This window comes from Chelonia mydas, chromosome 6, assembly GCF_015237465.2.
Source record: "Chelonia mydas isolate rCheMyd1 chromosome 6, rCheMyd1.pri.v2, whole genome shotgun sequence".
Lineage (NCBI taxonomy): Eukaryota > Metazoa > Chordata > Testudines > Cheloniidae > Chelonia > Chelonia mydas.
Genome location: NC_051246.2, coordinates 75,557,915 through 76,491,410, shown reverse-complemented (window position 1 = coordinate 76,491,410; position 933,496 = coordinate 75,557,915). Strand labels below are relative to the sequence as shown.

The 933,496-nt window shown below is 40.9% G+C and overlaps 6 protein-coding genes, 1 long non-coding RNA gene and 1 pseudogene across 14 annotated transcripts; 4 read left to right on the top strand and 4 right to left on the bottom strand.

Annotated features, from left to right (window-relative positions):
- The first annotated feature begins 75,427 nt into the window (after positions 1-75,427).
- Positions 75,428-556,781, top strand: RYR3 (ryanodine receptor 3). The gene is made up of 105 exons (XM_043549389.1): positions 75,428-75,436; positions 75,696-75,815; positions 92,756-92,863; positions 112,138-112,212; positions 115,306-115,384; positions 118,893-119,005; positions 119,275-119,374; positions 129,613-129,706; positions 137,530-137,604; positions 137,990-138,146; positions 147,493-147,657; positions 151,279-151,400; positions 158,601-158,769; positions 162,545-162,680; positions 168,189-168,284; positions 169,364-169,482; positions 173,161-173,294; positions 174,745-174,986; positions 179,681-179,873; positions 196,793-197,009; positions 197,250-197,354; positions 209,876-209,979; positions 210,673-210,756; positions 213,379-213,538; positions 214,133-214,280; positions 219,688-219,893; positions 220,788-220,962; positions 235,009-235,217; positions 236,874-237,058; positions 237,879-237,915; positions 238,354-238,514; positions 239,324-239,489; positions 246,059-246,145; positions 248,000-248,226; positions 249,378-250,179; positions 250,664-250,864; positions 253,246-253,348; positions 257,684-257,821; positions 304,663-304,936; positions 306,994-307,108; positions 316,953-317,085; positions 318,133-318,236; positions 323,378-323,513; positions 333,342-333,522; positions 339,039-339,144; positions 341,320-341,440; positions 342,191-342,360; positions 347,451-347,671; positions 349,464-349,554; positions 351,140-351,280; positions 354,524-354,687; positions 357,216-357,294; positions 360,346-360,435; positions 361,951-362,097; positions 364,888-364,950; positions 368,977-369,052; positions 369,212-369,335; positions 380,854-380,969; positions 381,309-381,376; positions 383,840-383,961; positions 391,638-391,687; positions 394,451-394,511; positions 404,053-404,291; positions 405,527-405,608; positions 412,934-413,064; positions 414,646-414,966; positions 416,346-416,586; positions 437,194-437,281; positions 437,390-437,482; positions 441,469-441,489; positions 443,530-443,544; positions 446,560-446,730; positions 447,228-447,287; positions 464,978-465,109; positions 465,931-466,043; positions 471,858-471,954; positions 479,545-479,651; positions 480,647-480,698; positions 481,778-481,834; positions 487,555-487,654; positions 487,853-487,932; positions 488,259-488,335; positions 490,600-490,673; positions 490,934-490,951; positions 491,415-491,495; positions 491,987-492,075; positions 492,646-492,774; positions 493,155-493,259; positions 497,096-497,177; positions 497,539-498,863; positions 506,213-506,271; positions 509,300-509,471; positions 511,606-511,692; positions 514,213-514,410; positions 515,441-515,571; positions 530,170-530,212; positions 530,766-530,893; positions 534,118-534,178; positions 535,672-535,818; positions 539,304-539,438; positions 545,539-545,695; positions 548,481-548,545; positions 548,656-548,756; positions 552,900-552,951; positions 555,839-556,781. Exons 1-105 carry the CDS (start codon positions 75,428-75,430, stop codon positions 555,932-555,934), a joined length of 14,586 nt encoding a protein of 4,861 aa, XP_043405324.1. The 3' UTR covers positions 555,935-556,781.
- Positions 556,782-556,848: 67 nt separating this feature from the next.
- Positions 556,849-731,633, bottom strand: AVEN (apoptosis and caspase activation inhibitor). 2 transcript variants are annotated; one of them, XM_043548087.1, is made up of 7 exons: positions 731,229-731,633; positions 712,895-712,951; positions 694,637-694,823; positions 574,903-574,973; positions 566,416-566,511; positions 560,775-561,120; positions 556,849-557,354 (listed from the first exon to the last, which is right to left on the bottom strand). In XM_043548087.1, the coding sequence occupies exons 1-7, from the start codon at positions 731,469-731,471 to the stop codon at positions 557,236-557,238; spliced, it is 1,119 nt and encodes a 372-aa protein (XP_043404022.1). In that variant the 5' UTR covers positions 731,472-731,633; the 3' UTR covers positions 556,849-557,235. The 2 variants fall into 2 exon arrangements, with proteins under 2 accessions (XP_043404022.1, XP_037756432.1); XM_037900504.2 differs by lacking the exon at positions 712,895-712,951 and having other exon boundaries at positions 731,229-731,632.
- On the top strand, positions 662,269-743,557 carry CHRM5 (cholinergic receptor muscarinic 5). Its single transcript, XM_043548086.1, has 2 exons — positions 662,269-662,956; positions 738,099-743,557. The coding sequence occupies exon 2, from the start codon at positions 738,171-738,173 to the stop codon at positions 739,749-739,751; it is 1,581 nt and encodes a 526-aa protein (XP_043404021.1). The 5' UTR covers positions 662,269-662,956; positions 738,099-738,170; the 3' UTR covers positions 739,752-743,557.
- On the top strand, positions 726,010-726,186 carry LOC114021681 (annotated as a pseudogene).
- Positions 743,558-754,189: 10,632 nt separating the features above from the next.
- LOC102942704 (fibrinogen-like protein 1) lies at positions 754,190-758,742 on the bottom strand. The gene is made up of 3 exons (XM_007069368.3): positions 758,440-758,742; positions 757,252-757,435; positions 754,190-754,935 (listed from the first exon to the last, which is right to left on the bottom strand). Exons 2-3 carry the CDS (start codon positions 757,397-757,399, stop codon positions 754,238-754,240), a joined length of 846 nt encoding a protein of 281 aa, XP_007069430.2. The 5' UTR covers positions 757,400-757,435; positions 758,440-758,742; the 3' UTR covers positions 754,190-754,237.
- Positions 758,743-771,869: 13,127 nt separating this feature from the next.
- Positions 771,870-781,755, bottom strand: EMC7 (ER membrane protein complex subunit 7). The gene is made up of 5 exons (XM_037900501.2): positions 781,426-781,755; positions 780,250-780,369; positions 777,728-777,866; positions 774,985-775,065; positions 771,870-772,479 (listed from the first exon to the last, which is right to left on the bottom strand). Exons 1-5 carry the CDS (start codon positions 781,659-781,661, stop codon positions 772,327-772,329), a joined length of 729 nt encoding a protein of 242 aa, XP_037756429.1. The 5' UTR covers positions 781,662-781,755; the 3' UTR covers positions 771,870-772,326.
- A 22-nt stretch (positions 781,756-781,777) lies between these two features.
- On the top strand, positions 781,778-871,246 carry LOC114021671. 6 transcript variants are annotated; one of them, XR_003566133.3, is made up of 6 exons: positions 781,778-782,273; positions 856,944-857,123; positions 859,815-859,923; positions 860,730-860,983; positions 867,828-867,959; positions 871,187-871,246. It is a non-coding gene; the product is annotated as an uncharacterized LOC114021671 (long non-coding RNA). The 6 variants fall into 6 exon arrangements; XR_006291417.1 differs by lacking the exons at positions 867,828-867,959; positions 871,187-871,246 and adding exons at positions 796,805-796,879; positions 801,770-801,922 and having other exon boundaries at positions 781,778-782,074; positions 860,730-861,718; XR_006291414.1 differs by having other exon boundaries at positions 781,778-782,074; positions 860,730-867,959.
- On the bottom strand, positions 806,336-858,043 carry KATNBL1 (katanin regulatory subunit B1 like 1). 2 transcript variants are annotated; one of them, XM_027831476.3, is made up of 10 exons: positions 857,682-858,043; positions 828,972-829,096; positions 820,914-820,954; positions 820,060-820,339; positions 818,899-819,017; positions 818,628-818,678; positions 818,442-818,531; positions 817,601-817,690; positions 811,625-811,718; positions 806,336-809,501 (listed from the first exon to the last, which is right to left on the bottom strand). In XM_027831476.3, exons 2-10 carry the CDS (start codon positions 829,080-829,082, stop codon positions 809,469-809,471), a joined length of 909 nt encoding a protein of 302 aa, XP_027687277.1. In that variant the 5' UTR covers positions 829,083-829,096; positions 857,682-858,043; the 3' UTR covers positions 806,336-809,468. The 2 variants fall into 2 exon arrangements, with proteins under 2 accessions (XP_027687277.1, XP_043404032.1); XM_043548097.1 differs by lacking the exon at positions 857,682-858,043 and adding an exon at positions 856,992-857,123.
- Positions 871,247-933,496: the final 62,250 nt, after the last annotated feature.

Genomic DNA, 933,496 nt, shown 5'->3' with positions numbered 1-933,496 from the left:
CAGTGGACAAGCCTTAGGCTGGGTTCATGTAGTGTTCTTTTGGAATTACTTTTTGTTAGTAAAGTCAGATGTAAGAATGGGATGTTTGAGGCCCCCCCCTTTTTTTTAAAGCCCCATGATTGTGTACCTCCTTTTGGAAGGCAAGTGGGGACTGCCAAGCTACTCTACCTCATACCTGACAGAAGATTTTGCAATGCTGTTTTGTGTAACAACTGCAGTCTGATATACACTGTTTGCAATATCAGTGAAATGCAATAATCAGCAAATTGAATGGAGGACTAGCAGCAGGAAGAATTTTTCTGGTTCAAGTTGTAGCCTTTACATTGCAACAAGGGATTGGCCAGGTTTATTTAACTACATAAGGAAAAGGTAAGAGTGTAGCCTTATGGTGGTATAAAAATGCCAGATTTGGAATAATAAAATGTGCAATTTCAAAATTGGGAAGATAAATTTACATTGATAGAATTCATGCTTGTACAGAAGTCTGCAACAAGGTTGAAAATTTGTTTTTTTTTTTTAAATCTCTTCTGTAAAACAACTTGGAATTTATTTACTCATTAAACTTAACCAGCTTTTTTCACTTTATCTGCATGACTTTAACCTGTTCTTTCATGAAAACTCTGAAGTGAACAAAATGTTCTTTCTGTAATCCACAACACTCTAAATAAACTACTAAGGAGATTTCAAAAGGAGATTAATAATTTAGGGACTAAGTAACAAGATTTTGTGGAGCAAAATTTTAAAAGCCTAAGATCTATTCTCCCATTTTATGTGCAAAATTTCTGCTGCAAAATATGTACCTGCATTTTTGTATCTACAAAACAAATCTGAGTATGTGTTCTCCTCTGTGGATGTAAGTCAGGCAGCTAACAAGGTAGTCATGAGCATGTACCCAGGTTTGCACTTGAATCCATTTTGTGAGTGCAAAACTGCAAGTGTAATTTGGGCCTGCAAAAGGACAGTCACCTTTGTGAAAATTTGCCCCCTATATCTTAATATCTATGAATATATATATATATAATGAATTGGTATGGATTTGTCTTGTCACAGGCTGTAAAAACCTTATTCTTGAGTGAATTTGAATACTATTAGAAGACTGAATGCACAATCTTCCTCAGTTAAACACAAATTTATGAAACTGTCTTGAAGACTGTAATATAAACTTTCTGTAAACACTTGGTTTTGGGAAAGTTCTAAATGGTTGGGAATGATCTATACTTTGTACAGTTGCCAGTTTGATGAAATATGTCCTTGTTACTCTCAGCCAACTTCAAAACTTCAGAGTTTCAAAAGTTTGTCAAAATCCATTTTTCCAGTTAATTAATAATAAAAAATAGCAATAAAGCTCATTGTCTGTGATTGCTTTTTATGAGATTGCAAGCACCTGTCAAGTTTCCAGTGGCTTTTTTAACCACAACGCCCTGCTGGTGACAAACAATAACCCATAACCATTAACTTGAATGGACCGATCTTTACCTGGAATGTTTTGTATTATAAATTCAAAACGTTATCTGTGCCACACAATGTGCAATAGATGAATTTTTCCCAGAGAAAGTAATGAGTGGCAAAATTTGGATTCAGATTCAGACTTGTGCAAGTCTGGGTGTACACCCCTTTAAGATTCTGGTTTGGTAAGATGTAAGATTCTGTAACGAGTTTTTATTTGAAAAAAAGAATAGCAACACTTTTAGTTGCAGAGCAAATAGTCCACCAGACTGTATTTGCCAAGATAGCTCTGCTGTAGTTTTGAGAAACCATCAGTTTGCAGCAACATTTCACGATAGCAATTCCAAGCACTGGATTGAAATAGTTTGATTTGGGAACTGGCATTTTCCATAGGAAATTAAAGGTTTGGGAGTAATGGGCAACTCTTTTCGCCCCCTTAACTCTGATTGCAGTGCTGCCAAGTGTCACACTCCTCTCCTCTCATGATACACACTGCCACACCCATATTTGGCAGATCCATCACACCTCCCTTCAGCTCAGTCTCAGTCTCTCACATTTGGCCAAGCTACAAGCAGACCTGCAGTTGCGCCTTTTGGCTGTTAGAGGTAGGGTGATCAGACAGCAAATGTGAAAAATCGGGAGGGGGGTGGTGGGTAATAGGAGCCTATATAAGAAAAAGACCCAAAAATCAGGACTGTCCCTATAAAATCAGGACATCTGGTCACCCTAGCTAGAGGCCATTGTGGCACTTGCCAGCCAAGGGGTTGGGATGTTTTTTCTTGCTTCTCCCCTGGCTGCTTGAAACCAGCCCCACTTAAGCAGAGGCAGCTGCAGCCAGAGGAAGGCTCTCAATAACACCACCAGTTTCTCTCCCCTCAGTCAGCTGCCGAATACCCCAGACAACCCCTGCTCTCTCAACAGGAGTAACCACAGCAGCCACCCTGCAGGTGCCAGTGACAGCCCCAGGCACCCAGCACAGACTCACCCCACAGCAATTGGAAACATGCCACTGCTTTCACCTTCCACGCAGACTTCCCTAGCACTCACTTAGCTTCCCTTTATTTCCCCCACAGTCACAGCTGTCAAGTTTTGAACAGTTCCATGTGCTATCCATGCATTAGGCAGGCTGTGCTGACCTTTCCTCACAGTGCTCTCTACTCAGCACAAGGGCAGCTCCTTGTGGTTGCATCTGGGGATTAGCTTCATTCAGGTCTGATGTCCCCTTCTGCTGCTTGCTGTGCCTACTGCAGTAAATTTGTTAATCTCTAAGGTGCCACAAGTACTCCTTTTCTTTTTGCGAATACAGACTAACACGGCTGCTACTCTGAAATCTCTCATTCCTTGTGTGTGAGGGTCCTCTGCCTTTTTGGCTTGACCTCCAGTCAGGTCACTATAGTCTTCCCCTTCCAGGGTATCAAAGTTCTTCCGCACCAACAGTCTCAGGCAGTCTCCATATGCACTGCCCTGATGGTTCTATTTCCCCAGTGGGGGAACCCAGGCCCCTACTCTACTCCAAGTTTCAGACCAGGGACCCTATACCTGGCAACTGTGCCTTCAGACCCTATTGTCCCTTCCTGCAGCTTCTAGTCCCCATCCTGGGAGTACCAACTCAAATGCTCTTCTCCCAGGCAGTAATTTGAGGCTACTGAACCCTGTAGCCTCAAATACACTTTCTTACTCTCATGAAGGGGATACAGAGTATTTCCCAGTAGCCCTTTTCTGTTGCCAGCTTCCTGCCTTTGTAAACTCAGCCCAGCTCCTCCCACAGCTGGACTTTATCAGCAGATTAGGCCTTGGCACCCCCTGGCTTTCCTCCAGGTGCACCCATAGTGCAACATATGGTTATTGGACTAATTTGCCTCTTTAGGCCTTTTGAGGGGTGGGCATGACCCCAGCACGTGACCGTAAAGCGAATTTAATCATATCCAGATTAGCTCACAAAGGCGCCATCTACAGTATGCTGCTACAGCAGCCCAGATATGGCACTGCAGCTGTACACTGCCAACAGGACAGAAGGGCTTTTTCCATTGATGTAGTTAATCCATCTATCTGAGTAGCAATAGCTAGGCTGATGGAAGAATTCTTCCAGTGACCTAGCTATCTTTATGCTGAGCGTTAGGTACAGCTCTTGAGTGTGAAGTTTTCACATTGCTGAGTGCTGTAGCTATGCTGACCTGCCTTTTAAGTGTAGATCAGGCCTAAGTAATTTTGCCTAACATGTCACACATGGAGCTGCACAACACTCATCAGCTGTATGATTCAAACTGTTTCAAATCGTTAACAGAATGAAGGGCAGTATTTCCAACATTCACAATATTTGGTGTTTTTCTTAAAGTACCAGCTCTTGGAATCTGGTGATTTACATGAGAATCTCAGCTTTCATTTTTTAAAATAAATATATTTGTAGCCCTCCTGGTTCAGAGTAAGGCTTGAGAATATGAACTCTAATGGCTGGAAGAGGTCAAATAAAATGTACCCCACACTATTATTATTTTTTAATCTAATGTCTCTTAAACCACTGCATGATTCTTCTTCGAAAATTATTTCCTTCACTTGCCTGCCAGGACCTGAGTTCAAGATTTTTTCCCCGCTGCAAAGATTGAAAACATCACCAACACTTATTATGAAGTAATGCAGGGAGTGCAGCTACCTTTATGAAAAATGCACCCATGATTAACTTAAATAGCACTATTTTCTTGGCAGTGACTCTTCAATTGGCCTGCCCTCCTGTTAACTAATGCTTTTATAGGTTACCCACACACATGTTAATAGGTATTAATATGGTATATATTGAGTAATTATGTTAAATTGTATTAAGCTTCTTCTTGTTCACTTATGCTAAGTATCCCACAATACCTTGTTAAAAGTACAACTGAGCATTTGGCATAGGCAGCTAGGAAAACTGTCAAAGGCAAGATGCATAATTGTTCTATCCTGGTACAGGTAGGGAGTGCCTTCATGGCCCAGATAGCTTAAAATGTTGTTTGAAAACAAGGTAAAAGCTGACTGACAAATTTTAGTCTTGGGTAACATGTAAAGTACTTTTTACTTTTAAACCCATATACTATTAATATAAGTTTTGAGAGTGTATTTTGGGAGCATACCTCCAGTGTATGGTGAACACAACACAATGGAATGTATGCAGAAACATAAGGAAAACTTAAGACATAGTGCATATCTGAGACAGACATATGTCATTAGTGACAGTCCGCCTCAGTTACGCACAGAATTCAAAAGTCATTTAACAACTTTGATAGAAATCCTAAATGTTAAAAAAAAGTTGCTATGTACACAGGCAGTTAATAATTTTGACAAGGCAAACGTAATGTGAAAAACATATATTAAAAACATAGTGTCAGTCTGAATAGTGCTGACTCCAACAATGACAACCGTTAAAATATGAACCTCACCCTGCAAGTATGTCCCTGATATCAAAACCAGTCATATTGTGTGGTAATATTGTGTGGTATCCAGGGCAGGGCCTGGAATTGAAGGGTGTGGTCAATATTACATGAATATATAAGTGCTCTGACCTGATCTTCCCACTTCTGACCCAGATCACTCTCATCCATGGCAGAAATAGTCAAAGGATGGTAGACCCTTTGCAGCATACAGGTTACAATGTAATTTTCCATATTAATGCTGTTTTTGCAGTGTCAGTGAACAGTATACCTTTCTGTGCCAAAAAAAAAAAAAAAAATCCAATAAGGTTTGGATTTGGCCCAAAGTGTTAAGGCTATGTGACCTAGATACAGTATAATGTAACTCTGCTGTTCTAATTGCTAGCAACATTTTCCTACTAGGAACCTTATTTTTATTTAGAAGATCCATTTATAAATGTAAGAATGACCTCTTTCAGTTCTGCCATCTTCCTAACCAAACAACTATACTTCCCTCAACTTGAGAATGTCATGCCTGCAATCCCAGCTGTCTTTTCCCCATCTTTGACTCATTCCCCAAACCCATCCCTCCTGCTGCTTCCATTTATCTCTCTGCATAGACCCTTGCTGATTTCTTTCAAGAGAAAATTGACAAAATATGGTGGTATTAGGTACAGGAATCAATTGCTGGCCTGCTTCCTGACTAACTTTCCTGCTAGGCAACCAATAAGACCAGCTGCACTGCTTAGGAACTGACCAAGTAAGTACAGCACCTGATTGGCTGCTTGTTTTTAGCAGTCCTGTTTATAAGCCTGGCACCCACAGCAGGTCAGCAGCTGCTAAACACATACCATGCCTGTATCTGCCCTTCTCCTGCTCCTGTTTCTTGGCCCTTGCTCCAGCCTGCTTCCAGTCCCTGCCCCTGCCTGGTTCACATCCTGATTTCCATACCTGCTCCGGCTCCAGACCCTCTGGCTTCTGACTTCAAGCCTCAGCCCTGCCGTCAGCCTATGACTCTGGTTTACCTTTTGGCTCTGGCATTTGGTTTCAACCACGAGGCATGACCACCCACAGCCCAGTAGGCTACAATTTGAACAGCCAAAATACAAAGGCTAGGCACCCACTTTATTGGTATGGACTGCACTCAGGCCTATTTTTCACTTGCAGAGCTGGTGGGGGCTACAGAGAGCTTGCATGCACAGGTGTCCACTTTGCAGGTGCAGAATGCAACCCTACAGCCCTGGTGGCTTCTCCAGCAGCCCTGGCTCTGGCTTCCTGGCAGTCAAAGGTCCCGCTCCCAAACAAGTTTAATGGTGATCATAGTCCGTTCCAAGGTTTCCTAAACTAATGCTGGCTCCTCTTCTTCCTGTATCCCCAATCGTTCCCCACAGACCAGACCTGTTTGCTCATGGGGAGGCCTTGCCTTGGGCCTTGCCCATCTTGGAAGAGTCTGGCCGTCTTATGGGCCAGTTGGAGCTGTTTGTTCAGGCCATGCCAGTTGTTTTCAGTGACTTCCACCAGACCACTGAAGACATGCTGCAAACTCTACAGCAAGGATGTCAATCAGCTGCCTAGTATGCTATTAAATTCAGTTCTCTCTCCGCTGACGCTGAGTGGAATGAGGCCGTGCAGCATTATCAGTTTCGAATTGGACTGAGTGATGATAGAAAAGATGAACTGGTGTGGGTCAAGCTCTTGCCCCACTCATATCTATTCATAATGCTGCTGCAAAGATTACTTTTCTAGGCTGTCGCTTTAACCGTGTCACTTCTCTCTATGGATCCCTCTCTGGGCTCCACTCCTCTATCTCATCAAACATAAGCTACTTGTCTTAATGACCTATCCCCACTCTACCTACCATGACTGACTTGGTATCAAAAGAGCTACTCCTGCCTCCGTGTGATGTGAGGCCAGTCTCCGTTGCCCACTTGTTTCCGTTTTCAAAAAAGCTTTATGCTTTTTCCCGTGCTGCTTCTTGTGCTTGAGAGGACGTCTCCATAAACATCTGCAAAGCTGCCTCATTATCTTCCTTCAAAGCTCTCCTTAAATCTCTTTTGCTGTGATGTCTGCAAAAAACTTGACAACGGTGAGGCTGCTTGTGTGCTGAGACCATTGGTTATCATGCCAACCAGAACTGACTCCCTGTTTCCTTCTACTCCCCCATCAGTCTGTCTGTATCCGTCTCTCGTCTTATACTTGGATTGGAAACTCTTTGGGATCAGGGACTGTCTTTTTTGTTCTATATTTGTACTGTACCTAGCAAAACGGGTCCTGGTCCATGACTTGGGGCTCCTAGGTGTGTCCCAGGGACCTTGTGGTGCCATCAGGCAGAGTGAACAGGGCGTGCATAGAGTTTTACAGGGCTCTTCTGGGTCAGGTATGTGTATAATAGTTCATCAAAGAGTGGCATGTAAGTTCTCTACTGAGGCCAATAGCCCACTGGTCATCATAATTGTTGCAAATTGTTTGTACAGAAAATAGTTTGAGAACTGTAAAATATTAGGTTTGAAAACTGTTGAATTAAGCTTGTCATCTGAGTCTAAGTGAGCCTCAGGACTAACTCAAAGAACTTAGAGCAATGAACATCCATGGAGACGAGCTACATTTACTGTCTGGGCCAGATGCAGGCCTGAGATTTTACAAAGACAAAGAAACCCCAAGATAAGACTCTCAAGAGGGGACTTCCTAGGGTGAGACACAATCATCTGTAACTGCATAAAAAAGAGGAGAGGGGACAAAATTTTATCCTTTAGCTAGGACACAAACTGAGAGTATGTTTGCCTCATGAACAGAGGGTCACAACCAACCTGGCTGTAAATTGTTCTGACAACTTTGGGTGAGTGTTGCTTTGTAAAACATAAAAGTATCTAGTTAAATAAGGTTCTAGAATGCATGTTATGATTTGATATGTAACCATTTGTTTCCAGTACTTCTACTTGCTATTACTATAATCCAGTGGTATCGTTGTGGGCCGCAGGTTGAGAACCACAGTGCCCCCCACCTAACCCCCTCGCATAAATCCCATGCCCAGTGCCCTCCGCCAAGAGACCCATCCACAGAGTGGGGCCAGAAGTGGAGAGCTGGGTGCAGGGTGGGGGGCAGGGACCCTGCCGCAACCCCAGAGTCTGTTGTGTGGGACCGGGTGGCAGCTGGCAGCCTGGAGCCCACCAGATGGGGCTGGGCGGCAGCCTGGAGCCCTTGGCCTTTAGCACATAGCTGAGCTGGGCCACAGGTGTGTGCTAATTGGTCCACATGCAGCCAGCGGTCTGTGGGTTGAGAACCACAGCTATAATCTCTATCCTCTGTTAAATAATCGTATACTTGTTTCCACTGTAAATATACATGTGATGTGAGTTAAACAAAGTGGTGATCTAAGGTGTAACTGGCAAGCTGGTGTGTCCTGTTCCTTTTGGAGCAGCAAATCGGTGAATAGTGTGAGTGTCCAGGGGAGCAGGGGCTGGACACTCCAGGGAGACAATCGGGGATTGGAGTGTGCCTGTTGCTAACCTGTGAAGAGACAGCAGGGCCTAGAGGGGAATGCTTTGTGTTGCCAGTGGCTGGTGGAGATGGGGAGCTGATCTCCGCCAGGCACAGACAAGGTTTCCTCACGCTAAAAACAGGGGGTAGTGAGGGGCCTCACAGCCCTGGGTACCCTTAGGAAGCATCACACTAGGTACTACAATAATACAAATACTATAATAGAGCACAGTCCTGGTCTTTTTGTTATAAGTTGCATCACTGCTCTGTGAAAGCAAACCTTCCTGAGAGCATTGGGCAATTAAGACAACCTTCCTGAAGATATAGTTGGTACCAACTACATGGAAACAGCAAATGTTAAATGTCAGGCTCTGAAAAGGAACATCAGGGTGAGGTTGATTTTTTCCCCTCAACCCTTTCTGTCATAGCAGTGGATTAGAGCTGGCTGGCAAGGAGGCCAATTCCACCTTCAAAGTGGGAGTAAACAGATCTGTAGAAAAGCCTGTTTGTGGCCCAGAAAGTGTATTTGAAATTTCTAATTAGATGGATTAATACCAAGAACTTTGGAGGCCATCTTAGAAAGTAGGAGTACCTTAATTAGAAATACCTCCACCAGAAATACCCTGGAGATTTTTCATGCTGATGAGCAGGAATAGTGGTAATTAAACTGATTTCATTTCTGTCTCCCCTCTCTGAGTCACTAACATGAAGCTACTTGTCCGATGGACAGCCTTTATGTTCTAGGGTAATACTGGGCCATAGTAAACAACTGGTCTTAACAAAGGAATCTGGAGAAATCACTAACAATCTTTTCTGGGGTGTCTTAAATCCAAGCTTTGGTGTCACATAAGAGAGAACAAAATAAGCTATTTGTATTACTGTAATGCCTACAGTTCCCGCTTGAGATCAGGGTCTCTTTGTGCTTAGACATGAACAAATACAGACAGTTGGTCCCTGTCCCAAAGAGCTTACATTTTATAGAATAGGGGAACTGAGGCACAAAAGATTGCCAGTAGCCTAAAGTCACACTGCAAAGTCTGTAGCAGAGCTAGGATTTTGAACCAAGCTCTCTTGAGTTCCAGGCCAACCCCTGGACCACAAGTCCACTTTGCTTGATGGTCTCACATCAGATATGACAGAGAAAAGTATGAATAATGGATGACAGCCTTCTAGGCCAAGGTCAGTTGAGCACAGATCAATTTAATGAATTCACAAAACATGGAAAAAGGCTCTATATATGTTTCAGAATTTAGGATTATCTCTACAAAAAGGACTGGCAATAAAGCAACTGTAGGGTATATGAACCAGAAAGAAAGCACAAGGAACAAAAGGTTACTCCGGGGACTAATATTAATCTTAGTGCAAGGAGCCCTATCTGTTATTTCAAAGGCTCATCATATCAAGAGTAATCTGGGTTAAACGGGAAAGAAAATAGTGAATAGTGTTTGACCCAAGGGAGATTCAAAATAATACATAATACAAAGTTGAGTCTAGCCAGCTGTAGATCTCTTATGAAAAGACAATGCCAAAACAGAGCACTTATTCCAAGGAATCAAACAAAAGGGATGTTTAGGCAAATGAGAAGCTCTCTGTGGAATATCCAAAGCTATTACTATATGAATTTTCTTTATTGACAGACATTAATCAAGACAGAGGGAAAAGACGATGCCATCTCATAAGACTAGTAAGGCTTAGGAGGAGGTTATAGTCCAGCATAATAAAAGTTGTGCAAGCAGAAACCAGAGGGGACCCCTTTTAGTGAAATCCGATACTGTAGCTGTATCCTGAAACTTTTAGCTAGACAAGGGAGCCATTAAAAGGGAGAGAGTGAAAGGTTGTGCTCAAAACCAGTGATTGATGTGACTTCACCAATGAAGGCAAAGTGGTCCTCCAAGCTTATTTAAGGATATGGCTGAGTTTTAAGTGGTGGAGGCAAAAATCCAAATAAATGCTTTTGATTTTCTTCATGGTGGCTTATTATAAAATAAGTTCAAATATAATGAAGTTTGAATAACCACAATGGGCAGCGTCTTGGATTCAGGCACTAAATACTTCACACCTTGCACCCCTATATATCAATTTTTTTTAGAACTGTTAAATTAGCAGAGTCACCAAAGGTGAAAATTGCTTCACTTGGCATGTAAATGATAGCTTTACAGGCACCAGTAGGGCTCACCTTTCCTGTCTACTTAATTTCTATTATTATTTTGTGGCAATACAAGTGGCTTCCTGATATTGTCACTTTCAACAAAAAGGGTCATTTCATGCTTTTAAAGTATTATCAGAAGAGCAATCCACAAGTATAAAGTGCTTCCAAGACCTGCTGCAAATAATATACTAGAGATGTGACACAGTTTTCACAGGTTTCATAACTTCACAGTGCCATTTTTTCTGTTCAGAACTGTAATTCACTGGAAGAGAAATGGCACAATCAGAGCATATGTAGAAAGGAATAAGTAGCTTTCCAGAGGTGGTGGAGTAAGAGGTCCAAGTTAAAAGTAGCAAGATGGGTAAGGTGCTGTTAGTCCTACAAATCACCGGTTAAGCCTGCATCATAGGGAAATAGTACCCCCATTCAGTGTAATTATGGCAACTTCATGGACCAAGAGAGCATTTGCTTTGATAAAAAGAGAGAAAGCAGCAATGTAAGCCAATATATATGTCTTCATATATATCTGGATCTCTGTTCACTACGTGAAGTTACATTTAGACCAGGAAAGTGTGGTAAAGGGAAGTGGAAAGGAACAAAGTAAACACAGTATAGAGAAACATTAAAGGGGGGAATGTTTTTAGGATATGTGTGTGCTTTCTCCTGTTTCTGACTTTTTTCTCTCTCATTCAAAAGAATAGCAAGATTTCATGTGTCTTATTTTCTTATCTAAAAATGATATGTCCACCAATCACTGCCTTCTGGTATGTGTTTCCTGGTTGGGTGGGAGAGGGAGTAGATGTCTCTTTGCTTTATTTAAACTAATATTTCTCATGAAGAATTCCTAAAATATTCTATATCAAGGAGAATATTAAAGTAAAAATGTTACGTTCTTCTATGTCTAAAGTGAAATTCTACTCTTAAAAAGTGTTTATATAAAAATGGCATCTTCTTATTAATATACATACTCCCTTTTGAATGTTCTTTGCTATTTCGGCTTGCTTTACTGACTTGTACATGTTTTTACTACTTTTTACTCCTGTTAGCCCATGTTATTCTGGGAGAAGGATCTGGATTCTATTGTGGCTTGTGCATCATCAACAGCATAGTTAACGATATTATGATGCATGAAGCAGAACCCAACATGATTTTCTAATTGGAAGGTGAATTTGCAGTTCTGGCAATTAGGAAAAACAAAACAAAAAAGATCCAGCCCATGTACACTGAGCTTCTGTAGTCACAGAAATCATTGAAATAATAATAGAACTACAGACTGGTATTTTAAGAAGAAAAGGAGTACTAGTGGCACCTTTAGAGACAAATTGGTTAGTCTCTAAGGTGCCACTAGTACTCCTTTTCTTTTTGCGAATACAGACTAACATGGCTGCTACTCTGAAACCTGGTATTTAGTGAAGATGCTCCTATGCTGACGGCAGAGCTTCTCCCATTGGTGTAGCTACCACCTCTCGGGGAGGTGGATTAACTATGTCAGCAAGAGAAGCTCTCCCAACGACAGAGTGCTATCTACATGAGGGCTAGGTCGGTATAACTACATTGCGCAGGATTGTGGATTTTTCACACACCTGAGCAACGTAGTTATGTTGATATAGGTCTGTAGTGTAGACCTGGCCTCAGAGTAGAATGGCACTTTAATATGGTTATAATACGTTTGCAGATATTTAGTAGTTAAAGTTTTGAAGTACACATTTGTGGAATTTTCCAGAGAAGAGGGTCCTACAATGACCTGTTCCTAGCCGACAGGTTTGCAAAATGCCTCTGTTCCTGCTCCAAGGAAGCAGGGGCACTGGAACAATTTGTATGGGAGGGGTGCTGAAAGCTATTGAGCCAAACTAAACCCTTCATATAATGGGAATCACTACAAGCCAGGGGATGCGTCAGCACCCCTAGGACCTATGCAAGGAAGGATGAAACCCAAGGATTGACAGACATTTTCAGAAAAAGAAAATTAACAGGAAGATGTTGTCCTCACTTTCATTTTACATTAATGTGAAAACAACAATACATTTTTTGTTGCATGGATTTCATAGCTTCTTTAAGTATCTATGTTTTATCCATTAGCAATGAAAGCATGTAGAAATAGAATGGTACATTATCTTAAAAGTAGGCAAGGTGCAGTTCAGTGAAAATAACTTACATTTGTGTACTTAATGGCATTTATAAAAATCATGGTTTAGGAGCTTATTAGCATAAAAAAGTCTTGTAATTTCTCCGTGTAAAAGCAGTCATGACTACCTGTGAATAAACTGTAAATTTACAAAGATTTATTATATGGATACAGCAATGCATGGCATCAATTAACGAATAATATAAATATGATCACACTACCAGCAAAATACTTGAGTTTTTCTTGTTGCTGAAATTTATTTATAAGTGACCTTCAAAGAAAATAAATAGCACTTTTTTTTTTTAAAGAAAAGCCTGAAGGATTTTTGTCCAATCTTTTTTCTGATTTAAAAAATAAAATAAGACACTGGTATTCTACCTTGCAAAAGTGTCTGATGACTGGAGAGTTAGTGAAATGACATTGCAAGACTGAGCAATTGAGAGGGGGAAGACTGTACACCTTTGCTTTTTGTCAAAACTTTTCTAATGCCAGTGTCTAATGAAGTCTTGGTTGAAAGAATATCTGTTAGTTTCTTACCTTCACCCTTTCCATTAAGGAGTGAAAGGCCGTCTTTAATATCATAAAGAAGGAAAAAAAGGGAACCAGTTCATTTCAAAAATCTCCTCCTTTTCACATCACCGGTAAAGTGAATTTAATACATGTGAAAAGTGGTAGATAGACAAACTCACAGTATGTCCACGTCAAAGTCGGGGGTGTGAATGGCAGCTTATGTAGCTTTACCTACCCTACCTGTTCTCTAATGAACTTACTAAAAGTAAAGGGAGGACAGCGTTGGCTTCAGTGATGGCTGCACAAGCCAGTACATAGCCATCAGGGTCAAGTGGACTGCATAGCAGGTTCCACAGCAACCACATGGTGGCTAGGGGAGCAACTACAGCTGCAATGTAGACTACTACAAGAGACTGAAAAACCCTTTCTGTAGTCATGGAATACAGCATTGCAAGCTTCCTATCACTGTGCCTTGATCCTGATCTGAATGGTATTTGTCTCCATGCCCATTCAATCCTTAGTCTCACTGCGTAGCCTGCCAACAAGGATGCTACTTATGGTTGTGGGTTTTTGTGTAGTCATGTGGGCCAAAATTTTGAAACTGAGTGTGTCTAAATTTAGATGTGTTATGCACCTAAATTAATGTCCTGATTTTCAGACGTGCTGAGCACCCACAGTGTCTATTCCAAAGCTCCCAGCTAAGTGAACAGCTCAGCATCTCTGAAAATAGGTCTCTTTATTGAGATACCTAATGTGGACTTAGTTGTCTTAATATAGACATAGAGGTTTAAGAACTTCTGGCCTTGTCTTCTAGGAACTACACTGAAGCCACCAAAGAGCTCTTGTATGCTAATAGTCTTGTCACTTCTAATCGGGGCAATGTGGGTTTGAACTGGTGTCCTGAAATACAGTGTATGCTGTTACAAATCAATGATCCCCCCAAAGTTATTTTAAATTTGCTTTAATGTGGCAAAAGTGATTTCACATTTTTCTATAGGACAGTGTCCTTATACTAATGCAATTGAGTAATGTCACTAATGTACTTTCTGGGACTATTTGTGTTAGCTGCAAAACTTCATTCATATTTTTTTAACCAATCAAGTAGTGAATAATGTTATAGCTTAGTTCTGTATTTTATGGCAGTTGCCATTTAACTCAGATCTTCAAAACAAGAATCTGAAGGCAATGATAAAATTTCCATTTTCTTCTTTCATTTCCTTCCTCTCCTCTCTCAAATGTTCCTTACTTCCATTTCTTCTTGTACCACTCCCACAAGCAGTGAGCTCAGCAACTTAATTTGCTGAAGAAGCACTGAGTGGAACAGTGCCTTGCTATCAAGAAAAGCTGCAGCTTCTAGAAGTGCTGATTCAACACAGGAGGAATAGGCCTTCTAGGAGTCATTTGAAATTCATGAAGGTTGGTGGTAAGGAGAACACTGAATTCAGTTTTAAGGGCATTTGAGACTGTGATATTGGGTTTATTTTTATTAGAATGTCTTCTGATACAATTTAATCTTCTTCTTTTGTATGCCAGGGTTTTTCCTAAAAAAGAGTCAGTCCGCTGTTCTCAGGACTGGCCTTATGTTTATACAACTTCTGCACCTATATAAGGGCCCGGTAACACACTCCCGACTTGCCATTTAGTGTCATCCCCACTTCTTATTTCTGGTTCCATCTGATGCTAGACCCAGTGGTAATCATGGACCACAAAGCTTCAAAATGGTGAAGTGGGATCCCCACAGCCGTTGGTGAGGAAACCACAAAGGCAGAAGATGGCCAGGTAGATAATTGGGGGTAATTCTGTAGGTTGGCTTGTGATATCAGTGGGACTTTCCGTATGTTATAAGGTGGGGCGGTGAAGTGTAATGCATCTGGCTGCCCTGTCATGCATTCTGGCAACCCATCTGGATTTTTGTACACCTACAGCTGGGCTGTGGGTAGGAGCTATAATTTGTTTCTCCAGCAACCAGGTGTCTACCGTGTAACCTCCTCAGCAGATAGCCAGACATCGTCTGTACTTCTGCTCTTGCTCTTCATGTTGGACCTGAGCAAGGAAAGAGCAGACAGTGGCAGTAGTAGTAGTAACAAAAGCACGAGGTGGTGGTGGCAGCTGTTGGGAACAGAAGGTGAAGGCATATTCTACAATAGCCCCAGGCTATTCCCAGAAAGCCCCAGCCAGCTACCCACCACCACCTAACAGTACTCACGAGACAACACTCGGACACCGCAGAACCTCAATCCTGCCAATCTCAAAATTTCCAGATACCCTGGCTGTCCTAAGCACCTGCTCACCCCAGATGGCCACCTCAACATGCTGACCCAGCATCCCAAGCTCCCATCTGTTGGAGAACTCGCATCTACCTCAGCCATAGCAGCCAAGCTTCGTGCTGCTCTTTATTCTAGCTGCCCTTGCTTATGGCAGAGTGTGTTGACCATAAGCTGAAGTTTATAGTTTATTTGCAAATATGCAAATTAGTTGACTAAGCATTTTGTATAAAATCAACACAGCTGAACAAAACTCAGCAGGTATGAGGATCAGCCCTGGCAATTTAAGTGATGAAAATATATTGTTGCTTCTTAATTACTGGTTTGATGGCAAACACACTAAACAAAGTTTACAACTTTTGAAAGGGAAGAACACTCAAAAATATTACAACAAAAAACCTTCAAAAACAGACTCCAACGAGAGATTGCTGAATGGGAATTAATTTGCAAACTGGACACCATTAAATTAGGCTTGAACAAAGACTGGGAGTGGATGTGTCATTACACAAAGTAAAACTATTTCACCATGTTTATTTTCCCCCGCTACTGTTCCTCACGTGTTCTTGTCAACTGCTGGAAATGGCCCACCTTGATTATCACTACAAAAGGTTTTTTTTCCTCTCCTGCTGGTAATAGCTCACCTTACCTGATCACTCTCGTTACAGTGTGTATGGTAGCACCCATTGTTTCATGTGCTCTGTGTATATAAAATCCCCCTACTGTATTTTCCACTGCATGCATCCAATGAAGTGAGCTGTAGCTCACAAAAGCTTATGCTCAAATAAATTTGTTAGTCTCTAAGGTGCCACAGGTACTCCTTTTCTTTTTTCAAAATATTTGCTTACTAACCAAAACTATGATTATATCAAACCAGAAATTAAATTTCTAAATGTCTGTGTATAAAGTTCAAAAGTAATGGAGGCCATCTAAGTACCTGATATACTAGAACACAGACCTAATAGTCTGTCCAGACCAGTGATACTCAGACCTCAATGGTTCAGGAGCCAAATTAGAGATCAGCATTACCCAAAAGAGCCCCAGTAGTGTGAATTCGGTGTTTCATTTACTATGGTACTATATATTCATATGTAAACAGTATAATAGGGAAATATATGTAATATGATTCTCACAGCAAAAAAGCTGACCAAGAATTATTTTATCAGTTACAATTGGTTAATAACATAAAAGCATCCTGACTGGTTAATAATTAAATCACACCGTATTTTAATATCATGTGCTGCAAAGAGCCACAGGAGACACATTAAAGAGCCACTTGCAGCTCACAAGCCTCAGTCTGAGTGTCACTGGTCTAGTCCAACATTCTGTGGCCCTTCAGTGAAAGGTATACACCTCCCTAATACAGCAATGGCTCAATAATGCATTAAAGGTGAAAGTGCTTCCTAAACCCAGCTAGTATGCCCTCTTTTTATGAAAAGGGAGCAAAGGCTCAGAGAGGCTAAGTGTCTGGGCAGAGAAATGTGCTTCGGAAGGCTAAGGCTTGGCACCTACTCTGGTTAGAACTCAGCCTTATGGGTGTGGAAGAAGCAGGTGAGTGACAACTTTTTTCATGCTGTAACTAGAGCTAAGGCAGAAGACAAGATAGCAACTGAATTTCTTGGTCAGAAATACACTATAACGGGGTAGCCAAACTTACTGACCCTCCAAGCTGCCTACAACAATCCTCAGAAGTTCTAGAGCCAGGGCGCACCTGCCGTGGCTAAGGCCTTCAGCCCTGTGGGAGAAATCTGCCAGGGCTCGGGGCTTCAGCCCCACTCCTGCTGAAGCCCTAAGCCCTGGCAGATGTGCCCCGCAGAGCTGAAGCCCCGAGACCCTCTCCCTACTGGACAGAATCCCCTACCCTACCACCCCTCTGCAAGGCAGAGGTCCCGAGCTTTCCCACCCCCCAAACTAGTAGGTGGAGAAGGGGGCGGGTGGAGGGCCTGAGGGCTCAATGAGCTGCACTTTAACTGCAAAAGAGCCACATGTGGCTTGTGAGCCAGAGTTTGGCCTAGGGTTGCCAACTTTCCAATTGCACAAAACCGAACACCCGCCCCTCCTCCAAAACCCCACCCTACTCACTCCATCTCCCCTCACCCCTGTCGTCATTCGCTCTCCCCCACCTTTACTCACTCACTCACTCATTTTCACTGGGCTGGGGAGGGTGCCATTTCGACCGGGTGTTCTGGTTGAAAACTTTTTGGCCACCCCTGCACTATAAGCTCTGAAGCTTCTTTAATACAAAGAAAATTACCTGTTGTTGACATTGGCTGCACCTGAACCAGGGAAGCATATTGTTTGTTCTGTTTGCACTTGCAGATAGCTATGTTTATCATCCGTTCAGTTGCACCCATTGTCAGCAGTGGGTTATTTTCCTACAATAGTTGAGGTATGAATTACACAAGAAATCTGAATTGAAATTCTGAGGGAAGGATTTCCCAATCAGAGAGCTTATCCTTCAAGTCAATATTAAAACAAGGATTTTTGTCTTTGGCCAAAGCACCTGCAAAAAAACCTCCTTGAACTACCACTTTGCAGGTAAAAATTAAGTGACCTAATAAAGCCTGCAAGTGGTGCAGTGTCATTTATCTGACTGTGCCTCCAAGTACTTTAAAATGCTATAAATTTTTCTGTGGGTGTCTTGGCTCCATTTTAGCCAAAATCAGCTTGATTTCAAGGAATTTCATCACTGTAGAAGGATGCTCTTTCTTAGCTGGTGCTAATGATTCACCCTACCCTGAAGCATTTTTTACAGAAGCTCTTGTTTAATGTAAACAAAATAGGTCTTACAGCCTAGAGTTTTCTTCTTTTTGAACATTTCTTAATTAACTCATATTCCCGAACAAGCACAGAAAAACATATTAAGAGCAAATCAATCTTAATATGGTGAATGGGAGGGTATGCTCTTGGAATTTTGTTGCTTGCAACATACAGAAATAAATACAATAATATTACACTTAGTGGGAGTTCATAGATTGGCAACTAAAGAATGACTAAAGGCATGGAAATAATCTCATATGAAGTGACACTGAAAAATTGTACTTGTGGCACCTTAGAGACTAACCAATTTATTTGAGCGTAAGCTTTCGTGAGCTACAGCTCACTGTAGCTCAAGAAAGCTTATGCTCAAATAAATTGGTTAGTCTCTAAGGTGCCACAAGTACTCCTTTTCTTTTTACTGAAAAATTGGGGACTGTTTACCTTAGAGAATAAGTAAATAAAAAGGACCATAATGAGAAGGTAGTCTGGGATCTTCTGAACACCCTGTTTCAGAATAGAAGAACAGGAGTCATCTTGTGAAACAGGAAGGTAGCAAATTCAGACCTGCTAAAAAGTAATATATTTTTTTCACATAATGTAAAACTAGCCTTTGGAATTCACAACTGCAGGATATTATTGAGGTAAAGATCTTAGGAGGATTCAGAAAAGGATTAGATGTTCATTTAACTTACAAGAATATCCAGAGTTGTTATAGTAAATAGAAAAGAGTTTTGGAAGGAATCTAAGCAAAACTTTCTAATTACTGGGCATTAGGAGAAATTTCCTCAGGAACAACTATCTCATAACTGCCCACTGACGGAGGGTATGTATGTATAGGGGGAGGGTGGGAGTTCCTGAAGCATCTGCTGGTACTGTTCACAATCAGTAACAATGATGGACTAAATGGACCACTGGTCTGAAAATTTTTGTGTTCATTTGGCCCAAAGTCTACCTTTAGACGTGTGTGAAATTCTATTGACTTCAGTGGGAGTTGTGTGAGCATATCCAAGGGCAGAAATTTCTGTCTATTTTTTTTTCTTTTGAGTCTGGAGCCTGATAGATTCTTGGCAACTTTAAATAGCTGTTATTTCATGATCAGGTATCCTGCCAGCAATCTGCAAAGGGCATCTGATTGAACTGATGTTGGAGTCTTTCTGCGTGTCCGTCTATATTATTCCTGTTTATTGCTCACTCATCATAATGAAGCCATACTGAACCACTGACAACTTGTCTGAGTCCTAGAAATCTTCTCTGTACATTGAAATGAGCCTATATGCTTCATTCAGCTAGCACTGACAATACACTGAACTTGTAATCTGCTTTTTTAAATGTTTACTTACTTACCTGGTGTCTTTCAAACTATAGGGAAATGTGGATTGTAGACAAATGCATAATTTTCATACCATACTGCAAGATAAATTGTTTTTATTATTTACACAGTACTGTAGGTGTTAATGGCACTAAATACAAAATTCCAGTTTCAGTATTTTACAAGCTGGTGCACCTCCATAGTTTTTCATCTTTTTAAATTTTAAAACAGAACAACAAACTATTGAATTTTGGCTAAGGTCTGTGTCCAAACTTGCTTGCAAGCTATTATGAGAAGAAGACTCCTTTCCTATCCAAATGAAAATAAGGAGACTAAACTGTAAGACAATTACATGTCTCATATATATGAGGGAACTGGGATTATTTAGTCCGCAGAAGAGAAGAATGAGGGGGGTTTTGATAGCTGCTTTCAACTACCTGAAAGGGGGTTCCAAAGAGGATGGATCTAGACTGTTCTCATCCCCAATCCCCCAATCTAGCCAGCTTTCTATCCACCTTATAGTCCATTCATCCAGCCCATACTTCTTTAACTTGTTGACAAGAATATTGTGGGAGACCGTGTCAAAAGCTTTGCTAAAGTCAAGGAATAACACGTCCATTGCTTTCCCCTCATCCACAGAGCCAGTTATCTCGTCATAGAAGGCAATTGGGTTAGTCAGGCATGACTTTCCCTTGGTGAATCCATGCTGACTGTTCCTGATCACTTTCCTCTCCTCTAAGTGCTTCAGAATTGATTCCTTGAGGACCTGCTCCATGATTTTTCAAGGGACTGAGGTGAGGCTGACTGGCCTGTAGTTCCCAGGATCCTCCTCCTTCCCTTTTTTAAAGATGGGCACTACATTAGCCTTTTTCCAGTCATCCGGGACCTCCCCCGATTGCCATGAGTTTTAAAAGATAATGGCCAATGGCTCTGCAATCACATCCGCCAACTCCTTTAGCACTTTCGGATGCAGAGCATCCAGCCCCATGGACTTGTGCTCGTCCAGCTTTTCTAAATAGTCCCAAACCATTTATTTCTCCACAGAGGGCTGGTCACCTCTTTGCCATGCTGTGCTGCCCATTGCAGTAGTTTGGGAGCTGACCTTTTCGTGAAGACAGAGGCAAAAAAAGCATTGAGTACATTAGCAGAGTATATCAGAGAACTGCCTGTTGGGCTGTCCAATATTGTCTTATTGTTTACTTGTACTCCCCATCTCTCTCTCTTCATCTGTTGTCTCTTGTCTTACTGTAGATTGTAATCTTCTGGGGGCAGGGGGACAGTCTGTTTTGCATTTGTACAGTGCCTAGCACAATGGGATCCTTGTCCATGAAAAGGGCTCCTAGGTGCTGTGGTAATATAAATAATCTTCCCACAGTCTGCTACTTTTTCAGTCACAGATGAAACTTTTGGTGGTTTGCCATCCTCTTCTTATACAGCAATTTATTTCTTTGTAATATGGTAGTGCACAGGAGCCCCAATTATGGACCAGAATTTCATTTAACTAGGTGCTCTAGAAATATAAAACAAAAAGACAGTCCTTATGCCAAAGAGTTTATAATTTTCAGATCTCTGAGTGTGCTGTAAATGGCTTTGTTTACTTACTCCTTGATTTTGTCAAATTTGACCTAAATTACTCAGATCGATTTAGTTACCACTTCAATTTATTCTGTAATTAACTCTCTTGAATTTTTAATTTCACACAGCAACAGTTGCTTCTGGTCTCCTTTTAGCAGCAGTTATCCTTCAAAGTGCCTGAGTGGTCTGAGTTCTCTGTGCAAACACATGCTTTCTCAGTGGATGCAATCTGGAAGTATAGAGCAGTAGTTCTCAAAGCCAGTCCACCGCTTGTTCAGGGAAAGCCCCTGGCGGACTGGACCAGTTTGTTTATGGGAAGCAGCGCGGGCCAAGGGACGTGCTGGCCGCCTTTCCCGCAGCCCCCATTGGCCTGGAGCAGCGAACCGCGGCCAGTGGGAGCCACGATCGGCTGACCCCCTGGACACGTCAGGTAAACCAACCGGCCCAGCCTCCCAGGGGCTTTCCCTGAACAAGCGGTGGACTGGCTTTGAGAACCACTGGTGTAGAGTACTGACACTAACAATTTCCAACTAGAAGAAAGGACATCTCTAGCAATAAAAAGTATTAACTAGAATACAGAATTGCTATTGAAAGAACCAAGTTAGTCCATGTTGGAAGACGTGCCGCATTGAACTTTCTCTATGAAAATCAGGAGGGATCACTGATTTCAATGTTGGCGAAAGAAGAGCTACTCATACTATTGTCTGCTTTTAGAGAAACCAGGAAGTGAAACAGGAATAAAGGTGCTGTCAGTAGCAAGATGATAGGTTCAGACAGTGGATTTAAAGGAGGATGGAGAAAAGTGGCAGATTGTGGGAACAAGGAAGGGGGGAAAAAACATAGTCCCCTGACCTAGAAATCAGCAATGGCTATTTGGGTTATACTATTAAAACTCTCCTAGTGGGAAAAACAGCCCCTTTATTTGTCATTTATTGAAACTGAACAAAGTACTTGAGAATATATTGCAAGGATCCACTCCATGTTGGCAGGAGTGGGACAGGTGAATAATAGAGGGTTTCCAGTCTCTAACTCCTGTGGTCATTTTCTGTAATAATGAAACAATTGTCACATTTATGATATGGCCAATTATCCAGTTTTCCAAATTCTTACACACACAGTTCTTAAATGTTGCATAGTACTTCTGTTAATTACAGGATAGAAGAGTGATCCTCCTGGAGCATATCTCATGACTCCATTATAAGGAAGATTTTCTGTTAAATTAAAAAATCTTAGTATATGTCACAGATCCATAAACCGCTTTGGAGCTAGCACAGCTAAAGTATTGACCTTTCATTATTGTCTTGACGTTTTTAGTAATGGAAGATATTACATGACATTATGTGAATACTTTTAAAGATGTTTTTGATATTTTGAAGTGTTGTTGTAACTGTCTTGTTCCCAGGATATTAGAGATACTAGGTGGGTGAGGTAGTATCTTTTATTGGACCAACTTCTGTTGGTGAAAGAATGGAGCTTTTAAACTACGAAGATCTCTTCTTCAGGTCTAGGAAAGGTACTGAGTGTCATAGCTAAATGCAAGGTGGAATAGGTAGTTTAGCATAAGTAGCTAACACATGTTGTAAGAGAACATTCAAGGTGAAATGGTCCGTTAACACCTCTGCAATCAGGAGTAAAAAAAGGTGGGTTACAGATTGTTGTAATAAACCATAAATCCAGTGTCTTTATTAAATCCATGATTTTTAGTGTCTAGCAAAGTTATGAATTTAAACTCTCAGGCTTGTCTTTGGAAAGTGTTGTGTGGGTTTCCTTTGAGGATGAGGATTGAGAGGTTAGATATAGACTGACTGATTGTTTTGTGAACGGTGTTCACCCAGGGGTGGTCTGGTATTTTTGCCTTTTATAATTTTTCTGTGTGTATTCATTCATAATGTAGTGATTCTCGTTTCATGTACATAGTTGTTACTGGGGCATTTAATGTATTGGATGAGGTACATCATGTGTTGTGACAGACCTATAAATAGGTCTAACACCTTGGTTTCTTTTGTGGTGTTGATAGTTATTTCTCCCATTTAAAACTCCTGGATTTTATTTCTACAAGTGAACTTCAATCTCAAATTATTACACACACAAAACTTTAGGTGTTAAGTAGGATCATTACAACATTTTTCTCCATATAGTATTAAATGTGTAAAATCCCAGTCTTGTGAAAGGATATCTGCAGTCCCAAGTGTAGATACCTTCTGAACTTCCTAATTCTATTTTGCAGTAAGGGCTCTTCCCCGAGCCTTGTTTTGCCCTTGAAAGAGATAATCTAAACTCCATACACAGCAACATTTGGTTTAGACAGATTTTGAATGTTTGTCTAAATTGAAGCTTAATTAAACTACACAACGTCTCCATCTTCCTGTTGCCTAAGTGACCGCATAGCCTTTCTCATCAATCAAATTATACTGTGTACTAACTGGAGCTAGTTATACATTATACATACAATATATTCTGCATTATAGATACAAATATATTCTTCAGTATACATTTTGAGAGCTGTAGTTCATGCTGAACATTTTCAACAATAGCAGTTTTATATCTGCACTTGTCTTTTTCTTTATGAGAAAGGAATTTTAATACTTTCTTAGAGACTAATGTAATTTATTGTTGTTTTGAAGGACGATGCACAGCACTAGTGTTTTTCTTAGCTTTTGGAATTTTAAATATTTCAACTTCATTGTACATTGCAGCTTCTGCACTTTTTCCCCATGCTTTGTTAATGTGTTTTTGATTGCTTATTATCTCTGTAATAGACACTGCAATACTTAGTTTTACATAGACATATAATAATGAGACTCTGTTTCCTTCTCTAGATGGCTCATAAAAATAATAATTAATAAAGGACTATTGGAATTATTTGATAGTGAGAGACAGTATATCAGTGCATTGGCTAATGTGTATCCCAGCAACGCTTGCAATATGAATGACAGGTTTCAGAGTAGCAGCCGTGTTAGTCTGTATCCGCAAAAAGAACAGTAGTCTCTAAAGTGCCACAATTACTCCTGTTCTTAATATGAATGAGAATGCATTAGCGTTTTTCATTCATACAATGAGTGGGAGATCTAGCTGAGAGTTGGAAAAAATGACAACTGTCCAGCAAAGAATAATGATCAAACCTTCACCTGTGATTTGTTTTTATGTTAAATTCGTCTACAGCACTATTCTTCACTATCAAACCATGATATGCCACGATGCTCCATAAAGGCTTAATTTATGATAAGCTTAAGTTACAAGCTATAAAATGTATTGTTTCATTAAAGAATAGATGTTTTTTCTAGTATAATGACCTTTTAAAAGTAATCCATGCTTCTACTTATCCTAGATATCAAATTTTTTTTTTAGAAGGTGTATTAGCAATTTCAAAGATCGCTGTTTCCAAGTGCTCCAAAAGTATAGATATATTATTATATACAGCAATTTTCCTTAAGATGCAATAACTTGGTCTTAACACCCCCCCCCCCCCAAAAAAAAAAAAAAAAAAGCTTTTAAGAAGAACTTCATGCCATTTATAAATAGTGGAATTTTATGGTGCAACAAAAGTAATACGCTTGCTTTTTAAAAAATTTGGCTTTCTGAATGAGCTGACCTGCAGGTTACAGCACAATACTTTGATGTTGTTTCTAGTATTCTTTCTCTGTTTAGAGGTCTGTCCAATGTTCAAGTTCCTGTTAATGGCCTTCTATAGCATGAGAGGGAACACTTTATAATGGCTAGACTGTACAACTGGGAATCGGGGAAAAAACAGTTTTTCCCATCTCTGCTACTAACTCGCTGTGTGACTTTTCTGTCTATCAGATTTGCCTACATTGCAAGGGTGTTGTGAGTGAGAATTAATATTTATAAAGCATTTCTTGATTTAAAATTAAAGTATGAAATCTGGGTTCCACATTTGGTTGAATTATTCAGGAGCAAACTTTAGTGTGCTATGGAACCATGCTTGTCTAGTCCTGCGGTCGCTTATTGTGACAAGCCTCATGGAGATTGAGATCAGACCATACTTCTGATTTAGTAGGACCTAATATTAGGTCTGTGTTCAGACTAACCAAATATTTGAGAGTTGACAATTAATCCAATCAAATATGCAGCCAGTAACCTGCTGCTGCATGGATTGTCAGTCTATTGCAATCTAGCAAAGTATATTCAGTTTTTAAAACCTTTTCCTTTTTGAGATTCATGTGCCCTCAATCACCATTTTTCTTTTTATCATTTTTATGTGACAATTTTATAGGCGAAAGATACTAAAGGATCTTTGTTGGTCAGCTCGTGCTTTGCTGCCACTCAGCCTCCATAACTTCATTTCCTGGTTGTGAAAATCAAGTGTGTCTCATCTGTAGACAGAGGATTAGAAGACTCTTACTTTATTAAAAAAAAAGAAAAGAAAAGAAGCAGCCTACTTGGTTTTCCTTACCCAGCAGAATCACCTATCAAGTGCTGACTCGAATATATTTGTTATTAATATCCAAATTCTGATACACTCTTGCGCAGTGTGGGGAGAAAGATATAAGGGGCCTTCCCCTTGCCCAACCCAGGTAAGGACCAGGCAGGATCTCAACCTCAGGGGCCCCTCTAGCTCTACTCCTTATAGGAGAGAAATAAGCTTCCACCCACAAAGGGGTATAGACATGTATGTACAACCTGTATGCACCTGGGAACTCTAGTAAGTAGCCTGCATCTTGGTACTCCTGCGGTGATATGGCTCCACACCAGCTCTTCATAAATATTTACTTAGCACCAAATAAGAAAAAGGAATCTGTACCACCTTCCTTAATAAACCAATATTGCCTATTCTATAGTAATGGCCCAAAACTTTGCAGCTCATACAGTATTTTGGACAATTAGTACACAACAGGGTATAATGGCTAGCAGTAACAGACAACACACTGATAGCTCAAATTATAACAGGTGCATGCAATCACACTTGGTGTTCTTACATTTTTTGGATAGATTTGAAATAACCTATACATAAGTGTCCAGAGAGAGAGGTTTTCACCAAAGAAAAAATGAGAGAACAGAGTATGATATGACAGAATCTCCATTATACTCCAGGCTTAGAAGAGAGAAATTGTTTTGGACCAAATATGGGGCTCAGTTTTGCAAAATGCTGTGAGCACTTGCTGGGGTGCCCTGAACACCCTGACCTCCCGTTAAAGTCATTTGGAGTTAAGGGTGCTCAGCACCTTCCTGGAACATGTCCTGTAAAAATATACAGCACAGTAGCTTGAATTATAGCAGGTACACATAGTCATACTTAATATAGTCTGTCATGAGTTATAAAACAATAACTTGTAATTTCTTGAGTCCAACTTCTGGGAGAAATAAAACATAGTTTTAAAATTAATATGTAATTGCTGTGTTTGGAGTTTTATATTCTTCTGACTAGCACAATACATAATAATACATGACATTTAGAATTCACTGTATACATTAGTTATTTGTTATTAATGGTAGAGGAATTCAAGCTTCGCTGAAGGTTGTTGATGTAGGGGCACCTACAGAGGACAAACTAGTATAATTTACCATGTCTGTGGTAATTTGTGTATTGTCTACTGCCTAACAACTGCTAGAATTCAAAGAATGGAGCATCAGTCATGGTTTATTTCTGTATACACTGCACTTGCATACCACATAATCACCTCATATTGAGTACTGGTTCCATTTTTATTATTTATCATGGCACCTAGGAGTTCTAGTCATGTACCAGGACACCATTGTGTCAGGCATTGCACAAATACAGAACAAAAAAGGAAGTCCCTTCCCCAAAGAGCTTATAATCGGAAGTATAAGACAAGAGACAATAGATAGGGGAGTACAAGGAAATAATTAGACAATATTGGTCAGAATGATATGCACTGTTCTCAGCACAGCAGCAGCCAAACTGTTGTCAAGGTTTTTGTAGGCAAAGGAGTGTTTGTTGGTTTCGAAGGATGATGAGATAGCTTTGTGGATGTTTACAAGGAGTGTCTTCCAAACATGAGGGGGCAGAGTGTTGAATGGATATGAGCTTTCTGAATGAGGGAGCAGTATTCTGAATGCATATGAGCAGGGTAAGGTTGCATTTATAAAGGCCAGAGAAAAGGATGTTGCAGTAACTGAGACACCAGGTGAGAACTTGGACGAGAATTGTAGCTGTATGGGCAGAAGGGAAAGGCCATATCTTAGGCATGTTATGCAGAAAGAATCTGCATGATTTTGACATAGCCTGGATTTTCAGGCCTAGCGAGAGGATGAGGGTGAGTATTAGTTCTGAACTTTGGTTAGGAAGAGGTCAGTCAAGTCTCTGAGTGTGGTTTCAGTGGTATGCAAGGGGTGGAAGCTGGATTGGAAAGGATCTAGGATGGAATTGGAGGAGAGGAACTCTAGACAGCAATTATAAAGAACATGTTCAGTGAGCTTTGAGAGGAAAGGGAGGTGGGGCAATAGATGGAGAAGCATCTTCAGTGCTTATCTGGGACCCATATTTAGTCACTGGAACTTGGAGTCTTAACTACAGCCATTCTTAAATAGCTACAAGTTTTGCTCTTGCATTCTCACCAGAAATAACTTTTTACAGACGTGTGGACACACCCACCATCCCTTACTTTCATATATTACATTAAACTATCAGGTCAAATTTTTGAAGGAGTCTCAACTCAGACACTGAAATTATGCAGCTAGACTTAGATGTGTTTTAAAAGATGTGCATGCATACTTTTGCATGCCTTGAACTTAAATGTGCAAATCTCTGATGTGTTCTAGCCAAGGCTAAATGCATGCATATCTATATGCATATGTAACACTGACAGACCCCCGGCTGTCGGTGGGCGGAATTGAAGCTGGGCCTTCTGGAGCTAAATGCATGAGCCTCTACTGCACGAGCCTCAAGTCACGTGGCTCTTAGCTAAGGCTGTAGCAGACTCATTAATCTCTAAGTGGTCTCAGTGCCACTAGAGGGGATAAAATACCACACCCAGGAGGTGTGTAGATTACGTTTAGAAAAAAAAGTGATTGTAACCCAACACCAGCCAAAGCTGATCACTTGGAGCTACACAGCTCCTGTCTGCTAGACCCCTATGAAGAGTAGGTGTGTTCATATAAATACAGTTTGCTCCTGAAGTCTCTGCCCCTCCCCAACTAGCTGTCGGGGCGAGTTCATTCAGACTCTGCTTACATCTCCTCCTCCCAGCCAAGAATTTGCTATCCCAGCAAATCACGCTCCAGATTATACCAACTGCATGTGTTATCCCCAAAGGGTCAGAGGAAACCCACTATGGCTGCCACAAGCCTGTGAGCTAAGTGTATCACTTCTTCACTAACCACCTGAGGTACATTGTAAGTTAGTCTGTTTACTAGCCCTTATCAACCTGTTGCGCCTGTTGAGAATGGGCATGGCAGGGACAGAGGGGCTTCTTCATGGGCTAGGAGTGGTGAGGGTACCCCCACCACTGGGAGAGGCCCCTGCATCTCTTGCTTGGGTACTGGCAGAGCGTCCCTTGGGTACGGCGAATTGGGGCGACCGCTCCAGGCCCCACATTAGGGGGGGCCCCATGGGCCAGTGCGATTGACTAGCATGGTCAGTCCCAGAAGACATAGGCAGAGGAACTAAAGGTGCAGGGGGTGCTGCAGAACCACCGGGCTCCTGGCTGCCAGCTCCACGTGCCCGGGGTCCTGGCTGTCCGCTCCGTGCACCCGGGGCTCTGCCCAGCTGCCAATTCAGAGTGGAGCCCCCAAGCCAGTGGGGCTGATTTGTCCCTGGACCCGGACCCCCCCACGGATGGCTCTGGGTACTGGAATGTCCAGGGTACCAGGGACCTTCCACTTGTATGTCCCCTCTGTCCAACAGCCTAGGTGTGTCATCACAGGCATGTTTTTCTTCCAGGAGGTCTGGGAATGTTGGTGGGACAAGCTCATTATCCCTGGCTGGTCTCATCATAGGTTTGATCCTGACTGCCGACAACCGGGGTCTGTTGGTGTTAGAAGAGGGGGCAGAACACCACAACCAGGAGGTGTGTGGGTTATATACTTCCCCTAGTTGAGGAAGTGCATCCTGAGCTTCAGAGACGTCCCACTTGAAATCCCGGATGACTCCCCACTTGTAACACCGAATACATGCAACCTTGATTGGTGTGGATGTATCAGGGAGTGTATAAAAGGTGTATATTTGGGCATAACATTCCATTTGCTTTGCTCATGTAAAATTGCAGGTGCATATTTACAAGATGTTTTTGGAAATTTGGCCACTGTGTACTGCAGAATGGTACAGTGTAAGATTGTTAGTTGTTCATGCTCAAAGTTTAGTGTAACACAGGTGCTAAAAAATTGTTAGCATGTGGGAAAATGTCAGATTATTATAAAAAAATGTAGTTTAAACTAAAAATATGACATATTGGGATGTTCCTTCATCCTGTAAGTGCCAGAAGTTTTTTTGGCAAGACCATTATTTTTCAGTAATGTGTCAGGATATAAAAGTACAGACTTTCTCTTTGAAATGTACAAATGTTGCCTTATTAAATATATTCGGGGTGCCCAAATGGTTAAGAAAGTCCTTTTGAAGGTCATTGTGGGAGGCATGCTATGTAATATAATGTATATTAAGACAAATCCTGGTTTGAAAACTGAATAGCTGCATATGTCAATTAAAGTACAAAATATCACTGAATTATGGTTGCAGTGACTTATTTAATCATGTATTCTTTTCAAACATTCTTTATAACTTTTTCACATGTATACGTATTTAACACACACATTTGATTTTCCTCATTCTAAAAATTTCCTCCCCTCAAGCACATAGTAAATGACACATAAGCTATTCCAAACTTAGATGGAGGCAAACCAAGAAATCCTGGAAATTATTACACTTGTGCCTTTATTCAAGAAATATATGCATAATTGAGGGGCAATGAAATAGAATTTGGTTTTGGTTCTTTGAATCCACTTTCATATGTTTGGTATTCCAGTACGCTTTGGAAGCAGGCAGTTGAATTATTGGTATTAAATGAAACCTAGGCAACAGGGCATGTGGGGAGAGGGCTGACAGAGAGAGAGAGAGAGTGAAATACAGAGGCGGGATCAGTGAGATGACAGACACAGGAGGTGAAGGGCAGAGGAGAATAATGAAAAACTGATGCAAGGGTTGCAGGAAGAGACTGAAACATGGAGGTGTGGGAGGGATACAAAACACAAAGAGAGGAGAAGAAAGGGAAACAAACACACACATTTGTCTTAAAAATAAGAGGTGGCCTAAAATTTTGACAACTCCTGCTGGGATGACGTGGCATTTTAAAAGTACAGGAAAATTTGGGGATGGTGCCCTGCAAAAACACAGTGGAGAGGAAGAAACAGAGAGGGAGGGCCCAGTCCAGTGGAATAACTAACACAAAAGGATGGGGGTGTAATTAGGGTGATTAGGCTCTTCTGTTGGCCATCTTGTCAGCAGGTGTTGAAATCCTTTGTAAAGCTTACTGAAATTTGGCCGACTTGTTGTGGCAAGAATGCTTTTTTAACCACCAGAATATAAGGGAGGTGGCAGTGACTCTGCGCATTATGCTGTTTATGGTACCCCTAAAGCAAAGCTCATGTATGAGATGAGTTTGGATCCCGTCTCCATATCTGTGAACTTCGTGACAGGACAGAGCGACGGCTCATTCAGAAAGAGAGATTGATGGAAATTGTCTGCAGCATTACTAGTTTCTATTTGTTTGGGGTGGGGTGAGAGTAGTTTGTGCCTTTTGTAGTCACGTAGCCATGTTCACTCCAGTGAGACTGTTTAGAAAATATATAAATATGTAACAAACCAATATGTTTGTTTGGAACTACAGAGATATGCTCAGACATGTCATAACTTGTCATATAACAAAAAGTCATTTTTGTTATAAAACTATTATAATAAACAGGATGATTTATTTAGCCTACACTGATCTGTTTTCAACTTCTTATACCTCAGATATGTAATTCTTATAGAAAGCATGGTTTTTTGTCAGTGATTAATGGGTTTGATATCACTAGAGGAGCGTGCCTTGTTAGTAAATCTGCACTTTTCATTCCAGTTAGATTCTGGTTAAAGAGAAAAGGGAGAAAAAAATTGTAGAAAACAGATCTGGTTTTCACTGTGTGTTCTCAGGAAAAGAAATAATTAGGTACAGGATGTTAGGCTTGTCTGTTTTGTTCTTACCCAGTATTGCCAACCCAAGTCATTCAAAAATCATGAGTCAGGCCCAAAAGATTTGTGAGCTTAAAAGAAATCATAAATAAAATTTCACCTTCTGGTTTCTGAGGCATTAATGTACACTCACGTCACATTTCAAGCTATTATCTCAACCAAGAGGCTAGAAACTTACTTAAATTAAAAATGAAAGCTAAGATTGTCATACAGTTTAGGAAAGCTTGTGATAATACTTTAAGCAGTCACTGAGCCAGGTAGACAAAATTCCTCTATAGCCCAGTGGTTAGGGCACTCAGCTGTGGGGTGGGGTTACCCAGGTTCCAGTACTTGTTCCACGGAATATTTAAGTGTTTATACAAAGTAGAACTGCTTCGATAGGAGAGATTGAGAGACCCACCTCAGAGTACACAATACCCTGGGAGTCAGGACACTCATCTGCAAGGGGAGACAGCTGGTGTCCAGTCCCTGCTCCAGAGTGGGGATTTGAACCTTTGTCTTCTACATCCCAAAGACGGGTTCCTTAACCAGTTGGCTAATGATTATAAGGGTGGTAGCTGCTGCTATTGTTTTGCTATGTGATTCTAGCCTGAATATTTGAAACAAGAAGTTTTAAAAATGTCTAAATGAACCCTTTCAACATTTCTAATGTTTATTTTTTTGTTCCAACAGAAAATTCACTGAAATTGACAAAAATATGCAAAATGTTTTGCTCTAGTCAAATGTGCATTTTCAACAAAAAATGTTTTGGCCAATTTTTTTTGTCTAGTTCTAATTATATGTATTCTGTAAATGAAATTCAGATGGCACTTTTTCCAATCTGGCCTTTATTTTCAGTCATCAGACTTTCTATAATTTGCCTTTGCGGCTAAATTCTCATGCATGATCTCAAATCAGTAGTGAAAATATTTAAAAGTTGCATAGAAACTCTTTAGTGACTTTTGACTGATCTGATCATAAAGTTAAGACCATTTTAAATCCTTGCTTTGTTCTAGAATAACTCAAAAATGGCTGTGTTCTAAAACTTCAGCTCTGGCTTTTATGTTTCGTTGCCTTGAGTGAGGACTGTTGCCTTTTTCCATGCCGAAAAGTAGTTGTTTTTGGAATTCAAGTCACAATCCCTTAAGAATAGTTTATTGAGCCCCAGCGAGGTGTGTGTTTTCTTAATTTCAAAAAGGTAGAAAGTTTCTGGGCTTAGGATGTGTGCAGGTTCCATTTTTTGAAAGGCCACAGAATAGTTCCCAAACCACAAATAATTAATTATATGGGAGGCCGGGTAATAAAACCTGTATCAGCAACTAGAAGTAAATATGTATTACCTAGAATACGTTGTACCTTTTTCTATCTAAATATTTTTGGGTTTTTTATAGTGTCCCTTTCTGCAGTATGTAAGTGCTTCACAGATAAATTGGATCTGTATAGCAATGTCCCTAGCGGACTGCATGTTGTCTTTAGCTTTTTGCCTTTCCCGGGTTCTAGAGAACTCTGCTTGTGTATGCTTTTGTTTTCCTAAAAAACCTTCCTCCTTGACTCTCAACCTTCCAAAAAAAAAAAAAAACCCCCACCAAACACCAACAAAAAAATCAAACCTAAAAAACCCAGTCGTGGTGGGAAAACTTTTTTCATTAGATTTTTATTATTCTGGGAATGTACTGCCTCAGCACACTTTTTTTTTTTTTTGGCAACTCTACAACCTTTCTTAATTTTCCAGCATGTCAACAAACTCAGTGAGATTACAATTTACAGCAACTTTCACAGCGTATGTACCTGTAACTTAGCAGTTGGATGCAGGAAAGCTGATATTCTTGTTTGAATGAGAGGCCTGTCTAAGGCTTCACTTGTCTGCACTAAAAGTGAAAACACATGGTGACATGCTTTTTTGACGATTTTCAACATAGTGAGCGGTGTCCACGCAGCAGCTTTATTCATAAGACGTGTCAACTTTGTGTCCTTGTTCACTGTATTTTATATCTGAGAAGGTACTTAAATACTCGAATTGATAACATACTCTCAGCCTCACCACTTTGATTGTGTATTCACGTGGCACTCCAGGAAATGCATGGCTGCTACTATACTGCGTAGCGTGGTCATTTGAAACTTCACAGCAACACTGGGATTGAACTCAGACATACTTTTTTCCATCCTTACAGGTACCAGTGTGTGACATGAGCAGTCAAAAAGTAGAACAAATAACTGAAATGTGAAGCAACTGTTTTGTTGTGTGCTGTGCCATAATTAAGGCTACGTTTTAGTCACTGGTATTTTTTTAGTAAAAGTCATGGACCGGTCACAGGCAGTAAACAAAAATCCGTGTTCCGTGACCTGTCCATGACTTGTACTATATAGCCCTGATTAAATCTTGGGGGAGAGGGCATCCCAGGGCTCAGGACCCTCACTGGTGATGGGGGCATTGGCAGAGCTGCCAGACTCCCTACCTGGCTCCTCGCAGCTCCCCAGAAGCAGTGACATGACCCTCCCTTGCTCCGCATGCTGCCCCCGCCACAAGTACAGGCTCTGCAGCTCCCATTAGCCATGACAAACTTGCAGCCTTAGCCATAATTGACATGTTATAATGGTTCTTAACTATAAAATCTGTTTTAATATTTTCCCACTGTATGAATTAAATAAATCAACTTAAATTTTAAAAAGTCAAGAAAACAGTGATCCTATGTGCAGCCCCAGTGACCTCCCCCATGAGTCAACTTTACCATTAAAGTTGGATCTTCAGTTCCTTGACCCAGACGTCAACCACTTCAGCTAATGGGAGTAACTATTATCGCGCGTGCGCGTGTGTGTACCAGCCACTGTGGCAGGACATGACACACGTTTTGTCAGCCAACTATTTGCTTATTGATAACCAGTGGGTCTGATTCCTTTTTAGATTAGACATTAGATAACCAGGCTCAATCAGTTTATTAACTATAGATAAATCAGCACAATACAGAAAGGATTAATACTTTACCCAATCTGGAGAACAGGCTCGCAGCTTACATCTTGGCTCTGTTCCAAAATCATGAGCTGAATTTGGGTTACATTTCTATCCCCCTTGTTACAATACAGAAGCATGCCAAATCATCGCCTCCCCCTCATGCTGAATACAGGTATTGGTTGATTTCATAAGGGAGTGAACCTGCACCTATTCCTCTCCAGATCAGGCATTTGCCCCCTTTACTTGACACTCGAAATTCCTGATGCACAAAACCCAGTTATGCACAGAGGGGTTTTGTAACCATTTATATAAAAGAATATTAGGCAAGGGAATGGGTATAGACCAAACAGTCCAAAAGGGATGAGAAACTAAGGGAATTCAACAGCAACAGTGAAACAATAGTACAGTCTCTTCCGCCACCTTCAGAGGTGCCCAAACCCTTTACCCTCTCCTGCAGCCTCTGATCCCACTGGTGCGGCACACAAAGCTGAGATGTGCAAGCCTGGTGTGGTTGTTGCTCCTCTGGTGGCTGCTCAGTCTGTGCCTCCAGCCTGGTGGGGTTTCTGTTTACTAGGCCATCACCTGTCCTCAGGACACACATGAGCCTCAGTACAAAGTGTTCATCACTGGCACCAGTCTAGCAGTGACCATCAGACGGCCTGTCCCCCCAACTCACACGCATCTGCACCCAAAGCAACACAGTCCTCCTTCCTTCTTCCAAGCCCCCTCCCCACCACTACAGCCAAGACCACACCCATCCTCCAGTTTCTCCCCACTGTCACGGAATCCTTCAGCTTCATGCTTCTTTAGGCCGTTGATCCTCCTGGACTTGGCTGCTTGCACTTAGGTGCCACCTGCTGAGTTATTATAGAAGAGTTACAGATTCCACTATATTACCACAAACCTTTCATCCCTTTTCTTATCTAGTTTCCTTATGTATTTTGAAAGTCACAAACCCAGCTGTATCAATTGTCCTTTGAAGATAACCACCATACCTCGCACATTTTTCACATTTGGCATTGGTTCTGACAGGTTCTGCACTCACAAAGAGAGATTACATATAGTTTACCTACTAGTAATTTCCACAGTAAAACTTAGCATAAGTACAAAGCATTCTGGGAGTCCCGTTTATAGTTATACCTTTTAGTGTGAATACAAAACTTTCTACAAATAGATGATATCGGCTAACAAGCTAAACAGCAATAGAATGCTGAGGATCCAGGATTTCTAGGGTTCTGTTTTGGGCTGTAGGAAGGGACTCAAAGGTAGTGCTCAGGAATAGATCTGCCTTGGGTCTGCCATATTAGAGACCAGGGTTCTATACCGAGGTGTGCATAGAATGACCTTGCAACTTTTCAGTTATCTCATTTGCAAAATGGTGGGGAGCGGATATTTGCCTGCCACCTATGGTGAAAGTATCGGGCCTTGTTTATATTTCTGTATATTTCATAGTCGTCATTGTGCAAGAGATTTTAACTCATGATATACTGCCTTCCGGTCCTGTGTACTTTCCCTTAGGGTAAGGGGCATTTTGATGGAACCCCTTTCTCCACTGTGCAACAGGGAGACTGATTTAGCTGACAAGCAGAATGTCCCACTTGAGAAATCAGATTATTCTGCTCCAAAAGCAGAGGCCCCCATCGCTTGTATTACAGGAGAATCTCCACTAGCTATTAGCAGTATAGGTCTGTGATACAGATGAGTATTTCTGTACAGCAGAGGACAGTGGCACTCCTTGGTTTTGTTTCTTCTAATTCTCTTCATAAACTATATCAAGTTAAATCCTGTTTTCCTACAGACAGATTTAATATATTTCCTCCCCATCCCTATACAGCCCCAGAAATAATTTTAAAAGGCAGAGGGAACTGAGAAGGAAAAGCATGCAACAGGTTGTGCAGTTTCCCTGCCTTGTTTCAGGCTACTTGTACCTATTAATACCAGCATAATGGCTTTCATAAGTGCAGGCAAAACATGCTCCATTGTCAGTTGATTTTTTTTTAAACATTTTAAAATCACCTGCCTCTGACAACTCATGGTTATAATTTTTGCTGACAGTAATGAATGGTCAGTGGCTGTCCTTGCTTGCTGTGTCCTGCTCAGTGCTGTCACAGTAGACCTTTGCAGAGTACTCTGTACTGCCAGTAGTATACTATACAATATGAATAAGCAATTTGTTCCTGAATGTTCTTCTGACACTTAGCAACATCACTCTCCTGTTTGCTGTTCATGAAATCAGCAAAAATTTACCATTAATTAGCATTATACAAAGTAGTTCTCTGCAGTGCTTAGATTAAACACAACAGATGTTTATAATTCTTTTTTCTGGGCTATGATGTAGAGCAGGTTAGCAACCCCTAGAGAGGATGTTTGCTGCAGGGACTGCCCACTCTCTCTCAGTGGCAGGTCAGACTCCTTGCTGTGAGCAAGTTGACTAGAAGTGTATTAAAAAAAAAAGTCTCCTACAAATATTTTGCATTTCTGGAGGCAACTTACACTAAACTACCCTTCCCTGTCTTACACGCACAGTGGATTGAAATATCAATATTGGCCATGTAACATCACATTCTAAATGGGCTCTAAGGTGGATTCAGCTTCCTGTGGATGCTTGGCCAAAATTACTGTATATTGAAATCAAACATTCAAATTAGTTTACCTAGTGCAATTTTCAAAATTGTGTAACAGTACGAAAGAACATCTCACAAAAAACTCCAAGTGTTTTCTGCCTGGTAGAAGCTTTTTCATATTCTTGCAGTAGAAAAGTTCCTTTTTGTTTCATTTTACCTAAAGATGGGCCCGAGTGGTGAAAGTTGGATTCAAATCCAAACTTTCCCAAACTTTAGAGACATTCAGATTCAAGAGCCCAATCTGGACCATTATAAGAATTTTAGATCAGAATCTGTACTTGCTCAAAGTACAGAGTGGGGAACTGTGGATCTAGAGTTCTTATTCACAGCCATCTCTGCACTTAACATTTGTGTTTTGAAGGCAGTTTTTGTTAACACATGTATGGTGTTTTCAAACCTATGTCAGATTTTTTTCTTTGAATCCTTCAAATCAAATGCTGTCCAATACAAAAAATTTGTTTGAACAGGTGTGAAATTTTCAAAAGGTCAGCACTGTCAGAAGTGGGGATTTTCTCTTCATGCATTTTGGCTTCCAGATCAAGTGGCACTTTGCTTCATATAATTTCTGGACAAAACTTACGTGAATTTAAAGGTTGAGAGTACATATCAGTAATCAAGGGTAGAATACATTACTGGAATGTTGCAATCATTCCCAGAATAATCATTATAAACCCAGGAAATTCATGGTTAAAGAAATCCAATATTGTTAAGATATGGGAATTCAATAGAGTATACAAACAACTTTAACTCTGCCATGCAGTGATGTCATGAAATAACGATGTGATTATGATTAAGGCATTGTAGTGTTAGTGGTTCCAGATTGGATAGATCTGATTTTTTTAAAGTTGCAGTACACTTCTTTTTTCTTCCCTTCACCCTCACCCTAAATTCTAAAGCCCTAAGATCAGGAGGGACTTATCTTGGATGGCAAAACTTCATGCCTACTCTCTCTGTTGAGTCCAATTGGTTCCCTTCCCTAGATCTTCAAGTGGCAATGAATGGTGCCTCGATCCTCCCCAGCAAATGTTCTCCGGTGCATGGTAAGGTCTACTGAAGCCTATAATCTACAATGATCTTTTGGATCTGTGACCACAGGGCAGAGTGAGATGGGAAACATCCAGTTAGCAGCTTACTAACTGAGGTAGGACCAGGGAAATGAATACTTTTGGACCTGGGCTGCTGTTTGTGATTTCAAAAGAGGCACAACTTAATCCTCATTTTGTCAGGGTTCTTTAAAAAGAACAGGAGTACTTGTGGCACCTTAGAGACTAACAAATTTATTTGAGCATAAGCTTTCGTGGGCTACAGCCCACTTCATCGGATGCTCAAATACATTTGTTAGTCTCTAAGGTGCCACAAGTACTCCTGTTCTTTTTGCGGATATAGACTAACATGGCTGCTACTCTGAAATCTGGGTTCTTTGTGAACCGTTCATACAGCCCTAGCCAGGAGGTCTAGCTAAATGCCAAGGAATCCCAGTGCTGGATGTGTGTTTAAACAGCAGCCTTACCTGGGCAGCATACTCACTGCCAAACTGCTAATAAGAGGATACAAGTTTAGATCCTCATGCTTTTAAATAACAAAAACTGGGGCTATATGTTACAGATCAGAATCCAGCCCCCAAAGCAGATATTTTCGTTTTTCCAGTCAAGGATGAATGGGAGCAAAAATGGAATTTTGGCCTCTTGTCACATTTGGGTTCTATGATCTATGGAATCTGAGTTTTTTTCCTTTTCACTGGAGCACCTGAAGGTTGTACCACATAGAGGAAAATTAAATTTCAGAGGGAGATGTTATTTTTCCCCCTCATTTTATAAGAGAACTCAGCTGCAGTTGCAAACTAACTTGTTTTTGAAATGATGATGTCAAGAAAAGCTCCCTCTTGATTCTCAGGGGTTTAACCTTCCAAATGTCAATAGATTCAGTTAATCACTAGACCAGCTAATTTTCACATAATACAGAAACCTCTTGAACTGATAAGTCAGAGAGGAAAATTGATTCTGAACATCTAGCCTTTGAGTTCTCTAAGAACATCATCTCATTCATAATAAGTCTACTTCAAGGGCGAACAAAATTTTCTGAGAAATAGAATATGAAACCATTCTGAACACATATCTTTCCCATTGTTGGGTGAGTAGCCTGATAATTGTTTACATCCCTTAGTGCAGCGGTGTCCAATAGAAATTCGATGCTAGCCACACTTGTGGTTTTGAATTTTTCTTATTAGCCACAATTCAATAGCTTATTAGCCACATGTGGCTAGTGGCACACATATTGGACACCGCTGCCTTAGTGCACTCACAAACTTGTATATGCCATAAAGCAGCGGTTCCCAAACTTGTTCCACCGCTTGTGCAGGGAAAGCCCCTGGCGGGCCGGGCCGGTTTGTTTACCTGTCGCGTCCGCAGGTTCGGCCAATCGCGGCTTCCGGTGGCCGCGGTTCACTGCTCCAGGCCAACGGGAGCTGCTGGAAGTGGCGCGGGCCGAGGGACGTACTGGCTGCCGCTTCCAGCAGCTCCCATTGGCCTGGAGCAGCAAACCGCAGCCAGTGGGAGCCGCGATCGGCCGAACCTGTGAACACGGCAGGTAAACAAACCGGCCCGGGCCGCCAGGGGCTTTCCCTGCACAAGCAGCGGAACAAGTTTGGGAACCACTGCCATAAAGCTTTAAACACAGTGATGCAAGCTTGGAGAAGCTTTGAGAAAAACACTTACTGTATACCAAAAGAGATGTACTTGTCTGGTATTTTATCTGTATTCCTTATACTATTATTGAAGATATTGGTATTTCAAGTTAATCTTTCCTGCACAGACTACCTGATCTTTTCTGTCCTCTTCCCTCTAATCCACTTCATCATACTGCTCTGTCTTTATTCTAACGATGGGTGCGAGGGCCTCTCTCTGTTACCTCACAGTCTGATGCTATGAAAATGACTTATTTCACAACTTCAGCATTATGACTTCATTGCAGGATAAATTAGAAGGAGCAGATGAGCTGTGATGGAGTTAGGTAAATCGAGATGTATAAATGTAATGGTTTCAATTTCAGTTTACGCTGGGCTTTAGTTTTACAGCAGTTCATAACACCCGTATTCTGAAGTAAGTTCTTGTGGGTTCACACGTGAGATTGTGTGAAATAGTTGCAACAATTGGCAAAAGTACTCAAATGAGGGGTTTTTACACATCATTATAAACTCACAGCTGTGCCTATTACACTGAAATCATTGCCATTTCAGTTAACTCAAAAATGTGGGCTCTTTCCAGTGGTGAAAGTAGTCCCATTTCTGAGGGGGTAAAAAAGGCCTATTTACATAAACTAAGAGCTCTCCTTTTTTCAGTTTATCTCTGCTCCACATGTGGAGTTATATACTTTTACTCTCTAGAGTATAGGCAGAAGGGATCCGTTATGAATGAGGAATAAAAAAAGAGTTCCACTGATGTGGGAAATGATGAATGCTTGAGAAGCAAATTTCCTAGGTTTGGCACAAATTGGGTTAAATTATAATTAAAAGCAATTGCCCTAAATGTATTTATAGGACCGTTAAAACTGTCCATATGAAGGTCTGCATTTTTAAAAGTGGGTTTGGTGTGTTCTTTTGTGACTGGCCAGTAGTTGCCCAGTCCTGTGTTGTGCACAGAGAAATGCCTACGGACCTTGAATGTGACATGTCTTGAACACTTGCCTTGTAGAGTTATATTTTGTGCTTTCCATTTATTAGCTTGAGTTTTTTCTACCTATGTAGAATTCCCAAATTTTTAAAACACACAATTAGAAATATGACATTTTCAAATAATCAGTTAATCAATGTTTCCTATTAATAGACACTCTGATAGGACATAAAGCCACTTTTTCCGACCATATAATGAGACTCTAACTTCAGTCATTTTCAGCCTCTAGCTCCAGATCTATAAATCCCCAACCTATCTAAATACTTGTGAGGAAAAGATGGACTTTGCAGTGTGCCCAAAAGGATAACTATTCCAGTCTTTAACAGACCAAACAGTGAAGTATATTCCAGAGTTTAAGACCCCTCACAGAGGATGTGATGCCAGGAGCTTCAGCCTGAGAACCTGTGTTGATTTCCATTATGATAGTATGGAAAAGAGACTGTCTGTCAGGTAACTGGCCTTTAGATTTGTGAACACCTTGAATTCCTCCTGGAAACACATATGGAGCTAGCACATGTGCAGTTCAGAGTATTGAAGTTACATTCTCCCTACATGATACTACTCAACGAGTGTTTGGTTTTTATTTTTTGTGCTAACTTGAGCTTCCATTGTGGTCCCAATGTGCAGCTCCCTATCGAATGCATTACAGCAGTCTAGCCTTAAAATGATGAAGGCAAGAATGAGGATAGTTAGGTCTGTATTAGAAATAAATATTTGCTACAACTAGTATTTGGTTTTCCAAAGCCTGTCCTAGATTTAATAAATTCCAAGATTTCAAACATAAATGAAAAATGGGAGATAACACCCTCAATCATGGATTCAGATATTCCTGTCATCAACTCTTTCAGTTACTTCTTCCAAGCTGTTAACTGCATTTTGGTCCTGTCTGAACTCAGCAATAGTCAGCTTGTTCTTATCATTTTCTGATTTCAGAAATGTACTGGGCTCTTCATTTCACTGCACCAAGTCTCATTTGATCTGAGTAAAATCAGCATTCTGAATTCACTACAAGTCCCTGTTTCCATACTATCTCTACTAACTGACTCCTATTTTGAATAGGAGAGGTGACAAAATTGACCCTCATGCTACCCTAATTTCTTTGGGGTGGACTATAACCAACATTTGAGTTGATGTTGAGGTATGAACAGAATCACTTGAGTAACTCCAACCACTCCTGCTAATGATCACAGGCTTTCTAATAAAACTGTAGCTGGCTGGTCTAATAAACTAGAAGGAGAACTCTATCTTCATTCATTGCTAGGAGAAAATAATCAACCAGCACAATGCAGTTACAAGCCCAAACATAGTTCTAAAACATAAATGATCAGAATCTAGAAAATCTGAAGATTCATGAAATGATTAGAGATGCCTTCTCAGCGACCTTCACCAAAAATTGGAGGTATGATACAGTCTGATAACTGTAAATAATTAATATCAAGCAATTTTTTCTGAAGTAGGGACCCCACAATAGATTACTTAAGGATAGCTCCTCTGCAGGGAGATGATTACAACCTCCAACAATAATGAATCCAATATTTCTCTTCTGTCTTGTACAAGTCTAGAAAAAGGTGATTCCAACTCACACATAATAGCATGGAGTTAGCCCACTCAGTGAGCAATAATGGCTGAAAAATAAGGCAGGAGAGCCTTTATTTGTCCCCTCAGATTATCACTCAGTCTTCTTGAGTGCAGACAGTTCATTCTGAATCTTAGTGATTTTTTTTTTTATCTTCAAAGTGACTTGAAAACTTCACAGGGAGAAACTTGATCTACATTTGGAATGGGAGAGCTTCTACACCTGAAATATGATGTGAAAATCACAGCTGTATATTCTGTCCAATCTGTTGGGTGAAAAAGGAGATAGACTCCACTTTAGGCTTAAACAGTTTCTTGTAGCCTTCATTATGTACTTTTAAAGGCAATGCTATTATCTCCTATGAATAGCATATATACTTGCAAAAACAGATAAGGCAATAAAAGTAAATGGCCAAATTACCTCTCCTGGCGACAGGGCAACTCTTTTCACATCTCTGGTCTTTGCTATGTTCTTCCCATGTGTCTTATCCACTCTCCTATTGTCAATCACCTATCTTTTATCCCTTGTTCCATAACTTTATGCAGACTCAGTTTACCCAGTTACCTCATCTATGTACCTATCTATTTTAAACATGCATAAATCACAATGACTTACCTAAGATAATATATATTTTTGTTTGTCCTGCTAAAACTTACTTTTATCCATTAATGGCTATTAGCCAAGATGGTCAGGGCTGCAACTTCATGCTCTAATTGCAATAAGCCAGAATTGCTTCAACTTCCCTGTTCCATATACTTCCCCTGAAGCTCTGGTACTGGCCACTGCTGGAGACAGGATACTAGACTAGATGGATCATTGGTCTGACCAGGTATGGCAGTTCTTATGTATTTGTATACATCTGCCATCCCTATTCTCTGTTGTCAGCCCCACTCTCTCCATCCAGTTCCTATCTTAGTTGTTATCCTTCTTACTGATCTGTATTTGTGGCCTTGGGTTTTGGCTTGTTAGTTTGTTTTGTTGGGGATGTGGGAAGCATGCCTTCAGCTAATAATTCCCGCTTAGCACTCTGTTCACCTTGGTATTTACATAGATCAGGTTTTTACAAATAAGACACATGAGCCAGGTTTCATGGTTAACACAGCTGTGAAGCTCTTTCAGCTAACTTCTGAAATGCTGCATCAGCAGATACACATCCAAAAGCAAAAAAATACTTTAAAATGTTCTTATGCTATTTCTGTAACATTATTTTATTTCTATATTTTATTTATTTATATAAAACTGTCATGTATTTTGTTAGTCATATATATAATTTGACTACAAAATACATTTCACAGTTTTCTAACAAACCTGTTTTCATACCATACTGCACTGTATGCTTGCCAGGAATCAACTGCATCAGTAATGTTCCTGTGACATCACCTAGCTAGGTCTGTTTTATATCCAGTCAGGTGCCACATCTTAGATAAGATCTTATATAATCCACAGTCTGTGGTAGTTTTCAGCCTTTTCAGCCACTCTGAAGTGGCCATCAAGGAACACAGCTACTGTAGCTTGGTGCCCGAATAAGACCCTTCCAAAGTCCATCTCACCCCCTTTTTATCCGTTAACGACACTCACAGGTTCTTATCTCCCAATCACCCTAAAAACTGACCACAAATTTTTTCTTTCTTATGAATTTCTCCCTCTCCCCTCCCCCCTCCCATAAGGACCTTCAATCCTGCCTCACTCTTACTCCTGCATATTATTTGTCACGTCCCTCTGGAGCAGTCACTTCCAGAAGGAAACTGAATAAAAAGATGAAAGGCACTAGATTAAAAAATATTCTGCAGGCTGAAGTCTAAAGGAATAGATGCCTGTTCACTGGAGCTATTGCCCTCATAAAGTACCAGGGATTTAGCTGCAGCCTGAAGGACACTCTTACACCTTCAGGCTAGGGATAAGTACCCAAATCCTAATTAGAAGGGATCTTGCCCAGTCAACAAGGAACCCTCGCCTTTTCAAGACAGGCACAACTGTAGCATCTCTGGGTAAGTAATCCAGCCCCACCATCAGATAGCTTCTACACCCTTGGGCAGGAGGGGTAGTTTTCTGGATCTCAGATTAGTCATCCTCTGTTTATGTATTTACCAGCCGTGCCAGTCAGACCATTGTAGCCTTGTGGCTATTTGTGGAAGAACCAAAGAAGCTTTTCCCCAAGTACAACATGAACTAATTGCATCTTATAACCATTACCTAAACATTATTTCTGAGATTACTCAAACACTGTAGAATCCATGCTGAAGGAATATCAAATTTGTGTTTTGTCAGGTCTCAGTAGAATATGATGGTATTTGTTGACATGATACCACATGCCTCATAAGGCTAGATGTAATTAGGTAGCACATTGTGTCATCTGAAGTGATGTGAAATGCTGTGTAGTGTAGATAGAGGGTTTGGACTCTCTTAGAGGAGATCTAACCAGGAGGGAAAATGTCCACTGATAAAATTACTAGAGTAAGACTGATTTAAATGGTTGCTTAATAACATTTCATTGTTTTCATTGACAACTTCATTAAGAATTGGCTCTATAATTTATTAGTGGAAGTGATGGTTGATTTCGAGATAAGGAGTAGTACAGACTTCAGAAATGAACAAGGACTCTATAAAGAGGTTTGCAACTAAGTGAATGATAAAAGATTTTTTTAACTTTTGTATCTTGATAGAATCAGTGGCAAATACAATCAAGAGGCTATTACACTATTTTTAATCAGAACAAAATAATTATGCTAACAACTGTATTTTTCCTTATTCTGTTAGTGTTGGGATAAGATGTGATTTATGGACATGAAAGATATGCAAATAAACCTTGTATCAGTATTATGCCTTACACCGTCAATTTATATGTACAAAGAACTGGTAATTTTTGTCTTAATACTTTTGATGTCAACTTTTGTTTTCAGTGGCTATACTTTAAATTTTGAATAAGAACATTTACATATTGATGGCAGGTAGTACAAATGGGGTATTATGTGTGACTATACATAAACATTTTGTAAAAATATACAAAAGAAAGAGAGTTTTGCAGAAGATAACAGTTTTAATCCTCCTAATGACAATGATCAATAAAAGAGTAATTTGTCTCCTAGTGCTTATTATGCATATCTTCAGTGAGTCAGATGTTTTAAGATTCTAAATTGTTCTGCATTTTTGTAAAGACTAACACTGTTACCCAGTAATAAGCATGTGAAATATCAGGCCTCTTATTGTTTGATTAGCAGTGCCATTAAAATCAGTCAGAAAATTTGCCTTTTACTTCAGTGCTAGCAAGGTTAGCACCCAAGAATATTAATTACTTCATGCTGCCAAACTTATGTTGTAGCTTTAATTGCATTTTTTGTTTGTTCCTTTGGTTTGGATTGGTTTACTTAATCTTTGATTTTTAAATAAATATTTCCTGGCATTTAAAAAAAAATCTACCTGACCGTCATCTCAGTGGAGTTGGAGTAATGCCATTGCAAATAGGCATATTGAAAGTACTGTGGCTTCTTAGGCTAATTATTATGTTGAGATGTTCATGGCAGATAGTAAAATACATGGTGGCTATGGTGGTGCTATTTCCGATAAAGTGCATTTTTCATGTTACTTTTTCATGCATAGTGTGACAACTAGAATATTGTTGGGCTGTTTTTGAGTTTGTTACTGAAAGTCTATATGCTTGTAAGTTTTGAAGCATTGCTAGTGTTAAAAACAAAACAAAAAGCAAAAAGTACCTATGTACATCATGTATGCATTCTATAAAAACACACGGCCACTCAACATCATCTTTTAAAGTGTGGAGATACCTAATGTAAGATTTATATAAATATGCTCTGGCATTTTTGGTGTTTTCATTCTTTTTTTAATCCTGGTTGACTTGTGCAAAAACTCATACCAACGCAACATATGGGGAAACACACAATAGTAATGAGCATTTATTTGATAAAATGTCCTAGTAAATATAATGTTTAATTTTAATAGGAAACCTCAAAGAATTCACAGTAATCTAGCAGGCATGTACAGAGTGCAATATCAGCATGGAGGACTATTGCCCAAGAACGATAAAATATAGATTGATTTGAAAGGCGTAAAATAACTTTAGTGCATTTCTACAAGACTCAGTTTGAATATTCTTTAATACCATTTTTCAGACCTGCAATTAGAAGAATTTAAGTACATAAAATAGCTATTACCTACAGCACTCAGAAACTATGGTGATGTGTGGTATAAAACAACTAAGAGAGCTTGTGCCACTGAAATTTAATAATTCACTAGAAATGAAGTGGAAGTAATTTGTTACATTTAGACAAAATTTTAATCATGAAAGCTCAGCTTTATTCCTATAATGAATCTTTTATGGATATCTGATCTTGCATTTAAAAGCATTCTCCATGAATAAATCCTTTCTTGCAGGAGATGTGTACTATCATGTCTGATTTCAGAGTAACAGCCGTGTTAGTCTGTATTCGCAAAAAGAAAAGGAGTACTTGTGGCACCTTAGAGACTAGCCAATTTATTTGAGCATAAGCTTTCGTGAGCTACAGCTCACGCTCAAATAAATTGGTTAGTTTCTAAGGTGCACAAGTACTCCTTTTCTTATCATGTCTGAGTTACTGTATTTTATTTTCTTATCACATCCATCTGTAAAGAACATTTAGACTTTCATCAGAACAATTTTAAGTTTGGTAAGCTATTGCATGCTGCAAGGGAAGCTAATAGTGCTTGTGTAGACATAGACATTGTGTGGGAAGGTGCTTTAAACTACCTCCACATTGTTAATTTATCTAAAATCCTAATCTAATCTGTGACTCCTTTGCTATTTAGTCTTTGGCCTTTCCTGAGCAGACTGCCAGTGATGCAAATTTGAATGTTCTTGCAATGTGAACTCATTTCACTTACTATTTTAGCCATATTACAACCCTGGTATCCAATGGCAAAAGGCTAATGTATTAAACTATTCTGGCCCTAGAGCATCTGTTAGATGTGGTTTAAAACTGATCATATCCAGAAAATCTTAGGTTTTTAACCTGCCCATCCAAAAATTTCCCAGAGTCCTAGTTTTCATAGTTATTGTGAAAAGGGAACATGCACTATAAAACCTGAGCCCTTTTGTATTTATTAATAATAAATGCAATTGTGATCTCATGCTTCTGCTTTGGTATCCTATTTATATTGGGCTTCTGTAATCCATTTTTCCAAAACTTCAGTAGGATACAAATCATGTAGCTTGCCTGATTTTTCCCCCTTTTGCTTTGCAGTTTACATGTGTCTTCTTTCTTTTCATCACTGCTGATTTCTCATCCATCTGCATTAGCATGAAAATCTATTAGTCGAACAAGTGCGTCCTACCCTTTCTGCTAATATCCTGTTCATTCCGTGCGTTCGCTTTCTCACCATTCTCCTTACCACAGTTCAGTTGTTCTATTTTCTCCAAATATGCCCAGCTCTATGGAATACCCTTAATTTCTGTTGGTTTTTCTTACTCTCTATCATTTTAAATATAATCTCAAACTCTATCTTTATCTTCTGAACATGAGTTCTGATGATTTGTTAAATATTTTGTATGCCCAGTACTTTGCTTTTATTAGGGCTGTCAATTTTCTTTTTGTATGAATTGTTGGTTACATTTGTTGTTTTGTCCCCTTTGTTACCATTACCCAGCACTTTGGCTCCAAGGCACTATTAAAATACGAAGCAACAATGGAAATTCACACAGAGTATATTAAAAAGTCAGACAACAATCAGTATGTATACATCAATGACTAATCTTATGCCCTGCAGTGGAGGTCCTCCCAAAGTAAGAAGCCTAATGGTCAGGTCTTCAATGTTTAATTTTCTAAAGCTGCTGTACTGGAAAACTAAGAATATGTGCAATTAATAACAGAGCTCTAGAGGCCAATTTTAGGGTCAAGTAAGGAGCAGGAAATTATTTGGCACAGAAACACATTTAGAAATCTCAGGTTACTGCAAATGTATGCATCAGCTATGTTTCTTGCACATCAGCTGCACCTGCGGCTGTCATTCACAAAGCTTGCAGAGGAGGAACCTGTTTAATCAAATGTACAGAGATTATGATGAATGTATTCTGAAAAACATTCTTGTACCTTTTTTTCGTTGTGATCATGGATATCATGTTCAATTGTGTAAAATAATTTTATATCAAGAAGTACAATTAGATGCGAAATGTTTCACATTTTCCTGTCTGATGGTCTAATGGTTTGCCTACTGCTTGACATGCTAGTGACCCGTTATAAGATACGGAAGTATGTTCCAGAGCTTGGATTAGGCTTTGGTCCAACTACCACTAAGGGAGTGAACTGACAACGGAAACCCCAGCTCTATTTATAGACTCTTTTGAGGGTCATCAGGTGGTGTTGTGTGGATTTCCATCAAATAACTCTGCTGTCATCGTCAGGATCAGTTTGCAATGTTTATTGGCAGAAATTCGTATGCTTATGGGAGAAAGGAAGGCTTTGACATTTTACTACTGAATCAAGAAAGTTCTTAATTTGCAGGAAGAATCTGGAAAATGCTTAATAATAAGTTCTGAAAATAAGGCTAGCCCTACTAATGATTTTTAAAAAAACCAAATGGATATTTAAAATCTATTCATGTTCTCTTATGCTGTTTTCTGATATACAATATTACAGTCTTATCTGAACATGCTTTTATAAATTAACACATATTGTTTGTCAAAAGATTTGTTTGTAATACATTTAAAGTAGAAGAAAGTCAAACATAAGGTATGTTTACATGACCTATTGTTAATTGGATTATGTGATTGTGTTTGTATATCTGGAGCAAAATATTAGCATAATATAAAGGGGCTTAATTCAGTTCAATGTTGGGATCTTAAAATATGCCTACAGAAATTGTAGGTAGCTGAATATGTTTGCACACATGTATACTTTTGTTTTATGTTCTCTAAAAAAATATTATTTGAAGCAATTTCTTGTTTTTATAACTTAGTTCAGAAGCTAATATTGGTTGTAAAGCTTGCAATGTTGATTTTAGGGTCATTTTTAGTGGTAGAGTATTCCTTAATATTGATTATAGAATAAAGAAACTAATTAGGAACTTGTAGAAAAGTTGGGACTTTGACATAAAATTTGTAAGAGGACATTGTACAGGTAAGGCACTCTTAGGAGACTCTGAGGAGAGTCATGCCCTTTGGAAAGAATAGCTCACCTTATTTTAGCAACTTTCTTGACAGCCGAGAATTATAAAGCGATGATATAACAAGTGTGACTACAATGAGGAATGAAAATCTTGGATCCAAAGCAGACAGCAGTTTTATTTTTGGTGAGAGGAGAGAAAAGGGAGTTAGAGCAGAACATTATAGGAGAGGCATGCAGATTTTGACCATATGAGGGCTGCATTGCTAACATGCCAGGAACCCAAAGGATGCACCTAATTTACATTAAGTAAAGCTGATGGCTGCCATGCTAGCCTTTCTCTTCTTAAAAATGGGCATGCATCCTGCAGAAACTGAAAGACACAATATGAAATGTGCCATCTTAATTCACATGGCCACAAACCACATTGCAGAGCTCATAAGGCTCTGGCTTTGGCTACTTTTGCTATACCATGAACATGGAATGTATGTATTGTGATCTTTGAAACAAAACTGAATGGTGCCTCATGGAGTTTAGGTAGCACTGCTGCCCAACATGATGACATACGGGTAGAGACGATGCATAACTCTTGATGGTGAGGGGGCACAATTTAAAGGTTGGGAAGGCACGTGATTACCCCACATGTCACCTCCGGGTGAGGAGAAGCAGCAGAGCCAGGAGCGCCAGAGCAGAAGCCTCAGGGAGCATCTCATGGGATCTGGGCTCTGCAACCAGGGGCTAGCTCAAGGGGGCTTTGCTGGCCCGTGCCACACTCCTTCAGGGAAGAGGCAAGAGTGCATCGGGGTGCAGCTCAGAGTTGTGCCATGAACTTAGCCGGGCGAGCGTCCAGCTGTGCAGAGGCGGCCCAGCTCAGGGATCAGGGCAGGGAAGGCTGCCGGGCAGCCACCTAGCCACCCCAGCTCTCTCAGCACAGAGAGCCCGGGGCCCAAGTGAGCCTGTCAGTCCACTAACTCTTGGCAGGAGGTGACAGTTTTCACAGTTTGAAAACCCCTGTCAGAGGGCAGAAATCTGGTGGGTGTGACCCTGCATTCTCCCCCTTTCCCCCGCCCCACGCATCCCCTTCGCATATGGGTTAGATTAGTGGTTTCAAAAAAAAAAAATTCTGGGGACCCAATTGAAGAAAATTGTTGATGCCCACGACCCAACAGAGCTGGGGATGGCGGGTTTGGGGTGTGGGGATGAGGGCTGTGGGGTGGGGCCAGGAATTAGGGGTTCAGGGTGTGGGAGAGGGCTCTGGGCTGGGGCAGGGAATTGGGGTGCAGGAGGGGGTCTGGGCTGGGGGTGCAGGCTCTGGGGTGGGGCCGGGGATGAAGGGTTTGGGGTGCAGGAAGGGGTTCCAGGTTTGGGGGGCTCAGGGCTGGGGCAATGGTTTGTGGTGCGGGGTTGGGGCATGGATTTACATCAGGCGGCTCCCAATCTGTGGCACAGCTGGGGTGCAGAAACAGGCTTCCTGCCTGTCCTGGCACCACAGACCGCACTGCACCTGACGCGGCCAGCAGCTGGTCCAGCTCCTAGGCAGAGGCTCCACGCGGCTCTTGCCCACAGGCACTGCCCCTCCAGCTCCCATTGGCCAGGAACCGGCCAATGGGAGTGCGGAGCCAGTGCTCAAGGCAGTGGCAGTGCGCAGAGCCCCGTGGCCCCCCTGCCTAGAAGCCGGACCTGCTGCTGGCCGCTTCTGGGGTCTGACAGAGCGACCCCAACTTTGGAAAATGCTGGGTTAGATGAATGTGAGATAAAAGCACATGAGCACAGAGGATTCTGAGGCCTAGAACTTTAGGAAAGCCGTAGAATATTCAGTAATCACATATATCAGAGTTTTTTCTGAGCAATTGCTAGAGGAGGGGTTCCCAAACTTGGTTCGCGGCTTGTTCAGGGTAAGCCCTTGGTGGGCCGCCAGACTCTTTGTTTACCTGAGCATCCATGGGTACGGCCATTCGCAGCTCCCAGTGGCCGTGGTTCGCCATTCCTGGCCAATAAGAGCTGCGGGAAGCAGTGGCCCGGCCCATGCTGCTTCCCGCAGCTCCCATTGGCAGAGAATGGCAAACTATGGCCACTGACAGCTGCGAGCGGCTGTATCTGCGGACGCTCACGTAAACAAAGCATCTCGCGGCCCACCAGGGCTTACCCTGAACAAGCTGTGAACCAAGTTTGGGAACCCCTGTGCTAGAGAGTGGGAAGTGAAATCATAATTAGTTTCAAGTGGAGAAGTTTTTTTGAAAATGAAGTTACAAATAATCATATGGTTATAAGGACTATGGTGAGATCTTGCTTAGAATAATATGTATTCAGTTTGTGATTTAAATGACATAATTCATCAACTCTGCCATTTGTTGTTTTCTTTTCAAAAAATCAGATATTTTTTCCAAGACTGCTAAGAGAATACAATTGTCCTATTGTAGAGATTGTTTTTAAAGAAAGGAGGCCAGTTTTAAAGTTGACTGTGATACTGACAGAGAAATTTGTTGGCTGTAAAAATGAGGGAGAAATTTGTGTATTATCAGATTTTTTAGCTGTGAACCAAATTCTAACCAATGACTATCTAGAAGTATCAAACAAACAAAAAATTCCCAGAAATGTATAGGATAATATTGTGGCGAGATTGGTCAAGAATGCAATATCTCCCCCTCTTGTGCTGTGACCCCGTCCAGTCTCATAGGGTGAGAGGTCTGGTCAGTCCAGTCTAATGAATGAGTCATCCAAGGGAAAACCCAGGTACTTTTAGAAGTAGAGTTGTGATTCAGTAAGTGGCATTCTTCCCCCGAATCGGTATTGACTCAATGCCGCAGCATGGCTTTGGAGGGCGCTGTGCTCAAGAAGGATGCATTTTTGTGGCTGAAACATAAAATGAGTGTCCTGATCATTTGTGCTTATGGAGCAACAGGTTCCCACCTCAGTCAGGAAGGGGTTAAAGAGTTGCTCTGGGCACAGTCAGCCGCAAGCTGGTGCACCTGTGAGGCCTGTCAAGCCTGGAGAGGGGTGGCCCCTTAGAAGGGAGTATCCAGGCCCAGTGTAGGCAGCACTCAGAGGGAAGCAGAGCTAAAATACAGAGTGCTCTCTAGCTTCACAGAGCAGGGGCTACATACCAGGAAAGCTGCTAGAGTGTCTGCCACTTTGACCCTTGGAAGAGGTAGAGGGACCATCCTTAGTTTGTTTTCCTTTTTAGAGCCCAGGGTACTCAGCCTGGGGCTGTCTACACTGCAAAGCAATAGGGCATGAACCCTGGGTCCTGGCTTGACTCAGGCTCAGACCCTCCACCCCTGTGATATTCTGGGACCCAGGGTCCAACCTCTGAGTTATTGCATGTATGTGTGGATGGGGGGTGTTAAATTTGAGCCTGAGTTGACACAGAGCAGCAATGCTATAAGCAGGAGTGCTGTATAAGGCTTGAACCATGTATAAAAATTCATCTTTCATACCAGGGCATGTTTAAATAGATGCAGTTAGGTTTATTTTTTTTATTTTGGCTTGTGGATCTCCTCTGTGCTAATCCCAAATGCTTTTGTTTGCTTGTAACCTTTAAGCTAACCCCCAAGAAAGCTTAATTTTTGGAATTGCTCTTTTAAAATATAGCAAAGCATGAAAAAATACCTCCCCCCACCCCACTCTCCTGCTGGCAATAGCAGGTATTTTTTCATGCTTTGTGTGTATAAAAGATCTTCTACACTTTCCACAGTATGCATCCGATGAAGTGAGCTGTAGCTCACGAAAGCTTATGCTCAAATAAATTGGTTAGTCTCTAAGGTGCCACAAGTACTCCTTATCTTTTTGTGAATACAGACTAACACGGCTGTTACTCTGAAACCTTCAAACTAAGGGTAATCTTAACTCCCATTAGAGACTGGATGGGTGAGTGAAATGCTAGATCAGAAGATCTTTATTACAGATCAGCAAATAACCCAGGATCTAATCTGTCTGAGCATTTACACCATGCTCACCCCTGTGGTGTCTTAGCACCTACCTCATAGGATCTGTACTTCTTTTGGAAGCAATGTTGACAAGTATGCAAGATGTTAGAAACGCTCGATTATAAGACATTTGATTTGTTTTGATTGTTTTCTAAATCCTAAGTATTGATTGTTGATCCTCTTTCATGTGTAGTCACCCCTGTGTGAGACCCTGCACCTTGCATATTTTCATTAAATCATATGGTACAAACAACAAACTTGTATTTCTGTAACACTTTGCAGAGTCTCAGAGGAACAAGGGCAAAGTCATTTATTTGGCATGCAACTCTTGTTTTTCTGAAGCTGCAGTTCAGTTGACCTTACTCTGTGTGTGTGTGTGTGTGTGTGTGTGTGTGTGTGTGTGTGTGTGTGTGTGTGTGTGTGTCCCCTACCTTTGTGCATTTATCAGACAGCAGCTTCAGTCATAGGTTTACACCTTATATCTCTGTTCCTATGATGGATTATTAAAACCAATAGAAAACTGTGTGGCGCTTTCAGGACCACAATGGAAGCATAGTTGTCTTCTGAAGGCAGAAGAACCCTCCAAGGGACTACCATACATCTGTTATGGCTACTTGTGATGGGGTGTGACTCACCCCTGTGGCACCTCCTGCTGGCTGTCCTGGGAATTAGCTCTGTTCACCAGTACGCCCTCTTCTGGTGATGTCTTGCCACTGTCACTTCTTCTGCTCCTCGGCCCAGGTCACTCTCAAGACCACGGTGTCCTCTTCATGATACAGCCCCCCCGGCTGTGTTGCACTACTGTGCTTCCCCTCTTCCAGGAGAATGCCACTGTCCCTTAGTCTAGCCACTTCCTCAGTGGCGAGTGGGGGCGGGAGGGGGGGTACCCAGGCCCACTCACTACTCTGGGTCCTGGCCCAGGAACCCTGTAGATGGCTGCTGCTTGCGGCGCCCCCTCCGATTCCTCAGTAGATTTCCCTAGGCCACTTCCCATGGCCCTGGCATCCTCTTTGCCCTTGCCTCAGGACCTCAGCCTGCAAAACACTGCAGCCTGCCAGGAGCTGCCTTTAGCTCCCAGGGTCTCTGCCTGCAGCACTGCTCTGTCCACGGTGCTTGCTGCCTTCAGCCTGCAAGGCAGCCAGTCCACCTCCATCCTTAAGCTCCAGGGAGTGACTGACACTGCTCTGCAGCCCTTCTTGCATGGGCCAGGCCGGCCCTGATTGGCTGCTGCTTCCAACTCCTCTCTGATTGGCTGCCTCCTGCACATTCTCCCTAGGGTTCTATTAACCCCTTATGGGCCAGTGTGGGGGCCGACTCAACTCATTTCCTTGCCATGAAATGTGAGGCTCTTCCCAGAGTGCCATTCTGCATATGAGAATTGGGTGGTGGATCACTACACCAGGAGAAGCACAGGGGATGCATACTACCAGCGTGGGACCAATTGCTCCTGGCTCACTGATAGGGAGCAGGAGTCAGGCTTGAAGGGATGGTGGAGCTCATTCAGGGATTAAACTCAGCGAGTTTCAAGCTAAAGATACACTTCCCTTTAGCAACTAAGGTGGGTAAAAAGGAGCCTCACACTCATCTACCTGCTCCTGTAAGGTACATTGTAATCTTGTTTTGAAAAGGGACTAGGAACCAGTTTCTTCCATTCATCTAGGGTTTTAGTGACTTGCTGCCTTTCCATCATCAGTGTGCTGAGAAGAGAGTATCAGGGACACGCAGATTTCTGCTCAGGGGAAGACATGGAGGTAGCCCATCTATATGTGTTCCTCTCCACCCCAAGCAGATCCAGAGAAGAGGCTTGGTTTCCCTCTCTCCGACCAGTGCAGGAGTTCTTGTTCTATGAACCCAAACTGTGATTCGGCCCACTGTGTGCTTGGTAAAGAGGAACTGTGGAAAGATGTCTCCGCTTTCAGGCTCTAGAGCTCTTTTATTTGTCTATTGAAAGCAAAATGGCTTTATGACGTTGCACTCCATATGATTTTATGAAAATATGCTAATGAGTGTGAACATAACGTAACTGGAATACGCTTCATACAAAAGGTCTCATGTAAGGTATTATTACAAAGCTTATAATCTACTGAGTGTGGTCATCCTAATTGTATGACATAAATATATCATTCTTGTATCTGAAACTAGAAATATGAAATATAACTCAGATCCTATTGTAATTATGCAAAGTGTGGGCCATTAATGGTGGTTTGGAATCTTGATGGTTCCCATCAACTACGACAATTAGTTGTAAATGGCTCTGTTTACTTACAAGCCTTCCTGTGAGTCTGGCCAGGAAGAATGAAGGCTTGGGGGTCTCACAGGACATGTGACCACATCATCTGGTACTGGAATCCATCATAAACCTGGTGCTTTTCCATTTAGAAGAAGGGGTGGAGACCCAGAGAGACAAAAGATTCCTGCCTGGTGCCAAAGCTATATAAGGGAGTGGAACAGAACAAAGGAGGTTCCAGTCATGAGAAATCTCCTAGTTACCTCCTGAGCTGGAGCTAACAAGGACTGTACCAGGAGAAAGGATTGGGCCCAGACTAGGAAAGAGTCCAGTCCGTGAAAAAAGTTTATTGGAACATCTCTGAGGGTGAGATTTTATCTGTAATCAGTTTCTTACTATATTAGGCTTAGACTTGCATGTTTTGTTTTATTTTGCTTGGTAACTTGCTTTCTTCTGTCTGATATTATTTGGAACCAATTAAATCCTACTTTTTATATTTAATAAAATCACTTTTGCTTATTAATTAACGCAGAGTAAGTAATTAATACCTGGGGGAGCAAACAGATATGCACAGCTATCAGTGTTATAGAGGGCGGACAATTTATGAGTTTACCCTGTATAAGCTTTATACAGAGTGAAATGGATTTATTTGGGGTTTGGATCCCACTGGAAGCTGGGTGTCTGGGTTCTAGAGACAGGAGCACTTGCTATGCTGTTTTCAGTTAAGTCTACAGCTTTGGAGGCGTGGGTCAGACCCTGGATCTGTGGTGCAGCAGATTAGTGTGTCTGGCTCAACAAGACAGGGTTCTGGAGGCCCAAACTGGCAGAGAAAACAGTCTCAGAGATAGTCTCAGCACATCAGGTGACAGTCCCAAGGGGATTTCTGTGATTGAACCTGTCACAGGCTTTTTCAGCATTTTTTTTTAATTTACTTACCCTGAATATCTTACTAAGCGTGATGAGTAATCAACATTTGGGTGAGTCTCAGGGGACCCAGTAGCTAATCTTTGAGCAATGGAGAATTATGGATAAGGCTTATGGTACCTGCCCTAAACGTTACATTTATTCTAACTACAGTTGAGAGAAATGTGGTGATTTGTTTTCCAAAGGTATGTGAAATCCTTTTTTTCATATTTTGTGTGGTGAATCCAGTTCCCTTTTTTTTTTCACATTGAGCTTCTGATTTGGATAGACATTGTCAAATAATCCTGGAAACTGCAAGCTTCACATAGTTTTGATAGGACAATAAAATAGGCCAGATTTGCTTAAAATTGGTATTGGACTAAAATTCATTAATAGTTGAAACCTGGCTTGAGTTTTGAATATATAACAAAGCTGTAAACCAACTGGTATCAATAAATATGCTTTAGGTTATGTTGTAATTAATCTTATTGTCATATAATACTTGAATGTGAATATATTCCTCAGTCATGCCCTCTTGATATATTGTATGTATGCTGAAAGGTTACAAATCTCTCTCTGAAAAAGTATTATATATTTTTGTGGAAGCCTACACGAAGGGATATCATCAGTAACTTTAATAGACACACAGTAAAGAATGAGTTTGAGGAGAAAATAAATCTACATCTATAATGGATTGAGTGGTACATGAGTTCTACATCATTTATAGGTATGAAATATTGTTATGGTTCAGGGGTGAACTGTATCTTTGACCTCTGTCTTTCTGTAGGTACCCTTTTCAAGTTACCTGTACCTCTGAGTGGAATCTAGAAATTGACCCCACTTTGGACTAGATCACCAGTTTACAGCACCTCCAGTTTACCAATGGCATTACCTCCAGTGTTTGGTCCCTGAAATAGATTTCTCTCTGGGATCTTGATCAATATGAAATTGCAGTGATTCAGGATTGCTTCTTCAAAACAAAAGTATTATTTTTGGTCCAGAGGGATATAAAAAACAGACAAGGCAAAGGGTTAAAATAACAAAAAGCCTATGTGCATATCATTTTAGCTACACTTAGCCTTTCCTTGACAGTTTAAGTAGGTCCCACTTGACCCAACATGCGCCAGCACTGGGGCTGGGTGAGACAGCCTCCATCTCTGAAACTTCTGACTCTTTGACAGTCTGGCCCCCAGTCTGTATTTTTCCTTCCGCTATCAGTCTTTTATCCATTTTAAGAATTACCACCTGAAGATCTTCTGAGGTTCTGAACAGGGATTCTTAATCTGACCACTCTAGTTTGTGTTTATCACAGGGACTGGAGATAGTCTTTCAACAGTGGATTCACTGTATTGTCCATTTAAGCACCTGGTAATTCAATGAATAATTCCTGTGTTTCTGGGGTATCTGAGGAGAGCTCTAGCTGGAATTAATCCTTTGGGTTCCATAGAATCAGCCATACCACAACAACCATCATGTCCGCACATTTGTATGTATAAATATGTATGCCCATTCTGCAGCACCCCCTACTGGTCTCAGGTAGCTCAGAAACATCTCTCCTCTTTCTCTTCTACCCCGGGCTCTTTGATACATGATGAAGACTGAAGCCATATCTTGAGGGCTAGTTTATTAACATGTAATAACTTAAACACAATCTCTCTTTCCCATCCTTCAGTGAGTCATAATTCCCGCTTGCTGGGGTCTGAGTGCTTTGTTGATTCATATTCAACCTCTGTTGTTTTATTCCTAATCTCCTGCTGGACAAACACAGTTCCTCCTCCCTGGTTCTGTCTTCACTCGTCCATAGGCTGAGGTTTTATATTTGGCTTTCTGGCTACTCTCTGAGCTCTTTTCCCTTTAGAGTTGTGTGGTTTCCCAGGAGCCTTTTCTGCAGTCTCTCTCTAAATGTTCAGGCCACCCCCTGAAGGCTTACCAGGCTGTGTCTCCTGGGAATCCAGCCCAGCTAGTTCGTCCAGGCTATCTCCAGCAGCAGCAGCCCTCCCTGGCTGGTGTTCCTGACTCCTGCTCTGATTGCTCAACTCTGTTTATATAGTCCATCTTGAATTTCTCCCCCAGCCGGTGTGAATTATCGTAATTAAACCTCCCTAACACCTTTAGCTGGAGTCACTAATTATCACTGGGTTGCAAGGTTACAGGAAGGCTGAGCCCAGCTAGTCTTAAAGGGCCAGCTGGCCTGTGACTTATGTAAACAGGCATAACATTACTATAGGTATCTTCCATGTTCTTCATATCACTAGAATCTACTAATATACAAAATTAGTACAAAATTAAATTAGTCAAGAGTTAGCAAAGCTCAAAATTAATGTCACACATTCAATTTTGCTTCTACAGTATCACCTCAGAAACAGGATTAAGGCAGTCCTTATGAGAAATTGAGTCGCAATCTTGTATGTCTCCAAACATTGTCTATGGTAAAACATGAAATTAATCTTTTTATCTAATACTGATTTGTAACTTTTATATCCCAAAACCTTATTTCAATCATAGGTTTTTAAAACAATTTTTCTTAACTTTTGTGCAGGCTATATTAAAGCCCACTGGAGGGGGATCCTGGGTGGAAATCTCCATGAGAAGTCCCTCACAGAGATCCCACTCAGTGTCATTAGAATACTGGTGGGAGAACAGTCCCCAGAAGAGAATGCATGACCACGCACCAAACCTGACACATTTCTAGGGACCACAGGAAACACTATGTCCCCCACAGCAGTTCAGGCCCCAGCCTCCTCATAGCTGATAAGTCCTCTTCCCCCCACCCATTCCCACTATTTGCAATGGCACCTTGGGGATCTTTGCAGGTAAGGTCTGCAAATGCAAAGGTTGATGAAGTCTCAACCTTGGCTATACCCCAGTCCACAGTTACTTTCTGTCCCTGCCTCCGTAAGCAGCCACTCTAAATATGTGGAGGGTACTGCCTTGTCAAGGTCAGGTAGTTGTGGAGGGACTATACTGTGGAGGCAGCTGAATCCCCCTTTCATGTGGAACAGGGTGGTTCTACACCTGGATCATGAGGAAGTGTGATCTAGTCCAACATTAAAAAGAAAAGGAGTACTTGTGACACCTTAGAGACTAACAAATTTATTTGAGCATAAGCTTTCGTGTGTTACAGCTCACTTGATGAAGTGAGCTGTAGCTCACGAAAGCTTATGCTCAAATAAATTTGTTAGTCTCTAAGGTGTCACAAGTACTCCTTTTCTTTTTGCGGATACAGACTAACACGGCTGCTACTCTGAGTCCAACATTATTAATTAATACCACTGGATATATATAAAAACTGACAAAATTTTAAAAATCAAGTGTGCTTTTTTAGATGTTCTTTACAAATTGCTGGGCTTGAGCAATTGGTCAGTTTCATTTTCAGATGCTCAGGCACTTGCACAGTATGCAAAGGTTGCATGGGAATGGGTTTTTCATTGATTTTTTTAAAATATAACTTTAATTTCAAGATTTACATAAATACAAAAAATTGATGAATATGGCCTATGAATTTTCAAGGCAGTAGCATACAATAAAACAAATATAAGCTGGTTGTCAAGTCCTCAAAAATAATAAGTACTGACTAAAAAGCTAATACTACTAAAGAATTTTATTTCTGCATATGAATTTTACATATAATAACTAATTCTAAACTGTATTTTTCTTTTAAGTTACAGTTGTATTAGACTTATTCGCTGAATACAAAGAGCCTGCAAAGTTAAACTGAGCCCCATTAATAGGATGACAAGCAAATACAAACGTATTACTCTCCAGTCCTAGTTCGTTTGATTAAATTTCACATTTTTAAGTGTCTTTTTATGTTCATCACATTATTCATTGAAAAAGCCTACAAAATGAGGCCCCATTGATATTTTTCTGAAAATTTTAATGTCTAGATCATAAAGTTGTAATACAAACGTTCATATAGGAAACTAAATCAAAGCTGCTTTTATAGTGGTCAAAGTCCAATTAAATGGATACCATGTTATTTAGCAAGACAGCCTATAGAATTAAGTCACTACAGATGTAGTAATAATAATAATAATTAATAAAATCCTGGTAACATTTCTTTTGGTCTAAAGGTGTCTTAAAACTTTACTTTTTCAAAACCTTATTTTTAGGGCAAATGGGACCCCACAGTCTCCCTTAAAAAATTATTGTGTGAGGCTTACGTTTTTAGAATGATAAAAACAAATCAACCATAACTGTTGAGAGACAGCATGGTAATGGAAGTGAAGTAACTTCCAGACTTCTTTTCTTGCAACAGTAGTGCTAAGTTTTATAATTTTATATTATTTTTGAAGCAGAAATTCATAAACTATGACTACTCCCATCCGCTGAACTGGAATACACATTGGCTGTCTTGAGTCATCCTTGTCCTATTTCCTCCTTTAGTGTTGCAAATCCGAGGATGCATGGGTCACAGAATTTTGTATATATGATGTTAGCCTAAAGCCAGAAGGTGTGAAATTTGGTCTACAACGAAGTCATTTGTCACCTACAGAGAGAGAGAAATGGTATGCCACACTGAGTGAAAAAATACTCTGACTAGTTAGTTTGATTCTGTTCCTCTCTCTCTTTTCTATATTATTTTAAGGCTATGCAGAGCTGCTGCCTACACAACATTGTTCTTGGACTTCAACATTTGCACCTTTTGCATACAGATTTTATTACAGCTGGTATATTAATTAGGCATGATGAATGAAGGTGGATATTAGCTATGTGTAATCGACTATATCTTCCTTATTCATAGACCAGTTAGCATTCTCATTCTTTGAGAAAACACTCTCCATATGCTTTTATGTGCTTCATATGCTTATTCATTGTCATTTAACATTTACTTAATAGTCTTTAACCTATCCACAACAAATTTTCAAAAAGACATCAAATACCTGATTCTGACCTCACACAGGATTTATACCAGTTGGTCGTCCATTGGCTTCAGTGGAACCACTTCTGTTTCCACCAATATATAAATGAGATAAGAATCAGACTCCAAACCTTTATTTTCCAAGGCAACGCAGTTATACCAGTTTCCCCTGAGTAACGCAGTTGTACCGACCTTACCTCCAGTGTAAACAGCGCTGTGTCAACAGCAGGGCTTCTCCTTTTGACATAGCTATGGCCTCTCAGGGAGGTGGAGTGCGCACACTGATGAAAGAAACTCTCCTGTTGGCTTAGTGGCATCTTCACTGAAGCACTGCAGCGGTGCAAGTGTAGACCTGCCCCAACATTTCAGTGCTAAGGATAGATAGCTTTGGTTAGAGACAAACATATTTATTAACCATCATTATTGGACTGAATGTATACGCCCTTTATTGTAAGTCAAATGTGCCAGACAAAAAGCACAAAGTGTGGCCTGCAGATCTTGAAATCTAAAGTTATGAGTGGAAACAATAAAGTCTGGGGAAGACTGCAGAAGGATTAGTACAACATAGTTGCATCTAACTACATCAGAATTAAATTCTCAACAAATTCCACCTCCCCAAAATTCCTACAGAGGACTAGCACAGGTTAGTCCTATATGGGTGTATTTCACTTAGAATATTGGTCATGAATTTTTTCCTCATTTGGAAATGCGTACCTGTTTTCGTGTATTGTCCCCATGATTATCTTTATTTTTTCCCATCAGTCTACAAAATCTAATCTACATTTCAGCTTTGCCTAGTTAAAAAACTAGGCAAAGCTGAAAGTGCTGTCTTCCAAAGATGATAGACCCTATGGCATGGTTGTGAATTTTGCATATCCTCTCTAGAATGTTGGACGTTGTGCTGAGTCGGGAATTCCTGCCATTTGTGAGAATTCACTACACTGGTCACTTGGTGGTATTGTATTTATTAAGAATTGCCAAGCACTTATACAAACACTAGAAAAGAAGTGTAGGGGTGAAAGTGACTTAGGGATAGTGGAAGAGATTCACAGGATGGCTTTCATGCTGGCAGAGTATAAGCTCTTTCCCTTCCATCATTGGAGAATAAATAGCCATATAAATGAGAGAGAGAAAGCTGTAGATGTTGTTAGAGCTTAAATGAGAGGTGCATGGGACCATAACTGAATATCAAATAACGAATTTTATCATTGCATCTGTAATACAACCTTGTGCCCACTAATGGACTGATTCAGTGAAATCACTGTGGAGACTCAACTATCTTATTATCCACAGAGAAAGTCTCTCCTAGATCTGGGTTGAATCATATTGGGAGACGTGAGCTTGAGAAGTTTCCCTGACATAAGAGGACTTCATTCACTAAGGCTCTCAAGGTATATCCTCACAGCCAACGGCAGCTAGCCTCCCAGCCTAGGTTGACAGACTGGGGCTTGCACTACCGTGCTAAAAATAGCTTTGTGGCTATTGCAGTTCAGGCTGGAGTTTGGGCTCTGAAGCCTAGGAAGGAGAATGAGTTTCAGAGCTGAGCTCCAGCCTGAGCTGCAACTTCAAAGCAATGTCTTCACAGCTATTTTTAGAGTGCTAGCACAAGCCTCACAAATCTGTCAATCTGGGCTGGGAGGCACACAACTGCGCACTGTGTGGACGTACCCTCAAGCTGATGCCTTTCCTCAGCATTAAATTCACACAGTATTTTTAAAGATGATGTTAATGTTTATATGCAAAATGTTGCAATATATAAATTGGTACAATTTGCATAATATGACATAAATTGGGCTGTGCAAAATTTATCTGTGGTGTTGATAAGATTCTGCCCTGTATACTGAGCAGTTTATAAATTTGTCTGAGGAGTGGTTTTAGGGCTTGCTTGCTTGCACATGAAAATTAATCTGGAATAAGGTGAATTGTGAATTTAAAGTAGATTGACTATTCCTGATTAACTCCCTGTATGGATGCTCTTGTTCCAGAATAAGAGTACTTTATTCTGAATTATCTTAATCCACTTCCAAAATGGATTGAAATAATCCAGAATACGGCACTCTTATTCCAGAAAAAGAGCATTCACACACTGAGTTAATCAGGAATAGCTATTCCAGAATAACGCTCTTTGTAGACAAGCTCTTACTAAACTTGGTGAAAGTTGTCTTCTGCAGTGCTTCATAATGGGTATTTTACTTGAATCTAAAGCAAACAATACAAAAAGGGTTGTTTGCATTGTGTTCTGGGGTTTTATTTTTTGATAAGTTTTCCATTTATTTTTGAGATGGTTTTTAAATGAAAGTTGCATAAAGGAGAAATATTTGATTTTGTTTCCTTTTACTGAGAAGATTATGCTGAAGTGATAATCCCATGATGTTTGTTTTGTACAATTAATCAGTCTGAAGTGAATTTGATTGCAGTTTTGTAAGCATCTTGAGTTATTAAAATTTTTGGAGAAAAACTAATTGTGAAATTCAATAGTAGGCTTTTTAAGGATATTCATTGTAATTCATTGGTTTGTAATGTGGTCAGTCTCAAATGTGAGCACTCAGAGAATATTGTACACAAAACATAGACTTCTAATGACAGTAATTATCATCTGATCTGGGTACAGGTTGTTCATTAACCAAGGCATTCACAACAGGGAAGATTCGCAATATCTTCTTGGCCTATACTTAATTTTTTAAAATATATTTATTATTTTTCAACACCATGATTGAGGCTCAAAAATACAGAGACTTCTTTATTACAGTATATATAATATTGCATTAAAAACAACGTTAAAAGAATATCAAGATTACAAAGTCAAGCACTCAAAAGTTAGGAAATGTCAGAATTAAGGTTGCACAGGCACCCCTTTGTGAATATGTATTATCATTAGAGATGGCTCAAAAATGCTGATTTGTTAAACCTGAAATGTGTCAGGGAAACATCTTGGGTTTGAACATTCATCAAATCACAGGCAGGTTTCTGTTCAAAGCCTGCGTGGTTTCCTGGTGGATTCCTGGGGACCCCAGGGTTTCTAGGTTACATGGCACTGGGACAGTTCTCCCATATAGATGGCCCTGGGGCTAGGGACCCCAGGCCTTACAGGTCTGCAGCTATGAAGCAACTGCTGTGCAGACTATTCCAGGGCCAGGGATTCCAGGGCCTCCAGACTCCCAGGCCAGTACTGAAAGCAGCTGACAGCAACTGACATGATTCTTGTCCCTTGCACTACATGTTTTTAGCGATGGTGAAATGGACAAGAGTTATGTCAAATTTCAGTCACCAGTTGCTGGGGTCCTGGGGAGCACATTTCATTTTGGAAATACCATGTGTCAGTGTTTTCTGAATGAAAATTTCACTGAATTTCTGATTAAGGGGAAAAAAAATCTTGAAAATGTTTAGTTTCAGTCCAAATCAGAACAAAACCAACTTTGAAATGTCAAAATTTCCTGCAAACCAGGAATCCTGAGTTTCGGCCAGTTCTAATTATGTTAGCGCATGATGATGTAATTAAAAACTATTTTTTTCCACAGAACCCCATAGATATTTATTGTGATAGGGAACACTTTTTATGTATTTTGAGAATAAATGATTGTCCTTTGGAATACTGTTCGTTCTATAGAAATATAATTGTGCTACAGATAATAGTTTCCAGATGTTGATCTTCACAAACATGTTTGAGGGGGTTGACTATGAAGACAAATCCAAAATACATAAAAGGAAATACCTGTGGGGGGGAAGAGGTGTAGAAACTGACAATAGAGGGCTTGGATGGACTACAGCATAAAAGAGCACCTATGTCCTCATCTGCAGTAAGAGTAAAGCAAACCAAAGTGTGGTTTCACTTTTGCCCTCATACTACATAGAGATCGTCCCAAACTTCTCTCTTGTACACCTTTCTTGTAAGGTGGCAGGATTGAACCCAAAGTGTCTGTTTAATCATATCTGAAAGTACTGAAAAGTAATTACAGTAATTTGCATAAAAAGATTTGGCTTTCTAGGTTCTTTCTAAAATAAGCCAAAGTGAAGATTTAAAGATGGAATAATGCAAACACTATAAAAACAGAGGTTTACTACAGCAAATAGTGAAACCCAGATATTAAAAACTTGGAGATTGTTTGTTGCTGGGCAAATATCCACAAAACTATGTTGTTTAATTTAGGTTAAGAATCTTGTTTTTATTTTGTCAACATGTTGTATATTTTAAGACTAGATATGTGGCCTTTCTTTAAACTCTGTACTATAAATTTTAGTGTAACTAGTAAGGACTGCTGTTATGATCATTTATACTAAATGAAAAGACATTAAAATATCTTTTGCCAATATGTATTTAGATACCAAAAATTAATACACACAAACACTAGCTGAGCATTGTTTGTTTGTTTTTAATTTATTTTGCATTTTGGAGCTGTTGTCTTTTGCCCTGAAGTTAATATATATATATATGTTGTCTAACAGTATACTGCAAGTGACCTTGCACAAAGAGCTCAAAGTTTTTAAATTATGTTTCCTGTATTTTTATTAGTGACAGTTGAACCTCCAAGCATTTTTAACTCTCATTTGGTCCTCTGTACAGTGGTTACTCTGCAGTTATTGGGGCAGGTAGCAAATTAAAAGTGTTATACAAGTGCTAAATATTATCAGTGGCCTGTGCAAGATACCTGGGGTGTTGGGGTTTGGCGTATCTATTGGCTTAGTAAGCTTCTGAACCCCCTTGCTCTCTGGGATGCCAACTCAACCCCCACTACCAAATGGATTACTAATGAGGAAATGGGCTGAAATATAGTAGTTGTTTGCCTCTTCTGTGTTTAAAATTAAACAGAAAATATACACAATAAAATAATAATGAGAAATATAAAATATGCTCTCTTTCTCAGCCCTAACTCTTCAGATCATGAAGCATTGCTGTCAAAGAGATTATGTTATTGTATTAGCTAGTATACATAGAAAATATAGAGGGCCACAGTGTCTCTTGCACCAAGACCCACTCAACAAAAGGGGGCTAGTTATTGCTGCTCCAACTTGTATTTAAGGGGGCATTCGAACTTACAACAGCTGGCTATGGCTCCGAAAGGGACACTACTCCAGCTGTGATTTGATGTAGCAGAGCAAAGGTCCATTACACCGCTGATGCTGGGTTGGAAATGGTGGTTGGTATAGAAGTTGGCTCCACCAGCATAACACCAGCTCAGAATTCCTTTCAACCGATCAACTTGGCAGTTACTGAGAGACTCTGGCTCCTCTGTGCCACTCAGGCAGCAAAGAGGCAGGAGCAAGGGCAGAGAATCTGGCCCAGTGCTTGAGCTAGAGCTTCCTCAGTATAAACAAGAGGGAACTGCTGACAAGGTGTTCTCTGCAAGGAATTTTGGTACTTGCTCCCTCCACGTTGCTCTGTCAGATCATCAGTTTAACCTTCCAAGTAAGTCACAATGTCCATCTTTTTTCTTTCTTTGTGAACGCTGTTGAGATGGGTGTGGATTGAGGTGGATATATATGTGGGTAGTTCTTTGTCAGTTTTATGTTGTAATTATAACTGGTGGAAGAGGTACCCAAGACCACTGGATGGGCACCATAGATATCCTTAGAAAATTGAATTAAAAATAAATACACCTGAAACAGTGTTCTGCCTCTAAATTCTGAGCCCTTTTAATATCTTTGCATTTCATTGGGGGCATAAAAGCAGTGAAACTAGTTGCTTATTATGCGGTTATGTTACCTAAGTGTAACTATATATGTGTGAAATATATGGCAATGATCTCTTCTGAGTTTTGCCCAAATAGATAATGCACTGCTAACTTGACATTTTCCTTCTTTGTTCCTATATCTGAGAGAAATGTCTGACATTCCTGTAGAAAAATGACACAAGTCAACATTTATTTTCTTATTTTTGTGAAAGAATTTAGTGATGAGAAAGTAATTTAGAGTGAAGAAAGGAAAGTAATCTCAGGTGTTCTGTTGTTAGGACCATCTGTTCTGATTTGTCTCCTAGTATATATTGTTACTTAGATTGCAGCATTATTTCTCTTTTAGTGAATAGATTGAAACAACAATTACTTGCAGCTGTATGAGAAAATGGGGACTTTCTAAATGCTGTGCTTTATATAGAAAGATGATATGCTGGTGCTTAATTCTGAGCTGACTCAATTATTTCAAGTGGAAAAGTATTAAAAAAAATCATGGAGGGTGTCTAAACTTTCTGTGGGCACAAATATTTCATTACTAGATTTTTTTTTTTATCTTTGGCTGAAATAACTAAATACATCCAGTAGGATTCCATTTATGTAAATTGAATGAGGGATGTGAAATTTCTTCAGACCTGAGAGACAGCTTTCTTATAATTGAAAAAGATGCCTGGAAAACCACAGCTACCTGAATGTAGATTAGAAGGTTTCTACTCTAATGAAATGAGCATTCTTCATGACTGGAGACAGATGAGGATGAGTACGCTGTGGTCACCAGAGAGAAGAGGACCAGGAGGAATTTCACACAGCTAGAAGATTCCAGTTGATACCAGGTGCTGAACCTGGAAACAGTGGAAGATACCTTTCCAGATCTAGCTGGTTCAAGGGTATGGTGACATGTGCAGGACACACCTGTGGATGGCAGCTAGGCCCAACCTGTAAGAAAACCAGGCTTGCCCACAAAGAGTTCTCTAGTAATCCAAGGAAGACCAACTATCCTTGTTGGGAATTCAATACTCAGAAGAATCAAAAGAACATTCTGCAAGGACAAGCAGACAACAGGACAGGGTTCTGTCTTGCCTGAGTGAAGATAAGAGATGTCACTCTAAGATTGAATAGGCTTCCGAAGTCAATGGGCAGGGATTGATGATAGTTCTACTAATAACGAATAATACTGCATAGCTGGTTGTCTTGCAGAGAATAGATTATTTCAGGGAGCTCAGAAGCATGAGATCCTTCCTGTCCTACAAACAAAGGAAGACAGAAGGCACAAGATTCTGGAAGTGGACCACTGATTAGGTAAGTGGTTTAGGGTGGAGGGTTTTGGTTTTGTGAAACTTTGGTCCACCTTCTGTAAGGAGAGGAGGCTGTATAATTTGGATGGCTTCCACATCAGTAGAAGGGGAACCAATCTCCTCAGGGACAGATTGACTGAGGTAGTTAAGAGTGAATTAAACTGGATAACAAAAGGGAAAATAAAAAGAGGAATGATACGAGAACTCATTTAGCACAGGTTGGAATCATTTGATCCACAGCAAAGATCACAGACTGCTTTAGCTCACAGAGTGACTGATAGCAATACTAGGCTGTCATCCTCTACATGGACGAGCCACTAGAGGGGGATGAGACAAACACTTTGCTAGTTGTTTTCACAGATATTTGCTGACAGCAGAGGAATGGTGAGACTTGGGAATCTTGGGTTGCATTCTGGGCTCCTACAGGGAGTGTTCTTTAGTGGATGCAGACCCTTCTGTCTCTGTTCCCCAGAAGTTCAACCTCTTTTCCCCTTGTCTCTACTCATCAATCTCCTCATCCTAACCCCCACCCCCCATCATCCATTTCCCAGCTCCTCACCCAATGTTAACCTCTTTGCACAACCAGGTTCAATGTACTCCTCTGGGGTCTTCATTCAAGTCCTAGTTTTCCCTCCACCCCCAATTCTGGTTCTCTCCTAGCTCCCTTGCCCAGTCTCCTTGCTGTTATAGGACATATTTTCAAAGAGTTGCATAACAGTTTTAGATATGATTCCCATAACAGTTAGTGTGAGTATGCAAACAAAATTTGACATGGTCCTTTGAAAAAACAGCTTATTTTTATTACAGTTTTATAGCTAAGATCCTTTATTTCTCAACAAGCATCTACAATGGCAGTTCAGTGATTTTTGGGTTTGTTCATCCTTATTTTTGAGAAAAAGTATTGAATACATGGGTTTGGGTTGGGGCATATTGCATGTTGCAACCTGAAGTATCCAAGTGAATGTAGTGGTGTCTATCTTTCCCCACTAGTTCAAGCTAAACATGTAAAACTGGTTGCATTATTAAATACAGCCTCTATACAAATTCAAATGTATTATATATACCCTTGCACTGTGCTTCTCAATTCCGGGCTGTATGTACTGTACCACAAGAGAATGCCAAACCCTCAGAGGGAGTATCCACAGCAACATAAATCAAGAACATCATGTAGCAGTTTCATTTAGATCCTGAGTGTGCTGGAAAACTGATGGATTGAGCAGAAGCCATAGTAGCTGCTGAACATGCGTGTATTGATTCAGTATGATCACTGACTCACTGCTCAGCAACTCAGTCATCGTTCTATTAAAATTGATTTTTGTACATATTTTTGCCTGCCACTGCACACAGCAATCTCACTGGTGGAAAGATAACTGTATATGAAAGAATAAATTATTTCTGAAAGGATATTAATGCAAGATTTCCTGTACTTTTAGTGTTTGTATTATTTAGGAATGGATGACAGCCACTGGTGCTGTATCTTGGAGGCGCAGAGACAGGAGGCCATGGCCCTCCCACTTTTTAGCAAAAGAAACATAAGCACAGAAATAATGTCTCCTGCAGATTTCCCCCCCCCCCCACCCCAGAATAATAGATTCTGCCAGGGAGGTGCTGCAAATTACACTTTTGCCCACCAGGCACTGCTGTGGCACCAGAAGAGATGACACCTGGCTCGCGGTCAGAGCAGCCATCCACAAAGAGGAAGGGGACACTTTGGCATTGGACCCCTCCCCCATTTCTACAAAGGTTCTGGCGCCCTTGCTGACAGCAACCCTAACTCCATGTTGAAATGTTTTTTGTGTCGCTGTTTCCTTTGTTGTTGTGTGTGTTTTAGTATAAATAGAGAATTATTACTCCAGGGAGCATATGAACAGAACCTAAATGAGTTTGATTTTTTTTATTAAGTAGATATTGTCAAATAGGAAAGTTTAAATTGTTACTCAGGGAACAGATTAGAGACCACCATGTCCATCTCATGTTCCTAAAGAGGAAAGTAGTCATGACAGGGCCCCAGGATGTCTTTAAGGAGGTTGCATTATTAAAAAGGTTGAGAACCACTGCTCCAAATCATCTTTATTAGCATCACAAATAACCTGGACGGTGTGGAGCACAGTTGGAGTTTACCCACATATAAAGTGGACAGTACTGATGGTAACTGTACATTCAAATTTAGCTCTATGAGAATGTGATCTTTTACTGAAGAAGAGAGAAATTGCAATGGCAATTTGTTTCCTGGTGCTATAACCAATGTTCCCTCTAATTTCTCCCTCGCATGTGGGGAAATAATTTTGTTATGTGCACCAGTATGGAGGTGATGTGTCATATTGGTGCATATATCAAAATTCATGTGACGGGTGGGGCCGAGGGGTTCAGAGTGTGGGAGGGGGCTCAGGGCTGGGGCAAAGGGTTGGGGTGCGGGCTCTGGCTGGGGGTGCGGGCTCTGGGGTGGGACTAGGGATGAGCAATTTGAGTGCAGGCTGCCCCGGGGCTGCGACGGGGGAAGAGGACTCCCCACAGCTCTCTCTCCCCGCAGCAGCACCTGGGCTGCGGGAGGTGGGGCACCTCTCTCACGGCTGCAGCAGGGCCAGGCCGGGGCTGGGTTGGGGCCAGGGGAGAGGCGCCTTTCCCATGGCAGCTCTTCGCCGGACTGGGCTCGGTTGGGGCAGGGGGAGGGTGCGCATATCTCCCGGCCACAGCACATCTGTGGCTGGGCTGGGTTGGATCCAGGGCTGAGGGAAAGGAATCTCTGCCAGACGCAGCCCTGAGTGCCTCTGCAGTGCTTAATAGACTGCTGCGCAGCCACGCAACGTAGAGGGAACTTAGGCTATAACCCCATCCTGGACAAATCATGCTCACCTCAGATAGAGATCTGAGTAACAAAGTCTATTTTACACTTTAGCAACGTTTGTATAGCTTGTCATGCCAGTCAAATATTGAAGGAAATTAAAGTGGAATGAAGACTGTGTATGCTGGGCTGGACAAGAAGATGCATTAAAAACTAAGGGGCAGAAGCAAAGGGGAACTGGGCCCCTGGAAGTAAATGATTAGTGGACAGCCAGATGTGATGTGTGAGGAGTAGACTTAGGGAAGAGAGGGAGAGTCGTCATTGCTTGTGGCTGGGACCAACTTTGACATCTTGTCCTAGGCCCAATAAATCCTGGCTCAGGCTTTGGATAATTGTGTTTTATATTGACTTCTGTTGTCTCCAGGCCAAATAACCAATTCATGCCCTTATCTATGGTGACTTTAGTTGGATAACTATAACCACCCACAAAAATAAAGTAGGACAATCAAGTTGGCACAGGGAGTCCTTGTTTACAAGTTTACAGTGCAGCACTTTTCATTCTTTTGTTCAGTCTGTAATTTGAGCTGTACATATAATTTGACTGACATGTCTTTTGGAATTCTGTCCGTCCAGAATGTTCCAGGCCATAAAGGTTTAGTAACCACACACACAGTTGTTTTACTTCTTAAAGGTCTATATACCTCAGCTTCATCATAGTAAAAAGTCTTCTCTCATCCATAGTAAAATCCATTCATTGTCAAGTGCTGTGGTATAAGTGAAAAAGAGTACAGAGAAAAATGTAAAAATAATTCATGGTGTCAATATTTAATGTATCATTGGTGACATTATCAATATCTACGCTTAGAAGTTTCAGGTTGCTAAATTACATTTAGCATTACATTACAGGAACCCAATGAGACGGCATAAAACCTGTGAAATTTTCCCAAAATAGGTCAGTATTACTTTCACTTTTTCAATTTGTTGAACAGAGTCACTTAACTTTCACAAACTAAATTTTGCTACCTTTTCTTTTCTTTTCTCTTAAAGGAAGGAGTGAGGGTTTGGGAAGGTAATACTTCATTTTTCCTAATATCAGTGGGAGTAAATGCCTACTTTAACTGCATCACACAATCTTAACTATGGAGTTGTTGTAATTAATGCCTCTGGTATGCATAAGTAGTGTATTCTATTAATATGGTATGTGTAATATATTGATATAATCCACATACAAACTAAATATACACAGCAGGTTCAATGTTTAAAAAAATAAAATAAATATAATTCTGTCTCTATTTTATCAATAAGTTAAAATTGTCCAGCGATAAACATAGTTCGTGTCAAACTTCAATTTTATTCTAATCCTGGGTATTGGACATTTTAGTCTCTGTTAGCTTGATTTTGAGTCTCTCAAGGGCACATATGTTGGAGTACTGATATAGGAGTATTGTGAAGAAAAATGTTGAAAATATCTTTGTATTTTCATTTTATATCTCACTCTTTTTCTTTCTCAAACTTTTGGTAGAGATATATGTCCGCCTCTGTTTATTGATCTGACACTCTTTGACTATTGAATAGTGGACTATTAAGCTGGATTGCTTTTTAATTTTTTAACTGAAGAAAGCAGCAACCATCTCTGTACAGAAGAATTTGAAGGATATACGAAAGAATACATTGTGGAGGAAATTATAGGAGAGGGTTGTGGCAAAAAGAAAGGTTAATATGGTCTTAAAAATGCTGCCTGTCTCCCAATGGGCAATACGCTATGTTCTATAGAAAAAAAACAACCTTGGAAATGAAAATTGCTGAACATGCATTCTGTATCACTTAGCAAGCTGTGTGGCTGGTGATATACAAAACTAACTATAGGACTGTCATCAACTGCCAAATGGTCTGTCTTAAATATAGTAGCCAGCCATGTAGTTTAGTTAGAGATTATCTGAAAAGAATAGTAACAAGGCAGAGAGTAGCCATCTGGTAAAAAGATAAAAGCATGCTCTGCTTTTGTATTTCCAATGTAATGGTGACTTCCTCTTATTTCCAAGGTCAAAAACCTTTTGTCCCTCCCAGATTAAATTCTCTTACTTTTTTGTAGTGTCATTATCTGTGGTACTACTAAGTAATACAGCATTTTACCTGCATACAGTACTTGGAAAGAAGAAGCAATGTTGCCTTTTGATGATATCGTGCAAGTGACCTGTTGCATAACATCTCCACATGCTGAAGTATCTGGCATGACCAGAATAACTTACACCAGTTAACACTGTAGCTAGGTGGAAACACCCTATTTCTCTTATTTTATCCTTTTTTTTCTCCTGTAGGCATTTATTATGTGGTATATTTTGATGGACTGTGAAATACCTGATAGCTAAAATATGTTACATTATTTGCCAGTAGGCAGGTGTATCCTAAAAGGATTGAAAACCACAACTAATCTATCTTGGCATGCTTATATCACCTTTCATCTAAGTTATGAAGTGAGTAAGGGTTTGCAGAACTTGGTGGTTATTTATAAAGTGTTCTTTTCGGAATGTGATGTACAATAATTCCTAAAATGTTTAAAAAACTAAAACATAACAGGATAATTAGGTAGTAAAATTGCCCACATAGAGCTAAATTTGAAGAAAATAAAACTGGTTTTCCTCCTTTTCTGGTATATTGTTTACCTTGGAGATTTGTGCTGTGAGGAGTGAATCTATGTAGGTCCTGTGTTTTGAAGGTTTAAAAGCTTCCTTTTAGATATAAAATGTCTCTTTGATCATTGGTAATGCTCAAAGATTTTTAAATTAAATGAAGCATTAAAGTGTCTTCAAATTGTGCAGCTAGGGAATCCAAGATGGTGGCTGTAGTGTTCTGGTAAATAACGCAAAATAATTTCTTTTAGTTCTTTTTTAAACAAATACAAGCAATAATCTACTCCAGAATATGTGTGATACCATAACCAGGGAATTTCTAATGCAGTGGAAGAACTCCGGTATTGGCTAAGAACCTTGTTTGATGTATACCATCCATAGTTTAGATAACAGTTATCCTTTTTCACTGCCTCACAAGTTGATTTATAGTGTAGTTTGGAGGAGCAACAATGATATCCCCAAAATAGTTTGAGTGTATAATGGTGAATATCTCCAGTCCCTCCTCCTTAAAGCTACTACTTTATTTTCCTTTACAAAGATGTCATTTGTAATATAAATTGATTATGTATTTTAGCTACTTATTTGGCCCTCATTAACATAACATCTCATTATCTTTAATGTAGTTAAACTCAAAACACCCCTGTGAGGAAGGAGAGTGCTATTATTCCCATTTTACATATAGGAACCTGAGGCACAGAGACACTGTGATTTGGCTAGGGTCACACAGACAGCCCAGGTGTCTCAGGGCCCAGGTTAGAATCATTCTAATTCTCTGTTGTACATAGCTGCCTGTGGGGTTTGCTACTTGCTACCAGATAGAGGAATGATGTTTACTATCTTTTTGGAGTTATTAAATATGCAGTTGTTAAATTAAATGTGGGGGGGAGGGGGGCAGGGGTTCCTTCTTGACACATGCCTTGATTGAAGCATATCAACAGCAATAGTCCAGGAAACCATAACATTTGATTGAAAGTGCCCATTGTGATTACATACTTTCAAGTGGAAGTAAATACAGTTTTATTTTGCAACAGTGATTACTTTGTACCAGTCTTACATTCACGGGTGACATTTCTCTTGCAGTCATTGGTTTAAGCAAGGACTGTAGATTGGGCCCCAAATTTAGCTAATGACTTGTGTATGGCAGAGAAGGCAACAGTGTACATTAGTAAAGGCAAACTCAGTTACATCCAGTATTTCCTGTTGACACCAAAGAAATGCTTTTGGAAGTTTTAACTTCATGTGCCCTTTATTTACCAAGATTGTGAACAAGCAACTTTCATTTTTTTCCCTTTCTACTCACTCTGCATCCTGAGCTGCTAGAGAAGAAGTCTATGTGGTCAACCTTAGCCAACCATTGCAATAGATATTGTCTATCCTAAGTATAGGAGAAATTGTGTTATCTAAGGGATTGATAACTGTTGGGAAAAGCTGGATTTTTAAAAAATTGTTATCATAGAACATACTGTGAAAATATCCTGGAGAAAAAAATCTTGGCACTCTCTTGGCTGTTGCTCCAATACTGTGATCCTGCAATGTTGGTATTTCCACAGGAGTATATGGAAAATTAGTCTGGAAAATCACCTGAACCTAGTGTAGGGGGCTTCCACCTCAACATACCCACACAGTCGACAGACCTGAAAAATTTAAGTATGATCTCAGACTTGCCTCCTCCTCTAGTGAACTTGGGCCAAAGCTGTCTCTTAAACTCAAAGATGTTGGCAAAGGACTCAGATTCTTTTCTTGTTAACTCAGAGAAGTAAGCTTTAGCTTGGATGCAATTATCCCAGTCCACATAACTTACAATCAGGACAAATTCAAAGTTGTTCATTTTACTTACTGCTAGACAGAAACCTGCTTTCCTTTCTCTTCTGTTTCACTCTGTTCACTTAAACTGTTAGCAAAACACTCTTTATGTCCTATTCCAAATACAAATTCTTATAGATGAGGAAATTAAAATGACAAAAATAAACTTCCATAACAATTCAACACCATACAAACATGATGTATTCCAATTTTTGCCTAACCTGGTCCCTGATTAGAAAGTAGTTATATGATTAAAGCCCTCACGTTCTAATGGCGCATGTGAAAATATGGATACATGACTGTCTTTAAATAGATGGACAAGGTGAGTGAGGTAATACCTAAAGAAGAACTCTGTAAAGCTTGAAAGCTTGTCTTTTTCACCAACAGAAGTTCGTCCAATCAAAGATATTATCTCACCCACCATGTCTCTCTCATATCCTGGGACTCTCACAGATACAATACCGCTGCAAGCTTTAAACAGATGCAAAATCCCAGACTTGTAATAATGTAGCTCATATGTCATTGCTCCAAACCTTATAGGTATTTTATATTTTCTCACTAGTTCTTGTGTTTCTTGACAGGATGATGAAGTAGTACTTCAGTGTGTTGCCAACATTCAGAAAGAACAGCGAAAGTTCTGCCTGGCAGCTGAGGGACTTGGGAATCGCCTGTGCTTTTTGGAACCAACTTCAGAAGCTAAAGTAAGAATTACTTCAGTAAATGCTCTCAGCTGGGGTAACTGATGAATGTTAATCTACCAATGGCTATGAAGAAATTTAACTGTATGCCCTTTAATATATAGTATATAAATATAAACTATTGAGGAAATATTTTTCTAGGTCACCGAGATTTGCAAAATTAGTATACTGGTAAGTCAGAGCCTTTTTCCTTTACCTTTTTAACGGTAAAGGGAATTGCATGGCTGAAGTATCATCTATTGTATTAAGGATGTTTCTTAATATAAATCTATTTTATTCTTTCAGTCTTTCTTTTTTCAATAACTTTAATATTGGATGCTTAGAAAGGATCTCAGTCCTCAGTTCTCTCCCAAAAGGAGGCAAAATTTTGGGACAGTACAAGGCATGCTGTAGTTTTTTAGATGTTATTCACCACTTTCAAATCTGTTACGGTAACTACACTGAAATTTATGATGTAGTTTGAAAATTTACCTTCCAGAAATGTTTACTTATCAAAGCTTGATAATGAACTTCTTCCTGCTACGGCTTCTGTCTCTCCTGTCCTCATATACTGGACTGGCATGGCCAGAAGCACCATCTCCTCTTAGTGATTGCCATTAAGTGCTGCTTCCTATAAAGCTGACTCAGCAGAACAGAAGCACCGCAGACAACCACTGGCCCCTGGAAGAGAATTATACAGTATCTGAAAGTGTTTAAAGTTGGTGGATGAAAAACAGACAACAGGGAAACACTATGAGGAAAGGTAAAAGAGACTGGCGCATGGGAGAGCTAATGAGAAGAGTTTGGGATGGGAGAAGAAGAGATGGTGATAGAAAATAGGAAAGATGGATTAAACAGAAGGGAGTTAAGGGAGAGAAAAGATGTTGTGGTGGAATACCTCTTATTGTCCTTTGCATCTTTTTCTCTTCCAATATGTTGCACATTTGCACTCATTTCTCTTCTCTTCCTTCTTGCTATTTTCTTCTTATCTTTTTATTTTTAGAATGGTATCTGTCTGTATCTTCTCTAATGAAACTTTGTCAGGTGGACATATTTTTCAACCCAGAGATTATGAACATGTTAAGCACACAGTGGATCAATGTGAAAGGTCCTTGGCCTCTAACCCCGAGGGGAAAGTCACACTGTTGTTTCATTTGCATTTCTTTGTATCCCAACATTTGAATCACAATGCTTTTCCTCATGTGTAGTATTACAAATCTGTAATAGTTTTCACCAATGTGTCAATTAAAACTGCTAGCCTGCTTTAATAATAGGCTTCTCTCAGAATTCCTTGCTACTATGGAGTTTAAGTTGTGCCTGATTCTGCATAGCCTTACTCTCCTATCATCATCTATTTTGGTATCTATTAATTGGCAATTCAAAATGCAGCATAATATGTCTAACGATCGTGACTCATTTGATCTTTGAGAACACCAATCAAGATTTGAGGACACTAATATGTCAGTCACTTACGCTGGACTCAGGAAAAGGAACAATAGAATCTGTAACTGCACAGGACCCAGTGAAATTACAGCAGTTTTAGGACAGCATGCGCAGGAATACAGCAGGAAAATTTTTTGCCACCCCAGAGGCACCTGTTTTAACCCCCCCAGAGTGAACATACACACCCACAGGAAAAGTACAATGGATTTAACAAAGGGAGATACACCTCTACCCTGATATAACGCGACCCGATATAACGCGGGTTCACATACAACATGGTAAAGCTCCGATACGCTGCTCTGAGCAGCATGTTAAGGGTGACGGGCTGGGCCGGGGCCGAGGGGTTGGATAAGGGGCAGAGGGTCTTGGTTGGATAAGGGTCGGTCAGGGTCTGGGAGGCAGGAGCTGTTGGGGGGCACTTGTGGTGGCCCCTCAGTCCCAGAGTAGCCCGGGGGATTAGCGGGGGGCCAGGAGCGGCTTTTTCCCTCGCCACAGCCCCAGCTGTGTAGCTCGGGGGAGGGGCTTGGCGGAAGGGATCCCCCCTGCACTCACCATCAGCTGCGGAAGTGGAGCAGCCCAGCCCCAGCCCACTCCACTCTGCCAACTCCCAGCTGCGGCGCTCCGCTTCCCGCCACAGGTGAGTGCGGGACCTTTCCCCAACCCCGCCCTCCCCAGCGACGCGGCTGGGGCCGGGGCAAGGAAAGCGGAGCAGGCTGGTGCTGCGTCGCTCCACTTCCCGCCACCGGTGAGTGCGGAGGACGTCCTTTCCCCAGCCTCCCCACACTCACTGGCAGCAGGAAGCTGAGTGCTGTGGCTGGGAGGTGGCGGAGTGGCGTGGGCTGGGGCCGCGTTGCTCCACTTCCCGCTGCTGCCAGTGAGTGCCTGATAGGGGTCGGAGCGGACAGGGAACAGGGGGGTTGGGTAGTGGGTGGGGTCTTGGGGGTGATTAGGGATGGGGGTCTCTGGAGGGGGCATTCAGGGAACAAGGAACGGGGGGGGGCAAAGCAAGTTCGATAGAACATGGTCTCACCTATAACGCGGTGAGATTTTTTTGTCTCCCAAGGACCACGTTATATCGGGGTAGAGGTGTGTTTATTTACAGAAGGATGAGAGGAGAAAAACAACAAGGGAAAATATACGGGGAGCAGGAGAACGGGGTTGCATTCAAACCAAGGCCACACAGGCCCAGTGGTAGCACAGTCTGAAAGCAATGTGTCTGCACACAGAGTTTAGGAGTTTTGAGCAAAGTTTTAGTTTAGTGGTGAGTTGTGGGTGCTTCTGGTCGTCTTCAGTGTCAGTGAACTTTTTTTAACAAACCCCTTTGGTGCCCTCTTCTGCCGCTTTCTGCAAAGCCACACAGAGTGACCACCTCCTCACTTAACTAGCTAGCAGCCTCCCTTCTTATTTTGAATGCAGAGTTACAAGCCCCAGTACTCATAGGCCCATGCAGCTTTGGGCAGCAGCGATACTGGGTTCAGCTTCGGCCTGTTCTTCTCGGGCGATTTCTCCCTGGCATAGTGCTCCTCCTGGCTTCTGTCCTGGGATTTTCCCGATTGGCCGCCCTGTCCTTCCCAGGCTTCAGGCAGGTTTTTTTTCCTTCACTTTGTCAGGGTCTGCGGGCTGCAGGCCTTCTCTCACTGGAGCTCCAGCGGCCCACCCTGGAGTTTCCCTCCTTTCTCTCATTGCTCCCCCTCCCCACTAGGAAAAAGATTTAAAGGGGCTATGGTCTCTAAACCCCAAAGGGGTTACACTCAGAATGAGGAGCACCAGCTTCATGGTTTAATTTACATCTACCTTGGATGCATCATGAGGAATACATATCTAAAGGGTATGTCTACACTACGAAATTAGGTCGAATTTATAGAAGTTGGTTTTGTAGAAAGTGTTTTTATACAGTCGATTGTGTGTGGCCCCACACAAATGCTCTAAGTGCATTTAATCGGCGAAGTGTGTCCACAGTACCAAGGCAACTGTCGACTTCAGGAGTGTTGCACTGTGGGTAGCTTTCCCACAGTCTCTGCCGCCCATTTGAATTCTGGGTAGAAATCCCAATGCCTGATGGGGCAAAAACATTGCCGTGGGTGGTTCTGGGTACATATCGTCAGGCTCCCCCTTCCCTCCCTCCTGAGGCACTCTCCTAGGCACTCTCTCAATCCTGCACAGCATATTACTGCACCTGGAGCCAGCGGTACCCTCCCAGGACACCCCATCCAGGTCCATATCCTCCCACCCACTGAACATATTGGTGCTCCTAGATTCCTCACTTCAGGTCTCCAGACTATCAGGAACCAGAGTGAGAGTTCACACAGCTATCACCTGTCAGGGATAAGGCTCAGTCCCTGAAGGAGTGTTAGGAGGAAGCAGAACAGCTGGACCCATCCAATCCACCAGCAGCAATTCCTGCCACATCGTCTGATGAGGCACAGGATTCACCATCACCACCCGATGGTTATAGATCACTTCAAGACCTCCTAAAGAGCATTGCAGAGGCTCTCCTGAATCCCCTGGAAGGGGTGCAGCCATCTTTCCTGAGTTTATCACATTGTGCATAGCAAATTATGAGGCACTAGTGCTGAAGTATGGCTTTATTAACAAATGGTCTGAATATGCTAATAAATTGCCACAAGAACTCAGGCCTCAATTCTAGGCCATCCTGGATGAAGGGAAGCTGATAGCCAGATCATCTCCCCAAGTGTTGCTGGACGCAGCAGACATGGTTTCCTGTTCCATGATAATGTCAAGAGTCATGATGGGCTTTATGGCTGTACTCCTTGGGGGTTCCCTAGGAGGTCCAGGTAACAGTAGAGATCTTCCCTTTGAGGGCAATAATCTGTTCAGGGAGAAAATGGAAGAGTCACTGCAAACCCTTTAGGACTCCTGCACCACCACCTACTCCTTGAGGCAACACACCCCAGCTCCTGGGGGAAAGCACTTCAAACCCTCTTCTTTATAGGCACCATACTGCTCCCCAGCCCTTGCACTGTGAAAGGGCATAGGATTCCTCCTAGGAATGCCAATTAATTCAATGCAGCAGACATAATGCCCTGCTCCTGTTCCTTCCACAATCCTAGCCTCCCTCCAAAAATCATTTTGGTGGGACTCTTGAGAGCTGCCAACCAGTCTCTACACCGCCAGATACTTCACACACACTTCAGCGGCTGCCTGGCCTGTTTCCAACCAATGTGGGAGCATATCACATTGAACAAATGGTCCTATACATCATTTCTAACAGCAACACAATAGAATTTCCTTACACCACACCCCCAAATCCTCTTACCCATCCTTGTTCAGGGATGCCTCTCATGAGAGAATTCTCAAACAGAAAGTGGGCTCCCTGATCCAGTTAGAGCCTCTGTCTCCTCAAAACAAGATATTTCCTTGTCCCCCAAAAGAAGGGAATCTGGAGATCCATCCTGGACTTTAGACAGCTAAAGAACTTCATAGGTCATACAAGTTTCAGGATGACCACCCTGCTCTGCATAATCCCCTACTGTCAGGGTTCCCTCCCTACTCTGAACTCTAGGGTACAGATGTGGGGACCCGCATGAAAGACCCCCTAAGATTATTTCTACCAGCTTAGGTTAAAAACTTGCCCAAGGCACAAATCCTTCCTTGTCCTTGGATGGGTACTGCTGCCACCACCAAGTGAGTTAGACAAAGATTCAGGAAAAGGATCACTTGGAGTTCCTGTTTCCCTAAAATATCCCCCCAAGCCCTTTCCACCACCTTTCCTTGGGAGGCTTGAGAATAATTGACCAACCAGATAGGTAAACAAGGTGAGCACAGACCAGACCCTTGGGTTTTTAGGATACTAAAAACCAATCAGGTTCTTAAAAACAGAACTTTATTATAAAAACAAAATAAAAGAAGCACCTCTATAAAATCACGATGGAAGGTAATTTTACAGGGTAATCAGATTCAAAACACAAAGGATTCCCCTCTAGGCAAAACTCTAAAGTTACAAAAACAAAACAAAAAAGGAATAAACCTCCCTCTTAGCACAGGAAAAATTCACAAGCTAAAACAAAAGATAATCTAATGCATTTCCTTCCTATTACTTACAATTTGTAATCTTAGATGCTTAATTCAGATATGACTTTAGGAGATGTATTTTCACTGCCCTGGTTCCTCGCTGACCCGGAGAGAACACACAGAAAACACAAAACAAAAACCTTCTCCCCTTATTGGTCCTTTTGGTCAGGTGCCAGCCAGGTTATTTAAACTTCTTAACCCTTTACAGGTAAAGGAGGGATTTTATGCTACCCGTAGGTGTATGTTTATGACACCTGCCTAAACACAGAAGACTGTGCAGCTCTCTGTTTGAAGGATGCCTGTTTCCATATAGGTATTTGTCCAGTGTCCACAAGGTTCCTTTGCTTCACAGAGGATCGGGAAGATTTTCAATACGGAGTTCTCCCCTTCAGTCTCTCAATGGCCCAGAGTGTTCAGTGGTAGCAGCATACCGGCATCACTGGGGCAGATGAGTATTTCTTTATCCTGATGAGGCCAGTCATATCCGGAAGTACAGACTATGGTCCTTTCCCTGTTAAACCTCCAACACTCCTTGGGATTTCAAGCAAATCTAGAGACATTCACTTAAATTCTATAACCCGTGTGGAGATTTATCAGAGGGACTATGAACGCTGTTTTGGCCAAGGCTTTCCTACCGCAGGACAAATTCCTTGTGATGAGGGATCTCATCACCCATCCTCAGTTGAGTCCCCCGATGACTGACTGATCCTGTCTAGTCCTTCTAGGCCATAGGACTTCCTACACCTACATGACATTCTTTGTGAGGCTCCATCTTCAGTGCCCCCAGGCATGGTTGAGGATGGTCTATGATACAAGCAAACAAATGAGACTCGATTCCTCAGAATGTGCTAACATCACTCACCTGGTGGGAAACCAAAGAGACTGTGTGCATTGGCATTCCTTTTATTCCCCACCACCAAGAAACTAGCTATGGACATCTCCCAATTGGGCTGGGGAGTGCACCTGGATAAACATCTGGCTCAAGGCTCTTGGACTTATCAGGAATCCAAACTGCACGTCAGTCTCTTCGAACTTAAAGCAGTTCATGAAGCTTGGAAGAAGTTTTTACTCTTCATCTATGCTGTATGTGTTCAAGTTACGTTGGACAACATGACGATGGTATACTGTGTAAACAAGCAGGGAGGTGTGACAGTCATTCCACTCTGCCTCAGGTGGTCAAGCTTTGACACCAGATCACCCTCTTGGCAGTACACCTTGCAGGCAAGATGAACAGTGAGAGATAAAAAGGCATCTTTTAAAAAGTGAAAGTCAAATCCTAGTGAGGTAAATAGAAAAGAGCATAAACACTTCCAGATTAAGTGTAAAAATGTAATAAGAAAAGCCAAAAAGGAGTTTGAAGAACAGCTAGCCAAAAACTCAAAAGGTAATAACAAAATGTTTTTTTAAGTACATCAGAAGCAGGAAGCCTGCTAAACAACCAGTGGGGACCCTGGACAATCGAGATACAAAAGGAGCACTTAAAGACGATAAAGTCATCGCGAAGAAACTAAATGAATTCTTTGCTTCAGTCTTCATGGCTGAGGATGTTAGGGAGATTCCCAAACTTGTTGAGCCGTCTTTTGTAGGTGACAAATCTGAGGAATTGTCACAGATTGAAGTGTCACTAGAGGAGGTTTGGGAATTAATTGATAAACTTAACAATAACAAGTCACCGGGACCAGATGGCATTCACCCAAGAGTTCTGAAAGAACTCAAATGTGAAATTGCAGAATTATTAACTATGATTTGTAACCTGTCCTTTAAATCAGCTACTGTACCCAATGACTAGAAGGTAGCTAATGTAATGCCAATATTTAAAAAGGGCTCTAGAGGTGATCCCGGCAATTACAGACTGGTAAGTCTAACGTTAGTACCGGGCAAATTAGTTGAAACAATAGTAAAGAATAAAATTGTCAGACATATAGAAGAACATAAATTGTTGTGCAAAAGTCAACATAGTTTCTGTAAAGGGAAATCATGTTTTACTAATCTATTAGAGTTCTTTGAAGGGGTCAACAAACATGTGGACAAGGGGGATCCAGTGGACACAGTGTACTTAGATTTCCAGAAAGCCTTTGACAAGGTCCCTCACCAAAGGCTCTAATGTAAATTAAATTGTCATGCGATAAGAGGGAAGATCCTTTCATGGATTGTGAACTGGTTAAAAGACAGGGAACAAAGTGTAGAAATAAATGGTAAATTTTCAAAATGGAGAGGAGTAACTAGTGGTGTTCCCCAAGGGTCAGTCCTCAGACCAATCCTATTCAACTTATTCATAAATGATCTGGAGAAAGGGGTAAACAGTGAGGTGGCAAAGTTTGCAGATGATACTAAACTGCTCAAGATAGTTAAGACCAAAGCAGACTGTGAAGAATTTCAGAAAGATCTCACAAAATGAAGTGATTGGGCAACAAAATGGCAAATGAAATTGAATGTGGATAAATGTAAAGTAATGCACATTGGAAAAAATAACCCCAACTATACATACAATATGATGCGGGCTAATTTAGCTACAACTAATCAGGAAAGAGATCTTGGAGTCATCATGGATAGTTCTCTGAAGACATCCATGCAGTGTGCAGCGGCAGTCAAAAAAGTGAACAGGATGTTAGGAATCATTAAAAAAGGGATAGAGAATAAGACAGAGAATATCTTATTGCCCTTATATGAATCCATGGTATGCCCACATCTTGAATACTGCGTACAGATGTGGTCCCCTCATCTCAAAAAAGATATACTGGCATTAGAAAAGGTTCACAGAAGGGCAACTAAAATGATTAGGGGTTTGGAACGGGCCCCATATGAGGAGAGATTAAAGAGGCTAGGACTTTTCAGCTTGGAAAAGAGGAGACTAAGAGGGGATATGATAGAGGCGTGGAGAAAGTGAATAAGGAAAAAGTTATTTACTTGTTCCCATAATATAAGAACTAGGAGCCACCAAATTAAACTAATGGGCAGCAGGTTTAAAACAAATAAAAGGAAGCTCTTCTTCACACAGCGCACAGTCAATCTGTGGAACTCCTTGCCTGAAGAAGTTGTGAAGACTATGACTATAACAGGGTTTAAAAGAGAACTAGATAAATTCATGGAGGTTAAGGCCATTAATGGCTATTAGTCACAGATGGGTAAGGAATGGTGTCCGTAGTCTGTTTGTCAGGGGGTGAAGATGGATGGCAGGAGAGAGATCGCTTGATCATTACCTGTTAGGTTCACTCCCTCTGGGGCATCTGGCCACTGTCGGTAGACAGGATACTGGACTGCATGCACCTTTGGTCTGACCCAGTATGGCCATTCTTATGTTACTTTAGCAGACAGCCTCAGCAAGGATTTCCACAAGGACCATGAGTAGGACCTCCACAACTCGGTGGCACAGGACATTTTCCATCAGTGGGGTTGCCATCCTGGGACCTATTTGAATCCCAGGCAAACAAGAAGTGTCCGGCCTGCTGCTGCCGAGCCATTCAAGGGGAAGTTCCAGAGGGGATGCTTTCCTGGAGCTACTAATGTATGTCTCCCTCCCTTCCCCGTTTCTTCTCCCCTCATGTAAAGAGGGAGGTCAAACAGGACAAAACAGTAGTCTTGGTGGCACCTAGATAGTTGATACAATTTTGGTTCACCACCATCCTCCAGATGGCCTCACTCATACATTCTGAACCTACTGACTGAGTATGGGGGGCAGGACCAACTATCCCAACCTAGCATCCTTCGGTCTCAGAGCCTGATTTTTGGATGGATAGCACATGTAAGGAGATCATGTTCAGAAGAGGTCCAATCCGTCTTCCACAACATTAGAAAAACCTTTACAAGAAAATGTTATGCTGACAAATGGAAGTGGTGCTCCCTTTGGTGCCAGCATCATTACGTACGTCCACAGAATGTGATGATCTTGGACTAACTTCTGTCTCTAAAGACATAGGGTCTATCCATTAGCTCACAGTGTGTACGTCTAGCAGCAACTAATGCCTTCCACCCTCCAGCGGAGAACTGCTCAGTATTTACTCACCCTATGACTGTGAGGTTTTTAAAGGGTACCGCTAGAACCTTCACACACGCACATGCTCCCCCCACCGCCGGTATCAAGACCTACCCCTTCCTAGAACCTGAACCTGGCACTGCCAGCCCTTATGAATCTGCTATTTGAGGCTTTTGGGCCCCTATGGTGGATCTCCCTTACACAGTGGATTTTCCTTACGTAAGGATAAGGTTTCTATGATATTGCATCCCAGTTTCAGGATTTCAGTATTTACATTTATTGCATTTAAAATCTAAGGTATAGTAATGAAAAATCTGTTGCCAAACACTTGTGTGTGTTCTTGTTCATGGAGAACAATGGAGGCAATGTCAGTGGAGAGAAAATTGCTAATTTATCTTACTGGCTTCTGACAAGTCTTATATTTTGTTTTTAAAGCAACCTACAATAAACAAGTTTTCTCCTTTTATTTATATAGCTATTTGTGGTCATTTTAATGTGTTAAATGTTAATTTTTATCAATTTTTTGTGCTAAAATGTTTATTTTATAAAGAAAATGTTAAACCTGAATATCAAAATACATAATGGTCCCTGCAATAGTAATGGTCTACCCTGTACTGTATATCTCAATTTTATTGTTATGAGACCTGGTATGTATGAAGTTGCATATGTAACTTGTGGTTCCTGATAATTTAGCTGGGTATAGTGAAATTGTCTTAATGTTCAATAACTATAAGGAGTCATTTAGCCAAAAAAGTATGTTGACAGGAGATGAGTTGTTTAGCTTATTCTGGTTTACAATGAGGCATTTTGAAGCGATGAATGGGCATGTGATTTTGTGGTCTTTTATAAATCAGTTAGGAGAAGGATTGATGCCTATTAGAAGTGCTAATCACTTATTGTTTACATTCAGAAGGGTTTTCTACACTGCAGAACTTAAAAACATCTGCCCTGCTTCTCTCTGCCAAGTGTTTTTGACAACAGAACTGCTAGCTGATTATTCAAATTGAACACAGCTATATGCATGTTTTTCCTTTTTAAACCAAATTATGTTGCAACATAATATGTACTGTTTAAAACAACATGCACTGACTTAATATTGGCCTTAGTGAAAAATGAATAGGTTGATGTTTGTTTTTTAAAAAAAATATTGACAAACACTGTAAGTTTTCACAGTGACTGACAACATCTGTGCCCAAGGTGCTTAAAAACTAATTCAATAATAATAAACAGAACAGTTTATATGCAGAAAGGAATAGGGAATACCGCATTTCACTACTAAAGCTTTTGAATCTATTATTTATTTTTATTTCAGTGTTTTTTCTGTTTTGGTTTGAAATATGCTCTGGCACACTTACAGATATACAAATTCAAAAAAGGATAATTAGTCCAACTGAATTTAATCATGTGCATAATAAAAAAAGCTTTGACCTGGAGATTGTAGGAAAAGACATGAAGAGGCTGACTTAGAGGCATACCCCATTGCTGAAGCTGCATTATTACATGTGCATATAAAAGACCTGGAAAATCAATCCTGAATAGGGATAATGGGCACCTTTTTGACTTCTGCTTTATGCACCTGATGGTGCAGGATGAATGATGATGACTCCTGTGCATAAAATTACTCATGTGCATGTTTGCAGGATTGAGACTTCAAACTTTGCAGCATGACCTGAAGGTCAACAGCACTAGGCTCTGATGTGTGAACTCTTCTGTTCTAGTGTCTAAACTCTTTTGCTTTCAAGGATGCACTGTATATACTTTTTATTATACTTTTCTTGTCCAATAGAAAATGAAAGAGGATTACCGTTTTCCTCTAACATCATGCTGTACACATATGCATTAGTTTAGGTTTAAGATTTGTTTTCATCATCTCACTTTTGATTGGTTTTCTGTTACATTATCAGGATAAAAATATCCATTTTGTGATGTTACTGAGAAAGAAATGCATCAGACTGCCTCTCCGTATTTGCTTGTGTATTTGGTGGTAATCACATCTATATGTACAACTTTACACAAAAACCTATGTTAAAAGAACATTATTATGTTTGCAAAGTCAAGCACTCAAAATTTAGAAAATGCCTGTGCAAACTTAATTGAGCCCCCTTCTGCATATGCATCATGAGACAGTCTTTAAATATATGACCACATGCTATTTTGCATCATCTTACACTAATGAAGGTAAGTATTTATAAGAATATATTTTGAGGGGTGAGATTGTCCCTGGACCCCATGTAGGTGTGAAGGAGCATAAGGAACTTAACACAAAGCACCAGTACAATACCCCCCAAAATTTGGGATTCCTGATGAAGATTTTGACTACTTTGCAGTAGGTTTTAGAAGCTGAAAAAGGGCTGGATTAAGGTACTTGTTGCATAGATTAGAGACTCAGCACACTGTGGCTGGGGTGAATGCGAGGCAGATTTTTATTTCCTGTTTTTTGTGGCATGCTAACCATTCACAACTAACACCACATCCCCCTTTCTAAAAAGGAAGGGTGATAAAACCTTTATCCTAACAGTACATGAAACAACAAACAGCCCTATGAAGAGCAGGGTAGACTGCCTGAACTTTCAGTGATTTATTCTGCCCCTTTTAAGGCATTTGACTGCTAGTCCTCTGACTTCCTTAAATTCTCAAGATCTTATATAATCCTCCAGGAATGTAGGAGATTGTATTTTTCTTGCTGGATCTCTCCTTTCAGGAAGAGTCTCAAGAGGGTATATGTGGTTCTGTATGGGCAGGCGGGGTGTTGTTCGCAGGTTCCATTTCAGGGTAGTGATCTGGGTAGACTGGAGGTCCCCCTGGTGACACAAGGTGACATTGGTTCCAATGGATGATTCCTGCTGGCATTCTAACAAAGTAGGTTTGAGATGTCCTGGCACATCCCCTTTTCTTGAGAGTCTTTCACGCAAATGTGATCTCCTAGATTCAGTACTCCCAAGGATTTGACTCTGTGGCACCTGTCAAAGACCACCTTCTGGTGGGGTTTCTATTGATCTTCCATCTTCTGTAATCTTGGGATGTCTGGCCAACAAGAGTTGAGTTGGGAAAGGAAGGTTATGACAGTGGACTTCAACTGCCTTCCCAGCAACAGTTTTGCAGGCTGAGTCCATTTGCTGGAGGTGTTGACTGGTATGGCAACAGGGCAAGATAAAGGTATGAGGATTTAGAAAGAAGTTGTTTTATTTTTTTACTATATGTTCTGCTTCACCATTACTCTGATGGAACTGTGGCTGGATCTGACATGAATGAAACTGTAGGTATCTGCAAACCTCTTGAAAGTCTCAGAGGAAAACTGAGTACTATTGTTAGAGATGTCTTGCTCCAGAATCCTAAAACAGGGAAAACATGGATTTTATCCTCTCCACAACTGCACTTGATGTGATGCTGAGTGGCCTGACAACTTCAATGAACATTGAGACATAATCAGTCATCAAAAGACAGGTGGTATTATCCAGATAAAAAAATCAGTCCTGACTTTCTGTCACGGCCTGTCTGGTACAGCAGATGATAGTAATGGTTCCAGTGGATTGGGTTCACGCGAGCACAAATTTCACATTTCTCAACTCTCTGCTGTAATTGTTTGCTCAGCCCAGGCCACCAAACTGTCTGTTTAGCTCCCTTCCTGCATTTTGTAATGCCTTTGTGTCCCTCATGCAGTCTGTCGAGGATTTCCTGTTACATTAGGGATAACTAGTCTGGACCTCATCAACAATAAACCTTGTTTTATAACAAGATCCCTGGAAACCACCCAGTATGATTTTCTGTCTGTTTTGTGCCACCTTCTTTGTAGCGTTTGCAGTGATTCATACCTTGACTCAGGAATTCATCTGCTTCTTGCAGATGTTTTTCTGTGATAAGTAAATCAGTATGTACTTCATCTGTGAAATCTTCCAGAAACAGCTCCTCCTGTTCACACTCTTGCTGTGGCTTGCCTGAGATTGGGGCTCTGGAGAGTATATCAGCTGTGGAGGAATGCTCATATCTTGCTTCATTTTTCTGAATGCCTGATTCTGTTTAGTTCCAGGAATTCTGTGGACTAATGAGCTCTCGTAATGGCTTTGACTACTCTGCCAAGTAAGGGAGGAATTTTCCTAGGTGTGTTACTATGTCCATGAATCGATATATTTCATTGATGCACTGAGGCTCCTTCATCTGGGTAATCACTTGTACTTTCTCTGGATCTGGTTTGACCCCCTGCTCCATTAGTGACCTAGCCTAGACAGACACTTAATTCTGTCTTTCAGAATTTACATCTGTCATTTCGTGTTAGGCCTGCTGTCTCACATCCTTCAAGAGATGTTGGTTGTGTTGGGTTTGAGCTGATCGGTAGACAAGCATATCATCCATATGGCAGAGAACCTCTTCCAGACCCTCCAGGAATTATGACATTTTTTTCTGGAAGTGGAAGTGGAAGTAACATTTTTTGTTACGGAGCAGAAGATATGCCACATAGTACTCTATTGAAACAAAACCTTCCAAAAAATGCGATGAAGGTCATTGTAGTACAGCTTCTGCAGCAAGTTGTATCGCCAAAACCCAGGCGGGGCATCCAATTTTGAAACTTTTGCTTATCTAATTGTCAAATGGTGTGCCCAACATATGGGAGTACGTTTCACTCTCTATAGACATTCTCATTGAGCTTGGTAAGGTCTACACCGATCCAAATCTTGTCATGTAGTTTTGGGATCACAACCATGCCTGCACAGCATTCAGTTGGAGTGTCTATTCTGGAAGTGACACCCATCTACTCAATGAGGTTGATCTTTGCTTTCACCCTGGGTGGTAAAGGATGGGAGATTCTCCTAGGTGGTGCTGGAGCATGTCAAGGTTCCTTCCCCACTCTGAACTCTAGGGTACAGATGTGGGGACCTGCATAAAACCCCCCCTAAGCTTATTTTTACCAGTTTAGGTTAAAACTTCCCCAAGGTACAAACTATTTTACCTTTTGTCCCTGGACTTTATTGCTGCCACCACCAAGCGTCTAACAAATATAACCGGGAAAGAGCCCACTTGGAAACGTCTTTCCCCGCAAAATTCCCCAAGCCTTACACCCCCTTTCCTGGGGAAGGCTTGATAAAAATCCTCACCAATTTGCATAGGTGAACACAGACCCAAACCCTTGGATCTTAAGACCAATGAAAAAGCAATCAGGTTCTTAAACGAAGAATTTTAATTAAAGAAAAAGTAAAAGAATCACCTCTGTAAAATCAGGATGGTAACTACCTTACAGGGTAATCAGATTGAAAACACAGAGAATCCCTCTAGGCTAAACCTTAAGTTACAAAAAGACACAAAAACAGGAATATACATTCCATTCAGCACAACTTATTTTCTCAGCCATTTAAACAAAACAGAATCTAATGCATATCTAACTAGATTGCTTACTGACTTTTTACAGGAGTTCTGACCTGCATTCATGCTCTGGTCCCGGCAAAAGCCAACACACAGACAGAGAGAACCCTTTGTTCCCACCCCCCTCCAGCTTTGAAAGTATCTTGTCTCCTGATTGGTCATTTTGGTCAGGTGCCAGCGAGGTTGTCTTAGCTTCTTAACCCTTTACAGGTGAAAGGGTTTTTCCTCTGGCCAGGAGGGATTTAAAGGTGTTTACCCTTTCCTTTATATTTATGACAGAGCAAATGGCTTTGCATTTGGTGTAAGTTTAATGTGGTATTCTTCCTCTATTTCCCCAGTCCTTGGAACATTTTTGGGACCTCTTTGGAATCTCAGGTTCTAGGTTCGTGATGACTGGTTCTATCCTTATAACCATGCTTATAGCTGTGATTGCTGGAAAGTCAAGTAGAGCAGTGTATAGGCTACCTATAGCACAGACATCTTGGGATGTAGTCTTCTCAGAGTTTTAGAGTGGCTAACATTTTCCTTTCACATCAAACAAGGACTTTCCTGTGCCTTTCAATTCATTTTTGAGTCTTGAAGTGTTGGTGGTTTGGCACACCATGGAAATTCTTTCATGCTCTGTTGTATTCTTGTTCTTTACTCAGTGTTAGCATAGCCATCTCTGGATCCCTTTATGCTTTTACTGATCTGGTTGGGTATTGTTTCTAGGCATTCTAGATATTTTCCTTCCCATGTGTGTGGCTTCTACAGTGGGTTCCTACTCAAAATTTTTGTTCTTTGAACAAATACTTTGTTCTTGGCTGTCACTAGTGTGAGATTAGGATAATTTTGGTGTTGTGTTGCCGTGGGCCCTAGCCTAGTTTCAGTGTTCATTACTTTTCTAGCCACACCCCCTGTTGCAGCCTGGACTCACCATAGCAGTTCTCTCTGGACAGTCTGTGTTTTCAGGACTCTGCCAGTTTTGTTGGTACTCTGCAGGTTTTTTTGGCTGTTCTGGATAGAGATTTGCTTGTTTGTGTCGTCCCCCCCTTTTTTTTTCCTTTTTGCAGAGGTGTTGTGTGATCCACTGGATCTTTATTGAGTCCCGCTCAGACATCATGCAGCGATTACAGAGACCCAGAAGGTGGTGGTTTGGGTGAATGAAAAACTCTGGCTTCTTTGAGAAGTGTGCCTGACTCTGCAACTTGTAGGGACACTACCTGGGGATCAGTACATACTTTTATAAGACACTATTCCCTTGTAGAGGCATCTAGGTCTTATACCCATTTTGGCAGAACTGTCTTACAATCACTGGGCAGACTCTGAGCACCTACTTTCAACACATTAGGTCACTGCTTGAAAGTCACCAAGAATGGAATACATCTGGGCAATTGAAGAAAGAACGGTTACTTACCTTACAGTAACTGTGGTTCTTTGAGATGTGTTGTCCATATGTACTCCATGGCCTTCCTCCACCCTTTATGCCCTTGGGTGGGCAGGTGTGAAGACATTCAGAGCACAGGTGTGGCCCCCTATGGACACTGCTGACCAAAACATTCCTATAATGAGTGTATGGGACATGTTTTCCACTGTTGGTGCACATGTGGAAAACACATATTGAACACCTACTGTTACTGTAGAGTAAATAACTGCTCTTTCCTGTTGTAGAACTAGTGGATTGAAAATATTTCCACTCTTTTGTATTGAATGTAAGAATTATAATTCAATAACTATAGACCTTTTGATGCTACAGTTAAGGTTTTTCTTATAATGTGAAGTACATTCAAGGGCTGGGATATCAAATTATGATTGCAGATCTTTCCTTATAGTTTTCTATTGATTTTTCATGACTAAATATTTTAATAACTGAAGAAAAAAAGTAGCCTGAAGATACACTCTTCTGCTTGTGGGCCTGATGACCCCTTATTTTAACAGTAGTACAGTGCTCTAAATAAAAAAGGACAATTAACTGCAGCGAGAAAATCTTCTGAAGGTGAGAAAATCTTCTGAAGGTATAAAATTTTTTATACAAAAACTTGTGTTAGAAAACAAACGTACTTTCACCTTAAAATGTATGTTTTTTTTATTTTGTGTGTATGTATGTGCATATGTGCTTTACATTTGCTTGAACTCACCAGCTATGTCATTCTTGTCCTTTGTCTTGTTCTTGTTTTTGCAGTATGTGCCTCCAGATCTTTGCATCTGTAATTTTGTGCTGGAGCAGTCTCTTTCTGTCAGAGCCCTACAGGAAATGCTGGCCAACACAGGGGAAAATGCCAGTGAAGGGGTAAGTAAATTATTTTTATTTTGGCATCAAAAAGGATACCAGGCATCCAACTTTGAACTGTTTCTCATTTTTTTAATCCCCATTAAGGACCTTTAGAACAGAGGATGCCTCAGAACGGGGTAGCAGATACTTCAATATTCCTTTTATTTAGGGTTGCCATTGATCCATCACCTTTATGATGCAGACAAATTTTCATATTGAGAAGCTAGGTGCATTTAATGTACTTAGCAGATGAAAGAAAACACAACCATACTCTACAAAGGCCAGTTACTGTACTGCTAGTTCAGAATTGGCTGCTGAACAATGCAGAAGTTCACCATTGGGATGAGCCTAGCTTCTGCCAGCCAAAGGAGTATCAGTTTCATAAGGTTGCTTTGAAATTTAGGTCATCAGCATGGTAGTACTATAAACCTATCAGCAGTCACAAGTCAGAATAAGAGAGTATAATCTTTAAAGTTAACTGTTAGCTTCTTAAATTCATCTATCAACCAAGTAAAATGGCATAATTTGTTCTGGACTTCAAATATTAATATACTTTTTGTAGTTGGACTTCTATAACTAAAGATTTTTTTCTCCGTGAGTTTGTTTTAGTTATGGTGAGGGAGCATGAATTCTCCTGTGGAAATGTTTCATTACAGATTATTTGTATGTGTTTCTGCATCTCTAAATGTGTTAAAACACAAAATTATATTTAAGTAATGTTGATAGGCTGGTGTAAATGCACATATGAAAGAGATTTGAAAAATAAAAGCTGCAAGTTCTTTCTGTTGTGCTTACATGTTGCATCACTGGTGGAACGTTAGACCACTGTGATACCAAAACACAAGAACGAGCTAAAGAGGATTTTCATGCTGCAGGAACTTCCAGATGTCAAACTAATAAATGTACTTCAGAAATGTATTCTCTTGCCCTATTTACTACTGAAAAAGCTATTTGAGTTTAAAAACTGTGGTTTGCTCTTTCACAGTCTATCTTTTTCTCCTTTTGTGATATGGAAGTGAAGTGATAATACTGAATTTGTGGCATTGTAATCATTTCTTAGGCAATAGATGTGATGGTGAGAGTAAAAACTGGCCTGAAACTGAACACCCTTACTTGTGTTCTTCCCCCTTTCATCAAGCACATAGAATCGTGGCTACCTGGTAACATACAGTCTTCTTAATTTATTGGGAGAAAGGACAAATATTTCATTAATCAATACTAAGGAATTAAATAGAAACTCTAAAATGTGCATGTATTGCAGCAGAGTCTCTATGATGGGCTGCCATATTGGGGGCCACAAAACTCTTGCCCTGGTAGTAGTGGGTTCCTCTTGGCTTGTACTGAGCATTATCTGCTGTGGACTTCTTTGGGCCACTGAGGTTGACTTTCGACTGCTTTGCTTTGCTGATGTAGACTATAGGCCCTGCTGCAAGCCGGACCATCACCAGGCTGCCGATGTCTGCTGTGATGAGATGCTTGAATTAGTTTCCTAGTCTAGATTTAAACCTCTCTCCCTGGACTGGGAGCCCAGAGCAAAGGAAGACTGAATCTCCACTCTCAATTTAATTGCTTTGGGCTCAAGCACCCCATCTGAGCCAACCAAGAAACTCCAAATGATACCGCTCTGTTACACTTTGTGTAACTACATGGCAAGAACTTTATATGTATCAAATTAACCTGCATTCAACTAGATGACCATTCAATTTTCCCCTTTTCTGTTGTGGGGAAACCTGAAGACTCCTGTTTTCTGAAAGCTTCATAGCGCTGGGGCTTACACATATTTTGATTTCACTGCCAAATCAGGCAGAAGGAAAAGTGGACCTTGGAGGGAGAAAACTTTGTTTTTCAGATTAACCCAAGGAATGCACCATATGTGTATGGTAATTACAATTAATTTGGGGTAATATCCTTTTTGTACAAATGCTGAATTATTCCAAATTTACTTCAAAATGAAAACCTCCTTTGACTCAGTTTTCCATGCTTTTATAGACTAAAACAGTTTAAATGTACTTTTAGTGCTTTCTTTTTCTTTTTCTTAGGATAATCCTGGAAAATAAAGGAGGTTGATGCGGGGAGGTGGGGTTTGTATGTTACATAATAAGATAGCCTGTAATGGCTCCTTTGGGAGGTAGAGCGAATGGGTGTTTGACGCAATAGAGGATAATTGTTCCTTTGAATGTTTCCACAGTTTATTTGGAAATTTGAATGTACACATTTTCAAAAATGTGTATTTTTATACTAAAGATGGTAATAGGTAAGAATAAAAAATTAGAAACGTAATTTTCTCTTTTGAATTATAAATTGGCTTTTATACTGTGGTCTGTTCACTGTCCTGCAACAACTGACCATTTGAAAACAGATTTAGATTTTATCTGCTTGTAAAGTGGATGCATCAAAGATCTATGTAAATATTGATTATGTTACAATGATTCTTATTTCTCCCAATAAAATGAATGTGTAACTCTAGCTATGATTAGCTATAATGTAATTGTGTACTGAAGTTACCCATCTATAGTCAAAAGGCTATATTCTCTTTTCAAATAGGATAAATGTTTCCAAGCACTGTGTGAGTAACAGAGCCACTGTAGTGTGTTGCATAAGGACCCGTCCCAGTGCTCACTAACTCAATGGATTCTTCCTCTTTCTTTCAGTGTGTGTGTGACCTTTAATACATTTTTAGATCATTTTATTAAGTTTGCAATCTATGAAGTCACTGCAATGTTTCAGCAGATTCGCATATATTAAAATTTTCACATTAAAGTGCCATAGCCATGGTTCAGAATTAATAATTGGGTTGGTTGGAAATTTAAAACAGCTGCCCCAAAATGCCACATTAACAACATTGTAAATTAACAAAATAAAGTTTTAGATAACTAGGAATTTTTCATCTGCAAGCAATGCAAAGGGAAAAAAATGAACACCCAAACCCAAAATAGATCAGAAGCATCAGAGATATAGAAGAAATAGCCAAAAATATTATTCCATTTATAAAGATTCATTTTTGAGTATAGACCTTGTGTAGGATTTTTATTCCAGAGCAAATAGGAACAGTTGATATATACCCCAAACAATTAAAGTTTTATATGGTTTCAAAGAAAATGTTAACGTGTTTTAAAAAGTTATTCAGTTTCTGCAGATGCTTTTGAAACTTGCTCCTTTGCAGCGGGTCAGCACAAGGCCTGTGTTTCACCACTGTGGTGCAACTTAACAGGTACTTAACTTAGTGCTGGCCCTTAGCATGATGGTGAGTTTCACTTTGTGAGATGACCTCCCATTGACTTCAGCTGAATTTTGATGTTCATCTCCGGAGTGCTTTTAGCATCAAGACCTTTTCAACAAAGTTGTATTTGGGGCGGGGGGAAAGGGCATTTTTGGGTCACAAACACAAACAAAAATTTAAAACTGGTGAATTTTTGCATTCCTGCAATTTGAACAGACTGTCAAACTTTTAGACCCTCAAATTCACGTTCTTACCAGTTGTTTCTCTTTGCAGGTGCTAAAGATATTCCTGTTCTTTTATAAAAAAAAAAATAAAATAAACAATTTTTAAATGCAATCCATAATCCCAATGTCTTGGTTAACAGTTGGGTCAGAATAATAATAATAATTTTTAAAAAGTCAGCATCCGCTCTACAAGCCTGTTCCTGCAGTGCTTTATGTGTGGGGCTCTCAGGAACTTTACTGGGACAGGTATCTACAGAGGGCTTGCAGAACCAGTCATATATGTAAGCACATTATTTTTCATACTGTTCTATTAGCACAAAATGCTGCAGTTCATATATGTGTGTGTGTGTGTGTGTGTGTTTAAAGACATAAATTATGTATATACACCAGGGTTGGGCAAACTTTTTGGCCCTAGGGCTACATCGGGGTTGCGAAATGGTATGGAGGGCCGCCGCACACAGCCTGGCCCCCGCCCCCTAGCCGCCCCCTCCCACTTCCCGCCCCCTGACTGTCCCCCTCAGAACCTCCGATCCATACAACCCCCCCAGCTCCTTTTCCCCTGACCGCCCCCTCTTGGGACCCCCCCCATCCCTAACCACCCCCCCCAGGACCCCACTCCCTATCCAACCCCCCCGCTCCCTGTCCCCTGACTGCCCCAGCTCCTGTCCCCATCCCCACCCCCTGACAGGCTGCCCGACCCATCCAACCCCCCTGCCCCACTCCTTGTCCCCTGACTGCCCCCTCCCGGGACTCCAGTCCCTAACTGCCCCCACAGGAACTTACCCCCTATCCAACCCCCGCTGCTCCCTGTCCCCCCCTTCCTGGAACCCCCCTGACCCCTCAGGACCCCACCCCCATCCAACCCCCCCGCCTCCTGATGGCCCCCCCCGAACCTCTGCCCCATCCAGCTGCCCCCTGACTACCCCCCAGGACCTCCTGCCCCTTATCCAACCCCCCGCTCCTCCCGCCGCCTTACCATGCCGCTCAGAGCTGCAGGACAGGCTTATTGGAAAGCCTGGGAGGTGGGCAGGTGCACGTCGCGCTGCCTGTGCGGCTGCAAGGCAGAAGGGACATTGGGGGAGGGGCTGGGGACTAGCCTCCCCAGCCGGGAGCTCAGGGGCCAGGCAGGACGGTCCCGCGCTGTAGTTTGCCCACCTCTGATATACACACATACATATAGAATATATATGATGATGTGGTATGAAGTGTTGTGGCTCATCAGAATAAGTTTGGGATGACTGAATTCATTACTCATGAAGATGTGAATATGTTCTTCAAGTCAACCAAAAGGAGTGCCAATAAAGAATTTGCACCATAATAAGCCAACATATATTGCACCTGCATCACATATTTGACAGAAATACTATTTTAGAAGGGTTTTAGAGATTTTAACTTTTTATATTGGGACTATTTTGGATATCTTTCCACGTGTAAAAATAAGCTGCTTTAGTACCACAAATTCAACTGTGCAGTGCTCAGAGGAAGAAAAAAAGTAACTTAATTGTTTTCAGTTAGTTTAATAATTTACAGTAGTGTAGACTCAGAGCAGGGATTTTCACCCATGAATATTCCAAATCAGGAGCTGAACCTGGGTCTCCCAAGCCAGGATCCTAACTACCAAACTACAGACAGTGTCTCTCTTTTTCATTCTCTCACTCAGTTTCAAAAATCTCATTTTCTTTCCAATCCAAAAAAAAAAAATCCTTGGAAATGTTTTTCGAAATGGAATTGTTTTCTGGCCATCCCTATTTTTTTTTTTACCTGCAAAGAAAACATCTTTTAAATAAAATGAATGTTATAGCCTAAAAGTTTTACAAAGATTCTATAAAGGCAGCTGACTGGATTGATTTTGTAAAATTTGAGGAGGAAATATACTGATGTGCTGAGATTTTGTAGGGTTCTTTTCAATGTGCTGGTGGAGTTATCAAGTTGTAGAAAGTGGACAGACCTCTTTATGCATCAAACCTATAATGGGAAGGATTTTATTATGTTAAAAAGGAGATGCAAATGTGTGTGTCTGGAGATATTTTTATGCAATGTATCTGAATCAGGATTTGTGTGTATGTGTACAAGACATTTTGTGTGTATATTCGTGTCTCTCTATCTAATCATCAGAGCCCCATACTTAAGTTGGAGTTCAGCTTTCTATGTAAAGCAGTGATTAATTCACTATGTTTTGTATGAAGAATATAGTGTATCCTTCCCTAAATGATAATACACAATCTATGGGGTGGATCCTTAGCTGGAACAAATTGTCACAGTTCCATTGTAATTAGTGGAGCTATGATAGATCCCTTAGCTGGTGTAAACTATCCTTGAGAGTTAAGAAGGATTAAACCAGTTTCACTTACAATTAATTAGAAATCAGCCCTTTACGAAAGTTTACTTTTTGAGCCTTATGATTTTTTGGGCTCTGCTAGAAAATTAATTACTGAGTTTTCAGATTGGAAAACTGAGTCACTTGTAGAATTTTTTCAGCATCTGCAGGGTAGTTCAACTTTTAAAAATGATTATTGTACTAAATTTTCATTTGCTGATATTCATCATAACTATTTCTTTTTCTGTCACATTGTTTACTACCAATTTTTATAACATCAAATGGATACTCCAAAAGCTAAGTATTGCTTTAAAAAAATTGTTTCTAGCCTTTATGGTTATAGAGAACATCTGTAAAATATGATCCAAGTGTTGTATTCAGTGGCTAGCAATGCAAAATTATCTATTCATTTGTTAGCTGTGGCTCTTGCCAAAGGGTTTTCATGAAAGTGACCAGCTGACTCAGGAGTATAGCCCCTATGTCTACTGGGCACATTTAAGGATATGCTGTTCTTTGTTCAAGAAACTCTTGGTTGGAGATCCTTTCTCAAGCTAAAAACCCTGGGTAATTCATACACATTTTATATTGGTTAAGGTTCCTGCACACATTGCATACCGGACAGCAACCTCAAAGGCAAGGAAATGAAAAGTTAAGCCATCTAACAGTACATATCCTTTACTCTTCCAGCCATGGACTGACACCTTTCCACTAGCCTACATCACCTTATCACCAATGACCAACACAAACAATGCACCATCATCTTATCTCTGGTGCAATAAGGATGTCAGCCTTCCATGAATCCCTTTCCCAGACTTGAATGAGTATGATATTCTGGAATTCTGCAGAATGGGTGGAGGGATAGGAGCAGACTTATCTGTTTGTGGTGATGAGTTTGGAGGAGTTGCAAGAAGGTTGACTTCTCTCCTTAAGCAGAAGTAAGGTTGTGGTACACTGTCTATGATTTATGGTGATTGAACTAGCTGTGAGATGTCTCTCTCTGGATGGAGGAATAGAAGGTGTGCACTATTAGATGGTTTAACTTTTCCTTGCTTTTAAGGATTGGGATCAGGAATACTGTGTGTACTCTAACGATAACTCTTATACAATGTAGTATTTATGTGTGCGCATGTGTGAGGGCAAGGAATGTTTGCAACAACAAAAATAATGTAAATTTAAAATACAGTTTTTGATTAGTACTCAAAAGTTTATATTTAAAACTAGTATCAGAACAAGCAAAACCTGGGGCTATTGATTATCAGACCTGTTTTGCTATAGCATTCACGAACACAATCAAATTAATTACTGTCTTTGTGAAAAAGTGTGTGTGACACAATAAGAAAGAGCATGAAAGAATCAGTTTTTGTTCAAGCTGATAAAATGAAAGTAGTAAAATATGTTTACTAATCTGTTCCGTTCTCTCTCTCTCTCTCTTTTTTTAATGGTAAAAGCAAGGGTAGCTAATTTTTTTCCTGACCATTTTCCTTGGCTGAGTTCATCCTTATAAATGTTATGATGTAACACTACTGCAATACCATTACCATGATTTACAGCTTCTTGCAGCTCATTTTATACTGTTGCATGCAGCTTACTAGCCAGTTTGCTGATGGTATCAGAACTGTGTCAGAAGAGAATTAATGATGAACGTTATATATCTGTTTATTTGGGTCAATTTAAAAATGCCTGACAATGGTAGATCCAACCATTAGGTCAGTAATATGTTTATATTGTTTGAGTTTATTGAACTATTTAAAAAATGCAAACAAAACATTTGAACACATCCACAACAAAATCATATGCACAACTAAATTTTCATTTATTATTTTGTTTTTCACTTTGCTAGCCTAGTGACCTCTCCGAATGGGTATGTTCTTCCTTTCTTCACTTAATATACATATAGTTTGCATGAAACTGACTTCAGTTGTACTTTTAATAAATTAGGCCTTTCACTTGTAAGTGATCAGGACAGTTTCAATCTTTGTGCCTATTGTTTCTTGTGGTTGTAGATGTTCCCACACACCTCCAAGCTAATGATCAATCAATCAGTTAAAATATTTGTGTCAGCCAAGCTGAATTCTTTGTCCCTTAAAATAATAATTTTTAAATTTTAAGTAGAGGACTTCTGAAATTTTAGAAATTTCTGAAGATCTGTGATCTGAGGGTACAGTAAATTAATCATCAAACTTTCAAACTATTGTATTAAAATCTACGGGAAGCATGCTTAACCCAAGTTACTTAGAAGCCCTAATACAGCTTCAAATGCTATTATGCAGTTACAGTTTTGCAGTTACATATAACTGTGGAGTGCATAATAAGAATGAAAAAGGCTAGTGAAAAAATTACATACTTTCGGTGGGCTCAATTCTGCACCTTATTTAAAATAAATTGTATATTACATTACCTATAGCCCCATGAAATCAATTGGATAACTTTCAGAGCAAGGTGTCCCTCTAATGAGCAAAAGTGGCAGAGTCAGGGCCTACATGCCAAATCTATGGCATTGCATCTTTGGCAATATGGTAGTGAAGAATGCTAACTATGTCCCAAAACTTTAAAGTCAAACTAGCTTTTTACATTTTGCGATCTCATGAGTAAAGGCATTTTCAAGTGAAAGAACATATAACATTTAATCTGTTGACTAATATTTCTCTCTCTTGTTCTCTACCACCTACTTTTCTGAAAATAGAATTCCTATTTCTGTGGAATTGTCTTTTAAGGATCAATTATTTAGTCTTTTTTTTTTTTCAAATTCTAAATATGCTTGTGATGTAGTCTGGATATTGTTTTGCAACGAGAATAACCACTGTTCTCCCCCTAATATTCTATAAACACTAGAATTTTTCTTGTGTTTTAATGGATATACAGAAGCAGTAGTTGAGCATTTGTAATGATAACTTTTCTTGCAGGCAAAGGCTAACTTATTAACTGTAAGGTGATTGATGAAAATATATTTTGAAATACTGCATTAACATACATAACGGTATTCAAGAGCCTGCAGTAGCCTATGATTTTAAATGTCTGAATAGAAAAAGCATTTTGTTTTCAAGCATTTTGAGGTTGGAATTAGCTAACAAAATCCATATTCACCAAAAATATTGAAATTCAAAAATCTATTTTATGTAGTTTTTTGCCTCCATTTAGCGTGTCTGTCTGAGTTTTATTTTTTCATGATTTTAGTATTCATGAAAAGGAGCGTTTAGCCAGTCTTTGAAGAGTTTAGCCAATCTTTGAAAATTTAACCTGTTTGCTCTATTTGGTTATGAATTGAAGACATGGATCATTTGTGCAATGCTTGTGAGTGATGGTTACTTGAGGTGGATATGACCAAACGTACTGCATCTGTTACAGTAAGAAGGATTCAAACTGGTTTCACAGGGTGGATTAGAAAGCTGAATTTATTTCATCTGCAATTTTTATCCAGATGAAGTGATGGAGTCAAGTAACACTAACATGTTTTAAGTCCCCCGCTCCCAGCAATGATTCTATTGAATGTAACAACTCTATATTTTTATTTTTTCATAAGCTGTGCTTCTCTGCTATATAAATAGTGAAGTGTAGAGGATTGTGATGGCAGAGCTGGCTTAAAAACAAACCAGACTTGGTGTGCTCATGGCTATGCATTATTTTTTGAAATATGGTAGGATGTGCCTAAGCATTTCATCTCATCGATAAAATCTGTAGGTCTAGTATTTTATTTTAATATAACCCCATTACTTTTCTGTTCATAGTGTCTTAATCTGCAAACAAAACTTGATGCACAATTGATGTTGTAAGGATGACTTCAACAGTTTTGTGTAGAATTGTAAAGATAGTAGATCTCATGTAGAAATATGATTTGTGATTTAAGTTGGAATGTATTCTGTATTGTTAGTGGTGATTTATTAAAATATGACAGATGCTATGACTGTGGGCCTAATTCAGCAAATCACCATGGTGAATAGTCCCATTGAAGACACTGGGACTGCTCGTGTGAGTAAAGGTATTCAGGTCTGTCCCAATGTTTGGAGTGTTGAAGACAGGCTCACGTGAAATGTGTTTCTGTAATTATCAGCATTGGCCTCAGAATTTTCAATGTGCTGTTTTTGAAGCAAGTGAACATTACTGAAATGAACTTCCCCTAAAGTACTGAAGTTCCCCTAAAAGCATTATTTTTAAAAATGGATTCAATACTGCATTGCAGATGTAAGCTAGTTCTTTTGTGTAGTAGAGTGGTGTCCAATCCATGACTCTCAGAGGCCCTCTTAAGGAAAACGTGTACTTGATTATGAATGTGTTCCTTGAGTCATACCATGCCACTTTCAAATGAAAGTGTATGAACAAAGTTGGTTACTACCACTATCTCAACTGCCTGTCATGGCCTGCAGCTTCAGGAGCAGCTCTGATGTGATCCTGGAGCACTCTGAGCACCTGCTCTCTCCATGTGTTGGTTCTCATGGAAAGGAGAAGAGTAGATATGGTTGCTCCATTACCTGATTATCTGCCATTCTGTGGGAGCCCCAGGGAAATCAGGATAGGAGCTCAACTGCCTTTGCTTGACCCTAGGGGAGTGTCTAGCAAAAGACGGCACTCCTCCCCCACACAGCCACCCAGAACAGCCCAGGAGGCAGTGTTGAAAGAGGAGAAGATGAAAACCATTAGTTAATTTTGGTTCCCTGATTTTGCCCCAGCTCAAGTTAGAACATTTTAGGGGTTGTTCTGACTTGCACCAGCTAGCAACAGTTCCCCAAGGAGCCATACGCCGACGGAGAATAACTGGAACACTGTGCGCTTGCAAAGCAGGAGATGCATAGGGATTCCTGTGTCCCAGCTTGGGGTATTTCCAGCAGGGGATTGGTAGATTATTTTTTCATTCTTTGCACCACTTGAGTGGCATAAAGTGAATAAAATAGGAGAGAGAATTTGCCCCTAAATATTGATTGTTGTCTCCTTACCTCCTTAACATGATGTTTGGCCTTGGACTGAAAAGTTTGAATACCTACTGAACTATTATTACTTTGAACTGTTGTGTTTTTTCCCTGATTTCCAGTTATTTGGAATAACATTTGAAGTGTTATATATTCCAACTGTTCAAATGTTGTAACTCGTTGGTTAAATATTTAATCCCTCCCTAGCTTTACTTTATTTAACTTTTCTTAGATTAACTTCTCTTAGCAGTCGGGGAAATTTTTCAGACATGGCCTCTGAATTTGCATGGAAACATTTTCAGGCTTGGAGTTTGGGGCTTAGAAGCTTATTTTTATGAATATGAACAGCATTTGTTTGTGCAAATCCAAGTCTGGAGGACTCACAATATTTCTTGCTTCAAATTGCATGCCCAGAAAGTTGGTCATGCAAATTTAGCAGTTCAATTTTGACCACTTTTAAAAATTAGTACTTTCAGTAAAGTATATACATACGTGGGTGGATAATAATTTTAAAATTGATTTTATACATTATATTTTACATTATAAAAATAAATCCTGTCCATTTGCGTCTTTCTTTGGATTTAGTGTCAGAAATTGAAATGGTGGTGTCTCAACCATGTTTGTATAAAATAATCTTTTCCCTAAAATACCAGTGTGCGCCCTCTGCATAATACTTTAATTATTTTCAAGCTGGTTAACCAGTTGTGGAGGTATATTGATACAGATTGCATTCAGGTAAACATTGTAAGAATGTTAGAGTCACAAGAATGGATGCATCTGGGTTAGTAAATTCTTTAGGGTAAGCATCTTCTCTTATTCTCTGTCTCGTGAAACATCATGTACCTTAAAAGCATTATGTATATGCTTCATAATACTAACTCATTTAGATTATATATAGTATATGGCTATTGCCTCATTTAAAAAAATCAGCTTTGACTATTTTTGTGACCATTATTCACATGCATTCTTTGAAAAATCTGCAGTTTTGCCCACAGGTCAATGGAGAGATCCAGTGAAGGTTTCTGTGCTGCACTAACACATTACATTGTGTTAATTTTAGAGTCCTAGTCCATTGGGAAATAACTGATTACTTTATTTATTTTGTTGTTGTCCCTCCAAGGAGGCAAATGTCAGCACAAGTGGGATCTAAACACTTTGTAATAATGCTCATAAATTTGTTTATTCCACAATTTACTTTTTTTGTAGATTGCTGTTGACAATTTTAAATTTACAATTTTAATTTATTATTCGAGTTGTTTTCATTCATTGTGGCTTGCAGCTCTGTGCAAATATTAAAGTTTATTGCTGCCTTCTGGTTTATCCTGATGGTACCAGAATGATTAATTTTCTGCAGTCAAAATGGAAGAAAAATAGATTCTGATGCTGTTTTTGAGATTGATGCTGCTGAGGCCACTTTTCTGCAATGAGAGGCTATTTTTTATTTTTAACAAATTTTTAGATTTTTAAAACGTCAAAAAACCAACTATAAATTTAGGCCTTACCTTTGGAGATGCTGAAAACCTACAATTTCCATTGAAGACCATGGAAATTAGGAGTGCTCACCTCCGCAGAAGATTAGGCCATTAGTTGATTGAAAACCACAGACATCTGAGAAGCTAAGTATTGGGAAGGAAACAAAAGGAGAGTTAGGCATGTTTTAGTTTAAAATAAAACAGTTCATCTTATGTTTGTTTACTTCAATACATGGACCACCAACCATACAGACTCGGAGGGCAATCGTGCCAGAATATTAATTAGAAATCCCATATTTAATAGAGGGACTGTGATTTATGGATTGGAAAAAGTGGCTACAAAATATCCACTATTATAGTTGGCTTTGCTAATAAACACGGCAGTGCAGTTACTCTGAAAGTCTGCGTACAAATTAATAGATTTAAAATGTATTTCATATGGTCAGTCTGGTTAGACAAAGGAAATATTTGCACCTTTTGGCTTTATATATATACTTGACCTACAGCCTTTAGTAACAGAGGCTGAACAGACATCAGATGTTCAAATAGATGCTTCAGGTACACCAAACCAGTATTTTTATTGCATTGACTGGGTGTTTTTAAGTACCTTTGACAGGTATCTGAATAATTTCAAGATAAAAATAAAAGTATAATAGTAAACAAAGCTTTGTCCTTAATAACTGGAGAAAAAAACTGTTTTGCACCTGACCTTGAAGTATTGAGAAGCACTTGAAGGTATGTTAGTATTCTACCACCTTAAGTCAGATCAGGAAATGACCTGAAGACAGCACACAGCCTAAATGATGGAACCAGCCAACTATGTGACACAGATTATTGCCCAGGCTGTGACACATTTGTTACAGTGGCATATGAATCACAGCATCTCAAAACTCCATGAACAGCTTGAAAAAGGAAAGGGGAATACCAAGACGTCTGTACACAATAGTTCATCTCATCCTCTCTTTGTATTGTAAATTTATTCTTCCTATCATCCTCATACACTTTTGTTTGTCATTTGTGCTGTCATGTGTTTTATTTAGACCACACGCTACTTAGGCAAGGACCTGTGCACGTATGTGGTGGTGCAAAAAATCATAATAAAAGCTGAATTTGTCTTCATTTTAATGGTAATGAATATACTATAATTTCTACCAAAGTTGGAATTCTGACTCATGAAGCCTGCTGCTTCCTGAGCCAGGACTGGTGTAGTCTTTCTCCTTTTTTTGGAGCCACTTTTCTTATTATTTGTTAATCCAACATCGGAACAGCTGTGCCTAGTGGCATATATAAAGCACTGCAGCCATTCCTGCCACGCCAGGCTCTCAGGGAAGCTAGAGCTCCTCTATCTCTCTTCCCATCTTACAGTTCCAGCCTTTGCCCATCTGGAATGCTGACTTAACTGGTGCTGGCTGTATACTCCCAATACTCTCTTCTCCAACTTACAATTAAACAAGTACAATAATTCTGATTCTAGCAATGATAATGTCTTCTGGGAAGTGGAGGTGTTGGGAGTATGTTACCAGAGGAACTAAAGGAAGTCAGTACTGCACAGCTGGTCCCAGCTGAGATTAAAAAAAAAAGGGTTGCCTCTCTGCGTCCAACCAGACTGCACATGCTCTACATCCCAGCCACACTCTCAGAAGCAATATGTCAGGCTTGCCTTAAGCTGCTTGGGGCAGAAAGACTGCTGCACTACCTGGCATTCTAGATTTCCTTACTTAGGCTCTCCAAACTGATTTGCTTTTTTCTGGCTAAGACTTCCAGGGGTGCCTCAAGATTCAGGTCAGTTAGCGGAGTAGAAAATGCCCTAGTGTGAGACTCCTCTCAAACTGCTTCAGTAGTCAGCTTATGTTGCCCTAAATCAGTGATTCTCAACGTGGAGTCTGGGGGCCGCTGGAGGGCCATGAGCAGGTTTCAGGGAGTCCGCCAAGCAGCACCAGGGTTAGACTCTTGGGAGGCCACGGCAGACAGCCTAAGCCCTGCTGTGCAGGGCTGACGCCCAGGGCCCTGAGCCCTGCCACTCAGGTCTGAAGTAGAAACCTGAGCAGCGTAGCTTCACAGGGCACCCAGTGGCATGGGGCCCTGACAATTGCCCTGCTTGCTACTCCTTAATGCTGGCCCTGGCTTATATATGCAGAAAACTAGTTGTGGCACAGGTGGGCTGGGCTGAGGAGCTTTGATAGCATGTTGGGGTGGGGGACTCAGAAAGAAAAAGGTTGAGAACCCCAGCCCTAAATAACTAGTTCTCATTCCCTATCCCATTCTCTGGAGATTTCTCCAATTTTACCCTCAGTGTGTTGAGTCCCCCCTTCACCTCATCTCATCATAGAATCATAGGACTTGAGAGTTCTTCTAGACCAATTACCTGCATTCAAGGCAGGACTAAGTATTGTCTAGACCAGTGGTCTCCAACCTATTTATGCCCAAGATCACTTTTTGAATCTAAGGGCAACCCAGGATTTACCCTGCCCCTTCCCTGATGCTCCGTCCCTTCCCCAAAGCCCTCCCACTCCATCCCCCCTCTCTCCGTTGCTCGCTCTCCCCCACCCTCAGTTACTTTCACTGGGCAGGGGGTTGGGGTGCAGGAGGGGATATGGAGTGCTGGCTCTAGGAAGGGAGTCAGGGCTGGGGCAGTGTTGGGGTGCAGGATGCTGGCTCTGGGAGAGGGCTCGGTGAGGCTTGGGGTGCAGGGGGGGTTGGGGTGCAGGAGGGGGTGTGGGGTGCTGGCTCTGGGAGGGAGCTCAGGGCTTGGGCAGTGTTGGGGTGCAGGAGGGGGTATGGGGTGCTGGCTCTGGGAGGGGGCTCTGGGCTGGGGCAGAGTGTTGGGGTGCAGGATGCTGTCTCTGGGAGAGGGCTTGGTGGGGTTGTGGTGCAGGAGGGTGTTCATGGTGCAGGAGGGGGTATGGGGTGCTGGCTGTGGGAGGGGGTTCAGGGTGCGGGGGGGGGTTTGAGGTGCAGGAGGGGGTATGGAGTGCTGGCTCTGGGAGGGGGCTCAGGGATGGGGTTTGGGATGCAGGAGGGGCTCAGGGCTGGGGATTGGGGTGCAGACTCCTGCCATGCAATACTTACCACTGGCAGCTCCCGGGCGGCGGCGGGCACAGCGAGGCTAAGTCAGGCTCCCTGCCTACCCAGCACCACACTGCTCCCAGAAAGGACCAATGAGCCCCTGGTGAGGGCGGGGGACACGTGGCTCTGTGTGCTGCCCCTCCCTGAAAGCACCACCCCCGCAGCTCTCCCGGCCAATGGGAGCTGCAAGGGTGGTGCTTGCAGGCAGAAGCAGTGCACGGAGGGACACCCCTGCCACCCTGCCGCCACGGCTGCGGGTCTGCACTGGCCACTTCCAGGGGCGGCGTGGGGCCGGGATAGGTAGGGAGTCTGCCTTAGTGGCAGCCACACTACATCACTGGAGATCATGACCACTGATCTACCATCCCTGACAGGTGTTTGTCTAACTTGGTCTTAAAAATCTCCAACAACAGAGATTCTACAGCCACCCTAGGCAATTTATTCCAGTGCTTAACTACCCCGACAGATACACAAACTACAAGTTTTTCCCAGTGTCCAACCTACACCTCCCGTTGCAATTTAAGCCCATTGCTTCTTGTCCTATCCTCGGAGGTTAATGAGAACAATTTTTCTCCCTCCTCCTTGTAACAACTTTTTATGTACTTGAAAACTGTAATCATATTCCGTCTGAGTCTTCTCTTCTCCAGACTAAAGAAGCCAGATTTTTTCAATCTTCCCTTGTAGGTCATGTTTTCTAGATCTTTAATCATTTTTGTTGCTCTTCTCTGGATTTTCATTTATAGTCAGAAGATTAATTAATTACCTAGACACCTCAAAAATTCTACTTTTAAAAATCTCATTGTTTTTAAGCCAATATTATGATTTTGGGGGCCTGATTCTTGATATTTTAATGTTTGCGGTTATCAGTGCTGAGGGCTGCATATAGGTGCATGCTCTCAAATAACTGTAGCCAGGAAGAGAACGATGAAGGTCACTTTTTGTCCCACCCATAAGCCCATGGGCTTCATGCTCTACTGATTGGACATGTAGGAGTTAAAGTGTCATATGTTGTGCCTTGTGTTTTTGCACATTTTCTCCTTCTGAGCATTGCACTCCACCCCCACCAATGTAATCCCCCTATCATGCTGTCTGGAGTAGCTCATGACTGAGAGTGCCAACCTCAAGGCAGACTTCAGGGTGGACACCCCAAAAAGCAGGGCAGACCCCCAAGATTGGTGGTATGTCCTATCATTAAATTTCACCACCCAGTAACAAATGTGAACTCCTAGATCACTGAAACACTCTTACCATGGCTTCAGACAGTCCCCTTAAGCACTCCAGTCTATTTTGCCACCCAGGCAAGCTGGATTTAATGATAAATAGTCACTTGCACCAAAAATCACACAATATTCAAGTTGCTTCCAGTCCCAAGAGATCAGTCATTTACCCTAGATCAATTTGTACCTTAGATATCACAATGCCTGTAGCCAATCCTGTAATAAACTAACTAAAGGTTTATTAACTTGGAAAGATAAATGAGTTATTTACAGGTTGAAGCAGGCAACATATATGCACAAGTGAGTTCAGTCTCTGATTCTAAAAGGTGACAGATGTAATCTGTCAGTATTGAATGTCTTTTCAGGACTTAACCCAGGTCGACCCTGGGGATCTCTCATGTCACATAGCTGGACTAATAGGTAGTAATAACAGCAAAATAATTGTGTGGGCTGCTGTATCATTTTTCTTTAGATCGTCAAGCGCCTCCTGTGAAAAGCTCATGCCAATGAGTTCTGGCAGTTATTCCCGCCTAAGATGGCCAGCTGGATTTGTGCTTTGGCAGACACAAAGCAATAACAATTTTTTGTGAGTGGGTTTTTTCCCCTCAGTAGTATCTTGCTCCGTCCAATAATTATTATTCATGTTTTAAAAACAAACCTTGGTAGACTTCTCCAAGACTCTAAGGTTGTTGGGCATCTTTGTTTGTTTGTTTGTTTTAAAGCAGTTACCTTTCCATTATTTAAGAAAGGTTCCTTGTTTTACACTAACATCAGCAGACTGCAGGTTGTGTTTATGACATGAATCTGCAATGGTAACTGATTGCCTAAGGTAACTGCTAACCTTTTTGAGAGTGACCACTATACTGTAACAGTTCCTGGAGCATGGACCAATATAATTTAAATTGACTGCAGAATGCTGACTCTTACAAATTAAAAATTAAATTTTGAGATGCAGAGATGTAAAAGGAACTGCACAATTTTTTTTTTGAAGTCAGATGTGATTTGGAGATGGTTTTGTTCATTGATAGTAACCCCCCCCTTCAACATTTCCTCTTCGTTTCCATGTCAATCAAAACATAAAAGAAAGGGTGTACATACAATAAAGAGAAAACCCCTTTAATTAGTGGGCAGGGAAGGGTTGTCTTTTGTGGAGATTATTTTTGTTAGTTGTGTAGCAGACTTCTACTTGAGGCTTGTTAGTAGAGCAAGAAAATCAGAACTGTGCTCACCCTTATTTTGTTGTTATGACAATAAAGGAATCATCTCCAACTTTATTACTTTTGGCTTTTTAGTATGTGTCTGTTGGACAAACATGATTTCCCCTTTAGTCTTTTGAATCAACATTAGGTAACCTGGGTGCCCAGCTACAAAGTCCCAAGGAATTTCTTCAGCTTGGCATTTTTAGAGCTAGTGTTTTGTTACATATGAAATGTAAACTTAAAGGACTAATCGATGAACTTGTTAATTCATTTAGTGCCAAATTTTGCCTGTGCAAGCTATTTTAGCCCATGGAAACACCCCACTCCTCTGGTCCGCTACTCTCCTCTACACATGTCCAATGGTAAAATTTGGCCTTAAGAGAATTCACTTTTGAAAAATATAAAGTAAACCAGAGATGAGCCTTATTCTACCTTATATTTTCAAGAGCCACCTTGTTTGTGTGTATTAAAGGCTATTTGAATGGTCCCTGAACAAAGTGAGCATCAGGCCTAAATGTCTAAGCATTAAATGGAAAATAAGCCATGGTGAAATGTTCAAACTGACAGCATAAGCTTTTACCAAATGTATGCATCTTCTCTAGCCGTATGTAACAGTTAGAAATACATGGGTCAAATTCTGCTTTTTATACTTCAATTGGAAACACCAGAATGCATCAAGAATTAGCCCTAATTCTTTGGACATATTTTGATTAACTTGATAAAATATAAAAACTATGTGAGTGCGTGCATATGAAAGAAAGTTGAGAGAGAAAAAATGAATGGAAGCCCTGTAAAGCTTGTTATTGTTTATTAGTTATATTTTATAGCCACCGTTGCCAACTCTTATGATGTCTGATACCTTTCTTAAACCCCCAGATTCTGGAATCTTGGCTTTCATTAAAAAAAAAAAAAAAGTGTTAAGCTATCCTGGTTGTGGAGAAAAGCTTGAAAATGAGAATTGTAAATGCTACAATTCCAAAAGGCAAATATAAAGAACCCCAAACCTATTATTTTAAAAATCTCATTATCTTTAAGCCAATCTCACAATTTGGGGGGTCTGACTCATGATTTTTGAATGTTTGGGTTGACAATTCTGCATGTCTTGACCACTCTCAAATTGTATTTAGTTAAAATGAAATGACCCATACCATAATTATATCACCTGTGATAAAAACTTAGGCTAATTTTAGCAAATGCTTATCCTTATTAGCAACATGTGGTCTCACTGAACGTTGATTATTTAGGATGTGGGAACATAAGAAAATGTACATGTCTAAAATATTCATATGGATAATCATTTTTAAGACTTCAATTACATATTTTTTTATTCTGAATGCTTCTGAAAAGTTTATAAGAAAGGTAAGAAATGCCTTTTTTCATTTCATTTCAGAACGTATTTGTAGAAAACTTTGGTTTCTTACTTTACTCACTAAAGTGATAATTAGGTCACAATTGTCTGGTCAAATATGTTATTTTTTCACAGTGAAAACAGTTATTGCTGTAACTACTTCAATATTGCGAATGTACAAACTTTTGTAACATATCTGCACTTTTGTAGATAATCCAATTTGAGTATCTGTGTATGATACTTAAATTATTGGTAACTTCAGATGAATGGAAACAGTCAGAATCCCTGCATTGCTATCAAGTGTTAACATTTTCTGTCATTTCTATAGGCAGTTCAAGGAGGTGGTCACAGAACCCTGCTGTATGGCCATGCTATACTACTTCGGCATTCGTTCAGTGGAATGGTAAGTGACTTGTTAACTTACATAACAGAGTGCACTTACAGTTGGAAAAGCATGTTACGTCTACAGTAAAATAATGTGTTCTCCATAACTGATAATAATAAACTCAAGATATAATAAACACTTTAGGTCAAGTAACAAACAAATATATGAAGCAACATAATCATTTAGTGTTCCCTCTTTGCGCAAGAACATTGAGGCCAATATCATAGAATCATAGAATATCAGGGTTGGAAGGGACCTCAGCAGGTCATCTAGTCCAACCCCCTGCTCAAAGCAGGACCAATCCCCGACTAAATCATCCCAGCCAGGGCTTTGTCAAGCCTGACCTTAAAAACTTCTAAGGAAGGAGATTCCACCATTTCCCTAGGTAATGCATTCCAGTGCTTCACCACCCTCCTAGTGAAAAAGTTTTTCCTAATATCCAACCTAAATCTCCCCCACTGCAACTTGAGACCATTACTCCTTGTTCTGTCATCTGCTACCACTGAGAACAGCCTAGAGCCATCCTCTTTGGAACCCCCTTTCAGGTAGTCGAAAGCAGCTATCAAATCCCCCTCATTCTTCTCTTCCATAGACTAAACATTCCCAGTTCCCTCAGCCTCTCCTCATAACTCATGTGTTCCAGTCCCCTAATCATTTATGTTGCCCTCCGCTGGACTCTTTCCAATTTTTTCACATCCTTCTTGTAGTGTGGGGCCCAAAACTGGACACAGTACTCCAGATGAGGCCTCACCAGTGTCGAATAGAGGGACGATCACGTCCCTCGATCTGCTGGCAGTGCCCCTACTTATACATCCCAAAATGCCATTGGCCTTCTTGGCAACAAGGGCACACTGTTGACTCATATCCAGCTTCTCGTCTACTGTAACCCCTAGGTCCTTTTCTGCAGAACTGCTGCCGAGTCATTCGGTCCCTAGTCTGTAGCGGTGCATTGGATTTTTCCATCCTAAGTGCAGGACTCTGCACTTGTCCTTGTTGAACTTCATCAAATTTCTTTTGGCCCAATCCTCCAATTTGTCTAGGTCCCTCTGTATCCTAGCCCTACCCTCCAGCGTATTTACCTCTCCTCCCAGTTTAGTGTCATCTGCAAACTTGCTGAGGGTGCAATCCACACCATCCTCCAGATCATTTATGAAGATATTGAACAAAACCGGCCCCAGGACCGACCCTTGGGGCACTCCACTTGATACCAGCTGCCAACTAGACATGGAGCCATTGATCACTACCCGTTGAGCCCAACAATCTAGCCAGCTTTCTATCTACCTTATAGTCCATTCATCCAGCCCATACTTCTTTAACTTGCTGGCAAGAATACTGTGGGAGGCCGTGTCAAAAGCTTTGCTAAAGTCAAGGAACAACACGTCCACTGCTTTCCCTTCATCCACAGAGCCAGTTATCTCGTCATAGAAGGCAATTAGATTAGTCAGGCATGACTTGCCCTTGGTGAATCCATGCTGACTGTTCCTGATCACTTTCCTCTCCTCTAAGTGCTTCAGAATTGATTCCTTGAGGACCTGCTGCATGATTTTTCCAGGGACTGAGGTCAGGCTGACTGGCCTGTAGTTCCCCGGATCCTCCTCCTTCCCTTTTTTAAAGATGGGCACTATATTAGCCTTTTTCCATATCTTCAAAAGCGACCACTAATTTTGGGTGACTCAAAGTATCAATCACCCACACTGTGAAAACCTTTAAGGTGTCCCTTTGGGGCATCCAAAAATTGCTAGTATATACTGAGTATGATGTAACTAAAGTAAGGAGTGAAAAGAAATTGATCATTATTTATTCATTCCAGCATTATGGAAGTTCAAATGGAAAGAGAAACTGTAAAATTAGTATAATCAATGTCTAGGAGCTATTAAAATGGCATGTTTTGCATATGTTTTAAAGTACTTTAGGAACGAAGGTGTTAACATTCAGAAGGGAATGTGAGAGCCATATGTTCACCCTTTGTGGTAAAAATATGTGGAAAGGATGAAGATCTGCCATAAAACCCGAAACACACCACACTATAGAAATGCACAGTGCAAGTTGATGTGCAACATGCCATCCAGTCACAGCGCAAAAATTGTTGTCGAAGTCAGCAGTAGGTATGGCTAGGAACAACCATTAGAGAGGCAAAAGGGACGGGTACCTTGTTAAGATTGTGCAGTAGTGCACTACTACATGCATGACAGCATCGAGGATATGGAGGTGGCCCTAAGTTATAATGCATTATTTGAGAGTATTGCAGCCTGAGATGTATTTGCAAGCCTCCATTTTTTGCAGATGGGATCTCTATGCCTAGCGGTTAATTGAAATGTTGCATGCAAATAGGTGCCAATAGCAAGTTGCTGCTGCGAGTAAGTTTATGCCATTTCTGCACTGAGGTATATAGTTTCTCTTGGGTATTTTATATAGTAGGTTCTCCCCTCCCCAGCTTCCCCAGCATTTGCACAGTGCACACCCACAAATATGCCTTGACAATATTTTGAGGCACTCTTCTATGGATTTTGTTTGTTGTGTCATTTGTTAAGGCATCTTATCTACTAGGAAGTTTCAGGTTTTTTCCCTCTCTGGATCACATTGTTTCATTGGAGGAGAAAAAATCTCACAGAAGCAATTATAAAATAGTGGTCAATAATGTGCAGAAGGAAAGAGAGATGTGTTTGAAGCAACTCCCCTTCTTCCCCCTGTGCTGGAATTCCCAATAATAGCTTTTGAGCTCTGGCTATTCTGACCACCCACTTTAAGGTGCAATTCTGAATGGACTCGTAGTCTGAGCATGTACCAGTGCCTAAAGTGAGGAGACATTGTTGCTTTCAGGTCTGCTTGATATGTCTTCCTCAGGAGCAATGCTGTCATGGGAAGCCTGCTTGTCTCAAAATCCCTGTTCATGTGTGTACCTTTACACTTGGAAGGAGGAGCATTATCTTACATAGAGAAATTCCTGCAAGATGCTAGTTTTGAACTGTCATTGCAGTCAATGGAATATTTAAATTCAGTTTAATGTTAGGGTTGAGCTTTATGAATCTATGAGCATCTTCGATTAGAGACGTATGCCTCAAATGATTCTGCTGATTTTGATGTTTTTAATAATGTCAACATGTTTTGCAGTATTTGACTTGTTTGTCAACATCAAGATCCCAGACAGATAAACTTGCATTTGATGTGGGGTTACAAGAAAATGCAGCAGGTATGCCAATATTCTGTGTTATTTTGTGAGAAAAAAATGCCAGTTGTACTAGTCTTAAGAATGCATTTAGGATAGTGACAGATATTATTAGCGTTACAAATTTGTGAACCTGCCATTATTTATTCATTAAGAAATAAGAAGACTGACTTACAGTAAGGTCAGCACCCTGCGGGGTGGGGGGTGGACATGAAATAAACAACACTGTATGACCAGTGGTCAGTGTTATCTTAAGATGGAAAACACTGGCAAATATGGACTAAGTACAATTTTCTATATTATTTTATTAATAAAGTTTTATGAACTTATTTTTTAATTCCATTTTAGCATATTTAATATTCACTAAAACTTTTATTTTAGTATTAAATTGTTAGTTCATCCTTCAGATAATACAATAATGTAACTGTAGTAAACAAAAACAGGCAAAGATTATAAAAGTCTCATCATTAAAAAATAATTCAAAAAGTGTGGGGTGGAAGAGCATGGAAAGTATTCCCTTGCCATACAAGTCCATTAAAATACCACCAGGATAAAATAGGAGAGAGAAACAAATCTTAGATTTAAAAATAAAGATCAAAAGGTTTGGGACTTTGAACTTTGAGGCTTTGAACTTTTGACATTAAAAGCAATAGACATACAAATAACCTATTTGTCCTCAAATATTGTAACAATAACTATCCTAACTAATCTCATCAAGTCTTACATCATCTTCGTTTAAATTATCTTTCTTTTGTCTAAATTGTGTTAATGAGCTGATTTTGGGCATTGTATTTTTTTCTAAGTTTCACCTTTACGAGAATCAACATGGAAACCTGACAAGCTAATTACTAAAGTTCAGGGAGTAGTGCCAATAACAGTGAGAGAAACAAAGGTGTTTTGTTTTTGTTTTTTTTAACTATCCCCCACTTTCTTGAAGTCACTTCCCAGGTCTCAAAGGCCAAAGAGAGCTAAAATATGAAACTGCTATTTTAAAAGAAGAAAAAAGCAGACCAGCAACAGCTGCCAGCCATAAACCAAAGACCAGGCCCCCATCCCAGGGGGAGGGACTTACCTTTTGTCCCTTCACAAATGTCTCCCTCCCTTTCAGAGAATCATAGAATATTAGGATTGGAATATAGAATATAAGAGACCTTAGGAGGTCATCTAGTCCAATCCGCTGCTCAAAGCAGGACCAACATCAACTAAATCATCCCAGCCAGGGCTTTGTCAAGCTAGGCCTTAGAAACCTCTAACCTTTGTTCTGAGACTGTCCCCATTTCAGTGCCAGTCCCATCGAGTCCCCCAGCCATTGATGCAGATAGGTGACTTTTTTTGGTCTTTAAAATAATAATAAAAGTAAAGTTTGGGAGTAGTGATGGAGTGACACAGTCATGTACATTCTATACCCCCATTTCACAGGAAGTCTAATCTTTGACATTTCTTCCTGGGCTGGCTGTCTACTCTATATGACCTCTACTCTGAACCCTGTGAAGTTCAGAGTTTTTTTCGTTCACTCCTTTTTGGACTCCAGGAAGGAGTTAGTAGTTGCTTCCAGTCTGTTTCATGGTTACTATTATGGATGAGACCTTACAAGTTTGGCTGCCATTTGTTTTAGCATGCTGCTCTAAGGAATATGTGCATTTTTATCTCTTTGATAATAAGCTCCTGTGAAAATCAATCCTGGTATTTTTGTGGTCCCTTTCAGAGTTACTCTGAATGGTGTCCCATGTTCCCCCTGGGCTCTGTAATATATATTTGCTTGCTAGTTGCAGGGTCAGCTTTATCTTGGTGTTTTGTCTTATTGTAAATGTACAAAAAGGGGCTTTTCACAAACGTCACATTAAAAAAATAAGTAAAATAAGTCTTTACAGGAGCTTTTATGTGTTAGGAATTTTGATAACGTCTTTGTGCTTTTGAACCAATCTGCATTTCATGAGTAAATATGCCTTTTTTCTATTAAACTGTACCATGGAATCATCTCAGCAGAAAAGAGGGCTATTACTTTGCATGTACTAAATCTCAAGCCACTGCATATTTAAAAACAATTGACTGACACTTTATAGAAACACATTCTATTTGGAATCAATTGCTTGTATGTCTCCTATAAATTGAGTTTATTTCCCTTTGTTCTTTATTAAGAATTAGGGCTGTCAAGTGATTAAAAAAATTACTTGTGCAATTAATCACACAATTAAACAATAATAGAATACAATTGATTTAAATATTTTTGGATGTTTTCTACATTTTCAAATATATTTATTTCAACTGCAACACAGAATACAGAGCTCTTTTGTTTTTTACAGTGCAGATATTTGTAATCAAAAATAATATAAAGTGAGCACTGTACACTTTGTATTCTGTATTGTAATAGAAATCAATATATTTGAAAATGTAGAAAAACATGCAAAAATATTTACTACATTTCAATTGGTATTCTATTGTTTAACAGTGCGATTAATCGCGATTAATTTTTGTAATCGCAGTTAATTTTTTTAAGTTAATCACGTGAGTTAACTGTGATTAATTGACAGCCCTATTAAGAATATTACCACAGAAAAACCCAGAATATTTGTTTCCTTGGAGTCCATCTTCTTCTCTTATGTAATGTCATAATCTCCATAATTATTTCTGTAGAATTCATACATAACTTTGCAATGACAAAATTATGATTTAAAGTGAGGAGTAAATGTTAGGAGAAAAACAACTCTTAAGAATATATTGCCTTAGATAATGAATCAGCTCTTTGCCCTCTTAATGTTTGGCCAACTCTTCCACTTGTGTATAATTCCTTCCCACTTTTCACTGGCTCACAACCTCTCCATGAGCAGGCATTAATGGGTGTGAAAACATGGGACAAGCTGAATAATTTCCCTGGGAGTTTTATTTGTGTCAAAATAAACCAGAATGTTACAAGGCATGTGGAGAAAGAGCTCTAGAGTGGTCACTTTTAAACTTTGCTCTCCTGGGCAGGTAGGGTCTACCAGCAGAGTCCATTCAATTGGTCCATAGTTTCTACTTTTGTAACATAGCAGTGTTGTAAGGTAGAAGACATCATTTTAAAATAGAGTATAATTTAATTTTATAGTGGGCATATAGCTCACAGTTAAAATGATAAAATAAGGTAGGGGTGTGTGGAAGGTGGGACAACAGGCAAGGGAAGGCATGAAAGGCTGATAATAGTTAACTCTGGTGTAGGAAATGAACCAGTAGCTCACTGGTTGTCGCAAGCATAGAGGAGGCAGGTTCTGAACTGCAAGTTTGGTGACCCTCAGAGGTTGTGGGGGGTGTTGTTCAATTACAGTATCAGGTTCATTGTGGCTTGACTGACAATACTGGGGGAAATGGGAGGTGTGAATTGTCAGAAAAGAGAAAAACTAGTGGGTATATAAGGCCGATATTATCCTTATAAAAATGGTAAGTCTTTACTGTATGTTAGTTTACAGGTAGCTTTTTAAGATATTTACATATCTTAGAATGATATATTATTTATTATATACTAAATAATTGGCATAAGCATCTCTGTATATTGTAGGTGAGGCATGCTGGTGGACAATACATCCTGCTTCGAAACAGAGGTCAGAAGGAGAAAAAGTTCGAATTGGCGATGATCTTATCCTGGTCAGTGTGTCCTCTGAAAGATATCTGGTAAGGGCGTTTACCTTAGAAATTCTCTTCTTCTGATTGTCCTGTTCTAAGCTACTACTATTAACATTGAATAGTTTGGATAATAGTATGATGTGAAACAAGTGTCTGATTTCAAGAAATTGTATAAAGACTTCTGAGATATTGAAAGTTTTCAACAAAATATTTATCTTTGAACACCGTTTGAGAAAAGAATATTTTATCGAAATAGATTTAATAGCAAATCCTTTTAATGATTCTCTCTCCGGGGTATGGCTTTCTCTCTGTTACAGCATCTCTCCATGTCAAATGGAAATGTTCAGGTGGATGCCTCCTTTATGCAAACACTCTGGAACGTCCATCCTACATGCTCAGGAAGTAGCACTGAAGAAGGTTTGTCATGTTAAACATTGTTAAAAGTGAATATTTATTATATAACTTTTCATGGCACTTTACAGAGTCTAAAAATAAAAAAGACAGTTCCTAACCCAATGAATGTAATAGTTTAAATTACACAAACATAGAAAATAAGTGTAACAGAGAAAGGAAGGATGACTGATGGGCAAGAGGGGAAGTGTGGATAGCACAACAGTTAAACTCATTGGTAAGAAGTAAAATCGTTGATGTAATTGTAGGTGTACAAAGCACGAAGGGTTGAGTGAGAGAAGACAAATGGAGTAACAAGATGTGATGAATATGCAGAGCAAAGGAGGTGTGACAGGGATCAATGAGAGAAAAGATTTATTATTATTAATTGATTGATTTAATTTATTTATTTGTATTACCATAGTGCCTAGGAGCCCTAGTTATGAACCAAGACCACATTGTGCTAGGTGTTGCGTAAACCTAGAACAAAAAGATGTTCCCCACCCTATCAAGCTTACTATCAAAGTATAAACCAACAAGAAACAACAGATGGTTACAGACAGGCCAATGGGGGAGTACAGGGAATCAACGAGATGTTGGTCAGGATGGTAGGCAGTGGTCTCAGTACACCAGTGGCCTAACCATTGTCAAAGTTTTTTGTAGGTGTCATGGCAAAAGAGGGTTTTAAGGAGGGATTTTTGAAGGAGAATAATGAGGTAGATTTGAGATGTTTATGCGGAGCTCATCCCAAGCATGAAGGGCAGCATGGAAGGAAGCATTAAGGTGCTGACTTGTTTGGAAAATTTAACAGGTAGGTGATGGAGGCTGGCATCATGAGCTGATTGGAGGCAGAAGTCAACTTCTTGATACTGAATAACAGATGATAGGCCATGAAAGATGTTGAAAAAGAAGACAAGAATCTTATGTTTGTTGCAACAGAGAAGGAGGGATGCAAAGAGAGGGCTGATGTGGTGAAAGCAGTAGGCTAAGAAAATTATCTTTGCAGTTGCAGCAGCATTATGGATGGATCTGAATGGTGTATGCTTGCATATAACAAGGTCAGAGAAAACGATGTTGCAAGATGATGAGCATCTGGGGTGAGAGGTTTAGTTTTGTGGATGGATAGGGAAGGCCATATTTTAGAGACGATATGCTGCAAAAATTGGCAAAATTTAGACATAATCTAGATGGGAGGACTGAGAGAGAGGTTCAAATTGCAGATGATGTCTGGGTTATGGGCCTGAGTGACAGGCAGGATGGCAGTGTTGTCCATGGTGATCAAGAAAGTAGACGAGAGAAGTGAAGGCAGGAGGAAGGGGAAGATTTGAGGAGCGAGTCAGAGGTGGCAAAAAGGCAGCTGGGATTGAGGACATGGGATTGAATTAAGTTTGAGAAATAGTTATTTAGCTAGGAAGATGGCAGAGCTGAAGAAGGATTTAGGCAGGGGCAGAGTTGTGTAGAGCCTTAAAAGTAACGCTGAAATTTAATTTTCTTCTTTGAGTGGCCTCTGTATGTTCTTGTCTGTGGGATCAAGCTTATGCACCACAAGCTTCTGGAACCTTCTAGAAAGCAGTGCCTGTTGAGGCTTCTAACCCTCCACCCCCTGCTGTCCTGGATGATTCCAAGGGTATAAAAGGAGGAGTGGCCCAACCTCTCCTCAGTTCCTTCTAACCACCGAAGGGACAGTGAGCTGGTATCTCACACAGTGTACTCAGATTGTTCGTTGTCATTTCATTAAATCATAGACTTCCAGAACCATAAGAATAGAAGGGACCGCAAGGGTCATCTAGTCTAACCCGCTGCCAAGATGCAGGATTTTTTGGGTCTAAACCATCCAGTTCAGATGATTTTCCAGCCTCATTCTGCAAGCCTCCAGTGAAGGAGCTTCCACAACTTCTTAAGCAGTCTGTTCCATTGTCCTACTGTTCTTACAATTCAGAAGTTTTTCCTGAGATTCAATCTAAATCTGCTATGCTATAGTTTGAACCCATTATCTCTTGTCCTGCCCTCTGTAACAAGAGAGAACAAATTTTCCCCATCTTTTTATGGCAGACTTTCAAGTATTTGAAGACAGCTATCACGTCCCCCCTTAATCTCTTTTCCAAACAAAATATATCCAGTTCCTTCAGCCTTTGCTCATATGGCTTGCATTCCATTTCTTTGATCATCTTTGTCACTCGCCTCTGGATCCTTTCCAGTTTCTCCACATCCTACTGTCCAGTAGAGGGCTGGGCCATACAGGACATACCCAGTCCCAGATGTTCCCCAGAAATATATGTGTTGGGGTCACCCTGATATAACCAATGCTGGGGAAAACCAGGGTGTGGCTGGCTGGCAGGCTGCAGTTACACACAGACACTCGGTGCGGCTTACATGCTGTAAGACTGTTTGTGAGCGTCCCAGTTGGGAGCTACTACAGCAAAGCATTGTAAGGCACCCATGGTTGCAGGCAGGGATGACACAGACCCCACTACGCTGTATTGTGCCCTGGTATGTCATAATGAGTCCATCCATCATGGTCCAAAGGTTGTCCATGTAAAATGCACTATGTTTCACAGTTACCATGACCTGACAGCTTCAACCTCCTGGAAATGTAAGTCTTCATCCAGGACAAAGGCAGCATTGAAGACAAGCCCTCACACTGTCTTCATCACACCATACAGACTGAAACTGCAGCTGTACACATGTTTTCAGCAAAAAAAAAAAAAATTCCCCACATTAAGACATGCTTTGGGAGAGCAAGAAGTTCATTCACCTGTATTCACTCTTGACCTGGCATCTAGAGATGATGCTTCCTTGGCATACCTGCTGTTCTTGTTTCTCTAGAAGAACTCAGCCTCCCTTCCTAGGCTTTGTTCTGCTGGCTGAAAGGGTGGGAATATACAGAAGCCTCTTGAAGAAGAAATGAAGTAACTGTAGTTCTTTGAGATGAGACCCTGGTAATTGTGCTCCCCACTTCTTAGGAGTCTCAGGTTAGGAATTCCTGAATTAGTGGAAGAACTGTGGGTCAGTTGGGGCCAATCACCTCTTTTATACCTTTGGAACCCTCCAGGAGGGGCAAGTGCCCCCAATGGATGGTGCTTTCCAAAAGCTTGTGGTGCAGTTGCCTTGGTCCAACAAGTGGGACTTTGAAGAGGCTTATCTCAGAGAATGCTGGTTACAGGTAATTAACCTTAATTATGCAGAAAAACATAATTGGAAAGGAAAGAATCAGGGAAACTGGGTGGAAAGATGTTAGGGTCATGTAGGTAAGAAAGAAGCACCCAGTGAACTATGTTTTTGGCAGTAAGGAAAGAGGAAGGGCTACGATAGAAAGATTTTAAGACGCAGCAGCAGCAACTTTTGGAGAGCCTAGGTATGACAGGAAAAGGAATTGGGGGAATGAAAGATAAACCAAAGATTGCAAGTTTGAATGACACAGAGAAAAGTGAATTTTTCAACAAACTTAAAAGTGAAGGACAAAAGTGCGAAATGGATAGCACAGAAATTTCAGGAAAGATGAATTCATTTTTATGTTCTTTAGTTTAGAGAAGTGACAGGACACGTAAGAAGATATTGGGCATGTCTACACTTAAAATGCTGCAGCGATGCAACTGCACCACAGTAGCACTTCAGTGAAGATGCTACCTACACTGATAAGAGGTGTTCTCCCATGGAGATAGGTACTCTACCTTCCTGAGAGGTGATAGCTAGGTTGATGGGAGAATTTTAAGCAGCGTGCCTATCTGTATTATGCTTCATTCAAGCCAGTGCTTCACTTTCATTGGTACCAAATGTCCTCAAGGTTTTACATTCTGTGTCACCTTTTGGACCCAAATTTTGGAATTAGCATAAAACCCTCAAACACAAGTGCTTTTTGGCAAGACTACCCTTATTTTCAAAATATTGCTATAGGTATGTAGAAAAATTGTAACACCACATCTCCTATCAAAGTTCTGTGTACGTAGAATATATTTAAAATATAAGATATCTAATTACTAGAGATGAGACTCACAATGGGACACAACTTTCTTTTGTCAGTGTTTCATCAAGATGACGAACACTGAATATACTGATTTTAAAAATAAATTAAGTGATTAACATTTCCAGAGGATGAACTGTGCATTACTTTTAAACATTGAAAATATTTTGATAGAGTTTTGTCTATTTGTAGTGATGCAAGAAGAATTATGACTAACTTGTGAATGTTTCAATGCCTATTAGAGAGAGTCTGTTTTGCAGTGAGAGGATGTATTAAAAAAAAAAGTGAATGGAAATAATCTCATAAAATCAAGCTTTATGTGTAAGGATGTTGTGGACTAATTATAAAATATGCCATTAACTTTCAATGGCCCAGTTAGTGCTTTATTAGAATATTATTAATACTGTTAATTTTACAGCAAAATTTTTCTATCAAAAAGGTTATTTTCCAGTATTTTGGAAAAGAGTATACTTGATATCAGAATATGTGGGCCAGATTTCCAAAAGTGGCTTCAATTATTTCTGTATGCACCTTTGTCCATTAGTTTTTCAAGCACAACCACCTGCATCTCTAAGTATGAGAAATTCTGGCCATAGGTTTATCTTTTGTTCACAAAACTGCATATATTTCTGTATGAGCATAAATCAGGCTTGTTAATACCTCAGTGTAGTATGGAAATCTGGATTACACATGCAAATATCTTTATGCTTGTGTAAACCTCCGATGTATCCAGTTATTTAATTATGCACTTTTACACTCACCTATTTGAAAATTTGGGTTTCTATCATTTGCATATGTGGGTGCATATATACAGCAAGCCTATAGTACCTGTCTATCTGTATTGTTAGAAAAATGTACATACAAGCAGGTGCACCTACTTAAACAGAGGTCACATTTTTAAAACTTGGCCATTTACATATGGAAGTCAATATATCATATGTAGCATCAATCTACCTTTGGGTCAGTACTATCAAGTTATTCAAGGCTTTCTTTCTGGTGTTCCAGAGTTTTCTTATTGATTCTTCTTACAAAGATATCCTTTCAAATCCTGATGCAACAGGGATCTGCAAACGCCTACTCATCTTACACGCAAAAATATGGGGTCTCTTTGGCTTCTTTATGCTAGGTAAAAAGGCTAGAGCTGCTTTTAGGAGCCCTAAAAGCCTCTCATCTGTCCAGAGAGAACTCCCCTGGTGCAGACACTATTGAGAGTGCCATAAGATGTATGGGGATAAACTGGACGAACTGAAACTATTAGTATATAAGATAAATTGTGTCTTAATTGGTGTGATACAGACTCAGTGGGATAGATCTCATGACTGCTATAAGGAGTATAGCTTGTCCAAGAAGGACAGGCAGGAAGAAAGGAGGAGGTGTTGCATTATACATCAAGAATATGTACACTTATTCTGAGGTCCAGAAGGTGATGAGAGGCAGACCAATTGAAAGTTTCTGAATAAAGATGAAAGAGGGGGAAAAATAAGAGTGGTGTCATTTAAGGGGTCTATAATAGATGACCACCAAATCAGGAGTAGGAGGTGGATGAGGCATCTCTAGAACTTAGAAATGTTGAAAACATAAGACTGGTAGTAATTGACTTAAACTACCCAGACATCTGTTACAAAATGGCAAAACACAAAATTTCCAATAAGTTCCTGGAATGTATTGGGAACAACTTTTTGTTTTGCAAAGTGGAGGAAGGAACCAGTAGGCAAGCCAGTTTAGACTTGAATCTGACCAGCAGGGAGGAATTGGTTGCAAATCGGAAGGCTGAAGGCAATTTGGGTAAACATGATCATGCAATCATAAGTGCCAACTCCGTGGATGCTACAGGGCTGGAGCACCCACGGAGAAAAATTGGTGGGTGCACTGTACCCACGGGCAGCTCAGAGACCCACCCCCCCAGCTCCAGCTCACCTCCGCCTCTACCTCCTCCCCTGACCACGCCGCCGTGTCCTGCTTCTCCCCTCTCCCTCCCAGCACTTGTGCCATGAAACAGCTGTTTTGCGTGGCAAGCGCTGGGAGGGAGTGGAGAGGAGGAGGAACGTGGCTCGCTGGGGGAAGAGGTGGGGCCGGAGTGCAGATTTGGGGAGGGATCCAATAGGGGCTGGGAGCGGGTGGAGTCGGGGTGGGGGCGGGCCTGAAGTGGGGGGGGCGGCCGACCACCTACCGGTGCCAATGAAAGTTGGCACCTGTGCATGCAATGATAGATTTCATGATTCCAAAAAAAAGGAAGGAGTAAAAGCAGCAAAATAAGGAAAATGGACTTCACAAAAGCAGACTTTAGCAAACTCAGAGAACTGGTAGGTAAGGTCCCATAGGAAGACAATCTAAGGGATAAAAAGAGTTCAGGAATGCTGGCAGTTTCTCAAGGAGACAGGATTAAAGGCAAAACTGCAAACTATCCCAATGCAAAGAAAAGATAGGAAGAATAATAAGAGGGTCAGTGTGGCTCCATCAGGATCATTTTAATGACCTGAAAATCAAAAAAGAGTTCTACTAAGTATGGAAACAAGGATGAATGGCTAAGGATGAGTACAGAAGAATAGCACAATCATGTAGGGACAAAATCAGAAAGGCTAAGGTACAGAATAAGTTACGCCTAGCAAAGGACATAAAAGGCAATAAGAAGAGATTCTTTAATATGTTAGGAGCAAGAGAAAGATGAAGGAAAGTGTAGATCTTCTGCATAGCGGGGAAGGATAGCTAATAGTTAATGACATCAAGAAGGCTGAGGTGTTTAATGCCTATTTTGCTTAAGGTTTGCTAAAAATGTGAATGTTAACCAGATACTCAACACAGTATTAACAAGAAGGAAGGAACACAGGCAAAAAGGGGAAAACAGGTTAAAGAATATTTAGATAAGTTAAATGTATTCACATCAGCAGTGCCTGATGAAATTCACCCTAGGGTACTTACGGAACTAGCTGAAACAATCTTGGCACCATTACAAATTATCTGAAAACTCATGCGGCCTGAGAGGACTGGAGAAGGGCAAACTGTGCCTGTGGTTAAAAAGGGGAACAAAAAGACGAGTCAACCTAACTTTGTTTCCTGGAAAGATACTGGAACAAATTATTAAGCAATAGGTTTATAAGGAATAACCAGCTTGGATTTGTCAAGAACATGCCAAACCAACCTAATTTCCTTCTCTGACAGTATGACTAGCCTAGTGGATGGGGGGAAGCAGTAGATGTGATTATATCTTGATTTTATTAAGGCTTTTGACACTGCCCCAATTGAAATTCTCATAAACAAACAAGGGACATGGCATAGATGAAATTACTGGAAGGTGGGTGCAAAACTTGTTAAAAGATCATTCTCAGAGTAGATATTAGCGATTCACTGTCAAACTGGGAGGACATATCTAGTGGGACAAGTGCAAAGTACTTCCCTTAAGAAGGAAAAATCAAATGCACAACTAGAAAATGGGGAATAACTGGGTAGGTTGTAGTACTGCTGAAAAGGATCTGTAGGTTATAGTGGATCACAAATTAAATGTAAGTCAGCTATGTGATGCAGTTCCAAAAAAGGCAAGTATTATTCTGGGGTGCATTAACAGAAGTGTTGTATGTAAGACAGGAGGAAGTTGTCCTGCTCTGTTCAGCAGTGGTGGGCCACAGCTGGAGTACTTCTGTCCAGTTCTGGGCACCACACTTTAGGAAAGATGTGGGTGAATTGTAGTGAGTCCGGAGGAGAGCAACAAAATGATAAAGTGTTTATCATTGACCTGTGAGGAAAGATTTAAAAATTAAAAAAGATTTTAAAAAACTGTGCATGTTTAGTTTTAAGAAAAGAATACTGAAGGTGGATCTGAAAACAGTCTTCAAATATATTAAGGGTTGTTATAAAGAGGACAGCGATCAGGTGTTCTCGACATCCACCCAGGGTAGGACAAGTAGCAATGGGCTTAATCTGCAATAAGTGAGATGTAGGTTAGATATTAGGAAAAACATTCTAACTCTATGGGCAGTTAAGCTCTGGAATAGGCTGTGGAATCCCCATCACTGCAAGTTTTTAAGAACGTGTTGTACAAATGCCTATCAGGGATGGTCTAGGTTTACTAGGTCCTGCCTCAGTGCAGGGGGCTGGACTTGATGACTTCTTGAGGTCCCTTCCAGCCCTACATGTCAGCATAAAGTGAGTTTTGTGTGGTTGATCAAGTGTGTATTTTCTCTAGGGCTTGTTATTCTGCATATGTAGCTAAATGTATAGCTTTAGGTTTACTTCTGGGAATAGTTTTAAAAGAAGAATGATTAGACCCCAAAATATTTAGAACATTTAGTTCATATTGGGTAGGCAAAACTCCAGTTAACTTATTCATTCTCCTGGGTCTGTAAAACTGGGCTGGAAGTCTGGTAACTTGTCTCTCAGATTTCCAATGCTTCCTGAATCTGGTGGGATCATAAATACCGGGAGAACTGCCTTTTCTCCCTATTACAGCCTGGCTTTACTACATCTATTCACTGACGAATGGATAATTTACTTTAAGCCAGTGTTTCTCAAACTGGGGTCTGTGGACCTCTGGGGGTCTCCGAGGGCACTCAAGGGGGTCTGCGGACCCCGATGATCAACTCCTCCCCTCTCTCTATCTCCTGGAGGCTACTGAAGCCAAACCGGGAGATTTTAGGGACTAAAAGTCCGGCGGTGCAGCCAGGCTAAGGCAGGCTCCCTACCTGCCCTGTCTCCGTACCACTCCCGGAAGCGGTCGGCAGGCCCCTGCAGCCTCTAAGGTGAGGGGCAGCGGGTCTCTGTCCGCTAAGAGTGAGAGATATGCCCATCACTTTCGGGAGCTGCCCGAGGTAACTGCCGCCTGGCTGGAGCCTACAACCCTCAACCCCTCCCACACCCAAACTCCCTCCCAGATCCTGTACCGTGCACCCCCTCCTGCACCCCAATCCCCTGCCCCAGCCTGGTGAAAGTGAGTGAGGGTAGGGGAGAGTGAGCGGGAAGGGGTAGGGCAGGGGTGAGGACTTGGGGGAAAGAGTGGAGTGCAGGTGGGGCCTGGGGACCAACGGGGGGACTTGGGGGCCCCCAAAATTTTTTAATCAAAATCAGGTCCTCAGGTGGCTAAGTTTGAGAACCGCTGCTTTAAGCCATATTGTCAATTACTGTGTTATCTAGTTTGTTTAATCTGTGTTGCATTAGTCACCACAGTATGTAGGTACACGTTATCTAGGTTGTTTCTCTAACCCAGGAGTTCTCAACTTCATTGAACCACAACCCCCTTCTGACAACAAAAGTTACTACACAACCGCAGGAGGGGTTACCAAAGTCTGAGCCTGCCCAAGTCCCGCTGCCCTGGGCAGGGGGTGGGGCAAAGACAAAGCTCGAGCCCCATCACGCCAGGAGAGGGGGGCAAAGCCGAAGCCAAAGGATTACAGACCCAGATGGGGGACCTGTAATCTGAGCCCCGCTAGTGAGGGCTTCAGCCCTGAGTGGTGGAGCTCAGGCTTCAGCTTCGGCCCCAAGCCTGGGCCCCAGCAAGTCTTACACTAGCTGTGGCGACCCCATTAAAACAGGGTCACAACCCACTTTGGGGTCCCAACCCACAGTTTGAGAACTGCTGCTCTAACTTTTCCCCCACTTTTACATGTGTGTTCTTTTAAATAAACTAAAAAGCCCAGATTTGACTGGTGAGATTAGAACAGTTCACAGTAAGATGTTGATTAATCATGTTTCTTCTTTTGTGCTGTGCGGCAAACGGCCTACATTTGACCTGCAGTCTTTGTGTTAAATGGGTGGGAAAGATAGCCTCCATTAAAATCTAGATCGACAGAATAGCTAAGTGTTTTTCTCTGCTCCAATCACCTTCTATTGCTATGCAGTTTTGATTTTGACACAAATTATAAATGTCAAAACGGGCTGATAGTTTCACTTATCAAGACATTTTGTACTGTAGACATTTAACATTTCAATAATTTCGAAAACTCACTTCTATCTCAAAACTATAGTAGTATGCATTTGACTATGCTTTTGCTTCAAAATGCCATTCTCAAAACAATAGTAATTATGGAAGCTTTAATTTCCACTTGCCTATCTCTGAATCCTAATTTAGCGCTTAAATGTCTGGGATACTTATTTTCTTTTCATCTTCATTTTCAATGCAGACTTTTTTTGGTTGAAAACAATATCATACTAAAGTACTACATTTGATGTAATACAAATTGTTGTTTGTACTTATTTAATTTCACTGCTGATAAAATACTGACTAAATCCAGGTTTTACAACTGTGGACTTCACAAATGTTATTGCTTTTATCAATGTTTCCACAAGTTAATTAGGTAATATGATTCTTCTCCAGGATTTCTACTTGGTGGGCATGTAGTACGTTTTTTTCATGGCCATGATGAGTGTTTGACAATCCCATCTACAGACCAGAGTGATTCACAGCAGAAGTGAGTGAACATGGATTTTTATACACTTTCTTTTTTCCCTGAAAATCAAAGTGCAGCTTCACTTGCTGAGAAAAAAATTCCCTGACATTTTCTTTGTGTGAGGAAATATAAAACTATAAAATGTATATAAAGTGTGTGTGTGCATGCACAAACATGCGGAACTTTTATACAATTTCCAAATGCCTGGTACTGACAGTGGAGCAAACTCTGACCTCCAGAATACCCTTGCAATCTCACTGAGGTTAGTGGTGTTGCAGTGGTGTAAATAATGGCAGAATTTTGTTCAGTGTGGAGAGAAATCACAGGCACTAATTTACTTGCTACTCTTTCACTAGAAGTCAGTTGCAACTAAAATCATGAAAATGAGTTGTGCAGTCATTAGGCTTCTTCTGATCTTATGTGTGTGTATCTCTTTCACTTTAGTTTTAAATATATGTTTGGCAAGAGTCTGATATGCCCCAGTGTTCCTGCTTCGACAGGCAGCTTTATGTGCATTCTGAAAATGCTGTATACATACAGTGGTACAATTGAAAAAGTTATTATTTATGTTAATGAAGCAAGACCAGCTCATTACAAATTGGTATTTCAAGAACAGGAGAAATTCCCATGTGACTAGGAATGCCATCTGGAATAGTTTTTGAAGTTTACCCACAACCGTGATATAATATACTGAGATTGGTTTGGAGTTGCATTGTCATCATCAGGATTTCAGAAAAAATAAATGTTAGTTCCCAGTTTGAACTGCTTTATGTTCAGATCAGTCACACATAGATTCTACAAAACAAAATAAATTTGAAAAATAGGAACAGATGAGGGAAAAAAGAGAGCCAGCAAAATTAATTAGTAAGAACTATGTAAGAGAGACTGAAAATTACTTTGGTTCATGGTACATTGCTTGTAGAAAAGGGTTTTGTGTATTACAGTCCACTTGCTCAACCTGTTCCAGACAATCTGAAATTCTTGTATTACTATTAATGGAGCTGCCTAAGATGTGCATCTCTGATAGTCTTTTCTTTTGTAGAAGAGACATCTAATTTTTAAAAGACTTCTACAAAGACAGCTGTTCATAATGGTGCAATTCACACGGTGACAGAAGGCCCATTTGTGGTTCTGCAGCCGCAGGGGACAAGAGGGCCTGGGCTCACTGTGTACCAAAAAGAAGTCCCTGCACCTGCACCAGCTCAGAGTTTGATGGATGGCATGAAGGGGAGAATTAGAGGAAGTTCCTCTGCAAATCCTGTTTATGCAGATGTCTGCTGAGGAACATGGAGGAGCAGTAGTTACTACTTCAGCAAAACAGAAACGCTGCCTTGTGAGGAGTTTCTACTGGAGCCATGTAGCTTGCCCCATGTTGGTGGGAGGGGAGTTTATTACCCCAACTCCTTACAGACCTGATTACTAAGAGCTGTGTGGATATTCTGAGAATTTCACCCCAAATTATTTGCATTCCCTACTCATACAACACATACTTGTTATCACTCCTGATATGCAAACAACAGGTTCATGTTTTTACATATGTTTTATTGAAGAAAAAGTCTTGCAATATAGAAAAGCAATTTCAGTTTTTAAATAATTCTATGTATTACATATACATTAAATAGGTGAGGGTGGTATTTGTGCGTTCTATAGAAAAGGTTCAAACACAATTGCTATTATAAATCTTGCTTTCACATGCCTGGTAATTTTCTGAAACATTTACTTATGGGGCTAAAATTTTCCATGCTTGGTCTCTGTCTGAAGGTGAACCTTTTGGAAGAAGGGTTAAATAACATTCTTTCTGGAGTTACAGTAAATGTAAAAATAGTCTAACTACCATTTTTACTAAGTCTTAAGCAAAAGTGACCAAAGTGTTTAACTTGAAATTTGGCAAAGACTGAGTCCGCACTGAGGAGTGTGAACTTTATTTATTCTGGGGTGGGGGACTTAAAACAATGCATGAGTGAAGACAAATTCTGAGCCTGATCACTAGGCATCTGCTAACTTATGTTAGTAGAGCCTAGGGAAGCCCTGACTCTTTGTGACAGCCCAGTGCACATTCTTCCTGCCTGATCAAAACATAGGGGCCTGTCAGACACGAGAGCTGCATCTCTCAGTGTGTTGCTGCAACAGTCTCGACATTGATAGTTCCTTGCTCAAACACACACAGCAAATCCCCCCACCCCAACCCCAAACAAACAACAATGAGGGTGGGGTGGGGAACGACCAAACCCCTGACTGAACATCAGGGACGAGAAAAAATTGCATCAGTGGAAAAATGACTGATCCTTGAGATTTTTTTACTACATTCTGCAATATTCTGCAAATTCTAAAATTTAAGTTAAAAAGAAAATTGTATGTTTTTTTTCATTGTTAAGAATAATATAAGGGCTACTTCTCTGATAATCCAATCTTGCAGAAAATGTCTGTAAGTAAGAAAGAACAGCACAATGTGATCCTTGTTCCTTCTCTGATCCCATTCACCTTGATGTGTGAACTTCACAGCCTAATTAGGACTAGTTAAATGCTATCGTTATTAAGCAAAGAACATTTCATTTTTTCTTTTCCCTAAGATGCAAGCAAATTAAGTGCAAAAAGATATATAAATAATATGTTCATGTTGCTGTTAAAAGTCACAAAACAGGACAAGTAATATTTTGGGGCTTTGGCTTTGTGTGGTTTGACAGAATACAGGTTTGTGTGCAGCAGTGTACTCTTAGGGAAAACCTAACATAAAAACTGTATCTAGAACTTTGTGTTCACTCTTGTCTTATGCACATAACAAAGGTTATTCTGAAGCCTGTCCCATGCAGTATGGCATTTTTCTTGTTGCCCATTAGGTTTGATTCTAGATTATCATAAACATTTTTGTTTCTGATGCTGTAAGGGAAGGCTCTCCAGTCTCACATGTTTAGTGTAAGCTAATGGAGAAATCACAAGTGTGAGGACAATATTCAAACTGAATGGAGTTGGGATCTGATGTTGCGGTGAGAATACTTTACTTACCTATTTATTCCACCTCACATAGCTCTTTGTCAATTTTTTTTCATTTATGGTCATTTAGGTACAAATAGATATTCAAGTTGCTTACATACCCTTAAAGACTGCTGGTAAACAATGCTTAAATACAGCTCTCCAAGTGTATCTTGGGACAGATACTATTGAAGCACACTATTCATTACAGTGCTCACATTTTTTTTAACATGGTAGCACATGGTTTTTGCCTCAGATTTATTAGGAATACTTTGGGAAGACAGCATCAGGGAAATTGCCATCTCCGATTTTTTGTTAATGGAAAGGTTATGTTTAAAGAACAGTTATGTTCAGAAAAGTGATTATGTAAAAATGGCACTTTCTTATTCAGCAGGTCTAATCCATGTGTGTGTTCTCCATCATTTCTGCTTTTATTAGTGGCCAAAAGTTTACGCTACTCTTTTATCTTGTTTAGAACTACAGAGCCTACACTGTTGTAAGAAAACAAGCTTGACTGATTTCTAGCTTATACCCAATCTGTGGTAGTATAAACCAGTTTCCAGTTGCATGGTCAAGTTCTGTCCTCAGTTGCACTTGTGGAAGTCCCATCCAAGTTGGTTTGAATTCTGTGACTGTGGACAGAATTGGATCTGCAGAATCTTTACTACAAGTGAAAATGCACACAAATATCACAAGTTGAGTGTGCAGGCCTAACAGTTGGGCAAATAAAAACAATAGTAAACAGATTTGATGTGGAAATCATAGAGATACAATAATGTTATGGTCCCCACAATGCCAATTTAGTCACATTTCAGAATACAACTTCAGTTTAAAAGATATTATCTATTCAATGGGATGTAACTTGTACACAAGTCTATAATATTTTAACAGGCTTGTCAGAGCAGGAGTTCTGTAGATTTAGGTGTAGTTAAACTACTTTGCTGTATGCTCTATTGTAAAACAGAAAAGTAAATGTAAATAAAGAAAAACTCTAGCCCCCTTAAGGGCTGAGCAGGTCTTCCCTCTGCAAAGGTAAATGGAATGAGATTTGGTTTGTGTAAGAAATTTTCTGGTCATCTCTCCTGTCATTTCATCCAAGCACCAGAAGTGTTATAATATTTACCATTGCAGTGTAAAGGCCAGGGTTGGCCCTGGAAGTCAGTAATCTTAGATAAACATTCCTAAAACAAACCAGTCTGAACTGCCCTGTTAAACAATACTTTGTAAAATGAAAACCAAATCACGTTACATGGATCAAATTTGAATTTGACCATCAAACTTTTCATATTTTCGATCTTCTAACCAAGACCATTATGCGGTCTTTTTGTTCCACTGTTCTAGGTCTGTCCATTTTAACCCCTCTGTGAATTTTTTGGAATAGTTTCAATCGTTTGCATTAATAGAGGAAATACTTCTGCCGTTTGGTGTGTTCCTTTGAACAAATACTAATTACTGACTACACTCTTGTATTTCTTATGCTTTCCTGTTGCCTTCTCTCACTTGAGAATGAAGGAAAAAACAAACCACACAGATTACCTTCCACAACTGTGTGAAAGCTACAAAAGAATCAGTAACTGGAAATTTTGATAGACACACTTAGGACTTGGTATGAATCAAGCATTCATGTTGAGTAGCTCAGCTAATGCTCCTTGAGAGATGGATGGGTGAATACATGAAAAGGACAGAAGCACCAACAAAAAACAAATTATTAAAGCCCACCTATAAATTCCTATGTTGACATGAGAGAGAGAAGATAACCTGTCAGAGTATAAAATGGAAGGTCTTGCAGTTGTGGAATAAAATCACTGATTCAGATTTGTTTCACATCTAGAATGAGCCCATATAAATTAACCCTTCTGTTGTGCTCAGATTCTAGAGGAATGCACTGTAGTGTAATATGATAATTAATAATGTACACTTCCCTAGCAGTTTCTCTCCAAGGGTTCAAATTGTTTTCTGAACATTAATGAATTAATCTCACCACACCTTTTTAGACAGGTAAATGTCGTTATACCCATTTTGCAGATGAAGAAACTGAGATACACCACCATTAATTGTCTTGCCTAGTGTAACACAGGAAATGAGTGGCAGCTGAAAGAGGGCTTTTCCTGCACGGACATGTACCTATATATTTCCCACCCCCCATCTCTTCCAGTCACCTGTGGGGGGAGGAGAGGAGGAATGGATCAGCATCCCCACACTGACCTGGTCTGCCACTGCAGTTGAAAGTCACTCCCTGGCTTTCTAGCCCTTAAAGGGGCACACACCTTTTCCGACAAGCCAGACAATGGCCCCCACCAGTTAATGAGTGGGGAGGTGTGGAGGAAGACTCTCGCTAACCCTCCTTGTCAGTAGTCTCCTCAATGAAATATGTAGTCTGACAGTTTCCCAAAAGCACTAATCTCACAGTTTGGAAGAGTGAAGCCTAGAAAAGAAGTTACTTACTTTAGTTCTTTTTCTCTAATTGACATGATGTAATAACTTTTCTGAAAGTGCGAGTAACAATACCACATTGTACATGTTAGAATGTTTTGCAAATGATCATAATCACAAACAGAGATGGGAAAAATCAGACCTGAAATCTCCACCAACAGCTTGAACTGGACTTGAACATTTTAAATATTTATAAAAAAGTTTGGCTATTTTTCAGTTTTATTCATATTTTCAAAACAATTTAGATGATTGAACCTTATTAATAAAAACATTAAGTCCACAAATAATTTCAGACAGTGAACAGAGTGTTCAATTTTGGCATACATTAATAGAAAAGAAGAGTTTAAATATTGTGTGAAAATCATTTAACAACTATACTATGCAATAAGAAAAATACAGATAAGTTATGAAGAGAGATAGTGAGGTTGTTTAAAAGGGATCCTAAAACATTTTAGAATAGGTAAAGCTGCTTCAAACTATAGAATCATTTTTTCTGATGACTGTGGAAAAAGTAATAAGTTAGCCAAGGGCTTTAACATTTTCTCATAGCCCAAAAATTTTAACATGGCAGAATTTAATATTTTTCATAGTTTCTGTTGGTTGATGGAGTAGAATGCTTTCTTTATCTCTAAGAAGAGATTTTGTGCTTTTACCTTAGTCTTACAAAACTACTCTTGTCATTATATTTGTTTTCTTTGGTAGAGGGCGTGAATCACAGAAAATGTTGCATTAAGTGGGACGACTTAAATCTTTCTTAAGGAAGGTTGATATGGAGATAAAGTTTTCCAGTTGAATGAACAACTTTGCAAGCTATTGCAGCTAGTGGGAGGTAGGGGAGTAGCAATGGATGGACCAGTGGTCCCTTAATTCCCATACTCCCTCCTTCAGAACTCTCTTAATTAACATACTTAATCAATTGTTATTTTGTTGATGTTTAAAAAACAATTAAATATACCTTAAAAGAAAGATGATAAAGACTAAGGCATAAACCTTAAATAAGTCATCTTCCAGCACAGCAGAATGCTATTTGAGTACAGTGCTTTGTTACTCCATATACCATAAGTATACACACAGTAATAATTGCATAAATCTTGCCCGAGAGCCCAATCATTGATGAAAAAAAGGAAATATAGCGATGACTGCCATCAAATTCCAAAAATAATACCTTTGGTAAACCACCCCCACAGTTTGTGTAACCTCCAGTTTGGATTTCTGTAATACACTATACATGGGGCTATCTTAACAGGCAAATCAAAATGGAACCAGTGAAGAATGCAGCAGCTTGTCTGCAAAGAAGCATTTTACACCAGTGCCCCAAAGAGTGCACTGATTTTCTACTCACTCCCAGGTGCAATTTGAAGTGCTGATACTTACCGTTTCAATCTTATGTGGCTAATTTTACCTACCTGAGGGACTGCCTCTTACCCCATGCACCAACACAGCATTTGAGAACAGCTGATGCCTTTAAGATAACAGTCCTGATATTTGAGAGCTTAGAGCTGGTGACAGGGAACGGAGGGATTTATCTCAGGAATTCATTTGCCCCTGTTGATTTGGCAGAACCTGAATCAGTTGACCTTCAAGAGATAGTATGAAGCCAAACTGTTTACTTCATACCTTTTCCTGAATGGTTGGACAGGGGCTACTGGTGTTATGTTTATCTTTCATATGAGGTAGTCTGTCTTTTTAAAATTATTTTATTGTTCTGAACTCCTTAAATTAAGTGTTTTTGTGAGGGCTATTTGTTCAATATTTTTCTTTCATATTTTTAGGCAGTGTTTCCCTTTAGTAAATCAAGGGATGAGTCTTTCTAGCAATAAAAATGCAATGTTCCTGCAGATAGCATTGTAATAACTGTCTCACAACATATAATTGGAATTACAGTACATTACAGTACTTTTATTTGTGAATATGTACAGATATATGTACAATCTTTGAAATTCAGATATTGATCTAACAATGAATTTAAAACCCTGAAATTTATATTCTGATTACCCAGGTTGCTGTAAGTTACAGCTCCTGAATGTGTTCAGTTATCTGTAATTATATTTACTATCGTACTTCTATGTACATACAGCCTTATTAATTCATACTTGTGATTGGGAAACTCTATGAAATAGAGATATTTGTGAACAATCAAGTGACATAAAATTGATCTGGTGTTTTTGAAGTTACAAAATTTTTTATCAGCACCTAAGAAGGAGTAGCTGAGGAAAGAGAGCTACAGATCTTTTGACACTGCAAATTTAACAACAAAAAATCAGATGGTTGTGGATCAACTTAAACTCTTACATAGACCGTGCAGTTGATGAGTAGGAATCTGGTCTCCATTCACCTCCACTTAACATGGCTGGAAAAATAGTGTTCAGTGACGTAATAAGTTATAAAATCCTTGTATTATAAGTAACCACATGGAGATGATCTTTTCAATCTGTCTGCAGGAGGGTATTGTATGAAATAGGAGGAGCTGGTGTTCGTGCAAGATCCTTGTGGAGAGTGGAACCCCTTCGTATAAGGTACTGTAATTTTGTGCCAGTGTTGTTTGTAGCTCCATTAAATTACTAGGAATTTGATTGGATCTTTTACTATGGATTATCCAGAGGTATAGCTTGATTTAAATTTTTTTCCCTGCTACTTGACTTATTTTAGTCCATCCATTAATATTAATAAAAACTAATCTGTAATAATACAAAGGTGAGGAGAAATATTGAACATATATCTCAGCAGAATTGTTTGTGAATATGATATTTAAGTATAAAGTTGTAATAATTAAAACCACATCCAGGGCCTCCTGTCCTCCTTCCCGCATAGCCGAACAGTGCAGCAGGACTTTTAAAGCTCCAAGTGGAAATGTTCATTTCATGTAATTTTGAGATTAATCTTTGCTATCTGTTTGTTTAGTTGGAGTGGCAGTTACATCAAATGGGGACAACCTTTCCGCCTTCGACACATTACAACAGGACAGTACTTGGCACTTACTGAAGAACAAGGTCTTTCACTTTTAGACAGAGGGAAGTCAGACACAAAATCTACTTCCTTTTGTTTTAGAGCATCAAAGGTAAATAATTATGAAGCTCTCAAATGTTAGATCAAAATAGGTTCCAGCATCTTAGAGAATTATTAAAAGGAAGACGCAATTGACAGTGATTTTGAATACAAATACTGTACAAGAATAAGTAACTCTGGTTGAAGATGGTAGTGCGTTTTTTGCATCTTAAAAACTTGATACTATGTTGAACAAATTGAGATTATTATATGCTGAAAAAATTATTAATAGGCAAAAAAGATGACAGACTATCTTTAGATATAATTATTCTAGATATGATATGATCATAGAATTATTTTAGTTGGAAGGAACTAAAAGTTGGAAGGAACTATGACTCTCATTAAGAGAGTCATTATTATCATGTATCATGGTAGGATTAATTTCACTGGGACAAATTCTGTCCTGGTTCTCGCTTTAGGTAGTTGTGTAGATAGTAGTGGCATTGCAAATGAAGCATTTCAACCCAGGTTCCTAGTTGGTCAATCTCTAAACCACAGGTTCTCAAACTGTGACCTGTAGAGAGCTGCTAACTAATCATGTGGTGCTAGCATTTTTCCTCATTTCCAGTTGAGAAAAACAATACAGATGGGAGGGGGAGAGGTGATGAAAAACAGAAGTAGGCAGTGTGATTAACTGATTTCCAGCAGGTCAAACATTTATTATTCCAAGGACAGCTAAAAATACATAAATACTTTACTGATATTACTTTTTAATGTAAACAATTGTTGTAGTTGCCACAATGATGATGTGATTGGAAATGGGAGGTTAAGTGGGTCTACATGATCATGAAGATGCATGAGGGAATTTCTCTGTTAGGTGTGATCTGACCTATGAAAAAAAAAGTAGTTTGAGAACCCCTTTCCTAAACCATCCTTGATAGACGGCTACTGTCGTATTAAGGCAGATACCGCTTTTTTAAAAAAACACAAGAACAGTGCTTTTGACCAGTGGAGTCAGACTAACAGGTTAGCAGGGAATTAGCCTGTCCTCTGATCACTAGATATTTGGCTAAGTAATTTTCCAGCCCCTTCTGGTATATGGAGGCTATGCAACATGGATTGCATGTATGATATTGCCTGCACGGCGTATCAAGTGGTGGGGGACTTTGTCCAGTGGACAGCAAAGGTGAGTTGCCTCCTTTAATTGCAGGGGCAGGGCTTGTCTGGCAGGCTGGTAGTAAGGAGGTAAAAAGGCAGGAAGGGATGCTACACTTCTCCACCTGACTGGAAGGTGGGAGGTATTTATATCTAGAACAGTTTTGGGACCAGGTTAGTAGTAAGTGATTTAAAGGAGGAATCTTTTAAAGGAACAGAGGAAGGGGGTTTGGGGCTTCTACAACTAGTATGGCAGGGGGTTAACCCTCCCCCTTCTTTATAAACCCCTTACGCATACATGAGAGGGGTGGGGGTTCCAGCATGGGATGTGTGGGATCAGGATTGGAAAATGGAAGGTCTAACAGCAGCCCCCCAAGTATATGGAATTACCTGCACTGTATAATTTTAGCTCCCAGGTACACCCCGATATTTAAGTATAAAGTTGTAATAATTAAAACCACATCCAGGGTCTCCTGTCCTCCTTCCCTCATAGCCGAACAGTGCAGCAGGATATGTGGTCTAGCCTCAGGTATTTCCAGTACTGGCAATGCTGCAATTTACTGTGGCAACTTCACCCACTGCATAATTCCTTGAGGTTTCTGCTATCTTTTAGCCTGTATTTTCCCAGATATATTCTTTAATGCTATGACTGAAACATTTTGAACTCTTGACAAACACCTTAGATAAGTAAATACTTGAAGTTAACTTCCATATTCACAGTATTTCCTATAGTAAGTATTGGGAAGCTCAAGGGAATGTTGCAGATACTGAGGTAACCTTACCTATTAATTCTTATTCTGTACTTGTTGACAAGAATAATTGCTTCTGAGCTCCTTAAAAATACCACTTTGTGTTTTTTGTAGACAGGTATCATGTCTCCCCCTCAGGTTTCTTTTTTTCTGAATAATAAGCCCTTTTCTCTTAACCTTGCCTCACAGTACCGTCACTGTTATTATTTAGACTTCTGTCCTCTGAACTGCATTCCTCCTGGTCTGGAAGCATGTTTAGGACTTTTCTTCTCTCCATGCTTTGCACATTCACAATGCACTTCATTTCCAATAACTCAATTGCTTTTACACAAGCATCTCTGATACTAGGAATAATTTTTAAAAATGTGAATTCATACTAGATTCTTTCTTAATGTCTCCCTATAGAAATAGAGCAGAGGTGAAGAAGTCTGCGCCTCATAGAAAACTTAAATTAATGTATAAATTTTGTGGAAGTTTCATAGGCAACTGTACTGCTTTAAGTGAAGATGGCTGAAAAGATGTTAATGACAGATACACCAACTAGTTTATCTGTTTTCTGTGGCCATTGTGAACAACATTTTCAAATGTAGCATTTCCTGCAGTCCTGTTTTGTCCTGATTTTTTTCTGAGGTATTGAGCACCCATAACTCTCACTGAAGTTAATGGGAACTACAGGTGCCCAGCAGTTTTAAAATCAGACTATTATTTAAGTTCTGAATATGGATTTAGGGGCCCACTTTTGAGCACCTCAGTTTTAAAATGTCAGCTGATATGTTTTAAGGGAAATATTCTATTGTGAGTGGAGAGGCAACAGTTTCCCCACAGCTGGTGGGTGTAATCCTGCTTTGAGATGGGATGTTCCCATTCTAGCACAGTACTTGGCATACTCTGCTAAACTGAGCTCAGCTGCCATTTATAAAACTTTCTGGGCACAATTATAGAAGGACTAGGATTAATTCAAAAATAATATTTTTGTTTCTTTTTTATTTTTTTTAATATTTCAGAATTCATATTTTCTACTTCAGGTTTTATTTTCTTAAAAGTATGTAAAGATAAAAATAAATTATTAACATCAGAGTCAAAGTAAATAACATTCTAATGCATTTAAAAGTCACAGATGACTCATACAGTAGCATTTGGCTTCGTTTCTACATATCTGCCAGGGTGTAGCTATCTTTGGGGATTAAAATGGCATTAGGATGCTGTAATAGTTTAACAGTTATCATAAAGCTTAATTCATTTTTGGTAGAAGATAATGAAATAGGTATTTTAGATTTCTTTTTATATGATAGTTTCCAAATGTTCAGATATTCATTATTAACTATATATTTTATATTTGTCACCAACTAAACACTGCATTTCACATGCAGAATTAAAATGGAAGGAATGTTTTCCTTTTTCTTTTATATTAATGTAGAAGGGAAATTAGAAAGTAGACTTCAAGCTTTGTATTTTCTGAGTTCAGGGACATGGAGCTATAAGATTGAAGTATTCAGCAGCAGCAATAAATAGGCATTGACAAGGTGCAGCCAGAGGCTCAGTGAGCTGGCTTGATCAGGCTATTCTTTTTATAATCCTGGACTGCAGGCCTCTGCTTCTGTCAAGTCGCTTTAACTTTTGCCAAGTGCTGTTAATAAAGGGAGAAATGGAGCAGGTGAAGATACCATTTTAATTATTGTCTAATCTACCTAATCATTTTTAGGGATGGGTGAACTTAACCCTATGGACCTTTCCTTACTGCTGTTTACAGAAGGACTACAGATGGGTCAACATAGTTCTAATGGCACCTTAGAGACTAACAAATTTATTTGAGCATAAGCTTTCGTGAACTACAGCTCACTTCATCGGATGCTCACAAAAGCTTATGCTCAAATAAATTGGTTAGTCTCTAAGGTGCCACAAGTACTCCTTTTCTTTTTGCGGTTACAGACAAACATGGCTGCTACTCTGAAATCTGTCATAGTTCTAATCACATTCCTGTCCTTTCCTTCATAACAGAAGCCTCTCCTCGGTCACCACTCATGCTCCTGCTCCCCTCTACGAAGTGAGAACACCCAACTTTCCCTTAGTCTATTTCCCAGATTTTTGACAGAATTTGCCCCTCCTCCTAATATACTGACTGCATCATACAGCCTACCCTCCTCCATTCTGTCAGCCTTCCCTCCCTGCTCTTCCATTTGGTTGGCTGCTGATTTTTTTCCTTGCCACCAGCCAGACCTCCTGGTGTGATTTGTTTTCCTCACCTGATTGGTTCCTGTCCTGAGAGAAGCAACCTGAGCACAGGTTATGAGGAGGGAAGAGAAGGGTGTTCCTTGCAGGTGGAAGTGCTTAGGCACTACCATGTTATGGGGTCTGTATAAATACTTAAAGAGAGACCAGGCTTTTGCCAAGAATCCTGACCTATCTACCATTTCAGCTTCTAGAGAACAGCCCTCTTCCCTTGAGAGTGGAACCAAGTGTCTTAGCTGAAATCATAGGGAAACTGGCCAGCCTCCAAGGAGCAAAACAGCTGGGGGGTTACCTAGTGTCACAAGGTTAAAATAAGAACTGACCTAAAAAAGCCAAAATTCAAGTTGTGTATTTATTTATGAGGTAGAAAAACTTTGTTTTGTGGCTTAATATTATTAACAGGGGCACAGTTGGAGGTTCAGTATAACTTAATTTAATATTTTATTTTGATAGCTAATGTTGTATTAACATAGCTTGATTTCAACATCATAACATGCTCCCTTTAAGCTTGTACTGAAGTAGTTTTCAGAGTAACAGCCGTGTTAGTCTGTATTCGCAAAAAGAAAAGGAGTACTTGTGGCACCTTAGAGACTAACCACTTCATCGGATCCGATGAAGTGAGCTGTGGCTCACGAAAGCTCATGCTCAAATAAATTGGTTAGTCTCTAAGGTGCCACAAGTACTCCTTTTCTTTTTGAAGTAGTTTTGTTTCTTTTGGCATAAGCTTCACTGAGTTAGTACTTTAGTCCTTTACATGTTCAAAGTTCTGTGCAAACATTAAGCGATTATTCAGCCAACATTAATAATTGGCACCAAAATGATTTTATTTTATTTGTGACATTGTATTATACTCTCTTTAGAAGTTCATAACGTCATAATGTCCTCACCATAAATATGCACTGAAATTAGATGAAATTTCATCTCATTTGGACGTCACAGTACAATCTCCATAAACTTGATCTGACATTTTCCCATGGTTTTGACATTGTAATGGCATCCCCAAGGAGTACATGGTAATTTCATTTCATCTTGGCATTGCAATGCTGTCTGTTCAGGCTTAAATTGACATTGAAATGTGGCAGCTCCATGCAAGTGAAAAGAGAATTAACATAGTTATGGCAAACATCATTAAATGCACTTCATGTTTTAATAGCTATTTTTAATATCTCAATATCTTGACTTCAAAGAGGTAAGATAAAAACATTCAAGTGCTGTTGTTATACTCAAGGACATAGGCTGTTTGGGCACTGGGATCAGAATAAACCTTCCAACCACAGACATGTGGTTATGTTACAAAGGGAAAGAGACAGGACTTAACTTTAGTAAACACAAAGGGATTTTTTTAAAATCCAGGGTGCTGGACAAACACAGTTACTATAGCTCTTCCTGACTTTGTAGCTCCCAGACTGAGAAAAATAGCCGATGCTGTACAGTGTTACCACAAAGGGTCTATTGATATCCTGGCCTGGACTAAGTAATCATGCAGTGGATACAATACTTTGCAGTATATTAAGCAATGTGTATTGCATGAATTTGGAGGCAGAGAGAGGGCTAGGTTTTCCACCAAAGTTTCCAACATTGACCATTATCAGTGAGATGATACTAGACTGTATGGTCTATTGATATTGTCCAGTGTGGCAGTTCTTACTTTGGTCGTTCTCATTATGAGTTTGAGCAAATCGGGGACCCTTACAAAATAATTCAGTTGATTTACTCTGATTTGAGACCTCTAATTCAGTGTCAAGCCCTCTTCCCAGCCCTCCACCATCCTTAACTTCTGTGCTCTGACTTCTGGCACACAGAGAAGACTGAATCAGGCTTATCAATATACCCAAACAGTATAAATACCTATCTAGATATTAGATAGAACTCGTGTTTGTTAAGGACCTGCTTTGTGGAAGGAATTAGGGGAGATAGTGAATGAAGGTTGCCTGTTGCCTAACTGTAGGGGGAGCATGTGGAAACCCTGAGCCAGGCCTTGGTAAAGAACTCATTTTGATTTCCTGGGGCCTGAAGTTGGTATTACCACAGAATTTTAGAGAGGACAAATACCTTGTGCTTCATCCTTGCATCACTGGAACATTAATAGTAAACATAATCTTAGTAACATTGGTGGGTCTGTCTATGCCTGAAGCATTGACTGGCCTAACCCTGGTAACATTAGAAAGACTGTAAATATCAGAAATGCTCAGTCCATGTATTAATTTTTTTTTAAAGTCATAAAATTAAATGTCCAAGTTGCTGATGTCATCTGCAAGATTGCCTCCCGCTCTTACTGAGTTAGATCCATAGGATCCATTTTGCCTGACACCAGAAATCAGATCGATATTTTGTGATATGTTTTGGGGGAGGTCTTCAAATAAATAAATAAATATTGATGAAAAAATGTTTACAATTAACCTAGTACTCATGTACCAATGAGTCTAAATATGATTTTTGAAATACATGCTCTCTGCCTCTAGATCTGAATATGTGGCATGATGGAACTGCTGGCTTAATCTATCTACGGCAATGCGATCTGCTTTGCTACAATTGCATTCACAGCAGTATTAATACTTTTTTGATAAAGAGTGAAATGCTTTCAGTGAAATGCAGTAAGAGTGTGAGGCAATCTTGCAGATGACATCAGCAACTTGAACATTTAATCTTAAATCTGTTTAGTCCAAGTCTAAAAAAAAAATCTATTTTAAGAACCAGAGCATAAATCGTGTTAACAAATGAGCTCAATCTATAGTCACAACAGCAGTTTTCTTAATTCATGCTATCAGTCTCTTCATAACTCTCTTTCCTTAGTGCGTGTACCATATATATGGATCGGGTCAATGCAACAACTGATTATTGAAGTCCCTTGTATGTTTGGGCTGTTGAACTTTCAGAACTCCCTCTTTCCACATTGGGCTTCCACCATGACATTGAATCAACCACTTAACTGAACTATAAATGTTGTCTGTAACTAGAGGAAAGTTGTTAATATTCCTCCGTAATAAATGTTAAAACATTTACAAAATAATAATAAAATAAGCAAAATACATATAAATGTAATACTATTAAATGATATTATACAGAGAGTATAGATTTCTACTATAGTACTTATTTAGATACATAGTAGCTATACCTGTTTTTTACAATGCACTGAAATATTTGGAATCATAGGGCTTATCTACTCAGCGACTTGGTGCGCAGCAGGCTAGTGCATTGAACATTCACACCCTGACTTGCCATGCACTAAGTTGCTGTGTGGACCCTGCTACTGCTCACTAAAAGTTCTGTATTGAACTTTTGACATACTACTGTTTCAAATTTTTAGCGAACAACAGGAGAGTCCACACAACCACTTAGTGTGCAGCATGTTGCTGCTCTGTACATTCATAACCTGGCTTGCTGTACCTTAAATTGCCATGTAGAAAAGCCCATACTAAAATAATAAATTCCAAATGTTCTGTTTCCTTATTTAATTTACTGTCCGGGTCCTGTTAGTTTTGCAGTCATAGAATTTGCTGCAGAATCCACTTCTTGTTCCAGAATTGTACACTGGCACTCAAACTTTCATTTAAAAAACAAACAAACAAACAAAAAAACCCTTAAAAAGAACAGGAGTACTTGTGGCACCTTAGAGACTAACAAATTTATTAGAGCATAAGCTTTTGTGGTCTACAGCCCACTTCATCGGATGCATAGAATGGAACATATAGTAAGAAGATATATATATATATACATACAGATAAGCTGGAAGTTGCCATACAAACTGTGAGAAGCTAATTAGTTAAGATGAGCTATTATCAGCAGGAGAAAAAATCTTTTGTAGTGATAATCAAGATGGCTCATTTAGACAGGTGACAAGAAGGTGTGAGGATACTTAACTTACAGAAATAGATTCAATATGTGTAATGACCCAGCCACTCCCAGTCTCTATTCAAACCCAAGTTAATGGTATCTAGTTTGCATATTAATTCAAGCTCAGCAGTTTCTCGTTGGAGACTGGTTTTGAAGCTTTTCTGTTGCAAAATTGCTACCCTTAATTCTTTTACTGAGTGGCCAGAGAAGTTGAAGTGTTCTCCTACCGGTTTTTGAATTTTATGATTCCTGATGTCAGATTTATGTCCATTTATTCTTTTGCGTAGAGACTGTCCAGTCTGGCCAATGTACATAGCAGAGGGTCATTGCTGGCACATGATGGCATATATCACATTGGTAGATGTGCAGGTGAACGAGCCCCTGATGGCGTGGCTAATGTGATAAGGCCCGATAATGGTGTCACTTGAATAAATATGTGGACAGAGTTGGCACTGGGCTTTGTTGCAGGGATAGGTTCCTGGGTTAGTGGTTCTGTTGTGTGGTGTGTGATAGCTGGTGAGCATTTGCTTCAGGGTGGGGGGCTGTCTATAAGCGAGGACTGGTCTGTCTCCCAAGATCTGTGAGAGTGAGGGATCATTTTTCAGTATTTGCTTCAGTGGGAAGAAAACCTTCCAGTTGTGAACTGAATGTAAAGTGGTCTAATGGTAGCCTGAGTTTCCAAAAAGCACTATACAACAGTAGGAGAGATGTGAATAATTCCCATTAATCTCACATGGTTTGCTAACTCTAAATTTGTCATTATTAACTAATTAATTCCTGATCATTGTGGAGGAAATAACCAGCTAATTTGTTTATCCCACAATCCCAAGCAACTTTCTCTACATATACAATTTGTAAATTCAAAAATCACATTGAAAATTAATTGAACTTTAATATAAAAATAAATCACACTCAAATTTATTTATATTTATTTTCATATTTAATTCAATAAAATTCTTAGCTTTTTTTTATGTGAAGCTGCCACAAAATTTCTAGTCATGTACAGAGGAACAATTCAGAAACCAGTGTCTGCTGCAGAGCAGATGGGGTGTTGCTTTATTAACTGTGAATAAAAAGTGAACTAGAATTGTTTTCTGTTTTTGGGGGGAGGGGGTTAACATACATGTAATGCTAGCTTTGAGTAAATCCTCACAAAAGTTGAACTTATTGGGCTTATTTATTTAATTGGTTGGTTGTTGTGCTTAAAAATGGTTATAACAATGAAAGAAGAGTTAAAATACGCATTTTTTCTGCGGCTAGAATGTAACTTATTGATTTGGTTAGATCAAGGAATAAATTATGTAAAGGTGTACTTTTAGCTTCATCTGTTAGCAAAGTTGCTAGTATAGGCTTTATTCAACATTACTGAGTATAACGTTTGCCTTTGTACTATTGAGATTAAACTAATACTTTTGCATTTTATTGTTTGTTTTATATTTTTTTAAACTAAAGGAAAAACTGGAAACCGTTCATAAACGGGACATAGAAGGCATGGGAGTTGCCGAAATAAAGTATGGTGATTCCATTTGTTTTGTCCAGCATGTAACCAGTGCATTGTGGCTGACTTATCAAGCACAGGATGCTAAAGCACCACGTTTAGGACCCTTGAAAAGAAAGGTAAGCGTTTAAAAAAATAAAAGTATAAACTAAAATCATAGAAATTAAAGGTGTAAGAGATCAATTGGGTCATATTGCCTTTCATCCTGACATTGTTGAGGTGTTGAGTGCCTTAAACCCCCATTGAACATAGTAGGAGTGTAACGTGGCGCACGCCATGTCCCTCCAGTTTGGCCCTTCTCCCCCTCTTCTCAGAGACTCAGGGACACTTCAGGCTGGTGCAACACCCATGCTCTTTATTTGTGATCAAGTCCGCAGCACCAGTTTCCACTATATACAGGTTTCAGAGGGTAGCCATGTTAGTCTGTATCAGTAAAAACAACAAGGAGTACTTGTGGCACCTTAGAGACTAACAAATTTATTTGGGCATAAGCTTTTGTGGGATATAACCCACTTCATCAGATGCATGGAGTGGAAAATACAGTAAGCAGGTATAAACATACAGCACATGAAAAGATGGGATTTGCCTTACCAAGTGTGTGCGGGGGTCAGTGCTAATGAGGCCAATTTAATCAAGTGGATGTGGCCCATTCCCAGTAGTTGACAAGAAGGTGTGAGTATCAACAGAGGGAAAATTATTTTTTGTAGTGACTCAGCCATTCCCAGTCTTTATTCAGGTGTAATTTGATGGTGTCAAGTTTGCAAATTAATTCCAGTTCTGCAGATTAGAATATGACACCATCAAATTAGGCCTGAATAAAGACCACCCCCCCACCTCACTTCCAGCCTTTTAGCTCATGCTTACGAGGCTGGCAGGTGCGGTCCCTTACCAGGCAAGCATCAGGCTATCTGCACAGACCCAATCCAATCCCCCCAGGAACTGATTAAGCCTCTCTAGTAGCACCCTGCCACGTGGAGTTATATATATTCATCAGTTCCTGGAGTGCTCAGCAACTTGCAGAACTGAGCCCTAATGGTCACTACGATTGCCCAAATATGGGATTTAGTCAATTTATAATATTAAGGCTCCCAAATATAGGGTTTAGTCAACCTCTAGTATTAAGGCACCCATGATATTCAATTGGTCTCAGTTAGGAAAACCATATAGCTGCAAGAAAGAATTTGAAAACAGTCTTACTGAACAAATGAAACAAATCAAACCTCTTCATAGATAGCTCACCTTACGGAAAAAGACAAGGAGTACTTGTGGCACCTTAGAGACTAACCAATTTATTTGAGCATGAGCTTTCGTGAGCTACAGCTCACTTCATCGGAGAAAACCTCTAACTTTCTAAATATTTAATTCTCTTTACTTAAGCAGATTTCAAGATAAAAAGGAAATACCCTCATAATTTAAAATTTTATTTATTTTTGTTAGACGAAATGGGCAGACTTACTGCAAACTTTATATTTTCCTTCTTAACTACTTGCTAGTATAACATGTAGAAGATTTGGGGAATTGTATTACTTTTTCAGTACTACATGTTGTTGCAGTGTCTCTTCCCCTACACCTAGAAGGGAATCTAAGACCAAAGCATCTCATCCTATCATGTTGATAAGGAAGGAGGATTTTTCAGGCCCAATTAGGGATAAGGTGTTAAGAAAACCTTTACTGTTACAGCATTAAGCAGTTAAACATTTAACACTGAAAGACACAAATAAGGCTTTCATTTTAACAATTTCCCTTATTCCCTTTCACTTTAGTTCTATAGAAGTTGGTTTTTTTGGTTTTAAACGGGGGACCCTGCCTACTTGACAGGGTTTTTTTAGATGATATTAAAGATACTGTTGTGGTTTTCTTTTTTTGTGCCGGAGGAAGATAGTTTAGATGCTGTTGAGCTGTTTTTGCCCTTGTTGTTTCCTTTAATACAAAATGAAGAAAACGCACATAAAATGGGAGAGAAAAGAATATGACAGATAGAACATGCAGCATCTATCTCTGGTGCTTTCTTTTTGCGTTGCATCCTCCCTGCTGGAGAAACACAGGCACAAATTAGGACAAGATTTACTTAGTTCACAGATCAGGACATCTGTTGGCATTTTAATTTCATGGAGCAGTTCTATAAACTTCTTATAATGCTTGTAGGAAGTATTCCCCTTTTATGATACAGTTTACTAGAAAGTAACTGAAGTGTGTAGTGAAGAGGTAGGGATCCAGATAATACTGATATCGCTTAAAATCGAGACTGGGATACTCAGATCTGAGCTGATGAAAAGAAAGGGCAATCCTTATACTGAGGCATTCTCTTTAATTCCCAAAAATTGTAGACTATCTCACTCTTGACCTTCCATTATAAGGGAGAGATGTGTTGAAGTGATTTCTTTAGTCGGAGGCACATGACCACCTATTTTTTTCAAAGTCCATGGACATTTTGTTTAGAATAATGGAGTTAGTATTAACATAGTTTATCTACAGCATTTCCCCAACTTATTGTTAGAGCTTGTTATGGTAGATTGTACAGTTGGAACACATTGTGCGAATGAGAAAATGAAAATGTTGTGCTGGGCACCAATGATATGGAACAGGTGCCAAAAGAATTAAGTAACCTCCATGTGTCATTCTTTTTGCAAGGTATTCAATATCTGAAAGGAAAATTATTTCAGCAGATGCTAGTTTTACAGCTAGTAGTGGCTGACGCATTGTGATCATCCATCAGTGGTTATGTTTATGGGGGCATTAAATATATATTTAACACCCTCAAGGATCCTTTCTCACTTTACAAACTCAACAAACTGATATTAATCATTTCAGCCATGCTTAAGATGAAAGGGGTATTCAGATAGTTTGAATGTAATTACTGGGGCAAAAATGGGACAACAGGGCAAATCATACTACTCTGGCCAAAAGTGCCATGGAATTGAATGACTCCAAATGAACCTGGGTTTTACATCATCTTCAAAAGTCAGCATGGTGTTCTCTCATCTTATGCTATTACGGTGGGGGAATAGTTGAAGGACAGAGGTAAGACCTACTAAAACATCAGTACCACTTCTTGAAGTTCCTAAGTGTTTCTTTGAGGTCTCCCATCTAGAAAGGCCTGGACTGACTGTACTTAGTTTGGTGATCCATCAGGAACCCAGGTCAATGTAAGAATGGTTAGATGAATCAGGAGAAGTTTTTGGTACATGTCGATGCTTTCAAAACATCATTCCTCTTGCTGGGTAGTATGTCTTATAGATGTTTGTCACTCTAACTGGTTTTCCTGTTGGTAGTTTTTCCATGCAGGAGTCCTGTAGACTGGTGATTCTTAAAATAGTAAATTCAGTCCTCCTTTTCCTGCAAGGTAGAGCTTAGAAAGGAAAGCATCTTTGTTTTTACATTGAAATTTTGTTATGTTATCTTTAAAAGGAAGCTTAAAGAATCTCAAAGGTTCACTAATAATCTCTCTTCCCATTTTCTAAGTGGTCTTGCTAGAAGAGACTGAAGAATTCATTATGCATTATTGTTATAGGCAAATTATCAGTATTAGAAGTGGATTTCAGCTATTATATAAATACTATATATATAATTCAAAATTAGGTAGGAGATTTTAGCACAATATTGAAGCGAGAGGTACAAAGTATTAAAATTACATTTGAAATATTGTTTCTGCCAAATGCAATTTATTTGTCTAATTATAGGCTTTATATTTGCAATTGCACATTTTTCTCCAAACATGATTTTATTTTTACATTTCATAGGTTATATTACACCAAGAAGGACATATGGATGATGGTCTAACATTACAAAGGTGTCAACACGAAGAATCCCAGGCTGCTCGAATCATTCGCAATACTTCCAGCTTATTTAGCCAATTTATAAGGTATATGGCACAGCATTATCTATAGTGGGTTTTATGTAGTTATTTTCAAATATACTGAAATGTTTTAATTTAATTATTTTTAGATTTATAATTAGATCCGGGACCTAGCTTTGCCAGTAATGCCTGTCTCTACAATCAGCCAAACTTGAACAATGAATCCAAACAGCATAGAGTGCTGAAAGTTCATATTTGGGTCCAATTCCAGATTCCCAAATTTCATTTGGCCCCAAGATTACTGATAGTATGTCCCCATCATATACTTTTTTAAACATTTGTAAATTTTCTCGAAATGTTTACCATCATGTGCCCTTAATAGGCTGTTTCCAGATGCAGCAGACTGTCTCCCACCAAGAAACAGAGCCTTGAGAGAATGGATGAGCTGTGCACTATGTCTGGAAAGTCTCAGCTCTGTTGGATCAATGAGAGAATTGAATTCCAGAGTCAAGGCTTTTCCACCAAAAATGCCTTAACTTGGTCCCCAAAATGCTCGTATTTAGAGTGTTAACAGAACCATCTTTACTGATCTGAGTTCGTCCCAGCTATGTGTGGGGAAGGAGTGATTCCCTTATATAGCTAGGACTCAGACCATTTATGACTTTGTAGCTCAGAAATCAACCCCTTGATTTCTATCCAGAAGTGAACTGCATCCCTTTACAAAGTTTGGAGAATAGGTGTTTTATGCTCCCAATGGTCAAACTCCATTAAGTAAGTGGGGCTACATTCTGCATCCTAAAACATCAGACATTCTTCGAGTGCTTGCTCAGGTAGGTTCCATTCTAGGCACGTGCATGCCCACATGCACAGTCATCGGAGATTTTTGCCTTAGCAGTATCCACAGAGTTGGCTGTGGTGCCCTCTTGAGTGCCATACTCATGTGCTGGTATATTAGGTGCTGCCGACCCTACGCCCTCTGAGTTCCTTCTTACCATCTGTGACAGTTGGTCAGAGTGCCTCATCTTGAATTGCAAGAGTGTTAGCCGTTCTTAACCGCTATGGTTATCTCCTTTGTATATAGTTGTGCCTCCTCTGTCCAGGTCCTGGGGGACTCCCCAGCTGAGCACCTATAGGAAAAAGGACAAAGACAAGGGATTTAAATGATAACACCCTTTGTCTTCCTGGTCATCTGCTCAGCCTGGCCCTTCCAGGAACCAAGGAAGCCAGAAACAGGCATTCTGAGGGCACACTCGAGGATGGTGCCCCAGTCACATCCCAGGATCCACCTTCCTACTCTTTCCTCAACTGCCTGCACCCCTTCCGGTCAGCCTGGTTGTGGCTGACCTGCGATCATTGAGTGCTTGACATAATATCTTTAGGCTATACCCTGCAGTTCTTGGCCGACTCTCCCTCCACCCCCTGCCCCGTCCCTCTTCAGGAACCCTTCTCATGAGTAACTCCTCATCCAGGAGGTAGACAACCTCCTCAGAATGGGGGCAGTAGAGGAGGTCCCTCTCAAGATGAGGGGGAAAGGAGTCTATTACTGTTATTTTCTAATTGTGAAAGTGAAAGGAGGCCTCAGACCCATCTTGGACCTTTGACATCTCAACAAGCTCCTCAGACAGTTGAAGTTCCACATGGTTTCCCTGGCCACCCTCAACTTGAAGGACGCATATTTCCATTCTCCCAGGACACAACGATTCCTCCTTTTGTGTTGGGCCAGTGCCATTTCCAATTTATGGCACTGCCCTTCAGTCTCTCGTCAGCCCCAAGAGTGTTCACGAAGTGCATAGCACTAGTGGCCACTTACCTGTGGCGTTGAGGTGTTCAAATTTGCCCATACCTCAATGACTGGCTCATAAAAGGCCTGGCATCAAGTGTGGTGGCATCTCGATCTCAGCACGCAAGGTTGTTGATCAAGTCACGATCGCTCCCTACACATAAATATCACAGAGCTCAGAGTGGTACGCTTGGCCTGCCAAGCCTTCCTGCCTCACATAAAGAGCAGGATGGTCGAGGTCCTGATGGACAATACAGTGGCTGTGTTCTATATCAATGAGCAAGACAGAGCCAGATTGTCAACCCTTTGCAAAGGAGTCCTCAGGATCTTGGACTTCTCTGTTCAACACGCTGTCCATCTCATAGCCACACACCTCCCCGGGACTAGGAACGCTTTAGCAGATCACCTCAGCAGGACCGTCTCGTCTCGCCACAAGTGGTCACTCCATCCGGAAGTGGTCAGCATTATCCTCCAGAGGTGGGGGACTCCCCAGGTGGACCTATTCGTGTCCAGGCAGAATAGGAAATGCCATGTTTTCTGCTCGTTTTGGGAGATTGACAGAGGCTCCCTTTCGCATGCTTTTCTGCTCCCATGGTCAGGGGCCTTCTCTACACCTTCCCTCCAGTGCTGTTAATTCACGGAGTCCTCATGAAGATCAAGCAGAACGGGGCAAAGGTTATCCTCATAGCACCGAGTTGGCCGTGCCAGCACTGGTTTGACACGATGCTGGAGGACCTCTTGGTGGCTGCTGCATTATAGCTACTGCTTTGGCCAGACCTGCTGTCCCAAAACCACAGCAGTCTTCCACATCTGAACCTGGCAGCGCTGCACCTGGCAACTTGGCTGCTGCGTGGTTAAATGCGGAGGAGCAGGAGTGCTCGGCTGGTGTCCAACAGGTCCTGTTCAGCAGTAGAAAGCCCCCCACCATAGCGACCTATCTGGTCAAATGGAAGCAGTTCACATGTTGGACCTCAAATAAAGGTATTCGGCCCGAGCAGGCTTCACTGTAGTTAATCCTAGACCACCTTCTGCATCTCAAGCTCCAAGGCCTGTTCCTTTCATCTATTAAGGTCCACTTAGCTGCTATTTCAGCCTTCCATCTTCTGCTTCAGGGCGGGTCGGTTTTCACTCAGGACATGATGGTCAGGTTCCTCAAAGGCCTGGAACATCTCCACCTTCAAGTCCGGCACCCCATCCCTCTGTGGGATCTGAATCTAGTGCCGTTGCACCTAATGGGTCCCCCCTTCGAGCCTCTTGCTTCGTGCTCCCTCCTCCTCCTTTCCCGGAAAGTCGTGTTCTTGGTTGCAATAACATCTGCCTGCAGGGTCTTTGAGATTATGGCACTTACCTTGGAACTTCCCTATATGGTCTTCTACAAGAACAAAGTCCAGCTGCAGCCGCACCCGGCGTTCCTGCCCATGGTGGTCTCTCAGTTTCATATGGGCCAGGACATATACTTACCTGTCTTTTTTTCCAAAGCCACATAAATAGGAGGAGGAGCACAGGTTGCATTCCATAGATGTCAGGAGGGTGCTAGCCTTCTACATTGACAGGACCAAGCCATTCCGCAAGTCGACACAATTATTTGGCACATTGGCTAACAGAATGAAAGGTCGTCCAGTGTCTGTTCAAAGAATTTTTTCTTGGATCACTGCCTGTATTCGCTGCTGCTATGATCAGGCAAAGGTGCCCCCTCCAGCAATTGGAACCACCCATTCAACCAGGGTGCAAGCCTCTTTGGCAGCTTTCCTAGCCCAAGTGCTGATCCAGCATATCTGCAGGGCAGCCATCTGGTCATCCATCCGGTCATCCATCCACACGTTCACGTCCCATTACGCACTACGCAGCAGGCCCGGGATGATGCTGGCTTTGGTAGAGCAATATTGCAAGACCGAGAATTCCGAGCCCACCTCCAAGGATACCGCTTGTGAATCACCTATAATGGAATCAACGTGAGCAAGCACTCTGAGGAAAAAATGGTTACCTACCTTTTTGTAACTTGTTCTTCAAGATGTGTTGCTCGTGTCCATTCCATTATCTGCCCTCCTGCTGCTCTGTTGGAGTTGCTGGCAAGAAGGAACTGAGAGGGCATAGGGCTGGTGGTGCCTAATATACAAGCGCATGAGCATGGCACTTAAGAGGGCACCACAGCCGACCCTACAGATACCGCTAAGGCAAAAATCGCCAACGACTGTGCATGTAGGAACGCACACACCTAGAATGGAATGGACATGAGCAACACATTTTGAAGAACAACAGTTACAAAAAGGTAGGTAACCATTTTTTCTTCAAGTGTCTACTACGTACACATCATTTTGGCTGTGGTATCTCAAATATGTGTTGATAATTGTATTTATGTCTGCTTCAGAAAGAAGCATGTGTAGTAATTTAACCAACAGGAAATAGGGTGGGGGGAAGCACATCAGGATAATCCTAATATTAGTTGTAAATTGAGGAATGAACAGGGATCCACATTCATCCCCAAACTATGCAACTAACTAACAAAACCTAATGTATTGCTAACAAAGTAATAGTGTTAACACCATCTCTATCATGATGTCAGGATGCTTCTCCTACCCAGTCAGCATCCCTCCATTTTAGGATCGAGTCTCATCTGTGTTCTGATCTTGTCTAGACACTAGGACATGACAATTTCCCTCTGGGTAGATGAGCCATCACTACCATTTGATTCTCTCTGAGAGAAAGAATGAAACCAGTAAAGTGTTGCCCCCATCTAACCTTGTCATAACCTTAGGAAAGTCTACAAAACCCTGTGGCATCAGTGGTTGATGACAGTTTTAAGCAAATCCGCTTGGACATTTGACTTCTGTCCATTGATAGGAGGAGAGCAGCAACTGAGGAGATTAAACATTGTCTGTGCACTGTAACTGGATTGAAAACCCATGTGAAAGCAGTCAAGGAAATTGGAGATCTCCACATAACACCAGAATATTCCTATCACAATCTTCTCCATAACTTTCTTCATGAAGGGTTGTTAAAAACAGGGCAGTAGTTGGCCTAACTGCTGTACCACGCATGTGAGAGAAGGTAATATTTTCCTTTCCCAAAGAGATATTAATCTCAGCCAACGTTAGAACAAAATTCCCTTATGCTAGATTTTACCAGTCATGAAGACCAAGCATCTAAATTGTAGATTGCAGACAGGGTCCCCACTTCACAAAAAAAATTAAATAAAAATCTTGGACCTCAGTGAACAAAACTGTCAAATTCAGCCAGAGTAGATGTCAGATTTGTCACATTGTCCAATTTTGCTATATCAGAGGTAACTATTTAAGCCAGTATTTAATCAACTGTATCTACAAAGTAGATACTTTTCTCAATGAAAAACATTTAACTTACTTTTACATTATTCATGCAAATGAATACTTAGCCTAAGTTTTTCAGCTGTCTTGGATTGGGTTTTTTAAAAAAACTATATGATGCCAAAAAAGATTTGATCAACTGCGGTGTAGCCAACTTGTTTACAACGGTCTACAGTATTGTTTAGAATCATTGCCGTCAGTTATCAAGTTAGATTAGTTTCAGAGTAGCAGCCGTGTTAGTCTGTATTCGCAAAAAGAAAAGGAGTACTTGTGGCACCTTAGAGACTAACCAATTTATTTGAGCATAACCAAATTATTTGAGCATAGCTCACGAAAGCTTATGCTCAAATAAATTGGTTAGTCTCTAAGGTGCCACAAGTACTCCTTTTCTTTTTGCAAGTTAGATTAGTATTATAAGACTTTAGTTGCCTAATAAAGGTTGAGACTTTAAAAACAATAATTCTGAACTGTCTGTTCCAGTCATAGTTTGGAGTTCAGATACAGAAGCCAAATATGTGCATAGATAAATTTACCCTTTTGGAAGATAGAAATTACTATAATATTTAGATATATGTTGTAGCTGAAAGCGTGTTTTAAATCAGGAGGCACATTTCTGGTGTGTTGCATTGTGAATCCAGTATGCTACTTCTGCTTTTTCTCTTGTTCTTTTTCCCTCCTTGGAGAAAATTGGTTGTTGTATTACCAACCTTCCAGAATAACATGCTTTAATATCCAGCATCATGTGTATCTCAAAGGAAGTGAAAATACAATCTTCCTTGTGCTGATCTAGATCTGTGTCTCATGTTCTGGCAAGGTGATTTCTAGGGTGAAAGGGAAGTTTGGATTCTGTGTGCATTAATTTCTAATGACTTTGGGAAAATGTGTAAGAAAAGAGTGAAATTAAGAATCTTGGTGTGCAATTTTGAAAAATCTGGAGGTAGCATAGAGAAGTAATGCAAAGATGGAAATTGAGAACACAAACATTACTAGAGATGGCCTCAAAGCTTTCACGTTTGGATCTATATCTGGATCTGAACTTTCCTCAGCTTGGGGCATGTTAAGTTATTGGATTTTTATTCAGGCCCATCTCTGACAATAACCAAAGCTCATTTGGAAGAACATATTTCATTTTTTCCTTCTTCAGTGTATTTAGTGATACAAGGGAACTGTACAGCAAAAGGAGGGGGGGAATCATAGTAATAGAGCTGGAAAATATCAATCTCTTTGACCTAAACAACATTACTGAAAATACTGCTGTCTCTTTCTCCTGCTTCTCTTTTTCTAAGAGATGTTGTAAAAATAGCCACAGCTGCTATATGATGTGCGGAGTAGTTCTGATCAACAATTTTCTATCAAAACTGTTTGATAGAAAATTGGGGGGTTTTCCTAATAACTGAATGTTGTCATGGAGAGTGTATGTGCGCTTTTCTGTCAATTTTGCTGAAAAAGAAATGGTTTGCATTTTCTTTAAAATTTTCTGTGAAGGGGGATTTTCTTTCCAATCAGTTCTACTGTGGAAGTACTATGATCCCTTCTCCACACTCTTAGAAAGATATGTCTTTCATTTTTTTTTGCAAAAATATGAAACTGTATGGCAATATGAGGCTATCCTTGTACCACTATTGATCTATTTGTTACATCCCAATTGACATTTAATGGGAGCAATCTCTATTAGAGAATCCATTACAAAATTAAGAAATAGCAGTTTTCTTTATCTTGTTGTTTTCCCTTATCATCTTGTTTACTCGCTTTGTCTCTTCTCTTTTTCATTTTTTTTCTTCCCCTTCATGTTACACATATGTAGGAGCTAACATTCATAGATTTTAAGGCTAGAAAGGATCACTGTGATCTTTTACTCTGACCTCCTGTATAAACCAGGCCATAGGACTTCTCTGAATATCATGATCCAGCTTCAGGCAGGCTTGTTTGTTCACGGAATATCCAATAAACTGTTGTATGAGTTACTGGCAAGTCAGGTTAATTGCTGCCTAATGTTAACACTTGGGGCACACGTAGCAAGTATTTTATTTTTAGCCATTCCTGGTCATATGTGTAAAAGGAACTGCTTTAGATATCAAAAGGCCAATAGGTTGCTATATTAATATTGTAACGTAAATTGTATAGAGAGGTTACTACTGTCAATCTTTCTTTCTCGATTCTTAGTGGAAACAACAGAACAGCAGCACCCATCGCCCTGCCTATTGAGGAGGTACTTGAGACCCTGCAAGACCTGATTACTTATTTCCAGCCTCCAGAAGAAGAACTAGAACATGAAGATAAGCAAAACAAACTTCGCTCACTCAAAAACAGACAAAATTTGTTCAAAGAAGAGGTGAGGGGGGATTATTAGATTGTTTCAGCATATCCTATAACTAGCATTAATAGGAAAACAAAATGTTTGTCTTCCAGAGGCATGAATACTAGGATTTGTGTGTACGTATTTGCTGTGGGTATATGTAGTAAATTGTAAAATCATATGCTACATTGCTGTTAGCATGCACCTTTGACTGCCTCACCTGGTCGCTGTCTACTAATCCATGTCCATTTGTATTTAGTCTAATATTTCATTCTTCTGAGCATCTTCAAACAAGTGTCATTATTAATGAAATCATACTGATACAAAGAAGTTATTTATTCCCTCCCCCCCAAAAAAAATTACATGAGAGGCCCAAGATGGCTTATGTTAAGTCTTGGACCAATGATGAGTTTAAGGTCTGATAGCTTGCCAACCCCTGAGGGTTAAAAACAAGAGCTTTATACTGCAGAGAAATCCCAGTTTTATGGAAGGGGATACACTACTTAATTCTAACATTGGTAGGCTCTGAGATTATTATAAAGTAATGAAAATGAGTTACAACTACAGGGGACATAAAAGGCAATAAAAAGAGGCTCTTCAATACATTCTAAGCAAGAGAAAGATGAAGGAAAGTACAAGTTCTGTACTTAATGGGGAAGGAGAGCAAAAAAACAGATGAGACAGAGAGACATGTTTAATGCTTTTTGTTGCTTCAGTCTTCACTAAAAAGATTAATTGTGACCAGATGCTTAACACAGTTAATATTAACAAGAGGGAAGGCTCTCATGACAGAATAGGGAATGGATAGGTTAAACAATATTTGGATAAGTTAGATGTATTCATGTAGATGGGGCCTGATGAAATTCACCCAAGGTTACTAGCTGAAGCAGTATCTTCACTTTCAGTAATTATTTTCAAGAACTCATGGAGAACAGGTGTGGTCCCTAAGGACTGGAGAAGAGCAAACATAGTACCAATATTCAAAACGGGGGAAAGAAGGAGCTAGGGTGTAGTGGTACTGGAACAATTTTTATAGTGTGGGTGTTCAAGGCAGAAACTATGTATTTGGGTTGTTATTACTACTTTAAGCCCCAGGGGGTGCGGCAGCAACCTCAGCTCCCCTAGTTCCAGCACCAGTGATAGGGTGTTATAGATCAGTCAGCCTAACTTTGATATCCGGAAAAATATTTGAATAAATTTTAAATGATCAATTTATTCAAAGCTAAAGGATAAAAAGCTGGTAAGTAATAGCCAACATGGATTTGTCAAGAACAAATCATGCCAAACCAACCTAATTTCCTCCTTTGACAAGATAACCAGTCTAGTGGGAAAGGGGAAAGCAGTAGATGTGATGTATTTTGACTTCTGTAAAGCTTTTGACACATTCCCAAGTGTCAGTCTCATAACTGAACTAGAAAAACATGGTCTAGATAAAATTATGATAAGGTGAGTGCACAGCTGTTTGAAAGACTGTACTCAGAATAGTTTTTAATGGTTCACTGTCATACCGGAAGGGCATATCAAGTTGTGTTCCACAAGGGGTCTGTCCTGGATCTGGTACTATTCAATATTTTCATTAATAACTTGGATAATGGAGTGGAAAATATGTTTATAAAATTTGCAACTGGGTTGCGAACACTTTGGAGGACGCAATTAGAATTCAAAATGATCTTGATAAACTGGAGAGTTGGTATGAAATCAAAAAGATGAAATTCAGTAAAGACAAGTGCAAAGTACTACACTTAGAAATGAAAAATCAAATGCACAGCTACAAAATGGGGAATAACGCTAGACAGTAGTACTGCAGAAAAAAGATCTGAGGGATTTGGAAAACAGTGGAATGAGAGTCAGTGTGATGCTGCTGCAAAAAAGGCAAATGTCATTTTGGGATGTATTAATAGGAGTGTCAGATGTAAACACAGAGGGTAATTGTTCTTCTCTGCTCAACACTAATTAGGCTTCAGCTGGAGTACTGTTTTGGCACCACACTTTAGGAAAGATGGGAACAAACTGGGAATTGTCCACATTAGAGTGACAAATAAGAGTTTTAGAAAAACCTAACTTATGAAGAAAGGTTGAAAAAATGGAGGTTTAGTGTAGGGAAGAGAAGGCCTAGGTAGGGCCTGATCAGTCTTCAAATATGTACAGGTTGTTTAAAAAATAAGTAAGGTGATCAATTGTTTCCCATGTCCATTGAGGATAGGACAAGTAGTAATTGGCTTAGTTTGCAAGCAGGGAGATTTAGGTTAGATACTTTGAGAAACTTTTGTAACTTTCAGGGTAGTTAAGCACTTGAACAGATTACCTAGGGAAGTTCTGGGATCCCTGTCCTTGAAGGTTTATAAGAACAGATCAGACAAACACCTGCCACAGATGATCTAGGTGTACTTATTCCTGCCTTTGCATGGGGGAATGGACTAAATCAGTGGTTCTCAAACCTTTTTTTTCATGGACCACTTGAAAATTTCTGAGGGTCTTGGCGGACCACTTAGTGATCTTTCCAAATGTTGTTTGTACCATTAGCTAACTATTTTAAAGCTCTTTGGATAAAAGCACTATATAAAAAAAAACTTAATAATAATTAACTTTTTTTGTTCTACAAATAAAAGCACACAACTCATATTTTAATATCAGTAGTCTTAACTTTCTAGTGCGATGGATGTGCCCTCTCTCCCCTGCCAAAGCAGCCACAGAGCTGAGGCTGGGAAGGAGGGCTGTCTCTCCCCAGCAGCCACAGCCCTGGAGCTGGGGAAAGTTGCCTCTTTCTCTGGTTGCTGCAGCCCTACACATCCCAAATTCCCTCTTTTCACCCCACTGCCCCCTCCCACCTAACCTCTATTCCCCCCCATGGCCGCCACCTCACCTTACATGTGCATCTTCTCTAGGGTCCAGACACCTAATTAGTGGAGCCACGTCTGTGTGGCTCCACTAATTAGATAGGTGGCCCTTCATTCTCTCGTGTGTGGCAACCCAGGTGTGCACCTTAGAGGGAACTATCCACAGACCACCTGAATGGAGCTTGCGGACCACTGGTGGTCTACAGACCACAGTTTGAGAACCTCTGGACTAAATGAGCTCTTGAGGTCCCTTCCACTCCTACATAGCTGTGATTTTATAATATTTTTATGTATAGAAAAATCTATTTTAAGTAATATTTAGAGATGTTTAAAATACATTAGTTTTTGAGGTTTCAGAGTAACAGCCGTGTTAGTCTGTATTCGCAAAAAGAAAAGGAGTACTTGTGGCACCTTAGAGACTAACCAATTTATTTGAGCATGAGCTTTCGTGAGCTACAGCTCCCTTCAGAATATTTATTCAGGCATTTGGACTTGTTTCTCTTGAGACAATTTTGTTGGCTTATCAAAATTCCAGCCTTTTTCTAATCACCAGGGGTTTTATGGAGGACAAATTCGTAAGTGGTATCAGTTGGTCTGACTGGAATTAGTTGTTTCCATTAATAAAAAAGGAAAGTTCTGCATCTAGAGCTGTTTCTATGTGAGTCAGATTCCATTCACAGAAAATGTAAAGAAGGTCTTTGTAAGATTGTCATGCTCTTTATTCCTTAATGTGTACAGCATTTAGATTAAACTCTCGTGGGCAAGCCAACAAAAAAAAAAAGCTGAATCATCCTCAAAAGAGGATATTTATAGCTTGGATACAGAAAAATGCATGTTCAAAAAACTCTAATTTCAAGCACAATTGTTCCCCATGTGTTTAAAACAATATTGGCTTTTCAGCATGTAGCTCAGCAAATGTGTTAAAATTCAAAGGAATATGTGGATATTTTCCTCTATATCATGTCGTTTTTTAGGGAATGCTGGCACTAGTTTTGAACTGCATCGATCGCTTAAACGTCTACAACAGTGCAGCTCATTTTGCAGGAGTTGCAAGGGAGGAAAGTGGAACAGCATGGAAGGAAATTCTGAATCTCCTTTACAAATTGCTAGGTAAGTTCTCAAGCAGTCCATTGTAGTGTAAGAACTTTTTTTCCTGTCCAATGAAAAAGGACTTTTATGTGGGACATATCCTGCCATGTGAACTGCATTATTTGTTTAAAAATAAAAAACTGGACACTTTCAGTACAATAGAAAAAACTAGGGCTGTCGATGAATCGCAGTTAACTCATGCGATTAGCTCAAAAAAATTAACTGCGATTAATCGCACTGTTAAACAACAGAACACCAATTGAAATTTAGTAAATATTTTTGGATATTTTTCTACCTTTTCAAATATATTGATTTCTATTACAACACAGAATACAAAGTGTACAGTGCTCACTTTATATTATTATTTTTATTACAAATATTTGCAGTGTAAAAAGGATAAAGAAAAGAAATAGTATTTTTCAATTCACATCATACAAGTACCATAGTGCAATCTCTTTATCGTGAAAGTGTAACTTACAAATGTAGGGTTTTTTGTTACATTACTGCACTCAAAAACAAAAACAATTTAAAACTTTAGACCCTAGGAGTCCACTCAGTCCTACTTCTTGTTCAGCCAATTACTAAGACAAACAAGTTTGTTTACATTTATGGGAGATACTGCTGCCTGCTTCTTATTTACAATGTCACCTAAAAGTGAGAACAGGTGTTCACATGGCACTTTTGTAGCTGGCATTGCAAGGTATTTACATGCCATATATGCTGAACATATGTATGCCCCTTCGTGCTTCGGCCACCATTCCAGAGTTCATGCCTCCATGCTGATGATGCTTGTTAAAAAAATAATGCATTAATTAAATTTGTGACTGAACTCCTTGGGGGAGACTTGCATGTCTCCTGTTCTGTTTTACCTGCATTCTGCCATATATTTCATGTTATAACAGTCTCAGATGATGACCCAGCACATGTTCATTTTAAGAACACTTTCACGGCAGATTTGACAAAACGCAAAGAAGGTACCAATGTGAGATTTTTTGAAATAGCTATGGCACTTGACGCAAGGTTTAAGAATCTGAAGTGCTGTCCAAAATCTGAGAGGGACAAGGTGTGGAGCATGCTTTCAGAAATCTTAAAAGAGCAACACTCAGATGTGGAAACTACAGAACCCGAACCACCAAAAAAGAAAATCAACCTTCTGCTGGTGGCATCTACTCAGATGATGAAAATGAATATGTGTTGGTCTGCACTGCTTTGGATTGTTATCGAGCAGAACCCATCATCAGCATGGACGCATGACCTCTGGAATGGTGGTTGAAGCATGAAGGGACATATGAATCTTTAGCGCATCTGGCACGTAAATTTCTTGCTGTGCCGGCTACAACAGTGCCATGTGAATGCCTGTTCTAACTTTCGGGTGACATTGTGAACAAAAGCTGGCAGCATTATCTCCTGCAAATTGTAACCAAACTTGTTTGTCTAACCGATTGGCCGAAGTAGAACTGAGTGGACTCGTAGACGCGAAAGTTTTACGTTGTTTTATTTTTGAATGCAGTTATTTTTTGTACATAATTTTACATTTGTAAATTCAACTTTCATGATAAAGAGATTGCACTACAGTACCTGTATTAAGTGAATTGAAAAATATTATTTTGTTTTTTACAGTGCAAATATTTCTAATAAAAATAAATATAAAGTGAGCACTGTACATTTTGTATTCTGTGTTGTAATTGAAATCAATCTATTTGAAAATGTAGAAAACATCCAAAACTATTTAAATAAATGATATTCTATTATTGTTTAACAGCATGATTAATTGTGCAATTAATCATGATTATTTTTTTTAATCAGGCATATGAATCGCGATTAATTTTTTTAATCACTTGACAGCCCTAAAAAATCCCTCAACACCACACCTAGAAAAGTAGAAAAATTTTAAATGCAACACACAGTGCTTGTGTGGTTTATTTATAAAATGGGTTTATCTTGTCCAAGTGGGAGTGAATTGTTTTTTTAAATCAGGAAAATAGGAGAGAATATTCTCATATGTAAGATAAAGATGGGCCTATACCAATATCCAGGATCTAAAGACCATTGCATTTTGGGAACGTGTGTTTCTGGTTCCAAACCTTATGGCTTAGACCAAGCTCTAGCAAACAGACCACTGCAACATGGGTCTGTCAATGCTTCCAGAACCAAACCACCCCTATCTGCCAACAAGTCAGATCTCGATTTCCCTCTCTCTCTCTCTCTCCAGAGTATTAGCTTGCCCACAAGTTAGCATAATCCCTTTTATAAGTTTGTTGGCATCCTTTCATCTGCACAAGTCTGTGGGAATTTCAGCCTATGATGTAGTTGGTTTGCAATGTCTCTGAATAGTCTGATCCAAGATTTGCATGATCTTTGGCAGTTGCTGCAAATGTATGTATCTTGGTTGGGAGCTGCTTGCTTCCTATGTACTCTTTTCTCTTCAAGCTGTAGGAGTCAGCTCTTGTCATGGACTTTGATGCCCAGATGGAGACAATGGCGCCACTTGTTACGATCACTTGCCAAAGTTTCCCATCGGTCAGGATCAATTCCAAATTCCTTCATATCTTGCTTGCATGTGTCTTTATAGTGAAGCTATAAAGCTCATGAACCGCCTTTCAGGTGCTTGTCGATCATCAGCATTAAGAAAACGGTTGTATTAGGACAGGGGTTCCACAAGATCCTTCAATTACCTTAAATGCAAACCAGCTAGAAGTAGCCCAGAATTTCAGTTATTTTGGTTCTACAGTGATCACCAACCTCTCACTGAATGAAGAACTAAATGTTCACGTAGGAATATAAGAACATAAGAATGGCCCTACTGGGTCAGACCAAAGGTCCATCTAGTCCAGTATCCTGTCTTCCGACAGTGGCCAATGCCAGGTGCTTCAGAGGGAATAAACAGAATAGGTAATCACCAAGTGATCCATCCCCTGTCGCCCATTCCCAGCTTCTGGCAAACAGAGATTAGGGACACCATCCCTGCCCATCCTGGCTAATAGCCATTGATGGAACTGTCCTCCATGAAGTTATCTAATTCTTTTTTGAACCCTGTTATAGTCTTGGCTTTCACAACATCCTCAGGCTGCCACCTCCTTTAGCAGACTAACTAAAAGAGCATGGAACAACTCAAAGCTTACCATCAAGACCAAAATGCTCGTGTACCAAGCTTGTGTTCTCAGCACTCTCATGTGTGGTGGGGAAACATGGATAACTTACGCTTATCAGGAGAAAAGGTTAAACAGTTTCCACCTACTCTGTTTATGCCACATACTCAACATCAAATGACAAGATAAAGTCACCAATGCAGAGATTCTTCAAAGGACATATTTACCAAGTGTGACAGCCCTGCTCAAGGAAAGAGGACTGCACTGGCTGGGCTATCTGAATAGGTTGGAAGACAGATGCATACCCGAGGACATACTATATGGGGAGCTATCAGAGGGGGGGAAAATAACCAAGCTTTGCTATAAAGACACATGCAAGCGAGATCTGAAGGAATTTTAGAACAAGGACTTGTTGTATAGTGTTCTTTTTGATACATTTTTATTTTATTTTTACAAACAAAGCTATCTCTGGTGAAGAATGATGAGTAAGCTTGTGCCAAAGATTTAGAGCACAGGAAAACAAGGGACAGATGGAGTTTTGGGGAAAGAGAAAATTCATGTTGGAGTGGAAGTGTATGCATCTCAATGAAGTCAGTGGCAAACTTCCTATTGATTTCAGTAGGGTAAGGATTTTCATACCTTACATTCAGTCTAATATCACAAATTAGAAAAGAAAGTAGGAAGAGAGCAGAGAAGAAAAGAGCAACCCCAAATTCTTTATTCTTTGTAGCTCTGTAGGACTGCTGTACATCTGCCTCTCCCCCGATATCAGTCTGAAATTTTCTTTCTTAAAAAAGAATACTTGCAGTCTTCATCTATTCTGTTGTAATAGTAACAAAATTATATAACAATTATCCACCTTATAATAAAAATCTTTGATAATCGGCTTCAGTGGGCCAATAATTAGTATGGCTATTTTTATCTTTGCTTGATGGTGTGTTTGCAAATTAGTGAGCTGTTCTGTGGGGGAGGAAATTAAGAGTTAGTTAATTTCAGTTACATTCTGAAAACAATAGGAGTACTGGTGGCACCTTAGAGACTAACCAATTTATCTGAGCATGAGCTTTCGTGAGCTACAGCTCACTTCATCGTAGCTCACGAAAGCTCATGCTCAGATAAATTGGTTAGTCTCTAAGGTGCCACCAGTACTCCTTTTCTTTTTGCGAATACAGACTAACACGGCTATTACTCTGAAATCTGAAAACAATGCAAGTTCTGTGCTGCTGAACAATAATTATCCATTCTATAGCACCTTTTGCTCAGGAGGTGGAGCTAAAGGCCACTTATTTCACCTGGACTTGTTCCTGTACTGCAGCTGCATGGTATTTTCCCTCCTGGAGATATTTGGGGACAACTTTAGAAGTGTACAGGCCCCTTGATCATGTGCTGTATTTAATAGCTGAATTTAAGGAAGGTGGTAGTTTGTGTAACTAATAATGGACTAGAGCACGGTGGGCAGATTCCCACCTTCCCAAGTGGAAGGGTAGGTGAAATGCCTCCATGATATTTTATATGCCCTCCCATCTGGACCCTACAGGGGCTTCTCCATAAGTATGGGGTCTGTAATGGGGGAAGAGGGAAACCAGGTGGGTTGTGGGGAGGATTGAGTAGGCTGGGGGTATACCTAAGCAGGGGTATGCACAGTGTCTAACGTCTGGCCCCAGATAGATTCTCTGGAGAAGATAGTACAGCGCAGGCATATTCTCTTTTCCATGGAACCTCTCCCATGGGTCCCATTATATGAATGGGATTATGGAAGGGGGTTAGAGAGGGTTTGAGATAAAGATACTTCAATTGATGGACTAATGGTGTGTTCGGATATAGCAAATACTGTTTTCTAAGTACCACTATTACCAGAGTTCTGCTTTATCAAATAGACCACTAACAAACCTCAACTAATGCACAACATTAAGAGTCTGAGATAGATTGTTTTAAGAGTGTATTCATCATTTAAAAGATGTCATGTTTCAAACATTTCAGTTGGGTATGTACATCCCCTAAAAAATGGGAGCAGGATGGGAGGAACAGGTTCTTGATGAATGAAAAGTAGTACAGTCAATTAATATTTTCATGGCTGCCTGTTGGTTAGTGTCAGGTGTGATGGCTTAATCAACTAGACTGATACCATCTAATTAATTTCACATAGGCTACTAAGCAGCTATCAAATGGTAACAACATTTCCTACTCACCTGGGTGGAATTTGGATTAGTAAACTAGATTCCATTACCAGTTTCCTGAGCTAAGTGGTTCAAAGAAAATCTAGATGGTTATCTTACTAATACAAAAATTTCAAATATATTTGGTTCATAGGACAAAGAAAGGATAATTGTGATTTTTGTTTGGTTTATCCTAGAAATTATATTAAAATATTTGTATTCAGCACTGGTTGTTAATATAAGGGTTCAACTATCATCAGTGTTATCAAACCCTTTTTTTCCAGCTGCCCTCATTCGTGGTAACAGAAATAACTGCACCCAGTTTTCCAATAACCTCGACTGGCTAATCAGTAAATTGGATAGACTAGAATCTTCCTCAGGTAAGACCAATTTTATAAAAATAGGGTGTTGCTATTGATAGTTCTATTACATCCTGTAAAAAAGAAAAGTTTTGCTTGAAAAATAGTAAGCATCAGAAAACAGCTTTTCTTGCATGAAAATAAAATTAAAGCCCATCTCTCAAGTTAACAAACTGTTCTTTCGTAAGTAAATCTCTCAGATTAACACTCTGTTCCTTTTTTAGCCTATCATTTTCATCTTCCTTGCCAGAGGATGTTGTGAAGGCCAAGACTATAACAGGGTTCAAAAAAGAACTAGATAAGTTCACGGAGGATAGGTCCATCAATGGCTATTAGCCAGGATGGATCACTTGATAATTACTTGTTCTATTCATTCCCTCTGGGGCACCTGGCATTGGCCACTGTTGGAAAACAGGATACTGGGCTAAATGGACCTTTGGTCTGACCCAGTATGGCCGTTCTTATGTTCCAGCCCTCCTCCGCCTTTTCCTTTGAATTTTCTTTTCCTTAATTTTCCTAGTACCATCACAAAGAACCCTGAAATAAATTATTTAATGAGGCCTGGTACAATCGTATGATTCATAGTAGAGCAAAGTGGTACCACTCCACAGCTACCAAAATAATTGCAAATAGTATAGGTGCTGTTTGTGGCTGAGTCCCAGCAAATAACACCAAGAAAATGTTATACATAAAAAACAGTTTTAAAAAAGTTTACAATAAAATACAGTCTGTTAGGAAGACTATTTCCTTAAGTGACTAGCTGAAGCAAATTTTGTTTTTTCTGTGTGTTTTTACCAAGATTTATGTCAAGAAAATCATAAATTATAGTTTCAAGGTGCATTTTAACTTCCTGTCATAGGTAGATTTTTTTTTTTTAAACCAGAGAATTAAATCCAAATGTAAGTCATATCGTAGCTGGCCCTTAAAGCCTGTTGAAGATGAGTTCATTCTTTTTAGTCTGGAGATACTGAATAGACTGCAAAAGAGAAGATATGATTACTTTCCCCTTAGGATGCTCTTTTTTCTTTCCCACATTCTTAAATTGTATTCAGTTCTGCAGATTGTTTAATGTCAAAATGATTTTTGTGGCATTCATATAGGTATTTTGGAAGTATTACACTGCATCTTGATTGAAAGTCCAGAGGCTTTAAATTTGATAGCAGAGGAACATATCAAGTCTATTATTTCATTGCTGGATAAGCATGGACGCAATCACAAGGTATGATTGAGAAATATAAGACATATTTATAATATCAAGAGTAATTTACAGAAAAAAGTGAATGAGTCTCTATAATGCCACCTGTGTGATACATAGTGTCCTTAAATATATTTTAAAAACCCACAGTGAAGAATACCTATTACATTTCTTTGCAAAAACAAAATGAAATATGTGAAATCTATAATTGCTTTTCTGTGTAGAATAAATCAGTGTAGACTAGGCCTTCAAAACATCCTTTCTATGCATGATCAGCACATTTGTGTCTGTTATAAATATTGATATGCAACCAAATAATGTGTCAGAATAAATAAAAAGCTACATGTAAATGTAATCTAGGACCTTGAGACTGCAAATTACTCCATATGGGTTCATGAGTCCACCTGTGTGGAGTAAATTGCAGCCTTGGGGTCCAAGATCACTGCTGAAGGACTTGCTCTACTGTTTTCATACATCTAAGAAGATAGAGCTCAGTCTTACAAGCCCTTACTCAGATAAGAAGTTCCATTATCTTTTTCATGTGACTATGCATGTGAGCAAGGATTGGGCTCTGAGACTTGCATAATTTAATTTTTACCATGACCAGGGATCGCATGATATGGAAGTGTATACCCTAGTGTAAATCCATGGAATTCAATAAATTATTCTGGATTTACACTGGCAAAGCCTGCCCAGAATGAGGAATGATATATTATCATTTATACTTTCAAATATACAAAAGCAGAAATAAGAATATTAAGATAATATATTTTAAGAAAAAGTAAATGAATATTTAATAAAAGCACCTTTAAAAATATACACATCATTTAAAAGGTTTTTACTGTTACTTAAAATCTAACTCTTAAAATGTATTGAATTGGTCTTGCAGATTAATACTATCCCATGGATTGTAAACAAAGTGTCTAGTGAGGTACCACAGAGATCTTTGGTAAATCAGGTTTTATTTAATATCTTAATTAATTATCTACAACAGAGACTGAACAACATGTTAATGAAATTCACAGATGATGCTAAATAGGGAAGAGTTTTGAGCACCAGGGAGGACAGAGAAATAATCCAAAATGACCTAGAGATATTAGAAATAGGAGTTGAACACAATAAAATTCAAGTTGGAAAACTACCATCTATATTTGAAGGGAAAATTTTGAAACACAGCTATGAAATAGATGAGAGAAAGCTGGAAAGCAATAATACTCAAGAAATAGTGGGAAGCAAAGTAGATAAGGGTATGAAATGTATTGTGGCAGCAAAGGAGGCCAAGACAATTTGTAGCTGTATCGAGAATGGCATCACATTACACAACAGAGAATAATTCTCTGGTGTGACTGCAGTTGGAATATTACATTCAGTCCTGGGAACTTTAATATCTGGATGATATTGTCATGTTGGAGGACGATTAGAGAAGAGGAACCATGGTGTTTAGTGGGCTGGAACTTTTTACAGAGAAAGATTATAAGAATTAAATATGGCATAGCTTTCTACAATATAGTATACTAAAAATATCAGAAGGTTATAAACTCCATTTAGGAAATATTTAGACCAACACAAGGTGACATAACTAGAAGTATGCAATTAAAAATAAGGAAGGGGAAAATTTAGCTGATTATCAGGAAATACTTCCTGTCAGCAAAATCTGTAATACTGTGAAATGGTCTCTTAAGAAACCCCTTCAGTTAGAACATTTAAATGTAGACTGCATAATGAATATTAAAAATACAAAAGGGAACAATTCTGCATTGACAGGAAAGTGGGCTGGATGACCTAACTGGTCTTTTCCATCTATAATGACTATGATTCTGCATCATAGGCTAATTAAAGGATTTTTTTGTTATTCTGGGAACAATGTTTCATTTGACTGCTAGATTTGAAACTCTGTCTTGTAGTAAGAAATATCAAACAAGGAATCTCATTAACCCAATTTTATCCAAACATGAGGTTTTTAAAACATTCTTTGTGTTTATCTGGAGTGATATTAATATTCAGGGATGAGTTCTGACAAGCAGTTTGAGGGAATTATGCAGCATGGATTGATTTAAATCGAAGTGAAATCAATGGGCTTTAGGTTCCTAATTTGCATATGTGCTTTTGAATATCCCTCTGGCATCTCCCTGTATCTTTAGGTGCCTAAATGCTTATGAAAATCTGGCCCTGTGTCCTTTGAGATTTTCAGATTGTAGATCTCATCTTGTCCCACCTTGTTTCCCTCTTCACTGATTGGAAGAAGAAAACAAGCTTTCCTGTTTTTTCAGGTCCTAATTCATTTCTAAATTTTCCCAAATTAAGAAAATGTTTTCTCTGTACCTGCAAACTAAACTGAAACCAAAGTAATTAAGCCAAAAGCTTTACTACACAACAGAAACACAAAGTACTTACATTTGGAAAAATGTAAAATAAACGAATTCATCCATTGTAAAGACTGAAAAATAAATAGAGATACTTATTTAATATAGTGCATGACATCAAGACATATTTACAAAGCTTGAGTTGACCTCAGAAGCTTCTCCCCCTTCTGGATACAATTAAAAGAGAAGCGCCCTTTAACTCATTAAAATTTCAGGAGGTCTTTTCGATGCACCATATTTTTGGTTCTATTTTGAATGATTTTAATAGACTATAATAAATGTAGAATTTAACATAGGTTATCATAATTTTAAATTTAACTTTAAACAGGTTTATTTTTAAAAAGAAAAATGTATTAATTAAAAAATCTGATGTAAATTTTGTAAAAATGATCTTTTTCCTTTAAATCATTGTTTTTTTTAATCCACCCTGAAATTATGGTCATCAATTGCATGAACAGGGTGTAAGCAATATACACATCCTGTTCATATTTAGTACCTCATTCTCATTTAGAGTATGTGTACCCTTCAAAAAATGTGTGTGCATAATTTGTGTTAGCTAATCCTTGTTACATAACCTGAATTAAATAGCAGTAAAGACACAACTCAACTTTTTACTTGGGTTAACAGCTCAAGTCAAACCTAGGCTGCCATGTAGCAGAGTTAAAAGCAGAGTTGCTGTGTCTTCACTACTATTTTAATCCAAGTTAAGAACGTGGCTTTTTTTTTGCAGTGTAGACATACCCATACATTAAGGGCCCTTTACACTTCTCTGACAGCGTAAAGGGAATTTAAAGTGAATGTAAACATCAGTGGCCAAGTAGAATAAATGTAAAGATGGACTCCTTTGTCTTATGTTTTGAGACTATATTCTGAATTAGAGAAGTAAGCAGTGTCAGCTAATAATCATGAAGAAAAGCAATTCTAATAAAGAGAGACCCTTAACTATTCTCCTCCCTTACACCACACTATTCCATTCCCCTACTCCCCTGAACCTTAAAATCTTTTACTCCATACTCTAACTGAACATAAACTAAGTACCACAGATCTTATAGGAAGAACTATTCTTGTGAGATTTGTAATCCATCTTTAGGATTTATAATCCTAAAGTGTTTTATATAGGTATAAAATCAATAGGAGCTTGTTTTAACTTATTTAATGTCAACTGTCACTGCTACAAGCTATGTTCAGTTCATATTTAACCAAAAATCTTAGTAAAATCACCAAAGTTTTCATGTTATATTTCTCCAGTCTCCTGCATATTTTGAAAGGGAATTAAATTGAGATCAGGATTGTATTGTAAACAGTTACGTTTACTTGACTGTACCCTGATCTGTTTTAGGTTCTTGATGTGCTTTGCTCTCTGTGTCTCTGTAATGGAGTTGCAGTGCGTGCCAATCAGAACTGTATCTGCGACAATCTACTCCCCCGAAGAGATTTGCTCTTGCAAACCCGTTTGATTAATGATGTGACAAGGTATAGTGCAGTGTTTGTTTTGTTGCTATATTTGCAAATGAACAGAGCTTTAGTATTTAGTATTACTTTAAATTAAGAAAATACTCTGTTTTATTCTGGGGAGAGAAAAAAATTTATTAGCAATCACTGAAAGACATACTCTTTAGGAAGCTTTTAGATGTTAACTGTTTTTAAAAGTTTCATCATACTAACAATATAGGAAATGTTCTGGAAACTGTCTTGGAAGAGAAACTGCTTGTTGAATTCCCACTTGAAAAAAATGAAAAATTGATTATTTATATAATACCATAAGTATACAAAATACAATGCTGTATTGTAACAAGGTTGATGCAGGGCCCTCTTGGACATTGGTGAGGTTTGCAAACAAATAACAGGTCCGTTAGGGAGAAAGGATCAAGACAAAAAATAAGTCCAATACAATAGTGTAATATAGTACAAAAATTGTGTATTATATAAAAGGAATCAATATTCTTTTTCCTTCTCCATGCACACTAGCTAATAGTGTACTATTTTCAAATTAGGAAATTACTATTAAGAGGTTGATAGTTAATGATTATATATATTATTTATTAAAATTTGTACCTCTAATCTGAGCATACTTACGATATCTGGCCTAAATTTCTGAGATTTTGGAATCGGCACTTGAGGGTTTCATATTCAGGTCTCTCCACTGTTTTGGCACTTCTAGCCAACATCTCCTCAGTAATGTTATTCAGATGAGTCCCTTTCCAGTTATCAGTTGTCCAGTGGACAGCAACGTGCATGAGGAGTGAGAACATCACTCTTCCATGAGAGAGTGAAACTAACTTCTCTTAGGCTGGTCCAAAGCAGGGCACTCCTGGATCAGCCTAAGAATATACAGTATGTAAGCATATTGTAAAATAATTTGTTTTATTAAGGATTTTATTTCTTCATATCTCAACCCCCATCTTTTGGTATCAGGAAAATAGAAACAATATTGTTTTTTTTTTATAGGATACATTTTTCCTTCATGCATAGCACCCTGGACTTGTTTGTTATTCAGTTCAGCTAAGAATTTGGCACAATTTCTTTCTCTATCTTGTATTTATTAGTAGTATTATTTATTATGCAGACATACAAAGTCAAAAAACAGATAGAATCAACAGAGGGAAGTTTATATGATGTGTCTCCACATCTGAACTCAGGTGTCATATTTGCACAGTGCCAGCACATCCCTCGGCCCGCGCCGCTTCCCGCAGCCCCCATTGGCCTGGAGCAGTGAACTGTGGCCAGTGGGAGCTGCGATCGGCCAAACCTGCAGACACGGCAGGTAAACAAACCGGCTCAGCCCATCAGGGGGCTTACCCTGGCGGGCCGCGTGCCAAAGATTGCCGATCCCTGATGTAGTGTAATGTCATATTCCAGTGTTGCAAGAAGCTAGGAATACATAGTACAAAATGTACAATCAAATGTATCTCTTCTATTCTAGCATGAGGCCAAACATATTTTTGGGGGTTGCTGAAGGCTCTGCACAGTATAAGAAGTGGTACTTTGAACTAATAATCGATCAAGTAGACGCATTTTTGACGGCGGAACCCACTCATCTACGGGTTGGCTGGGCCTCTACATCAGGTTATGCTCCTTATCCTGGAGGTGGAGAAGGATGGGGTGGCAATGGTGTTGGTGATGACCTCTACTCCTATGGTTTTGATGGCCTTCATTTGTGGTCTGGTAAGTACTCTTTAGGCATATTTTTCAATTATTCTTACCAATAACCTTCTAAAAATTAGTATTCAGGAATAATATATCCCTAAATATTACTCCCAGGTCATCATTACTCCATTGCATGCTATTTTGCAATGAGCCAGATTCCACTCTCCAATGCACAGGCTGGATTATTCTGGAATTCTACTTCTATAAATGGAATCAAATTCCTAGGCCATTGTTTTTATATCTTGTCATTATCTAACCTAGTCTGTTTTCTATCTACATGAGGACATGTGGTGCACTGGATCCATGCATGGAACTCCCATTGACATAAATGGAAGTTCTAAATGCAGATCTACAGCAATATAGGGCCCTTAGTGTGCCTGAGATTAGCAGATTATTGAATTATATCGTGTGTGGGATAACAAAGAACACAAATTAATAATATTCAAGATCAGTGAATGTTACCTTACTGTGTAATCCAGTATTTCATTATGATACCACATAATGGAATTTCTGTTTTATTCGGTTAGGGTTTTTCAGCACAATTTTCTAGGTTATAAAAAAGCAGTGTTAAAAAAACTATATTCCGTTTGCAAAGTCAAGCACTCAAAAGTTAGAAAATGCCAGAATTAAGATTTCCTGTACAACCTTAATTGGCCCACTTGTATGTGCACATTGCGATATAGTCTTTCATGGCATGATCACACATTTCATTTTCACAAGACTCCTGCCTCATCCAGTATATGGGATAGACCCTGCTCACTTAAAGAGCATCTATAAAATCTTTCTTGTTCTCCTTGTTCACTGCATGGGTCATGCCTTATTTATTGCACATTATTCAAACACTGCTCAGAAGTTAGGATTATTAATTTCCTCATGGACTTGTCTGTCATCATTAAGTGATCCATCCCATCACCCATTCCCAGCATCTGGCAAACAGAGGCTAGGGACACCATCCCTGCCCATCCTGGCTCATTATCTAGTTCTTTTTGAATCTTGTTATAGTCTTGGCCTTCACAACAACTTCTGGCAAGGAACTCCACAGGTTGACTGTGCGTTTGTGAAGAAATACTTCCTTTTGTTTGTTTTAAACCTGCTGCTTATTAATTTCATTTGGTGACCCCTAGTTCTTGTGTTATGAGAAGGAGTAAATAACACTTCCTTATTTACTTTCTTCACACCAGTCATGATTTTATAGATCTCTATCATATCCCCTTTTAGTAGTCTCTTTTCCAAGCTGAAAAGTCCCAATCTTATTAATCTCTCCTCCCATGGAAGCTGTTCCATACCCCTAATCATTTTTGTTGCTCTTTTCTGAACCTTTTCCAATTCCAAGAGATCTTTTTTTTATGTGGGGGCAACCACATCTGCACGCACTATTCAAGATGTGGCCGTACCATGGATTTATATAGAGGCAATATGATATTTTCTGTCTTATTATCTATCCCTTTTTTAATGTTTCCCAACATTCTGTTGGCTTTTTTGACTGCCGCTGCAGATTGAGTGGATGTTTTCAGAGAATTATCCACAATGATGCCAAAATCTCTCTCTTGAGTGGTACCAGCTAATTTAGACCCCATCATTTTATATGTATAGTTGGGATTATGTTTTCGGTGTGCATTACTTTGAATTTATCAACATTGAATTTCAACTGCCATTTTGTTGCCCAGTTACCCAGTTTTGTGAGATCCCTTTGTAGCTCTTCGCAGTCTGCTTTGGGTCTAACTATCGTGAGTAGTTTTATATCATCTGTAAATGTTGCCACCTCACTATTTAACCAGATAAAAGTGTTCTATAATGCTAAGGACTCTTGGAATGTTAAGTGGGGAAAAATGATATGTGATCATATAATTAAAGATTCTATCATAATGCAAACTCACAAGGGGTCTGAAATAGGGTTGCCTGTACAACCTTAATTCTGACATTTATGACCTTTTGTGTGCTTGACTTTGCAAGTTTAATAATGTTTTTTTAATGTATGTTTTTGTGTGTTATATGATATAAAATACATATATGCATGCTTCCATATCCATTTTACTTTTTATGCTTCTGTCATATAAACTTATCTCAGATGGTGGAAATAATGGTGAGGAATTTTTGTGGGGATGCCCATCTTTAGAATACTGCAGGAAAAACATGTTGAATAAATTATTCCATGAAAAAATGGCAAAAAGTACCAAATAGCGTATTCAGTGAGTACTATTAAAGCAACTTTATCCTTACTTCACTGTCCTGAGTTATACTTAATGTAAATTATGAGAGTGCTTCCATTTGTATTCTGGAAAGATATAAAATCTTGGTCCAGAATGTTGTAGAGGGCAACAACTGCAGTAGATACTGCTCTTGTGAAAGCAGTTTCAGGTTTTACACAAGACTCTTGGAATAAACTGGGAGAGATGCTTTTGGGAGTGGTTAGTGCTTTGGAATCATTTAACTAAAGATCCTAGTTAAATGCCTTAATGCCAAATGTATATTAAACCAAGCTTCTTGGTATCTTAGGACACACAAGTTAGTATTGCTGAAAAAATGTATTATTTTTAGTCCTTTAAATGTGCCAGTTTGCCTTTTTGTTGTGTTAAATATTAAAATAAAATGAGGATTTTCAAAAATGATGAAATGGGAATATGCAAGGATGATTCTTATAGCCCCAAGTGGGCAAGACAATCTCCAGATGCTCTTGATCCAGACTATAGTGACATTACCTCTTGTACACAACCTACTATCACTGAATTGTGGCCAAGTTCTCGACCTTAGCCCTCTCAGTCTCCACCTTACAGCATGGATGTTGAATGGCTAAACCCATTGGAGAGGGGCTGCTCTCAACAGGTTCAAAATATTCTCATCAGTAGCAGATAATTTTCCATTAGGGTAACTTATCTTGCAAAATGGAAGAGATTTTCTCTCTGGGCCACTTGGCTCCATCATCAAAAACACAGGTTCACAGTATCTTGGAATACACATTGCATTTGAACAAGTTAGGCCTCTGTGTGAGCTCCATAAAGGTTCATTTGGCAGCCATCTCTACATTCCACCTTCTCATTGAAGGATGTTTGCTCTTTTTGCATCCCATGGCTGGAAGATTTTTAACAGGTTTACCTGGGGGTTTATCCTCCTATTTGTTAACACATTACCCGGGATTTTAACTTGATATTGATAAGGCTCATGGGACCACTGTTTAAGCTACTGGTCTCCTGCTCTTTTCTTCAGCTGTCTGCAAAGACAATGTTCTTTTTAGTGCTAATATATGCTAGAAGAGTGGGAGAGTTGAAGGCTTTGATGGTGGGATTTCCATCTTTTATAAACATAAATTTCCTTTAAGACCTCACCCTAACTTCCTGACAAAAATGGTATTGGGTTTACGTTTGAATCAATTGATTAATCTACAGAAATTCTTTCCAAAGCCTCATAACCATAAGGTTGAAGACACTTCACACACTTGATGTGTGACTCTTTCTATGCTGATCGGACTGTGATCATCTCCAAAACTGTTTCTATCATAAACAGAAGAGAATGAGAGGTCAGGCAGTTTCTGCACAGAGGATCCAGAAATGGATAACTCTTTGCATCACAATTTGTTATGATCTGGCTACCTCTGTGGCACTTTTAATTAACATCCCAATCATGGAAAATTATAGAGCTGCTACATGGTCTTCATGCTGCCACCAAACATTATGCTATGAGAGCTTCCAGAGCTGATGCTGACTTTGTAAAATCTGTCCCCCTGCCTTTATTTAAGAATAATTCTAATTCCCACCACCTAAAGAATTACTGGTTGGGATCACCTGAAGTAGAATATATATGTGCACAAACAATCGAAGGAGAAAAAAATGGTATCTTAACTATACAGTAATTTGTTGTTCTTCAAGATGTGTTGTGCACATATATTTTCCATGAACCCACCTTTGTGGTCTGACATCACCAAGATACTAGTTTAAAGGAAATGGGAGGAGGTCAGGTGACTTTGCTGTTTTCATGCCTCTAGCTGAGGGCATAGATACACAGGGCACATGCACCGCCCCAAGAGGTACTGCCAGGTAAACATCTCCGACTCAAGTGCAGTGGGTGTGCACACACCTGAAATGGAGTATATATGTGCACAACACATCTTTAAGAACAACAGTTATTGTGAAGGTAAGTAACCATTTTTGTGGTTACTTGGAAGTATGAGAGTTATATCCCCTCTAATTTTATTTAGTCCTCTAACTGCAGATGCTCTCGTTATTCCTATAAATATTTAATCCTGTCCATGAATTAAGTTAATTATAATGCAGTGGGAACTCTGATATTTCATGAATAACTGAAATAAGACCTAAGTACTTGGGCAGTAGGTATTAAAATTACCTGCCAATCACTGTTAGCTTTATACAGGCAAAGGCTTTTGAGTTAGGTCATGGTATGAGCACACATTGCCTGAGCTGAGCATATTCCTTTTTGCTAACAGCTTCAAAGGTCTCAAACAATTTGGTCAGTTCACGCACTGTTCTGCCACTTATCAGTCTGGAGAATGTAGCTCATTGTCTGTGTCTTAAAGCAAAAACAGTCACAAAGCAGATGAAGACAAGGTTATGTCTTCATGTCTGAAAGAAAATAAATTATTTGAAATAGCTTGTGAGGCTGTCAAAATATTTGTGTCGGTATAGTTGCTATTGTGTTGCTAACCCCTTAAATACAGGAAATTGTTCAAAGCCTTTCTCCCCTAACTCCTTTCTCATCAGGTCGAGTACCCCGAGCTGTAGCGTCTGTCAATCAGCATTTGTTGGCATCTGATGACGTAGTTAGCTGCTGCTTGGATTTAGGGGTGCCCAGTATTTCATTCCGCATTAATGGGCAACCTGTACAGGGAATGTTTGAGAACTTCAGTGTCGATGGACTTTTCTATCCTGTGGTGAGCTTCTCTGCAGGTATCAAGTAAGTGCTTGATCTCTTCCTATTAATATTTTGGGCTTTTTGCCGTGCTGTCATGCTGACATGTTTAACATACATGATTTCTTTTATTTTATTGCTTAGATACTCTACTACTTTCAGTCAGGGAAAAAATACATCCATTTGTTTGGAGACTAGTTGGTATGGAGTTGGAACGTGGAGCTTTTGATCTCTTGGTGATTGATTTGACAATGATTGAAATCATTATCATTTGATGGCTTTTTGGTGACTTAGAGGAAGTTAGTTTGGTCTCAGTCCAATTATCAGTGGACAAGTATCCACTTCAGAAACACAGCACCACAACTGGCATTAACTGAAACTTTGTTGGCAATCTCAAAAAGAGGTGAAAAAATAAATGATCATGAAGACTAAACTCCCTTCTCACACTACAGAACTTGAAGAACAATAGTGCTGCAGTATGGGAAACCTTATATACTCTACTGCTCATTCTCCATGTGTTTTATAGAAAAAAAATGAAGACGTTTGACTTCAGAACCGTCAGTCTGGCACCTTTCACCACACCTAAACTCAGTTCCAAAAATATTTTTCAAGTGTGATTCTACTCTCAAAAGTCACTGGGAAAAAATAGTACCCTCTTTCTTAAGAGAGCTGATTAAACTGTTAAGTCTGTTTACTTCAGTGACTAAAATAAATTACTAATATTAGCATTGTTAACATTACAGAGCTGCATAGTAGACAGTAAGGTGGATTCTATTCTGGCTTTTCAATGATCATCAGAATTGTTACCTAAATTTCCAATCAGTTACACCTGTGCAGACCCGTTAGGCACAGGAAGCTCTGGGGGCCTAATTTACGCTTTATTACTGTTTTGATTTGCAAGTAGGAAAGAATGAAGCCTGACTTTCAGAGCCCAGGATCATTCTGCAAGCAAGGAAATAACTGAGAGGGTGTGATGGTGTGTAAAAGCTCTCTGCTGAGCTAAGATAAGAAGGGATTAATGGCTTGGCCTGAAGTTCTGTGGTTCTTGCAACACATGCAAGAAGTATCAAGCCTAGAGGGAATAATCAGGAAAGGAACCAGCAGCAAAGGAAAATAACAAGGTGCAGAGGGCACGGGCACCTTTGCAGAGGGGGAGTCTCTCTATAGGCCTGGAACGAATTGAATCCCACAGTTGTGAGACCTACATCCCACCCAGAATAGAAAGGAAGAGCAGTGGGGCTTACATTAGGGAAGAAAAACTCAGGCTACAGATGATTCATCCATTTAACAATTAGGAAAAGTGGCTAGGTTTTCCTGAGATAAAGGAAGTCTGAGGACCAGCTGTATGTGGGCTTTTTCCAAGGAGCTGATTTCACAAATGTTATGAAATGGGAGAACTCCCAGGCCTCTCCAAACAGAATAATCAGAGGGCCTGGAAAGAGATGAGGAGTGAGAGTGGGTTTTACTCTCTCTCTGGAACCGACATTACTCTCTACCCAATTTAGGGCGTAGATGGACAAGAGCTAGTTGAAAATTTTCAGAAGGAACAGTTTTCCACTGGAAAATGCTGATTCAGTGGAATTAAGCCATTCTGTGGGAACAGTCAGGAGGAGCACACTTCATCAGCCTTTCTGATTGGCTGCTCCTCTGCAGCCACTTTAGGCTGTCTGGAGGACTTCTCTCTGCTCTACTCTGGGGAAGGATGATGCAGGACCACGAGGCCTCCATCAGGGGGCCTCCAGACCTAGTCCACTCTGCCACATGCTTCCTCCTTCAGGCTTGTGGCAGTGGTTCTTGCACCCATCAGTCAGGGCATACTCCACTTGGGCTGCTTCTGGCTCTCTTCAGCCTCTGGCTCTTGGGCTACCTCTGCCTCTGAATCTGGCCTTCTTTGGCCTCGGGGTCTGGCTCTGGCTCTGCCCAATAAATACTTAAAATCTTGCCTGTTTGCCGCATCTGCCTCTGGCTCTTGCTCCCTTCAGCCTCTGCCTCTGTTGTTTTACTGCTTTTGCCTCTGCCTCTGCCTCTGGCTTCATTGTCTTACTGCTTTCTGCCTTGGCCGCTGGCTCTGGCTCCCTTTCAGCCTCTGGCTTTGTTGTTTTACTGCTTTTGCCTCCGCCTCTGCCTCTGGCTTCAGTGTCTTACTGCTTTCTGCCTTGGCCGCTGGCTCTGGCTCCCCTTCAGCCTCTGGCTCTGGCTTTGTTGTCTTACTGCTTTCTGTCTGGCCTCTGGGCCTCCTTCAGCGTCTGCTTCTGGCCTCACACAATAAAACAGTTAAAAGCTTGCTACAGTAAAACAGTTAATTCTAACCTAGCCCCCTTTAGACAAGATCGGTCTGAAGATCCCACTTCTGGTACCGGAATGTGACAGGATCGGCACCTACCTCTCACTGGTGCCCCCCTTTCTCTGGTCAATATGCCTGCAATCAGTTTTTTTCATGGGGCAGCACCCACCTCTCCCAGGTGCCCCCCCTTTGGTTGGTTGATTGGGTGTAAGCCTGATTTTGGTTTTAGTTCGTATATCGGGGTGGCTCCTGCCTCTCATGCACAACCTCCCCTCCCCCAGCTGATGGTTCTCTTGGCGGGTCTTCAGTGACTCAGTCCTCCAGCCGAGCCACATATGTTGCCCCCCCTTCCGGAGTATACAGGCCAAGTTCTTATCTTGGCCCTGGTATGGGACCATAGCTTTAAGGCTTCTCCCAGAGGCACTGCCTTCTTCAAGCACCTAGCTGGGGCCCATCTCAGTACCCGCAACTGGTGGTGTTTCAGCAGGCCTCCCAGACCAGCGAGGCCTATCTCGGTAGCTTCGCTGGCCTGGCCAGGTTCGGTGTTCAGTCCCACTGGGCTTCAGCCTGCCTGCACTGACCTTCCACTGGTCCTGCTGCTCTTCTTGCCAGCCAGGCATCCAGACTTCAGCAGCCTTCTCTGGGCTTCAGTCCCGTCTGCGGTACTGCTGCTCTTCCAGCCAGCCAGTCACCCAGTCTTCACTCCTTGAACTCCACACAGCAACTGAAATTCTCTGCTCTGCTGCTTGTCTTTTATATAAGGCCCTTCTGGCCCCAGATTGGCTGCTCCATGAGCCCCTCTGATTGACTGTTCCTCTGCAGCCACTTTAGGCTGTCAGAAGGACTTCTCTCTGCTCTACTCTGGGGAAGGGTGATGCAGGGCCATGAGGCCTCCAGCACGGGGCCTCTGAATCTAGTCCACCCTGTCACACAGCCCCACAGACTTTTACCTCTGGGCAATATTGCCACAGGCTGATGCTCCAAGGTTGAGACCCCAGAATCCCTGACAGCCTCCTATATCTCTTCCTCCTCATCCCAATCTCCTGACTCAGCATCACGGTGAGATTTTGCATCTGGTGCTCAGCTCCCTGCGTCTCATGGCATGGGTGCTTCATGGTTAGATGAGGAGAAGGAGGAGGAATGATGTTCGGAGGCAGTCCAGCAAAACTTGCTTAATAGTAGAAAGTCCTCCACCAGAGTGGCCTATTTGGCCAAGTGGAAGCAGTTCTCAATGTGGTTGCTAGCCCAGGGAGTTCAGTCACCAGGGATTAAAGAGATCCTCTGGGCTGACCTAGCCCCACCCTGTTATACCTCCAGTTAATGCCAGTTTTGGAGGGAAAAGGAAAAGAAAGTGTGGCTCAGTTTGGGGCTGACTGGCAAAGGGCAGGAGCTAACCACCTCTGTAACTGAGGGGAAGGATCACTAACCTGCCTGCCAATGCAACCATCTGAGAGGAAGCACTGTCTCCCAACCACAGGAGACTCTGGAGGAATCCAGCACCAAAGAAAACTGAGGGGTGAAGCCTAGGGACATTGTGGGGCTCGGCCTCCCCAGTGTGCAGCCAATTGCCTGAAGCAGCCTGGGATTGTGACGAGGTTCTGTTCAAGGCCCACAAGAGGACCCTACAGGAAGCAGGCCACCCAATTAAGTGGACTAGAGGGGCCATGCTCCAAACAGAACAGATTGGTAGGAAGTAGCCCAGGACTGGGACCTGGTGAAGAGTAGGGTCTAGGTTCCCCTACCTTCCCCCCTTTCCTTAAAGACTGAGGACCCACAACCAAGTAGGGGGCCAAGAACCATGCACTCTAACCAGTAGGTTGCCTGGGCCTCCGGACCACTCAGTAGAGATGCCTTGAATTCAGGACATCTTGGAGTACCCATTGCACCTTCAGTCTTCTGGTCTTGCACTTAGTTCATTGAGAGTCATCTGGCAACGATTTCTGCACTTCATCCACCCATCCATGAGAAGTCAGTGTTTTTTAACTCTATGCTTGTGAGGTTCTTGAAATGAGTCACTTGTAACCACCCACTGCTAAAAGAACTACTGTATTTCCTTTGTGGAACCTTAATGCTGTCTTAGCTGCTTTTAAGGGACCTTGTTTGAGCCTCTGGCAACTTCTTCTTTCTCCCTTTGTGTCAGAAAACTGCTTTCCTTGTAGTGATCACATCTGCAAGGAGTGTGTGCGAGTTGCAGGCTTTGATGGCAGAGCCTCCTTACACACAATTTTCCAAAGACTGTAACCCTGCAGCCACACCCTAAGTTTTTTATCTGAAGTTATTTCTCTTGAACCAAGTTATGTCTACCCTACCAGAGTTCTTCCCTAAGTCACATTCAGCCCCAGATGAGCAACATCTTCACACTTTGGCTATCAGGCAATGTTTAGCTTTTTACCTGGGTAGAACTAAATCTTTCCATTCTTCATCTTGTCTGTCTGTTTCATATGCAGATTGAATGAAGGGGCAAGCAGTCTCCCTGCAGACAGTCCCCAGGTGGATACCTTCCTATATCATGACAGCATACAAAGTACCTCAGATTGCACCTCCCCATAGGCTGCAAGCTCATTGCATGAGCGCCCAGGCAACATCAATAGCATTTTTAAAGTGATACTCCTATACTGGCATTTGCAGGGCTGCCACTTGGTCCTCTACATACGTTACACATCACTATTGCATCCAGATCAGATGTGAACTTTGGGAAGGCAATCCTGCAGTCCTTGGTTAAATAGCCCACCTCCTGCAAGTACTGCTTGTGAGTCACCTACATGGAATACATGGCTGCATCTGTTCAAAGAGGAAAGAATGGTTACTTACTTGTACTGTAACCTGTTCTTTGAGTTGTGATGAAAATACGCATTCCACAACCCACCCCCATCCCCTATGTATCAGAGACTGTGATCTGGATGTTGGGTACGAAGGAACTAAGGGTGGTTGGAGCAGCACCACCTTTATATAGCCAGGGTGGGACTAGGGCCACAGGGTGCAAGTACTACCCTTATGGGTACTGCTAGGCAAAGTTCTCCAGTTTTGGTGCACTGGGCACTCGCATGCCTACATGGAATACGTGTCTGCATCCCATCTCAAAGAACAGCAGTTACATTACAGGTAATTATTGCCACATCAAAAGATTCTTAGAGAAGTCTCACTCATTCCTCTTGTGATACACAGGTTCCCTTCTTGGAGCTTGAATTTGGTGCTAGGAGCCTTAACAAAACAACCATTTGAACAACTACATTTTTTCAGCCTAATTTCTCTCTCTCCAAATTTCTTTCTTAGTAACAGTCACCTCAGCTAGAAGGGTATTGGAAGTTGGAGCATTTTCTATGGAGCCTCATCTATGTATTTTTCATAATGACAGATTCTTTGTCTGGACCTGTCACTTATTCCAAAAAGAAATACATCTTTCCACGTTCTTTTCTCCTAATCTAAGCATCCCAAGGAGATTGAATGTCATAAATTAGGTGTCAGAAAAGTACTTAAAATCTATCTCAAGAACACAGCTCTTTTCATTTTATATGACTCTCCAGTTAAAGGGAAGAAAGCCTCTAAATCCTCTATTACAAGGTGGATTAAGGCAGAGGTTGCTGAAACCTATAGAGCATTTGGAGTGAATTCACCAAATAATGTTACAGCCCACTCCCTGAGGGGTTCAGCAACCTCTTGTGCAGAGAGGTCTTGCACTTCATATGAATCTGTAAGGAAGCAACGTGGACATCAGTGAACACACTCACAAAGCACTACAAGTTGGATTTCCTTTCTTCTTCAGATGCAGCTTTGGGGAGAATCATAGGACTGGAAGGGACCTCGAGAGGTCATCTGATCCAGTCCCCTGCACTCATGGCAGGACTAAGTCTTATCTATACCATCCCTGACTTAACCTGCTCCTAAAAATCTCCAATGACGGAGATTCCACAACCTCCCTAGGCAATTTATTCCAGTGCTTAACCACCCTGACAGTCAGGAATTTTTTCCTAATGTCCAACCTAAACCTCCCTTGCTGCAATTTAAGCCCATTGCTTCTTGTCCTATCCTCAGAGATTAAGAAGAACATTTTTTCTTCATCCTCCTTGTAAAAACCTTTTATGTATTTGAAAACTGTTGTTATGTCCCCTCTGTCTTCTCTTCTCCAGACTAAACAAACCCAAATTTTTTCAATCTTCCCTCATAGGTCATGTTTTCTAGACCTTAAATCATTTTTGTTGTGCTTCTTTGAACTTTCTCCAGTTTGTCCACATCTTTCCTGAAATGTGGTGCCCAGATCTGGACACGATACTCCAGTTGAGGCCTAATCAGCATGGAGTAGAGCGGAAGAATTACTTCTCGTGTCTTGCTTACAACACTCCTGCTAATACATCCCAGAATTATGTTTGGAAACAGCATTACACTGTTAACTCATATTTAGCTTGTGGTCCACTATAACCCCCAGATCCCTTTCAGCAGTATTCCTTCCTAGGCAGTCATTTCTCATTTTGTATGTGTGCAACTGATTGTTCCTTCCTAATTGGAGTATTTTGTATATCCTTATTGAATTTCATCCTATTTACTTCAGACCATTTCTCCAGTTTGTCCAGATCATTTTGAATTTTAATTCTAGCCTCCAAAGCACTTGCAACCCCTCCCAGCGTGGTATCATCCACAAACTTTTTAAGTGTACTCTCTATGCCATTATCTAAATCACTGATGAACATATTGAATCAACCCGGACCCAGAACTGATGCCTGTGGGACCCCACTAGTTATGTCCTTCCAGCATGACTGTGAACCACTGATAACTACTCTCTGGAAACAGTTTTCCAACCAGTTTTGCACCTGCCTTATAGTAGCTCCATCTAGGTTGCATTTCCCTTGTTTGTTTATGAGAAGGTCATGTGAGACAGTATCAAAAGCTTTACTGAAGTCAAGATATACCACGTCTACCGCATCCCCCACTATCCACAAGGCTTGTTACCCTGTCAAAAAAAAACTATCAGGTTGGTTTTACATGATTTGTTCTTGACAAATCCATTCTGACTGTTACTTATCACCTTATTATCTTCTAGATGTTTGCAAATTTTTTGCTCCGATATCTTTCTGGTTACGGAAGTTAAGCTCACTGGTCTGTAATTCTCCGGGTTGTCCTTATTTCCCTTTTTATAGATTGGCACTATATTTGCCCTTTTCCAGTCTTCTGGAATCTCTCCCATCTTCCATGACTTTTCAAAGATAATCGCTAATGGCTCAGATATCTCCTCAATCAGCTCCTTGAGTATTCTAGGATGCATTTCATCAGGCCCTGGTGACTTGAAGACATCTAATTTGTCTAAGTAATTTTTGACTTGTTCTTTTTCTATTTTAGCGTCTGATCCTACCTCATTTTCACTGACATTCACTATGTTAGACGTCCAATCACCAACCTTCTTGGTGAAAACTGAAACAGTGAAGTCATTAAGCACCTCTGCCATTTGCACATTTTCTGTTGTTATCCCCAACCCCCTCCACCCATCCCTCGTTGAGTAATGGGCTTACCCCGTCCTTGGTCTTCCTCTTGCTTCTAATGTATTTGTAGAATGTTTTCTTGTTACCCTTTATGTCTGTAACTAGTTTGGTATTGTTTTTTGCCATGGCCTTTCTAATTTTGTCCCTACATACTTGTGTTATTTGTTTATATTCATACTTCAGAATATGCTGCCACAGCATTTATCTGGGGTCAGTCCCCATGTACATTATTTGAACCCTCTCCCCCAGCCCCTTTCCTGGGGGTGAATACTGCTTTGCACATCCTGCAGTACAGACTACTTATCTGTGAATTTTCTTTCCAATACCCTCTGATGTTCTTGCCCACCTGGAGAAGATTCATTTTTCTTAGAATTATAGCTTTTTCCCTCTGTTTTCACAGATTAGAATGGAAAATACATGCTTCTGTAAAGGAATATTTGTTTGTTCCCTAAGTCTCTGTTACAAGGGTCACAAGTTAAATTTAGGTGACTAAGGGTTTGTCTACATGACCACTTAGTTTGCAGCAAGCTGGCGGGTGAATCTATCTAAAGCTAGCCTGCTAAGATCTAACTGTCCCTGTGGACTTGCTGATGTGCCCTAAAAGTTTCTGTGTGTTTCAAACATGGTAATCAGAGCATACTAAGGAACTGTGCACATTAGGAGGGTCTACAGGACAGTTAGTATCGGCAGACTAGTGCACAGTAGATTCACTTCCCAGCTAAAAGTTGGTGTGGAGAAGCCCTTATTGTAATATATTCAGTTAGTATTTTTCGGCTTTGGAAGCTGTCATTTTTGGTTCTCCACAGAAGGGTGATCCTGGCTCCAGGCTGGCTGTCAATCTGTGCTCTGCCTCCAACTAGCAGGGAGAGGGGGAATGCCCACAGTACAGACTGTTGGACATGGAGGGTATTAAAGAAAATTCACAGGTAAAAAGGAAAATTTTGTGGAAACAGCTGAACCATTTGGCTGAAACACACACAAAATTCAGCCTGAGGCAGATACCTGACATGGAAAATTTCAGCCTGAATGGTTATAGTGTGTCCAAGTTATAAACAGTTGAAACTAAAGTTTTATAATGGGAAGTGTGGAGCAACATGAACTGTGGGCAGCACTACTATCTCCTCCTATGATAACATAACACCGTTGGAATTCAGATAATCAAGGAAGGGATTTAACCAGCACCACTGTCTTGAGAACTCAGTTTCTTTAAATTTATTCAGATTCATTTAATCTCTGTTTAAGATAGCATGAAGTGACAGAAGAGAAGTCTGAGACTAAATTAAAGTGCGCTTTCTAACACATTTATATATATCACAGCTGTTCAGAGGATCTGAGAAACTAGAGGGTCCAGATGTTTTGACATGAAGAGTCAATATGTTTAGAGATAAGTGCCGTGTGCAGTTAGTAGCTGAACAGGTGGTATGTTAAATACTGATACCACAGAGCTCTCTATTTCTCAGTCCCGTTCTGTATCACAGAATAATATTAGCTATTTGACATTCTTATCATTCATCCTAGAAAAATCATGTATAATGGAGAGAGCTGTAATCGCAGCTGTCTGGGATATTGAGGAATATGTTTGAGAAAAATATGTCCAATTGAATTATAAGATTTTTTTCAATTTCAGTGCTGAGCCTAAATTCTCTCTTGGCTAAATAATTTACTTAACCTTTTGAATAAACTGCAAATCAAGAAGCTTATATGTTTCTAATATACTATTACTAGGTAATATTATGCCAGAATCAGAAATCCTGTTCACCGTTTATCTATGCTATCTCCATTAACTAAAAATAGAAATTGAGAAACCAGGAAATAAAAAAAAAATCATAAACTATTTTTCATTAACTTAAAATGAATGGAGATAGGCAAATGTAATGGGAATATCTACACTAAGGAAAATATGTTGGAAGATCTTATGAAACATGCCATGTTGATGACCGTGGTTTCCCCTTTAGCAAAAGCAAAGTGCCAGTGGAAATTTCCCCATAAAGATGTGCACCCCCTTCCCTACACAGATTTAGCCTCGGATTTACAACAGGGCTGCTAAATACAGGTAGAATGGTGATTTAATGCTAACAATAGTAGTGCAGTAAATGAACCTGGAAGGAAGGAATACCAGCATCAGATATAACTAATTTTCTGGTGCTTGCAATCATTCTTCATGTGTTCAGTGAAAGCAGATAGGAAGGAGAATGGGATGTACTCAAGCTGAAAGGAGCAGAAGCAAAGTGAAGGTAAAAACAAAGAAGAAAAGAGCAGTAAAAAAATTAGAGGAGAATAGGAATACAGGAAAAGGAGGGAAAAAAGAGAAGGAAAGAGAAGAACAGTAAAACTAGAAGAAAGCCATAGAAGTGAAAACTTTATATAGAAAAAAGGATGGAACCTGATAGATGTGAATACTTGAAGGATTTTTAGGTTGTATGGGGGGAAGAGTTTTGGATAGTCCCTGTTCTTGTTCCACTGTTGTTCTTCTGTCTCCAGCTGAAGCTTATTACTTTTTTCATACATCTTTTTTCTTCTTTTTCCTGAATCTGCCTCACTCTTTGTCATTGGAATTGTATGGGCACAGGGATCTGTCACATTTTGTTCCTAATTTGCCCAGATTGGCCTATCATGGAGAAGGGTTAGGAGTGTGGTGGGTATAATTCATTACATAATATGATATAATATAAATCATAATTCATTACAAAGCCATTTGCACATATGCATGGGATAAAAGTAAAAGAGATATAAAAGTTTGGTTGACAAAGGTAACTTCATAGATATAATATATTTAGACTTTTCTGAGATGTTTGGTTTAATACAACACAACATTATGATTTAAAAATTGGGACTATGCAACATCAGTAAAGCATTATGTTAAATGGATTAAAAACTGGATAATCTCAAAATGTAGTTGCCAGTGGACAATCATCATCAAATGGAGGTATTTCTAGTGGGGTTCTGCAGGGGTTCAACATTTTCATCAATGATCTTGAAGTAAATATAAAATTACTGCTGATGAAATTTGCAGAAGATACAAAGATTGACAGAGTGGTAAATACTGATGAGGACAGGGCAGTTATTCAGAGCAATCTAGAGCACATGGTAAGCTAGGTCCATTCAAACAAAATGTGTTTTAACACAGCTAAATGTAAATTTTTACATCTAGAACAAGGAATGTAGGCCTACTTACAGAATGGGGGATTGTATCCTGGAAAGCAATGACATTGAAAAGGATTTAGGGGGTCAGAATGGGTAAGCAACTGAACACAAGCTCCTAGTGCAAAGCTGTGAGAAAAAAAGGGCTGATGTGACCCTTGGATATATAAACAAGGGAATAATGAGGTGATTTTACCCCTGTGTATATGGCACTAGTATGAGACTGATGATTAAATATGCCTAGCACAGTGGGATCTTGGTCCGTTACCAGCAATGGCGGATTGGCCACTGGGACCCGTGCCCAGGCGCCCTGGCCAATTGGGGGGCCCTGGAAAAATGGGTGCCCCTGTGCCATGACCCACTTTGCCTGCCTGGCCCTCCTGCCAGGGAGCAGAGTCTGAGGGTGGGTACTTCCCCCACCCGCCTGGTGCTCCATCTGGGGAGCGGGGTTGGGACACGGGGCTTGCTCCACTCCCCAGCAGGAGCACTGGGTGGATGGGTGGAGTGGGGCACGCCCTAGCACCCTGACCCTACTCCCCAGATAGAGTGCTGGTGGGCGGAGCGGGGCAAGCCCCTGTGCCCCAACCCCGCTCCCCAGATGGAGCGCCAGGTGGGCAGAGCATAGCATCATAGAAGATTAGGGTTGGAAGAGACCTCAGGAGGTCATCTAGTCCAACCCCCTGATCAAAGCAGGACCAATCCCCAACTACATCATCCCAGCCAAGGCTTTGTCAAGCCTGACCTTGAAAACCTCTAAGGAAGGAGATTCCACCACCTCCCTAGGTAAGGTAAAAAAGTTTTTCCTAACATCCAACCTAAACCTCCCCCACTGCAACTCCTTTTTCTGTCATCTGGTACCACTCAGAACAGTCTAGATCCATCCTCTTTGGAACCCCCTTTCAGGTAGTTAAAAGCAGCTATCAAATCCCCCCTCATTCTTCTCTTCTGCAGACTAAACAATCCCAGTTCCCTCAGGCTCTCCTCATAAGCCATGTGTTCCAGTCCCCTTATCATTTTTGTTGCCCTCTGCTGGAACCTTTCCAATTTTTCCACATCCTTCTTGTAGTGTGGGGCCCAAAACTGGACACAGTACTCCAGATGAGGCCTCACCAATGTCGAATAGAGGGGAATGATCACGTCCCTCGATCTGCTGGCAATGTCCCTACTTATACAGCCCAAAATGTCATTAGCCTTCTTGGCAACAGGGACACACTGTTGACTCATATCCAGCTTCTCGTCCACCATAACCCCTAGGTCCTTTTCTGCAGAACTGCTGCCAAGCCATTCGGTCCCTAGTCTGTAGCGGTGCATGGGATTCTTCCCTCCTAAGTGCAGGACTCTGCACTTGTCCTTGTTGAACCTCATCAGATTTCTTTTGGCCCAATCCTCTAATTTGTCTAGGTCCCTCTATATCCTATCCTGCGTATCTACCACTCCTCCCAGTTTAGTGTCCTCTGCAAACTTGCTGAGGGTGCAGTCCACGCCATCCTCCAGATCATTAATGAAGATATTGAACAAAACCGGCCCCAGGACCTACCCTTGGGGCACTCCACTTGATACTGGGTGCCAACTAGACATGGAGCCATTGATCACTACCCGCTGAACCCGACAATCTAGCCAGCTTTCTGTCCACTTTATAGTCCATTCATCCAGCCCATACTTCTTTAACTTGCTGGCAAGAATACTGTGGGAGACCGTATCAAAAGCTTTGCTAAAGTCAAGGAATAACACATCCACTGCTTTCCCCTCATCCACAGAGCCAGTTATCTCATCATAGAAGGCAATTAGATTAGTCAGGCATGACTTGCCCTTGGTGAATCCATGCTGACTGTTCCTGATCACTTTCCTCTCCTCTAAGTGCTTCAGAATTGATTCCTTGAGGACCTGCTCCATGATTTTTCAAGGGACTGAGGTCAGGCTGAGTGGCCTATAGTTCCCCAGATCCTCCTCCTTCCCTTTTTTAAAGATGGGCACTACATTAGCCTTTTTCCAGTCATCCGGGACCTCCCCCGATCACCATGAGTTTTAAAAGATAATGGCCAATGGCTCTGCAATCACATCCACCAATTCCTTTAGCATCCTCGATGCAGTGCATCCACTTCCATGGACTTGTGCTCATCCAGCTTTTCTAAATAGTCCCAAACTACTTCTTTCTCCACAGAGGGCTGGTCACCTCCTCACCATGCTGTGCTGCCCAGTGCAGTAGTCTGGGAGCTGACCTTGTTCGTGAAGACAGAGGCAAAAAAAGTGTTGAGTACATTAGCTTTTTCCACATCCTCTGTCACTAGGTTGCCTCCCTCATTCAGTAAGGAGCCCACACTTTCCTTGGCTTTCTTCTTGTTGCTAACATACCTGAAGAAACCCTTCTTGTGACTCTTAACATCTCTTGCTAGCTGCAACTCCAAGTGTGATTTGGCCTTCCTGATTTCACTCCTGCATGCCCGAGCAATATTTTTATACTCCTCCCTGGTCATTTGTCCAGTCTTCCACTTCTTGTAACCTTTTTTTTGTGTTTAAGATCAGCAAGGATTTCATTGTTAAGCCAAGCTGGTCGCATGCCGTATTTACTATTCTTTCTACACATTGGGATGGTTTGTTCCTGCTACCTCAATAAGGATTCTTTAAAATACAGCCAGCTCTCCTGGACTCCTTTCCCCCTCATGTTATTCTCCCAGGGGATCCTGCCTATCAGTTCCCTGAGGGAGTCAAAGTCTGCTTTTCTGAAGTCCAGGGTCCGAATTCTGCTGCTCTCCTTTCTTCCTTGTGTCAGGATCCTGAACTCGACCATCTCATGGTCACTGCCTCCCAGGTTCCCATCCACTTTTGCTTCCCCTACTAATTCTTTTCGGTTTGTGAGCAGCAGGTCAAGAAGAGCTCTGCCCCTCGTTGGTTCCTCCAGCACTTGCACCAGGAAATTGTCCCCTACACTTTCCAAAAACTTCCTGGATTGTCTGTTCACTGCTGTATTGCTCTCCCAGCAGATATCAGGGTGATTGAAGTCTCCCAGGAGAGCCAGGGCCTGCGATCTAGTAACTTTTATTAGTTGCCGGAAGAAAGCCTAGTCCACCTCATCCCCCTGGTTTGGTGGTCTGTAGCAGACTCCCACCACAACATCACCCTTGTTGCTCGCACTTCTAAACTTAATCCAGAGACTCTCAGGTTTTTCTGCAGTTTCATACCGGAGCTCTGAGCAGTCATACTGCTCTCCTATATACAATGCAACTCCCCCACCTTTTCTGCCCTGCCTGTCCTTCCAGAACAGTTTATATCCATCCACGACAGTACTCCAGTCATGTGAGTTATCCCACCAAGTCTCTATTATTCCATTCACATCATAATTCCTTGACTGTGCAAAGTCATAATGAATTTGCAAAATAATAGTTCTATGACAAAAGAATGCGATGCTTTAAATGCAGACGTGATAATACTGCATGATAAAGCAAGAGAAACTAAAATATAAGCAGGAAAGCTCTTAGATAAATAGGTATGTCTGCAATAAGGATCTGCTCCAAATCCCACTGACTTCACTGGGAGTTGGTTTGAGCCTCATGAGCCGAGTACAACAAATTGCCTTTTCTTATTTATTCTCTCTTGTCTTTCCACCAGTGTGAAAATTCCTATATAAAAGTGAAAAGAAAAGGAGTACTTGTGGCACCTTAGAGACTAACCAGTTTATTTGAGCATGAGCTTTCGTGAGCTACAGCTCACTTCATCGGATGCATATAAACTGGTTAGTCTCTAAGGTGCCACAAGTACTCCTTTTCTTTTTACGAATACAGACTAACACGGCTGTTACTCTGAAACCTATATAAAAGTGAAAATAAGGTGTTAAACTTAGATTTATGAAAAATATTGACTAGTTCTTATATATTGCTCTTGTAGCGCTTATGATTTGTATTATAACTAGTGACTTTCATATCTCTTTCTAATTACAGTTAAATTCTGTAGCATCTTAGCTATATTACAAAACTTTTTTAAACTGACACTTAAATATCTATAACAGCTACAATATTCCCAAATTCATTGGTGGTGTTATTGCAGTTTGTTTTCTTTTATTGTCAACTAACTTGGTTGTGGTTACTTATTAACCTAGTTATTTACAGTTTATTGTGATTAATTTGTCAGGGATTGTTGCTGAGATAAATATACATTTGTGAAGAATGTAATCACTTTGGACTAAATTGCATGAGTTTTGTAGAGAACTCCACCCATAAAGAAATACTAATGCCTTTGTATACATTGCTGCGGTTACTATATCAGCAATGTTTTTGATTAGTGATAAAGTAATTAATCAGCTACTTAATACTGCAGGTCATTTCTGTTTAAATGTCTAACTATATAGAGTAATAAATTACATACACACCAAAATTGGTACAGTATTAAACATTTTAAATAGGGTGATGGTTTCATTGAATTTATGGTTTTATGGTATGAATACAATTAAAAGGTAATGTTAACAGTAAGACTTGTTGTCCAAGTTTTCATTGTCTATAGACATAAGCATGAATGAAACTATTAGGAAGGCTTTATTATTAATCTAGTAAATGGCTGGCTAATCTAAAGATTTTGCCTCGATACTGTTACAATGTGTATGGGATTGTTTTTGAACACTCAAGATTGAGGGTGAAATTAATAATGCTGTTACAAATGTTTTCAAAACAAAAATGCTTTTGTACTTTATAAATTGAGATTGAAAAGGGTGCAGCTGGCTAAAGAAGTCAGTCGCCAACACACACACACACTCTCGCACATCTAATTTCAATGAATTATGTGGTTTCAGAAATAGAACATGATTAGCATGTATGTATTTGGCTGAAACGCATCTTCCAGCTAACAAAATGTTTCTTAGGTTTATTCTGATATTTCATCTTAGTTAGGAATCGGGTGTTTCATTGTTGTTGTTTTGGTTTTTTTTAAGAAGAAAAGGAGTACTTGTGGCACCTTAGAGACTAACAAATTTATTAGTCTGCGAATACAGACTAACATGGCTGCTACTCTGAAACCTTTTTTTTTAAGGAATTTTAATACCCATGAAAAGTTCTGGGCTGATAGTCCTGTAGATAGAACACTTTTATTTATCTCCAAAAGAGGTATAGACAAATCAGCAACATTATTATGGTCTTGCTCACATTGCCCTGCTACTAATCTTCAGTTGTTCTATAGCATTTGTAATTCATTCTCCATAACTGTTGTTCAGCCCTGAGCCTCTTTCTTGCACTACAAACAAACAGATCAATTAGTGTCAGTTTTTATAGTATTTTGGTGGTGTAGACACCTGTTCATCATGAAATTAACTGAGGACACTAACTCATTCCAGGCAGGCCACTCAATCAAGCAGCCACTAGATGGCTATTGCTTTTAGTCCTTATTGGTGTGGGATCAGTTCACACCATGTACATAGGTAGGTTTTCTTTTACTACCTTTATTTCATTTATTACTATAGTCTTAAATTTACATTAAAAATATATGGCTGAGGAGAACTGGAGAGCCCTGTATGTTAATAGAGACTTCAATGAGGATCATGACTCAAACCTACAATGATGGTATCTGCGGTGAAGTAATTTTGTTGGTTTAGTTGTTGCACAAGGTTATTCTGATTACTCAGTTCATCATAGATAAATGGAAAGCTTAGTTTGATAATTTAGGGTGGGATTTTCAAAAGTCCTTAAGTGACTTTAGAGCACAAGTCCTATTGAAACTTGGAATTGTGCTCCTAAATCACTTACCTGCTTTTAAATATCCCACTCAAAATGTAGATATTTATTTAAAGAATGACACAGGTGTATTCGGGAATAGAGATTTGAGTTAAATAGTCAAGTTTTGCATTTACCAAAGCATAAATATTTTAATTAGTTTGTAGACTATAATTTTTCAATATATAGTATCAACTAACATTAGTGCTTGGTAAATTCTTAGGGATTCCTTAAACTTAAGTAGTGTGTCAAAATCTTTATAGATTTTCATTTTTAAAAGATACCAAAATTGAAGTTTGTCTCCAGTTGACCCATTTGCTGTGTTATTATAGGCTCTTATTCAAATGTTTCACTTTTTCATTCAAAATTGCATAGGGTTCGTTTCCTACTGGGTGGACGTCATGGAGAGTTTAAGTTCCTGCCTCCCACTGGATATGCTCCCTGCTATGAAGCTTTGCTTCCAAAAGAGAAGATGAAATTGGAACCAGTAAAAGAGTATAAGAGAGATTCTGATGGAGTTAGGGATTTGCTGGGTACAACACAATTCCTCTCCCAAGCTTCCTTCATTCCTTGTCCAATAGATACCACTCAGGTATGCCTACTTTACAATAATGGAAGTGTAAAATTCATTTTACCCAGAATCTTAAAATAAGCAGTAAAAAATTAAGGCCAGCATGTATCCTCTCTTAGCAATATACTGTTTGTGCAATACAGTATTTAATAATATGTTAAATAATCTTGGTATCAGTTATTATAGTTGAAGTCTTTTAGGAAAGTTGGACATTACTGAGTCTCTTCTCTCTTGTTGAATCTTGAAATATTTTCTTCTTAGATTGTTTTGCCTCTTCACCTTGAAAAGATCAGGGACAAGTTGGCTGAAAATATCCATGAACTATGGGGAATGAATAAAATAGAACTTGGCTGGACCTATGGCAAGGTAAGTTGTGAGAGTACTTCTTTGGGAATAAATATCCTTATTATATGTGAAGTTGGTAGTACCACCAACTATTAAGACTGTATTCCAGAATGATAGAAATGTAGGACTGGAAGGGACCTTGAGAGGTCCAGCCCCCAGCGCTGAGGCAGGAACAAGTATGCTTAGCTCATCCCTGACAGGTGTTTGTTAAGTTCGTTCTTGAAACCTTTCACTGACAGGGATTCTGCAACCTCCTTTGGAAGCCTATTCCAGTATTTAACTATCCTTATAGTTAGAAAGTTTTTCCTAATATCTAACCTAAATCTCCCTTGCTACAGATTAAGCCCATTACTTCTTGTCTTACTTTCAGTGGAATGGAGAACAATTTATCACCGTCCTTAATATAATAGCTCTTAATGTACTTGAAGACTCTTATCAGTTCTCTCTTCAGTTTTCTTTTCTCAAGACTAAGCATGAGCTTTTCCTCACAGGTCAGGCTTTCTAAAACTTTTATAATTTTTGTTGTTCTCCTCTGGACTCTCTCCACTTTGTCCACATCTTTCTTCAAGTGTTGCACCCAGAACTGAACACAGTGCTCCACCTGAGACCTTGTCAGTGCTGAGGAGGGCGGGATAGTTACTTCCCATGTCTTACATACAACATTCCTGTTAATTCACCCAGAATTATATTGACCTTCTTTACAACTGCATCACATTGCTGATTCATATTCAGTTTGTGATCCAGTATAACCCCCAGAGCCTTTTAATTAGTACTACTACCTAAGCAGTTATTTCCCATTTTGTAGTTGTACATTTGATTTTGCCTTCCTAAGTGTTGTACTTTGCACTTACCTTCATTGAATTTAATCTTTTTGATATCAGACCAATTCTCCAATTTGTCAAGGTCATTTTGAATTCTAATCCTGTTCTCCAAAGTACTAGCACCCTCTCCCACTTTGGTGACATCCACAAATTTCATAAGCATATTCTCCACTCCATTTTACAAGTAATAAATGAAAATATTGAACAGTACCAGATCCAGAACAGCCCCCTGTAAGGTCCCATTAGATATGTCATCCCAGTTTAACAGTGAACCATTGATAACTATTCTTTGAGTATGGTCTATCAATCAGTTGTGCATCCATTTTGTGGTCATTTTCTTTTGAGAATGTCATGTGGAACTATGTCAAAAGCCTTTCTAAAATCAAGGTGTATCACATCTACAGATTCCCCCAATCCACTAGGCCAGTAATCTTTTTTTTTTAAAGGAAATTAGGTTGGTTTGGCATGATCTGTTCTTGACACATCCATGTTGGCTATTACTTATAACCCTATTATTTTCAATATGCTTACCACTTGATTGTTTGTTATTTTGTTTCAGTATATTTCCAGCTATTGAAGTTAGGCTGACTTTCGGATGCTCTTCGTCTTAAAAGATATTTTAAAAGATAGCTTTAAAGACATGTTTTCTCAGGGAGATTAGAGAGGCTAAAAAAGCAGAAAGTGCAGTAATAATGGGGGATTTCAATTTTCCTCATACTGACTGGGTATATGTGATCACAGGAAAACATAAAATTTCTAGACATTGTAAATAACTGCTACTTTGATCAGCTTGTCCTGGAACCCAAAAGGGGAGAGGCAATTCTTCATTTAGTCCAAAGTGGAGCACAGGGTTTGGTCCAAGAGAGGAATATAGATTAATCTCTGGGTAATACCAGCCATAATTTAATTAAATTGAAAAATCTTTGTAGGGGGAGAAGTGACAAAGAAACCCACCACGTAGCATTTAACTTCAAAAAGGGAAGCTACTCAAAAATGAGGATCTAGTTAAAGGGAAATTAAAAGGAACAGACCTGAGGGTGAAATGCTTGCAAACTACATGGAGACTAATTAAAAACACCATAATAGAGGCTCAAATTAAATGTACCCTCCCCACCAAAAAAAACATAGAGGACCAATAAAATGCCACCATGGCTAAACAGCAGAGTAAAAAAAGGCATTTTGGGCAAAAAGGGCATCTTTTAAAAGTTGGAAATAAAATCCTAGTGAGGAAAATAGAAAGGATAATAAACTCTGGCAAGTCAAGCGTAAAAGTGTAATAAGGCAGGCCAAGAAAGAATTCGAAGAGGAACTAGCAAAAGACAAAAACGAATAGCAATTTTTTTTAAGTACCTCATAAGCAGGGAGCCTGCCAAATAGTCAGTGGGGCTACTGGATGATTAAGGTGTTACAGGTGACTCAAGGAAAACAAGACTGTTGTGGAGAATCTAAATGAATTCTTTTCATCAGTCTTCACTGCAGAAATGGGGGAGATTCCCACACTTGATCCATTCTTTTTAGATGACGAATCTGAGAAACTGTCCCAGATTGAGGTGTCAGTAGAGGTGGTTTTGGAACAAATTGATAAATTAAGCAATAATAAGTCACCAGGACCAGATGGTATTCATCCAAGAGTTCTGATGGAACTCAAATATGAAATTGCAGAACTAATAACTGTGATATATAACCTGTTGTTTAAATCAGCCTCTGTACCAGAAGACAGGTTTCAGAGAAGCAGCCGTGTTAGTCTGTATTCGCAAAAAGAAAAAGTACTTGTGGCACCTAAGAGACTAACCAATTTATTTGAGCATAAGCTTTCGTGAGCTACAGCTCACTTCATCGGATGCACGAAAGCTTATGCTCAAATAAATTGGTTAGTCTCTAAGGTGCCACAATCTGATGAAGTGAGCTGTAGCTCACGAAAGCTTATGCTCAAATAAATTGGTTAGTCTCTAAGGTGCCACAAGTACTCCTTTTCTTTTTGTACTAGAAGACTATAGAGTAGCTAACGTAATGCTGATTTTTTAAAAAGGCTTCAGAGGGGATCCTGGCAATTACAAGCCAGTAAACCCAACTTCAGTACCAGGCAAATTGGTTGAAACTATAATAAAAAACAGAATTATCAGACATATAGATAATCATGATATGTCATTGAAGAGTCAGCATGGCTTTTGTAAATGGAAATCATGTCTCACCAATCTTAGAATTCATTGAGGGTGCCAACAAATATATGGAAAAGGGTGTTCCAGTTGATATAGTGTACTTGGACTTTCAGAAAGCCTTTGGCAAGGTCCCTCACAAAAGCAAAAGCAAGGTCCCTCTTAAGCAAACTAAGTAGTCATGGGATAAGAGGGAAAGTCCTCTCATGGATGAGTAACAATTAAAAGATAGGAATAAATGGTCGGTTTTCACAGTGGAGAGAGGTAAATAGTGGAGTCCTGCAAGGATCAGTAACTGGGGCCTGTATTGTTCAACATATTCATAAATGGTCTGGAAAAAGGGGTACACAGTGAGGTGGCAAAGTGTGAAAATGATACAAAATTACTCAAGATAGTTAAGTCCAAAGCTGACTGCACAGAGTTTCAAATAGATCTCACAAAACTGGATGACTGGGTGACAAAATGACAGAGGAAATTCAGTGTTAAGTGCGAAGTAATGCAAGTTGGAAAAAATAATCCCAACTATATAAAATTATGGGGTCTAAATTAGCTCTTACCACTCAAGAAAGAGATCTTGTAGTCGTAGTGGATAGTTCCCAGAAAACATCCTCTCAATGTGCAGTGGCAGTCTAAAAAGCTAACAGAATGTTAGGAACTATTAGGAAAAGGATAGATAATAAAACAGAAAATATCATAATGCCAGTTTTTAATAAAGTTGTGGATTAATTAAATCACATCCAGTGTCTCCTGTCCTCCTCCTGGTATAGCTGGACAATAGGTCCATCAATGGCAATTAGCCAGGATGGTCAGGGATGCAACCTCAGCTCCAGTTGTCCCTAAAAGTCCCAATGTTAGAAGCTGGGAATGGTTGACAGGGGATGGATTATGTAGAAAAGGGGAAAAAAAGGCTGTGGAATGTAGGTAGGCCTGGCATGAGTAATTGAAGGTATTGTGGGAGGCCTCATTCTTTGGAAGACAGGATTAAGGAGATAAATAAATCATCAGGCTGAAAACAAAATGTTTGTGCTCAGATAAGTAAATGGGTTAGTATGCTAAAATACAATGTCTGAGCTAGCTAAGATAAGAGGGGGAATGCCCAGGGAGCCATTTACTATGAACAAGATAACAATGGACAAGAGAAACCAGGAGTGTAAAGATGAGGTAAAGAGTAGTGTTGAACGAGGACAATGTGTGAACAGAACATGCTGTACAGGGGTTGGTTCCTGCAAAGTAACCAATTCAATCCAAGGTTTCAGAGTAGCAGCCGTGTTAGTCTGTATTCGCAAAAAGAAAAGGAGTACTTGTGGCACCTTAGAGACTAAATCCAATCCAAGAATGTGTGATGCAATGTATAGTAAGTGCAGAAGTCTAAGTCTGCTCCTGGGGACTCTTTGGAGCTTAGCAAGCAAAGGGGGCTGAATTAGACTTGTACCAAGCAGTTGGTACAGGGTCTTGTGGTACCATCTATGATAACAGATGGTACAGTATCATTTCGGTCTTCAGCCATATCAGAGCATGGTACAGACAGGAATGGAAGAGCATATGCCCCCCCCCCCTTCTCTGGTATGGGTAGAATTTTATTACCCATAAAACTTTCAGTATCCGAGGAGCTTCATTCCCCTGTATTGGCTCCTCATACCTCCTTTCCATAAGGGAAAGTAGGATATCCCTGGGACCATCAGGTTTCCCAGTATGGCCAAGCTCAGGGTTGGCTCCATGACCTACATAATCATACTCTGTCTTGCCTATGGAATCTGTTGAAAAAACATCTTCCTCAGAGTCTCAGCAAATACACAATTCTCTCCCATATATCCCCTGGTGGATCCCCTTTCAGAATTTTATTCAGATTGGTGATATTTTAAGCATGTTGATGGGAGAGATTCTCATCATTACCCTTATAAGACTTGGGAAGGTTCCTTTGGTGTTCCCCTCCTGACCCATATGGGACCCCCAATGTGGCATTACTGGAATCTATGGGATCCTTATAGAGGTAGTTTAGGAGAATACATAAATGTCTTAGCAAGGAGACTGAAAGTATGCAACCTGAATTACCACAGCAACCACACCATGTGGCGGTTCAATGATGAGACAGAACACAGATTTATTCAAGCAAGCAAGCTGGTCAGCTGAAATGGGCTGCTGCCTGTCAGCTTTCCACCTTCTCCTTTATTCTATTTCTCCCCCCTGCACATTACCTACTTTCACCGCAAAGGAATGCATGACATTGATTAATATTCTTGTTTTTCAGCCTCTATCTACTTCATTCCTAATTCTCAGGCCTTAAGGCCAAGCCAAGGAAGCTTCCCACGATTACTGTCCTTTAATCAAGTTCCCACCTTTAATCAAGTTCCCAGGGTTCATATCTGGTCCTCGTCCTTGGACGGAGCAATGTGTTGCTCCTCACAACGGTCAGGGTGTGCCCTGACTGTTTGCAGGTGGATGGACCAAACATGGGCCCTTCATCTCCCCCTTTTTGTTTAATTATACTCGGCCCTCTCATGGGAGCCGTCAATTTGCTTTTGCGAGCAATTTAACTCCCAAACAGACAAGGACATAACTCGGGAAGCTTGCCAGGGCGTATCTCTACAAAGCCTTAGCAAAGAGGGAATACATTGTACACAGCAGCAGCAAAAAATAAGCCCAATGATTATAAACACAGCATAACCAAAAAGTTGTCGCAGCCAGCCTAGAGATGGCTTGTATTAGTGCAGTTAACCACACGCGCACAGGTGACATCGTTGGCCCCGGCCGGGTACGGTGTGTGGAGGGATATAGCCGTGTGAGGCAAGGTATAGTTGGCCGGGCCCCAATTAGCCATGCCAGAGTACTGGGAAGAGAGATTCGCGTAAGCAGCGAGCATCGTCTCATTCCCTATCTCCTCAGGGTGATGACATACTGGAATAAGGCATGTACCTAACAATTCTCCGGCTTCTACAGAATTAGACAAACAAAAGTGGGTAACATTTGCTATTGAAGCCAATCTTTCCCATATGTTATATGTCATTCGGGCCCGTAACGGGGGAAGCGCTTCCGAGCCAACCCCCACAGGAAACAGCAGGCACAAAAAGCATACAATCAGTACAGAATTAGCAGTGATTTGGGCGAGAATCGCCACAAACAAAGTCTCAGGAGTCTCTGGCTGTTGGTTTGCTGCCAGTCTTCGTTGAGCCGCCGCGACCAATGCTTTTACTGCTCCCCATGTCACGGGCTGGCTTGGGGCGCTACGCCTCTTCCGTTTCCGTCCCACCGTTGTTGACCCGGGAGGCACCGCGTTCTCCTCCAAGGTCAGCTGAAACTCCGGTATGGGGTTCGGCAGCCCCTGGCGCCATGCCATGCTGTTTCAGTGCCGGTCGCACACACCGGGCTGGAACCCACAACGGTCCTGCAGGGAGAGACACCGCAGCATATCCCCGACCCCAAGTGATTAGAGGTACTGGGCCCAGCCACTGCGGATCAGGCAGCTGACGGTAAAAGACACGCGGTCTTTCCAGTACCTCAGATTTGTGAAAATGCCGATCCGCGGGGGTCTGCTGATCTGCGTTCAGCGTTAAGTTATTTAAAGTAAACAAAAGGATATGCATTTGTTGTTGAATGTCTCCTAAGGTTCGGAGACGCAGCTCCCCTTGTTTTAATTGTTTATCAAGCAAGGTTTTGAGCGTGCGATTGGCACGTTCAACAATGGCTTGGCCCGTGGAATTATAAGGGATCCCGTGTTTAAGACGGACGTCCCATCGGGCACAAAAGGTGGAGAGGGCTGTGGAGCAGTAGGCTGGGGCGTTATCTGTTTTTATCTGGCTTGGGCGACCCATAACAGAAAAACAGGCTAGCAAATGGTGAATCACTTTGGCAGTGGCTTCCCCACGCTGTGGGGTTGCCCAAAGAAATCCTGAATAAGTGTCAACAGAAACATGTAAAAAGGAATAGGGGCGGAATTGTGGCACGTGAGTGACATCCATTTGCCACAACTGATTCGCTGCGGTACCTCTGGGATTAACGGCATAAGAAAAGGTAGGGGCAGCAGCGGCACAGTGGGGGCAGGAACGAACAATGGAACGTGCATGATCAGTAGGAATGTGAAACTGCCGGGCCAAAACTGAGGCAGACTGATGAAAAAAGGCATGGCTTTCAATGGGGTCAGAAAAAAGAGAATTTACCTGACCACGTAGCGCGCGATCGGCGCGCGCATTGCCCTCAGTGAGTGACCCAGGCAAAGGGGTATGACTGCGAATGTGAGCAACAAAATAAGGAAAATTACGAGTGGAGATAAGATATTGCAAAGACAAAAATAGGCGAAGGAGGTCCGCATCGACCTGAGGGGTAATGAGGGCAAGGGGTAAATGATCAATCACTTGATAAACATAATGGGTGTCCACAATTAAATTAAAGGGACAATCAGCAAAAAGTTGAAAGGCCAAAATAACAGCAGCCAGTTCCGAGCGCTGCGCGGAACGCTGAGGCAGTGTAAAACGAGAATGCCAGCGAGGGGGGTCACCGGATTGATAGGTGACAACACCTCGATGTGAAGAGCCATCAGTAAAAAGAGTAACAGCAGAAACAATGGGTTGAGAGTGGCTAAGACGATGAACAATTAGAGGCACCTTTTGGGTAATTACCAACCGAGGATCTTTTGGGGGGTTATAAGAAATTTCTCCCACATAATCACAAAGAGCAACCTGCCAAGCCAAAGAGGTGTGGCACAAGGAATCAAATTCACTACGGGACAAGGGGAACACAATATCAACTAAATCAGTGCCAGTGAGTTGCACTGCACGGTGGCGGGCTTTACGAACAAGATCAGACAGGGCATCTAGATAGGGGTAAATATTCCGAGGAGGAGTGGAGGAGAGGTACAGCCACTCTATGATAGAGACGGCTGTATTCGTACGGGGTACAAACAGAGCCGCAGTGGGCGTATGAGGGGTGGCAAGAAGAATCAACCGTAGGGGACGGACCTCAGAGGGTCTGTCCACAAACTGCTGACTCAATGCTGCATTAATTTGTCGAATGCAGGCAATGTGCTCTTCAGTGATGGCAATAACTGCACCCGGTGCTCGGGCTCCACGTAGGAGCTCGAACAACGGCTGCAGCATTGAGGTGGGGAGACGAAAATAGGGCCGAATCCAATTTAAATGACCCAAAATCTGTTGTAATTTAACAAGGGTTAGGGGTTGAGGTAGAGTTAGTGCCGGACGAACCGGAGCAGCGTAGGTTTGTAAAACCTTATGGCCGAGGTAGTGGTAGGGATAAGAGCGTTGGATTTTTTCTGGTGCCACCAACAGGCCATTTTGGCCGAGAATTTGAGACAAAGATTCAATCTGGTGTTCCGTGACCTGGGGACCACTAAGCAAAATGTCATCCATATAATGGTAGACCTTTAGCGTAGGGTACCGGGCACGGAAAGGGGTGAGGGCCCGATCCACAAAAAGCTGACACAAGGTTGGACTATTTTGCATTCCCTGGGGTAAGACCTTCCACTGATACCTTTGAGAGGGTTGCTGATTATTATATTGTGGCACCGTAAACGCGAATTTTTCGCGATCTTGTCGGCAAAGGGGAATGGTGAAAAAACAATCTTTTAAATCTAACACACAGAGCTGATCGGTTTGAGGAATTAAATTTGGATTTGGTAAGCCAAACTGCAAGGGGCCCATAGGTTGGATGCGTTTATTTATTTCCCTTAAATCATGTAACAGCCGCCAAGCACCAGATTTTTTCTTAATAACGAACACCGGGGTGTTCCAGGGACTAGTAGAGCACTCCAAGCGCTGTGCCTGCAAATGCTGCTGCACAAGCGAATGAAGTGCTTTCAGCTTTTCTAGAGGGAGGGGCCACTGGTCAATCCAGACAGGTTCTAAGGATTGCCATACCAAGGGTAATGCGGAGGGCAATGTGGGTGAGGGAGGGTTTTGAGCCATCAGATATTAATATCGAGGGTGGTGTCCAGCTTTGTAAGTAAATCACGGCCCCAAATATTGAGGTGGACAGGGAGCACAAAAGGGCGGATAGTAGCAAGGGCACGGCCTCCCGGTTTAGAGACCGTGACCCAAGACAAACTCTGTCGCCCGGGTTTACTACCCCCGATCCCCCACAACTCTTTAGAAGGAACCGTAGGCCAACTAACCGGCCACTCCGGATCACGAATCACCGTAACGTCAGCTCCAGTGTCCACCAGCCCTGTGAAGGGAACATCATTTAAGAGAAGTGTTAACTGAGGTTTCGAGGGGCGGACTACCATTGTCAGAGCAACAAGTGGAGAGGACGTGCTGTGAGATGGCGAGTGAGACAACGTTGATCCAAAGCCGCCTCCGCCCCGAGCTCGATCCTCGGCAGCTGGCACCTGATAGGGGACTAAAATCAATTGTGCAATTGACCGTCCACGCGGGAGCGACTGTGGAAGATGAGTCCACACCTGAACTTTAATAATGCCGGTGTAATCGGCATCGATGACTCCGGGGATGACAAAAAAGCCCTGTGTCCCAGCATGAGAGCGAGGGAGAACGAGACCCACAAAGCCGGCAGGGAGAGGTCCCGTCACCTGAGTAGGTATGGCGCAGACCTCCCCTGGCAGCCGAAAATCAGTGTCCTCCTGCATGATCAAATCAAGCCCTGCACTTCCAGCAGTCGCCGCCCTCATAGAGTCTATGGATTTTAAGGCAGAAGAACGGTTGTCTGAGTGGGAAACACCCCCGTTTGGCCCTGGGTTCGGGGGGTACCCGCTGCGCGGTTTCCCGACCCGCTACGACACTGATTAGCCCAGTGATAGCCCTTCCCACACTTGGGGCACTTCTTTGAGGGTCGAGCGGGTGCCTTTGATGAGCGGCACTCCCGCTGAAAGTGACCCTCCTTACCACAGCGGTAACAACGCTTCCCTGCCCTCCCGGTTTTTCTCAGGGCGGCAGCCAGAACTCCAGCCTTATGGGCTTGTGTGCCGATGTTCTGGCACGCCCGTAGCATGTCTGAGAGCTCTAAAATGCCAGAGACTTGCGCCGTCTGGAGAGCACGGCGGCAATCCTCATTCGCATTCTCAACCGCCAATTTTAACAGGATCTCCTGAGCGGCCACAGCATTATCCACCTGTCGGAGGATAGCCTCCTGCAATCTGTTGGTAAAATCCAGAAAGGACTCTGATGCACCCTGACGGATACTGACAAAGCTTTTTGTAGGCTTGCCTGAATCCGGGACCCTCCGGAAAGCATGTTGGGCGCAGGTGGAAATGATAGGGAAGAAGACCTGAGGGAGTTGGGTCTGCTGCTCAACGGTAGCAAACTGTCCCTCCCCTGCCAATTGCTCATAAATAACATTAACACCTGCTGCTCTATGAATCTGGGCCTGACGGTCCGCCTCCTGCCGAAACTCACTAACCCAAATAACATACTGACTGGGAGACAGCATCATGCGCAACAGCGCCTTCCAATCCTCAGGGATCAGGGAGTACCCACTACCTAGCCCTTCAATGAGACCACGCACAAACGTGCTAGTCAGACCGAACTCGCGAATCGCCTTCTTTACCTCTCTAACCACCGAGTAAGGCAATGAAACCCAGGTTCCCACCGGGTTGCCCTGGTCGTCATTCTGCCAGGTCACCGGACAAACTGAGACCAGCTCAGCCAGCTCCTCTGCTGTAAGATCTGAGCGAGTCTTCGCTGCGTGAACCATTTGTTGCACCAGCGAAAGCCTCTGAGCAGATGCAGACGACCCCGTGGGGGGCCCCGAAGCATGGGGTCCTAGGGGGGGAGGGTAATCACACACCGGCTCCGGCGGGGAAGGTAAGGGAGGCGGTGGTAATAAAGGCACTGGGGGCAAAGCAGGGAGAGGGATGGCTGCAGGAGCCGACGGCGGTGGCGGGATTGGCAGCCCCTCTATTGGCGCGAGAGAAGGTTCTTCCGAGGCGACACACTGTGTTGCATCGGTAGGAGGGGGGGTGGCTGCAGGAGCCGACGGGCGTGGCGAGATCACCAGCCTCGCGACGGAGGGCCTGTCCGAGGCGACACGCTGTATCGCATCGCGGCAGAGGTGCCAGGCATGTAAAGCCTGCACGGGCGCCCGAGGTTCTTCATGCAATGTCTGGCCCAAACGCTCCCAGTCCGCTAGCTTAAGGGTTCCGGCTTCAGGGTACCACGGGCACTGGGCACTCACCTCCTGTAACAGGAGAGTGAGTTCTCGAGTGGGGCAGACATGCTGAGCCTTACGCAGCAAATACTGTAGCTCAGTGCGATGTTGCACTTGCAAAGCAGAGAGGGAACTTCCCATACTTACCACAACGAAAAATACTCACCGGGATCCACGAAGTGGATGAGTGACGCGTCTGAAACCCTTGCCGGGCGAGGTGAGTGCTGAGGGCCCCACGTTTGGGCGCCAGTTGTGGCGGTTCAATGATGAGACAGAACACAGATTTATTCAAGCAAGCAAGCTGGTCAGCTGAAATGGGCTGCTGCCTGTCAGCTTTCCACCTTCTCCTTTATTCTATTTCTCCTTCCTGCACATTACCTACTTTCACCGCAAAGGAATGCATGACATTGATTAATATTCTTGTTTTTCAGCCTCTATCTACTTCATTCCTAATTCTCAGGCCTTAAGGCCAAGCCAAGGAAGCTTCCCACGATTACTGTCCTTTAATCAAGTTCCCACCTTTAATCAAGTTCCCAGGGTTCATATCTGGTCCTCGTCCTTGGACGGAGCAATGTGTTGCTCCTCACAACGGTCAGGGTGTGCCCTGACTGTTTGCAGGTGGATGGACCAAACATGGGCCCTTCAACACCAACAATTGCCACAGCAGGAAGATATGATCAACACCCAGGGGAGAAGTTCTCATCTTCGTCCCCTGATGAGGTTGTCGTGCTCTCTCCCTTCTTATGCTGATTATTTGAAACAGTTTCAAGAGCTGATGCATTGCAGATCCAACTGGAAGTGATCCAGGAATCTCATCTTAAGTTATTAAACTCTTTAGATGGCAGGATATGTAGCGCTTCCAATTAATGAAGCAGTATTGGAATCTGCTAAAGCTGAATGGGACATTCAGCCACAATACCACCTACATGCAAAAGGCTGACAAGAAATATTATACACCTCTCAAGGACTCAGAGTTTTTTATCTTCACACCATGCTACTAATTCTTTAGTGGTCAGTGCTGCTGAGAGAACGAAGCAATATCTCTCTGACACCACAGGATAAAGAACAGAAATGGTTAGATTAACTCAGGAGGAAGAGTTATTCTTCAGCTACTCTTCAATTTAGAGTAGCAAATTAGCTTGGCTCAGACATGCACTATGAGTTTTCACAGAGTAAGGACTGCAGTATTTAGCCTACTGTTTGCCTTTTCATTCACTAACTATGATTTTACATCTTTCACTATGTTTCAGTGGTTAAGGGGGGTGTTCCATACTTCATAATTTATCATGGAAAGACTCATTTATATAATACTGAATAGCTGTTATAAGGCATCGTAGGATGGATGGTAGAGTTTGTAATACTTTTATCTGTGCAAGGAACAAGTTTATTTTTGCTGTACTGAAATTAGTCTGAGTGTGGTAACGGTACAATATCTTTTTCTGGTATTCTATTATAGATACGGGATGATAATAAAAGACAACACCCTTGTCTCGTGGAGTTCTCAAAATTACCTGAAACAGAGAAGAATTATAACCTACAAATGTCAACAGAAACCCTAAAGTGAGTTTTAAATATAATATTAAAAAGAAATAAAGTTTTATATTTTGGTTGATTCTGCCATTTTAAAATCATAGAATCGTAGTACCAGAGGGGTCCTGCACTCAGGGCAGGATTAACTACTATCTAGACCATCCCTTACCGGTGTTTGTCTAAGTGTGTTGTATGGTTCCAAAATGTGCAAGTCAGATGGACAATCGGGTCCAAATTCCGTTCAAAATAATTTATACAATTTCTGCTGACTTCATTGGGAGTTCTGTGTGTATATTTAAAGGGCAGAATTTGGTCATTTATTTGCAGAGATATAGAGGAGAAAACAGAGAGAAATTCTGCTGACGTTACTCATGATAAAAGTCCCTTGTGAGTCCAACTTGCAGCGGACTACTCGTTGCAGAAGGACAAGCGAGATTTGGCCCATGTTTTTTAAAACATTAGTTTGTACTTTTTTTTTACTTTGATGCTACTGTTCATTTCATTTTGTAATCCTATTTCTGCTGACTTTTGCTAAATCAAAGTCTTTGTTTTTCCAAAGCCTATAAATCTGGAATTAAATGAGAGGTACATCTGAAGTATTTCAAGTATGAAGAATTACGAATAACACAAAACAGTGCATGAGAAGGCGCTATTTTCCCTTAATGCCTGATAGAAGCTGTAACTTCATTCTATTTTACAACAATGAACTTTTTGTCTTTATAGAACTCTTTTGGCCCTTGGATGTCATATTGTGCATGCTAATCTGGCAGCTGAGGAAGATCTTAAGAAAGTAAAACTTCCTAAAAAGTATGTATCTTAACAATAATTATCATGCATTTATTATAATTCTTAATTATGTGTGTGTTACTTAAACAGAAAATACTCGTTGCAATTGTTTTGGTAAACATTATTTTTTAAAAAATTATTTTTCGCTGATAATGCTAACTATACGGGCTATGAAAGTTTCACATATACAGACTGCCTGGGCACATGAATACTGACTTGCAACAGCAAATTTTTGTTCCAACACCTGGCCACTGATGATTGCTGACTGCCAGTCTTGCTGTATTATGTCACCCTGTGGAGTGGCTGTGAGAAAAATAGCCATGCACTGGTGGCTGTATTGAACTAGCATACTCTTTTTATCTTGTGATGTTAGCCTTGTGTAACCCCAGAATAGAAAGTTTATTTTATCATGTAGCAAAATATAGTAGATGATACTGTTCTGTACTTAAAAGGGTATATTCCTCTTCCATATAACTGTCTCCATTTTCCATTTACTTTTTCATTTTGGGTAAAAGTATTGCACTACATACAAAAATGTACAAAGACAAGATTAATCTACCTCTATTGATATTTAGAGGAAATCACTGGGAAAACACAATTCAACATTATGCATTAATTAGGTATTCTCAGCATACTTACCTTTTGTATGGTACTTTGTATCAACAATAGTAATAAACACTTCTTCAGTATTAAAAAGAGTTGGAGATAACTTTTAGGAAGTTGGAACCCAATCCTGCAAACATGTATACATATGGGTTACTCATGGGGATAAATATGTTCAAGATCAGGCCTTTAGTGCTCTAGGCAAGGAAAAGTTTCCTTTAAGGCATTTGCCTTTGAAAAGGTCTTTTCCAAATGATTGTATGGTAGAGTACAGTTCATTGCTGGAGGCTGTGTCTGAACTTTAATGGAGTAGTTTTATTTTTATTTCCTTCTTGCTCTAAACCCTCAATGAGCTGAATTCACTACTGATTTGAGGATAGGGCCACTGGTGGTTGAAAGTCTGAGAATGGAGAAGCTGAATTAGTGCAAGGCTGCCACAGTGTCTCTTCCGCTCAAGGGCCTTCAAGCAACCTGCACAGCCCAAAAAGTGGCAAACATGGTGCAGCAAACATGCTACTTCAGCACGTCTCTGTGGCAGCCTCTGCTGATGGGAATATCATAGTAGTGACACAATTTAAAGTTCCCATCCTTTTGCAAAATCCTGAAGACAAACTGGTCAATCTTTCTGGCATAGGAAAATGACGTGTGCAGTAAGCAAAAGGAATGAATTCAGCTCTACATAGGAAGAATAAGTTTATGATTCTGAAGAGAGCAATAAATTCAGTAATTCTATGTTGTGGGAGATGACGTTGAACCATTTGATGATATTGGTGAAGGAAACCTTTTCCAAGGTTTTAATTGCCAAAAACATTTTTCAGCCATGGTAAAACCCTTTTGATGTTATTCCTTTCTACAATAAACAAAGTAAAAGCCAGTTTCTGTCTGTGTAAGTCGTATATATGATTCATATGAGAAACACTTTAGTAGATTGTTGCTTTGGTGGTTTCTGCAAGGTAAGGTACCTTCACACTATACTGTATCTCTAGGACAGCTACAGTTTAATTCATAGCACAAAAGGCTTTAATCTTTTTCTAAACTGCTTGCTAGAATATGAGGCTTCACTGAGGTCAGTGGAAGTTCCTTATTGTAGGTTTTTTGAGTGACTGCTTGTATATTCATGGCCGAGTCCTGAAATGACATAATATCCATGCTATTCAGTGACTGTTTTGTGTAAGTGTAACCTATATACCTTCTGGGTTTGGTGTTCATCCCATCTAATGGCACTGAGACCACTTAGAGAGAGAGAGATAAAATGAATTTGCTCTACAGCCTTAGCTAACAGCCAGTTGGCTTTTAGCTCATGCTGTAGAGGTTCATGTACTAAGCTACAGAGGTCCCCGGTTTGATCGTGTCCGCTGAGTACTGGGGTCTGTCGGCGTTACATAAGGTCTTCAAAACCTTTGATATATTTAAACTACATTTTAAACATAATACTCTACAGAAAACTCAGGTGTCTTAAAATATTTGGTTTTATTTATTTTATTCAGTTTTATATATGAAGACATTAAAATATATAATCATTAGATGCTAGTGTATTTGAATAGAAAGCATATTAATTGAAATACAATCTATATTCTACAATTTACATCGTTTTTTAAAAAAAACCATTAATCTCCATGTCAAACATTATAGAAATGTTCAAAATATAAATATATCTTCTAATATTTAAAATATAAACATATAAATCTAAATTTCTGCTAAAAAGCACAGTTTATAACATTTTGTTATTTGTTTTACAGCAGCTATTTAAGGACCCAGGAAAGCATTTGGGTCTCATTGAACTAGGTGCTGTACAAATTGGTGGTAAATTAGAGTGTCTGCCTCACAGAACTTCCATGTCATGGGTCTTGTCATAACTTAGAATGGATTCCACAAGTAAATGGGGAGTGAGGGATGGAGACAGAGGAGAAAATCACACTAAATGCCATATGGAAAATTTAAGAATTCCATCCTTGTGGGGGAAAAAAGTATTTTTTAAAGTTTGTTTTTAAGTTTGCCAAAGTAATTTTCACTATTACTATTGTTTTTATTGGGTTATAGTTACATGATGTCAAATGGGTATAAACCTGCCCCTCTAGATCTTTCTGAAGTGAAATTGTTACCTTCTCAAGAAGTTTTAGTTGATAAACTTGCAGAGAACGCACATAATGTCTGGGCAAAAGACAGAATAAAACAAGGATGGACCTATGGCATTCAGCAGGTAAGAACCACTTTGTCAGAGACATTTGAAAGCTGTAGAACTGGTGAGTTTGAGCATAGTTAAAGTACTTTTTTATGAATCATTTTTGGATGTTAGATATGAGAAAAATATAAACATAGATTGTACCAGGTACTGTATCTAATATATGATAAATTTTAATAGGCTTTGATCATGCAGTTGGTCCATGGATTGCATGGATCACCTGCTTGAATCTGATTGTAGGATCAGGGCTTGAGGAAGTTAAGTTTTTCTTTTAAACTAGTAACACTATAGAAGTAGAGTCTCACTCAGTTAATTATAAAATTTCTCAGGGATATATTTCCTTAATTTCCCTCATTCTTGTTTTGTGTGTAGTAACAGTTACTGACTTCTGTGTTTAAGTATTGCATTTACTAGCTTTTATATTTATAAAAATGCCTTTTATTTATGATGTAAGTATGACTTTTATATTGGGGGGGGAGGAAGACCCCAAGCCTATATTTTATGCAGAAAAGAAAGAGCGTAAGTTAATATTGACTGTCTCTTATTACATACATATTGTGTGAAGTTTAAAACACAATTTCCTTGAAATACTTTCTTGTGACTTCTCTTTAGGACCTTAAGAACAAACGAAATCCTCGACTGGTGCCATATGCATTATTAGATGAGCGTACTAAGAAATCAAATAGAGACAGTCTTCGTGAAGCTGTTCGGACTTTTGCTGGTTATGGATATAATATTGAGCCACCAGACCAAGAACTAGGTATGTCTAGTAAATGCTAATTCTTCTTCATGTAGTGTCCCTATGTGTGCTCCACTTCAGGTGTTGCATGCACTTTTGATTGGAGATTTTCAGTAGCAGTGGTTGTTCAGCTTGTGCACACTCTCATGAGATCTTTGTGCTCCACACTGAGAATATATAGAACTGTTTTATGGCCAGAGACTGAGCATCCAGCATGCTTGCTTTCAGATTATAATTTAGCCTTAATGTTAGTGTAGTTAATTTAGTTAATTTTATGATTTTGATAATTTTTTTATTTGACTAAGAGGTATTTTTGCTCCCCTCCCTACTTTCCTTGCTTATGCCAGAGGGACTTCCCTTGGGGGTTGTCATTGCTGTGGTATACCAGGACACCAGGGCTTCAAGAACTGCCTCTCATGCTCAGAGTCCATCCCAGTTAGCAATGGACATTCTCAGTGCCTCCGCTGTTTGGGAGACACCCATGTACCTAATAACTATAAGATTTCCACATCTTTTAAAAGCAGATCTAGGAAAAAAACAGAGAAATCAAATTTAGACTCCTGATGATGCGCAAGCCCTCAGACCAGCCTAGATCCGGACTCAGAGGACCCTTTCCATACCACAGCCTTTGAGTGCACTTAGTGCCCCATCCATCTCTGTATCCAGCTCACAAGAGAAGGGCACCAAAAAAGGCTCTGAGGAAGAGTTCCAACTCTCCCACCAGAGAGCCTTCTTCAAAGAAATCTAAGTCACTTCAGAGACTGACAATTCTGAAGATGTCAGGTCGCAGAGTGAATACCATTGAGGCTCCAAGATTTCTGGTACTGGGAGCTCATCAAAGATTTCCAGTTCCTCCAGGAGTAATGGAACCAAGCGTCCAAAAGTGTCCTTGGTGCTGACCAACATGGTCTCTCCAGCACAGATTCTAAGTGCTCTGCAGTAAAGAAACCAGTATCATATATGGATTGCTTTGTGCTACTGTTGGTATCTAAACTAGTATCCCATACTGCTAAGCACTATAAGCCATTAACATTTTTGGACTGACATCAGACACCAGACATGTTCCACCGAAGCAATCAGTGTCTGTGGTACCGGTGGCATCTTCCAGGCAGGCTCTACTGAAACAGTCAGCACCCTCAGTACCCCTGCTGATTGCAGTCTTTAACCTCAGCTCAGGTTTACTCAGTACTGCTGGAGATCAGATACTCAGAAGACCTGCTTGTTTCAGATGAGCTGGAGTCTCCATTGTTAATGGGTACTGAATGTTTGGTGGTACCCAGATCTGCTGGGACACGGAGGCCTCATCTTTATCAAGTACCAGGGAGATCCAAACCATGTCAGGCAGGCAACTATCTTCACTTTTGTTGTCCACCCACCTCTGGACAGTGCTAAGGATGATTCCTCTGATTCTCAGAGCTCTGTCCAGGGGTCGCTTGTCTACCACAGAAATGACATCTCCCCCGTCACCTACCCAGAAAGGAAATTTCCAAGGAAGAAACAATCTTGTGCCACATCTCACTGGTTTGATCAGCAGTGGATGCCCCCTCTTCCACCCTGTGGTCCCCCTCGGTGGGCATATTGGGACCTATGGGCTGTTTATCACCAATAATTCTTGAGATCTCTGAGATATTCCCATGGGGAGCATAAAAAAAGATAATGACCTGTTCTATCCCTTCCTTCTCAGTAGCCTGAGCATCAGGAGGAAATTTTGAGGAGCAAGAGGCCAGAGTGGACAAGGAGGTGACACATCAAACAAATATCTCATCATCATGGCGAGATGAGGCTGTAATGCTTTCAGCACCTATTTTGGCAAACCACTTCAAGCACTTTCAGGAACAGAATAAGCTTATCACTGATTCACTCAAAATTCCTTTAAAGGAGGTCTAAGAGTTGCAGCATAAACTTCTGGACATCTTACATTTGACAGCTTCCGCAGAAGTAGTGTTACCAGTGAATGAGGCTGTACTGGAAACTCCCAAGACAGTCTGGCAGACTCCTGCCATGGTATCCCATACGTGTAAATGGGCAGACAAAAAGTACCATGTTCTACCTAAGAATTCAGAGTTTTTGTTCTCCTACCCACAACCAAATTCTTTAGTTGTGAAAGTGATCAAAGAGTGTGGCAGACAGCACCATGCAAAGGCTACACCGTATGGTCAGGACAAAAGTGACTTGATTGCATAAGAGCTACTCTTCTGCAACCCTGCAATTCAGGATCACAAATTACCAGGCTCTGGTGGCAAAGTACAACCACACAAATTATGGTAAATTCAACCCCTTTATTGAACACCTTCCTGACAAACATCAAGAACAGTTCAAGGCCATCATAGACGAAGATCACCTCTTAGCGAGGACCTCACTGAAAGCCTCCATAGGGGTACCCAAACTTGTGGTTCAGTTAATCATCACGGTCGTCATACATCAGGCATCTCAGCTGCCTGATCTTATATGAAGATCCAAAATACCATGTTAGACCTCCCTTTTGATGGACTTAAATTCTTTTCTGAATCCACAGGCAAGTGTCACCATAACTTTGGATGCATCTCTGGTGGGGTGGGGAGTGCACCTAGACACACACAGCATCCAGGTCAAATGATTTGCCCAAGAGGCTTATCTCTGCATCAACCTCTTGGAATTAAGAGCAGTCAGGAATGCCTATCTACACTTTCTTCTATTCGTCAGGGGCCAATCCATAAAAACCTTGGTGGACAACATAGCTTGCATGTTTTACATAAATCGCTAGGGAGGGCTATCCCCTTGGGTGGGAGGGATAGCTCAGTGGTTTGAGCATTGGCCTGCTAAACCCAGGGTTGTGAGTTCAATCCTTGAGGGGGCCATTTAGGGATCTGGGGCAAAAATTGGGGATTGGTCCTGCTTCGAGCAGGGGGTTGGACTAGATGACCTCCTGAGGTCCCTTCCAACCCTGATATTCTATGATCCCCCCTCATTTTGTGTCAAAGCAACATATGGAACTAGAGTACAGCCAATCACATCCTCATCTCAGTCTTTACCTTCCAGGCATTCAGAATACCATGACTGACAATTTGTACAGGCACTTCTCACAAGATTATGAATGGGAACTCTACCCTTGCACTCTTAGACGCATATTTCTAACTTGAAAATTCCCAGAGGTGGACCTCTCTGCAACTGCTGCTAACAAAAAAATGCAAGAAATTCTGCTTGAGGGAAGGACTGGATCATCAGTCTCTAGAGAATGCATTTCTTACTCTTTGGAGACACAGCCTTCTCTATGCATATCTACCCACACCTCTCCTCTTGAAGCAGCTGAACAGAGCCAGACTGATTCTAATTGCACCAAATTGGATGAGAAATATAATGCCCTTTCCTGATTTGTAAGGCTTCCTCCGCAGTATTACATCTCCTGACCATTCCTCATCTGCTACCCCAGAATTCTGGTTGGACTCTTCATCCCCACCTGAACATTCTTTGACACAGGGCCTGGCTCCTTGTGGCTCTCAGGGATAGAGACTTCCTGCACATTAGAAGAACAACAGATTAGAACACATTAGAAGAACAAGAGAACACATTAGAAGAACACATTAGAAGAAAACAGTCCGGTCTTTCCATGAGTTCTGTTGAGGTTCACTTGCAGCTGCCAGAGCCTTTCAGTCTCCTCTAGGCGGATTCTCAGTGTTTGCCTACCCCATGAGGGCAAGATTCATCCAGGGGTTGATGAATCTTTCTGCAGATTAGCAGTCATTGTTTTAAAATTAAATTCTTCCATGATATTCTAAGGCAGTCAAAAACACTGGAAGTGTGCTCTTTTGCTTCTTTGTAATGTGGAAGGAAATATATGTGTATATTTCTCTTTTAAGGACTTTTTCTCCCCCCCCCCTTTTTTTTTTTTTTTACTTCAGACGTATAAGGAATGTCACGTTTGGGCTCTATTTTCTCTAGAGGATAACTAGGAGGTCTAAAGGATACTTATTGCAAGCCATAAAACTTTAATTGAAGGGAAAGGATGTTGAATCTTAAAGGCTTCCTTTAACCAAAATGTTAGTTACATAAGCTAAATAGATATTAACATCAACAAACAAAAACCAGAATGTTAACCATTCTGTCTACAACACCCTTACTCACTCAGATGTTCAGCTTTCACTCTTTGATCTGGTGATACCACCATTTCCTGGCTTGGCAGTAATCAGTGAGTCTTCCAGCCTAGACCGGGCCTGAATTTTAATGTGGGTGGGGGTAAAACCACAATGTGTTTAACGTGTGGGAGGAGGGGGTTAAAAACACAAGCAGGAAAAAACATACTTACAAAAAATCAAAATCTCTCAGATTCACTTTATACCACATAAACAAGCCCAATTTTTATTTCCTTTCAAAGTCATCTCTGACTGCTTTTTAAAGGCTCAATCCTGCATCCATGAAAGTCCAGTGGGAGTTTTGCCATCCACTTCACTTCAATGGAAGCAGGATTTTAGCTTAAATTGTGGAATGGATTAATTTATTTTAATCTACATTTACTAATCATATTATTATTTCTTGATCTAAAATATTTTTATTTACCAAGAAAACCCCTTTAAATACACTAAATTAGTACTCATGAGGGTTGCAGGATCAGTTTTATGTTTCCTAGGTATATCACTGGGCCTGATACTGCTCCCACTGAAGTCAATGGAACTTTGCAAAAACTCTGTTAACTCAGTGCAAGAAGGAGCAGACCTATTATTCCTATAGCTGGAGCTATCAGCTAATGTTTAGTAATGTGCTCCACAGAATTATGTGCAGTTTACAGCAGCAGTCTTGCTCAAATGTAGGAAGTCTCTACTCCCATGCAACTTTGTGCTTGGGGCTGTTCCTTGGGAAACAGACTTATGTTACTCCCCAAAGTTTCTTACACAATCATTCAGTTGTAGAACTAGAATTTGTAATCCTGTGTAGCTTTTATACTGTACTAAATTGGGGATCATTTAGCTTGATCATGGCTCGATGTCTCTCTGTTGTTAATATTTACAGGAAGAATTTATAAAGCTTGTGTGTATACTTCTTTGTGTTTTAAAAACATATTTGTAAATAAATCTATAGGAATATTTTTTAACATAAAATACAAACACGCAGACCTGAAGAAGAGCTCTGTGTAACTGTGAAAGCTGGTATCTTTCACCAACAGAAGTTGGTCCAATAAAATATATTACCTTACCCACTATGTCTCTCTAATATCCTGGGACCAACACAGCTACAACAATACTGCAAACACAAACTTCATGTCATTTGAGAAAGAACAAAACAAGAAACTGCTCCAGATCCATATTATAAATATGAAGAAGAAATGTAGTATCATTCTCAGCCATGTCCATAATAAATAGTTATTCCTTTCAGAACTGAGACAGATGAAAAGTTAAACATTGGCATTTTCAGCTCTAATATTTCATTCTAATTTTTTTTGTTCTCTTTTTCACAGCTGACCAAACTGTGGCAAAAGTCAGCATTGATAAGATACGTTTCTTCAGGGTAGAACAGTCTTATGCAGTGACATCTGGAAAGTGGTACTTTGAGTTTGAAGCTGTGACTGGTGGAGATATGCGTGTTGGCTGGGCAAGGCCAGGCTGCCGGCCGGACATAGAATTGGGAGCTGATGACCAAGCATTTGTGTTTGAAGGCAGCAGAGTTAGTAAAATTTATTTACAAAATTTAATTTAAATGAGTTTAAGTTTGTAGTTGTGAATAGGCTACACAGTGACATTGTAAATGTTTTTACTCTCTAAGCTACATTACAATGTTACTGTGTAGCCTATTCCATATGTTCTAATTCTACACACTGTGACTAATTCTACAGAGACAGATTACTGTTATGTTTATCTTCTTGGATTCCATGTAATTCATGGAAAGGACTCCGTTTCAAGTCAAAATTAACAAAATGCAGTTTAGTCTGATAAGGCAGTTCTTTTCAGGCAAATGTCACTTCACAACAAACATAAAGGATGCTTAGCACATTAATATTCACAGGAGTTCTGTCTCTCCTCTCTTCCCCCCTTTCCCTTTTTCTTAATCTTGACTCCTTCAAGAAGGTGGATGACAATGATATTGTAGATAGGGCTTAGAGTCCTTTGAAATGGGCTTTCATCCAATTTCTGATCTGCTGTGTCACTATATGAAAATTATTTAATGTCTTTGTTCCTCAGTGTCCCCATATAAAAATAGGGAAGATACTAGCCTATAGTACCTCAAAGGAGTGTTCTGGGGCTTAATTCTTTCATGTTCATGAATCTCTTTGAGATCTCTGTATGAAAAGCAGTAGATAAAAACAAAGAAATAAGAGTACAGTCCCACCACTGATGAAATTATTTCATTAAAACTATATCTTAGATTTACAAATTATTCATATATACAGTATTAAGATATATTTTCTTATTTAGAATTTTATGAACCTATTATCATATGCAATATAGACCCACTGATTGGCAATGAGTCTTGGCTTCCCTTTTTTGCGCTTTGCTTTGAATCTCTTGCAGCAAATCGGGTGTGTTGTACTTTTAATTCTGAGCCCCTGTTCTTTTTTAGGGCCAGCGTTGGCATCTAGGCAGTGGATTCTTTGGACGAAACTGGCAACCAGGAGATGTCGTTGGTTGTATGATAAACTTAGATGACAAGTCCATGATCTTTACTCTGAATGGGGAGTTGCTTATAACCAATAAAGGTTCAGAACTTGCCTTTGCAGACTTTGAAATAGAAAAGGGTAAGTTGAATCCTATTGTTTTTAAAGTTACACTGCAAGCATATAAGAAAAATTAGGAGAAAATTATGTTGTACTACAGATTTAAAATGAATTGAGAAGTCTGAAATTGTATTGTTGCAGATGAATCTGCCTCTTCCCATTTCATGGCTGGGGATTCCTCATATACTTGGCCCCCAGCTCTGACAGAGCATCTCAGAGCCTTCACCTGAGTGAGAGGCAATGAGGAAACTTACTTGCTGTTGAATCCAGTGCTGTTGCCCATCTAGTCTTTTGTTTGCCAAATGATTGTGCTGATTCCTTGTGCTTGAATGGCCCAAGCCTAGTCCTTTTGGTGTTTCCTGAGGATCAAGGGCAGTTATCAGCTACTTGTCTTGTTATGTTGCAATGTAAAGCCTGAAATTTAATGAAAAGATAATTAATTCTTTAGAGGGCACTGTGGTGAAGGGGTTCTGCAAGCCATGATCTGGAAATAGAAAAATGGGTTTCAAACAACTTGCAGTACTGAATCATCGCTTTCACCAGGAATAGTGGTAAGAACAAACAACCACAAATCAGCAATGATAAATAACTAAACTTAATTAGATACAATGTTAAAGAAAACAATGTACTCCCAGATCAGGGGTTAGTGGGCATATCACATGAAAAAAATAAACTTGAGCCACTTTGATATTTTATTGTACGACAGTGAGAACTAGACTTATAAATTTTAGTAGAGAGTGAGGGCTTGCACAATGAAAGCAATTTTGGGGACAACCGTATGTTCAATTTGTTCTTTTAAATTCTTTACAAAGATTTATTTTCGATACACATTTTCCAAAATGGCTCTATGACTTTCATGTTAAGCAATGAAGATTATTGCCAATCAAATTACATTACTAATGTTAATGTTTTCATTCTAGTTTTTTACTGAAAGGTGAAATAAGTTTGATCAATGTATAGTTAAGAGGGATACTCTCCAGCTTGCTAGACTCTCAATGGACCTTCAGCACTTAAAAAATATCTGTAAAGTCCTTCTAATGTGGTGGTTCTTAGGTCCATTATTCATGAATAAGGACTACCCATAGTAGTAAGGATTTTCAGGATCAGCTTCCATGTATGTATGTATGGCAGGGGGAGGTCTCAAGAAATGCATTACTGAAGGTCTGTGCATATTGATCAAATCGCATGTGCATGAAGTAGGAAAGTAAAACATCAGTAAGGAAACAGATTTTAGTTTCATGCTTCTGAGAGTTAATAAAGATAATATTAAGCTAATTAAAATTGTGTCAAACCAAGGTACAATCCATACCAATGAGTAGCTGTGTCACCCCTGCCCTGTGACCTGGAGTGCATTTTACAATGCCTTGCTGGTGTAGCCTCCAACCTGGACTGCTCACAAACAGCCTCCAGCATGCAAGTCACTCCCAGCTACATCTGTGTGTGGTGCAGCCAGCCAGCCACACCTGGGATCTTACCAGCCTTAAAGATTACTGCAGGGTGCCTTCAACACAATCCCAGCCCCAGTTTTTCCCCCAGAAATGTATGTCCGGTACTGCCCAGCCTTCTCCTAGACAGTCATAGAATCATAGAATATCAGGGTTGGAAGGGACCTCAGGAGGTCATCTAGTCCAGCCCCCTGCTCAAAGCAGGACCGATCCCCAGTTAAATCATCCCAGCCAGGGCTTTGTCAAGCCTGACCTTAAAAACTTCTAAGGAAGGAGATTCCACCACCTCCCTAGGTAACGCATTCCAGTGTTTCACCACCCTCCTAGTGAAAAAGTTTTTCCTAATATCCAACCTAAATCTCCCCCACTGCAACTTGAGACCATTACTCCTTGTTCTGTCATCTGGTACCACTGAGAACAGTCTAGAGCCATCCTCTTTGGAACCCCCTTTCAGGTAGTTAAAAGCAGCTATCAAATCCCCCCTCATTCTTCTCTTCCGTAGACTAAACATCCCCAGTTCCCTCAGCATCCCCTCATAACTCATGCGTTCCAGTCCCCTAATCATTTTTGTTGCCCTCCGCTGGACTCTTTCCAATTTTTCCACATCCTTCTTGTAGTGTGGGACCCAAAACTGGACACAGTACTCCAGATGAGGCCTCACCAGTGTCGAATAGAGGGGAACGATCACGTCCCTTGATCTGCTGGCAGTGCCCCTACTTATACATCCCAAAATGCCATTGGCCTTCTTGGCAACAAGGGCACACTGTTGACTCATATCCAGCTTCTCGTCCACTGTAACCCCTAGGTCCTTTTCTGCAGAACTGCTGCCAAGCCATTCGGTCCCTAGTCTGTAGCGGTACATTGGATTCTTCCGTCCTAAGTGCAGGACTCTGCACTTATCCTTGTTGAACCTCATCAGATTTCTTTTGGCCCAATCCTCCAATTTATCTAGGTCCCTCTGTATCCTATCCCTACCCTCCAGCGTATCTACCTCTCCTCCCAGTTTAGTGTCATCTGCAAATGATAGTACAAATATACTGAATCTGTTATCCCTTTCAGGGAACAATATGCACACAACTTGTTACCCCAAATGGAGTTACCCAGACACTTCAACTTTAACACATTGGATTAAATAAAACAATAAAACAAGTTTATTAACTACAAAGAGAGAGATTTTAAGTGAATACAAGTAATGAGGCATAAAAGTCAGAAATGGTTACAAGAAAAATAAAGAAAAACCACTTACCAGTGCCTAACTTAACAAACTATATTAGATTCAAAGCAAAGTTTTCTCACCACATGCTTCAGCAGATTTCTGACCAAAGTCTCAGGTCAGGACTTCTCCTCAAGAGTCCAACGGCTGCGTCCTTTGTCTTTTCAGGTGCAGAGAATGTGATGGGCAGGGAGAAAGAGAGAGGTATCTTAGGGTGTTTGTCCCTCCTTTTTATATTTTCAGTCCCCCTCTTGACAAACATTTCCAGCTGGGACCCAGGAGACCAAGAGTCTATGTGGAAGGATATTCCCTGCTGGTTGTTGTTGTGGGTTTTTTGGGGGGTTATTTTCTTTCTTTATTTATTTTATTCTTTTTGCTGAAGTGTAGATTTGTGTCCCTGCCCCGTTTCCTGCCAAGAATGGCCACTTAGCAGGTAATGGTCCATCAGCCTTGTCAGCCTTCTCTTTGTTTCTGAGGAACTGGTTTGTCCACTCCACAGATTTATCTGGAAAACATACTTTTAGTCACAGTCTCAGTTTATGTTTATAACTTCACATATAACACTGCTACATGCATTTTGCCATGATAATATTGATCACCAAATTATGAATTTTTAAATGATACCTCACAAGGCATACTTTGTACAAAGATTAGTACAATGATATGTTGGGTATGAACACTATGGTGTGTTCTATCATAAAAATACCTTTACATTGTTCTGTTAACTAATTGCCTGCTTTGGTTTGCACAGTTTGTGATCACTACTATAAATAGCTTTGATTTTGAATAGACATTAAGCCAATACTAATTGATCAGGACATACAGTTGACTGAAGACGGACAAAGGGATGGATTTAAGCAACAGGCCGCAACTTTATTAATTTAGCATTGGGGAGGCCTGCTGTGTAACCACAGGCTCTCTCTCATAAATCAGTGTAGTGTAGTTGTAGCTATGTTGGCCCCAGGATATTAGAGAGACAAGGTATGTGAGATAATATCTTGTATGTATGTATTTATTTACTTCCTTATTTATTTATTTAGAAGTTGATGCAATAAAAGATATTACCTCACTCACCTTGTCCCTCATAAAGCAGGCATTTCACTGAATCCAGTGCGAAGTCACAGGGATTCCACCGTATAACTATTCACAGCTGCTGGGGTGGGGGCGGGGAAATGGGCAGTTGGTCAGGCTTCCCCGTTTGGGAAGGACCCCAAACCAAGGGGTGTTGCAATACCTTTAGTCTTTCTCCCTGCTGGACACCAGCCACTTGTTTCCTTTCTCTGTTTCCTGCCTGATCCAATCCTAACATCCCAAAGCCAAATGTCAATCCTGGCATCTGAGAACAAAGCTGCCAGGGGGAGCAGAGAGAGCATCCTGCTGCTTATGCTGAAGAGGGTTATTGAGAAGGGATATCATAAGTAAAACACAGAAAACTATTTCGAAATCCTTAAAATGCCCACCCCTTCTCCCGCAGTCTCACCAAATGGGGATATTGATTGGACTAACTGTGGGGGAGAGAAGCAGAGTGCATGCCTCAGAATGCAGACTTTGGTCTCTTTGCCTCCCTCTGGCCAACTGCGGGGGGAAGGGAGCTGATCAGCTCTATGCTCCCACCCTCCATTATTGTAAACCTCTTCCTGGGCTTTTGGGGGCTTCCTGCCCCTTTACATAGGAATATTCAGTACAGTTAGCCTGAGTTTTTTGGGATGATGGAGTACACTTGATGTTTGCATTTACTTACCAAATTTATCACTTATCAGCCTGACTGAAAGATACAATAGTTAATTCTGTGACATTTACAGACTTTAATATCTTCCATTTTATTTATTTTTAAATACAGACTAGTCTGGTCTCAGAGTAGTCATGACATCTGCAGTGTGTGTGTGTGTATATAAAAGTTCCTCCTCTGGAAACTCTCTTTTACTTTCTCCTCTGTTGCTGGAATTCCCTTTGGGAACTTTTTAACTTCCTGTTATTTTATCACCAACTGCTACAAACTTAACCAGTTTTGGTCCCCTTTTGTTCTCAGTTTCCCAGGCTGCCAGTCTGTTCTGGTCTAATATTCTCGTCAGAGCTTTTAAAAATTTCCAATGTCTCTGATGCAAGCCTTCAGGCAGTGCCACACATCAACCTAATAAAACGTGTTGTAAGATGACTGTCTACTAGTACAGACTACATCTGTTATCGTTCTTTGGACCACCAATGCACATTAGTTAGGCAATTGGTCATGAAGAGGCAGATTATGTGAGAAGTTTTCCACAAGCACTGCTATGGTGAGCTCATCTACAGAACTGTACTTAAACAGTAATAATGAATTATGATAGTCATTATTAACACCTTACATCCAAAAGGATCTCAAAGTGTGAGTGTGTTTGCTGTTTATATAATTAGTTTTATGCATTCATATGAGCATGCACAATCATCACTCATGTCAATGCAGATTACACGCATGTGGTCAGAGAACATTTTTACATTTGGGATCATTTCACTCACTAACCATATATGTTATTCTGCACCAGCAGTAGTACACCAATTTTTACAAGATGCATATTGACTTGGCTCCAGTTTATGCATTTTTTTCAGCCTCTGTCTGTCTCATCTCAACTTCTCTTTTCCCTGGCCTCTACATGGTTCATTAAATAAAACCCTGCAATATTTCCTTCCTCTCTCTCACCCCACCTTATAGAGCAACCGTTACTATATGGTTCTGTCAAAGAGGACCCAAGTGGCGTTTTTAATTGTTCTTTCTTGGTTTTATTGCCATTTCCCCCAAAATGTAAAGCAGAATGTAGTGTCCTTGCAATGGTAATAACTTCATGCTGATTAGTAATTATCTGGCAATTTTTATATTTATCACTTTTTTAGTCTCTGGTGGCACTCTGGTTATTTAGTTCTACACAAAATCATTTCCTCAAACACTTAACTTGTCTCATGTGAATTCAGACAGTTCTTCGTCCTGCACCTTCATTTTGCATTTTTATGTGCCACGGTGTAATAATCATTACTACTTTTTCACATTACCAACCACTGCTACTCACTGTGCTTCTTCCTGATACCATAAAAATATAAGAACAGCCATAATGGGTCACATCAATGGTCCATCTAGCCCAATGTCCTGTCTTCCAACAGTGGCTAATGCCAGATGCTTAAAAGAGAATGGACAGAACAAGGCAATCATCAAGTAATCCATCCCTTCTTCTTTAAGTGCTGTCCCTGTGGGTGCTCCACTTCAGGTGTGTCCTTGTGCCATCAATCTGAGATTTATGGTAGCAGTGTCCGTGCAAGTCATGCATGCGCAGTAGGCATCTCGCCTTACTGTTGGTGCCACGTCTAGCACGTGCATGACCCGAGCCCTCCAGTTCCTTCTCAACCTTCCTTGGGTGAAGACAGAGCTCAGGGGCAGTGTTCATTACTCTCACCAAACCTTTAAAAAGATAGCAGTTTACACAGTGGTTAGGGTTTTTTTTTACAAGTTATAGTTAGTGTTAGTCAGCGTTAGTGATATTTTTAAGAAAAAAAGGTTTACTTTCCCAGTTTATCCTCCTCATACCAGGATCCATTAACCATCAGAGCTGCGTGGCTACCCAGCCTTTAAGCGATGCGGCTCTTGCCGCAAAGCAGTGCCTGTTTCAGACAGACAGTCTTTGTGTGTCTGATGTCGTGGGGAGATGCATATCCCGCAAAAATGCACCCACTGCAGTAATCTGAAAGTGAGAGCTGGACGTGAGCGAGATCTCTGCTTGAAAATGATACCGATGGAGAAATCAATCCAACCAGAGCTAGAACAATGGACCTCTTCTCCAGGCACCCACCTGCAGAGACAGAAGACATGGCTTCCTCTAAAAGACCAAGGAAGAGGGCGCAGATGTCTCCATAGAGAGCACCACGGAAAAGTAGATGGTCTCCTGCCAGGTCACTACCCCCGATGCTGACACATGCTCAGGTAAGCACCTATGATGCTCCGGGCACCTCCGGCACCTCCAAGTCCCAAGTAAAGGAGATGGAGTCAAGGCACAGATGGCAACCTACCTCCTCCATGGCACCAAATTCACCTGTTAAAGACCCGGTGCCAAGAGTCTCCTTCGGCACCATGCCTCCATCCCGCCACCGACATTGCAGTCGGCACTGGCTGAGAAAACCAAGTCAGCACCAACAGCACTAACTAAATCAATACTACATCTGACGACACTGACATCGGCACCGACGAGAGTGCCCCCATCGGCTCCGACGGCACCGACATCAGAACTGCCACAGAATTTATTGCAACAAAGAGACTTGGCAGTGTCATCGGCACCGCAGTCCCCACTACTCGGTACTGAGGGCTCTCCTGTAAGTTATAGAGGAGATCCGCAAACTTCTCACAGCATGGTATACTCACCCTGTAATGATGATGATGAACCATGCACTTTCTTGCCGCACCACTCATCACCGAAAGACCGACAACCAACCTGGAGCCAGATGGGTCCTAAATACCCTCATAACCAGCCAGCCCAACCATGTTACGGACCACCGTGGATATATCCACCAATGGCCTTCCTAATGCAATGGGCACACTGGGAACTGGTGACTTCCCAGGGCCCCCAATCCAGGCTACGCGTGGCTCATAGAGGCGAGTTGAGGTCTAATCCCATGTCTCCCACCCCGAAACCAATGAAGGCCCAGGATGTTGGGGATGACACAAAAACAGCCACTGATCAGGAAGTGACATCTCCTGTTCACAATTCTTCCTCGTCCCTGGATGACGCAATCATGCCACTGTCGCCTACCTCGGCGGATGACTTCAAACAGTTCCAGGAACTGTTTAAGTGTCTTGCCCAAAGCCAGGACATGCCTTTGGAGGAAGTACAGACAAACCAACACAAGCTGGTACAAATCTTACAACCTGCATCTACTTTCAAAATCGCTCTGCCAATCTTAGAACCAGCGGAGACAGTCTGGCAGATGCCAACCTGAATTTCACTGACATGCAAAAGGGTGGATGGAAAGTATTATGTCCCCACCAAAGAGGTGGGCTTCCTCTTCTCGCACCTGCCTCCCAACTCCTTGGTGGTCGACGCCGCTAATCAATGTGGCAAACAACAACAGTTTAGATAGACCCCACAAGATAAAGAACATAAGAGGCTTGACCTCTTTGGATAAAAAATTTATTTGGCGACATTACAATTCTGAGTCACAAACTATTCAGCCTTGCTGGCTAAATATGATTATGATAATTAAGGGAAACTCAGCTCATTCACAGCAGAGCTCCCTGAGGAGAAACCATCACAATTCCAGGCTATTATAAATGAGGGTCAGCTCATAGCTAAAACAGCCCTCCAAGCATCTTTAGACATCGTGGACATGGCAGCCAGAACCATTGCCATTCCATAGTCATGCACCAGGTATCCTGGTTGCAGTCCTCTGGCATACCTAAAGAACTTCAAACCAAGGTCGAGGACCTACCTTTCAACCGAGAGAAGCTCTTTTTGAACAAGACATATGAGGTGCTCCACTCAGTGAAGGATTCTCGAGCCACCCTTTGCATTTTGGGGATCTACAGGCCATCTGTGAAGAGAAGACGATACCAGCCTTACCAGAGGAACTGGGATTACTCTTCCAACTGACAGCAACAACAGCGACAATACGAGAACCAAAGACATCGTCAGCGACGCCACCTCAAGATCAACCGTTGACTTCTCAGTTGGCTCCACCCAAGCCACAATTTTGAAGTTTTGGTCGAGGGTTTGGACGACCTCCCTCACCAGGCAGCGCTTTCACCCAATCTGTCCCCATGCTATGGATGCCACCTTTGCCCATTCTACCACATGTAGGCATCAATAACAATGGACCAATTGATGTTAGAGATTGTACGATCGGGATATACCATGCCCTTTACCTCCCGACCACCTACCCTACCATCCCTCTTCAGGGACCCTTCTCACGAGCACCTGTTATGGCAAGAAGTCAATCGTCTTCTACAACTAGGTGCTGTGGAACGAGTACCTTCTCAATACATACCCTCTACTACCTGACCCAGAAGAAGAATGCGGGATGGAGACCTATCTTGGATCTCAGGAAACTCAACATTCAAAAGTTCAGAATGGTGACACTGGCACAATACTTCCAGCGCTGCAAAAGTGGGACTGGTTTTCAGCCCTCAACCTTCAAGATGCTTATTTTCATGTTACTATACACCCCGGTCACAGGAAATTCCTGCATTTCACAGTAGGACAGGAACACTTCCAGTACAGAGTACTAGCTTTTGGCCTATGCACCGCAGCAAGAGTTTTCTCCAGTACCCTAGCGGTAGTAGCAGCACATCTACACAAACAGGGAATAATGATTTTCCCTTACCTGGACAATTGCCTTTTCAAAGGCCCAACTCAGCAAGGAGCAGTGGACTCAGTCCAGACAGCGATCACACTATTCAGGGATCTAGGACTACAGATAAATGAACGAAAATCCACTTTAGTTCCTGTCCAACAACTGGACTTAATCGGGCCACATCTCGATTCCATAGATGCCAAGGCATCACTGCCCTGAACAGATTCACAACTCTGACAAACCTTATCTCAGAGGTAAGAGTCAGCCTCCAAATACCAGCTCGTACTGTCCTGCAACTGCTAGGACCCCTATGGCAGCCGCAAGCTTTGTGGTACGACATGCAAGCCTACAACTGTCTTCAGGGCTGACTGAACTCGGTATACATACCCAGCAAGCACAGCCTGCACAAGTGACTTACGGTACCACTCCGTGTCCTGGACTCTCTACACTGATGGACAAGACCAGAAAATGTTTGCATGGGCATCCCGTTCCAACAGGAAACCCCTTCAATAGTAATCAAGACAGATGCCTCACTGATAGGCTGGAGTGCCCGTAGCCACGCAGTTCCAGGCACATGGTCTTCCGTGGAGACTCAGTTACACATCAGTCTACTAGAACCATGCGTGGCCTGCAATGCCTGCAGACACTGCCTACTGCACATACAGAACGAATCAATTCACATCATGACCGAAAACATTACCAGCATGTTTCACATTAATAGACAAGGGGGTGCTCGATCTCATTCGCTGTGCACTGAAGCCATGAAGCTGTGCAACTGGTGCATACACCACAACATAAACATTTTGGCCTCCTACCTTCCCAGCTGCCAGAATCCGGTGGCGGACATGCTAAGCAGATACGTCTCTTGAGTCCGCGAATGGGAAATGAATGGGAGAGTTTTGCTCTCCATTTTCCACCAGTGGGGCACTCCCCAATGAACAGCAAATGTGCAATGTTCTGCTCGAGAGCAGGAATGGAACCCTGGTCACTGGGGGACGCCTTTCTCATCATATGGGATGCACACCTCATGTACACTTTCCCACTGATTCCAATGGTATCACATGTGATATACAAGATATGAACAGACAAGGCCAAGGTTATCCTCATAGTCCCAACATGGCCCAGATAAGCATGGTACCTTTACCTGATGCGCATGGCGATATGCGCCTGTGGTGGGGCGGTGCCCCACCCCCATGCCAGATTGGGCTACACAGGCCAGAGCAGCTGCACAAGGCGGCAGCCAATCAGGGAGGGCCTGTTAGAGAGCCTGTCAGGGCCAGTATTACAGCCAGCCAATCAGGGCTAGGCTAGGCCCTATATAAAGGCTGCCCAGGAAAGGAGCAGGCAGTCTCTCTCAGACCTTCAAGGGAGAAGGTCTGTCTCCTGAGTGAAGGAGACCAGCACCCAGGACAGCGCAGTGCTGGGCAGGCGTGGGGGAGCTGAGGAGAGCTCCAGCCCAATACCTGCCAGGCTGCAGGCCCTGATAGAAGGGCCCACAAGGTGCAAGCAGGCCGAAGGGGAAGCGCCCAAAGAGGAGAGGCGAAAAAGGGGAGCAAAGGAGGGCAGGGAGGCTGCCACCAGAGGGTCCCTGGGCCGGGACCCAGAGTAGAGGGCAGGCCTAGGTCCCCCCCTTCCCCCTTGTACTACAACTGGTCATTAGGAGTGGCCATAGCAGACTGCACCCAACCCCTGATAGAAGGGGTTAGACTTTGTGGATGTGGTTGGCCACTGTGGCTGGGGTGAAGAGAAAAGACTGCTGTTAACCCTCCCCCCCCCCCCAGAAGCGGGCAAGTGTGGACTTGGGTGCACTGCTGGAGGGCAGTGTCCTGAAGAGGACACGGTGAGCTGGGAGTAACGCGGCTCGAGAAGCCAACTGAGGGCGAGAGACGGACGGGACACCACCGGCAGAGGGCATGCCGCATGAACTGAGCTAATTCCCAGAGTGAACAGCAGGAGGCGCTGTGGTGGTGAGTCCCAACCCTGTCACAGCGCCCCTCGAGCTTTCTCTCATTGTCCGAACCTGCTGTCCGAACCATTGTCCGAACCAGTTGTTAAATTTAGAAGCCCTTTTAGAACCGGTTGTTCCTCAAGGGACAACCGGTTCTAAAAGGGCTTCTAAATTTAACTGGCCCAAAGTGGCGCCTTAGATGCTGACTCCATGGGTGCTCCACCCTGGAGCACCCAAGGGGAAAATTTGGTGGGTGCAGAGCACCCACCCCCAGCCCCAGCTCACCTCCACTCCGCCTCCTCCCCTGAACGCACCGCCCCGCTCTGCTTCTCCACCCCCCCAGGCTTCCCACGAATCAGCTGTTCGCACGGGAAGCTGGGGCAGGCTGAGAAGCAGGCCGCAGCTTCCCGCTTATGCCCAGGGAGGCGGAGGTGAACTGGGGTGGAGGGGCACGAGGAGGGCCGCCCTCGCTGCAGTAGGTAACCCGAGGGTGGGGGGCACACAGGGGAACCTGTACCTGCCCCAGCTCACCTCTGCCACCCTTGGCCTGAGTGTGAAGCCACCGCCTGCTTCTCAGCCCTCCCAGGCTTCCACCGAACAGCTGATTCGCGGGAAGCCGGTGGAGGGGGCGGAGAAGCAGAGCGGGGCGGTGTGTTCAGGGGTGGAGGCAGAGCAGAGGTGAGGTGATCTGGAGCTGGGCATGGGGTGGGGAGATGCCGGGGATGCTCTGCACCCACCAAATTTTCCCCATGGGTGGTGCTTCAGCCCCAAAGACTCCTCAGGGAGTCGGCGCCTAAGGCGCCACTTTTGATGTGATCAGTGGGGGAGCGGCTGCTCGCCCTGCTCCCCCCTTAGCTATGCTCCCCCGCCCCTAGGAGCCAGAGGGACCTGCCAGGTCCTTCCTGGGAGCTGCCCCAGGTAGGCACTGCCGGGACTCCCCACCTCGCCCCCCGGCAGGTCCCTCTGGCTCTTAGGGATGGGGCAGAGTGGACACCCACTACGGTGGCCCACGAGACCCTCCTACCCGGTTCTGGGGGCAGTCAGGGGACAGGGGAGGGGGTGGATGGGGCAGCGGTCCTGGGGGGCAGGGGTGGGCAATGACCCCCTCGTGGGGTGAGGAGGGAACCCGTTGTTAAGATTTTGGCAGCTCATCACTGGGTAGAGGGGAGGTTCGGGGATAGCCTGTAGAGAAGAAAGGAAAACAAACAAGAAATAAAATAGGTATAAAGCCCAGGGTAACTTCCTCAGTAGAGGGAACATGGGGTTATGGTTTCATAGGGAATTTTTTAAATGATAATTACATTTTAAAAATGTATATGATCTAGAGCCATCAAATTGCATGTTATTAGCCTATGCAAATGTATCCCTTTTATTACTGTTACCTTCATTTTCCCTCCCCATTTCACTTTTATTGTTCGTTACACTTGCTTCTTATATCTTGTTTTCAGTAAACTCTTTGGGAGAACGAACCATGTCTACCCATGTACTTGTATAGTGCCTCGCACAAAGAAGCCGTGGGACCTTTGGGCACTACTATGACAATAGTATGAGCAAGTGCATTATGGAGTATTTTTAAGACCTGTATTAACACAGCACTCCTCCTGTGCACATTAGAAGCTTTGTAGAAGTATACAGATCTTCTCATATTTATATGTTCCCCAGATCCGTGAGCTCTGAATCTCATGGGCTTGATAAACTCAGCAGATGGAGGGTTGCTAATTTGTGGAACCATGATTCGTTTAAAGTTTACATGCTCCTATAGAGTTTTTAAGGTCCACAAGAAAAGTGCTGCAGGACTTGGGACCGTGAAGGGCATCAAAGCCCTGCTAATACATAGGGAGTTGAGTTCCTGGGTCGGTTCCCATTGGTCTTCAGCCTGACTCTGAGTGCACCAGAAGCAAGTTGGGACCCTAAGGAGAAACGGTGAAAGGCCTTTAACAAAAAAAATTCTTAAGACAAATATCAAGTCCATCTAGTCTTATTTTGAGTTTTGGAAAAAGTTTGTGGCCCAGCCCTTTGTGTTGCTTTTTTGGCTGTGTAGATAATTGTATTCCCTTGCATATTTGATATGTATTTGAATTCAGTTTGTATTTTTGTTCACATAGAAATTCATGCTGATTTTTTGCCTAAAATAAGTTTAGAGGTGTGAGTGGTAATTTTATGTATATAACTTTTTCATCCTGAAGAATTGGCACTCAAAGGACTTTACAAAACAATAAAACACACACAGGCATAGGTGTGGGAGCTAGGCAACCAACTACCACACATTGGGGTGAAGGGAAATTTTGGCCAAGGACACCCAGTGAGACCTTACAGAAAACTCTGTGGGATTTTTAATGTTCACACTGAGCAGACATGGCCTTGAGTACTAAGATTGCACCTTAAATATCTCCATTCAGTAAGCTGTATGAACCTATGTTTTATTTGCCTCAGAACAATTAAGAACTGAGCTGATCCTTCCTGTATTTGAATGACTGGTTCAAGCAAACTTGGGTTTTTCAAACCTGATGGTTAGACCCCTAAAGGTATGTTTATGCTTCAAAGAAAATCCTGTGGCACTGAGTCTCAGAGCCTGGGTCAATTGACTTGGGTTCACAGGGCTTGGGCTGTGGGGCTAAAAATAGCAGTGGGCTCTGAGATCCAACGTCCATCCTGGGTTTCAGAATCCAGGCTCCAGCTTGAGCAAGACCATCTACACTGCTATTTTTAGCCCCGCAGCCCAAGCCCTGTGAGCCTGACTGAATTGACCCAGGCTCTCAGATTTGGCACCTTGGGTCTTCCTTTGCAGTGTAGACCTATCCTAAATCACCTCTTCAAGTTCACGTATTTTCATGTTTGTTTCAGATATAACTGTCTGCTTGTTTACATAAATGTTGTGGTAAGGATGAACCTCATCCTGGTGCAGAGGTCCAACACAAAGCCCTCTGCAGCAATTGTGCCCCACTGAAGTCCTTAAAAGGGAGGATAAGTGAAGTGATGTGGCTTTGCATGGGCCCTCACGACAGAAATGAATTTCACCCATGTTCATGTATCGGAATGTTAACCTTTCTGAATTCTTAAATGAACTGAGGTTAAATTTACATTGGATAGAATCCAGAATAAATGCTTGTGTTCTCTAGGTAAATTGTGTTTTGTTTTCTGTATTATCATTTATTTAGGTTTAGTCCCAATTTGCTCACTGGGTCTGTCTCAGATTGGCCGTATGAACCTTGGAATGAATGCCAGCACCTTCAAGTATTATACAATGTGCGGCCTTCAAGAGGGTTTTGAACCTTTTGCTGTCAACATGAACCGAGATGTTGCTATGTGGTTTAGCAAACGCTTACCAACTTTTGTCAACGTGCCAAAAAATCATGCTCATATTGAGGTAACGTTGCATGTTAAGAAGACACCTGTTTCTAAACTGTTGACTTAGTCATGCCAAGACTGTAAATCCTCAGTGATAATTACTGTCATAAGGTAATATATAATAAAGCTATTACTCAAAGACTTTAAGGCCAGAAGGGACCATCGTGGTGTAGTTTGATCTCCTACACATCTCAGGCCTCACAACCACACCCACCCATTCCTATAATAGGCCCATAACTTCTGGCTGAGTTACTGAAGTCCTCAAATCTTGATTTAAATACTTCAAGTTACAGAGAAGCCACCATTTATTCTAGTTCAAACCAGCAAGTGACTCATGCCCCACACTGCAGGGGAAGGCAAAAACTCCCCAGAGTCTCTGCCAAGCTGACCTGGGGGAAACTTCCTTCCCAAACCAAAATATGGTGATCAGACCCTGAGCATGTGGGCAAGACTCACCAGCCACACATCTGGGAAAGAATTCTTTGTCATAACTCAGATCCCTCCCCATTTAGGGTCTCATCTCTGGCCATAGGAGATATTTGCTAATAGCAGTCATGGATGGGTCATATGCTATTGTAGGCAATCTCATCACAGCATCCCCTACTTGAATTATCAAGCTCAAAACAAGTTAAGTTTTTTGCCCCCCACTACTCTCATTGGAAGGCCATTCCAGAATTTCGCTCTCTGATCATTCGAAACCTTCATCTAATTTCAAGCCTAAACTTGATATTGATAGCTAAATGATGTCCATTTGTTCTTGTGCCAACATTGGCCCTTAACTTAAATTATACCCCTCCTCCCTGTGTTTATCCCTCTGATGTATTTTGTAGAGAGCAATCATATCTCCCCTTATCTTTGTTTTGTTAATCTAAACAAACTAAGCTCCTTAAACCTCCTATCATAAAGCAGAATCTCCAGTCCACTGATAATCCTAGTAGCCTTCTCTGCACCTGTTTCAGTTTGAACTCATCTTTCTTAAACATGGGAGATGAGAATTACACACAGTATTCCAGATGAAATCTCACCACTGCCTTGTATAATGGAGGTAACGCTTCTCCATTGCTATTGGAAATATCTCACCTGGTGTATCCTAGGATTGCATTAACTAATGTTGGCTAAAATTTCAGATGATCTCCTTGTCTGTCTCCCACTTCATTTATGGTAGTGTTGTCACCCCATGTGGATGTTCATTGTTGTTCTTTATGTATGTATTACTCATTCATACTGGTGCACTACAGTCATTTGGGTACTCAAAGCATGCCAACCATGGATTATTTTAAATTTCTTTTGTATCCAAATTTATATTTTCTACCTTTTCCTTTTTTACCCTTTTTATCTGCCTTCTTATCTTGAGGGTCTGTTCAGTCACCTTGACCATACATCAAGATAGAAGCCATTGGGACTCTATATTAAAATTAAAGTGAGAATCTAAAAAAAACCTTTTGAATTATGAGTGTAAGAGATTAACAATGCAAATAATATTTGTCTTTCTTGGATTTTTCTCTACTGGACATTTGGCTTGACTTTGTTGTGTGAGGATGAAAAGTTTAAACAGCTACCTGTTCATTATAAGTTAATTCTTGGTCAGCTGAATTCAGCATGAATTAATACAAAATTTCCATAATGTGTTTCTCAGTTTTATAAATAAATTTGATATTATTTTTATGGTTTTTAGATAACGAGAATCGATGGAACCATTGACAGCCCACCTTGCTTGAAAGTGACCCACAAGACATTTGGCACACAGAACAGCAATGCAGACATGATATATTGCCGTTTGAGCATGCCCATTGAGTTCCATTCATCCTTTAACTATGGCACTGGTGTGACAAGTGCATCTGCTGATGCTTTCCAAAAAAGGTTAGATTTATATTTAATCATCTTGTGGTAGACTTCTAGTCGAAATTTAATAAACGATTCTCCATTATTCTCTTTTTTACACATAGTACTTCCCATTCATTTTCCTCCCACACACTGTAATTTTATAGGATTTATGTTACTGATGTTCTTTATTTATTAACAAAGCACAGCATTTTAAATGTGAAGATTTAAATAACCTTAAAACAAAAATTTGCTGCAGAGCACTAGATATCCAAACAAGAATTGAATCTATCCAAAGAAATGTAGCAAGAGGGTTCTAGTTATTTATTGGCTTGACTTTGAGACGTGCTGAGCACTGAAAAATCCCAGTGAGATCAGCAGGATTTCCAGGGATTCAGCACCTCTGAAAGCCAGGCCAGAATCTTTTACTTACCCTCTAATCTTGAATTTATATTTTATAATCTCCACCCCATTTCATATTTCCACTCCTCTTCTTAGTTCATGTGTACTACAAATGCAGCAATAAATATGCTCAGGGAAGGAAAAAGACCATTTATCTTTGGTTGGCTGTTGTAAATATTTCTCTCTACAGTTCTTCCTCATGTCAATGGGAATGATCACATATGCATCACCTTCCTTCCTTGATCTTTTCTAGAAAGGGTTGTTGCATTCCATTGACTCCAGGCATGAAAGTACCGTAGTCTATGCCCAACAAACAGAAACTAATCCATATGAGCAATTTATTTCAAGTATTCAAAATAAATATATATATATATATATATATACACACACACACACACACAGTGTCACTTAATGCTTTACACTACCAAATTACTACAATGCTACTTTTTTCCTCCAGAAAACAGAACCAAGAAACTGCTCTTCACACTACAACAGTAAGTAAATATGCTCAGTTATGCTTTTCATTACTTAATGTTTGCTGCATGGTAATATGCTCATTTAAAAAGAGTCTCTTGAAAATTCCTGGAAAATACTTTCCAGTGATTTTATTTGTGTGTATCCACATTGGCCAAAATTTTAAAATTTGGTGCCTATGTTTGTTTCTAAATATATATCTAAACCCTGTCTTTATTGTGGATTATTTTTTCTTTATTATAGTACTACTACTACTTTACTAACTGTAGTATTTCTATATAAGGGGAGACCATTTTCTCATGTTTCAGAGCATGCACAGTAACTGTGCTTTTTTTTTTTTTTTTAATTCTGAATGTATATTTGATGGTCTCTTCCTGTATTTGTTAAGAATGTTTCTTATTTTTGTCTTCATAATACAATTCAGTTTTCTGTCACTGATCCACTATTTCTCTTTTCAGTACTATTACTCAGTGCGAATATTTGCTGGTCAAGACCCATCCTCTGTCTGGGTTGGCTGGGTAACACCTGACTACCACTATTACAGTGAAAATTTCGACCTAAACAAAAATAGCACAGTGACAGTTACTTTAGGTGATGAAAGAGGCAGGGTTCACGAAAGGTAGGGGACTTGCATATCACTTATTAAAGAATATATTTTTTAAATTACCTATTTACTTGTTGTTGGAATGGAATTTTACTTTATTATCCACAAAGATGAATGAAACTGAAGTAATAATGGATCATGTTCTAATGCTCATTTAAATTCAAGTATTAGATGGAACTAGTCACTAAATCATATATTTGTTAATTAACAAATTTTAGGTGGTGCTGTTAAAGTCCGATAGGGGGCATTCTGTTTCAACTAACAATTTGCCCAGCTCTCCTCCTTTCATTGTTACACCTGAATAATCACTACGGTGAACTCATGCTTTCCAAATCAGGCATGTCACAGCTGAGTGGCATTCAGAAAAGTAAGAAATTCATTCATGCTTTTGAAATCTGCAAAGAACATTAGAGAGGGCCTTTCCAAACTGAACCATGTCCAAGCGAATATTGATTCGTTGGTATAAGTGCAAGTAAAGACACCAGGACAAGTGAGAAATGGCTTTGCAAAGTAAGTTTGTTGTTCATCTGACAAATGGTCAGTACAAACAGTGATCAGTAAAACGAAGTTCCTTTATATTTTAAGATGTTCTTTCTTCATTATGACAACAAAACAGTAAAAAAATCTGACCTCTCCCTCAGAATTTCTAGTTATTAGTGAAAAAAAATTATTTAATGTCCAATCTTAACCTTTATATTTAATCAGTCACAATCCAGCAAATAGAACAGGAGTACTTGTGGCACCTTAGAGACTAGCAAATTTATTTGAGCATAAGCTTTCGTACAAATAATTAGTTTTCATTGTTCTTGAAATTTTTCTTTCAGTGTGAAGCGCAGTAACTGCTACATGGTTTGGGGTGGAGACACTTTTGCTAATTCCCAGAGATCAAGTCGCAGTAATGTTGATTTAGAAATTGGATGCCTTGTTGACCTGGGTACTGGAACGTTGTCATTCACAGCCAATGGAAAAGACCTTGGCACTTGTTATCAGGTATTAGCAGCTTTTCAGAACATTAGCTATCAAGTTGGCTGCTTTAACAAAAATTATTTCTTTCTTTGCCAGATGTCTAACTTTCCTGTGAAACCGTACATATTTCTGATATCATTATCTTTTGAAGTGTGTGCTGATAAAATGAAAAATCTGCTCATTTAATGCCACATTTCTCCTGTTTCCAATAATTCTTTTAAACAGAGAAAATAGTACTGATATTAACAGAAAAATATTAGTTGGAAAAAATATTGATCGGACCTTTCGTCTCTCCTATATGCCAATATTTTGTTTGATAATTTTTATTTTATTTTTATTTAAAAATCATTCTTTAATATGTAACATATCAAGAAAGGAAGCAGGAATGATTTAGAGTGGAGGTAGATTTTGGCTTCAGGAATCAAATCCAGATTTCAGGAACCCCAAAGTTTGGATCTGGATATCTGGTTTGACTAAATATTTGAATAGTGACCATATACAATATTTGAATAGTGACCATATACAACTTTTGGTTCAGGTTTTGTATGTCCCCCAGAACTCTGGAATTTGGGGATCTGGTGACTGGGTTTAGTTCAATCTCTAGTTAAGTATACTCTTACATTTCATTTCATAAACATTTTGCTCCTTTTTTCAGCTTCGATGGTGAAAGTAGGCTGGTCAGTTTACTTTATGCTTTTATTTATGCAGTAGCTAACACAATACTGTCACATCTGAGTTTGTGGAATGGCAAGGAAATGTTTAAATTAAAAGTAAACCTTGTTATTAAACTTTAAAAATAATGACAATATTTGTTTTCTTTTTAGTATTTTGAAAACTTTTTATTTGCAAAACCTATACATGGAGTGTAAATGCTGAAGTGAAAACTTTAAAAACTATAATTTTTCTTACAATCAAAACACTTACTCTAAATTTGTTAAACAAGAAATTACTGGGTGATTAATCTGTCCCTCCTCTAAACCTGATTTTGCCCCTCTGTATTTGGGACATCTTCAGTTGACTTCAGTAGAATTTGTATGCAAGGATCTTTTGCAGGATCGGGCCCTCTCATGCTGCTGTGACTTTTAGAAAGCACTGTGATCTCCAAACAAGCTATCCAACATTCAGTCTAGCAACGAAATGGCCATGTTTCAGATCTAGATGTTTATTTCAATAAAACAATGTTCAGTGAATTATTGTACCAGCAGTCCACTTCACTTTCTTCTGCAGAAGGAGCCTAACAGACTGAACTATTACAAATTATATTAGTTACTTGAAAAACAATTCCTTATTTAGTAAGTCATTTTCATCATATACTAAAAAAGCTGTCACTAGCAACAGATAATAGCATACAGAACCTTCTGAAAAAAAGGATATAAACTACTCATATGAATCTATCTCTGGCTGGCAGTGAACAAAAATTGTTGCCAGTTGGTAGCTATTTGGAGGCCTATATGAAAGGAGCTGGTGGGTCTCACTCTGCTTCCAACCTGGACAAGTGTCTATATAATAAAATCCATCATCAAATTTGGTTCTAACTCACTCCTCTTTTTGACAGCCTTAGAAGAGAAGGCAGTGAATGAATGTGTTTGAATGTTTATTTCTCAACCCCTAGTGGGGTAGTCTCATTTGGAAGCTTGCAGTGCTGTTGCCCATTGTGTGTAGCTGCTCTCTGATTAACTTAGAGGACTGCTTTTTCCAATGTTGCCAATTTGTCAATCCTTTTTCTGGATTCCCCCCAAATTCACTTAAATAGCATTAAGATAAATTAAACAATAAAAACTACACTATTAAAGGAATCAGAGGCACAAGTTGAGTAAGAGGCTTTTTGGGGGTGCTAAAAGCAAGATTAGCACTATAGACTGAGGAGTGTGGCTTGATTGAAGCATCATCTCTAATCGTTTTTCTATTTTGAGGGTATTTTCTTACCCCCTTTTATTATTTTGGAGTGTTCACATTGACGCAATACCAGCTTGGATTCCAGGTTTTAATAAGTTGTAAAACCTGCCAGTAGCAAAATAGCTAACAGGCAAGCTGAATAAATGGAGGTGGATGCTTTGTGATCAGCCATGGGACTAGGCACTGAATCTCTGTTCTTTCCATCTATTGGGAATTGTAACACAATATTTTGGATGACTTCAGGAGAGTAGTTCCACATTGTTTGTTTTCCATTTTAGTAAATCATATGAAATGTACATAAACAACACTGAGGATGTGTGAAATGGAAATGGTTCTAAACATGTTGGGTAAACTAGTCAGGAGATTTTGCACGCCCAGGTCTATACTAGGTCCATATGAAAAAATATCTACATTTCAAGAGCTATAGGTGGATAATATTAAAGATGTTCCACTTAGAAAATATCCACATAGAATTGTATGCTTTTTAGATAGGAATGAGAACAGTTGAAAAAATTGTATTTGTCTCTATATTAGAACAGGCTACTTTGTACGTGTAACACTAACGCTTGCTGGATGGTGCTTTTGACAATGTTGCCCTCTAGTGGACATAGATGACATAAGACAAATGTTTTATGTGGACCACTTTTTTATAAAGGGAGCTGGTATTGACCCCTATATGTTATTTTCTATTATAAACAATTCTTGCAACCCTTTTTTGAGAACCTCTTACACTTCCATTGTTTGCAGCAGACCTTTGAAATTTGCAGGGAAAAACCCCTGCCATTTTCTTGTCCCATTATTATTTTTTTCAAATTTGGATGGGTTATAAGGTGTTGAAAATCACCATAAACCATTTCTGGCTTGCATTGTTATTGCTTAATTTTGTCAGTGTGCCAAAATCTCTGAATATTCTAAGGCCTGGTTGCTGCTGTAGCAGCAGCATACACTGCACTGGGAATTTCCCAGAGCAGAGACAGGCCATCTGCCTCTTTCCCCACTCCCACCAAGCAATTCCCAAAAGCTTGCACTTGGCCCCAAGGCCTATCCCTCCATCTGCGGGTGCTTCATGGGGCATGAACAACAATCATTAATTTATTACACCATAGCCTAACCTACTTGTTTGCCAAAAAATTACCAATGTTCCTAACACCAATTGGCTCCACCAGATTTACAAAGATTTTAAGCCATAAGTGAAGAGATGGTTTTCTACCTGTCACAGCTATTTTCGGCACTATGTCAATAAGAATTGCTTGTGGTATGGTTAGGTACTGAGCATGGTTGTTAGTGCCAGAGAGCCATGTGCACTAGAGTTTCTGTTTCAATGGAGCTCAAGCAGTTTTGGCATCCTATTTTAAAAAAAATAATAGAAAAACAAACAAACAAAAAACCCTTGGGTAGACACAAAAAAGTATGTGTTAACTAAAATTACCCTTAACTCTTTAAACTATATTTAAATTAAATGCTGTGTGCTGCTTTCTTTGAAAACTATTGTAGTGAGATCCCTGATTTTTATGGCCAGTTTTAGATCAAGGTAACAGCTGCTGAATAAAGACATGGAATTTATTGTTCTCATAAGAACAATTAGGTCTGTTATTTTTTGTAGCCTTCCTTGTTCATTTAGGTGTTTTCTTAATTTTGCAAAGAACTCCCTGGGAAATGTGGTGATAACGTTAGCATTATTATTATTCCTGATGTGGCAGCTTTCAAAATGATGCTTCTATTATGTGCAAGCCATTAAAACTCAGGGTCTTTGTACTAAATTTAAAACAGAATATCATGAAAGGACTTCTCTCTTTTTTCAAGTATTCTTTTCCCAGAAAACACTTTTGAACATACTGAGTGGTTTTCAGATTTTTTTTTTTTAAATTAATGTGGTCTACTAAAAAAACAGAGCGAAGCCCTTCCTATAAAGGTGTGTTTTCTGTGAAAGTACTTAGGCAATAAAGAGTTAAAAATCTGCACATGAATCATGTCTCAATAACTTTTAAGCTATTTCAAATTGTTTAATTCTTTGCTCTAATTTTCAAAATAATAATGAAAACAACAGTGTTTGGCCTTTGTCTTTCTTTTTAAACACTTCTGGATGAAAATCCTAAAATATAAATGAGATTTTTTTCAGTCACCTCCTTTGGGCAAGTGACTGATAGTTCAGCCAAATCCCTGGACAAAGACTGAAATACTTGTTATTCTAATGTTGTAACTATTTCCATTTTTCAATTTTCTTAAGTGGAGCAGAGGAGCAATATTTGTATGCTGGATCTTCATTCACAAAGGTCCAGTGACCAAAATAATGAGTGGCTCTAGACCTATTCATTATATACTGTTAGAAAGTTCAGAAACCTTTTTCTATATTTAATATAATAAGGAGGAAATGAAAAATAATATGTATTTAATAGAGACATTTATAATTAATTGTCATACCAATATCAAATCATAGAAAAGAGAAATGGGATCTTTAATATAGATTTATGAAGGCAGTTTATTTTATTCGAGGCTAGTAACAATGTGCTGACCTTCACACAAGATTAGAAAATAAAAAGTAAATTATTAAAACTGAGAGAGACAGAAAGAAAGTATCTATCTAGTCAACCTATCTACTAGCAAATAGCAAAGAATTTTACCATCTTTAGTCAATTTCCAAAAGAATGTCTAGGATACGTTCAGTATTTTTCCAACTTTGTTGTATTAAAATGTTGCTTTCCAATCTATGATGCTTTGTTTTCCTGCTTCTTAGGGAAAGACTGCGTAAATCACAGCTGTATAACCATTGCACATTTTGCTTTTTTCCAGGGGCTAGAAATGCATATATTTTGTACCTAACCCAATGCTGAGAGTGTATTTCCCTTAAAATACATCAGCTTAGGACATGTTGGATACCTACAGTGTATGGTTTGCCGGATGTGATTGCATGATCATTTAAGGCATCTTGTGGTTTTTCTAGAGAATAAAATTGATTGTCTGAGTGACCTACAGAACTTGCAATGCACAATTCTGCAGCCTTCAGCAGTTTGCCACACTTTTTAGCTTGTGACACTTTACACTGATACACAGCATATCTAGTACACTAACTGCACATACATGCTACATGTAGTATACATGCATATTATATGAAATATTCAGTGATTTGGTATAAATGTTTATTTTATTCATTTAGGGTCACTGTAAATGGTGAAACCGTGAATTAATTAGGACATACCAAATGAAAGACCATAAAAATATATCTATTCCACATGGTCAGGTGTTTTTTCCATTTACAGAAAAATACTTGAGAAAAATTTTTAGAGAGTTCTTAAAAATAAATTGGTACTTTTTCCTGTGTGTAAAGTACCAAGAATCTAAATATACAGATGGAAGAAGAGAAAATTTTTAAGTAATAAAAAAATGTCTACACAAGTTTCTCTGTAAATTACAATGTCACAGTTTTAAGGTGTAATATGTTGTGACCACTCAGGGCTAGACGCGAATGCTATATCTAATTGGAAATAGTTAATTCCAAGTTCTCCAAAAATTATAATAGCTTTTATGCCTTTGATATGTGTATGAGAAACTGTTAATTCACTATAAATAATCCTAATATGAAACAGAACTTTACATTACCCTGGCTAAATGATACATTTCCCCTCATTTCTTCCCCCTTACAAAATTATGACATTGAAGTTTAGTTCATATCAAATTAGAGTTTACCTAACATGAAGGGGCTAGAGTAGGCACAAGGGCACTCAAAAATCCCCATATCTTGCCAGGGGAAGAACTGTTGTAGAGAGACAGGAAGGGAAGGATAGCTCAGTGGTTTGAGCATTGGCCTGCTGAAGCCAGGGGCTTATGAGTTCAATCCTTGAGGGGGCCATTTAGGGATCTGGGGCAAAAATTGGGGATTGGACTAGATGACCTCCTGAAGTCCCTTCCAACCCTGATATTCTATGATAAAGCTGCTTTCAAAGGATTCCATCACGAGGCTTGGTATATGGCAAGCGCTGGGGTTGGGGTCAGGGTCAGGGCCTCAGCACACATTGCTGCAAAGATACTGAATAATGCTGTTGCCCATAGGGTTGGCCTTAATTTAGATGGGCCTCCAGGGCAGTCTAAATTACATTGGGTGATTCTGGCCCCCAAAGCTGCCTAGAATTGAGAGGTGAGTTAAAGCCATTTTAGCCAGCCCTCCTGCACAGAATTTCACCCCTGATTCCTCTGTTTTTTCCTAACAAAAAAGCCTAAATTCAAATAATTTTACCTAATTTTGATTTCAAAGCTCTTTCCCAGATTGAGTACCTATATACTAATAGATATTTCTTTTTTCTTAATCTTGGTTTGTAATAAACTGTATCTTGAGCAGAAGAGGTTATCATAGAATAGCTGACACATTACAGATGACTTTATAGTACACACCATACATATATACCCTGATCCTGCAAGCATATACCTACATGCTTACCTTTAAATTCAAGAAAGGTCCCCTTGACTCTGATGGAGCCACTCACATGCTTAACATTAAATATGTGCCTAAGTGTTTGAAGTATTGGGGTACACTGTACAGTACAATATAGGGCAAACTGTAGTTTGGCTTCTGATGGGCAATTTAATGCCTTGTGTACAATTATTTAATAAACATGTAGAAGTTGCAGTACAGTATATATATTGACATAAACTGGTAAGTGACTCTTTATGCCTTTTTAATTGTGATAAATCTATTTTTTCAGGTTGAACCAACCACAAAATTATTTCCAGCAGTTTTTATACAACCTATGAGCACAAATTTGTTTCATTTCGAACTTGGTAAATTAAAGGTATTTGTAATTGTTTTCTATCAATAAATGTTGCTATTTTAAATCTGGTAGCTCTCACAGAAAAGCCTGGTAGTGAGATCCTTGTATTGTTAAAACTTAATTACTTTTACAAAACACGTAAATTGACTATTGTACAAGGGCAAATTATAATAATCAAAACAGACAGGTGAGCCTAATTTCAGTACAGGACAAATTTGTAGAAACTATAATAAAGAACAGAATTCTCAGACACACAGATAAACATGGTTGGTTGGGAAAGGGTCAACATGGCTTTTGTGAAGTGAACTCATGCCTCACCAATCTCTTAGAATTCTTTGAGAATGTGGATAAGGGTGATCCAGGGAGTATAGTGTACTTGGATTTTAGAAAGCCTTTGATGAGGTCCCTCACCAAAGGCTCTTACGGAAACTAAATAGGTTAATGAGGGAAGGTCCTCTCATGGATGAGTAGCTCATCAGTAGCTAAAAGACAGGAAACAAAGTGTTGGAATAATTGGTCAGTTTTCACAATGGAAAGAGGTGAACAGCAGGCTCCCCCAGGGATCTGTACTGGGATCTGTGCTGTTCATTATATGGGGTGAACAGTGAAGTGGCAAAGTTTGTAGATGATATAAAATTATTCAACCTAGTTAAGTCCAAAGCAGGAGTTAGAGTGATTTTAAAAAACCACGTGACTGGGCAAAAAAATGACAGATGAAATTCAACATTAATAAGTGCAAAGTAATGCATATTGAAAAAAATAATCCCAACTATACAGATACAACAATGGGTTCTAAATTAGCTGCTACTACCCGAGAAAAAGATCTCTGAGTCACTGCAGATTGTTTTCTGAAATCTTCTGTACAGTGCGCAGCAGTGGTCAAAAAGGCTAACAGTATGTTAAGAACAATTAGGAAAAGGATAGAAAAGAAGACAGAAAAGATTGTAATGCCACTTTATAAATCCATTGTGCACATACATCTTGAATCCTGTGTCAAGTTCTGCTTACCTCATCTGAAAAAGGATATAGTGGAACTGGAAAATGTTCAGACAAGGGCAACAAAGATTATCAAAATTATGGAACAGCTTCCGTGCGACGAGAGACTAAAAAGATTAGGGCTGTTCAGTTTAGAAAAGAAACAACTAAAGGGAAATACAATAGAGGTCTATAAAATCATGAATGGTATGGAAAAAGTGAATAGAGAAATGTTATTTATCTTTTCCCACAATATAAAAAATCAGGGGACACCTACTGAAATTAATAGGTAGCAGATTTAATACAAAAAAGAGGAAATACTTTTTCACCCAACACATCGATAAACTGTGGATTGCAGTGGGATGGTGTGATGGCCAAAAACATAACTGAGTTCAAAAAAGAACTGGATAAATTCATGGAAGATTGATCCATCAATGGCTTTTGGCCAAGATGATCAGGTATGCAACCCCAAGCTTGGGGCAACCCTAACCCTATGACTACCAGAAGTCGTGCGGGGAAGATGTGTGGATCACTCCATAATTGCTGAGATCTGTATGCTCTTCCTTATGTTCTGGAACACACTACTGTCATAGACAGGATATTGAGCAAGATGGACCATGTTCTAAAACAAAACTACATTTGTCAAAATAAATTAAGTACCCTTGATATCTTTAAAGTTGAGTTTGTTTGCTTATTTGCAAATTTATAAATTTCTGTAATCCTCAGTGGGAGTCTCCCAGTGACTAGTGAAAAATAACTACTGTTATACAGAAGCCACATATTTAAGAGTGTGTGTTTGTGTGCGTTTTAAACCATTACACATGGTAATATTTGTGCCATAAGATGCTGGTAAACAATTTAAAATATTTTCTTTTTAATTTTCCAATTTATTTATTGCAGAACACCATGCCTTTATCAGCAGCCATCTTTAAAAGTGAAGAGAAAAATCCCATTCCTCAGTGCCCCCCACGCCTTGATGTGCAAACAATTACACCTGTGCTCTGGAGCAGAATGCCTAACAGCTTCCTGAAGGTGGAGACTGAGCGTATCAGTGAACGCCATGGTTGGGTAGTGCAGTGTCTGGAGCCACTGCAAATGATGGCACTTCATATTCCAGAGGAGAACAGGTACATTTGGAGAGAACCACAGCAGTTTTCTTGTGAAGGAAATATGTAGGGGTAGCTAACTGAGGTCCCTCTTTCAGAGGGGTGTCCTCAATGCCTAGGAGTACAGTCAGGCTGTAGTCTGAATTACTTTGACAGTCATTTAGAATTTCTGATCTCATTTACTGTAACTAACATCTAGTATATATGTGATTCAAATAGATATTAAAAGCCAAATAATTTTGATGCCATTTGATCACTACTGTAGGTAAAATAGAACCCTTTACAGACGTTAGGAGAATATCTGATTTTGTTTCATTAAAAGGTAGAGCTAGACCTTCTAAAATACTTTGGATTGAATCTTCACCCAGTTCAAAACACAAATATAAATTAAATGCAAATGCTGTAATTCTGCTTCTTTGTGTTGTTTTTAAAAGTATTTAATATTTTCCTATAATCTACTTTAGTTTTACAGTCATTAAACTACATATTCTTGATTGAAATAATATTTTAGAAAGCTAAACTCCCTCTAAATTGCACTGAATGTTCAATTTTATCTTCAGAGTTACAGTAATGTAGTTTTGGCTGTTTTATTTGATATTCTAATATGCATAACTTGATCCTGTGCAAAAATGTAGTTTTTTAACCATATGTCTTTTGCAGACTGATTTAATAATTCTGCTTTTGGTAGGTCAATTTTAGTGAAATTTGGTTCAAGAAAAAGAGCTAAACATAGTGTACTTTATCCAGAAATACTACAGTATTCTTCAGGAATGCTCCAAAAACACTGCATCTTATAATGATGTTACTGAAGTGTTTTGGACCTTTAAAGTAAAATATTGTCTTTTGAAAATTAATATTCTTGAATGGGTACTCAGGTGCTCTGCAAGCGTTTCCATATATTAGATAACTTATCTGCCATATCCCTTTTATTTCAGTATTTGTCCTCTCCTTACTAGGGATTTCTAAATTATCACTTGCTGGTTAGGTGATGTGGACATAGCGATTATTAGGTACTAAAGTGAATACATGTAGTGTAAAACAGAACTAATCAAAACCTTATCCTTTAACTCATTATACCATTATTCCTGTTTTCCCCCAGTTTGTTTGTGGATGTATTTAATAAAATCTCATTTATGATGTTCACTGTCATGTTTCTTTGTTTTGCATTACAGGTGTGTTGATATATTGGAGCTATGTGAACAAGAGGATTTGCTGCAATTCCACTACCACACTTTAAAACTCTATAGCTCAGTTTGTGCACTGGGTAATAATAGAGTTGCTTATGCACTTTGTAGCCATGTGGACCTATCTCAGTTATTTTACACAATAGATAATCAGTATTTACCTGGACTCTTACGCGCCGGATTCTATGATCTACTTATCAGTATTCATTTGGAACGTGCCAAAGAAGCCAAGCTTATGATGAACAATGAATTTATCATTCCAATTACAGATGAAACTAGAAAAATTGAATTATATCCTGATGAATCAAAGAGACATGGGTTACCAGGAGTTGGGCTTAGCACTTGTTTGAAACCAGGTTTTAATTTTTCTACTCCTTGTTTCATTGTGGCCAGTGAAGAACATCAGAAGCCCAGTCCAGAGATACCACTTGAGATACTCAAAACCAAGGCCATAAGCATGCTGACAGAGGCAGTACACTGTAGTGGTGTTCATATTCGAGACCCTGTTGGAGGAAAAGTTGAATTCCAGTTTGTTCCTGTTCTTAAACTTATAGGAACTTTACTTGTAATGGGGGTTTTTGATGATGATGATGTGAAACAGATTTTACTCCTTATTGATCCCAATGTGTTTGGAGAGCACAAGGAAGAAACAGAAGAGAAAACGGATAAGGAGGAAGTTACACAGATTGAAGAAAAAGCTGTGGAAGCTGGGGAAGAGGCATTAAAGGAAACTAAACCGCCGATGAAAGGCTTAGTGCAGACAAGATTACCTGAATCTGTTAAACTCCAGGTGACCATTTTAAAGTAAATGTATATCAAATGTAATACTGATGAAACAAGAATAGGGTATGATGTCTAGTGTTTGCAGCCAGTAACCTGGGATTCAGGACTCCCAGGTTCTAGTCCTGGCTCCATCATTGACTTGCTGTGTGACCTTGAGCAAATCACTTCACATGCAAGGTACTTGACATGAATGTTATGGGAGAGAAGAAACATTTATAAAGCACTTTGACAGCATCCAATGAAAGGCAGTGTATAAATGCAAAATAATGTAGATCATAATAATAAAATATCTGTATATATTTATTATTACTTGTTAAAAATCAGAGTTAGTGAAAAAATAAATATTTTTATTATTCTAATTTTTATTGCCTGGCAAATAGAAGAACCTTTCGTATTAGTGTGCAATGTTCATTGTTGTTCTTTCATTTTAGAGTTTATGGGTTAGATTCTCAATTAAGATATTTAACTCTCCTCTATTTTTTTCATGCTAGATGTGTGAGCTACTCAATTATTTCTGTGACTGTGAGCTGCGACACAGGGTTGAAGCTATTGTATCGTTTGCAGATAATTATGTGTCAAAGCTGCAATATAATCAGAAATACAGGTACAATGAACTCATGCAAGCATTAAACATGTCTGCTGCTTTGACTGCCAAGAAGACGAAGGAATTTCGCTCTCCCCCTCAAGAACAGGTAAAATAAAGGACAGGAGGGTTTTTTTAAAGTGTGATAAGTGAGGAAAGAAAGAGGTAGAACTGTCTAACTCCTAAACTAGAATTTTGACCCTGGGAGAGATGGAACATCATGTGAAATAGTTTATTAGGCTGCCACAAGATGTTACAAGCCAAAATTTTCAAACCTGAATTCCTGAGTGTAGGATCCTATATCCATACTTAAAGTCTGCCTAATTTTGTAAAGGTGCTGAAGTTAATAGGAACTACAGGCAGTCAACTTCTTTGAAAATCAGGCCACTTTTATAGAAGTGACTAAATGTGGATCTAAGAACTTAACTTTCATGCATAGGTTTGAAAATATTGTCCTCAGACCCCTGAATGGAGCTCTGTGAACCTACCAGTTTTTGCTTTGCAAGTACTGTTGGTATGCATGAAAATGGACTTATCTTGTAACCAACTGACTTCTCCATTTCTAAAAGTAGTTCCTCAGTTTTGAGGGGGGAAAAATTCAAGGAGAGAGAGAAAAATGTTCTGATTTGTTGGAAACCTATGAAACACCAGAGTCAATTAATTTACCTGTTATTTGCTTCATAATTTTTGTGTGTACTGCATTAGAGATGCATGCAAAAGGTAGCAGGCATCAGGTTTGTTATGGAGCTAATTTTTTGATAGTTTGTTTTTTCTGTTTTACTTATGTGGGGCTTTGGGAATGTTTGTTTACTTTTTCAAGACAATTGGCTAATGTCTCCTCTAAAACTTTTTTTATTGTTGGGAATCTTTTTATATGAATCATAATGAGGGCTGTTGATTAATCGCAGATAACTTACGCGATTAACTTTTAAAAATTAATCACATTTTAAAAATTAATTGTGATTAATCACAGTTCTAATTGCACTGTTAAACAATAGAATACCAATTGAAATTTGTTAAATATTTTTGGATTTGTTTTTTACATTTTAAAATATATTTATTTCAGTTACAACACAGAATACAAAGTATACAGTGCTCACTTTATAATACTTTTGATTACAAATATTTACACTGTAAAAATGGCAAACAAAAGTAGTATTTTTCAATTCACCTCATACAAGCAATCTCTTTATGGTGAAAGTGCAACTTACAAATGTAGATTTTTTTGTTACATACCTACACTCCATAACAAAACAATGTAAACTTTAGCGCCTACAGGTCCACTCAGTCTGACTTCTTGTGCAGCCAATCGTTAAGAGATACAAGTTTGTTTATATTTACAGAAGATAATGCTGCCCGCTTCTTATTTACAGTGTCACCTGAAAGTGAGAACAGGCGTTCGCATGGCACTTTTGTAGCCAGCAGTGCAAGATATTACATGCCAGATATGCTAAATATTCATATGCCTCTTCATGCTTTGACCACCATTCCAGAGGACAAGCTTCCATGCTGATGATGCTTTTAAAAAAAAAAAAAAAAGTGTCAGTTAAATTTGTGACTGAACTTCTTGGAGGAGAATCTGGAGTGCCTTCCAAAATCTGAGAGGGACGATGTGTGGTGCATGCTTTCTGATGTCTTAAAAAAACAACACTCTGATGCAGAAACTACCAGAACCTGAACTACCAAAAAAGAAAATCAGCCTTTGGCTGGTGGCACCTGACTCAGATGATGAAAATGAACATGTTGGTCTGCACTGCTTTGGATCGTTATTGAGCAGAATCAGTCATCAGCATGGACGCATGTCCCCTGGAATGGTGGTTGAAGGATGAAGGGACATATGAATCTTTAGCTCATCTGGCAGGTATTTACCTGCCAGATGCTGGCTACAACAATGCCATGCAAACACCTGTTCTCGCTTTCAGGTGACATTGTAAACAAGAAGCGGGCAGCATTATCTCCTGCAAAAGTAAAAAAAATTGTTTGCCTGAGCAATTGGCTGAACAAGAAGTAGGACTGAGTGGACTTGTAGGCCTTAAAGTTTTACATTGTTTTATTTTTTAATGCAGTTATTTTTTTCTACATAATTCTACATTTGTACGTTCAACTTTCATGATAATGAGATTGCACTATAGTATTTGTATTAGGTGAATTGAAAAATACAATTTGTTTTTTACAGTGCAAATATTTGTAATAAAAATAAAGTGAGCACTATACACTTTGTATCTGTGTTTGTAATTGAAATAAATATAATTGAAAATGTAGAAAACATCCAAAAATATTTAAATAAATGGTATTCTATTATTAACAGTGTGATTAATCACAATTAATTTTTTTAATTGCTTGACAGCCTGAATCATAATTAAAATCCTTAAGCCAGTTCTTTTGAGAACCAAGTGTAAATAAGTAACAGTAAAGTATGTCTGTGTTACTGTACTCTGTGTAGGCCCCTGTGCAGTCCTAAATATTTGGGTTTATTTTTGTCCTTAAAAGATTAATATGTTGCTAAATTTTCAACTGAGAGAAGATTGTCCCTGTCCAGAGGAGATTCGGGAAGAGCTATATGAGTTTCACGATGATCTTCTAATTCACTGTGGTGAGAGGCAAATTATTTTTTTCACTGATTGAACATTATACATTTTAGTTCTGATTCTTTTCCATGGCAAGCAAGATACTGAAGACATAACTTACTTCATTTTAGTTGTGTTATGTATCGAATGACTGTTCCTGGAGTTTCTAAGTCCCAAAAGTATCTAAAGTGTGTGTCATGGTTTATTTCCATTGTAATGTTTTAATTGAATTGAACATTTTTATTATATATTATTTAAATTTTCAGCCCTACCTAGCCCTGATATTAGAAGAAGGAGGAGGAGATGATGGTGATTAATTAAATTTAAATAACAAAAAAATCACCAGGGAAGAAGTTCTGGATACCCTAAAAATTAATTAGACTTACAGCTGTAAAAATGGAGACTGACCCGCTAGACATAATTATATATTACACGGGGGAGAGGGGGCATACTTTTTTTGTTCGTTTTGCTTCATAAGTTAGGAAATGCCAGAATTAAAGTTGCCTGTGCAACCTTAATTTGGCCCCCTTGTGTGAATGTGTTGTGATATATTCTTTAGTTACATGAGCACACACTATTGTTTCCACAGGACTCTTGCTTCCGTGCACAGAATGGACGTGCTCTTGGGATGGTTCATGGTTGTGTAGTGAAGGTTCTGCTTCATTTGTTGGACACTGCTTCATTTATTGCATAAATTGTATTCTGGGTACCGGGAAGTGGTTGGCCTAAGCCCATCCATTCCTAAAGTCCCTCTCACTTAACCCAGAGGGAGGTACCAGTGGACCTGGGCCACAACTGAATGGTGGAGACAACAAATGAAAAAACAGGGATGGGCGTGAAAGTCATAAGGCAAAAATCAAAGAACATGAAGGGGACACTAAACAGAGAACTCCAACAGCGCCCACTGCTCCTCAAAGGCTTCTGAGAAGGCAGTAGACACCGCCCAGAGGAACTCTGTTTGGAGGCACGATCAAACAAGGGATTGAATGTAGGCTTCGCAGATGCAGAGCAGCCCATCTCTAGCTTCCTCCACCTGGTGTGATGGCCGTATTGGCCAGTGCTGGAAGGAGGTCGAGGAGGAGGTGTTGTGAAGCCACAGATGGGGTGTGCAAAAATCAGGAGGTCCGGGGAGAAGTGCAGCCAGAACCTCAGTGAGAGGTTCAGCAAGTGCTGAAAGAGGCAACAGGTGGCTGGTCCTGCCACTTGCTGTCAGGGCAGGACACAAGGACGAAGAAGTGAATCGTATGAAGCACAAGTGCATACAGATGTTTTCCTGGGCATGGTTTGGAGAAGGACTGGCTGGATGTCGTTCAGCTGACTTAGGTTGCCCGTCAGGGAGGCCAGGGTGGCTCACAGGGCAGGGGTCCGAAGTCAAGTTCTGGAGGGCCAGGGGTGAGGGGTGGCTGGGGAGCAGTTTCCCACAGGACCTGCTCCAGGAAGACAAGAGAAGCAGGAGGAGGCAAGGCCGCCGTCACCTCCTGGACCAGATGACAATGATAACCCCATGCGCTGGCTGAGCATCATGGGCGTCCATCCAGTCCCTCCAATCATAGTCCAAGAGGATTCCAGTTCTGGTGGTGCAAGCCAGGACCAACCTCTGGCATAGCAAGGGGGACTCTACCACCTGCACACTATGTGTGCACTGCAATTAAACACCCATGGCTGGCCAGCTGACTCAGGCTCACAGGGCTTGGGCTTAATTGCGGTGTGGACATTCAGGCTCAGGCTGGAGCCTGAGCTCCAGGACCCTCCCCACTTGTGGAGTCCCAGGACTCAGGCTGGAGCCCAAGCCTGAATGTCTACATGGCAATTAAACAGCCCAGCAAACCTGAGTCCCGTGAGCCGGAGTCAGCTGGCAAGGGCCAGTCACAGGTTTTTAAATGTAGTGCACATATACCCTACTGTGTGGATTGTGTGGCAGGGGTTTCGCTAGGAGATTGGAAGGTGTGTAATGAATAAGGCAGGGGATTGTAGGAAGAGAAAGGATGATCTTATGGTTAAATCAGTTGAATGATTTCCTGGAGAAGTGGAATCTATCTCTGCTAGATAGTTTCTGTGTGAGGCAAGTCATGGATACCAAACTCTTCACAAGTGATAATCATTTGTGTTCCTGATTTTCTGATTAGGGACCCTGGGATCTAATTTACAAAAGTGCTTAGCACTCACATATGCAACTGAAGTCAGTGGGAGCTGTACTGCGAACATATTAAGTGGTATAAAATGCTAAGTACTCTCAGAATGCTAAGTAGAAAAAATAGTTTGTGACAATGTAATTGAGGAAAGTATAATGCATACGCAGAAATTAGCTGAATGAAGGGTACACAGGCAACTTTGCTTCTGGCATTTCTTAACTTTTGAATGCTTGACTTTGCAACCTTAACAGTTGTTCTTTTAACATAGCTGTTTGTATGCAATTTCCTAGATTTTTTTAAAAAGCAAACTGAAAATTCAGAAATTCCATTATGTGATATCTTCTTGACACCTACATGTTTCTTCTGCAGAGTTGGAATCCTAAGAGTTGGAACTTCACAGAACTCTGCCATTTGAGTTAAAGGGGTAACTGATAGAAGTAGTAGGTTGTAAACGTCTTTGCAGGTCAACATTAGAGAGCGATAGGACACTGGCAGTGTGTTTCTGAGAGATCTGGTGAAACTCAGGAATCTTGGGTTTCATTCCAGGCTCTGGAGGAGAGTAGATCTAATGAACACAGACCCTGTTGCCTCTTTTCCCCCAGATTTGACCCCTTCTGCACTACATATCATCCAATTTATCCTTGTCCCTGGTCTGTCTTTTCCCCACTCTCATCTCCTTTTTCCAGTCCCACTCTCTTTACCTACCTGGTCTCAGTCTTCACTGCTCAGGCTTCTTATACTAACCACAGTCTCCTTGCCAAGCAATCCTAGTCTCCACCTCCAGGTTCTCTTAGTCCCTCTCTCCCCCTCCCCACATCCAATCCCAGTCTGCTTGCCCAGCCAATCCTAGTTACTTTCTCCCAGCTCCTCATCCAGCTTGTCCTCCGCTCCCCCCACTGACTCCCAGTTCTAGTCTCTCTCCTTAGGCTTATCCAATCCAATCTCACCCATCCCCTTCCTGCTGACTCTTTGCTGCAGTCTGCTCCCCTCTGTGGATCCTTGTCTCTTTGCACAGCCAGTCCAAGTTCTCCTCCGACACCTCAGCTCCTCATATGATCTTAGCGTCCCCCATCTCCCTCCAGCCAACTGAACCCTAGTTCCCCCTCTCTGTTTCCCTCATGATCTCTCAGTCCCATTCCCCTTCCCTGCAGCCTGGATTCCAGTCTCAGCTTTCCCTCCCTCCAGATTGCAGCTTCCTGGCCCAGCCAATCCCAGTTTCCATCCTCACTTCCGGTCCCACTCTTACCAGATTCTGTGTCCTAATCTACTCCTCCCTTCCCCCCGCTCCCATCCTGTCTGGATTTTGTCTCCTTTGCATTTGAATCAGACTGCTTCCTCCTCCATACTGCCTGGCTGCCAGTTGGAGAGAGAGGCTCCCTGCTCTCCATTCAAGTGTCTGGCTCCACCACAGCATGAAACAACTGGTAGCATCAATTATAGGGAAAGACCACTTTTACCCCTGTATTCCTGGTCTGGAGGGAACATATCAGTTGCTCAGTGGAGAATATGCATGCACAGTCCTGTCACACATAGGAGCTATAAGGGGATGGAGCAGCTCTTTAAGCATGGTTCAGACACAGTCTGGTCAGCTCTAGGTGCTGTGAGAGTCTGTCTACACAGCAGCTAGACACCTGTGACTGGTCCATGCCAGCCAACTCGGGCTCACGGGGCTCAGGCTGCAGGGCTGTTTCATTGCTGTGTAGACTTCCAGGATTGGGCTTGAGCCCAAGTTCTGGTATCCTCCCACCTCTCATGGTCCTTTAACAAGAAACAAACTCCACCAGCCAATAAATAAAAGCATCAAACCAACCCCTTTAAATCATCCCATTCAGAAGAATATATTGTTAAACTCTCCCTAAAACCGAGCCAAATCTTACAGGACTTTTGTGTCATCATTAATTGCAGTAGAATCTTCCTAAAACAATAGTTCTATAGTTGTTTCCCCTGTTATACTAGGGGAATCAATTACTGATGTTCATAAGGAGTATTATATATCTGATTATTTGTAATATTTATACTATAACTGTAGTAAATTTGCTGTTTTGAGGCGTACTACTATAGCTAACATTCTAGAAATCCGCTGGTTAAAAGCTATTTTCAATATTCCTGATCTACAGATTTCTTAACCTTATGCAGTACATGTTGTGGAATTTTTTTCAAGTATGTGTGTTGAACAATTTTATCTTGAAGGCATATGGTTTGTTTCTAATTTGTTTTACTACATGTTAGGTATTCCACTCGAAGAAGAAGAGGAGATGGATGAAGACACTTCCTGGATGGGCAAACTTCGTTCACTGATATACAAAATCAAAGGCCCACCAAAAGCAGAAAAAAAAGAGCCTACAGAGGTGGAGGAAAAGTCTCCCAGTAAGTTTTTTAAAGTGGTACCTCTAGTACTGCATATTTCTCTTACTCTGCAGAAATTTCAGTGCTGATACATTTTTTTCTCATAAAAGTTTGTATGAATAAAAGACATTTTTTATACAGCAGAACGAAGAAGGGAGCTGTATGTTTAAGTAGTTTTCAGACAGTTAAAAAAAGCGTCTGGGCTCCAGGCCATGATTAAATGAGTTTTTATTAGAGATGGATCTGAATCTGTGGAATAATTCAGATCCAGAGTTGAACTTCATGGATGCATACTTGCGTAATGGGTCAAAGCAAAACAAAAACTCAGTGTGGTGTTTAGATGGTGCTTGTAATTATTAGAATTGGGAGCACTGGCTGTTGGGAGTCTGAAAGGACAGGAAACAGGAAGGAGGGGGGAGGAGTTGAAGAGGCTGAGGGAGAGCTACTGAGGGTGAGGTGGCAGCTTGGAAAAGAGGTTTCCACTTTAAAAAATAAAGTCCTGTTGAAGTTTGTTCGTACCTGGCTTGGCTACTACAACACTCAGATTGTGGGAAATCCAGATCTAGACTTGCAACTTGTCACCATGTCTGCTTCAGATTTCTTCTGAAACTTACCATTTTCCACTTTATACCTTACCTACATTTAACTTTTCCACAGTGCCTATTCCAAAGGCTGTATGTTTTCCACTGCCACGATTCCTGTGACAAAAAACTTATCTCTTTCCCCTGTGTTTCACTAAGCAAAACTTTTCCATGGATTTTTACATGTTAGTGGTTTGATTCTATTCTGTGTTTCAGCCCAGAACTCGCAGCCCAGGAGGAAAGGGGACTAAGGTAGCTTTGAGACTCCTTTGTGCCATTCTTACCCTAAGTTGTTCCAGCGTCCACAGCATGATTAGGCAGCATTCAGAACTGTCTAACTTACAGCCATCTCCCCAGGCTGCCCTATGGGCTATGGTGCTACAAGGAATTTTCACATCGTTGTGCGTTGAAATCCTGTCACTGGCACCCATCCAATCCCTAGTCCCTTTCTCCATATGCCAGAGCTTGCAGATGGGTCCTCAGAAGTAAGCCTTGTGGCTGTCTTCCTAAGTGCCTGCACCAGGAGAATCCTCCCATAATTTGAACCAGGGTTTTAAGGGCCCCTTTACGCCATTCTAGCTCTTTACGTAAGCCATTATTTTTAAATTATTAAACGATAGGTATATAAACTTTTATAATGGAGAATAAACTCTCTTATAATTTAAATGTTGTTCCATGGCTTTTCTTTTTCTTTTCCAATTTTACTGAGATTGTTACTTTTTTATTTTTGACCATCACTTTCTCATATTTTTGTTATAAAAAGCAACCAGCACCACTTAAACTTAATCATCTTTCCATTGTTCTTACATTTCATTCCATCTACAATTATTAGTGCTAAAATATGTAGTTGGTTTTTGAATATAAAAATAAAAACAGCTCTTTTGATCTAGTAAAGTAGGGGATAAGAAAAGAACTATGAAGAAATGAATATTAGGAGAGTTTCACTATTTGAATGGATTTAGCAGGGATGGAATATCCTGAATAAGACAAGTATTTCCACCACTCACGGCCCATTTCTGTGACAATTACTAATGAGTAATCCCAATGAAGTCAATGAATTATTCATGTGAGTGCTGTGTATGGTTGTACATTTTGCTGTCTTTTGAAAATTTTCTACTTTTTTGTCTGAAACACCAAATATTCATCAGATACAATTATACATGTCTATAATAAGTATTTTCCCTCTATTGAAACCCAGGTAATAATTTCTTGTAAGCCCTTTACGTGGTGTTTGGGGCTACTGAAATAGGAATACTATTATCTAGGCATTTTATATCAGTTTTGCACTTCAGTACAAATTCTGTGTACAATGAAAGCTGTGCTATCCAGCACTTTACCAACCAGAAAGCTCTATAAACCAGCATTTCTGATCTTCATTGAAATCCGGTTGCTGTGGGGCCGGCAGGCTCCCTACCTGGCTCCACGTGGCTCCCTGGAAGCGGTGACATGTCCCTGCTGCTCTTAGGTGGAGGAATGGTCACAAGGAGTTCGGAGTGCAAGAGAGGCTCAGGGCTGGGGCACAGGGTTGAGGCGTGGGAGGGGGTGCGGGGTGCGGGCTCTGGGAGGGAGTTTAGGTGTGGGTGGGCTCGGGGCAGAGGGCTGGGGTGTGGGAGGGGATTCGGGGTGCTGAATCTGGACGGCACTCACTTTGGGTGGCTCCCTGCAAGCGACGACATGTCCCTGCTGCTCCTAGACAGAGGTGTGGCTATGCAGCTCTGCGCACTGCCCCCGCCCTGCCTTGCCTCGAGCGCTAGCTCTGCAGCTTCCATTGGCCAGGACCCATGTCCAATGGGAGCTGCAGGGATGGCGCCTGTGGGTGGAGGCAGCATACATTGCCTCCTACCTGCACCTCCGCCTAGAAGCAGCAGGGACATGTTGCTGCTTGCAAGGAGCCGCCCGGATCCAGCGCCCCAAACCCTCAGTCCTGCATCCCCTCCTGCACCCAAACTCCCTCCCTCTTAGTTAACTGGAATTTTTCACTTCCCGGCACCCCCCCATTCCCCCAGGATGCTGGATAAAAAAGCTTTTACTGTATATATCTTTGGCCTGAGGTGAAAGAATGTTCCAGTGTTTAATATAATAGTTCATTCTGCACCATGTTCCCATAAATCTTTAGCACATGCCTTCAGAAACAGAGACCAGAGTAAAATATTGTCTTGTTATGATCAGTCTGTCTGAAAACTTTACTCTTTAGTTCTTCAATCTTGTTGCCTTTTTCATTGACCTTTCATCTTATTCAAAATATACATGGGGGAAAGAACTGATGTAATTTATCAGAAAAATTATTTAACTCTCATGTCATAAAGCAGGGTATTGTAGGTACAGCCACGAAGGAGAATAAGTGGAATGTATCCCCGTAACTTTGCAGTGTTGAGTTAAGCTATGAAATATTCTTCTTATAAAGATGTATGCAAGTATTAACACAAGTGTTTGAAAGGTGTGCAGAGACTCTGAATTTAAAAGAAGAAGAAAAAGCAGCAGTCCCAGAGGCTAGAGGAATACCTTACACCTTAAAAAAACAATCCCTGGTGTCCAGCAGCATGCACAATAGAGCAAGGGGCTATGGAATTACAGGTGAAAAGTAGAGAATTTTTTGAGGAAGACCACTTCTACCATTTTGTTACTGTTTTTTTAAATTAGTTGTTAGGAACTGAGAGAGGAATAGTGGAACATAAGAACGGCCATACTGGGTCAGACCAAAGGTCCATCTAGCCCAGTATCCTGTCTTCTGACAGTGGCCAATGCCAGGTGCCACAGAAGGAATGAAAAGAACAGGTAATCATCAAGTGATCCATCCCCTGTCTCCCATTCCCAGCTTCTGGCAAACAGAGGCTAGGGACACCATCACTGTCCATCCTGGCTAATAACCATTGATGGACCTATCCTCCATGAATATCTAGTTCTTTTTTGAACCCTATTATAGACTTGGCCTTCACAACATCCTCTGGCAAGGAGTTCCACAGGTTGACTGTATGTTGTGTGAAAAAATACTTCCTTTTGTTTGTTTTAAACCTGCTGCCTATTATTTTCATTTGGTGATCCCTAGTTCTTGTGTTATGAGAGGGAGTAAATAACACTTCCTTATTTACTTTCTCCACACCAGTTATGATTTTATAGACCTGTATCATATCCCCCCTTAGTCGTCTGTTTTCCAAACTGAAAAGTCCCAGCCGTATTAATCTTGCCTTTTTGTGAACCTTTTCCAATTCCAATATATCTTTTTTGAGATGGGGGGGACCACATCTGCACACAGTATTCAAGATGTAGGCGTACTATGGATTTCTATAGAGGCAATATGATATTTTCTGTCTTATTATCTATCCCTTTCTTAATGATTCCCAACATTCTGTTCGCTTTTTTGAGTGCCGCTGCACATTGAGTGGATGTTTTCAGAGAACTATCCACAATGACTCCTTGAGTGGTAACAGCTAATCTAGACCCCATCATTTTATATGTATAGTTGGGATTATGTTTTCCAATGGGCATTACTTTGCATTTATCAACACTGAATGTCATCTGCCATTGTGTTGCCTGATCACCCAGTTTTGAGAGATCCACTCTCTCCCTCCTCCCTTACCTCCCTCCATTCTGAAAACTGACAATTTACTCCCATTTACTCCTAACCTTTACTCCTACCATTTACTCCTACTCTTTGTTTCCTATCTTTTAACCAGTACATGAGAGGACCTTCCCTCTTATCCCATGACAGCTTACTTTGTTAAGAGCCTTTGGTGAGGGACCTTGTCAAAGGCTTTCTGAAAATCTAAGTACACTGTATGCACTGGATCCTCTTTGTCCACATGCTTGTTGACCCCCTCAAAGAATTCTAGTAGATTGGTGAGGCATGATTTCCCTTTACAAAAACTGTATTGACTCTTCCCCAACAAATTATGTTCATCTATGTGTCTGACAACTTGATTCTTTACTATAGTTTCAACCAGTTTGCCCGGTACTGCAGTCAGGCTTACTGGCCTGTAATTGCCGGGATCACCGCTGGAGCCCTTTTTAAAAATGGATGTCACATTAGCTATCCTCCAGTCATTTGATATAAATGATAGGTTACAGGCTACAGTTAGTAGTTCTGCATTTCACATTCAATTTCCTTCAGAACTCTTGGGTGAATACCATCTGGTCCTGGTGACGTATTACTCTTTAGTTTGTCAATTTGTTCCAAAACCTCCTCTAATGACACCTCAATCTTGACAGTTTCTCAGACTTGTCGTCTAAAAAGAATGGTTCAGGTTTGGGAATCTCCCTCAGATCCTCAGCCATGAAGACTGATGCAAAGAATTCATTTAGTTTCTCCACAATGGTCTTATCGTCCTTGAGTGCTCCTTTAGCATCCCAATCGTCCAGTGGCCCCACTGGTAGTTTAGCAAGCGTCCTGCTTCTGATGTACTTAATTCTTTTTTGGTCTTCCTAATTCATAGATATTTCATAGATATTTAGGTCAGAAGGGACCATTATGATCATCTAGTCTGACCTCCTGCACAACGCAGGCCACAGAATTTCACCCACCACTCCTGCAAAAAACGTCTCACCTATGTCTGAGCTATTGAAGTCCTCAAATCGTGGTTTAAAGACTTCAAGAAGCAGAGAATCCTCCAGCAAGTGACCCGTGCCCCATGCTACAGAGGAAGGCGAAAAACCTCCAGGGCCTCTTCCAATCTGCCCTGGAGGAAAATTCCTTCCCGACCCCAAATATGGTGATCAGCTAAACCCTGAGCATATGGGCAAGATTCACCAGCCAGATACTACAGAAAATTCTTTCCTGGGTAACTCAGATCCCACCCCATCTAATATCCCATCACAGGCCATTGGGCCTATTTACCATGAATATTTAATTACCAAAACCATGTTATCCCATCATACCATCTCCTCTATAAACTTATCGAGTTGAATCTTAAAGCCAGATAGATCTTTTGCCCCCACTGCTTCCCTTGGAAGGCTATTCCAAAACTTCACTCCTCTGATAGTTAGAAACCTTCGTCTAATTTCAAGTCTAAACTTCCTGGTGGCCAGTTTATATCCATTTGTTCTTGTGTCCACATTGGTACTGAGCTTAAATAATTCCTCTCCCTCTCTGGTATTTATCCCTCTGATATATTTATAGAGAGCAATCATATCTCCCCTCAACCTTCTTTTAGTTAGGCTAAACAAGCCAAGCTCCTTGAGTCTCCTTTCATAAGACAAGTTTTCCATTCCTCGGATCATCCTGGTAGCCCTTCTCTGTACCTGTTCCAGTTTGAATTCATCCTTCTTAAACATGGGAGACCAGAACTGCACACAGTATTCCAGGTGAGGTCTCACCAGTGCCTTGTATAACGGTACTAAAACCTCCTTATCCTTACTGGAAATACCTCTCCTGATGCATCCCAAGACCGCATTAGCTTTTTTCACGGCCATATCACATTGGCGGCTCATAGTCATCCTATGATCAACCAATACTCCAAGGTCCTTCTCCTCCTCCGTTACTTCTAATTGATGCGTCCCCAGCTTATAACTAAAATTCTTATTATTAATCCCTAAATGCATGACCTTACACTTCTCACTATTAAATTTCATCCTATTACTATTACTCCAGTTTACAAGGTCATCCAGATCCTCCTGTATGATATTCCGGTCCTTCTCTAAATTGGCAATACCTCCCAGCTTTATATCATCCGCAAACTTTATTAGCACACTCCCACTTTTTGTGCTGAGGTCAGTAATAAAAAGTTTAAATAAGATTGGTCCCAAAACCGATCCTTGAGGAACTCCACTGGTAACCTCCCTCCAGCCTGACAGTTCACCTTTCAGTAGGACCTGTTGTAATCTCCCCTTTAACCAATTCCTTGTCCACCTTTCAATTTTCCTATTGATCCCCATCTTATCCAATTTAACTAATAATTCCCTATGTGGCACGATATCAAACACCTTACTGAAATCTAGGTAAATTAGATCCACTGAGTTTCCTTTGTCTAAAAAAATCTGTTACTTTCTCAAAGAAGGAGATCAGGTTGGTTTGGCATGATCTACCTTTTGTAAAACCATGTTGTATTTTGTCCCATTTACCATTGACTTCAATGTCCTTGAAGTCCTTGAATTATATTTTTACATTTCATTTGTCAGAGTTTATGCTGCTTTCTATTTTCCTCACTAGGATTTAACTTCCACTTTTTAAAGGATGCCTTTTTGCCTCTAACTGCTTCTTTTACTTTGTTGAGCCATGGTGGTACTTTTTATGGTTCTCTTAGTATGTTTTTTAATTTGAGGTATAAATTTAAGTTGAGCATCTATTATGGTGTCTTTAAAACGTTTCCGTGCAGCTTGCAGGGATTTCACTTTTGGCACTGTACCTTTTAATTTCTGTTTAATTAACTTCCTCATTTTTGTGTAGTTCCCCTTTCTGAAATTAGATGCTACAGTGTTGGGCTGCTTTTGTGTTTTCCCCGCAACAGGGATGTTAAAGTTAATTATCTTATGGTCACTATTACCAAGCAGTCCAGCTATATTCACCTCTTGGACCAGATCGTGTGCTCCAGTTAGGACTAAATCAAGAAATGCCTCTCCTCTTGTGGGTTCCAGGACTAGCTGCTCCAAAAAGCAGTCATTTAAGGTGTCAAGGAACTTTATCTCTGCATCCTGTCCTGAGATGACATGGAGTAAAAAGTACAACAGTTTGTAAGACTGTACAAGATATCAAAATAATTTTACTACGTGCTATAGTTCTCACGAACATTTTCATAGTGATAGTGCCTGTAGGTCAACCAAGTTGGGATCCTATTTTGCTAGGTGTCAGACATAACAGGTGGATGAAACAAAGAAATGGGTCAGGGTGCAGAGGAAGCGAGTTGAGGTATCAAAAATAGTAAAATGTGCCCAATTCTTAGCCAGTCAGGAGCAGTAATCAGAAATTTGCTCCTGCTTAGTCACTAGCATTTGACAGTTTGTATGCTTTATGGAGGAGGTCAATTTTGAGGAGGAACTTAAAGGAGCATAAGATGGTGGCTTTATGGATTTTTATTGGTAGTTTTCCCCACTCATAAGAAGCAACAAGGGAGAAAGAACAAAAGTGCTTGTCAGAGAAATGGAGAATCAGGCAATCAAGCTGGCATCATTGGTGAAGTGAAAGTGGGAGCCAAGCTTGTGATAAAATAATAGGTGAGATAGATAGGGCAGAGCTAAGTTGTGCATATTCTTTCTTCATGTATTGCAAAAAAATGTCCTAATTTTTCCTCTCTCCAACTTTTTTTTAACATTTCCCTGATCTCCTAATGTGAGAATGCTGTCCAGGTTTTCAGTTATTTATCAGTGCCGTAAGGTCATTTGTATATTTTTATTAAACAATACTGTGTCCATCAAGACTTATTCAAAATCAAAGTTACAAAACTTTAAAGTTTACTAAGCCTTTAATATTCCAAATCAAAGCTGTAAAACTTCTTATCTACTGCACACACTGCAGCCTAAATCACATCGAGCCTGTGGCTAATAAATATATAGATCTGGCTAAGCAAATCCAACATTGTTCGATAAGTCAAATCCATAGCTCCCGACAGAAAGAAAGTGGGTCTATTTCCTGGCAGCTAGAAACTTTGGAGGAAAATGCTGAATCTAACATTTCCAGGTATAGTTTATTGGTTTTTAAGTAAAAGTGACAAATGCTAAAAAGTGCAGTGTTTGTAACAATGACACAGTCCCATCTCTTTTGAGCCACACATCCAGGTCATGTTTAACTCTTTCCACTTCTTTCAGCGCAACACTACTAAGAGCCAACTTCTCCTTTCTGCCCACACTGCCAAAATTCTTGTCCAGCCCTAATCATCCCACACCTTATCGACTGTAATCTCTTCCTCTCTGCCCTCAGTGCCCTCATTTCTTCCCATTAAGTCCATTCAAAATGTTGTTGCTAAAATAATCTTACTGGTTCATTGCTCCATACTCCTATAGGCCCTAATTTTTCCAGTTCTGAAACTATTCAATATACATCTTTTTATCTTATTTCCCTTAAAACCATTTTTCTTACTAGCCATAATCTCCATTAGGAGATCAACAGAAATAAGAGCCCACTCCTTCAAGAAATCTTGTTGGAGCTCTCACAAAGATAAAATTGTTCTTTGGATCCCAGAAGCATTTCTTTACAAAGGTCATCTCTCCTTTCTACACATCAGAGAGTTTTACCCTTTTTCTGCTCTGACCCAAAGCTTGAGAGAGTAGTTCTAGTATAAATTGGATCTAAGCAGCGTGGTACAAATATTTCTCATACGTAGTGAGTGTTCTAAGCCATCAGCATTATTTTCTCATTTCCATCCACTGTGTCCTCTGACATAAATCCTTAAAATCCTCCCTAGCCAGATGATTCATTTGTGACTCAGTCAGATTTATGTAGCATACAGCAAGTTAGTTCTTAACAGTATAATGGCAAATTCCACCCATTCTGTGACAGCATCTTGGACCAAAAAAGCATCTGCATCAACCAAAAAGAACTTCAGAGTGGCCATGTTCTCCACTATTAACAATTTTTATTCTCTATTTCAAGTTGATACTTTATTTCTTAATGGACAGGGACAATATTTAAGGAGAAGATCAAACTGGAGGAAGGGGTAGTGCCTGGGAAGTTGCCTCCTCAGAAAATAATGGTTACTTTCAACCAAACTGGAGCAGAGAAGGTAGGGAGCACTGGGAGAATGATTTTTCAGCTGTAGAGGGAATTCATGGACTGGCAGAGTAGGCAAGGTGCATGGGGGAGCTGAATTGAATTGTTTTGGAGAAAAGGGCTCACTTACATCAGTGAAACTCTGTAGCTTCTTATATGGGGAAGTACATATCTTTTTCAAGTGCTTGCTTGTGTCCATTCCATTGTAGGTGTGTGTGCTTGCTGGAAGTTTTTACCCTCAGTGGTATCCGTAGGGAACCGGCTCGGGTGCCTTCAGTAGTGACATACATATGTGCCGGTATAAGGGCACCGCTGCCTCCCCTCCCTCAGTTCCTTCTTACTGCCAGTGTCGGTGCTGGAAAGCTTCCCTTTCTCTAGCAAGTGGTTCCCATTCAGTGGTTCTTTGAACTTTTTTCTTTGTAAACAGTTGTAGTTACTGTTCTTAATAGTTTAGTGTACTTGAGGGCATGGCTGCACTTGCAGATGTAGAACACTGTGAGTTAAACCAGCCCTCAGAGAGAGCGGTAGGGAAAGCGCTGCCGTGTGTCCACACTGACAGCTGCAAGCGCACTGACGTGGCCACATTTGCGGCACTTGCAGCGGCATTGGGAGCGGTGCATTATGAGGAGCTAACCCACAGACCACCTCTTCCCATTCTGACGCTGTGGCTTGTGGGAAGGGGGCAAGGGGTGCGGGGCATTCTGGGTCCTGTCCTAATGCTCCATGATGCATCACTTCGCATCCCAGCAATCCCTGTGCTTCCGTCCACATTTGGTGCCATCTTTCAACATTTTTTGTATTGCGCGCTTTGTCTTCCCTTTCGGTTTGTGGGAATGGAGCCCAAAGTGCTGAGGAGTATGCTGATGGGTCTCACCAGCACGTCACGTTTGGCAGTCGAGTTACTCCTTAATCTACAAACTGACAGTGAGGAGTCCGACGATGATGTCGACTTGCGTCATGCATATGACACAAGATTGCTTGTGGCATTCACGGACATGCTTACCACCGTGGAACACCGCTTCTGGGCTCGGGAAGCAAGCACTGAGTGGTGGGATCACATCGTTATGCAAGTCTGGGATGACGAGCTGTCATAAATATAAAGGGAAGGGTAAACCCCTTTAAAATCCCTCCTGGCCAGAGGAAATCTCCTCTCACCTGTAAAGGGTTAAGAAGCTAAAGGTAACCTCGCTGGCACCTGACCAATGACCAATGAGGAGACAAGATACTTTCAAAAGCTGGGAGGAGGGAGAGAAACAAAGGGTCTGTGTGTCTGTCTGTATGCTGCTTTTGCCAGGGATAGAACAGGAATGGAGTCTTAAAACTTTTAGTAAGTAATCTAGCTAGGTACGTGTTAGATTATGATTTCTTTAAATGGCTGAGAAAAGAATTGTGCTGAATAGAATAACTATTTCTGTCTGTGTATCTTTTTTGTAACTTAAGGTTTTGCCTAGAGGGGTTCTCTATGTTTTGAATCTAATTACCCTGTAAGGTATCTACCATCCTGATTTTATAGGGGGGATTTCTTTATCTCTATTTACTTCTATTTTTATTAAAAGTCTTTTTGTAAGAAAACTGAATGCTTTTTCATTGTTCTCAGATCCAAGGGTTTGGGTCTGTAGTCACCTAGGCAAATTGGTGAGGCTTTTTTACCAAACCTTGTCCAGGAAGTGGCGTGCAAGGTTTTGGGAAGTATTTTGGGGGGAAAGATGTGTCCAAACAGCTCTTCCCCAGTAACCAGTATTTGTTTGGTGGTGGTAGCGACCAATCCAAGGACAAAGGGTGGAATATTTTGTACCTTGGGGAAGTTTTGACCTAAGCTGGTAAAGATAAGCTTAGGAGGTTTTTCATGCAGGTCCCCACATCTGTACCCTAGAGTTCAGAGTGGGGGAGGAACCTTGACACGAGCAGTGGCTGCAGAACTTTCAGATGAGAAAAGCCGCTTTCATGGGACGGTGTGATGAGCTCGCCCCCACCATGCGGCTCAAGGACATGAGATTAAGAGCTGCCCTGCAGATGGAGAAGCGGGTCGCTGTTGCAATCGGGAAGCTGGCAATTCCAGACAGCTATCGCTCGATCACTAACCAGTTTGGAGTGGGAAAGTCGACTGCTGGAATTGTGTTGGTGCAAGTTTGCAGGGCCATTAATCGCATCCTGCTTAGAAGAACCGTGACTCTGGGTAACATGCATGACATTGTGGTTGGCTTTGCACAAATGGGATTCCCTAACTACAGAGGGGCAATAGATGGGACGCATATTCCAATTCTGGCACCAGCCCACCTAGCCTCCGAGTACGTTAATTGGAAGGGGTATTTCTCTATGGTTCTCCAGGCGCTTGTGGGTCACGGTGGGTGTTTCATTGACATTAACACAGGCTGGCCCGGAAAGGTGCATGATGCACGCATCTTTCGGAACACTGGCCTGTTCAGGAAGCTGCAAGCCAGGACTTTCTTCCCAGACCTGAAGATCACCATAGGGGAAGTCGAAATGCCCATTGTGATCCTTGGAGACCCTGCTTACCCTTTAATGCTGTGGCTCATGAAACCCTACACAGGGAGCCTTGACAGCAGCAAGGAGCAGCTCAACAACAGGCTGAATTGGTGCAGAATGACTGTGGAGTGTGCTTTTGGCCATTTAAAGGGCTGCTGGTGCTGTCTGTATGGGAAGCTGGACTTGGCCGATGACAACATCCCCACGGTTATAACCACATGGTGTACCCTCCATAACATTTGTGAAGGGAAGGGTGAAAGATTCACTCAGGCATGAAACTCAGAGGTTCAACACCTGGAGGTTGAATTTGAACAGCCAGAGAGCAGGGCTATTAGAGAGGCCCAGCGTGGGGCTGCAAGGATGAGGGATGCCTTGAGGGAGCAATTTGAAGCTGAAAGCCACCAGTAATGTTTGGTGCCCTGCACGGGAGTGAGGAGCGGTGGTTCCAATGTTAGTAGGAATCTGTGTTTGCTACACTGACTTGCAGTGCCTGTTGCTTTCCTGGGCTAAGGTATCTTTTACTTAATGCAATAATAAAGTATGTTTTCAAAGCCAAAAAATCCATTTATTGGAAAGAAACACAAATGCTTGGGAAACAGAAAGGGCGGGGTGGGTAATGGTTCAGTCACAGATTTGCATATGTCCTGTTATCATACTCAGCCTTCCTGTCAGTAGTGCTGTGCAATGAGTGCTGTACCTCAGGCTGGCAAAATGCATGGTGATGGGGGTTGAGTGCAGTGGGTAAGGGTCGTAGTTTGCAGGGCTGGGTGGTCAAGCTGCAGGAGGCAGGAGGCAGCTGGTGGCGATAAGAACCCGGATGTGGGGGAAAGTGGGTTGAAGGTGACATGGAGGCACAAGGGAAAGAGTTTTGGGACAAGGGCTGCGGGAGGGGGGCGGGCGCGGTAGCGCTCCGCCTGCGTTGCTACGAGCGCCTGTATTGAGTCCACTTGGCGCTCCACGATACTTAGCAGCCGCCCGATGCTTTGGTGCCGGCGATCCGCATTCTGCTGATGGACCCTCCTTTCACTCTCCCGTCACTCCTGCACTTTTTGATTTTCATTAAGGGACTGCTGCATTACTACATGCAGCATGTCGTCTTTGTTTCTACATGGCCTCTTCCTAATTCTTTGGAGTCTTTCGGCCGGTGATAACAAGGACGGCTGAGATCTCAAGGTTGCATCTGTAAAGCCAAAATGCAACACTTAACAGAGGCAGCATTGTTCACACCAGACAGAGCAATGATTCAGCCATACTTAAGACAACCCAGTCTGTACAATAGCAGAATTTGCCCATCCCAAAGGGAGCACACATAACCCACAGGAGAACCAAAATGGTGAGTAAGCACAGGGGCAAGGGGGACTGATTGTTTCATGGCCGTACTGTCCTCTGGGTTTCTGTGCCTGAGGGAGAGCTAACAGATGTAGGGGGCCCCTATACTGAACACTGTCCCCACAGGACATTTGCCACAGGAGTTCATCCTGGAAGATATCTCGCTCTGAGGGTAGCCTGGGAAGCAAGGGAGGGTCTTCTGCTATAACTCGGCTTCCGCCCTGGCCCATATGCAGCTTGCCTGTGTGCAGGAATGGTCCGCCCACCCCTCATGGCACAGTCGTGCGGACATGTTACCCTTACTGGGACACGGAGCACAGTAGCTCTCCCAAGGAACCTGCCAAGTGCATTGTCTAGCTTCTGCGTGAGACCTTTGAAGAGATCACTGAAGCCGATTACTGCGATGTGAGAAAGCACATCAACGCCCTATTCCGCATCTTGGCATACATGCAGCCCTAACCCTCCTCGCCCCAAGAGCCTGCACCGAACAACTTCCTTCCCAAAATAAAAGCCGCTTACCGGGAACCTCCTCTGGTGTTTGTCCTTCCCCAAGCACTGGCCGCTGCGACTTGCTACCATCCTCCTGACTTGAGAACAGCTCCTGGCTGCATGCATCTAGGGATGCCGGGGTGTCTCTCTCCTCCTCAGCACCCTCACTCCCACTTTCCTCCTCCTCCTGCCTTGTTGAATTGGACTCTGAAGTGTCCATGGTGGTCCTCGGAGTGGAGGTGGGGTCGCCCCCAAGTATTGCGTCCAGATCTTTGTAGAAATGGCAGGTCACGCGGTCAGCACCGGAGCGGTGGTTTGCCTCGCGGGCTTTGCAGTAGGCATTCCACAGCTCCTTCTCTTTAACCCTGCACTGCAGTGTATCGCGGTCATGGCCACTTTCCATCATGTCCCTTGATATCTGCTGAAAGGTATCATAATTCCTACGGCTGGAGTGCAGCTGGGACTGGACAGCTTCCTCCCCCCAAACACTGATGAGGTCCAGCAGCTCTCCATTGCTCCATACTGGGGATCACCAGGCACGTGGAGGCATGGTCACCTGGAAAGATTCGCTGAAAGCACTCCACGCCTTGCTGAGCAAACAGGAAGGGGATTTTCAAAATTCCCAGAGAATTTAAAGGGTGGGTCTGATGGTTGATCACCTGAGGGCAGGGCAGTAGAGTTCAAAGTGCTGACAAGAGTGGCTAGAACAGGCATTGTGGGACACTTCTGGAGCGCATTAATAGACCAGGGCATCCACACTGGCGTTGCGATGCTCCAACTGGGGCGCAGCAAGTGTTATGCTTCTCATTGAGGTGAATTACCAAGAGCGCTCCAGCCTCAGAGTCCAGGCGCTCTACGTGCCTTGCCAGTGTGAATGTGTCATGAGTTAGGGCACCCGGGGCTGCTTTAATGCGCTCTAACCCGCAAGTGTAGCCATGCCGTTAATGATAGATAGTCCCCCGAGGTACTTAGCCCAGGGACGGGGCACATCCCGCTCCCCGGGCTTCAAGCCTTTCAATCGCTGTAAAAAGCCCATGCCAATTAGCGATTTAAGCTGTTTAAAGTGTCTGAGTGAGTCCCACATTCGCGAGAAGTGTTGTATTTGCAAGGGATTCAAGCCCCAGACCAAGAAGGAAAGAGACATTAAACTGTGAGCGCTCCTCATGGAGTTAGTGCTGGCACTGTCCTTGGAGCGAGCATATTCAGACACAGTACCAAGTACCTCAGCATTGACAAGAAGTGCCTCCCTTCCCCCAGCACCGAATTCCTCTCTGTGCCAAACCCTGTCACCGGTACCAGCCAAAAGGTATAAGAAACATGAGGAAATGGGGCGCTCCCCAGGCACCCATAAGGGCAAGGATAAAGGACAATTGGAGCCTAGACGGGCTTGGGGTATCTCGCTGTCTCCGAAATCCAGTCAGGCAGCAGCCTCACCAGCTGAACATAGTCCATCTTACGCTCTAGGGCCATGTCAGCAACCTCTGGAGCTGCACCCCAGATCACAGACCCTCAACCAGGCTGTGAGTTCCTGGCACAGAACGCTGGACTCCAGGCATTGATCCCTGGCATGCGAGACTACTGCTAAGGCCCCTTCAGATGTGGCTGTCGTTGGTTTATTCCCCAGCCAGACACCCCGTAGACAGGCTCTTCACAATCCCGTCCCTGACACTTTCCTCCCTACAGTTGTGATCCAGATCCCATCCTGTGATGGAAGGTGTTCCATTGGTGACTCCAAGTCCCATAGCATCCCTAGTGTCAGATGCATCCGACCTTGGTTGGGGAGCACATGTTGGTGCCCTCAAAACTTAAGGGCTATAGTCACTAGAGTTGTTGCTTCACATAAATGTCCCAGAGCTCAGGGCCATCCACCTAGCTTATGAGGTATTTCTTCCCCATCCGTCTGGTCACATGGTACAGGTGCTGACAGACAACACAGCCACCATATTCTTCTAAGTCAATAGACTGGGGGGAGCCCGGTCATCCGCCCTGTGCCAGGAGGCCCTTTGCCTGTGGGACTTCTGTATCCAGCATGCAATCCACTTGGAAGCCTCCCATCTCCCTGGAGTTTGGAACACGCTGGCAGATCGCCTAAGCAGGTCCTTCTTCTCTCACCACGAGTGGTCCCTCCATTTGGAGGTCGTCAGGGTGCTCTTCCACAGATGGGGAGCTCCCCAAGTGGACCTGTTTGCTACCAAGCAGAACAGAAAATGTCATCAGTTCTGCTCTCTGCAAGGCCTCGACAGCAGCTTGTTATCCAACACCTTTCTCCTATCATGGTCGGCTCAGAGGATTTCATCCTGGATCACTATATGCATCCGTACCTCTCTCGAATTTACGTGGGTGGTGCCTCCACTGTTAGTAACTGCTCACTCCATGAGGGCTCAGGCAGCGTCAGCCACGTTTCTGGCCCATGTCCCCATCCGGGACATCTGTAGAGCTGCGACATGCTCGTCGGTACGCACCTTCATGAGGCATTACACCATCACCCGCACGCTAGAGATGACGCAGGATTTGGCAGAGCTGTGTTGTAATCGACACATCCATGAACTCGTACCTGCCTTCAAAGGTACTGCTCACGGGTCATCTACAATGGAATGGACATGAGGAATAACTCAAAGAAGAAAAAACGGTTACTCACCTTCTCGTAACTGTTGTTCTTCGAGTTGTGTTGCTCATGTCCATTCCATGAACCACCCTTCTTCCCCTCTGTTGGAGTCCTGGCAAGAAGGAACTGGGGCGGGGAGGGGAGGCAGCGGCGCCCTTCTACAGGTGCATATGCGTGCTGCTCTAGAGGGCGCCAAAGCCGGTCCCCTACAGATACTGCTGAGGGTAAAAGCTTTCAGCACTGGTGCATGTGATGAACACACACTCCTACAATGGAATGGACATGAGCAACACATCTCGAAGAACAACAGTTACGAAAGCTGAGTAACCATTTTTTTCCAGCCAAAAGTGGCAAGGGGTGAGAAACAGATAGAAAGCAGTGGTATAGCTGTAATTTTTAAAGGAAATTAGCTCTCTTCCCACCTGTTTATAATAAATAAGAGAGGTACCTTTTGTGTTTGTTTCAATATTTGTTTAGTCCTATCTGGGCAGAGGGCTTTAACATTTTTTCTCACCACAGGAAGTTGGCGGGAAGGTAGGGGTCTCCACCTCATTTCTCCCCACAGGGGTTGCAGTGGTAATGTTATGATATAGATTGGAACATGTTTGTTTGTTGGCTTGCTTGTTTGGTTTGTTTTTTTCTTTCTTTCTTTGGATTAACATCTCTACCAATCCATCAAAACTTGTTATGAGTTAATTAAGAACAGTTAATCTCAAGAGTTATGTCATTCAGAGTGCACATTCTAACCAGCATTTTAATAGTGGTAACTTTCAGTCGAAGTTCTAGTGCTGAGTTTTCACACAATTTGTGGAGGTATTCTTCTTGTAAGCGGTGGGAGCAGGCATGGTTTGCCGTCATTGGTTACAGGCCTCCAGGCTTTACAGGGAAAAATGAACATGAGTGCATAACTCAGACTGTCTATTAGCTGAACTTTTTTATTTGATTTAAGGATAGTTAGACATAATAATTGTGTAGTGTTCACAGACTGAGCCAAATTCTTCCCTTGTGTACTTCAGTGAAATCCTCTGAGTTACCACAAAGATTAATTTGGTCCAGTGTGCTAATGCTATCAACACGCAACAACTTTGTTTCTGTAGAAGTTATGCAACTACATTTTCGTGTAACTCTGCTGAGCACTATTATACTTTATGACCTTTCTATCCAACTAGGCAATAATGAGGATAGTCAGGATACACACATTTTTCTTTTTCTTTTTACTTCTCTGAGTGACCTGCTCAAACAAGATAAAAAGAAAAAGCTTTACTGCTAACTGCGGTAGCTGTCAATTTTCATCTGAGTAGCAAAATTGAATTACAGTCTCTCAAATACAAGCAGTTGCTCAATCAAGGCTCCTTTCATGCTGTGTCACTGTGCTGATGACATTTGATAGATTAAAATAAGGTTAACCAGCTCCTTGCTGCCTCACATACTTGGAATGTGCTTCAAAATTAGCAATGACATCTTTGAGGTGGCAGCGTGGTGCAAAGTTGACATACCTGGGATATGAGGGTGGTATTAAATAATGCTCTTCATCATTCTGTTGTTGCATACAATATGTGTTGGAAACAATCAAGAAAGAGGGCAAGCAGAAACAGACTAAATATATCTTTTATCATCAACCCACTTAAACATCTTACCTGAATTTGTAAACCATTCACGTGCTTCATAAAATAAGGTTATGATTGTGTCCTAAATCCACAAAAACAAGATAAACCTGAGCTGAAGCTACTACATTACCCTGGAGACCTTGGTGTTAAAATGCAGCTGAAAGGTAGTAGATAAGTATATTAAAAAAATTGACACCATTATTTGGATCAACTTTATTGTGAACTGCCTCTATTCCCTTCCCCTTTTTTGTTGTCTCTGCCCCTCTGCTACTCTCTGTTGTCTTTTGTTTGTGTGTGGGCTGGCAGAAAAGAGAAGCGTATTGAATTCTGATCCCTGGAGTGCTGTGTGCCTTTGCTTGAGAGACCAGGAGACTAGCATGTTATACCACATAGCAGAGCAGAGGATTAGAGAGACAGGAAAAGAGATACCATAAAACGGGAGGCAATAAAAATGAGAATCAAAGGGAGGAACTAGAAAAGGGGGTGGAGTGGAAAATTAATCCATCAAAGTAAAGGAGAGCATAGAGAAGAAAGTCAGCACATGTAAGGGGGAAGATGACTTCATGGAAAGAAAATACACAGTATACAATACTTTGTATAGCACTTACCATCTTTGTAGATTCATTTTACAGTTCTAAGTTTAGAATTAAACTAACTACTTATATAACCACCAACTACCATCAAAAATTGTTAAATAAATAAATAAAAATTGAAAATATAGGTCTCTGAAAACTACCTTAAAGGTGACCTGTAAATGAACTTAAATTTTTAAAGAGAAGACATTCTGCTACTGACAATATAAAACTCACTTTATTTTTGTTTCTTGTAGCTCTCATGACATCTATTCTTTTTGTAGATGGCTGTCTCTTGCTTTGATGAGACAAATCAGCATGCTGGTAGTATCACAGCTACCTTAGAAACGTGTTGGAACATGCACCTGACCTACATAGGTCAAATCATTGAAAGGTTGGTTGTAAACCCAGCCAGTATCTCCCTGTGGAAATAGGCTTGGGGGGAGGGAATTCACCTCATAAACTTTTCTCTAGCAAGGAAACTCAAGGGGGAAAACAATTTATAGTCTGGTTCCCCACAGAGTCTTGGGACCTTGCAAATATTTGGGTAGCCTGCGGGATTCAGTGTTTGATATGAAACTTCCAGCACCATGCATTTCACTTGAGTAGGAGCCAATTGGCCATTACAGGCATGAATACCACAGGACCTAATTCAAAAAAAGAGGGTGAATTTTCATTTGTTAATATTTTGAATGTCTCCATTTTATCTTTACAATGAAATAAGTCCTTTTGTTCAAGGTGATAAAGTGTTTACAATTCTATATGCGGGTCAACTTTAAAAACAAGAGACTCACCATTACTGCATTTAACATAAATATTTCTTCACACTTGTGACTTGGCTCAAGCAACATAAATTTTGTATCCATTTTGTACACTGTATTATTATGAACAGAGCTCTGCAAAGCTTGACAGCTTTAATCTACAGGAGTTTTTAATCTACAGGTGAATTTCATGAAGTTCTAATTCTTTAACCAAAAATGATCATAGAACTGTTTATGGTTATCTTCACTGCATAGGAATGAATGGATAAGCTTGGCAGCGGAATACATTCAGTTTAAATTTTGGACATAAAAGAGATGGAAAATGTCTCTTTTCTATAGCAGAATAATTGAAATTATTACATCTGCTATTGTTATCCATGCCCAAGTTAACAAAAAGAAAGCCTTTTCAAAATTAAAAAAAATATTACAGGAAATATTAGGAATTTAACTAATGTAACTGTTGCAGGGTGACTGGCCCCTGGAAGAGGAGGCAGGGTCCAGTGCACCTGTGATTATTTACCTGCTGCCCAATAGGGCTTAAGGGAAGGCACCTGGGCCTTACAAAGTGGGAGACAGTAGCAATACTCACTGACCTCTCTCAACCTAGGGAAGTAAAGGTGCTGCTAGAGGAAGAGGTGTGAGAGGCTCCAGGGAGCTGGAAGCTCCTGTAACAGACCTTGAGTAACCAAGGGAGGGCCAGGAAAGCAGCAATGGGGCTTTAACTGCTGACCTCTTTGAGCTAGAGAGAGTAAGGTGAGGAAGCCTGAGCCCTGGCTGGGAAGGGCTAGAGTGGCTGCTTGGTGAAGAGAAGATTGGGATAGAAGAATTGCTCCAGGACTGGCAGAAGAGGCCAGAGATGAGTACGAGCTTTTGTGTTACGGTGATAAACTTTATTTTGGGGCTTTGCGGAGTGTTTTGAACTGTTTATGTTATTCACCCAGCCCCAGGCAGGGGTAGAGTTAGCCAAAAGAAAGCCTGTGTAAAGTTTATTAAAGAATCCTAAGAGAAGGGAGAACTGAGACAGAGCTTTGTAGAGTCACACATGGAAAGCAGGGGGGCACTAGAGGGCAAGCCCACCCTTTCCAGGAATACATTTATAATATTTAGGCTCTGATTTTTAAAGGGATCCAAACTTGACCTGTAATTTATGCGCAATCTTTTGTGATAGATCACAGTTAATTCTGGTTACAAATAATACCATGTAGACCTAATTTGTTTTGTCACTAATTAGACTGCGTCATGGTAACATTTTTATCCACAATAACGGCAAGTGGAGTTATGTGCAGATACCCAAAAATCATGCCCTTAAACCAGTTTGATACCCAGTGGCTCCTGCTAAAATGCTTTTTATATTCTATGTGTCTGTTTCTTTCTTTTCTGTCAAAGTGGCATGTACCATAAAGTGAATGGAAGAGGCCCCTAAATAATGGTCTGATCTCACAAGTGCTCTGCTCAGCACTCCCACCTAATTTCAGTGCAATTTCCATGTAAGCAGTACTTGCAGGGTGTCAGGCCACATGTTTATTATATATCTTTTCATAGATAAAAAAGTGGAAAAAATTAATCATAATCCTGAATTGTAAATTAAGTAATAAAATAAACAGCTGTTCTTGACAGCAATCAATCATTATAACTTGTAAATGCAGCCAGTGGTTATATCATAATAGATGCGTCAGGACATATTAATCACTTTAAGGTTCTCTAAAATATTGGTTTCTTACATAAACGAAGCCTGTTCCTAACCACAAACAAAACCCTACTGCATATTATAAATGGTCATTTCATTGCAAGGATATTTCTGAGGAACATTATTATTCAGTTGGTTAACCGATTTAAGGAATAATGCATGACATACTCATTATCTCTAAGTGATTGATGACTGCCTGGAGGTATTTCAATAATGGCCCAAGGGAGACAGCCATTGAATACACACAGTACTGTATTTATTACTTGTAACATCAAAGATAACTGACATTTAATAAAAGAACAAACTGAAAATGAAAATTTGATTGTCATTACAGTATTCTTTGTTCTATTGTGATCTGTTCTATTGGGTATTTCAGCTTAACTGCAGCTTGAGGGCAGAACCAGACCTGTCAGGGGAATGTCCCACTTTCTGAAGTTCTCTCTAGTTCTTTCTGCTCCACACTGGCAAGTGGCTCAACCAGATTTTCCTGATGCAGAGGTGTTCTGAGGAAAGTTCCACGAGCATAAGAACGGTCATGCTGGGCCAGACCAATGGTTTATTTAGCCCAGTATCCTGTCTCTGAAAGTGGCCAGTACTGGATCTTAAGGGGAATGTACCGAAGAGGGGAGGTGGGGTAATCTACCACTGTCTTTCCCTCACATCTTCTGGTAGTCAACGGTTTAGGATAACCCTGGGCATAGCGTTGCATTCCTGACTTTCTTGGCTAATAACCATTGATGGACCTATCATCCATGAACTTATCTTGTTCTTTTTTTAGCCCAGTTATACTTTTGGCCATCACAACATGCCATGGCAATAAATTCCACAGGTTAATTGTGCATTGTGTGCAAAAGTACTTCCTCATATTTGTATTAAGCCTGCTGCCTATTAATGTCATTGGATGACACCCCCCCCCCTCACTTTTCTATTCACTTTTTGCACACCATTCATGAGTTTATAGACCTCTGTTATCTCTTTTCTAAGCTGAACAGCTGGTTAGAAAAAGACTTGGAGTTGTGTGCAAAGAAATTGTCTACTGCTTTGATTCCTGCTTTGTTCAGGGAAATGGACTCTGTGCGTCCTTTGTGAATAACAGAAATGCGTCAAAGAGGCACAGTCATCATTTTTTCCTCCTAACTCTCAGGACCCCGAATTTTGGCCAATTGCTTGGGTTAGAAAAGGGTAGCAATATCATTGGGTTCAAGGTTTCATCTCAGAAGAACATATAGATGAAGATTGCCATTATGGAAAACAAGTGGCGCCACAAAAACCAAAACCCAATTCTTATTGGAGCCTGTTGGAAATTCTGATCTCATACACAGGCATGCTTCGATGATCCAGAATTCATATGATACCTATGCATTAATTTTGGGTATCACCTCCACAGCTGCAAATGAAATCAATATATTTGAAAATCATAAAATCATAGGACGGGAAGGAACCTTGAGAGGTCATCTAGTCCAGTCTCCTGCACTCATAGCAGGACTAAGTATTATCTAGAACAGTGGTTCTCAAAGCCAGTCCGCTGCTTGTTCAGGGAAAGCCCCTGTGGGCCGGACCAGTTTGTTTACCTGCCGCGTCAGCAGGTTCGCCAATCGCGGCTCCCACTGGCCGCGGTTCACTCCTCCAGGCCAATGGGGGCTGCGGGAAGAGCATCCAGCACATCCCTTGGTCCGCACCGCTTCCCGCAGCCCCCATTGGCTTGGAGCGGCGAACCGCGGCCAGTAGGAGCTGTGATCGGCTGAACCTGCGGATGCGGCAGGTAAACAAACCAGTCCGGCACGCCAGGGGCTTTCCCTGAACAAGCGGTGAACCGGCTTTGAGAACCACTGATCTAGACCATCCCTGACAGGTGTTTGTCTAACATGCTCTTACAAATCTCCAATGATGGAAATTCCACAACCTCCCACGGCAATTTATTCCAGTCCTTAACCACCCTGGCAGTTAGGAAGTTTTTCCTAATGTCCAACCTAAACCTCCCTTGCTGCAATTTAAGCCCATTGCTTTTTGTCCTATCCTCAGAGGGTAAGAAAAGCAATTTCTCGCCCTCCTCCTTGTAACAACCTTTTACGTACTTGAAAACTGTTATCATGTCCCTCCTCAGTCATCTCTTTTCCACACTAAACAAATCCATTTTTTTCAATCTTCCCTCATAGGTCATGTTTTCTAGATATTTAATCATTGTTGTTGCTCTTCTCTGGACTCTCTCCAATTTTTCCACATCCTTCCTGAAACATGGCACCCAGAACTGGACACAATACTCCAGTTGAGGCCTAATCAGTGCAAAGTAGAGCAGAAGAATTACTTCTCGTGTCTTGCTTACAACGCTCTTCCTAATACATCCCAGAAGGATGTTTCTTTTTTTTGCAACAACGTTACACTGTTGACTCCTATTTAGCTTGTGGTCCACTATGACCCCCAGATCCCTTTCTGCAGTACTCCTTCTTAGACAGTCATTTCCCATTTTGTAAGATTGTTCCTTCCTAAATGGAGTACTTTGCATTTGTCCTTATTGAATTTCATCCTATTTACTTCAGACCATTTCTCGGTTTGTCCGGATCATTCTGAATTTTAATCCTGTCCTCCAAAGCACTTGCATCCCCTCCCACCTTGGTATCGTCTGCAAACTTTATAAGTGTACTGTCAATGCCATTATCTAAATCATTGATGAGAATGTAGAAAAACATTCAAAAATATTTATATTAAATTGATATTCTGTTATTGTTTAACAGTGCAATTAAAACCGAGATTAATCGTGACTGTTTTTTAATCTAGTTAATTTGCATGCATTAACTGCGATTGACAGCCCTATAAATCATTTTATTTTTTGTTTTATTTGAGTATCGAGATAATTATTGTTAAAATAGGGGGAGAGGCTAAATCAGAAGTATCTCCCTCACTTCATGCACTCAGATACTTGAAAAAGTCACTCTAAGACTTGCATAGATATGGCAGGTGTCTATGTGTGCTCATCATACTGTCTGACCATGGCATTCCTTGAGAGACAGGGTGATGAGGTAATATCTTTTATTGGACCAACTTCTGTTGGTGAGAGAGAGAAGATTTTGAGCTATATGGAGGTTTTTTTCAGGTCTGGGAAAGGTGCTCAGAGTATCACAGATAAATAGATGGAACAGATTGTTTAGCATAATTGGTTAACACACATTCTGAGGGATCATTCAAGGTGAAGTGGCCCATTAACACCTCTCCCTCTTCACCTTCATTGGTCCCTTAGGGCTTGTCTACACTGGCAAGTTTTGTCACCAAAAACTGCCTTTTGGCGACAAAACAGCAAGATTTCAGAAAAAAGAAAAGGAGTACTTGTGGCACCTTAGAGACTAACCAATTTATTTGAGCATGAGCTTTCGTGAGCTACAGCTCACTTCATCGGTTGCATCCGATGAAGTGAGCTGTAGCTCACGAAAGCTCATGCTCAAATAAATTGGTTAGTCTCTAAGGTGCCACAAGTACTCCTTTTCTTTTTGCGAATACAGACTAACACGGCTGTTACTCTGAAACCAAGATTTCAGAGTCAGCCGTGTTAGTCTGTATTCGCAAAAAAGAAAAGGAGTACTTTTGGCACCTTAGGGACTAACCAATTTATTTGAGCATAAGCTTTCGTGAGCTATTCGCAAAAAGAAAAGGAGTACTTGTGGCACCTTAGAGACTAACCAATTTATTTGAGCATAAGCTGCTCACGAAAGCTTATGCTCAAATAAATTGGTTAGTCTCTAAGGTGCCACAAGTACTCCTTTTCTTTTTGCGAAAACAGCAAGAGGGTACACACTACAATGGGACTTTTGTCACGAAAAATGCCCAGTTTTGGCGACAAAAAACTTCCACTCCATGAGACACTTTTGTCTTTTCCCTTCCCTTTATTGTTGACAAAGAACCAGTGTAGACACTGCTGATTGTTTTTTCGACAGAACTGGCTTCCGCCAGTATCCCACAATGCCTGCCCTGATTGCTCTGCTCAGTGTTTTGATCTCTGCTGCCCTGCTGCCCTGCAGGCATGCACCCCTCCCCTTTCAAAGCTCTGGGAAGTATCTGTGTGCTGCTCCGTTTGGGGAACAAACAAAAAGCAAATCATTGGAATGTTCCTGTTCTGCCCTGCACTAGGAACACAGCAGCAGGCAGACTGCTGTGCATTCCTCAGTACAGAGAGCGCACAGAGCTGCTCATGATGCTGCTCTCAACAGCTGAGGGGGCTGTGGGAGAACTCGGAGAGAATCCCAAGATGCACAGCGGTCAGCTCTTCCTTCCCACAACACTGCACTGTGGGATACATACCCATGGTGCATTGCTCACCCTGTTAATGATGGTGTCCCAATGTGGACGTGATCTGCTGACAGAGGGAGAGAGTGTGAACACCCTTTGGCGATCTTTGTTTTGTCGTCTTTTGGGTGTTGACATAAGTTAGGTCAATAAAACTTGGTAGTGTAGACAAGCCCTAAGAATATGTATTCAGTGTAGTTGTAGCCCTGTTTGTCCCAGGATACTAGAGACACAGGGTGAGTTTTAACTACTTATGCTAAATATTAGAGACAGGGTGGGTCAGGTAATATCTTTTATAATCATAAAAGTTCAGTAATACTACCTCCTCTACCTTGTCCCTTAGAATATGTGTTAACTACTTATGCTAAACAATCTGTTCCACCATATATTGAGCTGTGACACTGAATACCTTTCCCAGACCTGAAGAAGAGCTCTGTGTAGCTGAAAAGCTCCTCTCTTTTACCAACAGAAATTGGTCCAATAAAAGATAATACCTCACTAACCTTGTCTCTCTAATATCGTGGGAACGACACAGCTACAACAACACTGCAAACATGCTACTTCCTGTCAGTCTCTCAAATGAGTCTTCCAAATCTTGGAGGCGCATCATTTCTCTACCATGCATCACAGCATGGAAATAAGGATCCCCAATGCATTATACCAGGTACATGGGTAACCTAGAGTAGAAGTTACTGGGTCTACTTGCAGGGAGTACTGGGTCAGTTCAGACACAGATGTAATGAGAGACTATTGGACTAGTTTCATCCTTCATCCATTGATTTCAAGGAAAAAGTAACAACTGCAGATGGATCATACTGGCAGACTTTCCAACGTTTCTTCATCACAAAGGTTTTTTTGGGTTTCCTGTGCATTTGTGTGTGTGTAGCTTTCTGTGTGCTTTACATGCACAAGGACGTGCACACTACCTTTTCTTTTTTATACACCTACCCTAGTTTCAGTGCAGTCTTCTAATCATTGATTTGACCTTTTCCTTCCCTGTTGTTCCATTTCTTTCCAACTCTCTGAATCTCCTAAATCTTACTTCAGAAGCAGTAGAGTTTGCCAGAGGAACAGTCTGACCTCAATTTTCTCATTAATCCATGAATCATTATTCAGTTGAAGTTCTTTTTTTTTTTAAAAAAAATCAAGCTGGCAGGTTTTAATGCCTGAAACTCTGAATCCATCTCCTTTGCATTATTTATGATAGGTGTAGAGCAGCTGGCTCTCAGACACTGTCTTGCAGAAGAGAGCATGCAAAAGATGCCTATCCTTTTAAAATCAAAAAGTTATGTGATTATGACAGTCTGTACCCTTATGGTCATCCTTTTTACAAGACTATGATAAATTTTGTATAAAGTATGCCTTATGAGTTATCATTTGAAAAATCATAATCTGCTGAACATTATTGTCCTCATTAAAATATGTGTGGCAACATTGTATGTCTAGTATATAAGACATATTCCTAGTCTAGGGAAACAGCTTCAAACCAGTTTCCCCAGAGACAAAAGGCTAGCCAGCACTTCAGCCGAGTGTCAGAATAATCAAACAGACTCTCACATAGTTAAGCAGCCATTCTTTGGCAGGAAGAAGGGTGTGAGCAAGAAATTTACATCTTGGAAATGGAACAGCTCAAGGTCCCTGTGCAAACAGACTGGCTGCTACCTGAAGATGATTCTCAAAGAGGAGGAAGAAAGATAAAAATGAGGAACAGAGGCCCCAAATCACTTCTCTCCTCTCATCTCTACTCACGGCATCAACAACACTGGAAAGACAAAAGAATCATAATTGAACTGGGGGAGGGATCCTTGCTGAAAGAAATGAAGCCAGACTTCTGTTAGCATGTGGTGAGAGAAACCTTTTCACTTTAAATTCACTTAGCTTGTTAAGTTAGGTATTAGTTTCATTTCTTTGTGTCCAATTCTGACTATTATGCCTCATTACTTCTAATCGCTTAAAATCTTTCTTTCTGTAGTTAATGAACTTATTTTATTGTTTTATCTAAACTAGTGTGTTTGGATTGAAGTTATTGGAAACTTCATTTGGGATAACTAGATTTGTGCATATCATTTTCTATTAATGAAATGACAGACTTTCTAAAAGCTTGTATTGTCCAGGAGTGTACTGGGCAGTAAAAGATGCACATTTCTGATTACAAGTCTGGGAATTGGAATTTGCTGGTGTTACTCTGTAATACGATTCATGGCTGGCTGGCTATGGCGCTCATACAGTATAGCTGGGGGTGATTTATGTGCTGGAGGTTGTGTGTGGGCAGACCAGGAGAGGTTGCTTTCACAGTAAAGCAGTGTAAAAGGCACCCCAGGTTGAAGAATTGAGGGGACACAGTCCAGACTGCACCCTGGCTAATGTCACAGTGATACAACATGAACATTTAAAATTCAAGTCACTATTGTTGAGCTTAAGTTAATAGTAACGTGTAATAGAGCACACTTTTAACTGTATTGTCTGTGGCTATGTTAGATCGTAAGCACCTCGGCTTCATGGGCAGGTGGGCCAGTGTTAGCGATCCAAATTTGGCATCATTTGAGAGGTTTCCTGAGTTACAACCCTTCCTCCCAAACTCCCCCCCCTCAAAAAAAAGTTTCCTTCTGTTGCCATGTACTGTTACACTGAGGTACTAATAACTGGATGAATCACAGACTCACCCTTAAATTAACATAGGTAAGGATATGTTAGTCACTAGCTTCCACCTAAGACTAAAGGAGTTTTGAACTGAGCAGCTAGAGGTTGCTGCAATTTGTGAGTCATGGGTGGCAATTTCATTTGGGGAGGACTGTAATCAAAGTCTTTGGGGGGAGGAAATGTGAATGCTTCTCAGGAGGGAGAGATTTAGGAGCCAGAGGAATGGGGATAGAGGGAAGGGGAGGGTCTTTGAGCTGCAATGAGGGGCAGGGGATAATTGGGGATGGATGGTGGGGGAAGGTGACTGAGGTTGGAGGTTCAGGTGCAGACATGGCACCCTCCCAGCTCTGCCAGTGCACCCCAAATCCCTGGCGCTCCCCTGCCCCCAAAATCCCAGATCTGTCATTGGACTCCTAACCCACCTGCACCTAAAGCTCGTCCAGTGGACCCCAACTATCCTGCAGCACACCCAAACCTTCCTGCACCTCACAGCTGCCCCTGCATCCCACAACTCTGTCAGTGTACCACAACCCCCTACACTCCACAGCTCTGACAGTGTATCCCAACCCCCTATGTCCCACAGCTCTGACAGTGCTCCCCAACCACCTTGTTCCTCAGCCTTTCTGCAACCCACCTTTCTGATAGTGTGTCTCAACACTGCATGAAAGATATGCATAATAAGTGTTGGAAGAACATTAATTGGGAAATTTGAGGGTTCATGGCTAGGGCTGCAGATTTGTCATGGCCTTTTTTTTTTGTCAAAAATCCCAGAGCGATCATGGTAGATTTAGCAAAAGTTGTGGTTTAGTTACTACTCTGTGATTTTTATAAATGCCCTGACAACCCCCATCAGTATCCTCCATCCTGGCACCACAACCCTAATCACAGTCCCAGTGGGATGGGAGCCAGAGCAGGGAGCTGGGCCCAGCCCCTCAGAACAGAAGCCACAGGAGCCACCATTGTGGTATGAGTCACAGATGCAGAAAAAAATCCAAGACAAACAGGAAAATCATGCTATTTATGACTTTTTTCCTGCTGTGAGAAACGTGCAGTCTTATTTATGGCAGACTGGAAAATGTACTTTATGGCATAGAAACATAAAAAACTTTGACACCTCACTGTTTTTTGGAGATGGGATTCATCTGTTTGACAGGGGCTACAGGGTCTTTTTCTCAAACGTAAATCTGTGTGTTTTTTTAACAGAAACGCTGTCTGTAATTTCTCTTGCTGGCTATGCCATATCTTCATCCTCCAACTATTGTAGAATGCAACCAGGACACTTTTAGTTGTCCTTTGCCCCAGGCACTGCAGGAATTGGGTTATAGGAGAGAGGAAAGTAACAGCAATAGAAATGTTTGTATACCATGGAGTGAAGACTTCAGGGAGATGCATTTCCTGCTTGCTCTGGGGAGCCTGGGTACAGTAGTGGGGAGGGGCCAGGTTGGACCGAGGAACACAATGAATGGGTCAAGACATGGCTGGAGAGGTTTGCTGAAGCAGGGCTGGTAGGGCACAGCTGCTTTGTGTGTTTGTGAGAGGGGAGACAACCATAATTCTTCATTTTCTGGTTTTCAGAAGTTTTAGTTTTGCTCAGTTCGGTGCTCTGAAAGGGGATGACATACCACCAAGCAACGTTAACTCTGCAATTAACATAGTTTTTTGCCATTAAATATATAGATAGATGAGGAAAAATAAAGGCCATAGTAGAAATGTCATCTGTGAAATTCCTCTCTCCTCCTACTTATTGGTTGTGGGGGAAAATCTTCTTGTTTGTGCATTTTTGTTTTGTTTACGAGTATCCCTTTTGTAGACATTCTCTCTCTCTCTCTTCCCCCTCCCCACCATATGTGGGCTCCATCACTGTAGTGTCTTAGCTTCTTTTAATGTATTTATCCTCACAGTACCCCTGTGAGGTAGGGAAGTGCTGTAATCCCCATTTTACAGAAGGGGAACCAGGACACAAAGAGACTGACTCATCCAGGTATACCCAGAAAGCTATGGTAAAGCAGGAAACTGAACCTGCGTCTCCCAAGTCCCTGGCCAGAACCCCATTATCAGACCATTATATAGAGCAGGGGTGGGCAAACTATGGCCCCTCAGGGCTTTGGATCCAGCCCTTGGGATTGCCACCCTTATGGCGCCGCGGGACCCACACTGCTCCCAGAAGCGTCAGACAGCACATCCTTGTGGCCCCTGGGGGAGGGGGGACAGAGGGATCTGCACGCTGCCCTTGCCTGTGGGTACCTCCCCCAAAGCTCCCATTGGCCGGAAATGGGGAACTGCAGCCAATGGGAGCTTCGGGGGAGGTACCCACAGGCAAGGGCAACGCGCGGAGCCCTCTGCCCACTCCCCCCCCCAATGCCCAGGGGCTGCAGGGATGTGGTGCTGGCCACTTCCCAGAGTGGCGTGGGGCCTGGCCCAGGGCAGGCAGCCAGGGAGCCTGCCCTGGCCCCGGTGCACACCGCTGCCACCCCGGAGCCACTCCAGGTAAGAGGCCCTGGGTCGGAGCCCACACACCTGCACCCCGCCTCCCGAACCCCTCCTGCACCCCGCCTCCCAAACCCCTCCTGCCCCCTGCCCCCCAACCCCCTACTGCACCCCAACTCCCTGCCCTGAGCCCCCGCCTGCACACTGCACCCCCTCCCACACCCCACACTCCCCCCCGCAACTGAACCCTCTGCCCCAGCTCTACATTCATGGCCCTGCCTGCAATTTCCCCACCCAGATGTGGCCCTCAGGCCAAAAAGTTTTCCCACCCCTGATACAGAGGTATTTATATAGAGGTAGTTTGACTTGAAAACACTAGTTTTCAGGCTGCTGTGTAACACCATGATGCATTATAGCACAAACATAAGAAAATGCTGATTTGTTCTCTCTTTCCCCACTCCACTTCCCCCCAGAAAGTGGTACTAGAGAAGTAGTGACCTGATTCTGTAGACGGCTAAGTCATAGGGAGTACATTCAGGAATAGCTGTTTTCAGGATAGGCTCCAGGTAGTTTCCTATGTGGCGTAAGGAGGAGGTGGCTACTTCTCTGCTATTTATGACTGTGTTACCAAAAATAACAATGTTGATGCATCTCTCCATAATGAAAAAGATAAACATTTTTAGCTGTTACTAATACATAGCTTATTTCTCTAGAGGGAATGTAGAACTTTGCAACCGTGCATGCCAAATTTATATTCAATATTTTTTTTCCTTTTTCTCACTCCTCAAAGAAGCTTTTTGAGACTGTTGGTTTTTTAAACGAACTTTCCTTCCTCCCTATTGTTTAAATATTTTAGAAAGAATTGAAGTAATTATAATAAAAGCAATCCTATTATTAACATTTTAAAAAATCACAAACAAATTATCTACAATAAACACACACAATTTTTTATTCTCACTGTTATTTTATGCCCATTTTAATTGGAGTATTTTAAACTACTAAAAGCCTGCATTAAAATGCAAAATACAGTGTTCTCCTCAAAACCTTATCAGTTTTCTTATGTAATGGTACATCATTTCTTGTAGTATTCTGTGTCACGTTTAATTGTACTAGGTCCTGATCCTGCAAAGGCTTGTGCATGTGTTGTTGAAGGCAGTGGGCCTGCTCACAATGGGAAAAGTTAAGCACATGTACAAGTCTTCATAAGAATAGGCTTTTAAGCAACTGGAAATGTTAAAGGTGACCAATGTAATTTTGCATTTTCATGCATACGGAAAATGAGAATGAAAAATTGTTCTTCAATTCGAATTAGGTGTGTGTGCACTGCGTGCACAGTCGTCAGAAAGTTTTTTCCCTAGCAGCACCCATTGGGTTGACTTTTGGAGCCCCCTGGAGTGGTGCTTTCATGGCGCTCAGTATATGACCCTGCCGACCCGGCGCCTCCTCAGTTCCTTCTTACCACCAGAAACCGTCGTTGGAACTGTGGCTTCTTGCTTTGCAAGCTCTCCACCTTTCCCTAGCTTCTATCTGGACTGTACTTTGTACTTCTTAGTTAGTTCTTAGTTCTTATAGTTAGTGGTTAGTTAGATGTTGGTCTGGGGGGTTTACCATGAGGGACTTACATGCCTAAGTCTCAGAAGTTCAAGCCCTGCAAGTCCTTCAACAAGCCCATGCCAATGGGTGACCCCCACAACGCTTGTTTAAAGTGTCTGGGGGAAGCACACCAAGCAGACAAGTGCAAGATTTGTAAAGGGTTTCGCCCCAGAACAAAAAAGGAGTGAGACTTTCACCTCAAGCAGCTCCCTATGGAGGTGGCACTCAGATCGCAACCTACATTGGTGCAGCAAGACCCAGCACCAAGCTCATTGGTGCGCAGTGTCCTGGCGGCAGTGGTAGAAGCAGCACCGTGGAAAGATTCTGTCAGAGACGCGCGGCACTGCTGCTCCCCAGTGCCAAAATTGGTGAGATCGACTCAGCACTGGTCCCATTCCCCGGTACAGAAGCGGCACTAGAAGCAGGGGAGGAGTGGCTCTCCAACTCAGAGACCCACCCCTTTGGAGCCGGCCAGTGGGGCACGTCCAAGAGAGGAGCACCCAGTGCCAAAAGACTTTGGAGCCAGCACCGTCGACTTTGGCCCCGCAAGGGGGACTGTAGAGTCCGGTGCCATTGGACTCCCCAGGCCAGGTCATCAAAGAGGTGGAATTGCCCAGACACCTTTGAGGCCATGAGGGAACTCATTGCCATAACGGCGCCGCGGTCCCCAGCCCTTTGTGCCAAGCCTCCAGTACCGCAATGTGTGGCACTGTCTAGAGGCAAACTGGCAATGCTCTGTCCCTCAGCACCGCTGATGGAATCATGGCACCGCTCGGAGTCCTGGTGCCACTCGCAATTGTGGCACTGGTCATACTCGCGGCACCACTCCAGGTCGCACCAGCACTCCCGCTTGTGACGCCGATCCTCGTGTCGATCCCTGTCGCGCAGCAAGTCCCACTCCTGGCACCGATCAGCGACCCCACACAGATCCCGATCGTGGCACCACTCCAGATTGCGGCACCACTCCCTAGCATTGCGCCATTCACCAGTCCACTCCTCTCAGCACCACCCTGGTCATCACGGTCCTGGTCCCCGTCTTCAGCCTCAGAGACAGGGTCTAGATACTTGGAGCAGGGTTGACACTGGTTGGGCCGTGGAAGGCCTGAGATGGAGGCAGAGCCATAGCCTATGCAGTGGCAGGGACTAGTGCAGTGGCCATTTTGGACCCTGTGGGCACCCAATCTAAAGGTTCCCATTTGGCGACCTCTGAACGCAGGTGCCGGAGGCTTCCATCAGTCATCACACCCCCAGGGGTGCTGAGGAAGTACCGTTTGCTTGCCCTCCCCTGGAAACAAACCCAGTTCCTCAGCCTGATCCAGGTGTGGTTGTCCCAGTCAGAGAGGCAGGACAGGAGGCCCCTGGAGACCAAGAGGGTCAGGAGGACCCTGCTCCACCATTAGCCTCCTCGTCTTCCTCCCCGGATGAGGCAGTTGCAGGCACCTCCGTTTCTGGACTGCCCCCCATAAACAGCTGTGCCCACCAGGACCTCCTTCATAGGGTGGCACGAAATATGGGCTTGCAGGCTGAGGAGGTGGTGGAGTCGGAGGACCCGATGGTCAACATCCTGGCCCCAGGAGGTCCACTGAGGGCAGCTCTACCCCTCGTCAAGACTATACAGGCCAATGCTAAGACCATTTGGAAGACCCCAGCCTCCATCCCTCCCGCCGCAAAGGGTGTGGAGAGGAAGTATTTCATCCCATCTAAGGGGTACGAATACCTCTTCACACACCCGCAGCCTTGCTTGTTGGTGGTGGCTGCAGTAAACAAGGTGGAGAGGCAGGGACAACAAGCCCCAGCGCCTAAGTCCAAGAATGCCAAGCGCCTGGATTTATTTGGGCGCAAAGTATATTCTACGGGGTGGGTTACAACTCAGGATTGCCAACCAGCAGGCAATTTTGAGTAGGTACAGCTTCAATTTCTGGAACTTGATGGTCAAGTTTAAGGAGCTGGTGCCTACTGAGTCCAGGAAGGAGTTTGGAGTGATAGTGGAGGAGGGCAAGGCAGTGGCATTGACCTCTTTATAGGCCTCACTGGATGCTGTGGACTCAGCAGCATGCACCTTGTCCTCCGGTATCACCATGAGGCATAGCTCATGGCTGCAGACCTCAGTACTCCCGTCCAAGGTTCAATAGATCATGCAGGACATGCCTTTTGATGGGGCAGGTCTGTTTGCAGAGCAGACTGACTCAAGGCTGCATAGCCTGAAGGACTAAAGGGCTACCACAAAATCCTTGGGTATGCACACCCTGGCAACCCAATGTAAACATTTCAAGCCACAGCAGCAGCAGGAATGCTCCTATCCTCCTCAGCCAAGGCAGGATTTTTATAGGAGAAGGGGCAGGAATGGCAGACGAAAGCCTTCCAACCCCCTGTCTGGGCAGGGCGAGGGCCCAAATAAACTATCATTGGGTTCCAAGTAGGCCTTTTGAAGGTGCACCCGAGGATGGCACACCAGCCTCACTTCCGGATCCTTCCCTGTCTTTTTTGAATTGTCTGTTCCCTTTCTACCATGCTTGGTCCCAAATGACTTCGGACTGCTGGGTCCTCCACATGGTGGAAGTGGGATACTCTCTCCATTTCTGCTCCTGCCCTTCCTTCCACCCCCCTTCCCCTTCCCTCTTCAGGGACCCTTCTCACGAGCAACTCCTTATCCAGGAGGTGCAAGCGCTCCTCGCCGTGGGAGCAGTGGAGGAGGTTCTTCAGGAGCTCAGGGGCAAGGGATTCTACTCCCAATACTTCCTAATCCCCAAGGCCAAGGGGGGGTCTCAGACCCATTCTAGATCTGTGAAGACTCAAGTTCATGGTAAAGTTGAAATTCTGCATGGTCTCCCTGGGCACCATATTCTTCCCTGGATCCAGGAAACTGGTATGCCGCCCTCAACATGAAAGACACATACTTCCATATAGCTATTCAACCTGCACGCACGCGATTCCTACGCTTTGTGGTCGACCACAAGCATTATCAATTCACGGTCCTTCCATTTGGCCTCTCAACAGCCCCCCGAGTGTTCACCAAGTGCATGTCGGTCATGGCTGCTTTCCTCTGTCCGAGGCATGTGCAGGTATACCTCTACCTCGACAACTGGCCGCTCAGGGGCAGCACCAGGGGACAGGTGGAGTTTCATATCAGATTGGTCAGATCCACATTTGAGAGACTGGGTCTCCTCCTGAACTTGACAAACTCAACCTTGGAACCGACCCAAAGAATAGTATTCATCAGGGTGGTGTTAAACTCGGTGCATGCAAGAGCTCTTTTGCCAGAGCCCCATTTCCAAGCCATCACGGACATCATTCAAGGCCTTAGGCAATACCCGATCACTACAGCAAGGGGATGCCTGAGTCTCCTCGGCTACATGGCAGCCTGCACTTACGTGACCCGGCATGCCAGACTGAGGCTCAGGCCTCTACAGGCTTGGCTCGCTTCGGCCTACCACCTGGGATGCAACAGCTTGAATTCAGTGATCATGGTGCCAGGTCCCTTCAATGGTGGCTCGACCCTCAGACTGTGTGCAAAGGAGTCCCCTTCAGAAGCCTCAGCCTTCCTTGTCCCTAGGAATGGATGCATCAGCTCTGGGATGGGGTGCGCATTTGGAAGAGCTCCAAATGCAGGGCCTTTGTTCGCAGGATGAGCTCTCCCTCCATATCAACATCAAGGAGCTGAGAGCAGTGCAACTAGCATGCCAGACCTTTCAGGCCCAACTACGAGGTCAGTGTGTAGCAGTTCTGAAGGACAACACCATTGCCATGTTTTACATCAACAGGCAGGATGAAGCCCAGTCCTCTCCCCATGTCAGGAAGTCCTCAGCTATGGGAGTTCTGCGTAGCCCACTCGATTCACCTGGAAGCATCCTATCTATCAGGAGTTCAGAACGCACTGGCAGACCATCTCAGCAGGTCCATCTACAATCATGAGTGGTCCATCCAGCCAAATGTCATACACCTCGTGTTCCAAAGATGAGCATTTCCCCAGGTCAACCTGTTCGCCACCCAGAGCAACAGGAAGTGCCCAATGTTCTGCTCTTTCCAGAGACACAGCCCGGGATCAATCACGGACTTATTCCTGCTACCCTGGGAAGGTCACCTACTCTGCACCTTTTCCCCCATCCCCTCTCGTGCAAAAGTTCCTACTCAAGGTCCGTAGGGATGGGGCAGAGATAATTCTGGTACCACCAGTGTGGCCTCGACAACATTGGTACACCACACTCCTAGAACTGTCAGTGGATGCCCCGGTCTCGTTGCCTCTCCTCCCTGACCTAATCACTCAGGACCATGGTTGCCTTCATCACCCCGACCTGCAGTCCCTCCACTTCACAGCTTGAAAGCTTCATGGCTGAACCCCACGGAGCTTCTGTACTCAGAACAAGTAAGGGAGATCCTACTCGGTAGCAGGAAGCCCTCCACTAGAGCCACATATCTGGCAAAGTGGAAGTGATTTACTTGTTGGTGTGATCAGCATCATACACCCCCTCTCCAGGCACTTCTCAGATTACCTTCTGAACCTGAAACAGCAAGGCCTGACACTATCCTTCATAAAGGTACACCTCACTGCTATCTCAGTCTTCCACCCAGGAGTGTCTGGTTGCTCTGTCTTCGCCAACCCTGTGGTTGGTCAGTTCCTCAAGGGTCTGGAACACCTACATTCCCAGATCAGACAGCCTGTCCCCACATGGGCCCTTATCCTGGTTCTCTCCAGGCTAATGGGGCCCCCATGTGAACCGCTGGTGACTTGCTCCCTTCTCCATCTGTCGAGGAAGGTAGCCTTTCTGGTCACCATTACCTCAGCAAGGAGGGTATCTGAGTTAAAGGCCCTTACCTCAGACTCACCTCATATGGTTTTCCACAGGGATAAGGTGCAACTCAGACCTCACCCGGCCTTTCTTCCTAAAGTTGTGTTACACTTCCACACTAGTCAGGACATTTTCCTGCCTGTTTTTTACCCTAAGCCTCATGCCAGTAGCCATGAGCAGAGGCTGCACTCCCTCGATGTTCAGCAAGCACTAGCTTTCTAATTGAGTGCACTAAGCCATTCAGGAAGTCGAACCAGTTGTTCATAGCGGTGGCAGACTGGATGAAAGGACTCCCGGTCTCATCTCAAAGAATATCTTTCTGGATCACATCATGCATCTGCAAATGCTCGAGCTGGCCAAAATACCAGCCCCGGCTCTTATGGCACACTCCATGAGGGCCCAGGCCTCATCAACGGCAATCCTGGTCCAGGTCCCTATACAAGAAATCTGTAGGGCAGCAACTTGGTCCTCGGTACATATGTTCACATCTCATTACACTATCATCCACAATGCCAGAGATGATGCAGTTTTTGGCAGAGGGGTGCTCCAATCAGCGATTCCATAACTACAACCGCACTGCCTAGGTGAGGCTTGGGAGTCACCTTTAATTGGAATCGATATGAGCAAGCACTTGAAGAAGAAAAACGGTTACTCACCTTCTCGTAACTGTTGTTCTTTGAAATGTGTTGCTCGTATCCATTCCAAACCCACCCGTCTTCGCCTCTGTCAGAGTAACTGGCAAGAAGGAACTAAGGAGGCGCCGGGTTGGCAGGGTCATATATTGAGCACCATGAAGGCGCCACTCCAGGGGGCTCCACAGCCGACCTGACGGGTGCTGCCAGGGGAAAAACTTTCTGATGACTGTGCACGCGGCATGCACACCCAATTGGAATGGATATGAGCAACACATCTCGAAGAACAATAGTTATGAGAAGGTGAGTAACTGTTTTTTATATCTTTTTATTGCAGTTAATACTCATAGTTTTAAAAAATAATTTAAAGGAATATATTGCTTTAAATATTCTACATCTATTTAAATTCTTTCTAGAGCAATTAAAGATCAGCTAGGGAATACTACAAGTATTGTCATAAATCATATAATACAGTAAAGCTATCAACAGTTTTTCAGATAGGATGTTGTATATTTGTAAATTAGAAACATGTTATCACTTCCTAAGGCTGCTGCTACTTTTAATGGTTGACTATTAAAAACAATTAACTGTACTTATCAGTGTTTGTTAATAATAAATTTCTGGGTCATGCTTCTAATATCTTATCTGTATCTTCAGGACTTCAGCCCTATAATGCCAAAGGTTGATCCTTCTGAATTTGTGCTAACAGCCTACAGTAAACTTAGAAAATGGTACCCCTAACAAAATGTCAGATAAGCTATCTGGGTTACTGTTTCACACATACACTGACTTAGTTAGCAGCTGTGTTCACTCATACACATCTATCTCTCATTTAAAGCTTTGTGGAAGGAGTCAAATTACAACAACCCAGGATACTTTGTAAGCAAGAAAAGATACTTGTTTACAGCACTGAAGCATAATCTGCCGCCTGTTAATGCTTCTGGAGTATTTACAGACATAGTTAAGATGCCATGTAAGGAATTTATAATTATTCAGGATTTATAGATTCAGTTTAATCATTTAGATGCACATTATTATTTTTTCATCTTCTCTTACGACTTGTGTATAATGTAAGTTGTCTGCTAAAAGTAGCCTGATTATTTTTGTGGTCAGTAGATTGTATTTTGAAATGTCTTGTTGCAGATGTAGTTCTTCAAAGTAGTCAAATGTTAAAATTATGTGACAATATTAGAATATAATAGAATAAAATACTGGAATAAAATTATGTGATTGTTACTAGAATATTTTGGTCACAGAACTGCAGTTTTTACTGTGTAGAGATTGTTAGAAAGTAGAAAAGCCCTTGTGTCACACTTTTAAAAGATTATTACGTTAACATGGCAATAAATTCCTTTAGATGAATTCTTATATGTGTCATCAATGACAAAAGTGAAGAATTACATATAATACAGGAAGAATTTCTCTGTTATATAAATGAAAACATGAAATCAATAAGGAGATGTTGTAGGGGAGCAGTGGTATAGCAGTCTGGGACTTGGCAAAATGTTTGGGAGTTTTGTAGCTTTTCTGTTTTTACTTTTGTATCATTTTAAAATCCATAAATGCAAATCATTAAAATCAGTAAGAGCAGATTGTGGGGAAACCATGGAGGATAATGGGGATTATAGCGGATCACAAATTGAATAAGAGTTAGCAATGTGATGCAGTTGTGAAAAAGGCTAATATAATTCTGGGATATATTAACAGGAGTGCTGTATGTAGGAGAGGGAGGTAGTTGTCCAGCTCTTCTCAGCATGGGTGAGGCCTCAACTGAAATACTGTGTCATATTCTAGGCACCACAATTCAGGAACGATGTGGACAAATTGGAGAGAGTAAAGAGGAAAGCAACAAAAATCATAAAAGGTTTAGAAAACCTGACCTATGAGGAAAGGGTAAAAAACTGTGCATGTTTAGTGCTGAGAAAAGAAGACTGAAGGGAGACCTGATAAGAATCTTCAGATGTGTTAAGAGCTGTTATAAATAGTACAGTGACAACCTATAGTTGTTTTCCATGTCCACAGAAGGTAGGGCAAGAACTGATGGGCATAATCTGCAGCAGGGAGATTTAGGTTAAATATTAGGAAATACTTTCCAATTATAAATATAGTTCTGTAATAGGCCTCCAAGGAATCCCCGTCATTGGAAGTCTTTAAAAACAGGTTGGACAAACACCTGTCAGGGATAGTCTAGGTTTACTTGGTCCTGCCTCAGTTCAAGTGGCTGGGCTAGATGACCTCTGGAGGTCCCTTCCAGCCCTACATTCCTATGACTGTATGACATTAGGGGTCGGGGGCTGGGCTACTCTCCTGAAATTCTGTTGCAGGGGGTTGCCTTTCTAAACTTTCATGTGGGAGCCTAAATGCTTTTGTGGGGGGGAAGGAACTCCACCTCCATGCAAAATACTATTTAGTAATGATATAATAAAATAGTCTGCTTGTTTATTACATGCACACCTCTAATACATAAACTGGAGCAGTTGCTCTCCTCATATGCCCTTCAATAGATGAGAGTGCATTCCTAGAGCAGTGCGTGGGCAGGATGATGGCAAAATGCTGACAGAAGGCAGCAGCAAGTGCCAAGATGTGTACATAACAAAGTCTCTTGTTCTGCAAAAGAATTAGTATATCCGAGTAAGTGATAAAACAGGAGAATTACATACGTATTATGAAAATGATTTGTAGATGTCACTAGTAACTTAATTCAGGGGAAAAGAAACTTTTAAAATACGTTTTTCAAGCTAACTCTGTCCTTTTAAACCACTTTAGTATTGCATTTAAGAGGTGTTGTATGCTAAAAATGGGATGTAGTATGCAGATAGGAACATGGTCTTGTGTACCCACCTTTTTGTTCATGCTGTGTTGATATAACCAAATCTGTGGGTTACCAGCAAAAATTAAACTACTCTCATCCCTACTTAAAACGTGTCTTAAGCAAGCCAACTGGGGTGCCCACTTTGATCTGATCCTTCAAAATGCTACTGGTTTACATAAACTGCAGCAAATTCTGCTTTGCACTAATTAAAAGGTTGGTATCATCATTTTTGACTTTCTGTAAACCAGTAAATTCCATAATCTCTCTCTCTCACACACACACACACACACACACACACACACACACACACACACACACACACACACACACACACACGTAAAAGGCAGTTAGTCTCCTTTTTTCTTGAAAGAAAACTTGCAGTTTTCTGGTCCTATAGAAAGTGAGCTGGTTTGCAGGAGAGAATGCTTCGTTAATTTCAGCAGCAGCAAATAGATATTCTGTGCCTTTTCTTGCTGAATGTGTGCATGAGTGTGACAGGTAGAGAAACAACATCTCTTGTTGCTCTTCTGTTGACCCTGTTGCTTCTGGCTAGATTCCCCAAATGCATGCAGAGGAGACTCAGCCTCCAATCTCAGTTCTGTGGTATGGACTCTGGTCTCTCAGCGGACTCCTAGATTCTTCCCCCAGCCAAGAGGAGGGAGGGAAGAATGTGTTCTATACATCCTTGTCCATGAGGACAAACAATTGCCTTGTGTTGGCAGTGACAGACAGGAATGCATGCAACATACCATTTTTGTCAGACCAACCTGGTAGAGAGCACTGTCTGACCTTGCCAGTGACATGAACTAACTGAACTACAGTTTATCCTGATATTTGCCCACAAGAGAGAAATAATATCATTTAATTGCTTCATATCTGCTTTCTCTATTCTTGATCAAGTACCATTTCGGACACTGTGTTGAATAAGGCATGATACACAAATGTAACCATGACTATCATGGTGTACATCAAGTTTGCACATAACCTAATTTACACCTCCTACTTTAATGAAAGCCTCTCATAATTTAGACCCTCTTTTGTTGTCTAGCTTAGAGGCACTAATCTAGTTTAAAAGAACTAAATATGATTGATAAAGCCTTACTCACTGATATAATGATTTATTGTTTAAATGTTTTGTACATTAATTGAGTAAATGTAACATAATTATTCATAAATGTAATAATAATTCATAATTATTACAACAATTACATAAATTGTTTAAAGAAACATTTATACTTATGACAATCACATAAGCCTCATATTCAATCTGTAAAATGTTTTCATAGAATTATAGAAATGTAGGGCAGGAAGGAACCTTAACAGGTCATTAGGTTCAGCCTCCTACACTGGGGCAGGACCAAGTAAGCCTAGATAATCAGACTGGTGTTTGTCCAACCTGTTCTTAAAAACCTCCAATCATGGGAATTCCACAGTTTCCCTTGGAAGCCTATTCCAGAACTTAACTAGAATTTTTTTCCTAATATCTAATCTAAATCTCCCTTGCTGAGGATTAAGTCCATTACCACTTGCTCTAGCTTCTGTGGATATGGAGAACAACTGATCACCATCCTCTTTATAACATCCCTTAACATATTTAAAAACTTATCAGGGCCCTCCCTCAGTCTTCTTTTCTCAACACTAAAAGTGCCCATTTTTCAACCTTTCCTCATAGTCATGTGGCTATGGGTGAAGAAAATACTTCTATTTTAATTGTAAATAAAGGTCAAATTTTTGTCTCTCTTTCATTCCTTTTTATAAAGCTTTACTATTTTCAAATTCTGTGTATTTCACTGAATAGCTTTGGGCACACACAGCCAGCATATAGTGGGTTGAAAACCAAAAGTCTGTAATAAAGCACTTTGAGAGCTTTCTACTGCTTTGTTGTAGCATCTCTGATTCTAGATTGAATGTTAGAACATTATCAAAATGTAGGTCTGTATGCTGTACTTACTGGAATAATGCTACTGTTAGTTGTATTTCCTTAACTACTGTTTTGCTTCAATGCAGATAAACCATTGCTAAGGAAGCACACTAAATTACAACTGGGAAGTTTGATGAAAGGAATAGATAGATAGATCAGTGATTAGCAAAGCTCTTTGCATATAAATCTCTGTGTACTGGTAATTGGACTAGAAATCTCACTGAAACAGACTTTGCAAAATCTCCAGAACATTTTATTTCAACCAGATCAGAAACCTCATGAGTTTTTTCAGTTCTCCACAAATATTAATATTTATATTTTTGTCATATTCTGGCTGGACTCCTGAAAAGAGTACAAGAGTACAGCAGAGACAAGTATTTTAATAATTGACATTAAAACCTTATTGAAGAACAATGAAGATAAAATCTAATCGTAGTTTGATATTCATATATCTAATATTATCAGGTATTATGGATAACACCTGTATGTGTATATTCAGCAACTCCAGACCTTGTATGCCAGTCTGTCAGATATATTAGCTTGCAAGACTTCTATCTGTGTATGGCTGAACAGCTTCTTGGGTCTCTCTTTTGTGCTCTAGCTCATACAAATTACAAATAAAGTTGTTGTTGTTCGTTGGTTTGGGGGGGTAGGGCTGCTCATTTGCAGTTTGTTCTACTTGATGATAAAGAATTTGCTTATTACAGATTAATAGATTAATTGGTGAATTCAGAAATAAACCAGTTTTAAATTCATGGAAAAAACATTACTTCTCCCTCCCACCTCAATTATTTATAATGTACATAGAGGCCATTTAAGCCTCATAGCTCACATTCTGGAGATTAGCCAACTTGAATACCAAAGATGAATTTTCCAAGGATATACTTACTCTGTAAATTCATTAAAGTGATTTTTTTTTTGAAAAAAGATCAATGTCTTTGGCATGTACTATCTTTTAATTTCAAACGTCTTCCTTCCTCAGTAGAGCTGGGCAAATTTCTTGGAGCAAATAATTTTTGATAAACATAGTCCCCTTTTTCCCTTTGTGAATTATCTACAAACAGGTTTGGGTTTTTTTACAGATTTGTTTATTATTCCCTGAAATGTTTGAACAAAAAAATTGTACACTGTCGATTGTGTGTGGAAAAAATCACAAGCATATGCTTTATTAGTTTGTGGGTTTTTTAGCTACTCATTCTGTGTAATTGCTCACCTATGTCAGATAGTTGTGTTTCTGTTTCCTTGTTGAATGACTTAAGCTTTATAGAAAAAAAGGATGATTCTCTTATCTTTCAGTGAATTATCTTTGAGCTACTATAATTCTAATCTGTTGTGTGAACAATAAATAAGAGATTTTCAAAATGACCATGAGAGAGGACTTTTGGTGTAAATGCTCTTGGGAATATTTATCCATGTTAGCACTTGCAACACTTTTGCTCTCCATGAACATTCTTGCAAATAAATGCTTGCTTACTGGAATCTTTGCAAATAATAAAAGAAAAGCAGTCCCCAAATAACAACAAAGCAATTGGTTTTATTTGTATGAATGATCATGAACACATTTTTGCTCTATTTGCCCAGCTCATCTTAATGCTTTTAATCTTCAAACCTCTCTATAAATTTACTGACTTACTAATAAATCAGCATAACAGTGCTGTGAGGTAGGTGATATTAATTTTATTGTACAGGTGGGATCCTAATTAAGTGGTATTAATTACCTTGCCTAAAACCACACAGCGAATCAATATAAGAATTGAGATTAGAACTCAGTAGTTCTTACATCCCAATTCTACGCTTATAGTATTAGACCGGCAGTGGGCCACATATTTAAAGGGAGTTAGGAGCCTTTAAAAATCTGGGGTATGGCTCTTGTTCTATAAAACATACTATATTTTAATAGAAGTTCATAATTACCCATAACAGTATGAGTTGAAAGTGCATAGTATCTCTGAAGCAGCACAGGAAACTCTAGCGTTCATTCAAAGGATAAATCAAAAGGAGAGCCATAACTTATTTTTTCCACACTGCTCAGCTAAAAACTTACTATAAACAAGCAGAGACCATTCTGTGTGGTCAGAGAGAATAGCTGCCTTATTGTTTATATGGAGTTGTTTTCAGACCTCTAACTTTGCAAAACTAGTGTGTGGCAGTTTATGAGATGGAAGCTGGTCCCATATGCAGACAATTTTAAAAATGGCAGGGGTGGGGGGGGGGGCGGAATTAACTCCCTGCAGGAATAAAATAATATCTGTTATATAAAAGGGATCTTAAATTAAACTGTTCTCATATGTGCCGGGGTCAACTAATCTTTTTGTTGATCGCTTTTAAAAAATCTTTTTATCTGGTTCATGAATTCCTTCTCCATCTTGGAAATGCTAGACCTTAGAGCATCTCCTTGTGATTCTTTTGTCATTTACACTAGTGTAAATCAGGAGTTTATGCCACTAAAATTATGGAATTACACTGGCGTGAGATCAGAATCTGATGATATTCCTCAAACAGAAATCAAGTTGTGCTATCGAATAATGAAAGGGGCTATATTATCCCCTTATAACAGGTTCATTGTCACATATCTTTTTGAGCAGGGAGAAATATATTGATCATACTTTCAGGTATGAAGAAAAAAATTGAATGATAACTACATGCATTAGAATTACTAAGGCTGATATTAACCAACTGTCGCTTTCAGCGGCTTGTGTGAAATTACTTGGCAGTTCTAATCTAGCCCCTAATGACCAGGTGTTTACATTAGAAAAATCACCATTGCAATTAGTATTATTTTTAGGGCTGTCAATTAATTGCAGTTAACTCACGTGATTAACTTAAAAAAAATAATTCTGATTAAAAAAATAAATCGCAGTTTTAATCGCACTGTTAAACAATAGAATATCAGTTGAAATGTATTAAATTTTTTGAATGTTTTTCTACATTTTCAAATATATTGATTTCAGTGACAATACAGAATGCAAAGTGTACACTGCTCACTTTACATTATTTTTATTACAAATATTTGCACTGTAAAAATGATAAATGAAATAGTATTTTAGTTCACCTCATACAAGTAATGTAGTGCAATCTCTTTATCATGAAAGTGCAACTTACAAATGTAGATTTTTGTTACATAACTGCACTCAAAAACAAAACAATGTAAAACTTTAGAGCCTGCAAGTCCCCTCAGTCTTACTTCTTATTCAGCCAATCGTTAAGACAAACAAGTTTGTTTACATTTATGGGAGATAATGCTGCCCACTTCTTATTTACAATGTCACCAGAAAGTGAGAACAGGCATTGGCATGACACTTTTGTAGCCAGCATGCAAGGTATTTACGTGCCAGATATGCTAAACATTTGTATGCCCCTTCATACTTCAGCCGCCATTCCAGAGGACATGCGTCCATGCTGATGATGCTCTTTAAAACAATAATACATTAATTAAATTTGTGACTGAACTCCTTGGGGGAGAATTGTATGTCTCCTGCTCTGTTTTACCTGCATTCTGCCATATATTTCCTGTAGGGTGATCAGACAGCAAATGTGAAAAATCGGGACGGGGGTGGAGGGTTATAGGAGCCTATATTAGAAAAAGACCCCAAAATCGGGACTGTCCGTATAAAATCGGGACATCTGGTCGCCCTAATTTCACGTTATAGGAATCTCGGATGATGACTCAGCACATGTTGTTCATTTTAAGAACACTTTCGCTGCAGATTTGACAAAATGCAAAGAAGGTACCAATGTGAGATGTCTAAAGATAGCTACAGAACTAGACCCAAGGTTTAAGAATCTGAAGTGCCTTCCAAAATCTGAGAGGGACAAGGTGTGGCGCATGCTTTCAGAAGTCTTAAAAGAGCAACCCTTCAATGCAGAAACTATAGAACCCGAACCACCAAAAAAGAAAATCAGCCTTCTGCTGGTGGCATCTGACTCAGATGATGAAAATGAACATGCGTCAATCTGCACTGCTTTGGATTGTTATCCAGCAGAACCTGTCGTCAGCCTGGATGCATGTCCTCTGGAATGGTGGATGAAGCATGAAGAGACATGAATCTTTAGCACATCTGGCATGTCAATGTCTTGTGACGCCGGCTGCAACAGTGCCACGTGAATGCCTGTTTGCACTTTCAGGTGACATTGTGAACAAGAAGCAGGCAGCATTATCTCCTGCAAATGTAAACAAACTTGTTTGTCTGAGCAGTTGGTTAAACAAGAAATAGGACTGAGTGGACTTGTAGGCTCTAAAGTTTTACATTGTTTTATTTTTGAATGCAGTTATTTGTTGTACAAAATTCTACATTTGTAAGTTCAACTTTCATAATAAAGAGATTTGCACTATAGTACTTGTATTAGGTGTATTGAAAAATACTATTTCTTTTGTTTTTTACAGTGCAAATATTTGTAATAAAAATAAATATAAAGTGAACACTGTACACTTTGTATTTCGTGTTGTAATTGAAATCAATATATTTGAAAATGTAGAAAATGTCCAAAATATTTAAATAAATGGTATTCTGTTATTGTTTAACAGTGCGATTAATTGTGATTATTTTTTGTAATTGTTTGATAGCCCTAATTATTTTTTTAATCTCAGCCGGGAAATGAAGGATGAATTGGCTTGGTGCTTACATGTACCTTGTTACCAGTAAGGATGTTGTTGTTACCCATGTTATTGTGATAAGGCTGCATGTGGAAATTTTACTGCTGCCCATATTGTATCAGTTTGGTGACTAAGTAGAGGGCTTCATTCTTCATTGCTACCAACCTGCCACTTTTCATGAGCCCTAATTTTCTTAAAAGTACTAAAATTAAATTCTGAATAGGAAATTTTACTTTAAAAAAGTCTTTTTATATGACATATTAAGAAATTAGTCTGCCTGTACTCTCTTGTTATATTGTGAGTGCTTCATCATCCACTGTTAGTCATATGAGGTTTCAAATTAATAAGTACTTTAATGCTTTGGCAGGGTTTCTTTACAATTGCTGCAGTAGTTATTCATGTTTTACATAATTTGTTTGTTATTTCAGCTACTTTGAAGGAACTCATATCTCAGACTATGGTGCGCTGGGCTCAGGAAGACCAGATCCAAGATCCAGAATTAGTCCGGATTATGTTCAACCTACTTCGTAGGCAATATGACAGCATCGGTGAGCTACTGCAGGCTCTGAGGAAGGCCTACACTATTAGTGCTGCTTCTGTGCAGGATACAATCAATTTACTAGCAGCACTAGGCCAGATTCGCTCCCTTCTCAGTGTCAGAATGGGAAAAGAAGAGGAATTGCTTATGATTAATGGATTAGGGTATGGAATTAACATCATTTTCTTTTTAAGTATTGAGTAAGGGTTTGGTAATGGGATGCAGAGCCTTTCATTTCTAGGTCACTGGCTTTAGTCTGACCCAGGTAGTGTCTGAATGTCATTACTCTACTGTTATGTAGTTATTCTGCAGCCTATGAGAAATTAGCTGGTGGTCTCATTCCAGTTCCTCAAAGGCATGTGTCCATATCACAAAATCCACCACTACCACAGCTGGTTTCAGTTGGCTCCTTAGCTGCCAATCTGAATGTGTAGGCCAAGACTACGAAGGATATTATAAAGACTGAACTTTGTTTTCTTACCAAAAACAGCCCCTCTGGATCAGGGTGGCAGTTAATAAAAGTAATAGTGAGATGCTGAAGTTTTGGCTGCTGATCCCCCACATTTTACTAGCTTTGTGGATAAGTAAAGGATTTATATCTCCATTGGTGTCAATCCAGTAGCTTTCATGAACTCTAAATTGACTTCACTTTATTTTATTTTCATTTTATTAAGTTTAAGTGAAAAGTCATTGCTCAAGAAAGACTGTCTGATATCTTTGTAGCAGGCAAGCCTTCATTAGATATTAGGTTGAAACCCAAAAAGCTATCTCAGTAATGACCAACCACATTTGAATCAGAAGACTAGGTAGTATTGACAGTGACCCCTTTATAAGATTATGTTTTTGAGAGACTAACCTGGAGCATTCCCTAATAAAATGAATACATTTCTGCTCCACCTCCATTATAAAACCACCTCTCTTAAGCAATTGATTTTTGTTGGTCCCTGCCTTGGCCACTTTAGACAAATTTCATTGTAGCCTGGGCCTATTGTTGTAGTCCTACATGTGTGTGACTTACTCTGTGTGCATACAGGTCACATATATTTTAAGTAAGAAATGAAATAAGAATATTTTAGATTTTAAAAATTAGAAAGTCAATTGAATGAAAATATTTTATTGAGAGAAAGAAAGCAAGATGATGGTCCTAATGTTTCTGATTAGTATCTTCCAAGACCCTTCGTTAGGCAAGAATTGATACAAGCTGAACATGGTGTTTCTTTCCCTTACAAGAGATGTAAAGTTTTCCTTTACCTTCTGGTTATTTATTTTTATTATTTTATTCTGCAAAGAAATTGTTCTTTTTGTTGCATTTAGCAATTCATTATATGGTATCTAGCAGATTACTGTAAGACAGGGGTTCCCAATTTGGCCATGATCCTGCACCATTAAAGTCCATGGGCACTTTGCCATTGATTTCAGTGAGCCTGGATCAAGCCTTTTGGAAATTGAAGTTGCCAGTAGCCCTTTTTGGAAGAGGTGGATCATGTCCTACTCCTATTCCCAGTCTTCTATGTTCCTCTAAAGCAGGTTTTTTTTACTGTTTTTTCTAAAATGCCAGCAATATCCAATGGGCCATTGCATCTCCAGGCATTGCATCTATTGCGTCCTATAAAGTGTCGTGAGAGCTAGGGTATGTATGAAGAGGACTCAAAGTAAAAATGTTAAAATATCCCCGCTTATGGAGGCTGTACAAAATGTATTCCAAATGTACTGCACTCCGAAAGCATCTTCCCTTAAAGTACCTCAAAGTGTTACAAACATTAATGATGTAAACTTCAGAAACACCACTGTGAGGTAGGTAAGAACTATCACTTCCATTTTACAAATGTGGCAGAAACAAAAATAGAACCACAGTTCTTGACTCACGATCGTGTGCTTTGACCATTATACAATGTGTCTTTTCTTCAAGGAGACCAGAAGTAAAAATTGTTTAAAGCAGTGTTTCAAGTTGGAATCAGCATATCAGATGCATAATATTTCATATCAAATTAAAGAAAACTGATGCCAAATAAGAAAATGATTAATGTTTAAGAAGTGTCAAACATTTCCACTATTGTGGTAAAAACTCAGAGTTGAAAATGATCATTTTGTAATGACTCTTGAAATATGAATAATGCTTTCCACTGAAACACACATTCTGTATTTCTGAAATATCTGTTTTGATAATTTAAATGAAAATATGATTTTTTTAAATGCATTATTGACTTTCCCCCCAATTTAGGGATATAATGAACAACAAGGTGTTTTATCAGCATCCTAACTTAATGAGAATCCTTGGTATGCATGAGACAGTTATGGAAGTGATGGTAAATGTGCTTGGAGGAGATAAATCTCAGGTAATTTCCCAAGTATTTTATCATTAGTTTTATCTCTTGAACATCAGCAAAAACCTATTAAGATGTGTAATAGGAAGCAGTCACAGGGAAAGAAGGATGTTGTTTATGGGCTATGCATACCTGTATTATTTATCTAAGTGGGATGACATCAGATATGAATTAATGTTAAGAATTGAAAGTAATTCCTTGTGATAATATAAGAAAGCTGACTAACATTATAGAAGATGATCTGCTAGGTTTGATATGAAAAACTATATCATAATGTACAATCCTCTTTTCATATAGTTCCATCTTTAGGAATAATGCATTCTGAGTGCTTTAAGGAGGCTTGTTACTATGTAAAGCTAATTTTTATATGTTTGTATGTAACTGAATGTCCTTGTAGACTAAGTAGCCTTACACAGGATAAAGCATAAAACATGTACACCTGGTAAAGGGCTGCACTGCTAACACTGAAAGCAGCTGCACGATGGGGTTAATTTAAACAGTCTTAATTTTGAATTTCCAAATTCCATCTATTTGTAGGATTGTGTCTCTGCCATAATATTATTGTAATGCAGTGTTCTCTTGGTTTTTTTTTTAAATTTTGTGGTAGCAAATATTTCACTCAAGCATATGGTGTATATGTATAAACATATAAGCAATGTGGCCTAGGGAATAGAGCACTGGACTGGGACTCAGAAGACCTGTATTCTATTCCCAGCTCTGCAGCTGGCCTGCTGGGTGACCTTGAGGAAGGCACTTCCCCTCCCTGTGCCACAATTTCCCCATCTATAAAATTAAGGACATAAGATTTATAACTTAGAGGGGTCTCCTTTTCTGCTCACAAATTATATCCAACTATTTGTAACTATTTGACAAGTCTGTTTTGCAAACAGTGCACTTCTAATGTAAATACTCAAATTCTTGCTAAGATTTTTAGGCATTTTTTTCTGTGAATGTTCTTGAAAATAAAAACTTGCTGCCTAAATATATGCAAAGAAAATGGGTCTTCAGTACTAATGAAGTAAATTTGCAGCTTTTATTCTCAGGATATTTGCATTTTAAAGTTTTTATTTTTGTTTGTTTGTTTTAGTCACCTAACACTAGTCAGGACCCCACCTTTGCTTCTTATCTGAAAGATAGCACCTCCAATAGCACAAAGTCCTCTAGCACAGTATTGAGGCATTGATTCATTTAATTGGGAACAAGGAAAAATAGAGAGAGTGAGTGGTATGGCCCACATAGACCTTTGTTAAAGAGAACATCAATCCAGTGATTTATTGCTGCGGTTCTCAACCTTTCTAGACTATTGTACCACTTTCAGGAGTCTGATTTGTCTTGCATACCCCCAAGTTTCACTTCACTTAAAAACTACTTGCTTACAAAATCAGACATAAAAAGACAAAAGTGTCACAGTGCACTATTACTGTGAAGGTAATTACCTTAAAAATTGCTTACTTTCTCATTTTACCATATAATTATAAAATAAATCCATTGGAATATAAATATTGTACTTACATTTCAGTGCGATACTTGAGCCTGTTTTTCACTTGTGAGCCTTGTCTGAAGCCCGAGCTGCAGGCAGCAGGGCTGAAGCATGTAACTTAGCTTTGTGGGGGCCCCTGTTGCATGGGGCTGGGGCAGTTGCCCTGGTTGCCACCTCCTAATGCCGATCCTGCACTTGCGATCCCCCTAAACCTGTCCCAAGATCCCACTGTGAGCTGCAACTCCCACATTGAGAAACAGTGATCTAGATTGAGTACTCCCTGGAAAACCTCTGCGTACCCCTGGTTAAGAACCCCTTATTTATTGTATCTCTGCATCAAATAACAGCAAAGTGGGAGCCCAAGTATATTTTCAATATTTTGCTTAGCAGGTAGGCTGTCATTGTAAGAAACCTAAAATGATGCATGTCACTGTATGGAATACGTAACACAAATTATGAAAAGATCTAAAGAAAATTGAGGGAAAACAAAATTGTTGCTGGCAGTTATTAGAAGGTGATCAAGTCATATCAAAGACTTCACAGGAAAGCTGAAGGCTTCACTTACCCTGATGTCCTCCACAATTATTAATTGAGGTAGTTTTTTGTTTTATTTTTTTATAAAAAGAAAGGGAAAGAAGTCAAAATCTAAGGCCCAGGAGAGCAAGAACTGTGGTTTTTAATTGTGGAAAAAATAAAGATAGTGAGAAATATAATCCTTACATCTTTGAAACAAGCAAGGAGAATGCAGAAATCATTCATCTATTCAGGAGCCCTAAAGGGAGGGGATATGTCACAGATAAGGACTGCCATGTATTGTGGGAGACAAGGGGGTGAGGTAATATCTTTTATTGGACCAACTTCTGTTGGTCTCTCTCACCAACAGAAGCTGGTCCAATAAAATATATTACCTCACCCACCTTGGCTCACATATATCCTAGGACCAACACAGCTACCACTACACTTCATACATGTATTGTGGGAGTCGTGCTCTACTAGCTTGAGGCAATGAGCAAAATGTGCCAGCTTAATAAACTAAAGTCTCAGACTGCTGTTAAAACATTGATTTTGTCAGTGCAAGCAAATTCAGTGGGAGGACTTTGGGAGGTAAGCCATGAAACTTGTTAGATAGTGCAGTATGTTGGCTTCTATCTGATCTTTGCTAGACTCAGAGTTTGCCAAAATGCAGCTTGTTTTTGGATGCCATTGCTAGTGGCTGAGATAGATACAATTTTGAATAACACGCAGTCAGCTTTGACAGTAGTTGCCCAGTTATCCACCCATTAATTATGTAAATATGTTTACACCACCTCTGATGGAAACCATATTTGACATTTGGAAGCCCCCCTTGTGACATCTGAAACAAAGAAGTAGAAACATGACCATCTTTTTTTTTTTTTTACCTATTCCATCTCTATGACAAAACTCATTCTACCCATTTTTGAAACCAACCCAAGTGGTGATGCCTGTGGAGGGCCATATTTCCTGGCTTTATAGGTGTATGTCATACAAACATAGGATCTGATTCTGATCTTGTGCTGGTTTTTTATAAGTGAGAGGAGAATCAAGGTGCGGGAATGCTCAAAAGGTTACATGTTAATGGATTCCAGTGTGCATGCATTGCAAAATATACAGTATTCAAGATGGTGCGGCAGATCCTCAGTTGGTGTACATTGTCATAGCTCCATGAAGTTAATGGAACTTTGACCATTTATAGCAGCGGCAAATCAGCCCCTGCAAAACTCTGCATGTGTTAAAAGAATTTGTTTTAACTGCCAGTATCACACAATATGTTGTAGACATAACTTTAGGAGACTAACTGATCAGTGTGGTATTTTGCTGCCTGCCCATTGAAAAATATAACTGTTTGCTTAGTATAACAGCTGTAGAAGATCAATGTATTAAGCTGACAGTGGGAAAGAAGCTAATGGTTTCTGGTATTGACCAGACTTGCCCTGTAAGTTGGAGTCTTACTGTTCTCATTCTTTTACTACCAGATAGAGCTGTATTAGTACTTCAGAGTTTTCACCTCAATAATTACAGTACATGCATAATAAACATGAGATTTTCATGTGGCTTTGATAAAGAATAGATAAAAAAAATCATTCTGGAACACAGACTTGATGCCAACAGGAAAAATGTCATTGGGGACAAAAAAGCAAGTTTTTCCGAGTTTGTTTCCCCCAGGAAAATATTTTTGACCATTTTTATAACGATGTTCTTTATTTTATTTTTCAGTAACAAAGTAACAATTCCTCAGCTACAGAACTATTTTTCATTTTCACAGATGCAACCCCCCCAAATATTAAATGTCGTCATGAACATTTAAAAAACCTCAGATTTATATTTTATGTATTGCTTCATAAGTAGTGGGAATTTTTTCACAGTTCTGTCATCTGATGAATAAGGGTCTTACTTGTTGAAAAGAATCACCATCATTTTTTAGGAATATGCACATTGGTTATTAAACAAGCCCCTGAATGTTCTAGTTCCAATGCTTACAATCTGCTGTTATTATTTCTGAATATTATTGACTTAGTCCGAGCCTATTATTTACCTGAACCATGAACAATAGGTGGCATTGAAGAAGCACTGCTGCCTCCATAAATATTAGCAGCAATGTTGTCACTTTGTCACAACCACAAGAAATAAAATAAAAGTTAAACTAATTAAATATATATATTATATTGCGCCCTGAAAAAGAATGAATTCCAGTGATGCAGGCCTCCAGCTGAGAGTGTCCTGCTGCTGGCCCTTAAAAGTTCAGATAGGGGAGGGGTATGTCTGCAAGAACCTCAGATCTGACCTAGAGATGCACAATCTAGAAAGAACTCAGCTTGATTTTGAGATCTCAATTTGAGTTTGCAGCAATGGCAGTTAGAAAAACATCTTGTTACTTCTAAACTCAGTTAATTTGACCTGAAATAATCTCTACACAAAAATCTTGAAACTTCATGATGTCTTGGTTATCTTGGAGACTGCCTCACTGCAGTAGTATGAATGCATTTGCCATTTTAAAGCCTATGTTCATATCCTATTATAATTTAGGATCTTAAGTGGAATGTTTATTTAAAAGTATTGCAGTGAATCTTTAAAAGTTTCCATATTGTGGCTCATAAAACTTGAAACTGTTCACTATGAAATATATTTAAGAAACCTTTTTTGTGCTGATTTGTAAATTGAAAGTTGTATTGTTTTATTAATAGCTCCACATAGTGGCAGATGCCTAATGACAGTTTTGCAAGGATAGAGGTATTGACCCCAATTTTCCAGACAAAGTCCCATTTGTTTAATTGTTTAAGTCTGCTTCATACCCTTGTTGACTGAATTAGAGAACTTATTCTTCATTTCTCCTCCATTTAAAAGAAAAAAATCTTGTGTAGTGTTGCTGGTGCAGAATGGCTGCTGCTTTGCACCTAGGGTTGCCAACTGTCTAATGGCACAAATCCAAACACCCTTGCCCCACCCCCTTCCCTCACCCTTCCCCAAGGCTCCACCCCCACTCACTCTAGCCCCCCTCCCTCCATCGTTCACTCTCCCCCACCCTCATTCACTTAACAGAGCTGGAGCAGGGGGTTGGGATGTAAGACAGGATGTGGGCTCTCTGCTGGGGGCTGGAGCCGAGGGGTTTGGAGTGTGGGAGGGGGCTCTGGGCTAAGCCTGTGGGCTCCAGGTGGGATTTTGAGTGTGGGAGGGGGCTCAGGGCTGAGACAGGGGGGTTGGGGTGCGGGAGGGGGTTTGAGCTCTGGTAGGGAGTTTGGGTGCAGGAGTGGACTGGGATGGGGGTTGGGGTGCAGGAGGGGGTGCAGGGTGCAGGCTCTGGGATAGAGTTTGGGTGCAAGAGGGGCTCAGGGCTGGGAGTTTGGGTGCGGGAGAGGGTTCAGGGTGCAGGTTTGGGCTGAGTGGCTCTTACCTCCGGCGGCTCCTGGAAGTGACGGCATGTCTGGCAGTGGCTCCTAGGCTCAGGGGTGGCCAGGTGGCTCTGCATGCTGTCCCTGCCTGCAAGCACTGCCCCTGCAGCCCCCATTGGCCACGGTTCCCTGATCCCGTCCAATGGGAGCTGCGGAGTCAGCACAAGGGATGGGGGCAGCGTGAAGAGACCCCCCCCGGCCGTGCCTTTGCCTAGGAGCTGCTGCCGGACATGCACTGCTTCTGGAAGCAGACGGCAGAACTAGGGCAGATAGGGAGCCTGACTTAGCCCCCGCTGTGCCACCGGACTTTTAGTGGCCTAAAATCCTCCGGATTGACTTTGGTAGCCCCTGGGAGATTGAGCCCAATTCTGGGAAACTCCCAGACAAACCAGGAGAATTGGCAACCCTATTTACACCCTGGAAGTGGCTGCATAACGAATGACCATATATTTGTGTTGGACACAAAATTGAGTAGAAGAACATTTTTAAGGTTGCAAAGTCAAATGCTCAAAAGTCAGGAAATGCCAGAGTTAAGATTGCCTGTGCAACCTGAATTTGTCCCTCTCGTGCGTAAGCATTACAATACAGCCATTAATTACCTGATCACATATTATATTTTTCCTCTAAACAGCTGCTTCTTTCAGTGCACAGAGAAGACCTGCTCTGGAGATAAATCAGGGTTGCTTAATAAAGAAGGCTATCTACAGCATACCTGCTTTATTTGTGTAGTGAATGAGTCAGAGGACTGCAGGATGAGAAGAGAGGGTCTTATGGTTAAGGCAGTTGAAAGCTGTCCTGGAGAATTGAATTATATAGAATCATAGAATATCAGAGTTGGAAGGGACCTCAGGAGGTCATCTAGTCCAACCCCCTGCTCAAAGCAGGACCAGTCCCCAATGTTTGCCCCAGATCCCTAAATGGCCCCCTCAAGGATTGAACTCACAACCCTGGGTTTAGCAGGCCAATGCTCAAACCACTGAGCTATCCCTCCCCTGCCTCTGCCACAGAGCAGTTATGTGATGCTAGTCATGTCACTTAAAAACTTGTCTCAGATTTTCTCTAAGTGTGTGTTTCTTATTTTCTGGGTGCCTGACTTGAGACCCTAAGGTCTGATTTGCAGAAGCGTTGAGCATTTAAGCAGGTGATACCATCCCCGTCAACCTCTTTCCCACCACACATTGCTTTCCCCGGTCCAGGTAGGAGGAGGGGGCAGAAACTCTAAAACCCTGACCCAGGAAGGAGTTAGCACTTTTGGGGAAGTAGTGGCAGCATGGTAAGCCAAGAACAACAGGAAACTGGATGCAGGGAGAGAACCTCAGGAAACTGTGTGTAGAGTAGGGTTTCCAATTTTGGTTGGATATATTCCTGGAGGTTTCATCACGACATAATCTTTAATTAAAGATTGATCTTTAATTCCTGGAGACTCCAAGACAATCCTGGAGAGTTGGCAACCCTAGTATACGGGAGGCTGCAGTACAAGTCAGAGGATCACGAACGGAACAGAGAGTTACTGCTGGACATTGCAGCTGGGAGCAGGTCTGTGCAGGAGTGGGTTGGAAGTCAGTACAGTGGAGCTCCAATAAGAGACACACTGCTAACGATCATAGTCGGGAAACTCCTCTCTGCTTTGAACAGAAGCCTGGACTAGAGAGGGAATCCTAGGCACTGGGCCTGAAGAGCTCTAATCCTTCACTGGGCTGCCCCCCAGGAGCCCACATAAGAACCACTTTGTCATTCTTTGAGCTGTAACTGTTTAAGCCACTGTTCCGAGGGTATTTACTGTTCCTAGGGTATTTCCCTTTTTTGTCAGTCCTAGTAAAATTCCCTTTCACTTCAGTCAGATGTCTAAGTGGTTACTAGGACCCATCAGCACTAGTGCCCACAGGGTCTCCCAGCTGAAGCACCTTCAGTGCTTGCCTCCAACTCACAGGCTGGCAAGCTACCCATAGAAGTTTGGTGTACCACAACACCGGACGGCTATAATATTTACAACTCACAACTACAAGTGAAGTCAGTGGAAGCTGTACTTTGAAATATTAGTGCTATATAATGCTTAATACTCTGAAAAATCAGGTCCTAGGTATGTCAGTTTGGGCACCCAAAATTAGTGGGAAAATTTTGACCTTAGCTTACCTGGGTAGGTCTACACTGCAATTAAACTCCCACAGCTGGCCTGTGCCAGCTGACTCGGGCTTGCGGGACTCCAGCTAAGGCGCTATTTAATTGCAGTATAGATGTTCAGGCTTGAGTTCGAACCTAAACATCTACACTGCAATTAAACAGTCCATTAGCATGAGCCCCATGAGCCTGAGTCAGCTGACATGGGCCAGCCGTGGGTGTTTAATTGCAGTGTAGACCAACCCTGTGTGCTTCAGTTCCCTATCTGTAAAATGGGGATCATGTTATCTTGTGCCTCACAGGGGTCTTCTGGAAGTAAATCGACTAATGTTTTTGAAGCACTCAGACGCTACACCCATGAGGAGGTTAATAATTCTCTCTTTAAAGCAGGGTTTGAATGGTGTGCAGTAAATAAGGCATGGAGCTCCACACTGAACAATAAAGATAAAACAAAACATTCAATATGTGCTCATTAAGTGAACACCGTCCATCTTGTGCATTGAATGAGGCAGGGGTCCTGTGGCTAAAATACTATGTGATGATGTAATAAAAGACACATGCAAGATAAGGATTCTTAGAATCATAGAATAGAATCATAGAATATCAGAGTTGGAAGGGACCTCTGGAGGTCATCTAGTCCAACCCTCTGCCCAGAGCAGGACCAATCCCCAACTAAATCATCCCAGCCAGGGCTTTGTCAAGCCTGACCTTAAAAACTTCTAAGGAAGGGGATTCCACCACCTCCCTAGGTAACGCATTCCAGTGTTTCACCACCCTCCTAGTGAAAAAGTTTTTCCTAATATCCAACCTAAATCTCCCCCACTGCAACTTGAGACCATTATTCCTTGTCCTGTCATCTGCTATCACTGAGAATAGTCTAGATCCATCCTCTTTGGATCCACCTTTCAGGTAGTTAAAAGCAGCTATCAAATCCCCCCTCATTCTTCTCTTCCGTAGACTAAACAATCCCAATTCCTTCAGCCTCTCCTCATAACTCATGTGTTCCAGACCCCTAATCATTTTTGTTGCCCTTCGCTGGACTCTCTCCAATTTTTCTACATCGTTCTTGTAATGTGGGACCCAAAACTGGACACAGTACTCCAGATGAGGCCTCACCAATGTCGAATAGAGGGGAACGATCACGTCCCTCGATCTGCTGGCAATGCCCCTACTTATACACCCCAAAATGCCATTGGCCTTCTTGGCAACAAGGGCACACTGTTGACTCATATCCAGCTTCTCGTCCACAGTCACCCCTAGGTCCTTCTCTGCAGAACTGCTGCCTAGCCATTCGGTCCCTAGTCTGTAGCGGTGCATTGGATTCTTCCATCCTAAGTGCAGGACTCTGTACTTGTCCTTGTTGAACCTCGTCAGATTTCTTTTGGCCGAATCCTCCAATTTGTCTAGGTCCCTCTGTATCCTATCCCTGCCCTCCAGCGTATCTACCCCTCCTCCCAGTTTTGTGTCATCCGCAAACTTGCTGAGGGTGCAATCCACACCAGCCTCCAGATCGGCTAGATACCGGCTGCCAGCTAGACATGGAGCCATTGATCACTACCCGTTGAGCCCGACAATCTAGCCAACTTTCTACCCACCTTGTAGTGCATCCATCCAGCCCATACTTCTTTAACTTGCTGACAAGAATACTGTGGGAGACCGTGTCAAAAGCTTTGCTAAAGTCAAGGAATAACATGTCCACTGCTTTCCCTTCATCCAGACAGCCAGTTATCTCATCATAGAAGGCAATTAGATTAGTCAGGCATGACTTTCCCTTGGTAAATCCATGCTGACTGTTCCTGATCACTTTCCTCTCATCTAAGTGCTTCAGAATCAATCTTCTGTCAACCTAGCTGCTTCTACAGTGGGAGCTAGGTCAACCTAACTACATTGCACTGCATTTTTCACAGCCCTGAGCTATGTAGCTGGGTCAATCTAATTTTCAGGTGTAGACACTGGCAACCTTAATTTTGGAATTTCCTAACTTTTAACATATTTTTTTCTATGTAATAATGTATAAACACTGTAGTCTATGATGCACTTTGGGATGCAGAAATGGTTGTTCATACACCATCTTCTTTCATTCCCGTATAGCCCTTTGCAATTTCCTGAAGCTCTGCAGAATGACTTATATCATCATTTTAGGCTTGCTGTTAAAATGAACCTAAGAGAAAGGTGCAAGGAAGTCTTTTTTTTTTTTCTCCCCAGACTAACTGGGGTTAAGGCATGCATAGAAGAGCCACTGACTACATTGGTCCTGTCATAATAATTTCTTGTTAGGCATACATGAAGAAGAATCTGTGCAGCATTGGTAATTAATATATTTCGTTGCTTTGTCAATTTTCTTCTTTAGCAGATCGCTTTTCCTAAGATGGTGGCAAGCTGTTGTCGGTTCCTGTGCTACTTCTGTCGAATCAGCCGCCAAAACCAAAAGGCCATGTTTGAGCATCTAAGTTACTTGCTGGAAAACAGCAGTGTTGGGCTTGGTATGTCATGTAACTAATTGCTGAAACCAACTCCCATGGATATTGCAATATCGCAAGACTGCTGTCTGACTTGTTTATCAAGCTGAGGCATGGTATTGTGAGGACCTCTTTGAAGTTTAAATACAATTATTGGATTAATGTTAATGAAAAACATAGTTTTCTATCTTTCTGTCATTAGAGTTCTGTGAATTGGATTACAAACAGAAGAATCTAAATCTGGGTTATTTAAACATAATGAAAGAATTAGGAAGAAAACCATATTACTTGATGCCCCTTACCTTTGATACAGTTATTTCTGGAAATTAAAGATTTAATTTAACCCCCATAATAATGCTGGCGTCTAGTCTGCCAACTAAATGAATGGTTAGAAAGGTACATATATATCTATATCTATATCTATATATTATATTATTATTTAAAAACTTAGTAATGCAAAGATCCTTCCCTGAAGTGCAACCATATGACTTGAAGTTTCATATTCTATCCCCAAAGCCTGGAAGTACATAGTTCTTAATTTTAGTGTGCCTTAGAATTGTGTGGCCCAAGAAAAAACGACTTTCTTATTACCAACCTAAGAGTATAACAAAAAAATAGTAGGTGATTGTCAGACATGAAACACAATGTTCCAACAAGGTATACACATTTTTAAACTTTTGAGATGATCTTTTGATAGCACTTCATTCCCTCTAGAGTTATAGAATGAAAATTTTCCCTCTGCTGAGGACATATAACATGTATTAAATTTCTCTAAAGTTCACTGTTTTTATGAGTTGTTATCCCAGGCTGCTTTGGCTGTGTCTTTAAAACAGTAAAGCAGTGTATATAGGCCCTGAATCAGCACAGAACTTAAGCATGTACTTAAGTCCATCCCTACTCAGTAAAGCACTTAAGCTTTGCAGTGTTGAGTTGGGACCCTAAAACATACTGTAAATGAATATATTTGAGTATGACCTAGATTACAGTGTAACTGCTGCCCTCTGCTGCACAACTTTCATTAGTGCAAACTAAATAATTTTAATTACTATGTATTATCATATTTTTCTCCAGCATCTCCTTCTATGCGGGGTTCCACTCCACTAGATGTTGCAGCTGCCTCTGTAATGGACAATAATGAGCTTGCACTAGCTTTGGAAGAGCCAGACCTGGAAAAGGTAAGTGCTTACTATTAGCTATTTTTATTTTGCTCTATGTTCTTTCTGTCTCCTTCTAGTCAGATCATGCCATAATGAAGTTGGGTTTTGCAATAAAGGTTATTAATTATTTGATTATGCTGCAACAATCCCTTTCTCATCTTGCAGTAATGTAGGGCAGAGGGGAAATCTTCCTGACTCCTCTTATTTATAGTTGTTAAAGGGCAGCGTGATATTAAGGGCAGGCTAACTGCTCCAATTCTATGTTCTTTTTATAGCAAAGCTATGTAACTAGTTATTAAGGGTAGGGTAAAATAAAAGATCTTTAAAAAATAGGTATTGTTTTAAATAGGCATGAGTGAACTGGATTTGCCTGATTTGAAATCCACTTGAATAATGAAATTCTAAAAATTTGAAACTTTATTGGGTTTTGTGCTCCAAAAAGCTGTCTTGGAATTTGAAGTCTTAAACATGCACCAGTAATCTGCCCCAAATTGGAGCAATACACTTTCTGCCTTGTTGATGTCCGGATCCTTAATTACCCTAAATGTCTTTTTTTAAGTAAAATTAAAGCATGCTAGGATTTCATTTCTAATTTCATTTCTTCAGTATCCCCTGATTAAATTCCCGAATATTATGTGATCACATTCCACTGTATATTCAGTACGAAACTCAATAGAACAAACAAATTACAGACAATGCAGGAAGTTATGTCTATAGCTAAGGCTGCCTGAGACTTCCCATTATAAGTCTCTACTTTCAGGTCTTATAACTTTGCAAAACTAACTATTTGGTGTGAAATTTTCAAACAGGTATATGACAGGTATATGTCTCAAGCTAATTTTTTTTTTTTTTTTTAGTTTCGGCTGAAACGGTCAAGCTGCTTCTCAAATGAGATTTGGGGAAAATACATTGCTTTGTCCTTGTTAAAAATAATAGTAATAATAAATCTTTCAACTATTTAAGTGAGAAACTCTCGTGCCTCCTTGCTTTGAAACAGGGACTTGAAAGTAGGCTGTGATGGGATCACCTTGGTCTCAGGGATATATCATATGTTATCCCTGTGAAAATTCATCCGAATTTGGCCAAGATATAAGCCTCTGAAAAATCACAGTTCGCACCTGCTCAGTGAAGACTTCTTAAAGTTTGGCAACTACATTTTCCAAAAATCCTGTCTATTCTGGGCATGCTCTCTCCTGAGGCTGCATAGGTGCAGGTCATGCTGGCAGGGTTGGAGTGGCATGCTCTTCAAAATGGCATCCCCATCCAATACTGAGATAAAACCATGCCTGGTTTTTTCTCAGTATTGGATGGGGGACAGACTACTCAAAAAGAGGACTGTCCAGTTTAAAATCAGACAAATGGCCTGGGTAAGACGGCAGTGTGTTGGGGGTGGTTTGGTGCAGAGCGGATGGGGAGCAGGACCCAGGGGTTGGTGGAGAAGCAGAAGGGGATGGGACAGGAATCAGGTGACAAGGTGGTGGATATGAGCCGAGAGGGACAGAGACAATAGCTGCAGGGGTGTGGCAGCTGGTAACAGCAGCGGGGGAAGGAGGTAGTCAGGAGTGGGGGGTTGGATAGGAACAATGGATAGAGGGTTGGGGAGAGAGGCTGGGGAGAAGAGGGTGCATGGGCACAGAAGGGAAAGGATGCAGGGAGTAGGTAGTTGGTGGGGAATCAGGTGGAGAAGAGGTCAGGAGTCTGAGCCTTTGGGTACGAGCAGAAGGGGAAGGGAATGGGGACAGGAGTCAGGGTGTAGGCATGGATGCAGAATGGAAGAAGATGGGGAAAGATCTAGATGGCAGTGAGGAGGAGTGAATAGGCCAGAGGGGGTGGATAAGAACAAAGGGGGAGTGGGGCAGGTGGTGGGGGTAGATCGGAGCAGAAGGAGATGGGGACAGGACCCAGGGTGATGTGAGGTCATGGGGCAGAATGGTTTATAACCACGTGAACACACTCTGCTCCAGAAACTGGAATTGGACCCAGGTTTCCTAAGTCTTTACATTCCTTGCTGTCAGCAAGTATCTGTGAAACCCACTGCCAACATGTCTTATTTCTCTCTACTGGTTGGTCCACATAGATCAGTGGTTCTCAAACTCTCTTTTTCGAGGACCACTTGAAAATTGCTGAAGGTCTCGGTGGACCACTTAATGATCTTTCCAAATGTTGTTTGTACCATTAGCTAACTTTGTAAAGCACTTTGGATAAAAGCACTATATAAAAAAAACCTTAATAATAATTAACTTTTTTTCTACAAATAAAAGTATACAACTCATATTTTAATATCAGTAGCCTTACCTTTCTAGTGCGATGGATGTTCCCTCTCTCCCGCACCACAGCAGCCCCCAGACTGGGAAGGAGGGGGGGTCTCTTCCCAACAGCCACAGCCCTAGAGCTGGGGAAAATCACCTCTTTCTCTGGCCACCACAGCCCTGCATGTCCCAAATTCCCCCTAAGGCCACCACCTCACCTTACATGTGCGTCTTCTCAGGGGCGAGGCACCTAATTAGTGGAGCCATGCCTGCGCGGCTCCACTAATTAGGTGGGTGGCCCTTTATTTTCTTGTGTGCAGCTGCCCAGGTGCACACCTTAGAGGGAACTATCCGCAGGCCACCTGAATGGAGCTTGCGGACCACTGGTGGTCCACAGACTACAGTTTGAGAACCTCTGACATAGACGATAACAGCCCACTGCTATTAAATTACTCTATTAGCTCAAGTGGCAGAGATCTGTGCTGTGGATTGGAAGGTCCAAATCCTACTGATAACCCATGTGGGGGATCAGTGTGATTCCACATGATGTAATTTCTGTTGCCTCATTTTGCTTTTTAAAAAAATTAGAAAATTACATGCAAAAATATGTGAAAAGAACATTAAGGTTGTAAAGTCAAGCATTCAAAAGTTAGGAAATGCTGGAGAGGATGGACCATCTTCTGGGAATCAATAAAGATTGTATAATAAATGACATTATCTATAGTATCCCTGTCTCACTGGTTGCAAAGTTGGAACGCATGAAGTGAAAATGCAGGAGATTGCAGGAAGAGAAAGGATGGTCTCATGATAAAGGCAGTCGAATGCTGTCCTCCAGAATTGGATTCTATCCCTGCCTTTGCCATAGAGTTCCTATGTGATGCTGGGCAAGTCATTTAAGACCAAATTTCTTCTGTCTGCTTTGTGTTTCTTGTTTTCTGGTAGCCCAACTTGAGACCTTTGGGTCCACATGTACAGACGTGCTGAGTGCTCACAACAGTAACTGAAGTCGGTTGGAGCTGTGTTTTCAACATATAAAATGCTATAAAATTGCCAAGTACTCTGAAAAATCAGGGCTTATGTGTCTCAACATGGGCACCCAAAATTAGGTGACATTTTTGATAATTTTGGTCTTAATCCCTCAGTGCCTCAGTTCCCCATGTGTAAAATGGGGATAATAACACTGCCTCCTGTTACAGCAGTGTTCTGATGATAAATTTATTAATGTTTGTGAAGTGTTTAGGTATTAGAGCAGGGGTGGGCAAACTTTTTGGCCTGAGGGCCCCATCGGGAGCTAGAAATTGTATGGTGGGCCGTGAATGCTCACAAAATTGGGGTTGGGTTGCAGGAGGGGGTGTGGGCTCTGGGGTGGGGCTGCGGGTGAGGAGTTTGGGGTGTAGGAGGGTGCTCTGGACTGGGACCAAGGGGTTTGGAGGACGGGAGGGAGATCAGAGGTTCAGGAAGGGCTGCAGGTTCTGGCTGGGGGTGCAGGCTTTGGGGTGGGGCTGGGGATGAGAGGTTTGGGGTGCAGGAGGGTGCTCTGGGCTGGGATCGAGGGGTTTTGAGAGTGGGAGGGGAATCAGGGCTGGCGCAGGGGGTTGAAGCATGGGGAGAGGCTCAGGGGATACAGGCTCTGAGTGGTGCTTACTTCAAGCGGCTCCCGGAAGCAGTGGCATGTCCCTTCTCCGGCTCCTATGCAGAGACGCAGCCAGGCAGCTCTGCACACTGCCCCATCCGCAGGCACTGCCCCTGCAGCTCCCATTGGAGCACGTAGGAGCCGGAGCGGGCCCATGCCGCGGATTCAGGGAGCTGCGTGGTGTGGCCCTGACCCTGTGCCCCCACTGGAGCGCCAGAGCAGGGCCGAGCTGCGTGGTCCGGCCCCCGACCCAGCACCCGCGGTCCATAGTTTTCCCATCCCCTACTAGAGTAGTGAGCACCATAGAAAAACCCGTGAGGAGATTAATAATTGTGTATTCAATGCAGGGTTTGGATGGGGCACAGTAAATAAGGCCACACATGATTAAGATAAAATGAAATATTGATTATATATTTGGTGAGCACTGTCCATCCTATATACTGAGGCAGAAGTCCTGTGGGAAAAGAAATGTGTTCATGTAATTAAAGATGGTATCATAATGTATACAGCTTGGGTTAGGATTGGCAGTGCAAATTAAGGTTGTACAGGCAACCTTAATTTTGGCCTTTTCCAAACTTTTGAGTGTGTGACTTACAACCTTAACATTCTTTTAATATTTTTGTATGTTATATAATATATATATGTATTAATTAGAATTGAGGATTATAGTGAAAAAATATTAGCCCACAGCTTGATGGTTGAGCCCCACAGTAGGATAAAATGCTCAAAGTCATGGTTTTCTATCATAAATATACTATTTGAAAAATCCTGGGAGAGAGAACTATTGCTTCTCTTTCCTTCTTTTCCTTCCTTCCTTACCATCTCATGTTATCCTGCAGTATGGTACACATTAGAAGTTAATAGTAAAATTCTATGGCCCATGTTTTGAAGGAGGTAAGACTATTCACTATATGTTACTATAAATGAACTTCCAACTTCTTCTCAAAGGTTCATTTGATTTTTCACCTCCCAAATTAAAACACTGTTAATTGTTTTATGGATGTTCTCATCATGTAAATGGGCCGACATAAAAATAAAAGGGCTTTAGGTTTTTCGTTATTTGATTTAGAAAACTGAGAGCTAGAAAAATTAATTGATGCAATGTTAAGCATAATCACATTGTTTCTCAGAGGCAGGTCAAAACATTTGCTATATAAAAACATCTTGTAATTTTTTTCTGATCTATTTTGTTTCAAACATTGATAACATTATTAGAAATGTATGTCAAAACTAAAATATAACAAATGTTTAATACTACATATGCTTATATTTAACAGGTTGTCACCTACTTGGCTGGTTGTGGGCTTCAGAGCTGCCCTATGCTGGTAGCTAAAGGATATCCTGACATTGGATGGAATCCAATAGAGGGTGAACGTTACCTGTCATTCTTAAGATTTGCTGTCTTTGTTAACAGTAAGTTTAAATCTTTGGCATCTTGATTATCTCAAGAGATATTTTCTTAAATGTTTTAAGAAAACTTCATTTTTTACACATTTCTCTATCAGTAAAATCTAAATCTTTGAGTTATTTAAAGTATACTATCTCTTTACAAATGTTACTAGGGTATTCCTTCCTTTATGTAATTATAATCGTCTGCATAATTGTTATTTAACTATATTTTTTTCTTATATCACATCTTTCAATGCTCTTGCAAACTTTAGTTATTTAATAAAGTCTGGCAATACTTTCTTAAGGTAGGTAAATAAAATTATATGAACTTTTAATGGTGGGTAAAATGAGAGGTTAATGACTTATACTGTTCCAGGACACACAGCAATGTCTATACTTTAAATGCACAGTCCTGACTTCCAGCAACTGACCACATTAATGTTACCACTATGAGAGTTACACGCATATGTCAAAGTGTAACTGTGCCACTCTGTGTTGCAAAATGCATAATTATATTATATATCACAGTGAAATATTTTTGTGTGAGTTTAGTGTTTGTGAAAGATGCTGGATAAAGATGATTGAAGAATTTAGTCTTCTCTTCTTCCTGTTGCCTGCCAATGTACCTTAATCCTGAAATGAAAAAACAAACTCTAGAAGAGAAAAAGTAGTTCCTTCTCAATGTTCATTCATTTCTTGGCCCCTTGGCTGAGACTGCTGATGAGGCTCACAGATAGCAGTTGGCGCTTGAGAATATGTCTACACACTGCATGCTTCTTTAGGCAGCATGTAGTGTACATAAACATAGCTCCGCCACCGCAGGTATGAAGAGCAGCATTGACTGGTGGAGGCCTGGCTTAGGTGAGTAAAGACATGCCCAAGTACACACCTTAATGGCTCTCCACTTGCCCAAGCTGTGCTTCCCATCTACACTGCTATTTTTTAGCAGTGTAGTGTCCCACTACTTCCTTGCTGATGGAGCCCTTCCTCGCTGGAGGGAAAGACTCAGGCAGTGGGAAAAGATGTTGTCAGCTCCCCATTGCTGGAGCCCTTCTCCTCAGCAGGGAAAGACTGCAGAAGAGGGGAAAGGCTCTGACAGGGAGGAGGCAATGGGGAAAGGCTCGGTCTTTTAAATGTAATGTAAGTATTCCTAACAAATTTTAAATGTTCATTAACTATACCATGGGAAGAAACTCACTGTTGAAAATCTGACAGTATAATTTTGTTGATCTTGTTTATTATAATATTAGATCAGTAATCATACTAGTGAAAAGTTTGATGTAATGCACAAAAGGTTAAAATGAACAAAAAGGACCAGTTCAGTTGTAAGCACAATAATAGTTCAACATGCCAATTGTCCAAAATCTGGTTTTAGTGGCCATACCAAGTTCGGGCTGGGAGCAGTGCTAAAGCTTAAAAGGTTTGCTGATCACACTAATATCAGATTCAAACCTGGAGCCAAGTCTTGAAGTTTTTGTTCTGTCCTTACTCAGGCAAAATAACCATTGTTATAACTGGGAGCTTTGCCCAAATAAGCACTTCAAGGTTAACCTTCAGATATTAATAACAATTGTGTGATTTTTTTTTAATTTCATCTCTTTATATGACAACCCATAAAGATGAAAAAAGAAATATTGAAGGCTAATTTCAATGTGCCTCAAAAGTACAAATAAATCTAGTCCCTGCTCCCCAGAAGTCTCCAAATAATCTAACTCCCCCAGCCTCACCATATAAAAATGACAAAAATATAAAAAATATACAGTAAATACTATGTTCAAATCGAAAGAATATAGAAAATAACATTTTTAGAATTCAGACATTAGTACAAAATACAAACTGAAACATTACAAGAAAAATTCCAAACCTTATTGAAATTAACACCAAACAAATCCTAGAAGAGAGCACTAAGCTAATGAAGAGTCAAACCAACAAAGTATAGAATGTATTAAATAAATTACTGGCCCCTTATAAGGATTTTCAGTTTTCAAGTGCTAGAGAAATGTTTCTCCACCTTTTTTCATAATTTTTTTCATTACCTGGGAATAGAGTGATCCTTTTGTGAACCACTTACACTTGTAATCTCCCATCATCCTCAATTTGGCTCCTGCTCTATGGGGCATAATTGAAAATATTCATTAATCATAACATAGTGATTCTCATTGGGGTGTAAGTTCTGAGGAGCCAGCAAAACCTAGAACTTCAAAAATATTTTGAAAGTACCACATGCAGCTCAGGATCTACATATCTGACATCAGGTTAGAGACCTCAGTTTTAATGCTATATACTGTGTTGTAGTTCTGTAACTGAAATAGTGGAAGTGTTTATTCTCCTTTGAGTTCTTTTTTCTGCAAAATATTAAATATTTTCACTTTTAATTTGTCATGTGTATCATAAGCAGTATCACTTTATCCTGTGTTCATAGCCAATATCCGATTTGCATACCTCCTTCCTATAGCATCTCACTGTATTACTTCTCATCACATTGTCTTTTTGCTGTGGAAGTTTTGTCCTGGATATTGAACGTACACTTGAAGTTAGCATCATCAATTCAAACTCCTAGAAGGAACCAATAGTTAGAACTGTAGCGTGAGTGAGGACTTCTGGGTTCTATCTTTGCCTCTGCCACTGACCCACTCAGTGATTTGGGGCACTTAACCGCTCAACCCCCACGTGTACCACGTTACCTACCTGTAAAATGGGTAAAATAATACGTACCTCACAGAGGTGTTGTGAAGTTGAATTAATAGTTGTAAATTTCTTTGTTATACCCAAATGAAAGGCTTTATATGAAGACAAATTTCCACTCATACTACGAACAAAGGTGTAATGCAAGATATTGGGAAAATATGTTCTAACTATAAGCATAATTAAGCACTGGAATAGACTTCCAAGGCAGGCTGTGGATTTCCCGTCATTGGAGGTTTTTAAGAACAGTTTGACAAACCCCTATCAGGGATTGTCCAAGTATACTTGGTCCTGCACTAGCATGGAGGAAGAACTAGATGACCTCTCAAGGCCCCTTTTGAGCACCTTCAGGTTCCAGTGCCAATGAGAGTTGCAGGTACTCAGCACTTCTGTAAATCAGACCATTAATCATCTTCTGCCTGAATTTCTCATCTATAAAATAGGGATAATACTATTTTACTACCTCAGAGGGGTGTTGCAAAGATAAATTAAGAAATATTTGAGTTACTGAGATACAAGCATCATAGAAATGCCTATAAATACATTAGATTTAATACTGGGCTAAAGTATTGCCTGGTGTAAGCTGATGCAACTCCCACGGAGATCTCCAGGCCAAATTCATCATTGAGTTAGACTGTGGCATAGGTTACAGTGGGCTCTAAGAAGTTAAGTAGTAAAGCTTGCACCAATTTGGTATTCAGTGGTCATACAACACAAGTAAAACTTACATGCTAAGGGGGCCAACAATTGCAACCTGCGAGAAGTTGTAAAAAAATATTTAGACCTAATTAATTCTGGGTGTAATTTCGTTGAATTTAGTGGGCTACACTAGGGATGAATTTGATCTCCCTGTTTTAAGATAGAGCTTTCCTTTCCACACACCTCTAACTTATAGTCATATGTAAATTGCTTTGCCTTTCACAAACCCACTTTCACCTCCAGTTTAAGTAAGTAGTATAAACCCCACATGTTTCACCACCAATTCTCTACCCTAGGAAATATCACTTAACAGGGGGAGAAACAGGGCATTATCCACCAAAGGAGGTGGATGAAGCATTATCACTTCTCTCATTCAAGAACAGGTTAGATAGATGTTCAGGAGATAAACTATTCAGGCAAAACTGTGTCAGTAGTTTTCTTTTAATAAAATTGTAATGTAATTGTATTCGCATTTGGAGTCTGATTTTGCAACAGGTATGCATACAATCCCACACCCCCTCCCCACTGACTCCATACATGCAAGGCTGCAGGAACATCAGGTGTTTGGTGTGCAGTTAAATATTAGAAAGTGTTCTGAATAAAAATGTCTAAGGGTATTAGTTTTGTTGAGTCATTGAAATGGCCATGGAAAGTGTTGCTTGTATTATGTTCACTATGTAATTCAACTTTACAAAAGTATTTGCTTAACCATTCCAACTAAATCAAACCAAATTTTTTAACGTAAATGCCTGTATGCAAAACTAGATGATGATATAAAATGAAAGCAGGCAGAATCTATTCCAAGGCAGAGTTATAACTGTGATTTAAAGTAGGATGAGGCAAGGTGTGAAATACTTAATCTGAGCTATAGTATGCGTTATATGTAGAAATTGAGAAGGATTCTATTTAAAGCCTTCATATAGCAAGCAAAACATATTTATCCCTACCTAAACATATATTGAAAATAATTTGAGTTACTTTTTTACTACAGTTAAATTACCATGTCTAGAGGGCAGATGTATCAATCCTTGGAGGATTTGACATTCCTTAGTCAAGCTGAGAAGATTTAGTTGCTGGATCACAACAGATATTCTTTGTGCTAGAACATAGATGATACAATGTTTAGCAACAATCTCCATTTCTGTTGGACCACTGAAATAATATCAGTTTCTTTCATAAAAAACACTGGCCATTTAGAACAATTAATCTTTTAACTGGGGGGGAATGCACTGAGTTTTATACAATCTGAATGTGAGGGAGCCTGTTAAGTTAGTATTTATCCTTATAACAGTGCTTCATTGTCCCCTGTAGTACATTTTCTAAAGCTTTAAATGAATGCTTCCAGGGACTGGTAATCAGGAATTTAAATTTTATGATTGATCCAGGTCACTAGTTGGAATATTGGCCCTGGTTGGCAATGAACAGAAAATTCTTCTTTGAGTGATTGCACATATGCATTTCATTTTTGGTGTATGTGCGCCCCATGCACAGTAGTCAGAAATTTTTATTTCAGTGATACCCATCAGGGTGGCTTGAGCACCTTCTGCTGTCGCACACCACTAAACTTCAAAATAAAGGACCCAGCTGCCCCAGAGCCCCCTCAGTCCCTTCTTACCACCTGTGATAGTTTTTGGAATTTCATGGTTTGCCTTAGCAAATGCTCTTGTGAATAGTTATCTCGTTTTATGGTTGCTTAGTACTTAGTAAGTGTTAGTTTACTTTTAGTGTTCTTTTTCAATCCCCAGATCTGGGGTTTCTGTTTCTTGGTACTGAGGGATGCCTTGGTCACCATGCTTCAAGTCCTGTGTCTTTTGTTCTGGGCCAATGCCCGACAGTGACAGGCACCCAAACTGCTTGAAATGCTTGGGGAAGCTCATATTCAGAATCACTGCCAGATTTGCAAGAACTTTAAGTCAAAGACTAAAGACAGAGAAGCCAGGCTGAAGTTTTTGCTCCTGGAAGCAGCCCTGAGACTTCCGTCAGAGCCTAGCTGTCCTGATTCGGCATCAAGTGCTTTGGGTTTGGTTAGTAGTGTGCCTTTTATGCTGCCTGAGATTTGGCACCACTTGCCCTCTCCAGTGCCCAAGAAGAGGCATGAGATCTATGGACAGATCATCGAGAAAGCAAAGCTGCTGGCAACCAAATCCTCTAAGCATGGGGATAAGAGTAGAGTACAGCCAAAATCCAAGCATTCCTCTTCTCAGGTAGTGTTGAAACCAGCACCATTGGCTCCAGCACTGAGGCAGGCACTGTTGAGTCTGAGGCCTGAAGAGGTGCCCTCTCCATTTTTGACCACAATGACTTGAGCCCATCTTGGTACTGACCATGCTGGAGGCATTTGCAGCAGTTAGAGATCTGCTGAGTCTGTCGGTACCTGTGTCCCTGGTGGTGCAGGAAACCACGTTCCTGGTACTGGCAGACAGAGGTGGGCGAGTACTGCAGCAACCTCCTTGGCCTCAGACTTTATGCCCCCACTGGTACCATGCAATGTTAGCTGTTTTACAATCTTTACTGACTCGGCACCATTCTCCAGCATAATTGGAAGCCTCCCCCGCCACACCCGACCTTGGTCAGCAGAGAGTGATTCGTCCTTCTCTGAATTGGAGATTGGTTCCTATGTTTCCCAGCCTCAGAGCCAGTCATGCTACTCCCCACCTAGGTGTTATTACCTGGGGTTGCCTTGAGATCCTCAAGCTGCAATGGCCAAGAGTTACTGGCGTCCACCACCCTTCCAATGGTTCTTTTGGAATCTGAAGATTCCCCTCAGTTTCCAAGTCATACATAAGGCATTCCTGCTCTGTCTCCTCGGAGAGGCACAAGGAGTCTACTCTCCAGACACTGCCTGTTCCTGAGTCCGGTTCTGGGCCCGGTGGTGAGCAGGAAGTGGTGGTTCAAGAGAAGTCTGCTGGACAGCTTATGGAGGAGGGGCAGCCTCAACCTGTGCTGACTTCATTGTCCTCCTCCCCTGATGAGGCAGTTTCCTCATGAGGCATCTCATCCCCTTCTGATGATTATAGAGCTCACTTACTCAATGTGTGTGAAGGTGTTCACTGTGTCCAACCTCAGCCTTCACTGACATTGGTGACAGATGCATCTGTTCTGAGTTGGGGTGCTCATCTGGGTCCCCTCAGAGTTTATGGTCCTCCCAAGACATGTCTCTACACATCAATGTCTGCTCTTCCCCACTTTGTCAAGAGTCCATTCACCTCTGGAACTTTTGCTCTATCAGTTAAATCAGTCTTGAAACCTCTTACCTTCCAGGGGTGCAGAGTGAGCTTGCAGACCATCTAAGCAGATTGTTTACAAATCACCACGAGTGGTCTTTCTGCCTGGATGTAGCCAGGTGCATTTTCCAGCAGTGAGGAAATCCCCAGATAGATCTATTCACAACCAAAACTAACAGAAACCCCCTAACTATTCACAACCAAAACTAACAGAAAATGCCATCAGTTTTGTTCCATACAGGGTTGCAGTTCGGGTTCCGTCACAGACACTTTCCTACTACCCTGGCTGAACAATTCTGCTATGCTTTTCCTCCAATTCCACTCCTACACAGAGAGTTGCTAAAGATCAAGTGGGACCATGCCTGAGTTATACTAATAGCCACAGCATTGCCCTAGGAGCACTGGTTCTCCACTCTCATGGATCTATCGGAGAGGCTCTGATTTCACTTCCTATGGACCCAGACATCATTTCGCAGTGTTATGGTTGGCTGTTCCATCCAAACCTGCAGGCACTTCATTTGGTATCCTGGAAGCTGGCTAAATCCTAGAGAGGAGTCTTGTTTGGAGCAAGTTTGGGATGTCTTGTTAAATAACAGAAAGCCCTCCACCAGGGCTACTTATATTTCAAAATAGAAGCAATTTTCCTTCTGGTCTTATCAATTCGAAGTTTTGCCAATGCAGTACTCAATCCAGCATGTCCTGGACTATTTATTGTTCCCAAATATCAAGGTTTGGTGATTAGTTCTCTCAAGGTCCTCTTGGCAGGAATATCAGCTTTCCATCCTCACATGGACAGCCGTTCCATATTTTCTAATGCTATGTCAATCAGACTTTTGAAAGGCTACCCACAGATGAAGGAACCTGTTCCTCTCTGGGACTTACACTTAGTTTTCTTTAAGCTTATGGGGTCTCATTTAAGCCTTTAGCAATGTGCTTCCTACTTACACCTGTCAATTTAAGTGGCTTTTTTTGGTAGCCATCACTATGGCCTGGATGGTTGTTGAGCTGAATGCTCTGATGTCTGAACCTCTTTATACAGTTTTCTAGAAGGATTAAGTATATCTATGCCCTTGTCAGGGTTCTCTGCCCACTCTGAATTCTGGGATACAGATGTGGGGATCCGCAAGAAAGACCCCCTAAGTTTATTTCTACCAGCTTAGATTAAAAACTTCCCCAAGGCACAAATCCTTTCCTGGTCCTTGGACGGTATTGCTGCCATCACCAAGTGATTTAGACAAAGATTCAGGAAAAGGACCACTTGGAGTTCCTATTTCCCCAAAATGTCCCCCCAAGCCTGTTCACCCCCTTTCTTGGGGAGGCTTAAGAATAATATTCCAACCAATTGCCTTTAATAAAAGTATAGACCAGACCCTTTCTTTTTAGTACACTAAAATCAATCAGGTTCTTAAAAGAAGAACTTTATTATAAAGCAAAAAGTAAAAGCAGCACCTCTGTAAAATCAGGCTGGAAGGTAATTTTACAGGGTGATAAAAAGATTCAAAACACAGAGGATTCCCCTCTGGGCTCAACTTCAAAGTTACAAAAACAGGAATAAACCTCCCTCATAGAATAGGGAAAATTCACAAGCTAAAACAAAAGATAATCTAATGCATTTCCTTGCTTAACTTACAATTTTTGTAATCTTAGATGCTCAGGTATGTTTTTAGGAGATGTTTTTTCCTGCCCTGGTCTCTCTCTGTCTGAGAGAGAACTAACAAAGAGAGCACAAACAAAACCTCTTTTCCCCCCCTCCACCCACCAGATTTGAAAGTATCTTCTTTCCTTGTTGGTCCTTTTGGTCAGGTGCCAACCAGGTTATTTGAGCTTCTTAACCCCTTACAGGTAAAATGATTCTGTACCTCTGGCCAGGAGGGATTTTATGTTACTGCACATATAAAAGTTGTTACCCTTCCCTTTATATTTATGACAGCCCACATCCAAGATTTCTCTCTAAAGTGATTTCTAACTTCCATATTAACCACTTGATTTACTTTCCTAAAATAGAGATAAGCAATGCCTGCACACCCTAGATGTTAGAAGGGCTTTGGTGTTCTACATAGAACTAAACAGTACCATTTGTCAGCCTAAATATTTGTGGTCATGGCAGATGGGATGAAAGATTTCCCAATCTCTTCACAAAGAATTTCATCATGGATAGCCTCTTGTGTTCATGTATGTTATGTCCTGACTGGCATTCTCCTTCAAGCAGAGTAACTGCTCATTTGACAAGATCTCAAGTGGCTTCGACTGCATTTCTTGTGCATGCCCCTATCCAGGAATTTGTAGAGAGGCTACCTGATTTTCAGTCCACACCTTTGCATCCCATTATGCCATCACTCAGTACTCTAGAAACTATGCTAAATTTGAGCGAGTTGTACTTCAGTCTGTGTGCACATCGACTCCTATACCACCACCTGGTTTATAGCTTGTGAGTTGCCAAGTGTGGAATGTTCATGCGCAATCACTCAAGAAAAAATAGTTACTAAACTTCCATAACTGTTCTTCGAGATGTGTTACACATGTTCAATCCATGACCCACTCATCTACTTCTGTGCATTGGGGTTGTCCAGCAAAAAGGAACTGAGGGGACTCTGGGATGGCTGGGCCCTTTATACTTGGATGCATTGGCCCAGAATGTCAGAGGGCGTTTCAGCCATCCTGGCAGTACCACTGAAGGAAAAGTTTCCAATGACTTGCAGGCTGCACTCATGCCAAGAGTGGAATGAACATGTGCAACACATCTCAAAGAACAGCAATTACAGAAGGTTAGTAACCATTTTTGTTACCTTATAGTGATGGTTTAATTATTTATGTGAAATGAGTTCTCAGTCCATTTCCTGCATGGACACTTCAGAAGCTACTACCACAGTTGCTGCCTTTGTTGGCCATCTCAGAAGAGAGGAAAAAGACAGAAGTAATCATGGAAATGAATTCCCCTGGCAACCCTAGAAGTCAATCTTCTAAGTTAAGGTTGTTGAACTTTGGCCAAGGCAGTTTGCAGGCGTTTACACTGTCATTCCCTGTATACTAACTGCTCTTTGATTAAGAAGAAGATTTATCTCTGGTGCTGTAAATTTAGCATTTTTTCCTTTTAAAAAAAAAAGTTTGTTTTTCTCTCTCTCTATTATTTTATGTACTGTAAAATTTAGGGAAAAATCCAAACTGTTCATAAATTAGTGGTTGCCTTTCAGAAGAAGTATATTGGCTTTTATATAAGAGGCTAACGTGTCCTGTTGGTCTTTAGGTGAAAGTGTTGAGGAAAATGCTAGTGTTGTTGTCAAGCTCCTTATTCGACGCCCAGAATGCTTTGGGCCAGCTCTTAGAGGAGAAGGAGGAAATGGTTTGCTGGCAGCTATGCAAGGAGCTATTAAGATCTCAGAGAACCCAACTCTTGACCTTCCATCTCAGTGCTATAAAAGAGAAGTGTAAGTAAATGTATATGCTCTTTTGGCAAATGCTGATGTTTCATTAGCTGAATTATTAATCTTGTATACTACAGTAGTACCTAATAACTAACCATGTTTGCCCCATTGTGCTAGGCACTGTATAGACACAGAGCAGCAGACAGTCCCTACCTCAAAGAGTTTACATGTAAATTGATAAGACAGACAGAGGGGGGACGGGGAAGGATAACACACAAGCAGAGTGAACAGTGTGACAACAGTAAACTTCATGTTAGCTCCATGATTGCTTTTTAGGCTGGGTTTAGTTAGGAGGGGATCAGCTAAATAGAAGGAAAAGTGAAGGGAGAGAGGACATGGAAGGGAAAGAAGGTGTAGGGGACAGGGCAGGAAAGAGTAGGGTAGAGGAGCAGGTGTGGTATGAAATTGAGGTGAAGAGATTATGAGAGTTGTGGGGAACAAGAGGGTTGGAGCACACACACAGAGCCAATGAGCACGGACCTCAGAAGTCCTGTCAAAATTGTACAACATTCTCTGGCTGTCTGAAGGTCCCTGCTTTGGCTGCTTCTGCTCTGACCTGGAGTTTCTGACTGGTTCCTCCCTGCAGTTTTTCCCCTGAAGCCACATGGCCGGAGGTAAGAAGGGTACCTCCTAGGTCTTAGTGCCCAAGAGTGGTGGAGGTGATGTCTTCTCTGCACAGTTCTTGGATGAGGGGAAGGGTGACCCGAGCTGGCCCCATTTTACCCCCTACCCCAGCCAAGATTCAATAAACTCTATGTATTATTGAATACTTTACACAGAAGAAATGTTTTTGCTTCTGGAATTCTGAAAGAAAAGATTAAGGCTGAGGTTTTCAAAGCAGTTCAACAGATTGAAAGATACTTGTCTAAATCCCCTAATGTGCTTTGAAAATCTCAGCGTAAGAAATGTCTTGAAGTTTGTCCTTCCATTTTTCTAAAGCAATCGGACATATTTTTCTAAACCACACTGTAGAGTACATTTTTGAATTGGTCATTGTCACAGAATCCTCCTGTCAACAAACTCCTGTCTATGACCGCACTCACATTTCCATGCAGTGCAGTAGTTTTTCGACTTTACAAATCAATTAAAAGTTGATAACTCTTCTTTGATGGTAGACAGCATCCTAAAAACATAATTGAAGAGTAAACAATTATTATCCTTTGAGTGTTTGCTCATGTCCATTCCACATTAGGGATGTGTGCTTGCCTCAGCAGTATCCATAGGGGACCGGCTCTGGCACCCTCTGGAGTGGTGCCCGCATGGCGCAGTATAAGGGGCGCTGTCGGCTTACCCACCCTCGGTTTCTTCCTGCCATCAGTGACAGTGCTGGAACGTCTGCTTCTTCAGCTAGCATTGTCTCGTTCTCTGTTTGTTCAAACTCTGTAGAACTTGTAGTATAGTTGTAGGTAATTGTTGTTACAGTTAGTTACCTGTAGTAATAGTTCTTGAAGTTCTCGTAGTCCCGAACGAGACTCAGCCAGGGGATGGGGCATGCCCCAGTGCCCAGGCTTTAAGCCCTGTGATTGCTGCAAACGGCCTGTGCCCCTCAGCAATCCTCATACCAGATGCCTAAGGTGCTTAGGTGAGAGGCACATGAGCAACAAGTGTCGGATCTGCAAATCCTTCAAACCTAGGACAAAGAAGGAGTGCCATATCCATCTGAAAGCGCTCTTAATGGACTCAGCACTCACTCTGGCACTGAAGCAGCAGTCCGACTCCACACCGAGCACCGTGGCCTCTGTACCCTCTGTACACAGTGCTCCGCCAGTGCCGTCCACAACCTGGCACCGGTCTCCCTTCACGGCTCCTGTCAAGAAGGTCCCAGAGATCCCGACCAAGACTCCTGTCTCGCTCGGACAGGTCGGCTTCAGGACGCAGCAACTGGCACCAGTCAGACAAGAGCCACCGCTTCACCCAATCCTGGTTGCCTGCTACCGACCGCTCTGCTTATAGCTCCAGCACAGAGCGAGGTTCCCTGACTGTGGGACAAGCCCCGGTACCAGAGATGCTGCCTACATCATCAGCACCGAAACCTGTCCCATGGTCCCAAGTGCAGTGGCTGGGGCCATGGTACCCATGGAACCCTTGGGGGTTCAGCCAACCTTCCCAGGCTGCCCAGTTGGTTTCGGGAGCCTCAGAGAGGCCAGAGGCCTCGGTATCCTGTCCCTCTCCAGTGCTCGAGGCTTCAGGGGGGTAAGACCCCAGAGGTCCAGGAGAACCATGGGGAGTAAGCTACTGGACCACCAAAGAATGTTGAGGTTCCCGTGGCACCAGCCAGATGTTGCCAGACGAGGCTATCACAGGGCCCCCTCACCTAGTTCCTCAGGATGACGCCAAAACGCACCAGGAACTTTTGAAGAGGGACTTCAGGCAGAGGAACTGAAAGAGCCCTCGGACTCTCTGTTTGATGTCCTCTGCTCCTCGGCTCCTGACAGGGTGGCTCTACTTCTTCATGAAGGGGTTTCCAAAATCACTAATGCCCTGTGGCAGACCCCCTCTTCCATGTCCCCTATCTCTAAGAGGATTGAACGCAAGTACTTTGTGCCAACCAAAGGGCGTGAGTGCTTATACTCCCACCCAGACCCCAGTTCCCTTGTGGTTGAGGTGGTTATCCACAAGGAGAGGCTAAGACAACCATGCCAGGCTTCAGATGCGGCCCAGGCAGCAGTGGCTGGGGATGGTCTATTCCCAGTCCCGAGACCCTCTGGAAAAGATCATTACCATTCCCCAGGTGATACTTACCTCGGTGCGATGGTGGACTGATCACAGGACAGTCCTGGAGTGGGTTCCGTTTGACAACTCTATTGAGTTGGTGTCGGATGCCTTGGACCTCAGCTCGGGGGCGCATCTCGGTGACCTCCAGATACGGGATGTGGTAACCGGAGGAGGCCAAAGTTGCACATAAACATCAAAGAGCTCAGAGTGGTCTGGCTGGCATGTGGACTCTTCCTACCCCTCCTGTCAGGCAAGTGGTATGAGTCCTGACTGACAATAGAGCCTCGATGTTCTACATCAACAGGCAGGGGGAAGCATGCTTGTTGGCTCTCTGTCAGGAGGCACTTCTGCATCAGCCACAAAATCCACCCAGCAGCTTGTCACCTTCCCAACATCAAGAATACACTGGCGGACCAGCTCAGCAGGGACTTCTCCTCTTACCACAAGTGGTCGCTCCGCCTGGAGCTAGCTTGCATGATCTTCCAAAGGTGGGGGACTCCCCAAGGTGACCTATTTGCCACCACACGGAACAGGAAGAGCCATTGATTCTGTTCTCAGCAAGGTCTGAGCAGAGGATCCCTCTCCGATGCCTTCCTCCTGTCATGGTTGGGGGGGCCTGATGTATGCGTTCCCACCAATTCTGCTCATCAGCAAGCTACTGACAAAGATCAAGAGAGACAAGGCACATGTTATCGTGATCGCCCCAGTGGGGCCTTGCCAGCACTGGTTTGGCACACACATGAACCTGACAGCAGCCCCTCCCTGTCCCTTGCCCAACCGACCGGACCTGCAGTCACAAGACCATGGTTGGCTCTTGCACCCCAGCCTCACATCCCTCCACCTCTTGGCATGGATGCTGTGTGGCTGAACCTGGAGGAGCAGACCTGTTTGGAGGAGGTCCAACAGGTCCTCAAGGGACGTAGGAAGCCCTCAACCAGACTGACTTACCTGGCCAAGTGGACAAGGTTTTCCCACTGGGCATCCGGGCATGGTATCTCTTCCTCCTGAGCATCCGAGCGTGGTATCTCTCATTCCATTACAATCTGTCTTAGATTACCGGCTTCATTTGAGGAACCAGGGCCTGGCACATACTTCTGTTAGAGTGCATCTCACAGCCATCTCTGCTTTGCACCCATCGATTCAAGGACAGACTGCGTTTTCCCATTATGTGACGGTCAAATTCTTGAGAGGTCTCAAGAGACTCTTCCCACAGGTGCGGGCTCCTGTCCCGCAGTGGGATCTTAACTTGGTCCACTCTAGGCTCACAGGCCTGTCCTTTGAGCCGCTGGGCTCCTGCTCCTTTTTCCACCTGTCGTGGAAGGTCATGTTCCTGGTGGCAGTGATATCGGCAAGACGAGTCTCTGAGATTAGAACCTTGACCTCAGAACCACCGTACATGGTCTTCTACAAAGACAAGGTTCAGCTGCGACCCCACCCAGCCTTCCTGCCGAAGGTGGTATCCACCTTCCATGTGAACCAGGAAATCTTCCTCCCAGTGTTCTGTCCCAAACCACACAAGAGCAGCAAAGAGAGGTGTCTTCACGCGCTGGACTTCCAAAGGACCTTGGCTTTTTACTTAGAGCTTATCAAGCCTTTCCAAAAATCATCTCAACTCTTCATCGCTACAGCAGATAGGATGAAGGGCTTTCCAGTGTCCTCACAGAGGATTTCCAATTGGATCACCTCATGCATAAGGACCTGTTATGACCAAGCGAGAGTTCTGCCACCACCGATTGTAAGAGCCCACTCAACTAGAGCTCAAGCGTCTTCGGCGGCCTTCCTGTCTCACATCCCTCCCTATCCAGGACATCTGTAGAGCCATGACGTGGTCCTCTCTTCACACGTTCACAGCTTAGTATGCCATCACTCAGCAGGCCAGGGATGGTGCTGGGTTCGGCAGAGCTGTGCTGCAATCAACACATCCATGAACTCCTACCCACCTCCAGGGATACTGCTTGGGAGTCACCTAATGTGGAATGGACATGAGCAAGCACTCGAAGAAGAAAAGACAGTTACCTTTTCCATAACTGTTGTTCTTTGAGATGTGTTGCTCATGTCCATTCCACAACCCACCCTCCTTCCTGACTGTCAGAGTTTCCAGCAAGAAGGAACTGAGGGTAGGGGGAGCCGGTGGCGCCACTCCAGAGGGTGCCAGAGCCAGTCCCCTATGGACACTGCTGAGGGAAAAACTTACAGCACCAGTGCATGTGGCGAGCACAGACACCTAATGTGGAATGGACATGAACAACACATCTCAAAGAACACCAGTTACGGAAAAGGTAACTGTCTTTTTCAAAGAGAAATTGGACCTATCACTTAACTTAATATGTATAGGACCTAAATTAGGGCAAATAATTCTCTGTATGGGTGCACAGCAAACTTGAGAACCCAATACATGTTTTAGATACATAAGTATTAGTGTGAACTTTCAGATGTGGAACAGGCTACATAATTTATAATTGGACTTTTCATACAAAATGTACACAGGGAACATGCTACAGTTAATGAAAAATAATTTTTAAACAGAAAACACAAAAGACTTTTCCTACCTATTCTGGGCTAACTTATAAAATAAAGGCTACAATAAAACCTGAAGAAAAAGTGAATAATAAGTGTATTTCTTAGTGTAGAAGAAATTAACCTGTGACCAGACACAAGAAATAGATCAATAAAGTCATCTTTCAGTCAGCTGGAGCTTCAGTCTAAAGTTTTACAGAGTCATCCCTATAATGAAGAATCCAACCTTATTTTAGGCTATCCTATGTCAGCCAAAATATTCTCATTTTTTGGTTCCTTTTCAGCAGTGTTGAAGAAGAGGAGGAAGAAGAGATTGTGCACATGGGCAATGCCATCATGTCCTTTTATTCAGCTCTGATAGACTTGCTTGGACGCTGTGCACCAGAAATGCATGTAAGTGGTTTTGCTCCCTTGCTCAGAAATAAAAGTAAAAGGAGTTGGGTAAAATATACAAGTTGCAAATATTTCTGTCCATTCAAGTGACACCATACTGAGTACACATTATATAAAGTAAACTATAATTATTGCTAACACTGATATTACGTGAGCCCAAGATTTTGGATATTAGCATATGTGTTGGACTAATAAAGGAATCACAGTATTTCCCTTGACTTATATTATGAGCATAAGTATAAAACTTCTCATCTAGGCAGCTTAACTCAGATGAAATATAAGAGTTTTGTTTGATTGTTTGAAGGACCTGCTTTTATACATTGTTTTATAGCTGGATTAGTTATGCTGCAATGAAATTATATGAATTGCCTAGGGTCATGTATTGAGTAAGTAGTCTGGAACCCAAGGACCTTTATTATTATATCTGTATGACAACAATGTGTAGAGATCCCGACTAAGACTGGGGCACAAAGCTGAGAGGTAGTTGCTGCCCTGAAATATTTAATTAGGTAAGAGACAAGTGGTGGAAGAGGGCATAGAGAAACACAGAGGTGAAGTGATTCATCCAAGTTCAGTCAGCATGTCAGTATCAGAGTTGTGAAATAGAACCCAGGACCAAAATCCAGGTTCCATTGAAGTCAATGGGAGTTTTGCCATTGACTTCAGAGAGATTAGGATTTCACTTTACAGGTCTTATAGTGCAGTGCCCTATCCACTAGGCAGCACTGCCTCCTCAAATATGGTACGTCAGTTGGTGATGCTGATGCCTTATAAGTAGGATAGAAAAGAAATCATAGATGCTCTGACCATTCTTCTTGATCTCTAATGATTTGATTAAATGTAACTATAAAGAGTTGAAAATAAAATGTGAGTCTTCAGGATAGAAATAGAATGTAGGAGAAATTAAAAAACCCGTAACTTCCACTCTTAAGGAATAGAGTTAATTATTCTTTGATAAAAACAAACTTTGCAAGCTACTGACAAGTGAACTGTCCACTTGCTAGTTGATTTTACCACATTAGTTTTATTGTCCTGTAGCATACCTTGCAGGAGCTGCTAATGTAAACCGATGATTATGTGGCTACTCACATAAAGATTAGCTTGTCTGTATTTAATTCATCACACAGCAGTGGATAATTTGCAAAACTGTACTGATATTGATGCTGGATAGGAATCATCTCTATGGTGGGGAAAAGATGGTATATTTGTAAATGAACGTATATTACATTGTAAGTTTTGCCATAGAAAGTGCCATAAATAAGTTCAGATTTATTTTTTTAATTCTTCTTTTTCATTTGCTCATAACTTTCTCAGCCATTTCTTAGAACATATAACTTCCCCTGTGTGATCTTAGACCAAAGATAACTGTTTTGAAAAATAATCAGTTTGGGTGTTTTGAATAGTCTAAATATCTAACCTAAACACAAAATAAGTTCACATAAATAAACGTTCTGGGGAAGATTTTCACAGGCACATAGGGCAAGTGGGCACTATTATTGGAAGTTTATAGTAATTATGCACCGAATCAGTTGCACACATACAAAATGGGAAATGACTACCGAGGAAGGAGTACTGTGGAAAGGGATCTGGGGGGTCATAGTGGATCACAAGCAAAATATGAGTGGACAGTATAACCGTGTTGCAAAAAAAGAAACAGCATTCTGGGAGTGTTCTAAACAAGATTTGAAAAGTAATTCTTCCACTCTACTCTGTGTTGATTAGGCTTCAACTGGAGTATTGTGTCCAGTTCTGGGCACCACACTTCAGGAAGGATGTGGACAAATTGGAGAAAGTCCAGAGAAGAGTAACAAAAATGATTAAAGGTCTAGATTTGTTGCTCTGGTACCCAAGTTAGTGAGATAAAAATTAGCTTTGGTATGTCTGCCTGAACCCTGTGATTTCAGTGTAGTCATAGCCTAAGTGTGTTTTCAGAAATCTGTTACGTCCCATTTAAATTGGGACAGGCAAGAAGGGTGGAATGATTGAAAACTGGAACCTCCCTTTTATATACTCTGTGGTTTTTTTTGTGGCGGGGGGGGGGATTTGCAGTGATTTACAAAGCAAACAAAACCCTTAGCATTAATATTTCAATCAATTAGGTTTTGTCAGTGTTTTTCTGATGTCCCTTCAATTAACTAAATGTCTTCTTTTATATGTTTGATTGTGTTTCAACAGCTTATCCAAACTGGGAAAGGAGAAGCTATTCGAATCAGGTCAATTCTTCGTTCTCTTGTGCCAACAGAAGATTTGGTTGGGATTATAAGTATACCACTAAAGCTATCAACAGTTAACAAAGGTAACTTCAATTTATCATTGTGCAGACTTTTCAAAAGTGTTTAAATAGATATACAGACGTTTTTTTGTTGCTATAGTTTCTATGGACTTTGGGCTAAATTAAACCCTGGTGTGAGTGCATCTTCACCTAAATCAGTGGAGTTGTGCCCACATGCACTAGGGGAGCCCTTGGCTACATTGTCTGGCCGTGCCAGAAGAAAGACAAGAAGCAATTATTTCATTAATTCATAGAAAATATCTGGGAGCACCTATCAACAAATTGTACAGTGCAGGTTGTCATCCTTTCCTTAATCAATGCCAAATAATTGCCCTGCCCTCCCACACAGGAGGTAAAAGGGGCCTATAAAAACAGCAAGAATGCCTTTATATGTTTTATACTGGGGCTGTGACTTTACAAACATATTCTGATTGCCTTTTACAATTTCTAACCAGTCTTTCTGCAGTGTCTAACTGTCTCTATCTCTTTCTCCATAATAGTTCTTTATTGTTAAGAAAATTGCTTTATACATGTTGATTGCTTAGAACAAGAGACAAGGCAATTTTACTGTGGACACAAGTATGCATGCTAGGCCATTGAACTTACTGGTGTTGCAACTGCCTAGTTCATTGATGAATTTGATCCTATAATTTTATTGTCTTCTATTATACATTAGAATTTTTTAGAAGATTTGAAAAAAAAAAGTTAGGAGATTTTGAGCTGAGCTGCATTTTTTGTGTGAAATAGAAATTAAATATTTAAAAATTTTTTTAGATGGTACAGTCAACGAGCCAGACATGTCTGCAAGTTTCTGTCCTGACCATAAAGCACCCATGGTGCTGTTTTTGGACCGTGTCTATGGTATTAAGGACCAAAGCTTCCTCCTCCACCTTCTGGAGGTTGGATTTTTACAAGACTTAAGAGCATCTGCCTCTCTGGATACAGTAAGTATTTTGTTAGTGAGAATTAGGAACATTGGTTAAGGATACTGGCTACATCAGAGTTACAAAACATAACTTTTTAGTTAGTCTTGCATAAAAAGGAAAAGTAATAAATAAGCCTTCTCACAATGTTCACTAATATCAGCAAGCAATAATAATGCAATTACAGATTTATAAACATACAGTACATATGTTTGATCAAAAATGTTCAGAACTAGCATTAGGAGAGGAAAAAGCCCCAAAGAAATATAGTATAAAGAGCTTATAAGGTAACAAAAAAGCCAGAAATTTCAATACAAGAATATGTTAAAAAATAAATTGCAGTTAGTATGAATATGTTCAACTGTTTCATTTAGAAAGCTCTCGGACAGCATCCACAATACTGAAAATTCATATAATAGGATCTGAAGGGATTAGGAACTTAAAGAATATGAAAAATGTGGCAAACTGGGCCAGACCACCTTCAGATGCATGGGAACTCTGCTCACATACCTGAGAAAATAATTTATCCTTTTTCCTTTAAGGACACTGTTAGTTCGGGACAGGGGAGGGGCAAGAAATCTGTTTTCTATGAAAAACTAGAGAAAGGCTCATGTTTTTTCTCAGGTTCCCAGAATTACTTTAACTCCTTATGCAGGTGCTGGAGGCACTCTGCATAAGAGTCAAATTCACTGCACAGAATGTTAAATCTACACTGATGAAGAAGAAGGAGCAGTGATGATTGACTGAGGTTACGAAACAGAGGATTGGTCAGCCTTTCTTTACTCAGCTGCCAAATTCTCCTGTGCAAATCTTCTTCAACTTCATCAAAGCGTCTTTTGTGCGTCAGTCATATTAGATGCCTCAGTTTTTCAGTTTCATAATCTGGTCACCAACCACCATCACAATTAATCTTCTTATTCAAACTATCCATTCATTCTTAGGTTTTCAATTGGGCCTGGACATATTATGATGAGAAACATTCTCATGAGCTTTCTGGTACTTCCTGTTACCATTCAGTCCAGGAATACTATGAATCCAATTCCTTTGATTCTCTCAAAAGATCAGTCTCTGAACCTTTACATTAATAAGAACTCTTTTCTCTACAGAAACAGGCATCTATTTGTTTTCAGTTTGGACTATCATAGAAGAGAGATTATATTTCCCATGGAGATGCTGCTTTTTTATTCTTTGTTTTTTGTTATTTTGCTTAATCTAAATACACATGATCTTTGCCAAAAGGCCAAAAAGTGATACTTAATCTAAAATAAAAGTAATTTAAACTATTGTATATAGTTCTTCTTTGTGCATAGAAGTCATAATACCCATATCTAATAGTCGTCTTTCTGACACATTATGTACTGCCACACATTAAGAGCCTCATTCTCCAATGTCTTATAACTAACTTGGTCATTTACATCAATACAAAATGAGTGTAAAATAGATGTAACAATTACGACTAGTATGAGTGGAGAGTTATGATTTGGTAGCAAATTATACCTGTGGTACACAACTTCAAGGCAGCTGAGAATCAGGTCCAACAAATGGAGTAGAACATAGGGTGAGACTGTAAGATTAGAATGTAGTGATTTAACTCAGTATTTCTAAATATCTATGTTGAAATCAGATCCTTAACATTGTTTTCAACTGTTGTTAAGAACAATATGTTGTTGAGAATATGGAACACTGTCACTGACACAATTAATTTCCATTGGTGTCATTACTATTCTTCCACTGAGACTGTCTTTTAGAGTTGATATGATCTGAGGAACTGAATGAGATAATGCACTACTCAATCTATAGATCATTAATTTGTTAACATGCATAATGAACATAATGTAAAGATTTATTTCTGTATCCCTATAAGCAACTATAACTGTGGAGGGAAGAGAATGGTAAGATGCACATAAAAGCCCAGAATTGCCATTATGTTCATGGATAATTTTTCTTACAGTTCACCCAGTTAGTCTAATAAAGACTGATTAAGAATAGTAAAAACTAATTAAGACTATCAGGACATGGCCTACTCAGAGAAAGAGAGAAAGAGAGAGTGAGTCTAGATCTGTATTTATATATCTACTAGTTTATAATGCATTAAATAGTTTTTGTTATGGGTATACTAAGGGTTAAACTGATTATAAGAATTCTCCCATCCTTGAAACATAAATGTAAAAATTTTCTCTGCTTTCTCCTTACCATTATTAGTCTTTCCAGCAAGAGTAAAAGGCAATATTTTTCTTGCAATACAAATACATACCTGGGGTGAAATCCTAGGCCCATTGAAGTCAATGGCAAAACTCCCAACTTCAGTAGTAGTTGGGGTCAGGATTTTACACTTTACAATTTTTTTAAATAATAATTCAAACCTCCAGAAATGTGAGTGTGGTATAAAAGAAAAATATTAGTGAACGATTTAAAAATTCTAAAACTGAAAACACTTATTTAACGTATTGGTATAATTGAATAAAGTAATGAGCTAACTGGAGCATAGAGGGAAAAGTATGGGTTCAAGAACTAGCTGAAAAACTTCAAAATCTTGATAGTTTCTGTTAATACATATGTATAATTGAAACAGTGTGTAGAGTTTGATAGTAAATCCAAGTGTATAACTACAAGTTATGATAGTATTACAATAATTAAAATAGCAGAGCTCTTGACATTGTTAAATTTCTGATGTAGTTCTGTCTCATATGTTAATAACAATGCCTGGATAGCTGACTCTTGTTGGGTAATTAATGACAATTACAAGAATTTCCTGCTTGTATAATTAGGGGCCTTATTTTGCTAGCTTTTACTCATATAAATAATCCTTACATGAGTAGACCTCTTGACTTCAATAGGACTGTTCATTTGAGTAAGGATCAAGTGAGGGCTGAAGGATTGCCCTGTAACTGAGGCTCCATATCAGTAAGTCAGAATGTAACCAGTATCAAAAAGAGGTAAGAAAAACAAAGTAAAAATACTCAAGGCCCATCATCTTAACATTTTTAATATTCAGATAATGGTAGCTACTGTGTTGGACTGAAATGCATATTTTTCCATTTGTGGATGGATTTAGAAAGGTAAAATTCAACTTACAGGAAAGCTTTGGTTCATACATGCACCTGTACCATATGTTGCATTTAGCTTTTCAGAAAAATAATTATAGTCTTAAAAGTTAAAGCTTTTTTTAACTAGGGACACATTTCTTAATACCATATGGTTTTAGTTTTAAAAGTTTTCTTTCCAGCCTAAGATTACAAAAGCCTTGAAGGCTGATAAGAATTTTCCAGCAATGCACTGACTCGTATCAGTAGTGGAGTGGAAGTTATGCTGCAACTGAAATCCAGCAGCTTGCCATAGGGTGTGTGCTAACCAGCAGAAACGGCTATTCATATTTTTCTTTGAATTGCATTCTTTTGGTGAGCACAGGGTAGGAAAAATATTTTGCAATTTCATAAAAGATTCAAATTCTTTTGGCCCCATTACAGTCCTAGGCACCTTTGTGTAATTCCATATATACATACAGCATATCCCAAATTAACAGTTCATAGAATCATAGAACCATAGAATATCAGGGTTGGAAGGGACCTCAGGAGGTCATCTAGTCCAACCCCCTGCTCAAAGCAGGACCAATCCACATTTTTTGCCCCAGATCCCTAAATGTCCCCTCAAAGTTTGAGCTCACAATCCTGGGTTTAGCAGGCCAATGCTCAAACCACTGAGTTAGTTCACTTTCAGGGAATTTATTAAAATCTATATTTATAGACAAAAGTCTTTCGTTTCTAAAGACGTTCAAAGTAATCTATATACATGCTTAAATAGAGTATAAGTGCATATGTATTTCTTTGTAATAAACTACATTGATATATAGTATAGTGTGTGTGTGTATGTGTATATATATATATAATTAAAGTTATATACATGTAAACTACTTTTTAAGTCATGCTTAAAATTGCAGTATGAGCTAAAACATAAGGAGGAAAGAAACTGAATGTCAGTCCTAAATTTCTGTCTTGAGTAGTCTTGATCTATGTAATTTAATCTAATCTAAAGGTGTCCGTGGTGTCTAGGATACATGTAGTATCTAAGGCCATGTCTACGCTAGCAAGCATACAGCTGCACAGCTGTACGAATGCAGCTGCACCGCTGTAAGTTCACTTGTGTAGCCGCGCTGTGCTGATGACATAATTAAACCATCTCCAACGAGCGGCGGTAGCTATGTCAGTGGGAGAGCGTCTCCCACCGACTTGGCTCTGTGCACACAAGTTCTTATGCCAGCAAAATTAATATAGCTCAGGGGGTGTTTTTTCACATCCCAGAGCAACATAAATTTTGCCAGCATAAGGGGTAGTGTAGACCTGGTGTTAGATCTGAGGCTACATGTATCATGTTACATACTTTGGACTGCCATTTATGACCTCAGCAGGTCAAGTATGGAGTGCCTTTATTTTGTTTTTGTTAGTGTCACTGTCTTACCTAATATTACATTCAAGTAAAGTTAAGGTTAAAAGCTATACTTTTGGGTCTAAATTCTATCATTGACAACCTTTAGAAAACCCTAAAACACCATGGGAAGTGAAAGGTAACATTTTAATGCCCCAAAATCAGGGCATTAAAAGCTACACTGCAAACTCTCCACAACAAGAACTACAGAGGATTGTTCTTAGGTTTGGTCCAGGGCTTAGTGGATGTGAACTGCACACAATCCTCCTGATAGTGCAACGGCCATTACTTGTACACCCCCACAGATTATCTGTGCTTCTGACAGGTGTTACCTGTGCAGGGAGCCACCACTGGCCAGAGTACAGGCAGACATTAACACTGTTCTCCAGCATAAATGTGTGCCTGTTCGGAGGCTGTTTCAGTGATGAGCCCTATTTCTTTTCCCTGATTTTTAGTATTTCGTAAACACTCTAAGATGGAGTTTTCTCAAACTGACAGACAGTAATACACTTGAAGAATATTTTAGGCGTTAAAATTGCCCAACATACTAGACTGATAAATTCACAATTTAAACACAATTGGTATCTAGACACTTTTGGAAATATATCATGGTGTTTATTTTAGAGCATTCTTACTTTACAATATGTGATTCCAGATGGGATTGACAATTATATGCTACTTTTATACAGGTATCCCTGAGCACCACAGAGGCAGCTCTTGCACTAAATAGATATATTTGCTCATCTGTGCTTCCGTTACTAACAAGATGTGCTCCCCTCTTTTCCGGAACGGAGCATTATGCCTCTCTGATTGATTCAACACTTCACACAATATATAGACTATCCAAGGGACGGTCCCTTACAAAAGCACAAAGAGATACTATTGAAGAATGCTTGCTTGCTATATGCCAGTGAGTATGATACACGTCTGTAAATTGCTTTCTTTTGTACTAGGTATTGAACTGAGCATATACATTGTAATACAGTAATTTTCTTCTCTTTGTATCATATAGAATGGGAATGTAGTTTATTGTGAAATGCAGTAAATTATCTGAAAGTAAGATAAAAATATTTTTAAGAAAGAAAAGATTAAGCAGTTAGTTTTATACTTTTGAATCATGCTGCACACATGATTTGGCTTTGCTACAAGCCACAGGGTTGTACAGAATAACTTAACTTTTTTATTATTATTTTGTTTTAAACCAAACCATTATTTAGCAGAAATACCTTCATAATTCTAATCAGACGTGATTTTTTTAAAAAAAATATTGGCTATGTAGCCTTGGTTATTCCCATTTATTCCTAGAGCTTCCTGGGCTCAAATATGAAATCTAAGTTTGATTCAGAAGTAATTTCTGCATTGTTCCTCCAGGTCCCCAAACCTTGGTCTTTGGACACAGCTAGGGCTTCCTGCTCATTTGATTGTGGATGAAGCTTCTCAAACTAGCTTGAATTGTGTATATTCAGGCTTTGTCTAGTACAATATAAAAATTGCCTTGATTCAATTAAAGTACATTTGTCAATATTAAATCCACTCACTTTTTCTCTTGTATTTTTAAGGTGGTTGTACTACATGACAACAAACATATATCTCCCAATCTCAGAATCTGACCTTACTAGCAAAAATTAAAGTCAATGGTTCTAATATTCGGAAAATATAGTGCCAGTGGAGATCTCAAGAATGTTATATTTTCAGAACCACTGCCGCTTACGGTCTCAAATGCAGTGGAAATGTCACATTTCCATATCAAGAGATGAGAGGCAGAAAACTCGGATCCCACATGAGGAACTTTGCTAACCCTATACAACACAGAGCCTAGTCCTCACTCACCACTAGAACTAGTGGGAAAATTTGTGATATTTCAAAATATCACTAAAAATGATGAGGGGACAGGAAATTATACCACCTTTTCCATTAACAATTTTCCTATTTTTTTAACCAGCTTTGATCTCCATATTGGAACATGGAAGTGGGAGTTACATGCATAGTTTGGCAATAGCACTTGATTCATGCTGTACATGGATCCACAAAGCTAAAACTCTGAGGAGGGGTGAGAATCAGCAGGCCACATTTCTTTTCCCCAGGACCATTAGTAGAAGCTTATCTGTGCACTATGTACTTAAATGTAGGGGCTATGAAGTTTGCTGCTCATCCCTGTGATTTTTAAGGTACATTTTCCTGAGCTAATAGCCTGTTTCCTCAGGCTGTGAACTGATTTCTAAGATTTGGTCCATTGAAATTAAAAATGAAAAAGATATGTTAGATCATTTAGGCAATCTCCCTTCCAGTTTACGTTTGTTTCCGATAATTATAACACATTCCCAGGAGCAGTTTCAATCCATATGGCTTCCACCACTTTCACTGGAAAACTATTTCATATCCCTGTAGTCTCATACCTCACTCTTCTATTCATTTAGTTTAGCTTTTCCACTGTAACCAGTTGCACCCCCCTTGAAGTACTCTGAAAAAACCAGCTCTGTCTTTTGTGCTAGATTATGGCCAGACCCTACATAGTGCATAAGAGAGGGAGGGAGGAAGTAGTATATCTTTCCACATTATATTCTCCCATGCATGGACCAAGCACAGTGAGATCCCCTGTTTTACTGACCACCTTCATTGAGTAACTTGAATTCCAGTTGGTACAGTAATTTCTTTGAAATATATGTATGTTATTAAATGATTAATTTCTTTTTAAATTACAGCCATTTACGTCCCTCTATGCTACAGCAGCTATTACGACGGCTAGTTTTTGATGTGCCCTTACTTAATGAATACTGTAAAATGCCACTCAAGGTAAATATTGGTCTAATTATTACATGTGTAGTCAACAGAAAATGTACTCCAGAATAACCTGTCATCACCATGGGTTTTGGGTTTTTTGGGAAGGGTGGTAACAACATTAAAAGAATCCTAACCTCTGTGAAATTATTTGTATTATGATAAAATTGTATTAAATATAACAGACAAGTACATTGTCAAATGTTTCCCTTGTGAGAACAGTACAGTATATGTTGGTTGTGTGACTTTGCTCGATAAACAGTCACATTTTCCATTGCTTATGTAAGTGTGATATTTGAAAGTAGTAGTTTAAATCTAGGCATTACTTCCCCTCCATAATTTTTTATGAGTCTGCATAGAATACATGCAACAACAATGTGTTTGTTGGTTAAAGTGTGTGCATGTGATATAGAGAATAAGACTCACAATATAGTGCTGTAGAAAAAATTATTTGACTTGAAGGAGCATTTTTGAGCTACCTACAATTGCAAGCCTTAATAATCTCCTTTCTCTCCCTACCACTAGAGAGTGAAACAATCACAAAACCAGTAAGTAGAACTAGTAAGTAGAAATCAGAAAATGCCAATTGAATGAAATTGACATGCACCAAGGGAACATGTCAGTTTTGTCAAATCTTCTGTTGGGAACCGGGGAGCCTACAAGCAAGGCTGCAGGGTTTCCAAGCGGCTCAGGGAGCTTCATCAGTTTGTTTAGAAAAATCAGAATGAACCATTGTTTTGATTTTTTTTTGTAAATGAAATTTCAGAATTCCCACTTTGTAGAAAAGTTTGAAATTTTTAAGGTTTTGTTCAGACATGTAGTATTTTTAATTTTTTTTTTAATTTCAGAATTTCCCATGCAATGGAACTTCTGGGTTCTGAGCAGCCCTACTAATAAGTGCTTTAGATCAGGTTCTGATATAGCTGTTCCCGTAGAGGGCAGTACTAATCATGCATGCTAGCCTAACAGACAGTGTATTACATACTTTCAGTGCAATTGCTATTCCATGGACTGTTGCAAAGCTGATCAGAAGTGCCTAGTCATGGAAAATTATACATCGTGGCCAGTTTTGCAAAGTTTTCTGATGTCTTCTTTGAATTAAATTGAGACTACTAAATGTGTTTTGCTTGCAGTTGTTGAACTTATCTAAATAACCAGAAGTAAGATCCCTTTGTATTTAGATGAAAAAGAAGACCCCTTTGCCAAAATCCACCCTCATACAGTTCCTTTATTTTCCCTCTGAAATTTTATTTAATTAACCCCCTTTATATTTTATTATTTGGGCAATTTGCACACACTGTAACAAATCTAGGAACTATTTGTCACCTTGTTGCTCACCATAGCTATTCAGAACTTTACAGCAACTGCCAGAATAGACCTCAGATACTCCTGCTTCAAAAGAACAGGCCCCAGCTGCTCTAGCAAAAAGGTGAATTGCCATTAGATTCGAGCAGTAAAGTGTCTGTACCGCACACTTAAGTAGTTCTCATTCTTTCTAGTAGATGGCAGTGGTTCAATTCCTCACTAACCAATTTGTTCTAGTATTCATAAGAAATATTGACAGATTTTACATAATTGTATTTTCTTTTGATCTATATAGCTTCTAACAAATCATTATGAGCAATTATGGAAATATTACTGCCTACCTTCTGGATTGGGGAGTTACGGAATTGCAGCAGAAGAAGAGTTACATTTAACTGAGAAACTTTTCTGGGGAATTTTTGATTCCCTCTCTCATAAGGTAATGATGGTCAATCACATCAAAGATTGTAATAGCCATGATAGCATAATTATAATGGTGGTGCGAACTACAAAAAGTGTTTGTTTTAACTCTGCTTTCACTTAATACAGTAGATATTGACAATGACTGCTTTTAACCAGATTAATATGCGATTGAATGCTTGATCACCCACCCTCTAAAATGAATGCTTAATCACCAAGGGCTCTATTCAGACAAATATAGGCCTAGGGACATTTTAGCTTAGTATAGCAATAACCCTGCATTTAAGTAAATTTCTCTCCATCACAAACTCTTCCTCCTCCTATTATTATTTATTTATTTTTTTATCATAAACATTTACAAATATTTTATTGAGATTTTACAATAAAGCTACCTCTGGAAGATGCATACATGGTGTTGTCATTTATATAGTATAGAAAGGCGTGTTATTGTGAAGGGGGGACAGAGTCCATTGCATATAGGAGGGCTCACAAGTTTACATATCAGGATGCCGAAGTCATAATGTGTATATGATTTAACAGGAGGCAATAGAATCTGCATAAAGCACTGACATAAACAACTAAACCCATGGTAAAACTGTATTGTTATTCCTATGTTTCCAGACAAAAAAAATGTGTTTCTGTAGTTTTGCTGGACCCTGCATGACTCAGCTCCCAAAAAGCCCCATTCTAGAAGGCAAACATTTTTCTGCATTGCATTTTCAAAGCATGGGCTCAAGGCTTTGGCACTCAACCTCTTCCATCTATGATTAGGGTAGAATGAGAAATGGTATCTCCCTGATATGAAGAGGACCACTCACAATGAGGGCATAATATTGGACTCATAGTAATCCAGGTTTTGCGATTGACCACAAAGTTTGACAAATTGGAAACCAAAGTAATCAGGCTACCTGTACTCTGCAGATGAGTTCCTGCAGTACAGTCTTGTTCTGTGGTAGTGTTGAGATATCCTGATATGTCTCAGTGTTCCAGTGGAGACATCTAAAAGTTGGTAACCCAGCGGATTCTAGGATTAAAGTGTCTTTCAATTATTCACTCAGCTCTCCATTATGCTTTGTAAACGAGTGTGCTCAGATAACAATAGACTCAGTATATTAGGCTCTAAGGCCTTATTTACACTATTGGTTTTAGTGATATTTCCCACCATTGCACTACCGCCAGTGCAGCTCCACCAATGGTAGCAATGGCAGGAGAGCCTAATGTAGACCAACTGCCAACATCTTCTTCATTATGTCATCTTAACCTTGTTCCAAATAAGTCTAGATGACATGGTGATACAAACATTGGTGCCCATTCTATGGTAGAGCCCCCCCCCACACACACCAATACTGTCATTAGCAGCAGTGCAAATATGAGAGGTTTCAGAGTAACAGCCGTGTTAGTCTGTATTCGCAAAAGGAAAAGGAGTACTTGTGGCACCTTAGAGACTAACCAATTTATTTGAGCATAAGCTTGCCTTTTATTTAGACAATTTGTTTGCTGACCAGGTGTGTCCTTTATCTGCAGCTCCTTTGTGCTGCTAGTTCTTTCCTTCCTTTATCATTTAGGTAATTTGCATTTGCACAGACGCTTTCTGCTTTTGGATTTAAAGCCATCAGCAGCTCAGAGACTATCTTAAAAGGGACACAATCAGAGTTTTGATCACTTTTTAAACTTCTGCTTCCAAAACACACAGCAATCTAAAAAAGAAAACCCAACCTATTGTGGCTCCCTTTGGAGCCCTAACAGCATTTTAATTAAGTAGCATGGTATGTACGTAGCTCACGAAAGCTTATGCTCAAATAAATTGGTTAGTCTCTAAGGTGCCACAGGTACTCCTTTTCTTAGTGCAAATATGGGAAATTTCTCTAAAATTGCCAGTGTACAGTGTCCTCCTTCATTCTTCTCAGTAAATAGACGTTTGTAGATTTTAAATGTTGATGATCTCCAACTACTTTGATGATGTAATTTACTGTGACCTAGCTCCCATTTATTTTCCAATATATGACATAGAATTAGTCAAGTCTTTCAGGCAGAGCAAGCATGGGAAAATCTCTTTTTAGCACCTCAACTCCTGGGTTTCCCAAGGTGCCATCTACAATACAACCATGTCATATTGACAGTCAGAATTCTCCATGAATCTCAGAAAAGCTTTTCCTTAACTTTTTTTTAGCATCCAAATGTCAACAGGAGTAATCATTCAAGTTTATAGCATTATATAGCACTGCTGTTTTTCATTACCGACACAATGAAAGGCCTTCCACTGCAGAACGTTTACCTATAAGTTCCTAAATTTTCCTAAATGTAAGTTTTACCTAAATTCCATCCTCATTTGGTGCCTATGCCCTAATGGCAGGAAGGTGACCAACTTATAAGTGGGGGCCATGCCCAGGCTGTCCTAACAAAAGATTACTATTAACAATACCTAGCTCTTACATAGTGCTTTTCATCAGTAGATCTCAGAGCACTTTACAAAGGAGTTCAGTGTCATTATCCCCCTTGTATAGGTGATGAAGCTGGGGCACAGAAATGTGAAGTGATTTGCTCATGGTCACCTAGCAGGCCAGAGCTGGGAATAGAACCAAGATTTCCTGGGTCCTAATCCAGTGGTCTAGGTACTAGGCCACACTGCCTTAGAATAGGTAGCTAAAAGACACTACATGTGTATCATATCAGTTTGCTGAGGGTAGGTTTCTTATATGGGAATTGTGAAGTGCTAGTTCTCTCTCTAATTTGTGCTAATTCAGCTCCAGCTGGTACAAGTTTGGAAATGTATGAAGTGCCCACTATGGCAGAAGTCTATTTCTTTTGACCTATGTGATTTAAGCAGAACAGTGTTTAGGAAGAGTGAAGAAGAGACGACAAAATACTACACATTTCCTATAGATTTTGGAAGTTCTATACGTGTTAAAGCTATTTTTTGTGGATAGTCAAGTTTTACCTGAACAGGCTGACACATTCTGAAAATATTTGACGTTTGTTTGTAGGTCTTTCAGGTCCATCGACAATTTAAGGCTTGTGCATGTAAAAGGATTGTGTAACAGTCAACATTTAGTTTGAAGAGAGCCTTAAACAATGCATCAGTTTCTGTGTAGGAGCATACAACTTTATGCTGGCATGAGTTTCTGCTGTGTGCTTGACTTTAAAATATTCTTCATTATTTGACTGCATCTTCTAGTTCTGCTCCATATGGCTGTCTTGCTTTCACTAACATTTTGCATGTTTTTCTATTGAACTTTCCAACCAGTTCCTATCTCTCCTGCAGAAGTATGATCCAGAGCTCTTCCGAATGGCCTTGCCTTGTCTAAGTGCGATAGCTGGGGCTTTGCCTCCAGATTATTTAGACACCAGAATTAGAGTAACTTTGAAAAAGCAGACTTCAGTGGATCCAGAGGGAAACTTTGATCCCAAACCTATCAATACAATCAAGTGAGTCATGGTAACCATACAGGTTTTTCAAATGTCTCTTGTGCCGCTTATTGCCAGTACCTTTCTTTTCCTTTTGTTGAAGAGAATTGACTGGCACATGATTTCTTAAATGATACCAGTGCCCTCCATAACTAATTTGGGGAACCTTGCTCCCTCCTGTCAGGCATCAAATATGCCTCCTCTGCAACTTATATTTAGAATGTATATAGCACTTTACATGCCCAAAAGTGCTCTGTAAACACTAAATAAGTCTCCCAATAAACTTGTGAAGTAGGGGCTAGATTCACAAAGGGATGTAGCTGCCCAATTGCCTCTTTAGGTACCAAAGTCCAACATTTAAATGCCACTGACATTCTCAAAACCATTGCTCAGCTGCTGAGTAGTCCCATAGGTGCCTACATTCCCTAGGCACCTAGGTTTCTGCCAGTGGGCATGTGCAAAACTGCCTAAACCTACTTGCACTAACCTGCTTGGACCCCTAGCTCACACCTCAGCTTCAGCAGGATTCTTAAAACTAGGTGTTCCTCCCCCATCTCAGTTGTGGGGGCGGATCTGGTAGGTGTGCTCTGAGCATGCCTAACCTTCACAAAAGATAGGTGGGGATGAAAATTTTGAGGTTTGCTGGTATCCCAAGAGAGTCCCCTAACCACTACCTATAGCCTGCTCTGGGCTGCGTCTCTGTGTCTCCTGTTGAAGCTGTTCCACTTTGTATAAATAATTAAATATTCATTAGGTTAAAGTGTGTGTGAGAGAGAGATTGACTATAGCCCAGTGGTTAGGGCACTCACCTGGAATATGGGAGAGCCAGGTTTGAATTCCCACTCTGCTTGATTTGGAATAGGGACTTGAGTGAAGGTTACCCATATTCCAGGGGAGTCCCCAACCCCCCAGGCTATTGGCTATTCTGGAGCAGGTCTCTCTTAATTGCTTATCTCAGAGTGTTCCACTTTATTAAAGAGTTAAATATTTCTTGGAGCAGAGACTTAAACCTGACTCTCTCACATCCCAGCTAAGGGTGCTAACCAGCATGCTGTAGAGTCAGTCTCTCACTTTTTTCATTCTCTCTTGCTCTCAGACCTAAGGACAGGTTAATTAACAAAGAGGAATAGCTTCAACAAGTGAGACTGTGAGAGCCCTACCCTAGGATGGGCAGGGATGGTGTCCCTAGCCTCTATTAGCCAGAAGCTGGAAATAGGCAACAGGGAATGGATCACTTGATGATTACCTGTTCTGTTCATTCCTCTGAAGTACATGGCATTAGCCATTGTCGGAAGACTGGATACTGGGCTAGATGGACCTTTGGTCTGACCCAGTATGGCCATTCATATGGTCTTAGGATACCCAATAACTGGTGGTTAGGGCTCCATCCTAGGAGGGTGGAGATCTGGGTTCAAGTCCTTGCTCCAAATCAGACCGGGGGGGGGCGGGAGGAGGCAGGTGTTGAAAAACAGGTTGTCCAAATCCCAGGTGAGTGTCTTAACCACTGGATTGTTGGCTATAATTGCAAGTGAAGAGGGGGTGTCTGTCTTTTGGTTATTTTTCAAAAGAAAGGACTGCCCTTCCTCAGATTAATGAGAGTTAAATGCCTAAACACCTTTATGGCCCTTCCCCTTTCCTCTGCATTTTACCCCTGGCTAGCTCAGGCAGCTTCCTGCTTAGCTTGCTGGCTTCTGTAAGTCTCCTTCTTAGATTCCTAACTCTCCCCATACAGTGATGGAGAGCCTGGGCACCTAACTCAGGGCTATGAATTCCACTGGGCAGCAGGGCACCTGGGAGTGAGGTGTTACAACGCCAAAGTCCTCTTTATGAATCTAGTCATTGAGTACGAAAGCCAAATCCAAATACTCTAGTTATATACTTAGATAATACTCTTTTGTTTCTCTCATGATTTAGAGGGGTGAACTATGCTTGAGATGGCTCAAGGCTGCTAAAATCTCACAGGCCAACGTTGCTATTAGTCTATGTCAGATTATGACAAAATCTTCACTCTGTGTGTGAATTTGTCCTGTGTAATTATAAGTCTCAGCTGTCAAAGTAAATAAGTTGACTTATATAGATAATGATTTAATAGAGAAGTATGGTGTTCCTAGTAATACTGTTGCATTCTCAAAAATACGTTTCTAGTCATTTTTATGCAGCAACTGAACATTATTATTGGGTCATTAAAAATTAACATTTTTTTCCTCCTCGGGGAACACATCAAAATATTCATCCGAGTAGTACATGTACTAAAGAACCACAAAGAATAAAAGAAAAATCTTTCGGACATGGCTTAGCAGGTGTATTTCCTATTACTACAGTTCTTAAATGCTCCAGTGTTCATGCATTTGAAGAAACTCAGTAATGTCACTATAACACTGGTTTTGGTTTGAGTTATTCCTTGTAAATGGAAATGTAATTAAAAAGCATGATTACTTGTTTACCTCTTGAGATGAAACATTTTGACTGTTGGTGTCTCTTATGCCATTTATTTATATGTCTGGTTGGAGTAAGATATGGTTAAATGACCGTGCTCTCTTTGTTTGTAGCCTTACTCTTCCTGAAAAATTGGAGTATATTGTTAGCAAGTATGCTGAACATTCTCATGACAAATGGGCCTGTGACAAGGTAGGGATTATTATAAAACTGACAATTGTCAGAAAAGGACAATTAAAGAGCATTGAGGTTTGAATACTGGAAATTTATCCAATTTGTCAAAGTGATAGGCTTGCCCCATTCATTAAGTGTGCATTATACCAGAGCAGTACTTTCCTGGAGTGTCTACAGAGGTTGGTGGAAGTTACTTTTTACATTAATCTGAGAATTGCATTTTTAAAACAGTGTCCGGGAGGAAAAATTGTGTGTGGGGGGGGTGTGAAGCATTGTTCTTTAAACAGAAATGCCAGTCTCACACAGTTGAAATTAGCTTTGATGTTGAGATTTATTTTATGTTGGCTGGAAACTCTAAAGTCAAATAGGTTCTATTGCAATAGCTTTGAAGTCGAAGAGTGGACCTGAGAAGCCCAATCTCCTTTATAGTTTTAAAAAGCTTAGTTAGGCCCTCTCTAGATATATGTAAAAAAGGTCTCTTAGGTGTTCATTCCCTCACAGTTCTCCATGTGTGCCCTATCTTTGTGCTGGTAGTCTATTTCAGTGCTTGGGAAGAGTGGAATTTACAGGGAGCTGCAATTGTGGCATGAAATGTACGCAAATACATTTCAGAGTTTTCCTGAAGCTGTCATCCGGGATTTCAGATTCCACTGTCTTTTTAATGTTCATTTGGGCAAAAATAAAGCTTAATCAGGTTCCTGGATTTTCCATGAAATTATGTTAAATTTGTTAATATTATAGGAGATAAGTAACAAGTTCAGCCCTTTGTTTCCTAGTATGAATTTCAAACCTCTTATTCTGGCATGGAAAGAAATTGGAAAAACTGAGAGTCTTTTAAACAAGTCTGGCCACATGCACATGTGTGCGCACACACACACTTCATTAAATACAATAAATAGTGGTTAAGACTGCATAAGGAAAAAGTCCTTAAAAGCAAGAAAATATGTTTTCCTTCTTGTAACTTTCTTTAACAGCCATAATCTGAATAACCACTCTCACTGACAGACTCTGTACCTCTCTTAGAAACTCACTTGCATCTACAACAGGTAAAGAAACACAATCATCTAATTTGAACTAAAATGCAAAAACTTTTCCTCCACACTCTCTGCCCTGTCCTCTCCCTTTGTTGCCCCGCAGCATGGGGAGATCAGAAGGTCATGCCTTCCTTTCACTAATTCTCTCTTCTCCCAGTACTCCCAAGCATGGGGGAAATCAGAAGGTCATGCCTTCCCTTCACTAATTCTCTCTTCTCCCAGTCCTCCCAAGCTCACGGAACTTGCTTTTCCAGCCTAAAAGTGGTGCTGGTCTGATATACCACCTTTGGTTCATCAGACTGGGACTTCTGTATCAGCCAACCGCAGGTGTTGCACCCATTGGTGCCTCAGGAGTGGAGTGGCAGCTTGTTTACTGAGACATCTCTCCCATCTCCTGATATGTTGGGTGAGGGCAAGGTGGGGTGCGGAAAGACTTCCCACTGAATCTGTCTAAGGAGCTGATCTAACATGTCTGTTTCTCAGACAGCTTTCTCTTGCACCATTTGTTGTATGGAATGGAGTTGCCAGCCTTGTGTGGCATCATTCAGTTTAGCAAAGGGATAGCATCTGTGTTCAGAGGCTTGCAACTGAATGCTACTGGATAAAAAAAAAGGTGGGGGGGGGGTTGTAGTTTGGATGACAGGGATTTTTAGGTGTAAAAGTGTTATAAAAAGTGAGATAGCTCTGCTCATTTAGAAAGTAGGTGAGTAGTAGAAAGAACTGGTGTGAGTCCATGTCTGCTATAGTTTAGAGTGGTTTTTAAATAGGAAACTACGAACTGTTTAAAGACCGTGAGAAATCTTGTAAGTCTGAAATTTAGGTCTACTACCTTAGTCCAGTATCAGGGGGTATCCATGTAGTCTGTATCCACAAAAACAACAAGGAGTCAGGTGGCACCTTAAAGGCTAAGAGATTTAGTCCTGATTCACATGCCTGCCACTCTTGAGAGGACTGATGCTTACAAAAGCCTGCACTCATGTTGAGTGTTTGAGTGAATGATGCTTGCATGCAGAGGGGATGGAATAAGTGGCCTGGCGCCTACACTTATGTAGTCCAGCATTCTATATTTGTTGGTTGATAGCCTAGCTGAGATTTTAATGTTTTTATGTTGTTTAACACTTTATTTTAGGACTGATTTTTTTTCTGTGTACAGGAGAGTTGAAAAATAATGCCCTATAATTTAAGGGAAGTAGGATGGGGTTATATTTTGGGCCTGCCAATCTTCACAGTATCTCTGTTAACGCTTTCTTCAGTTTCTGTTTATCTAACTCTGCCCACCTCTGACTTCCTTTGAACCATTAGAATTGCAACTAGTTCTCCGCCAGTTATTCCCAATAGTGCTGGTAGTAAATAGCCTCAGGATAATGAACACATATGAAATGAAATCACCCAATTAAAGACTGGTTAACTTTTGATTCTGAAATAAAAAGACACTAGGTTGATCTTAGAAGAATGCAGAATAAGTAGCAGGAATGAAACTACTGTTGTTTCGTTTGAACATTCCACTAAAGGAATACAGCTCTATCTTTTTTAATAAATGAGAATAAGAGTCACACAAACTTTGATAATAGCTTTTTTTCTGGGCCCCTTTGTAAAGAGGAAAAGAGGGCATCAAAATCTATTTTATATTTAGTCAGTAAAAAATCTGAAGAAATTATCTCAAAATTTCTTTCATTGTTATCTGCTTATATATAAAAAAAGCAGTGAGAAGCGGAAGCAGAATTTAAACAGCTATACATTATAAAAGTCTTAGAGATAAATAGAGAACAATAACCAAGAATAAAAACCACTTTATGGTCAGAATAACCAGCCATTACACAAGGAAAATATCTGAAGTCTGTGTTTTAGGGGGTAGGCCTTCAAAATATAGAAGGGACAGTGTTTTGGGAATCCCTGGGTAGAGACATTTTCCAGGTGTGATGCACAGCTGCTGTTTAGGTAGATACACAGTACTGTATGTCACATATTAAAATGACTAGTTCATTTACATTATTCATATAAGAAAAAAAGTTTAAAGTTTATTTTATGTTTTCAGAGTAATAGTGGATGGAAATATGGTGTTTCACTGGATGAAAATATGAAGACACATCCGTTAATAAGGCCTTTCAAAACATTAACTGAAAAGGTAATGAAGGAAAGCTTATAGTTCTTTTTAGCATAAATCAGCATGTTTCTAGCACAATTTTCATTAATCCTTTTTAACAAGCACGTGAAATAGAGAGAAGAGGTGGGGAGAGCCAAATCATATTGTATTTCTGTTAATGACAAGAATTGTAGGTTAGATCAACCATTTGCTTTGTAATCTATGCAAGAAGTCTGGATTTGATTCCCAGTCTCTCTCTCTCTCACCCTGTAGAGCAACTGATGCTGGGAGTATTGTGGATGTAATGCTCTCAGCCCTTTGTGGAGGAGAGAACCCTTTTTATCCCTCCTGTGGCTGAGATAAAGGTATGAGTGAAGATCTTTGAATAGAGATCTCTCCTCAGCCAAGGCAGATCACTTCTCTGCTGAAGGTGTGGAGGGTAGAAGGGAAACTCCCTCTGCGGTAAAACATTTCTAACATTGTTTGTAGGTGAATTGTTTCTTGACCAGGAATGAGAATCTTCTAGTGGCTAGGGCAGCAGATGAAGTCAGGACTTTTGGTTTCTATTGCATGCTCTTCTAGTGACTGCCTGTGTGACTTTGGACAAGTCACTTACAGTTACCCCCTCTTTACCTCATTTGTCCCATTCGAGAAATGGGGACAGCTACATTCACATGGATGCTGAAGACTTAATTAGCTGAGATTTGTAAAGTATTTTGAGATCCTTGGACACAATGCACCATAGAACTCCAAGGCATTATTATTATTATTTGCATTATAATTAAAGTATTTTAATATTTGTTATTTTGAGATCATTTATCTTTCTCATTTGAGGAGAGGATATTTAATCACTTCTTACACAATGTGTTTACTTTATAAACATGCCATATCCTGTAGTTATTAATTTATGGTAACTACTTCTAAGAGTTGGATAATGAAACATTCAAATTTTCTTTATGTCATAACGTTTTAAGACAAAAGACCTTTACTTCTCATAAAACCAGCAAGATACATTCCATGCCAATAAAATTTAGTGGTGTTCGTATTTGCATCAAGGGGAGAATAGACCATTATGTTTTATGTTGATACAATCTGTGAATCAAAAGTTGGTGGAAGAAGGGACTCTTGTGCTGACAAACTCAAATGTGCACCATGTAGAGATTTCATTGCAATAATAGCATCCTGGATTGGTGAATATTTTGTGGTAGAAGTACAGTACTCTACATTTTCCTGTTTGGTCAGAAAGACCAGTAAATAGTTTGCAAGCAGCTGCAAATGTTGCTTCAACGTTCACTTGTATGCTGTACTTAGTTTCTAATGCATTGTACTGTGTCCTAGTAATAAGTGTCCCAAGAGAAAGAAGTAAGCAATATGACTATTTCTAAAACTACTTGAAATAAAGAGCCAAATCCTGTCCTCAGTTATACCTGTACAACATATATTGATTTTAATTGGGCTTTCCCAGGTGTAATTGAGGGCAGAATATTTCTCCATAGGCTTTTGCTAGTTGCTTGTGAAACACTATATAATTATCCACTCATTTGTTTTTCTTTAAAGGAAAAGGAAATTTATCGTTGGCCTGCCAGAGAATCGCTTAAAACCATGTTAGCCATGGGATGGAGTCTAGAAAGGACCAAGGAAGGAGAAGCAATGGTACAGCAGCGTGAAAATGAAAAGCTCCGCAGCATATCACAGTCTAGCCAAGTAAGGCAAAACTGCTTAAAACCACAGAAATTGATCAATTCACTTGTTTACAGAGAATTGACCCTAAAATTGTACCATTTAAAAAGAAACTGCCACACTTAGCTTATTAGCATTACTGTCATTTTTGGTATTGTAGCAGCTCCTAGAGGCCTCAGGTGAGATCAGAGACCCGATGCTGTAAAAACACATAGTATCTCATGAAACAGTGTCTTGATAAATTTTATATCATGTCTTGGTGGGGTGTTCTTGGAAATGAAGTTATTTTTAAAAGATTGGGGAAGCTGGGGTAAAACTGTTATTACAAGGTAATGGAGCTTTCATATATGGAGGATTGTAGTAGGTGATAAGGAAGTGGGATTAGAAGTGACTAGTATGGTTCTGTTTGCTGAAACCTAATTAGTTATACATTAAAACAACTACTGTAGATATTATTTGCAGTCACATACCATAGTGATAGATGTCTTATAATTGCAAATAACAATTATAACTAAAATGTGTTGATAGGGCTGACCAAAATAAAAAAGATAAGCGTGACAGGCATAAGGAGGGTTCTTATGGCTCTGAAGCATTCTATCCCAGCTTCCCTAATAAATTGTGGTGGCATCAACCTAATCACTGGGACAACAGAGTTGTAGGTGAAGGTAGGATCCAGAAAAGTTCCTTGCATGGCTCAGAAAACTTGAAAGACAGCACCTGAATCCCTTTGGAAGCTGATTCCCTATAACAAAGGCAGGTGGGCTGCACTGCTAAATGAAAGATAAGCCTATAAAAAGAAGGCAGTCTCTGAAGAAAGAATGCCCTCAGAAACAAGCTCCCTCCATTTCCTCTTGAATCTAGTTGGAGAGACTTGGGAATCAAGCCTTTTTTATATTCAGCCTAGAGACACTAGGTGGGGTATTTGAAAGCTTTTGTTTAATATTAATGAAACCTAATGATTGAGATCTCTCTGAGAGGTTTTTTTTTCCTCTTGTTTAAGCAAAAGGGCCTCTAGTACTTTGTGGTAGGGAACTGGAAATGGGCCATGACCCTGTTAAATATATTGAAGTCTAATCCCTTTATTTTGTAGATCTTTGTGCTATCTTGTTTTAGCAGTTGCATCCCACTTTTTCCATCTGTGGAGGGTGAGAGTCCCAGTTGGCCAGTCTGTATTCCACCCTGATCCCGTGGCCTGCCAGGGATATCAGTTGGCAGCTCCTTCACGGAGCACCCCCTGCCCCCAACTCTTGCTCCTTTTTCAGTGTGAGGGACACCCTGACACATATTTACATCAATTGCGCCAGGTTTCAGCCCCTTTTCTGGCTCCTCCAGAACCTTCTCCGCAGGTTCTGGCTGCACTTCTCCCCTCAGCTCCTGATATTTGCACATCTCATCCATGGCTCCATGAAGTCATGAGGCCTCCTCGTCAGCCTCCTCCTGGCACTGGTCAAGGTGGCCGTCCACCATACCAGGAGGAGGATGCTGGATGGGGAGGTGCTCTGTGACTGTGGATCCTATTTGCACTCCTCCCTTCACTCACATATCCGGGCAGAGTTCCTCTGAGCCACACCCACTGGCTCTCTGGATGCTTTAAAGGAGAAGTGGGTGCTGTTCGGGGTTCTCTGCTCAGTGTCCCCCTCTGGCTCCCTGCTTTTGCCCCGTGACTTTCACTCCCTTCCCTGTTTTATATCAGTTGTCCCCCAAAATTACTTGGTATCTGTGGGGAGGGACCTTTAGCTGTGGGTAGACTTGTGCCCTCCCATTCCCAGATTCCCAATCGGTACATCTCAGTTTTTCCTTAAATATGGTTTTTATTGTATTTTCTTATATACTTCTTTATAGAACTGATAGATGCCTGTCTTTATACAGTAGAATTGTCTGCCATCAAATTTGGTGTACATTTCTCAAATAAAGAACCTAAGAAATTAATCTCCAAAAGCTTATTTCACTTGCTGGTGTGAATCTCTAGCTCAATGGTGACCTGGATTAGTGAGAAGCCTTGAATATATTTTCTTCGCCTCTGCCCGGGTACATACTCATACTGTGTGGTGTGTGTCACAGAGTGGCAGTGTCACACGTACAATTGAACATGCTCAGAAGCTTACAGAGGCAAATTCATAAGGATCCTGCATCTGTATCATTGAAGCCAGTGGAAATTTTTTCATTGACTGGTCAGTGGGACAAGATGAGGCCCAAGGAGATAGGCAGGTTATCTGTTTGTTGCAGCTAATCACCCTCTGATAGCCTTATCATGTAATGTGCATATATATTTTAAACGTCCTGTTAGAACTATTACAAGAAGAACAAGTTCTCTCTGAAAAAGTCTGTTTACATTTTACATAAATCCATATTATCACCTTTAATTGCATTTTTGAAAATACACAATATACATTACCAGCACTAGATAACATCATATAAATAGAAAACTGTTTCAAACAGCCATATAAATAAGGGTATAAATAAGCATGTAAAGAAAAATGGACACAATTCAGCAGATCATTTAAGCATATGAGTAGTACCATTGATTTCAGAGTGACTGTTCACATGCTTAACCATAATCATGTTCTTAATCGGTTTGCTGTATTGGGGCCTGATGAACAAAATGAGCATGTAAAGAATAAATATAAATATATTATAGCCTCTGTTGTTGGTTAAACATCCATGGTATGTTCATCTCTGTACAAGACACAAAGGCAAACATGATTCTTACTCAAAGGGCTTCAGAAATCTAAATAGTTTAATTCTATTTTTGTTGACAATAGAAATGAAGTAAATAGTTTAAAAACATCAATAACTCTTCCATTATATTTTCAGGGAAATGGATACAGCCCAACACCACTTGATCTTTCTAATGTTGTACTCTCTAGGGAGCTCCAGGTGTGTATTAATATTTTCAGTGTATTCTGCGGAAAAAAATATGAAGTGACCTATCAACATGTAGGGTCACATCTTCAAAGGAATGTGTAATTGGTGTGCCTACAAAAACCTGCATGTGTGTGATTGCAAATGTGTATCTGTGTGTACACTTACCCATTTTATGCACATGTGTGGGGTTTTATGGGTACATGTACTTGTCTGTGAGTACACTTGTTGCACCCTCCTATACAAATAGGTAGATACTGCATTTGTTCTCAATTTTGCAGGGTCAGTTAACATGAGTTCAAAATGAGACGTCTACTGTTTGTTCTATTGATGGTGTTTCATGTGCTAGCTGGTATCGTCTGGCCTTCTAGAAAATAGTGCAATGTAAAGCCCATAAGGGGACTGCAGGCAAAGCATTTTCAGTAACTGCCCCACATCTTAGGAACCTGTCTCTTGCCTTGGTTCTAAAGTGAGTAAATTAATATTCCAGGCATGTTCCAAAGCCCATGTATTTTCCCAGGCATTTAATAAGAGAGTGAGATATGATGGAGGTATGCCTTACAGAGGTTGCATTATTACTCCAAACAAGTTTACTCGGGGAAAGACAGCCTATATGGCATTGCTTTTCCGTGTTTTTTTTTTAAGTACATGCACCCAGATCATTGAAGGGGTCATTTTTACAAAACTAAACAAATAATGCAGTTCTGAATCAGAATGAAAATAAACAACTATTTAAAACAAATAAATGTTTTATCTCCGATAGAGCCCGTGCCTTCTCTCACACTCCCCAACCTGGATCAGACCATGGTGGGGTGTTGGCCTTCTCCTCTCCCAGTCCTGCTGCTTCTGACCCTCTTTCCCTCCCTTTTCCCACTCTTTCTTCTCTTTCAAATGGTATTGCTTCTCACTCTTCTCCTTTCCCCCTCCATGTCGCTGACATCTACCATCCACCCAGTTCTTCCCCATCCATCCTCCTCATTCTGATTTTGACTCCTGGGTCTCTCTCTTCCTCTTCTCACAATCCCCGACACTCATCCTTGGTGACTTCATCTTCCATTTTGATGACCCATCCAACCCCTTAGCTGCACGTTCCCTCACCTCTTTGAACTGCAGCTCTGGTTCAACTCTCCCACTCACCAAAAGACACTTAACTTGATCTTCACCAAGCACTAATCTCTCTCTGATCTCTCTGTTGATGAGTTCCTCCTCTCTGACCATCACCTGATCTCTTTCAGCATCACCCTTCAGTCCCCTCCCTGCTCCATGACTCCAGTCCATCAGTATTGATGACTTCTCATCTGCTCAGCTCTCTCCTCCCTGTTTTATTTTCCCTTCCTTCCATTGATATGGTGGTTGATTCTCTCCATGCTTTGCTCTCCTTCACCTTGACTTTTTGGTCCCACTCTCCTATTGCCAGGTCTGCCCTACTAATACCCATTCCTGACTTACGCCCAACATCTGCTTCCTGTGCTCCTGTTCTCATGTTGTGGAGCTGTAACCCATTCCTGCTTGGTGTCCCCTTCTAGTGGCGCCTGGTACAGCTAGAGACTGATGAACAGTCTTAGCTCAGAGGCATGTGGCTTTCAGCTCATGCAGTAGAGGCTGATGAATTTAGCTTCAGAGGTCCCAAGTTTGATCCTGGCTGCTGCCAACCAGGGTCTGTCAGCATAACAGAGCATATCTGGCAGAAATCCCATGGCCTGCTGACGTCTTCCATTACAAATCTGTTCTTTCTTGTTTGGTTCTGTCATCTTCCTAGCTAAACAACTCTGCTCTTCCAACTTAATGGAATCCCATGTCCTCAATCCCAGCCCCCGCTTTCCCAGAATTCCACCTATGTGGGTGCTCTGGAGTCACAAGTTAACTCTCCCAGGACACATGATAGATGTAACACACAACACATGCAGAATTCTCTTTACTTAACAGCACAAGAGATGCATAGAACATTTAGAAAACAACAAACACTGTGAATACCATTCCTTTCATCCTGGCTCACCCTTCCCTTGGAAGTCCACGGGGGACCATCTGAGTTCAGGTAAGCAGGGTTACCTCCAGCCTCTTCAGGCTCCTGTAGCAACCTCCCTCCACTTGAGCTGGTGAAAATTGGCCTTTTATAACCTTTTTAAAACCTTTGTCAGGTCACTCCTGGAATCAGACTCCTCAGGTGATCACAGATCCACACAGGACCTCATTGCTAGTTGCCTCTCCCCTGACAAACCAGTTCTCCTGAGTGGGAGCCAGCTTATTTTCTAGGGTGTTTATATTTGAATAGAAGATCATCCCATTTAACAATCCTCTATTGTCAGCCCTGTATTTCAGTCCCAACATGGAGGTAAAAAGACAACAGACAAGGCAGTTGGCTCCCATAATCAAAATGGAGTTTGCAGTCTGATGAAGATACATGCAGAGAGTTCATGATATCAAACAACATTCAGAAGTTGTGGAGACAAATTCCAAAATCATCACAGCTTCCGTGACTTTCCTCTCCTGGTTCTCCTTCTAACTCCCTCCTCACTCCTTCAGCTTGTTCTTCTGGCAATCCTCCTCATTCCTCGTCCAACTTTTTGGTGGGTATTATAGGATTCTGTCCTTTGTCCTTTTCTCTTCTCTCTCTACACCTTATCTCTGGGTAATCTTATTCACAGACACAAATTCAACTACCATCTCTGTGCGGAATACTCACAGATCTACATCTTTAATCTAGGTGTGTCTCCATCTGCCCAAGCTAAAATCTCAGCTGACATCTCCTTGTGGCTGTCGAGCCATCAGCTCAAGCTCAACATGGCTAAGACGGATCTCTTAATCTTTCCCCCAAAACCCTCTTCTTTCTTAGTCACTGTGGATAGCACCACCATCTTGCCTATCACTCAGGCCTGTAACCTGGGTATTATCTTTAAATTTGACATCTTCGAAGGTCCCCACATCCAGGTTGTGTCTACGGCTTGCTGATTCTTTCTTCGTGACATCTCTAAGATATGGCCTTTCCTATCCATTCACGCAGCTGTAATTGTTGTTGGGGTTCTCATCATCGCATGTCTTGCTTACTGGAACATCGTTTTCTGTGGCCTTGACAAATGCAGTGTTATGCCAATCTATCCACTCAGAACGCTGCTTGAAAGATCATTTTCTTAGCTCATTGCTTTGATCATGTCATCCTTCTCTTTGCACCATCTGCTAGCTCCCCTTTCTCTTTTGCATCAAACATAAGCTTCTTGTCTTTACAGTCTATCCCCATCCTATGTATCACCTCTCATTCACTATCAAGATGTCAACTCTCACCTCTGACTGGCCAGTGAGGCCAACCTCTATAATCCATTTGTTAAATTTTCAAACAATTACTTTTGTGTTTTCTCCCATGCTGCCCCACATGCTTAGGATGAGCTCTCTATAAACATCTACAAAGCTACCTCATTATCCTCCTTTGGATTCCCCCTTAAAACTCTCATTTGCCATAATGCTTACAATAACTTTACAACATTTAGGCCGCTGATGTGCTGAAACCATTGTCTGTCATGTTGACCAATATTGTTTTATTGTTTCCTTGTACTCCCCCATCTGTCTATTTGCACCTGTTGTCTTTTATCTTATACTCAAGCTTTTTGGAACAGAGATTGTATTTTTTCTGTGTTTGCACAGCACCTAAAACAAAGGGGGGCTTGTCCATGACCAGGGTTTCTAGGTATTACGATAATACACATAATAATAATAATAACAATAACAATTATTATTATTAGTATTATTGGTAAACATAATGATTTTAAGCATTCACTGATTCATGCTAGAAAACATCTCTGGATCTGAACTTGCCCTTCAATTATTGTTGTTGTTCTGAGTCAGACCCAGATAATGTCTCTATTGAGGCTAATGCTTAGTATATACACCAAATTAATTAATTAATGAAAGAAAATAGTTGATATCTTGTCTACAATGTTTCTGTATTTCAACTCAGTTTTTAAAGTATATTTATGTGTAATAGTGTTAGCTGAATTTTTATTCTATCACCTTTTAATTTTGGATTGCCTTTTCTTTGTGGCGATGTAGGGAATGGTTGAGGTAGTAGCAGAAAACTATCATAACATTTGGGCCAGAAAGAAGAAAATGGAATTGGAGAGCAAAGGTAAGAATAGAATCTGGTGACCCACAAATGAAATGAGGGAGGGGGAAGAGTCTGAAAGAACAGAAGACAGCATACGACAATGCAAATTATGTAGTTCCCTTTATATTTGAAAAATAACATTACAATAGAAAAATTTACAGTTCTCTCAACTTTCCAAAGGAGGAGGTAGTCATCCTTTACTGGTACCTTATGACACCTTGACAGCCAAGGAGAAGTCTCGGGACCGGGAGAAGGCACAAGAGCTGTTTAAATTCCTTCAAATGAATGGCATTGTTGTATCTAGGTAAGCTGTTTATTTAAAATATTTCCTTACCAATACCTTCATTCTTGCTAATTCCTTTCTCTCGCTATTCTTTGTGTTAATTGTGAACAACATAATTACCATTTTGTATTTTATCTATAACTAAAAGAAAATTATAATTTCCAGTCCTTTCTTAACATAGAAAATTATTTTGATTTTGATTTTGGGGATAGCACACATAGGTAAAATTTATAGTTCATGACAAATACAGAATACAATAATAAGATCTAAACCAAACAATGTAAACAGCTCAGAACTTCATAAATTAACACCCAGCAGTTGTCAGTAAGCATCATGGGAAAATAGACTTTGTGGTTATATTCTGTATATATTCATTATATTCTATAATGTTATAGAAATGTATATGCATAAAATAACTCTTTTAGTTGGATTTCTATGATAACTGGTCTGTAGGGTTATGTTTGATCTGTAAGACAAATGGACTCTTTGGTGTGCATCCCTGCATAACTTGTTCATGCAACGTGGCAGAACTTACAAAAGACACGATGACATGTGTCATTTTATCTGAGGGCAGGATGAACACTAGGGAATTACTTATTCTGCAGTTAAATAAATAATTCATTATTGCAATACTGCATGAGGCCAAGCCATTGAAAAATGAATTATTATACCAGAAGGGAAGAACCTCATAAGTTAAATAATATTCTTTTTATAAAAATTCAATAAGACATTACCTGACAAAGAGCCTTTAAGGCCTTGTATATTTCATAGCATTCAGTATTTCTTGTAAACTAAAATGGTCTGGTAAGTGGGGTTCTTCTTCAAGTGATTGCACGTCTGTTCCTTTTCAGATGATTTTACATGTGTATTCCACTTCAGGTGTGGACTTACCAAAAGAGTTTTCCTTACCCATCGGGGTGGCACATGCACTGTGCATTTCCTTGCACGTTCAGGTCAAGGAATAACAGGCAAAGCCATCCCAGCAGCCCCTCAATTCCTTCTCACTGCACTGTTGGAGCTCTCCATGGGCCGTTGCTCTGGTTCCCCTTTTTTCCTCTGAAGAAATTTTTTTTCTTGTAAATAGTTGTTATAGTGCTAGTGTATAGTCACCTGTGTTGTTTCCCACTTGGGAATATTTTATTTCTTATTTTCTCTGTGGTTGTTTCACCTGGCCCTGGGCAGTTTGGTTATGTCCAAGTGTCCTGGATTTAAGCACTGTCTAATTTGCAAGGGGGTCTGTCCTGAGCAGTGATTCTCAAACCCATTATTTAATGTGGCCCTCACCAAGGCAAAATAGAGCCAAGTGCTGTGGTTGCTGATCTTTTAAAAAGAGAACACAAAAATCCAGGGACATAAGATTACGAAACTTTATGGAATGATACCAGCTCCTACATAAAGAAGTGATTGGATTTCTTAAAGAAGAAGTGACACATGAGCGGGTCGCTGAAAAGGGATGTGGAAGGGGAAAGGGACAGAAAAGAACTGGAACATGTAACCCAGTTCCATGGTGCTTAGACATTATATGTCAGTAGTGATGACTTTCCAAGCACCTGGGAGGGGGACAGTCTCCTTCTGAATGGGGGAGAAGTAAGATCCCTGAAGACTGATAATTGATAGCAAAGGGTTCTATATCCAGCGAAGTTACATGCTGGATTTCAGCGTCTTCAGTGCCCTCTGTTTTGGTGACAGGATGTCTGTGCGAAAAGTAAGATGAGTGTTCAATGCAGTAGTGATAACATGTCTATTATATGGAGCAGAAAAAACAGCTGAGCAGAAGAAACCAAACAGGTTTTTTTCAACAAAAGTTATGGTATATTCTTAACATCCATTGGTTGATTTTGTCACAGACAAATTAGCTGATCCTGGCAAGCTGCAGTTTTGCACCAGTTAAGAACAAGACAACTGCAAATATGGGGTCATGTCCAATGTGCACAAGAAGGTACAGTTATAGAAGGTTTACAAAGCTGCCATTGAAGGAAGTAGGACATGAGGCCAACCATGAAAGAGGTTGGAAGATTCAATTTTGCGGGATTTAAGAAGCCTAAACCCTCCCATATTGACTCTTGCCAAAGGAAGAAGACTTGCAGGGACCATTCAAGATGGAAGTCCATTCTATGCACTACCACAGCTACATCAGAGCTGTGTGAGTCTGCCACTGCTATGGAGAAGAGTTACTACAGCTCTTACAGAACTAAAAACAATAAGGGGTGATTACCCCAGGATTGTAACCAGCTCTGGAGAAGCAGCACCAACAGGGGTGGTTTGCACATACTGGTTCAGAATGGATTTTCCAAAGATGAAGAGACAAACAAAGAACTGGGGATATATAAAGGACTCAGGATCTTCATTTTGAGTGAGCAAATGGACAGGACATTCTGTCCAATGGGAAGGCCCAATCCTGCTAAAAGGATGGAATCACTTTGGCCTAGTAGGGCCCATAAGACTGAAAGGCAACTTCTGCTATGTTTATTACTAAACATGTAAGACTTGTGGTTTTTATGTTTTCTCTGTGATGCTTTGCCCTAAGAATAAATGTACTTTGCTTTGTAAAAGCTGGTTGGTAACTGATGTACACTGTTGTAGCCCCTGGAGAAACAGCAGCCAGAGGTGCTTGCCCCCAGTCAAGCAGCGAGATGAGAGAGAGAGAAGGAGCATCAACATCAGTTCGAGATGGAGAGATTGTGCCACCAAAACTGATCTGGTAGGTGGAGCCAGACCTCATATGCCTAGTCTAGGGGAGCCACATAGACTCCAAATTGTTTCCTTGCTTTAGGGAAGGGGATGACATGAATGTACTTCTAAATGCTTTTGAAATGGGATATGAATTGAATAAGATGGGGCAAGAAGACATGGTATGGTGTCTGGCTCCACTTCTGCCAGGGAAGGCCTTAGTGACTTTCATCCATATGAACAGAGAGAACTACAAAGATTGAGGGTTATCTAAAAAAGAATTACTGCAAAAATTTAAAGTGATCCCTGAACGAAGTTTGAGGGAATTCAGAAAAAAGGAGATATGAAGTATGCTGAAGTTGCAACTCAAATTAAGGAGTACATAAGAAAAATGGGAGTGGGTTGGGGAGTCACCATTGTCATGCTGTCTGGAGGGGCTCATGACCATGAGTGCCTACCTCAGGGCAGAGTGTCAAAAAGAAGGGCAGACACCTTAAACTAGTGATACATTCTATAATTAGATTTTACCAAGCCAGTACTAAATGTGAACTTCTGGACTGCTATAACAGTCTTACCATGGAGTCATACAGTCCCCTTAGGCTGTCAAGTCTATCTTGCCACCCATGCAAGCTGGACTTAGTGATAAATAGTCACTTACACCAAAAATCACACAATATTCAGGTTGCTCCTAGTCGCAAGAGACCAGTCATTTATCCCAGATCAATTTGTACCTTAGATCTCACACCAAAGACAACACCTGTAGCCAATCCTGTAATAAACTAACTAAAGGTTTATTAACTAAGAAAAAGAAATAAGACTTATTTAAAGGTTAAGGAAGGCAACATATATGCAAAAATGAGTTCAGTCTATGGTTCTAAAAAGTGACAGAGATGTAATAATCTGTCAGCATTGGATGTCTTTTCAGGGCTTAGCTCAGGTTGACCTTAGCGTTCTCTGCTTTTTTGTTTCTTAGCTCCAGCCCTTGCAAGAATCCAAACAGCAAAGAGATGAAAAATTTTCTGGTGACCCTGTTTTATCCTTTACATTTAGCCTTCCGGTCCAGCTCCCTTACATGTAGCATTTCCAAGGTATGAGAGGGTGTAGTGGAGTGGCAGTCATCCCTCCCCCTCTGGGTCGGAGGGAGGCCACATGGCCTCACTACGCAATAAGGACTGCTGCTGAATATCAGGAGAATTAGCATTAGGCATTAGTGTCTCAACTGGTCTAACAGGGCTGATCCCCCAGATAGTCAGTTGGTTCCAGCCCTAAGGCAAAAGCAGGGTCTCCCAGGGCCAGTAGGCTCTGGCCCTTAGGCTGGGGCTGAACAGCCAACCATCTATAGCCCCTGGGCCCTTTAAGCCAGGGCTGGGCAAACACCTTAGTCTGTGGTGTCTGGGCCCTTTTGGCAGCAGCCAGAGCAGACACGATAGTCTGCAGGCTCTGGGCCTGTTAGGCAGGGGCCAGAGTGAACTCAGCTGTCTATAAGCTCTGGGCCCTTTAGAGAGGGGCAGAGCAAACACAGTAGTCAATTAAGCTCTGGGCCCTTCATGAGGGGGCAGAGTGAAAACCCAGGAGTCAATTAGCTCTGGGTCCTTGGTGCAGGGACAGAGCAAAAACCCAGGATCCAAGTGTTCTAGCTCCAGCAGACAACTGACAAATGCAGGCCTCTTGACCTGGCAAGGGGAGGCTACTGCCCCAGATGTGGGGTGCCAGGGAGGGGGCCGGTCCACCCTACTCCACTGGGCCCCGACCCAGGGCCCTTAACAGACGGAGTGGTCCGCCACTGAGTCAGCGGAGAATCTAGCTGCAACATGCCAACCATGCTTCAGGCAGTGCTACAGCTAGACTGAAGTAGGCTGTCCCTGGGCCACTTTCTATCCTCCCCTCAGGGTGTACCTGGCACCATGGGGTGCCTTCCATCTCCTCTGGGTAGGTGGCCAGCAGCAGTCCTGGCAGGTCTGTGGCAGACACAGGTTCCGCAGTGGGCAGGGCATTGCCGGGCTTGGCAGTAGAGTCAGCAGGCTGGAGTAAGCAGAACACATCTGTCTCCCTTGGTGTCCTGGCTGCAACTGAGCCAGAAATAAGGTTTCTGCCCATCATTATCAGGGAACCAGAGGCACTACAGAACAGGGTGTAGTGGTGCCTCCAGCTGAAAGCAGGGACACTGAGGCGTCTGCAGTACACTGCCAAGTCTATGATACCCATCCAAGGATGGGAAATGTCCCAAGTAAAGTGTGTGACAGCTGCTTGGGAGATGACAATAGGTAACTACAACCAGGAAGGAGGAGGAACTTCTCCCCTGGTCTATGTGAAAATGAAAAAGATACTGAGCCAGCTGTGGGAGGAAAGGCTGCTCAAATTGACTCAGTGCATTGGGAACAAAAGGTCACCTCCATCTCCTCCATCTAGCATGCTGGTATCAGGCCATCGCTACCAATTTACTGTCCTCCCAGACTATTTACCAAATGCATGGCCATCATAGCTGTCTCTCTCCACAGAATTGGCATTCAGGTATTCCCCTACCTAGATAATTGTTTAATTCAGGGGCATTCCAGGTATCAGGAAAATCCAGACTCTGCTTGCCCAGCTGCACCTGATTATAAACACAGAGAAGTCAATCCTTTATCCTGTACAGAAAATTGAGTGATTCTGGACACTCCTAGATTCTGCATCAGCCATTGCATGCCTTCCTCAGACCAGGTTCTAAGCAATTCTGGAGTTATGCAATTTGCTCCAGGCTCACCTGCAAACAATGGTGAGAAAGTGTTTAAGGCTTCTGGGACACATGGCCTCTTGCATATTTGTAACTCTGCATGCCAGATGACACCTGGGGTGTCTACAAGACTGGTTAAAAATCCATCAATCATCCATATGACATGCTCTGGACAGGTTGATTCATGTACCTACAAGAGTAATATCCTTCTTGATATCCTTCTTGAACTGGTGGAAAGTCCAATGAAACATTTGCAAGGGAGTGCCCTTCTCCTGCCCCTTCCTCCCATGACTCTGGTCTTCTTTAGTTTGGCATGAATGTCTGGGTTCCTGACAGAGGGGCAAACACCAGAGATGGAGAGGAGTTATTTAAGTTAAGGGCCAATGTTGGCACAAGAACAAATGGGTATACCTGGCGGTCAACAGGTTTAGGCTGGAAATTAGATCAAGGTTTCTAACCATCTGCAGAGTGAAGTTCTGGAAAAGGGGGAGTAGTGGAGGCCAAAGGGAGTAGTGGGGGCAAAACCCATAACTTGTTTCAAGATTGAGCTTGATAAATTTATGGCATGATGAGGTTACCTACAATGGGATATGGCCTATCTGTGACTGCTATTAGCAAATATCTCCCATGGACAGAGATGGGACACTAGATGGAGAGAGCTCTGAGTTACTATAGAGAATTTGTTCCCAGATGTCTGGATGGGTGTGTCTCTCCCCCATGTGCTCACGATCTAACTGATTACCATAATGGAGGTCAAGAAGGAATTTTTCCCCAGGTCAAATTGGCAGAAAGCCTGGAGGTTTTTCACCTTCCTTGGTAGCGAGGGACACAGCTCACTTGCTGGCTTGAAGTCGAGTAAATGGTGGATTGTCTGTAACTTGACGTCTTTTTAAATGAAGATTTGAGGACTTCAGTAACTCAGCCAGAGTGGGTGGGTGTGGTTCTGTGGCCTGTGATGTGCAGGAAGTCAGACTAGATGATCGTGATCTCCTCTGGCCTTAAAATCTTTGAAATAAGGGGAAACTCTGTTCAGGTCCTTACAGACAATATAACAGCATTATGACATGGGGAGCCAGATCAGATCTGTCAGGAAGCTTTTAGGCTCCGGAATTTTTGCATTCAGAATAAGATACCACTCAGGGTGTCTCATCTACAAGGGATTCAAATTTCTCTGGAGGATCATCTCAGTGGATCTTTCAGCAGGGATCACAAGTGGTCTCTAAAAATCAATATAGTATGAGTGGTTTTTCAAACCTGGGAGAAACAGACTGTGGATCTTTTCACTATGAAGCGGAAGAAGTAGTGCCATCAATTCTGCTCCATGGTGGGTCAGAGCCTGCGTTCAATCATGGACATGTTCCTGTTTTCGTGGAATCTCTTCGCCTTCCCTCTCATACCCTTGATATACCTTAGGTAATTCTCAAAACAAAGTAAGATCATGCTTCTCTAATATTAATTGCTCAAGCTCTAATACTAATTGGACACAACAGCACCAGTTTTCGGGCCTCCAGAAGTTGTCAGGACGACTGCCCTTGATTCTGCTTCAGGATATAGACATGGTTTCCGAGAATCACAGCCTTGTGTTAAATCCAATCCTCAGAGCCTCACAACATGGCTGCTGAGTGGCTAGACTGGCGGGAGGGGGGGTGGGAATGGTCACTAGCTGTGCAGAACTCCACTGAACAATAGAAAATTGTCCACCAGTGTTACTTACCTACACAAAGGTGGACAGGCAAGTGGAATGTTCTTCCTGGTGAGGCAAGGGTTCAGGATGTTCTAGAGTATTTGCTGCATCTGAGCGAATCGGGTCTCTCTCTAAGCTCCCTCAAGGTGCACTTGGTTGCACTTTCAGCTTTTCATCTTCTGTTTCAAGGTCATTTGATATTTGATATTTTGCAACCCAATCAGATTTTTTGAAGGGAATGACCAGGCTTTTTCCTCAGGTTAAAGAGCTACTTTCCCCTGGGATTTGAACTTAATATTGTCAGCTCTAATGGGTCTTCCCTTTCAGCCTTTAGCTTCTTGCCCTTTTCCATATTATCACCCAGGGTAGCCTTTCTGGTGGCATTTATTTCTGATTGGAGGGTTGGAAAACTGCAAGTATTATTGGCAGACCAACTTTATACTATTTTTATATGGATAACGTTGCTTTAAGACCTCCTCTGAAGTTTTTTTTTCTAAGGTGAGTACTAATTTCCATTTCAACTAAACCGTCTATTTACCTACGGGGGTTTTTCCAAAACGCATTCACACAAGGGTGAGGAATAACTTCATTCGCTGGCTGTCATTCTTTGCCTCAAATATTTGTTTCGCATACAGGGAGGATGAAATGGGAGGTGGTTACCTCACAACAGATTTCTGGATGGATCATGTGCATTTCTACGTGTTATGATATTGCAAAGTCTAAACCACCTTCCAAGCTGATGGCACATTCCGCAAGTGCACAGACAGTTTCAGGAGCATTCTGAAAGAACATTCCAATACTAAATATGTGTAGAGCAGTGACTTGGTCTCCAGTTCACATCTTTATCAAGCACTGTGCCATTTCATTGGCTTCCAGAAGCAATGTAGATTCTAGGAAGGCAGTTCTGCAGTTGCTTTTCAGTAGACTCCAAGCTCTGCTCCATAGACAACTGCTTGGGAGTCACAGAAATGGAATAGGTATGTGAAATCAGATGATGAAGAAAAAACAGTTCCATACCTGTACTGTAACTGTTTTTCTTTTAGATGTGTTGCACACATCTATTCCATGACCTGTCCTCCTGAACTGTGCTTCACATCTCAAAGCACAACAGTTACAGCACAGGTATGTAACCATTTTTCCTCTGTACTTGGAGGAGGTAGATAGCTTAAGTTTGTTCTTTTAAAAAATGAATGCCTATAGGGAAAGCATAGACTCAGCTTCAAAGAAATTAATACTAATTAACACGCAGGTGGTATGACTTGAGTCCCAAGAGTACTCCTATTGGCTGTGATGGTACTATTTGTATGAGTAAAGTAAATCATGTGCATAAGTGTTTACATCATAGGGCCCTAAAAATTGTAGTCCTTTATTTTTACTGAATGAAATCCACTTAACTCAGATATTTAGGCTCTTTGTGAGTGGAGATCAGAGCAGCTGAATTAAATCCATCCAAGTCCAAAGCCAAACTGCAGGTCTGTGGTACAGCACCCCCATTCCTTTGAATAGTCAGTTTGTAGCCTATGTACAGGAATAGGAATTGAAGCCCCTCTATACTAACTGCACAGGATCTTCAGGTCTGGGAAGAAAGTCCTGGCTTGCAGCTTCCTGAACAGTCCAGTGTTCCGAAAGATGCGTGCGTCATGCACCTTTCCGGGCCAGCCTGCGTTAATGTCAGTGAAACGCCCACTGTGATCCACAAGCGCCTGGAGAACCATAGAGAAATACCCCTTCTGATTAACGTACTTGGAGGCTAGGTGGGCTGGTACAAGAATTGGAATATGGATCCCATCTATCACCCCTCTGCAGTTAGGGAAACCCATTTGCACAAAGCCAGCCGCAATGTCATGTGCGTTACCCAGAGTCACGGTTCTTCTGAGCAGGATGTGATTAATAGCTCTGCAAACTTGCATCAACACAGTTCCAACGGTCAATTTTCCCAATCCAAACAGGTTAGTGACCGACCGGTAGCTGTCTGGAGTTGCCAGCTTCCAGATTGCAATAGCCTCCCGCTTCTCCACTGTCAGGGCAGCTCTCAGTCTCGTGTCCTTGTGCCTCAGGGTGGGGGCGAGCTCATCACACAGTCCCGTGAAAGTGGCTTTTCTCATCCGAAACTTCTGCAGCCACTGCTCGTCATCCCAGACTTGCATGACGATGTGATCCCACCACTCAGTGCTTGTTTCCCGAGCCCAGAAGCGATGTTCCATGGTGGTGAGCATGTCCATGAGTGCCACAAGCAATCTCCTGTCGTATGCATTACTCGAGTCGATATCATCGTCGGAGTCCTCACTGTTAGTTTGGATCTTAAGTAGTAACTCAACTGCCAAACGTGTTGTGCTGGCGAGACTCGTCAGCATACTCCTCAGCAGTTCAGGCTCCATTCCTGCAGACCAAAAGGGAAGACAGAGCGTGCAGTACAAAAAACATTGAAAGATGGCGCCAACTGTGGACAGAAGCACAGGGATTGCTGGGATGCGAACTGATGCATCATGGGGTGTTGGGACAGGACCCAGCATGCTCCGCACCCCTTGCCCCCTTCCCACAAGCCACAGCGGGAAGAGGTGCTCTGTGGGATAGCTGCCCATAATGCGCCACGCCCAATGCCGCTGCAAGTGCCACAAATGTGGCCACGCCAGTATGCTTGCAGCTGTCAGTGTGGACACACTGCAGCGCTTTCCCTACTGTGCTCTCCAAGGGCTGGTTTAACGCAAAGCGCTCTACATCTGCAAGTGTAGCCATACCCTCGCTGTTACTGTAATCATACACCACATGATGGAACAAATATATAGAGAGTTATTTGGTTGCACAAAATCAAATAATTAAATAGCAGAACACGGAATGTATAAACTGTCATGCCTTCAATACTGTAGGGAGAATGAACAAATATACAGTGATGATGAAAAAGTAGTAAGCAAAGTAAATGTAGAAAAAACGAAGAGGTAAAGCAGAACAAAAGAAAGTAAATACAAGCCCATTTTAAAAACAAATAAAAGGCATAAATAGATAGAGCTATATGACTTCTATGAGGGAAATAAATTAGGCAAACAATGACAGGAAAATTTCAGGGAGGGAAAATTGTACTCTGTAACTACAATATTCTAATTTTGGGGGGTTTGGGGTTTTTTTGGTCTTAAATCAGTGCATGGCCTTTTGACAGTTATAGTTTCCTGTGTATTTTTTAAAATATGAATCCCAACCCCCCATTAGTTTTTATTTAAATAGAGAACCTGAATGATCCCTCAAAGATATGGTTTAAACAATATGCACCACAAGGGAAAAAAAACCTAAGGTTCAAATCTACAAAGGGACTTAGGCCTTGCAAAACTAAGAGTCTTGTAGCACCTACAATTTAGGTCCCTAGCCACACAGTGGAATCCAGAACTCTGAGTTTAGGGACTTGGGCTGCCTATACAACGCATGGGGAGATAGGTGCCTGAAAATGGGATCCATAAAAGCCAGCTAGGCAGACAGAAAAATGAGTCCCTTTAGCCTACTGGTTAGTACATTTACCTAGGATGTGAGAGACACCAGTTCAATTCCTCTCTCTGCCTGATGAGAAGAAGGGACTGAGCAGGGGTTTCTTGCCACTCAACTGAGTGTCCTAATCACTGGGCTATGGAGCTTTTCTCACTTTCTAGACCCTGTATGTTTAATTTTTAATACACAGAAAATACTTTCATCAGGAGAGATTGTGAGAGACCTGCATCAGACTATCCCACAGCCTAGTGCTGTCCTATCCACTTGGTAAAAGGTTGCAAGGCGGGGTTCTTGTCTCCAGCCATTTTGTGTAGAGTTAGGCCTGATTTGAAGACACCTACCAGCTTAGGCCCCACAGGTGAGAAAGGTGGGGGAACACATATCTTCCCCTGGTTTGAGAATTCCACTGGGGCATAGGCACCTGGGTGTCTAGAATGATGTATTGTGCACATGTTCAGAAGCAGGAACTTAGGTGCTATGGGGACCTTTATGGTGCAAATTTAGGCACCAAAGGCATCTTTAGAGTTGAGCAGGGTTTTTGACCATCTCATTGCCACCTGAATTCCAGACTTAGGTGCTTATGTTCTTTTGTGGATCTGGACATATCTGCTTCCTATGCAATATTCAGCATCTTCACCATGCACTGAAATCAGTGGAAATTGAGTAGCCAGTATCTTGCTGGATCAGGCTCAGAATGAAGTCACTTTCATTTGTGTAATGTGATCAAAACTCTCCGAAGTCATGATACTGAAGTGCGTGATTTTTAAACTCTTTTCATGGAAAAGGATAAAATCCCTCCGAAAAATGTAGCCTTATTTTAAGTTACTGCTATAGAAATAGCTATTTGGAAAGAGTGTTGCTATGAAAGCTGGATTTTAATGTATGAAAATTTACCTTGATTAGGAAATAAAATAAAAAAGGTCATGGAAAGCTTCATAGAAACCTGATAATTTGTAACATTTTTGTAATATCATTTATTTTAACCCTTTCTGAACTAGGGGTCTGAAAGACATGGATTTGGATGCATCATCCATGGAAAAGAGGTTTGCATTTAAGTTTTTGAAGAAGATTCTAAAATATGTTGACTCTGCTCAAGAGTTCATTGCACATTTGGGTAAGTTTCTCAAGTGTTTTTATTATGAACATCATAAAAGTAGTTAATATTTAAACTTTACAGTGATAAAATAAACCCATTCTGCTGAGTTGCACATATGACAACTTCTGTTGCTTTTGAGAAAATATACCACAAGATTCTGATTATTATTTATTCTAAAAAAAATGCAAATGCAATACTTGTTACATCTGCTGAACCTGCCAGCTGGAGTGTCTATACTGCTTTACTTGTACTGCTTCAAAATTAAGTCTGTAAGGCTATTTCAAAGGACTGCAGAGTTATTTACAATTAGATTTTTGCTCAATCTTATTGACATTTATGTTGATTGTATCCTTGTAGAAGCCATTGTCACCAGTGGAAAAACAGAGAAATCGCCACATGACCAAGAAATTAAATTCTTTGCCAAAGTGAGTGACTTAATATTTCAAGGAATGTGCTCAAACTCCTGCTATTATACAGAACATAGTGTGTGTAACAATCGGGACAAGGATCGACCTAATGGTCAGAGCAGGAGTCAGGCTGAGTCAGGTACAGGGAGGTCAGAGTCCAAGACAGTCCAGAGGGCAAATCGAGTCAGGCATCAGTATGCAGGCAAGATCAGGCACCAGGTTGCAGACAGCAGTCAAAGAGCAAAGGACAAACAAGGGTTGGAAGCCAGAGTCTAGGGTCTATTGCAAGCAGTGTCTGAAGCAGAGACAGGCAGGCAGTCTGTGTTGTTGCTCAGAAAGCTCCTCTTCATGGCTTCCTGGTTTAAGTACTGGTGCCAGCCAATCAGTGGGCTCATAGACGTAGACTCTGTGGGTGTTCCAGGGCAGGAGCACCCATAGGGAAAAGAGGGTGGGTGCAGAGCACACACTGGCAGCCTCCCTACCAGCTCTCCCTGCACCTCCTGCCCGCCAGCAGACCCTGCAGATCAGCACCTCTTGGTGCCTCCTGCCACGAACAACTGTTTCTGGGGGTGCAGGGAGTCTGGGAGGGAGGGAGGGGGGAGGAGCGGGGATGGAGCATGCTCCGGGAGGGGGCAGAACTGGGCGGGAGGGGTGGAGTGGGGGTGGGAAGAGGCGGGGCGGGTGTGGGCCCTTAGGGGAAAAAGGGGTGGAGTGGAGGCAAGGCCTGGGGCAGAGCTGGGGGTCAAGCACCCCCGGCAGTTTGAAAAGTTGGTGCCTGTGAGTGGGCTATGAGGTCCTGCTGTGCGGTACTTCCTTCCAAACCACCCTCACATGGTCCTCCCAGTGGCAATGCAGCAGCAGCATCAGGAGCACAGAATCTCCAAGGTTCCAGCTCTGCAGGTTCTTTCTTCATGTGTTAATGTTACAGAACTATGCATGTAATGGAATATCTGTTTCCCATATATATAGGTGGGTAATGAGTCAGAGAGTCCAAGTGACATTTCCAGAAGTATTGATTTAAGGCACTATTTCTGGAAATTATTTTTCTGAGTGATAGCGGACATAGTATGAAATTAAAAGACAATATATTTATAATAGATAAAACATAATATTCTTTTGTGGAACATATAAGTAATTTCTGGAACTTGCTGCCTCAGGATATTATTATTCAGGCAAATAGCTTAGTATGCTTTTTATAACAAGATTCAGTATTTATATGTATAAGAATGGCATATCCACTTGAATTTGCAGTTACAAGGGCTATCAGTCCTCAGGCTTTGAGACATAAACTCATCACCATTTAGGATAAGGAAGAAATGTCTTGCTCTGGGATAACATTTGCATGGCTTGTTATGAACAAGCAGGGTCATGGGGCTTGAGACCAGATCTGAAGCCAGATAGTTGGTAGGTGTTGTCAATATGCATGGTCTAGTTATCTGAAGGTTTCATAGTCCAGGGTGCAGGCAAGTTCAGTTGCTGGGATATCAGTCCATGGGAGAATGGCAATCAGTGAACAGGCAGAGCGCAGGGGCAGGCTGGTCAGTGTAGATATTGGGCAGGGACAGGCTTGGCAGGATGGGGTACAGGCAGATCGGTGGTGACTTGGGTAGCAGGAGTTTGGTCTCAGGGTCTGTGCAGCAATATGACTAAAAGATGTGGTGCTCAGACAAAGGGTGGGGGCAAGAACAGGAAGCTTTATATTAAGGGGTGTCCAATCAGCAGTCTGCCGCTAGTCATCTGATCCTGCTGAATTAGGGGGTGTAGCCTCTAGTTGTGGGGAACTAGCTGCAGTTCCCTTATCTGACCTTGTAGCATGGGGGTGCAGGATAACGCTCTCACTCTGCAACCCCACGGACCTGCCTTGGAGATCCATGGCCCTTGACAAATACTGGACAGATAAGATGGGTGAGGTAATATCTTTTATTGGACCAACTTCCGTTGGTGTAAGAGATAAGCTTTCGAGCTACACAGCGCTCTTCTTCAGGTTTGAGCAGACCAGATATCCTGGGACCAACATGGTTACAGCCAATATTGCAAACACGTAATATAGAAAGGGATGGAGAGTACACTTTCCTCACTGATGCTGGCTATTGTTGGGAGCTGCATAGCAAAGCAGATGGATCCAATCTGGCAATTCTAATGGTTTTGCTCAGCAGATAACTGATGAGATAATATCCCAATATCTCTTGTATTGTTAATATTCTGCTGTCCCTATTTTCAGAGGTTCCCATATATTTACATTAAGACACCTCTGACATCTCACAGTAGGCTATTTGTTGCTTGGCTTAATTTCTGTGTAAATTTGTCATATCTGAGATTTGAATTTATAATCTTAATGACTACAACTAGAAAATGCAATTGTAATATAAAGCTTAAAATGAAAAGTCTGTGTGAAGGGACTGTGCTGTATTGGAGTGCTGTCTGGTACACTTAACAGTGTATGTAGATGATAAAAGTATATTTTGTGTCTGTATTCCCTAGGTTCTCCTACCATTAGTTGACCAGTACTTTACCAATCACTGCCTGTACTTCCTGTCTTCTCCAATTAAGTCACTCAGTAGCAGTGGATATGCTTCCAATAAGGAAAAAGAAATGTTGGCAAGGTAAGTAATAGGCTGAGGTAAACTCTGTGGAATTGTATCCAGATTATAAAAATTTAATTTAGAAAAAAGGCAAAATAACAGTGCAAAAGGTTAGGTTCCTCAAACAGATCATAAAAGGCTGATTCTTCCTTTAATAGAGTGGCAGTAAATAAATAACATTCCTCATCTTTATTTCTTTTCTTTTAATTTTAATCATTTAATTAATTTAATTTGCTTTTCATCATTTTTAAAATGTGAAACGTTAATCAGGTAGAGATTATATATATTTTCAATAATAGTCTTACAAAATTATCAAGCATTTTGACAAGTTTGGTGGTGACCCAAAAATCGGTGCCATGGGATGACTGTTAGATGCCCATTCCAGTCTTCAGGAAATAATAGCATAAAAACCACCACTACTAAATGATTCCAGATACCACTGTTAAATGTCAGCAGAAAGTCAAGGTGCTAAGTGCCTCCTGATTCCACTGAAGGCAGTTGGAATTAAGGGCCTCAGCACCTCTCAGCATCAAAATCTGAATAGTCGTGTATACTGACTCTCCTCTCACTCTTTGAGTTCTACCCTCTGGAAAAGGACACAGGCAAATAAGAAGCATACACTGCTGCTGCTTTTACTGTATCAGTTTGGTTATTGAAAAGGAAACTTCAGGCTCGAAAGCCTTTTCTACATTGCCACTTTACAGCGCTGAAACTTTCTTGCTCAGGGGGTTGAAAAAACATCCCCCTGAGCAATGCAAGTTTCAGCGCTGTAAAGTGGCAGTGTAGACTGTGTACCAGCGCTGGGAGCTACTCCCTTCATGGGGGTGGTTTTTTTACCACGTCAGCGCTTTAACTTTGCTAGTAAAGACATACCCTAAGATTTGTAAATTTTAAAAAAAGTTAAAAATGAGTCTATTGTGGGAAGTGAAGAGGACAAATCTAGGAAACAATCCAAAACGTCAGTTGCAGCTAATGTCTATGATTGAATATCCTTAGTAGTGAAAAAGGTTTGTGCTCTTTCCCCTGCTCTTCTGTTTGCCCTTTCAAAAGATCCTCTGGATGCCAACATCAGAAAGGAGATAAAAAACTTAAGAAGATTAAAAATGGGAAAGGTCTTGTGTAGAATTTTCCTATGTATGCATGACATTTAATTGTGTATTTTGGACCTTTCAAAATGAATCCCACAATATTTTTAAAAAATAAAGTAACAGGGCTTTATTCCTATCTATCAGAAACATAAATTAACAGGAGCAATAATGCTTAGTAAGAAGCTAGAAGATATTGATACTGGTTGAAACTTACTTCATCCACATAAACTGAAGAAAGTTTGCTCTAATATGGGTGAAGTGTAGGGGAACTGACTAGGAAAATCTATCCATCTCAAACTAGGGCAGAGTTCAGATCTTCAGCACACTGCTTCCTTCCCATAGAATCATAGAAGATTAGGGTTGGAAGAGATCTCAGGAGGTCATTTAGTCCAACTCCATGCTTAAAGCAGAACCAACACCAGCTAAATCGTCCCAGCCAGGGCTTTGTCAAGCCTGGCCTTAAAAACCTCTAAGGATGGAGATTCCACCACCTCCCTGGGTAACCCTTTCCAGCTCTTCACCACCCTTCTAGTGAAGTAGTGTTTCCTCATATCCAACCTAGACCTCCCCCACTTGAAACCATTGCTCCTTGTTCTGTCATCTGTGACTACTGAGAACAGCTTAGCTCCATCCTCTTTGGAACCCCCCTTCAGGTAGTTGAAGGCTACTATCAAATTCCCCCTCACTCTTCTCTTCTGCAGACTAAACAAACCCAGTTCCCTCAGCCCCAGTCGCCTACTGACTCCATCCACTTGAGGGAAACATTGACGCCACAGAATGCATGTGTAGATCTTATGTCCCCTATGCACGTACCTAGTGGGTTGGTGTGAAGATGCTTTCCGCCTCACACAGGATGTCTGGAAGCCACCCTTCCATGGTCTAACTTCCTGCCCCTCTTCCAACAGCAATTCCAAGCCTCAGTATGGGACTGAGATGAATTTAATCTATGGAAAATCAGTGTAATTGGAACCAAATGTGGTTGAAATACCTTTCAAAACACTAAAGCTAGGGGCTAGAGTCACTGTAGGATTTGCACTAGTGAAAGGCAGCACAGACTCTTGCAAAGGGTCCCAGCTGTGAGCAGGTAAATTGCTCGGATGCAAGGTGCCCATTAAGAAAAATGGGAAATAGACATTCTTCTCAAAAAGAAAAGGAGTACTTGTGGCACCTTAGAGACTAACCAATTTATTTGAGCATGAGCTTTCGTGAGCTACAGCTCACTTCATCGGATGTAGCTCACGAAAGCTCATGCTCAAATAAATTGGTTAGTCTCTAAGGTGCCACAAGTACTCCTTTTCTTTTTGCGAATACAGACTAACACAGCTGTTACTCTGAATTCTTCTCAAAATGGCTACCTAACTGTGGTCAAGCTATGATCACTGTCCCATTGAGAACAGTGACAAATGGCAGCCTTTGAAAGAGCACAGTTCTACATGGAATTCTCTGTAATAATTTTTTAGTCCCTGCTGAAAGAGAAACTTTTAATTGTGAAGAATAATGTGAAAAAGTTACCATTAATACTAAAAAAAAGTCTTCAAATGTAGCTTGCTCACAAGTTTTTTGGCGAATTTAATTATAAGAGCAGTTTCAAGTGTCTTTTATTCCATTATTAAGATTATTTGGGATAAATAAACTGTCAGACAACGGGTGCTTCATTTCTGAAAGGATCCATTTATTTTATCTCATAAACTAATTAACCAATTCACTTGTCATTTCTCAGAAAATTCATTCTGTGTTCCGAGTGAATACTGTAATTTTGGAGAGGAGCTGAATGTGTCATATGTACCAAAGTGGTTGAATTCCTGCTTTAAGCATAAAACTCAGTGTTAAGAAAGGAACCAACAGTGAAACCTCCATGATTAGTGAAAATTGGAAAATATCAGTGAAAATGTTTTCAAATTAATCTCATAATTTCTGTTCTTAATAGAGAAACTGCAAATGAGGATGAAAGTGATACGTGAAAATTCTATAAAACACTTAACATTATCCCTCTGATGATTTGGGCTTGAAGGCTCTACCTATGGATATGAAATATTTCTATTATTTGTATTCAAATCCTGAGGTACCGTAATACCTAGATTTAAAGCCATGGCAAGAAAGTAACTCTTTGTTTCTCTTTGCATGGGGCTTCAGTTGCAAAAGTAAAATATTGATTAAAATATCACACATTGGAAGGATATAGCCAGGCCTTGCAATGTGGAGTACTTTTGTGAAAGAGGATGCAGCATGGGGGATAGCAGCTGTTATAGCCAGAGTGAGGCAGAAGCAGAATATTAGAAGAAACTTAAAGTGCAATTGTTTAATATGAACATTTCCTCAGCCAGACATTACATGAATCAGAATTTAGCGATAGAAAGTCCAACAAGATCATCTAGTCAGTCTCTCTGCCAGGTGCAAGACTGCTAGTTATAGCAGTAATTCTCAAACATTTTACTATTATGCCCCAATTTTATCACAGCAATTGAGCTCACAGCCCCATTTTCACTGAAGCTACAGATGCTATTCATATTTTATCAGCCATTAATGAAATATAAAAATATTAGAGTTTACAGTGACATAAAAACTACACTAAAAGAACATTATTTAAGTTTCACTGATAAGCTAGACTGCCAAAATTTAGGTTGCAGGTACACAGAATGGACAGTGCTCAGGGAATGAGGAAGCTGTTCAATAATTTCTCAGAAAAGTTTCACAAGAATCTTTTTATAATGGAAAGTATTCGACAACCTAAACACAGAGACAGCTCCCAGCTGTCCCTATCATTATAATAGACTTACCATGACACATTTCAATGGATTGATGAGCTTTGGGGCAGCCTGGAGGGTCATTTGAGACTGAGAGAGGGAGACTGGGGCATCCTAGAAGGATGTTATTGGGAGGTAGTAGAAGTCTGGAGCATAGGGAACTGTTTGGAGAGCGTCCTGGAGCATCCTCCCCTATTCTACCCCTCCTACCCATTATACCCCCTTAAGTCCTATGTTTCTCCTTCCTATTCCTCTTGCCTATTCCCCCTTGAGCCCTTGTTCCATATTCTGTCCCTGTCCCACCTCCCTGCCAACAAGGCTCTGAAGCAGCCATGTGCTGTCACCTCCCCTTCCTTTCTGCTCTCTCCTCCCCAGTGATTCTACGTTTGCTGAGTACCACTGAGAGGAGACAGCATCTCACTGCCCTCCTGCTGATGTCATTGTAGCTGAGAGGAGTCAAATCTGGTTGACCCATATAGCTCTGTTAGATGTCTGTGTGACTGTATTTGTTGCTGGAACAAGAACCAAGGGAGTGTAAAGGAAAATCCCATATAAAGTTTCATTTGTTTATTTTCAAGAGCTAAAAATTAAAAACTAGAGTTTTGGGCCTCCCCAAGACACTACCAAAGCCCCAACACTGGGCCATGGTTCAAGAGTTTGCATTTTTGTGCATTGTCAAGTCCAGTTTAAAAGTCCCAAGTGATGCACTTTTCACCATTACTCTTCTGAGACTATTCTGCAGGATTATAGATCTCATTGTCAGGAAGGTGGGGGAGGGATATCTCAGTGGTTTGAGCTTTGGCCTGCTAAACCCAGGGTTGTGAGTTCAATCCTTGAGGGAGCCATTTAGGGATCTGGGCAAAAATTGGGGATTGGTCCTGCTTTGAGCAGGGGGTTGGACTAGATGACCTCTTGAGGTCCCTTCCAACCCTGATATTCTATGATTCTATGAAGTTTTTCCTCGTGTTCAGTTACATTTTCCTTTTCTTAATTTCATAATGAGTCAGTCCTTCCCCTCATTGAGCATATTTGTTCCTCTTCTCTGAACTCGCTCTAGTTTGTCAATATCTTTCTGGCAAAGTGGTGCTCAAAGCTGAACAAGGTATTGTAAGTGTAATTGCATGAGAAACTTAAAAAGAGGAATATTTACCTCCCTATTTCTTAATATGTTAACGCTACATACTCAGCACAAAACTACATCAGACTTGTTTGCAACCAGTTGACATTGCAAATTAATGTTTAATTCACTCTCCACTGTGAGCCTTGAATCTCTGTCCACATTACTGTGTTCCAGGTTTTTACCGGTCATTGAGTGTGTATTTCATATTATGTTTCTCTGGATATTATTAGATTGTCTTTTGTCAAGCTGTATTTCATTTTCCTGTTTCCTACCTAAGTTTCCAATCTTTCTCTATATTCATTTGTTTTATTCCACTTTCCTGACTAGTGTTCACAACTGTTCCCAGTTTAGTGTCCGCTATAAATTTCATTAATGTGCTGTATACTCTCTCTTCTCGATGATTAATTCAGATATTTAATAAGATTAGACCTAAACATTGAATCCACTAATCTCCTTTCTCCAACTTGTCCACCGATTTATCTTTACCTCTAATCCTCTAATTTTTCATTACCTTTTACGGTTTTCTAGCCAGTTTTCAGCCCACACAACAGTGTTCTTATCCAACTCAGTTTGAATTAATTTTTCAAGTACAATTTCACAAGACACAATATAAAATGCTTTACTGAGCTCCAAATATATTACATAAGAATACATTCTAGGATGGTCCAGTAGTTAAGGAACTAGATTAGAACTCAGGAATTCAATTCCCTGCTCTGCCGCAGATTTCCTGCATGACTGTGGATGAGACACCTAGGGCCAGATTTACAAAGGTGTTTAGGCACCTATGTATTTAGATGCCTAAAGATGCATAGCAGGATTCACAAATTCACCTAAGTGAATTCAATGGGAGTTAGCTGTCTAACCTGCTTGGGCACTTTTGTATGCCTTCATTCCCGATCTGTAAAATGGGGATAATACAACTTTCCTACCTCCCCAGGGTATTGTGAAAATAAATATGTTAAAGATAATGAGATGCTTAAATACTAGAGCAATGGGAGAGCAATAAAAGTATCTTAGATAGCTATAAGAAATGTAATAAATCTATCTCCAATTTTTAAATCTATTACAAATAGAAAATAAGGTTGCCTGGTGAAATTTATTCTTTAGAAACCTATGCTAGTTATTGCTTATGGTTTCCATTACCCTTTAGATCAGTGGTTTTCAAACTTTTTTTCTGGGGACCCAGTTGAAGAAAATTGTTGATGCCTGTGACCCAATGGAGCTGGGGGTGAGGGGTTTGGGGTGTAGGAGGGGCTCTGGGCCAGGGCAGGGGGTTCGGGTACAGGAGGGGGTCAGGGCTCTGGGCTGGGGCCAGGGATGAGGTGCTTGGGATGCAGGAGGAGCTCCAGGTTTGGGGGGGACTCAGGGCTGGGGCTGGGGATGAGGGGTTTGGGGTGCAGGAGGGGTTCTGGGTTTGGGCTGGGGCAGGGGTGCAGGAGGAGCTCAGGGTTCTTGCCTGGGGTGCACGCTCTGGGGTGGGGCCGGGGATGAGGGGTTTGGGGTGCAGGAGGGGCTCCAGGTTTGGGGGGGCTCCGGGCTGGGACGGGGTGTGGGAGGGGGTCAGGACTCTGGGATGGGGGTGCAAGCTCTGGGGTGGGGGCAGGGATGAGGGGTTTGGGGTGCAGGAAGGGGTTCTAGGTTTTGGGGGGGCTCAGGGCTGGGACAGGGGACTGGGGCACAGGGTTGGGGTGCGGACTTACCTCCAGTGGCTCCCAGTCAGCGGCATAGCCAGGGTGCAGAGGCAGGCTTCCTGTGTGTCCTGGCACCGCAGACCACGCCGCGCCCTGGAAGCAGCCAGGAGCAGGTGTCCGGCTCCTAGGCAGAGGTGTGCAAGTAGCTCCTCGGGGCTCTTGCCTGCAGGCACCAGCCCCACCAACTCCCATTGGCTGGTTCCCAGCCAATGGGAGTGCGGAGTCAGTGCTCAGGGCGGAGGCAATGCGCAGAGCCCCGTGGCCCCCTTGCCTACAAGCCGGACCAGCTACTGGCCACTTTCAGGGCACAGCGTGGTATTGGAACAGGTAGGCACTAGCCTGCTTTACCTTGGCAGCACCGCCGATGGGACTTTTAACGTCCCAGCTGGCGGTGCTGACCACAGCAACCCAGTGCCTTACATGCCATGACTCAGTACCCGAGCTTTGAAAAACACTGCTTTAGATATTAGGTGAATTTTCTCTCATCTGTTACATTACTTTACTATGGATTGAAACTAAACTTGTAAGACAGTGTTTGCTAGGACCACTCTTTTTTTCTGTTAATATTTCAGGATTCATTTTACCTATTGGTGACTGTTACAAACACAAAAAGATAAACTGTTTATAAACAGTATCTTCTGAAAGTATTTTAAATTATCTTAAGTTTGTTAACATTTATTTATCGTTCTCATATGTCAAATGAAACAATGCAATGTTATTCACCATGCGGGAAAAATTACAACCATTAGAGAGAGATTCAGCCATATAAAATACAGTTGCTGCTAACTATTGTAATTAAAGGCAACACATTTAATCTTTGAGGTGCTTTTTAGACTTAAAGTTATTCGGGAAGATATTATTGCCAGATGAAAGAAAGTATCTAGTTGCTTATTTTCATTATGTGATTGAAAATACACCTTCAGGGAACTACTATGTACCTTTCTTTCACATCTTGTAGTCTCACTATTCTCTCGTTATTGTTTTACCCCATGTTCTAAACAAAACATTAATCTCTGTGTCTTCTCCTACTATTTTGCATTCTTTTCTGCTTTAGCCTATTCTGCAAACTTGCTGCTCTTGTTAGACATAGGATTTCACTTTTTGGTAAGTTATTAAAAGATATTGATGAAGTTTTATTTATAACATTTTGTGCTTCCTATAATATATCTAAGGTTTATAACTGATGAGCAATATGATTTGTGGTGGAAAATAAGTGGTGTATGACTGTTAACTTCATTATTTCTGTAACAACTAAAACTTTTCACAGTCTCTGGATACAGTTCTGCTTTCTGATGCACATGCTCCAATCCCAGTATAGTCAATGGGAGCAACAAATGTGTAACTGAAGATTTGATACACTACTATACTTTATATATTCTAACAGGTATAAGTAGCATCAGGTGAAGTGAAAGTTATTTCACTTGAATCTCCATTTGAATCTCTGCCTTTTTCATTTTCTCATAACTTTCACAAAAAATTATTTTATAATAATAATTACAATATTTAGTGTCAGCTGAATTTGATAAATTAACCTTAATTTGTTGTCGTGTTATGTGAGTGTGAAATAAACCCACTTTTTTCATATGGTCTGTTAAGAAATTAGGTAAAGAAATTTAGATGATAAGATTCAAAAATAAAATCACTTTTTCTGATGCTTAAATTCATATATAAACCCTCAATATTGTTGTTATTAATGTTAAAGTTAATATTTATGAAACACACAGATGTGTATAGCTGGCCAAAACTCTGGGGCAGGGGCAGGGGAGAGTTTGTTGTTTAGGTATTTCCTTCCAATTTAGAGCAAAAGCAAATTTTACCAACATTTCTTCTGAATCAAAGACCACTACACTCACTATCACCCCTCAAAATTTTTTTTTGGAAACATGGTGTTCTAAGAAGGAAATGTGTGAAAATTGACATTCTTGTCAGTTTTATGACTGCTATGCACTGAACTGCAGCAGTGAAACACAAGAATGTCAGTTTCACTAAACTTCTGCCTGGAGTCCAGGCTCCAGCCAGAGCTATTGTGAAGTAGGGAGCCTAGCTGCCCTGAGAGCCCTGGCTCCATCTGAGACTGTGCGGTCAGCCAGGCTCCCTGCCGCAGATGTCTAACAGACATGAGAGCCCTGGCTCCAGTCATGGTTTCCAGGGCTGCTGCGGCAGAGCAGGGAAACCTAGCAGCTCTGTGAGCCCAGGCTCCAGATGGAGCTCCAGGGGCTGGCAGGCACTCTGCTGCAGAGATGTGGCCTCTGGAACACCAGCAGATTTCCAGTGCCTGTGTTTTGACAAAAGTTTTGTCCAATCTCTAATAGATTCAGTGAAACTATTCAGTTCCTCGAATAGGTGGTTTTGTCAGAAAACTTCCAAACAGCTCTAGTTTAGAGTGCTTTGCAAGTAAGATCCCAGTTCCATGCCACTCACAATTTAAATATATTATTAATTATTTGCATTATCATAGAATTGAGGAGACCAGACTTAATGAAAGGACAGGGAGTGCGGGGTAAAGTGATTATTACAGACACATGTCTCTAGATATATGTAATAATGAGTATGATTCCATATCAGTAAAAGGAAATTGTGGTTCAGGCTCATCACTAGCTACAAAGTTCAGACCCATGTATTGAAATGGGGCCAAGACTCAAAGGGGATTTAGACCCAGTTATAATTGTATTCACACTAAGCAAAATATCCTCTCTTTCTTTCTGCTACACAAAGTAGCACAAAAAAATGCTTAATAAGGTCCTATTCCTGCAATGCAATCCAGTAGGATGAACACCTGTTCCTGTGTGGGATCTCATTGACTGTAGTAGGTCCCTTCATAGGTGGAGGAGTCTGTGTTAGCAGATCCCGTTTCCAGATTGTGACCTACATGTCTACTTTATCTTTCTAAATGTCTTTTCATTCCATATAATTTATAGTATCTTAAGTATCTGAATTTGTTGGGCTATTACCTCTGATAGAATTTCTGCACGTATAAGTGTTGCAAAGGAAACCAGAAAGCTATCCTGAAAAATACTTACTCTGTTCTGAAGATTATAAATTGCCATCTTGTAACTGATTCATGATCCTTTAAGAGAAGCTGTCACAGTGCCTTGTGTCATGGAAAGTGGAAGATGGTTAATGAAAACCCTTACCTCATTTTGGTGTGGCACCGTGCTTCTGTTTTATATTTAGAGACATTAAAGAGACAAAGAAAAATGTCTTCAAACAGCATAAAGAAAGCAGGATTGACATCCTGGCCAGAAGTGTTTAATATATACATTTAGGCCCCAAACCTGCAAATATTTATGCACATACTTAACTGTACTCCGGTGAGTAGTTCGACTGAATTAAATGTGCTACTTGGGTGCATAAAGTTAAACACATGCATAAGAGTTTGCAGGACGGGGGCCATATGACATGTGTAAGGCCCCCGTCCCACCTCTTGTTTAACATGTTGTCTTCTATGGAGTTATTTTTTCCAACAATTGGACTATCCTCCATATCTTATTTTTTCATTAACCATTCAGCACCTGCCTCTCAGTGGCTGCTCTTGGCATCCAAGAAGTTTTAAACAAAAAGGAAAAGAACAGCAATAGGGAAAGACAAAACAAAATGAAGGAGACAGAAATGGCACATTCTGAAATAAAGTATGCACCCTGTTCATTTTGCCCAATCTCAAGAGGGAAAATAGGGAGAGAAGGAGGGGAAATAAAACCATTAGTTCTAAAAGATTTTTTTAGCAGGGGGCATTGTAGGCCTTCCCATCACACGTGAATTTGATATATAATTAAGAGTCATGAAATTTGTATGTTTGCACATACTGAAATATTTGTTAAAAGCAAAATATATTGTTCAGAATAATATGTTCTTTATTTATTGTAACAGGGAGTGATGCTACTACAATGGTGAGCTGCCTCCACATCTTGGCTCAGACACTGGATACACGGTAAATTGGCCAAGTTTTTACTTTATTTCAGTACCAGCTACAAATTATATGGTTGTCAAGAATCACTTCAAAGAACAGTTCTGCAGACCAATTGTTATTTCTTTCTTTATTTCCTGCTGATATTAGCTCTCTAGAGTAAATATTACGGTCCAGATTTTTCAGATACTGTCCTCCACTTTTTCAGATGTAATGTTGCATCCACAGTTGTTTGTGCCCACAACTTAGGTGATTACAATGTCTAATGTCCCTATTTGCAAATGCAGTCAGGGACTTAATTTAGAAATATAAGTGACATCATCTACGAAATTGCACTTGCAGTTATTTGCACCCACAAAAATGGAGGCAAGTTTATACCGGGCTGAAAAATTGGTGCTAGAGGTGCATTGAATAACATTTGAAGCTGGCAGTTAGCATAGTAAGAGACATTAAAATGTAACTCAGTCTGACATTGTCTGATCGTAAATCACTTTACTTTTAATGACATATATAATTTATAATAAAATACATGCTGAAAACCACTCAAGAAGGTATTAATGAGCAGCTGAGTGATATATGCAAATAAATGTATTAGTGAAAATTATTATGTCCCCCCAGTTATTGCTATTGTATTTCTTTTTAAGAAACCCACTGCTCCTAATTATTTGTCACCCCTAACCTCATCTTCATGCTATCTGTATCTTCAGGTGTTGCCATTCCAACCAAACAATCAACTGGTTAAAATGCTTGAATCTATTATTTCTTTTATGGATTTTAGTAAGTAGTGAATCAGTATCCTATCATAGTGTTAGAGGAACACTGAGATTCTGGAGATGTCACTTTTTGGATGAAGCATAAAACCAAGGAGTCTGCTTATTCTTCTTTGAGTGATGGTCCCTATGTGTATTCCACTCAAGGTGCGCATGCTCACCATGCTCCTTAGACTGGGATATTTTTGCTAGCAGTGTCCATTGATCTGGACCTACACACATCCCCTCCTTGTGCACTGATTGGAGGACAAAAGGAGCAGTGCAGACCAACCACCTCTCCAGTTCTTTTCTACTACCTGTAGTCTGAGATGGAACCTCTTCAGTGTTTTCGGTATTAGCTAACACTCTTGTTCTAACATTGGACATAGTTGTAGATAGTTTTAGATCGTTTCTAATTAGAGTAGTTTAGCAGATTTTAAGGCTTCGAGGTCTTCCCCCACCTGGTCACTGCCCTGCACAGGGTGCCTAGTTTGTCCAGGATCCCAGGATTCAAGCTCTGCATAGCCTGCTGCCAGGTTTTTCCAATCAGCGACTTCTATGACACATGCCTCTGTTGCTTCAGTGAGCTCATATCCCCTTCAAGTTCAATATATGCTGATCCTTTCCTAGTTGAACCCATCATGCTCATAAGTTCAGGTTTAGAATTCCTGATGGACTGCACAGTGAGGCTTTGGTCTGATCCTGGCCCATTAGATTCTGCCCCCAGTACCCTGGTCTCTGGCTCTGGAAATAATCAGGGCTAAAGACTCTTCCAGACAGAGAGACAAGGAGTGTAAGGGAAAACACTCTCACAAGAAACCTGAGAAATCCCCCTCCAAGTCCTCATTCAAAAAGAGGACCTCCTTTCTGTCACCCCCTTAAGTCATATGAGACGGTATCCCAGCATAGAGATGTTAGGAGTTCACAAGGAGCACAGTACTGATTTCTTGGCACCAAGTGGCAAAAGTGACCTGAACCCATCCTTAGCTGACCTGAACCCATCCACCCACCCAGACCATCCTGGGTACCAGCAAGGGAAAGAAAGCAGCATAACCTTCCTACAATGACGAAGCTGACGCTGAGAGAGGAGGAGTCGTCAGTACAGGAGACTGTTTCCTGTCTGAAGTTGACACCAGCTACACTTCCAAAGGAAAGAAGCCCAGTCCACTGTCCAGCATCACAGTCTAGACAAACTCTACCAGAAAACCTTACTATCTATGCAGACCTAGAAGAACGAATATTGTTTGATCCAGCGCTCACCATGGAGGTTACTATACCTGCTGTTCTCCACTCACCATTACCATTGACCAGTTGAAGTATAATAAAACCTTCAGTACCAACAGTGTTGCGCATCAATTTAGAAGCTTCTTTTTCCTCTGATGAGTCCAGAATCAGTGGGAGAATTTCACCACCCCTGTCAAGACATGGGATCTGCCCTGACAGAGGCTCTAAGATCTTTTGGGCACTCTCCCTCTCTCATAGGACAAACTACCCAACTCTGGACTATTGGTGACCTTCCATGGGGACCCCTTCATTTCCCCTATGACCGTTTGTACTGGCTTTACTGGGGTCCCTGGGATCTGTATATGAGACATCCCGAATCAATGAACTCACTTTGGGAATCTAGATAGGCTTCCACACACAGGAAAGAGCCTCAACCCTCTGAGGAGGAGGAACAACTTGATCACGCAGAACCACTCACCCCTGAGAGGTTACCATCCTCATGATAAAGTGGTCATGCCATCCCCACCATTACCACCTGATGACTACAGGCAGTTACAGGATCTCCTGAGGAGAATCACAAACATGCTGCAGATCCCCTTGGAGAAGTACAGAACACCCTCATAAACTCCTAGATATCCTTCAGAGTGCTGGTCCCAATAAAATGGCACTCTGAATTAATGAGACCATCTTAGAATGGGCTAAGATAGTCTGCTATTTGTGCTCCCACTCCAAAGAGAATGGAGGAGGAACATTTCATTCCCTGGAAGGGGGCAGAATACGTACTGTCACATCTCACTCCAAACTTTACTGCTGCAAGCTATCACCAAAAGAAACAAGCAACACCACCCCAAATCTGCACCCCTTGATAAGGAGGCCAAATGTTTAGATCTCTTTGGGAGAAAATTTGTCTTTGGCAAGCTCACAGTTCCACATAGCAAACTACCAAGATTTAATATCAAAACATGATTTTATTAATTACAATAAGTTCTCTAAAATCAACAACAAACTCCCTCAAGAAGATAGACTTTATTTCCAAATAATTATTGATGAAGGAAAATTGTTAGATTGGCCTTCCAGGCTTCAGTGGATGAAGCAGATATAGCCTCAGGCTCGATGGCAACTTCCATAGTCATAAGATGAGCTTCATGGCTCCAATCTTCCAGATTTCCCAAAGAAGTCCTATCCACTGTGGAGGATCTGACTTCTGAGGGAAATAACCTATTGAGGGAGAAGTCAGATGAATTGCTATATTCCCGCAAAGACTCAAGAACAACTCTTTGCTCACTAGATATCTGTGCTCCAGCACCACAGAGGAAATACCTCAAGACTCAGTCTTATGGACAATGACCAGCCCCTCGAGCATTCTGCCATCAAAGGACCTACAAACTGCCTAGGAAACAGCGAATGTAGTGCAGTAAACACAACAACCTCCTACATTCTCCTTCCAGTGCCAGCCTCCCACCAAGAAATCCTTTTGATGGGACTTTCGACAGTTACAGATCAGTCCCCCTGACACGTTTATTTATTCAAGACTCCTACACACCATTTGCCTCACTCATTTTTCCCAGCATGAAACTATACAACATCAGACAGATGAGTTCTGGAGATAATCACCACCATTCTAGAATAGTTTCTCTCTCATTCCCCACACAAAAAAAATCCTTCCTCCTCCCTCTTTAGAGACCCCTCAGACAAGAAGTAGACTTTCTGTTCCATCTGGAAATCGTAGAACCAGTACTTCTTAAACATAGAGGAAAAGGATTTTACTTAAGATATTTTCTCATTTCCAAGAAGAAAGGGTGCTGGAGGCCCATGCTAAATTTCAGACAGCTGAACATCTTCATCCACCACCTGAGTTTCAGAATGATCACCCTGGCCTGTATAATCCCCTCGCTAAGCAAGGGTGACTGGTTCACAGCTCTTGATGTAAAGGACACTTATTTCCACATAGAGATCCACTCCATACACAGGAGATTCCTGAGATTCACCTTAGGCCTAGACCATTACCAATACAGAGTGCTCCCCTTCGGCCTCTTGATGGCACCGAGGGTATTCATTAAGGTGTTGTCAATAGTGACAGCACACCGGTATCATGAGGATTCATCAGTGTTCCCCTTCCTCGACAGCTGGCTGATCCCAGGGAAATCATATCAAGAAGTATGGATGACAACTCTGCCCCTGCACAGACTACTACACTCCTTAGGGCTCCAAGTAAACATAGCAAAATCAGTTTTAGCTCCCACTCAGACTATAGACTTTGTTGGAGCACCCCTACATTCAATCAGAGCCAAAGGTTACCTTCCTTGGGACAAATTCTAGTGTATGAAAGACCTCATCACTTAGCTTCTGCTGTACCCCCAGACAGCAATTCAGACTAGTCTCACCTTCTTAGGGTACATGGCTTTGTGTACTTATTGCGAAACTTTGATTTTGATGTCTACACGCATGGTTATGGACAGTCTACATGCCAAGAAAGCACAGTCTGGACAGAATGATCTCACTCCCTGTGGCGGGGTGCTCCATTCACCACTACGATGGTGCCTCCTCCTGGTCATTCTGGGGAATAGCTCACGAGGTCGATACCCCTTTCCAGAGCTATTCGCTTCCCCTGCCTCTCTCTCTCTGGGTCTGCACCCCCTCCCTTGCTCGATGAGCTGCTGTAGCCTCTTTGTGATTCAGCCCTCTGACCAAGTCACTACATGGGTTCACCTTCCAGGGAATGAGAGTCTTTCCTCACCAGCAGTCTTAGGCAGTCTTCCCATTCATTTATTCATAGTGCCACTCCATCAGTGGCTGGCAGAGGAACCCAGGCCCACACTTTACTCCAGGTTCTTGCTCAGGGACCCTCTAGTCAGCAGTCAAGGCCTGTTCCCTTCTAGACCTTATTGCCTTTCCCTGAGCCCTGTGCTCCCTCTCTGGCTTCCTTTCTCTCTGGGTTTGCCGGCCCAAATGCACCTCCCTTCTCCCAGGGTGTGACTGCAGACTTTCCCAGCAGCCCCCTTTTCTGTTGCCAATTTCCTGTCTTCATAACCCCAGCCCAGCTCATCCCTCCCCAGCTGGGCTCCCTCACTCAGTCCCAGGATTATATACCCACCTGATTTCCTCTCAGCTATGGTCTGCTGGGTTAATTAGCCCCCTTCTTTGTCTTCATTAAACCTTTCAGAGCAAGTATGGGGAGAACACCCCATCTCACTCCTCCGGAGTTCTGACTTATGGGAAAACAGGGAGACAGTATGCGTGGGAGTGCCCTTTGTCCCTCTTTCACCCATAAAAATAATGATTACAGATAACTCCTCACCAAGATGGGGAGCCCACCTCAATGAACACATTGAACAGGGTACCTGGACCACCAAGAATCCCAGTTGCATGTAATCCTTCAGGAGTTGCATTCAATATATGAAGCCTGAAAATGATTCCATTTATTTGAATCTTGCACATTCAGGCCATGTCATACAACATGACAACAGTTTATTATGTCAGCAGAACAGGGAGAGCAAGGGCCACCCTCCTTTGCATAGAAATAGTCAATCTCTAGAACTGGTGCATTTGTCACCAGATCACCTTCTCTGCAGTGTGCTTTCCATGGTTGCACCACACATTGGTAAACAGACTCAACAGACGTCACCAGAGACCATGACTAGGAACTACACATATTGATGCTTTCAGCAGTTGGGATTCCCATCATGGGATCTCTTTGCATCTCAAGAGAACAAGAAATGTCTGACGTAATGCTGCAAGGCAGCTTAGGGCCACAGTTAAAGGGGGAATGCATTTCTAGCTCAATGATCAGTACAGCTGAGGTACTCATTTCCACACATCCCTCTTTTACCTCGAGTTCTAAGGAAAATCAGGCAGGATGGAACATCAGTGCTGTTGATTGCACCATGGTTTCCCAGGCAATTCTGGCTCCTGAGCATTCTTCAGATGTCCTTGCATCCGTGCATCCATATTCGGCTATTAACAGAGCTATTGACTCAGGACAGAGGCAGGATCCAACTCTCCAACCCAGCATACCTCCATTTAACAATATGATATTTGGATGAATGATGGACCTAGAAAAGTCATGCTTGGAGGATTTACAAGCCATCCTTAGCAATAGTAGGAAAGATCCATAAGGAAATGCTTCACAGTAAAATGGAAAAGATCTCTATCTGGTGACAGCATTGTCAGATGCTTCCGAAATCTTCAGAGATCCCTACTATTCTGAACTACTTCGTTTCTCTAAAAAAGTCAAGGTTATCCATCAGCTTCTTGCAAGTATGTTTGACAGCTATTAGCACTTTCCACCATCCGGTAGGCAGACATTCTGCCTTATGAGAGCAAGGCTTCTGAAGGAACTGTCCTGAACCTTTTCTCCAGTGCTGAAACCAAACCTGATATGGGACCTCAATCTTGTCCTATCAGCATTGATGAATACCCCCATTTGAACCTTTAGCCTCATGTTCATTCATGCATCTTTCTGTGAAAGTTGCATTTCTGGTTACAGTCACCTCAGCCAGAAGAGGTGAGCTGTGTTCTCTTATGACTGACTTTCCCTATATAGTCTTCCATATGAACAAGGTTTTCTTGAGGTTACACCTCAAATTCATCACAAAAGTAATCTTAGAATTCCATCTGAACCAGATGATTCACTTGTCTGTCTTATATTTGAAGCCTCACCCCATCAGAGGAAAAGAAGCTCCATTCTCTTATGTGACAGACCCAGACCAGTGGGGTACAGGAGTCTGGTAGAAGGCAAATATACTGGCCGCTGGATGAATAGTTTTCTGTTCCCTGAGTGATCAGAGCAGGTGCTGCACTAGAGCAATCAGGAACCTGCCAAAACCAATTAAGACAGGCAAGCTAATTAAGACACCTGGAGCCAATTAGGAACATACTAGAATCAATTATGGCAGGCAGACTAATCAGGACACCTGGTTTAAAAAGGACCTCCCATCAGTTCGTGGGGGGTGTGCAAGGAGCAGGGAGTGAGAAGGCGTGCTTTTAGAGGACTGAGGAGTACAAGCGTGATCAGGCCTCAGGAGGAAGATCCTGCATTGAGGATAAAGAAGGTGCTGAGGGGAGGCCATGGGGAAGTAGCCCAAGGAGTTGTAGCTGTAGCTGTCACGCAGCTGATACAGGAGACATAGACAGCTGCTACCCACAGGGCCCTGGGCTGGAACCTGGTGTAGAGGGCGGGCCCTGGTTCTCCCCATCCCCCCAACTCCTGATTGGATACAGGAGGAGTTGACCTGGTCTCTGAGCAACACCAGAAGGGAAGGTCTAATTTGAAAAGGGATCTGGCCTGTCCCCGACCCACTAGGTGGGACCACAGAGACTGGGGAGATTGTTTTGCATTTTCCCCATGCTGGCTAGTGATGAGGTTAGCTGAGTGAGTGGCAGGTTTGAGCCTCTAGCAGAAGCGGCCAAACTTAGGGCTGCCGTGAACTTCTGAGGTGAGCAAATCCGCCAAAAAGCACAGGACTCACCAAGGCAGAGGAGGAACTTTGTCACACTAGGTATTCATAAACTTTAGCCTTCTACCTATAAAGGATGAAATTCTTCTGCAAATCTCCAGGCTGTTTCCTTCCTTTGCCGTATACATGAGAGGGGAAGTTACTACCTCACAAAGACTATCCAAATGGATTTTGGCAGCATCCTGCTTTGTTATGAGCTGATGGCAACCACTCCCCTCAGAAAGTGAGGGCCAACTTGTCTGGAGCGCGTGCTACATCTGTTTCCTCACTTTGAAACATCTGTCTTCTAGAGATCTGCAGAGCAGCAACATGGGGCTCCATCCGTACCTTTGCAAGACATTATGCCCTGGTACAAACTTCTACAGCAGATGCATCTTTTGGCAGAGCAGTCCTCCAGTTTGTGGTAAAGCAAGGTTCCTCATACCCTCCTCCTCAATGAATACTGATTATGGGTCACCACAAGTGGAACACACATAGGGACCATCACTCAAAGAAGAAAGGGAGGATTACTTACCTTACAGTAAGTGGAGTTCTTTGTGTGATTCCTACCTATTCCACTACCCACTCTATTTCCCCTCTGTTAAAGAACCTTATTCTGGGCTATTGGCAATGGAAAGGTATGTGGAGCGGTGGTCAATCCACACTGCCCCTTGTGCCTTCAGAATGGAGGACAAGGAGGAGAGAGGGCTGCAGGACAATGGACTGCTAGTAAAAATTCTCTGCTCTGTGGTGCGTAGAGTGCACTCATACGTCAAGTGGAATACAGGTAGGGACCACACATCTTGAAGAACTCCAGTTACTTTAAGATAAGTAACTCTTCTGTAGCCTCATTGTCCTTACCAAATCTAAACACGCGTGATTGCATTCTATCTGTCTACATTTACTGAATGGGTTCATTGGGTACAATACTCTTTTTCATGTCTTACCGTACTTTGGTTGTAGTGTTCTTGTTCACTTTGAAACAGCTGTTGTATTGTATGGTAGAAGAGACTGCACGTTGTGGTGCATACATCTCTTCTTTTCCTCACAAGCATATTGTGAAGCTTAATTAATTAAGTACTCTGGATCAAGAAATAAAAGCAATATAGAAATACAGGATTTATTAATAACAACAAAAACTGCCATTTATATAACTAGAATATTTAAGGTGGTTCTCAGAAACTTTATTAAAGTTTGATTTGAAGTAATATACAAAAATGTGTTTTAACATATTCGTTGCAAAACTTGTATGATTTTTCTAGTAGCAAGTGGTTACATTTAGAACTGATGAGAGTCAGCGTAGCTAGTGGAAAAGGTGGTGGATTGGGAGTCAGGATAACATTCCCAGCTTAGCTACTAACCTGCTGTGTTACTTCACCTGTTGACCAGAGCAAGAGGCTGGTGTGATTGGCCCTCACTCTGGATATCTGCATGCAGGAAGAAGTTGAAGATATGCCCAAAGGGATAGGAAGATGGAACTGTAATGCGTATGAGTGGCCTGCCCTTCTTAGTTGGAGATGCTGTGTTACAGGCATTCCGCTCACCCTGCGTGGCTGCCAAATTACTGTGGCACCAATAAAAGTGGGAGCAGGATTAGGTGTCCTACATCTTGTACCTGATGTACACTTAAGGAGTTTTTCCAACACCAGCTGATTAAAAGCATGGTGAGGCATGCTCAGAAGGCCATTCTGTCACATTTGATGTAGGGTCATGGACTGTGGGATTACAACATTTAGGAAGGGGTTGGTGAAAACATTTGCATGTGATGCTTTGTGCTTTATTTTTGTCTCTACCACTGTATATACATCATGTTCATTCCATTTCTTCACCTCCATGAACTGAATGTAAAATGCCATTTGGCTTCCACACATACAACCCCCATCCCGGAGGAATTTTAAAGTCTGCATTTTAAAGTTCAAGTTCTTTTGGGGAATATGCACTTAGTTGTCTTTTATCAGCACCTAGGACAACAATATCTCATTTAACTAGCCTTTTCAGTCATAATTCAAAACTCCACTGAGACATAGCTGTGTAACTTCAAAGACTGATTTCAGATACAAAGAAACTAAACCAACAAGTAAATATATCTCTGTTTATAAAAATATGTTGACAATAAGTGTGGAATTTAATTCAGATTTTTTCCAAATTATTTTGTAGAACCGTCATGAAATCAGGCTCAGAGTTGGTTAAAGCTGGATTACGTGCATTCTTTGAAAATGCGGCTGAAGATCTGGAAAAGACATTAGAAAATCTTAAACTTGGAAAATTTACCCATTCACGAACACAAATTAAAGGTGTCTCACAGAACATCAACTATACTACAGTGGCATTGTTGCCTATATTGACATCAATTTTTGAACATATTGCGCAGCATCAGTTTGGTGTTGATTTACTTTGTAAGTCTTCTCATTTTTGTCATTTATTTTTAAAGGTTTACTCTGTGGTAATAACATAAAAGACTTTTAATAATGAATGTGTGAGTTCATTGGACCAAAGTCTGTGCTCAGTTACCTTGGCATATTACCACTGTTAAGCCTGGAATTAACTCAATTGAATTTTGGTTTTAAAAAATTTGACTTCATTAGAATTACATTTTTGTAAATCTAGCATAACTGAGAGCAGGTCAGTTAATGCCAAAATTCTTTTAGGCTACTGGAAATATATGTTTTGTTTAAAGAGATTATTTGCTTTTTTTATTTTTATTCCCTATGTAAAAATAAGATATTTTAAGTGCCGAAAGCAAAATTGTTTATGCACAATACCACTCCAAGCATGGAGATTAATTTAAAATTCCCCTTCAACTTCCTCTTTTCTAATGTGTTGGATAATACAGACATCATTTCCTAAAAAAATGCAAACGAGGTATTGCAGAAACTTCTGTTGCATACTTTTATTTTGTTGGAGTAAAATGAGCAAGAAGTTGAAGATATGCTCAAAGCTCTGTAGTAAAAGAAAATGGTACTGTTTTCACCTTACGCTGGAGAAAGTATCCTATTAAATGAATGCTTGATTAGTTTGAAATATTAAAAATTAAAATATTATGAATAAGAAATAGGGATTTTCAGGTATATTTTAAAAATGCTAGTGAGTGGCAAGGAAAAGTAAACAGTTCTATTCACTCTAAGTGTTTCCCTTGAGGTTTTGCAGTATGTCCATCTGCAGACCCCATTTTTTCTTTTATGCATTTGTGGAGACTGTGGCACAGAGGTAAAGGAGATAGAAAGTAAAGGTCTGAAATCAGTGGAAATAGTCTCATTGAGTCCACAATGCTTTGGATCAGGCCCCTGCAGATGACATGGGTGGGTAGACTGCTTCGGTTTAATTGGAAATTAAGCCTTGGAAATTTGATTATTTGAGAATTTAAGGTATATTTGATAAATTTAAGAGTGTATAATGATTTGCAAATTTTTGAGAGTTGCATAAATCATTGGATAGTTACCAGAGAAACTGAAAATAAATAATATATAAGCACAATAGTGACAAACCAAAAGTACTTTACAAATAAACATTCAGTCAGCATTTGATTAGATTGTATAATAGAGCAAAAATATATTGTTTTCTATTTATCAACAGTAGCTTTTCAATGAAATTGTAATGACAATATGCCAACTCTATTTTTTTTCCCTTTCAGTGGGTGATGTGCAAGTTTCATGTTATAGAATTCTTTGTAGCCTATATTCCCTTGGGACTGGAAAGAACATCTATGTTGAAAGGTATTGAATGAAAGTGGTTAATACCTTTGTGAAACTAGAGATAATATTGCTTGTTGTGCATCTAACAAAAGAGGGGCGTTTCAATGTGAAGATATAGGCCCAGATTTTTAAAACTATTTAGGCATTGCTCAGCATTGAAATGCCTAACTGAATCTAAATACCATAGACTGTCAATTGGATTTTGGCTCCTAAATTCTCTTTTGAAAATGATATTTAGGCTCCTAAATCATTTAGGCTTTGCAACACTAAGCAGCGATACCTAAATGCCTTTAAAAATCTGGACCTTAGTTCGCTGTAATAAGTGTAAGTGATTTTAGTATGAGTAATGAAATGTTTGGAATGATAAATAGAAAGGGTAAGTGTACTTTTATTAAAATAATGGCACATTTGTTAGTATAATATTTACATACAGAAATAATACAAAATTAACTATTTCTATGGGAACATAAACATTGGTGTACCTGATCAGACCAGTAGTCCATCTGGTCCAGCATCCTGTTTATGACTATAGCCAGAACCAGATACTTCAGAGATGCTGCAGGAAACCCTGTTGTAATTATATAATATGGCAAATTTCTTCTTAACAGAACTTCTAACTGAGGAGGGTTTATAACTTACTTTGATTCTTCCTAAGCAACCCCTGGTCCTGATGTCTTGTTAATTTTTATTTTATAAATTTGTTCCACTGACTCTAAATTTGACACTTCAGTCTCTGACAATTAATCTTTATGCATCTTTATTTCTCTAATATTTCTGGTTAGTTATCTCCCCATCCGTAGGTGCCAACTTACCCAGCTCTTGGTGGGTGCTCGACCCCCGCTTCACCCCAGGCCCCGCCACCACTCCACCCCTTCCTCCAAGCTCCCACCTCCGCCTCTCCTCTTCCTACCCCCACCCTGCCCCCACCCCGCCTCTTCCCAGCCCTGCTCTGTCCCATGATTCAAGCCAAACAGCCATCCCTTTCATAAATGGAAATTCAGTTCAAATGAAGCTAATGGAAGGGAGTACAAACTATGCAGGTAAAACACGAAACAGAATTTAGGAGGACTAAGAGGGAATTTTAATAGCAAATAGCCAAGGATTTTTATTTCAAATTATTAGCCAAATTATTTCAATGTCTGAGAACCACTAAACCAGAGAATCTCTGGGTCCACTGGACTATTAAGAAGTAAAAAGAGCAATTGTACAGAGCAAATTATTTCTTTGAACCAAGGATGATGGGAATGTAGGCACCAACTCCATGGATGCTCTGGGGCTGGAACACCCACGGGAAAAAAATAATGGGTGCTAAGCACCCAGCGACAGCCCCATGGATCAGCGCCTCCCTCTCCACACAAGTGCCTCCTGCCCACCACGAATCAGCTGTTCAGCAGCGTGCAGAAGGCACTTGGGAAGACGGGGTGGAGTGGGAGTAGGAAGAGGCTGGGGGAGGGAGTGGAATCTTTTGAATCTTGTGATTTTAATGCATGCTTTCTGACAGTCATATGATATAATTAAAGTAGCTTCCATGCTAAGGATATCCTTACTTTTGCCTTTAAAATATTTTTCACTATTATATTTTACTATTATTATTACTCTTATTATTGTAAATGGACTCAGTTTTTCTTCCTTGGGCAAGGTGAAACAAAGGTGTCATAAGAGTTTTCATCTGTTTAAGAATGTTAATTTAACACATGACTTATGAGGAGAGGCTGAGGGAACTGGGATTGTTTAGTCTGCGGAAGAGAAGAATGAGGAGGGATTTGATAGCTGCTTTCAACTACCTGAAAGGGGGTTCTAAAGAGGATGGATCTAGACTGTTCTCAGTGGTAGCAGATGACAGAACAAGGAGTAATGGTCTCAAGTTGCAGTGGGGGAGGTTTAGGTTAGATATTGGAAAAACTTTTTCACTAGGAGGGTGGTGAAACACTGGAATGCGTTACATAGGGAGGTGGTGGAATCTCCTTCCTTAGAAGTTTTTAAGATCAGGCTTGAGAAAGCCCTGGCTGGGATGATTTAGTTGGGGATTGGTCCTGCTTTGAGCAGGGGGTTGGACTAGATGACCTCCTGAGGTCCCTTCCAACCCTGATATTCTATGATTCTATGATCCTAAATTTTCAGCATTCATATTTGGGTTTTTTTCAATTTTGCTTTTTAAATTAAAAAATATTTCTTCACAGTGAAATATGATTGGGATTCTACTTTTGAATTCTACATAAATCTTTCTATTATGAAATGTTCTGTGGTTGCTGTTTCTGATAGTAATACATTATGTTCTTTACCACAAAGAAGCCAAATTTGAATGGAAAGGATATAAACAGAAATATACATCTTGAATGCCTGGTATTTTTTATTTATGTGTATTCTGTTTCTGCCTTTTCCATTTCTTTCCTAGCAATAAAACAACTGTAAGCTTTTACTATGCGATAAAGTGACCTTATCTTAAAATTGTCCTGGATTTTTTCTTCCATTTTTTTTTGTTCTTATATTTCTATATATTCTATATATTTTTTGTACATACATTCATCAGGAAAAAGTCCTCCCCGTCCCCAGAAAATACTGATGAAAAGAACAGGTGCAGAAATCTCAGAGAAATAGGTTATTATTATTGCGGTGAATTCACTTGGCAAACAGGAATGTTTGCATGTACTCCGTGATAAATCAATATAAAAATACCAAGCATTTTTTTAAAAGAAGAAAGGCAGGTTGATCTTATATAGCCCCTTGAAGTGAGCTGTAGCTCACGAAAGCTTATGCTCAAATAAATTTGTTAGTCTCTAAGGTGCCACAAGTCCTCCTTTTCCCTTATACTAGAGTTACTGAAGTAATTCTCTGGAAAAAGTCAATCACCATTAAGAGTCAAAGGAGAATAGTCTCACATACATAGTGTTATAGAAAATACTCAGACCAACATAAACATTTTTCATGTTTTCCAGTTACATAAGATCATTTTTTATTGCCAATTGTTTACATAATAACCATTACAAAATCACCATCTTTTCTTGCGCTGAGAAATAGAACAAATAAATCAGGGACATAGATTTGCATAACTTTATACATTCTTCAATGGAACTTGAATCCCAAAACTACAATCTGTTGGTGGGCAGTTGAAGAGCAGATGGTAAGTCAAAGTCCCTGATGTCAGGTCACAAACATAGCAAAGCAGTGGCTGTCTTAGACTTGCCTTACTTAGTTTTAATGGTACTGCTATTGTTCAGTAATATTAAACAATGCATATATTGATTCTAACATTGTTGCATGTCTTTTTGAAAAAGTAACCCACCTTACACTGTTTCTCCTCAGATTCCATTTAGCTAAAAGCTTGGGATTTTTAAAAAATCTTCTCTCTTTAATATTGCAAGGTGTGCAATAGGAGGTATGTCATTCTTACACCTTGACCTGCTTCAGCCCAGAGGACAGTTTCTGCTGTGGTTTGGATACTGAAAAGAGAAGCTGCTTCCAACTCCAGGGTCACATGAGATTCTGTAGCCGTTCAAGGAGGGCACAGAACACTTACAGATGGCACATCAAAGTCTGATTACTATTATTTCTCACAATACCTTTCAGAAGTTCTTAGTTATGGGCAAAGAAAGAAAGAAAGAGTCTGTTGGATACACTCTTGGATTATTTTTCTTTTCCCTCTCTTTCTGCTAGGAATGCAACCATAAAACTTCAGTGCAAACTTAGTCTGCAAGTGTATACGGTAGGCTGGTAATGCGGGTAAGCAAAGGGCTAGATCCACAAAGGGACTTAGTCACTATAATGCTGAGCATGGCAGTGCCTATCTTTTAGGTGCCTTGACACCCAGTGGAATTCACAGCCATGAATTAAGCACCCCGGTTCACAATACACTGCATGGGGAGAGTTAGGCTTCTATGAATCGGATTCACAAATGCCAGCTCACTTAGTAGGAAATTCTGAGGAGAGATCTGTGGCCTAAACCCCTGCCTCCAATGGACTTAAGCACCTGTTGCAGCTTGGGATTCACAGCTGTGAATCCTCTCCTGGAGTTAAGCATTTAAACCTTTTCTTTCGCAAGCTAGAGGAGGAGGATTGGTAGTGGTAGGGGAGCCTCCCCCACTACATTCACACACTTATCATTTTTAGCCCAGGGGTAAGATCACTCTCCCAGCATGTAGGGGACCTGGATTTTAGTACAGTAACTCCCCATTTAACATCCTCTAGCTTATCGTTGTTTCGATCTTACGTTCCTGCTCCATTACAGAACATGTTCATTGAAAGTTGTACAATGCTCTGCTATAATGTCATTTGGCCACCTGCTTTGTACACGCCTGGCAGCCCCCCTATCAGCTCCCCTAAACCTCCCCCCAGCGCCTCCTGCCCACTGGCAGACCCTGCAGATTAGCGCCTTCCCCCTGGTTTGCGACGTTCAGGAAGCGGGAGGGATGGGGGAGGAGCGAGGACGCGGCATGCAGGCTCCCCCTCCCTCCTGAACGCCACAAACCGGCTGACTGCCGTGGGCAGGAGGCAGGGGAGGGAGGAGGAGGCTGCACGCCGCGTCCTTGCTCCTCCCCCGTCCCTCCCCTGCCTCTTGCCCGCAGCAGTCAGCTGGTTTGCGGCGTTGTGGAGATAGATGGCAGGAGAGAGATCACTTGATCATTACCTGTTAGGTTCATTCCCTCTGGGGCACCTGGCATTGGCCACTGTCAGTAGACAGGATACTGGCCTGGATGGACCTTTGGTCTGACCCAGTATGGCCATTCTTATGTTCTTATGCTTTAAAATGAGTAAAGATTCAGGGAAGGCTCTTAGGTGCTTTTTTGCAGTTTACACATTCCTGATAGTGATGCTGATGGGCTTTGTGAATGAACACTCGTTTGCTAGTAAATGGACAAGGTAATCTCTTCATTTCACGTAGTCCACAAAATGCCAGTCAGACAGTATCTTTTAATATTTATGGCTATTGGATTTTATGAGGCAATTTATCCTAATGTCATGTACTGAAACAGAGTTTCCCATTTGTAGAGTGTGTAATTACTGAGTTTTAAAAATTTTATTTCAGCATTAATCTGAACATTCTGCACCCATAGATTATGATAAAAGACATCTTCAGATCTTTGCTTCTAGTAAAACTGGCAGAGAACAAATGTCTTCAAGATAAACAGATACTGCAGGAGCAATAAATAAACAAGTACATATAATCTGTTGAAAACTGGAAATGACCTGAGTCAGATATAACATCATATATAATGGAGAATTTTACAGATTTATTGTAAGGCTGATTTGGTTTTCTGTGGTGTCACTGGTGTACAAGAGGGGGCAGGTGCCCTGTGCCACTTCTGCTCCCTTCTTTGCCCAAGGACTCTCCAGCAGAAGTTGTCACAAACCCTGAAGTGTACTTAGCTCTGGGTACCTAAATTGCAGCCACAAAATCTGTACAAAGGGATATTTGCACATGTAATTACCAGATTTGTGCACAGAAGTCCCTAGTTGTCTACAGAAATATGAATTTTGTACATGGAGTAGGTACATGCTTATGTTAGATAATCATGTTTTTATCTGAATTTGCTGATGATAGTTAACATTAAGGATCAGATTTACAGAGGGGCCTTAACCTCACTTGTATTTGTGCACACAAAGGTGGTTTCCATTGCTTATGTAAGTGCTGCCATTTGTGTGCACAGTTCATGGTCCATCTGTAGTTGCAGGCTGAATATTTAAAATGTGATAACTAACTACACGGACTTCTGATGCTATGTAAGCATTTTCTCCATGCATCAGAAGAGCAAAGCCAGCATGAGAACACTAATCACTAATACATACTGTATGTATATTTGAAAGAGATTTTTCATGTTTTGTAATCAGACCTATTACAGCTTCATTTTGACTATGGATGGCTTCCAGAAAAGATAATTTTTCAACCTTTAAGCTTGATATCACATATCTGTCTTAGAAACAAGTTTCTTGGCCTCAATACAAGAAGGGCCATATGCCTGGTCATTTCAACAAACTGCCATGCTACTTTTAATTAATCTCATCCTTGCATCACCAGCAGACTGTTAATTAAATGTTGGTTATAAATTCTTTACTTAACCACTATAATTTCAGTAAATGTATGTTTCATGTTGAGCTAATTTTCTTCATTCAGTATCTGTCATTGTAAAATGTTTCTTCAGCTTACTTGTATTTGTTGATAGCATTTCACTTGCTTAATGTGACAACGTCCCAGAATTCTTTGTACTGGATGATCCTACTTTTAGTTTAATACAAGGTGGAATTAATTGCTTTAGCCAGTCTACTGAAGGCCTTTCTACCATGTGTGGCCTTCTGAGGCTGAGTGGTTACACTCCTGGGTACTCTTGATAGGTCAGTGTGATTCACATTAATGTTGGCTTATTCTTTAATGTTTCTTGAAGTTGGTCTCTTTCTCTTATATACCGAGAGAAAAATATATATCTAAATATTTTCAAGAGGGTCATCTTATGGCACACCTGAAATAGCTAATAATAAATCTTCTCATCTGCAAGACTGTGCTGTGAGCACATCTGTATGTTGGGGAAGGAAGACTAGGGAGCTGAAGTCAAATTAAATAAAGGAAATGGCAGCAAAAAGCTATAGATACAGGTAAAATGTTCTATAGCTCTGGTCCTTTTTGCCATTTTTATGCTGCAAACATGTACGGCTTATTTTGTAATGTAACTCAAGCCTTTCTATGGTGGATAACAAGGGACTTTACTACTCATAGAGCCAGACAAATATCCTGTTCACAGGGACAGGGAAACTTATTTGCACATTTTGTCAACAGTGCATCATTTTGCTGTCTCCACTGTCTGCAAGTGTGATCTTTACAAAACATCTTTCTCCAGTGCTGCTTTCAAGTGTAATTGCAGGCTTCACTTACAAACAGATTTACTCCTGTTTAGCTGACTTTTATGCATTAATGTACATCAAGATTGTTATAGAAATGTATCAGGAGGTGGTGCTATTCAACAAATACCCTATGTTTCACAATACTATTCTGAAATATTTCGGAATCCTTGGTTTGCAATCTAATTTATTAAGAGATTAAAATTATAATAATCAAATATCCTTTTCTTCAGGACAACAAACCCTTGTGGAACAGTTTATTCACTTTTAATGTGAAGTGGCATTTATACTGGGTTTTCATACTGCTGTATTTTCCTGTTTCTTATCATGCATTATTATATACCGTAGGTATATTCATGTGAGAAACACAACCAGTTTCCCAAGAGTGGCAAATTAATTCATAATTTGATAAAATGGTAAACAAAATAGGAATAAAAATTGATAACTCTGTCTAATGCATGCTGAACTTTAAGAAAGATTTTTCCTTTGAAATCACATTAATTATCTGTCACTTACAGACAGCGTCCAGCACTTGGTGAGTGCTTAGCATCCCTTGCAGCAGCCATTCCAGTAGCATTCCTTGAACCTTCTCTGAACAGTTACAACCCACTCTCTGTCTTCAACACAAAAACTGCCAGAGAGAGAGCCAGTAAGTACTGTACTTCAGAATATAATGTGCTGCACTTCAGATAGTGGGAAGAAATCTAAACAATGAGAAAAATAAAAGTGTGGTTGAGTAAATAACTCTCCTGCTCTTCCATTGCTTGCTATTTGGGCCCGTGCTACACTGTGGTTGAAGCTAGGCTGGCACAGCTTCCCTTACCTGTTTTTCTGAACATTGCGTTTGGATTCTTTTTATAAAATTTTATACTTAGGGATTAGTCTAGGGGCACGCCTGAACTACAAAATCTGAGTAGAAATACATTTGCCTGACACTGTTTGGTGCATCCAAGGCATAATGGGTTTGGGGGGGCTGGGGGGGGGCAAAGATTTGCCTGTATAAACAGAAAATAAAGTTTTTTTTATCCAGGATTAAGAAATCATATTGTGGCCTTCATCAGTATTTTTTGTGCCATTGTAGTTGGGAACCTGTGATGGACTCTGACCCCACCCATGTGGATCCCTAGCCAGATTGACAGAACAGGATTAGTTCCACATGATTTGTAGGGCTCCATTATCCCTGGCAGCATGACTGGCTCTCATGGCACACTCTGGCTTTCTTCACCTCAGTCAGTGATACATATGACATTTGCTGTCTGCCAAAATAAAATCAATCAATTCCGACTGTTTCCCACAAAAATCCATCAATTCCCTATTGCTCTGCCTTGTCTTCAGACCAGCACCCTTCCAAAACAAACAAAATCAAACAAACCCATCATGAAAGCAACTGCCTGTAGCTTCCGTACCTGGCAGCTATATCTAACAAAAGTAGCAATGGGGACAGGCAAGTTGTTCTGACATGTCTGGCAGTGGAGTAGGCTGGATGGTCAGTTGGGGAATTGGCTGTTAAAGTAGCAGGAGAGGGGAAAGCTGCACTGTGACAAACACATACAGATCATGTTTCTCAGCATAAACTATTTCTTTTCACTGGTTACATTCAGCTGTTATTATTTAGTTCAAGTTTCTGTCTCCGAAATGTAACTGACTAATCTCATCTTTTCATGGAGAGTGGCGGCATGATCTAGTGAAGGAGATTGGGTCTGGGAGCTAGGAAAAAGTTAGTTCTAATCTCAGCTGTGACACTGAACCACTGGGCATATCACTTAACCTCTCTTTGCCTGTTTCCCCAACTGTAAAATGGGGATAAGAGTATACTAACTCACAGGAGAGTTGTGAGTAGTTATTATTTGTCCAGCACTTTGAAAACGTAACATGCTAGATCAGCAGTATGGTCTAAATCCTCAGTCCTGCACCTAGCCCATGTAGCTGGGCTGGACACCAGCTAGCTCTATGGGGGTCGGAATCATCCCATCTAGCTTTCAGAGAGCTCCACAGCCAATTTATAACGACTAATGTACTACCTCGGTAAAATGTGGCATTTGGGAGGGTCACATTCTCAACCCCCAACTCCTGTCACAGCCATGCACAGCAGAAGGGGCAGGATTCAATCCTAAATTACTTATTTTATTTAACCCCTAATTCTTTGTTTTTAAAACATTTAGACCTTGAAAACACACACACAAATACCGTATTTAAATTAAACATTATTGTTTTCTACCCTAATATGCAGTTTTAGGTATGCCAGATACAGTTGAAGAGATGTGTCCAGATATCCCTCAGCTAGATGGATTAATGAAGGAAATTAATGATTTAGCAGAGTCTGGGGCCAGATACACTGAAATGCCCCACGTGATTGAGGTTACCTTACCTATGCTATGCAACTATTTATCCTACTGGTGGGAAAGAGGGTCTGAGAATATGCCTAAAAGTGCTGGACCCTGCTGTACAATGGTAACCTCTGAGCAACTCAGCATCATTCTGGGAAACATTCTGAAGATCATCAACAACAACCTGGGAATAGATGAAGCATCTTGGATGAAGAGAATTGCAGGTAGCTATACTAAATATAATTTTTTAAGTTTAATTGCATCTAACTATTTGCTGTGACCATAAACGTAGTAGTATTTAATTTGTTTACTACCATTTACTTTACTGTTACGTAGTGATATGTAATAGCTAATAACAAGAAGAAATTCAGAATATTATGTTATTACAAATAATATAAATATTATTAGGCGGAAGCAGTTTTGATTTTAAAAAGATTTTATTTACATATATGTGGTGCCATCAAAAATGCGCCTAGTGCCACGCACAAATATAGGAAGATACGGTACATGAATCAAATTGCTGATAGCCTAGCAAGGCAAAAACACAAAAAGTGTGAGGAAAAGGGCCATAAAATAAATATGGTGTGAAGAATCCAATTAGAAGTCTACATTCCAGATGACCATGCCACATCAAGGTGCTCTAGTTGGCATCTCTACTGATATGGTCACGTATTGAATAGCCAGAAAGATTGACCTTGGAGAAAAGTCCCAAAGAATTTAGTATGTATTTATAGAAATTACTCTAAATTCTATAGAATTTAAAAGAGAATGTTATCCTTTCTTTAGGATTTTTTAATCATTTTATAGAATATAAGGGTATAATTTTTCATTAAATGATTCAGAAAGCCTGCAAAAGATTATAATTTTCTATTAAATTTTATAGAAATTTTGTCAGAAGGGTTAAGTATCCTTTCAGCTCTAGAGATGCGTCCTTCCAAGCAGTTCTGTGAATAACTCACTCCCTTTCACACACCATGGGAAACTCCACTGAAATGAATAAGAACTTTGCCAACTGATCAGAAAGCCCAGTGCTCACAAGATCTGGCCCTATATTCACTTAAGGAGGGAGTATTATGTAGTGTTTACAGCATGGTCTTTAGAAACTCAAGAGACCTGCGTTATGTTGCTAATTCTTCTATGAACTAGCTCTGTGACCTTGAGCAAGTTTATTCTCTCTGTTTCCCATCTGTGAAGGTGATGAAATAACAATAACGCTTAGCACGTCGACGGCTTTTTTCATGTTCAGGTTACTTTATAGATGCTATCAAACTGAACTTCACAATATTTCTGACAGAAAAGTATTTGTATTATAACTCCAATTTTACACAAATTTGATAGTTTGAGTCAGAGAGGTGTGATTTACCAAAAGCCATAATTGGATTAGATAACAAATCTAGGATTATAATTTATGCATTCCAGATTCCCAGTTATATGTTGTTATCACTCTCTATATAACAACTACCTCACAAGGTTACTGAGATGCTTTATTAGTGGGTATAAGATGCTCCAAGATCACTGGATGAAAAAGTGCTATAGAAATAAAAATCATTAGCATTAACAAGATTAAATCAATTGGGAATTACTTTTTTCTTTAAATGTGCAGTTTATGCTCAGCCTATCATCAGCAAAGCCAGGCCTGATCTGTTGAAAACCCACTTTATTCCAACTCTGGAGAAACTAAAGAAGAAAGCTATAAAGATAGTAATGGAGGAGGAGCAACTAAGAGCAGACAGTAAAAGTGATACCCAAGAAGCAGAGCTACTCATTCTAGATGAGTTTGCAGTTCTTTGCCGAGACCTCTATGCCTTCTATCCAATGCTGATACGTTATGTAGACAACAACAGGTGAGAAACTATAGTATTAATAATTCAACAGATCAATTTACTTTGAATATATGGTTAAAAAAGATAGTTCATAAAGAGTGCTATGAACTTAGTGGAATGCTAATAAATGAAGCTCTGAATATCATATGGGTCTCTAATTGTTAGAATGACATATTTTAAAATTTCGCCTATGTAAAATTCTATTCGCTTTATTTTTTCTTTGCATTTAAAATGTTTTCTAGGACTGTAACAGCAATAATAGCCAATGGGAGGGGCATTTCCAGACTGTTCATGTCAGATGGGATACAGCATCCAACAGTAGTTAAAGACAGTGATGTGCCACTCTAAAATCAAAGGGAGGGATTTAGATAATTTATCATATCTCTGATGGAGTCACCCTCTGTGGATAGTGCCACATCATCTCCACCAGAGATTATACCTGAGACTCTGAAATCTTCTGGAAGGCATTTTTTTAAATGTTTGGAATGGCCAAGATTTCAACAATCATTAAGTATTCTAAGGTTTCAGAGTAGCAGCTGCGTTAGTCTGTATCTGCAAAAAGAAAAGGAGTACTTGTGGCACCTTAGAGACTAACAAATTTATTTGAGCATAAGTTTCGTGAGCTACAGCTCACTTCATCGGATGCATTCAGTGGAAAATACAGTGGGGAGATTTATATACACAGAGAACATGAAACAATGGGTGTTACCATACACACTGTAATGAGAGTGATGGTAACACCCATTGTTTCATGTTCTCTGTGTATATAAATCTCCCCACTGTATTTTCCACTGAATGCATCCGATGAAGTGAGCTGTAGCTCACGAAAGCTTATGCTCAAATAAATTTGTTAGTCTCTAAGGTGCCACAAGTACTCCCTTTCGTTTTAAGTATTCTATATAATTTACTGGGGATGATACTCTTCAAGCATTCCACAAAAGACTTTAACCCCTTTCCCCATTTCACATTACAAAGTCTGAATGCTGCATTATTGTACATTATTAGTATATAATCAGTCTGTTTTTCAGGAACAAATATAAATATGGCTGTACTTAACACACACACACATATATGTGTATGGGCTCACCAAAAGAAATTAATAGGAGAAGGTTTAAAACAAACAAAAGGAAGTATTTCTTCACACAACGCACAGTCAACCCATGGAACTGTTAGCCAGAGGATGTTGTGAAGGCCAAGACCATAACAGAGTTCAAAAAAGAACTAGATAAATTCATGGAGAATAGGTCCATCAATGGCTGTTAACCAGGTTGGGCAGGGATGGTGTCCCTAGCCTTTGTTTGCCAAAAGCTGGGAATGAGCAACAGGGACTGGATCACCTGATGATTACTTGTTCTGTTCATTCCCTCTGAGGCACCTGACATTGGCCGCTGTCGGAAGACAGGATACTGGGCTAGATGGACCTTTGGTCTGACCCAGTATGGCCATTCTTATGTTCTTATATATTGCAAAAACTGTGTTAAAAGAAGATTATTGTAATTACAATGTCAAGCACTCAGAAGTTTTGATATGCCAGTTTGAAGGTTGCATATGAAACCTTAATTTAGTCCCTTTGTGCATATGCATTCTGGTGCTTAAATGATTGTGTTTTCCACAGGTCCCTGCCTCATTCATTGCACAGAATGGATGGTGTTCACATAATGAGCAGCTATTCAATGATTTTGTTTTCTCTTCATTGGTCAGTGTGTGGCACCACTACTTATTTACTGTACACTCTTCAAGATCTGCTCTGAACATAATTGCTATGGCACACATCATTATAATTTCTGAGTGCTTCACAAGAATTCACAACACTCCCATGAGGGGAGGAATAATTGGCATTATTTAGTATATACCAGTTTCAGCTGTGAGTGCTCAGCACTTCTATAAATCAGATTCCAGAGTCTCAAGTCAGGTACCCAGAGAATGAGGAACACACACTTAATAGTTTGGTATAAGTGGTTACCTGGCATTACATAAGAAGACTTTGGTAGAAGCAGGGACAGAATGCAGTTCTCCAGGGCAGCATTCCACTACCTTTGCCATGAGACTGTTTTCTTCTCTTCCTGGATTCCCAAGCTCCGTTCTCTACAGACTAGAGCTGGCTAGAAACCAGCATTCCTCCTCTGAGGAAAGTTCTGATATTTAAAAAAAAATTCCAAAAAAGAATGAAAGTTTGAAATTTCTGTGGAATGGGAATTCCAATAATTTTGTTTAGAAACAGTCAAAATAATATTTTGTTTTGACATTTTTGATGTGTTCCCTGAGGCTCCCTGAGCTGTCAGGAGTCCTGGGAGTCAGGAAGCTCAGGGATCATGGAAGCCCTGGGAACTCCAGCTCTGAGGCAACGCCCCCTGGGCTGCCATGGATTCAGGAATGTGCACTACTTAGGAGCCAGCAAGTAGGGAGAAGACCAGGCAAGTTTAGAAATCTGCCTGGTTTCCACTGGAATTTAGTCTAACTTGTCACATTCCTTCAAAACATTTTGATGCTGATGAATCAACATTTTCTGATGGAAAAATCCATTCCATCAAAAAAATTCCAACCAGCTGTCCTACACACCTTCCAACTTCCGCACCAAATGACACTTTACTACACAGCCCTGATTCAACCCCAGAGCAGATCCACCTTGTTCACTGAATGAGGCAGGGGTCCTCAGGAAAAAATGGCATGTGATAATGTAACTAAAGACCGTATCATAATGCATTACAAACAAGGGGAATGACTTAAGGTTGTACAGGTTCTTGGGGATGTTAGAACTTCCCAAAGAAAAGGTCACCAGAATTTTTTTCACATTGCAAAACAATTTATTTTTCCTTAGCCTAGTTCTTGGAACTGGCTGAATCGTTTTTGCTGTCAGGAAGGGATTCTTGAGAGGATTCTGAGAGGTAGCAGAAAGAGACCTGGGATTCATAGGGAGCATCCCTCCTGATACCAACTCAGTGTTCATAACCCTACTAACTATGGCCCTATGGGATGACCGAGGGAGTGCAGTCAAATTCTAGAATGCTTGCATCGTCTGCCATTTCCACAGCTAGCTCCCCCTCCTCAAAGAAGCAGTATAGGTCATTCCAGCCAGGTCAGATAGTACAGCCTGAGGTCCTGGACAGGCAGGAGGATGAAAGTGAAGAAGAGCCTCAAGTGCAAGGGGAAGAACAACTGGTCCTCAATGTGATCTCACCTGGATGAGGCTGTGAACCTTTCTATGTCTGCCTCAGTGGAGGACTTCAAGCTGTCCCACAGACCCTGGATATACCAATGGAAGTGGTAAAGAAAAAAACACATAAACTCCAGGACATCTTACACTTTTCCACACCCAGCAGGCTCATGATGGCCATAAATGAAGGACTGTGGGAGCCTGCAAAAGATCCATGCTACATGCAAATGCCCATCCTTTCCACATCAAAGTGAGCTGACCGGAGGTATCAGATCCCTTCCATGAGATTTGAATAGTTTTATTCCCACCCAGTACTGGGTTTACTTGGAGTGACTGCTGTCCAGAAAACATTAGAAGAGCAGGGATCTCCCAAATCTACACCCAGAGAGACGGTCCTGAAGAAATGAGACCATCATCTCCTCTTGATGTTTTTTTTGAAGCTTGTGCACAAATTGAGACAACTTATCTCATTTTATATAGTCATACTTAGAAAGGAGGACCTGATAATAAGCCACATGTTATTTGGAGTTTGGCTGATATGGCCAATGGGTCATGATCAATAGCTCGATGTGTAGTTGGCAGATGGTATCAAGCGGGGTGCCCCAGGGATCGGTCCTGGGGCCAGTTTTATTCAACATCTTCATTAATGATCTCAATGATGGGATGGATTACATCCTCAGCAAGTTCGTGGATAACGCTAAGCTGGGGGGAGAGGTAGATATGCTATAGGGTCCAGAGAGACCTAGACAAATCGGAGGATTGGGCCAAAAGAAATCTGATGAGGTTCAACAAGGACAAGTGCAAAGTCCTGCACTTAGGATGGAAGAATCCCATGCACTGCTACAGACTGGGGACTGACTGGCTAAGCAGCAGTTCTGCAGAAAAGGACCTGGGGATTACAGTGGACGAGAAGTTGGATATGGGTCAACAGTGTGCCCTTGTTGCCAAGAAGGCTAACAGCACATTGGGCTGCATTAGTAGGAGCAATGCCAGCAGACTGAGGGAAGTGATTATTCCCCTCTATTCGGCACTGGTGAGGCCACATCTGGAGTATTGCATCAAGTTTCCCCCCCCCTCAATACAGAAAGGATGTGGACAAATTGGAGAGAGTCCATCAGAGGGCAACGAAAATCATTTAGGGGGCTGGAGCACATGACTTATGAGGAGGGGCTGAGGGAACTGGGCTTATTTAGTCTGCAGAAGAGAAGAGTGAGGGGGCATTTGCTAGCAGCCTTCAACTACCTGAAGGGGGGTTCCAAAGAGGATGGAACTAAGCTGTTCTCAGTGGTGGCAGATGACAGAACAAGGAGCAATGGTCTCAAGTTGCAGTTTGGGAGGTCTAGGTTGGATATTAGGAAACACTATTTCACTAGGAGGGTGGTGAAGCACTGGAATGGGTTTCCTAGGGAGGTGGTGGAATCTCCATCCTTAGAGGTTTTTAAGGCTCGGGTTGACAAAGCCCTGGCTGGAATGATTTAGTTGGGGTTGGTCCTGCTTTGAGCAGGGTGTTGGACTAGTAACCTCCTGGGGTCCCTTCCAACTCTAATCTTCTATGATAAGTATAACTTATGCATAAATAGGTTGGTGCATTCCGAATTACATCACACCAGTGGCTCGGTACCTTCCTAGTCTTCAGAATACTTTGGCAGATCGACTCAGCACACACTTCTCAACAATAACTCATGGTCTGTCAAATATTAAGTCCTGCAGAACATCTTTCTTAAGTGGGAATTCCCAGAAGTAGACCTATTTGCCACACAACAGAACAAGAAGTGTCAAACATTTTGTTCCATTGGGGATTTCAGTCCAGGCTCCCTGGCCAGATATCTTTTTCATCCCCTGAACACTGGGACTGATGTATGCCTTTCCACTGATTCCCATGATACCATGGTTCTGAGGAAACTGAAGCAACACATAGGTCTGATGATTATGATAGCTTCAGCCTGGGACGTGTAGTTCTGGTATTTGGACCTAATTAACATTTCTATGCAGCCACTGACCACCTTGCCAGCTCTTCCTGACATAGTCTCGCAGAATAATGGTTAAACCCTGCACCCATATTCAAACTCCTTACATATAACAGCTTGGATGCTAGCTGGATGATATCCACCAAAAGAGGCTGTTCAGCTGACGTTCAGAATGTTCTGTTCCAAAGCAGGAAAGCCTCAACTAGTCTGACTTTTCGCTTCTGTGTGGGGATCTCAGCACCATCTGTCTTCCTTCACAACACCCATTTCTGCAATATTGGACTATCTGCTAGCCATGGTACAATCTAGACTTTCTGTCAGCTCCATATGGCTCTATCTAACAGCAATATCTGCATATTGCACTCCTATATAAGACCATACTGTATTTTCCCACCCTAAAGTGGTAAGGTTCATTAAAGGTCTCATTCATGTTTCTCCTTTCGTTTGCCATCCCCTTCTCTCCCTTGGCACCTCCGTATAGTACTAGCAGGATTGATGTGGCCCCATTAGAGCCCCTAGCAACCAGCTCACTATACCGTCTGACAATGAAGGCTGCCTTTTTAGTGACCATTACAGCAGGTCAAAGAATAGGGAAGATTCAGGCCCTCATAGCAGGTTGCCTTACATACTATTTCATAAGGACAGGGTCACACTCAGGCCTCATCCCAAGGTTGTTTCAGAATTCCATGTAAACTAATTTATATCCCAATATTCTTCCCAAAGACTCACTCTTCCTCAGAGGAACCTAAACTTCACATATTGTAAAGGTACTGTCATTTTACATCGACAGAACAAAATTATTCAGGAACACCCTAAGCTATTTATACCCTTTTCAGAGAGGGTTAAAGGACAGGCACTATCCCTTCAAAGACATTATCTAAGTGGCTCTGTGACTGTATAGGAACATTTTGAGTGCTAGCCAAGTTATATCCACCTAGTCACTTTAGAGTTCATTCCACTAGAGCTCAGGCAGCCTCTGCTGCTGCCTGTTTGAAGAATTTCCTTGTTTCTGAAATCTTACTCCTGGAGATATTCTGTTCCACTGGGCACTCACAAAATTTATGTCCCCCACAGAAAATAGATTCTGCTGGAGAGAGGGTGCAAGTACACCTTTCACCCACCAGGGGCTGCTTTGGCCCCAGAACAGAGGGCAGCTGAGTCATGGGCTAGAGTAGCCAGACTCTGAGAGGGAGGGGGCACTGGTTGTGTTCCTCATAGCAAAGCCAAGTGAGGAAGTATGGGATGTGGGGGGAACAGACAGAGCGGGGCACTCAAGGCTGCTGGGGTCACACAAACTGTGGTTCAGAATGGCTAGTCGGGGGAGGACGGGGGACAGACCTAATGGGTGACAGCATTGAGCCAGGAGCTGAATAGGAGTGGGGGTGCTGGGACATATGGGTATAGGGGGAGTCTGAGTGGGGATGCAGGCCACATGGGGATGGGGGGGAGGAAGTGGCTGAGTGGGGGTGCAGGGACACTTGGGGACAGGGGGAAGGGAGGTGTAGGGACACAAGGGAACAGGGGCAGATGTGCCTGACCGAATGGGAGAGGTTAGGGGTCAGCCAGGGTCTGCATGGGGAAGGCTTCCCAGCTCCCTAATAATCTCTCTTGTGCACTCCCAAACCTGTTCCATACTTCTCCCACCCACACCCAGCAACCCTCCAGGTTCACTCCCAGGCAATTACTTCCCTCTCCCTCAGCTCCTCCATTACCCCTGACTTCCCAAGCCTTTGCACTGCTTCTGAGGGGTGCGGGAAATGTGTTTCTGTATTGTAGTTTAAATGAATTATTACTCAAAGTTCTGTATTAATATACCTAGTAAGGAATCTATTTGTAAAAAAAACCAAACATTTTCTGAATCTTTTTTGTTGTCTTTATTGTTACAAGCATACTTGCTGACAGGTATTTTGAAATAAATTACCAAAAATAATTGAAACGGGTATGATTATATTATGTTATTTTGACAAATAAAATGTGCAGAATTTTAAAATGTGCACAGAATTTTTAATTTTTGGCACAGAATTCCCCCAGGGGTAAAATCTGTAGGGGAGCTACATAGATCTCAGTCCACACCTTTACAAGACACATTGTTAGAGGCTTCCAGATCAGAAGCTCACTTTGCTATGGCTGTTCTGGAGTCAGTGCTTAAGCAGAATTCCTACTACCCACCTTCAAGCAAACAGACAACCGCTTGTCAATCACCAAGCATAGAATTCCTGTGGACAATCACTTGAAGAAGAAAGAACAGTCACTTACTTACTGTACAGTAACTGTGGTTCTGTGAGATATGTTTTCTATATGGATTCCACCAACTGCCTTTCTTTCCTATTATGAAATCCTGCCCCCCTGGGGTCCTGTATTGGTGAGGGCATTGAGGGATGGTTAGGCCCATTCTTCCCTTTATGCTCTTGGGTGGAGGGGCCTGGGAACATCTAGGGGGCAGGTGTGGCCCCAATGAACACTATTCATCAAAAGAATCTGGTCTCTCACAAATGGGGTGCAGGTGTACCAAGTGGAATCTATTTGTACAATATATCTCAAAGGCCCACAGTACTATAAGGTAAGTAACCAAGATAAGTAGCCATTCTTTTCTGCAGCCCAACTTCTCCACAGTTCTGAACGTCCGCGCTGCTCTTCTCTCTCTGCACCTCCCAGAGGCTGATCAGCATTTGGCACCACACAGTCTGGCCATGTCCCCACTGCTCCTGCTTGCTTCCAGACTCTTTTGGCAGTTTCTTTTGTTCCCTTCCTTACTCTGTTTATGTTAACTTCTCTGTCCAGTTTTTTTGGGGCAGTGGGGAACAGTTTTCCCTCCTCAGCATCCCTCCTCCTCCCTAAGTCAGTTAACCCTTTGGTGGTTTAACCCTCCCTGAGTTTCCACTGCAGCATCTCCCTGATGGCTACTCTGCCCCTTGCAGGGTTGGCAGAGCAGCCAAACAAGCACCAGGTAAAATCTGTGTGAGGCAGCCTTCCCAGGCTTAGCAATGACAAGTTGTTCCCAGTGTACACCCAGCCTTCTGTCCCTAACTCCAATTATAAATCAGATGGGTAAGGGGGATGCCCTACTTGCCGACACAGCAATGAGGGAACAATGGACCAGGAACCCCAATGCAGAGCAAGGAGAGGCTCCAAAAGTGAGGAGAACCCTGACCACTCAACTGAGAGGATATAAATCCCCAGGATGATCCCTGAAGAGCAGAAAGAGGGGACACTTGTGGGGCCACAAGTCCCCCTCCCTAAAGTGGGTTCTTAGTGTTTTGGGGAAATAAGTAGGGTTTCTAATCAGCCCCTTCCCTCCCAAGCTGACCAGAAGGGCTCTGACAGTGAGTGCCCCCCACTTTCCAGTGAAATGGGACCCAATCAGGAGAATTCCAAGACAGACCTCACCAGGCCCTAAGGAGAGCAAGCTACAAGAAGGCCTCACCAAAGCTGAAGCAGAGATTCTACACGCCCAAAGTTCACAGAAAAGGTTAAAAATCCTAAAAAGGGTAAAAAGGAGCGGGAAAAAAGGCAAAATAAAAACCTAGGAGATATGAGTCTTCTGACTCCTCCTCCACTGAGGAAGGTGAGCTGTCTCGCTCTGAAATCCCTCTGGGCAGGCTCCTGAGAGTAAGTCTCAGAGTAAATTTCTCCCCTCAACATCTTTCCCTGGGGCTGCAATATCTCTTCAGTCCTTCTTCGAGGAGGTGATTAGTGTTGAATGGAACAAGACTGATAGGGCAAACACATTAACAACAGTGACCTCAAGATCTAGCTGTAGCATCCCTCACCAAGGATATGGTTATTCCCTCAGAAAGGGAGTTCTTCATTAATGACCCCAGCAATAGAAAATTGGAGACCACTCCCAGAAAGGGCATTGAAGCCTCCTCCACCACTGTCCCAACATCTCTTTCATGGCTGGAAGATCTCAAATCCCTTAAAGACAGAGATCATGCTGACTTTGGCTCCACTTTAAAGAAAGTCTCCCTACCAACAGTGTTTGTCGCCAATACTTCAGAGGATGCAATAAGGTTCTCAGCCTAAGCCATGGTCTTCAGCTCAGTAGCCAGGCGCCACTTATGGCTCCAACCCCTGGAAGGTGAGATGTTCACTCTAATCAAGTGCTATGCTTGGCCAAGTTTACAGGCTCCCTCCTTTTTGGAGAAAAAGGCTAGATATGGTGGTGGCTGACAGTGCAGCAAATCCAAAGTGTCCTTCTCTTCCCCTCCAAGTGCCCTCAAAAGGGAATATAGACCAGCCTTTAGGGAGAGAGGCATTCCTTTTGCTCGTCGTCCTCACAGAGGTACCAGAAAAGGGACAGCAGATTCCCCAAGGGAAAACAATGGAATCAAGGTCCAGGGAGAAAGTCCAGAGGGACCTCAGCCCTTGCAAAATCCACTTTGACAAAGATTGCATAGGCTTCCCTCCAGAGCTGAAATGGCAGTATTTCCCATTTTCTAGAGGATTGGTTTTCATTGATGACAGACAAATGGGTTAGGGAAATAGTGAGCCAGGGTTACTCCATCAAGCTGCAGGCTCCACCCCATCCATTCTTCATCCAGTTACCCATCTCCAACAACCCCATAAAACACAATCTGATCCAGGATGAAATATGCCATCTTCTGGATATGGGAGTCACAGAGAGTGTTTCAACAGAAGAAAGGCTCTCTTGGTTCCACTTTTGCTCCATCTTCTCAATCTTCATAAATTATTTAGATAATGGCATAGAGAGTACACTTATAAAGTTTGTGGATGATATAAATCTGGGAGGGGTAGGAAGTGCTTTGGAGGATAGAATTAAAATTCAAAAAGATCTGGACAAACTGGAGAAATGGTCTGAAGTAGATAGGATGACATTCAAGAAGGACAAATGCAAAGTACTCCATTTAGGAAGGAACAATCAAATGCACACATACAAAATAGGAAATGACTGCCTAGGAAGGAGTAATACGGAAAGGGGTCTGGGGGTTATAGTAGATCACAAGCTAAGTATGAGTCAACAGTGTAGAATTTTTGCAAAAGAAGTGAACATGATTCTGGGATGTATTAGCAGGAGTGTTGTAAGCAAGACATGAGAAATAATTCTTCTGCTCTACTCCTTGCTGATAAGGAATCAGCTGGAGTATTGTGTCCAGTTCTGGGTACGACATTTCAGGAAAGATGTGGACAGTTTGGAGAAAATACAGAGAAGACCAAAAAATAATTAAATATCTTGAAAACATGACCTATGTGGAAAGATAGAAAACATTGGGTTTGTTTAGTCTGGAGAAGAGAAGACTGAGAGGGGACATGATAACAGTTTTCAAGTACATAAATGGTTATTACAGAAGGAGGGTGAAAAGTGTTCTTGAGAACCTCTGAGGATAGGACAAGAAGCAATGGACTTAAATTGCAGCAAGTGGTTTAGGTTGGACATTAGGAAAAACTTCCTAACTGTCATGGTACTTAAGCGCTGGAACAAATTGCCTGTGGAAACTCCATTATTGGAAGTTTTAAGAACAGGTTAGACAAACACCTGTCAGAAATGGTCTAGCTATTACATAGTCCTGCCTTAACTGCAGGGGACTGCACTGGATCACCTCCGAAAGTCCCTTCCAGTCCTACAGTTCCCTGGTTTTTTTTATTCTATGATTCTTCATTGTATAGAAGTGTATGGATGGTATCAGAACCTCAAAAGGATCAGCAAGTGGAAGAAGAAAATGAAGTTTCAGATGGAGATCCTGGCATCTATGGTGTCATCCCTGTCCTTGGGGGACTTCTTTACTTAAGTAGTTCTAGCAGCTGCATATCTCCATATCCTCATGAGACCATGTCACCTCAGACTTCTGAGGTTAATCTCCAGCAGCAAACATTATCAGTAGCAAACACTTCCATTTGGCCAGGGTTCTTACAAATAGGTTACTGGTGATAATAGCTAGACTCAGGTTGCAGGAAACTCACCTGTCCCCTTTCCTAGATGACATCCTGATCAGAGCTCCATTGCAGTCAGCTACAGGGCCACCTCTCAGGTGTTGAATCTCTTCAAGGTGGGCATCTTCATCATCAGTACCAAGAAAAGTTCTCTTGTTCCATCCTGGAATTTATTTTCTTGGTTCAGAGCTGCAAAAGACCTACCATAGCCTTCAACTGATAGGACTCCTGGTGTCGTGCATAGGGGTACTCCATTGGCACCGTCATGCATCAGAAATCTTCAAGTCTTCATACTAAAAGTCTGGGATGACTTCCCAAAAAACATGAAAGCTCAAGTATGGTTTCCAGCACAAGTGTTCAACTCCTTACAGTGGTCACAGCCACAACAATGTCCATAAAGGCATGCCCATCTGCCTTCCAGATCCTTTCATCCTTACAACCAACACCAGCCTGGAGGGCTGGGGAGCTCATTTGCAGACCTAAAGAGCCTAGGGCTTCTGGAGCCAGGAGGAAAAGGCTCACAGCATAAACCTCTCAGAGCAGTTAAGCTAGTTCTGAAAAGGTTCTAGCCCACCCTAAGGCAAAACAATCTGGTTCAATCAGACAGTACAATTGTGATTGCATATTTAAACAAACAAGGGGGAAATGAAGAGTCTGGCACTGCACATGTAAGCAATGGAAATAATGAGGTGGGCGGAACAGCTCCTCTTTTCCCTCAGAACGATCCACATCAAAGGGTTCAGCAGGCATAGAGTCAACAACTCGGAGTGGTGCCTGAATCACAAGGGTTTTGATCTCGTTGTTCAGACGTTTGGCCTTCCTTCAGCCAACCTGTTCACAAACTGTACCAATGCAAAGAGGCCAAAATACTTTACAAGGGAGGCAGCTGCATCAAGACAGATGCTTTATTGCAGAGTTGGCCTCAGGGCTCACTTTATGTCTTTCTGGGAAGGTGGTCCAGAAAATAAAACAAGAACAGGCGATGGTAATACTGAAAACTCCTCATTGGCTGAGGAGACCTTGGTTCTCAGACCTGATAGAGCTGACACTGGAGTCCACACACCAGCTTCTGTGGAGACAGGACATACCCTCACAAGGTCCTCTTCTTTATCCAGACCCAAAATGGCTTCAGCTAACAACCTAGCTGTTGAGAGGGAATAACTAGAAAGTCTCGGTTTGTCCTCCAGAGTCATTAAGACATTGCTTTTTGCCTGTATGTGTGTATCAACAGTAAAAGCGCACTCCTCTATCTGGTCAATATTTAACAAATTGTGACAGGAGCGTAGTGCAAATGCCAGAAATCCAGGAATTCCAGCTATTCTGGACTTTCTCCAAGTAGGCATAGACTGAGGCCTTCAGCTCGGTGCCATTGCATGTCAGGCTCTTAGTAGTATGCTATTTGCAGGATCCTTGGGCTCCCTGGCAGACAATCCACAGGTAGCCAGATTCGTCTGAACAGTCCAATTAGCCAGACCGGCTGTCAGGCCACTCTTCCCAAAATGGGACCTACCACTAGTTTTGAGAGCCTTGACAAGCCATCCCTTTGAGCCTGTGACTTTAGAGTCAGCCTTTTATTTATCCATTAAGACTTGTTTCTTAGTAGCTGTCATGTCCACCAGGCAAAAGCTGACAGCCTTATCTATACAGGAGCCTTACTGCTTGTTCCACAAAGACAAAGTGGTGTTCAGGATACCAGAATTCTTTTTTTCCTAAGGTAAATTCCTCCTTCTATGCTTCCCAAGACGCTGTGCTTCTTTCTTTCTATATCAAACAACATCCAACTGAAAAGTCATGGCGTACCTTAGATGTCAGAAGAGCACTGAAAAAATCTCAAGCATACAAGAATCCACAAAAAGATCAGGTCCCTATTTGTGGACTTCCTCCTGAAATGCCAGGGACTCAAGGCTTCCAAGCCTCCATCGCTAGGAGGATTAGACTATGTACTGTGGAAGCCTACAAAATCATGAGAGGCTCCTGTCTGAGAAGAGATAAAGGTGCATTGCATGAGATCCTTAGCAACCTCCTGGGTGGAACAAGCAAGTGTGTCCACTTTGGAAATTTGCAGAATGGTCACTTGGTCTACAGCTAACACCTTCATTAAGCACTACAAGGAGGACCTTCTATCTCCTGCAGAGATGGCCTCCTTTGGCAGGAATACACTGCAGATAGTGGTTCAGAAATAATACAGATGAAAGCGAGCTCACAAAAAGGGGGGTAATTCTTTCCTGCTAAACTTTTGTTTCATAACTCTCTTCCTCTGTGTTTTTAACTGCTCACTATTTCCCAGATGTCTAGCATTGTGGGAGATACTGGCCTGCAGAATGGAAATTGGAAAATTTCTTACCGATAATTTCCTTTCTGCTAGCAGCACCTCCCACAATAATGGACATCTCAGCAGATCTCCTCTCTTTGCAGTTTACAGAGGCAGATCAGTGTTTTGGCACAGCCCTGCCCCTCCTGCTTGCTGCCAGATGAGTTATTCCGAAGCTGTAAATCTTGGATAACATTTTGAACAATTATTCCAGAAATAACAAAATTACTACATTAGACCAAGAAAGATGGTGATATGGTAACGATTCCACTTGATATTTGATCCTTGATTCATGGGCCATCTAGGGTGTGTAGAATTGTGGGAGATGCTGCTAGCAGAAAGGAAATTATTGGTAAGAAATTTTCCATTTCCTTAATACACAGACTTCACAATACAAACACATAAGGTTTACCATCATGGAGTTCTAAAAGTGAAGGTCTAGGAAGTGTGTTAAAAGTAGATTTTTAATTCTGCCAACAAGTAGTCATTCAGGCTAAGAGAAGCAAATTGTTTCAAGACCAAAAGGTAGGATAAATAGGAATCTTCCAGCCCAATCATGTCAAGGGCACTCCATGGATCTGTAAATTGTTTTAATTAATGTTCTGAAAAGTGTACAAATAGTAACTCTGATAGCTTTGACAACTGACACAAAGAAGAATAGCGAGCCCTCCTGAAAAATCAATAAGAAATAGAACAAAAGAACATTACTGACCTCAAGTCCTACTAAATTTAGTTAGCTCAGGAAAAGTGTGCAGTAGATTTAACAGAAGTTTAAATTCAGAGTGTAATATAACTGAAGAATTCAGAATCTAAGGATAAATAAGGACAAAGAAAAGACACAGCCAAGAGTAATTTAACACAATGGTACACAATCTCAATCCTATAAATAAAACCTTACTGATAAGGATTTCCGCTAAAAAGATTAAATTTCAGGGACAGTATGATCTGTGCAATGTGAAACTCTTCATAGAGGCCCAGAAATGGATATGGTTACATTAGTCCAGATATAGACGGGGTTCTTTATTTATAAAGTATAAAAGGTCCCCTGTCCTAAGAAGCTTTATCTTCTAAGTCTCTGATCCAGAGGAACACGTAAGTTTTTGCTTAACTTTAAGCACATGAGCAGTCCCACTGATGTCAATGAGACTTCTCATATGCATAAAGTAAAGCACATGTTTAAGTGCTTTGCTGGGTTGGGAGTGAAAGGCAGAATGTAGTTTTCCCCTTTTACTACAGAGTAGCCTATTTTCTTTAACTTGCAAAATGCCTAAGAACACTAGCACAAAGACAGTTTGAAAAGTTTAACTTGCACAAGACAGAATAAATCTTAAAGATGATGCTGAAGAAGAGATTTAAATAGAAGTAGAGATCCTTTTGGAGAATCCTGGTCCATTTTCAAATTACACAAAAAATTATGTTGAGCACTATTAAGGTTGCAAAGTCAAGAACTCAAAAGTCAGGAAATGCAAGAATTAAGGCTGTCTGTCCAACTTTAATTTTGGTCCCCTTGTTTATGTTTATTATGATACAGCTTTAAATACATGGTTGGATACTATTTTTTCCACAGAATCCCTGCCTTGCTCATTGTACAGGATGGATGGTGCTCCGTGAATGAGCAGATACTCAGTATTTTGTTTTATCCTCATTGTTCAATGTGTAGCCCAGGCCTTATTTAGTGCACACTATTCAAACCTTGCTCTGAAGAGAGAATTAATAATATCCTCATGACATTTTCTATGTCTTGTCACTATAGTATCTGATTGCTTCACAAACATTAAGTAATTTATCTTCATAACACTCCTGGGAAGTAAGGGATAGTCGTATTCCCATTTTACAGATGAGGAGCAGAGGTACAAATTGCTATAAATTTAAATTATTTTGGGTGCCAAACTTTAAACAACTACTACTTGATTTTTCAGAATACTTAGCATTCTATGCCACTTTCAAAGCACAGTTCCCATTCATTTCTGATGTAGTTGTGAGTGCTCAGCACTTTTACAAATTAGACCCCAGGATCTCAACTTGGACACCCAGAAAATGAAGAACACACAGTTAGTGGCACCTGTCAAAAATCTAGTTTAAGTGGTTCGCCTAGCATCACACAGAAACTTTGTGTCAGAGGCCGGGATGCACTCCAGTTCTCTAGGGCAACATTCAACTATCTTAACCATGAGATTGTCCTTTCTCCTTTTGCAATCCCTTGCCAAAATCACAACACACCTTCCAACTTTTTTGACAAATGAGGCAAGAGTGTTACAGAGAAATGCCTTATTTACTACACAACCATAATTTATCCCCAGAGCAGGTCCACCCTGTGCCCTGAATGCGGCAGGGTTCCTGTGGAAAAAATAGTATTCCATCATGTAATCAAAGATTGTGTCATAATGCATGACTTGACTTTTACTATGAGTGCTTCACTTTGCAACCTTAATAATGTTCTATTGATGTAGTTTTGTGTGTATAGTTTCCCATTTTTAAAAAAAGTAAGCTGAAAAAAACCCCAGAAATTCCATCTCACGACACTCCATGGGCTGGAACCTTAAGATCCACTGCACACATCTCTGCCACTTGACCTAATGGGGAACTGAAAGCAGTAGTAGGGTGTCATCCTTTGTGTCGACGAGCACTAGAGAGGGATGAAACAAACATTGTCAGTGAGTTTTACTGATATTGTCTCTCTTGACATCAGAGAAATGCTGAAACTCCAGAATCTTGGGTTACATTCCAGACTCTGGAGGGAAGTGTGTACTACTGGACACAGACTCTTCTACCTGTCCCTACCCCCAAAGCTTTGCCCTTTCTGCCTTGTCCCCTCTAACCTATCCCTGTTCCAATCCTTTCTCTTCCCTTGGCTCCTTATCCAAGTCCCATTCTTCTTCTGTACCCGGTCCCAGTCTTTATTCCTCAGGCTTTTCATCTCAGTCCCAGTTTCATTGCCCAGCGAGTCCCAGTTCTCCCCTCCCTGTCTCCCCCTCTCCCTCTCCCTGGATCCCAGTCACAGACTCATTCTCTGGGATTTTCATCCCATCTACATCTCCCGCATCCCTCACAGCTCCTCCCCCACTCTTTTTCTTAGTGTCTTTGCCAAACTAGACTCAGTTTTCTCCTGCACCCCAGCTCCTTATCAGATCTGCCTCTCATCCGTCTCTGCCCCCATCCACCCACTGGTTCCTTGTCCATCCAGTCTCATCTTCCCTCTCTACCGTGCTTCTTGTCTGATCTCAATGGTGCCCCCCACAGCCAACTGGCTCCCAGTCATTTCTCCCTGTCCGCTCCCACCCCCAGTTTCTTTCACTGGTGTTCAGTCCCCGTCTCTCCCTGACTCTGTCGTATTCTGCTTTTTCCAGCTTTCTTTGCCCCTTCACAGTTCCCTATTGCAGACTCCACTCCCTGCCTCCCACTCCTAGCCACCCCTTCCCCACCCGTGAGTCCAAGTGTTCTAGCCAGCCATTTCCAATCACAATTTCTCTTGCTCCCATCTCCAGTCCGAGCCTTACTAGATTCCTAGTCCCATCCTAGTCTTTTCCCTCCCCCCTTTGTCCTGCTTTTCTCCCTGCTGCATTCAAATCACTCCCTGGATGCCAGCAGGTGGGTCGAGAGCACAAGAGAGAGAGGCTCCCTGCTCTCTGTTCCAGTGCTCGGTCCCAGCCCAGCCCAGGGCAGCTGGAAGCAGTCATTGCAAGGAAAGTCTGGCTTTGCCCCATATCCCTGGGCTGGAGAATGCTCGGCCTCTCTCTGAGGTGATGTGTGCACAGTCTGGTCAACACACGGGGCTGTGAGGGGATGGGGCATGCTGAGTTGTTTTGTGGGGCAGGTGCATGCACAGTCTGGTCAGCACTAAGGGCAGTGAGAGGCTCAATCATACCCATTGCAGATGAATCTTCTGCAATTTTAACTGCTAATGTCAAAGAAGTATCTACTGAGCATATGCAAACTGATTTTTCAGAGATTCATAACTCAGCCAAATTTGGTTGAATTTTCATCCCTGCCAGTTTTCAAATCCCGGTTCCAAAATTTGGAATTGGATTTATTCAAAGCAAAGTCACCCGAATTTCTTTACATGGGCAAAATAACATATTTTCCCTTAACCTCATTCTCAGAAATGGCTGCAACTGTTTTGGCTAGAATTTTTGTCTTGGCAAAAAAAAAATCAGCCTGAGGCAGACACCCAGCATGGAAAATTGCAGCCTGGACTGTTAAAGTTCCGCACAATTATAAGCAACCGAAAACAGGGTCTAATAATGGGAAGGGTTAGGCAACCTTATTAATAGGTAGTGCTACCAGCCTTGGCTATACTACTGTTGTCCCTAGAGAAGGGACCTACTGAAAAATTCATTCCTGGAAAGCAGTTGCATTTGCACAGTCAGCACTTATGCAAACTAAAACCCAAAAACAGAATCGAGTTTGGAAGCACAGATGGTGAAATTCTGCCCTTGGAGGAGTTGCATGCTTGAAATTGAGGGACAGTTTGACTGCCTGGGAGTTATCCTCTGAATGAAATGTTCCAAAAGAGTACTTCCAAAATATTAGTCATAAACCTCAGACATGAATTATTTTTGTGCTGACTTATTCTTGCTAGAACTATTTCTAGTGCAGAGAATAAACTTTTATTTTGTTTATTATCTTCTCTGGTTTCTCCAAGGGCATTCCACAATGGTAATAGAGACATATAGGCTCCCAACCATTCTCCATCTCTGGCAATTTTTAAACCAAGATTGACTGTGTTTTTAAAAGACATGCTCCAGTTCAAAAGGAATTATTTTAGAGCAGTTCTATGGCCTGTGTTATATAGGCAGTAAAACTAGATGATCACCATGGTCCCTTCTGGATACAGCACTGTAGCTGGCCACTGTAGTGCTGTCGTGTAAATGCTTCCCACATCAATGGAAGGGGGTTTTCTGTCTATGTATGTAGTCCACCTCTCTGATAGGTGAAATTCTTCCTTCGATCTAGCTGCATCTACAGTGGGGATTAGGATGTAACTGCGTCACACAGATTTTTCAGTCCTAAGCAATGTAGCTAGGTCGACCCAAATTTTATGTGTAGATCCAGCCCTATTAATCTATGAACCAAACAGTGTCTTGTTATGTAGACCAGGGATCAGCAACCTTTTGCATGCGGCCCGCCAGGGTAAGCCCCCTGGCGGTCCGGGCTGGTTTGTTTACTTACCGCGTTTGCAGGTTCGGCTGATCGTGGCTCCTACTGGCTGCGGTTTGCCGCTCCAGGCCAATGGGAGCTGCGGGAAGCAGTGGCCAGCACATCCTTCGGCCCGCGCCGCTTCCCGGCCCACCAGGGGGCTTACCCTGGTGGGCCCCGTGTCAAAGGTTGCCAATCCCTGATATAGACACTTTCAAAACCCTAGCATCATAAGGAAATTTCTGTTCTTTATTGATCTTTTCTACTAAAAGTTTTCTCTTTAGAGCATTGAAAATGATCTACTTCTGCAGTGCAGTGCCAGTTTTGGCATGTGAAGATCCAGAATCTTGCTCTAGAACCTTTGGTGAAAAGTAGAGAATGGTTCAAATAAGAAAGTACACAGAAGAAAAAGATTTTGAAATATCTTTAACCCAGTGCATGATATTTTCATGGTGAACAAGTGAATATCATGGAGCCAGTGTACCCAATCAGCTGCAAAGATGATCAGGGCAGGTTATGTGAATGAAAAGTCGGTGTAGCTATTTTAAACAAAACACCTAAAGCTTACATCAGAAATACTCAACTTCTCTTCAGTTGTAATGGGTGATTTGCATGCAGTTTATAAAGCACATGATCATGAAGCACTTAGAGGAGAGGAAAGTGATCAGGAACAGTCAGCATGGATTCACCAAGGGCAAGTCATGCCTGACTAATCTAATTGTCTTCTATGACGAGATGACTGGCTCTGTGGATGAGGGGAAAGCAGTGGACATGTTATTCCTTGACTTTAGCAAAGCTTTTGATACGGTCTCCCACAGTATTCTTGCCAGCAAGTTAAAGAAGTATGGGCTGGATGAATGGACTATAAGGTGGATAGAAAGCTGGCTAGATCATCAGGCTCAACGGGTAGTGATCAATGGCTCCATGTCTAGTTGGCAGCTGGTATCAAGTGGAGTGCCCCAAGGGTTGGTCCTGGGGCCAGTTTTGTTCAATATCTTCATTAATGATCTGGAGGATGGTGTGGACTACACCCTCAGCAAGTTTGCAGAGGACACTAAACTGGGAGGAGTGGTAGATACGCTGGAGGGTAGGGATAGGATACAGCGGGACCTAGAAATTAGAGGATTGGGCCAAAAGAAATCTGATGAGGTTCAACAAGGACAAGTGCAGAGTCCTGCACTTAGGACGGAAGAATCCAATGCACCGCTACAGACCAGGGACCGAATGGTTAGGCAGCAGTTCTGCAGAAAAGGACCTAGGGGTTATGGTGGACGAGAAGTTGGATATGAGTCAACAGTGTGCCCTTGTTGCCAAGAAGGCTAACGGCATTTTGGGCTGTATAAGTAGGGGCATAGCGAGCAGATCGAGGGATGTGATCGTTCCCCTCTATTCGACATTGGTGAGGCCTCATCTGGAGTACTGTGTCCAGTTTTGGGCCCCACACTGCAAGAAGGATGTGAAAAAATTGGAAAGCATCCAGCGGAGGACAACAAAAATGATTAGGGGACTGAAACACATGGCTTACGAGGAGAGGCTGAGGGAACTGGGATTGTTTAGTCTGCGGAAGAGAAGAATGAGGAGGGATTTGATAGCTGCTTTCAACTTCCTGAAAGGGGGTTCCGAAGAGGATGGATCTAGACTGTTCTCAGTGGTAGCAGATGACAGAATGAGGGGTAATCGTCTCAAGTTGCAGTGCGGGAGGTTTAGGTTGGATGTTAGGAAAAACTTTTTCACTAGGAGGGTGGTGAAGCACTGGAATGGGTTAGCAAGGGAGGTAGTAGAATCTCCTTCCTTGGAGGTTTTTCAGATCAGGCTTGAGAAAGCCCTGGCTGGGATGATTTATTTGGGGATTGGTCCTGCTCTGAGCAGGGGGTTGGACTAGATGGCCTCCTGAGGTCCCTTCCAACCCTGATATTCTATGATTCAGGCCATGAACCAACTTCCAGTGCAGTCAGAGATTCTTTCTAGAGTTGAATGAACCCTTTACGCTCTGAGGGAATAGTGATTCATGATAGACATAAAGAGAAGTTGCATTAGCACTTAGAATGTTTGAGTGCCACTTCACTTCATTCTAAAGTTAGCAACACAAACACAACCACTTAGTCAAATACCGTAATAATATTTATGTGGAGTTAATTCTTATTGTAAACATGACTTGTTTTTCTTTTCAGAGCAAATTGGCTCAAGAAACCAGATGCAGATTCTGATGAACTCTTCCAAATGGTAGCTGAGGTTTTTATCTTGTGGTGTAAATCACATGTAAGATGTCATTTCTCATTTCTTATCTTCCAGTGTTCTGTATTTGTATATATAAATGTGGTGCACACAATCTTCATGACTTCAACTTCTTAGTGATTTTTGTTTTAGAACTTCAAGAGAGAAGAACAAAATTTTGTGATTCAGAATGAAATCAACAATTTGGCATTTTTAACAGGCGACAGCAAGAGCAAGATGTCTAAAGTAAGTTAATAAAAATTTTAAGATCAATTAAACCTGAATCATATTTTTCACTTTTTTGATATTTAGTCAGAATAGCTCTGAAAGTATAACCAAATTACTGCTTCTCTGCTGATAGAGCACACAAAAATGCAGTTGCTTTTTTATGATAAATATGAAGAAACTTTCTGTGCAGAAACTAGTTATACTTATCACATTTTATGATGAAATGTTTGCTGAATAAGCATGGAAGGAAACCATTTACATACGTTTGCAAAAAAGCATTAGAAAGATTACATGTACAAAAGAATGCTTATCTTAAAAGCAGCAGTGTGGACTTTTTAGTGTATTACAAGTTCAATATTTTGTGAAAATTATGCAAGGAAACATTTATAGCCTGATTTCTCTCCCCTGAAGTCAGTAGGTGTTTTGCCATTTACTGTAAATGGAGCAGTATGGGCTCATCCTCTGCATATATCTGTTTATGTATATGTACAGTATATAAGTTATATATTGCTTTGTTGCTTATTACTGACAGCATTCATCTCTGTTTTATTCATTTTTGTAACATGCCCAGATACCAGGGTGATGCCTGCAAAATATATTTTGATATACATGTGATGGAGAAAATGTATGGTAGAGTGGCTTAAAGGTTTCATTGGCATGAGCTGAGGAAGGTCGCAGTACTCAACAGCAAACCCATAAGTGAATTGCACAGGTTAATTCCAGACTAGTGTTGAAGAAAACATATCACAAAACACCACACTGTATTTTATATATGTCACAGATTTATAGAAAACCTATTTTAAAATTTTCTAGAGAGGTTTTAAAAAAATAAATGTGGGCTTATGATGCTTTTGCAGGGTGCCCAGAACCATAAGCCATTGCATTACCCCTCTGCATCAGCAAGACAGCTTTGGTGGAGATTAGACTATGTCAGCGCCCTGCCACACCAGTCTAGCTGCCTCAACAGCAAATTCCTTGAGACTGTGCCAGTCTCAGCCTTGCCTTGCAGATAACATTCAGTGAATTACAGTTCCCAAATCCCCTGAAAGAGTGTTCCTTTGCAATATCTAGCCGCTATCACCGGACACTCACAGAAATTACCAGTGCCGCTGCCTCCAAAGAGACAATGCACACACAATCCTGTTAGTGTTGCTGAGGACCCACACTTTATTTTAATACACAGAACTAAGGTGATTGTATGGTCAAAACAAAAATAAGTTTATTAATAAGGAAAAGATATTTAAGTGATGGTAAGCAAGGGTAATAGAAACAGAAAGTGGTTAGAAATAAAAACAAAAATAAAACACACTTTCTAGTGTCTAAAATTTAACAAATTATAATGCTGGTCTCAGGCAGTTTCTCGCTTAGTTAGTTCTCAGTGTCCTCGATCCGCATGGCTAGAGAATCCACCTTTTACAGATTCAGAGAGTACTTGTGGAGGCAGAGGGGTAACATACGGTGACTTAGTTCTGAGCGCCCTGAGAAAGTGTCTCAGGACTCATGGTAACTAAGGTAGTCTAACGTCAGAGGACACAAAGAGACAGAAAGTATATACCTCTAAATTTATTTAAAAATCTCTGTAAATTACCATGTAGTTTCTTTCTTAAACATAAAAATGTCATAAATTTAAAATGCAGCATTTGGGGACTAGTAGGACTAAAACTAAATTGTGTCCTCCAATGAAACATTTGAACTGTCAAAATATCAGACTTTGTACTTGTTCCTGACTAAAAAGTGCCCATGCTAGGCTTCAGACCAGTATCATTTAGAGAGGAAATTCTACATTCGGAGGAAAGAATGAAAAATTTTTGTGGGAAGCTGATTTGTGTTTGTCTGTTTATTAAAAAGCAGCTACTTTAAGCCACTTAAGGGATTTGAAATGTTAATATAATCCTGTATGGGAAGATGAATTAGTGGGCACAGTGTAGGTGAGATAGGAAGAAATGCATAGTAAATGAAATGTATCACACTGTTCAGTAGTTTATCACATGGCTATCACCACATACATATGAGGGGAAAGTGTGTGGATGGATGGATGGATAGATATGTAGATAAACATACACACATGTACTATATATATTATATTTATATATTGTATATAGTTTTGTATATAAAATATATATTAGAAATAAACTAAGGAGTCAATAATTGGGACAGAATTCACTCCAGATTAGGTTTAGAATAGGATCTGGGGCTTTGTTTTAAAGCCAAATTAAGGCTTTGCTATAGTTTTGGTGTTGCCAAAGTGTTTTAAACTGTTCCTGTGATATTTTATCCCAAAAAGACTTGAAATGATATGAAGTGTCTTCTATCTAGAAAAGGGGAAATATCATAAGAACTGTTCTTATCAGGGAATTTCAGCCACATATGAACTGCAAAACAGAAAATACATACTACCTGTTGTTGGCTCCAGTGCAGGATCAAAATCATAGGAATTCAAAACCAAATAAATAGCCACACAGAATGAGTAGAGGTTTGGATTTGGGATTAAAGTTTTGCCCATCTCTCATTTGTTATTTTTATATAAAGTATATATAATTTATGGGTAAATTTGTACACTTGCTCAAAGGTATACATGTGTGTATATATAGGTGTGAGAATGAATCTTTCTATCCAAATGCAGTGCATACAAGAGTATAAGTAGATATGGGAGTATAGTGTTTCTGTGGGTTGTGAATGGTTATCGCAAATGTCTGAATGTAAATAATGGTTTATACTGTTCATGGTTAAATATTTTATTTATATGGTACCATATATGCAGGAGTGATTGCAGAGGAATTCATTCATGTAGGTAGGCATTTGTTTTGTGATGAGTAAAATATCATGATGTGATACAGGTGCAGCACCACTTTGAGTGTTTTTAATGCATCATTCAGGAGAGGTGGAAATAAACAATGTTTCTTAACACACTTCGTATGTATTCAGTACTATTAGTAAAATAAGTGAACATTGTAATAGGAAACTGATGTAAATGTTTTAGATGTGGAAAAATTATAAATTCCATCACTTTTGAAATGTAGTTGATTGGTTATAAGGTTTGCCATTTTCTTCTTCTTGTTGTTGAGCAACTAAATAGTAGAGTAAATTATATGACAGGACTTCCGTTTCATAATGCTGCTCATTTTAACATTCACCTTAATGTAAGCAGTATTTTGATATTAAGGAGCTCAAAACTTTCCACTTCCTTATTGTGTCATCATTCATCATATTGTATTTAGTGCTGGAATTTAGATCTACTATTTATGAATTGTAACAAATAAATAAGTGTATATGTACATAGAGTAAATATTATTAATATAAATGTTAGCTATATTGGCCCAAATTGTCTCCTATGATGTGACTGTTTCATGCCATGCTATTGGCAGATGCTGGACTTAATGTCAGTGCAGCTAGTAACTGAGTATCCTCTGTTGCTATGGAGCTAGTGTAGACGTTCCTACACCAGCTCACTTCCTGACTGGTGGTGTACAGGACAGAACTGGGGTAAGAACGGGTGTGGCTGGGGTTTCTCTGTGCCTAAGAGATCTTCCACCTTCTGGTTTGGCACCTTAAAGTATTAGTAACCGGTGCAAAATAGAGCAGCCCTTATGCTGCTCTCAATTATTCCAGGGCTTGGCCTGGTGCACAGTCAATAAGCAGGGAAGCACAAAAGTAGCTTTATTCTCCTCCTCCCCCCCCGCCCCATTTCTGAACTCTATTCTGTACTCCTTAAATGTAGCCAGAGTTCTGGGCAATTATCTATAATATATGTGATGATACTTATGTATAATATATATTTATATAAAATAGAAAAAAGTGGGAGGATATATAGAAATAAAATCTTTTTAGTGGATAAAGTTTTAATATCTACAATCTCTAACAGATGGCTACACTATAACCCAAACGTTGATAGAGTATCCACTGTATATTTAGACTATGCAATACTTGTTTGTTAATCTTTATTAAGATAAATGTATTTAAAGCTGAGCAAGTTTTTTAATTTTTCTTTTCTGAAAAAATGGCAGCAGATTGCTCGGAGGGGAATGGTAAGTTTAGAGAATATTTAGTATGAGAAAGACTGGTTACTTGGACTGCATTGAAATAACAGATTTGTGGCAGAGAAAGTGTTGAATATTTAAACTTATTCCACTCCACTAATGTTTTATTTTTCCAATCCTTCTTAGACTTGTTGATAATGTAGCAGATTTTATAAAGATATAAGTATTCCATATTATGTTTTACACATGATCTGTATACATTCCTACACATACACCTGTGCATGTATATATTAAATGCATATGTGTGTAATATGGATAGAAGCAAATTTGCAAGCTGGGGTGCCTAAAGTTATGTGTCTAAGTCCGTATGTAGGTACCTTGTAAGCAGCTTCATTTTTAAGGTTGCTAAGTACCTGCAGCTCCTACTGAAGTCATATCTAATGGGCCCACATTATAAAACTTGCATCTTGATTTTTAGAACGTGTTTTGATAGGTCCTTTGTAAGAGTCTGAGGCAGTCATGGAATCCGGGTTTGTATTATTATGTATAATTTCAGGAGTGGCTGGATCCAGATTTTTTGTTTGGTTCTATTTCTACTGTACACACTGTTTAGAAATCTTATATTTAGTCTGAATTTCATGCTATTTAATGCTTTATTATGGGTTTTTTATCTCGTCTCCTTGAATCTACTCAGCTTCTGAGACTATGTTTCCATGAATTAGTACGTTGTTTGGCAGCATGCAATAAATCATCAGTGGATTACTGTAATAGTCATCCCTAATGAATGAAATGGGATTAACCTCACTGGCGCACTTACCATTTATTATATGTGTACTATGCCATGTCTGCAAAGCATGTAAAGGCCTTATTTTCCTTATTCAGTTAAAATTCCCATTGAAGGTGTTCCCATTTGCCAGAATAAGGTGTTTAAGACCTAGAAGGGTTAAAGATTTAATTTACTGTAGTTGTTCAGAGTTGTAGAAACGATAATATGTTTCCCACTATTACATATGTAAGGGAAAAAAGACATGTATAATCATAGCTAATCCTCAGTCCTTCAGGACCCAAAATGAGAGACTCTGTGCTTCTTAAAGTGTCACAAGGACACACAGATAACCAAAAATAATTGAGGGAGGAAGCTTAAAATAATGTGAAGTACTTTTCTTCAACCTGGACAAAGTTTTCTATTACATTATTTTTGCATGCTAAGGAACACTCTTCAGTTGACTGTTGATTAAATTAGTTAGTTGATGGGTGGGGATGGGTGTTTAATACTAATTATGAATAGTTGATATTTATGTTATGTTAATTTTGTGTGGCATCCTGATATGACTTTGGGCAACAAATAATTTCATCTGTAAATAAAATCCTGGTGTAAATTTTTTTGCTTAAACGGAGATTTTAAAAAACTAAATGTATATGTGAGGAGGGAAATTTGAGTCTAAAATGAATGCTATTTCTCATTATGAGCTACAATTAAGAGATATGAGGCATTACTTTTGCACTCTGTAACACTGTATAAGAAATTGGAATTTCTTGTTATAAAATAAGAATACTACTTTAATAAATAAAATGCTATATCTGGTTGTATATTTACTGTGAGGTTTGTTTTTCACTTTTATTGTAAGCATAATTTTGTTACAACCAAGTTTTAATTTAATAATAAAAGGAAAATTATACTGCTGATGATTGAAATATTCTTCACTGTTGGAGTGTCCAGAGTCCCAAGTCACTTGTCCTATATTACATGAGGGAAACCTAGAATTTAGCATATGGATGTTGTGGCTTACTGGATTTATCCACATCTGATACAGCAGTCACTGGAACTATTCAGTATGCCATGTGTTTGAGAAATAGCAACTGATAAATTTAAAAGATAGATTATTTGGTAGGAATTAAGATGAGTAATAAATCATTACTTCATTAAGACCACCTTAACTATACAGTCATAGGTTCATGATGTTCTTGCTACAAACTTGTTTTAGTTACTCTTCTGATGTTGTAGGCTATTTTTATTACTAACTTGTAAAACTTTCATCATTTCATCTGTTTTACTTACTTTTTTCCTTGTATTTTTCTTTCATACAGGCCATGCAAGTAAAGGTACAGGTCAAAGTGCATGATGTGTCTTTATGTTTTCATTTTAGAGATGGCCAGGCTCTAAGCATTCTTTCCATTGATCATAGCAGTGGCGTCACAAAGGGAAGGCACAGGCTCCACTCCTGATAAATTTCCTTATTGCAAAACTGGTCATATTTGATTAGACCACCGGATTTTCCCCCCTTAACAGGCCCAGATGCTCCTTCGACGTAAAAATTTAGTCCATTACACTACTTATTAATTTTTAAGGTTACATTCTACTTCTGCTGCCTTCTGCCTTCTGTTACCTTGTTTAATATGTTGAATCACTCACCAGGAGACCACTTCCTAAGTATACCCAAAGGAAACATCATGTTTGGTTTGTGACTTTCTAAGTCAAATATGAGGGTAAAATATTGTACCAGAGTAACTTCCATAGCACTCCCTACCCATGATGTTTAGCAAGATTACATGAGATGTTGTAAAATCAGTCCTCCCAAAAATTTTTTAAAAACATGCCTTCTTGTTGTGTGGCTGGGTGGGTGCTTAGACCATACCCACTTTTTCCCTACCTATTCTATTCAGAGATTCCCTATTCCTCAGTGAGCTATGCTTAGTTCATCTTCCTTTCCATCTTTCAAATGACATTTCTGAAGTGAAATTGTAGTTTATACTATCTGACCTCAGGCTGGAGTTCCCAGGCACTAATAATACAGATAATAAATAAATATATAATAATAAATATAATAATACTGTCAGACCTTGTCAAGTAAATAGGTGTGGGCTTTATCAGCACTGGGATGAGAGGCCTCCAGGAAAAAAATAGCCTGACAATTTTTGAAAGAATTATGAATGTTAACGCCAATGTCCTGGCCAACTTTGGCAGTTATATTCTGCCTACATGAATTCCCTTTGCATCATAATTATATTTGCAGTTCTTCCAGTTCTGTTGGCAAGTCCTTCTCCCATTGACCTCTCTGGGCGTGTTTCCATTAGCATCAGCAGGCTTAAGGCCTTAAGCAGTTAACAGTTTAGTGTCCACGTGTGCTGCTAAACAACTGGTAGTATTTCACCCCAGAAGTGACAGAAAAAAATGTCTTTTTATCATTGCAAACAATTTGGACAAACTATATCCAATTTTATCATGTCTCACACATATCTAGTGAAGACATTGTTTTATTTATGCAGATATCTATCACTATAGTGGGAGGCATTGTTTTGTTGTCACCAATAGTTGAAATTTCTCTGCCTAGTTCTACTTGCATATTTACCAGCAGGAGTTAGTGTTTCCTGCAGTGCCACTTTAGGAAGGCAGAAGTCTAGTGGCAAAGGCAGAATGGGTCACCTCTTCACCATTTTCAAATGTATTGATTTTAAGTGCATTTGTTACTCTCACACACCTTCCACTCTCAATTACAATTGAAAATAAAGAAACTTTGATGGGCAAAATATCCCTCCCAAGAATAGAGGTGAGAAAAAAAATATGGCTTCCTCTTCTTAAGATGCCTCCCATATTTAAGAGGCACAGTGACGCCACTGGGTCCCAGTGATACATTGTGGCATTTGTTTGTCTGCTATCAAAGTAGAGTACAAATAATGTCATTGTAAATATAGTGCCATTACAACAATGCTACTATAGAAAACTTTTTCTAAGGCACTTCTAAAAGCAAAGCTTTAAGGCAAAATACTCTCTTGCAGTTGCTAGTTCCTTAAGAAAGGCAACCACATCCACTTTGTGTACCCTCTGAATTGCTAAACAGTTCGCCTAAGTAATGCTGCCTGCAAATACAGTGGTCATCATTTGAAAGACAGCATTTGGCCAAAATTTACTACAGAGTGGAATATAGATTACTACCATTTTCCTCTATTCTTCTAGTAGATATCATCTATGGTAACTGTGTGATAATGATTGGCAGATGATGTAGTTTAATGGCTTCTACTGTATCCTTACATGTAACTTGTACAGTATAATATGAACACAATAGGCATTAGCATTTCATTTACAGAGAGAAGAGGATGTGGAGGGTTAAGTGCAAGCATCTGCTCTTTGTAGTTTTTCATATGCTGAAGGTCCAATCCTGAGCTCTAATCTCCAGCAAAATTCCCTTAAATTCAATGCGAATTTAGTCTAGATTTGGAACTCAGGATTGGGCTATTTATGTTGCGGTGGTGGTTGTCGTCATTTACCATAAGCTCATTAACCATATGGGTCTGTTTTATGATAAACAATTCTATTGCTAAGAGCTTTGATTTGCTATCTTAAATCCAAAGAAGAAATGCTTTTTTAATATTTTATTTTAAATAACATCTCATGTTGTTTAATATGGTTAGACAGATCAAATATTATTCTATTGTGTTCACTTCTCTTTCCTAGGACAACCTTTCTCTAGTACCTTCGGTGACCAAAGCTGCTGATGGTTTAGTTTGATGTCATTACAGAATTGCTTACACTACAACCCAGCCAGCACAGTCCTGTTTTACAGCTACACCACTTCCTTATTGTTTGGTTGAATTGAATTCTGTGCCTTTTAGATTTTAATCTTTCTCAGGCAGCAGCAATGCAGATTAGCACCATCCATGTATGTAGGACTAAGACCTTGGAAAATCTTATCTGGAATAATCCTTAATAAAAACTTAAGCAACAGGAATTGAATTGTCTCTTTAGAAATGCAAACAAGCAGTCTATTATAATTATGAATCAGTTTTTAGTTACATGTGCCTGTCTGATTCAAGATGTATGTAAGACCCAGAAGTTATAGTTACATGTATGCACATACATAGGTTAGAATTCTGAAAATGAGTATTACTATCACATTATTGCATAGCAGGAAGTTTTCTTTTTGTTTTTTTTTTTACATTTTCCACATAAACTATACAGTTCACTTTTATTTTACCACTTCTAACTATTCAAAATATAGCTACATCAATCACTGTAGGCTGGTTGGACCACGAACAGTGAGGAATCATTTTGTGTGTAAGGAAAGTATGTAATTCAGGGTAAATTACATAATCAGTTACCTATGGATCTTTTACTTGTAGTCTGGAGGACAAGACCAAGAGCGAAAGAAATTGAAGCGTAGAGGGGATTTGTATTCAATACAGACATCCTTGATTGTAGCTGCACTTAAAAAGATGCTTCCTATTGGTTTGAATATGTGCACTCCTGGAGATCAAGAGCTGATTTCTTTGGCTAAGATTAGATACAGTCATGTAAGTCTAAATTTTACAATAATTTAGTAAAATAGTAAAATTGAACTTTTGAAGCCAAACTTTGAAACATAGATGCCTAAATATTTGTTCAAATTAACTATGTCAGTGTGTGATAGGGTAGTTGTATCTGTAAAATACACATTTGCAGGGTATAAAATGTGGAGGCGTACAAATAACTTCCAATTTTCCCACAGTTTCTCATAACCTTCTACATATGTGTACTTTTAGGACTAAATCCTGAGAGATCTTTAGCAGACACTTAGCTCTCCTCAGGATCTGGTGTATGATTTATGGCCACAATTTAAATAGTTCTTTTTTTGAACATTGAACCCAAATATTTTTCCCAACAATTTGTGTAATTAAAAAAACTAAAACTGTGTGTTATGTGGCAGTACCCTGAATTAATATCTATTCTATATTCTGAAATTATCTCATACAAAAGTTTTTATAAGATATATCTCAAAGAGAAATAAAACACATTTATATCTTTTCCACAGAGGGACACAGACGAAGAAGTCAAAGAACATTTACGTAACAACTTGCATTTGCAGGAAAAGGTAATATTAAAAAAATCTTTTTAAAATTAGACATAATTGATGTAGGCTAACATTTTTAAATATGGGGTTTGCACTTGCATGTCATGTTCACTCCTATTTCCATAATGAAAATTTTAAAAATAATTTCTGTCCACTTTTTTTTCTGCCAGATCACTTTTTTTCCAGCTTTGCTTGGCTTTTAGGATTCAATAAGTTCTATAAAACACAACATGTTTGAAGAAAATCAGTTTGTTAGATTTAAAGCTATAATTTTGTTTAAAATCATCTCATCTTTAATGTTAATGAAAACAAAATTGTTTCAGTTTTTAACTTGACTCTCCTCTGCCCCTCCCCAAATTATGTTTCTTTGAATACTTTTCCACATTATATTGAACTACGTCTTTAATTTTAACCAGATTATTCCTTTTTTTTGTCTAAAGTCTTACATTAAGTTAAACAGTGTAGACTTTTTAAAAGCTTAGTAAAGTTTGTACTGCTTAAGTAACTTGATACTTAAATTGGTTTAAACACATTTCCTGATGGTACCAAAACAGGGTCTAAAGTATTATATAAATCCTCATAATTAGGTTCTGGGCCAAAAGCTGTTGATGTGAATGAGAATCTTTCAATTAACTTCATTGGGCTCTGGATCAGGCCCTGGGTACAAAACCCATGTTGTGTCACAAAATTTGGCTTTAAAAACGGAATTTTCATTTTCTAAATCAGTGACAGCCTACATTTTCCAAAGTGACTAGTGATTTCATGTACTAAAAGTAAGAAATTTTAAAAAGCCAAGTGCTTAGCACTTGGGAATTATCAGGCCCCTTTAAGGTAGCTCAAATTGGGCACCCAAAATCGCTTTTAAAAATTTAGGCCAGTATTTCTAGCTGTATTGTTTCAAAGAAAACTTTCTACATGAAAGTGTAAACTGATGGAGTTATGTTTGCTTGTCTGCAAACAGCCTGAAACAGTAGCTTTGAGAGTCATAAAGTTTAAGGCCAGAACGAACCATCAGATTATCTTGTCTGACCTCCTGTGTATCACAGGCCACCAACACCATTCAGCATCTGCCCACTAACCCCAACAACCAAAATTAGACTGAAATATTACAGCCCATCAGAGATTAGACTATTGTGTGTCACAGGCAGAGAATAGGAGGGACCAAGTGTGCATAAGAACATGAGAATGGTCATACTAGGTGAGACCAATGGTCCATGTAGCTGAGTGCTCTGTCTTCTGACAATGGCTGATGCCATATGCTTCAGAGGGAGTGAACAAGAGAGGGCAGTTTATCAAGTGATCCATGCCCTGTCATCCAATCCCAGCTTCTGGCAGTCAAAGGTTTAGGGACACCTAGAGCATGGAGTTGCATCCCTGCCCATCTTGGCTAATAGCCATTGATGGACCTCTTCTCCATGAACCTATTGTGACAAGTTCCTCCTCTGCCTTGGTAGGTCCTGTGCTTATTGGAGGATTTGCTCACCTCAGAGCTTCACGGGAGCCCTCAGTTCGGCCACTTTTGCTAGTGGCTCAAACCTGCCATTCACTCAGTTAACCTCATCACTGGCCAGCATGGGGAAAGGGAGGAGAACAATCCCTGCAGTCTCTGCTGATCCACCTAGTGGGTCAGGGGATAGGCCAGGGACCTTCCTCTCTGGTGGGACTCACAGTCCAGGTCACCACCTCTTGTATCAAATAGGACGTTGAGGGGGATGGGGGGAACTTGGGCCCACCCTCTACTCCGGGTTACAGCCCAGGGCCCTGTGGATTGTAGCTGTCTACAGTGTCTCCTGTAACAGCTGTGTGACAGCTACAACTCCCTGGGCTACTTCCCCATGGCCTCCTCCCAACTCCTTCTTTATCCTCACCACAGGACCTTCCTCCTGATGGCTGATAACGCTTGTACTCCTCAGTCTTCCAGCAGTACACTTTCTCACTCTCAGCTTCTTGCACACCTCTTTCATAGATTCATAGATATTAAGGTCAGAAAGGACCGTTATGATCATCTAGTCTGATCTCCTGCACAACACAGGCCACAGAATCTCACCCACCCACTCCTGCAAAAAACCTCTCACCTATGTCTGAGCTATTGAAGTCCTCAAATCGTGGTCTAAAGACTTCAAGGAGCAGAGAATCCTCCAGCAAGTGACCTGTGCCCCATGCTACAGAGGAAGGCGAAAAACCTCCAGGGCCTCTTCCAATCTGCCCTGGAGGAAAATTCCTTCCCGACCCCAAATATGGCGATCAGCTAAACCCTGAGCATATGGGCAAGATTCACCAGCCAGATACCCAGGAAAGAATTTTCTGTAGTAACTCAGATCCCACCCCATCTAACAACCCGTCACAGGCCATTGGGCCTATTTACCATGAATATTTAAAGATCAATTAATTGCCAAAATCATGTTATCCATCATACCATCTCCTCCATAAACTTATCAAGTCTAATCTTAAAGCCAGATAGATCTTTTGCCCCCACTGCTTCCCTTGGAAGGCTATTCCAAAACTTCACTCCTCTGATGGTTAGAAACCTTCATCTAATTTCAAGTCTAAACTTCCCAATGACCAGTTTATATCCATTTGTTGTTGTGTCCACATTGGTACGGAGCTTAAAGAATTCCTCTCCCTCTCTGGTGTTTATCCCTCTGATATATTTATAGAGAGCAATCGTATCTCCCCTCAACCTTCTTTTACTTAGGCTAAACAAGCCAAGCTCCTTGAGTCTCCTTTCATAAGACAGGTTTTCCATTCCTCGGATCATCCTAGTAGCCCTTCTCTGTACCTGTTCCAGTTTGAATTCATCCTTCTTAAACATGGGAGACCAGAACTGCACACAGTATTCCAGGTGAGGTCTCACCAGTGCCTTGTATAAAGGTACTAAAACCTCCTTATCTCTACTGGAAATACCTCACCTGTTGCATCCCAAGACAGCATTAGCTTTTTTCACGGCCACATCACATTGGCGGCTCATAGTCATCCTATGATCAACCAATACTCCAAGGTCCTTCTCCTCCTCCATTACTTCTAATTGTTGCGTCCCCAGCTTATAACTAAAATCCTTGTTATTAATCCCTAAATGCATAACCTTACACTTCTCACTATTAAATTTCATCCTATTACTCCAGTTTACAAGGTCATCCAGATCCTCCTGTAGGATATCCTTGTCCTTCTCTAAATTGGCAATACCTCCCAGCTTTGTATCATCTGCAAACTTTATTAGCACACTCCCACTTTTTGTGCCAAGGTCAGTAATAAAAAGGTTAAATAAGATTGGTCCCAAAACTGATCCCTGAGGAACTCCACTGGTAGCCTCCCTCCAGCCTGACAGTTCACCTTTCAGTAGGACCCGCTGTAGTCTCCCTGTTAACCATTTCCTTATCCACCTTTCAGTTTTCATATTGATCCCCATCTTTTCCAATTTAACTAATAATTCCCCATGTTTGCACGGTATCAAACGCCTTACTGAAATCTAGGTAAATTAGATCCACTGCGTTTCCTTTGTCTAAAAAATCTGTTACTTTCTCAAAGAAGATCAGGTTGGTTTGGCACAATCAACCTTTTGTAAAACCATGTTGTATTTTGTCCCATTTACCATTGGCTCAATGTCCTTAACTACTTTTGCCTTCAAAATTTTTTCCAAGACCTTGCATACGACAGATGTCAAACTTACAGGCATGTAGTTACCCGGATCACTTTTTTTTCCTTTCTTAAAAATAGGAACTATGTTAGCAATTCTCCAATCATACGGTACAACCCCTGAGTTTACAGATTCATTAAAAATTCTTGCTAATGGGCTTTCAATTTCATGTGCCAATTCCTTTAATATTCTTGGATGAAGATTATGTGGGCCCCCCGATTTAGTCCCATTAAACTGTTCCAGTTTCGTTTCTACCTCAGATATGGTAATATCTACCTCCATATCCTCATTCCCATTTGTCATGCTACCATTATCCCTAAGATCCTCTTTAGCCTTATTAAAGACTGAGGCAAAGTATTTGTTTAGATATTGGGCCATGCCTAGATTATCCTTAACCTCCACTCCATCCTCAGTGTTTAGCGGTCCTACTTCTTTTTTCTTTGTTTTCTTCTTATTTATATGGCTATAGAACCTTTCACTATTGGTTTTAATTCCCTTTGCAAGGTCCAACTCTACTTGACTTTTAGCCTGTCTCACTTTATCCCTATATCTTCTGACCTCAATAAGGTAGCTTTCCTTGCTGATCCCTCCCATCTTCCACTCCCTGAATGCTTTCTTCTTTTTCTTAATCACCTCTCTGAGGTGCTTGCTCATCCAGCTTGGTCTACAACTCCTGCCTATGAATTTTTTCCCCTTTCTTGGGATGCAGGCTTCCAATAGCTTCTGCAGCTTTGATTTGAAGTAATCCCAGGCCTCCTCTGCCTTTAGATCCATAAGTTCTTCAGTCCAATCCACTTCCCTAACTAATGTCCTTAATTTTTGAAAGTCAGTCCTTTTGAAATCAAAAACCCTAGTTGCAGATTTATTTTTGTTAATCCTTCCATTCAGTTTGAACTGAATTAGCTCATGATCACTTGAACCAAGATTGTCCCCTACAACCATTTCTTCTATGAAGTCCTCACTACTCACTAAAACCAAATCTAAAATGGCATCCTCTCTAGTCGGTTCAGCAACTACTTGATGAAGGAATCCATCAGCTATCGCATCTAGGAAAATCTGAGCCCTATTATTATTACTAGCACTCGTCCTCCAGTATATATCTGGGAAGTTAAAGTCTCCTATGATCACGCAGCTTCCATTAGTATTTGCTTCATTAAAAACATTAAAAAGGGCTCTATCCATATCCAAATTAGATCCCGGCGGACTATAGTACACCACAAGCACTATCCCAGGGGAGGCTCTAGTAGTTTTCTTCCCCAATGTAATTTTTGCCCAGACAGACTCTCATCCATTCCATCACTTCTTATTTCTTTACAGTCTACCTCATCATTGATATACAATGCTACTCCACCATCTTTACCTTTATTTCGGTCTTTCCTAAACAGCACATACCCTTCAATACCCGTAGTCCAGTCATGACTACTATTCCACCATGTTTCTGTTATCCCTATAATATCTGGTTTCACTTCCTGCACCGGTAGCTCTAGTTCCTCCATTTTGTTACCTAGGCTCCTCGCATTGGTGTACAAACATCTTAATTTTTGCTGTTTGGTCTCGCTCACATTCTGTACCTGATAAGGCATGGTCATTCTACAGCCAGTATAACCTATTAGACTGGTATCCACACTGCTCTTCCTCCTTATATCCATTCTCCTACCCACGGCTGTATCCTTTCTTACTTCGTTTTCTTCCCTCTCAATGCTAAAATCCGGCGTGGAGGTTACTTGGACATCTTCCAACCACCTCTTGCTCCCAGCTCCTTGCAAGCACCTCACTAACTGAAATGAGGTCCTTTTTAAAACCAGGTGCCCTGATTAACCTACCTGTCCTAATTGATTCTGGTAGGTTCTTAATTGGCTCCAGGTGTCCTAATAAGCCTGCCTTAATTGGTTCCAGCAACTTCCTGATTGTTCTGGAACAGCCCATTATCTTACTCAGGGAAAAGGGACCTCCTTAGTCTGGGGCTAATATATCTATCTTCTATCACTCTCCTGTAGCCATCTGGCCTGACCCTGTCACACTACCTAATTCTTTTTTTGAACCCAGTTATACTTTTGACCTTCACAACATCCCCTGGCAATGAGTTCCACAGATTGACTGTGTGTTGTATGAAGTACTACCTTATGTTTTTAAACCAGCTGCCAAGTGATTTCATTGGGTGACCCCTGGTTCTTGTGTTATGTGAAGGAGTAAATTCACTTTCTCCACATCATTCATGATTTTATAGACCTCTATCATATATCCCCTCGGTTATCTCTTTTCCGAGTTGAACAGTCCCAAGACCCCTGCAATGGCAGGGAAATGTTTAAATGAAATATATCCAGGTAAACCTGCACCCACATTCAGAGGAAGGCAAAAAAACATCCAGCTCACTGCCAATCTGACCTGGGAGAAAATACCTTCCCAACCGCATATATGGCAATCAGACACTGAGCATGGAAGCAAGAACCAGACGGTGAAGCATCTGAGAGAGACAATGCTTGGAGCCACCTCAAAGACTTGGCCTTCCCTGTCTAATGTGCCATCTCCAGCCATGGCCATCGCTGATGCTTCAGAGGAAGGAGATTAAAAAAAACCCCAACAATACAGAATACATTAGATGGAGGTGAAATATTCCTTTCTTACCCCTGCAGGTGGCTGGCTGAAACTTTGAGGTATGAGTTTTTAGGAACATAAGACGTAAGCCAAAAGTGAGCCCTAGGCATAGTGTGACAAAGTTCCTCCTCTACCTTGGTGGGTCTTGCACTTACTGGCGGATTTGCTCGCTTTGGAGCTTCACAACAGCCCTCAGTTTGGCCATTTTCATTAACCCACAGTCCAGGTCAACTCCTCCTGTGTCTGACCAGGAGTTGGGAGGGAACCCGGGCCTGCCCTCTGCTCCGGGTTCCAGCCCAGGGCCCTGTGGAATGCAGCTGTTTAGAGTGCCTCCTGGAACAGCTGTGCAACAGCTACAATTCCCTGGGCTACTTCCCCATGGCCTCCTCCCAGCACTTTCTTTATCCTCATCATAGGACCTTCCTCCTGGTGTCTGATAATGCTTGTACTCCTCAGTCCTCCAACAGTATGCATTCTCAGCTCTTAGCGTCTCTTGCTCCCAGCTCCTTACACGCGCACCACAAACTGAAGTGAGCTCCTTTTTAAACCCAGGTGCCCTGATTAGCCTGCCTTAATTGATTCTAGCAGCTTCTTGATTGGCTGCAGGTGTTCTAATCAGCCTGTCTGTCTTACTTGTCTCCAGAAGGTTCCTGATTGTTCTGGAACCTTCTCTGTTACCTTACCCAGGGAAAAGGGACCTCCTTCGCTTGCTGCTAATCTATTTGCTTTCTATTCTCTCCTAAAGCCCCCTGGCCTGGGCTTTTCTTACTTTTTGACCCTGCTTCAGTTCCCCCCCCGCCCCACGACCGGGCCAGACGCTTTTTCTTCATTTTGTTTTTTTTTTTGCTGTTTTTCTTTGCTGCCGTTCGAGTGCTGGTCGGCTGCCAGCTTGCTGCCAGCCCCCCCACGCCTGCCCTCGGACGCTGCTACTGCTCCAGCTGAAACCCCCGGAGGAGTGAGAGAGGACTGCCAATCCGCTCCCCAGAGGAGGGGAGTGGACACCCCCAGACCCAGCCGTTTGCTGTTCGTTTGTGGACCCTTAATTAACCGACAAGTTATTTTTTTCTTCTTATCTACTTGGCATTTTTTGGAATGCTCCACAAAGCCCGGGAGAGAAGACAGCAGACAGAGAAATCGCCCAGGGAAGCTACAAATCATCGTGGAGGGGGCCGTAAGACTGAGTAACTTTTGAACTGTACTCTCGTGTGGGGGGAGTTTGACTGTGTCTTAACTGCGTTTGTAGGGGCACAGGGGGTGTGGCACAGAGCTGCCCCCCGATCCATCCGTGCCCCCCCAACACTACTACAACCGTCACGGCCCCCCCACCATCTGTCCCTGCTGGCAACTTGCCATCTGCCTCTGGATTCAGCTGCTTGCTCTGAATTCTGCTGTCCGGACCAGACACAACAGCCGACCAAACGAGACTCTTTGGACAAACGCGCGTGGGTCCACGTTCCCCCCCACCACCCCCCAGACTGCCCACCCCACAGTTTGCCCCTACTACCTGACCCCAACTCCTGTTTCCTCCCCCGGTCCAGTCCGACCCATTTGGCCCCACTCCCCCCGCCTGCAGCCCAGCAGGGAGAAGTGGTTAATCTGCTTCCCCCTCCCCCCTCCTCCTTCTGGTGCCTCCCTGTCTCTCCCTGCTCACAATGGCGGTGAATGAGAGGGGTGAGGACCCTCTAACAACCTCAGCTGCCCCTCCCACACCTACCCCCCTGCCCAACCCCCAAGCCCCCCCCTACTGCTGCTAAAACACCTGCCACCGCACCCACTGGGGCATCGGCAGCAGGAGGCACCGGGGCGACTACCGCCACTGCTACGCCCACCGCCCCCCCAGATTCTAAGAGAGCCCCCCCAGTTGGCCGGAAAGGCCAGGGTGTGAAGAAGGGAAGGGCCCCACTACAACCACCAGGCCCTCCATGGCAGGGGCTGCCCCCACCGCTGTGACCTCGTCATCGACCATGGCGTCCCTCCCCGCTGTTCCCTCCACCAGCTCTGCGAGCGTCCCTCCCTCGGCCCCCAGGGCGTATGCCCGGGCTGTAGCAACCCCCCCCCACCTGCCGCCTCATCATCTCGCCCACCCACCGCCTCCGCTATCATCAATAGCGGCCGGGGCCCCTTTCCCACCATGACCAGGAAGCACAGCGTCCGTTGCCTCCTGGTGCCCGCCTCACCCCATGTGGAGACATACGTGCAGGCATTGGCGAGGGTGGTAGGACCCACGGCTATTGTGGCGGCCTCCAAAATGTACGGGAAGGTCGTCTTTTTCTTAGCATCGGAGGCTGCCGCCCAGGAGGCAGTGGAGAAGGGCCTGGCAGTGGGGGGGGGTGTTCGTTTCCCTGGAACCGCTAGAGGACCTGGGCGTCCGCCTAGTCCTGACCTCTGTCCCTCCTTTTCTATCCAATGCCGCCCTGTTACCCGCTCTCTCCACCCTGGGGAAACCTGTTTCTGTCATCAGCCCTCTCCCGTTAGGCTGCAAGGACCCCACCCTCCATCACATCCTTTCGTTCAGCCGGCAAGTGCAGCTTCTACCGCCGCCGGCGGCGCATGATGGAGAGTCGCTCGAGGAGTCTTTCCTAGTCCCCTACCAGGGAGCCCGCTATCGCCGACACCCCGGCCGCCCAGCACCTGAAACCACCTCTCCTCCTGCTCGATCCACCGCTGCTGCCGCCCGGGCCCAAGGGACACCTCCCCTGCAACGCCCAGACAAGCGAGGGAGCCCCGCCCTTGCTGTTAACAATCCAGCAGAGCCTATGGAGGAGGGTGCAGCAAAGATATTACCGGGCATAGGAGAGGGCCTGCCCCAAGGAGAACCCCCCCCCTCATGCTGCCTCACCGTTACCACCCCCCTGAGCCCCTGAAGCATCGCCTCTGCCCCCCGACACGACCCCTGCTAACCAGCCCCCAGACGATGCTATGGAGGGCTGGACCCTAGTCCAGGGAAAGCGAGGCAAGTGGAAGGCTCGAGCTCCGCTGCACCCATCCGATGCAGAGGTCCCCCAGAAGACCAGGAAGGGAGGCACTGACACTGAGCCTTCCACTGTGCCCATGAGTGAGATCCATCTGCCGGTGTTGGGAGGGGAAGACAGAATAGCACTGGAAGGTAGATCCACGGGAGATCCTCCCCTCTGAGACCCCTGAGGAAGCCCCTTCTGCCCGAATATCACCCGAAACCCCCGCGAACCCTGAAGCGACCGTCGTAGCAGTCGCCAGAGGGGAGACCCCCGGGGTGGCAGAAGACGACCTCTCCTCCATGTATGAGGAGATCGAGGCCCTAGGTTTGACCCTGGTCACCCAGGGAGAGGATGACCTACTGCTGGCTGGCCTCGATCTGGGCAACCTCACCCCAGTCCCCCTTTCCCCATGCTCCCTCCCCCTAACCGCCTTCCCGGGCGGGCACCCTACAAAAGGTAGTCCACCACCTGATGCCGTGGCTGCCAAATCCACCACAGAGCCTGCGCCTAGCATCACTGGGAGCCCCCTCCCCACCCCCTTAACCCTCGAATCTGTTCGGGAGGTGTCACCTCTTAGCTGCTTGCCTCCCGAAGCCCAGAGCCTCGCCTCTGCCCCTGCCCAGTCCACCTCCTCCTGCAATGCTATTGCTGCCCCTGGGGTTATTTCTTTCCCTTTTTTTGCGGATCCCTCCCAAGGGGCAGTCTTTGCATTTTCCTGCCGCGACCCATTAGGAGCTGCAATTTTCCCTCCGCCGTCCCCTTCTACCCCAAGGCTTGAGATGGACCTGATAACTTTAGCCTGTCAGACGCCCCGTCATAGAATCATAGAATATCAGGGTTGGAAGGGACCCCAGAAGGTCATCTAGTCCAACCCCCTGCTCGAAGCAGGACCAAGTCCCAGGTAAATCATCCCAGCCAGGGCTTTGTCAAGCCTGACCTTAAAAACCTCTAAGGAAGGAGATTCTACCACCTCCCTAGGTAACGCATTCCAGTGTTTCACCACCCTCTTAGTGAAAAAGTTTTTCCTAATATCCAATCTAAACCTCCCCCATTGCAACTTGAGACCATTACTCCTCGTTCTGTCATCTGCTACCATTGAGAACAGTCTAGAGCCATCCTCTTTGGAACCCCCTTTCAGGTAGTTGAAAGCAGCTATCAAATCCCCCCTCATTCTTCTCTTCTGCAGACTAAACAATCCCAGCTCCCTCAGCCTCTCCTCATAAGTCATGTGCTCTAGACCCCTAATCATTTTTGTTGCCCTTCGCTGGACTCTCTCCAATTTATCCACATCCTTCTTGTAATGTGGGGCCCAAAACTGGACACAGTACTCCAGATGAGGCCTCACCAGTGTCGAATAGAGGGGAACGATCACGTCCCTCGATCTGCTCGCTATGCCCCTATTTATACATCCCAAAATGCCATTGGCCTTCTTGGCAACAAGGGCACACTGCTGACTCATATCCAGCTTCTCGTCCACTGTCACCCCTAGGTCCTTTTCCGCAGAACTGCTGCCTAGCCATTCGGTCCCTAGTCTGTAGCGGTGCATTGGATTCTTCCGTCCTAAGTGCAGGACCCTGCACTTATCCTTATTGAACCTCATCAGATTTCTTTTGGCCCAATCCTCCAATTTGTCTAGATCCTTCTGTATCCTATCCCTCCCCTCCAGCGTATCTACCACTCCTCCCAGTTTAGTATCATCTGCAAATTTGCTGAGAGTGCAATCCACACCATCCTCCAGATCATTTATGAAGATATTGAACAAAACCGGCCCCAGGACCAACCCCTGGGGCACTCCACTTGACACCGGCTGCCAACTAGACATGGAGCCATTGATCACTACCCGTTGAGCCCGACAATCTAGCCAGCTTTCTACCCACCTTATAGTGCATTCATCCAGCCCATACTTCCTTAACTTGCTGACAAGAATACTGTGGGAGACCGTGTCAAAAGCTTTGCTAAAGTCAAGAAACAATACATCCACTGCTTTCCCTTCATCCACAGAACCAGTAATCTCATCATAAAAGGCGATTAGATTAGTCAGTGGTCTGCACCCTGCCTGCCCGCCTCAGCGGACCATGAGGCTGCACCAAGAGCCCCACCAGGGAATAACCGGGAAATCGCAACCCCACCCCCCCATGAGCTGCGAAAAGCGTTGCGGGAGTTTTTAGAAGACATCCGTGGCTCCCGCAACAGGGTACAGCTAGCTCTCCAGCTATGGGGGGACTTTGATCAAATCCTCCAGGCCACAAGGGCCCTTATAAAGGAGGGTAGAGGGAAAGGAAGGCACGGTGCCGCGGCCTACGGGCGGGCCCGCAGCTTCCGTGATGATTTACTCACTTACTGGATGGGTCACGGATTGTTGCGCGACCCGCTGGGGGCCGCGAACACCCCCGCCAACAAGGAACCCCCACCCCCCCAGCCCTCCGCATGACGCCTCTCATTATTGCAACTTTGAACACCGGGGGCTGTAGGATGGCTCTCCGCAGGTCCCAGGTGCTCTCTTACCTTCGGGAAGGGGGGTACTCTGTGGTTTTCCTGCAGGAGACCCATACGGATCTGACCGCCGAGGACAGCTGGCAGCTGGAGTGGGGGGACGGGGTCTACTTTAGCCACTTCACGATTTGGCAAGCTGGAGTGGCGACCCTGTTCTCCCCCAACCTACGGCCTGAGGTGCTAGGGGTCACTGAGGCCGTGCCGGGCCACCTGCTGCATCTCCGAGTCTGTATGGAGGGGATCGTGGTCAACTTTGTTAACATCTATGCCCCGACAATGAGCCCGAAGCGGCCGCAATTCTATCAGCGGGTGTCTGACTTCCTCAGCGCCCTAGATTCTCACGAGTGCCTAGTCCTGGGAGGGGACTTTAACACCACCCTAGAGGAGTAGGACTGCTCAGGAGCCGAGCTGAGCCCGGCCGCTGCGAACATTCTCCGAGAAATAGTTGAACATCACTCCCTAGTGGACATCTGGCATGACCAACACCCAGATAACACTTCCACTTTCACCTTTGTCCGGGTGGAGGCCCATCGGTCACACCACTCTCGGTTGGACCGTATTTATTTATCCCGTTTCCATCTTTCACAAGCCCACTCCTCCAAAATTCGGCCGGCCCCATTTTCCGACCATCATCTAGCCAGCATAACAGCCTCCCTCCGTGCAGAGAGGCTGGGGCCGGCCTATTGGCATTTTAACAACAGCCTGTTGGAAGATGAGGGCTTTGTGACGTCCTTCTGGGAGTTTTGGCTGGCCTGGCGAGAGCAGCGGCGTGCCTTTCCCTTGGCGCGGCGATGGTGGGATCTAGGGAAGGTGCACTCCAAGTTCTTCTGCCGTGACTACACCCGGGGCACCAGCCGACGGAGAAATGCAGCGATAGAGCAGTTGGAACGGGAGGTCTTAGAGATGGAGAGGCGTCTGGCCGCCAGCCCCGAGGACCCCTTCCTCTGCGGAGCATGCCAGGAGAAGCGGGAGGAGCTCCGGGCCCTCGAGGACCATCGGGCCCGAAGTGCCTTTGTTCGATCCCGCATCCGCGTCCTTCGGGAGATGGATCGCGGCTCGCGTTTCTTCTATGCCCTGGAGAAAATGAGGGGGGCCAAGGAACACGTCACCTGCCTTCTAGCAGAAGACAGCACCCCCTTCACGGATCCGGTGGAGATGTGTGGGAGGGCCCGCGACTTCTACACAAGCCTTTTCTTCCCGGATCCGACCGATCCTGGTGCTTGCAGGGTGCTCTGGGAGGAACTCCCCACGGTCAGCGTGGGTGACCGAGACCGACTAGAGCTACCTCTCACCCTGGCCGAGTTCTTGGAAGCCCTCCGTCGCATGCCCACCAATAAATCTCCGGTCATGGACGGGCTGACCGTGGAGTTCTACCGCGTGTTCTGGGACATCCTTGGCCCAGACCTAGCCACTGTCTGGGCCAAGTCTTTGCAGGGCGGGGTCCTCCCTCTTTCGTGCAGGCAAGCGGTGCTCGCCTTGTTGCCGAAGAAGGGGGACCTCCACGATTTAGGAAACTGGCGTCCCATCTCGCTCCTTAGCACGGACTACAAAATCGTAGCAAAACCAATCTCTCTGCGGCTAGGGTCCGTGATGGCGGACGTGATCCACCCAGACCAGACCTACACTGTCCTGGGCCGCAGCATTTTTGACAACCTATTTCTAGGCACGTACTTCAGGAGGTGAAGGCCGCCTTGATGCCCGCTGCTCGGGTTTATCTCAACCGAGCCCTGCTCAAGGGCGCACCCCGCCCACCCTCTACCCCAGGCCCGCCAGACCTTTCAGTTGGGCCCCTACCCCGTAGCTCCCAACAAACCACTCACCCTTTCACTGCAAGCCGGCTGCATGAACTGCAACCGGTCAGCTTCCAAATCGCGCCACGGAAATATCTATACATACTCACGCTTCACACCCTTCACGCCCACACCCTGGTGTCCCGCCCTGTTACAAAGTGGCGGGACCTCCTGCCACCTTTGGAGGGTGAGCAACCCTGGTGGGCCAGCCTGTATTCCACCTTGGTCTCGAGGCCCGTCGGGGACATTAGTTGGCGGCTCCTTCACGGAGCTGTGAGCACGGGCGTTCACCCCCATCCCGGATACATGCCCTTTTTGCAACATGAGGGAAACCCTGGCGCACGTATATTTAGAGTGTGCCAGGCTGCAGCCCCTTTTCCGGCTCCTCACGAATATCGTATTACGCTTTTGGCTACACTTTTCCCCTCACCTTTTTATCTACATGCTCCCCATAAAATCGCGGCCCCACAAAATGTGGCCCCAGAAAATCGCGAGATCTCCTGGTTAACCTCCTCCTAGCCCTAACTAAAACAGCCATTTATAAAACCAGAGAGGGGAGGTTGGCTAATGAAGCATTCTGCGATTGTAGGGCCGTTTCCGATCCTCAGTACATTCACGTATCCGGGCGGAGTTCCTCTGGGCGGCGTCTGCCGACTCCCTTGACGCCTTCGAGGAGCGGTGGGAGCTGTCCGAGGTTCTCTGCTCGGTGACCCTGTCCAGTTCCCTCCATCTGACCCTTTGATTGAGGGGAAGAGTGAGAGACCCCAGCCCCAGCCATTGCCGCTGTGGATACCATCATTACTGTCACCTAGGAGGGGTCCTATTACACGTGGGTGTACGTCCCCCCCACCCCCAAACCTCCCACCCCGCAGCCGTGCCCATCTTGTTGTGCACTCTCAAGAGAGGAATAATCGGTGACACTGGGCGTGGCACTAGGTAACTCGAGGGAGTGGAAGACCATGAGTATCGAGGAAGCCTCCCCGCTCTAGGCCACCAGGTAACTCAGGAGGGTGGAAGACCACGAGTGTCGAGGAAGCCCCCCCGCTCTGGGCCCAGGCTAGCCTGAATACTTCTCCCTCCTGAAGGCTGCTGTGTTACACCTTGTGTTTGCTTTTGTTTTGTTGCATAGTTTTGCTTTATCTTTTTTGGTGATTCTTTGTAAGTGTTACACAAATAAAATTCTTTTCTGCTTTAAAAAAAAAAAATACTCTCCTGTAGCCATCTGGCCCGACCCTGTCACAATAGGCATTGACTCCATGGGTGCTCCAGAGCTGGTGGACCCACGGAAAAAAATTAGCGGGTGCTTAGCACCCACCGGCAGCCAAGCTCCCCACTCCCACCCCCCTAGCACCTCCCACCCATGGGCAGCCCCACTGATCAACTCCTCCCTCTCCCTTTCAGCGCCTCACACTTGCTGTGGATCAGCTGTTCCACAGTGTGCAGGAGGTCCTGGGGAGAGGGGTAGGAGTTGGAACTGGGTGTGAAGAGGCAGAGCAGGGCAGGCAGGAGGGTCTTGGGGGAAGGGGTGGATTCGGGGTGGGGTCTGGGGTGGAGTTGGGGTGGGAAGAGCTGGGATCACTCCTTCCCGCCTTCTTAAATATAGGTATGACATTAGCTATTCTCCAGTCATATTGCACTATCCCCAAATAAATAGATGTATTAAAAATCCTTGCTAACAGACTTGTAATCATACATTCCAATTCTTTCAGCATTCTGGATGGAAATTATCCAGTCCCCCTGATTTGAGCACATTAAGTTTTTCTTCCACCTCAGATGTGGTAATTTCCATTTCCACACACGTTTCCATCATCTGTCCTGCCTTCATGTACATGTTCCTTGTTATCATCCTTTGTGAAAACTGAGATAAAGTATTTGCGTAGTTTTTGGGCCATATCTAGATTATCTTTAATTTCCTTCCCATCCACACTGCATAGCAGTCCAGCCTCATCCTTCATTATTCTCTTTTTATTTATATAACTAAAGAAAAGTCTTATTATTTATTTTAATTTCCTTGGTAAGAACTAATTCAACTTGATTTTTATCAATTCTCACTTTATTCCTACATTTTTGAACGTCCAAGATTTAGGGTTGGGGTTTTTTTGTTGATCAACCCCTTTTTCCATAGCCTATAGGCTCTCTGCTTCCTCCTAATAACTTTTTTGGGGTGGTCATTCATCCAGCTGGGACTGGAGCCTTTCCCTACAATTTTTTTCCTTGCTTGGGATGCAAAATTCAGATAGTTTTTGTATAGTTGATATGAAGAAATTCCAAGCCTTTACATTTAAGTCTTTGAGCTTTTCAGTCCAATTGACTCCTTTAACTAATTCCCTTAATTTCCTAAAGTCTGCCCTTTTGAAGTAAAAAATCATAGTTGACTATCTGGTTTTGATTATACTTCCATTTAATTTAAACTGAATCATCTCATAATCACTCAATCCAAGGTTATTTCCTACAATCAGTTTTGCTCTGATGTCCTCTACTTACTAAAACTAAGTCTAAAATTGCATTACCTCTTCTTGGTTCGATGACAGTTTGATGAAGAAAGCTGTCATCTATCATATCCAAGAATAACTGGGCCCTACCAGTATTATTAGTATTTATTCTCCAATTTGTATCTGGGAAGCTAGAGTCTCCCATTATGACACAATTCCTAATAGTATTTATCTCTCTAATAATATTAAAGAGATTGCTATCCATGTATGAGTCTATAGCAGACCCCTATGCAATCCTAACAGAACTTTTTACAATCCTGCCTCAAAGTGATTTTGAGCGAAACAGATCTATCACTTACTATCACTTCTTATTCCTTTACGGTTAATCACTTAATTGATGTACAGTTCTATCCCACCACCTTTACCTTTATTCTTATCTCTCCTAAACAGCACATCCCTTTCAATACCTGTATGTGACTCATGAGTACTATTCTACCGTTTCCGTAATCCTTCTACTATCCAGTTTAAACCTTCTGCACCAGTAGTTGCAGTTCCTCCATTTTATTGCCCAGACTCCTTGTGTTCATGTACAAGCATTTCAGTGTTTCCCTCGCACCATACTCGGTTTTCTACCTGGATTAGATATAGTCCTTTCACTAACCGTAACACCTACCTGACTACTACTTCAATCAACATTTGTACTTTTGTCCTCCTTGCTGTCCCTACTCTTGCTTTGTGGTGTTTCATTATCTCTTACTGTATCTTCATTTAGCTGATTATTCACCCAGCTGATCTAGCTAAGAGATTTGAAGCATCCTATTCTCCAAAGGGTACTCATTTTGGAACCTAAAGTTGAACTTTAACTATTTCACTACTGGTCATTCCAGCAAAAGCATCCATTTTATGTGCTTATTCCACAATCCCCAAATGCCTTCCACACCTCCCCCAGCACCAAAAGCCCCAGTTGTGCCCTACTGACCTGCTGAAACCCCAGCTTCCCCATGGCAGCTTGTGCAGTGCAGTTCTGCATTGTCAAAACAAAAATCTGCGAAATACTGCAAAGTAAAACATATAAGTGCAATGTAAAATACATTAATTTTAATATCAAAATAGACAGCACACAGTTCACATTACTGTGGGTATTGTACTTTTTCATACATAATTCTATATCATCTTCCACATTTTTTATTTCATGAAGACACCACAAAATTCCCAGAATGCTTCACCAGCAATCATGAGAACCCATGGAGCCTTGTTACAGAATTTAAGTCCAGCTGTCCTAGTAGTTTGTGGACTTTTGTGCCATGGTTACAGATAATGGAGGCAAATGGGAAGTCTGAGATGAATGACGAAAATGAACTGGGACTATCTATCTCTTATCCATGTGAATCAGTAGTAGTAGTCATATTCATTATATTAAGGCAGGACTTGTCTACACAATGCATTAATCCTCACCAGAAAGGTGTAAATTCTGGTGCACACTAATATGCTATGCACTAAATGGCCCATTTGGACCTTGTTGGTATTCACTAAAAGTTCCCTGGTGCATGTTAATGTGGATCTGTTTGAAAGGTAACTGTAGTAACGTGCACTAGGGAACTTGTATTATGTGTCAGCAGAGTCCATACAGGCCAGTTAGGGTGTGACACGCTATTGCACACTAGAATTTACTTTTCTCTGATGTGGACTAATGTACTGTGCTTAAAAGACCTCAAAAATTAGTTTGTTTGTTTTTTTAAATTAAGGAGCATAAAAAGACTCATTTATTATTTGAGAAATGTATTATACATATGAAATATCTTGATTTTAGTCTGATGACCCAGCTGTGAAATGGCAGTTGAACCTGTACAAGGACATTTTGAAAAGTGAGGAGCCTGCTGATCCTGAGAAAGCCGTGGAACGGGTGCAGAGAATCTCAGCAGCTGTCTATCATCTGGAGCAGGTGATAAGGACTACATTTATAAAGTACTTACTTTAAATTAGAACATGAGGTTCTTTCCTGAGAGCACATACTGTAAAATGATGTTTAAATTGCTTCATCAAATATACCTGTTGAACAATAGTTTCTGCTTAAAACTAAAATGTGTATATTGTAAATTTAAAGTGTCATCTGCTAAACTTTCAAAGTTCTACTTAGAAGAGCGATCAGAACATTTCTGTTTGCCCCTGAAAAATTCTATAAACAATCCCCAAGCAATAGTGCAGAAATTCAGCACACAACTTTTTAATTTAAAAAAGATGCGTGTGCATAAATGTAAGATTTTAATATACATATTTTCAAAGTGACTTCCACCTGTTTTCCATTTCTACACATAGGAATACCTTGTATTGGCAATGTCTGCACACTCTTGCATGTTCATTCAAATTATATAACTTAAATATAAAAATTCGTTTGAACCTGATTTGCATTCTGCCCATAAAAAAATCTGTCATTTTCATGCAAAAGTAATAGTGCAAAAAATTGTTTACATGAGTGACGGTGCCTGCAAATTTATTTATTCACAGAGGTCACATTTTGGAAATTTTACCCTTCAACCGCATGTGAGAGTTGACATCAATTGGAGTTTTGTATGTAGATTGAGAACTGTATATGACCCTAAGTAATTACAAAAAAGTGATTTTTATTAGAAAAGCAATATTTCTAAGAAGAAAGGAAGCTTTTGTAATATCCACTAATCAGTCTACTTGCTAGTCATGCAAATGAATTTTATCTGAATCTGAAGTGTTTGTACTGCACATATCGATGGAAGTGTTTTCCCATAGGTCGAGCAACCATTAAGATCAAAAAAAGCTGTTTGGCACAAACTCTTGTCAAAACAACGCAAAAGGGCCGTTGTTGCTTGTTTCAGGATGGCACCATTGTACAATCTGCCAAGGTAGGTGCTTTAAAGGTTTATTTATTCATGAATAATTACAGTTGAGCAAGCGCTTCGAGGAAGACCAGGAATTTCTTAACACTCACACCGCCTTTGAAATCATTAGCAAGTTTGTTGCTTTGGCAGAGCTTCTATAGTTGGCAGATGCTGTGACTTTTCTGATTTTTAATAAGAATAGTAAATCCAAAAGAAATGTAAACTTATTTTTGAAAAGATCAGCCCCTAGTGCCTTGGCATGCTTAGAAGGACGTGTACGTGTGCCAGCAATCTCTTTAGAGAGAGATTGTTGTTAATATCCATTAAATAGCTATAATAGGTTTTCCCATGTCATTCATTCCTCGTGGTGACCAAATGGGGGCTTTATGCCAAATAACCTACTGGAAAAAACACCACAGGAGGTACACTACTTTACAGACACCATATTTCAACTTTTCCCAGTCCTGGTGCAGCCCACTCTTATGTCCCTCACATCATGCCCTGTTACAGTTGCCACAATCTGTTAATCTATTTCTGTCTATTTTCTATCTTCTGTCCTTTTCGACTTTGTTTGGTCTCCTTTATTTATTAATTCTCATCTTCTTCTAATTTCTTCCATTTTTTTAGTTGTTATTTTTCACTTTTAGCTGTCTTGTTCTGTGGCTTTCCCTCCCTGTTTCCATCCACATGAAGGCTTCATGCTGCTTGCCGTTGGGTTATTTCAGCTATGTGGGGGGTGGGTCATGTATATTTTTAAAGCCTATATGAGAGCTGTGGTGATAGAGCCGAGAAATTTTGGCTCATGGACTGCTGGTTGAGTCTGTGGCCCTGCACACGTGAGCTACTCCTGTGTCCAGCTGCATTCAGAGCACTGCGGGGGCTGGGACAGAATGTGTGTGCCCTCCTAGGGCCTATCCACTGCTTTGCCCACAGCTGCAAGATCACATTTGTGTTGGGGTGAAAGGACAGATCCAGCACCATGCAATTTTCTTCATTCCTACAGTGGTTTTCGTTTGTTCTGTGCCTTCCACCCAGTCTAGTTTAGGGCCTTCAAAGAGATCCTACCCTCAAAGTTGGGAAACATTGCACTGCTAATAAAATGCAATTTCGCCAGTGAGTGTGTGTGCTGGATGAAGTTTGTTTCTTCCCTGAGAGAATAAAGAAATCTTTAACAGTCAATGTGCTGTGTTCACAGAATGGTTACTAAAATGCATTTCATCTGCCTCTAAAAAATGCATTATTGAAATGTATCTCCATGTTTGGTGTTCACAGCCTTGTAATTGCACTTATAATAGGGAAAGGAAGTTCGGTTTACCACATTAAGACCAGTGAAAGGTTTATTGTACAGTGAAGAGGACACATCCCATCTCTACAAATGACACGGAGTTCTGTATTCTTAGAGCTTATCTACGCTTCCCAGACAACCATGGTAGCATCTTACTAGATAATCTTTCTTGAACATAGTTCTTGCTAGAAAAAAGCTAACATGTCCATAGAGGGAAGAGAAGGGGGGAGACTTAAATATAATGTAAAAACAAAGTAACTAGTTTTGGAGTGGTGGCTAATTCTTTCCAAAGTTCTGAGGATTTAGAAAAGGAGATCACATTTCAGAAGATGTACTACTTGTGGGTACATCTTGACAACCGTATTCTGATCTAATGAATTAGTTTATTTATCCCAGGATATGCTTACAACCTCTAAAAGAAGAAACATCTAAGTGAAAAAAGAATGGGATATATTATTTTTCCCTGAAAAAAAGTTACACCTGCATAGTTTTTGAGATACTGGTAAATGGCCGTGCAGAAGATGGGGATGAAGTGAACCTCTGCATTTTTATTATCTATTATCTATAACTTACTGAATGTATTCTCTGTACCAGAAATATTGGGCCTGATTCATTTCAGACTTGCATCATTTTTATGATTAAGTTACTCCTGATTTTCACTAGTTCTGAGTGGTGAATCTGGCCAAGTACCTACTACTTGCCATTTCTAGGGATGACCTTTGATAAAACTGTGCTTTGGTGAGTCAGAATTTTGACATCCACCCCAAAATGGCAAGGTCCTAGAAAAAAAAATGGTGGGGCCTGTAGGTGTATTTCCCAATTGCTGTGTGCAGAATAAAGCATACAGAGGTTCTAGAAAATTCACAGCATTATGGCAGTGACATAAAGCTGTCATGTCATGATAATAAATACATAAATAATTATCTATCCATCATTTAAATTGATTGTGGCTTTAAGACATTTCTGAACTCTAGGGAGTTTGTCAAGTCGTATATGATTAGTAATAACAAGTGCTGTGCAACTAAGTCCTTTTGAACCACAATTTCGCATGCAGCTCTTCATATCTGAGTATGTTTTTCCCCAGTTTAGTTTCTGTATTATATTGGGATGAGAGTAAATTCCAAATTTGATAGCAAGACATTAGTTTTAGACACATAAAGCCAGAAAGCTGTTAAAAGCAGCAGCCTTTCCAGCATCCTAGAAAATACTAAAGATTCTAGAGTATTATGACCCTTTCTTCTGATCTGCCTCTGGAAGTCTAGATAGTGGTTCATATGCTTTCATGTTAATCTCACATTTGTACCTGATTTTCTTCAATGGAACATTTGTTTTAATTTAAGATTATCAGTATGTTGTTTCAGAACTAAAAACATCTATTGATGTGCAGCTATTTGTTAAAATAGTACATCTAGAAATCATAAAGAGATTATTTAATTTTCCCCATAAGATTTCTAGGTGCTTCCTGTTCCTGTTCTGAGAAGTGGTTTGAGATACAAAGTAAATAGTAATTGTATTTTTTTAAATATTTTTGTTTCTCAAAAAGTGAACATTTTCAAAACTCATAAATACTAATCCTCTGTGCTCTTTGTTTGGTAATTAGCTACAGTTTGTACAGTGCTCCGAAGATGAAAAGTGCCTTTTAAGTAATAAGTATATTTTGTGTGACATATGAATATATTTAAATATTTAGAGTTGATGGTTTGAGGAAATGCACTTTATTTACATTTTTTATTTTATTTGTATATACACTTGCACAGAGATACAGCAGAATAGAATGTACATGCTAGTTATTCAAACATAACTTGCAAATGCAGACTACTTTACTGAATTTAACAATTTATTGTTAGTTCTTAAATGAAAACCTATATGCTTTTCTTCAGACACAAAATTAGCACTTTCTTCCTGAGCACCTTTCAACGTGTTTGGCTGGAAAAAGTACATGAAAAAACTCAGTATGACAGGCTTATACTCATGTTAACGGTAATGTAACCTGTGGAGAGCCTCTTCTTTATGCGTGCACTTATTCCTTTCCCAGCCATGATATGACGTTGTCATAAAACATGAATTTGTACAATTTTTATAAGGGATTCTGATTGGTCAGTCTTTGAGGTTTAATGATTAAATGGTACCAATGCTGGCAATAACTCACAGGAGGTTATCCAAATAATCATTTCATTATTGCAAAAAGAAATAGGAAGTGCATAATTTGTATACTACGTTCCCAACAATGAGCATTTTATGTGTGTGTATAAATCAGATATGCCCTCTGGTCTTAACTTATGTATACCGTATTTACGTGATTTTTAGGATCAGTGCATTTAGTGCACTATACCTATGATAAAAAGAAAAACAAACAAAAAACTCCATGAATTAAATAACCGCTGCTTTACAGGATACATGGAGTACCTCTAAAAACAAAAACTCCATCTTAAATAGAACAGGGAACATGCAATGTAAAGGCCATATCCAACAGAAGCTTACTTCCAAGACTAGTATTTACTCTGTGAGTTGTCCCAGAGAAATCAGTGGGACTTTATTATTGTAATTACTGTGTCCAGTGCTATGTGCTTGTAGGATCGGACACTAGGTTCTTGCGAAAGGCACTTTTCAGTATTTTTCCAGTGGATTTTTAAACCAAATGTCTAAGACAACACATCATTATTTATTTAATTTGGAGCTGAAAGAACATAAGCTGAGAAGAGACTTATGTTTGTGGAAAAAGGCACTGGTGAATGTCAAGAAGTTTTATGCTGCAGAATACCAGATGTGGTAGTTAACTTAAACGTTGCTGGATGAATTTTGCTGTCTTGGTGGACCAATATGCCAATTCCTCCAATTTTAATAAGAATTATTCATCAATTTCTGACCATATATTGTGTCCCTTCAATGTATAAAAATGTATGCTTATTTCTATGGCTATATTAAGACCCCAATCCTGCAACACTTTCACATTACTTAATATATATAAATACTTCAATGGGATTGCTCACAGGCATAAAGTTAAACACATTCACAAGTGTTTGCAGAACCTAAATCTTTACCTAGGTTAATTCCATACATATCTACCATTCAGATGATTTAATAGCTGCGCTTAGTGTTGCTTTTCAATTAAAACTAAATTTCCTTTGTCTAGTCAACTGTACGAGACACCAGAATTATAGCAGTCATTCGATTGTGAACATTATAGTAAAGGTTATAGTACTATTTCATTTAGACTCTATTTCTACTTGTTCATATAGTAACTTTCTGCAGGGGGAAACAACAGACGAAAAGCCCTCCTCTTTTTGGACTAATATTTTCCATATTCTCAAATGAAAAGTGACTTTTTTGTAAAGTTTGACAAAAATCCATTCAAGTATATTAAGTTATGCAAGGTTTAAAAATGCATCTTTCCCACTTTAAAAGGAAGTATTGTCACACTTTTTTCCATGAACATAATTCAGGAAGAGCTAAATTTGAATCTTGGTCTGTAAAAAGTGTTCTTTATGGTGTGTGTCCACAATCTAATTTGAAAATATTTGGTTGAATAAAAAATGAATTAAAAATAACTGATTGAAAAATCACTTCTGTGCATGCCCAGTAGGCACTTAGTTAGTTGGGTTTTTTTTACCCCATTCTTTTTTGTGACATTACCATGTATGTTCTCCCCACCTAGACTTCCTTCTTGATTAGGCACAAGAATTACTTCCCCTAGGCTTCTGTCTTAACTTGAGGAATAAGAAAAAAAATGTGGGTTTGAATAAAATACAGACTGGGCTCTGACCGCAGTCTATGCTGCATTTTGTAATACGTTGAAATAAACAAGCTAAACTTTGATTTGGAAATCACCTATATCAGATGCCAAGATACAACTGTCATAATGTGAAGTATGGTAAAGAGACTTCTTTAACCCAGCCTTACAAAAAATTGTCTCAAGTCAGACAACAGCAGCAATAAGATGTAAAACTCACCCCTTCCTACCCCACTGAGGTAAGAAATGCAGAGCCCAATACAGTACATCTAAATGCTAACATTTTTAAGCATGGATAATTTTTTTCTCCCTCCTTTTCTCAAAAACACCCAAGGAAATTAAAGAACTTAAAGCAACCATAATTATTGTGTACTTAAAGTTTATTTTTTGCAAAGTGAAGGTTCCTACAGCAATGTTTGCTGGTCAGATTGTACATATTATTTATTTTCTGGTATGCATTTGAAACCTCTTTGGGGTAGGGACTATGTCTTCCATGTGTTTGTATAGCACCTAAAACAATGGCATCCCAGTCCTACTGAGAGTCTATCACAATAATACCAATGAAAACAGACCCATATGCAGGAAAATGTGGTGGAATTAAGAGGTATTTGGTGTGCTCCCTCAATGTACCTCAGGTACACTCAAAAGTCTGAAGAAAAATGTTATTTCACTGAATGTTTGCTTTAGTTTGCATATTATTTCACTGACCAATCAGAGGATCAAAATTGTACAAAATACATATCCTTACTAATCATTAACCACCTAAGCTATTATACTATGTTCTGTTTACCCCTCTTGATCTCACTTTCACCCCCCCTCCCAGGCACCGTTCTATTAACCTCTTCCTCCATGGTTATCAGAACTATTGGATAGAAACAGAGGAATATTCATTTGAGGAGAAACTAGTTCAAGATTTGGCTGTAAGTACTGGAATAACTGGGCTTAGTTATCAGTGCTCACTTCAATATATATATTATATATATATATATATATAAAATAACATGTATTTAACTTTTGTGTACCATAGTTATATGTTTAAATTTATAAAATAGCAATTCCCATGCTTCAGGGCATAAACTGATCACCTGTTTTGATCAGGAAGAAATTTGCACCAGGGTATAGTATTGCACATTTAGGTATATTAAAGGTGGTTTATGCCCTCAACCGAAGTATATGGTGTTGATTACTTTCAGAAATAGAACTGGACTAGATGGACCATTGGTCTGTTTTTGTCAGTATGGCAATTCCTATGTTCCTATGTTTTTAATTATTATTTGTTTGAAGACTTAACATGATTGATGCTTTCCCTTTTTTGAATTTTTGTTGTTACATAATACTTTATTTTAACATTCTAAGCTTTAACGCAAATTAAATTTTGCCATTTTCTTGTTGGTATTCTGGAATGAAATGTAAATATGCATAGCCATATTCAGCAGAAATTCAGCATTCATGTATCGTGGATGTGGAGGATAAGCAAACTTCTGCATCTTGGCACCTAATCCTGATTCAGAAAGATCTCCATTTCTGTCTTTCTCCTCCACGGAATTCCTAACTCCAGGTTTTATGCATTTGTCTAATATTTCTAAAATGGCTATCTCCTTGGTGTCTAACGACCATGGGAAAAGAAGATACCACTTCAGTATCTCACAAGGAGGATGTGCTTAAGTCTTAATTCAACATGAGCTAACACTGACATACACAGAAGAAGCCTCATTATACCTTTTAAAAGGCACTGTCATATGGGGAAGGTAGGTAACTATCCTTCCTATGTAGCCCTAGCTTGACATGAATAATTAGACATGGACTCATCAGAGAAGTATTAGGGGGAGACTGGGACCAAGTGGAAAAGGAATTCCAGAGAGTGGTATTAAATGGGCTCAATGGGTAGTGATCAACAGCTCGATATCTAATTGGCAGCCAGTATCAAGCGAGTGCCCCAGGGGTCCGTCCTGGGCCTGGTTTTGTTCAACATCTTTATTAATGATCTGAAAGATGGGATTAATTGCACCCTCAGCAAGTTCGCAGATGACAGTAAGCTGGGGAGAGAGGTAGATAAGATGGAGGGTAGCAATAGGGTCCAGAGTGACCTAGACAAATTGGAGGATTGGGCCAAAAGAAATCTGATGAGGTTCAACAAGGACAAGTGCAGAGTCCTGCACTTAGGAAGGAAGAATCCCATGCACCGCTACAGGCTGGGGGCTGACTGGCTAAGCAGCAGTGCTGCAGCAAAGGACGTGGGGATTACAGTGGACAAGAAGCTGGATATGAGGCAGCAGTGTGCCCTTGTTGTCAAGAAAGCCAACGGCATACTGGGCTATATTAGTAGGAGCATTGCCAGCAGATCAAGGGAAGTGATTATTCCCCTCTATTCAGCACTGGTGAGGCCACACCTGGAATATGTCCCGTTTTAGTCCCCCCCACTACAGAAGGGACAAATTGGAGAGAGTCCAGTGGAGGGCAATGAAAATATTTAGGGGGCTGGGGCACATTACTTATGAGGAGAGGCTGAGGGAACTGGGCTTATTTAGTCTGCAGAAGAGAAGAGTGAGGGGCATTTGATAGCAGCCTTTAGCTACCTGAAGGGGGGTTCCAAAGAGGATAGAGCTAAGCTGTTCTCAGTGGTGGCAGATGACACAACAAGAAGCAATGGTCTCAAGTTGCAGTGTGGGAGGTCTAGGTTGGATATTAGGAAACACTATTTCACTAGGAGCATGGTTAAGCACTGGAATGGTTTCCTAGGGAGGTGGTGGAATCTCCATCCTTAGAGATTTTTAAGGCCTGGCTTGACAAAGCCTTGGCTGGGATGATTTAGTTGGTGTTGGTCCTGCTTTGAGCAGGGGATTGGACTAGATGTCCTCCTGAGGTCTCTTCCAACCCTAATATTCTATGATTCTATGAAAAAGAAAAAAGAATGCTTAGCAGAGAAAAGTAGAAGTCTGTTAAATGCAATAAATAAATAAATGGCTAAGCATACCACAGGTCTGTTCAGTGTCATTGCAATTTTGAAAAAATAGGACCCAATTGCAGTCCTGGAAAAAAACAATATCTACTTTTGTTATCTGAAGGGAGTTGGGGGGGAACCAAATCAAGGCAGCAATTTCACAAGGATTATTTCTGGTGGCTAAAACTTTACTGATGAAATGTGCCACATTGAGGAAAGAATGCAAAAGTATAAAGAGCAAATCAAAGTTGTAGAGCAGAAAACAAACTAAATGGAAAAAATCCCTAAAAGGTCAGAGAGAAAACGATGTTTGTTACTTTGGGTTTATGCAAATAGGTTAAAAGCAGCTGTCCTTCAAGGACTGTATTTAGTGAGTGCAGCTTTGCAGGCAAAGTGTACTAAGGACATGTCTACACTTACAAGCTTACAGCTCTCCTGTTGACATAAAGAAAACCAGCTTAGAAAGCTGCAGTAGATAGGTCAGCGGGAGAGCGTCTCCCACTGACATAGCGCTGTGGCACACGAGCATTTATGCCAGCAAAACTTATGTCACTTGGGGGTGTTTTTTCACACCCCTGAGTGACAAAAGTTTTGCCAACATAAGTGCTAGTGTAGGCTTGGCCTAAGTTAAGAAATAAGTGCAAAAAACATAAAAGGTAAGCTTAGAGACAGAAAGAATTCAGATTAGATATGTGTCACTTTAAAAGATAAGTAAAGTGATTTAAGGAAAAAGAGTGAGGCATTAAAAGGAGATTTGCACAAATTAAATCTGAAGGGTTGGAGGGAATTAAACTGTTGGGAGTTGTAGAAATGTTAGAGTAAAAATGTTAAAGAAAAGGGAGGTAATAAATTTAAGTGTTAAAGAAGAGAATTCCTGGTTTGATAATAAACCTGATTGTGGCAATATAACTTGGTGCACTCACAGCAGGTGAAACCCTTAGTAATAAAAAAAAATGCAAAGGGAAGGTCAGGTGTTGACAACTACCACCACTGTATACTTTCTTCCCCTCCCCCAAAGCCTTTACAGCCATTCTGAAGGGAATGGGCCCTTCCCGATGAACGTGTCTGTAAACAATTAATTATGCGGTCTGCTTTTAAAAAGTATGGCATTAAGTCAATGCGTTCTAATAATACCGTACATGGTATGTGGGGGATACATGCTGTACCAAGTAAAAGCAGCCTTAAATGATATGAAGCAAGAAAACTTGCCTTCTGTTGTCACCACATAAAAGTAAAAAAATGTGTACAAGAGAGGTAACATCAGCTGGGGCAGGCTACGAAAATTAACAAGAGTCCAATAGCACAAAGTTAAATGTGAAACTACTGAAACCCATATGGTGTGGAAGAAGTTTGTTTTCCCTCCTCAAATACCCTTGCAATATAATGCACAGTCTGGAAAGCCCCAAACTTGTACTGCAGTTTGCACCTGGGGGACACTTACAGTGCAGGTATAATCTTTTACAGACAAAGTTGCCGGCATATGGGTTCACTCTGCAGGAACAGTCTCCAAATTACACAGTACAGATTATATGCTGGAACACTGGTTAAGTAAAAACTGCCTATGCTGGTAATAGCAAATATTGTGTGGTGGCTGAAGAGGACCACTATAGACCCAGGGAATGTTATTTTAAACTACCTATGTTCTGTTTCACATCTAAAATTCCTGAGGTAATAAATTTTGTACCAGTTTTTATAATGTAATTAAAATAAAAGCAAAATTAACATTACAGAGGGAAGCTTTAATGGCTGAGAAAGTTTATAATATAGAATTACACCATGGTGGACTATACCAGACAAGGTGAGCTTGCATCGCCCGGTTTGTACTTTGAGCCTTATATTAATGGTGGTTCAAATTATTACAACTACTCTGGTCTTGGAAATGTGTTGTTCCATTGTGAACTTAAAAAAGAAACCATAGAAACATAATGCAAATGAAATGAATGCTAATGTGAAAAAGCAAAACAAAAGCAGTGGAATGTAGGTCTAAATTCACATGAGTAATTAGACATGGGTAAGGCCACATTTCTTGGGAGACAGGATTAGGGAGGTAAATGGAACAGCAGGCTGGAAATAGAATGTCTGTGCCAGCTAAGATAGGTAAAGGGGTCAGTAAGCTGAGAGACAGAATGTTTGTATTAGCTAAGATAAGGGGGAAACACCCAGGGAACCATTTACCAGGGCCAGCTCAAGGCACCAGCAAAGCAAGCACGTACTTGGGGCGGCACTTTTCCACAGCTGTTTCACGTGGCAAGCCTGGGAGGGAGGGGGGAGACGCGGAGCAGCGGTGCGCTCAGGGGAGCAAGCAGAGCGGAGGTGAGTTGGGGGGGGGGGGAGTGGGCACAGGGAGGGCTGCAGGAAGTAACCCAGGGGGTGGGCAGAGGAACTGCTCCCTGTCCCAGCTCACCTCCAGTCCACTGCTGTCTCCTTCCCCAAGTGCACCGCCGCTGCTCCGCTTTTCCCCCTCCCTCCCAGATGCGGCAAGCCTGGGAGGGAGAGGTAGAAGGGGAAATGCGGCGCGCCCGGGGGAGGAGGTGGGGCCGGGGATTTGGGGAAGCAGTTGGAATGGGGCAGGGAAGGGGCAGAGTTGGGCTGGGAGCGGGCCGGCGCAAAAAAATGGGCAGGGCATGGGTGGCAAAAAACGTAGAGCCAGCCCTGCCGTTTACAATGGACTAGATAAGCCTGAAATGTAAGAGGAGGTAAATATAAGAGCATGCTGTACAGGGATTGGTTCCTACAAAGTAACCGAGCCAAACCCAAAAGTGTCTGATGCAATGCATAGTAAATGCAATGTAATGTATAAATGTTTATAAAGAAAGAGGTTTTCTATGTAAATTTGGATATGTATTATGCTCTTTACCCACCTCCTATGCAGGCTGTAACCAGTGCAGTGTGAGCTGGGCAGCCACCAGGGCACAAAACTTCTGTGGTGGAAAAAGGGGTTGGAGAAATGCCAAAAAAAATCCCTGACAGGGGGTGCAAGTGTAACGCACACACCTTCTGGGTGTGGTGTTCTGTCCCTTCTAGTGGCACCGAGATCACTTAGAGAGAGTTAAATGAGTCTGCTCTACAGCCTTAGCTAACAGCCAGCTGGCTTTTAGCTCATGTGGTAGAGGCTCATACACTAAGCTCCAGAGCTCCCCAGTTTGATCCTGCCTGCCGACAACCGGGGTGTTTGCTCACTTCGGGTGCTAAAATGTCTAGCTGCAGTTCTGCTCCTACTCTTGAGTCTAATCAAGAGTGTACCTTTGCTGTGTGCCAAATAAAAATAACTGAGTGACAAAATCTAGAGTCAAACTGAGTTCTTGGAAAGCTGAGTAGAAAGAGATCTCGGAGCTAATCCCAACACCTATGACAACCATAGTCAGATTCTTTGTTCACTTTTTAAAAATAGTGGCAGGAGCCCTTTTGACTAGACAGGGATTCCCATTCAAGATTCGACCCATGTCATGACAGTACAATTCCCCTGTCTTTGATCTTCGTTGTGTTGTACTAGTTTCTTTCCTTCCCATTAACTCACTTGCTGCCATGGCTTTTCATTCTCACAGATTTGCTTGAGAAAAGTAAGGCAACCTCAGTATTGTACCTTTTCTTTCATATGTTTTCTACTTCATAGTAAATTTTCAGTTGTAAGTAAACAAAAATTACTAAAAAGATCATACTGTTTACAAACCTATCACCATTTTAATTAATTACATGGGAGCAAATTGCTTCCTGTAAGAGGTGAATATTTCCATGTCACAGCAGTGGCAGGATCAACAGGTCCACTCTGTGGAACTTGCAAACACTGCAAAACATTCCTCTCTGGAAAAGATTTTCCACCATTGGAATGTCATTCACAGTACTGACATCTACTTATACTCTAAACTGCTACCAATCCCAAAAGACACCCACTCAAAAAACAAAACAAAACAAAAAAAAACACCTATCCCACTGAGAGTTTTTTACCTCAAAAATTGCCAGAAACTCTATGGATTCTATTAGGCTTCAAAATTGCTATTGTTTTTACTTGGAGGTTGCTCATATATTACAATGATGGAAACCTTAAAATAGGCAGACACCTACAGTCAAGGATGAGTACCTGTTTTCACGCTAAGACTTCATTTTCAGTTGCTCATAACTTTCTAAAAACTGTCACCTTTTGGGCTGATGTTTCATATGCTTGATCTCTGCTTAAAGATGAATTTTATTAAAACTTTGAGCTAACGTGGTTCAGCCAGCTTTTGAGTCAGAGGAAAGATAGAAACCAAGTATCTTTATTTGGGGGAGAAACAACAAAAAACTCCTGAGATTTCTGTCTAGCTTAATGATAAATTGGCTTAGGGTGGAGGGAAGATACTTGAGATGGTTATAGCCCTCCTTAAGGAGAGTGACTTTGATTCTTCAAGAGAAAAATAGTTTTGATTTGATCAAGTTCAGAGTGTTCATTGCTTATTTGTAGTAAATCTGGCACAACATTAACATTAAGCATGTAATGTGTGCAGGTAAATAAAGAGGGCTGTGTGGCGCAAGTATGCATTGCTAACTTACGTGTGGAGAACAAAATTTGTGAAAATAAGCAATACATTTGATGGGTCTTCTCAGGAACCTTTCTCTCATTACTGCACAGCTTGTTAAGTACATCTGCATACCTCCTAGTCTGTGTCAACATTTATGGTGGCAGGTAAAGTACAGGCACTATATATGTAGCTACATGCTGCAGTAAAAGAAAGGCTTCATCCATACTTGCCATTCCCACCCATCCTTTGGGACTGTGTACCACACTACAGGCCTGATAAAGTTTCTCACCCAGTGAGACAGGGTGGGTGACATTCTATAAGTCCTACTCAGGAATATCAAAACAGTCTATATCAGGGGTTCTCAAACTGGGGGTCGGGACTCCTCAGGGGTCGCGAGGTTATTACATGGGGGGTTGTGAGCTGTCAGCCTCCACCCCAAACCCCGCTTTGCATCCAGCATTTATAATGGTGTTAAATATATTAAAAAGTGTTTTTAATTTATAAGGGGGGTCACACTCAGAGGCTTGCTATTTGAAAGGGGGTCACCAATGCAAAAGTTTGAGAACCACATGTAAGGTTAACAGATGTCTCACTGATCTTATGACTCAAGATTAGTGATATATAAAAATATCACAGTAAAGTCTTCACTCCCTTGACAGTTCTCTACAGGAGGCATCTGTGTATATTAGTAAAAATAGTTCCATTTCCTAGCTGATTTTCCTGCTGAATAACTCAGCTGGGCCTTTCATTCATCTTTGGTGGCACAGAAGCCTACATATTAATTTCTGCTGAATAAGGTTTGTAGCTGTCTAAATCAATACATTGCAAATGAGAAACTTTAACTTTACTATCAAATAAGAGTAACAGAATTAGGTATTGTAAATGCTTAATAGTCATACAAAATAACATGTTTCTGATGTTGTAAACTGCTGAATATCATGAATATTGGCAAAAGAATTTAAATTAAACAAAATAAAATTATGATGTTTTTGACTGAGTTCAATTTTCTCTGTATTAATTTGTTGTTTGTGATGCTTTATTTATAAAATATTTAAATGTAAATCTTTGTACAGACACCTCCAAAAAAGGATGAGGAGGAGGTGGAAGAGACTGAAAAACACCCTGATCCACTTCATCAGATTATCCTCCATTTCAGTCGCAATGCTCTCACTGAGAGAAGGTAAGTAAGAACCACATTCAGAATTACACAGGACCAATCTACACAGTCCAATTTTCAATTAATTAATTATAGAATTACCCCATAAAAGTAAATTCATTGTCACAACCGAAGTAAAATCATACATTACTGAATCAGTAACAGACCTTTTCATTACAAAAGTGATTTAGTACCAATGCAATTCAGTATTGCAGAGGATGAGCAGTGTTCTCCCTCTTCTTTTCTGCTTTCTACTTGTCCTTATGTATTTATTGTTCATGTTTAACCTCTATATAAACTTTATATTAGTACAAATTTTAACACTTTTTTTTGGTCAAAGGGGAAGAGGCATATATAAAAGGTAGCGAATATGTAACACAGACATTGCAAAGCTCAATTTCTCAAAGACATATGAGCCCAAACTAATAATTATTGCCTGCTGCCAGGATGATCCCACTGCTGTTTGGTACTAATATACAAATGTTCATATTATTAGCAGGTTTTCATCACACTTCATGCAGTATGTGGGAAATGGTTCAAAATACCACTGGTGGGAGAGTGTGATTTCCTGTTAATGCCAGTTTCTGCCTTATTTGCAATTAGAAGAACAAATTACAGACAAGCAAAGCATCCCTCCACTGTTTTGCAGATTCTTCCCTATGTTTTTTGAATACATAATCTATCTATAATCTTATCACAGATAATCATTAGATAACGGAAACAGCTATAACTGTTATCTCCAGCCCACTTTTCCAGACATGTCAGCACTGCCTGTTAATCAGCAGTAAAATACATAACTATCTTACTCTCCTGCACATACATATGAATAAATATGTTTTAACAAAGAATTTCACATGGACTGAGAGATTAGGAGATATGACTACAATATGGCTTGCAGATAATGAAGTGTATACCTTCCCCTTAATGAAAATGAAACCTGCATTCTGGCAGCATTATAAGAACCTCAGATGTTAAACCCACATAATAAACATTTTGAATTTCATTTTTTCTCCTTACAGCAAACTAGATGATGATCCTTTGTACACTGCCTATTCAGCCATGATGGCCAAGGTAAATATTTAATTTCAAGCCCTATTCCCAATCCCACACATGCACCTCCAATTTATTTGTGTGTATTTTCTGCATGCTTTCTCCTTTTATCCTTTTGTCTCTTTTGTAAACTACTTGATATTAGTGGTTCCTGGTTTGTACTCTAGCCATATTTATATGGAAACATTGAATCAAGTTCTTCCCTGAGTTACACACTCCCACGGGGTTGAATTTAATTCATTGGATTAGGACAGGTGTAACTGATGGCAGAATTTAGCCCATTGTTAGGGCCCAAACAAGGGACTTTTTGTACTACAAAAAATTATAATTTTGCCACTTCTGCTACACTGTCTTAAACAGAAAATGATTTAATGCATTAAAATAAAATTTTTGAGAGACCCTATTCAGGCAAAACTACTATTGACTTCAGTGTGAATTTACCTAGAATATGGACAGAGGCAGGACTTAATATTTGCTCCTTAACAGTATCTTTATTATTATAAAATAGGTCATAGAAAATCAGCATGCTTTAATCCCTGGATGGTATTTCATGTTTGTCAATCAGTACTTACAGCATGACAGACACAAATCAGTAAAAATCAATATTCATAACAGGTCAAAAGTAATTACAACTTCACCTGAGAAAAAAACATGAGATCAAAAGCAAATACTATAGATAAATATACTGAGTTATGACCAAAAAAACACAACCTGGAATAGTAGCTTCATTTTATTTGTTGGATTTTTGTATGTGTGGGCAAATACTTTAAGGCACTCTCAGCCTGGAGGAATATCAATTTCTTAGCATTCAGGAGCACAAGTGTTAAACGTTATAAATATATATATTTTAAATGCTCTGTCTACTAATGGCTTTTCCCTCTCTAAATCTCTTTACTAGCTGCATTGCCAGTAGTAAGTAAAGTTGCAGTATTTACATAGAGTAGGTTTTAATATGCTTAATTTACTACTTATGCCTGTAATAGTTTTACAAAGTTTCTGTTAATTGCTTTTTGCTCACTCAGCACAAATTGTAATAGAAATAACCACTGTTTTTTTCGAACTGAGTAAAAATTTGCAATTTCTCGTTCTAATGTAAAAAGAGCTGTCAAAGTGAAGAAGAGGAAGAAGAGGATGAAGAAAAAGAGAAGACATTTGAGGTGAGAGTTTAAACTACCTTTCCACACTGAGTGAAAGCAGAGAACATCATTTTAACAGGAGCCTGACAGGAGATGTGCGGTGACAATAGCCATGTGGAGGATATGGAGGAGCTTTGCTACTTTATTTATATAATAGCAGATCAATGTATTAACACAAATTTCTGGAAGCAGAAAAGCTATAGAATAGGATGGCAAGCTGTCTGCATCAAGCTCAAATTTCTAATCCATTACCCTTAAAGCTTTGCCTGAATCTGCTCCTGCCTATTTTTAGGCTTGAAAAGATTAGATTTTTATCTGTAAATATCAGTAAACATCAAGTTACACGCACAAACTGATGAAAAAATATTTTCATTCATAATAACAGAGATTTACTGCTTGAGAACTTAATAGAGTTTGATTTTAGAATATTTACTTTGTCTATTTTGACAATTTTGTGTTTCAATGGTTATAAAGACAGGTTTCAGAGTAACAGCCGTGTTAGTCTGTATTCGCAAAAAGAAAAGGAGTACTTGTGGCACCTTAGAGACTAACCAATTTATCTGAGCATAAGCTTTTGTGAGCTACAGCTCACTTGATCGGATGCATCCTGTGGAAAATACAGAAGATGTTTGTTTTTATACACACAAATCATGAAAAAATGGGTGTTTATCACTACAAAAGGTTTTCTCTCCCCCCACCCCACTCTCCTGCTGGTAATAGCTTATGTAAAGTGATCACTCTCCTTACAATGTGTATGATAATCAAGGTGGGCCATTTACAGCACAAATCCATGGTTATAAAGTTTTAATATTTTGAAACTCATTGTCTACTGTCTGATTTCTGTCTGTCTGATTTTCCCCATAGTTTCCTGCAACTGTGAAAATATAAATAGATAAAAATTGAAAAAATGCTAAAAAAGTAAACATTGTAATCAGTCAAAATTATTTAAAAAAAAAATTCTGCCAGCCGAGCTATATTTTGTTTTGATTTCTTATTTTCCCTTCTGTTGACTTGGCTCTACCTCCCACCTCAACACTCCCTTAGTTTCCTTCTCCCACTGTCATCTTTTTGCCATCTTCTATGCTGCCCCTAATGCCTGGAGCAGTTTAATCTCTTGGAGCATCATGCAACCATCCTTATTTCATTAATCTCTCTATCAAATACATTTATTCTACATAGTTTATCAGTTAATCTAGCAATGAAAGGAGCATTCACGGCTATTATCATGCACATGGAGTCATGGCTCCATGCATCAGGGCTCCCTAGGGAGGTCCAGAATACCATTGAGGACCTCCCCTTCGATGAATCACACCTCTTCAACTTCTTTTCAATGGACAAGTCTCTCCATAAAGGATTCCAGGGCTACCCTCCATTCACTGGGGAGATACATGCCTGCCCCAAGAGGAAGTTTCACTGCCCATCGGTGAAATCTAGATATGTGGCTCAGCAGTTTTTCCACCAGAGTCCCTATGGACCACCACGTAAGAGACGGGGGTTCAAAAGTCCTACTTTCCTACACCATCTGTAACAGGCTGAACACCTCAATCTCAGCCCCTAGCTCGACGTTATTATTGACAAGATCTTAAGAGCCGCAAAACCACTAAGCCCAACACCTCAACCCCCTTACACCATTTGGGGGTCATTTAGCATTCCTTTTAAACACCTGGAGTGCAGTAACAATGGACAAGTGGGTGCTGAACATCATCCACTTTGGCTAAACAATGGAGTTTGCATCCCTACCTCCTCCAAAAAAACCCATCCCCACTCCCCTTTGGGGACCATTCTTATGAGAGTATTCTCAAACAAGAGGTGACAGTGCATCAACGAGCAATAAAATACATCCCTCCTCAATACCAAGAGAGGGTTTTACTCTACCTACTTCCTGATACCCAAAACAGAAGGGTGGTTGGAGACCAGTCCTCGACCTCTGCTATCTCAACCACTTCATTCACAAACTCAGATTTCACATGCTCACATTGACAGCTATAATTCCATCTTTAGAAAAGGGCATGCGGTTCATGGCTCTCAATATGAAGAACAACTACTTTCATGTAGACCTTCATCCTGCCTACAAATGCTTTCTTAGATTTGTGGTAGGCTCCGTCCATTTTCAGCACCAAGTACCCTCCTTCAGAATAGCAACCTCAGAGTCTTTACCAAGATATTCTCAGTAGTAGCAGGCCACATCAGACATCGTGATCTCAATGACTGGCTCCTTGTTGCCAAGTCCTGCCAGAAAGCCTATGCATCCCCTTCCATGATGCTACACCTCCTCTCTTCACTGGGAGTCAGCACGAATGTTAAAAAAAATCTGTTCTCACCCCCACACAATCTCTGGACTTCATCGGAGCAACTTTATAGTCTGTCACCGCAAGACTGTACCTGCCCAAGGACAGATTCCAGACCATAAACAATATCATGGCTCATGTCACAAGCAACCTTTGAGTACCCATCAAGACATGTCTGTCCCTCTTAGGTTATAGGGTTTGTGCACCTACATCATCCCTTCAAAGGACTCTACCTTCATTGCCTTCAAACTTGGTTGTGGTCAGTATAGTCTCCAAGCTGTCATTCCTTGAACCTCATAGTGATACTTCTGGCCGAGGTATTGTCTTCACTGCTGTTGTGGACAAATCCTCATTGGATATGCATGGGCATCCCTTTTCCCCTTTCCTATCTGGCCAGGACCATTATTACGGACGCATCCCTATTAGATTGGGGAGCCCACATGAACAGCCACACAGCACAATGTGCCTGAACATCTTGAGAATCCGGGGTGCATGTGAATATCCTGAAGTTTTAAACTGTCCAGAAGCCATGTGAGTCCTTTCTTCTGTTCATCTGCACTTACCATGTCCTTACAATGTCAGAAAACACTATGACTGTCTTCTACATCAACAAGCAGTGGGGAGCAAGATCCGCCTTCCTATGTGCAGAAGCAGTCAGTCTCTGGAACTGGCGTATCAGCAATCAAATCACCCTATCGGCAACCTACCTTCAAGGGAAGCAACATGTCTGCTGAGGGAATCTGCAAGCACATTTTACAATTGATCACAAGAAGGAGCTCCACGACTCAGTACTGCACGGTATTTTTACTCAGTGGAGGACCTCAACCAGGGCAGGGATCTGTTTAGCTCTCAAGCGAACAATAAATGCACCGCATATTGCTCCAGAAGAGCACTAGGTCACCATTCTCAGGGTGACACTCTTCTTCTTCCTTGATTGGACTGCTCCTGCCACAAGTTTTACGCACAATCCGGCAGGACAGAGCATGGGGCATCCTGATCGCCCCCTTCTGGCCCCAACAGTTCTGGTTTCCCAAGAGCCTATGGATGTCATCCTGACCACCAATCATCCTACCAACGTTCCCTGAGCTCCTGACCCAGTGGGAACAGCAAGATCAAGCACCCCAATCTGTGTCCACTCCACTTCAGGGCTTGGTATTTGGATAGGCATCATCCTTAGAACATTCATGCTCCACAGCCATTTGAGACACCCTCTGTAACAGTAGAAAGAACTCTACTACAAAATGTTGCCTAGCTAAATGGAAGCGCTCCTCTTCTTGAGCACTCCAAAGAGGCATTGTCCCAGAGACGACAAATATTTCCCTCATCTTGGACTACATCCTATCTTTGAAAACATTAAGTTTGTCCATCAGCTCCTTGCAAGACCACTTGGCGGTGGTCAGCACATACCATCCAATTTCTAAGGGCTACTCAGTCTTTGCAAATCCACTGACCAATAGATTCTGGAAAGGCCTAATAAAAACCTTCCCACCTACTCAGAAGCCTACTCGCCAGTGGCAGGTGAGTCTTGTTCTTTCAGTACTCGCAAGTCATCCCCCTCCCTTGTTTTGAGCCTTTAGCGACTTGCTCCATGTTCCTCCTTTCTATAAGGTCTCTTTCCTTGTAGCCATCAACTCAGCAAGAAGCATTGGTGAACTTAGAGCAATGATGGCAGATCCTCTATACAATATATTCCTTAAGGATACATTTATTAATGTCTACACTCCAAATTCACCCTTAAGTAGTTTAGGAATTTCAGGTTAACCAATCCATTCCCTTACCTGTGTTCTTCCCAAAACCACATGCTTCCACAGAGGAACAAAGACTCCACTTCCTCAATATTTAGCAAGCCTTAGCTTTTTACATGCAGAGAACAAAACCAGCCAAGAAATCTCTGAGACTGTTGCTATAGTAGAAAGTCAGAGGGCAAAGCATCTCCACCCAGAGAATCTCCAAATGGATCTCTGGCTGCATTCTACTCTGCTCTCAGCTTTTAAATCTCTCACCCCCATGGGGTAAGAGCTCATTCTACCAGAACACAAGTAACAACTATGGCATCTCTTCAGGAAGGTACCCCTCCTGGACATCTGAAAAGCAGCCACATGGGGCTCCAATCACACATTTTCAAGACATTATGACCTGGCGCAGGATTCTTCTGTTGATGCCTCCTTTGGGATGGCAGTATTCTGCTCAGCCCTACAGTCTACTTAGGTACTGCTTGTCACTTACCCACAGTGGAATACAATAGGGACCATCACTTGAAGAAGAGGAGGTTACTTACCTGTAACTGGGTAACCCACAGTGGAATACAGATAGGGACCACACATCTCAAAGAACCTCCAGTTCGTAAGTACCCTCCTCATTTGGAATTTGTGCTTGGTGGTTGTTGTTAATTATTTGTAGTATGATAGTAACTGGAGGCCCCCACTGTAGTCATAACCCCGTTGTACTAAGTATTGTATAAATGCGTAGTATGAGAGACTATCAGCGTCAGGAATAGAACCCAGATCTCCAGAATCAGTGCAGTTCCCTATCCACTAGACCACACTGCCTCTCTAATACTCTTCAAATCATATAATTAACTTATAGCAATTTTCATATAATTGTTGAATCAAAATGTAATAGTATACCAATCAATCAGGCTTTATTGCTTTAACCAACATTATAACTGGTTTGAATATTAGTTATGTACACAGTGGAGATACCTAACAAATAAATGCAAGTAGATTGAAATAGAAGTACTCAGTACAAATAAATCACAAAAATACATAATAATTTGGATCACAAAAACTGCTCCATTAAAGAGATTTGAACATGCAGACTACAGGCAGGACTAGCAGCAGTATGAGGGGAAGAACTGGCATCCAGGAATGATAAAGATTGTGCAGGCAGAGGGAGGTGGTTTTAATCAGATATTTCCCAGACTTTAACGAAGTTCAGATGTATCTTAGGGGCTGAGAAAGCATAAAGGTCAGTTCCTAATTCACTTTAGAATCATAGAAGATTAGGGTTCGAAGAGACCTCAGGAGGTCATCTAGTCCAACCTCCTTCTCAAAGCCCACTTCTAATTTTGATGATCACATCTGGCACAAGCACACAGATCTATAGTCAACTAAATCCATCCTTCAGATTCTAACAATGTTGCCTAATTTAAATTTTCTTGTTGCTGAATACTTTCCACCCTCTTGTAGAGGAGATGTTCAGGTGAGGAACAGATGACTTAAGGAACAGAAGTTTTAAAGAGTAAAAACACTGTGTGTAACCAACAGTCTTTTAAAAGATGGAGCAGTTTGAGAGAGAAGCCTTTCTTCTGGCCACCTGGTGCATTATGGATCAGATTTTGTGGGCCAGCCAAGCTCTGCCTGAGTGCAGCTCATCTGACTCTATAGCTGTACTGGTCATACTGTATGTACATGCAAATAATGCGTTCATTGTGGTGTTTGTTTCCAAACTCAGGAGAAAGAAATGGAAAAGCAGAAAACTCTTTATCAGCAAGCTCGTCTGCACGACCGTGGAGCTGCTGAGATGGTTCTTCAGATGATTAGTGCAAGCAAAGGTAAAGTTCTGTGAAGTATTTAAATTATGTTAAACCTATATGCAATTATATAAATATATCAGCTTACTAAATGCATGGTATATAATAAATCAAAATTAAATTCACATTATGAACTACATTAGGTATACTCCGTTCTGTTTTCCGATATAATCAGTTACGTTAACACAGATTTTAATTGTTATATGATTGTTTTGACAGGTGAACTGGGCCCCATGGTTATTGAAACATTAAAACTTGGCATTGCCATTCTAAATGCTGGTAATACCTTAGTTCAGCAGGTAACAATATTAAACTTTTACAAGTCTTCTCTTTGTAAAGGGAGCATATTATTTTGAGAATTTTAGTTTATTACTACTGTTCTTATGCTAGGAGGAGTTTGGTTAATTTTAGATTAGATGACAAAAAATGTGGGGGGTAATATTCTGGTTGGTTGAACAGTTAGATGCACACTAAAATAATAAAGGCTAGAGCAAACTACATTTTAATAAGAGCAATAATCAAATATATTGCTGGCCAATTTTGTCAATATGACAATGTTAATTTGGCAAATTGTCAAATTATGATGATTTTTATATAGTTTTTCCTAAATCTCTCTCTCCTGTAGAAAATGTTAGACTACCTTAAAGAGAAGAAGGATGCTGGATTTTTTCAGAGTCTCTCTGGCTTAATGCAATCTTGCAGGTAAAAGCACAAACTATGTTGTTACAGCTTTAGTAGCATCTAGGTTGGTGGCTAATTGCTCAGAGTTGGTGCAGAGTTTGGATTACAGCAGTCGACAACTGAGCTGGGAATTGATCTAGAGGGAATTGTATTTGTGGATCTTAGGCACTTAAGAAGAGTAAGTTCATCTGTGGAATATTCTTCCAAGAGAAAATAAAGCGTAGGCTGACCTTGTACTTCTCAGCAAGCACACATAAGAGTAATACAGCATTCGGTAGGTTTTAGCTCAGTGATCATTTGCAATGACAGTAGTGCCTGTTGCCCATGTGTGTCTTTCTGGGCAACAGTAAAAACAACGTTCACTTGAAGACAGACCATAAAATGTAAAGGACACTGGAAACAATATGCTAGTGTTTCCCTTTTTGGTTTTAATAATATCACTGTGAATAAAAACAAGTACATGTGTCACTGTGAAACTAAATGAACTGCACTAGCTAAAAAACTTAAAATATATTCAGATTATAGAAATAAAATTATTTCACCAGTGTACTGAGAGAGGTTACCAGCTTCTGTTCTGGGAAATAAGCTTTCCTGTATTAGCAATAGAAAATTATTCCGGGGGGAATTCTGCCCCACTGCACATGTGCAGAATTTATGTCCCCCACATATTTCTTTGCTTCCCCACAAAAAAATGACTTTTTGACGGGGAAGCAAAGGGAAGCCATAAGAGCGGTCATGTGACCCTCTTCAGCAGTCTGTTTTGGGTGCCCAGTGCAGCCAACAGAGAGGTAAATCACTGTGGGGCAGGGAGCAGGACTGGGGAAGACCCAGCTGGTGGCTCCTCTCCTGTGGCGGGCTCAGCTGCTAGTACCGGCTGGTCTGTGGAGGACGGGACTTCCTCTTCCCCTGCACGGCATCCAGGGCCAGAACACACCCTGATTTCTCCCCAGCTGCAGGAAGCTCTGCAAATCTCCCCTCTCCCCCCACCCCCCGCTTCCTGCACCTATTGCTCCTCAGCTGCAGGGGGAGGTATCCCTGTACAGGGAGCTGCTCCCCCATCCGCCCAACCCCCGCACATCCAGACCCCCTCGTACCCAGACCATCCCACCAAGTCTCACCCCCACCCCCGCACTCGGAATCCCACTGATGAGTCCCACTCACCCTGCACCTGGACCATTGCAACGAGCCACCCACATCCCCTCCCCACCAACACCCAACCAGCTGCAGCTGGATCCCCACCCCACTAAGCCCTACTCCCCCAGCATCTGGACCCCCCCACAATCAGACCCCCATGCCGAGCTCTATCCCCCTCAAACCCAGACCCCCTGCTGAGCCCCAACCACCTTCATCTGGACCCCCCCCCCCCCCCCCGGCAGAGTCCCATTACCATTGCACCCAGAACCTCCCAACAAGCTCCCGCACCAAGATTCCCCATTGGGCCGCTCACACCAAGATTGCCCCACACAGAATTATCTCAACCCCCACCAAGTCCCTGCATACTTGGATCCTACCTTCCTGAGCCTGCCTGCCCACACCTGGTGCACCTGGCACAAAGGAGCCAGGACCCTGGGGTGTTTCTGGAGCAGGCCCAATCCTTTCACTATGTCAGGTGTTGGGTGCAGTCTCTCCACTGAGTCCGTGTCCTGCGGTGGGGCAGGGAGCTACACAGTGATCTCCCACCTCTGTGCAGCCAGTGGCCTGTGCTACCCAGTGCCATGCTGGAGCCTCCAGATTTATCTGACAAATATAATTTGCAGAATTTTAAAATATTGTGTGCAGAATTTTTAATTTTTTGGCACAGAATGCCCTCAGGAGTAGAAAATCAATCTTTCAATAGGTTTTGACCTTGGAAGACAATTAGACTCTCAACAGGTTCCTTTTAAATGGTAACAGTTTGGTAGAAACCATACGAATGAGAAATAAAGTAAACTCAAATTCTGACTTTTTGGCAGGTGCGACAGAATTGAATCAATACTCAGAACAAAATTTTGGGTTCCTTTTATCTTCTACATATAGATGTGTAGCTCCTCTTGATATTAATGGTAGTAATAGGTGTATATCAAGAGGAGACTTAGAGCTGTATCTTTTCAGAAACAGACACTGGGCCCTTATCCCCCTCCAAACCCTTTCATTTAAAACATGTTTCATTTTAGATATATGAGTCTGTGTGTATCACAGTGGGTAAAATGTGTGGGTCAAGGCTTCCAGAGAGTTCATGGAGGAAATTAATTTTGCCGTTACATACAGCAGCAGAACTTTCTCAATTTTCTGTGCTTTGTTAAAAGTGTTCTTGACTTGAATGCATTTGAAAGACAGAATAAAGCAGAAGGTCTTGGAATGGTTACTGAAGAAGGAACTCGTAAGTATAATGAATAAAACCCATTTAATTCAAGTAACAATTAAAGAGTTTATTATGCTTCCTTCTAAAACTGGAATTTTCGGGGCTGTTTTAGCACATTGCTCTCTTTATTGATAGCCTCATTAAAATTAGGATTAGATTAGATTTTTTAACATGGTTAATGTTTATTAAAATTCTAGCAGTAAACATTTGAACGGAAATTATCTTGTAACTTACAATTTGCTTATCCTGTATTCTTATTATTTTTCTCTGATCCACAGTCATCGTTCGTGAGCGTGGTACGTTTGGGTTTACAGCTTTTGATGCTATTGTGTGTTGCAAATACAGAAAGAAATCTTCTTTAATTGCATCTTCCCAGACATCCTTTAGGTTTAGTTTTATGGTCTGCAGCAGGTTGCGTGTTGAGCTTGGACAAAGAATTTGATGCTTAATTAAAGAAGTGTCTTTCATATTTAAGGCATGGTTTTATTGACAACTAACCATTTACTTATTAGAACTTTAGTCCAGTAGTTTTTACCATGAATGCATTGGAGTGCTAAATATTTTGGCTTTTGCTTTTTCTGTTCCATAATTTGTTTTATTATCATTACTCTCAGTACATTTATTTAAAATTACTTTAAAGCAGCTTACAGTATTTGCTTTTTATTAGAATCACTTATTTTGAAGGATGCTGTTTAAAGAATATATGTTTTGCATGTTTCATGATGAACAATGATCACATTCATTGTATATATTTTCAAGGTGAGAAAGTGCTACAGAATGATGAGTTTACTCGAGATCTGTTTAGATTTTTACAGCTGCTTTGTGAAGGTCATAACAATGGTAAGTAGACTGGAATGAATTTTCAGGAAAGTGATTGTATTCATATTCTTAAAAGGAAGGGCAGTAGTCCTTAGTATTGATGCTATTCAAACTGACTTTCTGTTTTTTGCTAAAGGAAATCCAGTCAACACTCTAAGCTAAAGTGGTTCTTCAAAATGTGACAAAAAATGCAGTCTAATCAACTTTCACTCTTTAACTTTCACTCTTTAACTAACAGTCATAATGACATTCCAGAATTTATACATCTCACCATTAATAGAAAGATGGATGGCAAGACATTCACAAAAAAGTTCTTCTTATATGTTTAAATTATGATATATTTTAATAAAATTTCCAGAATTTTTAATAAGCATCTGTGCTTTTAAGTGTAGTGTATATGAGATTGTCTTTCACAATTAGTAGCTATAAGAGTAATTATAGTGGGATAATCTCCTATTTTTTTGTTTCTTATACATATATATTTATCAAACACAAATTATTTGTGATTTCAGATTTTCAGAATTTCCTACGTACTCAGATGGGCAACACTACAACCGTGAATATTATTATCAGCACTGTTGACTATCTCTTACGTCTTCAGGTAAAAAAAAAGACAAAGACAAAACAAAGAATAAATTATTCCCCTCCCCTTCCACTGAGGCTAACACACGGAGCAACACTAGCTTTGTGTAGTCTTTGCACTGGGAGTATCACAAAGATACTTTGTGCCCACCCCTGTGCAGGTGAATGATGAAGCTGCCTGCACCCTCTGTTCCCTCACCTGGTGCACGTGTTCATGGCTGCACATATTTTGGATGGACTTAATTTCATTTGTGATTACTAGTGTGGTAATCCTGTATATGAAGTTGACCTGTAACTAACAGGCTTAATATTAAAGTGTACTGCACTTGTTGTCTTCATTTTTAAATAGCCCATAACTGTCAGATGTGCCTTTGTAAAACAACTGAGTAATAATGTATTTCAGTATTGATCACTGCAGAATACATAACTGGACAAAAATGTATAACATTATTGTGGTTAGAAATAAAAGCACATAAAAATGTGAAATCCTATCTACTATTTCAACTTCTGTTGATGTGATAATGTATGGCAATTGCTGAATATATAATATGAGAGTGGAAAAATATAATATATTGTCATTTGTTCTTAGGAATCAATTAGTGACTTCTATTGGTACTATTCAGGAAAAAACGTGATTGATGAATCTGGACAGCGTAACTTCTCTAAAGCTTTGGCTGTTACCAAACAAATTTTCAACTCACTTACAGAATATATCCAGGTAAATGGAAACCTGACACAAGGATGTTCAAATTTCAATATTTACAGTAAATGTATTTACATATAAACTGCCTGCTTCTCAGCTGGTGGAAGTCATCAATTGACATAGCTTCATCTTCATTGATTTGAACCGAGCTATGCTCAGTTACACCAACTGTGGATTTGGTCCATAATGTAAAAATCTATAGATATTTTTGTGATTGTCTATATGCTTAACATTCACAACCTATGTGGTAATTATATTTTGGAAGACATTCTAGAATAACTTCATGGAAGATTGTACTTATTTCTTGAATTGCTCAAATAGGAGCCTTAAATGGGAAAAGCATTTCTTACCCTGATTGATGCGCAAAGAAAAAATGTGTTTTTCTTTATTTTTAGGGACCTTGCATAGGTAACCAGCAGAGTCTGGCTCACAGTAGGCTGTGGGATGCAGTTGTTGGCTTCCTTCATGTCTTTGCTAACATGCAAATGAAACTCTCTAAGGTATTTTCAGTTCAACAATTATCTATAGTGCATATGTATTGTAAGCATAAAATGCAATAAAATGTGCAGTGAAAGCTATAAGTCAATCAGGAAAAAGGTCTCTGTTCAGTTGTGTGTAGCATTCTTATTTTCATTATGTAACAAATAGCCCTCAACTTAGATGATAGCCCTAGAAAAAACTGTTGGGCCTTCTGCTCTATGGATTATGATTCTCCTTCTGTGCTCAAGTGAGTCAGCTAACCTCTTAAACATGTCCACATACAGTGTGCTTCAATTTTCTCTTTAGACACATCATTCATTACCTAATTGCCTTTATATGGCTAAGGGACTTTTTTTTTTAATGGCCAGCCTACAAGTACCATGTTAATGGGTCTGAAGCTCCTTATTCACAGCCACTTTAAATAATCCTTGGTGGTTTTTGCTTTTTTTCAAAAGATGGCACCCACCATATTTGCTTTAGATTTAAAAAAATACAGTAAAATGTTTTAAAGAAATGAATAGTAATATCCTAATTTCACTGATAGAGTATTTGCATCTATGTCAAAAAAGAACAGAACCAATTAGCATATTTACAATTTGTATTGTGATAATAAGATGCAGGTTATTTTTAAAGGTCCTTACTCCCACGGGAATTCTGTGCCACTGTGTGTGCGCAGAATTCATGTCCCCCCCTGATTTATTTGCTTCCCCGCAGAAAAAAGACTTTCTGACAGGGAAGCAAAGGGAAGCTGCAAGAGCAGTCACACACCACTCCCTAGCAGTTCAGGTACATCGTTTCAGGAACCCCGAGCAGCTGGCAGAAAGGTAAATCACCATGGGGCTGGGGACACCCCAGCCAGTGACTCCTACCCTGAGCCTGGAACAGCTGCTAGTCCTGGCTGGGCTGGAGGCAGGAGAGGACAGGACTTCCTCTTCCCCTGCCAAGGAGTGGCTGGGACTGTGTCAGACCCACCCACAGAAACCTCTCCCAGCTGCAGGAAGCTCAGCATCCTCTCTTGCCCCCATCGCTCCTCAGCTGCAGGGGGAGGGGTCACTGTATGGGGAGCTGCTCCCCCATCCACCTAATCCCTGTGCATCCAGACCTCCCATACCCAGACACCCCTGCCAAACCTCACCCCATACACCCAGAACCCTCCATACCTGAACTCCACCCCACTGGACCTCAACCCCTGCATTTGGAGCCCCCCTGGACCCAGACCCCTGTCTCTGAACCCCCATCCCTGCACCCAGACCACCCCCCACTGAGCTCCCTGCACTCAAACCCCCACACTGACAAGCCCCATCCCCCCCGCACCACCCTGAGCCCCTACATCCAGACCCCCATGCCACTGACCCCCAACTAGCTGCACCCAGACCCCCACCCTACCAAGCCCCCCTCCCTCAGTACCCAGACTCCCATGCTGCTGAGCCCAAACCACCTTCACCAGGAAGCCCCTGCAGAGTCCCATTGCACCTGGAACCCGCCCACCGAGCCTCTGTGCATCCAGATCCCCCCACACCTAGACCCCCCAGTTGAGCTGCCTGCACCCAGATTGTCCCACACAGAACCCTTTCAGCCCACACCTGGATCCTCCCACATTGAGCCTCTTCACACTTGGATCCTGCCCCACAACTGGTGCACCTGGCACAGAGAGGCAAGGCCCCAGGGTATTGCTGGGGCAGGCCCAGGCCTTGTGCTGTGTCAGGGCCAGGTGCAGCCTCACTGCTGAGTCCGTGTTCTGGGGGTGGGTGGGGGAGAGGCTGCTGGGTGATCTCCCATCTTAGTGCAATCAGTGGCCAGTACTCCCCAATGCCATGCTGGAGCCTCTGCATTTATTTATTGACAAATAAAACTTGCAGAATTATAAAATATTGTGTGCAGAATTTTTAATTTTTGGTGCAGAATGTACAAATTTGGTGCAAATTTTTGGTGCAGGAGTAAAAGGTCCTTCTACAGCTTCCTCCCTCTCCAGTAGAGCTGTGTGGGAATGGAATTTTCCATTCCACACACACACAAAAAAAGAGAGAGATTAAAAAAAATATTATTCCAAATTGGAACAAAAACCAAAATCTCAAAATTTTTCTCAGGATGAAAAGACAAGAAAAATACCACTGGGGGGAAATGAAATTTTTTGTGGCTTGTCAGCTTCTTGGTCTGCCCAGACGCTTGCCTGATGGGCTGCTGAGGAGTCAAGGATTCTGAGAAACAGGCTCTCCCGAAACAAGGGGAGCAGGAGGAGGAAATATCTGGGACCTCAGGAAGGCAATCCGGGCAGCTTGTCTGTCTGATTTTCATCAGAAGTTTCAATGGCATTGACTTGTTCCTGCAGAACATTTTGGTTTCATTAAATTGGTATTTTCAAATGGAAACTTTTCCATCAGACAATTTTCAACAGGCTTTACTCTGCAGTTTATTTCCCGCCTTCCTAGAAGTCCCATGTCACATTAGCCTTCCTTCCAGCTTAGGAAAGCAGGATGGAACTCTTGGAAACCCATCACAATTGTTCTTAGATTGACCTTAATTGTTTCTCCAGAACAACATAAAGAGTTCGCCTGGTTTTAGGGAGTCAGAGACTCAGCATTTGAATGTGGATCTCTTGCATAGTTTTCAGAACAAATCACATAGCTAAAGAACCAGCCCCTGTGTTTACCAACGTGTAACCTTCAAGATGTTAGTGTATTTTTATTGTATTTTGTATCTATATCTTCTTGGAGCTGAATTAAACTGACTTAACACTGATAGACACAAGCTACCCCAAAAGGTATAAAATACGTAGTTTTACAGTTTTCTAAAGCCTGTATCCTTTTATATTTTTGAATAATGTCAATAATCATGTCATCTTCTAGTAATAAAAATATGAACTTCATGTCTTCACCACTGCAGATTACCAAATTTTGTCACTTAGTGATTGAGCAAATGTTAAAAAAAAAAATCAAGATTACTTAATCACAAAATGTTCATTTATTTTGGTAACTGTGATTTAGTTTTAGATACTCATCTGTAACCTCTCCCATGGATAAGCTGGCCCTCTCGCGTTCCTCCACCACCCAGTTTAGATGTAAACATTCATAAAAATGCTTTGATTATCTCGTAAACCAAATTGATTTGCATACAAGTATATACAGTATGGTGACAAGGAATTACAGGATGGGGAGAACTGAGAGAAAAACAGAGCTGGTGCCTCAGGGAACAGCTTAGGTGTACATCCCCCACACAGGAGAAAAGAGAGCTACTGCTGACAGACAGCAGCCACTTCCTTCATTTTAGAGGACCGGCAATGCTTCTTACACTTCTAATCAGCATTCCCCTCCCTTTCTTGTTCTCTCTTCCCCTTTGATCTGCATATAAACATTCTTCTCGCCACCTAAAATTATACCATGAATCTTGGGCAAACTTTTCAAGCTTGGGTGCCTAAAGTTAGGCATCTAAATCCATATTGGTCTTGTTATATTAATTAATGTACTCTGGTATATTCTGTAAACATATTAAAGTTTTAGTAATTTGAATCCTAATATATTGTGCTACATCAGGGGGATGGATTTTTTGGTGAGTATTCTCTTATATATGGATTAGCAAAATTAATAAGGTTCTCCTTCACTAATAGTCTCCACTTCAGTTGTCCTCGGTACTTCATTACAACATACCCCAATGCTCACACATCTGCTGTAGTTGGGCACATCGTATTGTATGAGATTATTATAATATAACATTATAGAAATGACAGTGAACTATCCTGATATGTCCGTGTTTACTAGGACTGTATGTGATAACCATTCCAAGTGCTATTTCTTCATGTTAAATGTATCTTTTCTTAATAAGAAAAGGAAAAAAAATGTGTTCACCATTTATGTTGCAGGATTCCAGTCAGATTGAATTACTTAAGGAATTGTTGGATCTCCTGAAGGATATGGTTGTGATGCTGTTGTCACTACTTGAAGGTCAGATCTATTTTTTATAATTGCGTGTTATTACTTTCAGTGTTACGAAGCTGAGCTGTCACAATGCAATAATTAATCTTTCAGAATTGTTCTTTAATTGCATTTTTATTATGCCAGTGCAAAAAGCAATTTAGCTTTTATTAAAAAATATTTAAAAGAGAATGATATAAGGTGCACATACTATTGAAAGAGCAAGGAAAATGCAGAAAAATACGTTTAAAGGAAAATTATGGAGATTTAGGAATGAAATTGGAAAAGAGGGGTTTTTTGTCGTGTTTCTGAACATAAATATGAAATTAATTTATTTTTACATGCATTTATAGATAAACTAAATAACTTACTGTTTTAACATACAATGTAGGTAATGTTGTAAATGGGACTATTGGAAAACAGATGGTGGACACACTGGTAGAATCATCTAGTAATGTAGAAATGATCTTGAAGTTCTTCGACATGTTCCTCAAATTGAAAGACCTAACCAGCTCAGATGCTTTCAAAGACTATGATCCAGATGGTAAAGGCATCATCTCAAAGAAAGAATTCCAGAAAGCAATGGAAGGTCAGAAACAATACACACAGTCAGAACTTGAATTCCTTCTGTCCTGTGCAGAAGCTGATGAAAATGACATGTTTAATTATGTTGATTTTGTGGACAGATTCCATGAGCCAGCCAAAGACATTGGATTTAATGTGGCAGTCTTGTTAACTAACCTTTCAGAGCACATGCCAAATGATTCACGCCTTCAGTGCTTACTAGATCCAGCAGCAAGTGTACTTAATTACTTTGAACCTTACCTTGGCCGTATTGAAATAATGGGTGGAGCCAAGAAAATTGAAAGAGTTTACTTTGAAATCAGTGAGTCCAGTAGAATGCAGTGGGAGAAGCCACAGGTGAAAGAATCCAAAAGGCAGTTCATATTTGATGTTGTAAACGAAGGCGGGGAACAAGAGAAAATGGAGCTGTTTGTGAATTTCTGTGAGGACACAATCTTTGAAATGCAGTTAGCTTCTCAGATCTCTGAATCAGATTCAGCTGAACGACCTGAAGAGGAGGAAGAGGATGAGCCTTATTATGTAATGGAAGTTGGAGATGACGAGGAAGAAGAAAAATCTCTGGAATCAGCTTCAGCTTTTGCAATGGCCTGTGTTGCACTGAAGAGGAATGCTGCCAACTTTTTAAAAATGGTCACTTTAAGGAACCTTAGGAAACAATACAGAAAAGTTAGAAAGATGACTATAAAGGAATTGGTGAAAGTGTTTTTCTCCTTTTTCTGGATGCTATTTGTAGGGTTATTCCAGTTGTTCTTCACCATCGTATGGGGGATTTTCCAGATTCTCTGGAGTACTGTGTTTGGGGGTGGCTTGGTTGAAGGAGCCAAAAACATCAAAGTTACCAAAATATTAGGGGACATGCCTGACCCAACACAGTTTGGAATCCATGATGACATCATGGAAGCTGAGAAGGTTGAAGGCATTGAGCATGGCATTAGAGTTGAACTTGTGCAGTTTGTGAAAGGTGAAAAAGGAGAAACAGACATAATGTCGGATATTTTTGGCATTCATGCAAAGAAAGAAGGTGGCTCAAAACATGGTCATGATGCTGGGCTCGGTGATGTTGCAGAAATAGTTGGTACAGATACTCCTCCCTCTTTGGAAAGCACTGTTCGTAGGAAAAGAAAAGCACAGGTAGGTGGAACAAATTTATTGTCCCTTACAGCAAAAATGTATTATATATTACTAAAAGTTCCAGTAATAACTGGACTTATTTGCTCACTAAATTGCTGTTCCTATGAGATACAGTATATACTCGATCATAAGCCTGTTCGTTTACAAGCCGACCCCCCCCCAAGATGGATAAGTTAAAATGGAAAATTTTTATGACCCATTCATAAGCCAACCTTGTAATTCAGGGGTCAGCAAACTTTGGCTCCCGGGCCATCAGGATAAGCCGCTGGCTGGCCGAGATGGTTTGTTTACCTCGAGCGTCCGCAGGGACAGAGGTAAACTCAAGTAAACAAAGTGTCCCGGTGCGCCAGCTGCTTACCCTGATGAGCCGGGACAGCAACTGGTGGGGCAGTTTTTTGGGGGGAAGAAGCTGGGGGTCTGGGGAGTAACCCCTGTGACCACCCCCCACATGACCCCACCCCTAGCCCGAGACCCCCACACTCTGCCCATCCCATCCCTTAGCTGGGGAGAGCCAGGGGAGGATGTCTCTGGCCTGGCCAGAGCTACTCCGGCAGACCGGTCGGCATGGCCGCAGCATGTTCCAACAGGCTGGGCTGGGTGGCATGGCCACAGCCTGCTCTGCGGGGCGGGGCTGAGTGGCACAGCTGCAGCCTGCCAGCCCCGGAGCTGCAGCTGCTTCGGAGGCTGGGGGGAGAGCAGCATGGCCAGAAGCGGAGAGACTCTGGCCCCGCCTCTTCCCTTCTGGCTCTACTGGCTGTGCTGCCTCTGCTTGCCCCCTCTGTTGAGGGGAAGGGCTGTGTCCCACCTCTTCCTCTCTATACCCGTTCATAAGCCGACCCCCTTCTCTGGTGCTTCCCTTTTTTACTAAAAAAAATCGGCTTATGAACAAGTATATACGGTATATATGCTGGGAATGTCATTTTCTTATATTTTATTATCTAAATCTTATAACAAAGAATAATTTGCTGGAAAGGAAAACTTTAGCCTAGTTTTGACTTAATAATAATAATTCTTGTTGTTCATTTAGATTGCAGTATTATTACTATTTATTATCTGTATTACTTTAGCACGTAGGAACCTCAGTCCTGGACCAGAACCCCATTGTGCCATGCACTGTACAAACACAGAACAAAAAGACAGTCCCTGCCCTGAAGAGTAGTAGCACCCAAAGAGTCCTAGGTGCTTTCCAGACCTAGTTGCTAACTTCCCATTCTGTAACTGTGATTTCAGCCTCCTCCCTAATACTCTTCCTCCATAATTATACCTGATAATCCCCTTAACTTACTTATTTTGTTTGCTTAATCGATTACACTTAATAAGCTGTCCTTTGTTTCCTACTCTCTGAAATAGCTTTGCCTGAATTTATTGATTTACTGTTAATTTAATATTTACTTTATTTTTAATTGTCCTTTCCTGATGTGAACAGTTTATCTTGTTCCACTTCACTAAATCTCTACATAATCGAGTGTAATTCCATTTAAAGATGGGCCTGAACCAAAACTCTGGATCCAAATACATTTTCAAATTTTGAGAATGTCTAAACTCTGCAGTATAGGTCCATCTCTACTTGTATTTGGCCATTTCAAAGGCTTTTCTTCTATAATGGGTTTTAGCCCAGCCCTTAAGGCAGTGATATGATTTCCAGGATTTTCAGTATAAACCTCCACTACATGACTATATAATGTACTATTTACTCTTTAGTCAAGCTTTTAGCTTCCATTAAATGTGTATTACCATTTTTTCCTACATATCAAATTATATTTTCCATTTACTGGCCAGTTTATTTATTTATGTCTGTTTTATATACATTTTCTTTAAAATCCTAATTTGCTTATGACTATTTCATTGTCAAATCTCATTTTACACAAATTCCTGATAATACAGTAGCAATTTCGTGTCATTTTATATGGCTAGTTTGTTGTATTTACATTAGTACTGAGGTATTTAAAGGACATGGTCATTGAACAGAGTGAATCTGCTTTGATATTAAGGTCCCTGGTAAGCCCTAACGAGTAATTTATAATATTTTTTCAACAAATTTTGCCTTTCTTTCTATTACCAAAGTGATTGCAAAGTTCTTAAATGTATTTGTTGTTTATTATTATTCTCATATTTCTTTTGGAATTAATGCAGATCATTTGAATCATTAATTGTGACCAATCAAATATACAATTTTTGGTTCTTCAAGTAGATGCAGCTCTATATTCCACTTAGGGGTGTGTGTATACAGAAGCCAGAGAATTTTGCTTAGCAGTACCAATGGGAGTGGGAAGGAGAGGGAGTGCTTGTGCCTCATGGCCCCTCCCCTGGCTATATGAGGCAGTGCCACCTCAATCCCTCTCAGTTCCTTCTTGCCACCCATGACTGGAGTCAGAGCTCAGTGAGGTTTTCAACTTCTCAATCCTCTATTCAGTTACTTTCTTCTAGTTGTAAGTAGTTCATTAATACCTGTAGGATAGTGTTGGACTTACTAGTAATTAGCTGTAGTTTGTGTTCCCTGATGATGTCCTCACCAGGATTTAAACATTGTCTGTCATGTGGGGAGATGATCCCCAATAATGATCCGCACCTGCAGTGCTTGTTGTGTCTAGCGGGAAGCCCATGGCAAGGAACAGAGGTTGATTTGAAGATCATTCATGAAACAGACTCACGTGGCAAGGGATTTTCTGAAGCAGCATCTGCTTGAAGTGGCCATGCGGCCTGCTTTGGCACCAAGGCCCTCATCAGATTGCAGGTCACCCTTGGGTTTGGAGAGTGCTGCTGCTTCATGTCCTGGAGCTGGCACCTCTCCAAAGATACAGAGACGTGTGCATAAGAATGACCGAGGCTGCTCCAGGTCCCATAGGGACTCATCTCCTTCCTCCAGAAGGAGAGTGGATCAGCACAGGATTAATGCTCATGCGTGGGATGGAACATGTCCTGTCAACCACTCCTGAGCATCACACGGGAGGCCAGAGACCCCGAACCATTGACTCTAGGCCCCAGGATGCCCATTGGGTCCAGTACCAACAAGGGTGATGCTACTAATGACCGCTTCCATGCCAGTAGAGTATCAGACAGCAGTGGACCTCCTCTGCCTGTGTGTCCCAAGCTTTCCCTCGGTCCAGGACTGTGCCAGGGCTGCATCCTTTATAGCCCCATTGGCTGGGCAGGCCACTAAACCTATGGGTATGTCTACACTACAAAATTAGGTCGAATTTATAGAAGTCGTTTTTTTAGAAATCGGTTTTATATATTCGAGTGTGTGTGTCCCCACAGAAAATGCTCTAAGTGCATTAAGTGCATTAACTCGGCGGAGTGCTTCCACAGTACCGAGGCAAGCGTCAACTTCCGGAGTGTTGCACTGTGGGGTAGCTATCCCACAGTTCCCGCAGTCTCCGGAAATGAGATTCAAAAGTTCGCGGTTCTTTTCCTGTCTACCTGGCCAGTGCATCTGAGTTGAGAATGCTGTCCAGAGCAGTCACAATAGAGCACTCTGGGATAGCTCCCAGAGGCCAATACCGTCGAATTGTGTCCACAGGACCCCAAATTCGACCCGGCAAGGCCGATTTAAGCGATAATCCACTTGTCATGGGTGGAGTAAGGAAATCGATTTTAAGAGCTCTTTAAGTCGAAAAAAAGGGCTTCATCGTGTGGACGGGTGCAGGTTTACATCGATTTAACGCTGCTAAATTCGACCTAAAGTCCTAGTGTAGTCCAGGGCTTAGACCACATCTGAAGTTCCTCCCCAAAGTAACCTCCTCCTTCCATATGAACCAGTGTAATCCCCTTCTGACCTTCTTTCCAAAGCCTCACTGCAACAACAGAGAGGCTGTGTTACATATGCTGGATGTCAGGAGAACCTTGGCGTTCTACTTGGACAGGACAAAAGAATTTAGGAAATCCCCTAAGCTGTTCCTAGCCATTGCAGATCTGTCCAAAGGCTCTGCAATATCATCTCAAAGACTTTCGAACTGTGTTTCCAACTTCACTAACCAGTGCTATTATTCTCGTTCTGGCATATGAACATGCCCCACAAGGTCCATCTTCAGTTCTATTGCATTCATCAAGAATGTCCCCATCACAGAGATATGCAGGGCAGCAACCTGGGCATCTGCTCATACCTTTGCAAAACATTATGCCATTACACATGACAGTCTCTGATGCCATCTTCAGCTTCACGGTTCTGACATCAGTACTAAGTTCGACGCTGAAGCCCAACCCTCCCTAGGGAATCCTGCTAAGGAGTCGCCTACAGTGGAGAACCCATAGGGACACTACTCAAAAAAGAGAGAGTTACTCATCTTGTGCAGAAGCGATGGTTCTTCGAGACGTGTCTCCCTCTGGATGCTCCACAACCCGCCCTCCTCCCCTCTACTTCAGAGTTCTTAAGAATGGGCTCTGTAGTAGAGAAGGAACTGAGGGTGGTTCATCTGTGCAGCACTAGATAGCCTCGAGGCAGAGCACAAGGCAAGGAGGGCTCATATGCAGGCTGACCGGACACTGCTATCAAAAATCTCTGATGAGAGGCACAGGGATGCTGACACAGCTACAGTGGAGCACCTGTAGGGGGGACACATCGAAGAACCATCGGTACTGAGTAACTCCTCCTTAGTGTAACTGTGGTTCTTCAAGATGTGATGCAGGGTATATTCCACAACCCACCCTCCATCCACTCTGCATCAGCGTCTCATCTCTGGGCATTTGGTACGCAGGAACTGAGGGGGATCAGGGTGGCACTGTCTCATATAGCCAGGGGAGCAGCTGCGGCCATGAAGCATGAACACTACCCCTCTAATTTTGGTAGGCAAAATTCTTCATCTCCAGTGTGCTGGGTGCTCGCACATTTAAGTGGAATACATGTTTGCATCGCATGTTGAAGAACCACAGTTGCAGTAAGTAACCATTTCTTCTCTCCATAGCTCTAACTTGTTAATTAATGCAATCATTCAAAACTGTAACTTTCTAATTCCGCATTAGTTATGAAATTTACAATTCTCATGTATGTGAATTATGTAAGTTATTCAGTTAGGGAACAGAAATAATGTTATGTGACATGTAACCAATCAATGGAGCTCAAAGTGCAAATTTTACAATCTAATACACAATTCAAAATTGGCTTTCAATGAATCATTCAGCATTTAATCTAAAAGCTGCTTTTCATTAGTATTCACACTAATAAAACTTGAGTGCTTGGGCATTGAAAAGTTAATGTGAAAAGTTCTCAAACTGAAATTCTCTTTAGTATTTGTGGAGAAAAAACTACTGTTTACTCAGATATAGTCCCTACAGTACCACAGTGTAGTAGGTAGGAGCCACAAAATAAGGAACCGAAAAAACAGACATACTATGTACGGTTCTGTCATGGAGAATGTTAATTTTTTTTTAAGATGATTGTCTCTCTCTCTTACTTTTAAAAACGTGAAATGGTAATAACCCTCTTGAGGTTTCATTGTAGCTTTTATAAGGGAGCTTGGAGAGAAAGGATTGTCCAAACTGAACAGTAGCCTGCCACTTGAAAAACCTGAATTCATGGTTCTGTTCCACCACAGACTTCCTGTGTGACTTTGAACAAAACACTTAGGCACAGATTTTCAAAAGTGTTTTGGCATTGCTCCACCTAGCATTGCGGTACCTAAGTGATTTAGGGAACTAAGTCATTTTCAAAACTGGTTTAGGCATTTAGTAGCCTAAGTCCCAATGACTTTCAATGTGATTTACGATCCTGGGAAAATAACTGATTTTTTTCATTACTGGCAAGTTCAGGGGAAAAAAATTAAAAATGGTTTGACCTGTACTGAATCCAAAAATTGCAAAACAATTTTGGCAAATCAAAAGCTCTGTCATGTTTTGTTCAATCTGAAACTAATTTTGAGCATTTTAAAAGGGCTAGACTCACAACATTGGAGGAGGTGGTGGTGCCACCATTCTTCTAATTTTTAGCCTAGTTGTTAGGGTACTGACTTGGGATGTCTGGGAGACAGGTTCAATTGCTACCTCTGTCTGATTTGGAGAAAGGATTTCAAGTTGGGTCTCCCACATTACAGGAGTGTTCTCCAACCCACTGGACTATGGGATGTTGTGATGAGTATCTTTCAGTTTCTCTTTTTAAGGCTGTTCCACTGTGTATAAATAATTAAATAGTAATTGGAGCAGGGACTGGAACTTATGAATAACTATGAATTGCCACTATGAATGACAGTGAATAGTCATTGGGACAGGGAAAGAAACTAAGAATGATTCTGTAGGGCAATCACCTAAGATGTGGGAGACCCAAGTTGAAATCCCTTCTCCACATCAAGAAGAGGGGGAACTGAACCTAGGTGAGTGCCCTCACTACAGGGCTAAAGAATATGAGGAGACCACTGCTGCTGTCATCTTTATGTGAATAGCATCTAAGTTCCAAGTAAAAATTATGACTGAAATTTTTGGCAAATAGTTCTGGTGGACCCAAAACTGCATTTTTCTGCAAAATAAACTTTCTGACAAAAAGATTACATCAAGGTTTACTCCTAAGTCAATCTTTAAAATGAGACTTAGGGCTTGCAAAACAGAGTGAAGCAAGGCCTAAATACCTTTAAAATCTGGTCCCTAGCCTCTTTGTGCCTTAGTTTCCTTTCTATAAAATGGGGATAATAGTACATCTTTATCTTACAGGGGGTTGAGGATAAATAGATGCATGATTGTGAAGCGGTCAGATACTATGGTATGGGGGAATAGATAGATAGTTTAAGGGGGGAAGTATTGCAAAAATAAAACATATACATATATTCTGCTAATTTTGATTAGATTTATAGAATATTATTACTTTAATCTATAGTGACAAAATAGAAAATGTTGCCACTATTATAAACTAAACAATTACGTGGAATTTGTGATATTGACATACTGATATTTGTGATAATCAACATTTTTCCACATTCATAGAAATTATACAAAACCATAGTTACATTAATTTTACATGCCACTCGTAACTGTCAAGTTCTTAATGGTGATCACTGTCCTCCAGCTAATTTTAAGCTATGCTCTGTGCTCAGTCATCTCCATTCCTTTCTGGTAACTTCACCAGTCTCATTACAATGACTATTACTTTGAGTCATTCAGTCATCTGCACCGATTACTATATTAATAATATATCTTGAAAACATGTTAGAGGAAGAATCACGATAGTTTTCACTATTGAGATGTTGTCTGCTACTTGTTTTAGAAGCAAAAAAATTTAGAATTATGACAATATGAAAGTGACCCAGTGTTAATGAGACATGGTGATAATTGATTGTTTTGTTTGCTTTTTAGAAAGCATTAAGTAGAATTGAGAAGATTTATTTAAAAGTAAGTTTATGGCAATTTTAATAACTTTTTGTTTTTAGATATCTGAAATAGCAAAAGAAGATGAAACAGAAACAAAAGCAGAATCCGAGAAGGCTGAGTAAGTTACTTTTACACTATTGTTTATTTTCTTGCTCTTCCTTGACGAGCTGGCCAGAAATAGCCCTGAGCAGGCATTGATTGAACTCTCCATCTTACCAGTATCTTGGGCAGCCAGCACAACTCCTCAAAGGCAGCAAGCACTTTCACTGAGCAGCAGAGCAGGGACCCTATCCCAGGTGCAACTGTCAGCAATCCATAAAAGCCTATTCACAGTCTTATAAAACTCTCTGCAGCTGCTTCACCTAAAATCCCGAGAAACATTTTTAACATGACAGCCTTCATTAGTGTGGTATTTACTTCACTTGTTTCCAAGCAGCAGGTGGGGCAGTGTGTGATCAGCTTGTGCTGAATCATAGAATATCAGGGTTGGAAGGGACCTCAGGAGATCATCTAGTCCAACCCCCTGCTCAAAGCAGGACCAATCCCCAACTAAATCATCCCAGCCAGGGCTTTGTCAAGCCTGACCTTAAAAACCTCCAAGGAAGGAGATTCCACCAGCTCCCTAGGTAACGCAGTCCAGTGCTTCACCACCCTCCTAGTGAAAAAGTTTTTTCTAATATCCAACCTAAACCTCCCTCACTGCAACTTGAGACCATTACTCCTTGTTCTGTCAACCTTCTGAAGTATTAAGATTGATAGTCCTGCCAATTTCTTTGTTCGTTTTGATTGCCTCCTTTTATAACCAGGTGGTCTAGCAAATCTGATGACTCACACAGCTTTCTTGTTCCTGAGTTCCTCATACTTAAACAATTTATTATTATTTTTCTTTATATTTTGGTCTATTATTCAAATTCTGACTTCAGCTCCATTAATTTCAGTCCTACGAATACCTCTTCTAACCTGCTAAGTTTATGTCCTGGTGTTTTTGAGCCACTTGTGTTGGAGATTTATTTTTTAAAAGGATAATTTTGAGGCCCAAATAAATTAGTGTAGCTAGCCACTTAACTATGCTATTTTCTTTCTCATCACTATACATACCTTCAGTGACTTTAACAAGGTAGACTCTAAAGTCTCCATGATGGTTCAGTAATTTTTAATTTCTTAACTTGTTCCCTTTCAGGCTTTTTCTAACTAATTTCCTCATTTTTAAAAAATCCCTTTCTTAGATTTCACTGTTAGAGAATTATTTTGGTATTTTTGTCTGCCCTTCCTTCCAACCCTGTGCAAGGATTTTAAGCATAAATATTACTTGCAATGTTACAGTACTTCTCTGGTAATTGTCAACTGCACTTAAACTCTTTTGCATTTCTCTGTACTAAGAATCCAAAGAATCAATTCTATATGTTTCTCAGTATTAAGACAAAAATAGCCTCTCCTCTTGTATGCTCCAAAACAAGCAGTTCCGGAAGCTTTTGTTTATTACACCATGTTGTGTTATGATATTAAACTGGTTTATATTTAGGTGGTTCAAATCTCCCATTTTAATGGTTTTGTTAGATTTTATTAGATTTTATTCCTTTTCCCTAATCTCTCTCAGCTAACTGATTTCAGTCTCCTGACCCAGAGGCTAGTAATGTACCTTATCAAATGCCATTGATAAAATATCTAGGTATTCCCCCAATACCAGATAGTCCACCTCACCTATTCTTGGTTAGGCTTTTCATATTGTTACGTAGGCATTTATAGCTTTTATTTTTAATTCACCTAACCTCTTTCTATTGACAGTTTATTTCCTTATTCCTCTTCTGCACTTCCTTCCAATTAAATCATAAGTGCTTCTCTCTCACTATTGTATACACAGATTCCCTTGTACTTCTGCTGTTTACTACCATGTTTCATTTTCAACTTAAGTACTTTGCAGTACCTGCAAGCATGCAGCTTAAAAATTCTAGTTTTAAACATTCACTCCCCCAAATCTTCATTGCCATTGCCAGCAGTCTAAATCCTTTTTGGTTGATTAAGGAGGAGACCCTGTCTTCTTTATAGAATCCTACTTTCCAAAAAAGGTTCCCCAGAGCTTACTAAACATAAACCTCTCCTCTTTGTATGGCTGGCCCTCCTGTGCATATCATCAGGAGCATTCCAAAGAAAGTTAATGCAGGAGCCGTGGAATGATGCTTTGTTAGTAATAATGTAAGTAGCTCCTCAGAGTTCTCACAAATGGTTCTTTATTTCACTGGTACTGCTATATACCAAACCACAAACTCCTCTCCATTTCTTTATAACCGACCATCTACTTGCCTCAAAGTTTCAACCCCCTCACACCTTGGTGGTAATTTACCTTACCATTCTGACCGTTATCACACAGTCAGCTATTTATGTTTTGAAAACTGAATCCTCTAAAACAACAGTGAGTCTTGATACTTGCTTCTCATAAAGGGAATTACCTGTTCTGTTCATTCCTTCTGAAGCACCTGGCATTGGCCACTGTCGGAAGACAGGATACTGGGCTAGATGAACCATTGGTCTGACCCAGTATGGCCATTCTTATGTTCTTATGAATTCTTTTGTGCAGGAGGAATAATTGTCGTCTTCTACATGTTTTGTAAGGTGGGTCCTTCTGAAGGAAATTTTCCTTTCATTCCTCACTGATTCCTTACTTTTATTATGGTGATTTTTTTGGTTGAAATGAAACCACTCTGCTATGAATCTGTGTGGCACATCCATAAATGTTTCTATCTTCTCTTCAACTTTGAACTCAAAATTCTGCACATAAACTCTGATAATTTTGAGTTACTTGCACTGGGTATATACATACTTCACTTGTTTAGGCAGCAAGTAATTGTACATTTTGCATTTGGTGCTAGTAACCCCACTTTGAGCTGCTTTTGCCTTTTCTCCATTGATCGCCCCAAACTCACTAAGTGGATTATTACTATTCTTCCACCTCACTTAGTAGTAAGGTAACTTTTTTGACTCTTGGTTGTATTCTCTAACTGTCACTTCTCATAGTCACTCACCTCCATTCACCTTCTCTGCAACTAACTCACACTCAAACCAGCCTCTCTTTATTGGGACACTGTTTTAATCATAGCATAGACAATGCGGGAACTTACTCTGTTTTATTTCTGTAATCTTTTTTCTAGCATGGAAGATGGTGAGAAAGAAGACAAAGCAAAGGAAGAAGTACAATCTGAGCAGTTGGGAAAGGAGGAAACCAAGAAAAAGAAACGAAGGCATGGACAAAAAATAGAGAAACCTGAGGCAGTTATGGCTAATTTTTTTAAAGTCGTGGAAATTTATCAAACGAAAATGCTGGTAAGTTTTGCTCACATTCTTTTAGTCAAACAGAAGTCAAATAACACAGAGAACAACCGTGCATGAGATACAAGGAAGAGATACTGTCAGTTTTTTACAAATTAATTATTTGTTAAAATTGATCACGTTTTTACAGTAGCGCCTAAGGGCCAACCAAGAATGGAGCGCCATTGTGCTAGGTACCATACAGATGCAGAATAGTAGACAATCCCTGCCCTGAAGAACTTAATATCTAAATAGAGAAGACAGACACAGGGTCAGGGGAGGGGTACAACACACAAATAGAGTGAACAGTGTGATGGCAGAAAACATCGACTTAATTCTACTATTCATTTATTTAATTTTTGGGAGGTGAGTTTACTTAGAAGGGGATCTGATAAATGGAAAGAAAAAGGCAGAGAAAGGGAGTGAAGGCAGGACAGGAAATGGCAGGGGAGAAGAGGGTAAGATGTTGAGTGACGCTGAGATGAAGAGACTTGGAGAGAAAGGGAGGAGGAAGCTTGGAGCAAACAGCCAATCAGCACAGGATAGAGAAAGTCAGAGAATATTCTACAGTTTTGACTGGAATGTCCAGAGGTAAAAAAGGTCTCTGCTTTGGCTGCTTCTGTTTCTACCATAAGTGCTGGCACTAGAGGTGCTGGGGGGGTTGCCACACCCCCTGGCTTGAAGTGGTTTCCATAAAAAAGGGGTTTACAGTTTGCTTCAGTGGCTCACCGACAGCAATTCCGGTTCCCAGGGCAAAATAGTCAATGGGCCTCCACGCACGCACAAGCCGTGGACGTGGTCTGCCTGACATTTGGGCGGTGCTGCGCCTGCGCCGGCTGGTGCCCAGTGAGCTGCCAGCTGCGCTGCTGGGTGCGGTCTTCCAGCACGGCCAGGGCTTCCACATGCCCGCCCGGTAGGGTTGCCAACTATCTAATCGAGCAAACCCAAAGACCCTTGTCCCACCCCTTCCCTGACACCACGTCCATGTCCCGCACCTATTCCGAGGGCCTGCCCCCTGCTCACTCCATCCCACCCTCCCTTTGTCCCTTGCTTTTCCCCACCCTCACTCACTTTCACCAGGCTGGGGCAGAGGGTTGGGGTGCAGGAGGGGTCATGGGGTGCAGGCTCTGGGAGAGAGTTTGGGTGCTGGAGGGGGTGCTGGGTGCAGGCTCTGGGAGGGAGTTTGGGTGAGGGAGGGGGTGCTGGATGCAGGCTCTGGGAGAGAGTTTGGGTGCGGGAGGGATTCGGGGTGCAGGCTCTGGGAGGGAGTTTGGGTGCAGGAGGGGGTGAAGGGTCGGGCTCTGGGAGGGAGTTCGGGTGTGGGAGGGGGTGTTGGATGCAGGTTCTGGGAGAGAGTTTGGGTGTGGGAGGGGGTGTTGGATGCAGGTTCTGGGAGAGAGTTTGGGTGCGGGAGGGATTCGGGGTGCAGGCTCTGGGAGGGAGTTTGGGTGCAGGAGGGGGTGCGAGATCAGGCTCTAGGAGGGAGTTTGGGTCGGGGTGAGGGCTCTAGGCTGGGGCAGGGGGTTGGGGTGTGGGGAGGGTGGAGTGTTTGGCACTTACCTCGGGTGGCTCCCGAAAGCGACCGGCACACCCCTCTTGCAGCAGCTCCTAGGCAGGGATGCAGGGGGTCTCCACGCACCGCTGCCCGCAGGTACCACCCCCGCAGCTCCCATTGGCCGCAGTTCCCAGCTAATGGGAGCTGCAGAGTCTGCACACGGGGCAGGGGCAGCACGCAGAGACCCCCCTCCCTAGGGGCCGCAGGGACGTACCGGTCGCTTCCGGGAGCGGTCCCTGGGCAATTGCCTCCTTTTCCCCCCTCTGTCGGTGGGCCTGCTCTCAGCATCCCCACCATACAAATTGTTCCAGCGCCACTGGTTTCTGCCAATTGGAGCCTGACTGGCTCCTCTGTGTAGTTTTCCCCTAAGGCCAAAAATACCCTGTCATGAATATATAGATACAAAAGAAAAGGTGGCAAAAATTCTAGACAGCAAGTCTGGTGATTCTACCATGAGAGCTGTAATGGTTTTGTTGAACATTACAGAATATAGTTTAGATTTGACTCTCTTAAATAATTTCCTAACTGCTTCCCCAATTCTGATTCCATGACACTTCTAATTTTTTTTTATTTAAATGTTCCTTGTATTTCCAGCATTACTTGGCTAGAAATTTCTACAACTTAAGATTTCTTGCTCTGTTTGTTGCATTTGCCATCAACTTTATACTGCTATTCTACAAGGTAAAGTATTATTTATTGCATTTCATTCTTTGTAGGCTTTTCTACTTATTTTCCAGAGCAGCTGGCTGAAGGCTGGTTTTAACATAGTTAATCTAAACTGGACACCCATTTTTGTAAGCCCTATATGCACTGACTAAAATCAACACTGCCAGCCTAGAAATAATGTATCTAAAATTATGTTCTTACCTGAGTTACTAATCACACTTTGAGTAACTAAACATAGGTACTTCTGTATTTTATTCAATCTAGGACAATGAAAACAAACTAATCAGTTGAGCTTTTATTTATTGTCATTTTTTTCTTTTGGCTCTGGTGCACTGGCACAATGTGATTAGGTTTGGCTTGCAAACCCTGACAAAGGAATGTCTAAATACCAGCCAAAAAACAAAACAAAACAAAACAAAAACCCTCCATCTCTCAAAGCACTTTCAATTTTCTTAAATGTTTCTCTAAAATCTAATCCTAAATTGGTACTTCAACTCACATGACTGTTTCTTTAACAGTACAACTCTTTGCATAATACTGATCACCTTGATTTTCAGCATGGAAATGATAACTAAATCATTTAGGAATCATATTAAGGTCTCTCGTACTCTAGCTGGCTTAGATAACGTTTTTGCTTCTGTGTGTGATAGTTCTGTTTTGTCTATTTGTAAAATTTGGCTGCTTTTTCCTCAAAAGTGTTCAGTGCTTTTTTTATTAAAATATTCACAATTCAATTAAAAATTTATTTAAAATAAAACAAAACCAAAAAAAGTAGAGGGTAGCAATGGGGGACTTCAGTGGATTGTTTCCCCCACATTGTCTTCATCTTTAACTATTTCTAGGTGTGAGACAATACTTCAGTCTTCATACCCATCATCCTGTCTGTTTTCTCACTGAAACCAACAAGGTTGTTAGTGCCTATTGTGAAGGTATTTTTTGTGTTGAAGACACCTGTCCACTAGGAACATGTTTTAAATTGTTGAGGACGTACAAGCAAAAGAATAACAGATGCAAAGGATGGATTTTAAACAGCAGGCTGCAACTTTATTAATTTACAGCATGATATGCCAGGCATTTAATGATTCAGTGCAAGGTTCCTTGGGGTAGATCCACCTAAATCTAGGACTCAGCTCACTTCTGAATCCTCTTGCATTCCCCCAGCCAGGGAGCTAGGAGTATCAAGGGGGAACATTAGTCCAGGAAGGCTTCAGGTTTCCTCTTCTCCTATAGGCACACCAGCGAAATTCTGGTTCTCATTTATCCCTTGAAGCTGGCCCTTTTAGCCTTTATTCGCATTGATCACCAGCCTCAAGTTGTGACTAACTAATCGGTCTAATATTAAACATTGAAGTCCTATTGCTTACAACTCAGCTGGGCCTCCATGACATTGCACAGAAAGCAAAAAAAAAAACCCCACTGGGCCTCAGCCACTTTGGCTGAACGGGAAAAATTCCTTTTTGATATGAAAATAGGCAATTGGTCGTAACAGCAGCACCCTGAAGAACTCAGATCCTATACTAAATGACCTAGAAATGTCTGGGCAGAACTTAAATCAGCCCACTTAGTCCCCACAGCCCAGCCAATGGGAGGCAGAAGGTCAGAGGAAGAGGGACCCAGCTCCCTGTATCATCAATTCTCTCCTCTCTCCTGTGCCACTGGCTCATCCCTGTTGGTCTGACCAACCCTTGGTGGGGGCATGTGGAAGACATTGCTCAATTAATTTTGCATAGGTCATCAAACATGCCATCAAATGGTAACAGTTTGGCCAATACTGACCTGTACTGACAACCTAGAAATGAAGGGCCAGTTTCTCTGCTGCATCCAGCCTCCACTGGTCATAGAAGAGGATAGAGAATTTTGGATTTCCGGGAGCCAGTTATGGCTCCCTGATTCTGAGGCCAGTTTCGCAATGGCCCGGGCAGAGTTTAGAGCAACAGGGAGCTTGTTGGCCAGATATTAGTGTGAAATGCTAATCAACTGCTATAGCAAGACTTGTAAACTTTTTAAAGAAGACTGTGAAATAAAAATGTGTGCACAAGTGAATTGGTGACAACAACATAGTTTTTGCCCCCTTTCTCTGAGACTAGTAATCAAAAATAATGTAAATTCCAAAACAAACTCTGAAGTTTGTTATACCAGTCTATCTCAGCATTGCATTAATTGTTTATTTAATAAAACATTGGTGTTACTTTTGCATTGTTTTTGCTTTCATTTTTGCCATTGCATGCCCTAACAGGGAGATTTGTAAATTGAGCTACCGCTGAATTGCTCCTTCTATGTCAAGTGTGAGGCACATTGATGAGGTAGTGTAGGAAGCCTGCACTCTTCTTGTATCTGTGCCTCTCTTGTTCTGAGGATGAAGAACTTCACTCTTTAGGGCTCAGTGCTCATGTAAAGTACAAAATGATCTTCATAAAAAATTAAAATAGAAATAGGGAGCAAAAAGAGATTTGTCCTGTGACTAAGAGAATGGAAGAAAGCTTAAGTTATTCCTGTTGCTTTGTATGTGTGTGTGTGTGTATTTCTCCATTCCAGGTGACAGAAGAACCATTAGATGAGTTAGAGGAAGACTCTGATCTGTGGAACTCATTTGAAGAAGAGGAAGAGGAAGAGGGAGTGGTGTTTTTTGTTTTACAAGAGAGTACAGGTTACATGGCACCAACACTCAGGGCTCTAGCAGTTATTCATACTATCATCTCCTTTGTCTGTGTGATTGGATACTATTGTCTAAAGGTGAGTTGTGTGTATGTTTGAAACCCAGTTACTTAATCGTGTTTGGTAGACAACTAACTCCATGTCACTGTTCTGAGACTTTGAACTCTTCAGTTTCAATTGAATGTAGACAAATACCAAAATCACTCCTCGTAACACACATGAATATCAGAGCTGAGATCAAGATGATTATTTTTGTCCAGATTCTTTTAAGCAACCATCACCTTCATATCTGAATGGCTTCCACAGAACTGGTAGGCATCTTACTGCTCTGAGGAAAACATAATACAGTATAATATAGTTTAAAATATTCAGAGTTTAAAGCCTAATCAATCACGTTAAAAGCAGTCATCTTCTCTCTTTATTCTAGCAGGGATTAACCTGAAGGAAAAGAAATGTTAGTATCTCCCCATCTGCTCTTACTTGGAGTTTTTGTTGCGTGATGGCAAGTGTTGTCTGAACAGAGGCTGCCATGTGTTGAATCAATACATTCTTGACCACCCTAACCACACACCCACCCCAGTTAGCACCACCAACTTTGGGGATATTGCTGGCTTGCTCTCCAGGGGAGTTTGGAAGCACACTGCACCAATGCAACCACCCCATAGAAGACTTTCTGGCATCAGGTGCTTTCCACCAAGATTTGTAGATAGGACAGTGAAGTACAGCATCTAGACTTCGCTTTGATTTCTGTTTTCTGCCAGAAGTTCAGTTTCATTTAACTTTTAGTATAAATACATTTATCTTTTATATAAACAACTTTCAGTGGCTGAAGATGCTGCTGCAAGAGCCCTGACACCTTTATGGTCACTCCTAAATAAAATATTCTCACCAAAAAGCAACATCAGAACTCATTTTTTATTCCCCTGAGCTGAGTAACCCTCCAAACCCCACCACTGTCCAGAATACCCTGTTCTTAGAATGTACCCAGTTCCAAGGTTTGAAATTAGGTAGTGTTCTGAGGGTTAGTTTTACACTGTAGAGAGACCTAATTGTTTCTAAGAAATGTGTGAACCATTTTACAAACATTTTAAATATCCCTTTTCCAAAGGTTCCCCTGGTTGTATTTAAGCGCGAAAAGGAAATCGCCAGGAAGTTGGAATTTGATGGTCTGTACATTACAGAACAGCCCTCAGAGGATGACATTAAAGGACAATGGGATCGCCTGGTCATAAACACTCCGTAAGTAAAACAAGATGTTTAAAAAAATCTAAAAATAGTATAGCTCACCAAATTTTGCAGTGGAACTTCATAACACTCATACCACCTAGTCCACACAAAAAATTGGTTATCTTTCCTCATATCCCAACAAAGATTTAATAGCAGATACTGTTTTGAGGTCTGATATTACCAAAGATCTGTTTACATAGCAAATACCATATCAGGGAATGTATTTTTCCTTTCCTCTTTGTATTTTTCTGTGGTTTGATTTGTCAATGGCTAAATTTATAGCAATGCTTAATTTATAACTTCAAGGCTTTTGTAAGTCTCTCCTCTCAGCCTCTCCCCTAAGAAATTTTACAAATGAATCACTTGGGAAAACAATTTTTGGCTTTTGCACCTCTCTTTTTGTTATATTCTTCTTCTTTCCTTTTTAATTCATATAATAAATTGGTACTTTTTTTCCCTCTTCATCAGACACAATTAGTGTATAACAAGATAAGTAAACTTGGAGTAAAAAAGCATTATCAGAATATCTAAGTAGATCTGACTTTTCTGTCCAGTTTGTAAATAATAGCAAAGAGTGTGGGATTCACACAGTGATCCATAGACGTCTTATTTGCTATTCTGTGCATGAATTATACAAATGTAGGCAAGAGAGAGGAAAAAAACAAAGAACTGTAATAACGTTGAGCAGCACTCAGTTCAGAAGGTCACTTGGGTTTTCTTTCCCCGCCATTGTTCAAGGTGTTGAATTGGTTAGAAAGGATAGATATGAGGCACTTTTAAAAATATTGAGATTTCAAATTACCATTTGCATGTTAATGCAACGAAACTGATTATTCTTCAGTGTAATAGATTGAACACAGAATAATGCTTAATCTGAAGAGAATGATATAGAGCCATTACTGATAATCGCTTTTCATAGACAGTGCACCTAGGTACATCACAAATCAAATAGATTTTTACATGTGTGTTCTCTAGTGGTCCATCTCATGCAGATGTACAGTTCTGTGGCAAACTGATACATCAGTGCTATATATAGGTACACCATTACAGTGTGTTTTAATTTTTCATCAAATAAAACATGTAGAAAATTGTACATTATAATTACATATTACTTATGCCCTGTTACGCCATTGCTGTACAATGAGTAAGCTGTGCCTAACGTAGTCCCTGCTCCCAAAGGACTTAAAGGCACAAAAGGCTATAGAACTGTAAAATACAATAGAGAATAAGCATTGAGTGGTTTGTAGTGTTTATAATTGGAATGATTCACTGAATAAGTTGGTTCTCCTTATCCCATACACATTCCCCGTAGGTGTATGTGGGCCCAATGCACTCAAGATGATGACTTTTGTCAGCAACACATGTACCCTCACTATCCTCATGCAGGGAGCTGACAGCATAAAGGGATGTGGCTGCCATATCCCTCTCAGTTCCTTCTTACTTCCCATGGCAATAGCTGGAATTCCTCATCACTCTTGAGATTTGTTTCTCTTCTCTTAGCCAGCATGTAAAAAGAGAAATCCTCTTTTCTGCATATAGTTATAGTTAGATAGTTTACTGATTCTTCGAGGCTGAGGGTCAGTATGCAAAAATTGCCAGGATTTAACAAGGTGCCACACGCAGGGCTGTGATCCCTGTAAGTGATAGGCACAAAATAGCCTAATCTGTTTAGGCAAGGGACATGTGAGGGATGAATGTCCCATTAGTACCTCCTTTCTGATGAAGATGAAAAAGCAAAGGGACTTCTGCCTTAAGGTACGTCTACCTGAAAAGGCAATGTGTCTCTCTTCAGTGCCCGACCCTAACCACAGGAGGATGAAGAGCTCATTCATCAGTAGTAAACCTCCAGCTGCCTCAGCTCCTAAGCCCATACTGAGTGAGAAACAGTTGTTCATCTTCGTCTCCCGTGGCCTCCATGAAGTGTTTGAAACTGTCTTTGTCCTCTGAGACTGACAGACCATCAAAATCTCATTATTCATCCCACAAAAAGGGACAAAGATTTTAAAAAATAAAATAAAGTAGTCTGGTGCTGAATTGAGGTCTTATCACAAACACCAAATGACACCAGCACCATCTGAGGTGACACCATTGATTCTAGCTCCAGTGGGGCCATCGAGACTAGCGCCGCCTTCTTTACCAGAGAGATCGACACCATTGACACCACAATCGTTCTTTATGGCAAAAGATCTATTGTGTCTCCTGCCTGACTATCCTTTCCTGCATCTTCCAACACTGCTCACAATAGTTTCAACCATGTTAGCATCATCGGCATCTTTTATCACCACAGCACAAAAGGTTCATCTACATCATTGATGCAGCCTACAACATAGGCAGTGCCAGCACCATCAATGGTGACTCATCTGTCTGCCTTCCATACACCTCAGCTGCTTCCATCAGCACCAGTGGATACATCTTTGACATTAGTAATGCTAGGGCATCACCAGAGGTTGTCAGTGCCAACACCTTCACAGACACCTAAAGGAACAACTTCCCAGTCACTAAGGGGAAATATATCTCCTCCTCTTCAGGCATGGAGCATGACAGGTCTTTCAGATCTTCTTACATAAGGATACCTGTGCTGAAGCGCAATAGTGTTATTCTTGCAAGAATGTCCGGGTGTGGTGTTCACCACCATGAGCAGTATAGAGACTGGACTACCCACCTTCGCCTTACTGGGCCTCAGACTGCTTCAGGAGTGTCTAGGTCTTCATTAGCTCCAGAGTCATTCTCACCTCCTCCTGAAGACTTTAAAGTTGTTCACGACTTCATGAGGAGGGTGGTCACATCACTAGGAGTGCAAGTGCAACTTGTACAAGACATTCTGCACTAACTATTACTAAGGCTAAGATTTAGTCATGGGTATCTTTAGTAAAAGTACTGGACAGGTCACAGGCAATAAACAAAAATTCATGGCCTCTGACGTGTCTATGACTTTTGCTATAAATACCCCTGACTAAATCTTAGCTCCTCTGGAGGGTCCAACAGCTGCACCTGATCCAGCAGCAGGGGCTGACTGCCCCTGGCCACCCACTGCTCCGAGGCCCCCAGGGACCGCTGCTCCGGGGCGGCCCCCAGGACTGCTGCTGCTCCAGGACTGCTGCTCTAGGGCAGCCCCCAGGACTGCTGCTGCTCCGGGACCACTGCTCTGGGGCCACCCAAGTAGCAGCAGTGCAGCTGGCCCTGGGGCCGTTCCAGCAGCAGCTGGTGCAGCTGGTGCCGGGGATGCCCCAGCAGCTGGCTCTGGGGCCAGCTACTCCAGGGAGGCCCAGGGGTCATCTGCACCAGCTGCTGCAGCTGCGGAAGTCATGAAGGTGCCAGAAAGTCATGGAATACCAAGTTCCCTAGAAGGAATTTGATTATTTCTCCAACCACCCAGTTCCAGATTTTTTAGTGGTCATGGTGGCAAACAAGTGCTAAAGGCAATTTTACCCTAAAGCTACCCCAAAGGATAAAGAACATAAGAGACCTCAGAATGCCTGAGATCAAAGCCTCTTAGATGCTGACCATTGGTATCTTCCACAGCATGCCCTTCTCAGTGGACTTCAACAGCTTCCAAGTACACCAATAATATCTCTTTTCATCTTTGGGACATGCCTCTCTCTCTTTTACAGTGCATCAGACAAGTGGGTGCTCAGCACAGTAAAGGAGGATATGCCATCTAGTTCATATCCCTCCCTTTCCCCAACCCACTTTTCCCATCCTTTTTCAGGGACCCATCTCATGAGGCTGTTTTGCTTCAAGAAATACAGTCTCTTTTACAACTGGGAGCAATAAAGGAAGTTGTGACATACCCAAGGCACAATCCAGAATAATGAGTAGCTGTGTCATGCCTGCCCTCTAACCTGGGGTGCCCTTTACAATGCTTTGCTGCTGTAGCCTCCAGTCAGGACTGCTCTGTCTGTGTGTGTGCTGCAGCCAGGCCAGCCATACCTTTGCTCTTACTAGCCTGGGTTATATTGCAGAGTGACCCCAACACACTCCAACATACCCCCAGAAATGTATGTCCTGCCCAGATCTTTCCTGGACAATACAAGCTTATATAAAGTCTGTCATTTTATTGATAGAAATGTTATGCACACATCTTGATTTAAACAAACTGGATTAGATAAAACAATTAACTATAAAGAGAGAGATTTTAAGTAAGTACAAGTAATGAGGCAAAGACATCAGAAATGGTTAAAAGAAAAATAAAGATAAAATGCAACTGTTGCCTAACTTAACAAACTATGTTAAATTCAATGCAAAGTTTCACATCACATGCTCTCAGCAGTTTTACTGACCAAACTTCTTAGGCCAGGATCCCTTCTCCAGTTCAGTGGCTACTTCATTTGTCCCATCTGGTGCAGTGAATCAATGGGCAGAGAGGGGAAGAGAGAGAGGGTTGCGGGGGGGAAGGTACCTTCTTTTTATAGTGTCTGTCTCCTCCCCACGCCCTTGGAAAACATTTCCAGCTGAGATTCTGAGATTCTCAAAAAGGAGGATGTTCCCTGCTGCTTTTCCTCTCTTGTTCAAGGTTTCTTTGTCTACCGTTTAGTGCTTAAATGCAAATTAGGCAGAGCACACATTACTTGGTTTGAGACAGACCTTTTCGACAACTTCTGCTTAGTTTTGGAATGTGTGTTAATTACATTATATAGGGAAATCTTATAATTTCACATACAGTGTTGCCACACATTTTATCAAGATGCTATTGACCAGCAAATTATAATATCAGACCTCAAAACAGTATCACAAGGCATACTTTGTACAAAGATTATTACAGTGTGTAGGGTGTGGACACAGAGGAAAGGCTGTTATTCCCACTACTTCCTGATGCCCAGAAAGAGAGGTGTATTTCATTGTGTTCTGGACTTAAGAAAGCTGAACACATTTGTCAAGAAAATCAAGTTCATGATGGTCACCCTTGTGTCTGTTATCCCTTCTGGATTGGTATGTTGCTCTTGATTTGCAGGACACTTACTTTCACATAGAAATATATCATGGCCACAGAAAGTCTCTTTGATTCATGGTAGGCAACATGTACTACCCGTACTCTGTGCACCAGCCTGACCAAGGCAGTCCTTGTACACAGACCTATATCAGTTCTCCATTTGATCACACATAGTTGTACCTCTGGTTGAAGATCTCTTGTCATAGAATCAAGGCAAATCACTGCACCCCAACCTACAATCTCTCTACTCATGGTGTGGATGATCTCTTGTTGAGCAATAAGAAGAGAGTCTGCTTCCAAGATGTCCAGGCCATTTTGGTGATCAGCAGAAAGGATTCCCCCAAAGCCATTTGTGCAGTAAAATGGAAAAGGTTTTCAGTCTGGACTGAATCTCATGAGTTATCACCAATTAACACCGAGGTTAGGCACATACTAAACTACCTGCTGCATCTGAAATCTTCAGATCATTTTCCCGGTTCAATAAGTGTCCATTTAGCAATCATTTCTGTGATAGAATACCCATCCATTGGTGGATGTGTATTCTATCTTTTTGTGTCCCTTCATATCCAGATTTTTAAAGGGACTTACTCATGCTCACCTGTGTCCAGTCCTTCATCTTCATGGGACATGAATTGAGTGTTTTCCCATTTGATGGGTCCCCCCTTTGAACTTTTGGCAACAACATCCTTGCCATTGTTGTAAATGAAAATAGCATTTTTGGTAACAGCTACCTTTGTGAAGAGGGTGTGAGACCTTCCAGCACTTCTGGTTAACCCTCCTTTCTCACAGTATTTCACAAAGACAAGATCTCTCGTAGGCTATACACTAAGGTTGTCTCCACATTCTATCTCAATAAGATTATCCATCACCCAGTGTTCTTGCTGAAACCTCATTCTACCAAGGCCAAAGAAAAAGTGTATCTTGGGTGTTTAGAGAGCTCTTGCATTGTACCTGGAAATCTTTCAGATCATCTCCCAGTCTTTTTGTAGCCTATGCTGATAGGATTAAAGGGCAACCTGTAACAGCCCATTATATATCACATTGGATTTCTGACTGTATCAAGCTTTCCAAGCAAAGTCTCTCCTCCACCCATTCCACTAGAGCTAATTCCACTTTGTCAGTCTTCATGAGCAACATACCTGTAGTTGATATTTGTGAGGCAGCAACATGTTCATCTGCACATCTCTTTTCCATGCACTACGCTATAACTCAAGTGTCCAGAGACAATGCCAGCTTCAGCAAGTCAGTGCTGCAGGCTCTCTTCAAGTAATCCAAAATCTCACCACCTGTAGGGTTACTGCTGGTGAGTAACCTACAATGGAATGTGAATGTGCACAGTCAAATGAGAGGAAACAGTTACTTACAGTATAGCAACTGTTGTTCTGCAAGATGTCTTGCGTGCATATAAATTCCACGGCCCTCATGCCTTCATCGCTACTTTGGGTATTAGTTTTGTGGTAGTGTGAAGGAACTGAGAGGGAGGTGGTAGCCACACCTTTATACCTTGGCTCCAGGCACAAAGATAGCAGGAGCACACAAGCCTACTTCTGATAAAAGTCTCAGACCCAGGTGCAGTGGGCACGCATGTACCTACAGTAGAATGTATAAGTGCACAACACATCTCAAAGAACAACGGTTGCCATATAGGTAAGTAACTGTTGTAGAGTGTTCTGACAGAAGAGATAGAGGGCATTCAGTGAACATTGATTGGAATGTTGTGGTTCCATATATAAGGGGCAATGTGACAAGGAAATTTGATGGATTTTAGAACTTTCCAAACTGGGATCACTGCTACCTAATTAACACTTTTCTTGTCAAGCAAACTTTAGCTTCGAGGCTATTTTTCTGAGTTCCCTCTGTAAGAGGTTTTAATAGCATGTTTTTGAGTGGCCCAGCTATACAGTTAGATCTCCTTCCTTTCCCTGTTATTGCATTGTAGATTAAAGACAGTTGCATAAGGCTAGAGAAGAACAACAATGTACCCAATTCTTTACAAGTCTAAAACAATTGTTGGCTGTATATTTACAGGTATAAATAAGTATTTTAAAAAACGGACTTTCAAAAGTAATTACCAATATGTCTGAAAGAAACAACATTTTGTCAATGAGAAGAAGTCAAAAAAGCTACCTTATCCAGTCATAAACAAATATCTGTCTGTGACTAGACTCCTGTGTTATGAGACACTTAGCACAGCTCTCTGTAGGAACTGATGGTCTGCTACCTCTATTGTCTACTCTGAACTTACAGCCTTTGCTGCCTGTCTATCTTTGGGCTGGGATAATGCTTTCCCAACTTTAGAGTACATCTACACTTGAAGCTGGAGGTGTACGTCCCAACTTGAGGAGATACACCTGTGCTAGCTCGATCAGAGCAATTATGCTAAAAATAGAGTGCAGCCACAGCAACAGGAGGGGCTAGCTCCCCCAGTCCAATCCCAGCCAAGACACTAGATATATGCCCACGGTGACTAGCCCTACAGTTAGCACATTAGGTCGATCAGAGCTAGAGCAGGTATGTCTGCTCAAGCTGGAATTTACGCTTCCAGATAGAAGTGTAGGCCTACCAGATTCAAGTGTTAAACTCTTAACACACACTTTGGCAACCTACTCTACCTAAAGTATTTTCCAGTCTCGGACCAAGTTCATAAGTTACATATCCCATCCAAAAGATTCATTCTGTGTCAGTGTACCTTAGTAGTAGCTAAACAAATATGCCATGGCAGCTGCCAGAGTTGACCTAATAAAGAATTTCCTTATTACAGTAGTTGAATTCTTCTATTTGTGCATAAGTTTGCCAGTGTATGGTGTCTTTTCATAGTATGTATTTTCTTCAATTATCTTTAAATGCTTCTTTTCTTTTGCATTGAACAACATGACTAGCTTTTTCATTAAAAGTTAAGTATGCTAGTTTTGTTCTCTTGCATCAAGAAGCATGATTTCCTGAAGCTCATCTCTAATGCAAAACTCTTTTAGTATTTTAGGAATAATGTCTGAATTATTAGCAGCCTTTTAATGCTTTATTTTCCTCAGGCCATATCCTAGGAGTTTTCCACTGATTTCAATTTGGTCCATATATTGTGATGACACAGATTGGTAAAAAGTTAGAATTAAAAAATTACTTGAAAATATTCTTCTGGAATCCTGCCAATCTGTTTCTTACATCCAGAATGGTCTTTCATTTTGTCAGTAGATAATTGCACATTAGAAAATGTAATGAGAGTCAACAAGCTGAATAATACTCTGTGATGACAGCTTTGATTAATATACGGTTATTAAAACACAGAAGCAACATATTTTTGATGTATGATTCTAGGAAAATGTTAGCAACAATAGAACATCAGTTTGCAGGTTAAGGTTCTACTTGTGAAATAATTAACTTTGTTTTTTCCAGTTACAAACCGGTTTTGTGTAGGAGTTGAATTCATCAGTTCCCTACAGCAAAGTGGTGTTATTTTCTGATTATTTTCTGTAACGGTATTATAGCCCAGAATTGGCAGTACTGCTGCCGTGTTTTGATCTTCAAGGGAAAATACTACTATGTGAAATTTATTAATTCTTGCAATTAATATGTGTTTTAAAATTATAAGCTTTATGATATTTGTTTCTGTGGATTAATAGATTTGCAGAGCTGAGAGAAACAACAACCTACGTGCAGTTCTAGAAGAGTGCAAAGTATTTAAAAACACCATTTTTGAGGCTCAGTCCACAATAGCGCAAACACTAGGTTTCTTTTCATCCCTCACTTTGGCAGGCAGGGTGATGACCATCTAGTATTTTCCTGCTCTTTAGGGCTCCCTCTTCTGCTTCTCCAGCGTCACTCCTGCCTCACTCAGAGCAACATGCAGGTAGGCAACCTCCACAGCGACATATGGCTGCCATTTAGGTCTTGAGCAGAAAAGCCTAAAATAAAAGGAAGAGGATTGAAGCACCTCAACCATGTCTCATGGATTTAATGCTTTCCCATGGATGGCATAAATGTTTTTTCTGCTTTCACTGAAAAATGTTCACTACCTAGTAGAATGAGACAGCAACTGAAGGGATTTCTGGGCCTGTGTCAGACAAAGCCAGCCTGCCCAGCCTTCCTATAGGGAGGAAGGAAGGTAACCTGCAGGAGCTGAGACTCTCTCTCAAACAGCTGCGGAGTGAGGGAGTTGCTGAGATGGTCTCTGGGGCTGTGACAGACAGAACAGTTCATGCAGTTCATGCACAGGGAAAAGAGGCTCTCCCTGAGGCAGCCTCAAACTCTTGAGGAAAACTTTAAGAACTTTAAGATTTCCATGAAATAAGGGATCTTATTGAGCCAGGTCTCCTTAACTGTACAGCATGCTAGTTATACTAATCGAGACTCTTCTAGGAGAGTTGTCCATAGCAGTTTTCCAGTAGCTATAAGAACTGGAGAATCTCCATTGTAGAACTGTTCATAACAAAATTCAATGCTAAATGCTTCCTTTTTTGGCAATGGTTGTCTGGACCCAGCAATGCTAGTGCAGGATGCATTTGTCATTTCATGGAACTTCTCATTGGCTTACATGTTTCCTCCCCTCCAACTCCTATGGAGAGTCCTAAAGAAAACTACTCATCATGGGATTCCTTTAATCCTGATTGTCCTGGCCAAGGCTATCTTAGCATATGGAACTGATGATGCTCTTGGAAGGGATAAGAATCCTTCTGCCCTTATGCCATGACCTTCATCAGGAGTATTGCCCTCAAGTCCAGGTGCCCTAATTTCCTGTACAGTGAGACTTAGAACTGATTCCACTTCAGCTGTGCCACTTACTAGGTCAGAGAAAGGAAGTGGTAGTGGACAAGGTTTGCAAAGGTGCTTCCTACATTCTCCCTAGGCACTATGGGCTAAATGTGCAGGTGTGTATAGACCCATCCTTTGACTTCAGAGAGCTGAGAGCACGGCTTAGATGAGCAACTCTCCTTTAGGAGGGAGTAGTTGAAAGGTTAGGCAATCCCCTCCCTCTTCTGGTTCAGTTCCAAGTCTTATTCTCATGCCCTATGGTGTGTTTCATATGGTGCTACTAAACAGAAATCATTATCTGCACTGTCTCAGGTCAAATCACAGAAAGGTAAATTATATTCCCATCTGCAGGCTAATCTTATGAGGGCATCAACAAAAGCCTTTCTTCCTTAGGAAGGTAGATCAGGCTAACAGATTTCTGTCAGATCGAAGGAGTCAAACTGAAGATTCAAGAGGAGGAAACCCAACAGAGAGAGAAATTCTGGATAGTGATTGGTCATCATGCTAGTAACTGAGTGAGAAGGAGGAACGTAGAATCTGAACTGGCTCTGACAAGCCACAGATAATTTGCCCTTGTCAAACAGACACCACTGTTGTTGGTTACTTACTATCTCATTTTACAAAGAAAACTCATTTCCAAGTTTAGTGTTGTGCCTGAAGCATGCCAGATTTACATCTCTATAAAATACATTAAGAGATTGAAATACTTTATGCATTCACAGAAACAATACAGCAATGATAGTGTCAATGCAAGCTTGCCCACACTGTCCTACCAAATTACGTCAATGCTGTGCTGGAGGGAGCATCTTGGCTTCACTGAAACTACCAACAAGGCCAGTTAGACTATGTCTACACTTTCAGTGATGTGTAGAGTACATACACTGCACACCTCCTAGCAGGGGTTTAAATAGCACTATAGACTGTGAAGCACTGCTTAGATGAGTAAAGACACCAGAACCTTAGGGTATATACCCTGCACAGCTTTCTACAAGCCCAAGCAGTGCCTCACAAATCTACACTGCTCTCTTTAGCAGTGTAGTGTCCTGCTGCCTCCCTGCTGCCAGAACCTTGCCGGAGTGACAAATTGTGGCTGTGGGGGCAGGCTCTGGCAGGGGGAGGCAGCGGGGAAAGGCTCCAGCAGCTCCCCATCACCAGAACCTTTCCCTACTGCCTGCTGCCTGCCAGAGCCTTTCAGTGCTGCATATAGCTACACATCACAGTGTGGACACAACGTGCCATGTGGCATGTACATGTGCCGTACAACATACTGCCAACAGTGCAGACAAGACCTTACTGTTAACTGTAATGGTGACTTGTGTGAGATGGAGACTTATCAAGTAGGATTTGGTCTAAAACCTTTTACATAGTCAGTGAACAGCCTTCAGATTATTAATTTCAGTCACTATCAGATTAAGGCAATTTCAGATGAGTTATCTAGAGCTGTGTGAGCCATTGTAGGTTCTCTAAACCATCCAGTCTATCTACTTCCCTGTCATATGTTGTTTAAGAACCAACCCATTTTCTTTGTTAAGTAGGACTGTCATCTTTCTTTGACTGAAAACCCACTGAAATTCTTTAAAGTGATAATTATTATACAAGTGTAACATTATTTCTTAAAAGACATCTACCACAACAGATCCCTCACTCTTGGGTCCAGACAGGAACTCCCATTATTCTAAAGTTCTGAGCCATTATACTCCAACAGGGGAGCTACGCAGACATGCCCTCTGTAGAAATGTTCCTAGAGATCCTAACAATAGTTCATTTTTGACTTCTATTGACAAAGAAGCTCACTACACTATCTCAGCAGTCCTGCACCATCAGCTGTATTCGATGGATGGGTGCTGAGCAATATTTTTGCAGGCAAATCTTTTATTCTCCAAATATAAGTATTCTTCATGGTGCTTCTTTTGACTCAGTGGCTGTTTTAGAAAACAAAAAATCATGATTTCTTCTGTCTCCTCTAGGTTTTTTATTCTGTGAGAGCAAAGACGCCTCAGGGCTCCTTGCCTCCCTATTCTCAGACTTCTCTCTCTCCAGTTCATGTGCACATTTTATTTTTGCCAGTAGTTCATCCTAAAGATTTGAAGTGTCTGAGAGGAAGCAACGTAAAAAAGTCCCAAGTGTAGTTATCTCGCCTTCTGATGAATGTGACCACAACACTATCTACTTCTGAGAAGAGCATGACAAATTTGCCAATTATATCTACATGCACACGTCACCGGGGGCCTTCGGGTCTAAGGGTGAGTGTTTGAGTTCTTTGACCCACTACACTGGCTGCTGGAAACCAATGTTGAGAGGGTGGCCTCACCTCCTCCCAACTGCAGAGCGAGGAACCCACTAACCTCCAACATGTTTCTTTGCCTCCTGAAAGCAAGCAGTTAAGGCATTCAGAATCAGCGCTAAGAAGTTAGACATTGTCAGCTGGGCTCAAAGAACATATTGTACAGTCTGTACTCCTCCTGCTACATCACCACTCCGGTTAAATCAAAGATGAACACCACTTTCAGCTGACTAAAATCTGGTCTTGATGTGAAGTGGATCTCAAGCGTCGGTCACCTCAATGTACTTGAAGATATGATTCTCTCAGTATACACAACACCTTCTGTATGTTTTAATGAACTTTTTACATATCATATGAGATAAAATACGGAAATAGGCGCTCTGATAAATGCAGTTCAATTCAAGGTATCCCTAGACAAGATACAGGTCATTATGGAACTAGTCCACTGCATCTGAAGCAACCTGTGCTTTAAGGTTTTAGAGTTTTCAAAACAAGCAGCGACACTTGAACCCACATCCAGGTAACAGACAACACAGGTGCAGAAAGACACAAAACTCTCAGCCTCTACTATGTCATGAACCATACTACCAGATATAGGGATTCAAGGTTGAGAGGCAGAGAAAAATCCCTAATTCTATGTGATCATATGGAACAAGACTCTGATGATGAGGGGCTGTTGGCCACTGCCATCCCTAAAAAGGTCAAGAACCATAAATGGTTTGGTCAATTAGATGCAAGTAACAATCCATACTTCTGTCTCTCCTGACACTAGAGATAATGAAGGAAAGACATTTTTTTCCCCTGTTACAGATCAAGATACACATATTTCCCAGTGGCTATTGCAGTATCTTATTCTTTAAAAAAAATTATTTCATGAAGATCTTGGGGAGTTCAATAATGTCCAAAGAGTGTGGAATCTGTTGCTGAGGCAATTTTAGGAGAACTATTCACCCCTCACCCACCTTTTGGTGACTGAAGATTCTGTAACCTTTCTAACTCCATGTTTGTGTACCCTTCTATACACAGTACTTTCAGTTTCCCTGAAAGGAACGGTCTTTTGGGGACACTAGGGACATGGCTGTTCTGAAGGGCACGCCACCTGCTGGAGTAAGGTTTCATAACATTAGAGCTGTCAGTGTTCTATCTGGCCTTGTGCTGGGATTTTGGACCCAACCGTGGTATGTGCTAAAATAAGGCCCTCCTTGAATTGCGGGATGATTGTCAAAAAATTGCAGCTGAGTTGTGGACAAGCCATGGAAAATTGCAGAAAAAGAATAACAGACCTTGTTATTTGCAGTAATGAGGTCCAATATTACTTTCCCGTGATTTTCCACTGTCGGACACCTTGGGCTGAGAGTGGGGGCTTCTGCTGTCAGCAGCCCAGGGCTGACAATGGGAACACGGGGCTGAGAGCAGGGTCTCCCACTGTCGGCTGCCCAGGGCTGAGAGCTGGGGGCTGAAATTGACAGCGGGAACATGGGGCTGAGAGCGGGCTCCCCCAACAGTCAGCCGCCCAGGGCTGACAGCAGGGGCCCAAGGCAGAAAGTGCCCACCCTGGGCTGACAGTGCAGACTCCCGCTCTCAGCCCTTGGTGGCCAGGGCTCCCACTGTCAAAACTGTGGTGGAAGCCTAATATTGCAGAATCTGCAATTTCCACAATATCACAAGTTAAGTAGGGCCTTAGTTAGGATGAGGTACCATCAGAGAATACAATTACAACTAATCACCGCTTCATCTAAGGCTACTCCTACACTTGGATGTGGGGGTGGGGGTGATTCCCAGCTCTAGCAGACATACTTGTGCCAGCTCTCATCAAGCTAGCACACTAAAAATAATAGTGTAGCAATGGTAGTATGGGCAGTGGCAAGTGGTGGCACAAGCTAGCCACCCCAAGTACAAACCGGCTTGGACCTCTTGGGTTTGTGCTCGGGATGGCTAGGCAGAACTGCCCCTCGCCACTGCCTGTGGCTACACTACTATTTAGTGTGCTAGCTCAATGAGAGCTGGCACGAGTATGTCTGCTTGGCAGGGAATCACACCCCACCAACATTAAGTGTAAACATAACCTAAATCATCATCCTTATATTTATAGCGTCAATGCACTGTGACATCTGGTGCTACATGTCCCTGTGAAAATGTCTATTTCTGGGTTTTCCACCATGGATAGAAATGAAATCAAGGCTACTATAGTGGTTAACATGCTGAAAAGAGTCATCTGCATTGAGAAACTTCTTTATCTTCTCCAAGAATGCAAATGTGGGTTGTGCTCATGCATGTATCTTGGGGTGTGGGTGGGGGCTAGGAAGGATTTTCAAATGGATTTGTTTAGTGTTGAAGGATGTTATTATGGCAGCCTTCACAATATCAGGTAATGGTGAGCATTAAATGAAAGCAACCAGCAGTCTGTCCTTTATATTTCACTAATAAGTATTTACATGGATGGTATAAAGAGAAAAAGCGAGAAGAGACATTGATGTTACAGTGAATTACAGTTTGGGAGGGCCAGTTACTGTCCTTGCACAAATCCCACTGACATGAAAAGTAGTTCTGCTCAGCAAATTGTAACAAAACGCTACCATGAGCAAGAATTTTATTTGTTTTTTGCCTCCATTGATGTGTTAAATAACTTGAGAACTTTTTATCTATGCAGATCCTTTCCTAACAATTACTGGGACAAGTTTGTAAAACGGAAGGTAGGTTCTTTAGATTATTATGCCTAACGTAAGACAATATACTGTGTATTTAATTCAAATATCTGTATTTTTGTGGTATAAGCATACAAACGTTTGAGAATTGCATTTTGTTTCATGGAATTCGAAGTTATGGTAAATCTTACTGGGAATAGTCAGTTGTGATGTGGGTGGGGGAAGAGGAAGAAGAGAGAGTGCTTTGGCTTAATTCCTAGACTCATATATTCTAAATAACTTTGTGCTGTCAATCAGCCATGCAGTTCTAATTTACAGCCATTGTCATCATTAGGATACAAAGCCCCCTCATCCCCCTAAAAAAAGAAAAACATGCCAGCTCAAATTACTTTAAATTATACCAAAGCTTTAGATAATAACCTTTTATGCTTCTAGTTTTCATTTTTTTAAATGCTTTTTCTCTCTCTGAGTTCTCACTGTTCTTGCAGTACCAGTCCTGGAAAACTGAGGTTTTAAATTTTTTGACAAATGTGGGGTAAAGTGAAGGGGATGTGACAGCAGTGTCTTGTCCTGACCAGAAGCTCATCTTTTCCCCTTTTAGGTTATTAACAAATATGGTGATTTGTATGGAGCAGAGCGCATAGCTGAACTCTTGGGGTTGGACAAAAATGCTCTTGATTTCAGTCCAGTGGAAGAGACTGAACCAGAGGAAGCATCTCTTGTATCATGGTATGATATTTGGAGATTTTTTTTAAAAAAAAGCAGTTGACGTTAGCTGATTTCAAACAAATCAGCATTGGAAGGGATTTTTAATCTGTTGCTACCACTACGTAATTAAAGATAAGAACAGATTTGATATGTTGAGTGTGTGTATTTTCAATACTTTGCTCAGTACTAAAAATCCACATGGTAAAGGCTTCTTTGTAGTAATGAAGTAAAATAAACTAGCTTTTAAAAAACATACATATACCACTTAAAATAATGGCCCAACACAGCCTTCCCACTTCACTGCACGTGTGTCCAAGGGTCCCTGTCTCAGTCAGAAGGAAGGGAGCACTGATCACAGAGCAGACCTGGTCAGGGATTTTCCAGTATACAGGTTTCATCAGAAAATGCCAATTGCTCAAATATGAAATATTCCGTGTTTCACTTCCAACAAACCACAGGCAACTTTCTGTCAGAAACCTGCCTGGTTTCCTGCCAGCTGGCCTCATGGAATGATGGGGACTCCCACTTCCAGGGTCCACTGCTCCCGGGCAGCTCTGCCATGGAAACTGATCTTGGGATAGGCACTTCAGGGCTGCCAGGCTCCCTGCCACAGAATCCTGTCTCTAGCTGGGGCTTGGCTCCTGGCTTCGCAGCAGGGAGCCTGGAAAGCCTGGGGGCTCTCAAGGCTTCCATGCTGCCTGCCACAGAGCGGGGCTCAGGGTGTCTAGGCTCTCTGCTATAGAACTAAAAGCCCTGGCTCCCAAGCTCTGAGGCTCCCAACTCAGCTGTGACTTCTGATCAGTCTGCTGGGGCTCACAGGGAGCCTAGAAGCCCTGGGAGAGACAACTGAACCAGGAGCCCCAAAGTTTGGTCTCCCAGGATCAATTCTATTTTTAAGTTTCCAAAATAACATGTTTTGATTATTTCAGAACTAAATTTATTCAGATTTCCCTTCTGCAGGAAATTTTCAGAATTCTGCTTTTCATTGTGAAATGAAACAAATGTTTTCCATAATTCTGGAATTTCCTGCTGAACAGGAATTCCAACTTTCAACAAGCTCTGTCATAGAGGCCAAGTGGGGAAGTGCTGGGCAAAAGGATAGGCGTGCCAGTGATCCTTTCCTGTCCATCCTGACAACCACAAAAGGGGGGCATAGAAAGAAGGAAGTGCAGAGAACTGCAAAATAATTGTCATATCATCCTTCCCTGGCATTGTGAAATTGCTATGAAAATGTCACGTGAGGATGTAAGATTGAAGTAGTTCGGTGCCTTTTCTACAACGCTGAAGTGTCTAAAATTCTTCAGAGTTGAGTACCTCTGTGTTATTATAATACAGGTGATGATCTAATAGCAAAGCAAAAAGAAGGGTGGAAGAATCCTGAGTTCTCTTTGCAGCTCCTGCACTGACTAGATTACACTTCAAAATGACCTTGATAAATTAGAGAATTGGTCTGAAATCAAAAAGATGATATTCAATAAAGATAAGTGCAAAGTAGTTCACTTAGGAAGGAAAAATCAAATGTACAGCTACAAAATGGAGAATCACTGGCTAGATCAGGGAATGGCAAACTACAGCCCGCAGGCCGAATCCGGCCTGTCAGGACTTTCAGTCTGACCTACGGCATTGCCAGCCCTGTGGCGCAGCGGGGCTAAGGTAGTCTCCCTGCCTGCCCTGGCCCTGTGCCGCTCCCAGAAGCAGCTGGCACCACGTCCCTGCGGCCCCTGGGTGGGGCGCAGAGGGCTCCGTGCGCTGCCCTTGCCTGCAGGTACCGCCCCCCCACAGCTCCCATTGGCTGGGAATGAGGAACCGCGGCCAATGGGACCTTTGGGGTTGGTACCCACAGGCGAGGGCAGCATGTGGCAGAACCGCCTGCCCCACCCCACCCCCAGGAGCCACTGCTGGACATGCCAGCCATTTCCGGGAGTGGCATGGGGCCAGGGTAGGCAGGGAGCCTGCCTTAGCCCTGCTGCACGCTGCTGCCACCCCGGAGCCTACTGAACCCCGCCCCTTAACCCCCTGCCTTGCCCTGAGCCCCCTGCTGCTCCCCTTCTGTACCCCAGTCCCTTGCCCTGAGCCCCTTCCTGCACTCCACACCCCAACCTCCTGCCCCAGCCCTACATTCATGGCCCTGCATACAATTTCCCCATCCAGATGTGGCCCTCGGGCCAAAAAGTTTGCCCACCCTTGGGCTAGATAGTGGTATAGCTGAAAAGGATCTGGCGGTTACAGTGTATCATAAATTGAATATGGGTCAACAGAGTGATGCAGTTGTGAAAAAGATTAATATTCTGGAGTGTATTAACAGGAGTGTCATATTTATTATTGTTGCTGCAGACAATTCCAAACCCTCAACATTTAAGCATCTTGACATGCACTTTAATCTCAATGGGTATGTCTTCACTACACATTTAAGTGGGGCTTACTGTAACCCAGGTTTTAACCTTAACACCCACTACCATTTACACAGAAAAACTTCTGACCTGAGTTTGGAGATGCTTTAAGCCTGCACTAGCAGACCTGACTCAGGGTGTGTGTGTTAGAACCTGGGCTCCACTTTAACTCAGGCAGGAATCCACCCAATTTGCCGTGAGAATGCAAGCTAAATCACTCACGTGTTGATAGTCCTCCAGTGCCCTTCCCACAATTCCCCCGAAAGGACAGACAAGTTCTTCCACAAATGCCACAGTTGACTGGGAAAGAATCTGAGTGTGTCTCAGCACAGAGAACCATGGGATATGCCCCAAGACACACCTGGGTGAGTGCAGAAAGACCAAGGACACAGTATTGTGGGTATGTCTTTGAAGTGGGGATGTGGGATGCTTACATCTGGGGTAGGCTAACCCAGGTGCCCAGACCTGAGTGCCACTACCCGGTTTAACTGTGCAGTGTAGATACAGCCTATACGTTCAAAGTAGAGCTATAATACTTTTACTGAAACTCTGGAACTCTTGAGACTATTGGAACTCTGTGGCTAACGCCCAATACAGTTTTGAAAAGGTAGGGAATGCTCTCTAAAATAGAGAGACCTGCACATCAGTCTTAAAATAATTATCCAGCATGTACCAGTGCTTACAAAAAATAAATACAAATAAACCACCAGAAAGATCCTAGTTACATTTTCTGAAAGAAAAATGTTTAGCCATTATGTGAAGATGTGTTTGTGTTGTTAAGGAAAGGAGTGTAACTGTAGTTATTAACTACTTAACGCTGACATTTATGAGGTTCAAAATATTTGTACTCCATAGGTTAAGCTCTATTGATACAAAGTACCACATCTGGAAGCTTGGAGTTGTTTTCACTGACAATGTAAGTATGTTAGCCTAGAGAAAGACTTTTGTTTATTCTAAATGCAAATATGTATTTTGCACTCAAAGCTATAGTTGGGCACTTTTTTAATAAAGAGAAATAAAGAAGTAAATAAAATTGGGTAAGATAAGAAGGCAATTATCTTGAGTATGGTGAAATAAGCATATGTGGGTAACCAAAGGAGCTGCAAAAAATAACATATACATTGATAAATTAATAGCTACATACTTATTCAATCAATATAAAAAGTTTGTTCTTTTTCTGTCTTTAACCTTAGCCCAACAACTTTCAGTTAAATTCTCTGTGGGAATATTTGTTTTTGACATCATAGGGCAATATTCAGGAGATACTATAATTGCAATACAAGATTTTGGAAATTAATAATAATGATTGGGTGGTGTTAAAAGGAATAATATTAAGAGGGTTTTTATTGTATTCTGGGGTTTTGATTAATTTTGACTTTGGGGGGTTGTGTAAGTTGCCAGACTGATAGCCTGAAGACCAAAGCCTTCTATCTTCAGAATAGGTACAGCACAGTGTCTTCAAACACTTGCTCTGTCTTAATCCTGACCTACCTGCAGAGACTACCTGTAGGGGTCAATGGTTAGTTCAGACTCCTTTAGAATCCTTTCTTAACTCCCACAACCATCTCTAAAGGTCCCCAATCACCTTAAAATTCCCTCTTGCAAATGTGGGCTGTATATATCTCCTCCAGGTCTGATCAATACTGCTCAAAGGGTATGTCTACACAGAGCTAAAAGACCCTCAGCACGGCCATGGCTGGTCCAGGTCAGCTGACTTGGGCTTGCGGGCCTTGGGCTGTGGGGATAAAAACAGCTAGAGCCCAAGTTCTGAGACCCTCCACCCACACAGGGTCACAGGGTTTGGGCTCCAGCCTGAGCCTGAACATCTACATAGTGATTTTTCAGCCCCGCAACCCCTGACCTGGGCCAGCCGTGGGTTTTTTATCCTTGTGTAGCCATTCCCTAAGAGTCAGCCAGATGAAGTGGCTTATGAGGCACTCCCTCTCCCCAAGGCTTGTATGCTGTGTTTGTAGCTGTCTCAGTCCCTGCAGAAGCATCAGATCTTCAGAAATTCAGAATGCATAGCAAGCTCTCCAGCTCTGTATAATATTCTCAACCAAAACAAGATAGTGTTAAGAGCCGGGGGAATTCTGATTTTAGTAATTAATCTGTTCTGAGGAATATAATCAAGTGAAATATTTAAAGTAAATGTCAAAGGCATCATTTCCAAGGTTAAACGGCAAGTCTTTTTATCAGAGTAGTGGGGTGTGTTGGAGAGAAAGAATAAGACACAGTTCTTCTGCATAAAAATATGGAGATGCTAAGTCCATATTAATTTACGATTGGAAAGCTCAAATCATTAGATCACTGCCTACAGTTCAGAGTTTCATTTTGTGTGTGTGATGTACACTATCCAGTAAAACACATTAGTAACTGTTAATATTCTCTAACATTTCACATTTTCTGTAGTCCTTCTTGTACTTAGCTTGGTACACAACTATGTCTATCCTTGGCCATTACAACAACTTCTTCTTTGCTGCTCACTTGCTGGATATTGCTATGGGTTTCAAGACTCTTCGAACCATTCTGTCTTCTGTAACTCACAATGGCAAACAGGTGAGTTCCGTATATGTAGTCTGAAAATGAACACCATTCATAACTATACTGAACAAAAATGGTAGTCCTATAATATACCTTGGAAACCAATGCGACTCTTTTCTATTAGATACGATAATATTACATATTTTTAACAGATATTTTTCATAATATAAGTGTCACAGCCTCCTAGTTTCAAGAGTTATGATTCAGCTGCTTCTTAAAATCTCATTCTCAAAAACATGGTGTAAATGTTTGTCAGGCTGGACACACTATTTCTTTGTTTAATACAAATGATTTGACATTTTAAGGTTGCAAAGCAGCAAAAAATAATGTTGATATGGTTTTAGTTACCTTTTATTTACCAGCACTATCTTAAAAAAAGATTTTATTTTGTTGGGAATTGGTCCTTTTATGTGGACATTAATGACCTACACTATTTAGAAATGCCAAAAGTTTTAAGAAGGCAGTTGTAGGTTTTGAAAAAAGAACTTCTGCACACAGTAGTTTCTATTCAGAATTTCTTTACATTGATGGTGTGGCTATTGGAATGCGCTTTCATTTACATGGTAAGTATCTGGGGCAAGGAATATGCCTTACTGTGTCTTCTGCAAAACACCTGCACACTTTTAGTCCTAAATATAGAATTTATTTTAATCCTATACCCACGGGACAGTAAATGCTAAAAACTTCCAGCGTACAATACATAGCCCTCTGGACATTGGAAAAGAGGGAGGAAAGGAACAGCCATTCCTAAATGCATTTAGAAATACAACCATTCTGCAATTTGGACTCTCTACACAAATGTGGCCTGCTGGATTCAGATGTATACAAATCTGATTCCAAAATCAATTTGGATACCTTATAATAACACAGCTCCTTCTTTGTCATCTGACCTGCTTCCTAGCCATCATCTCAACATAAGCACAGGTAATTTATCAACTCACCATCTCCCTCCTATCTGTCTTTTCCCAGACTAAGAGCGCTCTTCACATACTCCCACTAAGGTGCCTCCCACTGCAACCCCTGAAAAATTCCTTCCTGTATATACCCTTCCATTATCTGGTTTCAACCCTAGCTCCAGACATGCACACCCCAGTCCCTCCTGCCATCCCTTCTCAAACGCAGTAAAATGTATCCCAGGCCGTCCCCACCTCTGCATGTCTGGGATTTGCTTTCAGTATCTAGTAGAAACTAACACACATGACAAGGGATACTCCTCCAGTGGCGGGGGGTGGGAGGCGGCAGTGTTACCTCTGTCAAACAGAAAGTGATTCTTTAAGTAGGGAAGGAAGGCTTCGAAAGAGGTAACTTTCATACTGAATGTTTATCCTCTGTCTAATATACCCTAACAACAACCCCTTACCTATCAGCTTTCTTTTTTAGGGGAATAACAGTGCCCTGAGATTCCCAACTTCCTTTTAATCTTTCTATCTTCCATGAAGTCCATACATGGGCCTGATCAGTTCTTTCAGCAGAGGACATCTAGATGCAGCCCCTTCCTTTATCAGGAAAAGGAAATTGCTAGAGCATGACACCCAGTACTCTCCACAAGAAGCTTATCATTCTTGCTTCCTTCCTACTTCTGACTCAAAAATGAGACCTTAACTCTGATCCCCCTTCCCCTACTTAGCTCTGACAGTCTGGCTACACCTAGTGTGTTACCTATTAATATTTTAATTCAGTGATTGATATATTTTCTCAGATTTCTATTAAGATGATATTTCTCAGAAACTCTGAGACTGTGTGTGCTGATGGAACAGCTTCAATTCAAGGTCGCAACTTTCAATAAACCTACCATGACTACCCTCCCTGACAAGCAAATGTTAGCACTGCTGAGATCATCACTGTTGGTTTCAGCACAGACATGAACAGATTTTTAAATAGAGCCATACATTTTAGAAATATGCCCAATGATCTGCATAAATTGCTCACTTAAAAAGCAACTAAAATGCTTGATTTTTTTTACTCATTTTAAATAGTAATATCAGTTCTACAGTGCTTTTTAAATATATATAAAAATCTTCCATAACACTATTATAAAACCACAACTCCAACGCCAATGCATAGGGCCCTACCAAATTCATGGTCCACTTTGATCAATTTCACGACCATAGGATTTCAAAAATCGTAAATTTCATGATTTCAGCTATTTAAATCTGAAATTTCATGGTGTTGTAATTGTAGGGGTCCTGACCCAAAAAGGAATTGTGTTTGGGGGGGGGGGGGTCCACAAGGTTATTGTAGGGGTGGTTGCAGTACTGCCACCCTTACTTCTGTGCTGCTGCTGGCGGCAGGGCGCTGTCTTCAGAGCTGGGCAGCTGGAAAGTGGCAGCTGCTGGCCCGGAGCCCAGCTCTGAAGGCAAAGGCAACGCAGAAGTAGGGACAGCATGGTAACGTATTGTCACCCTTACTTCTGCACTGCTGCTGGCAGGGCACCACCTTCAGAGCTGGATGCCCGGCGAACAGCCGCTGCTCTCTGGCCATCTAGCTCTGAAGGCAGCGCAGAAGTAAGGGTGGCAATATCGTGACCCGCCCACAAAAAATAACCTTGCAACCCCCCTGCAACTCCCTTTTGGGTCAGGACCCCCAATTTGAGAAATGCTGGTCTCCCCTGTCAAATCTATATAGTATAGGGTAAAAGCACACAAAAGACCAGATTTCACGGGGAGAGACAAGTTTTCACGGTCCGTGACGTGTTTTTCATGGCCGTGAATTTCGTAGGGCCCTACCAATGAGTAATATATTAGTGGTTCTTTATGTGCTGAATTTTCTTGCTCAAAAAGGATTTGATTTGCTTAAGAGTAAGAATTTTAAACGTGAAATGCTGCTGTTTTCGACAGCTCAGTAATGAAAGAGAGAAACTTACCTATTGTATCTCTTTGTCTCATTGGAATTTTAGAGCCGATGGCATCAATAACACAGCTTATTAGACAGAATATTGGCAACAATAATCCGTACTAAAATAGCAGGCAGTTCAAATAAGCCCATATCAGTTAATGCAATAAAGTACATTTCACACGGTTTGATATGTTCGCTGCATGTCCAGGTTCACAAATCAGCTGGCATTTCACCACTCTCCCAAATACTGAATGTACCACATTACTGATATGAAGTTGCTGTTAAGGATATATTTCAGAAAAATAACCATATAACAACATGTTTCCTAAAACCACTCTGCTGCTATTTTATCCACCAAAAAAGGCATCAAAGTATAAATTTAAGATGTATTTCACCCCATTATAGAATCTTGTGCCTCAGAAACTCTGTGTTGATCCAGACAACAGAGAGAGATTCCATGGATAAGAAAGCCATCATCTTTCATTCTTTTTGAAAAAGAAACAGCATAGCACTGTCGAGTTTCAATACTTTTGGGAACACAAAAGATCTCCTGGCTGACTAGTTCATCAGTAGTGCCCAAAAGAGACTGGAATCAATCATGCCCCTCCGTTTTGACTGAAACTCACGTTTCTTTCTTTCATTTCATTTATTTTGTTTGCATATAGCTTGTACTGACTGTAGGATTGTTGGCTGTAGTAGTCTACCTTTACACTGTTGTGGCATTCAACTTCTTCCGCAAGTTTTACAACAAAAGCGAAGATGAAGATGAGCCAGACATGAAATGTGATGACATGATGACAGTAAGTAAAATATCACTAGCACTTTTAAAACAGAAATGTCACCCTAGTTTTTAAACCTGATACTCAACATATCCCAAAAGCACTAGATGAAATTGAGGAGGAAAGCTTTTTCTATCATTAAGAACTTGGCACTTTGGGTCTGTTCAAGCTGCTTTGAGCCACTCTTAACAGTGCAAAGAATCTGGAAATTCACTCAGCATCCTCCGATGGTGTAAGGTCAAAATAGTAGATATGTGCATGGTATAGAAGTCATGAATGGGGCATCCTGACACTATGGAACTTGCTGCTGAAATTAACATCTGTGAACAGGTATATCTTAGAGTATCTGTGAAGCTGATTTTATCTGTGCTGAAGTGAAAAGAGATTCAATTAAGAAAAATCTACTCCATAAGTAGCAGTAAACTTAAATGTCCAGTCCAATGAAATATAGTTCTAGTTTCTTTAGACCCTAGCCAGTCCAGAAGGGGAGAAGAAAGAGAGCAATTGCATGAGGCTGAGAAGACTTTACTGTGAGTGATAAACAGCTAATACTCCAAGGCCCCTCCTCCTCTCCAACCCCAAAATATAAAAATTATTCATAGGAAATGCAAAAGTATCCCAGAAATATTTACTCTGGGGTGAAGTGCCTGTTGGCACTCTAATCTTCTTATTGTACAAAGAAACACCACAAAAGAACACAATAAAATTTTAATTTTATAATTCGAATGGCACAGGCTGAAACGAGAAGCGCTGGTCACAAAAGACCCAAAACCCGAAGTGCAGTATATACTGCATGCATGTATTTTTTCTTCTCCTGACCTCTGTATAAAATATTTAATGCAAGTCAGATAACTGAATAATGGAAAGAATGAACTCCGTCCCATCCAATATTGTTTTAATTGGTCCCTTTGTGGACTGAATACAAAGGTCTGACCTGAAATAAAACTCACTTACAAGATTCAAAAGTACATGAGCAGTTAGAATAATTAAAATATTTAGCAACATATTTTACATATTAAACAGTTCTGCCAAATGAACTAAAATGATTCTAAGTTAATATTTTTATCTATGGTCATAGCAGTATCTCCCAGCAGTAGTAAAAATGCATTAAAAATCCATTCATAGTTCTATATTGTGTTTTGTTCTGCAAGATCAGATTTATCACATTATTTACTTTCATTAAAGCATGTTTCATGTAGAACTAATATTGCTGCCTGCTGTGACTAAAGAACATAGCCAGGGCTTTTCAAATATATTTTTGACATATATTGTGTGGCTGAAGATAGTTAAAGGGTAATATAACTGTTTTATAGGAGAGAGTTCCCAGAAAGTCCCCTGGAATTAGACTATATACGTGCTTATTTTTATATGCCTAAATTATACTTTGAGCATCTAGATGTGTAATTTGATAATTGGGCCCACAGTGAACATTTTGGTAAAGTGTGAACTTCTGCATCTAGGACCAAATCCTGCAAGCTTTACTCAGGCAAATCTCCCATGGAAGTCAGAATTAGGGCCAGAGGTTGTACAGAATGTTAAATATATATATATTAAAACTGGCTTCTCGGTGCTGAAAATATCCAAGACTCAAGAGATTATCTGAACACAGTGTTTTGCAAACATTTCATACTCTGCTTTTTGCTCACAGTCCACCTCCTTTACTTTAATTGAGATTCTTGCTAAAATTTTCTAGATCCAATTAAAAGATAAAGCATACAGATAAAAACAGTGTACCCTAACTGCTCAGAAAACTTTTAGAAGGATTTTGAACTATTATTCATACAGTTGACAGAATACAACAAGTTTCATCTTCTAACATGAGGAAAAAGGCTGTAGACAAAATGGATCTAAAGAATAATGCACTGAAAATAGTCTTGTTTGTGGAACACTGAGTTGGAAAAAAATGAATGTGCATAACTGACTCTGATTCCATTCCAATCATTTTATTTTAGTGTGAACCTTCCCTAAATATGAAGTTTGAATGTGAATATCACGGTGTATTGTAACATCATTCTCTATGTATTATTCTTTGTACAACTTGGTCTCAGACTTTATTGAAATACAGAACATAAGTAATACTCAGAGTTTAAGCAGAAGACAAAATATATTCTTCAAGTGTACGTCAGTGTGACTACCCACTGTAGGTGCACATGCAGCCAAGCTTGGAATCTTCTGCATAGCCATGTCAAGTGCCTCCTCATGCTCCCACATGAGGGCATAGAGAGCAGAGTGGCCTCTGCCCTCCCTCAGTTTCCTCTTACCACCCATGGCAGAGAGACAGAACCTGGACTGTGTCTGATCCGCTCAGCCTTTTGGATAAGATTCCAAACCTTGGTGAAGAAATATTTTTCATTCCTAGTTTTATTTCTATATTATCTTAAAAAAACAACCACAAGAGAAGAGAGACAGGAGAATGCCCTGTACAGCAAGACAACGTAGCATGGCTGTTAAAATGGCAGACTCAAAACCTTGAGGATTTAAACCCTGCTCTTTGTGGAATGTTCCTGATAGGCAGACATAGCAGGGTGTCTCTTCTGCCTCGTGGAAGCTCATATCCCCAATAAATGCTCCATCTGCTGTTCCTTCTCCTCCCACACTTGGAAATCAAGGGACTTGAGGCTCAAACTGTATCTCTTGGAGCAATCTATAAAGGTAGCTTCAGACCCAAGGGAAGAAACAGTGTCCCATCTGAAATCAAGATGGCTCTCTTCTGCAAGTGCTCCAGCAACCAGGCATACCTCTGGTGACAGAGACAAGAAGAGACGAAAGAAAGCAGCCAAATCAACACCAGAATCAGGAGTCCCAGCACCAGTGGGTACCTCCTTGGTGCCGACCTCTTCACCATCAGCACTGGGACAGAGAGGAGCAGAACACTCCACATCCAAAATGTAGTGCTGCTGTGAGCACAGCTCCAAGCGGACATCGTGTCCACCCCAGAAGGAGGACTGTTTTCTGGGCAGAGAGCCCTCCCAAGGGAAGCTGGAATGACATCTTGGGGGATATCCTAACAGCACTCATTACTGGGGTTCCCTAAAACACTGGCAGTGGATAGGCCTTGCACAACCAGGACAATATCCATATGAGATGCCACCATGGCTCTATTGGCCGTATTGGGGCCCACCATCTTATCTGTCCTGCAGTCACAGCCTATCACTCCTCCACAAGAAGGAGGATATATTGGTCTCCATCAGCATCAATAGCAAAAGCCCCTCTCACTAGAAACAAAAGAGCAGCAGGGAAAACCAACAGAGAAGGCCAGGGAGTCACTTCTGCTTCCCTCTCCACCCAAGTAATCATCCTCCTCTCCTGAGAAGGCTATAACCCTGGTGCTGACACCGACTGTGGATGACTTTTGGACACTCCAAGAACTCTTATCCAAGGTATACACAATTCTAGACATCAAAACAACCATAATCCAGGAGAATACCCATGAACTATTTGACATCTTAAGTTCCATGGCACCCACAAGAATTGACTTACCTATCAACAAGGGCTTGAGGGACCCTGTGAAGGGTCTCTGGCACACCTCGACCTTGTTCACTCCAACCTCAAAGCAGGTAAAGAAGTGGTACCAAGTACCACCCAAGGGTTCAAGCAGTTCTGCGCATACCCTACACCAGAGTCACTCACATCAGTCATACAAGACAAAAGAGGTTCCATCAAAGAAATGCCAGAGGACAAGAATCTGAAAAAACTTGACTCTTTTCAGCAGGAATACATGCACTTCAGCCTCTGTGGAGTTCCATATCATGACTAATACATGATAATTGCATGCTTCTTCATGATGGTGTGGACCTGCCTTACATTATTAGGCCATATGCCCTATAGCCATATATGACACCATTTGATAGACTTCACCCAAGGCCTCTACAGCTTTGGCTTAGGTCAGTCTATTCCCCAGTGAAGCATCAAGGGAGCAAAACAGTTATCATTCCCTCTTGCATCCTTCGGGAACTGTCATGGTGGCTACACCCCAACCTCAAGAAAGGAGTAGCATTCAAGACCCTGTTGCCATCTGGAATGATAGTCATGGACCCTTCTGGAACAGGATGGGGTGCGCACTTTGACTATCTACAGATACAAGGGACATGGTCCCCAGAAGCCATGAGGCTACACATAGGTGTTTTAGACCTTCAGGCCATCAGACTGGCATATATGACGTTACTTCTGGTTCTGTGGCACATGATAGTACAGGTGCTTATAGACAACACAAAGAGGTGCTTGTTCATCCCCCTATGCAGGGAGACAATCAAACTGTGGAACTGGTGCTGCACCTTGATAGCCGTGCACCTGCTGGGAACCAGAAACAGCTAGGCAGATTTCCTGAGCAGGCAATCTGTCTTCAACCAGGCATGGCTACTGCTGGGGTCCATCACCAAAGGGACATTTCTCTAGTAGGAGGAAATCCAGTAATAGACCTATTTGCCCCTAGAGACAATGCAAAGTGCCTCAACTTTTGTGCCTGGGGTCCCTACTGCAGTGGACTGAAGAATTGCTATACCCTTTTCTACCAGTCCCATTACTCCCACAACATGATCACCAAAGCCAGAGAAACTAGTGCAGAGATCTTCAGCACCCTACTGGCCAAGACAAGGTATGGATGACAGACTTGCTACACATGTCAGCATAGCCCTTAATCAGGCTCCCAGACCTGTTGTCCCAGAACCAGGGACAAATATTTCATCCAGCCCCAACTTCTTTACAATGGACAGCCCAGATGTCAGCATGGAAAAGGACTACTCTGTACTTGTGCAGGACATCCTGGCACACAGCAGGAGGCAGTCCATGAGGCAGACTTACACCTCCAAGTGGAAGATATTTTTCATATGGGTGACCCAACATGGCCTTGTGCATGAGCAAGCCTCAGTACTTTGGATTCTAGATTACATGTTGCAATTGAAACAGTCATAACTCAATCAAAGTGCATCTGGCAGTGATGTCAGGGTACTGCTTTTGATCTTCTCACATCCAGTGGTAATGAAGTTCCTTAAGGGACCGATGCATGCTTACTTACTGGTAATGGAGCACACTCCAACATGGAATCTCAGCGTCTTCATCCTGAAGCTGCTGAAGCTCCCATTTGAGCCCCTCCCAAGACTCCTTCATTCACCACCTGATCCTTAAAATGTGTTTTACTCATGGCCATCATCTCAGCCAGAAGAGTGAGCAAGCTCAGGCCCTCATGGTGGAACCCTTGTGTACCTCATTTGCAAGGACAAAGTTATTCTGAAATGGGCAGGAAGTTCATCCTCAAAGTAGTGTTTTGAATTAAACCAAATGATCAATTTATCTGTGTTCTGCCCTAAGCCACATTCCATGCCTGGGGAAAAAGAAACTGCACACTCTGTACATATCCTGTGCTCTGCATTACTACATCAACAGGACTAAATCTTTCACACTGTCCCCCTGCCTGTTCATGATGATAGCTGGCCACTCTTCAGGCTATGCTATTTCATTTCAAAGGCTGTCTAAGTGGATACTATCAAGGGTCACTTGATGAGGCTAAAACAGCATCCCCTTCTTGTTCCCAAAACATGCCAACAGCCAGAATCTGCAAGGCTGCTATTTGATGCAATCTGCTTATGTTTCTAAGCACTATGCACTGGACTTGGCTGTTACATTCAATGCTAGATTAGGGAAAGCAGTATTCCAATCTCTGTTTGACTGACACAACTGGTACACCTCACTGTCACCATCCTGAAGAGGATACTGCTTGCCAGTCGCCTACAGTGGGATCCACTGTGAAACATGCTCGAAGAAGACGGAACAGTTACTTACTCTACAGTAACTGTTGTTCTTCAAGATGTTGTAGTCTGTGTGGATCCCATAACTTACCCTCCATCCCTACTTTCAGAGTCCCCAGCTAACATGGGCTCAACTTGCCAGGGAACTGAGGGAGAGTCAAGACCATTCTGCCCTTTATGCCCTGGCATGGGAGCACAAGGAGGCACAGTGACCCCAATGGACACTACTGTGCAAAAGATTCTGAGCTCACACATATGAGCGTGTACGGCTATCTAAAGAACCACAGTTACCATAGGGTAAATAACCATTCTTTATTCAATGCCAGCCATTTTAAATATTCTGTTTTTTGACCGATGTAACTTTCCCTTCTTTCTAGTGTTACCTGTTCCACATGTATGTGGGTGTCAGAGCTGGTGGTGGCATTGGGGATGAAATTGAAGACCCTGCTGGGGACCCTTATGAAATGTATCGAATTGTCTTTGACATTACGTTTTTCTTCTTCGTCATTGTCATCCTACTGGCTATCATTCAAGGTATTTCCACTTACAACAGTAAGAAGCCTTGGAGTCTAGTGAGCCTGTTTACTTCTGCAGTGCATGTCAACCACTCATTGACTAAGATGGTTTAAGCAATATTGCTACATTCTCCATAGCAATTCATAAAACAATTCATTCTGGAAGTAGTAATTGTATAATTTACTCATAAAATATATACATTGTCCCAAGCACCAGACAAGACACCAGGAATGTGGTTTAACTAGATTGCAACTTTAAGTAACACATCTGGGTACGGTACGGCAGTAACTTATCCAGTGCAGGTCATCCTTGCTTCCATAACCTGTGCTACTTTGAGGGGATGCTCTCAAGTCCCCCAGCTTTCTGTTAACCTGGTCACAGAACCATTGCTGGGATACCACTGTTCTCCCTTTTGTACAAGGGCTAGGGGGGTGAGAAAGAAGGGGCTGTCTCCTCACTGTACCAAACATTAGGATCCCAACCCCCTTCCCTGCCTTTTTAGGAGATGCCTTTTCCTAATCTGCTTCTAATTCTGGTTTATCAGGGAACCAGATCTCCAACTGAGCCATTAACTGCACTTCACACTTGCTACTGTGACCTTCTGAATTTTAAAACCTAACCTACACACCTGATCCCTGGGCTGCTGAAAGGTGAAAAGGCCCAATCTGACAGGAAAATTCCTTCTGTGCCCAAAATTGGGACTGGCATTATGCCCACCGTAAACACACGGTAAAATGGTAGGGAAGAAGATTTTGCTCAGGGCACAGAATGGCACCTCAGGTAGGGGGAAGAGTTAATAAGCCATCCATTGAACTAATAGGCTTACACTGAACACAAGAAAACCTGCTCCTCAACCTGATGAGGATGGGGTAAAAAAAAAGGCGGGCAGGGGGGAAGGTTGGAGAAAAATCCTTAAAGAAATCAAGGCTTTTCTTTCACCTATTGGCCCAGCAAAGCCTTCCACCTGCACCCTAGGTATATGTATATATCACAGTTCTGGGCTTCAGAGTAGCAGCCGTGTTAGTCTGTATCCACAAAAAGAACAGGAGCACTTGTGGGACCTTAGAGACTAACAAATTTATTAGAGCATAAGCTTTCGTGGGCTACAGCCCACTTCATCAGATGCATAGAATGGACTAATGCACCCCCTGTCCCTCATGGTCTGCTCAAGAAATGCCCTCTCTGGTCTCAGGCCTCTAGTCGTCACTGCTCTCTTCGCAGAGACCTGCCTCCCTCTCCCACCTGACAAGGGGTGTAGGCTTGTTGCCCCCTTTCACAGTCAATCCCAGCAAAGAGTCTGGCTTCTGCACTTGGTTTTCACACCCAAGGGCTACCGCTAGTGTATGCTGGCTTGTTGCGAGATTGTTTACTATACGAATAGTTGCAGTTTGAAATTATTAGGGGTAATGGCATACTCACTCTCCATGCACTAAGGATGCTGGTCGGGTACCCTAGGTATGACAAACACAGATCTACCTTGAGACTATTCTACTTAATATTATGAATGTTATCTGTATGTTTGAGCCAGTCCTTGAAAGCATGAAACCTTCAAAATGCTGAGATGGGCCAGACAATATGGTCCCATAGAATATTCATAGACCTTTACGTTTTATATGCATTTGTGTGTTCCTGGCTCATTGGGTGGATTCTGGAATTACTTGGGGGTGAGGAATGCAAAATCCCAAGACTGGTTGTGCAGAAGCCCAGCCTTTGAAACTTTACCTGAGGAAGAAAGGGGCAGCAACTGGTTTTACCTGTTTCAGGAGGCCTGGGATTTGTTTGAGTATAAAGGCTGAGTTTGAACTTACTGATGGAGGGGTCCTTGGGCTACAAACTGCCCTGATCTGACACTCAAGAGAGGCAAACTCTTAGAGAAGGGTTTGAAAGACTTTGGTACCTATCAATCAGCGACTCTCACAAGAACTGATTTGGGGGCCAGAGCGGGTGTGCTGGTAAGCTTAAATATGCCTTTAGGTCCCTCTGTTGTTCTCTCTATAAGACTTTTATCCTAAAATAAATGTACTCTGCTTTAAAAGAGCTGTTTGGTTACTTGTAATCGCTGGCCTACACTGTTCATAGCCTTTGAGAAAAAGCAAAGCAAAGCACAGGGGCTGGACTTTTATGTCAGTCCTACTGGTGCGTTACAGGGAGTTGGAAGGCCAGACCCCTGGTCAGGAGAGGAGACAAAGTCCCTGCCCAGAGATAAGTGATGGCATTCCTTGAGCAGCTTACCACAGAACTGACAATATAAAGGTTTACATTTCAATTACGAAGTCCTCCAGCAAGTGCAATGCAAATAATGTTATATCCAAGGGGTCAGCAACCTTTCAGAAGTGGTGTGCTGAGTCTTCATTTATTCACTGTAATTTAAGGTTTTGCGTTCCAGTAATACATGTTAACGTTTTTAGAAGGTCTTTTTCTATAAGTCTATAATATATAACTAAACTATTGTTGTATGTAAAGTAAATAAGGTTTTTTAAATGTTTAAGAAGCTTCATTTAAAATTAAATTAAAATGCAGAGCCCCCCGCACTGGTAGCCAGGACCTGGGCAGTGTGAGTGCCACTGAAAATCAGCTCGCATGCCACCTTTGGCACGCGTGCTCTAGGTTGCCTACCCCTGTAATGTGCTAGCTGCGCAACTTGGATTGTGCTACCTACAGGCACCACCATGCTAAGGCAACTGGAGTCTATGCTATCTGGTGTGCTGTCCTTTTGATGAAGCCTAAAACAGCTACTTCTCCCCCATTGTAAAATTAATACTGATAGGTTTTACACATTACATCTTTCCATTTAAAACAACAGGTCTGATTATTGATGCCTTTGGTGAATTAAGAGATCAGCAAGAACAAGTGAGAGAAGATATGGAGGTAGAGCAACCATATTACATTCTGTACTGCTTCATATTATATCTTAACTAACTGATAAGAACCTAGATTAATGTGTTAAGAATGTGCTAATATCTTAATTTTCTTTCTAGACCAAATGTTTCATTTGTGGAATTGGTAATGACTATTTTGACACGACCCCACATGGTTTTGAAATGCATACTTTACAAGAGCACAACTTGGCAAACTATCTGTGAGTATATTTTTGTTACTGTTTATTCCCAGTGTCATGTTAGTTGAAGATCACCCTATGGAGGCTTTAGTACAGGAATAATATGCTTGAAATGCATGTATCTGAACAGCCCTGCTGTTGGGGCCCACACAATTTAAGCACATCTCAGAGAAGAAAGAACAAACATTTGATGCTGTCTGGCTCTTCCCCTCCCACTTTTTAAAAAACAAACAAACAGTGCGACCCACTTTAAAATAAGTCTTCTCACTGAGTGTTAGTAAAAGGTAGAGGCACATTAGCAAGAATGGGGCTACTGTTCAGCCAAGGAGGAGTCTGCACCGCTATGATTTTTGGTCCATTAAGTTAGGCAGTGCTGGTTCCATTCTGAAGCAGATAAATACATGATACAGCACCAAAAGGGAGATCTTTTAATTTAGAGTTTCATATACAAGCAACAGTAGCTATTTATTGAAAAGAAATAGACAGGAAATAGATTAACTATCGGTCTGATCCTGCAGTTCTGCATTGAAATTGCCTTTGCTGATTCTCTGTTAAGCAGAGTAAATAGCCTCACAAAGAACTGCAATTTCCAATTTAGTTTAGCCAATGCATGCAGTTTAAGCTACTAGGGCCCAAATGTCCAAAGAGAGGCTTATAAGTGACTGGTCCCAACTGCCCACATTAGCAAATACTCACAGAGAAGACAAGTTAAGAGGGGGGAAAAATGTGTCAACAGCAAGAGAGGACCTGAATGGCATGAGATGGCAGTCCTTGGTTCTGGCTTTGACACGTGGCACCCAATCGTAGAGTGTACATGCCACCAAGAGCCTAAAGTGCATTGGAATATTCTGGGTACTCACATGGCAGCAGAGTGTGTGTATTAGGAGAACTTGCCTTAAGAATAAATAACCTTATTTCCTTGGTTGGACAAACTCCCGCTGACTTCAGTAGTTTTACCAATGTACAAATTGCAGACTTGGGCCCTCTTGCTTGCACTAGATCACTGGATTTGACATAAGCATTGCTTAATGGTTTCTGGTTTATAGTAAACTACGTTTTTCATTTCCGTAACAGTATAAAGAGGCTAATGAATCTCCCTTCATACAAATAAACAAGGACTTGTTTGTATTCTGGTTTTATGCAGATAGTAAGGCCTGGTCTGCATTAAAAGTTAGGTCGAACCAGCTATGTCTCTCAGGGGTGTGAAAAATCCACACCTCTCAGCAATGTAGTTAAGCTGATCTAACCCATGGTGTAAACAGCACTAGGTTGATGTAAGAATTCTTTCATTTACCTAGCTACCACCTCGCAGGGAGGTAGTGCTTACACTGAAGTGTTACAGCTATGCGCCTGTAGCATTTCAAGTATAGACAAGACTTAAATCTCAGTAAGAAAATGGGCCATATACCACCTTCCCAACCCCCAAAAAACCAACAGATTTTACAGGCCCAGAGAAAAGAGAGCAAAGCAGATCTTGAAATCAACTCATCTAATTCGGGTTTTGGTGGTGGTGGCTGGTTTTTTGTCACTTGTGATCAGAATAACTAAACATCAGCAACTCTTAAGGTGGGAGAATATGGCTTTGGCACAGTTTTCACACAGAACAGAATTGCTAAATTACAGGATAACTGTCCTCTATTTAATTTCCATACTATGGTAGATCACAGGGTATTCTTCTGCCCACTTTCAGAGGGAGCTGTATATCACCTCTTTTCTTTGTCCATTAGCATGGAAATTAGATGCAACTTTTGCACTGTTTCTTTGTATCATTATAAATATAAAATGTCAAGAAAATCGGTTTGCCGCTAAAATATTTTCTCAAGGAGTACAATGATTATATTAATACACACATTGTAACTGATTCATGACCAAGTTTACATCTTACAGTATGCCTGGGAGTCTCATGTACATGGCCAATATATTTGTTCACAGCATAAAAGTAAAGCATGAAGTGCCTGCTTTGGAACAGCACAAGGCTACAGTAGAAAGATGAAGGGAAATACCTGATTTATGAACTGTGGGTGTTTATTTCAAAATCACTTGTGAAAATATATGTACAAAAAGAACAAAAACACCACTATGTGATTTGACACAGTCAAGCTGTGTTAGCTAGCTGTGATAAGGAATAGTCCCAGAGAACTGTTTGAGACCAATTCATAGTTAAGGCGTTCAGAATATAAAGCCAAATCATTTTGAAGAATGGAAGGCTTATGATCAGCTTTCAGATATTCTTGGTGTAGAGAGAGGCTAAACTGCTGGATAAGTTTCTTGTTAGGTATAGCTTGATAGGGATATGATAGCTGGTGTAAAAAATCTTTTCCAGGACAGCATCAGAAACACCAGACCTTTGAAAGGATATTTTCATGAACATTAAACTTGTTGGCAGTACCCCAAAGCCACCTATTTCTGAAAATGACTGGGTTTCCAATCATAACATCAAAGTTAGAATAGGCACTAACATAAGTCAGAGTGCTAGTACAATTTCCTTCTAATAATCCATAGAGTTTAAAATGCACAAGTGAGTCTTAATTGTTGTTCCAAGATGTTTGAAACCATCAGTTCTGTGATTGGTGTTATAATAAATATGTAACTACACTAAAGCGAAGGTTCCTGTGAAGACACTGGTTTTTCATCTCTTGGTGAAGCAGATACTTTAGGGGGAGGTACTGTCATGAGTTGAAAAAAGAAATGCTATTCCCATGCTGTTTTATTACTAGGTATTAATGACGCTAGAGTCATTATGGGGATGCTTGTATTCTTTCTGTATAGCTTGACTTTTTATTAAGTCTGATGATCTTTTGGTATCAGGAGGGTACGTCCAGTCATTTAAACATTCTTGGAGAAAACAAGGCTGGGATTTTCAGTGGGAGTTAGGTGTCTAAGCCTAACTTCCCTATGATGCTTTTAAACTCCCAGCCCAAAAGGGCTAGAATATCCCTGTGAGGCTATGCTGGGTGATGTCTAGGGAAAAATTATGCAGCTCTTGAATTCCCACCCCCCCCCATGTGTATGAGCCCTAGAGGCTACTCTAGCCCATACTCTGCATTAATTCCTTTCACAGTGAGCCTCAGTACCTAGCAAGTTACTCAAACTAGACACAGAATTTCCTCAATAGTGTTTGACTGTATGCTAAGATACAAATTATAAAACCAGTGTTGCTATAGGGCTTGTCTTCAGTGCAGTGTTAGTTCCAGTCACCTACACTCAAGTTAACTCCTTTTGAGTTAGCTTAGTTCAAGTGAGAGCAATCACACTGCAAAACACTCAAACTGTATAGAGTGACTTGATTAGCAACACTAAGTAGCTGAGTCCCTACTGCATTACTAGCTTGAGTGTAAAGCACCCCCCAATCTTCAATAGACAGCCCCCTCCTAGGCCAGCTAGCTCAAGTTTAAAGTACTACTTAAATCAAGCTAGATATTTTTATATGTGCACAGAAGTCAGGGTAGGTGCAAGTTATACAACTGCTGTGAAGAAATGCCGAAAGTAAATTCAAGCCACACAAGGAAATTCATAGATTACAAGGCCAGAAGAAACCATTGCGATCATCTAGTCTGACCTCTTGTATAACACAGGCCACAGAAATTCCCCAAGCATAACATCCAATCTTGATTTAACAATTTATCAATGATGGACAATCCTCCACAACCTTTAGTAAATTGTTCCAATGGTTAATTACTCTCACTGTTACACTTACACCTCATTTCCAGTCTGATTTTGTCTAGCTTCAACGTCCACCCATTGGAGTATGTTGTACCTTTCTTTGCTAGACTGAAGAACCCATTATTAAATATATCTTTCCTTTCCTATGTAGATACTTATAGACTGTAATCAAATCACCCCTTAACTTTCTCTTTGCTAATAATAAAATGAGATAAGATAGGTTACCTTTGATACTGATAACTGGGATTTCACATCCAGTGTCTGTATTAATAGTATCATAGGAACTAAAAACTGCAGAGGGGAGGGAACTCAGAGGACAGAATCTGGCCCTGAAAGAAAGCTTCTAACTTTATAACATGTTCACAACTAACCTCAATGCTATTTTGTTAGTTTTGTTAGCTAATGTGGAGTTTGCCTTACACCTCATCTCCGTTTGTCAGGAAATATAAAATGCCGTGTTAGATTTTGCACATTAACAAATACTTCTTGTGCTTGTTTCAGCTTCTTTCTAATGTATCTCATTAATAAGGATGAAACTGAGCACACTGGTCAGGTGAGTATGAAGTAGAATTTTCAGAGCAGGCTAAAATGAAGCATAAATTCATATTTTCATCTTCAAGGTCTGAGTATGAAACTTCAGTCTTGACATCACCACGCTACTAAGCTAACCCTTCCCACACACCAAACTACTAGCATTGGGAGGCTACCATCGGTAGGGGATGCAGAGTTAAGGTTGTGGTCTGTGGTAAGGTGTGGGGCTGGCAGAGCAGAGGGTACATACTTTTAAATATACGTTTTGTATCTGTGTTTGCGTGTCAAGTAGCAAATAACAACCCTGTTTCACAATGTAGTTTTTGTATGTTAATTTAATTTGTAAAAATAAGCCATTATAAAACCTTAGACCCATAGAATTGTTTCCTCTTTTTAAAAAATGCATTGTTCTGAAATTGGTTCTAGTTATTTTCAAATGTGCAACTGATTCATGTTTAATTGTCCAAGTTGGGAGAAAATACAAAGAAGAAAAAAGACCATCAGATTTTTAAAATTTGTATAATTAAAGATACTAATATGAGGATATTTATTCAAAAAATGTTTGACAGGTTCAAAATTAATGGGACACAAATATTTTAACTTTCTCTTTAAGGATTTTTTTTTTAAGTTTAAACAAATATAAGTACAATTTAAAATAAAACTTTTAATTAGGAAGGCTTAATTTGCAGTACAATAGTTGTTAAATGCATATTTTATATTGGATGTGTCCAAGATTTTCTAAAAGAATATTTATGTACATTTAAAATGATGAAGTTTCAGAACAAAGAAAAGTCCACTGGTAGCTAAACTGATTTACAGTTTATCTAGTTGTATTAGTATGAAGCCTCAGTACACGTTTAATTGGCTTAGCTTGATTTTGTAACTTACCCTATGAGCTAAAAACAGTTTGTGCCTGTACATGGGGGTTTGCACTGGGATAATGAAATTGATTTAATGACATTGGTGTAACATTTCATAGACCATGACTGAGGGCTTGTCTACACGACCGCTTAAGTCAATGTAACTTATGTCGCACTACATCGACTGAAAGCAGTGTCCACAGATTCCGCCTCTCATTGAGGCGGCGTCAGACATGTTACAGCAGAGTAGGTGCAGCTGTGAACAATGTAGCACAGTAGTGTAGACGAGCCCTAAGAGACACTTCTCTCACTATGCCCTGAAAATTTACTTCTGGGTATTTACGTACAGAAAGCTGCACAGTTAAACTTTATAAACTTATTGTTGAAACCTGCGTTAAAGGTTGTATGATGTCCTCTGCCATCAATAGTAATATGTGTACATTGTAAGGACAAAAAGAAAAGGAGTACTTGTGGCACCTTAGAGACTAACCAATTTATTTGAGCATAAACTTTCGTGAGCTACAGCTCACTTCATCGGATGCATACTGTGGAAAATACAGAAGATGTTTTTATACACACAGACCATGAAAAAATGGGTGTTTATCACTACAAAAGGTTTTCTCTCCCCCCACCCCACTCTCCTGCTGGTAATAGCTTATCTAAAGTGATCACTCTCCTTACAATGTGTATGATAATCAAGGTGGGCCATTTCCAGCGCAAATCCAGGGTTTAACAAGAACGTCTGAGGAACAGTGGGGGGTGGGAAAGGAATAAACAAGGAGAAATAGTTTATAATGAATCAACCATTCCCAGTCTCTATTCAAGCCTAAGTTAATTGTATCCAATTTGCAAATTAATTCCAATTCAGCAGTCTCTTGTTGGAGTCTGTTTTTGAAGTTTTTTTGTTGAAGGATAGTCACTTTGAGATCAGAAATCGAGCGACCAGAGAGATTGAAGTGTTCTCCGACTGGCTTATGAATGTTATAATTCTTGACATCTGATTTGTGTCCATTTATTCTTTTACATAGAGACTGTCCAGTTTGCCCAATGTACATGGCAGAGGATACAATTAACTTAGGCTTAAATAGAAACTGGGAATGGTTGATTCATTATAAAAAGTAACCTATTTCTCCTTGTTTATTCCTCCCCCCCCACTGTTCCTCAGACGTTAGTGCCAGCAATGCCCCTCTGCCATGTACATTGGGCAAACTGGACAGTCTCTACATAAAAGAATAAATGAACACAAATCAGATGTCAAGAATTATAACATTCATAAACCAGTCGGAGAACACTTCAATCTCTCTGGTTGCTCGATTTCTGATCTCAAAGTGACTATCCTTCAACAAAAAAACTTCAAAAACAGACTCCAACAAGAGACTGCTGAATTGGAATTAATTTGCAAATTGGATACAATTAACTTAGGCTTGAATAGAGACTGGGAATGGTTGATTCATTATAAAAAGTAACCTATTTCTCCTTGTTTATTCCTTTTCCCCCCCACTGTTCCTCAGACGTTCTTGTTAAACCCTGGATTTGTGCTGGAAATGGCCCACCTTGATTATCATACACATTGTAAGGAGAGTGATCACTTTAGATAAGCTATTACCAACAGGAGAGTGGGGTGGGGGGGGGGAGAAAACCTGGATTTGTGCTGGAAATGGCCCACCTTGATTATCATACACCTTGTAAGGAGAGTGATCACTTTAGATAAGCTATTACCAGCAGTAGAGTGGGGTGGGGGGAGAGAAAACCTTTTGTAGTGATAAACACCCATTTTTTCATGGTCTGTGTGTATAAAAACATCTTCTGTATTTTCCACAGTATGCATCCGATGAAGTGAGCTGTAGCTCACGAAAGCTTATGCTCAAATAAATTGGTTAGTCTCTAAGGTGCCATAAGTACTCCTTTTCTTTTTGCGAATACAGACTAACACGGCTGTTACTCTGAAACCTGTCATTGTAAGGACGGTACTAATTATGGTTATTTTGTATAAAGCAATAACTGAAAATAAACATATGTTAAAACACCTTTTTTCTCCTACTGTTTCAGGAATCATTTGTATGGAAAATGTACCAAGAAAGATGCTGGGATTTCTTCCCAGCTGGAGATTGCTTCCGTAAACAATATGAGGATCAACTTGGATAAACTTATCATGAAAGAAGCTAATATGTTAATGAAATGTAAAACCCAGTAAAAATTAAAAACTTACCTTTTATAGTGTAATTCAAAGGTCACATTTGTTTACCATCTCTTTACTGTGAACTTGTTTAAAACCATCCACTTAGGATTTTTGTGCCTAGCAGATAAGACAAGGGCCTTATAGTCTGGATTTCAATTTTCCTTTTGGAAAAAAAAGGGGGGGGGGAGGGGAAATCTATACATTGAAGACTTAGTTACCTTAAACTTTCCAATTCAAACAGAGACTGAAATTGTAACTGTTTTTGACCCAATGTTTGGTGGTATAGTTGAAAGGGCTAAAAGAGACATCATTTCTTAAATGCACAATATCTGAATCTTAAGCACTTGAATGTCAGGTGACTATGACTCACATTGTGAAATTAAACATTTTAACTGCAGTCTAATTTTTCCCTTGGTATTTGCTAGTGAATGTATCAAGATACAGCTTGAAAAGCTTTAAGCAGTCAAAGAAAAATTTTCAAACACTTTATCGACCTTGAAATATCGATTAAGTGCCTTAAAACCTCTGTAGACATAGCTATGCAAGGTTTTTATTTATGTTAGTGTTTTAGATTGACAGTTCTATTAATTAGTTGTGTTGCTTTTCCATCGTACTGTATGAAATTGCACTTGAAGGTTATTCATATACTTCTTTCAATAACAGCTGGTAAGATGCTGCTGTTAAAAGGCCAAAATTAAATAATGCTTTACGGTCATCTGTAAGTAGTGAAGTTGCTACCTTTATGCATTTTTCTTCAAATAAAATTAAATGCCCGCTGCAATAACCAAATAAATAGTAATTGGGTTGTCTTTGCCTTGTTTTTGGCTGATTACATAATAGAAAGCTGATACAACACAGGATGCACAGTTAAACACACAACTATATTTACTAACACTATTTTATTTTTGGAACTACAGATAGCAAGTAGAAGTAGAAACAAATGCTCTGTCAGTGTGTATTATTTTGCATCTTACATTATAAGCACAGGTTTTTGAAAAAATCCTAATTTCATTACAAGATCCTTCTTAATGAACACAATTGTAACTTTAGACCTTTTTGTTTAGAGAACACTTAGATAACATTCATTTAGAATTTATCCAAATGTGTTATTTCAGATATTGGCTGAAATAAAAGTATGCATTCAGTATATTAAATCACTGAGATGAAGCAGCTAGTTCAGTGAATTCTTGTAGACTGATATTTTGTACTTAACTTCTGCCATGTTCATTTATTTTTCAATTACTTGCATGACAATGAAATGTGGGCTTTAGGAGATCATACTATCCAACCAATCTTCAAGCTCTTCCTCAGTAACGTTTTTAGATGTAGTTTTCTGCTGTTCAGATGCTGAACTCATTTCTTCAGTCACATCTAACTCGAGCGGAACTAGTAAAATAAATACAGGAAACAATTCGATGTAAAGTTTATCTTTGCACTATGGAAACTTTTGAGATATGACAAAGTTAGCATTTTGCTTTTCAGTGCCTGACTGGATAAAAAAGAAAGGATGACATTTAAATAGAGTGTATGTCAGCTAACTGGGAGAAATCACAAAAAAGCAGGTGAGTAAAGCAACCAGTATTAGGTGGCTGCCATCTGACTAATTTGCTGGATTTTTTTAGGGCCACTGTAAAAGAAGAGCTTATAGCTTCTAACAGGGCTAAGTTTCCAGTCTACAAGATTCCTAACTGATCCCGACTCCACCCCCCTACTGAGATCTATCTTGTCTCATGACCCATGCAGACTTCCTCTTATGTGAGAGATCAGCAGGAGATCATGGCAGCAGAGCTCCTTTTGTGATTATTAGAGGGTTATCTTAGTGACTACACATTTATGTTTGCATTTTATTTTTCACTTAATGCAAATCTCTTAAGAAAATATGAAATATCACAGAAATCATTCTCAGATGTGCTATTTCAAGGTCTTTTTTTTACACTCTGTAGTAACAGCTCAAGGTTTCTTGCTCTGTTCATGGTGGCAGCTTCTCAAATGTACAACCTTAACCTCAGACAGTCAACAAACAGTAAAATCACCAGCGTGAGAGAAGCTATAAATTACAATTTCAGTTTCACATCTTTTGGGGTTTTTTTGGTGGAAAGCATGAAAATGAACATTTAAACATCTCTTTATTGAACTCTTTGAAAAACGTTGCAGGCTCAGCAAAATCCTGCCAGCTACATCCTTTTCTAAAGCATTAAGGGGCCATGCAGACTTCAGTATGTATAGGAAAGCTGCAATTAATATATAACTAAATCAACACTTAACTTTTAAGTGCAGACCAAGTCTTAGACAAGCTTTATCTTAACTTAGATATGTCAGTCAGCAGTGTGGAAAAAACCAAACCCACCCCCCCCCCGCCCAGACATAGTTATGCTGACAAAACCCCAGCATAGATGCAGCTCTGTCAATGGAAGAGTGCTTCTGTCCTTCGGCATGGTAGTGTTTCCACACAGAGGGCTATGCTAGCATAGACTCCATAGTGCAGATGTTGCCACAGGGACCAACAGAATAAAATATACTGGAGTTTCCTAGACAGGAATTTGAATACATAAGCCCAATAGGTATTAGGATAATTTTCAAAATATGAAAGCCTTACTACATCTATGCTTTCCACAATCTATCCGGAGCCAAGATATGCAGGTACAGCACTTTTGGTTTTGGTGAAGATGGAGGAATGATGAAAATTGGGTTTATAAGAGGCATCTAGCTTCAGTCTTTACCTACAGAGGTTCATCTCCCTAATTATATTTAATTAGTAAATGATGTGAAAAATATTTTGTAAAAATAATGGAATCATAGTAATATGACACCTCGTTACTGGTGAGAATTTGGAAGAGATAACCAATTGTTTTGGTGTGGATTAGCAAGCTTCTACTGTACTTATCCTTTAGTGAAATTTACTGAAGATGCTTATACCCATTCTTGAGTCCTAAAGCTTTGGAAATTATGTTAGTTAATATTACTCTTATGAATCAGACATAATTGCAGTTAAGAATATATTTTTCTAAAAAAAATGTAGAAGACAAAAGTTTAAAAAGTATTTTAAAACCTGTAATCAGAAACAAACCCCTCTGTTTTTCCCCAGACTTATTAAAAGGTTATATTTCTGTGGAGTAACTGAGTAATAGCACTGCCACTCAAAAGTGTATTGAAATCTTTCATTGACAGAAAACTCCCGAGCAGTGAGCCGTTACGTGTTTAAACTTTGCCAGCTAAGGCACCACTTTGCAGAAGAGCTCTATTGATCTCTTAAAATGTTCAAAATGAGCATGCTGACTACAGTAAAGTTCTTCACTGATGTTACTCATTGTCCTTGAAAATGAAAATTCCATTAAACTCTTCAGAGTAACATCACTTTCCTGTATTATAGGGTGGAAACGTTTCATCAATTATGTACACCAGTTTTGTGCCTAATGTGTTTTGGCAGATACATCACTGTGTGGTCTGCTAGATCCAAAAGCAGCATAGTAACTACTGCTGAGTATCTTGCTGTTGACAGGACATTTTTTCAATTCTAGCTCAGATAGTCAAAGAAGCAAACGTATCCTGCAGGTAATAGGATCTTGTTCTGCGACGTTATTAGCTCTACTCTTGCTAACTGATGTTACTTCATTTCTAAGGTTATTAACTCACCTAGAGTGGAGGTCCTTGGGGCCTAGGGAGGTTGCTGAGGGGGCTCTACAGCAGTGAGGAGGGAGGCATCTGTGTTCACTGTCAGGCACAATTCAGTCAGGATTTCTGCATGCAAGTCCTGACTGGCTCCTTTTCCTTCATTCTGAGAACTAAACCCCTCCCCATCTCACAGTGAGCTGCATCTTGTGGATGCTAGGTCCTGCCCTTTCATTCACACAGGGGACATAACATCTACAACAGAGCTGGGGGAGGGGAGTAGAAGGAAGCTGGCACAAAGCCCAGAAGTATCTCTAAGCTCAGAGGCCAACAATTTGAGTCCAGCAATTCTGCTTGGGGAAGAGAGAGGGGTACACTTTGAAGAAAAGAAGGCTGAAAGCAGTCAAAGTGGTCCATTGCCTAGGGGCCTAAAGGACTACACACACTATGGGCATTTTTTTAAAGCAGCCTGAAAAAACTGAAGATGAACTGAATAAAAAGACAGTTTAAGATCCAAAATTATTTATCTGCCCAGACCTGAGTTTAGCGCTGTAGATTTTTTTCTGCTATACAGCATACAGTAAGGAATATGACTTCCTGCTCTATTATAGTTATGGGATCACCAGTTACTACTGGCAAGACATACAACTCAGTCCATCACATTTCATCCTATTTAAAAATGATGTCTATTCCTTATAGACCTATTCTTGGAAGTCAAAGAATATGCATATTTTAGTGAGTACATTTTCTAAATAATGTGTTTAGAATGAGCCAAGTTACGAGCCAGAATACGATCTAGTACCGAAAGGCCTAATACTGGAAAGCACCATATTCCACTATGCTATAAGTAGTAAAAAAAAAGTTGGGGCAGAGGAATGTATTTGTTCTACTACAGTATGTATGAAAGACTTGTATAAAGTTCAGTTTTCATCATGATTTTCAACCACAAGCAACCGCAGTAAGTTTTGGAATGTCAAAGTACTAAACAAGAGAGGTGCCTCTCTGAAAGGTCACCTGACAGGGAGAATGAGAATGAACAGATGTGTTCCTACGCAACTCCAAATCAATGACATACACTGTCAGGGATATGGGGATGATTAGAGAAGCATTGCTGACTTACTAATCAGGAGTTTAACTAAAAGCATCACTACAGAAAGAACATACAAACTAAAAAGGAGTTAAAAATATAAATCTCACCATTTTCCATTTTCAAATTGCTCTCAGCTGTCGTGTTGTGGGTTTCTGACAGGAAGTTGTTTTCTACATGAACAGGAGCATCTAAATTTAGCAGTAAATCTAGTTCTTCATCCAAATTATCTGCCTCTTGCTGTGACACAGAACAGCCTCTCTGAAAGGATTCTGAAGAAGTTGTTCCCGGTCCATCTTTACTTAAAGGCATCAAATGGACAACAGAATCACTAACAGGATCAGAGATTGATGCTATTCCACTTTGACCCAAAGGTGGTTGTAACTGAGTCACTCTCCTCTTGCTGTTTTCAATACTTTTAGATTTTATCTGTGGGAGTTCTGTGGGTGTTGATGCCTAAGAGTACAAGAAAAGACTTGGGTCTTCATTATGGTGAACTCAATTGTTACAGTTGAAATTTTAAAAAGACAGAACAATAATTCATGACTCCCACATACAAATCACTTACTTAATTAAATTCAATGGAACAGATTTTAAAACTGCAAGGAAAGTAAATTAGTACAAAAATAAATTTGAAAATATTTGTGCAATATCATCTATATGTAAAGGTAACTGTGCAATATTTTTTAAATGAACTATGAGGTTAAACTCTGAATACACCAAACAGCAGCTAGTGACGGGCATTCAGTACATACAGGGAGGGACGTACTGCCTGTAGTTACACACATTCAGTCCCACTGGAATCAACCTGAAATCAGTAGAATTGCTTGGGTGTCACTGAGGGGAGAATCTGGCCCAGTAATTAGCCTACTGTCTCTGATTTAGGTTTTCCCTCCAAAGTATCACATACTGAATCATTCTCTGATGTGACACTGTGTGGTTAATGAGGGATTTTTGGTAATATGTGTATGACCAATATATGTGACTCAGTTTACCCACTGACTTTGTATTCCTACCCACTGTGTGTATAGCGGTGAAACTGCTTGCCCAGAACAGGGGCTCAGAGATAGTCTGTTCAGATGCACCAGTCAAGCACTGAATGGATATATGCACATATGACTGAAAGACCCAAAGACTGGAACATTAATTTCTAATGATTGGTAGCCCAGGATGGGCTGAACGCAAGGGAACAAAAACAGAGTCTGAGAGATTGTGTTTTAAGGGTGCTGCCTGAGACACAGGAAATGTCTACCCTGCAGCTGGGAGTGAGCATCCCAGCTCGCACAGACACACTAGTGTTACTAGGGCTCAAGCTAGTGCTCTAAAAATAACAGTGTGGATGCTGCGGCTCTGATGGCTGCTGAGGCTCTCTGAGCTGGGTATGAGCTCAGGTGGCTAGTCTGAGTCACTGCCAGAGCTTCAATTTCCACACTGCTATTTTTAGTGTGGTAGCTCGAACCCTGCCAGCATTAGTTTGTCTACCCGGGCTCGGAAGCTTGCTCCCAGCTGCAGCGTATACATGCTCACTCAGGGCTGAGGAAATCGCAGACTCAGAGACTGACAGAGGGACGGAGAGCCAAGAGGGGTCCTAGGAGAGCATTGTACGTTGGTGCAGTTGCTTCTGCCAGTATGGACTCTGACTTAGGTTAACCTGGAAAAGTGAAGCTTAAGGGTTCTCAGATGCTGTATTCCCAGTTAACTAAGAAATGCTACCTTGTTCTGAAAAAGCTATGCTATGTCACTGCAAATACTTACTGGAGTGCATTGGGCATCTGCTATAGACTACCGGATCAGAAGGATGAGGTAGACGAGGCTTTCTTCGGACAACTAACTGAAGTTTCCAGATCACAAGCCCTGGTTCTAATGGGGGACTTCAATCACCCTGACATCTGCTGGAGAGCAATACAGCAGCGCACAGACAATCCAGGAAGTTTTTGGAGAGTGTTGGGGACAACTTATTGGTGCAAGTGCTGGAAGAATCGACTAGGGGCTGTGCTCCTCTTGACCTGCTGCTTACAAACAGGGAAGAATTGGTAGGGGAAGTAGAAGTGGGTAGCAACCTAGGCAGCAGTGACCGTGAGATGGTTGAGTTCAGGATCCTGACAAAAGGAAGAAAGCAAAATACGGACCCTGGACTTCAGAAAAGCAGACTTTGACTCCCTTAGGGAATTGATGGGCAGGATCCCCTGGGAAGCTAATATGAAGGGGCAAGGAGGCCAGGAGAGCTGGCTGTATTCTAAAGAAGCCTTATTGAGGGCACAGGAACAAACCATCCCAAAGTGCAGAAAGAATAGCAAATATGGCAGGCTTCAGTGAGCTTAAACTCAAAAAGGAAGCTTACAACAAGTGGAAATTTGGACAGATGACTAGGGAGGAGTATAAAAATATTGCTAGAGCATACAGGGGCGTAAATCAGGAAGGCGAAGGCACAACTGGAGTTGCAGCTAGCAAGGGATGTGAAAGGTAACAAGAAGGGTTTCTACAGGTATGTTAGCAACAAGAGGAAGGGCAGGGATAGTGTGGCACCCAACATAGTGACAGATGATGTGGAAAAAGCTGAAGTGCTCAATGCTTTTTTTGGCCTTAGTCTTCACAGACAAAGTCAGCTCCCAGACTGTTGCACTGGGCAACACAGTATGGGGAGGAGGTGAGCAGCCCTTAGTGGTGAAAGAACAGGTTAAGGACTATTTAGAAAAGCTGGACGTGCACAAGTCCATGGGTCCAGATCTAATGCATCCAAGGGTGCTGAGGGAATTGGCTGATGTTATTGCAGAGCCATTGGCTATTATCTTTGAAAATTCGTGGCAATCGGGCGAGATCCCGGACGATTGGAAAAAGGCAAATATAGTGCCCATATTTTAAAAAGGGAAGAAAGAAAACCCGGGGAACTACAGACTCACTTCAGTCCCTGGCAAAATCATGGAGCAGGTCCTCAAGGAAGCCATTTTGAAGCACTTGGAGGAGAGGAAGTATCAGAGGGGTAGCCGTGTTAGTCTGGATCCGTAAAAGTGGCAATGAGTCCTGTGGCACCTTACAGACTAACTTCACATGCATCCGATGAAGTGGGTATTCACCCACAAAAGCTTATGCTCCAATACGTCTGTTAGTCTATAAGGTGTCAAAGGACTCTTTGCCGCTTTTGGAGGAGAGGAAGATGATCAGGGACAGTCAACATGGATTCACCAAGGGCAAGTCATGCCTGACCAACCTGATTGCCTTCTATGATGAGATAACTGGCTCTGTGGATATGGGGAAAGTGGTGGATGTGATATATCTTGACTTTAGCAACGCTTTTGATATGGTCTCCCACAGCATTCTTGCCAGCAAGTTAAAAAAGTACGGATTGGATGAATGTACTATAAGGTGGATAGAAAGCTGGCTAGATTGTTCGGCTCAACGTGTAGTGATCAATGGCTCCATGTCTAGTTGGCAGCCGGTATCAAGCGGAGTGCCACAGGGGTTGGTCCTGGGGTTGGTTTTGTTCAATATCTTTATTAATGATCTGGATGATGGGATTAATTGCACCCTCAGCAAGTTCGCAGATGAAACTAAACTGGGGGGAGAGGTAGATATGCTGGAGGGTAGGGATAGGGTCCAGAGTGACCTAGACAAATTGGAGGTTTGGGCCAAAAGAAATCTGATGAGGTTCAACAAGGACAAGTGCAGAGTTCTGCACTTGGGAAGAAGAATTCCATGTCCGGCTACAGGCTGGGAACCGACTGGCTAAGCAGCAGTTCTGCAGAAAAGGACCCGGGGATTACAGTGGACAAGAAGCTGGATATGAGTCAGCAGTGTGCCCTTGTTGCCAAGAAGGCCAATGGCATATTGGGCTGTATTAGTAGGAACATTGCCAGCAGATCGAGGGAAGTGATTATTCCCCTCTATTCGGCACTCAGTAGGCCACATCTGGAGTACTGCGTTCAGTGTTGGACCCCACACTACAGAAGGAATGTGGACAAATTGGAGAGAGTCCAGCGGCGGGCAACGAAAATGATTAGGGGGCTGGGGCATATGACTTACGAGGAGAGGCTGAGGCAACTGGGGTTATTTAGTCTGCAGAAGAGAAGAGTGAGGGGGGATTTGATAGCCTTCAATTACCTGAAGGGGGGTTCCAAAGAGGATGGAACTAGGCTGTTCTCAGTGGTGGTAAATGACAGAACAAGAAGAAATGGTCTCAGGTTGCAGTGGGGGAGGTCTAGGTTGGATATTAGGAAACACTATTTCACTAGAAGGGTGGTGAAGCACTGGAATGGATTACCTAGGGAGGTGGTGGAATCTCCATCCTTAGATATTTTTAAGGCCAGCCTTGACAAAACCTTGGCTGGGATGATTTAGTTGGTGTTGGTCCTACTTTGAGCAGGGGATTGGACTAGATGACCTCCTGAGGTCTCTTCCAATCCTAATATTCTATGATTCTATTGCTTCCCAAATGGTGAGCAATCTTTAAACAGGAGTCTGAACTCAGTGGGACTTGCAGAGGAGAGCACACAGGGAAAAACAGGACAGCTGAAGCCAGAAAGCGTAGTCTCGGAGAGCTGTGGAGCTCACTTTTGGGCTGGCCAATAACAGAGGTACTTAAAGAGAGAGCGTGTACAGACTGGGGCATAAAACACACCCTGTAAATCTGTAACACACCCCAGCATGTAGACATGGTTTTGACAAGTTTATATTTTAATTTTTCAAAGGTTAAGACAGCAATATTAAATAGAAAATTTGCAAAACAGTAGCAAAGAGTGAACCAAGAAATACCCACTCTTTACCTAACCACTTAGAGGCAGTTTCTTTGCTCCTTTGGAGCTTCTTGGAGATTGTGCTATCACAAGTTATATCACAGCATAGCCCAACAGCAAAAGAAAGATAAAGATTAATTTAAATATTACAATATACACTGAATGACCCTATCTATCTGCACATACACATTGTAGGAGGAATCAAATACATTTACAGCACAGATTGTCTTTTATTTTGTTTGAAAAAGAAAATAAATAAGTTTATTTAACTAATAAATTCATCCCGTTGGAATAATTAATACTGGGAAAAGAAATTAATTCTAGGCTTGGCATTTTGGTTGCAAGAACAGAACTTTACTTGAAAAAGAACTATATATGAAGATTCCTTTATATACTCTATATCTGCAGACATACCTTTCAGCTACAGTAAGAAAGAAGTTAGCTGTGTAATTGTCTGAACAACCCCACATAAAAGAAAATATTTCCTATTAGAGTCATACATCTTTCCCTTTCTAGAGCAGATTGATTTTGTTGCCGTCATTTTTTCAGCTGCTGATAAACTGCTCTCCAAATGTAACCTCATGACAACTGTTTTTAACTCAAGACTCTCATTAGTTCTCTTCCCTCTATGTGAATGATATTTTGTTTTCCATAGCCTGAAGAAAGCATTTTGCTGAAATGCTGTTACCTAATTTTCTATACCCTGAATAGAAGTAACCTTTTTCTTCAGCTGTTTGACTGGCAGTTCACATTCTGACAACTGACTCAAATTTTTTTTAATAAAACTGGATAACACTTATATTATGCCATATCAGATCAGGAAGTTAATTTTTTTTAAAAAAGATTACATATCAAATTAGTTTCATTAAAAAAAAACATTCTTAAGGATAGTGAAAACAGAAACCAGTACTGCAACTGTGTAGTTACCCTATGACAAACACCAAGGATCCTGGCCCTTATTTCTCCTATTTACTGAACTATTTAAATCTTCCTGTAATTTTATGTGCAACCAGAGTATTACCTGCACCATTTCAGCAGCCACATTCAACCTGAGATGCAGAGGAAGCTCCTGAAGGGCCTGGACCAAAGACTGGCAATCAACGTAAAGTGCAGATAGCTGAAATACAATTAAACACACAGAAAACTTGCATAAAGAAAATTAAACTAACAATGATTTCAATGTGTTATACAGTAACTCCTCACTTCACATCCTCCCGCTTAACTCTGTTTCGAAATTACATCGCTGCTCCATTAGGGAACATGCTCGTTTAAAGTTGTGCAATGCTCCCTTATAATGTCGTTTGGCTGCCTGCTCTGTCCATTGCTTGTAAGATTCTGTGGAAGAGCAGCTACTTTACAAGGGAGCATTGCACAAGTTCCTCTTCTCCGCCTCTTCCTGCTCCCTCCCAGCACTTCCCCCACTGCCAAACAGCTGTTTGAAGGTGCTTAGGACTTTCCAGGAGGGAGGGGGAGGAGCGGGGGCACGGCATGCTCCGGAAAGGAGGTGGAGTGGGGGTGGGAGGAGTGGGCCTGGAGTGGAGCAGGGATGGGAAGAAGCGGGCCTGGAGCATCCCCCGGCAACGTCGGCGCCTGTTTTTCTGGGGGGAAGCTGCCATTGCTGCTGCGCAAGGTGTTTCCTAGCATCCTTGCCTGCAGCAGGCTGTGCCTGTGTGGGGCAAGCCAAGAGCACCTCCCAACACAGTACAGTACTGTACAGTAAATAATGCCTTTTGTCTGCCCCCCAAAAATTTCCTTCGAATCTAACCCCCCTCATTTACATTAAATCTTATGGGAATATTGGATTTGTTTAACATCGTTTCACTTAAAGTTGCATTTTTCAGGAACATAACTACAGCATTAAGTGAGGAGTTACTGTATTCCAAAACTCTGCACAAGGAAGGTAGCTATATAGCAATACATACCTAAATCTATAATACACTTGCAATAATTTCAAGAGTTGTAGGGATTAATATATAGATTTAAAACTGTGTATGTACAGTGTAGCTTGGCAAAATGACAAGTAGATTTATAAAATACCTGCAAAGCAAAGGAATCATTTAGGGTGGTTTAAAAGGCAATAACTAACTAGGAGTAAGAAAATGGGATTTTGAAGATGGTAAGTTTAGGATGCCTATTTGGCAATACAATGAAGATATACAGAAGAAAACAATCCTGTACCAGCAGTATAATGCTCTAAGTTTTTACCTAAATCTTAAGACCAAAATCTGTGGTCGTGACAGGACTATGCAACTTTCTACTATGTATGAGCTCCAGACGGTCACATGTACATGATTGTTTGGTGAGCTGACACACCCAAAGGAAAGGCAAAATTGCGGCTCCCCTTGTTCAATAAAGTTACCCCGTCCCATGCATCACAACTTACTATTCTGATTGCTATTGTCTCTGAGGGCAGCCCAAACAAAAATGATAGAACTCTGAAATGAAGTTCACCCAGGGAGAAGAATCAGGCCAGTACTGATTTGCAACAGAGGTAAAATATTACCCCCAAAACAAAAAATGTTGAGATTGTGATAAAGGGCCAAAACCAGGGAGTGAATATTATTTTTGAATGGAGTTTTCACTAATGAATCAATGGCCTTATCCAAAAAAGATTTTAGATAGATAAATGCCCTATGTAATGTTGACCTTCTCACCTGAAATAATACTCAAACTCTGTGTAAACATCAACATTTGAAAACCATAATCCTATCGCTAGAAATATAAGCTAAGGTCACTTGCCATCACCACAATTACATTTAATGGGAAAATATGCTTGAGAATTGAATATTCAAAATACCTAACGTTCAAAAGTCTATGACAAAAGGTGTTTGGTCCATATGCATGTGTAGAACAGGCAATCTCAAATGATTAAAAGCATTGTCAGAATTTTACTGAAACCTGGATAAAGTTTATCCCTGAGCTGATTACTTGGTATTCCACATCTCTAGCACATATAAGGACTTTAAAAAACAATCTTACAAAAATGTTTCCGAAAGACTGACATTCTTCCTAACAGCTGCCGCCATACAAAAGCAAACTTCAGGATATTATGCAGAACAATTTTTGAAAACTAAAATGTCTATATTTCAACCCAATGTGCAAACACATTAAAAGACACTACAAGCTTTTTGAAACAAATGCTTAGGTAGAAAGTTACTTGAAAACACACCACTTTACCTTCCTCTTACAAAATGCTTTGTTCTGTAATGCACTTGGTGGGTTTAATATTTTATAGTCAATTGTAATGCTTTTGTTACCTTTTATTTTATTTTAAGCCTTATTTCTCACTTCCTCTTATTTAAAACGAATGACAACAGAGGGTCCTGAGTTGTACCTCTGTTTATGGATTTTAACCAATCATAACTAAAGCAAAGAAGAGTGTCTGGATGCAACAGTATTAACAGCTCCTCAATATCTAAATCCTGATATCCGATTTCCAGTACTGGGCGTAAGAAAAGACCTATTGTGCCTCATACCTCATTGGTACCAATAATTATAATCTTCAACATTAAGTGATCGTTCAAAATGCATCAGTGCTCATCACTAAGAAAATTCTTTAGCACACAGAGCCTTAAAAGATCTTTGATCTCAATAAAGTATTAAGCAATCTCCTGGACAACACTGCTATTACACCTCAATGAACTAGCACTTCAGAAAACCTGGCACTCTTGTCAAATACTAAAGAGGAGCCTGGAGTCTGCACACAGAGCATGGATGAGGAGAAAAAGGGGAATTTTGACATTTAAATAACTCCAGGAGTTGATAAATTGTAAAGTAAAAATTAATTTTTAAAAAAAAACTGCTAAATGTAAATAATGCTTTTCAAAGAACTGGATTGTGTGAGGGAAGAGAAAGCGAATGGAATGGAGAAGGATTAAGAGAGAAGGGGGGACGGGTAAAGGAAAAGATGATGATGGTGGTACAGAGAAGCAAAATAGCATAAAAGGAAGGATTCAAAATTTTCAAAGGAATATTTTACTATAGATGATGCTCTACCAAGAGACAAGAAAAGGATCAAAGGAGCAATTCACCAAAGAATACAAAGGCCATGAAACAGCAAAAGTATTTTTGTTCAAGAAAGGAAGAAACAGCAATGATATTTGCTGCTGAATTTACCATTATCACTGGCAAGAATGAAAAAGATGCAAATTATTTTATCACATACCCTTGATTTTAAAATGGCACATTAACAGAGATGGCAACTATCAAATATATCACCTCCATTTTGTCCACATTTGGACAAAATCCACTGAGTTTTCTACAATTGATAATTACAATGAAATGAGAGGTCACACATGTTCATTTCACTGTTGCATTTTATTCTACCATTTTCAGTCCTTTGTACAACTGCCAGGCAACAGTACCAACCATTTTATAGCTATTTTTGTGCCTTTTCCCACTTATTCTGTCCTGTTGTGACTACTTCTTTCCAATTTATAATTCTATAGCCATTCCTTGTAAATACTGTGCAGACAGACAGATCTGATGAGGAGCTGGGATTAGGGTTGCCAGGCGTCCAGTTTTTGAACGCCTGGTTGAAAAGGGACCCTGGTGGCTCTGGTCAGCACCACTGACCAGGCCGTTAAGTCTGGATGGCAGTGCAGCAGGGCTAAAGCTGGCTCCCTGCCTACCCTGGCTCCGCACGGCTCCCGTAAGTGGCAGCAGGTGTCCCCCCCCCAGCTCCTAGGCACAGGGGTGGGAGGGTCCAAAGGATTCTGCGCGCTGCCCCCCACCCCAAGCAACAGCTCCACAGCTCCCATTGGCCAGGAACCACAACCAATGGTAGCTGCAAGGGTGGCGCCTGCAGACAGGGCAGTGCGCAGAGCCCCCTGGCCCCTCTGCCTAGGAGCTGGACATGCCACGCCCGGAGCCTGTACCCTGCACCCCCTGCCCCAACGCAGAGCCCCCTCCTGTAACCCAAACTCCTCATCCCTGGCCCCACCCCAAAGCCAGCACCCCTAGCCGAAGCCCTCACCCCCCTGCATCCTAACCCCCTCCCCCAGCCCGGAGCCCCCTCCCACACCCAGAAACTCTCATTTCTGGCCCCACCCCTGAACCCGCTCGCGCACCCCAAACCCCTCATCCCCAGAGCCCGCACCCCCAGCTGGAGCCCTCATCCCTCCTGCACCCCAACCCCCTGCCCCAGCCTGGTGAAAATGAGCGACTGAGCGAGGGTGGGGGAGAGCAAGCAATGGAGGGAGGGGGGATGGAGTGAGCAGGGGGCAGGGCCTCGGGGCAGGGGCAGCGTGTTTGGTTTTCTACAATCAAAAAGTTGGCAACCCTAGCTGGGATACATATAGAGAACTAGGAAAAGCTGAGCAAACAGTCTGGGACAAGAAACTAAGTGGGCAAAGTGTGTGAGGGCTGGTATTGGAGGAGAGGCCCAGGAAGGAAGACTGGAACCGAGAGCCTGTGTGGTAGGGATTGGTGGGCAGAAGACTGGAGAAAAGGGATTGCGGGGTAAGGGGTGATAAACAGGTCTGATGAGGAAATGGGAGGGGAGGGACAGGGACTATGAGTGGGGGGATGGGGAGAAAATTGGAACTGGCTGGGTTTGGGACTGGGACAAGAAGCCCGAGGAGTGGAGTCCGGGAGAGGCTAGGTGAAGAGATGGGATTGAAATGAGAAGTCTGGAGTAGGGAATAACTGAGACAAAGACAGATTTGAGGGGAACAGGGCAAAAGGGCTCTGTCTTGGGAGGAACAGGGACAGAAGAGTCGGTGCCCAGAACACACTCCTGCTCCAGAGCCTAGAATGGAACCCAATATTACTGAATCTCATCATTCTTCTATCAGCAAATATTTGTGAAACCCACTGGCAAAGTATGTGTCTCACCCTCTTCTAGAACTGGTCTACACAGAGGGTGACAACCCACTATTGCTATCAGTTACTCCATTAGCTCAAGAGATCTAGTGGTAGAGGTCTGTGTGGTGGATTTAACAACCCCGCTGATGACCCATGTGGGTGTCAAAATGATACCACGATAGAACTGAAGGCATGGGGTTTTTTACACACAAAAATACATTAAAAGAACATTCAGGTTGCAAAGTTGAACACACAAAAGTTAGGAAAAGCCAGAATTAAGGTTACCTGTGCAACCTTATTTTGGTCCTCTTGTCTGTCTTTAACCATTTTTTCCCACAGGTACCCTGCCTCATTCAGTGAACAGAAGGATGGTGTTTGGGGATGAATCAGGATTGTGTAGTGAAGGAAGCTGTTGTCTGTAGAATCTCTACCTACTTTGTGGTAGAAGTTGGAAGATGTATACTATTTGCACGACTGGGACAGGTGAGTCTAGGCCTGCCCAAAACTAAAAGCCCACCCCTTCAACTAAGGAAGAGGAAGCACTAAGCCCAGGCTTTACTTGAATACTTGGGACAACCAAGGAGAAAATATGAACAGGAGTGAAGTCAAAGGTTCAAAATGAGGGAACCAGAGTAGGACTCCAAGAAGAGCATCCCAGACACCACTCACCACTCTTCAAAGGAGTTTAAGGAGCCAGTGGATTCTGCCCAGAGGTGTGATTGTATGCAAAATCAGAAATAGGCCCCATAATCACAAAATACCCACCTTCCTCTTCCTGGAGTGATGGATGGCCAACTAGGAGGAGGATCACAATGAGGTCCCACAACTTTGTGGGGCCATGGATGGGGCATGCTTGTAAGGTATGTAGTGAATGGTTAAGGCAGTTAAATGCTACCATGAAGATTTGGATTCTATCCCTGCATTTACCAGAGAGTTCCTACGTGATGCTGGACAAGTCACTTAAATCACATTTTTCACAGGTTGTCACTAACTGTGTGTTCCTTGTTTTCTGGGTGCCCAACCTAAGACCATGAGGTCCACTATGTCGAAGTGCTCAGCTACAAATGAACTTAATGGGAGTGCTTTGAACATATATAATGCCATATAATGCTAAGTACTCTCAAAAATCACGTCCTAAATGCCTTAAGTTGTGCACTCCAAATTATGGATACTTTTAATTGTTGTGTGCCTCAGCTCCTCACCTGTAAAATGGAGGATTATACCACTGTCTTACCTCACAGGGATGTTGTGAAAATAAAATTTATCTTTGTAAAGCACCTCAATACTACAGCAATGGAAAAGCCCATGAGAAAATTAGTAATTCTGCATTCAGAACATGGTTCGAATAGTGCACAGTAAATAAGGCCTAAAATCATAAGTTGCATAAACAGTATGAAACAAAATATTCATAGATTCCAAGGCCAGAAGGGAACATTGTAATCATCTAGTCTAACCTCTTCTATAAACACATACCACAGAACTCCTACAAAATATTTCGTAGCACATATATCTTTTAGAAAAACATCCAATCTTGAGTTAAAAATTTGTAGCGATGGAGAATCCACCACAATCCTTGATAAGATGTTCCAATGAATAATAACCCTCAATGTTAGAAATGTATACCTTATACTGCATAGCTGCTCATTCAACAGCACCATCCTGTGCACTGAATGAGGGAGGGGTTCTTGTGGTCATGTAATTAAAGACTGTGGATACGCATTATGTTACAAGAGAGCCAAATTAAGCTTGCACACACAAATTTAATTCTGGCATCTCCCTAACTTTTGAATGCTTGACTTTTGAATTAAAATCCATCAGTTTCCCATCCAGGAGTACTTTAGATCCAGAACAGCTGTTCCCTAGTTATATTCCACAACACCACATGGACTCCATGTATGATAACCTGAGAAACTAACTTCTCTTTTGTTCAATTTGGAGTTCAAAGTCACAATCAGATGTTTGTTGGTAGAATGAACAGGGGAAAACTACAACACAAACTGAATAGCATAAGAAGTGGAAATCATCATGCTAAACCTCTCCTCTCTTGAGTAAACCTGAAATATGGAAATGGAACATTAATAATTGCCCGAAGAGACTGCAAAGATAGTATTAGAATGTGGCCAGAGTAATCTAAGTTTAGGTAAATACTACTACTACTAAGACTAATATAATAACCCCTTGTCAAGGTTCCTTCCCCACTCTGAACTCTAGGGTACAGATGTGGGGACCTGCATGAAAACCTCCTAAGCTTATTTGTACCAGCTTAGGTTAAAACTTCCTCAAGGTACAAACTATTTTCTTTTTGCCCTTGGACTTTATTGTTGCCACCACCAAGCGTCTAACAGCTATATAACCGGGAAAGAGCTCTCTTGGAAATGTCTTTCCCCCAAAAATCCTCCCCAAACCCTACACCTCCTTTCCTGGGGAAGGCTTGATAAAAATCCTAACCAATTTGCATAGGTGAACACAGACCCAAACCCTTGGATCTTAAGAACAATGAAAAAGCAATCAGTTTCTTAAAAGAAGAATTTTAATAGAAGAAAAAGAAAAAGAATCACCTCTGTAAAATCAGGATGGTAAATACCTTACAGGGTAATTAGATTCAAAACATAGAGAATCCCTCTAGGCAAAACCTTAAGTTACAAAAAGAACAGGAATATACATTCCATTCAGCACAGCTTATTTTCTCAGCCATTTAAACAAAACAGAATCTAACGCATATCTAGCTAGATTACTTACTAAGTTCGAAGGCTCCATTCCTGTTCTGTTCCCGGCAAAAGCATCACACAGACAGACCCAGACACTTTGTTTCTCCCCCTTCCAGCTTTGAAAGTATCTTGTCTCCTCATTGGTCATTGTGGTCAGGTGCCAGCGAGGTTATCCTAACTTCTTAACCCTTTACAGGTGAAAGGGTTTTTCCTCTGGCCAGGAGGGATTTTAAAGGTGTTTACCCTTCCCTTTATATTTATGACAACCCTAGATCTCAAAGAACTTTGCAGAGGAAAGAAAATATCATTATCCCACTTACAGAGAGAAAAATTGAGGCCGAGATGTGTTGTCTCTTTCCAGTATAGCTATGACCTCATCAGGGTGGAGAGTAAGTGCTTTTAGGATGTCTTGACACAGGACTTACCTACTTACACCCTGATCCACCTGAAACAGCTCATGTTAAAAACCACTGCTGGCACAATTAATACACATTACTGTTATTACAGCTGTCTGCAAAACAAGATCACAGTCCCTAATTTTTCTTCCTCTGGATGGATTTTAATCTTACAGTTCATTTTTTCTTTTTGCAACCTTTATTACCAAAATAACCCAAACAACTAAATCATGCTGCTGCTTTGAATGCCCCTCATTAGAAGCAGAGGAAAACACAACAGGGTGCAGAAAGAGAGAAAAACATACCAAAATGCATACAGAATAATAATCCATCCACAACAATCATCCACCAACAATTGATGTTGCTCTAACAACAACAATATATGCTGGCTGCACTGGGGGACTAAGTGTGCATTACTACTGTACTTAGCTTGCAAAGTTTTTAACCATGCTACTCAAAATACATAATAAAAACGAAGCTGTATTTGTGGGGTTTATCTTGATGAGAAGTTATGAAGTAAAAGCATTGGAATCCAGTCTGGAATTACAGAAACATTTTACATTTACAAAAATCCTCTGAATAATAATTGGTATGTGTTACCTGTTTAGGGCCTATGCTTCCTGTGTCCCATTCTTTTTCTTCCGCAAATCGGAACTGCGTAAAGGAATCTCCTGTAGAAGGGAAGTAAAATGCAATTTTAATTTTAAACAAAACAACAGGCATCCCCCCAAACTCCCCCACAATAAAAGTAAACTCATTAAGTCCAGATGAATAAAAACCTGCAATGTCTCCATATATACATTGATTTTTTTATATCACTTTCATTCAGGCCCCTTTAAGAAAGCACATCTAAGCTAAGACCCACATTGTGCTAAAATTTGCTCTGGTCTGCAAAAGAGTTACAAGACCAACATACATATTTGAATCTTCACACAGATAAGTCAGTAAATGATATCCTTTAGCTTAACAATGAAACAGAGCTTTAGGAGAAACTTTTCAAGGACAGAATACGGTAGGAAAGAGAAAACCAGTCTTCATGCTATATAATAATAACTCTTAAATGCTTAAAATTTAGAAAGCAAATAAGAACCCCAAACTTATTTTTAAAAAAATCACACAATTTTAAAGCAAATCTCATGATTATTTGAATGCTTGTGATTGGCAACATTCAATTAAGCCACTCGTTAAAGTTGATTTTCTGCTGAAAAAGGAAATAATTAAACCAAGAGGTTCTCTGTATCTTTCATATTATGACAACTGTGATGACGACGTCAATGAGGTCAACCAAGAAGTGTGTGACACCACCTACTACAAAGAAGTTGAAGACGACCCCACACAACAATTCACCCACAAATTTAAGAATATCATCAAATCCTTCCCCAAACACCACCAAGAGAAACTCCACAACCTCATCCCCCAGGAACTCATCCCAGGAACCTCCCACAAGCTTCCAGAGATACACAAACAAGGGAACCCTGGCAGACCCATCATACCTGATCACAGCACTCTTACTGAAGGAATGTCAGGACTCATAGAAACCATCCTCAAACTACTCACCACACAAAGGGCCAGTTTCCTCCTTGAAAAACAGACTTCCTCCAGAAATTCCACAGCTTAACAACCTCCCTTAGAATATCATCCTTGCCACTATCAATGTCATTTCCCTACTTACCAAAATCCCTCACAATGATGGTATTGTTGCCTGCCTCAAATTTCTACAAGACACTCAGATATCCACCCCAAACACATCACCAAACTCATCCATTTCATCCTCACCCATAATAACGTTACATTCAACAACAAATACTTTGTCCAAACAATGGGAACAACCATAGATACTAGGATGTCTCCCCAATATGCCAACCTCTTTACAGGCCACCTCAAGGAAGAAATTCTGGACAAATGCATGACAAAACCAATGAAATACCTGAGATACATCAATGATATTTTCATCCTCTGGACAGATGACCTAAATTCCCTCAGACTTCTACCACAACTTTAACAACCACTACCCATCCAACAGGTTTCAGAGTAACAGCCGTGTTAGTCTGTATTCGTAAAAAGAAAAGGAGTACTTGTGGCACCTTAGAGACTAACCAGTTTATTTGAGCATGAGCTTTCGTGAGCTACAGCTCACTTCATCGGATGCATAGCATATCGTGGAAACTGCAGAAGTTCCACGATATGCTATGCATCCGATGAAGTGAGCTGTAGCTCACGAAAGCTCATGCTCAAATAAACTGGTTAGTCTCTAAGGTGCCACAAGTACTCCTTTTCTTTTTACCCATCCAACAAACTCCCTCTAGAATTCTCCCATTCCAGTATCAACTTCCTGGACACCACGATCAGCTTCAGTGATGGAACCCTACAGGGAACTATATATAAGAAATCCATGGATCAACTCACTTATCTTCACAGATCCAGTAACTACCCCCAAAACACAAAGAAATCTATTATCTATAGCTAGGCATTCAGATAATACAGAATATTATCTGAGGAGAAAATCAGGGATACACACCTTAATATACTTAAAACCACCTTCACCAAACAAGGGCACTCCACCAGACAAGTAGATCGCATCATGGAACAAGCATCCCAAATACCATGAGCGAACCAGCTTCAAATCGGTGGGTGGGGGTGGAGAGGGGTGCACCCTCTGACTGCACACTCCTAGTTGTCATCAACCGCTCCACAAGAGAACCCATTAAGGGTACTATTAAACAACTACAACCCATATTTGATGGGGACCACAAATATGAAATAAATCTTTCCTGAACCCACTCTTATGGCCTTCAAATAACCCCCAAACCTCACCACACTCATCATCAGAAGTAAGATTACCAAAGACCAATGTAATGATGCTGCCATAACAACAGGTTTAAAACCTGCAGACATATTGCCACTACTACGATGATCAATGCTCCCCACAGCACGCATTTCAAGAGTACCTTTCCCATGCCTATCACTTGTGGTGTACCTTATCTAGTGTACTAAATGCCCCAATAACAACTACGTAGGTGAAAAGAGATAATCAGTATGCTTTTAAATGAACTCACAGAGAAAAATGATACAAGACAAAAACGCCATATCACCCACATGCGAACACTTTCACAAAACCATCACTCCACATCAAACCTCTCAGTCCTCGTTGTCAAAGGAAACTTGCACAACACCTTCAAAATAATAGCCTGGGAGCTTAAATTCATAATTTTGTTCGACACTAAAAATAATGGATTCAATAAAGACACTGGATTTATGGCTCATTACAACAAACCATAACCCACTAACCCTCCTTTGTCCTACAGCTGCAGCAGTGTTAACTGCCCAGTTCACCTTGAACAGTCTCTTACAAAATATTAACTTCTGATGCAAAACAATCTGTTCCACTTTGTATTTAGCTGTTACATACTGAGGGCTGGTCTACACTGAAAAGTTTGATTGGGATGGCTATGTCACTCAGGGGTGTGAAAAATCCACATCCCTTAGAGACGCAGTTAACTCTCAGTGTAGACAGTGCTAGGTTGATGGAAGAGTTCTTCTGTCAACCTAGCCGCCCCCTCTCAGGGAGGTGGATTACCTACAGTGATGAGAGAACCTCTCTTGTCACTGTAGTAAGTGTCCAGACTGACATGCAGCTGCGATACTCTAGCATTTTAAGTGTAGATGTAGCCACAGTGCCTTTCCCAGCCCTCAAGAATGGCTCTATGTAAGCTTAACAGCTTGTCTCTTTCATCAAAGGAAATTGGTCCAATAAAAGCCACCTTGTCTCTTTATGACACCATAATCATTCATAACTGGTCCTCCTCAGAAACACCAAAGATCCTTTGCATCATTTCCCATGATTCACCACAAGGAAGCATGGGCTTCCACAGCTCTTCAAAGAAGTTGCAACAGTGGCACCAGGATATATGGGGTGCCTTACACATCTAAGAATGGTTTCAGAGTAGCAGCCGTGTTAGTCTGTATTCGCAAAAAGAAAAGGAGTACTTGTGGCACCTTAGAGACTAACATCTAAGAATGGTTGGCTGCAAAGCAGCTGAACAAATTCACTAACGCAGAAAACTCCTCTGGGATCAGGAGCTGACTTGTTACTCCCCACTCCCAAACAACTCCTGCCAATTGTTTCTGGGGGTCACAGAGACCCACAGGTTGAGAATTGCTGAATTAAACTATAGATAAAATATACCCTTTAACTGGGCTTTTTAAATACAGTGACAAAGCATGCCTTTCAGATGGAAAAGCGATAACTACAATTCACAGAAGCACATTTAATGCAAATTAGGTTAATGAGAATGTTGGTCTACCCAATTATCTTTTCAAAAATTCCTTTAGCTTGAAAATAACTTCCTTTTACACTATGAATACTAATAAAACATCATACAATGACTCTGAGCTCCTTTCAAATACAAAAGCATATTTATGATAGATTACAATCCTTACAAAGTACTATTTATATTTCAAAGCAGTTTACAAATATACGAAAACATATTTAATTGAGTATGAAACATTAACTTTGTCGTTTTTTACAATAAGTTTTAATAGTAATTATTGCACAAACTGCAACTGTAAAATGAAATGACAGGACCTCTAAAACACAGCAGATTTTTCTATCACTAAAAATGCCATTTATCCAATTAAATGAGATGATTTAAACAGAATGCATTTTTTATACCCAAATTAAACTGCACAGTATTAGCCTGTGGATTTTTTCATATGAATAAAACACTAATTTGCAACATTTAACAGAATATTGTCAATATTCTTTGAAATATTTTTAAAATGTCAAATAATAATACGTAATGCCTAAAATTCAAAAGGCGAATATCTAAACTGGAGAAAAGAACTGACAAATGTTTTTAACAATGATTTGATACTCAATATTGTATACCATTTGTCTTTTGTCTGAAATATTTCATATACTACTTCATTAAAAACAAGAGAGATAAAAGGTTATGGATATTTGTATATGTGCAAATTGGACAGTATCTTTAGCACTTCATGTTTCTGAGTACATTTATATTATTAAAAAAATCCACAGCAAAATGTAATCCCTATAGGACTATGACATGACTGTGCCCAAAGGTATTATAAGGGTAACAAGCAAAAGGTAAAATGAACTTCCTTGCCCATAATTTTATCTTCTCCAAAGTGGGTATTCACTGCTCCATCAGTCCCATACTGGGTTCTCCATCTTTAATCACTCATAATTGGGAATGGAACTCAAGGTCCCCCTCCCACAACTCCCCCCCCCCCCATTTTTTATTTATTTATTTATTAAATTGAGCTCCTTGTCTGCAGCTCCTGCTGGTACTCTAGAGGAAATACAATAACTTTCAGACTGCAGGCATACTGCCAAAGCTGATGAGACTCAGAGAACTAAGCCATATTAGAAAAATTAATATTGAAATCTAAAGGATCTCAAGCAGATACTGAAGAACCTCTTGATTGGTGGAACTAGAAAAATGCCCCCTATTTACTATACTGTTCAAAGCTGACTATGAGTAATTTGTTGTGCCAGGCTAGGGTGTTGCTGAGGACAGATCTGGCCAAGAACCAGGTAATCTGAGCTTCCTCTTAGAATCCCCCTCTGAATTCTTTGGACCTTTGGTAACTGAGGATATAAGCAGAGGTTACGCAGGTCATAATTTCTCATAAGACAAAGGAGGAAGATTCAAAGCCCCTTTTTAGTGAGTTCTTACTTTTCTGGCTCACAAAATCCCTGAGTACCTCTGCTCAATCCACTGGGATCAAAATTTTCCTTTGTGTAGACTGGGGAGAATTTGACTGATTGGTTCAAGTGTTGTTGGGGTAGCTTCTAACACAACCAACTGCTAGTGGACCTCTTCCTCTCTGGACTGGACTATTCAGAGTCCACAACCTTTTCCTAAGATTCTGATAACAGAACAATCCATTTGCTCTTCTTATTCCACTTCACTTTAAGAAGGGCTTAAAGTTGGAGGGAGCTGGATGAAAGGGCCTGTTATTTTTAAGGTGGAATAAATCAAGTTCAGCAGCCTCTTAACTTTTTCTTGTAGGCAATGGCAATCCAAATCACTGAACTTATCTGAGGCTGATCAGGAGAGCTCATTTTCCATGAATGGCTTAAGTGACCACTTGCGAAACTGACCAACTCTCCCAAGGATAAAGATCACTGAAGCCTCTTTTTCCTAACGGTTTTTCCCTTTTGGAGGTCAGATTTTGACTGGGAAGAGCCAGGAAAAAAACAAGCTTTTAAGATTTAATTCAAGGGAATGCAAGACCACTGATACCTATGAGATCTGAGCTAGTTTGTGTGGATCCAGACAGCAGGAGAGAGAGCAGTGTTGGGGTCTTCTATGAAGACTCAAGACCCAAGGATATTTGCCATGAGGAGAGGTCCTCCTCAAAATCTTTTAGTTTTAGGTAGAAAATCAAGGCTTGTGAGCTGGGTAGAATTAAGAACTGCCCGTAAGGTATAAAGCAGTAAACCCATCAATATGTGATGGATGGAACAGCAGTTACCCACATGGAGAAGGAAAGGGGTGCAGCAGAGGTGTGGGAGAAAGAACCTGCACCTGTAAGTTCCATGGCTAGTCACAAATATAAAGACATTCTGAAAACATCATGGTAACTGCAAAAACTAAAATCAAGTGCTTTGTGATGTCACCAGAACTCTGAGATGTGTTATTTCTTATTCTTATTTTTCCTACACTGTGCTTTATGAACTGGTGTATCCACAGCTATCATTTACATACAAAAATCCCAACAGTTTAAATACTGTAAAAGGTGTCCTAGATTTTCCTTAATTTAGATCTCATTCTTCTAAAAAGTTATTTGCACATCTAAATTGATAAAAGCCATGTGATGATGGCAAATCCATGAGATACTTCAACTAATAAAAAAAGTTCTAAGATTTTTATATAGAACACTAAATGTCCAAATGCAAAGCTTTACCCAAAATAAGGTGCTATGATGGAATGGAACACGTTTTGAAAATCATGAAGCATATAGGTAAAGCAGCCAAGGAGAGCTAAAGACTGGAACAAATTTAAGAAAAACAACAACAGAACAAAAAAAGGGGGAGCGGGGGGATAGAATGGTAATATTAGAAAGGAAAAAACAAGGAAGTCAGTTGGAGACTGGAAAGAATGAAATACTATGCCTGAGAAGACTGAATGGAGAAAAAAATCATTATAGAATAAATGTCACAAAGTGATTCCTTCAGTTTCAAAAGAGAAATCACGGTTATCTCCACAGACATTCTTAACACCTCCTTAATGAAAGTGTGCGCACAATGATAGCTTCAATTAACTTCAACAGCAGCCCTTCAGAAAATCCTCCATGAGGTCAATGAATTTCTCAGGGTACAGAAATGTAAAGTACAACAATCTATTAATGAAGTTGCACAGCTTTAGTTTCCTTCCCACTAACTTGCTTACAAACAACTACCTCTGCCATCAGTAAGAGATGGAGCAGCCCATCTAAGATCTAAGTACATTGACTTCAGCTACGTTATTCAAGTAACTGAAGTTGCGTAACTTAGAACGACCCACTCCCCCCCAGTGTAGACCAGGCCTTAAGATTTCTAGCTGGCTATGTAAAGTTGTATGTATAAAAGAGCCACCCAGGACGTTAAGATGAAGACTACAATATTTTTAACAATTTATTTTGTCATCTGCAGCTGGGCGCCCATTGTTTACTTGGTCCATTGAGAGAGAAAAAGTAGAAAAAATTACTAAGCTACATGCCTCCTCCCTCTGCCATTTTTAGGTAGTGCATGCACAAGTTTTATTGTTAAACAAAAATTAATAAACAAGGAACCTTTATGTATAAAATAAGCTCTATATTCTATTTTAACTAGTTTACCCCAGACAAGGTTGAGGGGAAGGGGGGAAAGAAGGAAGAACATATGGTGCATAACTATAATTTTCTCTGTACCTAAGTCCTCTTATAAGTCAATGCAAGTTTCACATTCATACAGTGTTTAGAGAAAAAGAAAACGCCTGTAACAGAAAACAAAATCAGACTAAGCTATGCTATGGTAGGTTGCATAAACTACCTCCAACAGGCTGCCTTCCCCATGTGTTACTGCCTTTTTTCATGGTGAATAATTGTACAGCAGAAACATAATATTTACATGATTAAGTTTGTTTAAATGTTTCTTTAGCACGGCTCTTAGCTGCAACATGAATACACAGTATTGGAACAATCTGTATTGAACAAAACAAACATATACTCAAAACTTCACACAAAACCATATAGCTATTCATGGGGAGCTACCCTTCCAAGGACAGGAAGTTGAATTCTTCTCTATTATTCATTTCTTTCCTGAACAAATAATGAAATGCAATTTCAGTGTCAAGTTATTGATTTCCCTGTAAGTTAAGTTTAAACCTTTGGTTAAGTTTAAGCTAGTCACCTTCAACATTAGCACTTAAGACAAGCCTCACGGCACTGTTCAGCATTGTGAATTTTTTCAAGGTTACTAGTTTCTGCCATTTTATTTATTTATTTATTTTTAAATATAAATATAACCAGCTTGTTGGTCAAGTTAACCAAAATATAATAAAAAGACTTCATTGGACATCTGGTCACTGGCTTTTGAACTATATCATCTATGTGAAAACTGATGGGAAATTGGAAGACCCTACAGCGGAAATTCATAAATTAATTTCCTCAGACAAATATTATAATTATTTTTAGAACACCAACAGTGTGCTAGGTGCTCTACAGGCAGCTAGGATGATGAAGTCCTAAAGGTCTTAAAATGCAAACCAGAACACACACAAACAAGGGATAGGGGCTGGTATGGAATGAAAAAGCAGTGATCTAGGCAGTAAGCTAGAGCACACAGCTTGTTTGCACCACAATTTTTGCAGAGCAAGGGGGCGGCATCTGGGAAGGAATACTATAGACACATAATAAGTTAATGATCCCATACCTATCTAGTTTAGAACTGACAAGAGCCAAGGAATTCTGAAGTAAAACCAAAACTATATCCTTAACCCACACCTTACATAGGTATTACAGCTCATAATTTAAGCAAGATCCTTCACACTATTCTGAGCCCCATTGTATCCAGGAGCTATGAAATATTCCATAGCTAATACCATTTGCATTTGGTCTAGAAAGCTTCAATTTGTTTTGATTTGTAGACACAGATTGACTTTTACAGTGTTTCTAAACCCAGATCTTATAAACATGGCAACGTGTAAAACAATGTTTAATTTCAAACTTAGCAATCATTTCAAAGACACTTTCCTCCTCTGCCAAAAAAGTGCCATACTCCTTTAAGGAGTATTACACATGCTCTCCATACTGTCAGAATCCCCACTCCAAAATGTGGAAGAACACACAGCATGTAGGTTTTTCCTTCTCAGCTGCTTCCACAATTTGGTTTATGATTTTTCCTCCATGCTCCCTGGATAGTCAATATAATATTCTGATCAGATTTCTAATAGTTTTATTGGACCATCTGTTGATTCTCTCTGTCAATACATGAGAGGAGTTAATAAACATAGGCCATGTCTATATTAGAAACTGGTCAATAAAGTTATGGTGGCATATAACTGCGTATGCTTACCAGGAATGCTTGTGTCGATACAAAGTGCAGTGCATCATTGCGTCCGCTGCAATTACTTTTGGGAACTTTTCACAACGTGTTGTGGGACAGAAATGATTTGTCCAGCAATCTCTGGGAACCAGGGGACAAGGTCCCAGCATGCAACTTTCTCTATCCCATAATGCAATCCATATCCTATAAATTTGTGCCTTTTAAAAAAATATCATAAACCAACACAGCACTTTTTGGTGTCTGCCATCTCTGACAGAAGCATGGAACCCCAGAGCTCGCACTATTCTCATGAATGTTGCTAATACAGGATGCAAGGTTCTCCGATATTTGCAGACCCACAGGAAGTACCGGAACAATGGGGTACATAAGGATTTCTTGGAAGAGAGTTTGCTGAGGGAAACAGTGAGAAACAATTCAAGGTTGTTGGTGATGTTTGTAAAACAGATACAGAGGATGCAGCGCTGTTTCTGGGCCCAAGAAACAAGCACTGGTGGGACCGCAACATAATGGAGGCTTGGCATGATGAGCAGTGGCTGTAGATCTTTCAAATGCAAATGCCCATGTTTTGGATTTGGGGGCTGAGCTTGATTCAGCCCTCAACATGCAGGGACACCGGAATGAGAGCTGCACTGAGAGTGGAGAAACAAGTGGCGATCACACTCTGGAAGTCTGCAATGTCGGATGGATACCAATCAGTGCAAAATCATTTTGGAGTAGGAAAATCCACGCTGAGGCCATTGTCATGCAAGTGAACAGGGCCACTAATCGTCTCCTGCTATGCAGGACTGTGACTCTGGGCAATGTGCAAGACATAGGGGATGGAGTTGCAACAATGGGGGTCCTGGAACTGTGGTGGGGCAATAAACTGCATGCATAACCCTATTTTGGCACCAGCCAACCTTGCCACAGAGAACATCAATGGAAGAGGTTACTTTTCTATAGTTGGTAGATCACTGCAGGCACTCCAAAGGTATCAGTGCAGGCTGGTTAAGGAAGGTGCATGACACTCCCACCTTTAAGAACCCTGGACTGTTCAGAAAGCTGCAAGCAGGAATATTCTCTCTCAACCAGCCGATTACCACTCGCAATATTGAAATGCCAACAATGATTCTGGGGGACCCAGTCTACCTATTGCTCCCCAGCTATGAAGCGGTACTCTTGACACTTTGACAAGGAAAGATTTAACTAACAGTTCAGCAGGTGCAGAATGACAGCTGAATATACTTTTAGTAGATTGAAGGGATGCTGGTGTACTTTACTCACAAGACTGGATCTCACTCAGAAAAATATTGCAGTGTTAATAGCTGCCTGTTGTGTCCTGTGCATAATATCTGTGAAGCAAAAAGGAAAAAGCTCCCATCGGGGTGGAGGGCAGAGGTAGAGTGGCTGTCTGCTGACTTTCAACAGTAGGGCACAAGGTCTCAACATGGTGGGAGGCTTTGAAAGAGCACTTCGATGGTCAGCCACAGCACTGTTCTGTGTTGGAGGTTCTCCTGGCCTGGAAATTTGGGTGCTGCTAGGAATTGCGTAGTTCTTGCTGTACATTTGACTATGTGCCTTCTTGAACCTATGACTTATGTGGTGCTTGCTGCACAAGTGCTGTATGCTTTGAGTGATGCTGTGCATTCTACAATCAGTATTGTGAACTAATAAAGATAATTTTATTCTCCAAAAATTGAAATTTGAGTGGCAAATCTAGGCAAATAATGTGCAAAAAGCAACAGGTAATGCAATACAAACTTTTAACGTAAATTAATGGAATGGAACTTTAAAATTGGAAAGGCAGTGCACATTTCAGTGCACAAACATAGTGAGTTGTGGCTGCACATACACCAATCATGGTTCTTACAGGTCAGCATATGTGAAATTGTGCTTTTCCTTGCTGTTCCCTAGCATAGAGTCGTAAAGGTAAGGATGCAGCCCATGATGCCACGTGGTATGTTGGGGAGTGTAGGAAGCTGCTACTATACAGTTCTCTAAGGATTTCAAAGGGTGGGGAGACCGGGATTTTTGGACCTGTAGGTCAAAGGCCTGCAGTATTTCCGTCTGCTACCTGAGAAGACCAATTACATACTGGTGCATCTCCCTCTCTTTTTTTTGCTGCAATTCCTGGTCCTCTCTCCTGTCCCCCTTCCTTCTCTAAGCTATCAGCCACATTGGCCCTCCAGGCCCTTAGGTCACGGTCTAGTGCAGCAATGGCTTGCAGGATCTCACTAAATACGTCCTCTTTTTTCTCTTCCTCATCCAGGTCAGGCATTCTACAGGTGTGGAGGGAGCATTCATCAAGGACGCAATGGCAGAAGCTGCCAGTAAAAACAGACAGCTGTATCACTGGATTTATAATCACAATAGAAAGGGAAAGAAAAGTTTCAGAACTCCCTTCTCTTATTCACATATAAAATTTTAATAAGACATGCTTATTGGCACTTCAGGTTTGGAGCGCCTCTGCACAGCACCACTCCCCAGCCCCAGCCGCGGGGAGTATGGCCTGCTGGGGGCAAGGCTGGGCAGGATTTTCAGTTGCATGAAGCAATAACAATTTCAGTGCCTATTCTATGAGTATGAGTATAGGATAGGCCAACGACACTGAATATTGGCACTGTTTTCCACAGGCGGTGGTGGTTTTAGTGGATATCTCACTCTAGAGAGTAACAAAGGCACAGAGAGCACAGCTGCTACTGGAGTCCTGATGTTGGCTGGGCCCATATGCCACTAGCCTATTTACTGCAATGGTGCCAATTGACTCATCATGGAGGGCAGTGGGAAAACGTCTTACCGCAGAGGAAGAAATGAGGCAGCCATCCCTAGAAACCTTTGGGAGAGGATTGAAAAGTTTGTACCTGTGTCTTGTTAAGATGGGGATGGACTGGCACCATCTTAAAATTTAAACATTGTAAGGAAAAATGCTCGTGCACACTTATCTGAAGTCCCTTCCCCTTCATCGGGCTTATCTGGGCTCAACTGGAGGGACTGGCTAGACTGTGACCGAATCTCAAACAGGTCGTAGATCACAACATGGCTGGAGCCTCCATCCATATCTCCCACCTCTTGCTTCTCCTCCTCACTGTTCATGATAAGGGTCTCTGTCTTAGGCTCCTCTGTGGTATCCACGGTGGTCTGCAGGGTGCTGGTGAGGTCTATGCTAAGTATGGCATGCAGCTCACTGTAAAAGCAGCAGTTCTGCAGCTCAGCACCAGATCTACTGTTGGCCTCTCCTGGCCTTGTGGTATGCTTGGTGAAGTTTCTTTGCTTTCATGCAGCACTGATATTGATCCCTGTCGTAAACCTTTGCCTGCATCCCCTGTGCAATCTGTTCACAGATGTCCACATTTCTATGACTGATCCATACCTGTGCTTGCACAGCCTCTTCTCCCCTTTGGCCCAGGACTCCCAATACCTCTTCTACTCCAGGCAGGAACACATCTAGTGAGCAGAGCAGGCACTGTCATTTGGGCAACTGCGTGCTCAAAAATTTTTTACTGATGGGGGTGCGCCATCAAAGAAGTTTGGAGACCACTGGTCTACACTACCTAGTGTTGACCATGGTTCCACTCTGTTCGGGGAGCTGGTTTTCTGCAGCACTGGAAGAAGGCACTTCCGCCAGCTGGAGGCAAATTTGAGTGTAAACACATGTACAAATAGGTCAACATAAGATTACTTTCGTTGATCTAACTTTGTAGTATAGACCAGGCCATATTCTAACAATTGTTTTTCAAAATTATTTAAACATGGTTCCTTCCCATCCACACTGGCTAATGCAGTGCTGTTTAAACAATGTCAGGCAGAAGCAAATATAGTTTGAGACATAGTGGGCACAGAGCTTAAACTGACTAATTTAAATCATTCTTAGAAACTGTTCTGAAAGGGGTATAGGCAAACAAATGGTGAGCATGGTCTAAATTGCAAATGTGTCCAAAGGTAAACCATGCTGAGTATCATTTTAAACACTGTGCTTAACCCTCCTATCCCAGTAAGTCAAGCTTACATTCATTCCCTCAGATTTCCCCTAAAAAACAAACACTTTTACCATTCAGCCTATACAATTTAATCCTCTACCTTCCCATCTAGCAATACTAATGCTTATTGGGAAATTAAAAAAAAAATTATGTCCATTTTGTTTTCTACTGTTTGCCTTCTAACAACGCTAGGTACTTGGGACAAGGATCTTACCTCTTCCATGTTGTTTTCAGCAAACAAACACTGTTTTTTTTCAAAAAATAATAATTAATAAACCTGCTAGCATTTAAATTGATCATCTTGGCACTGAAATTAATATCATGGCCTTATCTCCGCTTGACTTTTTCCTGAAAGTTTCCCACCATTGCTACCATAGGTGCAGCTCCACCAATCATAGCAATAAGGTATGTAGATAGGCCACCATTATTTTACCTCCATTATTGCCTAAACTTGCTCATGATAGTTTTTAGGGTGTATGTTGCTGGATTTTGAAAACGTGAACTGGACTCAGAAGTGACTGTTTATTGGACATTCAGAATTCTTCATGCGGCAAAATAGCGGAACTAACGTTCTTGCCACCTTTTTGCAATACAATAATAGTAAAACTTAGTTTTTATATAGTGCTTATCAGCAGATCTCAATGACATCAGAACTTTCACATTAACCTTTTCCTTTACTATGCAAATATAAAAATACAGTATATTCATCTAGGTCTGAAGAAATGTGCAGTTCAAGTCATTTAAAACGAAGAATAATGCCAATGACTTTCATTCAATATATTTATATTGGTAGTGTGAGTGGGTACGTTAATCCTTTATTATTTTAAGGGTTGGCTAATTCCTCTCCCTTCTTAAAAATTTAAAGTTTGTATATCTTTCAAACAAATGTTAAAAAAGTATTCGTAGAGCAAAACAGTTGTGCAAACTTAAAAGATCCTTTATTTTAAGTAGTTTGATACTTTTATTCTGACAACACTCATCGTTTTAATAAAAATTAAGGCAAAACCACATTGCTTTCTGCACCTCCACAATGCTACACTAACATAATAACCATTGGGACTTTTTTGTAAATTATGACTCTCTTTCCTCTCCCCTCTCAAATATTTATAGGCAAAGTGAAGAGACTGTAAAACAGTTTGACAGTCAGTATTCATTGTTCAATCTTAGCTATTTTAAATACATCTTAATTTTTGCTAATAGCACACATTTTTTTGACGGTCATTGAATTAGTAGAATTTCACAGTCAACAAGAGTGTTCTGAATCTCTCTTGCTGGTGTGGTTTTCTTCATTACTCTGGCTTTGCTAGCTCATTTACAGTGAGGTACACAATCATACAGCAAAAAACATCTTAAAGTTTGATACAATACTAATGCATTTTAGTTAGTTTTTTCTGTATTCCATTCAGTGTACATTCAATTGGAAACAAGAAATAGCACCAAAATTTCAAGAGCAAGAAATATTCACTCTGGGACAATGTAAAACATAAGAAGGAAAAATGGTGGCCAACACTGAACAGCTCTGGAAAGACAATCAATAAATTCTGAAATAAGTCAAGAGGAAAGTAAAAAACTGAGTATATGCCAAGACATGCTCTGACTGTGCTGTCTGCAGGGACATAGTAATAATAGATGCGTTTGTGTGCTTGTCTTCAAACAACTGACTTATTTTCATAATTTACATTTATGTTCATAATTTTTTTCTGTTTTCCTTACAAGACCTACTGTATCTATTAATTATTTAGCAATACCATGCTAGTAATGCAGGATGTATGAGTAAAGATTCAGGGGGTAGCTGTGTTAGTCTGTATCCACAAAAACAACAAGGAGTCCGGTGGCACCTTAACAGATTTATTTGAGCATAAGCTTTCGTGGGTAAAAACCTCACTTCTTCAGATGCATGGAGTGAAAGTTACAGATGCAGACATAAATATACTGACACATGAAGAGAAGGGAGTTACCTCACAAGTGGAGAACCAGCGCTGACATGGCCAATTCGATCAGGGTGGATGTAGTCCACTCCCAACAATAGATGAGGAGGTATCAATTCCAGGAGAGGCAAAGCTGCTTCTGTAATGAGCCAGCCACTCCCAGTCCCTATTCAAGCCCAAATTAATGGTGTTAAATTTGCAAATGAATTTTAGTTCTGCTGTTTCTCTTTGAAGTCTGTTTCTGAAGTTTTTTTGTTCAAGTACAGCTACTTTCAAATCTGTTATAGAATGTCCAGGAAGATTGAAGTGTTCTCCCACTGGCTTTTGTGCGTTACCATTCCTGATGTCCGATTTGTGTCCATTTATTCTTTTACGTAGGGACTGTCCGGTTTGGCCTATGTACATGGCAGAGAGGCATTGCTGGCACATGATGGCATATATAACATTAGTAGACATGCAGGTGAATGAGCCTCTGATGGTGTGGCTGATGTGGTTGGGTCCTCTGACGGTGTCACTAGAGTAGATATGGGGACAGAGTAGGCAACGAGATTTGCTACAGGGATTGGTTCCTGGGTTAGTGTTTCTCTGGTGTGGTGTGTAGTTGCTGGTGAGTATTTGCTTCAGGTTGGGGGACTGTCTGTAAGCGAGGACTGGCCTGTCTCCCAAGGTCTGTGAGAGTGAGGGACCGTTTTCCAGGATAGGCTGTAGATCGTTGATAATGTGCTGGAGAGGTTTTAGCTGGGGGCTGTACATGATGGCCAGTGTTCTGTTATTTTCCTTGTGGGGCCTGTCCTGTAGCAGGTGATTTCTGGGTACCCATCTTGCTCTGTCAATCTGTTTCCTCACTTCCCCAGTTGGGTATTGTAATTTTCAGAATGCTTGATAAAGATTGTGGCTTCTGGGGAGCATATTAAAACTGTAAGGAGCTGAATATTGGGAGCCCTGCAAGGTAAAATGTCCCTTTCAAAGGCAAAGGTTAAAATCCCCTGAACTTGGGGTCCTGCATAGGTGGTAGGTTTATGCTGTTGTTCCAGACATACTTTAAACATTCAATATCACATGTGTACTAATGCCTTTTGTAGTTTTCTTTTCTTTCTTACAATGCTGTTAACTATTTCATGCAGATGATACCATATGCAATGCCTATAGAATGACATCTCAAAAGTGTTTCTGAATAATAAATGAAGTTTTGGCCTAAAAATATCAGAGTAGTTTGAGACTCTGGATATGGCATTTTGCATTTCTGCTGCGTTGCACTGCATTTATGAGGTGCACTGCAGCATGCAGCGCATTGTGCTACTTAACGTCGGCCTGCTAGGAGTTTCAGTTTTAAAATGTAGTGAAATAACAGATGAGGTATAATACAATAAATGCAAAAGACAAAATATAAAGAATTTTTTGTATAGGAGGCTGAGAGATTAAAATTAGTAAAAGGCAACTCTTGGAAGGTTCAGAATTTCCATTTGGATAAGTATGGAAAAGTTTGGAAGCTTATCTGCAGGGTCCATTTTGAAGTCCTGTTCTAGTTCAGTTCCATTCCTTTTGCCCTTGTGATTACTGTATGCAAATCAATATACATTACATTAAATTTATCAACATTAAATTTTATTTGCTATTTGCCATAAATGCCCTATGTGTAAGGATCAACATGCTAGTCAATTAAGTATTTATTTGTATTAAATGCCACAAAATAAGAGGGAGCTTGGAAATCATCAGATTTCCAAGCTCCCTCTTATTTTGTGGCATTTAATACAAATAAATACTTAATTGACTAGCATGTTGATCCTTACACATAGGGCATTTATATGAGCTAAAAAGAGCAGAAGTCCGTTCTTGGATTCTTTCACTTGCTGTCACTAATAATTATATATCTATTAATTTTATGCTAAAATACACTGACTAGCACTTTCACTTGTATTTTGCAATTGTAGACACAGAATTTAAAGGTGTAATTTCACAGCTTATCCTATGCATCCTAGTCTGCTGCCACAGGCCTTGCTATACGAGACCCTTCTACCTGCCCAGAGGGAGATTCCTAGCCTGGACCTACTTTAATTAGTCTTGAGGTAGAGAAAGAGAAGGAGGTGGATGGGTACACCCAATAGCGTTGTCCTAATTCAGAGGTGGGCAAACTACGGCCCATTGGCCACATCCGGTCCGCGGGACCCTCCTGCCCGGCCCCTGAGCTCGTGGCCCCTTCCCCTGCTGTTCCCCCTCCCCCACAGCCTCATCTCACTGTGCTGCTGGCGCAATGCTCTGGGCGGCGGGGCTACGAGCTCCTGCCGGGCAGCGCAGCTGCAGAGCCACAGCCTGACCCAGTGCTCTGTGCTGCGCGGTGTGTGTCTGGTTCCAGCTGAGCGGCACAGCTGCCTGTCCTGGTGCTCTGGGCGGCACAGCTGTAGCACCGCCAGCCACCAGTGCTCCAGGCAGCGCGGTAAGGGAGCAGGGAAACGGGGGGGGGGGTTGGATAGAGGGCAGGGGAGTTCGGGGTGGTGGGCAGGGGTGTGGATAGGAGTCAGGGCGGTCAGAGGATGAGGAACAGGAGGGTTGAATGGAGGCAGGGGTCCCGGGGGAGGGGGGAGAGTCAGGAAGGACAGGGGGGTTGGATGGGACGGTGGGGGCATTCAGGGAGGGGTTCTGGGGGTGGTCAGGGGACAGGGAGAAGGGGTGGTTGGATGGAGCAGGGGTTCCGGGGGGGGGGGGTCAGTCAGGAATGAGAGGAGGGGTTGGATGGGATGGTGGGGGGGCAGTCAGGGGCAGGGAGTCCAGGGCGGTCAGGGGACAGCAGTGTGTGGATGGGGCAGGAGTCCCAGGGTGGCTATCAGAGGGCAAGAAGCAAGGGGGTTGGATGGGGACGGGGCTAGGCCACGCTGGCTGTTTGAGGAGGCACAGCCTCCCCTAACCAGCCCCCCATACAATTTTGGAAACCTGATGTGGCCCTCAGGCCAAAAAGTTTGCTTGCCTCCATCCTAATTGGTCAATGAGGAAACTGAGCAGAGCATATCCATCCCATCCCACCAGTTGACTGCTCCATAAGGAGCCAAGAGCACAAATACAGAGCTGAAGCAGAAAATAAATCTGAAGAAAGTAGGGAAACCAGACTGAAGAGAGTGTGCAGTAGGATGGGAAGAAAAAACTAATGGAAGGTAGTAATAAGTTCCTCTGTCTATCAAGTTCAAACAGCAAAGGGAAACTCATTGGGTTGACTAAGTAGGAGCAGAAGTTTTTATAACAAGTTGTAGCACAATTTGAATGAAAATATGCCTCTAGAAAACAGAGCTGAAAATGAAAGCAACTTAGCCTTACCTGTATTATCATAACAAAATTTATGCTTAGAAGACAGATGTGCCCAATTCATTTCATCTGTTTTTCTGTTCTTTTTAGAACATATTATGAAATTCAAATTTCAATCTTTTTATGTAAGGCTAAGATATATTTACAATGTAGTCCTACTCTATAGAGGGATTTTATTTTGTAAAAGTTACAGTATAGAGTCCCATATTTATTGTGTCCCAATCATGTATCTCACAGATTTGCTCATTTTACAAGTAAAAGCATCAGAAAGTCAATCTGTACATCTTCTGGTTTGTACATCATCACCAGTAATAAAGATTCTGCAGGCCAGATCTTGCCCTCAGTTGTACCTAAGAAACCCCACTGCCCTCAAATTATGCCCTCAATTACAGCTGTACCAACCTATTCTCCTCTTTGGGGTTGTACAGGTCTAACGGGGCAAAATCTGCAGACAATGGGGTTAATCAAGAGGCCTTGCAACTGGAACTTAGCTAACAATTTTCTTGATAATGCGCAAACCAGAACAGAATGGAATTCACTCTCTCACAGTTGTACTGGCTCTGCGGGGCTTAGTAAAATCTTACTTTTTTCATTGAGGAAAAAAATACATGCAATACGTTGAGTAAAAAGATGGCATTTTTTCCAGAGTAGAACCACACTTCAAGACTTCTATCAGCATGAGCTTCCAGAAGTGATCCTTTACTTAAACCAGAAGAGCGCTTATTCTGGGAGTAAGCTTGAAGGAAAGAATTCAAAGCCCCTCCATAAATCTCTCTATATAAATGTGTTATCAAGCACATGTTAATAAGGTGTGGACAGGTCTCTACTGATGGGTGAATGCACTCAGAAAATTGTACATTGATTCCTAAGTGATGTGTCTGACTCATGACCCATTGTGTTTGGAGCCTTAGAACTATTTCGGCATAGAGGTAAAAAAAATACATGGAACTGTATAGTCTAGGTTAAGAATAAAAAAAAGTGACTGCCCCTTCCCAGACTCACGGAGGCTGTGGTAAGTTTCTGATACTCTGCCCTTCCCCTCAGTCTCCATTTTAGGGTCTCTCTCCTCATTGATAGGTTCCAGAGTCTACTACTTCTGCTGCTCATATACTTCTGCTGTTCCAAAGATTTGTCTAAGCATTCCCATTTCATGACTAACCACAGGATTCTGAATAGCAACAGCAAACGCTAAGAAAATACTGGTAAGTTTTCACTCTGATTTCATGATGTGCATGTTTGCTGGTGATGTCTGAGGAGAAGCTTATTTCAGGTGCTTTGAGAGTCCTCTGACACACATAAATAAAAAAAAAGCTGGGTTTATTTTTGGTAAGTGCCTAAAATATCTGTCTTTCTAGTGCTGACCATCAATCTTGTTCCATTCCAGTGAAGGCACTAGAAGGCTCCACAATGCTATAACCTATAGAACTTCTTAGCACCATTTCATGTGGCTCTCTCAGGCCAACTCTATTTTACAAACTTACATCCGTAGAACTATGTCGCTCAGGGGTGTGAAAAATCCACACCCTCAGTTATACCAACCTAACCCCAGGCATAGACAGCACTATGTCAACACAAGGACTTCTCCTGTTGACATAGCTAGTGCCTCTCACAGAGGTGGATTAACTATGCTGATGGGAGAAGTTCTCCCATAGGCATAGTAGCATCTTCAATGAAGTGCTACAGTGGCACCACTTCATCATTTTAAATGTAGACCTACCCTCACTCTATTCATGTTTATCTTGTTCCTTAGTAACAGAAAAACAGAGTATAAATACAATATGAAAAAAAGAAGTAATGTATTTGTGCGAGGAAATGATGCAGAAGGGAGGAGGATTCTGATTTTGTGGAATACTGAAATACCATCTGCTCTTCATTATTTCTACAGTTGTATACCTATTCTCCTCAGTTTTTGAACAATACATTCCTAATTATTTTGCATATTCAGGTAATTTAGCATTAAAAATGCACATTCTAGCACTTCACTTTTGAATATGAATTAGCACATTTGTTTTCTGCTGTTGTGTTGGTATATTATTAATACTAGTAGAAATATCAAAATTCACTTTTTAAAAGCCTAAAGAACAATGATATATTAGATGATAATGACATAAGGCTAAAATTATAGTGCATCCATATCTTAGCCATATACATACACACAAATGTTAACTTTATGCTATTTTTATATTATGATCCACTTGAAAAGATGGCACACTGCACTTTCAATATATTTAAGTGTATATTAACTTAATATGTGGCCTTTCTTCCAGATTTTTGTAAAATAATTTATCAAGCTATTCAGTCATAGCATAATAGAAATTAGAGTCAGAAAAGATTTATTAGGTCAACCAATCTATCTTCTTTCTAACAGAGGATTGCTTCCTGCAGTACATTTTCTAGTGTTTTGTCTAGTCAAGTTTTGGATGTCCCAAAAGATGGGGCTTGCTCCCCTTTCCTTAAGGGACTATTCCACAGCTTAGCTTATCTTGGTGTCAATTTTTTTTTTCTAATATTCAGCCTAAAATTTCCCATCCAGGATTTCATCCCATTTGTCCTAATTATACCCCTTGTGCCATTCTCAACATTTTTTCTCTATCCTTGGTGTTTTTGTCTATATTTATGTTTTATCTTGTACTCCCCTTTTGAGGTATATCTTTGCTAAGACAGATATCTATGTTTAGCTTTTTTACGGTTTCCTTGTAAGTCAGTTCTTCCAGTTCTGATCATTACTGTTGTCATTGACCTCCCTCCAGATTACCTAAAAGATTATAGCTATGTGTTGCCTAGGACTGGACACACTATTCCAGGTGGGGATCACACCTGAACTGTGTAGAAAGTAACCTTTACCCTCCCTGCTCCATGACATAATGCCTTTACATATTCAATCCAAAACTACACTGGCCTTTTACCTGCCATGCCAACTCACGGTGTAGTTTGTTGACCATATCTCTTACAGATATTAGCTTGCAATTTTTCAAGTAGAAACTCATCATGTCATTTCTGACCAAATTTTCTCATCCCTTTGTATTATTATCTGACCTCACTACTAGCCTCCAACTCCTCTCAATTGGGTAGCACACCTTGCAATTTACCCCGCCCATATAACTGATAGAAATCTGTAATTAATAGACATGTGGACAACAAGTCACTCACACAGTAAGCTGACAGTAGAACGAGTGCACAATCCTAAAGTGCCTAGAAAAAGTTTTAAGTTGATCCTAGCTGGAATGAACAGTTATAGACCTTAGGAAAAAATTCTATAATTTACATAGAGATAACACAAGCAAATAATGACATTGGCAGCATTACAGAAATAGTATTTTCACAGGGCTTAATTCTTATTGAACATTTTTTCCTAATATATTAGGCATGAAGAAGCTTTCCCTCAAGCACATGCTGTTTCTTTTTACTTTTTCTTGAACATGCATCTGTCACTGTATGAAAAAATGTACACTTTTCATTTCATTTTCAGCTTCTCTGCCACTATGCCTCAGGTAATGAAAGGAGAACAGGACCTTAATAAGAATTCCATGGCTACTAAATCTTCCAAATTATTCAGCACAATCCCAAGGTTAAGTGAGCTGTCCAGCAACACAATGGTGCTGCTCTCTAGAGTTCTACCCTGTGGGACTGGCTCCTGCAGTTCGACCTTGAATTGCAGTCATAGAAGGGAGTTCTGAGTGGGAAGTGGAGTGTAAATAGAGCAGAGGAGAGTACAGCACAGAGGAGTACACTATAACAAAATATCTTCCTAACAATATCTAAGGAGTATCTTTTTGGGGGGCAGGGGGATTCTTTTAAAACAAAGTTTCCAAACAATATATTTCACCATTATCCCTTTGTAACATTTCCTCCCTTAATACTAAGTGAAAATGGATACACTGGAATTTTCAGTAGACTAAATTGGTCACAAAACCTATATAGCTAAAATGGTACCTGTAGGCATTTCTGTAAAATGCCCTTTGATACAGTGAAGAAAAAAGCATCAGGATTCTCAGAACAACATCAGTCACCCAATAATGTTGCTAAAGCAAGATTTGCTCTACTACTGATTTTTAAGTCAAACTACTTAGGGTTTCATAAAGTTTCTGATCCTGGTGGTACTGCATTTGCTAGTCATTACCTTAAGAATTCAAAATGATTTAAACTTCTGTCTTGACTGCCTTAATTTTTCATACTATTTTGACCCCTAGACAGGACATTTTAAAAATGTTCATTTGTGCACAGCTTCAAAGTCTAGTAGCATTTCCCTCAAAGCAAATGGTTTATAAGTTGAAATTTCTACATGGTACGCAAAAAGAAAAGGAGTACTTGTGGCACCTTAGAGACTAACCAATTTATTTGAGCATGAGCTTTCGTGAGCTACAGCTCACTTCATCGGATGCATACTGTGGAAACTGCAGAAGACATTATATGCACAGAGACCATGAAACAATACCTCCTCCCACCCCACTCTCCTGCTGGTAATAGCTTATTAATAGCTTTAATAGCTTATTAATAGCCATTGTGAAGAGAGTGGTCACTTTGGATGGGCTATTACCAGCAGGAGAGTGAGTTTGTGTGTGGGGGGGCGGAGGGTGAGAAAACCTGGATTTCTGCTGGAAATGGCCCAACTTGATGATCACTTTAGATAAGCTATTACCAGCAGGAGAGTGGGGTGGGAGGAGGTATTGTTTCATGGTCTCTGTGCATATAATGTCTTCTGCAGTTTCCACAGTATGCATCCGATGAAGTGAGCTGTAGCTCACGAAAGCTCATACTCAAATAAATTGGTTAGTCTCTAAGGTGCCACAAGTACTCCTTTTCTTTTTGCGAATACAGACTAACGCGGCTGTTACTCTGAAACCTACATGGTACGGAGTCTCATAAAGTTCTCAAGTTGCAGGCTGGGGTATGTTATAACATATTTAGCAGATGTTAATCAAAATGGCAGAAAAATACAGAGAGAAGGGCCTGGGAAATTACTGCCTATTTTGAACGAAGAAATGAGTATTTTAGAGGGGGGGGTGGGAATTTTCCTGCCTTCTTCCCAGCCCTCTTACAAATAAATCATTGCTAAATTCATCTTTTTGAAGGGACACCAGCAAATTAAAAACCAGTCCCCATCTTTTTACTTACTATTTTTACACTTATCCAAGATTACTATAACTGACAGAGATTAAAAGAAAAAAAACAAACATTTATTTTTCTTTGTTTGTTTACTTTATATATCTGGCACTACTTTGGTTTTATTCAATTTCATTGTTCCTCTGTATAGCAGTGAGAAAGGTCTTGAGCCTATCCCTTGATTTCAGTGGACATTGGACTGCGCCCTTTGTTTCTCTCACTATTTCTGTGGGTCTTTGACAGAACAGAAGACATTTTTTAAAAATAGAATACGGTGATTATAAAATCACAAAAATTAGCAAAGGTATTCAGAGAGAAGGGTAGCTCATTAAAATACTTTTAATTCCCATTTAAAGCTGACTAAATTTCAAGTTGATGGCTGTCGTACTGTCTGGAGTGACTCACGACCAAGAGTGCCAATCTCAGGGCAGACTGCCAAAAAGCACGGAAGATATCTCAAACTGATGGCACGTTCTGTAATTAGATTTCACCGACCCAGTAACAAATGTGAAATCCTGGATCACTGTAACAGTCTTGCCATGGAGTCACAGACAGTCTTCTTGGACACTCCAGTCTATCTTGCCACTGAGGCAAACTGGACTTAGTGATAAATGGTCACTTACATCAAAAAAAATCACAAAAATCTTCAGGTTGCTCCCAGTCCCAAGAGACAAGTCACTTAGCCCAGGTCAAATTGTACCTTAGATCTCACACCAAAGACGATGCTAGTAGCCAATCCTCTAGTAACTTAATTAAGGATTTATTAACTCTAGGACAAAGAAATGCAAGAATCATTTACAGGTTAAAGCAGACAACATATACACACAAATGAGTTCAGTCTATGGTTCCAAAAGGTGACAGAGATGTAATAATCTGTGACCACTGAATGTCTTTTAGGGCTAACACAGGTTGATCTTGGGGATCTCTGCTTTTTGTTTCTTAGCTCCAGCCCTTGTAAGCGTTGAAACAACAAAGAAATGAAAAATCTTTATGTCAGCTATCTTTATTTCTCTCTTCCAAAATTCAAGCTGATTGGATGTGCTTTCTCACAGGTAGCACCTTCTGGGGGGTAAGAAGGGCATTAAACCAGGCTTAGTGTTGTGATAGAATCATGAATAAGGGGGGATTTGATAGCTGCTTTCAACTACCTGAAAGGGGGTTCCAAAGAGGATGGCTCTAGACTGTTCTCAGTGGTAGCAGATGACAGAACAAGGAGTAGTGGTCTCAAGTTGCAGTGGGGGAGATTTAGGTTGGATATTAGGAAAAACTTTTTCACTAGGAGGGTGGTGAAACACTGGAATGCGTTACCTAGGGAGGTGGTGGAATCTCCTTCCCTAGAAGTTTTTTAAGGTCAGGCTTGACAAAGCCCTGGCTGGGATGATTTAGTCGGGGATCGGTCCTGCTTTGAGCAGGGGGTTGGACTAGATGACCTCCTGAGGTCCCTTCCAACCCTGATATTCTATGATTCTATGTTCCACAATGGCCCATTCAGTTTTGATAGTTCTTCGGATGGGTGGGAAAACCACTTTTCCTACCTAGGTTTACAAGTTCAGAGGAAGTGGGTGAGGTAATAGCTTTTATTGGACCAGCTTGTCTCTCTCACCAGCAGATGTTGGACCAATAAAAGATATTATCTCACCAAGCTTGTCTCTCTGGGACCAAAACAGCTACAACTACACTTCGTAAGTTCAGAGCAGGCACATTTTTACAATTATAAAGCAAAACTGACATATTACCTTACAGCACAGGATGCAGACATTGCAAGTAAGATTAACGCATGCAGCAACTTACAAGCATTTTATAAAGTCTAAACACTAAACACGTTCTTACTACTCCAACTCCTACCTTGAACAGTACTAATATACAAGTGAGCTGGTCTGGTTTCCATCTATGAATTTGTCAGTGCTCAGCTGGCAGCTACAGCTTTAGCAAGAGAACCGTGAAATAATTCCCAGCCTGAAAAAATTGGAAAAGCTGTCAAATATTATCCTGCTTTCACATTTTTTTTCTTTTGTTATTTTTAGATCTATGAATGCGATCTGGAACGATCTGTAAAAAATTACAGAAGGCCTGAGATGTGCAGCACACACTGAATAACTTTAAGCCATGCAGCAAGATATTTAAGCCATTTTGGACTTTCAGTCGTAACTGGCCAAGGGTTCTTAACCTTTTTCTTTCTGAGGCCCTCCCCTCCAACATGCTACAAAAATGGCCCACCTGTACCACAATTGTTTTTCTCCATATAAAAGCTATGGCTGGCATTAAAGGGTAGGAAGCAGGGCAACTGCCTGGGGGCCCATGCCAGAAGGGGCACCGCGAAACCAGGGCTATGTCTACACTGACAACTGAACAACAAAACTCTTTGTCTTTCAGAGGTGTTAAAAAAACACACACATACCGAAAGACAAAAGGTTTGCCAACTACAAGTTCCGGTGTGAACAGTGCTTTCTCAGCGGGAGCACTCTCCTCCCAACAGTGCTAACGCTGCTTGTTGGGGGCGGACGTTTTTTGTCAGCAGAAGAGCCGACAAACAGCAGCTACAGTGCGCGCCCTTTAGCGGCATGGCTGTAGCGACACAGCCACGTCGCTAAAAGCTGCTTAGGGTAGACATAGCCTCAGTTGCTCAGGCTTCAGCTTCAGCCACAGGTGCTGGAGCTCAGGGCTCCAGGCTGCAGTCCTGCATGGTGGGGCTTCAGCTTTCAGCCCTGGGCCTTAGTGAGTCTAGCACCAGCAATTCTTGGCGGATCCCCTGAAACCAGCTTGCAGCCCCCGCCAGGGGGCCCCGGACCCATGATTGAGAACCACTGTTCTATACTAATAGTCATAATTCAAGCTTAGCTCTCCTTCATATAAAATAGAAATACAAACGCCCTATTAACACTATTACTCTTAAAGAGGAAATTTTACCTGACAGATTCCCTGGAAACTAATAAAGTTATAAGAACAAGTTTATTTTAACATTTTTTTACTGTTCATTATATTCTACTATTTGCCAAATTCTCTGTTCCTTGAAACTAGTTTTAATGGCACAATACTAGTGTTATACATGCAATACATGTTTGACACTTTGAATATATCAGATGAATATTTACCAAATTAATTATTAAATACCAGGAGGAAAAAAAAAAGGGATTAGCTGGAATTTCATTGAACTCATTTACTTTTATAGTAAATGGACAGTAATATTCCTGTTTACATTTGCGAGGTTCTTTTAAACTGATCTCTGTTTTCTACCTTTTAACATTTTACATATTTATTAAAATTTTAACACACCGAAATGAAATGCTAGAGGATCTGCCTCTAGGTATTTATAAAAACTTGGTTTTACAACACACAAAATTTTCATTTTCTTGATGTAAATTGGCTAGCTTCTGGTGTCAGGATTTGCCACGGTTTTCCCTACCGGTGTTAACAAGCAGTTTCTGGTCTGAGTACAATGTTAGAAAGAAGCTTTGGGTAAGGTACAAAGTAATCTATTGTACTGTTTAACTAGCATCTCAAGGATCAAAAAACCCCTCAGTCCACATTGGTTAGGAAAACTGAATTAAATTTAAATTATTATTAATTGGCCAGTTTTTAAAGCACTGGACTGGGTTCTACTCTCAGCTCTGTCATTGGCCTGCGGGGTGACCTTGGGCAAGTCACTCCCCCCTGTGCGTCAATTTCCCTATTCGTAAAATAGAGATAATACTGACTTCCGTTGCAAAGCAGTTTGAGATCTATTGATAAAAAGTATTATATAGAACCCATGTATTATTATTACTGCTACACTTTCCTGTAGTCTGATACCTGAGAGAGAACTTTCAAATTACTTGAAAATTAAGGAATTTCTAAATTCTAAAGAAGTGTGATGCTCAAGATGAGTACTAGTCTAGTCATGATCTCTCCCCAAAAATGTACCTTTGAGCACACCAATCTATTGTTAAAAAAAAAAAAAAATCCCAAGATTCCTACAATTAATTGTTCCAAAAGATCGGAAAGATAATGTTATGTTTGGTACATGTTCTTCACTATACAGTAGATTTTACTTTTCTGTGTTAATAAAAGTACAAGATTTTATGTTACTTGTCCAGGGGCTGGCCCTCTAGTTATTGATGGGCAAAACGCAAAAGTATTCAGAGGCTAAGTTTGGATGCTTATCAAAATTAAGTAACTGTTTAAAGGAGATCTAGCCTCCCAATACTCACCTTTTCTTCCATACTGTATTGCCTCAATTGTAGAGAAAATTCCTCCTTCACTCTGGTTATAGCAGAACTTTTTTTTGGAGAAGCTCCTCAGCCTCTTGAATCCACAAAAGTAGGAGCCTGAGGATGGGAGAGACTCTGCACTTTCCTCCCAAGAGAAACAAGTTGCAGCAATACTGAAAATGTTTTTTCCTTTTTGAATTTTGATCTCCCTTCCCCAGCTGTGATATCCAAAGGTGTGCAGCATATACTGTAAGCCTTAGAGTGAGATATTTGAGACTTCCTGGGAACGCTGAGCACTTGACAGCATCACTAATAGGAAATCCTCAAAATGCAACAGGAGGCCAGATTCAGCTATCGAAAGGTGAGGGGGCAGAGGGTAGGATGTAAAGATTCAGATATAATTCAGTTAAAGAGATGGGTAAAAGTTTAGTTCACTTCTTATTTTAATCAAGCATGTTTTTGTCCATTTCTAATGTCTATACAATACTGATATATGCTCTAGACAGACAAAAAATACAGCTATTCAATGTTTGACATTTACAGGGGTGTAAAGGATTTCTGAAAGACAAATTAAAAAAAATATACCTGAATGATCTAAACTCACTTAGGCTTTATACGTGTGCATTTTTTAAAGCTATGAACAGTTTCAAACCTGTCAGCTACACTTTCCTTATCTACATCTGATCCCTGATGACTCACTGCAGAAGCTAAAACTAGTCACTAGATTTCTAGTGCAAGGCCAATGCTGATGTGTGACTCAGAACTGTCTTTTAAACATCCATAGACGAGAAAAGAGAAAGCAATGGGAATTTAGAAGATCAGACCTTCCTGATAAAACAAATAAGTTTTAAACTACTCCGTAACCACCCCATCACTCTTAACAGAGAAAAGTAGGATTAGACCAAGAGCTAGAGGAAACTAGGTACAATAAACTGTTGGACTCAGTAAACAAAAACATGCATTCTTGTACTTTTAGGATGGTTTTTTTGTCAGTGGAATATTGAATGATCTACAGTAGGCACCACAACATCTCGGGTAAATAATTCATCAATATCACAGGAAAAAAAGGACACACTTAAAATTAGCCATTACTAATTACCACAAAGTTAGATATTACTAACAAGAAATCATAATGACTCAATACAAACATTAAAAGTGTGCTGTGTATTTATTAAAAATATGGTAATTAATTAATTAAATCCACTGGGCACAGATAAGAAACCAAATAAATTAAGAGTGTGATCCATTTTGATGTTTGAAAATATTTTTCATAGAGACTTTATGGTACACTTGTGGTTGGCTATGGTTGGAACCATGTAGAATAGAATTTAAGAAAAACTGAGAGAAGATGTTAAAAGCAGAGCCAGTACATTATTTCAAAATTGTGCCATAACTATTTATTGTACTCAAGGAAAGAAAAATAATTTAACAGGTTCAATTCGGCAGTGCTAAACTTACTGTGAAATGTAAAGGTAACTTCACACAAAAGAAAGTATTTCTAAATTCAAGAAACTGTTTGAGAATAAACTGCTTCTATGAGGTCTGTTTTTGTTTTGGTAATCAACATTTCTCTCTCAGACAACTGATTTAGTGCACTGAACAAACAGATGCAGTATTTGGAAAAGTCTCCTTAAAGCTTTAAGTTGCTACACTGATACTAAGTATCAGAGGGGTAGCAGCATTAGTCTGCATCCACAAAAACAACAAGGAGTCCGTTGGCACCTTAAAGACGAACAGATTTAGTGGGGTTTTTATCCACGGAAGCTTATGCCCAAATAAACCTGTTAATCTTTAACGGACTCCTCGTTGTTTACAGTGATACTGTCACTTTTGTATAGGAAGCCAATCAGGAAGAATGGACAGATTCAACGATTCTAGTCAAATTATACCAAGGAAATAAACAAGGAACGTGTGTCACACCATCTAGCATAAACGGACAGTTATAGAGGCTCACTGCCAGTATGCTTCCATTACATAAATGGAAGCTCATTCCAAAACAGCTCTTTTCCAATACTTTCAGTAGAATCGCTAAAGTGGTTTTTCAAATTCCACACATGCAACTTCTGAGACAGAGATCAGTTTGTGACCTCTCTGAAAGGCAGAGAATAAATATTCAGTTTTTGAGACAGATCTGTCAAATTATCAAATAGTTATCAAATTGTCTCCCCCTCCAAAAGATTTTTTTTATTTGTAATTACGTATGTGTTGCAACAATGTATAAGTGACTGATTCTAACTACCCTAATTTTATTGCATTCTAGTTTTGAGCATACATTTTTATTGCATTGTATATATGGTGATTTACAGACTATATAAAACCAGTGGATATTTCTATCTTAAGGTACTCAGAATATTAATGAAATTATCACACAAATAGAAAACAGCCCAAATAAGGAGGTATGCTTTCTTTTTTTCAAGAGCTAGGGCTAAGAGGTACAAAGTAGGCTGATCTTTAAAGGATAGATACAGATGATCAAGTCAAAAACACGTGTAGCTGAAATGTATCAGGAATTATCAACAGGGCTAATGGGAATTTTGACAGGATATAGGGTTTGTCCATAACTTTTGTTTTACAGTAAGAAAAATTAATAAATGAATTTTTTAAAAGGTCACTGTCACGCTGTCTGGAGTAGTTCATGGCCATGAGTGCTAACCTGAGGCAGACTGTCAAGACACGGCACGAACCCAAAACTGATTGCGTGTTCTATACTTAAATTTCAACAACCAATAAGTGTGAATTCTTCAGGCACTTAATAGGGAGACACACACACACATACATATATATTCCCCTTGGGTACTCCAATCTATCTTGCTACTCAGGAAAGCCTGCCACTGTGATAGATGGTTTCTTACACCAAAAAACATCATAATATTCAGGTTACCCCCAGTACCAAAGGACCAGTCACTTACCCCAGGTCAACCAGGATAGGTATACCTGGGCATGGAAGCAGACACAGTAACAGAAACTTAACAAGTTGACCAAAGGCATCAGAGAAAGGGATTGTTTTCAAAAGATAAGATATTCATGTTTCTTTTTATATCTGCAATTAAATTGAAAATGCCTTATCCAGTTTAGCTGATGAGAAATATAAATCTAGATATCTTAAGCCAATTTTTCTTCTGTTTCAATTCTATTTTCTCTGTCATTAATAAAATTTATTGTGTTAAGATTACTGTTCTATGAGTAATTTCATGCAGATGCCATAAAAAAGAAAAGAGAAATCTATAAACTCTCAGAAAGGTGCCGAAGTGTAAGGAATTTCTGGAACCTACATCCAGCAGGGCATGGACAGAAGTGTCTTATCCCAGTAGATTGTATTGCTATTAAACTGCAGCAGAAGAACGTAAGAGTAGCTTGACTGAAGGATAAGGCAGGAAATGAGAGTTGGCAGTGGAGCTGGCCACAGGAACCATGAATCCTAATGGGATATTGTTTACAAGAGTAACCAAAACCTATTTGGGCTCAAACAGATAGAACACAACCAGAAACAGCTATCATTAACATGGTGAGTACTATTAATCTGGAACAGAGATTAGAAATTTTAATCTCATTTGGGTAGAATATCTCAAGTAACGAGGTGTTAAGTGGAATTGGCAATGTTGCATAATAGAGGATTATATAATACAGAGCTGATTTAGTCCTTCCCTATGCTTTCGGCAGTGAATTGTGTAAGTATAATTTTTTTTTTTTTTGGGGGGGGGGGGGGGAGAAGTTAGAAATGGGAAAAATAAGAACCTAGAATGAAGTAGTGTGAAAACCAAAAAGACACAATTTAGATAAATCTCATATTCAGAGTCGAGAACTGTTATCTTTTGGTGAGGATCATGGATGAGTGAATTAAACCAGATGGCCTAAGCCCTAGCAAGCAGCTGAATACCATTGCCATCAGGATAACAGTTACCATCTACTCTAATATAATAAAACTAAGTAGGGGGAAAAGAAGAGATGAGATTAGGTATCCTTATATTTGATAAAGAGTTACCTTATATAGAAGTTATCTGATGTAAATACTCAGAATTATTATTTAAAGGTACTACAGTTAGCCGATCATTTTTCACCAAAGAAGATACAGTAATATTACCTGATTATCATTAATTTTTAATCTAATATCTTAATTAAGAGTAGTCTTTTTTATATATTAAGACATTATGTGCGTGTGTGCATGTGTGGCAACGGAAGTACGAGTTTCACAGGGCAAGAACCAGCAGCCGTAACAACTGCGTTCATATATTTCATGCAATTACTTTTCCTGTTTTCTTCACCTAATCAAGAAAATACTGTGATTTTAAAATTAAAGTAATTTTATGTCACTGTAGTCCCCCCCTTTTTTTAAGGAACCAAATTCTCCACTAACAAAAGCTTTTTACCTAAAAAGACTATAACTTATAGTTGACAAACATTTCAATCATGCTATTTAAATTAACCAAAACATGGTCTGAATGAATAAAAATACTTATTTGTATCTAAATTATATTTTAAGACTCCCACAAAAATATGGAATAGCATATACTTTTCAAAATGAAGTGGATCATGTTAGTATCTAATTGAAGAACACAATATGAGAAAATCTGGAAATATTATTTTGGAATATTTTGTTGTCATTAAGCCATGACCCGCTATGGACAAAGTGCAGCATTGTACTTTACCATACTATAAATTGCATATAAATACTGTTGGGTCAAAGAAGATGATGACAGAATCCAGAAAATTGAAAGTAAGGACAATCACTTCATCCTCAATTGTGTTGCAAAAGCAACTCCTAACAAGGTGCAAACTGAAGTTACACTGTCAGTCTTAACTTTCAAAATACAGCTAAAAAGATTGCAATGTTTTAAGTTACAATTGATTTAGGGTAAGTTTAACCAATGTGTTTTATTGTCCTGCAGGAATTTGGACATCAACCATAGGAAGTGAAGCTTGGAATACACACACTTTGGAATAGAAGAGAAAGTTAGCATAAAATGCTATGGCTAATGCCACTGCTACCAGCTGTACTGGTTGGCTTTGATCCTCCAACTTCATTAAGTGATAAAGACAACTGCTCTTGGAAGATACAGAGTTGTTTGGAGAGATAAGAGACCCAGAAATTAGTGTTTCTGTTCTAAAAGCAATCTGGTCAATTCCTTTCCAAGACAAGACAAATAACTGAATGGTGACTGACAAATGCTTATTTATATGTTCCACAAAATATAAACAGGACTTCTAGGGGAACACAGGTTAAAAGTTAATGTCATTCTTAAAACAAAAACTGAACAACAGCTGCAAAACTAACTGAAGTTTGTGGACAATCTATAACTTTCTAAAGTAAATAATACAAGGGGTTTTTTTTGTGTTTGACCTATTTATATAAAGGCTTTACGCCTCTTAAGAGAAGCTGGATAAAAACCAGAAACATGACTGTTTACAGTGTTGTTGTAGCTGTGTTGGTCCGAGGATATTACAGAGACAAGGTGAAAGAAGTAATATCTTTTACTGGAACAACTTTTGTTGGTGAAAGACAAGCTTTCAAGTTGCACAGAGCTCTTCTTCCGGTCTGGGAAATGTACTCAGAGTGTCACAGATAAAGAGAAGGTGCAACAGATTGTTTAGCACAAATAGTTAACACATATTCTAAGGGACCACCTTGTCTCACAGGGATAGGACTAGCAAAAGAGGATAAGGAACCAGCTGTTTGTCTCCTGGTCACACAGGAAGAAAAACAAGGAGCAACTGATTTGGTTTAATTAGGTCACAACCTCAATTGGGAAAAACCAGGCAATAATTTGAACAGTACAGGACCATGCTTTCCTTAATTGTTTCCATCTCTTGGGGAGGACTGCCATCAGCTGTCCTCCCTCTTACCTAGTCCCAGTCTGCTACTCTCCTCTCATATGAGTTAAAGGGGGATCAGAGGGAAGGGGGCTGTCTACTCACGGTATCAGACAGTAGGAGCCCCAACCCCTCATTCCCCAGTTTCCTTTTCCAGATCCACTTACATTTCTGATTTCTCAGGGAACCAGACTTCTTCCGCTTCACCATGCCCCCTCCGCCCCTGCAATCAAATCCATACAGTACTTGCACTGGACACCTGCGACAAGGAGGCACCAGCAGTTAGCATAGCTGCCTCCCTCTCATTCCCACCTGGGTTCCAGGTAGTTAACAGTTCCCTTCCTAATAATGGCCAAAGTAGATCTGTTCACTGGTTAGATAGGGGTGTACCCCATCGTCCCTGAATAACTCAAGTGTCCAATGCAATATTTTCTGATGGATAGTTACTGATCATCCCCGCTCGCATACAAATTTAGCCGCCTCCCTATGCAGACACCTTCTGGCTTTATCAACCCAGAGGCTCGATGGCTTCCCACTATATCATTCTCTACAGCATTTTAGATCAATTAATCACACCTGGAAAAAGGTCTTGAATCCACACCAATCCCTCTTTGCCCTGATGATCAAGTCAACCCCTTTACAAAATCCTACATCGTTTTGACCTGTGTGAACAATAATCATGTCCAGTGGCTATTCCCTGGCTGCCAAAGAGTGTAAGAGGGGCATCAACTGGTTCCAGAACATGCCCCTCTTCCATGCCAACTCAGGATAACCTCAAAGCAAGGAGGGCATATTCTGTACACACTCCTGAACTCACAGCCCAATCCTCTGTTCATGTCATGTGGTACCCTAGAGTCTCTAATCCTACCAGATCCCCAGTGGCAGCAGAAGTTGCAAATCAATCAAATGATCTTTTCGGTGACATGACACCAGAACTGCAAACACCCTGGCCAAACCCTGTGTGACGCACACCAATCAGCTGCCAGGAGGCAAGGAGATGTAGATAAAAGTCCCTGAAATGTAATTTAAGATTCCTGAGTCTCACCATTCCTTGGCTGTCAGCAAATATACATGTAACCCACTGGCAAAACATGTGCCTCATCGCCCTCTAGTGCTGGTCCACACAGACAATGACAACCTATTATTACTAGCATTTACTCCATTAGCTCAAGTGGTAGAGGTATGCACGGTGGGTCTCAAGGTTCCAACACTGCTGATGACCCATGTTTCATTGATGGCATATACTGGAATTTGTTTTTTTAGTTTAGTTTAGTTTAGCTTTTTTAAAATCTAGAATATGACACACCAAAATTATGTTAAGGAACATTATCAATGTCGCAAAGTTAAGTACTCAAAAGTTAGGAAATGCCAGAATTAAGACAGTAAGTTAGTTGAAATGGGCTGGAGCTGTTCTTGTTGAAGTCTGATACTGTTTCCTAAAAAAGACAAAGCAAGACAAACATACACAAAAGGGGAGAGAAAAGAATAGCAGAGATAGAAAATCTGCTTCTGTGTCTGGTGTTGACTTTTGCTTTCAACCTCACCACTAAAAAAAACACAGGCACAGCAAACAGTCTTATCAGCCAATCCACAACCTGTCGACTTGTACCAGCACTGGGCTGTTTAGGGTATTGCTTTTAGCTGCCTCTTTCTGGTCACAGGCTTACAGCAGTGTTGTCTCACATCCCAGATGATGTTCAGAATTTAGCCAAAGCCAGTAGAAGTGGTGAAGTTATCTGGGCCCCTTTCTCCATCTTAGCCTGGCCAGGACATCTCTCGGGATTAGGATGAAGAAGGTTCGCCAGTTGCGAACCACCTAAGCAGCGAACAGCAGAGCAGCTAACAAAAGGAGTTTACCTGGGAGTTCGCCTGGGGAGAGCCCACTGAGGCTTACATCTTGCTGGATTCTCTGAGTAATTACTACAACTCCTGAGGAAGCTCATAGAAGGAAGGTAATATGGATGGGGGGTGTTCAGCTGTTGCGACCTGTACTGGATGTGCTATGTTTGTCTTTCTTCCACAGGACAGATGCGACTTTGTCTGTACAAAGTGCAAGCTGGTCTCCATAGTGGAAGAGAAGGTTCAAGGTCTGGAGCAACAGGTATCGACCCTGCGTTGCATAAGAGAAACTGAAGATTTCCTGGACGGATGTCAGGATAGGCTTCTACGGGCACAAGGTTCTGAAGATTCAGAGCAGGCTGCACATCAGGGACAGAAGGATGGTGAAGAAATTTGGCATCATGTGACCTCCAGAAGAAAAAAGGGGAACGTCCATGTACCAGCAGGGCAGATACAGGTGAGTAACCGTTTTCATGTTCTCTCCACGGTACTAATGCAGAGAGTGGACCAGATGATACGTCTGAGGGAAGGGAGCAGAAGGAGACTCCGCCGATTGGAAGGCATGAGATGCACTGTCCTAGGGTTGGGGGTTCCACGACCACCGCTCCCAAGAGAAGGAGGCGGGTGGTGGTGATCGGGGACTCTCTCCTCAGGGGGACTGAGTCATCTATCTGCCGCCCTGACCGGGAAAACCGAGAAGTCTGCTGCTTGCCAGGAGCTAGGATTCGCGATGTGACGGAGAGACTGCCGAGACTCATCAAGCCCTCAGATCGCTACCCCTTCCTGCTTCTTCACGTGGGCACCAATGATACTGCCAAGAATGACCTTGAGTGGATCACTGCAGACTACGTGGCTCTGGGAAGAAGGATAAAGGAGTTTGAGGTGCAAGTGGTGTTCTCGTCCATCCTCCCCGTGGAAGGAAAAGGCCTGGGTAGAGACCGTCGAATCGTGGAAGTCAACGAATGGCTACGCAGGTGGTGTCGGAGAGAAGGCTTTGGATTCTTTGACCATGGGATGGTGTTCCAAGAAGGAGTGCTAGGCAGAGACGGGCTCCACCTAACGAAGAGAGGGAAGAGCATCTTCGCAAGCAGGCTGGCTAACCTAGTGAGGAGGGCTTTAAACTAGGTTCACCAGGGGAAGGAGACCAAAGCCCTGAGGTAAGTGGATAAGTGGGATACCGGGAGGAGGCACGAGCAGGAGCGCGTGAGAGGGGAGGGCTCCTGCCTCATACTGAGAAAGAGGGGCAATCAGCAGGTTACCTCAAGTGCCTATATACAAATGCACGAAGCCTGGGAAACAAGCAGGGAGAACTGGAAGTCCTGGCACAATCAAGGAATTATGATGTGATTGGAATAACAGACTTGGTGGGATAACTCACATGACTGGAGTACTGTCATGGATGGATATAAGCTGTTCGGGAAGGACAGGAAGGGCAGAAAAGGTGGGGGAGTTGCACTGTATGTAAGGGAGCAGTATGACTGCTCAGAGCTCAAGTATGAAAATGCAGAAAAACCTGAGAGTCTCTGGATTAAGTTTAGAAGTGTGAGCAACAAGGGTGTTGTCGTGGTGGGAGTCTACTATTGATCACCAGACCAGGGGGATGAGGTGGACTAGGCTTTCTTCCGGCAACTCGCAGAAGTTACTAGATTGCAGGCCCTGGTTCTCATGGGAGACTTCAATCACCCTGATATCTGCTGGGAGAGCAATACAGTGGTGCACAGGCAATCCAGGAAGTTTTTCGAAAATGTAGGGGACAATTTCCTGGTGCAAGTGCTGGAGGAACCAACGAGGGGCAGAGCTCTTCTTGACCTGCTGCTCACAAACCGAGAAGAATTAGTAGGGGAAGCAAAAGTGGATGGGAACCTGGGAGGCAGTGACCATGAAATGGTCGAGTTCAGGATCCTAACACAAGGAAGAAAGGAGAGCAGCAGAATACAGACCCTGGACTTCAGAAAAGCAGACTCTGACTCCCTCAGGGAACTGATAGGCAAGATCCCCTGGGAGAATAACATGAGGGGGAAAGGAGTCCAGGAGAGCTGGCTGTATTTTAAAGAATCCTTATTGAGGTTACAGGGACAAACCATCCCGATGTGTAGAAAGAATAGTAAATATGGCAGGCAACCAGCTTGGCTTAACAGTGAAATCCTTGCTGCTCTTAAATACAAAAAAGAAGCTTATAAGAAGTGGAACATTGGACAAATGACCGGGGATGAGTATAAAAATATTGCTCAGGCTTGCAGGAGTGAAATCAGGAAGGCCAAATCACACTTGGAGTTGCAGCTAGCAAGAGATGTTAAGAGTAACAAGAAGGGTTTCTTCAGGTATGTTAGCAACAAGAAGAAAGTCAAGGAAAGTGTGGGCCCCTTACTGAATGAGGGAGGCAACCTCGTGACAGAGGATGTGGAAAAAGCTAATGTACTCAATGCTTTTTTTGCCTCTGTCTTCACGAACAAAGTCAGCTCCCAGACTACTGCACTGGGCAGCACAGCATGGGGAGGAGGTGACCTGCCCTCTGTGGAGAAAGAAGTGGTTTGGGACTATTTAGAAAAGCTGGACGAGCACAAGTCCATGGGGCCGGATGCGTTGCATCCGAGAGTGCTAAAGGAGTTGGCAGATGTGATTGCAGAGCCATTGGCCATTATCTTTGAAAACTCATGGCAATCGGGGGAGGTCCCAGATCACTGGAAAAAGGCTAATGTAGTGCCCATCTTTAAAAAAGGGAAGAAGGAGGATCCGGGGAACTACAGGCCAGTCAGCCTCACCTCAGTCCCTGGAAAAATCATGGAGCAGGTCCTCAAGGAATCAATTCTGAAGCACTTAGAGCAGAGGAAAGTGATCAGGAACGGTCAGCATGGATTCACCAAGGGCAAGTCATGCCTGACTAATCTAATTGCCTTCTATGACGAGATAACTGGCTCTGTGGATGAAGGGAAAGAAGTGGACGTGTTGTTCCTTGACTTTAGCAAAGCTTTTGATACGGTCTCCCACAGTATTCTTGCCAGCAAGTTAAAGAAGTATGGGCTGGATGAATGGACTATAAGGTGGATAGAAAGCTGGCTAGATTGTCGGGCTCAACGGGTAGTGATCAATGGCTCCATGTCTAGTTGGCAGCCGGTATCAAGTGGAGTGCCCCAGAGGTCGGTCCTGGTGCCGGTTTTGTTCAATATCTTCATTAATGATCTGGAGGATGGTGTGGACTACACCCTCAGCAAGTTTGCAGATGACACTAAACTGGGAGGAGTGGTAGATACGCTGGAGGGTAGGGATAGGATACAGAGGGACCTAGACAAATTGGAGGATTGGGCCAAAAGAAATCTGATGAGGTTCAACAAGGACAAGTGCAAAGTCCTGCACTTAGGACGGAAGAATCCAATGCACCGCTACAGACTAGGGACCGAATGGCTCGGCAGCAGTTCTGCAGAAAAGGACCTAGGGGTTACAGTGGACGAGAAGTTGGATATGAGTCAACAGTGTGCCCTTGTTGCCAAGAAGGCCAATGGCATTTTGGGATGTATAAGTAGGGGCATTGCCAGCAGATCGAGGGACGTGATCGTTCCCCTCTAGTCGACATTGGTGAGGCCTCATCTGGAGTACTGTGTCCAGTTTTGGGCCCCACACTACAAGAAGGATGTGGAAAAATTGGGAAGAGTCCAGTGGATGGTAACAAAAATGATTAGGGGACTGGAACACATGACTTATGAGGAGAGGCTAAGGGAACTGGGGATGTTTAGTCTTCAGAAGAGAAGAATGAGGGAGGATTTGATAGCTGCTTTCAACTACCTGAAAGGGGGTTCCAAAGAGGATGGCTCTAGACTGTTCTCAGTGGTAGCAGATGACAGAACAAGGAGTAGTGGTCTCAAGTTGCAGTGGGGGAGATTTAGGTTGGATATTAGGAAAACCGTTTTCACTAAGAGGGTGGTGAAACACTGGAATGCGTTACCTAGGGAGGTGGTGGAATCTCCTTCCCTAGAAGTTCTTAAGGTCAGGCTTGACAAAGCCCTGGCTGGGATGATTTAGTTGGGGATCGGTCCTGCTTTGAGCAGGGGGTTGGACTAGATGACCTCCTGAGGTCCCTTCCAACCCTGATATTCTATGATTCTAAGGGTCTGGCTCTCAGGACATGGAAGGTGGCTCCCTTCTCTTGTCTTTCAGTCAGCTAGCATTGCAGTAGCCAACTTTTCCCAAAATAGTCTCTTTTTGAGGACCTCAAAAGGGGAGTCATGGCCTGAATAGTGGATCTTATTATTTGGTTAACCTGTTAGGCCTGGTTTCTAACACACCAATTTTGGTTCACTGATTTCTGCTTCCATGCTTTTCTTGTTTACCAAGCATGATCTTAACACAGTCTTTGAGTTATATCAGTAGGTGTTTTTGTTTGGACTAATTCAGTCTTCCTGTCTCACTTTTGCACCTTTTCCCATCAACATGTGTTATTACAGGTTACTGTAATATCTTATGAACTTTCACTCACTGTTTACAGTAGAGCTCACAATTAGAGTAAGTTTGTAGCACCAAGAAAAAGGAGTACTTGTGGCAACTTAGAGACTAACCAATTTATTTGAGCACAAGCTTTCGTGAACTACAGCTCACTACCGGGGTCTAATGAGCTTGGTTCACAAGCAGGTCTCACCAGGACTTAATCATCAGGAAGACCTGACACAAGAACTGAAAGACTTACAAACTGCACATTTGCTGGGAATGTGAGATTCTCCTGGACAACAGAGGCACTTCGAGTGTCCATCCAAGGCTGGGATAGTTCCCTCGCATGACGGGTAGTGTTTAAATCCAAGAGAACCTGACGATGCCATCATGTCAGCAATTAATTTCTAAAGTACTAATGACTGCAATAGGCAAACAGGTATCTACCTACTAACTAAGCTCTAAAGTATAAACTACAGAACTGTAAAACTACTGAGAAATAACTAGCAGACAAAGGTTGGCAGTCTCACAGACAGTCAGGGATCCATCTCTAAGGCCTGAGGTGGCAAAAAAGAACTGAATGGCAGCCAGTGTGCTTCACCCTTATATGCCCTTGGTGAAGACCATGAGGGCGGGGGAGAGGGGGGCATAGCATTTGAAGGAGAAAGTGAGGTTTTCTGAAGATTAATCATTTATTTTAAAAACACACACTTTAGTCCTCAAATTTGACATGACTCTAATAGCAGCTCTTTTAGCAAGTTTTCAATGGGTTATATCAATTTAGTTTCTTTTCCCTGGAGGATTCTATGGTCAGCAAAGTAAAAATCACTCCTGTAATATCATGAGTTCTGCTGCTGGAAAGTTTATCCTGTGAAAATATTTTTAATGTCCTGTATTTTTAAAGTTGTATCTCCATTATATTAGCACTAATTTTTAGTTTAAAGAAAAACTTCATTCTATAAAAAAAGAACTTTAGGGGAAATATGCTGTGTTATTATGTAGAAATTAAAAGTATAATGTCAATGGACTTAGCTTTCATTTTAAATGGATGTACATTTAGTGCCAAAATGGGATTAATGCACTGAATCCTTTTTAAAAGATAATACACATTTGTCTAATTTTACATACTAAAAGTAACCTTTTTTTTCCTTTTCAATTCTAATTGCTAGATAACTGGGTTTATCACCTTCATACCTACCTCAAAACACACAGCAAATTCATGTTTGAGAGAGAATACACCTCTATCTCAGCAGTGGTTTACTTAAATTAATTTACTTATTTTAAAATAATTTTCTTATCCTTGTGATGCTCACAGGCCAGGAGCCAGCTCTTGCCAAGGCAGGCATTAGCTAGAATTAACAAACTCATAGCTGGAGACCAGACCAGTTTACTTATGTGTTAGTGTTGCTCAAAATATGTAATAGTCTTATAAGAATGCATTTCGCGTTTAGACTCTTTATAATATAAGTAAGTTGCTGCAGAAAAACTATCAAAATCAGATGAGCTATCAGGGAACACCGCAATACAAAGGATTGGTTAATGGCCCTATCGCGCCTTGGAAATGCTATCTGCAAGAAGCTTGTCCGGTGGACTGGGGCTGAATGAAGAAAATAAAATGAAGACTCAGGAAAATTTTCAATCTCTTTGTTGTCTGAACTCTCACAGAGCCAGAGACACCAACCTGAAGCCAGAGATCCCTGGGGTTTATCTCCTGGGTCTGCCCTGAAAGACACTGAATTGACAGACCACTACAACTCTGTTACTTCTAGGATTTAGATGGCAATTCATTTGTATATATGTTTGCTTCCTTCAACCTCTAAATAACTCTCTCATTTCTTTTTCCTAGTTAATAAACCTTTAGCCAATCCTGTAATAAATTATCTATAGGCATTGTCTTTGGTATAACATTTAGAGCAGGGTTTCTCAACCCAACATTGGGTCGCCAGAATGTTTCAAAGGGTTGCATGGCAGCTTCAGTGGCTCCTGTTGCTAGGCTCACCTCCCTGCTCCAGGCACAGCAACCTCTGGGATCCCAGCACCACTCAGGTTTAGCCCAACCATCATGACAATGGGTGTCCAGGTAGATCAAAGTTAAGCAAGTGGCGCTGCACCTCATGAGCCAGGTCAAAACTCCACTCACACAAATTTGGCCCAGTCAGGTGGGCGGGACCAAACCTGAACAGCACTGCAACCCTGGAAATTGCAATGCCTTGAGCAAAGAGCCAAGCCCAGCCAGCCCTGCAGCACAGTAGCTGCAGAAGCTGTTACTGTGCCGTGAATGCTGGGCAGGATCCAATCCCCCTAGAGGACAGGATCCAACCAAAACGATCCCAGATCAGGGCCACAATCAGGATAGGGCAAGAGGGGCAGTCACCCAGAGCGCAAAGCCGTGGGGGCAACTCAGGCCGATGATGCTGTGCAGCAGGGCACAGTGGGGCTCAGGGAAGGAACATCACCTCCACCCCCTGACTCACCTCAGCAGGCCACCCAGCCTGGCTCGGTTGGGGGACAAAACAAAAAAAAATCAGGGTGGGGGGGCATGTTCCCCCTTCCTCCCTCCCTGCATCACCTCTGGTAGGAGGGTGCAAATATTCTTGCTCGCCCTGAACAGTAAAATTCATAGTTACGGCTCTGCTCCAGGGCCTCCATTCCCAAACTATTTACTGGGTTACAACAGGCCAAAAACATTTACAAATGGGTACTGAACCCAAAAAGGTTGAGAATCACTGATCTAGGGTAAGTGACTAGCCTTTTGGGACTGGAAACAACCTGAATATTGTGGGATTTTTGGTGTAAGTGACCATTTATCACTTTTATTCATCCAGCTTGCTTAGACGGCAAGATATACTAGAGAGTCTAAGGCAACCATCTGTGACTCCATCGTGTGACTGTTATAGTCATCCAGGAGTTCACTTTTGTCACTGGGTTGGTGAAATCTAATTATAGAACTTACCAACAGTTTGGAGTGTCTGTCCTGTTTTTGACAGTCTGTCCTGAGGAAGGGACTCATAGTCATTAGCCACTTCAGACAGAGTAACAATACTATTAAAACAGATGTTGCTGCAGTACTTCATATCCTCTGACTTCAAAGAACATTAAGAAAATGAGAACATTCAATAAAAGACTGATTTTAAAACAACAAATTGCACTGATTTTAAAACAACAAATTGCATCAGCAAGGTCACCAGTAAACACATCTGTGCTCGGAGAATATGAGGAAATAAAGACTTTGTTCATATGAATAATATTTAATAATTGAAGTTACATAAAAGTTCTGCTACACTGCAAGAAAGAATGGTCTTATATAATCAGTTTAGTCAAAACATGTTCTTTTATAAGTTACATAAATGTATTTGCATATTTATAGTACAATACTACAGTAAGATTTCCAGCTTAAACTTCCTCACTAACAAAACGTTAATCACACCAAGCTGCACTACTCTGAAATTCAAAAACTCTGCATATGGATGTTTCATTATATTCAAGGAAGTCACTTGATTTTTAAAAAGGACATTATCAAGGCTATCAGGTGCCAACTATGACTCCCTTTTCCTAAGCCCTATCCCTGAAAAACAGCTAGCTTACAGTTAAACTGCAAAGTGAGGACTGTAATACTCTTAAAATTATGTAGTTTTAGAAGACATGAGCCTACCATTCTATATGAGAAAAGACTTTCAAATTGGGCCAAGTTTAAGAAGGGTCACATCCCAATAAAAACAAAATCTTAACAGATGAGGTAGATTGGATCACTCTACTTCAGAAAACAAGCTGAGATAGTGAAATGGGGTTTGATCCTCCCCTCTGAGTACAAATGCCAGCAACACTGCTTTGTGAATATGCATGCATAGCCACATGCATCAGACTACAATTGAATTATCACTGTGATGTGCAACGCAAGCTTCTCTTTCTTGAGCAGTGTGTCCTAAGACTAGGTTATCTAGTTTATATTAATAAGAAATTAAACCAGACAGTCCTTAAACTTAATTTATTTGATGACAACAGTGCCATTGTCTAGTATCAAAGGAATAAAAGTTTGGGTGGCTACCAAATATCGAGCTTGGAAAAAAGAACTTCACTGTGATACACAAAAACCCAGGGAAGCAATCATCGAAGTCTACAGAACAAGGCGTATCTATCCACCAGTAGATTGTGAATGACCCAAAAGACTTTCCCATGCACAAAGTTAAACACATTAGAACTGGGCTAGATAAGTTTTGAATCATTTCATCAAATTTGCCTTAAAAGCCCAGAGTGTGGGGCACTTACTAACAGGGGATATTAAATAAAAAAATAATTTGTATGAACTAAACGATCAAGGAAATTGCAAAACTGATCTATCTTCCACCTAATTCTGGATGGGCCAAAATAATTAGTGACCAAATAATTACTGACAGAAACACACTTATGGTAGAACCCCTGAAATCCAATGGTATGTATAAACCTTAGATTTGTGGAGGCTAAAATCACCAAAACCCACTAATTACAATAGAGGTTATGTCCAAGACCATCTGGTAGAAAACACCCTTTAAACCTCAGAGTATGTCATCCAGAAGATAGCATAGGAATCTCTGTCCAGATATTTGTAGTAGACACAATGCAACCTCATGAAACTGAAACCTGCCTGAAAAATAAAATAGAAAACGTACAAAAGCAAGCATCCAAGCATCGACTCAACTCAGTCCATTTAAATACTCTGACAGAAGAAAACCAAAAATATTGAAATAATTAACCTCCGGATTAATTATTAAACAGCTGAATCTCACACAGGCAGCCAGAGGGAGATCCTCAGTCGCCCCCAGCAAAAAAGGAACTGACAGTTGAGGGCAAAACAGAATGCACCACTCAAACTACATGGTCAACATTTTCCATTTTCTCATGTGGGGAGGATACAACTCTTTAGCTTTCAGAGTTCCTGCCACTCTTGCACTGAAAGCTTGAAAGCCAAGCATGAGAATACTGTGATGACTGTAACGTCAAAGAAAGCTGTTTACTACAATAAGATATTCCTTTTACTTAGAATGGGAAATAAAGCAAATAATTTTTACATTTAATTATTACAGGTATACCAGGAGAATGAGGACAATCACATTAAAATCTAAGATTTGTCAAACTCCTAGCACAAAACCACCTGCAGAATCAAGATAAAATATTATGGGATGGAAAAAAATCTTAATTTGCAAGATGATCTTGATACTAAGGTTTTATTAAACCAATGTTCATAGCTTACAGTATTTAAAGTTAAATAGATGAACACAAGACATGCAAGTTGTTAGCATCAAGCCATGCAAGTTGTTAGCATCAAGCCACAGAACTGACACAAATGTCTAAATTATAGAACAACACAAATACTACTTAATAGACCAATGAATTATCTACCATATTGCACATACACTAAAACTGATACAGTCTGATGAGAAATATATCCTCAGAATTCTAAATAAACATTACTGTAATTTAAAATTAAGAATAGCCCTTATTTATCTTACACTTGAAATAAACCAAGGGAGGTAGTTAAGTTCCCATTACAGGTTCTGCAGTAACAGTTAATTAACAAACCATATTTTGAAGAGCTGATGAAGAAAATAAACAAAAAATACCTAATTTCAAGCTCCATCTGAAACAGGGATAAAATCAATGTTTGTAAAACGAAAGAAAATGAAACTGATAAATGAAAAGAATGTTATTTTCAAGATTCAAGGCACTGCAAAAATTTAAAATGGACCTAATTCTGCAGGACAATTCAACAAGAACTTCACATGTACAGGATCACAGGATCAATGCAAAACATTTTTTAAATCTTTTAAAGCTCTGTCTCAAGTGCTCTTCAATTATAAAATGCTCTGATTTTCCCCACTGGATTTGTATTTAATGTGTGATCCCCCACCTCCCCAAAAACAACCATCCTTATGCCAAACTTATGACTAAATCAGCTCTCTCTTCTGCCCACTTGTACCCACACTGGGACATGGTCTCTCCCCCTTGTGACCCCACTGCCAGCAAATGACTGAATGTGGAACTCACTCTTCTCCCTCCACTACCCTGGTGTACTTAAACAAAATGGTAGTTACAAGGCAGACTGTGATTGTAATGGCAATGGTTCAGGCTCCATGATGCTTCAATACCATACAATTGGCACACTAACAACAGACATATTGGATAGACATATGTGCAGACCACAGGGTGAAGCAGTTAATTTTTCAGTAAAGATCAAAATTAAAAATACATAGAGATGAGAGACCCAATTTTTGGAGGTGCTAAGCACCCTCAACTCCAACTATAGTCAATTGGATTTATGGGTGTTCAGCACTTCTGAAAACGAGGTCTAATTATTTTTTTTTAAGTAGCATATACCCAGAGCTGTAAGTGGACATTACACCCTGAAATGGAGTGCCAGAAATCCAAAACACAAAGACTTGAGCTTATTAATTAGGAATGGTTAGTAAAAACAAAACCAACCATTTATACTTGTTTTGAAATTCATATTTTAGGTTTTTGCAAAAGTTGCAGCTGTATCATATTACTGTCTATTACTCCGTTTGTACAGTGCCTAGGACAATGCAGCCCCATTTTTCATTTGCTGCTAGGAATTACTACAATAATCATAGTATTAATAAATAATATTTAGAAGCGTTAGAACAATTTAGTGAAAGTGATAAACATTGAAACGAAGTAATTAGAAATACGCTAAGGTATTTTTAATCAGCTGTTAGTTCTTTGTGATGTACCATTTTTACCCTCTCACTGCTGGATCCTGGAACAGGCTCAAACTCTCTCAGGAATCCTGCAATCTTGTGACTCACTTAGTCTAAATGAACCCACAAGATTAGTTTATTTTCCAGAGTAATCCCCAAGTACCGAAACAAAATAAAATCCAGCAGCATACTCGAAAACAGACAGAAGCCAATGTCTTATCTGAAGAGTAAGCTGAAGAAGTGACTCCCTCTAGGCAGATCTCACTATGACCTTTGTACAGCACCTAAATACTCTGGTGAGAGGTACTTTAGAAACACCAGTAAATTAGATGAGAAAGCTGAGCTGGAGTCAGGAGTTGTGCATATTTCAACCTGTGCAAGGGTTAGCAGTGCCTCTGCTGTGTCCACTCCAACGACCCGGAAGCAAAGTTAACACTATGTCTCTACTGCAGAATTAATTCAAGTTAAGTATACTTAAGTCCTCTCAAGTTAGCCTAGTTTGAGTGAGAACAGCCACACTGAGAAATAACACTCAAACTACACAAAATGATTCTATAAACAGCTGATGAGTTGTACCTGCAAAAGGGCCAGCCATCTTGAGTTAAATGCACCACGACACTCGAGTTAAGAGGTTGTGTGGGGGGGCACAACTCGAGTTATAACTCAAATTAACTCCACAGTGAAGAAAGGCTGTAAGGGTATGTTTTCACAGAAGAGTTAACCCAGGCTCTTACTCAGATGTTACATCCAACCCCTTCTCTCATCCCTACACAAAAACCTCTGACTCGAGTTTAGTGGGCTATCTGGGACTATAGACTAACACCTGGGTGCTGCTTTCACTCTGGCTGCTAATCTGCCCACTTTCCTGTGAGGAAGCAGACTACACTACTTTAGTACAGCTAACTCCAATACCTCCCACAATTCCCTCTGCAAGCCCAAGACAGACAAGTTCTCCCACAATTCACTGGGAAAGAATCAAAGCAGCTTAGCTTACTGCAACACAAATAATCATGGGATATGCCCACAGAAGCCCTAGTGACACACACACGTGAGAGCAGCACTAATGAGGACAAAACTACACTTGAGTTACTTGTGCCATGCAACTGCTTACATCCAGGTTAGGCTAACCTGAGTACCCATAACCAGGTGCCAATCACCTGAGTTAACTTTGCCATGAAACATCCTCAGACACAATGCCACCAGTGGGTATGCCTTCACACACCCCTACCGTGAAGAGTGTCTTAAAGTGATTTTTTTAATGTAACTTTTATCAGGGTGCCTAGAGATCAAGAGATGTGTGTTTATTCTGCACAAATAAAACCACAATAGAAGTTTTTTTCTGAAAGGCTAAAAGGAATGCTTAACACAGTTTTCAGAGTACTGGTAGTATTTTTAAAGATAAAAATGCTTCACTTTTGTATTCTCTGTGTGACCTTTATGGATCAAATTTAAGATATAAATCTTCATCTAGCAACAAGACAAAAGCCCACATAATTTGAACAACATAAAGGTGACTATTGCTATAATTTGTGTGTCAAAGAAAAGCAGAGCATGTTATGAAATTTAATGAAGTGTGCTGAGTCTTTCTAGTCTATTAAATTACAGCATCCTTTTTTATAACTGAACAGTTTTATAAATAGCATGATACGGAATGATGAAAAAAATCCTCAGTTTAGTGGGAGATTAATCTGTGTTTTAATGGGGGTTAGCAGTGCTAACTTCCCATTTCAAAATGTATGTGGCTCACTCAGGAAAGCAATTATCGCTAAATGGCTCTACATAGCTGTGCACAGGCTGGCAGAAATATTCTTTCTAAAAGAAAGACACATTCTAAAACATCAGAGGGGTAGCCATGTTAGTGTGGATCTGTAAAAGCAGCAAAGAGTCCTGTGGCATCTTATAGACTAACAGATGTATTGGAGCATAAGCTTTCGTGCAGGTGAATGAACCGGTGATGGTGTGGCTGATCTGATGAGGTCCTGTGATGGTGTCGCTGGTGTAGATATGTGGGCAGAGTTGGCATTGAGGTCTGTTGCATGGATTGTTTCCTGAGTTAGAGTTACTATGGTGCGGTGTGTAGTTGCTACTGTAGTTGTAGTCCAACCCCTCAGACAGAGACCAACACCTACAAGAGCTTCACCAGGCATTCTCAAAACTACGATACCTGCACAAGGAAATAAGGAAACAGATCAACAGAGCCAGACGTGTACCCAGAAGCCTCCTGCTGCGAGACAAGCCCAAGAAAGAAACCAGCAAAACTCCACTGGCCATCACATACAGTCCTCAGCTAAAACCTCTCCAACGCATCATCAGTGATCTCCAACCCATCCTGGATAACAATCCCTCACTTTCACAGGCCTTGGGAGGCAGGCCAGTCCTCGCCCACAGACAACCCGCCAACCTGAAGCATATTCTCACCAGAAACTACACACCGCACCATAGTAACTCTAACTCAGGAAACAATCCATGCAACAAACCTCAGTGCCAACTCTGCCCACATATCTACACCAGCGACACCATCACAGGACCTAATCAGATCAGCCACACCACCACCAGTTCATGCACCTGCACGTCCACCAATGTAATATACGCCATCATGTGCCAGCAATGCCCCTCTGCTATGTACGTCGGCCAAACTGGACAGTCACTATGTAAAAGGATAAATGGACACAAATCAGATATTAGGAATGGCAATATACAAAAACCTGTAGGAGAACACTTTAATCTCCCTGGACACACAATAGCAGATTTAAAGGTAGCCATCCTGCAGCAAAAAAACTTCAGAACCAGACTACAAAGAGAAACTGCTGAGCTTCAGTTCATTTGCAAATTTGACACCATCAGCTCAGGATTAAACAAACACTGTGAATGGCTAGCCAACTACAAAAGCAGTTTCTCCACCCTTGGTGTTCACACCTCAACTGCCAGAAGATGGCCTCATCCTCCCTGATTGAACTAACCTCGTTATCCCTAGCCTGATTCTTGCTTGCATATTTATACCTGCCTCTGGAAATTTCCACTACATGCACCTGATGAAGTGGGTATTCACCCATGAAAGCTTATGCTCCAATACATCTGTTAGTCTAAAAGGTGCTACAGGACTCTTTGCCAATTCTAAAACAGTTTACCTGAAGACTTCCACGCTCATGAAATGCAAAATTCCACATTTGAAAAAAAGAACAGAGTCCACAGCTCTCTAACAATGAAAATGTTCTTTAACTGGTACAGTAATTGCAATCTCATACAACAGCTACATAACACAAGAATAAACAATTATTTATTTCTAGCTCATAAGGCCATAGTGACTGTGATGCCGATCAGCTGACTGACCCTAATATTTTTAAACCTCTCCCATGTCAAGGCTTCCCAATACCTCACAAAGTACAACATGCCCTATACAATGGCCCCTTCTACAGTTTATAAGAATTGATGTTTATTGCTGCATAACCATGGTTCTTCTGTGTCTTTTAGGTTTACTTCTCTATCAAAACCTTATGCTACACCTCTCTCTCACTGCTCCTTGAACTGGAATAATAAGAGTTTGTTCTGTGATTTCCTTACCTCTCTCTGCTCTTCTAATTACGATGCCTTCTAGAAGAATGACACTATAGTCTGTGCTTCCTACAGGAACATTTTCCTACCCTTTCCCCCTGCAGTGCTGTAGTTTTCTTTAAAAGGTGTCTTTACAGACGTAAACCTTCAGTATTCATTTCCTATTCAATTTCCCACTTAAAGTCTACACTTCTGTATCCCCAGTTTATGGCTGACAGAATGCTGGTAACCTCAAGAACTGAAATGCACATTGACTGCTAGCAGAGCCTTTTGAGTTGTGAAATTCATGCCTTCCCATTCCTTAACAGCTGCAGTACTCCAAACCAAGTTTCTAGATGTCTGAGGCTGATTATTCCATTCTTAGGAACCTTATTACTGATTTCCCTAAGGTTTTACAGTAATACTGGATTATAGCCTGTACATTATATTTATTCCATTCAAATATAATTTAAGCTGTAACTTCCTACAACAATGTTTTCCATTTTACTTCATCCTTCATACATGTCAAGCTTATACTCTCTCACAAACCCAACACTTATCAGACAATTTATTTAATGCTTGGTAAGTTTATACGGTTCTCTTAATATTGGCACCAGTTGAGAAAATAATTAAGACATATCTCATAGCTGTATTCCCATTCTCTTCCATACACAAAAGAACATAAAATCCTCCCGCACAGTATGAAAAAAATCCATTAAATCATTGGAGGTAGCACTTCAGAACCAGGTAGGAGACCCATTTAGAATATAGACTCCTCACTGCAGGGAATGCCTTGCCTTTTTTTTCTGCCTGCCCCTCCCCAGTACAGCATCCTGTTTAGTTCATTATCTCTAAAACCATGAATAGTCAAAAAAGATGCAAGAAGCTGTCAGATTTTTTGTACCTTACAAAAGTTACTATGAACAGATATTTTTCTGAAAATGTCTTGATGTTGCTGCTAACTCTGCAGATGGGTCAAGAACAGAATATGACCCTCAGAATAAAATACGACATATAATGTCTTGTTTACATTACGTATTAATAACATAAAACTTTGCAGAGAAATATAGAATTGTTAACTGAAACCTCTTCAGATCAGCATCGTTTGCACTAAGTGTATGTGCAATGCCTAAGAATATGGGGCCACAATCTTGGTTGGGGTGTTTAGGGTGCAACTGTACTACAACAAAACACTTGCTTACCTGAACAGTAACTGGAGTTCTTCTAGATGTTTTGTCCCTATGGATGCTCCACCTCGGGATATGTGCATACCCATGCACTCTTGATCGGAGATTTTTAATTATCAGTGTCTGTGGGTCTGCACCTCTGCCACACACACCCTTGTGCTCCAGTGTGATGTTATATAGGGAAAGGTGGACCCACTGCCATTCCAGTTCCTTCTCAACCACAAAGCTCAGAAGTCAGACTGCAGCAGAGCGGAAGGAGGTTAGGTGGTGAAGCACCAACAGGGGAAAAACATCTCAAAGAACCCCAGTTACTGTACAGGTAAGTATCCTCCCCTTTTTCTTTGGTCATAGTCCCAATGGGTGCTCCACCTTAGGAGACTCCCAAGCAATACTTTAACGAGGGTGCTAAGGAGGCAGATTCAATACAGCTTGTACAACAGCATCACTGGAGGCCACATCTGCCCTGGAACCAGGTATCATAATGTAGTACTTGGAGAACAAGTTAATGGACAGCCAGGTGGCATCCCTGCAAATGTCCACGATGGGTATCTCCTGAAGAAGGGCTACAGATGTAGATTGAGCCTTGGTGGATTGGGCAGTCACTCAAGGTGTGGGATGCACTCCAGGGAGGTTCATTACAAGCTAAGGTGCATCCTGAAACCCCTTTCAACAGTCTCTGAGCAGAAATCCTTAATCCTTTCAGCAAATAAGATAAAGAGTCTGGGAGAAGCCCTGAAAGGTTTTGTAGGGGGCAAGAACCCTTCTCACATCCAGTGTAAGAAGACTGGCCCCCTCTGTTGAAGAGTGAGGTTTAGGGTAAAATAATGGGAGTTGAATGCCCTGATTGATGTGATTCTGATGAGACCTTAGTTGGAAGTGAAAATGGGGACATAAGGTCACTTTATTACAGTAGAAAATCATGTAGATGGAGTAGTCACAGTACCTCTAGTTCTCCCACTCTTCTGACCAAAGTTATGACTATGAGGAATGAAGTCTTAACAGAGAAATGACTGACACAACAGCTGTCTATGGGTCCACACATGGGATAACCTGGAGCACTGAGAACTAGGAGTAGGCACCTTCACTTGCAGAGAAAGGTTAGACAAGCCCTTAAGGAACCTAGCTAAGGCAGAGTGAGCAAAAAACAGAAAAACCTTTGGACTGGCAGATGAACGGCTGCAAAGGCAGCTAGAAAAACCCTAATAGAACTGAGTGACAAACCTTGTGTTTTTAATTTCAGCAGGTAATCAAGTATCTTCATGAGGAGAGACTCATGACATGGATATGGATCAATGGGCACATCTCACCTGGAAATACTTCCACTTTTGCAGACAGGTCTTCCTCATGGCAAGGTTCCTAGTGCTCAGGAGAACAGATTTAACCTTGGGAGAACAGTCCAGTTCGATGGCCAAGAACTATCATGGAGCCAATCCTGGAGGTGCAGTGAAGAGAAAAGGGGGTGTGTCACAGTGCCCGATTCCTTTGTCAGGAGAACCACTGCGAGCAGACGGAGTAGAGGCATCTGCAGCGAGGGGTGAAGCTGACCCGGCAACCACTTTGCCTTGGCCATGATAATGCTACCAGGATAGTTACTGCTCCCTCTTGCTTCAGCTTATTCAGGGCCTTGAGGATCAATAACACTAGAGGGTAGACATACAAGAAGGCCTCCCACATTGAGTTATGACCATAACCTCCCCTCAAGCGGATGGTGATGCAAAGAAATCTATCTCTGGAAGACCCCAAGACTAACAAATGCTCTGAAGACTGAATTGCTGAGTTCCCAGTCATGGTCTTGATGAAAGTGTTTGCTCAGGGAGTCTGCAGGCCTGGAAGGTAGACCACTGAGAGGTCTATGTGATGGCTTATTCACCACTTCCATTGCCTTCGTGACTCTGCAAATAAGGACTAGGATCCTGCTCCACCTTGACTATTTATATAGTACATTCCAGCGTCACTTTCACAAAGTGCTTCCTGATGTTGGCTCAGAAGTGTTCACAAGTGTAGCAAATTGCCCTGGGTTTGATAATGTAGATGTGGAGGGATGCTTCCGGGGAGTCTGTTCACCCTGGCCTAACAAGTGCTGGAGATGGGCACCCCAGTCCAGCAGGGACACATCTGTGGTGATGATACATGATGGGGGTGAACAGGAAAAGGGGAATCCACAAAAGCGTTGCCAGGGTCCCTCCACCAGTTGAGGAAATTGACAACTCTTGGAGGTATGGTCACACCCTTGGGAAGACTGTGCCTGTTGGGAATGTAAGTCTAGGCCACGTGTGACGGTACCAAAATTTAGCCTTGCGTGGGGCATCACAAACGCGCAGGCTGATGTGTTATCGAACAGCTGAAGACAAATCAACGCTTTGGATTGTGGGCTTTGCGGTAGAGCACTGTAATGAACCTGTCTTCAGGTAGGTACGCTCTTGAGGATGAGGAGTCCAGAGTGGCTCCAATGAAGTATATGCTCTGCACTGGTGTCGCGGCAGACTTCAACGTGTGAATGGTATAACTCGTCTTCTTACAAAACAGTTCAGCACATTCAAATGGTAGAGCTTCCATTGTATTTTGTAGCTCTTTTGGGATGCTGGAGGCCTTGCAGCCAAGAAGAGCATCTCATTGAGATAGCAGTCACCACTGAATGTGATGCGATATCTGATGGATCAATAGCCACCTGGAGAGACAGCTGAGTAGTGAGATGACCTTAGAGAACTATACCTAAAAACTGATCCCTGTATTCTTTGGACAGTTTGTCCCCAAATTTTGAAATTGCTGACCAGTTAATGAAGGACAAAAAAGCTTGGCAATTTGACACCCTCATTTAAAGCTCACCATGTTAATAAGCCTTTCTGTCATATAGACCTGACCTCTTATATTCCATATTCCAATTCCGATGAGTCGAAAGAATAGTAAATATGGCAGGCGACCAGCTTGGCTTAATGGTGAAATCCTAGCGGATCTTAAACATAAAAAAGAAGCTTACAAGAAGTGGAAGGTTGGACATATGACCAGGGAAGAGTATAAAAATATTGCTCGGGCATGTAGGAAAGATATCAGGAGGGCCAAATCGCACCTGGAGCTGCAGCTAGCAAGAGATGTCAAGAGTAACAAGAAGGGTTTCTTCAGGTATGTTGGCAACAAGAAGAAAGCCAAGGAAAGTGTGGGCCCCTTACTGAATGAGGGAGGCAACCTAGTGACAGAGGATGTGGAAAAAGCTAATGTACTCAATGCTTTTTTTGCCTCTGTTTTCACTAACAAGGTCAGCTCCCAGACTGCTGCGCTGGGCATCACAAAATGGGGAAGAGATGGCCAGCCCTCTGTAGAGATAGAGGTGGTTAGGGACTATTTAGAAAAGCTGGACGTGCACAAGTCCATGGGGCCGGACGAATTGCATCCGAGAGTGCTGAAGGAATTGGCGGCTGTGATTGCAGAGCCCTTGGCCATTATCTTTGAAAACTCGTGGCGAACGGGGGAAGTCCCGGATGACTGGAAAAAGGCTAATGTAGTGCCCATCTTTAAAAAAGGGAAGAAGGAGGATCCTGGGAACTACAGGCCAGTCAGCCTCACCTCAGTCCCTGGAAAAATCATGGAGCAGGTCCTCAAAGAATCAATCCTGAAGCACTTAGAGGAGAGGAAAGTGATCAGGAACAGTCAGCATGGATTCACCAAGGGAAGGTCATGCCTGACTAATCTAATCGCCTTTTATGATGAGATTACTGGTTCTGTGGATGAAGGGAAAGCAGTGGATGTATTGTTTTTTGACTTTAGCAAAGCTTTTGACACGGTCTCCCACAGCATTCTTGTCAGCAAGTTAAGGAAGTATGGGCTGGATGAATGCACTATAAGGTGGGTAGAAAGCTGGCTAGATTGTCGGGCTCAACGGGTAGTGATCAATGGCTCCATGTCTAGTTGGCAGCCGGTGTCAAGTGGAGTGCCCCAGGGGTCGGTCCTGGGGCCGGTTTTGTTCAATATCTTCATAAATGATCTGGAGGATGGTGTGGATTGCACTCTCAGCAAATTTGCGGATGATACTAAACTGGGAGGAGTGGTAGATACGCTGGAGGGGAGGGATAGGATACAGAAGGACCTAGACAAATTGGAGGATTGGGCCAAAAGAAATCTGATGAGGTTCAATAAGGATAAGTGCAGGGTCCTGCACTTAGGACGGAAGAACCCAATGCACCGCTACAGACTAGGGACCGAATGGCTAGGCAGCAGTTCTGCGGAAAAGGACCTAGGGGTGACAGTGGACGAGAAGCTGGATATGAGTCAGCAGTGTGCCCTTGTTGCCAAGAAGGCCAATGGCATTTTGGGATGTATAAGTAGGGGCATAGCGAGCAGATCGAGGGACGTGATCGTTCCCCTCTAGTCGACACTGGTGAGGCCTCATCTGGAGTACTGTGTCCAGTTTTGGGCCCCACACTACAAGAAGGATGTGGATAAATTGGAAAGAGTCCAGCGAAGGGCAACAAAAATGATTAGGGGTCTAGAGCACATGACTTATGAGGAGAGGCTGAGGGAGCTGGGATTGTTTAGTCTGCAGAAGAGAAGAATGAGGGGGGATTTGATAGCTGCTTTCAACTACCTGAAAGGGGGTTCCAAAGAGGATGGCTCTAGACTGTTCTCAATGGTAGCAGATGACAGAACGAGGAGTAATGGTCTCAAGTTGCAATGGGGGAGGTTTAGATTGGATATTAGGAAAAACTTTTTCACTAAGAGGGTGGTGAAACACTGGAATGCGTTACCTAGGGAGGTGGTAGAATCTCCTTCCTTAGAGGTTTTTAAGGTCAGGCTTGACAAAGCCCTGGCTGGGATGATTTAACTGGGACTTGGTCCTGCTTTGAGCAGGGGGTTGGACTAGATGACCTTCTGGGGTCCCTTCCAACCCTGATATTCTATGATTCTATGATTCTATATCTCATAGACTCATAGACTTTAAGGTCAGAAGGGACCATTATGATTGTCTAGTCTGACCTCCTGCACAACACAGGCCACAGAGTCTCACCCACCCACTCCTGTCACAAACCCCTGACCTATGTCTGAGCTACTGAAGTCCTCAAATTGTGGTTTAAAGACTTCAAGGATAGTCTTTGAGTGAGACTGCCTCAAACATTCATTTGCCACTGTGGCCACTAAAGAGTCTGAAATAGGATGGATAAAGAAACATTTAGATTCTTGCTTGGGAACCTGATACTGTCTGACCACTTATTTGGCAGTGTGTGGGATAGAGGCCAGTGCCTGCTAAAGGGTTTTCATGGGATCCAGAAAGCCATCATTAATGGCAAGGGCAACCCATCCCAGGGCAGGAGTTTGCAAGATGTCCAACAGTTTGTGCAAATAGTCTTGCGCAGGTTCTGCCTGTATTCTCAGAGATGTGGCCGCTCTCCTAATAAGATACTGACAATTTTTAAAGTCTTTAGGAGGAGTTATGTGTTCATCCAGGAAATTGAAAGAAATATGGATAGGGAGGAGAGGAATATCCAAAGGCTCCTCTAGTCTCCTTGTCCTCTGTGGGCTTCAAAAAAGGAAGGAGGTTGTGGATTAGGAGGAGGATCTTCTCTAATTACTATAGGTACTAAAGAAGGCAACTTTCTCCTGAACTGAGTGACCAGCAGGGACCTAGATGCTCTTGGAGCAGTCCAAGAGGCCCAATAAGGCCAAGGAGGACAGTCCAGTCTTTGTACTGCCCATGGCAGTGGTCACCATATCAGGGCATCTTCATAATTCTGTTCTTGCTCAAGGGTTCAGGTATCTCTAGAGCATGATCTGCATGGCGACAAAGACCTTGACAGAGATATGAGTCTATCATGATCAGAGTCTGAAGAGGGAGATATATAACTGTTCTCAGTGAATGACCGGGCAGTGCCAATAGGCATTGGTGGAAGTCTCAGTACCGGCAACAGATGATGTTGTTCCAACAGTACCAATGCTGACGATGTGTCCAATAGTGCTGGTAGAAGCAGATGAGACGGACAGAGTACAGATGGGTGCACAAGGATCCATGGTGCCAATGAATCTAAAGCAAGCTGCATCGATGATGAGGATGGAACTACTGGTGCCATGACAATAAGTAGTGTGGGCGGTGCCAATGGTGCTGAGGTACTGGAAGCTATTGAGACTGGGACACACAAAAGGTCTTTTGCCACAAAGAAAGCCTGCAGTATTCACTAACAGTGAAGGTGAAGTGCTTGGCTGCTAACAACAGAGGTGCTGGATCCGGTGTCAAAGATCTCCCCAGGAGAGGTAAAGGCACACATCTTGACAGTCTCACTGGAGCTTGAATTGACAGCACCACCTCAGATGGTGCAGATGGGCGTCAGTGCTTGTGACCAGACCTTGACTTTTTCAGAGCCTTTTCAGTGAGGGGAAGGATGAGACCTTGAATGTCTATTGGTATCTGACAACAAAAATGGTTTGAGCGCTTCAAGGAGGCTGCAGGAGAGGAAGATGAGTGATAGCCTCTAAGCTGAAATCTGGTGAAAGGTGTGGCAGCCAGGGGGGACACTCCTCATGGACAAACTCCCCATCCGCTCTTGGTCAAGATCAGGCTTTGAATAGGGATGCATCACCTTCCTGTGAAGATATACTTTACTATGGAAATACATCTATTCTTCATTTTTGTCAGAAAGGAAATTTAAATAGGACATCTGTACCTCACATGTCCCTCACCTAAGCAGGTCAGGCAACTTTTGTGTCTGTTTCTAACAGGAATCACAGTCCTGCACATGGCATATTATTAAAAACCTGGGGCTTTCTGCATAGTAAATTCCAGGTTAAATTAACTAATTTACTAAATTTAACTAAAACTATATACAAGAATTTCTTTGTTTCAAAAGCTGGCTAATGAAAGCTCAACAGTGACGGGGAGCTCCAACTCTTGCCCTCCCCACAGGTGGTAAGGAGGACCTCAGAGGGCAATGTTGACCATGCCCCTTCGTAGCCTTTGCTCGGCACCTGAGGGTAGCAGGGGTGCATGTGCCGCCTGCTGATATGGCTGGTAAAACTCTCTGACTCAATTACACTGGGCACACATACAGTGAAATATATATGTGCACAATCACTTGAAGGAGAACATGCCCTTAATGTTCAGGTAACTTACACGAGTGTGCATAAATCTGCACACTGAATTCAAAAAGTTTGACTTGGCAGTTTTATATTTCAATCCGTAATTTAGGGACAGATTCTGCCATCTTTTTTGACACTGGTAGTACCCTACTCCGATAGTAGTTCCATTAAAACCAGTGCAACTACTCACAAAGTAAGGAACCACCCAACATGAATAAGGCGGCAGAATCCGGCTCTTAATGTTTAATGCTATTTAAATGGCTATTTGTACTGTTGTGTCTGGCAGATTATTTCACAAAATGTATTATATAAACAAATTAGTGAACTATATTTTTCTTAAGCTTATGAAGGGGACGGTAGGAAGCTGTGCTGATTATTTCCCCTATTAGGTTTATTAAAATGAAATGATTACAGGGGAAAAAAAGCTTTTAATTTTAAACCCACTCTACCTCAGTATTTAAAATATGCCTTTGATAGCTCCGTAAACCTGCAAATGGAAAACTAAATCTATTCCAGAGGAACTTTATTGATCTGACAGTTAGAGATGTCTCAAATGCTGACCAACTCATATTCAGATAATACCAACTCATATTCAGAATTACATCTTTAAAAAATAATAGGGAAGTAAGGAGAAGGTGCATTTTATGGGCTATCGTTAAGGTATGGTCACCTATGATAAGCCTAACCAGCTATTGTTTCTATACAGATGAAATGGCCTTTATCTGACAGTGAAATCACATTTCAAAAATAAAAGGTAATTCTTACATTGAAATTCACACTGCTACTAAAATGAAGGCTGCCTGCTTCTAAAACTTCAATAAAAAGTTGACTGAACCATTGATGTTATCAGGCGCCAAGACTGAAATTAGACTCAAAAATTGGAAAAAAAACCCTCTCTCACGTTCATTTAAGCCCTACCCGTCTTCAGGCTGCCTGTTCTTCACTACACTGAACTTGCATTTCCAGAAGCAGCATTTCCTGCCACTCACTGGGGAAAAACACTAGGGGCAGCACTTTCCGACCTCAGTAGGCGACTCTGAACAAAGCTTTAACTCATTTCAGCAGTACTGAAATGTTTACGTTTCTAAACCTCCTATTGTTCTTGAGAAATTAAGTTTAAGTTTAAGTCAATTCATTTTGAGTCTTTATGGTTTTCTTTACTCAAGTATATCTACACTATGGACATGCAAGAGAGCAGGATTTAAATCACTGATTTTAATCATGTTTTGCATTTGTACTTTTAAGTTATTTTTCTAAAGAAAGGTTGATTCTCATTGGTTGGCAACCATTAAAACATGTTGATTTGAACTACATATGTTGCTTCTTTTTGCTAACCAGGAGGATACACCATATCTATAAACATTTATTTAAGCAACTATACTGTTTTTAAACTTACATTTATTCAGAATCTTTATTATGATGTTTTTATTATGTTGAGATGGCCACGAAATGAACTTTAACAGAGTGCCAGACCCTGCTGCTTTAGGTAGAGCAAACAGTCCAAGGTAGACTGAAGAGAAGATAGAGATTGAGAGTGATCTTGTTCAGAGGCCCAACAAGTGAAAGTTTCCACTGGGCCAAGTAGCTAGCCCTGATGGAAGGCTACCTACTACTTAGCAAGACTTGTCGAACCTGTTCCGAGCAGGCTTGTTCTTCAGGGTTCAGCCATGCAGCATATAGTTAGTTAGGTGCTGGGAGGCGAGGTTTGGTGAAGCAATCAGACGTGGTCATGTGAAGTCAAGTTAGGGTAGAGAAGGAGTGAGAGTGGAGATGCCACTGAGAGATCTAGAAGCTTGCTGAACCAATGCTGGTGTGGCCACGCCAGTGGTATCAGGATAATTCTTGCCTTGTCCCATTTGATTTTTAGAAGAAGCTTGTTAACCAAGAGGTTTGGGGGAAAGGTATACAGTACATGGTTTCGCCCACAAGAGCAGTAAGGAGTCTGAGAGGGAGCCTGTACTGTGCCCATGCAGCGAACGGAACTGATGGCATTTTCTGTTCTGCCTGGTGGCGAACAACTCCACCTGGGAAGGCCCCCACTTTTGGAAGATGACACTGACCACCTCTGGGTGAAGAGATCACTCGTGGTGAGAGAAGGACCTGCTGATGTGATCTAACAATACATTCCGGGCTCCCAGAAGGTACAGGGTCTCAAAATGAATGGAGCGAATCGCACAGAAGTCCCATAGACGGATGGCCTCCTGGCACATAGCAGAGGATTGGGCCCCTCCTTGCTTGTTCATATAGAACATGGCCACTGTTTTGTCTGTCAGGACTTGAGTCACACTGCCTGAGACCTGGGGAATGAACATTTGGCAAGCCACGTGCACTGCCCTGAGTTCCCTGACTTTAATGTGCAAGGAGAGTTCTTCCCAGGAGCAGAGGCCATGAGTCCTGAGATTGTTGAGGCGGGGCTCTCCAACCTAGGTCTGACACATCCAAGATTAAAGATACCAATGGCTGTGGGGCAACGAAGGGCACCCCCAGCATTACTGACCTTGGTTCCTTCCTGCAGCCCAGGGACACAAGAACTGGGGGAGGGACTGTAAATACTGAGTCCAACTGGTGTCTGCTCGGGAGTATACTGATGCTAGACACATCTGGAGGGGCCTGGGGTGCAGCCTTGTGTCTTAAACCATGGAAGTGCAAGCTGCCATATGACCCAGTCATTGTTGGGTGGGCCATGACCTTAGCTATCAGGTTTGCCATGATCTGGAAGCGGGCCTCTGGCAGGAAGGCCCTGAATTGGGCTGAGTTGAGCAATAGAATAAATTCTATTCTCTGAACTGGGATAAGAAATTACTTCTGCTTGTTTATCAGCAGGCCCACTGCACTGAAGGTGATTCGGACCATGCTGATGCTGTCTCGCACTTGAGCCTGCAATTGACATTTATCAGCGAGTTGTCGAGTTATGGGTAGACCTGAATGCCTCACTGCCTAAGGAAGGCTGCTACAGCTATCATACTCTTCATAAAAACTTGTGGGGCTGTCTATAGGCCAAAGGGAAAGGCAGTGAATTGGTAGTTGTGATGATCCACTATAAACCTGGGAAATCTTCTGTGGCCACGGAAGATAGAAATGTGAAAGTATGCATCCTTTCAGTTGAGGGCGGCGTACCAGTCACCTGAGTCCATGGAGGGAATGATGGAGACTGGGAGACCATGTGGAACCCAAATTTCTTGAGATTTCTTTGGGGCAACGCAGGTCCAGGATGTTTTAAATTTTAAATTAAACACAGGCTTCCCTTTTTCCAGTGCTGTCCTGTATTACTGAGACAATAGGTTTAACTAGGACAGAGCCTATAAGGATCCTGGACGTGATTCTTTTTGTTTCTTCTTTTAAGGCAGTCTAATAGCTATCCTACTCTATCGTAGGGAAACATCAAAACTTCAGACAGCTTTGTAGTAATCAAGTCTGTCTTGCCAAATTCACCTTAATAAATATATACTCCCGCTTTTCCAACCTGAAATGTTACTGGCTCTATACACATTTGCCATGCTGCCTTGCCAGATCTAGTTTTAGATGTCTCAAGTGATGGAAAGCAACACAAGTAACTAGCAAACAGTACTGTGCAGATTCCACAGCTCTTAGGACTCTGTGTAACTAAAGTGGAAGTCTTCTGCTTGAACAAGGCCCAACAACATAACTATGAATAAAGAAAGCATTATCAAGTGTAACTTCTAGAATTCTATAGCATTTAGATAAGGTACTGTCCTAAAATATGCTTAGTTAAGTTGAACAATTTACTGTCTCTGGAAACAGAATTGGTTTCGCTCATGCTCTTTTCTATCATCAATTTGGTATGCCTCTTAATGTTAAAAAAAAATTACAAAAAATAGAACTAGAACAGAAGAATAAGCATATCTATTACAAGGAAAGTTGTAAAATCCTTATTTTGAAAAGGTCTGACCCATGTCACAATAACCACTTTTGCCTAAAAGAAAATGAAAAAGAAAGTATGAAATATTAAATCATGAAGCAGTTACAGTCTATCATTTAAAAATCCTGTTAATGCACAAATCTAAAAATCATTGGCAGGAGCAGTGTGGTTTGATAACTATGCATACACATATGTATACATGCGTACCATGTATAGTAATCAAAACCACAGTGGTTCCACCAGTAGTTTTTTAAACTTGTACACACACATATGCACCCACACACACACACAAACAGATATAACAAATATTTGAATTCTTAAGCAACGATAAGGAATGTCAAAATGTTAAAATCCACTGCTTTTAAACCCAGTGTTGCCTTTTAAAAATAAATTCTAAATGGTTCGTACGCCAACAGGTAAAAAAAGGTGATTGAACATATAATCATAAATAAAAATGCCTTTAGGAAAAAGCACAGTATAGCATCACTCCTTCATTATCTGACACAAAGAAAGTACTCATCCATAAACCATAGTCACTATATAAAACTGCTATAAAATGGCACAGCTGATAGACTATTCAGTTAACAACTTCCAAGGAGTTATAGTTCAACACCTATACCAAGATAAATAGAACATTTTAAACTAACAAAAGAGAAAGACATGATCCACTGTTCTGTAGAAGAGTGTGAAAGCCAGGAACATCCTGTGTTCTAATTATGCTCCAACAATGTGACTGTTAAACAATTCATTTAATTTCCCTGTGCCTCAGCTTTCCCATATGTAAAATGGGGATAATAATACTTACCTGTGCTATGTAAGTATTAAGAATTAAATCATGTTTGGACAGTTCTTCAAATACAAAAGGCCCTACAAATGCTAAATGTCACCAGCTTTATTTTGAGTGCGTACAGTTTCTGGGGCCTTTTTTAAAACTGTATTTACTTTTCCATTCCATTCCATCTATGAACTATCACACATTTTCCTAACTCCAAGACTGTCAAGAAATATATGGCCTTGCACAAAAAATATACATAAAATGTATCAATGGTTCATGTTTTTAATAGCATTCTTTAATCCCTCACTCTATAAGGCAAATATAGTTTATTTGAAAACATTTAGGTGCCATGGCAATGGGCAAGGTACAGATCCCTAAAATAGTGTTATTATAGAATTACAAGTGAATTACATTAAATTTAATAACAATATACTTTGCATTTATGTAACATTTTTCACATAATTTAAAGCCCTTTGAAGATGGGAAAGGGAAGGAGGACTCTTTGACAATAGTTTCAAGCAGTGTACTTAACCCTTTATGCAACTTAGAGAGCCCTGAACCAGAGATTCTCAACATGTGGCTCTTAAAGGCTACCTCTAGCAATGAGACGATTGGCCCAATACAGATGGCCACTTTTCAGCCAGCATCTACCAGAAACTGATAAAAGTAACTACAGAGGAAAGTAGTGCAGCATTCCTGCATACATGATTTTCACCTCCAATGCCAGATATGAATGTGATTTGACTAGGAATGCACTAGTCTAGTAAGTCCAGCGGTAGTAGTTACGGACATAATGTTTATATTCTATAGCACAACTATTTTTCTGTAGCTATTGACCCATTCTAATTAGACAGACACAAAGAACAAAACAATAAAGACACAGGAATCTTATTTGTCTGTTCTACAGCAATGTGCGTATCTGGCCACAAACACAAATGCAAACCTACATACACAACCATGTATTTCTTAAAAGGGAAATGCATTTTAGACTTGTTAATTTTGCCAAATGAATAAAGCATTTTAGTTAGCACTTATCATACAGATGCACTGTTATTGCCAGTGAAAGTATGAGAAGAGTGGCAGCTTCATTAATGAATAGCAAGAACTGGACATATTTGTTGCCAGCGAGTCAGCAGAATCTCATTCAAGAAATGCATTTGCCACAGGAATTTCCCTCAAAAGTTATCAGGAACCACATGCAGTTATAATTCTGTCTGAGTTGAAAATCAGAAGGACCAGAGTTATTAACTTTCAGTGGAGAATTGTCCCAGATATGGAAAAACATTTTTATTCTTAACAGCGTCTTTTGACTTTAATTCTATCACCATTCCAATAAGAAGCTGACTCGCAAAGTAATGAAGTGGTAGAAGTCAAAGCATTAACATGGAAAAAAGTTCTCTACACTTTTTTATAAATCTGTTATCCTAACCCAGACATTGGATTATGTGTTAGTGGAGAATCCTATTTTGGCTATACAAAATACACATAATTACAACTCCACAACTATCTGTGAAGACACTGTGTAAGCCATTGACCCTTGTTAGATGAGTGCAGATATAATAAAACATCTGATTTTTGAACATGTTAATATTTATTACTACAAAAGCACAAAACATAAGGGTAGTAAAAGGAATTAATGTCTTACATGAATGTATGGCAAAATAATGGTTGCTAGGCAACCAATAGGAAACATGCCTGATAAAGAAAAGAAGTAAATTTACAGTTCGAACAATCTTTCACTTATACACAAATTGTAGAGACTGGTTGGAAGGTTCAAAAAGAGTTCATATGGACTATATCTTTTACCACTTGTTTTCCCCTAATCAAAGGAAAAACACAGACTATCACTCTCCTCACAGCACAAGATCTGTAGTAATTCAGAATTTTATCCTGACAGCTATCTGAAAAGCATAAAGTTCTAAATTAGAAGCAGCATAGATGCAAAAGGACTCCTGCACTTAATATTCCAAATGCACTTGTCTGGCTTGCTCTTGTAATAAGATACTCTGTGTGCACCTGGTGTGAATTATTCAATTTTCCATGTGTTTTCTATATCATAAAAGCAAAAGTGATGACACAGATCAAAATGTTTGAACATAAATTCAACAGAACTACTCACATAAGCAAAGTTACTCATATGCCTATATTGTAAGTTCTTTGGGAGAAGAACCTCATCCTTTGTTTGTTCAGGAAACCATGTATATTTTATGGTGCAATACAAATAATACACGTGACTCAACAGATTGGATTCACCATATTAAACTAAAAAATTTACATTTTTCTAATTAAAATATTAGTAGTTGGACTTTTTTCCTACATTTTTTTAAAAGTACCATTGAGGCAATTACTTTAGGTAGATTTTGAAAATGTTCATCCCAAGGTATCTGTGTGCATACAAACATGGCAAGAGCAGTGATGTGTACCATACATGATAGTTGTTTTCATGACAAATTAGTGTACTTCACAAATACTCTGAAGCCTATCATTAAAAAAATGCTCAGTTTATTCCTAATAAAGATCCTTTACCACTTTCTAATTGAAATAAAAAAATTCAGTAATAATACAGTCATCTAGAAGGCTAGTCAATAATTTAATTTACTTTGATCACTATCATACTTATACTCTTTATTATAATTATGTGTACAATTTAAATCATGCTCACTACATTATAGCTTATTAACAGAAAAAAGATTTAATAACAAGAAGACAATGCAGCAGAAAAATCTGATCTTCATATAAACCTTGAAAAGACAAATAATGAAGAGAAAAAGCATAATAAAAAATATGAACGGTAAACTGTATGATGGCTACGACATCAACTATTTCTTCATTCAAGCTACCAGTAACATGGTATAATGTTAGGTAACAATATAAATTACGTAAGAGGAGAACACCAACTAACGACACATGCCAAGCAACATTCTAATTATGAATAAATGAAAAAGAACTGCTAATCAGGCCCAATAGACATGACAAGTGAAATTCTGCATCCACCAATCTTTTTTAATTTAAAGTTATAAAAATGAAACAAGCAATGTCTTATTTTTTCAAATTTACTTAAGTATACTCGTGCATTGCCTAGTTCCCAGTGTAGGTTTCAGAGCGGTAGCTGTGTTAGTCTGTATCAGCAAAAACAGCAAGAAGTCCTTGTGGCACCTTAGAGACTAACAAGTGTATTAGCCCACGAAAGCTTATGCCCAAATAAGTTGTTAGTCTCTATAATAGTGTAGTTGCTATACAAAAATAAAATAAAATACAATAAAAAAAACTATTTACTAAGAGAAATATATATTGGTTAAAAAATCTTTCAACTCCATGCATCATGTTCTTACATGGGGGCGGGGAGGGGGGCGGAGAATGGAAAGAAAGTAGTGAAGCAGCACAGCAGTTCAGTCATATAGAACAAATGTGCTGTGAAGAGTCCCATCTTTACTCTAAGGAATTCTACACAGAGTAGTAAGATAAATAAATACTGTTTTCTCAAATTCTCTATGCATTTTCTACTTTATAAATGCAAAATTAAGTGATAAAATTATTTATATTTAAGAAAAATAAAAAACCCAAAACATTCATTTTCCTGGAAGTACAATAATTACGAAGGTATCAGTAGTGACTGAATAAATTAAGACTGCCTTCAGATTTGCTTTGAAAAAGGACAAGAATGACGTTGTTCCACACTTTAATGATTAAATTTCATATATAAATTTTGCACTGTCACAATTCAATGGACAAAATATTTTATCTATCTATGTATGGATATAACAAATAGTAGTTACTAACATTTAGAGAGGAAATATTTTAAAAATGTCCTCTGCTAAAGACTGTCACATTCACCAAGATTAGCCAAGGGAATAGCTCAGATTAATCAGGCACCCCTATAGTTCCATATTCTACACACACACCTACTTCCCTCCACCCAATTTCTAAAGATACACAGCCCAAATACATCCTAGCACCCCACCACGTCCCCTTCTACTGATCTTCTACATTTATCCTTTTAACATTAACTAGATGCTGCTAGACATTTGAGTTTCAGACTCAAAACAACATTTTTCAACAAAGTTTTGGAGAAAAGAAAAAATGCCTTTTTAAAAACCATCTCCAGTTGATAACATGTCACAATTGATACATTTCGACATACAAAAACTGAATATACTAAGGAAGCACAGGCTATATAGATACAGGGTGAAGTATATGGAGTATGGCGTAAACCAGTTTGTGCATGTTGGAGTGGAAACGAGGCACTGTATGAGGGACTTCAGGCAGAAGTGCAGCTCTGCAAGAGTTAGGAGTCGACACTAAGTTATTTAGGTAGGTATGGGAGACAATGGACTTCCACTACAGACATACAGTAGTTAACATTGATAACTATCCATTTGACTATCAACTTTAATATATATAATCCAAAACCTGGAAAATAATTTTCAAAACCTCAAACTAGTTTTTCAAAAGTGATGAGCATCAACAAATCGCCCTGACTTCAGCTCCAGTTATGGATACTCAGCATCTCTAAAATAATCAGGCCCTTAAAAGTTAAAATGGCTAGACTTCACACAATTCACCAATGTAAAGAGAAAAAAGCAAGAAAATAAGTGGTTAACTCAGTTAACACCTTACATACACTCATCTCATCAATTCCACTTTTCAGCCTCATCTACAGCTCAATGCCCACATACCTCCACCCTCATCATGAACGATCAACTTGCAGCCTGATCTCTGACCATAAATACAATAAACCAATGCAGATTTCAAGGCTTTATTTTTTAGATAAAAACACCAATTTTAGACCAATCTCCAACACAGATTACTCATGCATATAAATTTTCCTAATCTTTACAACAACAAAAACACATTTCAGCCATTATGCCCAATATAACACCAACTTCTGTAAACAAATAAATCACATGCAAAACTACATCCAATGTAATTTACTATATCAATCCTATATTAATCATGCAAACAGATGTACGTTTTTCAGAAAGAAGTTGTAGTTACATGGACTTGGGTTAGTAGAAGGTACACATTAGAGAATGTGGAGAACTGATGGATTGGTGGACTATGTAGCCCAACAAATTTTGCTAGAAATTAATGAATATGTTAGTGTGGGAGCAAAGACTATGATTATGCAACAGTGGAAATAAATGTTCCTATTTTTAAATGCAACATCATAGTGGACTCAAGTTCTAAATGGATAAATTTGTATGTTAGCAATCAATTATAATTTTGGATTTTCTTTAGTAAACAGTTTGTTGCAAGTATTCACAACTAGAAATTAGTATTCAGAATTGTGTTCCTCAGTTGCAGTCAGTGATTTGAGACAATAAAATTTGAGCTCAGAAATGTTCAAAGAAAATGAATGCAAACTGATCAAAGTAAACAATTTAAATAGTAAAGTAAATAGTTATATAATTTTTTGCAATATTCCCCCAGATTAAAGTTTTCATTTATAAGCTTATAACACAAGTAATGGCAGCCAGCTAATTAAAAAAGTGTACAGTTCTGGTTGCCTTATCTCAAAAAAGATATAATGGAATGGGAAAAGTACAGAGACGGGCAACCAAAATGATTAAGGGTATGGACAGGTTCCATATGAGGAAAGATTAAAAAAGACTGGGACTTTTCAGCTTGGAAAAGAGATGACTAAAGGGGGAGATGATCGAGGTCTATAAAATCATGAACAGTGTGGAGAAAGTGAATGAGAAGTATCACTTGCTCCTTCACATAACTAGGGCCCTACCAAATTCACAGTCCATTTTGCTCAATTTCACAGTCAAGGATTTTAAAAATTATAAATCTCATGATTTCAGCCATTTAAAGCTGAAATTTCACGGTGTTGTAATTGTAGGGGGCCTGACCCAAAAGGAATTGGGGGCGGGGGTCGCAAGGTTATTGTAGGGGGTTGCAGTAGCACTACCCTTACTTCTGTGCTGCAACGGGCGGCAGCACTACCTTCAGAGCCGGGCAGCTGGAAAGCAGCGGCTGCTGGCCAGCAGCGCAATAGCAAAGATGGCATGGTATGGTATTTCCACCCTTACTTCTGCGCTACTGCTGGGTGGGGCGTTGCCTTCAGAGATGGATGCCCTGGCCAACAGCTGTCACTCTATGGCCACCCTGCTCTGAAGGCAGTGCAGAAGTAAGTGTGGCAATACCACAACCCCCCTAAAATAACCTGGCGACCCCCCTGCCACTCCCTTTTAGGTCAGGACCCCCAGTTTGAGAAATGCTGGTCTCCCCTCCGTGAAATCTGTACCATATAGGGTAAAAGCACACAAAACATCAGAATTCATGGGGGGAGACCAGATTTCACAGTCCGTGATGCATTTTTCATGGCCGAGAATTTGTTTAGGGCCCTACACATAACACAAGAACCAGGGTCACCCAATGAAATCAACAGGCAACAAATTTAAAACAAACAAAAGGAAGTACTTCTTCACAAAATGTACAGTGAACCTGTGGAACTCATTGCCAGGGGATGCTGTGAAGGCCAAAATTATAACTGGGTTCAAAAAATAATTAGATAAGTTCATGGAGGCTAGGTCCATCAATGGCTATTAACCAAAATGGTCAGGGATGTAACCCCATGCTCTGGGTATCCCTAGCCTATGGCTGCCAGAAGGTGGAAGTGGACAACAGGGGATGGATAACTGCATCAGAGGTATCCCAACCAGGGGGCACTTCCTCCTGGGGGGCCGGTGGGGAGACACAAGAGGTTCCTTGGAGATTGCAAAGACGACTATGGGTCCTGCAGAACCCTCTGCCATAATAGCGGGTGCAGGATAAAAATGGAATGAGTATTGTGGGATATTGCAGGGCGATACAGGAGCAGGATTAAAAATATAATCCTCCCATGCTGCAAACAACACGAACGCCCTGGCCAGCAGCTGCCAATTTCCAGCTGCCCAGCTCTGAAGGCAGCACCACCGCCAGCAGCAGCACAGAATTAAAGGCATTATTTCAGATTACAAGTAATAGGGAGGGTGTGCAACAAATTCTGTGTATGGTAAGGCGGGGGGGCATGACTGGAGAGGATTGTCTGTTCTGTTCATTCCCTCTAAAGCACCCGGCATTGGCCAGCTGTTGGAAGTCAGAACATTGGGCTAGATGGTCTGACCCAGCATAGCCATTCTTATGTAACTATAAATTCCTACATAAGAAACTATAAATTACCATCCCGTTTCCCACCTCTTATATATAGCAATGTGCTATAAGAGCTCCTCTACATCCCTACCGGACGGTCTCAGGATCTTTGTAATCTGCTGCTTTCTAGTCTCACCTCCAAGAGACCACATCACAACTACTATCCTTTTGGCCAAGGAGGATAGGACTCCCTGAGGATAAAATTAACACATCTCATTAACTTTTCTTGGCTACCAAGAGGTACTGTTGAATGACACAAAGCACTCACAGCTCCAGTAGTCCTGGGAGCTCTATTATGTTTTAATAGCAATTAAGTAACCATTAAACAAACTGTTTCCAAACATTTTTCTTCTGTTTATTAAACAGGTACAAGCAAACATGTGCACAGTTTTCAGAATCTTGTTGAATTAGTTCCAATCAAGCCAAACCTGTTTCTTTTGTATGTGTGTGCATGTGTGCCAATTTCCTTGCAGCCTCATTATTTTCTATCTTGATTACTATAATTTCTGTGGCCTCCCTGCAAATGTCCAATATGGGAATGTCATTTAGAAATGCCATTAACATTGCCTGAGCTCACATAGAATGAGCTTGTACTCTCTTGAGGAGGCGTAGCCTGGGCTACTTCATATGCTGTCATGATACAGGAAAAAGAAAAGGAGTACTTGTGGCACCTTAGAGACTAACCAATTTATTTGAGCATAAAGCTTATGCTCAAATAAATTGGTTAGTCTCTAAGGTGCCACAAGTACTCCTTTTCTTTTTGCGAATACAGACTAACACGGCTGTTACTCTGAAACCTGTCATGATACAGGAAGTTGTCCACCTGGAGACTGCCTATGAAGAAACTGCTTGACCCTTCATTTAGTTCGCATATGAAACAAACAGACATAGTAAGGAATGGAAAGATTTAATTCTGTCCAGATAAAACCCTAGACATACAAAGTGTAGACACACTGCTGCTCCGGGGTTGAATGCAGCTTAGGGAAGAATAGCAGTAGACATATAACTTGGCTGAAATGAAACTGGGAAACCAGCTTAGTTAAAAACTTAGGGTGCAGCCACAGGATTACTTTTTCTTTGGAAAATTGCATGTAAGGAGGTTCTGCCATCAAAGCCTGTAACTCATGCGCTCTGCTTGCAGATGTTATTGCCACAAAGAAGGCAGTTTTCTGATGCAGAAGGGAGAAAAGAATTTGCCAAAGGCTCGAACATAAGAACAGCTAAAACAGTATTAAGATCTCACAAAGGAACTCTCTCTTTAACCAGTGGGTGGAGACAAGTGACACCTTTCAGGAACCTCACTGTCATGGGATTTGAAAACACCGACTTCCCATGAATAGGGAGATGAAATGCCAAAATCATTGCCGTGTGGATTCTCAATGAACTAAGCAGAAGACTGAAGGTGTGACAGGGCTAATGACCTGGGCTAACGAGAACATCAAGAACCACTTCCACTTGGCTGAATATGCCACCCAAGTGGAGGGCTTCCTTCTGTTAAACAAGACCTGCTGGGATGCCGCCGAACAACATTTCTCTTCCTCATTTAACCATGCAGCATCCATGCTGTGAGATGCGGGATGCAAAACCTGACTGTCATGCTGAGTCAGGAGGATGTGGTGAAGAGGAAGGGATTTGGGAGGCCAGATTGATAACACAGGGTTGGAGAATCAACACTGTCTCCGCCACGCTGGAAAATGAGAATGAGTCTGTCATGGTTCAACTTCAGCTTGACAATGACCTGCAGGATGATCAAAATTGGAGGAAAGCCATACAACTGTACCAATTTCCAGCTCAGGTGAAAAACATTGGCCAAAGAACCCCTCATGAGCAAAACAGCTGAAATGTATTGCTTTCTCTCATCGCAAACAGGTTGATTGCCAGGATGTCCCAAACTGCAAAGATGGACTGCAGGATGCTGGGCTTCTGAGATCACTTGCGACTCAAGGAGAAATTCCTGCTGAGGTGATCCACCAAGTGATTGTGGATCTCAGACAAATGATAGGCCATGTGGGTAATGTCTTCTCTGCTGCAAAACTGCCAGAACCTGATTGCCTTCTGATAAAGCAGATTAGAATATACTCCCCTCTGCCTGTAAACATAATACATCACCGTAGTATTGTCAGTGAATATGAGAACCGCTGAGTCCATCTGTGATCTTGAAAGGTCTGACAAGCACTGTAGATGGCATGAAGCCCCAGGACATTGATCTGAAGAGAAGCTTCCCATTTTGACCACAGTCCTTGGACCTTCAGTGATTCCAGATACACTCCCTAACCTATAAGGTGGCATAGATGACAATAGTTCTGGTTTTTTTTGTGTGCGTATACCCTATACATTACAGATAGGGTAGCAGACATATGCCTCAGGAGGTCTTCATATGCCTTTAAGTCCTTAGGTGCCAAAGGAGAGGAAGATTCCAGCATAGTAATCATCTGGGACAGACAAGGAGGTGGTCAACAGTAGATCCTGTTCTTGTGCCACAGAATCCAATCAGAAGAGCCCCATAGGACCAAAGAAAATAGACTCAGTGATCATGGGAACCACTGTCAGGACAGCAATCTTGCTCTGGAGCAGGTTGAAGAGCAGGACCTCAGGGATGGAGGAGCACTGGGCTTATGGATAAGACAAAAACTAAAAACTTCCTAACTGTCAGGGTGGTTAAGCACAGGAATAAATTGCCTAGGGAGGATGTGGAATCTCCATCATTGGAGAGCTTTAAGAGCAGGTTAGACAAACACCTGTCAGGAATGGTCTAGATAATACCCTAGTCCTGCCATGAGTGCAGGCGACTCGACTAGATGACCTCTCAAGGTCCCTTCCAGTCTTATGATTCTATGATTGGTGGCCAGTAGGCACCAGGCCATGAGCTTCTGTCTCATCTGCATGGAAAATGCCGATCTCAGCACCGACAGTGATCCAAGGGCAATCTCTGGCACAAATCCAAAAAGGAGTGGGAGGACAACCCTGACCTGGATCTTGAAGAAACCCAGAGGTTTTGTAGTGACAACGGGGAAGCCATCCCCAATGGAAAAACAACCAGTCAGATTCATCTGAAGCCCAATAAGGAAGCAGCATCAGTGCCGAAGACAAGTGGGGAACTGACACCAGTGGCACTGAATGAGACACACTTCCACCCCGGTACCAGGAGAGGGGTCAGCACTGAGGCCAGTACTGAATGTGATGATGGGATCTGATGCCAAGATAATGATGGTGCCAAAGGATGCTCCCGAGTTAAGTGGGGCTTTGGTGCCTGGCCCGGCCTCAACTCCACAGTCTGCAGCTCAGGAGAAGTGAGTTGCTGTCCTGAAAGACCTGGTGGCTTTGTGACATGTCCAGAAAGTGCCAAGGGCACAATGGAGGATGTGTAAGGCCTCTCTAGCCACATGCGGTGAGAAGGAACTGAGGGGGATCATGGAGGTGCTGCCCTTATAGGCTTGCGGAAGGGCTAGAGCAAAAGGGCATGAGCACTGCCTTTGTGGGTACTGCTAGGCAAAGTTCTCCTGCTCCAGTGTGCACACTCACATAGAATACACGGCTACCTCTACTCAAAGAAGAACTCAAGGTTACTTAATACAAGTTTGGAGTATGCATTCCATGGACTGTCTTAAAATTACAAGTAGTAATATTGATAAATACTGAATATGTATCAGTTTAATCTATATAAAGTATTACAGTGATTTGGAGCACACATTTGAAATCAAGTGGCTAAATCATGTACGACAGATGCTTTTCATTATTTTCAATCCAATAATATAGCAGAATTTAAAGACTATTTATGTATCTTTATACTTTCAGTAGCAGATCTCCAGATCGGAGGTTACTGTGGTTCACAACAGGATATATATATTAGTAGTACTGAGCATTTCTTGTTTGGACTGGCTTCAAAACTGAGATTATCCATCAAGGTGTTATTACAGATAACAGGAGCTTGTAGGGTGTAGGAGACAAACATAATCTTTAATTAGTGCAACAAAGAGCTCTCTTATTCTCCTGGACAGAAAAGAATCTGTCAACCACAATACAATATTCTGATGTAGGAGACTGGGGAGCCAGAACCGAGGAGTGGAAATGATTGTCATATCACAGGGCATATGTGTATATTACACACTGTGACATTCCCCAGGGTACAATTTGGACTGTTGAACAGCTGTGTCCCCTCAATTCTCCAGCCTAGGGTGCCTTTTACATTGCTTTGTTGTGAGAGCAACCACTCCTGGTCTGCGCGCACACAGCCTTCAGCATGTAAATACTCCCAGCTGTACAGTATAAGTGCTATGGCCAGCCACTTTTGAATCACACTGCAAAGCAACACCAGCAAATTCCCAGTCCCAGTCTTTCCCCTATAAATGTGCATCATGTATTGTCCAACTGTCTCCCGGACAACACAAGCTCATATAAAGACCATCATTTTATTAATAGAAAAGGATATGCACAAATCCTGTTATCTGAAATGGAGTTTCCCAAACACTTCAATCCAAATACACTGGTCTAGATAAAACAACAAAACAGGTTTATTAACTACAGAAAAATAGATTTTAAGTGATTACCAGTAATGAGGCATAAAAGTCCAAACTGGTTAAAAGGAAATAAAAGGAAATGCAACTAATAACTAACTTAACAAGCTAGAGTGAATTCAAAGCAAAGGTCTGTCCCCCTATGTTTTAGCAGTCTTACTAGCTGAATTCCTTTCTGCCAGGATCCCTCCAGTTCAAAGCTGTTTGCTGTTCCTCAGGTGTTGTGGCTGCCGTGTGTAGAGAAAGGGAGGAATATCTTGGGGCATCTCTTCGCCATTCTTGTACCATTTCCGTTTCTTTAAAAAGGAGTACTTGTGGCACCGCAGAGACTAACAAATTTATTTGAGTATACACTTTTGTGAGCTACAGCTCACTTCATCGGATGTGTTCAGTGGAAAATACAGTGGGGAGATTTATATACAGAGAACACGAAACAATGGGTGTTACCATACACACTGTAACAAGAGTAATCAGATAAGGTGAGCTATTACCAGCAGGAGAGCGGAGGGGGGAAGGACGGACGGATGGACGACTTTTTTTGTAGTGATAATCAAGGTGGGCCATTTCCAGCAATTGACAAGAACGTGTGAAGAACAGTGGGGGTGGGGAGGAAGAAAATAAATATGGGGAAAAAGTTTTACTTTGTGTAATGACACATCCACTCCCAGTCTTTATTCAAGCCTAAGTTAATTGTATCCAGTTTGCAAATTAATTCCAATTCAGCAGTCTCTCGTTGGAGTCTGTTTTTGAAGAATTGACACTTTTAGGTCTGTAGTTGAGTGACCAGAGAGATTGAAGTGTTCTCCGACTGGTTTTTGAATGTTGTAATTCTTGACGTCTGATTTGTGTCCATTTATTCTTTTACGCAGAGACTGTCCAGTTTGGCCAATGTACATGGCAGAGAGGCATTGCTGGCACATGATGGCATATATCACATTGGTAGATGTGCAGGTGAACGAGCCTCTGATGTGATTAGGCCCTATGATGGTGGCCCCTGAATAGATATGTGGACACAGTTGGCAATGGGCTTTGTTGCAAGGATAGGTTCCTGGGTTAGTGTTTTTGTTGTCTGGTGTGTGGTTGTTGGTGCGTATTTGCTTCAGGTTGGGGGGCTGTCTGTAAGCAAGGACTGACCTGTCTCCCAAGATCTGTGAGAGTGATGGGTCATCCTTCAGGATAGGTTGTAGATCCTTGATGATGTGCTGGAGAGGTTTTAGTTGGGGGCTGAAGGTGATGGCTAGTGGCGTTCTGTTATTTTCTTTGTTGGGCCTGTCCTGTAGTAGGTGACTTCTGGGTACTCTTCTGGCTCTGGCAATCTGTTTCTTCACTTCAGCAGGTGGGTATTGTAGTTGTAAGAACACTTGATAGAGATTGTGTAGGTGTTTGTCTCTGTCTGAGGGATCGGAACAAATGCAGTTGTATCGTAGAGCTTGGCTGTAGACAATGGATCGCATGGTGTGATTTGGATGACAGCTGGAGGCATGTAGGTAATCATAGCGGTCAGTAGGTTTCCGGTATAGGGTGTTGTTTATGTGACCATCGCTTATTAGCACCGTAGTGTCCAGGAAGTGGATCTCTTGTGTGGACTGGTCAAGGCCGAGGTTGAGGGTGGGATGGAAATTCTTGAAATCATGGTGGAATTCCTCAAGGGCTTCTTTTCCATGGGTCCAGATGATGAAGAGATCATCAATGTAGCGCAAGTAGAGTAGGGGCATTAGGGGACGAGAGATGAGGAAGTGTTGTTCTAAGTCAGCCATAAAAATGTTGGCATACTGTGGGGCCATGCGGGTACCCATAGCAGTGCCCTGATTTAAAGATATACATTGTCCCCAAATGTGAAATAGTTATGGGTGAGGACAAAGGCACAAAGTTCAGCCACCAGGTTTGCAGTGACATTATCGGGGATACTGTTCCTGATGGCCTGTAGTCCATCTTTGTGTGGAATGTTGGTGTAGAGGGCTTCTGCATCCATAGTGGCTAAGATGGTGTTTTCAGGAAGATCACCGATGGATTGTAGTTTCCTCAGGAAGTCAGTGGTGTCTCGAAGATAGCTGGTAGTTAGGGCCTGAGGAGGGAGCCTACATAGCCAGACAATCCTGCTGTCAGGGTGCCAATGCCTGAGATGATGGGGCGTCCAGGATTTCCAGGTTTATGGATCTTGGGTAACAGATAGAATACCCCTGATTGGGGTTCTAGGGGTGTGTCTGTGAGGATTTGTTCTTGTGCTTTTTCAGGGAGTTTCTTGAGCAAATGCTGTAGTTTCTTTTGGTAACCCTCAGTGGGATTAGAGGGTAATGGCTTGTAGAAAGTGGTGTTGGAGAGCTGCCTAGCAGCCTCTTGTTCATATTCCGACCTATTCATGACGACGACAGCACCTCCTTTGTCAGCCTTTTTGATTATGATGTCAGAGTTGTTTCTGAGGCTGTGGATGGCATTGTGTTCTGCCTTTTCTTTGAGAATCATCTCAAGCTGGGGTTCAGGAGACAGGAAGTCTGTTGTGACAGGCATCTCCAGCTGTTTCTTTGCCAAGATGTAAATTTCTCTCTCACACCCTTTTTCCGGCCAAAGAATGGCCACTTAACCAGGTGATGCTCCATTTGATTTCATTTACAGCTGGCTTAGGCATCCCTTTGCCTTTTGTCTCTGAGGAACTGGTTTGTGGCTCCTTCCCCAAATTTGGAATATGTCTTAGTAACCGCAAACAGCAGAATCTTATAACTTTACACAAAATTTTGCACACTTATTTTATCAGGACAAGAAAGATCAGCAAATCGTGAGTTTTCAAATAATACCTCACAAGACATACTTTGTACAAAATTTATTATAATCTTGGAAAAGGGGTGAACATAGGGGTGCAGACTGACACACACCCATAGTTCTATAAAATAGCAGTCAAATATATTGATTAGTGTGTTTAGGTCACTAAATCTTCATAGTATCTAACTAGAATCATTTAGATCTAATTTGCTTTTTTACAATGCAAAACTAAAAATTCCAAGTAAAAGTATGTAAGAAGTCATTTTAATCAGGACATGCAGGTAAAAAAAACACAAATACAGGGATGGGTTTTAAGTGACAGGCCTCAACTTCATTAAGGCCCGTAATAATGGAGAGAGATGATAACTTCTCTACTTAATTGGGTTTGGTGGAGGGTTAAATGGCTTCACACCGTTTAACCAATAATTCAGGTTCGACCCTCTTCAGCTTAACTCTGAGGACTGAGTCTATATTTGAATCCTCTCACCCTTCCCCTGAAACAGGATGAGGGTACCAAGGATTCCTCAATCTGTTAAGTCTTGTCTCTCTTTGTTTCCTTAAAGGCAAGAAGTGGATGACAGCCATATCCCTGGTCTCATTTACTCTGAGAGCTGGCCCTCTTTTAGCCTTTATCAACACTGCGTTGCAATAATTTCAGGATTTAGTCCAACTTCCTACAATGTGGTAATTTCTTAAACGCACCTGCAAATTTAGACTTTCCAAAACAAACTAAGCCTAACAATCTTCTTCTTAGTTCTATATTCTTGTTCCAACAAGAAAGTGACAAACTTTTTATCCTTTACCCCACTTCTCTTTTGACAGAGAGAGCTCTTTTTAGTCTAGAATTTTACAACAATCTCGTTTAACTAATGAGAGAGTCTAACTATCAGTTATATAACAAAAGGTTCAGAGCAAGTGTAGATTTCTAACTATAATTCTCCCAATACCCTGCAATTTAAAACTGTCCCTTCCTAAATCCAAACTAATCTATAAACGTATGCACTTAACTAAATAACACTGAAATTTCAAATCATGAAGCTATTCTATAATCTACTCAAGATACTTCCACAGCCCCAATCCTATAGTTTCTGATAGCTGTAGACAGCAAGAATGCAAAGATCCATCTAAGTGGAATTCTTAACACAGTTGTATACATTTCCAAGTTTAAAAAAAAAATGTAATGTTGCAACCATTTATTAAAAATTTTGTATGGAACTCTGGGTATAGTGGAAACCATTCAGATTGAGACTCCACACAAATCCATATATTGTGGAGCTATTACTAATTTAGCACCACAACTTTATACGACAGAGACAAAGTAGACACTGACAAAATATTAGATGACACGAAAACTAAACCAGGCTCTTTGAGAAAAACCTGGGCAGACAGATGCAGCTTGCGAATGTTTTCCGAACGTGGCTTTTTCAAAGAGTGTGTTTTTGAAAGAGTACAGGAGGTTTTTGTATTGAATTTCAAAGATTCAGATAGAAAACTTGTAAGTATTGGGAGTTAGTAAAATGTTATAAGCACAAAAATGTAATATTAGGTTAATAAATACAAATTAAACAGATTTCAACAAGGGAGAACTCCACAAAAAGAGGATTTTAAAAATCATAAATTTCATGATTTCAGATATTTAAATCTGAAATTTCATGGTATTGTAGCTGTAGAGGTCGTGACCCAAAAGGGGGTAGTGGCAGGGATCACAAGCTTTTCGAAGCTCGGAAGGCAGCGCCACCACCTGCAGCAGCGCAGAAGTAAGGATGGCAATGGTATGGTATTGCTACCCTTACTGCTGTGCTGCTGCCGCCTTCAGAACTGGGCCCTCGGCCAGCAGCCACCACTCTCCGACCTCTGAAGGCAGTGCAGAAGTAGGGTGGCAAGAACACGACCTCCCCTACAATAACCTCGCAACCCCCCTGCAACATCTCATTGAGTCGGGATCCCCAGTTTGAGAAACACTGGTTTCCCTTGTGAAATCTGTATAGTATAAGGTAAAAGTACACACAAAACCACATTTCACGGTCCATGACATGTGTTTTCACAGCAGGGAATTTGATAGGGCGCTTCTCGGCAAAGAGAAGTAAGGGACTGGGAATGTCAATTAATTGCTACTAGCTAATAGCATTTTTTAGTTTTGAACAGTACACTCAAAGAAAAACTACAAACATTTTCCTTAGAAATGATCATGTTAATTTAAAACTTTATATACACTTGGCTGAGTCTAGAGTTGGTGACAGTCACCTAGATAAAAAGTGATGGCATTTGTGGGATAAGAAATGTGGCTCTCCAATGCAAGAACCTATAAACAATTTTTAAGCTGCTTTAATAATGGCTTATCAAAGAGATTCTAACATACAACAAATTTTCAATTACTAAAACAGGTTTTTTTCTATTATTATGGCAGGCTGGAAATTGGTTGACAGTTTCTTACACTAGAAAACACAATACTAGTGTAAAACCCATAATAAAATGATATCACTTAATATAGAAAAATGCAAAGTTACATATCTAGGACCAAGGAATGCAGACCATGGCTACCAAAGGGAGACTGTAACATGGAAAGCAGTGACCGAAGAGGATTTAGGGGTCACAGTAGACAATCAACTGAACATGGGCTCCCAGTGTGATGCCGAGGCAAAAAGAGCTAATGCGATTGTTGCATGTATAAACATGGGAGTAGTGAGCAGGAGCAGGGAGGTGATTTTACTTGTACATACAGCATCTTATATCCATGCATACAGCTCAGCTACAAAATGAGGAATACCTCGCTTGGCAGGAGTGCAGCAGAAAAAGATCTGGGAATTACAGTGGATCACAAATTTAATATGTCCCAACGTGATGAGGCTGTAAAAAAGTTTTGTATCATTCTGGGATGTATTAACAGGAGTGTCAAATGTAAGACAGGGAGTTAATTCTCCCTTCTGCTTGGCACTGGTGACGACTCAGCTGGAGCACGGTGACCAGTTCTGGGTGCCATACTTCAGGAAAGATATGGACAAATGGGAAAGAGCCCAGAGGAGAGCAATTAAAATGATAAAAAGATTTAGAAAAGCTGACCTATAAGAAAAGGTTAAAAATCTGGGCATATTTTGTCTTGAGAAAAGAAGACTCAAGTGGGACCTGATAACAACTTCAATTGTGTGAAGGGCTGTTATAAAAAGAACAATGATCAATTGTTCTCCATGTCCACGAACGGTAGGATGAGAAATAATGGGCTTAAACTGCGGCAAAGGAGATTGAGGTTAGATATTAGGAAATCCTTTCTAACTATACAGGCAGATAAATAGGAGAGGAAGGATGGTGCAGTGTTCAAGGTTCTAGTCTGGGCTTGGGAGACGTGAGTTAATTCCCTGCTCTGCCATAGACTGTGCGACTTTAGACAAGTCACTTGGCCTCTCTGTGCCTCAGTTCCCTATCTGTACAATAGGGATAATAGCACTGCCCTGCCTCCCAAGAGTGCATGAGGACAAATACATTAAAAACTTTGAAATCTACTGATTAAATGTGCTATATACTAAACAGGTATTATTATTATTAAGCACTGAAACAGGTTGCCCAGGGAGGCTGAGGAATTATTATCACTAGAGATTTTTAAAAAGAAGTTGGACAAACACCTGTCAGGGATGGTCTAGATAATACTTAGTCCTGCCTCGGTGCAGGGGAATGGACTTGATGATCTTTCTAGGTCCATTTTAGCCCGACATTTCTATGGTTCTGTGATTGGTGAGACCAATCTGTGATTGGTGAGTCTCTATCTTTTGATGTCTCCGAATTCAGACTGGATGTCCTTCAGGAAGATGCTTTAGCCAAACAGAAGTTATTTGGCTCATTATAGGGGTAAATGGGTGAAATTCTCTCACCTGTGCTGCACACAGACTATATGATCTAATGCAGTGTTTCTGAAATGAGGCCACCAGGGGATTTTCCTGAATCTACGACAGCCTCCTGGTTAGAGGCGGAGGAGGGTACAAAGCAGTGGACCCACCATGCAGTGCCCAGGGCTCCAGCCACGGGACTCCTGGGGCAGGCTTCAGGCCCCCCCCCCCAGCTTCAGCAGCAGGACCACCTGGGGTTGTGAGGCTCCAGTGATGGGCCCCAGACTTCAGCCCTTTCCCCACCCCTTGAAAATTTGTCAGAGCAGCCGCTAGCAAGAGTTCGTGGCCACAATCTGAACCCACCAAAAAATCTGTCGTGAAAACCCTTGATCTAATGGTCTTTTATACCCTTAAACTCATGTATCTATGTATGTATATAGGTTATGGAAGAGCAAGCAAACTTGCTCACTCTCAGGCCCCTGCCACACTGGAAATGGCCAATATTTTAACCAAAGTTTTTGTTGTTTTTCTACAGCAACAAAGAAAAAAAATTCAAAACAATAAGCCTATCTTGTACTTCATACAACTACTCGATGTTTTTAAGAAGTAATATTTTTTTTATATACAGGCATGATGCTACCTGCCATTTTCTGAGGAATGTGAATGAATTAAAAATTCTTGAACACAGCAGCTTATAATGGAAGTGCTGACACAACCTTAACTACAGCAGCAAATGCTCTGCTATAATCAAGTTGTTATGGCAACTAGAATTGTCAGGTGGAGAATGGGAGAGACAGTGTGCATGCAGAACTTTAAAGATCCCTTTCACACACACACACACACACACACACACACCAGAAATCTTACAAAAATTTGTAGCAACAATCTCACCACTATCGTACATACCCCTATAATGAACTATTGAAGTCCAATATTTTCCTAATAAAAATGAAACAAGTCAGATTTATTGGATGCTTTTCATTTCTAAAATACAAGACAATAATAAGAGCAAGCTCATCTTCTCAGCTAAAACAGTATATAAAACAGAGTTGGTTAAACAATATTTGTTAATACAAAATTCTATAAATTTTGGCTTTTGTTTGGGTTTCATAAAACATTAGTGAAACTGCCTCTATCCAGTATCCAAAAATATTCAACAGATATCACAACTGAACAAATGTCAGTTATGCATTATTTGTAATGTATCTTGCATTGATATTCAAAGCTTGAATTGATTACATTGCTGGGTAGAATACATATATGCTACTATGTATTTGACCAAATCATGCAGACGAGTATCAAAGGTTCACAAATACTAAATTGCTCAAAAATAGCCAAATGTACCTGAAATTCAAATACTGGAGAAACATTCATTATTTCCCCACCATATATTCAATAATAGCTCAACATTTACCTTTCACATCAGTCACTGAAAAGGGATGGTCACATTTTTAACATATAAATGAAATGCATAGTTAACATACAATTAAGCCAAATATAAAAATATTCAAAACTGGATTACTAAATCATCATTATATCACATTTTAATCAATTTATAGTTTAATCCAATAAAAATTCTCCAATTTCCTCTATGAATGTTTTTAATCCTAACCGCACAAATCCCACTTTGACATCTAATTGGGTAAACTCTCAGCAAATATTTGTAGCATCAAAGGTCAGAATCCTTCAAATAAAATAAAGTCATAATTAAAATGTATTAAATAATTTTTAAAACATTTTTCCCAAATTAGTAAAATTTTAACCAGGTATATACTTATAAAAATCACAAACTATTTTTGCCTCAGTTCTCAGAGGATTTGAAATGAAAGCTCCTTGTACTTTTAAGGTGGACTGCCATATGCAAAGCCCGATAAGAAACTCAAGAGGGTGACAGTCCTCAGGATTTTGACAAAGCGATAGAGATTCTCCTGGGCACGCCAACACTTTTCCTCTGCAAAAAATAACTTCCTTCCACCTAAAAATTATTGTACGTCTGCTTCTATTCAGAGGCTATCAGCTATTCTAATCCATGTTTCTCAGAGAACAGGGAAGACCCATTTTATGGGGTGCTTTCTTATTCTATTATATGGGAGAATGAGGTTTCCACTTTCACTGAGAGTAAGGGCTTGTCTACACTACTGCTTAAGTCGATGTAACTTATGTCAGCCAGGTATGTGTAAAAGCCACCCCCTGAGCAATGTAAGTCACATCAACTTACAGAGGTGTCACAGCTTCTGCCTCTCGTTCAGGTGGAGTAATTATGCCGACAGGAGAGTGCTTTACCAGACCCGCTACGGCAGCAAAGCTGCACCAATGCAGCTGCACCGATGTAGTGCAGTAGTACAGACTAGACGTAAGTAGATTTTTCCTTTCAAATTTTCATTAGGAAGTCCTCTAAGAATAAAGTGTTCATGCTCTTGAATCCCACAGAAAACAAACTAAAATGATCTAATGTTAATCTAATGTCTGGTTGATTACGAAGCTTTTAATCTTTGAAGACTTCCCTCATTTTTTAAGACATTTATTGATTTTTCTTAGAGACAAACAATATAATGTACAAAATTCTACAACGATCACTGACAATTTAACAGCTGGACTCAATTTAGATAAGCACATATTCTGTTCACAGCATAGAAGTATTTCAGTTGCAATAGTGAATAATTAATTATTGTATAGCAGCAACAAAACCAGAAAACCAAGATTCAACTACAAAAGGAAGGGCTAGAGTATTGAATGAGAGAAATAATTTTGTTCATGCAAGCAGCTACTACTCTTGGAAGACAAAGGAACTGAAACAATTACAACATTTGCTTTGAAAGACAGGGAGTTCTTAAGAGATTTAAATTGTGGTGGTTTTATCCTTTCCCCCCTTCCCCCCCCCCCCCCCCCGAAAAAAGTCACCACTGAAGTATTAAGCTGCATAAAACATGAAATCAGACAGCACTGCAGAAACAGAATGACAACATTTAGTCATAGGTTAAGAGTGCGATTTATTTATTTTTTGTTTGTTTTTAGTGGGATGAGGAAGTGAGTAAAGGTTTAAGGATTTGGGAAAGGAAAAAAAGAAAAAGAAAGAAGAAGGAAGGGATAGGCCTACAGAGCACATCTAAATGTTTTTTTTCATAATTTGAGACTTTCACCCTTCCTGGTGGCATTAACTAATGTTCACCCAACCTCTTACAGCTCTAATCCTCAGTAACATTTAATCTTAAAATTGTTTAACTGACAAGTTACTCCTGGAAAATCTGTTTTCCAGTGCTTTAAACAAGTGGCCCTCACACACAAGCTAGCCATGGCCTCCAGCAACACATAGGAGGGAGTAATGACTGGATTTTTAAACTGAAGATGAGAGGCCTTATGCACAAATTATTTACCATCAATACCTATGAATTTTAAGTAAGGGTGATTTCAACTTCAGTGCTTCCCTACTTCTCATGCAACATTTATTTTAAAGTTTGTCATCCTCTTAACATGCATAACTGTATTGCTCATACATTGTTTAATTTTCATGTAGACAGCCTCAAGATATTATTACCTGAGGAGAGTCTAGACCCCAATATACCCAAAGAACATTTCCTGTCACTTTGGTCTAGGACTGTTTTTGGTAGGGTGGAACAAGAGGAGAAAACATGATGTGGGTTTTAATAAGTTTTTTTCTTTCTTTCTTTAACGGTGCCAATGCTCACTCAGAGGATGACCAACAGCAGAGGACCAGATTAATGGTTTAAGTCTAATAACAGCGACATGGAGATTGGCATCACCTACCATTACAGAGCACCTCACCAGGTTTTCATTTTGCTCAAAGCTTGCATGACAGTCAGGTCTGTCCAAGAATTAATCACCCACTGTACACTGGATGGTTCATAGTGAGATGACAGGCATTCAGTCACTACAGTGATTTCAGACAAAGTTTGTGCTTAAGACTTTGAACTTTCTTGCCTTTATGAATTGGTTACCTTAGACTCCTATGGCACTTTGTGTGTAGTGGTAGATTTACCTTCACCCTACCATTGTGCAACAGTTTCATGTTAACCACCAGTTCTGAGATGGGTGCATTTCACTGATGCTATACATATATAGACGGTTTAGATATTTAAAGACAAAAAGTGACATTGTGAGTGTACACACACACACACAAATAAATAAAATAGCATGCTTTCTTTGTCCTTTGCAAGATTACCCAGGCATACGCCTAAGATATGGAGGCATATTTATTGCTACACACAAACGAATACCCTCTCATCAGGTTCCAATCTTTTGCAGGAATTTAATCTTCTAAAAGTCACATCCTAACCAATTTAGAGCCTCTTCATTTCAGAGTAGGATATAAACTCCAGGTAAACATTCAGTGCTTCCATAGGATGACAGGAAAAATAGGATAGATAGGATGATAAAGGAACTATGAAATAGGCAGTCTATATTACTCCTGAAAACCTGCCTGGATGGTAAATTCCAACACTAGACTTTATCTCACATATTCACTGTACCATGGGCAGCTCAGATGCCTTCCTTTACAGGGCAATAGAATTGATTGTTTGGATTTGCAACTACAGCTATCATTCGCTGGGCTGGATTTGGAGCCAGCAGCTAGGTAGCATAACTCTGGGCTTAGGGCCCATGGTGTTCCAGAGCCATTTGGAAATATGCATGAGTGGGGCCCAACCAAATTCATGGTGCATTTTGGTCAATTTCAGAGTCAGAGGATTTTAAAATATCATAAATTTCATGATTTCAGATATTTAAATCTGAAATTTCATGGTATTGTAACTGTAGCAGTCGTGACGCAAAAGGGGGTAGTGGCAGGGATCACAAGCTTTTCGTAGCTCGGAAGGCAGCGCCACCACCTGCAGCAGCGCAGAAGTAAGAATGGCAATGGTATGGTATTGCTACCCTTACTGCTGTGCTGCTGCCGCCTTCAGAACTGGGCCCTCGGCCAGCAGCCACCACTCTCCGACCTCTGAAGGCAGCGCAGAAGTAGAGTGGCAAGAACACGACCTCCCCTACAATAACCTCGCAACTCCCCTGCAACCTCTCTTTGAGTCGGGATCCCCAGTTTGAGAAACACTGGTTTCCCCTGTGAAATCTGTATAGTATAGGGTAAAAGTACACACAAAATCACATTTCACGGTCCATGACACGTTTTTCACGGCAGGGAATTTGATAGGGCCCTATGTATGGGGCATAGGATTTGAACTAACTGCAGTCATCATTAACAGACTGGATAAACCAAGGGACCAAGCATTTGTAAAGCTAACAATTTAACAAGCAGGACGAAGGTGAGCTTGCTTGTATAGCTGAAGCAGGATTGGAGCAAGTTCTGAAAGTTGTTCCCCATACATATGATGGCCTGCCAATACACACAGGCTTATTTTTGAAGTCTCTCTTCCCCACTCCTCTTCCATTCATGAAATGAAGATTGCATCCTATTTCTTCCCAACCAAAACTTCATATCTCTGTTCCCAGTCTCAATGTGCCAAAGGCAAAAGGGAAATTAAACAAAATTTTGTACTTGTTATTGTTTCTGTCAAGAAAATTTAAAATTAAAATAAATCTAAGTTTCTCGAGGAGGGGGCAAATCTTTAACAGTATTTTTAATTATTGTGTTTCTAATATCTTAGGGAGCTCTAAGTGTAGCTTTAAACTAAGATTTTCCCCACAATACACGTACAGGTTTTCTATTAGCATTAACAGAAATACGTGGGTGCAAGGAATGAAGATTTTACCCTGTAATCTTTAAGGACAGATTTTTGATGGGAGGGTTTATGCTATGTTAAATATATTTTTAAAAATACATTATTTAATTTGTATGAAGAGGCATATTAATCTTGAGAGCAATTATTCAACTGACATTAAAAGGAGAACAATTTGTTTGAAATTAACAGCTAATTAAAAAAAGGATTTGTGAGTCAAAAAGCCATTGTCTCAACCAACAAAAATGGGTAACAAGTCTGAAACAGTATCTTTTTCACATGCAAGTGACTTCTTCCGTAATGAATGAAAAATTAATTAAGATAAGAAAAAGAATGTTTTAAAATTATTTGTTCAATGGAGAAAACACAGAGCAAGTGTGTAGGCTGAACCTGCACAACAAAGTTGTAAATGAAACAAACCGCAAGACTATAGCCAGATCCACAAATAAAAAGCAAACTGAAACAAAACCAGAATTTTCAATGTCATCTCTTTTTGGATGATTAATCTTTGATTCCAGCTGGCAATAAAGAGGTCTTAATCTGAAGGGAGCTTTAACCCCCACATCCGTCACTTACTATGTCAAAACAATCACTGTCCATTCTACCTGATCACACCCAAAAGCAGCAGTCTTTTCCTGGATTCATTTCTTGATAACAAGCTGTTCAAACAGAGAGCACCTATCAAACCTAATATTATAATCTGCTGCTTTTTTTCTTCTAGTATACACTGCTGTCCATCAGAAGAAATAATTAATAGGTTTATTATGTATGAAAGCATCATCCTGTCAGTTCAGTGCCAGGTTTGCATAGCTCATATCAGCTACTCATTGATGCCATGCATGCTCACTGTCCCAAGATATGACAAAACACTACACCCTTTGGGATTTTTTTTTCTCCTGTTCAAAAACAGCGTTTCACATCTGTGTCTGACAGAAGCATTAGAAGCAGAGAGGAGCAGACCCGTCATCATCCCTTACAAATATGAGGCTGAAGCATGGGTGAAAAGTTAAGACAAAACCTGAAGTCCACTGATCTTGCATTATAGTTTTTCAAAGCAACATACAATGTGGAAGCTACTGAATTTATAGGAAAACAAGAACTTTTCACTGTTGGAATCATCTACAGAAAACAGATGGGATTTACTGGTTGCTAAAGCTTTTACTCAGTTTTTAATAAGTACTGAACACTTGAGTTATCTGAGGTATGTTCATCTGCCTCTATTGTTTGAAGAGATGTGAAGTTCAGAGCTCCCTTTCTGGAACCGTGAAAGAACAGAATAACCTAAAATGGTGCATATAGAATCCAATCAAGTATTCAGGATGCCTGAGAATCAATTAGAAACAACCACTACCACAAAAGAAAGCAGCAGCAACGAATAAAAATGCTGTGGAGAAAGAAATCACAAGCCACAGGAGAAGAATGCACTTAAATAGAAAAGCTTCCTACCTGGTGAGCGTCTTTCCATATATTCAGACAGAGCACAGATAAATGAGCTTCAATCAATAAGATTCAATCAAATATCTCCAGGTAAGTTTTTATTTCATATACTACTGTACACCTTTGCTCACAATAATATTACCACGATTTTAAAGACAATAAATCAGTGATTTTCAGTTAAGTGTAACCTTTATACTGATAAGTTCAAACCTTCTCAGGTAAATATTTTGTCCTGTTAAATTTCCTGCACTGTACAAATACCTGATCTCTTTTGCATAATTATTTTTTCCAAATAATCTTATTAATGTCCTTCTCTGGGTTTGTCCTGGAATTGTTTACTAAGATTTAAATCCTTCACATTGTTTGCATTTAATAGTTAGGAAAATATACGCAAAGAACACATTCATAAGCCATGCTTCTGTTACTATTTGCAAAATAGATTTTCTGTACTTCATTATCTAAGTCAATCTACTAAAGCAAAGAGCATTTTACACAATGGCAGTATCAAATTTGAAAGGATATATCTTATTAGAGGAAAATAAATCCCCATTTACAAAAATAGGAGCTCAACTAAATCTGGTAGTGTCAATTACAGCCATTTATAAAAGGCAAACTACAGTACAATGAGATAATAGCACAGTGTTGTTAAACCATAAATATAAAATGTATATATTTTCAATACAATGGTTGAACACAAGGGGCTCAACAGAACTACAAAAAGAACATCTTGTACCTAAATTGTTTTAACTCAGATCACAACTGTACAAGCCAAAGGGTGTGGGTAGCCAGAGCACACAGTCCAAATTGTCATTGGTCCTACATAAAAATAGCCTGTGAATCACTTCACAGTGAGATTCTAACATCTGACAGGGGCTTGAAAAATAAAATATACCCAACATCTACTAGTCCAAAAACTAAGCTTACTAGCCCTGATGAAGGTGCTGCCACACCCACAAAGTCACACCCCTGAAAATAAAAAAAATAAAACAGTTGCACACTGTTTTATATACACTATATTTTACTCTAACATTTCAGAGTAGCAGCCGTGTTAGTCTGTAACAGCAAAAAGAACAGGAGTACTTGTGGCACCTTTGAGATAAATAAGATAGAGACTAACAAATCTATTTCTATCTTATTTATCTCAAAGGTGCCACAAGTACTCCTGTTCTTTTTACTGTAACATTGCTTTTCATTTTTCTATTTAATATTTGTTTTAAAATGTACCTTACTATAGATCTCTTATTGTTATTCTACCCTCTGTTCCTCACTGGTTTCAGCATACTTTTCCTTCCTAGAAGAAAGAATGTCTCTTTTCTTGTATTGCTTTTAATATATGTTTCTTCCATTCCTTCTCTCCCCATTTGTATTTCTCTCTTCCTTTCCTCCATGGCCCCCAGAATATGTTGGCTCTCCTTTCTTCTTCCTGCTCTCTTTTTTTCTTACCTCTTTTCTATCTTATTCAAATAATTTCTCCCCTTCTTTTGCCTGTTCCTCTACCCATCAAACACAAAACAACCATCCATCCACCAACCCAATCATAGAAACTTCCACTCACATATATAAAAGGACTCGGAAATTCTACCAAACACCTAATTGCCAGAAGACTAAACCTACTAGCCAAAGACTAATACAATGAAGAGCCAAAAATATGTGGGTTTCCCCCTATCTAGATGCAACTGTCAAGTGAGAAGCCAACCCCCTTGGAATTCCTATCAGGGAGCTGAGCCTGAAGCCTGCTTGGGGGATTCATCTTTCATGTCACCCTTTAGCTAGCAGGTGTCTTATAAATTTGACGCTCCTCCCACTCTATTTGTTCTTTTACCTCCCACATCCCAGAGTCTCCTGGCTGCGACAGTGGGTGGAAATTTTCATTACTCTGTCCCCTCTTCTAGTGTCCTGGCTGCTGTGGCAGGCATGGAGAGGTTCAACAGAACCATACTGCTACTATACTCCTCCCTCAGCCTTCTTGCTGCTGCTAGGGATATTGGCACTACTTTACCCCTCTCCCAGTTTCTGCCCTCTTCCCTAATGAATAGCTCCAGATGCTACTTCTGCTGCTTGGAAAAGTTTTAAGCAATAGAAGAAGTGAAATTAACCTAATTGTTGGTTTTCACAGCACATATTCAGAATCCTGTGGCAGCAGTAACACTGATAAAGACTGTTGCAGCTTGATAAAACTCTGAGCAACAGCAGATGCAATGCAGCTATTTGTCCACAGATTCCGGAAGACAGTGATGCATTGTTTACATTCGGTTTACATTGGGAAGGTTATCTTTACAGTCACAAGGGCTAGAAACATTTTGTATTTAGGATGTTATTGTCCTGGTTGTTTTAAATGCAAGCTTTGATTCTGCAGAAGCTGATGGCTCTCACCCTGGAAAGTTTACTACGAAACGTGGGATGTAACGATTTTTAAGGCCTATAGTACCAGTGTTTAAAAAGAAAAAAAATGGTAGCTGAGCAACCAAGCCCTCCTTGTAGGAAAGGAAGCCTACTTCTGAAAACACTTTAAAATAGTCAGTTTTAGATTTCTATGTAGCTTGCAAAATTCTATGCAAAACTTCCCCCTTTAGAGACCTTTGAATGCAGTCTTACATATCTAAGCTTCTTATGTTCTTTGACTTAGAAAATATGGAAAGAGCAAAAGCAGACTATAAAGTCAGATGTAATGTACCTGAATAAACCTAATTAAAGAACACAGACATTTCAGAAATTATTTATCCACGCAACCTAAAATAATTTTTATTTTAAATCACCAAACAGCAGTAATTTTTCATTTCATTGGATTATTCCTCTTTAAAATTTTAATTATGATACTGAATTGTTAAAGCCTCTTCCCATCTCCAGAGACACCAGAAATAAACTTCCATGTCATTCAACTAATCCATTTGAATTCTTAATGATCCACTATCAAGTTCCAGTATAAAAAGAGTAATGCAATGAGAAGCAGACACAACCTTCTTTTGAAAAAATATTGTAATTTGTTTTCTGAGTTACTATGGAAGAGTATCTAAACTGAAAGCAATGTGCTAACAATATAATAATACTTTGCACTTCTAGAATGCCCTTTATCCAAGAATCACAAAACACTTTACAAACAAGTAGATCTCAAAATTTCCTTTGTAGTTAAGTATTATATCCATTTTAGACTGAGAGCAGCTAAGAGGCTGGCCCAAGGTCACTTAGTAAGCCAGTGGCAGAGGCACGAACAGAACCCAGAAGCATTGCCATCCAATCCTGTGTTCTAATTACTAGCCACACATTTGCATTCAACCTTGAATTATAGTCCAATATAGAGAGATTTTTCATAACTTATTATCCATCTCCCCCATGGCTGCTTTAGTACATCTCTTTCTATAAATAGAGTTATGGTGATGAGGTAACTGGTGCACAGGCACTATGACGACAATTTGCACTCTAGATGTACAATGGCAGAAAAAGTACGAATGGAGTTGGTTGAAATCTGTAAAAAGTTTTTTGTTTGTTTTTTTTTGCAAAAATGTGAACATCTTTTGTAGGGAATCATGCAAAACCTGAGGGGGGGGGGAACCCTTGCATATAAAGGTGCAAGAAAGACAGGATCATCTTCCTAGAGACCCTATGGCACAGATGAATGAACAAAATCATGGAAGCCTAAAATCCTGAATTCTATTCTCACCTCTGCTACTTCTTTTATTGACTGAAACTGCACTTACATCACACTCTATAAGCATTATTTTTACCAGGCCTCACACCTATTACTATGAGGTAGAGAAATATTTTGCCAATCTAACAGATAGCCTCAGTTTCCCTATGAGAGGGTCAAACAGGAAATCACAGGCATAATCAGGATTAGAACCCCAGTTATTAAGAAGGTCACAATGACACCCTGCAAATCACTTAATCTCTCTTTCAATCTCCCCATATGCAAAACCGGATAATAATCATACCTATCCACATACTTAGGGCCCTAACAAATTGACGGTACATTTTGGTCAATTTCACGGTCATAGGATTTTTAAGATCATAAATTTCATGATTTCAGATATTTAAATCTGAAATTTCACCGTGTTGTAACTGTAGGGGTCGTGACCCAAAAGGGGTTGCAAGGTTTTTATAGGGGGGGTCGTGGTATTGCCATCTTTACTTCTGCGCTGCTGCTGGCAGTGGCCTTACCTTCAGAGCTGGGTGGCCGGAGAGTGGCAGCTGCTGGCCGGGAGCCTAGCTCGGAAGGAAGCGTGACTGGCAGCAGCAGCGCAGAAGTAAGGATGGCATGGTATGGTTTTGCTACCCTTACTTCTGTGCTGTGCCTTCAGAGCTGGGCCCTTGGCCAGCAGCCACCACTCTCTGTCCACTGACAGCAGTGCAGAAGTAAGGGTGGCAACAACACAACCTTGCAACAGTAACCTTGCAACCCCACTGCAACGCCTCTTTGAGTCAGGACCCCCAGTTTGAGAAATGCTGGTTTCCCCTGTGAAATATGTATAGCATAGGGTAAAAGTACACACAAGACCAGATTTCATGGTGGAGACCAGATTTCACAGTCCATGACGTGTTTTTCACAGCTGTGAATTTGGTAAGGCCCTACACATACTTGCCAGTGTACTCTTAAAACATTTTGATTTCCCTTTTGCCTCTGGCAAATAACATTACCACCATTTTACGAAGGAGTCACAAATGTTAAGTCATTGCTCTAGGACACATTGTAGTCTAGTGGATTAGGCATGAACTGGAAATCAGAAAACCTGGGTTATAATCCTAATTTCAAAACTGTCACTTTGAGCAAGGCACTTACCCACTCTGAGCCTCAACTTCCCAGTCTGTCAAATATGGAACAACGATACTTGCCTATTTCACAGGGAGATTGTTAGGCATAATTATTCTCCTTCCACAAGAATTTTACATCAAAATAACTCTAACTGCAACAGAAAGTCAGGAGGATCTTTCCATTTCAACAGTAACTCTGAAGGATGTTAAACAGCAGTTACTAAAGTTAGACATTTTTAAATCAGCAGGTCCAGATGAAATAACTTCCACCCAAGATGTTTTAAAGAGCTGGCTCAGGAGGAATCCAGACCATTAATGTTTATTTTCAATAAATCTTGGAACACTGGGGAACTTCCAAAGGACTGGAAGGAGTTAGTGTTGTTTCAGTATTTAAAAGGGGTAAATGAGATGACCCAGTTAGTTACAGAAAGAAAAGGAGTACTTGTGGCACCTTAGAGACTAACCAATTTATTTGAGCATAAGCTTTTGTGAGCTACATTGGAATGCATCCGATGAAGTGAACTCTTGCTCATGAAAGCTTATGCTCAAATAAATTGGTTAGTCTCTAAGGTGCCACAAGTACTCCTTTTCTTTTTGCGAATACAGACTAACACAGCTGCTACTCTGAAACCAGTTAGTTACAGGTCTTCCAGCCTGACATCAGTTGCAAGCAAAAGAGTGGAACAGCTAACACAAAACTCAATTATTAAAGAATTAAATGATAATATAATGAATGCCCTTTAACATGGATTTATGGAAAACAGATTTTGTCAAACTAACTTGCTTTTTTTATGAGATTATAAATTTGGTTGATAAAGGTAATAGTGCAGGTCATAAACAGACTTCTGTAAGGCATCTGACGTGGTACCACATGACATTTTGATTTAAAAACTAGAATGATTACAAAATCAGGACGGCATATATTAAATGGATAGATCTCAAAATATAATTGTAACTGGAGAATCATCATTGAACAGGTGTGTTTTTAGGAGTCCCACAGGGATCCATTTGTAACCCTATGCAATATAATACTTTTATCAATGACCTGCAAGAAAAGATAAGATCATTACTGATCAAGTTTGCATATGTATAAACAGGTGAATATTGATTAGGAGTAGGGAGGTTATTTTACCTCTGTTTTGCGCATTGGTACGACCACTACTGGAGTAGTGAATCCAGTTCTGGAGTCCACAATTCAAGAAGGATGTTGAAAAACTGGAGGGGGTTCAGAGAAGAGGATTGAAGGGTTGGAAATCATGCCTAACAGTGAAAAACTCAAGGAGCTCAATCTATTTCATTTATCGTAGAGAAGGTTAAGATGTGACTTGATTGCAGTCTATAAAACACTTACAGGGAACAGAAATTTGATAATAGAAGGCTCTTCAATCTAGCAGACAAAGGTATGACAATATCCAATGTCTGGGAGTTTAAGCTAAACAAATTTAGACTAGAAATAAGATACAAATTTTTAACAGTGAGAGTAATTAACCATTAGAACAACTTGCCAAGCCTTGTGGTAGATGTTTTTCTAAAAGATATGCTCTAGTTCAAACAGGACTTAATTCAGGGACGTCCTATGCCCTGTGTTGTCAGGAAGTCAAACTAGGTAGTCACAATGGTTCTCTTTGTCTTTGTAATTTATGGACCATTTTAATTTTATTGACTTCATTAAAGTTATTCTTGATGTACACCACATAACGGAGGGGAGAATCTCGCCAACTGTTTGTAGAATGATATAATATATCCACAGTATTATTAAAGCCCGTCAGGATTTGAGATACGAATAGAAGCTAGGTTGTCCTGGGCTCTCAGGCTTGTGACACTGGTTGGTACCTGCTCAAATTTGCCCTACTCCTCCTGATGGAAATACTATACATTTTTTTTTTTCACAAAATTGACACTATTTCACAGGCGTGTTGCCAATGTACAGTGAAGCCACTGCATGCAAAAAAACTGTTTGCTGTGAACATTTCACCAGATCTAACAAACACCATAAATGAATTTAAATATTTTTAAAAATCTGTTGCAAGAGTACAACAATGCTTATGAATTTAGTCATGCCACGTTATCAGGATTAAAATAGAAAATGATAAGACTCTAGGGGAAAAATCAGTTTCTAAAATGTCTATACACAATCTCCTTAATAAGGGGTTCAACAACTGCTTTACTCATGGTCATCTAAATTATGCAAATCATCCTTATTGTCATTACGTGGACATCACCTTTTCCTGACTGACAGACAGTGTGGAAGTATACTACCATTGCCACCAAAATATATCTTGTCCATGTTAAATTCACCCTGTTTAACCTATTATGGTTTTCTTTCATAATTAAATGAACCCTTTTCACTGTAAAACAATATTTTCAACAGTAACTGTTCAATGCCACAGTAATGCAGTTTCCAAAAAACATATTACGGCAGCTTTCTATCATATATTATAGTTTGTTCAACCAGTTGGATTTGTGGTAGAGCAAATACTAATCTCATTAGTTATTGCTGGATGCATTAATTTTCAATTTAGAATTATAATCTTGGAAATTGACAGTAGCGTGGAATTAACAGGCTTCAGGAAAACAGAATTTGGAATGATTTTAAGTATTTAGAAACAAATTATTTTCTGGAGCCTCCTTCACCATATTGAGGTATTCAACAATTATGATGTGAAAGTCATTGTGCGTCTACACAGCTGTTATTAACTGGCTATTTTTTTAGAATAAAAATGCCCCTCATGGATATTTGTGTATTTTTAGTTTATGATAAATTACGGAATATAAATTCTCATGTTTCCCATTACTGAACAAGTTTGTCAACATTGCTAGGAGATTTATAGCTCTTATACACCCCTGTACACCGTTTTTTTACAATCACTGCAGCAGAAGGAAGAAGTAGTACATTAAAATACTTCCAAGTAGGGAGGTTTGGGAAAAGGCTATCCCAACATTTGTTAAGGAACTCTCTATTATTAACAACATGAACAACAAAAAAGAAAAATATCAAAAATAAAATTAACAAATACAAGTTATTGAAAACTGCACACACTATACACAAACAGCCACATTTTCTTACAAAGACAGACAACACAAACCAATCAAGCCCTTCTGATGACTAAAAGCAAAGCATTTAACAGTAAGTTTTATTCTAATGCTTTCAGGTTATATTTTCACAAGCTAATTTAGCTATCTCATATTTGTGGATAATCTTCTTCTAAGTGACTAGCTTGCTCTTCCTCCTCTAACAGTAGATTTCTGCTACTCCTCTTTCTCTCCCTTGCCTTCTTGTTCACAGTCTCTCATACATACACAAATTCAGCAAAAGTGAGGGATGGTGTGTATGGGGAGGAGAAAATAGGAGGTAGGAAGGCAAAATGGAGTGAAGGAGAGAAGGTGAAAATTAATGTGGGACTATGGAATGAATGGTAAGAGAAAGTAGACAGTGTCAATGAAGGGACAGAGGGAGTAAAGGAATGGAAGTCAGAGAGGCTGCATTCATAAATCTGGTTTACAATAGGAAAATCAGTTGTTGCTAATACCTGTTGTCAGCAACCAGTTCAGCCTCACACAGTTTAGCTGCAAATAGAGATTAGGACAAATTGTGTTCAGCACCATTTCAGAAATAGGTTTTACCAACATTTCTGAAATAGTGCTGAACATGTTTTTGCCAGTGTGTACAGGAAGTCAAACTGTATTCAGCAATGATTTCTGACACCCACAGTGAGCAACAGGTCATTTTCCTAGCATAAAAAAGGCTATAGCTATTAAACTGGGCTCTGACAGTCACTGGATCCACAGATAGGAGCTAAGACAAAAGAGAATATTGATCAGAGTACCACTGTGACAGATACTGTACAAGCACACAGAAAATATGGTCCCTGCCCAAGAAGCTTACAAACTATCTTGAACCGCTAAAGAATAGTCCATTAGGGAGAGAAGTTTGTTTCTTATTGGATTTCACTTGTTAACCCTGTCTCAATAGTGCTAGCCATTTCTACTACAGTTAATATGCTTAAAAAAAATCAGCATAAAAATTATTTTTAACTTGATATATTCCACACAAACACTGCTTGGATATAATACCATGACTGTGACTTACACTCATAAACATCAGGAAATTCGATTTTAAAGCTTAAGGGCTTCCTTTAACTCTTCTTCTGCATGCATTATAATAAACCCAGAGGTGAAATCCTGGCCCCATCGAAGTTAACAGGAGTTGACCTCAGTGGGGACAAAAGATTTCACCAAGGGTGTTTTACTGCATGATCACAAATGCAGAATATGACATATATGTAGGACATATCAGACAAACTGCAGGGTTTTATCATCAAACTTGGTATTTTGGATTTTCTCTTCTGGATATAACTTTCATTGCACTAGAGAAGTTTACTTTGAAGGGCTTAAAATTCAGAAATGATTTTACTACTCATCAGAAAGAGAACTACAATATATTATCTGATATTTCTTAGCAATTGATGGAAAATGCTGGGGGGGGGGGGCAAAGTTGTCTTAATGCACAGATGCAACAAAAGTGACTGCAAAGGTTCATTCTATCAAACATCTTTTGCATTTAACTTGGAGTACTGTTCTTATCAGGAAACAATGCTATTCCAAATCCTGTGACTATATCTGGTGAGGTCTTCTAAGTGTTTCATAAATAATTAAAACATATGTTAATAGGTCAAACAACATGTCCAACTATGCAAACCTCAGTGATATGAATAGTTCCAATGACTTCAATGGGATTACTGGTGTAAATAAGGGTTACTTGCATAAATGAAAGTTGTAAGAGCATTTTTATTATGTATTTTATAATATGCCTTTGGTCATTGATCATCTAAAACTACAATCTGATTTGCTGACACTAACTTGTGGAGAATGAAAACCAAAACAACATAATCAGACATATATAGTTGAAATTTTTACTTTTTACATCCATCAATGCCTTTGCATTCCTGCTTTATTTCAAACTACTTTTAAAATTTAAGGAAAATCAAAGGATCTTTGTTAACATCTTATTAAAAGTAAAACACTATAGTAAAGTAAGTTCAATAAAAGTACATGGCAAGGTCAACAAAATATCTATAAAGAACGAATATATTGTATGTAACTTTAAAAAAATGTAGTATCACTGAAGAGTTCTTAAAGACTGTATTTTCAAAAGGGAAAGGATCAAGATAGTTCATAATCCAGAGCTGAAGTGTCATGCAAATTCAGATTCATTATTTTCAAAAACAATAACTCAAAAACATCTGCTATTTCTGCATATTAAAGACTTCTAGAGAAAGAGAAAAACAAACATCCAGTAAAAAATGTTCACTGAACTGAACAAAGAATCAAAGACATGCAAGGGTGTGAAATTACAGTCAAATCCGTGAGGTTAATTCAAAGAAATAGAAAGATTTTAGCATCACTGTGGATAGTTCTCTGAAAACATCCACTCAATGTGCAGCAGCAGTCAAAAAAATTAACAGAGTGTTAGGAATCATTAAGAAAGGGACAGCTAATAAGAAAGAAAATATCATATTGCCTCTATATAAATCCATGGTACGCCCACATCTTGAATACTGCCTGCCAATGTGGTCGCCCCATCTCAAAAAAGATATATTGGGATTGGAAAAGGTTCAGAAAAAGGGAACAAAAATTATTAGGAGTATGGAACAGCTTCCGTATGAAGAGAGATTAATAAAACTGGGACTTTTCAGCTTGAAAAAGAGACAACAAATGGGGGACATGATAGAGGTCTATAAAATCATGACTGGTGTCGAGAGAGTAAATAAGGAAGTGTTATTTACTCCTTCTCATAACACAAGATCTAGGGGTCACCAAATGAAATTAATAGGCACCATATATAAAACAAACAAAAGGAATTATTTCTTCACACAACGCACAGTCAACCTGTGGAACTCTTTGCCAGAGGATGTTGTGAAGGCCAAGACTATAACAAAGGGTTCAAAAAAGAACTATGTAAATTCATGGGGGATAGGTCCATTGATGACTATCAGCCAGGATGGGCAGGGATGGTGTCCCTAGCTTCTGTTTGCCGGAAGCTGAGAATGGGTAACAGGGATGGATCACTTGATGATTACCTGTTCTGTTAATTCCCTCTGAAGTACTTGGCATTGGTCCTTGTCGGAAGACAGGATACTGGGCTACATGGACATTTGGTCTGAACCAGTATGACTATTCTTATGTTCTTAAAGCAGAGGTGGGCAAACTACGGCCCACAGGCCACATCCAGCCCGCGGGACCATCCTGCCCGGCCCTCGAGCTCCCGGCTGGGGAGGCTAGCCCCTCTCCCCCGCAGCCTCAGCTCGCCGTGACACCAGCGCTCTGCGAGGCAGGGCTGCAAGCTCCTGCCGGGAAGCATGGCAGCAAGAGCCGCCAGCCTGCCCCAGTGCTCTAGCCTGCATGGCGCTGTGGCTGGCTCCGGTCAGGCGGCGCAGCTATCAGTCCTGGTGCTCTGAGCAGTATGGTAAGGGGGCTGGGAAGCAGGGGGGTTGGATAAGGGGCAGGGGGTCCCGAGGCGCAGTCGGGGACAGGGAGAGGTTGGATAGGTGTGGGAGTCCTGGGGGGCCTGTCGGGGGGTGGGGGGGAATGTGGATAGGGATCGGGTCAGTCAGGGGACCGGGAGGTTGGATAGGGGGTTGGGTCCTGGGGGGGCAGTTAGGGACACGGAGTCCCGGGAGGGGCCATCAGGGGACAAGGAGCAGGGGGTTTGGATGGGTCAGGAGTTCTGAGGGGGGCAGTCAGGAGGTGGGAAGTGGGAAGGGGCAGATAGAGGGCAGGGTCCAGGCTGTTTGGGGAGGCACATCCTTCCCTACCCGGCCCTCCATACAGTTTCGGAACCATGATGTGGCCCTCAGGCCAAAAAGTTTGCCCACCCCTGTCTTAAAACCTTGCACAAAAGAAACAAGTCCTAAAGCAAACCACCATCACCTTCATCAGAATCATAATTAGTGGACACTGACTCGATGATAATGGGATAAAGAACTTTTCACCTCTACATTAGTACTTCAAATCAAGCCCAGCTCAGTAATGACTACTAGTCATCATCTGGTACAGTCTGATTTTCTTGGTCCAGTTCATAGGGCTAAGTGTCCACACCTTAAAGCCAGCAAAAACGGCACTACATGACACCTTTTTGCAGACTAGAGACAGAGGACTTTATTGGCATGGAAACTGAACTGTTCTCTCTTCCCTCCCACATCAAGTTTATTCCTCTAGGAAAGGTTTGAGACACATTCTGTTCTTATTTTTATACCATACCCATCACAATTGTACCTGAACACCTTCTAAACATAGATTAAATAAAATGACTAGCACCTTGCACACGTGGTTCCTCTCGAACTTTTGACCCAAGGGAACTAGTGTGTGCATGGAGCATTTGGGGAGGAGAGGAATTTTCTCCCCAAAAGAGATGTGCTATGTGCTGCTATATGAGAAGACCAGTTCAGAGAAGCATGCTTAGCATTTGAACGGGAAAGCAATGAAATTTGAGGTATTTCTCAGAGTAAGTTCCTGTGGAAGTCAGTTTCACAGCCTTGAGCCAGCTCCCAAGAAGATTCTGTCTCTTGCACAGATGAAATTTACTGTTGTAGCAGATTGTCTCGCAAGAGAACTAGAATCATTGATGGGGATTGAGGTCCCAGAGGCTCTTTTAGTTATCCTGACCCCAGGTCACATAGTAACTTGAAAATAAGGACCTACTCAAATTTAAACACAATATTCTATGGGAAGCCAGTGCAGGGAATGTGCTTATACTAACCCATGCTTCTGAGGAGGTAAGTGGCTGCATTCTGTACCTGCTGTAGTTTTATCAGCACTACATTATTGTATTCATCTCAGAGATGACATTATTGGTTTCACAATCCACATTATCTGCACTGAATTCAAGCCCACATAGACCGCATTGCTATAGACCAGACATGAAGGCACACATTAGTGAGGCCACGCCATAATCTTCAAGGACGGGACAGAGTGCCCCAGCCTCTTGGAAAGGGTAAATGCATTGCTCATATATACTGCTATGCGAGAAATCCAAAAGAACTCTGCACTTCATATTGACTTGTGAAGTTGTGGATAGCAGTCTTTGAACAAAGGAGGTGCAATATGGTTGCAAGCTCTTAGAATTTTTTTCCTCTGACTACCAAACATAACTTCCATCTTGCTAAGATTCAGCTTCAGCCATATCTACCTTCAACCTGTGATGATTTCAGCCAGCAACTGGTTTAGTTCAGTGTCAGTGGTGTTATTCAATATTGTGGAGGTCAGATACATGTGTAGCATCTGCATATTGCTGACATTTGAGTCCATCAAATTTCCCTGTATCTTCTAGTGGATGCATATAAATGTGACCACGACCAGAGGGGGAAAAAACAGAGTCCAATAGAACTCCATGAGAGAGGAGTGTGGTGGCAGAACTGCTGTCTCCCATTACCACCTCTCTTTTGGGGACTTCTCCTAGAAAGAGTCCATTCATTTCAGTAACACTTCCTTGAACCCTTGCCACTTTTCTCAGGTGGGAAATCAGGAACTTGTGAGACTATGTCTGGAAGGCTTCACACGATACCTATGCTAAACCTTTCCCTGAAATAAACTAACGACTTCTGTTTTCAGGACTCAGTCTGGCACATTTCCCTAGCATTAAATTTTCTAATAAAAATCAAACCCAATTTCTCTTCTATTATCACTGGGCTATTAGCTTCCAATAATACTTAGCTTTTTGGCAGCTCAATTTTACCAGCATTTCCTCAGTGGAAAGCTAACCAAGTGTCTCAGGTCCAAATGTCCTTACTATTGGTACCATCAGTAATGACCTCTGGTTGCACAACATAAAAATCTCAGTGGTTACAGTGATGTCTTTATGTCAAACAACTCCATCTTGAATTGGATTTCTTCTTCCTTAATTGCCTACACTTTATAACTGCTTTATCTTTAGGTAACCCTCACACAAATCTGCTGCACAGTTAAATACAAATACAGCTATTCAGCAATAAAAGACAGTATGTCATGGTCAACTTTCAACCAAGGCCTTCAAAAGAAGAGGCTGGAGGTGGAGGACAACATTATTGTTTCCACAATCCACATTAGCAGCAGTGAATTCAGAAACATCACACTTTCGTGTGCTGAGATGGTGAGTGTATACTGCCAAAGCAAGGTCATCTGATTCACATGCCAGTAAAAGTTGAAAATGAGTCAGAGTCAAACAAATCATATTTCCTTCCCACTTCTTTTTGTTATCAAACAAGCACTTCTATATAGAATCTCTTACTTTTAAAAAGTGTCTTTAGTCCAGTGTCGCCAACTCTCACAATTTAATTACAAGTAATGCAACTGTATCCTGTACTGAGGTCTTATTGAATTTCTGGGAAGCGGGTGGGCTTGTGCCCATCTGCATCTAAAGGCTTCTCCCCCAGCCTTGTGGGAGGAGCCACTGGACCCCGGACCCCACTGAATTCAGGGGACAACTAAGGAATAACAGGGACGGGAGTGGAGGTCACAGGTTCAGACCTAGGGATCCAGAGGACACCAAGCAGAGAACCCCGGACAGCGCCCACTGCTCCTGAAAGCTGTCTAGGTAGCCAGCGGACGCTGTCCAGAGGAACTCTGCCCAGATGTGTGAAACAAGGGAGGAACGGAAATAGGCCCCATAGTCGCAGAGCACCCCGTCGTCCAGCATCCTCCTCCTGGTATTGTAGATGGCCACTTTGGCCAGGGCCAGGAGGAGGTTGATGAGGAGGTATCACGACTTCATGGGACCACGGACAGGGTGTGCAAATATACATAAATGTGGGGAAAAGTGCAGCCAGAACCTCAACAGGAGGCTCTAGAGGAGCCAGAATAGGGGCTGCAATCTGGTGCTTTCTAGATAGGCGTGCACCAGGTTCTCCCTCATGCCGCAAAAAGGGCAGGCATCAGGGATAGGGGTGAACGACGCCAGATATACACCCGTGCTCACGGCTCCATGAAGGAGTCACCAACTGATATCCCCAGCGACCTGTGGGATCAGGGTGGAATAGAGGCTGGCCCACCGGGGTCCCTCACCCTCTAAAGGTGGTAGATAGTCCCGCCACTTGGTATCACGAAGCGGCATGTGGGTGAGGAAGTGAGACCTGTGGAACACGAGCATATAAAGTTGTTCCCGTGGTGCTGTTCAGAAGCGAACGGGCTGCAGGGCGTGCAGCCAGCCAGGTTATGGAGGGGAGGGAGCCGTGGGGGGCTCGCAGGACAAGGGTCCACTAATAAATACACATTGGTGTAGGGACTTGAACCTGACTTTTCCACATCTCAGTTGAGGGTCCTAACCACTGGACTATAAAGACAGTCACATTCTCTCTCTCTCCCCCTCCTCCCCGCCCCAATGAATGGCATTTGGGAAAAGCTATTTATTTACAGTTTTACTCCTTTATATTCATGGAAGAATATAAACAGGTTTCAACCAAACCTCCCACTACTGATACTCTGCCACCATTCATAAATATTAGGAGCAGAATGGTGAGGTGGAGGTTGTTTTTTTACTGGGGCCTGTATGGGTAGATCTACACTGCAATTAAAAACCCACAGCCAGCCCCTGCCAGCTGACTTGGGCTAAAGGGATGTTTGTGTGTGGTGTAGACATTTGGGCTCAGGCTGAAGCCTGGGCATTTGGACCCCACATGGTGGGAGTATCCCAGGGCTTGGGCTGCAGCCTGAACCCGAAAATCTACACTGCACTCAAACAGCCCCCTAGCCCAAGCCCAAGCCAGCTGGCATGGATCAGCTGCGGGTGCCTAATTGCAGTGTAGACATGCCATTAAAGATGGGACCACAGTGGGCTCAGCTGCTAACCAGACGAAAAAAATCAATGTGATACAGGAAAAACATGTATTATAAGACAGACATTGCAAAGAAAAAAAATTAAAACCAGAGAGAACGTGTATTTATGTTATGACAGATAAAGTACCCTAATTGCGTCAGCACATTAGACATACAAAAGACTAGGTCCCTGCCCTGAAAAGCGTGCATTCCAATTCAGATAATTTCAAAAAAGATGAAAGTGGAGCAATGGCTCAGTATCAGAAGGCTAAACAGAAGCAGTAGGTTTTAAGGAGAGATTTGAAAGAGAGGAAACTCAATTGAAACACAGAGGGTGTGCAATCCAAGGTCAACATGAAAAAATATGAAGTTCAGAATATAAAAGAGAAAAGAGGGGGAATTTAAGGACAGGAGCTAAGAAGAAAATAAGGAGGAAATGGGAATATAGGAGAAAACGAGACCGAAGATGTAGGTGGGACAGACATGTGAAGAGCTTTGAAAATGAATACAAGAATTTTGAACCTGCTTCAGAAAAAGGATAAAAGACAAGCTGACAGATGAAACACAGTCAGAACAACAGAAGATGAAGATGAGTGGGGTTGGGTAAACAGTCAAAGCAGAAAGGATAGGAGGAGCAGGCTACACTAGTCAAAATGTGAGATGACCAAGGCATAGACCACATTTTTAGTATCTGAGAAAAAGGACTGGTTTTTGAGATATTATAGAAGGAAGAAGAGACAGAACTTAATGAGAGAAGGGGAGAAACAAAGAAGCCAAAGGTTGTATCAGGGTTTCAAGTTAGGGTGAATGAAGAAACTGGAGCTGTCAGGAGTAAAAAGGGACTGAGCAAGAGAGATTTTGGGAGGAAAGATAAATAGCTCTACTTTTAATATTTTTGAAATGTGATTCCACACCAGTTTACACCAGTGTAATTCTGCTGAATTCAGTGGAGTTACTCCCGATTTACCTCAGTGTGAGATCAGAATCAGGCCCACTGAGACCCTGAAACGGTGACACAACATTAAATGAAAAACATATTGGTGACAGAATCTTCAAAAGGGAAAAAAAATCAGAAAGCGTGACGTATAAGTGCTTTCAGAGGTGGATTAGAGGTTTGTGGGGCCCTGGCCCAGAGTAAGCAGGGGCCCCTCTCCACCCCTTCTGCCTGTGTGCACCTCTTCCCCCCGCTTCCCCCCCAGCACTCCTGCCAGGGAGCTGGGTCAGGTATGGAGGCTTGTCCAGCTTGTCCCACCTGCCCTGCCCGCAGGAGCGCCGAGTGGGCGGGGCACAGGGGTGCCCATTTTTCCAGGGGGGCACGGGCCCATTTGGCCCAGTGGCTAATCTGCGACAGAGTACTTTAGAATAAAAGCCAGTGTATGGACATTAAAAGTGGAAAAAGCTTACCCTAATTTACTTCAGTGGAGCCAAGATTTCACCCTTTTACTCTATGAATCTCACATTACTCAGTTCTCATGGTTAGTGTACACAGAAAATAACTGTGCATTGCCCAAACCTTTCAATTGTTTCCTTTTATTATTATTAATCATTTATGTTATGGTAGCATCTAAGGGCCAATCAGATCTGGGCCCAATTGTGCTAGATACTGTACAAACATAGGGTAAGTACTTTCATAACAACTGCTGGGGGAAAGGGAAACTGGCATTCAGAATTTAATTTTAAAAGATACTTTACTCTCTGCCTTCTTACTCTCAATTTCCACACCCCATCTCTAATTAAGGACATAAAAACAGGCATAAATTAATAGTGACTAACTTAAGATTATGTAAAATGATTGAACGAAAGAGAGCCTACTATGTAAAAGACTGCCTTCTACAAAAAACAGTCCCAAATGTGCTTAGTTATTTGGTGAGTTTAGTAAATTCTGTGGCAACATTAATTTGTCCTTTGCCCATAAAATACCCTTCATTCACATCCTTGACCCTGCCCTGACAAACACGCAAAGCTAAACGTCAATTATTAGGCAGTGGACCTGACGAGGTTTTGTGGTCAGATGCCGCCTTGTGCTGAGGGGTTCCTCCATAACATCTGAAATTGGTAGGCAATCAAACTTTTGCTGCTATATCCCTCATGATATGAAACGCACTTACTTCTGAAATCTGGCTCATTTCACCTGTCCCCACCTAAAAGCTTATTTTTTTAGAGACGTTTTTGAATGACCACCACTGTTGTTTTATTGTTTTGTACTTTTTGCTTTTGTTTACCCACGTCTGTAATTTTGTTGAGGTTGTAGAGTTATTTTATTAATGAATGAGATATTGTTTTTATGATTGTTGTTGAGCACCCAAAGTGCTTTTGCAGTGGTTACTTAATAAATAAAAATACTGTTTTTACTAATGATTTATGTTCCTTAAAGTTCAGACACCAATGCCGTTGTGAAATGAACAGCACAATGTACTGACCTGTAGATGATCTCACCTACTCTGGTTGTTGTAGTGGTAATGTATCTAGGAATCCTAAAGCAAAAAAAAGGAAGTATGGTGTGTCTATGGCATGTGTCAATTCTTATAACTGTATTCCAGTACAGTCATCTTATAGTGTGATGGTGTTTTTGATCTAATAAGGGTGAGTGCATGGATACAGTGTTCTCTTCTGTATACAAGAAAAAAGAAAACATTTCTAAGGAAAATCCAACGAGTAGTTTAAAATCTGGCGTTTCCTATTGTTAGACTGTGATAAAAGGACAGTTTATTTGATAGGACAAAAAGCATACTTTTATGTGCTATCAGGAAATTAGAGAGGCAATACTGAGGAGGCAGAGAAGCAGCGTACAGTAATGCCAAGTCTTGTGATTTTTCATGGTTTGTTTTAAAAAAATATTCTCATGAATTTCAGATTTCTGCTTTAATTTTGTGAAGTCCTGTCTTTATATAAAATGGGAACCACCTCCCATGACTGTCCCTTAGCAAGACAGCCACCATAACTATTTGACCTTTGCAAGTGAAGGTGCGCTCCACAAAGATGGAAACCATCTCCCAGAAACCGAGCTACCCTGAGAAAAGATGGTGGCTCCTTAGTCACCATGTGATGGCCAGGGAGAGGACAGCAACATTTAGAGATGCTGGGAATTGAACTGTGGGGACAGCAGGAAGGGGGGACTGTGTTAGGGAACAGGACAGGAAATAATAAGGAGTCAACAGAATAAGTGGGAAAGGGGGGCACTGACAGAGAAAGAAAACATGAGGAGGAACATGAGACTGAGGGAAAGGAAGGGAAATATGGTGGGGAGTAAATGTGTGGGACAAGAGACTGCTGGGCAGCATGTGAATGAAGCAGCTGCCTAGCCTGTCTAACTAGGGAGGAGGATACAGAAGGACAGAATGTCAGAACCCCGTACCCCAGGGAATGGAGAAAGGAAGTGGAGTTCAGACCAGCTGGCAAACAGGGAGGTCTTCAGTTTTGTACATATACTGAAGGTTGAATTTTGAACTCGAGACAATCTCTCACAGGTTGGGTATGAGTGGCTTCCCCAAAGGTGAAAAATACCAAAATGCAGCCAACAAAAAAAAAAGTGATTTTTTTTTTTTAAATATCATGTTTTTTGTGGGTTTGGATTCATTATTTTTTAATGTTTGTAGTTGGAAATACGGACCTCGGAGCTGATGAACAACAGTTCTTCAGTGGTCCAGAGCAGTGCTACTCAAAAGTGGTGGTCTGCGGACCGGTGCCGGTCCGCGAGCCATCGGCTGCCAGTCTGCGCGCACATTGGAGAGAAAAAAATGCAGGTCCCCACATCAGATAGCTTGAGAAGCACTGGTCTAGAGCATTTCCTAACCATATTGGGGCTTCAAGAGAAAAGAGATAAGAAGATCAAATATATGCAATTCAATATAGATTTAAGTTATCCCAGCATTTAAAAAAAGAAAGTAAAGAATCCATTTATATCGCTGGGAGAGACGCATATTCGCATTCTGAGGAAGGGCAATACTGTCCTTTTGCTAAAAATCTCTTTTTCATGTATCTGAGTGCTCTGTGAGATTCTCTTTGTTGCAATGTCTTATAGCTAACTCAGTCTGCTTTACTGACATAGAACAATTTAAGTTTTCTTGTGACTCATCTTAAAGATAAGTTGTCCTAGCATATTAAATGTATCACTAAAAGGAAGTCAAAGCAAATAGCCTTTTTCCGATGGCACTTGTGCCCTTGCCTATGCCTTATTTCTCAGGCAAGTTACCAGAAAGTTGTTAAGCAAGACTTGCTTGTCTAATTTGTGTAAGAAATCAGAATTCTCCAGTTTAATTCTTCTGTTGCTCTAGGACTTCTCTGATCTATAGGAAGAACTGCATGAGTAAAAACTGAAGCAGAAAATTAGGAAATGGGAAAATCTTGCACAAAAATAGCAAATCATATTGATTCTTCAGGGCATAAACAATTTTTAAGAGCAGGCATATAAAAAAATAAATATCTGTGGCACTTATTATACAGTACATTGCCAATAACCCAAGCCAACAATGAACAAGGCAGCACTGCAGAAATAATTTGTACATAAGGATGAACAGGTTTTGAACTACACTCCAGAGCAGCAGAAGGACACAGGCTCTCTCTTTACCATTTCTATTATTTTTTGCTTGAGCAAAATTTTTATGAAAAATATAAAGAAAATCAATTCTCTGTTCATGTTATAAGTTTTTCTATTAGGGTGGCCAACTTTCTAATTTGTGAAAACCGGACAATGAGCAAAGGAACCTCCCTCCGCCCCCTACTCTGCCTCTTCCCCTGAGGCCCTGCCTCCTGCTCTGCTTCTTTCCCTCGAGGCTCTGCCCCCCGCTGCTCCAGCCCATCACTCACTGCTCTCTCCACCTCTCCCTGCCAGCTGAGCAGAGTTCTAGGGGTGGAGGGGTGACTGGGACAGGACAGGGAAGGGAGAGCCACGCTCTGGGGATAGGGATTGTGTGGGGGGGGTGACTGTGGCAGGACAAGGAAGGGAGAGTTGCGCTCCGGAGGTAGGCGCGTGACTGGAGCAGGGATGGGGAAAGGAGAGCCACACCTGGAGCAGGACGGGGGAGTCACCAGTACCTCTCTCTGCTGGAGCCTTTCCTGAGTGCTCCTCTAAGCTCCAGCAGCAGCAGCTGCTCTTCCCACCCCCTGGTGACAGAGGCAGGTTACTGCGAATGACCAAACACTGTCTGGTCAAAAACTGGACACCTGGCAACCCTATTTCCTACATCTGTCTTACCATATCCACAGGATAGAAAAATGATATGATCTTATTTTAAACGAAGGTCTGTTTTTTCCCTTCAGTCCTCCAGAGGTACACAACAGCTCTTGGCGTTTAGTAATTTTGTATACCACTAATTCTCATCCTGAGAGCAGAAATACATGTTAAATAACAGAAATTTAAGGATAAAACTACAACTTGATGGCCAAGATTGTAGAGAGAGACCCAAAAGCAGATGGTGAGAAGGCAGTCAACAGTAATTTTAGACACTGGAAATGAGATCAGCATCATCCTATGGCAGTTCACCCATCCACCATTAAATGATAAAACTAAACAATTTCTCTGTTCTACTTAAGTTCTTAGACAACACCCAATTGCAATGGTATCTGAGTACCATCTATCTATGGAAATAAAGTTTGCTACTAAATACTGTGTAAAGTATTCTAGCAAAAACAAGATTTATGATCTAACCTTACAGTTTCTTATTCTTAAAGTTCTTTTGGCTGGATTATACACAGCCAACTCTCTTGCCCTGCCTTTAAGAAAAGTCACCAAAAGCTGCCAGCCACCCCTAAAAAATGTGAAGTTAAAAAACAGAACAACACACACACAAACCCTGCATTGTCAAAATTCTATTTTCTATCTCAACACCTACCATCCAGCAGTGGAGACATAATCCTACTGAAGCATGGCAAGTAGGTGGGGCATTTTTTAGTTGTTGTGGTGGTAGTAGCTATTGTCTTGAAAGAAAAGGGCTCAGATCCCAGGAGACAAATAGTAACATTTTAATTGGCTCAGTAATAAGCCACTTGACCACTTATTTCTAGCTAAAACATTTATTCACCATCAAGAACCTAATGAAGGATCAAAATCTATATTTGGTACTTAAGATAGATGAATAAAAGAATGAAGGCAGTCACTGAAAACATGGCAAGATTCTTCTAGCAAAGTAAGATTATTCTATTGTTTCCACTTCTTTTGTTCCTTCTGCTTGAACAGAGTTTTTACTAGATTGGTTCAAGACATATTCCCTGAAGACTCCACAATGGATTTGTAGTTTACTTCAGCTAGGAGCCAGTACTAGGTAGAGAAAACCATTGTCTATTTTAAAGTTAATTTTAAATAACCTGTAGAAAATAAAAATAGATCAATGGAATCTTACATGATAATCAGAAAATGCTAAAAAGGAAAAAAAATGTGAATGTTTTACTACTCTGATTATTGATCCAGAGATGAAGAAAAATCAATGAACTGATGTATTGCCTTGACTTGTAAATGTAGGCTCATTTAGTCCTAGCAATGCCAATATTATTAAACAGCTCCAAGGATTCCTAGAAACTGCTAACAGAATCATAGAATATCAGGGTTGGAAGGGACCTCAGGAGATCATCTAGTCCAACTCCCTGCTCAAAGCAGGACCAATCCCCAATTTTTGCCCCAGATCCCTAAATGGCCCCCTCAAGGATTGAACTCACAACCCTGGGTTTAGCAGGCCAATGCTCAAACCACTGAGCTATCCCTCCCCCCCAAGCAGGACCAATCCCCAATTTTTGCCCTGATCTCTAAGTGGCCCCCTCAAGGATTGAACTCACAACCCTTAGTTTAAGCAGGCCAGTGCTCAAACCACTGAGCTATCTCTCTCCCTAAGAGTGATACAAGAATTACATCAATATATATTCAAAGGAATAAACACTGTTACTTATTGTAAAATAAGTTACAAGATCCTTCAAGTCTTAACAGCATTAAAACGTTCTGCTTCTCATCTCCCCAGCCCTCTCCAGTTCTGCTATAACATTTTATGGCATTTTGAATTGAATCCATTATGCTATATTGGAATGCTGAACAGCAATATTTTAATGTGATAAGCCAATTCAAAATGATCAACAATAGGAATAAAGATCAGTCTTTTCCATAGACTACTAAAAACAACATCACCTTATTTTGAGTCTTCAGGTATTAAAAGCATTCATACAATAAATCATCAAAGAGAATGTGCACAGAAAAACAACACACAAAATTTAACAAACAAGGAACACGCAAATTATCAGTGAAAGTGAATGTACAGCTTGACTATATTAGAAGGCTTTTATATGCTGTAATGCAAACTTGCCTTACAGAGATACAGTTTTACACTCAGTTTGGATTTAATTAGCACAAGACAAGAGATTGTTGGAGCCTAAAAGGATATTAGCAGCAACACCATAGAAACTAAAACCATTTCTAACTATCCAAGGAACATATGACAAAAGTACTGCTTTGACTCAAGGCTGGAAGAATATTAAAAAATTTAAATCCAAGAATTCCCCTTCAAATGTATGAAAAAAAACATGCTTTTCAGGACAGCCCTATAATAATTAAATGAATACAGTATATTTTATAAAGATATAAATGCCTTTCTTAATATATATACTGTCCATCACAGAGAATTTAAGAGATTAAAGACATTGTGCAAGTAGTATACTTTATAAAAATCATTTCATTGAGTTCTAAACAAATAAATAAGAGAAAGGCTCCTGTTTCAATTTCCTGAACAGAATTGCAACGCATCATAAAAAGTAATCACTTAACCAGAGAATTTAACAAACATTAACACCTTTGCAAACCTACAGGGAATGTTCATCATAAATCCTCATTTAATTAACTAATAAATGTTGACATTTCACATTTTCATTAAGTTATATCAGGTCTGAATACCAAACTGCTCTAATTTAAGTTCTGACACCGGCCTATTTTTTATGACAGCAACAAACTCAGGTTTGAAATCTATCTCATCAACAATCTATTTCACCAATTTGTCCAATTATTCCATGACGTGGGACCAGGTGTTTTGATTTAGCCAGAATGGTCTAATAACCCATCCTCTGATAACAGGTACATTTAGTCTTATTGGTATCTGAAAATAACAGGAAGTCAATCACAATAGATTGACTTGTTAAATTAGAACCAAGATACACCAAAATAACATAGCATGCATCGGATGAAGTGAGCTGTAGCTCACGAAAGCTTATGCCCAAATAAATTGGTTAGTCTCTAAGGTGCCACAAGTCCTCCTTTTCTTTTTGAGGATACAGACTAACATGTCTGCTACTCTGAAACCTGACAAAATAATGTTTTTACATAGCAACATTTAGTATATAATGAAGAGCACCAAACTGGAAAGTCCCCTGAGAACATCACCGACTACTGGACTATTTCTTGTCATACGGTGAGTATTGGCTGGCTACAGATGCAGCAAAATAAGAATAGAAAACGTATGCACACAGCTTTCACGCTGAAGCTTATGCTATAGTCATGACTATGCTAAAAAAATTCTAGTGCTTCTGTCATTTTAGAAAAGACAAGTGTGATGCTGCAGAAATAATAAGAAAAATAGCTGAATGAACACGGTTACTGATTTCAGAATTCTGATGCTGTGGTTATGAATAGGTCAAAATATACTTTTATAGATATTCCTTTAACCTTTTTTCTTGTGTTTTCTACATATTAAATTCTTTTAAATAAAATTATTACATCTCTGAGTTTCACACAGAAAGCCAGACGAGCCACGTTCTTCATCCTTAAACTAAATAATGTCTCCCTCTACCTAACTTCATTTTCTTACTTCCTATGAAATAAAAGAGAAAGGAAGTTGCCATTTCCTCTACCACTTTTGTTGTTTAGTTACTGACAAGCAAATCTCCCTTGTTCCTCAGTTGCCCTGTAGCACCTCAGGGCATTCAAAGTACATATATTTTGTCTGGAAGCAGTGGTGCTGGAACAAGGGGTGCTGAGGGTGCTGCCACACCCCCGGCTTGAAGTAGTAATAACAAACACGTAATACATAGTTTCCATCATCGGCACCCCCACTATAAAAATTGTTCCAGCACCCGACTGCACGGTCTTTTCCTCAGAGTCAGCTCTAAACCAACATCCCCAGCATAGCAACAACAGTGTGTGCTGGAGATGCACTCTTTTGCAGGAGACATAATTCAACACCCTGCTCACCACTTGTGTTCATTAAATAACCCATAGCACTTTATGCCGGGTGTTAGCCCCTACATCCTAGTCCAGGGGTGGGCAAACTTTTTAGCCTGAGGGCCGCATCAGGTTTCCAAAATTGTATGGAGGGCCAGTTAGAGGAGGCTGTGCCTCCCCAAACAGCCAGGCATGGCCCTGCCCCCGCCCCCATCTGAGCCCCCCCCTACTTTTCACCCCTGATGGCCCCCCCGGGACTCCTGCCCCATCCAACCACCCCTTCTCCCTGACCGACCGCCCCTAACTGCCCCGTGCTGCCCCATCCAACCCCTCCCCTCCTTCCTGACTGCCCCCCCAGGACCCCTGCCCCATCCAACCACCCCTTCTCCCTGTCCCCTGACCGCTCCCGAAACCCCCACCCCTGACTGCCTCCCGCCGCCCCATCCAACCCCTCCTCTCAGGAATTCTTGACTGCTCCCCCGGGACCCCTGCCCCATCTACCCCCCCACTCCCTGTCCCCTGACTGCCCCCAGAACCCCTGTCCCTGACTGCCTCCCGCCACCCCATCCAACCCCTCCTCTCCTTCCTGACTGCCCCCCTGGGATCCCTGCCCCCATTCACCCCCCACCCCCCCCGTTCCCCACCCTCTGACCGCCCCGACCCTTATCCACATCCCCTGCCCCTGAACTCCACTGCCCTCTATCCAACACCCCCCCCCCGCTCCCTTACCACACTGCCTGTAGCACTGGTGGCTGGCGGCGCCCAGAGCACCAGGACTGGCAGCCGCACCGCCCAGCTGGAGCCAGCCATGCGCCGTGCAGCACAGAGCACCAGGTCAGGCCGAGGCTCTGCAGCTGTGCTGCCCCAGGAGCTCGGAGCCCCGCCGTCCAGAGCATTGCTCCGGTGACACAGTGAGCTGAGGCTGCGGGGGAGAGGGAACAGTAGGGGAGGGGCCGGGGGCTAGCCTCCCAGGCCAGGAGCTCAGGGGCCGGGCAGAACAGGCCCGAGTTTGCCCACCTCTGTCCTAGTCAGATTTTCATTTGGCTACGTTATTCTTCCCATCTTGTCCTTAACTGTTATTTAGTGTTGCTTGGATTGCTATTAAAATAGCTGCTGCCTTCCACCCTTGAAATTGCTGTACTTATCCTGGTGTATAGCTTATAAAGCACTTTGGGATCATTTGGTATGAAATGTTCTATATAAATATAAATGTAACATATTAATATACTGATTATAGAAAACAGATGTAGCCATTCAGGGACGTGCTAAGAATGACAGTACAGTTAATCATAAAAAACCCTACAGATGTATGTGAGTTCATGTTCTATTTCAGGAGTGTTCATTTCATAAAACAGTACATATTTTTCTTCTATTCCAGCGATGGATAATTTCACTCATCCACCAATACCCACACAATGCTATCTTCACTGCAAAGTCAAGAACTCATATTAACAGCAAACGCGAATAGAATTGCACTGCTAGTTCTAAGTAAAGATTCAATATTTTAAAATGCATTTTCCAGTCACTGTACTGAGCATATTTAATGATCCCACCCTTTACAAGGTATTAGCTGCATGCTGGCATAACGATGCAGAAGACCAACAGACTTTCACCTCCAAGACCCTACACCAACCTCAGGCCAGACCAGAATCATTCAGATGAGGTGCTACAATAGTTTAAAATTAATCTCTCTCATTCAGATATAAAAAGTAGAAAAAAAGTCACTCTTTCCTTATACACATTTATAAGTGGAACAAACAATAATTGAATATTCACAAACACATTTTTCCTTTAGAACTCAATTTCTGCTGCTTTTCCCTCACATACTTATTGCTCCATTTAAAGCTCAAGAGAGGAGGATAAAGTGCTTTGTGAAGAAATAACGTGTACTGATGATGAAAACATAAAATTAAAATCTGCCTGTGAATTCACTTCTATATGTCCAAAAAGATAATTTTTTTCTCAAAGCGTGCATAGTTGTTAAACATAACTTTCCTAACTGGAAAGTATTTCTTCACCAAGTCTCAAAGAAGAAAATACGGTTTTCACTTTTGGAAATACAGTTCTAATTTAATCAAACAAATCACAAGAAAAATTATTGGGTGACTCACCTTATTATGCATGCCACAAAATTGGACACACAGTTTACTATACTCTGAGATTTTCATACTACAGAGAATCTCAAACCTATGCTAACATGTACACTAACTCCCACTTGCCAAAGGCTCTCTGTAAAGCTGAGAGCAGTGAGAGAAAAAGAATGGTTATTTAACCATTTAACCAGTAAATGAGGGTATTCAAAATGTTTTGTCCACAGGGATCCCACTCTAGGTGCACATGTGCCCCATGCATTCCAGATCAAAGTCTTTGGCCAGCACCATCCATTGGGGCCACATCTGCATATCCTCTCACCCCTACTCATCTGCACCCAAGGGCATTAAGTGTAGAGCAAGCCCAACTGTCCTTCAGTTCCTTTGCCAATACAGTATCCTGGGGGTTCTCAAACTTCATTGCATCCCAACCCCCTTCAATAAAAATTATTACATAACCCGGGGGGTGAGGGGGGGAGGGAGGGGAGACAAAGCCTGAGTCCACTCAAGCCCCGCCACATCCGGGGAGGAAGGGGGGGAAAAGCCAAAGCCCGAGCCCCACCACTCAGGGCAGTGAGGCTCAGGCTTAGGCTTCAGCCCTGGGTGGTGGGGCTCCGGCTTCAGCTTTGGCCCCAGGCCCCAGCAAGTCTAACGTCACCTATGGCAACCCCATTAAAACAGGGTCGCGATCCACTTTGGGTTCCTGACCCACAGTTTGAGAACCGCTGCGGTATCCCAAAGTCTTTTAGGAAGAAGGAGTTGGATTAGCCTGCCCTCTAGACCTGTCACCAAATGCTACTAATAGCCTCGGTGACTTATGGAAAAGCTTTGTTCTATGGAACAAATAGTAGAGTGGAGGATTACCATCAAGACACTGAGCGTGTGAAGTTTTGTTTCTACAGAGATCAAATGGGGTTTGGAGAAAAACTCTAGAAAATATATATTGATTCAAAATGACACCACTTTAGGTAAGAATTTAGGATGGTGAATCCTCAGAGACACCTTGTTTTTGTGAAAATAGCATAGGGAGGTCCTGCCCTTAACACTTGAATCACACTCACCCTTTGAGCAGAGGTAACAAAAATGCTTCCTTGATAAAGAGGTGGTAAAGGAGCATGACGGTAAAAGCTCAAAAGGAGGAGATCTATTAGGGCCAGGAGTACAATATTTAGGTTCCCAGGAGGGGAAATGTCCCTCATTGGCGGGAAAATACATGGATCAGACCTTTCAAGAACTTAGATATAATTGAATGTGGGAATATGTAAACCTTGAAACGGAGGGCAACAGGCAGATATCCTGGATACACAAACCCTACCCAAGCTAAATTAAAGTCCTAAATGTTTCAAGGATAATAGATAATCCAGAACAACAGGATTAGATGTCGCTAAGGGTTAAAGGTCATCCTATGCAGCCCAGAGCAAAAATAGTGGGAAAAGCATTTAGAATGCCCATCACTTGAGGACACTGCCAGCTCACCAGAAGGGCAGGACTTGAAGGACAGTGACTTTGCCTCAGCCATGAGATCAAAGCCACTGTATCAGTGATCCTAGGGGTTTTCTATTTTATTTTTATTTTTTGTCAGCAGGCTAAATTAAAAAAAATGTTAAGTACTAAACTAACTAAACTCTGACAGAAGAAAGCAGGTGGGCACTGCTAAATTCTGTCTTGCTGCCATGACTGGTAAGAAGAATTCCATCTTACATGCATGGGGGTGCATGCACATCTAGAGTGGGATCCATGTGGACAAATATTTGAAGAACAATTATTTTTATTACTCCCGAAGTTTTCAAAGAAAATACAGGATTTGTTACTAAGAATGAAAAAGGTAAATCATCATACAGAAGAAAAGTAATAATCTTTGCCTTCCCTTCTACTTCCTCAGTACAAAGATGGTAGTCTAGATTCTCTGGTGTGCCTAACTGCCATTGAGTGTATCCTGATTCTCTGCCTCACCTCAGCCCCTCTCGGATAAAGCAAGCTCAGGACTGCTCTAATGTGCAGCACCTGGCTTTGTGCATTGCTATTCTGTACCCATGAAAGTTCACAGACTCAGGGGCTGGGGTAAGGTAATATATAAGCCAGCTCTGCTAGCTTTACACTCACTGAGGACTCCCCCATTTTATGGAATCCTCCAGCTGAGTGTTTGCAATCAGTCTCCACTCCATTTGTACTGTCAGGTGGTGAAAAGGGAGCACAGTGGAGCAAAGAAATTGCTGAAGAGCCTAAATCAGTCAGAATAAATAAGGGGAGAATGGGGAGAGAATGTAAATTAGTACCTACCTGTAAATAACAGGGAGAAACATATCTCTGTATAGTAGATACTGTTAAGCAAGTTAGAGGGACACGGCAATGACTGATAGGTAAATTTAGCTGCCTGTATATTGCAACAAAACTATCACCCACTCGGGTAATTTTTCCACCTTCTGCCTATATATGTAGATTCTACCTCAGAGAAATAATTGAAATGCAGAAATGATAAGGTAGGAAAAATTCTATTGCCCAGAACAAACCAATCTCATTGCAACATGGAAGTTGAAGGGACTTCTCAATTACAATAATCTGGGTTTCCACTAACGTTATTAAAACAGAAATAAGTAAATCTTACAACTTCAGCATTTAGCAAGCACCTCTTAAAACTTGGTTAGACCAACAAAATACTTTTGAAGACTTCATGCAATTGTGTACAATTCTATTGCTTTTACAAAGATTCTAGCTCTGCTAAATTAAAATATAGAAAGAGTACTGCAGATAGGTGCGGATTTACTTTTTAGTTCATCACATAACTCAGAAGCAATTCTTAACAAAAGCTCACAAGGAGCAGAATACTTAGGGATCAAATAATAATTCTATTGTATAGAAAAACAATTTTTTAAAATAATAGAAATAATGATAGGACTTGATAATCTTCTTCCTGACTTTTCTAGTGCTGACAAGAGGGTGAGAGGAGTAATTGTCCCAGACTACAAAGGAACAGTTTGTTTTTTCTAAATTAGTATAATAGAAAAAAAGAGACTAAAAATGCTTCTGTCATACTAAAAATATTACAGATAAATTGTATATAAAAATGTTCGCTGATACAACAGCAAATATAAAGAAATTCAGAATGAAAACAGGTTACAGGATATAAAACATGATAAACTCTAAATTAGATTTTAAAAAACATAAGGCATTCCCCAGGGGTATGTGAATGGTCAACAGTCAGAAACTAGATTATCTTGTTTTAAACAGGTATAAAACAAGCAACTTCGGTTTCTAGTAATCGGTTTCTCAGTCTTTATGAATACAAACAGAACAGGCAACTTGTGAATCCCTACCATGCTGTAAAACCCAACGTTTTATAATCCATACAAGCATACTGAAATTATAATTTTCAATAACATACAATTAATTTAATAATCAAAATGGCATTATAAGAATGAGATTATACTTTAATTTAAAAAACAGTTTAAGCAAGGCTTGAGTATTTTTCATAAGCAATTCAGTGTACAGTTAAAGATCATCAAAGTTTATGAGCTCAAAATATGATCTACTTTTTTCCCTTGCATCTCTGTGAGAAATCCATATTATTCTTTTGTAAGGTTTTTTTTCTCTTCCCAAAGCAAATATTTCATTTGCTTCATTGGTATTTCTTTTTATAAAAAAACAAAAAACAAAACAAAATGCCAGCAGCATAGCAGTTGTGACATGCCCTATATAATAAACTGGTGTATATGCACAACGAAGGACAAGGAATTGGTAAGTATTAAAAAGACTACTACACAAATTTTAAATTTCAGCCATTTAGAGAATTCACAAACAACAAAAACTGTTGACAATATAATTTTTTAAACAATACAAGTTGTTAGAAACTCAGTTCTTTGTAGTTTAGCTCTAAAAAGTACACAGCACAAAAGAGAGATTTCTAACTGGAGTTTTAATACTATCACACAAGAAAAATGATGAAACAACATTACAATTTTTACTGAAACCCTAAACTCATAGGCATATGGCCCATTCTACACCACAGACTAATCATGCTAGCAACAATTGTTACTAACATGGTTCCCTGCTCAGTATAAAGAAAGATTATTTTTTTCCTGAAAGCCATATCATAACAGTTTCAGAGTAGCAGCCGTGTTAGTCTGTATTCGCAAAAAGAAAAGGAGGACTAGTGGCACCTTAGAGACTAACCAATTTATTTGAGCATAAGCTTTCGTGAGCTACAGCTCACTTAACAGTAGTACCTATTCCAACAACATGGAAATATGTTCTAGGTAAACCAGTGAAGGAAGCCAGGCTACCAAACTTGGCCATTAGCATGGTTTCAGGCTACTATGAACAGAGCCTCAGAAGCGAGCTGCCTCTCCATCATGCCGAGGTATTCTAGAGTATAAGATTTATTATTCTAAGATACCTGCTAATAGCCACAAGGTCTTGTCAAGAGGAAGAGTGAAGATTAGACAAATTAAGCTCTGAAATAAGATGTACACACCTCATTTTAACTGGACAGCATTCGCTGCAATATTCAGTGATCAAACTAAAGTAATTGGTTAAAAAAATTATTAAAACTTGTAATTGAGGGCCTGATCCTGCAATCCTCAGTTAAGCAAAACTATTGATTTCAAGGGACTTCAGCGCAAGTAAGGACTACAAAGTCTGGTCCTTATGTATTTATTGTCGAACATTCCTAAGTTGCCCCTGCTGCCTGTAGCTGGCAATTCTAGGCATAACGAATCTGCATGTTAGTTTTCACAGCTTTTTCAAACCATCCATATAGTGCGTAACCTTTTACATACCCTTCTATACTAGCACAGTTGCTCATCAATAAGTTCATAATGCTGACTACTCTATATGAAACAGGCATGGAAAACTCTTTCTGGAATAATTTTAAGTGGTTCTAAACTCAATTTAGTCAAGTGCATACAAGTAGCATTCCAAGTGCCATTCCAGAACCAAGGCTAAGAGCTAAAGCTAGAGTTATGATGAAAAATGTAACTCATAAATAACCAATACTTTATGTGATTTTCTCATCCTTACCTGCTGAGCTAAGCAGAACACTGAAGTCCGTTCCTCTCTGAGATTCTCCACTTTCATTTTGTGCCTCTTTCTCAGCATCTTCACCTTCATAACGGTTCCAGTTGGAGACTATCTTTCTTTTTGAATAGCCTCTCAGTTCATCCTTTTTTTCTTCTTGTGATTCAGCATCATCATCATCATCATCTGCCTGTGACATTTAAATGATGATATAAATAAGTAAGATTCATCCAGCATTTAGCTTTTACACAAACATCTCCTGGATCCTCCAACCAAAATATTAAAGTCTGCACATACAAATAGGAAGTGGCGGATCTAATTTTGGGTTATGGGATCATGACATGGAAGCGGTCAAAAGCCACTGCGATATACCATGTTGCCAATAACAGGAAATGTTTATATATACACGCTCCACTATTTTGTATGAGCTTTAGGTAAATTACCTTTTCCCTCTTCTTAATCCCAAAGCATCAAATAAAAACTCTAAAACAAGTTTAGGGAACTACCTTTTTGGTGATGTGGTGCCAGATCTGCATTGCTAGGAGCTAGTGCACAGCTATGATTTCAATAAAATAAAGATCCATAATCCACCTGCCACGCTAATTGAGGAGAAGCCACCTGACCAATTCCTCTAGATTGAATGGTTTGCTATGGGCAAGCAAATGTTTTGGACTGAAATACCCAATACATAATCCAACCTAATCCCCACTATTTAAAGATGAGGAGACATATTTCAACAGTAAACCATGCTTGGGCATGCTTTAGTAAGGTATTATTGCATTTTTTGGTTGGCTGATGGCCCTTGGCCAAATACACCCAACACGCCAAATACAATTGCCTTTACTGTTGTTGCTTATCACTTTAATAAAGAATCTTCCAAAATTCAGACAAGGCAGACTCACCTAAGGCAACTCTGGCACCATAATTAGCTACCATACACAGAGCTGTCTGTACCATTTGTTCCTGTCAAGCCATGATCAAAATATGACCCTATGCTTCTTACTCCAGCCATGCCAGTTTTCAGAAAACTAGCATGGATTTAATTTCAGCTGAAATGCGGAGATAACTCCAAATGAGATTCTATTTTTCAGGGTCTTTTTCCATCAGCTACATTAAATACCAAAGCTCAAATAAGCAGGGCACTGAAGTTAAAATTTCATTTTGAGCTTTAAGAAATAAATCACAAAATTATCATAGCATTAATGGGAATTGTGCAGCCTAATTCTCTAGGTACAAGGCTGAAATTTACCTTTGAATGGATAAACTTTAAAAAAATATAAATTTAGACCGTTGCAATTCCAATATAGTGCTTCACAGAAGTAAATAATACATATAATAATATACACAAATAATATATTGGCATAGTCTAAAAAAGGTTCTGCCACTAATTACGTTTACAAATTCAACGTTCAGATTACTTAAACGTATATTTTTATCTTCAAAACTACTATTGATTTTATCAAATACATATATTTTTAAACATTCCTTTTTTTGCATAGTGAAGCTTTAGAGACTAAATTTCCTTACTATTTCTACATGGTGGCTATTTTTCACCATTAGTACAGTAATTACCTAAGACATACATCCGTACATATAAACCTCTTTCTTTCCACTTCACACTTTGTTCTCATCTACCTATTCAGAGTGACTTTTTTACTACCTTTGGCATCATAACATTGAAATGAGAAATTATTTTTACTTTGATAGCAAGAAGACATCAGTATTAAATGTGTCCCCTAAATATACTACAATATCCAACAATCATACAAGTTAAAACAAAACCTAAGAACTACCTTAAAAGGTCACTTTTAAATAATGTGACCTTAAGTAAGCAAACAAAAAATTTTATCTTTACACTTTTTTAAAGCAATATCTCTAAATAGCTGCAACTTTAAAGGGTCACCATCAGCTTGACATCTAGTCAGTTTGAAAAACGAATTGAAAGTAGTTTCAATACCACATTTTCCCCCAAGTCTCCAGTCAATTTCACGGGATGTTTTTTAGTTACATTTCCCTTTTTTTTTTTTTTTTTTTTAAATTTTCACTCATTTACTGTGTTAAAGACACACACAAAAATAGGAAAAACTAAATGAATGTACAAAGTTATCAAATGTAAACGTAACAAAAACAGAAAAAACAAAATATTTCTCTCTCTAATCTCAGTAGAAGCAAGTTTACGTGTTAATTTAACAAAAATAGGAAGTAAAATTCAGACAGAAGAGTGATTTTTTAGTTTACAGTGTTTCTTTAACTTGTTAAAAAATATTATCATGAATATGTAGCTTGTCAATGATGTTGGTCTTCAACCAAGAATGCTACTATTTATCCCCAAGACAGATATAGGGGTTGTGTATACAAACACTTTGTAGCAAGCTGGGATGTAAATCTACCTGATACTAGGTTGCAGGACACTAAATGCGCTTTAATCCACTCCTGTTTCAAAGCAGGAGTCTTTCTAGGGCTACGTCTACACTGGCAATTGAACGACAAACCTTCCCCTCCCCCCGAAAGACAAACGTTTTGCCGCAACAAGCACCAGTGTGAACAGCAGGTTGTCGGCAGGAGCACTCTCCTGCCAACAACAGAAATGCCGCTCATTAGGGGTGGAAGTTTTTTGTTGGCAGGAGAGCCGTCAAACAGCGGCTACACTGCACACCTTTTAGCGGCACGGCTGCAGCGACACAGCCCTGTCGCTAACAGCTGTGTAGTGTAGACATAGCCTGAGGAAGCCTTTGCGATTTTGCAGCTGGGATTGGGTGAGGAATGGTATGAAAAAGACTAGTCACGCAATCCCAGGAGATAAAGCAGAAAATTAGGCTATTCTCTACAGGCAGCGGTTATGGCAGATGAACAAAACAAAACAAAACTACATCCTGCCCCTTTAAGGACTAAGCCATGTCAACAAAGCTCTCCAAAGGTCTGTACATGGGGGATGAAAATGAGCCAGGTTTGCCTCAGGCTCATCAACTGCACAAGAACTTGTGCTATTTCAGAGCCCCCTTGCCCAAGAGCATCTTTCACTTCCCCTCAGACCCCATCATCCTGCTCCCTTTTGGAAGAGATTAGTGTCTCTGATTCCCCACCTCTGATCCCAACCTACTCCTTTGCAAATCCCTATGAAAGGGCCAGGCAGCTGTGGACAATTTGTAGCAAAGCAGGATAACTCTTCCCACATTTCCCAGGGTACAGACACCCCTTCACACACAGATTTTGCACAATGAGTTGGAAAGGTATAGCAGCTGAGAGGAAAGCAAAAACAGTACCAGACATTTGGTTCAGCCACTTTCTTACAGACAAGTTGATGCTGATACCTATGCTTCAAGAATGAGGGCCCTAAAATGAATGGAATACGGTTTTCAGCTGGACAATTCCCTGGAATCAGCACTCTCCTCTTGACTGGAGCCTAAGTATTGAGTTTTGGCTCAAACCATGAGCTAAAAGGAATGGAGAAAATATAACAGCAATCCATAACATCCTGCCTGTACTCAACCACTCACTAAGGGGAGAGTACATAGTCTTAGCACACTTGGCATGCACACATACACTCACACTCAACAAACACTGTGAATTCAAGGCTTTTTAATACAACTCTAAAAATTAAAGAAAGAGAGATCTTCCAAATGGAATACATTACTTTAAATAGTTGTATCTGATAACCAAGAGAAGTTGTCATCGTCCCTCTTAAAATCCTCTTTATATTATCCTACTGAGAGAAGACTGAAGCATTTTATCTGTCTTTCTAGGTACTTATATGTTCCCCGCTCTTCCATTGTAGCTTGAGTATATTTCCATTTTCTCTTTCTCTGGGCATTCTTGTTCTTCCTCCCTATTATATTGCTGATATACTTTACTTTGTCCTTCTCTTGCTTCTTTTATACCCTATAGTACTTTTTCCTCATTTTCTTTTCCAACTTTTGCAATATATAAGTACTGTAACTCATTTTATGCTTTTCCTCTTCTGACTTCCCTCTACCTGCTTTCAGTACTATCTCTATATACTCATCTCGTGTATCACCACCTTTCCCTATTTTGTGCAATTATTACCTCTTTAAAACTCCTTGCAACCACATTCATCATATGCTACTTTTTTCCCTGGCACTGCAATTGCTCTGTACTGAACTTTAAATATTATGCCCATCAGAAAGTTTCAGGTTTCCTTAATCCTTTTCCCTTTATTTTGCCCAGTTATAAGGCATTGTTAGTCTGGATTTTCCAGTGGTAACAATTCTATCCATCCACAAACACGCATAGATTGCATGACGTAATTAGCCATATAGTTACCCAGGCAAAAGGTTTACAAACTGGATTCCTATTGAATAGTATGTATATTGCATTGTGCTAATAAACTTTACATTTATTTATAGAAAGTGATTCAAAATAGGTGAAATTTGCTACATAAAGAACACGTTGCCCCATAGAACTTACAATATAAAAACATCTGTCTCAATAAATACAATACAAATACAATATATTGTCGTCTCACTGTTCCCTTGTACTTCCCCGTCTATCTGTCTGTATCCATCTGATGTCTCTTATCTTATACTTCAACTGTAATATCTTTGGACAGGGGCCAAATTTCTTTGCTGTATTTCTACTGTGCCTAGCACAATAGGGTCCTAGGTCCATGACTAGGGCTCCTAGGCACTATGATAATATTAACAATAATAAAACACTAACACAGAAAGTGGCTTATGATCTTAATACTTGTAATGTTTCATGGAATAAAATGAGCATTCAGAAGCTTTTATGAAGAAAGTCAAGTAGGGAGGCTGGTTTGTATTAACTGAGTGGCTGCTCTAAGCATGAATAGAAACACAAGAGGTACATTAATAGCACAGCAACTTAAATTCCTCTTGGGAAGCCATATAAGCTTTTAATTTAGTGCACCAAATTCATTCCTGGCATATTGATAGTGAGATTAATGGGGCTGCATCAGGACAATTTGCCCCAAAATGAGTAACAGCACAGCCTCAAAAAAATCCATTTTCACAAGGGTGTTCATTAAAGGTATTTTTTCCCTTAAATCCAGAAATGTACAAGAGAGTCCTCCAATAACTTAATTTTCTCAATCACAAATGGAGTCAGGTAGATTTGTAACCTTTGAAGATAATACTGTATATAACAAATCAGATAAAAGTTTTATTCTAGTCTTTTGCACTACCCTACTTATATCTCCTGGACATACATTCAGCCCTTCTGTATTGCAAGCAGATTAAGAATTCATGAATTTAACCTAGCAAGGGCAAAGGGCACTTGTGTAATATGGACAAATTCTGCCCTGTGAAGCCAAAACAGAATGCACACGCAGAATGATGGTAGTTCAGGCAGACTTGCATTAATTTTACACTGTATAGATTAGTGGTCACCAACAGGTAGAAGCGATCAACTGGTCAATCCTGGAGCCTCTACCAATCGATCGCAATCTCCGGCCACTAAAAGTCCTGCGGCGCAGCGGGCCTAAGGCAGGCTCCCTACCTTCCCTGACCCCATGCCACTCCTGGAAGTGGCCAGCACACCTCTGCAGCCCCTGGAAGGAAAAGGAGGCTGGGGTCTCCATGCACTGCTCCTGCCTGCAAGAACCACCCCCACAGTGCCCACTGGCCGGGAACGGGGAACTACAGCCAACAGGAGCAGCGGGTGAGGTACTTAAAAACAGAAGCAGCATGCGGAGCCATGTGCCTCCCCCCAGCAGGGGCTGCAGAGGCATGCCAGATGATTACACTCCACTGCTGGCCAGAGCCCAGGACTCTGCAGCCACCCCAGGTGCAGCAGCCAGGAGGGACCCTGGCCGCAGGGCTGGCAGTGGAGTCCCCAGGCATAGGGCCGACAGCCGGGACCCCAGCCGCAGCAGGGGCCAGTGGCAAGCAACAGAGTCCCCAACCGCAGTGGCGGAGTCCCCGGCAGCGAGGTCCACCAGCCAGGATCCCCAGCCCCCGGGCAGTGCAGCCCAACATAAAATGTGAGGGTGCTGCAGCACCCCTCGCATCCGAAGTTCCCCGGTTAAGCGTTTAACAGTATAACCAATAAAATTTTAATCGGTTACATGGTTATTTTTTTTAACCGCTAATTTAGACTACACATAAATAAGGCAAATATGGGGCATAAGCAAGGATAGAATATAGCCCTAAAACCACAGCCATTAAGTGGTTATCTGCATTTCACACTTCTTGTACAGATTTTCAAAAAATAAATGTAAATGTAAATGTAAATGACTAAAATATTTCATAATATGGTTGTCATATTTTAGACATTTTTCATTGATGGAAAAAATGTTTTATAATGGTAACCCGCAACACACTTCTGTGGAGATATAACAGGCTGGTAGCTTACCTATTTAGAACCCCATTTTTACAAGAAGTCATTGTCACACAAATATAGAGATTGTTTTTATAAGTCACAAGTGAAAATATACTTTGGACTAAAATGGGACATACAGCTGAAAACCTAGAAATAGGTCCAATTTACAAAGTGTAGTTGAAAATAGTTTAGTAATTTAGTTACAAATGGACAAGTAAATTAAGTATTTTGGCCTGTATCTAATTACCTCCACCATGATTCATACAGGAAATTATCAGCTGATAATAGCTAGGTAGGTGAGCAGTAGGGATTATGGATATCTATGTTAGGGTTGTTTTCATATATGCGTAAATAAGCAAAAAACAAAACATTGAGTCAAGGCATAGATTCTACAATGAACATCATGTAGGCTGACCCCTGTGCCTGCAGAATTAGGGCAAAACTGTACACACAGCTAGTTTATGTAGCCACGTTCCTATAACCGTCAACCTCATCTTCCATTCATTAAATCCACTAGATAAATCTTGTCTTAATATACACTCTGATATTGGAAACATTTATACACAAGTAATCTCCCTGAGAGATACTCAGCAGGCCTGAAGTAATTTTCACATTGTTACATACAATCTAAAATTGAACGTTTTGCTTTCAAGTTTACACTTAACACATATTCTGCATGGTACTCACACAATTGATGACAGTGTCTCACTTCCCAAGTAAAATTTCAACTTTTTTTTAAATGAGTGTAAGTGAGGAGATCCTACCCCATAAAGTACTTATTGGCCTTGGGGAAGTCGTACCGGTCTAGAAGCCTGTAGGTCATGAATCCTAGTTTCACTTTTTCCACAAACCACCATTAATATTTTTGCAGTTCCCAACCCACATTACTGAGCAAGCTCTATACTCCTACCTGGGAACAGAACCTAAATCTCTAATGTAACAGATCCAGATCACTTCCTTTAACTTCACTGCCTTTCAGAAGAAATGAACCAAATTTGTAAGTTTGGCTATGTTGGCTGCAACCATGGACCTAACCATTAGACTACACTCCCCATCCATAAACTGGAAGAGAACCCACAAATTCTGGCACTCAACATTCCACTGTTGTCTCACAAACAGTTCAGGAACCCACTGGCAAAAGGTGAATCAAGGGGTTGGTCCACATAGAAGATAACAGCCAACTTCTGCTACCAGTTAATTACTCCTAAGTTCAAATGATAAGAAGCCTGTGCTATGGCTCTGAAGGGCATTGGCTGAAACCCTGCTGACAACCTAGGTGAAGAATAAATAGTATGTGATCATGCAGTGAAAGATTATTACAATGCATAAACGCAAAAGGCAAGAATTAAGATTTCATATATTGTCTTACATCTGGTATTTTCTAACTTGAGCACTTAAAATAACATTAAAGTTGCAAAGTTAACAGTTTTGTTTGGTATGGTATGGTACGGTATGTTTTGTTTGTGTGGTATACACACACACACACACCAAACAAAACTGTTAAAATAACATTAAAGTTATGTAAACATACACACACACACACACTCCTTAAATAAGCACTTACTGGGGCACTAGATGCTTCATGGTATTGCTCACTGGATAGAGTTTTTCACCTGTAGGTGAGCAGTTTGAATCTGGCACAGCTAAGCAGGGATTAAAAACTGTTCCTAATTTATGGAAGTTTGATGGCGCCTCTATTAAGAGTGGACTTTGCTAATTCTTAGTTCCAGCTCAACTATCAGAAATTCACCACCACAATTCACACTAATTGGAAAACTCAGCAGAGAAGCCAAGAACTGTATAGGCCATGGAGAATGAACTATCCCTGATCCCCCTAAAGAAAGTCATCTCTCCACAGTCAGGGTTGAGCACACTGCAGGGTATCATGTATGAGACACTTGCCTGGATGTTGTCCTGTAGATAAATAGGACTTCATTTTCCAGCCTTGTCAGTTCAATAGTTTTCATCAACACTAAATCAAACATGATTTTATATTAAGTCAAAGTTTGTGGTTATGTTAAAATAATTTGCAAATGTGTAAACTCACTCATTAAATAATATGTATAAATTGTCACATGGAACCGCACTGACTTGGCTGCTATGTTACTTCCAAACTGACATTGTAATTCGTGAGAGCAGAGTATGCTTTTCTTGCAAATATTCAGAAACAAATGTAAATATAAAACGACAGCCCTAATCTTGTTAGAAACAACAGGTTTGAATAAATCCTTCCAAAATGAGTGCATTGAAACAAGGGTTTTAGCATTTCAGTCAGATTAGTGATCGTTGCTAATGCACTGAACATATTCGTGCAAGATCAATTTTAAAATACTTGTTCTAACCAAATGTTGTATTATATGTTCAAAAATAAATCAAATCATCAAAAGTATGCTGGAGAAATGTCCAGCTGATGTCAAATGCCTGCTGCTGTCAAAGCTGCAATTCTTAAATGGGAATAAAAATATATGCTGAGGTGTGTTGGAAAATACACTATTAGACAGGATTTTGTGTCATCTTGTTTCATAGTCTAATTGTCTATATTTTATTTTGTTCCTTTATTTTAATATTTTTAAAAAACTACACTGACAGTTTCAATAATAATCTAAAAAGTTTATATTTATAGAGACTTCAAAATGTCAAGGAAGCAAAATAAATTGTTAGCGTGTATAGTTAAGATCAAAGGTAAAATAAACCCAGACTGATCATTTTCTAAGAAGATTCCCTCTCTTTATTATTATTTTTGATTCTGCTAATCTCTACAAGTCAGTGACACCGCCCCCCCCCCCCCAATTCTCTCCTTCACAATCATATTTAGAGGAAAATATGTGCAAGAATATGAGGTTAATCTTTGATGCAACCTACAAATGTGTTTATACTGTAAAAAGCAATAATGACATTTTTGTTTTATAAACCCAAATCATATATTAAATAGCACCACACCTTTTGCAACTATCTTATTGATGGAATGGAAGTAATAAAATTTAGAAATCTTGTCAATCAAAGTACATGGAATCAGTACATGGAATCCAAGATACATTTATGTCTGTCAGCATGCAAATCCTTACCCACACAACTAATTTCATTGACTTTAATGAAACTACTCAAGTGAGTAAAGCTTTGTACGCTTGTGTGTTGTAGATCTAAACTTCAGACAGGTCTCCTCTTATTCTAGCCAAAAGATATTTGCACGTCTAGATTTAAAACCACCAAAAACTCTCTACCCCACTAAGTTTACCTAGCCACAAAACTGAACTAACCCTTCACAAAACCCAATTAAGACATAAAGATGTGGAAGAGAATTCAAGGCTTTAATGTATATGAAAAATACTTCAGATATATTCAGCTATATAAGAAGATTCCAGAATTGTCACGCTGTGTGTCACTCTGAAGCCTAAAATATCTGTTCAGTCAAAGTGAAGCAACTGAAACAGCTACAAGCATGGTTAAGAGTTTTTTGTGTTCAAGGTATCTATCACCAGTCACATCAGTCATCACTGCGATTCTCTGTCTGTTACCATCCAATTTTTAAGTGCTGAGACATTTGACTTTACATATTACACCTATGCGGTGTATAGGTACAGCAAGGCATGTACCTATGCCATTCCAAGAGTCCTAGACCATTGTGATATCAGAGGTAACAACTAATCAATACCCATACAAACAATTTCATTGGTTGTATGAGGAAAATGTCACAGATGGCAAGATTACTTGGCCCAACAGCCGCACTGCTTGAAAAATTAAAAAAACTCTGGAAATCTCCCATTTTGTTATGGATTTAAAATGGGATTATAATTCTGAGACCTACATTCCATCTAACTATCAATATGGCAGCTTCCTATCCAATTATTTTAAAATAGTATTTAACACTACTTTTTTAAACTACTGCTGAGTTTTCTTCTGAATTTAGAGAACATTTATATCTTTTAAACAATTTTTATTTTTATAAATACATGAAAATTAAGAAACTAGTTTTCTATATCAGTTTCAAAATGAAAAAAGATCAGAGAGTTACTAACCTGGCTTTACTATTATAAAGGTAAAAAAAAAAGTCCACAATATTTCAAATAGTACATTTTCCTTACATCCGTAGACACAGCCTATAAGCAAGTGCGGCAAAATCTGTCTCAATCTACCACCAATCATGGCACTACAATAAAGTTACACTGTAAATCTTGGAGATCCCTTAAGTGGATGCTTATGACACAGACTCACCTTTCCCTTTGAAGCACCCGGCATTGGCCACTGTCAGAAGCCAGGATACAGGGCTAGATGAACCATTGGTCTGTCTGACCCAGTACGGCTATTCTTATGTTCTTAATCTATCTATAGGCAATCCTATCTGCCTATTTCACTCTGACTGAGCCAGGGTCCAAAACTTAATGAGAACATTTGGTGACAACGTCACTCAGACTGTATTTAGATATTTCAAGATATGAAGCTTTTATTCTTATTTGTACTTTAATGTGACAGCCCGAATGTATCCAGCTTGATAAGTTTTCTTTTTTTTCTAAAAAAATAAGACTGACATATAATAAGGCCTTTGAATGTGACTGGAAATCTAAAATCAACTCACACCAGATCACATGATATGAAATAGCCTGCTGTCACTCTATCGTTCAACCAGTCAACTATTTACAACAGGTTCTGATTCCTGATGTTCCAATAAACATTAATATTGTATTTACTCCACTTAATGAAGAGGAAAACACTGGACTTTCTTAATTCATTGTAGTGCTTATGGGCTTTGAAAGCCAGTTTTGTTTTCTGCCTTCCATTCACAAAGGATTGTAGGTTTCCTGGCTTAGTATTATTACGCCCATGCCATATGATACCTGCAGACAAGGTAAAGCCTCTGAACATTATATATATATAAAGCCTTCAATGCATTCGCAGTTTAAAACATTTGTCACTGTGCTTTTTTCAGTCCTGGTTTTCACTTACTTCTTAGTCACTGATAATTGTAAAATATATCATCTTATGTCAGTCACTTCCTTTTTGACAGCTGTTTTCAAAAGTTTTAATACTTGAGAATGGAGGTTTTAGTTCACAAAGGAAAATTCTTCTACCTTGAATTTAAACTAATATCCAACTGTCTCTTTTTCAGTCAAAAGAAATTATAAGGCTAAACTATCACATATAATAATATTCACACACAGCATATTATAAACACACAAAAAAAACTTCAGTTGGTGACAAGTAAAGTTGCATCAGGACACACTCCATGAACTCAAACTTAACTTAAAAGCATGGGTATAAAAAGTTAAGGGAAATTGTCTTGCATTCCTTTCCACTTTCACATTGCCTACAACACAACACATTCCAACACTATAAAGCTTTCACTTCCATCACCATTAAACACCAAAAAGCAATATATACCCCCAACTTCATCAAAATCATACTCTAGTGCAAAACCTTAACAGTAACCTCTGATACTCCCATTATCAGCAGACTGGCACATCTGACTATACTACACATTTAGGAAGTTATTCTACATTAACATTGCTGATATCACCATTTGGCACAGTGTGAGACTGATGTAGTTGGGGGTACATACTGCTTTTTGGTATTTTCTTGAGGAGTGAAAGCCTCATGGAGTGTTGGAATATGTTATCAAGCACATTGTATGCAATGTGAAAGTGGCAAAAAAAATTGCAGGAAATTTTTTATTTCCATGCTTTCAAGATTTTGAGTTGGTGAGGTGTGTCTTGTTCTATATAGTCTGTCATAGATACTCCTATAGCCCTTTCCTCTTTATTTATCACTTCAGCACCCACATAATTAATGTATTTCCTCTCACAACATATCTGTGAGGTAGGGAAGTACTATTATCCCTATTTTGCAGATAGGGAACTGAGGAAGACAGCAACTCAGTGACTTGCCCAAAAAACAAAGGATGTCTGTGGCAGAGCAGGAATTGAATACAGTCTCCAGATTTGCAGTTCACAACCTTAACCACAAGGCCACTGAACCTTAACTGTCATGAAATGAAGTCTGCGTGTGTTTATTTCCTAGCTTTTGTTATACAGGGATGGTGTACTTCGGGGGCAGGTCCTCAGAGTGAAGGAGAAGAGAGGAAGAAATAAGAAATGCGAAACAAAAAGTGCAAGTATGTGTGTTATGGGTGTTTTGCAGCATTGCTCAAACAGGGCAGACTTATGGTTGCATGGATGTTTTCCTGTATTTTGGTTTTTCATGCCATAATTAACAGATAATAGTTCTTAAATTACAAATATCAAAGGGGATGTTTCTAGTGAGGTTATGTGGGGATCAGTTCTAGGCCAGACACTATGCAATATTTCTATCAGGGAACCTAGAAGTGAAAATAAGACAATGGCTCATAAAATCTGCAGATGACAAAAAGACTGATGGATTGATAAATAATGAGGACAGGGTAAGTCATACAGAGTGAACTGGATTGCTTGATGAGCCGGACTCATTTAAATAAACTGCACTTTGATACAGCTAGGTGCAAGCTCAGACATCTAGAGTTAAGGTTGCCCAATGACAGCTCGTGTCCTTCCAGAATGTCTAGTTCAGTAGACCTCCAATTTCTGAAAACCAGGAAACACATAGTTAATGTAAACACCCATGAAACCTTAATTCTGCACCTCTGGAGCTGGTAAGAGCTATGGGGATTTATCTGCAGGCAGTCCAGTTGCATTCAGTGTTTTAGGTGGTGCAGCTGTACTGAATAGTGGAGGCAGTATGTGAGGCAGTTTGGTAGAGGTGTGTTTGTGATACGAGATTCAGGTCTGTGTCACCCGTGTGTGATGAAAGGAAAGAGGTGCACGTGCATCCTGAAGTTCCAGTCTATATCATTTCAATACAGAATTGTGCAGGCTGTGTCAACAGCTGGGCACTGACAATATGTATAATCACGCAGATTTTAGAGCACTGGAAAGAGACAAGCTCTAGACTTTAACTATACCAGATCTGGCAGCCTGATTTAATGTCATCACATAAGTAAAGACTGTATTTTAATGCATACCCACAAGGAGGCAGACTTGTCATTGAACACACTACCTTATTTCTGGCATTTTCTCACTTTCAAGAGCTTAACTTTGCAATCTAAATACATTTCTATTCATGCGATATTTTGTATGTAATTTCCTAAGGAGGTGGTGGGGATTTTTTGTTTTCTTTGTTTTTTGTTAAAGAAAAAACAATTAAAACAAATTCCATGATGTTCAACTGTAATAAACCCCATCCCTTCTCTATCATGCAACACCACCAAAACCTTCAGCAATGCAACACAGGCTTCTACCACTTGAGCTACAGGACTATCTACATTATCTGGCAGCACAAAAACACTCAGGCCTGATCTATGCTACAAGTTAGGTCAACGTACGCCACCTTGAGCTGACCTAGTTGTGCACGTCTACACGTAAAATTTCTCTCTTACTGATACAAGTGCCCCGTTATGCCGACATAGTAACACCACCTCCCAAAGCTACATTGTGCTATGGTCAATGTATGTAGGTCAACGCAGCACAAGTGTAGACATTGCATTACCTATGTCAACCCTAACAGCCCTCCAGCTGATGTCCCTCACTACCCAACACTGACTGCTCTAGTTACAACTGTTAACTCCCCTGCCTGGGGGGCACACAGACTGGAATACACACACACACACACACACCCCTTTAAAACCCCTGCAAATTTTTAAAATGCCTTTTCCTGATTGTCCAGCTGAGCAAGCACACCCAGCTGACCATGCTGACTACACGCTGTAGACACACTCCTACCTGGAGTAGACAGGAGATATTGGATCTCTTAGGCTTGTGGGGAAAAGAGGCTGTGCAAGCACAGCTCTGAACCAGCCATAGAAATGTCAACATCTACAAGCAGACTGCTTGGTGGATGCAGGGGAAGGGCTACATCAGGGACTAGCAGCAGCGCTGTTTGAAAACCAGGGAACTCCGGCAAGCATATCAGAAGGCCAGAAAGGCCAAAAACTCTTCAGGTGCCGAGCTGCACTTTTACAAGCTTTTAAAAGCTGTCACTTTTACAAAAAGCTGCATTCCACACTTGGTGGAGACTCTACCACAATTCCGCACACCCACCATGGACACCTCCATGGAGCCTGAGTCACAGGCCCTTGCCATGAACAGCGAGGAGGAGGACCACCATGAGGAAGAGGAAGAGTACTGGGGACAGGCAACCAGAAGGTGCAACTGTGCCATGAGTCAGGACCTGTTTTTGACTCCACCACAGTCCAGCTAGTCCCTGAAGTTGAGCGCAGGCAAGCGTGAAGCAGGGGAAGGAACCTCGGGTAAGCGTGTAAATAAAATTCCCATTACAGTTATTATTGCCAACTTATCAGGGCACAGCTATTGAATTTTCTTGTACTAAAAAAGGTAGAAACAACAACGAGCAATAGAGTTATCTACCTCTCATTCCTCTCTATAGTTAGACAGGCAGAGAGGGGGTGTACAGAGCAGTTTGTCTGTAAACACAGGGATGTCCCTTGAATCCTCCTAAAAGATCCTGATGACACTTCGACTGAGGTAAAATGCAATCTGCTCCCAAAGGCTTCTAGGGATTGCAGACTTATTTCTTCCTCCACGATCTGATACTTTCCCACACCATTGGACAGGAACTTCAGCAGGCGCCTTTGCATTAAACAGGCTAGCAGTGTACAGGCCTGAGCAACTTCAGGACATCAGCAGCAGCTGTGCTCTTTCTGCCTTTGTTACCCACAGGAGTGAGGTATCAGCTAAAACCACCACCACCTGTAGAAAATGGTGCCAGTATTCAGTGCCATTGCCCTATACTCTTAGTTTCATGCAACTAAGCAATTCCCTCCTCGTTTCCCTCACCCCAGCGAGTCATATTCACCATGGCTGGTGCTATTAGTGGTGCCATAAACAAGCAATCCGAAGCAGAAATGGCAATAAGCAGGTCTTGTTTAACACTTTTGGGGAACAAGGGAAGGGAGGATTTCTGAATCTTAAGTTTCGCTTTCTGTACATACTATACTGACAATGGTACCTGTGTGTGTTTTATCTGTAGCTGCAGCCATTGCAGCCTTGAGGGGTATCTTCTCCACATCAGCGGAATGACTGACGCAGATAAGGGGGGGGGGGCGGGAAAGAGGCCATGGGAGGACATGTCCTGCAAGTTAGTGCTGCATCAGACCTTGAACAGAGAGCCTGGAGGGTGAATACTGTGGACTGTATTTGGAAGGAAAGAGTGTAGAGGAGAAGGGCCCAGGAACAGAAGAGAAAGATGCACTGAGACATAATGGAGCTTCTCCATCAACAAACTCAGATCCTGCAGACTCTTGTGGACCTCCAGATGCAACAAGTGTGGACCTGATTGCCATTGCAGTTAGTGGAGAACTATGCCAGCACGTTTACCCCTACCACTGCACTCCGGAGAAAGCATGGACAACCACAGCTTAATATACACCAGGGTGGATCTGATTTATATCAAATTGATTTAAAATCACGATTTAAATCACTAGTCAGAAAGACTCGATTTAATCATGGATTTCTACATAAAAGTGCATTCTTGGGTGTTATAACCTTAATACATATTCTTCACAACACAGAGATAGATGTAGGTTTCATTTTTAGAAGGTACACACTATACATTTTTAAAGTGATTTATTTTGAAAACTCTTCAGATTAGTTTTACAGCTATATCAGAAAATGAATGATTGTTTATTTCATTTACCAAAGGTAATTGAAGCAGATATTTATGAAGTCATTGGGAGGTGAACTATCTCCAATTCAACAGGTTAATCATTAATATTTGGAGGATTTTCTTGCCATGCTGTATTAGGAGGAGACCACCACCAGACAGACATTTAAATTGTTTATTTAACTAAAACAACAACATTATATATTCTGGATTTTTTTCTTCAACAGCAAACATAATATTTTAACAAAACAAGCATATGAATTTTTGAATTTAGTTGAACATTCAAGTTTTTTAAAATCAGATTTGTTTTTGTTAAAATTGTTTTTAACTAAAATAGTTAAATGAATTTAAAAAAAAAAAAACACAAAACAAAAATTAAAATTGACTATGTCAGCCAGGTCAACATGAGAAACTTAAAATATTGGCTTCTGCAGCTAACTCAGTCGTCTTCACCTTCATTTTCTTGTTCGTTCATAACCTGGAAAAGAAAAACAAGCTCTCCTGCTTTTTTAGGTCCCAAATGATTTCTCAATTTGGAATGAATTAGTCCAAAGGAAGAAAATATTCTTTCTACACCAGCAGAAGAAGCTACTGCTGTTAAAAGTGAGATTATCACTTCAACAGTCTCTGAATCCAAGTGCTTAAGTGACGCCCACCAATTCATTGGTGTGACTTTCTTTAAATCATCATCAGCAAACATATTTCTTGAATGGTTCACCCTTAGCTCTGAAGTTTATGATATTTGGCATTATGGAGGGATGACTGCTGGATGTCCATGTCATAGCCAACTCCTCTTCTTCAGCAGTTCAGGTTTGACCCTGATACCGAGTATTGAGAATATTTGCAAAAAATGAGCTGGAGATAGCACTTGTCCCATTTGTTTTTTTAATGCTTGTAATTAAACTCTGTCACTGCATATTTCTCTTTTTAAGATCTCACTCAGTTCCTTCCAAATTTCAACAGCATCAGCAATAAAACAGCTATTTCCCTGCATTTTGTTCAAGGCTACAGAAATAGGCTTCAGGGTATTCAGCATGCGTTCAACATTTCTCTTTAGCCCAGTGTTGAGAACTTTGGTTGTGACAATGCCATCTATTTTTTCACAATTTTGTTCACAAACTGTCATCAGATTAAACCAGTTCTTGATCTAGTGCTCAAAACAGTCCACTACTGAGTTTCATCGCACGTCTTGTGGGAGAGTTAGCTTGGTTCCTCCCACTTTTTTCAGAGCAGCTGCTGCGAAGTGGTTGTTATGGAAGTATTTTGCAGTTTCATCAACATTAGCCTTTATTTCTGGAACACTGAAGTCTTTGGCTAGGAGGTGCCTCAAATGAGCACGGCAACCATATGTTGTTAGCTTGGGACTCTCTTCTAAATTTCTTCTCATCTTGGATACATTTGCAGCATTGTCTGTGACCAAGCTGCGTACTAGACATTTGATTTTTTTTTTCCACTGTTTGTTATAGCTTGTGCTGCTACTTCTTGTAAGTATTCTGCTGTGTGTGCATTTCCTGATTTATCAGTTGTTTCTGTAAGGAAGACATTCCCTTCTTCTGTTGTCAAGTAAGCACATACAACAGGAACATTGTGGACATTGCTCCACCCATCAAGACTCAGGTTAATAATTTTACCCTCGAGACCTTTTGCATGCTGCTCAATTTCTCTTTCATACACTTTATCCAGTAATTTGCCTGCGACATCTGCTCTGTTGGGTGGATGGTATCCTGGTCTTAATGAAGTGTGGGGTTCTCAATCATACAGAAAGAGTTGGTTGCATAAACGAAACGGGCAATTTTTTCATCAATTATCTCTTTTTTTGTAATCTGCTGGTTATCATCACAAACTTATCTATGGTTGTTTCTGGATGATGGAGTTTTTTTTTTTCTTTTTGCTACAGGTGATATACTGTGGCTATGTGACATACATGATGTGACTGAAACACTATCATTGGGAGATAACTCTGAAACTCTAGAAAATGATGGTGATCTTAAAGGTGGATAGTCTTCAGAATCCTGTATGTTGAGGATGGATTCTCCTAAACAAAATAAGTCAACGCAGTTATTTAATTATTATTACCATACTGCTTATTTAGTATTACTCACTGCATTCACTGACACTCAGTACTACTTTAAAAGGTGAAATTGTAAAAGGAAGATCTGCCTATTTCATCTCTTTATTTTTTATCACAACTGAATCTAAAATGATAGTACAATAGAGTAACAACTATATTTTTTGCTCAAACATGAGACTTCAAGAATAGCCCAGAAGGAAGACAGGCCGTCCTTAAGAAAGAAGTATGAAATAAAAAAGTTTACTAACCTGAAGATCCTGCATGTTCAGACATGTTCCTTTCATCATTTTCAACGCAGCTTCCTCCTGAGAAGAAACACTTCTCATGATGTTATTTCATTCGGGCAACCAGGCCTTGCATTTCTTTGTTGCACTGTTTGCATTTTGCACACGTCTGTCTGACCCACAGGTAGAGGAACTTCATTAAATAGTCCCAAACTGGGTCTCTTTTACGGTCTGCTGCCATTATAGGTTTTCCCTTCTAGTGAGAGAATGGTACGGTAGATATCAAATCAATGAAGGCTACACTCAGAAAGACCTCAAGACTTCTGGAATGAAACTGTTTGAGCAGCACACTTTTGTTTCTACTGCCTGTCCCTCCCTTCTCACATTTATCTCCAGACTTCTCCTTGTCCAGATCTATTCCGCCCCCAACAATCTTCTGTTCATTGAACTTTTAGAAACTTCGCAATTTTAGAGAGGGGTAAGGGATTGACTCTGTGTACACAAATTTGCAGAGGGACAAGAGGATTGAGGACTGTTATTTCTCACCTCTATATATTATTTATTTATTTTAAAACATTTTTGCTGTTAACGAGCATGTTATCTCTGGAGACACAAACCCACAGTTTGAGAACTGCAAAACTTAGTATCTCTGATGGTATCTTCTAGACTGAGAACTGAGTCCCATTGGGTAGATAGAAAGATTAACCTAAATAATCTATACAGAAGCCCCTGGAACCCCATAAGATCGTGTCCCTAATCCATGAACTATTGGAACTCATTTACAAAACGTTTCTTAAATATTACATGAACATATTGTCTCATATTACAGAATTAGAATTTATAATCCCTATTCCATGATGAGATATCTTTAAACTATAATGTATCTTAATTAAAACTATCTTTAGATAGGTTTTTCCCTCAAAAAGCATTTTATCAAAAAAATCCAATTTAAATTAAAAAAATCATTGATTTTTATCCACCCTGAATACACTGACCTCTGAGAGCCACAACTGATGTATGTGTAGCTACAATGGACATCAACGTTCTTTTCCCCTGTTTATTTGTTAAGGGTTCCCAAATTTTTTGAAGTTAAGAAGTATTTACTATTATGTTCTTTAGATATTTTGTTAGGTGCTGTTTTCGTTATTGAATAAAACTCTTTTCATTAGTTTACACACATTGTGTGTAATGCCTCTGGGCAGTGAAAATAGAGGTCTTGTAAACTCACAATATGTAAGGTCAGTGACAAACACAGTGTAACAATCATCGATGTACAGCAAGCACCACAAAAATTAATAGTGCACTGACAGTGTTATAGTCATATATGGGTACCACGCACCACACAATTCCTAACAAGCCCCCAAAACAGCAGGGCTAGGTACAGCACAGTACATCACAATGCATTACTGTGGCTCACTATTAAAGTACTCTTTCAAAACCTCTCTGAGCCATATAGCTAGGCAGCTGCTCCATCCTCTACCTCTGCAGCAAATTTTCCCTCTTTGCTTCACAAATATCATGCAGGACACTACACATGCAGGCAGCTATAACCACTGGGATATTTTTCGCATTGAGATCCAATCCAGTGAGTAAACAAAGCCAGTGCCCTTTCAATCTACCAAAAGCCCATTGAACTGTCATTCTGCACCTGCTGAGCCTGTAGTTGTATCTTTCCTTGCTGCTTTCGAGGTGGCCTGACAGCTTCATGAGACGGGGAATAAAGGGTAGGCTGGATCCCCCAGGATCATTACTGGCATTTCATCATCACCAGTGGTAATCAGTCAGTGAGGAAAGAAGGTCGCTGTTTATAGCTTTCTGAACAGTCCTGTGTTCTTAAAGATAAGAGCATCATGTACCTTCCCTGACTAGCCAAAACTGATGTCAGTGAAGTGTCCCCGGTGATCCATCAGCACCTCCATAACCATGGGAAAACAGAGTATATCAACAGAAAGGGCTGTGTCAAGGTAATGGGGCCAAAATAGGGATGTGTGCGCAGTCTACTGTGCCACCCGAGTTTGGAAAACCCATAGCTGCAAAAGCCATCCACTATGTCCAGCACATTGCCAAGAATGACAGTCCTGCATAGCAAGAGACAATTAATGGCTCTGCACACTTGCTTGACAACAACATCCCCCAGAGTGGATTTTCCCACCCACCGGTAGCAATCCAGTGGTGCAAGTTTCCACAGTGAGATTTGCCATTTACTTCTCCACTGCCAGTGGAGTTCCCAGTTTGGTGTCCCTGTGTTGGATGACTGGGGCGAGCTCATCACACAGGGCCAGGAATGTGGTCTTGTGCATCTGAAAGTTCTGCAGCCACTGCTCATCACCCCAACCCTGCATTACGATGCATTCCCACCAGTCGGTGTTTGTTTCTTTAGCCCAGAAGCGGTATTCCACCGTCTGCAGCTTCTCCGTGAATGCCACCAATAACAGTGAATTGGTTCGCACTGTATGTCCCACAGCAATCTAGCCTCCAAAAAAATCACGTTCCTCCAGAGTCTTCTGGAGAGTGTGCAAATACCAGAGGATTGTGCATCCTGTGCTTGCAACAGTCATGACAATAGTACAGAGCTGTGCAGGTTCCATTCATCTGTCAGAGACAGTGGACAGTGATCAATCCAGCAGAGACTTGTGGGAAATTGAATACAGGTACAAAAATTATGAGACAGATATAATATCATCGGATGGAGAACACTGCATTATGAGAAATTGACCCCTTGCTCAGTCAGCCCTGTGTAACTCATTTCTCCCACACCATGCATTGCCAAAACCACCCACAGTTCAATGCACTCTGCATTGACACAAGCACTCTTGGTAAGTATGCACAGCACCAACACAAGGAGCCAAGTAAGCACATGCACAAGCGATGTACCAACTGTGGTGGCTATATGCTGACATAACTTGCATCGGCAAAACTCAGTAGCGTAGACACTCTCTTACCCTTTTTAAACAAGCCAGAAGAAGAGGATGTATAACACACTGAAACAATGGGCTACCCAGTCATGAGTAACCCCATTTTACAGACAGTGTAACCAAGGACACAGATCTAACTGATTCTTTCTGAGAGGCAGCCTGGTAAATGGATGGATTTGGATATGCCATTTTAGAGAGCTGTGTTTTATTCCCAGCTTGTATACCATGTCTGTAGAATGAGACATCTTAATAAGAGTTGTGAATGGCAAAGATTAAAATCAGCTAGTAGAAAAAGGGACTCTAGAACTCACACTCTCCTGGTTCTCAGTTGTTATTGCTCTGCTGGAAGATGTTAATGGCAGCCATCAACCACAGACCTAGTAAAAGTTGAGGGGAGTACTAGTCACCCTTCATTCAGATTAAATGAGAGAGAAATTAAATGCCCTTTTATTTAGTAATGACTAGAACAATAGAAGAACAGGCCAACATTGCAAGGTACGAGCAGAAGCTAAGCCATGTGGCACAAAGGGGTTCATGGTGATTGATGCAAACACTGGGGCTGGGGCACTTATTGGTTTCAGCTGGAGGGGGGTATGAGCGAAACAGAGAACCAGAAAGTAAGAAGAAAGCCAGCAGACAAGGAAAGCAGCAGTGCCATGTGGTCCTCTGAGGAAGCTAAAAGACAGAGCTTCTTGTGGGCACAGCACTTGCTGAAATGACAGACTTTGATTTCTGAACAAGGCAAATGCCTCATATTGTCTGTTTCTTCTGGGCTCAGGAAAACAGGACTTTACATACATTCTTTGTAAATAAACAGGCTTGTTCTGAAGTAATACCCAAATCATATCTTCAGTTTCTCCTACTGGAAACAACCTGACAAGGCCCCGAATATTGGCTAACAGCTTGGATCAAAGGGCCACATTATTATTATTTGTATTTGTCCTTGCTCTGGGGGTTCTCATTCCAGTCCAGAGAGGTCAGAGGCTCCTACATCATACAGTGGCCCCAGAGGAGAAAGGGACTGGCTGTTGGGGTGACATGCTCAGTCTAGGGATTGGTTGGTTGGTGAGGGGAAGCCCAAACACTGCTGTCTCCCAACCCACTCCACAGTTGTTCCAAGAGTAGCTAAGCTTGCTCTTCTCCCATGGGTTCCCAGTATAGGATAGTGTGTCCTGTTGCTGCAGTGGCATATTCAAAGATTCTGATATGCAGCCATAAGAGAATGTGTTTGGCAGCGACATCTGTAGTCAGGTTGCCTACTCCCCTTATATACTGTCTCTCTCAGAGTTCGGTACTCAGTCCCTCTCCCTCTTAGCTCTCTAAACTCCCATTCTGCAACTTTATCTCCTACCTTCAACCTGTCCAAAGTGTACTGCAAACATAACCTTCCTGCTCTGTGCACTCCGCTACCACTCTAAGAATCCCTGTACTACTTAAAATCAAGTGTTTTGTACTCTCCTACAAATTCCAATACAATCTTACCTCACCTATCTCTCTGCTCTCATTTTTTCCTACTCAACCCACCCTCCATGAGCTACCAAGTCCTTTTGCCTTACCACTCTCCATCTCCTACTCCCACTCGGCTGCATGTCCTTGTATCATGCTGTTCCTATGCCTGGAACAGCCTCCCTGTTCCCACCCACCACCACCAATGCTTTTCTTTTTACAAGCAATATCAAAGTGCCAGAGATTCTATAAGCCACAGCACATGTTGTTTCTAATGTAGGTTGGCAGACATAACAATCGTCCTACTGTATATTTTGAGATCTAGAAACCAGAAATTGTGCATCTTGTTTGATAAAATTTTTCAGCATCATAAATTATGTTGTTTGCATTTAGCGACAAACAACACAATAGGACGAGAAATCAAACAATCACTTCTGGAGAAACCATCAATCTAGTCTGCTGTCTCACTGACATTAAACCACCCTCCATTATGTCCTCCTTTCAGGGTTTCACATTGTGTAGATAAGCTCATTTCCCTTCCAATTAATCATTAATTATTCATTAGAAACTAACCATTTGTAAAAGTCATTCAACTGCAGTTTTTATCAGACACCTCAGACAAGTGAATGTGGGCATTTGCACCTCCTCTTGCATTTGTGCTTTGTTCTTTTCAGTCTTGGCCTAAGTCTATTAGGTCTGTAGACAAAACATCCTGACTTTTCTCTACCTTTAAGCTAAAAGAACAGGAGGACTTGAGGCACCTTAGAGACTAACAAATTTATCTGAGCATAAGCTTTCGAGAGCTACAGCTCATTTAATCGGATGCATTCAGTTTGGTCAGGTGCCAACGAGGTTATCCTAGCTTCTTAACCCTTTACAGGTGAAAGGGTTTTTCCTCTGGCCAGGAGGGATTTTAAAGGTGTTTACCCTTCCCTTTATATTTATGACACGCCCCCCCCAAATCACAGATAGGGTGAAACCCTGGCTGGGATTTCTTCCTGGAGCTCTAGGAGAAAACAGAGTTAATAAGACACATGCACCTCTAAATATAAGGTGGTGGGATATAATTGGTTACATAATCATGTTACAATATGTTAGGATTGGTTAGTAAAATTTCAGGAAAATGATTGGTTAAGGTATAGCTAAGCGGAACTCAAGTTTTACTATATAGTCTGCAGTCAGTCAGAAAGTGGGGGTGGGGTGGATGGGAGGGGAAATTGGAATCATGTTTTGCTAAAGGGGGAAATGGGAACAGGGAATGGGGGTGAGGAAATTGGAATCATGTTTGGCTAAGGGCAGGAATGGGAACAGGGACACAGGTGTAAGGCTCCGTGGTGTCAGAGCTGGGAAGGGGGACACTAAGGAAGGAAATTGGAATCATGCTTGCTGGAAGTTCATCCCAGTAAACATTGAATTGTTTGCACCTTTGGACTTCGGGTATTGTTGCTCTCTGTTCATGTGAGATGGACCAGGGAAGTAAGTGGGTGAAGGAATAAGCCCCCTAACATCTCTGTGCCTTGCACTGCCTTTCTTTTGCATTTTCATAGTAGCACTAACATGCAGATAAAACAATAACAAACAGTACTGCTGAGAACTAAATCTACAGAGATTTAATGTCACAATTATAAAACTGAAAAGTGGATAAGAAAATATTTTTGGAAGAGCATTAATGCATTATTGGTGGTTAGGGTGTTCGTATTTATTTGACATTCATTTCTTATTGGCATTTGTACAGTTTCAAACATCCACGGATGAGGCTCCCTCAGTGACCTTTAAGTACTGCCTCTCATTAACAGGGATAATTTACTTCCTTTTTTATGGGCCACCTAACCCCCATAACACCACATCTCTCTCTTCCAGCACAATCTCTCCTCTCATTACAGACTTTATCAAGATGAGGGAAATAAGAAAAAGCAAATGAGTTTTACAGAAGGTAAAAAATGCCTTGAGAGAGGTCTTTCATGAAGGTGTATAGAGAGAGAGAGAGAGAGAGATCTCCCTGCAACAAAGAGTAACCCTCTCCACTAGCTTGCTCCATTTGTGACCTTTAGAGAGATTTACCAAAGCAAAAAAAAGAAGTTTAATTAGAAGAAAGGGCAGCTGAAAGGACAGATACCAGGCAGAAAGCTTTTAATCTTTGTTGTACAGTATGGGAATTTCTGAAAGCTGTATGAAGTCCAGGAAACTGCCTCATGGATTTTGGACATCAGGACTGATCACTTTAGGCTTACAAGAGCCAGCATGTGCTAAAGTGGAGAAAAGGTATCTTCTATAAAATAAGTAAGTTTTAAGTGATGCTCTATATAAAGATAGAGAAAGAGATACTATGAAGCAAGTCCCAACTTGATTGTTGAAAGAAAACAAAAAGTTCATCTTCCTGAAATCTTTTGCTCTACCAAAACATTAGTGGTCTTCAACATTCACACACACTCAGCCTGACCCTGGAGTTTTTACTCATGCGAGACATCCCACTGACTTCAAGGGGGAGAGATTATTTTCCCCCTCCCCTATTTTAAAATTGCTTGTAGCAGGTGAACTTAAATGGGACTAATAATGTGAATACGAACTGAAGATGGGGTACACTATAGTGAATAGGTTCTAGAGCAATGGAACCTCAGAGTTACGAACACCAGAATTACAAACTGACTGATCAGCCACACACCTTATTTGGACCTGGAAGTACGCAATCAGCCAGCAGCAGAGACAAAAAAAAAAAAAAAGGCAAATACAATACAGTACTGTGTTAAATGTAAAGTTTAAAAAAAAAATTGATAAAGCAAGAAAACTATTTCTGTATTTATTTCATTTAAATTAAGTGAAAAGCAGCATTTTTTCTTCTGCATAGTAAAGTTTCAAAGCTCTATTAAATCAATGTTCAGCTGTAAACTTTTGAAAGAACAACCATAAATTTTTGTTCAGAGAGTTATGAACATTTCAGAGTTATGAACAACCTCCATTCCTGAGGTGTTTGTCACTCTGAGGTTCTATTATACTTTTAACTTTTCCCCCAAGAAGAATCACTGCAGCTACAGAAAACATGGCCTGAAATGACTGAAAAATAAGTTACTGGCAAGCTAGGCCAGTTCCCAAATCTGTTTAAAGCTCTAGAGGACACTCTGGATGGTTCCGATCTATCTCTGGCATTTGTAAAATACACATTACTATACCTGGCTCAATGTATTCGAGAGGAGTATTTGCAATACTATTGTTAAGGTGGTGTGAACAATTCCACTATACATCATAATATCTCCAGTGTTTATAAAACAGCTATCCCACTATTCTTAAACTAGATATGGCATATCAGGAATCAGCAAACCGGCATTTTAGTTCAGTGGTTTTTCAGCTATTCAAGAACAAAAAAGTTCAGAGAATGTATTCAAATGCCTTTCTATGTGCTCTAACAAAAAGTACCTCTGCTTTTAAAAAGAAGTTTGGTAACTTGATTTAGTTAAAAATCTAAAAAAAACCCATACATTTATCTTTGAGGAGTGGCTACTTCACATATGCTTTTTAAGACCACAATTCCATCTGGTTCCCTGTTCATTTCAGCATCGTGTTCAAAACTGCACTCTTTGCAAGATCGACTTCATTACAGAACTTTTTCCCCCTAAAGAGTGACTCAGTGCCACTTTCCTGAAGGTGGAGAATACATTCTTTATGTAAGCTTATTGGTGCTGTGATACTGTTCTAGTACATTCATCTCTAATGTGTTTCCCAAACTTGGGACGCCGCTTATTCAGGGAAAGCCCCTGGTGGGCCAGGCCAGTTTGTTTATCTGCCGCGTCCGCAAGTTCGGCCGATTGCGGCTCCCACTGGCCGTGGTTCGCCACTGCAGGCCAATGGGGGCTGTGGGAAGCAGCGCGGGCCGAGGGACGTACCGGCTGCCAGGGGCTCTCCCTGAACAAGCGGCATCCCAAGTTTGGGAAACACTGTACTAGAAATACCTTGACAAAACACCATTTTGCATTGCTATCTGTCCACAGAAGGTCTCACAATCCTATATTATCAAAGTTGTTGCACAATTAGGCCCTGATCCTGAAACTGACTCTGTATGAACACCCTCTTGTAATCATTCGAAGAAATCTACAGGGCATCGCTCACGTGTTAGATGCTGCCCACACAGATCCATCTGAGGATCAGAGCCCCAAGCTGTAACTTTCTTTATGGACCACAGTTCTACCAATTGTACTTGTATGTATTCATTTTAATCCATCTCTTAGGGACCATTTATTTTTTGCACTCTTGCTAAAGATTGCTATGAAGGAGAAAGAGAAAGGGAGTATATCATCACTTCATTTTCAAAAAAGAAAAGGAGTACTTGTGGCACCTTAGATATAACAAATTTATTTAAGCATAAGCTTTCGTGAGCTACAGCTCACTTCATCGGATGCATTCAGTGGAAAATACAGTGGCGAGATTTATATACACAGAGAACATGAAACAATGGGTGTTACCATACACACTGTAACAAGAGTGATCAGGTAAGGTGAGCTATTACCAGCAGGAGAGCGGGGGAGGGGGACCTTTTGTAGTGATAATCAAGGTGGGTCATTTCCAGCAATTGACAAGAACGTCTGAGGAACAGTGGGGGGTGGAGGGGTGGGAATAAACATGGGGAAATAGTTTTACTTTGTGTAATGACCCATCCACTCCCAGTCTTTATTCAAGCCTAAGTTAATTGTATCCAGTTTGCAAATTAATTCCAATTCAGCAGTCTCTCGTTGGAGTCTGTTTCTGAAGTTTTTTTGTTGAAGAATTGACACTTTTAGGTCTGTAATCGAGTGACCAAAGAGATTGAAGTGTTTATGAATGTTATAATTCTTGACGTCTGATTTGTGTCCATTTATTCTTTTACATAGAGACTGTCCAGTTTGGCCAATGTACATGGCAGAGGGGCATTGCTGGCACATATCACATTGATAGATGTGCAGGTGAACGAGCCTCTGATAGTGTGGCTGATGTGATTAGGCCCTATGATGGTGTCCCCTGAATAGATATGTGGACACAGTTAGCAACAGGCTTTGTTGCAAGGATAGGTTCCTGGGTTAGTGGTTCTGTTGTGTGGTGTGTGGTTGCTGATGAGTATTTGCTTCAGGTTGCAGGGCTATCTGTAAGCAAGGACTGGCCTGTCTCCGCTGCTACTCTGAAACTTCATTTTCACTTACTTTGATGAGTTCCCATTGTTGCTATGAATTAATAGGCACAGTTGAAGAACACAAAGCAGCAGTAACTGAGTGGTACACCCCCAAAAGAAAATAAGGGCAAAGCTACAATGTTCAGGCAATAAGAATAAGCTTAAAGCAATGTTGGCAACATAAGAGACATAGCCCAGGGACAGTTGTGACCCAGAATCTCAATCTCTCATCAAAAAAGTCTGGCCACCCCAGGGTTAAAGAGAATCTTTCTATAGCTATCCTCTGGGGAAAGGCAGGAATAGAAGCAGAATTGCAGTAACCTTGAGGCAAGGTTCTCACACACTCCACTGAATTTACCGATTTCACTGGCAAGGTTCTGTTATTGAGGTCTACCAACAGAAACACTGAAGCCTCATACTTATACCAGGTGGCATTTTTAAAGCAATAAATAAGATGACAGACGCACATACAAATGCAAAGGAATACCGTACATAAAAGTGGATGGGAAAAACTGGGAGCCCCTCATTCCATAAGACAGATTTATGCAGGCATGAATTACTTTGCTGTTTTAAAAACAGTCAGAAATATTCATTCCAGCATTTGTCATGGGGTCCTAAATCAACAATGAATCGCTTGCCACAAAGTTTTTCTTTTAAATTCAATTAAAACCTTTTGAGGACTACTAAAGAACAATATGATCATATTATGTAGGGCTGAAAAGCAATAATACTGTTCCCATCACTCACTCACTCTTGTGAGGAAATAGGAAACGGAAGCAGTCTCACATTAGCAGTCCATTTACACAGAACTATGAACCCACTTAAAATTCCCATGCTGAAAAATAAGACTGATTTTTAGCCCAATTAGAATATTCTGGGATAAAGATTTCTGAACCACCAGAACGTATAACTTTTGCAAACCATTTTACAAAGTTAGTTTTCTGTTTGACTACTCACAAAATCCCATTTGGCTTACATGAATAGTTCCATGGACTTCACTGGGGATGACTACATGTGAATAAGGCAAGCAAGATTTCCCTGGTCCTTGTACAGGTAATATTCCTACTGAGTTTTTCCTGTGGTAAGGATTGCAGCTACAGTCCCTAAGAATCCAACTGAAGATGAACATTCAAATTTTGGTTTCTTGCACATTATGGAAAACACCACAAAATGAAATGAGAAATAAATATATTCCCACATTGTTTTTATGTTTTGAAGCACTTACCTGTACACTATTTATTTTAAATGGTCAACTACCACCTATTTCTGAATAACTAAGGCAGTCAGGCACATAAATACTGGATATGATCAGAATAAAACAGAAAGGTTAGACTACCTACCCCACCTGCTGTTCATGACTAATGCTGTTTCCTTGGCAGTCAGAATGCTGTATTTTAAGCTGAGTAGTACAGAAAAATGGTATAATGGCAAATTCTCTGACCTTTAATTCTGTTCTTTCTCAACTTATACTTATTTTTTCTAATGAAATGTGCTGTTAAGTTCTTGTAAGAAGTCTTGGAATGAAGTTCTCTTAAATACTTAAAACCATTATCAATATACAGTTTCTTCCAAATAATGCCCCCCCTTTATAATATAAACCGAAGAGTGTTAATGGTTTATCTAAAATCCTTTAAAACAATTTTCCCGCTTTTAGAGTTAAAAATACATGCAACTTAAATGAAGACACCTTTAAAAGTTCACAGAATTTCAGGATGACCTCTAAGCGTACTTGCTTATAAAATTAAAGAAACTAGCAGACACACCTGGGAGAAACAGAGAGACAAAACTGTTCAGAACAGCAGAAGCAAGATAGTAAAAGTGCAAAGACAGAACCAAAGATGAAAAAGGGGGGGGAAATAACTTTTCCTATTTGGATTAGAAAAAGACACTATATGATGGACTTACAGCAGTTCTGTAATAATTTATTAATATTGTATGTTAACATGGTTACTGGGATGTTCACTGTATGACTAGATTGGGTTAAGCGTTGTTCGGAAAATAAGCAGAATGGAAAAACAATGGTTTAAGATAAGCCATCCATGATAAATGCTTGAGGGCTGGTACAGGACAATGGCAGAGCCATTCACTCTGAGGAGACTGGCTCAACTTCCTATGCAGCCTACCAAATTGGTGTGGACAAGCAGGAGAAAAAAAAAACCAGGAACAGACAAGGACAAGACATCTCTGGCTGGATAAAGAGAGATTCTCTTTCTGGAGGGAGGCTGTTTTGGGGGAGCCATTCAGACTGACAGAGATAAGAACTTACACCTGCCTAGATTAGCATCCCCTGAAGTTAAGTCTATAGGTAAGATAGATGTGTGTAGACTGCTGTTTTAAAATCCTTTATCTCTAAATGCTTTGTTCCAACTGTTAACATTAAACAAAAACTTTGCTGGTTATAGGCTCCCAAAGGAAAGAACCATAGGTGCCAAAGCTAGTAGAATCGCTTACTAAGCTCATCTGTAGTCAATGGCCCAATGTAAAGGCACAAGGCCTGACACCTGATGGAGTGCACTCAAAGACGCCTAGCACAGGGACAAAGGTGCAGTTAGCCCTGTAACTGTGACAGAGTAGTCATCTGATTAGTTGCAATGCTGCAGACAGAAATTAATATAAAAATGGATTTTATGATTTTTAAATTCTTTAATTAATACTGAAGGGAACTAGTCAATATTTCTTACTCAGGCACAACTTCCACTGACTTCATGTATGTATATTTTATATTCCTGTTAAGAGTTTTTGCTGAATAGAAGCATCGCTTAATATGGGCCCAATTCTGCAGTCCTATTTGTGAGCAGTCCTTTTGGCTATTACAAAGACTCTAAGAGTAAAATATCCCATATGCCACCCTCCACCTCCTATTTACGATGACTGTAAGGTTAGTGAAGCAAAAGTATTGATCAAGCTACAAAAGGTTCAAGTCAAGTTTTACTGACTAGACAGAATTTAACTTAGGCTGATAACATTAGATATTAATTTAGACCAGCGTTATATCTTTAAATAAAATACAAACAAAGTTCCAGTTTGAGACTGAAGTGAATTTGATGCCATCAAGAGGCTAACCACAGGAAAGGGAGTAAGAAAGCAAGCAACAGATCTATCCATTCAGCTTCCACCACTCAGAACATAAAAAATGCACTCTGACCTTTCCCTGGCTGTGAGAAAAGGAAAGTCAGCACAGACCAGGAACTTCCAGCTACACTGAAGCAGCAGGCTTCACATAACATGTCTGATATGTCACTCAGCAGTGAGAAAAAGATATGGCAGTTAGAGAGCACACTACATTCTGTCACAAATGTAATGACAAAAAATATAGAATTAGAAGGCAAGCCCTAAAGCTTTTTGATGCTGCCTGAGGAGCATCCAGTCAAGATAATTATCATAAGGAAACTTTAAATCCTTTCTAAAACTCTGAATAAATTATATACTTTTTTCTGTGTACACAGACTATGACTTAAACATAAAAGTAAAAAAATTCATGGTAGAACATGGAATAAAATACAAAACTGTCTAGAATATTAAGATAAAGGAGTTATACAGGATAAAGATGGAGACAAACATTCTGCTGGTTGATTGAAAAATTAGTACTTGATGTACTATAATTTCTAATTTACAAACAGAAAGAAAAAAGTAACTGAAAATGTGTTCCATTTATTTTTAACATAAATTAGATGGTTTAATAGCGCAAGCAACATACGTCCTCTATCTGAGGACTATATATTAAATGGATTTTTGGAACAGGGAGATGGAATAGGAGCTTGCTCCATCCACTCCACGCATCAACCTGGTATTTCAGTACCTCCAGGAACGGTGCACAAAACAAAAACAAACAAAAAAAACATAGAATTATCCAATATGACCCACACCTGCAATGAAATATGACATTTGGCAAACCAACTGCCCCAGAGCCTGTCTCTCCCATATATCATGTTGTGGTGGAGAACTGGGAACATTCAGTCTTCGCGCTAATTAAAACAAAGTGCATCCTGGTCAAAGATAACACCATTTGGTTGTCAGTCCCCTTTTTTTCCCCCTTCCCAAGGAAGAATATCAGACATTAGTCACACTGTTCCTCATGGTGTTCTAACCTGAGTGATTCTAGGCTTATTTTCTGAAAGAATGACACAGCAATTATGTCAATTCCTTAATAAAGTGTCCAGATACTTCAGAGAGGTGCATTGGTAATACATAAATCAGATTTAAAGAAAAAGAAAAACAGACCAAAACACTTAAAAACACAAAAGTGTTTGAGATGTAAATCAGTAACACAAAATATATGTAGACATAAAATTAATAAAATAAATTTGTATTTTAAAACTAATATTTTAACATTATTTTCTCCTTTACTATCCTAGAGTTCAAATTGCAAGTTTTTCTTGCAAGCCTAGACAAAAAACACGCTTCTCTGATACCATCAAAGCTTCCAAGTGAAAAGCAGAATCCTGAACTCCAGATCTCAAAAGTTAAAATGTTTCCATTCTAACGCCAGGTCTACACATAGGAGACTTTACCAGCATGGCTATGTCAGTCTAGCTATGTTGGCATAACCCTCTAGTATGGATGCAGCATACACCAATGGAAGAGGTTTTTCCATCAATGTAGGAATACCACCTCCCCCAACAACAGTAGCTAGAGTGATAGAAGCATTCTTCCACCAATTTAACTGCATCTACACTTGGGGTTAAGTTGGCACAGCTACATGGGTCAGGCTTGTGGATTTTTCACACCCCTGACCAATGTAGCTATGTCAACTTAAACTTTAAGTCTAGACAAAGCCTCACTTGCTTTGGGTACAGAGATTTACTAGTAACTAAGACAAAACATCTGTTGTGGGTCAACCTACACTGAGACTTGATTTACATTTAAAAGTTATGTTGGCATAGCTGTGTTTGTCAGGGGTGTGAAAAAACCACCCCAGTCACTGACATAGCTATGCCAACAAAAAACACAGAATAGACACTGCTATGCTGACAGAAGACCACTTCTGTTGACATAGGTAGCATTGTTTGTGGAGGTGGTGTTCCCACACTCACAGAAAAACTCCTTCTGTTGACGCAGGTTGCGTCTACAATAGGGGGCTATATAAATTTGGCTATGCGGTATAGGCTCTGTGACAGACATACCCTAAGGGTTTCTCTACACAGGTCCATTCAGGAAAGTTAACTTCACAACTCATTAATTCATCTTATGACACATGAAGTGCATTAAAACCCTGCATGGATGCTCTCATTCAGACGTAAAGTGGCTTTAGTTTGCTGTATATTAATCCTGGAGGATTAAACCACACCAAACTACGGATTTGTCTTAAAAAAAACAAAAAACAAAAAACCCACACCCTAATCCTGAATAATTCCATGTGTAGATACTTATTCCAGAATAAGGGTATGTGGCAGCGCTTTAACATGGCTGTGTAGTCACAGCTCCAGCGCTGGGAAAGAACCACCCCCACAAGGGGAGTAGCTACCAGCGCTGGGAGTGTGGCTACCAGCACTGGTGCACTGTCTATACTGCCACTTTACAGCGCTGAAACTTGCAGCACTCAGGGGGGTGTTTTTTCACATCCCTGAGCAAGAAAGTGGCAGTGCTGTAAAGTGGCAGTGTAGACAAGGCCTAACTTTCAAATGGAAACAAGCCCTTAGGCCACTTTACTTCTGAATTAGAGCATCCATAAAGAGGTTTAATGTGCTTTATGTGCATTAATTTCACACCATATGTTAATTTGTCTTAAATTTCCTGAATGTAGACAAGCCCTGAGACTAGCCATGCCTAATCAATGACTGACACAGTATGGGGCATGGTTTTTAACATGGTTTTTGTTTGCACTGCAGACAGGAAAACATTATTACAAAACAGTGTTAGAGATTTGCATTACAGCTTAAGGACATGCTTACATGGGGAAATAGCCCAGAATCAACTATTCTACAAAAGTTCTCCTTGTAGACACTCATTGTGCACAAAGAGTGCCTCTGAGCAAAAAAGAACCCTAAAGCCATGTCTACACAGGGATACTCAGGAAACTTAACATGAACATACTAATGGTGTGACATCAGTAAATTTCTCAACATATGAAACAATTTTGTTCATAAAAGTGTACTTTATTATAGGTTTACTGAATTGCTGGTCTCTGTTTGCCTGTAATTTTATTTGCATTTCATCTCTCATCTGCATGGAAGTAGGCTGAGCAGACCAAAAAGCTGACGACTTTAAATTTGACATAATCTTAATAGATCTCACCTAGGTTTACCATAATTGCAAGCATAATACAACAGAGACTTCCATATTAGAGGCTGAAATGCCAACAGTGAGAAGGGATTCAAATATCGAATAGGTTTCAGAGTAACAGCCGTGTTAGTCTGTATTTGCAAAAAGAAAAGGAGTACTTGTAGCACCTTAGAGACTAACAAATTTATTTGAGCATAAGCTTTCGTGAGCTACAGCTCACTTCATCGGATGAAGCTGTAGCTCACGAAAGCTTATGCTCAAATAAATTTGTTAGTCTCTAAGGTGCCACAAGTACTCCTTTTCTTTTTGCAAATATCAAATAGTTTACCCTCAATAGTTTTCTAAGCAAGGGATTTATATTCCGACTTTGCAATGTATTTTTAAACTTTGTGTAAGAATACAAGTCTGAAATTATTTTTAAAAAACATTTAGTTCAGCTTCAAGATCCATCACATTAAAATGGTTCTAATCCAAACAGGAAAGCTCTCCCAAAATGCCTGACCAGGACAAGGTTGGTTGGGATGGAGAGTACAGTCTTCTCTCCCCAGGGCTCCTCCATGGGCCCCAAGGAGCATCTAGAGTGACCCTGTAGGAACAGAAGGGATTGGAGGAGACAGATATTCCTAGTACTCCTGTGGATTCTAGCAAACTAAGAGCCAGCAGGCCAAGGTCTTCCCTCTCCACAGGTCCCAGGGAGCTACAGGAGCTGGTTGAAGGAACGGGGATGGCATGGTTTGAGGTCTTCAAAGTACCCAAATGGGAGCTGCCACACCTTCGGGGTACCTATCCAACAGTTCCAAGCACATAGGCAGGGAAATTATAGGATAGCTCTGGGAGCACTGTGTGCACTGTTGGTGCTGTCACATGATCCATCTCAGTCCCACTGGCACTGACGTAACAGAATAACATAGAGGATACTGACAGTGGTTAGTCTTGCTGGAAGTAAGTCTAATCCAACCTACAGTTGGCACACACATACGCCATTGGGAGTACTTTTGTGAGCAAAAATAAGGTGTGTTACATGTGCACTTGATACAAAGTACAACTATCAATAAAATAGTGAAAGTATTGTCAAATGCACAAAGCAAACAAACTGAGAAAATAGAGAACTAAAAAACACTCTCTGTTCTCTTAGTTATAGTAAACCTTTGGGGGCTACTTCCAAAAATATCAGATTAAAAAATTCATACAGAAATGTAATTTTAGGTTGACTGTTTCCCTTTAAAGTTAGAAAAACTGTCTGTAAATAATCAACAATACTGGAATATATACAAAAATATCCAGTTAAAAAAATTATACAAAGGTTGAAACTGTTGTTATTTAAAGGCCACACACATGCATGGGCTCACATGCCTGCCTGCCTCCCCCCCCACACACAAATAGCTTCAACTGAATTAAATTAACTGAATTAAATAAATTTTGCAAGCACTTTCTCCTGCAGACAAGGCTTATCATGGGGCAGTTATCTTTGTTATATTCTCTGCAGTAGATGTCAAAACTCTTTAAGACTTTACGTCCTATTTCCTGTTGCCTGTACTCTTGCAGGATCCAGCACAAAGTAAGCCAAAGCTATTGGTTTTCTCAATTATTGCAGGTGCTGCAGAGTGCTTTTATTCCACCTGCATTTGTATGCCCCAGGATTGAAAACAAAACTTAATATTCAAAATAGAGAGTCCAGTCATTTTTATGTATGTAACACCATAGAAGTTTATATTGTATATAAATGACATTACTAGTGAATACACTTTATGTAATGGCACCAACCAACAGTTTCATTTTATACTTTAAGGCCCTGATTCTGCACCAGGATCCATTTGTGCGTTACACTGCAGGACTGGGGTTAAGGCCATATACCAGCATAAGCAATGGTGGGAGCCAGAACATAGCTGATACACCAGCTGACACCAACATTCTAAATCATCACATCATCTAAGGGCTCAGAGTGCGATCAGAAACGTGGCAGAAGCAGCTGCTCTATCTACACCTGGCTCCCCATGGTGCCAGACCACTACTATAGTCAGGAGCTCACTCACAATTTAACTGGGAGATTAACCAGACGGCATGAGGAAGAACCACAGTATAAGAATCAGAAATACTGAACCACTGATCCCAAAAAACACAGCACAACGCCACAAGCAGAATTTAAGTGAAAGGGGTGGGTGACGTGTGATATGCCGGGGTGGGCACAGTGGCCTCTCAGCTTCTGCAGCTAGTCACTGGTGCCAGTAGTTGGTGCCTCGCTCCTCCCACTCTGCCAAACAAACGCGTTCTGGCAAGCGGCACTTTTCAGTGTTACACTAGAGATGGATTCACGCCACGAAATCCAAATCTGCATTTCAAGCGCTGCACAGCGTGTTACCCTCCCCGGAGTCTCACAAAACAGGCTCGGGGGAGTCCAGCCCCGGGCTCGGCTCGCCACCACCTCCCGGGTAATTTTCAGACCCAGCACTGCTGCGGGGGGGTTACGGCTCCCCTCCTGCAGGGCGCTCCTCTCAGCCCAGCCTGCACCTCTAGTCAGCGAGGGGGCGCGTGCCGGGAAGCGAGCAGCAGCCAGGGGCCGAGCGGGGCCTGTGCCTGCTGTGGTGGCTGCAGCAGCCCCTTCCCGGGGCGGGCGCGTGCCGCGGTCTCTGCTCCCTCTTACCCGTCTGTGGTAGCGAGCAGGGGGGGGAGACGCTGCCCCCCGGCTCCGAGGGTCTCGCCTGCCTCGGCCCCCGCCTCCTCCGCGCCCATGAGCGCCGCCTCTTCCGCGGCCCCCGCCTCCTCGGCTGTGTCCGTCCCCGCCGCCTTCTGCTGCTCTATCCCCGCCGCCGGGCCTCCTCCTGCCCTGCCTGTAGCCTCCCCGCCTGGGCCGCCCGCCGCCGCCTCCGCCGCGCTCCGCCTGCATGGCCCGGCAGCGCCTCTCCTTCCTGCTGCGCGTGCAGCCGAGAACCGGCCTGGCCCGCGCCGCGCCGGTCCCCGCCTCCGGAAACAACCACCGGGCAGGCCCGAAAGAGGGGGCGCCGGGTCCGCTCCCACCGGGACGGCACAACGCCCCGGCCCCTCAAATCTTTCCCAACCACAGCGACCCCTGCCCACCACCGCATAGCACAACAAGCCACCCTGAGTCCCTCACAACCACCCCGAGCCCCTCACACAACCACAGTGACCCCTACACAACACAACCACCCCGAGCCCCTCGCAACCAGGGACACCCCGCCCCAAAATATCCACCCCGAGCCCAACACCGCACACAACAGAATCACCCCAAGTCCAACACCACACAACCACCCCGAGCCCCTCGCAACCAGTGACACCCCTTGCCCAAAATAACCACCCGGAGCCCCTCACTACCACAGTGATTCCTGCACAACACATCCATACCAAGCCCCTCGCAACCACGGTGACCCCTACACAATATAATCACAGGGGCCCCACACAACACAACCACAGTGACCACTAACACAGCATAACACTGAGACCCTTACAACTAAGCATACCAAATCCCATAACAACTAAACCATGCAACAACACAACCACAACTCACCAAGTTCCCTGCACACACAGCCCTTCTCTCTCACATACACTCCACAATGGCTACACAACACACCAAACCCCACCATTGGCCCATTCTTGCACACAGACACCCCGTAACATTGACCCTCCCCACACAACGTAAACACAATGAGCCCCCTATGCACCTGCAACAGCCTAGTGAGCACCTTCACTACACACAATATCCTGACCTAACATATTGAGACCCCATTAGCATTGATTTCCACACAACACAACACAACCATGACACACATATCACAACCATATTAATGCTCACAAACAACCATAGTGAGCTGCCACAATTGCCACAAGTACACTAAACTCACGGTGACCAAATGGACCTCTGTATTCACACCCTACACACTATTGTAATGTACAAAATATGCCTTGTAAGGTATCATTTGAAAACTAATAACTTTCTGGTCAGTAATATCATGGTGAAGTGTATGTAGCAACATTATATGTAAAGTTATGAACATAAGCTGAAATCGTGACTGAAGTGTGTTTACTGGACAAGTCTGTGGAGTGGATAAATCTGTTTTTCAAAGACAAAGGACAAGTTCATAGATTCATAGATATTAAGGTCAGAAGAGACCATTATGATCATCTAGTCTGACCTCCTGCACAGTGCAAGCCACAGAATCTTACCCACCCATTCCTGCGATAAACCTCTCACCTATGTCTGAGCTATTGAAGTCCTCAAATCATGGTTTAAAGACTTCAAAAGTTGACGCCTCTAGCCAGGTGACATCAAAACTGATGGGCTGTCACATATCAAGTAGCCATTCTTTGGCAGGGAAGAGTGGGAGGAACAAACAGATCTGCATCTTAGCATGAAACCTCTACCCCATCAGACCCCATGCCTCCTTGCTCTCAGCTGGGAAGAACTTTATCTAGGGGTCACTTTCTGGAAAATGCATTTCAAAGGGTGACTAAACTATAAAAGTGAGGGGTAAAACAGCCCATTGTATCTCTCCCGGTCCATCTCTCTCTTTTCACCTAAAAAGACAAAAGACAACTGTTGGATTTTGGGAGTCGATCCTGGCCTGAGAGTTTGGTCAGGAGTGTTACTGGAAACGTGCTAAGGGATTTCACTTTGAATCAAATCTATTCTGTTAAGTTTAGAAAGTGTTTCATTTTTATTTTTCTTGTGATGTTTCTAACCTTAATGCCTCTTTACTTGTACTCAAAAACTGTCTCTTTGTAATTAACTAAAGTTCTTTTATTCTTTAATTAAAATAATCTGGTATTGTGAATTGTTTGGTTAACTTCATTTAAGGTAGCAGATTGTTGTATGTTGATCCCCTTAAAGGGGCAACAGACCTAATATATTTGAACTGTCCAGGAGATGGCTAGACAGTGCAGTACACACGTTTTAGGGGGAAATCCAGGACTGAGAGTGTGTTGGGGGTCACCCTGCAAGTAGTAACCAAGGCTTCCAAAGTGTGGCTGCTGTTTGCTGACATGCTGCTGGGGTCAGGGTTGCTGGACCAGGGCCTTGTCTATACACAGACACTCAGGGTGTGACCTGCATGCTGTTTGAATGTTTGTGAGAAGCCCAGGTTGGGAGTAACAGCAGCAAAGCCTTTTGAGGCACCCCAACTTACAGGGCAAGGGTGACACACTCCCTCAGTGGTCTGGTTTGCATCCCAGAATCAGGGGTGCTGGAACTGGGGGTGTGGCAGCACCCCCTGGCTTGAAGTAGTAGTAACAACCAAATACATGGTTTCCACTTTTAGCACCCCTACTATAAAAATTGTACCAGCATCTCTGCCCAGAATGTCATACCCACAATACCTAGCCACATCTCAGAGCACAACCACTCCAGTCTATCCACACAGCACAAGTACAATGATCCTTTGCACAAAACAACAAGATCCACAATAATTAACAGCACCACGCTCCTCATGAAACACAATCACACACCACAAAAATCACCACAACTACACTGATGCCTTCACTATACAACATCATGCCACATTACAGAACAAGGCATAATGGTTTCAAGTTGCAGTGGGGGAAGTTTAGGTTGGATATTAGGAAAAACTTTTTCACTAGGTGAGTGGTGAAGCACTGGAATGGGTTACCTAGGAGGGTGGTGGTGGATTCTTCTTCCTTAGAGGTTTTTAAGGTCAGGCTTGACAAAGCTCTGGCTGGGATGATTTAGTTGGGGATTGGTCCGGCTTTGAGCAGGGGGTTGGACTAGATGACCTCCTGAGGTCCCTTCCAACCCTGATATTCTATGATTCTATGAATTATTTAGTCACTTTTGAAAATCCTGGGCATACTTTTTTTCACCCAGTCACTTTTAATTGTATATTCATAGTGATGAGCATAAATCATGCATCAGCATACTAATATATTACTTTAATGGGATTGTAGCCCACTTGCCATTCAGTGGTTTGAAAGAAGCAGCTCCTGTAGACAGCACCAAATAGGTAGAGGATGGGAATCTGAAATTGTCTGTCTAGCCTGTGCCTAAGATCTAGACAAGCAATGGGTGCTTGGATGGAGAAGAGTTAGAGTTCATGCACCCTAGATCTGACTGACATTCTTGGATAAGTGTGCCTGGAATAGGCTGCACAAGGTTGGGACCATCCAGATGTGTGCCCAGCCGAAACCAACACACTGTTTAGGAGAGAGTACGTCTGCTTCCAGCTACAGAAGCACACAGATGTTCACAAGCAAGTGGGCCCTATAATTCTTTTACTCCAGGAACAAGCTCCATAACTGGGAGAACAAGTTGGGGATTAGGTCCTGCTTTGAGAAGGGGTTGGACTAGATGACCACCTGAGGTCCCTTGCAACCCTGATATTCTATGATTCTATGATTAGACAAAACAACCACACTAAACTCCTACATATATCAGATATCCCACCTTGTAAAGATTGCACTGACCTAACTAAATAAATCTAGACACTAGTTTTGTTAAATAGATGCAATGTCTTTGTGTAAATGGGGCTTAAGTTAAAGCAGGACTGAAGCTGCTGTATTTTACTGCAGGGACTGGGTAGGCCCCCAAATGTTTCTTCCACCAAAACTGAGAAACAGGTCCCTGATATCTAACTCACCCCAAGCCACCTGCCATATGCCCCAAATGTATCTTTTTCCCACTCTAATGTTTGTGCTGCCTTCTGTTAAACTTCATAATTATTCCTTAAAACACACTTCTTTTATGAAGCGTAATCTTATTGGGGAAACTTTGTTTAACACCTGACCTTGCTCTTTATTATTTGCTTAGTTTGATGAGTCTTCTGCAGGAAGGAGAGTGCTATAAATTGTACATGATACTAAACAGATTATGTACCAAAAGAGTCTGAGTCACCAATAGAATCCTCCAGGAACAATGAACAAACCACGTAATTCTGATGCTTCTTTACCTGGAGGCGAGGAGGAGTCAGAGGGGCAAAATGGCTTGAGCCACTAATTTTGTTCCTGGAGGAGAGGAGGTGGCTGCTACAGAACATCTCCTTCAGCCTTCTCCTACCCAGACCAGAATCAGTGGTCCTCTGTTCTGACTATCCTCCAGCCTATAGACTCCCTTTCACCATCCCTTCCCCCCAGTAGATAGATAGATATAAGCATATTACCAACATGCTTGCTTTGAGAATTACTTCTATCTGGTATTTCTGTCTGAACTGTTTTTGCTGTCTTTTAAAACATTAACTTTTCAGAGGAGTTGTCTTCTATATTTTGTACTGTGCTAAGAATACTGTAGATCCTCAATCAGTAATAAATAATTAGTAATATTATAGTAATATTATTATCAGTAATAAATAAATAGTAATATCCTGTGTGTATATACCCTAAAAGCTTAACTACTGTTTGTCTTATTCTGGAAATTATATGGTCATATTTCATCTAATAGGACAAATAAAATATCTTCATAAGTGCTTGAATGATCCATCAAAGAGCAGAGATTTTTGACAGCTCCAAGTTATGGCACTTATCCACTGGTGCAAGTAAACAGCAGCATGGAACTGCACAATTTGGGGAGACCTCTTTGAGAGGGCCAGTGTACAGCGGCACTACACTGACAATGCCAGACTTAACATTTTACGGAGTGAGGTTGGGGCTATGGACACACCTTCTCCCTCTACCCCACCCCACTTTGCAGCATTATGTGCCCTCAGGGATGCACAAAAGGAGCAGCCCCAGTGCTTCTTGAGCACAGGCACTACAATTATGAATGGCCATTGTGTAGACTGGGCAAGGTGAGAAGGTTCCTTGTAGTTCAAAACCAGAACTTCAAAACAATCCAATGAAGTGGGCTGTAGCCCACAAAAGCTTATGCTCTAATAAATTTGTTAGTCTCTAAGGTGCCACAAGTCCTCCTTTTCTTTTTGCGGATACAGACTAACACGGCTGCTACTCTGAAACAATTTTGCTAGCGTCTTAAATACAAGCAACCAAATTCATCCCTGGAATAACACCATTAACTACAATTAGCGTTATTTCATGAATGAATATTACTGAAGGGGTTTTATTTCAAAAGTATACAATAGATTTTAAAAAGATAGTGGTCACAACAATATATATTTGCCCCCTCTTCAAAATACACTTTAACACCACCCCAGGATATAGATAGGCAATACTGGTGCTAAATTGCTCAAAGTAATGCAAATATTAGGTGCATTTCAACATTACAACAGACTATTATTTCATGGAATCTGTATAGGCAGCACCTGTGCCCTGCTTTGAAAATGTGTATTTCAGCTGAGAATTATGCTGTTGAATATAAAACACATTGCGATGTGTAATGGTTTGCTGTGTATTTTCATAGTGTGCTCCAAACCTACTAGTACAAGTTATGTATTTGTTCTGATTAAATCCACCTGTATAAAGTCTGAGTATTTGAATTATACGCAGATGGAGTGCAAAGTGGCTGGGAACCCACAAGCCAGTGCCATGGTGCAAGGCTGCAGCCACTATTCCAGCCCATAGTATTCTGTACTATTCCTCCCATATTTGGCTTGAGTTGCTAGTCTTTTAAGTAGAGGGAAGGAGGAGGCAGGGAGTGAAGTATCTTGAACCACTAATTGTTTACTTCGAGCAGAGAAGTTGCTACTACAGAGCAACTCCTCTTTCAGTCTTCCCCTACCCAGACCAGAACCAGTTGCCCTCTATTCCTGACTCGCCACCAACCTAGCTATCTCCTTTCTATGTGTAGTCTAACCCTCTTCCCACCTCTACCAAAATCTAGTGACTGCTCTTTCTCTCTCTCTCTCTCTCTCACCAAATCCCTCAACTCCACAACCTCTCTTCTATCTAGCTCTTTAATCTAACCCCAGGCACCCCCCAATCCTCTTTAACACCAATACTGCTCTTGTGTCTCCCCAAGCTCCTCCAACTGCATCTTTCCCTCCTGCCTCCTCCAGACACACTCAACTCATCTACCCACTCTTACCCTCGGTTCTCCTGATGGTTCCCCAAACACTGGCTTCTTCACAGAATCTTCCTAATTTGTTTTTGAAATGTTGGCAATTATGATGCACAGTGCACTACATTCAAAAAGGAACACTATGAATCCCTGTCTCATTGTTTTGTGAAACTTTAAATGTCTGTGCATCGAAGAACATGTCCTGTATCCTACTAAAATATTTAAGAGATAAGGGGTGACAAGACTGAATACTTTATGAAACAGTAGTTATTTTGGCTGCACTTAGCATTGTTTCAGGATCTACAGAATGCAGCAAAGTTCCCTAAAATGCACCTTTAATTTATGAGTAGAATGGTGGAAACAGCAATCACAATGCAAAGAAAGCATGAAAATAATCTGATTATAATGTTTCATTTGCAGCAAAAACAGTCATTTGGAGCAATTTGTGTTATTTAAAACATTAAAATAACATTTTTACTGCTTCCAACATTCTATATATACAATGACTTAAAATGTCAATATTTTGTGCTAAATAAGTCTGTTGAAAGTCCTGTGCTGTTTAATGAGCTGCACTCTCTCTCTCCCCTTTATTCTTTACAGGTCTCTTCAAAAAATATTATCAAGTACAGAAAACATTCTTAATATCCTGATGATAATACACTAAGAACAAGAATGGAAGTAAATTCAACCTTTGTAAACAGTACTTCTGTTAACCATAAACAGTTAGAAGGGCATAGCCTTTGGGAAGTCATTACAATTGCCACTGTCACCGCGATTGTAAGCCTAATAACCATAGTGGGAAACATTCTTGTAATGATATCCTTCAAAGTCAACAGTCAACTCAAAACTGTTAACAATTATTACTTGCTCAGCCTTGCTTGTGCAGACCTCATCATTGGAATATTTTCTATGAATCTTTACACATCTTATATACTAATAGGCCATTGGTCTCTTGGAAGTCTGGCATGTGATCTGTGGCTAGCATTGGACTATGTAGCTAGCAATGCCTCAGTAATGAATTTGCTAGTTATCAGTTTTGATCGATACTTTTCCATCACAAGACCTCTAACCTACAGGGCTAAGCGCACACCCAAAAGGGCCGGCATTATGATTGGTCTAGCTTGGTTAATTTCCTTTATTCTGTGGGCACCACCAATCTTATGCTGGCAGTATTTTGAGGGAGAACGAACTGTCCCATCTGAAGAATGCCACATACAATTTTTGTATGAACCCATTATCACCTTCGGCACTGCAATTGCTGCTTTCTACATCCCAGTGTCAGTGATGACTATTTTATATTGCCGCATTTATAAAGAGACTGAGAAACGTACCAAGGACCTTGCTGAACTTCAAGGCTCTGAGTCTGCGGCAGAGCCTGAGATGATAAAACCCCAGAAAGCTCTTCTGAAGTCCTGTTTTAGTTGCAAGCAACAAAATTTAGCCAAAAGGGAGAGGTGTCAGGCTTCATGGTCTTCATCCAGTCGAAGCACTTCAGCCACTGCAAAAGTACCTCAAACACCAAATACTTGTAATGATTGGTCTAAGGCAGACCAGCTAACCACCTGCAGCAGCTACGCATCCTCAGAAGAAGAGGACAAACCTGCCACTGATTCAGTTTTTCAAGTAACTTACAAGAGTCCAGCCAAAGATAAGAAAGAAGAGTTTAATGAGGAGGAGAATAAGGAAGTTTTTATCAAAGACCACCCTATGGAAAATGATTTTGAGACTCAGAAATACTTTCTATCTCCAGCCAAAAGCCAAGTGCAAAAAAGTCCAAAATGTGTGGCCTATAAATTCCACTTGGTGGTTAAGGCTGATGGCACCCAGGAAACCAACAATGGTTGCCGAAAAGTAAAAATAACTCCTTGTTCTGCTGCTTTATCAAAGGACCCTTCCATCAAAAGCATGGATCCAAATTTAAGTAACCAAATCACTAAAAGGAAAAGAATGGTCCTTATAAAGGAGCGCAAAGCAGCCCAGACTTTAAGTGCCATTCTTCTAGCTTTTATCATCACTTGGACTCCCTACAATATAATGGTATTAGTCTCCACATTTTGCTCAGACTGCATTCCTCTAACACTGTGGCACCTTGGATATTGGCTGTGCTATGTGAATAGCACTGTTAACCCTATTTGTTATGCTCTCTGTAACAAAACTTTCAGAAAAACTTTCAAGATGCTACTCTTCTGTCAATGGAAAAAGAAAAAAGTGGAAGAGAAGTTGTACTGGCAGGGTAATACAAAACTGCTATAATTGAAATATACAATGAGAGGCAAACATAAAAAGTATGTAGTGACATTGTCCATGCATCGTAAATTGGCTGCAGTTCTTTCTTTTCAAAGTTGTTGCTTTACATGTCTGGGGACAAAAATTCCCGCACAGAAAGGCCAAATTTTGCATAATGACAGTCTTGTGCATGGGTTCCAGAGGAAAACAGCAGCTGCTATGAGTGTCTATGGGTGTCTGCAGTCACGCAATGGAGCTGCATTACTGTCAACATCTTAGGGGCCTGTGGTGTTCCCTTTCAGCCAGAGAACGAGTAGAGTGAATCACAAACCCCTGGAAATTAGCGATGGATAGACCTGTTAGGTCATCCAGTCCATCTCCCTGCAGTTGCAAGGCTGTTTTCCTGTGAATTTTCTAGTGTTTTGTCTATTCTAGTTTTATACATCCCTAGCAATGGACCTTGCACTACTTCCCTTGTGACACTATTCCATAGCCTGATGAAATGGCACAAGGACCATTTAAAAGTGAAAACAGTAGTGCCCAAAATAAAGCATTGGGGGATCTTTTGGATCCCAAATGGGCAAATCTGTTGAGGGCAAGTATAAAGCTAAGAAAATGTTCTATTGTAGGATAACTTTTCTGGGTGGAGGGAGGACTCATAGGTCGTATAATGCATAATGTTACATTGGTGTAATATTAAGAACCCAATGCCCATACCAAGGCTATTATACAAGTTAGTATCACCTGGAAACAAGTAGTTAGCAGAAATTTCTGAATTTTTATTTCTTCATATACCTGGAAGGGTTATTTTAAAGTCACTATATCAATGCAAAGTGATGGTGCAAATTAGAATCTCTTCTTTAACTCCACTACGCCCCCTCAGAAAATCTACCTTTAGTTTAATGATATACAGAACACAGGAAAAATATAAACTGATGTCATGCAGTCATCAATATATCATGAAGTTATTAAAAATACTGAGAAAATTGGTATTGCTGGAAGATGAAAACAAGATTTTTTTGTGACTCACCTCTGATAGTTTCTATATTAATCTTAATATTATTTAGCACTTATGCAGCACTTTTGATCTTCAAAGAACTTTACAAATATTGCCTAATTAATTTGTTTGGAATTATATGTTCTCTTTGGCCAGATCTTCTGGGCCGGTCGAACTGCTGGGTGAGGGGAAAGGTGGCTGTTAACCACCTTTGTGGCTCCTGGATTCTGGGGCCAGCATGTGCAGGCCCTGAGCCCAGGTGCAAGTTAGTGCAGGACACAAGGGGCTGTTCCAGGAAATGAGGTTTGCTGGGGTCTAAGGATCCCCCAGTAATGCCTCTCCTGAAAGGAGGGGTGGGGTGTTCAAGGTGGCATTGTGGTTTGGGGCTGCATGGAGGATTCCGTTTGACAGGAGATCTCATATAGATGGATTCACTGTCATTACGGCCACTTGCAGCACAAAGCTGCTGAAGTGGGGTAATGATCTGGCTCACTGCAGTGTAATAAAATCAAGTGTCAAAAAACCCAGGAGGAAACAAAGGAAATGGCAACAGAAATCAGAGGGTATAAGAAAAGACTGAGAATAATTAAGTGTTTATAAAAAGATGACAAAATAAAGGTCCTGTAAGGAATTACAAATACTGCACTAGAGATGAGCCCAGGTCACAGGGTTCAAATCCAGATCTATCTAGCCTCTATCAAACTTCAGGGGTATTTGGATCTAGAGTTTTGATTTGGGCCCATCTCCGTATTGCATGTCACAATATACTTAACATGATAACACAGTGTGACATGAAATACTTGCACAGTGCAGAGATAATGCAGGAGATTTTGTGCTAGTTACCCTGAATTTGTCATTGTTTTCAGTGAAGTTTGTTTTTAGTGGAGCTGGCCTATAATTTAGTTAATGGTAGTTATCATGAAAGACATGTTTTTTCTATAACTATCCAATTAATTCACGTAAATGACCACTGTGTAAGTAATTTTTTTAATATTCCTAATTTTCAGAGGGAAAATATATGTCAATGAAAGGCTAGCAATATGTGAAAAAATGTATTTTGAATTCAACATGATTGATTTTGAAGTATATTGTATTGTCCAAGTAATTTCTGGTACTTTAGCATATGATTATTAAAGGGAAGTATGGGTTTTTATGAAGACCCTTTTTTTGATTTACCTCTGTCACCCTCCAGAACTTTTTCTGTGTATAGTGAGTGGCTATTATAGTGGGTTGATCTTATTTTGCATTGGATCAAACACATAAATAGTGTGTTTGATTCAACACAATATTAATGTGCACATCTGTGACAAAAGCTATAGTAAAGGCAAAATGTATAAGGCTGTACGAGTTCTTGCTAGCTGCAATGTTGTTGCTAAAGTAAAGCATTGGCTTCTACTTCTGAAGTTAAATGGGATATTTTTGTTGTCCCTTTTGGGTTTCTGTTAAACAAGAGTGTTTTGTAAATGTTTATGGACTCTGTGCTGAATAGATGTATAAGATAGATTATACAGTGATGGATGCAACTATGTCAGTTCAATGTAATTGTGAAATATGTGCTCAAACTATGCTGCTAGCATCTGAGACATTACACTACCAAACTGCAAGGTACTTTGTAAATACCTGGAATTATATAAAAGAAATATAGGATGTTTATGCTTTCCTGTTATGTAGTATGGTAACATGAACCTCAACAAAACATAATTTAGTTATTAATTATACCTTGTTTTCAAGTTCTGTAAAGCTCCCTTTTAAACTTAATGTAGACTAAAAAGCTTACATTATCTGGATTCCTGTTCTTTTAATGATTCTTTACACCAGGGGTTCTCAAACTGGGGACCTTGACCCCTCAGGGGGTCACGAGGTTATTACATGGGACATTGCGAGCTGTTGGCCTCCACCCCAAACCGGCTTCACCTCCAGCATTTATAATAGTGCTAACTATAAAAAAAAGTGTTTTTAATTTATAAGGGGGGTCGCACTCAGAGGCTTGCTGTGCAAAAGGGGTCACCAATACAAAAGTTTGATAACCACTGCTTTATACAACCATTAACTTTGATAATTGGTTATGAACTAGGGACCTTGTGAAGAGGTCTTTTTTGGTTAAACTTCTATATCTCTAAGTAAGAGTTCCCCAGTCCAACTGCACATGAATATTTTTGAGGATCTAATCCTTACTCAAAATAAATGTCATAATTTCCTCTCTCTTTCCATATACTCTCAATCCCTTTCCCCTAAAAAGTATCAAATAAAGTAGTCCTGACTCTTCTGTAGATTTCATTCTGATTGAAGATGCAGACTTGAAAGATGTTCAGAATTCTAGCATAGAATATCTAATTAAAAGAGGCATATATTCACCTTTTTGTGGGAGGAACTCAGGACACAACAGGGCCTAGATTGGGCTCAAAACTCCTTCTTTTGTGGAAAAATCCTGTTGAATTTAAGAAGAATGAAACCAAAAGAGATCTACAGAAATTATTCTAACTAACCTATAGAATTTGATAGAGAATTATCTTTTCATTAGAATTTTTAAATCAACCTATAGGATTCAATAGAGAATCATACCCATACTACAGGAATCCACAGACTGGTTTAAACATTTTGTAGAAGGAAGATCAATCAATCTTAATTTTTTAAAAGATTTTTCCACGGGGTCATTTTTTCTCATTTCTTTTAATCAGAGGTAGGTCCAAACTGAGACCTGGATCAGAATGCTGTGAATTTATGGGGCACATAGTTCTGGATCCAGATGTGAACATGTACTTCAAAAAAGAATCCTGCTCCAAACACTTCCATCTCAATCCTGAACTTGGGGGGAAATTGTGATTCTGATCCTATACTAGAACTCAGCATCATAAAAAGGTGTCATCTCTACTTTTAATTACATCTAATCTCGGTATTACTTATTCTGGACACTTTCCAGAAAATTGTGACATTCTTTCCTAGCCACATTTGGTACATAACAATTTAAAATTAATTGTACAGGTCAAACTTATTTAATATATCTAAGAACAAATGTTCCTAAGGATAGTCACACTTGAAGAAGCTTTCTACCTGATACAAGCAAACAGTAAAAACATCAATGAGACGTGGTAAGTGGTTTACATTTGATAAATGAGAATTCATGGTAACAATTAAAGAATCCCATGTAATTCTGGAAAATGCTGTTATTGTCCTGGAGAAAAGTCACTACAAAATTGGGTGCTTTTATTGTGGGAAAGTAGAGCTGAATCAAAACCCCATACCTCCAAACCCTAAAACTTCAGTAGAGTTTGAAGTTTGAACCCAGATTCTGATTTGAACTTTGCAAAAGGCTCCTATCTATATTATGGGCCAGCCGAAACTCTAAATCCAAAATACCCTCCAAAACTTTGGGATTTCCAAAATCCAAATCTGGATCTGAATTTTCAGGAATTTCTTGCTTGAATGTGTGGATAAAAATCCATTTGTACCAGGAGAGTATGGAGTTGATGTAACCTGTTTAATACCATTTCTTTGATAAACAGCTGAAATTCTTCTGAGGTGAATTGAGTTCGGTTGATACTGATAATCTATTCAGAAACTTCTGTCCATGAAAACAATAATCTTAACACTTCCACTCTGTGCAGTGAGTTAGTTGAATTCATACAGACTACTTCAGGCCATTTAGAATGAGCATCTACTGCGATTAAAAAAAGTGTGTCCCATAAGTGGTCATTCATTACCATGGTGACTCCCAAGGATTCAAAGGAGCATGTTTAAGCATGTGTTACATTTGATGACAAACTTGACATTGATACACATGTGAAGGAAATGGAAAAACAATCTGTAGACACCAAACAAAATTCCTGGTAAGGACTTTCATTTTTACAATTCCCAAATGGCCTTCATCAACTTCTTAGAATACATATGGTCTGGGTTTTGAAGGAATAACCACTCTAGTACTACACATTAGGCAACCTTGATATATACTTAACTGTTCTTTTCAAGCAAAGAAAGCTGGAAGTTGTTTGTGTGCATAAGCCATTCATTCATTACATATCATACATTTTAGCCAGTACTGGATCACTTTCAGTTTTGTATTTTACTGTGGCATTTACTGGCAATGGTTCAATTTGTGCCAGTTTGTCTGTCTACTGATACTGCAAATTTTAGAATTAAATCAGTCTCTGTAAATTACTGTTTTTGGATTGCTTTCTTTCTGCATACCCCACTCTAGGAACCCCTTAGTTCATCATTAAACTCCCTCCAAACTGGCAATGCTCTTTTAATTTCCAGACTTCAGCCACATATTCAGAAATTGTTACATTTTCTTTTTGATTCCATTTATAAAAGCAGAAACACTCTTCAATTACCAGTGGTTTTAGGGAGAGATGATTTTGTAGAATTTCAACAATCTCAGCAAATAATTTGTCTGCAGATTTAATAGGTGGTGTTAGGTTACATAGTGGGTTATACATTTTAATACTCATCGCACTCAGTAAAACCACCATCTTTTTTCATCAGTTATATTATTAGCAATTATATACTGTTCCAGTCTCTTAATACTAGTAGGCTAGTTCTCTGCTGAGCTATCAAAGAAGTCTATTTTCTCCAAACAACCAGGAATTTTTAACCTTTAAAATATTATGTAAATGTGCAGTTAAATCTGATTCCCAGGGGCTGTAGGCTCCAGTTTCCTTTGTACTTTTACTAAGTTTCTGCAATCACTCTCTGCTTCACTGTATTCCTGGATTAGAATCCCATCCTCATCACCAAGTGTTGTGTCTTTTACTCTTTATACAATAAATGTAACATGAAGGAACCACATCGATACAATGGGATTCAGATAACTGAGTTTACTAACTATATACTTACTAGCATATAAGTATTTGGGGTTGGGGGGGAATTTTCCCCTGGATCAGATTATCAAAGACTCTGTGGGAGTTGGGGTTGCCTTCCTCTGCAGCATAGGGAACAGGTCACTTGCAGGTTTAAATTAGTATAAATGGTGGATTCTCTGTAACTTGAAGTCTTTAAATCATGATTTGAGGAATTCAGTAACTCAGCCAGAGGCTACAGGTCTATTACCAGAGTGGGTGGGTGAGGGTCTGTGGCCTGCAATGTGCAGGAGGTTAGACTAGATGATCATGATGGACCCTTCTGGCCTTCAAGTCTTTGTAAGGCCTACTTACATACATGATCTCTGCTGCTCTGGCAGGGTTTTAGTGGCTCATAATCCTTTGTATAATGCCATGGTGTAAGATCTCACATTATTGTCACACTCAGATTTTAACTGAAGTCTAGTCTCTCTTATTAGTACTTGGGTGACTTCATATTGCACACTTCCACCTACAAAGAGACCAGCAGGAAGTTATCTAAAACTCAGAAAGGCTGGATCTCTAATCCACTGAATTCTGTGGCCACTGCTAGATTGAACACAGTGGAGAATTAGGGACAGAAGCTATCCCTGGCATAGGCTTCAGTCTCAAACAAGTATTGTAAACATTAGATTACCCAGGAACTTTAATGGAAGACAAATGGGCTCATACAAGGCAGCACCTTTGAGGTCATACCATTTGGCACCAATGAGACGTGGTGGGATAAATCTCATGATTGAAATATTGGTATAGAGAGGTACAGTTTGTTCAGGAGGGACAGACAGGGAAAAAAGGCAGGTATTGCACTATACATCAAGAATATATACACTTGTTCTGTGGTCCAGAAGGAGGTGAAAGGTAGATCAAATTAAACTCTCTGGGTGAAGAAGAAAGGCAAAATAACAGGGGTGATGTCATGGTAGGGGTCCACTGTAGACCACCAAATCAGGAGGAAGAGATGGATGAGGCATTTCACATGACATTCTCATAAGTAAACAAGGGAAATGTGGTCTAGCTGAAGTTACTATAAGATGGGTACAAAACTGGTTGAAAGAGCATCCTTAAAGAGTATTATTAATGTTCACTGTGAAACTGGGCTGATGTATCTAGTGCGGCCCTGCAGGGGTCCTTCCAGGGTCTGGTATTATTTGTTATTTTCATTAATGACTTGAATAATGGAGTGGAGAGTATGCTTATAAAATTTGTGCACAAAACCAAGGTCAGAAGGGCTGCAAGCACATTGGAGGACAGGATTAGAATTCAAAATGACCGTGACAAATTGGAGAATTGGGGTATGAAATCAACAAGATGAAATTCAATAGAGACAAGTGAAAAGTACTACATATAAGAAGGAAAGAGCAAATGCACAACTGCAAAATGAGGAATAACTGGCTAGATAGTAATACCGCTGAAAAGGATCTGGGATGATAGTGGATCACTAAGGGAATATCAGGTATTGTGATGTAGTTGCTAAAAAGGCTAATATCATTCTGGAGTGAATTAACAGGAGTATTATACGTAAGAGATGAGAAGTAATTGTCCCATTTTACTAAGAACTGGTGAGGCCTCAACTGGAATACTGTGTCCATTTCTGGGTACCACACTTTTAAAAAAAAAAAAAAAAAGATGTGGACAAAGTGGACAGAGTCCAGAGAAGAGCAACAAAAATGATAAAAGGTTAGAAAAACTGGGCATGTTTAGTCTTGTGAAAAGAAAACTGAGGGGGAACCTAATAACTATCTTAAAATATATGAAATGCTTTTACTTTTATAACGAGGACTGTCAAGGTTCCTCCCCCACTCTGAACTCTAGGGTACAGATGTGGGGACCTGCATGAAAAACCTCCTAAGCTTATCTTTACCAGCTTAGGTCAAAACTTCCCCAAGGTACAAAATATTCCACCCTTTGTCCTTGGATTGGCCGCTACCACCACCAAACAAATACTGGTTACTGGGGAAGAGCTGTTTGGACACGTCTTTCCCCCCCAAAATACTTCCCAAAACCTTGCACCCCCACTTCCTGGACAAGGTTTGGTAAAAAAGCCTCACCAATTTGCCTAGGTGACTACAGACCCAGACCCTTGGATCCTAAGAACAATGAACAATCCTCCCAACACTTGCACCCTCCCTTTCCTGGGAAATGTTGGATAAAAAGCCTCACCAATTTGCATAGGTGACCACAGACCCAAACCCTTGGATCTGAGAACAATGAAAAAGCATTCAGTTTTCTTACAAGAAGACTTTTAATAAAAATAGAAGTAATTAGAAATAAGAAATCCCCCCTGTAAAATCAGGATGGTAGATACCTTACAGGGTAATTAGATTCAAAACATAGAGAACCCCTCTAGGCAAAACCTTAAGTTACAAAAAGATACACAGACAGAAATAGTTATTCTATTCAGCACAATTCTTTTCTCAGCCATTTAAAGAAATCATAATCTAACATGTACCTAGCTAGATTACTTACTAAAAGTTCTAAGGCTTCATTCCTGGTCTATCCCCGGCAAAGACAAAATATAGACAGACACACATACCCCCTTTGTTTCTCTCCCTCCTCCCAGCTTTTGAAAGTATCTTGTCTCCCTATTGGTCATTTTGGTCAGGTGCCAGCGAGGTTACCTTTAGCTTCTTAACCCTTTACAGGTGAGAGGAGATTTCCTCTGGCCAGGAGGGATTTTAAAGGGGTTTACCCTTCCCTTTATATTTATGACAAGGACTGTGATCAATTATTTTCCAAGCCCACTGAAGGAAGGACAAGCAATAATGGGTTTAATCTGCAGCAAGGGAGATTTAGGTTAGATATAAGAAAAAGCTTTCTAACTCTATGGGTAGTTAAACTCTGGAACAGGCTTTCAAGGGAGGTGCGGAATACCCATCAGTGCAGGTTTTTAAGAAGACATTAGACCAACACCTAAGCATACTTGGTTCAGCACATGGGGCTGGACTTGACTTCTGGAGATGCCTTTCAGACCTACATTTCTATTATTCTATTTTTTATGATTTCTATGAAAATTATTAGGCGGTAAATCTGTTGTTCCTTATGCAGACTTCCCCACTTTGTTGCTGTTACAAACACTTAATTGCATGATTCTGACAGAACATATTCACTTTTATACTTTGGTACACAAATACATCTAGATGCCCACTAGTCTTCTCACAGAGATGATTTCTCAGTCTCTATAATGTGGCCTCAAAAACATGTGTGTGTGAGAGACTTGGATTCTCCAGAGCCAGAGGAGAATGGCAACCTCACAGTTCCCCACCAAACATTTCAAGACTCTTTTCAGCAAAACAATAATACAAAGATCCTTACAGGCAGCAGGAATTCCAGTCCCTGAGCTAAAAGCTGACTGTTTCCTCAGTTTCTAGCAAGCAAGGGAATCTGTAGCCTATTCCAAAGCAGTACAGGTACTGAGAGCCAGCCCTCATAGCAGACACATCTCTTGGTCCTACATCAACCAACCCCTGAGTTCACAGTGTTGTCTCTAATGCCCATACTTGTAACCTTTTTTCGTTTGAGCTCCAGTACACAGATGGTGAAAGTGTGGAACCTATGAGAATGCTTGCCCTTAATTGAAACTGTTATGTACAGCTTTGGAAACAGCCACTAAGCATATCTAGTAGCTACCACACCCCTCCGGTCTTTCCCAAATTGCCATGGCCCATTTTCTGCATGTGTATATGCACATAGGACTCAACTATAATCCATCTCTCCTCTTCATTACTTCTCTTCTTTTATTTGAACATCAGATACTGCAATATAAGCATGTGAGTTACATTAACCTATCTCCTGCAGACCTCACCTATGCTTTTAATGCCTGGTCTCTTTTGCATTACATGGTGAAAAATAATTCTTACTGCTTAGCTACTTCATTTCACAGTCTATTTCTCATCTCTCTAACTATCCCCTATGGATCCTCCTGAAAGGTGCTGTAATTTCTTTGCTTTACGTTAATATGCATGGAAAGTATGATGACACTTCTAACATTTTAAAGAAATTCCATGAAAAGATTCCATTTTAAATTGAAAAGCAGAAGGTTGCCAACCTCTAATGAGTAAGCATCTTTAATGGAAAACTCCAAAGTAATACAAAAGATCTTCTAATTATTACACTGATGTCTTGCATAAAACAATAATAAAAACTAACAAATAGATATTTTGGTGATGCAGAGTAGGACTGAGTGAAGACAAATCTATTCATATGCACAAGAAAACAGGAACTTTCCAGATTGTTGTAAGATAAATCATTTTCTTTATACTTTTAAAGTGATTAATTTAAAAATTGTTTAATAACTGTTAAAGAACAAATTTCTATAGACATATCATATTTCATATTCATTCAGTAACATTATATTTCATATTCATAACAAGAAAAATGCCTGTGTTTAAATAATGTCAAAGTTGAGTAATGACATCCAAAGCTAGCAAATGTGAAATAAGGCTAATACTTAAAGCTCTGCACAGATATGAAATTTGTATCCACATCCGATCTGCGATCTGCAAAAATGATCTGCAGATATAAAGCGGATATCCACAGATTTGCAGGGCTTTAGAGATAAAATTTGCATCCATATCCATCTGCGATCCACAAAAATGGTCTCCAGATATCCACATATCACAATACAGTAACTCCTTACTTAACATTGTAGTTATGTTCCTGAAAAATGCTACTTTAAGCGAAACGATGTTAAGTGAATTCAATTTCCCCATAAGACTTAATGTAAATAGGCGGGGTTAGGTTCCAGGGAATTTTTTTTCGCCAGACAAAAGACTACCACACATATACACAGTATAAGATTTAAACAAACAATTTAATACTGTACACAACAACGATGATTGTGAAGCTTGACTGAGGTGGTGAAGTCAGAGGGTGGGATATTTCCCAGGGAATGTCTTGCTGCTAAATGATAAACTAGCACTCGGCTGAGCTCTCAAGGGTTAACACATTGTTGTTAATGTAGCCTCACACTCTACAAGGCAGCACAAATGGGGGGAGGGGAGACAGCATGGCAGAGAGAGACAGAGACACACACTGTGTGTGTGAGACAGAGAGACGCGGATTGCCCCTTTAAGTACTCTGACCCCACCCTAAGTACATTGCCTTTTTAAGTAGATCAGCAAGTTGAGACAGCAGCTGCTGCCAGAAAGCTCCCTCCATCCTGAGCCCTGTCATGTCCATCCCCACCCCCCCCCCACCCGCACTGTGGAGATGAAGTAAAGGTGTGGGAGGAAGGGGGACACCCTGACATTAGCACCCCTCTTCCCCACACAGTAGTGGGGAGAGGGACAGCTGAACTGCCTGGCAATTGATAGCCTGCTGGGTGGCTGCCACACAGGAAACTTAGGGGAGCAGGGAGCTGATAGGGGGGCTGCCGGTCCACCCTGGTTCCAAGCCCCCACCAGCTCGCTCCAACGGGTTGCTCTTTCTGCAAGCAGTGGACAAAGCAGGCGGCTGCCAAAGGACGTTATAAGTGAGCATTGCACAACTTTAAATGAGCATGTTCCCTAATTGATCAGCAATGTAACAATGTTAACCGGGACGACTTTAAGTGAGGAGTTACTGTAATGTGAAGAAAAGAAAAGGCTAGAAATATATCATGAATTAGGGGAGAAGCAACACCCCTAACGTTGTCTTTATAATGGAATAATATCCTGCAAAATTTCATTTTAAAAATGAAGCAAGACTACAACACAGAAATAAACAGAGAAATATAGGTAACAGTGTAAAGATTTTTTTGCATTGCATTGCATTGCAACAACTCAAAAATTACCATTTTGTTTTCAATTTTTTAAAACTGATCACCAAGTTTCATCCTGGAGAGAATTTTATAGGTGTTGTAAACCCAGAATATAGGACTCTCTAATGGAAAGGCTGATAAGATCATTAACTCTGGCTAGCCTATTAAAAATAAACAAATACTCTTTGTTGGATATTAGTCCTATTGGGGCTCATAAAAAACGGAATGGGGAAAGAACTAACGGGGGAGAGAAGCCATGTGAGCTAAGATTTAGGAAGACACAGTTTTATGTATTGAAATATCTCTTACTACAGATGAAAAGCAAAGGCTTGATGCTGCCCTTTGCGATGCAGTGATCACCAATATGCATCTTGTAAACACAGCAACTGCATATGCACGCACACACACACACACAAAGAGCGGGTGACTTTGCAAGACACATGAAAATGAGCAATCATGTATATGTCAAATGCAAATATGAATACTTACATAAGAAGAAAATATTCTGACTCACATATATGTACGTTGCCGCCCTCTACTGGATACAATATGTCAGATCTGCACATTTCCGTGTCAGTCCTCTCTTATGGCCGAGGCAGTTGAGCTGTTTCTTTAAATCACTTGGCAGAGGCCTGCGTTTCTGCCTGATTCTAGTCCCATTACTGGATGTACTATACATGGTTAGTAGATGACAGTCATGGCTATAGTCCCAATCTTGCAAGCTCTTTGAGCATGAAACTTGTACAGTGGCAGGACTGAATTGTGAATATGTAGGAAGATCTTTAGCAGATCCATGTCAATTAGGGCTGTCAAGCGATTAAAAAAATGAATCGCGATTAATCATGCGATTAATCGCACTGTTAAACAACAGAATACCATTTATTTAAATATTTTTGAATGTTTACTACATTTTCAAATATATTAATTTCAGTTACAACACAGAATACAAAGTGTACAGTGCTCACTTTATATTTATTTATTACAAATATTTGCACAGTAAAAAACAAAAAAATTATATTTTTCAGTTCACTTAATACAAGTACTGTAGTGCAATCTCTTTATCATGAAAGTTGAACTTACTAATGTAGAATTATGTACAAAAAAACTGCATTCAAAAATAAAACAATGTAAAATTTTAGAGTTTACAAGTCCACTCAACCTGTTTCTTGATCAGCCAATCACTCAGACAAACAAGGTTGGTTACAATTTTCAGAAGACAGTGCTGCCTACTTCGTGTTTACAATGTCACCTGAAAGTGAGAACAGGTGTTCACATGGCACTGTTGTAGCTGGCATTAAAAGATATTTACGTGCCAGATGTGCTAAAAATTCATATGACCCAACATGCTTCAACCACCATTCCAGAGGACATGCTTCCATGCTGATGATGGGTTCTGCCTGATAACGATCCAAAGCAGTGTGGACTGGCACATGTTCATTTTCATCACTGGAGTCAGATACCACCAGCAGAAGGTTGATTTTCTTTTTTGGTGGCTTGGGTTCTGTAGTTTCTGCATCAGAGTGTTACTCTTTTAAGACTTCTAAAAGCATGCTCCACACCTCGTCCCTCTCAGATTTTGGAAGGCACTTCAGATTCTTAAACCTTGGATCGAGTGCTGTAGCTATCTTTAGAAATCTCACATTGGAATCTTCTTTGCGTTTTGTCAAATCAAATCGTTATCAGCAGAACCCATCATCAGTATGGAAGCATGTCCTCTAGAATAGTGGCCAAAGCATGAAGATGCATATGGATGTTTAGCATATCTTGCACATAAATACCTTGCAATGCCGGCTACAAAAGTGCAATGCGAATGCCTGTTCTCACTTTCAGGTGACACTGTAAATAAGAAGCAGAAAGCATTAACCTTGTTTGTCTGAGTGACTGGCAGAATAAGAAGTAGGACTGAGTGGACTTGTAGGCTATAAAGTTTTACACTGTTTTGTTTCTGAATGCAGTTATATAACCAAAAAAAAATCTGCATTTGTAAGTTACACTTTCACAATAAAGAGATTTCACTTCAGTACTTGTATGAGGTGAATTGCAAAATACTATTTCTTTTGTTTATCATTTTTACAGTACATATATTTGTAATAAAAAATAATAATATACAGTGAGCACTGTGCACTTTGTATTCTGTGTTGTAATTGAAATCAATATTGAAAATGTAGAAAAACATCCAAAATATTTTAAAAATTTCAATTGGTATTCTATTGTTATAAGTGCAATTAATTTTTTAAATTGTGATTAATTTTTTTGAGTTAATTGCGTGAGTTAACTACAATTAATTGACAGCCTCAGTCATAATGAATCTAGGATTCACATAGGCTATCCGTGAATTAATGAATCTGCTGTTTACTTCTCTCCTCAAGATCATTAATAAAAGGAACAAAACACTAACTAAACCTGAGTCTTTGTCTTCAGGCAGGATATCACACAGATCTATCATTTATTCTTCCCTCTCTGTGCTGTGAATGGTGATCATTGAAATAATTGCTCATACTTATTAGTGCATTTATTATTTGGTACCAGAAGAGTCCAAAATGAGTATATCTAATCAGCTGATGTCTGAATTAGAGAGAGGAATGTACCACCCCCACCCCCACCCCGATCTAAATGTCCATGAACTTTGGAAGAGATTCAGGATCTGAATCCAGATCCAGATCTGAAATTGTCACCTGACTTTAACTCTGCTATAAGTGGAACCAAAACCCTGGGAAAAACTTAGGAATGTTCAAAGTCTGTCCCTGAATTTTGTAGCATGAGCTCATCTTTACTTTGAAATTAGTTTCAGAGTTTCTAGAAGAAATAATCACAGAAAGTAATTATGCTATAGACTAGAAAAAAATTGAACCGATGGAGTCCACTCACGAGATCAAGAAAACATTTGAAAAGAGAGTTTTAGAAGCTGATTTTATTGTCTCACCTCATAATGTAGTAATATTATCTATAATTCATCTTTTTCACAACGACAAGCCTTGTTAGGACACTGGCCATGGTCAGTGGGCTTGACCATCATCCAGGCAAACTTGCACAAATGTTCCTTATTGCAGTCTTTTTGCCAGTATATAACATTCCTGCGGTTTAGATTTGCTCCAGCGCAAGAATCATACCACCACCCTCCACCTGGAATGCCATTGTACTCTAGTTTGGCACAATTCTGAAAATAGTTATCATTGTCTCTGTCTTTTGTAGTGAACTTCTGATTATCATGGAGATATGCTTCTGTATCCTGGGTCAGGGCGTCAGCAGCATTGCCTTTGTATAGGCCAAGCCTGATCCTGTACTGAGACTCTTCATCTTCAATTTTGAATGGTTCATACTCTCCCCATTTGATTTCGGCATTTAGGTCTACGAGTTTGACCCTAAGTGTATATGGCCTTGACGTGTTAGTTAACTGATACACATATTCATTCCCTAACCAGTAGTTGTCATGAACTGAGCCAAATCCATACTTGTAGTCATGCCATATCCTATCAAAGTCCACAGTGCTATTGGCTGTAATGTGTTGAATTACCGTCCACCCACCATCTTCCATATTACAGTAAGCAACAATAGGATCTTTCATTGGCTGAATGACATAAAGACCATCCTTGGCGCTTCCTTCAGAGTGCTGAAAAATCTCATAACAATCCCTTGCATATTCTGTGGGGGCGGGAAAGAAAAATATGTTTAACATTTTACTCTGCTCAACTTGTAAACCTCTCAAAATTCTGTACTTTTAACCCCAGAATGAATGAATTATTGTCCTAACAGTATTTGACAGGGACATAGTATGGCCACATACTGACTTCAGTCCATACATGGGACACCCACTAAAATCAATGGAAGTCGTACAGCAGATGGTCAGGGCAGAATGTTCCCGTAAGATCGTGAGGGAGATTTTCAAAGGCAAAAAAAGAAATTACTTGCCCAACTCCCATTGTCTTTCAATGACTGTATGGTACTTAGCTACCCTTTGGGTCTCTGAAAATCTCCCCTCTATAATATAATCAATACCCAAACTCTATAGCGGGAATGCAATCCTATTTTACTGACAGGAATACATGTAGAATTGGCAAAAAAGATAATTTATATTAAATTCTAATGATTATGTCCAGTGTTGGTTTATGAAGGGAATATTTGCACAACTTTCACAAATGCAGACATATAGAAGAAAGTGGCAAACCTAGAAATTCACTTTAGAAACAGGTTTCAGAGTAGCAGCCGTGTTAGTCTGTATTTGCAAAAAGAAAAGGAGGACTTGTGGCACCTTGGAGACTAACAAATTTATTTGAGCATGCATCCGATGAAGTGAGCTGTAGCTCACGAAAGCTTATGCTCAAATAAATTTGTTAGTCTCTAAGGTGCCACAAGTACTCCTTTTCTTTTCACTTTAGAAACAGATTTTTTCATTTATAAATGGCTAGATCTTGACACTGATTTTGGTTAATTGATTTTAGTTGGTGTTGTATTCATAGAACTACATCCGGGTGTGGCCATTTGTTCCCAGTATTTTATAGATACAGATCAGAGGGGAGCTAACAAAATATTTATCATCAATAACAGGAAAACAGATTAAAAAACTATTTCTTTTCACTTCACTGTGAATATGAAAATCTATGGGCTGAAGCGGGACGTGTATGCTGCCAAGGGCTTAGGTGGGATAAAAGTGACACATAAACTTTGGGCTGGCCCTCTGCAGAGCGGTGCATTTCACCCTTTCTGAATAAGTTTTAAGTAAATCACTGATCAGGCTCTATTAAGGCAACAAAGGAACCTTTGGTGACACTCAGGCTGATTTCAAGCAGCTCTGAGACTAACCTACAATGTCTGGTTTTTGAGCTAAAAAGCATGCTTATACATCTCAGCAATTCCTCTTTTGTAGGGAAGGATAATATTTAGTATCTATTCCATTAATCAGAGACTCAGACATGAACTAAAATAGACAGTACTTCACAGATATACTATTATTCTATGAATAGAGTTGAAAGGAACCCAGTTACATTAAATGCTATTTATATTATATTCAGTAAGATACTTCGACAATGTTTGTGAAAAATACCTACAGAGCACCAGTAACGGACTACTACAGAACTGGGGTTTTCAGTCCTTAGTTGGTGCTTACTGTAGAGTTTTGACAGACTGATTGATAGGAATTAGGATGTGGTGTATCGAACTTAATTGGTTATTATGAAAAGGAGAACTCTGCTCCTGAGATAGTTCAGGTGAGCCATGTTTTCCAAGGACTTATCAAACACCAAACAGGAAAAATCTGCCTACAGCTAAATAGTCAAAGTGAGAGTTCAGAAAAGACCCCCCTTTGCCCAACTCTCTGGAACAAAACAAAAGGATGTCTTTGTGCACCCAAAATATGAGTACTTCACAAGGATGGCTTTTCCCAGAAAGCATTTCCTTTTTCCAACAAGGAGAATTTGGCTTCCAGTAAACTCTAGTTCCAGATTATCAAGAGTCCTCCACCTGCCGTTGCATAGTGTTCTGAGAGGATGACATAATTCACAGCATCTGGGCCCCAGGTTTCTTTCCTTAAGTCCCTAACACACCTTCCACTGACCAAACATCTATGGTCTTTCCTTTCCGCGGGGAAAGATCAATTAATACACTGAAGCCTGTCAGAATTGAAACCATCAGCAGACCAGAGGGACACTAAAGAACTGAACACCAAGAAGGCGTTTGGAAGAAAACGCATTCTGGGAAGAGATAGGGACTAAAATCCTTTGTAAGTAAAGTGGTTTTAGACTTTTAATATATTTCAAGATCTGTGAATAAGAGGCATTATAGAAGTTCTAACTAGTAATATGAACATTTATTACTAAATACAGTCTTTGACCTTCAGATGCCTATCAATGTTTGTGAAGTACTCAAAGACTATGGTAGTGAGTGCCATAGAAACAAAGATAGTAAAAGCTATAAAAGTAAAATAGTGCATACATCCCCGCCACTCCCTCTCTTGCTGAGTACCTTTCTCATTGTTGTTACTCAGTCTCTGGTAGCCTCCTGGAGGGAGAAGGTGGGCATTAGCAAGCACCACAGCTTCTTCGGCACTTGTCCACGCCGCACATTTAAAGAGTAACAGCAGAATAAATCCCACTGAACTTTTCAAATTCATCTTTCTTCTGAGTCGATCCCTCTGCAGAGATACACACTGAAAACATAACACAGGCTGACATTTAAAATTAAATGATTTTTTACTTGCAGAAAAACTCTTGAAGGCAAAACCGAAACACCTGCTTTCAACAGAGCCAGTCTGTGCCAAAACAGGCTTTTCGCCTCTCACATTCCCTGCTCTCTCAGTGTGTCACATTGCATTTCTGACAGATCATTTTTATGATGTGTAGCACTGTGGCCCATCACTTAGAATACAACTCGTCTTGTTCCTTTACACCATATCATTCAATGCGACATAACACAATTTTGTGGGTGATAAAAACAGACAGAAAATAATGTAATGACAAAGTTTAAATTTAAAAGCATGTTTCACATTTATCAGATCTGATGCTTGGTATTCCCTGAACCTGATCTGTACTGGCACTAGGGGACAGAAGGAAGAGCTAGCACATACAAAACACCAGCTCCACTTGCTGTCTATGCATGAAGCAGTGTCAGATAGCATGGTGTACTAACTGCTGAGAATATTTTCAGGCACCAGAGCTCACTTAGCACATTTGGACTATAATATTTGTATAAACTTCCACCTGTGGCTGCAAGGGACATGTCAGGTAGGCTTAGGGTGACCAGACAGCAAGTATGAAAAACCGGGACAGAGTGTGGGGGGTAATAGGTGCCCATATAATAAAAAGCCCCAAATATCGGGACTGTCCCTAGAAAATCGGGACATCTGGTCACCCTAGGCAGGCTGAGGTCAGGTGAAGAAAACCAACCTGTGGATTTGGGGCTTGAATAAACAAAGCAAAAAGGGCTCCCCTTCAACCAGGCTTTCCCTAAATAAAACCACAAGGTGTATCTTGCAGTCAGAATTCAATATGTTAAATAAAGACTTTTTCATAATCACATTTTGCCCTCCTCCCTGGGTTATCTGACTCCTAGATTAGTAACTGTTACTGGCCCTAGTCAAATCTAAGAGAAAACTCTGCATTATATATTATTAAGAAAACAACTAAATAAAAGAGTACTAGGCAGACAGCTTACCTCTCGTTTCAAGTGAAACCTGAGAAAGAAATAGCAGAGCACAAATCAGTGAGCTAATTCTTTGGAACTGTACTTTGCCTGCTGCTGAAGTCCAGATGAACAGCTCAGCTCTATCTCAAAATTGGAAGGCCAGCAAAAGTGCATCTTCATGATTTCATTGTGTGTTCTTGGACTAGTGGACTTTACTCTGACACATTGCATTTGCAAGTAAGCACATCTGAACTAAAAACCTACAAAGTTCCGTGAAGCTTAAAATGCCACCATTAAAACTGAAACCTCTGTGATTATGGAGTGTAAACAGTGCTGAGAACAGTGAACATTTAAGAGCCAATGCAAAGCGTTTAAGTTCATTCCTATTCAGCACAGTACATAAAGCAGATGCTTAAGTCTCACTGACGTCCATGATGAGTAAAGTGAATACTGAAAGTTAAGCATACACTTCGCTGTATCAGTAGTGTTCCGCATTTTTTTTTTTTTTTTACAAATAAAAACTGAAAATCTGGGAATTTTTCAGTGTTTATTTTCCAAACATTAAAACCGGGATGAAATCAGGTTAAAAAATAAAATAAAATAAAAAAAACAAATGGGAAAATTGGGGGGAAAAGAAAAAACAAAAAAGTTAATAATATACATTTTAATACAGTATAACTGAAACTTTTTTTTATATACAAGATATTTTTTGTCTCTTGCAGAGCTGTTAGTTTTTCCAGAAATCCTGGTTTGCATACACCCACATAATTTTCTTCAAAGTATCCTTACTCATGTTGAACTTCTTGCTATTTTGGAGAAAAGCAGTCCATTAATTGAACCCTATTTAACCAGCTCTGATGGTCAATTTAAAAAGTTCTACTCTGGGCCAGCCACACAGGGATCTAAGTTTGAGTCTCTCATCCCGTACCAGCAGTGGCTGGGAGTACTCTTGCACAATCTATCTAACAACAGAAGGAGCAGTGTGGAGACATCTGGCAGAAACTTGGTGTAGTCTTCCTCAGAGGGGACACACTGTCACAGGAAGGTCTTTGAAGGAGGGTGGACGAGTAAGGTACTCCTAAACATGAGGGAGTTTTAGAATCTGGTGCCTTAATGTCTGTGAGGTGCTCAGATCCTATGGAGATGAGCCCCTCAGAAAAAATGCATTTATGCATAAATAAATAAATGCTCTTTGTTGCCAGTCTCTCACACAGAATCAACCAAAACTGTGTACCCAAACAACTTGGAACTTTAGGAAAGTTCTTATCTGGATCAGACTGTGGTGGCTCAAGCTCTCATTTATTAGAATCACTCCAGTTGGGTCAGCCTAATGGTTGGGGAGTAGTAATCCTACCTGACTCCTGGAGTTCATGCCATACTTGGAGGCTTGGGTGATGATCACTTGGAGGAGACTGCCAGTCGACCATCCTTAATGCAGAATACGTGCTGCAACTGCAGCTACCTGAAAGACAGGACATAAGGATATGGAGAGAGTAGTGATTTTATAGAACGAAAGGGTATGAATTTTTCACAATCCAGTTTCTGCAAGCTTCATTTGGACTGGACATAACCCGGTGTTCAGGGGCTGGGATGACGACTCCCACAGAAGCCAGAAGAAGAAAATCTGCTTGGGAAGCGGCATTGTGTCGCATTGCACTGATAGCCTCAAATGGAAGATACTGTACAAATATAAAATGTTAATGCAATTCTAGTAATAGATTAATATTGCTTGTTCTCTACCAAACCAGGGCAAAGAATTTTTTGACACAATCCAACACATAGCTGTACTTTTGTTGCACTGGCGTTTGGGGCCACAGTGTATTACTGTAAAGAAGTTAAATGAAGTGTGCGCATGCACACACACACACACACACACACAAAATCTAGCATTAGTTTAAGTTTCTGGTTAAAAAAAAGGATTCATAAGAATAAAGAAAGCAGGTAGTTACTTTCCCAGTTTACAGGAACATAGGTTATAGTAGAAACAGAGATCATTTCATCTTCAATGGTGATGATGATAAACTGTTTTAATATTCTCAGTAAAACACCCTATTATTGTAGTAATATACCTGTACTTACATAGGTTATTTGAACTCCTGACTTGGAACATGATAGAAATATTAGGCAGTAAAAGTATACAGACACAAACTGTAGGCAAGGTATTAAATATACATAAAGAAGCAGGTAGTATGAACTCTATTTAAAAGGAAAAAACAGTGCTTAAATCATGCTAGCAATTCGTCTTTGAAACTATAATTGTTCCCTAACAAGAGTGCAACTGAGAAAAGACAAAGTTCAGGCAGGAAGAATGAATGATGTATCTATTAACAATTTATTGCAAGACAATAGTAATAGAGCAAATAATGAGTTCTAATGGGTATATTTGGCCTATCATAAAATACTCAAACTAAGTAGGAAAGATAGGCTAATTTTGTAGAAAATCCATACTTTTTTCTAATAATATTGAGTTCAAAGGAGAAAGAGGCAGAGTTCCTCATTGTTTTTCTCTTTTGTTGTGTGTGCTACTAAACACAGACTCCAACGAGAGACTGCTGAATTAGAATTAATTTGCAAACTGGACACAATCAACTTAGGCTTGAATAAAAACTGGGAGTGGATGTGTCATTACACAAAGTAAAACTATTTCCCCACGTTTATTCCCCCCCATTCCCCCACTGTTCCTCACAGGTTCTTGTTAACTGCTGGAAATGGCTCACCTTGATTATCACCACAAAAGGTTTTTTTTTCTCTCCTGCTGGTAATAGCTCACCATACCTGATCACTCTCCTTACAGCATGTATGGTAACACCCATTGTTTCATGTTCTTGGTGTATATAAAATCTCCCCACTGTATTTTCTACTGCATGCATCCGAAGAAGTGAGCTGTAGCTCATGAAAGCTTATGCTCAAATACATTTGTTAGTCTCTAAGGTGCCACAAGTACTCCTTTTCTTTCTACTAAAGAGGGTACTTCATGTATCCAGGGCTGGTGGTGGGGTGAGAGCAAAGTATGACCTTTGGTATCATGTACTGGTACATAGGATAAAGTTTTGCATAAAGAGCTTTAAAACCTCTGTAGACATTTTATTCCATTTTTTAAAAGCAGAAAATCTAAATACTGAATTTTTTTATACTGTGTATTTTCAGTGAAATTTGGCTGATTCTGTATAATCCTGCTGTATTTTTCTTATTGTGCCTAGATTAATAGGGCTTTGGAGAAAGTAACTTCTATCACAACATAAACTTCAGGGGCTAATAAGCACAGAAATCTGGCCAGTCCCATTCAGGCCAGATGACCTCTTACCAGTAGGGAGGTGCCTGGTGATAAAAATAATTAGTTGATGCAATGAAAGAGTTGAAAGTGCTAGTAATACATATACTTTTTGCCAGCACTAAGTGTCTCAACAATATGTTTGTCAGAGTAAGTCAAATGAGGCCCTTGTAATCTGTGTAAAGTGCAGAGCAAATCTAAGTGGAAAAGAAAGCCATGTACATACACATTATGAGTATGCAAACAGTAGGAAAAATTAAAAATATTAATTAATTGAGTAGAAGCTTCTGCAGTAGAATCTCAGTGCTATCATAGAACTACAGTATGAAGTTTCCAAAGGGGCCTAAGGGAATTACATATCTAATTCCCACAGACTTTCAATGGGATTTGGGTGCCTAACTCCACTTGGCCCCTTTAAAAATCTCAACCATGGATATTACATTTAGGAAAGGATCTTTTGGTAATTTTTAGCCCAATATAATACATCTAGTAAGGAACCTGGATTCCTCTGTGTGTGTGGCCAACCCTTCTCTGAGCATCTTTGGTAAATAAGATAACCTTTGCAGCTCACTAGGCAGTATTCCTCTGTCTGTAATGTTCCACCTGATGGAGCACAGCAGTCAACCCTCCACGCTCTTGTAGTCTTAAGGGGCTGTGGAAAGGGGCTTGTCTACTCACTGTACCAGGCATTAGGAGTCCCAACCCTGTTCCCCAGCTTCTGTAAGGGATATCTGCTCCCTTATTCCACTTCCAGTTCTGGTTTACCTGGGAACTGGCCTCACCACTGATTGAGTATCTGCACTGGACACCTCCCAAGTTGCAACTGCTTGAACTTTTCTTCCTAATCTACCCCACCATCTTCCTCGGCTGTTGTGAAGGCAAAAAAACCCAACAACAAAAAACAAAACGAAGCAAAACCAAAAACTCTACCTCATGCCAGCCAATCTGGCAGTGAGAGGAAAATTTCTTCCTAGTACCTAAAAGGTGACTGTCACAATAGCCACAGCAGACCCCAAATCCAGTCCTACTCTAATCCTATGGGTGGGACCTGATCTGGGCACGTAATAGTGCCTGACCCAGGGGGAAAGGGCTTATTTGACCTGTGTGTGTGCAGGAGCCAATGGGCTTGCACTTCACCCCTCAAACCAGCCAATCAACTAGGAAGCCCACACTCTAACTACTGTCCCCCATCCCACACCCACAAGGAATCAGAGCTCCCATGAGGTGTGTGTGTGTGGCTGGGGGGGGAAGACCTTGAAAGCCACAGAGCCCTCTTTCCCCTTCTAGCCCAGAGACCCTCCTCAGGCTGCAGGGGGTATATGTATTCCAATATCTAGGTGAAGTGTGTGCCTTTAAATATTCTCCCATTACTTGTTTTCATAGTAGCATTCAATGTAAATAATTCACCCACCTTTCATATTGTTGCTCTTCTGATACCTGTAGTCACCTATCTTCTCTACACTCATCTTTAAAGTTTCAGTTCAAAGTGCAGCTGTGATAAAAAAAAAAAGGGACACTTGAAATCTATTCCTTTCGTGTATCTTTCAGTGTTTTTTGTGTCCCTTCTGTGTATCCTTCAGTGTTATCCGGGCCTACCTGCGTGGCAAAGTAAGTTTTTATTAATTTTTACTGTTAGCTGTGCACAGGCAACAGATTTAAGAGGGATGAGCTGGGCTGGAGTCTATTTTGAGCATCTACAACAGAATTACGTATCTTCCAACTGCATGGAAAAATTCTGTCACTGCAGCTTCACAATCGTATTGAAAACAAAGGACTGTGCAAGTGTCACTCAGGGCATAATTTGAAGAGAAAAGTGTTATAAGAGTTTAAAGGTGGGCAGAATTTGGCCTGCAGAATCAGTAATACTGATGACAAAATAGGACTTTGGATCCCAGATTGATTTTGCAGCATTGGAAGTTAACCGCCTCCTCCCTCTTTTTACCTGGAAACTCAGCAGACCTGTGATGGAGTCACAAGGAAAGAACACATTTATTTCTCACATGCATTTCTCTTGGCTTCAACAATGTAAAAAGGCTTGCAAGTTTTTCATCGGTTAAGGGCATTTCTAAACGGTCACCTTCAGATTAGCATGCGCTAGCATGAAGATGAAGGGATGGTTGCAAACACTGGGCTAAACTGTGCCATGTAGGCAGAGCCTTGCACTGAGGTACAATCTTTTTCTCAGTGACAGGTGCAGAGACGGTGAGGTTGTCTCAACCTTTTGGGATGATATAACAATACCTAGCTCTTATACAGTGCTTTGCACCAGCAGATCTTAAAATGCTTTCCAAAAGGTGGTGAGTCCTGTTATCCCCCTTTTACAGATGGGAAAACTGAGGCACCAGGAGGGAAGCAATTTGCCCAAGATCACCCAGTAGCCATGCTGGAAATTGAATCCAGATCTCCTGAGTCCTAGTCCAGTGTCCTACCCACAGTTCACTTACCCTCACCCCATACAAAAGGGGAAGCATGGCCACTGCCTCCTCCTTGCCCCATCTGGGTAATTTGCACCACCAGGCACACAGAGAGGAACAATGCATGTGCTTTCCCAGGTGCAGGAACTATGACTGTGACAAAGCCATGCATGGGACTTGCAGCAGGTGGGTAGGCTCCATGTGTTGCTCTCCCCCCTTACCCACACATACTTGCACAATGGCCAGACACAATGTACCCAACTGTCAGTGAATATTGTTTGTTAAAACAAAACTAGTTCCTGCAGGAATTAATTTTTTCTTTAATCATGAGAATACTTTTATTGTTCTAAGGTTTTTTAAATCCCCAAATTTGAGCCAAATCTGACTTGTCAGTGACCCTTTACCTTCTTTCAGTATTCCTTAAGTCCTTATATCATCTTGGTGGCCTCAGTCTGAATTTTCTCTCCTTTCAATATCCTATTAGGGTGAAGAGCAGCCTCAAGAATCAAATTTTCTCCTAAGTATATTTTTGAATAACTTAAAAAAAACATTAAACCTCCTCTCACATTAGTCTGCCTGAAGCTCAAACACACTTTGTTATTTCTGTATTTACTATGCTCCCCACACCTGTCAGTTATGGATTTAATCATTTCCAGATCCATGGTCTCCTTCACTTCATCCACAAGTACACTTAACAGTGCTAGTCATGGTACAAGCCCTTTTGGGACCACCTTGATACATGAGAATGGAAGGAGAGAGGCAACATCATTGATGTTTTATTGCTATCCATCTTTCAGGCAGGGTTTTTTTTTTACCTGTTAGAATCACAAAATACTTGGGTACATTGCTGAGGATGATGAATATCACACCACACGTTAAGGAATCTTATTCAGCATTCCAAAATCCTTTGCATGTTAGGCTTCAAAGTATTCACAGCAATAAGATAAAGGTCAGGCAAGACATTCACTCACTCGCTGAAATCTCCTTTTTAGTACCTTAAAAATGCTGATACTGCCTTTAATTTCTAGCGAAAACACTGAGTTCAGTTCTTTACCATCAAGTCACAAGCAACTCTAGCACAATTTCAGCCTGTATGCAATTTAGTTCATTTTAACTCAAGGCTCCTACCTGACTGTGCACCAGATTCAATAACAAACAAAACCAAAAACTCAAAAGAACACTTTCCTGGCTTGCACAAAGAGACCCATCCAAGACTATGCATTAACCCAAAAATATATCGATTGGTGGCTCATGTAGTATGGAATGGAAGCCAGACAGAGGGTTTTACTGAATCAGGTCCTGATGTAATTTTAGGCTCAAGGCATAGCAAATGTGTGTGTAGAGTGACATTATTTACTAACCTTCTGAAAAAAAATCAGACCTCAGAGACGAATAAAATACACCGAAGTTATATATACACACATATTCTTAAAAGTGGTGGATACATATTTTATAAATGATTCATACATTATATATAATTTGTAAAAGATAATTAAGAGGACATAATCAACTTGAAATCCAGTCCACTAAGACAAAATGAACTAAAAGCAGTCTTGGGTATTACGTATGGCCCAGACGTCCTCAGTGTATTTGTGTGGTTTTACATTCACATTTGCTGTTTTTTCAAAACGCTTTTCTCAGACCCCTTGCTGTTTAAAAAATCCCACAAAAACAGAAGAGGAAACTGACTGTACAAGGGAATCAGGACCTTTTATAGTTGGTTTCACTGTCACATGCATAAACAAAAGAATTTTCTCAATATTTCAGTTATAGTAACTGAAGGTGTTACTTCTGATAACAATTGTTAAATAATTTTCAGACAAAACTCTAACTTGTTTTTTAAGTTGACAGTGTCCCAGGAACAAAGGCAGGATGCAAGCACACACAAAAACACCACAGAAAGCGGCAGCTGCGAGTGATCCAGTCTTTAAAAACTAGGGCTGTCAATCAATTAAAAAAATTAATCGCGATTAACTGCACTGTTAATAATAGAATACTATTTATTTAAATATTTGTGGATGTTTTCTACATTTTCAAATATATTGATTTCAATTACAACACAGAATACAAAGTGTACAGTGCTCACTTTATATTTATTTTTGATCACAAGTATTTGCACTGTAAAAAAAATCAATAATATTTTTCAATTCACCTATTTCAAGTACTGTAGTGCAATCTCTATCATGAAAGTTGAACTTACAAATGTAGAATTATGTACCAAAAAACCTGCATTCAAAAATAAAACAATGTAATATTTTAGAGCCTGCAAGTCCACTCAGTCCTATTTCTTGTTCAGCCAATTGCTCAGACCAGGGGTTCTCAACTTCCTTGAACCATGACCCCCTTCTGACACAAAAAATTACTATGTGACCCTAGGCAGGGGTAGTGGGGGAGGAGGCCCAGCTCAAACCCTGCAGCCCCAGGCTAAGGCACTCAGGCTTTGGCTTCAGGCCCGAGTCCCAGTGAATCTAATACTGGCCCTGGTGACCCCATTAAAGTGGGGTCACGACCCACTTTGGGGTCCCAACTCAGTTTGAGAACCGCTGGCTCAGACAAACAAGTTTGTTTACATTTTCAGGAGATAATGCTGCCTGCTTCTTGTTTATAATGTCACCTGAAAGTGAGAACAGGTGTTCACATGGCACTGTTGTAGCCGCAGTCGCAAGATATTTATGTGCCAGATGCGCTAGAGATTCATATGTCCCTTCATCCTTCAACCACCATTCCAGGGGATGTGCGTTCTGCTCAATAACAATCCAAAGCAGCGTGGACAGACGCATGTTCATTTTCACTATCTGAGTCAGATGCCACCAGCAGAGAAGGTTGATTTTCTTTTTTGGTGGTTTGGGTTCTGTAATTTCCGCATCGGAGTGTTGTTCTTTTAAGACTTCTGAAAGCATGCTCCACACCTCGTCCCTCTCAGATTTTGGAAGGCACTTCAGATTCTTAAACCTTGGATCGAGTGCTGTAGCTATCTTTAGAAATCTCACCTTGGTACCTTCTTTGCATTTTGTTAAATCTGCAGCGAAAGTGTTCTTAAAATGAACATGTGCTGGGTCATCATCCGAGACTGCTATAACATGAAATACATGGCAGAATGCGGGTAAAACAGGGCAGGGGACATACAATTCTCCTCCAAGGAGTTCAGTCACAATTTAATTAACGCATTTTTTTTAAATGAGCATCATCAGCATGGAAGCATGTCCTCTGGAATGGTGGCCGAAGCATGAAGGGACATAAGAATGTTTAGCTTATCTGGCATGTAAATACCTTGCAAAATGCCATGCAAATGCCTGTTCTCGCTATCTGGTGACATTGTAAAAAAGAAGAGGGCAGCATTACATCCTATACATGTAAACAAACTTGTTTGTCTTAGGGATTGGCTGAACAAGAAGTAGGACTTCTAATTTCAGTTACAACACAGAATACAATATATATGAAAATGTAGAAAAACATCCAAAATATTTATGTCTTGCCTGACCTTTATCTTATTGCTGTGGATACTTTGAAGCCTAACATGCATTTCAATTGGTATTCTATTGTTTAACAGTGCGATTAAAACTGCGATTAATCACGATTAATTTTTTAATTTGCGATTAATTTATTTTAGTTGACGCGAGTTAACTGCAATTAATCAGCAGCCCTATTAAAAACATATTTCAGCTTCTGCAAATTCACTGCTTATTTATCTTTCTCCCCACTCTTGGAAAACCACTTCTAAATTAAGCATACTCCAGCAACAATTTACGCATTAAATTTTTACACACATTTAAGAAACCCCCCATTTTCCTTCTTAAAAGGTCCGACCCAACATGAAATAATTGGATATTGAGGTCACTGTAGCTTTTAGGAGCAGTCTGCTACATGTAATCCTTATGCAATCACAGGCCCAGTAGCCACTGAGGCTGAGATTTTCAAAGCATCTTCCTTCAGTTAATAGGGGATGTTTGTTTAAATTGGCTAGACTGCTTTAGAAATCTCAGCCTGTGACTATGTAAAGGGCTGATTTACTTAATGTTCGTACAGTACTTGGAATCTGTAAAGTGCTATATACATGTTTAATATAAAAGTTGTCTGATTTTATGTATTTTTTTTGAGAACTTCATATTCATTAATGAATTTATCCTCACAATACTCCTGTGAGATAAGGGAAAAATTATCAATATTTTACAGGTGTGGATTTGAAACACTGAAATATTAAGTGGCTGGCCTAAAGACACAGAAAGTTTGAAGCAATGTCAAGAACCCTTGCCTCCTGAATATCAGTCCTCTTCTCACCTCAGTCTGAATCTCAACCCACTCTTCCTCTAATAAAATTAGTAATTAATCTTCAGAACACCCTTTGTGGCATTATCATCCACATTTTACAGATTAGGCAGGAGACAATTACAAATTGTTTAACACACAACAAATGTAAAACTCAGTTTTGAAAATAAAATTTCTGCCCCACATCTACATAACAGAAAGATCACTGGCGACATCTTTGGCAAAATTATTTTATAAGTGCCTAAATCACCCATCACAGTAATATCCAGATCTTCTTACATGTGTGTCCAGTAGATGGAATGAGCTCTAACAGCAGCATAGCTCTCCCTTCTCTCCTTCCATCCAAGTTCTCAAAAAGGATCGTTCAGAAGATGCCTAAATGAGATGGTGGAATTTTTCTGAAGATGGTAAGAATAATCTTCAGTAGAAACGTGTACCATATCCACTGACTCTCCACCCCCACAGTCCTGTTGCTGCCAGGTGGTGACCCTGTTTTCTGTTAGTGCAAGTATCCTTGTTGAAGGCAGCTATTATTCTGAGGTATGGAGTGAGACACAGTCCCTGAGATGGCAGGGTCACAGCCTATTCAAGAATATGTATATGCCCCAAACTGGACAAACAACAGACAATAACTACAGATCGCACATTATACTAGCAGTAACTGAGCAGGGGAAAGGCATGCTTGGTGGAGGTTCTATGGCTATGAAATGAACTTCTGTCAGATCACCTTTATGGCCAGCTCCAAATAAAACACGAGGCAACAGACACTGTGGCTAGAACCTCATCTGCAGTAAAAAATGCCATACCCAGATCAACTGCAGACAGGGGAAAAAAAAAAAACCCCAAAAAACCACATTTGCTACTTCCGTGTTCTGGACTAGTTCAGCAGCACCCCAAAGATGGCTCTGCATACCACTGTCAGAACTGGGGACAGATGCCCTCACTTACAGGGAGGAGGAAACCATGCCAAATAACATTGTTTTTTATATTGAGCCTGAAATAGCCTTCAATAGAAAACTGCAACTAACAGGAGTCTCACCAAATGGAGACAGGTGCCTCTGTCTCCGAGAAGGTGAAAGGTATAGAATCCATATTCCGCTTCCAAAGTTTCACTGGAATCCTGCCACTATATTTGCTACCCAGTGCCTTAGTTTTCACAACGTAAGACTTCACTTCCCCCTCAAGGACTAAATTCCCTCCTTTCACACGACATCAAGCCCTCCAGACATTATGAAAGAAGATAATCTGGAAAATTTCTATTTACTCAGTCACTACAGAAGGGTTGTCTACAAATATCAGTTACTGTACTAAGCGTAATTAAACCAACAGTTAATGCAATATATTATGCTGTCAGAGAAAAGGCTAAGCCTATCAAACTACAGTTTGTACATCTAGGGAGAAATACCAGAGCTAATTCCCCTCTTCTCCACTTTCAGAGGTTTGTTACACTGAGGACTTGTCTTCACTATTGGGTTAAGTCGACTTAAGTTACGCTACTCCAGCTACGTGAATAACATTGCTGGAGTCAACGTAGCTTAGGTTGACTTACCCCAGTGTCTTCACTGGGCTGTGTCAGCATGAGATGTTCTCTGGTCGACTTACCTTACTCTTCTCAGGGTGCTGGAGTACCTGAGTTGACTGGAGAGAGACAGAGAGAGAGCGCTCTGTCATTGATTTAGCGGGTCTTCACTAGACTCGCTAAATCGACACCTGCTGCATCGATTGCAGCAGCATTGACCCTGATAGTGAAGACAAGCTCTTAGAGTGCAAACTCTATTGTATTCTAATGAGTCCTTCAGAAACTTGCTGTTGAAACAGGTGACCTGATATATTCCAGCTTGGCTCTTATATAAGCAAGATTACTTTGGGAAGCAGATAATGCCTCACTTTAGGAATCAGTAGAGACAGACCATTCCTCACATCTCAAAAAAAAAAAAAAAAAAAAAAAAAAGCACTCATCAATACACTACCTACAATTTACTTTTGAAAGGCTGAAAGCTTCTTTATGCTTGTCAGAAAGATCCAGCTGCTTACTTCCTGTCTCACACCTTGTGTTAACTCAATCATGTAGATCAAAATATACAGATTGAACAAGTATTAGTTTCTAGCTTTTATGTTTCCTAGCTATAAAGGTCTACCATAATAAGATAACTGATGTTTTCCCTTTATGCTGCCTTGTGGCTGCTTAAGTTTCAAGTTTATTAAAATCTAACTTTAATGTGTGTGTGGACAGATGGAAAGAGTGAACTTAATGTTTAATCAGCCCTCTTATTCCAAGGACAGTTGGAAAGAGTGAGTTTCAGCTATATATTACTTTAAGCCTCAGTTTGGCTATGTTATAGCACCCATCAAGGTCTCGTTATAAAACATTTATTGGTCTAGCAGTTTGGAAAATGGCTATTAAATCTCAGAAGAGAGATGAATATCAGGATTAATTTGACTTCAGTTGTATAGTAGTCAAATTTTAAATAATTGTTTTAGATATCAGACAACCATATCCATTGTATATGGGTCCTACTGCTTATGACATTAGCAGGCAATGAGAAACAAAATGAATTATAAAAGCAAAAAATAAGCAACTGAAACGGATATTTTAAGAATAGCTACATTGTTGAGCTCTTTCATTAAATTAAAATATTTGGGACATGACGTAAGTCCCTGAAAATGTTTGCTTCACCCTGAAACAATTATTCCTTATAAAGCTTAAAAATGGTTTACAGATAGAGCCACTAATGGAAGTAAGCAGGTGTGCCTATAATTTTAATTCTACAAAATGTTCCTAGAGTGGAGAATAGTCAACTGCGTACTGCATCTGAATTTAAATCACCTTTAAAATTTGCTTAACACCAAGCAGCTTGAGAAGATTCTCTTCTTTCATTTATATCAAATGAATGTGTGATTCTAGAAAAGACTAACAAGTCAGGACGAAAAAGAGTAGTGTTGCCAATAAATGACCACATGCAGTTCCATTTACCTTGTAATGCAATCATGTTCTATTATGGAGTTTGTTATAAACAGTTTTAAAAGTTGATATAAGTGGGAGTCAACCTAGCTACTTGTAAAATTATTTGCCCTGTGTTTGGCTTCAAGTCTGACTCCTAGACAGACTAGTAGCAAATACAGTCAGAGAACTGGTAAGAATCAAGTATGTTTCAGAGACGAGGCATTCAGTGTGGTCAGTGTAAGCGAAAGGACCTGAGCTGCATTCCTCTTACTGTATGGTTATTGGAGATCCATAAGTAACCTGATGGAGGTCATGAGCAGTTTTGGAAAAGGATGCTTGCCTGCTCTTGTGCTGGAGTTTTGTGGCAGCTGCTAGATAAGTAAAATGAAACGGAAAAACCCATGAACTACTATTCCACTCAAACGAACCTTATTAAATAGGATTTTGGCAGCCAGCAAATGTACATACAAAATAAAGTAACTCAAATACATAGTATATTCAGTTCAAATACTTCTAGCTGGCAGAGCCAGTTCTTTCCTCAGTAAACTCAAATGACTCAATTTCATCAAAGGGAGAAACTTTATGCACTTAAGAAGTGGATAGAAGAGAAGGATAGAAAAACACTAAGCTCATTTTTAAAAATAGAACTTTCTTTGAAACCAAAAGTTGTTGTTACATATGGTGAGATTTTGTCTAGGGATTAAAACTTATTCATTAACGTATAGCACATCATATAATTTAATTATTTTAATGCCATTTTCTACAGAGCAATATAGTTAATTTAGTATCATCAATATTGACCTTATACACATACAAGATTTAAGCCACGTCCTCCTCTGCTTACTGCCAAGTACAAAACAGCTTAAATAGGCTAAAAAGCTACATCACATACAACAGTTGTAGCAGATCAATTTTCATGTTGGATCAAGTTTACAGTATTGGTGTTTTGAACTTCCAAGACCCACACAGATGATACCACACAAAAACAGTTGTGCAAACTCAGGCGCAGGAGGAAGCAACAACTACCTCCTTTTTCCAGCACCACTTTTCCCTGCTTTACTGCTCCCACTGCCAGACTTGCTGGAAGATTTTGAAGAGAAAAGTCTTGTCATGAACTCAGAGACATCGGGCAGTTCGTGGTTGGAATTTAGCATATTCATTGACTGCTCCATTTCCTGCACACAAAAAAATCAGACAATCTAAGTGTAAACTATTGACTATTTAAGGCTGTTTCTGTAACATCAGTTGAACTGGCACATTAAGTAGCTTTGCAATTTCCTCGATCATGTTGCTATGCACTAGTTCTCTAGTGAGCACATCACTATAAAGATAATGTATTTATGCAACCACAGCCAAACCCCAAACTACACAAAGAAACTTAAAACAAACAAACAAAAACAAATAAAAGCACTCAGTATAGCCAAGGCAACCATGTCTCAAGTAGTCTTACAGGGCAGATACTTGTTATACAAAAACTATCAATTTTTCAAAGCTAACTGTGGCTAAGATACACTGATCCTCTGCACAATACTATTTTGACTTGTCTTAAGATTTAAGATCTTTAGATTTTAAGATCAATGTCCTCTTCTGGACTTTACATATTTTTAAGTTTTGCAGATTTGGCCCAAAGGTTTGAAAACCTAGTATTTATTGCACACCTAGCAGAAAGTTTTAGAATTTCTTACATAGCTATCAATTACTGAATAGCTAGTTTGTTTACAGCTCTGATCCACTGCCTTAATATCTTCCTTTTCCATGTGCAGAAAAGGATCTTAAATGTGAGGACATCTATCCATCCATGCTTAACCTAGCTTTAGAAAGTTTAGCATAAATATCCTTTCATTTTGAAAGATAAACAAGTTATCTTCTTTTACAAAAGGAAATAAAGTATTTTATTAATAAAAGTTCAATTACTTTTCCAAAATCCTGTAACTTTTTAGTTATATTTTTATTATACCAGCCCTTAACATGAGGGATAGAAAGGCAATACAAACATTCAGAATTGTCTTATAATTTCAAGTATTTTTCAAGTAAGAACGAGCCAAAAGTTAGCTGGGTAGCCTGTTGATATTATACCTATATTTAAATACTTCTACAAGAGCACAACTATTACCTTAGCTTTATATATTAGATATCAATATGCTGATCACCCAAAGAAAAAAAACAAGCTGTTGAAGAATGTAGTAAAAGCTCCTTTTTCATAAGTGAATGAGTTTTAGGTTTATACTGCAGGGTTTAACACGTAGCCACTAAGGCAATGTCATTTTCCATTTTATTCTAGCTCTTAGATTTTAACACTTTCCCATTCCTCCAAGATAGAATCTTAATGGTCACTGAGACTTTCAACTTTGAATTTTTTATTACAAAGCCAAATTACCCAGTTAATAAAAACTAAAAGATGAGGGCAGCTTGTCTGTCCTCAGCAGTGGATGAGTGCATGCACTTCATAAAGAACAACAGGTTTGTTTTTTTTTTTTGCTGTTTTGGCTTTTTTCTAAAACAGTCTCTACGATTTAACCAACTTCAACAGCATTTCATAGGTAGTTGGTCTACTTTCAAGTTTTAGCTTCTATCAAAGTTAAACCAGAGGCATTACACACCTTCTTCTGATATTTGCTTTTAATAGATATCACTTTAAAGAGGTCTGAACACCTGCAAAGTACTACTGAAGACAGTGGTTTCTGAGAAAGAAGAGTTTGAACCAACTGAATCCCAAAAGAAGCAGCCACCCAAAGACAGACAATGAACATTTCTAGATAGTAGAAAAGATTTCGTAAACACCTTGAATCTCCATTTTGTCCTAGCTTTCCGCTATTTGGCATTTTGCATGGTAAAAGGACAATAAATTAGGATCATTTAAAAATAAGTGGCTACATTAAGGTTCCATATCAAAACACCTCTGACACCAGGAATAGACACCAGTAAACCATACATTTTTTGTGGTGGCACAGGAGGGGAAGAGAACACGAAGTCTTATGCCCCACAACACACCTAGAGGAGTCTATAAATAGTATACAAAAGCAAGCCCTGTTGGGTCTTCAATGCTTGATTTTAACAGTGAAGAATAAAAATTAGAAGATTTACAAGAGAACTAAGTGGAGAGAGATTTGGGCATTAATTGATTTTTGCAGAAGGTCTGGAAAATATCAGACCATAATACAATTCATAGCTGTGCATAATTAAATTAAACTCTCTGTGTTCTGACCCAAGTGCAGGCTTATAGAACTGATACTAGAACCGAATAACGGTTTTTGCAACTCAGGCCTTGTCTAAACTACTGGGGTAAGTCGACCTATGTTACGCTACTCCAGCTACATGAATAACGTAGCTGGAGTCAACGTAGCTTAGGTCGACTTGCTACAGTGTCTACACCACGCTACGTCAATGGGAGATGTTCTCCCGTCAACTTACCTTATTCAACCGGGGAGTGCTCTGCGATTGATTTTGCAGGTCTTCATTAGACCTGCTAAATTGATCGCAGCTGCATTGATCTCCCATAAGTGTAGACATGGCCTCAGTTTTCACTGAATGAATACAGCTGTCTATTAGTGCGTCCCATAAGGCAACTTTCAGTTTGTACTGTGTTTGTTTTTCGTAATTTAATATCTCATCACCATTGTTTGCTGCAAATTTGAAATCCACCAATGTTTTTGATATCCACTCGTACTGAGCATACTTACTCGTCTCATGTCAGGATCACTGGTGTTGACAACTTTAGGCAGCAATACAAATATCAGTAATGGAAGAACCATCATCATAACCTAAACAGAAGAGAGAAATTCAAAGAACATTTCCTTAGTTTGAATCATTGTTCGAAGTATTTTAAGAAAGACTTCAGTAAGCAGGAAGACATCTGACATTGAACACCTGAGAGTGAAAATTCAATCTTAGCTGGAAATCCATATTCCAAAACTACTGAAGATTTGGCTCAGTAACCTAGTCGTTCTATAAGGGGCCAAGCAGGAGACTTCAGTTTAAATACTGAATTTGGTGATTCATTGGCAGAGAATGGAATGTTTCAAATGAATAAAGCAATGCGCTCTAGGAGTGTGGAGGGCAACAAAACCATCATGAATTTTAAAGGCAACTGATCATGGGGAAGTTCCAGTGGGATGGGTGTGTGGAGAAGAGGAGGCTACAAAAAAAACCCTGTCATTTATTGAAAGGGAAAAAACAAATGAAATTATGTTTTTTTCCCCAAAATTCTATCAGATTAATCTTTCAGATACACTTGAAAAGGAAGCCCAAGAGATGGGTGTATGTCAACTTGGATCCTACTTACACCTTTTTTGGGATGTGTGCACATTTGGCATGAAGTTTTTAACATAGGTGAAAAGTTGCATAATAAACGGACTGTAGTTGAGAGACTGTAAAAAGGTAAGACAAACAAGTAAGAGAGAAACATGTCAATTTTTAGAACACATCACCTCCTAGAAAAGGTGTCATTAGGATCTGTGACCTGTTCCATGGTAGATCAACCCAACAAAATGGAGTTTCAGGGAATCTCAGCTCATTCCCATCAGCAGTTCTGTAGCAAATAGAAGACTTCATTTTCCTGAAAAGTTATTTCAGTGTTTTAGGATAGTCACAGAATCGGATGTACTGATACGTACACTGCCACATTATAGGTCACTAGAGAGATACATAACTAAGGATTCTCAGCAGTACTGCAAAGAATTTAAATAAAATTTAGAGAGCAAGGTTAGAGTGCATGCCAAGTATATCAAAGTGGTTGAGCTCTCAGATTCTTTAGAGACTGATTTTAAGAGAGAAGTGGATTCCTGAAACACTGGAAGCACATCTTTTGCCCGGTTCTGTTTGTCATAATTCAGTAAGAACTCTGCCTATAAAAAGATCTGCAGGCCTAAAAGACAATATTACTTAGCTCAATTTTAAATCTAGTCAACATCCCTTGAAGAGGAAAAGCAGCAACATGTGTGTGATGGTGGGTGTGTCTTTTATTTCTCTGAATACCCTCCTATTCTGCTAAAGGATGGAACTCTCTGGGACATTAAAAATATCTAGAAGGATTCTGGTTGGGATTTGTCCATTTTCCTGATACACTACCATGATTAACCCAGGATATAACATAATACCCTAAAGATTGATTTATTTATACATACACACACTATATATATATATAGTGTCTTGTTTTGAAACTTGTACTGAAAGTCTTAAACAAAAACATTAACATACAATAACTGTGCATGCTCAGACGTATTAGGACCAGTCTACAGTAGAAGTTTAACTATCATTGGACAGAGGTGCCCTTAATTGAGCCAGACACAGTTAAACTTCTACTGTAGACTGGTCCTAATTCATCTGAGCATAAACAATTAGTTTGTTAATATTTTTGTTCATGACCTTCAGAACAAGCCACTATTTAGTCACCAAATTAGTTCTACAAAATTTAATATTGCAGTTACATGTGCTTTGCAATGGATGCAGATCCACAGCTTGCGCTTTAGTGTTTCCCCATCTTAGACTGTTCCAAGTCTTAATTCTTTTAAAGCTCTATTAACATAGAACCTAAGCATAGTGCACATACACAGCTTTGTTTATATTTGGGACTGACATTAAAAGGAGTAGTGTGCATTTTGGTTCCTCTGATTTGAAGACTATTTTAATTTGATAGCCTTGTTTTTTAAACAATCACATTTACAGCTATAACATTGTCCAAGACAAGTAAAGCTTAATACCTAGAGAGCCATAGCATTCCTTTAACGTATTTTAATACAAAAATGAATGCTTCAGGATGTTTAGGATGCATCATATTTTCATATATTTGCCTGTGATTTCCCCCTAGATTGTGGTTTTGTTCTCTGCATGTTAGATTTTAATATGTTCACTTATATTCTAATTTAAAAAGTGTAAAATAAAGAAATAATGCTTTCATGATTTGAACTGGGAAAACAGCAGACAGCTTGATCCAACAGGAGATTAATATTTTTACTGTGAAAACTCATAATCTGTATTGGTTATTTGCAATTACCGTTATGCTTAATGCTGCAATGCCTGCTCTTATTAATGAAAAAGCAGCGAAAGAATCTTGCTGCTGGCTGAGAGTGTGACACTTTAAGTCAATGTTGCAACCACCCCACTGGGTTCATCCAATTATCAGTAATAAGCATTTTTCAACTACCATAAACCTGCAATTGCTCTTCAGCTGGTGTAACCATTCATCTCTAGTAATGCCTCTTATTCTATGGACAATATATATGAAAAACAAGTTTGTTTTACTGAGATTTCCAAACTGATTGTGTATTTTCTCTATTTTCACAAGTCCCAAGAATTAATTTTTTTTCTTTGCTTGGCGTTCTAACTGCTATGGATGGATGCTACCCTAAATCCGCTATTAAAAAGCTTTAAGGTAAAAATCTCAAATCAGCAGCAAATAGATTTGTGTGCTGCATCTATACATACCATAGGGTTCATTAGAAAGTCTGTCCATCCCCAAGACTCTCTCTTTATGAAGTAAGAAGGGGGTCCAGAAGATTTCATCTGAAGCGGGTATGGCAGCCTGACTACTTCTGACGTTTTGATGTAATTCACATATCTTGCTCTAGTGAAAAAATAAGAATTTTTAAAGCATTTTTAAAATCCTCTCCTCTAACTTGACAAATCCTTTATAATATTCCCTCTAGTCAAAGCTTGTTACAAGACTACAAACTTAACAAGCTGCTACATGGAAGTGTGAACCATAGAAAACATTTGTCCAAATGTACTCTTTAAGCAATACCCATCATCCCATCCACTAATAATATCCCCTCTTAATATTTTTCCAGACTATCAATTATGGTAGAATGTATAAATTTAAAGTGGACAGGTAAGACAAAAAAACAGAAGATCAGAAACAGTAGAGCCATTTGTTGGGAAGTGGCTGATGAAGAACTATTTGTGTTAATTTATTAATGCTCGTCAGAAAAGATTAGTCAGTTAACTTTACCATGAGACAATTTGATTAAAGCTTTAGAAAAAATTCAGCTGTGACTCCAAGGTCTTCTTCAATACAGTTATGGAGATCTCAGTAACCAGCTAACTGGTAAACTTGGTTTGTTAAGTATAACTGGGAGAACACATTCTTCTGGGTACTGAGTATCATAGTCAGGTTAAATATGGATTACAATGTTAACAATTTCTGAAGTGTTTACTTAACCCCCCATGCCGGAAAACAAGTGCATTACATTCACCAAAGCTCATTTTCAAGTCTGGCATTCGACAGGAATAAATATTGGAACAATCTAATTCAGTCATACTCAGACCTCAACAGTTCAAGAGCCAAATTAGCAATCAACATTACCCAAAAGAGACACAGTAGGGTGAATTCATTGTTTAAATATAAATGTACAGTACTATACTAAATGAAACAGTATGATGGGGAAATATTTATATTTATATCATATAATGCAAAGAGCTACAGGAGGCACGTTAAAAGAGCCACTTGCACCCGAGCCTCTCTCTGAGTACCAAAGATTCTAATTACGTCTCACAATCAGTCCCACCTCAACTTGGGATTCCTTTTTAAAAATATTTTACTTTTAAAAATTTAAAGTATGTCATGGTTGTTAATTGGATGAGACATCTAATGAGACTGTAGGTTTAAGCTTTCAAATAAGACAGACAACATTATGATATACGTAATTAAATGCAAAGACTCAGTTAATGCAATATTCAATTTGAAATGTTAATTTTTCAGAACCAGAAAAATAAGTATTACAGTTCCCATAGGAACCTTTATGCTACCTCTTGTGCTTATCACTTATAACAGGATTTGCCATTGTATGATCACTTAACGTGTAAAGTTAAAGTTGCTACATACGTATAGAAATTAAAGAAAAAGTACAATTTAAACATTTTAATTTCATCTTACTAGTTCAAATAAATCCCTCTTATTGGACAGGACAGCTATTCCTTTGTACTATGTGCTGAATAGCGTACAATAATGTAGAGTTGTGTATTAGGTTATGTCTACACTACGCAGCTTTTAGCGACGTGGCTGTGCCAGTACAGCCGTGCTGCCAAAAGGTGAGCAGTGTAGCTGCTGTTTGTTGGCAGGAGCAAGCTCTCCTGCCAACAAAGCGCCGTTCACACCAGCGCTTGTCGTGGACAAAACTTTTGTCTTTTGGGAGGTTGTTTTTTCCAACACCTCTGAATGATAAAAGTTTTGTCTTTCACTTGCCAGTGTAGACAAAGCCTTAGTGTGCACTAAGACGCCCTACTGTAACGAACACAAACAAAGGACACAGCTAAAGTTGCTGCGGATGAGGCAAGCATAGACAAACAGTACAGGGATCTGTGCCATGGTCTAATAAGAACAAGTCACAATTTAGGAACATGTATGGCCCTTCATTCTCCATACTAATACAGCAACCTGCTCCACTCCTGGAATAAGGATGTACGTTCTTCAAATAACTACTTTAGACTGACTGAAGGAGAATGAACAAAACAGCACAGAGAGATTCCAGGGACAGAGAGATGGAGACCGTCTTCCTGACTCAGACAGAAAGTAACCAAGCAAGACAGAAAGGGGATACAGACTAAAAATGGAAAGAAAAGAATCTCAGGAGACCACTGGAAGCCTCTCAAAAAAGAAAGGAGGTGGAGATTTTAGGGGCAGATTTTATTTCACACTGCCTGCTATCAACCCAATAAATTATTGAAGTGGTGAAAGGAAACAAAACTCTTCCAAATCTTTTCCATTCACTCATATTAAAGTTGCGAGAATAGGGAGAAAAAAAATCAAAATAAAGCTAAACTTTTGAAACTAAATTTCCATCTATAAATAACTTTTGAAAAAAAGATATAAACAATTGAAACTTAAGGTCTAAAATGAAAGTACCAACCCTGTCTGAACTACAGTGAGTTCAAGTAACACTAATACTGCACTACCAGCCAGATTCAATTTGTTTCAATAGATCGATGCAGAAATAATCTGAAGGGCTCACCTCATTTTGCCTTTTGAAGTTATGTCCACTCGAACTGGTTCAAACCTATAAGCTGGGGATATAACTTCTACTACGTAAGATCCAGAAGGTATATCATGAACCACAAAACTTCCATCTGTCCTGAGGAAATAAAATAAAGATTCATCACGCTTCAATATACAAGAGACTATTAGAACTGACAGTTTTTTAAGATGATTTATACATAGAATCATAGAATCTCAGGGTTGGAAGGGACCTCAGGAGGTCATCTAGTCCAACCCCCTGCTCAAAGCAAGACCAATTGCCAATTTTTGCCCCAGATCCCTAAATGGCCCCCTCAAGGATTGAACTCACAAACCCGGGTTAAGCAGGCCAATGCTCAAACCACTGAGCATGTGATGTCACCTGATCATTGTCATTCAGGGACATTAAAGAGCAGCCTATAAATTTCAATAGATACTATCAGAGTTTACAAAAAAAAAAAAAAAGCTATGATGGATTCACTGATGACATCACAATCAGGTTCCCAGAAATAAATTGGTGGAAGCTTTGCAACTGTGACTGACTACTTGTACTACACTGTTTTTGATACCTATGTTACAACATCTGTGGAAGGCAGCTCCCTTTGCCTGCACAAGCTGGCTAACCTCGTGGGGCACTGGGAAGGCTGGGCAAGTGAGAAATGTGGTCTGACTCTGCCCATAATTCTGTGTGTTTTTCCTGCCATAAGTAAGGGGCGGGGGTTAAGAACGCCAGCCACCCACTGATCATAACAACAGGGGGCAAGTAGGAGCGAGGGGCACAGCCGCGGGCCAGGCCGCCAAAGCATCAACAGGCCCAGCGGGGAGTGACAGCAGGGCGGCTCGGCAGGGCGCGCTCAGCCCCCGGAGGCCGGCCAAGTGTAAGGCGCGCGGAGGCGTAAGGCGGCCCGTGACGGGGAAGGGCGTTTGCTGCAGGAGCCGGGCGAGCGTCAGCCCAGCCCCCGCTCCCCAGATCGCCCCCTCGCCGCGAAGGGCTGCGACGCAGCTCTGTGTGCGGGGGGCTCCCGTCAGTCACCCGCTGCCACTGTAGCGAGCGGGCAGCAGAGACCCCGGGAGGGGCGATCCGCCCGGCGGGGACTAACGGCCCTGCTGACCCCGGCAAGCGGCGACTGCCCACCCCCGGCCCGGCCTCTCCCCGAGCCCCTCCGCCGCTCACTTGAGGAAGCCGACGTGCTCCTCCCCGTCCACCAGCACCCGGGCCGCCGCGATCCAGTCCTGCGGCTTCACCCCGGGCACCACCGCCCGGCCCTCGATTTTAAACCGCTCCCCGGGGCCCGGCCCGCCCGGGGACTCCCCCGCCCCGGCCGCCTCTGAGCCCCACGAGCCGCCGGGCAGCACCGACGCCACCAGCAACAGCAGCACCGAATGAAGCGGACCCGGCCAGGCCGCCATCACAGCCACCGCTCCCGGTAGTAACGAGGGCGGAGCTAGAGCAAGGTGGAGCGCACGGGCAGCCTCCCTCAGCGCATGCACCAAACAGGGCGATGGAGTTCAACACATGCGCAATAGAGTGCGGAGGGGGGAAGAGGGCGGCCGCTCAGAGCATGCGCAGACAAAAGGACAGCCGATTAACCGGCTGACAGAGACTGAAACTTACAGCGCATGCGCCAGAGAAACGCCGCTGAGGACGAAGCCATCCTGCGAGTCACGTGGCGGAGGAGTGGCTCTGGAGGGGTGAAACGATTGGCCGTGAGGGTTACCGAGGCGGAAGTGTTGGCGTTCCTTTGCCGGCGTGAGGTGAGTATGTGGTTGGTGCGGTTCCTGTACCGGACATGGGTAGTCGCAGAGCGTGGTTGTGACTCCAGGTATGTCGTCATCAGACCCTTTTAAAGCTCGGCCAGGCATGCTGAGGGTGGTTTAAATAGGGTACGTCACGCACAGCGCCACCTAGTGGCTGAACCTCGCAATACTATTCAACTTTTCACATCCCGCTTGTACGTCCCCCGCCCTCGGGTCTGCGCCCCAACCCTTGACAGTGTTTACACGAGCCGGCTGCCGCTGAAGGTCAGTACGCTCGGTCAGCTAAGGGCCTCTGCGTCATACTGTTTTTCTAATGACACAGCCGTAGTGCATAACGCTTGGTCATCTGACTGTCCGTTCGTGGTGGCAGCGCCTGGCTGTGGTCAGGCTGGAGTCCTGGAGTCTTCTCGTTCAGCATCTGCCTTCTGTAGAGTCATTGCAAAAAAGTTAAAACGTTTTTTTCTCCTGCAGATAATAGCCCATCTTAAGTAATTAGCCTCTTACAGTTTGCATGGCAACTTCCACCTTCTCTGTATGTATATATAGATCTATCTTCTTGCTATATGTTCCAGTCTATGCATCCGATGAAGTGGGCTGTAGCCCACGAAAGCTTATGCTCTAATAAATTGGTTAGTCTCTAAGGTGCCACAAGTACTCCTGTTCTTTTTGCGGATACAGGCTGACACGGCTGCTACTCTGAAACCTGTCATTTATTGGTGGTTCTTTCTGACGGAACATGCTGCGGATGTCGATGGTACCCGTTGAACTCTCCGTCATGTCTGATCTGGGCACTGAAGTCCTTTTCTTTCTGACAGCTGGAGTGGTCCACCCTTTTTCTCCATTCAGTTTGACATGAACATAGTGACCAGTTTCTAGACCTGGCAGGTGTCTAACTGAGTGACGTCTCTTGTAAGAGTGTTCATAACTTAGTCAGTTTAACATTTTCTTTGGCTAATGGAATTTGCCAGAATCCGCTGGAGGCGTCCAGTTTGGAGTATACTATAGCTTCTTTCACTTTGGGGAGGAAGTCTTTGGATGTTGGGAGGATATATTTTTCTCTCACAACTGCTCCATTATGTCTTTTAAGATCCACACAGATTCATATTTTTCCATTTTTCTTTATAAGTGGTACCATTGGGGCACATTATGTTGTTGGCTCAGAGATTTTCTTGATTATGTGAGTCCACTCCATTCACCTTAACTAAGGTTCCACTTTATGAAGCAATGGGATAGGAATCCTGCAAAGTGTATGTACACTGTATGGTTTAGCATTGTCTCTTAAGGTTATTTGTACTGGATCTCCTTTCAAAAGTTCAATATCACCAAATAGTCAATCAAATTCTTTTACCTTTCTCACTTGGCCTATCATGGCTGTCATGCTGCATCAGAGAAAGATGTTGGTCTGTGGTCCTTTCATCACATATACTCTGAATGCATAGCTTTTGTCTTTGTACATTGTTTCTGTGGTGAACTGGCCAGTGCAAGTCAGAATATCTCCAGGGCTAGTCAGAGCTGTGTCAGGTGACTTCAGTTCTGGGAGGGGTTGAGGATCATTGTAAGTCCCTTCTGAGATGACTGTGACATCAGCTTCTGACTCAGTTTCAAAGTCAACAGTCTTGCCATGAATATTCAGTCTCTCTCCCCAGGCAAGCTCTCTGTCATCACAAATGATAGATCCCAGAAAGAATGGCTCCTGATTGTCTGTAATATGAATCAACTACCTGACTACTTTGGTGAGGTAAACAGCTGCAAAATGTCCATGTTTTGAGCATTTATTACACCATGTGCCTCTGGCTAGACGTGCATTACCTCTTGGGGTATAACTTTTTTCTTCAAACCTGAAGAAGAGCTCTGTGTAAGCTAAAAAGCTTGTCTCTGTCATCAATGGAGGTTGTTCCAATAAAAGATATTATCTCACCCACCTTGTTTCTCTAATATCTTGTAACGAACTCAGCTACAACAGCACTGCATACAAGTATTATGTTGTTCAAAGAGGATTAACCCATCAGTGACAAAATCTGACATTACATGAAAACACCATGTTTCATTAAAGCATCATTTTGAAATCTGATGCCACAAGGTGGTCCATGCAACTGATTTTGGGACTCCCAGAATTGTCCTACAGGCAGTGTTTGTGAGATGTGGGGTCTATAAACTTAGCACCCTTAGACAAAAGTGGGAGGAATTAGTAATCCCAGTGACTCATAACTTTGTTCCATCAGATAAACTCTTAAAAGATAGCACTCCAGAACTTCCATGCTGACCAAACCTGGGAAATAAGGGCAGATCCATTTTAGCCAGTTATAACTGTCAAACAAGCACGTGGGTTGGGGGACTACAGGTCAAGATAAAAAAGGGCCTTATAAAGTACTACTGATAACTTTAATTTGTATCCTTTGTTGTATTTGGACGCAGTGTAGTTTGATAAGAACAGGCACAAATTTACTCCCATCCTTCGCTCCAAAGGAGAAAGTGTGCAGCTGCATTTTTCATTAGTCATAGCCCCTGAATCAGTTAAAGAGAAATCCACTTAGGAGTGCATTACACTGCCGTGGGATGTAACAAAGACATTAATGACCATGCTGGAGTTTCCATATGAGAAAAATTATCAACTTTTCCTGATTAAACTGGAAATGGTTATAACTCCTCTTGATCACTGTTTCATGGGCCTTTATGCTAAGAGCAGTCAAGAGTGACCTCCAAATTCTACCCTGGTCTTATCAATGAGGGATGCATTCCCTGGATAACAGACACAGAAACTGCCAACAAGCTGGTCAAAAGCCTTCTCCAACTCGCCAGTATATCCTCAGTTTTGTCTGATTGAGTCCTTTCAACCAGCTGTTGCTCATTCAATAAACTGTCAGCTAGACAGTCTGATAATCATCTGACAGTCTATAATCAGGATGCATAGAATAATGTAATATTAGCATTCTGATAATACTGCAACCCGAATCTCCGTATTTTTGACTCTAGCAATCTAATACACAGATTGAACAGCAGAGGGGACTAATGAAATATACAAATGTAAGAATGGCCATACTGAGTCAGACCAATGGTCCATCTAGCCCAGTATCCTGTCTTCTGACAGTGGCCGGTACCAGATGCTTCAGAGGGAATGAACAGAACAGGGTTCTTTATCGATTGATCCGCCCTATCACCCAGTCCCAGCTTCTGGCAGTTACAGGTTTAGGGACACCTGGAAAATGGGGTTGCATCTCTGACCATCTTGGTTAATAGTCATTACTGAACCTATCTTCCATGAACATATCTAATTCCTTTTTAAACCCAGTTATAACTTTGGCCTTCACAACATCCCCTGGCAACGAGTTCCACAGATTGATTGTGTGTTGTGTAAAGAAGTAGTTCCTTATGATTGTTTTAAATCTGGCTATTAATTTTGTTGGGTGAACCCTGGTTCTTGTATTATGTGAAGGGGTAAATAACACTTCCTTATTCATTTTCTCTACACCACTCATGATTTTATAGACCTCTATCATATCTCCCCTCAGTTGTCTCTTTTCCAAGATTATTAGTCCCAGACTTTTTAAACTCTCCTCATAGGGAAGCTGTTCCATACCCCTAATCACTCGGACATCCCAGAATGCAACATCAAAATAGTCTTTATAGTTCATGAAATCTATATTCTTTATAATAGAATGATATATTCTGCAATACTGTTGATGAACCAAGAAGTCCCAAGAGTCCTTCACAGGGGGAAAAATAATATACAAAAACCCTTAGTTAAAATTTATTTCTGTGCTGAATGTTCTTTGCAACCTGGTTAGTAGCAACATTTGCCACATAACTCTGGACTTAATTTTAATTTGTCGCTGGCAGTTCACCTTTAATAAAGCAGTTATTTTTTTAATTCACTTCCAGACTTTTACAGGCAATAACTCCAAATACCTCTCTATGAAAGGGTAAGCAGCCAAGCACCTAACCCTCCTTGAGTTGACTCCCAAATAGTTTGTTTATACTGAGAAACAGCATCTAAGCTGTTTGACACAGAAATCCAAGTAACCACTTTTGGGTCATGAATATTCATCAGAAATGAAGACCCAGGACTGATAAACCAGATCAGACATACTTTTGCATAGAAATTCATATACAGTCACCCTAGAAATATGAAGAAAAACTAAAATATTAACCATTGGCTCTTAACTGAAAGTAAAAGTGGCAGTCCATTAAATGCTCAAATCCTACCACAGGAAAAGGGTAGGTACTGTGATTTTTTTTGACAATTAAAATACAGTTCTGAGTCCATGTGATCTCATACTTTCTCATATTTCTTGTGATAATAAAACACTTCCCCTGAAAACAAAGATATGTAACAAAAACTTGTCCTATCCCATCTCCCCAGGCCTCTTGACTGGAAACAAGAAAGATTCCAGATTAGACAGATATTGTTGGTTCTCCACAATTTGTTTCCATCATTTCACAAGCATTGACTGTTGACGTGTAATGAGATAACAATATTTTGCCCATGGAGAAAGATACCATCAGATGATGATTCTTCTCTGAAAATCTACTTCCTCATTTGTTATATGTTGAAGAAGCTAGAGACTGTAGAGGGAAATTTGGCCAAAGAGTTCATTCTTGCAGGTATTCTTTTAGCACGTTTTCTTTTAGAAGTATTCTTGCCAGCAAGTTAAAAAAGTATGGATTCGATGAATGGACTGTAAGGTGGATAGAAAGCTGGCTAGATTGTTGGGCTCAACGGGTAGCGATCAATGTCTTAATGTCTAGTTGGCAGCCGCTATGAAGTGGAGTGCCCCAGGGGTCTGTCCTGGTGCTGGTTTTGTTCAACATCTTCATTAATGATCTGGATGATGGGATGGATTGCACCCTCAGCAAGTTTGCAAATGACACTAAACTGGAGGGGAGAGGTAGATATGTTGGAGGGTAGGGATAGGTCCAGAGTGACCTAGACAAATTGGAGGATTGGGCTAAAAGAAATCTGATGAGGTTCAACAAGGACAAGTGCAGAGTCCTGCACTTAGGACAGAAGAATGCCATGCACTGCTACAGACTGGGGACTGACTGGCTAAGTGGCAGTTCTGCAGAAGAGGACCTGTGGATTACAGTGGATGAGAATCTGGATATGAGTCAACAGTGTGCCCTTGCTGCCAAGAAGGCTAACAGCATATTGGGCTGCATTAGTAGGAGCATTGCCAGCAGATTGAGGGAAGTGATTATTCCCCTCTATTTGACACTGGTGAGGCCACACCTGGAGTATTGCGTCGTTTTGGGCCCCCCACTTACAGAAAGGATGTGGACAAATTGGAGAGAGTCCATCAGAGGGCAACGAAAATGATTAGGGGGCTGGGGCACATGATTTACAAGGAGAGGCTGAAGGAATTTGGCTTATTTAGTCTGCAGAAGAGAAGACTGAGGGGAGATTTGATAGCAGCCTTCAACTACCTGAAGGGGAGTTCCAAAAACACTGGAGCTAGGCTGTTTTCAGTGATGGCAGATGACAGAACAAGGAGCAATGGTCTCAAGTTGCAGTGCGGGAGGTCTAGGTTGGATATTAGAAAAAGCTATTTCACTAGGACAGTGGTGAAGCACTGGAATAGGTTGCCAGGGAGGTGGTAGACCTCCATCCTTAGAGGTTTTTAAGACCCATCTTGACAAAGCCGTGGCTGGGATGATTTAGTTGATATTGGTCCCGCTTTGAGCAGGGGGTTGGACTAGATGACCTCCTGAGGTCTCTTCCAACCAAAATCTTCTATGATTCTATGATTCTGATTCCTCAGCAAAATTGTTTACAATCAATATATACAATCACTGAGAAGGGTTTTATAATATCTACCTCTTATAGTTTCCTGATACAGTCTTTTCTTTTGAATTATCCATCCTCAATGAGACAGCTACTGACTGTTAAAGTTGCAGTCATCTCCACTAACCTTGGGGAAGTGTTCTTGTCTCCTATTCTAGTGCTGGATTTCCCTGAAAGAGTTACAGATTTTTTTATATATGGGAGATAAGAACTTTTGCATGCAGGCAAATCTCTCATGTAGAAAATCTTTCTTGACAGCTCATGTACAGCCATCTCCCACAGGATAGGACTAGACTGTGAAGGAAACAGCTCATGGTAAATATCAATTATTGATTATTTCAAAAAGGATAGTTTTGGCAATGGTGGGTTACTTTGATAAGAAAGGAATCGGGAAACCGTCGAGTAGGAGGAGGAAAAAGGTCTTTTATTAAAAAAAATTCCAGTATATTACAATAACAGTCCAAATATTATAATAATAGCAATGTACACTGTACATTGTTTTGGACCAGGCAATTTTTTACTACAGAAAATACATAATTTCTAATCAGAACTAATCAGGTGTGTGAAGAGATCAAATCACCAACTCTCTTTCCCCCCGCCCACCAAGCAGGCAATTTTAAAAGAACATGTAAAGTCTGAAATGGAGGATAGAGGTATGAGTCCAGAATTAGACACTGAAGTACAAAAGGTATGGAGGTAATTTACATCAGTTCTCCCAACCAAACAGCTTTACTAGAAGTAGATCTGGTGTTTACACAGATAGTAGAAAAGAAATAATAAAAGTTGCCCACTAACAGTATTTCTCAAACTTATTAGTAAGAGAAATCATTGTGCCATCTACTGGCAGCTATATGAGTGTTCATTTAACACTAACATTCTTTTAAAGTAAGAACATGAGCAGAATAGCAAGTTAATATCAGAGACTAGACACAGTTATAATCTTTTTGTTCTTCTGCATACCAGATTCCTCCAGCTCCTTTTATTTCTGCTGGGGTGCACAGGGGTGCTGAGAGCCATTGAACCAAACTGTAAACCCTGTATATAATGGAAAGCACTTCCAGCGTGGCAGCACCCCCAGAATCCATAGTTCCAGCACCTATGTGGGTGCAAGTGCATGCTTCATCTTTGCAAACGCTGTGTAGTGGCTGTACTCCTGTTTGCTCCTGTAGGCGTACCAGTTTCAGATACTGTACAAAGCCTGTTGGAGCTCTTCACTGAGGATCTGAAAATACACCCACTTCCAGTGCTTTGCTATGCCTAAAAGGTACATTAGAGTCCTAAACACTTTGTAAATTCTGTATCAATCAAACAAATCTTTGCATTTCTAATGCATCAATCACCATAGTACACAGGCACCACATAAAAGAATTTCAAAGTGGAGTAATTTCTCTCTGAAAGGACTATTCTTTATCCCTCCCTTGTCTGATGCCACTTTCTGAAGTGAGATCATTCTTCGTGCTTGTCTTCTACATTTACCCTTCCCTCACCAATCCCCATTTTTCCCCTCTCACTTCATCTCTGTTTTTGAGGAAGGGAAGTGTTCCCCCTCTTCTAACTGGACATGCTTGGGAAACAAACAACTATATTTCACCAGAAAAGATAATATTTTCTTCATAACAAATATTAATTGCTATAGTTACTGCAAAACACTTTCTATTATAAGACTGTTCTGAGGTGGTCACAATTTTCTGAAATATTCAACTTCAAAATACCTTTAGCAGTTTTTGACTTATGGGTGAGGAAAAGGAAAAATATTTTCCTTCTGTTTGAAAAAAAACAACCCCTAATCACATACTAACCACACTACAGCCAAAATGGATAGATTTTGAAACATGGCATAGAAATAGTCCTCAGTAAGTATTCTGTGTCTTGCTACATTTGAATAAATGATTTTAACAGTTTTTTTTACTTTAGTAAGAAGCCCATGTGCCTGTACCTAATGTAGAATTATCTCTGATTGTACCTGCAGCAATTTAATAAATACATCATGCATCAGTTATGAAGCAAGAAAACATAGTGTGTGGAAATGCATGGGCACTGCATATGTAAACACATTGCTCTGTTGTTGCTCATACAGACACAGCATATAATGATTCACATAATCCTAGAATGATATATTCACTATTAACATTTGGATTTCCTAAAATATAAAAAATCTGACACTTTCATCTGCTCGTATGTATGTTAAATGCTATGTTAATTTTCCGTTCCATTCAAGTTCTGTTCCATTCAAGTTCAAAGTACATAACACACACCTTTTGTGTCTTTAGTCACAAGGTGGCCTCACCATAATACTATATATTACATCCTAACAGGATGATTAAAATGGAATCCTTTCTGCTTTCTTATGTGCTATCTCATAGTAAAAGATTTGTCAGTGTTTCAATTATAAACCCTAGGTGAGAGACTCAAACCACTTACAGCTCTTGTATGCTACATAATAGGACAGAACAGCTTACAGAAGCTCTAAAAGTCTCAGTTTTGGCCAGAGGAGAATCCTTTTGCAAGTCCTGGAGTAGGAGGCCTGTCTGGGCTGCAGCTGACAGGAGTATCTTGAATATGGGACTGTAGTACTATACACTGCATAGATTCAGGTCAGCATCAAGTAGGCACCCAGTCACAGGCTGCTGTAAATCGGAGAGCCCCCTTAGGGTTGTCTAAATCAGCAGTTCTCAACCAGGGGCATGAGACCCCTGGGAGGCTGTGAGCAGGTTTCAGGGGGGCTGCCAAGCAGGGCCAGCAGTGTTAGACTTGCTGGGACCGAGGGCAGAAAGCTGAAGCCCCGCTGTGTGGGGCTGTCATAAATATAAAGGGAAGGGTAAACACCTTTAAAATCCCTCCTGGCCAGAGGAAAAACCCTTTCACCTGTAAAGGGTTAAGAAGCTCGGATAACCTCGCTGGCACCTGACCAAAATGACCAATGAGGAGACCAGATACTTTCAAAAGTTGGGGAGAGGGAGAAACAAAGCCTCTCTCTCTGTCTGTGTGATGCTTTTGCCGGGGAGAGAACAGGAATGGAGTCTTAGAACTTAGTAAGTAATCTAGCTAGATATGCGTTAGATTCTGTTTTGTTTAAATGGCTGAGAAAATAACCTGTGCTGAATGGAATGGATATTCCTGTTTTTGTGTCTTTTTGTAACTTAAGGTTTTGCCTAGAGGGATTCTCTATGTTTTGAATCTAATTACCCTGTAAGGTATTTACCATCCTGATTTTACAGAGGTGATTCTTTTTACTTTTTCTTCTATTAAAATTATTCTTTTAAGAAACTGAATGCTTTTTCATTGTTCTTAAGATCCAAGGGTTTGGGTCTGTGTTCACCTATGCAAATTGGTGAAGATTTTTATCAAGCCTTCCCCAGGAAAGGGGGGGGTAACGTTTGGGAGGATTTTGGGGGGAAAGACGTTTCCAAACGGACTCTTTCCTAATAAAATAATACCGGTTAGACGTTTGGTGGTGGCAGCGAAAGTCCAAGGGCAAAAGGTAAAATAGTTTGTACCTTGGGGAAGTTTTAACCTAAGCTGGTAAAAGTAAGCTTAGGAGGTTTTCATGCAGGTCCCCACATCTGTACCCTAGCGTTCAGAGTGGGGAAGGAACCTTGACATGGTGGCAGAGCGGTGGGATTAACTTGAAATTATTCTGAGATCAATTTGAGATTTTTTGAACCAGAAGCACAGATTTGAAAAGGAAATATATATTTTTTCTTTTGGGCTGCTGGAAAGCAGTTTTTAAACTGAAAGCAGTTAGAGTTTTTTTTTTTTTTTCCTCTGCTTGGGGGCCAGAGCAGAGACAAAATGGAATTGTCTTTTGTGAGCTGGAGTTTTCTCTACCTAAAGGCAGGGTAGTTAACCCCCTGCAGGGAAATTCACAAGTCTTCACAGACCTGAAGTTTTTTGTTTTTTTTTTTACCTAAGAGCAACTAGAGGGGTTTTCTGCCTATTTGCCTGGAGACAAAGGTGTTAGGGTTTTTTGGTTTTGTTTGTTTGTTTTTTGTTGTTGTTTGTTTTTTGGGGTTTTTTTTTTTAGGATTTTTCTGTAGGTGACAATCGCTATCAGAGAATATAGGTATCATATTCCAGCACAGCAAAATTTTACAAGCCAAGTTTTTTTTTTGTTCGTTTGTTTTATTTTTAACTCTCGGGTGTAAAGTTAGTTAAAAACAGAGAGGCAAAGATGGCAGAAACAAAGACACAACACAAACTGGAGTTAGCCAGACTGGAGGCAGCGAAAGAGGCAGAAAAAGCCCTAGAAGCGGCCCACAGGAGAGAAATGGAGGCAAAGGACAAAGAAATGGAGGCAGCGAGAGAGGCAGAAAAAACCCAAGAGGCTGCCCACAGGAGAGCTATGGAGGTAGAAAAGAACCAAGAGGCTGCCCACAGGAGAGCTATGGAGGCAAGGGCCAAAGAACTGGAGGAGAAGGAAAAAGAGAGGAAGCATGCACTGGAGATGGAGAAGGCAAAGACTCGGCAGAATATACCAACAAACCCTAGCAATCCTTCTTCAGGTACCACTTCCCATCCCAGAAAGTTCCCCACCTACAAGGCAGGCGATGATACCGAGGTCTTCTTAGAAAACTTCGAAAGGGACTGCCTTGGGTACAGCATCTCTACAGACCAATATGTGGTAGAGCTGAGGCCGCAACTCAGTGGACCCTTACCTGAGGTGGCGGCTGAAATGCCTAAGGAACACATGAACCAGTTTGAACGGTTTAAAAGCAAGGCGAGAGTCAGAATGGGGCTAACACCCAAGCATTCCCGTTGATGGTTCAGAGCCCTAAGGTGGAAACCAAATGTGTCATTTACCTGACATGCCTACCACATTGTGAAACATTGGGATGCCTGGATATCAGGATTCAGAGTAACAGCCGTGTTAGTCTGTATTCGCAAAAAGAAAAGGAGTACTTGTGGCACCTTAGAGACTATAAATTGGTTAGTCGCTAAGGTGCCACAAGTACTCCTTTTCTTTTTGTGGATATCAGGAGCCAGTGTTAAATCTCCAGAAGATTTGCCCTTCCTAATGCAAATGGAGCAGTTCTTAGAGGGTGTTCCTGAGGAAATAGAAAGATACATCCTAGATGGGAATCCCAAAACTGTAATTGAGGTGGGGGAGATTGGAGCCAAATGGGTGGAGGTGGCAGAAAAGAAAAAAACTGGTTGCAGTTGGAGCAGATACCAGAAGGGACAACTCAGACCACACCCTACTACCAGGGGCAGCCCAAGGCCCCACCTACCCCCCAAGGAACCCTCCAGCCACCTTATCGTCCCTCCACACCATTCTCCAGCAACCCCCCTCACCCTAGTGACCCGTCGGCTGGACGATGTTTTAAATGTAACGAGCCAGAGCATGTAAAGGCCAACTGCCCCAAGAACCCCAACAGATTACAGTTCATTGCACCGGAATCGCACCAGAGGTCCTCAGGCCCAGATACCTCCCAGATACCCTTGGAGCGGAGGGAAATTGTGAGTGTGGGCGGGAGGAAGGTCACCGTGTGGAGGGACACCGGAGCACAAATGTCGGCTATCCATGCTTCCTTAGTGGACCCCAATTTAATCAACCCAGAGATCCAAGTGACGATTCAACCTTTCAAGTCCAACTCTTTCAATTTGCCTACAGCCAAGTTGCCTGTCCAGTACAAGGGCTGGTCAGGAATGTGGACTTTTGCAGTCTATGATGATTATCCCATCCCCGTGCTGTTGCGGGAAGACTTGGCCAATCATGTGAAGCGAGCCAAGAGGGTGGGAATGGTCACCTGCAGCCAGGCTAAACCAGCTGTCACGCCTAGCTCTGTTCCGGAAACTTCTACCAGGACCCGGTCAGAGGTGATGGACCCGGACCGCAGGCCAATGTCTGCAACAGCAATAGTGGATCCAGTCCCAGAGACCCAGACAGAGCCAGTCCCGGAACCGGCGGAACAACTAGCACCAGACCCATTGCCAGCACTGAACCCGGTACTTGCAACCCCAACACCAGAGGGCCCCACCGAACCTGAACCGGCAGCAGCCAATAACCCTACACAAGAGGCTTAGCCGGAGCCTGAACTCCAACATAGTGCCCCAGTGGAGAGCGGTTCACAGTCAACGGAAACAGCCCCATCCCCTACATCGCTTCCAGAGGGACCAAGCATAGGTCCACAATCCAATGAGGAACTGATGTCTCCAGCATCAGGGGAACAGGAAGCAGATGAAAGCCTCCAGAGAGCTTGGACGATGGCACGGAGCAACCCACCGCCTCTCAGCTCTTCTAATCGATCCAGGTTTGTTGTAGAAAGAGGACTTTTATACAAGGAAACTCTTTCTGGTGGACACCAGGAAGACTGGCATCCTCAGAGACAGTTAGTAGTTCCAACTAAGTACTGGGTCAAGCTCTTAAGCTTAGCCCACGATCATCCTAGTGGCCATGCTGGGGTGAACAGGACCAAAGACTGTTTGGGGAGGTCATTCCACTAGGAGGGAATGGGCAAGGATGTTTCTACCTATGTCCGGTCTTGTGAGGTATGCCAAAGAGTGGGAAAACCCCAAGACCAGGTCAAAGCCCCTCTCCAGCCACTCACCATCATTGAAGTTCCATTTCAGCGAGTAGCTGTGGATATTCTGGGTCCTTTTCTGAAAAAGACACCCAAAGGAAAGCAGTACATACTGACTTTCATGGATTTTGCCACCCGATGGCCGGAAGCAGTAGCTCTAAGCAACACCAGGGCTAAAAGTGTGTGCCAGGCACTAGCAGACATTTTTGCCAGGGTAGGTTGGCCCTCCGACATCCTCACAGATGCAGGAACTGATTTCCTGGCAGGAACTATGGAAAGCCTTTGGGAAGCTCATGGGGTAAATCACTTGGTTGCCATTCCTTACCATCATCAAACAAATGGCATGGTGGAGAAGTTTAATGGAACTTTGGGGGCCATGATACGTAAATTCGTAAATGAGCACTCCAATGATTGGGACCTAGTGTTCCAGCAGTTGCTCTTTGCCTACAGAGCTGTACCACATTCAAGTTTAGGGTTTTCCCCATTTGAACTTGTATATGGCTGCGAGGTTAAGGGGCCGTTACAGTTGGTGAAGCAGCAATGGGAGGGATTTACACCTTCTCCAGGAACTAACATTCTGGACTTTGTAACCAACCTACAAAACACCCTCCGAACATCTCTAGCCCTTGCTAAAGAAAACCTACAGGATGCTCAAAAAGAGCAAAAAGCCTGGTATGATAAACATGCCAAAGAGCGTTCCTTCAAAGTAGGGGACCAGGTCATGGTCTTAAAAGTGCTCTAGGCCCATAAAATGGAAGCGTCGTGGGAAGGGCCATTCACGGTCCAGGAGCGCCTGGGAGCTGTTAATTATCTCATAGCATTCCCCGCCTCCAACCGAAAGCCTAAGGTATACCATATTAATTCTCTAAAGCCCTTTTATTCCAGAGAATTAAAAGTTTGTCAGTTTACAGCCCAGGGAGGAGATGACGCTGAGTGGCCTGAAGGTGTCTACTACGAAGGGAAAAGTGCTGGTGGCGTGGAAGAGGTGAACCTCTCCATGACCCTTGGGCGTATGCAGCGACAGCAGATCCAGGAGCTGTGCACTAGCTACACACCGACGTTCTCAGCGACCCCAGGACTGACTGAACGGGCATACCACTCCATTGACACAGGTAATGCTCACCCAATTAAAGTCCAACCTTACTGGGTGTCTCCTCAAGCTAAAACTGCTATAGAACGGGAGATCCAGAATATGTTACAGATGGGTGTAATCCGCCCCTCTGGCAGTGCATGGGCATCTCCAGTGGTTCTAGTTCCCAAACCCCATGGGGAGATACGTTTTTGCATGGACTACCATAAGCTAAATGCTGTAACTCGCCCCGACAACTATCCAATGTCACGCACAGATGAACTATTAGAGAAACTGGGATGGGCCCAGTTCATCTCTACCTTGGACTTAACCAAGGGATACTGGCAGGTACTGCTAGATGAATCCGCCAAGGAAATGTCAGCCTTCACCACCCATGTCGGGCTGTATGAATTTAATATACTCCCTTTCGGGCTGTGGAATGCACCCGCCACCTTCCAAAGACTTGTAGATGGTCTCCTAGCGGGATTAGGAGAATATGCAGTCACCTACCTTGACGATGTGGCCATATTTTCGGATTCCTGGGCAGAACACGTGGAACATCTACAAAAACTCTTCGAGCGCATAAGGGAGGCAGGACTAACTGTTAGGGCTAAGAAGTGTCAAATAGGCCTAAACAGAGTGACTTACCTTGGACACCAGGTGGGTCAAGGAACTATCAACCCCCTACAGGCCAAAGTGGATGCTATCCAAAAGTGGCCTGTCCCAGAGTCAAAGAAACAGGTTCAATCCTTCTTAGGCTTGGCCGATTATTACAGACGATTTGTACCGCAATACAGCCAAATCGCCGCCCCACTGACAGACCTAACCAAAAAGAAACAGCCAAATGCCATTCAGTGGACCGAAGAGTGTCAGAAGGCCTTTAACCAGCTTAAAGCGACACTCATGTCTGACCCTGTGCTAAGGGCCCCAGATTTTGACAAACCGTTCCTAGTAACCACAGATGCATCCGAGCGTGGTGTGGGAGCAGTTTTAATGCAGGAAGGACCGGATCAAGAATTCCACCCTTTAGTGTTTCTCAGCAAGAAGCTGTCTGAGAAGGAAAGCAACTGGTCAGTCAGTGAAAAAGAATGTTACGTCATTGTCTACGCTCTGGAAAGCTATGTCCATATGTTTGGGGACGGCGTTTCCACCTGCAAACCGACCAGGCTGCGCTACAGTGGCTTCATATCGCCACGGGAAATAACAAAAAACTTATTCGGTGGAGTTTAGCTCTCCAAGATTTTGATTTCGACATCCAACACATCTCAGGAGCTTCTAACAAAGTGACTGATGCACTCTCCCGTGAAAGTTTCCCAGAATCAACTGATTAAAATCGTCCTTGAGATGTGGAAAATATTGTTAGTTTTTATATACTTGGTAGTATATTTAGAGGTGCATGTGTCTTATTAACTCTGTTTTTTCCTAGAACTACAGACCCATTGTTATCCTTGGCTTTGTTTAGATGTCTTCTGTTCCTCCTGTAGGACAGGTTCTTAGACAGGTGAGATATACAACCTAATTGCTAGTGGTGGGAATTTATCAGCCACTTTCTGCTTGGAATCTAACTCTTGCAATAGGACTAATTGTTTGACAGTCTCTGTGTTATATTCTGTGTCCCAGTTTTCTGGTGTATAGTTGTTTTGCAACTACTGTGAAGTGAATTGTCTTTGGCTAAAGAAATTTGTTAGATTTTGGCCCTAAGGTTTTGTTAATCGTTCTGCCCATAGTCTTTGAACCGTTGATCTCAATGTGGCATTGTGAAGTGTATTGTGACAGTCTAACAATGCTAAGTATTGATTGCCAGGGTTTTGTAAAAATCAATTTATCGTGTGGACTTTTCAGCTAACCAAATTGTCTGTGAATAGCAAGGGCTTGACTTGATGTGCCTGAACTGGTAGGTTGAAGACAATTGCTGAAATGAGCTACTGTTGTGTATTATGGGCCATTATCTATTATTAATACATCTGGAATCCAATGGCAAATGAACTAATTTACTATGTGTTATTATTACATTGCTACTCAATGTGTTGGACAACAGCTTTAAAATGGGACTAGTAATCTGTCTTGTTTAATTCAGATAGACATCTGTGACAAACTTGGACCAAGGGTTCCTTCTGCATTCTGTTCCTTCTAATTTATTGCAGATTTTGCACTTGGAAACTTTATCTGTGGTCGACGCATACATGCCTGGCCAGAACTGTTCATCTTGTGATGTGTTCTTGTATTTCTCAATATCCAGATGGGCACTGTGGATTAAATTTAGCATTTCTGATTTTATGTTGTGTGGTATTAAGATACAGTGTTCCAGGATCCCATCATATGCACCAGTTTCATTTCCAGAGCCCCAATAACATTTTATGCTTGGAGGTACCTGGACTTTCTCAATTGGCCATCCATCTAGGATTACTCTTTCAAGCTATTGTAAAATTGGGTCACTCTATATTTTTAATAGGAGCTTGTCAAATTTTGTTTTAGAAATAAGTAGTGCTTGCGTCATATTCAAACTCCACTTTTTTAGCTACTTGTTTCCACTATATATAAATGTACTTGAAAGCTGGTTCACCATAAGAAGTTCTTTTTGGTCCTCTGGTTCCATTAAAGTCAGTGGGAGTTTTACCATTCACTTCAATGTGGTCAGGATTTCACTCTTGTATTTCACATTTAACTTTTGCAATTTCATACTAATTTTCCAGATGGTAGGTAGTCCTGAGAGCTGTAACATCTGTTTGATCATCTGCATTTGGAGACTTCACCCAAGAGCCTTCCTGTTCACTATTTCAAACTTTATTAAGTGGTATCTGCCTTTATACAGACATATCAATGTAGCTTTCCCCGGAGGGCTCATTTTGTGCCAACTGTACAAAATGAGTAGTTTTCAGTTTTAACACTGAGTAGTTTCTACTAACTTTGTATTTGCACTCAGCTTCAGTGTGTCTTTTGGAATTTAATTTTTGTTAATGCATTTCCAGTGTCACAAAACAGTCTGTTATAAAGTCTTGCTTTGTAAATTTATGGTGCAGCCTCATTACATACGGGCCAGGAATTCATGAGTTTTAATCCTGGTCCTGCCACAGACTTCCTCTGAGACCTTCATTTGACTTCTCTAGGTCTCGGTTTCCCCGGCTGTTAAATTAAATTAGTCTAATAATACTTATCTATTGTTCAAGGGTGTTGTGAGAATTAATTTTTAGTTTGTACAGTAGTTTAAAAAAATCTAAAGGGCTAAGAGTTATTCAAACAGGACAAGGACATTGCAGAGAAGCTAAAAGGTAACTTTGTATGGGTTTTCACCACAGAAGGATGGGGAGATCACTACTTCAGAGATATTCTTTGCAAGTAATAAAGATGAGGCACTGTCAGAGACTGTATTGTCAAAAAAAGAGATGTTGGAACAAAGTGATAATTTCAGTTACAGTAGTCAGGACTGGATGGTGTTCATGCAAGAGTTCTGAAAAAAACCTTAGAATGAAGTGGCTGTACTGCTAATTAAAATATGTAATCTATCATTAAAACCAGCTACTATACTGGAGGGCTGGAGAGTAACCAGTACTGTACCTCTTTTTTTTTAAAAAAAAAAGTTTCTACAGGTTGTATTGGGAACTACAGACCAGACTTTACTTCAATATCAGATAAAGCAGTTGAAAAAAAATTAAGGATAGATTTGTAATTCATCTAGGTGAATATAATATGACAAAGACAAATTAGCACAGCTTCTGGGAAGGAAAATCATGTGTGCAACCTATTATAGTTGTTTGAAGGTATCAGCAAAACTGTAAATAAAGAACGGGTGAAAACAGTTTACATGGACTTTCAAAAAAAGTCTTTTATAAAGACCCTCAAAAGAAGTTACAAGGACATTAAGTATTCCCAGAGTGAAAGGGAAGTTCTGTCTTGGTTTAGAAAGAGTGGAAAGCAAAGACTAGGAATAAATGGTCAGTTTCCATAATAGAAGGTGGATTATTAGTGGATTGCCGCAAGGCTCTTTATTGGACGGGGCTTATTACCTGGAAGGTGGTGGTGGTGGTGTGTGTGTTTGTGAATGAACTGGCAAATTTTGTGAATGATACAAAATTACTTTATTTAGTCAAATCAAGATAATCTTTTGATAATCTTCAAATGCATCTAACAAAGGTAGACCGGCAATACAACAGCTGACATTCATCGCAGACAAATGCTTAGTAATGCATATGGGAAAGAACAATCTGAAGTACTCAGACAGCTTGTTGTCTTCACTGCTATAGTTGCAGAGCCATATGGTACCAAAGTACCAGGCCTAGCTATGATGACTGCATCAGTGGAAATTCATTATTGTTGGAATCTCAGGTATGGTCTCCTAATGGACACTGGCACAATGTTGCTTGACCAGAAGGTTGAGGAAAGACAAGAATAAGTGAAGGGAATGACTGGAGACACAAGGGAATAAGAAGACAGGAATGAGGTGAGGGAAGTCTGGGCTGAAAACATCCTCCATATCATATTAGCAGATAAGTCAAAAAACACCTACTGAACTCCAAAATGTGGCATTATCAGCACAGTGAACTAGGTAACTAGGGGGAAAAATAGATAGTTGAAAGTAGTATTCAAAATTCTGGGCATTATTTTTAGTTAAACAATTTTTAGTTAAACAATAAGTAAAAATGTTGCTCAAGAACTGTATTGTTGAAGAGTATTACACACACCCACACCTTTCTCTTTAGATAAGACAATTTATAAAACACAAAACAATCCTAAGTAAACATTCAGGAATAACGTTCATCCTGTCAGTTTGCTGTATGCATGCCTCTAGTGTTGATGCATGAGGAATACATGTCAGGAGAACATAAAATGACTAATGAACACACACCACTTCCTTTTGTTATTTACATAAACTACAGGCCTTTAAATTTTTAGAACATGATAGAGTTTTGATTTGTAGCCATGTGGTGGGACTTCTGAGATATTAAGGCATCATTCTGGACACCAGGAATGCCACTTCTAAAAGCATTTTTTTCTCATTTGGGTGAATGACAAAGTTTGGTTGGAAGTTTGGAACTGAGCTGAGCAGGTGTGCTCCAGCTCAGAGTGGCGGAAGAATATGGAGTGGGAGGAATTTGGGCTGCCTTGTAAGCCTGGAGGAAAGAAAGACTGGAGTCTTAGGTTGCACAATTCTTACCAAATATCACATGAACTGCATCCACCCTTCTGATTTATATCAGATCCTAGTCCTGTCTTGTGAGCATAACTGGATTACTTGCATGAGTTAGTATATAAGGATTGTAGGGCAGCATGTAGAATTTTTGCTGTGATAATGGAGAATCTGAGGTGCATGGCTGAAGATCCTAAAGAGAGATGGGGTGGGGACAGCAGCAGAGGGTAAGAGTGAATGAAAGTTGGTGATGGAATCATAACTGATACAGTTTTTGGGTTCCAGGTTTTTGAGTTAACCTCCACATTTCCGGATTTGCATGGTGTGTGTGTTTTTTAAAGTAACTACAACATTCTAATAATGGTTTTGGGAAATAGTAGATATCAATTTACAACCTTAACTTTATCTTATTGAAGGTAGGGTTTGTGTGTGTGACAATATATAGTGTATATGAAATAGACAAACATGTAAGTGATGGAGGAAGTATAGGCCTGGTTGTCAAAAGGGCTGAACATCCCCAATTCTTATTTAAGTGAAAGAAAGCTGTGGGTGCTTAGCACTTCTTAAAAAAAAAAAAAAAATCAGCTCATAGATATGACTTACTCTCGTAGCTGTGGAGGAGGGTAAAATGCTGTAAGAACAAAACACCATTGTCAAAAGTATAGTATTCTAAATATTGGCCTGGTTAATTGTATGGAATCCTGAAAAGTCACTGTGAAGAATAAAGGAGTGCTCTGTATTATTTTTTATGAACATGAAGTTTAGCTGCTTGATATTATCTTGTTTGACTGCAAGGAGTTAAATCAAAGGATGCGGCTGGGGGAGATAAGATAGTAAACAAAACAATGGCAAAGATATGGTACCACCAGAGAGAATACCAAGAGTCCTTGAGGAAACAATAAGAGAGCTATTAAGTGGAGAATGTGCCCCTACCTGGCCCAAATCTAGGCTCAAAGGGGATACTCCCCAGCCTAGGGAGAAAGTGGGGCCACTGCAAGCCGTGATTGGCTGAACCTGTGGACGCGGCAGGTAAACAAACTGCCTGGCCCACCAGGGGCTTTCCCTACACAAGTGGCAGAACAAGTATGGGAACCACGGGGATAAAGTGTAGGTAAGAAACAGATGTACAGGCCTTTTAAAAATCCCCTTTCCCAGGTTGCTATGTACCATTGGGTAAACAAACAATACATTTGTTTTGATAAAACTGTTTTGAGTCTCTCTACTCTGGTGCTGGGTATAGACTCCCCAAAAGTAGTTTTCTTGCAGGTGCCAAATGTGTTTACATGATGGTGGAGAAACATGGGGGCTGTAGAGAGATTGAACTACAGGGTGCCATGGTTCAGAGGTGGAAGAAGCGAGGCCGATTACCTGAAGAATGCATTCAAGAGACTAAAAGGGGTCTAAAGTGCAGTCCACCTGGTAATTTCCTCAGTCACATTTTGTTTGTTCTTCAGAATTCAATGAGTGTTTTAACAGCCATAATGGATGCTTGCCATTCCTAATAGTGTTGATATGAAGCCTCCTCTCCATTTCTGGGTGAATCTGACATACGTACAGTACTTAGTAACTCATACTGGCTCAAGTTATAGATTAAATGTGAAACCTGAATTGCTTCTCTGCTTAGGATAAGTCAGAGCCTTATATTTTAACAAGTAGCTCAGACCTGTTAACAGTAACTAAGCTTGTTAATGCCTTTGTATGAATTTTATTATCAGCAGACATGCAAAGAACTGATTTTTTCTTGGTCTCCATTCCCTCTTCACATTTAGATATTCACAGAGTGCAGTGAATATCTGACAAAGTAACTCCATTTTTTTCATTCATTGGAGCAGTCCAACAGGCCACTGCAGTTGGGTCTACTCTGACCCCGCACCCTATTCGTGATGGAGTCCCTTACCATTCCCCTTTCTAACCCACACAATCTACCTTCGAGGAAGATATGGCTGTAGCTAAAGGCTTGTCTACGCTACCCGCCGGAACCTCCCATGTGGCTGAAGTCTATAATGTCTTTTGCAGACTTACGGAACATTTCAGAGTTATAGACAACCTCTATTCCCAAGGTATCCATAACTCTGAGGTTCTACTGTATTAAACTTTTAATCCACTTTTAACTTTTAGGAACCCCCAGAACGCCGGTACCACTAGGCACACGTCTATTGTGCCTAATTGGAAATCCAGCCCTGCTACAGCATGAATCTAAATCTCATAGACTTCGGAAAGGCTGCTGATCTTTGAAGTGATTACAGCAACCCTTTCTAAAACTATTTGTTTCACTTTTGCTGGTTATGTTTTTGTAATAAGCTTTATAAATACATATTTAAAGGGGTATTGTCAACTTAAAAAATCACATCTGCCCATTGTTAAAGCCTATTACAATTCCTACAATTCTCTGTTTGATTTTTTTTTTGAAAGTGGATTACTTTGCACATTTGACAACTCTCTGTTGGATTCCTCAGTTGGTTACATAAGTCTTTCAGACAGCAATACAAAAGAAAAACACATTTTAAAACCCACAAAAATTGGCCGGAGCATTCAGGCGCAGGTATGGTACCCGCAAACAATTTAAACTTTTTAAAAGGAGTAAATTTCAAGATTTTTAAGGTACATGATACTTTAAAATGACTTGTAAACAATTTAAAAAATGACAGCAGGGTGTGCGCTTAGTCTAATAGTCACACACCTACAGTGGAAGACTTAGAACATGGCATTAACTTGAGTTTTGTACTCACTTTAATTATTGCACAATACCCATGCAGCTTATGTCTCATTGCTTAAATTATACTACTCAGCTTTAAAGAATAGAATGTTAGTAATTTCAATACACTTCACTTTTTTTGCTAATTCATCACAATTACATGTAGAAATCAACAGCTCCCCTTCCCCCTTCACAGGATAGACAAAAGACAGTGTTAAAGAAACAGAGTACTAGGAAAACGTAAAGCAGGCCTATTTGCAAAACAAAACAAAAAAAACCCACTTAAGACACAATTGCTGGAAAGAAAAAGTACATGCAAGCCATTCTTACTATGCAGGAAAAAAAAAAAGTGTGTTTTAAAATGGGATTACAGCCAGTGGTCCATCTGCCCTAGAGTGTTAGCAGTTGAGCTGAGCCAGTGAACTGTATGAAATCTTTAACACATTTCTTCCAAGTAGACAGAACCCAAAATGGCACAGATCAGAACAGTTGTGTGATCTGCATAGTATCTGCATAAAGAGGTGTTACTAAAAACACAAAAGCTACAAGAACACTGCTGCTAGTGCAACAAAAATATTCTGTCAAAACATTAAATACAATTTAAAACTAGAATTACTGTGAATAAAATGCTAATGCCCTTTTCATCTGAATTAGAAATTTTCATCTTCAGAATGCTTTGAAAATATTACCTGCTTAAATCTTTGCAAACACCCTGTGCTATCAGCCTACAGTATGATCTCCATTTTACATGGGAGGAAAATGAGGCGGAGGTTAAAAGTGACATTGCCCAAAGCAAGACCGTGTCAGAGCCTGGTTTAGAACTCCCAAATTTCTGTCGTGCAGAGGTATTCTCAAAACACAGGAACACACCTCCCTGTTTCAAGCGTTCAAGTCTGGTGCGCAGAAGCAGCCCTGAATGCCCACTGCAACGTTAGTTAATGTTTGAATATTTTACATAAATATATTTGTGGGTTTATTGGAATTAATTTCTAAACTACAAATGTAGTTGGTCTCTAACTACGGTTTCTGGGATTTTTTTTTCTCCATAGGATTTTCATTTCCTCACTTTTTAGCCACTCAAATGCAATATCCTTACAGACTGCACAAACTAACTGCATTAAATGGGCGTTGAATATTGCATGTATGGATCTTGTGGTGTCACAGAACTTGCATCCTAGGGTTGAGGCTTCAGATGGAGGAGACGAGACATGCAAATTAACAGCAGTTATTCTTGTATAATTGTTTAAACTAAACATCTTGTAGAATATCAAAGGTAGATTTTGTGGGGAGGGATTTAATAGTGTTAAGTACTATGGCAAATAATTTTCTCAAATGTATATTTAAAAGATCCATGTTAATTTAAAATGAGAAATTCTGGTGGAGCAGGCACCATCTTTTTTCTGTGTGTATGAAGTGCCTAGCACAATCGGGTCGTAGGCCATGACTAGGTCTCCTAAGCATTATGGCAATATAGAGAACAGTATAGAACAAGAATCTTTCTAATCCAAAAAACAGGGACCATATGAGCTTTGGCAGTCTAAGTATTCCCCTGGTACTCTGCTAATGTACCCGCAGCTGTTATCGAGAACAGCTTCTACGTTTGAGAGATAATTTAGTCTCCCTGTCCATGCAGTCCTTGTTCTTTGCCAAGCCTGCCAAAACAGGTGCAATTTCTGAAGTAGTTTTTATGATGTGCATACCTGTTCACTAGGAAGCTAACCAAGATATCCCACAACTGTTAGGTTCTTCACCGTGGGGGAAGCTTTAAGCTAGATTTGAAGAACTCTTATACAGAAGTTGGAGCAGTTTTACAACAGTGGTCTAATTTGCATGTTTCTGTATTTTTACCTATTGAGTCAATTTTTGACAAGAGTATCTAGTAATCTAGTTTGTGTATTTATTAATAACTGGATATAAAAATACAGAAACAAATATACTATAGCTACTACACTCCCAAACTTTCTACCTTTGATATTAGAGTTGAGAGTTTGGACACCCTCACATGTTGTCAGAATAAAATGCAGGCCTCTTTTAGATACATGTGGTGTGAAGCAAAGCTGCAATCTTGGGCTCTTAATCACTACCACAACAGAGCAAGTGAATCTTTTCTGATCATTACTCTTTTGTTCTTGAGGCTCATCTTTTTCTATGAATAGTGCAATACCAAATCAATAGGAATGCAGCTTATAGAATGGAAAAGAGCTATCAGAAGGGGGCAACAGTCTAGTTAAAACACTCAGCCTCGTAAACACACTCCTGGAGAAATCAGTCTGTTATGTTTTGGGATACCAAAACCACAGGAAAAATATTTTATCTATGATATTAGGAAGACGTAAGCTACAGAATCTACCCTTTGAGTTAAGGGTTTTCCACTTCTAGATGGTTACTATTTTAATTGCTATTTAGGAAAAGGTATGTTCACTTAGCTCCTTCAAAATGAGTTATACAGCATCAGTAAAGCACTCTTTTGTGTCCACTTTGGCCTTTTCCAAGTTCAGTCATCAGCAAAGTATTAGTAGAACTTAGACATGAATTCGTATACCAACAGTTTAAATTGGTTCTTTGAGAGGTTGCTTTTGCACAGTTCAAAGTTTGCCTGAGGGCTTCTCCATCTTCAGTTTAGGGAACAAGCAAGCTGTTTTGCAATTCATGTCAAAACTCTTACTAAGATAGCCTCAAGCCCTTTCTGTGAACGTTGGAGTGAAAGAACATTCTCCAATGTGAAGTCTCGTTTTTCAGACCTCATTAATTTCATATCAAGGGATGTAATATAAAGAACATATCTGTGTGAGAGCCTTAATCCTCAAGTAGATACATGCTTTTGTCACATGAACTCCAAAACTTTAATCCAGCACTTGCAAAGTTTTCTCCTCAGTGAATCTTGTATGTAAAGCAAGTGTATGAAGGTCTAAAACATTAAAGAAGTGAAAGGACAAAAGCTCACTATTTCTTTTTACCAGCTGCAGTTCACCTTGAGTAACTACTATGAGTAAAAAGATGTCAGGGGAAAGAAATGGCACAATAATGAGTCTTCCAGTTGACCAATAAGTATCAACTGCGGGCAATAGAGAGTGGGGGGGAGTTTCTTTTCTCACTGAATTATTCATTGGTCCAGTAATGACTCTTGAACAGATAAATTAAGACAGTCACTACACAAGGATTTTATAAGTTTATACAGATTCTGACATCTTTACTCATTGTATCACTTTTTTGACTTGACATTAAACACAGTACATTCCATTATAGCACAACCCATTCCCAGCCAGTTGTGAAAAGCAAATAGTAGGCAGCAGACACTTCCAACTAAGCTGCTCCTCCCCCACTTTTTTTTTTTTTTTTTTTTTTACACACATTTAACTAGTAAAGCAGTCTATATATATTTATTTTGCTGGATTGATAAATGAAGCTTTGGTTAGAATTCTGTTGATACCAATGACCAAGAATTTTGTTCATTTCACAGTCCAGTAGCTCCCTACCAGTCAAATTAAGATATGCTCTCATTCAGATAAGGCAGGGATGTGAAAGACACTGCATTTTTAATACTGTACTCTCTTATAAATGCCACAGAAACAGAACTTATGGTGGAAAGACATACATCGTTTACAAATCATTTGCCTAAGTTGGTTCTCCAGACAAGTCTTATCTTTACTGCTGGCACAAGGGATACAAGAGACAACCACTGTCCTCTTAACTAATCTGGTGAGACTAATGACCATCTGCAACATTCATTTGGAACCAATGCCTTTGTTACTATAGTCAAGCTGGATACTGACTAAAAGATGTGCATTTTACTTATAGTAATTATTCTAGTCACCCTCTGAAAGGCTTCCATTTATTGAGGTTGATTTTCTTTCTTGCCACCAAATCTAGGAGAAAACCTGGCAGTTTTAATCTCTTTTAGAGCCCACTAACTTTGCAGAGTGATTCAAAAACTCTTACAATTGCACGTCAAAACAAAAATCAAAAGGAAGGAATTTCAAGATCATCTTTATGCATAATAGAGGAGCAGTAAGGGGCGTGAGAACATCTTTACTTTACAGTGTCTCTAAGAATTTGTTCTATAATACCAGTTAAGACACTGAAAAGTGACTAGTTTTCGCAGGAAATTTGGTTTCAAAATTACATGAGCATGAATTACAGTTCTTGATAAACTTCTATAGATGGCACTCAATTCTTCTAGTGAAAGGAGAACTTTGGTTCAAATTAACTTTTTAATTCTATTAGTTACAGTAATCTGAATAAATTACAAAAGCTTATTAGCGAAGAAAATCCAACTAAGGTCTACTTTAGAAATAACATCTCATAAGAAAAAGATCATTGGATGATGTCAACAGGTAAATGCAACTTCCACAATTATATCTGAAGTTGTCCTAGAGCAATGTCAAGTTTGGGAGCTGCTCTAAATCTCTTGTTCCTTAGGATGATCGTGTTGTTGAGATGTTCAGAGCCTTTGGCGGATTAAAGGGTATTTACCTATACAAAGATAAACATCAGATTGAGAAGACGCTTTTCTACTTAGCCCTCAAAAGTTAGTGATTATGATCATGCAAAATTAATCTCAAAATGAAGTAATACTCTAGAGCCTTACGCTTCCCACAGTGAAAATTTATACTCTAGTCGTTTTATTTGCAAAGCAGAGGGGCCCCTATCCATGTAGGGGAAGAAAAAAGGCTGGAAATAGACCCTTCTGTGCAGAGTTGCAAAAGCACACCTATTAAGCTACTACAGTAATTATAATTGCTGATTTAAGCATGAAGACAACTTCCATAATATTTTTAATTCAAAAACAATGTAGTCATTGGCTGGGTACATGCTACAGATCTACATTTCAGCTTCTGTTTTAAGTGCACAGTTGGCACTTCACAGAATTTCATTTGGACAAGCATGGTCACTCGTTTCAAAATAGAAGAGAAAGTTGCCAGTCTAAAACCCCCAAGATTTTCCATAGCTGTTAAGTTATAGCGGTTAAACGAAAATATCAAAATCAGTAAGACAAAATATAGCTGTAAACTGTGCTACTGAATTTGTTCCATTGTGGATCCATTTAGATTTAAGGTAGCTTGAATTTATCTTAATTAATCAGGGAAAAAACCAGACTTTTAACAACTAATTTTGTAAAAGCCATGTGTTAACTTTTGTTAGAGGAGGTAGCCTATAAGTTGTTAGATCTGAAAAAATACAGGTCTATTCTGGCTGTAAACATTTCTAGAGCAGTAGATATAAATATCCATAATAAAAAGTAGTGTGGAAAAAGTTGTTCTAGGAAAAAAGAAAACAGGTAAAATTATCTAAGCTTCAAAAGGAAAAACAATAGAAACATTTAGTACATTTACTCATCTGTGTAGTTTAAATGATATAGAACTGAAGATTAATATATTACAAATCCACATACAATAAAAAAAAGTGTTAGCTGTATAAATTCACTAGTCTGTTGACATTTGTAATAAGCATTTATCCAAACAAATTCAGGTATTTTTATATGCTAATTATGTCATACGCATCTGACGATTCTCCAAAGAACAGATATAGTGGAAACATTGATTTGATTTAAAAAAAAAAAAAAATGTGCAAATGCTTCACAAGTGAGTTTTACACAGTGTGAACCCCTGATTTTTAGAGCAGTTTTTCATCATGTCTTGATTTGTTGATTCTAATCGATATATTTTGTATCTTAATAAATTGGCTTTTTCGAACATCAGTAATTAAGGCATCTTGCTGTATACAGTTTCTTAATAGTGCAAACAAAAACCATCTTTAATAGTTTGATTAAAACAAGATACTAAAACATTTCAAAGTTTTTTCAACGTAACTGGAAAATAGCTGCACATTTTAACTTTTCTTGTGAAACAGTTTAAAACCTTCTTATGGCGGCGATTGGTCTTGTTGGTTCCTTATAACTGGTTCTGCAGTTTTGTCTTCGTGATGGTAGAATTTATATTCCTTTATGCAATATTGCAGTGCAACACAGCAGCACTTAAAATGACTTTACCAAGTAACTGAACAAATCCCAAATACAGCAAAGGCATATAGTTTTCATAGTGCACTTTCACCTCATTGAAGTAAAAGCTGCTCCTATTAGGCATTTTTCCACTTCAATGTGAAGTAGATTGTTAGGATTTTGTTAGTGGTTTCATTAAACAGTTTTTGAAAGTCCATTCCTCTTCTGCCAACAGTTCTTAGAAGAGATATATTTTGGAAATAGTGTATAAATCCAGGGATATTTAAAAGGATTATTTAGCCAGATATGCACTCCCCAGTTCTCCAAGCATCTCAGTGTAGCTGTAATAGATAAGCACCTACATCCTGAAAAGGAGAAAGAAGAAAAAAAGTTAGTCACATTAATTCAATGCTGAAATAAAGAATGCATAAGGTAGGATGCATATTGTAATCATTTCAAAGTATACTACAAAGATATTGTAATTTGCACTGCAGTAGTGCCTAAGAGCTCTAGTCATGGACCAGGAGCCCTTTGCGCAAGGTGCTGTACAAACACAGAACAAGTAAAAGCAAGGCTCCAGTTTATGTAAAGTACAGGCAGGACCCTGTCTGCTGAAAAGCACATTGGGACCAAATTCCACAGCAACATCAATGTGGTCTATTTCCCTTCTCCCCCATGCACACTCACATCTATGGCACATAGCTGAAAATACTCATGATGTAAAATTACTAGACTATTTTCAACAATATTTTTCTTCTTCTGCTATGCTCTCCAGGCATCCTAGCTCCACTCCCTGGGTGTCTGCTCCCCAGTGTTGTACAGGTGGGCTAAGAACTTCCTTCTCCCCGCACATGGCACAGAAACGGGGCGTGTTTGTAGCCAGCTTCAATAGCTGATCTCTGGACTTTGGTTGCTGAGCTGCTCTTCAGGTAGCTCAGTTCACCAGCTTAAATTTTTTTTGCCTCCTACAACTCCATGGCTGCAATCTGGACTCCAGTTCTGCCTCCTTGACCCCCTGCTGCCCGGCTACATGGAACATTGCAGGGAGCATGCACTCCTTGTGGGAAAGCTGGAGTGCAGCTACAGGCAGGTCCCAACAGGGCAGGAAAACAAAAGATATCAGGAGTCTGGATGCAGCAAAACGTCAAATTCCCTAATCATGGAATTGTAGACTTCACAAAGTTCCAACTGAGATAAATGAGGTAGGTCATACCCCTAAAGCTATTACGTTAGGCTATCTGCAGACTCATGAAGACAACACTGAACTGATTTACACTCTGGTCCTTTATGGTAGCCAAGGTAATTTTGGAAACATTTAGTTTTTTTTTTTTTTTTAAAAAAGCTGAGATACGGGAACACAATTTTATGACAGAGATGAATTCTACAAAGGGTCCTGACTACAAGCAAACACCAACACTGTTACCTCACAATAAAATGCATAGTCTTTTGTAAATACTAGTCACTGCATCTCCATTTTTTCCCCTCCAATGAACAAGCAGCTAGTGAAAAGCTGTTTGGTGGGTGGGGTAAATACTATATGAAAAGCTCACAGCTATGCATTTCTAAATATTAGTCCGTGCAAACTTCCGCCCCTCCCAGGTTTGTCCTCTTACTCTCTTTCTTGGACTCAGGAACCCCTCTTTCACACCATTGCTCAAAGCATGCAGCTGAGCCACTGCCTACCCTCCCTCCTTTCCCATACTTGATCCATGTCAGAGCTTTCCTGGGAAGAGGGCTCTGGCTAAGTGCAGCCCTGTTGATCCCAAATTGGTTTGTGTGAGGAGTACATGGTCCTACAGCTCTGAGTGCAAAGAGCAGCACCTGCAGAATTGGGTGCTCAGGCACTTGTCCCCTCAGTGGGCCTGTCACTGCACTAGGGTGAAGAGTTGCAATGAACAAGCAGCAGGGGAACGCAGACATTTAGCATGCTTTAGAAAGCTGTGGGCTTCTTTCCTCAGCCCTGAAACATTTTAACTATCAAGCTTGTTACCCTCTCTCTTTGCCCAGCCACCCAACACTTAAACCCAAAGATGCAGCAGGTATTTAAGATTCTCGATCCTGCAGTACACACATATTGGTATGTCAATATTTAAAGAAGCACCTCTCTCCCTTCATATTCTACCTACTTATCTAGGTTTTTATACTAATATCAAAGTGCCTTACTAGTATCAGATAAAAAAAACAACCTAACATATCTTTCTCTCCCCAATTGGGAGGAATGTGTTTTTTTTTTGTTTTTGTTTTTTTTAAATAAAATGTTTATGGGAAAGCCAAACTAGATCCCCATGTCACTGCTAATAGATGAAACTGTAAAGCAGACATTTGAGATTTCTCCAACCAAATTTTCTGATTTATATGAACGTTAAATGAAAAATATTTTGAAGATTCTACATCCTGTAACACTTGTGGGATGCATACATATTTGATGTCAAGTTAGATGGATATTCAGTGTTACACTGATTACTGAACATCACTGGAAACAAATTACCTTAGCTATATTACCAGTATATCCTGGAACCAGAGTTAGATGATTTTCTTGTTCCCACAATCCACTTAATTGTTGTTTTAAAATCTGAATATTTCTGGAAGAGAAACAGTCACAAGTGCACGTTTTATTTATCTGAATATCACTCTGGTAACAAGTGTTTTACGGTAGATATGTATTAGAGAATGTTATTCTACATCACATTAGTGGCAAGATCAAGACAGAGTGTAGACTTCTGGACTTATTATTTAAAGTGAAGTTCACCAGTTTTTGTATTACTTTCATGTATGAGTTTTGCATTTATTAAGACTCCAATACAAAATTACTGAGAACCTTTAAAAATGAAAATTTTGAAGAACACTGTTTGCTTCACAAAAATAAATCAACTTATTTTTAAAAAAGTCAGACAAAGTAATTAGATCATGCAATATTGTGCAGGAGTAAGAGTCACAAAACACATAAGAGAAGGTTACTTACTGTAATTGGATGTTCAAGATGTATGGTCCCTATCTGCATTCCACATGTGGGTGTGCATGCACGCCATGCGCCTGAGTTCGGAAGTTTTCTCCAAGCAGTGTCTGTTGACCCGCACATAAGCCGTATGTCTCCTCGCGTTCCTGACTAAGGACATAAGGGGCAGCGCGGGTTGATGCCACTCCAGTTCCTCCTTTTACCGCAGTGTAGTCAAGTCCGAAGCAGAGGGGAAGGAGGCAGGTAGTGGAATACAGATAGCAACCACACATCACAAAGAACTTCTACTTACAAGAAGTAACCTCCTTCTCTTTGAATGATGGTCCCTATGTGGGTGACCTGCGAGCACTGATCAGGACGGTGTTGAGTGCGAGAAGGCTGATGCTAAAGCCATTTGCAATATAGCTCATCTCATGGCTGTGTCCATGCCTGCCACATGATCCAGGGCATAGTGTGTTGTAAACGTGTACAGAACACCACTTGTGGCTTTGCAGATATCTTGCCATGGAACAACAGCTAACGAAGCCAAGGAAGTGGGCTGTGCCTATACAGTATGAGCGGTAACACCCTCGGAGGGTGGGAGGAGGTTGATATTTTGTACATATCAGTATGCAGCCTGATACCCACTGAGAGATCCTCTGTGAATATATGGCTTGGCCCCTTGATCTTGCTGCCATAGCCACAAAGAGTCTTGGTTACTTTTGAAAGGGTTTAGTTCTCTGTAGGTAGAATACCAGGGCCCGCCTGACATTGAGGGAGTGTAATCTCTTGTCTGTGGGGAGGCATGTGGTTTTGGGCAGAACACAGATAAGTGAATAAACTGGTTGAGATGGAATTCTGACACAACCTTGGGGAGAAGTTTGGGGTGTAGTCTCAATGAAAGTTTTCATTTGTGGAAGACCATTTAGGGAGGGTCTGCCATCATGGCTGCTAGTTCACTGACCCTTCTGTCTGAAGTGATAGCAACCAGCCAGGAATGCCACTGTCATGGAAAGGTGGGTCATGGTTCAGGTTGCCAAAGGTTTGAAAGGTGGTCTTGTGAAGGCTGAGAGGACGAGGTTAAGGTTGCCAAATCCACACCTCACTGGAAACAGTGGAAAGATTTTGAGCAGGCCTTTCATGAATCATACCATTGTAGGGTGCGTAAAGATGGAGCATCTGTCCACTGGGGGAAGGGGAGAGAGGATGGTGCTAGGTGCTTCCAGGTGCACCTGGATCACGCTGAGAGCTAAGCCCAATGTTTTCAGGGAAAGGACGTAATCTAGGGTGACAAAGATGGTCACCATGTCTGGGGAATGATGGTGGCAGTAGGCTCACTCCAGAAAGTGATGCCACTTTGCCTGATACCATGTTCTGGTGGATTATTTTCTACTCTGGTTAAGGATCTGCTGGATCTGGGCAGAACACGCACAGTCTATGTAAGATGCCCATCCAAACACCAGACTCTGAGGATGTCTGAGTCTGCCTGGTCTTGTGTGAGAAGATCCAGTAACAACCGGAGCCTGACCAATGGTTGGGTAGAGAGCTTCAGGAAGTCTGTGACCCAGAACTGTCAGGGGCAGTAGAGAGTTAGGAGGATGATGTGGCTCTGTCCCCACACACCTTCCTGAGAACTTGAGGCAACAGGGGAATGAGGGAAGGCATATTGAAGGTCGCCCATCTCAAGGGGATGCTCTCCTGCTCCCGGAGAGTCTCTTCCCATGGTGCCCCTTAAGGAATACATAGGGAGCTTCTGATTCACATATGACACAGAGGTCCTAGGTGGGAATACCCCACCATGTGAAGAGGGTGGTCAATGTAGTTCCCATTGTGGAGAGTCCTGCTCAGTGCTTCTGCCAGGGAATTCTGGGTGCCTGGAAGATACAGAGCCTGTATGGTAACCTAATTTCTGATGCACCAATTACACAGTCTGATCGACTCTGAGCAGAGGGAATGAGATCTGGTCTCCTCCTGCCCCCTGCTTGTTCATGCAGACCACCATGGCAATGTTGTCTGAAAGGATTTGTATGTGGAGATCATATATGAGGAAAAGGAAGGCTTTGCAGGAGAGACGGACTGCCCTGAGTAACCTGGCTTCCCTCAGTGTCCACGTGCCCTGCACCATGCAGTGGTCCAGGTGGGCACCCCATCCTGGAAGATAGGCAACCATCACGATGGTGGCCTTCAGAGTGGGAGGCTTGAAGGGGATCCTGATCATGACCTTGATGGATTGGACCACAAACAAGAGAGGTCAGAACATCCAACGGAACAGTGACTCTGGAGTCGATGTGGTCCCTGGTCAGCTTGTAGGTCAGGTGGAGCCAGGTCTGTAGGCACTACAGGTGGAGTCTTGCAAGAGGCGTCATGGGTGCAGGCTGCCATGTGCCCCGAGAGAGAAGCATTAGCTGACTATTGTGTGGGGTTTGCTGCAAATGTAGGCAATCAGGGTGCTCATCATTGCCAGGACGAAGGCCTATGCAGCAACTAAGTCCAGTCTCCAATAAAATTTATTGTCCGCATGGGTGGTAAAACGGACTTGTCTTCATTCACACAGATCCCTAGGGAGGCCAAGAGTCTTCTAAGAGATTGGACTGTGGAGAAAAACTGTTGTCACAAATGTCCCACAAGGAGTTAATTGTCCAGGTAAGGGAACAGCATCTCATCCGAGCCGCTCTGAGCACAAATACCTTCGAAAAGACGCATGGTGCTGTCATTATTCCAAAGGGAAGGATGCGAAATTGATAGTGTTGATGTCCCACTATGAAACGAAGAAATTTCCTGTGAGACAGGTGGATGTCTATATGGAAGCGTGCATCTTTCATGTAGAGAGCTGTGAACCAAGCTCCCTCTTGGAGGGAGAAGATTATCGATGACAATGTAACCATGCGGAATTTCAGCTTTCTGATTAATGTAGTTAGCTGATAGGATTGGTATCCACCCTCTGCTTTTTTTCAGAATGAAGAAGTATGGTGCATAGAATCACCTTTCCTGGTATTGAAGTGGGACACCCTCTATCTCACTCTGTTTCCTGCTGAAGAATCAATTGATGGGAAGGATCCCTTGAAGGGGGTCAGTTGGGAATGAAAGAAACTCTATGGAGCATCTGTGATGGATGATCTCCAGTACCCAACTGTCTGTGGTGATTTTGCCCCAACTGTGGGCAAAAAAGGGAAGATGGCTGCTGAAGATGACTGGCAATCAGGTGGTTAGCATCGGAGACTGAAGCCACGGACCCCTGCACAGCACTAGTCCAGTGGCCAAGGAACGGGAAGCAGTGTTGGCCGGCATCCACTACTGCCTGGAGGGTCTCCTTTGCCACCTGCCTCCCCACATCCACTAGGGCCTGGAACTGGGCCTGATCCTACACAGGGAGCTCGTCCCTAAACTCTGCCAGTCTGCCATACGTGTTGAAGTTGTACTTAGCTAGCACAGATTGGTAGTTCACTATGCAGAATTGCAGACCCACCAATGAAAGGGCCTTCCTGCCCAGGAGGGAGTAATCTTTTTGACCCTCTGCCCAGTGAAGCGTGCTGACAAGCTCATTCTGCAGCCTGTGAATTAGGGGCTGGGTCTGTGAAGAGGAAGTCAGCCCCTTTAGCCGGCCCAAAGTAGCATCCCTCGGCTCTTTTCGGGGGTGGAGGCACGTGATGCTGGAGTGTGTCACACTGTCCGGTTCCAGGATGGCCTTGTTTATAGGGAGGGCCACTCTGGAGAGTTCCAGTGCCTGGAGGATATCCAGGAGATGTTGCTGAGGATCCTGGACTTCCTCCAGCATAATATGCAAGTTGGTAGCCACCCGCTGCAGGTGTTCATGGTACTGCTGATCATCTGGTGGAGAGAGCAGCAAATGGATGACTGCCTCAGCTAATGATGAGGTGGCTCCAGTTGGAACCAGTGGCACTGGTTCCACGTCTTCCTCCTCATAAACTGACGGAGCAGGCTGATGTGTGTGAGAGGCACGATAAGAACCTTGAAATGCTGCTGGGAATGTGTAGTACAGGTCCCAGCGTTTCCAGTAGGGCCAGAACGCGTGGTCCATTGGTCTGGGTGGGTCCATGGGGAAGCAATACCAGGCTTCCCTCAGGGGTCCTAGCCAGGTGGGTAGGGTTGCTTCAGCTGCTTGTTTAGGCTCCTGTGATGCAAAGGCGAAACTAGCTGAGTTAAGTCCTGGAATTCCTCACGGTCGGATGATAGTTCCAGTGGAAATGGCAGGACCATTGGTACTGGAAGGTCCCAGTCCAATGAACGTGGAAGGGGCCTTTCCTGCAGCAGGAGCAGCAGTTTGTCCTCTGGTGTGGGGATGTCCTGGAGAATGGATGGGCTCGAGAGGAGTGGGGACTGCAAGTATGGCGGGAACACCACCTCTGGAGATAAGAATGTCTCTGAGTCTGCGTAGTGCCCATGGAGACTCCGGAGTCAGACCTGTCCTATGCAGGTGGTGGCAAAGTGGCACTGATGGAGTATCCAGAGCTGCAGTAATAGATGGGCACTCTAAGCGTCCTGGTACTGAGGCCACTGGCGGTCCTGAGAGATCCTGCTTCTTCTTAGTCTTACCCTCCGGCCGGGTTGGGGGCGGTCTTTGGCATTGGTTCTGCAGGATCTGCTTGTGACATCTCACCTGACTTTGCACAGCTCAGGGAGGGAATGCGTCTCTTATGAGCTGTCTGCTATGAGGATCTGCTGTTGTGCCCATGAGGGTGTTTCTTGCTCGTGTGGTGGGACTTGTCCTTACTCATCAGTGTTGGTAATTCTGCATTCAGGCATGTGGAGGCTGCTGGACTGGAGGGTCTCCTTGGCCAGGATCTGAGTGCATCTGTGGCCCCATTGCCTGTTCCAGTAGGAACTTGCCAAGCCGGAGATCAAAGGCCTCTTAAGTTCTGGACAGGAAGGGCTTATAGATGTTGCACACATCTTGGCAAAGTGTTTCTCCCGGACAGTATAGGCACTGTTGACGCTCATCACTGATGAAAAAGGAACAAGGGTAGGAGATGCAGTTCTTGAAGCCTGAGATCCTCGGCATACTCTCTGGGTGACAAGGGGTTTAGTCATACAACCATAAATAACTATATTAACTATTGTAAGTATAAAACTATTTACAACAGTGAAAAGCAACTCTCTTATCTGGATAAGAGTGAAGGAGGAATACAGGTTTCGACTCAGATAATGCAGCAATAAGAGCGAACTGGAGTGGTGTCGGCCTGCACTGCCACATATACCCTCCTCTGTCAGGAGCATGAGGAGACGTATCGCACATGTGCGGGTCAGTGGATACTGCTTGGAGAAAGCTTCCGGACAGAGGCGCATGATGTGCATGCATACCCACATGTGGAATACACGTAGGGACCATCACTTGAAGTGAAGTTTTTACTTTCAGGTTATTATATGTTGCCTGAAGCTTTTTCATTTTGGGAGAACACATATCTGAGCCCTTGTGATGATGGGACAAAACAGTCTGAATAAATTTAATGCAGCTTTTGAATAACTACACAACTACAGTAATGAGTGACAATACCATGATATCATACTCACCCATCTTTTACTTTTTCCATGTGTGCAGACAGTTCTGACCACCATCTCTTAATGACAGCTAGGAGCCAGTTTAGACCAACTATCACGTACCTGTAACAACATATTTAGATATTATGTACCTACCCTCCCTTTGGTGCAGATGGACACCATATCCACCAACTGAAAGGAGAGGTAAACAGACTCCCTTTTACTTGAGGGTTAACTAAAAGATTATAAAGCTCAGAAGGTGACACAACGCAATTGGAAAAATCATGAAGGAAAATCATTTCATATTTTAATTCCTTTATGTATTTTCTATTTTGAAATGATGAGGCAAGCTCACATAATAAAGGATGTTAAGATGTTCTGCATCAGAATGTTCCGTCAGTGAGTCTCATAACTTGGAATCAAGACTTTGGTGCTGGGTCTACAAGATTTTAGTGTTTGTGAATACATTTTGAAACAAGGGCAAAGACAGCTTCCTCCTCTGCAGCTGTGGAGAACCCTTGGCCAAAACAAACAAACAAAAACAAAAAAACCTGCGCTTTTTGCACCACTCGGGGACTGGGCCTGGAGGAAACGGGGATAGGGATTTACACCAGAAGAGTAATCCCTGCAGAGGGCTTCCTGCATGGAAGAAGTGGGGAAGTGAACAGCAGGAGGATCCACTACTATGCAGAGATACTTCTGTGGGGGAGTTGAAGGGAAGAAAAAAGTGTATCAGCGCCCATGAAGACTACTTTAGTCACTTTGGATTGGAGTAGGAGTTCATGACCAAGAGTCTGGTGGGGAATGATTCTTTTGAACCATTCTGAAGGTTCTGATATAAAAAATTAATATTGTGATTCATTTTGATACTTACTCTTCATATTTGCTTTTAAGCAGTGATTTTACTAAAGGAAATAGATCTACACAGCAGCCAACTGAAATATATGGTTTTTCTTCCTGTAAACTAAAATAAAGTAATGTTAAAGTACATGAACTTGGATCAATTCATCTGAACCTTGTTCAAACTCCCTCCTCCTGATTTTTTTTTTTTTTTTTTTACCTGCTAGTAAGTACCGGAAGGCAATCTACCACTACTCCAAGATCCTGTATCCTAGAGACATTAAGGGAAAATAGGTTAGATTACCAGTTGATTATCTTATACTGTGTAATTCCACTAGGATTAATTTTAAAAAAACATCAGGAATTGTAGCTAAGTTACAAGTTGTTTCAAGTTAAATAAAGTTTACAGTGCTGCAGCAGGCTTGGGATGGCTACTGCATTGGAGAAGAATTTAAAAAATAAGAACTTAAAAAACAGACCACTCAGTTTACCTCACTAAATAGGCTATGAGTTCACTTATACTTCTCCTTCTCCAGAAGGTTAAAGCTACATTCAGTCTCAGATTTCTACTAAAAAGAACTTGTGCCATAGTATCATGGTCCTGGGAAACCTGTATTTAAGAAACAAAAAGGTTTTCAAACTTAAATATTGGTTAGTTATTGCACAATGAATTCCTGCAATATAATAAAGGCTATTACACTGACATAGTTTTTCTAGCCAAATGGTGACAAATCTTATTTGTGTAGAAGGAATTTTAAATTTTTGTAATACAGGTAAATCAAGTAATCTTCAAATGCAGAGGTCCAAAACACTAAATATTATTTTTTTTTAAACCAATAACAGCTCATAGGTGTCCCTTTAATAAAAAAATATGCAACACAAATAGATTTATTACTCTGGTCCATCATTTAAAAAATGTTCCTAAAGTTAGGTATCTAAGTAAGTGACCTGACATTCAGAGGTGTCAAGCACCTGCAAATCTCTCAGATTTCCATGGGACCTGCTTGATGTCCAGCAATTTTGAAAAAAAGTCATTGTACTTATTTAGGTGTCTAAACAAGGATTTAGGAGCCTATTTAAGAACTCATTACAGAAAATCTTGTCCCTATACAGTAATTTAAACCTATACATTCTTTTATGTACCTAGTTACAACACATCTTTGACTAACAACAGAGAAAGACTTTGGAAGATGTTTACAGCATTACGTCACCCACATCTCTCAATACATGGTCACCTAGGAAGTAGTGCAGAGAATCTACACAAATATAAAAGGACAGCATTCAGCATTTAAGTGATTTTAATTATGGTTTTCTTTCAGGTCACTCATTAAAATTTATTATGGCATACATATTATCTGGCCTTCTGAGCCAATTACAAGAAGTGACACTGCATGCATTCACAGGGCTTGGTCAAATACTCCTGTGAAGGATAGTGTTTTTCGTCTGCTTCCCACCCATTCATTCCCTGGCAGAAATTTACTTCCAAAACACTCACTTAACGTTCATTTCTTTTATTGGTCCATAAGTTAAGAATAATTACAGTCTCTTTAAAAGGATCTGCAGCTAATGTAATAAAACCAAAATGAAAATAATGGACTGAGGTGACAGGCATCAACTGTATTAAAAGAAAGACTTCTGCAAATTTGACTTACCTCTGAAAAAAATCCACTGTATTTTGATGAGGGACCTTGTGTTTGAGCGGAGCCAGAATCACTGGCATTTAATAAAAGCGTATGACTGTCGTGTAGTTTTGCCGGCAGATTTCCTGCACAAGCCAGTTCATTTTCCTTATTTGCCATTTCACAGCCCCTGACTTTAGGGAACTGTTTTTTTCTGTAACAAGGTTTTGGAGTATAACAGTGAACTTTTCTTTTACAATATACTACTTTGAAAAGAAAAGGGGAGCTGGTCACAGTTTGTCCAACTGTTGTTCTGCAACAAGAGAATATTCATGAGAAATCAAGTAAAATGTTATGTATAATTCACAGTCATTAAACACTAAGATGTTTTAATGGATTTAAGCCTTAAACCTAGAGATTATTTTAATCAAATGATTTTATTTTCCAAAAACAGTAATTTGCTATCTTTCTGAAGCTTTAAGACTTTAATTAGGTCATTTGCATAGTGACAACTTCTGTTAATATCCCTCCCTGTATTTATCTGAAGGCCCATATGTATTCCAGGAATGAGAATAATTCAAGCAACAAAATTGAAAGGTTGATTTATGCCCTCAAAAGCAGAGTTCCTACATTGGGTCTAATCTGATGGCTTTCCCTTTGGTGTGGCAGAAAGCTCCCAAGAAAGAACTTAAAATCCACCCCAACAATGGAGTTGTTGACCACTACTATTCCTATAACCTTTTGAAGGACCCTATATAGAAGTACAAGGATCTCAAATAATTTCTTGTTTTTATTAGTATTTTTAAAACAAAGATCCAAGAAACAGTTCTAAAAAGTGATAGTTTTGCCCCTTTTCCCCCTCAGATTCTAAACAGTAGCTCTCCTACCTGTTTGTGTAAGAAGCCAACTGTTTTGGAGATTTCTTACCCTATGGAAAAACAGTATTATAAGAAGGCTTAGAAAACAATTCCACAGTTTAACAGAACACCCCCACTTTTATTGCTTTACTAATGTTTTTCACCTCCCAACTGAGTACAGCAGTGGCCTTTGTTAATTTGTTCCCACTGGCTTGTATCTGTGAAAGATGCATAGGTTTGAAAAGGTGTAGCTACCCCTCCACAGTTGTCCTATGAGCATCTTGATCAGAGATGGGATTATGATGTCTTTGGTGAGTGGTAGGATTGTGACATCAGAGATAATTTCCCTTTTTACAAGTGTGGTGGTGGAGTGTGATCAATATAAATTATCTAAATTTGGTAGTGAGATTGTGATAAAGAAAAGTCACCTGTATCAAATTAATTTACAAGCCACAAACCTTTTTAATATATTGATTGCCAGGATTGGGTAAGGATGGAGGGATAAAGAGAAAACATACCAGTTTATAGCTAGTTATATACAACATAATCTTGATTATTCCATCTTCACCTATCTGGAACAGGTTCATGTACCAACATTCATGCATTAAATAAGTATGGATAATCAAAGGAATCAAAGGAAACTTCAACACTAAATCAAGATTTTGCTGTATAGATTATAGACGAACCTTTTAAAAATTAAGCATATAAATGTTTGAAGATAACTAATCTTCATCACAAAAACCTTTAAAATGAAAATCACATTCTTGACAGTTTTCAGAGTAGCAGCTGTGTTAGTCTGTATCCGCAAAAAGAAAAGGAGTACTTGTGGCACCTTAGAGACTAACAAATTTATGTGAGCATAAGCCTTGTGCCTTGGGCAAGTTTTAACCTAAGCTGGTAGAAATAAGCTTAGGGGGTCTTTCATGCGGGTCCCCACATCTGTACCCTAGAGTTCAGAGTGGGGAAGGAACCCTGACATGACACGAAAGCTTATACTCAAATAAATTTGTTAGTCTCTAAGGTGCCACAAGTACTCCTTTTCTTTATTCTTGACAGTAATTTTCTCTTTTAAAAATTAACTTGTGACCTCCCACTTTATTTTAGTATTTGGAATCTCTAGCCAGTACAGATTTTTAAAGAGGATTAAGGTTCTAGAGCAGAGGTGGGCAAACTACGGCCTGCAGGCCACATCCAGCCAGCGGGACCGTCCTGCCTAGCCCCTGGCCCCTCCCCCGCTGTCTCCCCTTCGCTGCCGCTCGGGCAGCACAGCCTGCACCCGCCCACCTCTCAGTCTTTCCAATAAACCTGTTCTGCCGCTGGCATGGTAAGGGGGCGGAGGTTGGATAAGGGGCAGGAGGTCTCAGGGGGCAGTCAAGGGACAGGGGGTGGTTGGATGGGGCGGAGGTTCGGGGGGCCGGTCAGGAAACAGGGAGCAAGGGGGTTGGATGGGGGTGGGGTCCCAGGGGGGGCTGTGCAGCCCTGGGGGGGCAGTTAGGGATGGGTCGGAGGTCACGGGGGGCCTGTCAGGGGGCCAGGGTGTGGACAGGGGTCAGAGTGATCAGGGGACAAGGAGCGGGGTGGGGGGGGGTTGGATAGGTTGGGAGTTCTGAGGGGGGCAGTCAGGGGGTGGGAAGTGGGAGGGGGCCAGGCTGTTTGCGGAGGTACAGCCTTCCCTACCCGGCCCTCCATACCGTTTTGCAACCCTGATGTGGCCCTCAGGCCAAAAAGTTTGCCCACCCCTGTTCTAGAGTGATAACGATTAAATATTTTCATATGAACACGTATTGTGTTCATAAGACTTCAAAACTATATAAAGATTATCCAATTGCTTTAATATTCTATTTAAATCTATTGCTCATGTTAAAGTCTTTAGGAATTTTGTCCATATATTCAATTTAAATTTAAAATTTATGTTAACAACCACTTAGGGTTTGTCTACATGAGCAATTAGTTTGCAGCAAGCTGGGGTGTGAATATACCATACACTAGCCTGCTGTGGACTAACAGTCCCTGTGGATCCTGGTGACACGCATTAACAGTTCAGGAGTGTGCTCTGAACTAGGGCTGTTGATTAATCGCAGTTAATTTACGCGATTAACTCAAAAAAATTAGTCACAATTAAAAAAATTAATCCCAGTTTTAATGGCACTGTTAAACAACAGAATACCAATTGAAATTTATTAAATATTTTTGGATGTTTTTCAGCATTTTCAAATATATTGATTTAAATTACAACACAGAATACAAAGTGCACAGTGCTCATATTATTTTTATTAAATATCTGCACCGTAAAATGATAAATAAAAGAAATAGTATTTTTCAATTCACCTCATACAAGTACTGTAGTGCAATCTCTTTATTGTGAAAGCGTAACTTACAAATGTAGTTTTTTTGTTATATAACTGCACTCAAACACAAAACAATGTAAAACTTCAGAGCTTACAAGTTCACTCAGTCCTACTTCTTATTCAGCCAATCACTAAGATAAACAAGGTTGTTTACATTTGCAGAAGATACTGCTAACTGCTTCTTATTTACAATGTCATCTGAAAGTGAGAACAGGTATTTGCATTGCACTTCTATAGCCGGCATTGCAAGGTATTTTTGTGCCGGATATGCTAAACATTCCTATGCCCCTTCATGTTTCGGCCACCATTCCAGAGGACATGCGTCCATGCTGATGACGTTTGTTTAAAAAAAAAAAAAAAAAAAGAGACAGTTACTTTTTCCATAACTGGTGTTCTTCGAGATTGTCCATTCCGTATTAGGTGTGTGCGCTCGCCACATGCACCGGTGCCGGAAGTTTTTCCCTTAGCAGTATCTGTAGGTGACTGGCTCTGTCACCCTCTGCACTGGCACCCACATGGCACGGTATAAGGGGCGCTACTGGCTCCACCCACCCTCAGTTCCTTCTTGCCGGAAACTCCGACAGTGGGGAAGGAGGTTAAAGGAGGACGGGTTGTGGAACGGACATGAGCAACACATCTCGAAGAACATCAGTTACGGAAAAGGTAACTGTCTTTTTTTCTTCGAGTGCTTGCTCATTAGGCGACTCCCAAGCAGTACCCCTGGAGGTGGGTAGGATTTTGTGGACATGTAGATTGCAAAACAGCTCTGCCGAACCCAGTGTCGGCCTCCTGAGTGATGGCATAATGTGCCATGAACATGTGTACAGAGGACCACGTCGCAGCTCTGTAGGTGTCCTGGATAGGGTTGTGTGCCAGGAAGGCCACTGAGTGGGCTCTGACAATCGGCAGTGGCAGGACCCCCACCAGATTGTAACAGGACTGTATGCAAGAGGTGATCCAGTTGGAAATCCTCTGCGAGGACACCGGAAGGCCCTTCATTCTATACTCAGTGGTGAACTGGAGCCAGTTCGCGTGAACCAGTTGTTAAATTTTGAAGCCGGTTTAGAACCGGTTGTTAAAGAATACAAGGAACCAGACAGTGTGCTGTGAGGCAACTAGAAAGTTTTTGAATGCTGTAACAAGAAAACACTTAAGCACATGGTTAATTTTAGGCAATTTTTACTCACCCGGTGGCGCTCCGGGTCTTCGACAGCACTTTGGCGGCGGGTCCTTCAGTGCCACCGAAGACCCGGAGTGACTGAAGGAACCGGTTCTTCAGCTTTTGGCAGCTCATCACTGCCTATCCTCTGTGGTGATGAAGAGCTGAGTCGACTTATGGAAAGGCTTGGTATGCTCTAGTAAAAAGCCAGGGCCCTTTGGACATTCGGGGCGTGCAGCCACCTCTCCTCACTGGTCTTGTGTGGCTTAGGACAAAACACCACGAGGAAGATGTCCTGGTAGATACCACCTTCCACAGGAAGGCTGGGTGGGGCCTCAACTGGACCTTGTCCTTGTAGAAGACTGTGTATGGCAGTTCTGAGATCAAGACTTTAATCTCAGACTACGAAGACTTAAACTACTACTAAGGGTAACTAACTGTAACAGTAACTATCTATAACTATTCTACAAGTTCTACAGAGTCTGCGCAAACAGAGAATGAGACAATGCTAGCCGAAGCAGCAGATGTTCCAGCACCATCACTAGCAGCAAGAAGGAACTGAGTGTGGGGGGAGCCAGCGGTGCCTCTTATACTGCGCCATGCAAGTGCCACTCGGGGGTGCCACAGCCAGTCCCCTACAGATACTGCTAAGGGAAAAACTTCTGGCACCAGTGCATGTGGCGAGCACACACACCTAATATAGAATGGACATGAGCAAGCACTCAAAGGAAAAGAATGCATTAATTAAAATTTTGACTGAGCTCCTTGGGGGAGAATAGTATGTCTCCTGCTCTTCTTTTACCCACATTCTGTATTTAATATTATAGCAGTCTCAGATGATGAACCAGCATATGTTGTTCATTTTAAAAAAATTTTCACAGCAGATCTGACAAAAACGCAAAGAAGGTGCCAATGTGAGATTTCTAAAGATAGCTACAGCACGTGACCCAAAGTTTAAGAATTTGAAGTGTCTTTCAAAATCTGAGAGGGATGAGGGTGGGAGCACGCTTTCAGAAATCTTAAAAGAGCAACATTCCGATGTGGAAACTACAGAACCCGAACCACCAAAAAAGAAAACCAACCTTCTTCTGATGGCATCTGACTCAGATGATGAACGTGAACATACGTTGGTCTACACTGCTTTGGATAGTTATCGAGCAGAACCCGTCATCAGCATATTCTTGTTTCCGTTAGCTACCCTGCCACTGTCCTCAAGCTCCTTATTAAAAACTAAGGCAAAGTATTTGTTTAGGGGTTGGGCCATACCTAGATTATCTTTCATCTCCACCTCATCCTCAGTGTTTTGGGGTCCCACTTCTTTCCTTGTTTTCTTTTTTTTTACTATTGATTTTAATTTCATTTGCAAGGTCTAGCTCTACGTGGCTTTTGGCAGTTCTCAATTTCTCTCTATACTTTCTGGCCTCCAAAAGGTAGCTTTACCTGCTTATCCACACCTTCTTCCATTCATTGCTGGCATTCTGCTTTCTCTTGTTTGAAATGTTTGTTCATCTAGGTTGATCAGCAGCCCTTCCCTATGAATATTTTTCCTTTGCTTGGGATGCAGGCTCCAGATAGTATCTGCATCTTTAAATCAAAGTTGCAGAATCTAAATGCTAAGCCTCCTCCACATTCAGATCCTTGAGTTCTTTAGTCCAGTCCACTTCCCTAACTGATTTCCTTACATTTTTAAAGTTTGCCCTTTTGAAATCTAGGACCCTAGTTGCAGTCCTATTTTTGTTTATTCTTCCGTTTAAATCAAATGAATTCATGATCACTTGAACCAAGAATGTCCTCACTACTTACCAATATTAAATCTAAAATGGTATCACCTCTTGTTAATTCAGTGACTACTTAGTGAACAAAGCTATTGGCTATCACCTCCAGCAATATCTGGGCTCTACTATTAGTAGCACTTGTCCTCCAATCTCTATCTGGGAAATTAAAGTCTCCCATAATCACAAAATTCCCAGTAATATTTTTTTAATTAAAATATTTAACCATATCCAGATTGGATACTGGGGGTCTGTAGCAAACCCCAAGCACCATGCCAGGGAGAGGCTCTTTTTTTTCCCGCAAAGTGATTGCGTCCCAGACTCTGTTTTATCCATTCCATCACTTCTAATTTCTTTACAGTCTACCTAGCCATTAATATACAATGCTACTCCATCACCTTTACTTTTATTTCTGTCTTTCCTGAAAGCACATCCCCTTAAATACCTGTATTCCAGTCATGACTGTCCACTGTTTCTTCATTATCCCTCTATCATTTGGTTTCACTTCCCGCACCAGTAGTTCTGGTTCCTCCATTTTGTTACCAGGTTTCTTGCATTCATGTACAGACATCTTAGTTGTTCCTGCTTGGCTTCCACCCAGATTTTTCAGGTGATTAGGTACAGTCACTTTACTGACAGTATCTTCTACCTGATATGGTCTTCGGTATTGGCACCATGTTTCTTCTGTTGTCCATTCTCCTATGACATATTGTTCCTTTTTCCATTGCTGTATTCTTTGTTATTTGATTTTCCTCCTGCTCAATATTAGAATCAGGTGTGGAGACTATATGAACATCTCCCCTCTCCCCCAAATTCCTAGGTTAAAGCTCTTTTAAAATCAGTTGTGGCTTCCAATGGCAGAACATCTATAAGCTCTCCTTATAGCACCAATGCCTGGGCTACTGACAAGTTGATCATCAGTTTTATCTCGCTTACGCTCTCCTCCTCCAGGGACAGATAGAATCCCATTGAAATTTACCTGCGCTTCCACTTCTTTAAGCAATTTCCCCAGCCTGGCGTAGTCTTCTTTGATGGATCCCAGGGAGAATGGAGCAGTCTCATTTGTTTCCATATGAAGGACAATCAGTGGATTCTTTCCTACTCCCATTAGGATCCTCTTCAGCCTCAGGTTCACATCCCATATCTTAGCTCCCAGCAGACAACACACCCTTCTTTTCTCCAGATCAGCTCTGGTGTCAAGCCTGCCTCTTCTTCTTAGTAGACAGACGCCAGTCATGTAGACCTGCCTCTTCCTGGTGTTGGTGCAAGTCTCTGGCCTTCCACCATTTGTTCTTTCTGGATACAGTCTTCTTGTCTTTCTTACAATCTTCTGCAAGTCATCCTCTATTCTCCTGGGGCTCCAAACTCCGTCTCTCTTCTTGTAGGACTAGCCTCTTTTCTTCTTTCTTGCTCTCTCATCGTCTGCTGTGCCCCTTCATTTTCCAGCTTAGCACAACTGTTCATCAGCTCTATTTCTCCTTCGCTAACAGGTCTTTTCCTCTGCCTTGTTCTCATAGTCACATACTTCCACTGGCCACTTTCCTCATCCAGCACTCTACCCTCATAGTTCTATTGTTCAGCATGCATCTGCAAGTCTTATGTTTTCCCTTCAGCCTCTTCTCTCCTTCCCATCATCATTTGCTCATATCCCCTTCAAAACTGAACCATAGTTTCTAGCTGCATCGCCAACCCTTGGATATTCTCTTCCATTGCATCATCTATCTGGTGGCACTTCATACAAATAAAGCACCTTTCAGGTACCCTCTCCAGAATAATGTACATCCTGCAACTTTCATGTAGTCATCGTCTCTCTTCATTTCGATAGAATTGATATTCCCCTTTTGTGTCCAGCCTGAAAAGCGTGGTGGAACATATCTCAGTGTTTGGGTGAGATGATGTCAGGAAACTGGTTGAGACTCAATCCAGATGAGATGACAACGGATTACGGTGGTTTGGGAAAAAACAGCCAGATGATATCTAAGGTGATTCCCACTGTCCTAGTTGAAGGTTTATGTCTAATTTGTTTTAGAAGTTTTTGACTTGAGGTCTGTTTAGATTCCCAGCTACTTTTAGATTATCAAATTGCAGCAGCAACCAGAGGACTGCTTTCTTCCAGGCAGGTCCAGATGCTAACTTTGCTGTCAATGCCCTTCTCATCTCTAGATCGAACTATTGCAGAACCCTACATAGTGCTGCATCTTAGCTTCAGCTTCTGAATAGCTCTACTGTACAATGTGGTGGCAAACTTGTTTAAGCTCCACGGTTTGCACTGGTACCTTTTGACTTCTGGGTTTTATTTAAGGTGTTTTGGACTGCCAAAGCCCTATTTAAGAGACTGGTTCTCTTTCCGTGCAATATTACCTTGATCAGTGGATGTGTTTAAGCTGGAGCTTTCTTGGTTTTATAAGAGTCTCCAGTGGTAGGAATCTCCACGAGGGCCCTCAGCTTTGGAGTCACTCCCCCATCTTGGTGGGAAGAGCACAAATTTATTGACTTTCATTTAATGCTGCAAAACCCATCTTTTCATACAGGCATCTGGAGAGGGCTGAGGTGATTGGGGCTTGGGGTTTCTTTTGAGTTTCTCAGCATAGGGAGATTGTGATTTTGTAATGGTGTCTTGTTAGCTAGCTGTTTTGTATTTGCTGCTTTTTTTTTTTTTTTGTTATGACTATGCATTATAACCTTGGGACAAAAATCTCTGCCTTGATTTAGTTTATTTAAAGTTACAGCTAAATTAACTAGCATCAAATTTATAGTTTTAGGTAAATAAGTTTACCTAAGGAAATAGTAACAAAGTAAATAAACTTACCTCCTTCATGTTCTTATTAGTGGAATGAGAGATCCTTTTTCTGAGATCAATGTGATGGCCCTTGGTATGCAACAGGTTCCATTTTCTAACATTGTGGGCTTCAGATGCCATAATCTCCTAAATCCCTAGTTTTCAAGACAATTTACAAATTAGGGAATTGAATTTTTAAACGTCAGTGAATTTTAAAAATTCAGTTTTTTTACCTACAGATCTTAGAGATTGTTAAGACAAATTAAAATAACTATACAAATCCACAAAACATTCTGGGTAATTTACAAAATGTAGGGGTGCCATTATTTAGCAGACATTAAAATGAGGTTTTATCACGGGTGGCAGTCATGGAGAACATTTGAAGTTCCACCCTTCGTCTATTTGTTTTGTAAGCATTTAGTGGGAGGAACCTTATCTAAGGCACTTGGGAGACTGGTGCTGCCATACAAAACAACAAACTTCGGATAAACACCTTGCAACAATAAGTAATTAACAAAACTGCATGGCTAATATTTCATTAAAAAAAAAAGTGTTAATTTGATTTCAAACTAGTTAATCATTTCTGCTACTAGCTCACAGGGCTACCATCTAGAAGAAAATCTAAACAATTCTACCAGGAAAGAAAACACAGACAGCAATTGGATGCAAGAGATTCAGAAGGGAAAAAACCTGTATGCAAGAGGGAAGACAAAATGTGTGTGTGTGTGTGGGGGGGGGGTAGGGGGGGGTAGGGTGAGTGGAGGTGAAGGAGGAAGTTAGGTAGCGTCAAAATGTAAGTCACCCATAACAAAGACCTACCCAGATTTGGTAGGTAGGCGCCAGCTTCAAGTTCACTGATCTTTCAAATCTTTTCATTTCTAGTTTTTAGCATGCAACATTAGGTTATAAATGGACACTGGGTAATTCATTTAATTTAAAACCTATAGCTTTCCTCCCCATATATTGCCTAGAAGAACACGCCAACTGTAGAGAGATGCAAGTATTTGTCAGTAATAAGTACAATAGCCAAACGGTTCTGTAGAAAGTGCCTACCAGGTATGTTTAAATTTTTACTTGTTGCATACAATATTACAGAAAAATGACAAGTGTATTATGAATAGGACACCACATCGAAGAAATCCATGAACCAGAGAATGTGGTATTTATCTACACACGGAAAATCCACTGCAGAAGAATGCATTCATAAGGTTACAATATCTTACAGTATGTTAGATACCAGCCCATAAGAAGAACTTTACTGTTTAAACAAACTGAAGTTCTAATGATTAAACAAACAAGTATTAAAAATATGATGGGAAATTAGTTTATTTGTTCATAAAACATTACAATGAATATCTTTGTTTGCAGCTTCAACAGAGAAAGCTCAAGGCTACTCTCCCCCTTCACCCTTAGAAGGCAGTCTGTAGATCAGGGGTTGGCAAACTACTGCCCATGGGTTGGATCTGGCCCACCAGCCGTTTTAATCTGGCCCTCGAGCTTCCGATGGGGAGCAGCGTCGGGGCCACTCCACGCGGCTCCTGGAAGCAGCGGCATTTACCCCCTATGGCTCCTATGCGTAGGGGCAAGAACTGCGGCCAACGGGAGCTTCAGGGTCGGCGTGCAGCAGAGATGTCTGGCCTCGCCTCCGTGTAGGAGCTGGAAGGGGGCGGGGCATGCCGCTGCTTCCGGGAGCCGCTTGAGATAAGCGCTGCCCGGAGCCTGCACCCCATAGCCACCCCACCGCACCTCAACCCCGTGATCCAGCCCGGAGCACCCTCCTACACCCTAAAGTCCTCATCCCCAGCCCCACCCAAGAGCCCACATCCCCAGCCACAGCCCTCACCCCCTCCCACACCCCAAGCCCAATTTCGTGAGCATTCATGGACCGCCATACAATTTCTATACCCAGATGTGGCCCTTGGGCCAAAAAGTTTGCCCATCCCTGCTGTAGATGAAGGTTGAAATGCTGTGGCAAGGTAGGCTGGTGAAGTTTGGACGTCTACTGTTTGCACAGTACCCATTCTAGAGATAAACTGAGATCTGTGTGTGGCACCTTTCAACAGCATTAAATTAAGACTTGCCTCTGCTGTGATGCCTACAAACACATGACAGCTGACGATACATGGGCAGGAGGTGAGCTGTGACTACTGCTTACTCTGGAAAAACTTGCTTGTTTCACTGTTAGATGTGAACATGAGCATCTTCGTTCATTATGTAATCTATTCCTGACAGTATTCTTTCACACAAATGGTGTAATAAAATTAGCAATAATTAGATATTGTATTTAAATATTCTGTTTAATAGTAGTGCCTTTTACATTACCTGTTACGTAAATGTATATGTAACATGCAAAAATTAAAGATATAAGAAAGCCACCAGTGGCACAGTTAGAAATGAATGCCCTACAGCATAAACCTAATTAAGTAGTCTAAAATCAATCAAAAGGGTACTATATGCTTGATCAATAAAAAAAACAAAACCAAAAAAACAAAAAAAAACCCCACCCAACACACAAGCTCTGTGAAAGCTGTTGATACAACAGCACAGGGATTGGCAACCTTTGGCATGCGGCCCGCCAGGGTAAGCTCCCTGGTGGGCCGAGCCGGTTTGTTTACCTGCTGGATCCACAGGTGGGAGCTGGCAGGTAAACAAACCGGCCCGGCCTGCCCGGAGGCTTACCCTGGCAGGCCATGTGCCAAAGATTGCTGATCCCTGCAATAGCATATCAGTTTGGTCAATGACATCACAGTGCCATTGAAGTAGGAAGATAATTTGGGGATATCCAGGAAAATTCATCTGAAATAACTAAGGGTATGAATCTGAAGTGGATTAGTTAGACCACATTAAATCACGGTGTGAACACCCTCACTCAGGGCATGTCTACATTTACCTCCGGAGTGATCAATCCAGAGGGGGTTGATTTATAGCGTCGAGTTAAGACGCGATAAATCGACCACTGAGCGCTCTCCCGTCGACTCCGGTACTCCACCGGAGCGAGAAGCTCAGGCAAAGTCAATGGGGGAGCGTCAGCAGTTGACCTACCGCAGTGAAAACACCGCAGTAAGTAGATCTAAGTACATCAGCGTCAGCTACATTATGCACGTAGCTGAAGTTGCATAACTTAGACCGACTCCCACCCCCACCCCCTCAGCGTAGACCAGGCTTCAGAATTAAAGAGCCTTAATTCAGTTCAGCTTCAGTCACTTCATTATTCACTTCATACCCCTAGTTATTTCAGATTAACTTTCTTGGGTGTTCCCATGTAGGCAAGCCGTGTAATAACATATGCCAAATCTCTGGGTTAGGGAATGAAGTTCAGCAGTAAAATGAAAAATAAACAAACAGTTTGCCCCAGAAAACAACTGACCACCTCATAGTAATAATGGATCAACTTTCCATACTGAAAGATTTGCTGAAGGTTAATTTTTAAAAGAAAAAAAAAGTAAGCAAAAATAAAAAACATTCATCCAATAAAAACTGTCACTTTTAATAGTGTTACATAGAGAATGAGCTCCACTAACACTTTGTTTATAAATTACCACAGTAGAATCCATAAATATATCTTGAATAAATGGAACATTTCTCAGTTGCCAGCCTTTAGCCATTGTTTTTGAATTGCATTAATTGAGAATTTTATTTAATAATAATTCTGCATCTTCCTTTTGAGATGATCATATATTTATAAGTGATCTCTTCCTATCATAAATCTACTTTCTGGACCTTTTTACAGTTATAAAACTGCTCCAGTGTGAAGTTTGGAATACGTCTGTGCAGAGAATCATGTTTTTTGAAGCTAGATGTTAAAAAAAAAAATGCTACTTAGAAACAAAAGTTAGGTCAGGGTTTTTAAGGGACTTTGGTGCTTGTAGCAAATTCTTAAAGCTAATCAATTTTCAGGACACTCATCTGATAAGAATTAAAGATTTTACAATAATATCTGTACAAAGACAAGTATGTTGATACTCCAAACATCTAACTTTTCACCATACTTACTTGCAGGTCCTGCTCAGGTGTGATATTACCCAAGTGGACTACTCACAGACGGAATATCAGGGTTGGAAGGGACCTCAGGAGGTCATCTAGTCCAACCCCCCTTCTCAAAGCAGGACAAATCCCCAAACTTTGCCCCAGATCCCTAAGTGGCCAGTTATTCCAAAACTAAGAAGTATTTACACAACTACAGCCATTCTTTAAGAACTATTAGTACCAAATGGATAATAAGAAAAATAAACATGTTCATATCAACTGAAATACTTTTATAATACATACAAAATGTTAATGACCATAATTTGTGTATTCATGTCTCTTAATAATTAGGAATACATACGTTTTAGAACAAAATATTTAAAAGAGGAATGGGTTCCTTCACTTACACACTAAAATCCAAGTTCAAGGTTCTGTTTTCCTGTAAAATCTGACAGCCTCAAAACAAGCATAAGAAATGTAGGCTCTTTTCTGTTTATGCTGCCACTAATTTTTACAAGAAAGGCACGCAACTGTACATGTAGGCCCTGGCAAGCTTCTCCATTAAAGTATATTCATTTGTAATCTTGAAATGATACTTGTGGTTTGGATTAAGATATTAAGCCATTTTTTGCAACTGTGCTTTTAAAAGAAGAAATTCAGTTCACCTTTAATCTAAGAACATGTTTACCTGGGTTGCAGTTCAACAGTGCAATTGTTCCAATAGACCAAATAATGTCTCAATTCTTTGATGAACAACTCATTCATTAAATAGAAAAAAAACCCCAAACAAGCCCAAAACAAACCCACATAGCCCCTGCTTTGCCCCTCTCCCTCCCTACCTTCAGTGTGGATCTTTGGGATGCTTAAAATTTAAATCTAAAATGACCAAACAACATACTTTTACCACTTTTAGTTAATGCTTACTGTTCCATTACTCTTCAGGAGGTAGCTAGTTCGATGCTCAAGTCACTGATACTATAATTATCTTGTACAGAATTAGTTTTATGTTTTGATACATCATTTAGAAGGGTCACAGACAACAGTTTGGAATCTAGACACTTGGATTATTTTTAAATGTTCCCTTTGTGACGAGAGCAGCCGAGTCTTATTAGTTCAAAACAGTAACTTGCACAGGAGAACATAATAAATTAAGATTGATGGAAGTTACATGCAAGTGTTAGGGAGAGAGCACACTTAAATTTGAAAGCATTATCTTATTTGATCTATGCAAACCTTTCATAATAAAAGCTGAACCCCATCTAAAGTTGAGTTTTATTAATGTAGAACTAAACTAGGGTGTCCAGAGGGCAAGTGTGAAAAATCTGGATGGGGGTGGGGGGTAATAGGTGCCTATATAAGAAAAAGCCCCCAAAATTGGGACATCTGGTCACCCTAAACTAAACCCTAGTGCACAAGCCTATTGAGTGTTGGATGACATGTCAACCTCTCTTTCCTCAAGTGGGACACCATGCCCCCCTAAGTTTTTTGCTATCTTGAATAGACAGAAGGGGTAATGGGCAGCAGCCTGAAGCCAATGTATTCTGGGGCATAAGAACTCAGAATAAGGTACTGGAAGCCCACAGCAGGGTTTCACTCCCATTCCTGTCAAATGAGGGCATCAGCAGGAAATCTACTCTTAGAAAGATCTTTTCAATTTGGGGCAGGGGGGTAAGGAAGGTACAAGAGGCTTTACTTTGCAGGTTACTGGAAGTCCACATTTTGGGGGCAGGAGGTAGTCAGATCCCAGCCATGGCTTTGGTTGTGAAGTGTATAAGAAATTAAGCAGCTTGGGCACAGTTTCACATACTTAGTCTATTCAGCAAAACTCTAAGGATGTGATCCTAAACAGAAATGGTATCCACTAAACTAATCACATTTCCAAGTTCTACATAATTCAATTTATCAAACATTGCCTCTCTCCGTCAGTGAGTGTTTTTGATCTAAAACTTTGCCTTGGCATTTTACCCAAGTTGGTAACTGTCTGTGATCTAGCCAAAATTATCTGACATGTAAAGAAATAAAAAAATATTTATTGCTTTCCCCCCTTTTTACAATTAGATTTCAGGTACTGTCTATTCTGCTTTACATGAAAGACTATGGATAACTGGAAAGCTAGTAGGTTTAAATATTGAAAAATGAACGAGTTTCTGACAGACAATATGCAAATGAAACCTGATTAACTGAATGGGGAGTAATTTTTATTCTCACTGTTAAAGGTTCAGTTTTGTTTCTGGAAACACTGACATCTGACAAACAGCTGTAAGAAAGCCTCTTTGTTAAAGATTCAAAACCCTCACCTCTTCAGTTAAAGGCTAGAAAAGCTCACAAACCCACCTGAAAGCAAAGAGGCATTCTCTAGCAAAACTAAGACTGCCAGCCTATACATGTCAGATATTTCTAGGGTTAAAAACCAGAGAGTTTTTTATTCTGAGGTGGGCAAGAAGTCATTCTGCGCTTCCTTTATACATCACAAACCAAAGGGGTATACATCCTTTTTCAGGGGCGACGGATTCTTCCTCAAAATGGGGGGGGGGGGGGGGGGGGGGGGAGGACACAAGGCACCACCCCCTCCGTGCCCCAGCACTCTCCCCCTCTTCCACCCAAGGACCCGCCAAGCTGGGCCAGGGAGCCTGGGGCCCACCACCTGGCCAGGGTGGGGGGGCCCTCAAGAGCAGCCGCTGGCCCGTGTCCCTGCACCCAGGCCGCCCACCCAGGGCAGGTGGAGGGTCTGCGGCTCGCCACAGCTGACCAAGTGTCTCTTACCATGGCCCAGCTGCGGCTTCCAGCCTGCCCGGGGTGTGTGTGCGTGCCCACCTTGGGGGGGGGGGGGGGGGAGAGGAGGGGCAGGGGCTGGCTCATGACAAAAAGTAGGAGGGCCATGGCTCCTTGGCCTCCCCTGTTCTAGCACCCCTGTGCTCCTTACTATTCTGCAGGTCACCTTGAAAATCCATGATGAGACTTGGTCACTTCAGATATTGACAAACTAGTAATTTATTATCGAACACAAATCTCTAAGAGCACATTACATGGCTTTTTTGTATTTTAATTGTTTAGTGTCATTCCACTTAATATATTAAACCTTCATCCCTAGTTTATTTTAATCAGCAATTTCTTCTATCTTCTAAGCTTCCACTCCACTATAACATTCATAGTATCTGTTCGCAAACACAAATATTCTTGATTCCCCCATATTAAATCAACTGACAGACTCCACTGAAGACCACATTAATCTTTATAAGAGTCAGATGAAAAAGTGTCATTGATTGTCACTCCTTAAGGAGAGCTCAGTTCGTGGTTTGAAAGCAACTGAAAATTGTCATAGATCAGAATTCCAGTCGAGAGCATCTGGTCTTATTATTCACTTTCAGATTAAAAAGAAGAGTACAAGGAGGCTTTAAGTAAGTTTAGAATGATCATTTTTAATTTATTGCCAAAAGGGTAACTTGTACAGCAATCTAATTTAGCACTGCTGAATCATTTCTGCATGTTGCACTAATGCTCAAAGTGAACTCCTTTAATAATAAAAGTAACTTATCTTTGACTGACAGAATTCATAACGTTAGAGCCCAACAGCATTTCGGTTTTACAGGTATTGATTACTGGAGATTTCTTGGTCCTTTGGATGCCCATCTGTGCAGTTTTTAGGCCTTTTGTAAAGACTCGGACTATGACAATTTGTCAGCTGTCCTCAATTATGTCACACTTCTGAGTCAGCTTCCTTTACTGTCTTAGGAGTATTTGAGACATCATTGGCCTATTCAGTACTAACAGTATTTTCTAAGGTGTTGTAGAAAATGCCTTTTGAATTAATGTTCATGTCTAACAGGATAAATCATAAATGTGTATGTGTCTAGATTTGAAAAAATCACCACTCAATTTCAAGATTGTTTTGTAGGATGGGTTTATATAATATTTTTAATACTCTCTAGCTCTCACCACAGAGCAGGCAGTAGTAGTAGTAGTATTTGAGCTTCAATCCATACCCCCTGACAGGCCAGCTAGCTTGTTTAAAGCACCACACTTGAGCTTCAGATTTTTGCATGGATGGAGTCAGGCTCAGAGCTACACGAGTTATAACTTAAGTTAACTTTGCAGTGAAGACACACACTCTGTCAGACTGCTCACAACAGGAATAGTGCTCTGGTTCGGGTGTTAGCGTGTGGGCTAGTCTGCTGAGTTTTATACGTACTACTTATTTAACACTTGTCCAAGTCACTTGATACAGAGCATGACATTCCTAGAGGAAAGAGTCTCATACTTAAGGTACAGGACTTTGGCTTGGTCACCCTGACAAAAATGGGACTTACAATTATCTACTGGTAGAAGATGCAGCGTAGGGAGGGTTCAGGCATCTCTGGTAAAAGAGTATGTATCCATTGTGAATTATGGGTTCCCATATTTTGCCAGTGTAGACCACTTCAGAGTCCAAAAACTGAATTCTATTACAGGTTTCTGTCCAAGCCATTTTGTGCAAATCAAGAAACAAGATGCCCTGCTTACAAGTTCTAGAAGCACTTTACAAAAGTACATACCTGAAGTGTTTCACTTCACTGTTATCAGAACTTGGTATATATAAAAAACTTCGTATTTTCTACTAAAACTAGCTTATACTGCTCTTCAGAAGTTATTGTGGCTATTCCGTTTGTGATTTCTGGTCACCATTTTAGCTGGAGTCAGCTGCAATAGATTTTCCCATCAATTGCTCAAATCTAAAAAGAAGAGTTTCAGATACCAATTGAAATGAACTGGAAGTCTGCAATGTGAAGATTTATCATTTAAAATTAAAACCTATGCAGATCTGACTGGGAAAAGACTAGCATACACTACTGCTACATTTGGAAGAGACTCATTTAGGTAACAGGTAAGTTGGTGGATTTCAGGAGAAAACATAGTAGAAAATAAAATTAATGACGTATGTTCATCTGGATATCGAGAAAAGCATGCTGGTCCCTGAAATTTCAGACAAAAAGCCCATACAAAATCTTTACCTGTCATTTGTTTTACTATAAATTTCTCAAGGTAGGTGACTGCATACTTAATTAGCTATTGGAGTTGATCTCATTTATAAAATGTTAACTATGCTTTGCAACATATGTGAAACATTCACTTATCACATTTATAATTGACCATTTTAGTTTTGCTTAATAAAAACGGTGAGTATGGTCAACATTAAACGAAGATTCTGATGCTTGTGTATCTTACCATCTGTACACAGATAACCTGGGTGCCTCAACTGTACTTGATTATAAATAACTAATTTTAGACCTAGATTTATGTCCATTCAACACAAACTTAGTATCTATACTATTAGTGTAAATTTACATCACAAGTATTCATAATATACCAAAAGTATAAGATTCATGAAGAGTTAAGAAATGTGAGAAATCAAGATGAAACTTTGTACATGCAATTACTTCTCATAAGTAGGGGTCCGTGTTTGTCACGGATTTCGTGATTTTCCGTGACTTCTGCAACAGCCCTGTGCAGCTGGCCTAGGAACTGCCTGACCAGCTCAAGCAGCCTCCGGGTCAGTCACGCTGGCTGCTGCTGGGGCAGTCGCTGGGCTGCCCCCCTCCCCAGCAGCAGGAGTTTGGGTGTTTGGGGGCTCAGGGCTGCTGCTTACCAGGGAGTGGGGTAGGGATGGGAGGGGGGCTCCTCTCCCTCAGTTCCCCTAGCTCCACATGCTGCCTCTGCCAGCAGCCAGGCACTGCCCCCGCATCTCTCATTGGCTGCGGTTCCCAGCCAATGGGAGCTGCAGAACAGGGGCTTCAGGTGGAGCGGAGGCAGCATGTGGAGCTAGGGCCGCTGCTTACCAGGAACTGGGTAGGGAGCCTGCCCTAGCTCCACCAACCCCCCCCTCCAGCACCCACACTCCCTTCCAGGCCATAACTCCCCCCCCCAGCACTTGTGCCCGACTGGGCTGCACCCCCTCCCCAGCGCCCATGACACCCCCCCAGGCCGTGCCCAACTCTCCAGCACCACGGCGTCCCCTGGGCTGCAACTCACCCCCCCTCCCCAGCACCCATGGCGTCTCTCTGGGCTGTGCCCACTGAGTCTCCCCCCCCAGTTTTAGTCACAGGTATTTTTAGTAAAAGTCATAGACAGGTCATGGGCCTGTGAATTTTTGTTTACTGCCCGGGACCTGTCCATGACTTTTACTAAAAAATACCTGTGACTAAAACAGCCTTACTCATAGGGTACGTGTGAGGACACACACACACACTTTAAAGATCAGGATTACATTTGGAAGGTTAAGATCTATAACAATCTGTACTTTGAGATCCAGTGTTCTATGCAATACAGTAACTCCTCACTTAACGTTGTCCTGGTTCACGTTGTTTCATTGCTGATCAATTAGGGAACATGATTGTTTAAAGTTGTGCAATGCTCCCTTATAACGTTGTTTGGTAGCCGCCTGCTTTGTCCACTGCTTGCAGAAAGAGCAGCCCGTTGGAGCGAGCTGGCGGGGGCTTGGAACCAGGGTGGGCCGACAGCCCCCCATCAGCTTCCCTAAGTTCCCTGTGCGGCAGTCGCCCAGCAGGTTATCAATTGCCAGGCAGTTCAGCTGTCCCTCCCCCCAACCGCCCTCTGCCTTGGAGCAGCTCCCAGGAGCATCCTGCTTGCTGTGCAGAAGGGGAAAAGGGGTGCTAATGTCAGGGTATCTCCACAGAGCCGGGGGGACGGACAGGGCTCAGGACAGAGGGAGCTTGCTGGCAGCAGCTGCTGTTTCAACTTGCTGATCTACTTAAAAAGGCAGTGTACTTACAGTGGGGTCAGCATACTTAAAAGGGCAATGTGCATCTCTCTCACACACACACAGTGAGTGTCTCTCTCTCTCTCTGCCATGCTGTGTCTCCTCCCTCCATTCATGCTGTCTTGTAGAGTGTGAAGCTACATTAACAACGTGTTAACCCTTGAGGGCTCAGCCAAGTACTAGTTCGTCATTTAGCAGTAAGCCATTCCCTGGGAAATATCCCACCCTCTGACTCCACCACCTCAACCAAGCTTCACAATCATCATTGCTGTGTACAGTATTAAATTGTTTGTTTAAAACTTATACTGTGTATATAGGTGTGTATGTATATCGTCTTTTGTCTGGCGAAAGAAAGTTTCCCTGGAACCTAACCCCATTCACATTAATTCTTATGGGGAAATTGGATTCGCTTAATATTGTTTCGCTTAAAGTAGCATTTTTCAGGAATATTACTACAACATTAATTGAGGAGTTACTGTATATTGGTCCTATTACTGGAAACAGCTGGTTGCCACTTATTTGTGACTTGATAAGTGAGTCCCCTTTCATTCAATAGAGAGTAAGTTAATCCATTCCTACAAGTCACTGAAAAAAAATTAAATCTATCAGCTCACATGCTGCAGAGACTCTAACAGCTGTACTGATGAGAAAAAATATCTTCATAGCTGAGGATATTATTGATAAACCAAGGCCAGGCGCCTTGTCAGATAACTTAACAGTATAAATTTGGCGGACTGGATGTATTGTAATGGGGGTATTGCACTTATTTCTAAGCAATTATCTGAAACCAGACCACATCAGTAAAGACTGAAACTGTTACATATAAAGGCCATCAACAAGCTGTCAAATGGTAATGTATATATTGATATCTCAGTCCAGTTTTGGGGGAAGTGTCCACATTACAAAAAATACCCAACCACAACTTTCACTTTTTTACTTCGTAACCGTGTTCTTCTGAAAGTTCCATAAAAGCACCTGCTTTAAATGAACAGAAAAAGGTACTTTTAATTTTCTTTAGCAGACCACGTAATACATTTAAGTCTTCTTTAATTTAAAGCACAGCTTATGTAAAAGGCAATTTAATCATTAGTCCATATTTTCAAAACATTAAGCTGATGAAATGACTAAAAATTCTGTGAGGTCCAGCTTCAACAGCTGCATTATTAACTTGCAGTTCTTTTGGGACAAGGTTGTAAAGATTTGGATACATGTAGAGTACTCTATAAAGAAACTATCACAGCTTTATCTGGTGGGTGTTTTTAGAATGACCAATTGAACCAAAGTTCAATTAAGCAATTAAAGTTCATAAGCAAGGTGGATAAAAGTGATTTTATTTTTTTATATGAATTATAAATTTTCTTTTTTAAATAAACCTGTTTGAAATGAAATCTGAACTTAATACAAAATACTTTAAGGCCTAAATTTATAATCTCTTAAAACATTTAAATAAATAAAAAAATATGTTCAATCCATGCGTCTATTAAAAAAACTGAGTTAAAGGCAATTTTTCTATAAAAAGAAAGAATGAGAGGAAAAACATTTAACTTTTGAGGCCAAGCTTTATAAATATGGTACAGTAGGTCATGTACTGTATTAAGGGCTTGTTTTTAATAAAAATAAAATGTATATGCTAGTTTGTTTGTTTAGTTACATTCCAGTTACCATCCTAATGCAGCTTGACACAAATCATGAGTAAAACGTACTCCCTGCCAGAGAATAGGTGAGCAGAGGCGTAATAGCAGGACTGCAGAGGGTTCCCTATGCAGCTGTGGGGCTGGTGACATTGGATTCCTGCAAATACAAGGTGCAGAGAAGGTGGTGGTTGCCAACTGTTACTGATGGATTATTTTTTCGTTAATTTCAACGTGTCAAGTAAAATCGACATTTACCAACTATTTAAATCAAATCCTGCAAAGCCTATTTATATAAGCCAGCAATTATTTTTGTGATCCACTCAAAATATTATTTTGTGTGTAAAACTAAACAGCATTCTTCCAAGACTTCTACCAACCTTTTGTGGCTATGCCACTTAGGAGTCACAGAATTACTCAAACAATGTTTTGGATCTGTTTACAATCTGGAACTAGCTCAATATATTAAGTCATGAATCTCACCACATGCTCATATATGGAAGGTGACCCAGGTGGATGACTGAACTAAGTATGTACAAAGAGCTTTGCTAAGGCTATAAAGGGGAGGCAGAGACTCAAAGGCTGACAAATGACAATCCACACTCTAGCCAATTACCTTTAAAGGGAAATGGGTTTATGTTAATATTTGCCAGCACTCTGACTGCTAGATTCACGCTCTCATAGATCAGAGAAGACTGCAGTTATTTTGATATTACTTATCTGTGACCAAGTTGAAAAGGAGCACTTTTCTGTAATATTACTTTCACCTGTAATTCCGTAACAGAAGCAGGTAGAGTTGTGTCCTTTTTCCTCTCACACAAAGGAGTTTGGGTTATGGGCTTTTGGTCAATTGCCTACTTCGTTCAGCATGTGCTACTGCTTTTAAAAAGTGATGCTCAACTTGGTTATATTTGTCTGAAAGCATTGCTCCTATTAGTGTTACAAATAAGATTACGAAAACAAAAGTTAGTGAAGAAAAAAATATTTTTCAATTTGTTTACTTTGTGCAATTGACAGCACTTTCTATAGTCAGTTAACAAGGCAGAAAGACTGAGGAGATCCCACTATAAACAGAGGAGCAGAAAGGTTTTTTTTTTTTTTTAACCGAAATTCTAAAAAAATTAAGTTGATAGTACACCTTTCAGCTTCCTGATTTGAAGGCAAACCTCCTCCTAGGACCACTCTCTGCTACAGACTATGCCTGCAAGTAACATCAGTGCAATATTTTTATATGCTTTCTTGCTCTTCCCGCCCCCCCAACCCTTAAGTTACTTGCTGCCTGCCTGCCAGTGGAATTCCCTGCCAGTCCATGTCTTTTGTTTTCTAGTTGTTTGAAGCACATAAGTGCCTATAAAAAGACAACTATACACTCCATGCCATTATTTAATTACATTAACAAAGGACAAATATTCACATAGAATCATAGAATATCAGGGTTGGAAGGGACCCCAGAAGGTCATCTAGTCCAACCCCCTGCTCGAAGCAGGACCAAGTCCCAGGTAAATCATCCCAGCCAGGGCTTTGTCAAGCCTGACCTTAAAAACCTCTAAGGAAGGCGATTCTACCACCTCCCTAGGTAACGCATTCCAGTGTTTCACCACCCTCTTAGTGAAAAAGTTTTTCCTAATATCCAATCTAAACCTCCCCCATTGCAACTTGAGACCATTACTCCTCGTTCTGTCATCTGCTACCATTGAGAACAGTCTAGAGCCATCCTCTTTGGAACCCCCTTTCAGGTAGTTGAAAGCAGCTATCAAATCCCCCCTCATTCTTCTCTTCTGCAGACTAAACAATCCCAGTTCCCTCAGCCTCTCCTCATAAGTCATGTGCTCTAGACCCCTAATCATTTTTGTTGCCCTTCGCTGGACTCTCTCCAATTTATCCACATCCTTCTTGTAGTGTGGGGCCCAAAACTGGACACAGTACTCCAGATGAGGCCTCACCAGTGTCGAATAGAGGGGAACGATCACGTCCCTCGATCTGCTAGCTATGCCCCTACTTATACATCCCAAAATGCCATTGGCCTTCTTGGCAACAAGGGCACACTGCTGACTCATATCCAGCTTCTCGTCCACTGTCACCCTTAGGTCCTTTTCCGCAGAACTGCTGCCTAGCCATTCGGTCCCTAGTCTGTAGCGGTGCATTGGATTCTTCCATCCTAAGTGCAGGACCCTGCACTTATCCTTATTGAACCTCATCAGATTTCTTTTGGCCCAATCCTCCAATTTGTCTAGGTCCTTCTGTATCCTATCCCTCCCCTCCAGCGTATCTACCACTCCTCCCAGTTTAGTATCATCCGCAAATTTGCTGAGAGTGCAATCCACACCATCCTCCAGATCATTTATGAAGATATTGAATAAAACCAGCCCCAGGACCGACCCCTGGGGCACTCCACTTGACACCGGCTGCCAACTAGACATGGAGCCATTGATCACTACCCGTTGAGCCCGACAATCTAGCCAGCTTTCTACCCACCTTATAGTGCATTCATCCAGCCCATACTTCCTTAACTTGCTGACAAGAATACTGTGGGAGACCGTGTCAAAAGCTTTGCTAAAGTCAAGAAACAATACATCCACTGCTTTCCCTTCATCCACAGAACCAGTAATCTCATCATAAAAGGCGATTAGATTAGTCAGGCATGACCTTCCCTTGGTGAATCCATGCTGACTGTTCCTGATCACTTTCCTCTCATGTAAGTGCTTCAGGATTGATTCTTTGAGGACCTGCTCCATGATTTTTCCAGGGACTGAGGTGAGGCTGACTGGCCTGTAGTTCCCAGGATCCTCCTTCTTCCCTTTTTTAAAGATTGGCACTACATTAGCTTTTTTCCAGTCATCCGGGACTTCCCCCGTTCGCCACGAGTTTTCAAAGATAATGGCCAAGGGCTCTGCAATCACAGCCGCCAATTCCTTCAGCACTCTCGGATGCAACTCGTCCGGCCCCATGGACTTGTGCACGTCCAGCTTTTCTAAATAGTCCCTAACCACCTCTATCTCCACAGAGGGCTGGCCATCTCTTCCCCATTTTGTGATGCCCAGCGCAGCAGTCTGGGAGCTGACCTTGTTAGTGAAAACAGAGGCAAAAAAAGCATTGAGTACATTAGCTTTTTCCACATCCTCTGTCACTAGGTTTCCTCCCTCATTCAGTAAGGGGCCCACACTTTCCTTGGCTTTCTTCTTGTTGCCAACATACCTGAAGAAACCCTTCTTGTTACTCTTGACATCTCTTGCTAGCTGCAGCTCCAGGTGCGATTTGGCCCTCCTGATATCTTTTCTACATGCCCGAGCAATATTTTTATACTCTTCCCTGGTCATATGTCCAACCTTCCACTTCTTGTAAGCTTCTTTTTTATGTTTAAGATCCGCTAGGATTTCACCATTAAGCCAAGCTGGTCGCCTGCCATATTTACTATTCTTTCGACTCATCGGGATGGTTTGTCCCTGTAACCTCAACAGGGATTCCTTGAAATACAGCCAGCTCTCCTGGACTCCCTTCCCCTTCATGTTAGTCCCCCCACACGGATATTAATTATCTATGTTTAACATTCCAATTTAGTAACTACTTCATAATAGCTAGGGCCCTACCAAATTCATGGCCATGAAAAACATGTCACAGACTGTGAAATCTGCTCACTCTCCCCTCCCTGCCCCGAAATCTGGTCTTTTGTGTGCTTTTATCCTATACTATACAGATTTTACAGGGGAGACCATCAATTCTCAAATTGGGTGTCTTAACCCAAAAGTTTACAGGGAGGACTGCAAAGTTGTTTTTTTTTTTTGGAGCGGGGGAGGGGGTCACTTCTGCGCTGCCTTCAGAGCTGTGTGGACGGAGAGCAGCAGCTGTTGGCCGGGTGCCCAGCTCTGAAGGCAGCACCCTGCCAGCAGCAGTAAAGGTGGCAATACTATACATACCATGCCACTCTTACTCCTGCGCTGCTGCCTTCAGAACTGGGTTGCCGGAGAGTGGTGACTGCTTACTGAGGGTAATACCATACCATGCCATCCTTACTTCTGTGCTGCTGCTGGCGGCGGGACTGCCTGCAGAGCTGGGCTCCCAGCCAGCAGCTGCCGCTCTCCAGCTGCCCAGCTCTGAAGGCAGTGCTCCCGCCCCAACTCCTTTTTGAGTCATGATCCCAACAATCACAACACCTTTAAATTTTCAGATTGAAATAGCTGAAATCATGAAATTTACGATTTTTAAATTCCCATGACTGTGAAATTGACCAAAACGGACCATGAATTTGGTAGGGCCCTAATAATAGACATTTATTTACACATTAAAAGACCGATATTCCCCTATGCAGGGAAGTGAAGACTCCCCACTGGTTTTAATTTACAGTTCCCACCTCACTCTTTTACTAGGGGCTGAGATTTACGCACACCCCAACATGGAAGAAGCTGGGAGTTCAGTCCCTTAAACCAACAGATTCCTTATAATTTATTAGTGGCAAAGGCCACAAAAAGAGGATCAGTGCTTACACGCTGCTGCCTATTTGTCTGCAAAAATCTTAATATCATGGTTTCTCTATGAGCCATGCTGCCTGGGGCTCCTCCAATTACCAAACCACAGCCATCTCCCCAAGATTGAGCACCAAAGTGCAGACAGGAAATCTGTACAAGTTACTGCAGATATCTGCACTGTTCTGCCTTATGGGCCAGAGGGTGGAAGGCAGGGATACGGCACACCCAGCAGTCATTCCTAGATCTGGATTCCCACAGAACACTATCAGAGGGACCTACAGGAAGGGTGAGCCTTGTTACAGAGGTAGTATTCCTTCCCTTTGATGCCTCTACTGACGTAGATTTTGGCTCCTTCAACTTGGGAAAGATACTTCCTTCTAGGCCAGTAGAGCTAGCAATGCAGAGACAAAATCCACATTGCAACAACGATGCATTTTGCCACTGCAATTATGCAATCAACACATGCAAAATTTCATCTTTATCTGAGATTACATAAAAATTTGTCTAAAAGTAAACATTGTGAAAGAGGGAGAAATTAAACATACCCAGAGCGATATCTGCATGGGCCTCTGCCATGCTAGCTATGGTAGTTTCCTCCTGTGGCATTATTACTTTTTTCCTTTCTTGGCCCAAAGACCAGTGTAAACTTTTATTCATCTGTGGATCTGATGGTAATTATAACACAGAATTCAAAAATTCCACATTTGTTTTGAGAGCTCTCAGGCTCTGTCTTGATGGCACACCAGGGATGTTCTGCAACAGAATTTACTTAGTATGACTAAAAAGCCCTCTTAATGCTTTTTAAGATGCAGGGTAACATAGCTGACCATATTGTATGGTTTCAGACAATACATGCCTTGTCTACACACAAAAGTTGTACTACTTGGGTGTAGTTAAAGTGGTACTATCCGACTGCTGATGCAGTAATAATACTCGTACAGGCTATGCAGGAAGGAGACTAAGCTATTCTGACATAAAGCATCTTTATTCCAGCACAATTATGCCCATACTACGTGTACAACTATATCAATGAAAAAGTCACATTCCTAACAGACAGTATACTGATACAGAAACTGTACAGACCAAGACAACTTCAGATTATTAGCCTGAGTCTTAAGGAGCATTCAGGGTCTGTTTACAGTAATTAAACCCCACAGCACTGAGACTTGATCTTATCTGACAGGCTAAAAATAGCAGTACAGAAGATGTTCAGGCCTGGGCCTAAATATCTACACCGATATTTTTAGTCCCGTAGCCTGAGTTCCATAAGGGTGAGTCAGCTGACCAGGGCCAGCCGCAGGTCTTCTACTGCACTGAAGACATACCCTAAAGGAGCCTTTTTAGTCACATTAAGCCAACTCAATTGAACTATACCAAACCAATGCTTTTTGCCCGTCAGAGATTTTAACTACTACATATTTCTACATTTTTTAGTTTGACACCAATTAAACACATTCCAGCTCTAAGTATGTAGCACTAATTAAGCAAGATCCTACTTAGTGTCAAAGCATTGCCATTTAACTATAGGCCCATCTGAATACATCTGACTACCTACAGCCACAAGGGACATTCTGGCAGCCAGGAAGTTAACTGTACTTTATGTCCCCTTCCCTTGATATGCTTCCAACAGGGGCTAGCACAGAGCCAATAAACCAGGAGTTCTCAAACTGGGGGTCAGGACCCTTGAGGGGGTCATGAGGTTATTACATGAGGGGGTCGTGAGCTGTCACTGTCCACCCCAAACCCCACTTTGTTTCCAGCATTTATAATAGTGTTAAATATAGAAAAACGTGTTTTTAATTTATACGTGGGGGGTCACACTCAGTGGCTTGCTATGTGAAAGGGGTTACTAGTACAAAAGTTTGAGAACGACTGCAATAAACCATCTTTATACCACCCAAGTATTCTCTCTTTTGCAAATCCTCAAGGAAGACATTAAGCAGCAGTAGTGTAGTGGTTCTCAGCCAGGGGTATGCAGAGGTCTTCCAGGGAGTACATCAAATTAAACTCATCTAGATATTTAACTAGTTTTACAACAGCATACATACAAAGCACTAGCAAAGTCAATACAATCTAAAATTTCATAGACAATGATTTGTTTATACTGCTCTGTATACTATACACTGAAATGTAAGTACAATAATTATATTCCAATTGATTTTAATAATTATATGGTAAAAATGAGAAAGTAAGCAATTTTTCAGTAACAGTGTGTTGTGATGCTTTTGTATTTTTCTGTCTGATTTTGTAAGTTTTTAAGTGAGGTGAAACTTGGGGGTACAAAAGACAAATAAGACTCTTGAAAGGGGTACAGTAAAGGTTGAGAGCCATTGGTGTAGTGGAGAACCAGAGCCACAGAGTTAATAAATTAACCACAACAGTGAACTTAAAAAATAGCCTATATCACAGTTTTTTTGGAAAAGCCAATTCTATTCAGTGTGAAACATTACATTCCTGGCATAGAAAGTCTAAAAACAAGCTTTCTCCAGCCAGCACTCAAAGCTTTTTAGTCTTCCATGTTCACCCAACTTCACATAAAAAGCTTTGTGTGTGACCAAAGAAAGCTGGCGCATAGACTGAAGCTTTCTCTGCCTGGCGCACTGTTTTAAATGGAGGAGATCTGATTACTTTCCTAGCTCCACAGACAGCTCCTCTGTCCCCACATATACATGTAACATTAAGAAAAGTATAAATGGTCACAGAAAGCTTTGTTAACTTTGAGTTAAGGTTTTTTGACATTATTTCCTCACAACACAAACACTAAAAATCAAGAATATCTTAAGTTAAGGTAACAGTCCCGTCCAACCCAACAATCTCCAAGCATTACCCTGCTACCACTATGACACTAAATTCACACTAAATCTTTTTGGTAATGCCATCACCCTCAGCACACACATCAAGAAAGTGAAAAAGGAAAAAAAAATCCCACCAGTGCATCACTTATGGTATTCTGAATGTACGTAGAAGACATTTGTGCATAAAACTTTATTAGTCTGATTTTACTAAGGTAATAAATTGAATATGTAATCTACTTTGCCTTCTTCCCCTACCTAGTGCAATATTGTATTTTAACATTATAATTGGTATTACTTTAAATGGTGTGTTCCAGGGCTGTGCACTGTAATGTTATTTTCAAACTGTTTGATGTGCATACACTGACTGCAGTAGTACCACTGAATTACAATTCAGCATTTTAAAAAGGGCATTCAGTACAATGGAGTACTGTAGACTGATATTGTATTAGATATGACTGTAGCTGTAATTCCTTGCTTTTTAGTGTTTGCATTGCAAGGAAAGATATTTGAGGGATTGTAACCAGGTAAGTCCACAATGGGGGAAGATGGGGAAGGTGTATTTTTATCACATACATGGTAGCCAACAAAATCCTAGAAGACTAGAAATCTGTATTTTTCCATGTGTTTTAGGAAACATTTTTTTTGCTAGCAAAGACAAGGCCTAAGTTAAAGTTTGTTTGGGAATTCATGCTGTTGTAGGTACCTTCCCAACACACAGAAAGACAGTCACTGGTTCAAGTAGCTACATAGATCTTTTCAATCATGTATTAAAAAACGTGACACTCTTAAGAACAATCAATATAGCTATGAGTACGTATTTCCAGATTAAAAACCCTTAGGCATTTTAGATAGCAAGTAACAGATCACCTAACAAAACCAAGAGAAAATTATTAGTTATTACTTCATATTGATTGTCTCCTGTATTCTAACTGAAAGAAGCCTACAGCTTGTTTTACAATATATAAAACGATATATCTAATTGGTTTATTAAAGAGAGGATAGTGGCCTTTAACATGGAATTTTAAGAGATTTTTCTTCCTCAGTCTTAGGAAATTGTAGTTAAAGGCTTCCAGTTTAAAAGATTAGAAGCTTGACATATTGAAATTACAGTGATGAGAGAACATTCAATCAGCCTATCTGCAAGACTCCATATTTTGATATGATAATTTATGAGTTCAATGCACATTAATTAAAAATTATTAGTGTGAATACTTGCAGTAAGGCAGGAATTTAGGATTACTTTTAAACATGAAGCAGAAAGAATGTCACATTTCTCCTTGGCCCTCAATGTTTACAAAAAAGAGCAATATTAAAACTAAGATTGATTAAGTCTGCTTAAAAGAATACTTATAAGCAATTTTGTAAGCTGCCAGTTTCACTTTGTGCCTGCTTACACTATGCCAAGGCAGATGCACTTTTGTGCAGGAAAAACAAGATCATTCTCTGTTTGATCTTCCTTCAGTGGAACCCAATCTAAATCTGACAGTGTTTGTGAGCACCCTCTCATAACAAGTCAATGTGTGCAGAAAGATGGGAATGAAAGTTTAAAGGGAAGCTGTTTCAGCTTCAAGTTTTCAAAGGGCTGGTGTCAAACGTGGGGTATGCAGTACTCTTCAAGTTTCATCCCTATGCCTAACCAAATGAAAAATTACTCTCAGTAGATTGTGACTGTACATGTTCTGAGCTCCTTTATCTTAGCTCCTCCTTGGTGGGGACTGAGTATATCTGTGGCTTCTTGGGGTCTTTCTTGATTAGGAAAAAATAAGTGGTACTATTCTCCAATATGCAACCGACACATGGCACCAAAATAAGATCAACTCACAGTAAACTGCACATATCTGTGATCCTCTCTCTCCTTTCTTATATAATGAATTAACAAATACCAACATTTAAAATCACCAGTAGGCATTGGAGTTAACACCTCACTGAAATGAATGGGAGACTCCATCTTTCGAAGCTATTGTTCTGGGCTCTCTGAAGATTCTTATGGGCCTTGTCTTCAACCTGTGGTGTTCAAGTCTTGGATTGCTATCTATCAGCTCATATGTGAAAATACAAACTGCTTTGTCAACACAAAGATTTAAATTAACCCATTTTTAAAAAACAACAAGAAGAAATCAGATCTCTGCTTGTTAACCTCAAAAATATGAAATTAGCTTTAAATTTCACCCGCTTTGGATTTAACTATCTTGAATAATTTTGTGTCATCTGCAAACTTTGCCACTTCACTGTTCACTCATTAATGATCTGAGAAAGGAAGTACGTTGAACACCACAGATCCCCACACAGAATCTTGGGGGACCCTACTATCTACCTCTCTCCATTGTAGAAATGGACCACTTATTCCTACCCTTTGTTTCCGACATTTTAAACCAGTTACTGATCCACAAGAGGCCCTTCCCTGTTATCCCATGTTTCCTTAAGTTTTCTTAAGAGGCTTTGGTGAGGAGCCTTGTCAAAGGCTTTTTGAAAATCCAAACTATATCAACTGAATCACCCTTACCCACATGTTTGCTGACACACTCAAAATTTTTAAAAGATTGGTGAGGTATGGCTTCCCTTTACAAAAGCCATGTTGAATCTTCCCCAACATACCACATTCATCTCTGAGTTCAATAATTATGCTTCACTATAGATTCTACCAATTTGCCCAATACAGAAGTTAGGTTCACCAGCTAGTTGCCAGATTACCTCTGAAGCCCTTTAAAAAAAAAAAAAAAAAAAATCAGCATTACATTAGCTATCATCCAGCCATCTACTACTCAGTCTTCTTTCAGAGATACTTTTCATACCAGTTAATAGTTCTGCAATTTCATATTTGAGTTCCTTTAGAACTCTTGGGTGAATACCCTCTAGTCCTGGTGACTTATTACCGTTTATCAATTTGTTCTGAAACCTCTTTCTATTGATACATCAATGTGAGAAAGTAATTCAGATTTGTTGCCCAAGAATAGCTCTGATGTGGGTATCTACACTACATCCTCTGCAGTGAACACCAATGTTTAGCTTCTCTGCAGTGACCTTATTTTCCTTGAGTGCTCATTTAACACCTTGGTCATGTAACGGCCTCACTGTCTGTCTGGCATGCTTCCTGTTTCTGATGTACTTAAATATTTTTGCCATTACTTTTTGCTTCTTTAGCAAGTTGCTGCTCAAATTCTTTCTTGGCTCACCTTAGTATACTTTTACACTTTACCTGCCACAGTTTGGCTATGTCTACACTATGCAGCTTTTAGCAACAGGGCTGTGTCGCTACAGCCATGTCGCTAAAAGATGCTCAGTGTAGCCGCTGTTTGTCAGTTCTCCTGCCGCCAAAAAACTTCGACCCCCAACGAGCAGTGAGTGCTCTGCTGACAAAGAGCAGTTCACACTGGCATCTGTCATGGGCAAAACTTGTGTCTTTCGGGGTGTGTGTGTGTTTTTTTAAACACCTCTGAAAGACAAAAGTTTTGTTGTTCAGCTGCCAATGTAAACGTAGCCTTTGTGTTCCTTCCTATTATGCCTAGTAGAATTTGACTTCCAAATCTTAAAAGATGCCTTTTTGTTTCTAATGTCCGTTACTCTGCTGTTTAGCCACAGTGGCCTTCTTTTGTTCCTCTGGTCTTTACTGGTATACATTTAGCGTGAACCTCAATTATGGTGTTTTTGCATACATTTAACCCTTATGACAGCTTCTTTTAATTTCCATCTAACAAGCATCCTCATTTTTGTGTAATGCCCCTTTTTGACGTTAAATGTTACCATAGTGTGTTTTTTTGGTATTATCCCTCTTACAAGGATGTTCAATTTAATAACATTATTATTATTACCAAGCAGTTCAACTGTAGTTACTTCGTGGACCAGATCCTGTGCTTCATTTAGGACTAAATCAAGAACTGCCTCTCCCTTTATGGGTTCCAGGACTAGCTGCTCCAAGAAGCAGTCATTTATGGTGTCTAGAAGTTTTCTCTCTGCATCATGCCCTGAGGTGACATTTAGTTATTATTGCCCTGTCTATTTTTGTACCCTCACCTCCCTGACCATTTCACAATCACTGTCATCCTGGTCAGGGGGTCGGTAGTATATTCCTATTGCTATACCCTTTATTCAAGCATGTTTCAAGTTTGTTTCATTTACCTCATTTGACTCTATTTTTACATATAATGCCACTCCCCCACAAGGACTGCTTACTCTGTTATTCCTATATATTTTATACCCTGTTATTACTGTGTCCCCCTGATTATCCTCAGTCCACCAAGTTTCGGTGATACCTCCTACATCAATATCCTTGTCTAATTCCAGGCATTCTAGTCTATGTAAAAGAGATGAGTGAACATCTAGCTTATGTATATAAGCATCTGGACATTGTCAGTTTTAAGTTGCTTGCCTTTGTGTGTTATATTTAAATGGGAGTCTCATTTATCTTTTCCTCACTAGCTCCTACCTGTACTTCACCAACTTTTTCCTTTTCCCCTTTACAGGGATATAGAGTTTCCCCTTTAATAAATACCTCACCCCTTAAGATTAAAAATGCTGTAGAGGATTTTTTAAGCTATTTTGTTTTAGGTTGAGTCCATCCCTCCTGTACAGGCCACTCCTTCCCCAATTCCAAATAAAGCCAAATCCCTATACCATTGTCTCATCCACACATTGAGACCTTGCAGTTTTGCCTGTCTTACTGGCCCTGCATGGGGAAACAGAGAATGCTACCATGGAGGTCCTGGCCTTTAATCCCTTACCTAGAGACTAAATTTGGCCTCCAGGACCTCTCTCATACTTCCATGTCACTGGTATCTACATGTAACAAGTCCACAGCACTATCTAGATGTGAGATCCACTATCTTCACACCCAGCAGGCAATCCATCATGTGGTTCTCTCGGTCATCACAAAGCTAGCTATCTATAGTTCTTCTAACTGAATCCCCACTACTATTGCCCATCTCTCCCTAAAAACTGGAGTCCCTACTCCCAGAGGGATATCCTCAGTGTGAGAGGATATCATGACATCATCTGGAAAACGAGTCCCAAATATGGGATCATTTCCTTCCGCTCCAGTTGATGCTCTCCGGCCCCAAGACTTTCATCCTCTTTAACAGGACAGGAGATGTTGGACAGGAGGTGGGACCACTCTGCTATGTCCCTGAAAAATCTCTCTCCCATTACCTCTGTCTCACTTTGCTTCTCCACGTCAGCCACCCTGGTTTCCTTTTGGGGTACCATGATTATTAAGGCCCTAAAACAGAGGTACTCCTCAAAATGCGACACGGAAAATTGCTAATTAAGGGGTTTTTTTTTGTAATTATTCACAAACATAAGGTTGGATTTTGAATGAAAAAGAAAGAAAATACTGACATTTTGGGGTCAGAATGCTCTTTAACCTCTCCCCTCCCTCCAAAGTGGTTGATAATACACACACACTGATTCTGATATTGAAATATAAAGATAAAGAATTGCTAAATGGTGTGATTAAGAGCTCTCTTAGTTACACTTTAATAATTTACTATTATGGATAGTGAATGCATTTAAAATGAGGTAACCCTTAGGCCAAAGTTTTGCTGGCATAAGTGTTGTTTTGCCAATTTTCCTTTTAAATAGAATTTCTGATTTGTTTAAAATGATGTTACTGCTGACAGGAAAAATATAATGCTGTTCTAGATGATTTTACGTATAAAGTAAACAAACCTATATGACAAGAAGCCCCCTTTACTGGGAAAATCCAGGAGCGGGTGATGCAGAAACAGAATGACAAACAGTGACAGTTGTGTAAACTGAAGCTTGCACTTTGTTTTAGGTAACCCATACAATACACAACACTTAATATGCTTAATGCTGACTGAAGAAAGGTTTATACATTTCCTCATTACATATTTATTAAGACCCAAGTGAACAAGGCCCACATTGGAGAAACACCAGACCAGAAACTGAAAGAATGGGTCTCAAGGACCAGGCTAAAGATCAGAGGCGGCAATGACCGATCATGAAGTACAGAACTTCCCAGTGGCCCAGAATGTATTAACTTGGACCTCCTGCCAATTCTGTCTTATCTGTTTATCACCTGGCATAAAAATACGTTCAGAGAGTATAAGTGACAATTATTGTCTGAAATAGTAAAAATGAAGGTGAAAACTGATTAAGGCTAAACTGGGTAGACTTGAGACTCAGTTTCCCACCTTACACTTTCAATATTCCAGTGCATGTATTCGGTATCTGAGGGCCATGAATGTCTTGCACCGCATGCTCATATACACCTCCTGCCCACAAGACAGATCAGTGCAATAAACTGAGTAGTCTGCACCCTGCTGCTGGTCTTTTGCCTGCATCTTTACTCACGGGGCTTTTTTATTTAGCCTAAGTTTAGGGTATATTTTCTTTTTTCTGTCAGTTACTTTGCTGCGGACTTAGTGCCTTTCTAATTCTTAAATCCCTTGGACTCCTCCCCATGTAGCCAAACTCTCCTTACCTTAGCAGCTCACTGCATTACTATGCGCCCTCACTTTGTCAGGGGCTCTCTCTACTTGAAAAGGAGCTCTTGCAGGAGCCCTCTAAATTTATACCTGTGGCTCAGCCACACATCCTCACCACCTCGTACTAATTATTTGGGTCCTGACCTCTACAAGGCATCCTTTTGATCAACAAATGATTTACACAGTTGCCACAGTCCCTAGCATTTCCAAAGTCACCAGTGCAGCCTCTCTGACCAAGTTTGGAAGTCAGGGTTTAGATCTGGATAGATCTTTATATTTTAGGCAAAAATTTTAGTATGCTTAGCCTATAAAATGCTAAGCCCCTACAAACAAGATTTTAAACTAAGACAAGGTCTTGGTGGCTACAAGGTACCGTTCAGTGCATTATTAGCAAAAGGGTAGACAGACTTTTAACACATTATTTTTAAACTAATTAAATGCCATGTTGATAGCTTGTCCCCATTACAACAGGGTTTGTAATAGTCTGATTTCAGCTGTAACACAGACAAGACAACTAGGTAAAAACAAACAAACACATAGATGCACCATGTCTCACTCGCCCTCCTGCAAGCATGATTATTATAACTACAATTCTCGAATCATAGAATATCAGGGTTGGAAGGGACCTCAGGAGGTCATCTAGTCCAACCCCTTGCTCAAAACAGGACCAACCCCAACTATATCATCCCAGCCAAAGCTTTATCAAACGTGACCTTAAAAACCTCTAAAGAAGGAGATTCCACCACCTCCCTAGGTAACCCATTCCAGTGCTTCACCACCCTCCTAGTGAAAAAGTTTTTCTTAATATCCACCCTAAACCTCCCCCACTGCAACTTGAGACCATTATTCCTCGTTCTGTCATCAGGTACCACTGAGAACAGTCTAGATAAGTGGTTCCCAAACTTGTTCCGCCGCTTGTGCAGAGAAAGCCCCTGGTGAGCTGTGCCGGTTTGTTTACCTGCCGCATCCACAGGTTTGGCTGATCGCGGCTCCCAGTGGCCGTGGTTCGCTGCTCCAGGCCAATGGAATCTGCTGGAAGTAGCGCGGGCCGAGGGACGTACTGCCCGCTGCTTCCAACAGCTCCCATTGGCCTGGAGCAGTGAACCGCAGCCACTGGGAGCCGCGATTGGCTGAACCTGCGGACACGGCAGGTAAACAAACTAGTGCGGTCCACCAGGGGCTTTCCCTGCACAAGCGGCGGAACAAGTTTGGGAACCACTGGTCTAGATCCATCCTCTTTGGAACCCCCCTTCAGGTAGTTGAAAGCAGCTATCAAATCCCCCCTTTCTTCTCTTATATTGTCAAATATAAGTTTAGGAATTCAAACTAATGCTCATTTTAATAATTCAATAAAATTCTTTGTAGACTTATCCATAACATGTAAGACTATATATCAATGTTTTTTAGACCTAAGATAGTTCTATCTTGAATGGAATAGTTTTGATACTGGCTTTTATTTATTCCTTCTAACAAAGAAGACTAGCAAATTACAAATTCCCTTTGAAATCACATTTAATTTTCTATGGAACACCCAGCATAGCTATCACATTCTCTGTTTAAGGCAGGGAGTTTAGGAGGAATGGAAGGAGGGGAGGGGTAGGGAAAAGGGAAATTCATCTATAACCAAGAATGTAACTATTTTTAAATGCATATAGATTTAAACCAGTCCTAAAAAGAGTCGCATACACCACAGTGAAAAAATTATTTTTGGAAAATAATTTTTTTTCTGAAGTGCTAAAAATGTTAACAGACATTATAAATTAAATCGTTTCTTTGTATTTTATCTAAGCTTGTTCAGACAGCAGTAATTAAACCTAAATATACTGAGTGACTCCAGCACAACAGTCATGTATTTTCCTCAGAAAACCAAAACTCCCTTTAGCAAAGCAATGCACTGTTCCGCCACGAACAGTCTGTAGATATCTGAAGAGTTTCCTTCTTTTTCCCCAGGAATAAAACATCAGTTCCACCCACTGAACAAAGTAAAGACCAGAAAACCTCAGGATATGCTTTTCAGCCGTACTGGTGTCTCGTTTTAAATTGGCGCTTGTATCATCATCCTGTTAGGAAACGCAGATCTGCCCAATCTTGCTCATTTGGAAGTACAACTATTTGAAGACATTCTCCCAGGTAAAATGAAGGGGCTGATCATGTACTTAATGGCACGGGTCACGTCTCCTTCCAAGGGGCAGCCAATGCGCATGAAAGGCACAGCACGGGCGAGGAGAGGAAGGTGGCAAGGTCGCGCACCGGGCGGGTAGGAAACGAGAGGCGCAGGGCTGCTGTCAGGGGCCAGCCCACGCCCTGGGAAAGGCCGAGCTGCGAGGCCTGTGACAACACGCCTGGAAGTGTCACGAGAGAGGAGCGCACCCCTCCCCCCGCCAGCAGCAACACCTGTCCCGGAAGGGATACGGCTGGAGAGACGGTCCCTGTCAGCCTCTCCCGCCATGGATCTCACCTGGCACCAGCCAGGGTCTAACACATGACGGACTACCCCGCCGCAGAGGCGCCAGCCCCTCCTCCCCAGGCCGATCCATGCCAGGGACCCTGACTGAGCTGCGGGCCGGGACTCCCCGCTGTGGAGCGGGGCGCCCGCGCTGCCCGGCACAGGGAGCGGTCCCGGGCTCAGCCCCAAGGCAGGAAGGGCCGTGACCAAGCGCGGTCCCGAGACCCCGGCTACCCACTCACCCGCTGCTCATGGTACCGCTCCGCCCGGGCTACGCCGAGCCGAGGAGGCGGCGCTGATCCGGGGCAGTCCTAGCGCCGGGGCCCACTCCCCAGAGCCTGCGCCATTCAAACTGCGGCGCGCTGCATGCCGGGCCGGAGGGAGCCGGGGCGGGCCACCGAGGCTTGCCCCCTCCCACCCGGCGGCCTTCGCACCGCGCAACGAAACCGCCTCCCGTGGTGGCGACCGGGGGAACTGGCCGCCCACGTCACTCGGCAGCCTCAGCCTCTTCCTTGCGCACCAGTGCTCTCGTGTAAACCCGCCTCGCTGCCCGGGGCAGCCCGCAGACAAAGCAGCATCCCTGCCTCGCTCCAGCCCCCTATTGGTCTCGTCCACCCTGCGATTTCACTTCTCCATTGTCACCAGCCTCTAACTAACCCGTCCCACCACCGCTCCACAGCTCTCCCTCAGTCCCCCTTCTTCCCTCACCCTGCAAGGTTTACCAGCTGCCCCCTTCAGCGCCCCCGCTCCAACTCTCCCGGCTCTCACTGCTACCCCAACCACGGCTGCCCCTCAAAGTCAGGGCCTCATCATCCCATCACCTCCCCGTCCCCCGCCTCACCATCCCCACAACATAGCTTACGCTGTCTCACCACCCCCAGAACTAGTGTCCGTCACAGAGTTTCAGTGCCAACCCCCTTCAGCATCACTAGCCTCACAAGCCTCTCAGTCTCACTGCCCCCCAAACCCACTTCCAGGGAGTTTTCCTGCCTCCACAACCCAGCCTCAGCCCCGCCACTTCCACACTTCTGTCAGGCCACCTCCCTGTCCCAACAACTCTTCCCCGGGCCCGCCAGTGCACAACTCCGTCAGTCACTCCCCCCATTTTGTCTCACAGCCACTACAAGCACCCCTTAACCAGTCTGAACCACCCCTTTCTACAGCCCAGTTTCACTACCCTCAATCCCCACCACCATGACCCCCATCAAAACCACCTTATTGTCCCCACAATTATAGTGGTATGTATAGATTTTTTTGGCTTAAAAATGACTTTTTGATGGAAATAATGTTTGCACAAAAAGTTTTTGTTTCCTTCAATTTTTTTGATTTTTCAATAAAATGCACCTACACTTTTAATTTTTTTTAATATAAAATGTTTGTTCCTTCTTATTTTTCTCCTCCTGCCTACTGTTCCAAGGGGAAAAAAGGGAAAAGGGGGGATGGGATTGAGTTGTTTCATCAAAAAAATCAGTGAAATTTTTTGATGGAAAATACTCAACATTTTCCAGCCCAGCCCTACCCATATTCTCTCTGTAGATATAATCCTTGCAGCCAGCCTCATCACTTCAGCATCCTCTCAGGCAATCACTTCTTCTCCCCACAAACTCCCTTAGTCTCATTTGTGTGAAATCCTGACTGCATTGAAGACAATGTCAATTTTGCCATTAACTTCAACTGGGCCAGGATTTCACCCTTTGTCCCCATAATCCCTCTTAACTCACTACCTCCACATCCTACATAGGGCTCATTGCCCTCACAAACTCCCACAGTCTCAACTTCACAACCCATCTCTCTTTCTCCACACAGCCTCCCTCAGACAGCTTCATCACATCCACAACACCCCCCAGACTCACCATCCCCACAAGACCATAAAGACCTTTGGCCACACAATTCCTCTCAGGTCTTGGTCTATACTTAAAAGTTTTGCTCGCAAAGTTATGTCAGAGTGTGTGTGTATGGGGGGGGTGGGATCACACTTATAACTGACATAGCTATGCTGGCAAAAGCCCTGGTATAAATACAGTTATTTGGAAAAAACATCCTTTGCTGGTATAACTATTTCATTCAATTACTGGTGTAAGTGATACTGGCAAAATAACTCTTTTGCCAGTTTAAGCTGCATTGTGGTTAGGAGAGTTTGCCAGTATAGCTATATCCATAACTACATGGGCAATCCTTTTCTAGTGTAGACCCTTTTCAGTCTCTCCTGCTTAAAACATTCTGATTTCTGGAAAAAAAGAAAAGAAAAGAAAATGAAACAAAACAACCAACCCAAAATTCTATCCTTTCGGTTGAAATTTCTCATGCTTCTTGTGAGCTTCAAAGTACATTTTTGGAAAGAGAAGGTTTGCTGATGTTCCTTTCTTTCTTCACAGAGTCATCTGAGTGAGAAAATTAAAAAGGTATCTTCATGCTTTAAGAACTTTGATGACCAAGAACTTTGGAGCTTGAATAACTCAAAGACTATTTGCATTTAAACATAAGGTAGGCTTATCATTTTCCTGAGTGTGTTCAATCTAGGTAATAATCTTGTGACACTGTGTTGGTACGTTGCAAAGCAAGATGACGTGTAAAATGTCTTTCATGTTACAATCCAATGTCACCAGCTGATGACATTTCACAAGCCTCAGAAGTGACTTCGGGAACTGTAAACTTCCTGAAAATTGTCTTGATGCATGCATAATTTTTTCTTACTGAATTAAGAGCACATGAGTTGTGGATGTCTGGACATATAAAACTATTACAGATCCTTTTTTAATGCCTTACTTTGTACTATGTTGAGAAATTTGGTGCCATATTGGCAAAACCAGTACCAAAAGAAGGGAAAGTATCATATTACCATAGGCCCTGTTAAAATGTCTGGCTATTATTTGACTGCACAACACATATCTGAAGATGTTGATCTTCTCAAGTAGGGATCAATGTCCCTAAGTGTGTCCATAACACATCATGGATGCTAAATACATTTTTAAAAGAAGCCAACTAAATAAGTTTTGATGTTTGGTAGTGATGATGGTGGCAGGGATGTTTCCTAGTATATTTTTTTAATAGCTGTAGAGAGAATCTCAGAAAACAGTGTGATGTACAGAGGGATTTTTGTTGTAACACAGTAATTGATTCCCATCAACATCTAGTGGCTAATTAAATCAAACAAAAACAAAATATAAAGGGATTGTCAGTACCTGGAGAAATTGCAGAGACTTCCAGGAAAATTATCAGGCCCTGTGGTATTGTATTAATTATTATTATTATTAATTATTATTATTTTATTGTTTTCATTTGTATTACAGTAGCACCTAGAGGCTCCAACCAAGATCTGATTCCCTTTGTGCCTGGCACATAGTAAGAGACAGTCCTTACCCTGAAGATCTTACAATCTAAATGGACAAGACAAACAGTTTGAGAGAAAACAGAACTGAATTTGCAGGTTACAGGCCAGCCCAATCTCCTCCTCCAGCAACATTAGGAAGTGTGTGTGTGTGTGTGTGTATGTGTAACTCACTACCAGATATCTCTCCTTATGCAATGGGACTGGAATGGGAAGGTAATTCATCATCTAATGCTTCCTTCTGGCTGGGACATCACAAATTATAAGGTGGATCTGATATTCAATATAATTTTGGGAAAGGCTGTGGCTCTCCTATTTAATAATTCTACTGTGTAATTTATTGGGCTTTTCATCAGCCTCTTTTGCTCCTTTAAAAAAACCCCACTTTGTTCCTGTTCCACCTGTTTTTCAAATCATGTCTGTTAAAGGAAAGTATGGATCTCTCCAATAAAATTTATTTAATATTGTGGATTTAGCAGGTATGTAGTGCATTACATCTTCAAAGCACTATACAGATATTAATTTATTAGTTCTCACAACACCCCTGTGAGGCAGATAAGTAGATCAATGGCAGAACTAGTGGCAGATAGGACTCAAGAGCTCGTGGCTCAGAGCGGTGTGGTCTGACTACTAAAGAACGCTGCCTTACCCATTTTATACTTCTTTTAAAGAGCATGTATCAAAAATGTTATATTTGTCATGTTTTGAAAACAGTACAGCATGTTTTTATGGGCATATACTGTACTTGACATTTTTCTTTCAGATTAAAATCTGAGGGAACAATTCCACAGCTTCCATATCCATATGCCAGAACAGAAAAAACTGTAGAAAAGCAACATGATGGCGTATGTGTTGAAATGAAATAATTGTACAGTAATTCTACCCTAATAAAAATAATTGTCAGTGTGGATGAATACTGAAGACACCTTGTACTTCATCCCACAACCAACATATTCTCTTGTATTCTTACTAGAATATATCTCAAAACAATGCCATCATCAACTGGAAATAAAAAAAGACTGTAGTGACATGAAGAAGAATTAAGTACGTTACTGCAAAATACAAAGTGTTATTTTATTTGAAACAATTCTAACTTCCTGAAAATAAGTTGTGATGAGTAAATAACTTGTCATTATAAAGTATGTATTTTGCAGAAATGAAAAAAAATATAACTATACAAAAGATTAGCAGCACTCAGGATATTGGATGTACAGATAAATCAAGATTTTGCAATAGCAATTTATTTTATTTAATAAAAAAAGCCACATAACCGTGTATGTAGCTTTTAGGATAGTAGTGTAACTAGTTTGTTTAGTCAGGGCTGCCAAATTTAATCATGTTTTTGCTACTGAACGCTGGTATCAAATACCTCAAGTGAAGACAAGCTGTTTTGCAGCACCACCTAGGGGCCAAAAGAGGTAATAGCACTATAACTTCTGCTTAGGGCCCAATTCTGCTTTCAGACATACATACACAAACAACCCCCAGTCCACTTGGTATTTCACTTGATGACTATTTTTATGCTGCTCCCTATGCCTGGAAAGACATTCCTCTTCTGGTAACCAAGCATCTTCACTCTCTTTTTTCAAATACCTCCTCAAACCCCATTTCTTTCACCTTACTTTCTACTGCTTACTTCCACTTTTGTGGTATCTCTTGCCCTACTACATTGTCAATTAAAAAGCAAATCAGAATTTATAAGATTGATTTGCAATATTTCATCATTCACCTTCTTTGCCTTAATCCTAATTTCTCCATTCTCTGTTCCTTCCTTTGTCTGTTTTCTTAATTTTCTTTGTTTGTCTGATTGAGGCCAGGTCTACACTAAGCGCATTTTGCTGGTATAGCTATACCAGTATACTATACTGGCAAAGTCTGATCATAGCTTATGCTGGCAAAGCTGTTTTTTTGACAGCATAGCTTATTCCAAATAAGTGAAATAAGCTATGCCAGCAAAAGTGCAATTTTGCCAGTATAACTGCATTGACACTAGGGGCTTTTGCCAGCACAGCTATTTTGGTCAGGGATCGCAACTCGTGACATAGCTATGCTAGCAAAAGTTTGTAGTGTAGTGTAGACTGTAAGTCCTTTTGGGACAGCATTAACTCCTGTGGCATCCCCTCCACAAATTAGTATTATTTATCATTATTTTTATTATCATAGTACATAGGAGCCCCAGTCATAGACCAGAACCCCTCTGTGTTAGGCTCTCTACAAAGAACGAAAAGAGATGCTAATGTGAAACTGAGGGAGACTAAAATCATGCTGACAGCGATTAGAGAGATCAGCTTTGTATTGTGGAGTAGTTGGCTCTCCATGCATCTAGTTCCTGCTTCCATACACCTGGGGATTTCCTTCTCTTTAGATTTCCAGGTTCTGAACTGTTGAAAAACTTTTCCACATGATGGGACAATCTTCTGAAAATTCCTTTACCCTATCTGTCTCCTCCTGTCAGGAATCAGAGCCTGCAGCAGAGTTAGTCTCCAGGCAGCCTCATCAGTACAGCTGGCCTGCAGCAGGCTGCCTCTGTAGCCATGTCACATGATTGGCTGTAAAGGCCAGTAGGCTGACTCAAGTCAGCAGCAGCAGTTTACTGCCTTCTCAATGCTCACACCTACTACTGTGCCTGCTCCTGTGTTACCTTGTTCCTGCTTTGCCCCCAGCCTTGCCACAGTCCTGCCCCTGCCTTGAACCTCTCCTTGCTTGATACCCTGCTTGCTCACTTCCTGCCCTCTGGTTTAACCCATAGCTGAGTACTGAATCTGGCTCAACTCCTAGCTCTGGTACCCAGTTCCTGCCCTCCAGCATGACCCTTGGCTTTGGCTCCTGATGCCTTCTCTGACCACTAGGCTAGACTGCCCTTGTCCTGGGTAGCTGACACTCCCACAGGTGGTGCATCTGGGATATGGTCTGGGGAGAGGAATTTGGCTAAATGGGCTCTATGCTCCAGTTTATTCTAGACTGCCCAAAGGCTGCTCTAGCTTACGCTGGGGGCTGAACTGATTCCTGACCAGTCCTGGAATCCACTAGCCACAAATGTGGTATATATCCATGATGTTGCTCCCTCCCAACCAAAGCTGCAGTGAGCTCAGCATGACCACAGCTCGAAATTGGAATCAAAATACCCAAATGCATGCTAGGTGTTTTGCAGACAACTAGAGAGACAGAGCTTATAATCTAAAGAGAAAACATACAAAATATAATATTCAAAGTACAGGAGGCAGGACAAAAGCAGGACAAGACAATCACAAATTCTTTAAAAAAATCCACCTTTGTTAATTGGTTTTGGTTCTTTGAACTTTGTGAATTTGCAATTTTATATGGTTATATAGAGAATTGATTGAAGAAAGAGAATTACAGAACATTTCAAATCATTTTAATGTTTTTGTTTTGATTTTTGATGTAATCAACATTTACTGAAAAATTGTATTGGATTTTTTGGTTTATTGTTTTCTTTTTTTTTAATTGTCTAAATAAAATAGCATTTAATATTTTTTGTCAGTTAGTCACGGGATTTTTTTTTCTTAAAAATGTATATCAAAATTAAAATATTAATTTTGAATATTTACTATTTTTAAAAAGGAAGACAAATGAAAAAATGAGACTTTTTGATAAAAAATTAATAAAAATTCACAAATCAAAAGCCCACCAATTTTAAATTCAATTTTTGATGTAGAAAAAGGGTATTTTTAATATTTTTTATTTAAAAAGTTTAGGGAAACTTTAATTATATATTTCTAAAAATGTTTTATTTTTCAAATAAAAAAGTATTATTAGTGGAAAATATGGTTTATAATATCTTCTTTAGAGTAATATTTACTACAACTGCACATATGTATACACATATAGAAGATGTGACAGTGTGATATAAAAATTTTATCAAAGGAGGTTGGGATTATTTAATTATTTATGAGTGGCAGAGGCATGAATGAGTTATGCAGGTAATCTTGAATAAGTGCTGGTCAAACCTTCAGAGCATACTTTCAAATATTTTTCATATGCCACGATGTAGTCATGATTTATGATTTAGTTACCATAAATCCAACTGCACAAAACACATAAGGAATAAAAAAATAAAACTAATAAATGTAAAACATCTCCCAAAACAGTAGTTTTCTCCTTGCCACATAGATCAGTGAGACCTTGTATTTAACTGACTTGTATACACACACACACACAATAAATATATGTATAGTTAAGGGACTATAAACATACCTATCAGCAAAGGGAAAAATAAAAAGCCTATTTTTTTCTTGTCTTATTTAATCCCTCTCCCTACTATGTTGCATTTGCTTGAGGTTTCTCTGGCTGCTTGAAAAAATTGACACCAAGCATATTTCTATTTTGAAAATAATGAATTTAATTAAAGTAAGTGAATCTGGATATGGAGGAGCTCAAGAACTCAAGGGTTGTCTCCTTCACAGCCAGCTTGAACTATATATTTAGCATCATTTTCACAGCTGCAAATAACTTGTGGTACTTATGGCTACAGTTTAAGATTTTGGTGGTGATTTTGGAGACAGTTTTGGGGGCCTGGGAAACACGCTCCCAAAAGCCTGATTCTCTGGCAAAAAGCCTGTAGTTTAGGCAAGTGTGACAAATATGAGTAAAAGTAAAAGTAAGGAAGTGGCAGTTCATTTTAATGAGAAAGCAAATTTTTCTACAGTTGAGATTCTACCTAGATGTAGAGCATGTACAATGTTATAATATATTATTGTTTTGAGTCTTTCTCAGATCTAGGATGCTGTGTGTGTCTTACTATTTCCTGCCTTATAGTTATAGTCATAATAATGTGTATTTTCCTTGTCCTAGTGTGTCCCTGTTTTTCCACATTGCTTTTTTTCACAACAGCCTACTTGTATTTTCCATTTTCACTGGTATTTTTCTATCCTTTGCAAACTTTTCTTTGTCAATTATTTGTGTAAGGCTGCAGTATGCCAACTGGCATTCTTGTTTTTCCAGCCTGACTTTCTTTCTTATTTCTCCTGATGTAGGGTTCAAATGCAATAGCATGTTTTGACAATAATGTGATATACCTTATCTTAGATCTATACTGTAGATCTCTGAAATGTGTAGTAAATTAGGTATTTGAGGCTCTGGAACTTAAATACTTAATCTTTAGCTCATTGGTTGGTGACAGGATGACTCAGGGGATTGGTAATAGGATAAAGCTTTTCACTTCTAAATTGCCAAGTCAAATCTAGCCCAGATTAATAGGGACAGAATGTTGTTACCATCTGGTGTCTGTTCAGTGACCTATGTAGAATAAAGTGGTAGGCTCAGTCCTATTCCTAGTGGTCAGGTATCCAAATCACAAAAACGCTATCAGAATTAGCATGCAGGTGAAGACCAAAGATTCAATGGGAAAGAGGACTACACTCTCCTCTGAACCTTAGAGGTTGGATTGTGAACACATTGATAGGAAAGTGGAGAAAGCTTGCTTTGCTACTGTTAGGGCTGTCAGTAAAGCATCTTTCAACACCAGCATTAAATGTACACAAATTAAACAAAATATTTGACATAGCCTGTGGCCCCATAGTGTAACAGGCTTATAGGGTTAGCCTGAAAACCATTCCAGGTTTCCAGGTAGGGAGATATGTTAGGCAGGAGCGACTAATCCCAAGGAAAATATTTAGGCGGAGGGTTTAACGTAGGATAATTTTGAAAGAACCTTTTTATTAATAAATGAGACCCCAGGAGAGAGTACTTAATTTTGATTCTAGGAGAGTGCAGGGTTGTTTGCGTGGGAATGCAGGTGCTAACACTGCCACAAGTACTCCTGCGTCAATTAAAAATGACTAGGAAACTCATTCAGTACTAAACAGCCAGAACAAAGAACATGGTAAACAGAAAAAAAGTTTTAGACCGAAATGTGGGCAAGTGTCTACAATTTTTTGAAAAGTTATTGCTATAGTTTTAGTTGGTGCTGCTTACGGAGATGCCAGGAAGTTGCTAATTATGACCTATGATCTCTCAGGAAGATGCCAAAAACCATTTTTGGAACTGATTGTCAATGCAAGCATTTGGGAGATGAATATGCCAACTTCTTTTAAAGAAGTCGCTGTTGGATTCTTGATAAAAAATATTGATGTTGACAGTCTCCCATTACCATCCTGTCTTGAATCTTTCTTTTCTGGTAAGATTATTGGGGAGGGTTATGGCAGAATAGGTTCGGCAGCATTTTGGTGTTTTCAGGCCTCCTCAACTCCATACAGTTTGTTTTTCTACCTGGGCTTAGAGAATACATTGGTCCTGTTAGTTGATCTTCTCAGGATGGATGATAGTCCACAGATGTATTAGCACTACATCATGGCCCACAGTAGGAAAGACAGCAGACAGATTTAAAAGAATCAGTCAACCTTCATCGGGAACTGGCTGGAACATTTTTCTTGAAACAGTGTTCTGTCAGAAAATGCATTTTTTGACAGAAATATAATTTTCTGCAAAGTCATATAGATTTTGAACACAAATTTAAAATTAAATTTTCTGTTTTCCCATTGTCTTCTTCTGCCCTAACATCATGTTTTGAACCCTTTATCTAGTTTTTGTATATATTTACATATTTATTACATTCCTCACCTCTTGTTTCTTTTATTTCCTTTCTCCGTTTCAAAAATTGATTCCTCCTTTCAGCTTTTTCCTGTCCTGTTTTGTCCTCTTCCTTAGCTTCTCTTCTGCAAATTACCTCAATGAACCTTCACGCCCCTCTTTCTTTTAAAGGTGATAATAAAAAATATAAAAAGAACTAAGGATAAGGAAAAAGCTTTTCCCCCCCACAGTATTGCATTGTTTTGAAAATGCAGTGTTGAATTTGTATGTGTTGAATTTGTATTTGTTGAATTTGTATGTGTTGAATTACCACCTAATAAAAAGTTTAAGGGAGCCTTTCAGCATCCAAGGGGATTTCAGCTCTCATCCTTCAAATCTTACTTTCTTAAATAGCTCTATTGACATTAATGCTCAAGTGCATGACGGATGCAGAATAAAGCCTGACGCCATTCAAACTTAATATCCTCTGTTTTTGTTCTTCTTTTGTTCTTCTGAAATTCAAACATGCCAGGTCTCCTACTTCATGAGATATGGATCATCACATCATGCTCCTTGCATGATATTATATGAAGTATGGAAGCTGCTGTTGATACAATGGCAATATATCAGCACTGAAACCTGCAAATTGTCCTTTCAGGACAAGGTAAGTCCCACTGTTATTAATTTTTTACTGTAATTTTCTCTTAAAAATACAATTATTGAAAACTTAAAAAAAAATTAAAAAGTTCAGGATAGTAGAATAATGTAAAGATTGGGATTCACCTTACTTCTATGCACAGGTTCCAGTGATAGTCATCAGTGGGTGTAAATTTCACCAGCATATTACATGCTGGGGTTTCATATCTAATGGTAGCTAGTGTAATGCACAGTGATTGTAGACTTTCAGATATGAGAAAGCTGGGGAGGTGATGAAAGCATTGTCAACTGACATGTCTACCCTTTTTAATTAGAACTTTCAGCTCCTCTGACATATTGATAGTTTTTTTAAAAAAGGAAATCATCCTAAATCTAATTTTTCTTTAAAATGTTCAGGTATTGGATAACCAGCAGAATAGAAGGCAAGAATATTTCCTGCATTTTAAGTCTTTGATTCTAAATGCTTTTAACAATTCTTCTTATACATATAGCTTTGCTGAATTTAATTTCTTTTCTGACCGCCCTGCCATAGCTTCACTCTGTTTCTCTTTTTTATTTCTTGGTTAATCTTTCTATGTCCTTAAATCTTTCAGTTCAGCTTAATCCTTCAAATCCTATAATTATTCAAACAAAGCATTTTAACCTTTTAGCCTTCCTGGACCCTTGCCGATTATGTATGACGTGTAGGTCTATCTTGATTAACAATGCTTATTGCTGCACTTTCTTTCTTAGGTTTCAGAGTAACAGCCGTGTTAGTCTGTATTCGTAAAAAGAAAAGGAGTACTTGTGGCACCTTAGAGACTAACCAGTTTATTTGAGCATGAGCTTTCGTGAGCTACAGCTCACTTCATCGGATGCATAGCATATCGTGGAAACTGCAGAAGACATTATATACACACAGAGACCATGAAACAAAGCTTCCTCCCACCCCACTCCCCCGCTGGCAACAGCTTATCTAAAGTGATCATCAAGTGGAGCCATTTCCAGCACAAATCCAGGTTTTCTCACCCTTCCCCCCCCCACACACACACACATACAAACTCACTCTCCTGTTGGCAACAGCCCATCCCCCTTTGAAATCCCTCTTTATAATGCGCATGATAATCAAGGTGGGTCACCTCCAGCACTAATCCAGGTTTTCTCACCCCCCCCCCACACACCCCCCTTCCAAAAACCACACACACAAAGTGTGTGTGGTTTTTGGAAGGGGGGGGTGTGGGGGGGTGAGAAAACCTGGATTAGTGCTGGAGGTGACCCACCTTGATTATCATGCGCATTATAAAGAGGGGTTTCAAAGGGGGATGGGCTGTTGCCAACAGGAGAGTGAGTTTGTATGTGTGTGTGTGGGGGGGGGGGGGAAGGGTGAGAAAACCTGGATTTGTGCTGGAAATGGCTCCACTTGATGATCACTTTAGATAAGCTGTTGCCAGCGGGGGAGTGGGGTGGGAGGAAGCTTTGTTTCATGGTCTCTGTGTGTATATAATGTCTTCTGCAGTTTCCACGATATGCTATGCATCCGATGAAGTGAGCTGTAGCTCACGAAAGCTCATGCTCAAATAAACTGGTTAGTCTCTAAGGTGCCACAAGTACTCCTTTTCTTTCTTAGGATACTCACAGAAAGATTCATGCCACTGAGGTCCAATTTCTAATAGACTCAGTGTCATCACTATTTACCATGAGCATTATAATGACTGTAGCACCTACTTTTTACTGTTAGGACAATTCTTTCGTTCAGTCATCGCATGAGGATGACATTAATGGAGTTGATGTAATCCCACATAAGAGGAGGCCAAAGCCTGGTTCCTTATAACAAAACACGCTTTACAATTCCTGTGTGTTCCCAGTGTTCACTCTAGTGAATTTTTTTGCAGACTACATAATTAATGTGTATCTGTTTATTTCAGGTATCTAAGAGCTTAAACATTCAGTTTAGCATGTCATTTTGTCTGAATGTTTTAGATGACTCTTCACACATTGTATTAAATTGCCTCAGGGGATGAGGTAAACTAGTGTGACCACACTGTACATTGTTTATTTTATTTTTCACATAAGGTGTATTAGTGAGCAAGTCACCTTTATAGATGGGAAACATTTTCTAGGAACACAGAGCTGGAAGGGACCTCTTGGGTCATCAAGTCCAGGCCCCTGGTATTGTAGACAACCCCTCATATAATCCTGTTCATAAATTTTTCAAGATCCAGTTTAAGACTAGTTAGGTTTTTGCCCCCACTACTTCTGCTGTAAGGCTGTTCCAGAACCTCACCTCGCTGATGGTTAAAGATCTTCTAATTTCCAGACTAAATTTATTTATGGCCAGTTTATATCCATTTGTTCTTGTGACAGCAGTGTTGTTTAGCTTAAACAGCTCTTTTCCCTCGTGTTTACTCTCTGATGGATTTATAGAGAGCAATCATATCCTTCTCAGCCTTCACTTTTTTAGGCTAAACAAGTGAAATTATTTTAGTCTCCGCTCATCAGGTAGGCTGTCCATTCCCCTGCTCATCCTAGTAGCACTTCTCTGCACCTGTTCCACTTTGAATTCATATTTCTTGAACATGGGTGATCAGAATTGTACAAAGTAGTCAGGATAAAGTCTTACCAGAGCATTGTACAATGTCATTAATACTTCCCTATCTCTACTGCCCCTATATCTAGAAGTTAGAACAGTCCAATATAGTCTTTTTGTAAGAAACAGGTCTGTATTAGAAATTGTTTCTGGACATGGGAATCATGGAGAATACAAATAATAAATAATTAGGGCTGTCAAGTGATTAAAAAATTAATTGCAATTAATTGGGTTGTTAATAACATCATACCATTTATTTAAAATTTTTTGGATGTTTTCTACATTTTCAAATATATTGATTTCAATTATAACGCAGAATACAAAGTGTACAGTGATCACTTTATATTTACTTTTGATTACAAATATTTGCACTGTAAAAAACAAAAGAAATAGTATTTTTCAATTCATCTCATACAAGTACTGAAGTGCAATCTCTTTATCATGAAAGTTGAACTTACAAATGTAGAATTATGTACAAAAAACAACTGCATTCAAAAATAAAACAATATAAAACTTTCATGGTCTCTCTCTGCCTATAAGTCCATTCAGTCCTATTTCTTGTTCAGCCAATTGCTCAGACAAACAGGTCTCTCTCTGCCTACAAGTTCACTCAGTCCTATTTCTTGTTCAGCCAATTGCTCAGACAAACAAGTTTGTTTACATTGCAGGAGATAATGCTGCCCGCTTCTTGTTCACAATGTCACCTGAAAGAGAACAGGTGTTCGCATGGAACTGTTGTAGCTGGCGTCGCAAGATATTTACATGACAGATGCACTGAAGATTCATATGTTCCTTGATATTTCACCATTCCTGAGGTCCCTTCCAACCCTGATATTCTATGAAATACCCTCCCAACCCAACGAAGCCGGAGAAGGGACCTCTGGTGAGTGTACCTTTTAAAATATAATACGTGTTATAAAAGCACGTGTTCTTTAATGATTAATTAGCCCTGAGGACTTGGGATGCATTCGTGGCCAGTACAGCTACTGGAAAAGTCTGTTAACGTGTCTGGGGATGGAGCGGAAATCCTCCAGGGACATCTCCATGAAGCTCTCCTGGAGGTACTCTAAAAGCCTTTGCAGAAGGTTTCTGGGGAGAGCAGCCTTATTCCATCCTCCATGGTAGGACACTTTACCACGCCATGCTAATAGCAAGTAATCTGGTATCATTGCATGACAAAGCCTGGCAGCGTATGGTCCCGGGGTTTGCTGGCATTCAAGCAACATCCGTTCTTTATCTCTCTGAGTTATCCTCAAGAGAGTGATATTGTTCATGGTAACCTGGCCTGTGGCTGAAAAGAAATCCTCCCCGCAGTTAGCCATGCGGTGGGCGGGGGGGGGGGGGGGGGGGCATTGGTGCGGAGCTGTTCACTTTTGGCTAGCAGGGATCTTCCCTGATACCAGCCATGAGGTGGGGTGAGGGGTAAAGCAATCATCCCAGAGAATTGGATGGGGAGGGCGGTTAGTTTGGTTTCTGCTGCTGCACGTTAAGAAGAAAACCGCCACACTAAATGGCCAACTCAACGTGCTTTGCTTGGTATGGGAGAGGAGGGCGCCGCTGTTATGAAGGTTGCAGAAGCTGAAAGACTATGGCTTACCATGGCTGCCTGCAAGCCGAATTCTGTTGCCCAGCACTGCGTGTGTGATCTCTAACACCAAAGCCGCAGGCACTCAATATAAGATGCAAAATGCAATCTTCTACCAAAATCACATGCATTATGTAATGTGAATAGTGTTGTTCACCGTGAAAGAGTATAGCCATTGTTCTGTAAAATGTATCTTTTTAAATACTTCACTCTCTTTTTTTCCTCCAATAGCTGCAAATATTTCAAGCCTTCCTCCTCCGTCCCAAAGGCTATCTCAGATAAGGCAGTGGAAAAAACGCACGTGCGATGAAATGTTCTCTGAGCTCATGCAGTCATCCGGCACTGACAAAGCTCAGCAGAATGTGTAGAGGGACACAATAGCAGAGTACAGGAAAGTGGCCGATGAACGTGAGGAGAGGTGGTGGCAGAAAGATCAGAGGAGGCATGAGGCAACACTGGAGCTACTGCAGGATCAAATGGACATGCTCCGGCGTCTGGTGGAAGTTCATGAACGGCAGCAGGATCACAGACTGCTGCTGCAGCCCCTGTTTAACCGCCCTCCCTCCTCCCCAATTTCCATAGCCTCCTCACCCAGATGCTCAAGAATGCGGGGGGGGGGCATGTGTGTGGAAGGCTCCGGGCACCCAACCACTCCACCCCAGTGGACAGCCCAAGCAACAGAAGGCTGTCATTCAAGAAGTTTTAAAGTGGCCTTTTCCTTCCTTCCTACCCTCCTCCCACACCCCACCCGGGCTACCTTGTGAGCTATCTCCCTATTTTTATAATCAATTAATAAAGAATACATGTTTTTTAAATGATAGTGACTTTATTTCCTTTGCAAGCAAGCTGTGATTGAAGGGGGGAGGGCGGGTGGCTTACAGGGAATTTAGACTCAATCAAGAGGGCGGGTTTTCATCAAGGAGAAGCAAACAGAAGTGTCACACAGTACCCTAGCCAGTCATGAAACTGGTTTTCAAAGCTTCTCTGATGTGCAGTGCTTCTTGCTGTGCTCTTCTAACCGCCCTCATGTCTGGCTGCGCGTATTCAGCGGCCAGGCGATTTGCCTCAACCTCCCACCCCACCATAAATTTCTCCCCCTTACTCTCACAGAGATTGTGGAGCACACAGCAAGCCGCAATAACATTGGGAATATTGGTTTCGCTGAGGTCTGAGCGAGTCAGTAAACTGCGCCAGTGACCCTTTAAACGTCCAAATGCACACTCTACCATCATTCTGCACTTGCTCAGCCTATAGTTGAACAGCTCCTTACTACTGTCCAGGGTGACTGTGTACGGCTTCATGAACCAGGGCATTAAGGGGTAGGCTGGGTCCCCAAGGATAACTGTAGGCATTCAACATCCCCAACAGTTATTTTCTTGTCTGGGAAGTAAATCCCTTCCTGCAGCCATTTAAACAGACCAGAGTTCCTGAAGATGCGAACGTCATGAACCTTTCCCGGCCATCCCACGTTGATGTTGGTGAAACGTCCCTTGTGATCCACCAGTGCTTGCAGCACCATTGAAAAGTACCCCTTGCGGTTTATGTACTGGCTGCCCTGGTGGTCCGGTCCCAAGATAGGGATATGCGTTCTGTCTATAGCCCCACCACAGTTAGGGAATCCCATTGCAGCAAAGCCATCCACTATGCCCTGCACATTTCCCAGAGTCACTACCTTTGATAGCAGCAGGTCAATGATTGCATTGGCTACTTGCATCACAGCAACCCCCACAGTAGATTTGTCCACTCCAAATTGATTACCGACTGTCCAGTAGCTATATGGCGTTGCAAGCTTCCACAGGGCTATTGCCACTTGCTTGGGAACTGTGAGGGCTGCTCTCATCTTAGTCTTCTTGCGCTTGAGGGCAGGGAAAGCAAGTCACAAAGTGCCCTTACGCATGCAAAAGTTCCGGAGCCACTGGGAATCATCCCAAACCTGCAACACTATGCGGTCCCACCACTCTGTGCTTGTTTCCCGGGCCCAGAATCGGCGTTCCACAGCATGAGCCTGCCCCAGTAACACCATGATCTCCAAATTGCTGGGGACCGCAGTTTTAGAGATATCTGTGTTCATTTCCTCATCACCGCGCTGCTGTCGCCTCCTCGCCTGGTTTTTCAGGTGCTGATTCTGCATAAATTGCATGATAATGCGCGAGGTGTTTACAATGATCATAACTGCTGCGGTGAGCTGAACGGGCTCCATGCTTGCTGTGCTATGGCGTCTGCTCGGACAAGAAAGGGAAAAGGGCGCAAAATGATTGTCTGCTGTTGCTTTCACAGAGGGAGGGAGGGTTGACTGACAACAATTACCCATAACCACCCGTGACAAATTTTTGGCCCCATCAGGCATTGGGAGCTCAGCCCAGAATTCCAATGGGCAGTGGGGACTGCGGGAACTGTGGGATAGCTACCCACAGTGCACTGCTCGGAATGTTGATGCTTGCCACGGAACTGTGGACACACACTGCCAAATTAATGTGCTTAGTGTGGACGCATGCACTCGACCTTATACAATCTGTTCCCAAAAATCGACTTCTGTAAAATTGGAGTACTTTCGTAGTATAGACATGGCCTAAGACACATTGGAGCTAAGGATTCTATCCCTCAGCCCTGTGCCTGTTATGTACATGAATATGCAGAATACTTTCTGAGTTTGTGCTAAGTAATCTCCAGGATTTGGACATTACATTCATTAACTTAAACTGCCCAAACTTAACATGTTAGGAAGCTTCACAAAAATAAACTGGAATGACTTTTAGCCACCAGAATCTTCCATAGTCTGGACCTGATGCATATTTATCACACTGTACCTTTTCTAACATGTGCTGCAGAGAGTCCTTATCCTAGAAAATGAGTTATCCTTATATAGTACACTGACCCTAGCTAGAAACAACATAATGGCTAGAAAAATTTTGTCAATAAGATTTCTTAAGAGAATTTTTTCCCTGTGCTTGAGTAATTAAGCACAAACCAGGGAAAATAAGAGATTTACAAACCGTCCGTTCCTTCTTCCTCATTTTTTGTGTATCTAGTATAACCACATGAGCCTCTGAGTGGAGCCTCCTTTCCCATCTCATTTCAAAAAGGCCATAATAAAAGATCCTTAGAAGGGAAACAAAAATGATTAGGGGCATGGAGCTGGAGAAGGGGGCTCGGGAGAGGTTAAAAAGACTAGGACTATACAGTTTGGAAAGGAGAAGTGTAAAATGAGATGTGGGGCCCAACCCTGCTCCCACTGAAGTCAACGGAAGCAGAATTGGGCTAATGAAAAAGGTAAACAGTATAAATAATGAATGATACTGAGAAGGATAGACAGGTTCCCCTTTGTACATTTTCTGTAATACAAGAGCAATAGAATACTTGAGGAAATAAAAAGCAAGATTTAAAATGTATAATTAGAATTTTTTAAAACAAAATGTACAATTAACCTTTGGAATTTACTATTGCAGGATGTTATTGAGGCAAACAGAATAGTAAGATTTTAAAAATGTAGTATAATATAAATAAGAGTAGCATTTAGAGTTACTCTAGCTAAAATTACGAAGGCTAATAATCCTCATGTTTCAAGGAAGAAGTTGGTCACCAACTGGGGTCATGTAGAAATTTCCAACAATTTTAATACTAACTGCATACATAAAGGTAATATGCAGGCTTTATACTTTCCTCTGATGTATCTGGCCTTGGCCAGTGCTAATGATTGTACACTAAACAAGATGGATCAATTTGCCAGATCATGTAAAACAATTCTCAGTGATTGTAATGACCTTGATCCTGCAAGACCTTGCGCAGTGCACAGCAAAGTTAATGAGCTCCAGTACAACTGTGACTAGAGGGTATGGGTTGACCCAGGTAAATTGAAGTGCTAGTCATACTGCATTACAATACATGGTAGTAAGTCTTAAATCCCTGCTGTCTTATTCACAGGCATATAGGGGGGTTGGGTGGGATGGAGAATGAATGTCTGAGGAGACATAACTTTAGATAGCATACTCATCATGCCAACAAAGAATCATCTAGCTCTACTTTCACTTCTTTGGACTTACTTCTTGCTACTAGGCAGGAGTATCATGGGGCCAGATCCTCAAAGGTATTTATGCACATAGGTGCTGACTCGTGGGTTCGCCAGCTCCCTCCCTCCCCCCTAGCACCACCCAGCCCCACTAATCAACTGCTCCGACTTCTTCTCAGTGCCTCCTGCCTGCTGCGATCAGCTGTTCCATAGCGTGCAGGAGGTGCTGGGGGTGGGGAAGGTCCAGGGACTGGGCATGCTCGTGGAAGGGGTAGACCTGGTCAGGAAGGGGTGGAGCAGGGGGGAGCAGGGGTGGGGGCTTTGGAGAAGGGGGGGGTCTGGGTGGAGCAGGGCAGGAAGAGGCGGGGCGGGGCTGAGGGCTTGAGGGAAGGGGTAGGGTGGGGGCAGAGTTGGGGGTTGAGCTATCCCCGAGGCCTGGAGGAAGCCGGTGCCTGTGTTTAGGCATGTAAGTGGGTGGCATGCCCCTGTAACCCGTTTGGGGTTTAGAGATCATGGCCCCTTTAAATCTTTTTCCTGGGGTGGGGGTGAGGGAAGTGTGGTTGGGGAATTTCCACACAACCTGTGGGGGGAGAGCAGAGAGACAGGGGAGTGTGAGAGGGTGTGTAGCAAGCAGGCCCTCACAGAGTGAAGCAGCCGAGATCCTGCCCGAAGCCTGGGAGGGACAGAGTGGCCGACCGGGGACACCCCAGGACAGGAGTCAGGAGGAGCACTGTGCCAGGGAGGAATTACCCAAGAAGGACAAGCCAGAGCTGGACACAGTATCACTGCTGCCCAGAGCTGCATGGGATCGTGAGTACTGGGATTTGTGACTTTGCATTGGGAATAAGGAGGGAGGCTGTTAGCTGGTTAATTGGGGAAAGCAGTGGAAGAGGGCACTGGAGGGGTTTGTTGGGGAAAGTTTACTGGTGCTGAAGACGACCGGGAATGCCCAAGACTCACCACTGCCCTTTCAGACTGTGGTACCACTGGGCCTGTGGGGCCTTGAGTTGAACGCAACCCTGTTTTACAGCTCCCCTAATATTTTCCCCTGTTGTTTTTCTCCTCTCATCCCTCTGTAAATAAATATTTTCCTTTCCTGTATTCGTTGTACTCTTCCGGTGTGTGTGTGTGTGTATGTTCGCTCTGGGGGGGTTGGAACAGGTGCCCCAGGGGTAGAAGGGACTTTTCCTGCTGCATTCCTGCACGTGCCTTCTCTTGGCCACAGCTGCTTGCAGAACAGACTCTATCTTGCCCATGAGGGTGCTAAAGTTACACCGCTTTAAAGGCCAGAGGCCTGGGGTAAGCCAGCCCTGTTCACTAAGTAGATGAGTATGGAACAGGTGTTCCCTATAAAAAGCTCAAGAAAAAGGGGGGACGGCTTGAGAGAGAGGTTGCAGAGATGAGAAAGGTCTGTAAGACTCCCTGGAAATAGGGAGACTGGCCAGAAGCTAGGAGACCTAGGTAGTGGGAGGGGAGACTCGGAAGAAAGAGGAAGGCCCAGGGAGTACTCCTGTGGCTACACGAGGGGCAGGGAGCTGGAACTAACCCAGGAGGGATGTGGGCCTTTTATCAAGCCCAGGTTGTGTGGCAATTGTTTTTGATATTGCATTAGGACTGGCAATAAGCCTGAGAGCCCTCCAGTCTGAAGGATAATTGAGACTGATGAAGAGCCTAAACATCTGGGTTACCGTATGGAACTTTATTTTGTGATTTGAGTTGCCCTTATTAATAAACGACCCTGTGACATGAGTGTTGTTATTATTCAAGTATTCTTGACAGGCAACTGTTAGCTCACTCTTGGTTTCAAAGTTATTAAATTTTGATCATGGTGAACACATTGCCTGTTTTGTTTCATAATGACATTAAGTTATTGGTTTTTAGATTTAATGCTAACCTCTATTTCCATCTCCTCTTAATGCCATTCAATCATGTCCAATTTGCCCTTCTACATTTGTAATCTGGCAGTTAATGGTACAATTTTGCTTTCATCAAAGGTATGTGTTGGTTATAACAGATTTTTGGTGAGCACTTTCCTGACATTGATTGAGAGAGCTAAATTTCATGGCTAATTTGTAGGCCGAGGCCTTGTCTACGCACACAAAGCACACAGGCTTAATTACAGATGGGTTTTAAATTGATTTAGTTAAACCAGTGCAAACCCCCACGTGAACACACTTAAATCTGTTTACAACTGGATCACCAAGAGTTAGTTTAATTTGATGATTTTTGGTATAGAGTATTGTAAACTGTATAGAAACCATTTGTAAGGGTTTTGCCTCTATGCCTTATTCTTGTCCTTCAACAAATTTAGTGCTGTTGTTAACCATGGTTTCTCATGGTTTCTCGAAGGTCCTGTATGGGATCAATCATCCATTGATTTAAGTCAGAAAAATCTGAACACATTTTAAGTGTTTATAGATGATTCTTCTAAAAAATCGGTGCTGCTGTGAAGACACACAGCAACCTCACTCCAAGGTAAGTGGTTTTAACACTTATATTTAACAGCATTATCATAGCATTTGGACACTTTGGGGTATCCATTAATACAGCCTCAGTTAATTGAAAGCTCTTGACTTTGTGAGTTACAATGAATGTAGAGCCAAATCCTCATGCTAGCAGCATCCAGCCTGAATAGTTGAGCAGTGTGTTGGAAAGATGGGAGGAATCCTCCTTCAGGGTGCTTTGGAGAGGCTATTTTAGGCTATTAGTAAAGCCCCTTTGCGTGCTCCGCTTAGGTGGGGAATAGAACCAGAAGATCTGTGAAAAAGTGATTCCTCTGCCTCACTCCTTTCATTATCCATCTTTGGTGGACTCTTACCCCACCCCTATATGGTGCCATGCAGGTTGTCACCATGGAGCAAGGGCTCTGTGCTGCAGAGGTTGCATGCAAATCTGTATGGATCTGCCAGAAACTAACACCATCTTGTACAGTGGAACCACAGTGGTGCTGCTGCTAAGAGGCCCTTCATATCTATGGAGGCACTGGAAGGATTTGCCACCTAGTGCTTGTTTTGATATATGCAAGCCGGTAAATTTTCATTCTCTTCCACTGGACTCTCACACTGCCAGGTCTCAAATGACATCTCCACTTGATGCCAGAAGGCTCAGAGATGCTGACTGCCATTAAAACTTCATTTTCAAATACATGGTAAAATGTACTCAGGATGATAGTATTTCTTGATGTTTTGAAGTTTCGGATTATTGGACTAAGAGGAATAGGTGGCAATTTCTACTAGTATGTTTATATGTAACCCACACACCTTCTGGGTGTGGTGTTCTGTCCCGTCTAGTGGCAGCAAGACCACTTAGAAAGAGTGAGAGTTAAATGAGTCTGCTCTACAGCCTTAGCTAGTAGCCAGTTGGCTTTTAGCTCATGCGATAGAGGCTCATGCACTAAGCTCCAGAAGTCCCAGGTTTGATCCTGCCTGCAGACGACTGCGGTCTGTTGGCATTACATATAATTAACTGGATTCTTTAAAAACTATCCAGATTCAAAGTAGAGGGTTTTTATAGTTTTTTGTTCAAGTAATAGAGCTCTCCTCATACTCCATCTGTTTAACATCAATGTAACTCCATGACTTCAATGGGAGATACTTTATCACAGTTCACATAAAAACTGCATGAACCTGCAAACTTGAAACCTGACATATTTAAAGAATCCATTTCACTAGCATAATTTAAATGGGCATAGGAGTCTGTAATCAGCAGTGACATAAAATGCCAAATATAATCTAAAACAGTGGTCTCCAACCTTTTTATGTCCAAAATCACTTTTTGAATCTACGGCAACTAAGCATCCACCCCGCCCCTTTCTCCAAGGCCCAGCCCCTTTCTCAAAGCCACGCCCCACTCACTCCATCCCCCCCCCCCGTCGCTTGTTGTCCCACACCCTCACTCACTTTCACTGTGCTGGGGCAGGGGGTTGGGGTTCAGGAGGGGGTGCGAGCTCTGGGCTGGGGCTGAGGGGTTCACAGTGTGAGAGGGGGCTCTGGGCTGAGCCTGGGGCAGGTGGTTGGGGTGCGGGGTGTGTGTACAGGGTGCAGGCTCTGGGAGAGAGTTTGGGTGCGGGAGGGAACTCCAGGCTGGGGCAGAGTATTGGGGTACAGGAGGGGGTATGGGGTGCTGGCTCTGGGAGGGGGCTCAGGGTTGGGGGTTGGGGTGCGGCCTCCAACCGGGCAGCACTTACCTCCAGTGACTCCCAGTCGGCGGTGGGTGCAGCGAGGCTAAGGCAGGTTCCCTGCCTACCTGGCCCCACACCACTCCCAGAAGGGGCCAACGCGCCCCTGCAGCCCCTGGGATGGGGAGGGCGGGGTACACATGGCTCCACGCACTGCCCCTCTCTGCAAGCACTGCCCCTGCAGCTCTGCCGGTCAATGAGAGCTGCAGGGTGGTGCTTCCAGGCGGGAGCAGCGCATGGAGGGAGACCCACCCCTGTCCTTTCTCCCCTCCCCACCAGGGCTGCAGTGGCCACTTCTGGGAATGCTGTGGGGCCAAGGTAGCCTTAGTGGCAGCCACACTGTGCTGCTGCCGGAGATCACGGTCAACTGGGAGATCCTCTAGGATCGACCAGTCAATTGCGATTGACCGTTTGGTGATCACTGATCTAAAACATAGGGAAGTTGTGTTTCAAACTATTTCCTCATGAGAGACTTTAAGTTCAAGCAACATAAAATTTCTGTTCACTTGCTTGAAATATTAATATGGTGGAACCCTCTCATAATGAATCCAGACAGCTTTATTCTAACTGGAGATTCACTATAGTTTATACACTGCAATAGACAATGTTGGCCTTCAATTCTACTTCACTACAAGATGAGATTTATTGTATCTGAGTTTACTGTAAGCAGATATAAACAATATGAATATTGAGTGGACCATTCCACTTTCACTATACAATTCACTGCAAAACTCCAAACCTCCACTAGATGGTGAAGCCAACTTTATGGATGGGGGATGAAATCTTGGCCCTGTTCAAGTCAATTGCAAAACACCCATTGTCTTCATTGGGGCAGGATTTCACTCGCAGTGCACTGCTGGAGTGGCACAAAGCAGCTGTGATAGGGCCAAAGAGTTGGTCCAAAGAGTCTAAGTTACCAGTGGAAGTAGTTTTGAGAAGTACTCAAATCTCAGGAAAGTTCCTAGTTCCCCAAGAAAGACCAGGGATCTGCAGAAGGACCCCTGTAGACAAGTTCTCTTCACTTATCTTAGTACAACAAAGCATAACTGAAAGAAGGTCACATCCCTTAGTGATCAAAACCAGTACAAAGTTGCTGGCAGAGGCTATCCACTCACACCTGAATTACTCTTTCTGGACAGCCTGATAGTACTGTATCCTAGAAGTTTCATCTTCTGGCTGTTTGTTCTGTTGTGCCAGCAGCGCTAGTTTTTCTTCTTTTCTGCACTGGGTCTGAACTCCCCTTGGACATGTTAACAAATAACAGCTAACTGGATATTAGATTTTGGTGCTATTGCAGCTAGGTTACTTATGCTGGTTCAAAGCATGGTATTCTGCATCATTCCACATGGTGGCTTCATTGACTATAAAATAATTGAAAAGAGTCAGGAAACCCATTTTCTTAGAATCTCTCCACCCCCCGCAACCCGTCTCCTCCTCTCTCACCCCCTTCCACTTATGGAAGGACTGTCTAACCCAGATGTGCACTTTGCAGAATTTAAAGCTGTTTACTTGAAAGCTAGGGGTTTTTTGCTTTTGTTTTTTAAAGAAAGCCAACATATTAAATGGTTTCAGAGTACTTTAAAGTGCTTATGGGAAGTTAAAATTGTTACGAGAAGCTGGTAATGCTGATTTTACTATCAAAGACTCAGAAGAGATCCTTATTTGCTTTCCAGCATATACCTACATTCAGGCAAAATGGTATTCATTATGCTATTGTAGGTGAGCTTACTGAACATATTTCTTGAAAGTGTGTGAGAAATTAACCCTATGATGTTAACTCCTTATTCTACTTTAAATTGTAAGAACTATGGGGCCTGGACCTTCTCTCGCTATGTGTTTGCACAATGCTTAACACAATGGGTCCCCCACAATATAAGTAACAAGAATGTAGGTGCTTAAAAAGCAAAGAAGGGCTCACTGACTGGTGCCATAGCCTTAGCATGTTATGTGACTGACTCATTATCTCTGGATAAAAATCAGGACAGATGAATTTTGCAGATTATATTTACATTAAAAAGGTTATTAATTCTACATATTGCTCCTTATTTATGCCAAAATAGACATGACTGTGAATGGATGCCCTAAACTATTTATTGTCAACATTAATAGCATTACAATAGCTGTCACGCTCAATCCCTTGGGTGGCTGCATTTGCGTGGTTGGTTGAATGATCCTGATAAATTTTCAAATTACCTTTCAGGGTTTTTGTGAGGTTTAGGCCCAGATTTTATCAGGCCTCGTGTGGTTGTGCAAGTGGGTGGAGAGGGTGCAAGGATCCTTTCCACTCAAGTAGCTGTCATGCAGAGTCCAGCCACAATTGCAGTCTCTTAGGTTGTCTTGGGCAAAAGGATAGCTCCCGGTTAGTACAGGTAGCCACCAAAAAAGGGGTAAGAAGAGGAGGGCCATAACACTGTTTCCTATCTCCACATCAGTCACTTAAGTTGGTTGGGTTTGGAAGGGAATGCACACTGCACCTGCTTAAGGGAACCTTGGTTTTACTACCCCTTAGAGCTCTCGATAGGGTACAGCACCTCTGCACCACCCTAAAGGAAGCTGGCACTTTAAAAGCACAACTGAGCCCTTAGTTAATTTGTGTTTGTAAATCTGTGAATGAAAAACATTGTACATGTGCAAAGTACTCTTGCATATGAATGCACAAGTGATTGTGGAGAACTATTTTAAATATGGACTATTTGCTGTTCATGTGAAAACAGGGGATCTCTCCCACTTGCATTATCAAGTATAAAATGGCAGTTTTGTAAATCAGAACTGGCTAGTGGCCTGGGTCAACTGTAACTTAAGCAAAAGATTATTTTGGCAATTTGTTTGTATTCTTTAAGGAGAATTTTAAAGATGGAGATAAAGAAAGCAAAGAGGAAATTTAATCAACAAATAGTCAAAAATATAATCAGTAATAAGAAATTATGTGTGTACATTAGAAGTAGGAAACCTATATGAGAATCATAGGAGTCCTTTAGATAACCAGGATAGGATGTAAAGGTAGTAATCAAAGAGGCTGTCAAGGTTCCTTCCCCACTCTGAACTCTAGGGTACAGATGTGGGACTTGCATGAAACACCCCCTAAGCTTATTTTTACCAGCTTAGGTTAAAAACTTCCCCAAGGTACAAACTTTGCCTTGTCCTTGAACCCTATGCTGCTACCACCAAGCATGTTAAACAAAGAACAGGGAAAGAGCCCACTTGGAGACGCCTTCCCCCAAAATATCCCCCAAGCCCTACACCCCTTTCCTGGGGAAGGCTTGATAAAAATCCTCACCAGTTTGTACAGGTGAACACAGACCCAAACACTTGGATCTTAAGAACAATGAAAAATCAATCAGGTTCTTAAAAGAAGAATTTTAATTAAAGAAATGGTAAAAGAATCACCGCTGTAAAATCAGGATGGTAACTACCTTACAGGGTAATCAGATTCAAAACATAGAGAATCCCTCTCGGCAAAACCTTAAGTTACAAAAACACACAAAAATAGGAATATATATTCCATCCAGCTCAGTTTATTTTACCAGCCATTAAACAAAAGGAAATCTAACGCATTTCTAGCTAAATTACTTACTAACTAACAGAAGTTCTGAGACTGCGTTCCTGATCTGTTCCTGGCAAAAGCATCACACAGACAGATGAACCCTTTGTTTCCCCCCCCTCCCGATTTGAAAGTATCTTGTTTCCTCATTGGTCATTTTGGTCAGGTGCCAGCGAGGTTATCTTAGCTTCTTAACCCTTTACAGGTGAAAGGGTTTTGCCTCTGGCCAGGAGGGATTTTATAGCACTGTATACAGAACGGTGGTTACCCTTCCCTTTATTTTTATGACAGAGGCCAACCTGGTTGCAGAGGGACAAGTTTCACTGCACTTGTCTTCATAGCAGTAAATATGGAGATATTTTGCTTGGTATCTGTTTCCAAAGAAGTGAATATTCTTTTTGGAGTGTATATGGCATTTTAAGGAAACTCCTTTTGAACATTAACTACTATCTGAGCCCAGGAAGAAGTTCTTTCTCATGCTAGTGGAGTGTGATTAGGTTAAAAAAATCACAATGGGATTATAGCCCATGACCTGGTGTGGAGTGTGCAGGTGCACCCAGAAGTATGGCGCTGCACTGGCAATCTACTTACATTCCAGTTACAAGTCATTTTTCTTTTCTCTGACATCTCTGAAACCTCAGAATTGTTATAACAGTCTGTCACTCCCACAAGAAGAATATTTTAATGCTATTGTATAAGCACAGGACACACAGATGAGTAAGGGTAAACATGTGGGTTTTTAAAAAACCTTATATGGGGAAGGATCTAATAAAACAGCAGGAAAAATTGTTTATTTTTGACTAAACAAAGATATTATTGTTATATATATACAGCATTCTCTCTCCGGTAAATAATTCAGTAGTGCTAGGAATCCTCAGAAAAGTCATAGATTAAAATAATAAAATAATAATAATAATAATAATAATTAATAATTTTCTAGCCCCAGTGGAAAATGTAGATTTAGGGAGTTCTAGATTTTATTCCAGAAATCGTTAGCATGAGTCTTCCCAGTTTCTGTCAGAGTCAGCATTTAGACTAATTAGAACTGAAAGCCCCTTGAAGTGGATTTGGCCGCCATAAGAGGCTGTAGACTATGATGAGTAGGCTACATGCAATTGGTTCATAAATATTCTGTGTAAACTAAAATCTGGAGATGCATATACTGACAAGAGCAACCAATCCATGACCCAAATCTTTATAATCAGTCTAGTCTTAAAAAAGCCCTCTAACAATACCTTCTATAAATAGCAAATATAACAATTCTTAAAACAAACAACTCCCCCCACACCCTAGCCCCCTAACAATACAGAGTAAAAGAATACCAAGATAAGTATTACAGTGATCAGTTTAAATCTTAAGAAGTTGTAAATGTATGCCATTTTTGAAGGGAATTTTTACAAAATGTTTTTTTCTGTGAAATACAGTAAAATATAGTAGCAATTACCTAACAGTACTCTACAAAATAATGCAGAAGGCCAATTTTTCAAGTTGTCTGTAAAATTGCATCTGCAATTTTGCATGTACAAGTTTTTGCCCATGCCTTCTTACGTTTAACTTTGGGAGATGAGATTTGTGCATGTGAAAATTAGGTAGCAAAAATTGTTAGGCTGAAGTTATAGTTCAAAATGTATATCTACTGAACACACCCAAAAACTGCATTAAAATGGTACCATAAATAAATGCATAATGCATGCCACATAAAGGGGTTGCACAGACAGCCTTAATTCTGGCATTTTCTAGCTTTTAATTACTTGACTTTGCAACCTTAATGTTGTTTTAATGCAGTTGTCTGTGAGTAATTTCCTAGTTTAAACACTCTTGGTGGAACTGTTGCGCTGTGGAAACCTCTTTGGAATATGGAGGTCCAGAATTATGGATCTACCCTTGGTCTGCTACTGCCCATCATTCATTTTCATGAGTGCTAGAGTCATTCTCAAATAGATCTTAAAATTGTGGTGCTACTGAATTAAGTATTTCTTCTAAATGATAGTTTTGTACCTGGTTGTTATGTTACATCGCACTCATTCAATTCCTTTACATACAACCTGCTTCTGTACATCTTAGACTAGCTCTAAGTCTAAAATATTTGCTATTATTTCTTTTTTCCAATAATGCTGCATCTTTACTCTACTCTGAACGGCATTTCTGTTTTCCTAGAGCACTGGCATAAATCCATGGCCAAAGGAAACTGTAGAATTCCTTGTGGTCAGTGGCACAGCCAATAGCAGCAGAAACTTGATGCTCATCGTTAGGAATACACTAAAAAAACCCCAAACGATTAGTTTAGTCTCCTGCTTCACATTTTATTGTATGGTTTTTTGAGGGGAATGTCACTCTTTTGACCTATAGGAGGAATGCTTGGTGGTTATTAAAGTGATGAAAGATTGTTCAAGCAAAAACAATATGAAACAACTGTGAAGTCCGTTTTTGGTCAGCTTCTTTTTTTTTTTTTTCATTGGTCTGCTGGAAAATTCCCAGGACTCCTGACATGTTTGTGGGCAGTCTGGAATTTCCTTTTAGTTTTTGCTTTTTAGATCACCTATCCAGCAAATAGGATAGGTGCCCTCTTGTGAATGACAATAAACATTTGTGTAATGTATATTGCAGGAAATCACTTGAAGTTCTTACAATATAAACACTTAATAAAAATATAAAGGTACAGTGTACTAATTTATACCAGGGTGCAAGGAAACTTACCTTTGCTTCAGCATTGATTTACAGACAATCTAAACACAGGATTTTCCCATGTGGATTTAACCCTCACGTTGGAAAAAATTAAAACTCTGTATATGGTGCTTTATATACAATACTTGTAAAGAACTGACATTTAAACACTTCCTCCTCCCCTCCACCTGAATTATGTGGCTTACAAGATAAATTGATGTATTTTTACCTTTGATGTTTTAAAGCTGTTCAAGGTTGTAAATGAAAGGGTTTGTGGGTCCCAGTTCAGTCCCCAGATTGTAAAGCCCATATCACAAGACAATTTCACATATAGCTCCTTCTTCAGAATAAGGCTTTAACTAGTGTTTTATTTTTGTCAAGAGATGCCAAAATTAAAATACCACCAACAGAATGATTGATTTGGACACCTGGTTCGGGATCAAACCTTTTGCAGGGCTTTTGCAGACAAAATTTATTATGGGCAACTGTGCTGTAACTTTTTATTTGATCAAAGAGACCAACATTTCAGCTTTCTATAAGAACAATTATTTGCTCAAATTCCTGAAAGGAGTTTGTTTCTCCTAGTGTTATTTGTTCGTTGCTTTCATGAGAACCAAATTCATACATTTCTTTTTAAGGTGAATCTTACAGTGCTATTTGCACCATGCTTTTGTATTCTTTCAAGTTTCAAAAGAGCTTGTCACTAAACTAAGTAGAAGTATAGTTTAAATCATGAAAAAAATATAATTATTTGTTTGCTTTAAATAACTGGTTTTAATGGCACTTTAATGGACATTTTACAGACTGAGCTTCTTTAAACTGGGCTGATAATATGTGGAGGACATCTTTTGAAAGGGAACTCATAGGTAAGAAGTAATGACCAGAATACTAAATGTATATGTCTATGTATGTGCAGTGCTAAGCTGTTGAGAAAATCAGAACATTGGTTATTGTTTGTGGAACTTTAAATCTCCTTTATGATGAAAAGCAACAAGGAGCCCAAACTTTTAGAGAGCTTTTCCTTACTCTGTTATAAAAATGGACCCATTAAGTTTCACATTCTGGCTTCATTCACATTCTGGCTTATGAGCTGCATATTTAATAGTGGAATGAGGAAATAGCTGCTGTGATGGTTCAGGGGTGACCCGTACCTGTGATCTCTTCCCCCAGTTTCTCTGTGGGCACTCTTTCCAATGACAGGTCTGAACCTGTACTCTGTCTGGCATCAAACCCTGTGGTTCACTGGATCACCGGGCTACAATGCCTCCTACCCCCATCATCTTGCCATGGTTACAAGGCAAGCAGTGCCTTGGACCCACTGTGCAGTCCCTTTTGAGTTCACCCCCCTAAGATGCCAAGTTTCACTACTTCCCCTTTCTCTGGATGGAAGTCCGCAGTTCTGCCGTGGTTAGAGTTGATTCTAGGGTAACAGCTCACCTGTTTCCACCTGCGTTAATGTAACAGGTTTAGTTACAATTGTTACCTCCAAGACACTCTGCTCTGGTGCCTGTGACCAGCGGCTGATTAAAGTAACTCAAAATTCCTTCTTCCAAAGACTTATCTGTTTGCCAAAGGCTCCCAGCAAGCAGGGTTAAACCTACAATAGACTGCCACATGCTTGGGACTTGTTTGCAGTTCATCACCTCTCTCAAGAGGAGCTCTGTTGGGCACATCCTGCAGCGCTCCTGCCTTTGTTCCACAGCTCTGCTGAATTCTTTGCTGATTAGTGTCCCTCCCAGAGAAGCTGCTCCCGGCTCTCCCGCTCCTTTTCCTCTAAGTTGGGGGTTTTAACAGCTTAAATCATCATAAACCATATACTACTCACATATAAAGGAAAACTGTGCTTCCCTGTTCTACTAGAATCCTTTGAGCATGTCAACAAGTCAATAACAGAGGATTGGTTGATATGTATTTGGAATTCCAAAAAATCTTTGATGGAGCACCTCACAAAAGATTATATCGTCAACTAAAATCATTGGGTTAGAGGTAGGGTTCTGTCATGGATCAGAAACTGCTTATGAGAGAGAAAGAAAAGAATGGATATTATTGGTCTGTTTTTCAAGTGGCAAAAAGGGGGGTTGTCATTGTTCCAGGGCTAGTTACACCTCTCTTACCTTTCTCTTTTGATTAGGCAATTCCATAATTGTCCACTACTTAATTTCCTGTATCTTCCTCTAAGCCTCTAGTATTGTCAGAGGCACAATACTGGATTGCCTGCTCTGGTTGCCTGATCAGACAGGGCAGCTTTCACACTACCTCTATATAAGTATCATTAAAAAGCATTACTTTGCTTTCTATTTTGTTTTATCCTGTGTCAGCCACTTTTCATTATACTATAATTGTCTGCATCTTATAACCTGGGATGTTTACTGTAATAACACTTAGCCACTGTGTTTTTTCTCCCTGCCTTTGTGAATAGTCAAGACTTTTGATTATAGTACAGAAAGGATGTACTCAGCCACCTAACCTGATGTGCTGAATGCGATGAAGGGTTTTTTTAAAATCCAGGGGCATTAAAAATATATTCACTTTGGCAATGGGTCAGTAAACTCACAGTTGCACCTGCAGTTCATGCCACTTTTATCTTTAATAGCAAGTCTTGGCCTATGGAGACCATACGTCTCAGCATGCAGTGCTCCATTTTGATACAAGTGTCTTTTATTATTTAGATATCACTCAGCATTAGATTTCAGTTTTCAAAGCACAAGCAACTAGTCTATTCATTTTCATTAAACAATTTGCAGATGATCACAAATTAAAAAATAACTGTCAATAAATTGAGATACCCTAAATGTTAATAGCATAAAAAGTTTAGAACAGTAACACTCTGGCTAGTAGTTCTGAATTACAATAAAAATCAATACTAAAATACATTTTTTGAAATGAGTTTTTATTATGAAACATGTACACCAATAATATACGAAATAATAGGAATAATATACAACAAGTACAGGGAATCATTTTTACAGGTTTTTTGTGAAGGTTTTACCGAAAGACAGGTAGTGATTTTTACTTCTCTTGACTGCCAGAGTGTTTCTAGTTTTCTCTCCTTTTTCTTTCTCCTCAGTCTTCCTCCTTTATTACTTCTCTCAGTTATGCCCCCCCCCCCCTTCTCTTTTCATGGAACTCCATGGCTGCACTGGCCAAGAGGCCACACTTTGGCTACTCCTTCTATAACTTGGTCTATTGCTTGTGCAAAAAAACAAGCAAACATATGATAGAATCAGATGAACGATGCATGAATATAACATGGGATATCTGAAGAGCTAATTCTTAATGGAACAGCAAGCATGTCTATAATGCTGTTCCTTTTGTCATTTTTTGACATTTGCAAAAATCCCTAAGGAAGTTAAATTTGTGCAAGACAGAAATCAAAACAGTGCTAAATATGACTGCTACCAGTTTTGAAAAGAAGTCATGAAAGCTGTTGTTAAACTTGGCCAATTTGTAACATGCTGATTCACTTAGGATTTCATTTTGATTTCATGTGTCTAAATAGTTTGTATTAATAATACAAGTCAATAGAAGGTTTGTTTTGCCTATTTAAATGTTGGATAATCCAATGGATGTTTTGTATTACAAATAAACCTCCAGTAACTCAGCTCAGAAATGTTAAATACAGGTTTTAAGGCTAAAATTATAGCAAGGAACCTGAAATGCTCTATGATATAAAGTATTTTCCAAACAAGAAATGACTGGTCAAAATGACCAAAGAGGACAATTCAGCTTTCAGTTAGATTCTTACTAAAATTCTAGGAAACATAACTGTCCAACTACGGCCTTTTGTTGTAAACACAATTATACTATAATCAGCTGTGGTCCTATAAATCCTTTTCATTTTGAGGTGTACTGTGAAGTAACAAACACTGCTGTTAACGACTTAACAAGCGTCTCTGCCAAACCCATAGAGGAAAAGAGAATAAACACTGGGAAAGAATCAACATTCTGTTCCCATTCAATTCATCTAACACTGATACTTTACATAATTTTATGTGGCTATTAGTATTTCCATTCATTTAAAAATCTTAGTGGGAATACTGTGTTGTGACAAACTCCCCACCTGCTGCTACCACCTCCTCCTCCTCCTCCTGCAGTTGCCACTTCCTTAACTTGTGACTACGTGTAGTCATACCTCCCCAGTGGCCAGTCCAACTAATGGTAGCCCAAGGGTTTCCTTGACTCCTGGCTGCAGACATCCCTAGCCCATTCTGGTGGCCATTCCTCCTGTCCAATAATCACCCCATCATTACCTCTTCCTTGAGGGTGGCTCACCAGCTTGGTTGCCTCTGTGATCCTTAGTGGTAATGTACCCTCTTCCATTCACCGAAGTATGCCAAGAGTCCTCACTGATTCTAAGTTATGGGCAATGCTTTTCTGGTGGGTTTGCTGGGTCACAGTAGCTGATACTCCATTTCAACTCCTCACACAGTTTTCTGTAATTTTAGCTCTCTGCCAAGTCATAAAGGACTGGAATAAAGTGACTGTAATGGGATCTACAAAACACAGGCAGGAAGGGGTTTTGTTATGTTTCTGTCCTTTTAAAAGCAGTGAACCCTTCTTGCTCTGCCACTTCATTATGACCTTCATGAAAGGTCAGAGGGCTTTTTCTTCTTTTGTGCCCCTATTTTCCTCTCTCACAGGGACAAATGCATTCTCTCAGGGGTGCAGGAACAATTTTTATACTGTGGGTGCTGACAGCCATTGAACCAAACGTAAACCCTGTACATGATGGAAACACTTTAAGGCAAGGGGTGTGGCAGCATCTCTAGTTCCAGCACCTGTGTTCTCTCCTGGCAGCTTTCCCCTTAGGTGGGTGGGGACTATAAACTATCCCTTTGATAGTTTATTTTATGAAGGGTTCTTATTCACATGAAGGAGGGTTTCTGCTTCCCCTTTGATTCTCACAGGAAAGGAAAGTTTTCTTCTACTGCTGCTTCTAATTCAGCCAAGGGAACTATTTGTTCTTTGTGTAAGGTTGTTATCTGGATTTTGTATGGGAAACCAGTATTTGACCTGACATAAAGGCTAACGGATGGAATAGAATCCTGTATAGTGTGTGTAAATCTCTTCTGATAAAATACAATCATTTAATATACTTGTAGATAATAGGCATTCTATTATGTAAATAGAGAAGTATGTACTGGGATCTGTATTCATTACAGTATGCACTGTTCATCAGCTGACTGATAATTTATTGAAAAAAATACATAGGGAGCAAAACAGAACATTTGTTTAAAACTGAGTAAATGTCTACTGTCTATACACATTAGAATATACAATACCTACATAAACACATTTGGACATAATTAAATCGTAAAATTTAATTTTAGAGAGATTTTCCAAATCACTCAGCATTGGCTTAACTCTACTCCCATTTAAGATAATCATGGACTTCAGAGAGCAGAAATAGGTCAACACTGAGTACTTTGGAAAACGTTAGAAACTCTGAGCGTGAATTTGTTTTTATATATAAATAGTTTGAGAGGTTTTTATAATAAAACAAATCATAAGGGCAGGATTTTCAAAAGTGCTACATATCATTTTTATATCTTTGGAAAATGATCTAGTTTGGAAATTTCTGAGGGAGAAATATTATAATGTTCTCTGTTTAGGTTTACAATATCTGCCTCTTGAAATGTTCTGAAGTAAAACAGACCTCATCTCCTAGCTTATCAACATGATACAGAGAATCCTAAGAAATTATATATTTAGTGACATTTTTATAGGTGATAATATTTTTAATTTAAATTAATAGGTGAGGTATCATTTTGTTATTATTCACTAAAAACTCCTCATATGGTATCAAAACATTCTTTTGTGAGCACAGAGTTCTCACTTTCCACAGAGACATGAGTCACTCTAGCCTACTTCAATAGTAAACAAGAAGAAATTGTTCTAAAAGCATGTAAGCCTTCCTGCTACTGTTCATTTTAACATTTATGTAGGACAGGGTGGAGCAACCACAGAATGTTAACTATCAAGTCTTCTCAATTGCTAGACTTTCATCTTATTTTTGTATTGTTTTCCCATCCATGAATTTACATATCCATAAAATAAATTCATATTTTACAAGAAATTGTATTTCAAATGTTGGAATTTTTTTTTGTTCAAAACTAATTTATTCCTGTCATGTCTGTCTGTCTTCAGGGAAATCAAGAATAACTATAAGAGGCACAGGATACCTCAGTCTGTAATTGCTGATTTAAGGCAAAATTATCAAAGATTTCTTTTAGAACATGTAAATTAAGCTGTGGATAGACTTTATAGTCTGACTTTGGAAAGTTATTTGTTTAGATTAGACTAAGTAAATAATAGAATTAAATGACTAGCAAGTTCGCAGTTTCTAGGATCTGCATAGAAATGCAAGGCTCCTCTGTTGAGCAACTCTAAGCAGATGTATGCTAAAACCCTGTCTAATGATGCAGAAAGAAAAGGAGTACTTGTGGCACCTTAGAGACTAACCAATTTATTTGAGCATAAGCTTTTGTGAGCTACAGCTCACTTCATCGGATTCATTCAGTGGAAAATACAGTGAGGAGATTTATATGCACACAGAACACGAAAAAATGGTGTTATCATACACACTGTAAGGAGAGTAATCACTTAAGATGAGCTATTATCAGCAGGAGAGCGGGGTGGGGGGGGGGAGAAAACGTTTTGTAGTGATAATCAAGGTGGGCCATTTCCAGCAGTTAACAAGAAAGTCTGAGGAACAGTTGGCGGGGGGGCAATAAACATGGGGAAATAGTTTTACTTTGTGTAATGACTCATCCACTCCCAATCTCTATTCAAGCCTGAGTTAATTGTATCCAGTTTGCAAATTAATTCCAATTCAGCAGTCTCTCATTGGAGTCGGTTTTTGAAGTCTTTTTGTGGTGTAATATTGCGACTTTTAGGTCAGAGATCGAGTGACCAGAGAGATTGAAGTGTTCTCCGACTGGTTTATGAATGTTATAATTCTTGACATCTGATTTGTGTCCATTTATTCTTTTACGTAGAGACTGTCCAGTTTGACCAATGTACATGGCAGAGGGGCATTGCTGGCACATGATGGCATAGATCACATTGGTAGATGTGCAGGTTAACGAGCCTCTGATAGTGTGGCTGATGTGATTAGGCCCTATGATGGTGTCCCCTGAATAGATATGTGGACACAGTTGGCAACAGGCTTTGTTGCAAGGATAAGTTCCTGGGTTAGTGGTTCTGTGGTGTGGTATGTGGTTGCTGGTGATCCTTGATGATGCGTTGGAGAGGTTTTAGTTGGGGGCTGAAGGTGACGGCTAGTGGCGTTCTGTTATTTTCTTTTTTGGGCCTGTCCTGTAGTAGGTAACTTCTGGGTACTCTTCTGGCTCTGTCAATCTGTTTCTTCACTTCAGCAGGTGGGTATTGTAGTTGTAAGAATGCTTGATAGAGATCTTGTAGGTGTTTGTCTCTGTCTGAGGGATTGGAGTAAATGCGGTTGTATCGTAGAGCTTGGCTGTAGACAATGGATTGTGTGGTGTGGTCTGGGTGAAAGCTGGAGGCATGTAGGTAGGAATAGCGGTCAATACGTTTCCGGTATAGGGTGGTGTTTATGTGACCATCGCTTATTAGCACCGTAGTGTCCAGGAAGTGGATCTCTTGTGTGGACTGGTCCAGGCTGAGGTTGATGGTGGGATGGAAATTGTTGAAATCATGGTGGAATTCCTCAAGGGCTTCTTTTCCATGGGTCCAGATGATGAAGATGTCATCAATGTAGCGCAAGTAGAGTAGGGGCATTAGGGGATGAGAGCTGAGGAAGCATTGTTCTAAGTCAGCCATAAAAATGTTGGCATACTGTGGGGCCATGCGGGTACCCATAGCAGTGCCGCTGATTTGAAGTATACATTGTCCCCAAATGTGAAATAGTTATGGGTGAGGACAAAGTCACAAAGTTCAGCCACCAGCTTTGCCGTGACATTATCGGGGATACTGTTCCTGACGGCTTGTAGTCCATCTTTGTGTGGAATGTTGGTGTAGAGGGCTTCTACATCCATAGTGGCCAGGATGGTGTTTTCAGGAAGATCACCAATGGATTGTAGTTTCCTCAGGAAGTCAGTGGTGTCTCGAAGATAGCTGGGAAAACTTCTCCAACACATCATCAAGGATCTACAACCTATCCTGAAGGATGACCCATCACTCTCACAAGTCTTGGGAGACAGGCCAGTCCTTGCCTACAGACAGCCCCCCAACCTGAAGCAAATACTCACCAGCAACCACACACCACACCACAGGACCACTAACCCAGGAACCTATCCTTGCAACAAAGCCCGTTGCCAACTGTGTCCACATATCTATTCAGGGGACACCATCATAGGGCCTAATCACATCAGCCACACTATCAGAGGCTCGTTAACCTGCACATCTACCAGTGTGATCTATGCCATCATGTGCCAGCAATGCCCCTCTGCCATGTACATTGGTCAAACTGGACAGTCTCTACGTAAAAGAATAAATGGACACAAATCAGATGTCAAGAATTATAACATTCATAAACCAGTCGGAGAACACTTCAATCTCTCTGGTCACTCGATCTCTGACCTAAAAGTCGCAATATTACACCACAAAAAGACTTCAAAAACCGACTCCAACGAGAGACTGCTGAATTGGAATTAATTTGCAAACTGGATACAATTAACTCAGGCTTGAAAAGAGACTGGGAGCGGATGAGTCTTTACACAAAGTAAAACTATTTCCCCATGTTTATTCCCCTCCCCCCCAACTGTTCCTCAGACATTCTTGTTAACTGCTGGAAATGGCCCACCTTGATTATCACTACAAAAGGTTTTCTTCCCCTCCCGCCCCCCTGCTCTCCTGCTGGTAATAGCTCATCTTAAGTGATCACTCTCCTTACAGTGTGTATGATAACACCCATTTTTTCATGTTCTGTGTGCATATAAATCTCCTCACTGTATTTTCCACTGAATGCATCCGATGAAGTGAGCTGTAGCTCACGAAAACTTATGCTCAAATAAATTGGTTAGTCTCTAAGGTGCCACAAGTACTCCTGTTCTTTTTGCAAATACAGACTAACACAGCTGCTACTCTGAAACTTGTAATGATGCAGAGTTACTACTGTTGAGTTGCAGTAGCAGAAGCATCTTGTTAACATCAACCAAGATATGATGGGTTGGAGTGTATTTCTCTGAAGGAGTTAGAGTCTGGAATAGAGGACACCTTCAGGGAATATTCTAGGGAAAGTTTGGAGAGAAAGTTTAAGCTGAGATTTGTTGGATTATCTGAGTCATCAATAAATCAAACTCCAGGAAAGGTATAAGTTTGGATAAAATACAGTGTGTGTATATGTAAGTGTTCAGAGCTGGATAGGAGCTACAACTGCTCGTAATGACTTTACTTTGATAGGAATTGCCATACTAGACCATCTAATCCATTTTGTCAAGTAGTCTGCATCTGACAGTAGTCTACAATGGGAGCTTCATAGAAAAACTAGACAAGTGTAAAGGTGATACAATTACACCTATTTCTGTCTGTTTTTAGCTAGGTAGAGAAGAGTTCCATTTGAGATTTAGAGTCTGATTCTGCAATTCCTTTAAGTAAAGGTTTGTGGATTGGCCCACAAATTGCAAGGATTTCTGTGGTCACTAATAAGGAGTTTCAAAAAGATTTCAGGACAGTAATGTCAATAGGGTTCAATAGATTTAACTGATGGCAGAATTTGGCCCATATACTCAAACATACTTTTTTTTTTCACCTGAGAATGCAAACCAGTCCTCAGTTAATTGTACTTTTAATTAGTATTTTTCTACTGAAAATTCTAGGCATGTCCTCCACGCCTTATCTTTTAAAAAGTTAAAGCCTGGCTATATATAACCTATAAACTATGTTGGAATAAACATAAATTTTAGTGCCAAATGCTTAATAAAAATTCTGCATACAATATCAAGAACCTAAAGATTTTATCTATCCTATTACCTATCTGAACATTCTGCGTGCCAAATTCTTCTCTCAGTATCTTCAGTATAAATCCTAAATAACTCCATTTTTGCCCCCAAATGCAAAGGACCATCTATATATGGACTTTCCCCCCAGCCTTGTGAAAGAGAGACTTGGCAGTCCATGGCACTTTCCCTTTGGATCCCACCAAAGCCTCTATGGTCCAGTATCCATAGTGGGTGGGCAAAGGATAGCCTGAGGGTGGATGTACATTATTCTCATGCTCCTGTGGAGAATCTCCAACAATACAATAAAACTCCATCTTGTATAATCTTTTCTGGAGAATCTCACCCTAGGGATCCCAGGAGCAGCTGTGGTCAGGAGGTAGCCCTTATAGGAAGCCAGTGGTTGCTGCCAGGATCTGAGCCAGATGTGATGTGGGTGAAGATTTCTCCCCCAAAGCCTCCTTCCACTATGCAACTCATGGGAGGAAGTGTTCTGGGCCACAGACTTCATGGAGTTACTCTGGATTTTCATTGGCGTCGTTGAATGCAGAATTTGGCCCTGCCACTGTTGTCCTAGCCACTTATTGACTAAGAAGAATAGTTATAGTAAGAATGATAACAGAATTAGATCTGTGAAAATAACTGATCTTTTGATTTGCTGGCAATTCAGAAAAATTGAGAAAAGTTCATATAGGCTCAACCTGAAACTAATTTTTTTCTAAATTTTTGGTGACTCAAAAGTTGGAGAAAATTGTTTTGGGTTGAACAAAATGTTTTGTTTGATTTGGGGTATTTTAAACTGTTTTACTAATAAAAGCAAAGGAAATTTGGAAACAAAGGGCTAGATTAACAAAGGGATTTAGGCACCATTCACAAAACCAAAGAGGAGGTGGGTGCCCCACCTTGGAGCTAATAGCCCAGTGGCTAAATAAACATTAGGCAAGGACTGGAGCCCAGGTGTTCCCCACCGCCAGCTGAATTCCGTAACCACCAGGCTACAATGTCATTCTTACTCTTCCCTCCTGTCTCTGGCTCAATGATTATTGATTTATACAAAGTGGAGCAGCTTCCACAGGGGTGATTAAGACCCACTCCTAAATACCAAGTAGCCTGATGACTAGGGCAGCCAGCTAGAGAGGTAGACCTTGGTTCACGTCCCTGCTTCAGGGGGACCTGTATCTCCCCCATTCCAGGTGAGTGCCTTAAGCACTGGACTACTCAGTTTAAGGAGGGGAACCACCCCGTTTAGTAAATGGTGCCTAAATCCCCTAGTGAATATAGCCCAAAAATTGAAACATTTTATTTTGGAAATATCAAAATGAACCATTTTAATACTGCTGTTTTTTTTTACTTTTTTCAACCATGAAAAGAATTTTGTCTGAAAAAATTCTCACAGCTATAAAAAAGAAAAAAGTTAGATCACCATTTGTTTTAAGCCACAATGTTAGATTTTTGTCATGATAAACATGCTGTTGTGTTTATAGGTTAGATAATAAGGACCTCCCTCAAATTCAGGGCTCAATCCTTCTTCCATTGGAGTCTATAGCAAAATTTCCATTGCCTTCAGTGGTGGAGGATCAGGCCATCAGTTAGGGAATTAGTAATTTAGGGACTGTTAGATGTGGATAATTTGTAGGATACTATGGATAGTGGTGAATATGTTAGTTCCCGTATTTCTTATTTTAAGCTTAGTTTTCACAACAGAGTATATAGCCATAAATCTAAACTTCAACTTGAATACCTGTTCATCAAAAGAATCCAAACAATTGACTAATTATTTCAGGAAGCAGCTGACTTCTAATAATTCTCAGGTTTTTCATGGCATGTTATTGACCTAGTCATTGGTGATATCTGTCCCCTTCTCCTATTCTTCCCAAGGAGCTGCAGGGCATAAATAGTAGCTGGTCCATATCCCACCCCTTTAAACAGATTCCTCCCTCTATGCTTGTTAAATAAATATTGGATCATTCAATTTACAGTGAAAAGTACCTAAATTCTTTTTAAAGTGACGCAGTGTGAGGAAAATATTTTAGCTTTTCTTTCAGTGGGTACAACTACTTTTGCCTGGAAATGTTTAATTTCATGGCCTCTGATTATCATACAGATATTAATGTATGTAATTGTACAGCTAGAGCTAGTTCTATAATAATGTAATTTACTAACATAGCACCTTTTATCCAAAGATCGCAGTGAGATCTTTCTAAACTTTAGGTCTCAGAACACCCTGAAAGTTAGGTAAGTGTTATTATAATACCCTTTTCCCCCCAAGGAAAGTAGAGGACACCTCATCACTTGAAATAGGACTAGAGAGGACAAAGCACTAACAAATATTATTTAGGGAACAATCTTGCATTTGCAGACATAGAATGAGATAACCAAGAGCCAAATCCGGCTCATTTATTGTGATTACTCATGGGAATAAGGAGAGCAGATTTGGCCCTTAACTAGTCTTTTCCATCTCTATTTTCTTTGCTTTTTATATGGCTAAATTGAGGCACAGAGTAGTGGTAAGTGCCTTGGCTGACTCCCAGTCCACTGCTCTAACAACATTTCCTCTATATTTCTTTGGAATTCTTCTCTTCATAGAAGAGCTTTACAAAAATCTGTGTCTGACACTTATGCATAAGCCATCAAACAGGGAAAATATTTTGTATCTTAGAAATAACTGATACATGGGAATGCTGTGCCTTAGGAAGCAGTAAATGCAACTCTTTACCTCTGCTTTAGAATTTATGACTGCGAATATCTGAAACGGAGGTATTTTTATAGTGTGCCTTTCATTGTTATTGCTACTAAACTGAAAAAGGCAATTTTAAAAAAGTAGGCTGTCACAATTAACTGCATATTTTTGAAGTTTGGTCCCAAGACAGACCACAGTATTGATTAATGTTAAATTAAGAGAAAAGTTATGCATTGGCCGACAATCAAAGTGAAGGATTAACACACTGCTCTTTCAACAGCTTTTAGTTAGAACTAGTTTTATAATGTGTTAATTGGATAAAAGCTCAGTTTTTTGATAGGCTGATGAAAGTTCACTTTTAGCACAATAGTTATATCCAGGGCATTTCTCAAGTATTGGATTTAATGGCTGGTTTACAAGCTAGTGGCCTGAGGTGAAGCAGAGATGTTATTGCTTGTTATGATGGTTGGTCATAAACCATCTACTGTGGGAAGGATATTGAGATTTTTTTCTCCATTAACTCTCCTGAATATGAGAAATTTATATTTCATATAGTATGAGTTAGGGAACTTGTAATTCTTTATAAAGACTTTTAATGGAATTTGGACTCTCTGCCTCATAGGATTCTGTTCAGCCAGCACCCTGTCCCAGAATCTCTCTCTAGGCTTCTCCAAGGGCCATGCTGTGCTTTCAAGCTGCTGCTTGGCTTGCTTTCCTTGCCTCTGAGTCTATCCTCCTGCTGGTCTTTTCTATACACACGAACATACACCTGCTCCAATGAGTACCCATCCACAGGGTGCTTGTTTTTGGAGCAATCTCTATTATGCTTTATTTGTTGGGGGAGGGGCCTTTAACTGTCTCATACAGCTGTCTTATGTGAAGAGCATACCCACACCCTAACATTTCAATGAGCTTTTAACCAACCCATAAGCCATTTAGGGTGGGGAATGGGTTTTTAAGGCATGTGTACACTGTAATTAAAAAACCTGTGGCTGCCCCATGTCAACTGACTGGGGCTCCGGCTAATGGGCTGTTTAATTGTGATGTAGATGGTTGGGCTTGGGCTGGAGCCTGGGCTTTATGACCCTGCGAGGTGGGAGGGTCCCAGAGCTTGGCTGCAGCCTGAGCCTGAACATCTACACCACAATTAAACAGCCCCTTAGCCTGAGTCAGCTGACACAGACCAGTCATGGGTTTTTAATTGCACTGTAGACATACCCTATGTGTCTAAAGTTGGGAGTCAGGCAATCTGTTTTTGTAGGGAGGGTCCAGCTAGTCTTTGTTGGGGGAGAGAAGAGAAGCTGATGTCTGTGTGTAAATTCATGCCCAGAGTTGAGTAAAATGGTTGGTGTCTCAAACCGGAGACTCAGGAAGTCAACTTCTAGCAGGGATCTTTCACTGTGTGATTTAGCATTGGTATGTGAAACACAGAAGAAATCCCTTTCCTTTGTGACTTTCTATTGCCTACTAATCCTTCCCGTGGTAAGGCTGCCTTTGTATTAGAATTTTTTCCCAGCATGCCTTTCCAGTGGACTCACCTTTTAAGATAACACAGTCTCATACATCATTTCCTTCTAATATCTTACTGGGTCTGGGAAGGTAGAGAGAACCATCCACTATCAATTTCTCCACAAAATATGCTAGATACCTGTATTTTGTCTGAAGTGTTGTTTCTCATGTGAGAATCTAAATCATGTGAGGCACTATGCTGAAGTAAGTGGTGAAGACTAGTACATGCAAAAGGTACGGCTAGCTTTTCATTTTGCACATTGCATATTTGCGTAGGTTCTCTTCTCTCTTTCCAAAATCTGAAAGTGCTATTTATATCTCTTTTAAAAATCCTGGTGTGGAGGGATGGGCATTATTCCAGCAGCCCCCATAACCATCTCTAAACACAATCTCCAGTAACATCAGAGGAGTTGGATGAAGATGACAGAAAAAAGAATCAGTAAAAGTTCAGGGTCTCCATAGACTATTTTTGCCTTTGGATTTGGGGGTGGAGGGGGCTGTCACTCTTCCTGTAACAGAAATCTTGAATGTATATTTGCCTGGTCAGAGAACTTCTATAGTTACTTGCATCCATTAATAGACAAGAATGTGAGGGGAAATGGTTCATGTGGGTGTTTAACTCAGATTTTCTTATCCCGTAAAAATCTCAGACCTGAATTTCATTTCTAGAAGTGATGCCTGGCTTGCTGTGGGGCTCTGTGCTAGACAAATTAGATTTGCTGTTGATGAATTACTGGAATTGCCACCCTAGTTATATAACTTCTCTGCTTCCAGCTGGAGCCAAGTACAGATTGTATGTATCATAGCTGATCTGCAGAACCAGTAGGGGCTGAAACAGCTGACGCTGGTCATCATTAGCACCAGAACCTTGAAAGAGGAACACAGTTGATTTATTACCCAACTAGGGTAAGGAAGGTGCATTATTCCTTGTATAAAAGCAACACATATTAACAAACTGAGTTCCTTTCTAGGAACAACAGTGAACATTGCAACCCTTCAAAATGTGCATTATCCCTACATCCACATAATTCACTTTGCTTTATCAGGACACATTACTTAAACAGAGTTTCAGCTTATTTTATAGTATAACTAAAATATTTCAAGTGCAGTTTTACCACATCTTGCTTCTCACCCCTTAAGCATATTTTCTACTCGTTTCATGGGCTTTTGTTGCCCTCTTGGAAGGACAATACGAGAATCTGTTCAAAAACACTTCATCAACACTTCAGTATAGATTTTAGCACAACAGAGCTTTGTGGCTTGGACTTCTCTCTCCCATCAACTACCTCTTGTCCAGCTTAGTCAAACTATCTTACTAAAGAGCTCTCCAAATAGGTACCCTTACTAATATCACAGTTTGTGTACCAATTTCTGTAAACTACATTTGGAGGCTTGAACATGCACCATTAATCACAGAAAAAATGATTTGGTTCATAAAATTGATGAGGTGTCTTAATAGTTCTGTTTTCTTAGCCACTGTGATATTTTCCAAGTTCTCAATTTCCCTGACGACAGAGTTGAATTTATTAGGATTATCGCCTTTTTCCATGTATGAGTCTGAGAGAATGGAAGATATCAGAGTATGATTCCAATGAGAACTAGAGTCCAATCAGACCTAGACTAACACTTTTCCTTCTCTGTTAAGTGTAACCTTGTTTAATATGAAGATTATTGAAAATTTACAGTTTTCCATTGAAGTTGCTTGATAGGTGTAGAATTTATAGTAGCTCTGGACTGATTTAACTGGCTTAACAACTGACAATCATGGTCACAAGTTCATAAAAGAACATGTACAGAAGTCACAGCTATGCAAGAGTGACCCACCTCTTAATCAGAGACACAAGTGGGTGAGCACTGAACAACAATACTCTGTAGTACTGATTTCTAATTGCTTCCTGGGGCAATTGTTTCTTGCTTCTATTTGCTGAGTTTATAATTTGGTTCCCTAAAATGGCTGGTAACAATCTGTTTGCAGTAATTAGCTTTAACCAGTGCTGGATTAAGATTACACAGGTTTTGGATCCAATCCAAACAACAAATCAAAGGGTTGACCCCCTTACCAAAGTGCTTATAGCTGGATAATAGGACCTCTTGGCCCTCTCATCCACGGTGGCTTCCCCTTCACTGATAATTGGTTCTCAACTTTATGGGTGCATGGGCCCCCTCCTGACTGAGGTCACGGAGCCCTGTGTCCTGTCTTGATTGGCCCTTTTACAAGTTAAACATCCTACACACCATGATCATATGCAGAGCCAAATTGCCCCATTATTGCATGGTTGGCCCGAAATGTATTGTAACCTTTTCTTGAGGTATAGACAGCAGAAAGAATGACAAGTTCAATGAGTCTAGGGGTCCCTTGCAAAAGTAAAGGGAATTGTATGGCTCAAGCACCCACTCAGGGCTGTGCTCCCTTTCCCATCTTTAGGAAATTGAACTCTAACCTCCCTCATCACCTTTCCTGCTGTTTCTTCCCCCTTGCAAGCATATGGGATTCCTCAGTAATATGAAACCATCACAACCCTTTATTTGGGAAAACACAGCAAAAATATGGATTAGCAAGCCCCAAATGGTGTATGTAGGATATGGACCACCCCACTGTCTCAGTGAACTGCCCCACTGGTTAAGGGCCATTAAATCAACCCTCACCCACCCAAACTTTGCTCATGAATCCAGTTAGATCCAGTGATGGTCAAGTGGGTGCTAGGAGGTGGCTGTTCCTACATTTCTACTTCAGTCTATTCAGTGCAGCAGCACCACATTCTGTTCCACTCCACTCTGCTGCCTTCAGTATAGTCTGTTTTTATTAATTTTAAATGAAGTCTGTGGGCCAAAGGTGTTAATGTAATCCATTTACTGTATAACATTAAACAGTGCTAAACAATATTCAGTGTGTGGTATACAGAAACCTCAGCCTGCTGGAAAACACACCATTAAACATACTTTTAACCTTTTATTAAAAACCAAAAAGGAAGAAAAAAAAACAGTTAAAGCATTTTAAATGTAAAGTGTTAAATGAGACTTTCATTTTAACAACATCTCTTGTTCCCTTTAGCCGGAGAGAGTTTATAGAAGACAAACCCCATAATTTAACAGTATTTTAGATGGTATCAAAGACGGTAATAACTGGCCTTTTAGGGAAAAGAGAAGGTAGTTGAGACAGGTTGGAGCTATTGTTGTTGCTGTTATTAAAGTCCATTCCTGTTTCATCCCTTGTGATGTTCAGAATTCAGCTGGACCTAATAAAGATGGTGATGCCATTTGGGTCCCTCTCTCTAGTCTGGTCTGGTCAGGATATCTCTCATAATCAATGATGACAAAGGCCTGGGGTCCCAGGAAATGATGAGGGTGGCAGCCATGATGGAGAAGCTTGCTCCGGTAGCCTATTTTTCTTCCGAAAGTCTCTTTCTTTAAGGACCTACAAAGGGAGTGGTAGCTGGACCCATCCCCTCATTATTTGGTCCACCAGTTAGGCATAGTTTCCAATACCAATTTTTGTTCACTGATTTTTGGTTCCAAACTTTTATTGTTTACCCTACATGATCCTAACACAGTGCTTAAATTATATAAATAGGCCTTTTTGTTTGAACTAATTCAGTCTTTCTGTCTCCCTTTCCATAACTTTTCACACCAATATTTGTTGTTTGTAGGTTATTGTGACATCTGATGAATTTATGCAGTTGAACTCACAACTGGGGTAAATTTGTATGCCCAGTTATCATGACAGATCCCACAAACAAGTTTGCTCTACTGCTAGTCTGTCACCTGACCAGTTCTGTAGCGTCCACTCCTCACAGGGTTCTAATTTTCTGACTAGGAAACCCAATGCACAATAGGACCAAAGACAGAGACTCTGCTCTCAAATAGAGTCTTTCAACTCTCTCTGTAGTTCCTTGAGTTTTGGGCTCTGTATCTGGAGTTCATTGTCTTTAGCCCGCTCTTTCCCAGGCTATAACTCTCACAATTCCTTCTCCCTTACAGCAATACACTTATATGACTCATTTTAATAAAAATTTCCCAAAACAGAAAACAACCAAACTCAATGCAACAGAAAATACTGGTCAAAAATGCACTGGGGTAAAATTATACTATGCAAATTAAGCTTTCTAGAACGCTTCCTCTTTCTTCTGTAGAGGGAAGTAGAGAGTTCCATCTAGACCCTTCCTGTCATAGTGGTAAGAGGAGAGTTCCACCCCTCTAAGTTTGCTAGCTCTGGTGCATACTGTATTATTAACTCAGTATTATTGAGATCCAAGTTGTGTTTGCAGTCTTGGCCATTTGAAATGCCAGCCTTTGACTTGTAACAATGTTTTGATAATGGAGTGTTTTTTGATAATTTCCTAAATTCTAAAAAATTCTGAATTGAATATTACTGGGACCTTGGAATTAGCTATGATTTGCCATGGGTGAAATCCCTGCATAGAATAGTTTTAAGAAAATTTGAGACTTTGTAAATATATCTCTGCTGGATGTCCATGATATACAACATGGAGTTTTTCTGGAAGAGCCATGATGAAATGAAGCATTAATTCAATATTTACATTATGATGCCATTATTATTACTTATGATGATACTAATTATCTACTGTGTATACCATGCTCTGTGTGTGTTCGAAACACATACTCCCCAACTATTTTTAAACATGCTAATACTCTGATTTGATTGGCTTCTTGTCAAAATAGGAAGCTCCACCAAAGTGCTAACAGATCTTGGCAAAGCTGGTTATGCAGTTGTGACAAGAATATAATTTATATCTGTACTGTTTTGTGCCATAAGCCATGCTGCAGCTGCATTGCATTGTAAAAAGACTCTGCTTTTTAAGTCTAATCCATGTTGTATATTCACCTGACTAACTGGCTTATTGAATAAGGATTTTCTTATATCAACACAGTTTTAGACAGACTATCTATTGAAGTCAGGTGTTAATCTTTTTTTCTGGATAAAAATATTAGAAAATTAAAAAAAGACATCTGTCATGAGTGGTGACTCTAGGAACTTAACAATGATAACGTACTGAATAGTACTTACTTTTCACTTCCCCTGGGCTGTGGTTAAAATATTCTGCATTATCAGGTGGAGTATTTACATTTTTTAATCCTGTAACTGAGAATACATCCTGTGTCAGACACATTTAGATTATACTGCATTTGTTTTGTGGAGGCCCTGCTCTGTGTAAAAGACTATGTTAGGAAGAAAGTAATCAGAGAACACCTAAACATAATGCTCCAGACTCATGATAGAGTGTCACATAATGTTTATTTCTAGAGATGCCTGGAGGACAACAATTCTGGTTTGGGGCAGCTTTTGAGGTTTAAAAAAAATCTTTTAGTTCTGTATTGAAACAAACACAAACACGTTAGAATGTTTTTGTGAAAATGGAATTGTGTTGAAATGTCAATTTTTCAGATTGAAACCTGAACTTTTCAATTCAGGGAGAGGTAGGAGGGCATGTGTGTCAAAATGTCAGTTTTTGGATCAAAACCTGAGCTTTTGGATTTGGGAACTGTGTTTTGGGGGCTGGGAATAGAGCACTGGTCTGGGTATTGGGGGAAGCCAGGTTCAAATCCCTGCTGTGCCTGATTCAGATCAGAGATATTCATCTCAGATTACTCTACATTAGACAGTGTAGGTAGGGACTTAAACCTAGCTCTCCTACATTCTGAGCTAGTGCCCTAACCACCAGGCTGAGAGAGTCTTGCAGCAAAACTGATACATCTCTATGAAATGTTTTGCTTTGGCAAGGTTATATTTACTTGAAAATGTTCCGACCAGCTCTAGTTAATTCTTTGATTAGATTTGTTTTTGTCTGATAATGATTTTTGCGTTGCTGTATAGAGTAATCGGTTGCTTATCAAGGAAGTCTCTATGCAAAGTTTATTGTGATACTCAAAGAGAAGATACCCTTAAGGACCACCTGGAAGCTAGTTCAGAACAATAGTATTATTCAGAAGGAAAATAATGCACCAGTTCATTAATTTACCTAGCTTTTTGCTTACTTTCAAGTGCAAGTCAAGGTGCTGAGTTCAATCTATAAAGCTCTATGGTAAAGCGTTTGGAACTATATCCTGCCATGGAGCCAACATGGTGGTAGGGGTTCAGAGCAGTACTTGAGTTAACTGTACCTAGATTCAGTTGTCTGGGACTGGTAGAGGGGGTTCTTAATGGATGATGCTTGACTTGGGAATTCACTTCCACAACTTGTCTGTTAGAACAAGGGTTTGTTGATCTGTGGGTCACATTGCAAAGCGCATCTCTCTTCACAAGCTTTCACCTGAGGTTTTTGTGAGTAGGTTGTTGTCAGTTTGTCATAGGTTTTTCTTTTTTTTCATATAAGCATATTATGTTTTTCATTTATGTACATGTGTTGATGTGTCAGTGGGCACAAATCAAATTTAATATAAAAATAATCTGGAAAAAATGTTTTCAAAGCTCTTTTAAATTCATATAACTCTTGTTTATGATATTTGCAATTATGTAATATCTTTTTATTTGAGGATTTTATAGCCCTTTACAATTTGAGTTCTCACAATTCCTCTATCATGCAGATAAGTATTTATTAATTCTTTTAAAGATGAGTGAACTGAGACACAGTAAAATTAAACTATTTTGCCAGTGTCACACAGGAAGTCAATAGAAGGGATAAGAATTAAATCAAGGAGTCCTGAGTATGTACTAACCCCTGCTGTAAACAGTAGACCACAATCTCTATTTGTGTCAAACTTGATATATATGATCATAATCTGCTATTTCAATCACCAAACCCCTCCCCCGCCAAAAAACAACCAAAATATCTTTAAATACAGATTATGTTTGAAAAGTACAGTGTTCAGGTAATCTGGAAATTTGTCATAGGAAAATATTTTCCTAAATTACCTTGCCATTTTTGCTGACATAATGCACTTTACAATATTTTTAATGTTTTTAACCATCTGTACATTTGCTAACAGTTGGTAACCCAAATTCCAATTCCCCCTCAAAAATAACTCTCTTTCTCCTCAGTAAATGCTCCTTAATGATATTCAGGCTAATACACTTCCCAGATATTTTCTGTTAAAGAAGCAAAAATTGATCTTTCAAAAAAATCCCAAACACTCTAATATCTTGGTTTGCCAAGCAAATGCTAAGACATGGAGAGTTTCTGCTACCATTAAGAGTTTACTACACTCAGTTGCACTCAATAAATAACATTTTTATCTATAATCATCCTGAGCTGAATACTAGAGGATGCCATAAAATAATTTAATAAGTGTATCAAGCGTTTCAGTCTTATTTTCCTCAATTCATCTGCTTTCAGAAATGGAATTCTAAAGATGCAGTAAACATTTTAAAGAGTAAATCTATTTTTTAAAGATCGCTGTTGAATTAACATCTGAGGGGATTGTGAAGTGCCTGCAAACAGCACTTACAGAGATCACTTGCAATTACTAGAAATTTAGCATGTTATATTTGCCAGCTGTGGATTTCGCTGAAACTGTTTGCTCTGCTTTATACAAATGAATAGCTAGGAGAAATGTACCTATTAAGGCCAATATTGCCAACCCCAAATATTAAAAAAAATCATGAGTCAGACTCACCAAAAATCACGAGATTGTGTAAAAAGAATAGATTTGGTGTTCTTTTTATTTGCCTTCTGCTTTTTGAGCCTTTAGGGTGCACTGGGCTCACATTTGGAAGTTTTACTGCAGCCATGAGGGCTAGAAACTTACTTTTTATTTAAGAACAAAGGCTGAAATAATGACATATCCATTTGACTCTCGGAGCTGGGGCTTAAAGGAAAACAATAATTCTCATAAAACTCATGACAAAATCAGGAGAGTTGGCAACACTGTTAAGGCTTTGTTGTTGGCCCCAGTGATGTCAATGAGAGTTCTACAAGCTGGCGAATGGCATGAAATGGGCATACTTTTTCAGAGGAGAAGTTTTATTTCATGCCATGAAAGAGTCAAAAGACAGGCATGATTGGTGGCATGAAAAGACTTCTATATGAAGAGAGATTAAAAAGGTTAGGGCTGTTAAAGAGAAGATATTAAATGAAAGGTATAGAACAGGTAAACTGGGCTCTTCGTAATCACCCATTATTATAATGAAAGAACAAAGGGGATGAAACTAATGAAACAATGAAAACTAATAGGCAGCTAATTTAAAATTCATAACAGTAATTGCCTTTTTACACAATGTACAATTAATCTTATTGCCCCAGGATATCATGGAGGTCAAGGGATTATTAGAATTCAATAAAATATTCAACATTTTCAAAGATAACTAAGAGTATCCACTCTTACAGAAGATAGGGAAAAATTGTAATGAATATAAATCCTCATCGTTCAGACAATAAAGGAACTTCATTCTATTTCTACAATCCCATATACCCACATTTTTATCTTTGTTATGTTGTTCTCAGCATGAAACTTGTAAGGGAACCCACAACTTGGGTCAAATTTGCCCAAATGTTTGTTGCAGTACGCAAACATTTCAGCAAGCTTTGACTGAGTTTTGGATGAGCCTGTACCAAATTTAGAGCAAGTTTGTACTGGTTGGTAGCTTTGAGTGTATACCTTGTACGTGAAATAGAATTTTTGAATGGTTACAAGTTGAAACCAGTCAAAAGTCCCCAAGTTTGGACAGAACTTTGCTTTGAATTTTTGCGTTTATTTAAACTTCAAAATGAAATGCAGAGATGTGAGTCTAAGCCAGAAAATAAGATTAATAAAAACTGGCCCAATTTGACTTTTGTTTTTATAAAAGAATGGATGGTCCTAGGTTTCTGCACTTCTCTAACAAATATTTTAATGGGAGGCGTGAATTATTTATTTTGCTTCATTTTAGGTAAGTATGAGTCCCATGGTCACAACAGAAATGTGCAGAGGAAGCGTATAGCTCTTGTTGCTGGTGTAAGTACTCTGGGAGTCATTGCTCCATAAACTCAATATAAGAAAAATCTTTAATAAATTGTTGAAGGCTGATGCAGTATAGTCACTTCTTGAATAAGGGAGCTTAGTTATTTCCTTTTGTAAACAATTAATTGATCACATAGAAAACTAATGGCTTACAGCAACAAACAAACAAACAAGGCAAGCAAGTTCCATTACATTACAGGAGTATATTATACAGAACTGAAACTGAAATACTTTGTGTCCACTTCTACCATTGGTTTAAAGTCACTTAACTAATTAGAAAGCAAAATTAACAGATTGACACTGGAGGCTTTTAGAGCCCAATTCATCTCATAGAGAACCCTTATGCATCTAGTTCATAAGGTGTATAATGTGTTGAAAGTGTACATTCAGAAGTGTTTGCATTTGGGCAGATACAGTAGGCCTGTTAGCAAACTCGGATGTGGCCAGTTTTACCATATTTTGTGTATTCTGGCTACAGCTGAGCTAAAATCTCTAGGCAGTGTCAGTAAACATTAGCAAGTAGTAGAGTCATTGGCATTCACAGCGGCATGCACCAGGAAGGATTAGGAACTGCCAGTTTTATTTCAGACTTGACAAATAACTTCCTAAATTCAAAGTTTAACAGTAATAGGTGACATTTGGCAAAAATATATAGTCCGGTGCTAGGAATTTGCAAGCTTCCAGAGTTAACTATTGTAGCATTTCCAGGTGTTACTAAAGACCTAAACATATGTTGTATGCATTATTGTTGTAGCTGTTTTGGTCCCAGGATATTAGAGAGACAAAGTGGGTGAGATCATATCTTGCACTGGACCAACAGAAGATACTACCTCACATACCTTATCTCTCTAAACCCACCTAGTCTCTCTAAACATATGTTGGTACGTAAGTCTGTGTTTCTGGTTTGGTCTCATCTCTGCTCTTGACTGGTCCTGAAGATGTTTCACTGGATTTTTCGTAATATATTTTCTATTGCCCTCCTTTATAAACTTCATTATAAAAAATGAAGAGGCCTATAGTGCTGACACTTTTAAAAAAATGTATTTGTACTCTTTCGAATAGCGTTAATCTGTTTCCTTTGATCAGTAGTTGGTTATTCTTGAGATTAATCTTGTAATACAAGTGAGACAAACCACTGTAAGTATCTCCAGTGTAGAATGCCAATGACTGAGGTAGTGCTTAAAGCACTGAGAAAGGTTATCCTCTGTAGATTAATGACTGTTCTCTATGTAGTTAAAAATAGAGTGGTGGTAACTGAGATCTGAGCGGATGGATCAAGAGCTTTGTAAACAGTCAGGAAGTCATTCACCTCATGGTGAGTATTTAAGTTTTGTATCATGGTGACTGAAAGTTTTTACTTTCAGTCAGTTGATGGTTCAATTTTTCTATACTGCTATAGTTGAGAATATTATTATTTATTTATATTACCATAGTGCCTGGGTATCCTAGTCATGGATATGTGAATAGGATCTCTCTTAGTATTAGCAAGAGGGAGTTACTGGACAAGATATTTCTCACGAGGGATCCTTGATTTCGGAACTTGCTCCTTGCTTTGTTAGAGCGCAGATTTGTTGACCTTCTGGACATGCTGCAAAGCCCATCTTTCCCTCTCCCCCCGCCTGGCTTTTAGGGAGGGAATGGGTCTGAGGGGTTTAGTATGATTTACGTTAGTTTATTTTATTATGGGCTGAGCAGTCCCTTCTATTACACTGTTAAATTATTATTGGATGTGTATCCTAATTTATAGGATGGGCACCCAGAACACAGGATGAATAACTAAAGAGTTTTATGAATCAAATCAAACTAAAAATGATTTTTTTTGTTCTTGATACATAGTGGACATGTTGTACGGTACAGTCCGTGTATAAATGAGTAACATTGCCTTCTAGTGCCAGGAACTAAGTGAGAGGACATGGACCCTAATGCTACTACTGCAAGCAAAGGCAGTTTTCCTTCAGATTAGGTGGTGAAGGCCTGTGTTTTTGACTCAGAAGGGTGAGAGTTCTAGTCCTAGCTCTCAACATCCATGTGTTTGTGTGAAACTGTGTTTACATAATCTTTTGTCTGCAGTGCACAGACTCATTACAAATTGTTCACATCACAACTGGCATGATCTGGAACCCTTATTGAAGGTCTCAGCCAAGAATCCAAAGAATGAATGGCTATAGGGAAATAAACTAGAAGTAGTTGTTCCATCCATATCAGATAAGAGGCATGTTAGCAGATTATGATGGAGAAACCTGCATTTCTATTGCCTGTACTGTATTTGCACTGTGGGCAGATATAACATTTCAGTTGCTAAGATGGTCAAAGTAATATCTTTTATGACACCTAATTCATTTAAAATATATTTAGAACAGAGGTACTCAACAACATATATTTATTGGGAGAGGTCAGGGAGTAAAATTGTAAAGTAAGATTTACTGATATTTACTATATTTTAACTATGTCTCTAAAAGAGTTGGTTGTACTTTTTTTTTCATGGGTTGGAAGAAAGAAGACATCATTAATTCACAGAATAATGGTTTTCTGAGATCAGTGCTCTCCAAGATAATCGAATGGATAAACTACTATGCAAGAAGTTGATTCTCATGTTTGTAATACAAAATGCTTAAAATAGTGAGTGACTCAGGTGGTCAAACAATTCTTGATGAGGTCTGCTGAAAATGAAAGAAGTAAAACAAGCAAGCTTCCCTAAGTCTTTTGATCTTTGACAAGTTTTATTGTGAGGAATTTTTGCTTGAAATTATTAGGCAATGCAAAGAAGTCAGACTTTCATTAGTGCCTTGCATTTGCACTCATAAATATTTACACTGTTGAGGATTCCAACTGAGGAGTAGGAGATACCCTGTAGTGTGCCAATAATTGTAATAAATTCTAGTCATGGATGTTTACCAATCTGGATTTCTAACTTTAAATTGCCTGTTGGACAGTCTGAAACACTCTGCTGCCTAACATAGAGAACCTAGCCTATTTTCGTTCTACTTGTAAATAACAGCACTAAAATCATTCTGGTGTGTTGCCTGACCTCATCCCTTTTACATGGACCATGTTGCATGGAACAGTCTACATTTTAGTCAAGAATATATTCCATATCTAAGAGGCTGGATCCTATTTATTTTATATAAAGTAATGCTGCATTTGAATGTTGTGATTTTCAGAGGCCTTGACTTGGCTTCTATGTACAATTTTGTGCACATAAGATTTTGAGGATGCATATATTTGGGTTTGTGTGTGAACATTACACTTGCCCACACAAATTGGTGGCTAACCAACAGTTTGTACATGCAAATGCTGTAACTGCATGCAGATCCATTTTTTTCCTTGGGCAAAAACTTGGAAACACAAAATTGCAGCTATAATTTTAGGTGCTGTTTAGTAAATGTGCCCCTCATTACTAGGGCCAGTTCATCCCCTTCCATGGTAAAACCCTTTGGCTCCACCCTTGGTCTACCCAGTGTGATTGGGTCAGGCCAGATGGCTACAGGAGAGTGGTTCTATTGGGTTCTGGGGAGGTGGGCGGGCAGAACCCGCCTATGGGGACCCTCCCCAGCCTATGCATTAAACTGTATTTTATCCTTTTGATTTACAACTCTATAGTCTGATTCTGTCATTTATGTCTCTTAATTTCCACCTCAAATCCATCTTTGAAGCCCAGAATTTATTTTCTAACTATGATAATTTCTAAATCTTTTTCTTTTTTCTTTATCTATTGTTAGATTCATCTAAAGTTCTCAGCATGAATCTGCCCATTTTAATTATAGGAAGTAGTTATAAATTGTAGGCATATTTTAATGTATGGACAGCTGGTGCACATTTGCATAGAGGCTGGTCTTTCAAAGATGGTAGGAAGTGGATTTGGATTTCAGGCATCTGTTATTTGAGAAAATGGATGGAAGAATAGGTGACTGATATGTTGAGTAAACATATTATTACTCTAAATATGCACTTCCCTTCTTTCTGAGATTGGGAGAGTCCATTGTTTGGTTGGGTTTCATGATGCTTCCTTTCTCTCTTTAGCCTATATGTTGGTAACTGTAACTTATATTTTCAAGTGTGTGGACTGTATAAAGCTAAAAGAGTAGACTCTTAATAAATCTTGCCATGCTACCTGTGATGATTTGGGGAACCTGTCTGTAGAGTTTATGAATTTTGTGTGAGATTATGAAATTTCTGTATGTATTTACCAGGCTGCAAACTCCATTTTGAAGGTGCAGACTTTTTTCTTCTCTTGACCTTTCACCTCCAAGTTAGACTGAAATTCCTACAGAGTTAGTAGCAAAGGTCTAACATAGACGGTTGTTAAATCTTGATGATCCTCTATTCAAAAAGGAAGCACTCTCAACAAAAGGTTGGTTACTATCCTAGAGAATTGGGTTGGCAGGGGAGAGGTCATCTGGCAACTTTTGAAGTCACCTAGTAGGACTCTGTGGTCATCTGTTGAGGCTGATCAGGAAATCACCTGACTGAAGGACTGAAAGCTTATAAAAGGGTAGAAGCTGCTCTATTTGGTATCTCTTTGGCAATTTTGTACCAGTTTAAGATGAGGGGAGATGCTGCAGTAGCCCAATGAATTGGGGGACCCTGTCTACCTCTCAGAACACAGATGGTCCCCAAGGATTGCCAAAGGTAAGCTGGAAGCGGGAAATGCATGTAGGGTACAGCTTGAGGGTGCCAGAATTGCTATACAATGGCATCGCAGTGCTTCTTTTGTGAGGGAAGTGGTGAGATTTGCTGAGCTGAAGGAAGCATTGGGACATGCTGAGCCTGGGGGCCTTTTGGGGGGGCTCAGCTCAGAACTGGCCAAGGGGTGGGGTGGGTTCTGCCCTTCATTGCATCACTGTCCCTTCCTTGCCTATGGTCAGTGGTACAGGCACCCACTTCTTCCTTTCAAGATAGGGCGGAGGAGAGGTGCTTTGTCACTACAAAGATTGAAGGTGCTGACAAGAATACAGTGACCTCTTCCCCCTTTTGCTGCCCATGAGCAAGTCAACCAGGACTGGTATCAGCAGAGCTTCAACAGAGAAGGAAGTTCTGGCACACCTTTTTTTTAGGACTCAAGCACTGATACAGTATTTATCATTTTCTTTTCCAATTCCATTGGACATTCCCAAAAGGGTTGTAATGAAAAATCACAGCTGGGGCAAATGCACATTTTGCTTAAGGAAGAAATTTCATTATTTTTTGCCACAAATAAGGCTGTTTGTTGCGGAAAGGGATTTTCCCCTGCAATAAAGTGGACTTTGCTTATAAAGCCAAATCCTGCAACCTGCTGAGCACCTGCAATTCAGCTGAATGCCAATAAAAATGAAACTCTAGTTATAGAGTAAACTAAAGACCCAGTCCTCCACCTGCCCAATGTGTCTTCTCTTTCCCAGGAAGACTGTGAAAATTAGATTGAATGGGCAGTTACAGATCAGATAAACTCCTTTTACTATAATACAATGACTATGCCATTCAAAGATACTGGATTTCTGCAGTTCACTTTGCAGATTCCTTTATTTATTTTATTGTTACCTTGAATAAAATATAAAGGTAATAGAACCTCCACAAACTATCTGAGGTAAACCTACAAAGCGAGGATTACTGCAGAAATGCCGTTTTTAACTTACTTAACACAAGAACTACACATTCATAGAGTTTGGACACCCCTCTTGGGTTCTGATTTATTTAGGAAAATACAGAGACAAGGGGTGAGATATACCAATTTATTGGTTAGTCTCTAAGGTGTCACAAGTACTCCTTTTCTTTTTGCGAATACAGACTAACACGGCTGTTACTCTGAAAGGGGTGAGATAGTATCTTTTATTGGACCAACTTCTGTTGGTGAAAGGGTCACGCTTTTGAGCTGCACAGAGCTCTTCTTCAGGTCTTAAATTTAGAAAATGTCATTCCAAAATAACACCACATGGACACTTTCTCTCTCCCTCCCCCGCTTGCTTCTGGAGTTCCTTCCATCAGGAGCTGTTGCAGATCCTGGTTCCCCTGTGCCAGAAGGGATTCCTATGCATTTCTTTTATTCAGGATGGAGTCTTATGAGCCACAACATCCCACTGGGGTCAGCAGTAATTAACCTGTGGGACTCTAACACCTACAGGATGGGTCATTAAAAGACTCCTGCTACCCCTTTTATGGGAACAAAGAGATGGATTCTTATGAGATTAACAGAGTGTTTTAGGTTGCAAGTTGCTTTGAGGGGTGATGTAATACTTGTATTCTCCAGTGCAGCCACTTAATAGCCTTTCCAGTAAATCCAGACTTGACTCTATTTGCTCCCGTGACCATGGATACTGACTGCAACCACCTTGTATCCTGAGCAGAAATACTTATTTAAGGGAAGGACAAAATCAATCCATTTTGTTCATGCAAGACTTGAATGGTAAACTTATAACCATGGAAACTCAGCTTCCATTTTGTGACTTATGTATTAAAAATATGAGTTTATTTTAACCATGTAAATGGTGTTACCTTACGACTATCTATTTTGAGCTTTGCTACAAGTTATTAGCTAGTAGGAATATTATTTTACCTTCTAAAGGATCTATTTTAAATTATAAATGAAATCCAGCAATTAAAACCCAGAAATGACCTTAAATTCATAATACAGTATAATAGTTTTCATAGACAATGTTCAGTTAGGGGAAAATAAAATTATACTAGAACTTGAGAATATAACTTTAGAGGAAAGAGTCAAGGAACTAAGTGTGTTTAGACCCTAAATGCCCTTAAAACTATACACAGTTTGAATGTGAATCCATTTGCATGCACAAAATCTGCATTTTGCTCATGAAAATTGGTAGGTAGTCCTGTAGTTAGCAGATATGATGCTTGTGCAAATATTTGCACATGTTTAATTTCAGAGGTTGTTTTAAAAATTTGTCCCATAAGGGCTAATGGTGTGGACAAGTGTATAGACTGTATAGTCATTCCAACTCAATAGAGGAGGTTGAGCTATCTGATGAGGATGATGCGTATAGCAATATCATTGATGATTCTATGATAGAGTTCTCTGATTTCGGATTTAAAAAAAATTTGCAAAATTAATTTACAGATCTAAGATTTTAAAGTGAGCAAAAGTTTGTAGAATGGAAACAAACGTGCTACTGTAGTACTTAGCATTGTGGAAATATGATATAGCTTCTGATGGCATGGGGTTCTTTGCTATAATTATTGTATGCTAAAAAGAAAGCCTGAAGTTCTTGAAATTCAGTTAAGCTAGGTTTCAAAATTAATTTAGGCCCTCCCTTGTTATGAAGCCTTTAATTGGACTTTTTTCAAGCAAAACATCAGTTTTACCAAATTGTACCAGCAGTTGTTTTCAACTTTTCAGCAGAGAAACAACTGAGTCCAAAAATAGTAGATGCAAGTTGCATAGTCATAGATTTTAAGACCAGAAGGGACCATCAAATTATCTAGTCTACCCTTCTGTATAACACAGGCCATAAAATTTCAACCAGCTATCCCACGTACTGAGCCCAATAACTTGTTTAAGGATAAAGCAGGTCTTCCAGAAAGTCAGCCAGTCTTGACCTGAAGACATCAAGAGATGCAGAAAACAGCATTTCATTTGGTAGTTTGTTCCAATGGTAAATCATCCTCACTGTTAAACATTTGGACCATATTTTTAATTGGAATTTGTCTAGTTTTACTTTCTACCTGTAGATTTTTGTTATGCCCAATGCTATGCAACTGACCACTTTGAATACTATGGAGAATTAGGATGGAGGTAAACTTATTGTACTTTAATTTTATTTTCCTGTTTCTCTGAATGCAGCAGTCCCCAGGATCCTGTGGTGGGGGTATTGATCCTGTCCTTGGACTAGTAGTGAAAGTGTCAACTTCAGCCATGAGAACAGCTGCAGCTGTTGGTTCCAACAGTTAGGAATAAAAGGCAGGAGGTGCCTTATAGAAGGAGTGAGTTGTCATCTTTCTAGGCAAGTCCTAGGTCCAATGTGTGGGACTGGTATTGGTCCCCTGTTCAGTGGGAACTCTGGAGCTGAGAGAGCTCTGGGCCCTGAAGCGCTAAGGAAGGGATCAGTTGGATTTAAGCAGACCTGACTCAAGGGTAACTGGGGACCCGTGGAGAGGGGATGAATGGCTGTGGGAAAATAGAAAAGACTTTGTTTTGTTAGACTTTTTATTTACCTCTGGAAAGGTGAGGGGGCAGATTCTATCATTTGGCCAGAGGGCTAAACTGCTTAGAAGCACTAGAAATGGCCCAGCCAAAAGCAGGACACTGATGTTTCTGTAGCCAAACAAGGGGAGGCTGAGGGTATGGAGCACCCGATACCAAACTGACTGTGTCCCATTTCCCAATGGTAGAAGCAACACTGTCCTGGCGTACTACACCCCAGTGATTTTCCTCATATCTCAGGAAAATAGGACTGAGCCAGTCCTGAAGGAATAGCCTAATGGTTAAAACCATCTGGGTTTTGCTGAAGCAAGTTCTTGTAGCCATGTGTTCTGTCATAGTTTTCCTCATTCTTCCTCCACAACTCCCTCAGTTTGTCTGTTACACTCATTCTTGCATCTTGTCTTAATTTAGTCTGGAAACTCTTCAGGAACTCTCTTGTGTGTTTGCAGAGTACCCACTCCAGCACTCTCCCTGTCTGGGATCTCTGGATGCTATTGTAATATCAATAATAATAGACAGTTGGAGTGTGGAAGATAAATGTCAACATCCACGTATATCTAAATTAAATCTGGAATTTTATATGTATCAAACTTAAGGGGAAACTGAAAAGCAATAATATGGAACAAAAAATAGACTTCCTACTTACGGGAACATTACCACATAAAGGATAGAGAGAATTTCCTGAAATAAAAGAGAAACCTCAGGGCATTTTAATAATAATCAAAACACTCAGACATAGTGCAATAACCATAGAAAAGTACTTCATAACTTAGGAATATTTATATAAGAAATACACATAGATATAAACAAAGATGAAACCAGTACCAGAAAACAAGATGATCAGGCCACTAATGGCAAAATGGGCCCATTTTTGAGTGGAAGTGGCTTTACATGCGACATGTGAAAATAGCAATTTCATCAAAATTCATGGCAGTGCAAATCACAAGAGGCAAAAAAGTATCCAAAATGAAATAGCAAAAAGTAACCTGTTCACCATTTTCTCACAGCTCTATCCAGCAAAACCTCACACATCTTCAGTTACTGCAGTATATTTATATATCCATATACTTACAAGGTAATTTAAATTGCAAGGACTTCAGGACAGGGATTGTCTTTTACTCTGTGTTTGTACAAGGCATAGTACAATTGGCTCATGATCTCAGCTGAGGCCTCTCAGTGTTACTGTAATACAAATCATAAAGGTTGAGATTTCCCACAATCTAATATAAATATTGTTTAAAAATTACTTAAAACTTTCTGTATTTCTCATTCTTTGCCCTTAAATAAATACATTTTCAGGCAAACCAGATATGATACCTCTGGTCCTGATCTTCAATTGCCACTTATAGTCATAGGTCTTGAATCATTCCTATGCTAGTGCAGGGACTGAATGGGACAACATTATGTATTGCCCCTACCTTATGCCCCTACCTCTGATCTGAGAGCTGCTGGTGCCATTGCAGCTCACGAAACAGGTAAGGGCAGCCTGGAGGGCCCCAGCCTGCACCTGATTGGTATGGGCTTTGCAGCCACTGGGAGCCAGGGTGTAAGAGTGCTTCAGCCACACCCCTCGGGAATGCGCTCTATGTTAAGGCTCTTGTAGGAGTGCCACACAATGAGTTCTTCAGCAGGGGTATTTCCCAATGTGAGGAGGCAGGGTGTGTGGTACAAATGGTGCTGCATGGCATCTGTGAATTGAGCCCCAAAACTTCTCGTTGAGTTGGACCCTTATAGTTCCCACTGAGAGCTGCTGAAGCTCAGGACCTCTTGGGGTCGGTCCTTTGGGACTTCATATTTAATTGATAGGGAAATTATTATGGATTACAACTAAAGAACAGAGCACAGCTCTGCCTTCTTTTGTTATTCCTTTTGTTGCCTGCATTGATTTTTGGTGAATGGGGCATTTGAACCTTACACCTAAAATGTATGTGTGCATTCCATCTCCTTTTCAGAAGTACTCTAACGTTTATTCATGATGGTACATCTAAAGAATTATAGTTTCAAATGGGAAATAAGCAACAGAAGCAAAATCAATGATCTTATGAAACAACAATCCTGCTTTCATTCCAAGGTACAAAAAACTGAAGATCCCAAGGAAGAGAAATACAGAAAATATGATGTTATAAGAAATAGTTTTGAGTAGAACGTTTTCAAAATTTTCAACAAGTGCTCATCTGCTTTTTTATAGTGATCCAACGAGGGACAGCTGGAGGCATTTAAGGATACATATAAAATGTCTCTTAAAATATAATTAAAAACATCATGTTTTGACAACGTTTTATTTGGACAAATAGAGGAAGATTTTTTTGAAAGTTCTAATTCCTGAAACAGATCCAGCTCTCCTTTTCTTTGTAAGTGTGAGTCCTGTCAGTTCTTTCCCTACCCCAGAAATTAAACACAGAATAACTCCTAACAGCTTTGTCTTCTCTTAGTTTTTCCTGAAAAAGATGTATGTTTGCCATCTGCTTCCTTATATTCTAAATTGTTTATCCATCAGAGTAAAATACTTAAACTCTCTTCTGTGACGTTGGGTAGGTGACATTTCAAGTAAAACAGTGTGTCTGATCTCCTGGAAAGTATTATACTGATTCTTTTCTGGTGTGATGAGATAAATATTAAACAAGGGCTCTTGCCACTCACTGTCATTAAAAATAATTTTCACTTTTCACAAGTTTCTTAACCAAATTATAACTCTTGCAATTATAAAAGGAGTACTTGTGGCACCTTAGAAGCTAACAAATTTATTTGAGCATAAGCTTTCGTGAGCTACAGCTCACTTCATCAGATGCATTCAGTGGAAAATACAGTGGGGAGATTTATATACACAGAGAACATGAAGCAATGGGTGTTACCATTCACACTGTAATGAGACGTTTGAGAGTAGCAGCTGTGTTAGTCTATATCCGCAAAAAGAAAAGGATACAGACTAACACAGCTGCTACTCTGAAATCTTGCAATTATATTATACTTGTCAATAATTCTCTCTGTAGTTTCAATTGTATCTCATTCTAAAACAAAATATCTTATGTATGGTTGCTCTTATAGAATGTTTGCTGTTTCACTCCTTAGAATGGCTGCATTTCATTGGTGAGTCATTCGTATCAGAACAGACAACTTAACAACACTCAAGTAAAATGATTTGGGATCGTTCAAGATGAAAGATATTTTATAAATTGTGTTAGAGTTATAAGACAAGACACTAATTACAAGTACCTGAAGATATGATTTCAAGGATGTCTTTCTGCCATAAACAAATATTGGGGTGAAATAAAGAGTTTTAACTTCATATGGTGCCTTTGATGATACCAAAGAATTTACAAGCTATAATATAGGCAGTTCATATGCCGGCAAAATGTCCTTTGACTTTAAGAATATTTTGCCTGTGGGTACTTCAGGATTGACTGAATAGGATCAAATTAATCTCAGGTACAATTCTATTGGTTTCTTTAATTAGCAATGTTTAAATACATATGTTGGGCATACAGACCATTTTTAGATCCAGACAAGGTTACATTGCAGTGAGGTATTGTCTTGGATGATCCTGGAAATTTACATTATGATTGCAAATTCACTGTATTGGGTGGATCTTGTTCCAACTGGACTTGGTGCCTATATCTATTTTAATCTTATAATCCTATGAAAAGCATAATTTTTAACTGGATATGGAACTTGCAATTTGCTAGAGTTTTCTTTATGGGGGATTGGAAAAAAGTTAGAATTGAGAATTTAAGTTAACCTATTTACTTATTTTTCCACATTGGCTGGCAAGTTTAAATATGATCTTGGAGATTCCAAGTCATATGCTGATTTAAAACAAATCAGGAGCAACAGCAACAACAGTGAAACAAACAAAATAAAAAGCCAACATCATCATCATCCAAATTTGCAAGAATCTTTCTGGAGTTTCAGGGCTTGGTATTAAATATTAGTAATGTCCTGCATTTGTATAGTACCTTCCCCCCCAGAGAGCTTCATAAAATTAGGAGCATGAGACCTATTGTCAACACATGGCAGAAATGCTATAAAAGGAGTAGAAGCAGCACTCCCACCAAATATGGCATTCACAAACTGAATGCACAAAAAGCCCCCAGACCATAAAATATAATTAGAAAACAGATTAGTGTCATTCACTGAAGGATAGTGTGAATACATGGATCTTCTCTTACAAAAAGCAGGCAGATTTTATATATTTGATCCTTTGTTGCACCAGATTCCGAGGGAGCTCACACCGTACAATAAAGTACACAATGATCTCTTCTAAATCTATTTTTTCTTGATGTGTTTAATCTTTGCTTACCACTGAATACAGTTAGACTACTGTCTGAAATATAGACAAGCAATGTAAAGTTTTGAAAAGACCAGAGCCAAGCAAGTTGGAATGCAGTAATAAACATATTCAATAGAACAAAAATGAGCTTGAGTTTAAGATCCAAGGAATTCCCAAGCCACTAACTGAACTCTGTGTGCATTTGTGCATGGGACAAGTCCACCTAAACACTGTTGTGGACTTATGTAAGACTGGAATTTTTCCATTATGAATCTTGTCTGGTATCTCCACCTTGAGTCACATGTGAAAATGGGCAGATCTTAACTGTGTACACCTCTTTCTAGGAGATCCTAGAACATTCACAGAACATTTTAGCTAAAAAATTATTTAAGTTTAGACAGCTGTGTGGGGATGTTTTCTGGCTCTTCCTTAGAAAGCAATAAAAATAAGAGGAGTTCCCTATAAATTATTAGTATATACAGTTAAATATCAGGGCTGTAGCAATAAAAAGAAGGGTAAGGGAGTAGAATGTTTTTTAGTATTGTGAGCAGCAATACATAAATAATAAAATCTCCAGGGTGAACATGGAAACAACTTTATTACAGCTCCAAATCTCACTCAACAATAGCTCACACACAGCCTTGGACATTCGAAGCTGTTTTTCAGAGCGGGGCTATTGGACTGGAATTCTAAGTTAGGAATTATCCTCAAGAAATGTCATTGGCTCTTCAGCTTCCACATTAACAGCCACTAAAGATGATCAGAAGGGATCTTGCTTTAATCAATGTCTTTATTGTAATCATGCTACCTCTAAGGTTCACTGCACACTGGCAAAATTCAGAGCCATAGTTTTCCATCAGTGCAGCTCTACTGGAAGCAGCAATGGTGGAAGCTTTAGAGAAAGCATGGCACAAAGTTAGCTGGCATGATGTGCCCTAGCTATACAGCAGTGTCCACTGCAGTTGCCACCACTGTAGAATTACATATTTAATTTTTCCTGGTGAAAACAAAGCCTAATAGAGCAGTACCTCTCTGCTATTGCACTGTAGTGTCAGACCTACATTGGTGTTGAAGTCCTAGTGTATGAAGTGACTGGGGGGCAAAAATTGCACCAAGTGAGCCACTACAAATACATGTTTAAGGAAGCTATTTTGGCACATTATCATGGTAGGCACATCACATACTATGGCTGTGCAAAAATAGTTCCCCACAGGGCACAGCCAGAATATTTGTACTCTGACCTGGAGGAAGCACTTCTGAATTCATTCAGTCCTTGGCCTACCTGCTGTGGCTGCCAACCAGTTTGCTGATCGTACCAATTGTGGTGGTTGTTTTTGTGACATTTTGCACATTGTGCAATAATTTGTTTGCATTATTATTTGAATATGTGATCACATACCTTTCTAATGTTCTTATCACTGTAGAATCTGGGAGCTCTCAGACAAATTTATCTACTGTCAGGGTTACCTCCTAATGGAAACATGGCTTTCCACCCATGCAATCATCTCCTAGATAGTCTTTGATTAGAAAGTTCTTATGCCAAGTGAAGTTGAAGGATACTTGTCTTTAGGAGAATGCCTCTGTGAATGGGTGAGACTTACACCATGCCCTGAAGGTCTCTTTTTCAGAAGAGAATATTTTAAAGGAAGTGCATCAGAATTATGTTTATCACAAAAAGCCCGGCAGGAAAATCACTGCTTTTGTATAAAAATACTTTGATAATGACTTATGTTTTCATACAATATTTTAAACTCTGGACTTCTAAGAATGTACTGGGTTGAGGAAGGGAGAATTTAATAGTATGTTTTTAGGTAATAGAAAGCTAAGAAATATGATCTAGTAAGTTAGCAAAACACAAATGGTGACAAAACTAAAAATAGTACCAGCAGTGTGCTGCCCATATGGATTTCATTAGCACAAAACCTTTCAAACACACCTTTTTGGAAGGGAGTTGCAGGGCTAGTCATTTTCCAGCATGTGCCCTTTTGCTTAGAGAGACCACAAAGAAGTCAAAAATTTCCTTCAAGGCAGCCATTCAGCCGATTTGTCATCCTTTGTACGGCGTTGAAAGTGGTGTTATATCTAACCTGCATTGCTCTGGTTTGGTATTACATTTTTTAACTTGAAAGCTAAACTTTTCAATAAATTGTCTCCAGTCTGATTACTTTAGCAGTGCTTATTTTGTGAAGCTGGCATCTTGATGCCTATTCTGAACTCCAGTTGGTAGCAATTTAACTTTGCTTAAGTCTGAAACTACCATTAATGGGAAATATAAAGCTGCCTCCGCTGCATTTTTGCTAATATTAAAGTTGTCTTTATCTGAAATATTTCAAGTAGACAAAAATATTTACTCCTAGTTGTCTTACATTAAACAATTACTATACGATGTGCAGCTTCCCTTAACCGCTGTCTTCTTGTCTGTCTGCCTGCCTTAGACTGTGTGCTCCTCAGAGCAGGGAGTGTCCCTTTTTCAATGTCTGGAAAGTGCCTAGCACTTCCTGAGTGCTACCATAAACAAATAGGAACTTAACTCTAATTTGTCTCTCTTAGACAGCATTTGAGCTGTGCATTCACATTTTTCAAAAGGATTTAATTGTAAAGAAATTAATATGCAAGATAAATAACTGATCATTGTATTTGTATTGATATAATAATTACTGTATTACATGTGATTTCTTCCTGATGGATCTTAGCATGCTTTACAAACTGTAGGCCTGCTCTTGCTCATACTGAACTCATCATTAGTCTAGCCATAGATTTCTGTAAATACAGGATCAGGAACAATGGGCCTAATGTTGACAGGTCCCAAGCACTGAAGAGGCACTAGTGCCACATCATGCATCAGCATTAGTATGTTGCTCAGAGGCTCATACTGGATATCATGTTTCTATACAACTAAGATTAAAGCCACTCTCTATCCTGGCTGCTGCTAGGGAAGAAAAACCCGAATAGAGGATCACAGTTCATTGACTTCCCTTGGTGCTAGACCTTTCTGGTCAGAGACTATTTAGGACTGGAAAGGGTAGAAAACTATACTCCCATTGGGAGGCAACCCTTGTAACAGAGACATCTGTGTAAGTGCTTTTAAATACTACCTTCCTTTGTACCTGCTATCTTTATCAGAGGTTTATGATCCATAACCAAGGTAAATGTATTTCCAAAAGAGTATTCATAATATTTAATTATTCCAAAAATTACACCTAATGTCTCTATCACAACTTGAGCATAATTGTGTGCATGCAGGGAAGACAGAATACTGGAACTGAGATCTGCCCTGAGAGGAGAATTTTGCCCTAAGTGCAGAAGGACAAATGCCTTGAGTTAGCATTGCTTATGGTTGTGGTGGTTTTCCCATTGTTGGAGAAAGAGGAAGAATATTTCACCAATATAGTGTTGCTGTAGGAGGTGTGGAGGTGTATCCTTCATGATTTATGGAGGATTGTGGGTGTAAAAAATCACACAGAATTTCAGAGGAGGGTAGGGTGACCAGATAGCAAGTGTGAAAAACTGGGTCAGGGGGTGGGGGTAATGGGTGCCTATATAAGACAAAGCCCCAAATATTGGGACTATCCCTATCAGGAAATCTGGTCACCCTAGATGAGGGGCTTTTTAATTTGTTCACATTCCCATCCCTTTTGTTTGTTTTTCTGTGACAATTCATGCAAATGGGTTTTTGTCCAGGCTGCTGGCATAAGCTAAGAACTAACAAAGTCATAGCTGGAGCCCAGACCAGTTCATCTGTATGTTACTTTTGCTCAAAATAAATATTAATGTTATAAGAATGTATCTAGTGTTTAGACTCTATGAAATGCTTTTAAGTTTCTGCATGCATTAATCTCACTTGCAATGCCTGTATTCCATGCTATAAGAAAATTATGTAAGTTTTGCTTTATAAATGTTTGCTCTGAACTTGTGAACTCAGGCCTGGGAATAGTCACCGCTCCCCATCCAAAAGAACTATCAAAATCAGATGGGTCATCAAGGAACATCACAATACAAAGGACGGATTCATGACCCTATCATACCTGGGAAATGCTAAGTGCAAGGAAACTCATCCTGTGGACTTGGAAGCTGAATGAAGGAAATAAAACAAAGCCACAGGAAAATTTTCCATCTTTCTGGCTGTTTGAACTCTGACAGGGCTAGAGACTCTGAACTGAAGTTAGAGATCCTAAGGGGCTGCCTCTTGGGTTTGCCCTGAAAGACACTTTGAACTGACAGATCACTACAACTCTGTCACTCTTAGGATTTAGATGGTAAATCACTTGTGTGTATATGTTTGCTTGCTTTAACCTGTAAATAACTCTATTTCTTTTTCATAGTTAATAAACCTTTGGATAGTTTGTTACAGGATAGACTACAGAAGTTCTAGGGTACCAATCGATCCAGGGTAAGTGACTGGTCTCTTGGGACTGGAAGCAACCTGAATGTGGTGTGATCTTTGATGTAAGTGACCATTTATTACTAAATCCAGTTTTCTGGGTGGCAAGTTAGACTGGAGAGCATAAGGGGACTATGTGTGATTCCATGGTAAGACTGTTACAGTGATCCAGGAATTCATATTTGTTACTGCTGCCGTGAAATCTAATCACAGAACATCAGTTTGGTTATGAGGCAGTCCAGACAGTGTGACACACATGTATATTTGGAGAAAGGCTGTTTTTCATGCAACACCTATATTCGTGCATGAACAAGAATGTTTGCAGGTAAATACAGGTATCTATTTAAGTTTTGAAGATCAGGCTTGAGATATGTTAGAGCAGCTCCCAGCAGTCCCCAGGATAAAATTTAATGCCATCTTTGTCCCCGCTCTGCTCAGGTCCTAACTGACTATAGCTCAGCTGGACCAGGGAGGATCTTGGTCATAGAGTGAAGAGTTTGCATACAACCCACTGGCTGAAGTATGTTTGCTGAAAGCGTTGAACAATTGCAACTACATTTTAAAAAATAAAGAGTACTTTTGGGAAAAAAATCAGACAAATTGATCATAATAAATAGGTTACTCAGCCATAGCAGGGACCATGGGTAAGCCAGATAATCAGCATATATACACATTATATAGATATGCATAAGCACAAACATACGTGGACAAACCCACTTCCTCATGATTGCCTCCCTTTACACCCCTTTTTGATATCAGTGGCAGAAGACTGTGGAGAATCTCTGTGAACCTTTTGGGAAAAGATAAATTAACATTCAGCTTCCAAGACTGCCTGCAGATTTTCTTGCATGTTTGTCAGCCAAATTTGTCCCATCGTACTGATTCTTTGGACCTGGGACTCTCAGTAAAAGCACTCTCCAATCTCTAGAGTTCTTACTAGTATCATCAAGGCTGGTAACAGCCATTCACTGGAAAAAATCCCCCTGCTTCCTCCTGCACAAGCATACAGTATTGTTATGAAAGGATTTGAGAAGCTGTGGTAATGGAAAAGTTAACATAAGCCAGCCAGCAGAGGTTAGAGAGTCATTATGAAATTCAGCTTCTGTTCATGCAGTTCTCAGAAAAACAAAATTCCCAAGTGCTGAACTTTCAATCTTAAGGAGAAAGAATGGTTACTAAATACTTTGCTGCCAGTCAGAAAACCCATAGAAAGTATACTTCATTACATGGTTATGTGTATCCGAAGAAGGGAGCTGTAGCTCACGAAAGCTTATGCTCAAATAAATTTGTTAGTCTCTAAGGTGCCACAAGGCCTCCTTTTCTTTTTGCAGACACAGACTAACACGGCTGCTACTCTGAAAAGGTTATGTAGTAATCTATGTCCACCTAGACCTACAGACACTGAACTCATCAGTGGGATTGAACCAGAGACATTCAGCTGCAAATCTGAAATTTTAGATTTTTGATCTAAAGTCCTTTGAAGTAAATGGAAAGCCTCCTATTGAGTTCAGTGAGTTTTTGATCAGGGCTCTAAATCAGAACCCCCTACTGCTTGAGCTGAAGGAGTAATTCTGTTAGCTGACAGTTAGTAGCAGGCTGTTCTCTGTCCGGGGCCCAGCTGCTAGAGAGACATCATCACATGTATTTGTTACAGTAAAACAAAGGAAAAGAAAAGAAAAGAAAATATTGGTCACAACTGGTTGAAAATGGATTATTTGTACAAGTCTTTATGACACACCTGAAAGAAATGTAATCTAAAACAAATATTAATGATCAGTGTAGACTACTGGCTCTCACCAATGCTTGTTTTTAATTAACTGTCCAGTTTAATTTTGGATGCATGCTGTCTTGTGGGGTGAACTATCTCCTGCATTTTTTTAGGGATGGAGTCTCAAGACTTTAAATGTGGCCCAGTGCAGAAGGCTTATGTAAGGCCTAATATATCACTTAACGACCACAAAACCCATAAAGGTAATTCCTTTACTTAGCTCTATGGATGTGGAGATCCCTCTGGCTGTGCAACAGTTGTGACTCTCTTGCTCAAGTTAGAGAGGAAGGTTTGATGAGGTAACATGGAGTATACAGCCATGGTATGGCCCAGAACCCAGCTCTGTGGCAGTTCCTTGTATGATATGCAAATAGCGGCAGGAGTGGGGTGGCGGGTAATCTGAACAAAGGGAAGGGAAGTTCTACCACTGTAAAGATCTTCCATTTCTCCTCTCTATGGAGAAAAGGGACAAGGAGACAAAAATAGCCATTAGGTGAGAATAGTCTCTGTGTGGCTCTGATCCTGCTCTACAGTATGGGGAGGACTCTTCCCCCAGTTTTCCTTGCAGAGATTTCCCATGGTCCTGCAAAGTTTTTGCAGCTGGAAACTGTTGGAGAGGTTTTGTGCTTTTTCCTGAGTCTTAAATGTTGCATATGACTTTTGGGGGTCTGGAGGTTCTTCTGCACAGGGGTCTTTCGCACAAAGGGTGGTTTCTCAGGCTTTCATTGGGAGGGTGGACACTAATTAAAGTTCTCTGCTGCCTTTTATAAGAAAGAGGAGAAAAAATCTTAAACTTCCTTGAAAATGCATTTTCAATTCATGTGCATTTTTTTTGGCAACACTTTATAATAGGAGGACATAGAATTTCAATCCATTAAGATGTCTAAGAGTCACAACCAGAATAATCAGTAGGTCTGGCCAGAAAACAAGAATTTTGTTTTGTGAAAAATATTGAGGTTTTGGAATTTGTTTTTATTTTGACGCTGAATGAATCTGAGACCATATGAGGTTTTTTTCTCCCCCTAAATAAATGGATGGTGAGGGGGAGCCTTGCCCCATAATAGGTGGTTAGGCTACTCACCTTGGATATGGGAGACCCATGTTCAAGTCCTTGCTCTACCTGAGTCTCTTTCAAGTACTGGAATTATACTGCTCTGTATAAATAATTAAATGATCAGGGAACCAGAAGGAGAGACTCTCTAACTCCGTGATTAGGGCACTCATCCAGGCTGTGGAAGCCCTGCCCCACCAGGTTCAAGTCCTGGACCAAATCAAGCAGAGCAGTGACTTGCCCCTGCATCTCCCACATCCAGGCTATTAGCTGTTCTAGGGTTGTCTTCACACCAACAACTCCATCCTAGAACCTAAGAAACCTTCCTGTTGAAAGTTTCTTTGAAACTGTTTTCTGCAAAATTTTGGTTTAGATGAACTGGCATTTTGCAGTGAAAAAAACATTTCATTGAAAAATTCCTGACCATCTTTAGTAATCAGTGTTAATCATTGTTACTTAATGATGTACAAGGGCCATGCACTTTTCAGCACAATGCACAAGGAAGCGTAGGAGCATATCCACAGGGCAGGAAGAGGATAGAGAACATTGTTTGCTAATATAAAATCTCTTGTTCTGTAATATTTGGGACCCTCAGACAATCTCAGGAGACAAGTTTTTTAATGACATTGTTAAATAACCTTGGTAGCAGTAGAAACAGGCCGATAAAAGAAAAAAAAGCTGCATATCACACAAAAAGCCAAGAAAAAAAGCTGCATATCACACAAAAAGATGGAGGCACTCAGAAGCACTTGCTTCACCTTTCGATCCCTTCCTACTGGCTGGAGATGTTGTTGAGAAAGTCTTCTCCTGTACAGCTTCTGCTATCTGGAACACCCTTTCTGTGCCTCTCTACTTTATCTATCCTCTATTTCTTCTAAAATATCAAGTCAACACGTATTTTTTCTCCCTTACATATACCTGTTAGTTTCTCCTTTTTCTCTTATTTATTGTTTAACTCAGTAAAACATTTTGGGATAGACTTTGTTTGAAAAGTGATAAAATAATATCTATTGTACTTATGCATGGAGATTTCCACAAAAAAGGAATATGACTAGACAAGAAGGGCTGTTATTCAACCCTTTTATGGGAACAGAACTTAGTATTGTAAAATGTAAGACCTCAAAAATCACTTCCCTCAATACAGAGAAAGACAGGGCAGAGAAATACCCAACACTTCCATCTTCCCCTTGGAATAATTCATTCCCACCTTGGATTATATTCATTCCCTATATTCATTCCCATCTTGGATTATCACATAACTGTTCTGGGTCACATGTATCTCAATTATCATTAACAAAGTTAAAATGCTACAGACAGGGGGAAAATTCATCCTTGGCGTAATTCCAGGGATGAATTTGGTCCAGTATGCCCAGTTTTGGTGGAATCCCATGGAATTCAGATAAATTCTGCCAGGTCAACTGTAGATTTCTTGCATTATTTTGTGGGCATAATTTACAAAACCGTGGATATATGCTTCCAGTTCTAAAATATACTCTAATCCATGTGAGTATAGAAGACAGAAATAGATCATGACTTAAGAAAAACAGTCTGCTCAGAAGTCAGTTTTGGGCTGGACTTGATTCCAGTATGTTTTGTGGAGCCCAATGACATGCAGCGACCTTAATCACAGAAAAATATAGAATACCTTTTTTGAAAAACCAACGACCGGTGTTAAGTCTGATGTCAGTTTCTATAAAATCTGGGAACAGAAGCTGTAATCCAGTGCTGCGTCAAAACAATTTCCTAACAAAACACATAGTACATGATTTTTTGTTACTGCCATTTGAAATATTCACTTAAGCTTTAGCCCAGCTACCTCAAAACAATACTTGGGTTTTCTATAGGTATCCATTTTCTGTGCCATGTCAGTTTACTTCAGACCATAAAAACTACTTTGTAAGCATAGTTTCAAAGTCTCAACATGGGTGGAATTAAAGGTGAAACTGAACCAAAACTCATACATACACTCCTAAACTCAGAATCTGGATCCATTTTTTTCCAGCTGGCGTTTATTCCTTTAATGGCCTCTTCTCTGAATACCCCTGATTTCTATTTTTTTGGGGAGGCAGGAGATGGCAAAATGGCTCTAGCTCTGAATTTTGGCACTGGCCCAGCTCTGGGTGGAATGTTAGGACACTTAAACAGCATCTGTATCTCAGCTCTCTGATGACTGGGATAAGTTCAGTTTTTAGTGCAGATTTATCACTGAAAAAAGTGTGGAAGAAAGAAAATACACTTAGTAATGAGCTTAGGGTGACCTTGAACTGCTGAGCTATTAGTTAGTGGTTAGCTTTAGAGCAGCTCTTGGGCAGAAGTAATTGGCAATTTCAGTCTTGTTTCTAACAGTAGGGGTTGCTGCAGGCAAGAGAACAATGCAGTATTGATACCAGGACACACAGAGGAAACTATGAATTCACAGAAATGCCATTTCACTGAAGTAAAGGTTAGATAGACTGTTAAGCTTCACTGTTTGGTTTAGAAATGTTTGACTAATGAATAATTGCCATTTTTTCAGGACACTAAATCTAGGAATGTACAATTTTGCTTTGTTAATGCATATTAATTTAATATGTCCTCTGTAGAAAAAACTTTTGATTTTAATTTTTATATCCTGGTTTAAATTAACAATAAATGTGACCCTCCCCCCACTCCGAAGCATATACAAGGTATTTAAAAAGCTGTTTATTTGCCCTGAAGGCAGATTCAGTGCAACACATGCAACTGCTTTGTGGGGAATGGGCTGAGATTTTAAATGATGATAAAGGAGGGTCAGAATAAAGGAAAGAGTCTGTCTTAAGTGTTTATACGGTGCCAATCACTATTATATCTGGGCAACAGATACTGGTGTGAAAACCCCTGAGCCCCTAGTGTGACCAGTCTGGTATCCTGAGTTACTACTCTGGCATTCAGATATAGCACTCTTATTTATTTGTTTTTATTGCAGAATTGCCTAAAGTCATAGTCAGGGACTAGGGCCAAATTGTGCTAGCCACTGTAGTACACATACATAACAAAAAAGATGGTGTGACAGGTTCGAGAGCGCTCCCTTGCTCAGACCCTAAAGGGTTAATGCAGCAGCCAGTTAACCCTGACCTGCCAGAGGGAGCACTGGAAATATAAAAGGTTGCCTGGGAGACAGCAGAGGGGAAGCAGTGAAGTGTGAGTTGCAGCTTTACCTGTAGGTCTGTATGCCTGGGGAGGCAGTTAGTTGATGCCTTTGTTTTGCTACTGCTGTTTTGGTTTTGGTGTAAGTTCCTGTAAAGGTGTCCCTGGAGAAGGGAGAACACAACTGACTGAGGGCTGTTTGACTGTTTTATTTTTGGGCTGGGAAATCAGTGCAAAAGAGCTCACAGATGGTCTCTGCCCTCCAAAAGAGCTGAAGGAATGCCTTTTTCACTTGCAGAGAGGTTAGGCACCCTACCATGTGATTTTCCTTATGGAGCAGCATAGCGAGGCAGTGTGACCATCAGTATGATTAAGAGTGGGGGGATAGAGACTGGATAATTCAGTGAATTGACAATGGAATATTAAACCTTTCAACCATATCCTCAGAATCCAGACCAGCAGCAATTTAAAAGTGCTACTTCCTGAGGGTTAGTGGGCTATGCATAATGAATTTGTGGTGTTGGTCCAGTCTGTAGTAGAGTAGTTGTCCTGATCACAAGAAGCATTAGCTGGCAACCTTGTTGACAGTCTTAGCTGAGACACCAAGGATTGAATGGGGTGTGGACATGGAACTCTCTTGTCTCTGGAGATGGCTCATCTGAAATAGAGCTTGGGTACACTTATCTGGCAAGAAGGGTAATCTTGCCCTGCTCTCACCCTCGGGCCTATGACTTCCCTGCATTGTGTGATCAGGATATACAAACACTGGGCTTCCAGCTTCCCTCTGCATCAACATAAAAGGGGAAAGGAGGGCCTGTGGAGCTCTCACCTCGCCCTGTGGACCTGTGGCAAAGAAGCCAGGATTTGGCTCTGAGTTGCCTTTTTTTACATATAATGCTAACACATATAAGAACTCCTGATTTTATAGAGCACAAATAATTCACTGCAAAATTCAACTGGTAGTAAAAAAAATATTTATATGTATTTTGAAGGTTCCATGCTCCCTAGAAGGCTACATCAGTAAACACCACAGGTTCAGCCATAACCCAGATCAAATTGCCAGAGTCATTGGACTTTGCCAGACTGAAGCAATGATTTATTTCAGTGGCAGCTGAAGCAGATGATAGCTGCAGAGGAGCAGCCTTAAAGTGAGGAAATGAAAACAACAATGCAGTTTAAAAAATAATTGGGAAGAATATTTTGTGGTTTGAGAAATGTTAATTACGGTGGCAATAAAAAAATATTGACTAAGGGTTGTTTTGTACTGCTCTGTGTATAATGATGAAGAGAAGGGGATA

Bases quoted from the DNA above. Each gene is read 5' to 3' on its own strand.
- RYR3 (XM_043549389.1), top strand. The intron at 360,436-361,950 runs GTAATGAAGGAA...TTTTCTTTAAAG, and splicing joins TCAAAACATTAACTGAAAAG to GAAAAGGAAATTTATCGTTG. The intron at 535,819-539,303 runs GTGAGTTCCGTA...GTTTGCATATAG, and splicing joins TAACTCACAATGGCAAACAG to CTTGTACTGACTGTAGGATT.
- AVEN (XM_043548087.1), bottom strand. From the start codon at position 731,471: ATGCAGGCGGAGCGCGGCGGAGGCGGCGGCGGGCGGCCCAGGCGGGGA. The intron at 694,824-712,894 runs GTTAGTAAACTT...TAAATGTCACAG, and splicing joins TGAACATGCAGGATCTTCAG to GCAGATGATGATGATGATGA. The intron at 574,974-694,636 runs GTAAGGATGAGA...TCCCTTCTACAG, and splicing joins TGTTCTGCTTAGCTCAGCAG to GAGATTCCTTTACGCAGTTC.
- CHRM5 (XM_043548086.1), top strand. From the start codon at position 738,171: ATGGAAGTAAATTCAACCTTTGTAAACAGTACTTCTGTTAACCATAAA.
- LOC102942704 (XM_007069368.3), bottom strand. From the start codon at position 757,399: ATGAATTTGAAAAGTTCAGTGGGATTTATTCTGCTGTTACTCTTTAAA. The intron at 754,936-757,251 runs GTACTCAGCAAG...CCGCCCCCACAG, and splicing joins GAGTAACAACAATGAGAAAG to AATATGCAAGGGATTGTTAT.
- EMC7 (XM_037900501.2), bottom strand. From the start codon at position 781,661: ATGGCGGCCTGGCCGGGTCCGCTTCATTCGGTGCTGCTGTTGCTGGTG. The intron at 777,867-780,249 runs GTGAGCCCTTCA...TTTTTTCACTAG, and splicing joins ACTTCAAAAGGCAAAATGAG to AGCAAGATATGTGAATTACA. The intron at 772,480-774,984 runs GTAAGTATGCTC...TTTTGTGTGCAG, and splicing joins GTGATCCTGACATGAGACGA to GAAATGGAGCAGTCAATGAA.
- KATNBL1 (XM_027831476.3), bottom strand. From the start codon at position 829,082: ATGGCATCTGAAGCCCACAATGTTAGAAAATGGAACCTGTTGCATACC. The intron at 820,955-828,971 runs GTAAGTTTATTT...GTTTTTCCATAG, and splicing joins CTAATAAGAACATGAAGGAG to GGTAAGAAATCTCCAAAACA. The intron at 818,532-818,627 runs GTAAAAAAAAAA...ACTTTATTTTAG, and splicing joins CTTCCGGTACTTACTAGCAG to TTTACAGGAAGAAAAACCAT.